Source organism: Trachypithecus francoisi, unplaced genomic scaffold, assembly GCF_009764315.1.
Source record: "Trachypithecus francoisi isolate TF-2019V2 unplaced genomic scaffold, Tfra_2.0 Contig01474, whole genome shotgun sequence".
In the NCBI taxonomy this organism is placed as follows: domain Eukaryota; kingdom Metazoa; phylum Chordata; class Mammalia; order Primates; family Cercopithecidae; genus Trachypithecus; species Trachypithecus francoisi.
In genome coordinates this window covers 15,312,087-16,465,519 of record NW_022681435.1, presented here as the reverse complement: position 1 = coordinate 16,465,519, position 1,153,433 = coordinate 15,312,087, and the positions used below count along the sequence as shown (strand labels likewise).

Below are 1,153,433 nucleotides of genomic sequence, written 5' to 3'. Positions count from 1 at the left end.
GATCTCGGCTCACTGCAACCTCTGCCTCCCAGGTTCAAGTGACTCTTGTGCTTCCGCCTCCTGAGTAGCTGGGATTACAGGCATGCACCACCATGCCTGGCTAATTTTTGTATTTTTAGTAGAGACAGCGTTTCACCACTTTGGCCAGCCTGGTCTCGACCTCCTGGCCTCAAGCGATCCACCTGCCTCGGCCTCCCAAAGTGTTGAGATTACAGGCGTGAGTCACCACACTTGGTCCAAAAGACGTTTTTTGAATGGGCGAGACTCCGCACTGGGTTCCTGTGAAGGAGCACTCTCCCCTTGCCGCATCTTCCCGTCTCCTCTGGGGCTTGGTCTAGTCCTAATGAGTTTATATTTAAGCGGCAATGTTGACTTACTATTGAGGCATCAGGAGCACACAGAAATAGAAAGCTGGGCATGTATAAATATTCTCATCTCAAAAATGTAAGGTAACATCTATGAACTTCAGACTTGCCAAGTTGGTGTTGATCTCTAGATAGCTCACAGGGCCTTCTGAGGTAAGATTTCTGCCATCCTTCTCAGCATGTCAAGCAGAGCCTAAATCACACAGGGTTTTGCAATTCCAGGTGAGGTTGCAGTGAAAGCCTAGAGAACTCCAGGGGAAGAGTGCATTCAGCTTCTTTTCATTCCTAATTGAATTTCAGACTAGGTTTATATTTCTAGACTGGAAATAATTTGCCCTCAAAAGCATGAAAGCTTTGCCCCATTGTCTTCAAGGTATTTGAATTCTCCTTCTGGAAACATATGACCTATTTTTTCCTTGTAGAAACATTTAGAGTCTTCTTTTTATCCTTGTTATTTTGAAACGTTATAAAGATATTCTTTGATATTTGCCTTTTCCTATTCATTGTGCTGTGCCCTCAACAGGAAATTTTTGCTCTGAAAATTCTTACCTTTCAGTTTGGAGAGATATTCTTACGTTATGTCTTTGATATTTCTCTCTGTTTTCTCTGTTCCTTGTTTCTGGAACTCCTACCAGGAAGTTTTTATCTCTTTTCTGACTTTATTTTTGTATCCTTTTTTTCCTATTTTGCATCTCTTTGCTTTTTAACCTTATTCTTTGAGAGATGTCCCCAACTTTATCTTCCAATCCTTCTATTGCATGTTTTATTTTTGCTATCATAACATTAATTTCCCAGAGTAGTTTTAGTTATCTGAATGCTCCTGTTTTTTTTAAGATCAGTTGTTTCATGGAGGAAATTCTTTTTGATAACTTGGAGAATATCTATCTATATATGTATATTTCCTTCTGCTTCCTGAGCTTTCTCTGTCCCTGTGAGTTTCTTTGTTTTGTTCTTTCATGTCTCGGTTTCTTCAGATGTTCAGTGATCCCGCATGGTCTGTTCCTATTTTAAAATGAGGCTCTGAAAGACTAATTTGGAAGCTCTGTGTGTTCAGGCAGTGCTTGGTGTATTGTGAGTATCATGTGGGGATATTGTGACAAGGTCTATCTTTACATTTGCTTTTTCTTTTTTGGGTGGTCAGTTTCCTTAGAAAGGAATGAATACGTGGCTGTCTGTGTACTCGGGAGTGAAACTGGGACACATTTGTCATGATGGAGACTTCCAGTTTTCTCCCTCATTGCAGTTTGAGGAAAGTGTGCCATCTGTTTCCTGCCAAGAACCTGCCTGATAAGCTTTTGGCTATGCCAGAAATCTCTTGTCCAATGCCCCTCTGGTTCAGTGTATTCAACGAATAAATCACCAAGTCTTTGCCACAGATTAAGTGAGAAAACAAATGTTCCAAAAAAAGTTGCAGAACAGTATATGCATAATATGATTCACGGAATTTAAAATAGTGTGCATGCACTCACTTCCACATGCGTCCTGTATGCTTTGTGAAATAAAGTTTATGGGAGGCCATTGTTTTGGACTGAGCTCATGCACTAGACCCTAACAGACCTGACCAAACCAGAATGGGTCACTTGTGTCAAGTGCCATGTAATCGAACTAAACTTAGAAATGAGCGTTTCCGGCCGGGCGCGGTGGCTCAAGCCTGTAATCCCAGAACTTTGGGAGGCCGAGACGGGCGGATCACAACGTCAGGAGATCGAGACCATCCTGGCTAACACAGTGAAACCCCGTCTCTACTAAAAAGTACAAAAAACTAGCCGGGCGAGGTGGCGGGCGCCTGTAGTCCCAGCTACTCGGGAGGCTGAGGCAGGAGAATGGCGTGAACCCGGGAGGCGGAGCTTGCAATGAGCATTTCCGAAAAAGCAGAAGAATAACAGCAACCAATCCAAAGGGCCCAGTCTGATGTCCAACTGCTTCTCCTCTCTCTGTCGGTTGAGTGTGGGGTGGGAGGTGGGGTGGGCCATGGGTAGTTCAGGAAAAGGCAACATTTGAGCAGGAAAACAGGGATGCAAGTTCTCACTTTGGGCTGCGGTCTTAGGCTTTTTGGCTTGCGTGTGGGGCTTTGCCAGGGACTCACCTTTTTCTGCCTAGAATTTCTCTGCTGCCTGTCCCTATCTGAAGGAGTACACTCTAAAACAATAATAAAAAATACAGTATAGTAAATACATAAACCAGTAATGGTCATTTATTGTCATTATCAAGTATTATGTACTATTCATAATTGTACATGTTATACTTTTGTACAACCGGCAGCACAGTAGGTTTACACCAGCATCACCGTAAACATGAGTAATGCATTGCACTCTGACTTTAGGACAGCTATGACATCATTAGGCTACAGGAATTTTTCAGCCCCATTATAATCTTATGGGACACCTTGTACTACATCCATTGCTCACCAAAATGTGGTGATGTAATGCATAACTGTACATTCAACTGTTAACAGGATTTAACTCTAGGAAATGGTTGTGGGGTAGAAGAAAGAAACAAAGAACTTCTCTTTTTTTATTTTTTTTATTTTTTTGAGACAGGGTCTTGCTCAGTCGCCCAGGCTGGAGTGCAGTGGCAGCGATCTCGGCTCACTGCAAGCTCCGCCTCCCGGGTTCACGCCATTCTCCTGCCTCAGCCTCCCGAGTAGCTGGGACTACAGGCGCCCGCCACCTCGCCCGTCTAGTTTTTTGTATTTTGAGTAGAGACGGGGTTTCACCCTGTTAGCCAGGATGAAAACAGGGATGCAAGTTCTCACTTTGGGCTGCGGTTTTTTTTAAAAAAGTCCTAGCTTTTGTTGTTGTTGTTTGTTTGTTTGTTTGTTTGTTTTTTGAGGCGGAGTCTTGCTCTGTCGCCCGGACTGGAGTGCAGTGGCCAGATCTCAGCTCACTGCAAGCTCCGCCTCCCGGGTTCCCGCCATTCTCCTGCCTCAGCCTCCCGAGTAGCTGGGACTACAGGCGCCGCCACCTCGCCCGGCTAGTTTTTGTATTTTTAGTAGAGACGGGGTTTCACCGTGTTAGCCAGGATGGTCTCGATCTCCTGACGTTGTGATCCGCCCGTCTCGGCCTCCCAAAGTGCTGGGATTACAGGCTTGAGCCACCGCGCCCGGCCTGTTGTTGTTTGTTTGTTTGACATAGGGTGTCCCTCTGTCACCCAGGTTCGAGGACAGTGGCAGGATCACAGCTCACTGCACCCTTGAACACCTTGGCCCAAGCGATCCTCCAGCCTCAGCTTCCACGGTAGCTGGGAATACAAGTACATGCTACCACACCCAGTTTATTTTTATTTTTATTTTTTTTTGAGACGGAGTCTCACTCTGTCGCCCAGGCTGGAGTGCAGTGGCCGGATCTCAGCTCACTGCAAGCTCCACCTCCCGGGTTCACGCCATTCTCCTGTCTCAGCCTCCCGAGTAGCTGGGACTACAGGCGCCCGCCTCGTCGCCCGGCTAGTTTTTTGTATTTTTTTTTTTTTTAGTAGAGACGGGGTTTCACCGTATTAGCCAGGATGGTCTCGATCTCCTGACCTCGTGATCCGCCCGTCTCGGCCTCCCAAAGTGCTGGGATTACAGGCTTGAGCCACCGCGCCCGGCCTATTTTTTAAATTTTTAGTAGAGACAGGCTGGTCTTGAATTCTTGGGCTCAAGTGATCCTTCTGCTTCAGCCTCCCGAAGTACTGGGATTACAGGCATGAGCCACTGTGCCCAATCTGAGTATTTGCTTTATAGAGTACTATGGACATCTAATAGATATTGATAATTATAGCAATACTTTACCTGTGATTCTAAACAAGTAAGACTACATATGGTGCAATATGGCTTTCAGTTAAATAAATGATATTGTCTTAAATGCACTCCCATACTTAAAATATCCATATTAAAAATACTGATTTATATTGTTTCCTTTTTGTACACACACATACATTACAGAATTTGTTTATAAAAGGAAAGCACTAATTACCTAACCACCTTAACACAGTGACTATTTAAAAATATTTCTTTACGTTAGATTTCAAAAAATCTTCTATTGTTCATGTAAATAAATTTTCTTGAGTTTCTGATTTTTATAATTCTGTAAACGAGCAATACATTTCACTTTTCTGTACACAGATATTTCTATAAACTGCAATGTGTTTGAAAGTATTTTTCCATTAAATAGAAAAGTAGTATTATGTTTCAAAGTGTCTGCTGTTACTGTTTCCACCCACTAAAAAAACATTCCATTGCTACTGAAAAAAATGTCACTTTCCCCCCGCAAAACATTGTCAGAAATTCATGTGATAGTGTTTTCTTTTTATTTTATTTTATTTTATTTTATTTTATTTTATTTTATTTTATTCTTTGCTAGGGCAAAGGGGAGGGAATATTATGTTGTAGCTCATGGCCTTATGTACCCTTATAGTTAAATGCTGAGAAAAAATAGTTTTGAGTAAACAAAGAACTAAAGCACCAAATATTTTATTTGTAACCACAGTTTTAAGTCGTGGGTGGATCTTTTGTTTCTGGCTATGGGAAAGGTAAATAGGGCAGTTCCTCTTACAATCATGAGCCAGATTCCATTACGTTTTCCCGCTTGCCCAAATTAGTGAACAATGTCATCTGTTGCTGTTCACTGCTAATTATCAGTCTTTCTACAAATTCAAGCAATTGTATTATTTGGAATTCCATGCTCCTTTAAGCTCCAGCAATGTTTTGTCTTGTATTGTAGTGCTCTGCAAATCTGTGTAAAGCAATGTATCATTGTTAAATAGAGAGAGGAAAAAAAAGACCTTTCAGAAAGAATTACCTCGAAACTTTTAATAAGACTATTGTTTGTTGTTTGTGCCTGGCTCCAATCTGAATATCAGTGTAAGCATCACGCTGATTTGTGAGTTTTCCATTGTCTTTGAATCAGGTGCCCCCGATGCTTGAGTTTTTCTAAGCCTTTGCTTACACTCCAACTGTGGGTCCTGCCATGCCCTAGCCACATTTCAACAACAAAGGCACGCCTCTGAAAAGTATGCAGCATGCTCTGTCACTTTTTCCTCCTTGTACAATCTTACCATTATCTTACCGTTGAGCAAATGATGTATTTGTTGTTTAAGCAATTAGATAAAGCAATGGTGAGTAAACAATAATTTCTTGTTTATTCTAATGAAAGAGTAGTGTTGAAAATGGCTAGAATATTCAAATAGGAGTTGTACATAGCCAATTACCTTCATTTATTTACCGAACATGCCCTTCAAACAGATTTTTTTCTTCTTCTTCTTCTTCTTCTTTTTATTATACTTAAGTTCTGGGATACATGTGCAGAACGTGCAGGTTTCTTACATAGGTATACATGTGCCATGGTGGTTTGCTGCACCCATTAACCCATCATCTACATTAGGTATTTCTCCTGATGCTCTCCCTCCCTTTGTCCCCCACCCCCCGACAGGCCCCAGTGTGTGATGTTCCCCTCCCTGTGCCCATATGTTCTCACTGTTCAACTCCCACTTATGAGTGAGAACATGCGGTGTTTGGTTTTTCTATTCCTGTGTTAGTTTGCTGAGAATGATGGTTTCCAGCTTCATCCATATCCCTGCAAAGGACATGAACTCATTCTTTTTTATGGCTGCATAGTATTCCATAGTTTATATGTGCCACATTTTCTTTATTCAGTCTATCCTTGATGGGCATTTGCAGTGGTTCCAAGACTTTGCTATTGTGAATAGTGCTGCAATAAACATACATGTGCATGTGTCTTTATAGTGGAATGATTTATAATCCTTTGGATATATACTCAGTAATGGGATGGCTGGGTCAAATGGTAATTTTAGTTCTAGATCCTTGAGGAATTTGCCACACTGTCTTCCACAATGGTTGAACTAATTTACACTCCCACCAACCGTGTAAAAGTGTTGCTGGAGTGCAATGGCATGATCTCAACTCACTGCAACCTCCGCCTTCTGGTTTCAAGCGATTCTCCTACCTCAGCCTCCCGAGTAGCTGGAATTACAGGTGTCTGCCACCACATCTGGCTAATTTTTGTATTTTTAGTAGAGACAAGGTTTCACCACGTTGGCCAGGCTGGTCTTGAACTCCTGACCTCGTGATCCACCCACCTGGGACTCCCAAAGTGCTGGGATTACAGACATGAGTCATCGTACCTGGCTGCTTTTTTGTGACAGGATCTCACTCTGTCACCAGGGTGGAATGCAGTGGCATGATCACAGCTCACTGCAGCCTCGACCTTCCGAGCTCAACCAATCGTTTTGCCTCAGCCTTCCAAGTAGCTTGGACTACAGACACATACCACCACACTTAGCTAACTTTTAATAGAGATAGGGTCTCCCTGTGTTTCCCAGGCTGGTCTTGAACTCCTGGGCTCAAGCGCCCGGCCTGTATCCTGACTTTTTAAAGATCGCCATTCTAACTGGGGTGAGATGGTATCTCATTGTGGTTTTGATTTGCATTTCTCTAGTGACCAGTGATGATGAACTTTTTTTTCATATGTTTGTTGTCCACATAAAAGTCTTTCTTTGAAAAGTGTCATGCCGGGCGCGGTGGCTCAAGCCTGTAATCCCAGCACTTTGGGAGGCCGAGACGGGCGGATCACGAGGTCAGGAGATCGAGACCATCCTGGCTAACCCGGTGAAACCCCATCTCTACTAAAAATACAAAAAATTAGCCGGGCGAGGTGGCTGGGCGCCTGTAGTCCCAGCTACTCGGGAGGCTGAGGCAGGAGAATGGCGTAAACCCGGGAGGCGGAGCTTGCAGTGAGCTGAGATCTGGCCACTGCACTCCAGCCTGGGCGACAGAGCGAGACTCCGTCTCAAAAAAAAAAAAAAGAAAGAAAAAGAAAAGTGTCTATTCATATCCTTTGCCCACTTTTTGATGGGGCTGTTTTTTCCTTGTAAATTTGTTTAAGTTCCTTGTAGATTCTGGATATTAGCCCTTTGTCAGATGGACAGATTGCAAAAATTTTCTCCCATTCTGTAAGTTGCCTGTTCACTCTGATGATAGTTTCTTTTGCTGTGCAGAAGCTCTTTAGTTTAGTTAGATCCCATTTGTCAGCTTTCACTTTTGTTGCCATTGCTTTTGGTATTTTAGTCATGAAGTCTTTGCCCATGCCTATGTCCTGAACAGTATTATAGCCTAGGTTTTCTTCTAGGGTTTTTATGGTTTTAGATCTTACATTTAAATCTTTAATTCATCTTGACTTGGCCGGGCGCAGTGGCTCAAGCCTGTAATCCCAGCACTTTGGGAGGCCGAGACAGGCGGATCACGAGGTCAGGAGATCGAGACCATCCTGGCTAACACGGTGAAACCCCGTCTCTACTAAAAAATACAAAAAAAAAAAAAAAATTCATCTTGACTTAATTTTTGTATAAGGTGTAAGGAAGGGGTCCAGCTTTAATTTTCTGCATATGGTCAGCCAGTTTTCCCAACATCATTTATTTATTTAATTAATTTCTAAATTTTCTTTTTATTTTTTTTATGATTATACTTTGAGTTCTAGGGTACATGTGCACAATGTGCAGGTTTGTTACATATGGATACATGTGCCATGTTGGTGTGCTGCACCCATTAACTTGTCATTTACGTTAGGTATATCTCCTAATGCTATCCCTCCCCCCTCCTCCCCACCCCATGACAGACCCTGGTGTGTTATGTTCTCTGCCCTATTTCCAAGTGTTCTCACTGTTCAGTTCCCACCTATGAGTGAGAACATGTGTTGTTTGGTTTTCTGTCCTTGTGATAGTTTTCTCAGAATGATGGTTTCCAGTTTCATCCATGTCGCTACAAAGTACATGAACTCATCCTTTTTTATGGCTGCATAGTATTCCGTGGTGTATATGTGCCACATTTTCTTAATCCAGTCTGTCATTGATGGACATTGGGGTTGGTTCCAAGTCTTTGCTATTGTGAATACTGCCACAATAAACACAGGTGTGCATGTATCTTTATAGTAGCATGATTTATAATCCTTTGGGTATACACCCAGTAATGGGATCGCTGGGTCAAATGGTATTTCTAGTTCTAGACTCTTGAGGAATCGCCACACTGTCTTCCACAATGGTTGAACTAGTTTACAGTCCCACCAATAGTGTAAAAGCGTTCCTATTTCTCCATATCCTCTCCAGCACCTGTTGTTTCCTGACTTTTTAATGATCACCATTCTAACTGGCCCAATACCATTTATTAAATAGGGAATCATTTCCCCATTGCTTGTTTTTGTCAGGTTTTTCAAAGATCAGATGGTTGCAGATGTGTGGTGCTATTTCTGAGGCCTCTGTTCTGTTCCATTGGTGTATATAACTGTTTCGGTATCAGTGCCAAGCTGTTTTGGATACTATAGTCTTGTAGTATAGTTTGAAGTCAGGTAACATGATGCCTCCAACTTCAATCTTTTTGCTTAGGATTGTCTTGGCTATACGGGCTCTTTTTTGCTTCCACAGGAAATTTAAAGTAGTTTTTTCTAATTCTGTGAAGAAAGTCAGTGGTAGCTTTATGGGAATAGCATTGAATCTAAAAATTACTTTAGGCAATATGGCCATTTTTGTGATATTGATTCTTCCTATCCATGAGCATGGAATGTTTTTCCATTTCCTTGTGTCCTTTCTTATATCCTTGAGTGGTGGTTTGTAGTTCTCCTTGAAGAGGTCCTTCACATCCCTTGTAAGTTGTATTCCTAGGTATTTTATTCTCTTCATAGTGATTGTGAATGGGAGTTCACTCGTGATTTGTCTCTCTGTTTGTCTATTATTGGTGTATAGGAATGCTTGTAATTTTTGCACATTAATTTTGTATCCTGAGACTCTTCTTGCTAAAGGTGCTTTATCAGCTTAAGGAGTTTTGGGGCTGAGACGATGGAGTTTTCTAAATACATAATCATATCATCTGCAAACAGAGATAATTTGACTTCCTCTCTTCCTATTTGAATGTGCTTTATTTTTTATCTTGCTGATTGCCCTGCCAGAACTTCCAACACTATGTTGAATAGGAGTGATGAGAGAGGGCCAGCTTTGTCTTTGGCTGGTTTTCAAAGGGAAGGCTTCCAGCTTTTGCCCATTCAGTATGATATTGTTTGTGGATTTGTCATAAATAGCTCTTATAATTTTGAGATATGTTCCATCAATACCTGGTTTACTGAAAGTTTGTAGAATGAAGACGTGTTGAATTTTATCGAAGGCCTTTTCTGCATCTATTGAGATAATCATCTGGTTTTTATCATTGGTTCTGTTTATGTGATGGATTACATTTATTGATTTGTGTATGTTGAACCAGCCTTGTATTTCAGGGACGAAGCCAACTTGATCATGGTGGATAAGCTTTTTACTGTGCTGCTGGATTTGGCTTGCCAGTATTTTATTGAGGATTTTCGCAATAAAATGACGCTGGGGATATTGGCCTGAAATTTTCTTTTCTTTGTTGTGTCTCTGCCAGGTTTTGGTATCAGGATGATGCTGGCCTCATAAAATGAGTTAGGGAGGAGTTCCTCTTTTTCCGGTGTTTGGAATAGTTTCTGCAGGAGTGATACCAACTCCTCTTTGTACCTCTATTAGAATTCAGCTGTGAATCCGTCTGGTCCTGGGCTTTTATTAGTTGGTAGGCTATTAATTACTGCCTCAATTTCAGAACTTGTTATTGGTTTCTTCAGGGATTCGACGTCTTCCTGGTTTAGTCTTGGGAATGTGTCCAGGAATGTATCCGTTTCTTCTAGATTTTTGTAGAGGTGTTTATAGTATTCTCTGATGGTAGTTTATATTTCTGTGGGATCAGTGATGGTCTCAGTGATTATCATTTTTTATTGTGTCTATTTGATTCTTCTCTGTTTTCTTCATTAGTCTGGCTAGCAATCTATCTATTTTGTTAATATTTCCAAAAAAACCAGCTTCTGGATTCATTGATTTTTTTTGAGGGGGTTTTAGTGTCTCTATCTCCTTCAGTTCTGCTCTAATCTTAGTTATTTCTTGTCTTCTGCTAGTTTTTGAATTTGTTTGCTCTTGCTTCTCCAGTTCTTTTAATTGTGATGTTATGATGTCAATTTTAGATCTTTCCTGCTTTCTCCTGTGGGCACTTAGTGAGATATATTTCCCTTCAAATGCTGCTTTAGCTGTGTCCCAGAGATTCTGGTATGTTGTGCCTTTGTTCTCATTGGTTTCAAAGAACTTATTTATTTCTGCTTTAATTTCATTATTTACCCAGTAGTCATTCAGGAGCAGGTTATCCAGTTTCCATGTAGTTGTGTGGTTTTAACTGAGTTTCTTAATCCTGAGTTCTAATTTGATTGCACTGTGGTCTGAGAGACTGTTTTTATGATTTCCATTCTTTTGCATTTGCTGAGGAGTGTTTTACTTCCAATTATGTGGTCAATTTTAGAATAAGTGCAATATGGTGCTGGGAAGAATGCATATGCTGTTGATTTGGGGTGGAGAGTTCTGTAGATGCCTATTAGGTCTGCTTGGTCCAGAGCTGAGTTCAAGTCCTGAATATCCTTGTCAATTTTCTGTCTCATTGTTCTGTCTAATACTGACAGTGGGGCGCTAAAGTTTCCACTATTATTGTGTGGAAGTCTAAGTCTCTTTGTAGGTCTCTAAGAACTTGCTTTATGAATCTGGGTGCTCCTGTATTGGGTGCATATATATTTAGGATTGTTAGCTCTTCTTGTTGAATTGATCCCTTTACCATTATGTAATGCTTTTCTTTGTCTTTTTTGATCTTTGTTGCTTTAAAGTCTGTTTTATCAGAGACTAAGATTGCAACCCCTGCCTTTTTTTGCTTTCCATTTGCTTGGTAAATCTTCCTCCAGCTCTTTGTTTTGAGCCTATGTGTGTCTTTGCACGTGAGATGTGTCTCCTGAATACAGCACACCAATAGGTCTTGACTCTTTATCTTATTTGTCAGTCTGTGTCTTTTAATGGGGGCATTTAACTCATTTACATTTAGGCTAATATTGTTATGTGTGAATTTGATCCTGTCATTAGGATGCTAGCTGGTTATTTTGCCCATTAGTTGATGTAGTTTCTTCATAGTGTCGATGGTCTTTACATTTTGGTATGTTTTTGCAGTGTCTGGTACCAGTTTTTCCTTTCCATATTTATGCTTCCTTCAGGAGCTCTTGTATGGCAGGCCTGGTGGTGACAAAATCCCTCAGTATTTGCTTGTCTGTACTAGATTTTATTTTTCCTTCACTTATGAAGCTTAGTTTGACTGGATATGAAATTCTGGGCTGAAAATTCTTTCCTTTAAGAATGTTGGATGTTGGTCCCCACTCTCTTCTGGCTTGTAGGGTTTCTGCAGAGAGATCCATTGTTAGTCTGATGGGCTTCCCTTTATGGGTAACCCAACCTTTTCTCTCTGGCTGCCCTTAACAGTTTTCCCTTCATTTTAACCTTGGTAAATCTGATGATTATGTGTCTTGGGGTTGCTCTTGTCGAGGAGTATCTTTGTGGTGTTCTCTGTATTTCCTGAATTGGAATGTTGGCCTGTCTTGCTAGGTTGGGGAAGTTCTCCTGGATAATGTCCTGAAGAGTGTTTTCCAACTAGATTCTATTCTCCCCATGACTTGCTGGTACACCAATCAAACATAGGTTTGGTCTCTTCACATTGTCCCATATTTCCTGGAGGCTTTGTTTGTTCCTTTTCATTCTTTTTTCTATAATCTTGTCTTCACGCTTTATTTTATTAAGTTGATTTTCAGTCTCTGATATCCTTTCTTCTGCTTGATCAATTTGGCTATTGGTACTTATTTATGCTTCACAAAGTTCTTGTGCTGTGTTTTTCAGCTCCATCAGGTCATTTATGTTCTTTTTTAAACTGATTATTGTAGTTAGCATTTCCCGTAACCTTTTATCAAGGTTCTTAGCTTCCTTGCATTGGGTTAGAACATGCTTCTTTAGCTTGAAGGATTTTATTACCCATCTTCTGACGCCTACTTCTGTCACTTCATCAGACTCATTCTCCATCCAGTTTTGCTTCCTTGCTGGCAAGGAGCTGTGAGCCTTTGGAGGAGAAGAGTTGTTCTGCTTTTTGGAATTTTCAGCCTTTTTCTGCTGGTTTTTCCTCATCTTCATGGATTTGTCTACCTTTGGTCTTTGATGTTGGTGACCTTCAGATGGAGTTTTTGAGTGGTAATCTTTTTTGTTGATGTCGATGCTATTGCTTCCTGTTTGTTAGTTTGCCTTCTAACAGTCAGGCCCCTCTTCTTCAGGTCTGCTGGAGTTTGCAGGTGGTCCACTCCAGACCCTGTTTGCCTGGGTATCACCAGCAGAGCCTGCATAACAGCAAAGATTGCTGCCTGCTCCTTCCTCTGGAAGCTTCATCACAGACAGGCACCTGCCAGATGCCAGCTGGAGTGCTCCTGTAGTGTCAACCCCTGCTGGGAGGTGTCTCCCCATCAGGAGGCACAGGGGTCAGGGACCCACTTGAGGAGGCAGTCTATCCCTTAGCAGAGCTCAGGCGCTATGCTGGGAGATCTGCTGCTGTCTTCAGAGCCAGCAGGCGGAAACGTTTAAGTCTGCTGAAGCTGCACCCACAGCCACCCTTTCCCCCAAGTGTTCTATCCTAGAGAGATGGGACTTCTATCTATAAGCCCCTAACTGGAGCTACTGCCTTTATTTCAGTGATGCCCTGCCCAGAGAGAAGGAATCTAGAGAAGCAGTCTGGCTACAGCGGTTTTGTGGCCCTGCGGTGGGCTCTGCCCAATCTGAACTTCCAGGAGGCTTTGTTTACACTGTGAGGGGAAAACTGCCTACTCAAGCCTCAGTAATGGTGGACGCCCCTCCCCGCACCGAACTAGAGTGTCCCAGGTCGACTTCAGACTGCTGTGCTGGCAGCGAGAATTTTGAGCCAGCGGATCTTAGCTTGTTGAGCTCCATGGGGGTGGGATTCATTGAGCAAGACCACTTGACTCCCTGGCTTCAGCCCCCTTTTCAGGGGAGCCAACGGTTCTGTCTCTCTGGCATTCCAGGTGCCACTGGGGTACGAAAAAAAACTCCTGCAACTAGCTGGGTGTCTGCCCAAATGGCCGCCCAGCTTTGTGCTTGAAACCCAGGGCCATGTTGGTGTAGGCACCTGAGGGAATCTCCTGGTCTGCGAGTTGCGAAGATCATGGGAAAAGCACAGTATCTGGGCTGGAATGCACTGTCTCTCATGGCTCAGTCCCTTGTGGCTTCCCTTGGCTAGGGGAGGGAATTCCCTGTTCCCTGCACTTCCAGGGTGAGGTGGCGGCCCGCCTTGCTTCTGCTCACCCCCTGTGGACTGCACCCACTGTCTAACCAGTCCCAATGAGACGAGCCAGGTGCCTCAGTTAGAAATGCAGAAATCAAACGTCTTCTGCGTTGATCTCGCTGGGAGCTGCAGATTGGAGCTGTTCCTATTCGGCCATCTTGCCCAGGAGTCCTGAGATATATATATATATATATTTTTTTTTTTTTTTTGAGACAGAGTCTCGCTCTGTCGCCCAGGCTGGAGTGCAGTGGCCGGATCTCAGCTCACTGCAAGCTCCGCCTCCCTGGTTCACACTATTCTCCTGCTTCAGCCTCCGGAGTAGCTGGGACTACAGGCGCCCACCACCTCACCCGGGTAGTTTTTTTGTATTTTTTAGTAGAGACGGGGTTTCACCGTGTTAGCCAGGATGGTCTCGATCTCCTGACCTCGTGATCTGCCCGTCTCGGCCTCCCAAAGTGCTGGGATTACAGGCTTGAGCCACCGCACCTGGCCTCGAGATATATTTTTTAAATCTCAGATTCAGTTTTGTTTCTCATGAACTAACAAGTTGGGGTTATTTAAGATGGCCAAGTTGAATGGTTTAAAATTGAACTTACAAAGTTTTACCCTCTTTTAGATTTTGTGAAATGTGCTACACTGTCGTTCCTTTAACCTGGAGAGGGCAGGCAGGATACATGCTGTTGCCCATTGGGAGACATCTCAGGATTCAGGTGGTTCCCTCGCACCAGCAAAATACCCACTCACCTCTGATTCAGGCAGAGAGAGCCACCCCCTAGTTCTCCTTCATCGTTTTATGAATTTCACCCAAAGGCCATTGTCACTTACACAAAAACACACAGCAGAAGAAAGACAAAACTACCCTCGAAGACAGTTTCCACAATTGGGAAAAATTAATGAGACAGCTACTAACCGGATGACCCAGCTGGGATCAGGAGTTTCTCCAGGATTTGCTTATGAATTAAACTGTACTCTTCATCAGGAAGTCATGCCTTTTTTGATCACTGCTGGTATGTTTTTTCCTTTCAACTAATTTTCCCACTCACTTTTTTATTGGGAATTCTGTGATTTGGTTTCCTTCCTCTGCCTACACTTCCTTTTCATCCCCATGTGGCCTAAATGGGGACTGTGAGTGAAAGGCATTCTGTAATTTTGCCCAGGTTACTACTGCTGGTGTGCTCTAGCGTGAGCGTTTGATTTGACCCTGGTGTGACTGCCCAGGCCTTCTTGTCACAGGAAGTCAGAAACTCCAAGGCATGGAGGCCCTGGTCAAGTAAAGGATGGAAGCAGCTGGCTGGGGAATGCAGAGCCCTGGAAATCAGCGGCTCCTCTGGGCTGGGTCTCCTGTTGAAAACCACCAGTGGCTTTTCACTCCATTAAGATTAAACCCAAACTCCTTCACCTACATCAGTAGGTCCAGTTATCAGGGTCAGAACAGAAAGCCAATCCAGATAAAGGAGGTGAAACTGGAGAGTGAAAACTGTGTGTCCACCAGATGCTAGGTGAGCCAGGATTCCCACTGGAAACAGACAAAGATGTATCAAAACGTCAGGACTAGCACTGTGAGATGTGTGCCTGGGGAGTCCACACCCAGCAGGAGGCCTCACTCAGGGGACAGAGGCCTGCAGTTCCCCTTCTCTAGGACTGGGGCTGCCAGTAGCACTTCAGTTGCCCAATTACCTGCATGAAGGACTGACGTGGTTTGGAGGGGATACCTGGCAGGCTATGGAAGAGAAACACCGATTTCTACTTCCACTGCATGATAAAGGTTCCTGGTGTCTGTCTGTCTAGACTGGGTTCCGGAAAGAAGAAAATAACATGCATAATGTCAGTTTGATGTTGTTAGAACTCGGACTGGCATAAGGTAATGATTTATCATTAAATTTGACTCTGAGCATTCTGGCAGTCAACTCCAAAAATCATGGCAGTCAACTCCAAAAATCCATCAACTAATTGTGGTCTGTGTCAGTTATCAGCGATGATACTTTTGCTTGAAAATAACAGAACACCCAGCTTGAAAGGTCGGGGGAAACTCTTCTACAACAAGCAGTCTGGAAGGGAGGGTGATTCTGTGGGTCATTAAGTCAGAGGCTCAAGACATTATCAGGGGAAAAGATTTCCCATTCTTTCTGCTCCACCTCTCTCAGAGCATGTGAGCCACCTCCTTCCTCCTCCCTATGGTCACAAGTTGACTGTGGTAGCTTCAGACATCATGTGCTCACACGAAAATATCCAGAGGCAGGATGGACAGTGAGGAGCACATTCCTGCTCATGCCCCAGTTTTAGAATCAGTGCCCTATGGATTCCTTCCTCCTCCTGTCTCATGGGCTGGAACTGCATGCACATTCCACCAGTCTGTGGCCGGTAGAATGACTACCAAGGTTCAAGCCCCACTCACCTAGGACCGTGGAGGACTCATCTCACTGAGAACCAAACATAACCCCAGGATAGGCAGCAAGATGTGAATGGGGGAGGGGGCAGTCTGAACACCATTTGCCACAGTGGTTTATGCAATTCTTCTATCCAGTAAAAAGAATATATCAATATTTTTAACAGAGACTAATCTGCGTTGATATTCATTCAACAAATATATATGGGATATGTCCTTTTAGGTAAACACTGTAGGGCTAAGGTCCCACGGTAGACAAAATATACAAGGTCATTAAAATATACAGTTATTAAGTCTTATACAGCATGTATAAACCTAGCCAGCTCCATACAATGAACTTACTTTATTTTTACCATGTGTTCCCAAATTTAGCTTACTACTGCAAAAAGGTTAACAATTTCCAAGTGAAAAATGTGTTTTCCTGCAGTAAAATAAACACACTACCACAAAAGTTTCCCTGCCCAAACTGATAAATATTTCCAAGTGGAAAACCTACTTTAGTGAAACAAATAGAATCACTGAAACTTAAAAAAGAAGATCATTACCCATCAACAAATACTTAATTGCAATTGAATTCAATACTGTTTTGAGAGACTTTTCAATTAAGAATAACACTTGTTCATTACCTTATGACTCTGTGTGCAGAAATGTGAATAAGCCAGGAAAAGCTTATCTGAAAATAGCCAAAGGATTTTAGTGACTGTGAGTAGAAAATGCATGGGTTTTAGTTCTTTAATGTAAAATGACGCTGAGCAAACTATAGATGTTGCCATGAAAAAATTTATGCATTATTCAGCACATATTTACTCAGAGTTTAAAAAATGTTAAAGTCAATTTTTCTTTCTTGAGATATTTTCTGTGATTTTAAAAAAAATCTAAAACTATAATATTGTGGAGAAAGCAGTAAATTAATCACATTGTCAAAACAATGCAATTTTTCTTTTTTTTTTTTTTTTTTTTTTTTTTTTTTTTTTTTTTGAGGCGGAGTCTCGCTCTGTCGCCCGGACTGGAGTGCAGTGGCCGGATCTCAGCTCACTGCAAGCTCCGCCTCCCGGGTTCGCGCCATTCTCCTGCCTCAGCCTCCCGAGAAGCGGGGACTACAGGCGCCCGCCACCTCGCCCGGCTAGTTTTTTTGTATTTTTAGTAGAGACGGGTTTCACTGTGTTAGCCAGGATGGTCTCGATCTCCTGACCTCGTGATCCACCCGTCTCGGCCTCCCAAAGTGCTGGGATTACAGGCTTGAGCCACCGCGCCCGGCCAACAATGCAATTTTTCATACACTTATTTTCTTAAGATCTCTGGGAAGTCCAGAAGCATCTAAGAAGGTTACAACCATTTGCCTATATATGACAAAATCAGAATGAATCAGTCTAATGTTGATCGTAGACTCAGACACATATATCATATTTTGCTCATCTTCTCTGTGATGATGAATTCTCAAAACTGGAAATTAGTATACTTCGCAAGCAGATTATCAACAAAACTGTCTTGACTTGTTCTTTCTACTGGTCTATTTTAAACATATTACTCTTCCTCTCTGGAAGATATATTGATAAATACTGAAGCACTATGTTTACGAGGCCTATTCTCATGCATCAGCCCTTTTGAGTACTGGAAAGCAAGGGGAGTTTGTTTTCATATCATTTTCACTCTACAGATGGATACAGAGGCACAGAGATGTGCTGTTTCCCAGCCCCAAAGTGGAATCTTGAATTCAGATCTCCTGACTTCAGTAGTTGGAATGCTGAGAGTCCTAGCTCTGCCACTAACCCTATGACCTAAAGGAGTCATAGAGTTGTGATCTTGGCTCACTGCAACCTCTGCCTCCTGGATTCAAACGATTCTCCTGCCTCAGCCTCCTGAGTAGCTGGGATTACAGGTGCCTATCACCACGCCTGGCTAATTTTTGTATTTTCAGTAGAGACAGGTTTCACCATGTTGGCCAGGCTGGTCTTGAACTGCAGACCTTCTGATCCACCTTCCTCGGCCTCCCAAAGAGCTGGGATTACAGGCATGAGCCACCAAGGCTGGATTCTGGTCTTTTTAAATAAGCAGCTGTGCTTCTGACAAGAAGGAATGTTAACAAAGAGAACAACAGTGAGTATATGGGTTTCTTTCTTAATCTGTAAATAATTGGCAGGGAAGGCAACGAGAGAACTTCTGGAGCTTAGATACCTACCTTTGCTAGTCTGAAGGAGTTCAGGACATACCACCCAAAAATATGCCTCTTTGGCATAAGAATTATTTTGAGCTAAAGATACTTGAAAAAGCAGCAGGTGCAAGAGGGTCACTGTGACCCCCCATTTTTCTTCCTGTGAGCAGGAGACAAAATTCTCATATGGAAGATGCTTTCCCTATACCAGGAGGAAATCCCTACACCAGGAGGAAAGTAAAGTTCTTATGATCAAGGATGGAAAGGCAAAGCCAAGAGAAATCAGTGCGAACAAACCTTGTTCAAGTAACTAACCCTTATCTTCCCAGTGACTTCAGCACCCAGTTAATTACCTTGCCTGAAGCCCCTTCGCCTTGTCATGTTTTTACAGTCTACTGCCCTTTGTCCAACTCAGTATTAAGTGTTTGACTCTCACTGCTTTGTTGAATCTTCATTTCCTTTGTTCCTGTGTCATGCAAACCTTTTACTAAATAAATGTGTGTGCTTTTCTTCTGTTAATCAGTTTTATGTCAGTTTAATTCTCAGACTTAGCCAAAAGCCCTACAATGGTAGAGGTAAAATTTTGTCTCCCCTGTAGATCCTTATCTTCTCTGGTGAAGGCCTAAAAACTATCTTAGAGTTCTAAAAACTATCATACCTGCTGGGGACTGTGACTCATGCCTTTAATCCCAACACTCTTTGAGGCCAAGGCGGAAGGAAAAATTTATTGAGGCCAGGAGGTTGAGACCAGCCTGGGCAACACAGGGAGTCACTATCTCTACAACAACAATGGCAACAAAGTACCAGGTGTGGGCCTACTTTTAGATGAGTTAAAGTCAAAGAAAGTTACGGTTATCAGGAAAAGAATATTTTTATTCTTTTTGCACCTTGGCAGTTGATTTTCCTCTCAGTCATTGTATTGGCTTTAATTAGAAGAATAATGACAGGCATGGTACATGATGGTGTGGATTAGACTATTCTCCAATGTGAAAGGAATGGGACATTTTAACTTTATGTTATTCACAAGGGGAAGAAGTCCTAAAGAAGTTAAAATAAGTAAACACACTTGCTTCTTTTATAGTATGCTGTATGTGTTAGTCTGTTTTCATGCTGTTGATAAAGACAGACCCAAGACTGGGCAATTTCCAAGGGGAAAAGGTTTAGTGGATTTAGAGTTCCACATGGCTGGGGAAGCCTCACAATCATGGTGGAAGGCAAAGAGTAACAAGTCACGTTTTACATGGATGGCAGCAGGCAAAGAGAGCTTGTGCAGAGAAACTCCCGTTTTTAAAATGATCAGATCTCATGAAACTCATTCACTATCATGAGACAAGTCCGGGAAAGACTCACCCCCATAATTCAATCACTTCCAACTGAGTCCCTCCCACAACATGTGAAAATTGTGGGAGTTATAATTCAAGATGATATTTGAGTGGGGACACAGCCAAACCATATCAATGTCGAAAGATAACTCCTATGTAAAATATCCACAGACCAACCTTTGGGAACCACCAATAAAGAGAAGGCATGAGGAGATCTGGTTTCTAGTCCTAGCTCTGCCACTAACTCTATGACCTAAAGGAGTCACTTCTTGCTGGATCTCAGGTTCTTCTTGTAAGACACAGAAAGTACTGGATAAGTAATTCCCAAAGGTATTTAGTTCTGAAATTTTAGGCTCTTCTATTCCTGCAGGAGTCTTCCTCAGTCTGCACCTGCCCTCACTATGCCCTTACTATCCCCTGCCAGTTGTTAAGCATTTTCTAGCCATCACTGGTTAGAAGTGATTTGCTGAGTTTTTGTACTAACTCCCTGCTATGGACTGAATCATGTCCTCCACAAAATTCCTATGTTGAAACCCTAACCCCAAAGTGTGGCTGTATATGAAATAAGGACGTAATTAAAGTTAAATGAGGTTATAAGGCTGGAGCACTGATTTGACTGGATCAGTGTCTTCGTAGGAAGAGACCCTACAGAGCTCACTCTCTCTGCTGTGTGAGGACACAGTGAAAAGGTGGCCATCCATTAAACAGCTCCCATCAGAAACCAAATTGGCTGGCATTTTGATCTTGGACTTCTAGCCTCCAGAATTTGAGAAATGAATTCCTGTTGTTTAAGCCACCCAGCCTATGGTATTTTGTTATGTCAGCCAGATCAAACTAAGACACTCCCTAAATACTAGAAGCATATGTCTGTGGGGATAGGTGGGCAAAAAAGAGAGAGTTGGAGACGATTTCTTTGTCTTAGGGCCCCCAGCAGAACTCTGAGCAGATGACCAAAAGGAGGTGAATAGTAATAGTGAAACCACCTTTGCAAAAGTATGACTGAGACAGTGAAAGAGGTCCAACTTAAACGACTCCATCTTGCCTCTAACCTCCAAGCTGTCCTTGTTCATTCCTGGGCATAGGCTGAGCTAACTTTGGGAGGAACTTAGTTTATAGTTTATAGTTTAAAACAAAGATGATAACAGCCTTTTCCCAAGACAAACGTCCTTCTTGCCTAGGGACTAGACTACTAACATTGGCCACAAGTTTAGAAATTATGGTTTAGGAGTCACGCAGCTGGAGGCTACAAGATTCTGACCCTCCCTAAACTGCTCCTAAGATCAGTGCTTGAGATGCTTTGCAGGCCCTGCACTTGATGGATCAACCGGCACCATCCAGATGGAGAAACTGGCACATCTGATTTGTGACCTGCACCCAGGAACTGACAGCACAAGAAGACAGGGACGCCCCATGATTTCTCCGACCCAACCAATGGGCACTCCCCGACTCACTGCCCCTCACCTCCCACCAGCTTGTCTTTGAAAACTCTGATCCCCAAATGCTCAGGGAGACTGATTTCAGTAATAATACAACTCCAGTCTCCCACGCAGCCAGTTCTGCATGAATTACTCTTTCTCTATTGCAATTCTCCTGTCTTGAGAACTCAGCTCCGTCTAGGCAGCGAGTAAGGTGAACCCATTGGGCAGTTACAACAATGCAATAGAAATGGTGTTTCCCTTCTCTCTGACTTGTTTGTTTGTTTTGAGACAGGATCTTTCTCTGTTGCTCAGGCTGGACTGCAGTGGTGGGATCATGGCTCCCTGCAGCAGCAACCTCCTGGGCTCAAGTGAGCCTCTCACCTTTGCCTCCCAAGTAGCTGGGACCACAGGCCTGCAACATGGTTATTAATATTATTATTAGTAGTAGTAGTAGTGATGGGGGTCTCCTTATGGCTAGTCTCAAACTCCTGGGCTCAAGCAATCCTCCCACCTTCACATCCTAAAGTGTTGTGATTACAGGAGTGAGCCACTGTGCCTGTCCCTCCCTGTCATTTAACATATATATATTTACACACACAAACACACACCTTAAATATTTTTCTAGTCTTGATTGCCAGGGCAAACTTAGAGTAAATTTACAAATATCAACATCTCTGTCATCGTAACACACTTTCTTTTATTCATTTATTTATTCATTAACACATTCTGCTTTGTCTCAGATGCCAGTGGTTGACACTGAGGACACATCTAAAGCTTATCCAGTTTCTAGACTTTTGAGAAATAATAAAATTCACAGCCCCTAAATGACTGATGGGACCCCGTCTTGGCCACAGGGACCCCGGAAATGCCTTAGAAGCTGCATTTCCAGCCATGACAGGATGGAAGTCAGACACGCCTTGTTATACCCACTCCCTCAAAAACTGCCATTAGGATCTCTTCTCTAAGGCAAAACAGAAGCCAGACTTTTCAAAAGATTTCACATTGATAACGTCAATTACTAGCTTATCTTCCAAGGCACAGAACAAAGACAAGATGCGATTAATTGCTCCTTCACCCTTAGCTGAGACACCTGCTTCTTCTATTCTCTTTTTCTTCAAATGTTCATCTATATAAAATACAGATTTATTGGGGACTAACTAAAGTCTCACTAGTATGTAACCATTTGTCTCATTTCCCTGTTAAGGAAAATGCATATATACTAAACGTTCTAAGAAGCTCTTTGAAAAAAACAGCCACAGAGGACATCTGTGACTCATGCTTTTCCTGGGCACACCCTCAAGATGGTTCAATAAACCTCAATTGATTGAGACACCTGCCTTCATCAGCCATTTGGTTTGTAACTTTCTAGATCTCTGAATGAGTTCACTTAATGAGCCAATAATAACTAATACTAGACAATATAGTTGAAACCCTAGCAGAGATTGGCAGATGAAAGGGAAATTGGACATACGAGAGTTAGCTTCAGAATTTAAGAAGAATAAAAGGGAACATCTAAATGGAAAGGCCTTTAGTGTCAGCCTGAATTGCACATCTCAGGAGGTTAGGGGTACAAATGAATGGAGTTTTCTTGTCACTGGAAATGCCAGATAAAATACATGAATTATTTTGGTCTTGCAGGTTATTGACTTTAGACTCACCAGCTTTGAATGAAGAGATTCTCTTACTCCTTCAGTTTCTAGATTTTTACACAGTTTTAACTTTATGCAATGTCCCCTTGCTGCTGTGGGAAAATAAAATTGTTCTCAGGACCGAAAATCAGGTCTTTGGTAACTCAATGGGAGGAATGAAACTGTGTCATTTATTAGTTGTGAGATCCTAGACAAATGCCTTTAGCCTTTCATTCATTCTCCTCATTTGTAAATGGAGATTAATAACAACCTCCTTATAACATTCTGGCAATTAAGTGAGAGATTAAAAGATCTGCCTGACACATATACTAACTTTAAGTCATAGTAGTTATTAAAAATAAGCATTTTCAAAATGGATATTCTTTTTGCAAATTTCATAATCATTTTATAATCCTGAAATCCTAATGCCCCACTACTGAAAGGAATATATTTTATGTATTCACTGTGCTATTATGATTAACTTGCACAACAATCAGCTGTCTAAAAGTTGCAAGAAATTTCTGGTTGTAAGAGAAATACACTCTTTAAAATATTCAAAATGAATCTTTCTCTACTGCTGGTACAATTATTGTGTATGCTTATGTCTTTAAACCAAAACTTAATTAGACTCAGTTACTGCAACCAGCAGTAATACATTCCTAGAAGTTCCTAGAAATAATGTAATTGCCCAGCCTGGTGCTTCTTGCCCACTGCACAGATAAAGCCAATGCACTGAGACAGCAGTGTTGCAGCAGAGAAAGAGTTTCGTTATTGCAAGGCAGCCAAGTGAGAGGATGGGAAATATTTCTTAAATTCACCTCCTTGAGAGCTCAGAGGCTATAGTTTTTAAGGATAATTTGGCAGGTGTCAGTTTCTTGTGGGTGGCGTCACAAAACTGATTGAGTCATGGGTCTGGGTGGGTCCTGGTGGTGTTGGTGGGTCTGCACCAATGCAATGGTCTGAAAAATATCTCAAAGATCAATCATAGGTTTGACAATAGTGACGTTATTTATAGGAGAAACTGAGGAGGTTACTAATCCTGTGACCTCTGGCTATGTGATTCTCAAGCAGTAAGCAATTACAGAAAGGCAAGTTATGGAACAATGGCTGGTTTTTGTTTAACTGTGCCTATATCTTAGCAGAATTCAGGCCCTTCCCATAATCCTAACCTGTGGCCTTTGATGAGACTTACAAAGGCAGTTTCAGTCCCTGAGCAAGGAAGGAGTTAGTTTCAGGAAGGAACTGTTATCATCTTTAATAAAGTCAGTTAGTTTGTGCTATTGGAAGCAAGATGGAGGTATTTATGTCAGATTTCTCTCAATTTCATAATTTTCACAAAGGTGATTTTGATAACCAAAAGCTAATGTAAATGAATGGATAAAAGAAAAGAGAAAAGTTTTCTTTCCTTCCATGGCTCAGTAGTATTATCAAGTAAATTATCTGGTGGATGTGATCTGATGAATTTGATCAATAATAGAGTCTCATCAAGAGATTCTTCTTTGGTTTTACTTGCCTGAAAAAGTGCTTTCACTTTTTATATAACCGTGTGTATATTCCATAAATAGTGGTTAAACAAGTCATTTAAATAGATAACATATTATAGCTAAAACCAGATGAGTGCCATTGTAAAAAAAATTTGCAAATATTACATTTCCATCTGAAATCAAGGACTTTCTCAGGCCAATAATTGTTTTCAAGGATTGCATTAAAAAAAGGAATTCACAAAAGGGACAGAGCTAAAATCCTAGATTTTACTAAACTCTATGTTCCATTAGGGCAGGGGCATTAACCTATTTATTTTTGCATATCTTAAAAAAGATGTCTTGAATGGATGAGCTAATAAGTGCAGAGTGATCGTTAATTCAAATACACAAAATAGTTAAAATCTGGACAGGCAGATGTATCATTAAAATATTTTCACAAATGAAATTACCATTATTGGCTGGGCGTGGTGGCTCACACTTGTAATCCCAGCACTTTGGGAGGCCGAGACAGGTGGATCACGAGGTTAGGAGTTTGAGACCAGCCTTGCCAACACAGTGAAACTCCGTCTGTACTAAAAATACAAAAATTAGCTGGGTGTGGTAGTGGATGCCTGTAATCTCAGCTACTCGGGAGGCTGAGGCAGAAGAATTGCTTGAACCCGGGAGGCAGAGGTTGCAGTGAGCCAAGATCATGCCACTGCACTCCAGCCTGGGTGACAGAACTAGACTCTGTCAAAAAAAAAAAAAAAGAAAGAAATTACCATTATTTAATATCATTATTATTATTATTATTTTTTTTTTTGAGGTGGAGTCTCGCTCTGTCACCCAGGCTGGAGTGCAGTGGCCGGATTTCAGCTCACTGCAAGCTCCGCCTCCTGAATTTACACCATTCTCCTGCTTCAGCCTCCTGAGTAGCTGGGACTACAGGCACCCAACATCTCGTCCGGCTAGTTTTTTTTTGTTGTTTGTTTGTTTGTTTTTTTAGTAGAGACGGGGTTTCACCGTGTTAGCCAGGATGGTCTCGATCTCCTGACCTCGTGATGCGCCCGTCTCGGCCTCCCAAAGTGCTGGGATTACAGGCGTGAGCCACTGTGCCCGGCCCCAATATCATTATTAAAACTATGTTCTTCATGAAAAAAAACTCTTCCTGTGACTAACATTCTTGCATATTTTCTATCACCAAAAAGTTTTTAATTTTTTTGTTAGCAGATATATAAAATTAATTAATGTAATTATTGATATTAATAATATTACTCTGGTTGCATTTTATAAAAACTAGAGTATCACGTTAATAGCTCTTTTGTTCAATCCTATGTGTGATTTTTACTTTGCTCTTCATAATATGACGCAAACCTGCTTAAAATTAAAATAGGGGAGATGCAACCTCAAGGAGTAGTGGGTGTTCCTCAACTCTGTGTTCTTATTTAGGTATATGCTTTTCTATGCCCATGCTGTGTTATTACAAGTCATACAGAATATATTGGGTTTCATTAATATTGCATATTTCTGATTAATTATTAAAATTTCAATATAGACTTGAATTTCTACTGATGTTTAAAAACAATTCAAGCCGGCCGGGCGCGATGGCTCAAGCCTGTAATCCCAGCACTTTGGGAGGCCGAGACGGGCGGATCACGAGGTCAGGAGATCGAGACCATCCTGGCTAACATGGTGAAACCCCGTCTCTACTAAAAAATACAAAAAACTAGCCGGGCGACATGGCGGGCGCCTGTAGTCCCAGCTGCTTGGGAGGCTGAGGCAGGAGAATGGCGTAACCCAGGAGGCGGAGCTTGCAGTGAGCTGAGACCCGGCCACTGCACTCCAGCCTGGGCGGCAGAGCGAGACTCCGTCTCAAAAAAAAAAAAAAACAAAAAAAACAATTCAAGTTGTATATCTGTGATTAATGATATGGGGATAATTCTCTTGATAGTTAAACTGAGATTTGTTCGTCAGAAATAACTAAACATAACCAGTATAATAGATGTTGAATTGAGCTCATTTTCATTTATAGTTTAAGTTCAGTAGGGGATGGGACTGACGAAAGAATTTCCAGCCAAATTTTACATCCTATGGAAAGGTTCACATGACAATTGAGTCACCCTTCATAGATTTGTAGGGAAATGGGGCAGTTATCTGAGGTTTATGCTTATAAATATTGATATTATTATACCCTAGCAGGAACCACCAAGTAGTAAACCATTCTGAAAGGCTGAAAGACGTATGAGTGATAAATTACACATTTGGAAGAATAAAGTATTGACCATTTGCTGAAAATTCAGAATAGGTTCCCCATTCAAGAGAGAAAAGATATGTTAGTCTTTTGGGGATATCCCCTTAGGCTTCACCTAGAAGAGAATGCCACTTTGTGGCATATAGAAATAAAAATTGGCCCTCATGGCTTCGGTTCATACTGGAGCTTTGATGCCAGTGAGGAGTTGCCACCCATTTGTCCGTAATAATAGCACATACAAAAGGTGTCACTGCATTTGTCAGAGTTGCTGTGCCAGTTACTAAGCCACTGCCCCTCTACTTCTAACCACTCTTTGTACTGGACTTGGTGATGTTGGGGCCGAGTGACTACAACCCACACCTACAACCCACACTTCTGGTCTACCAGCTGTTGGTCCTGTCCTTGTGAAGTCTTGGAGGGAGGCTGCACGGCTGGGCAAGGAAAGGGTTTCTCCTTCGTGTCTGCCCCTGCCACCATGAGTGTCACCTCAGCAATAACGCTGCACTTCATTAGCAGCAGCTGATTCCTATGGCACAGTTGAATCCAGTTTGCAGTTTTTCTTCTCCTAGAAGAACTAGACTCAATACACCTCCTCAGGAACCACCAGTATCAGCCAGCTCTCAGAAGTCCAGATTCCAGTGCCATGAAGCCCAACTCTGAGCTCACAGTCACCAGCACCAAGCAACATCCACTTCTCAGAGGTCTGGGCTTCAAGCTTTCCTTAATTTCTTTCTTTCTTCTTTCTTTCTTCTTTCTTTCTTTCTTTCTTTCTTCTTTCTTTCTTTCTTTCTCTCTCTCTCTCTCTCTCTCTCTCTCCCTCCCTCCCTCCCTCCCTCCCTTCCTTCCTTCCTTCCTTCCCTTCTTTCTCTCTCTCTCCTTCCTTCCTTCCTTTCTTTCCTTTTTCTCTTTCCTTCCTTCCTCCCTCCCTCCCTCCCTCCCTCCCTCCCTCCCTCCCTCTCTCTCTCTCTCTCTCTCTCTCTCTCTCTCTCTCTTTCTTTCTTTCTTTCTTTCTTCTTCTTTCTTTCTTCCAGAGTCTTTCTCTGTTGCCGAGGATGCAGTGCAGTGGCACAATCATAGCTCACTGCAGCCTCCAACTCCAGGGCTCAAGCAATCCTACGGCCTCAGCCTCCTGAGTATCTTGAACTACAGGTGCATGCAACCATGACTAGCTTTTTTTTTTTTTTTCCATAGAGACAATGTGTTGCTATGTTACCCAGGATGGTCTTGACCTCCTGGGCTCAAGCAATCCTGCCACCTCAGCCTTCTGAGTAGCTGGAACTACAGGTTCGCACCACCACACCCCACTCCAGTCTTCACTTTAATCCCCAAAGAGGAGGGCCCTCTGCTTCCCATAGTTTCTAGGGCGGTGGTTGTTTAATGTTCTGTTTATCTTTTTGGCACTTTGAAATGTACTTACCAATTTCACATACCCAATCATTTATTCTTTTTATTAAATTGTCTCTGTTAAAATAACTCATGATTTCTGTCTACTGGCTGATACACTTATAATAGGAGAAAAGGGATCAAAACAACTCAACTACAAAAATTAGTCAAATAATACGGTTAGAATTTTACAAAGAACCATATTGATTTAGAAGATCAAATGGCTGTTTATAATATTTCAAGAAGAGGGAGTAATGTGAAAGTACTTTAAAAATTGGCTGAATACAACAGCTTTTCTCAGTTCTTGTAATGTGAGTTTGCTGTATTATTTACAAATATTCAATTCTGCTACAGAAGGCAAGAGAGATAAATGGGTGGATGAAACACATAAGTGTTAAAGTAGTAGCTAATGAGTTACAGGCAAAACTCACAGTTTGTGTTAAAGAATTAAAGCAAAACTGTGAGTAAGGGGGGACTACCATATTTTCCATTTTTTATAGACCTCATAGTGAGTGTGAAGTGATATCTTATTGTGTTTTGTGTCTTATTTTAAGAGACAGGCTCTCGCTATGTTGTCCAGGCTGGACTTGAACTCCTGGGCTCAAGTGATCCTCTCATCTCAGCCTCCAGAGTAGCTAGGACTACAAGCGTTCATTGTGGTTTTGATTTGCATTTCCCTAAACACTAATGATACTGGGTATCTTTTCACCTGTTTATTATTAGTCATTTGTATATCTTCTTTTGAGAAGTGTCTATTCAAATCTGTTGCCATTTTTAGACGGTTTATGTATCTTTCTATTGCTGAGTGGTAAAAATTCTTCATGTATTATGGATTCTAGATCTTTATTTAATTTACAAAATTTTTTTTCCATTCTGTGGGTTGCCTTTTCATTTCTTGAAGGTGTCCTTTGACACAAAAGAAGTTTTAAATTTTGATGAAGTCCAATTTTTCCCATTTATTTTTTTCTTTGGATGCTTGTGCTTTTGGTGTCATATCTAAGAAACCGTGGCTTCAGCCAAGGTCACAAAGATTCACATCTATGTTGTCTTCTAAGAGTTTTATGTTTTTGATTCCTGTGCTTAGGTCTTTGATTCCTCCCCGCCATGGAGTTAATTTTTGTATATGGCATGAGGTATGGACCGACTTCATTCTTTCCATGTGGATATCCACTAGTCTTCACATCATTTGTTGAAATGACTAATTTTATTCCCCATTGAATGGTCTTGGCAGCCTGTCAAAGATCAATTGAGGACATATTTATGGATTCATTTCTAGACTCTGAATACTATTTGATTAATCTATATTCGTCTATTCCTTATGCCAGCACCACACTATCTTGATGACGGTAGCTTTGGGGTAAGTTTTGAAATCAGAAAGTGTGAGTCCTTCAACTTTGTTCTTCTTTTTCAAGATTGTTTTGGTTATTATGGTTCTCTTGCATTTCCTATGAACTTTAGGATCACCTTTGTCTGTTTCCATAGAAAGGGCAGTTAGAATTCTGATAGGGGTCGCACTGAATCTGCAGATCAATTTGGGAGTATTGCCATCTTGATAATATTTAGTCTTGTAATGAATGACAGAAGATACCTTTCCATTTACGTATTTAGGCTTTTTTAAGTTTCTTTCACTGAGATTTGTAATTTTCAGTGTACAAGTTTTACATTTATTTTGTTAAGTTTATTCTTAAGAATTTTATGGGCCAGGCACGGTGGCTCAAGCCTGTAATCCCAGCACTTTGGGAGGCCGAGATGGGCTGATCATGAGGTCAGGAGATCGAGACCATCCTGGCTAACACGGTGAAACCCCATGTCTACTAAAAATACAAAAAACTAGCCGGGCGTGGTGGCGGCACCTGTAGTCCCAGCTACTCGGGAGGCTGAGGCAGGAGAATGGCGGGAACTCGGGAGGCAGAGCTTGCAGTGAGCCGAGACTGCGCCACTGCACTCCAGCCTGGGAGACAGAGTGAGACTCCATCTCAAAAAAAAGAAAAAATAAAGAATTTTGTGATAAAATTATTCTTGATGCTATTTTAAATAATTTTTGTAAGAGATTTTTATTTTTCATGGGGTAAACAATTCGCATTCTGGCTGCAGCACACAAGTCTTTAACAGGACGGTGTCTCTATTATGCCCCACATCTCCTGGCTGTGCATCTCATGGATAGGAGAAAGAACAGACCAGCATCTCTATTTGTTGTCCACATCGCCTAAAAAGGGCAGCTTTATAGTTCTGTATTGGAACATGATTTATTTCTAGAAGGTTCTACATCTGAAAAGTTGTCCCTCGTCGTCACTGAGTGAATTTGTGGAACTGATGCTGTGGAGAGCCTGGAGCACGTGGCATCTGATCTGGTAAATGCCACTGCTCTCTAATTAATTGAAAAAGGCTCTTTGCTGCTGACTACTGCTTCATGCTGGAAGACTATGTGCCACAATTTAATTAGTGGATAATTCTAATCTACTAACCTAACTAACTCTTCTTTTGAGCATGGTGCCACTTAGCACAACATTTTGAGACAACAGAAAAGTGCACAGTTTCTGGGCAGTGTGCCTTAATTTACTGAACAACTATGGTACTTTCATATTTGATTTAAGTATTCTGCTCTTTGGTATTACAAGGTTTTCAGCCAAACCTATTGATGTGTTCTCATTAAGACCAGTTGTCGACAAAGCACCTGCTTTCCTGTGAAAAGATCTTATTACTAAAACATAGCTAGTTCTTGCCAAGAAAGGGCTTAAATTTCTTTGGCTGGCTCGATGCTTTATCAGGCTGCCTGTTTGGTCTTTGTAGTCATTGTGCTTAGCCCAAATTTCTTCCTTCTCCTTTTGTTCTGGGAAGGTCCTGCTGTGAATCGCTCTCCATTCTCCCTCCTGGAGGCCAGATCGTGCTGTGCCCAGCCCTGCATCTAGATTGTGCTGTGATATGAACACAATGGTTCTAGTTCCTGCTACCATCTCAGGGGAGTCGTTTAGATCCAAGGACATCCAAAGAGTTACAGTCTGCACCTCCCCCTCCACCCGGCCCTGTCAGCAAATCCTGTTCCCTTCCTCTGCTTCTATTCTAGTCACCCTCCTCTTTCCCTTATTAAAGAACTCCCGTTGGAATCACGAAAGGCAGGGCCAGCAGAGAAAGGGGCTGAGATACAATCCCTTCCATTGTTCTAAGGACAGCTAGTTCCAGCATCGCTCTCTTAATAACGGAAATACTCCCGTGGGGGAAGCCACCTGAAACTTAAAATACCTTAATGAAAGGGAGAAACAGAATTCACTAAAACTAGCTCTGTTCTAGGAAATGAAGCCACGTTTCTTCAAATGTCAGTTTCCACATCTGAAAAAGATGAGAGCAGTCTAGATCCTTTTCTTTAGTTTGTGCAGGTTGACAGAATGCTTTGGGAATCTGATGAAAGCCATAGACTTTCTCCTTAGAACAGTGCACATGTGCAAATATATGAAACAATTATGAACAGGCTGGGGATTGACTGACACTCTGGAGGTCCATGTGCACTGAGTTACAAACAAAAACAGAAAAGCAAGCAGATCCATGAACACAATCTCTAAATTCATTTTGAAGCCTTATAGTCTGTGATTCCAACCTCCCTGTCAAGGCTCTTGACCTGACTCAGAAAGTCCTCAGCACCCATGAGTCCTTTGTGCCTCATTCCTGTAACATTGTCAAAGTGTTTGGTTTCCTGTTAGTTAACTGGAAAAGGTCACCTTTGGGCAAAATCATGAAACTGTAACGAGACACTATAGGACTCTACCATTAGGCATTTATTTACACTTTTGAAATTTTTATCTTATTAAAAATTTTGTTTTTAAAAAAATCGTGATAAAATATACATAACATAAAATTTACCATCTTAACTTTCAGAGTTTTGCTTTTGTTGCCCAGGCTGGAGTGCCATGGCGTGATCTCAGCTTACCACAACCTGTGCCTCCCCAGTTCAAGTGATTCTCCCGCCTCAGCCTCCCTAGCAGCTGGGATTACAGGCATGCGCCACCACACCCTGCCCTCTCTCTTTTTAATTAATACATTTACATTTTGCTATGGACTGAATGTTTGTGTTCTTCCAAAATTCATATTTTGAAGCCCTAACCCCCAATGTTACTATATTTGGAGATGGGCTTTTAGGAGATAAGTGGGGTTAAGTGAGGTCACAAGGGAGGGCTCTAATCCTATTGGATCGGTGGTTTTATAAGAAGACAGGCCAGGCATGGTGGCTCACGCTTGCAACCTTGGAGCTTTGGGAGGCTGAGGGGGATGATCGTTTGAGGCCAGGAGTTTGAGACTAGCCTGGGCAACACAGCAAGACCCTGTCTCTATGAAAAATTAACAGATTAGTTGAGTACAGTGGTGTATGCCTGTAGCCTTAGCTACTCAGGAAGCTAAGGTAGGAGAATTACTTGAGCCCAGGAGTGTGAGGCTGTAGTGAGCCGTGTTTGTGCCACTTCACTTGAGTCTAGGTGACAAGGTAAGACTCTGTCTCAAAAAAAAAAACAAAAAACAAAACAGACACCAATGAGTTTTGTCTCTCTGTCTGCCACATGAGGACACAGAGAGAAGATGGCCAGTTTTAAGCCAGAAGAAAGGTCATCCTCAGTCTGGCAGCTTGCTCACACTATTTCCATACTCTCTCTTCTTCCAAGTGGTGTGAAAAAATCATTGATTATTTTTGGGGAAAATACCCTTTAAAATAACTCTCTTATTAGAATGCAACCCATTGGTAGCTGATGTAGTTTGGCTCTGTGTCCCCACCCAAATCTCATCCTGTAGCTCCCATAATTCCCATGTGTTGTGGGAGGGACCCGGTGGGAGGTAATTGAATCATGGGGGTGGGTCTTTCCTGAGCTGTTCTAGTGGTAGTGAATAAGTCTCATGAAATCTGATGGTTTTATAAATGGGAATTTCTGTGCACAAGCTCTCTTCTGTTGTCTGTCACCATGTGAGACGTTACTTTCACCTTCCGCCACGATTGTGAGGCCTCCCTAGACACATGGAACTGTAACTCCAATAAACCTCTTTCTTTTGTAAATTGCCCAGTCTCAGTTATGTCTTTATCAGCAGCGTGAAAACCAACTAATACAGTAAATGGGTACCAGTAGAGTGGGGCACCGCAGAAAAGATAACCAAAAATGTGGGAACGACTTTAGAACTGGGTAATAGGCAGAGGTTAGAACAGTTTGGAGGGCGCAGAAGAAGACAGGAAAATGTGGGAAAGTTTGGAACTTCCTAGAGACTTGAAGGATTTAGAAGACAGGAAGATGTGGGAAAGTTTGGAACTTACTAGAGATTTGTTGAATGGCTTTGACCAAAATGCTGATTGTGATATGGACAGTGAAATCCAGGCCGAGGTGGTCTCAGATGGGAATAAGGAACTTGTTGGGAACTGGAGCAAAGGTGATTCTTGTTATGTTTTAGCAAAGAGACTGGCAGTATTTTGCCCCTGCCCTAGCGATCTCTGGAATTTGAACTTGAGGGAGATGATTTAGGGTGTCTGGCAGGACAGATTTCCAAGCAGCAAAGCATTTAGTTGTGACTTGGGTGCTGTTAAAGGCATTCAGTTTTAATGGGGAAACAGGGCAAAAACGTTTGGAAAATTTGTAGCCTGACAATGCAATAGAAAAGAAAATCCCGGCCGGGCGCGGTGGCTCAAGCCTGTAATCCCAGCACTTTGGGAGGCCGAGACGGGCGGATCACGAGGTCAGGAGATCGAGACCATCCTGGCTAACACGGTGAAACCCCATCTCTACTAAAAATACAAAAAACTAGCCGGGCGAGGTGGCGGCGCCTGTAGTCCCAGCTACTTGGGAGGCTGAGGCAGGAGAACGGCAGGAACCCGGGGGGCGGAGCTTGCAGTGAGCTGAGATCCGGCCACTGCACTCCAGCCTGGGCGACAGAGCGAGACTCCGTCTCAAAAAAAAAAAAAAAAAAAAAGAAAATCCCATTTTCTGAGGAGAAATTCAAGCTGGTGGCAGAAATGTGCGTAAGTAATGAGGAACCAAATGTTAATACCCAAGAAAATGGGGAAAAGTGTCTCCAGAGCATGTCAGAGATCTTTGCAGGAGCACCTTTCATCACAATCCTGGAGGTTTCAGAAGAAAAAATGGTTTTGTGGGTGGGGTCCAGGGCTCCTCTGCAGTGTACAGTCTAGGGACTTGGTGCCCTGTGTCCCAGCCACTCCGGCGTGAGTGAAAGGGGCCAAGGTACAGCTTGGGCTGTTGCTTCAGAGGGTGCCAGCCCCAAACTTGGCAGCTTCCACGTGGTGTTGAGGCTGCGGGTGCACAGGAGTCAAGAATTGAAGTTTGGGAACCTCTGCCTAGATTTCAGAGGCTGTATGGCAACACCTGGATGCCCAGCAGAAATTTGCTGCAGGGGCTGGGCCCTCATGGAGAACCCCTGCTAGGGCAGTGCAGAAGGAAATTGTGGGGTTTGAGCCCCCACACTGAGTCCCCACTGGGGCACCACCTAGTGGAGCTGTGAGAAGAGGGCCACCATCATCCAGACCCCAGAATATTCAATCCACCTACAGCTTGCACCATATGCCTGGAAAAGCCACAGACACTCAACACCAGCCCGTGGAAACAGCTGGGAGGGAGGCTGTACCTGCAAAGTCACAGGGGCAGAGCTGCCCAGGATGATGGGGCTCCACCTCTTGCATCAGCATGACCTGGATGTGAGACACGGAGCCAAAGGAAATCATTTTGGAACTTTAAGATTTGACTGCCCTGCTGGATTTTGCACTGGCATGGGGCCTGTAACCCTTCTGTTTTGGCCAATTTCTCCCATTTGGAAGGGTTGTATTTACCTAACGTCTATATCCCTATTGGATCTAGGAAGTAACTAATTTGCTTTTGATTTTACAGGGTCATAGGTGGAAGGGACTTGCTTTGTCTTAGATGAGACGAGACGTTGGACTGTGAACTTTTGAGTTAATGCTGAAATGAGTTAAGACTTTGCGGGAACGTTGGGAAGGCAGGATTGGTTTTAAAATGTGAAGACATGAGATTGGGAGGGGCTGGGGCGGAGTGATATGGTTTGGCTCTGTGTCCCCACCCAAATCTCATCTTGTAGCTCCCATAATTCCCACATGTTGTGGGATGGACCCGATAAGAGATAATTGAATCATGGGGGTGGGTCTTCCCTGTGCTGTTCTCATGATATTGAAAAGTCTCACAAGATCTGATGGTTTTATAAACGGGAGTTTCCTGCACAAGCTCTCTTCTCTTTCCTGCTGCCATGTGAAATGTGACTTCCATCTTCCGCCATGATTGTGAGGCCTCCCCAGCCACGTGGAACTGTTAAGTGCAGTAAACCTCCTTCTTTTGTAAATCACCCAGTCTCAGGTAGGTCTTTATCAGCTGTGTGAAAACAGACTAATACAGTGGCCATGCACTCTTACAGGACAATAGCTTTCAGTTTCTTCATTCTCGCACTAAATATACTTATCATTGCCTCCTATGAGTTCCGAATTTGGCTACCCTCTAGGTATAAAGTAGCAAACAAAAACAGAGAACTTCCTCTCATAGAATCTGCATTCTAGAAGAGATGATGGACACTAATCAAATACATGTAAAATTGGAATTACAACATGTCACAAAGGTGAAGAATACTGTGCTTCAGGAGTGTATAACAGAGGTTTTTGAACTTAGTTGAAGAAGGCCTTTCTAAAGAGGTTATACTTGAGCCTATGAAAATATAAAGGGTAGAGAGGAGTTTATGAGTCAAATAAGGGAGAATAAAACATTTCAAGCAGAAATAAAACTCTATTCAAATGCCCTGTGACTTAAAGGAACACAGAAAAACATCAGAGCTGTAAATCTGGCCAGAGTGAGTGGAGCACTGAGAGTAAGTGGGAGCATGGCGTGAGATGAGGTGGAGAGAGGATTTGTTCCACACCGTGAACATTGTGTTTAGTGTTTTCTTTACACTAAAAGTAATTGGAAGCCACAGAGCATATCAAGAAGTGAAGTGGGGAGGGGTGATGTTATCAGATTTACATTTTGAAAAGATTGCTCTAGCTGCCTGAGGAAAATCGATTTGAGGGGACATACATATGTATTTACGTAAATCAACAGTTTAGAAGGATAGATCGTCCCTGAAATAGTCCCTAAATGTTTGGCACTAGAAGTGTTTCAAATTTCAGATTTTTTTCAGATTTTGGAATATTTGCATCCCAAATCTAAAATTCCCCAATCCAAAATGGTCCAGTGAGCATTTCCTTCGAGCAAAAGCCTTTGAGTGTCATGTTGGCACCCGAAACGTTTCAGGTTTTGGAGCATTTTGGTTTCTGATTTTTGGATTAGGTATGTTCAACCTGTATTGGGTTTGGAGATATTTTCTATATAGGAGTAAGGAAGGAGAAGCATGAGGGTTCCTCCAGTGTCTAGCTTGCAAAAATAGGGAGCCGGCACAGCTGTTGACTGAAATAGGAAACACTGAAGGAATATGTTTGGGAGAGAAGACCATGTGTTTAGATTTTTGTGTGCTGAGTCTGAGATTCCTCTGAGATGTCAGATTGAAGATGCTGAGCAGGCAGTTGAGTACCCTGGTCTGGATCTCAAAGGAAACAAATGGAGATATAAATAAATGTGTAAGTTGCTTGTGTTTGTTTTTAACTGAAACAAAAAATGTGAATGAGATTAGGGAGTGAGAGTAAATAGCAGGGGCCCAGGCTTGAGAATTTCAGAACTTCCAAGATTACTAGTTTGTGAAGGAGATTTACCCTTAGTGCTAGGATTTAGAGAAAACACACATTAAAACAATTCAACTTATTTTCCAATTTCATAAAATCTCTTTTAAAAAGATTAAGTCTCTTCTGATTCATGACTTAATAACTCACTTCCCAACAGAAATGATCTTAAGCATCACCTGGAAGTTCGTTCATTTATTCGATCAGAATACTTATTAAGCAGGGCTGGGCACAGTGGCTCATACCTGTAATCACAGCACTTTGGTGGCCGAGGTGGGCAGATCACCTGAGATCAGAAGTTCAAGACCAGCCTGGCCAACATGGCAAAACCCTGTCTCTACTAAAAATACCTAAGTTAGCTGGGTGTGGTGGCATGCACCTGTAATCCCAGCTACTCCAGAGGCTGAGGTAGGAGAATCGCTTGAACCTGGGAGGCAGAGGTTGCCACTGCACTCCTGTCTGGGAAACAGAGCGAGACTCTGTCTCAAAAAAAAAAAAAAAAAATTTATGAAGCAGATGACATGGGTGGAGTCTCATAGAAAAGCAAAGATGGAGAGGTCTTCAAGTGACCAGCTGTAGGCACCTTCGAGGGCCAGCCTGTCCTGAGCCCCATGAGGTGTGCAAAATTGCTCTAAATAAAAAGCATTATTATTAGATTGTGGAGACTGGCCCCATAAGAAGAGATACTTTGGAATTCCAAGGCTTGTGTCTTCATTTGACAGTTAACATGACACTGTCCGGAGCCATGAGGCCCGGAATTAGCCGACCTCTGTTGCTTGATCTCCGCAAAGCGGAGACAGGATGGCACATTTCCGGGTTCTTTATTACAAACCTTTCCCGCGCGCGCCTAAACCCTTCCCGCGAGCGCCGAAACCTTTCCCACGGGCGCCTAAACTGTTCCCGCGCGCGCAAGCCTTTCCCGCGCGCGTGCAAACTTTTTCGGGCCCAGGAAGATAGGCAGCCTAGGGCGCAGGCGCGATCCCGCGCCCGGGGGGGGAAAAAAAAAAATTACAAACCCATGGCGCATGCGCAATTGTAATTTGAGTAAACCCAGCCCCCCGTTACCGCCCTGGCCCAACCTCTTCCCCTGCCAGCCTATATAAGGCATTGCACCGCCGCCATTAAACGAGACTTGATCAGGCTATTCGTCTTGTCTCCATTTCTTGTGTTTTCTTGTCTCCTCCATTCCCACTCCCCCTTCCAGGGCCCCTTCGACTGTCCTGCAGGTCGGGACATGACACAACGTTTAAATCTGAGTGCTGTGCTGGGTTACCTTCCTGAATTAAGGGAGGACTTCAGACACTTTTATAAAAAAATGACCAATGTTAGGCCTCCGCTGCTTTTTTACATTAACTGTAACTGATTAATTGCCTTTTCCCCTTGGTGATAACTGGCTTTAAAATGGAGCTGGCACTGAAAAGTATCCACTGTATCAAAATACATTCTGCAGAAGTGACTGAAATCAGTATTTTATTTACAGACCTGACACACATTCAGCACAGATGTAGATAGAGCTGAGATCTAAGATAGAGCTGAGGGCCAAGATAGAGCTGAAAGTCAAGGTCAGGTTCTGAACTTCACCTAAATAGATCCGACTCAGCTGGAGCCCCAAAGGAGGCCATTATTGTTCAAGTTGAGTGGAGAAGGGCTGCTCGCAGGAGCTACCTGAAGATCACAAGAAACTGGATCTTTGTGTTCCATATCTAAAGAGCTGCTTTTTTCTTTCCTTCTTTTTCCTGGAAATATTTCCTGCCCAGAATCATATATCTGATTGTAATAATGAAGTTGTATGTCTTTATCTGTTGAAAAAATGTCTTAACATTATAATAATCTTACCTTGAACTTATAATGCACTCTTCACGGAAGGACTGTCCCATCTAGCTAATCGAATCTCACAGTTTGGAAATCAAAGTACATACTTACCTCATTTTACCAAAAAAGAAGGTTTGTGAGAGTTTACATGGTAGAGTGATCAGTAACCCCAACTTGAAGGACAAAGGGAAATGGGGCAGAAACATCCTGCATTTGCTAAATAATATAGATAACTGGCAATGGTGCTCTAAGGTTCACAAAAGGGCCAGCCATCTGATCTATCACTGTAGGAGGACTACATCTAAACGTCATCAGTAGATGGAAAATAATGCTCTCATAAATTCCAAGGAAAAGACACTGATTTTCCTTAGCAAATTTTTGTGTCTTTATAAAATAAATTCTTTATGAAATGAATTCTTGTGTTTAACTTAGTATCAGCCTGTTGCTTTTTTTTGTACTACTTTATTAAGATATAATTCAGGTACTACAAGATTCACCAATTTAAAGTGTACAATTCAGGCCAGGCGCAGTGGCTCACACCTGTAATCCCAGCACTTTGGGAGGCCAAGATGGGTGGATCACGAGGTCAGGAGATTGAGACCATCCTGGCTAACATGGTGAAACCGCATCTCTACTAAAAATACAAAAAATTAGCCGGGCATGGTGGCGGGCACCTGTAGTCCCAGCTACTTGGGAGGCTGAGGCAGGAGAATGGCAGGAACCCGGGAGGCGGAGCTTGCAGTGAGCCGAGATTGCGCCACCACACTCCAGCCTGGGCGACAGAGTGGGACTCCATCTCAAAAAAAAAAAAAAAAAAGTGTACAATTCAGTAGGTTTTAATATATTCACAGATATGTGTAACAATCACCACAGGCAGTTTCAGAACATTTTCATTACCTCAAAAGGAAATCCCTTATGCTTCAGATATTACCACTCTATTTCCCCAACGACCCCCAAATCTAAGCAACCACTAAACTACTTCCTGTCTCTATAGATTTGCCTTCTCTGGACATTTCATATGAATGGAACCATATACTGTAATGTGTGTACTTTCATGGCTAGCTTTCAGTTAGCACAATGTTTTCATTCATCCACATTGCAGTATATATCAGTACTTCATTCCATTTTTAGCTATATAATATTTCACTGTATAGATGTGGTTTATTTATTCCATAAGTCTATTGTTTATTCATGAATCGATGACCATTTGGCTTGTTTCTAACTTTTGGCTCTTATGATAATGCTGCTATGAAGAGTTGTATGCAGGTTTTTTTGTGTACTTAAATGTTTTCATTTTGGAGAGCAAGTACCTAGAAGTGAAATTGCTTGGTCATATAGTAACATTCTGTTAACTTTTGAGAAACTGTCTTCCAAAGTGGTTGTAACATTTTATATTCCTTAGCAGCCTATGAGATTTCTGATTTCTTCACATCCTTGTCAACACTTAGTATTTTCTATTTTCTTAGAGTTTCATTTTTTTAATTGAGGGGAAATTCACAGAACAAAAAATTATCATTTTAAAGTGTACAGTTCAATAGCATTTAGTACATTCACAATGTAGTACAACCACCACCTCTAACTAGTTTCAAAACATTTTCATCATCCCCCAAAGAAGGCAGCAAAGCCAAGAAGGAGTCACTTCCCATTCCCGGCTTCCACCAATCCCTGTCAACCAATGATCTGCTTTCTCCATCTGTGAATCTACCTATTCTGGCTAGTTCATTTTGTTATGGACTGAATGGTGGTCCTCTCACCCTCCCAAATTCATGTGTTGAAGCCCTAACCCCCAATGTGATTGTATTTAGAGATAAGGGTGTTCGGGAATTAATTAAGTTTAAATGAGGCAATAAGGGTGAGACTCTCATCTGATAGGTCTGGTGTCCTGAAAAGAAGAAGAGACAACAGAGATCTCTCTCTCTGCACGTGCACAGAGAAAAGACCATGTGACACAGCAAGAAAGTAGCTATTTGAAGGCTACGAAGAGAGGCCTCCCCACACACCGAACCTGTCAGCATCTTAATCTTGAACTTCCCAGCGCCCAGAACTGTCAGAAAATAAATTTCTGTTGTTTAAGCCAACAAGAGCATCATATTTTGTTATTGCAGCCCAAGCCGACTAATAGACATATAAACGGAATTATCCAATATGCGGTCTCCTGTGACTTGTTTCTTCACTTAACATGTTTTCAAGGTTTATCCACGTTGTATCACGTCTCACTAATATATTTCTCTATTTATTGACATTTTTGTTGTTTACACCTTTGGCGACTGTAAATAGTGCCTCTATAAACATTCACGGGCAATGAGTACATTTGTTGGAACATCTGCTTTCATTTCTTTTGAGTATATATCTAGGAGTAGAATAGCTGGGTCATATGATAATTCTATGTTTAACTTTTTGAGGAGCTGCAAGACTATTTTCCACAGTGGCTACACTATTTTAAATTCTTGGCAGCAATGTATGAGATTTCCAATTTGTCCACATTGGAAACTTTACGTTTCTCCAAATCCTCATCAATAATGTTATTTCCCCTGTTTTTAACTATAGCTATCCTGGTAGGTATGAAGTGATATCTTATTCTGGCTTTGGATTTTCTTTTCCTCAATGACCAATAATGTTGAAGACCTTATCATGTGTGTATTGGCCATTTATATAGCTTCTTTGATGAAATGACTACTCAGCTCCTTTGCCCATTTTAAAATTGGGCTGTCTTTTGTATTTTTGTATTTTTATTTTTTGAGACAGGGTCTTACAATGTTGCCTAGGCTTGAGTGCAGTGGTGTCAACATGGCTCACTGCAATCTTAACCTCCTGGGTTCAAGCAATCCTCCCACCTTGGTCTCCTGGGTAGCTGGGACTACAGGTTTGCTCCACCACACCCACCTAATTCTTTTATTTTTATAGAGATGGAGTCTTGCTGTGTTTCCCAGGCTGTAGGTTGTCTTCTTATTTTTGAGTTGTAAGTTCTTTATATATTCTGGATAATAGTCTCTTACTAGATACATGATTTGCAAATATTTTCTCCCATTCTGTGTACTGTCTTTTAATTTTCTTGATCATGTCCTTATGTTCGTGGTAGAAGAGACCTCAAGTTACTGGCGACCTACCCTTACGGGTCCACAGCAAACTTCAATCCTTGCCTCCTCAGAACAAACAATTTGACTGAGGGGTGTAAAGGAGAAAAAGAGACTGAGGCAAGTTTACTGAAAAAGGCCTTAGAACAGGAAAGAAAGGAAGGTGTGCTTGGAAGAGACCCACTGCTAAAATTTAGAAGTACAAAAGTTTTTAATTTTGTTGATGTCCAGTTCATCTATTTTTTTGCTTGTGTTTATGCTGTCAGATAAAGAAATCGTTGCTTAATTCACAAAGATTTATGCCTATGTTTTTTTTTTTAAAGTTTATAATTTAGCTCTTGCAGTTAGTTCTTTGATCTATTTTGAATTAATTTTGTATATGGTGTGAGGTGCAGATCCAAATTCCTTCTTTTGCATGTGGATAGCCAGTTATCCCATTTGTTGAAAAGGCTATTCTTTCCCCAAGAGTTGTCTTGGTGCACTAGTTGATAATCAATTGACTACAAGTGTGAGGGCTTATTTCTGGACTTTCAATTCTATTCCATTATCTGTCCTTTTTTTTTTTTTTTTTTTTTTTTTTTTTTGAGACGGAGTCTTGCTCTGTCACCCAGGCTGGAGTACAGTGGCCGGATCTCAGCTCACTGCAAGCTCCGCCTCCTGGGTTCATGCCATTCTCCTGCCTCAGCCTCCCGAGTAGCTGGGACTACAGGCACCCGCCACCTCGCCCGGCTAGTTTTTTGTATTTTTAGTAGAGACGGGGTTTCACCGTGTTAGCCAGGATGGTCTCGATCTCCTGACCTCGTGATCCGCCCGTCTCGGCCTCCCAAAGTGCTGGGATTACAGACTTGAGCCACCGCGCCCGGCCTTATCTGTCCTTATACTAGAATTGCACTGTTTTGAATACTGTAGCTTTGTAACATATTTTGAAATTAAGAAGTATAAATTATCTAATTTTGTTCCTTTTCAAGATTGTTTTGGTCAGTCTGATTCCCTTGATTTCCACATGAATATGAGGACAATCTTATAAATTTCTACTAGAAAGGCAGGTGGGTATTTGATAGAAATTGCTTTGAATCTGTAGTTCAATTTGGGGTGGTATTGCCATCTTAACAATATTAAATCTTCCAATGCATGATACAGGATGTCTTTCAATTTATTTAAATAATACTTAATTGCTTTCCATAATGTTTCATAATTTTCAGTGCAGAAGTCTTTCATTATTGTGTTAAACTTATTCCTCAGTGCAGAAGTCTTTCATTATTGTGTTAAACTTATTCCTAAGTATTTTATTATTTTTGATGTTATTGGAAATTGAATTATTTTCTAAATTGGACTTTTGGATTGTTTATTGCTAGGGTATAGAAAAAGAATTGATTTTGTATATTGATTTTGCATTCTGCAATCTTGCTAAAGTCTCTTCTTTGCTCTAATAGTTTCTTTGTAAATGTCTTAGGATTTTTTCTCTTTTTTTTTGAGATGGAGTCTCACTCTGTCACCCAGGTTGGAATGCAGTGGTACCATTTCAGCTCACTTCAATCTCTGCCTCCCAGGCTCAAGTAATCCTCCACCTTCCACCTCAGCCTCCCAAAGAGCTGGGACCACAGGCACACGCCACCACTCCTGGCCAATTTTTTTTTTGTTTTTTTTGTATTTTTGGTAGAGACAGGGTTTTACCATGTTGCCCAGGCTGGTCTTAAACTCCTGAGCTCAGATGATCCACCTGTCTCAGCCTCCCAAAGTGCTGGGATTATAGGCATGAACCACCATGCCCAGTCAGGATTTTCTATATATAAGGTGACATCAATTACATATATAAATTTTCTTTTTTTCTAAACTGGATGCTTTTTCTTTTTCTTGTTTAGTTACCCTGGATAACACTTTCAGTACAATGCTGAATAGATGTGGTGAAAGTAGACAACTTTATCTGCTTCTCCCCTTTGATAATTAAGACAACTATTTATTAAATTGTGAAAAGAAAGCAGAGCTCGAATCATGTTGCTCTAATTGAAATGGAATGTGAATATATCTTGTTCCAATTCTTCCACTTTAAAATGACATAAAATATGTATTAACTTTCTATTTTGGTGTTGAGAGAATAAATTAGAATTTGATGATACCCTTAAAAATTAAATATGTGAATTCATAGGACAAAGTTATGGGGCATGATTAGGAAAATTCGTAAGTGAGGGATGAAACTTTGGGTCATTTTTCCTTCCTAGAGCTCAGAATTATTAATAAATCATGACCTTTATTCTGAAAGAAGTAAGACTGGGATGCCAGTGACTTTTCCAGAAGACACACAAAACGTATGCCTGCCCTGGGGACAATGAATAACTTCTACACATATATTGGTTTGAGCCCCCTTTGTTTAGGAATCCTGCTTGCTTGCTCTTTTTCTTTTCTTTTTTTTTTTTTTTGAGACGGAGTCTCGCTCTGTCGCCCAGGCTGGAGTGCAGTGGCTGGATCTCAGCTCATCGCAAGCTCCGCCTCCTGGGTTTATGCCCTCCTCCTGCCTCAGCCTCCTGAGTAGCTGGGACTACAGGTGCCCACCACCTCGCCCGGCTAGTTTTTTCAATTTTTTTTTTTTTTTTTTTTTTTTTTGAGACGGAGTCTCGCTCTGCCGCCCAGGCTGGAGTGCAGTGGCCGGATCTCAGCTCACTGCAAGCTCCGCCTCCCGGGTTCACGCCATTCTCCTGCCTCAGCCTCCCGAGTAGCTGGGACTACAGGTGCCCGCCACCTCGCCCGGCTAGTTTTTTGTATTTTTAGTAGAGACGGGGTTTCACCGTGTTCGCCAGGATGGTTCGATCTCCTGACCTCGTGATCCGCCCGCCTCGGCCTCCCAAAGTGCTGGGATTACAGGCTTGAGCCACCGCGCCCGGCCCTTAGTTTTTTCTATTTTTTAAGTAGAGATGGGGTTTCACCGTGTTAGCCAGGATGGCTTGCTCTTTTTATACGACGTTTTCATAAATAAATTATGATCCCAGTTAATGTAAAAGTAGGTTGTAAAAGGATTTCCCTCTTGGGCCAATAATCTCTCCCTTCTGAAGAATGAGAAAAGAAGTATCAGAGTGCTGCCTTCCCCTTTTTTCTGCTGCTGGAAATGTTGTTTGGATATGGCTGCACAAATAAATGGCAGTAAAGTTGTGGGCGCCTCTGCTCTGCAAGCCTCCATCACCTAGGTAGCAAAGTTGTTTCTGCGGTGTAAGATCCCTCCGATGAAGGGAGTGTCCACCTTGTAGTTACACTCACAGATAGTACTTGAACATGGTTTGACATTGCATTTGATTCCTAGACAGGGAGGGACCTCCAAGTTTGACAGGTGTTAAAACAGAGCTATTATTTGTAGTAACTACTTATTATGGGAGGTCTTGGAACACATGCTTTCTCTAAATCATCTTCTTTGACCCCCAGGCAGTCCTATTAGTAGGTACTATTATTAATCTTAATTTTTACTTGTGGAAGCTGAGGCTTAGCAGCTAAAGACATATCAACTTTTTTTTTCTTCCTTCTGTGCAAGATTCTTTTCCCTCATTTTCGGTGAATAGCATACCTTTTTAACTGGAAGTCTTCTGCCCCACTTTCTGTAACTCTGATATAATTTTAATAATTATAACATCCTGCCCTGCTATTCAGAGAGTGTGAACAAATAACTTAGGATCAGGTAATCTCCGAATGGCGATCCTGATTAGGGTTCTTATCATAGATTTTATATCTGGATATTCAGAGAGAAGCTTTCTTTTTCTTCTGGAGTCGTTATATGGGGAGATGGAAGTTTGGACCACCTTCCTCTACATTTTGAGGAAATTCTGCCTGTAATAGAAGAGAAAGATACAGACACACTGAAAAAATCAAAGCCGAGAGACGAATAAAAAATATTGGTATTCTTTTGAGTCTCTGAGGCTAGATTCACTTCTAGAGTGAGATAATAAATAACCCATTTTTGCTTACTTGCTTTACTTACAGCTTTGTTATTTGCAGCCGAGAAAGTTAATTAGCTTGCCCACAGTTGTGCGATTAGGGAAGGTGCAACGCTGCTTTTAAATCCATGTCTGTCTACCTCCAAAGCTTGTGCTCTACACAATATTTTTAGCTTATACTGCTATGAACCAGATATTTCCAGTTGGTCAAATATTAACAGAAAGGGTATAAAATGCACATGATCACAACTGACAGACCCACCAAATATAACCACAAATATGAAAACTCATGTCCAAAGTGTGAGGAAGAGCAAAAATGTATGTCTTTTCCAAGAGAAAAAAAGCATTTCATTTCCCCCCAGAATAAATTCTACAGATAGTAACATGAGTTCTTAGGAGAGTAACTATTTCCTGTGACTCTGGGTATAAATATAAATGATCTGATTCAGCACACTGAGGCAATGACTGTCAGTGATTTTACAGGTATGACCAAGAGGTTGAAGATGAATCAGATTCAAGTGGAAATAGTGGAATCGGGAGATAACCAGACAGCAGAATTTGACCTCTGCGTTTGGGTTCATGTTTCCTTAACGTCCTGTGGCTTGTGATCATAGCGAATCTCAACATATAACAGCTCTATCCATGACCCCTTTCCCAATCCATGCATATATCACCAGTTGAGTGACCATCATTTATCATCACGTAAAATTCAACATAAATTTTTATACATAGCATTTAAATAAATACAACAAAAACCACTGTAAACAGAAAATTACATACAGTTTTCTGTACATCCACACAGATATCTATTCCCCATTTTTTTTCAAGTTCACTTAAAATCTTTGACCTTAACATTCAAATTACAAAAGGCCCAGCTGCTGACTCTGATATAATAAAAGTTGAAATTAATAACTAAAGTGTATGTAAGAAAGACTTGGTGATTAAAGATCACCTTTCTACATGGGATCTTGGATGAAATAGAAAGTATCAACATAGCAGTTTCAGACTGGTTGACAACAAAACCTTACAAATCGAAACTCATGATACACGATTAAAAGTTTTTTTACATGCAAATTCATGGGCTTAAAATTCTCTATAACTAAAAAAGAAAGAATGTAAAGTAAACAATAAGACCTTTAGCTTAAGAAGTTAAAAAAAGAATAGCAAAACACACTTAAAGAAAGATTCAGGCTGGGCACAGTACGTAATTCCAGCATTTTGGGAGGCCAAGGCAGAAGGATCACGTAAGGTCAGGAGTTTCAGACCAACCTGGCCAACATGGCGAAAACCCATCTCTCCTAAACATACAAAAATTAGCTTGGTGTGGTGGTGCATGCTTATTATAATCCCAGCTACTTGGAAGGTGGAGGCAGAAAAACTGCTTGATCCTAGGAGGTAGAGGTTGCAGTGAGCGGAGATCACGCCACTACACTCCAGCCTGGGCGACAGAGTGAAGTAATTGGGAAAAAACAATACAGTTAATACACTAGAATATATGTGTGTGTTTTTAAATAGTAGAATTAATACATTGAAGATTTTTTTTTTTTAGGAAAAATTGCCGAATCAAGTCTAATAGGAGAATAATTTATTTGCTTTGAATGTAATGAATAGGATTTAATTATTTTTGTCTAATTACAGGAGCAATATATGCTCAACAATGAAAATAAAAGAAAATAAATGTTTATGTTGACCTCGGGTGCAACATAAGTAAAACCCTTTCATAGTTTGACCCCCATTTTACTTGTAACATGCTTATTTTAAGTCAATGGATTTTTTATATTTCTTCCACGGTATTATCACCCCTTACTCACTGCATCTACAGTCTCATCATCTAAGATCATTCATCTCAGAAATATCATTGACAGGTTATTTCTATTATTTTTCTGTACTGTCATGTGTTTTTTGACCTTGACATTTCAAATCTGTAATTAATACCTTCATTCCTGGATAACTACAGATACTTCTGAGCTGGTGTAACTGGTTGTGCAGCGCCCACTGTGGTACGCTATCCATCAGGAGATGTGGTCTTTGGGTCAAGGAATTCAGCCACTGTTACAATCTTGGTCAGGCAGGCTTAGGCATGGGCTAGTGGAATCTTGGTTTAATATCCATGTCTCTTTCCTCCTACTTTCCAATTTCCTGCTGATGTCTCCTATTGGCGGCAGCCAACTGGAAGCCAGAGGGCAAGGCAGCCTGGATAGTGCAGTCTTTTTGCCTGTTCAGGTCAGTTGATGAAGAGCTGGAAGAGTTGGAACCACTAGAAGGTGGAATGAAGAATATCCAGCATGCTAGCAGCTCTCTTGCCCTTCCTCTCTTCTTCCTAGAGATAATATGGCCACCTTGAATTTTGTTCTTTTCCCGAATTTGACACACTCCCTCTGAGTTCTTGCATTTGCAAATACAGTTTTCTTTAGCAGGAATTCCCTTCCCAACTTCTTTGTGTGGCAAACTTCTACTTACTCTTTAAGATCCAACTCAAATATCATCACTCTCTTATCTACACACATGAGGAGGCAGCAGGGTACTATGAATAGAACAAAGAAACATCAGGTCAGGTCCTCAATCTGTCACTTACTAGTTAACGTGACTTTGTGTGGTGGTACTTCTGTGATTCCAAGTTTCCTCTCCGGCAAAATAGGAATGGGAATACAGTAGGCCTTTGCTGTCCACTGGTTGCACACAGAGAATTCAACACACAGGGGATGGAAAATATTCGGGGGAAAAACCCCACAATTGAAAATAACAATACAACAATTAAAAAAGAATATGAATAAAAAGTACAGTGTAACAACTGTTTACACAGCATTTTCATTGTATTAGGTATTGTAAGCAATCTAGAGATGACTTAAAAGTATACAGGAGGATGTGTGTAGGTTATATGCAAATACTACACCATTTTATAAAACAGATTTAAGCATGGGTGGATTTGGGTATTTACGGGGGTCCTAGAACCAATTACCTAGGGATACCTAGGGCCCACTTTACCTGCCTTGACATCCCTTTCCCCGGAAAAGTGAGAGGATCAGAGCGAGAAAATGCTCTCTAAAATGCAAATCATTTTCCAAATGTAATTTTGTTGTTGATCTTACCGCTGCTTAGAATTAAAAAAAAAAAAAAAAAAAGATTTGCTCAGCTCGATCACTGTGCACGGTGCAAAGAATCAACTTTGGTGGCATTCAGCAAATCACACACCCAAGTCCCGCCTTTATTTCCCTTTTTGCAGCCCGGTTTCTCTCTTCTGCTCACTCATACCCGCCCACCCCGCTTTTGTAGCTTGCTTGTTCATATCTGAACTTGGGTATCCAAAGACACTGCTTGACTTTGCACGTACATTTCACAGCTAAAGAGGGTTCGTCATTTAGTAGTCGGGGATGGGGAGAATTGTCACAAAGCAAAAGTCTACATTCTAAATCGTGAAGTTCTGGGAGGTGAGAATCAGACTGGCAGGGCCAAGAACGAATCCGTCGCTGAGCGAGAAGGCGGGGCTCCTGTCGGGAGCAGCCCGCGCTGGGTTTCCGAATTCCCGCGCTGTAAGCCGGAACCTCAGACCAGAGGGCGCCGCGGTGGGCCCGGAGCTCGGTGCAGGACGCACGACCGAGCCAGAACTACGACTCCCGACGTGCGCGGCGGCCAACGCCGGTTCTACCCCTGCTTGTTGCTTTTTTTTCCCCTCTTCTTGCGACGGAGACTGCTGTCTAGGAAGTGCGCATAGTGATTCTAGAAAGGCTGGAAGCTCTCCTGGCGACGCAGGGGCCGCGAACGGCTCACGGAATGCCTCCTCCTCCTAGTGAGCGCAGGCGTTGCGGAACCCACCGTCCCACAGGACGTGTTTCCGGGAGACATTAATTGTGGCCGGACTCAGTGGCGCGGCTGTTTAATTCTCCGGCGGCTGCAAATTGATGGGACGAGATGGTCCTGGCGGGGCTCATCAGGAAACTCGGTAACTGTCAGGTTGCCCCTCACCCAAGGCACACTCCCCTGCCCTGGCCACTTGCTGAGAATGGTCGTCTCACGTTTCCGCGGCCTGCCACTCCGCTGCCTCTTTCGCCCCCGCTTTGTCAGGGTAGCCCCCGGGGACCCATCTCGGACTGTGTAAACTCCGCGGTTCGCGTCCCGAAGGCACCAGTGGCCTGCTTCTGAAAAAACTGGTTTATTCCATCTTCACGCCGCTCCTGCTCACAGCATAAGTAACGTAGTTTTAGAATGAAATCTGGGCCGGGCGCGGTGGCTCAAGCCTGTAATCCCAGCACTTTGGGAGGCCGAGACGGGCGGATCACGAGGTCAGGAGATCGTAGACCATCCTGGCTAACACGGTGAAACCCCGTCTCTACTAAAAAAATACAAAAAATAGCCGGGCGCGGTGGCGGGCGCCTGTAGTCCCAGCCACTCGGGAGGCTGAGGCAGGAGAATGGCGTAAACCCGGGAGGTGGAGCTGGCAAAGAGCTGAGGTCCAGCCACTGCACTCCAACCTGGGCGACAGAGCGAGACTCCGTCCCAAAAAAAAAAAAAAAAAAAAAAAAAAGAATGAAATCTGGGTGGGCGTCTCTTTGCAGTCGGGAACTAAAATAGTTTTGTGCCCTTCGCTGACAGGTCATCAGCTGGCCGAGATCAGGGAGCGCGCGCTCAAGAGTATTCTCTGCAAGATTGAGCACAACTTAATCTGCTACGCTGATCTCATTCAGGAGAGGCAACTTTTTCTTCATTTGCTGGAATGGTTCAATTTCCCGTCCGTTCCAGTGAAGGAAGAGGTTCTGAACCTGTTAAGCAGATTGGTTAAGGTAGGATCATTTTGAAATAAAATAATCAGACGAGTGACTGTTTCTTAGTCAGTTAATTGTAGCGTTTATTGAAAGTTAAATAATTGGGGTTAAAGGTTTTTTTTTTTTTTTTTTTTTTAAAAAACAACCAGAGATGTTTAATTCATCTGGGTGTGTATTGCTCATCTTTTATTTGTGATACTGAATCCCACATGGTCTCTGCTGTGCTCAGAAGTAACAGAACTTCTTTTGAGTTTTGGTATATTCTGATTTTTGGAGTTATCTTTGGAGGTTCATATTTGTATTGTTTTTATTTTCTGATATTTATATCTTAAAAATTAGATGTGTCAATATGAAAGGGAGCACATTTAAAAATAATGTTACATAACCGTGATTCATAAATACCAATGTTAAGTTGCTTCCCCGTATGCTTTTAGATTGGTATTCTTATGCCTACCTCAAGAGTAGTTAGCTGTCAGGGTCAGATACCAAAGTGTAAGTTGAACCTTTCAAAACTCAATCAGTGTACAATGGTAGAGGAATCCTACTACTTTGACATCCTGTTGACCGGTTGGGGCTGGGACCAGAAGGTGAGCGTCAGTGGAAAAAAGTAACCCATTACAAAAATAAGAGTAGGGATTGATAATGTGCATTTCTAGTGTTCAGTGTGTTGGCTTATCTTTCATAAATGCTATCAAGAGTTGGATGTATGTCTCTTTAAGTATGTACTCCTCATGGAAGTGCCTTACTTCGGGGCAGAGCCGTAAAAGGAACATCTGATACACCAAAAATAAATTTATGTTTTGATTGCTGTAAGTTAAAGTTTAGAGATTTTGATGGAGTTATTCTCAAGATCATCCTCTTCTTATTTTAGTATCCCCCAGCAGTCCAGCATTTGGTTGACCTTGGTGCAGTAGAGTTCTTATCTAAGCTTCGGTCGAATGTGGAGCCGAATCTGCAGGCTGAAATTGATGGCATTCTGGATGGACTTTTTCTTCTTCCTTCGGAAGTTCCTGCACTGTCTTCTGCCTCATACCAAGCCAATCAAACTGGTAACTCGTTGGAATCAACGTGAGGGATATCTGTTAAAATATAAATACATTCATTCTGATGGTAAATTTTAAGGAAAGCAACGTTAGATTTTTTTAAAAAGGATTTCTCCCACCTCCCTCAAACTTATTTTTCTTGTATTAACTTACATGATTTTGACGTTTTTCCCCTCTACTGTTAGCCAAAGGATGGTACATTTGCATTAATTGCTTTTTTGGTCAGGCCTAAAGGATGCCAGTGACTTTGCTTTTATGAGACCGGTTTGACAGATTATTTCTTTGACAATAACAACATATTTTTATTGAGCACAGGAGTGCTCAGACATTGTTCTTAGTGCTTTATATTTGTATTTTTGACCTTGTTCTTCATATAGGAGTGTAATGATACCTGTTCTAGCTCGTGATTTTGTTGTGGGGACCAATCAAAATGACATAATGCAATTATTTTTATATGCTGCAGTCCATTATGATATACTAGTTAAAATCCGAGTCAAAGAGACATGGATTTAAGTCCCAGTTCTGCTGCTGGTTGTGTGACATTGGCTAAGGTAATTAACCCCTCCAGGCTTCAGTTTTCTCATTCAAAAATTGGGATAAGAAAGAACACCGGGCCGGGCTGGTGGCTCATGCCTCTAATCCCAGCATTTTGGGAGGCTGAGGCAGGTGGATCACCTGAGGTCAGGAGTTCAAGACCAGCCTGACTAACATGGTGAAACCCCGTCTCTACTAAAAATACAATACAAAAATTAGCTGGACATGGTGGCAGGCGCCTGTAATCCCACCTACTGGGGAGGCTGAGGCAGGAAAATCACTTGAACCTGGGAGGCGGAGGTTGCAGTGAGCCAAGATCGCTCCATTGCACTCCAGCCTGGGTGACAGAGCAAGACACTATCTCAGAAAGAAACAAAACAAAACAAAACACCTTTGTCATAGAATTGTCATGAGATTAAATGAGACAGTGTCTGTAAAGTGCTTAGCACAGGGCCTAGCATGTATTAAATGTAGCGATGTTGGCCGCTGTGCTGCTGCTGTTGGGCTCTAGTTAATGCCTGGTACAGTGCCTTGCACATGGAATGCATTGGAGTTGATTTGAAGAAAAACATCTTCTTGCAATTTATGTAATGAGTAGTAAAAGTTAAAAAAAAAAAAAGTTTTGATGCTTAACCGTTAGACCTTATTTTCTTCTCTACCATTACCAGTTCTGTTACACCTTCAGCTTCGGGTACTGCTGCTCACAACAACAATAGCAGCTGTCATTTATTGAGTTTCGTTGTGGGGCATTGAATAAATTGATTTAAATACATCATCTTGTTAAATCTTAAAGCAGCCCTTTGAGATGTTATTAGTCTTACTCTATAGCTGAGAATAAAAATATAAAGTAACTTGCCCCACAGTACCCAGCTTTCTAACCTGTAGCAGATGCAGGATTCTAACATTGCTTTATCTGGCTCCCAAACCTGTGATTTTTAACAATATATTTCACAGTCTCTAAGACATCACAAATAGAGTCTTACATTATGAATTTTTCATCTCATTCCTTGCGGGTGAGAGTAGAGGAATGGTTTAGGGCTAATTGTTAGTTTTCTTTATTAGTATTAGGAACTACTGCCATGAAAACTTAAAATTACAAACTATAGTTTTAGCCTTTTCCTCATTCTCATTGCAGCTGAACTGCTGAACATATAATCGCATGTTACAGGGAACTGTGAAGGTATTGAAAGATAATGTTTGACTCGTTTGTTTCTGACAACTTTCTTTTTAAGGTATGAATGAAACTTGAAGTGATCAGAAACTATATAATTGGAGTCAAGGGAGAGGGAGGTGGATTAGGAAGTATAGAGGGATAGTCCTTGTAGCAGATTCTTCCTGTACATTCCAACAAATAACTGTGTTTGGCTAACAGTAACAGTGAGAAGGAAAGAGCTCCTTAACTGGAAGTGGGCTCAATGTGCACATTTTTTCCTTTTTAGGCCGATAGATCATTCAGAAAAAAAACTGGACTTTTTTAAAAAAAAATTTTTTAAATGATTCCAATACTTAAGAGAAAACATTACCATTTAAAGAAAATAAGTTTCACTTTTAGCAAATAAGGAATCGAGAATACAGTAATGTTTCTTTTCTTTTCAGAATTGTCAAAAAACCCTGAAATCTTAACAGGATATTTTCCCCAAGACAAAAGTAATCTCCAGCAGGTGGAAGTGCCGCCACAGCCAGTGGGTGTGTATATGTCGGGAAGTCAATCCTGTTGTCTTGGGAAGTTGAAAATTAATGTGCTTTCTTCATTATTGTGAGGATGTATCTTTACCAAACTTGAATGTTTCAGCATCAAACTACCATTAAGTGTTTTAGTTATTTTAAGTTAGTTTAGGATATCAAGTTGAAATGGTAAAATTTTGTGTTATTCTTACCATATTTGAGCAACTATGTAGATAGACGGTAGTAATAGTAGTAGTGCATCGTGCTTACTGAACATGAGTTTTTTGAGGCATTGTGCCCCGCATTACACACATGTCATCTCGTTTGTTCTCCAGCTTACCAATGGTACCATCTATCCAATTACGCCAGCCAGAGACTGAAGATCATTTTAGTTTCTTTTTTTCCCATTTCCTCAACACCCAGTTAATTAAACAATTCTGATTTAGAGCCCTCTTTCTGGAATCTGGAATCTCATCTCCATCTTTTTGTATCTGGCTGTGTTCAGCCTCAGCTCACATGCCAGCCACCTCATCAGAGAGACCTTCCTGATGATTCTAGCCAGTGATTACTTCCTGTGTGTAGTTTTCTTCTTAACACATTATTTTTTATTAATTTTAAGTTTGATAATAGCCGTGAACATTGCTTTATTTTCAGTGTCTGGAACAATGCCAAAAAATGTATTAGGCACTCAGTGTATATTCTTGGAAGGAATGAATGACTCCTCCTGGCGTTTCTTTGAGATTGGTATTATTAGTGACCACATTTTACTGATGAAGATGCTGAGACTAGAAAGGTTGAAAACTTTGTCCTTGGTGAGGCCGTTAGGAAATAGTTAAGTAATCACGTACTTACTATTTTCTTGCCTGCGTAGTTAAGATGAAAAGGCTGTGTTCAAGAGTATATCTGCTGATGTCACATATTCAAATGAACTCTATTTGGAAGCCTCTGTTATTAAAAAGCGTTCATGGAAACTCACAGGTGGAATAACAAGAAAGAATGGAAAACTTGTTAAGCCATTAGAATACTTTATCTTTTCATTCTAGAAAAGTTTTCCTTGGTGAGGCAGTTAGGAAATAGTTAAGTAATCACGTACTTACCATTTTCTTGCCTGCATAGTTAAGATGAAAAGGCTGTGTTCAAGAGTATATCTGCTGATGTCACATATTCAAATGAACTCTATATGGAAGCCTTTGTTATTAAAAAGCTTTCATGGAAACTCACAGGTTTCCATGTGAATAACAAAGAATGGAATAACAAGAATAACAAGAAAGAATGGAAAACTTGTTAAGCCATTAGAATACTTTACCTTTTCATTCTGGAAAAGTTTTGTTAGGCTTGTAGCAAGCTTTGTTTTTTTTTTTTTTTTTTTTTTTTGAGACGGAGTCTCGCTCTGCCACCCAGGCTGGAGTGCAGTGGCCGGCTCTCAGCTCACTGCAAGCTCCGCCTCCCGGGTTCACGCCATTCTCCTGTCTCAGCCTCCCGAGTAGCTGGGACTACAGGCGCCCGCCTCGTCGCCCGGCTAGTTTTTTGTATTTTTTAGTAGAGACGGGGTTTCACCGTATTAGCCAGGATGGTCTCGATCTCCTGACCTCGTGATCCACCCGTCTCGGCCTCCCAAAGTGCTGGGATTACAGGCTTGAGCCACCGCGCCCGGCCGCAAGCTTTGTTTTTGAGGCCAGATGGCTGAGAGGCTTAATTCCATCAAGATGAGAGACATCTGAAGGGAGGGGGAAACTCTAGGGTTGGTAAAGGATGGGTGTCTGAATGAAGCCGATGAAAACGTTAAGGGGGATTGAGATTGTTACACTTTTATGTGAGTTGCAGTTTGTCTTGATTGACGGTCTGACTTATTTTGGTCACATTTTTACTGTGTGGTATAAGCCTGTCCTTCCCCCCACCCACCTCTCCTTATTTCCTTAGAAAGTAAACCCTGCTTTTATGTTAGCACTTTTGAAAGAAGTAACTATGCTATGTTTGGGAATTTAATAATACTGCTATCCACATTTAGCGATTCCATGCTCTTTTCAAAGCATTTGGCAGAAAAACTGCCATTTGGAAGGACTTATCTAGATGCTGTTTCTCAGTGTTGCCACCTTAACTTGCACTATGTAAGATCTGTTAAAAATAACTTGCATGGGGATAGTTTAAAACTGTGTTGCTTTCTCAGATTCCTTTTAATCTTGTTTGAACACTCATATTTGTTTTTCGACCTTACGGTCTTCAAGTCATCTTCACAGAGGTTTAAAACACCTGATACCATATAGGATATTTGAACATGGCTAGATGTAGTATATCATTATGTTTTATCATTTTTAATTTCTCAAAGTTAAGGTTTTCCCTAAATGTCAGTTCCTTTAATGTTGAGTTTAAGTTTGATGTTCTGGTCAGCCACAGGGTAAAATAGAAAATTTAATGGAAACTTTATATGTCAGTCTGCATTGGATTGTGTTTAATGCTTTTCTTCTAGTACTTATTTTAATATGAGTTCTGTTTAAATTATGAAATGAGAACTCTCTTATTTATCCTGTGATAGAACAAATTTCCTGCTGACCTTGTTTGGTATATTTTAGGTTACTGAGAGGTAGCCTTTATTTTGGGACTTGTTTTAAAGGGAAAACTTACTCTTAACATTGTGAATCTGTCATCTCTTTATTCTTTGATACCTTAAGCTTTGCTATTCCATTGACAGTAAATCAGACTGTGAAGTGCTTGAAGTTTTCTACATTTCCTTGGCTACCCCTGACCACCACAGACAGACATGTCCTCTCCTCTAATGAAAGGTACGAAGCTTGATGTATTTTCCAGGTGTTTTTATTTATTCACTTATAGTCATTAAGTTTGATAGTCATTACAATGTGTTTTACCAGGAAAAGATACTAGTGGCAGTGAAAAGTAGTAATGGTCATTTTTGAATGATTTTTGTTTTTCAAAAAGCTAGCCAGAAAAAAATTCCTATTTGCTTTTAATCAATCTACACATCAAGTTTCTTTTATTTTATTTTTGAGACAGAGTCTCACTCTGTCACCCCAGCTGGAGTGCAATGGCACGATCTGGCTCAGTGCAACCTCTGCCTCCTGGGTTCAAGTGATTCTTGTGCCGCAGCCTCCTGAATAGCTGGAATTACTGGCATGTGCCACCACGCTCAGCTAATTTTTGTATTTTTAGTAGAGACAGGGTTTCCCCATGTTGGCCAAGCTGGTCTTGAAGCCTTAATCTTAAGTGATCTGCCCCCCTTGGCCTCTCAAAGTGCTGAGATGACAGGTGTGAGCCACTGCATCCGGCCCAGGTTTCTTTTTGTGGTTGGAATCTTGTGTAGTCCTTGGTAACAGGAGTTTTGTCTTATTGGCCAGATTCTCTTATTGGCATTACTTATGCCCTTGATTAATAAAAATGGAAAATTAAACATAAATGTAGTCTTTTTGGCAGAATATATTTCAAAATGTGGGCTTCATTAGGAGACAAACTATGCCATGTGGATAAGGTTGGGTACCACTGCTCCAATCTAATGTGATGACTGTTGATTGCTACCCACAAGAGTAAATAGCTGATACATAGAAATTTGGAGAGTATTTTAATGTCCAGATTCACTTTGCGCAATTTCATAAATGTCACAATATACAAGTTTTCTGCTTTTTTGGGGTATAAATCTGGAAAATAAAGACCAGTTTACTAGGACTAGATCCAGATTACAGGTGGATGCCATTTAATGATTTTTAATGATGACAATTCTAAGAGCATCAGTGAATTCTCTTGGAACAACATATTCAAGAGGCAGAGTGCACATGGTAAAGGGTTAGGAGGTTATATGATCTCTTAGTTTTGAGTCAGTCCCAAAGGCAGAGATGGTGATAATTTCTGATGCATGCCTCTGGATAGTGAATGGTGTATTGTGTAATGGAACTGGGCTGAGAGAAGGGGTGTGAGTTTTTGGGGGTGGGGAGTGCCAGTCCTAGGTGGGCAGAAGTGGCTAGGTGTCCTAGGTGTCCTCTGTATGGGATAAGAGGGGAGTCCTAATCTGATTCACCTTGAGTAGGGAAGATCAGTAAGGACTTTAATTCTTAGAATTTGCCTCTGTACTTTTGTTCTGTCTCATTTCTTAATTTATTTGGCAGATTTCCTAGAATTCTGTGCTCTTTGATCTCACTGAATTCATTTTGTAGCCTTAGGATAATCTCTGAGGGTACAGTGGTTAGTACGATGTTGTTCCTGCTCTTGAGAGGGTCTAGCGGGGAATGCAAAATCAACAGGCAGTTATAATATCACAAATAATGGACAAATGGAAGAAGCACTGCCCTAGAGTTGTTTATTGGTTAGGGAAAAGATCTAGGAAGGCTTTTCTGGAGAAGTGATATCTCAGCTGAGACCTGAAAGATTGTTAATGGAGTCATTGTGTCAGTAGGCTACTTAGAATTAGGAATAGATGAACTCTTCTTAAAAATGATTAACACTATGTTTTGTAGCTCTTTAAGAAGTAGTAACCACACTTTAATCTGGAACACCTGTGAACTATTGAAGGACGTTATCATGCAAGATTTTCCTGCTGAGATTTTCCTTCAAAGGCCAAAAATTGTTCAGGTCAGTGCCCTCTATAATTGTTCTAGATTTTGAACTAGAGAAGTTTTTGCGATAAAGCAAATTTTGTAGAGTAGGAGTCCTTGGGAAGGAACTTTGTACTCACGTTTTTAAAAAGTGAAGTATTTGGCTATGTAAAACACGTATTCACTAACTTAGGTGGATAGTTATAGTTCTTCCAATAGTAGTAGTTTCATTTGACACTTGCAGTACAGTTTGGCCACCTTGAATTACCATTTATGGATCACCTAAAGGGTAGAGTAGACTTTGGACATTGAGATTGTGCAGGAGCCCTTATTAAAAGTAAGAAAAGCATTGCTTCTTGAGTATCTATCTAGTTTATTTAACGCACAGTGCTACGTGCTGTAGCATGTATAACATGAAAATACAGTAGCAGTGAATAACATTGATGAATTCTTTTCTTTTTTCTAGTTTATTGCTTATATAGTAGGGAGAGAGGGATCCATGGTGGGGAATTGTGGCATCTCCAAAGCAGCCAGTAATGCTTCAGTATTCTCGCTCCACACTCCCAGGGCTGAAATGGACTCCAGTGGGTGGCAACTGTTAATACATAGGATCAAAGCTGGCAAATGATAGCAGAGGAAAGTTGTTAATTCCCAAAATGTGGTCAAATGATTTAGATGCTTGAGATGAAAAGGGCTTGCTGTGATTTTTAAAGTGTTCTCTGTAATGTAATGTCCTGAGTGGAGAATAATTCCTGTCTTCTCTCAGAATGGTTACTCAACTAACAGATTTTAGAAATTAGGAAACACTGGCTATTCTATTTAAATGTTGTCTTATTTTATTTTGACCCATCTATTTGCCTTATTTTGCCCATTTCTGTTTCTTATGTCTTACAAATATTTGGCAACTTATTTTACTTCTCTTGATTATTCACTTAGGCTTACTTACTAAAGCTCCACATTCTTCTTTGAAGTTGAGCACTTTGTTCCCTTAATCATTTTCATGGCTCTTGTTGATTTCAGAGCCTTTTATCTCTGTTGAAACTGGCCTTTGGAGGAGATGGAAAGCATCGCCTGGCATTACAGTCAGTGTCCTGCCTGCAGCAGCTGTGCATGTATTTAAGAAACAGACTTAACTTTCACCGAGATCCAGGTTTTTTCTCCAATAAACAGGGTATTTATTTTTATCTGTTCATTAGCCACTGGTGTTATTTGTAGATTTTTCTGAGAACTTTCCATTATAGTTACTGTTAGGGTTTATTGTGTATGCATTTTCACAACATAAACTCACCACTCCTAAATGTATTCACATGGTTATCTTTACAGATTGCGTGAATGACAGAAACTGCCATGATCTCTTGAGCCTTTTTTTTTTTTTTTTTAGATAACAGATACTTACAAGGTGTTCTTCTTTTTTCTCCCAGACTTGTAGAAATTATATATCGTGTTAGGAAGTCGTGACTAGGATATTGGGTATGACTATTCATGTAGGACTTTGGGCATTTTAGCAAGTTACATATAGTGTTAATAAATTGTTTTGTTTGAAAAATATTGATTTGAATTTTATGAAAAATATTTATATGCAACTTGCGATGTAGTCAAGTGTTCCAGCAATGCCAGACTTTTCAGAGAAAAAGCGCCACCTAACGGCCAAATAAAGTACCAGACTGACTTCGACAAAACGGTACAATTTAGGATTTTTGTGTGCTTAGTGCAATCTGCATTGTAAGTCAAATATTATAGTCATTTGTCATCATGTTTCATAGTTAATCTCTATTTCATTGGGAGTTTCACTTATCTTGTGCTACTTGAATATTTATGCTTTACCTTGGTTTTATTCTAGATTTTAGAGTAATGGCATTGTGCAAATGACTGATAATAGAGAATGTTTGGCTATCCCATACTTCAACAGAAAAAGAGTTATAATGTTGATTAAAAATAGTTGATATCTCTGAATAATGGTTAATGTATTTAATAAGTATGTATTTATTACCCATTATATACCCCTGATAGTCTAGCCTCCGGGAAAGTATAACACTGAACAAACGAATAAGATCCATGCCCTTATGAGCTTCTATTTTAAAAGGCTGGGGACAGGTGATAAACAAATAATCAAGTTTGCTTGAGATAAGAAGTGCTTGAAGGAAATAAAAAGGGTGATGTGACAGAACGTGGCTGGGTAAACATAGCTTCATTTAGGATAGTCAGGGAAAGACCCTGAGAGGAGGTGACCTGAAGGGTGACAAGAAACCGTCACTTGAAGAGCTGCAAGAATAGTGTTCCAGGGAAGGCCAGGCCTCAAGGTAGCACTGAGGGTGATGTCCTTGAGCAACTGAAATAAAGCCCATGAGAGTGGAGTGCAGTGAGCTGGGCAGGAGAGGAGAATGAGGTGCCATCGGAGAGGTAGTCAGGGGCCAGAGTATATTGGGGCTTGCAGATCTTTTTAAAGGTTTTATATTTTCTTTGAAGTGTAGTGAGAAACTCTTGGAGAGTTTTTTTTTCCTCCCCCTCTCTCTGACTGTAAATGCTTTTATTACCTAATTCTTTTTTTAAATTGGGGTAAAATAGATATAATATAAAATATGCCATTATAAACATTTTTAAGTGTACAATATGGTGACATTAATTACATTCGCATTGTGTGCAACCATAACCGCTACCTGGTTCTAAACCTCTTCATTATCTTAAACAGAAACTCGAATCATTAAGCAGTGATTCCTCATTTTTCCTTTCCCCAAAGCTCTTGATTACCTCGAATTTACTTTCTGTCTGATTTTGTCTATTCTAGGTACCTCATCTAAGAGGAATCATGCAATATTTATCCTTTTGTGTCTGGTTTATTTGTAATGTTTTCAAGCTTCATCCACATTGTAGCATGTATCAGAACTTCATTCCTTTTTATGGCTGAATGATATTCCACTGCATGTATATCCCACATTTTATTCAGCTATGCATTTGTTGATGGACATGTGGGTTGTATCCACATTTGGCTATTGTGAGTAGTGCTTCAGTGAACATTGGCATGCAAGTGTCTGTTCAGTGCCTGGTTTCAATTCTTTTGGGTAATACCTAGGAGTGAAATTGCTGCGTCATACGGAAATTCTATCTTTAACTTTTTGAAGAATTGCCAAACTATTTTCCACAGCAGCTGTACCGTTTACATTGCCATCAGCAATATATAAAGCTGCCAGTTTTTCCACATTATCACTAACTTGTTCATTGTTTTTCTTTTTTAAAAATAATCATAGTCGGCCGGGCGCGGTGGCTCAAGCCTGTAATCCCAGCACTTTGGGAGGCCGAGACGAGCGGATCATGAGGTCAGGAGATCGAGACCATCCTGGCTAACATGGTGAAACCCCGTCTCTACTAAAAAATACAAAAAAACTAGCCGGGCGAGGTGGCGGGCGCCTGTAGTCCCAGCTACTCGGGAGGCTGAGGCAGGAGAATGGCGTGAACCCGGGAGACGGAGCTTGCAGTGAGCTGAGATCCGGCCACTGCACTCCAGCCCGGGCGACAGAGCGAGACTCCGTCTCAAAAAAAAAAAAAAAAAAAAAAAAAATCATAGTCATCCTAGTAGATGTGAAGTGGTATCTCATGGTTTTGATGTGCATTTCTCTAAAGACCTAGTGATTAATGACCAGTGAATTTCTAATGACTTTTCATGTGCTTATTGTTTGTTCATATATCTTCTTTGGAGAAATATTTATTAAAGTTCTTTGCCCATTTTAAAAATTGGGCTGTTTTCTTTATTGCTGGGTTTCAGGTTACTTAGATATTCTGAAAATTAACACCCTTATCAGATACATGGTTTGCTTAATATCTTCTCCCACTCTGTAGGTTATCGCGACACCTTCTTGTAATGTTCCTTGGGGTACCAAAGTTTTAAATTTTGATGAAGTCCAGCTTATCTGTGTGTTCTTGGTGGTTTGTGCTTTCGATGTCATATTTTTTTTTTTTGAGACAGAGTCTCGCTCTGTCGCCCAGGCTGGAGTGCAGTGGCCGGATCTCAGCTCACTGCAAGCTCCGCCTCCCGGGTTCACGCCATTCTCCTGCCTCAGCCTCCCAAGTAGCTGGGACTACAGGCGCCCGCCACCTCGCCCGGCTAGTTTTTTGTATTTTTTATTAGAGACGGGGTTTCACCGTGTTAGCCAGGATGGTCTCGATCTCCTGACCTCGTGATCCGCCTATCTCGGCCTCCCAAAGTGCTGGGATTACAGGCTTGAGCCACCGCGCCCGGCCTCCATGTCATATTTAACAATCCATTGCCAAATTCAAGGTCAGGAAGATTTAGACCTACTTTTTCTGCTAAGAGCTTTATGGCTTTAGCTTTTATATTTAGGTTGTTGATGCATTTTGAATTAATTTTTATGTATAGTGTGAGGTAGCCATTCTTGGAGAGTTTTAACAGAGAGTGCATGATCTAGTGTTTTCTGCTTTGGTAGTCTCTAATGTTGTAATTGAATACCATTGACTAAAAGGTCCCATGTAATCAAGTCAGTTAGATATAAACCTAAATGTGCTAAGTGAATACTTATAGAAAAGTTTGATCTTTGCTTTTGTTTTTTCCTCTGTAAAAGGATTCCTACTATCTTAATTTGTTAATGTTTTTGGAAGAATGATACATAAATACTACATAGTCAGAAGTCTGTTTCTACTAAGGGATAATTTTATTCTTTCTTTTTTTCCCCAGACACAGTTTCCCAAAATTCTTCTTTATCTTATTGTCATGAAGCAAGAGGCACTCATCATTCCCAGAACCCTTCCCCAGGGAGCAGCAGCCCTCGGCCTTCTGTGGTTGGGCGCACAGGCCAGCGACCCAGAGGAGATGGCCAGGATTGGGATGCAGTGTCCTCTAGGTGAGCAATGTCTCTGGGGAAATTAGAAATGCTGATTAACTTGTGTGTGTTAATTTCAGAAGGAGATAATTATTTTTCTGTCTTTTTTTTTTTTTTGAAACACTAACACAGGTATAGGCCTTGTGTTAAAACCTGGCTTCATACTTTTTTTGACCATGATCCACAGTAAGGACAGATAACTATTACATCCCAACTCAGCAACTCAGTGCTCAGTACGTGAACATATACTCTGTTTATGTATATATGTGTGTGTATGTGTCCCCCAAAACAAAATGTTCACAAAATAGTATTCTGATACTACATTCGACACACTGAACTGTATTTTCAGTTCTGATTTCATTAAAAAATAAATGATTCTGACCCACTAAGTTGTTTTTACCAGCCACAAATGGAATATGATCTAGTTTAAAAAGCATAGCTGTAAATGATAGATACACTTTTGATAGTATTTTAAACATATTTTTGTCTTATGACAAATGCGTAAGTGTTTATTGTTAAAAGGAACGGTTGGAGAATTTTATAAATTAAGGACTCTTTCAAGGTGAACAATGTATGATATTTGTGTAAATACAGGTTTTTTCTTTTTTTTTCTTTTTTTTTGAGACAAGATCTCACTCTCTTGCCTAGGATGGAGTGCAGTGGCCCGATTATAGCCTTGACTTCTGGGCTCAAGTGATCCTCAGCCTCCCAAGTAGCTGGGACCACAGGTGTGCACTACCACATTTGGCTAAGCCTTTTATTTTTTGTAGAGACGAGGTCTCACAATGTTTCCCAAGCTGGTCTCAAACTCCTAGGCTCAAGTGATCTTCCCATCTTGGCCTCATAAAGTGTTGATACTACAGACATGAGTCACTATGCTTGGCCCCTAGTACTTGGCACCCAGATTTTCATATACCAACTTTGCTTAAAAGGATTGGTGTGGTATTTGTATGTTACCTTATCCTTGGGCTGCAAGCGTGTTAAAAACATATTAGCCTCTTCTTTAGTGTCATTTTAAAAAATGTTTAGTAAGTTGAGCATTAGTGTGTTGGCTTGATTATTTTCCTGCAATACTGCTACTACTGTTAACAAGCTAATACCATTTCATACCTGCTATGTGCATGGTGTTATGCCCTGTGCTTTGCATACTTTATCTCCTTTAGTTGTCCTAGAATAGGACTGATATTATATAATGGGATTGGTATTATTATCATCATCCTCATTTTACAGAAAAATCTGAGGTTTAGAGAGGTTAAGAGCATGACAGTTGGTAAAGAGCAGAGCTAGAGTTAAATAAAATGATAGGAGAGTCTGTGCTCTTAGTTCTTATATTGTAGTTGGTTGATCAGTCATGTTTTTCTCTTTCTCCTTGTAAAGCCTTTCTGCCTCATTCTCTTGTGTGCTTCATTGTTGTAAGTTTTCACTCCTGAGTGAACAGCTTCCTCACGTGGCCTTTCAGAGTTACACAGAAGCCCTAGTTGTTTCCATATTTTGGGGTGCTTGGTATCTTGAAATTGAAGAAACAACAAAGTTGGTGTATAATTCGGGCAGATTTAAATGTTCCATAGCGTTAATGTGTCTCTTGTGATTTAGCTTTAATTGTGGATAACATCAAAAGACAAAATTTTGAGGCTCTCTGTAAACGTGAGGCTCTAGCCTTTCTACACTTTTTAAATCCTTACTCCAGCACTTTATATCCAAGGTAAGAACTTTTTAATGAAGAAAGCCAAGCATGATGGGATGTTCCTTTTTTTGGGGTGCATTTTTGAAGTCATTATATGATGTTGAATGTGCTAAATGAAGTAATACGTTTCCCATGATGTTTTTCTGGAAACATCCTTCATTTCCTAACATTGGCTTACTTAGAACAGTGGTAAAACTCAAAAAATCTAGGAAACTGTATGAACTGTTGGTTTTGTCTTTACAAGTTGATTACAGAAGAGCTTTCCTATAAATCTGCTTGTTTTCTTTTAGAAATGAATGGGTTATCAGTGCTAATATTGATGGCTATTATAGGAATGTTGACATACTTTGAGCTATCAGCCTGAAAAGCAAAATATAGATGCATTTTTGGCTTCATTTACAATTTTGAGTCTTTTTTTTTTTTTTGAGATGGAATCTTGCTCTGTTGCCCAGGCTGCAGTGCAGTGGCGCGATCTCAGCTCACTACAACCTCTACCTCCTGGGCTCAGAAGATTCTCCTGCCTCAGCCTCCCCAGTAGCTGGGGTTACAGGTGCCTGCCACCATGCCCAGCTAATTTTTTTTGTATTTTTAGTAGATATAGGGTTTCACCACGTTGGCCAGGCTGGTCTTGAACTCCTGACCTCAGGTGATCTGCCCACCTCAGCCTCCCAAAGGGCTGGGATTACAGGCATGAGCCACCTCTCCCGGCCTTGAGTCGTCTTTATGGAGTTTGATTTCGTAAATTTGTCAAAGTTTCTACAAATCTGACCAGAGTTGAATGAAGCAATAGAGTTGTGACATGTATGAGGCTTCTAATACGCCAGGCAGCAGATATGCAGTAAGTCTGTTTGGGGATTGTTTCTATATGCAAGGTTTATCATTTGTTTATTTTGCAGTGGAAGTAGTAGTCATGCTCATGTAAACTCTAGGATATCCGTTCATTCACCTTTGGATATGGGACACATAGATCTGCCAGAGCTGGAAACTGAAGACACATTGGAACTACAATTCCAGCAGCTCAGTCTTCCCCAGTTTTGTGTCTCCATTCTGGAATCCACTGTTCCTCTTTTAAGAACAGGTTAGTTGTTTTTGAAATCATAATCCTGATACAATTTGTGTTTGTTTTGTATTTCGTTAGGATTTTCCTTTTTTTCCTCTTCTATGTTAGGGCTTTTGGAATCTATATTTACTTATCTTTTGAGATATAAATTTTTAAAAATGTAATAAAGTCTTCATTATTTTTAAATTAAATGTGGATGCCATGGAGGGCTATTCAGCTAGCCCTTCCATTTTACGAGTTTTTATTGGCTTTCATGCTTATTTTTTTTTTTTTTTTTTTTTTTTGGAGACGGAGTCTTGCTCTGTCGCCCGGGCTGCAGTGCAGTGGCCGGATCTCAGCTCACTGCAAGCTCCGCCTCCCGGGTTTACGCCATTCTCTTGCCTCAGCCTCCCAAGTAGCTGGGACTACAGGCACCTGCCACCTCGCCCGGCTAGTTTTTTGTATTTTTTTAGTAGAGACGGGGTTTCACCGTGTTCGCCAGGATGGTCTCGATCTCCTGACCTCGTGATCCGCCCATCTCGGCCTCCCAAAGTGCTGGGATTACAGGCTTGAGCCACCGCGCCCGGCTCATGCTTATTTTTTTTAGAATTTTTATTTTTTTGCATTTATTCTTGCTGTCATTTTTTTCTTTTTTTCTTTTCATTTTATGGCTATTTTAAATTGGAGCAATGACAACATAGAGCAACTGGATTAAGTTATGAAAGGTGAACTGGCATGAATAGACCAGAATAAAAAAATCTTTGCCTTTTGCTCTTTGGAAACTTTTTGAATAGCTGTCAGTTGTTCACTCTTCCCATTCATTTCTTACTACTTAAGCCATTTAACATGTTAAAAACAAAACTCCAAAACTGGATTCTTCCCTTTGTAGTAATTTTTCTTAAAAAAACCCACAAATATTTTGAGATTACAGTTTTGTTCAGATGTGCTGGGAAAATTTGAAGAGGTTTACTGAAATATACACTGGTATTTAATTGTAATTGTGCTGAACAACGGTGACAGCAATAACAATATGGCAGATGTCTACTGAGTCTAGAAATGAAACAACGGTTACCATGTATTGAGTCCCTACTGGGTTCTGCCTTCATACTTTGGTTTTGTGTTCATTATTTCATGCACTCTTCATATCAACCCATGTTATCCTTCCAAGAGTGGTAGTTACTAATTTTATCTCCATTTTTACAAATGATGAAGCTGAGTTTTAGAGTGGTTTAGAAACTTGCCTGAAGTCAAACAGCTAAAAGCAGGGACTTGAACCACAATTCTTCTGAATCTAAAGTCCATGCTCTTAAATACTTTAGTATTTTTGCAAGGTGAAGAAAGTTTTAGAAAGAAAGCAGTCGGCCGGGCGCGGTGGCTCCAGCCTGTAATCCCAGCACTTTGGGAGGCCGAGACGGGCGGATCATGAGGTCAGGAGATCGAGACCATCCTGGCTAACACTGTGAAACCCCCTCTCTACTAAAAATACAAAAAAAAACTAGCCGAGCGCAGAGGCAGGAGAATGGCGTAAAACCCGGGAGGCGGAGCTTGCAGTGAGCTGAGATCCGGCCACTGCACTCCAGCCTGGGTGAAAGAGCAAGACTCCATCTCAAAAAAAAAAAAAAAAAAAAGAAAGCAGTCATGATTTTTATTCTCAAAATCTATACATTTTCAGCATTTGATAAACTCATCAGGATATAAATAAGATAGGAAAGTTTTACCCTTTTTACTTTATACTGGCAAAGTAAAAATATATATTCCAAGTTAATGGTTCTTTAAGTCCTATGTCTATTTTTTGCCACTTGGAGGTTATGGAGGAGAAAGAAGCAGGTAAGTATATATTTGGAAAACATTGAAAATGTTTTTATCCTGAGGAAAACTGTGTACCCATACTTTTTACTCAGTAAGTGCTTCTACTAGCTGGAACTGTATATTAATTCATGTACTAGTAATCTGAAATGAAGGAAGATCTGAACTTTGGCATCGTAAAGTACATATGTTTATCTGTCTAGTAAGCTGAGAAGAACAGTTGTAGACTTAAATGATTTTGCATTTAACCTTTTCTTAATTTGCTTTAAAAAGTCAGATTGATAATTATAAAGCTATATCTTGGTACATAAAAACTTCTAAATGTTCTCCTGCCCTTTTGTGGTAAATTATGGCATGATTTGTAACTGTTCAATATCATAAGAGATTTCTAGGAGAATTTGCTCCAGCTGTTCTAGTAAAAAAATTAATCTAGATTCTTCCAATCTGGTAGTTTGTTTTACTTTGATTCATTAGAACTTAACCTTTGGGATGCGGGTTGGGAAGGTCTAGTGTGAATGTTCATCTCACATAGGATAATGGAGATGGAGTCTGTTATTCTGTCTCTGTGGAGAAAGGAGTTTGCTCTGGTGGGTGTGACTTTGGGAAGATTTTTTGAGTTTAAGGTGAGTGCAAATAGAGTTTCTTGAAGTTTCTTTAGCAAATGTCAGCAAGTTCATTTATTCCTTTAGTTGCGCCAGTCCAAGCTTAGCTTCCCAGGCAACTCCTGTGTGGAAAAATATTAATTTATGAGAAGACTCAAGCCTTCTAGTACTAAGTAGAAATTATTGGCATACGTTTTCTAAATCTTTCTGGTGCTTTGTCACATATTACGTGTAACATGGATGGTCCCTAAATTTGAAAAATTATTTTGATCTATCTCACAGTACCTGTTAGATTATTGCTTTTTCCAATATCTTTTCCAATTATAAGTGTGTTTGATTTGTTATATAGTAAAGTAGTGTTGTGACTGGAACAGAAGCCTTCAGTGTGATTGTAAATTGTGATTTCTCTACAATTCTAAGAACATTAGAAAAGAAGAGAAAATGTTGGAGCATGACTAACTAGAAAATCGAGCAATATGATATTCAGCTGATTATTTTAAAGTTAAGTAACTTTTTCTCCTTTACGTTTTTCTGTTTGTATTCCTAGGTAGCAGACAAATGATAATAAGAGTTCTGGAATTGCTTGCAGAGGATATGACACTTATTGGTGAAGCAATTTCAACAGATATCTGGGATGATAGCAGCCTTTTTGGTATAGATATGGTGAGAATCAATGTTTTCTTTGGGATATAGGGAATAGTATTTTTTTTTTAAGATTTTGGTTCTTTTAAGCTGGTTTCATTGTCTCTTTAGTGTTCAAAATCTTTTTTCTTTTTGACTCAATATGTCTCATGCTTATTTTGTAAATAACCTGGAACAGGCCTATTTTTCCAAAGGTTCTGGTCACTTCTAATAGGGGAAGGTATGTTAAGACCAAAACCAGGCCATTAGAGGTAGTTATAGCTACTGTGATATCATTCTTTCCTTTCAGGAACAATTAGGAAATATATATTTTTGAAGATCGTGAATTTATATTGTTATTTTTCTTATTTCAAATTTGTGTTTTTTATCCTTGCTCTTGCTTGTAGAAAGTCTTCGTTTCTAGCAGTATCAGCATAATTACTTATTAGCTTTGACCTTAAACATACAAAAGATAGTTTCAGGACAGCAGTATTAACATTACTATGAACAACTCTACTAAAATGTTTAAGATTTCCTGGCAGTTCTTTTTGACGTAGACTAATCTCATTAAGGATATACAGTCAAAATACTGTGCCTTAAAGCTACTGTTACCAATTCAGCATACAATTAGATTTGTTTTCATTTGTTTCACTATTGGGAATTGTATTTTCTTCATAAAAATGTAGCTCAGGGATGCCTCCCTCCCATTCAGTTACCTTGAAGATGTTTTCCTTATTGGTAGTCATTTTTATTTTCTGGCTATTTTTTTCTATTTTTATTTTATTTTTGCAAATGTAAGCAACTAAGTATGTAGATTCTTATCCTCTCCCCTTCCTGCATGGTGGTATGTTATATATACTGTTTTGCACCCTGTTTTTATAACTTAAAAATACGTCTTACACGCATAGAGTAGTAGGTGTGGGGATTATTCCCTATCTATCTAGACGTGAAGTTTTCTCATTCTTTTTTATAGGTAGCACATGCTTTGCTGTGTATTTGTTAACCCAGTCTCTTGATGGATATTGTTAATATAAATTATGTATCATGAATAATGTGCTTATGCTGTTTCATAAATGTGCAGGTATATCTTTAGGGTATATTTATTTAAGTGGGCATCCTCTTTTTCTAAAAAACTTTTATTTAGCTTCAGCAGTACGTGTGCAGGTTTGTTATATAGGTAAACTGTGTGTCATAGGCGTTTGGTATATAGATTATTTTGTCATCCAGGTAATATGCATAGTACCTGATAGGTAATTTTTCTGATCCTCCTCCCACTCTCCACCCTGGAGTAATCATGGTGTCTCTTGTTCCCCTCTTTGTGTCCATGTGTTCTCATTTTTTAGCTCCCACTTGTAAGTGAGAATATGCAGTATTTGGTTTTCTGTTCCTGGATTAGTTTGCATAGGATAATGGCCTCCACCTCCATCCATGTTGCTGCAAAGGATATGATCTCATGCATTTTTTGGCTGCATAGTATTCATTGGTGTATATGTACCACATTTTCCTTAATCAGTCTGCCATTGATAGGCATTTAGGTTGATTGCATGTCTTTGCTATTGTGAATAGTGCTGCAGTGAACATACACATGCGTGTGTTTTTGTGGTAGAATGACCTCAAGTGATCTGCCCGCATCAGCCTCCCAAAGTGCTGGGATTACAGGTGTGAGCCACTGTGCCCGGCTGAGCCGTGTTGTTTCTGTAGCAGAACAGCAGTTCCTCACGTGGCATCATAGATAGGTTTTCGGAAACTGTGACTTTAAGCCAACTGACTTACAACAAACCCAGTTATTTTTTCTCATCAGCACTTAGTTAAATGGCATGGAACTTGTAATGCTGTTTCGTTAAATTCAGTTTCCAAGAACCTGTTGAACATGTTAAGTGACAGCTTACTGTAGTTTATTCATTTGATTTCTGAGTAGTATTACATTGTGTGGACTTCCCACAATTTGTGTATCCATTCACCTGTTGGTGGACATTTGGGTTGTTTCTAGATATTATAGATAACATTCCTGTGGACATTCCAGTTGTTCCACATCTTCAACATCTATTATGTTCAGTTTTTTTTTTTTTTTTTTTTTTTGCCGAGAGAGAGGGCATTCTGATAGATGTGCAATGGTGTCTTATTGGGTTTTAATTTGCATTTCCCTAGTGACTGATGATATTGAGCATCTTTTGTAATTTTTAAAGAGCAAGTCTAGGTCTTTTAAAAACACTTATTCTTAAGTATTTTATTCTTTTCAATGCCATTGTGAATGAAAATTTTAAAAAGTTTTGGATTGTTCATTGTTAGTATATAGAAATACAATTGAGTTTTGTGTATTGATTGTCTATTTGGTGGCCTTGCTGAACTTACTAGTTCTGCTAGTTTTTTTTTTTCTTCTTCTCCTTTTTTTTTTGTTTTCTGGTAGATCCCTTAGGATTTCCTACCTATAAAATCATGTTACCTGTGAATAAAAACGGTTTTAAGATCATCTTATCTGGCCGGGCGCGGTGGCTCAAGCCTGTAATCCCAGCACTTTGGGAGGCCGAGACGGGCGGATCACGAGGTCAGGAGATCCAGACCATCCTGGCTAACACGGTGAAACCCCGTCTCTACTAAAAATACAAAAACTAGCCGGGCGAGGTGGCGGGCTCCTGTAGTCCCAGCTACTCAGGAGGCTGAGGCAGGAGAATGGCGTAAACCCGGGAGGCGGAGCTTGCAGTGAGCTGAGATCCGGCCACTGCACTCCAGCCCGGGCGACAGAGCGAGACTCCGCCTCACAAAAAAAAAAAAAAAAAAAAAAAAAAAAAGATCATCTTATCTGTGAATAAAGGCAGTTTTATTTCTTTCTATTCACTCTGGATACCTTTAATTTTTTTTTTTTTTTTTTTTGGAGACGGAGTCTCGCTCTGTCGCCCGGGCTGGAGTGCAGTGGCCGGATCTCAGCTCACTGCAAGCTCCGCCTCCCGGGTTTACGCCATTCTCCTGCCTCAGCCTCCCGAGTAGCTGGGACTACAGGCGCCCGCCACCTCGCCCGGCTCGTTTTTTTGTATTTTTTTTTTTTTTTTAACAAGATTTGGAATTCTTTTTTATTTATTTATTTATTTATTTATTTATTTATTTATTTATTTTTTTAATTATACTTTAAGTTCTAGGGTACATGTGCATGACGTTTATATCATGTATAACTCCCCAATGCAATCCCTCCCTCCTCCCCCCTCCCCATGATAGGCCCCAGTGTGTGATGTTCCCCTTCCGAGTCCAAGTGATCTCATTGTTCAGTTCCCACCTATGAGTGAGAACATGCGGTGTTTGGTTTTCTCTTCTTGTGATAGTTTGCTAAGAATGATGGTTTCCAGCTGCATCCATGTCCCTACAAAGGACGCAAACTCATCCTTTTTTATGGCTGCCTAGTATTCCATGGTGTATATGTGCCACATTTTCTTAATCCAGTCTGTCACAGATGGACATTTGGGTTGATTCCAAGTCTTTGCTATTGTGAATAGTGCCGCAATAAACAAACGTGTGCATGTGTCTTTGTAGTAGAGTAATTTATAATCCTTTGGGTATATACCCAGTAGTGGGATGGCTGGGTCATATGGTACATCTAGTTCTAGATCCTTGAGGAATCGCCATACTGTTTTCCATAATGGTTGAACTAGTTTACAATCCCACCAACAGTGTAAAAGTGTTCCTATTTCTCCACATCCTCTCCAACACCTGTTGTTTCCTGACTTCTTAATGATTGCCATTCTAACTGGTGTGAGATGGTATCTCATTGTGGTTTTGATTTGCATTTCTCTGATGGCCAGTGATGATGAGCATTTTTTCATGTGTCTGTTGGCTGTATGGATGTCTTCTTTTGAGAAATGTCTGTTCATATCCTTTCCCCACTTTTTGATGGGGTTGTTTGCTTTTTTCTTGTATATTTGTTTGAGTTCTTGGTAGATCTGGATATTAGCCCTTTGTCAGATGAGTAGGTTGCAAAAATTTTTTCCCATTCTGTAGGTTGCCTGTTCACTCTGATGGTAGTTTCTTTGGCTGTGCAAAAGCTCTTTAGTTTAATTAGATCCCATGTGTCAATTTTTGCTTTTGCTGCCGTTGCTTTTGGTGTTTTAGACATGAAGTCCTTGCCCATGCCTATGTCCTGAATGGTACTACCTAGATTTTCTTCTAGGTTTTGATGGTATTAGGTCTAACATTTAAGTCTCTAATCCATCTTGAATTAATTTTCGTATAAGGGGTAAGGAAAGGATCCAGTTTCAGCTTTCTACTTATGGCTAGCCAATTTTCCCAGCACCATTTTTTTGTATTTTTTTTAGTAGAGACGGGGTTTCACTCTTAGCCAGGATGGTCTCGATCTCCTGACCTCGTGATCCGCCCGTCTCGGCCTCCCAAAGTGCTGGGATTACAGGCTTGAGCCACCGCGCCCGGCCTAATTTTTTTAAATTACTGAATTGCCCTGGCTAGAACCTTTAGTATAATGTTGGATGGATGTGATGAGAGCCTTCTTCATGATGTTAGAGGGGAAGCTTCGATCTTTCACCATTAAAGGTAGTATTAGCTCTAGTACGTTTGTATTTTGTAGATGCCTTTATAAAGTTGAGGAAATTCCCTGTATTTTTAGTTCGTTGAAAATTTTGATCGTGAATGATTATTGTATTTTGCCAAACCTTTTTTTTGTCTTTATTGAGATGATTATTTAGCTTTTTGAAGAGCAGAAATACTTAATTTTGATGAAGTTCAGTTTCTTAATCTTTCTTTTATGGATCATGCTTTTGATATTTTACCTAACAAATCTTTGCCTAACCTGGGATACAAAGAATGTTTCCTATACTTTCTTTTAGAATTATTACATTATGTTTTACGTTTTATATCTTTGATTTTGAGTTGATCTTTGTATATAGGGTAAGGTAAGGAATGAACTTTTTTTTTTTTATGGGTATATAATTATTTTCTCAGCACTATTTGTTCAAATGCCTATCCTTTCTTTCCTGAATTCCTTACCAACTAACTATATATGGGTTTACTTCTTTATGCTATTTGATTGATCAGTTTTCTCTTATGGTACCAATACCCAACTGACTTAATTATTCTAGCTTATAGTGAAGGCCTATAGTGTAGCTATAGTGAAGCTTATTGTAAGTCTTGAAATAAGGTAATATAAGTCCTTCGACTTTGTTCTTGTTTTTCAAAGTTGTTTTGGCTGTTTTAGGTCCTCTGTATTTTCAACATCAATCAAATTTGTCAATTTCTACAAAAAGAAAAAAAAGCCTGCTGTGGTTTTGAATGGAATTGAGTTGAATTTGTAGATCAATTCAGGAAAAATTGACATCTTAATAGTATTGAGTCTTCTGATCTATGAATACCATATGTATGTCTTCAATTGTTTAGCTGTTTATTTATTTTTATTTTTATTTTTATTTGACATGGAGTCTCATTCTGTTACCCAGACTGGAGTGCAGTGGCATGATCTCGGCTCACTGCAATGTCTGCCTCCTGGGTTCAAGTGACTCTCACTACAGCTTCAGCCTCCCAAGTAGCTGAGATTACAGGTGTGTGCCACCATGCCCAGCTAATTTTTTTGTATTTTCAGTAGAGACGGGGTTTCACCATGTTGGCCAGGCTGGTCTCGAACTCCTGACCTCAAGTGATCGGCCTGCCTCAGCCTCCCAGAGTGCTGGGACTACAGGCATGAGCCACTGTGCCCAGCCTTATTTAGCTCTTTAATTTGTCTCTGCAATGTTTTGAAGTTGTCAGTGTATAGGTCTTCTACATCTGAGTATTTCAGTTTTGGGTCTTGTCCTGTGGCTGATTTTTCTCTTTATGGATCTTAATATTTGATATGTGTAGTAATTTCTGATTGGATGCTGGACCTTTTCAATATTGCCATGCTGAGTGTCTTGATTTTTTATTTTGCCCTTTTAGAAGCACGTTGGGAGGGTTCGGAAGCACTTTGGGAGACCAACATGGGAGCATTACTTGAAGCCAGGAGCTTGAGATGAGCCTGGGCAACAAAGCAAGACCTTATCTCTTAAAAAATTAGTAACATTAGCTGGGCATGGAGGTGCATACCTATAGTTCCAGCTATTTGGAAAGCCGAGGCAGGAGGATCACTTGAAGCCTTAAGTTTGAGACTGACAGGTGATTGTGTTACTTGTAGAGCAGTTTCATTTTCTCAAGACTTTAAAAAATTTGGTAGAATGGGTCTAAAATAGTGGTTTTCTACTGGGGGTAATTTTGCTCCCCAGAGGATGTTTAGCAATGTTGGGAGCCATTTTTGATTGTCACACCTGGAATGGTGCTACTGGATTCTAGTAAATAGAAGCCAGAACAGCTCTCCACAAATAATAATTTTTTGGCTCAAGATGTCGAAAAACCTTGCGGAAGTATTGAGGTTGAGAAACCCTGATCTAGAAGAACCTTTGCTTGGGGTTAAACTCTGCTCCTGAGGTGTGATCCTTTGGGACCTCTATTGAATGTTCAAAGTAATTATTGATGACTGTCTACTCTGCCTGGCTGAAGATTGAGTTTTGTTGTCTTGTGTGAGCCCTGGGAGTTGTTCAATTTAAATCTCAGTAATCTTCTTTGGCCTATATTTACAGAGTATCTACCTATAATATAAGCCACCTAATAGCATGGACTAGATGGAAACTTGTTTAGGTCTCTGAAACTCTTTCTTTGCATAGCTCTCCCACAGTTCCTAACCATGTCTGCTTCCACAAGCATCTTCGTCTCCTAACGTCATTGAGACTGTCAGACTCTTTGAATTTCTCTTGCCTGTGTTTGCTGTACAGTAATTGTTTTCAGGTATAGTAGGACTCTCATTGCTTATTTTCCTTCTCTCTGGCATCATAGTCCTACACTGTCTACTGTGCCACTTTCTAGTTGATTTCTGGTGAAGGACAGGAGAAATCCTTGTTATTATTTCATGGCCAGAATTGAAGTTTTACATAAATTTTGAAATTAGGTCATTTAAGCAACTGGCCTATCTGTGAGTTATTAGGGTCTTAAATGTACATTTATCTAGAGTGAAAATTCTGGATCAACTTTAGAATATTCTAATCATTCAAAGTGTGGACAGATCAGGATACCTTGTTTTTTGCTGTTTGTATTTCAGTAGAGTAGATAATTTTAGAAAACATGGCATTACATTTTTTTTTTTTGCAAGAAGTGTTTTGATAAGTAATATTTTGCATGAATAATTAACACGTGTACAGTAGTAGCCTTAGGAATGTTATATTACAACATAATATTTAAGAGATCTGTGGAATACCAGAGTATGTCTCCATGTAACTGGAAGCCATATCTTTTTTAACATTTCAAAATATCATAAATCATTTGTCATTTTATATCTTTCATTTTGAAATTGCCATCTGATAACCTTGCCTTCCTTGACGATTTGGCACTCTGTCTCTTCTGTTAATGTGAATTCCTGATGTCTGGTCTTCCTTCCTCTCCCTTTCTTCCTTCGCCTCTCCCTCCCTCCCTCCCTCCCCTTTTGCTGCCTTACCAAGGCAGTAGAATCAAAATTTATTACTCATAAACGTATATATTGACTCTTACAGTTACCAGGTTTTTTTCTCTTTATGCTATTTTGATGTAAGTCAGTCTATATTTAATTAAACATTTTTACAGGCTGTCTGAAATCCTTGTGAATAGAGGTCTGAACATAAAAAAAAGTACAGATATGGCCGGGCGCGGTGGCTCAAGCCTGTAATCCCAGCACTTTGGGAGGCCGAGACGGGTGGATCACGAGGTCAGGAGATCGAGACCCTCCTGGCTAACACGGTGAAACCCCGTCTCTACTAAAAAATACAAAAAACTAGCCGGGCGAGGTGGCGGGCGCCTGTAGTCCCAGCTACTCGGGAGGCTGAGGCAGGAGAATGGCGTAAACCCGGGAGGCGGAGCTTGCAGTGAGCTGAGATCCGGCCACTGCACTCTAGCCTGGGCGGCAGAGCGAGACTCCGTCTCAAAAAAAAAAAAAAAAAGTACAGATATTTATACAGTAACAATACCTATATAAGAAAGAAACCCAAGCTTTTATTTTTTTCGTAACATGAGCCTCTTAAAAAGAGAAACAAGGCCGGCGCGGTGGCTCACGCCTGTAATCCCAGCACTTTGGGAGGCCGAGACGGGCGGATCACGAGGTCAGGAGATCGAGACCATCCTGGCTAACACTGTGAAACCCCGTCTCTACTAAAAATACAAAAAACTAGCCGGGCGACGTGGCGGGCGCCTGTAGTCCCAGCTACTCGGGAGGCTGAGGCAGGAGAATGTCGTGAACCCGGAAGGCGGAGCTTGCAGTGAGCTGAGATCCGGCCACTGCACTCCAGCCCGGGCGACAGAGCGAGACTCCGTCTCAAAAAAAAAAGAGTATAGGCCGGGCGCGGTGGCTCAAGCCTGTAATCCCAGCACTTTGGGAGGCCGAGATGGGTGGATCGCGAGGTCAGGAGATCGAGACCATCCTGGCTAACACGGCGAAACCCCGTCTCTACTAAAAAATACAAAAAACTAGCCGGGCGAGGTGGCGGGCGCCTGTAGTCCCAGCTACTCGGGAGGCTGAGGCAGGAGAATGGCGTAAACCCGGGAGGCGGAGCTTGCAGTGAGCTGAGATCCGGCCACTGCACTCCAGCCTGGGCGACTGCGAGACTCCGTCTCAAAATAAAATAAAATAAAATAAAATGAGTATATTTTCAAGTCTTTAATTTTCAGATAATAGTTCTGAATCTTGGTTTTTCTTTAGTCCTTAAGGTTATCACACTATTTTGTAGTACTTTTAGGAGATTTTTCACATATTGAAGTTTTCAACAAGTAAATTTTTCTTTTGAAGTGTGAGGAATGCTTTATCAGTTGTTTCTGAAATTAACTTAAATTTTCTTGGCCAGAACATTTATCTGTAAAAGTTAGTCATTCACTTTTAACTTTTGGCTGCTGGTACTTTATGATTCAATGAATTATTTTTACTTTAAAGGTTAATTCTGTTGTACAAGTGCCAGTTGGTATGTTAGAAATGCTAAATAAAACAGAAGTACTTGAAATTATATTTGATTTACTTATTTAAAAAGAATAAATATCTCTTTTCTTTGGCTATATTTTAAAAGAAGCAAACAAGTAAAATTTCCTGATGTTCATACTTATGCCAATTTTCAAAAGAAAGACAGAAGCAGTGTTTTTGTTGAGTCATTAAAGGAACAAAATAATAAATGTTGCTATCAATTTAGAAATTAAGTACCTGAGGATATATAATCAAATCTATAGGTATTTCCACACAGTGCTAATGTCAGTAGCATCAGTCGTGTCTGGAACTCTGTAACTCAGCATGGAAGGGAATTTCAATTTCCCCCCTTAATTGAATACTTTTATATTACTTGAAGTAAATAAAATAAAAAATATTTTCACCAAAATTAGTTATGCTGACCGAAAGTATGTCATATGTCATTCCCCCTAGTCCTCCGTCATCAAATCAGGTCTGTTTTTTCTTTATTTACATGCTAAGTTAGGTTCAACATGCAAGGAGAAAGTAGCCTTCACCTCCTGCCAGATAACCTAGACTCTTAGGTCTATATTCTGTTTCTTTTCCGCATTTCTTCTGTGTCATTCCTGTCATTGCAGTCATTGGAAAGCAGTCTTTTCCCATCTGACCTGCTGTGAACTGGTAACTCCAACATCAAGGCATGTTGGTAGAATTCTAGAATGTTAGTAGGACTTCAGGATGGGCTAAGAGGATTGTGAAAGAAACTAAAGATAAGGCTTTGTATCCAGTAAGGGCTCATTAAGGATATTTGGACCAGATTGTGAATTGATAACTGGGGTAATGGGATCTCTAATTACATAGACGTTCCCTGCTGCTGCCACCATTCTGAGGACAGTTATTTTAACTCACATTTCTTGATTGCGTATTATTAATGTGTGCTAGGCACTTGGGGTATCAAATAAGCTATAGTGCTTTTTATGCCCGTGGGTGATAGATACTTTTAATGTGACATTAGTGAAACAGATAAGCATACAGGAATAACACTTAAACTAAGGTAGTTTAAATAAAGCACTTACTATATATCAGACACTAAGCACTATTTATGAAGTCATTTAATTATCATGACCCTGCAAACTACATAACTGAGGCACAATTTATTTTTCAGGGTCACTTGAGGTTTTGTATTTATAGCCATTATGTTTTGTTGCCATTGGTGCTTTGAAAACACTATGAGCTATGAACTTGGGATGCCAGCGAGGGCTTTTTTTTTTTTTTTCTTCCCCAGACTCAGAGTCTCACTGTGTTGCCCAGGCTGGAGGGCAGTGGCGTGATCTTGACTCACTGCAACCTCCGCCTCCCAGGTTCAAGCAACTCTAGTGCCTCAGCCTCCCAAGTAGCTAGGATTACAGGCATGTACCAGCACTCCCAGCTAATTTTTGTATTTTTAGCAGAGGCTGGGTTGAGCCATGTTGGCCAGGCTGGTCTCAAATTCCTGGGCTCAAGTGATCCTCCTGCCTCAGCCTCTCAAAGTGCTGGGATTACAGGCATGAGCCACTGTGCCTGGCCTCAGTGAGGGCTTTTTGTAGATCTGAATGAACTGAGTTTTAAATTATAAGTAGGATTTGGCCAACCAAATAAAATAACATTTTTGTTTTTAAATCTGGCGGAGAGTGAGAATGAACCATGAGCCATGACAAAGAGGCATGGATAGTTCTGATCACAGATAAAGGATGGGGCTGGTGGTAGATGGAACACAAGCACCTAGAGCATGAAATGTGAGGTGCAGATAGTGGAGAGAGACTGGTGGGATAAATGAGGGTCTGCTGGTAGGGATCTCTTGACATGGTGCAGAATAGTCCTGCCTTTCCTCTGAAGGCAGGATGAGATTGCTTTGAATCAGGGAAGTGCCTGATGAGACTGGCACGAGGAGCTGTGACTGGCTGCAGTGTGGAAGGACCGTTGGGAGCATGTGAGGGGCAGAGCCTGCTGCAGTCTCTTCCTCCAGATGCCTTGTAGAATCCACAACCCATTGTATATTGCAGTGGTAATGTATAAGTTATGTTTACACAAAAATCTGTTTTATTGGTAATATTTAAGAAATTTTGCTAACCTGGCATTTCAGTTTTGTACCTTCTGTTGTAAAAACTATGACTATCCTGTGAGGACTGGTCTTTTCCCCCCATCAACTCCTTTAGGGTTGTTGTTTAAACATCTTTAGCTCAAAGAATTAAAAAATGTCGGCTGGTTACTATTGTTTTTCAATCCTTTCCTAAAAAACAAAACAAAACCAAAAAAAAAAACACTTTTTTTTTTTTTTTTTTGCTTACAAGAAATGTTGGAAATAGAACTGTAAAACTCATTCTTAAAGTACTTGCTTTTTGTAATATTTTGAGAAGTACTCAATTCATCATTAGAATTAGTAAGATTATTTTAAACAATTTCACAAGTAAATAGACTTTTAGAAAAAAGCCCTACAATACTGAGATCTTAAATATATTTTTTGAATTAAGTTGTAAATTATCAAAGATGTAGAGATGTTGTTCTTAGTACTGTTTTCATGGAGAAATACTGTATGGAGGAATTAATTGCCTGTCAATATAATAAGACTGTCACTGTATTTCCAATTTGTTTTCTCTAGACCAGTAGTTATTTGTATGAGGATGTTTTACTTTTTCTGTTTTAATCTTGTAAGGATTGTTCTACTTTTGGTTTAAATATTTATTACTTTTTAGTTTTATTTCTTGGGGATCAGAGAAATATAGCCTTAAATATACATTGGAGTTTTCTTTGTGGTATTTTTAAAGTTAATTTTTGTCATTGTTTTTTGGAAACTTGAAGAGAAGTTATATTCTTTGCAGTGTTCAAAGTCTATGCTATTAATTTTAATTATATTCAAAAAGACCAAGTTAAAATCTGTAAATCCATATCAATTACATGTTTTGTTGATGTTCTATGTTATTCAGATCACAGACTCATTTTTATTGAGTGTTTATTGTTAAACATGTCATCAGTAGAAAGTTGCTCTAATTTATTTTGCCCTAAATTATTCACTATCATATTGTTTACATTTTTTGTTTTAATTCTACTACTCATTTTAATCTTTTATTCACAAAGATTTTTAAAAAAATTTTATTTTCTTTTTTTACTCTTAATCCCATGACAGTTAAGGATTTATGTATAAATTTTTACTTTTTGTTTTTTACTTCAGTATGAAATTGTTTCATTTATAGGAAAATTTAAACTTTTTATAGTATAGTTATGCTTGGTCTACTCTCAAAAGTTTTTGCCTTTTTTTGCTTACGTGGATTATTTTGTCTTCCTTTTACTTCTGCGGTGACATTGTTGTACAACCATTATTATCTACACAACTTTTTCATCATCTCAAATGAAATCTCTGTACCCATTAAACAATAACCCCTCATTCTGCCTATCCCCAGCCCCTGGTACCTCATATAAGTAGAATCTGTATTTGTCTTTTTGTGTCTGGCTTATTTTACTTTTGTATTTGGCTTATTTTATTTTATGTTTTAAAAGTTCACCCATGTTGTGGCATGTATCAGAATTTAATTCCTTTTGAATGCTCAACACCCTTTTTTCTTTTCTTTTCTTTTCTTTTTGAGATGGAGTCTTGCTCTGTCGCCCAGGCTGGAGTGCAGTGGTACAATCTTGGCTCACTGCAACCTCTGCCTTCCGGGTTCAAGTGATTCTCCTGCCTCAGCCTCCTGAGTAGCTGGAATTACAGGCACATCCCACCACGCCCAGCAAGTTTTTGTATTTTTGGTAGAGATGGGGTTTCACCATGTTGATCAGGCTGGTCTTGAACTCCTGACCTCGTGATGTGCCTGCCTTGGGATTATAGGCGTGAACCGTTGCGCCCGGCCTCCTTTTCTTGTATGTGTATACAACATACCACATTTTATTTCTGCATTTATTGGTCGTTGGCCACTTTCATTGTTTCCACCTTTTGGCTGTTGTGAATGGTGCTGCTGTTAACTTGGGTGTGTAGACATCTCTTTTTGAGACCCTGCTTTCAGTTCTTTTGGGTATATACCCAGAAGTGGAATTTGCTGGATCATATGATCATTCTGTGTTTTTTGAGGAACTGCCCGTTATGGTTTCCACAGTGGCTGCACCATTTTACATTCCCTCCAGCAGTGCACCAGGGTTCCAGTTCTTCCATATCCTTGCCAATGACTTGTGATTTTTGGGCTTCATACCTTTTAGTTGTTCCCTGTATAGTCATCCTTGAATTGAAAAAATTCTGATATATTAGATTTTTGTTGTTAGTTTGCAGGTATTTCTCATTCTTATTTTCATATGTTTTCAATGGAAAATTGAAAGTAAGTACTTCATTTTTTTTTTTTTTTTTGTCTTACTGAGGGTGTCCTTTTACCCGCTAGTTTATGGGGGCATATCAGTATATCTGGGATATACTTTGTCTATATTGATGTGACTTACAAGTCAGTCTAGTATGTGTAGGTTCTTCTTCATATTTAATGTATAACTTTTAGTTTAAAAGATATGATTTCTCTTGAAGTAGTAAATTATTTAAATTTATGATGGCATAACATTTTCCACTTGAAACCTTATTATCTAAAGAGAGTTTATACAATTTGATATTTAATTGCTTTTTAATTATTTGACTTTCCTTGATTCATTTCTTTAGAAATGTTGTTATCAGTTTGAGGACAGGGATTATCATGTCTCTTGTACTAATGCATTTTTTTTTTCCATTATGCCTGCCACTGTATTAGGCGTATAGTAAGCATAAGAAATACTCAACGAGGGGTTTATGTGTTAATTGTTCGACATTGGATCAATTAAGCACTAGAAACTAGGAGGAATTTATGGTTCATTTACCTTTTGTATTTTATTGTTTATACTTATTCATTGTTAGTTAAGATTCATATTAAATACTTACAGATTATTGTATTTTTAAAATGTAGGTGGTTTGTTGATCATTCTTTTGTGCTTTTTAAATTATGTCAGCAGGTATTGGTAATTCTCAGAGAGAGGAATACATTTTGTTTTGGTTTGTTTTCCTATTTAATGATAATGATAACATTTTAAACTGTTCTCCATGGCTTTTGTACACTGGCCCGTAAAATTGGTTGTTTTCTTCTGTTTCGTGTTGTGTAAATGTTTTCAGAAAGAGAAACTACTCCTGGTGTTGGGAGCCCTTGGAGAAACCATGTGCTACCATAAAAGTAGTATCAGTTCGGAGCAACCAGAGGTGATGCTTGTGCACCACAGAATGGCCTTTATCAGCATTTCCCTGTTTGCAGTTCGACTGCTACAAACGCTTCTCCCTGTTGAAAAGGTAAGGCAGGGCCGGGCGCGGTGGCTCAAGCCTGTAATCCCAGCGCTTTGGGAAGCCGAGACGGGCGGATCACGAGGTCAGGAGATCGAGACCATCCTGGCTAATACGGTGAAACCCTGTCTCTACTTAAAAATACAAAAAACTAGCCGGGCGACGAGGCGGGCGCCTGTAGTCCCAGCTACTCGGGAGGCTGAGGCAGGAGAATGGCGGGAACCCGGGAGGCGGAGCTTGCAGTGAGCTGAGATCCGGCCACTGCACTCCAGCCTGGGTGGCAGAGCAAGACTCCGTCTCAAAAAAAAAAAAAAAAAAAAAAGAAAAGGTAAGGCAGGTAATGCCGCTCATTTGGAATTTACTGACTATTCTAAATAAATGCTCTGTTGTAAATTTCTTCTGCTCTTTTCATGGTATGAAGGTATTGTGCTTTAGGCCATTTTCAAAATAAGTGTAACAGATTATATGGGAAATGTAGAAATTGAGAAATGGCTAACATTTTGAACAATTTTGACAAAACATTTGATGGGAAATTATTTTTTAATCTTGCTGTTGTTTTTATTGCATATGTTTTATTGCAGTCTGTACATTTGTTTGTTTATTCCTTGTTCATTCAGTGAAAAATTTATTGATTGCCCACAGTGGGCTAGCAGTATTACTTGCTGGATGTAAAACTGAATAGGTTAGAATTATTCCCTGGCCTTGTAGAACTTAGTTTTGTAAAAGACAAGGCTTGCTGTTATCTGTACATATACATATACGTATATGTATTCGTATAGAAGACATCATCTCTTCCCTCAAGTGATCCTAAAGTTATTGAAGAAATGAAACCAAATAACATCCCAAAGTTGTTAAAGAAATGAAACCAAATAACATATACATCTATATGTATATGTTTGACTCACTTGGTTTCATTTCTTTAATAACTTTGGGATCACTTGAGGGAAGAGATTATGTCTTCTATACGAATACATTTTTCCATACATATATACATATATAATTGGTACACTTGAGGTATCTTTTAATTGATTGGAGGGCATTGAAAGCCTACTGATCTTATCTCTGCAGTGTGTGTCTTGGTTCTTACCATTAATATCAAGAGTATCCTTTCATTCTCTTCAGCTAGCTACACGTTGTCAGAGTTCTCTACTTATTCACTATTTCCCAAGTTCCTTGACACATAGAATACAAACAATAGTTTCCATTACTGCTTTAGAAATTATTTTGTAGTTAGCGTATCTTAATGTCATGGAACCTTTTCTTTTTCTTGTTTTATCTATTAAAAATAGTGTTAGCAGTGCTTTAGTTTCTTTTCTTTTTTTGAGACGGAGTCTGGCTCTGTCGTCCAGGCTGGAGTGTGACTGGATCTCAGCTTACTGCAAGCTCCGCCTCCCAGGTTTACGCCATTCTCCTGCCTCAGCCTCCCGAGTAGCTGGGACTACGGGCGCCCGCCACTTCGCCCGGCTAGTTTTAGCAGGGCTTTAATTTCTAAGTGTTGATGAAGTTGATTTCTGAGGACTCTCCTATTGTATTTGTTGTATTTAATGTAAATTACTGGTGTGTGGTATATTTTAGTAACTTAAGGGAATTTTTTTTTTTTTTGGTCACATGTGTTTCTCTTTCCTTTCTGCCAGCAACTTAATTGCTTAATATTTTTATTTTAGCACCTGATCAAAAGAATTTCAGAATATATCTTTGGTAGGATTAAATATCCTGGTTTTTATTTGATTCACCTAGTTAATATTTGGTAACTTGTTTTATGTCTAAACATATTTGTAGTTTGAGTTACGTAATATATGATTTCATACCTTAGTATGTCTTTTGAAAGTTGTTTTTTTGATTAACGTGTTGCTTTAGGTGTCTTTCACAAAGCTGCTTTTCTGCCCATGATAGCAATAAACTATCTTTTGTGCCAGTCTTTATTCTAGTACTTTTTTTTTTCCTACTTTTCTATTTTACCTAGCCCTTTCTTTTCTTAACTTTGGTGTTTTCAGTTTTTAACTTTTATTCAGAAAATAAGATGTTGATTTAAAAAACATTTTGATGTATGAAGAATAAAAATTCATTCATAATTTCAAGTTAGTTTTGAGGCTTTTTTCTTTTCTGCTTTGAGTCCAATTGACAGCATCCATAGAAGTTATTTATTTATTTTTTATTTTTTTGTTTTTGTTTTTGAGACAGAGTCTCACTGTCACCCAGGCTGGAGTGCAGTGGCACTTTTTTGGCTCACTGCAACCTCCACCTTCCAGGTTCAAGTGATTCTCCTTTCTCAGCCTCCCAAGTAGCTGGGTTTACAGGTGTGAGCCACCACACACTCGGCTAATTTTTGTATTTTTTTAGTAGAGATGGGGTTTCGCCATGTTGGCCAGGCTGATCTTGAACTCCTGACCTCAGGTGATCCACCCACCTCGGCCTCCCAAAGTGCTAGGAGTACTGGCATGAGCTACTGTACCAGCCTATTGATTCTTTTTTTTTTTTTAAAAAAAACCATTTCTTATTATCTAACATACATTTTCTGGTAACTAAACACTTCATAAATTTTAATGGCTGCTAATATTTTACCAGAAAGATGTTCTATGATTTCCACAAGGACTCCAGAAATTAAGCTTTTACATTTCTTTTTTTCTTTTTTTGGTATTTTGATAAATAACACTATGTTGAATTGTTACTTACACATGTTTACTCATATTTTGGATTCTTACATTCCTATTAAGGGCATTACTAGATCAAAGGCTGAATGCTTAAACATGTGCCTTTATTATAAAAAGCATAATTTAAAAATATTATAGTTTCACAGGTTTTATTGTTTTTAGCTAAAGAATGGATAAAAAGAGTAGTACATGGAAAAGATAATTGTGAGAATATATGGCGGGGAAATTATTAAAAAGAAGCACTGTTTGAAAGTGCTCGGCCGGGCGCGGTGGCTCAAGCCTGTAATCCCAGCACTTTGGGAGGCCGAGACGGGCGGATCACGAGGTCAGGAGATCGAGACCATCCTGGCTAACACGGTGAAACCCCGTCTCTACTAAAAATACAAAAACTAGCCGGGCGACGTGGCGGGCGCCTGTAGTCCCAGCTACTCGGGAGGCTGAGGCAGGAGAATGGCGTAAACCCGGGAGGCGGAGCTTGCAGTGAGCTGAGATCTGGCCACTGCACTCCAGCCTGGGCGACAGAGCGAGACTCCGCCTCAAAAAAAAAAAAAAAAAAGAAAGTGCTCAAGGCTGGTGTCTCTTCTGTGTGTTTGCTAATCACAGTTTCTGAAATTGTGCACTGTTAGTTTAATCAGAACACTTAAATTTTTAAATTATTTTAAAAATGCTGTCAGGAAAAATACATTAAATCTGTAAAGGCTTTTTTTTTTTTTTTTAAACTTTCATATACATTCCGAAAAGTACATAGTTCCGTGCTTTTTCTGCTTAAGTGAATGTATCTGTCTTTAAAAAGTGACCACCCTCATAACAGAAAATAGAATGTTACCAGCATTCCAAAGGCCCCTTCCCATCTGTTACCTCTCCCTCTTTCTCTGAGCCACACTGCTTTCTGACTTCAGTCACTGTAGATCAATTGGCCTGTTTTGAATGTTGTTTAAATGAATTTATAAAGTAGGTACTCTCTCAGCTCCTTTTCGAGGTTCATAACTATTGTTGCTTATAGCATTAATTTAACTTTTATTACAAAATATTCCATTGTATAAAGTCTGTTAAAGGTGATTTTAATATGTGTAAATATTTCTTTAAAATATTCTTACTGACTGTATTTTTAAATGTGAGGTTATCTCTGAATTTGAATGTTAGTGGTAAAAGTATCTCAGATCATTCAGACATCAGTGTTTTGTGGTGTTCTTATTACAAAGACAAAGGAGTGGCACACTAAAATGCAGGTGTGGGAGAAATTATGAAAACTAGAAAACTATTCCTTATGCCTCTTTGTTGCCCTTAGTTATTAAACATTTGCGGCTTTGTTTCCTAGAATTCTGTAGAGCATATAGTCCAAACTCTATTTTCTTTTTTTTTTTTGAGGTGGAGTCTCGCTCTGTCGCCAGGCTGGAGTTCAGTGGCGTGATCTCCGCTCACTGCAACCTCTGCCTCCTGGGTTCAAGCGATTCTCCTGCCTCAGCCTCCTGAGTAGCTGGGATTGCAGGTGCCCTCCACCACGCCTGGCTAATTTTTGTATTTTTAGTAGAGATGGGGTTTCACCATGTTGGCCAGGATGGTCTCGATCTCTTGACCTCGTGTTCTGCCTGTCTTGGCCTCCCAAAGTACTGGGATTACAGGCGTGAGCCACTGCGCCTGGCCCAAAGTCCATTTTCTAAGTATCACTTATATACACAATGTATGATGATCCAGGAAAACGATTACATTTTAAATACAGTATTTTGCTTTAAGGAAAATAACATCACTTGTGTTCCTTTTAATTTCTAACTTGTATTCACTAGTCATTATGTTTCTGCAGTCCTTTTTTGTTTTGGAGAGTGACAATTTTTCAAGGCATAAGCATTAAGAATGGAAAAATTCCAGTCTCTTAAGACAGGAATTGAATTTAAAATATGGGTGTCTTCCTTAATATTATATAACTGAAAAATTAGTGGTGCTACAATTGCTTGTTATTAAGTATTGCAAATGATCAATCTGTCTATGGGTTGAAGTATTGATGGAAAACTTATCCTGTCAGTTGCATCATGTAGTTTATTTTTGATTGTATTTTTTCATCAAGTGCTTATTTGGACAAGAACCAAAATAGAAATCAATAATTTTACTTAGTGCTAGAATAATGTAAAGTTAATTTTCCATGCTTTTTTTTTTTTTTCAAGAAAAGGTAGTTATTGTTGTATTGTTTCCATTTTTAAAAACAAATCAATATCTAATTTTTGGTAGTTATTTTAAATATTTAACTTGGAACTTTATTAAAACAACTTTGATCATTGTGGGAGATTGTAATTAAGGTATTTGTTTTTAGATGATTATATTTGTTTTGATTAATTGACTAAGTACTTTATTTGTTTTTTTTTTTTTTTTTTTTTTTGAGGCGGAGTCTCGCTCTGTCGCCCAGGCTGGAGTGCAGTGGCCGGATCTCGGCTCACTGCAAACTCCACCTCCCGGGTTCCCGCCATTCTCCTGCCTCAGCCTCCCGAGTAGCTGGGACTACGGGCGCCTGCCACCTCGTCCGGCTAGTTTTTTGTATTTTTTAGTAGAGACGGGGTTTCACCGTGTTAGCCAGGATGGTCTCGATCTCCTGACCTCGTGATCCGCCCGTCTCGGCCTCCCAAAGTGCTGGGATTACAGGCTTGAGCCACCGCTCCCGGCCACGACTAAGTACTTTAAAGTGAGATCTAAACAAAAATGTTATTTCATTGCTGTTAAATTTCTTCTTTGGTTTATATAAATGTAAGGTTCTGCTGCCCTCTGTCTGTTGCTAGCGCACTAACAAAACAATTGAAGTAGAATTTGGACTCTGCCTTTAAAGTGGTTTTTTTGAGTTGCCACTGACCGAATAGGTAATTTGAATGTTGGAAAATAAATATGAATCTATGTAGAGATTTCCTGAGTTTGACAAAATGTCCTGTTTTGAGACTGATATTTGTTGATTTTAAATGATTTTGGAGAACGCTCATGTATAGGTTACAATGATAGGTTGGTAATCTTGTGACAAATATTGTGGTTGGTAAAACAAATGAAGGTAATTTCGTTTGGGGAGACATCTGGGAAGTAAGAGGTAAAAGTACTAGCTCTGTTCTGGAAGCAGAAGCATAGAGCATCCTAGAAACTGCTGTTACTCTTCCTTAGCTACTGATGCTCACCCAGCGTAAGGAAGAACGCCATTCTCCTGCCTCAGCCTCCCGAGTAGCTGGGACTACAGGCGCCCGCTACCTCACCCGGCTAGTTTTTTGTATTTTTTAGTAGAGACGGGGTTTCACCGAGTTAGCCAGGATGGTCTCGATCTCCTGACTTTGTGATCCGCCCGTCTCGGCCTCCCAAAGTGCTGGGATTACAGGCTTGAGCCTCCGCGCCCGGCCTAACACAAGATCTTTAGCTTTTCAGGGAGGTGTATAAAAAGATCTAATGACCTAGTGAAGCCAGTTGAGTGACTGAGAGCAGTGCTTTTCAAAGGGTAATGTGCAAACAGATCGCTTAGAGATATTCTTAATCACATCTTGCATATTCTGATTCATCAGGTAAAGGGTAGGGCCTGAGAGCTGGCATTTCTAACAAACTCATAGAATTATGCTATGGCTACTGAGTGGCTAGGTTTAGAGGAAACATTTATAGCCCCTCCTCTCAATGTACATGAGATGATGTTGCTGATTATTTTTTATCTAATAGGGGTGATGGATTTAAACTGAAACATCTTCACTTTTAGTTCCGATGCCATGTGACTAATGCTTATATATGCAGCACAGCTATCTTAGATTGGGGGTGTAAATTGTGATTAGTCCATTGGGCCATGTAAGGATTAGCTGATGACATTAGCATGGGGCTTTGAGTTGTTGAGATAGCGAGAGTTTTAAATACGAGTATGCAGGGTGAAATGTTGGAATTCCTTTGTGGTGAAGCGAGAAAAGGAAATTAATATTTATTGAGTGCTATATGCCATACACTCTGCTTAATGCTTGTTTAATTCTCACAGCAGCTATTATTTTTCTGACTAGAGTCAGAACTCTCTTACACTAGAACGCAGTGCCTTTAGAGTTAGATCCACTAGGATTTACTCTCTTAGCACAGTACCCAACTCATTAAATCGCCTTTGCTAATTTCTCCTCATCTTCCTAACTCTTTAGGAGTAGAACCCCGGGACTGACTGTAGCCCTCAAGAAATACATCCCATTTGTGATTATTAAATGCCATCTATTTGTTGATGCCTTCCAAATTTATACTTCCAGACCAGACATATAACCTAAACTCTGAACTTGTCTATACCCAGTGTCCTTTTTGATGTCTTCACTTGGATGACAATAAATGTCTCCAGCTGAACATGTCCCAAACTTCATTCTTTGCTTCCCCTTCCAAATATGTTCTTCCTATAGTCTTGCCTGTCTCAGTAAATGGCAACTTTGTTGTGCAAGTTGATCGTTGATCAGGCAAAAACCTTAGAGTCAGCCTTGATTCCTTTCTTTTGCTCGTATGTAGATATAATCCCTTAGCAAAATTTGTCATTTCTCCCTTGAATACCTATACAGAATCTGAAATACCTGAGTTAAGCCCACCATTCTATCCTGCCTGGATTGCTGCAGTAAAGTCCTCTTTCTCTTAGCTTCCACTTTTGCACATTATCATCTGTTTTCTACAGACCAATTTTGATACTTGTTTAAAATGTTCCAGTGGCTTCCAGCAGAGGACAAGTCCTTCTGATGACCCAAAGCCTCAGGTCATCTGGCCCACCTCTCCTTTCTGACTCCATCCCTCAGAACCAGCTACACTGGCTTCCTTGCTACCAAATATAGCTTTTGTAATTGCTCTTCCCTCTTCTATAAATGCTTTCCCTCAGATAGTCACATGGCTCCTGACCCTTCCAGGGCCCTACTTAAATGTCACCTTATTAGCAAGGCCTTCCCCTACTACTTTGGAGAAGTAGCATTTCCCTGCCTCCACTCCACATTACTTCTCTGTTCCTCTCCATCTTTCCCATCCTGTTTTAAAACACTTTTTAACCACACCTAACATCTTAGGAAGTTTATTGATTTACGCTCTACTTTCTTCAGTGGGATGTGAGCTTCATGCAGGCAGAGGTTTTATTTTGCTCTCTGCTGGGTTCCCAGGACTGGAGAGGTGCCTAGCATATAGTAGAGGAACACAGTAAGGCCCAATTAATATTCGCTGAGTGAGAGAGTAATAGGTGAGGAGGTAACTGAGTTTCTGTTTTTCCTCCTCCCCCCCACCCCTTCACAGAATAATGAAATTTCTCTTTACTTTCTAATAGCTGCTGTTTTACTAATCTGGAGGTTTGTCGTGTCTGTGTAATCTAAAATTTTGATTTTTGTAGTTTCTGATCTTCATTTAGCAACTATATTCATTTAAAGGTATTTTTGTTTAGCTGATTCAGCTCTTAGACTTTCAGGTAGTTAATGATTATCCTTGAAATAGGTTATCCATGAAATAAATAATGACCAAACCCACTTTTGCAAGGGCAGCTTTTCAACCTTAATACTGAGCCTTGTCAAGAGATTTTCTCTGAACATCGAATTTTTAGTCCTTTTTATTTCTTTATATTTATAATCCTGTCACAAAACTAGAACCATTTTTTAAAAAACCATAGTTCTTTCAGTTTTAAATCTATTGATTTAAGATTATAATGTGTATAATATTTCATTTGGGGAAATTGATTTTATACTAATTAAGGGGCTATCTTCTGTGAATATTTTAGAACTATTTAAAATATTATATTGAATTTCCGCTATCCCCTCTAAAAGGCAAAACCAAAGAAAAAAATCCATTTCTGTTCAAATCAATCTGTAGCTATACTTAATTTCATGTTATTAATATGTCATTAATAAGCTCTGTCATGTTCAGCTATGGTTCATTTTAATCGGTTATTGTGGAGATTTGTGTACATGTACAGAAAATACTTAGAGAAAAAGGCCTCATGCCTTAGTTCAATAGCAAAGGTATATACAAGGCATAGGGCTCAGGGAGAGAAGAAATTCGTTTGGGGGAGAAGAAAGTAGTATTCTGGGCTTTGAGAAAGAGTTGATACTTGGACTTTAGACATTTTGTATTGAGCAAAGACAAAGAGGTAGAGGTAAATGATGTGTTGGGAAATGAGATTTTCTTTGGAAAAAGATTCAATTTTTTGACAAAGAATTGCAAAAAAGGAAGTTGAGTTAGATTAAGACTATAACCCACCATGTTTCTCTAAAATAAGTTTTTTTTTAAACAAAGTTTTATTTATTTATTTATTTTTAATTCATCAAGGCAAGCGAGTTTTTACCAGAGCCGATGTCAACAGCATTATTTCTCCTTTCTTTGGACATGCCTGTTTCTTTGGAATATCCAAATATTCATGAAGCTGTTGTGGCCTATTTGGAACAGCTGAATTCTGAAAACTACAGTATTTATAAACGAACTGCAGAGGCCGTTTATTCAATTGAGTGCACCTGTAACTTCCTGTCTGATCTTGAGAAGGAGGTAAAAAGTTTTGATTAATATCTCTTTTAAATCCCTTTGACATATTTAGAAAATGTAATCTGTACTTTTCAAATTGATGGACATATCATTGAATTGTCACAGGAGGGATACATTATTCCTGAGTGGGTCAGTTATAAATAACCTGTTATTTAACAGGTTAAAGTAAGGGTATGATGTGTATAGAAGTAAAACAAAGACTTTAGATTAATGGTGTATATTTCTAATATCAGTGATTTACAAAAAAGCAGTGGTTGTTACAAATGTCTTGATATTTAATAATGAGTACCTCTATGAAGTGACTTACTGATATGAAATGAATGACAGTTGATGTAACCAGAGTTATAAGGACTATTTTAGTGCTTGTAGACATGTTTTTGCCTTAATATTTTATAGATACTTATATATAAAGCCTGATTTTTAAAAAATATTAAGTACAGTCATGAACTACATTGTTTTTTTTTTTTTGTTTTTTTTTTTTGAGACGGAGTCTTGCTCTGTCGCCGGGGCTGGAGTGCAGTGGCCGGATCTCAGCTCACTGCAAGCTCCGCCTCCCGGGTTCACGCCATTCTCCTGCCTCAGCCTCCCGAGTAGCTGGGACTACAGACGCCCGCCACCTCGCCCGGCTAGTTTTTTGTATTTTTTAGTAGAGACGGGGTTTCACAGTGTTCGCCAGGATGGTCTCGATCTCCTGACCTCGTGATCCGCCCGTCTCGGCCTCCCAAAGTGCTGGGATTACAGGCTTGAGCCACCGCGCCCGGCCGAACTACATTGTTTATAATGTATTAGGATGACTTTACGGCAGTGTTACAGCAATAATTATGTGTCAGTATTTATCCCTTTTAAAAATACTATTAGAATATTAGTATGTTATCAATGAAAGGGTTAATGGCTCTTAGAGACAGACTTTGATACAATAGTTGTTTCTTGTTTGAAAATAAGGACATGGATCCTGAAGACCTTGAGGAATTAGGGATAAAATTCTTATTCATTTTGGCGCCTACAGTAGAATCTATCTGAACCTATTTATTTTCTTTGAAATTTTTTTATTTTTATTTTGACAGCCTCCTCTGTTGCCTAGGCTATAGTCTTGATCTCTTGGGCTCCAGCAATCCATCTGCCTCAGCCTCCCAAGCAACTAGTACTATAGGCACATGCTACCACACCTGGCTAATTTTTAAACTGTTTTATAGAGATGAGGTCTCACTGTGTTGTCCACGCTGGTTTTGAACTCCTGGCCTCAAGCCGTCATCCCACCTTAGTCTCCCAAAATTCTAGGATTAAAGGTGTTAACCACTAAGCCTGGCCTTGAACTTGATATTTATAATTTTTCTTATTTACTGCTATAGTTTATTTTTTTTTCCTTTCCTTTTGCCACATGTTAGTACCCCTGGCTTCTTGTTTTCTCTGTGATAGAATTTTGAATTGTGTCTTTAAGTTGAAGTATTTCTGTGGCTTTTTTTTTTTTTTTTGAGACCTGAGTCTCACTCTGTTTCCCAGGCTGGAGTGCAGTGGTGCAGTCTTGGCTCACTGCAACCTCCACCTCCCACCTGAGCCTCCCAAGTAGCTGAGATTACAGGCGCGTGCCACCACAACCAGCTGATTTTTTGTATTTTTAGTAGAGACGGGGTTTCGCCATGTTGGCCAGGCTAGTCTTGAACTCCTGACCTCAAGTGATCTGCCCGCCTCTGCCTCCCAAAGTGCTGGGACTACAGGCATGAGCCACTGTGTCTGGCCTCTGTGGCATTTTTCATGGTCAGTTAATCACATGTGTTGAATGTCCTGTATGTTCCTAGTGGTCAGGCTGTTACAAGAGGCAGGTTTATAATAAATACATCAGCCCTACTTTTATTAGGGGAGGTGGAGCTACAAAGAAGTAATCAACGAACCAGGCAGTTTGATTGTAACTTTAAGCTTACTCAGAGTTAAATAATAGAAAGTCTCATGTGGCATTTAGCTAGGGAATTTTCATACATTTCTCCACCTAGGCTGACATTTTTAGGTTGCTTGATGAGCAAGTGGACATAAACAGATGTAAAGAATCTCATGGTCTCTGAATGGTCTAGTTTCTTGAAGCTGCTTAGTTAGCTGTTAAGAATTTTATTGCACATGAACTTGACATTTATTGTTCCATTCTGCTTCTTTTTTAGGGAGAGAAGAATCTCTTAGAATTAGTGGAGCTGGCAGACCAAGCCTTGCGTAGCTTTTCCTATCATCAGCATTTCCCCCTAATAAAGGAAATCATCAGCATTTGTTCAAAGATGTAATATTTTCTTTCTTAATGTGATTATATTATTATTGGACACTTAGGGTGTGTGTAAACTTAGAAACAGTGAAAGTGAAGCTGACCTTATGTCTTTGTTATTATTATTTTTTAGTTTAATTGCTTTTATACGTGTCTGACTTTTAAAGGGTATATGTACAGCTGCATTAGGACACTTAACTGCTATTTTCAAGATTAACTTCAAAAATGTCATACCCACAATCAGAATGAATAATCTTTGGATTTTTATACATTTGTTTTTGGTATCCATCCAGACTGTTCACACACATTGTTCATTTTTTTTTTTTTTTTTTGAGACGGAGTCTCGCTCTGTCGCCCGGTTGGAGTTCAGTGGCCGGATCTCAGCTCACTGCAAGCTCCGCCTCCCGGGTTTACACCATTCTCCTGCCTCAGCCTCTGGATAGCTGGGACTACAGGCGCCCACCACCCCGCCCGGCTAGTTTTTTGTATTTTTTTTTTTTTTTTTTTTGTTTTTTTTTTTTTTTTTTTTTTTTTTTATTATACTTTAAGTTCTAGGGTACATGTGCATGACGTTTATATCATGTATAACTCCCCAATGCAATCCCTCCCTCCTCCCCCCTCCCCATGATAGGCCCCAGTGTGTGATGTTCCCCTTCCCGAGTCCAAGTGATCTCATTATTCAGTTCCCACCTATGAGTGAGAACATGCGGTGTTTGGTTTTCTCTTCTTGTGATAGTTTGCTAAGAATGATGGATTCCAGCTGCATCCATGTCCCTACAAAGGACGCAAACTCATCCTTTTTTATGGCTGCATAGTATTCCATGGTGTATATGTGCCACATTTTCTTAATCCAGTCTGTCACAGTTGGACATTTGGGTTGATTCCAAGTCTTTGCTATTGTGAATAGTGCCGCAATAAACATACGTGTGCATGTGTCTTGTAGTAGAGTAATTTATAATCCTTTGGGTATATACCCAGTAGTGGGATGGCTGGGTCATATGGTACATCTAGTTCTAGATCCTTGAGGAATCGCCATACTGTTTTCCATAATGGTTGAACTAGTTTACAATCCCACCAACAGTGTAAAAGTGTTCCTATTTCTCCACATCCTCTCCAACACCTGTTGTTTCCTGACTTCTTAATGATTGCCATTCTAACTGGTGTGAGATGGTATCTCATTGTGGTTTTGATTTGCATTTCTCTGATGGCGAGTGATGATGAGCATTTTTTCATGTGTCTGTTGGCTGTATGGATGTCTTCTTTTGAGAAATGTCTGTTCATATCCTTTGCCACTTTTTGATGGGGTTGTTTGTTTTTTTCTTGTATATTTGTTTGAGTTCTTTGTAGATTCTGGATATTAGCCCTTTGTCAGATGAGTAGGTTGCAAAAATGTTCTCCCATTCTGTAGGTTGCCTGTTCACTCTGATGGTAGTTTCTTTTGCTGTGCAAAAGCTCTTAGTTTAATTAGATCCCATGTGTCAATTTTTGCTTTTGCTGCCGTTGCTTTTGGTGTTTTAGACATGAAGTCCTTGCCCATGCCTATGTCCTGAATGGTACTACCTAGATTTTCTTCTAGGGTTTTTATGGTATTAGGTCTAACATTTAAGTCTCTAATCCATCTTGAATTAATCTTCGTATAAGGGGTAAGGAAAGGATCCAGTTTCAGCTTTCTACTTATGGCTAGCCAATTTTCCCAGCACCATTTATTAAATAGGGAATCCTTTCCCCATTTCTTGTGTCTCTCAGGTTTGTCAAAGATCAGATGGCTGTAGATGTGTGGTATTATTTCTGAGGACTCTGTTCTGTTCCATTGGTCTATATCTCTGTTGTGGTACCAGTACCATGCTGTTTTGGTTACTGTAGCCTTGTAGTATAGTTTGAAGTCAGGTAGCGTGACGCCTCCAGCTTTGTCCTTTTGACTTAGGATTGTCTTGGCAATGCGGGCTCTTTTTTGGTTCCATATGAACTTTAAAGCCGTTTTTTCCAATTCTGTGAAGAAAGTCATTGGTAGCTTGATGGGGATGGCATTGAATCTATAAATAACCTTGGGCAGTATGGCCATTTTCACGATATTGATTCTTCCTATCCATGAGCATGGTATGTTCTTCCATTTGTTTGTGTCCTCTTTGATTTCACTGAGCAGTGGTTTGTAGTTCTCCTTGAAGAGGTCCTTTACATCCCTTGTAAGCTGGATTCCTAGGTATTTTATTCTCTTTGAAGCAATTGTGAATGGAAGTTCATTCCTGATTTGGCTCTCTGCTTGTCTGTTACTGGTGTATAAGAATGCTTGTGATTTTTGCACATTAATTTTGTATCCTGAGACTTTGCTGAAGTTGCTTATCAGCTTAAGGAGATTTTGGGCTGAGACGATGGGGTTTTCTAAATATACAATCATGTCATCTGCAAACAGGGACAATTTGACTTCTTCTTTTCCTAACTGGATACCCTTGATTTCTTTCTCTTGCCTGATTGCCCTAGCCAGAACTTCCAACACGATGTTGAATAGGAGTGGTGAGAGAGGGCATCCCTGTCTTGTGCCAGTTTTCAAAGGGAATTTTTCCAGTTTTTGCCCATTCAGTATGATAGTAGCTGTGGGTTTGTCATAAATAGCTCTTATTATTTTGAGGTACGTTCCATCAATACCTGTATTTTTTTTTAGTAGAGACGGGGTTTCACCATGTTAGCCAGGATGGTCTCGATCTCCTGACCTCGTGATCCGCCCGTCTTGGCCTCCCAAAGTGCTGGGATTACAGGCTTGAGCCACTGCGCCCGGCCATTCATTTATCTTTATAGTTTTAATAATTTGAGAGTTTTGTAACTTTTATTACTTTGTACCTTTTTCTTCTGTGGATTTTTAGAAAACGCTGTGTATTGGTTAATTTATTTTGAGGACATCAGCAAATTTCTGTTTTGAACTTAGTGTCTTTATTGCTTTTGGAAAGAATAAATTCTGTGATGTGATAAACATCAACTGAGTAGGGGATTTTAAAGACATTTTGGGTTTTCAAAAAGACTCTTAAACACAGAATCTCCTCTGCCCTGAAACAAATAAGTGCTTAGGTAAGTACTTGCTAATATTGGTTATTTTTAATAAGATCTCAGTTTGAGGAATTGGAGTAGGAAGAAATCCCTTCCAGTTAGCTTTGCAGTCTTTTGCTTAGTAACTTACTTGCCTCAGATGTCTTGGTGGTTTTACTTTTTCACCAGCTGGAAATCTGCGCAGGCCAGTCCATTACTACAAGGAGAAAGTCAGAAGGTGCTTCTCCATATGTTGTCTCACCCGTTGCCACAAGTGAAAGCTGAAACTTACCACTGCTGTCTGGAAATCACGAAGGTGAGGTTTTGTTTCTTGTGTGTTTTGTTTTTGAGAACAAATAGTAGACTCTCTTGTTGTGCCTTCAAACTTAAATTACTTGACCTGTTGTATGAGATATAAGAACTATATCCTATAAAAATAGATGATAATTACTAGTCAATTCTGGAAAATTTGTACTATTACGTTCTCTTAACTTAGTAAGTCCAGCAGTTTGAATTGCTTTATTTGAAGTTTTATTAAGAATTACATTTATGCTGTATTAATGATGGAAAAATTATAAGGAAAATTGATTTCCAGGTATTCAAAAGTGATTTCTATGCCCAGGAAACCTTGTAGGTTGTTATGGCCTAGATTTTATGGTTTTATTTCTGTTTTCTTGATGTTATTTTTTATTTTTCTTTTCTTTGGAAACATTTATTTTTCTGTCTTCTTAAATGATAAAATATTTCAGCATAGAATATTAAATATTTCAATATTGAAAAGAACACTGTACATAGGACAGTATTTAAAAGTGTATATATTCCTATGTACTCTTGAAGGTGTCCTTTTGTATTTCACACTCTTGTAAGTACTGTTTGGTTATAATAAGTATATTTATAAAAATTTATTTATAAATTTATTTATTTTACAAAAATTTATAAAAAATTTTGCCATTTTTACTTCTGATTCATTTTTATTCAAAGAAAAATACCAGTTATAGAGGAAGCTTCTTTGCTTCCTCTTCTCCCACCAACATAGCCTAGCCACTCTTACACAGCTGGTGTGTATTCTTCCCATCCAGCTGGTGTATGTTCTTTATAAAGCTGTATCTTTAATAAATAATATGGAGAATTTTATCTATAGCATGATTCGTATATATAGCAGGATTTGAGATTTACCTAGTTCATTCACCTTAATTGCTATTAAGTTTGAATATGCTTCCTTTTATTTATTGATAAATATTTAGGTTCAGTCTCCTTTTAATGGAAGTAAGTTTTTCAATATTTTCAGTGACAGTCTGTGACTATGTGCATATGTTTGCAAATGTCATGATTTCACCTTATTTTGAATAGTAATTTGACTGCATATACAATACATGTTGACTGCTAGTTTTTATTAGTACTTTGCCAGTATTGCTTAATTCTTATTAGGATTATATCGTTGTTGAGAAGTCTGATATCAGTTAATTATAATATCTTTTAATTTTTTTTCTCTAGTTTGTTTTAAAATATTTTCCTTTTTTATGGTGCCCTGCAGTTTCATTAAAATGTGTCTCCATGCATACATGATTTTCCATTTATCTTGCTTAGGGCTTTTTGCTTTGAACACTCAATCTGCCTTCACTTCTGTATACTTCTTGGTCATGCTTATTTTGAATATTGCTTTTCTCTTTATCCTTGCTGTTTTCTCCAAGTAGAACTCTTATTATACCTGTGTTGGACCTTCTTAATTTACCCTTTGTGTCTTTTAAGCCTTCTTTCATATTTTCCATATCTTTTTAGGTTTTATTTGGGTAGAATTTCTCAGTGGTTTCCTTTCAGAACACTAATTCTTTCCTCAGCTTTGTCTAATTTCCTTTTTTTGATGGTGATATATATAACGTAAAATTTATTTTAGGCCAGGTGTGGTGGCTTACGCTTGTAATCCCAGCATTTGGGAAGGCCAAGGCAGGAGGATCACTGGAGCCCAGGAGTTTGAGACCAGCCTAGGCAACATAGGGAAATCCCATCTCTACCAAAAAAAAAAAAAAAAAAGGTAGCTGGGCATGGTGGCATGTGCCTGTAGTCCCAACTACTTGGGAGGCTGAGGCAGGAGGATTGCTTGAGCCTGGGAGGTCGAGGTTACAGTAAGCTGTGATCATGCCACTGCACTCCAGCCTAGGCAACAGGGTGAGACTTCATTTCTGAAAAAAAAGAAAAAAGAAAAACAATTTACCATTTTAACTATGTTTAAGTGTATAATTCAGTGGCATAAGTACATTCACATTGTTGTACCACCATCACCATTACCCATCTCCCAAAGTGAAACTTTATAGTCATTAAACAATAATTCCTCATTCTCCCCTTCTCCCAGCTCCTGACAGCCGCCTTTCTACTTTCTGTCTCTATGAATTTGGCGTCCCTGGGCAACTCATATAAGTGGAATCATACAGCGTTTGTCTTTTTGTTACTGGCTTATTTCACTTAATATAATGTTCTCAAAGCTCATCCATTTTGTAACATATCAACATTTCATTCCTTTTTAAAAATAATAATCTATTGTCTGTCTAGATGGATTGAACACCCCAATTCTGGAAATCCAAAATCCAAAAGGCTCTGCAATCTGACACTTTTTGAGTGCCGAAATGTCACTTAAAGGAAATGCACATTGGAGCATTTCCGGTTCTGAATTTTCGGATTAGGGATGCTCAACTGGAAAGTATAATGCAGATATTAAGAAATCCAAATAATTTCAAAATCTGAAACACTTCTCGTCCCAAGCACTTCAGATAAGGACACTCATCCTCTACTACATTTTGTTTATCCATTCGTCCATTGATGGGCATTTGGGTGGTTCCCATCTTTTCGTAATTGTGTATATACCCAGAGGTGGAATTGGTAGATCACACGGTAATTCTGTGTTTAATTTTTGAGGAATTGCCATACTGTTGTCCACAGTGGCTGTACTGTTTTATGTTCCCACCAGCAGTGTCCAAGGATTCCAGTTTCTCTGCATCCTTGGCTATACTTACTTTCTGGATTTTTTTTTTTTTTTTTTTTTGAGATGGAGTTTCGCTCTGTCACCAGGCTAGAGTGCAATGGCATGATCTTGGCTCACTGCAACCTCCGCCTCCCTGGTTCAAGTGATTCTTCTGCCTCAGCCTCCTGAGTAGCTGGGACTACAGGTGTGCACCACCATGCCCAGCTAATTTTTGTATTTTTAGTAGAGATGGGGTTTTACCATGTTAGCTAGGATGGTCTCCATCTCTTGACCTCATGATCTGCTCGCCTCGGCCTCCCAAAGTGCTGGGATTACAAATGTGAGCTACTGCACCCGGCCTTTTTTTTTAAATAGTAACCATCCTAATGGGTGCAAAGTCATTTCCCGTCATAGTTTTTTAAAAAAATTTATTTATCAAGGTTTGATGATCACTTATACTGTTTTAAATGTCTATACTTTTTCTTTGCTTTCTTTAATTGACTTGTTCTTTTTTCATGTAATCTTTCATTAGTTTCTGTTTTTTTTTTTTTTCTTTTCAACTTTTATTTTAGGGTTGGGGGTACACGTGCAGGTTTGTTACATGGGTAAATTGTGTGCTACTGGGGTTTGGTGTACAAGTGATTTTGTTAGCCAGGTAGCGAGCATAGTACCCAATAGGTAGTTTTTTGATTCTCACCCTGTGATATGGTTTGTCTTTGTGTCCCAACCCAAATCTCATCTTGAATTGTAATTCTGTAATCCCCACGTGTCCTGGGAGGGACCCTGTGGGAGGAGGTAATTAGAATCATGGGGGCAGTTCCCCCTTCCTGTTCTCCTAACATTGAGTGAGTTCTCATGAGATCTGATGGTTTTATAAACATCTGGCATTGCCTCTGCTGGCGTTCACTCTCCCCTGCCGCCCTGTGAAGAGGTACCTTCTGCCATGATTGTTTCCTGAGGCTTCCTCAGCCATGCAGAACTGTGAGTCAATTAAATTTCTTTCCTTATGTATTACCTAGTCTGGGATATGTCTTTATAGCAGTGTGAGAATAGCCTAATACATTCTCTTCCCACCTTCCCTTGTCAACTAGGCCCCAGTGTCCATTGTTCCCTTCTTTGTATCCATGTGTATACGCAGTGTTTAGTTCCCACTTCTTTTTTTTTTTTTTTTTTTTTTTTTTGAGGCGGAGTCTCGCTCTGTCGCCCGGACTGGAGTGCAGTGGCCAGATCTCAGCTCACTGCAAGCTCCGCCTCCCGGGTTTACGCCATTCTCCTGCCTCAGCCTCCCGAGTAGCTGGGACTACAGGCGCCCGCCACGTCGCCCGGCTAGTTTTTGTATTTTTAGTAGAGACGGGGTTTCACCGTGTTAGCCAGGATGGTCTCGATCTCCTGACCTCGTGATCCGCCCGTCTCGGCCTCCCAAAGTGCTGGGATTACAGGCTTGAGCCACCGCGCCCGGCCCTTTTTTTTTTATTTTTTATTTTTGAGACGGAGTCTCGCTCTGCCGCCCAGGCTGGAGTGCAGTGGCCGGGTCTCAGCTCACTGCAAGCTCCACCTCCCGGGTTTACGCCATTCTCCTGCCTCAGCCTCCCGAGTAGCTGGGACTACAGGCGCCTGCCACGTCGCCCGGCTAGTTTTTTGTATTTTTTTTTTAGTAGAGACGAGGTTTCACCGTGTTAGCCAGGATGGTCTCGATCTCCTGACCCCGTGATCCGCCCGTCTCGGCCTCCCAAAGTGCTGGGATTACAGGCTTGAGCCACCGCGCCCGGCCAGTTCCCACTTCTAAGTGAGAATGTGCCGTATTTGGTTTTCCTGTGTTAATTCACTTAGGATAATGACCTCTGGCTGCATCCATGTTGCTGCAAAAGACATTATTTTATTCTTTTTTATGGCTGAATAGTATTCCATGATGTATATGTAACATATATTCTTTATCCAGTCGACTGTTAATGGGCATCTAGGTTGATCCCGTGTCTTTGCTATTGTAAATAGTGCTGCAGTGAGTGTCTGGGTTCATGTGTCTCTCTGGTAGAATGATTTATATTCTTTTGGGTCTATACCCAGTAAGGGATTGCTAGGTCAAATGGTAGTTCTGTTTTAAGTTCTTTGAGACATCACCAAACTGCTTTTCACAGTGACTGAATTAATCTAAATTCCCACAAGCAATGTATAGGGCTTGTAGTACTATGTTCCCTTTTCTCTCCAACCTTGCTGACACCTGTTTTTCTTTTACTTTTTAATAGCCATTCTGACTGGTGTGAGATGATATCTCATTGTGGCTTTGATTTGAATTTTTCTAATGATTAGTGATACTGAGCATTTTCTTCATATGCTTGTTGACCGTGTGTATGTGTTCTTTTGAGAAGTGTCCGTTTATGTCCTTTGCCCATTTGTAATGAGGTAGTTTTTTACTTGTTGATTTAAATTCCTTATAGATTCTGGATATTAGACCTTTGTCACATGCATAGTTTGCAAATATTTTCTCCCATTCTGTAGGCTTTTTACTTAGTTGATAGTTTCTTTTACTGCGCAGAAGCTTTTTAGTTTCATTAGGTCCCACTTATCTATTTCTGTTTTTGTTACAATTGCTTTTTTTGGAGACTTCATCATGAAATTTTTTCCAAGGCCTATGTCCAGAATGGTATTTCCTAGGTATTTTTCTAGGGGTTTTATAATTTTAAGTCTTACATTTAAGTCTTTAATCCATTTTGAGTTGATTTTTATATATGGTGAAAGGAAGGGGGTCCAGTTTCAATCTTTTGAATATGCCTAACCAGTTATTCCAGCACTGTTTACTGAGTAGGGAATTTTTTCCCCATTGTTTGTTATTGTTGTCTTTTCAAAGATCAGATGGTTGTAGGTGTGTGGCTATATTTTTGTGTTCTCTAACCTGTTCTAGTGGTCTGTGTATCTGTTTTTGTACCAGTTTTGGTACCAGTTTTGTACTATTTTGGTTACTGTAGCCTTGTAGTATAGTTTGAAGTCAGGCAGTCTGATGCCTCCAGCTTTTTCTTTTTGCTTAAGTTTGCTTTGGCTGTTTGGACTCTTTTTTTGGTTCCATATGAATTTTAGAATAGATTTTTCTATTTCTGTGAAGAATGACATTGATAGTTTGATAAGAATAGTGTTGAATCTGTAAATTGCTTTGGGAAGTACGGCCATTTTAACAATATTGATTCTTCCTATTCATGAGCACAGAATGCTTTTCCATTTGTTTGTTTCATCTCTGATATCTTTCCGCTGTGTTTCACAGTTCTCATTGTGATTTGGCTCTGAGCTTGGACGTTATTAGAGTATAGAAATGCTACTGATTTTTGTACATTGATTTTGTATCTTGGAACTTCACCGAAGTCATTTATCAGTTCTACGAACCTTGGGGCAGAGAATATGTTTTTTTTTTTTTTTCTTTCAGGTATAGAATCATCTGTGAAGAGAGATAGTTTGACTTCCTCTTCCTATCTGGATGCCTTTTGTTTTTCTTGTCTGATTGATCTGGCTAGGCCTTCGAATAGTATATTGAATAGAAGTGGTGAGAGTTGGCATCTTTGTCTTGTTCTTGTTCTCAAGGGGACTGCTTCTGACTTTTGCTTGTTCAGTATGATACTGGCTGTGGGTTTGTCATGGATGACTCTCATTATTTTGAGGCTTCAATGCCTAGTTTAATGAGGGTTTTTAACAAGAAGGAATGTTGAATTTTATCAAAAGCCTTTTCTGTGTCTATTGAGATGATCATGTGGTTTTTGTTTTTGGTTCTGTTTATGTGATGACTCACATTTATTGATTTACATATGTTGAATCAACCTGGCATCCAGTGGATAAAGCATACTTGATCGTGGTGGATTAACTTTTTGCTGTCCTGCTGGTTTCAGTATACCAATATTTTGTTGAGAATTTTTACATATATGTCCATCAGGGATATTGGCCTGAAGTTTTCCTTTTTTGTTGTGTCTCTGCTAGGGTTTGGTATCAGGATGATGCTGGCCTCATAGAATGAGTTAGGGAGGAGTCACTCTGTCTTCATTTTTTGGAATAATTTCAGTAGAATTGGTACCGGCTCTTCTTTTTATATTTGGTAGAATTTGGTTGTGTGTTCATCTGGCCCAGGGTTTTTTTCTGGTTGGTAGGCTTTTTTTTTTTGGATTACTGATTCAACTTTGGAACACATTACTGTTCTATTCATGGTTTTAATTTCTTTCTGCTTCAATCTTGTAAGTTTGTATATTTCCAGAAATTTATCCATTTCTTCTAGGCTTTCTATTTGATATGCATAGAGTTGTTCTTAATGGTCTCTGAGGGTCTTTCTGTGGGGTCAGTGATAATGTCACTTTTGTCATTTCTGATTGTGTTTATTTGGATTGTCTCTCTTCTTTATTAATCTAGCTAGTGATAGATCAATCTTGTTTATTCTTTTGGAGAACCAAAATTTGGTTTTGTTGATCTTTTGTGTGAATTTTTGTGTCTCAGTTTCATTCAGTTCAGCCATGATTTTGGTTCTTCTGCTAGCTTTCAGGTTGGTTTGCTCTTGCTTTTCTAGTTCCTCTAAGTGTGGTGCCAGGTTGTTAGTTTGCAGTCTTTCTGACTTCTTCGTGTAGGCATTTAGCACAATATAGTTTCCTCTTAACACTGCCTTAGCTGTGTTCTAAATATTCTGATATGTTGTGTTTCTGTTTTTGTTAGTTTCAAAGAATTTTATGATTTCTGCCTTAATTTCATTCTTTACTCAAAAGTCATTCAGGTGCAGGTTGTTTAATTTCCCTGTAATTGTATCATTTTTTGAGCGATCTTCTTGGTAATAATTTCTGTTTTTATTGCACTGTGGCCCGAGAGTGTGGTTGGTATGGTTTCAGTTTTCTTGAATTTGTTGAGAATTGCTTTACAGCTGAGCGTGTGGTTGATCTTAGAGTATGTGCTGTGTGCAGATGAGAAGAATGTGTTTTGCTTTTGTTGAGTGTGGAGTACTCTGTAGAGTCTCCTAGGTCCATTTGGTCAGGTGTTGCGTTTAGGTCCAAACTATCTTTGTTAGTTTTCTGCCTCAGTGATTTGTCCAACACTGTCAGTGGGGTGTTGACGTCTCCCACTATTATTTTGTGGTTGTCTAAAACTCTGTAGGTCTCTAAGAACATGTTTTGTGTCTGGGTGCTCCAATGTTGGGTGCATATATATTTAGGATAGTTAAACTTTCTTGTTGAATCGAACCCTTTATCATTATGTAATGCCCTTCTTTATCCTTTTTGATCATTGTTGGTTTAAAGTCTGTTTTGTCTGAAATAAGAATAGCAACCCCTGCTCTGTTTTGTTTTCTGTTTGCTTGATAGATCTTTATCTCCATTCTATTACTTTGAGCCTGTGGGTGTCATTGCATGTGAGATGGATCTCTTGACAGCGTAGAGTTGGGTCTTGGTTCTTTATCTAGCTTGCCACTTTGTGCTTTTTAAGTGGGTTATTTAGCCCGTTTACATTCAAGGTCAGTATTGATATGTGAGGATTTGATTCCGTCGCCGTGTTGCTAGCTGGTTGTTACGTAGACTTGATTGTATAGTTGCATCATAGTGTCAGTGGGAGATGTATTTTAGTGTGTTTTTGTGGAGGCAGGTAATGGTCTTTAGCTTCCTTTTTAGCACTCCATTGAGTAAGTCAGGTCTCATGGTAATGAATTCCCTTAGCGTTTGCTTCTCTGAAAAGAATTTTGGTTTTCCTTTGCTTATGAAGCTTAGCTTGGCTGGATACAAAATACTTGGTTTGAATTACTTTAAGCATGCCGATTATAGGTCCCCAGTCTCTTCTGGCTTGTAAGGTTTCTGCCAAAAGGTCCGCTGTTAGCCTGATGGAGTTCTTTTTATATGTGACCTGCCCTTTCTTTCTAGATGCCTTTTAAGATTTCTTCTTTCCTGATGACCTTGGAGAATCTGATGACTATGCGTCTTGGGGGTGGGTGTCTTGAATAGTATCTCACTGGGATTCTCTGAGTTTCCTGAATTTGCTTATTGACCTGCCTAGTGAGGTTGGAGACATTTTTGTGGAAAATATCCACAAATATGCTTTCCAAGTGGCTTGCTCTCTCTGTTTCTCTTTCTGGAATGCTGATGGGTGGTAGGTTTGGTTTGTTTACATAATCCTCTATTTCTTGGAGTTTTTTATTTTTTGTTTTTTTTCATTTTAAAATTATTTTTTCTTTATTTCTGTCTGCCTATGATGATTCTTTGAGCTCTGAGAGTTTTTCCTCAGTTATGTTATTAATGCTTCCAATTGCATTATGAAACTCCTGTCGTGAATTTTTTGTTTCCAGAAGTTCAGTTTTGTTCTTACTTAAAATGTTTGTCTCAGATCTGATCATGGATCAAACCACCATTTTACTGGTTTCCTTGGGTGGGGCTTCAGCCTTCTATATCTTGTCGAGCTTCCTTGCCTTCCAGCTTCTCAATTCTATCATTTTAGCCATTTCAGTTTGGTTAAGAATGATTGCTGGGGAGCTAGTGCGGTTATATAGAAGTAAGAAGACATTCTGGCTTTTAGGATTGCCAGAATTCTTACACTGTTTTTTTTCTCATCTGTGTGGGCTGATGTTCCTTTAATCTTTGAAGTTGCTGTACTTTGGATGGGGTCTTTTGCTTTTATATTATTTGATGCCCTTGAGGGTTTTCCTGTGGTATAAGTTGGGATTAGTCAATTGGCTTGGTTTCTGTGTGCTTTCAGGGCCAGAGCTCAGCTCAGCACCCCTGGGCTGTGTGCTCTAACCCTGGGGATGCACTGAACAGGCCAGTGGCTTTGATTTCTGGTCCCTTGAGGTCAGACACCTGCTGCACTGGAGGAGCTAAAATGTTCCCAGTCTGCTGGCAACAACTTTCCGATGGTGATCGCCCGAAAAAGTGCTCTGGGGGGGTGTGGGGCGGTGCTTTGGGAGAGAGCACTTGTGGTGGGGTGACCATGGGCGAGCGGCAGCAGCAGGGGAGGCTGCAGGCAAGTGCACACCAGCAGGGGATGGCTGTGGGTGGCTGTGTGCCTGCAAAAGCACTCTGACAGGAAGGCAGAGGCTGTTGGCAAAAGACCTATGGTGGTGGCTCTTGGCAAGCATTTCGGCAGGGCAGCTGAGGCTGTGTTGCAAGCTACTAAGACAGACTAGCTTTTCAGAGGCCAGCAGACAGGGTGGCATTCAGATCAGGTTAGCCCAATCTTGTGGGAAAGATAGCCCTGCTCTTTCTGCTTCTGGCAGCCAACTAAGGCTAAAACCACCTAGAGGAGTATGTCAAGCTTTGGGTGATGGGCACCTATGGCCTTGCCCCAGTGCAGCCATTACTGCGCCAGACCCTCTGGGCTCTGCAGACTGGGGTTCTATCTCTGGCAACTCTTTGGGCAGTTCTCCCTTGCAACTCAAAGGTCTGTGCAGGTCATGGGGTCTCCCATAGCTAGGATCCTAGAGGATCGTTGCAAGAGTGGGCTGGCTGCTCCATGCCTATTGCACTCACCACTTCCCTAAGAGCCGCTCAAGGCCAGGAACAAGTCCTCTAGTTTCTTGTGTTGTTGTGAATTTTAAACATATTTACTTTATAATATTGTTTAGATTATTTTATTGGAATTCTCCCACTTGTTAGGGCTACTGAATCTTCATTATGTTGTTTATTTTAACAGATACTGTTATTTTTGATTTTCAGGTCTTCTTTGGCAGGGTGGCTTTTTCTTGTGATCTTGTATTCTCTAGATTGTGGTTGTACGTTTGTTTCTGCGTTGCCTTTAGAGATTTGACAGTTAATGATGACATAGCTTGGAAGGGTAATGAAGGTATATTTTCATTTGTATATGCTGAAATAATAAAAAGAATCAGAGGAGGAAAGATTGAAGATAGTGGGTAGCAAGTAGCTAATTAAAGGAAGCTAGTGCCTTTGAGAGTTGAAGGCGGTGGGACCTTGAACATGATGGCTAATTGGGGTTAGGTGGGCTTAGATATTACAGGAAGTTGCAGGAGCCTCCTTCTATGGAGTCTATTTTCTTTGAGATTGAAAGTGAGATGTTCATTGTGTGAAATGACTAATGTGAATAGATATTTGATAATATCAAATAGTAGCATTTTGGGGCTGCATACAGAACTTAGTTGATTGTGTCTGTAATCTTAGCAGGGAGGACTATTCTACTTTGCATGCTTATCTTTGGCTAGCTGGCATGGTTTTTGGGAACGTGAACGTTGGGGTCGATCAAGAGTTGGGATATTTTCTTGCTATTGGGAAGAAGGGAACGCCTGTGGTGCAAGTGAGCTGAGTAGTTGAAATGACAGACTGTAGAACCAAAGGCTATAAAGACTACAGGGAAGAAAGTAGAAGGGTTTATGGACTGGAGATCAAAGAAGGACTATATTTCAAGTTGAGTAAGAAGATTAGAAGCCTACATTTATGATTTTAGTGGTAGAACAAGTGAAAAGAGAAGTGTTCCTCAGTTATAGGGCAGGTGAGTATCATTGAGATAAATAGGTCAAGAAACTAAGATCCCTGTATTTGGGATAGTTATTATACCCTGAAATTTAAAGTGGTGGAATACGATTTGATATCTTTCTTCAGGCAGATTTTAAATAATTATTGGAAATAAAAATTTGGCAGATAGGAAAAGATTTGGTGTAAATTGAATTATTGATGTATATGATCATTTTGGTATATGATGAATTTCAAGTAGGAATTACCTGGATGTTAATTTTTTAGAGGAGTTCTAAAAAATTAGCATCCAGATAATGTTGCTTATCATACAATGATAGGAAAAAAGGAATATCAGAAATAAATATGTATGTGTCAGTCCCAAATTTGTTTTTTAAAAAATACACTGAATTTGTTAGTAATTTAGAAAATTTTAAATTTTAATATACTACAGTTTTTATAACCAAGTCGCATGCATTTTGTTGCAAAAATTTAAACTGAGAATATTTTTTGTTAGAACTCACTTTATTATCCTAGTTGTAAAAGGGGAGAAAATAGAATGTGAACTTTCATTTAATGTTTTATTTTCTTGTTAACTATTTGGAAATGTATATTAGTTGACAGTGTTCTTGCAAAATATAGTCATCTGTATAGTGCAATGTGGTTTTAAAAAATTGATATGTATTTATTATCAGGGAGTTATAATAATCCAAGTCAAAAGCTCCAAGTGATGAGATTTCTTGTAGTTAGCTCCTGTGTTGTAAAGATATAGTATCTTGGTTTGGATATAAGGATTTGGAAAGGCATTTCACTTTAATTGGCTATGTCTGTCAGATGATATTATTCCAGCGTCTTCTGGTAAATCTCCAAGGCTTTGTTGCAGCTTTGCCTAACCTAAATGTAGGAGCATGCTAGTAATTTGTAGGTTACTTTTTCTGAAGAGGCAAGTTAGCTTTTTATTGTAAGACTTAACTTTGAGGATGGTACGGTAAGGAGTTAAAATAACTTTTAAATTTAAGGTTGATTAAATGGCCACCACTTCCATGTTACCTACATCTGATATTCATTTAACAATATTTACTGACACTTTATGCTAGACTGTAGTGATATAAAGTACAGAAAAGAGCCTTATCAGAGAGCTTACCTTCCAATAGGGGAGAAAGAGAGAAGTAGGTAATAATTTAAAATATTCTTTAAATACATAAAATGTATGTATGTATGTGTGTGTGTATATATAGTTTTCTTTATAACACTGTATATATAGAATATGTGTATATATAGTTTTCTTTACAACACTGCATATACATTCTATGTATGTAGTGTTTTAAAGATAATAGTGTTGTAAATAAAATGAAAGGATAAAGGAATAGAGAATGACTAGTAATGTGGACTAAATTTATGTAGGCTGGCTGGGGGGGAGGGAGAATTTCTAGCCAGAGGAAACAACAGGTGAAAAGCCTCCTCTTTTCAGGTGATAATGTGCTTTGCGTGTTTCACGAACACAGAGAAGAGCGGTATAATGAGATAATAGAAAAATGGTACCAGATTGGGTCTGAAAAGTAGGCAGGGTGTCAAACATTTTAAAGCTGTGAATTATATTCTAAGTACAGTGAGATGCAACTTGATCTGATGATCTTTCTGAAAAGATCACTCTCGCCTTGTGGGGAATGGATTGTAGGTGGTCAGGATGAGAAGCAAGAAGACCAGTTTCGTTGTAGTGGCCCTGATGAGATGTGGTGGTGTAGTGGAGATGAAGAGAAGGAAATGAATTTAGGATGTATTATGGACGTGGAGCTGATTGGTCTTGCTGATAATGGGAGTAGGAGATAGAGAGTGATCAAGGATGAATTTTAAGGTTTTGGATTTAGCAGTTGGATTGATGTTCCAAATATGGGATTGTGGATTGAGTAGAATTCTGTTTTGAACCTAAGTTAGACATGCCTTTTTATATCAAATGCAGGTGTTAAGTAGACTGTTAAATATAATAATGCTAATGCTAATAATTTCAATAATAATGATAGCAGCTAACATTTATTGAGCATTTGCTCTATGTATCAGGTACTTTTATAAGTATATTATCTCGCTGAATCCTCCTAACAGCTCTGTGAGCTAGGTACTACCTCTTTCTGAAAACGGAGATACTTTGAATTTGTCCAAGGTCGTTCAACTAAAAGTGGTAAAACTGGGCTTTCAACCCTGATAGGCTCACTCCAAAGCCCATATTCTGAAGCATTGCACCACACTACCTTTGGCATGTGGAGCGCAGATTAGATATAAAATTTTCAGTCATCCAGCGTAGAGACGATATTAAAGCCACAAGCCTTGATAGGATCAACTACTGAGAGACTAGGGAAGAGAAGGCCGTCTAGGATCTAACCAGTGAGAAGTTGGGAACAGAGGGAGCCAGGAGTGGAGACAGAGTTGAGAAGGAAGAGTCAGATGAGAACAGAGATGAACACGTTGGATTTGGCATCACTGAGGTCATTGGTGTTCTCAACAAGAAGCTCCTGTGGAATGGTAGGGACCTAAGTCCTGCTGATGTGCATTGAAGAGGACCTGGCAAATGAAGAAGTACTGAGGACAGCAAACTCTTGTGAGGACTTGTGGTGGGAAGGAGAGCTGAAAAATGAATTGTTATCAAGAGGGGGAAGCCAGGGCCAGAGACACATTACAATGTGTCATACGGTGATTTGAATAATCATGTGAAGAAAAATAAAGGCGCTGGAGAAAAATAAGACAATTTTAGGGAGTAAATCTTGATTTCAGAAGGGGATAGTCACAGTTTAGATGGTAGGTAAGTAGCTTAAGGAAGTAACTGACAGCTATTGCTAAACTTCAGGGCTGAGGCTTTAGATCTTTGAAAAGCTTGTAATATGAAGTTGCTGTCTGTGGCATGAAGTTAATAGTTGAAAGAAAAATAATGTATGCAGATACATATATGAGTATATGTATGTAACTTTTTGGCCTTTGAATTGTTGGTAATAGGAAGTAGAAATTTGCAGAATGAATAAAAGTAGTATTCATGTAACTCGTTATTGTATTTTTACCTTCTATATTGTATTTAAATTCTATTAATATTTCAAGTAGCTTTTTTCCCCCTCTCACCTTAAATAGCTGCTAACAAAATATTATTCTCCATCATATATATTGAGAAAAAATCTCTGATAGTTACTCTGATGCTTCCAAGTAATTGTATTTTAGATACATAGCTGTATTGATGATAACTTTATATAATCATATATATATCACATATATAGAATATAAATATATAGTATATAAATTATATATAAAATATATATTCTATATATAGAATATAAATGTATATAGTATATAAAGTTATGTCTCCCATAACTTGAAGTCCTTGAAGTCCTTTCATGTTGAATTTTTCTTTCCCAATCTTTGTAAGTAAAATGCAAATACCTTAGGATAAGTTTCTTACTGTGTTTATGTCCTTTGTGTCTATCATTATGAATAACTTTAAGAGATTATGGTTGTCTCAGCCGTTTGTTTACTTAATTTATCATGATTATGCTTGTTGGCAAAAGGTAACATAATCTGTATCTCATACAAACTAAGAAACTGTTAGGAGAATCTTTTTCATTCTCTATTGTTAAAAAAAAGTTTCAATGAAGTAAAAATGAAAATAGAAATTGGATTGTAAACAGAAGAAAGATGGATCTTTTGGAAAAATCAGTGTTGCAAATTTAAAAATACTTTTAAATATTATTTTACAGGAATGTTTAGGTGTCCATAATGTCACTAAATCTGTGTCTTCACTTTGCAATGGAATTCATTTTCTACTTCATCCAAAAGTGCTGTATGAAATCTGTGTATTTGGCATTCAAGACCCCAAAAGTGAGGTATGGCGTTAAAAAGGAGTGAAAATATCACTGTGATTCAGATACTCAGCTAAATCAAGGTGATATGCTGATATGGTTTAGATAGCATGGTGAGAAACTGAAAAGAAACCTGTCTTTGGTCCCCAAAAGTGAGGTATGACGTTAAAAATGAGTGAAAATATTACTGTGATTCAGATACTCAGCTAAATCAAGGTGATATGCTCATATGGTTTAGATAGCATGGTGAGAAACTGAAAAGAAACCTGTCTTTGGTACATTGGTTCACTCGAAGTGTTATTTAAATAAAAATAAATGTTACATAAAATGTGGCAATAAAAATACAGGACACACATGATTTCAAAAAATTCAGATCAGTTTACTTACATTTTTCATCTAAGATATAGATATACTTACATTTTTCATCTAAGATATAAGAGGTAGTAAGCAGATTATTTCAGTTAGGGAAATTTTTACTCAAGGGACAAATGTACTTTAAGGTAAGAAAGTAGAAATCATTAAGGAAGAAAAACAGAACATAATGTAAGATGATGCTATGGAAATACGAACATTTGAAAGAGATGTTAATTATAGCATCTTTCTAGATGTTATAAAATGTTACAGGTGTGTCAGGTGACCTAGCGGGACATCTCATTTGACTGGTTTGTCGGGTCTGTGTTGTTGAGCAGGTGAACACTGCTGCCAAGGCCATTCTGTTATACCTGCTTCAGGGACGATTGATGATGACAGCACTGACCTGGAACAAGTTTATTGAGTCTCTCTGTCCTGTCATTCCAATACTACAGGTATTCTGTGAAATTCACTTTTTATGATACCATTTATCTTTGGCTGGTGTCATTGCTTTAAACGCATGCAAACAGCAAAACTGTCATGTTGTGAGAGAAATGAAGAGAAGCTGTGAAGGCGCTGGGGATAAGTGAACAGGAAGTGGGTGGCTGTCTTGTTTCTGGCAGAAAGTTAAACAAGGATAGCCAATTTGTCTGTATATATTTTATATATCTGGGTGGGAGGTTAAAAAGTGAGGTGCATTCACAGCATTGACTGTGAAAAATAGAACTCAACCTTATATAAAGGCCTTTAGGCAGAGCTAACTGCTTTTTAAGCAGACCTTACATAACAACTAACTTGCCTCATGAATTCTATCCATGCATATATGATTAGATTGATACCTTAATTAACATGCTCCTGGAAACAGCTTTTTTTTTTTTTTTTTTAAAGCAATCCTTCTGGACATTAAAGGAGTCAGGTTTCTGTCTCTTTTGGATGAAAAGGTGGAGTTCGGAAGTGCCGTCATAAGCACAGTCCTCTTGTAGAAGAGGGAGCCCGGACCTTGTGCCTTGAGACTCACAGGGTCCTATTCCATGCGTGTAGCATTTAGAGCACTCCATCTTCTTAGGGTGGGGATGGGCTGAGGGTCTGTGAGGTGCTTCACCGAGGAGAGGTGCCGCTGTTAGAATCTTAGAAAATAGAAAGATCAGCAAGTGTCAAGAAGGTTGGCATGTTTTCCTGAAGTTCTCCTGTATGTATGTGTATTTTCTTTTAAATACAGTTTTATTTAGGCTCCTTAGCTCATAGAGGTTATTTTAAAAAATGACTATTTTATTCAACTGAATCGAAAGACATGTATGAGTTGCTGATAGGACAATTCTTACTTTCAAGTTGAAAAGTTATGTATATAATTAGACAATAATTTCTCTTTAAAAACAAATCTATTAGGGCTATGCCGACACAGAAGATCCTTTGGGTAACTGCATTCTCCTTCTAAGCAAAGCAAGTTCTGACACAGAAGAGATTCTTCCGTGTACTACCCGATTAAAGTCCATGCTGCGACTCTTGCTAGTGAAAAAGCCATCGTGAGTACGACATAATCTTGTGAACATCAAAGATTAATGGAAACATGCTAAGAAAGTATAGTAACTATATATAATTTGAAAGAAAACTAATTTTTCAGGAGGGTGGTACTCCATTACTAGAGGAAATTAATGCATGAAACTAAGCAGATGCAAAGTCTTTTGTACTTGCTGACTTTCTTCCGTTTTACAGCCAAGTTATTCCTTGCCAGATCAGCCTATGTTATAGGACTGCTACTAAGTGCTGCTCAGTAGTTAGTAGAGCCATGGAGATAAATGGCTCAAGTTGGAGAGCCATGGAGATAAATAGGTGGTAAAAATTATAGTGCTTTCCCATCTTCTCTTTAGAAATTGTTAGCCTGCTGGAGTGATCCTTTTGTAAACATCTGTTTTGAATATTAAGTTTTTTGTGAATGTAGTAGGCCAGTTGTCTCATATACCAGAGTTATGTAGATATTTTAATCCCATATAGCTGTGTTCTTACTTGGGAAACTGAAAATGTATCCTTTCTTTGACCGCCATTAATATAAGCATTGTTTTAATTAATGAAAACAAGGAGAATGATACTGTTTTTTTCCCTTCTCTGTCATTGCAACATGAATCTTTTCTATTATTATTTTTAGGTAACAGTGGTTAGATTTTCCCTTACTGAAAAAAGAAAAAAATGCTTAGAGTCGAGATGGATAAGCAGGGCTAAAGAGGAATAGTTGGTTGAAAAGGCTAGGAAGAGTGGACAGACATTCTTTTGACAATGGATAATTTGTGTTTCCCAAAGCTTACATCAGGAAAATACAGCAGCTTATTTATAGACAGATCATTGGACTGAAAAATAAGGAAGTAGGTGGAAGTTAACTAAACCATTAAGAGAATGGAAGAAGGAAAGTTATAGAGTCTTTAAAATATCTCTGCAGTATAGAGAGTAGTGTTATGGGCGATTCAGGAAGAAGTAGGGCAGAGGGAGTTAATGTGCTTGTATTCTCAGGGGTTGTCTTCTACGCATGCAGAAAGTCTCTTCCCTGTTAATTAACGTGCTAGTGTGGTACTCTTTACTTGAACAAACCCCCAATTTGGAGAATTAACACAGTAGGGGTCATTTCTTGTTTGCTTTTTGGGGGGCTCAAGGTCCTCAGTTTAATAAAGACATTCTAAGGTAGGACATCCCCAGGAGCGTAGCGCAAGGCAAGGCTAGATCTTTCTTTGGGTAAGATAATTCTCTATTATACAGAACTTAAAACAATTCAAATGACATATTTGTTTTCCTTATTGTATTAATTCTGCCCCATCCCACCAACCCATCCATAAACTCCATGAAGACAGAAACCCTGTCCATTGGCTAATCTTGTATTCTTAGAACTTCATAGAGTACCTTATACATAAATACACAGTCATGCGTTGCTTAATGACATGGATGCCTCCTGAGAAATGCTTTGTTAGGTGATTTTGTCCTTGTGTGAACATCATAGAATGTATCGTACACAAAACTAAGTAATAATAACTTACTACATACATACCTAGGCTATATCATATAGCCTATTGCTTCTAGGCTACAAACCTGTACAGCATGTTACTGTACTGGATACCATAGGCAATTGTAACATAGTGGCGTTTGTGTATCTAAACATAGAAAAGATTTAGAAAAATATAGTAATATAATCCTATGAGACCGCTGTTGTATATGTGATCCACTGTTGACTGTAACATTGTTACGCAGTGCATGACTGTACTCAAAAGTATTAAAGAATTATGTACATGTATAGGAATAACCGAATTCTAGCATCCTGTGCTAAACCTAAAAAGATGCTAACTGTATATACCAGAGAATAAGATGCATAAATACATGCTTTACATATCTCATCTCTAGCCACCTTTACTAGGGGTGATACCTGTCTCTCAACGGACAACCCCAAATGTGAATATAGTTATCATTGACTAAGAATATAAGGAACAAAGGAAAACTGTTAGGTAGGTGTTTAGCCTTTCTAAGCTCTCTTGAGGTAACTCAGGAAATGGAGAGGGAGAAAGTTTGCCTGACTTATTAGTCCTCTGGAGATGATATCAGTTAACAATATTGCAGTAAATATCTACTTTGTGTTAGATTCAGGACGTATTTATTGGTTGTCTTACTATGTATCTATGAGCTGTGGAAAGGTAGCAGCACACAACACAGACATGGGCCCTGCCCTTTCGACATTTAGCGTGTAACTGGGAATATAGCTCTTATTATCGATTATTCTTTATTATTAATTGTCATAAAGTGAGATAAAAGTTATGATACAGGGGCTCAGGGTGGCAGGCCTACATCCAGAAGGCAGCCTGCTCTCGTCTGTAGTAGGAGGGCCACTCTAAGGATGCATGTTTTAATTGTTGTCTTATAGGTAGTTCTTAAAACCTGGCAACTTGTATTATTGCTTAAAATTTGTCCAGTTTCCAGGTAGTTCAAGAACCTGTCAGAGGAGTGACGGATACATGGTTGTCTCAATATCTGCCGCCTCAGTGACCTTTGTCCACTCGGTGGTTTTTCTGTTTCTCTATTTCATTGTTCAGTGGCATACAGTATTTAACCTTTTCTTGAAAAGTCTCCCACCTCCCCACTCAGCTGAACTTATTCCTAATCCCTTCCAGATAAGGAAAAGGTATTTGTGTTTTCATTTTTGACAGGAATCTGTTTGACCCCTGATGTGAGGAGATTTTGATACATTGTAGTGTTACCACACTTCCCTTATGAGCGTCATTACTCTCCTGAGGGTTCGTCTTAACGTTTGGACTGTGGTCAGCAGTCTGTGATACTTTTTATGGTTGAGAACAGATGACTAGATTTGAAGACAGGACTTAAAGATTTAATTCCCAGATGTACTTATTGAAGTTTACTGATATTTAATCTCAGTGAGTCTGTCTCATTTGTAGTTATTATTTTTTGTTTCTGATGTTTATTTTATAACTTGAATAAATCATTATAGTTACATATCCAAGATTTTTTAGAAGTAAATTATTACTAGTAATGGCAGTATAATTGTGACCACTTATTATACTTTGTTGATATATAATTACTTGTAATTACAAGCCCTTTTACAATAGACATCTGTATGTCACGACAGTTCGACTTCAGTACTTTGTGTTCTTAGGGTCCGCTCACTAGCGTTAAAGCTTTTAGCGTTCCATCTTACCAGTGAAGACGGGGCTGACACAAAGCGTCCTCTGATAGACGCCGGAGTTCTCTCCAGAGTTACGAATTTATTCATTGTGAAGAAACCTATCGAACTCAAACTGGATGACAGAAGAGAGCTGGTTATTAAGGTGACTATAAATTTTGAGTTTATTACTGGGTGGTAATTTGATACCTTTTTATATCTTGTGTTTTATGTGACATTCTTCAGTTTGTGTATGTCCTGGGGAGGGAGAGAAGTGTGGGGATTCAGGGCTGGTTTGAAATTGTGCTCTGGCTTTATCTGGTTTCTGGATATGTTGATTCATTGCGGTGGTCCCAACCTTTTGGCACTAGAGACCAGTTTCACAGGGTAATTTTTCCATGGATCGGGGCAGGAGTGTTGTTTTGGGACGATTCAAGTGCATTGTATTTATTGTGTACTTTATTTCTATTATTATTACATTGTAATATACAATGAAATAATTGTATAGCTCACCATAATGTAGAATCAGTGGGAGCTCTGAACTTGTTTTCCTGCAACTAGACAGTCCCATGTGGGGGTGATGGGAGACAGCGACAGATCATCAGACGTTAGTTAGATTCTCGTAAGGAGCAGACAACTGAGATCCCTCACACACCTAATTCACAATACGGTTTGCGCTCCTATGAGAATCGAATGCCGCCACTGATCTGACAGGAGGTGGAGCTCGGGTGGGAAGGGGAACGATGGGCAGAGGCTGTAAATACATTTCCCTGTCTTTAGCTAGGACTGTACCTATAGCATGCTGGACTGATGCAGAATTCTATAAAGAAAGCTGTCCACTAGTCCACTGTTTTCATGGATTCATTCCTGTGTTTTGTAATTTCTCATATCACTTCAAGTTTGCAATCTGTCTGTTTTATTTTAGACTAACTTGCCAAGGCCTGTAGTAGTATGGTAGAGCCACGTGTAATACAGTAGGTTTGTTTGTTTGTTTGCTTTTTAATGGGGAAACACATTATGTTCCTCTAAACTGAATGTTCAGGGCTGTATGACAGTGCTGGCAGGAGGATTGGAGAGTCTTCCACTGGCCACATACCAGGTCTGGTTGGGACTTCCCTGAGTACCAAGCCGTTGGTAGTCACTCCTGTGTCCTGATGTATGGAGGAAGGCAGGGAGGGGCCTTTCTAACAGGTCTTCTGTGAATCCATGTTAGGACTGGAAGATAGCAGTGAGTGGGAGAAAGGAGCTTCATCTTTGTTACTTTTTTGTCCCTTTTTCCTGATGCTGGTTTTGCCACCTCAGACTCTGTTCTAGCATGAAGTGACAGTAAGGGACTTGTCTGGGGTAGCTTTGAAGGGGTGCTGGACAGCAAGTCCCAGAGTGCTATTCGCTCTGGAGTCTTCTAAGAGAAAGAATGGAGAGGTCCATGGGAACACCAGCTGGTGGCTTCTGGGAGCAACAGAGAAATCTTGAGTCATAGGTCTGGGTCGCTCTTCTCAGGTTAGCCTGGTAATACCTATAAAGATGTTAGGGAACATGGATGTTTTCTGTTACCTTTGTAAGGTTGCTAATGGATTAATGGGTTATGAATAACTTCCTAGCAAAAATGTATATTAAGAAGAGAGGGGCCGGGCATAGTGGCTCATGCCTGTAATCCCAGCACCATGGGAGGCTGAGATGGGTGGACCACTTGAGCCCAGCCTAGGCAATATGGTGAAACCCTGTGTCTACTAAAAAATACAAAAAAATTAGCTGGGTTTGGTGGTACATGCCTGTAGTCCCAGCAACTTGGGAGGCTGAGGTAGGAGAATCACTTGAGCCCAGGAAGTCGAGGCTGCAGTGAACTGAGATTGCACCACTTCACTCCAGCCTGGGTGACCAGAGTGAGACCCTGTCTCCAAAAAAAAAAAAAAAAAAAAAAAAAAAGAAAACTTATTTAACACGATGACTCGTTATTTTAGATCTTAAGTTCCTTCCTGACCTACTGCATCATTGTTGCAAATTTTATTTATTTATGTATTTATTTTAAACTTTTATTTCGGGTTTGGGGTACATGTGCAGGTTTGTTATATAGGTAAACTTGTGTCATGGGGTTTGTTGTACAGATTATTTCATCACCCTGGTACTAAGCCTAGTACCCAATAGTTATTTTTCAGATTCTCTCCCACCTCCTACCCGCCACCCTCAGGTAGGCCCAGTGTCCGTCGTTCCCTCTTTGTGTCTTTGTGTTTTCATTATTTAGCTCTTGCATATAAGTGGGAACATGCAGTATTTGGTTTTATGTTCCTGTGTTTTTTTGCTAAGGATAGTGGCCTCCGGCTTCATCCATGTTCCCTCAAAAGACATGATCTCATTCTTTTCTAAGGTTGCATAGTACTCTATGGTATATATGTACCACATTTTCTTTATCCAATCTGCCATTGATGGGCATGTAGGTTGAATCCGTGTGTTTGCTATTGTGAATAGTGCTGCAGTCTTCATGGTAGAATGATTTGTATTTCTTTGGGTATCCAACATCTATAAGGAACTTAAACAAATTTACAAGAAAAAAACAAACAACTCCATTAAAAAGTGGATAAAGGACAGAACAGACATTTTTCAAAAGAAGGCATACATGTGGCCAAAAGGCATATGGAAAAGAGCTCAATATCACTGATCATTAGAGAAATGCAAGTCAAAGCTGCTATGAGGGACCATCTCACACCAGTCAGTATGGCTGTTTTTTTTTTTTTTTGTGAGACGGAGTTTCACTCTTGTTGCCCAGGCTGGAGTGCAGTGGTGTGATCTTGGATCACTGCCACCTCCGCCTCCTGGGTTCAAGCGATTCTCCTGTCTCAGCCTCCCGAGTAGCTGGGATTACAGGTGTGTACCACCATGCCCAGCTAATTTTTGTATTTTTAGTAGAGACGGAGTTTTACCATGTTGGCCTTTTGTATTTTTAGTGGAGATGGGGTTTCACCATGTTAGCCAAGCTTGTCTCGAACTCCTGACCTCAGATGATCTGCCCACCTCAGCTTCCCAGAGTGCTGGGATTACAGACATGAGTCATTGCGCCCGGCCAGAATGGCTATTATTAAAAGTCAAAAAGTAGCAGATACTGGTGAAATTGTGGAGAAAAGGGAATACTTACACACTGTTGATGAGAGTGTAAATTAGTTCAACCATTGAGAAAAGCAGTGTGGCAATTCCTCGAAGATCTAAATACAGAACTACTTACTCAATCCAGCATTGTGTGAATTTACATGTAAATACATTGGTTATTTAAATAAGTTGATTTTTGCTGCTTTTGTTCATAGGCCAGAAACTGTAAAATCTTATTGAAGAATTGGAAGCAGATAAATGTAATTTTGGGTTTTTTTTTTTTTTGGTTTGTAGTCGGAGACTGTTGAAAAGGTATATGAAATCTTCACCTCAGATGATGTTGATCTTGTTTTGAGAAAGTCAGCTGCCGAACAGTTAGCTGTGATTATGCAAGGTAATGCATCTTAAGGAAAATGATTGCTGTACTGCTGATAATAGAATTTTAGATTGCTGTGTGGTACTGGCAGGAGTTGGCAACTATGGTTTATGGGCCAGATCCAGCCTGTGGCCTTTTTTTTTTGACAGCCCTCAAAGAATGGTTTTTGCATCTTTAAAGTTGTTAACAAAACCAAACTAAAACCAAAGGATGTGCAAGAGACCATATGTGTCTGTCTAACAAAACCTAACAACATGCTTACTACCTGGTTCTTTACAGAACAAGTTTGCTAACCCCTTATTATTTGACCTGTAAAATGCCGTTCGATAGAATTATCTTCTTTCTAAAATATTAGTATATTTCCAATAGTGAAGTGCATGTTCCTTCCTCAGTTTACTGAGTGCATGCATCATGTTTTTGATTTGTACCATCTTGCTTAGGGAACTTAATTAAATAATACTTTTGTGGTAGGTAAAATAAAAATAGTACACTGTAGCTATGGCTTTTCTTTAAACGTTTATTTATTTTTTAAATTATACTTTAAGTTCTAGGGTACATGTGCACTATGTGCAGGTTTGATACGTAGGTATACATGTGCCCTGTTGGTTTGCTGCACTCATCAACTCATCATTTACATTAGGTTTTTCTCCTAATGCTATCCCTCCCCCAGCCCCCATCCCCGAGACAGGCCCGGGTGTGTGATGTTCCCTGCCCTGTGTCCAAGTGATTTCATTGTTCAGTTCCCACCTATGAGTGAGAACATGTGGTGTTTGGTTTTCTGTCTTCGTGATAGTTTGTGGAGAATGATGGTTTCTAGCTTCATCCATGTGCCTGCAAAGGACATGAACCCATCCTTTTTTATGACTGCATAGTATTCCACAGTGTATAAATGTTTATTTTTTATACACTGTTAGCTTTGTTTGTAGTGTTATTATTCCATAGGTTTTTCTTCTTTGGGTTATTTTTGAATTTTTCTCCATATGTTATGTATGTACTTTAATATTTATGAGAAATGAAAACTTTGAGTTTACATAAAAAGATTTTTATGGTTAGCACTTCTTGTCTTGACATTAGTGGAAACTGGGATGAGAGAGTAATTTGAAAAAACATATTCTACGTATTTATAGTTTTAACAGTGATAACACAGACTACAGAAAATAAGACTAGAAAATGTGGAAAGCCCTGTTTAAAAAAAAGATCAAGAAAAACTCATTAAAGAGAATTCCTTCAATATTGTTAGCATTTCAAAAGTATGCCTTATAATTTTGGTATGCACTATATTGGGGGGCAATGGAAACTATTTTTTTAGATAGCAGCTAAAGATCATTACAGTGATAGCTACCCCTTTCATATCCGTATGTGTGTGTGTGTGTGTGTGTGTGTGTGTGTGTTTTTCCTAATGAGAATATGGGAGAAAATTTGTTTGCAAGTTGTTAAATACTTGAATATATAAGCAATTATAGTTTTGGGTTCTGGTAACATTTGTGTGTGTGGGTGCACATAGCTATACATGTAAAATTTTTTTGTGTGTATACAAAAACTTTTTTATTACAAACATGATATGTGAATATATGCTTATTAAAAAGAAGCTCATGTTCTCCAGAAATATATAGTGTATTATAATCTTGTTCCTTTTATATTTGCTATTAATAGTTTGAGGTTAGAGATTTTTTGTTGATAGAAAAATGTTCATATTGTAAGTCATATTTTACACATGAGCTTGTGGAGAATTATAAACATTTGAAGTGATAAATTTGGAAGAGTCAATGAAATAATATAAAGAAGATAATTTGCCATGTATAAATATAAGCATTCATTTGTACACTTAAACTTCTTGTAGTTTTCAGAGTCTGAACTAGTTCCATAATTCTTTTTTTATAGTTTTGTTTTTTATGTTACAGAAGTAAGATATGCTTTTTACTTAAACGTTTTCAAATTGGACAAGTGTATATAAAGTAAAAAGTTAAAAGTTTTGTACTCCACTGTTAACCCCAGGTCTAAGTGTTTTTAATAGTTTGAAGGTTGTGTGGATATCAGTTCTGAGTATTTCAAAATATGTTTTTTAAACTACAAAAAGAGTTCTTTAACTTTTAGTAACTTTTTTTTATCTACAGATATTAAAATGCATGCTGTGGTGAAAAAGTTATGCTTAACTGACAAAATAATTGAGTATTTAAATGAATGTGTGAGTCAAGATGGCAAGGTAAGGCTAATGTGCATCTAGACATTGTTTTACAGTCTGTTTTTATTAATCAGATCTGAAATTGAACTGAGCAGAGTTTGGATGAGTACTTGGATTTTAAATCCTAAGTAACACCTCCTATCTCATTCATTTTTTTAAATTCTAAAAGTGGAGTCTCTATAAAGGAAAACTAATTTAAAAATTTGCATAAGATAGGCAAGCAGAAGTATATACAAAACTTACTTTCAGTGGAAAGTAATTCCTAGTATTTATTTACGTTTTAGTTTCAGGTAATTTGATGAAAAAGCATAAAATTTAGAGTAAGATAATATTGTGGTATGTTTGATCTCACCTGATAATTGGTGAAAATAAAATAGCTGTGTTTTTCCTCCTGGCCCAGGTTGTAGAATGTTTGGTACAACCATGCCTCACACTCTTGAGGAAGGTTTTATGTGGCGATCCAGTCATGCGTGTTTCCCTCTCACAACAGTCTTCTCTTTTGACCCTGTTATTCAGAGGTAAATAAAAGAAAATCTGCTAATAATTAGATTGTTCTGAAGTTTTAAGTGTTTCTTCTTTAATTGTAAGTCACATTTACTTTTTATTTTACTATTAGAACATCAGCGTTTATTACTGAACACACTACTAAAAACTAATCACAATGGAAAATGTTTAATATTTTTGTGGAAATTGCTTTATAATCTTGTTACTGAGTGGAGCCTAGAGCTGAGAAAGGCTGAAACCTCTGATTGTTCTTTGTACCTTGATGTAGATGTCATCTGGTGCTCAGACAGTAAAGTATTACCTATAAAGAGAGAAAGTTGCAGTTGCTGTTATTACTATCTTTTTTCCAATATCTCTTTCGTCTTTCTTGTTTTACTTGTACCTTTGGATCTTGGTACATTTTGTCTGATTATTTCATTTGACAGGTGTTAAGAGTATAGACTCAACCTGTGTGGGTAGAAACTAGACCATCCTAAATGACTCTGAGCCTAAATTGATTACATTCTACAAAGTGTGGTTTTAAAAACCCATTTTAATTTGATTCTAATTTACTAAGGTGTTAGATGAACACATTTCATGTTGTTTTGTCCTGCCTGTCTTCTTTGTTTTCTTTTTTGTCAATGGAGACTTTGGTAACATTTTGTACTATTTTCTTTCTTAGAGATTTAGGCCACTGCTTTTTAATATTCTACAGGAGTCATGTAGGCCAAGCATCTGAATGTGCTTCATCTTGTCTATTATCAGACATATAGGAGATAAGTGAGATTTATGTTCAAAATATGTTATTACAATATAGTCCTTTTATTTTAGCATTTTTTCCTCCTGTTGGCTTCTGCTTGCCAAGTGAGTAAGATGCCGTTTATTTAAGTAGCAGCAGTAAAACCAGGTAAAGCTCTAAACAGATTCAGTGTGTTTAGGCTCATAACATTTTGAGTAGACTATAACGTTTTTATGGGATTGTTGTATAGACTGATCATCTGAAAGAGCAGCAGTTATAGATTTTTAGTTTTCTTTAATCCTGTTAATAATTGTCTTCTTATTAACTTCATTCATTTGAATGTCGTTCCTAGTTTACCTTTTCATTTATAATTTTCATTTAAATTATTCAAGCATGGAGCTTATTATAAACACCTACTGGATTCAAAAGCACGTTCCAAGGCAATATAATCTATACCCTTTTCAGTATTTCAGTTTTTCTATTTCATTGCTGTTTGTGGAAATTACTTTCAATGAGTCTGAGAATGAATATAGTATCCCCCATTAATGGATTTAGTTTCAGGAAAAATTTTACTTATATATTTATTTATTGAGACAGAGTTTCACTCTTGTTGCCCAGGCTGGAGTGTAGTGGCACGATCTTGGCTCACTGCAACCTCTGCCTCCCGGGTTCAAGCATTTCTCCTGCCTCAGCCTCCCAAGTAGCTGGGATTACAGGTGCTTGCCACCATACCTGGGTAATTTTTGAATTTTTAGTAGAGGCTAGGTTTCTCCATGTTGACCAGGCTGGTCTCGAACTCTTGACTCATGTGATCCACCTACCTTGGCCTCCCAAAGTGCTGGAGTTACAGGCATGAGCCACCATGCCTGGCCGAAAAATTGATTTTTAACCAGCTGCTTAACCAAGAAAACCCATTTCTCAGCAAACGTTTATTAAGTACATGCTTTGTGGTAGGTACAGTGCTAGGCCCTTGGGTTATTGATGAGCATGGTAAATGACCCTCTTGGAGCTTACAGTAGAGTTGGAGACATTGACAAGTAAATATATAGTACACCACAATAATACTTATAGTTGGGGATTCCTGGTGCCAGAGGACGTGCTGGTCAGATTGGTGATAAGTATCAGAGATTGTTTCTAGGGAATGTGGCATCTAAGATGGAATTTCAGAAATGAGTAGGAGTTCAAGTAGGCAAGACTGACTTCTAGATAGAGAGAGCCATGGTTATGTGTATGAGAGATTGATGTGTTTGAGATGGAGCTGGCTGGATTTGGGGAGTGTGGAGTGAAGGGGAAATGATGGAATGAGACAGGGAGGGCAGTTCGTGCAGGGCCTGGGAGGTCTTATTAAACAGCAGTGAGGAGCTGTTTAAGGTTGTTATACAGGGGAGTGTGTATTTTAGGAAGATTATTTCTGTAGCATGGATAGTGGATCAAAGGAGTAGAATAAATAACTTCTCAGATAACACTGCTTTGAATTATAAACTTTATGTTATGACAATTCTATACTGTGTTTCAGGGTTAGAAATTAACTTAGAAATCATTTACTATACCATCTCAGTGTGAGGTCTAGAGAGATTTAGCAACTTGGCCAAGGTTATAACCAAAAATGGTTATTGGGTTATTTACTTCGCTACTGAGAGAAAATCTAAACTTTCTTACCTTTGTTTGTTTTTGTTTTAAATAATCACAGACCTATACATACTCACTGTAAAAATTCAGGCAATATAGAACTATACAAATTCTAAAAGTTTACATTTTCTTCTCTTTCTCAATTTCCCCAAAGAAGACTGTTCTAGTTATGATTAGGAATGTATTATTCCGAATGATTTTTTTCTACACACACATGTAGTTTTCATTCTATATATTACAGTATTGTGTTGCTTCCTTTTTTCAACTGGAAATGTAACTTGAATATCCTTCCGTATTATTTTATGTGAGTATACATTCTTTAAAAAACCCTAAGAACAACTGCATTGGTGTTTGAGAAGTTCAGTTTGCTGTGTTACTGGGTATTTGTTTTAGATTTTTCACCACGACAGTAATCATGTTGTGTGATCGTCTTTGTGCATTCTGTGTTGCAATTCCTACGTCAAAGAGATTTTATAAGATAATGGTTAAGTTCTTTTCCGAATCACTCTCACCAAAGGTGTTTAAAAATGCTTATTTTCATTACAACTTTGCTAACACTGAATATATCTCATTAAAAGTTTTTAATCTTACAGGTAAAAATATATAATTGTTTTATTTTCTTAGTTTTAGTGAAGTTATCTTTTCATATATTATATATTCAAATTTCATAATCTATGGATTACCTATTTTCGTGTTGTATTTAATTTCTTTTTAGTGACTTGTAGGGTATTTTAATTATAAGATATACACAATCCTGATGCTTGATTTTACGTGATTAATATTTTCTTTCAACTTTTCTATCCTTTATTTATTATATTTTTAACCTTAAACTTAAATATTTAATGGAAATATATAGAGCTTTTCTATTATGGCAGTTGGGCAATTTTTCATCATCCTCTTCACGTAGGACTTTCTCTAGTTCGAGATTGAAAACACTTTTCCTGTGTTTCAAGTGTTGTTTAAAAAAATTAAATTTTAAATCAGGTAAAGGCATTGCTGTAATTTCTTATTTATTTGGAAATATTATGGTTCATTCTGTTTATCACTGATGTGAAATGTCTATTTTATTATAAGTTAATTTTTACATGTTCTCTGTTTCTTTACTTTTTTTTTTTTCCTATTCTTAATCATGCCAATTACATAAGGATGATTTTCTTTTCTAGCAGTTAGGAAAAATATCTTCTCTCAAAACTTATTTCTTTTCTTTTTTTTTTTTTTTTTCTGAGACGGAGTCTCGCTCTGTGGCGCAGGCTGGAGTGCAGTGGCCGGATCTCAGTTCACTGCAAGCTCCGCCTCCCGGGTTCCCGCCATTCTCCTGCCTCAGCCTCCCCAGTAGCTGGGACTACAGGCGCCCGCCACCTCGCCCGGCTAGTTTTTTGTATTTTTAGTAGAGACGGGGTTTCACCATGTTAGCCAGGATGGTCTGGATATCCTGACCTCGTGATCCGCCCGTCTCGGCCTCCCAAAGTGCTGGGATTACAGGCTTGAGCCACCGGGCCCGGCTCAAAACTTATTTCTTATTCCTGCTTCCCTGAATTTGCTAACTATGTATTATGTTGTTATTCCTGTGAGATAACATCATACTTCTTTGTTTAGAATTTTTTAGGTTTCAAGCATTGAGAAATTGTAGCTTTGGGATCATTATAGAAGTGGGAACTTACACTTAATGATAAAGAATCGGACCAGGGCACTTAGCTAAGTAGTAAGTAGTAGAGCTTTAGTGTTAAGTCCATCTGTTCAGAGCACTTCCCTTTTCCATCATCTTGTCGTAATTAACAGGAACCAAAACAACGACACAGCCCAAGGATAACATATTAAAGTCAAATCCAAGTTCTAGGATCACATGTTTGTAGGAAAGGGCAAAAGTTGTGAAATAAGATCTCTCAGTGAGGAAACTTTAGCTAGAATTACATGACTCGGCATAACCTTCTAGAGGCTGTATCAGTTCATTTCTCTACCTAAAACTAGACAGTGTCTAGTGAGTGTATCTACAAGTGTTGCTCCTGGACTGGTAGCGTCTGTGTCCTCTGAGAACTTATTAGAAATTCATATTCACAGGCTCCACCCTAAACCTGTCCAATCAGAAACGTTTAACAAGCCCCCCAGGTGATTCTTGTGCATCCACAGGGTTGAGATGAAAGCCTGTGTTTTAGTGTCACCTTATCTGGGTTAATGTTGCATTTCTTTTCTCTTCAAATTACGATATTTTAAATTTGAAGTTTGTTCTTTCTAGACATAAAAATATTTCATAAAGTTGTGCTTCTTTTTATTTAGTTTCCTTAATATTTCATGAAGATTGTACTGTTGTGACTGAAGTTGGAGCACTACTTTGTCTTCTATTATTTGATGAAGTATCAAGAATGGATATGTGGTGAGATAAAATAATTTATACGTTTTTTACTCTTAACTATTTGTCTCAGGTATCCTATGCAATCTTATAGCAATGCATGGAAATTTCTGGTTTACGAAGCTTATGCTGTCCGTGCTACACCCATATGTGGTATGAATTTTGATTTGAATAAACAGTATTCAAAAGCCTATTGGCTCAGGAAGTCTATCTCAAATTTTATTTTTAAACATTACTAAGTATGAAATTTAAAATTACTGCAGTAATTTTTGTCTTTAATACATTTTTAGTACATACCTTCAACTGTGTGTTTTTTTCTTAATATTTCATTATTTTTTTAAAAACTCGGAGATGTTTAGGAAGTAGTATATGATTAGCACTGATCTTGAGCAGGATCCGTGAGAGGAGACACACCAAGTCCACCTGCCATTACCACCACTGCATTGTATGAATCATTTGTTATGTGGAATTTTTTTTAAAAACATGATTTACTCTTCATAAGCACATCTAGGAAGTAGCAAACATGTTGTTACTATACTAAATGATAGACTCAATTGCAGCGCTTGCTTTCATTTGCAGTCAGTGAAGTGAGGTAAGTTATATTTGTTAGACAAAACTTGGTCTACTCAGTTGTTTCTTTGTTTTTGTTTTTCTTTTATGAAACAGGTCTGTTAATCCTTCCAATAAACCTTCTTTGCCGTCAGTCTTCAGTTTGCCTGTTTCAGTTTTTAGAAGGTAAAGGATTTATTTCTCTGATTTTCTTGAAGGATGAAATGTTACAGAAAGGGAAATCAAAATCTACAGTTTCTTACAACTTTCATTTAGCATTTAAATCCCATAACTTGGGCTTTCATGGTTCCTTCACGATGGTGCTTTGAAGGTTTCAGTAAGTATATCTCCCCACCACCAATTTTTTATTTTGATATCTTTCAAATTTACGGAAAGTTGAAAGAACTATACAGTGCATACCTGTATGTGGTTCAGCCTAGAGTCATCAATTATTTACATATGAGTCTCTTTGCTTTCTCTCTCTTAATATATATTTTTATTTATATTTAATTCTCCCTCACCCGCCAATTGGAAATAAGTTTCAGACATAAATTCACTCCCTTCCTATATATTCCAGCATGCATGTCCTTAGGTTAAGGACATTATTCTGTATAACTGCTACAATATGATCACATCTAACAAGATTAAAAATAATTCTATAACATGATGTGGTTTCTCTAGTTATCTCCAAGTATCTTTTGTATATATTTTTTCATATGCAATAACAAGTTAAGATCCTACATTGTGCTTGGTTTTCATGTCTCCTTAGACTTTTTTAAAAAGTAAATTGTAAATTGTTTTTATTGACATGTATCGTACATAAAGCATACAAGTCATAAGGGTACAGCCCTTGAATTTTTCCGAGTAAACGTACTTATTTATCTCACAGAGAAATCTGACATAGAATATTACTAACAGACCAGAACCCTTTTTTGTGCTTTCTCATTACCTTCTACCACCCCAAAATGTAATCCTATTTTAATTTCTATTGCCATACATTATTTTTGCTGGTTTTTGAATTTTATAAATAGAGTGCATTATGATGTTGGCGTTTTGCTCAACTCGGAGAGATTTGTCCATGTTGTTGCATGAAGCAAGAGTTGGTTCATTTTCACTGCTATGTAGTATTCTGTCTAAGAATATACAACACTTTTATTTACCATTCTATTCGTGGACGTTTGATTTGTTTTCTGTTTTGGGCTATTATGAATAAATGACTGCTGAGAACATTCTTGAACATGTGTCATTGTTGGAATATAGGATATTTATGTTTAGCTTTAGTAGATGCTATCAAACAGTATTACAAAGTGATTGTGCTGATTTACATTCCCACCAGCAGTGGAAAAGTACTAGGTGCCCCACATCCTCACCAGCCTTTGGTATTTGCATTACCAGTCTTAATTGTGTGTAGGTTTGGCTAAATAATAAAACTCACATGACTGCAGTAGTTGTGCTTAGAATGAGATCACATTTGTGGGTGCTGGGAGCTGTCTAGGCTTAGAAGCCTCATGTCCCAAATAGAAAATACGTTCTCTAGTAAGTGTGCTGTAGGCATAGTTTCCAGGTTGCTTGTAAGAGCCACAGCACTCAAGATTGCTCAGAGCTGTGCCGTCCCATCATGCGTTTGTAGTTTATTCGTAGATGTCTCAGTCCAGATGTGGGGAGTCATTTTCATCATAAGCAAAGCAGCTTAGTAGATTCTTGACATTCCATATCTATCTGATTTTACTGGGTAAAGGGACAGAGAGTTAACTCAAGATCACATTTTTCCATAAAGAGGAGAAAGGGTTTTATTATTCCTTTACTCACAGTAATGATGTCATTTTAAAAAGTGTTGCCCATCTGATGGATGTATAGTGGTATTTCAAAGTGGTCCTGATGTATTACTCTTTACTTTTTATTATTTTCTGCCTTCTATGTTCTTCAGACTTAATTTGCTGTTCATTTTCTCACTTACTGGAGGATTGGCCATTGATTAGCTGCCCTTTCATTTAAAGCTATCAATGTTTCTAAGTATGGCTTTTGGTATATTCCACGAATTTGATATGCCATATTTTATTATTTAGTTCAAAATATTTTCTAAGTGTTTTGTGATTTTTTTTCTTTGATCCAAGGGTTGTTTAGAGTTATTGGGGGTAACTAGTGAAGATTTAGTTTATTAGGTTTTCTAGTTATTTTATTACTAATATTTAGCTTAATATTGACATTAGAAAATATTTTCTATGATTCTAATTCTTTAGAGTTTGTTGAATTTTACTTTATGACAGCATATGGTCAGCTTTTTAAAATGTTCCATGTGTACTTGAAAATAATAATGTATATGTAGTAGTTGTTGGATATACTGTTCTGTAAGTATCAGAATATATCAGGTTTATTGATAGTTTCAGATCTTCCCTGTGTCTACTTTATTGTATGTGTGTGAAGTTCTTGCATGTTAAAATCTCCACTATGACATTGTCAGTTCTGGCTGACAGTGTGTTTTGAGGCCATGTAATTTAGTTTGTAAACATGCTGGTGGGTTGTCTCTATCATTAGGAAATTATTTCTTTATCTCTAGCAGTGCTTCAGTATATAGAATTCACTTGATCCGTTATTACTGTAGCTTCACCAGCTTTTATTTGGTTAGTGGTTAGCATGATATGTATTTTTCCATCCTTGTAGTTTTAACTGTTTTGTGTCCTTAAATGTACTTTTTTTTTTTTGTAAGAAGTATATAGTTGAGTTTTTTTGGTCCAATCTTACAGTATTTACAGTTTTAATGGAATATTTTAATGAATTTTACATGTACTAGAATTACTAATATTTTTGGATACAGATTATTAGCTTGCTGTTTTCTATTTGTCCAATGTGGTTTTTTTTCTTTCTTTTTCCTCTCTGGCTTATCTTGATTAATTTTTAAAATTAATCCATGTTTTTCAGCTGTTAACTTGTAGTTATACATACATTAAGTATTCTATTTATTTATTTATTTGTAGCAATTGGGATCTTGCTCTGTTGCCCAGGCTAGTCTTGAACTCCTAGCTTCAAACAATTCTCCCACCTCAGCCTCCCAAAAGTGTTGGGATTATAGGCATGAGTCACTGTGCCCAGCTAAGTATTCTTCTATGTATATTATTTCTATATATTTTATACAGAGGATTATTTTATAATATAGAGATTATAATTTACTTTCTTGACTGTGAATTAGTATTTTTACCATATTCCAGACAATGCAAGGACCTTAGAACACATTAACTCCATTTAATTGCTCTTCTTTTTTTTTTTCTTTTATTGTCAGGTATTTAAATTCTATACATATTTTAAATTCTATAAGATGTTATTATAATTATTTTATGCAGTAAATACTCTTTTAGATTTGTATACTTTGGTCATTTCTGTTACTTTTTATTGCTCTTTTGGTTTTTCTGCCTCCATCTGAGAATTTTTTTTGAAGAGTTTTATTATTTAATGTAGTACACTTACATTAGCAATGATTTCTGTCAGTTTTTTTTTTAATCTAAAAATTCTGTTTTAAAAAATGTTATCACACATTCTAGGTTGGCAGTTGGAGTCCATTTTTTGTAGGAACATTACTGTCAGTTTTATTGTTGCTTCTTTGAAGGAACTGTGTTCCCCATTCCCTTAGGACTTCCTTCAGCTGTATCCCACAGCACTCTTTGCTTGCTTGCTTATTTATTAGGGGGAGTTTATTTTATTTTTATGGGTACATAATAGTACATATTTATGGAGTACAAAATATTATGTGTGATATTTTGATATAAACATACATTGTATAATGATCAAATCAGAGTAATTAGGATGTCCATCACCTCTAATATTTATTGATTCTCTGTGTTAGGAACATTTTAGATCTGCTCTTCTAGTTATTTTGAAATATACAACAAATTGCTGTTAACTATTGTTACTCTATTATGCTATGGAACACTAGATCTTATTCCTTCTATCTAAATTTTTATGTACCCATTACCATCCTTTCTTAATTCCCCCCTTTCCCACCATCCTTTACAGCCTGTGGTAATCATCGTTCTACTCTTTAGCTCCATGAGCTCATTTTTTTTTTTAATTGTTTTTTTTTAGCTCCCACATATAAAGGAGAACATGTGATGTTTGTTTTTCTGTGCCTGGATTATTTCAATTAACATAATGACTTCCAGTTCCATCCATGCTGTTGCAAATGACAGGATTTCATTCTTTTTTATGTCTGAATGATACACCATTGTGTATTTATACCACAATTTTAAATCCATTCATCTATTGATGAACACTTAGGTAGATTCCATATCTTGGTTATTGTGAATAGTGCTGCAATAAACATGGGAGTGCAAATATCTCTTTGACATACTGATTTCCTTTCTTTTGGATATATACCCAGCAGTGGGATTGCTGGATCATATGTAGGTTCTGTTTTTAGTTTTTTGAGGAACTCCATAATGTTTCCAATAATAGCTGTACTAATTTACATTCCCACTAACGGTGTACGAGCATTCTCCTTCCTCCACATTCTTGCCAGCATCTGTTGTTTTTTTGTCTTTTTGATGAAAGTCTCTTTAACTGGGGTGAGATATCTCATTGTGGTTTTGATTTGCATTTCTCTGATGATTGATAATGTTGAGAATTTTTTCATATACCTGTTGGTCATTTATATGTCTTCTTTTAAGAAGTTTCTATTCAGATCTTTTGCCCAGCTTTTACTTGGATTATTATTATTATTTTGCCATTAAGTTGAGTTCCTTATATATTTTGGTGGTTAATCTCTCACCAGTTGAATAGCTTGCAGGTGTTTTCTCTCATTCCGTAGGTGGCCTCTTCACTTTGTTGACTGTTTCCTTTGCTACGCAGAATCTTTTTAGCTTGATATGATCCCATTTATTTTTGCGTTGCTTGTCTGTGTTTTTGAGGTCTTACTTAATAAGTCTGCCCAGGCCAATATTCTGAAGCATTTCTCTGATGTTTTCTTCTAGTAGCTTCGTAGTTTCAGGTCTTACATTTAAGTCTTTAATTCATTTTTATTTGATTTTTGTATGTAGTGAGACATAGAGATCTAGTTTCATTTTTCTGCACGTGTATATCCAGTTTTCTGAGTACCATTCATTGAAGAGACTGTTCTTTCCCCAAAGTATGTTATTGGTGCTTTTGTTGAAAGTTGACCAAATGTGTGGATTTATTTCTGCATTCTTTATTCTGTTTTATTGGTCTGTGTGTCTGTTTTTATGCTAGTATCATGCTGCTTTGGTTACTATAGCTTTGTAGCATAATTCAAAGTTAGGCAGTGTGATGCCTCCATCTTTGTTCTTTTTGCTCAGGATTGTTTTGGCTGTTTAGGATCATGTTTTGTTCCATATACATTTTAGGATTTTTTATATTTCTTTTTGTTCCTTCTAGGATGCAAATTTGCATGCATGTTAGATTATTTCACCATGTTAAAGGAAAAACTTGAGACAAAATACGCATGCATGTGTCTGTGATAGAACAAAATTAACTTTGGTTTAAGAGATATTGCTGTTGAATCTCTTTTTATTTCTAAACATATTTCTTGGTTCTTGTTGAATTTATTGATGATGAAACCATGTTCTCAAGTGAAAATACTAACTTGGAATTCGGTCACTTAGTGACCTCTATGATCATAGGCAATTCACGTATCAGCTTTAAGCCTCATTTTGATCATTTGTAAAATAGGTATCATAGTGCCATACCATCTAACTGTGAATGAATGATACAAAATAAGCAGTGTTTGGCATAAAGTAAATATCAGTGTTTTAGCTGAACACCTTTTATGTTTGGTTCACTATATTCATGGGCCCTGACTTCAACGAATGTTAGTTATCTCCGCAACAACTCTAATATAGCATAGAATGTGGTAAGTCCTCAAGAAAGGATTTAAGTATTCTGGGGAGTTTAGAGGAGATGAAAAGAATAATTGAAATACTGTATAAATTATGATAACTGTTTAAAATAGGGACTAAGAGAAACCTTTGCATTGTTGTGGGTTGGGAGGCATTGAACTAGCCCTCATTTGTGACTCTGTTTTTGAGTAGCGTTTAAGAAATTGAAAGTTTGTAATTATTTGTACACATTTTCTTTAGGTATCATCTACCTGTTCATGTAATCAGACACCATGCTGTGAGTCCTTACTCCATAGTTTTGCCCTTATCTGCTGATTGTTTGGACTTGAAGCCGGTGTCAGATATGCTGAGAATAGCTTGGAACCTGTCATGGTATCATGGGAGTGATAATCTGTTGAAGCAAATGAACTCTGAAAGTAAAACGCAAGAGTAAGCTCTTACATTGTTGAAAAAGCATTTGCAATTAATTAATTGTAATTAATTAGTTAGGTTTTACTTTTTCCTTAAGTCTGGTAGCTTTTTCCCTTGATATCATCTGATTCTGCTTTTTAGCAGTTATAATTTTCACCTTCTTTTAAAGATTACATGTGTTTATTACTTTTCATCTGTCATACAAGAAAATTTTAAATGAAAAAGCATTTTACTCTGTACTGTTGTAGAGCTTAATGTCTGATTTGTTCATAGATATGAATCACTAGGAAAGGGGTTCTGGATTAGAATAAAATCTCAGTAAGTATATGCATGAGCGTTATCATTAGTGTGATGTTGATTACTTTTGAGTATCTTAATATTCTAATCTGTCTGTCTTAATGTGAATAAAAATTTTTATGAGGAGGAAACGTCAGTATAAACATTTGGGGGTGCCAATGTAAAATCCTAATATTGGCAGATATGTATCAGTTTTTTTGGCTGTAAGTCAATCTTTTGTTAAAAGAAAATGAAGATAAAACAACTTTTGGGAGAGTTTATAATAGAAATAAATGTGAGATTTTATTTAAATAGCTTTATGTTCCTCCTTCTTTTTTTTCTTTTTGTCTAGATTTTTAGATGCATTGAAGTTATCCACAGAAGACGTCCTCACTCTGAAGATAACACACATGGCTAGTGGGCTGCAGGACTGCCTCCATTCCATTGTTCAGGCTGCAACCCACAGGGAAGTTAGGGCTGCTGTCACTAGGATGAGTTTTTATCTTCTGAATGACAGATTGTCTTTAAAGGGTGGCCCTGATCCATGTGGGGTTACCTTGAAGTCCTTGGCTTGGCACACAGCACTGAACAGGTCAGTGTAAGGTCAAGGCTGCCAGTTTCAAAGACCTGGGTTGTATTGTGTTTGTATTCATCTCCTAACCTTTGAAGAGTCTATGCCCTTACTGCTGCTATCAGAGAAAGAAAAACTCCAGGATTTGTATCATCTGTAAGAATAGCCAAAGAGAAATTTTTTTTTTTTTTTTTTTTTTGAGACGGAGTCTCGCTCTGTCGCCCAGGCTGGAGTGCAGTGGCCGTATCTCAGCTCACTGCAAGCTCCGCCTCCCGGGTTCCCGCCATTCTCCTGCCTCAGCCTCCAGAGTAGCTGGGACTACAGGCGCCCGCCACCTCGCCCGGCTAGTTTTTTGTAGTTTTTAGTAGAGACGGGGTTTCACCGTTTTAGCCAGGATGGTCTCGATCTCCTGACCTCGTGATCCGCCCGTCTCGGCCTCCCAAAGTGCTGGGATTACAGGCTTGAGCCACCGCGCCCGGCCCAAAGAGAAATTTTTAATTTAGTTATTGCATTGTTGAAGGGATTATTAATAAACTTATAACAATTTATTATCATTAGAAAATTTTACCTCACAAAAGTAAATAATTAGGGTAAGACATGGATGAAACAAATTGAATGTTTATTTCTATCCATGTTATAAATGAATTGAGACATCAGTGAATTGATTAATAGGTGTGGTACACCTGCCACAGGCTGTTTTGTTTTGTTTTGCTTTTGTTTTGTTCTTAAGTAAATGATACCATTTTTCTTTTTACTCTCGATTTCATGAAGTTGATTGCCATGTGGAGGTCCTTTATAGCAGTTAATTGGGAAGGCTCTAGCTTGTCAGTTTAACATGCTTAACTTGTAGCAGATGGTTGCATTTGCAACAAGACTGATAAGCAACTGCTGCAAGCAGGTTTTCATTTTATTCTTCATGTGACTTTAATATAAAATGTATAACTTTATTATTTAACATAAAATGTGCAGTTTTTAAGCTGCTAGGTTAAATGAGTTCCCAAAATAGTAATTCCTTTATTAGTTTAGCTTTAAAGATTCGTTTATCCTAATTAGGCTTTCCAGTGGTGTGCTGGTGCCCACTAATACAGCCTTGTGAGAGAGCTGATGGTTGAATTTTCAGGATTTTTGTAAGTTGATTGTTAAACACAGCCTTTCTTAACAATCATATAAACTTACAATTAAATAAATTATATGAAAAATAAAGGTAATGAATATGCAAACATCACTTTCTAATTATGTGGCAACATTTTACTGTTATCTTTGTTCTTAGGTTATGCATACATATATACTACAGGGGTATGTATTTTATGGAAATAACTACAGTGGAATGCCACTGTGCATCTCTTCACAACTTCATGTTACATGGGTAGCTCCAAATTGTCTGGAGTGGGTTATTTACACCATGGAAATTGACAAACACAATAAGTCAGCACTCTACTTCTGTTAGACAGTTACATATTTATCAGCACACTCCGGCATTTAAACAGTCTTGCCAGTTGAAGAATGCATAAATCCTTCACTTTAAATAAATGTAATATGTCCCTATTTGTCAAAAGAAATTTTAACATAAAAGCTGATTGTATTCATTGCATTAAGTTTTCTTTCTGTTGTGAATTAAAACCATAGAAATAGTATGCAATACCACATTACAGGAAAGACTCTCAAACTGTGGGTCAATGGAAGCCTTTAGAGTATTTCAGATTGCCCAGTAGCAATAACTGTATGTGAGCATCACATTTTTATGGTTAGTTTCCTCAGGACTAGTGTTAAGTGGAGAGCATAGACTGTGTATATGTTTTTTATATATATATACACACACACACATATGTATATATAATATTCATCTCGTATTTGGTTTTTAGGTCTGTGCTTGATCACGGCAACACAGACACTACTGCCTAATTTATAAATATTCATGTATTTCTGCTGTATTATGTTTCACTAAAGAATGTAGAAAAAATATGTATCACAGAATCCACCTTTTTTAATGAAAACTTTTTTAAAACTTTACTTCCAGAAATATATGTACTAATGAGGCTTTGGGAAACTTTAGTTTTGCTTTCACTCAGTTTAATGATAGAAAGGAACATCACCTTTTTGACTAATTATCTAAGATGAACCAACAACTTAAATGGTGCTTGGAGATAGAAAATTTCCATAAATTATGGCTGTATAAAGTATTGAGATGTTGAGAACATTTTTATAAGCTTAGTTTAATTTTTTTTAAATACAAGTATTTCAAATTGTATCATTCTAGACAAAACAAAATATAGAGAAGCATGTTCATACCTGTGTAAATGGTTTTTAATTGTATTTTAAAAATAATGTTATTTTTTAGACATTTTCCATGTCAGTAAATATACTTTGAGGCTAATTTTTCAAATATGTGATATATCCAAATGAATGTTCCCCAAAAGGGGTCCTTTTAGGTGTGAGTGTATATGTTAGAATAATTCTGGCTTTGCTTAGATATTTTGAAATTGTACTCTCAGGTCATTTAAACAACAGCTGTAAGGAAGTCTTACTATATTTTGAAGTCATACCTAATTTTTTACCAAAAAATGATATTAGCAAAAACTCAACTATCCAGAGAAGGGTAAAAATGATTTTTACATATATACCGAAATGAACACCACCCTAAACGATGACTATTTATCACTATTAACAAAAGTATATTTCAGTTTGACAACAAAAAATGGTTTCTAACATCTTTTTACTTATGGTACTATGGCTTCTAAACATAACTTTCCAAGCTGATTATTTTAACAGTCCAACATTAATTTATGCGTATGTTTTATATGTGTATGTTAACACACAAGCATACTATTATAATCTAATACCATTTTGGAAACTTATTTTAAGAAAACAGATGATAGTCATGGTTCAGTAGGATTACAAGTTGTTAGAGGTATCTAGATTCTTCTTTCAACTAGTTTCTGTTGAGTTTGCATGTTTAATGCCTCTCTACTCCTTTCCTACTGAAAGTCCTATTGCTACTGTTTTTCTCCATTTTTCACCAGACTGTAGACTGACTAGTGAATTGATTTTTCTGCTTTTAACCTTATGCCACTCATTTATGTTGCTTCCTCAATGATCCTTCTGAAATACATGTCACCTGTGGGTTCTTTTCCATGGTGTGCTGGATATTAATAGAATTCCACCCCCTTAGCATGCTGTAGAAAGTTCTTTTTGATCTGGCTCTTGCTTACCTTTTCAGCTGCATTTTCCATCTCTGTCTCTAACATATACTGTGTTTCTATGAAGTACAAATATTGGGGTTTTCTGAAACTGCTTGATATTTTAGGGCATACACTTCTGTTTTATACCTCCTTGCTTTTACATAGTTAACTCCCTGGCTGTCTTGTGAATATCTACTCCTCCTTGAGCTCCAAGCTCTTCTTCCTCTGTAATGTATGTGGAATTGTAGTTACCCTGATTGTCACATGGCTTTCCTGCATGACTTCTACAGTTGTTTAAATATTTGTCTTCTCATGTGCCTTGGGTTTATTACATTCCTTTTTATATCCCTCACATATGGCATAAGTCATAGTGTACAGTTGGCCTTGCAGCCTCAGCATGAACACCTCCTTTGAAGGATATTCATTCTGTTTTTGAGCTGTGATTATTAGTAAGTTTTTTGTTCTTTTGAACTGTACCTGGTCATTTCTACCTATTATTCTGTCCTTCAGACTCACAGAATTAAATACTGTCTTCACATGTGACAACTCTTCATTTAAACATAACTATAATTTCTTCTCTATTCCCCCCACCCTGCTTTAAATGATGGGGTTTTTTTTTGTTTTAGATAGACTTTAAAAGTCACAGTGTCCAGACTTCTCATTTGTTCATGCTGTTTTACAAGGGTATTGTGTTTCTTAGGACTCTCCCTGAGATCTGAACATGGTGCCTTATATGGGTGTGGTGCTGTGGTGTGGGGTGAATAGGAAGAAAGGGACTACTGCCTTTCTTTTCCTACTGCTTTTCCATTACTCAACAGACATTTATTGATCACCTACTAGGTGTCACTCTTGTAGGAAATGTAGCCGTGAGCAAAATTGATAGGGTCCTGCTTTCATGGAACTTGCAATTAAGACAGCTAAAAGTATAATCAAAAGTAGAAATGCTTCCAAGCAGACTATTATGAAACTGTATTAGAGGAGCATCTTATCCCTCTTCAGTAGAGAGAAAGTGGTTCAGAGAATGAAGCTTAAGCCAAGGCATAACAGGTAGAAGGATGTGAAAAGCCTATGGGATTGGAAGCCGAAAAGATGCCAGGCACACCGAGAAACAAATACCACATGGTCTTTCTTATATATGGGATCTAAAGAAGTCAAATTGAAAGAAGCAGAGAGTAGAATTGTTACCAGAGGCAAGTGGCAGGGGTATGTGGGTAGAGAAAAGGGAGACGTTGCTGAAAGGTTACAGAATTCCAGTTAGACAAGAGGAGTAAGTTCTGGTGATGTATTACAGCATAGTGACTATAGTTAATAATAATATATGTTTCAAAATAACTAAATTAATGGATGTTAAATGTTCTCACCACAGAGAAATAAATATTTGAGGTGATGGGTATGTTAATTAGCCTGAGTAGATCATTCCACAGTGTATACATGTGTCAGAACACCACATTGTACCCTAAAGATATATACAATTATTATTTGTCAGTTAAAAATAAAACAATAAATGGAATATAGTTTGGAGCATGTTATGGGACAGAAATTTGATACTTTGAATCCATAAGTGGATGATCACTTGACTCACAACCACTTATATATTATTTCTCCTCTAAACTAAAATGCCATATTCAACCAATATTATAAAAATTAATTTTTTTTTTTAAATGCCAGGCAAAGGGATAAGGCCCTGAGTTAGGAAAGAGTGTCTTGTGTCTTCAAGGGGAATTGAAAAGAGGATAGTACACTTAGATTTAAGGGATATGAGGGCAGATATAAAGTGGGATTACAGAGGTGATATTTTAATGTTACACTGGTTATCATGGAAAACTTCTTATAATCTTTTATGATTGTTAAATCATTAATCTCGCAAAGATCTATGGTTGTTAGAATCATCATTTCATTCCATCCTTTCAGAGTGTTTTTCTAATCTCAATTTTCATAATCCGACACTTGCCATCCTACACAGCTGAATGTCATTTTGGGATGTGGGAATTTTAAGTAAGGAAAAATAATAATGAGATAAACACCTCATTACTAAGAAATATAGCATTATATATCCCTGCTGTTGGACTGCTTAGTTTAGTATTCATGTTTTAAAACTTGCTAGCCGTATGACTGTGGAAAAACGACTTAACCATATTGTTGCTTGAGTCTTCTTGTCTTTGAAATAGAGGTACCTACTTCACACTGTTATGAAGTTTGACAAAAACCTTGCTCTTAGAACATAGGCTGGCACAAGGTTGGTGCTCAATAAATGCTGAATATTAAGATTCGTATTATTGTCACTCTTATTAACATTTTGATGCAATTGCTTTAGATTTATAAAAAATAAAACATTACAGATAAAATTGAATCTCATCGTATCTCTTCCTGATTGCTTTTTAAAAAAATGATTTTCCAAACTACTTCTCCCTTTTAAATAAAAGTTTTATTGTCTACTAATCTTTTAGCTCTCTTAAAACAGTTTTTTTTCTTTTTAAAGAAGTCTAAGAAAATTGGCTCATATCCTTTTACTCCAAATTTACATCCTAAGTCTACCTTCTGTGTTTTCCATGCCTCTTACAAACTGGTAGCATCCTTGCAGGACTTTTTTTCACCTTCACTTTATTACCTTATTTTTTCAAGTTGGTCAGAATTAGGTTTGAAGTACTCATCCTTATCAGTGAAACATGGCATTCCCAGTATGACAAACCACGTTTCATTGGACAGTTAGAGTTAGTGTTTTTCCCCTTGGTATTTTTTTGGTACTTTTCCTGAATTTGTTATTTTTCTCTTACGAAATTTGTCACTTCTAGTTATTTTAGTTACTTGTCCACATGTTTTTTCCACTATAAGCTCATGTTGTTGAAGGCAGATACCCAGTTTGTTTCAACTTTGCATTTTTCAAAGCATTTAGGACAGTGTCTCATAAAAGAGCGTCCTCACAGGGCACCTGTTAAGTCCCCATATCTATGATGACAGTGGTATTGTGTATTTTAAAGCGCTAGAAACCATGATTACTGTCTTTTCATTATAGGTTTTTACAAGTGCTTCCTGCTTGCACTGAAGATGAGAAACTGCTAATAGATATCGTACATTTTTTAAATAAATTAATAAAAGAACAAAGAAGAAATTCTTCACTAGAACTTCTAAACTGGATTCTCGAATTACTTCTTAGACATGTAAGTGGTGTTATTAAGGAATTTGGATTTTAAGTTTGGGAAGTAACTTATTTGTAGAAATCATTAACATTTTATTATGGAAAAGGATAATTTTACATTGCCTGTGCTTGGTAAAGTCGTCCTTATGTAATGAATGGCTCATAACAACATGCCTTTCCTGATAGGATTGTGAATGTGTTTATTAAAATTCTGTACAGTGAATGGGACCTACAGTCTTGTGTTTAATCAAACCTGTTCTGCATGTGAACTTTCTGCTGCAGCTGTATTTTTAAGTGGGAATTTCAGTTCAGGTGGCAGGGGACAGGGTGGATGTCCAGATAGGCATGTTGAGAGTTAGCTAACAAAGCCAACTGAAGGCAGGATGGTGAAGTTATGAAGAATGAGTAAAGTGTGCTCAGGCCTTAAATAACGGCTGCTGGAGTATTTACCCTTCTAGCCCCCACTACTCTTAGATTTTTAGCTCTTCTAAAAATTCTAAATTTTTTTTCTAAGACGGAGTCACGCCCTGTCACCCAGGCTGGAATGCAATGGCGCGATCTCGGCTCACTGCAACCTCTGCCTTTTGGGTTCAAGCCATTCTCCTGCCTCAGCCTCCTGAGTAGCTGGGATTACAGGTGCCCGCCACCATGCCTGGCTAATTTTTGTATTTTTAGTAGAGACGGGGTTTCACCATGTTGGCCAGGCTCGTCTTGAACTCCTGACCTCAGGTGATCCACCCACCTCGGCCTCAAAGTGCTGGGATTATAAGTGTGAGCCACCGTGCCTGGCACTAAAATTTTTCTAAATAACTATTCTAAAAATTTTGGCTATTCAGATTTCTTATTCTAAGAAGTCTGCAAAGAACCCAAGAAGCCAGGTCCCTGTTGTTGGTCTGTCTGTCTATGTATTTATTTGCAAATACCATCTGAATTTACTCACCTTAGGTAAGATAAAGCTTTACACAAATAAGAAAAAAAAAAAAAAAAAACTAGAAAAGAGGGCCTAAACTGATAGAGGAGATAGTGGATCTTATAAGGCAAATATATTTCATTATATATTAATGTATTTACAAAATTTAGAGATAATTTTCTGTAAAAATATGAATTCTGTGTTGTTAGACATGCTAACTGATATGAATGTTTGTGTGTGTATAAAACTTATTTAGATGTTTATTATTGCCTTAGGCTATTTTCTGTTGTTTCTAACGTAATACCAGAAACTGGGTAATTTGTAAAAAACAAAATTTATTTCTTACGGTTATGGAGTCTAGCAAGTCCAGGTTTAAGCAGACACATCTGGTGAGAGCCTTCTTACTAGTGGGGACTCTCTGAAGAGTCCCGAGGTGATGCAGGGTATATATGGTGAGGGGGCTGAGCGTGCTAATGTGCTATCTCAGGTTTTTCTCTTCTTACAAAGCCACCAGGTCCCCTTCCATGATAACTCATTAATCCACTGATCCATGAATGGATTAGTCTATTCATGAGAGTAGGGCGTTCATGATCCAGTCACCTCCAAAGGCCCCGCCTCTCAATACTATTACTTTGCGGATTAAATTTCAACACGAATTTTGGAGGGAATGTTCATACCATAGTAATTATCTTTTCCTTTATTGTAGACTGGTGAAAGTTGGGACTGTTTTGTTCATTATTGCATACCCAGCATTTACTATAGTGCCTTGTACATAGTGAACTCTCAATACTCAGTAATAAGCTATGTAGTTAATTACAAGAAGCACACAAAACCTTAATTTTGTAACTTGTTAAGATTTAACAAAAATGGAAACCATGTATTATGTTCAAGGTTACTTATATATGCAAGTATATTAATAGACTGAATTTCTAGAATTGTAATTGCTGAGTCAAATTGTAGAGGTATGTGTGTGATGAGGTTTTGTGGTTTTTTTTTTTTTTTTTTTTTGTTGAGACGGAGTCTCGCTCTGTCGCCCAGGCTGGAGTGCAGTGGCCGGATCTCAGCTCACTGCAAGCTCCGCCTCCCGGGTTTACGCCATTCTCTCGCCTCAGCCTCCCGAGTAGCTGGGACTACAGGCGCCCGCCATCTCGCCCGGCTAATTTTTTTGTATTTTTTTAGTAGAGACGGGGTTTCACCGTGTTAGCCAGGATGGTCTCGATCTCCTGACCTCGTGATCCGCCCGTCTCGGCCTCCCAAAGTGCTGGGATTACAGGCTTGAGCCACCGCGCCCGGCCGGTTTTGTGGTTTTATAGATAGATAACTTGTTTTGAATTAGATGGAGGTTTTTTCATATTTGGTCTTTTTGTGAATTGTATCTTGATGTCCTTGTTGGTTCTCCTCCACAATTGGGTTGTTAGTCTCCTTTCATTTCTTCTTTCCTGTCCTCTTTCTTTTCCTCCCTTCCCTTCTCCCTTCCTTTTCATCTTCGCTTTTTCCTTCCCTTTTCCTCTCCCTTCCCCTCCCCTCTCCTTGGGGCATGATTTCATTCTGGTACCTGCAACTTGGACATTAGTGTAGAGATCTTTCACCTTTTGATTAAATTTATTCCTAAGTATCTTAATTTTTTTTGGTAGCTATTTTAAATGAGTTTTTTTTGGGGGGGGCAGTTAGTGTATAGAAATGCTGATTTTTTATATGTTGATTTTGTATCCTGCAACTTTATTGAATTCATTTTTATGATCAAAGTTTTTTGATGGAGTCTAGGTTTTTCTAGATTTAAGATTATATCATCAGCATAGAGGGACAACTTAACTTGCCTTTTTTCTAATGTGGATGCCTTTTATTTCTCTATAGATTAATTGCTCTGGCTAGGATTTCTGCTACTGTATTGAGTAGACATGGTGAGAGTAGACATCCTTATCTTGTTCCTGATCTTAGAGAAAAAGCTTTAAACTTTTCACCATTGAGTATGATGTTAGCTGTGGGTTTTTCATATATGGCCTTTATTGTGTTGGGATTCCTTTTCTACTTAATTTATTGAGAGTTTTTATTATGAAAGGATGTTGAATTTTGTCAGATGCTTTTTCTGCATCTGTTGGTAGAATCGTGTGGTTTTTGTTTTTAATTCTGTTAATTTGGTGTATCACATTTACACATTTGTGTATGCTGAACCATCCTTGCATCCCTGGAATGAATTCCACTTGATTATAGTGAATGATCTTTTTATTGTGCTCTTGGTTTCAGTTTGCCAGTATTTGGTAAAGGATTTTTATATCTGTGTTTATCAGGGATATTAGCCTGTAATTTTCTTTTCCTGTAGTTCCCTTATCTGGCTTTGGTATCAGTGTAATGCTGCCATCATAAAATGAGTTTGGAGTTTTTAGAAGAGTACAGAGATTAGTATTCTTCTTTAAATGTTTGGTGGAATTCAGCAGTGAAGCCATCAATCAGGTGTTGGGCTTTTCTTTGGTGAAAGACTTTGTATTCCTGCTTTAATCTCCCTGTTATTGATCTGTTAAGATTTTCTGTTTCTTCATGATTCAATCTTGGTAGCTCTATGTGTCTAGGATTTTTTCCATTTGGTTGTCCAATTTGTTGACATGAAATTGTTAATAACAGTCTCATGACTTGTATTTCTGTGGTATCAGTTGTAATGTCTTCCCTTTCGCTTCTCATTTTGTCTTCTTTTTTATTAGTCTAGCTAAAGATTTGTCAATTTTGTTCATCTTTTCAAAATCTCAATTCTTGATTCTGTTGATCTTTTCTATTGTTTTTCCAGTTTCTATTTCATTTGTATCTGCCCTGATCTTCATTGTTTTCTTACTTTTTACTAAGTTTTAGCTTCATTTATTCTTCTTTTTCTAGTTCTTGAGGTTGTTTACGTGGTATCTTTCTTTTTGACATAGATGTTTATTGTTACGTATGTCCTTCTTAGACCTGCTTTTGCTGCATCCTGTAAGTTTTGGTTGGTTTTGTGTCCATTTTTGTTTGTCTCATGACATTTTAAAATTTCCCTTTTAGCTTTTTCTTTGACCCATTGATTGTTCAGAAGCATGTTACTTGATTTCTATGTATATGTGAATATTCCAGAATTCCTTCTTTTGTTGACTTCTAGTTTTTTATCATTATGGTCAGAAACTATATTAGATATGATTTCAATCTTGTTATATTTGTTAAGCCTTGTAACACCGTACATTTAAATTGCTGTTAATTTTGTAGTATGTCATAAGTGTTGATGTATATTTTATAATTTATTCATAGTTATGAAATTAAAATAAAATTCCTACAAGAATCTAGATGATTGTACCATAATTTTAATGCAGTTTTTGAAAAGGATTTTTGGTCCAGTTACGTTTACTTATTTGACTTTGTGTGGTATTAAACCTTTCTTTAGAAAGCTTCTACTTTATCTCATATTATCACCACAAGTGTTATAAATAATAATACTTTTAAGAGTGCACAAAAGCGAACTTAAGTATTCGCTGTCAGGTGGGTTTACTCCCTAAATATTATGATACAAGATAAATTAATATGTGTTATGTAACTACCGACGTTTAGGATAAAGGGAACCTGGAAATAGAAAATCAAGTACCTTTTAAAGTTTATCCCTTGAAGTGAGTAAAATAAGTGAGAAATGATTTAAGCAGTTCAGTAAAATAACATTTCCAAGTAAATTGCTTTGAATGTATGGACATATGTGAAAAGATATACAGAAGCTGTGGTTGCGAAAACAAAATTAGGCAGATATGAACGCCTGATTAGTCAGAAGAATGCTAAGAGGAAGTGAAAAGAAAAATCATCTAACTTCCTGAGGGAAGATTTAGGAACTTTCTCTTGTGAAAATTTTTTCTATGTGTTTTATCAAGACACTCATTTATTACAAACATACTGTAATTCTTAGGCAATTTAGGAGTTTATTGTACCTCTAATCTGTTTTTAATATGATATTTTGTTTATAATAACCTAGAAGTGCTGAATTTGAATACCTTTCTTTTTGGAATGCATTTTTTTGATGGAAATTCATAAATGTGGGGCTGTTGGTTTTTTTTTTCTTTTGGTGAAGCTTAACAGAACTACACAGCATATATATTTTCCTTGGCTGACTTTCCCGTAACAGGCTCATGTGCACTCAGACTTTATTGAGGGTCTTGCACACACTTTTGGCATAGCTTGCTGATGGATGTAAAATTGGATGTGAGGAGTGGTAACTGTGTGCGTAAAGAAAATGAGCCATCATTATAGCAATTGTTGCCTTTTAGAGGTCAACAGTGACAAAATAATGGCCCAAGTAGTTGGTTTAAAATTAGGATTGAATACTGATGTCTAAAGACAAAAACTTCAGATACGATTAAGCACTTGACATCTGTAGGCATCATTAGAGACATCTTATTCTACTCTGTTGTCCTTGAGAAATGGTAATTCACCCTATATTTTAGAACTGTTATTTGCTGAGGTTCACTGAATTTCAGTGTTAACATGTAAATCAAAGGTAAAAAGAGAAAAAACCCTCGGGAATCTTCAAGTGGAAACAAGTTATTAATAGGATGAGATTCTTTGGGAGAATCTTAATTTTTAGGTATGCACATACTGTATCAGTATATTGATGTATTAATGGTAGCTTCTACTTAATTTTTATCAGCATGTCAAAATTAATAATTCCTGATAATGACAATATGTTTTACAAGATGGAGTTTGCATCTTGGTATAAACAGTTTGTTCATTTTGTCAGTAGTTTTGGGAGTCAGAAGGCATGTTAGTGTGAGTAAACTTTTGGATATTTAGGGCTCAAAACACTGTAGAAAATATATTTATTTTTATGGTTTACTAAATGTGTATCTCGATTCTTTTATTCATATATGAAACATAAAAGTTGCAGTTATGTCTTACGCAATTTTAATTTATCCAAAGGCATATATTGCTTAAGATAAAAGAAAAAGTTGGGAAAAAAACTATTTAGATGTTAAAACACTGTAAAATAAGAGCAAAATGTCTCTACTAAATAGTTTCCAAAAGCTCTCAGTTATATTACTAATAATTGTAGGTATCTCTATATACTCTAAGAAATTTAGAGGTTTCTTTACATATTTTCATTTCTTTTCCCTAAAGAGAATGCAGTTAATTTTGAATTGAGTTATTTAGGTGAAGGATTTTATAAGAACAATAGTTACATTTTGATTATATCTCTTTTTGTATGTTGTTATGTGCACTAGTGATGTGACACTGTGCTGAGGATGGAATATTAACTAGCTTTGGAGTAAGATGCTTCTTGCTCTGCCTTTGTGTGTCTATGACTTAGACAATTATTTAACCTCTTTATAAATCTGTGTTCCCATCTGTAAAACAGGAATGAAAATGCAAATCTTCTAGTTTAGTCAAAAAGTCAAATGAAATCTTACTATCTTTTTTCTTTTTAGCACAGTACCTGAGACATCATAGATGATTAATAAATATCCCATATATGATTAATGCTTCTGATTAATGTAACATTTTCTTTTGTCAATATTATTAGGAATAATCCTTTATTTTTTTTTAGTTGGGAAAAGAGGAAAGATTTTAGAAATCACTAATATTTGTTTACTAGTCTATCAAGTTGGCAAAGATTATTGCAGTAATAATTCACATAGCATTGGCTTGGGCTCTGTGGGTCTTTTCATATCCTGTGTAATTGTATGTATTGGTACATTTTTTACAGGGACAATTTGGCAATATATATCAAAAAAGTAAAACTACTATAATATTTTGGCTTAGTAGTTTTATTGCAGAATTCATACATAAGATCCAACTTGAGTACACCGTGTGTTGCAGCTTAGTAAATTTATGCATCATTGATTATCCAGGAGTTAGTGTGGTAAATCCTTATTGTTGAAAAACAATCAGATATTAAACTAATGTTTTTGCAGAAATATTGTTAGTAGGAAGGAAGAAAAAATGGTTATAGTAATGATTTTTTTCACTTGATATAAGTTTGTGAAAAATGTATAGTTTTAATTCTGTTTATATTCTCAGAAACACAAAGGAGAGTTATATATCGATATATAATAGTGGCAATTTCTGTGTGGCATGATTATGTGTGGTTTTGTTTTTCTCATTCTCCTTTTTTTCTATTTTCTATGATAAATATGTTTTTCTTTTGTTGAGAACATATTAAACATCTTTTGAATTTAGAACATCTCTACTAATGCAGTAGAGGCCCACACCTACTAGTTAGGTAATATAACTCTTAATCTAGAACGTGGTTAGCAACAAAAACCTTTATAGGAAACAATATGTAGTTCAATTGGTAAATATATTTTTTACAAATTTCATTTTTTAGAATGCAAACCCACTGTTAGACCTCTTGGTTCTGACAGAGTCACAGGCACGAGAAGAAACAGATGATATCCGGACTGCTGTCAGGCAACAACTTCAGAAAGAACTGATGGCTCTTTTTGATACCTTGCTGCTCAATTTCATGGAAGTTACTGACAGGTACCATTTGTAACATTGCAGGTTTAGGTGCATTTATATAGAACCTAATTTTTCTTTGATTTTCAAAGTTTTACTTTGTAATTCTTTAAAATTAAGGAATACTTCTTTCAAATACTTAAGTAATAATCAGTTATAGTGTTCTGTTTGTTTTTGTTTCAGTTTAATCTGTTACAGCCTGATTGTACATGCTTGGTCTCCTTCACTACATACATGCACACATGCACTCACACATATGCACACACACAGCGTTTTGTTCTCTAGGGTTTAATTCCTGGTTCTCTCTTAATTATCTACAAATCTACTTGAGCAGTCATACCTATGCCTGTGACCTTATGATTATCCTTACACTGATGACTTTCAAATACATAGCTCTACTTATGAATTCTGTTTTTTAAAAATAAAAAGTTAAGGTGAAAGTCACTATGTTGACCATTTTAAAATGTGCATTTGAATGGTTTTTAATATATCCATAATGTTTTGCAACTGTCACTACTACCTAATTCCAGAACTTTATTATCACCCCCAAAAGAAGCCTTGTATCCATGAAAAAGCCCCTCCCTATTCACACGTTCCTCTGGGCCCTGGCAGCCACTAGTCTTCTTTCTATGTCTGTCTATTTGCCTATTCTGGATATATCACATAAATGAAATCAAACAATAATGTGACCTTTTGCGTCTAGCTTCTTCACTTAGCATCATGTTTCCAAGGCCTTTGCATGCTGTAGCAAATATCACTACTTATTTCTATGACTGAATAATATTCTATTTATAGATATGCCATGTTTTGTTTATTCATTCATTCATTGGTGGACATTTGAGCTGTTTCTACTTTTGGCTATTATGAATAGTGTTGCTGTAAACACTCATATACAAATTTTTGTGTGGACATGTGTTTCAGTTCTCTTGTGTATATAACTAGGAGTGGAATTGCTGGTTCATATGGTAACTGTAATGTTAACTCTATGTTTAACTTTTTAAGGAAATGCCAAGCTGTTTTCCACAGCAGCTATACCATTTTACATTCCCACCAGCAATGTATGAGTGTTTCAGTTACTTCATATCCTCACCAACACTTGTTATTATAGCCATCCTAATGGGTGTAGACTGGTATCATTTTGGTTTTTATTTGCATTTCCCCAGTGAAAAATAATTTTGAGCATCTTTTCATGTTCTTATGGCTATTGTGTATCTTCTTCAGAGAAATGCCTATTCAACATCTTTGAGGATTTAGCATCAATGTCCATCAGGGATATCGGCCTGAAATTTTCCTTGTTTTGTCTTGTTTTTTGCTTTAAATATGTCCCAGAGATTCTGGTACATTGTGTCTTCATTCTCATTGGTTTCAAAGAACATCTTTATTTCTGCCTTCATTTCGTTATTTACTCAGTAGTCATTTAGGAGTGGGTTGTTCATTTTCCATGTAGTTGTGTGGTTTGGAGTGAGTTTTTTAATCCTGAGTTCTAGTTTGATTGCACTGTGGTATAAGAGACTGTTTGTTATGATTTCCGTTCTTTTGGGTTTGCTGAGGAGTGTTTTACTTACAATTATGTGGTCAATTTTAGAATAAGTGCGATGAGGTGCTGAGAAGAATGTATATTCTGTTGATTTGGGGTGGAGAGTTCTGTAGATGTCTATGAGGTCTGCTTGGTCCAGAGCTGAGTTCAAGTCCTGAATATCCTTGTTAATTTTCTTTCTCATTGATCTAATATTGACAGTGGGGTGTTAAAGTCTCCCACTGTTATTGTGTGGGAGTCTAAGTCTCTTTGTAGGTCTCTAAGTACTTGCTTTATGAATCTGGGTGCTCCTGTATTGGGTGCATATATATTTAGGAGAGTTAGCTCTTCTTGCTGCATTGATCCCGTTATCGTTATGTAATGCCATTCTTTTTCTCTTTTGATCTTGGTTTTAAGTCTTTTGTGTCAGAGATTAGGATGGTAACTCCTGCCCTTTTTTTTTTTTGCTTTCCATTTGCTTGGTAAATCATCCTCCATCCCTTTATTTTGAGCCTATGTGTGTCTTTGCATGTGAGATAGGTTTCCCGAATATAGCACACTGATAGGTCTTGACTCTTTATCCAGTTTGCCAGTCTGTCTTTTAATTGGGTCATTTAGGCCATTTACATTTAAGGTTAATATTGTTATGCGTGAATTTGATCCTGTCATTATGATGCTAGCTGGTTGTTTTGCCTGTTAGTTGATGCAGTTTCTTCATAGTGTCGATGTTCTTTACTATTTGGTATGCTTTTGCAGTGGCTGGTACCGGTTGTTCCTTTCCATATTTAGTGCTTCCTTCAAGAGCTCTTGTAAGGCAGGCCTGGTGGTGACAAAATCTCTCAGCATTTGCTTGTCTGTAAAGGATTTTATTTCTCCCTCGCTTATGAAGCTTAGTTTGGCTGGATATGAAATTCTGGGTTGAAAAATATTTTCTTTAGGAATGTTGAATATTGGCCCCGACTCTCTTCTGGCTTGTAGAGTTTCTGCAGAGAGATCTGCTGTTAGTCTGATGGACTTACCTCTGTGGGTAACCCGACCTTTCTCCCTGGCTGCCCTTAACATTTTTTCCTTCATTTCATACTTGGTAACTCTGATGATTATGTGTCTTGGGGTTGCTCTTCTCGAGTATCTTTGTGGTGGTCTCTGTATTTCCTGAATTGGAATGTTGGCCTGTCTTGCTAGGTTGGGGAAGTTCTCCTGGATCATATCCTGAAGAGTGTTTTCCAACTTGGTTCCATTCTCCTTGTCACTTTCAGGTACACCAATCAAATGTAGATTCGGTCTTTTCACATAGTCCTATGTTTCTTGGAGGCTTTGTTCATTTTTATTGTGTTTTCTCTAATCTTGTCTTCATGTTTTATTTCATTAATTTGATTTTCAATCACTGATATCCTTTCTTGGTGACCTTCGGATGGGGTCTTTGAGTGGATGTGCTGTTCCTTTCTGTTTGTTACTTTTCCTTCTGAGAGTCAGACCCCTCTGCTGCCAGTCTGCTGAAGTTTGCTAAAGGTCCATTCCCGACCCTGTTTGCCTGGGTATCACCAGCGGAGGTTGCAGAACAGCAAAGATTGCTCCCTGATCTTTCCTCTGGAAACTTTGTTCCAGAGGGGCACCTGCCAGATGCCAGCCAGAGCTCTCCTGTATGAGGTGTCTGTTGGCCGCTACTGGGAGGTGTCTCCCAGTCAGGATGCACGGGGGTCAGGGGCCCACTTGAGGAGGCTGTCTGACCGTTAGCAGAGCTCGATTGGTGTGCTGGGAGGTTTGCTGCTCTCTTCAGAGCCGTCAGGTAGGGACGTTTAAATCTGATGACGTTGCGCCCACAGCCACCCCTTTCTCCAGGTGCTATGTCCCAGACAGATGGGGGTTTTTTATCTGTAAGTCCCTGTATGGGGCTGCTGCCATTTTTTCAGAGATGCCCTGCCCAGACAAGGGAAATCTGGCAGTCTGGCCACAGCAGCCTTGCAGAGCTGCAGTGGGCTCTGCCCAGTTCGAACTCCCCAGCGGCTTAGTTTACACTGTGAGTGTAAAACCACCTACTCAGGCCTCAGCAATGGCGGACGCCCCTACCCCACCAAGCTTGAGCGTCCCAGGTGGATCTCAGACTGCTCCTGTGCTGGCAACGAGAATTTCAAGCCAGTGAATCTTAGTTTACTGGGCTTGATGGGAGTGGGACATGCTGAGCCAGACCACTTGGCTCCCTGGCTTCAGCACCCCTTTGCAGCGAAGTGAACGCTTCTGTCTCTCTGCCGTTCCAGGTGCCATTGGAGTATGGAAAAAAAGAACTCCTTTAACTAGTTTGGTGTCTGCCCAAATGGCCGTCCAGTTTTGTGCTTGAAACCCAGGGCTCTGGTGGGATAGGCAACCCAGGGAATCTCCTGGTTTGTAGGTTGTGAAAACTGTGGGACAAGCACAGTATCTGTGTGGGCGTTCCTCAGGCTCAGTCTGTCATGGCTTCCCTTGGGTGGTGGAGAAAAATGCCCCGACCCCTTGCACTTCCCAGGTGAGGCAACGCCCCACCCTGCTCTGGCTCGCCCTCTGTGGACTGCACCCACAGTCCAACCAGTCCCAATGAGATGAACCGGGTACCTCAGTTGGAAATGCAGGAATCACCCGCCTTCTGCGTCCATCTCGCTGGGAGCTGCAGACTGGAGCTGTTCCTATTCGGCCGTCATGCCGGCAATCCCCTCGACCTTTTTTTTTTTTTTTTTGAGAGGGAGTCTTGCTCTGTCGCCCAGGCTGGAGTGCAGTGGCGCAATCTCGACTCACTGCAAGCTCCTCCTCCCGGGTTCACGCCATTCTCCCGCCTCAGCTTCCCTAGTAACTGGGACTACAGGCGCCCCGCTAATTTTGTGTGTGTATATTTTTAGTAGAGACAGGGTTTCACCGTGTTAGCCAGGATGGTCTTAATCTCCTGACCTCACGGTCCGCCTGCCTCGGCCTTCCAGAGTGCTGGGATTACAGGCGTGAGCCACCGCGCCCGGCCTTTTTTTTTTTTTTTTTTAAGAGGTGGGAGTTTCACTATCTCACCCAGGCTGGAGTGCAGTGACACATTCTTAGTTCACTGTAACCTCAAGTTCCTGGACTTAAGAGATCCTCCCGCCTCAGCTTCCTGAGTAGCCGGGACTATAGGCGTGCACCACCACACCTGGCTAATTATGTTTATTTTTAAATTTTATTTCATTTTTGTAGAAATGAGGTCTCACTGTGTTGTGTTGCCCAAGCTGGCCGCCAGTAATCCTCCCACCTCAGGCTCCCAAGGCGCTGGGATTACAGGCGTGAGCCACTGCCCGTGGCCCAGTGTAATTGTTACTTGTGTTTTGTATGACATTCTCTAGTTGGTATTTTATGGTTTCCTTGAAAAGTCTCGTTTTGATAGAGAATATTTTCTGCCATTTTGTCTAGTTCATTTTTTTTTCTATTACTGTGAGTTTAAGTAACGTTTTATAGCCAGTAAGATAGCCCATTAAGCCCATTATACTTCCTTGGTGATTGATTTTCCCTCTTCTGCGTACATAGGAAATGCTCGGAACTTCTTTACGTTTTTCAAACACAACTGGCTCTGAAACTGCTCCAGTGTCTGAAAGTGACGGATGCGCCTCATTTCTATGGCCTGCCGTCCCTTGAGCGGACCTTACGAGGAATGGCTAACCTCACTGCGTTTCCGGGGTGGAGCTCACACTCCCCTCTCACAGAGCCTCTCGATATCTGTGTGAAGTACTTGTCAGGTCTCCTTGAGGTAAGTAAAAATAACGCCCCCTCCCCCCCGCCCATGGTACTTATTTATTATTTATTGATTGCTTTTATTTTGTGCCAGACCACAAGTGCATTTTATGTTACTCTATTCAATGTAGAATATTATGCATTGTTTATATAAGTCATAAATAGTGAAATGTTTTAGTGATTTTTATTAATTGATAAGGAAGGTCACTTTTATAAATACCCTCATTTTCAAAAAAATAAACGGAAACTTTTGATGCTCAAAGAAAGTGTTCACTAGAGCATTTCAGATTTTGAATTTTTGGATTAGGGATGCTCAACCAGTAAGTATATGATATAGGTATTTCAAAATCCAAAGAACACAAAAATTCAAACACTTCTGGTCCCAAGCATTTGGTATACGGCATACTCAGTCTGTACAATGTTAAAGGATATTTGTTTTTTCTTTTTATTCCAGTTTGTGCAGTTTTAGATGCTACCGCTATGAATATTCTTACCTTTTGGTGAAAATGAGCATCTTTTTTGAAATTTTATCTTCTGTTACTGAAATATGTAAATACAGCCAATTTTTATACATTGACCATGTATCCAGCAATTCTTATTTCCAATATCAAAACAAAAACCTTTAATTTTTCACCCTTCAGTATGCTGTTTATAGTTTTTTTGTCAATTAAGAAAAATCAACTAAAGGAAGTTTTCTTTTGTCCTGTTTTGCTAGGAGCTTTGTTTTTTAATTCATAATTGTATATTGCTTTTTTCTGTATCTTTTAAGATAATCACACAAATTTTCTCTTATATTCCATTATTGATTGATTTTAAAATGCTAAACCTTGCATTTCTGGAAACATTTCAGTTAGGTTGTGATGTATTATTCTTTTTATATATTAATGGATTTATTTTCTCAATTTTTTAGAATTCTGAAGTTTTTAGAATTATTCTACCTATTTCCTCATGTAAAAATGTTTTTTGAACTTTGCATCTTTTTTCTCTTAAAGAATTTGTTAAGTTTTTAATATCAAAATCATTCCATTCTTATGACTAAAATGGGAGAATGACGAATTAATGCAGCAGGGAGATTCTAAGAACATGACCTTTTCAACCATTTTAACTCTTTTCCTTTATATAACTTTTTTTTTTTTTTGGAATAGCTGATTTGCATTAGTATGATTTTGTTCTCTAATGTTAGGTAGAATTTGATTGTGAAACAATCTTGGCTTGCAGTTTTCTTTTTGGGAAGATAGTAAATTATGAAATGACTTTTTTTTTTTTTTAAGACAGAATCTTGCTCTGTTGCCCAGGCTGGAGTGCAATGGCGCGATATTGGCTCACTGCAACCTCCGCCTCCTAGGTTCAAGTGATTCTCCTGCCTCAGCCTCCCAAGTAGCTGGGATTACAGGTGCCCACCACCACGCCCAGCTAATTTTTGTACTTTAATAGAAGACAGCATTTCTCCAGTTTGGCCAGGCTGGTCTCGAACTGCTGACCTCAGGTGATCCATCCACCTTGGCCTCCCAAAGTGCTGGGATTACAGGTGTGAGCCACCGTGCCCAGCCTGAAATGACTTTTCAAATAGATCTAAAATCATTCAGAGTTTCTTTTTATTTGTTTCAACCTTAGTAAGTTGTGTTTTTGTAGAATTTAAAAACTTTTTATCTAATTTTTAAAATTATTAGTATAAAGTTATTCATCAAATCATCTTACTTTTTAAATGTCTGCTGAACCTGTGGTGAGGTCCCCTTTCATTCCAGACATTAATTATTCCTTTTCTCAATTTTTCTTGATTTATCTTTCTAATAGAATAAACCTTTGGCTTTGTTGATTCTCTGTTTAACATTTTTCTCCTGTTTTATTTCTGCCAATATTTATTATCTCCTACTTTTAGTTTAGTTTACAGGTCTTTTTCTAGCATTTTAAAGTAGAGGCTTACGTCATTGATTTTTTTTAAAGTCTTTCTCGAATGTGCATTTTTAACTCTAATCCTCTAAGCATGGCCTTATGCCATGTTTTTATTATCATTAGGTCAAAATATTTCTATTGTGATATAATAAATATGACAGTGATATGGTTGTACATAGTTCTATGAGAACAGCCTCATCACAGAGGCCTGACAGTTTTACATGTCTGCCGTTGGGCTTCATAGACAAGGCATAACCACTGGATTATGCCAGATTCTTGGCAGAATTTCCCATGATCCTTCTGGAACATGAGAATATGAAAGGCTTATGAGCAGCTGACTATACAAGGGTGATTCTCATTTATTTCACTGTCTGTTAGGAAGTGAGGAGGCTGTTATTGGTTCCTAAGTTCCTATGAGGCTTTCTTCCTTGCTCTCCTTGGGGCGTAACTACAGGTTATAAAACTGCTTTACTGCAACTTGGCATGGGCTTCTCAGCAACAGAGTGTCCCACATCTGTGTTACAGTCATCTGGGCCCTTTGTTTCAATGTCATCCTGTGCAAGGGATACTAGGAGCTGGCACCTTTGACTATTTTTGCTTTTGCTGTTTGTGTAGGTAGTAAACTGTCTGAATCCAAAAAGTACTCATTGTTTTCTTCCTGGACAAATCTGTCAGCCTTGTTTTGATTGTTAACCGTGTTAGGACCTCGAGAATGACTCTTATAGGAAGCATTGTAGAGTTAGATTTTGAAAGATAAGTAAATGGATAGCGATAGGAATAGACATTCTAGACATGGAATTCTCTGATAAAATTGTATCTGTAACCTCCTGGGTTTTTTTTTTTTTCCACGCTGTGGGTGCCTTCTTGCCATTATATAGTCTCTACCTACTGCCAGATTATTTTTCAGAAACATAAATTTTTCAGTCCAGACTTCTTTTCAAGAGCCTAAGTCTCAATAATTTTGCATTTTGAGTTTTGTCTCCATTGTAGTTTTTTCCCATGTCTCTGAATTTTCAGTTATATCTGGCTGTTTTTCCAAAATAAAAATGCGTTTTAAAAAGACTACTTCTTTCACATAGTTTCCTCTCTTTTAGGGGTGGCAGTCTGTACAAAAAATTTAAACTCTAACTTATTTATTTACCTTCCTTTAGTAAGCCTTTTCTTATTCTTCCAAAGTTGGATTCTTACCTAATATTGTTTGGCCTTTCCTGTAGGTTATATACCTGTAATAATTTGTATGTGGCTATTACTTAGTACATTTTATTTTTATTTATTTTACTTTATTTCTTTGAGACAGGGTCTTACCCTGTTGCGTAGGCTGGAGTGCAGTGGCACAATCACAGCTCACTACAGCGTCAACCTGCTGGGCCCAAGTCATCCTCCTACTTCAGCCTCCTAAGTAGCTGGGGCCACAGGTGTGCACCGCTATACCTGCCTGTTTCTAAAATTTTTTTGTAGAGATGGGTCTCACTATGTTGCCCAGGTTTGCCTTGAATTCTTGGGCTCAAAGGTTCTTCCCACTTCGGCCTCCAAAAGTGCTGCTATTACAGGCATGAGCCACTCTACCTGGACCTTTATTTTGTTTTCTGCATTGCTCTAGTAGACTGTGAGCTTATAAGTATCATCTTTAGACTATTTCTGCTATCCCATGGCTACTTCATTGACCTAGCATAGTCATTTGCTAGGTCATGTAAAAAAAAAAACCATTTTTACATAGTGGTTACTGAATCAGTTAATTAATATAAATGCTACATAATACATATATATTGGGTATAGTTTTTAAATTAAAATACAGTTTGAAAAACATTTTGGAAACATGACATAAATGATTATAAAATATGTTTTATTTTTGTATTTTTATTAAATAATGATTTAATTAAATAATAAAAATATTTTATTAAATAATGATTTAAATAATATATATATATACACACACACACACACACACACACACACGTTCAGTGTAAATCATACTTTGGTCTTATCTAGAACTTTTTTCCAAAAACACATATTGTTTTTTAAAACAGATTTAAAGGTTATAAATACTCTTTGCTGTACTATAAAGTTTAATATGAATTTTACTGGAGTCCCTTTAATAAAATAAATTTCATTTTTAAAGTATAAATATTGAAAACGGATCAACTCTCAGTATACCAATTAGTTATTTTATGCTGTCTATGATCAGAAATGTATGAATTTTTAAAAACTGGTATATTAAAGAGTTAGTGATAATATTTCTTAGAAAGTCAGCTCCTCTAGTGCATTTAAAATATAATTCAGTTAGTCTAGCTAATGGCCTGTCTATCTCATTAGGTTTTTCAAAAAAACAACTCCTGGATCCAATGACCTTTTGAATGGTATTTCATATCTTGATTTCTTTCAGTTCAGCTCTGATTTTGGTTATTTCTTGTCTTCTGCTAGCGTTGGGGTTGATTTGTTTTTCTCTGATTCTTTCAGTTGTGATGTTAAGTTGTTAATTTGAAATCTTTCTAACTTTTCAATGGAGGCATTTAGTGCTATGAATATCCCTCTTAACACTGCCTTAGCTGTGTCCCAGAGATTCTGATGTGTTGTAACTTTGTTCTCATGAGTTTACCTGTGTAACAAACAATTCACATGTACCCCTGAACCTAAAAGTTTAAAAATTGAAAAAAATATATAATTCAACCTATAAGTACCTAGTTTATAGCATTTTTTGTAATGTGATTTATAAATACTATACTTATAAACCTTTTACAGAGTCTGTCTCCTCTAGAAAGTGAGTTTTACTGTTTGAAATCAGGAATAAGTGAGGACTTGCCACAGCGGTAACTAAACAATCAGTGAAGTGTTGCCCCATTTATATTTAGAAACTATCAGAAGTGCTTTTGTTTTAAAATTATGTGTGAAGACTTTAGATCACACCTATGTTTCAAATACCAGAAATTGAAAAAAGGGCTTAGTTCTAAGTAAGAAGTGTAGTCAAAAAGGCAATAGTCCATTCTGTGTTCAGTTGTCTTTGAGGTAATACAACTTAGTAAAAGTTTGTTAGCTATAGGATACATAAAAAGCACAGTCCCTGTTATGTAATGTTTCGCAGTTATAAAAATTTTGATTAGCAGATCTTGCTTTGGTTTAAAAAGGAGTTTGTTTCATGCTTCATAAACCATGTCAAGCAGAAAATCTTTATGTCTTCATGTTAAATGGCAGTAAAATATTAGGAAGAAATCTGTCGCTTTTGTTAGCAGTTGTAGCAGGGTAACATTTACTCTTGGGACTATCTGCTTAATTTATTAATTACATAAACAGGTATTGTACTACTAATGACTAAATTCATCTTTTAAAGAATAGAGTAAGGCTTATGTGAGTGAATATTGAAACAAAGTCATTGTTGGTCCAAATGATTGCAGCAGAGGGGCCTGACTGTTAGAAGGAAAAGTAACAAACAGGAATAACATCAACATCAATGAAAAGGACTTCTACTCAGAGGCCCCATCCAAAGGTCACCAACATCAAAGACCAAAGGTAGATAAATCCATGAAGATGAGGAAAACCCAGTGCAAAAAGGCTGAAAATTCCAAAAACCAGAATGCCTCTTCTCCTCCAAAGGATCACAACTTCTTGCCAGCAAAGGAACAAAACAGGACAGATAATGAGTTTGATGAATTGACAGAAGTAGGCTTTAGCAGGTGGGTAATAACAAATTCCTCTGAGCTGAAGGAGCATGTTCTAACCAGATGCAAGGAAGCTAAGAACCTTGAAAAAAGGTTAGAGGAATTGCTAACTAGAATAACCAGTTTAGAGAAGAACATAAATGACCTGATGGAGCTGAAAAACACAGCATGAGAACTTCATGACACATACACAAGTATCAATAGCTGAATCGATGAATCAGAAGAAAGGATATCAGAGATTGAAGATCAACTTAATGAAATAAAGCATGAAGCCAAGATTAGAGAAAAAAGAATAAAAGGGAATGAACAAAGCCTCCAAGAAATATGGGACTATGTGAAAAGACCAAACCTACGTTTGATTGGTATACCTGAAAGTGACAGGGAGAATGGACCAAGTTGGAAAACACTCTTCAGGGTATTATCCAGGAGAACGTCTCCAACCTATCAAGACAGGCCAACATTCCAATTCAGGAAATACAGCGATCACCACAAAGATGCCCCTTGACAAGAGCAACCCCAAGACATATGATCATCAGATTTACCAAGGCTGAAATGAAGGAAAATATGTTAAGGGCAGCCAGAGAGGTCAGGTTACCCACAAAGGGAAGCCCATCAGACTAATAGCAGATCTCTCTGCAGTCACCCTACAAGCCAGAAAAGAGTGGGGGCCTATTCAATATTCTTAAAAGAATTTTCAACCCAGAATTTCATATCTAGCCAAACTAAGCTTCGTAAGCGAGGGAGAAATAAAATCCTTTACAGACAAGCAAATGCTGAGAGATTTTGTCACCACCATGCCTGACTTAGAAGAGGTCCTGAAGAAAGCACTAAATATGGAAAGGAACAACTGATACCAGCCACTGCAAAAGTATACCAAATTGTAAAGACCATCGACACTATGAAGAAACCGCATCAACTAACAGGCAAAACAACCAGCTAGCATCGTAATAACAGGATCAAATTCATGCTTAACAATATTAATCTTAAATGTAAATGGGATAAATGCCCCAATTAAAAGACACAGACTGGCAAATTGGATAAAGAGTTAAGACCTATCAGTGTGTTGTATTCAGGAGACCCATCTCACATGCAGAGACACACATGAGTTCGAAATAATGGGATGGAGGGTGATTTACCAAGCAAATGTAAAGCAAAAAAAAAAAGCAGGGGTTGCAATGTTCATCACTGATAAAACAGACTTTAAAGCAACAGAGATCAAAAAAGACAAGGGCATTACATAATGATAAAGGGATCAGTGCAACAAGAAGAGCTAACTATCCTAAATATATATGTACCCAATACAGGAGCACCCGGATTCATAAAGCAAGTACTTAGAGACCTACAAAGAGACTTAGACTCCCACACAATAACAGTGGGAGACTTTAACACCCCACTGTCAATATTAGATCAACGAGACAGAAAATTAACAAGGATATTCAGGACTTGAACTCAGCTCTGGACCAAGCAGACCTAATAGATATCTATAGAACTCTCCACCCCAAATCAATAGAATATACATTCTTCTCAGCACCACATCACACTTATTCTAAAATTGGCCATATAATTGTAAGTAAAACACTCCTCAGCAAAGGCAAAAGAATGGAAATCATAACAAATAGCCCCTCAGACCACAGTGCAATCAAATTAGAACTCAGGATTGAGAAACTCACTCCAAACTGCACAACTACATGGAAACTGAGCAACCTGCTTCTGAATGACTACTGGGTAAATAATGAAATTAAGGCAGAAATAAATAAGTTCTTTGAAACCAAAGAGAACAAACACACAGCGTACCAGAATCCCTGGGACACAGCTAAAGCTGTGTTTAGAGGGAAATTTATGCCACGAAATGGCCACAGCAGAAAGGGGGAAGGATCTAAAATCGACACCCTAACATCACAATTAAAAGAACTAGAGAAGCAACAGCAAACAAATTCAAAAGCTAGCAGAAGACAAGAAATAACTTAAGATCAGAGCAGAACTGAAGGCAATATAGACACGAAAAACCCTTCAAAAAAATCAGTGAATCCAGGAGCTGGTTTTTTGGAAAAGATCAGCAAAATAGTTAGACCGCTAGCCTGAATAATAAAGGAGAGAGAAGAATCAAATAGACACAATAAGAAATGATAAAGGGGAGATCAGCACTGATCCCACAGAAATACAAACTACCATCAGAGAATGCTATAAATACCTCTATGCAAATAAACTAGAAAATCTAGAAGAAATGGATAAATTCCTGGACACATACACCCTCCCAAGACTAAACCAAGAAGGAGTTGAATCCCTGAATAGACCAATAACAAGTTCTGAAATTGAGGCAGTAATTAATAGCCTACCTACCAAAAAAAGGACCAGAGAGATTCACAGGACCAGAGAGATTCATAGCCGAATTCTACCAGAGGTACGAAGAGGAGCTGATACCATGCCTTCTGAAACTATTCCAAACAGTAGAAAAGAGAGAATCATCCCTAACTCATTTTATGAGGCCAACATCATTCTGATACCAAAACCTGGCATAGGCACAACAACAAAAAAGAAATTTTTAGGCCAGTATCACTGATAAACATCAATGCAAAATCCTCAATAAAAGACTGGCAAACCAAATCCAGCAGCACATCAAAAAGCTTATCCACCATGATCAAGTTGGCTTCATCCCTGGGATGCAAGGCCTGTTGAACATACACAAATCAATAAATGTGATCCATCATATAAACAGAACCAATGACAAAAACCACATGATTATCTCAATAGATGCAGAAAAGGCCTTCAATAAAATTCGACATCCCTTCATGCTAAAAATTCTCAATAAACTAGGTATTGATGGAACATATCTCAAAATAATAAGAGCCATTTATGACACACCCACAGCCAGTGTCATACTGAATGGGCAAAAGCTGGAAGCATTCCCCTTGAAAATGAGCACAAATTATTTGTAAACTCTTTAAAAGGATGCTATAACATTTAAAAAAATATTATAAGCATATTCTGAGTTACAACTGTGTACTAAGAGGGCACTGCACATCTTTTTTTTTTTACAGACTTTAAAAGGAAAAATATTGAAACTAAGAATTTTTGTTTTTGTTTTGAAAAATTACAGAATCTCACTCTACAACTTAGGCTGAGTGCAGTGGTGCAATCATAGCTTACTGCAAGCTCCAACTCCTGCGCTCAAGTGATCCTCCCTCATCAGCTTCGCCAGTAGCTGGGACTACAGGTGTCCACTGCCATGCCTGGCTAATTTTTTTTTTTTTTTTAAGTAGAGACCTGGGTCTTGCTATGTTATGCAGGCTGAAGAATATTGTCTTTTAACACTGGCAAAATACCCATAACATAAAAGTTACCATGTTATTCATTTTTAAGTATATAAACTAAAAATATTACAACTTTATAAGGTAAGGATTCAATTCATATGAGTCAGTAGACAGTTACATATTTATCTTTATATACCATTAAGAATAGAGACACCATGAAATTGTTTTCATTTGTTTTTCAGGTCATTACTTCTTTTTATGTGGAACGTGGAGGAAATGCTATGTCGTTCATGGGAAAAGGTGTTACAAAGAGCACAATTCTTTGCTTGCTTCACTTATCCCATGAGATGATGGCCCAGGCTGGGAGCTCGGTGAGCGCATTAAAGCTGTCTGTCTTCTGAACAGTTGCTTGAAAGGGAATGTGCTGTGTCCAACACATTTCAAGCACATAAACTTGCTGCATGAAAATGTCTCTTTTGACTTTTCTTTTTAGGAAACAAGAATGATTTCTTACTAGAATATTTCTTAGAAGTTGTATATTAGCAAATCTGAATTTTATTTGAAATTGATTAAAATCTGCATTCACTGGAAAACTACAGTTTGTCTAAATCATGGGAAAAATAGCTTCAAAAAATTGTTATGTTTAACTTTTTAAGGAGAAACTGAGTTTTTTTTGTTTGCCTTGTTTTGGCTGAATAATGGATTAAAACCAAGTCTAAAATACATTTTTATGTTGTTTTCATTAAAAATTCATAATTGTTTTAACCTTCCTGCGTTTTATTTTTAGAAACTTCCCTAGAGTGTTTCTGTTTCCCTTTTTTCCCTCTAGGAGTGGATGTCACTTTGGTTCTTGCCTCTGGGCAGTCATAGTGAAGAACACGTTCCTGCTCAGCAAGGCTTGGCTTGGTTGATTCCATTATGGGTTGATCGGGACCCAGAGGTGAGTATGAAGGAGAATCAAGTGTATTGTGTTCAGATTAAAAAACAAATGACACGGGGCCGGGTGCGGTGGCTCACACCTGTAATCCTAACACTTTGGGAGGCTGAGGTGGGCAGATCATGAGGTCAGGAGATCGAGACCATCCTGGCTAACACAGTGAAACCCCATCTCTACTAAAAATACAAAAAAATTAGCTGGGCATGGCGGCAGGCACCTGTAGTCCTAGCTACTCGGGAGGCTGCAGGAGGAGAATGGAGTAAACTCGGGAGGTGGAGCTTGCAGTGAGCCGAGATCACGCCACTGCACTCCAGTCTGGGTGACAGAGCAAGACTCCATCTCAAAAAAACAAAACAAAACAAAACAAAACATATATACATATACATGTTTATATTAGGGTATTATTGTAGTGACTCTACGTTATGTTTTATTTAAGCCCTGTTTTAGCTTAGGCTGCCATAACAAAATACCACAGACCGGGTGGCTTAGACAACAGAAACTTCTTTTCTCATAGAAGTTTTGGAAGCTGAAAGTCCAAGATCAGGGTGCCGGCATAGTCAAGTTCTGGTGAGGGCTCTCCTTCTGGCTTGTAGATGGCTACCTTCTTGCTGTGTATTCATGTGGCCTTTCCTTGCTCCATGCATGTGGAGCATGGGAGGGAGGGGTGGTGGAGAGACAGATTTGTCTTTTTTTTTTATTATAAGGTTACCTGTCTTATTGAGATAGGACCACTCCCTTATGACCTCATTAAACCTTAATTTATCTCCTAGAAGCCCTATCTTCAAATGTAGTCACTTGAGCATAAAGGCTTCAACATAAGAGTTTTGGAGGGATGCAGTTCAGTTCATAGTTTTCTACCCCTGGGCCCCTGAACTTCATGTTCTTCTTCCATGCAAAATGCTTTTATTCTCCCTCGACAACCTCAAAAGTCTTAACTTATTCCAAAATCAGCTGTAAAGTCTAAAGTCCAAAATCTCATCTAAATGTCATCTAAACCACATCGGGGTAAGTCTCCAGATATAAACCTTCCTGAGACAGAATTATTCTCCACATGTGTACCTGTGAACCCATACAAATTATGTGCTTCCAAAAGATGATGGTAGGATAGACATTCCCATTGCAGAGAGAAATAGGAAAAAAGGAAGAAGTAATGGGTCCCAAGCAAGTCCAGAGCCTAACAAAGCAAATTCCATTAGATGTTAATCCTCAGGGATAGTGTTCTTTGGCTGGATGCCGTGCCTTACAGGCCACCAGAGTGACAGCATCTAGATGGCTCTATGGGATGACTCCATCCCTTTGGCGCTCTTGAAGAGCCCCACCCATAAAGCTGTCTTCAAGGGCAGCCATGTCCCAGAAGCACTGGGCGGGGCCATCATCCTGGCCCACCGAAATCAGAGAGATCTTTGAAACTAAGGAGGAAAAGCCACCCCCCCAGTCCTGTGGTGGGATTGGCAGCCTGGTGTTCTCTGAATCATTTTTTAGGTCATTCTTACTTTTCATTGAAGAATACAGTAGTCCTCCCTTATCAGAGGGTTCATTTTCCAAAAGCAGCCTGAAGATCAGGAGTAGCCAAACACTCCCTCACAATGCCTGCATTATTCACCTCACTTCATCTCTTTATGTAAGCATTTTATCATCTCACATCATTACAAGAAGGCTGAGTGCAATACAATAAGATATTTTGAGAGAGAGACCACATTCATATATTTTTTATTGTAGCATATTGTTATAATTGTTCTAATTTATTTTTAGTTATTGTTGCTAATCTCTTACTGTGCCTAATTTGTAAACTTCACCATAGATATGTATGTGTAGGAGAAAACATAGTAGTTATAGGACTCAGTACTATCTGTGGTTTCAGGCTTCCCTTGGGGGTCTTGGAATGTATTCCCCATGGATAAGGGAGGGACCACTGTAGCACATATATGCTTACAGAATCCAGGAAGTCCAACAGCTTTCCTTCATTCTGTGCATCTTTCTCTGTCCTCTTTAGTTCAAATTGGCAATGTCTTTGCTGATATAATCCCATCTCTATTCCTGGCTTCTGCTGAGATGTCTGATTAAGTCCGTGAATTGCACCCGTGATCTCTTTCTTAAATGGTTATTCAGCCACATCCTCCATGTTCTCTTTAGAATAAGCTCTCTCATGTTTTTGCACGGATCGGCTGAGAATTTTTCAAATCTTGTTTCTTTTTGCTTACCCATTCTTAATTCCTTCTTTAATTCATCTCTCTCTTTTTGCATTTTGCTATAAGCAATCAGGAGGAACTAAGCCACTTTTTCAACACTTTGCTTAGAAATCTGAGTTAAATATCCAATTTCATTGCTCACAAGTTCTGCCTTCCACAAAACACTGGAACATGACCACAGCTCAACCAGTTTTCTTGCTACTTTATAACAAGGATTGCCTTTCCTCAAATAACCTTTTTAAAATAACACTGTCCTCATTTTTGTCTGAGATCTCATGAGAATTAGCCATGTCTACGTTTCTGGCATCCACCTCAAAACTCTTCTAGTCTCTAACCCGTTACCCAGTGCCAAAGTCACTTTCATGTGTTTAGGCATTTGTTTCAGCAGCATCCCCACTCCTTGGTACAAAAATCTGTATTAGTGTGCTCAGGCTTCCATTACAAAATACCATTGTCTGGGTGGCCTAAAAATGGAAATATATTTCTTACGCTTCTGGAGGCTACAAGTCCAAGATCAGAGTGTCAACATGGTTTGGTTTCTGGTGAGGACACTTTTCCTGGTTTATGAAGGGCTACCTTCTCACTGTGTGCTCACATGACCTCTCCTTGGAGCATGCACATGGAGAAAGATTTCTGTCCTTCCTGAGGTCACCATTCTTAGTGCAATAGGGTCCCACCCTTATAATCTCATTAAACTATAATCACCTAATAGCTCTTTCTCCAAATACAGTTTGGGGATTAGGGCTTCAACATACGAGTTTTGAGGAGACACAGTTCAGTGCACAGCACCCTCATTTTCAATCAAATTTGTTCGAGTATGGATTAAAAATATAAAAGAGAAAAGGTTATAGTAGCTATTACCTTCAGAAGAGTGGAAAATTATTGGAGAGGCTTAGCCATTTTGAAACAGTTGAAAAGGATCTGGAAATTATAGACATGCAAATCTAAATGTCATGTAATGAAATTAAATTAAATGCAAAAAATTGCATTTGCATTACAATACAAAATTTTGTATTATTTCTTTCCAGTTTTAGCCAGTTGTTTACTTTTTTCAAGCAAAGTATGCTATTATAATAAAACCTTATTTATAGAAATATTTGAATTACATTTTTTAGTCACATTGAACTTGAACTTACTACTTGACTATTTTATGACTGCATTTTTTTTAAAACTCTATAGCTGTCATTGAAGCTATATTTTTGGGTTAGAATTCAGAAATTTACCAAAACGTGTGGCTTGAACAGCAGTGGTTCTACAGCAAGCATATTATACCACATCAATCTTACTTGGAAACATTTTTCTCTTGAAATAACTTTTGAGGAAAATATGAACTGCCTTGTAAAATGGTATTTTCTTCTTTGTTTAGAAGTTTTAAGAAAGTTAAAATCATTTATTTGGAAGAAACACTAAAAAATTAAGAAAGGTAGAACAAAGAATAGCTACCTTTTTTAGAATGAGGAATACATTGAAATTGTGTTCGTAAAAGGTAAGTGCCCTATGCTTTCCCTAGAAAAAGGCTTGCAGACTGTAATTTTTATGCATCTTTTTATACTCAGTTTTACTTTGCTTTGAAATTTGCTTATATTTAATTTTTCCTATATTATTTCTTGAATCATGGAATGGAGGACACTGTCTTCTATAGATGTCTTTTATAATTTAGGATCATAAAACCAATGGCATATTTTTTTAAAGTTTGATATTTATGTACCAGAAAAACTAAGAATTCATGTTAGGTAAAGGGCTTATTTGATCCAACTACTTTCTCCTTAATTTGAACAGGTGAGATTCACTTCGCTGGGGTTAGGATCAGCACTGACCACCCTTGAAACTGGCTGTGTGGCCTTAGCAAACAGTTGTCAGAATATTTCCGGTGGGCTCTGGGGAACTGTGGTGAACATTCTTCTGGACCAGTCAGAATGTAGTATGGTGCGCCGGGAGGTATGTCTGTCTTTTCTCGTTTTTTACTTAGAAATTCTTTGGGATAGCATCCATAAGCGATGCTTGACTCCTGTTCAACGTGGTGGACTGACCGCTGACTGTGACCTCTTCTGCCTGTGAAAACCCAAACAAAATGACAGCAGAGGGTTTAAAAGGTATTCATGCAGAGGAAAACCTGGAGTCCTTCCTTCCGATAAGATACAATCTGAATATACTACATTTTAATGTGAACTTTTTTGTTATGCATTGAAAAGTAGTTCACAGGAAAAATTACCTCTATATTATCTCAGCATTTATGGGTCTCTAATATTTATGAAGCTTTAGTATAGATAAGAGGCTGTCAACTCTCTTTGTAGTATTTATCGTATAACATGAGAGGAAAAAATAAACCCTGTTTTAATTCTTTCTAAATAGCTTGTGGTTTGTTTTATTGCTGGTTTTATTAAAGTAATGATTCATGTAAATGGTTTTAAAACAATAATCAAATTGTACTTAGAGGCTTATGAAAAAAACAGTAGCTCCTAGGTCCACCATTAGCCAGTCCCCAGTTCCAGGTTCAAAAGGCTAGCTTTTTTGCTATTTGCCTTCATGTTTTTAAGTAGTAATGCTTATATTTATGGCTGCTTCTTGATTTATCAACTTTAAAGCTTTTCTCTCACTTCGAGTTACCATGGTTGGAAATGTCAGTTTCTTAGAATCCTCCTATTAATCCTGTCATTCTCCCGTTATGCTTATATCATCTTTCATTAAGTAGACAACCAGGCCGGGCGCGGTGGCTCAAGCCTGTAATCCCAGCACTTTGGGAGGCCGAGACGGGCGGATCACGAGGTCAGGAGATCGAGACCATCCTGGCTAACATGGTGAAACCCCGTCTCTACTAAAAAATACAAAAAATTAGCCGGGCGCGGTGGTGGGCGCCTGTAGTCCCAGCTACTCGGGAGGCTGAGGCAGGAGAATGGCGGGAACCCGGGAGGCGGAGCTTGCAGTGAGCTGAGATCCGGCCACTGCACTCCAGCCTGGGTGACAGAGCGAGACTCCGTCTCAAAAAAAAAAAGTAGACAACCAGTGCTCCTATTCGTATGATTATTTAATTTGATCATCTTCAGGACCTAGTCAGTCAATTTTTAACATTTGTGGTTTGTATTTCTAGTTAGCAGGTTTTTATTGGAAGGAGTCTGTATGAGAGAAGGGAGAAAGTGGGGGAGAGGGTGTGTGTGTGTAATCTGAAAGGGGATAATAGAAACCTAAAATTATATTTCTTAAATGCTACCAGAATTTATGTTATACAAATCATTTTTTAATAAAGCTGAATTCTGAAATAGGAAAAAACATATTTGCCGATGAAACAATTTCGTATACTGTTAGGTCATTACCTAACAAGGTCATCACCTAACAAGAAATACAGTTTGACAGTTCTCATAATGGCCTCTCAGCATGTGCAACTGACCAGAGATAGGTCTTTTGCTATTACCTTACAATATATTGGTTATTTCAGAGATGACAACAAGATGGCAGTATTGGCCTTTTTTTCTTTTTACATTTTCAGGCTGCGTTTATTCTTCAGAATCTCCTTGTAATTCCAATGCCTACAGAAATTATAAAGGATTATACTTGGCAGGTGGGTAATTTTAAACAATTATCAACCTAGTAGGTATTTAAAATTAATTGGTGATAAATTTTCAGCATAAGTAGTATATTTAATTACTGATGAAAGTATATACAAGACAACAAGGGCCTCTTAAAATAGAATGTAGAATTTTTCTTATGCTGACCATACTTAAAAATTCTTCTCTATAGTGTTCAAAATAATTTAAAACAAATAATAATAGTTAACACATGTTTACTATGTTTTAGGCATTCTTCTAGAAATGTAAGACATGGTAAGTTGTGTAATTGTTTGACTTGTGAGCTGTTACTATCTTCATTCTCTAAACTTAGGAACTTGTGGGCAGAGAGTTTAAATAATCTGTCCTAAATCACACACCTCGTCAGTGGTACTCCTTTGCTTTGAGTCTAGGCAGTCTCTTACCCACTTCGCTATATTACTTCTCTAATTTAGTAATAATAAGCAAATTTGTAGATAGTTAAATATGTGTTGATGTTAGCATCTTTTTTTCCTTCTCTAGTTTAGTGTACAGTGCGGGTTATTGTTTATCTTGCTTTGGTTTCTGTTGGGTTAACTTTCTGTTTCATGTTCTGGACATCACATCAGTAAATAGTTACCTAACATTTTAGAGCTTACATTAAAAAAAAAATTCTAGCTTCATGGGATACATGTCCATGTTTGTTACATAAGTATATTGCATAACGGGGATTGGGCTTCTGTACTCGTTACCCAAATATTGAACACTGTACCCAGTGGTAATTTTTAACCTCAGCCGCCTCTCCTACTCCCTCCTTAGGAGACTCAGTGTCTGTAATTTCTATCTTTATGTCTATGTGTACTCATTGGTTAGCTCCCACTTATACGTGAGAACATGCAATATTTGCTTTTCCATTTTTGAGTTAGTTCACTTAGGATAATGGCCTCCAACTCCATGCATGTTGCTGCCTTTTTAGATAATTTGGAAGATACAAAAGTCCACTCACTGGGGAGATGGGATGTGCTGTTTCTCTGTTCTTTTACCCATCCATATATTTTCAACTTATACGTGTATATTATCATACTGCTATACCTCACTTTTCAGAATCCTGTATAAATCTAAGGTTTTTTTTAAGTTTTAATTAGACTGTACTCTTAGAGGAGTTAGTGAAACAAACTGAGCTGTAGCAAGGGCAAGTTTCTGCACATGACCCAAAGCATGAATCCAGGTGGTTTGTCAAGGCCCAGGTAGTATTTAACTCTTGGAAGGCTTACCTCTCCAAACTTTACAAACCCAGGGTACCCTACCAGTCATTGTAAATCCCAGGCTTGAAATTTGCTTGTCATTTCTTTAACATTGTCTTCTGATAATGGCTGCTTATCTGCTTTCCATGTTGTAATAAAACCAGGAGACAAAACTGGAGGGAATATGCAGGATTAATAGTTGTATTAATAGTATAGTAGTTTTGGTACCTGTTATCTGGAGACTACATTTTAAAACATGTTGTTTTTGGCTCAAATACAAATCATCTCTGCTCCCATCGTTAAACTAGTGACCCATGTACATGGATATAGTTGGTGATGTACTACCAATGAATTTTTAATTGTTGAAATAAGTATAAAGACAGAGTATCTTAAAGTTATATTAAAGTTCCTGGGACATTATGTTGTAATACAGAACTGTGTGGAGCTGTTCATATTTTTCTCTTACAAATTAAATAGTGAAGTTCCTGTTTGTTGCTGGTGGCATGCTTACTGCAGTTTGTTGGTTTTGTTATTCTCCAGTCTTCATCATGGAAATCATTCTACTAAAAAGTGGAAAATAGTTATTTAAGTTCGCTTTTGGAGTTTTGGCCTTGCCAAGTTGGCCAGAATAAAAATGTTGGAGAGCCACTGCAGTCACAAACAATACTTGATTACAACTTTTGCTAGTCTTAAGAAAAATTAGAGAAATAAGGACAATCTTGTATGCTTTTTAATAAATTCAGATTTTTCTTCCTCTCTTTTCAATTTTTTTTTTTTTTTTGGTTATTTTTGTTTGTTTACGTGTCCTTTCTTGGCAGTGAAAATAGTTAACTCAGTGTATCTGTCATCCAGTTTTAAGAAAATTTAGTGGGGTCTGAAATTCCAAAGTAAAAACAGCTGCTGCAGGAAGGAAGCAAGACGGTTGTCTCTGGGTGCAGCTAGTGGGGCACGTAGTCTTTCACAACCATGAAAAAGGGGCCACATAGCCAGTATTTTAAAATTCACAGTCTTTGGTGGAATTATGAATAATAATCTTATTCAACAAAATGTTTCATTTACTTATTTTGGTGTACTTTTCATAGTATTTTGGAGGACATAGCATGAAGCAGCATGTTTAGGAGCCTTGTTAAAATTTTATTTTGGTTGAGGTAAATATTTGATTTTTTTTTTTTAACAAAGAGAATTGCTTCTGTTGCTTTGCGCTTTGTTTTCTTGCCTGCACTCTTGTTTCATAGGCTTTCTGAAGCATTCTCTTTATGATTACTACTCCTTTTCTTCTCCTTCCCCTGCACACTAGCATAAATTCCTGCTTCATGTCATGATCTAGAATTGTACTTGTTAGTAGTAGTAATACGCGTATATAAATTGTGAATGATTTTATAGCCGAGTTTCCCTTTTATTGTTAGATGCCAGAAAGTAGAGCCCTTTTTATCAATTGTGACTTTTTCTGTATGTACTTAGAGGGAAAAAAAAACGTGGGATCTCACTGTGTTGTCCAGGCTGGCCTTGAATTCCTGGGCTCAAGCAATGTGCTTGCCTCAGCCTCCTGAGTAGCTGGGACCCCAGGCCGTGTGCTGCCACACCCAGCTTGCCTTCTAAGCTTTATTCATGGTTGCACTTTTTTCATATCTCTGGCTTTTTTTCTTTATTTTATCCCTGGTATGCATTTACTATCATGTTACAATTTACCTTTCCTTGTAATGGGCCTTAAATCTTTTCTCGGACGAGATGGGAAGTAAATAATTTAAAACAATTTAATTTTTTAAAGTATTAAATAATTTTACCAACCACTGCAATTCCCATTTTAATCTTCCTTTTAAAGACACTAACATTTAATATCTTACCACTAAATTATTTTCCATATTTGCATTATTTCTTACCATTTAACTTAATCTTCCTATGTAGAATGTTTGTTTCTGACAGGGCTACATTTTATATATATATATATATATATATATTTTTTTTTTTTTTTTTTTTTTGAGGCGGAGTCTCGCTCTGTCGCCCGGACTGGAGTGCAGTGGCCGGCTCTCAGCTCACTGCAAGCTCCGCCTCCCGGGTTCCCGCCATTCTCCTGCCTCAGCCTCCCGAGTAGCTGGGACTACAGGCGCCCGCCACCTCGCCCCACTAGTTTTTGTATTTTTAGTAGAGATGGGGTTTCACCGTGTTAGCCAGGATGGTCTCGATCTCCTGACCTCGTGATCCGCCCGTCTCGGCCTCCCAAAGTGCTGGGATTACAGGCTTGAGCCACCGTGCCCGGCCCATTTTTTATATTTTTAAAAATATTTCTCCCAACCCCCTACCACAGAGAAAGTGAGTGCTCTGTCTTGACTGATTCATTAAAATGTGAGAAACATTCGAGTTATCCTTTTGTTCTTAATATCGTAAGTAAATACAGTTAGAAATAAACCTTAATTTTGGTAGCATAATTCCGCTTTTATTTTTCCGTGGATGCAGAAGTATACTGCAAGTGGGGTGGTCAGCAAGAGGAGGAGCAGGTGAAGTTTCTCGGCCTGGCTTCCTTTAGCATGAGCACGTCTACTGGGGCCTTGATTCCAGCCCCCGGCTGGATATGAGAACCCAGCTCCTGCTGTCTTGGTGTATCATAGCTCTTTTATATTCAGGACACTAACTTTTCCGAGGGATATTTATGAACATTGGTCTTGTTCTTGAGTCAAACTCAGCCTCATTCAAAGCTACATCCCAGCTGGACGTGGTGGCTCATGCCTGTAATCCCAACACTTGGGAGGCTGAGGTGAGAGGATCACTTGAGCCCAGGAATTTGAGACTAGCCTGGGCAACATAGTGTGACCCCATCTCTAAAAAAAAAAAAAAAAAATTTTTTTTAAAAATTAGCCTGAAATGGTGGCACGCACCTCTAATCCCTAGCTACTCAGGAGACTGAGGCAGGAGGATTGCTTGAGCCCAGGAGTTTGAGGCCTTAGTAAGCTGTGATTGTGTCACTGTGCTATAGCCTAGGTGACAGAACAAAACCCTGTCTCTAAAAACAAAAACCCTACATACTACATTCTCTGTCAAGGAGAGAAAACAGAGCCAGTATTCAATTGACACGAAACTGTATTGTGGCTCCCAACTGTCCAGTGTTTTTCAGACCAGTTTCCCACAGTCTGACTAGGAGTTAAGACTCCTGAATGTGGATGGTTTCATAACTGGGTTTACTTTGAAGAGTAGTGTCACAAATCCGTATCCCTGAAACTTTAACAACCAATTTTAGAGTTGATTATAACAAGAAATCTGTTGATTAGAGATGGATCATTGATGTAGTTTGTCTCAGTTCATTTCTGTAAACGTTTGTTGAGTGTCTAAATATTGGAGATTCACAGATAATCCAATTTAGTACTCTTGGGCTTATGGCCTAACGGGATGACATATACCCAGGAAACACTGTTATAATTATTTTATGCGTGATGATGGTAGCGTATGCATAATTTTAGTAATATTTAAGTTCTTTCCACTTGAAAATAATCTCACATTTAAATGTAAAAGGTAATGTCATGCACTTAAATAACGTAATTTTTTTGTTATTGTTGTTTGTGATTGTCAGTTTGTGATTTTAAATAAACTTGTTCATGCTTTAGTTACTTTCCATGTTTGTGATAGGACTTTGAATTGGTACATAGACTTTTTAAACTTTATTTTGAAAAAAAAAAAAACAGATTTATAGGAAATTTGTGAAACAATACAATTTTTATATACTCTTCACCCAGATTCCCCAAATGTTATTTTACACGTTTACTTCAGCTCTGTCTAGTGTCTTCTTTCTAAACTGTTGGATAGTTGTAGACATAATGCTTCTTTTCCTCTGAACACTTAAGTGTGGATTTCCTAAATATAAGGATATCCTCTTACATAATCACAATAATAATTATCAAAATTAGGAGATCACTCAAGGCTTTTCAGTTGTCCCACTGTGGTGTTTTATAGCCAAAAAAAAAAAGAAAGAAAAAAAAAAGAAAACTCCAATCCTAGATCCAAGATCCAATTCAGGAATACACATTGCAAATACTTGTTTTATATACTTGCTTTTGTTCATCTGAAATAGTTTCAAAATGTTAAATATTTATGATCTTAACATATTTGAAGAATGCAGGCTACTTATTTTTTGTAATGTTATTCAATTAGATTTGTCCTTTTCCCCAGGTTTAGATTTGAGTTATGCATTTTTGGCAGAAAAACCATAGGAGTGATGGGTTCTCAGTGCATCATGTCGAGAGATATCATATCGCTCTTTCCCTTTGTTGGTGATATTAACTTTGATTACTTAGTAGAGACAGAATCTGCCTGTTTTTTGTCCTTTGTAAAGTTACCGTTTTTTCTTTTGGAAGGAGGTGCTCTGAGACTATAAATATCTGTTTCTCATCAAACTTTCTTTCACTCGTTTTTTGTTTTGCTTTATTTTTATTTTTTTTTCCATAGGTTATTGGGGAACAGATGGTGTTTGGTTACATGAGTAAGTTCGTTAGTGGTGATTTGTGAGATTTTGGTGCACCCGTCAGCTGAGCAATGTACACTGCCACAGTTTGTATCTTTCATCCCTCACCCCATTCCCACCCTTTCCCCCCAAGTCCCCAAAGTCCACTGTGTCATTCTTATGCCCTTGCATCCTCAGAGCTTAGCTCCTACTTACGAGTGAGAACATAGGATGTTTGGTTTTCCATTTCTGAGTTTCTTCATTAGAATAATAGTCTCCAATCTCATCCAGACCACTGCAAATACCAATAATTCATTCCTTTTTATGGCTGAGTAGTATTCCATTGTGTGTGTGTGTGTGTGTGTGTGTGTGTGTGTGTGCGTGCGCGCTGCCATTCGCAGAAACTGTGCTGTGTGGTGTCACACACACACACACACACACACCATAGTTTCTTTATCCACTCATTGATTGATGGGCGTTTGAATTGGTTCTACGTTTTTGCAATTACAAATTGTGCTGCTATAAACGTGTGTGCTAGTGTCTTTTTTGTATAGTGACTTCTTTTCCTCTGGGTAGATACCCAGTAGTGGGATTGCTGGATCCCACTGGTAGTTCTACTTTTAGTTCTACTTTTAGTTCTTTAAGGAATCTCCACACTGTTTTCCTGGTTTTAAATTCCATTCATGATTCTTATCTGAAACAGTTATTACAGAATTGTTGTCAAATGATTTTCTAATTCCGTCATTTATTTCTATGTTTATTACATGCTACTGTAAGGAAGAACTTTTCGTTCTTCCTTGCTTATTTAGTGAGTCACTTATTTACACCAGCATGGACTCAAGATTCTTAAGTTTGTTTCATGGGCTATAATCTGTTTCTATCATTATTTGTTTTAATGTTCAAATCATTCTAGCTTTGGCCAGGGGGAGTTTCTTCATGATGGTTCTTGTGTCTTTACCAACATTTGAGCCATTTCCTTACTTTCTGGTACAGCAAAGTGTTCTAGACTGTCCTAGCCCCATCCTGGAATCAGACACTTGCTCCAAGGGCTCTGATTTCTTTTCATGGAGAATGGTGTTTAGAAACCAAGATCTGGGTTCTAGATGTATTCATTGTTCTTGGGGTGTCATTGCTTCTATGTCCTGTCAGTGAACAAAACTAGTAATTGTCTGTGTATATGTTTTAAATAGTCAACTCATTTATAGTTATATGTTATTTTGATATTTGATCTGATTAATATGTATGATTTTTATCTTTTATTATGTTCATTATGAAGCATCATGAGTATTTCCAGAAGACAATGGGTACTTGGTAAACTGATATCATTGTAATGATGTTCATTGTAATGATGTTCATATTTTACATGTACTTTCAGATTTCTAATGTATTTAGGGTCTTTTTTATAGTCTTTGGATTATATTATAGCATTTTTGTTATGTATCAAAATAATTCATTTTTCTTCTTGAAAATATCTCTTCTTAAATGTTATTCTTACTTTGCTTCTAGTTTCTTTTCAATTATAGCTAATGGGTATATTAGCACTGACGCTAGGAGTATAATATGTGTTTTAAAATTAATATTCTGATTTATTGCATTCTTCATAAAGATGTTTTCAAATTAATTGGAGCTTGATATGACATAATTAATTTGCAGTTTTCTTTGTAAATGTGTTTGTAATGGCATTCTGGTAATTTGAAGAGCTTTCTTACTTTCCTTCTCAGCTCTCCCTGGCAATTCAGCAGATGATCTGGCAGCCCCAGAACTCACCTGAGGGCAAGGCTAGTGACGATACAGACATCTTGAGACAGAGATTAGACCTGATTGCGCTCATTTCCCCACTATGCTAGAAGATAACCCCATCAATTACTGATGGGTAGATGGAGCAGAGCCGAGTGTGTGCATGAAAGACTTCATTGTTCTGGCCCTTGAACCACTAGTTATCTGTGAAAGCCTGAGTCTGCCCGTCTCTTGTGCATATCCTGGGCTTGGCTCCATTATAAAGCTCTCTTAATAAGTGTAGAGAATGGGGATTCAGGCTTAATGCTTAGTTAAATAAAAAATAAAATAGTTTTTATGTGATATGTGCATATTTCAGATTACTTGGTTTTCTTTTGAGCAGTTCAAAAATATTTTGAATGCACTAACTGAACTTTTTAGAAGAAATTTTTTTTTCAACTAATAAATACATATGTTTAAAAAAGCTAATAGAGCTTATAGTGAAATTCAGTATCCCTCTCCATTCACTGAGACAGTTTTACCTCTGATTTTAATTCTTCAGGAAGTTACCACTGTATATCTAAATAGCATGTTTGCAATAATATATTTATTCATGTACTACTTAGTACCTAAGGATTTAGCTAATGTACACAATTTCCTGCAGATACCACAGTATCTCACAGTACCATAGTGGTATTACTGCTCTTATTTCTCCATGGGTCACACTTGCTCTTCCTGGTTTTGTTACCCACACATCATATCTTTTGACCCCAGCCCATTTGGAGATGAATAAGACATGGCTGAGATGTACCTGTCCTTTCTTCAGTCTTTCCTCTTCCAATTCTTTTTTTTTTTTTTTTTTTTTGAGACGGAGTCTTGCTCTGCCGCCCAGGCTGGAGTGCAGTGGCCGGCTCTCAGCTCACTGCAAGCTCCGCCTCCCGGGTTCACGCCATTCTCCTGTCTCAGCCTCCCGAGTAGCTGGGACTACAGGCGCCTGCCTCGTCGCCCGGCTAGTTTTTTGTATTTTTTAGTAGAGACAGGGTTTCACCGTATTAGCCAGGATGGTCTCGATCTCCTGACCTCGTGATCCGCCCGTCTCGGCCTCCCAAAGTGCTGGGATTACACGCTTGAGCCACCGCGCCCGGCCTCCTCTTCCAATTCTAATACTCATCTTTAATAGTTTTATTTTTACTTTTTCTTTGTGAGGACTGATTATGTTTACATTCTCATCTGCAGTCTCAATTTTATCTGTAGGTTGCTTCTAAAAGTGGAAAACCATAACTCACTTACAGAGCCACTTAGTGGACTGTGATTACACTTTCTTATCTCTACTTCCAGGACCAACTCATCTAATACTCAGAGGAAAAGTTTTCTGGTGTTTGTATGTATGTATACATTTATATGTACACATATACATGTATATGTGTGTGTATATGTATATATAAAAAATGTAATTTAAAAATTGATTTGGGTGATTTATTTTCCCTTGAGGTTCCTGATTGTTTTCTTTTATATTGTGGGTCCATATCATGTCTCATGTCTTAAGTTTTTCTAAGCTCTTAATCATCCTTTCTCTTCTGTTAGAACTTCTTTTCCTAGTCATAATTCTCAAAATGATTGTACTGGTACCTAGTAACAAGTGCATGAGAGATAAATATCACAAGTTCTTGCATATTTGAAAGTATCTTTAAATTGCACTGGGTTGATAGTGTGGTTAGTTACCATATGTTTGGTGAAAATTATTCCTCCCAAGAATTTTGCCTCACTGTATTCTAGCATCCAGTGCTATTGTTGAGAAGTTGAATTTTCATCTCTTTTTACTTCTTTATGGCTGATGTTTTCTTTCATTATCATCTCTTTATCCTCAATGTTTTAGAATTTTTTTATTATGTATCTTTTTTTCCATTTTTCTTGCTTGACATTTATTAAGCTCCATAATTTGAAGATTTGGATCATCTATATTTTTTTTGGCTCTGACAAATCTTTTCATATTTATTTCTTTTAAGATGAATTTTCCTTTTGTTGTGTTGTATTTTATCTTTCCAGAAATCATAAGTCCCTTATTAGGCCTCGTGAATATATTTTCTCTGTTTCCTTTTGTATTTCCATATCTTAAACCTTTTTGTACTATTTTCTATGATATTAAATCTTTTGTTCATAAGCTAACTTAGATTCTTCAATCTTGGTAGGCTAAATAATTTTTACCATGATTTATAAACAGAGGAAAAATGGAACAGATTCTAAACTTTATTAGATAGATTTAGTTATACATTTGTGTCTCTTATTATGACTTTCTTTGTTATCTGTATTTTCTAAGTCTGTGTTTATATTAATAGGAATGAGAAAATGAGTTTTTAATTTATTGAAGGGAAAATATGATTGAACTAGGTTCTTTATCACTGTGACAATTTTACATATTTAGAGAATAATACAGAAGTTCTAATATCATATTTACATGTATAACTTCTCACTTCTAAAATACTTAAAAACTAAAGAAATGTTGGATTTTAGAAGCCAGTGGGTTTGTAAGTCTTATCTTCCTAACAGATGGTGTAGCCATGAGCCTCAGTAGGCCTTGAACAGAATAAAGAATCAGCAGATTTAAGAGTGCTCAAAGAGCTGTAAATGTTCGTTTTTTTCTGTTTTCAAGATTTATACAGCTTACATTCTCTTCTCTATCTTCATTAAGCTTTTACAAATTTGGGGTTGTGGTAACTGATAGAGGAAGCATTCATATAGACCTAATTTTGCAAAAATAAGAAAAATTGGGTAATTTTATATAATCTGCATTGCAAAATATTTTAAAGTGGTTCTGTGTATCATAAAATGTATTTTGAAAAATAGTTTTTGGGGGGGCGGAGCAAGATGGCCGAATAGGAACAGCTCCAGTCTCCAACTCCCAGGGCGAGCGACACAGAAGACTGGTGATTTCTGCATTTTCAACTGAGGTATTGGGGTCATCTCTCTAGGGAGTGCCGGACAATTGGTGCTGGTCAGCTGCTGCAGCCCGACCAGCGAGAGCTGAAGCAGGGCGAGGCATTGCCTCACCTGGGAAGCGCAAGGGGGAAGGGAATCCCTTTTCCTAGCCAGGCGAATTGAGACACACAACACCTGGAAAATCGGGTAATTCCCACCCCAATAAACGTAATCCAGCATATAAACAGAACCAAAGACAAGAACCACATGATTATCTCAATAGATGCAGAAAAGGCTTTTGACAAAATTCAACAGCCCTTCATGCTAAAAACGCTCAATAAATTCGGTATTGATGGAACGTACCTCAAAATAATAAGAGCTATTTATGACAAACCCACAGCTAATATCATACTGAATGGGCAAAAACTGGAAAAATTCCCTTTGAAAACTGGCACAAGACAGGGATGCCCTCTCTCACCACTCCTATTCAACATAGTGTTGGAAGTTCTGGCTAGGGCAATCAGGCAAGAGAAAGAAATCAAGGGTATCCAGTTAGGAAAAGAAGAAGTCAAATTGTCCCTGTTTGCAGATGACATGATTGTATATTTAGAAAACCCCATCGTCTCAGCCCAAAATCTCCTTAAGCTGATAAGCAACTTCAGCGAAGTCTCAGGATACAAAATTAATGTGCAAAAATCACAGGCATTCTTATACACCAGTAACAGACAAACAGAGAGCCAAATCATGAATGAACTTCCATTCACAATTCAAAGAAAATAAAATACCTTCAAAGAGAATAAAATACCTAGGAATCCAACTGACAAGGGATGTAAAGGACCTCTTCAAGGAGAACTACAAACCACTGCTCAGTGAAATCAAAGAGGACACAAACAAATGGAAGAACATACCATGCTCATGGATAGGAAGAATCAATATCGTGAAAATGGCCATACTGCCCAAGGTTATTTATAGATTCAATGCCATCCCCATCAAGCTACCAATGAGTTTCTTCACAGAATTGGAAAAAACGGCTTTAAAGTTCATATGGAACCAAAAAAGAGCCCGCATTGCCAAGACAATCCTAAGTCATAAGAACAAAGCTGTAGGCGTCACGCTACCTGACTTCAAACTATACTACAAGGCTACAGTAACCAAAACAGCATGGTACTGGTACCAAAACAGAGATATAGACCAATGGAACAGAACAGAGTCCTCAGAAATAATACCACACATCTACAGCCATCTGATCTTTGACAAACCTGAGAGAAACAAGAAATGGAGAAAGGATTCCCTATTTAATGAATGGTGCTGGGAAAATTGGCTAGCCATAAGTAGAAAGCTGAAACTGGATCCTTTCCTTACTCCTTATACGAAAATTAATTCAAGATTGATTAGAGACTTAAATGTTAGACCTAATACCATCAAAACCCTAGAAGAAAACCTAGGTAGTACCATTCAGGACATAGGCATGGGCAAGGACTTCATGTCTAAAACACCAAAAGCAACGGCAGCAAAAGCCAAAATTGACAAATGGGATCTAATTAAACTAAAGAGCTTCTGTACAGCAAAAGAAACTACCATCAGAGTGAACAGGCAACCTACAGAATGGGAGAAAATTTTTGCAATCTACTCATCTGACAAAGGGCTAATATCCAGAATCTACAAAGAACTCAAACAAATTTACAAGAAAAAAACAACCCCATCAAAAAATGGGCAAAGGATATGAACAGACATTTCTCAAAAGAAGACATTCATACAGCCAACAGACACATGAAAAAATGCTCATCATCACTGGCCATCAGAGAAATGCAAATCAAAACCACAATGAGATACCATCTCACACCAGTTAGAAGGGCAATCATTAAAAAGTCAGGAAACAACAGGTGCTGGAGAGGATGTGGAGAAATAGGAACACTTTTACACTGTTGGTGGGATTGTAAACTAGTTCAACCATTATGGAAAACAGTATGGCAATTCCTCAAGGATTTAGAACTAGATGTACCATATGACCCAGCCATCCCACTACTGGGTATATACCCAAAGGATTATAAATCATGCTGCTATAAAGACACATGCACACACATGTTTATTGCGGCACTATTCACAATAGCAAAGACTTGGAATCAACCCAAATGTCCATCTGTGACAGACTGGATTAAGAAAATGTGGCACATATACACCATGGAATATTATGCAGCCATAAAAAAGGATGAGTTTGCGTCCTTTGTAGGGACATGGATGCAGCTGGAAACCGTCATTCTTAGCAAACTATCACAAGAACAGAAAACCAAACACCGCATGTTCTCACTCATAGGTGGGAACTGAACAATGACATCACTTGGACTCAGGAAGGGGAACATCACACATCGGGGCCTATCATGGGGAGGGGGAAGGGGGGAGGGATTGCATTGGGAGTTATACCTGATATAAATGACTAATTGATGGGTGCTGACGAGTTGATGGGTGCAGCACACCAACATGGCACAAGTATACATATGTAACAAACCTACACATTATGCACATGTACCCTAGAACTTAAAGTATAATAATAAAAAAAAGAAAATGCCATTTTAATTTCAAAAAAAAAAGAAAAATAGTTTTTGTACAACTTTGATTAATCACTTGATTTATTGAACTTTTTAAATGAGTGAAGCTAGTAAACTTAGTTAAACTACAATTCTTGTTTTATTTGTTAATTCCTTCCCTGTATTATTAAATGAGGGCTCTAATTTGTGATGTTAAGCAGTTTATTGCAAATCTCTTGGGTGTTTGGCATGTTTTATACATTTTAAGTATGTTATAACTTGTTTAAAAGATAGAATTTCTTAAAACTGTGAATGTTAAGATTGACTGTGATTTTGGGTGAATACTTCATTCTATATAATAAAACAAGGTAATGCATTATTAAAGGGAGCAAGTACCTGTAACATATACCTTGGTTAATACACAGGAGCCACATAACCCCATTCTCTTTGTATTTCTCTCTCTTTTACCTGATTCTTCTAGACCTCTACATTTAAAATAACAACAGTGACCACCATGTGCTGGCTGTTCTTTACAATAGTCTTATTTCTTATATAAATTGCTCTGTTTAGGAAGGGTGAGCTCACAGTGTTGGTAGATTTATTACAGCACAGCAATAAAAACTTTGTAGTCATAAAAGACATTGAATATTGAAGTAAGAGGTTTAATTTATAATGATGTATATAAGTGTCCTTAAAAAGAAGTGTGAGGCCGGGCGCGGTGGCGCAAGCCTGTAATCTGTAATCCCAGCACTTTGGGAGGCCGAGACGGGTGGATCACGAGGTCAGGAGATCGAGACCATCCTGGCTAACACGGTGAAACCCTGTCTCCACTAAATAAACAACAAAAAAAACCTAGCTGGGCAAGGTGGCGGGTGCCTGTAGTCCCAGCTACTTGGGAGGCTGAGGCAGGAGAATGACGTAAACCCAGGAGGCAGAGCTTGCAGTGAGCTGAGATCCAGCCACTGCACTCTAGCCTGGGCGACAGAGCGAGACTCCGTCTCAAAAAAAAAAAAGAAGTGTGAATAGAAATAACCTTGTTAGTGTAATTATGCCTTTAACTTGTGAATTCCTTTACCTTCCTGAAGAGTAAGTTAAAATATCCATCTTCTCTTGGTGATGGGGAGGGTGAGATAAGAGACACATACACAAATCTTACGGTTAGAGGTCAACTTGGAATATGTTTTGAACATATCTTTCCTGTTAGCTCTTAGATTTCTGTTTGCTGTCTTTTACTTTTCTCTCTCTTATGGCCTGTTTTAAAATCTTAACTTTATTATAATTTCCCAGAAAATAGAAATACTTATAAACTGATGATAGGATTATTTACAAACTTCAAACCTATCGTCATTGCTTGCTTTTTGCTATTAGATATTCCAGGAAAAGTAGTGACAATGCAAAAAATTGTTTGAGAAAAATGCAAAGAGAAAAATTGTGTAATAGCAGATTCTTTTCAGCCTCCTGGTGGCGGTTCGTGTGTGTGTGTGTGTGTGTACACGTGTGGTGTTTTTCCTTGTCAGGATTAATTCAGTGGGAAGTAATGTGGCAGGTTTTGCCATATGGATCTTGATGGACCTTTTTATTTTACCTGGCTTAGTGATAGGTATAAAAAATAATTCTGAACATAATATATGAACCCCCTTATTTCATATATTTTAACACCTATTATTTTACTATTATATGTAGGTTGAAAAATACTGCTTTTGTTGTGTTTTTGGCTCAAGTATGTGATTTCTTGGTTAAAGCTGATCATTCCATAGAAACATTCTAAATGAAATGGCCCCTGGAGAGAGATCAGCTTTGTCCTTTCTCGAGAGTGTTTAGGCAGCAGAGACCTAGAGTATTGTGGAAGAATTTGTCCTAGGTCAGGCTGCTATAGTTATAAAAACTCTGTTTTGTAAGGACAAAAACAGAGTGGAAGGAGATGGGAGTATCTGGGACCCATTCGTTTTCTTGAGAGGAGACAATGGATCTTTTTAAGGAAATTGTTGGATAAATCAGTGTCTCCTTCTTCTTTCATTCTTTTCCTACAGGGGCCCTGTGTCCATGATGAGGACTCTGGCCTATCGCTCATTGGAAAACCTGCCCTTCAGGCTCTTTTATATCATTGCCATTTTTATGAACATTTGAATCAGATGATAAAACATTGTTACCTAGGACGCTGTATGTTTGGTTTGAATTTTTCTGCTTTTGATAGAAATTTAGAAGGCAATGATTTAAATGGTAAGTACAATATCTTTATATTTTTATTTTTGTAATATGTAACTTTAAAAAACTTAAAAATACGTATATTTGTTTTAAAAATTTGAAAAATGAAAGTATACAGGGAAAACATTCATTTCCAGTTCCCCCACCCAGAGAGATGTGTTTTCTTCCAGTCTTTTTTCTCTGTCTAGCCTTTGTTTGTTTTATGTGATTATGTTTAGATCTTATGTACATTTTTGTATTTCCTTCTTTCACTGAATATTCTGCAAGCATTTTTCTGTGTTATAAATTCTTCATGGAAATTATTTTTGACATCTTATTAATATTTTATGAGTTATGTTATGCCCATCAGTACAGTTTTATAGTTTCTTTCTCTATTAACATCTTAAACTTTTTTGGAACTTTCACTTCTAGGCAACGTACAGTTTTTTCATCCTTCTTATGAATGAGACTTTTTCCCACTACATTTTCTAATTCATTTTGCTGATGAATCAAAAAGTTATTTATTTTAGTATGTTACTTGTCACAATAGTTTCCTGAAACCTTTTAATTCCTTTTGTTTGTAGGTTCTCGTAGATTTGCCAAGTATAAGATCTGAGCACATAAAAATAATTATATCTCATAATAAATAGTAATTTAATAATATAAATAGGTTTTATTTTTAAATTCATTTTTATAATAATTTTTTAGAATCTTGCCATAGTTTCAGACTTACGGAAAAGCTTCAGGAATAGTACAAAAAATTTCTCAAATCTTAACATTTTACTGTATTTACATCCTACCACGTGTGTGTGTGTGTGTGTGTGTGTGTATAAATAAACAGATATGTGTGATCTATATATATTCCTTCTGAGCCATTTAAGAGTAAGTTGAAGACATGAAGTTCCTTTATCCCCAATTGTTAAGTGTGAATTTATGATTCACTTTTCTGTTTAGTTCTTGGAGGAATCAAGAAAATGAGATTTGATGAAGTTTTGAACATTTTAAATATCCCTATTAGAACAGTGACTCTCTTAATTGTTTAGATTTCTCTGGATCAGTTACTCAGAGCATGGCCCTTAAACTAACAGCATTGGCCTCTTCTGTGAACTTGTTAGAAGTGCACGCTCAGGGCTTCCACTCTGACCTGGGGTATTGGAGCCTCTGGGGCTGGGGCTGAAGCAGCTGCCTTAGCAAGCTCTCAGTGATTCTTATGTACATTAAAAAAAACTCTTTCCTTAGATTTGTTTTTCTTTTTTTTTTTTTAATAATGGTCTATCTCAGAAGCCAGATCCATATAAGTTTTTTTCTTTCTTTAGTTTTGAATTGGTGTCCTGTAATGAGTACTCTTTTAGTTAATTGTTACAGTTCCCAGGAGGGTGTCCATGTTAACAGTTTTCTCGTTGTTGCAGGTTTAGATGACTCATTCAAGTTTTGGAGGGCCCCATCTAGGATATGTCAGGATCGAGATCCAAGTTCTCTCTCGACCTCAGAAACAACGGTACTTGCAAAGAATGCATAAGTCCTTCATTTTGAATCTCTGAAAAAATGTGAATTTGCATAGTTGGAGATGAGAATACAAAGTGTAAGGTTATAACAGCTGTGATTTATTCGAAGTGCTGCCTGCAGAATTTTGCTAAATTATTGTATTCAACCTGCACATCAGCCGTACATCATAGATACTTATCTTGATTTTCTGTGTGCTCAAGCCACTCTGAAGTAAAGTAACTCTGTGATCATTAGTGCTATAGGGAGCAGAACTGGAGTTTGAACCAGGGTGTGCCTTGCTACAGTATAGCTACACTGAATATCCCTTTAGTTGAGAATTTTCAACCTCTCTTTCCTACTTTTTTTGATAGTACAAAAGTGTGAAAATGTGTTTATCATTAGTATTAGAAGAGAACAAATCCCACATGATTAAAAATGGTTGATTACCCTGAAATTGTGCCTAAGGGCAGGGCAATATGAAGGACATTCAAATGATTCTAGTGTGGTGCTGACAACTTTAAACACACTTCTAAATACTTGCATCACATAGAAGTTTATCTGGATTACCTGACATTTATATATGCCTGTCTGCATGCCTTCTTCCCTTTTCATTCATGCATTAGTTGCTTTTTTTGCAGACAAGTTTGAAACACTGGGTATTTATAAGGAATGATTGATACTAGGTTTCAGTTATTTACAAACATACAGAATCATTTATTCTCAACTGGGAAACATTACCTTTAATTTTAAAGTGTTTTTTGGAATAATTACTGTGTTATACAACATATCAGGAAGGCAGAGCTTTGATGCACCTGTTTCCAGGAACAAAAATAATATGAGATTAATAATTATTATATAGACATTATAATGTAAAGATTATGTTGAATCTATCTCCTAGTTTCTCAAAAGACTGATACTTTTTGCTGCAGTTTTAAGTCTTTTTTCCCCTAGATTCAAGAGAAGTATTTGTGTTTAGTGCTACATTGGACTTTCATATGGAAAAGTAAGATAATTACCCGAGTTCCACTAGATGTCATGCTTTCCTTTCCAAGGTGGAGATAGTGTGTACCGTTGTCTCAACAAGAGCAATAATATGATAAATGCCAAAGGGAATTTTATTAATTGGTTATTTAGTTCATAGAAGGACAGCATGAATGTGTGCTTAAAAGTAAATTTTGTTTGGTTAGCCTATGTGTCAAAAGGGCTATAGACTAGCCTTGAAATTTTGATACCTACTTCAGTTTTTTACTTCTAGTAGGTACTCAGTAAATAATAATTGCTGTAATTAACTTTGAGTTATCTTAGCTGTTTTGTGGTTAGCACTCAAGTTGTATTTACCTTATACAAGAAAACCTAAATACAAAAAGCAAAAGCATATCAACCTTTTGAATTTCTCTGTTTTATAATAATACATAAATCTTACAGGTTAGAATTCTAGATTCTCTGAGAAAATTTGGAAATATGTTTATTTATTGTAGTCATTATTAAAGAAGCACCCCGATTAAAGTTAAGGTCTTTAACTTGTTTGTGTTTGGATGTAACACAGACTTTTATAAATATATACCAATGGAATCTTTCGTTGTTTTTTTTTAAGAATTTTGTAATATGTGTAAAATTTATTTCTTATTATTTTCCTTAAAGACTAGTATATTCTGTTAGAATTTTTACAGAGTCTACTTTTTACTTTCTTTTTTGGGGGATTTCAAACAGAATTTTTAGAATGGGTGACTTTTATTTACAAAAATAGTCTTAGTACCCTAATTCTACTAGTTGTTATAATTTCTTTACCATACCCAAGATGATATGTATCTTTGTCCCAACAGGAGAAAAATCTGGAGAGTGTTTTCATTATGACATTATTACTTTAAACCAAAGCTGTCAGTACTTAGACCAAGTCATACTTTTCTTATGTATAAGAAAATGTTGAAGTTACAAATTGAGGTATGAGTTGAGTGGATGTAAATCTTATTAATCAGCTTATCTACTTATTTATATCTTTGTTTTGTTTATCTCAGAATTGAGAAAAAAATGCAATATTTTATTGGTTGGTTGACTGGTTTTTCCATTTTGTCTTTCCAAGGAAAGCAACATCTTTTGATTTGGGTCGTGTCATCCAGCATGCTGCTTCTGAGTCACTATCCATTTTGTGCTCTTAATGCCAAGTTAGGGACTTTTGTGCTGTTACCTAATGTATGTTAGTTCAGTTGTTTGGCAAGCTTTGTAAGGATTGTTGGGGCCTGTGTGTTTTATAAACTGCAGATAGAGTAAGCAGAGTGTCATTGTTAGCTTGGGGGCATCACCCTTGTAAATGCTTCCTCAGGAGTGGCCTCTATCGAACTCAGTGTTCTCTTCTTCTGGGGTAGGAGGATTCAGCCATTAGGTGTTATTTTTCTTCTTGAAATCACATTTATATCCAAGATGGATAGCTTTTTGTGTCTCTTACACACCTGTGTGCAGCAACAGCTTTATGACCAAAATTTGGTCTTTTCTGTTGTTCCTGAGCAGAACTATGTCTGTATTTTTTCTTTTAATTTATCAATTGTCAAAATAAAATATGTGGGAAATGTAATTCCTTTCTTTTTGAGCCTTTCTTTGTGAAATATGTGATACTTTCAAACTTTTTCTGGAGCACAGATTTAAAGAAAACTGATTTTAGTTTTTCTAAACATTTAAAGAGAATTTTTACACTTCATAGTCTTAAAAAAACTGAAAAGCATTGCCACTATTTTGCAAAAGAGGAAATTAGGGCATGGAAATTAGGGCACTCCATGGAGTGGATGCTTGTTCAAGTTCCTAGCATGGTAACTGGTAGACCATTCTTTTGAGTCCAGAAGTATGTTTGCTTCCTCCTTCACTCTAAGGCCAGATGTGATTGATCCCATAAAAGCTGGTCTAGTCAAGGGACAGTGAGGTTTCTTTAGAAGGAATGATGAAATGAAAAGTGATTTTGTGTAGGACGTGGCAACTGAAATGGGCTTTCAAATATTATTGCCTTCTCCTTTATGTGCGTACAGACATTTGCAAGGGGCTGAAAAGATTCAGATATTCTTTAGGATTCAGTGACCACTTAACAAATGACGAAAGTCTACTTGAGAACATAAAGCATACTTAAATATGTGTGCTTTAGAAAGTAACTAAATGTGAAGTTGTGTGTACTGAAGGCATTAACATCCAGAAAATGCAAGAAGTTGTTTGGAGTAGAATGTGGGATGGAAAGCTAAAGTTTGAGGACCTGACTAATCAGATAGGAGTTAGTTAAGAAAGCTGAATCAGTTTTTGGATTTGAAGAGGTAAGATATAATAACCATAAAGATAAAGACATAACGATATTTCAGCAGCATGGAATGGCATGAAACATGACAACTGATATGACAGAAATAACCTATTGACGCTCATTTGGTGGTACTTAAAATTGTTTTATAGAAGGAAGAGTAGATAGAGAACAGTTTAAGCAGGGATGGATCCAAAAGACTTTCTAAAATAAAAATAGTTTTGACATAGGCATCACTGATAGGACATATAAATACCTGCAGTGTGGTGACTCCAGGAAAACTTGAGGAGGTGGCAGTTTGTGTGATGGTGGAGAGAGAAAGAAAGTGTTATACTCTGTTTAAATAAATTTCAGCTACCTGTGGATTATCCAGAGTCTTAACAACCTTGTATATTTAGTTAGGAGGAAAATACAAATGAGACAAGCTCTTGGAAATTTGTGCTCTTAGGTTACACACAGAATGGCACAGGGACCATGACTATGTTGTGATGATAATCTGTCTCTTTAAGTGGTCCTTTAGTTAGTCATGCAAGAATCGTCTTATCTTCTGCTCATTCCTTCAGAGGAACTTTCTGAGCTTTCTTTTTTTTAAGTATATTGTACATAATCCATTTGAATTGTGAATCTATTAGTTGAAATAATTGAAACTTCTTGTTATAATTTGGTTAGAATTAATTATTACAAATTAAGAAGCATGCCAAAGCTTTCCTGCTCTTGGGCATATAGAGAAAGGTATTATTTATTAAAATGAACACATGGAACTTAGAATCTCTTAGAAACCCTTCATATCTTGTGTTTTTCCAAATTTTCAAAACGTGGCTAGACTTGCACTTTATTTTTTTCACACTACAATCCTTATTTTCTCCCTTAGTACCTTTTTAAAAACAATTAAATAAACTGTTTTGGCACCAGTACTGCTTTTGAGGGAAGAGGATGAAACTATCATAAGATCATTTTGACAAATACAATATTCAAGTTCTGAATTAACTTTCAGAAAGTGTTAAAAGTGTCCAGTGAAATCACTTGTTTCTGTAAGGCAGATACAGAGAAAATCACTTTTGTACATTGATGCATTTTTGCTTATATGACAGAAATTGTTTTTTACACTGCAATTCTACTTGGATATGGCAAATGACTTTGCTATTTTCAGTGATTTCAAAGGGACTTTCTTAATTTTAGCTGCTTATTTTACACTGAAGCATAATTTAGAAACCTTCTTTAGTTACCAAATCTGCTTACAAACACATTGAAGACAATTTTTTTTGTTTTTTATAAGCAAGGTTTGAGTTCATTTTATTTTTTATTTTTCCCTAGTTTTGAGCTAAAATGACAAATAAAATTGTATATATTTGAGATATACAGTGAGATTATTTGATATATGTATATGTGATGAGATGATTACCACAGTCAAATTAGTTAACACATCTGTCACCTTAGAGTTAACCCTTTCTTTTTGTGACGAGAACACTTAAGATCTACTCTCTTAAGAAATTTCAAGTAGACTGTGCAGTATTAGTAACCATATTCACCGTGCTACACATTAGATCCCCAGAACATACTCACCTTATCTGAAAGTTTGTACTCTCTGACCAGACATCTCCCCTTTTCCCCAGCTCCTATCCCCTAGCAACATCCGTGACATGAATCTGAGTCTGTTTGACGACAGTACCTTAAAGTATGCATCAACCAGCTCTAAAAAGCTTAGATTGTCTTTTGTGATATCTGTAAAGTGATAAGGCTAGAAATATATTCAAATTCAGGGTTCTTTTTTGTCTTATTGAGGGATTAGAAATTGAAGATCTCAGGATCTGTCATGTGGCAGATGTGAAAGCGAGGGAAAAGTCTAGATTGTGATTTTGCAGTTAGCCCATTCTAATGAATTGAGCGGGTGATAGATACAAGAATCAGACTCTCGCTGTTGTAAGAGGACAACCCTAGTTATCCTACTTACTGTGAGGTAGAGAGCAGCGAGAAGCTTGACAGGAAGGGGTGACTTAAGCAGACTCAGTTTGCCCTTAAACTAAGCCAGTTCCTCTTCCTTCACCTGGGATGGGGCAGGTGAAGTTAGTCTACCTGAAGTTCCATGGGGACACGGGGGATCAGGGAGAAAGAAGCAAGCCTCTCCTGTCCGAGAAGTCCAGCCGGCTTTCTGAAGAGGTACATCTGAGGACTTGCTCTGATTTTAACGCACTTATGCTGTCGTGAATGCAGTCCTGGACTGAGAATCCTAATTAGTCTCAACTCAGACAATTCCCTTAACTTGTGGTCTTTTCTCTAAAGGAGGACATGGACTAGATCAGGCTTTTTCTACCTATAGCTTCATAGGCTCATACCGCACCTTCCAGTAGCTAATACTTGAATGCCAAAATTGTCTAGTTACTACCTGGATTTTAAGGTGAAAAGTAACATATTTGTATATCGATGTACTTCATCAAATGTAACCAAATACTATCTATTGGAGATTATTTCTAATCAAGGATTTAAGCATAGAACTGGGACAATTTGCTTAATACTTTTTTGATTTAACGTATTAAAATGACAATGTTAATTTAGCAAACTTAAAAAATAGAGGCTAGTACAAATGTAAATCATCTATAATCAATTTTAAAGCACCATATAAAGCAATCATTGTGTTTCCCCAACTACATGGGGTAAGTTATAATGCAACTATAAGGTACTTTCTAAAAGCATCTTTTCTAAGCTTGTGTATCCCTTCTGTGGACTATACTAAGGAAAGTCGCATCTTTATTCATGCCTGACCTTTGTCATGAATCACAACTTTGCTTTCTTCTAATGAGCCAGGTATTCAGTGGGACCTTATAAGCTTTCTTTTCCCACACTGATCATTGAAACTACAAACCAGGTACCTAATTCTATTTATATCACTAATAAGGCCTTCTTGAGTCTTTATCTATTGAAAGAATGTTCAGTGAAATGATGAAGGATTTCAGCATCATTATCCCCTTCACTTTTCTTATACAACCAAAAGAGTTGTGGCAGGAACCAGGTATATTAGCTTGTGCATAGTTGGTGATAGCAGTCTTGGCGTAGGGTTATTTTCTTCACAGAACTATAAATGTTGTCTTGATATCTGTTGACAGGAGCATTTTTTCACATACCTCTCATTGCCAATTGTAGGCAAATATAATTTTAAAAGCAAACAAGCTTTAGGTTATTTTTACCTAGTATCTGGATCTAATATTATATAAAATAAGGCATTTAATGTTTGTTTATGATTGACTTATTTAGACTGAACTTTTTTCCAGACTTGCTTTTTAGATTATGTGCTTAGCTTACATTTTTTAGCTGCAGCTTTCTCACTTATTTCTTGGCATCATGACTGTTATACTTACTTAATATGATGAAAGATGGTTAAGGGCTCAAGTTAAAAGGGGGATTTAAAAAACTGTATATTCCATTTTTAGTAATTTCAAATTTATATTCTCTTTACTATTAGAAACTGCAAATGAAAATAACCTTTGTTTTTGCTTTCATTTCATCATGGTAACTCTAAGGTACTCTACTTTAAGTGTTAAGATATATACATAATCAGTGTACAAATACTGTGAGCTATATAGGATCTGAGTCTGGAATGATGGTTTATAACTTCTATGGATAGCTAATGTTGTATTGCATGCATTGATATGGAGGCTACTCAGGTATGGGCACTTCATAATATTTCACAGAAGATAAATTGATGGTAAGGAAAAGAGTTATCTGACCTCACTACGTAAGTGTTTTTCATCTAAAAGGTGCCAAACACATCACTTTGTGCTTTTTCAGTCTTAGAAGGTCGGTCTGCTCATTATAAGCCTGTAGGGGAAATTGTACTTGCTTTCCACAGATGTTGTTATGTTTAATGTTGTATTCTGAAGCAATCTCAGCATATTGGCACAATTTTTTAGTGTTCTTCCTTGATATGAGACGAAGTAGAGAAAAATCTTTTAATACTTCTAATTTTTTAGGCACTATTAAAATTTATGTGTGCCATTTGCAACGTTAAAAATATCTTTATTATGAATCAAGAAATGCAAAATATCACAATGAATTATAGTTAAGGTGGTATATTTTAGCCTTTCTAACGTTTGGGCAATGAGGGAATTGGCCTTATGGACCTTAAACTCCTAAATGGGCCTCAAGTCAATATTTTGCTTCTTTGAGTTACTGATTTATGTAAATGATAACAATTCCTTTAAGAAGAAGTGGAAATGCCATTTAAAAAAACCGCTGTAACTCCCAAGATATGGAATCTTTTCTAGTTATCCTAACTAGTATAATTTTGTTATAAACCTCCTTGTTTAAGGATATCTTGTGTGTATGTTGCCTGTGTTTCATTTTCCATACTGTAACATTAATAAGTAAAATAATTTACTGATTCATAGGTGGCACCTTCATTGGAGAGTACTGAATTTCAGCCACTTGTGCAGTCAACAACCCTTGTACCTGAAGCTTCCCATGACCAGTTTGTGGCTCAAGGTATCTTTTTAGCAAAGACATTCTACCTTCAAAAAGAAAAATGACAACTTAATCCAGACAGATATTTTGAAAGTAAATGTCTAAAGAACAAAATTTTAATGAAATAAGTTATAGACCATTATGAAATACATTTAGGACCAATATATCAGAAATTAATAAAACAAATGCTCTTAACTAATAAATGGAATTTGACTATCAAATAAATAGCCCAATTCCTATATGGCTCCTTATTAGGTTCTTATAGGTATTTGACATTTGAATTTGGGAATTGATGGGTATAACTTAACTTTATTTTTTCCCTTCTTTTGAGAAAACACTTTACTACAAGTAATCCACTTGAAAGTAAAGTGATTCTGGTCTTAAGTATTTTCTAAGGCTGTGATTCCATTTAAAGGCACATAAAATGTATTGAGTCTTTATTTTCTTAGAAATGTGCAATACACAACTTGGGACTTATTTTTATTAATGGCAATATATGAATTTTGCTCCTTGTACTGGAAACTGCTTCCAACCCTGCTGTGCTTCAAATTTGCAACTTTGCTTTTTTTTTTTTTAAATTTTAGAGAGTATATAAGCCTTATTCAGTAGCATTAAATGCCTGACTTGAAAGGACTATACTACCTAAAAAGAGAGTAATTTTAAACACTGGCATACATATAAGTATATGCAGAAAGAATGCTTTCTAAAACATTTAGAAAAACTTGCTCAATTAAAACTTTGAACTTTCGTTACAATATTTCTTCCAATCATTTCCTAAACAGTGTTCCATTTTGGTTTTTAGTAATTCATGTTCACAATATATAAAATTATTTACCTGTAGAAAATACTCATTTGATCTTCTTAAGAACAAAAGGAGCAAACTCAGTTTATTTAAATGGCTAAGGACATAGGGCATGAAATGAAATTTGATTATGAATTTCATGAACATTTATCTCTAAAAGCATGTTGCCTTATTCTTATTTTTAACAGCTTTATTGAGATATAATTCACATACCATATAATTCACTTGTTAAAAGTATATAGATTATTGGTTTTAAGTATATTCAGAGTTGTGCAACTGTCACCATGATCAATTTTAGGACATTTCCATTATCCCACAAAAAAACTCTATACCTGTTATCAGTCACTCCCTGTCTCCCCTATTCTTGGGGCTCTACGGAATCACTAATCTACTTTCCTTCTTTATAGATTTGCCCGTTTTGGACATGTTGTATAAATGGAATCATAACATGTGGTCTTGTATGACTGGCTTCTTTCACTTAGTGTGCTGTTTTCAAGGTTCATCCATGTTCTAGCATGTATCAGAACTTCATTTATTTATTGACAAATAATGTACCATTGTATGTATATATTACATTTACCCATTCATCATGTGATATAGGCATTTGTGTGGACATACAGGCTTTCTGTTTTTTGTTTGGATTACCCTTGATTTTAAATTTATTTTATTATTTTTATTTTTATTTTTATTTTTTTAGGCAGTCTCACTCTGTTGCCCAGGCTGGAATGCAGTGGTGTGATCTTGGCTCACTGCAGCCTCTGTCTCCTGGGTTCAAGTGATTCTTCTGCCTCAGCCTCCTGAGTAGCTGGGATTACAGAGGTGCAGTGCCACACCTGGCTAATTTTTGTATTTTTTGTAGAGCCTGGGTTTCACCATGTTGCCCAGGCTGGTCTCGAATCCCTGACCTCAGGTGATCCACCTGTCTTAACCTCCCAAAGTTCTGGGATTACAGACTGAGCCACCATGCCTATCCACAAATAGTATGCTTTAAATGTATATTTATGCAGTTTTACTGTTTGCCAATCATTTCAGCACATATATATGACCAAAAAAAAAAAAAAGAAAAAAAAGCATATAGAAGAAAGAATACCCATAGAAAGGGGAGGCGTGAACAGAGGATTAATCCTCACAAGGTTTTGGTGATATATGACACTGTCGGGTATATTTCTTTTTTTTCAAAACCTGGAAATAAGATATCAGGGCATCAAATGTCCTCCTCAGTTTTACAAAATAAATTAGCAAGAAAATAGAAAAAATATATATCAATTTATATTCTGAATTATCTGTCTTTATGGAAAAATTCAAAAAAGATTTCTATATGCTTGCTCTAGAAGTGCTGCAGATATGTAATACATATTTTATGAATACTGAAAGATTTCCCTTGAAATCATTTGGACAATTTTCATTAGAATTATCTCAATTTAATTTTTTCCACTTTTATTTCCAAAGATTTATTATTATTTTTTAAGAGACAGGGTCTGGCTCTGTCACCCAGGCTGCAGTGCAGTGGCATGGTCATAGCTCATTGTAGTCTCGAATGCCTGGACTCAAGTAATCCTCCTGCCTCAGCTTCCCAAGTGGCTGGGATTACAGGCGTAATATTTGAGGGGAAAAGAACACAAACCTGCATGTAAAAGTGAGCAGAAAACATGAAAAGATAATTCACAAAGGACCTAAAAGTAGCCTTTATCTTTGGATAAATATTATACAAATTAATACTACCCGAAGATACTTTTTTATTTATTAAATTGCCAACAATTAAGTATTGGCAGTACATTCTGTTGGCGAGGCTGTGGAAAATGAGCACTTTCATACATTGTTAGAGAAAATGCAAATTAGTATAATTTTGGAAGGGAATTTGGCAATAGATAACAGAACTATGTATTTACCTTTGATTAAACAATTCCACTTCTAGGAATTCTCTTTTATTTATCTCCAGCAATGTAAAAATACATATGCACTTGATAATTTAGCAAGCATTGTTTGTAATTATAAAACATGGAAACAACACAAATGCCTGTAAGTAGAAGGATAGTTTTTAATGAATGTATAACAATATATAGATAATGATATATAATAAAATTATTTATAAATAAAATTTATTTTTAAAATAACAATGGAGAACTACAGCTATTAGAAAGAGGGGGCTGGGCACAGCAGCTCACACCTATAATCCTAGAACTTTGGGAGGCTGAGGTGGGAGGGTCACTTCGGGCCATGAGTTTGAGACCAGCCTGGACAATATAGTGAGACCATGTCTCTACAAAATATAAAATAAATTAGCCGGGCATGGTGGTACACACCTGTGGTCTCAGCTAGTCAAGAGGCTGAGGTGGGAGGATCACTTGAGCCCAGGCTTTGAGTCATGAAAGCCCAGGCTTTCAGTGAGTCATGATTGCACCGCTAGACTCTAGCCTGGGCAACAGAGTAAGACCCTTTCTCAAAAAAAAAAAAAAAAAAGGATATCTTCAAACAGATATGGAACAAATTTTAGGAAATATTGTCAAGTGAAGAAAGAAGCACAATAATAAAGAGTATGTATAGTTTATGATATTTACAGTTTTCTACTTTTGCATATGAAAGAAGAGGAAATTTAAAATACATGTATCTATTTGTGTAGAAAGAAAACAGGAAGGCACTGCTGGAAATGAATGAGATTAATTATGAGAATGGGTGGGAGTTAAGTAGGAAATAAGAGAGAATGGGAACAGTGTAGAAGAGATTGAGGGGTGGAGTAGTGACCCTTCTCTGCATGTATCTTCTTGTATAGGTTGACTTTTATAACCATGTATGTTTTACTTGCTGAAAAGAAAAATAAAATCAACAAAAATGGGAAACGATAACATGGAATACAAACAAATTAATCCAGTTACATATCACATGAATAGCGTTGAAGTGAGAGAGGAAGTAACCCCAATAACTCTCAGACATATTTTTAGGACTTTAGTTCTCAGACTAATGGCAAAAAGAACTGTAACCAAGCATTGAACTCTAGTTACTAGTTTTATTTTTTGCAGTATTATTAGTTAGAAATTCCAAAACTGCTTAATGTGTTTGTAAGGCAAGGCAAATAAATAAATGTATTGTAGATAATGAAAGCCAGATTTTTTACTTTCACATAAAGGAAATTACAAATATGGAAGGAGGAAGGTGTTTAATGTTGGATTATATTTGGAGTGTTGGATTATATTTGGAGCTTTCAGTATGAATCAATTATTTTGTTTTTTAAGAGATGGGGTCTCACTCTGCCATCCAGGCTGGAGTGCAGCGCTGTGATCATAGTTCACTGCAGTTGCGACCTCCTGGGCTGAAGCGATCCTCCCACCTCATCCCCTGAGTAGCCAGGATTAAAGGAATGTGCCACCATGCCTGGTTAATTTTTAAATCTTTTTGTAGAGATAGGTTTCTCTATGTTACTCAGGCTGATCTTGAACTCCTTGGCTGAAGTGATCCTCCTGCTCCAGCCTCACAAAATTCTGGAATTATAGGCAAATGATTTTTAATTCATAGAAAAAATATATGTTTATGTGCCCAGGGGTACGTATGTGCATGCATACGTATATACACACACATTTTCTAGCTTAGAAACAATGACACACCAAATAGCAATGTATACATTTAGTGCCCAAATCTTGTTTTCCAAACTCCGTTCTCCACTTTAGGGAATCGACACTTTGGAATAAATATCCAATTTTAGAGCTTGGCCTAGGAAAGAACAAGATGAACCTGGAACATCTTGCTGTGCCAGAAAGTAAGGGAAATGCTCAAAGGTTAATGGAGGTGTAAACTAATGTAGGTGCAGGTACCTTATTACAGTTCTAAAGTCTGAAAGTATTTTGGAGAAAAGGGAGCTCTCATACAGTGTTGTTGGGAACCACTGTGGAGAACAGAATGCAGGTTCCTCAGAAACTAAAAATAGAATCTACCCTCTCTGATCCAGCAATCCAGCTGCTGAGTATATATCCAAAAGAAAAAAAAAAGTATATCGACGAGATAGCTGCACTCCCATGTTGAATGCAACACCATTCATAATAGCCAAGATAAGGAATCAGTCTAAGTTCCTTCAGCAAATGAATGGATAAAGAAAACGAACCATATATGTACACAATGAAATATTACTCAGAGAAAAGAATGAAGTCCTGTCATTTGCAGCAACAAGGATGGAACTGGAGGCCATTGTGTTAAGTGAAATAAGCCAGGCATAGAAAGACAAATATTGCAGCTCATATTTGGGAACTAAAAAAAAAAGTTGAACTCATGAAGAAGATAGAGAGTAGAATGAGGGTTACCAGAGGCCAAAGCGTGGAGAGCCAGGGATAAAGACGGGATGGTTAGTGGGTACAAAATACAGTTAGGAGGAATAAGATCTAGTGTTCAGTAGCACAACAAGGTAACTATAGTTAATAGTAATTTGTTGTATATTTCAAAATAACTAAAAGAGTGGCGTTGGAATGTTCCCAACACAAAGAAATGATAAATGTTTAAGGTGATGGATGTCCCAGTTACCTTGATTTGAGCATTGTACATAGTATGCCTGCATCAAAATATCATCTGTACCCCATAAATATGTACAATGATTATATATCCATAATTAAAAATTAAAAAATAAAAAAATAGTAAGATTTTACTCTGAAAAACATCTAAAGATATTTGAATTTGGATACACTTGTGGCCCCTTGAGTTTCAGAAAAAGGATTGTAAATCATCTATTTGTTCCTCAGTGTCTGAATACTTGGGGCATGAAGTCGTGTTCTACCCTTTCTGACTTGTCTCTTCTGCATATGACAATGTTTGTGTGTACATATCTGCATCCACACATGGTGGAGGGTGGAGGTCAGGAGTAGCAGGGGTAGCCTGACCCCTAGCCTTAAGGTTAAGATGATCCAAGCAGCTAAAGCAATTCCCTAACTATCCATTATCATTTTCAGGAACTTTCCTATGATTATAAGAACTTTTGAGTATTGTACATAACTGTAAGGTAAGTAAACTACTAATTCTTATGTTTATTTTCAATAATAGGTCACCAGGAAAGTACATCACCACGGCCACCTCATGATTCATCTCTTTCTGCCCCCCTGCCCAAACTGTGTGTTTTTGTTACTCCATCTCTTCTTTCAGCAATGTGCAGCCTCTTGGACAACCTCTTGACGATTGCTCCCAGAGACACTGCAAAGGCTTTTCGACAAGCTCATCTCATAGAACTTCTCTGTAGGTAAGATATTAAATACTCCTAGAGAGGCGTGTTAGTAGAGGTAAATTTACACAAGCTGTATTCATGACTTAATATAAGATTTCATGTGACCTGGGAATACAGCTTTATTCTTTTTTAGGCTCATTGAACTCGAGGAGTTTGCTTTTGCCAGAATTGTCTTGATAGTTTTTATTTTACATTTATTAAAGCACTTGTATTAGTTTGTTATCTTGACTATTAAGGCCAAAGAAAAACTCCTGCTTCCTAAAATTCATGGATTCTAAACCTTATTTATCCTCCAGCACATTTAAGGAATATGGTGCTATCCCCTATTCTTAATGGATGTGAGGGAGTTTGGGAATTCATCTTTTTAGTGGTCATATAAGAATAATGTCCCTGGGTTGAAAAATTATTGGTTAAATTCATTTGGAGTTATTTTGTTATGGGAAATTAAACTTTTCATCAGAAAGTATTCTGTTAAAATTTAGGGGAATTAAATTCAAAGAAAAATTCTTTGAATTTTTATTACTCACTTATTTGATATTAATCAATCTGTAACATAATTTTTCTGAATTTCTAATAAAGTATAGTAGAAAAGGACTAGATATTGAATTCAGGCTGACCTAAGGTCTAATTATAGTTCACTCGGTAGTTTGCAGCCTTGGGAAATTAATCTCTACTGTGTCATTAACACTTATTTAATGGGGTTAGTGTGAGAATTAAAATGGTATCTAGGATACCCCCTTATCTACTAGTAAGTATTACTTCTCTTTTCTTCTGGTGTCCAGTTTATTCTAGCCAACCATACCCACCTCCTTTTGACCACATGTCTATTTGCATTTCTCTGTCTTTGTCTCTTTACCTTGGAACATTCACCATCTGAAATGTTTTCAGTCTTTTTGCCAAATCATAGTGCCTTCTCTTTGTTTTGGGGATATTAAAAGAATTCTAAAAAATACAAACTCTAAAAGAAGTATTCCTTGTTTCACCTCATTCAATTGTAATGATTTCTTTAACATGTATGATATGCAGTGAGTTTGTTCTGGCTTTGATATTTATTGGTCATTTTTCTACTGTGCCTACTCGGATTGGAGAAGTAACTGGTAGTCAGTTGGCTTTCCTTCCTGGATGCTCCTGCCTGAAGATGACCAAAATTAGCTCTAGGGATAGGATATTCTTTGCTTCTTACGAGTCAGCTAAGAGTCTGATGTGGCACTGAGGCCACAGGGGCATTAAAAGACCTTTTATGACAAAGGCTTATCATATTTCCATACCTGTTTTTCATTTTTGACTTAAAAAAAATCCTACCTGTTTTACTTTATTATTATTTTTATTTTATTTTTTTGATACGGAGTTTCACTCTTGTTGGCCAGGCTGGAGTGCAATGGCGTGATCTTGGCTCACTGCAACCTCCGCCTCCTGGGTTCAAGCGATTCTCCTCTCTCAGCCTCCTGAGTAGCTGGGATTACAGGCATCCGCCACTACACCCGGCTAATTTTTGGTATTTTTAGTAGAAACGGGGTTTCACCATGTTCGCCAGGCTGGTCTCAAACTCCTGACCCCAGGTGATCCGCCCGCCTTGGCCTTCCAAAGTGTTGGGATTACAGGCGTGAGCCCCCACGCCTGACCTGTTTTACTTCATTTTGTTTTTGTTACTTTCTAAATATGAACAGTGGTTTTGCTATTTTAGCCAGTATTTTTGCTATTAGGGAAGTAACCACCAAGTTCCTGTTACTCATTTGCTTTCTTCCTGAATGGGCTGTATTATATTTTATTCTGCTTTTAATTAGGTTTCTTTAGATATTTTCTTCACAACTCTTTGCTTCTCATTTTTCTCTGACAGGATATTTTCCTGTTTGAAGGTAACCCAGGATACAATTTGAAATTCTTTCAGATATCTTTTTATAAACATTTTCTTTACTTATAAATATCCTTTCTCTTGAATTGTATTCGAGTTACCTTTAAACTTCAAATTCTGATTTCTTAATCGTTAATAAAAAGTATACTAATCTTCTGAAGGATTTTCTTTTTCCGATTGTCACAGCATTGCAGATGCTACCCTCATACAGACATGTGTCCAGGAACTCAGAGCCCTGCTGCCTTCATCACCTCCAGCTGAACACACTCAGGCTCAGGTAAGCATCTCAAGTCTGTTTGTGGGTTTGTTTACATTAGGTGTCAAAAGTAAAAATCTTGTGAGGAGATACTAGTCATAGGAGAAGGATGAAAACTTCTCAAAATATACATGGTATGATGAGATTATTTGAAATATGTGACTTAAAATTTTAATATGGGACATGTTTGGATGTTAGAAAAGAGAGGTGGGGTTTGAAGACTTGGATTCTATTCTTGACTCCATCATTAACCAGCTTTAAATGTATGATCAAGTGTCTGGATATCTTGGAGCACCACTTTAATAAAGAGGGACATTGGTATAGTTCACCTCCTGCTTCTGTGATTTTAGGCTATCTCTGTTATGTCTGTTATTTACACCAAAGTTAAAGTTGTTAAAATATTTGGTGGCTAAGTTATTTTAACAAATATGCGCTTTATGTGTGTTTTCAAAGCGCAATTTGATAAAAATGATGTATTATTGTTCCTTCACAGATATTTACTGTTTTAAATTCTTGCCTATAGCTAGAATCTATTTATAAAACATGCTTAACAATTATTCATGTAGCTAGCTGTTGCTAACAGAAACTTTATTTCAAAATCAAATTTTAGGAAGGGCTGCAAGATTTTTTGGGAGGTGATGAATTAAAGATGAAGTAGACCAGTATCTCTTGCTTTGAGATGTGTTCTTTGAACTGAATAAGACAGACCCCATTACAAAGTTTGGGAACGCTACACACATGGTCTTTGAAGCACTTGTCCTGGTGCAGTGTTTTCACCTGAGCATGCCTATTGCATAATGACTGTCTCCTCCATTTTTCTGCTCTCCATCAGCAAATCTTTGTTGAGTACCTGCTGTGTGCCTGGATATTCTCCAAGTGAATAAAACAAAGACCCTTCCTCAAGTTGGGAGAATAGATAATTAGAAAATCCATATATGCCTGATGATGATAGACATCTCAGAAGAAAAATTAAAGTGATGGCAGAGTTGGAAGGGTAGGGCTGTTCCACTTAGGATGATTAGGCAGTGACGTGGGACCCGAAGTTAGTGTAGTCCTGTGGTCATTGCAAGACCCCTGAGGTTGGGGTGTGCTTGGCCTATCCAAGAAACAGCAAGGAGGGCAGAGTGGCTGGAGCAGAATCTATGAGGGCAAGATGAGACCAGAGGGGCACAGTCAGCTCCATGAAGTCAGGGCCCTGCTGGCTGTTACATTCCGTTGTGTTCTGAGTGTCTGGCGCAGGGCTTGTCTCAAGACAGCTACTCACTTGATCCTTGTGCAATGAGTGAATAATCTTCACAACAATCATGAAGTTTCGTTAATGTCATAAAGGAAATGCCTGAGGCCCAGAGAGGCGAGTGACTTGTTCAAGGTCTCTGACATAGATTCCAACCCATGCAGGTCAGTTCCAGGGCCCACATTCTTAACCACTGCACTAGTTGGTCTTATGTAGATTAAATGCTTTTGAGCTCTTGGTATTAATATAAGATCATTCACTCATTCCAGAAATTTCTTGAGCCTCTGCTTTACCAGATTCTGTTCTAGGTGCTAGTGATACATCCTTGAACAAAGCAGACGAGCATCTCTGCTCACGTAGAGTCTGTCGTAAATGCAGGAGACAGACAGTAAACAAGTACATAAAATGTATTTTATCAGATAGTCACAAATGGTATGAGAAAAGTAATTGAGGATGGGTAAAAGCGGTGTGTCAGCAAGGGGAGAGGTGGCTATTTTTAGGTAGTGTGGTCGGAAAAGGTCCCCTAAAGGTGACACTTAAGCAGAGAACTGGGGAGGTGAGGGAGTAGGCTCCGAGTGCCTGCAGCAGACAGTGTGGTCAGCGCCCTGGTGGTGGGGTTATACTCTGCTAAAGGTATGATGTATTAAAGTTTGTGGTTGGTTGATTGGTATTTTTTTGAAGAGAGCCATACATAGAAAAAGAGTTACTTTATCAACTACTCTTAATACATTAATATTTTATTTAATCTTGAATGTGATCATATACAAAAGAATCTTTAGCAATTCAGCTTTTTCTCTATAACACTTCTTCTTGCCTCACCTGACATGGTTTATCTATTTATGGCAATATTTCATACATCCAGAGGTCAGACTTGCTATAATTTCAGTAGCGTAGAATATGAATGTAATATGAAGTCTCAAGACTTCACAGCAATAAACAAATTACATTTCACAAACTGAAGAGTTTGTGAAGTCTAGAGCCACCTACATTTTTACATAAAGTAAGTTGGCAGATTAGATAAAGGGAGGACGTATTCATCAGGAGAAGTAGGACAGAACTATTTGTAAATAGTCTGAGACCGTTGACTTCAGAGACACATACCCCACAAATTTACAACAGGCCCTCGACTCTTCATTACCCTCTTACAACCCCAGAATAAGGTGAGAGGAAAAAGTGTGTGTGTGTGTGTGTGTGTGTGTGTGTGTGTGTGTATACAGAGAGAGAATGACTGATTTCAGAATATCTTTATAAAATTCACTTATATATAACTGGCTCATTGCTTGAGGGTAGTGGACAAATGAGACATCACAGTTCATTCTTTAATTGTTACATATTCAGAGGATTATTTTTCTGAAAAGTACTTTTGCCGGTTAATACTTAACAATATTGGCATCAGGCAAATTCCAGAGATGGTTTTGTTGATAATATTGAAGATGATTTAATTTTTTCTCTTATAATTAATAATAGTATTTTTATACTGAGGGCAAAAATAGAACATATTTGCATTTTATTTGTAGCAATAACTAGGCTATTAGGCTAGATAGCCCCCACCCCCACGTATGCACTTTAAAGGATATTTTTGTAGTCTTTCTTTCTTTACAAAATTATAGACTATGGCTTTGTTATACACTTTTCTACTTCTTCCAGAATATTGGTTTCATAATTTGACTACCTGAAAAATATGGAGACTTTTTTTTTTTTCTTTTGAAACAGAGTTTTGCTCTGTCACCCATGCTGGAGTTCGGTAGTGTGATCACAGCTCACTACAGCCTCTACCTTCTGGGCTCAAGTGGTCCTCCCATCTCAGCCTCCCAAGTAGCTGGGACTGCAGGCATGCACCACCATGCCCGGCTAATTTTTATGTTTTTTGTGGAAACAGGATCTCGCCATGTTGCCCAGGCTGGTCTCAAACTCCTGGGCTCGAGCCATCTGCCCACCTTGGCCTCTCAAAGGACTGGCATTACAGTGCAAATGTGTTAGCCACCACATCTGGTCAAGATTTTACTTCTTTAAATGGAATTTAAAACTTGACTTTGAAAATATTGCTTTGGTATATAGTTGACAGTATTAATATGGCTGTTAATGACATGCTTATGAGAAAAATAATGCTTTGTCTGCTATGTGTTAATTTCAGATCTTGAAAAATTATGATTAATATTTTATTTTTTATTAACTTGTGTTCCAAAAGTAAAATACTGTATCACTGAGATGGGCTTTTTATATGGCATGTTTGATTTTACCCTATCTCCTTTTCAAATAGGTTTCCTTTCTCCTGGAATACCTATCCTCTTTGTCCAGGCTTCTGCAGTCATGTTTATTGGTGGAGCCTGACCTGGTGATTCAGGATGAGCTTATGAAACCTCTTATCACCAATATCATTGGAATTCTCACCATATGTACCAAAGATGTATTAGGTAAGCTTAATTGTTTTAGTTTAGAATGTAAGTTAATAATATTGAGGAAAGAAACTTACTCTGTCCCAGAAATTCACTTGAAGGTTACTTTTCAGTTTCTTTTTGCTAGTGTTTTGGAAGGCTTTGATAATATGTTTTATAGTTTGGATGCCTTTTAATGATACTACTTAAGACAAGTGTATAGTATAATAAAGGACTACCCTTGAGTTTTAAGAAATGAGGGCAAAGCTCTCTGTGTGATGTTAGAAAGTACAGTGAGTTCTGGGTATTAATTATTCTTATAAACTATGGCTAAGGCCAAAAACCTGATAAATCATTCCCAATAACAAGTATAAGCCAATCTAGAATATATCAAAAATTTCCTAAGGTCCTAAATTATTGAAATGTGTATGTATTTTGTGATCTAATGTTATCTTCAGAGAAAATATTTTATGGTGAAAAGTTGAATGTAATGCTTAGTGGAGAAAATTAAAGCAAAGTAGGATCTTTGTCAAAATCTAACATAATTGTTTTAAAAGTGGAAATAATCATTTATAATGAAGTAATTGACCATTTGGTAATTCTCTTTGCCTTTCAGTTCGTTTTTATTTGAACTATGGATTTACTTGGTTTTAGATCTAGAAAATGAAGTATGTTATGATACCCAGCAGAGCCAGTTCTCAGCATCTCATCAGTGTTAAAATGATCTCGATGTTAAAGGAATAGTAATTCCTTACTTAGAAATTCAACAAGTGGCAGTGATATCCTAATCAGCTTATTAGGTTAGACTGGACAAGCTCAGCAAGGTGATATCACCCCCAGTCCCTAAGGAGTGAAAATTGATTCTGGGGAGAACAGGGTGAGGCAAAAACATCTTAGAAATTACAATGGTTTGTAGCCTCCCAAAGCTCAACTCTACCTGAGACAATCTTATTACTTAGTATTTCTCTTCTTGATTTTTCTTGAGAATTCCTTGAGAAGCATTGACGTTGAGTTCATGGAAGATACACAAGGTGTTTGCAAGACTAGTGCCACAAAACTGGTGACTAGATGATAGCAGCTGGAGGACCTTTTGTTAATTGTTCGATCCCAAGGTCATGTAGCAAAAGGTGGTCTGTGTATCTTGGCTGCTATTGGCTGCCTTGTGAATGCTTTTTATTGATCCTCTTGCGTTTCTGTATGATTTGGGCTTTGAAAATTAAATGGAAGTAGAATATATTTATTTAATTACATAAAAGTTGTTTAACCCATCATTAATTACATCAAGCGCTGAAAGGAAAAAATATCAACAACGTCTGAATGTACATCTATTAGCTGGTTAAATTAAAAATTGTTTTCTCGGCCGGGTGCGGTGGCTCAAGCCTGTAATCCTAGCACTTTGGGAGGCCAAGACGGGTGGATCATGAGGTCAGGAGATCGAGACCATCCTGTTATCATGGTGAGACCCCGTCTCTACTAAAAAATACAAAAAAACTAGCCGGGCGAGGTGGTGGGCGCCTATAGTCCCAGCTACTCGGGAGGCTGAGGCAGGAGAATGGCGTAAACCCAGGAGGCGGAGCTTGCAGTGAGCTGAGATCTGGCCACTGCACTCCAGCCTGGGCGACAGAGCGAGACTCTGTCTCAAAAAAAAAAAAAAAAAAAAAAAAATTGATTTCTCATATCTAGCAAAAGACTTTAAAAGTTCACTAAAAATATTTTTAAAGAAGTTTTAAAATTTTTTCTGGAAAAAATAAGTTTTAAATGATTTTATAAGAGTTTATTATATTGCTATTATGTATTTATATGAGTTGTTAATTTATGTATGTAAATTGATACATCGTGATGTATAAAAATAAATAAATTACATGAAAAGTTATTTAGCAAGTATAGGTACAAAGCTAAATTTGGTGTAATAGGTCTTTAATTTTTAATTTAATTTTCAGCTTAAATGTTTTATTCGGCTATTCTTAAGCCTGTATTGAATAAAAACAGTAAGCTCTATACTTAGCCTTTTTATGTGCAAAGTGCAGATGTACATATAGTACATAAAGAGATATACAGTATATCTGTGGAATTAAAACCTTATGGAGATGGCAATGAGGAAACATATTTCTAAAACAAACTCTTTAGGGAGCCACTAATGGCAAAAGGGTTGAAAAACACCAAGGAGTGTCCTGGGAAGACTATGAAGTTTACATTATAGTGGAATTTGATAAAAGATGACAAATCCTCCTGATGGCATGGCGAGAGAGAGTCCTCTGCGACTGCTCTACAGCTTCCATTTACCTGAGTGCAGAGAAGGGAAAATGTGTCCTCATCCTAGAAGGTTAATTGCTACATCCTTAGCCATAGGAAGAGCTGCAGAATCTTCTTTTGTGTCATACTTTTCTTTGTGGGATGATACTTTTCTTGGTTCTTCAAAGAAATTCCTTCTTTTCTACTTTGACCTTGGCACACTGTGCTTTCCTTTCATCCCTGCACAAAGCTGCTGGAGGGGATAAAGGAAATAGGGGAAAACTTACTTTGACAAAAGTAGCACAAACAATGATATGTTTTGATAATGTGCCAATATGTAGTTCTGCAGTCATGGCTTAATATTCAGTTTGTAACACCTTCTGATTGTTCTTGAGTATGCTTTAATAAGAGGAGAGTTTGTGAGTGTGGCTTTATATGCCGGAGGGTGGAGGGGAGATATCTTAAGAAGCAATGGAAAAGAGAAGTTAATTGAAATAACTGTTGGATAATGCTGAATTAGATTTGTTTTCATTTGATAAGTACACACCCCTCATATTAAGTGTAATGAAGTGTCTGTGTAAAGTTTTATATCTTAAAAGATTCTTTTCCTTTGTGTTAATAACTTGAAGTGTTTTGATTAATTTTGTAGATAAAGAGTTAATATCAGCTTTTTATCACACATGGACACATTTATTTAATCTTCTGGCCACGCTCCTGAGGAAAGCTGGTGCCGTCATACTCCCGTCTGTTACCATGGCCCTGGCCAAGCACTGGACAGCAGTGATTGGTAAGAAGATACTTGCATAATCTTGGAGGCGTTCTGCTAATAAAATGAGATAATTATTCTGCCTGTTTAGATATGTAAATTCACTAAAATTAAGTAATTATGGCGTGGCATATAAAAGAGATATCAGGGTGCTTGCTTTGAAAAATTTGCAGTGTTCTTGAGCGCCCCCCAAAAAATGCATTTTTGAAAAATTGAAACACATTTTAAGATAACATAAAAGTGAGTTAGAAAAGCCGGTGGTTTTATTATTTTTTTTTTATTTTTAAAGCTTTTTAAAGACATCATCCCTGAAGCTCTCTTTTATTGAGAACATTTATTAGCCACTCTTGGTTTTTTAAAATTTTACTTTGAGTTCTGGGATACATGTGCAGAATGTGCAGGTTTGTTACACAGGAATACATGTGCCATGGTGGTTTGCTGCACCTGTCAACCCATCATCTAGGTTTTAAGCCCCGCATGCATTAGGTATTTGTCCTAATGCTCTCCCTCGCCTTGCTTCTCACCCCCCGACACAGTGTTTGATGTTCCCCTCCCTGTGTCCCTGTGTTCTCATTGTTCAACTCTCACTTGTGAAAGAACATGCAGTGTTTGGTTTTCTGTTCTTGTGTTAGTTTGCTGAGAATGATGGCTTCCAGCTTCATCCATGTACCTGAAAGGACATGAACTCATTCTTTTTTTATGGCTGCATAGTGTTCCATGATGTATATGTGCTGCATTTTTTTTATCCAGTCTGTCAGTGAAGGGCATTTGAGTTGGTTCCAAGTCTTTGCTATTGTGAACAGTGCCACAGTAAACATACATGTGCATTTGTCTTTATAGTAGGATGATTTATGAAACCCTGGGTATGTACCCAGTAATGGGATTGCTGGGTCAAATGGTATTTCTGGTTCTAGATGCTTAAGGAATTGCCACACTGTCTTCCACAATGGTTGAACTAATTTATACTCCCACCAGCAGTGTAAAACTGTTCCTGTGTTCTCCACATCCTTGCCAGCATCTGTTGTTTTCCTGACTTTTGAATAATCACCATTCTAACTGGCGTGAGATGGTATCTCATTGTGGTTTTGATTTGCATTTATCTAATGACCAGTGATGATGAATTTTTTTTTTTCATATGTGTGTTGACCACATAAATGTCGCCTTTTGAGAAGTGTCTGTTCATATCCTTTGCCCACTTTTTGATGGGGTTGTTTGTTTTTTTCTTGTGAATTTAAGTTCCTTGTAGATTCTGGATGTTAGACCTTTGTCAGATGGATAGATTGCAAAAATTTTCTCCCATTGTGTAGGTTGCCTGTTCACTCTGATGATAGTTTGTTTTGCTGTGCAGAAGCTCTTTAGCTTAGATCCCATTTGTCAGTTTTAAGCCTGTGGTTTTATAAAGGTACATATGATATGATTATAAAACAATGAGATAAATTTTCTTGTGTTGATATAGAAACCAGTATCATTTCTGACATATGTGCATTGTATGCAGATACATCTTCATATATAAAATCCTGTATACATGATAACATGGAAAGTTGTGATAACTTTCTCATGACATCAGAACTTTCTTAGAGTACAGAAATGCCAAGAGTATAGTATAATTATTTTTATGTTTTTCATACAATAGTTGCCCACTAAAATAAACATGGTTATTTTAAAATAACTAATCTTTAATTTTTCATGAAGCCTCCTAAATTTTAAGATAGCAAAAAGCTGTTTTTTAACATAAATATTCATAACTAACATTTATGTAACCCTTTTAAACAACCTGCTTAAATGCACTCAAAATTGAGTTATTTTAAGTTTCCAAAGTACCTGCTAATTCAACTGACTGATTTTTTTTTTTAACATTTATCATTTGATCATTTGGTAAAGTTAAATGCATGATACAATTTTTAACCAAAGCGATAGTAAGAATTATGGCAAAATGCATGTTTAACAAGGAACAGAATTGTTAGTTTTCTGGATATAGGAGTTCTGAGTCTACCATGGAGTACAGTGTCCACATAGGATATCATTATTTTGTTTAAAATATAATAATTGGAAGAGATTGACTGATTAAGACATTGGGATTTTCTTCTTGTATTTATTGGGAGAAAATTAGTTTATCACCTATATTATCAATAGAAAGCATGATGCTACCCACATTAGATAAATCTGGCCCGCAGCTTGTTTTGGTAAATAAAGTTTTATTGGAACATAGCCACACTCATTTACATATTTCATATGGCTGCTTTCATGCTACAACAGTTGAGGTGAATAGTTGTGAAAAAGCCAGTTACCTGCGGAGTATAAAATACTTACTAGTTGGCCCTTTACAGAAGAAGTTTGCTGACCTCTGACTTAAACTTTACCTGACACTGTTTCCTAGTGATAAATACATATTAAATTCAAAACCTTCCTTCAAAATATGTGTACAGTTTTATGTAATAATAGTGCTAACCAAAAGTAACTTACTGCATGAACGGTTTTGATAATAGTAATGTTAATGAAAACATTAATAATAATTATTGATTTTTTTGCCATGGTTTTATTTTTGGTTTTTTGTTTTTTTTTTTTTTATTCAATTTCCATCTCATATGCCCATATACATTTAAAACATCTCGCGGTCACTCTGTAACTTGTGTTATCTATAACAGTCTTTTCTCAGACTTGACTAATATTTGGACATCATTTAAATGAACATAATTCTTATGAAACCCCACTGCTACTTTGTTTTTCTTATGTAACTTTAATTTGTACGTGCCAAAATCTAAGCAAAAATATTTGTGATTATAATTCTCACACAAGCATAAATCTAAAATATAAAATCAAACAGAATTATAAATCCAATTTTTCAAGTTAATAAAATATAAAACAACACATATTATTTTGATTAAACATCAGTGTTCACAATAGAAAATTAATAATGACTGTTTCAGTGTAAATTCCTTTGAGTTTGGCTTGTTCTTTCCACTCTGTATTAAGTTTGTGAATCATCAGTTCATGACCACTTGTGTGCTGTCTGAACTGCTGTGAAATATTTGTTTGTACATTGTGCCAACACTGCATACTAAGTCTTGCTTTTAAGTTCTGTTTGGCATCAGCTCCTTTAAAAATTGCAACACAATCACATAAGTTGGTAATCTAGATGATCCAGAGTATAGTTACTTTAAAATCAATTTGATTTCCTTCTTTGTTTAATTTTGAAGAAATTTTCAAACATTCACATCTGAAATTATCCTTTTAGATATGTTCTGCAAATGTGCAGGCTGGTCTGCCACGTGTCCTGCCCTGTATACTGCCAGCCTGCAATTCCTTTCCATTCTCTTGACTGAAGAAGCAAAAGGGCATCTCCAGGCTGAGAGCAAAACAAATTTATGCCATAGTCCAACAATGGCTTCACTTCTTGATGAGACTCAGGAAAATCAGAAATCTCTAGAACGACTTAGTGATGTAATTCTTCAGGTATGTCATTTCTTGGTTTTTCAAAAACTTTATTTAGCATTTAAATGAATTGACTTTCAGTCATGTTCTTGTTAAAAACTTTCTCAGTCATTTAAATTAAGAAATAGTGATGCTTATTATGACTTTTAAATGATACAAAAGTTTATCAAGTTAAATTAACTATCTCCTCCTTAGCCCCACCCGCTTATGTTGACCAGTTTCTTCAGTGAATATCATGTAAAAATTTGAAGTGAAATATTACTAATCTAAATCTAACAGTTGATCAAAACAGTGTCTTATATCATGACCAAAATGAATATATTTCAGGAACGCAGTTACAGTTCAAAATTTATTGTAATTTTAAAGATATGTCTATATCTAAGTGACATTTGTTTTCTGTAAATGGACTACAGATTTTTGGGGTTGGTTACATGCATAGGTAAGTGGACTTGTCTGGCACATTTGGAAGAAAATGCCCCCTTTCCAAGCCCTGTTGCCTGTTTTATCTTATAAAATTATGTTTACGGTCTAAAATGTGAATCAAGAATTTGACTCATCAGAAAACATTCTAAAATCACTAAAGTATTATTTTATGAGTAGATTAGTAGTTTTTTAAAAACTGTGTTTTTAGACAAAGTTTGTGTGTTTAGACAAAATGTGTGTTTTAAACAAAGTTTACATTGTTTTTTACAAATAGGAATATTTTCAGTTTTTCAGTGTTTAGAATTATTCTTTTTAATCATATGGTTTTATGATTTTTGTCTTCTCACTGAAAGGTGGAAAGGTAGTAGAATTGTTTATTGAAGAATTTGCTTCAGCTTCCCAATCAGCCAGCCACATTGGGCAAAGAGAAGATTGTTCCTGTGCTGATTTGTTATAGTCCCTTTGTTGCTTAGAATTTGGAGATTTTCACCCACTTCTTTGCCTGTGAGAGTCATGGTATGCAGATATTTCTGGTATGACTGCTTGTGCATTTTGGGCACTAGGCTTGATTATGTTGAGATGCAGAAAGGATTGCCAGTAAGAGAGGAGAAGATGCTTTCTGATTCACCCAGGAGCTGGCCTGTGGAGAGCGTCACAGGGTTCCTCTGGGGACTTTGTCTCTCTTGTGCTACAGAATCTGGTTGCCTTTCCAGCACAGATAAGAAGCCTGTTAAGGCATCCCCCTTTTTCTCATCCATCTCCAGCAGCACCTTCAGAAGCCTGGATAGAGCTTTAGGGGAGAAGGGTTCCTCAGAGCATTTCTCTAAAAGCCTCATATTCTTGGAGGCCATAGCTTTCCTGTACCTACTACCTCACTGTCAGTTCACTCAAATTTTCTTAGTTGAAAACAAAAACTGGACATTGTCCCAGTTTTCTCATTCTCTGTCAGAACAACAGACTTTATTTCCCAATGATTAACTGAGTCTCCAGTTTTGCACTTTAAAGAATGTTGTAAGGAGGAGAATTCAAACCTTTTCAAAAGTCTCCCAACCACAACCCCTATCTAATTTAATTATAAATTTCCTAACTTTGGCTTTGGTTGGAGCACTGTACTGCTTGGGGAAAGGCTTTTGCTCTTGCTGACACACTTTGCTTGTCAGAGAATTTCAGTGACTTCACTCAGAGGAGAGTGCAGTGAGGGCAGTGTGCTGGGCCCCGCCCTCCTTGCTGAGGCCAAAATGGCAATAGCTCTGGGAGCCTGGCTCTGCGTGGATGACTGTGGGTGTCCTGCAACCAATCCTCCTGGACCTGGGGAAATTTAAAGACTCCCAGCCAGGCAAAGCCAGGGCTATTTTATTTCCCAACTCTTTAATCTTGTTTGTGGTGCTATGTTTGAAGGATCCGTGATGAGACTCATGATACATATGGACCCATGTATGGTAATGAATCAGTTTATAATAGTATACACAGGAAAAAAAAAAAAATCTGTGCTAGAGGAACTTGTGCAATTTACCTTGCCCTTATTTTTACCTAATACTTTGTAATATTATTCATTATAAAAGCTTTTGTTTATAATTTTTTATGTTACCTTTTTGGACAAAGAAAATGAGATAGCCTACAGTCACAGAATATCTCAACGATTTTCCTAATGACTAGCTAATTTTCCTCTATATTTCTTTTAAATTACAAAAAATGTATTTTGTGAGGGTATGGGTATATTAACCAATTATTTAAACCATGTTTCCTAATAAATCATACTTCTTGTGTTCATGTAAGCAGTAGAATTTGGACACATGACATCTGTTAGAAAGGCACAGGCAAGTTTAAGACAAAGAAAGTGAAGAGAGAAAGTATACTTCTGGCACACTTATGACAAAATGTGTAATTAATGTAAGTCGGGACAGTTAATGGGCCTGTTAAATTACAAACACTGTTTTCTTTGCCCTATAGAAATAGGGTATGTGAATTAAAGTATTATTAGAATACATTCAACAACAAAACGTTTTGATAAGTAATATATATAGCTTACTATCTGTCCATGGAGGCTGTGGGTTAGGCCAAGTACTATATGAAGCAAAGTAAACTACAGTCTTTAAATTGTCCGAAGAAATTATATTCTAAAATTGATGTCTTTCAAAGGTCCTTATTTAAGTTTTCTGTAAAGCCATACTCAAGAAACATTTGATATGGGACGTTAGGCAAATCACTTCTTGTGATTCAGTTCTTCAAGTGCAAAATGATAGGATTTTATTACATTATTACTAAGTTTCAGCTGCCTCTAAAATCTCCATCCTCCTAACAAATTATTATATTGGATCTTCAATTAAAATGTCTGGGCAGAGTTATCTTTTAAATGGTGCTTTATAGCACTGTCCCATAGGGGATACATGTTGAAAGTATTCATACTTACATCTTCAGTCATGTGTAAGTGTTTTTTTGTAAGTCCATGTTGAAGTGGTTTCAGACTTTGAACATTTTCTTTTTTTTTTTTTTTTTTTTTTTTTTGAGGCGGAGTCTCGCTCTGTCGCCCGGACTGGAGTGCAGTGGCCAGATCTCAGCTCACTGCAAGCTCCGCCTCCTGGGTTTCCGCCATTCTCCTGCCTCAGCCTCCCAAGTAGCTGGGACTACAGGCGCCCGCCACCTCGCCCGGCTAGTTTTTGTATTTTTAGTAGAGACGGGGTTTCACCGTATTAGCCAGGATGGTCTCGATCTCCTGACCTCGTGATCCGCCCGTCTCGGCCTCCCAAAGTGCTGGGATTACAGGCTTGAGCCACCGCGCCCGGCCGACTTTGAACATTTTCTAAGAAATATTTAGCTGTCTTTTGTCCATAAAATACTGAACACATTTGACTTAGTGGAGAGTTTACCTTCCCTAGTTTATGAAGATACAGTAGTCTCCTCTTATCTGTAGTTTTGCCTTTTGTGACTTCAGTTACCCATGGTTGATTGTAGTCCAAAAGTATTAAATGGAAAATTCCAGAAATACACAATTCTTAAGTTTTCAATTGCATGCCATTCTGAGTAGTATGATGAAATATTGCTCTGTCTCCCCCGTGGGACATGAATCATCCTATGTGTAGCTTACCCACGCTGCATATGATACGTGCCCATTCATCACTTAGTATAGCCATCTTGGTTATCAGACTGACAAATCACAAAATGAAGAAGGATGAGTGCATAGTAATAAGATATTTTGAGAGAGAGAGGCCACAATCACATAATTTTTATTATACTATTCTGTGTTATTGTTTGTTATTGCTAATCTCCTACCTGCCTAATTTATAAATTAAACTTTATTGTAGTTACATATGTATAGGAATAAAACTTAGACTATATGGAGTTGGGTACCATTCATGGTTTTAGGTATCCACTGGGGGTGCTGGAATGGCTCCCCCAAGGATAAGGGGGCCTACTGTGTTCAGTATGTTTTATTTGCAAATACATAATAGATAACAAGATCAATAAAAATCTCTCTATATGTAGTAGATTTTGTCTGTAATTGATATATTAATCAATTGAGATGTTGAATTAATTTTGCTCCTTATATTTGATATTTCTAAAAGTAGTAATGCAAATGAGGAACTCTTGCATCTTGTTTTAGATGTATTTTATGCTCACATGTAGTGAATGGTGAAATTCAAGGATAAATCTGTTGAAAGGAAGGCTTATATATTTAAGATACCGTTGTGTTGATGAATGTTCACTGTAATTAAAAAGCCTATTTTTATATTAAGTACCTTTTGGAAAGAAAGCAAAAAAGTCTTGACCTAGAATAGCCTCCATCATTTAAGTGTACAGAAGGGATTAATCTAGAAAGAGCATGACATTTAAAGGAATTTTGGTTGATGAGAAGACATTATTTCTTGCTCTGTATCTTCTTGATTTTTCTCTTTTTTGTGTATTTGCATCATCTGGCAGCCAGTTATCTGCTGCTTGAGTTTATTCTCAGACTTGCTGCCTCCAGGCTCCTCACACTTCCAGTCGTGTCCACTTGCTGTGTCGCAGAGATGCTCAGACTGCTTTTCAGTCTGCAGTTAAGTACTGCATGGAAACTGATAGAAAGTCAGTCCTTCACTCCAGCCTTTCCTTCAGTATATGTTGGAAAGTATATGATAGGTTATATAAATACCATAGGTTAATCCTGTTTGTTTCCTTTTTGTTAGTTTGTTTTTGGGGTGGGGCTTTGATTTCAGTTTTACCGTGTACACATTTTAGAGAACCAAACAGTTCTATCTGTAAGTTTTTACTAAAAGTAGGAGATTTCTGCCTTCATTCCTCATTTTCTCAGAGGTGACCACTTATACCTCATTTAGCTACTTTTTATAGCTTCTCTTTCGTGTCTCTAAATAACATGCTTATGTTTTTTTGTCTTGATTATTCAGTTTTAGATATTATCTGTTGAATTCCTACTATGGAAAATGAGACTTTAACTTTTTTTTCATGCCCCACCCACCTACCCTACCAAAATGGGTTCCCTTCTCATTCTCCTAATATTAATGTACCATAATGCCAATTAGATAATAGGCAGCATGAATGGTATAAATTTGTGACAGTGTTACACACAATTGAACCGTGTTGCAGACAGTGTTTAACTTTCTTTTCTTGCACAGCTTTTGTTTCCCTTAGAGGTAATTATTGCATTATTTTAAAATGTGCTGACTTTCCTGTTATCACTTATAAACTCCATGCTCTTTGCCAGAATTAAGTATCCTCTCAGTGTGTTCAGAATTGTCAGAACTTCATCACTTCATCTTTTGAAAGAAATCTCTTCCCAATTTCTTTTGACCTACTTGGTGCCTGTTGTCATTCTGGGATATTCATTCACCTGTTTCTGGGAATTCCGTTATCTCTGTGTGAGGTGCAGTCTCCTGTCATCCTGGGATATCCATTCACTTGTTTCTGGGAATTCCTTTATCTCTGTGTGAGGTGCAGTCTCCTGTCATTCTGGGATATTCATTCACCTGTTTCTGGGAATTCCGTTATCTCTGTGTGAGGTGCAGTCTCCTGTCATCCTGGGATATCCATTCACTTGTTTCTGGGAATTCCTTTATCTCTGTGTGAGGTGCAGTCTCCTGTCATCCTGGGATATTCATTCACTTGTTTCTGGGAATTCCTTTATCTCTGTGTGAGGTGCAGTCTCCTGTCATCCTGGGATATTCATTCACCGGTTTCTGGGAATTCCTTTACCTCTGTGTTAGGTGCAGTCTTCTGTCATTCTGGGATATTCATTCACCTGTTTCTGGGAATTCCGTTATCTCTGTGCTAGGTACAGTCTCCTGTCATCCTGAGATATCCATTCACCTGCTTCCGGGAATTCCTTTAACTCTGTGCTATGTCTCCTGCATCCCGCACGCTGTCTCTCATCTCCTGTGGCCTTCTCTCCTGGTTAATGCTCTTCATTTTTGCTTAGAGTCTCTTCTCCCTTAGCTTTCAGAGAAAAGGTACCAAGGAGGTCTTTTGAGATCTAAATGTCTGAAAGTCTTTATCTCCTTGACATGTAATTTATAGTTAGGCTAGTGAGAATTCTGGATTGGAAATCATTTGCTTCAGAATTTAGAAGCCATCGTCTATTCCTTTTAATTCCAAATGTTACTATAGAAAATTCTGAAGCCCTGGCCGGGCACGGTGGCTCATGCCTGTAATCCCAGCACTTTGGGAGGCCGAGGTGGGCAGAACACGAGGTCAGGAGATCGAGACCATCCTGGCTAACACAGTGAAACCCTGTCTCTACTAAAAATACAAAAAAAAAAATAGCCTGGCGTGGAAGCGGGCGCCGGTAGTCCCAGCTACTCAGAAGACTGAGGCAGGAGAATGGCGTGAACCTGGGAGGTGGAGCTGGCAGTCAGCCGAGACCACGCCACTGCACTCCAGCCTGGGTGACAGAGCGAGAGACTCCGTCTCAAAAAAAGAAGATTCTGAAGCCCTTAGAATTCCTGTTTTTTCTCTTCCTGGAAGTTTTTAGAATCTTTCCTTTTTCTCTTGTATTCTAAAATGTTTAGATGAAGCATCCAGGTGTGATCTGCTTTAGCCATTGTGCTGGGCTCTCTTGGGCATTCTTTCCATCTATAAACTCATGCTTTCTGAATTACTTCAGAGACATTCCCGGTACTTTGTATGCTCTGTACATTTGGAGCTCCTATTCAGTTTTTTTTTTTTCCTATGTAATCTCTCTCTGCTGTCTTTTCCTCTATTTATTTTAGTCTCTCTTTTCTGTTTGGCAGCTTTTCTTGGTGTCTGGTAATCTTGATTATGTGCTCTATTTAAGACTGGGAAACTCACAGCAGATTGACGTCCCTGAGCATGAGAGTGTGGCTTTGCAATTGCTGTGCAAGGGGAGCAACGGGAGGTATTTTGTAGACTTATTTCTGGGGCTTATCGGATTCCCTGGAGAATGAATGGTCTTCTGCTCTCTTTCCTGGAGGTGAAAACTCAACTGCCAAATGTTACGTAGCCAAGTAGGAGATGACAGCTGAGGTCTCAGAATTTAGTTTGCACAATTTCACTTAATCCTTCAAAAGTTTTAGTAGAATACTCTTGCCCACAAATGTTCCCGTGTCTGCCAGTTCAGAATCCTAATTTATCCTCTCCAGAGACTAAACATCCAGGATTTTGCATGGGCTGGGAGGAAGGGTGGATTAGTTACATAGAAATTGGTGGCTGGCAGGCAGGATCTGGGCATGTAACTACTTTTTAGAGACTTTAAGCAATCCTCCTTTGTCCTCACATCCAGGGATACCTGGTGCTAAATTTCTTCAGCCTTGGGCAATTCAGTGGATAGATTGGGGTAGTTTTCAGGTTTCCCCACTCACCACTCAGAATTCAGGGTTCCCAAGCCTAATACACTTGCCACTCATCCATCTGCTTTCTAGTTTTCAGGCTTTTGTGTGTGTGTGTGTGTGTGTGTGTGTGTGTGTGATCTCATTTTTGTCATTTTAGTGGGATTTCAGGAAGGAATAAAAGACATATCTGTGCACACAACTATTTCCTTAGGAGTCTTAACTCCGACACACCCCTGTCTCCAATTACTACATATATTTTTATTTATCTTTTATTTTTATTTGTTTATTTTTGAGACAGAGTCTCACGTGGTCACCCAGGCTGGAGTGCAGTGTGGCACGATCTCAGCTCACGGCAACCTCTGCCTCCCGGGTTCAAGCGATTCTCCTGCCTCAGCCTCCTGAGTAGCTGGGACTACAGGCGCCCACTTCCACGCATGGCTAATTTTTTTTGTATTTTTAGTAGAGATGGGGTTTCACCATGTTAGCCAGGATGGTCTCGATCTCCTGACCTCGTGCTCCGCCCGCCTCGGCCTCCCAAAGTGCTGGGATTATAGGCGTTCGTCACCGTACCCAGCTAATTTTTTTATTTTTTGCATGTTGGTTAGCCAGGCTGGTCTTGAACTCCTGAACTCAGGTGATCCGTCCATGTTGGCCTCTCAAAGGGCTGGTATTACAAAGGCGTGAGCCACCACACCTGGCCCCATTATCATTTGTTTCAAGAAATGTTTCAATTTTCTTCTTAATTTTTTCATTAACCCACTGGATATTCAGGAGCATATTGTTTAATTTTCATATGTTTGTATAGTTTCCAAAATTACTCTTGTTATTGATTTCCGGTTTTAGTCTACTCTGGTCATAGAAGATGCTTGATATTATTTCAGTTTCTTGAATGTTTTAAGACTTGTTTTGTGAACCTAATATGTGGAATATGCTACAGATTGATCCATGTGCTGAGGAGAAGAATGTGTATTCTACAGCCGTTAGATGAAATTTTCAGTAAATATCTCTATTAGGTCCGTTTGGTCTTTAGTGCAGATTAAATCCAATGTTTCTTTGGTGATTTTCTGTCTGGAAGATCTGTCTGTTCAATGCTGAAAGCAAGGTGTTGAAGTCTCCAGCCATTATTGTCTTGAGATCTCTCTCTCTCTTTAGCTCTAATATTTGCTTTATATATCTCAGTGCTCCAGTGATGGGTACATATATACTTAGAATCATTATGTCCTCTTGCTGCATTGACTCCATTATCATTATATAATGACCTTCTTTGTCTCTCCTTACAGTTTTTGTTTTGACACCTATTTTGTCTAAGTATAGCTACTCCTAATTTTTTTTTTTGTTTTCATTGGCATGGAATATCTTTTTCCATCCCTTTATTTTCAGTCTGTGTGTATTTTTATTGGGGAAGTCTGTTTCTTGTAGGCAACAGATACGTAGGCGTTGTTTTTTCATCCCTTCAGCCACTCTGTGTGTTTTTATTGTAGAGTTTAGTCCATAGTCTATTTACATTCAATGTTGTTATTGACAAGTAGGGACTGCCTTCTGCCGTTTTGTTATTTGTTTTCTAATTGTTTTGTGATCTTCTCATTCTTCTTTACTTCCTTCTGTCTTTATTTTAGTGAAGATGATTTTCTGTGGTGGTATGTTAATTTCTTAGTTTTTGTGTCTCCATTTGTATCATTTTTGTGAGAGGTTACCATGATGAGGCTTGGAAATACTTTCTTATAGCCCATTATTTTAAACAAATGACAACTTAATGCTGATGGCATGAACAAACACACACGCAAAAGAAAACTAATAAAAATGCTATGCTTTATCTCCCCTGCTTTTTAACTTTTAGTTATTTCTCTTTATGTCTTATTGTACTGTCTTTGTCTTAAAAATTTGCTGTAGTTATTATTTTCGATTGGTTCATAATTTTGACTCTCTACTTAAGAACAGTTTACACAACACCATTACAGTGTTACAATGTCTCTTTTTTTCTGTGTGCTTACTATTGGCAGTGAGTTTTGTACCATCAGATTATTTCTTCTTGCTCATTAACATCCTTTTATTTCAGATTGAAGAACTCCCTTTCCTGTTTGTTGTAGGACAGGTCTGGTGTTGAAATCCTTAGCTTTTGTTTGTCTTTCATACTTGGAGGGTAGTTTCGCTGTATGTACTGTTCTAGGGTAAAGTTTTTTTTGTTTTTTGTTTTTTGTTTTCCTTCAGCACTTGAAATATGTCATGCCACTCTCTCGTGACCTGTAACATTTCCAGATATATTGGAGCTCCATTGTATGTTATTTGTTTCTTTTCTCTTGCTGCTTTTAGGATCTTTTCTGTGTCCCTGACCTTTAGGAGTTTGATTATTAAATGTCTTAAATGTCTTATTTGGGTTAAATCTGCTTGGTGTTCTGTAACCTTCTTGTACTTCAATATTGATCTTTCTCTAGGTTTTGGAAATTCTCTGATGTTATCCCTTTGAATAAACTTCCTACCACTATCTCTTTCTCTTAAATTTGCCCGTTTGAGGCTATTTTTTAGATTTTATGGGCATGCTTCATTCTTCTTTATTCTCTTTTTTCTTTTGTCTCCTTCCCCTGACTGTGTGTTTTCAAATAACTTGCCTTCAAGCTTACTAATTCTTTCTTTTACTTGGTCAGCTCTACTATTATGAGACTGATGTATTTGTCAGTGTGCCAGCTGAATTGTTCAACTCTAGAATTTCTGCTTGCTTCTTTTTAATTATTTCAATCTCTCTGTTAAATTTATCTGGTAAAATTATGAATTCCTTCTCCCAGTTTGAATTTCTTTGAGTTCCCAAACAGCAATTTTGAATTTGAATTGAATTGAATTTTGAATTCTCTGTTTGAAAGTTCACACATCTCTGTTTCTCTAGGCTTGGTCTCTGATGCCTTTTCTAGTTCATTTGGTGAGGTCATTTTTTCCTGGATGATCTTGATGCTTGTAGATGTTCATCAGTATCTGGGCATTGAAGAGTTAGGTATTTCTTTTAGTCTTTGCAGTCTGGGCTTGTTCGTGTGTGTCCTCCTTGAGTAGGCTTTCCAGGCATTCCAAGGGAATTGGACGTTAAGCCCAATAACACTTTGTTTCTTGCAGACTTGTAGAGGTACTGCCTTGGTGGTCTTGGATAAGATCTAGAAGAATTCTCCAGATAACCAGGCAGAGACTCTTGTTCTTTTACCTTATTTTCTCCCAAACAAACAGAGTCTCTCTATATATACTGAGCAGCCTGGAACTGGGGGTGTGGTGATATTAGCACCCCTTGTGGCTACCACCACTGGAACTGCACTGGATTAGTCCTGATGTCAACACAACACTGGGTTTCTCTCAAAGCCCACTGCAGTCACTACCTGCTTACCACCTGTGTTCACTCAAGGCCCTAATGTGTCTGGAATTGGTGGGTTCTTGGTCTCACTGACTTCAAGAATGAAGCCACGGACCCTCGTCCAGAGCATGTTCCTTCAGACATTCAGATGTGTCTGGAGCTTCTTCCTTCTGGTGGGTTCGTGGTCTTGCTGTCAGGAGTGAAGCTGCAGACCTTCGTGGTGAGTGTTACAGCTCTTAAAGGCAATGCGTCTGGAGTTGTTCATCCTTCCTGGTGGGTTCGTGGTCTCCCTGGCTTCAGGAGTAAAGCTGCAGACCTTCGCGGTGTTACAGCTCATAAAGGAAGTGTGGACCCAAAGAGTGAGCAGCAGCAAGATTTACTGCAAAGAGCAAAAGAACAAAGTTTCCAGTGTGGAAGGGGACCCGAGCAGGTTGCTGCTGGCTGGCTCAGGCAGCCTGCTTTTATTCCCTTATCTGGCCCCACCTACATCCTGCTGTTTGGTCCATTTTACAGAGAGCTGATTGGTTTGTTTTACAGAGAGCTGATTGGTCCGTTTTGACAGAGTGCTGATTGGTGCGTTTACAATCCTTGAGCTAGACACAGAGTCATAGAGTGCTAGTTAGCTAGATACAGAGTACCAATTGGTGTATTTACAAACCTTGAGCTAGACACAGAGTGCTGATTGGTGTATTTACAATCCTTGAGGTAGACACAGAGTCACAGAGTACTAGTCCTCCAAGTCTCCACTAGGTTAGCTAGATACAGAGTACCAATTGGTGTATTCACAAACCCTGAGCTAGAGTGCTGATTGGTATATTTACAAACCCTGAGCTAAACACAGAGTGCTGATTGGTGCACATGCAATCCTCCAGCTAGATATAAAAGTTCTCCAAGTCCCCATCCGGTTCAGGAGTCCAGCTGGCTTCACCCAGTGGATCCTGCACTAGGGCTGCAGGCAGAGCTGCCCAGGAGTCCCAAGCCGCGGCTGCACTCCTCAACCCTTGGGCTGTCGATGGGACCAGCTGCCACGGAGCAGGGGGTGGCGCCAGTCGGGTAGGCTCAGGCCGCGCTGGAGCCCACCACAGGGGGAGGAGCTCAGACATGGTGGGCTGCAGGTCCTGAGCCCTGCCCTGCTGGGAGGCAGGTAAGGTCCAGTGAGAATGAGTGTGGCGCTGGTGGGCAGGCACTGCTGGGGGACCCAGTGCAACCTCCGCAGCTGCTGGCCTGGGTGCTAAGCTCCTCACTGCCCTGGGCCAGCGGTGCTGGCCGGCTGCTCCGTATGCGGGGCCTGCCGAGGCCGCGCCCACCCTGCTGGAACTCACACTGGCCCAGGAGCGCAGCCCTGGTTCCCTCCGGCGCCTCTCCCTCCACACCTCCCCGCAAGCAGAAGGAGGAGGCTCCGACCTCAGCCGGCCCAGAGAGGGGCTCCCACGGTACCTTGGCAGGCTGAAGGGCTCCTCAGGCGCCACCAGAGTGGACGCTGAGGCCAGAGGCCGAGGAGGGGCTGAGAGTGAGGGCTGCTAGCACTTTGTCACCTCTCAATAGGACTTTATGATCAGTAGGGGGCAAAGCCAGCCAGGTTTCTGTCCTTCCCTTCAAAGGGGTAAGTTTCCCCAGACCCTGAGCAGGTCCAGAGATGCTATCTGTGAGCCAGGGATGAGAGTCAAAAATCTTAGAATTTTACTTGATGTTCTATTCTAATGCCACTAACCTGGCACTCAAACTACAATACAGGGTCCTTTCTGTTCTTCTGTCCCCTTTCCACAGGAAAAGGAGACTCTCCTTTTGGCCACCACTACCACGGTCCCATAGGAGTTCTACCAGGCTGCTGCTAATGTTCACTTAGAGCCCAAGGGCACTTCTGTCACTCTGTGACGAATGCTGCCAGACCAGGGGCTCATGTGTAGGTTTGTTATATAGGTAAACTTGTGTCATGGGGGTTTGGTGTATAGATTATTTCATCACCCAGGTGCTAAGCCTGGTACCCAATAGTTATTTTTTCTGATCCTCTCCCTCCTACTACCCTTTACCCACTGGCAGGCCCCATTGTGTATTGTTCCCCTCTTTGTGTCCCAGTGCTCTCATCATTTAGCTCCCACTTATAAGTGAGAACAAGCCGTATTTGGTGTTCTGTTCCTGCATTGTTTCCTGAGGATCTTGACCTCGAGCTCCAACCATGTTCATGCAGAGGACATGATCTTGCTCTTTTTTATGGCTGCATAGTATTCCATGGTGTATATGTACCACATTTTCTTCATCCAGTTTTCTGCTGATGGGCATTTAAGTTGGTTCTATGTCTTTGCTATTGCAGATAGTGCTGCAGTGAACATTTGTATACGTGTGTCTTTATGGAAGAATGATTTCTGTTCCTTTGGGTGTATACTCTGTAATGGGATTATAGGGTTGAATTGCAGTCCTGTTTTTAGCTTGTTGAGGAATCACTGCCTTCCACAATGATTGAGCTAATTTGCCTTCCACAATGATTGAACTAATTTACACTCCCACTCACTGTGTATAAGCATTCCCTTTTCTCCACAATCTCATCAGCATGTGTTATTTTTTGACGTCTTAATAGCAATTCTGACTGGTGTGAGATGGTATCTTACTGTGGTTTTGATTTGCATTTCTCTAATGATCAGTGATGTTGAGCTTTTTTTCACATGCTTGTTGGCATTGTGTATGTCTTCTTTTGAGAAGTGTCTGTTCGTGTCCTTTGCCCATTTTTTAATGGTTTTTTTTTCTTGTAAATTCACATTCCTTATAGTTGCTGGATATTAGACCTTTGTCAGATGCATAGTTTGCAGATACTTTTTCCCATTCTGTGGGTTGTCTGTTTACTCTGTTGATAGTTTCTTTTGCTGTGCAGATACGCTTTAGTTTAATTAGATTTCATTTGTCAATTTTTGCTTTTGTTGCAATTGCTTTTCACGTCTTCATCATGAAATCTCTACCAGTTTCTGTGTCCGGAATGGTATTGCCTAGGTTGTCTTCCAGCGTGTTTATAGTTTTGGGTTTTATATTTAAGTCTTTAATCCATCTTCAGTTGATTTTTGTGTATCTATAAGGAAGGGGTCCAGTTTCAATTTATGCATATAATTAATCAGTTATCCCAGCATCATTTATCGAATAGGGAGTTCTTTCCCCATTGCTTGTTTTTGTCAGCTTTGTCTAAGGTCAGATGGTTGTAGGTGCGCACCCTTATTTCTGGGCTTTCTATTCTGTTCCATTGGTCTATGTGTTTATTTTTTATACCATTACCATGCTTTGGTTACTGTAGCCCTGTAGTATAGTTTGAAGTCAAGTAGCTTGATACCTCCAGCTTTTTTCTTTTTACTTAGAATTGCCTTGGCGTTTTGGGCTCTTTTTTGGTTCCATATGAATTTTAGAAGTTTTTTTTCTAGCTCTGTGAAGAATGTGATTGGTGGTTCGATAGGGATAGTATTGAATCTACAAATTACTTTGGGCAGTATGGCCATTTTTAGCGATGTTGATTCTTCCTAGCCATGTTCATAGAATGTTTTTTCCATTCATTTGTGTCACCACTGATTTCTTTCAGCAGTGTTTTGTATTTCTCCTTGTAGAGATCTTTCACCTCCCTGGTTAACTGTATTCCTAGGTATTGCATTTTATTTTTTATTTTATTTTATTTTGGTGGCAGTTGTGAATGGGATTGCATTCCTGATTTGCCTCTTGGCTTGATTGTTGGTATATAGGAATGCTAGTGACTTTTGCACATAGATTTTGTATCCTGAGACTTTGCTAAAATTGTTTATCAGCTTAAGGAGCTTTTGGGCTGAGGTGATGGGCTTTTCCAGATATAGGATCATGTCATCTGCAAACAGGGATAATTTGACTTCCTCTTTTCCTATTCGGATGCCCTTTATTTCCTTCTCTTGCCTGATTTCCCTGGCCAGAAATTCCAGTACTGTGTTGAATAGGAATGGTGAGAGAGGGCATCCTTGTCTTGTGCCAGTTTGCAAGGGGAATGCTTCTAGCTTTTGCCCATTTGATATGATGTAGACAGCAGATTTGTCATAGATGGCTCTCATTATTTTGAGATATGTTCCTTCAATACCTAGTTTGTCGAGAGTCTTTAATATGAAAAGATGTTGAATTTTACTGAAAGCCTCTATTGAGATAATCATGTTATTTTTGTTTCTGGTTCTGTTTATGTGATGAACCATGTTTATTTATTTGCACGTATGTTGAACCAACCTTACATCCTAGGGATAAAGCCTTCTTGTTCGTAGTGGATTAGCTTTTTGATGTGCTGCTGGATTCAGTTTGCTAGTATGTTGTTGAGGGTTTTTGCATTGATGTTCATCAAGGATATTGACCTTTTTTGTTGTTGTTGTATCTCTGCCAGTTTTGGTGTCAGATTTTCAGCTCTGTCTGGTCGGTTACTTTCTTGGCTATTTGGCTGTCAGCTCCTGTATTTTTTTTTTTTTTTTTATTCTTCGTTTTCTTAGATTGGGTTTCAATATTCTCCTGAATCTCAATGATCTTCATTCTTGTCCATATTCTGAATTCTGTCATTTCAGCCATCTGAAATGGTTAAGCCTGGTTAAGAACCTTTGCTGGAAAATTAGTGTGGTCATTTGGAAAAAAGAAGACACTGGCTTTTTGAGGTCTTAGAGTTCTTGCGCTGGTTTTTTTTTCATCTTTGTGGGCTGATGTTCCTTCAGTCGTTGAAGTTGCTATCCTTTGGATGATTGTCTTTTTTTTTTTTCTTCCTTTTATCCTACTTAATGTCCTTGGGCATTTCATTGTGATATAAGGTGTATTCAGTCGACTCAATTTAGGATTTTAGGGGGCCAAGGCGCAACTCAGGACTCCTGGACTATGTGCTCTAACTCTTGGGGACTGGTATCTGGGCAGGGCTTTGATCTCTGTGTCCTCAAGGTTAGGAACCTGCTGCTCTGGAGAGGGTCCAAGGTGCTCTAGGACTGCTGCTCATAACTCTCTGATGGTTGGTGCCAGCGAAAGCACTTCATAGGGAAGTGGCAGTAGGATCTGTCCTTGTTGACACATGTCAGCAGCAGGGTGCACACTTGTCAGCTGCAGCAGGGTGCTGTCAGGTGCCAGGGTGCCAGCCTTGATGCAGGCGTCTACAGCAGCTGTGGTAGCAGCACAGCTTGGGGATTTGGGAGCCCCCACCTGAGGACTGTGTGCACATGCATACTGGTGGTGGTATTACCACGAGACTGGGCAATGGTGGACGCAAGACTGTGTGTGCCCTTTGTGCCCATTCATTCTGGTGTCGGTGGCTGCTCAGGGCCGGGGGTGGGTTCGCTGCTTTTGGTGGCTAGTTCTGTGTTGGCAGCCCCAGCGCAGGGGTTGGGTGCTGGTAGGCCCAGGGCCGGTAGGCTCCGTGCCTGCTGACTCTCTGAGGACAATAGCAGGGAGGGAGGATGGAGTGCACTCACGGCTGGCAGCAGTGACATGGCAGGGTGCATGTGCACACGTGTGCTGGTGGGGAAGGGAAGGTGGATCCTCCTGTACACACCCACAAAGCATTGTGGTGGGTGGCCAGTGGGTGAGTGCCTGCAGGCAAGGCAGCATGAAGGAGGCTGCAGTGGGGGAAGAATGCTGGTGCGTATCCAGCTGGGGTCACTCTGCTGGAGCACTCTGCTAGTCAGGCACAGTCTGCTAGTGCAGGAGCTACCATGTAGGCCCCCAGGAAGTACCTGGGAACTTCACTCCAAGCAGGTGGGGCTAGGCTTGGGCCCTGGGAGAAGCCAGCAGACCAAAGGGTGACCCAGACTGGCCCCATCTCATGGGCAAGACCACCCTGCAGAGTTGAGGTCCCACAGTTCCCCTAGGGATAGAGTCTTCTATGGGAGCAAGTCTAGCCTAAAGGGATGGGCCTCCCTGGCAGTGCTACGCTATAGACACTCCCATACAAAACTCTCTGGGCTCTGCCCCAGCTGGAGTGCTGCTTCTACTGCTTCCCTAAGCAGCTTTCCCTGACAACTCAAATGGCCATAGTGGTCCAGGGGTCCCTTCCTACCATGATTCCAGAGGCCTGTGGTGAGAGCGAATTTTGTTCCTTGCCTTTTCAACTCACCCCCTCTGCAGGAGTTGTTGGGGGCCAGGAACAAGTTGTGGTGCTTGGTAGTCCCGAGCAGGGTCCCCAGCTTCCTCCCCCTTCAGCCCCGGCTCTGTGTTTTCCCTCCATCTCTTCTCAGTGCCCTCCCTCTGAAGATCTGCTAGGAGTGTGCCAGTCTTCCCGATGTCCCCGTCCCTCAGTGGGAGATGCTCCTTCTGGCTGTATCTAGTTGGCCATGTTGGAGCAGAAATTTCTAGTTTTTTGTTTTTTGTTTTTTTTTTAAATAAAAATGTATGGAATCTGTTATTGTGTCTACTTTTGTACATATTAGAAATTTTTAAGTGAAAATTTTTCTAACTCATGAATTTAAATGAAAAGGAAATATACCGAAATAGTAGTTTCAGAATTACAAATGATTTTCCATTTCTCTGAAAGTCAAAAAAGTTATGCATTATTTTTTGAGAAAATGTTATATGACAGGTGCATGTTACCATAGAAATGAAAGATGGAAAGAACCAAATCACCTGAGATACAGGGGTAGTTTAGGTAGAAATGGAGAAAGGGGAATGTGTCCCAGAAGGAGAAAGGAGGAAATTGATGACAGTTCTCCTGCTCAGCAGTTTTACAAGGACCCATTTTAATAAGCTACACATATGTATACAGTGTGCTCTGGTGAATTTGAGTAAGTATGTGAGCTTGCTATGTAAAAGCTAAATAAAGCTTTTTTCTGTAGATGATGCGTCTTTAAGAATGATTGTTAGTGACTGTGGCGTTTCCTTGAGGAAGAGTGAGGGTTCCAACTTTCCTGCTGATCTGGGAGGTGTTGGGCGCGAAGGGTCGAGATGTCAGAGAAAAAGCAACCCGTAGACTTAGGTCTCTTAGAGGAAGACGACGAGTTTGAAGAGTTCCCGGCCGAAGACTGGGCTGGCTTAGATGAAGATGAAGATGCACATGTCTGGGAGGATAATTGGGATGATGACAATGTAGAGGATGATTTCTCTAATCAGTTACGAGCTGAACTAGAGAAACATGGTTATAAGATGGAGACTTCATAGCATCCAGAAGAAGTGTTGAAGTACCCTAAACCTGACCTGCTTAATAAGTTCTAGGACAGAGAACCCAGGATGGGACACTAAAAAAATGTGTTTATTTCATTATCTGCTTGGATTTATTTGTGTTTTTGTAACACAAAAAATAAATGTTTTGATATATAAAAAAAAAATGATTGTTGTTCTCTTCCATATTATAAACAACTTATACAGTCTTATCCACACAGAACATTCTCAAATATTAATGATTTATCAAAATCCAGTGAATTTCACATGATAGTTGAAACCTAACAATATCTTTTAAGTAGAAAATGTTCTTTATTCACAACGGTTTTGCTGCAGATTAAATATTTCTTCAAGGCGGTTTGGTTTGTATTCTCTGCAGTGCTATGAAGGGAAATCCTCCAAAGATATCCTGAAAAGAGTAGCTGCAAATGCATTGATGTCACTTCTGGCTGTCAGTAGAAGAGCACAGAAACATGCTTTGAAAGGTGAGCCACGTGACACGTCAGCTGTGTTGATGGCATTATCAGCAGCTCATATGTTTTGTTGCTTGTTAAAGTTAATTTTCTTTAGACTCAAAATGTAAAAAACTTACAGTATAATCTTAGTGTCAGTAAAAATCATTTTTTTCATACAGACGCAGTAAATACGCATTACTTTTCAAATAAAAAGATTAGACGTAGTTTTTTGTTTGTTTGTTTAATATGTGATGGTTCTTGCTCTAAAGAACCTATATTTAAATATTAGAGAAGCTAAAAGGTAACACATTGAGTTTCATTATAATTAAATATTACTATCCAGAAGCACTCACTGCATACCTGAACAAAACCCACATAGTTTTGATGGTAAAAACAGCAACAGACGGTTCCATATTTTCATATAAATTTCTCCTCTTGAGTGTTGTAATTTCTCATTTGGGAATCGGAGAATATAGATCTGAGAATTAAAAGAGAATAATGGCAACATCAAGTCCATTAATATCAGTTGTGATTTGCTACTAAAACAAATGATGTATTCCTCAAGTTGTAAATTGGATTTGGGGAGTATCTTACTAAAAACTGAAAACAAGTGGCCTTCAGCATTTTAGTCCTTTTACTTTTCCCCCCTCTGATTCATTAATCTCTTACTGAAAATTCTAAAATGAAGTGGGTCAGAAATGGAGAATGTTACCTTTTTGAGAATCTGATTGGTATATGTGGTTTTAACTTAACTTGGAAATAGAATATCCTTTTGATTGCTATAGATTTTGTCTTTCAGCCAATCTTATAGACAATTGCATGGAGCAGATGAAACACATACATGCACAACTGAACCTAGATTCTCTGAGGCCTGGGAAGGCAGCATTGAAAAAAAAGGTAACATTGTGGGATAAATGAATGGCTATACGTAGAGACCATTCTCCAGTCCCCTTGTGCCTAGAAATGAGCAGGAGCTTGCAATGAGTATCTCATTTAGAAGCATGGTAGAGATGGATAAATTAATGAGATTTCTATGTTAGCAGATTGTTGGCTTGTTTTGGTCTTAATTCTTACTTGAAAATCTTTAGACAACATCTGTTTATTATGTACTGTTGTTATTATAAAACATTGGGAATATCCACATATACATGATACTACGCCAGATACATTTTTTATACTACAAAAAGAAAATCTTTATCTCAAAACAAGCATAGGTTAACTAGGAATGAGATCCATAACAACTATAATTTATTAAGAGTTTTCTATATGTCAGCCACTATTGAAACCTTTCGTATTTATTATCTCATGAACAAACACTCATTACAGCACAGTCACACAGTTGGTAATCGTTGGAGCTAATATTTGCCCCATATCTGGGTGGTTGCAGAGCTGATATTCCTCATCTCTGTTTATCTCCTTCTGTGCCTTCTGAATATCTCCTCTAACATTGAGTCTGCTGGACTCATGTTTAAACTGCATGCTCAGGTAAACTCAAAATAACATAGTTATTATATAATAGCTATGGTTAACAATAACTACAATAACAATAACTACTGTGGTTAACAAGATTTGCCACCCACTTATTCAGCAAATGAAAGTGTGTGAATAGTATAAATATATAGGCCGGGCGCGGTGGCTCAAGCCTGTAATCCCAGCACTTTGGGAGGCCGAGACGGGCGGATCACGAGGTCAGGAGATCGAGACCATCCTGGCTAACATGGTGAAACCCCGTCTCTACTAAAAAATACAAAAAACTAGCCGGGCGAGGTGGCGGGCGCCTGTAGTCCCAGCTACTCGGGAGGCTGAGGCAGGAGAATGGCGTGAACCCGGGAGGCGGAGCTTGCAGTGAGCTGAGATCCGGCCACTGCACTCCAGCCTGGGCGGCAGAGCGAGACTCCGTCTCAAAAAAAAAAAAAAAAAAAAAAAAAATAGTATAAATATATAAATATACATATATGTGTGTAGGTAAGGCCGTTATAGCAGCACTCTATGTAATAACTAGTTTCTACTGCCTTTAATGAGAAACCAAGACAAAGTCTTATTTAATAGTGTAATTGATTCAGGAGATTGATTGTATGTTTATCAGTTCTTTTTTTTTTTTTTTTTTGCCTCTTTTCCTCTCTAGCCAAAGGCCCTTCATCATTGAGAAAGTCAGCCAACACCTGATATGATTGAAAACCTGTCAGTATCTGCCTCACTTTGTTGAGATGAAACATGGAGGGTATCATATATCCGAGCTCCTCCATGCTTGATAGAACAGAAATAGCTTTTTCGTGGTGAATGTGCTTCTTGAGATATGGTCATCTTTGAGAGATCATTAGCCTGTCAGTTCCCTCCAAGTTACAGTGGTCGGGCGTGATTAGAGCACACCTGCATTGTACTGTGACCCAAAGGGGAGGGATTTACTATACACAGAAATGGAGTATGCTGTTGCATTCACAGTTTTCAACTGTTTTTTGTTTAAATAGGAGGATGGTGTTATTAAAGAGTTAAGCATTGCCATGCAGCTCCTAAGAAACTGTCTTTATCAAAATGAAGAATGTAAAGTAAGTAGAGCTACTTTTCAAAAGTTTAGTAGAAGTACTGGTTTTAAGCAGTTTAATTTTTATATGAGATAATGTAGGAAAAATGGAAAACTCTGACTTTTAAATTTTTAGACACACAGTTGATTGGTCCTCAGACTCAGGGTTAATTGTCAGAAATGTGTGTATCTAGTCTTGTTATTCATCACTGATTACGTTTCTTGTGTATATCAGCGTTTTATCATTGAAACTTTAACTTCACAAACTTCAGCCTCATTCTGTACTCTTAGGCATTTTAAGTGTTGGTTTCCCACCTATTTTAGGTATGGAATGAATGGCTGAATGTGTCTTATAAGGTAGATTCTTTCAAAATTGGTTGTGAAAACAACTCTGCAAGGAAATAAGTGAAGCTATCTGTATCTATAAGGAAATAAGAGTTTCCTGCTTCAAAGGAGAAGAGAGTTAGAACTGCTACCTAGTGTGGCCACATCCACTGAGAGGAAGTTGCTTCTGGCTCTGCCGACTCCCTGTAACTATTTACACAGCCCCTCTGTCTAAAAAGCACTGAAATATTTTGCTTTGTCTATAAGCATTGATGATGTTTTAAACCATTGTATCAGTACTGCTATAGAGGATGTAATCTTTTGAACACTATGATTTGCTTTGTCTATAGTTTTACGACACTTTTGAAATACTAGATTAATGCTGTAATGCAGAAATACTAGATTATTCTTTATAAGAGCTGGCCATGAAAATAAAATTTAAAAAAATACTAAATTAAAGCTTTAATATAGAAAGCAAAGATAAATTATAGAAGCTTTTATTGCCTTTAAAATTTTTACCTGTTTTGCTCTTGTGGTAAGAGCACAACTGGAAAAACCATACCACATCTGGAAAAGGGACATGTTGAACACACTTATTCCTTACATGATGTTAAAAAGCCAGAGCCATGACTCACAATTAATATTTCAGAGTAGTTTGATGGAAATTAAGTATTTATTTATACATTTTATTAAAATTCCCCATATATGAATTTATATGAACTTTTTCTCAAAACAAAACTGCCATTAATAAACTTATGATTCCTTCATGCTTATGATATTATGCTTGTGACTGGATGTACAGTCAGTATTGATGTGTATATATAAATATATAAATTTCATGTGTGTGTGCAGTCAATATTCATTCAGGACACCTTATTCAGGGAAATACTCTGGAATACTTTACATGTAGGATCTACCTATAAAGATTTATGAAATGCTCACCTGGCTAGTAGTTATAAATATTGTGCTCAATTTGTATCATATTAGCCATTTATAAAAGGATAATATCTCAGTAAGTCAAAGCATTTCTATATTTCTAAGTTGTTTAATAAGAAGTAAATCCAAAGAATATTTAGATTATCCTTGAGTATAAGTATAATCTTATAGAGGTAGAGATTCTTAATTTCAATTTCAGCTTTTATCAGGTGTATGGCATGTTCTCATTATTAATAGTTGACCACTATTGGGTAATTCACCAGGTCACCCACTGCCACACCACCCTGCTGTTTGCATATGCATAACCTTAAGGGGTTTTCATACTGGAAGGATCATGGTGGCTGTGAGGTAAATTAATTAAACAGTGGATAAGGTTAGACGGAGGGGACTGTCATAGTCCAGACAAGAGATGATGACACCTTAACTTAAGCAGGTAGAAAGGAGAAGGGTAGGGAGTAAATTTGAGGCATTGAAAAGAGGAGGAATGTAGAATGACTTCCAAACTCCAGTTTAAGCTGCTGCATTATGATGCATTAAGAGTACATGATAGAACAGAGCACAGGTGTGAGAGACCAGATATTCCTGCTTGCACGTGCTAGCCTCAAGAGTCTTAGGGGCATCCAGGTGAAAAATGGCTTATCAATGTGTAGATGGTGTTTGTGGTCCTCACTATTGTTGAAATTTCCCAAGAAAGTATGTAATGAAAACCAAGGTCATATCTTTGGAAAATAGGAACATTTAAGAGAGGGCAGAAAACAACTGAGAAGGGAATACTGGAGAAGGGATTTGGAGATTGCATTAGGCCATTCTTGCCTTACTATGAAGAAATATCTGAGACTAGGTAATTTATTAAAGAAAAGAGGTTTAATTGGCTCACAGTTCTGCAGGCTATACAGGACGCATAGTGGCATCTGCTTCTGGGGAGACCTTAGGAAACTTCCAATCATGACAAGAAGGCAAAAGGGGAACAGGCACATCACATGACTAGAACTGGAGCAAGAGAGAGAGAGCTGGCGAGGAGGTGCTGGACACTTTTAGATGACCAGATCTCATGAGATCACTCACTGTCTTGAGGCAAGCACCAAGCAATGAGGAATCTGCCCCCAAGATCTAAACACCTCCCACCAGGCCTCACCTCTGGCACTGGGGATTACAACTCAACATGAGATTTGGGCAGGGACAAATATCCAGACTGTCAGAGATGATCCAAGATAGAGCAGCAGCATGGAAATTAAGAAAGAAGAGACATACAGCAAATGCCACAGTGCTTAAGCGTTGTTGGCAACCACAAAAGTAGGAGTGGCCTCAGTAGAATCTTTAGGGCAGAAAATAAATGGAAATGACCTAAGATTAAATGTGAGACGGGGAAATTATAGCAATAATGATGTAGAAGTTTGGTCATGAAAAGTGGCATTAATAATTTAGGACATATAGGATGAAAGGAAATGAGTATGTTTGTTTCTCTTAACATGTAAACTGCTTGAATACAGGTACAGAAATGAGCAAACTGGGGACGAATTGTTTAAGAGATAGCAAGAGGAGAACTAATTGGTGGATTAAGATCCCTGAGGAGGCAGGAAGAGCTGTGCTTCAGAACACAGATGAATGTATGAATCTCTGGCAGGCAAGAAGTGGAACACCTCTTTGTCACTGCCAGGCAGACAGGAAGGATGAATGGATGAAAATACAGATAAACTATGTGGACAGAATGGCAGAGTAGATAAAGGAGTTTGTACTTAATTGTTTCTGTCTTCTCTATGAAATAGTAAACAAGGTCATCTGCTGCAGATGGAGGGCTGTGTGCCACAGAGAGTGGTGAACATGGGAAGACTTTAGGGAGAGCACTGGGAATGACCTCAGTGCTTACGGGGAGTGTCAAACATTGGGAATCACTTCTCCTATTCTGCCACTTGATGCTATGTGAAATTGTATAGGGTGTATTTATGTGCATGCTCACATGCGTAAACATGGGTCTATGAATTACCTCAGGATTCTTGTTCATTTAAAACAGATATTGCTGCACTTAAACAGCTATATTTTATCTGCAGTATTGTCCCGGGGTAACTGATCTTTGTAATAAAGACTCTGAGTTACTTCGGAATTTATTGATTTATCATAATATTTGGACTGAATTTTATATATTCAAATGACTCAAAAATTGTGATTTACTTTGAGTATATACACACATACACACACAGAGAGAGAGTGGGGGAGAGGGAGAGAGGGCAGGCAAGGAGGACTCAGAGTTGATCAGAATGTTTAACCAGAAATTGTCACTTCTTGGCCATTTCATAGCATTTACAGGAATTTATTCAGTGTTGTGAGATATCACTTTGCTGTTTAATTTACATGGTACAAAGGCTGTTTTCTATGCTTCCTACCTTAGTGGCACATCTTAACCACTCTGGTGTTGGAGGGACTTCCTGAGATTGGTCAGGCTCGTGGTCAGGGCAGCCATGTGTGGAGCCCAGTGGGGATGGGGCAGGATGCTGAAGACAGCCACAGGATTCTCCTTGTGTCTTATGTTGGTGGCTTTTTGTTGTTGTTTTGATTTTAATGTTATATTTTCATATATTCAGACTGATGCTGTCTTTTTCCCTTCCTTCAACAGGAAGCAGCTCTTGAAGCTCACCTTGTGCCTGTCTTGCACTCTCTCTGGCCTTGGATTTTGATGGATGATTCATTGATGCAAATTTCTCTGCAGCTCCTTTGTGTCTATACTGCAAATTTTCCAAATGGTAAATAGGATCCAATACTGCCTTTCAATAATATACCAAAATACTAGTTTTATAAATGTCGTTAAGGTGGACTGGAAAAAGTAATACATATTTTGAAGTATTTCTCTGATTTATTGAGGATATCATGGGCAAAGGCAAGCTTTCTCGTAGGTATTGTGAGAGCAGACAGATATTTTAGTGTGTTTGTTGACACGAGAGAGTCACTGGCAGTGCAGGGAATAGAGAGGGAGGACTAGTCTGATAATCTGGCAATGGGAAATTGAGTTTAGTAGGAAAATTGAGAGGATAAAAATTATGATATAAGACCTCAAAAGCCAGGTGAAGGTTAGAACTTTTTATAGATTCTAGAGCAGGAGACTGGCATGATGAAAGTTAGTTTCCACAACAGTTGGTCTGATGATACATGATATCACTAGGGCTCCTCTTTCGCTCATGCACTTGATAGACATTTTATCAAGAGCCTGCCGTGGGCCATGCATTGTGAGTTCTGGTGAGAGTAATCTGAAATGAGATAGGAGGACAGGTCATGTAGCGCCTCAGGGGTCACAGTAGGGAGTTTGGATTTTTATGTGAGTGTAACAGGATTACATTGGCAGTTGTAAGCTGGGGAGTGGCATGATTTAATTTGTGTTTCAGAAAGATTAGGCTAGGTGTGGTGGCTCATGCCTGTAATCCCAGCACTTTGGCAGACCCAGGCAGGTGGATCACTTGAGGTCTGGAGTTTGAGACCAGCCTGGCCAACATGAGGAAACCCTGTCTCTACTAAAAATACAAAAATTAACCAGGCAGGATGTTGCGTGCCTGTAATCCCAACTACTCAGGAGGCTGAAGCAGGAGAATCACTTGAACCTGGGAAGCGGAGGTTGCAGTGAGTCGAGATCACGCCACTAAATACCCCAGCCTGGGCAACAGAGCGAGACTCTGTCTCACAGAAAAAAAGAAAAGAAAAGAAAAATTACCCTGGGTGATATGTGGAGAATGGATGATTGGGAGCAAGTCTAGAAGCAGGGAGACTTCTCATGGAGATATAATGGTGGCTTGGGCTTGAGTGGTAGCTGGAGAGATTGAGAGAAGTAGACAGATTCAGTATATAGCTCAAAGATAGAGTCAAGGATATCTGTTGTGGGAGGTAGGAAGGAAAAAAAGGTGTCCGGAGTGATATGCTTTGCCACTTAGTGTCTTCAAAAACTAAACAGGGAAACTGAGAAGACATTGTGATAGGTTATTATTTTTGAAGGTTGCAGTTCTCTCTGTTGGTCAAGTTGTGGACAACACCCTGTTCAAGCTACACATAGAGGAGCCCTGAGCAACTCTCTAATGCTGTGTGTCGTCAAGCTGGCTTCCCAGATGCCACTGGAGAACACCACGGTTCAGCAGATGGTTTTTACGCTTCTTTCAAACCTGGCCTTGTCGCATGACTGTAAAGGAGTAATTCAGAAGGTAAGCCCTTAAACTCCCCTCGTATCTTAAAAGGGTATTCAGTGAAATAATCTTTCCAATCAAAAGTTTACAACTCAGTTTCTAAGATTAATATATTATGATTTTGAGGCATTTTATTTTAAAGGATTATAAAAGGGTTAAGAGGTTCACTTTGTTTAAAGCCAGTTGATAGATGACACGTGCAGAGGGATAGGAGCTAGTAGAGTCACGCCATTTCCTTCTCGTTGATCTTCTTAGCTTTCGGATTGTATTTTGTCATTCTCAAAAATGAGGGTTTTAGAAAGATAGCTGTTTTACGTTTATTGGAGATAATAAAAGTAATATATTGGTCTTTAAACAGACCAAATTGAACAGTAACAATTTCAGTTTAATTTCATTGACAAAATGGTTTATGAAATCACAGCCCACTTCCCCCAGTTAGACCTTAACTTCCTTGTGGAATATGAAGCAATTTTATGAGTTCTCTAGGACTCCAATTCCCAAACTAGACTTCTCGTCACTGATATTAACTTAAGATAATTTAAAAGGGATGTAATGAGTTAAATAAATTCTGGTACACATGTGCACTCAGATTCTGTATTTAGATGTGTATAAACAGAATCCCTAATTAGGAAAATCCCTTCAAATTTGAATGTAATCAGATTATGTATTACTTAATAGTATTGTAATTTGGGTGCTTCCATTTTTTTTACTTGAAGGCCAAGATAAATTGTAAGTTGAGAAGATTTATAAGAATTGAGTCTCGTTTTCCTCCACTGTTTCTTCTCCCTGAACTCCTCAGAAGATTTTTTTTATCACCACATAAATAGAAAGATAGGTTTTTCTAAGGAAATGGAAAGATCAATCTCACCAAGGAAAGATGTTTTCAGTGGCACGTTAGAGCCAGCCTCCTACTGACTCATGAGTGTCATCTTAAATTTGCAGGAATTTTATAAAAATTCCAGTTGATGTTACATTGTTATTTTGAAATCAGCCACAGTGAGAGTGTCACACCATGTAATTCTGTGAACTGTACAAATCATGGATCTTTTCTACCCTCACCACAATCAGTTGTTTATTTACCAGCACATGGCTGGATATTTTCTTCATGTATATGTTCATGTATGTCATATATGTATATATATTTGAATATATTTTCTTCATATATGTATTCATATACACACATCATTTCCAAAATGAGACATTCTCTTGAACTGGATATATGTGATTAGCATCCATAAGAATGAGAGATTCTGCATATGTGAGAGAAGAGCGGGGGCAGTGCTTTCCACCACTTCCTTATGGAGCATGTTAGTGGGAAGCTAAGTGGGAGCCCCAGAAGGAATGAGAAGGAATGTAAGTATCAGTCTGGAGTCTGGTCTCTGACCTTGAGCTGGAGACCTGTTCTCTTTCAGCTTCGTTTGGGTTAAACAAAATAATCTCTAAGATATGTTCAACTCTTAATCTGTTATTCTAGTGCTATACTTAAGAATATTTTGATGAAGTGTGATCAGACTCTCTTTCCAGGGACAGATTAATCAAGTCTTTTTCCTCTGCTCTAATTAGGAAATGCCTGAGACTTCCTCTGCTGCATTAAGTAATAATGAGCCCAGACACTTAACACTTCTACTTCTTCATTATTCATCTATTGGACATAGAAAATGCAGCAGGTGCTGTTGTGCAACTCAGGCTCTGAAATACCCTGTTTTGTTTTGTTTTCTACCATGGTATACATATTCTACCTGGTGTAGGAAATTGTCTGAAAACATCTTTAGAAGCAGCAAAAAAAAAAAAAGAGTGCCCACAGCACATTTACATTTGAGAGCACTGACATCTACTCTATCACCCTTGTCAGTCCCAAATCCAGCAAGGGTTGAATCTAAAAACTATCAATTTGGCTGAGAGTAGGTGTGAGTGACAGCAGATGCAGCTGAAAGTGGGCATGTAATTTTACAGTTTACTTATTGTGTGGGTAATGTTGATAATATTTCTGTAGCTCATTTCATTCTTAACACTTAGAGTCCCTTTGTGTAAAAACGTTAAGTTTATTTTATAGATTAAACCCAACATCTTGATTTTGGTCTAGGAAAACCTAAGAGAGAAACTGGAGTAGATTTAAACAGAGAGAAAGAAGAGTTATTCTGTGCAATCGTAAAAGTTCAGTGATTGCATTTCATTTCTAAAATGTCCACCTAACTGTGGTTTCCATGTTGCCATGGGCTGCAGCTTGATGTAGCACTTTTATACTTTGCGTATAGATTAGTCTAAATAATTTATTATCTTTCTTATAGTTAAGGGTTTGGTGGGGTTTTGTGGAAGGGGCTTCATTTGGAGGTTGAAAAGACTCTCATGGTTCAAGTAATAGAGCTTTCTCATCTGTAAGCATAATAGAATGACATGTAGCCATCAGAAATTCTTTCTTGTCATGATAAGTACCTGGGATAAAGTGAATGTAAGATCTCTCTATAGATTTGATAAAAACAATAACACCTGTAGCTACAATGATTCAAAATACCCTCACTACTTCCAGAGTTGTTAACCAGTATTCAAGACTGATTTGGATTTTTTTCCTTTTTTCCTTCCATAGGGTAGCTTTTAATGACTAGCAAAATCACTAGAAGTCAGAGAAAAGAGAAAACTCAAGAGGCCTGAAATAATCTCCAAACTTAATTATCAATTCTAAATAATTAAGAGTTAACTATAGTATACTTCATCCATCGTGAGGAAAAAATTAGCAGGAATTAAAACTTGAGCACTATTTTGGTCTTCTTACCTTTTTCACTTATACTTGGAAATAATATAGATGGAGTATTCAGAAGGTATTAGAAAGGAGAAATTAATGTAGGGGAAGAGTATATCAGAATGTTAGTTAATCGTTCACCAAGGGACTAGGAAAATAATGAAAAAGATGAGAAGAAAATAATATTCTCTCTATTTATCCACAGAGTAACTTCTTACAGAACTTCCTGTCTCTAGCATTGCCAAAAGGAGGAAATAAGCATCTCAGTAGTCTGACTATTCTTTGGTTGAAGTTACTCCTGAATATATCGTTTGGAGAAGATGGGCAACAAATGATTCTGAGGCTTGATGGCTGTCTAGACTTACTAACAGAGATGAGCAAATACAAGCACAAAAGCAGCCCTTTATTGCCTCTTCTTATCTTTCATAATATTTGCTTCAGTCCTGCTAATAAACCCAAGATCCTGGCTAATGGTAAGTATTCACACACACATATGTTTATATATGTAGTTATTCATAGACTGTTCAGATCAACACCAAATAATTTTATAAATAATTTTCTAGGTATTTATTAAGCACCCACTGTGTTCAAGGCACTGTGGAAGGCATGGGAATGAATCAGGCATGGCTTCAGCCTTCCGTGGGCTGCCTGGAGTCTCCTGAGGTTAGCAAATCATGTCATTCCAGTGCACATACTGTACACCTGGAGGAAGGGGAGTCGTGGACGAGGGCTCCCTGGCCTTACCTTCTGCTCCCTCTCCTCTCTCCTTGCTCTTCCTCTAACTCCCCCACCCCTCCTCTGCATCTTCAAGCAAATGCTATTATGTCAATGAAGCCTCTCCAGAACCATGTGTTAATATAATAGCCCCAACCCCTTCTTTCTGCCTTCTCTTTCCTCCTCCTCACTATGTCCTTTCCTGGTTTTATTTCCCTCCATAGTATTATTGCCATCTGATAAGACTATGTGTTTCATGTATCTGTCTATTCCTAGTCTTCCCACACTAGAAAGTAAGCTCCTATGGGGTCAGGAGGTTTTTGTCTGCTTTGTTGGTTTATGTGTAGCACCTAGAATTGTGCCTGCAACTAGTGAGCACTCAGTAAATATTTGATGATTGAGAGAGATCCTAAGCAGACCAGAGAGTTCAGGGCTTGAGATCAGATGGTGCAGTTAGCCTTGCAGAGACTCCATTCTCTGAGACATAGGACAGATGGAGGCGAGGATTGGTAAGGATTCAGAAAAAAATTGAAGAAAAAAGAATTGGAAAGATCTTTTTCTGCAACCATGTGTTATCGCTGTGCGGAGTACGTGAATTTCACGGGGAGTGAGTTTTATAAAAGACATGTGTTCTAGTGAAAAACAGAAGGTGGGCTGCAGACCCCTACATGCCTGGTCTTGAATGCCAGCCCCAGGGCATCACTCCAGGGTCGCCTGGCGCAGCCTTGCTGGGCCCAGCTTCTTCATCTATAAAAGAAGCCCACTATTCTTGGTTTGGTTAACAATCAGTTTATAAACACACATTAAGTGCCTAGCACTATTCAGAAATACATGATAAATGTTTAAGATAGATTCATTCTCTTGTTCTTTCATGTTTGTCACTTAATCTTTTCTCAGAGGCATTTTTCTGTGAAATCAAGGGTTTTCTAAGTGTATGAAAGTGATTCTTCTTACATTTTGTGGTGTATATAGTTGTGATTCTATTTTTCTGATAAGCATTCTGATAATCGACTGCTAGATATGATATGGAAAGATGTTTAAAGTTCAGTTAGCTTGTACCAGACCCAACCTTACTGTGGATTTTGCATTCTGCCTTCCACTGGCTGCTATGCTGATGCTGCGCTCTCTGTTGCTGCGTGATGTACATCACTGGTTTTATTTCCATCCTCTCCCACTGTATCTGCTTCAGTCCTCACATTTGTAAAATGAGGGTAATGATAATCCCTCCTCAGGGCAATGAGAGAGCCTGTGAAGTGTCTGTGGCCATTCTTGGTATATAGCAGCAACTCAGTAACATCTGATATTGTTTATTCACCTTTCTTAGAATGATTTTTTTCTTTGGGGACTACTTACTCCAATTTATTATTGAGAGTTGGAAAATGGTCAAGCTTTTTGGGAACTGAAGGAGATAAGTATGCATTTTCCACTTCTAGACCCCTCTAGAATTATTTTTACCATTTCTTTGTAGTCAGCAATGCCTTTTCTCCTTCATTAGCTTAAAGCAGATGGACAAACTTTGGTGAGAAGCTTCCCCTACCCTCACAGACTAGAGATTAGTGGACTTGAGGCAGGGGTAAGATAATAGACATCAGCTGTGCAGTTTCTGTAGGCGCTATAAAGGGATGTCACAGGCTCTGCCTCCCTTTCCACGTGGGGATCTACAGAGGAGGCCTAGCAGAGTCAGCCAGCTTAAAAGTCTCCCAGGAAAGGCTGCCTCTGATTGGTAGCACCCACCCATCTGGTTTAAATCATCAGGAGTGGAGTGTGCAGTGGAGCTTGACCTTGCTGGTAAAAATTGATCTAGGGCTGGGCACGGTGGCTCACAACTGTAATCCCAGCACTTTGGGAGGCTGTGGTGGGTGGATCATTCGAGGTCAAGAGTTCAAAACCAGCCTGGCCAACATGGTGAAACCCTGCCTCTACTAAAAATACAAAAATTAGCCAGGCATGGTGGTGGGCACCTTGTAGTCCCAGCAGGAGAATTGCAGGAACCAGGGAGGCAGAGGTTGTAGTGAGCCAAGATCATGCCACTGCACTCCAGCCTGGGCAACAGAGTGAGACTCCATCTCCCAAAAAAAAAAAAAAAAAAAAAAGATCTGGAACATTCCTTGTTTCTGGTAATGCCACACTAAGTCTCCTCTGAAAACAACAGTAACATGCTGCTAGAGAAGCTGTATTGAAGTGTGCCTCAAAATAATAAAAAAAAATTGAAAAGATACTGAGAAACTTCCAGGCCAGTTTTGATTGAAAGTCTTTCCCAGACAAGTAAGAAGTATATAGAGGCTGGGCGCGGTGGCTCAAGCCTGTAATCCCAGCACTTTGGGAGGCTGAGACGGGCGGATCACGAGGTCAGGAGATCGAGACCATCCTGGCTAACACGGTGAAACCCCGTCTCTACTAAAAAAATACAAAAAACTAGCCGGGTGAGGTGGTGGGCGCCTGTAGTTCCAGCTACTCGGGAGGCTGAGGCAGGAGAATGGCGTAAACCCGGGAGGCGGAGCTTGCAGTGAGCTGAGATCCGGCCACTGTGCTCCAGCCTGGGCGACAGAGCGAGACTCCGTCTCAAAAAAAAAAAAAGAAGTATATGGAAAATTATTTTGCCCCAAGTGCATTGGCCAAGATTGTGTGCTTGGCTTTTGTTGAGGAGTGTTGAGGGGTGAGAGAACAGAAGCCGCGATTCCCCACAGTGGGGATTCTTACTGGCTCTCCTGCTTGTATTAAGTTGGACCTCCAAAGAATCATTCTCTTAATAGATGGATGAGTCAGAAATAAGTTGGTTTCCCAAACATCATGAAGGAGACTGTAAAGAAGAGGAAAAAAATGTGAGAATGGGTACTACAGACTGCTTCTGACAGGGCTCTGCACCCAAATTTGGCCATGAACTTGGCTTGAGATGTCTTCGATTGATGGTGCCTCTGGGTACTTAGCAGAAGCAAACTGCCTTAGTGTTGGATGAAAGATAAGTTCATACTGGGCCTCAGGGAACCTCTACAAATAATTTTTCAAAAGCATTAACCAGTACAAAGTTAGAGATAATCAAGCACATTAGGAGACATGGCAACATGTAGTAAGAAACAGCAGAGGGATAAAAATACCAGCCTATCTGCCCAGACTTTGAATATGGGAATTACAAAGCATGGGTTTAAAAATAACTTTAATTATACCATATTTAGATAAATAAATGACAAGCTTGAAAATTTTAGGAAATGGGAAACTGACAAGTTGAAATATTTGAAAAGAACCAAACAACTTCAAGAACTTTACTGTGCGGTATGATAATCAGCCACATGTAGCTATTTAAATTTAAACTAATTAAAATTATTCCGTTGTACTCACTACATGTGGCTAGTGGCTATCTTATTAAATAGCACAGATATAAATATTTCCATTATTGTAGGAAGTTCTGTTTTACAACAGTAACCTAGAACTTCAGTAGCCAAAATTGAAAACTTAACATACATGTCTGACAGCAAGTTAGGTATAGCAGAGAACTTAGGAATTAGAAGATAGATTAGAAAAATATTATCCAGAATGCAGCAGAGAAAGCTAAAAAGATGAGAAAGGACTACAAGAATCACAGGTAAGTGACACAGCAGATACATCAAGACAGTCTGTGTGTTGAATGAAGTGTCCTAGGAGAATGGGAGAGGAAATATTTGAAGAAATGATGGGTAAAAACTGTAAGAACTTTTCTAAGACACTAATGTCATCATAACTGACAACTCATTGTATTTGCCAAACTGACATCCCTAAACTTATAATTAAACCAATTATATTAAGAAGGTAATATGCAAAGCTCATTACTTTCTAATTATTTACAATTTACTACTGTCTATTTGCTTGAGGTTATTTATTTATATGAGAATTCAGACCTACTTGTTAAACCCAAAATTGTTTTATTGCTTTGTAATATGCATGTTTCACAATAACATTTGTTTTGTTAAAAAAGTCAGTCCACTTGCATTATCAGAGGGGCCCACCACATTAATTGACCTATATATATATACACACACACACAGTACTTTATTAAAAATGCTAAGAGAGGCCAGGCGCGGTGGCTCACGTCTGTAATCCCAGCACTTTGGGAGGCCGAGATGGGCGGATCACGAGGTCAGGAGATCGAGACCATCCTGGCTAACATGGTGAAACCCCGTCTCTACTAAAAAAATACAAAAAAAACTAGCTGGGCGAGGTGGCGGGCGCCTGTAGTCCCAGCTACTCAGGAGGCTGAGGCAGGAGAATGGCGTAAACCCGGGAGGCGGAGCTTGCAGTGAGCTGAGATCCGGCCACTGCACTCCAGCCTGGGCGACAGAGCCAGACTCCGTCTCAAAAAAAAGAAAAGAAAAAAAAATGCTTTAAGAGATAGCAGCTGGTTGAAGGAGTTATGAACTTGCTTAGATCATAGGAGTTATATATTCTGAGTGTTTGGGACAACATTTAAAAACATCACTTGATGCTATGCAGATAAGTGGACATTTGATTAGTAAGGGGACATTTGATGTGCCCTAATGAGTAGCACTTGCAGCTGTAATCTCACGTGATAAATTGCATCTGCAAGCTACTTACATGGCTTGTTTCTGGGTAGGTTATGATACAGGAAAACCAAAGGGCATCAGGTAGTGCAGATGAGGTGTTCAGGGAGTCGGCTGCAGTGTGCCCGAAACATCACTGCACCTGCCTTTCACATTGTCCTGCTGTGCATTTCCAGTTCACGTTACTGAGCAGCTTTTTTTATTTGTTTTGGTTTTTGTTAAGTATTTAAAATCCCTTAAAAAATGAATCATGTAGACAAAATTTTTGTTTATTTTATTCTGGAATATTTCATGCAACAAGTATTTATTGAGCTCCTAAAACACACTAGCATTGTGGTTGGTCTAATACCAGTGAACAGACAGTGCTCTCCGACTAACACCAGTGAGCAGACGCTGCCCTCCAACCGATACCAGGGAGCAGATGCTGCCCCCTAACTGATACCAGTGAGCAGACGCTGCACTCACAGACCCTGCCCTTGAACCAGTTACAGTTTAAATACGTGTATTTTGCAGGTTTTAGGGTGTCGAATGTATATATGGAAAGAATTCCCAATAGTGTTTCACCTTTAAGAATGCAACACATTCTTGAAATCACAAAATTTAGAGGAAAAATAGTTTGATAAAATTTAATGATATGTAAAATAGGTAATAAAATAGGTTCAAATGTTGTTCCAAAACACCCTGACAATTTCCTTGGAACTAGACTTCTGGAAATCTTCACTTAGTGAGCAGATTGCTGCAGATAATTAGTGAGTCTTGATTTACTACTCGGGCTCACTTTGCGAAAAGGGTATATCTTATATGTTAATATAACTTTAAAACACTTTCCTATGAAACATAAACCTACACATTTCTCTAAAATGTTTAGTCATTCCTTTTTGTATTTATTATTCTTTTATTAAGTTAATGCTTAAGGGAATTTTGTGCATTTGTCTTCCTATCCCTTGATCATTTTTCTGCTTTTTTTTTTTTTTATTATACTTTAAGTTTGGGATACATGTACAGAACATGCAGGTTTGTTACATAGGTATACATGTGCCATGGTGATTTGCTGCACCCATCAACCCATCATCTACATTAGGCATTTCTCCTAATGCTATACCTCCCCTAGCCCCGCAACCCCCGACAGGCCCAGTGTGTGATGTTCCCCTCCATTTGTCCATGTGTTCTCATTGTTCAACCCCCACTTATGAGTGAGAACATGCGGTGTTTGGTTTTCTGTTCCTGTGTTAGTTTGCTGAGAATGATGGTTTCCAGCTTCATCCATGTCCCTGCAAAGGATATGAACTCATGCTTTTTTATGGCTACATAGTATTCCATGGTGTATATGTAGCACCATGCAGTCTCTCATTGTTGGGCATTTGGGTTGGTTCCAAGTCTTTGTTACTGTGAATAATGCTGCAGTAAACATACATGTGCATATATCTTTATAGTAGAATGATTTGTGATCCTTTGGGTATATACCCAGAAATGGGATGCCTGGATCACATGGTATTTCTAGTTCTAGATCCTTGAGGAATTGCCACACTGTCTTCCACAATTGTTGAACTAATTTACACTCCCACCAACAGTGTAAAAGCATTTCTGTTTCTCCACATCCACTCTAGCATCTGTTGTTTCCTGACTTTTTAATGATCGTCATTCTAACTGGTGTCAGATGGTAGCTCATTGCGGTTTTGATTTGCATTTCTCTAATGACCAGTGATGATGAGCCTTTTTTTATATGTTTGTTGGCCATACACATGTCTTCCTTTGAGAAGTGTCTGTTCAAACCTTCGCCCACTTTTTGATGGGGTTGTTTGGTTGTTTTTTTTTTCTTGTAAATTTGTTTAAGTTCCTTGTAGATTCTGGATATTAGCCCTTTGTCAGATGAGTAGATTGCAAAAATTTTCTCCCATTCTGTAGGTTGCTTCTTCACTCTGATGATAGTTTCTTTTGCTGTACAGAAGCTCTTTAGTTTAATTAGATCCCATTTGTCAATTTTGGCTTTTGTTGCAATTGCTTTTGGTGTTTTAGTCATGAAGTCTTCGCCCATGCCTATGTCCTGAATGGTATTGCCTAGGTTTCCTTTTAGGGTTTTTATGGTTTTAGGTCTTACATTTAAGTCTTTAATCCATCTTGAGTTAATTTTTGTATAAAGTGTAAGGAAGGGGTCCAGTTTCAGTTTTCTGCATATGGCTAGCCAGTTTTCCCAGCACCATTTATTAAATAGGGAATCCTTTCCCCGTTGCTTTTGTCAGGTTTGTCAAAGATCAGATGGTTCTAGATGTGTGGCGTTATTTCTGAGACCTCTGTTCTGTTCCATTGGTCTGTGTATCTGTTTTGGTATCAGTACCATGCTGCTTTGGTTACTGTAGCCTTGTAGTATTGTTTGAAGTCATGTGGTGTGATGCCTCCAGCTTTATTCTTCTTGTCCAGGATTGTCTTGGCTATGCAAACTCTTTTTTAGTTCCATATGAAACTTAAAGTAGTTTTTCCAATTCTTTGAAGAAAGTCAGTGGTAGCTTGATGGGGATAGCATTGAATCTGTAAATTACTTTGGGCAGTATGGCCATTTTCATGATATTGATTCTTCCTATCCAAGAGCATGGAATGTTTTTCCATTTGTTTCCTCTCTTATTTCCTTGAGCAATGGTTTGTAATTCTCCTTCAAGAGGTCCTTCACATCCCTTGTAAGTTGTATTCCTAGGTATTTTATTCTCTTTGTAGCAACTGTGAATGGGAGTTCACTCATGATTTGGCTCTCTGTTTGTCTATTATTAGTGTATAGGAATGTTTGTGATTTTTGCATAGTAATTTTGTATCCCAAGACTTTGCTGAAGTTGCTTATCAGCTTAAGGAGATTTTGGGCTGAGACTTTGGGGTTTTTTAAATATACAATCATGTCATCTGCAAACTGAGACAATATGACTTCCTCTTTTCCTATTTGAATACCCTTTATTTTTTTCTCTTGCCTGATTGCCCTGGCCAGAAGTTCCAATACTTCATTGAATAGGAGCGGTGGAAGAGGGCATCCCTGTCTTGTGCTGGTTTTCAAAGGGAATGATTCCAGTTTTTGCCCATTCAGTGTGATATTGGCTATGGGTTTGTCATAAATAACTCTTATTATTTTGAGATATGTTGTATCAATACCTAGTTTATTGAGAGTTTTTAGCATGAAGGGGTGTTGAATTTTTTTGAAGGCCTTTCTGCATCTATTGAGATAATCCTGTGGTTTTTGTTGTTAGTTCTATTTATGTGATGGATTATGTTTATTGATTGGCATATGTTGAACCAGCCTTGCATCCCAGGGATGAAGCTTGATCTTGGTGGATCAGCTTTTTGATGTGCTCCTGGATTTGGTTTGCCAGTATTTTATTGAGGATTTTCGCATCGATGTTCATCAGAGATATTGGCCTGAAATTTTCTTTTTTGTGTGTGTCTCTGTCAGGTTTTGGTATCAGGATGATGCTGGCCTCATAAAATGAGTTAGGGAGGATTCCCTTTTTTTCTATTGATTGGAATAGTTTCAGGAGGAATGGTACCAGCTCTTTTTACCTCTGGTAGAATTCAGCTGTGAATCCCTCTGGTCCTGGGCTTTTCTTGGTTAGTAGTCTATAAATTACTGCCTCAATTTCAGAACTTGTTACTAATCTATTCAGGAGTTCGACTTCTTCCTAATTTAGTCTTGGGAGGGTATGTGTCCAGGAATTTATCCATTTCTTCTAGATTTTCTAGTTTATTTGTGTAGAGGTATTTATGGTATTCTCTGATGGTAGTTTATATTTCTGTGGGATCAGTGGCGGTCTCCCCTTTATCATTTTTTATGTGTCCATTTGATTTTCTCTCTTTTCTTCTTTATTAGTCTGGTTAGCGATCTATCTATTTTGTTAATCTTTTCAAAAAGCCAGCTCCTGGATTCATTGATTTCTTGAAGGGTTTTTTGTGTCTCTCTCTCCTTTAGTTCTGCTCTGATCTTGTCTTCTGCTAGCTTTTGAATTTGTTTGCTGTTGCTTCTCTAGTTCTTTTAATTGTGATGTTAGGGTGTTGATTTTAGATCTTTCCCCCTTTCGCCTGTGGGCATTTTGTGCCATAAATTTCCCTCTGAACACTGCGTTAGCTGTGTCTCAGAGATTCTGGTATATTGTGTCTTTGTTCTATTTGGTTTCAAAGAACTAATTTATTTCTGCCTTAATTATGTTATTTACCCAGTAGTCATTCAGGAGCAGGTTGTTCAGTTTTCATGTAGTTGCGCGGTTTTGAGTGAGTTTCTTAATCCTGAGTTCTAATTGGATTGCACTGTGCTGTGAGAGACTGTTATGATTTCGATTCTTTGGCATTTGCTGAGGAGTGTTTTACTTCTAAGTATATGGTCAGTTTTAGAATAAGTGCAATGTGGTGCTGAGAAGAATATATACTCTGTTGATTCGGGGTGGAGAATTCTATTAGGTCTGCTTGGTCCAGAGTTGAGTTCAAGTCCTGAATATCCTTGTTAATTTTCTGTCTGTTGATGTGTCTAAAATTGACAGTCGGGTGTTAAAGTCTCCCATTATTATTGTGTGGGAGTCTAAGTCTCTTTGTAGGTCTCTAAAAACTTGCTTTATGAATCTGGGTGCTCCTGTATTGGGTGCATATATATTTAGGATCGTTAGCTCTTCCTGTTGCATTGGTCCCTTTACCATTATGTGATGCCCTTCTTTTTCTTTTTTGATCTTTGTTGGTTTATAGTCTTTTTTATCAGAGACTAAGATTGCCACCCTTGCTTTTTTTTTTTCTTTTTTGCTTGCCATTTGCTTAGTAAATCTTCCTCCGTCCCTTTATTTTGAGCCTATGTGTGTCTTTGCACATGAGATGGGTCTCCTGAATACAGCACACCAGTGGGTCCTTGACTGTATCCAATTTGCCAGTCTGTGTCTTTTAATTGGGGCATTTAACCCATTTTTAAGGTTAATATTGTTATGTGTGAATTTGATCCTGTCATTATGATGCTAGCTGGGTATTTTGCCAGTTAGTTGATTCAGTTTCTTCATAGTGTCGATGTTATTTACAATTTGATATGTTTTTGCAGTGGCTGGTACCAGTTTTTCCTTTCCATATTTAGTATGTCCTTCAGGAGCTCTTGTAAGGCAGGGCTGGTGGTGACAAAATCTCTCAGCATTTGCTTTTCTGTAAAGGGTTTTCTTTTTCGCTTATGAAGCTTAGTATGTCCAGATATAAAATTCTGGGTTGAAAATTATTTTCTTGGGCCAGGCCCAGTGGCTCATGCCTGTAATCCCAGCCTTTTGGGAGGCCAAGGTGGGCGGATCATGAGATCCAGAGTTTGAGACCAGCCTGGCCCATGTGGTGAAACTTAGTTTCTAATAAAAATACAAAAGAATTAGCCAGGTGTGGTGGTGCCCGCCGGTAGTCCCAGCTACTCGGGAGGCTGAGACAGAAGAATCACTTAAACCCAGTAGGCAGAGGTTGCAGTGAGCCAAGATCTCACCACTGCACTCCAGCCTGGATGACAGAGCAAGACTCCATCCCCCTCCCCCTCCAAAAAGAAAAGATAAATTCTTCAAGAATGTTGAATATTGGCCCCCAGTCTCTTTTGGCTTATATAGGGTTTCTGCAGAGAGATCTGCTGTTAGCCTGATGGGCTTCCCTTTGTGAATACCCCAACCTTTCTCTCTGGCTGCCCTTAACATTTTTCCTTCATTTCAACCTTGATGAATCTGATGATAATGTGTCTTGGGATTGCTCTTCTCGAGGAGTATCTTTGTGGTGTTCTCTGTATTTCCTGAATTTGAGTGTTGGCCTGTCTTGCTAGGTTGGGGAAGTTCTCCTGGATAATACCTGAAGAGCGTTTTCCAACTTGGTTCCATTTTCCCCATCACTTTCAGGTACACCAATCAAATGTAGGTTTCTTCTTTTCACATAGTCCCATATTTCTTGGAGGCTTTGTTCATTCCTTTTCATTCTTTTTTCTCTAACCTTGCCTTCATGCTTTATTTCATTAAGTTGATCTTCAATCTCTGATATCCTTTCTTCTGCTTGATCGATTTCGCTATTGATACTTGTGTATGCTTCATGAAGTTCTCATGCTGTGTTTTTCAGCTCCATCAGGTCATTTATGTTCTTCTCTAAACTGGTTATTCTGGTTAGCAATTCCTCGAATCTTTTTCAAGGTTCGTAGCTTCCTTGCATTGGGTTAGAACATGCTCCTTTAGCTTGGAGGAGTTTGTTATTACCCGCCTGCTGAAGCCTACTTCTGTCACTTCATCAGACTCATTCTCCATCCAGTTTTGTTCCCTTGCTGGTGAGGACTTGTGATCCTTTGGAGGAGAAGAGTTATTCTGGTTTTTGGAATTTTCAGCCTTTTTGCGCTGGGTTTTCCTCATCTTCGTAGATTTATCTACCTTTGGTCTTTGATGTTGGTGACCATTGGATGGGGTTTTTGTGTGGATGTCCTTTTTGTTGATGTTAATGCTATTCCTTTCTGTTTGTTAGTTTTCCTTCTCACAGTCAGGCCCCTCTGCTGCCAGTCTGCTGGAGTTGGCTGGAGGTCCACTCCAGACCCTGTTTGCCTGGGTATCACCAGCGGAGGCTGCAGAACAGCAAAGACTGCCATCTGCTCCTTCCTCTGGAAACTTCATCCCAGATGTCACCCCCCAGATGCCAGCCAGAGCTCTGCTATATGATGTGTCTCTCGACACCAGTCGGGAGGTATCTCCCAGTCAGGAGGCACAAGTGTCAGGGACACACTTGAGGAGGCAGTCTGTCTCTTAGCAGAGCTCTAGCGCTGTGCTGGGAGGCCCACTGCTGTCTTCAGAGATGGCAAGCAGGAACAGTCTATTAAAGCTGCGCCCACAGCCGCCCCTTCCCCCAGGTGCTCTGTCCCTGGGAGATGGGAGTTTTATCTATAAGCCCCTGACTGGGGCTGCTGCCTTTCTTTCAGAGATGGCCTGCCTAGAGAGGAGGAATCTAGAGAGGCAGTTTGGGTACAGTGTCTTTGCCGAGCTGTGCTGGGCTCTACGCGGTTTGAACTTCCTGGTGGCTTCTTTTACTCCACGAGGGGAAACCGCTACTTAATCCTCATAATTGGCCCCTCTCCCCACCAAGCTCGAGCATCCCAGGTCGACTTCAGACTGCTGTGCTGGCAGTGAGAATTTTAAGCCAGTGGATCTTAGCTTGCTGGACTCCGTGGGTGTGGGATCTGTTGAGTTAGGCCACTTGGCACCCTGGCTTCAGCCCCCTTTCCAGGAGACTGAACAGTTCTGTCTCGCTGGCATTCCAGGTGCTACTGGGTTATGAAAAATCCCCTGCAGCTGGCTTGGTGTCTGCCCAAATGGCCACCGAGCTCTGTGCTTGAAACCCTGGGCCCTGGTGATGTAGGCATCTGAGGGAATCTCCTGGTCTGTGGGTTGCGAAGACCATGGGAAAAGCATAGTATCTGGGCTGGAGTGCACTGTTCCTCAGGGCACAGTTCCTCACGGCTTTCCTTGGCTAGGGGAGGGAGTTCCCTGACGCCTTGTGCTTCCTGGGTGAGGCAGTGCCCCACCCTGCTTCTGCTCCCCCCTCCATGGGCTGCACCCACCGTCTAACCAGTAGCAATGAGATGAGCCAGGTACTACCTCCGTTGGAAATGCAGAAAACGCCTGCCTTCTGCATTGATCTCACTGGGAACTGCAGACCGGAGCTGTTCCTATTTGGCCATCTTGCCAGCCACCCTAGTCTTTTTTTTTTTTTTTTTGAGACGGAGTCTTGCTCTGTTGCCCAGGCTGGAGTGCAGTGGCCGGATCTCAGCTCACTGCAAGCTCCGCCTCCCAGGTTTACACCATTCTCCTGCCTCAGCCTCCCAAGTAGCTGGGACTACAGGCGCCCGCCACCTCGCCCAGCGTTTGTATTTGTTAATAGAGACGGGGTTTCACCGGGTTAGCCAGGATGGTCTCGATCTCCTGACCTCGTGAACCACTGGTCTCGGCCTCCCAAAGTGCTGGGATTACAGGCTTGAGCCACCGCGCCTGGCCCCTAGTCATTTTTAAAAAAGATCAACCAGTATGATATTTGATTATCGTTTTTATATAGTAGCTCATTCTATTGATATGTTTGTATGATAGTCTATAATTTATCATGAAAGCAGATCGGTTTTTCTGCCTGCCAAAATGTTAGCTATAATTGAGTAACTCATTAATATAACTAATTGTATACTTATTTTTGCACACTTGTGGTCTTTAAATGAACATGCCTTTTGTTGAATTCAGGCCAAAAAAATGAGGCAACCTCAGTGTCTTTGACCCTTCTGTGCCTGACACGAAAACAATGTTTTGAGGTTGTCCTCCCAAATACCACATGACGTAAAAGATTGGTTTTGCCATAGTCTAGTGATACCAACTTTGTGTTTGCATTCTAATGGGAAAAGAGGCGGGTGTCTGACTAGTCCAAGATAAGAATACAATGCAGTGTCTGGGACTGAACTTTTTAAAACTATATGTTCATTTTTAGAAAAAGTCATTACTATGCTTGCTGCCTGTCTGGAAAGTGAGAATCAAAATGCTCAGAGGATTGGAGCAGCGGCGCTTTGGGCTCTGATTTACAATTATCAGAAGGTCAGTTTTAAAAATCATTGTTACACCTGGGGAGCAGACAACCAGGTATAACCCAGGTATAAACTCTTAGAATACATCCAAAGGTGTCAAAAGAGTTACAGCAAAAGAAAAAAGACATAAAGTCAAAGACCCGTGTTCCCTCTGCTCATTCATACAATTAGTTAAACCATCAGTTGAAATCTTTTTATTTAATCATTTCAACAGAATGTCTCAGTTTAGAAGAGAATCTCTGGATTTTTTCCTCTTAATTTAAATTGATTTCCTATATTATTAAAATTTTAGTATAGATTGTTTCTTCTAAAAGATGTATCAAGGGAAAACACATCTTAAAGTAAAACTGAGTAACAAAAGTTTTATCCAATTGTATAACTCCCGTTTCTCTGGCTCAGTTCTTGTAAGACTACAGCACAAAGCCTGCTCTGAGAAAAGAGCAGGCAACGTGGAGATGTGTGTTCCACTCTTTCTCTGACCTTTGTACTTCTGTTTTATTGCAGACATCTCATTCCCAAGAGAAATACCCATAAGTATCTAGTGATTAAATAGCCAAATGACAATAGGATAGACAACCATTCTAGAATGGTGTTCTCTCAGCTGACTATCTCTGCCTGGGCTAGTTTTCTCCTTGCTGGCCGGAGTCACATACACAGGACAGAGGCTGTTGCTCTCATTCTCACCTGGGTATCCCCAGAGCTTAGCACAGGATTTGGCACTTTGTAGTCACTGCATAAATATTTGTTGGCCAACTGCTAATATTTGGTATACGTGATCAGAAATCTGAGGTTCGAGGGAGTATGAAAAACTGAAACCAACGTTGACTAGTTTAAAATAACAAATTGAGATTAGGGGAGAAGGAGTAAAAGAGAAAGGAAGAAAGAAAATGGGAATAGAGAAAGAATCAAGTTAGGTAAGAGGATATGGGCAAGACTTCAGAATGTGCAAGGGGATTGGCTCAATAGGTTGTATTATACTAAGATAGAACTCTCTAGCTATATTATTCTATTTCATAATATTCTGTCTAATACTCTAGTTAGCAATGGGCAGAATTAGTGTTTTGCTATCATGATCCATAACACATGGCAAGAAACCTAATTAATGGATTGTTCTATATTATCTGTAGGCAAAAACAGCTTTGAAAAGTCCATCAGTAAAAAGAAGAGTGGATGAAGCATACTCCTTAGCAAAGAAAAGTAAGTTGCAATAAGAAAGAGATTATAGTTAAACTTGGAAGCTATTAAGTGAATTTTCTGATTAATGAGATATTTGGACAGGCTACAGCAAAATGGCATTGTAAAATGTGCCAATATTCAGTATGTGCTTTAATTATATCATTTTAAAAAATAATAAAATAGATAGATGAAGGTTTAAGATGTGATCGTTTCTAAAAATGCATCTATGATCTTCATCTTATTTTTATACTAAATTTTCTTTGCCAGTAGTGACCGCTGTGCTGAAGTGTGTTCTTAGTGATAAGAACTGGCCCAATTAGAATTAACTGTGAGCAGAAAACTTGGATCTAACATCAGGGAGCTAGAGGACAGACTTCTAAGAATTGATCCTATTACCTCTATACCCATGTTTCCCTGTGACGTGGTCACAGTACTAGAGATGGCTTTCTTTTCAAAGCACATTATTCATTTTTAGCTAGACCAAATTTCAGTGAGCGTTATTCTCTGAACATTTTTTATGCTAAAACACTGAACTGTGTCTTCCCTGTACTGTAATATATCTGTTTGTTATTTGTGTTTTTATAGTCTGATTTTTTTTTTTTTTTTAAAGCAGGGGCGGTTTTAATTTGTTTTAGCTGTGACCGTGAATTTCTGGAGCTAGTGAATAATTGAGTTAAAGTTTGTGCTTTAGGAAGGATGGTACATAAAAAAGAGTAATGGCGTTTATTTGGAATTATAGTTAATAGTATCCATTATGGGGGTACTTTTAAAAAAATACTCTGGGTAAGCTATTAATTTAAAAAATGTATTAATTTTGTAACTTGTTTATTTTTTTAAAAATGCAAAATATTCTGGAATACTATTACATCAAGAACTTAAATAGAGCTTTAAATTATATATAAATCCTGTTCATATATATTTGTTTATGTGTGTACCTGTAAGTATAGTACCAAGCTTCAAAAACTAGTATTTCTGTACTCTTATTTTTCTATTTCAGCTTTTCCAAACTCAGAAGCAAACCCTCTGAATGCCTATTATTTGAAATGTCTTGAAAACCTCGTGCAGCTCCTTAACTCTTCCTGATTGCCATGAGATGCTACACCTTGAAGCTGATAGCCATCAACAAAGGAGCTAAAGTTGAAGCCAGCTGTGTGTAGCAGCTGTTACCTGAAGACATGCTGCCTCTCTACAAAGTGTTGATCCCCTTCTTTCCCATGAGAGAGAGAACGGGTGATACTCCAACACCGTCCGGTCATGGCAGCTCTCCAGAAGTAATAGCAGCTGACAACTATCTGTGCCTTTTCCTTTCTGTTGAAAAGGCATATAAAGTTCTGGGAACATAAACATTTTTACCCTTTTTCTTTGCCATTTATTTTGTAAAAATCCTATTTAACAGTTATTTAATAAAATAATATTTTTAGAAACTAAAAATTGACTAATAATTGCTGCTTACAGACTTTTATCAGTCTCATGAATATTAATTTTAAGAGTTGAAAGAAGACATTGTGTCCTGGTTTTTTCTCTCTTTTTTTTAAATTTTAACTGATGTAAAATTTGGCTCTGTCAGTACAAATCCTTATTTTCAAAGCTTTCTGTTATCCAGAGCATCCACACTGGAAAAGGGCTATGTAGAAGTTAAGTGTGCATTATTTGTAAAGGGCTGTGTGAAAGTAAGTGTACATGATTTGTAAGTAGCTTTCTTAGGCAAGTTTTAGTGATGTTACCTTCTTTCTAGATGACTCTTAAATCATTACATTTATAATCTTCACCTTTGGCTTCTGCAAGGCTGTATAATAAAGAACGAAATAGAGTTGGGGCTATATAAGCCTGGGTTCAAATTTAGCTCAACCCAAAACATCATGAAGAATAGAGTAAGACTGAAAAATGCAGAAGACGGCCGGGCGTGGTGGCTCACTCTTATAATTTCAACTTTTTGGGAGACTGAGGTGGGTGGATCACTTGCGACCAGGAGTTTGAGACCAGCCTGCGCAACATGGCGAAATCCCATCTCTCCAAAAAATACAAAAATTAGCCATTCCTGGTCTTCAGCGTCTATAATCCCAGCTGCTCCAGTGGCTGAGGCACGAGAATCTCTTGAACCTGGGAGGCAGGGAGGTTGCAGTGAGCTGAGATCCGGCCACTGCATTCTAGCCCGGGTGACAAAGCAAGACTCTGTCTCAAAAAAAAAAAAAAAATGCAGGAGGAACAAGCTCTGTAAAGTACTCTATTACATAATCTTACTTAACCTGTAGTTTTGAGTTCGGCACTTAAACCAAAATCAAGTACTAATCACTTTCAGCAACTTTCCTAACACTTTTGAAAGTGAGAAAATTGTGTCTAAGAGAAATAAAAGGTGAAATAATAATATATATGTTTGCATGTACACGTCATATACATGTACACATATGTCATATACATGTGTATATATTCATTTAGGATAATGTTTTCAGAAAAACTAAAGATCATTTTAAGTGCTGTTAAATTGCTAACAGCAATACAATAAGCAATGATGTTATTTAAGCTGGAAGTATGAGGGCAAAATTTATGTTAAATGCAGAAATAGTACAGTTAAGTTTGTAATGTCTGAGAATTATTGATTCGAGATCTGAAAACTAAGACGAGGAAGCTCAGAAGTTTCTGAGCCGCCCAAGTTAATTTGTAGTGGAAAACTCGCCAATTCTGAGAGCAGGCGTCTTAGGAATGATTTTTCCCCTTTCTCCTGGTGTCTTATATTCCTTGCCTTTTTTCTGGAATTCTCTAATCAGCCCTCACTGATAAATAAATGAATTTCTAACTTCCTTCATAGCTCCTTTGTAACTCCTCCTTCTATGTCCCAGGTACTATTCTCGGAACTTTTATCATTTAATCTATCTTTTTCTAAAGTACTACTAATGTCTTTTGTGTTCCAGGTGAATAAGTGGAGGCGCAGAGCGGTGAGTAATGTGCTCATTGACTGTGATTGGTTATCAGTGAAGTGGAGGTTGGAACCCAGGATAACGAAGAGTAAGTTTGGCTTTTCTTTATAAAGCATTTATTCTGCCCCTCTACCACCCCCTCCTCCACTGAAATCTCTCTTTTTGTATTTGAATCTTACAGGTAAACACCATTTTTCAACAAAAATTTAGTCTATTCAGAGAAATGATACTATGGTTCATTGCTTGACTGATTCACATATCAGAGTAGGCACTACCTCATCTTCTTGGAACCAGGAAGGGTTGTTGTAACTGATCATTTTCCCTAGCAGTTCACAGTAGTGCCGGAGGGAGAGCTGTAGCCTAGTAGTCAGAACCACCCGGAGATGTTACTTGCCAAAGCCCGGGGGACTGCAGACCTTGGAGAAAGGAGAGGGCCTAGGGCTTTAGGGGAACTTGCATTTGCCTCTCTTGGTGTCCAGGAATGTGAAGCTCAGGTACACGCTATGGTCCAGAGCCTGGGGGACAGTCCTTGCAACTGGGTCTCCTGGGATTGTGACCCATCAGCCAGTGGGGACCTTTCAGCAGGAGCCTTGAGGTGACTGGCCCACTGCTGTAGCAGCTGCCCTGCCTCTCCCTTGGGGACCAGCATCAGAATCCTCAAGTGTGTGTGCTGAAATGCAGATTCCTGGGCTCAATGAGGCAGGCCTGTGTCTACGAGAATTTTTAGCAAGCTCTCCAGGTTCTGCTCACCACAGTTTGAGAACCACTGATTAATCTCCATGATTGCAGAAAACTGTCTAGAACACGAAAATTATTTCATATAACTTAACTGCTGCCTGATGAAATTGGGTCTTGAATCTGGGTCTCTTGAATGCGAACCAAATGTTTTTTCTTTCACACATGCCCAAGTTTAAGCAAGGATCCAGAAAATAGGTGCAGGGGACTAGCTCATACCTCATGGTGTCCAATTTCTCCATATCCTAGCATTTTTGGTGGGCTGAGTTACCGTGTGTGCTGTGGAAGCACGAAAAGGTAGTGCCACGTCACACTTGAAGTGCAGACATTGATGCTGAGGCTTCTGGACTTAAGACCTTGAGCAGTTTGAGGGAGGAGGCAGCCATTAGTTTTGAAAACAGGAAGCTAATAGGAAAGTAGTGTTAGCAGACCTGGCTAGACCCTTTTCCCACTCTTCCTAAAAACACTTTCAGAAATCAATAGTTGAATGTACCTTTTTTTTTTTTGGTGTTCTATAAAGAATGGAGAAAAAAATAGAATTTTGCCTATTTAACTCCAGGTCACCAGTTTTCCTTTGTAGTGTTAAATAGACTCATCATCCGTGGTCATTTTGCATCATCAGTCTTTGGGGCTGCACCTTGTGTATTCCCCATTTCTTGAGGTTGCCAGATCCCCAAGTCTGCTTCTTGACCCATGATGTTCCTCAGATTTGGCAGAGTGATGGTTAAGAGTAATGACTGGCATCCCTGCTTCTGCATTAAGATCTGCTTGCAGTTATCTCAGGAATGACAGAGCATAATAGAGCGGTTGAGAGTAGAGGGCCCTTGAGTCCTGTGGACCAGGAATCAACCCTGTCCTCACCACTCAGTTGTTGGAACCCTGGAACAGGCTCAAGACTAACTGGGGACGAGGATACCTACCTTGTGCAGTTGGTGAGAGGACTGAGTGCTTAGCCTGGTACACAGTTATCCTTTAGATGTTATCAGTGATTTATTCTTACAAAATTCTCAAAAACATCTGTTTCAGCAAAAACTTTAAATCTTTTGTGTCCTTGCAAACTTTTCCCCCATCTGAGAGGGGATGTGCTGGGAAGTGAGTTGGGCTGTGAAAACTAGTTTCCAGGTTCCAGCATCCCAGAAGGATTGTTGGTTCCTGGTGGAGTGCATGTCCACAGTCCTGGGGTGACTGATTGCACAGACACTTGGCAAGGCACCATTGGGAACCCGAGTCTCACAAAGCACTGCATACAGGCATTATATACACTTGGGGTGGGCACATTTTGTTCTGCTTGTCATGTTGTCTTGATTGAGTGTCGGTTGGCAAAATATTTCTCTTTTTCCATCTGACTTGTGTAAATGGAAGATTCAAAAAATTATAACCTTAGTAACCAAAACAAAATCTTAGCTTAAAAGAAATCCTTCAATTTGGGAGTAGCCATTTTTTTTTCTTTCCATTGATCATTGTTATCCAAAGACTAGGGGCCATGGATGATAAAATGCTATTGTTTTGGTGAATTAGGAAACTTAGTTTTGGGGAACGTAGAGTTTATTCTTCCTAACTTAAAATTTCTCATAGGAAATTCATTATACAACTCAAGTTTCCTTATGCAACTCAAGTCCCGCACCTGGGTCTATGTGGGACTTTACTGGGCCTCAAGGCTCAGATGTACGAAAGACTATGCCAAGACCCCGGGATTCTGAGACTTGGCAGCAACACAGAAGGAGCTCAGTGTGATCCTACTTTAAATGTTTCCAACAATGTTCATTTTTGTATTTTGTTTGCTCCTTCCACATTGGAGGAATCTGCTTCAGAAAATAAATCTTTAGACCCATGTTTTACAAAATACTCATATGGTAACATTTAATAAATTTCTTTTTAACTAATTTTGCATGAAAGCTAAAAAAAAAAAGAAGTGTTTTAGTACAGACTCCAAGGTAATGTTCTTTGACACAGTTCTACTTTTCAGCGGCATCCTTACCTCACTTTGGCCTCTGCCAATGCTTGTGCCTTCAGAGTATCTGCACCCATTTGGGTTCTTCTGGGCAGTGATACTTGGCAGTCTGGTAGCAGATTGCTTGCAGTTCCATGTAAATTCTGAAAACATTCTTTCTTTTTTTTTTTTTGAGACAGAGTCTCGCTTTGTCGCCCAGGCTGGAGTGCAGTGGCGCCATCTCTGCTCACTGCAAGCTCTGCCTCCCGGGTTCACGCCATTCTCCTGCCTCAGCCTCCAAGTAGCTGGGACTACAGGCGCCCGCCACCCCGCCCGGCTAATTTTTTTTTTTTTTTTGTATTTTTAGTAGAGACGGGGTTTCACCGTGTTAGCCAGGATGGTCTCGATCTCCAGACCTCGTGATCCGCCCGCCTCAGCCTCCCAAAGTGCTGGGATTACAGGTGTGAGTCACCGCGCCCGACACATTATTTCTTCAAACAGTTTATTGAAGCATTCTTTCTTTGGCTTACCATGGAAGTAAACAGATTATAAAATGGGAACTTACTGTTTTTAATTGGTTTCTGGTCATATTCATAAAGATTGGATTGCAAAGAACCCGTTTGTGGGTATAATACCTGATTTAAAGTTATATTCTGTATCTGCTAGGAATAGCCACAATTTGATTGAGTAGAAACTCCAAAATAATAATGGCTTCAGTAAGAGAGGAGTTTCTTCTTCTTTTTACTGTTTTTGTTGTTGTTCCAGGAAACGCACACATGGGCAGTCTTAGCTAACAGTGTCCTCAGGGACTCAAGTGCCTGCTTTTCTGCTCTGCCTTTGCACGTTTCCTTTAGGAAGTTACCTCATGGACATCAGGAAGGAGAAAGCCTGGAAAAGGACTTCCTCAGCTGTGTTTCCCTTTAAGGAGCCTTCCCAAAAGACAGGTCCAATAATTAGAGCTCACATCTCAGACAGAAAAGCACATGGTCACTCAAAGCTTCAAGAGAGGCCAAGAATTGTAGTCCCTTATTTGGGCACATCACCAGATCCAGTAGCACAGGTGTCTGCTAATAGAGAAGGGGAGGAGGTGTTTGGTTCGGCAACCACCAATGTCTGCCAATGTTCTTGATTTGAGAGAAAACTGATATAATTAGGGGGGGAAGTATTATCTTCCCAAGTAAATAAGATTATTGAATTTATTCAGTCTGCATTTAGACTTTGTGATTAGTTCTAGCTGCATTCAGAGCTAAAAATATTAGTGTCAGAGAAAGAAGTCAGATGCCTTTCCAGTGGAAAGCCAAATGCCCTCTGTGGAGTTTATGCCTATGAAATGCAGCCATCAGCTGTCAGGATCCACCTTCTCCTCAGGGAGAAATGAGGCTGGAAGATAGAATGGTTGGTGTGAACAGATTGCCAGCATTTTCACAGACAGTAATTTAAACCTGGCTAATTGAAAAATAAAATTAATCTTAACATTTTAAATATGTACCTTTAACACTTATGTATGTAAATATATACATATATGTATCTAAATATATATATATTTTTTATGTATATAAATATATATTCCACAAACTTTTGATTAAGGGCTGAGGCCTTTTTAGAGTATAGTTCCCTTATTGGTGTTAATACTGTTATTTTTAAAAATCATAAATCACACCTAATGCATTTGGACAATTTCCAGTTTCAGTTTCTGAAAGTGGAGCAAATACTAAGGCACATATTTAAAGCAACCCAAACTAATGTCTTCCAGATCTTTTTTTTCCTCTAAGAATTCTTCCAGATTTCTACCATGTTTTACTTTATTTGGTAGTTGACTTGCCACACCAGATTCAATAGCAATTTTTAAGTGACTCCTTGTTACCAATTCTTTGCAAAACATTAAACTTAGTTCTTTCAGTAACAGTTATTTTTCTGATCACTTCTGTCATTAAAATTTCACCAAATTCTATAATTCCAGTAATAAGTCTTAAGTGATGTAAATGGGTTGGGAGCAAGCACAGCCAAATCTCCGTAAGCATGAAACTCACCTAGGGGAAGCCAGAGAGAGTGGCACTAATGCCCACCCCTTTTGCCCCTCCCCTGCTCATGTACTCTGGCATCAGCCAGGATGTTTTATTGGGAGAATGGAGAGAATTCTTTATCTGAGCAAATCTGTTCTGTGATGGCCAAGTGAGAGAGGCTATGCCATTCTATGACCTTTTGAGATTTCTTCAAACCTTGAACTTCCTTTTGTTTGTTTTTGTGGTTACTCCTTTGCCTGGCTCCCTATTATTAGAACAGAGGTTTCCCAAGGGTACGTGTACTTGCCTGGAAGTTATTTTCAACTCACCTTGTACCCTAATGCCCTCTTCAGATTCTCTGGCTTGCTCATCCTATGCCTGTTCTTCTCATACCTCTTCAATTCTTCAACCTTCCTCGCCCAGAGTGCGCCTCCACCCACTTTCACATTTACATTTCTGCCTGTTGTAAAAGGCCAAAATGTCACCTCTCCCATGAAGCTGTGTCAGATTCCCCACCTAGGAAGAAATGGTTTACTCTGAGTTTCCACAACTCTTTTAGATTTTAGTTTTGTTGTTTTAAATCTTCATGTCCCTTAGCCCTTTCGCCCTCATACTATGTTGATTCTCATACATAGTTCCCATTATCTCCATAAAAACATGACCTTTGATTGAGTTTGTAACTCCCCGCCTCTCATGACGCCGTGCACAAAGCAGGTGCTCAATATATATCGAATGAATGAATATGACTTTATTAGACAAAGCCACAGAATTTCACAGTGTAAGTTAGGTTCAGAATTTATTGACTTTTTCAAAATTTGCAGAACCGTAAGTGTTTCTTTTATGGAATAGATTTCTGTTGAATAGATTACTGAAAAAAGTACAGCTTAAAACACTTAAAATTCTTAAACTATCTTTTAGTTCAATGAAGAAGGAGAAAAAAACAATATTTTTGCTAGGATTTGAAAACACTAGCACCCACATGAAACAGATGCCAATCTAAACTTTAAGGATCTTTTTTTTTTTTTTTAAACTAGGAATCTTACTTGGTACATCCTTTTGGGGAATAGAGTGTAGGCATCAGCTTTTTGAAAACAACAGTAAATTCTGAAAAATGTGTAAGCTGCAATGCCAGCAGTGTGGGAAAACAGAAGCAGGCCATTTGCATTACCCATGTTGTGTGAAAGGTACAAATCAACAGATCACCTGTCAGCTTCCTTCCAGGCCCTGCTTCTTAGTGTGCAGCAGCAGGCACTGTAAGAACTTGACTTTGACTAAAATAAACATGACAGTATTTTCTTTGCACAGAAAGAGAGGAGGGGGCAGCGGTAAAGACTGAAAGGGAACGTAGTAACTCGCCTTAATGAAAACTGGTGAAAATGCATATTCTCTTGGTACCATCACAATAGGGAATAACATACCTCATTGTATCACTTTAAATCTTTCTTAGCAGCAGCTGCTATGTGGAAGAATGAGGATACTGCGTCTCTCATTTGGTGATTCTGAGTTTTGACCCAAATTAAGAAGTTCTAAATACAAAGTATGATTCACAATTGGTAGATCCAACATGTATAGCATGAGCTAGGTATGATTTAAAGCCTTCAAATGGTTAGGGAAATAGGGCTAGGGCTGACCAAGACGCTGACCTATCAGGACTGCCGATCCCTCTCCCAAAATTTCCTTTAGGATGGAGAGAGAATTGTAAGAAACCAGCTGAGTCATGCGGGAACTGTTGGAATGGCTGTGTTGGGGGTGGGGGATGCATCTTTCTTCAGGGGCCGCGGACAGCCCAGCAAGACCATGAGAGGGAAGACAGGTGTGAGGGGGGTAGTCGGTAGTGGGGGCTGTTCTTCTCCCATCCATTGCCTTGGGGAAAACAGTGCCTGCCCCTGGCAGTTTGGATTTCTGGTCCAAGTATGCTCATGAGCAAACTCTGGGCAGCAGCACAGAACCTCTGTGCTTATGAGGAGCCTGGAACAAGCGTGGGTCTCCCTGATCTCATTAGGCTCTTCTGTTCCCTGCCACTTGAGACCCCCACAGAGCTAGGCACTACAGTCTCAAAACATTTCTTCCTAATGCTTCTCACTGGGGCAGCAAAGGGCGAGGACCTGACAGCAAAGGTGTTTTGGGAGTGGGGAGTGACTGACTGATAGAAGCCTAGAACTAGTTATCCATTATAGGCTTATGCACCCCTTGACCTGTCTTGGACTCATACAAACTAAGGGCTGGCCTTCCACTGTGTCTGCCTGATACTCCAGAGGAAAATGAACTTATCGGGCAAAATAACAGGACATCTGAGGAAAACAACATACCGAAAACAGGTTTTCAAAAAGAAGCAGAAGCATTAAAACAGATGAACCAAGAATTTAAAATCAGTCAAAGTCATTGAAAGAGATGAGGAAAGAAATTAAAAATATAAACCCCAAACAAGAAAACACGGAGAAGAGCAGAAAATATGTGCAACAAATATAAAAGACTACAATAGGTAGAACTAATAATAGATACAATTGAGTTATGAATTAATGAATTAGAAAACAAGATTGAGGAAATCTCCGAGAATTATATGTACACTAAATAGAAATGATGCTATAATAGTCCTAAGCCCCAGATTTGGGAAACAGCCCAAATGCCTATGAAAAGAATGGATAAATAAATTGTAATATACTTAAGCAATGAAATACTGTTCAACAATGAAAAATAAAATACTGAGAAATACAACATTATGTATAAACATCAGAAACTGATCAAAAGAGGCTTGACATTAATAAAAGTTTATACATACTTCATTTATATGAAGTTCAGTAACAGGCAAAACTAATCTCTCGTGACAGAAGTCATGATAATGGTAACTTAGAGGTGGAGTATTGACCCAAAGGTACAAAACAACCATATGTCTTCTATACCTCGATTTATAATGTTCTATGCCTTGATTCAGCTTATGGTAACACAGGTGTATGCATATGTAAAATGTCTTTAAAACTGTGCATGTTATATATACATTATAGTTCAATAAGGTACTGAAAGAAAATTAACTAGATAATATCAACATGATGGACATTGGAAAGGGAAGAACAAAAGATGTAAGATAATGCTACCTTGTTATTGAGGTGGGTTTTTATTTTTTAAGAAAAGATGAAAAAATGGACAAATTAAAAGAATAAATATGACAGAAGCGTAAAACCATATCAGTAAAAGTAAATAGACTAAACTTATAAATGAAAGATAAACTTGATTTTATGAGTTTAGTCCATTTACTAAAGTTATTTGAAAGACTGAGTTTTAAAATCTAAATATATATTATTTAGAGTATTTACAAGGGTGAAATGAAAGAGTGAAAACAAGTAACCAAAATAAAATTGGTAAGTTACTGTCAACTGATACTAACATGAATAAAATTAACTTCAAGATTTTTTTGAAATGGAGATGAGAAAGATCACTATATTGATAAATGATTCAATTCACCAAGAAGATGTAACAATTTTAAACATGCATGCATCTCATAAAATAACCTCAAAGCATATGAAGCAAAAAGTGGTAGAAATACAAGGATGATTTGATTAACCTGCCATCACAGGGACTAGCTTTCTGCACATGCTCATAGGTTAAGCAGGTAAAAACTCAAAAAGGTTATAGAAAATCTAATACAATTGATAACCTTGGTCTAATGGGTATATACAGAGTTCTGTAACCAAGATTTAGAGAAAATACATTTTTCCTTGTTTCATATGAAGAATTTACAACTATCAAGTATTAGGCAACAGAGTCTCAGTACATTTCAAAGAATAGGTCCATATAGATGAAGAAGTCTTACCACTATGTGAGTAAGTTAACAATAAGATAGTATCTTCACATATTTGGAAATTAAAAGACACACTTCTAAATAACCCAAAAGTTAAAGCAGCAACCACGATGGAAATTTACTGCATGATAATGAAAACACCACACTTAAAGACCTGTGGGATGCAGTAAAAGTGAAAATGTTCTCCCTTTTTAAAATCTTCGTGGGAAATTTTTAGCTTTAAATCTATATAAAAGAAGAACGCCTCAATGAACTACATTATGTCTATTTTAAGAAGCTTGAAAAATAATGAAAGATTAAACCTAAATTAAGTTAAAGCGAGATAATGAAAAAAACAAGAGCTGAAGTCAATGAAATAGAACCAAAGACCTAATATAGGAAATCAACAAAGCAAACAAAAAAAGGATCAGTTATTTGGAAAAAAGAGCAGTAAGTAGTCAGATTTCTGCCAAAAATGATCAACTGAAAAAGCAAAAAGATACAAATACTACAATGAAGGTAAATGTGGACATACATACATATAGAGATTAAAGAGATACTACTAGGATATTATCAACAATTCTATACTAGAATATTTGCAAGCATAAATGAAATGGATGAGCTCTTGGGAAAATATAATCTGCTACATATGGCCTCAAAAATAATAAACTTCAATAGTCCTATAGCTATTAAAGAAATCAAAGTCGTGATTATAATCTTCCCGTTAAAAACAAGACAGATTGTTTTTTGACATGGTTAGGCTTTGTGTGAATAGAGAGGGACACTTACTTAGATTTTGTTTTCCAAAGATGGCCAGGACAGTATTTCCTATCCACTTACTTTTCTTAAAAAGTGACTTTGATACTTCCCCACTCCAGAGGAGGGGTCTGTAATTCTATGGCAAAGGTGATACGATATAATTTCTAAGGTTAGATGATAAAAGATGATGCGGCTTCCCATTGGTTCTCTTGGAACCAAGCCACCGTGTTGGGAGAAAGCCATGCAGCCACACGAGGAGGCCATGAGTTCTGCATGACAGTCATGGCTGAGTTTCAACCCCAGTCGTGAGTGAATGAGCAGATGACTTCAGCTCCCAGTCATTGAGTCACCCCAGCCTTTGTCTTTCCAGCTGAGGTCCCAGATGTCATGGTAAATGGAGAACAATTGCTGCTGGGCTTTTGCTCAATCATATCCCACAAAATCATTGAGCATCATAAAATGATTGCTCTTTTACATCATTAAATGTCAGTTCTTCCCAAATTGGTTGATAGATTTAAAACAATTCTAAACCCCGTCTCTACTAAAAATACAAAAACTAGCCGGGCGAGGTGGCGGGCGCCTGTAGTCCCAGCTACTTGGGAGGCTGAGGCAGGAGAATGGCGTAAACCCGGGAGGTGGAGCTTGCAGTGAGCTGAGATCCGGCCACTGCACTCCAGTCCGGGCGACAAAGCGAGACTCCGCCTCAAAAAAACAACAAAAAAAACATCGACAGTATATTACTATAGAGTTTTATGCAATTATTCTGAACATTATATGAAAGAATAAATATCTGAGAATAGCCAAGACATTTTAGAAAGGAATTTTGAAGAGCAGCGGTTTTAGAACTTAATATTAAATTATGGTAATTAAAACAGTCTGATATTGGGGTGGGGATAAGAAAAACATATGGAAATTTAATATATGGCTAAAATGTTATGCAATCAGTGGAGAAAGGAGAGACTACTTAATAGGGTAAGAAAAAATGCTATTCATATGAGAAAAGATGAAATGGGATTCCTTCTTTACAACATATGGAAAAATCAATTCAAAACGACTAAGGACATATATGTCAAAAACAAAATATTAACACTCTTATTAGAAAAATAAGTTTAGACCATGGGCTAGGAAAGATTTTTTCAACTAGATTTTTAAAAATGCATTGACTATAATAGACAAGATTGACAAATTTCAATATATAAAAATTAGAAACGTTGTTAATTGGAAAGCACCATAAAGAAATTTAAAAAGGTAAGTTATAAATTGGATGAAAATATCTGCAATATATGTTACTGACAATGAATTAGTATCAACAATCTATAAAGAACTTCTACAAATCAATAAGTGGAACATAACCCAATGGAAAAAAACAGGAATCATGAGCAGGTATTTTCAAGAAAAGGAAATTCATAGACCAATAAGCACATAAAAAGGTCTTCAATGTAATTTTCATTTAGGGAAATAAGAATGAAGACCATAGTGAGTTACCTTTACACTCAAATTATGGCAAAAAGTAAAAGACTGATAGTAATAGATGTTGGAGAGCATATAAATTCATGGGAGTTTTTATACATTCCTAGTGGAAATGGAAGTAGTTGCAACCACTTTGCAAAACAATTGGACATTACTTTCTAGAGTTCAACATTAAGATGCACTATGATGTAGTAATTTTAGTGCTTCGTGTGCATCCCCAAAATATTCAGGAGAATATGAGCATCAAGAGGCATGTAAAAAAGTGTTAATAACAGTATTCTTTACAGTGATGACCACCTGGAAACATCCCAAAAGCCCATCAATGGGATAGTTAATGAATAAGCAGTTTACGTGATTCAGTTTACTCAATGGAACATTATGCAGCAGCCAAAATGAATGAACAATAACAATATCCAACAGTATGAATGGATTGTAGTAGTAGAATCTTTTATTGTGGTAAAAAAAAAAATCATACCATAAGAACTTCCCTTTCAAATAATTAATTGTGCAGTGTAGTATTGTTAACTATAAGTATAATGTTCAATAGCAGATCTCTAGAATTTTATACCCATTGAATAGCAACTCCCCATTTCTCCCTCCCCCAGACCCTAGCATCCAGCATTCTGCTTTTTGTTTCTATGTATTTCACTACTGTAGATACCTCATAAAAGTGTAATCATTCAGTATTTGTCCTTCTATAACTGGTTTATTTAAATTAGCATGATATCCTCAAGGTTCATTCATGTTATTATATACAGTAGAATTTCCTTCCTTTTTGAAGCCAAATAATACTCCACTATGGTCACCCAACCTGGAGTACATTAGTGTGATCTCAGCTCACTGCAACCTTGGCCTCCTGGGCTCAGGCAATCCTCCCACCTCAGCCTCCCAAGTAGCTGTGCCACTATGCCTGGCTAATTTTTGTATTTTTTGTGGAGACAGAGCTTCATCCTGTTGCCCAGGCTGGTCTCAAACTCCTAAGCTCAAGCAATCTGCCTGCCTCCACCTCCCAAAGTGCTGGGATTACAGGCATGAGCTACCACATCCAGCCCACATTTTCTTTATCCATTAATTTGTAGATGGACATTTAGATTATTTCCACATCTTAGGTATGTTAAATAATGTTGCACTGAACATAAGAGTGAAAACATCTTGGAGATCCTAATTTCAATTCTTCTGGATAAATACCAGAAGCAGGATTGCTGGATCATATGATAATTCTATTTTAGTATTTTTTTGAGAAATCTGTGTACCGTTTTCTATAGTAACTGCATCATTATATATTCCCTCTAACAGTGCACGAGAGTTCCAATTTTTCCACACTTTCTCCAGCGCTATTTTTTTTTATAATGGTCATCCTAATGGAAAGGTAATATGGTTTTGATTAGCATTTTCCTGATGATTAATGCTGTTTGATCACCTACTTCTGTTGGCCATTTGTATGTCTTCTTTGAGGAAATGTCTATTCCAGTTTTTTTGTCCATTTTTTAATTGGTTTTTTTGATTCTTTGCTATTGTAGGAATTCCTTCTATATTTTGGTTATTAACTCCTTAACAGATACATGGTTTGCAAATATTTTCTTGCATTCTGTAGGTTACCTTTTCACTGTTAGTTGTTTTCCTTGCCATTCAGAAGCTTATCAGCTTGATGTAATTCCACTTATTATTATTATTTCTTTGCTTTTGTTGCTTTGCTTTTGTTGTCTAGCTGATAAATCATTACCCAGACCAATGTCATGGAATTTTTCTCTTACGATTTTTTTTTCTAGAAGCATTACATTTTCATATCTTACCTTTAAGTATTTATTTATTTCAATTTCATTCTTTTACATATGGAAATCCAGTTTTTCAGCACCATTTGTTGAAAGGACTAAGCTTTCCCCTTGGCGTATTCTTGGCACCATTTTGAATATTGGTTGACCAGATATGTATGAGTTTATTTCTAGTCTCTTTATTCTGCTCCATTGATCTATATGTCTGTTTTTATGGTACTACCATACTTTTTGGATTTCTGTAGCATTATAATACATCTATTTTGAAACCAGTAAGTTTGGTTCCTCCAGCTTTGTACTTCTTTACCAAGGTTGCTTTGAATATTCAGGACCTTTGTGGGTTCCATATGAATTTTAGGATTTTTTTTCTTTAAAAAAAAAATGCCATTGGAATATTGAGGGGGATAGCATTGAATTTGTAGATTGCTGTGGATAATATGGAAATTTTCACTAATTAAGTCTTCCAATTCATGAACACAGTATATTTTCCCATTTATTTCTATCTTCTTTAAGTTCTTTCATTAATGTTTTGTAGTTTTAGTGTATAAATATTTCACCTCCTTGACTAAGTTTATTTCTAAATGTTTTATTATTTTTGATGCTATTGTAAATGGGGTTGTTTCCTTGATTTCTTCTTTAGATGGTTTATTGCTAGTGTATAGAAACACTACTAATTTTCATATGTTTTGTATCCTGCAACTGTATTAAATTCATTTATTATTTCTAATGTTTGTGTGTGTGTGGAGTCTTTAGGATTTTCTACATATAAGATTATGTAGTCTGCAGAGACAATTTTACTTCTTCCTTTCTAATTTGAGTGCCTTTTATTTCTTTTTCATGCCTAATTTCTCTAGTCAGTACTTCAAGTACTATGTTGAATAGAAGTACTGAGAGTGGGCATTCTTCTTGTTCCTCACCTTAAAAAAAAAGCTTTCAGGCCAGGCACGGTGGCTCATGCCTGTAATTCCAGCACTTTGGGAGGCCGAAGCAGGTAGATCACCTGAGGTCAGAAATTTGAGACCAGCCTGACCAACATGGTAAAACCCCATCTCTACTAAAAATACAAAAATTAGCCAGGCATCATGGCACATACCTGTAATCCCAGTTACTCAGGAGGCTGAGGCAGGAGAACTGCTTGAAAACCTAGGAGGTAGAGGTTGCAGTGAGCCAAGATTATACCATTTCACTCCAGCCTAGGCAACAGAGTGAAACTCCATCTCAAAAAATAAAGAAAAAAAAAGTTTTTTACTGTTGGGTATGATGTTAGCTGTGGGTTTGTCATGCATGACCTTTATTATGTAGAGGTAAGTACTCTCTATGCCTAGGTTGAGATTGTTTTTTATCAGAAGTAGTGTTGAATTTATCCAATACTTTTTCTATGTCTATTGAGATATTTTTGTGATTTTCATTATTTATTCTATGAATCATATTAATTGATTTACTTGTGTTAAACCATCCTTGCATCCCAGAGGTAAATCCCACTTGGTTGTGGTGTATGGTCCATTTATTATGCTGTTGAACTTGTTTTGCAAGTTTTTTTTTTCTTTTCTTTTCTTTCTTTTTTTTTTGAGGATTTTTGCATCTATGCTCTTGAGGTATATTGAACTATAGTTTTATTTTCTTGTATATCTTTGTCTGGTTTTGTTATCAGGGTAATGCTGGCCCTAGAAAATAGGTTTGAAAATGTGTCCTCTTCTTTGACTTTGTTTTCTGGAAGCATTTATGAAAGGTTGAAATTAATTCTTTAAATGTTTGGTAGAATTCACTGGTGAAGTCTTCTGGTCCCGAGCTTTCTCTGTTTGGAGGTTTTTGGTTGCTTGTTCAATTTTCCTATTGGCTATAGATATGTTCAGATTTTCTATTCCTTCATGACTCTGATTATAATATATCTCTATACAGACTTCTTTGGGTCATTCTATTTGAAGACATTTGAACTCCTTGAATCTGGCTGTTTATTTCCTTCTTCAGATTTTGGAAGTTTTCAGTCATTATTTCTTTAAGTAAACTTTCTGCCATTTTCTTCTCTCTCCTTATGAGATGCCATTGCAATGTACCATGTATATTTTAGTATGTACCATTGGTCCCCTTAAGTTTTTACTTTTTACTTTTTTTTTTTTTTTTTGCTCCTGTAACTGAATAATTTCAAATGACCCATTTTCAAGTGTGCTGACTCTTCCTCTGCTTCTTCAAGTCTGTTGTTGAAGGCCTTTAGTGAATTTTTTGGTTCATTTATTGTATTCTTCAGCTCCAAAATTTTAGGGTTTTTTTCTTCAATTTTCTATCTCATTGTTGAAATACTTATTTTGTTCATGCATCATTTTTCTAAGCTACTTGAGTATATATATATGATGATAATTATGAATTCTTTGTCAGATAATCACATTAATTGATTTACCTGTGTTAAACTATCCTTGCATCCCAGAGATAAATCTCACTTGTTCATGGTGTATGGTCCTTCATTTCTGTATTCACCTTCATTTCTGAAGATTTATTTTGTGCCTTTGGGCCATGATTTCCTGTTCTTTGTGTCTCTTAACCCTTTATGTTAGGGTCTGTGTGTTTGCAAAATTCAGCTCCCTCTCCTAGTCTTTACAGCCTGACTTTGTATAGGTGATGACCTTCACCAGTTAGCCTTGCTAGTGATTCTGTGGTCCTCTTAAATCTTTTCTATGGGTATGACTTCCTTGGACTTTTGTATATAGATCATAACTAGAAGGATTTCCCAGTTTTTTTTTTTTAGAAGTTCATAATCTCTTTTCTCTCTGCTCTCTGTCTGTTGTACTGCAGTCCTCTGAAGCACTAGCATACTACCCAGCTCTGTTTTTGTTGTTTATCTCAGAAACCCTCAGATAACTAAAGTTTGCCACGTCTCATCAGTGCTCTGAGCCAGGATAAACGGAAGCTAGTCCCCTCAAACGGCCTTCCAAAAAGTCTGAGTATTGGAAGTATGTTTCAGTCTTCTCTTTCCATCCTGAGGGAGAAGCCAGGGGCTGTGTGTTTCCATGATCTTGCCTTGCTGAGGGCTATGGTTTCAATGTATGCGGCCCTCCAAAATTCATACGTTGAAGCCTCATCAGCAAGGTGATGGATTTAGAAGAGGAAGCCTTTAGGAGGTTATTAGGTTATAAGAGCTCTGCCCTCATGGACAGGATTAATGCCCATATAAAAGAGGCTTCAGAGAGTATTTGTCCCTTTTTTCCTCTTCTACCATGTTAGGACGCAGCAACAAGACATCATTTTTGAAGTAGAGGGAGCAGATCCTCACCAGACACTGAATCTGCTGGCACCAAGTCTCTGGCATTTTGTTATAACAGCCTAAATGAACTTAGAAATTGGTACTGAGAAGTAGGGTGTGGCTATAACAGATATCCAAAAATGTGGAGGCAATTTTGAAACTGGGTAATGAGTGGAAGCTGGAGCAGACTAGAAAAAGCCTACGTTGCCATGAGGGGACCTTAGAGGGGGATTCTGGAGGGAAATAAGAAAAGGAGAGCTGTAGGAAGAGTCCCAGTCAGACTTTCTTGGGGATTAAGTGGTTGTGATCAGAATATAGGTAAAAATATGAACAGTAAAGGTGTTTATTTATTTATTTATTTATTTGAGACAGGGTCTCACTCTGTTACCCAGGTTGGAGTGCATTGGTGAGATCACAGCTGACTAATCTTGAATTCCTGGGCTCAAGTGATCCTCCTGCCTCAGCCTTCCAAGGAACTGGGACTATATATACTAATTTAAAATTAGCACTTACCTAATTAAAAAAAATTTTTGTAGAGATGAGGGCTCACCTTGTTGCCCAGGCTAGTCTGGAACTCCTGGCCTCAAGCAATTCTCCCGCCTTGGCCTCCGAAAGTGCTGAGATTACAAGCACGAGCCACCATACTCAGTCAAGTAAAGGTGCTTCTGATGAGGTCTTAGACAGAAATGAGGGATGTGTTAATGGAAACTGGAGGGAAGGCCATCCTTGTTACAAAGTGGCAAAGAACTTGGCTGAATTGGTTCTGTGTCCCAGTACTTTGTGAAAGTCAGAACTTAAAAGCAATGAACTAGGATATCTGACCGAAGAAATCTCTAAGCAAAGTATTGAGGGTGTGGCATGACTTTTTTGACTGTAGTAAAATGTAAGAAGAGAGAAATGAATTAAAGATGGAATTTCTAATGTAAAAAGAAGCAGAACTTAAGAGTTGAAAAATTCTCACCCTGGCCAACTTGTAAAGAATAAAAAGACATGTTCTGTAGAGAATTGAAGTTCTCTCCAGGGGGTGTGGCCCAGTGACTGTCAGGAGATTAGGATAGATAGAAAGGAGCTGCATGCTATTCATCAGGACAATGAAAGGATAACCCCAAAAGCATTCTGGAGATCGTGGCCAGAGTGCCATGACCTTGAGAGCAGAATGGTTTTAAGGGAAGAGCCTAGGTACCTTTGGGACCTCAGGGCCCGCTACCCATAGTCACCTCAAGCCTCTGCTCCATGCATTCCGGCACAGAGTTCCTTAGCTCCCTGCTGTGGTCAAGTGGGCCCAGGTACAGCTTGGACCACCACTCTGGAGGGTATAAGTGATAAATCTTGGCAATGTCCCCATGGTGCTAACTCTGTAGGCACACAAGAGTACACAAGGTGTGGAGACATGGCTTTCTAGCTCTCAAAAGTTACCTCAGAGAACCTCAGGGCCCACAAGAAGAACTGTCACAGGCATGTGCAGCCACAGAGAGCCCCCTATCAGGGCAATAGCCAGCAGGGCCATGTGGTTGGGGCCACCTCTGAGACCCCAGAACTGTAGCACCAACAGCAGACCACTCCAGCCTGGGAGAGCTATAGGCTTGCAACTGCAATGTGTGAGAGCTGCCACGTGGGTTGCACCTAGCAAAGCCATGGGAGTGTGGCTGCCCAGACCTGGGGGCCCAACCCTTGCCCCAGTATGTCTGGAAGGCAGAACGCTGAGTCAAATAAAATTGTTCTGAAGCCTTAAGATTTAATGTTGGTTTGCCCTGTTAGGTTTTGGACTTAATTTGGTACCAGTTACCCCTTTCTTCCTTTTTATTTCTTGCTTTTGGAATGAGAATATCTATCTTACATCTGTCCCACCATTGTATTTTGGAAACATGTAACTTGTGTGGTTCCACAGTCTTACAACTTAAGAGGAACTTGCCTCAGAATAAACTGTACGTTGGCTGGGCACGGTGGCTTACACCTATAATCCCAGCTACTTGGGATGCTGAGGCAGTAGAATTGCTGGAACCCTGAGGCAGAGGTTGCCATGAGCCGAGCTCGCGCCACTGCACTCCAGCCTGGTTGACAGAGCGAGACTCCATCTCAAAAAATAATAATAATAATAAAATAAAAAATAAATTGTACATTGGGTGTCAACCATTATCTGATTTAGACAATATTTAGATGAGACTTTAGACTTTAAAGTAAGTGCTAGAACAAGTTAAGACTTTGGGGGCTTTTGTGATAAAATGAATGCATATTTTTTGTCCTTTGTGAGAAAGACATGAATTTTGGGGAGCCAAAATTGGGGGTGGAATGCTATCGGTTCAATATATGTGGCCTTCCAAAATTCATGTGTTGGAACCTAATGCCCAGCGTGACAGTGTTAAGAAGTGAGGCCTTTTCAGAAGTGATGAAGGCATTAGGGCTTGTTCTTATGAATGGATTGCTGCTCTTATAAAAGAGGTTGAAGGCAGTGCCTGGGGTGCATTTTGCCCTCCTGACTTCTGCTGTGTAAGGACCGAGCAATAAGGCAGAGAGTTCTCGGAAGCAACACACGAGCCTCACCAGACACTGGATCTGCCAGTTCCTTCATCTTGGACTTCTCAGCCTCCAGCAATACGAGAAATAAATTTCTGGGTTTATATAAATTCCGCAGTCTCAGGTACTTTGTTGGAACGATACAGATGAACAGAAACACTGAGCACAGGTGAGGGGCTCTGGCAGTGAGTGTGTGCTTGTCCAGATGGTGGCTTTGTTCTCAACAGCCTCAGGCATCTAGAATATGCCAAACCTGTCCTTCCTTCAGGACAACTGATCCAGAACCAGTCCTACAAGCAGCCCCGGAAAGTCCAGAACATCGGACACTTGCTGCAGCTCTGTCCCACCCCAGGGAGAACTCAGGATTTGGGGGCTCCCCCTCTCGTTCTGTGCTGGGCTGCAGAAAGTATGACTGGTGAGTGCATACTAGTGTCAACTGTGTCCTTTGTTCTCAGTGGCTCCCGACCTAGGGCTGTTTCTGTCAACTCTCAGATTCAGGCAAGACAGAAATGAGTCCCTTGGGAAGCCCCCGCCCCAGAATGTCAGAACATGAGACATATGGTCAAGTCCCCCGCTTGCCTCCCCTGGGAGAAGTTATGACCTGGGGTTTCCTCCCAATCATGTGGGAGGTGCCAGAGAAAGGATTATGGAGCGTGGGTGCCACCAATTTTTCTACTGGCTTCAAGACTGCTGGTTTCATGCTTGCCGAGGGTACCGGAGTCTCTCAACTAGACTCTGGAATTCTCAAAAGAAATTCATCCATGCATAGTTGTTGAATCTTGTGGGGGAGTAGGGAGGAAAGGAGGTTCCTATTCTGCCATCTCACTCGCGTCACTGTTAGTAGTAGAATATTCAATGATGAAAAATGTGTCTTAAATATTTATATACTATTTTCATAGAGGTGAAAACTAAAACAATAATAACAACAAAATTTCACCACACATACATGCACAAAAACTACATAAAAAGGCAAATCAAGGGGGTGATGGTGACGTTAGCAGGGGAAGAGCAGTGGAATGTTTTGACGTGGGGAGAACACAAGAAATACAGGTTGCACCAAGATCCTGGTTTTTGTTTAGGGTGACAGGTTCATGGTACTCATTATACTATTTTCAATAATCAATTAAGTAATTAATTAAATAAAACAGACCCTGTATGAATCAGTGATGGAAATATGTCCTCACTTAAGACTTATGAGTAAACCATATCTGTACACCTGAGGAATGGAGAGAAAAAATACAACTCAGTAAAATTGCTGTTAGAAAATAATACCAATTTATATTCCAAAGTTTCTTCTAATTGCTGCCTAATTATGCCATGCAGGGAGGTACTGAAATATGCATATGAGAATTAGAAGTAAATTTTGGTGAGCCATTGTTATAATGGACAATAGAACTGCTATGTAGGTAGGGTGAATAGGAAGCTGGGGGCATACAGGTTTGTAGGAAGGACTTGCAATATTTGCCTTTCGAAAATTCCAGGCCAGTAAGACTGCATAGCGTTCCAACCTCCATCGATAGTGTGTCTGCAGAACGCCTTTTGTTTTGATCGTCTCAGCACCTTTTGTGTAAAAAATTCCTTCTCTCTCCTCCCATAGTAATTCCAGTGGCTACAGGGGTGGCCTATGACCTGAATGTGCTGACTGTGTGTCCCATCCCCTTGTCTGCAGGAGCTGCTCATCTCTAGGTGAGAGTTGACATGTGTGTACTCACAGTGGAAGTTTCTCTTTTCCTTTTAAACTGTGAACTATAAAAGTAGTCACTCGTACTTTTTATTTCATTGATGTTGTAGTTTTTTTTATTTCATTGATTTTGTGGAATCCCTTCAGTTTACCTTTTCAAGCTATGTAGTGGTGTAGTGATGGGTTTGAAGAAGTTCACATGTCACAGATTCACAGAACAAACCTTGGTAATATAAACTGATAGGGCCTGCAAGTCCCTTCAGTATGCTGCTTGATTCAAGACTGTCCAGTTCGTGATTCCAGTTACATATGAATAGCACAGGAATAAAGTATTGTTTAATGTAGAACACGGAGAGAAACTGAGAAATAATTTGGTTGAATTTGTACACCAAACCACTATGACACACAATTTATCTATAGAACAACCTGCACACGTACACCGATCTCACTTCCTGAAACAGTTGAAGTATGAATCATTATTCTACAGCTGGATGAAAGGTAAAGGTCTGTCTCCTACCTACTTAGGGCTAAGGGCATAGATCAAGTCAATGCAAGTATTCAATTAAAAAGAAAACGACTGCAGATCTGTTTCTATTTAATACTTAGAGAATTGTAGGTTCTAAGTACTCTGAAACAGCCACTAATTTCCTTCCCTTGGCTTACCTATTCCCTTGGATATAGGTAAGACGTTCCATATATTTGAATTTAGTACGTGTGTGTGTGTATGTGTGTGTGTGTGTGTCTGTCTGTCTGTCTTGTGGAGCTTTAATATTATTCTGGCATTTTAGAATGGATAAATTTCTAGAACTTACTCTCCAGATCTTATTTAGCACACATGGTTGGTACTCTGTCTTATAGAAGAACAGTATTATTATTTCTTGTTCACTGAAGAATGATAGCTAAATTGCAAACATCTCTGACAAGGTGTGATGTTTCACTTTTACTTCCATTCAGCTATGAACTAGTTCTCATTTCCGAGAACCTGAACCCACTTAAAGTCTGTCTTCTGAACTTTCAAGGACCCCTTAGAAATTTGAGGTTTATGATCTGGTTTGTGTTATATTTGGTTTAGTTTTACTGTGAATATCTTCAGTTCTTTTTCCTCTACGTGCTTTCCCCAGGAAGTCGCATTACCTCTTTTGACTTTAGTTATTACTTCTATTGGGAAGATTCCAGATTACTTCAAAACAGTTTGTCTAATTCCTCACTGCTTTTTCCCACTATCCATCTGCCTCCTCCATGACTGACTTCTCAAGCCCTTTTAGATCTCAATAGTCCCCTCCCCTAGAAGGATTTTGGTTTCCTCCACATGCCATGCAATAACTTTCAGAATTATCCAGGTGTTAATATTTTCTTTTATCCCTGAAAGTACAGTTTGCTCAAATTGACAGAGCAGCAACCACACAACCACAGTTCCTGACAGAGTCACAGCAGGAGGTATAGGGACTGCAAGAGATCACTCAATGAAATTTGAAGGAATTTTTGGATCTTCTTGCCCACAGATATTTTAAAAGAAGTTATGGGAATTAAGGAACAATGAAGAGATAAATGATTGAGCTGGAAAAAAGAGTAAAATATACCACTAGAAGTTCATGTTTATCTGCTCTTCTGAAACGTTTCCAAATCTTAAATGGGCAACAGTTTTGCGCTCATATCTGCTGACCCTATGAAAATTATAGCGTAATTGAATATGCCTGACAATGCATAGATCCTACGATACTGTCGATAATGGTTCCTTCTTCACTCTCAACCCCACTTCCTCTTCAAAGGTCTCAGATTAATTAGACTCAGAAAATGAATTCAACCTTATCCTGTGGAAGTAAAAGGAGCCTCAGTGCCCAATTATGTAACCAAATATAGGATGCTGTTAATACACTTGGAGCTCTCCAAAATAAAGATAAAATCTCATCTACATAACACACATGGAAGTGGTGTCGGCTCTTATCTTTCACCTACTGATAATACAAGAGAGAAAATGACGTTATATCTAATACCAAATGTACTTAAATAATGAGGCCAGATCATCTAAATCTAGCTTCTCAATCAATCCACCAAACAAAGATGGATGAATAAGAGAGAGATTTTTACCAGACTCCAGTCCAGGGTGCCTGAGACCACTGGCAGAGACAGCATTCATTGTATGCCATGTGCATCATAGGGGAGCCCATGATCCTTTGTCGTCTGCAGGGAATCACACCCTTCCAGCTGTAGTACATTACTACAAATCCAAGATGAGATACTTTCAGGAGGGATCAAGAGCATGGTGCATTGTGTGAGGACACCATGGCCCGAACAAGAGGATTTTTGGTGTTGGAAAAGAGAAGAGCCAGGCGCGGTGGCTCAAGCCTGTAATCCCAGCACTTTGGGAGGCCGAGACGGGCGGATCACGAGATCAGGAGATCGAGACCATCCTGGCTAACATGGTGAAACCCCGTCTCTACTAAAAATACAAAAAACTAGCCGGGCGACCTGGCGGGCGCCTGTAGTCCCAGCTACTCCGGAGGCTGAGGCAGGAGAATGGCGGGAACCCGGGAGGCGGAGCTTGCAGTGAGCTGAGATCCGGCCACTGCACTCCAGCCTGGGCGGCAGAGCGAGACTCCGTCTCAAAAAAAAAAAAAAAAAAAAGAAATAGAAAAGAGAAGAGGTGGTGTTTGGCTAAAGAAATTGTTCAGGAAAGAAATGATCAGCATTTATATAGCCATAATGATGTCAACACTGATAATAAATATTTTAAAAATCACAATTAACATGTATCGGGAAGATGGAGGGAGGAGGAAGTGAATGTAGATGTGTGTAAAAGGAAACACCTCATCTATTGTGAATTATTAATCAAATATTTTGTGAACAAAGTAAAACCTTCCCGAAGAGTATAAGATGAGGGTCAAACAGGTTTAGGGGAAAATGCCTTTTTTATTTCAAAACAATCAGCAAATCAGCATTTTGTCTCACTCTCAGCTTGCATAAATTTTTATTTGGTTTGTGAAAGAGAAATAATATTACTGAAGGAAGGCAAGCAATAATGTGTAAAACAGATAATTCCAGAAGTAACAGAATGAACATATTACTTAGAAACGTGACATAAGAAAAACAGCCAAAAGATTTGATAGTAGTTGTTTCTAAGGAGCAGCAATGCAAGGCAGAGAGGTGCAGAGGGGAGTGAGGTTCTGAAATGCCATTCTGGCTGCGTTATTCTAGGAGATCCTAGGAATGAGTTTCAGCAAAATCGTGGACAAAAAGCCTCTCAGCTCATATACATACAGAAGGCTTTACACCCCTCGGTCAAGACCACAGGCACCACAAAGTTAGGCTTTTCGATGCTTGCAACACACACACACACACAAAAACACACACTCAGCAAAAGGTGGGGTAGCACCTGGCCTGGTTGTGAGGATTTAACTTGTGTTAGGAGATAGTGGGGTGCTGCGGTGGTGAGGAGTTTGTTCTGGATCGGGTGCTGTGTGAGAGGAGGTAGGGAAATAGAGTGAGGCTAAAGCTGCAGCTTGAACAGAAGCAGCTGTCACTCAGGTTATCTGGGAGAGGAGGGTGCTTGGTGATGGCTGTATCACAAGGACTTTGAATTTGTCTGTGCCCACAAAGGATTACACTGTGGTCTTGTATTTCCCCCATGCCAGATTGCAATCAGCAATTTCCCCAAGGAGCCCTGGCTTGTTTAGTAGGAGATGGCATCTACCAACTAAGTTATGGGAAGTAGGTAGGTTTGAGTATTGCTACTGGGCTATGCTACTACTAGACCCTTTTAGTGGGCAGAGCCAGAACTAGACATACATTTTTAAAATTCATATGTTTCCACAGATAACTTCAGTTTCAGTCCAGTAACTCAGAGTTCTTCTCCCTTCCCCATTCCATATTTGTATGTCTCTTACCCATAGTGAGAACCCTGGTTCCCTATAACACCAGAGTCCAATGTATCTACTCATTTCCTCTGTGGTATGCAACTTGAACAAAATGCTTTCCGAGTTACTACATGAGTGCTACTACCAGGAACAAGCAGATACAGCTTTCGTTCTGTGATGGTTAATACTGAGTGTCAGCTTGATTGGATTGAAGGATGCAAAGTAGCGATCCTGGGTGTGTCTGTGAGGGTGTGGCCAAAGGGGATCAACGTTGGAGTCAGTGGCTGGGGAAGGTAGACCCACCCTGAATCTGGTGGGCACAATCTAATCAGCTTCCAGTGAATATAAAGCAGGCAGAAAAACGTGAAAAGGCGAGACTGGTCTAGCCTCCAATCCTACATCTTTCTCCCTTGCTGTGTTATGTGGATGTACCATAGTTTATCCAACCAGTTTTCCAGGGATGGGTGTTAAGTCATTCGTAATATTTTGATATTATAAATAATGCCACAATTTTTTTTTTTTTAAACCCATTTCTATGTGGTTTTGTATTTGTGGAGGTGTGTATTCAGAGCAAATTCCTGGAAGTGGAGTTACTGGGTCAAAGCGTAAATGCACAAGTAGTTTGTTAGCTCTTTCCAAATGTTTTTACTGGGGCATTGCCGTGTACTTCTGGCCGGGGAGTCTATGAGAGGCCTTTCTCCCAGTAGCAACTCTAGGAGATGCTGTGGTGTTCTGGCCCATGTTCTCTCAGCTTACCTGAGTTCACCTGCAGCTGCAATAGACGTTTCAAGCACCCGAACTGCTCTTCTCATCCTGAGGGGAAGGCGGAAGCGAACTAAGCCTACATGGAAGGCCTGTTTCCATGCAAAGCACAGAGTTTGAAAGAGAATGGTTTGAGGAACCGAGTGCAATTCTCTGTTCTGAATGTGACTGGAGTGTATAGTCTTGCAGCTCATAAAAATCCATTGTGGATAGATTGTGAAGGGCATCCTATGCCATTTACAAGATGCAAACTCAAATGGGAGATTCTGCTGCTATGTGGGACGTGTGTTCTGAATCACTGGTCTGAATGGAATGCTTTCTGAATGGAATGTTTTGAATTATATGCGTTGTTATCTCTCTGAAACTGACTTCAGCAATTACTGTATCTGCCTAAAAATCAAGCACATCAACATACTTTTAATTCTTACTTGCATTCAGGACCCGTTCTATTCAACGAACATTTATTGAAGTATCTGCATTTTCATGGATTGTGCTACCATAGTAGGTTATATAAGATTTGACTGCTGCACTTATTAATCCAGACAATAAATAATTTTTTTTTATTGAAAAGTTCTTGTCTGATTGTAAAAATAATATATTTTCATATTTGTAAAATAACAAATTCATGAATAAAAAATATAAAGATTTCTTTTAATGTGCCAACCCAGATACAGCCAGCATTTATATCTTGGTATCATTTTTATTTATTTTATCCCTCATTAAGTAGTTCTCTAGTGGTAGGAAAATGTCAGATTCATTTTTTTAAAAATTTCCCCTTTATCAAATAAAACATGCTTATTATAGAGAAAAAGGAAAACTATCACTCCTGTTCATCCACCTAAAGATAACTTAGTGTATTTCTTCCTAGTCTTTTATTTCCATGCATATATTTAAACTTGGTATTTTTAACACTTTGTTAATATTATTTTTGTAATTACAGAATATTTCATCAAGTGTATACATGATAAGCACGGAATGAATTAGTAAATAGCAGTCTTGAAATATAAACTTTAAATCCAGACAAAGTGTTAGAAACAAATCTTGTAACACATTTATGTCATTGGTTGTGCATAGTAAATGTTGTCAACAAAATATTCCTAGCATAAGGGATGGTGTTATTCATATAAGATATTTCTGTCAACCTGAAATCATTGAAAAAATCAGAATCTAGTTTTAAAGAGTTGATTTAAAAGAAAGCTGGAAATGACCATCTGGGAATCAAACATTCTGGAGAAATGGAGTGGGTACTCCAGAGATAAAAACATCTTACTTATATGGGAAGAAAAAGAAACTTTATAGGATTACAACATTTTCTAATCAAGGTTGGTTTTCGAGTTACAACAATTTAATCAATTATAGTTCATTTTCTTTTCTGTGCAGCTTTTCATTTTCTTTCTAATTTAAAAGAGTATATTTAACATTCCATCTTAAACAGTGTGATAGCCATGAAGTTTTTGTGTGAGAGGTAAGAAGGAAGTTAATCTATAATGAAGATCAACAGGAAGAGGTGAGGGTCTTCCCTGATACCCTTTAGCCCTTTACAGCATTTTACAAAACCATGTAGGTAAGGAAGAAGGCTAATCTATCCTTATCATCAGAGGAACAAAAGTTACGGCTGCCTAGGTCACAGCTGCTTGTTACAAGACTCAGGCCTCGTGATCACATTTCTTTAAGGCTCAAAATAGTTTAAAGTTCCAACAGCTTAGATTTTTAATTATTTTTACATGTTCAATTGGGAGTAGAAAAACTACATAAGAAAAACAATAGAATGTCAGCACACTAGGAGAAGAAAGAATTCTTGGAATAGACGTACGTGAGGGAATTCACATATACAAACCCTTTCTGTAACGGGTGAATAATTAGTTTTACATTTGCATTTCCCTGAAAATTTTCACACACAAGAATAAACCCGTGACTGTGCTGTCCTTTACCTCAAGGAGCAAAATTGGCATTAATATGTGGTTATATACTTCTTAAATTTGGATCAAGAAGCAGGAACTGTTCAGCGTTTAAAGCACATAACCTTGCCAAACACGTAGTATATCTTTAGGGTGACTGAGCAAGATTAAGTTCAACATGAAATTTTGGGTAATAAGGAAGAAAATCAAAGCTCCACTGCTGCTTTATTAGGTTATGTGTCACCTTCTTTTACTTCCTCTAGTCAAGTACTATTACCTAACCTTCAGGATGCAGCCCAGACAATTCCTCAACTTTCCTAAAAGTTGTGGAGAAGAAAGAACTGCAATGTTTAGTAACTCCTATGGTGCCTTGTATCTGTATTACAGTCTGTTTGAGGTGGGAGAAAGCAGGCAATGCTGAAACTGTAATGCTCAAAAGCTCAAGTTAAATACCCTTCCTGGTCATGTTTAAAAGGTGAATGAGTCCCCAGTTCCAGTTCTTGGCAGGAGCTGCCTGGCACCGGATCTGGTCTGAGCACCAAAGAATCATAAAATTTATGGTATGTTATTGCCTTCTCTTTTTTTAATTGAACATTTTATTGAGATAATTGTAGATTCACAGGCAACTATAAGAAATAACACAGAGAGATTCCACTTGCCCTTTATGCAGTTTCTCCCAGTGGTAACATCTTATAAAATATAGTACAACATTGCAACCAGGATATTGACATTGATACAGCCCATCTACTTTATTCAGGTTTTCCCAGTTTCACTTGTACTCATTTGTCTGTGTTTGGTCACTCAGCTGTATTGTATTAGGTTGTGTAAGATGTGTAAGTATTATGAATTGATAATAATTGCATTAATTATATTCTGTATAATTTTATAAGTTGTGTAGGTTTTTGTGTGCATTACAGTTTTTTCCTAAAAGTTTTATTTTTTAAATTTTATACCAAAGTCTGTGATACATTTTGATTCAATTTTTGTCTAATGTGTGAGGATTAGGTCAAGGTTTAGTTTTTTCCCCTATAGATGTCCATTTGCTCCACTGAATTGCTTCATCTTCAAAAAATCCTTTAAAAAATCTGTTTGGCGTTATTTGTGTGGTCCTATTCTCTGTTCTGTTTCAATTATTTATATATTTATTCCTCTGGCAATAACATACTATTGTAATTACTATAACTATTTAATTAACCTTAATATTGGGTAAAGGAATTCTTTATCCAATATAAACATTGATAGGAATTACATTAAACCTGTAGGTAAATTTGGGAAGGGTTGCTATCTTTACCATTTGAGTCTTTCTATCCATGAACATGGTATGTCTCCATTTATTCTGGTCTTTGATTTCTTTCATCAAATTGTTATATCAAATGTGTTATATATAAATATAAAAATGGCATGTACTAATAAATGATGTATAAAAATATAATTTCGTGGTAAAATTATAGTCATGTGCTGCATAACGACAAACTAAAACAGCAGACTACATATATGACATACTGAGGTAAGTTCCATAAGGTTATAGTACCATATTTAAACTCTACCTTTTCTATGTTCAGATATGTTTAGAAACACAAATACTTACATTGTGTTACAATTACCTACAGTATTCCATACAGTAACATGCTGTACATGTTTGTAGCCTAGAAGCAACAGGCTGTAACATACAGCCTAGATGTGTGGTAGGCTCCACCTTCTAGTTCTGTGTAAGTGCGCTCTAGGATCTTCACACGATAAGGAGGTTGCCTAATGACAGATTTCTCAGAATGGATTCCTACTGTTCAGCGATGTGCGATTGTTCAGCAAGTTCTCACTTAGCATCATCGATAGGTTCTTGGAAACTGTGGCTTTAAGTAGAACAACATGTAACAAAACTAATTTTACCATAGGCTAATTGATATAAATAAAAGTTAAGTTTTGATGGCATATTTCTGGTCACAAAAACATCCCCAAACGTCTAAATAAAGACCCCAAACCCTTATAATATTAAACATTGAAATAAATGTGAGCTATACATGCTTTGAAGAAAGATGAATAAAGACAAGCAAGATAATTATTTACCCAATTATTTAAGTTCAGGGTTTTAGGAGGTCAGATTCCATCCCAGCAGCTCAGTGTGCAAGGCAGGAACCAGCTCTGGACAGGATGCCGTTCCATCACAGTGCACACTCACACACACCGACACTCACCCAGACTGGGACCATTTAGACATGCCAAGGAACCTAACCTGCACAGCTATGGGATGTGGGGGGAAGCTGGAATACGTGAAAACCCATGCAGACGTGGAAAGAACATGCAAACTCCACAAGGACAGTGGCCCTAGCCAGGCATCAATTTTTTTTTTCTCATCAATATTACAATGAAATGTCATTGAATAAAATGACATTATTTGTGGACCAGTGTAGTTTGAGAAATAGTGGGTTAAACAAAGCTCAGTAAACTTCTTTGCTGTTGAACTTACCAGAGCTTTTAATGTGCTGTGTTGAGTGATTTCTGTGTCTACAAAATGGGAATAAAGTGTGTAGAATTTCCTACTTCTGTTCATCCACATAATGAACATTTTCCAAGATGTCAGTGGCAATTGGAGGGTGCACTTTGGGAATCATTGCCTTAGGGAGTCAGTTGGTTAATTTACATTTCTGACTCAAGGGGTATCTTCAAAGGAATCACTTACCCACAGAACTGTAGCTGACTTCCTAACTGCTGTGATGCTCATTTTATTATGTGTTGAGTGGGGGGAAAATAACTCCCATGGGTGGGCTGTGGGGTGTTGAGGTTAAAAGCGTGGGTCTAGTCAGATATCTGGGTTGAAATCGTTGCTGTGCTACCTAGAGGGTGAGGGAGGACACTGGGAAAATTACTTAACCAGTAATTTTCGGTGCCTCAGTTTCCTCAAATGTAGCATGAAAATAGTAGCAATTCCTGCTCTCTAATATTTTAAAAACAGTTAAATGAATGAAACGTATAAAGCATTAGAGGGTGTCAGACACATAGCAACCATCCAACAGTCACAACCTGGCGTGTGAATCATCAGAGCATTAAGCATCAATACTGTTATTCTGAAAGCATTCTTTCAGAATGTGGACCTGAGGGAAAGCTGTGGTAGGATGAGTTAGGAGAAGGTGAATCTCTGGCTCCATAATGGATTCTTTGAGAGCTGGGAATGGTGAGAATGGAGGTGGAGAGGCAGAGGTCAGTCTTACACATATTTTCATGGAGACTCTTCAGGACTTGGTGGTTGAAGATGAAGCGTAAAAAGGACAAGCCAAAGATGGCATCAAGGTGGAGCCTCTGTGCTGGGGGAGTGGCTTCCATGAATGATGTGTGTCCTGGATATCAATGTGTAAGACAAGATTTTAGTTTTCTAGTTAAAAATGATAGATATTTCAATTTCTGGTTTTAATAAATGCAGGAAAATTAAGAGTTTCAGCTCATTTATGCGCACGTCTGAAACCTGATCAATGTTGGTGAAGGAACGATCTGATTACACAGATGGACTACAAGGAAAATTATGCCCGTGATGCAACTTTGAACTTTGAGGACATCGCAGCTTTTTATTGAGGGCACTGAAGTGGAGGAATGGCTCCTGTGAGAGGAAATTAAGCAAGAAAAAGGCATGCTGGTGCTCAGAATGAAGAAGAGAAATAATACGAGAAGGAAGAATTGAAAAGATCCCTAGAGAAATCAATATGCATAAATTAAAGAATGGGAGAAGAAGAAATGTGATCGCAATAGCAGAGAAAATTTAAGTAAATGGGATCTTAGTAAAATGACTTAAAATAAGTCAAAGGTATAAAATATAACTCACTCTGCATACGTAATCATGGACTTTAACCCAACTTTGTTTTCATCTTATTTCTCATTTTCTTGTATAGTGCCTGTGGGTCCTAACATTTGGAAACCCATGGAAGCCCAGAATACCATTATTAGGAAAAAGTCCAAAGGCATTTGAATAAATATTTTAATGAATTGGTATCTTTAGTTGATAACATACTAAATGTGTGTATATTGTTTAACTTAACTTGAATATTTTTTCTTCTATCTTTATTTTTCATGCTCTTTTCCTTCAAAGTGTCTTTCCAGCAGTCCTTAAACCAGAGCAGTGAACACCTTGAATAAGTGGATTTTCCCAGATAATTCTGCTTATTTCTGTGCCAAGCGCTGGGGCTTTGAATAAGTCTGAGTCAATGCTTTTGGGAAGAAGAAAGGAAATTAATTTGTATCTGGCTGGTGTGGTAGGCAGAATAATGACCCTCCCAAGAATATCCATATCCTAATCCCTGGAACCTGTAAATATATGACTTTTCATGACAAAAAGAACTTTGCACATGTGACTAAGGTTAAGGACCTTGAGGTGGAGAGATTAGTTTAGCCTGGATTATTCAAGTTTGCCTAGTGTAATCCCAGAGTCTTTAAAGTGGATGAGAGAGGCAGAGCGGAGTCAGCAAGAGATTTGAAGAGGGAAGAAGGTTCAGGCCAGTGCCATGGTGCGGACTTAGAGATGGAGTGGGGCCACGAGCCAAGGAAAGCAGCTGCTTCCAGAAGCTGGCAGAGGCACGGAGCAGGTTCCCTCTCGCCTGGAGCCTTCAGAAGGGCACAGAGCCCTGCTGTTACTTCCATTTGAGCTCTGTGAGACCCACACTGGACTCCTGACCTGACTTTTTTTTAATTTAAGCTACTAAACTTGTGGTAATACAGCAGCTCTTAATACCTAAATTATGCGAGACAGAGAGAGAGAGAGAGAACACAGAAAACAGGAGAGAGGAGAGAGAGAAACCCAGGAACTGCTAGATAAGACAGAGAGAAAGAGATAAGAGCAGCACAGAACTGCCCAGATAGCTGCCCTGCAGAATTATGAACCGCTTTTGTTTAAGCCAGTGGTCCCCAGCCCCCACACAGTTGGCTGATACCAGTCTATGGCCTGTTAGGAACCAGGCCGCATAGCAGGATGTGAGTGTCAGGGGAGCAAGTGAAGCTGCGTCTGTATTTACAGCTGCTTGCTGTTGCTCACATGACCACCTGAGCTCAGCCTCCTGTCAGATCAGCAGTAGCATTAGATTCTCACAGGAGCACGAACCCTGTTGTGAACTGTGCATGTGAGGGATCTAGGCTGCAGGCTCCTTATGAGAATCTCATGCCTGATGATCGGTCACTGTCTCCCGTCACCCACAGATGGGATTATCTGGTTGCAGGAAAACAAGCTCAGGGCTCCCACTGATTCTACATTATGGTGAGTTGTATAATTATTTCATTATATATTACAATGTAATAATAATAGAAATAAAGTGCACAATAAAGGTAATATGTTTGAATCATCCCAAAACCATCCCCTGTCCCTGGTCTGTGGAAAAATTGTCTTCCACGACGGTCCCTGGTGCCAAAAAGGTTGGGGACCACTAGGAGGCTACGAAACTTTGGGGTAGTTTGTGATTTTGTGATAGGTAAAATAGATATAAATGAGCTCAGTTCTGGCCAAGGAGGCATGAAAGCATCTGCAGTGAAAGGTTTTCCTTGCTGGTGAAGGAGCCTCACAGGAAGGAACGGGTCGTGCTTTTCTGCCTCTGGACCTTTCCCTGAGGATGCTGTCAGAGCCGTGGCACCGTCCTGGAGGGGCAGGGAAAGAGGATATGCTGTACTGTGTGCCTGCAGTGGGCAGAGGAGCTGTGGGCGGGAACCCCAGGCAGTGGCCACATTCACCTCGGTTTCCCTTTCAACAAGGCTGACTGACATTTCCCTCACTAGCAATGTATTAGACCCGAGGTAGCAGTTAAAGGCTAGTCAGGAAGAGGGAAAAAAATCTAGACATTTATGCAGAATAGCATTTAAAACAGAGGGTGAGGGAGTTGCGAATCTGAAGTCCTGCATGCACAGGCTTGAAGGAGCCTCCTGAGTTCAGACTGACTTGAAGGTTTCAACAAGTCAGAAGTGCCAGCACTGGAAGAATCCACTGGCCCATCTACAGCTGTCTCCAGCTCGGGTGCAGGGTGTAGGGAGTTTCTGGGAAGATCCCAGAAAGGAGGCTGCTTCAAGTCTCCTCTGTGCAAAGCCCTCACATCTACTCACCACAGCTAAAGAACAACAACAAGCACACATTGCCACAAGTGGAATTGTGACGATTGTGACTGTCAGTTTGACAGAAATGAAATCCTACTTCTCTTCGGATTTCCAGACCTCATGCAAGTGCCTTTGGTTGACAGAATCTCATTTGGAATCTGGCTGCCAGGGACTCTGGCAGGTGCAGCATCCAGTCTTCCAGCCCCTCGATACAGGGCTCTTAGGGTGGCCATGGAATTTGTCATCCAAATCAAGACACTTTTGAAAATGAAATGCAAGCTTGGTAACCAATACAACAAGGTGAATGGTGGACTGGTTTCAGGGAGCCCAAGCGAAGTGATGCAGAAAGCATAGAGAGGATGGTGCTGCTTGGCAGGAGGCAGGCTGGTGCATCTGGTCAACCATGTCATCCTATCTCCTTGTGGGATGGAGCGAGGGCCCAGCGGGAGAAAGCTTAAGTTCTCCCTTTGAGCTAGCACTTGTATTTATTAAGATCCTAATGGGCATTTTGGCACTTCCTTCCCACTCTTCAAATTCTAAGAACAAAACTGCAAGATAACAGTCAAGATCATAGCCGGGCAGCAATTGTTTCGTGAACTCTTACTATCTACTGGGCACTGCTCTTGGCACTGGGGATGCAGCTAGGATGATCAGCTGTCTGGGTTTGCCTAGGGCTGTCCTGGAGTCAGCACGTCAAAGTCTTGAGAAACTACCTGGTACCAGGCAAACACAGACACTTGGTCGGTTTGCTACAGCAGTGAGCAAGGCAGTCTTCACACCAAGGAACACATATTCAAGTTGGAGGGTCCAGAGACCAACACAAAACACAAACATAAGACAAAGGGCACAACTTTACGTAGAGTGTGCCAGCAGGTTAGAAAGAATTTAAATATTTGTATATTGGTGCATCTGTTTATTTTATAAGATGAGCTGTCTTCTCTCTCCAGTGGATGAAAGAGCTGGTTCCCTCAGCACACTGTTTGGTTTTCGGAACCACCGTTGACCACCTCAAGCAGGCGCAGGTAAGGGTGAATAAACGCCCTTGCCTGGGGTAGGACTATGGAAGGACCTTTTCCGGCTGATGCAGCCTGCCCTTCCTGAAGCTGTGTAGTCTTCAGGGACAAGGAGGCAACTTTTCAAATAGGCCACATGTCCTAGGAAGAGGAGGGTGAGACTCTGGCCCTGGCCCCTTTGATAGCCAGAATTGTTAGACGCTTTCTGATGGCTGAGGGCAATCCTAACTGAGACCTGGGTAGAAGACATACCCCAGCCCCTCAAGCGAGCTGGCCATGAGGGCAGGTGGGCTGGACACGGGGGGTCCTGATCCCTGCTATATCCAGGATGACTCACTGTCCTGGTTTTCCTGGAACCGAGGGGTTTCCTTCAAACCCACAGCCCCGTTCGTGGCTCTTAGGGTGACCATAGAGTTTGTCACCCAAATCAAGACACTTGGAGAGTGAAATGCAAGGTTGTTAATAAATTCAACAAGGTGTATATTGGACTGGATTCAGGGAGCCTGAGAGATATGATCTTAACCACGTTAGATAACATCATAGCAGATTCAGATTCCAAGGACGGGCGGCCCAAGGTGTGGCTGAGACTGGAGACCCTCCCTCATTCAGGCACCTTGCTAAGGTGGTGGGTTTTGGGGACAGTGACTGTTCTGTAGATGCTAACTAAGCAGTTCAGATATAAGCTACATTGTCCAATTGCAGATGAAAATGTTCTCAGTAAAAAATTCTCGAAAGAATATATCTTAATTTAAGCAATATGGGTTTTCTGCCATTTTGGAAAATGAAATTTTCTTTAAATAATCTGAGACACAGCAGTATTGAGAGTTCAGGAGGCAAAACAACCTTTTTAACATGGAGAGTGTTAAAACGCCCTCAGTGGACCCTGACAAGAGTGGAGCCCACTGGGCCACGGGTAACATGAGGTGGGGGCTGCCTTCCTGGGTGACCGGCCATGGCCTAGCCGGGATCTGTGCTGCCATCAGTGCGCTGAGGACTGGAGGTCCCACAGCTAGCCAGGCATGGAACAGGATTTGAACCCAAGTCTCTCTGCAAAGCTCACACTCTTTTACTTACAGGATGGCAACTCTCACCCACTTTACTAAGTAGCCATAATGCAGTGTGCAATGTTATCAAATAGTTGCAGCAGAAGGGGATGTGGAATGCAGAGGAGAAAGGCATGAGCTTTGTCAGGAGACTGGAACTGGGGGAAAGAGATAGTGGGTATCTGTAAGTCCTGTTTGTCCACATAGCTGTGCTGGCTGCTGCTTCCTGGTGTCATTTAGAAAAATTCCCAAAGAAGAACTTAGCACGTACCCGGGCATGATACTTGAGGTCTGGAGTGCTTAAGATGTTTGTGTAAGTACTTATTTCCTTGAAACCTTGAGACCCTCAAGAGAGGGGGACTAAAAACAGTGGAGGAAGAAAAGAACAGTAGCCGAAGGAGTCGTAGGTGAAGTTTGCTGGGCCCTTGGCAATGCTAAAACCAGGTAAGAACCAGGGTGTGGATTTCTGCTCCTGGGAGCACTTTTCACAGCAGTTCATCCATTGCTTACTTTTATTGGGATGTGTGTGTTGCAAAAGCTCTTCAGTGATTGATTGTGCAAACATATAACATTTCTGCAATATACTAAGTGAAGACCTTTTTACAGAGTGCTGTCAATAAGTGCCTCGTGAATAGCTGTTCATAGCCTGACCTGCTTAATAATGTAAAAGAGTATAAAATTCCAGGTAACTAAAAAAATATTTTGGATGCATTCTCAACATTGTGTCTTGCCATAGAGAAGCATAGGGCATGCCTCCATTTATTCAAGACTTCTTTTATTTCCTTTGATAAATTAGCAAATTTCTTTGTTTAAATCCTATAAATTATTGAGATACATTCAGATCTGTTCACACGAACACACATTTATGCCTCCATATACATATGCATGTGTAAATTTTGCTGTTCTTTTGGTATGACATACAATAAAGCAACTAAGTCCTCTAAAATTATTTTGCTCGGCAGCTTATTAAATTCGTTTATGTTTTATTTGACCGTGTTCTCTAGGTGGATCACCTACAAATCATACATTTTAAAAAATGTTCAAGGTTTACAGCTCCTATTCCTTTTTAAAGTCTATCACATTTAGTTAGAACCTCTGGACTATGTTAGATATGGACAGTGATTGTGACCATTCTTGTCTTGTTTCCAAACTGAATTGAGATTTCTCTCGTGTCTATCAAGGTTGCTGTTGGTTTCTCATAAATGTTCTTTATCATGCTGATGAAATTACAAAATGGCTATGAGTCTTTCCCAGGAAAGGATATTTAAAATTATCAAGTATCTGCCCAGGCACAGTGGCTCATGCCTGTAATTCGATCACTTTGGGAGGCTGAGGCAGGAGGATCACCAGAGGTCAGGAATTCTAGACCAGCCTGGCCAACAACGCGAAACCCTGTTCTACTAAAATTACAAAAATTAGCCATACGTGTTGGTGCATGCCTGTAATCCCAGCTACTGGGGAGGCTAAGGCAGGAGAATCACTTGAACCCAGATAGTGGAGGTTGCAGTGAGCCAAGATCATGTCACTGCACTCCAGCCTGGGCAATAGAGCAAGACTCCGTTTCAAAAAAAAAAAAAAAAAGTCAAGTATCTTTTTGGCATTTACTGGTTGTGTTCATCATAATTGCCTTTTGTTGCTGGAGGAAACTGAGATGTTTGTTCTGCAGTAGCTTCTGCTTTCTATGTTCGGTTTGTTGCTTCCTTGTGGTCTCTTAGTGTCTTTTAACTCAGTCTTTTATTGCCTGTATTTTCTTTTTCTTTTCTTCTTTTTTTAGATGGAGTCTCGCTCTGTCACCCAGATTGGAGTGCAGTGGCACGATCTTGGCTCACTACAACCACTGCTTCCCAGGTTCAAGTGATTCTTGTGCCTCAGCCTCCCAGTAACTGGGATTACAGATGTGCACCACACAACCGTCTAATTTTTGTATTTTTAGTAGAGACGGGGTTTCACCATATTGCCTAGGCTGGTCTCAGACTCCAGAGTGATCCGCCTGCCTCAGTCTCCCAAAGTGCTGGGATTACAGGTGTGAACCACCGCGCCCAGCTATTGCCTGTATTTTCTATGCACTGCTGGTTACTTCTAGAGGCGTGGCTGCATTCAGGCTCAGCTACTTAGGGAAGAGGACTTCCTAGGTGGCGCTGCTTTCTTCCTGCTGCATCTTGTCCGGAGCCCCTCATGCCTGACTGTGCCGTATTTAGCGAGATTATGGTTGATCCAAGGGCTAGGTATTGTCAATCAGCAGCACCTTTCATTATAAGGTTCCCCATTAACCTTCCACCTCATGGTTTTAGCATCTATTAACAATTGTCTCCCTCTGTTATTTCAATAGGGTTGCAAAATGGTGATGAAAAATAACTATGATTGTTTTTTCCACTTAGTAGCTGAATTTTTCTATAAGGAGAAACTCGGGTCACCTTGAATTATAAATTGTACAGGAAAGGCAGGGTAAATGCTTGGTTCTTTCTTTCCTTACCCTTTGTTAGAACAGCAAGTTAGTGCCTTGGTGACCTTAGAAAAAAAGAGGAAGGAGGGAGCTGATGCGATGCTGCAACTAGGGATGTGATGGCTTCTGCTGTTTCCTGCTTCTGTCAACAACTGGTAAGGTTGAAGAGTACTTTTGCTTTAAATTGTTCAAAAAGCCTTTTGTAAGGGTCATGAAAAAATGTTGGAGAAAGGGCTCTGTTCATCTCTGAGTGGTAATCTTCATTCTATCTCACTACTTTCCCTCTTTACGCCCATTTGTTCCGCTGGTTAGAACATTTAGGACATCTGTTCTCTGGAGGGATAGGGCAATTTCATTTGTCTCAGGTTATTTTTATTGTTTGTTTTGTAATTTATTATCGATCATGTGATGTTTCAACATTTCCCCTATTTGCCAAGTAAAATTTTGTAGTTCCATGTTGGGGGAACAATGTTGCATCCTTGGGGCCAAGATCTTGGGATGCTTGTGTTTCTCTGGAAATGATTCAAAGCTAAGTCTTGGGTTCTTTGTATTTATTACAAGATTTCGAGAGCCTCCAAGAAGAAGCTAAATAAACCAGAGAGGATAGACCTCTACAGAAAAACAACAAAAGATATCTCCATTGTGCTTCCCTTAAAAATAGCAATAGCTAAATAATAAAAAATAAAAATAAAAAGCAAAATAGCAGTAGCTTATTTATGGGATGTGGGTGATAAGAAGGAGAAGGGTGTGTGTGTGTGTGTGTGTGTGTGTGTGTGTCTGTGTGTGTGTATTTGCCTGTGAACACTGAATTAGGGAGTGACCATGAAAAAGTAATTTGGGAAAACCCCCTAGCCTCTAGCGATCTGGATTTTGTGAGTCAGGGAGTAAGCAAAAGATTAAAAGATACTTTCAAGCCAGTTCCCTGTAGGTATAAGCAGTCATGATAGATAGGATTTGCATTCACCCTATTGTGAACCATGTGGGTAGACGGTGACTGTTTCAGATGATGTGTGAGGTTCACTTCAGGGCCCATTGAATAATTTTGAAGAAGAGTTTTGACTCAAAAGAAAACTTGTCTTGGGGTCTGTCCTGCAAAAATCAGTGGGTGTTTTGGGTCAAGGCTGTTTTTGTGTTTTTCCTTGAGAAAAATCGAAAGTTGAGGCAAAAAAACAAAAAACAAAAACCCAGCCCCAACGATGGCAGATTGGAAACAAGATGGAATTGGGATTGTGACCACGATATGGAAACCATACAGATGGAAGTGATTGCATGGCTTCGTCCTCATTCTACGAGTGCTGATTGAGCACCTGGTGTGGGCAAGGGCCCTGTGCAAGGATGTGATAGAGCAGGGATGAGATTTTACCTGGGCCTGGGAGTGCCTATAAGACTCTAGTAAAAAATGCAGAGGGTGAATAGGCATCACAATAGGATGTGGTGTTTCAGTGAGGACGTATTTGGGGTTCTCAGGAAACTCACTGGACAGATGCAGGCCCCAGGGAGAGTATCTTATAAGATACATTTGAGCTGAGACTTGCTGGATGGGAGAGGGATAAGAGAAGGTGAGGAAACTGCATGTGAGAACACCCTGCCCCATCAGCGCTTTGTCCTCAAATTACACAATGTAAGGTGGATGAGCAGTAAAGACTAGGGGTGAGCAGAAGAATTATAAGAACTATAAGACATAACACCGGGAAAATGGCAGCGATCAATGACACAGGCCTTGCAAGTCAGTAAGACATTTGGATATTCTCTTGAGGACAGTGAGGCACTGAAGGGAGTGACGAGAGTCAGGCAGGTGTTTGGGAAGGCTACCTCTGGCTACCTTTGGCCCACGAGAAGGCTCAGTAAACACTTGTGTCATTACAGGCAGTATTGCACTTTCTTCTCCCTTGCTTTCAGACATGCAGTGGTCCAGCAGAAGAGACCAGTCCTGCACCTGTGAGGCGTAATTAAATGTGCAGGGTAGGGCAGCCCCATGAGTGCCTTCTCACCTGTCAAATGTGGTCCTTCCTAGTCTTTCTGTGAATTTTACACACTAAAGCCTCAGCCACAATCCTTCACGGTGGTTTAACCAGGAGGGAACCTCCATAACCTAATAAATCAAAGGAATCAATAAAACTAAGTTTGCCATGGCCTGGTGCTGCTAAAAAGCTAGCTAAACATGCACGGTTAGTTCTCAGGAAACACCAACTTGTGTTCTTTTTCTGTCGGAGAATGGGAGGCAAAGAAAAAAAAAGAGAGTATCTAGAAAGTAAGACTGAAACATACTTAGATATGGGCAGAGATAAGAAAGCTTCTTGACTTAAAGAGACAGCTGAATCTAACATGCTTTGATTGGCAGAAAAAGAAAACGGGGAAGAAAAGGCAAAGAAACAAACTGATTTCGGCGGGGAGTGTAGTTTCTGTTTAGAGCTAGAACAAAGGAGAAGTGCGTCCTTTCAAATTGTAGATTCTTTGGGGAAAAGAGGGACAGAACTTTATCTGAGTTTGAAATGAGTCTGGGTAGCTGCAATGGTAAAGCTGCTTCCAGAAACAGGTAAACCTGACTTCAAAAAACCCCGCTTCATGAAATATTAGTGCTTCACTTCAGTTGCTATCTGAAGAAGTTCTGGTAGAGAGAAGAGCTCAGGGGCACAGGCAGAGTCAGCTCCCGAGTGGGCTGAAAGCTCCCTGCAGCTCCTGCAGTGCTAATTAAGGGAGGGAGCAGCCGGGAGCTTGCAGTGACCAAGAGGGGGTTGAGGCTAAGAGGCCGCGATAAACAGGATGATAAACAGGATACGATAAAAGCCCTTAACCAAGACACAGATGGGAAGAAGAGTTAGAGCGAGCAGCACTCACATCTCAAGGTTAGTAACCTTCTCAGAAAAAAGATTGGATGTGTCTGAGCTCAACTTTTTAAATCAATTGTGTGCGAAAGGGTGGGGGCTGCCAGTGAAACCATGGCAAGTTGATGCAGCAGGAAAAGAGAGCTGCCAGAAAAAGCTGGAGTAAGTTAAGTGCTCGGTGTTCTGTAAACTGTTAGTTTAATGAGGGGTGCAGTTTGTAGTAAAAGGGTGCCATTTAAGTACTTTTTGTCAGTCTGTCTCTAGAATTGTGTTTATAATAGATCTGATAGTAAAGTTCTCGAGAATAAGAAAACTGAGCTAATTTTACTAGCACCTGGTCTATCAAGCTAAATCTTCCTTCTCTCCAGCAAGACTGAAAAAGGATGAACTTAAATAATAAATGTCCATGATTCAAAGATTTATTATCCTACTCAAGGGTTGGGAAGCTTTTTTTGTAAAGGCCCAGATAGTTAATATTTACAGCTTTGTAGGCCACGTGGTGTCTGTCAGTTGTCACCTAACACCTCTTGGTTCCAGCATCGTAGCACAAAAACAGTGGTAGATGGTATGTAACCAAATGAGCATGACTGTCTCCGACCAAACTGTTTATGGAAATCAGACAGTGGGCTGCATGCAGCCCTCAGGCCATAGTTTCAGAGCCCTGTCCTAGAGGATCCCTGCTGAACCCCAGCGGGAGTCTGCGTTGAGTGGAAGTGGGGTTCTACTGGTCACTCAGTAGTAGCCTCACTCCTGGGGACATGTGTATGACTTGCCAAGGTTCTAAGGGCATCATGGTCTAGAGTAGACCATGCGGCCCACATTGGAAAGATTCTCTTAATGGGATTATTTGAGGAAGGGAGCAGAAACCCAGGCTATTGTGTTCCTATGGAAATCTTACTGGAAGCAGGAGTGTCTTAACAGCTGGGCATCCCAGCAGACGGCAGGCAGACAAACCCTCACATCTGAGAACAAGCGGAGGGAGCAAAGGACCTCACGCTGTTATCGTCCCAGCCCCAGTCACTTGTTGTGAGCTGAGCGAGATTTTCTGTTAGCAGTCCTCTGCTTTGCAGCATGTAAATTGTTTTCCAAGCAAGTGTCGAAAGATATCAGAGCACATTCTCCATCACACACATCAGGTGTCTTTGCATCAACTGGGGAAGGTGGGGTCATTGAGTAGACACCAGGAGACTCCTCCCAATGCCCAGAAACCGAAGAGACATCTGGGGAAGCAGGACATATTGTAAGTAGCAGAAACAACGAAACTGAGGTGACAGGGAAGGTTCTGCCTGCGTGGACAGCCTACGGGAAGATGAACAGTGTGGCTGAAGAGTGTTCCCTGTCCCCACCCCGCCAGGCCACCTAGGAGTCTGCATTCAGAGGCAAGCTTGTGAGATGAATTCATGCTCTTGTGGTTAGCTGAGACATTTTTAATAGTAGAGAAATCCAGTAATATTTTGATTAATGACTTCCTTGAGGACAAAGCTCTTTTGTACAGATAGCTCTATTAGAAAAAAAACCTCAAGCCAAAATCCCTTCATAAATCATGCAAAAATTGGCTGCTGACGCAACAAAAATAGCTCAAGCGCCATCTCTATTTGTCTTTGGTTAGATGTTGATAAATCGGGCTCATCTCTAGCAAAGTCGTAACAGCTGAACTTTGTCTTCAGCTGGAAGTCTTTCTGCCCCTTTCATTCGAATCCGTGACTTCTAGGGCCCTCGATTCCAGGGTGCAAATACGCTTAAGTTTTCTTCATCTCTTGACTAGTTGGCTTTAGATGCCTTGAGAATAAGGAGTTCCTACAAGTTATTACCAGTTAGTACCCTTTTCCAGTCCTCCTTTTTTTTTTTTTTTTTTTTTTTGAGACGGAGTCTTGCTCTGTCGCCCGGGCTGGAGTGCAGTGGCCGGATCTCAGCTCACTGCAAGCTCCGCCTCCCGGGTTCCCGCCATTCTCCTGCCTCAGCCTCCCAAGTAGCTGGGACTACAGGCGCCCGCCACCTCGCCCGGCTAGCTTTTTGTATTTTTCAGTAGAGACGGGGTTTCACCGTGTTAGCCAGGATGGTCTCAAACTCCTGACCTCGTGATCCGCCCGTCTCGGCCTCCCAAAGTGCTGGGATTACAGGCTTGAGCCACCGCGCCCGGCCGCACCTCGTTTCTTCATCCTGAGTGAGGAAGTTCGCTTTGGGCTTGATTGTAGAAGCCACAGAGAGTGGATGATACTATGTTTCATCTCATTTGTCTGAGGATGCAAGGCAGCACAGTGTTGCAAATGCCTGCTTGGCCCTCTGCCCTTCTACCTCTCTACCTGCCCCTCTACCCTGCTTTACCCAACCCTGACCCCTCCCTCAGAAAATATATATGTTTTGGCATTTGTTTAATAAGCACATAATGATTTTTAAAAATATATCATTTATCTGGCAACCTCGACTATCATGATCCTTTGCATTATTTATTTCCAGCTGTTACCACAAAGTTGTGACACAGAGTGTGTCCGTGGACTCTATGCTTAGACTACACTATGATAATGTACTGTGTTCTTAGAATATACTTGGCATCTTTGGACCGGGGTGGTCGGAGGATCAACTGAAATAGATAAATACGTGGCCAACAGCAAGATGGGGTGGCGTCATCCATTGGTAAGACCTGGGGTGAATGTGAACTCTTGTTATTCAATAATTTTTAAAAATTGAGGTGAAATTCATGTGACATTGTTCTCCTAAGATTTATTCAACGTAAGATTAAACTTTTTTTTTTTTTTTTTTGAAATGGAGTCTTGCTCTGTTGACCAGGCTGGAGTGCAGTGGCACGATCTCGGCTCACTGCAACCTATGCCTCCTGGGTTCAAGCGATTCTCCTGTCTCAGCCTCCCAAGTAGCTGGGATTACAGTTGCACACCACCATGCACAGCTAATTTTTGTACTTTTGGTAGAGATGCAGTTTCACCATGTTGGCCAGGCTGATCTTGAACTCCTGACCTAAAGTGATTCACCTGCCTTGGCCTCCCAAAGTACTGGGATTACAGGTGTGAGCCACCACACCCGGCCAAGATTAAACATTTTAAAGTGTACAGTTCGGTGGCATTTAGTACATCTACAATGTTCTGCGACTACCACTTTTATCAGATTCCAAAACATTTTCATCATTTTCAAAGAAAACCCCATACCTTAAACAGTCCCTCCCTATTCCCTCCTTCCAACAGTCCCTGGCAGTCACCAATCTGCTCTCCATCTCCATGGATTTAACTATCTGGATATTTCATATAAATGGATTCTTACAAAATGTGGCCTTTTGTTTATGCATTGTTTGACTTAGCATAATGTTGTCAAGGCTTATTCATGTTGTAGCATGCATCAGCCCTTCATTCCTTTTTATGGCTGAGTAATATTCCGTTGTATGGATTTGATCACAATTTGTTCATTCATTCGCCCATTGACAGACGTTTGGGTTGTTACCACCTTCTGGCTTTTGTGAATAATGCTGCTATAAACATTGGTCTGCAAGTATTGGTTTGAGTATATTCTTTTGAGTGTGTACCTAGGAGTAAAACTGCTGCGTCATATAGTAATCCTGTTGAACTTTTTGAAGAATCTCTAAACTGTTTTTCACAGCAGCTGCATTATGTTACATTTCTTTACAACCTTTGTGCAGCAGTACACAAGGGTTCCAATTTCTCCACATTTTCCCTAACATACTTACTTTTCTCTTTTTGGTTATAGCCATCCTAGTAGATATAAAGTGAGTTCTCACTGTGGTTTGTATTTGTGTTTCCTTGCTGACTGATCATGTTGAGCATGTTTTGGAGAAAATGTCTATTCAAGTACTTTGCCATTTGAAAATTGGGTTGTCTCTTTTATGTTAAAGTGTGAGAGTTCCTTGTATGTTATGGATATTAGACCATCATCAGATAGATTATTTGCAAATATGTGCCTGCATTCTGTAGAGTGACTTTTCACTTTCTTGAAAATGTCCTTTGATGCGCAAAAGTTTTTAATTTTGGTAAGCCCAATTTATTTTTTGTCTTTTGTTGCCCATAGGTTTGGTGTCATATCTAGGAATCCATTGCCAACTTCCAGGTCTTGAAAATGTACCCCTGTGCTTTATTCTAAGATTTCTACAGTCTGAGGTCTTATATTTAGGTCAACCCATTTTGAGTTAGTTTTTGTGTTTCATGGGAGGTGGGGATCCAGTTTCGTGCTTTGGCATGTGGCTATCCAGTTGCCCCAGGATCATTTATTGAAGAAGCTGTTCTTTCCCCATTCAGTGGGGTTGGCACCTTGTTGAATATCAATTGTTCATAGATGTATGGGCTTATTATTATTTTTATTTGTATAAATTCAAGGAGTACAAGGGCAGTTTTGTACAAGGACAGTTTTATGTAGTGGTGAAGTCTGGACTTTTAATATAACCACCACCTGAATAATATATATTGTATGCATTAAGTAATTTCTATCCCTCACCCCTTCCTGCTCTCCCATTCTTTCAAGTCTCTGATGTCCATTATTGCATACTATATGTCCATGGTTACACATTATTTTGCTCCCATTTGTAAGTGAGAACATGTGGTATTTGAGTTTCTGTGTCTGAGCTGTTTCGTTTAATATAATGGCTTCCCAGTCTATCTATGTTGCTGCAAAAGACTTCCTTCTTTTTATGGTTGTGTAGTATTCCATTGTGTATATATACCACAGTTTCTTTATCTAATCCTTCACTGATGGACACTCAGGTTGATTCCATATCTTGGTTATTGTGAATAGTGCTGCAATAAACATACAAGGACAGGTATATTTTTGATATATTGATTTCTTTTCCTTTGGGTAGATACCCTGTAGTGGGACTGCTGGATCTAATGGTAATTCTATTTTTAGTTCTTTGAGGAATCGCCAAACTATTTTCCATAGACGTTGTACTAATTTACCTTCTCACAAACAGTGTATAAATATTCTCTTTTCTCCGCATCCTGCCTAACATCTGTTTTGATCATTTCAGTTTCCTTGGTCTATTTGTCTATGTATATGCCAATAGTCACACTTTTTGATTACTGTAGCTGTGTACTACAGTTTTGAAATTGGGAAATATTAGTCTTTCAGCGTTTTCTTCTTTTTCAATATCATTCCGGCTATTCAGGGCCCCTTGTAATTCTATATAGTATGTTCAGACTTCAGAGTTGGTGGATTCAGTAGCTCAGTAACGCCATCTGAGCCCCACGTTCGTTCTGTCTCTCTCTACCACCCTGTTTGTCCTTCGATATGGCTGCCGGTGGTAACCAGGACAGCATTCTTGTTCATGCATAATGAGAGGAGATAAAAATAGAAACAGGGATGGAGAGAAGAGAAATTGTTCGTATTCCGTGCTGTTTTTCTGGTATGGAATGTGAATAACTTCCTTCACTCTGATGGGCCAACTCAGGCCATAGTTGGCTTCTCTGACCCCTCAAATCAATCATAGTTTTCAGGCTGGGCGTGGTGGATCATGCCTGTACTCCTAACACTTTAGGAGGCCAACATGTACAAGTGCAGGATTACTTGAGTCCAGAAGTTCCAAGCAAGCCTGGGTAATGTAGCAAGACCCTGTCTCCACAAAAAATAATTTTTAAAAATTAGCTGAGTGTGGTGGCTCATGCCTATAGTCCCAGATACTCAGGAGGCTGAAGTGGGAGGGTCACTTGAGACCAGGAGTTTGAGAGCAGCCTGGGCAACATAGCAAGTCCCCATCTCTACACACACACACACACACACACACACACACGCACAAAATCATAGTTTTCAGTAGAATAGCTTAGATTTGTCATAATATCCCTTGGTGTGTGGAAAGGGGTGGATACTCAAACTCAGGCACAATACTGCCAGGAGTGAGGAAAGTGAAATGGGTGGTGGTCAGTTATCTTTCTAATAATTTAAATCTGATCATATTATTCTGGTGCTTAACAATCTCCAGTTGCTCTTAGAATTGTATCAGGAAGTGTATAAGGCAAATGTACTCCCACCCACTCATCTCTACATCTTTCTGTTTCCATCTCCTCTCAATGGATCCAGCTACAATGATTGAAAAACTTCCACAAAGTCTCTGACTTTGTGCACCTGCTCTCCTATCCACCTGGACTACTCGTCCTCACACCTGGCCACACCCTGCATGTGGCTACAGCCTCCTGCTTCTGCAGATTCCAGAACACACTTCACTGCCCGAGAGCCTTTCCTGACCACCAACCTGACACAGCCTCTGCTTGGCTGTAGCCCCAGCCATTCTCTCCCATGCCTGTGTGTGTTGCTTCCTTTTCATAACGTGACATGCGCTTCATAACTGTGCATTTATTTGTATGTTCGTCTGATGTCTGTCTTTCCAACTAGACCGGGGGTATGAAAAACTTTTTCTCTAAAAGAGCAGGTAGTACTTTAGACTTTGGCCATACACTCTGTTTTGAGATCACTCCAGGTGCAGTGTGTGTGTGTGTGTGTGAGAGAGAGAGCGACACAGAATGTGTGAGTGTGTGCAAATGTGTGTGAGCATGTGTAAGTGCATGCATGTGCGTGTGTGTGCATGTGAGTATATGCATGTATGAGTGTGTTTGAGAGTATGTGTGCACATGCATGTGATTGTGTGAGATTGTGTGTCAGTGTGCATATGTGAGCATGTGTGAGGACATGTATAAGTGCATGCGTGTGAGTGTGTGCATGTGTGTGAGTGCATGCATATGTGAGTGTTTGAGTATGTGTGCACATGCATGTGACTGTGAGATTGTGAGAAAGTGTGAGTGTGCACATGTGAGTGTGAGAGCATGTGTAAGTGCGTGTGTGGATGTGTAAGAGTGTGCACACGCATGTGATTGTGTGAGACAGTGTGCATATGTGAGTGTGATCATGTGTAAGTGCATGGATGTGTGTGAGTGTGCGTGGATGTGAGTGTATGTACATGCATGTGATTGAGACAGTGTGTGAGCGTGTGTGTGAGTGTATATGTATATGCGTGCATGCTGTGTGTGTGACTGTGGTAGAGCTTGTGTGAGTGCATGCGTGAGACTGCATGTGTGTGTGTGAGTGCGTGCGTGTGTGGGAGAGAGCATGTGTGGGTTCATGCGTTTGAGTGTGTGAGTGTGTCAATGTGTGCGTGTGTCGATGTGTGTGTTCGTGTGCGAAGGGACACAGTTCTGAGGCAGAAGATATGAATGCTGGAGGGGTACTTAGGGGGACCCTGTCCTGAGAACCTCAGGAATTCTCTGGACTTGGTTTAGCCCGGGATTTGTAGTTTTATTTTTGCCTGTGCCTGTCAGGAGAAAATCTTGTCATTAGGACATAATAGATGAAATTAATTTTTCCAACTCTGATGGAAGTCTTCCATGTCCTTGCCACTCCTGTTTGTTCTGTACAGTGACCAAGATTATCTTTCCAAAACGCGAAGTTGTGTGCACCCCTTCCTCCATCAGCTCCTGGGCGGCTCCATGTTCCTCTCAGGGATGTGTTGACGTCACAGGCGTTACTGAGAGCCAGCTTTGCCTGGGGAATTGTGCTGGGTGCTGGAGTTACAGACATCAGCATGACGCCACGGTTTCTGATTGCCACGTTTCAGTTCCTTTATGTGTGTCACTCACGTCACCTTTCAATCCAGACTCAGTCTCATTTTCGGTCCCTTCCCCACCCGCAAGACTGGAGTCACACCATTTCCTGAAACTCCCCCATTGTCACGCCTCTGTCTTTCTCCCACTTTTTCTATAAAACCTTCTCCACAATCTGTTAGAATGATTTGTCCTCTCTCTGGCTGTCATAAAACTTAGCAAATGACTTTGTGTAGAGATGATCACGTTTTGCTATGATAAATTGCCTTTAAAATTGATATGAGCCACTATCTTATGCATAACCCGAGAGCAGAGATGTGTCCTCTTCATGACTGTATTTCCAAGGGACTAAGCAGGGGACTCAGTAAAATTTGGAGGAATTGTTGGATTGACTTATGTACAAAACAGAGATAACAGATACCTCTTTTGACTACATCACAAAACAACTAGAGGCACAAATAATATCACAGATGTGAAAGCTTTTAGAAAATATGCCATATAAATACAAAGTAACACCATGCTTGATTATATGCACACATTACAATTTGTTCTGATTATCATTACATTGTTGATTTTATATTCCCTGAGAAAGTTCCCACATTAGATACTCATGCTGAGTAGTGGACACTTGCTGATACATTTTGAGACTGAGTCACAAAGTTCAGGGTTGGCATTAGATAAAATTGTCTTCAGTGGTTTCTGCTCCTACTTTTCCCAATTTTTACTCATTTTCTATTTTGACACTCTTACCAGGGTCAAATGCATTTATACAATTCTTCTTTTTATAGGGGTATACTTTTTACACTGATGTGCTAATATATTCCTAACAAGTTCTTAAGAATTAGAACTTTAGGCCGGGCTTGGTGGCTCACACCTGTAATTCCAGCACTTTGGGAGGACAAGGCGGGCGGATCACGAGGTCAGGAGATCGAGACCATCCTGGCTAACACGGTGAAACCCCGTCTCTACTAAAAATACAAAAAATTAGCCGGGCGTGGTGGCGGGCGCTTGTAGTCCCAACTACTCGGGAGGCTGAGGCAGGAGAATGGCATGAACCCGGGAGGCAGAGCTTGCAGTGAGCCGAGTTCACGCCACTGCACTCCAGCCTGGGCGACGGAGCGAGACTCCGTCTCAAAAAAAAAAAATAAAAAATTAGAATTTGTATTTTATAAAAGGAGAGCAATGATGAACCTGAAAAATGAATCCTGTTTTGACATTGTACTATAATTATGTAAGATATGACCCCTGGAAGAACCTGGGAGCAGGGACCTCTCTGTACTCTGTACTCTCTTTGTGACTTCTTGTGACTCTAATTATTTCAAAATCAAAAGTTAAGTCTCACATAATGGTAGATCTGCATGTGCTCTGGGCCACCATGCTTTTGTATCTGATGGACTTTTGATTTGTTTTTTGGTCCTCACCAACGCAAATGCCTGAGATCAGGAAGGAGGAAGAGGTGAAAGGAAGGCCACAGGATGGGCTGTCAGTACTGGGCATTGGCTCCCTCCACCCACTCCAGCCTCTGCCTCATTTTATGCTCTCACTGAGGACTTCCCTGCTCCATGCATGCACCACCTTTCACTTATTATTTATATTTTTACATCTTTATTTTAGTTTCTGCCTCCTCCCCATAGAATGTAAGTTCTAATAGTTTTTTTTTTTTTTGTATTAGGCAGGCAGAGTTAAGCACAGAGAATGCATGCAGCACATGTTTGTTGTATGAATGACTCCTTGTAGAAAATGAAAGCTTGAAAATAAGCCGACTGGTTCCCCGAGAGAGAAGTAACTCGAATCTGCCCATCCTCATATGAGAGCAAACCTGTGTCTTTTAAGCTAAGGCCTTTTTCCTGTGTTCTTACTCTAGAAAAAGAAGACACGACTGATAACATCTGAGAGGAAGGAAACTGCATTGTGCTGGGATCTGCATGTCACATTATAAAAAGCAATTTTTTAAAATAGACCAGCCTTTTAAACAGCTTCCAGAGATGGATTATCTTACTTTACTTTTGGCTCTTCTTCATGTATACAGAGGTAAAGATGATCTTTGTATCTTCATTTAAAAGTTTTGCTCCTGTTTTTGTTCCTACAGGGTGGCATATTCAGAATTTACAATGCTCTTTAGTTGGCTAGGATAATTTCTCACTTGTTCAGAAAAACTAAAAGTTACATTTTCCAGTGATCAGTAGGACACCTTTTTAGATGAAGGCAGAAACTGTCGTCCTTTACTGTGATCTCAATGCACTATCTTGCTAGGGCTTCAAACGTGTAAGATATTGCTTTGGTGTTTCCATCATCAAGGCTAACGGAATTAATGTGATGTTGTGTATTTCAGCTCTATGTGAAGAGGTGCTTTGGCATACATCAGTTCCCTTTGCTGAGAATATGTCTCTAGAATGTGTATACCCATCAGTGGGCATCTTAACACAGGTGGAGTGGTTCAAGATCGGGACCGAGAAGGATTCCATAGCCATTTTCAGCCCTACTCATGGCATGGTCATAAGGAAGCCCTATGCTGAGCGGGTTTACTTTTTGAATTCAACGATGGCTTCCAACAACATGACTCTTTTCTTTCGGAATGCCTCTGAAGATGATGTTGGCTACTATTCCTGCTCTCTTTACACTTACCCACAGGGAACTTGGCAGAAGGTGATACAGGTGGTACAGTCAGGTAAGGGCAAGTTTTTTTTTTATCCCTTTTTATCCACCTACAACATTTGTTTCTATAAAGCCCAAGTAGAAGCTATAGAATGCTTTCTCGTATTTCTGTGGCATTCTCCAATTCCGTTTCTAGATGCTTTGATGTTACGACTTTGAAGGAGCAATCTTGGGAGTCTGTTTCATTTTTCTGACTGTGCTGTTGTGTCCGAGTAGAAATGCCTTTCAAATTTGAATGTAGTAGGAGAAAGTGCAGGTTTTATGTTGTCTTAATGATAACCTAAGCCTTGATTAAACTGATGCTGGCAACACATGGGTTCAGGATCCTGATGCCTTCCTTTCAGGGCTTTTATCACAGCGACGTAGCACCATTGCCTTCTGCTGGACACTCAGCACTCACTTCAACCTCTGGATGTTCAAGGTTCTTCCTGCAGTACCAAATCTAAGTTAGTTAGTTTGTTTCTTTCTTTCTCTCTCTCTCTTTCCCCTTCCTTCCTTCCTTCCTTCCTTCCTTCCTTCCTTCCTTCCTTCCTTCCTTCCATTTTTTCTTTTCTTTTTTTTGAGAAAGTCTCACTTTGTCACCCAGGCTAGAGTACAGTAGCATGATCTTGGCACACTGCAACCTCCAGCTTCTGGGCTCAAGTGATTCTCCTACCTCAGCCCCGCAAGTAGCTGGGGCTACAGGTGTGCATTACCACGTGATATGGTTTGGCTGTGTCCCCACCCAAATCTCATCTTGAATTCCCATGTGTTGTGGGAAGGACTGGGTGGGAGGTAATTGAATCATGGGGGCAAGTCTTTCCCATGCTGTTCTCATGATAGTGAATAAGTCTCACGAGATCTGATGGTTTAAAAAAGAGGAGTTCCCCTGCACAAGCTCTCTCTGTGCCTGCTGCCATCCATGTAAAGACGAGACTTGCTCCTCCTTGCCTTCCACCTTCAGTGTGAGGCTTCCCCAGCCATGTGGAGCTGTAAGTCCAATTAAACCTCTTTCTCTTGTAAATTGCCCAATCTTGGGAATATCTTCATCAGCAGCGTGAAAATGGACTAATACATCACGCCAGGCTAATTGTTGTATTTTTTTTTGTAGAGATGAGGTTTCAACATGTTGCCCAGGCTGGTCTTGGACTCCTGAGCTCAAGTGATCCAACTGCCTTGGCCTCCCAAAGTGCCAGGGTTACAGGCATGAGCCACTGGCCTCCCAAAGTGCCAGGGTTACAGGCATGAGCCACTGCCCTCCCAAAGTGCAGGTTTCAGGCATGAGCCACTGGCCTCCCAAAGTGCAGGGTTACAGGCATGAGCCACTGGCCTCCCAAGTGCCGGGTTACAGGCATGAGCCTGGCCTCCCAAAGTGCCAGGGTTACAGGCATGAGCCACTGGCCTCCCAAAGTGCCAGGGTTACAGGCATGAGCCACTGGCCTCCCAAAGTGCCAGGGTTACAGGCATGAGCCACTGGCCTCCCAAAGTGCCAGGGTTACAGGCATGAGCCACTGGCCTCCCAAGTGCCAGGGTTACAGGCATGAGCCACTGGCCTCCCAAAGTGCCAGGGTTACAGGCATGAGCCACTGGCCTCCCAAAGTGCCAGGGTTACAGGCATGAGCCACTGGCCTCCCAAAGTGCCAGGGTTACAGGCATGAGCCACTGGCCTCCCAAAGTGCCAGGGTTACAGGCATGAGCCACTGGCCTCCCAAAGTGCCAGGGTTACAGGCATGAGCCACTGGCCTCCCAAAGTGCCAGGGTTACAGGCATGAGCCACTGGCCTCCCAAAGTGCCAGGGTTACAGGCATGAGCCACTGGCCTCCCAAGTGCCAGGGTTACAGGCATGAGCCACTGGCCTCCCAAAGTGCCAGGGTTACAGGCATGAGCCACTGGCCTCCCAAAGTGCCAGGGTTACAGGCATGAGCCACTGGCCTCCCAAAGTGCCAGGGTTACAGGCATGAGCCACCGTGCTTGGCCCTGGCTCCATCTCTCACCTCCTCCAGGTTTAGCTAGAGAGGACACGTTCTTCATAAATTTGAGCTGTGGTGGCAGAAAGAACCCAATGATCCCTTGGAGTGTTTTTTGCTTTATCTACCAGAGATTGTGGTTTTGTCTTTCTAGTGATGACCACATGAACTGGTTGTAGTATATTGGAAACACTTGAGTTTATAGTCATCACTTTTCATCAACCTTGTGTTAGTTGCTCCATTCCTCTAAATCTCAGGTTCCTGAACAGGAAATTGGGTTGGTAGTACCATTCTATTTGTTGAATGGCTGAGGGATGCTATATTTAAAGAACTTGGCCCATGGTAGTCAGAGAATGATACATCTTATTATTATTTCCTATGCTTGTGATCCAAAAGGACGAATAATGAAATTTTCAGATATTAGTGACAATCTAAAGAAGGGAATATTTTTGGAGCTGTGTGTTTCTTGTGTGGTGTCTCTCAAATTATACCCCATGGCTGTATAGAGAAGAACATTATATGACATCTGACATAATAGTGCTTTATTTTTAAGGGATCTATGTGCTAAAAGAACAATTACAGAATTATATGAGGAATATCAAATAGTCAAGAGGTAAGAAACATCTTCATGTATTTAGTTTTCCCTTTCTCTTTAGGTGTGGCTAGGGTGAAGACTAATTTTGTGTATATAGGTGAGGCTTATAGAGTGTCAATCTGCAATGTTTCTTTAGTTAAATGTTTATTAAAGACTCCATTTCACCATACAAGTCCTCATTTGCTGTTGTATGTAGACACCTGTTAAATTCTGCTTGGAAGTTTTTACTGTGTAGTAAATCAGTCAGGCAGGTGAAGTAGAAGATTGGCAAAGCTTTTAACATAGAGTGAGCCATTGGAAGCAAGGCCTGAGCCACCAAAACTAGAACAGGATGCACTCCCCACTGCTGCCTTGTGTGGTGTGACTTTAAAGTTTGGGTTCCACATTAGCTGTTTTGGTTTCTGTCACAGGACAACCAACTGAAAATAGCTCGACCTTTCAGGATAGAGGATGGGGCTAACCTGTAAAGAACTAAATGATGGTTGTTATGCAAAGGTAGGATTTTTAGCATCACATATGAATGGTCCTCGGAATATTTCCTGTTGTTTTCATCCAGATTTGTCATTACTGCTATTTTCTGAGGTTAGGAAAAGAAAGCTGTCCCCTTCATGGGGCTTAAAAAAATACAAGGTGGAGATTTTCAGTCAGTTATCAGTCAGAGGAAGGGGTACCAGCTGTCCATCTAGTTTGAATTCTTCATGATGGTATCCTTAGCCATGATCCATTGCTCTTGTTTTGATCATTTATATTTTAAAGAGCAGATTGATGCAACGGGCTAGTGAAGGCATTCTACCCAATTTTGAGAGTTTGAGAGCTTCACTTTTTAAAACTAAGAATGATAGTGAGTTTAAAAAATATTACTTGTATTTCAAAATTAACCTTAGGTGTGCTTAAAATTTTCTTATGTACTTTAGTAACAACATACTGGGATTGCAAATACTGTACTTTTGTATACTGTAAAGGGGGAGTCGAAAATAATTAAATAGTAAAAAGAAATCAGACTTGGAATCTAGAAATCCTAGTTGATATAATAGATTGTAAGAACTTCAGAAGGATGAAGGAGTTGGGCCTTATGCTCTGTAAATATGTTGATTTTTGCTATTTACTGATAGCTTATTATGTGTGGAATTTTACATAGTCTGGATCTTTATAGACTTCCTCCTTGAATCTCCTGTGTGCACTTGAACGTTTGTATTGCCTGATCTTACAGGTGATGACATTGAAGTGCAGTGAAGTCTAGTGGTCTTTCCAAGGCCCCAAGTTTCGCATATGTCCCAGCAGATAAAGTTGCAAACTGATGCAACTGTCAGCCTGGGGGACATGGGAACCCTCCAGGGCCCTCAAAGAAGGAGACCTTGGCCATTGCACCTCCTATCAATGCTACCCCCCTCCAGCTTTCAGCCTAGAGTTTAAGAGCAAATGGGACATCTTATTCTGAATAAATGGTACTACTAATATGAAGTTATTTGAAAATATGTGTTCTTTCCAGAACAGGCATTTCTTTATTAACAATTGATTTAGAGACTCTAATGGTAAGAATAAATGCATTTGTTTTTACCTAGTTTGTGAGAAAATATGCAGAGATGACTTGGGGGACAACATTTTCAAGGTAGCCCTTTCTGGCAGAGTTTGTGGGGCCATGGAGAAAATTACTGTCACCTACGTGTCTCTGGCTTTATTAGCCAGTTAAAGCAAATATAGTTGCATTTACAGAAATACCCCCCAAATGAGTGACCCACTCAGAATGTTCTGCCACCTAGTGTTTACCGGGTGCCTGCTCTGTAGGATGCAACTGAGTGTCAGTTCATTTAATCCTTATGAAGTACCATGGGGAGGTAATGTGTTCCTGTGATACAACACTGAGGTTCAGGGTGGTAAACTCACTTGTCCAAGGTTCTCAAGCTGCTAAATGACACCACTAGAGTGATCCCAGTTGATTTTTCTGAAGAGTCAGAGACCTTAACTCCAGCAGAATGAACCATGGAGGGTCACAGTAGAGAAAAGTCATGCTGGACTTTGAAGAATTGGAAGGAATATTTTAATTAGAGAGGCTGGGGTCTGGGGAAGAGAGAAGACAGAGAGGGAAGGATGTCCTGGGGGTACTGATGGCTTAAAGAAGGGCACAGTGGAAGTGTAAAGTTCATGCAGGAGGCAGAGCCTGGCCCTCTCTGACTAGGGCACTGGGTGTGTATAAGATGTGGTTTTCACCCTGGGCTCTGAGGCTTTCTATACCCGTAGAGGTGGCCTGAGAGGCAGCCTTACAGGAAAGGAAGACACTGTGAGGGTGAGACTCTCTCCCTGCCTGCACCAGCAAAGAGGCTCAGCTTATGATACTTTAGAGTCTCAGGAAAAGCTTTAGTACAGTAGATTCTATGATTAAAAAAGGAGTTGCAGCTCACCAGGGCAGCAGAATGTCAGAAATAAATCTGAAAAGTTATTGATGTGCCTAATGGAATTTTGACTTCCATCTGTAATGCAGACCAGGGGACATATCTGAATAGTTTTTAGAGAGAGACACAACATAAAACCAGATTTTTCTTTCACCACCTGGAAGATTACACTAGCTGCAGCCTTGTAGGAGAGTAAGACTTGCAGGCAAGGTAAGCAAATAGGCATCTATAGATTGGAACCCTTACATACTGCTAGCAGGAGGGTTAATTGGTATATCTATTGTTTTAGTCAGGCTTCTCCAGAGAAAGAGAACCAATGTGTAATACATGGAGGTTTATTATAAGAAATTGGCTTACATGATGTATTAGTCTATTCTCACACTGCTAGGAAGAAATACTTAAGACTAGGTAATTTATAAGGGAAAGAGGTTTAATTGACTCACAGTTCGGTATGGCTGGGAAGGCCTCAGGAAACTTACCATCATGGTGAAAAGGGAAGCAAGCATATCCTTCTTCACATGGCGGCAGGAAGGAGAAGTGCAGATTGAGCTGGGGGGAAAGCCCCTTACAAAACCATGAGATTTCACCAGAACAGCATGAGGGTAACTGGCCCCATGATTCAACTACCTCCCACTGGGTTCTTCCCACAATACATGGGGATTCTGGGAACTACAATTCAAGATGAGATTTGGATGGGGAAACAGCCAAACTATATCATTTTGCCCTGGCCCCTCCCAAATCTTACATCCTCACATTTCAAAATACAACCATACCCTTCCAACAGTCCCCTAAAGTCTTAACTCATTCCAGCATTAACTCAAAGTCCACAGTCCAAAGTCTCATCTGAGACAAGGCAAGTACCTTCCACCTATGAGCAATGTAATTTTCGGTGGTTTGGAAGATAGAAAGACATGGATCTTAGCTCTAAATAGGATGCAGAATATTGGGGGAGAGAAAAGTTGTATATCACAAATGATTATTTGAGGCAAAAAAAATAAGTCCTATTATAGTCTAGAGTATAGAATTGTATTTTACCTTGGAAATTCAGGGCAGAGTGGAAGAGTGGAATTTGAACTTAACCTTGAAGGAGGCAAGTCAGAAAATTTGGAGGTTGAGATTAGTGGGCACTATTCCAGGAGAATTGCTTTAGAAAATTATCTAGAAAATAGATAGCTCTGGCTCCAGCGTAACCGACTTTGGAAGATAATTTTCATTGTTCAAAAAATACTCCAACAACAAAACAACAAAAACCTCTAAAATTGAACCAACACATAGAATTGATCAACAAATTAATGCAATTTATTCTGGTTTACAATTCATGGCTTGGTTGACATGTTGACTTGCTGCTTCAAAAGGCAAGGGAAGCCAGATGCATTATACAATTGTATTTTACAGTCTATATTAAGGTATTTGCACACTTTCATTTTGGCCTTTTTTTGGCCTATCCCAAATTCAGAAGGAAAGAAGAAAACATATGAAAATGACACCATATTTATTGATGACAAGTGAAAGTGATGGAGGAGGAGACTTGGTATGAAAGGCTATTGCCTGTCAAAGGAAATTCCAAACAAGGTTAAGAAGGCTACAGAGAAAGTCTTTCTGATTCTCCTGTTATAAGGGTCACCAATTCCTTTTAGCTTGTTTAGTCCTTGTGTAGACTTTTTTTCAGTTTTGTCTATCATATGTATCTCTATCACTTTTAATTTTCTTAAGATGGAGAAATAAGAAAAAAAGTCATTTCAAGTCAACTGATTAGAGAATGAAGCCATAAGCTCTCTTTTTAGGCCCATTCTGGCGAGCTTAGAAATAAGTAATAAAGGTTTTAATGTCCGTGTGTGTATATGCATGTACACACACAAGACTAAAAAGTGTTACATTGTAGCAGTTTTTGATTTAAAGAAAAAATATTAAATGGTATCTATAAGGAATCCACAAGGGATGAAACAAACATTTTAAAGGCCTGGAACTCTCACTCCATAATGAAATAAAATAGTATATAAAGAAGGCAGATGATAAAAAGCATTTTAAGAGACACGGAAAGCAAGGTTATGGTCACTGCACTTCTCAAGGGTGAAGCAAATGGGAAACTGAAAGTGGATAGTTACCAGAACGTGTGCCAAGGTTGTTTTTATCGACATGCTTTCCCTGTGCCAAGCCCGGGAAGGAGCAGGCGCAAGAATGCATGTCTCTGTGGGAATCAACCCTCAGGCTTTCGGGTAAAGCTCTGTAATCAAAAATCAAAAAAAAGAGAAAGTTTAAAAACTCTCTAGAGCAAGATAATACTAAATTTATATACACAACTGAATTCAATAATCGAATGGCCAATACAGTGGAATTCACATACAGGCACGGGCACGTGCTTGGGTTTTTGGAGAGTAATATTGTCTGTCTGTCTTGATGCTTGGGATTCTGTCTACTTCCTTCACCTCCTTTATGCCCCATGAGACACCCCAGTCTTTGACACGTCTAAGTTGTAGTAAAATCCAGAGGAAACTTTTACTTTGCGCTTGTTGTCAAATGCACTCAAGAAAGCCACAGCAGGGAGTGGAATTGGCTGCCATCTTTGCGTGTAGCCATTTTGCTTACTTATACTACCAATGTAAATATGAAACTGTACCCTTCTTATCGTAGATATTTATATTTTCAAGATGGTTGTGGAGTAGGGGTATGCTTGGCTGAATTGATAGAGAATGGGCTACAGCTGAAGCTTTGGACGGTGATTCTCCTGTTACCTCTGAACATTCTGTGAGTATAGCTGGAAACCACAGAGTTCTTGGTTTTTCCTCCTTCAACTCTCAGTGATTAAGACAACTGACACCTTTACCACAGCAGCTCTTTACCCAGCACTGAAAGCGGCTGCCAACCACAACATGAGGAATATATTTCCTCTTTAGAATGGGTATTGGTGGTGTGTGGGTGCCAGTGCAGCGTGGGGACTGTGGTCTCATGCATGAGTAAGAGCTGGTGTCCTATAGTCTTCAGTGCCTGTCAAATAACTGTGGAACATGTGCAGCCCACACACATTGAGACTCCTCCTCGGACCATCTCTGCTTCTGTGATCTTGTAAAAAATTCCTCACTTCAAAGGTTGAGAGCTGCAGGTAGTGGGCATTGTTCTCCAGCACGTGCTCTGGGAAACTTCCTTATAGGATTAGCGAGTAGGTGTGAGTAACCTTCAAAAAGGCCTTATAGGAATTTACCCATTGACAGATCACATTATTAACTGAAAGTAAGACTATAAATTGCATTTTATAAAATAAAAAATGTGAGATTTGAGATATTCAAAAGCAAACAAAAAGAAAATAAGTAACTGAAGAAAGTCCGAAAGCTCTTGGCTTGTAAAGCTCTCAGTTTTTACTGATGCTTGGAGCTCCTCTGTGACTGTCTCTTTGAGTTAATGCTGTCCTCTGATGGTTTAGGTAGCATCGATAAAAAGATCTGGTTTCTAAGTTATGGTTTTTGTTGCTGGTTTTTGTTTTTGTTTGGTTTTATAGGGAGAGGAGGTTGCAGGCAGAATGGCTTTTTCTTTCCTTGGAGAAAATGGTAGGAGACTATTCTGAAGACATTTAAGATTTTGAAACTGTTAAGAATTTCAAGACCATCAAGTCAATTCTTCAGGGATCTGTGTGAAATTATTCCCTCAGGCAACATCTCCTCTACTTACTCCTGAGCAGTTTTAATTAAATAACTCAGTTGATAGGGCTTCTGGCACTTCCCTTGAGAGATTATTCACAATCCAATAACTCTCAATGTGAGAAAATTTTTCCTGACTTCAGCTATTTAATCAACTTACACTTTAAAAAAAGTCTTCTCTGTAATCTGCCTTAAGAGAAAGAGCTGTTTCATAGAATACTGATAGAAGAAGACTTCCAAGGATGGAGGTATAATACACGATATTCTTACTTACTAGTGTTGTAAATAGCTATGTGCATCATATCTGCACACAGTGGTGACTGTGGCAAAACAGAATGAAATCTGGGCATTAATTCTGGGAGCATTTAGGTGCAGCATTTAATGAGCAGAATCCTAAGAAACTTAGCATTCTCATTTTAGCAGATAGGCTCTTAAGAACACGTTTGTTCCAATTCTTGGCCAGCTACATAAAATTCTATATGCTACCAACACTGGTATTTCCAGAATTGCTTCATGAAGGGGTGTGTGTGTGTGTGTGTGTGTGTGTGTGTCCTCTGTGTGGAGAGGATCATTTCCTTCATGATATACGAGACTAGAGCAGATTTTAGGTCATTTACCTAATTCATTTCACTAATAGAATACATTTATTTCTCTTTGCAAACTGGAAGCTGTAGTTAAATGTATACCATTTTCATCTGAGAAACAGCCAGATAATTCAATTGTTGTATTGGTAATGTTAGTATATGTCCCCAAAAGAGACCCTTTGTAAAGTCCCATTAACTCCTGACATCAGATTTCTCAAAATATCTCATTATTTTTTAGGAAACATAGTTGCTCATTTAAGTGAAATAAAGAATACTTAACATGGGGCTTGTACCTTCTTCCTTTTATTCTCTTTAAATCCTACAAATGTTTCCGGAAAGAACAAACATTTAATAAGATGAAAAGGCCGGGCGCGGTGACTCAAGCCTATAATCCCAGCACTTTGGGAGGCCGAGATGGGCGGATCACAAGGTCAGGAGATCGAGACCATCCTGGCTAACACAGTGAAACCCCCGTCTCTACTAAAAAATGCAAAAAAACTAGCCAGGCGAGTTGGCGGGCGCCTGTAGTCCCAGCTACTCGGGAGGCTGAGGCAGGAGAATGGCGTGAACCCGGGAGGCGGAGCTTGCAGTGAGCTGAGATCCGGCCACTGCACTCCAGCCTGGGCGACAGAGTGAGACTCTGTCTCAAAAAAAAAAAAAAAAAAAAAAAAAAAAAAAAAAAGATGAAAATATTTTATTTTCAACTATTCGCATTGTGTTTCTTTATGCTGACACAGTGTTTGAATTTTCATTCTTAATGTGGTCCGATTATTCTGTTTTCAGTGAAAATAGCAGAATTGAACCAAAGGGAAAATGGCTAAACCTTGTTGCTGAAATGACACAGAGGTATTTGAATCCTCTTTATTGGATGAAGGATGATAACAATAATGAAAAAATCTGCGTAAATCTCATCTAAATCTGTTGAATAGATATTATTGTTTGCTGTGAGGAAAAGAAAGAATGTATGCCTATATGTCACATAAACATGTGGGCCATGTCAATGTGTGGGCCAAGTGACCGTAATACAGGGTGGAATTTGGAAAGTAGCTTAAAGCAAGGTTTGGGGAGTTGGGAGGTGACAGAGGTTACTTCTGGTTTGGGGAAACCATGGCCTGGAAATCTAGGTGTAATTTGGATGAGTGGAGACAAGGGCTGGCAGGAAGAGGGAGGAACTTCAAACAGGAAAGTGCATCACAAGAAACATCATATACCATGGAGATGCTCTTTGTGCTTGAGGCACATGAAAAACGAATTTGGCCAGAGGCTCAGGGGAAGGCCGGAGGGTGGAAGGTCCAGATTTTGGACTTCATTTGGTTGTTAGTAAAGTTTTCAAATAGTGAAAGTCTCATGTGGGCCATGATTTGGAGCCATGACCCTACCCACGGCATGGAGGATGATGCAGAGGTAGGAAGGCAGAAAGATAGGAGGCACAAAAGCAGGCAAGAAAACGGGAGGCCTGAGGCCCTGCAGTGAGGGAGGACACCGCCCCCACAGTGCAGCCCACCAGAGCAGTCTTCCCAAATTACACACCAAGAAAGCTCCCGTGCTGCAAGTTTCTCCTTCCCATTTCCTCCCCTCTTGAATCCTATAAATGTTTATTGAATGTCTGTCATATGCTGGGCCTGTGTGAGGTTGGAGGCACATAGGAGAAATGTCCCAGTCCCTCATCTCAAGCTCAAGGCTCTGTGTGACTTGATGCTTGCATTGTTTGGATGCAGAGGACGGGAACTGGTGGAGCTGGAAGTGGGTAGTGACAGTCAATGTGTGTGCATGTGGGAAGGAGGGTTGTGGAGTGAGGGAAGGGGTCGTTCAAAGAGCTTCAGAGATCAGAAGACACTAGAGCTTACTGATGAGGGAAGAAGAGAATGGATTGAAGAGTGGTCGTGCTGTTAGCCGGATGGCAATCCTGCTGGAGTGAAATCATGCTAATGGTGCAAAAGCAAAATGAGGCTGGTGTGCTTGGGAATTGCGGGATGGATCATAAAGCCTAAGTAAAGGCTAATGTAAGTGGGTAGTGGTGCCAGGTGGTGAGCTTGGAGGCGTGGAGAGTGGTGATAAAGAAATGTGATGTGTGATCAGCAGGACCTCCAGATTTTTGCTTAGAAGAGGGGCCTTCAGAACCCTTGGTTTGGAACTGCATTTTCACAGCAAACCCACATGCTTACTCAGATGCGTTTTCTTTGCAGTGGGATGGGAGTAGGAGCTTCACTTCCCTCCAGTTACATTGTTGTGTCACAAATGTAAACTATTCTAAGATATTTGGACTTTAGGTTTCAGTCAAGGGATTTCGATTAGTCTGCAGTTTAGAAAGAGCACGCAGACAGGGTTTAGAAGAGAGATTGGAAGCAAGAGAGAATAGATGAAAGACAAGTCAGAAGAATTTTGTCCCCCGGTTTATTTGCTGAAGTCGTAACTCCTAATATCTCAGAAGGTGACTGTATTTGGAAATGGGGTTTTTACAGAGGTAATTACATTAAAGTGAGGTCATTAGGGTGGGATCTGATCCAATACGACTGGTTTCCAAATAAGAAGAGGAGATTAGGACACAGAGGGTCATCTGGAAACCAAGGAGAGGGGCCTCAAAAGGAATCAACCCTGCTGGCACCTGAATTTTGGGTTTCTAGCCTCCAGAATTGTGATAAAATAAGTTTCTGTTGTTTAAGCCATCCAGTCTGTGGTACTTTTTTATGGCAGCCCTAGCAAACTAATGCAGAGGTGATGAGAATAAGTCAGACAAGAGATGAAAAAGAATTAAACTAAGGCAGCTTAAGTGGGGATAAAGCAGATGGGGCATATTCAGGATGAATTTTCTGCCGAGTGCATTCTTCATTATTCTGATTTCTTCCCCTCTTGAAGATTCAGGACTTACATTTTAAAAAACTACTACAACTGCCAGAGCTTTGGCTCAGAAATTGCTGGAACACTGCTCCCCACCTACTTGCTTTGTCAAAGTTTCACTCCTGGTTCTGTCTGTCTCTCTACCTTAATTTGTGTTTCACAGCGCACACACCTCCATCTTTCCTGGAATTGGTATACTTAGTTCTTTTGTAATCTATGTCTGACACTGTAATATTACAGTAGTTCTGTCTCTACTGTCTTTTTTTTTCTTCTTTTTTACTCAGTTTTTTTTTCTTCCTGTCATTGCTTTATTTTCTTATGTTCGTGGTTATTTTTCACTGTGTGCTGCCCATAGTCCTTCATAAAGCCTTCTGGGGATTCTCTGAAGTCTAAAATGAAGGGGCCTTTATTCTCAGAGGGGTCAAAAGGATTGCTTTCAGCCTGAGCTTTACAGAGCACCCATGCTATGGGAATTTAGGCTATAAATCCATATGAGGACTGATTTGTGCTTAGAAATACTTAAGGATTTTCTTTCTTTCCCTTATTCACCTGGGGGTGCAGGTGAGGGCATGCTTATTTCCAGGTCATTGTTACCACGAAGGAATATCCCTCAGAGGTCTCGACAAGAGGAAGGTCTTCTTTTTACTTCTCACTTCAGGTAGGTCCTGGGTTTTGACACCTATTTCATTTGTGTTGTATGAGGTTCACAAATCAGAATTCACGTTTGCTTAGACTGGTCAGGTGTGCTCAGGGCAGAAGTGGCTTCCATGTCCCTATGTCTCCAGTTTTTCCCTTCTACCTGGATTTTTCCGGTGGTCCCTGTGTTGAAGAGATTTGATGCTTTAATTTTTTTTTTAAATGAATCCTGCATATTTAGTTGTTTTTAATAGGAATTTTGGTGATAATCATGGAGCCTGATATTTCATGGGAAATAGAAATATCCCTATTTCTAAAACATACATTTGCTCCTTTCACAAATCTTTCCTGCTCCCAGTCTTTCTCATTTGAGTCAATATTCCCACGTCTTAAAAACATAGAAGTCATCTTTTATGCTTCGTTTTGCCTCATTTTTCACATCTAAGTGTCTAGACTCGCAAAATATACACCTCATATCCATTTAGCTCCAACTAGATTGCAACAGCCTTCATTCAAAGCACTCATCTTTTACCTCTTTGTATTTTTTAAAAAGTATTTGTCATCTAGATGGTTTTACCTGAAAGTCTGATCTGAATAATGCAGCCCATCATCTTCCCAGAAATGATGTATCTAATACCCCAGCTTTTGGACTCTTCATCTTCTCAGAAACAATGTATCCAATACCCCAGCTTTTGGGCTCTTCTCCAGTCCGGGCAGGATTTTGTTTCTAGTTGCCTATGCTCATGGTGCAGAGGAGAGATGCCCGACCTCCTTCGTTCTCAATCACCTCCAGAGATGGCATGCGGCCTGTGGAATTTCTGTATTTGTGGGAATGAGCTCAGACAATAGGCTACAGAGAGAGAGAAATTGAGAAATGACAGATTTCATAATATAGTCAGTGTTGGGTGTGAAATAGAAAAGGGATTCAATAGTGGCACCAGGTTTTACTTGGGATCCTGAAGAGATGGTGTTGTCATTGACTGCATCAAGGAGAATGAGATGAGAAGCTTCAGAGTGGGGTTGAATGGTTTAGGTTTAGACACCCAAGTGAAGCTCTCTAGTAGGCAGGAGGATTTTTAAATCAGAACCCAAGAGAGAACTTGGGTTGGAGATGCAAATGTGGTAAAGTCACGGGTGTGTACAAGTGTGCACAGACAGCTTTGGCTAGTCTTCCTTCACATTCATAACCACCGTTCATTGAATGTTTATTATGTGGCAACCCTGGACAGGGCTCTAAAGGCTTTACATTGATTATTTCATTTAATCCTCACACTGTCCCTATGAGGGAGATAGTAATATTAATACATAATTTAAAAGTCGAAATTTAAAAAGTGAAGATAGACTATGGAGTGTGTAGGGATGAAAAGGACCTAGCATGTGAGAATGACTTGATAAAATGATGTTACAAGTACATGAAGAAATCAAGATGGAAGGGATGTTGCTAGATCCAGAGTGTCCTCACGATCCACAGCAGAGTTTGCGAACAAGTGGCCTGTAACACCCATTTCATTTGACCAACACATTTTTGGAAGATCAGAAACACTCATATACACATCTGGATGGACTGTTAATACTGCCATAAGTGTTCTGCTTGGCAGCATTTTCTAGGCTGGGTAGCAGCAACTTTTTTGTAAATAATATATTCCTGAGTCACCCACAATCCCCACTCTTCCCTATTGTAATACCTTCGGCTCCGGTCATTTCCATGATCTTCTTGGACCCTCTGGGAATTTGTCTTTGCAGCCCTCACCTACGTGGTTATTCTTGATTCTTAAAAGTGCTGTTCAAGGTCTTCTAAGGCTTGGTCCCTGCATACCTTCCAAAGTCGCCTTTGGGTGCCTTTTTTTTCAGCCAAACATGGTTAAGTGCAAATTCCCTAGGCATCCTCTGCATTTCTGAACTGTAGATGTTTTTGCTTCTGCCTTTTCTTTCCCTTAAATACTCTTTCACTCTGTATACTACAGACCGAATATCCCATATCAAAACATCTGAAATCCGAAATGCTCCAAAATCCGAAACTCCTTGAATGCTAACATGATGCTCAAAGGAAATGCTCATTGGCGCATTTTAGATTTCAGATGTTTGGATTTGGGATGTTCAGCTGCTATGATGTAAACATTCCAAAATCTAAAATAATCCCAAATCTGAAACACTTACGGTCCCAAGTATTTTGGATAAGGAATACTCAACCTGTACTCATTCTTCAGCTAAGGAAACGTTGTCCCACCCCTAAAACGGGAATCCATGTTTCCTGCATTCCTCCGGATGTTGTTTGTGGCCACCTTTTTATTGAAGGTATTTTCTTTTCCTTGCATTCCATTTAGTGATTACCATTCCCATCTCCCTCACTGCCTCCTCTCCTGAATGAGGGCAGGCCACATCCCATTCCCCTCTTTGTGAGCCCAATGATGTTGGCGACAGAGTTTTGCCCTTAGGAGACATGCTCAATAAAACAGCAAAAGAGTTGGGGTGAAGCGGGGGGAGTGATAGAAAATCACCAGCACCGGGCGATAGAGCGAGACTCCGTCTCAAAAAAAAAAAAAAAAAAAAAAAAAAAGAAAATCACCAGCACCAATGGCTGATCTGTACGTAGGAAAGGTATCAATTCCATGTGTAATTAAGTAGACTAGAACAACTGCCTATGGGTACTTTCCAGGAATTGAAAAGTATTCCCCTGGGTGGTAACAAAGGTTTGTAGCTCATCATATGTGAAACATGGTTTGAAGTGTATTTGGATGTGAATTTCTCTTTCTAGATGGTTTGAAACTTATCTACCGCTTTTCTGCATATTTCATAACTTAAGGAGATTCTTCAGTAGTTCACCCACTAGTTTGTTATTTTACTGCTCAGAATGGTTTAGTGTCATTTGCAAGTTTTTGATAGGGATATTTATTAGCACATTATTTGTAAACATACTATGTGAACTTAGTACACTTATGTTCATAACAGCATTATTCACAACAGCTAAAAAGAAGCAGCAAACCAAATGTCTATGGAGGAATAAATGGACAAACAAAATGCAGAATATCTACAGTGTATATCTATTATGTATAGATGTATATAAAATGTATGCAACATGCAGAATATGTACAGTGGAATATTCTTCATTCTTAAAAATGAAGCATATTTCAACACATGCTACAACATGGATGAACCCTGAGGACATTATTCCAAATGAACAAAGTCAGTCACAAGACAACAAATACTTTATGATTCCACTTATATGAGGTACACAGAGTAGTCAAATTCATTGATTCAGAAAGTGGAATGGTAGTTGTCTGGGGTGGGGAATGGGAGAACAGGGAGCTGTTTAATGGGTAGTGTTTCGATTCTGCAAGATAAAAGAGCTATGGAAATTGGGTTTACAACAATATGAATATACTTAACACTACTGAACTGTACATTTTAAAAGGGCTAAGTCGGTAAACGTGTGTGTGTGTATAGTGTCTTAGTCTGTTCAGGCTGCTATAGCAAAATACCTTAGATGAGTAATTTATAAATAATTGAGTTGTATTTCTCACCATTCTAGAGGTTAGAAAGTCCAAGACCAAGGTATGAGCAAATTTATTACCACTTGCCAGGCATTCCATCAGGAGCTAGAAATATTAGGATGAGTGAGATATTATAGCTCCTGCCCTCCTCCCTATCATATGTAAGTAGACATTACATGATGCTATGAAAAATGCTCTTATGGGGATAATGCCATAAAGGGGACTCTCAGAGTCCTTAAGATGACTGTTGTCACTCCTCATTGTTCAACTTGGATGGAAAGCACGTCTGACAGCTAAAGAAGTAGGAGTTAGCCAAAGAAAGGGCAGGGTGTCCTCTGCAGTAGGAACAGCAAGTGCAAAGGTCCAGAGAATAAAGACAAAGCAGGAGATATAAGAAGCTGGAAAAGCAGCCCATCGTCCTGAAACATAATGTATGAGGTGGGAACAGGATAGATACAAGCAGAGAGGACCTGATACTAAGTGGTTCTTTTTTGTTGTTGTTGTTTTTGAGATGGAGTCTCGCTCTGTTGCCCAGTCTGGAGTGCAGTGGCACGATCTTGGCTCACTACAACTGCCACCTCCCGGGTTCCAGTGATTCTCCTTCCTCAGCCTCCCAAGTAGCTGGGACTGCAGTTGTGTGCCCCTACACCTAACCACTTTTTGTATTTTTGGGACAGACAGGGTATCATCATGTTGGCCAGGCTGGTCTTGAACTCCTGACTTCAGGTGGTCTGCCCGCCTTGGCCTCCCAAAGTTCTGGGATTACAGGCGTGATCCACTGTGCCCCGCCTGCTAAGTGATTCTATGTGCTGTGGTGAGAAATGCGTACTCGCCACAAGGGGACTAAGAGTTTATTGAAGGGTTTTAATGTCTTGAGACAGAAATCAGATTGATCGTATGGTGGACAGTCATTCATATTGGAGCAAGACTGGAGTGAAGGAGGCTGGGCAGGGGTCTATTTTAGTAATATAGTAGGGATGGACCAGGATAGGGCAATTTGGATAGAGAGCGTAGAGCCCATGTTTGAGAGGTGTTTAAAAGGTAGAGTTGACGGGATCCAGCAACTGATTGGATGAGTGAGAAAGGGAAGAGGTGTTAAGGATACCCAGTTTCTGAACAGTGGGGAGAGTAAAAAGGAGCTAGTTTGGAAAGGGGAATATGGTTTTGGAATATCTGTGAATAGAAAGTGGAAAAAAAATGTGAAAATCTAAATGAGTTTTTTTAGATTTTAGATCATTTAGTGAAAATCTAAATGCGCTTTTTCTTTTGTTTCTCCTTTGACTCGTGATTTATCTACTCAGGAAATTCTAGGAGATGAATCTGCATTCTTTTTCTTTGCAGGGATCATTCTGCATTTCTGATCCTAGTTTGTATTTGGTTATGCACCAAGTACTTGTCCCAGCACATTCTCCCAGTTTTCTAGATGTAGCAGTGAGACTCTCTGGCTTTAATTTCATGACCTACCTAGAGTTCCCCTTTTGGATGGCACCCATTGAAAACACTCATTCTGGAGCATGGTGGCCATTTGCAAGTATCAGAAGTGCATTTTGTCCAACAGGTTGTCTTGTAGTACCTGCAAAGCAAGCTGAGTGGAGGATTTTATACCTGGTGAGAACATTTTGTTCAGTTCATGAGTTAGGTCAAAGGTTTATCATTTATTTAAAGTAATATATGTTGCCTATCTGTTCTAATGGAAAATTCAGGAATTCTCTAATAATTTTTTCCATAAAGATGAAACTGAATAATCCCTTTAGTGTCCTTGTTACTCTCTCTTTATTCACTGAAAAACTTTTGCTGTGTATGTTGTTTTCAAATGCCATGCAATTTCTTTCCCTTTCTTTCTCTTTTTGATGTGCTGAAAAACTTTTCAACATTTACTTTGGAGTCTTATGTGAGATAGTTTTCAAATACTCTTCCAGCCTCGCTACTTATATGTACCTCTGGCTTTGCAATTCTCCCCAGTTGAATGGTGTTTTTTTTTTTTTTTTTTTTTTGTCAATACCTTCATCCTACTGTTACCCTTTGACTTAGTCAGTTTAGCCATAAGGGGTTTTATTTGAAGCACTTGGCCCTTTAGATCTGCTGGCATATATATTCCCTGGACTTTCAAAAACACTTTTTTTTTTTTAAGTAAGTCTAGGGGTTTCTCTGGGATTTTTACCTTTTCAAGTATACTTTTTTTTAAACCAGAATATTTGCATTTTATTGTAGTTTTCATTTGTAATTGTGCAAAAATTTCCAATGATCTTTTGACTTTGCCTTTCCAGTCAGAATTGCCTTTTGTCATTTGATCATGACTGATGCTTCAAAGTGCATATTGCACGTATCTATTTCATTCCACAATGTGATATAAATTTCCATATGTTTTTATTTCTATAAATTCAGGAACCAGTTATGTGCAATACAAATGTAGTGGGTCTATAGCTTTTTCAGAGGTGGAATTCAAGATATGATGCAGGTAATGGAAGTAGTCCATCAGTCCTTCCTAACTGAATTTTTTGCATAATATTTTCTTCTGTGTTGTTGGCTCAATGGTCTATAGTATAATTCAAGAAGCTCATTTCTCCCATGTAAAGTTTTGAGGTTTCTGTTGGCAGGTGCTATTTAGATATGAGTTTTGTGGAAGCCATCCTCGATACATGATGCTGCATCTGTTTTTATTTTGAAGTCTGAAGGCGCAATACTCCATTGATTTTTATTGATTAATCTTTTTCCATCCTAAATCAGATGTGTCATTTCTATCGAGGTTGTCACTTTCTTGCAAGTTTCCCATTAATCCTCTTAACTTTTTTAGGCCTCCAGGATTTCTGGAGATAACGTTATGAATTTACATTGGTCAGTTCTCAGATAAAGAAGGTGATAGAGGCTTCACTAGAGAACAACAAATGTTTTTTAAAAGGCCAGGGCTGATGGGGCAGGGCAGGGATAAAAAGAGAACACTTTCGAAGTTGGTGTTGAGGAGGGGGCAGGATTCTGATCAGTGAGAACTTCAGCCCCGCATCGATCCCACTCCTGGCCCCCAATCTTGTCTTCCTGTAACATGACACTTGCCCTCCAATATTATGATGCCATGTTTTGCTATTTTGTTATCAGATTTCCTTCCTTCCTTCCCTCCCTCCCTCCCTCCTTCCTTCCTTCCTTCCTTCCTTCCTTCCTCCTTCCTTCCTTCTCTCTCTCTCTCTCTTCCCCTTCCTTCCTTCCTCCTTCCTTCCTTCTTCCTTCCTTCCTTTCTTTCTTTCTTTCTTTCTTCTTTCTTTCTTTCTTGACTCTTTTGAGACAGAGTCTCACTGTTGCCCAGGCTGGAGTGTAGTAGTGCAATCTCGGCTCACTGCAACCTCTGCCTCTTGGGTTCAAGTCATTCTCCTGCCTCGGCCTCCTGAGTAGCTGGGATTACAGGTGCCCGCCACCATGCCTGGCGAATTTTTGTATTTTTAGTAGAGACGGCGTTTCACCATGTTGGCCAGGCTGGTCTTGAACTCCTGACCTCAGGTGATCTGCCTGCCTTGGCCTTCCAAAGTGCTGGGATTACAAGGCATGAGCTACCAGGCCTGGCCAGTTATGAGATTTTCTTTTCAAAACTGCTCCCATCCCAGTGTTTATCAGCTCTCACCACTTGAAAGCTGTATGAGGGTGGAATTGGGTTGACTGCGAAAGGCTCCATTCCCAGGGGTTCGTTTTCGGCACTGTGCATCCTCACAATGGCCTGGTCTATTTTTTGACTAGATAAGATTTTTGGAGAGACGAGTCCTCATTTCTCAAGTTCAGCATTTGCAGATCAGGCCTTGGGCTCTTCAACTTAATTGTTCCATTTACAGAAGTCTGTTTTTAGAGTAACACATTATACAAAGCTGGGCACAATGGCTCACGCTTGTAATCACAGAATTTTGGGAAGCTGAGGCAGGAGGATTGCTTGAGCCTAGGAGTTTGAAACCAGCCTGAGTAACATAGTGAGAGTCTGTGTCTATTGAAAATAAAAACTTATCCAGTTGTGGTGGCATGCACCTGTGGTCCCAGCTACTTGGGAGGCTGAGGCAGGAGGGCTGCCTGTGCCCAGGTGGTTGAAGCTGCAGTGAGCTATGATCGCACCACTGGACTCCAGGCTGGGTGCCAGAGCGAGACCCTATCTCAAAAAATAAACAAAAATTATAGACATTCAACAAATACTCAAGGCCTTACTTCTTGACAATGAAATCATTTGCCATTCCTTGTATTAGGCCTATATTAATATTTTTAAATAACATTTATGCTTTTTAGATACAACAAATAAAAACATTTGCAATACATTTGCCACATTTCTGATGCCGTTAGAAAAACCTCCTGCATGTTTCTTTTTCCAGCCTTTTGTACACCTTAGTGCTCCATTTAGTAAGTGTCCTTTATCATGGGAATTTCTTATGCTTGGTGTGACTGGTAATAACGAGGTCCCTAAAACAGTGAAGATTCTTGGTACTTCCTCAAGTGGAGTTTTCCAGAGACAAAAATGGGAGCTTGTTTTTAATTTCTACCAAAAGAAACAAACAAAAATTCAAATAAAAAAAAAATACCTAAAATCCCCAAACAAAGCCCAAACTAAATCAAAACAAAAAACCCAGAGGAAATAAGTCAGTAGAGTAATAAGACTAAGAATAAAGAATATCATGAGGCAAATTATGCCAAAGAGCATTGGATAAAACTTGGAGTGTGTAGATTTGCATCTTTCCTTTTCACTTATAGTTACTTAAATTGACTAACAAGGAGACAAGTGATTTAAGGTAATATTCAAAAGATAAGGCCAGTCCGAGAAGGGCCTCATGAGTCTTCCCACAAGGCAAGTGTGATGTTCTGCCTTGTGGCTCAGCCTGGAGGGAGGACAGTCACCTTAGTAAAGAGATTGGGTAGGGAGGTTAAAAGATGTGGTGCCCTCTTACATGACTAAGAAGTCATTCCTTCTGTGGAGATGCCTACAATCCAATGGCCCAATAAGATGTGTTAACTTCTCACAGAGATGGCCAGAGTGCAGATATGATAGGATGAAAACGGCACCCTCAAAGCTGGTGAAGCTTTCCAGAGGATCCCATGTGAGGAGGCCTTCAGGGTTCGAGGATCTGAGCAGACAGAACAGCCTGCACAAGGGTAAGGAGGCGTGGACAAGAGAGGTGAACACATGAGGGCCTGGAGTGGTGATGATTAATGGTGGTGATGATGGGGGCATAGACAGATGTGGTGAGAGGTGAGGGTAGAGAGAAAGAGGCTTAGAGAGAGGTTATATTTGCATGAGTCTAGGAAGCTTCAGGTATTGAAACTGTGGTTTGCAAACAGAGAGGTCCATGATCAGATTTACATTTGGGAAGAAATGCTCTCCCAGAGGAAAGATCGGTTGTAAGTTTTCTTTGCCTCGGCATGAAACACTGAGCAATTGCATCCTATGACAGCAGTGACCTGCAGATGGGAGAAGACAAATATACAGGGCTGAGTTGCGCTGTGTAAGCGAGACGACTTTTTTGTATAAAGGACTCCAGAATTAATAGTTTGTAGTTATCAGTTTAGGGACCATGTTGTGCCAGATGATATACATCTACTATTTGGGTCTTTAGTTTTGTTCTAGTTAAGAGTCTATTATTGCTGATAATGAGTCTTTAGTTTTGTTCTATTAAGAAACTCAGTCAAATTTCTGTGTTCAAATACTGACTCTCCCTTCGCTAGCCATAACCCTTGTTACAATATCTTTAAAATGAGAATCATAGTAACAGTGCCTCAAATGTAAGGTGAGATTCAATAAACATCCCCTGGAACGTGTTTTTCACACCTCATGCCTCATTATAAATACTTAGTATATATTAAATTTATTATTACGATTAATTGGCCAAAATAACAACATAAAGAAGAATGAAGCAAAGTTGTTGTTCTTTTGAGGAGTAATTATAAGTACTACTGGGTATAAAGAAAAATACAGAGGAACACATTTTCACGTAAGTAAAAAGAAGTGTCAAGTTTTCTTAAATAATATAAAAATGAAGAAAGGCATGCATTGGTGAGGCAATAAGTGATTATATATTATAAACTCCATGTAGCGTTGTTTTTATGTTGTATATAAATGGACATCTCAAGGCAGTAGGGGATGGATTTTCTATGGAAAATTCCTGTTTCACAGTGTGAAGAACAAAAGAGAACTCTGGTCTTCTTTTTATCAAAACAAACGGAGGTAGAGAAGTAAGCTCATTTATAATATCTTCCCCAGGAAAGCAAACCAGTTTTAAAAATATCTTCAGTTTTGCCTGTTTCTATTTTTGGGTTTGAGCCTGTGTGGAGAGTAACAAGGCCAGGTGTGGTGGCTCACGCCTGTAATCCTGGCACTTTGGGAGGCTGAGGCAGGCAGATCCCTTGATCCTAGAGTTCGAGATCAGCCTTGGCAACATGGCAAAACCCTGTTGCTACAAAAAAGTATAAAAATTAGCTGAGTGTGGCGGCACATGTCTGTTGTCCCAGCTGCTTAGGAGACTGAGGGGAGGATGGTTTGAGCCTGAAAGGTCAGGGCGGCAGTGACCCGTGATTGCTCATGGGCCAGAGAGTGAGATTTTGTCTTTAAAAAAAAAAAAAGGGACAACAAAAGTAGATGAAAGTGAGAGGATAACTCATGTTTCTTATAGCAACGGACTCTTTTTTGAAAGAATTGCATTTTAAAAATCCTCATTTGGTGTTTGGTTCTGTTCAGTAAATCACATCTCTTAGTACTGTTATTTATGAGTCAGTCATGATAAACAATTCGCCTTGTCAGACTTAATAACCCTGCCCTGCATTGTTCAGCTAAATAAGATGAAAATGTGTTTTGCCTGGTGCCATTTACTTCACAGACAGATAATATGTTTTGTCTCTTCAGCATTTATTTACTCTTAAAATTTAGATAATCTTCTTGCCTTCAGTTCTTTCAAAAAGTAGAGTTGTTAACTTTCTTTTGATACTAGACATTGTTTGAAGAGTTTTATCTACTTCCTGGATGATCCTTTAAATATTATGGTGAAAATGAAATGGTTTGTCTTATGTGATAAGTTTCCTTGGTTCAAGGCTTCTTTTAACAATATTTTAGATTTTTTTTGTAGCTATGTAAAAGGTCAATGTTTTCCTTCCTATTTTGAGAAAAGCTCCCTGACAGCGTCTCTGGAATGTTTAAATTACCTGGGTTTCTCCATTATGTTTCCTCAGTTTGAGCATAATGGAAACAGAGAGGCCACAACCGGTTCTTGGTTATCCTTGAGAAACGAAGTGGCAAATTAGCTGAGATAATATCCAATACTCATTGCACGCAGTGCTTGAAGCCTCAGCTGTCCAAACATTTTCTGCTTAAAGTTTTAACCTTTTTCTCAGTTTGACATTTCTTTCCTTTTGGCTCCTTTTTCTTCATTTGGCTGCCAGGTCCTCTGGCAGCGACATGACTTCCTAAATACTTCTTCATCTTTCCTTTTCTAGGCCTTGGGAGGGCCCATGACCCCTGCCCCCTCTGATTGCATCCCACGTCCATATCGGTGCAGCAGCAAACTCAGCTCTTCCTGAAGTGATCACTAGCCTGCCCCACACGTTCGGTCTGCGAAATTACACAGACGCGTATTGGGCAACAGTCCAGGCCTTCCACTTTCCGTCTGTATTTTCCATGACTCCTCTGTTGGCACTGGGGTGTCTCTAAGTGCCCTGGATGCCTGCTGATGGCTGTGGCTCTGCGCCAAGTCAAGACGTTGCTCTTTTGCTCTGGATCCGGCCCCTCTCCTACTGTGCCCCTGCACAGAGCTCATGGTGCGTTTTACGTTGTAATCATCTGTTTAGTTTTATGGCTTCCTTATTAGTTCCTAAGCCCTATGAGGACCGGGACCATGCCTGAGATATTATCCACTCTATCCCTAATAGCTGCTTATTTATTTATTTATTTATTTATTTATTTATTGAGACAGAGTCCCACTCTGTCACCCAGGCTGGAGTGCAATGGCACAATCTTGGCTCACTGCAACCTCCACCTCCCAAGTTCAACCGATTCTTCTGCCTCAGCCTCCCAGGTAGCTGGGATTACAGGTGCCTGCCACCACACCTAGCTAATCTTATTTTTGTATTTTTGGTAGAGATGGGGTTTCATGATGTTGGCCAGGTTGGTCTTGAACTCCTGACCTCAGGTGATCCACCTGCCTCGGCCTCCCAAAGTGCTGGGATTACAGGCATGAGCCACCGTGCCTGGCCCTAATAGTTTCTTTAGTCCTTCTCATGTATTAGCCCCTTACCAAATATTTTTGAACTGAATTTGTAATTGAAGTGACTTTTTGTAAGCTCTTCAGTGACGTGACAGGTCTTGTCCCATCAACATTGCCTCACACATTTTTTACAGTAGACCCTTAAGAGTAGATTTGTTTAATTGAGATGAACTCACCTCCATGGTGGAGACTAAATTGGCCGTGCCCTTCTTGCTTGGTGTGGCTGGTGAGGCACAAATTTCATCTAATATGGCCTTGAGTAGGCAGGTTCAGTGGGCAGCTGACTTGTTTTCAAGGTTTTAGAGCCAGGGGCTCTTGGTAATTATAAAGCTCTTTTGCTCCTCTTTGGAGTGAATTCAAACCACTCATTTTCCTTCACCATATCTTCCCTCTGTGATCTCAAAGCATCATCAACAATGGATTAAGTATTAGGAGACTTAATCTTTGATCCTTTTCAATGACTCCCCCCTTGTCCAAGAAGCTGTATGAAGAGTTAAAGATATATTTATACACATAACTCAGGTCACACCTGAAGTTCTCAATGATAGACGAAAGCACCCATTTGGAAAAGTACACTCAAACTAGCAACACTAACAACTAAACTAACAGTACTAACACACTAAAATCAGGTAGGAGAACATGTAAATTCCTGTGCTTTATTTTTAAAAAATCAACAGCTGCACAAGAGGCATATCTTAGGAGCAGCACTGTAAATGAAGAGGTACATATAGCCTAACATATGAGCATAAAGTGCGTGTGTTGGGGGCGTGTAACCTAGCCTGAGGAGAAGGAGCAACCCAGGAAAGCTCAGTGGAAGAGGCAGAAAGCAGAAGAAGAAGGGAAGGAAAGATGGTGCTGGAGGAGGGAGCGGCTGGTCCAGAGTGCAGATGTGAGATGGAGTGTATGTGGTGATTTGGAGGACGTGAGAATGAGCCCAGGGGCAAGGTGAGCGGTGGACCAGAGCTGACACTTGGAGAAACCATGACTACTTCAATTAGGCCTTAGAAGATGTACTGAGAAGTTTGAATTTTACCCTGGAGGCTTTGGGGATACCTAGAATTTTAAGCGAGGGACTAACAGGGCCAGATCTGTTTTACAAAGATTACTCTGGCTGTACTATGTAATGTATACAGAGAATTATGACAAGGCCCTTGTCATTACCACCTGGGGAGAGGTGACGATAAGAACCTGTTCAAGTGGGAAAGCAGAGAAGTAGGCAGATGTAAGGCTATTAAGGAGGAGGAAGTGACAGGATTTGGGTGTGAGTGAAATGGGAGGGGTGCGCAAAGGAAGGAGTGAAGCCTGGCTTCAAATCATGATAGCAGATCATGTGGGGAGATGGTATTAGCCAAGACAGAGATTGTGAGAAAGATACCATGCACAGAGGTTCAGAATTCATATGCAGAAAGTTCTACTGCTCTCTCAACATCCCTTAAAGCAAACTTGATGAGCATATAATGAGTGCCCATTGGGTGCACATATTGAGTATAAAAATCTCGTATGTTCCCTTATGTACTAAATATATAAAAAGGACAGTTCATGCCCCTAGTAGGTTGATACACTATTGGATGAACCATATATTCAGTATGAAAGATGAAGCTAAGATTTCTAGTCCGATGACTCATTAGAAAATATTGTGTGGTTTGATGCTTGTCTAAACATCGGGAAAACAAATACACTTTTTGTGTTACTTTATGAATCGAACACATCATTGTTTCTTGTTGAGATGATAAATGTTTTGAGTCATGGCTTTCTGGAGAATATTTTATTTGGTACAGATTAGTCTGACAGCCTATATTTTATCTTTTGTTTTTTAAGATGTAATTCATTTTCAGCATCCGTCCTATATTTTGGGAGAGGAAATGGAGGGATGGTTAGATGGTCAGTGTCATACTAAATTATTCCTTAGGGCTAGAGCATTCTTAAATTCTATTATTTAAAATTGGTTTTGTCTTGTTACTCTTACATGATTTTATAAGTAACCACGCACCAAATTAATCTTTTCCTGAAATAGACATTGAAGTTTTTAGTTTTGTTTGTGGTGTGTTACAAATAAATCACAAATCAGTATCTGCATGTTTATCTCTGGTTGCTCAAATCATCAGTGATTTATTTGTGTGCATCACTTAGATGTCTAATTTAAACCTGCGAGTAAATTATTTTTGCTGTAAAATGCAATTGAATCTATTGACAGGCAAAATATATGCTTTGTTCTCTTAACTGTTATTCTACAGTAATATACCTCTGAAATGAAACAGCATAGCGGCAATAAACCTCACATTAGGGTATATCTGTAATCACTACCACTGGCTCTGGCACATCCTGTGATTTGATTCTGATCCCCAAATTTTATGGCTTTTTTGTTTTGTATTGCTTTTAAAAGACAAACCTATAAATGTGAAAAATATAATTCCAAGATAATAGAGTTAGGAAGCCATTACTGAAGGCAATTCTAGAGGAAAATTGAGAGTGTAAAATGATAACTTTAAAATATTTAAAATTATGGAGGCGGAAATTAAATTGCAGACTTTGGGGGAAAGCGTGTACTATGCAGGGGAAGTGGAAGTCATCCCTAACTTCGAGAAAGAGTTTACAGTGAGACAAAAGAGCCAAGGAGAATGGCAAACACTGAGCTTAAATATTTCAAAGTAACTATTTCAATTAGTTTCTGCATTTAAAAAATGGCATGTAGCAATAGGATCTACCAATTCATAGGAGGCATATTTATCTAAGTTCTTTCTGACCTAGCTCCCAATGGTATATTTGAGAACCAACTGTAATCTGGAAAAGAATTGTTTTCTCCATTTCATTTTTGCTTCCAGTGTTTTCAATTTTAATGGGGCTCTTAGATGAATTCTGGCAAATGGAGAACCATGGCATGATAAAAAGTACGTAGGGACCTTTGGTTAGTTACATTAACACGGAATTCATTTATTAGATTAAAAATATCATATGGACTCTGATCATTTGCTAAAGTGTATATGCATTTCTGTATATTTTTACTCATTCTGCTACTAATAAAGCAAATAGCAATGATTATCAACCCTATCAGATCCAATATTCTCTTTTGTAATAAATACTTTATAAGTCTCCTTAACCATTTTGAAATCGTATTCTTAGATCATGAAAACTACACACATAATTTCACAAGAATAAATATATGCTCTAAATGTAATATAAGGAAGAAATGACATGAAACTAAGTTATAATAAGATAGTATGTATTTAATATATAAGTGTCCAGGTGCTATTGTATGAGAGGGATAAAATGAAGTGGTGAAATGTGCTCACCTCCATTTAGAATCACCGTGAACTATGACTAGAAGACGTGATTATCCTGAATGGCATTGTCAATCATTAATGATACTGTTTCCAAAATGAACAGCGCTGGTAAAGCTCTAACTCTTCAAAGTAAAATCTTCCCTCACTTTAAACTGAGCAGGAGTAGAAGTTCTAGAAAATCAGAGTATGCTAAGATCGTAAAAAAATACTTTTTGGATGTTTTCTTGTGCCAATTTACTTTCAGACGAGTCAGGACCTATTGCATTATTAATTTTAATTCCTTTGCCTTTCCTTTGCAATTTATTTGAGGTTTGGCTCATAGTTTAGGACACTGTCTTAAATATAGTAGGTCCTCAGTTGATGGTTATTTGTGTGTTAGTTACTTTACAGCATGAACATTTCTATTTTATTGGGAGTAACAGAATGACAGCTGAATGCAACTGAAATGGTTGTGGTTGTCATTCTCAGTTAGAAGGAGGGCCAAAAGTCTGGTGTATCTTGCCTTTTCTTCTTTTTCCAATTTACTTCAGTAGAAATGCTTTTCTAAAGGAGCAACATAGAGGACCTGGCACAAATACTGAGCTCTGTAGCCCTTCAGTGAGAAAACTGGAAACTGGCAGAACTATCGCAAGGAAGTGCTAACCACAAAACTTGAAAAGAAATATTCTCCTCTTGGTCCATGAACACAATGGAATAATTGATATATGGTGTTCACTGTGAGTTTCTTTTCTGGTAGTGCTAATCAACTTGAACTAAGCTCCTCTTTGTCTTCCTCGAATTGCCAATGGCCCTGATATGAGGTGATTGACTTGAAGCAGTCAAAGAAGATCTCATCAAACTCATCAAAAATGTCAAGGTCATAGAGCAGTTTTGCAGATGTTATATGAAATAGTATATAGAAAGAACAACTTCTCAAAGAATTTCAGAGCCAGAGATTTTTCACATTCTGACATAATACATACAAACCAAATTCATAGACAGTGTTATAAATACTGGACATTTTAGATTATTGCTCCAAAACCATGCTATGAAAATATGATCACAGTGAGACAGCTTTCCAAATTTTGGAAATCTCTCTAATAGAAGTAGTGCATTTCCCCCAACTCATTTTGTTTCCAGAAACCTCATTATAAGATCAATAAAATGATAGAGAAGCTGTGGGATGCCATTTTTTCCCCTTCACGCTTTAATAAGAAACATCTTTCTTTTTCTCCCTTTCCAGTGAGGTTGTCTCTAATTCTCCAACTCTTTTAGCCCATCTGAAGCCCGTCTTTCGGAGGGCTGGTCCCTTGCTCCGTAACACGCAGGCTGAGCACTTCACTACGACACTTGAGCCCTGCAGAAAGAGTTCTCTACCAAGTGACTCCTGCCTGCTCATGAGGTCCATCCTACAGACACTTCTCCTTCCTCCTTCCCAGCTACTCTAAGCACCGACTTACCCCATGCTTGTAATTTAAATGGTAATTTACAAAGGTTGTTACTCTAAGAGTATGGCGTATGTTTACCGAGTTTGCTGTAAGATGATCTATTTTTTAAAAATAATATTCACACTTAATGCATAAACATAGATTAATAAAATTCTAGAGTTGCTTTAGGCAGTTTTTCATTGAGAAAAAAAGCATATTTAGAAAATAAAAAGTTTATTTTATTTTCTAATTATGACCAGACCAGTCCTTTTCTCACTCTGAGAAATAAAAAACTTGAATAATGCCATCTTTGATCTGTGGTCTGTGATAATAACAAATCCTTTAGGCACATTTATCTCTTCAATAAAGGACTTTTTTGGTTTTCAGAGCTCTGGCGGTCTATTTTCTAAAATGTTTTCACATTCATTTTTCTTTCTATGATATCCTTGGTATTCTCGTGATGTCTCTCTCTCTTCTCCACTGCTATTGGGAAAGGTCAGAGGGTGGAGATAGGGAAGATGGCTGTGGTTGCTGGGCTGGCAGGTATGATGGTACATCCCAAGGCCCGTTTATCCCACCATCTGGTGCTGGTGCTAGAGGAATCTGCCCATCAGAAGTGATCTTTTCTACTGTCCCTATGCATAACAAGCAGAGTGTCAAAGATCTGGGAGTACCATATTCTAGTTATAAGAAACCAGTGAGTCAAACTGTTTGTCGCAATCAGTTCCTGAAATGCTCTTTATCTGCTAATTCCTGGTTGTGCTGTGTTGTTCCTCTCCTAAAGCTGAGGAGAGAGAGAGAAACAGATCCCACTTGTTACAAGTGATTAGATCCAAAGACTGATTCTTCTCTCTACTTCTCTACCCTGAATTTCATCATCTCTAAAATGATACACTAATACATACTTCACTGAATTGCAAATGTGAACATGAAATAGTACTGCATATGCAAAGCATTGAGTATAGTCACAAGCAGATAATAAGTCCTCAAACTGTAGCTATTATTATTATTAGGTCAGACCTAAAGACTAGATTATTATCATCTTTCTTAATAAAGATCATGAAATATAGCCAAATTCCTGAGCAAATCAGAGGTGACATTTGTTCTAGCCCTCAGTAGAGAGGAATTTTGTGTCCAAAAATGTAAAGAATTCTGTAGTCTAGACATCTCAATCTCAAAATTTACAGAGCTTTGTATACCCTTTCTTAGAATTCACGAAGGAAAAGATATGTGGATATAAACAAACAAACAAAAACATAGAATGGGCATCATTTTAAAAACAGCCACTCACTTTATGACAACATTGCTGATTTTGACGTCTCCTGGGTTTGCACAAATTTCTTCCCATAAGAAGGCTCAACCATTTTATGTTTAAATGAAGAAATGAAAGAAACACTTTGAGTAGATATAAGAAAATGAAGAATTTACTGTATTCAGTTGAACAAAAAGTTAAGTCCACAGTCAAGAAATATGATTAAGAGATATATTTTTTGTGGGAAAGACTCTTAGTTCAGTATACTCATTAGTAATACACACACATACGCGCTCACACACACACGTAAAATGAGCATATTCTATTTTGAGAAAAGAATAAAAATCACAGTTAAAAATGTATACCAAAGTATTTACGTCTTTATTTTAATCAAGTGATTAGAAAATACATGAAGGCCGGGCGCGGTGGCTCAAGCCTGTAATCCCAGCACTTTGGGAGGCCGAGACAGGTGGATCATGAGGTCAGGAGTTCAAGACCATCCTGGCTAACACGGTGAAACCCCGTCTCTACTAAAAAATACAAAAATCTAGCCAGGCAAGGTGGCTGACACCTGTAGTCCCAGCTACTCGGGAGGCTGAGGCAGGAGAATGGCGGGAACCCGGGAGGCGGAGCTTGCAGTGAGCTGAGATCCGGCCACTGCACTCCAGCCTGGGCAACAGAGCAAGACTCCGTCCCGCCCCCCCCCAAAAAAAAGAAAATACATGAAAAAGGAATATATGGGGTAAACAAGTGTGGGGAAAAGAGAGTTGCTTTGGATTAGAGTTGAGAATTCTGGCCTCATTTTGAGTGAATTGCGTAATCTTCCAAACTTATATGAGTGTTACTGTTCCCATGTGTGTGAGGATTGCCGACCTGCAGGGATGGGGGAGGTCGAGTGCCTGGCCGCATCAGCTGTGCTCCACTCTGTGAACATGCACTTTAAGGTCGCTCTTCACATGTGGTTTGTAGCGATATCTATTTAGGGTTTATTTTCAATTTGTTTTGGTCCCAACTTCCAAAAATGAAGAAGGCCATTCCCAGGGCTTGCTAGGCTAATAGACTTTTAATAACTCAATATTCTAGTTGGATAAATGTCAGCATTTGGAGAAAGGATGCTGGTGTCCATTTCCTTTTTGCTGATCCACTCTATTACCTTTCCTCAAGGGAAAGATGGGGCTCTGTGGCAATCTCCAGCACCCCAAACCTATTCCACTGAAACCTTCTCTGAATTTTTTGACATTACTAACTTTAAAAAATAATAGTAACTCACATGTGCCAACACGGACCTATCTCAAAGAAGACAGAGAAATTTAGACTTTTTAGCTAGCAAAATGCTGGACCATTTCAATTAACATTGTTTCTTGTGCACCAGTATGTTGAGCTAACTCACTTTGCCAACACCCAGTTTGCTATTTATGGCCTTGGTTCCACCCGTGAAAATTCATTATTACTCCTCTTTCCTAACCAACTGCAGTGTAGTCCCTATGCCTCCTGGTGTTTACTCAGTTGCCTTGTACCACTCAAGATGGTGTTGCAAAAACATTCCTTCTGCTCTACCATCTGTCTTGTCTTTCTTTTCTTTTATAGACTCCCAAATGTGGCCCTCTTACCCTTCTAATAATCTTTAATTTTAGAATATTTTTAGATTTACAGAAAAGTGGGAATACTAGTACAGATAGTTTCCATATACCCCTTATCCAGTCTCCCCCATTGTTAGCATCTCACATTATTGTGATGTATTTGTTAAAACAAAGAAACTGAAACTGGAATACTACCATTAACTCAGCTCTACACTTTATTTGGATCCAAAGTGTTTATGTTTTGTCCTCTTTCCGTTCCCGGGTCCCTTCCAACAGGCCACCAAATTGCATTGCGTTGCCACTTCTCCTGAGTTTCGTCTGGTCTGTGACAGTTTCTATCTCTCCTTGCTTTTCACGACCCTGGGGGTCCTGAGGAACTAGCCCAGTATCCTGCAGAGCATCTCCCAGTTAGGGTTTGTCTGATGTATCACTCATGATTAGACTGGGAATATGGAATTTTGGAAAGAATACCATAGTCACGAACCCCTTCTTATCACATCATATCAAGGGGTACCTGATATCCACGCAGCGTCACTGGGATGTTGGTCTCCATCATGTGGTTACGGTGTGTTCGCCACGTTTTTCCACTGTGAAGTGGTTCCTATTTTTCCTTTCTGTGTTCTAGTCTTTGGACTCAAGTCTCCAAGGTATGCCCATCCTCACAGGGCTGCCTCCTTCTTTAGAAAACTACTAACACAATGCACCAAGAGTATCAAAACAACATTTACAGGAATTTTAAAATACATAAAAGAAATAAATGAAAAAAGTTCAGGCTGCCGGTCTTCTGTTTCCTCTTCCCATTTCCTGTTCAACTCTCATTCAGGGCGCACACGTTTTGACTGTTAGCAAAGTGTACATACATGTCGTTGATTTTTTTTCTGTACATTATGTCATAAGCATTTCCAATACTGATAGACTGATCTTTGCTTTTCATAGTTTGCTTCACCTTATTAAGTTTCTGGACATTTAGATTCCAATATTCACTATTTCAACTAATGCTTGGTAGTCATCTTCACATATATAATGCTTTAAAAAACCATTGGTGTCTAGGATTAATTTCGGACATTTCCTCTGATGTATAAAGAGCACAAATTAAATGCTGAATACATGTATTATTATCTCCTTTAACTCCCAAATTTCATTGCGAATCCAAAATAAATAACATGGACACTCTTGTTTCCCTCTTGCTGTTAGTTTTTTTCTGTCTCTTTTCTGGACTGCTTGCTTTTCTGAATTGATCCGATGATTACAACTATCTCTGCTAATAGCTGTATTCACACTGGTTTTTAAATATTGTTATATTTTTCATTTTAACTTCATTATGGTTTGAACGAAATAATTTCAGCCTCAGGGGGGTGTGAGAAATACTGTTGATCTTTCTGTGGTTTGAAAAGCACCTGGAGCTCTTTGGAGAGAAGGTCTTAAAACCATAAATGTGCAGTACTGGCTGATGCTCAGGGGAGTGTGGCACCAGGAGGGAAAGCTCCTGTGTAGGTTTCCATTTGGCAAACATGGGAATGGAGACCCAAACCCATGTAGGGCCTGGACTGGAAAATATTGCTCTGAGTTCCTGTTATCATTCACTAAATTTACAACACATCGTCTTTGGGATATTTTCTCGTCCATTTAGTCCCCCCGGAATTATTGGGCGACTTGATGTGCCTGGCATTTTGCTAAGATTAGACATATTGAAGGCACAATGTCTTTAAGGAGTGGATAGTCTCTTAGGGCAGGAAGAAATGACAACAAATTAAAAAAACCACAATAGAACGTAGAGGTAAAACAGAGGAGGGAGTAGTTAGCCTGTTTTGAAATGAGTAAGAAAATATTTCCTTGAAGTAGGTGATGTCACAGAGTAAGTGATATCACAGGATAAGGTGGCATCACAGGATACATTTTGTAGGATAAATAGCAGTTGTCTTGGAATGAAGTGGAAGGATTACATGAAGGCGTTCCAGGAGAAGAGATAGCTGATGCAAAATCATAAAGGTGAATCATGTTCTTGGGGAAACTGGAGTATATGTCAGATTCTAGTAGGAGATGAGACTGGAGACGAAGGCAGGAATAAAATCATAAAGGATTTTGCTAAAGAACATGTGCTCTGTCCTGTAGTAGGAACAGGAAACATCTGAACGTTTTAAAGTACAGCCGTAGCCTGATAAGATTTATGTTAGCTATGCAGTCTTTGATGCAATATGGATTGGAGGGAAAAGGGGCTACAATTAGAGTTCATTTTGACAACTATTTTAATAGTTCAGCTGAAAAAATATAGGGAAGCCTCTAATAACCATATCTCAAATTTTCATTCCATTTGGTTAGGAACCCTGTTCATCATCTTTCGGTTAATAGTCATTCTTGCTGTTGTGCAGATTTCTTTGAGATTGTGCTTAACTCCTACAGACGTAGTAAATGAATTCTCAAGTATTTATTAATCATCCAATATGTACAAGCTATTATGTAAGTTTTTTCCTGAGACTAGAAGGAGTACAATTCACCCTACAATTAATTACCTGGCAAGCTTACGAAACATGGTAGAGTAACAAGAAACAAACAAATATTTTAGAAATTATTTTTGCCTCCAAGGAGCTTGGCATAATTGAGAAAAGCAAGACATAGCCACAGAAATAGAAAACACGACAGTTTATGTTTTGCAAGTGCAGTACTTTGTTATATCCAATTATACAAAAGCGTGGAAAGAGAGAGCCGTAGGATTCAGTGGCTGAGAGATTACTCTGGGTAAGTCCTGGGAGACAGATAGGTCAAGCTGGGACTTGAGAGAGTGATAGAGCCAAACAGAGAGTCAAAGACAGAGTCGTTTTGGTTTTGCTATTAATTTTTAAATTGTAAATTGACAATTTATTATTCTATAAATGTATAGGGTACAAACGGAGGTTATAACTTATAAATATAATGTGTAATAATTAAATCAAGCTAGTTCATGTATCCATCCTCTAAAATACTTAACTTTTTTATGGTGAGAATATTTGAAATTCACTCTCTAGAAATTTTGAAATGGGCAATACTGTATTATTTATATTCATCAAGCTGTGTGACAGAGCTCAAAAAAAGGAAGAATCCTATGTCTTCTGTCTGACTGAGGTTTTGTACCTTCTTAACCATTATCTACTCATTCCCCCAATCCCCAGCTACTGTAAGCACCATTCTATCCTCTGCTTCTATGAGAGAGATTTTCATTGACTCAGGCCATATTATCAAGAAGACATTTGAGGGCCAGGCGCGGTGGCTCACACCTGTAATCCCAGCACTTTGGGAGGCTGAGGTGGGCGGATCAATCACCAGGTGTTTGAGACCAGCCTGGCCAACATGGCGAAACCCTATCTCTACTAAAAATACAAAAGACTTTAGTTGGGCATGGTGGTGCGTGCCTGTAATCCCAGCTACTCAGGAGGCTGAGGCAGGAGGATTGCTTGAAGCCAGGAGGTGCCGAGTCAAGATTCCACCACTGCACTCTAGCCTGGGCAACAGAGTGAGCCTCCGTTCGAAAAAAAAAAAAAAAGGACATTTAGGAATCTGGCTCCAGGCACACTGATGGAAATTTAGATTCTAGGCTCCAAGTATGATTTGGTAAAGTTCTACAGTTGTGCCTACCTTAGATTACTTTCACCAGAAGCAGTCCCTGAGAAGAGGATAAATGTGGAAAGGACCCATTAGGAAGTATTCCCAGGGAAACCCGTCAGGGAATCTGGATTGGAAAGGGAAGGAGAGATCCAGCAAGGGCACAGGATCCAGTGAAGTCTAGGGAAGCTGCCTGGTCGGGAAAAGCAGATTCTACCAGGATCAGTCACTGGATCGGCTTCCCTTGATCCGTGCGTGCATTCTCAGGCAAGGCAGGCTCCAGCTGCCCTGGGCAGTGCTCCAACCTAGAGGGGCAGGTGCTGGCTGTTAGGGGAGAAGAGAGCACAGAAGCTGGGGTGCTTCAAGAAGGCAAAAAGGTCCCAGGGGATGTCTGTGGAGCTTGAGAGGATCTGCTCACTGTCCAAGTCAAGCCCGGCCCCTGCTCCACTTTGATGGAGTTCCCTGCATTGCAGGATGTTTGGAACTCATTGCTTAGAGAAACCCAAGCAAGGATCTCATCTTCCCATCCGTCATTTGCCATTTTCCCTTACAACAAGCATGAATATTATCTGAAACTTGAAGTCCTCCAAGAAATCCTCACCTTTCTTAACTGCGGCCAGTTACAGCATGAAATATTTTGCTAGGCAAAATAGGGCTCATATTCAAACTATCAGGAGAGAGCTGTAAGGGTGAATTTTTAGCTTGTTTTTCGTTAAGTCCTGTTGCTATTCCTGACTGGAGATTTTTGCAGTGCTGAGCAAGACCAGAGGACCTTGTGTTCCCCTTTCCCTACAGAAAATGTCTTCTATTTCATAGGTCATGTCTTATGCCTGCAGATATCTGCAGAAATTATCTTCCAATTTTCAGAGCAATTTTAATTGGATAGGAATCACACTGTTCTCAATGGTGAATCTCTGATTTTCTTTTCTTTTTTTTTTTTTTTTTTTTTTTGAGGCGGAGTCTCGCTCTGTCGCCCGGACTGGAGTGCAGTGGCCGGATCTCAGCTCACTGCAAGCTCCGCCTCCCGGATTTACGCCATTCTCCTGCCTCAGCCTCCCGAGGAGCTGGGACTACAGGCGCCCGCCACCTCGCCCGGCTAGTTTTTGTATTTTTAGTAGAGACGGGGTTTCACCGTGTTAGCCAGGATGGTCTCGATCTCCTGACCCCGTGATCCGCCCATCTCGGCCTCCCAAAGTACTGGGATTACAGGCTTGAGCCACCGCGCCTGAGCAGTGTGTTTTAAAACTTAGTTTTAGGCCGGGCGCGGTGGCTCAAGCCTGTAATCCCAGCACTTTGGGAGGCCGAGACGGGCGGATCACGAGGTCAAGAGATCGAGACCATCCTGGCTAACACGGTGAAACCCCGTCTCTACTAAAAAATACAAAAAACTAGCTGGGCGAGGTGGCGGGCGCCTGTAGTCCCAGATACTCGGGAGGCTGAGCCAGGAGAATGGCGTAAGCCCAGGAGGCGGAGCTTGCAGTGAGCTGAGATCCGGCCACTGCACTCCAGCCTGGGCGACAGAGCCAGACTCTGTCTCAAAAAAACAAAACAAAACAAAAAAAAACTTAGTTTTGTCATTAACTTAAGTTTATTACATTTTTTTTTTAGTGGAAGTCAAAATATGTAAGTTCACATGTAGGTGTATGTAGTATGTGTAGAGTACATTGTGAGAGTGTGCATGTACTGTTTCCTGGTTTCCCGTTTCTAACATTATATCAATGGGTTCTTAGTCATTTTTCATACGTCATGCATCACAAATGCTACTTATTTGTTCTCCACAAAGCCATCTGGAAATACCAAAGAAACGTAATGAAGTAGATACTCAAATAAATAGTGACATGGTCAGAAAATGTGAGAAGAGGAAGGAAATTGAACCTGGAGTAGATGCTCTAAAGGCATCAACCTTATGCAGTTGAACCGCTTAAGTTTGGAGTCCTAAATAGATTTTCTTCTGGCAAATACCCTTGTGTTTGGTGAGAGAATCTTTGACAGACCTTGTGAGCACTGTCGGGCAATAGCTGCTTCTGAAACTCACAGCTCCATCTCTCTCATTCTCTGCAGATGCCATCAGGGCCTCAATGGGGAATTTCTAAAGGCTCTGTTTGTGTTTTCATCACTTTGTTCTTTGGAGGACTCGTCGTCTTTTCATGGCAATTACCTGCTTGTGTGTCTCTCCCCTAACCCGGTCTGTGTTTCATTTATACCCAGTAATCCTTGTGGATGAAGAAATGAATGTCGAAGGAATAAAGGAAGGAAAAATAAATGAGGCAAAATTTCACTGCCTCTGGTTTGCGGTCCATCTTGCTGCGCGAGTCTTCCACCAATCCGGCACTTCCACTCACTCTCCTTGTCTGCCCTCCGCCCCGCGGTGCACTCACCTTGGCAGGGACAAGGCTAGTTCTGGGCTTTCCTCTCTCTCCTTTGCCACAGCAGGTCTACTGCTGGCCACTCTCCTGTGGGAAACATCTTCCTTGCTTTTTACTTGGAAAACAATCTAATGGACGATTTCACACTAATGTGCTGGTGCCTGCCAGGAATTGAAAACGTTATATGCATTTTAACAAGGACAAGTACAGAAATTGATTTCTAATTATAAGAGTTAAGGCATCCGAAAACAAGCTATCTAGGAGCAGAGGCGTCCTTGGAGCTGATTGTGTCTCTGAGATCCTGCCCCATTGCAGGGTGGAAAAGAAAACTCTGACTCTCACTGGAGTCCCTTCTCAGGGCGGGTTTGAGAGTAGCTCCCTAGACCCCCTGCCTGGGCGAGTGTCCTGCCATTCGCAGCTGGGTGACTTATCTGCGGGGACTAAATGCGCTAGTTTATGTAATGCATTTAATGCTGGCACTTAGTAAGGACTCGTTCAAGGCTTATTATTTTACTTTTAAAACATACTGAAAATATTTTTAACTATATGGGACAAAATGCTTCATGTCGTCTCTAGGGACCATCACTAACAATCCATTCTCTAGTAGAGAATCATTAGCGATAGTGTTCATCTCTTGATATCTTTTTCTGTTAAAACCCTGCCATGCAGAAGATCTACATTAAATCGTCTAACCTGGGGGGCCAATGCTCTTGGGCTGTATTATCAATTTTTTGTTGTTGTTGTTTATATCCCATTAGTCAGTCATGTTTCTGGTTGAGAGAAACTACAGAATGGCTCAAAAGGTTGACTTTTCGACGTGCTTCAGCAAACTTTATGATACTGACTATAATAAAAAGCATGGTTCTCATTGTACCATGGTGGAGAGATTGAAAGTTACTTTTTAACAATTAGAACCTGAACAAACATTACACCATGGTTACCTTCCAGGTAACCAATCTCAAGTTTCTGGAGCTCCTTGAGGCTGCCCCTGGAGGCAGCCTGGACTCTGAAGCTGGGGAGGCTGGTGGCCTCAGCAGCTGCTTTGACTCCTGGGTAATTTGAATCACAAACCTGCTGGGGCCTGCATTGCAAGTCCTTTGCTGCTCAGTGCTGAGACAGGGGAATCGCTGTTTGGACATACTGCAAATCTTCTCTTACTATGGATTTTCTGGACTGAATGCTGATTTGCCATGCAGGACATGCAGCCTGAATCTAGTCCCTTTATTTTTTTTATTTCAACAAATGGCCTTGCCTGGCTTTCCTTCGTGATGGCTTTGTCAGGTTGAGTTTTTATCTCTTTATTGTAACTCGTTCTTCCCACTTTATCTGTGCGTTTCAGTTAAGCAATCTTTTAGCTTTTTTTTTTTTTTTTTGAGACGGGGTCTCGCTCTGTCGCGCAGGCTGGAGTGCAGTGGCCGGATCTCAGCTCACTGCAAGCTCCGCCTCCCGGGTTCACGCCATTCTCCTGCCTCAGCCTCCCGAGTAGCTGGGACTACAGGCGCCGCCACCTCGCCCGGCTAGTTTTTGTATTTTTTAGTAGAGACGGGGGTTTCACCGTGTTAGCCAGGATGGTCTCGATCTCTTGACCTCGTGATCCGCCCGTCTCGGCCTCCCAAAGTGCTGGGATTACAGGCTTGAGCCACAGCGCCCGGCCTCTTTTAGCTTATTTTTTATCTTGTTTGGTCCTTTACCTTTTATCTACACTTTAGTTGAAAGACAGAAAATGGCAATGCATGGGAAGTGGTGTTGCGAAGATGGCAGATTTCCCGAACAGGGTAGACTTGCTGCTTCTGATGGGCGCTGGTGAGGCCCAGACTGTACCCGAGATGTTGTCCTGATGTCCTTACTCCGCATTAGTGTCCCAGAGCTGCTGGCACGCGATACCAAAAGCTGGGTGACTTAACAGAAATGTGTTGTCTTGCAGTTTGAAGTCCAAAGTGAAGGTGTCAGCAGGGTTGGTTCCCTCTGGGGGTTGCAAGGAGTGGTCTCGCCTAACTTCTGGCAGTTTCTGGCAATCTTTGGCCTTCCTTGGCCCGTGGAAGCATTAACTCAGTCTGTGCCTTCATCTTCACATGGCGTTCTGCTTGTATTCATCCCTGTGTCAGAATTTCCCCTTTTTATAAGGACACAGTTATATTGGATTAGAGGCCACCCTATTCCAGGACAACTTCACGTCAACTAATTGCATCTGCAACAGCCCTATTTCAGATTAGGTTGTAACCTCTCAGATCAGGTTGTAAGGTAATGGAGGTTAGGGCTTCACCATAGGAATTCTGGGGGACACAATTCCACCCGTAACATCCCCGAACTTGGCCATCTGGGAACATTGCAGCTTTTTAGAGAAATGCCATCCAATACTGTCATTGCTGTCTGTTTGAAATGAATGCACACGGGGAGGCTACAGTGTAGGCAGGAGCGTGCATGGTGCCTCTTTCTGGGAATGCTGATGCATTCTAGGTAAGAGGCTTCTGTTTCTATTCTGCTTGAAGCTGCCTGACAGCTCAGTTCAGTGTCCACCGCGACTGTCTTTTTCATGTTTTAGCTGTCACAGCCAGAACTATGAGGGAAGCAAAGGCATCCTTGGGAAATTCTGCCTTTTGTGTCTGTGTTTCTCCTTCTGTCTTCAGTACGTCCTCCCACACGGCATGCCCTGTGAGCTTCAAAAGTGCCATTTTTCCACTTTCTGGACTTTGTTGCTTGCTTGTAACTGGGAATTTGTGTTTCTATTTCTTTTGCTTGCTTCTTTTTGAGAGCTTTATCTCAGGCACTTTAGGAGACCGCCGTAGTCATCATGCAGTCAACATTTCATTTTGCATTTATTTGGGTGACTATTAAGAGTTTGTAGAAAAGTTCTTAATTGAGCATATTCATAGTCTAGGCACAGTTGGGAATACGTGAAGCTACTGGAGCTACTACTATCATCATTTCTAATTAGCTGGTGTAATGATAGTGCTCCTGCAGATGGCTTAGAGCAATGCTGGGATATTTAATTTTTAGTCTATTTGAAGCATCGTAAGAACAAGTTATTGTCTCGTGCTTTAGAAACCCTGGGGAGAGGTCTGACTGAGCAGGCACTATTGACTTGCACTTGATCTGAACCTAAGAGATGGTTGAACAAGGAGAGTAGATAGGCTCACTCAGTGACGGGGAGTAGACAGGGAAGGGTAGTGGACTCCTGGGGGCACAACGCACATTTTTTTTTAAGGACAAGCAGAAGAAGAGAAAGCATGAAGGAGGTAGTGGAGGGAGATCAGAAAGGAGAGAGGAGAAGCAGGCAAGTGCAATGTCGCAGAAGCCAAGGAGTAGAGTATTTCCAGGAGGGCTGGACATCCAGCATTCAGGTCAAGAACACTGATGACATTTGCAGTCTTGGTAGAAGAGTGGAAATGGATGCTTGGTTGTGTCGAAGCACACATCGGAAAGGAGGAGGCCGAGCAGGATGGGAACCCACTTCTGGAATTTTGGATGAATAGGGAAGAAGAAACAAGGACTGGATGGCACCAAAAGGTCCAAAGTTGGTTTTCAGGAGTGGGAGAAAGATCCTGTTTAGAGGTGTGAGAGAGAGGAGTCCATTTAGAATTGGAGGTTAAAGATACAGGAGAGAGTTTAGAGTTTGTGGTGTTCTGGCATGAAAAATGTATGAGCTTTAAAATCAAATGAGTTTGTTGCATTTCTGATTGTGCCCTTTGCCACCTCAGCTCTTTGGGAAAGCTACTTCAATATATATATATATATATATTTTCAACTGTGAAACAGGCACATTAATACTGATTGGATATTATTGTTAGGATTAGCGATTTGGTGTGTGAAGTACATTTCACAAGCAGGGACTTCAGTTTAGGTCGGTTCTCTTGCTTCTCAAATCTTGTACAAACAAATACTTTTAAAGCTTTTTTAATGGAAGTTTCAAACATATACAAAAATAGAAAGAATAGTATAATCAGTTCCCATGTGACCACTATACAGCTTCACCGACTATCAAGTTTGGGTCAGTGTTATTGTTCTCTATTTCTCACACTCTCTCTTTCCCTTGATTAATTTGAAGCAAATTCCAGCTCTTAAGTCATCTCATCTATAAATACTTTAGCCTGAATCTCAAAAGATGAGTCTTCTTTTTAACATAAACATGATACCATCATTACCTTCACACCTCACAAAACAGCAATAATTTCTTAAAACTATTGAATGTTTACTTTGGATTTCTCCAGTTCTATGAATTTTTCCTTTTCAAGTTCCATACATTGTTACTGTGTAATATGTCTCTTACTTCCCTTTTAACCTGTAGGTTTCTTCCTCTCCACCTTTCATTTTTTTGTTGTTGTTGTCACCTTGAGTTTTTCATATTCCCATGGGCTGCTTTCCCATGGTGGCATTTAACACATTTCTCTGTTCTTTGTAGTTCTGTAAGTTGGTGGTTAGATTTGGAGGCTTGACTAGCATCAGGTTTGATTATTTTGACGAGGCTATGACTTCCAAGGTGGTATTGTGGAAACATAAATGGCATTTGTGAATTTGCAGACACTGAGGATTGTTGCCTACACCTATCAATTCGTTTAGGCATGATTAACACTATTTTAAATATGTTTCTTAATATTAGGGTTATTATAGACATAAATCTCCCCCAAAATCAATAAAAATACATTGCACATTGAGTGCAAAGTGAATTGCAAATTAGTTTTTTCAAGTATTTAAAGTGAAAAATACAGTTTTATTTTATTTTATTTAAAGAATTTTTTTAAACTTTTATTTTAGATTTGTGGGTACATGTGAAGGTTTGTTGCAGGGGTAAATACGTGTCACAGGGGTTCATTGTACACATTATTTCATCACCCAGGTATTAAGCTTAGTACCCAATAGTTACCTTTTCTGCTTCTCTCCCTCCTCCCACCCTTCACTCCCAAGTAGACCCCAGTGTCTGTTGTTTCCTTCTTTATGTTCATAAGTTCTCAGCATTTAGCTCCCATTTAAAAGTGAGAACATGTGGTATTTGATTTTCAATTCCTGCATTAGTTTGCTGAGGATAACAGCCACCAGCTGCATCCATGTTCCCACAAAAGATAAGATCTCATTCTTTTATATGGCTGCATAGTATTCCATGATGAATATGTAACACATTTTCTTTATCCCATCTGTCATTGGTGGACATTTAGGCTGATTCCATGTCTTTGCTATTGTGATTAGTGCTGCAGTGAATATTCATATACATATGTGTCTTTATAGTGGGATGATTTCTATTCCTCTGGGTATATGCCCAGGAGTGGGATTGCTGGGTCAAATGGTAGTTCTGCTTTTATCTCTTTGAGGAATTGCCATACTGCTTTCCACAATGCTTGAACTAATTTACACTCCCACCAACAGTGTGTAAGTGTTCCCTTCTCTCTGCAACCTCACCGGCATCTGTAATTTTTTGCCTTTTTAGTAATAGCCATTCTGACTGATATGAGATGGTGTCTCATTGTGGTTTTGGTTTGCCTTTCTCTAATGATGAGTGATATTGAGCTTTTTGTCATATGCTTGTTGGCCATATATATGTCTTCTTTTGAGAAGTGTCTGTTCATGTCCTTTACCCACTTGTTAATGGGGTTGTTTTCCTCTTGTAAATTTGTTTAAATTCCTTATAGATGCTGGATATTAGACCTCTGTCAGATGCATAGTTTGCAAATATTTCCTCCCATTCTTTAGGTTGGCAAATTTTGTATCCAAAAAATATTGATTGACTTCTCTACTTTATGCCAAGCATGGTCTAGGTGCTAAGTACAGAGTAGTGTAAAAAGGTCTAGCTTTACAAAGGCTTGGGTTTATGAAGTTGATGGTAAAAGACTCAGGGTTTTGTGAAGTTGGTGAGGGATTTTGCAGAGCTGCTCCAACTGCATGCAGAGCTGTTGACCAGTGAGGATGGTGAGGAGGACAGGTCAGTAGCCCGGGAGGTGCTGGTGGGCAGGGGCAGTGGCATGATGTGAAGATGTACCCAGCAATGTTTAGGGTACCCAGGGTATGAGCGGTGGCTGGAAAAGTGATGAAGCACTGAAATAATTTCCAAGGATGATTTGTGGTCAAGCCAGAGAAGCCACAGAGAAAATAGAGAATATTTCATCATGATATCCTGCAACAAAAATCGTGGGAAAACAACACAGTCTATTCAATGTTTGTTCTAAATGTGAATACGTAGCTACATATAAGTATAAACTGGTTTTCATTATTTTTATTTGTTTTATTGAAATCAAACTTTTTTCTTCCCAATTAACTACAACATCTTGGTCTCTGTTTTATGTGAATCCACTTTCCAATTCCAAGTTCCTCAGGATCCCAGCGTTCTCTTGTTTGTGTGGGCTCTTCCGGGCAGTTCTTTTCAAGGTCAGTCTGAGCTGCCTTCCACTGAGCTGTGTAGGAGGAGCCTGTGGTCTGAGAAGCCACAAGCAAAATCTGAGGCAAGGCAGGTTCGGCCGACCTCGTATAGGTCTTGATTTTCATCTAACACCAACCAATTACTCTGTTTGTCAGGAAAGGTTAATCAGGGGCTACTCTGAGCTTCTGAACCATCTAGCTCTAGGGTTGGGAACCGTTTCTTTCAGCTCTAGGCTGAGTCTATTGAGAGGCAGGTCTGGGTCCTCACGTGGAGCCTCTGCTGTAACCTCCTTGCATTTTGCTCCCCAAAGACAGCTGCATCCCTTCTAGAATTCTCCCCATTGCTTCCTGCATTGTCCTTTGTGAAAATGCAGATACAGCTATGAGAAGACCCCTGTTTCTACTCAAGTCAGCAGGTTCACAGGGGCCTGAGAGCGTGGTTATGGTTAGATAGGCAGACAAAGGAAGCTCGTGAGATTGGGCGGGGCAGCATCCAGAGAGGAGAAGAAGAAGAAAAACACAAAACAGTGTGCGTGTGAGCACTGAGGACACGCATCCACACTGCCTTTTACTTCCCAGGGGCCAGAAGGGCTCACGTGAAAGTGGATTTCTCCTTCTTTTTTTCATTTCTTTTATGTTCCCTCATTTCTCCATATAGCGTGCTAGCGTCTGATTTTATGTTGTCATTCATTTCTTTCTTTTCTCACATCTTCCTTTCCCCGTTTTAATTTTAAATTTTCCTTTTATTTCTTTTAAGCTTTTATTTCCTTTTTTCCCTTTTCTTAATGAATTTTCTTCCTTTCCTTCTCTTTCTTCCCCTTTTCTTATGTTGCTTTATTACTTAGAGATGAAATGTTTTCCGGGTGCATATTATGTGGGTAAAATGCTACCTTTGGTAAATGGTTGTACAGTGGAGAAAACTGGAGTGCTGTGGTTTTCTCTTTACAACATTTTGACACATGGAACTGCATGCTGAAGATGAGAAGCTACTTTTTGGTGCAGCTGAACTATTGTAGATGAACATGATATTCTAGTTCAATAGACAGCAAATCTGACTGCACTTTAGACTTGCTTTCATTCTCTCTGTTGAAATGTGACAGCTCTTTTTTGATTTTCTGTCTCCTTTCCTTCCTTTCTTTTTTCTTCCTCCCTCCTTTTTTCTTTTTCTCTCCCCTCTCTTTTTCTCCTTCCCTCATGCCTTTCTCTCTTTCTCTATTTCTTTATTCTTTTGTTTGTATGCCAAGACAATGGCTCCTGGGCCAGCCCTGAGTGAAACTGTCACATTGTTGAAGTGACAGATGACTTTCCACTTTTTGCATTTCTCTCTTAGTGCCAAAGAGCATGGTGACATCATTACTGCCCAGGCCTCCCTCTGTACTGAAACAGCAGGTCAGAATTTGTTGGCATTAGTGATGCTATCAGATGAAAGAAGGTGTTCATCACTAATAAATAGATCCGCTTGTTACCTTGCTGGGTTGTCTTAAATTCTGAGAAATAATTACCGCAGTTTATTCTTTAGATCAGGTTGCCAAACTTTTTGGTCTCAAGACCCCTTTATGCTCCTTTAAAAATTATTAAAGGCCCTCAGGGAGTATTTGTTTATGTAGGTCATATCTGTCGTGTTTACTGTATTAGAAATTAATATTGAACAAAATTTAAAACATTTCAAGCACACATACCACTAGCTGGCAGAGCTTCTGGAAATATCTGCTGTATACCTGTGATAGAACTGGAGTGAAGAGGGGGAATTTCATCTTAGATATCACTAGGAAAATAGATTAGACCTTGCATATCCCCTAAAGGGCCAGAGAGATGCCCAGGACCCCCAAACACACTCTCAGGACAACTGACTTAGATATTTGGGGACACTTACTGAGTACTCTGTGCTAGGAGTTCCAGAAATGGTGTCAGGAAGGCGGGAGAATACTGAGGGACTTTCATGGTATCAAGAATTGATACCACATGGAGGGCCCTACTCGACCCACGTGTAAGACAAACTTGTATATCTGAAGAGTGAGATCATGTGTGTATTCAGTGAGAATGATTGGTATCTTTTCCGTGACTGTCGAAATCTGAGCCAGAATGATTATAACCTGAACATTTGATACTCTAGGTCAGTGTCAGAGATGCCAGCCCAGCATGATTGCATAACAGTCTCTTTGTCAGATTCAGCCTCTTGATATGATCACTACCAAGAAAAGCAGCAGGGGTTTCGGCTGTGTTTCTCACCACATGGGTAACCGAGTAACACTTACAGAGCTATGTGTGAACAGTCATATCCTCTTTTCTATTTATCTCCCGGACTTAAAAAAAAATGCTTTCTCTTATAAAAATGTGGTATAAATAGGTCATTCACAATGGAAGAAACTGTGTTAGGTAACGTCACCAATCATTTTCATGATTAGGTTTGGGTGTCCCAAAATTTGACAACCTGGATCTAATAATTTACTTCTTCTTTTCAGATGGTTTTGAGGCAGCTGTGCCACCAAATAGCCACATTGTCTCGGAACCTGGAAAGAATATCACACTCACCTGTCAGCCTCAGATGACGTGGCCTGTGCAGGAAGTGAGGTGGGAAAAGATCCAGCCCCGTCAGATCGACCTCTTAACTTACTGCGACTTGGTCCACGGCAGAAATTTCACCTCCAAGTTCCCACGACAAATAGTGAGCAACTGCAGCCACGGAAGGTGGAGTTTCATTGTCATCCCCGATGTCACAGCCTCAGACTCGGGGCTTTACCGCTGCTACTTGCAGGCCAGTGCAGGAGAAAACGAAACCTTCGTGATGAGATTGACCGTAGCCGAGGGTGAGTAAGCACCAGTCATCTTCCAGTGTCAAACATGGAAAAAGCCAACCCTGTGGGCTGGTCTCTGTTTTGATTTATGGTAAACATGTTCATTGAATGTGCATATTCAACATTTGTTTAAATGGCTGCATTTAGGTGAACTGGCCATTATTCTAGTATTTAGTATTTAGTATTTATGTATCCTGTGAATCCATCAATCTCAGATCCAGCATTAAAATCTTTCCAATTTTCTTATCTGTCACCATCCTGAAACTTAAAAAGAAATAGGCAAAGGGCTGAAAAACATAGGGTATTGCCAGCCTTCATGTTTCAGCTGTAGAACTCCTATCTTCCCAATTACGTGAACATTTTTGATGGTGGTGAGAAGGTACTAGAGTCCCCATGTATCCCAGCAATAACAAGACAGCGCTGGGTTGATGTGGCTGAATCAGGGCTGCGTTGAGTGCAATTCAACAGGTGTTTGAGAATGCGGTTGCCAGTTTGCCAGACTGGGGCCTTTTTTTTCTCTCAGTCTTTTTCAGATGTGGATGCAGAAACAGACTGATGTTGCATCTTAATATTACTAGGAAAATAGGCTTGACCTTGCAGATCCCTGAAAAGGACACGGGGATCCTCAGGGACCCCCAGACACACTCTAAGAACCACTGACTTTGATATTTGGCGACCATTACTGAGTATAATCTTTGTGCTGGTGAAATTGGCCTTTGGGACTTCCACCTGAGCAGGCCTCCTCCAAGGCACCCCACTATTTGTGTAGTAGGCATTTGTCTTTTTTGTCACAATGAAGCCCTGCATTGTGTTTTAGGACCTGCAAAACCTAGATCCACTTTGCATGAATATGAGAAAAAGTAATTTCTTTCACTTGCAGAAGTGCTAACATAGAGAGGCCCATACAGAGGTCTGTGTAGAGGCCTGTATTACAGTTGAGAGGGAGCAAGGCCATCCCAGGCTCTCCCAGCTCTTCCCTGGGCCAGCTTCCTCACTGTCGGGACAAGAAGAGAAAATAATTTATTTTTACCTTTTACTTTGTTCTCCCTTCTTCGTTTCCTTCCTCCCTCCCCTCCCTTCCTCTCTTCCCTTCATCTTCCCCTCCTCTCCCCTCCTCTCCTCTCCCCCTCTCTTCCTCCCCCCTCCCGCCTTTCCTCCCTCCCACCGACCCACCCACCCACCTGAGCAGGCCCCTTTCCAAGTCACTACACTATTTGTATATTAGGCATTTGTCTCTTTTGTCACAATGAAGCTCTAAATTGTGTAAGATTCCGGCCCCCACAACACCTAGATCCACTTTGTATGATTGTGAGAAAAAGTGTTTTTTGTTTTTTCATTTACAGAAGTACAAATATAGAGGTCCATACAGAGTTCTGTGTAGAGGCCTGTATTACAGTTTCCTGCCTTTCTCCCTCCCTCTCTTCCATCTTTCCTGCCCTTCCTTCCTTCCTTTCACTCTGTCCCCTTCCCTTTTCTTTTCTCCCCTCCCTCCTCCCTTCCACATGCTTTCAGCCAGTTCCTTTTTTTTTTTTGAGACGGAGTCTTGCTCTGCCACCCAGGCTGGAGTGCAGTGGCCGGATCTCAGCTCACTGCAAGCTCCGCCTCCCGGGTTTACGCCATTCTCTCGCCTCAGCCTCCCGAGTAGCTGGGACTACTGGCGCCCGCCATCTCGCCCGGCTAATTTTTTGTATATTTTAGTAGAGACGGGGTTTCACCGTGTTAGCCAGGATGGTCTCGATCTCCTGACCTCGTGATCCGCCCGTCTCGGCCTCCCAAAGTGCTGGGATTACAGGCTTGAGCCACTGCGCCCGGCCCAGTTCCTTTACCTTTGGCTTATGTTAGACTTGTAGAGCCAATGCTTGCCAGGCTTTGGCTGTTCCTTTATAGACTCTGCTCATATTGTAAACTGATACTTCTTCCTGTGTTGAAAATGAAGAAGAAAAGGTTTTGTATAAACAGAAGCCTCCACTATAGCTCTGTGTATAATAAAGAGAACATTTTCAGGGGATAGCATCTTTTCATACACAATCACCCTGGACCACATCAAGCCTCCCTTGTTCCTCTTAAAGGGGTGGGAACTGTGGTGAGACATATATTGAACTTAGAATTTAATGAAAGTGATGAGTGGTTGGTGAAATATTTGGGGGATGAAAAATTAGCAGAGACTCCTCATTTTAAATGTTGACTCTGTTCCTTCAGTCACAGACAAAAAATATTTCTTACCTAAAAAACCCTTGCATTACAGAAGTATTTTTCGAAACTCTCAGGAAAAGGAAACAGTGAAAACAGAGACTGACCTTTTTTTTTGGAGACCAAGGCAAGAAAATGTTTTATTCAGAAAAATGTCATAAAGAATCATTTTCAAACACATATAAGATCTTGTCCATTATATGCTGAAAAAGTAATTGTAAACATCTTAAATTATAAAGAAAATGAAGGTAACAGATTTTTAGGGGATATGGATATGGTTATTTAACTCTTACTAATTAGTAAAAAATGTCATTCATCTGTCCAAAGATGACTAAGTTTCTTGCACAAAACTATGTCTTTGTATGTAAATTATAAACAGTGTAAAAATCTGCCAATGAAATGCAGATGACTAAATGTAATGGCCAGTATTGTTAGTGTCCATGCGTTTTGAACAGTTGCAAATGGCTTTTTGACATTCAGTTGACAGATTGAAAGAATGTCAACTGGACCTTGTACCATTAGTCAAAAGTTATCATTGACAGAAGATGACAGCCATTGACTGTATGTTTCTGTTTAATTCCTTTCTTCAATTTTTATAAGTGAAAGATTGAATATAAAAACTTAGATGCAAAGCAAAACAGATCATTTGTGTTTTCTCTGGTGCAATTTGATTCTTTCAAGTCTTGAGGCTCTTTGGTCAAAAATCAATGTGGAGATTAAAGCAGAGAGACAGAGATAAGATGTGGAACAGATTTAATTTATTTCAACTGCCAAGGGAAAGGTGATTGTCGCAGATTTTATAAATTGCTGTACATACTTTTGTTAGTTCTCAACAACTTCTTTTATAGCACATAGCATTGGATCTAAAAGAGAGATTTTTAGGGCTCTTATATTCATTCATACACACACACACACACACACACACACACCACACACACACAGACACTCAGGGACACAACACACAGAGAGGGGTTCTTCCCGTGACTCCTACCTGCCTACATTCATCTTCAGACAAGTACCAGCTCACTCAACAGAGGACCTCTGCCAACCAGCAGGTCAGGTGTTCAGGCCTTGATTGGTTTTGAACAGAGGAGAAAATAGCAGAAGCAAGAACTGAACTCAAATTTACCATCGACTTTCTTTGCTGAATGAAAAGAAATAGGTTTCTCTTGTCCTTTGCACTTATGACCTGAAATGTAGAATGAAATAGTTCCAGACTGACTTTTCTGAATTTGAAACTTGCAGGGACCGAAGGGCAAGGAAAGTGGGGCAGGGAGAGCACAGGGGAATGTGTGTTTATTGACAGTGACTACAGTTATTTTTGTCCCTTAATATCCTCCGGATTTTCATCTGTCATAAGAGAAGTATTTTAGGTGCCACTAAAATAATTTGTCAAATCTTTTAATATTAGCTCAATGATGTGTAGACTACTATTGTTTAAACTGACCTTACTGATTATAAAAAGAATGAAGACAAAAGAAATAAAATCAGGTCTTGCAGAAAGTGTCTGGAGGAGGCTAATATTGAACAAACTTCTGTTTGCCGTTGATAAGTATAATTATTCATGTCCTTATACAGTCATCTTCCACCAATGAGACCACTCAGGCAGGACCATCAAGGTTCAAATGAGGCATTGATGATTAGAGCTGAAGAATGAGGTGAAACAGGTTATGAAGAGTAACCCCAAATATGCAGGAGGAATGGGGAGATGGTGCATGGGAGACTGTAGTCAAATGACTAGTTTGGTACGGAGAGTCTAAATTATATATTAATATAGAACTAGGTAGGCTAAATTAAGTGATGACAGTGAAAACCTTCATCTCATATAATTGTCTAGCAAAGCCACCATTAGTTCTTGAGCAAAGATGGCAAAACAATAATCAAGAAAGAATAAGTTGCTTTATAATTTTCAGTGTGCAAGTCTTTAACATTTTTGGTTAAGTTTATTGCTTTTTTTTTTTTTTTTTGAGACAGATTCTCGCCCTGTCGCCCAGGCCGGAGTGCAGTGGCCGGATCTCAGCTCACTGCAAGCTCCGCCTCCCGGGTTCACGCCATTCTCCTGCCTCAGCCTCCCGAGTAGCTGGGACTACAGGCGCCCGCCACCTCGCCCGGCTAGGTTTTTTTTGTATTTTTTAGTAGAGATGGGGTTTCACCGGGTTAGCCAGGATGGTCTCGATCTCCTGACCTCGTGATCTGCCCGTCTCGGCCTCCCAAAGTGCTGGGATTACAGGCTTGAGCCACCGCGCCCGGCCAAGTTTATTCCTAAGTACTTTATTCCTTTTATTGTTACTGGGAATGGGATTTTTTTTTAAATTCCTTTTTTGAACAGTTTGTTGTTTGTGTACATGTGTACAGAAACCTGACTGATTTTTTTTGTGTTTTGTTTTTTGAGACGGAGTCTCGCTCTGTCGCCCAGGCTGGAGTACAGTGGCCAGATCTCAGCTCACTGCAAGCTCCGCCTCCCGGGTTCCCGCCATTCTCCTGCCTCAGCCTCCCGAGTAGCTGGGACTACAGGCGCCGCCACCACACCCGGCTAATTTTTTGTATTTTTAGTAGAGACGGGGTTTCACTGTGTTAGCCAGGATGGTCTCGATCCCCTGACCTCATGATCCACCCGCCTCGGCCTCCCAAACTGCTAAGATTACAGGCGTGAGCCACCGCGCCCGGCCCTGAGTTTTACATGTTGAGTTTGTGTCCTGCCTCTTAATTCATTTATTAGTTTTTTTGTGCCATTTTTAGGGTTTTATGCATATATGATTATGTCATCTGCAAACAGAGATATTACTTCTTCCTTTCTGATTTGAATGCCTTTTGTTTTCTTTTTCTTGTTTAATGGCTCTGATTAAGACTTCTTGTATTATGTTGAGCAGAGGTGTTGAAAGTGGCCACTTTGCTCTTGTTCGTGATCTTAGAGCAAAAGTTCTCAGTTTTACATGACTCAGTATGATGTTAGCTGTGGGCTTTTCATAGATGGCTTTATTGTGTTGGGGTAAATTCCTTCTGTACCTAATTTGTTGAGAGTTTTTATCACACGAAGATGTTGAATTTGTCAAATGCTTTCTATGCTCTATTGTAATGATCACATGGCCTTTTTATATCATTTTGTTAATGTGGTGTATTACATTGATTTATTTACGTATGTTGAACCATCTTGGCATCCCAGGGATAAATCAGACTTGATTAGAATATACAATCCATTTAATGTGATAGTGAATTGAGTTTGCTAGTATTTTGTTGAGGATTTTTTCATCTGTGTTCATTAGGGATGCCAGGTCAGCCTGTAAGTGTTTTTTATTTTTTTTTTAATTTTTTTTTTGTGGTGTCTTTATCTGGTTTTAGTATTAGGGTGATGCTGGTCTCATACATTGAGTTTAGAACTGTCTCTCTTTTTTTTTTTTTCAAGAGAATGAAATCATTTATTGATTACACATGATAATGTAGAACCGTTTCTAAACCCAGGATTGGCATTAATTCCTAGAAAGTTTGGTAGAATTCATCTGTGGAGCCCCCGGTCCTGGCATCGGTGATAAATCATGGGCCCCCAATCCACCTAGGCTGGGCACAAAGGTGTCCCACACAAGGGAGAGAGATTCTGTCAGCATGATTTGGATCTCAGTTTGTGCGTTCCACTGCCTCAAAACACTCACACTTTCCTACTTTCTCCTTTTTCTAACCGGCCGATTAAGTTTCCACCACATTTGCTTTCTTTCCTATAGAGTTTCAGCCAGGTCTCAATGTCTTTATGTTTTTTCCACATCAGACCAAACTGCTTCCCTGTCATTGAAATATTAAGCATCTGGAATTTCTCAAACTTTTGTAGTCTGAAAATTGCTACCCTCGAGTGACTTAATAACTGCATCTATTGGTATTTATCTATTTACTTTTTGAGACTGGGTTATGAGACTGGCTAATTTTTGTATTTTTGGTATTTTGTATTTTTGGGTTTCAAGGATGGTCCTGGGCTCAAGAAATCCCCCTGCCTCAGCCTTCTAAAGTGCTGGGATTGGTAGTGTGAACTACCATGCCTGGCCTGCATCTATTTGTAATGTTCCAAACTCTTGTTATCAGAAATTAATTGAGATTAAGGATTATGGCATATCCTTAAAGTTGTCAAAGCATCTTTTCAGAATATGCCCAGTAAGTGTTCTTGACTGATTATGTTAGTGTTTCTATTCATTCTAGTAGGGTCTATGTCCATTTTAATTTTAAGCTTTCCACCTCTTTTCTTTCCAGATTTTTTTCTTCAACATTTAACCTTTCAGGTTTACTGATTGTTGATCAAAGACACTGAACTTTCAAAAAATCAGCTGCAATGTTTGGAGAAAAAAACTTTCATGAACTCTTGTTTACATATTTAACTTTCAGATGGGGCCATTTACTTTTTTAACTTTCATTTTCTTCTTTTGAATTTTTAGTGTAAGTGCCACATAATTGCTGGTCATCTGAATAGAAGAATGGGATTGGTAAATTAAGATTACAAAGTGTTCACTAGGAAATCATAGTGCCAAAGCTAAGAGAATATTCCTAGGTATTTCTTCTGGGAAGATGTGAGGTATAAGATTGACAAGGAGGAAGGATGGGGGAATAGAGTGCTGTAAGTCATAAATACATCCTATGTAGATGATACATCTTATTTACACAGATTATAAATCTTGCCTGTAGATGCCTTGGGGAAGGTTACTGACTTCGAGACTCTGTGCTCCTGAGTTGGATTATAACATTATTGAAGAAAGGAAATAAATTTTGCTTATTTCCTTGGCCTTTTATTTCTGTCAAAAACCAACCAGTTTGCTCCCAGTCCATTTGGATTCCAGAAGAGTTTCAGGTTGTAGACAAGACAGTTTTTTTTTTTTGTTTGTTTTTTGTTTTATAAGGATTCCATTAATCCAGAACCTTCTATCCCACTCCTATGAATTTAGAATAGATATGAAGCTTGTAGACATGAGGACTGTCTGAGCTGGTGTGCACTGGGCTGACAGATATGTCCCTTTCCATGACATTGTGTGGTGAACCTCAGCCTTTTATTATCTTTACCTACATGGAAAGTAAAATGTCCATGACAGTTAATTTGTATGATGGAGCCACACGACCAGAATCCCAGAGCACTGTGTCACTGCTCACAAGCTAAAATAGCCTCTACTGAAACAGATCAACCACAATTTTCAGCCCAATTTAGTTTTCTCGGTGAAACTGGGTATCCAGATGAAACATAGTTTCCAGCATCACAAGTGAGTTGATTACTCAATCATGGCTATTATGTCGTTGCATCTTTACTTTATCATTACCTCTGCCCAGATCATTTTTAAAATGATATACTGCATTCAAAAAAATGCAACCGGTCAGTTAATTTGTTTTGTAAGCCCTACTATTAATCTATTCATTTTTTGAACACACAAAAACCTAGAATGTTTGCCTGCAGTCATTTTTGATACATACTATATTTGTATAGATAAGTAAGATATTGAATTGAATAATAGTGATAAGTTATTGTCAGAGGGAATGAAACTCTAAAAGGTCACACGCTGAATTTATTTGGTGATGCTATTATATGAAGAACATTGTTGACTGTATATTGCTACCTCATGTACATAAAGCAAGTTCTAACAGAACGCCACTATAAATGATGGAAGTTTGTAGAATTAGAAAGCAGTTGACCCTAGGAACTGCTGTTCTACAGGTGGACCTTTATCCTCAGATTGAATTTTCAACTCTTTTCATAAAGTTTTTCTCTACCTGGGAACGTAGATTACAAGTAGAGATTCAAAATTAGACAAATGTACTGATTTTCTTCCCACTTAAAATTCACACATGGTGCTTTGGGAGGCTGAGGCAGTAGAATCCCTTGAGCTCAAGAATTAGTGGCTATAGTGAGCTATGACTGCACCATTGCACTGCAGCCTGGGCAATAGAGCCAGACCTGTCTCAAAAAAAAAAAAAGGGGGGGGGGGAATAGTCAATGCATGGCCACATTTATTTGAGACTTTCAAATGACTCTGACTGTGAAATAACCATTTATACTTTATTGTCACATATGGAATTTATATTCTAAAACCACCTGGAAATTGTGAACAGCTTGAGGTTGTCTCTTAGAGCCTTATTAGAAACTGAACATAAATGATTGTGCAAAGATTTCTCCAAAGGCACGTAGAAAATTACTTAAAATGTAAAAAAAGTTCTTATAAGATTAATAGTATTTCATTCTTAATAGAAATTCTGGTTTAAGTATTACAACTTAATTAATCAGTTGATCACTTTGAACTTCATCTGAAGTATTTCAAACATTACTGACAAGGCTCCTGATAAATATTCAAAGGCGATGTACTAGGTTTGTGGAGGACTATGTTGTTTAAGAGGACGGAAAATGAAGAATAAACACAGATCTGTCCTAAGTAGAGGTATATCTTTGAACCCCAATTTGTATCTTTAAGTTATTATTTATACTAAAATGATGCAGGGATTTTAAAAATGAATTTATTCAACAGAGGAATATAAGTTTTCTTGGTACAACTTTTATAAAATAAATATTTTGCAGTCTTCATTGAGCACTCTCAAATTCATTTCCAGGATTAATTCAATGTTTTTAACTTTGGTAGAACTCAAAGGTAGGCCATGGTGTTCACAATCCTTTAGATACGAGTGGCAGTTTAATTAATTAACTCTCACGGAGAGATGATTTCACAAGTATCAAGTTGAAATGTTAATACTCTCAGTTGGATTGGTGGAAAGTGAAAATGGCTTTAGCTATGTTGGACAGTGAGTGAAACAAAAAAGAAACCTTATTGTGATGATGATGGACACGGGCAAAATAAAAAGTAGATGTTGAGTTGAGAAGATTTCATTAACAAAGGGTGGGGTATTTTCTGTGGGATGTAATGTGTAAATGAACCCATGGGAAGGAAGTGAATACATAAAAATATGGGCTCACCAAGTATAGTCATCCTGATGTCATTGTGTCTTCAGTTTTTCACATCGTATGGGGAGCATTAGCATAGATTATTCACTCTTTTAATTTGTGTGTGTGTGTGTATGTGTGTGTAGGTGTATGAACTGAGATATCTATGAATATTTGTTAGGAGGAGTAACAAGTTTATTTTTCAACCTGCCATATGGTAAACACTCAACAAATACACATGATTGTATGGGTAATTTTATAACCACACTTACCATATGCACATATGCCAAATCCCAAATATGTTAATCCAAACAAATCATTTTGCTTTTATACTGACTGTTTTCTCTTCCTAATCCAGCAAATAAAGGTATCAGTTTTGAAATCTAATCATGTAATTCCTTTTTAAATTATTGGCTCTTTTTAAAAAAGAGAGATGAGATGGGTAATTAAACTCTGGAGCATAAAGCGGTAGATTTTGAAATTATTCCTAGAGTTATTATTTCTTATAGCCAGGCACAGGCTTTCATGTTTTGTAGAGTACTTAGTGAATTTTTTTCATAAAGTGGTTTAAAATTGAATAGACTATTTGGAGGTAAATATTCAGCCTAATGCTTGCTGAATTTCATATTCTGAAAAGGTATCACCTTTAGATATAGGTCTTTGTAAATGCTATATAGTTTGCATTTTCAAGTTTCCTTTTTTAAAAAAATCATTTTTATTTTATTTTATTTTTTGAGACAGGGTCTCACTCTGCTGCCCAGGCTGGCAGCACGAGCTCGGCTCACTGTAACCTCCTTCTCCCGGGTTCAAGCGATTCTTCTGCCTCAGCCTCCCGAGCGGCTGGGATTATAGGCACCTGCCACCATGCCCAGCTAACTTTTGTATTTTTAGTAGAGACGGAGTTTCATCACATTGGTCAGGCTGGTCTCGAACTCCTGACCTCAGGTGATCCACCCACCTCAGCCTCCTAAAGTGCTGGGATTGCAGACGTGCGCCACCGCATCTGGTCACATTTTGAAGTTTTCTAAGGACCCAAAGAAAAAGTTATAGGTAACTGTTCTAAAAATTACGTGTCACAGGGCTTTGTCTTGGCCTCTATATGATAAAAACACATACCATGTCTCTATGTGTGCCAGTGGCTGTTCTGAGAATTTACTCGTAATTACTGATTCACTTGTCACAGCAGCCTGACTGCCCACATTTGACGTCTGTGGAGAGCGAGGCGTGGCAAGTTGACGAGACTTATCTCAGGCTTGGTAGCTAATAAGCAGAGGGGCAGGAATTCAGATCCAGGGTGACTGGCTTCAGAGTTCCTATTCGTGGCCCCAGCACTACTTTTCTGCTCAAAGTGGAAGAGAAAAACTACTCTCATCAGGAGACTCGTCACAGCAGAAGCTGGTGACAGTGGAGCTGCAGAGCGTCCTTCTTCAAGAGGTTTATACAAGTGATAGGTTTCAGGCTGAACCAACTTCTAGAGCAAGTTTAGGCAAAGAAGTGGGGCGGGGGTGTGGTCTCCCACTATTTTATTTCAGCTCGGGGTCCTTTGGCTGACTCCAGTGCTATGGGGGATGTTCTCCTCTACCTTCCTGTCTTCCTTCCAGGGGCTTGTGCACGTCATGGAGTCACGGTGAGGTAGGCTGTTCACACAATGCCATGGGAGATGGGCACAATCAGGTAGCAGGTGTGAAGGCCTGGAGCGGAGGTGCTGATTGCTGGTGAAGTCAAATCCACACCAGGAACAGATTAGGGGAACTTTAGGAGTAGCCTCTGGGCAAAGGAGACCTGGTGATGGCTCAGGTCTCACAGGCACAGCTTCTGGCCACTGCAAAGCACCTGTCCTCATGACCTCACCACATCCACCCACTGGAGTCCTCCTGTGTGGTAAAGCCCACTCCCTTGAACAACTTTCCAGGAATCTGCTACAAGTTCCCAAGCACACCCTTCCTTCCTCCTTCTGAGGCTTCTCTCTTCTTCTCTTCCTCTCAAATCCTGTTCTCTTCTCTTGTACTCAGACCATAATGGCTTCTTGAAACCAGAGCTGGAGTAATCAGAATACTAGCCCCTCCTTCCTTAGCGACAGTGAGGGCTTCACCTCTAAAATCTTCCCCCCGAAAACAAAAGTTTATTTTCTATATTAAAACATTCCGAACACATATGTTCTCTCATGTTTATGTAGTTTATATTGTACAGCTAAATGCATAAGGTATTTAAATGGTATGGTATGCCTATTGTGTGTCTTGTTGCAACCTGCAGACACCAGGCTGTTCATCTTGATTTCACTACAGCATTTGGAAGATTTTCTATTTCCTGAGGATAAGCATAATGGTAACACTGTAATGTAGAGTTATACCTGATTAAACAACAGTAATAATAAAAATGTGCTGGAGAAATATAATTAGAAACAAAATCTCCCTACCCAGAAAACTGCTCCACAAAGGTAGAAAACAAATTAATTTTGTTATTGAATAAGCACTAAATCAGAATGTGATGCACGTTGCAGGCAACCTCCTAAGAGACTGCAAAGACAAAGAAATCTCACTCTCTCATACAGCCAGGTAGATACAACCGATTACATACATGCTCTAAAGATGAATGATAACTAGTCTTCGAGGAAGAGGGCTTGTCAAACATTTGTCACACATGCTTCGTCCTAGATTCAACTGGTAATTGGGGGTGACTGTATGTGTTAGCTAACAATTGGCTTTATCCAAAGGAAAAACAAACTTCTCACATCTTTATGACAAGAGGTACTTTTGCACCTTGAGTGAGGTGCTTGTGGTAGGTAGTTTTCTACCCTCTCAGAGATTGTGAGGGTAGAGATTGGGAGCTGTCTTCCTTGATGGTTACATTTCAAAGGGATGGCTCCCAGGTCCTTGAGAAAGACATTTCTCCATCAAAAGCTGACAATAGACTTATCTGGCTGTTAAAAAGATGTGCATATCTTTCAAAGAGACAGAGACAGAACGGCCAATTACAAGTTTTCTAAAGTCAATACCCCAAGAAAGGAGGGAGGAGAAATCCACAGGCAGGCTGGGGCTCGGCTGCTGGAGCTCCCCTGGAAGGTGCTTCCTAGAGTAGAGCAGTGTTTCTCAAAGCCATTCTGTGGAACACCAACATCAGGATCATCTGGTGTGCTTGCTGAAAGACATGGATTCCTGGGACATGTCCCCAGGACTAGGAATCAGGGTGATATTCCACAAGGCTCACATGTGGTCATTTGTATTGTTTTGTTTTAGAGACAGGGGCTTGCTCTGTCATCCAGGCCTAGGACTACAGTCCTTAGGCCGGCCTGAAAGGTTGGCTCTCTGTGGGCATGAGGGAACTTGGATTTTTGGAGGCTTTCCACCATTTTCTAACTGATGAGGTGGCTTATTCTGTCTAAATTCGTTATACAATCCATGTGGTTTATGCCAAACACCTGCCTTTCTTTGGGGATATCAGCCAGTCCTTCTGACTTTGCTCAGGCAGCTTATCCCTTTGCTGATTTGCTTCCGATCCTTAAGCTGTGGGCGTGGCTGAGCTGTGGGCGTGGCTGCAGGCTGAGTGCTGTGTGTCCTTCCAGCAAATCCCAGATCCTGGGGAGGAGGCAGCCTGAACACAGCTGTGAAATAGCATGTTGGCTGCCTTTTAATTTTGATGGCTCATTTTAAGATGATATTTCTATTATATTGTTATAAGAACATACGCATTCTCATACTTGTTTTATTTGAAACACAGTTTACATACACAATAGGCCTTATTTCTGTGGGCAATAAGTAATGAGATATTTTATATACATGAATCTTCTAAGTTTAGTAACGCTTATTACTTTTATGTATCAAGCTTTAAAATTATCATTTTTAGATGGAAAGAATTAGAAGCTGGACAGCATATTTCTTTGCCTTGCTAAACAGAGGATAGTAGATATAACCATCGTGTGGCTGTCCTGGTGTCCGCTGAGCACCCAGTCTTGTACTTTGCTCTATGTGGTGGGCTATAATGAGGAACAAGATGGTTCATCCCCACTTTAAATTACCTTGTGCCATTATACTCTTGTACGTTTGTTTGTTTGAATTTGGTCCCCTCACTCACTACAAAGCATCACCTATCTCATTTGTTTCCCTCAATATTCCATAGTCTATTGTTTTTGCCATTTTTCTAGTATTTTATTGTTATAAAAAACTGTTTTAAAGTAAAATAACTTCTGTTATAACAGGAAGCCAGATTCCCAAGAGACACTTTCTGAGCCAAAGGTGACAGTATGTACATGAAAGTCTCACTGCTATGCTTATACGAGCAGCGAACTTGTTGCATCTCCTTCATTTTCTTTTTTATGGACTTGGTATTTAATTTCTAATTCCTGATTTCAATCAAGACATGTTCACAAACATGAATACAAGAGCACTAGAAATAAAACTAAACAGAAACAGTCTTGGCTCGGCTTTGACTCGGCTTTGACTCAGAGTCAAGTGTCCATAGTAATCCCTTGGAGCCAGGCATGGCTCCTGCCTGTAATCCCAATGCTTTGGGAGGCCAAGGCAGGAGGGTTGCTTGAGGTCTAGAGTTCAACAACAGCCTGAGCAATATAGCGAGATCTTGTCTTTACAAAAAATTTAAAAAAAAACATTAACTGGGCATGGTGGCATGTGCCTGTGGTCCCAGCTACTTGGGAGGCTCAGGCAGGAGGATTACTTAGAATCCAGGCCTGCTACATGAACTCTTATCTGCACACTAATTCACTAAGACAGTGAGCAAGATATGTGCGACTCTTGACAGTCTGACCTTTGATGCATCTGTATAGTCTCCCTTAAATAATGTCTTCATAAAAATTGAGGTAAATGTGGTAAATGTACAAGAAGTGTAAGACTCAGAAATATTTGGGTAAAAATATGAGACATCTAATACAAAAGAGTCAGCCATAACATTTTTCTCAATAAATGTGTCAATTTGATGTTCCCATCTCTTTGTTCTCATGTGCTGACTTAAATACCCTTGCCATACACCAGTCACTGTAGAGAACTTATGGCCTACAGTACTGAATTATGGTACATTCTGGTGCCAGAAAAAGTAGCTAATGTAGTCATTCTATATTGTGTAGGTAAAATGTACACACAAGCTATCTTAGGGCATATGTTTCTCAACTGACATAAACCTTTAAAGTGTTTGAACTATTTTGGACAAGTATTTTCAATATAAAGAAAGTTTCCCACCTGATATACAACGTTTGCTATCATTAGCCATCAAGAGAGGCAAATTGAGGCCAAATTTGTACATCAGGTGGGAAACTTGCTCCCTCATTGGTTTGCTCTATAATGACAGGAAAATCATTTAGATTCTCTGGGCCATATATTTCTTAGCTAAAACCTGATAATACTTTTATTTTGAGGAAGAGTAGTTGCTATTTACTCAGAAGAAGGATTAGACGTTGAAGCCATGGCCCTTTAATTCTGTGAAAATAATTTACACTCCAGGACTTTCTTGCTATAAAACAGGGAAAGGTTTCTGAATTACGGAGTATAAAACTGATTTATCTGGACAAAGAAAGTTGACCTTTGAAAACCTGGAATAATATTACCATACCAACATCCACGTGATGCATATTTCAGGCATACAGGAAAGTTCAACACACTTTGGGCTGTTGTTATTTCCGGTGGTCTGCCAAGGCAACAGTTATTGTATAGATGTTTATCAACAGTACCTGTGCCTTTCCCCAGGAAGGTGAGTCCAGCTGCAGGAGCAAGTATGCTTTGCTGTGCAGGACTACTTCAATGTGACATCTCAACATGAAAAAAAGAGAAACGAGTTATCTGTTTAACCGTCATTTGGAATGTGTCTACATAAAATATAAATGCATATATAATATGCACGATTAAAAACTTAAATTGTTTGGCGCTTAAAATGTTGAAAGCACCTCTACTTGCTTGACTTAAATCTCATAGCTACCCTTGTGGTTAATTTTATCATTATTATGCAGTTGCCAAAAAAACTGTTTGAAACATTAAGTGTCCTATGTGAGGTCTTCCAGGGAAAATAATTAGAAGACAGGACTAGGCCCCAAGGCTTTTCTCCTTAATCTCTGTGTTTTCAATAAACCAGTGTCTAAAGAGGGACAACGGTTGAATATTTGTCTACATTATATAGAAAGTCAAAACTTGGAATGACCTAATAATGCAGAATCTGTCAGCTCACCCACATCTGCTCTGTGTGAACTCACTCACTATTTATGGTCCATCTGTACACAAAACAAGGTCTAATATTTCAGTTTCTTTTTTTTTAAATCTTACAAAGAAAATTAAATCAATATTATTTTTAGTTGACAAATAATATTTGTGTATATTTTTGGGGTACACTGTGATATTTTGATATGTGTGTACAATGTGGGGTGATTAAATCAAGCCAATTAACATATCATCACCTCATTTACCTATGATTTCTACGGTGAGACATTTGAAATTTACTCTCGTTTATTTTTAAGTATACATTATTATTCACTGTAGTCACTCTGCTGTATGATAAATCTCAAAACTTGTCCGGGCGCGGTGGCTCACACCTGTAATTCCAGCACTTTGGAAGGCCGAGGCGGGTGGATCACTTGAGGCCAAGCGTTTGAGACCTGCCTGGCCAACATAGTGAAACCCCATCTCTACTAAAATACAAAAATTTGCTGGGCGTCATGGCAGATGCCTGCAGTGCCAGCTACTGAGGCTGAGGCAAGAGAATTGCTTGAACCCGGGAGGCAGAGGATGCAGTGAGCCGAGATTGTGCCACTGCACTCCAACCTGGGTGATGGAGCGAGACTCTGTCTCAAAAAAAAAAAAAAAAAAAAAATCTTAAAACTTACTCCTTTTGTATATCTGAAATTTTGTACTCTGTGACCAATAGCTCGCATTATCTCCCTCCCCATCCTCCTGTACAGCCTCTGGTAACCATCATTCTACTTTCTACTTCTAAGACGTTAATTTTTTTAGGTTCCATATTTAAGTGAGATTATGTTGTATTTGTTGTCTTCAGCAGTATGCAAAGGTTCTCTCTTCTCCATACCCTTGCCAACTCTCTTTCTTCCCCTTCCTTCCTTCCTTCCTCCCTCCCTCCCTCCCTCCTTCCTTTCTCTCTCTCTCTCTTTCTCTTTCCTTACTTCCTTTCTCTTTCCCCTCCCTCCCTCCCTTCCTTCCTTCCTTCCTTCCTTCTTTCCTCCCTTTTCCTCTCCTTTCTTCTCTCTCTCTATCCTTTCTTTTTCTTTCTTTCCTTTCTTTACTTTTTCTTTTTCTGAAACAAAAGTTCTCACATATTTATTACTGAACCTACCTACTAGTGCAGAGCATATAAACAAAGATAAAAAACATATTCCCAATAAAACATGTTCGACTGTCCAGACAGTAGTGACATTCACTCGATATGGTGACATGATCATGACCTTGACACAGCGTAAACCTGCGTGCCATCTCACTTACAATTCCGTATAAACCTGGCTTGGTTCTTCTTCAGTGGCTCCATTTTGGACCTGTACCTGGTTTTATTACCAGCTTTCATCTGAGTCCACTGGGGAACAGGATGATTTTGCTTTTGTTTCTTTTGACCCCGAAAGTCTTGTGAGAAGACATGGCGAGGAATGGAGTCAACCACACACACCATGATGGCAGAGAAAGCCACTTGTTATCTTTCATCTTTTTGAGAAAAGCCTCGGGTGTGAGGTAGTCTCTCATTGCGGTTTTAATTTGCATTTTCCAGCATAATGCTGGATGTTGGAGAGTCAGGATCTGTGGGTTTTCCCTGGCGTGTTCTTTGGCCCAGTTATTTAGGTTCTAAGTGACTTGGTTTCTTCACTCCCTAACTCCACCCCAGCCCTAATAGAGGATAAACTATAGACTTTAATGGCCGCTCTTGCCTGCCGAACTCTGAGGGAAGGGACTGGCAATATTTCTATCATGAGCCTTTTCTAAGAGTTTATAACTCAGCCGTAAATACTTGTCATTGCCAGAAACGTAGCCTAGAGGGTCACAATCCTGGAGTAAATTATTCATTTATATATTTCACTGACTTGCTTTAAATTGTTTTAACGGTATTTATCTTTCGTGATAGAAGGAAAAATAATGGTTTTATGGTTCAAGACACTTTTGTCCTCCTATGAATCAACACAGCATTGAGATATAACTGAAAAAAGTTAGCAGAGAAATGGCTTCTGGAAATAATTCTTCTTTTTTAAGGAGAAGGGCTTCAGGGCTAACATTACTCTATCTGAGATCTATTAGCAAAACTTAAAAAAGTAAATGTTATGAACTATTGATTAACTCCTGAAGCATCCGTACCCATTTGCTTTTCCTTTTTATTTTCCCCAGCCATACAGGGCCCAGCAAGGTGCAAGTTTACCCCAGCCTTGTTCTAAGCTGGTGGTCATTCATGTGGAAGCGGCAGGCAGGGCAGGGAGTGGAGTGAGAAGCCATGTCAGCTACAGCCTGGGCCACTTTAGATTGGAATGTCTCTGGATTGAATCTCTACCTGACCCCGTGCTTTATTTCACCTTTATGTCTTAGGAAAAAATCCTTTTTCCCAAACTCTTTTTAAATTGTCTAGGAGTTTTCGAAGCAATGTATGTTCCACTAAATCAGGTATTGTGGTATTAGGATATGCAGATCTGTAAGTTTTCATCCACCGGTCCTGGCTCAAAACTCCCATGGTCCTTGTTATAATGTTGGGACACTTTAGGCCTCAGGAAACAGAAACTCTCTCTGACCTTCTCCCATCCTTTCTCCTGACCAAGGTAAGACTAATCTGAATATGGGTCAAAAGACCCTCATTCCAGAGACGATCCCACTCCATACCTAAAGTCTGGACAGGCCTTGTTGGGTTTAGATGATATGCTTTTTGCCCAATCCCATTTCTACAAGGTTGTCAGTCATACCTATGTAATGAAGCCTCCGTAAAAACCCAAGAGGGTGGGGTTTGGAGAGTTTCTGGATAGCTGCACACGTGGAGCCTCCTACAGGGCAGCGTGGACAAGGAGGGCATGGGAGCTCTGTGCCCCTTTACACGTGCCTCGCCCTACCAATCTCTTCATCTGTATCCCTTGCAATATCCTTGATATTAAACTGGCAAATGTGTTTTCTTAAGCTCTATAAGTGGCTCCACCACGTTAACCAAACCTGAAAAAGGGGTCTTGGGAACCGCAGCTTGAAGCCCATCGGTCAGAAGTTCTAGAGGCCTGGGGCTGGGTGCGGTGGCTCACACCTCTAATCCCAGCACTTTGGGAGGCTGAGGAGGGTGGATCACCTTAGGTGAAGAGTTCGAGACCAGTCTAACTAACATGGTGAAACCCCGTCTCTACTAAAAATACAAAAATTAGCTGAACATAGTGGCAGGCACCTGTAATCTCAGCTACTTGGGAGGCTGAGGCAGAATCACTTGAACCTGGGAGGCGGAGATTGCAGTGAGCTGAGATCCTGCCATTGCACTCCAGCCTGGGTAACAGAGTGAGACTCTGTCTCAAAAGAAAAAAAAAAAAAAATTCTAGAGGCCTGGACTCGCAATTGGTGTCTGAAGGGCAGGGTTGGCAATGGGGGTGGGGGGGTGATGTCTTTGGGACTGAGCCCTGAACCTGTGGGATCTGATACCATCCTTAGGTAGATCGTGTCAGATTTGAATTGGCGGACACTCAGCTGGTGTCCGTTACTTGGTGTGTGGGGAAAACCGGAAAACCACCCACATCTTTGGTCACAGAAATCTGTTGATAATTTCTGTGGTAGTGTGAGAGCAGAGGAAAAACACAATTTGAGAGTTTTTTTCTACACAGGTGTCAAGTTTGTTTTTACCTACCACTTTGTCTATAGTACCAGGCATACAGTACACCGTGAAATACTTTGTGTTTAAAGACCGAGTGAATAAATGGATTTAATCCAAGAGGTCAAACATTACTACAAAGAGGTTACAAATAGGTAACATATTTCCTATGAAACAATGCATCTGAAATTTGGATTTATAATTGAACAGTGTCTGACAAGGGGTGGTACTTTCAAGCAGATTATACTGTTAAATGCATATAAATTAGACCTTAATAAAGAAAGACATCTTAATTGTTAAGTATTCTGAATCTATTTCTTTCTTTCTTTTTTTTTTTTTGAGACGGAATCTGGCTCTGTCGCCCAGGCTGGAGTGCAGTGGCCGGATCTCAGCTCACTGCAAGCTCCGCCTCCCGGGTTTATGCCATTCTCCTGCCTCAGCCTCCCGAGTATCTGGGACTACAGGCGCCCGCCACCTCGCCCGGCTAGTTTGTTGTATTTTTTAGTAGAGACGGGGTTTCACCGTGTTAGCCAGGATGGTCTCGATCTCCTGACCTCGTGATCCGCCCGTCTTGGCCTCCCAAAGTGCTGGGATTACAGGCTTGAGCCACCGCGCCCGGCCCGAATCTATTTCTTAAAGAAAGATTTCTACATCCTGTACTTTAACCACTAAGATTTGATAAAATATTCTTTTTTAAGCATGCAGATCTTTAATTGTTTTGTACTGTAATGCCCGATCACAAAAGGGACACATCATCTAGAAAATCTGGAAAATATAAAAAAGCCCAAAGAAAACAATTGTTTTAAAAATTTTTAAAAAATAATTAACTGTCAAATAAAGATTGAATATATTCAGGGCATGCAATGTGATTATTTGATGTGTATAAACATGGTGCAATAATTACCACAACTAATTAACTCATGTATCATCATCCATACTCTACAGTAGGTTCCCATTATAACCACAAGTTGGTACCCTTTAACCAACGTCTCCCTATTTTCTCCACCTCCACCTCCTGGGAACCACTTTTCTATTCCCTGCTTCTATAAATTTGACTTTTTTAGATTCCACATACAGGTGAGATTATACAGTATTTGTCCTTCTATGTCTGGCTTATTTCACTTAGCATAATGTCCTCCAAATTCATCCATACTGTCACAAATGGCAGGATTTCATAGCAAAAGAACAACCCAAGTTAAAAGTGGGCAAAAATAGACGTTTTTCCAAAGCCATAACACTGACCAATAGGTATATGGAAAGGTGCTCAACATTACTAGTCATCAGGGACATGCAAATCAAAACCACAGTGAGCTCTCACCTCACCCCTGTTAGAATGGCTGTTATCAAAAAGACAAGAGATAGCAAGTGTTGGTGAGGATGTGGAGGAACGGGAACCCTTGTACACTGTTGGCGGGAATGTAAATGGGTACAGCCATTATTGGTACAGGTTGTAGGTTCCTCAAGAAATTAAAAATAGGCTGGGTGCGGTGACTCATGCCTGTAATTCCAGCATTTTGGGAGGCCAAGACAGGTGGATCACCTGAGGTCAGGAGTTTGCTACCAGCCTGGCCAACATGGTGAAATCTCATCTCTATAAAAATAGAAAAATTGGCTGGGCTTGGTGGCAGACTCCTGTAATCCCAGCTACTCAGAGGCGGAGGCGCAAGAATCACTTGAACCTGCAAGGAGGAGCTTGCAGTGAGCCAAGATTGCGCCACTGCATTCCAGCCGGGGTAACAAGAACGAAATTCCATCTCAAAAAAATATTAAAAACAAACTCATATGAACCAACATCCTTCTGATGGGTATTACATACAAAGGAAAAAAAGAAAACGAAGTCAGTATCTTGAAGGAATACCTGCACTGTGTATGTATTGCATCATTGTCTACAATAGTCAAGATGTGGATGCAACCTAGGTGTCCATCAACAGATGAATGGATAAAGAAAATGTGGTACATAGACACAGTGGAGTACTATTAACCCTTTGAAACACAAGGAAATCCTGTCATGTGTGACAAGGTGGATAAACCTTGAGGACATTCTGCTAAGTGAAATAAGCCAGACACAAAAAGAAAAAATTTTGCATGACTTCACTTATTTGTGGAATCTAGGTTTAAAAAGTTTAAAAAAAAAAAGTTTGCTTATTTGTCTTAGTTTCCCTTTGCAGTAAAGTTTGTAAAAGAATAAGTGGGTCTATACTTTGAGTTCTTATGAAAAAAATGCAGCTAAGTAGTGGATAAAGTGAGAAGAAATTATCTGGGGAAAAGATGGGGAAGAATTGGTTGACAGGTGTGGTTTTCAGGATGCAGTAGGATTCCAGACAGCCTGGGTGTCACAGTGCAAACATTCAAGCTTTGATTTCAGGAGGAAGGAAAATTATGCTGCTGTTTCAGAGCCTGGCCCCATCCTAACGGTGGGGTGATTGACAGGTTCGCTTTCCCGAAGAGAGACAGCAACAAAGACCACTGGGTTTCAATTCAATCCCATTCCCAGCAGCAGGTGTTGATGGGATTCTTCTCTGTGGGAGGTGCTCACAACATGCTCTGTGGGTTGCGGGGTGAGAGGTGTGTTGTGGGCAGAGGGATATAACAAAAAGATAACATGTTCTCTGCCCTCACTGGCCTCACACTCCAGAGGGGACATTTCTCTAATCGCAGTTGATTGTTCTTGTGAATATTGACTCATCAGAGTCTCATCGCAATTCTGTGATGTAATTAGGGCTGCTGCCATTGCTGTCAGTTGACAGATGAAGAGACACATACATAGTAAGGAATTTGCTGACATCGGTCAGTTGAATTGTGAAAGATTTAGGATGAGAATTTCACATTACCGGACCATGGTAAATTTTCAGACATTGAGTTGGAGTGACATTTTTTTTTTTCTGATTTTTTTTTCCTCATTACCAAATTGAACAGAAAATATCTATTTTTTAAATTATGCCTATAAACATCAAAGTTATATTCTGTTGTATGTTGAATGTACTTCATATATCAGGCATAAAAGAGAATCTTTGTGTATTTACTATTTTATTTATTTTTAGACAGGGTCTTTCTCTGTTGCCCAGGCTGGAGTGCAGTGGCGTGATCTCAGCTCACTGCAACCCTGCCTCCAGGGTTCAAATGAGTCTTGTGCCTCAGCCTACTGAGTAGCTGGGATTATAGTTATGTGCCACCACACTGGGATAATTTTTTGTGTTTTTAGTAGAGACGGGGTTTCACCGTATTGCCCATGCTGGTCTCGAACTCCTGGCCTCAAGTGATCCGCTGTCCCAAACCTCTGCAATTACAGGCCTGAGCCACTACACCTGGCCTATTTACTATTTTAATAGTTATTTTTTCTACAAAAGATTTTGTGTATGTGACTGGCAGCTTATTTGAATGAGGTCTTTGGCAAATGCATGCTCTTTATATTTTTGTTCTTCTTAAGGTGTAAAACTCAGCTTAATCAAGAAACAAATAGAAATCTATTAGGAGTTAGAAATATTTAGGAGACTCTAGAAGAAAAATTCTCTTTTTCCTGTAGCTCATTCTGTTTTTTTGGTTGGATTCTTTGTCTTTGTTACTCAATCATTAATGTCTCTTTTCTTTATTTTCCTGCCTTACTTTTTACTGCCTTTGGCTGAATTCCTAATTCCTACAATATATATATATTTTTTCTCCTAGGTAAAACCGATAACCAATATACCCGCTTTGTGGCTGGAGGGACAGTTTTATTGTTGTTGTTTGTTATCTCAATTACCACCATCATTGTCATTTTCCTTAACAGGTGAGTAGTGCAACTTATCCTGAATCTTACTCAGCGTGAGTAATTCCAATGTTAGAGGTTCTCTATTAATAACCCAGTAATTTGTCAAGCTGTCTCAGCAATCACATATATATTTTTGTGAGCACTGTTCTAACATAAAGGAGGAGAAGTAGCTGTGATAATGTTACAGGGAGAGCTGGAATAGTTCATCTGAGAGTTAGTAGAAGCTGGTGGTCTGCCCCTTTTATTTTCTGCTTGATACCTCTGCTCTTTGTCCTGCCCTGTCTTCCTCCTCCTCCAAGGAAAAAGCTGTCAGTGAGGGGGTGGCGTGTGTGTGCATGGATGACACCGCGTGAGGTGGATACAGATTCTGAGAAGGGGAAGAACAAGGTTTAACAGTGATAAAGCCTTCATTTATTCATTTATCAAATATTTATTGTGCACAGCAGTGAACAAGACATAATGAAACTCACATCCCAATAAGCAAACAGCATAATTTCAAATAGTTGTATATTCTCAGAACCAAGAAACCTAAGTGCTTAAAAATTACTGAGAAGAAGGAATTGGAAGGCGCTGCCTTAGAGAGAGCAGGGAGCCATTTGGCCTATACTAAATTTCTTTTTATTTTTTATTGACTGGTCACAGTGATATATGCCTGAAGTTCGCCAGCTACTCAGGAGGCTGAGGCTGGAGGATTGCTTGAACCCAAGAGTTCAAGTCCAGCCTAGGCAACATAGCAAGACCCTGTCAATAACAAAAATTAAAAATTAAAAAAAAATCTTTTACTGTGTTGTAGCACAGTTGGGCATTTTCTAGGATATTCTTGGCTGAGTTTTTCTTCCCCTTCTAGCTCTTTTGTGCTTATCAACTCACTTGTGTAGGTATTTGTTACATATCTTTGCTGTAATCGTAGCAGGTTGAAATTATTCCTTATAATGTATTACAGCTAAAGTGTTATCTTAAGGGAGGAAGGGACCACACTTTTGATGTCTCTATTTTGCATGTCTGGCATATCAAGACACTTAATATATGTTTGCTGGGTAAGTGAATATGTCCATCTGCACTCCTCTCCTTCAGTAATGTTACCAAATACACCACACGCGCACACACACACACACACACACACACACACACTTTGTTAATAGGATTTCCAGTAGGCCTCTCCATCTTGTCTCTTCATCCTTGACCTCTGGTTCTTTAGCAGCTGTCATCACTGCTCTCTGATTTTGGTAATGTCTCCAACCTGCTCTCAGCTATAGCCTCTTTCTCTAACCCATCCAGTTTCCCTGGTTCTTCTTCTGAAAGCTGGGTTGGCATGTCATCTTCCTGTTCAATATCTTTGATTATCTTCCCACTGCTACCAGAATAATGTTAAAACTCAGTAACCCTGTCATTGAAGTTGCCCTACATTCTGACTGAAGTCTAATTTTTATTCACACTTTCTACTTTATTTATTCTCCCTGATGTTGATCAATTTTGTGAAAACTGAAGCACACCCAACCCTCTCCCCATCTGGTTTGCTACCAAAATGCTGTTTCCCCACATTTGGCTGCTTTCCCGTGTATCATTCAAGGTGTGAAACCCCTGTCCCCTCTGTGGGCTCTGCACTGTTCTCCGTCCCTGCAGATAGACATGATGTCACCATCTGGAGTCATCGTGTACGTCTCTGCTACTCCTCCCATCCTGCTTTGTATTTGAATCACTTTCATGCTTGCCATCCCTTCATAATGGCAGAGTGAGTGTGTGTTTTATTCATTTCTTAGCATTTGATAGCATTTAGCACTAATCTGTCCAAATAATGAATGCTCAATAAACATTTGTCTAATTAAACTGAAACAGGAGATCAGGTCATTTTACCTTTTTCCCCACCATAGACTGCCCTTACGTCTTTCCCTGAACAGAAATTAGCAAATTGAGGTGAGGAATGGAGGTGTTAGCAGCACCACGGACTCCTCCGCTGTTTCACCTTGGCAATGGGAAACATCCTGGGGGCGGAGATGGCAGAGGGAGCACCCGGGAACCGGGCAATGTGACTAAGAGACAGCGAGTGGTGACAAACCTCCACAGGGACACAGATGTTGGACGTGATAGATTTTGCTTCATGAAAATGCATCACTTTTACATGAATGGCTAAATTGAACGGTAGAATATATTGTCCCACTTGGTTAAATGTGATAAAAGGAGATTAGTGGACTTGAATTTGTAATCATAGATGCACACCACAAGGGAAAGCACTTGTTCTTTCCACCTTGTCACTAGCATCAGTTTGTGGTTGTGACTTCCAGTGGAAATGCTTTGAAAGATGACCCAAGGGCTCCAACAATGACCTTCTGAACTCTGTTTTACTGACTGTTTTAAAAAATCCTGCAGCTTCAGATGTATTGACTTGGATAGAAGCCAACATAAATCAGACAGTGTCTCTGAACAAAACTGAATTCTTCACACTCAGCGCCTGGTAGCCTGTGTGTTGGAGGAATTGGCAGCAGTTTCTCTGCTCCTGGTGTGTGCTGTTTTCATGCGGAGATAGCAACAGTAACACAACTAAGTGAACATGGCTAGGGAAAGGGCCTCCCATTGGCAAGTGTGAAAGGAGACAAAATACGGCCAGGCGTGGTGGCTCATGCCTGTAATCCCAGCACTTTGGGAGGATGAGGTGGGTGGATAATTTGAGATCAGGAGTTTGAGACCAGCCTGGCCCAAATGGTGAAACCCCAGCTCTACTAAAACTACAAAAATTAGCTGGGCGTGGTCGTGGTTGTCTGTAGTCTCAGCTACTCAGGAGGCTGAGGCAGGAGAATCACTTGAACCCGGGAGGTGGAGGCTGCCATGAGCCAAGATTGCACCACTGTACTCCTGCCTAGGTAACAGAGTAAGACTCTGTCTCAAACAAACAAACAAACAAAAAGGAGCCAAAGTATGTTCTATAGATGTGTACCAGATTGTGGGAAGAAATTTAATATTTAGGGAGAAAAATGTTAGATACTTATTTTTACATTCCTTGTGGACATTGGCATTCACAAATAGGGAGCCTTCGTTTTCGGGGCTCTCTGGGTTTTGGCATTGAAAATCTCTCGTCTTGGGAAACTCCTTAGTCTCAGGCAAACCAGAATGGCTGGTCAACATAAATCTAATTGTGATATGTTTACTGTCTTTATTTTTTTATTTTCATTTTTATTTTCTTAACATTTATTTTAAGTTCAGGGATACACGTGCAGGATGTGCAGGTTTGTTAGCTAGGTAAACATGTGCCATGGGGTTTGTTGTATAGATTATTTCATCACCCAGGTATTAAGCCTCATACCCAATAGTTATTTTCCTCTCCCTCCTCCCACCCTCCACCCTCCAGAAGGCTCCAGTGTGTGTTGTTCCCCTCTGTGTGTCCATGTGTTCTCATCATTCAGCTCCTACTTATCGGTAAGAACATGTGGTATTTGGTTTTCTCTTCCTGCATTGGTTTGCTAAGGATAATGGCCTCCAGCTCTATCCATGTCCCTGCAAAGGACATGGCCTCATTTCTTTTTATAGCGTGTTTGAAATAATATTGGTGCTGGAATATCATATCTTTATATCCTTTATTCAATATGCATTCCAGAAGGAGAAGGAGAGAAAGAAGCGATCTATATACAGAGTCCTGGGATACACAGAAGGTAAGTTTATACGAAACTGTCATTATAGCTTTTGTAATTTACAAATGCAAAGTCAGTCTCTTTTGCAGTTAGCAATCTTATATTTTATTGTCCTTTCAGTAACCTGACCATGCGGTTGCCTGTAATTTAAATATCAGCTATTTGGAGAAAGTTATTTTCTGAACTATTCTATTTTTAATACCCTTTGAAACTAAGTTTTTTATGTGAATATAAATAAAGGAGCAATTACCCTGGCGTGATAACAATCAGCACTATGCCTTCCCTAAATCTTTGTTCCTTTTCTAGGGCTGCTGTGACAAATTACCAAAACTGGGTGGCTTAAAACATGATGGAAGAAATCTATTCTTCCATAATTCTGGAGGGTTGAAATACGAAAAATAGTGCCAGAAGGACTGGTTTCTTCGTGGGATGAGAATCCATCCCATGCTTCTGTCCAGCTGCTAGTGGAGCTGTCGGTCCTTGGCTGGTAGACCAATTGCTCCAATCTCTGCCCCTCTCATCACTGTTCTCACCTGTGTGTTTGTGTCTGCCTTCCTTCTTTTCTTATGAAGACCCCAGTCATCTTGGACTTAAAGGCCCACCCTTCTCCAGCACAGTGTTATTTGAGCTTAGCTAATTACAAGGATCCTATTTTCAAATGAGGTCACATTATGAGGTTCTGAGGAGGACATGAATTTGCGGGGGACACTATCTAACCCAGGAGAGGACATAGTATTTTTATGTCATAAGGTTATTGTGATGGTTAAATTGCATAAAAGAACCAGAAATATAGCAAGCATAGAGAAGAGCATAATGATATTCATTATTATTATTATCTTTGGAGTTAAGTTATTAATTAGTATGTACTTACGTTATACAGCCAAATAACTTTTTTATTTCCTTATGGGCTGCAGGAGTTTGATGAGCTGTGAAAGTTTCTTCCTTATTCTGCCTTGCTCCTGCCCCTGGTTGTTTAACTAAAAGACTAGAAACTTCCTTCTGGGTTTGCAGATAAGAGGAATATGTATTTTCATGATCATTATCCCCACTATACTTCAAATCTATCCTGTTTATGAAATTTCACAAAGAAAGTTGCTATGTATTGAACATTTGTGTCTTCCCAAAATTCATATGTTGAAATCCTAACCCCCAATGTGATGATATTAGGAGGTGGAGACTTTGGGATGTAATTAGATCATCAGAGTGGAATCTTCACAAATGGGATTAGTGCCTTTTTAAGGACAGAAGTGCTTGCTTCCTCTTTCTGTTCTTTGCAATGTGAGGATACTGAGAAGACAGTTGTCTGCATACCAAGAAACAGGCTCTCAGGCCCTCACCAGACTCTCTCTCTCTTTTTTTTTTTTTTTTTTGCTCAAGTTAGGAGGATATTTTCTTAATCTTGGACTTCCCAGCCTCCAGAACTGTGAGGAATAAGTGTTTGTGGTTTAAGCAGCCCAGTCTATGGTATTTTGTTACAGCAGCCCAAACTAAGACAAAAATTTTCCCAAATCCTATCCAAAAGTATATACATTTCTTTTCATTTTAATTATTTGCAATTGAATTCTAGATGGCCAAAAACCAAGTGCTAAAAAGGTTCTGACAGTCCAACATGTGTTCATCAGACGCCTTCACAATTTATCAGTTTAACTTTTTAAAAAATTAAATAGTTACTTTTGCAAAAATTTTTTTTGTTTGTTGGCAAAAACATGGATTGCTTCTTGATGCCAACTGTAGAATCAAGAAACCTTGCTTTGTTTCATCAGCCACTTCAGCAAGCAATAAATTGGTGCTCTGTCATATACAATTTTGGGATTACCTTCTTCATCCTTAGCACTCCGTCTACTCATGCCAATCCAGTCACATTTATTGTTGTGAATTTGGGGAATGAAAAGGAGCTTTGCAACTGTCTATATTAGGTATCCAACTTTTTCAGGCTTTTGTAGAATAATATTTTGAAGGATTATTAAAGAGTTAATAGGTCGGACTGTCAAAAAAGACGTTAGAACTCTTCATTCTCTTTTTTAAAGGACAACCTGTATAAGTAATCATGGCACTTGAATTTTCATTTTGCTTTCCTCTTAAAAACACTAAGATCTGGCTGGGCATGGTGGCTCATGCTTGTAATCCCAGAACTTTGGGAGGCTCAGGCTGGCAGATCGTCTGAGGTCAGGAGTTCGAGACCACCCTGGCCAACATGGCAAAACTCCATCTCTATTAAAAATACAAAAACTAGCTGGGTGTGATGGTGCATGCCTGTAATCCCAGCTACTCGGGAGGCTGAGGCAGGAGAATTGTTTGAACCTGGGAGGTGGAGGTTGCAGTGAGCCGAAATTGTGCCACTGCACTCCAGCTTGGGCAACAGAGAGAGACTCTGACTCAGAAAAAAACAAACAAACAAAAAAAAAACAACACTGAGGTCAATCTAAATTTTTAAATTACTCATCAAAAGATCTTTCTCTAGTCTCTTTTGTCTCTCAATTTGTCTTTCTTTTTTCACACCTGCATAGTTTCTGTTACATACATACATATGTGGTCAAAGTGACTTGATTACAGTAGAGAAGATTAATGATTATACAATATCATCTTGAAAGTGAATGTCAGTTTGTTGTTTTGTTAACTTTTTATATGTTAAGTTGCTTATTTTTTAAAGTTCAGACATGATGTTAGAATTTCCATATAAAACTGATAATAATTGTTCTTATCAAAATAGCTTAACATTGGGTGAGAGAGTTCTACATTGAAACAGGTAATTCATAGCACAATACAGCAAGTATTCATCTAGACTAGGTTTCTGTTGCATCTCAGTCAAGAATGTGATTTCTAACAGAAGTTCAATACAGTGAGAAGAATGTTTTATCAAATTAATTATAATGGAAATTTGTCCCATATCATGCCTGCATTTCTGAGAGGTATGTTTTGAATGTCTTCATTAGTTGTTGAAATGCAGTAAATTATTGACATTCTCTGATGTTTGTCTTTCTAGGCACCCAAGAACTATAGAAGCCCCATCTCTGCCAGTCAACCTACCAATCAATCCATGGATGATACAAGAGAGGATATTTATGTCAACTATCCAACCTTCTCTCGTAGACCAAAGACTAGAGTTTAAGCTTATTCTTGACATGAGTGCATTAATAATGACTCTTATGTACTCATGCATGGATTGTTATGCAATTTTTTTCCACTACCCATGGTCTACCTTAGATACTAGTTGTCTCATTGAGTTCATTTGGTAGGAAACGTACTTCATTACCTAAAAAACATTTTTCATGGAACTGTTTCAGAAAACCTGACTCCAACTTGTTTATATACAAAAGAAAATTTACTGAATCATGTAACAGAATGATCCAGGGGAGATTAAGCTTTTGGCAAGGACTATTTACCAGGGCTTAAATGTGTCTAGAATTAAGTATGGGCATAAACTGGCTTCTGAATCCCTTTCCACAGTGTTGGATCCATTTCCTTGGTCTTGGCCTCACTCTCACGCAGGTTTTCCTCTTGTGTTGGCAAGATGGCTGCCAACTCTTGGCAATTCATACATCCTTGTTTCTGTCTGGTAGAGAGTTTGCTTCTCTAATAGAACCAACACCTTTGGTTACTTTTTCATTGTTAAATAGGCATCATGATCAGAAAAGATGGAATGGCTTAAGAAAACTAAGGGCTCACTTCTAGAGCTGAGAGCAGGGTCAAAGCACAATACTAGGCAATTCAGAGCATGGTTAGAAGAGGGAACAGGAGTCTCAAAGCTGGGGAGTTTACCAACAAATATTGACTGCAGTGACTAACCAAGATATTCTTGGTTAACTAAAAAGTGAAATATGGGATGGATTCTAGAAATGGGGTATCTCTCTCCATACTTCTAGAATCCACGCTATCAGCATAGTCCAGAAGAGTACCTGGCAATAGAAGAAATGAATAATCAAGAGGAAGATAAATATGAGAGGGCAATCCCTTGCTATTCTTATATATATTTATCTCTCATTCTGTATAGAATTCTTGCCACCATCCCAGGTCTAGCCTTAGGAGCAAATGTAGTAGATAGTCCAATAATAAATAACTTAATGTTTTGGACATTGTTTTTCTTTTTACTTTTGAGAATTATTTTTAATATGTAAATTCTCTCAAAAGGGTCAGGCACCTAGTTGTTATTTTTTAATGATTATGTGAAACTTGAATATAATATACCACTAAAAGTGACAGCCGGAAGTGGTGGCATAGGATGATAGGGTAGAAATTTGAGAGGGAAAAAAGAAATTGGGGGAGGGTACAGGCAACAGGAGAAAGGAATCAAACCACAGAAAAATACAAAGGGAAACTTCTGCTTCACAATTTGGACAAAGACAGCCCTAATGACTTCACCAACAATCAAAGCAATTAGCGGCCATACCTGATATTGTTTGAATTCTAGATGTAGGCAAACAATGAAAAGTATTTGCCAAACTGAATAAAACTGTCATGGTTACCTTGAAAGGACAATGGTCATTATTAAATATAGTGATCATTCATGTCTAAAAGATTCATTATTTGTCTCTAAAGATTTCTAAAGACCACCATCTAGAGAAGATTCATTATGAAGACTGTATTTAAATATCAAAGTTGTGGACTTCATGATAATCTTAAATGAAGCAAGTCCAAATTCTCCTGTTGCCTAGACAGATTCTAAGATGTAATTTACACTTTTAGGCTAATTAGTGAGTGTTTTATGATTTTAGCCTTAAACACCGTGTATGCCAAATAGTGCAATTATTTTGTGAATTACAGAAATGGTAAGTGCCCACATTTCTGTGAATTATAAAATTTGTGAGGTTTTTAAAAACCCTTTTCAGGAGTGAAAAAATTAAAATGACCATTTCCTAGTTGTACTTAAGTAAATGCAAGAAGAGTAAACTCTCATTTTTATTATGTTTGCATAAATATCTTTTCATACCTGGATTCATGAAATATTTCCACAAATATATTAGCGTAACAAACTTGAAAGGTAGTTTACAAGAAAACCCTCCACTATCAGATCAATCAAAGATTCCATGAGAGAATTTATTGGTTTGCATGGTGAAGCAAGCTTAGCATCAATTAAAAGGTAAATAATTGCTTTTCTGAATGGTGAAGACAATCAAAATATTACTTTGTGGAAAACTCCAGTAACCAAATTCTCAATGATTAGTGTATGTGATCAGGAAAACATTTTTACAATTGTAGTATGGGGAAATATAAATCCAATTTTAAGAGAGAAAATAATGACTGGGTGTGGAAGGGAGAGTACAGTCAGATACCATTGTCATGGTGGTTTTTACTGGGAACTTCGTGGAAGACGTTTGTAGCAAACCACTGAAGTGTTGCAAAGCCTCCAGAGCATTTGGAACTTGTCTCTTTTTCCTTGCGTGTTTTCGTGTTTTTGGTCTCTCATTCAAAATATTGATGAGAACTATTTACTCTGCCATTTCTTCTCTATATATTCTTCCTCTACAGAGTGTAGGATTTTTTTCAGGAATTTGGAGCCATCCTAAGTTCTCCCAAAAATTTTCTGACCTCCTCTGATGCTCCTGTTATACCCTCAGGGTTAATGCTTGTGAAATTCCATTCATTCATTTCTTTCCCTGGACGTCTTTACTTACCAAAGGACTTTCATTGTAATCTTTTTAACATCATCCCTAATTCGTGATAGTTTTGGAACTCTCCGTAGTGTATGTTTCTCTACCTCTACTGTTTTGCAGCTATGATTCTGATTGTTACTAAGAAATCAGATCAAAACGGATCACAGAATAAAAGATCAGAATTCCAGTAAATTATGTTATAAATACAGATTTTTTTTTACAAGTTGCTGCTTTGGAAGCAAAATGCTCCTTAAGTTTTATATATGTATACACATGTATATAATTTATATTGATGGATAATACAACATTAAATAAGAATCTATGCTTCCTTCGAATGCCATTAACATTTACATTAAAGTAACCAATTAAAGGAAATTACTTTGTGATAATAAGGTAGGTAGATTTGTTCAATGTCATTGTGGAGTACCCAGTTTTGTCAGGGAAAGAACACATCTTATTGAACTATGATGACTACGAATTGACTATATTATTATAAGAGATACCTTCAAACTTTATTTTAAAAACTTTACGTAGAATATGTTGAGAAAATAAAATAGAAATTTCATTTACCCCGATCATGCTTAAAATGGGAGGCAGGTAGCTGAGTATATAATTTTTAATTAGTAAAAACTCAAATTTATGTTTTAAGTAATTTAGTTTATTATTAAAGTACTATATATATAAACTTAAAATACATGGGTTATCAATTTAAAAGACAAAGTAAATAAAAACACTTTTAGTAGGCATTCTTTTATTGTGAGCATCCAAGTTATATTGGTTTATATAGAATGGCATTAAGTAAAAATTACAGTTGTATGACAGTAATTTTCTAAATTGGGAGAGTCCGCGTTGTAAGTAGAGATCACTGTGACCAAATTGCTTCTCCTTGATTTATAATGATATACTGTATTTTGTACTGCTTATATGAAATTTCAGCAAGATTGACGATATTATAAAGATGCTTATAAAGTGCAAGTGGAGATGCTAAATTGTGAGTACAAAGAGGTTTCTTTTCACAACAGTGATAAGAAAATTCTTTTAAAAAAATAAGACAACATAAACATGTCACCATTAGTTTAGCTACTATTAAAATGTAACATCTAGAAAGTATTGACCTTCACCTTCAGACTTCTGTGTAAGTTAGTATGTTTTTTCACTGATCTGTTCATTAGAATTCTTCCAGCCAAGACTCTGGGCTCTTAAAACATTTATCTGAAAACTAAAAACAAGTTTAGTTTTTAAAAAGCTTCTCTATTTCTAGTGATTCAATAGGTAGAAAAACAGCTTCTAGAATTAACTGCAATGCTTTCTAAGGAAATTTTATAAATCCTCAAGGTCGGTTTACATATATTTTTCCAGATTCAAAGCACTAACTATATTGTAAGATGTTGTAAGAAAAGGTCTATTTGGAAGTATGGGCGATAAATGCATGGGATAATTCTGGTTTATTTCCTGTTATCCTTGTTAGAATAAGTTATATGGTCAACCTGTCTAGAACGCTTTTTCCAGTGTTAGTGTGTACTTTTGAATTTTTCGTTCTTGTAGTGTATAGAAATATTTCCCTAGATGTACTGTATTCTGTTGTTTTGAATGAATAAAACACAATGTTTCACGATCACTAGCTTCATTTGCCATCAAGAAATAGCAGGGAAAATTTTCTACAGAATAAAATTAACGTGATGAATTACATGCAGAAAAAATTCAAATCAATGATGCATTGTAACTTTTATCTCAATGCAATATTCCTATTATTATTATTATTATTATTATTATTTTGAGACGGAGTTTCGCTTTCGTTGCCCAGACTGGAGTGCAATGACGCGATCACGGCTCACCACAACCTCCGCCTCCCGGATTCAAGTGATTCTCCCGCCTCAGCTTCCTGAGTAGCTGGGATTACAGGCATGTGCCACCACGCCTGGCTAATTTTTTATTTTTAGTAGAGACGGGGTTTCTCCATGTTGGTCAGGCTGATCTCGAACGCCGGACCTCAGGTGATCTGCCCACCTCAGCCTCCCAAAGAGCTGGGATTACAGGCGTGAGCCACTGCGCCTGGCCTTGTTCTTTGTATTTATAAGTGCATGTAGTGAAAAGGGTCAAAGGGCTGTACAGTTTTTTTTTTTTTCCAAAACATAGTAGTCCCTTGCCCTTCCTCATTTTCGTTACCTTGAGACAACAGATTTTACTACTTCTAACTCATTTTATTTTTCACTTTCCTGATAGCATGCTTATGACACTAATACATTTTTTCAATTTTAGACATTCATGATTCATTTATGTCTTCCTCTCCCCAAACTCACCATATAGAATACTCTTCTCATGTATCTTTCAGAAATACTTGTATTAAAATATGGTTATATCAATATTTGCTGTTTATTTCTTATGACCTTGCCAGCACTCTTAAACCACATGGTAAAAATGATTTTGCTTTCCCTCCTACATAACTTTTTTCCACTAGAGCTAACAATTGTCATTTTGAGGACTTACTTTTTCTGTATTTACCATAAATTGATCTGAAACTCCTCTGTGATGCAGCAGGAATTCTAGCAATTTCAACTTCCTGAGAAAGACTCCATTAGAAGCTTGACTTGGAGCGATAATGAGAGTCACACAATTGCCATCCTGGTGTCTCCCTTCATCCAGAAAAAGAAGAGGGAGGAATATATGAAACCTAGAATCCACTCTAAAAAATTTTCCAGAACAAAAGGACATGCATTTCCACATTGTAAACATTTAACAAGTGCCCATAACAAGGGAATAATAAGTCTACTATGTTTGTTTTTGTGTCTGTAAAAGTTGGGGTATGGTTGTAAGCATGAAAACAGATACTGACTGTTGAAGGAAAAAAAAAAATACGAGGTCAGGAGTTGGAGACCAGCTTGGCCAATATGGTGAAACCCTGTCTTACTGAAAATAGAAAAATTAGCAGGGCGAGGTGGCGGGCGCCTGTAGTCCCAGCTACTTGGGAGGCTGAGGCAGAAGAATCACTTGAACCTGGGAGGCGGAGCTTGCAGTGAGCCGAGATCGCGCCACTGCACTCCAGCCTGGGTGACAGAGCGAGACTCCGTCTCAAAAAAAAAAAAAAAAAAAAAAGTTAAGTATTTGAAGATGGGGTGGCTTATAGAATTCCCAGGACACCCGATGGAGTAGGCTTGCAAAATAGAACGTGTCTCAACTCCAGTGGAAAACGAGGCAGGAAGCACAACTAACAATTTGGGCTTCAATACCCTCCCTAGAACACGCTGCAGCGAACCAGAGCAGCATCACTCCCCCGTGCCCGGATGAGTCCTGAGCCCCCATTTTTATTCACTTGTTCCAAAATCTAGGTCTCTTAAATATATCTGGGAGGCAGCAGCTGGTATCTCCCCCTTCAGCTTCCATAGTGACAGCTAGGGTACAACTTACTTTCCAAACAGAACACACTGTGACGTCCCCTCCAAGCTCGCTGAAGAACTCGAACCGACAAATGTCCCTACTCGACCAGATGATAGTTTTCTTTTTTCTTTCTTTTTTTTTTTTTTTTGAGGCGGAGTCTCGCTCTGTCGCCCAGGCTGGAGTGCAGTGGCCGGATCTCAGCTCACTGCAAGCTCCGCCTCCCGGGTTCACGCCATTCTCCTGCCTCAGCCTCCCGAGTAGCTGGGACTACAGGCGCCCGCCACCTCGCCCGGCTAGTTTTTGTATTTTTAGTAGAGATGGGGTTTCACCGTGTTAGCCAGGATGGTCTCGATCTCCTGACCTCGTGATCCGCCCGTCTCGGCCTCCCAAAGTGCTGGGATTACAGGCTTGAGCCACCGCGCCCGGCCAATAGTTTTCTTAAAGGCAGGATTTCATGTCCCCTTTTGTAAACGTTTCAAGGCCCTATCTAATACCTGAGTTCATTCCAGATGTATCTAAATATATCCGAGGTTCTTTTAAAATGATGAAAAAACAAAAACAGTATCTATATCAATATTCTCAATTGGCAGTATTGCAATAATGGCCAATAGTTCATTTTTAATAACACTATTGACATTGCATTTGGATATCAGGGTTTACTAATCATCCGCATGTATACGTTGCATATTTTTCTAGACTTTAACTTTATTCAAATGTATTGATTTTTAAACCTGCAACTTATGCGTAGACACAGGTATACCTTTACAAAAACTATCAAATTTTTTGGTAACATACTACCTCCAAAATTTCAAGTAAGAAGTTGCTTTTTGTCCATTTTTAAATGGAAATCTGCTAATCAAAATGCCACAAAATTATACTGTGTTTCACTTGACCTATGGAAACCAATATAATTACAGGAAGAAAGCAGAGTCAATCTTCTACCTGTGGTCAAATAAGTGGAGGCCCTTTCTAGACTAAGTTCTCATGAGTTTAAAATACCAAGCATGAGTTCTCCAAATTCCTGAAAAGGAAGTCTTGTGTTGTATTGCCAAGTCAAATTTGTAAGACATAAAAATAAAACTTGAGAAGAAGCTATGATTAACTTACTTTCTTCATTCTTCAAAATTTACATAATCTCAGCTGATTTTTTATTTTTATAAAATGCATTCTTAAGATATATCCGTATTCAAGCATGTATTCATTACATCCTTTATGCCAGGTATCCAAAAGTACTTACAGTGACTAAGACCATTATTACTTGATCAGCTGCATGAGTAAGACTTTGAGCTCTCCAATATACTCTCGGTGGTACTAAGTTTTCTGAGTAATAGCTTTGGATATGGCTTCAGTTGAGCTGATTTATCCCACACTTTATTTTTATCACATAGTGGCCCTCAGAAACAAATTTCGATTTCTTTTTAGTTCACATAAAAATGTACAATGAAATGTAATGGCTCAGTAGCTTCTAGAGATATAGATTACCCTTCTAAACTTTCTGTAATTTTGCATGTCTATTTGATAATTCTTTCAATGGCTAAGGAATAGCTATCTTTTATTTTTCTTTTTAAATATTTATTTGTTTGTTTGTTTGTTTATTTATTTTGAGACGGAGTCTCACTGTGTTGCCCAGGCTGGAGTGCAGTGGCATGATCTCGGCTCACTGCAACCTCTGCCTCCCCGGTTCAAGCAATTCTCCTGCCTCAGCCTCCTGAGTAATTGGGACTATAGGCATCTGCCACCACACCCGGCTAGTTTCTGTATTTTTGGTAGAGACAAGGTTTCACCATGTTGGCCAGGATGGTCTTGATCTCCTTACCTCGTGATTCACCCGCCACGGCCTCCCAAGGTGCTGGGATTGCAGGCGTGAGCCACCGGGCCCGGCCTTGAATAGCTATCTTTTATAAAGTTGAGCTATTGACAAAAATATGTTTTACTATGTGCTATAATTTTTAAGGCAATTTCTTATATGCTTTCTTTTTTTTTTAACAACAAGATGGTGGCAAGATAAATGTTATCCTGATTGACAATTAAGGAAAACTAGATCAGGAGAAACTGTGTGCCAAATCATCCTACGGCAGTTTAAGGTAGGAATTGCAATTCTCAGAATCTCTTTTTCTTTATGGTTCTGAGTTAGAATTGGCTGCAATGGAATTTGCATGAGATACGGAAGGTGGATGTGAAACATTAGAAATTACTCTTTGTAGGTCATTTTAGTCAATATGGTGATGGGCAGATGGAGAGGGCCTGGCATATCCCAGCTTGTCCTTTCTCTACTGCATGTCTGGATCTTCTGACTGACAGGGCTGCTATAGTCTTAGCTACTGCTGTAGGTTGGTTGCAGAATGGCAGAGGTAATAGCTGTCCAGTGGCAACAGCTCGCAGAGACCTCTTAGAAACTTCCCTTTCACATCCAAGTAACAAGATGCAAGGTCAGTGTGTTTACAAAAAGGAAAAGAAAAGTCTATTGGTTTTCTATATGCCAGAAATGAGCAATTCGGATTTGAAATTTAAAAAGCAATGATGCCATTTACCAGAGCACCAAAACCAGTGAGGAACTTCTGTATACATTCAACCAAACGCACACAGGATCTGGATGCTTTATATCCATTACTGTGCTCTGCTCACTAGTTTAGGACTTTTTTGGATAGATCCTTTGGAGTTTTCACACAGATAATCATGTCTTCTGTGAATAAAGATACTTACTTTTTTTTTTTTTTTCAATCTTTATACCTTTTATTTCTTTTCCTTGTCTTTATTGTAGTAGCTTGGACTTCCAGGAATAGAAGTGACAAGATGGTGCATTCCTGCTTTGTTTCTGCAGGAGAAGCACCCAGTTTTTTGATGTTAAGTACGATGTTAGCTGTGGGTGTTTTGTAGATGTTCTTGAACATCAAGTTGAAGAGCTCTCTATTTTTAGTTTGCTAAGTTTTTTTTTTTTTTAAGTTATGAATAGATGTTGGATTTTGTCAAATGCCATTTCTGCCTCTCAATGAATACAAGCATATGATTTTTCTTCTCTACCTTGTTGATGTGGTGAATTACTGATTTTTTTAACGTTGAACCAGGCTTGTATAACTATACCAAATCCTGCTTAATTGTGGTCTATAATTATTTTTACACAGTACTGAATTTATGTTATTAATATTTTGTTGAGGATTTTTTCATCTAAGTTTATGAAAGATATTTATCTGTAGTTGTTTTTGAAATGTTTTTATTTGGCTTTGATATTAGATAATGCTGACCTCATAAAATGAGTTAGGAAGTGTTCCTTCTGCTTCTATTTTCTGGAAGACATTGTGAAGGTTTGGTATTTCTTTCTAAAATGTTTGGTAGCATTATACTATTTTTTGGAATGTTATCTGTTATAGATGCAATTTATTTAATAGATACAGGACTATTCCATGTTTCTATTTCTCCTTGTATACATTTTGGTAGTTTTTGTTTTTTAAGGAGTTGGTTCGTTTCATCTAAGTTATCAAATTTGTTGTCATAGAGTTGTTCCTAATATTCTCTTATTAGCCTTTGGCACATATGGCATCAGTAATGAGGACCCCTTTTTCATTTCTGAAATTATCCAAGAAAACCTAACGATTCTGAAAGTATACATACTAACAAGAGTTTGAAGATACATGAGACAAAAACTATTTGTGTATTTTCTCATTTTACTTGGTTAGCCTTGCTTGAACTTATGAATTTTTTTTTTATCGTTTCAAATAATTGGCTTTTGGTTTCATTGGTTTTTCTTTAGTTTTTGTTTGTTTTTGACGTCCTTGATTTCTGCTCTAAAATTTGTATTTTCTTTCATCTGCTTGCTTTAGATTTACGTTCATCTTCTTTGGTTTCTTAAGATGGAAGCCTAGATTATTGATTTTATACGTTGTTTTCTTTTCCAATAGTGGCACTTAATGCTATAAATTTCACTTTGTTCCACAAGTCTTGGTAAGCTCTATTTTTATTTTCATTTAGTCCAAAATATTTTAAAATTTCTTTTGATATTTCTTCTTTGAGCCATGAATTATTTACAATGTGTTGTTTAATCTCTATATATTTTGGGATTTTTCTACTTTATATCTCTTACAGATTTCTAACTTAATTTCATCATGTTTTTAAAACATTCTTTGTATAATTTCTATTCTTTTAAATTTTTTCAGGTGTATTTTATGGCCCAGAATATGGTCTATCTTGCAGAATGTTTCATGTGATCTTAAGAAGAATGTTCGTTCTGTTGTTGTCATATTCTACAAATGTCCATTAAATCAAATTGATTGATGGCACTGTTCAGATCATCTGTATCCTTTCTGATTTTCCGTCTTCTTGATCTATCACATACTGATAGATCAAGTGATCAAGTCTTGTTAAAGACTGCAAGTATAATAGTGGATTTTTCTATTTCTCCTTGCAGTTTTGTTAGTTTTTGTCTCATGTATCTTGATACTCTTGTTAGTACAAATACTTTCAGAATAGTTAGGTTTTCTTGGAGAATTTACCCCTTTACCACATGTAATGTCCCTTTTATTCTTGGTAATCTTTCATGTTCTGTCTACTTTTTCTGAAATTAACACCACTTTCAGCTTTTTAAAAAATTAACATTAGCATCTCACATCTTTCTCTATCCTTTTAATTTTAAATTATCTAAATATTTATACTTAATGTGCCTTTCTTATAGACAATGTATAGTTGCATCCATTTGTAAATTCACTACTTCTTTTTTTACGTATAAATGTTATGGATATATAATAGTTGTATATATTTGGGGGATACATGTGATGTTTTGATACCTGCATACAATGTGTAATGATCATATTGGGTAATTGTGATATCTATGACTTCTAACATTCATCTTTTTTGTGTGTTTAAATCCTCCACTTCTAATTGGTACATTTAGATTATTCAAATTTAAGTGATTATCGACATAGTTGTATTAATATCTACTATATTTGTAACTTTTCTATTCTTGCACTTGTTCTTTCTTTTTTATCCTCACTTTTTCTGTGTTCTCTGATTTTAACTGGGGTTTTTATATGATTTAATTTTCTCTGTTGACATATCTTTCATTGGTCAACCTAGGTTTCTCTTCTTTTCCCCTCTTTTTTTTGGTATTTATTTTATTTAGTGTTATCTGAGCTACCTGAGTTGGTGTCTATCACTAATTTTGGCAAGTTCTCAGATTATTACTTCTAACATTGTTTTGCTCCATTCTTTCTTCTTCTCCAATTATTCAGTAGTCTTGAATGTTCCGGGTTTTTCCCACTCTTTGAATTTTAGTTTGAAAAGTTTCTATTGACCTAGCTTCAAAGTCATTGATTCTTCCTTCAGGGGTTCCAAGTCAACTGATAATTGCATCAAAGATATCCTTCCTTTCTGTTACTATGTTTTTATTGCATTTCTTTTTTATTCCTTCTTAGTGTTTCCATCTTTCTTCTTACATTATCCATCTGTTGCCTATTATTTTTCATGAGAGCTCTTAACATATTAATGATAAATTCCATGTCTGATAATTCTGACACATGTGTCATGTCTCTATCTGGTTCCAATAATTGCTTTATCTCTTCAGACCATGACTTTTCTTGCCTTTTGACGTTCTTTGAATTTTTCTTTTTGAATTTTTTGTTGCAAGCCAGATCTGGTGTGTTATGTAATAGGAACTGAGGTAAATAGGTCTTTAGCTTGCAGACTTACCTTAATCTGACTAACTATTAGACTGTGTTTAAAGTCTGTTATAACTGTAGGCGCTAAACTTCTTCAAATGCCTCTAGTGTCTCTGTTTTGTTTGTTTATATGTTTTTCCCCTTCTTGACTTCAGGCTTCCCTAAGTGCTCCTCTTCGGAGAGACTTTCTGTCTTGCAACTCTTTCCTCTGCAATTCACTGTTATTCTACTGGAGCCCTGTTGGTGTAGTGCTAAGCTGTGGGAAAGGAGAGTGTTCTATAATCTTACAGGGAAACCTCAGTCTTTTAGTGGGTCTATGTCTGGGACATTCACAGAGCTTCTCAGTGGTGTTGCTTGCTTATCCTCAACTCCCTTTCCTGACTGCAGCATTCCCAATGTATTTCTTTGAAGGCCTGCCCCCTGCTGACTGGTTATTTACCCTCTTTCCTTAAGTGGAACAAGGAGACTTCAGGCGCTGGGAGGAAGTTTGGGAATTGTGTTTGGCAGAGTCCTTTCCATCTTTGTTACCAAGAAGGTTCATGGCTTATTTCACAATGGATGTCCCTCTCCATCTGTTGCCAGAGCCACGAGGAGATTTCTCTTGGGTCCTCATAATAAGAACCTTGGAGTTTCCTACAGGAAAAGCCCTTGAATGTGTAGAGTGCCTCAAGAGCACAGCCCCCATGGGTTTCTTGCTCACACTAGTCCACAAACAGATGCCAGGAATTCACCCAACTTACCATATAAAGCCTTTACCATATAAAGGCTCATATGACTAGTTTATGACTCCAGTGCTTTGACTCCAGATAAATGGCTATTGGTTGCCTTATCTCTCTGGATGTATCTGTATCTTCAGATTTTGGGATGGCAGTTTGCTCAGGACTTTGGTTCTCTAATAGGTCTAAGAAAAGTCATTGATTTTCAGCTTTCCAGCTTTGTCTTGTTATAAGCATGGCAGCAACATCTTCCATGCTCTTAACATGATGGCACTGAAGGCAGAAGTCAATCTCCATGTATAAACGTTTTAACACATATGTTTTATCTTGATCTCTGACCTGTCTCTTTGCTCTGACTTTCTGATACTGCACGAGGGTTCCTGTTGCTGGACTTCATTCCATCTGACTTGCTCCCATCTAGGCTGCTCTTTGGCTCATCTTTATAAATCACATCCAGCCGACAAAATACTTAAATGAAAATGAAGCACATATTTATTTTTTAAATAAATACGAAATAAAGTATAGACATAAATCTGAAGATGAGTAGGAGATCCTACTGAGTTTCTCTGTTTATGCTTGGATCAACATCAGGCCTTATACAAATATTCAAGTCCAGAGGCAAAAGGTAATAAGGAAAATTTGTATCACAAGCCACGAGGAGATAACATGTCAAGTCTGTGCGATTGGAAATAAACTAAAGATGAACTGCTGGGGGTGCTCACTCGTCACAGAGCTCAGTCTACAGCACCAGATTTATAAGCTTTTTTGGGGGAAAATTCTGTTAAAATAAAATGAAATATGAGTCACAGGGTGGTGTTTCACTCATGTGTGTTCAATATGAATTCATTTTAAGGTTTAGCTGCAAAAAGGTAAATGAGAATTAGAAGACTCCATGGTAAGAGAAGCCACAGAAGTAAAGCATTGTCAAGGGTTCTGTGTCTATATGTTTAAATATTAGGCTTCTGAGAAAAAAACACAACAGGAAGACAGATGAACACAACAGAGGGCAGAAGGTCTATATGTCCTGAGGCCTTTTATGCAACATTTGTTAGTGGAATGTTTTTTAAGAATGTGTGAGAGAGTCATTTCAATGTGAAATAAAGACCTAAGTCTACAGACTTGCCTCATAGTTTGTTCACTCCATATGGTCATATGTAAATAGTGAAAAGCTTTTATAAATAGATCATTTAATAATTTCTTAAAGCTGAACCCCTTTTCTCTCTACATGTTAGTGGAAGTAGTGTTGAATATTTTCTATTAGTATAGATAAACAAATGAACAAACAAACCCACTACTGCCCAAAACAGGTTACTATCTTTCCCACGTTAAGAAAAAGCTTAAATAATAACTGACCGGTAAGTATCACATGGCATTTAAGCTTCAGGAAGAATATTGGGTCTAGATAGAAATAAAAAAAGTCAAATGCGGTCTCTTTTACTAAATAGTCAATGGTAATGATCTGAACTACATGACAGATCATAGTGTTCTTATATATTAAAAATAATGTTCCAAGCCCCATCCATAAGCTTAAGTTAAACACATGGTTAAAAATACCATCAAAATGTTATCATTTACAAGGTAAAACACCATAATGTAACATCTCTTGGAGTATAGTGTCTCTTAGATACCTATGTGTTTAACGTCTCATTAAAGAGTTAGACACTACAAATGTCACATGAAGGATGGAGTTACATTTTGTTCATGAATTTAGAGAACATTTTGTACTATGTGTAACATTGATTTTACCTGAGATATCAGTTGTCACCCCAAATCAGTCTAAGTTGTGCATAGTCTTAAAAATGCAGTGAACATTATCTCCCATTAAATGCCTACTCATCCCACTTACAAATTCGAAACTTAAAACAATTCAATTTTAGTTACATTTCCTAGTCAGATCTCTTGATGATCCACGCATTTTAGAATTTAGAATGCCATCCCTTTTCACTATTGAGAAAAAGGGTCTGATATGAGGAATGAGAAGGAGGGAGGGAGGAGAAGAGAGCTGAGTAGAACATTTTAAATCTATTTCTTGTAACATTTTTCTTTAGATTATTCTGATGAGAGTGAAGTGACTAGTTACAGTGAGTAAAATGGGTTATTTCTGAGTAGTGGTTTTAATAATCTATTTTTTTGGGGGGAATATGAATTTCTAGCTCTATATTTGGCTCTTTGAAATGTACTTAGATTTGTTAAAAACCATAAGCCTCAAAAACAGCAGGTTACCTAAAAACAGCAGGTTATCTATAACTTTTAATAGATATTGGAACAAGAAAGGAATTTCTTAAGTCAAATGGTACTCAAAGGACAGTCATTAAGCAAGATTAGACTGAGTATACCTACCTCATGGCTTGAGGTGTACACTTCTTCTCTGGATGGTGAGCCAAATCTTACAGAAGGGACCAAATCTTACCCACTTTTGAATTCCCAGTAATTAGAACATTCAACTCATGCTTTTAAGATTGAATTTTGGAATAACATTTTCCCCCTTTGGCTTCTTCATAACCAAAGTTTGCAAATATTCGGAGAGTATTGAATATTTAGAATGGATCTCTGTAATTCACACATGAATAGAAAGTAACAATGAGGCCGGGAGTGGTGGCTCATGCCTGTAATCCCAGCACTTTGGGAGGCCAAGGTGGGCGGATCACTTGAGGTCAGGACTTCGAGACCAGCCTGGCCAACATGGTGAGACCCCGTCTCTACTAAAAATACAAAAATATTAGCTGGGCATGGTGGCACTCGCCCGTAGTCCTAGCTACTTGGGAGGCTGAGGCAGGAGAATCGCTTGAACCTGGAAGGTGGAAATTGCAGTAAGCCGAGATCGTGCCCCTGCACTCTAGCCTAGGAGACTCCGTCTCAAAAAAAAAAAAAATGACAGTGTGTATTTGTCTTATACGCAACTTTGTGTCAAGAGAGGAAAAAATAGAGGATATTTTAAAAATGAGGTTTTAAAAAATGTATAGAACGCAAATAGCAACAGATACATTTGGAGTTATGTTAGATTTTGTTATCTAATAATTTGCTTTCTTTTTTTTCTTTTAAAGAGGCTTTAAAACATTTATACATTTCAAAAAACAGAGACAATTTTGGAGTTATGTTAGACTGTGTGTCTAATATTTTTTGTGATTAAAATGCAGCCTATTTGTGGGGTGGGGTGGGGTGGCTGCTGGGGAAGAGAAAGAGGAGAAGGAGGAGGAGGAAGAAGGAAAAAGTTCAGACATAGCTTTAAGAAAGGAATTCCGGGAGCTAGTGAGGATGGTCTCTCTTGCATTCCCTACTTCTATCCATTTTCATGTCTCCTACAGAAAGCCATATATGCATTTGCTGTCACAGCTCCACACTGACTTTGATGCATATCAAATGGAATTAAAAGGAGTCCAGAGCAAAGATCAGGAGATGTTGCTTGTCCTCCACTCATGTTTTGGTGGTAGCAATTACTCAATAAGTAGTGATTAACTGGCTTTTGCGATCAGACGAAATCAGCAGGCTAATATTCTAAAGATACCTACATATTAGTGTAATTCATACTTCCGTGAATGTTTTGATATTCTATCCAGCTCTTGCTCAAACATTTATTTTAATAATTCACCATATGGATGCTAAAATTAGATAAATCTTTTAAAAATATATATTTTTTACTAAACTGGAAGTAAAAATAGTTGATGTTCTTTGTACATTACGAAAATAGCATAATTGCTATTGGGCTGTGCCTTGTGATATATATTTATTAAATACCTTCTTTGATGTTAGCTCTAAGCTTATATAAACCTTTACATTATTTCTAAAGACACTTTCCCAAGTAAATATAGTCTCTATGATTTTAATAGTGACAAAAAGGGAAAGAAAATTCATCAAGTTCATACCATCAATTCGTTATGAAAATGTGTCACTGAAAATTCATATTCAGAATATGCTGTATTTCGTTCAGTATTGACAAAGAATGGGTGATTTCATCGTCATTGGCACTCCAGAACATTTTTCAAACTCTATTGCCTGCATAAAATGGAAAGGTCTCATACATCTTTCATTGCTTTCTTCAATTCATGAATTTGGCCAGACTTACCCACTGAAGGGCATTTTTTTTTTTTTTTTGAGACGGAGTCTTGCTCTGTCGCCCAGGCTGGAGTGCAGTGGCCGGGTCTCAGCTCACTGCAAGCTCCGCCTCCCGGGTTTACGCCATTCTCCTGCCTCAGCCTCCCGAGTAGCTGGGACTAAAAGCGCCCGCCACCACGTGAAGGGCATTTTTAACAGTACTGACTGCTTGATTCCTTTTCTCTCACCCAGTTTGATTTCTCTGATATTATTGGAGCTTCACACTCTCTTTAAAAGCATTATTCTCTAAAAGGAAAAATGCTCATAACAAATTAATCTAATAAACCCATAAGAAATGCCCAGGTAATATTTAAAGGTTAAGTTTGAAAAATAGATTCTATAAGTGTATTTCTAGACAGGTCTAAATCTGAGTGACAAAGGCTACTTAATTATGGGCTGAAAAATAAAAGAAGCCATTGATAACATAACAGCATGATATGATAGTCATAGCTGCATGCATTTCACTTTTGAAGTTAAATTTTTACCAAATGATGTTCATTTTTTTCTTTTTTCTTTTCTTTTTTTTTTTGTTTTGTTATTAGAGAGTGAGCAGAGTTCTGTAGGAAAAGCCATTGTCTAGCTGTGCGACATTATGCAAGCCACTTAAGCTCTCTGGATATCTTTTTTTTTCTTTTTTTCCTTCAAGGCTGAGTCTCACTCTGTCCCCCAGGCTGGAGTGCAGCTTACTGCAACCTCCGCCTCCCAGGTTCAAGCAATTCTCGTGCCTCAGCCTCCTGAGTAGCTGGGATTACAGGCATCTGCCACCAAGCCCAGCTAATTTTTGTATTTTTAGTAGAGACGGGGTTTCACCATGTTAGCCAGGCTGGTCTTGAACTCCTGACCTCAAGTGATCCACCCGCCTCAGCTTCCCAAAGTGTTGGGATTACAGGTGTGAGCCACCGCACCCAGCCTGGATATCTAAAAGTGTTAATCTCTAGTGTCATTTTCAATATTAAATTCTACAATTCCTTCAAACCATAGTCAACCTAATAAAAATTCAGTTATATTAAAAGATGGAGTTAGGAAAACACTGGAAATACATAATAAATTATCGGTAACCTTTCATTTAATAAAGGGCCTTCTTTCACTTTATTTTCAAAATAGCAAGCTAATAAGTGAAGGAATAAGTAACATTTTAAACATTAGCAGAATACGATTGTCAGAATTTTGTTTAATTACAGTTACATTTCATCACATGATAACAAAAATATAAGAAAACCAAGTAATATTACAGTGTTAGCTTTATTAAATAACTTGTGGGTAAAACCATCAATTTTGTTGTTCAAAATCTCAATCATGCAAAGTTGTGATGTAAAGTAGTAGTTTTGAACTGTTTTACCTTTAAGTGATGGAGCAAATTTTAGTAGTGCACAACCTCATAGCAATATCATTCGTAAATTTTTTAGAATTATGAATAAGACATTGTTAACAATAGATTAGGTTTATTTATTGATGGTTAAGATAAAAACTATGACTTCAGAAGAAGATAATTCTTCAATTATGTATTTCATGTATTTTTACCAAGGGGAAAAATCACACAGACAGATTTAAAAATAATTTAATTTCCTAATTTTATTATTGCCTCATTATTATAATATTTTCTGTTCTGCCAGAAATTCACATTTCAGTTCCAGGGACAGCTGTTGCTTGTATCTCATCCCAAAACATAGTTCAGCTAGTTTTTAAGTACAGATGTCCCCAAATTATCATTTATCTAGAATAGATTGTTACTAAAAATGAAGTATGCCAAATCATGTATTTTCCAACAGAAGCAAATTTATAATGGGTGTTTTTTTTTCTTAACAAGGGCCTAATGTCCAAAGTTATTTCTTATCAAAATGATCATAAACATTATATTGAACCAACTACAAGTGACATCCCTTTATGATGTACAGTATAAGACTTCACAAAGTATATATAAATTAATTAAATAAAGATTTACAAAAAGCAAATATATAACACATTATTTAATATATTTTAGAGATTCATAGGGATAAGGATTTTGCAGGATGGGGTAATTCTGTGTGGATCTATTAAGGAAAGGTAACTTCAGTGGAACACACAGAGTGGGTCAAAAGCCAAAAATGTGTGTGTGTGTATGTGTGAGTGTGTATGTGTGCGTGTGTGTCAGCATGCACTAAGGTTGGGGTGGAGGGGCCTCTGCAGGTCTTGGAAAGTCTCCTGTCATCTGCAATAAAAATGGAACTGGCTTTTATGTCAGGGAGCAGCCTGAGTTGCTGATGTCCTTTAGGCACTGCTTGCTCTAACTAAAGTAATACAGTATCTTACAACTGGAAAGAATCATACTCTGTTATCGGTTTTCACAACAAAGTTGGAGCTCCCCCACTCTACCCATTGATACCTATATATATATTTTTATAAGAGTAAGCATTATTTCTTGAACTATGCACTGTACATGTGAATCTGAATTTGATTTCTAATTATTATTTCATATTGACTTATATTTTGTTAATTTCTGATGGATATTTAATATCAAGATACTACTATCATTTTGTTCTTTATTTTCCCTGGCTTTCAGTCCCTCTGTAAAATAGTTAATGATCTGGAACTACTTTCTCAACCATTTTCAGATGTTTTCTTTGAGAGAAATCCTGCAGTGACTTAAAAACATAAAATCATTATCTCAGTTTCCTTCTTTGCCTGACTTTGGGTTTCTGAATTTCGGACACCTGATAATAAGCAACTCTTTTGAGGCTGTGGGTCTCTTGAGGGAATTAATATAACAATTCAGTCCTAACATTAGCACAGCAACAGGCTGAGGGTGTAGACCGTGCTCCATTCGATGTTCAATTAAGTGCAGAAAGGGTTGATTTTATGCTCACAGTCTAAAATCATCCTAATAGCAGGCAAGAGTGAGGAACTTAATTGTTTCAACAGCTAACATGGGCCCCAAATAATGATTAGAAAATTTAAATCCATTCATTCTTCTGACAATTGGAATGTGGAGTTCAGACAACGAAACAGGCATGGAAGATAACTTTAAAAAAACTTACTAGTTAAACAGAATTGTAAGAGGGAATATTTCTATTACAAATGTATTTTTCCTCTCTCCTTCAAACATTAATATTTATAAGATGTTAAAATCTTAAGGTAGGAGAAAAATGTCTGAAAATTACAAGTATAATGTGGTTTTCATATTATTTAGTAATTTTAACATATTTCTTATTTATCTAAACTTCAGTTAATTTAAATCATTGTCTACTGAAGTTTATCAGGAAAAACCTAATGTATAAGGTATTATAAAAAAAAGTAATTTCCCCAATTTTTGTTGATAATGGAAGCTTCTTGAGGCTCACATGAAAAAAATGTAGCCCTGATGTTATCAATTATGCAACAAAGTTGTGACAAATGCCATAATGACACCATAAAGTGCTAGAAAGTGATAAAAATTCCAAAAATTATAATCCATTACTATGTGATTGTGATAACTTAGTAGGACTACTAAACACAAACACCTACTTAATGTTTTTTAGTTTGACTACCACTTTAGGATAAGATTGAATTTCAATGAGCTGAATGACAGTATACAAGTAAATAAAGTTTATACCAATCACTCATGAGCTACCAGAAATCTAATGAATTGCCCCATATGCCTCTCTACTGGTAGAGTTGGTGATGAGTTCAGCAAGAGCAGAGGCATCTGAAAATCTGGGAAAACACTTAAATGTACAAGGGTTTATTTACTGTGAGGCCATGTGGCATTTCTCAGCTCCCACTACGTCAAACTGGGAGACACCTTGGAGTCAGGAAACATTCCTAGACCAGGAGCCTGGAACTACGAGAAACGATTCTTGGCTCCTTCTTTGCCTTTAAACAAATTACCACATCCATGGGTTTCAGTTTTCTCCTGAGGGAAACACAAAGTGGGACTTTATTCTACATGACCTTTAAGGGTGCTTCTAGATCTAGCTAGCATTCCACCTGCCTGGAAAATGTGCCCAACTTCCACAAGACTCTATGAACTGTCTAGTGCCTCCTCTGCTGGCGTAATTGCACAAATGCTACAAGATTCACATCCTTGAGTAAGAAGGTGGAGATTTGTGGCAGATCCACAGAGAAAACGTGGGCAGTCTTCCAAATGTGTTTATCGAGAACGCACACACGAGAGTGTTGATCTCGTTTCACAGGATCCAGCCCTGCCCACCAGTCTCACCGACAATTTATGTTCATGATAAAATTCAAATGAGGTTGGCTATATAAAAGTGATTCTCATGTTCCTGAAGACACATTTGACTGTGGGGACTTGGCTACACATTCTTTCTTGTTAAACATTTTGCACTAAGCCGAAAGACGCATCTTTGTGGGGAATGTAGTGTCTTCCTCTAGTGACATTAAGACATAAAGCAACAGATGTCCTCTGTAAGTTGCATACTTAGTATGAGGCGACGGGGAAGAAGGCCAAGTCCGTGACACCGGCCTTGGGTTAGAACGTTAGAAAGGTAGAGACCAAGTGTTACTGTGGACATTTAATTGTATTCTTTATCATTTAACCTGAATTGTTGCCTTCATGACTAGTTGCCATCCTCCCTCTCTATTCTCTCCATGGGAAACTGCACTTCATAAATTTCATCGTCTGCAAACACACACTCCATAAATTTCATAAGCTGAATTTGTGTGGCATGTCACCCACTGTTACAGCTATTAATGCATATCCAGTGGCAAATTTTTATCGATTTTGAGAACGCTGTGTTTGGGAGATCATATAGTTAATGACTGATGAAGTAATTTGAAATATTTGAAATTGCAAGGTATTTACAGACATGAGCACAGGATTGGAGAAACATGTATAATTTTCACTTTGTGCAGTCTTCACTATAATATTTTAAAATAAAACACGAATTGTTAAAGCCCTAAATCTCAGTTCCATTAGGTGTATACTGCCCACTTATTGTGCTGTGTTATAATAATCAAAACTGGAATATAATTTTTTAGGAGAATATCATTTCCTTAGCTTGTTTTCACTGTATCATTAATGGCCAATTTTATTAAATGGCTCAAATAATCTAGGGAGTAGGGTCCCCATGCTTTTTTTACAAAGTTTTCTGAGATACTGGCCAAACAAGGAGGGGCACACATCAATTTTTATGATGTGTTTTTAATATCTACAATAAAGATATGACATGCAATAAACTGGATCTGTAGAAACTACTACTAACAATGTAAAGTTATTTATCAGTCCACTGTTTCTATACTGAATAGACGGTATAAGAGGTTCACCATTTTATAGGTGATGAAAGATTTTCAAACCTAATTTCCCAATGAAGACAGAGAAGAATTGTGCAAGATACTAGGACTAGTTCTCTAGTTTTTATTTGGTGAAAAAGGTGAGGTTTATGTTTTATAAACATGTTTCCATCGAGTTCACATGCTCTATCAAACAGCATCTTCCCTCTAATATAAATACATATTTCTTATTTTATTGATTTCAAATTGTGGCAGTGGCCAGAACCTATTGATTCATACATATTTGCAACCTGCATAAATAAATTAGTTCTGAGTGCTTATTGTTTGTTCAATAAGTAAGTGAAAGATGTGTTTTCTTTTCTACCTCTGCCCCCACCCCCCAGAATGGGAAACTATTGAATCAAAGTTGTTTTGTACTTTCCTGCATTTTAAGTGTAATGTCATGTGTCAGTCATGTGTACATTAATTAATATTATCAGAATAAAAAATTGGGAACATAAAAAGTAAGTCCCCTCATGTCATCTTTCAGGGAAATGGATACCTCCTCTAGGCTTTGTCTGTTTTCAGAACTGCTATTCCTTACACTGAGTTCCTTTATCATTGGTCTCTTCCAACCTGATGCAGAAATGGTGACCATCTGTTTATCTGTACAAATCTGAATGGAATTCAAACTGAGTCACTTTCAGAAGGAGCCAAAAGTTATCTTTGGTTCATAGTAATTCCTCCCTCACATTGAAAAAGACACATATATTAAAGATATCATACAATTTCTGAAGGGAGAAATGACTTACAAAGTGTAGCGGCATCCCCAGTCAAAAACCTACGCGCTCAAGCGAGTGGTGTACGTATCCATGACCCTTCTGGTTGCTCCAGTGAAACTGATTTTATGAAGTGCCAGGAGACTGATACAGTGACTTTCCATCTTTGGTTCTGGTAGAAGATGTATCTGTTTGTTATTTTTATTACAATGAACACTGCTTCATGTCAAGTATATTAGGTTAATATAAGTTCTCCTATCTGTTCATTTAGCAGTCTTGACTCAGCTACGAGTGTGAGTGTACTTGGAGGAGTATGCTAGAATTAAGCTCTAAGAATGTACCATGAGATAGATGACAGCATTATTCTCATTGTGATGAGATCTGGTTAAAAACTTGGGAAGCAGATTTCTCTCACACCCTCTCTTTTTACGACATCATTTTCAGAATGAACTGGACCAAGGTTATGCCTGATCTTTGGTGCTCCTTCAGTTACATTCATTGGTAATGATCAGAATCAAATGGAGTTCTTGAAGCAATTACATGCAGGTATTTGTCTCCTAAGAAACAGATGCAAGAGCAGACTCTTCTAATTAGCAGAATCCCTCCCTGGACTCGCTGTTTGTGCTTCCAGCACATGAATAAAGCTGAGTTGTGAACCAGGACCCCTGAGGGCCGTTCCCCATAAGTCCCTTGTAGAAACTTGTGGTGTCTAAGCAACAGCTCAACTGAGTGAGCCGGCGAGAGGCTCGCTCTGAATGTGGCCCCACTAGGAACTGTGCTCAAATGATCTCAGCTGGGAGTTGCTCTGGTGTATTTGACTAAAGACATTTCAAAAGCAAATGCCATGTGCCAAAGAAACTCACAAGTGTTTAACCCCAAAAGCTATGATTTCAAGGAAGGCTGTACAGTTGTAGGAACCAGTCATCTGCTCCTCTGCTGTGTCAGCAAAATTCACAGTGCAGAGAACTTGGGTAATTTTCTTTTTATCCCTGAAAGCTTAGGATAATTATTTTTTGCAGCCACATTAACTCTTATGATTAGTATCTTGATGGGGTTTTCATACCTCGTGGAGTGATTTGGAGAGCGTAGGTAGTTGCTGTAAGTGCACATTTATCTAGGAGGGATCCGGAACCACTTTTATTTGGTAGTAATTCACTGAAATGAATTGTCAGTCTGCAGTCAAGCTATAGATAGGGATGAAAAGACCACTCATCAGAGATCAGCAAAAAAGGTACCCTTTCAACAGACTAATTTGGATAGTTTAAAAATTTTTCCTATTAAGAAAAAACAAAAAAACAAAAAAAGCTGGGTTTTCATCTTGCGTGACCTGAGTTCACTGTTCTTTAAACCCGCCCTAGCGTATTTGAGAGATAACCATCTTAGGCACAAAGTGTCAGATGATTCAGGCAGGATAATTTTTATTTTTACTTGAGTTAACTCCAAAATTAAGGGCAAATATATCTTTGTTGACCTGAATTAGCCAAACTCTTTCAGTCTCTGTGGAAATCACTACCTCCCTTTAAACACTGTAGGTTTGTAATCAGTGTCAGGGATGATGAAAATTATATTTGATCCATTTCTTATAATCTCAGACAACCTGTGTCCAGTAAAAGAAAAAATAAAGCCCTGCAAGTTCTGGTTACACAGTAAATAATAAGCCCTCAGTGGTTTTCTGAGAACAGCATCTATGGCATTTTAAATATTGGTATCCACAATCCTGTGCCCATTTTGTTCTTCTCTTTATTGCAAAATAGCTGAGTTCTTTTTAGGTGTATTCTTTCTTTCCTAAAGAGCTTTTCATTTAGAACCTCTCTTTTCTCTCAAGGTTAAATGGAAGCTGATCAGTATTCACACGGAAACCTCCTCACGTAGCTCAGGTGGACGGCCAAAGGGAGTAACGTTGTCAACAACAAGGAAACACTCATCAGAAAGACAGTGTATGACATGACGTGTAGGACAGCTAGACTGGTTCTTTTGCTTCCGAATGTTCCCCTTCTCACATTTTTGCTTACACTTGTCATGGGAACAGACTGGATTACATATACTTTTGCTAATAAGAAGCCTTTTTTTTACAGCACTATTTTTAAAATAGCTATTCAACATAACAATCTTAATTTTAATGCACCAAATTATGGTTTTCAACAATTTAAGTGAGCATATCCTGTCACCCTCAGCACATGTTTGATATATACTTGTTATATATAGATGGATATAGCAATATCCATATTTGTCTACACACACACACACACACACACACACGAGTAGAGCTACAGGGCCCTGCTTAATAGTGTGTTCTGAATTTCACGTTCCTTTAATTGTCACTGGGTTTATTTATATGCAGCTATGATGTCATTTGTAGAGCTTACTGTATGTGTCCCTGTCAAAACTTTAAAAGCCACAGAGCTTGTGGAGGGTCACCACTATGTCTAAGGACAGACCCTGTGCTCAGCTGGGAGGACTGTGCTGTGAGGTGAGAGGTGCCCACCACCCAGGCATACCCCAGTGTGGGCAACTCTCCCCAGTGCTGAGGCTTCTGCTACTGTCAGACCCAAAGAATTTTGTTTATTTAAATAACTGTTCATACGATTTGGATTCTATTCATGTGAAACATAGATTCCCCCAAAGAAATTCAATAAATAAAGGACTTAGCCACTGAATCAAGGAAGCAGAACTCCAGTTTTTAACCTTCCAATGGAACTGGGGCTAGAGCAGACCCATTTCAATTTGTACTGCAATTGGTCTTCCAGGAGGCAGAGGGTGCAATGACCCCACAGACGGGTCCAGGACAGACTGTCTCTCTAGTCAGCAGCGGCTCTCTGTGTGTCATTGGATGAGGCTGGAGCTGTAGCTGAAGCCATAGCTGCTGGACCGCGACAACGGCTGCTGGGCCTCTTCGCTCTGTTCCGGGGCGTAGCTGGGAAATGTCTGTGCACGAGACATCTTTGAGGTACCAAACCCATGACCTAGAGAGGAAGAAAGGAGAGCTCTACTGAGAAACAGATTCAGAAACACAAAAGATAGACTATCTATCTATCTATCTATCATCTATAATTCTATAATCATCTATCATCTATATCAATCATCTATCATCTTTCTATCAGATGTCTATCTATCAATCTCTCTCCGTTTTTAAGAACAATAAACAAGGCAGCAGCTTTCATATCCTCAATATTGAGCTCAAAATAAGTTGGTAAAAATTGAGCAATTTTGTTGTCTTGATTCTTGATGAGTTAAAATGTATTCAGAGCTCAATATTTCCTCCAAATGTACTTTGCCAAAAATTCTGGATGCCAGAGAGCTAGGTAGATTTTCTAGGGAATCTCAACCTTCTACTGTTCTTCAGCTTTTGAAATAAAAGCAGAAAAGCTTTTCCCCAGAAAAAGCTGTTTTTGATGGAGAGCCTATAATCTGCTTTCTTTTCCTTTATGCTCAATTTCAGTATACACAAGAAAATTACACACTTTCTTAAAATCTCTGGGAACAGGCAAGCTGTGCTTTACCCTAACCAGTAACCATCAATTATCAGGAAAAGAGCTTTTACAATGATAGAGGTAGAGATTCTGACTTATCCCAGCGGGTGTGTGTCACCGTCACTGAAATCACTTCATGATATGGTTAACCCAAACAATTAAGCTCAATGGTTACCAAAATGGCCTAAAAGTTAAATTCCACACAAAATACATTTAAAGAAAATTCTATCTATGCTTTTGGTTGTTCAGCTGCACCCCTGCCATGAGAAATAGTCTATCGCAAACCAAAAACAGAAGTGATTACCGAAAACTTTTCAGAATGCTAACAAAGTACAGAGAAATGCATGCATGCATGCTAACTAAGGCTTCCGATGAACTTTCCAGTCGTTTCCTCATCTTTATTTATTTGTTTTTTTCCCCTCATCCTTTTTAAGCCAGCAATTATTCTTCATACATGAGAATGATTTGTATCTAATGGATGAGCTTAGAGGGAGAAGAAAAATAGATGTAGTAAGTCACGCTCTTTCAGAGTTTCTGTTTTACCCAAAGAAGGGGCTGTGCTGAGTCTGATTTGTGTGTTATCCGATCACTTGGACGAGGAACACAGAGAAGACAATCTGTTAACGCCGGGCACCGACCATCTCTGTGTCAGGCTCCTCAGGTGGCTCTGTCCTTGGCAATGTCACTCGCTTTAAGCCTGTTTTATTGCCAGGTGTGTTTGGCGACGTGGAAAATACTCTCTCAGTGTGGGAAGCTTGGTATGCAGGGAGGAAACGCAAATGAACTGGGTAGTAAAAGGCTAATTAAAACGGAACCACTTAACCACTTAGTGGTAGAAACACTTAAACGTCAAAATACTGGGAGAAAAATCTTGCATTTAAAAAAGTTATTTTAGATTCACAATGTCTTGGATTCTGTTGCTGTCCACATCAAGGAAAGCCCCCCAGGCTCACCAAGAGTGGATCAAAGAGAAGAGGGGCTTTTCCCTCGCACCTCCTGCCCCACACCCCTGGCTCTGCCGGAGCCAGTCCTCTGAGTTTCCAGAACTTTCTGCCCCACAGCGCCTGGAGGCTTTACTAGTCCCTCCCTTCCCTCTCTCCCAGGATCCTGCCCTGCTCTCCTCGCCTGGCTTGCAGGCCTGAGGGTAGTGATGCTTCCTGCTGTTGCACATGCCCGCATTTTCTCATCGGTTCCCCCAGCTCTTTAAGCAGCCTCCTCATCAAGTTCTTTTAATTTCAGCAAGACCCTGATGATATAGCGAAGGAAAAATGAAGCAGGACAGAGGGGGGAGGAGTCAGAGAGTTAAAGGATGGGTTAAGGTAGTGATTAGGGAAGAAGCTGGGAGAGGGGTTAGGGGTGGGACCAGGGGAAGGGGCTAGGGAGAGACTGGGAGGAGTTATGGGATAGACTAGGGGAGGGGCTAAAGGAGGAGTTATGGGAGGGGCTAGGGAGAGACTAGGGGAGGGGCTAGGAGAAGAGTTAGCGAGAGACTAGGGGAGGAGCTAAGGAGATGAGACTGGGGAGAAGCTAGGGGAGGAATTAGGGAGAGACTGGAAGAGTTGGGGAGAGACTAGAGGAGGGACTAGGGGAGGGATACGGGAGGGGATGGGGAGGAGCTAGAGGACGAGTTAGGGACAGACTAGGAGTGGAGCGAGTGGAGCTAGGGGAGGAGTTAGGGGAGAATCTAGGGGTGAGGCTTGGGGAGGAGTTAGAGGGACTAGGGAAGGAGTTAAGTTAAGGTAGGGGCTAGGGAAAGAGGAGCTAAAGGAGGGGCTAGGGAAAGAAGCAGTCATGAAAATAACTAGGGGAGGGGCTGCAGGAGGAGTTGGGGAGGAACTAGGCGATGAGTTAGGGGAGCAGCTAGTGAAGGGATTAGGGAAGGGAGAGGAGCAGGGGGAGACTCTAGAGGAGGGGCTAGGGGAGGGTTTAAGGGAGTGGTTAGAGGTTAGAGGTAGGATCTCTGGAGCTAGAACACCAGGTATGTATGTTGCCTCTGCTACTTCCTAGCCTGTAACCCATCTTAATGGAATTACTTCATCTCTTGGTTTCTCAGTTTCCTTGTCTAAAAATTCTGGATGATATAGTGGCACTTAGCTTCTATGATCCTTTTGAGTATTAAATCAATGAATTAATCCATGCTAAGTGCTACCATCATGTCATGGTAGTCTCCAAGCAGGATTGGTAACTAGGGAGGTCAGCAAAGGCTCCCTAAGGAGGTGGCATTTTGGCATGATGAAATGACGAAGTTCTGATACACTAAGCTGATATGGGAAAAAGCACTTAAAAGTTTTGATGATTTTGCCTCATCTTACCATTGACTCTACATGATAATTCATAGTTTCTGTAATTGGAGACACTGGCATTTATCAGCATAAGACAGCTAGAAAGTCTAATATTAAGATAATGCTCCTGGCCTTGGTTTTGTCCTGTTATTTTTTAAAAAGTTTTAGACATATCTGAAAGAGAACAAATGCTGAGGCATCTTTAATTCACACTACTTGTGGGCTGAGAACTGGAGCTTAAGTTGAAAATTCAAAATAGACTTTGCCTATTAACACGGTTTTTTAAATCCTAGAATCTTAGATGTAAAAAGTCAATCATGCGATTAACAATCATCTATTAAAATAATTCAAGGCTCCACAGGAAAGACAAAGTATGGAAGCATGACTTCTAGAGTACACATGCTGTTCTGAACGATGGTCAAACACAGACAACAATAAACATCAAATCAAGAATCCATACAGCCAGTGCTATGCCGGGTCACAGAAGACAGCCAACGGGGCTTAGAAGAACAAGTTATAAAACTGTACACATCACTTCAGTCATCACAAATAACTTCCCCCGCACGGTGTGCAAACTCCCCCACTACCATGGGCTTTTGAAACAGACAGACTTGAGTTCTTCCATGCCTTCTGGAGCCTCATTTTTTCTGCATGGGGAAAATATAGTTTCCCAAGGTATTTTCAGGATTTAAATGAAACAACATACAGGAGACACCTAGTATGACAGATATGCAATAAATGTTAATTTTTTTTTCTGCACTAAAGGGGTGATATTCTTGCACTTTTTTTTTTTGCTGAACACCTATGCTTTCTCCACCATCTCAATATGCTGTCCCTCACTGGTATGGTTCAAATTTGTCCTCCAAAGTTCATGTGTTGAGAGCTTAATTTTCAATGCAACAGTGTTGGGCAGTGGGGCCTAATAAGAGGTAATTAGGTCATGAGGGCTCTATCATCATGAATATGTTAATTTCATTGCCACAGAAGTGGGTTATCACAGAAGTGGCTTTGCTATAAAAGTGAGTTCTGCTCCTTCTTGCTGTCTCATCCCGTCTCTTGCCCCTCAGCCTTCCACCAGAGGATGATGCAAGAAGAAGGACCTCACTAGATGTGGGCCCCTCAGTATTGGACTTCCCGGTCTCCAGAACTGTAATAAATACATTTCTTTTCTTATTAATTACCTAGTCTGTGGCATTCTGTTATAGCAACACAAAAAAGACTAAGACATTCACTATGACATACTTAGAATATTTTCCCCCTCAAGGTCAGCATCGCTTTCTTCACCTCTTCTGTGAAGAAGTTCTAGTCTAATTAGAATTTGAATTATGTTTTTTCTTACTGCAACCATTTCTTTACAGATAATTCACAAATGATGCTATTTAATACATATTACAAAAATAGCATACCTCAATCAGTACTCTATACGTGAAGGTTTTGTAAATGCTGTCTGATTTTGGCAACAATGAGTATGAGAATAAAAGAGGGAAATAATTAAGCATTTTCAATGTTCATTTGAATTATGCCCCTAGGCAGTGTTGATGGAAGCAAAACAAAATAAAAATCAACTTTGTGGCTTAAATTAAAAACCTGATGCAACAGACTTGCTCATCACACTATACAAGGACTCTAGTTAAATGTTTCCTAAACTTTTCCTCCAGATCACCCACTGAAGACAAATAAGGCCAATATGTACCTTTGGAATCTGAGGGATGCTACAATTTAAAAGCAATAAGATTGTTAATGGTTATTGACTTATTTTAAAAGTCTTCTTACCTTTACTAATCTATTGTGTATTCATGTTTGTTTTAATAGAAAATACTATTTTCTACCCATATGTCTAGGTAATGTTGACAATCTAGGGGGAAAAAAATATCACATTTATCTCGTAGTTCAAGTATACTCTGAAATGGCACGTGTACCACCACACCCACCAGTTTCTCACTAGGGTATGTATACACGCCCTGGAAATTTAGTCCCATTCCATCAATAAGAAAATATATTGGCTACAGAGACCATTTGAAAAATTCGCTTCATTCTGCCAAAATTATATGACTCTCTAATTCCAGGAACTCAAGACTATCACACAATAAAAGCAAAACTACTCTAGTCTTAAAAAGAAGTTTCTCTGCTGTATCATAAAAATCCACACTAGTAATGAACTAGAAGGAGCACAAATTCAGTAGAAAACAACAATCAAATTGAAATGCAAAACCAAAGATTCACATTATGAATGGAAGAAAAAATGGAGACTGACAGCACATAGTGAATATCTTCTCCTTCCTGAGGAATTAAGAAATGCGTTGTTGCTTACACACAGTTACCAACAAGGGTTCCCTTTTGGCTAACCTCTGAATTTTTATCTTAATAACACTGATTTTATTCTTGATATACACTATGAAGGAAATTGTTTTTGTAGAAAGTCAGAAAGATCCCAAAGCATAAAACTTGCAGTATTAATTAGTAAAAGACAGTGGGCCTGGTAAAGCTTTTTAATAGTTTGAATGTATGTGTTTTATTACTTTGTTAGAATCTGGGGGAGATAAAAGGGTATTGTCCCTATAAATAACAAAACAAAACAACAAACAATGTGTTAAATAAGTAACAAAGTCATCTGATGAGGACACAAGCAGCCCAGAGTCAAAGCATTAACAGTTGGGCCTAGATAGACACGGAGGAGACCCTGTCATCTTTAACAAGTAGCTTCTAGTCATTAGAGGAAAAAGGAGCGGGCAGGCTGCAGACGTAAGCATAGATGGAGGGTGGAGGACAGAATGGAAGGAAGGACTTGCATACAGAAGACAGCCCATTTATTTCACGGGCTCTGACTGCAATGAGTTGGGGGCCAGAAGCTTCTTATGGTGATATGGTTAGGCTTTATGTCCTTACCCAAATCTCATCTTGAATTGTAATCCCCAGGTGTTGAGGGAGAGACTTGATAGGAGGTGACTGGATTGTGGGGTTCGTTTCCTCTATGCTGTTCTTGTGATAGTGGGTGAGTTCTCATGAGATCTAATGGTTTTATAAGTGTTGGGCAAATTCCTGTTTTGCTCATTTGCTCTCTCTTGCCTGTGGTCATGGAAGACGCGACTCTTCCTTCTGCCATGATTGTAACTTTCCTGAGGCCTCCGCAGCCATGGAAAACTGTGAGTCAATTAAATCTCTTCTCTCTATAACTTACCCAGTCTTGGGTATGTCTTTATAGCATTGTGAAAATTGACTAATACATACAGAGCATCTAATAATTGGGCAGTTAAGTAAATGTGAAAACCAGACCAGAAGTAGAAGCAACCCAGGGCTCTCTACAATATCTTGTAATAAATCAACTTATTATTTAAATGTATATTTGTATATTTTTTATTAATCTATTACAGTTGCATATATTTTGAGAGAACACATGATGTTCTGAAACATGTATAGAATGTGTAATGATCAAGTCAGGGTAATTGGGATATTCATCATCTCAAACATTTATCTCTTTTTGTGTGGTGGAGTTCTTCTCTTCCAGCTATTTTGAAAAATACAATAAATTATTGTTAACTATAATATCTACTATATTATGGAATATTGAAACTTATTCCTTCTAACTGTATTTTTGCTTCCATTAACTAACTTCACTTCATCTCCTTTTCCCCCTTTCCCTTCCCAACCTCTAGAAACCACCATTCTACTCTCTATCTCCATGAGATCCACTTTTTCAGCTCTCACATATGAGTGAGAACTTGTATAGTTGTCTTTTTGTGCCTGGCTTATTTCACTTAACATAATGACCCTAGTTCCATCCATGTCACTGGAAATGACAGGATCTCATTCTTTCTTATGGCTGAATAGCATTCCATCATGTATATGTACATTTTCTTTATCCATTCATCTGTTTATGGACATAGGTTGATTCTATATCTTGGCTATTGTAAATGGTGCTGCAATAAACATGGGAATGCAAATATCTCTTTGACATACTAATTTCCTTTCTTTTGGATATGTACCTAGAATGGGATTGCTGGATCATATGACAGTTCTACTTTTGTTTTTTTTGAGAAATCTCCATTTTATTTTCCATAATAGCTGTACTACTTAACATTCTCACCAACACTATGTGAGCGTTCCCCTTTTCCACATCTTTGACGGCATGTTATTTTTTGTCTTTTTGATAATAACAGTCTAAGTGGGGTGAGATGATATCCCATTGTGGTTGTGATCTGCATTTCTCTAATGATTAGTTATGTTGAGCTTTTATATATATGTGCATATATCTGTTTGCCACTTGTATATCTTATTTTGAGAAACGTCTATTCAGGAGTTTGCTTATTGTTACATTTTGCTTTTTTTGCTACTGAGTTGTTTAAGTTATTTGTATATTCTGGTTATTAATTCTTACTCAAATCAATAGTTTAGGAATATCTTCTCCCATTCTTTAGGTCATCCCATTGATTTGTTAGCTTTTTTTCCCTTTGCTGTGCAGAAGCTTTTTGGCATGATATAATACCATGTGTCTATTTTGCTTCTGTTTCCTGTACTTTTGTGGTCTTACTCCCCAAAATCTTTGTCCAGACCAATGTCCTGTAGCATTTCCCCAATATTTTCTTTTAAGAGTCTTAGGTATTAAATTTAAATCTTTAGGTTTTAGGTATTAAATTTAAATCTTTACTCCATTTTGAGTTTTATATGTGGTGAAAGATGGGAATCTAGTTTAATTCTGTGTATAAATAACCATTTTCTTGGCATCATTTATTAAGCAGACTGTCCTTTTTTTAAGGTATGCTGTCAGCATCTTTGTTAAAAATGAGTTGGCTGTTAAGTGCATGGATTTATGTCTGGGTTCTCAACTCTTTCCATTGTTCTGTGTTTCTGTTTTTTGCCAGTACCATGCTGTTTTTGTTACTATATCACTGTAGTTTAATTTGAAATTGGATAGTGTGATGTCTCCAGCTTTGTTCTTTTTGCTCAGGATATCTTTCGTTATTTGGGGTCTTTTGTGGTACCATATGAATTTTAGAATTGTCTTTTCTACTTCTGTGAAGAATGTTATTGGTATTTTGATATGGATTGCTTCAAATCTGTAGATTGCTTTGGGTAGTATGGACATTTTAACAATATTTATTCTTCCAATCCATGAACATGGAATATCTTTCAATTTTTTTGTACTCTTCAATTTCTTTCATCAGTATTTTGTAGTGTTCCTTGTTGTAAAGATGTTTGACTTCTTTGATTAAATTTATTCTTAGGTATTATATTTGTATTAATAGCTGTTGTAAATGAAATTGTTTTCTTTATATTTCATAGCCATTGTGAATGAAATTGCTGTCTTTTTTTTTTTTCAGATTGTTTGCTGTTAATGTATAGAAAAACTGCTGACAGGCCATATGAATAATGAGATTGAAGGAGTAGTAACAGTCTTCCACCAAAGAAAAGCCCAGGACCTAGTGGAATCACTGCTAACTTTTGCCTAATATGTAAAGAACTAATACCAATTTTACTCAAACTATTTCAAAAAATTGAAGAGGAGATAATACTTCCAAACCTACTCTATGAGGCAAGTGTGACTCTGATACTAAAACTAGACAAAGATAGAAAAAAAGAGAAAACTACAGGCCAATATCTCTGATGAACATAGATTCAAAAATTCTCAACAAAATAGTAGCAAATAGAATTAAACAACACATTAAAGACATCATTCACCTTAATCAAGTGGGATTCCTCCTCAGGATATAAGGATGGTTTAACAAGCAATAAACATGGTACATTACATCAACAAAATCAAGGACTAAAACTAAAACTAGATGATCATTTTAATAGATGCTATAGAAGCACTTGATAAAATTCCACATCCCTTCATTATAAAAACCCTCAATGAATTGGGTATAAAGGGAACATATCTCAACCGAATAAGGGCTATTTTTGACAAACCCACAGCTAATATCATACAGAATGGGGAAAAATTGAAAGCCTTCCCACTAAGAACTGGAACAAAACAAGAATGCCCACTTTTACCACTTTTATTCAACATAGTGCTAGAAGTCCTAGTCAGAGCAATTATGCAAAAGAAAGAAATAAAGAGCATCCAAGTTGCAAAAGAAGTCAAATTATCCTCATTTGACGGTGTTATGATCTTGTATTTAGAAAAATCTAAAGACTCCACCAAAAAACTCTTAGAGGTGATCCATAAACTTACTAAAGTTGCAGGATACAAAATCAACATATATTAATTATGCTTAGAAATACTAGGACTTATTGCCAACATCTTTTCTATAAACTGTATCTGATTTTTATTCAATTTGTTTTCATTATAAGTCAAACCAGACTATTATGGTTATTGTTTGATCATTGTGCTCTCCTAGAGTGCTTCTGAAATTCCTCTGGAGATCTCAGGGTCTCAGCTTCGTGACCTTAAATAGATTTGTTGGGGGTGTTCAGGCTCATGTTCAGCACATTTGAGAAATGGGGAATGAAGATCAATGGTTTTAATCCATAAAGACAGTGATGTAGAAAAGCCATTAATATAATAACCGCTGTTCACTGAGCATATATTTCATGTAGATCCAGTACTAAGTACCTTAGAAATCATATTTTTAAAAATCCTCATATCAACTCTGTACAGTGAGATTGCATATTGTGATGGCTTTTATGTGTCAACAGGAATTGGTTGAAGAATGCCCAGATAGCTGGTGAAACATTATTTCTGAGTGTGTCTGTGTAGGTATTTGAGGGGAGGTTAGTATCTGAATCAGTAGACTAAGTAAAGAAAATCTGCCCTCACCAATATGGGCGGGCATCATCCAGTCCATTTGGATAGAACAGAAAAAGGAGGAATGGCACATTTTCTCACTGTTTGAACTGAAACGTCCATTTTCTTCTGCCCTCAGACATCAGAGCTCTGGGCCTTTGGACTACGGGATTTACACCATTGGCTTTCCTGGTTCTCAGGCCTTCAGACTTGGACTGTGTCACACTACTTCAGGTCTCCAGCTTGCAGATGGCAGATCATGGAACTTCTTGGCCTCCATAATAAGGTGAGCCAATTCCCATAATAGATTTCCTCTTATACATCTATATGTATCCTACTGGTTGTATTTCTCTGGAAAACCCTTACTCATACACATATCTTCGCTTTACATGTGGGAAAAAAATAAATTGGAAGCCTAGAGGTATTTAGCAATTTGCCTAGCACGACAGTGCAGAAGAAGTCAGACCTAGGTTTCCTGGAAACAGAAGCCAAAGCATTGCCTTTAACACGTTCTACGTTTCCTTATAGAAGCCCTTTAAACACATGGATCACTTTAGGATACAGCACAGTTTCAGAGAAGAAGTAATATTAATTTTCACAACTCAATGCATTAAGACTTGGTTCACGTACCTTCAAAATCATGAAGTGTGTTGCTGAAGAACAAAAAACAATTCAAACAAGTAAAGCTATGTCTTAGTCTGCTGGGGCTGCCATAATAAAACGCCACAGATTGGGTAGCTTCAGCTACAATTGTTTTCTTGAAGTTTTATAGGCAGGAAGTCCAAGATCAAGGTGTTGGCAGGGTTGCTTTCTTCTGAGGCGTCTTTCCTTGGTTTGCAGATGGCCATCTTCTTTTTGTGTCCTCACATGGCCTTTCCTCTGTGTGTGAGCATGTCAGTGTCCTAGTTTCTTTTTCTTATAAGAACACCAGTTGTATCAGATGAGGTTCTACCCATATGACCTCGTTTTACCTTACTTATCTCTTTAAATATCTTATCTTTTTTTTTTTTTTTTTTTTTGTTGAGACGGAGTCTCGCTCTGTCGCCCAGGCTGGAGTGCAGTGGCCGGATCTCAGCTCACTGCAAGCTCCGCCTCCCGGGTTTACGCCATTCTCTCGCCTCAGCCTCCCGAGTAGCTGGGACTACAGGCGCCCGCCATCTCGCCCGGCTAATTTTTTGTATTTTTTTTAGTAGAGACGGGGTTTCACCGTGTTAGCCAGGATGGTCTCGATCTCCTGACCTCGTGATCTGCCCGTCTCGGCCTCCCAAAGTGCTGGGATTACAGGCTTGAGCCACCGCGCCCGGCCTAAATATCTTATCTTTAAATACAGTCATATGTGGGTTTGGGGAGTCAACCTATGTATTTTTGAGGGGATAAAGTCAGTCTGTAACAAGATAAAAATCAAAATGAATCAGGAGACATTAATTCATGACATCTTTTCTTTTTCTAGGGATTTTTTTTTCTTCCAGCTTCATTGAGGTATAATTGGTAACAAAAACTGAACATAATTAATGTAATACAACTTAGTGGGTTTGGACGTTGGAACAATTATTTTCTTGGCCTTTACTCTGGGAGGTATTTGCACTTGTTTGTGAAATTATATAATTTGGCTTAAAATTACATACAATGATTAAATATGACATGCAATTTCTGATTCTTCAAATTGTCAAAAAATTATTTTTTAATTTAATGGCTGTTATATGGCACTAGGTTTCTGATGTAAACTGTCATACTGCATTGCGCTAATTTACATTCCCACCTAACGGATATAAAAGTACTTTCTTTCTTAACATTAGAAAGATAAGAATATTATTAGATTTTTAAAAATCTTTTTTCCAAGTTGAATACAAAAAATTGCATTTCATTGTTTAGTTAATTTCTTTTTTTTCCTACATAAAGTATTTAATTTTTTGTGGTCAAATCTGTCTTTGTGTTTTCTAGGTTTTGTGTCTTGATAACAAGTCTTTCTTCACTGCAGTAATATTAAAATGTTTTCTCCTACTTTCTTCTTAATACTTTCATACATTTCTTCTAACTTTAGCTCTTTAATTCATTGGGAATTTATCATGGTTCTCACCCTAAATTAAGGATTCCTGTATTGTGTAATGGCTAATAGTATAAACTCTAAAAAAAAAAAAACTTGGTTTGACTTCCAGCTCCACTACTTACTAGCTGGTGACATCCAGAAAGTTCTTTACTCTTTCCCTCAAGTTCCTCAGCTGTACAATGGCAATCAGGATAGTTTCTACTAATAGAATCATGTATTAAATGAGTTAGTACATAATGGTACAGAATAATAGTATATTACAATAGAGTTAGGTTTTATCCTATTTAGAATTTTAAAAAACTGCTCTTTGTTTCCAGTGTTTTAAGCTTCATGATGAAAAGCTGTATTTTTTTTTTTTAATTAAGGAACCAAAGTCTCTTATTTCCAAGAAATATTTGGAATTATTAAAATAATTTCTTGTTAATTATTTCCTTCCATTTCTCCGTTTTCTCTCCCTCTTTTCCACCTCTATTCTCTTTTTCTGGATCATTTCTTAATTATATATTCAAGTGCTGTACTGATCTGGTGCTTTTCTAATCTTGTCTATTTTCACTCTCCTTTTTGCTGCTTTACTATGTGGGAGATTTGTGATTTCTTTAACCTCATCTGTGAGATTTACGGAATTAAAAAACATTCTATTACCCAAATGTTAATTTGTAAAGGCTTTTATTCCCCTTCTCCCTTCACTCCCTCCCTCTCCTTTCTCTAACATTCATACATTATATATATAATATATTATAAATATTATGTATATATACATTATATATATTATATATATAATACATCAATGTATTGCTATTAATAATGGGACTTTCCTCTCAAAGCTGTGGTTCTTTTTTGTTTATCTCGTAAGTGGACATGCAACTATTCTTTACTTATATCTTTAAAACTTAGATCGAAATATTTGAATGGGAAAACTGCGTATCATTTAATTTTACGTAGTGCTCAGCCCACAGTTATAAAAAGACTGGTGGGTTAGCAACAATATCCAAACACTAAAAAATAGTGAATATAACGTAGTTTATAATAATTTGATTTGTCTTGAAGATGGTTTAATTTGATTCAAATGGAATTATATTTTAATAGCTATTTTATAAATTCTCCGTAATAAAAATAGTCTTATATATCTAATTTTAGTCAGTGTAGCATTTATTTGTTTCTGTTGCTTGCATTTAATTTCTCTTGTATTTTAATTATAGTAATTACCTAGTGAGATATTAATTTTCTACAACTGCGATCTCTTTGCAAGCTTAGATGAATTCTTTATCATTAGCAAATAGATAATTCATTTGAATAATTATGAAGTTTATAAGCAATCTGTGACAGACAGTAAAATGGTAAATGTTAAAATGTCATAATCTAAGTGAAAACATTATATAAAGACTGGAGAATACATGAAATAAAAATTTACTAATGTTGATTAACAAGAGGAATGGGAACATATTTCATAATGAAAAATTCAGGTATTTAGTTTTTAAACTATAAATATTTCATTGCTATTTTCAAAGGCTCAGTTATAAACAATATTATATTGAAGTATCTTTGTTTTCATTTCTGAACATATTATTAGAGAGTTTTAATAATCAAGGAACTATTTAGGATGATGAAGTACAGTATTTCCCGTTTAGATAGAGATCTGAACTATAAAGTGAGCTATTTAAAGAAATTTACTGGCCGGGCGCGGTGGCTCAAGCCTGTAATCCCAGCACTTTGGGAGGCCGAGACGGGCAGATCACGAGGTCAGGAGATCGAGACCATCCTGGCTAACACGGTGAAACCCCATCTCTACTAAAAATACAAAAACTAGCCGGGCGAGGTGGCGGGCGCCTGTAGTCCCAGCTACTCGGGAGGCTGAGGCAGGAGAATGGCGTAAACCCGGGAGGCGGAGCTTGCAGTGAGCTGAGATCCAGCCACTGCACTCCAGTCCGGGCGACAGAGCGAGACTCCGCCTCAAAAAAAAAAAGAAATTTACTGAAACACCACATTAATGTCCTATAAATCAATAACAAGAATAATACATATAAGTTTATAGTCCTTAAATGATATATTAAGAAAAAACTTGAAAATTTTGCTATAATCTTTTCTAAAAATTTAGATGAGTGCAAGAAAACACATTTTCATGAGAATGAGACTTCTCTGCACAATATATACTTAAAGATTTGTTACAAAATAAATTTTGAATGTTATGTACATTTACAGAGGAGTCAGTATGCAGAAAGTTCAGACTACACATGAGAAACATCATGAAATTATTTAAAATTTACTATCAGGCATTCATATAATGTAGCACAATTTTATTCTGTGGAAGATACAAGGTTAAGCTTGCATTTAGTCCAAGGACTTCTGAAATGACTTCAATGAGATGTGTTAAAAAATTTGCTTAACTTGATAAGGATCTGAATTTTCAACTTACTTTCTAGAAGTTTAATATATAATTATGAAAATGAATTACTAAAGAAGAAGTTTGCCTAGGGCTTTTCTTTCTGATAACTGATTAGATTGATTTTTCAGAGATCTGGGAAGCATTCTGATCATCAGGAACAAAATTTTGACTTTTTATGTTTGTAAATATTCCCTTTGTCACTCTTATAAGGCTACAATGCCCAAATGGTCATGGCTTTAAAATTTTTATGTTTCACCATTATGAATTAGGCCCAAATCCAAATGGCAAGTAGAAGCAGATGAGATTGGGAATGGAGAGGGAACCAGTCATGGAAAGTTTGTTATACTCTACCGAACAGATTGGATAATTTTTTCTAATAGGTGATAGGAAACTTTTGAATGATTTTAAGAAAGTGAGTGATTGGATCAGATTTATGGTTTGGAAGCTCACTCAATGGGACTACCAAGTAGCTGTTTTCAACTCTGTTTCCACCATACTATATCTGATGGGTAACAATTTATCCCTAGATCAAACATTTTTTTAATGCAAGACTAGTACGGAGATAAAAAGAAGCTTCTGGTTTTATTTGCATTTCCCAAGATTTAGTAACAATTCTCCATTTTCTGCAGCAAATTAGTAATCCTCTAGCATCCAATAGGATAGCTGAGAACTGCGGACATAGATCTATATAAGAATGGGGACAGAAGGGTTGGGTATGGTAGGGAATTGAGAAAGTTTATTCTTACTGAGAAAAATCTATAATTATTTATTGCAGTTAAGATCATGATTCTAAGGTCTGAATTATACAATGAATAAACCATGCAATAATTTCAGAGCCTAGAAATCTGAAATCTAAACAATTTTCTAGTTAGTAACACCTCCTGGACTGGATATTGCAATATATTTCTACTGTATTGTAACCATCCCAATAGAAAGTAAGAGATCTGAGATTCATGAAAATGGAGTCAAGATTGTAGGAGAAAGAAGGAATTTTCTTGACATTCCTAATGTTTTAGGAGAACACTTTTCTAGGTGGGTTTAGCAACTCTTATTAGCCATGGTACCACTCTACCAGCGGGCAACAATAAAAACTGTCATCTTAACCCCTTATTAGTCTTTAATTTTTAATTAATTGGAAGAATATATTTGAGATATATTTTTATAAATTATTTTTCATATTAAATACTAATGGTTTTGGCTAAAAAAAGTATGTTTAGAGTAACTGCTACTTTACAATATTCTGGTCCATGTTCTGATGGAACTGAAAACCTGCAGGATAGGGAAAAGGCTGAGAGTATAGATGCCAAGGCCAGTCCTAGCACTTACCAGCTTACTTTGGGTCAAATATAATCACATATCAAGTAGCAGAGTGCTGGGCTCATGATAATACTGAAAGGTTAGTGAGCACTAAGTGTCAGATTTACTTAATCTGTCAATTTACATTGTCAATTTACTTAATCTACCTGATAGGTCTATAGGAGAGGTGCTCTTATCCTCATTCTTAGATGAGGACACTGAGGTACACATACAGTAACGGTGGAACTCAGGCTACCAGCTAAAACTCTTCACTGACCCCCAAAGTTAACACTGTCACACAGCACAGTGGTTGGGTGGTTGGGGAAAAGGACAATATTTTGCAAATAAAAGCATATTTTACAGGCAAAGGTGCAAGGCAAGCATCATGCTTTTTTTTTTAATGCCACACAGTTACAAGATTTTCAAAAGAGCACAGCATAATCTGAATTATTTGTATTTCGTATGTACTTGACTATGAGAATATTTTTTCCCAAACATTTGTTATCTCTTTATGTTTTACTTTTGTTTCATAATTGTGAAAGTCAGAAACATTAGTGTTTCTGTTTTGTTTTATGGGTAATAACCATTTAATAGAATAGAAAGTTAAATCTTGAATAGAAGTTATGATTGATAAACCATTTGCAATGTTCTTGGATTACATTGATGACAGTGGGTTGGCTAATGTTCCTAAATTCACCCTGTGCTCTCACTACTGCAGTAGAAGATAAGAGTATTTTAATGCAAACCATGTATGTTTACATAATTAATAACACTGACTTAATGCAAATTGGTAAATCATATAAATTAAGTTTTTCTAAATCTTAACTACATCAAAGACAGAAACAGTTTATGTTTGTTTGAGTCTTTTTGTCTCTAAGCCTGCATGCAAGTCTCTATACCTCTATCAAATTTGAAAAAATAAGGAAATAGATAAGCATTAAATAACACTAGAAAGAAATTTAGGAAAATAGTTTGAATTATGAGATTTTTCTAAGTACAAAAGCAGTTGAAGTTGAAATGAATGGTCATTTGTAATTTTTCAAGACTAAGACTAAAAGAATCATGCCCTGGGTATAACTCCTCTCAGTCTTAACTTCATTCAGTCCTGCAGAGCCTCAATTTAAAGTGGCTTTCTCTGGACAGAGCGGTACCAATCTCCTTTATTAACTACCATTTGGGTGTTCATTAACACTTCAGCCTGGATTCAAAAGGGGTCATGACAGTGAATGGGTTTGAAGTGGTTCATGAACTATTTTTGTTAAAAAATTTAAAGGACACTGGGTGCAGTGGCTATCACCTGTAATCCTAGCACTTTGGGAGGCCAAGGTGGGAGGATCGCTTGAGCTCAGGAGTTTGAAACCAGCCTGGGCAACATGGTGAGACCTCATCTCTACAAAAAATACAAAAATTAGTTGGCATGGTGGCATATGCCTTGGTCTCAGCTACTTGGGAAGCTCAGGCAGGAGGATTGCTTGAGCCCAGGAGGAGGTTGAGGCTGTAGTGAGCTGAGATCACACCACTGCACTCCAGCCTGGGCAACAGAGGGAGAACCTGTCTCAAAAAAACTTTTTTTTTTTTAAGAAAAATAACTAGTATAACAAGGCTGTCTGATGTAAGTTTCTGTTTGCTTTTCTTGGAACACACACCACACACAGCTCAGGTTGCTAGCATCATCTAATTGATTATAACTTTTGATCTTCAGTCACATAAGTTTCTGACTTGTGCAAATGTATTGTATTTTTAGAGTAAATGCTATTTTTTTTTGTAGACAGCTCTTTCCAAATATAAATTCTATGAAATGATCATAGAAGAACCTTGATAGAGATGAGTGAAGCAACTCAAATGGGTCTCATGGGAGATAAAAGTACAGAGTCATAGAAGGAAGGCACCAGGAAGATGCTGATGTAAGAGAATGGAGAATACCCCTGCTTCACAATTAATTCCTTCGTCTTTAAAATACACACACACACACACACACACACACCTCCTTCTCCTAAGGACTCTTTGTGGTTCGAAATGTGCTTCTCCAGCCTCAGCTTTCTAGTACCATCCTGACACCCTCTGCTCTAATGGCCCTCTTAGAAACTACACGCAGTTTCCAGAAAAAGTAGGTTCTCTGAGCTGTGGCTTGGGCTTCTTTCTTGACTAGGAAGGCTCGCCCTCACACTTATTGGAACTTCAACTCCTACCATGGTAATTACCATTTTTTTCTTTAAGAATTTATCTAGGAAGCCTTACATGCTCTTCCCTACCATCCTGGCCAGCCTGAGTTGGAAGCCACTTCACCCTGTCTGTTAGCATCCTCTGCATACCTCTATTTCATCTCTCATCTCCTTGCTTTTGTCTCTCCTCTGTAAGATTATACTGAGTCAAGAAGAGGAAGCTTATTTACTTTTGTGTCTTTGGAGCCTTGTGAAATGCCAGGCACACAGCAGGTACTCAGTAAATATTAATGAATAAAACTATGAAAAATGGATGCAGCAGCTCACTCCAGTATACACAGAATGGAACACAAAATAAAGTACAGATGTCTCATCTTGCCCTGCACATTTTTGATTGTTAATCATTACCTGTTGAATCAAAGTACTTTAATTATTTAGCCTGGTCCTGACATGGGGAAATGATAATCCTTTATAAAATAAAAATGTAAAAATACTATAAAGCTAAATGTGATTGTCAATGTATGCTATAGGTATAAGTGTGAGAATAAGGAAATTACCATTTCTTTTTAAAAAACTTTTATAACTTTATTATAACCCACTGGTCCCAACAAGTATAACAATTTAAAGTATTTTTAAAAAATCTAAACAGATGTAGATTTAGAGAGAAAATGAAGAACGTTTACTGATAGACTGTTCTCCATGAGTCTTTTGCCTTTCTGCATGTGTTGTGAGCAAAGGCAATGACTGCCTTGTTCTGGATTATCTTTCTGAGGATATGTCAAGAAACATAGGCCTTCAAAGGTCTTCCTCTGAAGCCAAAGGAAGATTTATTTATTCCAGTACAAAAAAGATAATGTCTTTTTCTGGGGGAAATGTCAGGCTGGATTATTGCCTATTATAAAACATTGGGCCTCCCCAAACTTGTAGTTTCCCTCCTGTGATACAACTTACTTCATGTACAGGTGCCACCTGAACCTTTTGGCATCATCTTGTGGGAATTGGGATTCAGGAGACCATCAAAAAGGCTCATACTTTAGTTAATGCAATTGCTGTGAGTAATAAACTGCCCATTGTCTCTGACCCAGCAGTATCATGTCTTCTGCCAACATCCATGAAACTGTGGCAGGCTAATTTGTTAGTTTACAAGTAGGGTACAAATTTCAGGCCCTTCACAGTTCTTGACAATGTCAATAAGTAGTGATATTTAACAATTCCCATGCTAAAGATGGAGCCTTCAAAATTTTTGCTGGATTTGACATTTACTCATTATTTAGTAAGACTCTGCTAAGTTTCAGTGCCATCCTTCCTTGATATGAAATACATATCAAGTCTTAATTAGATAATTTATGTTACAGTGACCAACTGGATAGTTTCATAGGGAGAGCTGAATAACCTCATGATATATGAGAAAGAAAGAATGAATACAGACAATTTTTTTTTTCGCTGGAGAAAAGAAAATTAGGTAAGTGGCCCTCTTACCAATAAAATTCACAGGACCGAATTAAACTATTAATCACAATTAATTTCCAGCAAAGATAGTTCAGTTACCTGAGAAGTGTTGTTTAAATTATTTCTCATAAGACACATAGAGTTTTGTTGTTGCTATTGTTTTGATGGCAATAGTTGTCAAAGGATTTTTTTTTTTAAATAGCATGCTATCAACATAAATATGAAATGGAAAAAAATCAGAGAGCTCATGTGATTTTCACAGGGGAAAAATTACTTTAGGACAGACACAAAGAAGAGAAAATGAATGACTCCTGTGGTTTTAGAATCAAGCTTTTATCCTGTTAGAGCCATTGTTAAAAAGAGTGAAGCGTGTTTTAATTCTGAATATAGAAAATTGTTCTCAAAGATTTGCTGCCCCATAAAATTGCTCCAAGAGACTACTGCTATACCACAATAGGGTACTTTTAAAGATGGAAAATAAAGAGATTACAGGGTAAATAGCCTATAATGATGTGTGTATTACTCATAACGGTGATGGTTAACATTCAGAGGATGATTCACTAGAGAATATATCTCTTATCAGAATTCTTTTGTTAAGAGAGCTTCTTTTTATTCCCTTCACTGCCGCCCCCATAACAGACAGTTTGAACTGAACCAAAAAGATGCAGACATAATGTATTTTAGGGAAATCTGTTACTGGCTGTTAGAATGTGCAACAGAAAGCAGAGAAATATGGGCCCACATAGGAAGTATGATGCAGGGAGTATGAGCAGGAAGGCGAGACTCAGACATGCATGTCCTATCGGTAACTTTCAATTATTGACTTTTCTCAGGATTCTAGACCATTTTAACCACTATATATATAATTTTCATAGCATGGTTGACATGATTGTATTAACAAAAATATGACAATGTAATCCATGAATGGCCAATGGATATTTTTTTTAATTTAATTTTTATTTTAAGTTCAGGGGTTCATGTGCAGGTTTGTTACATACGTAAGCATTTGTCATGGAGACGTTTGTTGTATAGATTATTTCATCACCCAAGTATATAGCCTAGTACCCATTAGTTATTCTTCCTGATCCCCTCCCTTCTCCCACCATCTATCCTTCTATAGGCCTCAGTGTCTGTTGTTCCCCTCTATGTGTCCATGTGTTCCCATCATTTAGCTCCCACTTACAAGTGAGAACATGCGGCATTTGGTTTTCTGTTCCTGCCTAAGTTTGCTAAGGATAATGGCCTCTAGCTCCATCCATGTTCCTGCAGAGGATAAAAATCTTACTCTTTTTGATGGCTGCATAGTATTCCATGGTGTATACAGTATGTTATTTTGATATTTAGAAACTGTTGAGTGAATTAGCTTTTTAGTTTAATAAGAATACATTCTGATGATATTTTCATATTGATTCTGTATGTTTAAATTTATATGTTAATGTTGCTTTAAGTTTCTGGATGGGAAGATACATGATATAAAAATAGCAAGTTTAAGGCCAAATGTCTCTGTTACTCTTCATTCTTAGTATTAATCTATGCACCCTGTGGAGATGATCCCATGCACAGAGGCAGCTTGATTCTTGCTTGAAGTCCACTGGTGTGTATTAGTAGGAAAAATTATTTGGGATTCTGCTTTTTGCTTTCTCCTGACAATTGCTATTTTAGAGAGATTGATTAAGTTTGCATGTATAAAAATCTATGTAGCAGAAAATATAAGCATAACAATTTCTGTTCATTAAAGTATTTATGATTTGGGGTATTAGTGTAAGTACTAGTATAGGATACTAGGTAGTGGTAAGATCATGGCCTAAACATTATTCACAATAGCTAAGATAGGGAAACAACCTAATTGTCTGTTGACTGATGAATGAATGAAGAAAATGTAGTACACACTCACACTATATGAAAATATACACAAAATAGAATATTACTTAGCCTTAAAAAAGGAGGAAATCTTGCCATTTGCTAAAACAAGCCTGTCTAACCTGCAGCCCAGGACAGCTACGAATGCAGCACAACACAAATTCATAAACTTTCTTAAACATCATGAGATTTTTTTTTTTTTTTACAATTTTTGTAAAGCTCATCAGTTATCGTTAGTGTTAGTGTATTTTTTGTGTCACCCAAAACAATTTTTCTTCTTCCAAGGTGGCCCAGGGAAGCCAAAATATTGGACACCCCTGTGCTACAATCCAAATGAATCTGGAGGATATCGTGATAAGTGAAATAAACCTGACACAGAAGGACAAATACAGCATCATTCCACTTATATGAGGTATCTAAAATTATCAAACTCATAGAAAGAGGGTAAAATGATGCTTTTCAACGTCTACGGGGAGGAGGAAGTGGGAAGTTGCTGTTCAACAGGTCTGAAGTTTCAGTTATGCAAGATGAATAAGTTCTAGAGGTTTGTTATACAACATTGTCCTTTTAGCACTGCATTGTTCACTTAAAGATTTCTCAAGAGGATGGATCTCATGCTAAGTGTTCTTACCACAGTTAGAAAGCAAGAAGATGGCCTGAAATCCTATTAAATTTCTGGGACTGTACATGCTGGAATGAAAATGAATCCTGTGCAAGTTGCATGAGTTCCCCTAGGAGAGATTTTCACATATTCTTGCAGCCAGGATAGCAGAATTGTGAGGAGCTGCTTGCTTGTTTGATGAGCAGCAAAACATTTTGGGTTTAAAAATGTGCATTAATGACATATTTTACTCTGGATTTTTTTTTCTTGATTGTATGCATACTCTTCATCCATTGAGAGAAACATATGCTAAAAGAGATGGCTACTGTCCTACGATTAAGATACTGATATGGATTAGATTGAGTGATACTGGTTAAAAGTAAGAAATATATGGAACTCAACAATAGAAAAAGAGTTTACTGTTATGGAGACGATACTGCCTAATACCCTTGTGTACTTGTGAGGATATTTCTAGGTTCTAGACGAAACGTGAACATTCTCTGATAGCAAAAAATAATAATAGTAAAAACAGCACTCCTTTATATGTATGTAAAACTTTGGTTTTCACTATATTTTAAAAAATTTCTTCCACTTAACCCTTACAATAGCCAAATGGGAAGTATCCTGCAGGTTTTGCTGGTGATGGTGGGAGTCTTGTGTGATTATTGGTGGTTGTGCCAAATCCCAGGGCTATGACTGTGGCTTTTCTTGTTGCTTCTCAGGATCTAACTAGGAGGCCTTTATCATCTCTGTGTGGCTCCAGTTTTTGGCTTGGGGCCTGGTAGCCTTCAGCAGTGTCATGGGACTGTATACAGGCTGTGGTGGTCTTTGGATGTGTAAACTTAGCTAGGCTACAGCCCCAGTTATTCCATCAAATGCTCATGTAGGTGTTGTCCTGAAGGTATTTTGTAGGTGATTAAGGTTCATTATAAGGAAGATGATCTTAGGTCATTTGGGCGAGCCTGATTCTGTCAGCTGGAAGTCTTGAAAAGCAGGCTGAGGATTTCCTGGTGAAGGAGAAATCCTTCAGGTGGACAGCAACTTCAGGCCATATCCTGGAATCCCAGCTTACACCTGCTGGAGGCCTGGTCCCTGGACTTCAGATTTGTCTAGTGTTACCCCACAATCACATACACCAGTTCTTTGAAATAAGCCCCTTAGTATTTATCTTCGATTGGTTCTGCTTCTTTGCCTGAACCCTGACTGGTGCACAGGAGTGTCCACTGTGAACAAACTCAGCCATCCCAGAGCACATCCCCCTCACCACTCCCTCCTGGTTGAGATGTCCCTAGTTGTGAAGGAACCACACTGAAATGGGACGTGCAAATGAGAATGATTCTGGGAGAGCCCCTGCTGCCAAAATGCCCCCTGTTCACAGGCCAGGGATGCTTTGTATCTTGGGGAAGTGTCAGGAGTCTGGTGGTTTTATAAGGTACTCAAAGTTCATGGGTTTTAAACTTGAAGGGGGCTCCTTCATTCCACAGGTATTTGTAGGAGAAGGAGGTGTACAGTGTATGTTTTGTTTGGAGTCCCAAGGAATCTTGAGTTTCTCAGTTCTTTAAGAAAGTCCAAACCTCAGAATTTTGATTTTGGCAAGCTTTCTTAGTTTAAATGGGCCTTTGCTTTAGTCTAGACATAAAATCCATAATTGGATTAAGGGTAGCCAGGCAGTTTCTCTGAGATGTTGCAGTTGGTGGTGAACTGGTCTCTGGATGCTCATGTTGCATCTAGCATGTGACTACTGGCATCTTGGACTATACTGTTGTTAGAGGATGACTCTGGACCGAATCACGTCCCTTCCAAAATGCGTATGTTGAAGCCTTCACTCACAATGTGACTGCACTTGAAGACAGGACTTTTAGGAAGTAAATAAGGTTAAATGAAGTCACAAGGGTGGGTCCTAATGCTTTATAAGAAGGCAGAGAAAGAGAGAGAGAGAGAGAGAATACAGTTCTCTCTTTCCTCTCTCTCTCCATGCACACACACAAAGGAATGGCCCTGTAGGACACAGTGAGAAGGCGGCTGTCTGCAAGCCAGGAAGAGAGCTCTCAGACTTTCTGCTTTCAGAACTGTGAGAAAATAAATCTCTGTTGTTTACACCACCAGTCTGTGGTATTTTGCTATGACAACCCGAGTAGAGCAAGACAAAGACTGACTTTGGTAAATGTTGGAGATACCTCTTTTAGGGTCAAATAACCTTAAGGATTATTTTTATGATTTTCATTTTTTTAAATAAGAAGAAAAATGGACTTCTTTCACTAAATAAAGTTTAAACATCTGAAATGATCAACGGTACTGATCACAAACGAAGAGGCAATTCAAGATGTAAACATTTACCCAACAGCTGCCATAGTTGTGTAAAATGTTTCATGAAAGAATAAGAAAGAAATGAATGAATTGGGCTCCATACTCAAGGAACTAAAGCTTACTATTCAAGAATAGTCAAAAGATAACACCTCTAGCAGTTTAATTTGCACATCCTTTGGTGTTTATTGAAGCTATGTGTCTACTTACTCCTTACATGGGCAAAAAGAAATGTGTGAGAATGCTGCTCTCCTCTTCACATTCAAGCACCAAATACAGAATGTTTTCCTTTTGGGGTTTTCTTGAGGTTCCTACTGGTAGATATTACCGCAATTTTTGCTAAGACCCTGTTGAAGTTTTTGCTGTTAAAATTTGCTGTGGTTTTGACCTTTTCTTCTCCTCCTACATCCTATTTACTTTGCATTCAATGGTCACGAACAGTTCCAACACCAGCGGCTCTGAAGTTAACCTCCAAGTCAAAGTCTAACATAGAGTGCAGGGTTCCCATGTAGACTGGTCTGGTTTAAATCCTAGTTTGCCTTTAATGAGAAATCACTGAAAGGCTCCAGGTTTTGTGTTTTTAAAATGGGATTATAATACCTACTTCATGGCTTAGGCTAAGTAAAAAGTATAGTATGTATTTACTCCTGTAAATGCTCCATACATAATATTTATGTTTATCATGGAGGAAGATATAATATTCCAAAGTAACAAATCTCCAAACTTTGGTCTGAAAACATAGTCTCTTTACTGCTAATCTGTTTTAAGGTTGTATGGTTAATTCACTAATTTGCTCATTGGGACTGTGGTCTATGTATAATGAGATGTGTGGTCACAACTGTCATTATGCACAGTTCCTGTTATTTGCAAGAGGAACATATTGCACAAGAGACATAAAAGGGTAAAGTCTATTGGCAGAGAAAAATATAGGAGCAGCTGCTGTCATTTCAATGTCCAGTAGATCAGGAGATATGGAAAGGGGCCTGGCAATGCCGTAGGCCTTTCGTGTCTGGAATTTGATCCTTCAATAACCCAAAATAGGAGCCGTGGGAGTGGGGAGGGCCTCCTAATGGATTTATGAGCCTATTTTAAGTTTTGAAAATATCACTAAATGGAGGATGAATTGCTATGTTTGGTCTTTTTCTAACATTGTCATTTATTATCAGTATATTTGGCTTTGCTCCATTTCTCCTCTTAAGTCACAGTGTGTTATTTTTGGAAAACATAATCATGTCCACAGAAACTTGTGTTTTCCATAAATCCTAGAAGACATAAAATGTAGGATAGAAAGTGCAAGTGGATAAGCATGTAACTGGCAGGATTATCTTTATGTAAATATACTTTATCAATGGAACAGAAAGTAGGACCAAAACAAACAATTTTAAGCAAATATTAAAAGCCTCAAGTGACACATATATGTTTGTATGTGTATATATATCTATACACACACATATATATATGCATGTATGTCTGTATGTATGTATCTACTATCTATATCTACCTGTCGGTCTATCTAGATAAAAAGATAAAATTGAATCCTATGAAACAGTTTTGTAGATCATACCTCTACTGTAAAATATAAGTAATTTCACACAGTTCAACTTAAAATACATAGACGGAATGAAGAATTACATGGTTACTATAAGACTTTCTCTTACCTGTTATTTCATTTGCATTTATTTAAATTATTTATTCCTGCAGCGTCATTCTTACGTGAAAGCATGATCTTAATATAAACAGACTTGCAGCACTAATCACATTAACACTGCAGATGTGTTTACCCTTATTTGCAGTCCCAAGTAATTACCACAATGCAAATTTTAGCACGTATCTCTATTGTATATTACTGCTTTGTATTTAATGTTTTTCCTCTCATGAGTTCCAAATCACAGAAGGAATGTACATTTGTCGCAACAAGTGAGATAATACAATATAAAGGTGAACAAAGGCAAAGTGAATCTTCCCTCCTTGCCCTCCCTTCCTTCTATGTCACCCCTGAAGTATCTCTACATCTCTATTTAGCTTTCCCTGAAGGGAATCTTATCTCACAGGAGGATGTGTGGCCCGCCTCCCTCCCTTCTTTCTTCCTTGTGCTGTCTTTCATTTCCCATTAACTGATGGCCTTGCTTTTCTTGGTGCAGTGTGTTGACTCCCCTGATTCACTGCATTGCAAGTTATTGTTCTGGGGGTAGGAATTAAAGGGAACAGAGCAGGCAGCTCATTACCCTTTCATTTCTATGGGTGTCAGATTTGACCACAATGACCTCAGAAAAAAAATACCAGAGAAGAGGGATTACCTCGCCACCTCTCCATCTTACCTTTTTTTTCTTATCTGGACACTCAAACCCTGCTAGTCCCATGACACCTGATATGGTGTGGCTCTGTGTACTCACCCAAATCTCATCTTGAATTGTAATCTCCATGTGTTGGGGGAGGGTCCTAGTGGAAAGTGCCGGAATCATGGGGGTGGACTTTCACCTTGCTATTCTCATAATAATGAGTTCTCATGAGACCTGGTGGTTTAAAAGTGCATGACACTTTCCCCTTGGGCTCTCTGTCTTTCCTGCCACCACGAGAAGACATAACTTGCTTCCTCCTCACCTTCCACCATGATTGTAAGTTTCCTGAGGCCTCCCAGTCATGCTCCCTGTTAATCCCGTGGAACTGTGAGTCAACTAAACCTCTTTTCTTCATAAATAATCCAGTCTCAGATAGTTCTTTATAGTAGTGTGAGAATGGACTAATACAAGCATGAACCCTGTTGTGAACTGTGCAGGGGAAGGATCTAGATTGTGTGCTCCTTATGAGAATATAATGCCTGATGATCTGTCACTGACTCCCATCACCTCCAGATGGGACCAACTATTCACCTGAAGGGGCCTTGGCCTCAGATGACACACCTCACTCAGGGCCAACAGAGCCTGAAAAGTGCACACACATTTTGGTTGCACTGCAAATTTCTGATCAGGAATATCTGGTCTAGGCTACCTTTTTCATTTCTCTTTCAGGGTGGCTCTTGCTGCTGACTACTGGCCTCTGTATTTTCATTTGGGTTTTTCTGTATTGATTTTCTCAAGGTCACATACTCCAGGCCATGGGCTTTCTCTGACCCCCTCCCTGGGTTACTCTCCCATTCCTTCTCTGCTACCAGAGCCCTCCCTGTGTCAGACACCTGCCACTCCTGGTCTTCTTCTGCTGGTGGCTCCTCCCTTTGGCACTACATCCTCTTGGTGGCAGGTCACCTGCTTAAGTGAGGTAGTAACATGTATGTATATTGCCTTCAAGTGTCATAATGTTTTCACATATAATTACTTCATTTAATTTTCGAAATAGCATTGAGAAATGAAAGAGTAAGACTTGTTCCTACTTAGCACTTGGAAAAACTGAACCTGAAGGAGTTTGCATGATTTTGCTAACGCCTTTGCTAGGATTCTTAGGTTCCAGTGAGGTCTAAAACCCAGATTGCCCAATTCGTAGTTTGTGTATTTGCTCCTGTTTACCATGCTCTAGATGTCCTCTGTGCTCTGCTTCATAGCTCTTCATAGCTTCTGAAACACCAAGATCCTTTTAAAGACAAAGGTTTCCTTAAGTTCCCCCCTCCCACCACTTAACCCCCAAGATGAAATCCAGCTTGCTTATTAAAAAAATTGCAATCTTTAGAAATTCTTTAACTTCCACCTAAAGAAAATGACCATCAAGGTTAGAGGGTTTCCCTTTCTCCTAATTTATTTATTTCTTGTTTTTAGCATAAACCATGCTTCTATTTGGGCCTCTCCAATCACACTGCACTAGATCAGTAAGCATAGAAACATTAGGGGCAACTTTTTTATACTCCCAGGGCACTGCAGGACAACAATCTAGCCTTCTTACAGCATTTCATTAAATACTATTTTAAACATCCTAATAAGAACATACGTTCAACCTGGAAACTCCCACACAGTGACAACTTTCAATTAATTACATGTATGTTTTTCCCTTGGTATGATCCTTTTTCATTACTATGTAAAACAATGGCTGATAAGGGCACCTCGAACTTTGAAACTTCACAAGTCACTTAATGTCTCTTGGGCTTGAGTTTCCTCATCTGTAAAACAAAATAGTGCCCTTGTCAGGTGCAAGTTTGGAAGTCAGGTACGCACAAAGTAGAGTCTTGACACTGTCTATCTGCATAAGATGAAGCTACCGTGTTCTAGTAATCAGGTGAAACGTGCTTGATGCTGTACTGGTATCTTGCAATTTTTTTTTTTTTTTTTATGTGTCATGGTCATATGGTTAGGCTTTGTATCCCCACCCAAATCTCATCTTGAATTTTAATCCCCATAATCCCCACCCAGGAGAGACCAAGTGTAGGTAATTGAATCATGGGGGCATTCTCCCTCATGCTGTTCTCATGAAATCTGAAGGTTTTGTCAGGGTCTCTTTCCACTTTGCTCAGCACTGCTCCTTCCTGCTGCCTTGTGAAGAAGGTGCCTTGATTCCCCTTCACCTTCCACCATAATTTTAAGTTTCCTGAGGCCTCTCCAGCCATGCCGAACTGTGGGTCAATTAAACCTCTTTTTTAAAATAAATTACCCAATCCCAGGCTTTTAGCAGTGTGAGAATGAAGAACGTAGGATGCTTTGACTCATTCAGTCAGGATTATTCATGCTGGTTATTCAAACCAGGTAGTGTTGTCCTTCAACTGTGCATCCCCTTGAGAGGTAGGTTCTGGTAAGGAGCTGGCCATCACAGGACATCTGCAATTTGCCTTCAGATCCTCGGGAGCTGACAGCAGCCTGTTTGTTGCCACTGACAACTGTCTGATCTAGGAGATGTGACCATTCCTCAGTTTTGCATGGCAATTTGTTCTTAAAGATTTTTCAAACATATACTAAAAAATGATATAATTTATCATCACAAAAATGGGTGTTGGATGGTGGAGAGACAGTACAGTATTATCACTATATTCCCTATTAACTGGAACACACAGTACAGGGTAAAAGTATCTTGCAATTGAATTGAGTTAACCAAGATACAGGCTGAGAGTATGTAACTCTGGAACAACAAACATGGAATTATCTTTACAGAGAAGGTCTCTCTAAGGGACAACTCTAAGATTCTACCCTCTGTGCTTAATTTTCCCTTCACTCTGCTTTATTTGTCTTTATGGCATGAGCACTCTTTAACATTCTATTAAATATATTCTTGTGTATATATATGTTTATTAAATATATTCAAGTATGTATGTATTTATTAAATATATTATAGTCTGCATATTTTTTGTTTGTTGCCTGCCTCCTCTTTGCAAATGTATCTCCATGAAGGCAGACTTTGTATATCATATATATCGCATAGAAGATGTTCACTAAAAATTTATTTTGTCTTGAGGCATAACAAAGACAGGGTAACTTAAATGGCAGTGGGATATTCTTAGGGAAATCAGGAGATCTGAGGTTCCTTCTGACTTTACTGTCCAGTACCTCTGCATTCTTGTCACAAAACTGGAAAAAGTGAACAGTGTTGCCTGGAATTTAAACATATATCAGAATCACTCAAAGGGTTTGCAAAACACACATTCTTGGGCTTTACCCATAGAATTTCTGGCTCAGGAGGTCTGGGGTGGCACTTACATTTCTTTTTATAAATTAATTCATTTTTAATTAACCAAAATTATATATATTGATTGTGTATAACATAGTGTTTGAAATATATATATATATATATATATATAAATGGAATGGTTAAGTCAAGCTAATTAGTATATGCATTACCACATACTTAACATTTTTTATAGAGACAACTTAAAATCCACTCTTAGCAATTTTCAAGAATACATTTTTATTAACTAGTTATCATTTTGTACAATAGATCTCTTGAACTTGTTCCTCCTAGGTAACTGAAATTTTGTATCTTTTGACCAACCTCTCCCCAATCCCTCAGCTCCCTGCCAGCCTCTAGTAACCACCACTGGACTCTATGCTTCTATGGGTTCAACTTTTTAAAATTCCATACATGAGATCACATGGTGTTTTTTTCCGCTCTGTGTCTGGCTTATTTCACTTAACATAATATTGTCCAGGTTCATCCATGTTTTAATACATGATGGATTTCCTTCTTTTTAAAGGCTGACTACTACTCTACTCGTTTGTGTGTATGTACCACATTTTCTTTATCCATTTATCTCTTGATGGACACTTAGCTTGATTCCCTATCTTAGCTACTGTGAATAATGCTATGGTAAGCATGACAGTATAGGTATATCTTTGATACACTGATTTCATTTCCTTTGGCTAAATACCCAATACTGGGATTGCTGGACCCTATGGTAGTTTTATTTTTACTTTTTTGAAGGACCTCTATACTGTTTTCCATAATGGCTTTACTAATTTACATTCCCGTTAGCAGTTGTGCAAGGGGTTCCTTTTCTACATATTGTCACTAACACTTATTATTTTTTGTCTTTTTGACAATAACCATTGTGATATCTCATTGTGGCTTTTGTTTTTCCTTGATAATTAGTGATGTTGAGCATTATTCATGTATCTATCTGTTGGCCATTCTTCTTTTGAGAAGTGTCTATTCAGGTCCTTTGCCCATGAAAAAAAAAAATCAGATTATTTGTTTTCTTGCTTTTCAGTTGTTTGAGTTCCTTATATACTTTGAATATTAACTCCTTATCAGATGGATGGCTGCAAATATCTTCTACCATTCTGTAGGTTGTTTCTCCACACTGTTGATTGTTTCCTTTGCTGTACAGAAGCTTATTAGTTTGATGTAATCCCATTTGTCTATTTTCATTTTCATTTCCTGTAGTTTTTGAGTCATACAATATCAAAAAAACATCATTGCATAGGTCAATATCATGGAGCTTTTCCTTTATGTGTTCTTCTAATAGTTTTACAGTTCCAGGTCTTACATTTAATTCTTTAATCCATTGTTAGTTGATTTTTGTGTATTATGTGAGATGTGTCTAAATTCATTCTTCTGCATGTGGATATAGTTTTCCCAACACCATTTACTGAAGAAACTGTTCTCGGCACTTTTGTCAAAAATCAATTGACCATAAATGTGTGCATTTATTTCTGAGCTCTCTATTCTATTCCATTGGTCTATGTGTCTGTTTTTACAATAGTGCCATATTGTTTTGAGTACTTAACTTTGTAGTATATTTTGAAGTAAGGTAGTGTGATGCCTCCAGCTTTGTTCCTTTTGTTCAACATTACTTGGGCTATTCAGGATCTTCTGTGATTCTATCAGAATTTTAGAATTGTTTTTTCAATTTTATAAAAAATGTCATTGGAATTTTGATAGATATGGCATTGAGTCTGTAGATAGCTTTGAGTGGTATTGACACATTAATAATATTAATTCCTCCAATCCATAACCACGGGATATCTTTTCATTTATTCTCCTTCAATTTCTTTCATCAATGTTATATGGTTTTCTGTGTACAGGTCTTTTACCTCCTTGGTTGAATTTATTTTGAAGTATTTGATTTATTTAATTTTCTGTAGCCATTATGAATATGATTATTTTGATTTCTTTTTTTTGTTAGTGTATAAAAACACTACTGACTTTTGTAAGCTGATTTTGTATCCTACAACTTTACCGAATTCATTAGTTTTAACAGTTGTGTCTGTTTTGTGTGTGTGTGTGTGTGTGTGTGTGTGTGAAGTCTTAGGGTTTTCTGTATATAAGATCATGTTGTCTGCAAACAGGGACATTTTAACGTCTTCCTTTTCAATTCGGATGCCCTTTATTTCTTTTTTCTTCCTGCTCGCTTTAGCTAGGCTTTTCCAGTACTATGTTACATAGAAGTGGGGCATCCTTGTCTTGTTCCGTATCTTAGAGAAAAATTTTCAACTTTTCACTCTTGGGAATGATGTTAACTGTGGATTTGTCATAGATGGCCTTTCTTGTGTTGAGGTACGTTCGTTGTATACCTAATTCATTGAGGTTTTTCTTTTTATCATGAAAGGATGTTGAATTTTGTCAAATGCTTTTTCTGCACCTATTGAGATGATTACATAATTTTTGTCCTTCATTCTGTTAATGTGGTATATTACATATGTTGTGAGTGTGAGATTTTCCTGTGTTGAACCACCCTTGAATCCCTGGGATAAATCCCACTTGATAATGGTGAATGATCCTCTTAGTGTCCTTTGAATTCTGTTTGCTAGTCTTCTGTTGAGGATTTTTGTATCTATGTTTATCAAAGATAAGGACTTGTAATTTACTTTTCTTGTAGGGTCTTTGGTTTTTATATCATGGTAATGCTGGCCTTGTAAAATAAGTTTGCAAGTATTTTCTCTTCTTCGATGTTTTGGAAGAGTGACAGGAGTTTGAGAATGACTGGTGTTCTCTATTTTTTAAATGTTTGGCTCAGTTCAGTGGTGAAGGCGTCGGGTCCTAGGCTTTTCACTGATAGGAGACTTTTATTACTGATTCAATTGTTTTTACTTGTTACTGTTCTGTTCAGATTTTCTATTTCTTCATGATTCAGTCTGGATAGATTGTATGTGTTTAGGAATTTTTCCATTTCTTCTAGGTTATCCAATTTGTGGGTATATAGTTGTTCTAACAGTGTCTTATGATCCTTTGCATTACTGTGATGGTAATGTCATCAGTTGTGATATCTCCTCTTTCAGTTCTCATTTTATTTACTTGAGTCTTTTCTCTGTTTTTCTTAGTCTAGGTAAAAGTTTGTTGATTTTGTTTATCTTTCAAAAAAAAAAAAAAACAAAACCGAGTTTTATTTCTGTTGCTCTTTTCTATTGTTTTTCTTGTCTCTAATTCATTTACTTTGAGTCTGATCTTTATTATTCCTTCCTTCTGCTAACGTTAGGGTTATTTTGTTGTTCTTTTTGTAGTTTGTTGAGGTGTAACATTAGGTCATTTGAAACAGTTCTTTTTTGGTGTAGGCATTTATTGGTATTAGCTAACCTTTGAATTGCTTTTGCTGCTCCTCATAAATTTTGGTATGCTGTGTCCCTTATTTGTCTCAAGGTATTTTTAAATTTCTCTTTTAATTTCTTCATAGATCCATTTGTTTTTCAAATCATGTTGCTTAATTTCCATATATTTGTGAATTTTCTAAAATTCCTCTTGTTATTAATTTATAGTTTTGTACCACTGTGGTCAGAAAAGAGACTTGACAGGATTTCAATCCTCTTCAATTTGTTCAGACTTGTTTTGAGGCCTAACATATGATCTAACATGGAATGGTCCATGTGTGCTTAGAAAAATGTATATTCTGTTGCTATTGTATGGAATGTTTTGTATTTGTCTGTTAGGTCCATTTGGTCTAAGGTATAGTTTAAGTCCAATGTTTCCTTATTGATTTTTTTTCTCTGGATGATCTATCCATTGCTAAAAGCAAGATATTGAAGTCTCTTATTCTTATTGTTTGAGTCTATCTCTCCCTTCAAAAATTTATTAATATTTGCTTTATATATTTAGGTGCTCCAATTTGGGTTGTACATATGTTTACAATTGTTGTATTCTCTTGATGAATTTACTCCATTGTCATTATATAATGATCTTATTTGTTTCATTTTACAGTTTTTGACTTGAAGTCTATTTTATATGACTTAAAGTCTATTCTATAAATGTATAGCTATCCCTGCTCTCTTTTGGTTTCTATTTGCATGGAATATGTTTTTCTATCATTTTACTTTCTATTTTACTTATCATTTCACATCTATGTGTGGTCTTAAAAATGAAGTGAGTCTCTTATAGGCAGCATACAGTTGGGTCTTTCTTTTTAATACCTTCAGCCATTCCATGTTTTTGATGGACAATTTTAATCCATTTTCATTCAAAGTAATTATTGATAAGCAAGGATGTACTACTGCCATTTTGCTATTTTTTTGTTGTTGTTTTGTAGATGATTTGCTTCGTTCTTCATCTCTTATGGTCTTCCTTTGTGATTACACGATTTTCTCCAGTGACATACTTTGATTTCTTACTTTCTATTTTCTGTGTATCTACTATAGGAGTTTTTTTTGCTTTATGGTTACTGTGAGACTTATATAAAACATCTTATAGTTATAACAGGTTATTTTAAGCTGATAACAGCTTGACTTTGATTGCATTAGAGAAACCTCCACACTGAGGACTTGCAGTTCTAACAAGGTCCCAGGTGATGCTGATGATGCTAATTTAGGGTCCACACTCTAAGAACTACTGGCCTAGAACATTTATAAATTTCTATAGGCTTTGACATTTTGTGATTGAGAGTAACGAATAGTGGTCACTATCAATAAACTGACGATAAAACTGTAACTTGGCATTTTAGATAATAAGCAACTAAGATATAGTTTGCCCATAATATATTCATCAGCATCTCCTGACAAGGTCTGTATAAAACTTGATGTAAATCCAATATTGATTCTACTTTCCATTTGAATACATGATGTACTTGATTGGATCGAGATTACATTTTAGAAATTTGTAGACATAACAGTCAATTTGCATGCAATCTGATTACTAAATGAGCTTGTCATTTAACTAATGATATTATATTATAACCTGCCCACTGGTGTGAGTCTCTGATTACCTAACCTTCCTTGTAAAATATTTATCCCTAAGGCTGATGATAATGGAACTATACTGATGGATAAATGAGATTTATACTGTATTTCTGTATCTTAGAAAATTAAACCAAAATGCATTTCTGGACCATCTAGTTTGTTTCTAGTCAGGACACAAGCTGCAAAATTATTTTTCTTATCTATTATTCTGCTAGGTTCATGAGTTCTGAGGGAAATATTCCTATTTTCCTGCTTAATACATACAGGGTAAGCTCATTAATTACACTGAAATTAATGTGACATTTAGTGTAGATACTCTAAAATACATTTGCATTGAGTGTTTGACCTTTTACATTATTAAAAGTTAGAAAGTGCCAAAATTTAACATACAGCACAAATCCGAAAATAGAATTAGCATGCTTCTGAACTTCTTTATATTTTGTTCAACTATCTTCCAATAAGAATTTCTTGGCAGCAAAACCATCTAAGAAAACAGAGGTAAAACTAATTTCCTAAGCTATGTGGATACCATTAATGACATCATTTATTATACTAATTATAATAGAACAAGTAATTCTCTATGGCTGGGGCTCTACTAGACTGGAAGACTAAAAATGATCCCAGAAAAGAAAGAAATTTAGATGGATACAATAAAAATTTCAGTTTAAAACTTTGAAATGTGTCCAAGAAACTTTGAAGAAAAAACAAGAAAGCAAAAACCCTATACTTTCTCAAGTAGAAATTTAAATACACACATATACTTCCCATATGCATACATAATCTTTGTTCCAAAAACCACAAAATTAATAATTAAGATAAATTGTTATAATAGACTTTACCTTCATAATAAAGTAAAAAACGGGTTTGAAAGGATAGGCACCATTCATATTACTTTTCTTAACAGCTTATTTATATACTTGTACCTCAAGAAGTTTCAGTTCAGCATATAAACTTTTAGCCAGTATTTCAAGAAAATGTGAATTGCTTGTTAACTGACAGTTCTCAAACATTATCATATATATGTTTTACATTAGATCAGGAGTTTTTGGTGAGAAATCTGTTTGGAAATACTATGGTCTGTTTGGTTTATTTTGTTTATTTCCCCACATGTGCATGAGAGGGTTTCTTAACAGTGTTATGGTTTTATGGAACATCAAGTGAAGAACATCGAACTGTAGAAACAGGTTCAATCAAAATTATAGCACCGCCTACTTTGCAGTGTAATTATTTTATTTTTTATTACTTTTAGCACATCCGGAATACAGAAATATGTATTTTAAAAAGGATTACGTCTATTTTATTTTGCATAGACTATTTAATCAATATATCTCAGGTCATTATTTCTCATTACTCACTTCTTTCATAAAACCTCACAAGGGCCTTCAAGAGCACCTTCACACCCTGTCCCCCATCTCCACCCGCTATAAAAGGACACAACATGTGAAATAAAACCAACCTATACGTGCTCATGAACTTTTACCCTTTGAGATAAAAACACTTTCTTCATGATGAGTTTAGTGTCTCAACAGTATGTTTGCCTCCGTTAGAGAATAAGCCATAAATGCAGGAGTGTATTTCTTTATGTGCTGTGCAGTTCCTGATTTGTTGATAGCTCTTAATCATAATAATCACCAAGTGAGTGGGTTTCGAATCTCTCCTTCATAAGCCTCTGTTTTAGCCATGTAATTATTTAAATGTAGCTTGCTGGGAATTACTGCCTTTGCTTCCACAGTACAAGGACTCCACCTTACTCTCTGAGCAGAAATTTATTTTGACCTTTCCCCTGTTCATATTCCTTCACACGTTATTTATCCAACAGGGCATATACTCCCTTTGGTAGATACTTGTCACCAAAGTCAAAGTCAGAGAAAATTTGACTACACAATACCAATACCAATTGGTAGTCTGTGTCAGTAACTGAGGCTGCAGAACAAGCATATGTGTTAATAAGAAAACATTTGACTTAAGATTTTCTGAGAAAGCTTAAGTCGTCTTCTGGTTGAAGGCTGAGCTGGTTTGGTCCTGAATCTCATCCTCTGGCATAATTCTGGCCATAGATTGAAGATAGAAATAACAATTACAAAAATCATTGTCCCAAATGTGTTAATGTGTTGATTCATAAACACAGATAAATAACAATTTTGTTAGTACATGCCACTGCTTTTCTAGCCTACAGACTTAGAAAATATGGAGAGTTCATATAATGTGTATAATTTATCATAATGTCTCCTTAAAAAGTATCTGTTTCTAATTAAAATCAGAGTTAAAAGGAATAATTGACAATTGTATATATGTATATATTCTATTCTTACAGATTGTGAAAACTCTGCCATCACATAGTAAATTGAAGAATTAAACCACTTGTCAATATAATTGAAAGGAGATTTTCTAAACGTCAACAGCACAAACAAAATGTCTTCATTTTTCTGAGCAACTGACCTTCTTAGAAATCATAAGCCCACTTTGGGATAATGAATTATAAAGTTAAAAGTCTTGTTTTTCATTGTCTCAGTGAAAACAACCTTCAATGACACTCCTCAAGTCATCTGAACCTAAATCTTTATTCACCAAGTTAAAACAACAGACAAACATGGTCTCCCCCAGTCATTTTTCTCTTTGTATTGCTCTCTTCTGGGAACCCAGACATTAACCTCAAACATTTGGTTTAGGGAAAATCAGTCCTCTTTCTGACATTTCTAGTTTGAATTACCTCTGTTTTCATTTGGCTGAATTGTTTTTGGTTTATATTTAACCCAAACTCATGTGAAATAGAGAAATAAGGTAGAGGTTTTGTTAAATTAAACCAAAGTGACTTTCTATTTCTTCCTTCAACTTTTCTGCACTATACTTCTTCTACAGCAGGGGTCGTAGCTATTTTTTAAAAATAAATCTCTGTTACTCATTAAATCTTCCCTTTGGAATTTCTTTCATTAGATTTATCAAGAGTAAATGAATTCTGTAAAATTGTGAGTCATGTTATTTCCTGCTTGGTGCATTTTTATACAGTTTTCTTGCATTTGACATATTAACTTCTTATTGCAGGTGGTTTGCATTTTATTTAAGAAGAATTTTCTCAATGTTGTACAAATGGATTTTCCTTTTTTCTTGCCTTACTATGTAGTGATTGGGAAACTATTATCAAATGTCTGTGATATTGCTAGGAATTATAATATTAACAAAAGAGCATTTCATAAAATTGTTATAATTACCAGATATACATGAAAATGTTTAGAAATTTTAATTCAACAACATAATTACTTTTACATTCAATAATTATTTAATAATATGGTAAAATGCTTCTGCAAAGTGTTAGGTGAAAATGGAGGCTTTATAATCAGATAAATCAATACAAAAATAGTATATGTAACATCATAAAACCAACCAAATTTTTAATAATGGACTTTCAATCTATCTTTCATATATCTTTTAACAGCTACTAATTATCATTTCTTCCTTTTTTATTAAAGTTATTAGAAATAAGAGCTAAAGGAGATAGTTTCTTATAGCAATTCCTACTTTCTTTGGGTTAAAATTTTATAGAAAAATATTGTGATTTATCTTTTGTGTTGGTCAGTTTTCTATTGCTATAAAGACTACCTAGGACTAGGGCAATTTATTAAAAAGAAAAGAAGAGGTTTAGTTGGCTCACATTTCTGCAGGCTGTACAAGCATGGTGCCAGCATCTGTTCAGCTTCTGGTGAGGCCTCAGGAAGCTTTTAATCATAGAAGAAGGCCAAGGGAGAGCCAGCATATCACATGGTGAGAGAGAGAGAGCAAGACAAGGAGGCCTTGCAGACTCTTTGAAATAACCTGATTTCGTGTGAACTCACAGAGTGAGAACTCACTCATTATGGTGATGACAGCACCAGCACACTCATGAAGGATCCACCCCCATAATCCAAATATCTCCCACTAGACCCTCCTCCAACATTGGAGCTTGTATTTCAACATGAGATTTGGAGGGGACAAAACCTCCAAATCATAACATCTTGCATTTTTAATTTTAATAAGAAAGACATAATTCTTTTTAGAAATTTGAGATAAGATTTATTTCCGTAACAAGTACTGATGCTCTGTGACTTACTACAGGGTAACTTCTGGATAAGTCTGAGGATGTAACTCCATCATCAGTCAAGGAGCATACCGAATGCATGTGGCTTTCTTGCCATCATGTAGTTGAAAAATCGTTAAGTTGAACCATGATAAATCGGACACTGTATATTTGTTGTGGGCACTCTTTACCAGGAGAAAAAAGACACAGTTTCTGTGCTCAGGGAGCTTGTGATTTACTGTAGAAAGAGATGATTGCACTGTTAAACACATATTCATATAAAACGTTATGTGCCTTATCATGGGAGGGTGGGGTTCAGATGATATGAGAGAACCCTTGGCATGGGTGGGCCATGGAGGGCATAGGGTGGAGGAAAAAGGGTTGCCAGAACTAGAGCATCATAAAAGGCCTCTGAAAGTGATGGTGTTAAAGAAGAGGACTGAAATTTGAATTTTTCCTCCTTCCTTTGCCAATGTTATTTATAATATGTATTGACAATAGCTAACAGAAATTGCTTCTTATATAAGCCTTACTTTCTTTTACTCAAAACTTTGCAAAAACAATTCTGATTACTTTTACCTGGAGCAGGGAAAAGGAGCCTGGGTTAGGTTGCCCAGGCAAGGGAAAAGCACATAAGATGGTTTTAATCTGAGAGAAAGAACAGTGACTTTTGGTAATTAAAACATCAGTATGGCTGACTTGGCAGCCCAGGTGGACCGTGAGAAGAGGTGGGAGAAAGGGGATGGAGAGAAATACAGCCTATAGTGTAAAGGTCCTTAGAAGTCCTGGAAAGCAGTTCAGACTTTAACACAATGACCACAGGGAGTCATGACAATGGGACCGTAGCAGTCATTTCTACTAAGATCATGCTTGCTGCAATGCAACGGATGGATTGCAGCAGGCTGTAGAGAAGACGAGTTTGGGAAACCACTTATGTGGCTGTTTAAACAGTTTATGGAATCTGCCAATATTTGATGGCCTTGAAATTATCATTTAAAGATAGAACTATTTATTAAAAATTAATGAATTTCAATTTTGGCACTTAATAGCAAAAGCAAGCAAACAAAAAAAAAAAGATCAAGAAACAACCTAGATGCCTGACAATGAGTGTTGGTTATATTAATTATGCTACAGACATGTGGACTAGAATACAATATGGCCGTTATAAATGATGTTGTTTAAGAATATTCATGATTGGGGAAAATGCCCAAGACATGTTGCTAAGGAAAAGGCTGATTAAAAAGTAGTCTTAAAGCCATGAGTCACTGAAAAACAAACAAACAAAAAAGCAAAACAACAACAACAAAACAAAAAAAAACTCCATCAAACTAAACAAAAAGGCTGGGCATATGTTTATACCCAAATACCAATACAATTGTCTCTGGAGATATGAATGAATTTTAAAATAAAAAATTTCATTTTAGCCTTGATGCTCTTTTCTTTTTCCAAATTTTCTTTGGTGGCCATACATTATTTTACTCAGAAATACACGTACTTTAAAATAAATCTGTTTGTTGTAACAAATAAAATCATTAAAGAAACATTTCAGAAGTCATGTATCATGTTATTTGAAAAGAATGTAGTGTAGAGAAAAGTCACACATTTCTTGAAGAACAAAACACCATTCTCCTGCCTCAGCCGGCTGAGTAGCTGGGACTACAGGTGCCCACCACCATGCCCGGCTAATTTTTTTTTGTATTTTTAGTAGACAGGGGGTTTCACCGTGTTAGCCAGGATAGTCTTGATCTTCTGACTTCGTGATCTGCCTGCCTCAGCCTCCCAAAGGATAGTGGTAACATTTCTAATCTGTGCAGTGTCCAAACTGCTCAGTGGCTGATTCAGAGAGGCCAGGTTAAATAAGGGCATGTGATAGGAACCACTGTAAAAATGATGTCCCGTGCTTTTCAGAGGTCACTTTCATAAGGAAGAAAATAGGTAGGGATGGCATTGGGAGTTATGCCTGATGTAAATGACGAGTTGATGGGTGCTGACGAGTTGATGGGTGCAGCACACCAACATGGCACAGGTATACATATGTAACAAACCTGCACGTTGTGCACATGTACCCTAGAACTTAAAGTATAATAAAAAGAAAACAACAACATAAAAAGAAAAACAATCTATCTTTCTGAAACTATTATAGAATTGAAATAGAAAAAGTCTGAAGAAGACAAAATATTCACATGAACACTTTTCCCCCCAAATTATCAGTTCTGACAAAATAAAGTAACAAAGGTTTTTGTGTTAAAGCAATTGTATTACACATGTATACAGATAAAGTACATTGGATGAATCATGTTTAATAATAGCATTTAATATCTTTTCCAGAAGCATAATGGGTAATTTTTCCAGCATAAGTGATTTATGAAAAAAAGAACTAAACAGAAACAAAATAAATGCGGGATGATTTAGCTTCTTTGTTATAAGCAATTTGAAAATGTAATGGGGAAGAGGAGAAACTAATTGTAATACTGGAAAATTTTAAAGTCCCACTTAATGAGACGTCATTTGGTAAGCAGAGTATCTAAAGGAAAATATTAAAATACTCTGAAATTAGGTAAATCCATAGATTAGTGGCTTTATATTTCATTTACTGTTTCAGTGCAATAGAAAAAGTAAGCCAAATTGAATGGCTCCTATTTTTTGTGTGTGTGTGTTTTTTTAATAGAACATAGGGAAATAAAGAAAAACTAAAAATAGTAAAAAGAATTCCATAAAAATAAGCTGAACTGCAAATATTTCTTTCCTGCTGATTTCAATTTGTTGCCTTAAACTTGTATATACTGGGAACTGATTCCCAGCCCTTGAAAGACAGCTATGATAATTACTTTTATTTCCTTTTATATTAAAGTCAAATGGCTTGGAGAATCAAGTTGTGCTGTTAAGTTTAGAGGTTGCTCAGCTGACATCTGAGACTGAAGCCACTGAAGTGTGAGATAACCGTGATAAAATGGCTCAGTCATTGAGGGCACCCTAAAACTGATTGATTCTCAGAATAGAACCACACCTTAGATTTATTATGCTGTATCTTCCACAAATGGCTGAAGCAGTCTGATTACTTAAGACATTGATTCTGCATGATAAACCTATTACATTTATATCCCATGGCCAAAACTTGTTGTGGAAGTAGTTTTCTTTATAGCGCTTACTGACTTGCTGGGGGTATTTTATGATCTTGAATGCTTGTCAGGAAAATATTGGAAATAATCAAGCAATGCTGAAGAACTACATGTACCTTTCTGTTTATACAGAGTTAATGCAGAAACATTTTATGCTTTTTTTTTCACTTTTTTCCAAGAATGGACAATTTTAGTGATTTCAGAATGACAGGTGCTTTTCATAGTTGATTCTGTTAGTTTTTAGGTCAAAGACGAGTCAGGATTAATAATCTCATTTACAAAATGAGGTTAGGAGTTCCTAAATTCCAAATATTTAATCTTTTTTAGTTCGTCTTCAGCATATTGCTGTTGACGATAAACTTCTTAAAAAATAGGAACTTCTAATTTTGAAACATCTTAATGGATTATAGAAAAACCATCTGAAAACATTTAAAATGTCATGTGAAGTATTTCCTTTTAGCTCACAACTCCATTTTTTTTGCTTATAGGTAAGTATACTTGTAATAATAGTAATACTTGGTAAAATAATAGCAAAAGTGATGACAGTTAAGGCTGAATGTAAGTTTACTATGTACTAGGGTCCATGTTTTCAATAATTACATTAAATTCTGTTTAAAATCCAGTGACTTGCTCAAATGATTTTTAGTTCTGTTTTGTACATTAAGAAACAGAGACAACATAGTTGTTAAGTGTCCTGCCTGCAGTTGTATTGCTAGTACTTGACAGAGGATTCCAGTGAAGTTGGTCTCATCTCAAAACCGTTCTCTCTGCTATGAAGGATAACAATAAGAATAAGTTGAAGTTAAAGAACAGATCATGAAGTGAAAATGCTTGTCTCTATAACATAAAAACTCGTAAACGGTAATAATAATAAAGAAAATTACAGAGAGAAAAATTACACAGAGGCAACAATCACTTTGTTGTTGTTGTTGTTGAGATGGAGTCTCGCTCTGTCTGCCAGGCTGGAGTGCAATGGTGCGATCTGGGCTCACTGCAAGCTCCGCCTCCCTGGTTCCCGCCATTCTCCTGCCTCAGCCTCCCGAGTAGCTGGGACTACAGGCGCCCGCCACCACGCCCGGCTAATTTTTTGTATTTTTAGTAGAGATGGGGTTTCACCGTGTTAGCCAAGATGGTCTCGATCTCCTGACCTTGTGATCCGCCTGCCTCAGCCTCCCAAAGTGCTGGGATTACAGGCGTGAGCCACTGCGCCTGGCCAACAATCACTTTTTTTTAGCGCACTAGTACCTGCCTTAATATTTGATGAAAGAAAGAAGAAGAAGAAATGACTACAATATAAAGCTTAGTGATAGCACTATGAGGAAGTAAGAAAATATTACAACCTAAGAACTAGGGAGAATAAGCTCTATGCAATGTTATCTGTAATACCAAATAGAAAACAGTAAGTGCCAAATAAGAAAAGGAGGAAAAAAATGTCATGGCAATTCAAAAGAGGAAAAATTACATCTCATTGGTAAAACAGTGAGAAAGTCTTAATAAAATAAGTAGAAGACATCTGATTTGCAATAATACTTAGTTATGTCAAATTTATTCTGTGTATTATTTTAAAAATTAGTAGACTAAAAATTAGGCTGTTATTTTTCCTAGTGCTAGCAAAATAGAGGATTACTGCCTCTGTTTTGTTTATATTCTGCCTTAATGTATGAGCGTATTTTGTAAAGGTTAATATAATCTCAAGATGTTAACTTCCTGAGGCAACACTCTAACAACTTTACAACTTCACATTTTTCACATTTAATATGCATTTTCAGTGGGTAAAATTATCTGACTACAGTGATGGCGGCATTTCATTCCCATAAAAAAGATATAACTCTTCTCAAAGAATCTTAGATGAGTTATATCTGAGCAATGCCAACACATAATTAAATTTAAAATCATTTCTATTCTTCCTTTCAGTTAGTGAGAAGCCCTATCATTTGGGGTAGGTTTTGTGCAGGTGTAAAGTATTGGTTTCTAATTATTTCCTGATAAATACAGGCCATTTCATCTATCAGGAGGTAAGTTAGTAATTGGAAATAATCGATTAATTTCAAAGAAATTACTAGACTGACAGATACAATTTCCAGAAAGAGTTATCACTATAGTCCAGCTTAGTCAGTTCATCAAAAATAAGCTCTTTTCAAGAATCTTACTAAAAGAAAACATTAAGTCAGACTCAGGATTTATTTAATCTAAACTTTACCCTCTTTTCAAGATACCAGCCTTAGGAGGAGCTATGTAACAGCAAATAACTTCAGTATTCTAGGCTGCTCAAGAAACGAGCATATGAGAATTACAAGCCAATGCTGCACAGATTCCTGCAGCTGGCTTCACAGTGTGGGATCCTGACTGTGCCTCTTTTCGGGACGTGTACTTTGTCTAGTATTTGTACACATGTGCTAATGTGACAGGTACACTTTCTAAATTCATTCATGATGGGGAATTGCCAGTGACTTTAATCTTTCCATAAACTTTATTTCATGAGAAAGACTGGTCTTTTTTTTTAAAATCATTGTGTGCCATGTTTTGTGCACAGCACACTCTACTTTTAAGGATAGGTGTGTTAATGCCTATCAGAACTCTTACTGTCAAAGTACCATCAAAGATGGTGCAGTCTTATGTTCTTAGATGGCTGGCAAACAGGTGAAAGTGAATAGAAATTGCCATCTTGTGGCCAGCATGTATTAGGCTTATGTATATTAATAAAAAGTTAATTAAAATGGAAGGAATGGGCAAGGAGGGCACTCTGCTATTATCATTGCAGACAGATTCTTGATAACAGTTTCTCATTATGTGGAATGGCAGAATTGGGGATCAGAGAAATTATTTGTAAATGTGGATCCCAAAGCCTTCTTACAAAGCAAGCTAAGGCTCGTCTGTGAGTTTCCAAGACCCTTCTTTGGAATTTTCATCCTTTCTATCACGCTGTTCCTGAGCTCACATTGAAGCAACAGGAGTTGCTGGGATCCTTCTCTGCCTCATCCAGTAATTGGGACTCTGGCCACAGCCAGCTTTCCCTGCTCTGCCGCTGCCCAGATAATTGCCGTGACGTTTCATTTCTCTCTTCTCGGAAAGAAACATTCAGGCAGAAAACTCATTCTTCTAGAAAGTGCCCCAGGCCCTCTGTTACAGGATGAGTACGGATCACAGTTCAGTGGCTGGCTGTTTCCCTGCATGGTCAAAGCTTCTTTCCACGGTTTGATTACTCAGAGGAAAAATAAACCTGAGCAGACCCATAGAGTTGTTTGTCTCTTCTTTCCCACTTGTTAGGAGGTGGTTAAAAGCAGATAAAACTTCTCCTTAAAGACCTTTACTTTGAGTGCTGCAAGACATTCCATTGTCCTGACTGCCAAATGCAGAAAATTCCCAAACGGGCTGTCGTTAAATCAATCAGTGTGTATAATGAACGGACTTTGTTATAAAGAAGGCCTGGCCCTCTGCCTAGCACACAGTTGGTGCTTAGTAAACATTTGTTAAATGAATACAGGCGTCAGAGAACTGGAACCTTTTTCTCACATTAAACAATGTTGTTGCAAGATCTTTGTCTTGATTTCTGCTTTCTCTGGCAACTGGGTTGTGCTGTCTTTCAATAGATTACTATTAAGTTTTGTAAGATGTTCCTACACACTGTTTCATAATTCAAAATATAAATATATTTTTAGCTCTATAGAAATAGCCTGATATCCTTTATCACATGTTTTTAAAGAATGAAAGATTTCTACGCCCCTTGTAAAACATATTCTGAATGAAAGAAATGGAAGGGCTAAGCATTTTAAAGCTTAAACAGCCTTTGCTATCAACTGATATAAATCTTATATGAGAACTGTACAGCTCAGAGATGATCATCTACTTTTCTTGGTTGTTTAAGAGGTTAGTGAACAAACTGGGTTGAAAACTCAGGTGTTGTAACTCCAAGAATAATGGAGTTATTGTAAATGAAGTTATATCAGATGTCCCCAACCTTTTAGCACCGGGGACCAGTTTCATGGAAGACAATTTTTCCATGGATCAGGGTGGGGAATGGTTTCAGGACGATTCCAATGCATTACATTTATTTTGCACTTTATTTCTATTATTATATTGTAATATATAATGAAATTATTCTATGACTCACCATAATGTGGCATCAGTGGGAGCCCTGAGCTTGTTTTCCTGCAACTAGACAGTCCCATCTGGGGGTGATGGGAGACAGTGACAGATCATCAGGCATTAGATTCTCGTAAGGAGCATGGAGCCTAAATCCCTCGCATGTGCAGTTCACAATAGGGTTCGTGCTCCTTTGAGAATCTCATGCCGCTGATCTGATAGGAGGCAGAGCTCAGGCAGGAATGTGAGTGATGGGGAGTGGCTGTGAATACAAATGAAGCTTCACTAGCTTGCCTGCTGCTCACCTGCTCTGTGGTCTGGTTTCTAACTGGCCATAAACCAGTATTGGTCCTTGGCCTTGTGATTGAGACCCCTGCTTTGCATCCTATCTGGAAGTAGAATATGATGAGTATGGTGATGGAGTGGAATCTTACTCAACTCATTTGGCATATCTGTTCTGAAATCCCATTCTGTGAAATAAGAGACATTGTCAATGTTCCCACTGCCAGTATTCCTAAGGCAAAGTACTACCTCATTTAATGAAACAGAAACAGTGGATTTTAGAGCTGAAAAACCATAATGGTAAAAAAAACATTTTTTGATGGAATTGAAAATAGGCATTCATTTTACATTTAATTACTTTCTCCTTTCGCTAATGACATTAATGCAGACCTCTGGCAGGGTGCTTGCCCTAGAACAGTGCAAAAGGCAGATACTTCTGTAGAAAGCTAGCTACAAGGAATTTGAGTATTTGATAGAATTATGTATAATTGACTAGTACTGGGGATGCTTGGGAGGGAAGCTGTGAAGACGGGGCCCCAGTGACATGGAAAGGAGGCAGGATCCAAGTGATGACCACCATGAGACACATATCAGGATTATTTCATGAATTTACTGAGCAAAATGAAAAATTTCCATTCAGGGTGTTGGGAGAGTGGTCTGCCATTTATCACTATGAGTATTCATCTGAAGCTTCATAATTCTGTCAGAGATATTAAATAGAAATAAATAGGAAGAGGAGTATTTGGCTAAACTTAATGTCTATGATATCACAGCATCTCAACAAAACAAGAGAAGAGTCGTCAGTTTCGTTGAGTGTGGCTTTTACTTTAATATCCCCCTGGGATTTTGTCCTATAATTCTTGGTGTAGGGTTATTTTTCTTCAAGGAACAATGAAAATGCCATTTATTTTTCCCATAGTGGTGATTTCTTTCTCTCCAGATGTGCAAAAGATGTTGGGAAATTGCTATCTCTTCTAAGAAATCTTTTCTCCCCAGTAGTGAAAAGAACTCTGAAAACTTGGGTTTAAATTCTGGCTCTATCACGTTCCAGTTATATGATTTAATGCAACGTTTCCTAAAAGTAAGAAAATTTTTACATTGAACCCTTTCCTCAGATCCCTAGGAGTCTTAAGTTCCCCTGTTTAAAAAAGATTGTATTTAAAATAAAACATCATTTTGTTATTGTGATATAGGTGTCCATGCAACCATAATTACACATGTAAAGTGGCCCTGGAGTTGTGTGGAACTAAAGCAATGTCACTTTATGAAACTCTGGTGCAGTAATCAACTAGCTGGCCTTTCTGTCAACACCTTGGTCTCGCCATTAGCCAACTCTTTCTTTATGTGTGGACCATCAGTTGGACACAAATTCCTTGGAGATAGGTAAAAATAGTATATGCCTAGGACAGTGCCTTGTGTTTGTAGATAACTATTTGTGGATTCTAATCTATATTAAATGGATATGTCTGTTTTTGTTACTGTTTCAAAAATTCTATAACCTGAAAATCATGGTCAAAGTCTGAAAACTCACCTGAGAACTATAAGTCAATCTACTGAGTTACTGTTCTCAGCTTTCAGCCTATGAAGCAGTATACAAATGATACAGTTTCTTGATCCTCTGGTACTATTTATTAAAAGTAGGACATTTAATACAATAAAAGAAAAATGATGCTGCAAGTAATTGTTTCTAATATTGGATATTTATTTATCTATTTCCTAGAAGATGACTGACTATAAAATTGAATACATTTTGTCACTAAGTTATTCTTCATTTTCAATGTCAGTCTTTGTTTCAGTGGATCATTACTAATTTTCAATGGAGACTATTATTTCTTGTTTTTCTATAATTTGCATCACTTTTTATTATCTCCTGAAGGATGATTTAGCACATTGATCAAGGACAGCAAAACCTAGAAAAGCATGTAACATGTTGTAATTACAAGGTTCAAAGGACTTATTGTTCTTATTTTTGATGGGTGAGATTCTCTTACATACTGGAATTTGGGTCACAGTAGCAATGCACCTAGTTAGAGCAATGAGACAATCTCAGCTTCTCATTGCTTACCACCCCAATAGAAAAAGGGGCAGAGTGCACAGCAGTTTCTTGTGTTGTTATAAAATACAGAGATAATAATTTCAGTTTCATTTGTTGAATTTCCTTTTTATTTTAATTACACACACACACACAAACACACACGCATACACACACCTGACCGAATATAATGGATCATCCACTTTATAGTTGAGTTGGGAACATTTAGGGAGATTTACCAATATAATGCAAGCATTAATTTTTGATTTGGAAAGAATAAACTAGAATGAAATAAGAGTAAAAGGTCCTATAAGAGGTATTTAGTTTACTTGTAAAGCCAGATTTTAGATGCATATATACTATATATTATTTTATTTAACAAATATTTAATAATTTTTATAAAGCCTATTAATAAGTACTAATCACTGTGGAAGAAGAAATTTAGAATTAGGGAGACAAAATTGTACCAGCATCATTTTTCACAATTGTCCCTTTGACTCATGGTCATGTTTGTAACTCAACTATATGGTCTTGGTTATTATTATTGGAAAGAATTTCTTACAAAGTAATAACAAAACATCATTTATCTTTAAAGAACCTCAATAAATGCCCGCTAATTTTCTGTTTTAAGGAACTGTTTATTCTGTTAAAACGAGTTGAAGTCATATACTCCATTGTATTATAATGAGTTGCATTATTTCTGTTCTTTGGTTATTCATGGGAAAACATTTCCATTATTTCATGAGATAGCCTTGCTGAAAGTGAAAACACAGGGCAGCTGGACCAATTTTTTATGCTCCTACAGCTATTTCTCACCAAGGAGTCTGTCTTCATTACCTGGTAGTGATTCTGTTACTGACATGGGTACGTTTAAGAGGCATTATGATTACAGTTTACACATTCTCATTACACTAATGCATATTGTTTTATGCTGAACACTTTTGCCAGTCTTCCAAATGATCAGTTAGGACGCCTCGGATAGCTTTACTCTCTGTTCGTTAAGTGCCAAGTTTAAACAGATCATATGCTTAACATTACCTTAATGCTGGAATCTCCACCTACTGCTTAATTGTTATGTGTTACATATCATTGAAAACTTCCATTCTACACAATGAAAATGGAACAGAACCCTCTAATTTCTTCTCATTACAAAGAGCCCATTTATGCTTACAAATTGTGGCTGCATTCTACAGGAAGTCAGTCATCCCTCCGTGTTTGTGAACTACACAATTGTTTAAGTGAGTGAGAAGACGACTCAGGAGATTTCTAGATTCCTAATGACATTAACACACACAACTAGTAACGTGCCAGTTCTAGTACCTTGTTGGGTGTGTATCCTGCTTTGTGAGGAGAACTTTAGGGCCCCCAGTTTAATCCAGAAGAGACCTAGATTACCCTTGGTTATTTAATAATCCTTTAGGCACTTGGGAGTTGACTTCTAGACAAAGTACAGATGTTTGGAGACTTGAGGATGCCATGCAAGAGTTCTCTGCCATTTAAAACCCTTGTCCCCCAAGTGGCTCCAGAAGGACATTGGAGGATTTCATAATATCTTAGAGCTGCTGGTAACTCAGCAACTTCTGGAGAAATACACTTGTAAGTGGTAGCACCTGTTGGGTATGGACACCCTCAAAAGTAAGCTAATTGCCGAGACCGAATGTATTTAGTCTAAAGTGCATGCAGGTAGAGCATGGAGGAGAAAGCAGACTAGTTAAAACCCTTTCGGTATGACAATAAAGATAGTTTGTCTTTTTGAGAACTCATTTGGGTCTTCTCCCAGGCTCTAGAGAAGCACATATTCCTTCCCTTCATGTATCTGTCTTAGCTAAAAAGTTTGAAAACAGGTACTGTATCATATTAGAACCACTTTTCACTTTGAGGTAGTTTAGCAGTGTGCCCTAGATTTCTGTTTCTGGTTGTAATGGAATATCTAGGAATGAGCTGGCTTTACCTTTTGGTAGTAAACAATTTAAAAAAACTGCATCAACATATAAAACAATTGATTTCATACACTGGACAACAGGTAGCACAAGACTGTGACCCTTGACAGAAGAAAAACAAATAAAATGACTTTCATGATTCTTCCTTATAATGTATTGATTCAATTTTCTCTTCCACTGTCAAAGAGATGAACCCAAGGTGATAATCTGAATGGAGGTCCACATGCCCCCTGTCTAAATACTTATGTTACAAATAAAGCGAACATACTGTAAAAGGAAATATGTTATATTGTCCTACTTTGACAAAGCCACGTAATTATGACCAAAAAAAAAGTGTACTGGATCTTAATGCTAGTTATACAAATATTTTCAGTTTGAGAAAATTCATCAAGTTTTGTTTTGTTTTGTTTTTTGAGACCAAGTCTCACTCTGTCGCCAGGCTGGAGTACAGTGGTGTGATCTCAGCTCACTGCAACCTCTGTCTCCTGGGTTCAAGCTATTCTCCTGCCTCAGCCTCCCAACTAGCTGGGTTTACAGGCGTGAACTACCATGCCTGTTTAATTCTTATATTTTTGATAGAGATGGGGTTTCACCATGTTGATCAGGCTGGTCTCAAACTCCTGACCTCAAGTGATCTGCCTGCCTCAGCCAGCCAAAGTGCTGGGATTACAGGCATGAGCCACCAGGCCTGGCCATCAAATTGTATACTTGGGATCTGTGCATTTTTGAATTAGGTCAAACAATTTGAAATTGCTGGTATTTAATCACTTTTGACCTACAAAATTAGAAATCACATGGTTCAACATAACATACCCACATGTATGAATTTTATAGGACAAAATGTCTGCAAAGTGTCAAAATTTACTGTCTTTAATAATTGTGCATGTCTCAGTGTTTTACTGGTCATAGTGCAAAATGTTCCTTAGGGTGTGTATTCTGCTTTGTGAGGAGAACTTTAGGGCACCCAGTTTAATCCACTGTGCTAATGGACTACCTTCTGAGTGTTTTTGAAACCATACATTGTATGTCAAAGCCAGAAAACGAACACTTGCTACTGGTAGGAAATAACACTTCATTATGCATTATTCTTGTGTTTAAGTTCTGAGGAAAATTAATTGATCTCACCACTCAAATTTTCCCCATCACTTTCTGCAATATAACATTACCGTTATTTCAACTCTACATCAATCTCTTTTTTCCATAAGGCTGACTCTTTATACTAAAGATTATATTCAGAATAGGAATTAGGTTAAGCCACAAGTGACTCATTCATTGAAAGCTCAGACTTGTAAAATAAAGGGAAGCAGTCCGTTTAACGTATGAAATATGCTTGTATCAAAATACAATTTTTAAGATCAACACATATTTCAAAAATCAAATATAGGATTTTTTTGCTAGATTATTATCATGTGTTTTGGTTGTTTTCTGGGAATACAGGCCTCAGATTTCATATTAAGGGTAAGTCAATGAGTTTTTAGATGGTCTCAATGTTAAGTTTTGATTTATTCTTTCAAGCATGTGGAAACCATTAAAAAATAAATATAGGTGTTTTTTCCCTTTCCTCATAAGAGTATTTTAAATATCAAACACATGCAACAGGAAAGCATAATTGATAAACAAAACCAAATATGCAAAAGTCTTTTACTTAGTATAACTTCCCCAATTCTATAATACTGAAGATATTTTAATTGGCATTAAGACTAGCTGAGTACGTGTGACTTAATTTGAAGGTCTAACTCTGAGAGAGCACTACCTTTCTAACAAAGAGAGGTAGAAGAGCATTTTAATCATATTTGATTAGCATTCACATTTAATAACTATATACCAAGAGTTTCCACAAAGTATTATGGTACATAAATCATAAGAAAGGAAGCAACTGAGAAATGAATAATGTAATGGATAATGTAATGTCAGGAATGAGGAAAGGAACATCAGAAATATGGCAACAAAGCACATTGAGATAAAAAGGCGGTAATCAAGTCTCAAATCAGGCAACGGAACAAAAAGAATTCTTGAGGTTGCTAGATCTGCATACCCATGGACTAATGGCAAATCTGTTCCTAAAAGAAGATTCCCAATAACTGGTACAATTTAGGGGAAAAAAATCTGCCTTGATTTAATGTCTTGATGCTCTTCCATATTTTTCACGTGAATATCCCTTTTTATTGCTAAACCACAGTGGCCTTGGCTGCAGAACGAGGGTCATGGGTTTTTATTAGAATTGAAACAGAGACCACCATAGTTATATAGTTTGAGGAGATAATTCTAGATGTCTGGGCAAAACAGGACCAACAGAATTTCAAGACCCAGTGTATAAAAATGTTTTGCTGAACCAAATGTGTAATTGCAAACCTACATCTCAGAATTAAATTCTAGATTTGATGAATAAGATACTCAGTAAGACATCATCCAAATAATCTTTAATTTAGTGTCCAGCTCCAAACAGACAATCTTATCTTCTTTATCAATAGAACATTGCTGATGTGGGACTGTCATCACACACATAAGAGTTCTGAGAAATGGAAGCATTTGCTGAATTATGTGTCCTCTATGACAGCAATAATGGGAAAAGCAAGTCACCACAGACCGTCATTTGCCATCGCATTGAAAGGACACTGAGTGTACTTTAATTATAGCGTGTAACATGAGATTATGCTTCCCAGTTTAAAGTGTTGCCTTAGTGTTTATGGAATCGGGTTTTCAATTGCATTTTCAGCACCAGAATGGGTGACAAACAGTCTCTATGACTTTGAGATTTATAATGATAAAAACATAGTAAAGTCCATTTTACCTGCATTTCTTTAAGGTTAATGATCCATGACCAAGAAAATGGAAAATCTGATGAATCTCTCATTAACTTTTCAAAAACACAGTGTGAAAATCTTATATAAAAACAAAAATTATCTATCTTGTGGAAATAGATTTTTTTCTCCCTATGGAACAACTACATTGCCATATTTGATAAGGGCTTAGGAATAGCTTATGAATTAAATTAAACTAATGAAGTTTTTTGGATGGAATAAAATGTAGTCCAACATGAAGTGATGATGGATAGCCATTTTCACTTAATCTTATGCAATTTTTAAAGAAATTAATCGCAATTTTACTTGTATAGTAAACTACAAGTGCATCATAACATTTAATATTAAATTGATAAAGTGTGTTCTTTTGATACTGTAATATGAGAATAATTTATTTATATATAAAAAACTCCATACAAAACCACGATGCTTTGTCTAGGGCAAAGCTAACAATTTAATTAAAGATAAGTCCACATTTCATGTCTAAGAATTATGGGATTCTTACTTTAGAATATAAATATTATTATGCCCACCATATATTTATCATTTCTATATCAAAAATTAACCTGTAATCTGTTATGATGGTAATGATATTAACAAAAGGGTGGAAAATTTTTATTATTTTGTTTTATTTTTTTGAGACAGAATCTTGTTGTGTCGCCCAGGCTGGAGTGCAGTGGCATAATGACAATTCACTGCAGCCTCTGCCTGGGCTTAAGTGATCCTCCCACCACTCAGCTTCCAGAGTAGCTGAGACTACAGGTGCGTGCTGCCACACTTGGCTAATTTTTTGTATTTTTTGGTAGAGATGGGGTTTATCCAGGTTGGTTCGAAACTCGTGGGCGGAAGTGATCAACAAGCCTCTGCCTTCCAAAGTGCTGGGATTACAGACATGAGCCACCACACCCAGCCAAGGGCATAAAATCCTTAAATATCACTTGGTGAATATTTAATATTTTAAATATAAATTTAGAAACATGAATGCACTAAAATTTTATGCTTTTTGAAAAAGTAAATGATATTCATTGAAAATTATAAGAATCTTAAAGAAAAATTGAGTATAGGCGTTCATATTTTTTACATAACTCTACAGATAAATCAAGTGCTTAAATATAAAACCAGAGTGTTGATTTGGATGGTTTTGATTATAAATAATTAAAAATACAAATACAAAGTGATTTTAAAGAATAAAGAGATAGCTTGAATTGTGTCTAGAAAATCCAGAGGTCATGTAGAACTCACAATTGGTTGATCTGGCCACTCAAGAATGCCATCAGCACCTGGATCATACTAGAACAATGCTGCTCAAAGCATGTAGTGTATAAAACACAAATGTAACATTACATTTACTGGTAGATACATTAAAAATGCAAAAAGGAAGAGGTGGAATTAATTTTGATAATATCTTTTAACACAGTGTATCCAAAATATTATCAGTTCAACATGTAATCAATATAAAAATTATGAGATGCATTTTTTCATGCTAAATCTTCAAATCTGGTATGTGTATCTCTCTTATAGTAGATCTCAATTTGGACTAATCACATCTCAAGTGTTCAACAGCCACATGTGGCAATGGTTATTATATTGGATGCACAGTGCTAGGGTTGGCTTCACTGTAGCGTGGTCACTCTTGTGGAAGGACGTTGGCTACAGCCACAGTAGGAGCTGTCTGCTCTCTCAGTTAAGCCTGGTGGGTGAGAAGTACTTTTGAACAAAAGGCTGAGATGCAAGTCTCTTTCATTGCCCGGGTCATGTCTATCCCTGAATCAATGGCTTTGATCAAGCAAACCAAATATACCAATTAAGCTCACTAGTGTGGCCACACCTGGAATTGAGGTGCTGTCAATTTCTTCCAAAGTTCATGGGTTACAGGGCACACACATGCTGGCTACTGAAATGAGAATCTGGAACCCACAGAGAGGGAAAAAGAGTATGGGTCACACTTCAGAGAGGATAGTAGGAGTGAATAGCAAGCTTGTGTTTTAAATCACATGTGACCTGTTTTGATATATTTTTAAAATAATAATTTTCTTGCAAGTTTTTTATTTTTTATTTTTATTTTTTTGAGACAGAGTCTCACTCTGTCACCCAGGCCGGAGTGCAGTGGCACAATCTCAGCTCACTGCAACCTCAGCCTCCTGGGTTCAAGCGATTCTCCTGCCTCAGCCTCCCAAAGTGCTGGGATTACAGGTGTGAGCCACCACACTTGTCTTGCAAGAGTTTAATGAAACGTAACTTGTTCTATTGTCTTGTGGAGCTAACTTCTAAGATAGTTTGTTCAGGAAGATGCATGAAGCTTTAGAAAATCTTAGAACACATATTCCAGATAGTTCTGGATTTAAAAAACTCTGGTCACTGACAGAAAAAAAAGGAACTTACTTTTCAAGACATCCACTCTTTCTGTAGTCTCTATAGCTAATCTTTCCACTTTTTTCACAGTAATTATTAACCATGGGCTGTAATAGAACTGCTACATTTTTCATTCTTATTTATTAGTTGCCCTAAGCTAATTCTATATAACAAATGTGAATTATGAACTGCCCAATTCCAGAAATAATTATTTTTGTTTAATGAAATATCTCTCTTTTGCTAGAAAATATATAATTTTACTTGTTTATAACCATAACACAGTTTTCTTTCAAACGTAAATATGAAGTCGAGTACTCATCTGGATGAAAAGATCACTTTTACCTTAATACATTTTTATTTGACAGGGAAAAGTCACAATTTTAGAAATTTAACTTCCAAATGATTCAATTTGCATAAATTGGTAAATGATTTCAATATCTGAAAATGTTAATTAAAATAACCAATATTATATAACCCTCATAACACCATTCTAAATCTACTTTGAAGCCTAGCTTTTCCATCTGTAGTTGAGACAATTACTCCTAGAATATAAAAATTTCCATGCAGATACGGTCTTTTCATAAGCTTTACCCACTCTAGTTTCATTTTCTTGGCATATTCATATGTTTAGGTGATAAGTCATGTCATAAATAAATCATGGTATCACTAACATTTATTTCTGATTACAGATAATATATTTACAATTAACACTAATGATAAAACTAGAGCTGGTTTATTCCAAGTCATGTACAGTTTTGCGTGTAGAAGTATCCATGAACAACAGGTGGTGAGTGATGCCATACATAACCAAGGGTGCATTTTCTTCAAGCAATCTAGGAATGTCATGGGAGAAAACATCAGTCAGGCTTACCAACTAGACACTCTTCACTCTTCCTTTGGCAAAAGCTTATTATTTTTATAGCACTATAGAAAAAATCCTTTATTTAAGAGTGCAGATGAAGTCTAGAAAAAACTGTCTTCTGACAGTTTCCTCTGAAAAATTTAAAGGGAGACAAACAGATGATCAGTTGAATTTTGGAATCTATTTTCAGAGTGTTTTCTCTTGGTAGCTGAAATTGTTTGTGGGGATTGCAAAGACACAGTATACACCATAATATTTCTGACAAATAGCCGTCTGTCATCCAGTGAACAGAGAAATCAGTGGAGATCTACAGGCTAAATTAAGAAATCCCACAGCTACTACACATGGCTCTACCGTAGAGAGGCCATAAATATCTACATCTTGGTGTCCATTGAAAAATAAAGAGAACAGAAACACAGAGCTTTCTTCGTCCTGCACACCTTCAGACACATATAACATGATCACATGATTTTCACTTAAAATCTCAGCTCAGTTTTGTAACTTGTCAATACCAAGGTCTCAATTGAATAATGAATACACTCACATACATACCAGAAGATATTGATTGTTTAGTGTTGTATTCCATATGGAAAGACAGACTCTGTCCCTGAAAGCTTTATATTCTATATTACTGAAACATAACCTTCAAAGTTTCAATGTTTCTTTTTGTTTGTTTGCTTTCTGAGATGGAGTCTTGGTCTGTCACCCAAGCTGGAGTATGGTGGCACAATCTCTGCTCACTACAACCTCCGCCTCCAGGTTCAAGTGATTCTCCTGCCTCAGCCTCCAGAGTAGCTGGGACTACAGGCGTACACCACCATGCACGGCTAATTTTCATATTTTCAGTAGAGACAGGGTTTCACCATGTTGGCCAGGCTGGTCTTGAACTCCTGACCTCAAGTGATCTGCCCACCTCAACCTTCCAAAGTGCTGGGATTACAGGTGTGAGTCACTGCGCCTAGCCAGTGTTTCAAATAGGACCTCAACCTCCCAAAGTGCTGGGATTACAGGCGTGAGACACTGTGCCTAGCCAGTGTTTCAAATCGGAAAATATATGGCTATTTGGGGCAGGTAAATCCTGGGCATCAGATTTACTGAGGGAGACAATGCTGGAAAGAGCCTTTTCAACAGCACAAAAATGAGGTCACAATAAGCAGCACCAAAAATATGAAGAAAAATCCTAAATTATCTTGATGACAGTGAGTATCTAATGCTTTTATTCTTTTGTATTTTAGAATTGTTTTTTAAACAATTATATTTTCAGAAGTTTTTGTTTTCTCAAATGTGAAGGTAGGACCGTATTTTCATGCTCTATTATTTATATAATTATAGTTATTTGTACAATTCTAAATCTTTTCTTTTTCCAGTAATAACAGAATAAATAAGATACTGTGATTGAATTTGAGTTATTTTTTCATAAAACTGTGAAAACATGAACAATATGGCAAATAATTTATTCACAGTATAGAAAAGGATAATTCCAGGTTTGAAGGGCACCAGAGGTGTTGCAGGATCAATAGTATCTTTGGCTAAGAAAACCAATTAAAAGCCCCCTGCAGGCCGGGCGCGGTGGCTCACGCCTGTAATCCCAGCATTGGGAGGCCGAGGCGGGCGGATCACGAGGTCAGGAGATCGAGACCATCCTGGAGAACACGATGAAACCCCGTCTCTACTAAAAATACAAAAAAATTAGCCGGGCGTGGTAGCGGGCGCCTGTAGTCCCAGCTTCTAGGAAGGCTGAGGCAGGAGAATGGCGTGAACCCGGGTGGCGGAGTTTGCAGTGAGCCGAGATCACGCCACTGCACTCCAGCCTGGGCGACAGAGTGAGACTCCATCTCAAAAAATAAATAAATAAATAAAAATAAATTAAAAAAAAAAAGCCCCCTGCATATGAAGTCAAATGGACTATGATACAGTGGCAGATTAAGAACACAAAAATACACATGTGCACACACACATACACACACACACACACACACGGGGCAGGGAGAACTTTCCTATTGTTATGGCTAAATTATCTTTTAAGCACTCAATATTTTTTAATTTTTTCCTTACAAATCAAAAGAGTAGTAACTTGGGATACATATTCTCTCTATTTACAATTTCTATTACAAGGCAACATAATTACAAGAATTTAATAAATAGCAAGCATAACAACACTGACATTTCTTGCCAGAAACATATTGTCGTTGTGTGTGTGTGTTTGTGTAGACTGTGCTCCATAAAGCTGTGTAGGACACTGTGCTCAGTAGGTACTTGGGGAATTGGAGATAGTCTCTGCTTTGATAATCCAGTGAGCATGCAGGGACATATCTGGAGTGGGGTAATATTAATCCACTGTTATCTGGACCTCTGAGTACGTTTAGCCACATCACAAGTAGGGATTGTGAAAAAGGCATTGAATGAAAGCAATGGTATAAAATGAGGGTAAAAATGGGAAAGTACATGACCATTTGGGACAGATAAGTCCTGGGCAACAGATTTATTGAGGGAGACAGTGCTGGAAAAAGCCCTTTCAACATCATGAAGATGAGGTCAGAATATGAAGCGCCATAAATATCAAGAAAAATCTAGAAATTATCTTGATGGCAATAAGCATCTAATGCTTTCTTTTTTGTATTTTGTATATTAAAATTGTTTTTTAAATTGCAAACGATAACCCGATTTTTGTAAAAGATTCAAATAGAGCAGAAGTGAGCCAGTAAAATTCTAACCACTCTGCTCCTTCCATCCCCATTCCACTCACTAGGAGGCTGGAGTTTGAAGTTCCATGTCTAAAAGCAAACAAGGTAAACATACTAACAACGGCAGTACTCTGCTATATTTTCAGAAGTCAGCAGTCACAATCCTTTAGGCTATCTCTTCAGATATTGACCTTCATATTATTAAATAAAAATGGTTTTAAAAGCTGAGTTTTGAGTTTTAGGTATTACAGATTTTCTTCCTACTACGGAATATGAAGATTTAGTGGTCTGAACCACTCCCTTCCTTCCTCATACACACTTTCCTTCCTTTCATCCTCAGAATAAGTACATTTTAAAAGCAGTATTTAGTGTTTGCATTAGTATCACCAATCCAATTTTTATTTATAAGCCAGCCATGTAGTTTACAGTGGTTTCATGTCTGTTTTTCTCAAACATCTGAGTTAACTTCTGAGTGAATTGTTTATTGCCTTGTTTGTAAGCCTGCTTGTGTGCATGGTTTTATTCTGCTTTCTGCACTGCCTCGGTCTCTTCCAGGTTCCTTTTTATGCAATTTATTTGCTGTGGCCTCTGTTTTTTATTTCATACTTTCCTCAAATATCTGGTGACCCCTAAGTGGCTAATTCTCATGCATCTCAACCCATCTCGGCATCTGCTTCTCAGAGGACCTGAGTTAAGCCATAGGTCTTCCTTTATTTCAGGAAAGAATTCTATATACATCTTATATTCATTCTCTATTTCAGGAAAACCTATATGTTCAATTCCTTTATTTGATTTGTGCACAAACCCATATATTTTCCCTCTCTCTGACTGAATTTCTTTGTTACTTTATTAATGCCTATTATTTTCTTAAGTTACTATAGTCTCTTTTCAGCTACAATTACTGGATTTCTAAGTGCTTATAAAAATTGTTTTATTTGTGTGAAGCATTTATCATTATTTTCAATTTACTTTGATGAGCGCTTTGTATGCTTTATGTCCCTCCCATTGTCTTACCTGTTTTTGGATTTCTTGCAACTCTTTCAACCTGTTAAATCGGAGTGCCGATTTTCATGATTTCCTGGATGTATAGAGAAATATTTTTGAAATTTTGTTTCTTCTTCATTTTTCCCTTTGTTGATTTTCTCTTTTAAAATATCTTTATCATCTGCAAACAGATATCATGCTGAATCCTTTCTGCTCTTTTTTTTTTTTCAATGAAGGGGACAGTCCTATCTAGACCTAATACTTGTTCTGAAGTGTAGGGGTTGATGAGACGGAAGAGGTGGGAGATTGGGTAGAAGGTCATTTTGAATTAAATATTTCATCTCAGAATTATCTGGTCAAACTGGGTAGTCCTTTGTGATGGTCCGTTAATGTGTATTGACAACCGAGTCAATTGTTGGGGTAAAAAAACACTAAAGATGGCTGTCATTTTGCAGGCCTGGATAAAAGAGAGGCTGGTGGTGAGGTCAGGAACATTGTTATGGAGTTACAAGTGGAAGAGACAAAGTGCTTTGCTAAGCACTTTATGTATAAAGCCAAAGGATGTTTTTAGCATAAATAATAGGACTTGAGAATATCATACCTCTGATATAATTCATCAAAATTTTATTTCTATTAAATAAATCTGAAACTTTAAGAATAATTTATTTAAAGAAAATCTCCATTAATGCAGTAAGACATTTTTCTTAATGAAAATAATTATCTTAAGGAAAATGTGTTGACAAAAAAATTGATATGTAAGTGATAGAATGTCACTTTGAATAAGTTAGTTTTACTTTTTTATCCTGTCTTTTTAAAGAACTATGATAATTAAAGTAGAAGTGAAGGAAACTGATGTCATGTCTAATATAGATTTCACATGCCTACATTTCTTTAGAATATATTGATACCTCTTGATGAATACTGAATTTTATCAAATATTTTTCTGTACCTGTACGGATCATCTCATAATTTTAGCTTCCATTTCCTAATATAAAACCATTTATTAATATTTTATTGTTAAAGTAGCCTTACCTTCTGGACTATATACAATTAGGTTGTGATGATGTCTTTAGTATTGATGTTTATGATATTAGTTGATTTTATCCTATTTTTGTATCATCCTCATCTAACCTACATGGTTGAGTGTTTCACTTATTAATTTTCCATCCCTATTTTCTTCTAAATATGTGTATTGAAGTCTATAAAATTTTCTCTACCAACTTAGCCACATCTCATACATTTTGATGTAGTGTTTTCATTATCTTGTAGTTCCCATATTTAGTAAGTTCCCTTATTGTGTTGTCTTGTATTAAAGATCTTATAGATGTGTTCTTAAATTTAAAAAGTATAGGCTTTTTGGCTTTTAATTATTGGTTTTTATTTGTATTGCATTATGATCTGAAAACATGAGCCCATGTTCTATAGGCTCTTGATTATTTTACACATGTTAAGATGTGTTTGCGGCATCTTATATTGTCAAATTTTGTTAATGTTCCCAGAATGTTTAAAAACAATGTGTATTCTCTGATTTTTGTTTTTGCTTAAGCTTGTTTTGTGCTGTTTAATTTCTATTTCCTTAGAAACTTTTTTCATGCAGTCTAATATTTATAAAACATACCTTTTAAAAAGTCTCATTATAATTGTCATGTTTTCAATTTTTTTGGTTGAATCATATGAAATGGTTGTTATTTAACAGTACTGACCTACGATTATGGCAATTTCAATTGGTTCCACTTAATAATTCTGTCCATTTTTATGTGTGTGTACAATCTTAAAATATACTCAAGGGAATATTTTATCAAGAGTTCAGATATATTGCATCTTGCTGATGAATCTTTTTTTTATAATGATAAAATGTAATGACCTTCTTTTCCCAAAACTTTGTGTTTTGCCTTGCCTTCAGTTTACTTTCAACATTCCTGTATTGTAAACTTTAGATGTTTTCTGTTAGAAACAGCACAAAGCTGGGCTTTTAAAACTCAATCTAAGGTTTTATTCCTTCTCTTTTATAACAGACAAATGTCATCATTTTTGTTTCTTTTGAGTCTACATATTTATATTTTCTCTCTCTTATTTTATAGTGTCCGTTATAATATTTACTTTTTTCTTTCTATATTTTCTCTACTTCTAATTACATTAATTTTTAAATTTCCCCTTTTCTCCTATTTACTTGTTTAGATGTATTTATAATCTTTTAGTAGTTTACTTAATGTGCCCGCTTGACCAAAAAGTAAAATCAAATGTAAAATATAAAAGTATCCATACTTTTGTTTATTACCTTCCATTTCTTGTTACTGCTATCAACTATTTTAATTCTACCTTTTTTTAAACATCTAAAACTTATTCTTTATTACTATTACTGTTATTAAAGTTAATGTATATTAGGTTTGGTCACATTTAACAGTATCTTTACTTCTTCTACTCCAATCCTTCTTTCTGAGTTCAAATTCATTTTCCATTAAGTACATCATTTATTTTCTTTAGGGAATTTTTGTTTGGTAAACTCATCATTTTCCAAAGATGAATCAATTTAGTCTTTATTCTTACATATTTCAGTGATAAGAGTTTTTAGTTATTTGAAGATGGTTTTCATTATTTTCTGGCTTTTATTGCATCTGGCCTCATTTCTTGAATGGTTATGAAATTCTTGGCCAACTAGAGACACCATTTCATCACTTCCTGTTCTATCTCATTGCTATTGAGATATCTGATGTCAATCTGGTTTGCTGTTCTTTTGTAGATTATCTGTCTTATCTCTCTGATTTTAAAATTTCCTTTTGCATTTAGAATTGGGCAATTTTACTCTCGTGTTTCAAAGTATGAATTGCTTTTTATTTTTTTTCATGCTGGAACTCAATGTACTTCTTCAATTTGACAAGTCATACCATTTGTCTAGTCTGTAGAATTACCAGTTATTATATATTGAGCTCATCCCCATTTGCTGTATCATCTCCTTTAGGAATGATTATTAAATCTGTATTCAATATTCATATTCTATTCTGTATGTTTAAAAATATTTTATATTTTCCATCTCTTTAATCTCTCTGTGTTGCATGCTGAATGATTTCCTCCTTTCCTATAACTCGGTCATTCTCTCTGCACTTGTGACTAAGTTACCACTTTCACAATTCAGTTTGTAACATTAAATTAACTGTGGTAAGAACACCTAACATGAGATCTACCCTCTTAACACATTTTAAAAAAATTTTTATTTCCATAGGTTATCAGGGAACTAGTATTTGGTTACATGAGTAAGTTATTTAGTGGTGATCTGTGAGATTGTGGTGCACCCATCACCTGAGCAGTATACACTGAACCCAATTTGTAGTCCTTTATCCCTCACCCCCCTCCCGTCCTTTCCCCCCTGAGTCACCAAAGTCCACCAAAGTGTCATTCTTATACCTTTGCATCCTTATGCCTTAGCTCCCACTTATGAGTGAGAACATACGATGTTTGGTTTTCCATTCCTGAGTTACTTCACTTAGAATAAATCTCCAATCTCATCTGGGTTGCTGCAAATGCCATTAATTTATTCCTTTTTATGACTGAGTAGTATTACATTGTGTGTGTGTGTGTACATATACACACACACATACATATATATTACAGTTTCTTTATCCACTCATTGATTGATGGGCATTTGTGTTGGTTCCACATTTAATTGTAAATTGTGCTGCTATAAACATGCATGTGCAAGTATCATTTCTTGTATAATGACTTCTTTTCCTCTGCGTAGGTACCCAGTAGTGGGATTGCTGGACCAAAGGGTAGTTCTATTTTTAGTTCTTTAAGGAGTCTCCAGACTGTTCTGTAGTGGTTGTATTAGTTGACACTCCCACCAGCAGTCTCAACACATTTTTAAGTGTACAATGCAGCACTGTTAACTAAGGACAGATCTGTAAAATGTATGCATCTTGCATAACTGAAACTTTATACCTGTTGAACAGCAACTCCTCATTTCTCCCTCTCGCAGACCCTGACAAGCACATTCTGTTCTCTGCTTCTGTGAATTTGACTATTTCATATACTCCACATAAATTGAATTATGTAATATTTGTCCTTCTGTGAATGGCATATTTTACTTAGCATAACGTCCTCAAGGCTCATCCATGAGGTAGCATACGGCAGGATTTCTATCTTTTTTGAGGTTGAATAATATTCAATTGTATGTTTATACCACATTTTCTTTCTTCATTAATCTATCAACGAACGTTTGTTTCCCTAGCTTGGCTATTGTGAATACCACTGCAATGAACATGAAAGTGCTAATATAGCTTCGAGATCCTACTGTCTTTTTTTTTTTTTGATAAATACACATAGGTGGAGTTGTGGATTTTACGTAGTTCTATTTTTAATTGTTTTGGGAATCTTCATACTATTTTCCATGGCAGCTGTACCATTTTGCATTCCCATCAATGGTGTACAAGAGTTCCAATTTCTCCACATCATCACCAATACTTTGTTTTTTGATTTTTAGATAATTAGCCATCCTAACAAGTGTGAAGGGATATCTCATTGTGATTTTGATTTGCATTTCCCTGCTGATTAGTGATGCTGAGTATCTGTTCATGTACTTATTAGCCATTTGTATGTCTTTGGAGAAACGTCTGTTCAAGTCCTTTGCTGTTTTAAAAATTAAGTTATTAGTGTGGGTTTTTTTTTTTTTTTCTGCTATTGAGTTGTAGGAGTTCCTTATATATTTTAGCAATTAATCCCCTATCAGATATATGGTTTGCAAATATTTTCTTCCATTCCATAGGTTGACTGCATCCTCTGTTTATTGTTTTCTTTACTGTGCAGTTGATTTTTAGTTTGATAAAATCCCACTTACCCACTTTTGCTTTTGTTGTCTGTGCTTCTGGTGTCAGATCCGTGAAACCATTGCCAGAACCACTGCCTGAAGCTTATCCCTGTAGGAGTTTTATGGTTGGTTTCAGGCCTTAAGCTTTGTCTTTAAACCATTTTGAGTTGGTTTTTGTGCATGGTGTAAGATAGGGGTCCAATTTCATTCTTTTGCATATGGATATCCAGTTTTCCCAGCGAGAGACTATCCTTTTCCCATTGTGTATTTCTGGCACTCTTGCTGAAGATCAGTTGGCTTTATAATGTTGCGATTTGTTTCTGGGCTCTCTATTATGTTCCATTAATCTGTTTGGCTCTCTTTATGTTTTATTGTTTTAGGCATATTGCTTTAATTATTGGAGCTTTGTAATATACTTTGAAATCAGTGAGTGTGATCCTTCTAGCTCTGTTCTTTCTCAAGATTGTTGAGGCTATTTGAGGTCTTTTCTGGTGACACATGAATTTGTGAATTGTTCCTATTCCTATGAAAAATACCTTGAGATTTTGTTGGGAATTGCATTGTCTCTATGGATCCTTTAGAGTAGTACATGCATTTTAACAATATTAACTCAATTCGTCAATACAGGATGTCTTTCCACTTATTTGTATCTATTTTAATTTCTTTCCTCAATATTTGTTTTATTTTTTTTTTTAGAGATGGGGTCTCATTCTGTCACCCAGACTCGACTGCAATGGCACAATCATAGCTCACTGTAGTCTGGAACTCTGGGGCTCAAGTGATCCTCCCACCTCAGCCTCCCGAGTATCTGGGACTACAGGTGTTCCCCTAAAAAACATTTTTTTTTTTTTTTTTACTGAGTTCTCAGTGTGTTGCCTAGAATGTTCTATATTTTCAGTGTATCAGTCTTTCATCTCCTTAATTAAATTTATTCCTAAGTGTTCCTTTATCTTTGCCATCATTTTGATATATTTTCTTTATAACATTCATCAAGGTCTGAAATTATCCTATATGTTATTTTCTTGACTTAATTTTTTTTGGTATCTACCTTCATGTAGGTAAATATCTAGTTTCTTTTCTTCATCTCTCTGTCTCCAGCTATCTAGAAATAGCACATAAAGCAATTCAACGCACAGGTGGTAAATGGATAAATAAATGAACAAATTAATAAATCTGCTGTAGTTAGCTACGTGTTTTTTTAAAAAATAAGATGGTAATGTACATAGAGATGGTGACCACGATGATTTTGTGCTCTGTAAATGAGATACATCCCCAGGATCTGACACAGCCCCATAAATTTTGATTGAAAAAAATCAATTCCACTCCTAGAAATGTTATTGTAAACAAAGATTATATACACTGTGCTTATTGCAACATTGTTTATAATAGTAAAAAGCAAAGGATAAGGTACAGCATGCTAAACAACAGAGCAATGGTTAAATAAATTAGAGTTTGCAGTAGAATATTATGCAGCCTTTAATTGCCACTTAGACTTTGTTTCAATTCTACCAGAACACAAAAACATAGCAAGTAAGTGCATATGTAGTATGATCTTAATTTTACAAATACAACAAATACATATATGAATTTTATCTTGACCTATACTTTTATCTGTGTATCTATACTCATATTTAAAAATGTTAATATATGGCAGTGATGATTTTTACCTTTTTATTCACATATTTCTTCACATCTTGAAGAAACTGGCTATTTCTCAACTAGGCTGTATTTATTTTGAAATTGATAAATTTGACCATTAATTTCACTTAAATTTAACATATTTATACATTGGAATTCCATCAGATTTTCAGAAATCATACTGCCTTAACTTAAAAAGTTACTTTTCAATGGAAAGTACAGAAATTGTTTAAGGGTAATAAAGCTTGTCTAAGAAGACATTTACACTTTTGTTATGGAAGTCACATGAACTAACAACAGAGAATAACAACAAGGAGGCTCCATATGTAAGCATTAATGCCTAAAGGAAAGAAAAGGAAATATGTAGGAGAGTGGAAAGTGTAAGAAATGGAAGGGATTTGCAACAGGAAAAGTGATTCTGAAATCTCCAAAATAAGACACTTCTAAAGAAGTTCAAATGAGGGAGGAACACATTTGAATGTGCTATAAAGCTTAGTTAAAAAGCTTGAAAAGTAATAATGAAAAATAATGGCAACTCTCACGAGTTAAACCCATTAATTTACATATATGGTACGCTTTAAATTGTTCCACAAAAAGAGCAAGGCTGTTATATGTGATTTTTAAAAGCAGTGCCCAAACTGTATACAAGTCATCTTTGGACACCACGGACTTTACACAAATTGCTTAGATGGCTTCCATCTGGGTTGTCTCATGTAAAGCACATTTGAGAAGAGCTGTTGCCTGCTTTTCAGAAGAATCATTCTTGTAAACCTTGATTATACTTCAAAGAGAATGTCCCTGGGCAGAAGGGTAGAGATTATACACGTTTCATTTCTCTCTGCTTAAACTCTGTTACCTCAAGGTAGTTATGTAACTTTCCCATCTGAGTGACAATCTAGCTAGAAAATCAAGACTGCCTGCATTGATAATCCCACTCTTCGTCGTTTGGCAAGTGATTTTACCTTTCTGTGCCTTGGTTTTCTTATTTGTAAAATGGGGACAGTAATAGCCCTTACCTTGGAGAGTTGTTGGGAAGATTAAATATCATGAAACTGTCAAGAGCTCAGTAAATATGAGCCCAGCTGACAATGACACTACCTCTCTCCATTTATAAAAACTCCACTCGTAACGATCTACCCTTTCAGGGGTTTGTGTGGTTTACATGAAATCATATTTGGATATCACCTAGCATAATATCTTGTTCATAGAAGATTGCTCAATAAAATACCCTTCTTCCTATAAAAATTTTCAAACATATTATGCCTCCTCTCTTGCTATTCAGACCATGCAATCTGTTTGAAATCAGGTAAATGGTTTACTCCCACCCATTTACTGATTGGAAAAGTTAAATGAACATTGAATGGCTGTTAAATTCTGAGCAGGGGTGAGATCTCTGGCTACCTGACTCTTAGTGTCTCGTTGCTTTCAGAAGGATGAATTCAAGTGCTGAGATCCAGGAAATAAGTAGATTAGGAAATTCACTATTGGGATTTTTAATTTTACATACATCAGTTTATTTGACATGCCTCTAAAGAAGCTGGGACATTAATGTAGAGACAGCCTCAGACAGTAAAACTGATTATGCGCTACAATTTGCTTTTTTGTTGTTGTTTTTGCACAAAATGTGGGATTTTGGTAAATGTAAGAACAATGCTAAATTATACTATCAAAAGTTTTGACAATTTAAAAAAATATTTTAAAAAGAAATTTATAAATGGTAAATCATTCTCAAAGAAAAGTTTCAACTCATCAGGATGGTGTTTATTAGAGTTACAGATATAAGCACAGGGTGTTTCTTATTCAACATCTTTTTTGAGCACATACAGAATCCTAAACTGGAAATGATAGAGCCATAGACAATGGATATTCTTCAGATATACACTAGAGAGGAAACTTTCCATGTTTATTTGGAAGAATGAACTTTCCTGATGAATACAAAAATAAGTACAGTTTTTGTCCTAGAGTTGTAATTGTCAGTAAGAAATATTGTTCTAAAATCATTTTACATATATGTAAAAGACATTGATAATGCTTACCATTAAACATATGTGTAAAAGAAATACTATGACACTGAGAGTTTGATACCAAACTTCTCTTTCTTGTATTATGAACAGTAAAACAAAAATAACACAAAAGTTCTAAACTCCCAACCAAACTAATATAATATAGCAATGGCAATCAAAAATTTCTAACAGCACTCCCAAACTATATTCTTCTTCCTAAATTAAATACAGGCATTGAACACACACACACACACACGCTTCAAATCTTTTTTTTTTTTTTTTTGAGACGGAGTCTCGCCCTGTCGCCCAGGCTGGAGTACAGTGGCGCGATCTCGGCTCACTGCAAGCTCCGCCTCCCGGGTTTACGCCATTCTCCTACCTCAGCCTCCCGAGTAACTGGGAGTACAGGCGCCCGCCACATCGCTCGGCTAGTTTTTTTATATATATTTTTTTTAGTAGAGACGGAGTTTTACCGTGTTAGCCAGGATGGTCTCGATCTCCTGACCTCGTGATCCGCCCGTCTCGGCCTCCCAAAGTGCTGGGATTACAGGCTTGAGCCACCGCGCCCGGCCCAAATCTATCTTAGCATAAATTCCTCTTACATAAACATATGACCATGTTCCTGAGTTTCAAAATATTGGGTGGTTTGAAGCTTGAAGCAACAAATTTTCAATGAGCATCTATTAATTGTTGGAGAGCTGACAGGTGCTAGACCTTTCAAAGAGGAACTTCACACCTGCCCACCACTGTGCTAGATGTGAAGGACATATTCAGGCTTAAATCAACATCAACTCTGCAGTTTATTCTCTGGCAAGTATAATTTTAAGGATGTTAATTTCCTGATGTTTCTTATCTTTTATTATCTTTCAATCATTATCAAGTCTCTGTCGTATTCTGCTTGGCAGGCAGAGGAAAATAAAGGAAAACTTTTTCAAAATACATGTATTGAACCTATAATTAGGGATGGAGAACATTTAGTTGAAGGGCCATAGACAGAGATGAGATTAAGAAAAATCAGCCTGTAATCCCAGCACTTTGGGAGGCCGAGACGGGCGGATCACGAGGTCAGGAGATCGAGACCATCCTGGCTAACACGGTGAAACCCCGTCTCTACTAAAAATAAAAAAACTAGCCGGGCGAGGTGGCGGGGGCCTGTAATCCCAGCTACTCGGGAGGCTGAGGCAGGAGAATGGCATAAACCCGGGAGGCGGAGCTTGCAGTGAGCTGAGATCTGGCCACTGCACTCCAGTCCGGGTGACAGAGCGAGACTCCGCCTCCAAAAAAAAAGAAAAATCAAACAAGAAATAGAGATCAAGGAAAAAAGGGCAATTGAACATTTTTCCCTCTAGGTTCTTCTTTGTAGTTTATAATTTGTGAAGCTTAGCCTAATACATACATTTTTGAGGGAAGTAATATGACAAGCCATATATGGTCAACCAGATGCTCCTCTCTTTCTCTGTGTATATATGTGTTTGTGTGTATATACATACACATGACAAAGACAGTTGAGCATCCATGTGTTAAAATCTGTCTGTATTAACATTTGTCTGTATTAATTAATCTGGTTGTATTGACATTTCCCTGAACTAATACTATGTACTGTTTACTCCCTTCTGAATAAAATCAAATATATATATGTAGAATTTATTTGACATGCCTTTAATATCTATTCCCCACAAAATCTGATAAATATAGAACTCAATATGTTACCTCTTTTACTTAAAAAGTTCAGTAGGGGAAGCTTGATGGAGAAAAATACAGAGACTGAATAGACATTTTAATTTCCACCAAATTTGAATTAAAGAGAGTGAAGCAATTCATTTTAATAAAACCATTGGTGGATTATACTAATCCAATGTAACATCTGGAAACTCTTACTCTTTTATCTTTTAGTAATTACTTGTACATATCTGGTAAAAAGTGATTAAATGGCTGATTTGGTGTATTCGCACTGTGAATCCTCTTTGGATTTTAATTTGGGTGATGCAGAATAATTTGATTAGTAATGTAAATCTTGTTGCTAGCCTCTAGTCCAGCCAGTAGAATGCATCGTAAGAGAGAATCGGTGTAGTATTAACTGGCTTGAGAAAGCTAGTCCACATTAGGAAAGAGGCTGGGGCCTCATGGAGGAAGAAAAGTCTCTGAAAGGCTTCCAGGCAGTTATGGTAAGCTAGTTAGTAAGAACTGATTTGGGGCGGGAGGGTAAGTAGTAGGGTGGGTGTGGATGAGTATGTTTGGGTGTGGGCATCTCCTCTGCACTGGGCTGAGCTGAATACAGTCCTTCCATGAGTTCTGCAACCCTTGGGTTGGAAAAAGAGGCTCTAGTTTGCCTTAGGCTACCTGGACTGAGCCATATAAGGCATGGGAGAAGTGGTTTATCTGTTTAAGGTGCTATTCTTGTTCACACTCACTGACGAGAAGATAAAACTTAAATGAAGACTTAAGACTGAATTTTTTTCCTTGTATTAAAATCTTAGAGTGAGAGTTAAGCTTAGGTTTAGTTTTTCTAAAACCTTAAAAACTAGAAACCATTTATTAAAGCTAGATTTTTTTTTCTTTTGAGATAGACTTTCTTGCTCTGTCACCCAGGCTGGAGTGCAGTGGTGCAATCATGGCTCACTGCAACATCTGCCTCCTGGGTTCAAACTATTCTTGTGCCTCAGCCTCCTGAGTAGCTGGAATTACAGGTGTAAGCCACCATGCCTGGCTAATTTTTTTTGGTATTTTTAGTAGAGACGGGGTTTTGCCATGTTGGTCAGGCTGGTCTTGAACTCCTGGCCTCAAGTGATCTGCCTGCCTCAGCCTCCCAAAATGTGGGAATTACAGGAGTTAGCCACCATGCCTGGCCTAAAGCTAGATTTTTATAGTCCTTAGAACCAAACAAATTTCCCCAAGCACAGTAAGAACTCTGTAATAATATTTCCAAGTCAACACTGGAATAAATAGGAGTAGGATAGCTTATTTGCCTCTGCCAGAAAAAGAAACTTCATAGTGAGAGTTTGGTTTACAGCGAACTCTTAAACAACACAGTATGGACTGCACAGGTCCATTTATATGTGGATTTTCTTCCATCTCTGCCACTCCTGAGACAAGAAGACCAGCCTCACCTCTTCTTCCTCCTCCTCAACCTACTTAATTTAATGATCTACCTCCACTTAATGAATAGTAAATATATATTCTCCTCTTTATGATTTTCTTAATAACATTTTCTTTTCTCTAGGTTACTTTATTGTAAGAATATAGTATGTAATATGTGTAAACCAAAATGTGCATTAATTGATTAATTATATTATCAGAAAGGTTTCTGGTCAACAGCAGACTATTAGTTAAGTTTGGGGGTGTCAAAAGTTGTACATTGATTTTTTTAAATAAATAATTTCGACTTTTTAAAATTAGATTCAGTGGGTACATGTGCAGGGTTGTTAGCTGGGTATATTGCATGATGCTGAGGTTATGGTTACGACTGATCTTGTCACCCAGGTGGTGAACACAGTACCCAATAGTTAATTTCCAACCCTTGCCCTCCTCCTCCTTCCGTGTCTACTATGGCCATACTTGTGTCCATGTGTAACCCATGTTTAGCTCCCACTTATGAGTGAGAACATGCAGTATTTGGTTTTCTGTTCAATTTGCTTAGGCTAATGGCCTCTGGCTGTATCCATGTTGCTACAAAGGACCTGACTTCACTCTTTTTTATGGCTGTGTAGTATTCCTTGGTGTATATGTACCACAATTTCTTTATCCAATCCACTGTTGATGGGCACCTAGGTTGATTTCATGTCTTTGCTATGGTATACACTGGTTTTAGCTGTGCAGGGGTGGGGTAGGCACCTCAACCCCCATGTTGTTCAAGGGTCAACTGTACTTTAATATATTAATAATAGTTAATAATTATTGAATGTTGACATCTTATGTTGATGATCTCATTTAATGAGATCATGAGAGATAATACTATCTTCTTTTAGAGATCAAGGAATAAGCTTAGAAAGGTTGAGTAAATTGCCCAAAAATCACATCAGTCAGTAGTGGTAAAGTTAATATTCAAACTCAGGTCTATTGGACTCCAAAACTCAAGATTTTAATCTCTATGGGTAACATCTTCAAGATAATTGAGCCCCAAAATTTGTTTGATAAAATCTTTCACAAAATTACTGCCTCACGATCCAGTGGAATAAGTAGGTTTATAAACAAACACATTCATATAATAAAGTTAGACACAAATGTCTCTGGGAGCACGGAAAAGGAGGTGATTAATTAAGACTGCAGGATGTGAGGAACATTTCACCGTGGGGATATTTCATGCATTTTTTACTATGTCTGCTTTAGGGAATAACTGATTTATTTATCTCTAAAAACTGACATCCAGGGAGACATTTCCTGCCTTTGACTTACCTTTCTTAAGGTATGGGCATGCAATAAATGTTTATAAATAAGGTTTAATAGACAGAAGTGTTTCTTCTAGAAAGTGGCTCCTGTTTTAAGGGCTGTTGCCAAATGGCTACCAGGCTTCTTTTTACTTCTGTTGCAAATTTCTGTATTTTTAAAAACTAGCTACCAGAGGCTTTTTATTAGCTTTGTAACTTGAAAAAAAAATAGAAAATCTCAACAGAAGCAATTTATATATAATGCAGTTTGAATGGACAGTAGAGAAGGACAGAAGGTCATTGCTGAGCAAAGAGGAAACAAAATCTTTGATTTACCTCCTTAATCTATGGCAGAACTCTATTTACCATTTTCTGAAGGTTATCTCTAATTCTAATCGCCTATTTCCATCCTGTCCTTCTGAGAAATTGAAGCCACAGACACCCTTTCCGTGAGTATCAAATGCCTTCTGGTGATTAGGTATGCTTCCGTGCTGACATTGGTGGTCTGTAGCTTAATTACGGATATGTAGGGGCAAAGCTGGCCTTTGGATATTAATCAGTGTTACTGAAAGGAGAACTCCTAAAGCTACCACCTTTACAAATGGTATATCCAATTATTCTTGATTCAAAGAGTGTAGTTGTTCAAGTTGTTTTTTAAAAGAGGAGTCAAAGTATATTCCACATTATTTTGTGTGAAAATAAGGGATTATCATATGTATTAGTCCGTTCTCATGCTGCTATTACGAAATACCCGAAACTGAGTAATTTATAAAGAAAAGAGGTTTAATTGGCTCACAGTTCTGCATGGCTGGGAAGGCCTCAGGAAACTTACAATCACGGCGGAAGGGGAAGCAATCATGTCTTTCTTCACATGGTGGCAGGAGAGAGAATTGGAGCGTGAAGGGGAGAAAGCCCCTTATAAAACCATCAGATCTCATGAGAACTCACTCACTCTCACAAGAACAGCATAGGGGAACTGCCTCCATTACCTTAGGACCTCCCATGAGGTCCCTCCCCCAACATGTGGGTATTACAATTTAGATTACAATTCAAGATGAGATTTGGGTGGAGACACAGCCAGACCATATCATCATACATCAGAAAAAGTTCAGTCATCACATGCAGTCCCATAAACCTGCTCACTGGGCACTGTGTTCAGATCATATTCTTGACCCTCGTTCTCACCATTAGTTTATAGAAGAAGAAGATGAACTAATGTGAGGGAAAGGAGCAAGTGTAGAGAGACAGATTTTGAGCCATCACGTTAAAGGGGCAGATCTGTAGCATTTCACAGTCCTTCCTGTGTTCATGAAAATAAAGACTACTAGTAGCAAGTATTTGTGCTCAGTCAAAATGATCCTAAAGCAAAAAGCAGAAATGCCAACAAAGACCTCACCTTGTGCAAGAAGGGCCTGGGGCTCACATGTGCGACTAGACACGATTCCTTTATATTCAAGAGAATTTTTCTCAGGTCTACCCTTACGGTGGAGGATGTGGTCCTGATGTCGCATATCTCCATGTATGCTTTATAATGCATTGCTAATTCATTTTAGAATTCAATAGGATTTACTGAGTGCCTGCAGTACACCTGGTACTGTCAATGGCTTTTACTGGTTTGATTTGTCATTTTCAATAAATGCTTTTGTCATCTTCACAAATCCTGACTTAAAAACCCTGCTGTATAGGCTGTCATCTAAATATGTCAAATGGTGATTAAAAGTCAAAATGTGAGCCCTAAAGTAAGTAAACTCAGTTATCTGATTTCCTTGTTTTTTTTTTTTATTTTTCTTTCTTTTTACTCCTTCCTTTGCCCCCCTCTTCAACCTCTCTGTGTTTCTTTTCTCTTTTTTTAATGAGTGTTCCTTGGGGCTTTCAAAACATTTCCTACTACATTTCCCAATGCCTTGGAAATACAATTGTATGAATATTAAAACAAATAGTATGTATTTACTTCTGAGTTGAGAGTTTAAAATCATGTTCATCCCTTTATGGTTTAGGTTTCCCTAAGTCTAGAGACAACGTCTCTAGTATGAGCACGATATAAACATTTTTTCATAAGTACAGAGGAAGTTAGAGAAGTATAAATAAAAAAATCACTTTCTAATACAAATCAACCATCCTTATGATAATCTGGCAAAAAAGAAAAGGAATGTCTGTTTACCACTTCTGCAAGAAGAGGTGGCATAACTCGACCTGCTGCAAACCACTTAGGGACAGAGATTTTTAAACAGTTGCTGCCAAGTACTTAGAACAACATGTGCTTGTTAGAAGCTAATTATTCCCTTTTTCATTCTTCTGATTCCAGACTACTAGAATACAATGGGGAAATCACATTCACTTATTCTTTCAGAGCACCCTTCTGGGAGTAGCCTGGAAAGATTAGGCAGATTGTATTGGAGATTCTTATTCTCCAAAAATGAAGGTAGATGCAGGATCTCCGTCAGGATACGTCAGTCTTCAAGTGTGTCTCTAGCAATGAATGAGAGAAATGAATACAGCAAAACTGAGCTAAGTCAAAGCTTTGAGGCTCACAGGCAACTGAAGTTATAGGTAAGTCCTACTATAGAGTGAATTTGTTTTTACGTCATGCTTTTTAAAAAACTTGAGTACATGGGTTGCTTATTAATGAATCTTAATCTCTTAAACTTTAAATATATGAAAATTTCCCACTTTTGTTTTCTGAATGAGGTCTGCTAAATTTAATTCATATTGATCCCAGCTTCACCTAAAACATTTGAAAATTCTAAAGATATATTTTCATTCCTCAGTCCTACCTGCGGTTTACTTGACAATGATACATTCCCACCTTGCCAGACTTTTAATTTGATTTGGTAAAATCAGTGATGACAGTTGGCTGATGATATTGTCCTTTTTGTAAAGAAGAGGTAATGACACTTTAAGGAGCACAGCTGAAAAAGCGAGATTCAAAATAACTAGATTTTTAAAAAATTATTTTTTAACACAGGGTCTTGCTGTTTAGCCCAGGCTACAGTGCAGTGGTGTGATCATGGCTCACTGCAGCCTCAACTTCCCAGGCTCAGTGACCCTCCCATCTTAGCCTCTAGAGTAGCTAGGACTACAGGCGTGTGCCATCATACCCTGCAATATTCATTCATTCATTCATTCACTCATTCAGAGATGGAGCCTCACTATATTGCCAAGACTAGTCTCAAACTCCTGGGCTCAAGCAATCATTCTGCCAAACTGCGGGCTTGGCCCTCTTCCAAGTTGAACCCTCTCCCCCTCCCCCTCTCCCTCTCCTTCTCTTTTCTGTTCTAAAGCTTTTTAATAAATGCTCACTTCTGCTCTGAAACTTGCCTAGGTCTCTCCTTCTGCCTTATGCCCCTCAGTAAAATTCTTTCTTCTGAGGAGGCAAGAACTGAGGCTGCTGTGGACCCATATGGATTCGCCATCGGTAACTTGGGTAACTCAGATATCTGCCACTGCTAACATATTTGGTCCACATGACTGATACCTTCCTAGTGGCCATTGAGCTCCAGACAATCCTTAGTGAGGAAAAGCATCCTCTCAATATTCAAGAGTCACCCTTCTAGAGAGGACCTCTGCACTGCCCATCGGTGGGACAAGACAGTGGTGAAATCCTGCCCGTGTCTCCCTTGAATCTGGCTGGATACCACTTTCACCAACTGATGCAGCCAACTCAGCCCTGCCGGGTAGCAATGAGCCAAGATCCACCGAACCACGACCACCCCTCTGTCAGCAGGAAGAAGTTACAGAAGACAGACCTTCATCCATTTTGCCCCAAAGATTTGAGGTTTTGGACTCTTGACGTGAGTAATGTTACAGCAGGTAGCTAGTCATGTATGAACAGGGCAAGAGAGAGAAGCCCCCCTCCCAACATATACCAGGAGTGTTAGGCAACAATCAGCTGATGGACAGGTAGTTGTTAACTGTTTTGCTAAAGTAATAATTGGTCACAGCCGGCCCCAGGGAAAGGCACGCGCTTAATGGATGGAAAACACCTGAAACTGATCAGTAGCTTCCCAATAAGATTTCAGGAGGAGTAACAATTGATCACAGCCGGCACCAGGGAAAGGCACGCCCTTAATAGATAGAAAACACTTGAAACTGATCAGCAGCTTCCAATAAGATTTTAGGAGGAGTAATAATTGGTCACAGCCGGCACAAGGGAAAGGCACGCTCTTAATGGATAGAAAACACCTGAACTTGATCAGCAGCTTCCAATAAGATTTTAGGAGGAGTAATAATTGATCACAGCCGGCCGCAGGGAAAGGCACGCTCTGAATAGACAGAAAACACTTGAAACTGATCAGCAGCTTCCCAATAAGATTTCAGGAGGAGTAATAATTGATCACAGTGGGCACCAGGGAAAGGCACGCTCGTAATGGACAGAAAACACCTGAAACTGATCAGCAGTTTCCCAGTACGATTTCAGGAGGAGTAACAATTGGTCACAGCCAGCACCAGGGAAAAGCACGTTCTTAATGGACAGAAAACACTTGAAACTGATCAGCAGTTTCCCAGTAAGATTTCAGGAGGAGTAACAATTGGTCACAGCCAGCACCAGGGAAAGGCACGCTCTTGATGGACAGAAAACACCTGAAACTGATCAGCAGTTTCCCAATAAGATTTCAGGAGTAACAATTGGTCACAGCCAGCATCAGGGAAAGGCACGCTCTTAATGGACAGAAAACACCTGAAACTGATCAGCAGTTTCCCAATAAGATTTCAGGAGTAACAATTGGTCACAGCCAGCATCAGGGAAAGGCACGCTCTTAATGGACAGAAAACACTTGAAACTGATCAGCAGTTTCCCAGTAAGAGTTCAGGAGGAGTAACAATTGGTCACAGCCAGCATCAGGGAAAGGCACGCTCTTAATGGACAGAAAACACCTGAAACTGATCAGCAGCTTCCAATAAGATTTCAGGAGTAGGGAGAAGTAATGCAAGATCCCGGAAGTACACCGACGTATAAAACCCGAAGTCACGAGGTCAAGCTGCGCACTTGCTCTCTGGAGGCGCCTGCTTTGCTCTCTTCTAAGGTGAACTTTTCTTTTTCTTTCTTTTCCTTGCTGTTCTAAAGCTTGCTGTTCTAAAGCTTTTTAATCAACTCTTACTTCTGTTCTGGGAAAGTAAAAGTAAAACTTTCAAAGTGCTGGGATTATCAGGGATAAGCCACCATACTCGGTGGATAACTAGATTTTTAAATGTAGTTTTGTGAAAAACGTACATGTTCATGGAAGGGTACTGAGGTTCTGAGTTTCTCTTTTTAATTTTTTCCCTATTTTCAGTAGTTTTATTCTGCCCTGATTCTATTAGGGACTAGCACCTAGCCAAAAAAAAAAAAAAAAAAAAAAATTGAGGCTCTCCTTGCTCTCTGCTTGTTTTGACTATTACAACAGAATGAAGGAAGAATAAAATGACCATTATTCAAAGTATAGCAACTTTTTATCCATCTCTATTATGTGCCTGCCTACTGTCAATCGTCTATCCCCTTATCTGGATACTTAAATTTTTATATAACAGGGAGAGGTATACAGGGTGGTAAAATGTATTCTGAGAAGCACACAGTACAGAAAGTAAACCCACAGTATAGTGAAATGTAACTTCCGTTGAATATATTTTATAAACATTTAACTTAAGTAGTCTGCATATTCTGTAAAAACTACAATCGCCACCAACCAACCAGAGAAGCATGAAATATTGAGATTAAGTAAACTAACTGAAAAGGCATGTCAAGCTCTTGACTTTGCTGGAAGCTAATATCAGTGAGATAAAAGTATTTCAGTTATTACGTCTATGCTATATATAAATCAACATCTTCAAGAAGTCTTTGGCAATGTTTTAGGATATTCCAGTGCATTCTAATTTTTTATCGGATGCATAAGAAATTATTGCAGAAATCGTGTATCAGTCTAAATCTTAGCTCTGTCTTCAGAAAACGTTTCCTTCATACTATGAAAGCAATAGTTGATTTTCTGGAATTATAGGCCAAACCCCTTGACAAACTAGAGGTATCCATTACACTACTTCTGCCCTATTTCCATGTTTTTTTGTATTAAAAGCATTCTCACTTTTTGCTTAGAAATTTGATAGTTTTTTTCATTTAAACATCTTAGTTTTCAAGCGAATCTCAATATTTACACGTATATTATGTTTAAATACCTTATTACAAGCATATTTTCGATTTTTTCATCACAGAAATGGGCAAGGTTAATTTTGCATGATCATGACTCGGGCAATTTGAGTGTGTGGCTGCTGGCATCTGAAGAGGGAAAAGCATGAGACGCTTGTCTTCTGATTCTTGAAATTGCCAAACCAGTCCCCACTCATCGGCTTTTCTCAACCCTCTAATCCTTATTCTATTAAATATTTTCTCACACAAATAACGAAGATACTGTTAAATACAGGCAGTCAAGTTGGCCCATAAGAGTCCCTTTAAAATATAACATGTAATTGCCTTCAGTAAGTGACTAAAATCATTCCAACTGCTTTGCCTTGTAGAACATATATTTAACTATTAATGTCCATGATCGAACTCCGATAGTCTAGTTCGGAAACCCTGGCAAGCAAATATTCCTATAAGAAGACATTACCTCAGTTTGTTTGCAACAGAAATTTTTTTGTCAAAACTTACAGCATTGTTAATAGTGAGCAAAAGCTAACGTGTGAAAAGTCTGAATGTCTAACTACCAGAGGGTCATAATTGGTCATTCTTTTCCCCAGATATTTATTGGATGCTTATTATATTCAAGCCTATGGTGCTCAATAAATGTTTGTTGGATGAGTAAACGCTCTCGGCTGTGTGGGTTTCAGCTTTATTTTCTTAGTTTCTTGCTTCCTCCAGTGTTGGCCAGCTGTTAGTTGCTTGTAGTCAATCAAATATTTTATTTGAAGGGTAAGATTATTCAGTTTAAAACAAAAGGGAAGGAACGGGAAGACAACTGCTGAAGCTGGCTTGTGTGCTGCTGTCAGAACTCTGCTATTAATTTGATTCATCTGGCAAGCTATTCGATGCTAGTTAATTGAGCATTTATCATTAGAAAAACTACAAAGGCAAAGTATCCACATGTGGCCCCTTCTACCCTGCATCCTCTCCAAATGGTTTCTATATTGAGGCTTTGACTAAACTTTAAGACTTTCATTGGGTAGGTTTATGTACCAGTTTATGGCAGAGCCTTAAAGCCTGAAGCCAGCCTCCTGAACTGATACCGAATCCTTTCAAGGAAAAAGATGCGAAAAAAGATCCTTCATAAAACACAGCATGAAACAGACCTCCACATTAGCTTTTTAGCTTTTGATAATGTGCTCGGTATAATGTTGTAGTCAAGTTCTTGTGCCAAATTGGGTCCTTAGCCATCACAGTAATTTTTGGAATTTTTTTTTTTTTTTTTTTTACCATGAGTGTAGGAAATGATAGCTTTTTAAAAGCCACTGTAAATCTCGGCTCCCACTGCGGCCAGTGACAGCTGATAAAGGGGAATGGGAGGAAAAGCAAGCAATGTAAATACAAAGCAATTTGCATGAGTCAGTCCACCTGGAGGAAGCTAATGGAGGCGCTGCTTTCCTACTTTAAGGTGACTTGCCTTGCAAACTGTAGATCTCGCCAACGCTGTTCTGACGAGTAATGTGATGCCAGTATGCGCTGCGAGGAAGAGATATTGATTTGGATAATGTCATTGGTTCAGTCAAGCTTGTCTGAAGCTAAAAGAGAAAAGAAAATGTGTGTTAGGCCTTGTGTAAAACTGAAATCTGCTCTCTTAAATGTTCAGGGTTAAATGAGTGGCAGATGATAGAATCTGCTGTAGATACCTACACGGTCCCCTGTGTAAGGATAACTTTTAAAGTAAAAAAATCATTACTCAAAAATGTGAAAGGAATACTTGTAAAACAATTCAATCTAACTCATTAAGAGAACACTAAGATGGTACGAATGATTCCAATGACTTGTAGCAATGGGGAATGCTGGTAAACACTCAGGGCATGATCGATTGTAGTCACTCCGCCCAACACAGTTACTTAAATTTCTATGGACAAGAATTATTTGCATTACTCTCGGCTTTCTACAATTTAGAGTTGTAAAATAACTCAAAGGTGCCAGCCTCTTCAGAAGCAGAGACCCATGAAAGGTTTACAGAATACCCGTTATTTTTTACCCATTTCAATCTCTAAAAATTTTTCCTTACACGTCCTCCCAACCTTACACAATGGATATTTTCTCAAATAGGCCTTTTTCCTTGCTCCTGTGATAGAATCTTGTACATACTAAAAATGTATTCTGAGAAACACTGATAAAATTGTGGCATGTTTATTCGAAACATTTTAAGGATAGCTGAGAAGATTCACACAATATCACGTACTCAGCCACGTGATTAGTTCAAAGAAAATAAGTTTACATTGCGTTTTCAAGAAATAGCTTTGTTAATGCACAAGAAATTTCAAGAAACATGCAGAAATGGTTTTATTTAGCCTTCGCACACATGTCTCTGACCCAACCTGAGGAAATTGTTTACCTTTGACAATGAGTAATCCTCTAATGAATGAAGTCTCATTTTCTCTTTGATGCCTGACTCCTGGCAAAACAGTTGCAAAGATGATCTGTCAAATCTAAGCTTTGCGTGCCTTTCTGCTACTGTGGTGTATACCTTCCACGGTGCTCCTGCACACTTCGTGCCCAGCCCTTGATGCTTGGATGAATCACATACTTCTACATCCAGCATTGGATTTGACTCCCCACCCTTCATAGAAGATGCTATCAGGAAAGTACCTGATACGACACAACAGGTCGTTCAAGGCCACAGAAAACTAAGAGGTTCTTACATTTTAATAGAAAGTGGAATTAAAGAGCTTGCACATATTTCATTTTACTTAGTGGTAAGACATTTCTGGAGCTGCTACGTCTTGTCACAAAAGTGCCATACTCAGTCTATTTAAAAGTCTGGCACTATTGAGGTATCTTTTTTTTTAAAAGATGGCTCCAAATGGTAACTTTGCAGCCATTCTTTGTTTTTCAAAATTTGATAGACTTCAAAGTTTTCCTGCTTATTACATAAACAGGTGAACTATCCACATCCACATCCTGTGGTTGGTGTTTACAGGGATGGGGTTCTAAGGAGACAAGCTTTTGGGTTATAGAGCAGTGCTTTCAGAATCTTTTGGGTGGTTTGGTAACAATAACAATGGCAGGAGACAGCCAAATGCCTAGGCAGATAAAGTGTCCCCGGAGAACCTTGGACAAACCCAGGTCATTGTACACAGGGGACTTGTATAAACATGCCCACGGTGTTTAAAAAAAAAACAAAAATCTGTCCCTTAACACATGTGCAGTAAAGGAAATGAATGAATGTAGGGTGGCTCAGACTAAGGGGTCCACGTGCACACTGGAAAAAATGGGATGGAGACACCAGGAATTCACACCTTATGCAGGGGAGGAGGAGCCTGGCCCCTTCAGCTCCCGTGTGGTGGCCTGGTGCTCCATCTGAGGTGGGAGCTGGCTGGTGGGACAGCTCTTCGCTGAGGGCTCCCCTTTTGCTTAAATTTCACTTTCCTCACCCTTCAATGTGTTTGCATGCCTTAATTTTTCCTGGTTGTGAGACAAGAACCTGGATTTAGCTGAACTAAGGAGCAAAAAAAAAATCCTGCATCAACAGTGGACGCTTCCAGTTTTACCCTGGACCTAACAGTGGGGGGGACTCTGCAAGTAGGGCTATGCACATTGAAAACATGCATTACACCCTCATGGATGGAAGTCCACCACCGTAAAGAACTAGAGGCGAGGCTCATTTTTATGAAAGCATTATTGGGAGAAAAGATAGGACTTTTAAAGTCAATTTCCCATATGAGGCATAAACTTAATTAAACACATAAATCTTCAATTCATGTCAGCAATGCCCATTAATAACAATTAATCCATAGACTCAGTCTCATGAATCATGGTTCTGTCTACTGTCTACTTTTTCTAATATAATTTATTACTCAGCATACAGTAGATCACTGGTAAATTAATCTTTCCAAAATGTGATGAAAGTGCTTTTTCTATTTTTTATTCTGGGAGACATTTTTCATCCCAAATGGTCAGTTTTTAAGCATCAGGAAAATAGTTAGCATTTTTGTTTGCTGGAAATATAGCTGGAAGGCACTGGATAATTCTTCCACATGATTTCCTTCTAAATCTCCCTGTATTGTTTTACACCTCAAGTTTCTCTACTTTCCCTCTTCATTGTTTTCTTGTTCTAGGATGCTTTTAATGATATTCTGTTTATTCCTTAGGTTTCTCTCTATTCTACTTCCATAATTTATTGCTGAAAAATGGAAAATTTATGTTCAAAAAACTGGATGGATTTTCTTGATCTTTGCGAGGGATACAAATCGAGTCTCCGGTTTCTCAGAATGTCGAGATGTTCCCCTGGATTTTAGAAGAGTCCATTCCCCATGTGTACCTTTTGTATTGAGTACTGCTGTAGACTGAACCGTTTCTGCACAAATTCATACGTTAAAGCACTAACCCCCAAATGAGTGTATTTGAAGATAAGGCTTTTAAAAGAGGTTAATGAAAGTTAAAGGAGGACATAAGGGTGGGGACCCTAATCAAATAGGACTTGTGTCCTTAGATGAAGAGGAAGAGACCCAGGGATAAATATTCAGAGAAAAGGCCATTAAGGACACAGCAAGGAAGCACCCATCGAAAAGTCGAGAAGGCCTCAGGAGAAGCCAACCCTGCAGGCATCTTGATTTTTTTTGCACTTCCAGCCTCCAGAACTGAGAATTTTTTTGCTGTTCAACCCATCCAGTTTGTGGTATTTTGTTTTATAGCAAGCTGAGCAAACTAATAAGAGTACTCTGTCATGGGGAATCTAAGTGGTGTAGAATCTGTCTGATTTTAACCAGCAATTTTTAATTTTATGAACTTTAAGCAATGTATTAGAAATTGACCTGATTTGTGCAATGACTAAGACAGTATTTCAAGCACACTTGATGAAAATTTTTTTCTTTTGAGATAGGGTCTCACTCTATTGCCCAGGCTGGAGTGTGGTGCAATCTTGGCTCACTGCAACCTCTGCCTCCCAAGCTCGAGCAATTCTGCCACCTCAGCCTCGCGAGTAGCCTGGATTACAGGCATAAAACTTCTTTTGATGACAGGCTTCAACAAGAGGACACACATCCTTAACTATTCAATTAAAACTCATCCTTAACTATTTTCATACTATAATAATGCTTCAATTAAAAGCATTAAGAAAAAGCTTAAAATGCTATAGTAATTTCTTAATTGAGAAAGCAGTGCATCAATTTGACCAGGAGGAGTTTTAGGATCATAAAAGCATGTATATAAAAAGCAATTTGTGTTTATATTGCACATTTATAAAAAATTGAGATTTCTAAATGTATTTTAAGAAATTAAACAAGATGGATACAAGTGTTAAAAGTTTTCATTCCTTCTCTGCAAGGGTCTGCTGTATTTTTTTTTTTTTTTTAGTGGACTTAGTTTAAAAAAAAAAGCTATACAAAATTCTGCAATCTTTGTGCCAGAATTCCCTTGGTATTTATAAGATTATTTCCTGCAGGCAATGCTTCTCCTTTTTGCATAGGGTCAGGATTTAGAAAGAATGCTCTAGCATATATGCAGAAATCAACTAGATTAGGAAGCATTTAGTTGTTGATACACTTGCCATCACTTTTTGCCATTTTTGGCTCTAACTCTGGCTTCCTTCTATTCTTTTGAAACGGCAGTCAGTTTTCTAGGATATGAGCAATGAACCGGGAGTTACTTAGCATCTGAGAAGAGCATAGAGATCACAGCTAAAGTAAGCCTGGAGAGCAGTTAAAAACATTTGTGCTTTGAGAGGGACAACTGACACATCTCATCACAAAGCTGACAGTCTAAGAAAATAAGCCCCAAAATGGGCCATATGGAGACTGCATTTTTGATACCCTTGTTCGAATAGAACACAGAATGAGAATTATGCTGTCCTCAAGGTAATGAGAAAAGACCCTTCTCCCCAACCAGAAAAGAAGTTTAGATTTAGAGGGCTCTCAAAGATAGAAACGAGAGTGGGTTCTTTGTGTTTTTCCCATTTAGGCAATATATAAATAAATACTTTTATTTATAAATGAGATTCGTAGATGATGTCAAAGATTCCAACTGTCATCTCTCTCCTCCCCTAAACTTTGGAAGATTCTTTTAAACACATTTCATTGAAAAAGTCATTTTTAGGAAAGAATTTGTCCTGTGTCACTCTGGCTTTGCACTTTTGTTACTATATTTTCAACTATGTTTATACAGCAAACAGCCTCAGAAGATAGAACTGTTTTCCTCCAGGAAACAGATCTGTCCTCTGCCTGAACAGGACAGTACAGATCCTGTCTCCCTCCAAGGAAAAGGCTGGGCAGGGTTGCTAGTAGCCCCGATAAGACTGGGAGTTGCTAACTCAGATCCCTTGGCTGGGGCAACATGCAGCAGCATCCACCCTGGCTGCTCCACGTGACTCTGGGACCTAGGGACCAGGGAAACCTGTGGAAGCATGAAACTCATGATGCTCACTGTGCCTCAGGAATAAAGTCCTCTGTCTGACTAAGGAGTTTTTTTTTTTCTGCCAACATCCATGAAACTAATAGGCAAGGGAAGCAGGGCTAGTAGCATCTTGCCTGCTTTTGCTAATCTGATTGTCTCTACTCTTCCTATCTCTTGAATCTAAATTACTGTATTAAATTTCCTCCATTGAACTGTCTATCATAGACTCCATTTACTTAAGTGGACCTGAATAATACAAAGGACTACCTTGCTATGTCCCAAATTTATTTACCATATCCACACTGAAAGGCATTAAGTTATTTCTGCTCTTTTGCAACTAAAACTTACAAATCTCAATACTAAAGAATTTTGAGAAAAATTTTAGAAAACATTTAGGTTAGTATGCCATCTAGGGACTTTAGTTTACATATGTATAAGTAGAATTATGACTGTTTCCGCCAAAAGTCATCAATTCTCCTAAGGTTATTTGGTGTTTACATTTTAATACAAAAACCATCAAATTCTCTAGGATTTTTTAATACATGTTTTTATAAGTCCTTTCATATGTCAAATTTATATATTTGGGTTTTACTTTGGATAATGTTTCTATTTTTATATTAGAGCGACTTGCTTTCATTTATGTAAATTTATATTTTGCAGTTTTTATTTTGTGCTTGTGCTAATTTCCACCTGCTGTTTTTCTTAGGTTGTCTTCTTGATCTTTTTACCTTCTCAAGTATTTTTATTTGTTTAATAAAAGCATTTGCTTCTGGGTGAAGTAGAATAGAAAGTATTCTCTCCTTAAAATTATATAACTGTAAATTGTAGCTCTATTTCCTTTTTTACATAGTTATTGCTTGTGTATATTAAGGTAATGATTTTGTGCTTTTTTTTTTTTTTCTTTTTTGTAGAGACGAGATCTCACTATGTTGCCCACGCTGGTCTGGAACTCTGGTCTCAAGTAATTCTCCCACCTCGGTCTCCCAAAGCACTGCCATTAGAGGTGTGAGCCACTGCACTGGGCCATTTGTGCAAATTTTTTTAATGTTTTAATCAGAATATGCACTGAGTAGTTTCCATATATTAAAATGCAGTTTTCATTTTTAACTATATGGCCAATTTCTGTACATCTTATAGGTACATGAAAAGATACATTGATACGGAATCTCTATACACTCAAATATACACAAAGTAAACACTATTTGCTCTGCATTTTCTGCTCCATATATTTAATTTTTAATCTGTAGCGACATGAAAGTGTTAATTTCAAATGACCAGGATGTTTCTGCCCATTTCCTCTTGTATCCTTAAGTACTTTTTAACTACTATAAATTGACAATTTATAACATATTTGTGGGGAACATATCATGAATACAAGTGAAATAATCTAACATAACCATTAATTCAAATACTTTTTGTGATAACATTTGAAATTGATTAATTTTGTAAATGTACAATACAGCATTACTAACTGTATTTGCCACAATAGAACCCTCAAAATCAAAACATACTCCTCCTGCCTATTAACCCTTTTGACCGTCATCTCCCTGTTTGCCCCCAAGTCCCTAGCCTTTGTAGACACATCTCCACTTTCTACTTTTATGAGTTGATTGCTTTAGATTTGATTTATAGGTGAGAACATGTGGTAATTTGTCTTTTTGTGCCTGGCTTGTTTAACTTAGCATAATCTCCAATTTCATCTGTTGCTGCAAATGACCGTTTTCTTTTTTTAAGGCTAGGTTGCTGCAAAATGAGTCTTTTTTTTTTTAAGGCTCAATACTATTCCACTGTGTATGTATTCCACATTTCTTAATCCATTTGTTGATAAACACTTATGCGGATTCCATAAACTATTGTGTAACATGCTGCAGTGAATACAGGAGAACTGAATCTCTTTGAACTGATTCAAATCATTTGGGTAAATACCTAGAAGTAGAATTGCTGGCCTATGGGGTAGTTTTATTTTTAAATGTCTGAGGAACATCCATGTTGTTTTCCACGATGGTTGTACTTTGCATTTTCAGCAACAGTGTTCAGGGGTCCCGGTCTCCTTTTCTCCATGTCCTCACCAGCACTTGTTACCTTTCATCTTTTTATAATAGCCATTCTGACGTGTGAAAATCTCATTGTGGTTTTATTTGCATTCCCCTAATAGCAATGTACAGCATTTTTATGAACCTTTGTAGCCATTTTTGTCTTTTGAAAAATGTCTACTCATGTTCCTTGCCCATTTTTTAAGTACTATTTTATACATGACAATGGTGTTTAATTTGCAAAGCTTTCTGTTTTATGGTTCTATAACTTTCCTCTTCCTTTGCTATTTTATTAAACTCTCCTTTAAACGTTCTGCCCAGGCCTAACGTTCAACCTCACCTCCATCTTCTAGCCACTACCCTTCCAAATGAATAAGAATCTCTTGTATTTTCTCCTAGGAAGTCTGGACTTTCCTTTCAAGAAACTGTTGTTCATCATCTATTAATATCTTCGTTTCATCTGCGCTTGGTCTAGTAATTGAGCATTTTAACACATATATATGTTCTCTCTATATAATGCCTTTTCCTCATTTTCAGCCAAATTCAAGTATTCTACATCTTGTCTTTTATATCCCTTCAGTCATTTTACCCTGGTATTTGATCCAGAACTTTTTTTTTGTTTCCAGATGGAGTCTCACTCCATTGCCAGGCAGGAGTGCAGTGGCACAATCTTGGTGGCTCACTGCAACCTCTGCCTCCCGGATTCAAGCGATTCTCCTGCCTCAGCCTCCCAGGTAGCTTGACTACAGGCACGCACCATCACACCTAGCTAATTTTTTTCTTTTTTTGTATTTTTAGAAGAGACAGGGTTTCACCATGTTGACCAGGATGGTGTCTCGATCTCTTGACCTCATGATGTACCTGCCTTGGCCTCCCAAAGTGCTGGGATTACAGGCATGAGCCACCGCACCTGGCCAACTCATTGATTTTTATCTACTTAAATCCTCATAAAATTCCTGTAAGATAGGAAAAGGATGAAGTGTCCCTCTTTAAAATGAGAGGATGCTGAAGCTTTGAGATTAATCGACATCCCTAAGACCATATATTCTGTGGAAGCAAAACTGGAATCATGACTGTTCTATGCTTTTGTCCTTTTTTCACCATCAAGAGATTCTGTATAACATCTTTCCTCATAATTAAGTTCTGGGGTACACATACAGGATGTGCAGGTTTGTTATATAGGTAAACGTGTGCCTGTGCCATGGTGGTTTGCTGCACCTATCAACCCATCACCTAGGTATTAAGCGTAGCTCATTTTCCTAATGCTCTCCCTCTCTCCACCCCAACCCCCAACAGGGCCCAGTGTGTGGTGTTCCCCTCCCTGTGTCCATGTGTTCTCACTTGCAAGCGGGAACTGAACAATGAGAACATGTGGTATTTGGTTTTCTGTTCCTGCATTAGTTTGCTGGGGATAATGGCTTCCAGCTCATCCCACGTCCATGAAAAGGACATAATCTCGTTTCTTTTTATGGCTGCATAGTATTTCATGGTATGTACGTACCATATTTTCTTTATTCAGTTTATCATTGGTGGGCATTTGGGTTGATTCCATGTCTCAGCTATTGTGAACAGTGCTTCAGTGAACATACGCATGCATGTATCTTTGTAATAGAATGATTTCTATTTCTTTGGGTATACACCCAGTAATGGGATGACTAGTCAAATGATATTTCTGGTTCTAGATCTTTGAGGAATTGCCACACCATCTTCCACAATGGTTGAACTAATTTACATTTCCACCAACAGTGTAAAAGTGTTCCTATTACTCCACAACCTTGCCAGCATCTGTTTGATTTCTGCCTTAATTTCATTATTTACCCAGAAATCATTCAGGAGCAGGTTGTTCAATTTCCATGTAGTTGTGTGGTTTTGAGTGAGTTTCTTAATCTTTGAGTTCTAATTTGATTGTACTGTGGTCTAGAGATACTGTTATTTCAGTTCTTTTGCATCTGCTGAGTGATTTACTTCCAATTATGGGAAAAATTTTAGAGTAAGTGCCATATGGTGCCAAGAAGAATGCATATTCTGTTTTGGGGGTGGGTCTATCAGGTCCACTTGATCCAGAGCTGAGTTCAAGTCCTGAATAAGTTTGTCTCGATGATCTAATATTGACAATGGGGTGTTAAATTCTCCCACTATTATTATCTGGGAATCTAAGTCTCTTTATGGGTCGCCAAGAACTGGTTTTATGAATCTGCGTGCTCCTGTATTGGGTGTATACATATTTAGAACAGTTAGCTCTTGTTAAATTGACCCCTTTACCATCAAGTAATGCCCTTGTCTTTTTTGAGCTTTGTTGGTTTAAAGTCTGTTTTGTGAGAAACTAGGATTGCAACCCATTTTTTTTGTTTTGTTTTCGATTTGCTTGGTAAATTTTCCTCCACTTTTATTTTGAGTCTGTGTGTCTTTGCATGTAAGATTGTTCCCTCCCTTTAATCTGGGCTTCTTGGTGATTGCTTTGACTAGTATAACGTATGGTAGGTGTGACACTGTCTGCTGTGGACAAGACTTCTAAGACCCTTATGACAGCTCCTCTTCCTCTCACTACTTCTGAGTTACCATGTAGGGCTGCATACATGTAAGACTGCTACGGAGTGAGGAAGCTTCAAGTAACTATGTGGACAAGTCATGCAATTCAAGGTTTAAAATCCTTCTTAGAAAACCACCAATTTTCTTACAGATGGGAAATCAATATGCAGAAAAATTCAAGAATTTGCTTAAGGTAAAATCTCAACTACAGAGCTCCCAATAGAAAACAGTTCTCTAGACTGAGTCCATTGCTCTTTAGACTTTGATGCTGGTATCTTCTAGAAAAAGCTTCCTCCCTAATATATTACAATGTGGACATTCCATCCTTATCCTTTGAGAAGACCTAAGTTACCGGGAAGGTGGGGCTGACAGATGTTGGGAATTTTATGAAGGTATTGACAACCCACACCTCTTCATGCTTTTACCAAAAATACGACCTAGATAATCTTACTGTTTTTGAAATTTTTTCCTTTGTTGATTTGAGGCTTTGCTTCCCCCTGTGATGAACATTGATGCTAATTTGTGTTCACTTACATAAAATTCATTTGTATAAAAAAATGCTGACTTTCCTTTTGCTCTTTATCTCTCTAGTGATTGCCTAAAAATTTAAAAATTGGATTAGCAGTTGAGACAAATCTAGATACAACTGAGAGAAGAAATTCAGCATTTATAAATTGACATTTATGAGCCATTCTCTATGTGCCTAGCCAATGTGCAAATTGGTCTCATATGTTATACCACTGAATATTCACATAAATTGTCAACAAATATGCCATCTGAACTTTACAGACAAGGACAATGAGGTGCAGAGGGATAATATAATTTGTTCATGGTGACACAGCTAGTTGAGTGATGACTCGGAGGTTTCAGAATCCTGATATTCTTCCCTCTTCCCCATGACTCTCACTGTAAAAATGACTGGATCTCTCTCCTCCAGGATACAGATAAGAATGAGAATTACACCAATTTGGGTAAATTTCACAAAGCCAGAGCAGGAATGCGAGTGCCTGTTTCTCATGTTCAAGACAGAACACCACAGTATGCATGGCAGAATCAGAAGGTAGTTAACAAACATGAGCTTTGCTTTCCACCAGCCTGTTATCGGGTATCCACGGCTGCCTCCTAATTGGACCTCGGGAAGGCACATATTTTTTTTTAAGATTCAGTTTTTCCTTATCTTTAAACTGGAGTCAATGTAATCTAAGTGTTATAACTAGTATAAGATGTACGTAGGGAGTGAAAAGCATAGTGTTTGTCACATGTTAAGTGCTTAGTAAAGGTTGCTGCATTGGAATTTCTACTCCTGCATAGAAGTGGCATAGACCAGAGGAGTCTACATGTGTATATGTGATCAAGACATAAAATTTTGTCCAAACTCTGAGGTATTAAAAGAATGACAATTAAGACAGACATATTTTGATCTAAGCCTAATTACCAAATAGAAATACAACCCCACAAATGAATATGAGGAATAGCTGAATACTACAAGCAGATGGGGAAAAGTGGAACAGATGAGAGACAAGTGAGACAATAGTAGCAGAATGTGTCCATGTGTATGCATGTGTGCGTTGTGTGTGCGCATTGTAAGCTGGGAAGAGATAGCCATAGCTTTCTCTGTATGACGAGAGTTAAGAAATGCCTCTAGGGTACATAGGGCCAGCACGTTCTCTGGTATGACTGACACGAGGAACTGGGTGAAAAAATAAGAAATATTGTAAAGGTACAAGTGGCCAGAAAATACACAAAGTGACATGTGAAATGTATGTCAATTGTGAAAAGAAACGTTACACTGTTTAATCAGAAAATGCTGCGTACAAGTGTTCTTTCAGTTGAGAACATTGAGCTTTATTCTTGGAAAAGGACTCCTGAAACCTGAAAACCGTATGAGAAGAGAGATGCCAGAGACCTTAAGCCAGCCATGCTTGGCACTCTGCACTCGTTAAAACAGTCCTCTGAAGTTTGAAGGCTTATGGGCAATGGGCCTCTCACAGACTTGGTTTAATTTTCAACAAGGGACACCTCACACTTAATCTTCCATTTTATTTAAAATAAATGGAAAAGAATTAGAAGATAACTGCTAAGTCTGTACCAGAATGACAAATAAAAGGTAATATTTACATGGTCATTGAATTAAAGTTGCTAGATGTCATTTAATTGAACTTTGTAGGATATTGTTTTAAACCTGAAAAAATGGGTGTTATTGTATATTTCAAATCATGTATTGGCCAAGTGCGGTGGCTCTTGGGAGGCCGAACCGGGTAGATTGCCTGAGCTCAGGAGTTCGAGACCAGCCTGGGAAACATGGCAAAACACTCTCTACTAAAATACAAACACATAGCCAGGAGTGGTGGCATGTGCCTGTAATTCCAGCTACTGGGGAGGCTGAGGCACAAGATTCGCTTGAAACCAGGAGGTAGAGGTTGCAGTGAGCCAAGATCACGTCACTGCACTCCACCTTGGGCAACAGAGTGAGACTGTCTCTAAATGAATGAATGAATAAATAAATAAAACCACGTATGGACCAAAATACTTTCAGGAAGTCTGAAAATAAGCTGAGTTTGGGAATAACAGCAGAAACTGTCATTCACTTTCAACACCATTTCCGTCTGCAATCAGTAATGCATTTAACAACATGTATATTTTTAATCTCTATTATCTCTTTCTATTTGTAAGTAGACACAGAGCTGCTCTTTGAATATAATGAATATGATAAATACACATAAAATGTTAAATTTCTTAGTGATTTAAAATCAAATTTTGGGTTTTTAAATTTTAAAAAGTGTAAATATATAGAGGCTATCGTTAAGTTCATAAAATTAATTTCCAGTATCTGCATGTACTGAAAGCTGGGATAAATTTTTAGTGATGGTTAAAACAGTTTTTCCCACTTAAAGCTAAACTGTTTCTTGCTAGCCATTTTATGAATTGGCTCATAATTATTGAGCTTTTACTAAAGACCAGGTGGTGGTCTAACTGTGAAGTACATATTATGATATCGTTGTGCCTCACTCGGCACCTTTTTAAGTACAAGTAACTGAAGCACAGAAAATGTGACATGCCCAAGGTCACATAGCTCCGTTGCAGTCTTTCCCTGGAATCAACCTCCTAAATCCTACTGTGTTCCTTCTACAAACTGTTTGCGTTCAGTGAACACATCCCAGGAACTGACACCTCTGCTCACATTCACTGGATGTGGTTTTCATTATCTTCCCAGGCAATGCTTATATCAACTTAGATTTTAGTGGCCTACATTTAAAAAATACTTCTATTTTATAGCATTGGTTCAAAGAAAAGATAATCGGAGTCATTGGGTTGTTATGTATGTTATAATGTCTGTATGTTGGATCATTTTGATGAGCCTTTGAAATCGGTTACTTTCATTTAAGAGAACTATCCTTGTGCAGCTTTATATTGTTCGGTTCCAGCAATGCAAGTAAAAGAAACAAAATTGTATTTAACACAGAAATTGCAGTCTTTTGTGTTAGGCAATGATTTTTCATATACAGAATCAACTCTGATCTATTTGATTACATTTGAGAAGTACAAACATCCATATATTCATGCATGAAAGCATTTTCTGAAGTGACATCTAAATATCAAATTTTAAGGAAACAATACATTTAAACAAAATGCTAGTCTAGTTTTTACTCATATCATGCAAGAGCACCACTGATTAGACAAATGTTTCTTCTTGGGCGTGTATATGTGTGGGTTGGTTTTTTTTTTTTTTTTTTTTTTTAAGATGGAGTTTGGCTATTGTTGCCCAGGCTGGAGTACAATGGTACGATCTCTGCTCACCACAACCTCTGCCTCCCAGGTTCAAGTGATTCTGCTGTCTCAGCTTCCTGAGTAGCTGGGATTACAAGTGCCCATCATCACGCCCAGCTAACTTTTTGTATTTTCAGTAGAGACGGGTTTCGCCATGTTGGCCAGGCTTGTCTTGAACCCCTGACCTCAAGTGATCTGTCTACCTTGGCCTCCCAAAGTGCAGGGATTACAGGTGTGAGCCACCCCACCCAGCCATGTGAGATTTTTTTTGTTGTTTAGACTAAATTTTCTTTAGTGTTCTGAAACTGAACAATAGTGAGTGAATTGATTAACTGGGATCACAGATCCATTTTCACATTTTCATTATCGACCATAATAATTCTAATTCAGCTTGTGCTGTTTCGTCACAATCCATGACTATCAGTTAAAAAAATTCACAAATAGGCAAGTGGTGTATTTCCTGGCAGAAAGCTGATGGCTGTCAGCAATCATAAAAGCTCTAATCTTAAGATTAATATTGATAATATTGAGTGATAAAATCATGAATAGAACACTGAATAATAACTTTACCTGTAGTTATTCATTTTTTTTTTTTTTTTTTTTTTTTTGAGACGGAGTTGCCCAGGCTGGAAGGCAATGGCGTTATCTCGGCTCACTGCAGCTTCCACCTCCCCCTCCCGGGTTCAAGTAATTCTCTTACCTCATCCTCTGGATTACAGGCACCCGCCACCACACCCGGCTAGTTATTGTATTTTTAGTAGAGGCGGGGTTTCACCATGTTGGCCAGGCTGGTCTCGAACTCCTGACCTCAAGTGATCTGCCCACCTCCGCCTCCCAATGTTTTCTTTTCCTGTTCACCAAAGCTTAGGAAAACCACAGAATTGACAGCTCTGGAGGGCAGCCCATTTGGCAAGTCCCACTGATGATGTTTTTAAGGCATTAGACAAAGTCTTGATACCTTCCTGGCATTTCAACAGCACCCATGCTATTTGTCCTTACACTGTGTACAGAGCTTTCCTGGTGAGCAGGAGATGGGGATTGCGGAACAGGAACATCCTAAATGCTGTTTTTTTATACACTGAAATTCTCATTTTGTGAGGGTGTTTGTATACAAATATGTCTTTAAATTACTTGCAGTGTTAAAAGATTGGAAATTACTGACAACCGCCCCCACTAACACACTTCTTTTTGCTTACTTGTTTTGGATATAGCAGAAAAAATTTTTTTTTCTCATTCTTGTCTTCTCAACTGCTCTTTACATGTGAGCATTTTATAATTGCTTTAAACATAAAAGGCACATTTTAAAAGAAAGCACCTTTTGTTTAATGTGTGTGTGTGTGTAAAACAGGTCCGTGAAAATCTAAAATTATTTCCAGTTGGGGCCTTGTCAATGATGATCACAGCCTATACTCAACCTTAACAGCCTAAGTCACATGGATGCATTCGTGATACCGTTTCTGATGAATGGCTTCTATCACAAAGAATGTCAACTTTCTTTGATAATGTTGCACATGCACGTCAAACCAGCTACAGATACTTTTGGCAATGGAATCCAAAGAACTCTGCTAGCTCTAAGAACAAGAATGAGCTCTGTGAAATGGAAACATTTCTAGAGATGAACATTCTGTTCAAATGTCTAGCTTTAATTTTCTCAAATATTTGAAACACATTCCTCAAAAATAGTTCCAGTTTAATATGTATTACCTTAGCTTAATTCTCCCATGTATCTTAAAACTCTTTTATAGTAAGAAACGGTTGTTGAGACATTATTTCTCATTTGAGTTTGTTTATCCAACTTTCGAGTAACAATTTTGTTATTTTAAATAGCAAATGAAGAATTAGAGTAAACATTCTTTCATACTTGTTGGAAGTTTTTAAAAATTTTCCGTGGCCAGGCATGGTACACCTGTATTCCGAGAACACTGGGAGGCCAAGGAAGTTGGATTGCTTTGAACCCAGGAGTTCAACACTAGCCTGGGCAACATAGTAAGCCCTCATCTCTATAAAAAACAAATTGGCTGGGAATAGTGGTGCAGGCCTGTGGTACCAGCCAGTTGGGGGCTGAGGCCAGAGGATCACTTCAGCCCAGGAGGTTGAGGCTGGCAGTGAGTTGTGTTCACACCACTGCACTCCGGCCTGGGTGACAGCGAGAGCCTGTCTCAAACAGCAACAAGGAAAAGTTTTGTGCATGTAGAGGTTGGTATCTTGAAAAAAAAAGTATCTGGGAGAAGCTGGAAAACTTTGCTTTTGGTTGTAGTATTTTGGAAATTGAGGCATTTATCAACTTGAAGCAGCTTGCACTTGGAAAAGGATTAGTTCAGTTTACTCTGAAGGACAAATGAGCCGTAGAGTAATTCTTACTAGCATTAACCTGCAGAGGAAAGCATAGTTGTGAAATTATTTCTGAATTTAAACCACTCTATTGACAGGTATGCGCTGAGTGATAGTCTCTGGTTTTGTAATTTCTAGAAACATTTTCTCTGAGCCTTGCTGAGCCTGCTGTTTAAATGTTTGTTGCACTCTCTTCTGTCTCAGCACTGATGTCGGTACCCACGTCTGTGGTGTACACCCTAGTTTTAGGCTGCCTGCGGTTACAGTGACTGGATCCCTTATCTCATCTCTGAGCCATTAACAGCAATTACTTGACTCCAGTCCTTTGACTTGCTTCTCAGTGGCACAGGACAATGAGGAATATACAACATCAACAAAAGTGAATTAAGTTTTGTTTAGCAAATATTTTGGCACAACATTGTTAGAAATACTTGAAAGAGTGTGAAGGATATTATGTAGCCATAATAGCAACTCTTGTTGTTTAATGTCAGTCCAACATCACCCTCATCCATAATGAACGCTTTCATGGTACTTCTATGTGCTTGGTCTGATTCTTAAGCACTTTATATCGATGAATGCACAGAAACCTAACAACCAAATGAGTAGACTATTACATGCCCTTGTTACAGATAAAGGAAAACCAGAGTTAAGTTACAGATAAAGGAAAACCAGAGTTAAATAACTTGCCCAAGATTACACAGCCAGTAAGTGGTGGTGTTGGGATGCAAGCCCAGAGCCTCAATGGGGTATTCTTCTTTATGGCAGATAATTACAGTATGTGAAAGAGCTCTTGGAATTTCCATTAAAATATAATTTAAATCACTATGAGCTTTTGCTTGTTTAAAACTACTATAAGTAAAGAAGTACAGAGGTTAACTAATAGCAAGTGACATCATGGTTAACCCCATGGTTAATTTTGGTTGAAAACAAGCACCAGCAGATTGAAAATATGGGCTGATGATCAATATGCATGACTCAAATAATTTGAAATTTGATATATTTTTCCACTTGATTTTAATCACTAGAAAAACATCACCTTCAGATAATTGTTACAATGGTTTAAAGTTTACCTAAATCTTAGAAGATTTAAGTTTTACCAGCCCTCTCTAATTGATGATTCTTCAGTCAATCCCACAGTCTCATCTTAATCATCCTACAAATACTCAAGCTACTCTTTCATTTCCATGGGAAGTCCAATGTCCTGTGCTGCCCTTTCCCTCCTGAGGTGTTAGGAAGGCTCTTTTTAACCATACCTCAGATGGAGAGATAAATATAGGATTGAGAAAATTAGAAGTGCATTAAGAATAAAATATGATCATTGAAGCTACTTCTGTTTTCTTTTAAATTTTATTTCATACTTAAATATTTCATGGAATTTTGGAGATAAAACAAATAGTAATATAAAACTTCATTGTCTTTAAATTAGAATAGACTTAGAGAATTATAGATGCTTCCCAAATACCACCTGTCCTTTTATAGATTAACTCAGATGCATCTTTATAAATCCTAGAGAAAAAATAATGCTCATCTCTTAAGATTATAATCAATAGTCATTTCATTGTTTGCTTTTCAAGCAAATTAGCGATAAAGCTTATTTTTCAGCTTGTCATATTAATAAAATTTACTATTTAGATTCTTTACTAGATGATTTTTTAGCTTGATCCTAAAACTGGACTAGAGTTCCAGGACAAGATGATAAACAAATTCTGTTGTCAACTAGCATAAGCTCCTTCTGCAAACATTTTATTACATATACAGAAAAAGCTAGAAGTTTTGGAGCACATGGGATAAAAATTAAGATTAAAAAAAAAGGGGGAACCCTTTCTGGTAAGAACTTAATTTTCCCAGTTATTTTGAGCCCATATTTAAATCTGATTATCCAACTGTATGTGGGGACATGCAGACAGCATTGCTTATTTCATTATGCACTCCACTCTCTGACATCCAAGGCAACAGATCTTACATAGGTATATGCCAGAAGTGCAGGGCTCATACTTGGTGGCCACAAATAACTTCTTCTGTGACATATTGAGTAGGATATTAGAGAGGTGAGAAGGTAGGGTAAGCCCTCAGGATCCAGGGCAGGGTGAACACCCAGGTGCTGACATGAATGGCCCCACACATACATGGTGTACATCAGACCCCAGTGACATTCACTTCCAAGCTGACAGGTTACCAAGGAAGGGGCCTTACCCGGGCCTTCTGCTCCATTTCTAGCATTAATCTTTCATGTTGCTCAGCTATGGCCAATGTTGCAGAATGGACCTTCTGATAGATCATTTCTCCTTCCCTTGTTTGAAAAGTGAATAGTCCTTCTCCTGTGTCACACATTCTGTGAGAACAGAGATAGGGAAAGAGATGGGTCTCCATGTGTTCAAGTACGTAACAGTTTTCCACATAGACAAAACCCTTACCCTTGTGCCTCCTCCTCCTGACCTCCACAGGAGTTAGTGAGGCTGATCCTCGGCCATAAGCAAACGAACCAAAAAATGCATCTTTAAACGGTACATGCAAATGGAATTAAAAATAAAAATCCATGTATATTTGGATGTTTAAAAATGAAGCATTCGCAACAGTATAAAGGAACAGAAAAAAAGTGATTTAGATAATGACAGTGGGTGCTTTCCAATATTTAAAGATTAAAAACAAATGAATTACAGTATTTTTATCTGCCATTATGATAATAGACTATTATGATATAATATGGACAAACATGTATGCAGTTATGTCATTTCTGACATAATAAAATTCTTATGTCAATTCAGGGAAAAATCAGAATGCAAATTTTTTTCAACTACCTAATTAGAATTACTTTTTAAAAACATTTTTTATTGGGAAAATTCCACCGACAAGTTGTTAATCAATAGGATTATAGGTAAGTTTTATTAACAAAGGCTACCTCTAAAATGGAAAATATTTTAATATTTTAAGCTAGCTTTTAAAGTTTTCAGAAAGACCCACCCAATATCAATGTTAATATTTGGATATTGGCTATTAACTGGATTTCTGTGTTGATTTTTCAGGTTACATCAAGTGATTTTTAAGTTATAACATAAAAATATTCATGAGGAAAACTTTCTTTGAGCACCAAAAAGATTTTAGATTCTTCTCTGACTCTCCAAGGAGTTTTCAATAGAAAAGAAATGTCTCAAGAGGCTCCCGACATTACAGAGGCTGCAACTGTGATCCCTTAGGGCCCTACAGAGCCAGCACTCAGCTTCTCTGAAAGAGATCTTAATAAAATTCGCACAGCGTGAAATGGAAAGTCTGGGGAAAAAATGAAGAGTTTTCACAAAGTGAAACAAATGAGCTTTTTTTGTTGATTCAGAGGAGTAAGGAGCATCAGCAACAAAACCATTGATAAGTAGCGAGTGCATCTTGAGGTTGAGCTTTTTCATCGTCATCTGAAAAACAGTGCTTATTAGCCTTTGGAAACGAGATAATGGAGACACAAATTGTTATTTCACAGTCATTAAGATGTAAAAGGTAAGACGGGCGCGGTGGCTCAAGCTTGTAATCCCAGCACTTTGGGAGGCTGAGACGGGCGGATCACGAGGTCAGGAGATCGAGACCATCCTGGCTAACACGGTAAAACCCCGTCTCTACTAAAAACTACAAAAAACTAGCCGGGCGAGGTGGCGGCGCCTGTAGTCCCAGCTACCAGGGAGGCTGAGGCAGGAGAATGGCGGGAACCCGGGAGGCGGAGCTTGCAGTGAGCCGAGATCGGGCCACTGCACTCCAGCCTGGGGACAGAGCGAGACTCCGTGTCAAAAAAAAAAAAAAGTAAAGGTCGAGTGCTTGTCCACTTCCTGGGATTTAACCCTGCCCTGCGCAGGAGCTTGCCCGTTTACAGGAGGCATTTTTGTCTCTGAAGTAAAAACTACTGTAAACTTCATCCTTTGATCATGAACTCTAAGGCATTTCAAACAGCACAAAAAGCAAAGAAACTTTAGGTAGAAGATGCTGTTTCTTCAGTGAAGGTCATGTTTATGATTTTTGTCAGCCATGTTGGAATAAATGGGTTAGGTGATATGGTTTGGCTCTGCGTCCCCACCCAAATCTCATCCCAAATTGTAATTCCCATGTGTCCAGGGAGGGACCTGTAATCCTCACATGTGGAGGGAGGGAAGTGATTGGGCGGTTTCTTCCATGCTGCTCTCCTGATATTGAGTGAGTTCTCACGAGATCTGATGGTTTTGTAAGTGGAAACTCCTCCTTTGCTCTTCTCTCTCCTCCCACCATGTGAAGAAGGTCCTTGCTTCCTTTTCACCATGACTGTAAGTTTCCTGAGGCCTCCACAGCCATGTGTAACTAAGCCAATTAAACCTCCTTCCTTTGTAAATTTTACCCAGTCTTGGGTATTTCTTCATAGGAGTGTGAAAATGGACTAATATCCTAGGTTTCCCTTGTTTAAAATGTGTTCTTTGGGGACTGTTAGGGAACAGATAGACTGTTTCATATCTGTCTAAACAGTCTTGTGGTAACAAGCCAATACTACAGAATATAAGTAGGAGAAAGAGGAAACAATTTAGATGGCATTTGACTTGCTCCTCAAAGGATGGTCCACGGATCAGCAGCATCTGCCCCCTGGGAGCTTGTCCAGACCGTCAAATCTAAATGTGCATTTCACACACCCCCAGGTGACTCACATGCACATTATATTTGATAATGACGACTCCAGAACCTTCTCCACAGGCCACCATTTCATTGAAGAGGAGTGGGAGATGACACGAGACCCACAGGACACATTAGAAGGTGCATTTGCACAGCTTTTTGAAGACTGATATATAAAACTAATATTAGAAAGAAATATATCAAAAAGGGCAAATGAACCCAAAGAATCATTTCCTTAACTTGGGAAAAGCTAAAACAGGTGTTAGTTACATTTCAACCCCCAACTCCCTTGCCGACAAGATGCACGTTCCTCAATTGCATTTATTTTGTGAAACGGAAAATATGGATGACATGTGTTTACCCTGACTTCAAACTAGAATTCTATTGACATCTGTAGACAGTTGCGAATGTGATCTCTTTATATCTAACAATGTCTTTGTACAAAATGAATTTTTTTCTTACCTAAAATAGAGTGTTGGATAATCTCGAAGGTTTCTTTCAGCTCTGAGGAATATTCTAAGGCCTCACAAAAATTCTAAGAGGTAAATAGAACTGGTACATTTGTTTCCAGAATGTTCTTTGTTTTTGTTTGATATTGTGATAGGGATTTAATAACAATATAGGACTCAAAAGACGAGGGCACCAATTTCAACCACAATGTTCTAGCCTGTCATATAAATTTATCATAGAATTTTCAAGTAGCTGCTATCACCTAGGCACCATCTGGGGCCTGAGACTTGAATAGGAGGGAAAACTATATATGGCCTATTGCTTCTGAGGCTTTTGAGTAGTGGGGAAAGGCCAGCAAGAATCACAAACTTACTGTGATATGTGCTACCAGGGAGAAGTATAGGGCCATGAGGATGACAATTGGGGATTAATCTGAGCCAGTTATTTTACCTATTAACTTCTTACCTATAAAATCACCAACAAGAATTTCAGTGGTTCTTTTTAATTAAATGAAGTAATGTATGTGATAGTGAGCAGTAAAGGGTTAATGTAGCAGGCCCCAGTTGGTTATTCCAACCCTGCACATTCTTCATTTCTATTTTTAGGATGGGCCTATGGCTGGTTTCTGGGATATGATCTCTGGGACCTTTTGGAATACTCTGCCTGTTTCTGTAGGTCTGAGACCTTGGGCCATGCTGTACCCAGTTGACCAGATACATTAATCCCAACAAAGGATAGCCCAGCAGGAATGCCTGTTTTCACTCTGATGCAGCCTGGAGCCCGAGTAGCGGAGTCAGTCCTGGGGGTGCTGCATGCCTACACGACTGACCCCCAATAAAAAACCTTGGACATCGAGGCTCAGGGGAGCTTCTCTGGTTTACAGCACTGCATGTGTTGTCACACGTCATTGCTGGGAGAATGAAGGGTGTCCCCATGCAACCCCACTGGGAGGGGCCTTGGAAGCTTTTGCCTGGACTCTCCGGGTCTTGATCCCTTGTGACTTTTCCCTTGGCTGATTTTAATCTTATTTCTCACTGTGGTGATACAAACTGTGAGCATAATGTGTTTTTCTGAGTCTTGAGAGTCTTCTAGAGGATTATCGAGCTGGAGGGTGGCCTTGGGAACCCTTCCATCTGACACTGCCAGCATGTGCTAAGGAGTCAATATGTTTTAATGTAGTAAGAATGTAAAATTCCTAGTCTTTTCCCTAAATGTCTGTCTGTCACTATGGAATCTAAGAGAATATCCTCTTTATCCAGTCTCACCACTCACATCCAGAATCACTTGAAACAACAGTACTTGTCAGACTTACTCTGTTATGTTCTGATAAATAAAAAATAACCAGGGATCATGTGGATGTGTATGTATTTGAAGGAAACTGAACTCCAAAGGGTGTTCCACTATTCATGGTTCTCTTAGTTGCCTTCAAGGGCAGAATCAGCCCTAATATGGTGCATGGAGGAATTTTCTGGAGAAAAAATTCCTAGCATTGAACTACTAGACCACACCCCTTTTTTCTTGTCTGTAACTCTCAAACTTGGCTCTCTATGAAGGCGTGACTTTGAAATGCCACTCTTTCTTCCCACATGATGTGTGAAATAAATTTATCAAGTCAAAAATTATGGAGACATTTTACTTAAAGTGTAGACACTTTAAGATAATTTTTTGTGGGTCTCTAGATAAAATTTTGCTGCAGATGAATTAGTTGACATCTGGCAGTTTTGTCCATCTTCACAGCTGTATAATTTCATTCTCACTAAGTTTTACAATATTGTATACATATTTAATAACCAAATATTTAGTCTCCTTGAATGCAGAAATTTTAAACTCTCAGTAATGGGGTAGAGTAAGGAGCATGTTCCTAAAAAAAACCCAGTGGTATTTCTGTTCAGTATTTAAAATTTAATGTTTAATTATAGAACATAATGAAATTCTTCAAAGCATAGCTTTTCCACAGAGCAGTTAAAACCAATTAACACTTTTATTCTGTTAACAGTTTAATCTTTATTGTCATTTAACAATGCTAGAATTTTACTTTTTTTTTTTTTTGCTGCTATGAAAAGATTGGTTACTCTGAGTCAGACTTTGATCTAAGAAACTGGGCAAAATGGACAAGCAGTTTGTAAAAAAACAGTACAGAAAAGTCAGTAAAGCAACAGTACAGAAAGTCAAGAAATAGACCCAGTTCATGTAGTGGTTAAATATATGGTCAAAGTAGAGTCTCAAATCAGTTAGGGAAAGCCGACCTCTTCAACAAACTGTTGAATGGTAGCCATTTGGAAAAAAAATTTTTGAATCCATGTTTCTTCCTCCATTGATAGAAATTCCAGAGAAAGCAAATGGGGAAGAAAAAAGCACCACAAGAAAATATCAAAGAATTTCTATATGAACTCAGAAAGGAGAAGGGATGGATTTCAAGTGAGGATTCAAATAAAGTCACAGAAGAAAAGATAGATGAATCTGCCTGTGAAAATACTTTTTAAAAATAATAGAAATCATAAGATCATAAGACAAAAACAAGATGGAAACTCAAAACATTAATTTCTCTTGTTTCATCTAGCAACATATTTTAGAAATTCAACTACTTCAGTAGTAGTCATAATAAATAGTAGTATTCAGTGAAGAATAAGTTACACTGTTTCAGGGTTTACACACATTAACTTTTAATGCTCAAAGAACTCTATGAAAAAATTATGAAAAGTAACTTTCAGGTGAAAGTAATATGTAGTGTGCTAATTGCGTAAATGTGTGGGACAAAATTTAAATAGGAATAAGTTCAAGAGATCTAGTCAATGTAGTGACTATAGTTAATAAAAATATTATATACTGGCCGGGCGCGGTGGCTCAAGCCTGTAATCCCAGCACTTTGGGAGGCCGAGACGGGCGGATCACGAGGTCAGGAGATCGAGACCATCCTGGCTAACATGGTGAAACCCCGTCTCTACTAAAAAATACAAAAAACTAGCCGGGCGACATGGCGGGCGCCTGTAGTCCCAGCTGCTTGGGAGGCTGAGGCAGGAGAATGGCGTAAACCCAGGAGGCGGAGCTTGCAGTGAGCTGAGACCCGGCCACTGCACTCCAACCTGGGCGGCAGAGCGAGACTCCGTCTCAAAAAAAAAAAAAAAAAAAAAAAAAAAATTATATACTTAAAAATATAAAGAGGGTGGATAAGTGTTCTCACCATGGAAACTGATGACTATGTGAGGGTGATGCTTATGTTAACTAGCTAGATTTAATCATTCTGCATGTTTGTGTACTTCAAAATATCAGGTTGTACACAATAAATACAATTTTATATCAATGTGAAAAATGCATGGGAAGAAGGTATATGCATCTTTGCATGTGCATACACTAAACTCGAAGTATGTACAAAAACAGTGTTACTTATTGGGGGAAAAGTGAAATAGATGGGGTTTAAGTATAGAAGGAACATTTTCACTAATCTTTACATGAATGATAAAATAAGGAAAAGTTGTAGATTTATTTACAGCAAATTAAATTTTTATTTTCATAGAGCAAGATGTTGCCTCTATCACCCAGGCTGGCATGCAGAGGCATGATTATAGCTCAGTGTAGCCTTGAACTCCTCAGCTCAAGTGATCTGCCCACCTCAGCCTCCTGAGTAGCTGGTAGTACAGGCTGACACCACCATGGTAACACATGCTTACTTCCCCTTCTGCCATGATTGTAAGTTTCCAGAGGCCTCCCAGCTATGTTTCCTGTTAAGCCTTGTTAAGAACTGTGAGTCAAGTAAACCTCTTTTCTTAAATAACCCAGTCTCGGATAATTCTTTGTAGCGGTGTGAGAAAGGACTAATACATATGCCTATAAGGAAATCTTGGTTTTAGTCTGGGTTCTGCTGCCAACTAGCATTGTGAAATGCCATTTAACCCTCTCTAAAATTCAGCTTTTAAATGAAAGAGCTAACATAAACCATATCTAAGATACACATTTGTGCCCAAACTCTACAACTCCTCCACCTGTGTACTCTGTGATGACATGATTATAGTCACGTTTATTAAAATCTATCTTTTCACATCTTTTCAAAGTTTTCATTTTCCCTATTCTATTTTTTCTTTCTTTTTTTTTTTTTTTTCTTTAACTCAATAAGACGACTAGTTGAGTCTCACTGAACACTCTGGAGTGTTTGGCTTTAGTAAATATTTGAAAATATATACATATAAGGTGCTCTTCTATTTACCTTACTTTATGCCTCAAAAATTCAGAAAAAAAAAACCCAACATGTGAAGATGTGATGTAAGTCATAAGACCTTAATTACCTCAATATATGATCAAAAATTATTACCATTATCCTTATTATATAGTTACATGTTAATAAGGATTTAATGGGAAAAAAATTTAAAAAGATTTACAGATGATTTTATATTTGCCCTGTATACATATCTCCTGGAGGCTTTATTGTAAAGATATCAGATATTCCCTGACAATTAGGAATTTTAATATTTTTAACTCCCAATGTTAATCACAAAAAGCACCTCGTGTACACCTTAAATGTTGACCCAAGCAAATGAAAATTATCAGTCTAATGGCTACATAAAAAGTATTGATTTTTATAGTTTCTGATACGAAAAAAAAAAAAGAAAAATGAATTATAAAAGAAACATTGTTTTTGAATGGTCCCTTTGGTGCTAGTGTACTTTTCCGAATAGAGTAGATAAAAGGCCGGGCGCGGTGGCTCAAGCCTATAATCCCAGCACTTTGGGAGGCCGAGACGGGCGGATCACGAGGTCAGGAGATCGAGACCATCCTGGCTAACACGGTGAAACCCCGTCTCTACTAAAAATACAAAAAAAAACTAGCCGGGCGAGGTGGCGGGCGCCTGTAGTCCCAGCTACTCGGGAGGCTGAGGCAGGAGAATGGCGTAAACCCGGGAGGCGGAGCTTGCAGTGAGCTGAGATCCGGCCACTGCACTCCAGCCTGGGTGACAGAGCGAGACTCCGCCTCAAAAAAAAAAAAAAAAAAAGTTAAATACAGAGAAGTGATACGTTCTTATGTTCCCAGCTGGTGTCGACTTGTTCCTATTTCAAACTTGTTTGAGGGCATCTGAATGTATCACATGGAGCAGCTACTGATCTATACTCACACCTATTTTTGTGGTGAAGAGCTAATAACAAAAGAAGACAAGCAGAAACTTGAATTCTGTCATTTATGAAGTAGACTTTCCTTTTTACATGAATTTAACTGCCATGTTATGATTGGGACAGTTTTTAGTTTGTCCCAAATTTTAATAGTCTCTGCATTAGAGAAGAGTTATGCTTTTTTTCACCATTTTGAGGGGAACCTAAAAACAAGAATTATATTTCTTCAGAGCAAAAAGAGCATGTAATCAGGGTTTAAAATTATATTTGTGTTCCTCTTTTGCTTTAAATATAGTGAAGATAATTTTTTTAATCATGTGAAAGATCCTTTCAGCATTTCAACTGACTATCGAAGAAAGACAAAGTATCATAGCCAAATAGAAAGTAAATGTAAGACTGGATTTGATTTGACTAAGGATTGACTTTTCTTCTCAGGGTATATTTATTCATTTGTCAACATTTTTGGGCACCACCCACTTGTCTACTTGTCAGGTACTGTATTAGATTTTAGATTTTCAGAGATAACCGTATTTTTTCAATGGAAGATGTAATATTTTTTAAAATCATATTTTTAAAAACATAATTACCATTATGAATTATATTCTCATATATATATGCATTTAACTTTTTATTTAAAAACTGAGTAGATTATATAAACTTATATGGAGATTAAGAACTTGTGTTACAGTTTTCTCTAGAGATTTTTAGTTGACAGATCACTGATAAAGTACTATATTTTTTTAGGTGGCATTATCAAAACAAGCTACCCAGTAAAACCACAAAACACAAATCATTCTAAGATACTCAGAGCAAATACCGACTGGTATTATAAAAGATGTAGGCATATGTTTGATCTACTGAATTTTTTAAAATGTTTAACCCTGTATTTTGATATATTTATTGTAGAGCTAGGGCCTCTCAGGCTGGCCTCAGGAGATTCTCTCTCCTTGACCTCCCAAAGTGCTGAGATTTACAGGTGTTAGCCATCACATCCTGCCTAAGCTACCAATTTTTAATTTCTTTTGAAATAGAAATAAAATTTACTAAAATGAACAAAATGAATCTATATAAGGTTTAAACATTAAAGAATTTCAAATGCAATTACCTAGACGTTTTATGATTTCAAACATCAAATGTTCATTTCAGCTTACTGAATTTTCAACCTTAAATTTTTAACTTCATTTTAACACATTAAATTGTATTTCTTAAAATTTTCATTGAAAATGTTAGTGAATAGATAGCTTGAATCACCTTCAATGTAGATGCTAAGAAGCGTAGAGTACATATCTCCCTATCAAAAATAAAAGTAGCAATGAGTTTGTATTGTTCCTTGATATCTTTGATCTTCTTAGTTATACAATGTTAGGCTCATCATGGTTCATACTAATGAATTCTAGTTTAGGAATGGACCAATCACTTCTGTTTCTCCTGCTGAATTAAGTATAAATCTGTATTATAGTACTTCTAATATCTCGTTATGTTTATTTTCACATGACTTTTTCCCAACTAGACCTATCACAAGTAGGGAGGAAAAGAAAACCTATGGAGGCTGGCAACTCAGTCCACGAAAGGGGATGTTGGTGTTTGAGACAGGGTGGTGGGTTTCCACCCAGGATCCTGTAGAAGTCAGAGCAGGCTGCTTGGTGGCTGGAAAAACAGGAGCATTCCTAACTGTTGGTTTGACTCCAGTTGTTTTAGCTTTTTTACTTGGCTGGATCTTATTGATTATCTTCCCTCTTTTCCTTCCATATTGATTTATCCTTTCTCTAAGCTTTCTGAAAAACCTTGTCATATTTGTCCTTCCCATCATCTTAACACGTTGATTTTGTTCTTATTTCTCCTTATGGCTTCCTTCTTTGACCTTTAAAGATTCTTCTTTTTGAAGGTCTTTATTAGATTTTACAATAAAACTTTTAGAGCCACTCCAATTTCTTAAATTTGAGAATGACGTCTTTTTACCTATCTTATTTGTTTGCTTCCTAGATCCCACTTTTACATTTTCATTTGCCCTCATATTTGGGGGCATATATCCAGATTTGGTTATTTGAACAGATTGTGTGTGGGAATTTCCCTTGGCGGGGTGTATTTTTCACTTCGGTGACAGCCAATTCCTGTTCCTCAGTTGGTTGGAATCTCAACCAACATGCACAGAGTTGCTCCTAATCCTCATTTCTTACTGGTACCCATCTACCTCATTTTGAGAATGGAATTGAGATGGTTTCCCACCTCCTGTTAGACTTCGTGATTCTAACTGTGACAGAAAAAACAGTAAAGTCTGGTCAAGCTGATTTCAGTTAATGTTTTGAAAATCTTCACTTTTTGCTAAAAAGACAAACATGTTGGTAGAAAAGAACAATTGGGACAGCTATAACGAAGGCAAAATAATTTCTTAATTGATGCTAATTCAGGTAATGGTAAAAAAGCAGAAACAATACAAAACTTGAGTCCTTTAATAGAATAAAGAAAGAAATGAAATAACAAAGCCAGGTTTAAACCACAAAATACAGGATCTTTGGTTGAAGTGAATTGACCTGTATTTAGTATTTGTATGTTGACTGTGTATGTGTGTCTGTGTACATGTATATATGTGCATTATATATGTATATGTGTGCATATGTGTGTATATAACATGTATATGTATATTATTTTGGTCTGTTTCTCTAGAGGCTTCCTAATTAACACAGCATGTATATCTTTGTCTTCTGACTTCTCCAGCCCTCTTCTGAGCCCATGGAAATCTGATTCTGACCCTGGGGAGCTCAGGTGAGGGGTGAGTAGGATGAATGGGATGCATTGCAGGTGCTGTCCTTGATGCCACACAAATCATGGTGGTGCTTGAGAGATCAAATAATAAAAAATGCATTTTAAATGAAGAATTTTCTTCTGTTTTTGTGTTTGCATCACTATAGACATTGCTCTTCAAGTTATCTTTCTCCTGAGATCCAGGTAGACTTTCATTCTCTGAACCAGCTTGTAGTTGAGAAGATAAGAAAAATGCTGGCCAGCAGATCCAAGGAGACTTTTTCTCTTCCACAAACAGCTGCAGACACAGCAGAACTTGGGTAAAGGAGGGCAGGAAGTTACTGTAGTGCAATGGCTTTACTTTTTTTTTTTTTTCCAGTATATTAAGGACTTTTCTCCACTGAGAAATTATTGTGGACATTTTCCCCTAATTTGCCATGGAAAGTATTATTACAGCAAAAGAAATAGGAAGTCAACATTTCATTTCTGAGATTCGGAGTAAGATTTGAGTCACTAGCCAGGCAGACTTTGATGAATTTGTAAAAGCCAAATCTAGATGATTAAGTCAGCTTTGCTATAATTTTGCTATAAATCGGAGCTAGGCGGAGATTAGAGTATGATTTAAGAGGCAACCTTGTTCCATCTGGACCTGGGTGACTGTGAGAAAAAACGTTAGAAAGCATTGGGTGAGACTTAGATATCCCGATATCTGTTATCTGAGGGAACATTCTGGAGAATGCAGGAATGTGAAATAAATTGGTCTCTAGATAGGTGAGCTAAAGGCCACACTCCTGACTCCCCACTGCCTACAACTGGCTTCAGGACATCCAAAAATTCCAATGTGGAGGACTGGAGTCAGAGAGCAGGGTGTGAGAAATCTAGGATCGAGGAAACTGGCCAGGATCAGGGGTTTCAGTGGAGAGTGACAGCGCATCTGCAAAGCCCAAATCAGTTCAGTTACATTTATTACAGCAGATGCCAGCCTGGAACAGACCAGACCACACGAGGCTTGAATCAGGGGTTCCTTTTATTCCATAAGGTCATGTAAGATTTTTGTGTGTTTAAACATCAAACTACATAAAACTAGGAAGAAGGGGCAGAAAATAGTATCACCAAGGTGAGTCATCTGAAAGGGGTGATTTGAAATAGCCAGCTATAATTACCCACTTCCCGGTGAGAAGGGGTTCCTGAGAAATATCCAGTAAGAAACAAAGAATTCACTTTCTGAACTGCATCAGGTTGTGTTAAATTCTTGAACCTGCTACAGTTGTAAAGCATCTGCAATTTCAAATAGGAAAACTTTCACTCCCTTGTCTATGAAAATTAATTGGCAAAGGCTTTCATTTATTGTGGTCTCACATTTATATAGTCATCAGGCCAGATTTACAGTCTCTCCCTAAATTTGGGGAAAATATTTTTTCTAAGTTTCTGCCCACACATCTAATTCTTCCATGACTTCATTCCTGGCTTCTACAATCAGTTGGGGGTATGGAATGAACTAAATATATTTTATTTTGATTCATATTATCACTAAAGAGGCTCTTTTCATTGTCAGAAAGCCATACACAAAAAGCCAAAATTGTATTTTTAAATGTTGAGCATAGAGAGTGATATGTGCCAGAACATGCTCCATTGACTTAGATTTCAGTCACTTCAAAAAGCAGTCTGCCATGGCCTGAATGTTGGTATTCCCCCAAACTCATGTGTTGAAACCCTATTCTTGATGTGATGGTAGTGAGAGGTACGGCCTTTGGGAAGTAAATAGGTCATGAGGGCAGAGCTCTCATGAATGGGATTCATGCCCTTATAAAAGAGACCCAGGCCCGGTGCAGTGGCTCATGCCTGTTAACCAAGCACTTTGGGAGGCCAAGGCAAGAGGATTGCTTGAGCCCAGTAGTTTGAGATCAGTCTGGACAATGTAGTGGGACCCTGTTGCTACAAAGAAATAACAAAACTTAGGCAGGCATGGCAGCATCCACCTGTAGCCCCAGCTACTTGGGAGGCTGAAGTGGGAAGATTGCTTGAGGTCAAGGCTGCAGTGAGCGACGATGGTGCCACTGTACTCCAGCCTGGTTGACAGAGTGAGACTTTTAAAAAAGATCACAAAACAAAAAAGAAGCCCAAAGGAGCTTGTTTGCCCTTCTACCACGTGAGGACAAAGCATGAAATCACCACCTGGGGAGGAGTGGGCCTCCCACCAGATACCAAATCTGGTGGCATCTTGATCTTAGGCCTCTCAGCCTCAAGAACTGTGGGGGGGAGGGGTAAAATATATATATATATTATATATATATATATACACACACACACATACACACACACACAAAATATCTAATGTATATATACACACAGACACATATATACACATACATATGTGTCTGTATAGATGTGTTTATATATATATAATTTGTTTATAGGCCACCCCATTTATGGTATTTTATGATAGCAGTCCAAATGGGCTAAGAGTCCAACAATAAAGCGAGGTCACTAGGGCAAGGCATATTTAGGCACTGGGCTCCTTTCTGCTGTGGTCATTCACACGCGACATTGAGAGAGTTTGAATTTGGAGGCTAACAATATTCTCCCCCACGAGATTAATGCTTAGCCGGAAACTGGAGGAACGGTATGGGGTGAGAAAGAAAGTAGCAAATAAACAAAAGATTAAAGAACAAAAAGATGAATGGGAAAGGTCAGTAGTCAAATGGTGATAAAAATCAACAAGGATTGAGTCCAGAGTATGATTCAAACAAGAGCATTTTTCAGTGAACAAGCTAGTTATAATCTGAAGACAGTAAAAGGCCAAAGAAGAAGGAAGGGGAGTGAAGATCCGAACTAGCAGAGGAAATGAAGTTAAACTTATAAAAATGATTTTCAAAGTCTTATCCTCATGGGATATTCTAGACATCCCTCTCCATGCTGCCCACACTTCTGGCTGGGTGTACCGACTGCATTTCCCTGATAACTTAAGCTGCTGGCTGGTGAGATAATCAAATTCTTCCCACTCAGTGATTTCATCTACAAGACACAGGAGTAACCACTGGCGAGAGAAGTTCGATTGTGAAAGAGAAGCAAAGGAAGATGATGCGTCCTTAGCGAGGGTGCACAGCCTCTTCCTCCATTGTTAGCTCTCCATTCGGTTTTGCCTGATGCAAGGCACACTTTCTTTCAGATATTTAGATTCCATAGCTTTCTGATAATGGGTACTGAGTATTTTAAATACACTTCGGGGTGGGTAGGGTGGCTTACACCTGTAATCCCAGCACTTTGGGAGAGGCTGAGGTGGGCAGATCACCTGAGGTCAGGAGTTCGAGACCAGCTTGGCCAACATGGTGAAACTCTGTCTCTACTAAAAATACAAAAATTAGCTGGATGTAGTGGCTCACACCGATAGTCCCACCTACTCGGGAGGCTGAGGCATGAGAATTGCTTGAACCCGGGAGGCAGAGGCTGCAATGAGCCGAGATCGTGCCACTGCACTCTGGGCAGGGTGACAGAGTGAGACTCTGTCTCAATAAATACATATTTAAAAATTAATAAAAATAAAAACACCCTTTAGGTGATTTCTGCATATTTAAGTTTCAAACTACTACTTTTAGAGCAAGCCCAGGGTAGTTTCCTGTTCTTTCGAACATGAGGAAAGAACTAAGGGCTGCAGAAAGCTTTCTCACAGGACCCAATTCTCATTAGCTTGTTCTCATTCGACAAACGTTTATCCATCCCTTGTTTGCATGCAAGGTACTCTGTCCAGCCAAGTATGTGACTGCAGGCTGACAGGTGGTGATCGGGAAAGCTGCCCGAATGAGTAAGATTCTGACGCTTCTTTGGAATAGTTTATCCTCTGTCTGCCACCTCCAGATCACCACATCTCCATGACTGGACCCAAATAGTCATTTCATATTTCCAAAAATACTTTGTTATTAACACCTTCAGGAGAATTCAGGGGCTCATGGTAGAAATGAATGAATCATGTACATAACTGAGAAGTATTTATACAGAAAGTTTTGGTTTTCTGGAAAGGGTAATTTCAGATGCTTAGAAGTAAGAGTCATTACAATGTTGGTTTTACAAGCCACTGGGCTTCATAACATCAGAGTCCTGGTGGGTCAGGAGAAGGAAAGGAGACAGCACTCATCAGTAGCAGACAAGAGCAACTTAGCATTCCATATAATCTTGGAGAGAGCTGGTCTAAGTGCCTCAGGTAGGTATTTTAACAACTGGATCCTCTCTGAACTCCAAACACCCGCTTCTTGAGCAGTGATGTAAGATGGGGGAGAAGACAAAATGAGCTGGCTGCCTCACTCCCTCTCCAGCTCCTGTCCCAGCTTGAGATGAAATTGAAAGTGTAAAGAAGGTGGCGCATACTAGAATATCTTCTACTTTTCTCAACCCAGCACCAAGTGTTATAAAGAATGGGATAAAAATGCCATAAGGAAAGTTGTTGAGAGAAATTTACTCTTCTACCCTTGAGACCTAATGGAAATTTAAGCACTATATATTTTATTTTATTTTTCTTAATGGTCAAAGCCCTTGGCTGCATATTGTAAATACCTATCATGGATCAAAGCAATCTCGGTGAAAAATATTTCTTTCAGCTTTGCTAGTTGTTAAAGCTCCATGAAATGTTCATTTTCAATGCTATCTTCTCTATGAACAAAAGATTTGTCTGCTGCTAAGCAATATCTAAAATAATATCTATAGGGTTTCATTTCTCCTTGTATGTAAGGATGAATTATAGAAACGCCATCCCATAAGGTTTTGTATTGCTCTGTTGTCTATGATTTTAAGTACTTGAGCTGCAAAATTATCTTATATAATTCTCACTATTTTTTCCTTCCAGGGATTGATTACACATTTCAATTCCCAATGATAATCTCTCTCGCTGCTTTCATTAAGCATTCCTACAAAATGAAGGGGAAGATGGAATTAGCAAGGTAGAAAACGAGAGAATTAAAAAGCAAATCTCCTGTGTTTCTTTTCAATGAATATTATGTCAAGAAATAAGTAAAGGTTTTGAGACCAGGCTTTACAAGGTTGCGGTGCACGAGAATGCACAGAGCAGTGGAAAGGATACCCTGCAAAGTTCAAACACTGCCTTCTGAAGGCAGGTGGCATCCTGGGGAGAAACACTGATGGGGAATTGACAGGCCCTGGGCTCGGCTTGGATGCCTTGGAAAAGTCACCTGACCTCCAAGTCTGTGGCTGCCCATCTCTAAAACTACTGCCTTTCACACCGTAGAGGGTTGCTATGAGGATCAAAATATGAACACCTTTTGAACACGGTCAGGCACCGTGAAATAAAAGATATTATCAGTGTGATTACGAGCAATGATTTCACAGGAGCCCTACACTGCCTAGAGAGCTAAAACATCCTCCTTTGCAAATATTTTCCTGCTGTGCTTTATAGTATGATTGGCCTCTGCCACCTTCCCCAGTGGTGGTGCATTTTCTATGTTTAGAGATGGTGTTTCCTGTTCTTAGACTGTGGCCCACAATACCCCTGACAGGCCCAATCATACCCGAATGTGTGTTCTATCGAACTAGCAATTGTCCCCATCAGAGAGTTTGCCTGTGAAAAACGGCTTCCCCTCGTAAGGTGGCAGCTTTCCACAGAGGAAATCTGCCCGTGCTTTCGCCAACACAGACAACACTGGAGAAGGGAAGAAAAATCGCTTTGCTATTTCACTAGCTCATGTAAAGGTCATTTCTCACCCTGTTTCTTGTGCAGTGGAAGGTGTTGATTATATAGCTCTAGTCATGTTGCCTTTTTGAATTCATTCTTGTTCTCAGGGGCTGTGCTATCTTCCACCTAGACCAACTTTTATTACATTTAGTGCAGCAGAGCATGCAGGTGATGTAGTTAGAACTGTAGGTGAAATAACCCATTTCTATACCTATTGTCAGCTTTAGGCATATTTAAGAGAAATGCAATATAAAAATATTTATAGTTGATTAGGATTGGAATAAATAAAAAAGGCTTAGTTTCTGATTTTGGATTTGGCTGACTTTATTTTTCTCTGGGGTTCTTTTTAAAGCATTAATTTTCCTTAGCACAAAGAATAAGAAAACAATTTCTTCTAGAGAATATTTCTAATTTCTTTAGTATTTTTGAATTATTGCAGGGTTCATTTGAAACCAGTCTGACTAGTAGATAAAGGAATGCTATCTATTTCCTCAGGATCCTGGGCTGTTATTTTCTATTTTGATGCTGATTATTTGTCAATATTTTACATTAACATAAATATGACTGAATTTAACTTTAGAGATAAGTATTTTGCTGTTAATGCAAACACATGACCAAAAATCTAATTTACAATTTAAATTTCAGAGTTGAACAAAAGCATACTGGATTCAGTTTCCATAAACAGGTTTACATTCAGGGCTGTGCGAATAATGATTTATGTGACCTCGACTGTGCCTTGATATCTATTCTGTCCTTCCTTGTTTTGTCTATCTGGGTGCTTTGCCCCGGGAAGCTGACCCTCTCTGAGACAGGCACCAACATGATGGGCATTTTGGGGAGAGGAATATAGTAGCTGTCTCTAAAACTTGGTCATTAATGTCCTTCTAGTTCTAGATCAAAGGAAAAACGTGTCCAGGCTGAAACAGTAGGCTTACACTTAATGAGGATGTCCCCCACACCAGTGAGGAGTGGCTAGGCTGTTTGAAAGCACTCATTTGAAGATAAGAATAATATCTTGGATAATACCCTCTTATAAATATGAACTAAAAGTTCACAAGTGTAAATATGAATAGTATTAGCATCCTTTTCCTCCCTGAAGAATCTATTAAGAATATCAAAGCTCTTCAAACAGTGATCAAAAGTGACACATAGACCCAAACATACGATTTCATTTTATAATATGGAATAAAGATGTCCATTGAAAAGAGGTTGGAAATAACACCACCTCTTTTTTGAAGGAGGTTTCAGTTTCCCATCAGTTATCATAATATTCCAAATCCATACGAACCCTAGAAGTGACCCTTTGCAGTCTAAATTTTCTCTTATTAATTAAGGCTTTTTGTTTAAAGACGGGTCAAACAGGTTTTATATGGTATATTCATAGTTTGCCTTACAGAGAATAAACTTTCAATGATCCTTTAGCTTCATTCTATTTTAAAAAGACAGCACTGTTTAAATTAATTTTTTTAGGTTGTTTTTTGTAACTGGAAGAAAAATAATTTAGTGATAAGTTTCTATAATTTCTGTTGTCATTAATAAATGTATGAAATATTATACTTTAAGTAAATTCATAATGGTGCTTCTACTGCATTTAAAAAAATTCCAAGGGAGACAGCTTATGAAAAACTAATATAATTAGCATTTTTTGATGGATGACTAGTGTCGAGACACAGAGAGGAAAATGCTTATTGCAGTTAAAGAATGCACCTGAATGTGTACTGCAAACAATAGCACAATGTGATTGAAGAAAATAAATTAAACTTATATTTTGTTTTCGACAACCGAAACATTGTTCCTATTTTTATAATTTACATTGTCATAAGCATATTTTTATGGAAAATCTGATGTTTATTTTTTGTTAAAGATCTATAGCCAGTTGCCTTGGAACCTCTGCTGAGTACTTCATCAAGCACCTGCTGTTTGAAGGCGGGAATGAGGCAGAATAAAGAAATTCTCGCTCTTCAGGTAAATAGCTTAGGCTATGCATGTCTTCAAATAATTAAGCAAATATTTCTTGGGGCCTATGATGTGCCAGGAACACATATGCTGGTAGGAGAACTTTCAGAGAAGGATGTCAGGTATATATTCTATAACATTTTATTGCAGGGAGTTCCTGACAACACAAAAAGGGAAGCTTTTAATCTAACGTTTGTATGTAATTATGGGTATGTGAGGATAACTACTTCTTTAGGAACTGAAGAAGGCAAGACTTGGAATTTTTATGTAATCTTTGTGCTGCTGAACACAAACAACATTAATAATAAAAATGATAAAGTCAAGATTTAACCTACAAATACCCTTTTTGGGTGGGCTTTGTACATAAGGCATTTTAGTACAAAAGTACTAAACTGCATGTTTCCCTCATCTTTCAGCCAACTGCTGTGTGCTCTCACCCCAACTCTCAGCTTTTTGGGGGTTAGGGGCTTAGGGTCAGAGGTTTAATAGGCAACAGAAAGAGAAAGGAGAATGGCTGTCTCTCCTGTGAGAGAGAGGGGTTCCCAAATAGGTCTTCCCAACTTTTCCCTTCTCACTCGAAATTATTTTGGCTGCTTAGGGAATTTGAAATGCAAGAATAGGTGAATCCACCCCTTAGCATCTCCAAGACTCAATGTGGTCTCCACAGATTCTCTGTTGCTGTCCTCATCAGCTGTTGGAATATGGAATCCTCCCATGGAAGGTTAAACAAGGCAACTTTCTAACTTATATTAACAGGGCATTAACCCCATTGAAGAGTTACACTTCTTAAAGGTACCTACTTAGAAAACGCATTACTCTATTATTTTTTTATTTTCTAAATTCCGGTTCTTTGACATCTAAGGCCTTGATGCCACTGGAAGGCCTCCCCCTACCACGGTTAGCCAAGTCCTAGAGACAGTAAATAACTCCCTGAAGGTGGGCTTTTCAAATGCAAACCAACCGATGTGGAGTCCACACCCACCACCACTTCCGTCATCAGACTCGAACTCTGAGCCACTGTCTCTCTGCCCTGATCACCCCAGGGCCAAGCATCAGCTTCTATGCTGCAGAGCCTGCTGAAATTTCCAAACTAAGGAATCCTATCCTTGCTTGCTTTGGCTTGCCAGTTACACAATGAAGGCTCTTAGCCAGTTTCCCTCTCTCTCTCTGCCTGTGACCAACCTCAGTACTTCTTTGTGGCCCCCCGGAGCCATGGCATGCTCCCTCCTCTTGGGAACAGGGTCACAAACTATATTTTCAAAGAAAATGATGTCCTTATCTATTGACCTCATCATGCCTACATAATAAAACCTATTAAAACAATTATCCATGTGTTCTAGGCAACTTTTTATTTGTTTATAAGCACTTTTTAGGTGCAATATGAAATATATTTCCTCATTGTCTATAATTTTCATATTTTTTGAAGTTTTTCAAAGCTTGTGTTTTGCCCAGTGAGAAATATAAATAGGCTTAATGAATGCTTTCACACATTAATGTTTATATTACAAAAGCTTTTGTCATAAAAATAACATGTATAGAGATTAAGATCCAGAAATATATCTACATTGGGTCTTAGGAGTTTGTGGAATAAAATGAATCAGTCTCGCCACCTGTGGTGCAGGAAGGGTGTGACAGAATTACTCTTTAGACCAGAATTCATGAGTTTATATAAAGCAATCAACTATGTTTAAAATTCTCAACTGGTGAGTGGGTAAAGGAATTATAGTATATTCTTACCACAATAAAACAGAATAAACTCCTATATGTGAAATGCCATGGAAGAATCTAAAAAGCATTACACTCGGTGAAAGTGGCCAGACATGCATTTAAATGACATTCTAGAACAAAGCAAGACTATGGGGATAGAAATGAAGTCAGTGTTACTCAGGTGCTACAGTGGAGTAGACGGCTTTGCTCACTTGGGTGAGCAAATTTGGAAATTTCCATTTGGAAATTAGAAATAAGAAATTACTTTTAGGAAAAGGAGCAGAATTTGAAACACCACTTCAAGACATAAGAACGATTTTGTTTTTTTTTTAAAAAGCTAGTTTCGGCCGGGCGCGGTGGCTCAAGCCTGTAATCCCAGCACTTTGGGAGGCCGAGACGGGCGGATCACGAGGTCAGGAGATCGAGACCATCCTGGCTAGCACGGTGAAACCCCGCCTCTACTAAAAAAATACAAAAAATTAGCCGGGCGAGATGGCGGGCGCCTGTAGTCCCAGCTACTCGGGAGGCTGAGGCAGGAGAATGGCGTAAACCCGGGAGGCGGAGCTTGCAGTGAGCTGAGATCCGGCCACTGCACTCCAGCCTGGGGGCAGAGCGAGACTCCGTCTCAAAAAAAAAAAAAAAAGCTAGTTTCTGATTATAAGTAACCAGAAGAAGACTTTTGTTTTTGTCAATTCTGCAGAGAATCTGTTATCTAAAACAACTATGAGCAACTACAGACACAGTCTGAGAATTTTCTGCAAAGGGCAATAAGGGTTCTGAAACAAAGCGACATTTTGAGTCAGATTAGCACAGGAAAAGCAGCGTGTACACAGTACAGAATTAAGAGAGCCTGTACAAATAAAGACACAAGGGAAAATAAAGCCCTAGCTATTTCAGGGGTTAAGGTTTTCATGATTTCCAAAGTGAAGAGGAAACAAACACTTGTATTAGAACATCATTGCAACGTATTTATAGTTTGCCACTTACAATTATACTTAAAATAGTTGCATATTAAATTGCCTCATAGTTCTCATTGCATGGTGACATTCTCAACTAAATTTTTCCTGTTGACTCCACAAAGGACGGCTTTACAGAATCACATGGATTAAATGGGCCTCAAATGACAAATTCCCTCAATAATCCGGTAGATAGAAAAGAATACCGTCTCACCGTGGCCCTGCTTTATCTGGGGGAGGGTTCGATGCTGTACTCTGACCTCCATAAGAGATACAGTTCAGTATCTCAGCCTGCTTAACATGATTGGAGAAAATACCAATGACTCGATTTGAATAGATGTGGGATGCAGCTGCTGAAACGATGTTGCTAAGGCATCCCTTTTTCTTTTGATTAGACTTTGTTTACAAAAAAATAATTCCAGCAGAATAACAAATGGTTTTGTGTTCTAGCTCTCTGCTAAATGAACAGTTGTGCCAATTATCTTAATAGAGTAGTGATATAATGAATACAACCTCAGCAGATGTAAACCAACCAATCCATAGGCCATACCCCAATCACTTCCTTCATCAGCTTCAAAAATCCCTAAGTGCACCAGTAGAATGGTTTCAGAGCCAGTAACAGGAACGCAAATAGAAAGTCAAGGGGGACTTTCAATGCCAACAAGACCAATTCAGATCCTGATCTGACTTGTTTCAAATACAATCTCTTCACAGAGTAATGGAGCATGAGTCTGCCACACAGAACTTTAGAGACAGTCCTTTATTTCAAAGACTGTAAAGTTGGAAGAATTCATTCATCTGCAAAGTCAAATGTCAGAAGTTGTGTTTCCCACTCCTCATCAGGCTTGTGGTTAACGATGCAGGTGACTGACAGTTCTATCATGCAACAGGGTGCGTGAGATGGCGAGAGCTGATGCCTCTACCGTCTGAAAAGTTGCTAGACCATATGCTACTTAGTTTAGCTTGTGTGCATCCTGCCCTGGGACCCGATTTCCACTTTATCTTTTAAAATATAAAACCCTGGTGCCCTTTAAGTTCCATTACTGTCTTCAAGTTTTAAAGAAGACATCCATGGGTCCAATGAATAATGTGGTTTCCATTTATGGTGTGCTTACGTTTTGCCAGGCACGTCATCATTTCTTTGTGTGCATCATCTCACTTAATGCTATAAACAACTGCATGGCCTGGGCAAAATTAATCTCGTTTTTAGATTAAGAAACTAACCCGTAAAGAAGTGAAGTATCTTGTAGAATCTAGACCGATTTGGCTTGTAGATTTCATATTCTCGTTCAAAGCACTTCCTTACATGGCCTTAATGTGAGACGTGTAATGTAATAGTGCCACATTTAGTCATATATAAAGGATTTTTCATTCTAGAGCTTTTCCCTAGGTAATGAGTATCTCATATTGTATTTATTATTTAAAAAAACCACATTAAATAAATATATAAAGTAAGTTTCTATGATTTTGTTTTCTGCATATACGTATTATTCATACCAAATCTTTCTTGATTTGTGTATTCTTGGAGTAATTCTGTGAGTCAATGAAAGCATAATCCAACTTACCTAAATTCTTTATATAAATACATTCATCACATTTTGCACTGCATAGATGAAATACTTATATGAAAATATTGCTAAATATTGAATGATCAAGGTGAATTGCCCTGCAAAATTTCCTTCTAAGTTCTTTTTATTCAACTTCTGTGGTATATTGGTATTTTAAAAAATCTCTCTGCAACGTTTATTAGTTTTTTTCTTCTGAGGCAGATATATTGCTAAAAAAATATTTTTATGGTTTATTTATAAAAACATCAACAGCATAATTTCTGTTCTAAATTTATTTTACTTATTTCACATAAACCATTTTTGAGCATATTGGTGCGTGAACAAATAAAAAGGGTGAAATTATCAAGAGAATTTACTAAATACCAAGTTACTGATATTTAGAAACAATCTAAATATAGAAACACGTATAGAAACAATCGGGAGGCCTGGGACAAAGCAGGAGAGGTCTGGGCTGTCCAGGCAGCTCCTAGGGCCCCACTTTTGCCTTTGGGGTGTGCATTGTCTGGCTCAGATTACACCAGGTCTGCACTAGTGCCCCCAGCAAGAAGTGTGTCAGTTAGGAAATCTCTCTATTTTATATCCCAGCTGTTTAGTTGGTCATTCTCCAGAAAGCTCTGCCTCCTAAATCCGGAAGCTGTAGGTCTATTTACCATAGGTAATCCTAAACTAGAAGCGTCCTGCTAAGAGCAGTCTGTATATAGGGAGTCTTCTTTTTAGTAAAGTCAGTATATTTACCAGCACTCACCAGTACTTTTACAAGGAGATGAGACTGCATCACCTCCTGTCCCGCTGGAGGTTCCCTTTAGTGGTACTTGAGACAGAAATGATCATAGATTAGGTGTGTACCTTCCTCCACCATAGTGGGACACATCCTTGAATCTATAATTTATTTTCACCACTTTTCTGGGAGTACTGATGAGGTTAGAGCCAAGGCTGGGAGCTTAATCCTATATGATTCAGCAGCCTCACATTTCAGGGTGATATACCATAACACCAATGCAGATCTACCACCTGGGAGTTTCATGGTTCCGCTTGGAAAGAAGGAAGTGTTAAAAAATAAAAAAGGTATGATATAGAAATCCAGCACCCCTTTGAGTAAGATAAACAGCTGTAAGAGTAAGACGGTATGGATGCAAATTTTGTGAGGCTGAAAGCTTATACAATTTTAGAGGCCATTTTAGTTTAAAGAACAAAAATAATTGTCATGTACAAAATGACAAATATATGATTACATGTGAACAGGGTGCAAGGTCACCTTTAACAGAGGACTCCTGAAGTCATAACTCATTAGTATTTCAGCAAATTCTGCCTGTACATAAGTATGATATTTGTGCTAAGAGAGTTGCATTCTGTTGTTAGGAACCTCTGGAATATACCTAACATAAATAAAAGATCTGGTTTGCTAGAAGCTTATTCAACAATCCATGCTACCTCCCACGGTATTAATTCTCTAATTCTATTTTGGTATAATGACAGAAATGAACATATCTGACTTTTTAGCTACCTGCATACTTCTAAACCTTTTCTTCCCTAATTCAACAAAAATCTTTATGAACTTCAGATTTCATTGAATAATTGTCACAAGTTCTACCTTTCATTTCTTTGTGCTTTTCCCACAACTGGATTAATCATTTTTAAAACAAAGAATGGCTTTTCTCATTCAACTGGCTAGGGATAGACTGTGATCTGGGCATCCTGAATATCTCTTAAATAATAGGAACTCAGTGATAATTTGTGAGAGAGTAACTGATACCCTTGAGACAATCCGGCATGCAAAAAATCTCCAAGTTTCTAAATTGTAGCTGTAATTTCAAGGTCAATCTCGTATATCTTGAAAGCAATATTTTCAAGTGTCTCTTCCACCTGTGTAATCAAATCAGTGAAAGATACACTTTTCTATTTAGCACTTCATTTACCGGGGATTTTGGAGAAGTGAGCTTCCAATGCACATTTTGGTTGTTGAGACAGAGTCTCACTCTGTCACCCAGGCTGGAGTGCAGTGGTGTGATCTCTGCTCACTGCAACCTCTGCCTCCCGGCTTCAAGAGATTCTTCTGCCTCAGCCTCCTAAGTAGCTGGGACTACTGATGCATGCCCCCACTCCTGGCTAACTTGCGTAGTTTTAGTAGAGATGGGGGGTTCGCCATGTTGGCCAGGCTGGTCTCAAATTCCTGGCCTCAAGTGATCTGCCTGCCTCAGTCTCTCAAAGTGCTGGTATTACAGGCATGAGCTACTTTACCAGGCCTTAATGTACATTTATAGAAAGATAATCAGCATGTCCAGAGAGTTTGGTGGATTGTATACATTTATACACTATTTGTCTAGGTGTTCTTTCACCTGAAAATTAGTATTTTCCTATTTTATTCTGAGTTGTAAACTGTACCCTTCAAAATAAACACAATAATGTCCATTGCCTCTTTCATAAAAGTTTCTTCACAGAATTGATTTTCTACATAAATGTGATTCAGAAAAGGTTAATTTTTTATGCCAGTATAGAGAATGATGAATAATCAATTGTCTGGTTATTTTGAGTTTTTTAGGGTGACTATATGGAAAAAGACAAGTACCTAAAACTAACAGAAAACAAGTATGGGGCCTGCCACGAATGGTTTTGCCTATAGAATTCACGAAGTTTTAAAAGTCAGGAAAGTTTTTTTAATTCTGATACAAAGTGGTATTGTTTATTTTCCTAACTGACTTGACATCAGCCCTACAAAGTAGGGTAAAATTATTTGGCATTTTTTATGTATTATATAATTAAATAATTGACACACATCAGGCAATAAATGGGCAAATAAACATGTGATGCCCTGAGGAGTCTTTGGACAAACAAATGTCAAAGGAAAATGGATTGTTCAGAATTTCAAGGAGTAAATATATTTTCATATTAAAGAATAGAGTAGCATTAGTTTTTCATATATATTAATTGGAATCCAAGTAGATGCTGATTTTCCAAAGAAATGATTCAGAAAATATACCAACTAATTGGTTTGCTTTTAATCAACATGAAAAGTAAAATTTAGTAAAAGTTCTACAAGTAACATAATTTTTAACCATGTATGAAAATTGCAGTGGTTTTTATCACAGATTTGTTAAGGATGATTTCATTTGAATATCTGTTACCTTGTTCGTCATTAAAAGATTCCACTCTCATCGGGATTGTATATCCAAAGGTAATGAATTCCATAGGTGCTAAGTGCCTACAAAATTTACTTGTAAATTAAAATATGTATTTGGAAACGGGTCTGAGGGAAAGCATATCATGGACTCAGGATCTCTGTGCATTTGTTTTCTTTGCTCCTCTAATAATATGAATTGGAGGTGCCTTATAAAGCCTATGTTCCAGGTGCCATATATGGAAAAGAAATTTGAAAGCTTTTTCTCATCTCTATTTGAAGGGTTGATTAACTCTTTCTCTGGAACTAGAGACCTAGCCTGAAGAGGAACAGCAGACAAACCAAAGCTAGAGGGTAGATCTAAGATCAGCAGCAAATGTTGAGCCTTATGCTCCCATGACCTCTAGTGTCTCTGTATCTTCTATTAAGATATAGCCTTGCTAGGGTCAGGTGAAAGTACAGCTAGTTTTGAATAAACCAAGCTTACCTATTTCATCTAAGTCAACTCTTCATGGTAAAATAAACGGAACAAAAAATACCCAATTTCATTTGTAGTTTAATCAGTTTTTGTTCTCATGGCAGAATATCCTATGATGGACTGCATTTAAGACAATTATGAATCAATGATCTACTTAGAAATACTAATGAAAAATCTATTGTCTGGAAGTTCTACACTTAACACTAATTTTGTTCTACATTAGCAGCACTAATTTTGCTTTTTGTAATCTAGTATCTCCTTGGGTCCAAAAGATAATGTTTTCTCATCTATTAGTAATTGCTGTTGGAACCTCTACCACACAAGTTCTTTGACCTCCAAACACAAAACCTGAGATGTCTTAGCAAAGCTATGTTATCACAAGAAGAACGTGTTTTTGCAGCACTGTGAGATTTGGATTGGTTTTACTATGTGTGTGCAAATTGACTTTGATTCTTGAGTTGTATTCCCTTCATTTGTGAGAAGCATGAGAATACTTATTTTGTAGGACTTTATGCTATAATGTATGTGAGAATTAGAAAAATGTTTGGAATATATTCAGTGTCCAAAGAGTTAGTTTCTTCCCCTTTAAAGTTTTGTTAAACCTCTTCTGATCTGCTTCATTTACAGTAATGGAAATTATTAGAGTAAGTTTATAATTTTTCTTTTCCTGAGACAGGGTCTCACTCTGTTGCCCAGGCTAGAGTGCAGTGGCATGAACATGGCTCAGTGCAGTTTCAAACTCCTGGGGTCAGGTGATTCTCCCACCTCAGCCTCCAGAGTAGCTGGGACTAAAGGTGCACACCACCACGCCCAGCCCATTTTTTTGTATTTTTAGTAGAGATGGAGTCTCACTATGTTGCCAAGGCTGCTCTTGGAACACGTAGAGCTCAAGCGATCTGGCAGCCTTGGCCTCCCAAAGTGCTGGGATTGTAGGCTTGGGCAATGGTGCCTAGCCAGTAGCTGAATTTTTTTAAATGTCAAGTGACCAGGAAGTTATAATAAGATGGTGAAAAATCTAAGCAAGTAAAATATTAGAAGGAAATATAAGAGCAAAAAACAGTTTTGAAAGAACAGATTTTACACAATTGGAATTTTATAACAAGAAAAATTTCTTTACTCTTTTGCTAATGCTAAATAACCCCGATAATTTTAAATTCTTTAATTTTAGTAAAACATAAGACATTGTGAGTTAATTACCATGATCAATTACATGTATGTGTCTGTAAAAGATAATAATGAATTTATAATCTTTGTCTAGAATTTATTCAACACCAAGGAAAAAACCTTATAAATACAAGAGCAACTATAATTTTTGACCTTTCTCCTAGACTTTTGTTATGAGAGGTTTAACATTTTCCCAACAAAACTAGATGACTTGAATCCACATGTATCAACTTATTTTTTTTAAAAATCTATTGCAATAAAAAATGGGAAAAAATTAACATTTGTGTCAAGGATAAGCTAATCTATTTGACTAAGAATGAAAAATATTTTCATTTATAAGGCATTCTGACAAGACTTTGGCTATTGAATTTAAAAATAATTTCAGGACTCCCTTCCTTAGCACTCATTAGAAGATTTCAAGCCTCACAGGTGGTGAGGCTAACGCATGTGGTTATCGCCACCATTAAAATAAGTGAAGCCAGAGTCATACGATGGATGTTCTTGAAGGGCACATTAACTTGTTTTGAAAAGTCCCCTTAAAGAAGATTTCACGAAATGTCCTAAACAAGGACAAAGTAGTGATACTGGCAATCGCTCTCCCACAAAGAGATGCCCTGCTGTGCTTTCATACTTGGTTCATTGTTTGTAATCACTCTCCTGAAGCTCAAGCTACAAAATCATGCTCTGGTGTTTTAGCGTTTTTCATGAAAGAATGTTGATTTCTTCAAAGGAAAGGCTCCTTTTTGATTCCCTATATTGCCCTGTCCAGTGCTGTGCGTGTTAAAAAAAAAAAAAAAAAAAAAAAAAAGGTGTTTGCCGAATTTAATCATCCCTTATACCTGTATTACAGCTTTCAAAGCCCTTGTATCAAAGCACTGTTTTTTTTTTTTTTTTTTTTTTTTTTTTTGGAGACAGTTTTGCTCTGTCACCCAGGCTGGAGTGCAGTGGCGCAGTCTCAGTTCACTGCAACCTCTGCCTCCTGGGATCAAATGATTCTCCTGCCTCAGCCTCCCGAGTAGCTGGGACACTGGCACCCGCCACCATGCTCAGCTATGTTTTCTATTTTTAATAGAGAAAGGGTTTCACCATGTTGGCCAGGCTGTTCTCGAACTCCTGACCACGTGATGCCCCTGCCTCGGCCTCCCAAAGTGCTGGGATTACAGGCATGAGCCACCGCACCCAGCCTCAAAGCACATTATTTCATTTGATCCCCATATCAGCACTGAAGGTGGAATATAGCAGAGTATATTTTTATCAGGTTCTCACGGATGAGGAAATCAAGCCTTGGAAAGGTTAATAGAAGATAACTGAAGGTGCAGGGAAAGTGCTGGCCCAGGCAGAAGTAGACTGATTCATTCTCCCATGTCGTTTCAAATCACTATTGCTCAGACTAGATTGCCCTAGGTACAGTGCGCATTATAAATTATTAACCTAGTTAAAGGATTCATTATTAAAATATCCTCCACAAAGTCACCAGATAGACATATCTAAAATTTAAATCTATGTTTACTTGCCGCATTAAAAAACACTCCTTGCTGCCTCTAAGATAAAGTCCAATTTATTTTCTGACATGACATAGAAAACACTCCTGCTTTTGAGCTTTAACTGACTTTCTAACAAACTCTCTGCCCATTTTATTCTTACTGTAATCTCCAGCAGCTAAAATCCGCTAAGAAGGAACTATCCATGCTCTGCCTGTGCTATGCATAGTGGAGAGTAACCTGACCCCTCTATCCTCATGCCAACCTCACACTTTACCTTGAAGAAGTCCAACTCATTTTTTACGATTCGCTGTGCAAATCATCATCTTCAGGGAGCCTTTCCTGAGTCCCTATAATTAAATTTGGTGCCCGTTTACCTAGACAGGACTGTTCTCCAAATGTCTCATGCTCCTCTTCATTCCCTGCACCCAGCACGGTCTGGATACCTTATCACTAGTTCCCAACAAAGGGCTACAAACAGAAGGGACACCTGCTGAAGCCAGAGCATCTATTTTTTGATATAAGTGTTATCCTGATTGTCCAGGACAGTTGCCCAGAATCGGAGTGGGACTAGCATGAGCGAGAGATCAGTTTCAGTTGCATAAACCACTGAGACTTTGTTCATCACTTAAGGATAAGTGTACTTGATCCTAATAGTGGTGCAGTGATAAGTGAATAAATAGCCCTAAAATATGGGGCACTGAAAATAGTGGCTGAGCCAGGGATAAAGGAAAGTAGTAAGCAAGCTGGGAGAAGGATATTTAGCAGTGAGATATTCGGTAAAGCTCTTGCCTGTTAGTAGAACTTGTGATAACTTGGTAGGCCGAATTCATGTCTTAAGAGTTTCAAGATTGTATGGACAAATGTGAAATTTAAAAATAAGAGGCTCTATTCTCCCTGTTGAAAATGGGAAATTATCCTTCCTGTTTCTTGGGGCATTTAACTTGAGAAAACTTTCGGTTGTAAGCACTTTCTCCTCTCTTTGAAATGTAAATAATTCTTCTGACAACCAGATAGATCTTTTGTTTAGCTTTAAGACCCTAAAATGCCTTTCTCAAGGACTCATGAACCATGCCTTTGACACGTAAATCTGAAGGGAGATGCGCCCCCATCTTCTAGTTTCTGTGACAGAGGGTGCCTAATTTCAGGTGCTACTTCTCTCCAACTTGCAAAACTGTCTTTTGTCATAAAGATACAAGAAGTTTCTTTTTCCTCTGCATAAAGCCAATTAGTCAACACAAATGGTTACCCCAATTGCAAGGATGAGGCATGTGTGACAAATGTTGCTGTGAAGTTCTCTTGCTTGTTTATCTTGAGAACTTGCATGTATTGAGTTGTACCTGGTTGGCTATATCCAAGGGTGGGATTCTCCTTCTGTCTACAATTTCTTAGCGGAAATAATGGAGTGTGTGTGTGTGTGTGTTTATCACCTTTATGAAGTTTTGTTTTTAATTTTATTCCTCCAACAACATCTAGGGAAAGCGGTTAGATAACAAAATGTTAACAGTGTTTGTTGACTGATAAGGTACTAAAAAGAAAGAGGGCTCTTAGAAGGAAATTGAGAAGTTTCAAGCAAAAACAAAAGGCATTTGAAAAATTCAAAACTAAAATTGGAAAAGAGAACTCTGAGACAGAGACATTTAATAAGTCTTTAAGTGACAAAAGCAAGTTAAAGCAGCCTCAAAGAAAAGAGCAGATTAAGTGTAATCTCCACACCTGTTGCTAAAACTTGTCAATTAAGGTGTGTCCAGGTAAAAAGCAGCTCAAGGGTAGGATGCCCATTATAATCTGTTAATTAGATAAAAAGGACCCAGGGCAAAGAATTGAGTGAGTGCTGCCCCTACAAAAACCTGACAAAGTCAAGGCACCTTTCAAATCAAAAGACAGAGTTCTGGGGGAAGAAATAAACAATCAGAGCAAATCTGAGAAGTAGATCTCAAAAACCAAAACCAAACCAAAACAAACCAAGACAACACTTCCTTGGTACAAGTGATTGACTGGCACTAAATATACAAGAAATCTAGTAATATTTTGACAAAGTTTTACAGGGAAAAAAGGCCCTACATAAAAAATATTTATAACTTAAGATTCAGTAACCTTCAGATCTCTACTACAACTTCTCAGGGTAGAATGTGGGCTGAGAAACTTGCCACACTTCGAAGAGAACATTTTCCCAATGTCCAGTCTGAATATGGACAAGAAGGATAATGACAAAGGAAAATCCTCCCGGTGGGCCGAGGGCAGAACCAAGTGGAACAGAGGATTGACACGTTCTTCTCAAAGAGCAGAATTGAGGGCCCAGCCACATATCCTTGTTAATTCCGGATAAAGACCCTGAAGATATCTGGCAAGCAGCATTTCAGAATTACCAGGACCAGGGGCTGTTGCCTGCTTGCCTCCCAAACTTTCCCTTAGAATAGGAGTGTTTGCAGGGGTAGGCATCCCACCTCTCTTAAACCAATGTTCCTTGGGCCAGTGTGGGTAGAGGGGAAAAAAATAACATCTTTTTCTGGATCGTTCTTTTGGAACTATAAGTCATTCTGGCCGGGTGCGGTGGCTCACGCCTGTAATCCCAGCACTTTGGGAGGCCGAGGCAGGCGGATCACGAGGTCAGGAGATCGAGACCATTCTGGCTAATAGGGCGAAACCCTGTCTCTACTAAAAATACAAAAAATTAGCTGGATGTAGTGGTGGGCACCTGTAGTCCCAGCTACTCAGGAGGCTGAGGCAGGAGAATGGCATGAACCCGGGAGGCAGAGCTTGCAGTGAGCCAAGATCGCGCCACCGCACTCCAGCCTGATGTACACACTGCTACAAATTGCCTGCAGACTCTGGACTTAGAGCTATAATCAGTGGCTTGCTGGGTTGCTTTTTGGGTTGTTTCCCTTAAGGAACAATTGAGTGTGTAGGAAGAAGAGAAAAAAGGGATCTTTGCTCATCAGAAGATATGACTGTGGCAGAGACAATATGCTTACCAAATATTCCACATACTCTTCTGTGTTTCCCCACTTGCCCCCTTGCAGACGGGGGGTGAGGGGGCTGTGGGAGGCCACCTTCTGGATGGTGGGCTATTAATAGAAATAACATGCATTGCCACTGTACTCAAGTATTTAAATGTTTTGTATTACTCAGCCCAGGCTGCCATAAGAAAAACATGACACAGAGTAGGTGACTTAAACAATGGAAATGAATTTTCTCTCTCTAGAGGCTGGAGTCTGAGATCAGGGTGCCAGCATGGTTGGGTGCTGTCGAGGGCTTTCTTCCTGGTTTGGTAATGGTCACCTTCTTGATGTGTTGCCCACATGGTCTTTCCTCCACATGGCAGAGAAGAGGGGCCGAGAGGTTTCTTCCTCCTTATAAAGCCACCGATCCTATCAGATGAGGACCCCACCCTTATTACCTCATTTAACCTTAATTCCATCTAAAAGGACCTATCATCTCTGGTTCTTGTCATAAAGATATAAGAAGTTTGGGGGTTCAGGCTTCAACATGTGAATTGTGGGGAGAAACTGAGTCCATAGTATGCTTGTTGGAGAATGTTCCCACGTTCTTCCCCTGCTATGCGTGGCAATGAGGTGGGTTAGCATGAAGACGTCTCAGTCACAAGACGGCAGCAGCCTAGGTTTCTGAATCCAGGTGTTCTGGTGATCTGTCCAAGCCTGCATCAAGCATAGCTTGAGTGGGAAATAAACCTTTGTTGTATTGAGCTATTGAGATTTGGGGTTGAGATCATTAACGTTTTTAAAATGATCCAACTTAATATAGAACCCTCCTGGGATGTATTTTATTACAATTCCTATATTATATTGAAATGATTAGTTGATCTATCTTACCAAGTACACTATGTGCTCATTAAGGGTAGGGACTATGTTACCCATCTTTATTTCTCTAGTTCTTACCCTAGTGTTCAATAAATGAAATAAAGTAGCCCAGAGAAGAAATGAGGTTTCTGGTGCCACAAAAAGATTTAAATCATATCTAACTGAGCTTTAATTACAAAGTATAGAGTAGCAAAGTCCTCCATGAAAAAAATTTGCATCACGATTTATTCAATGTTTTTAAAAAAATCGTAGATCTATATAAACCCTTGCTTTAATTCCAAAGAAATAAATCTAAGACAAATTGTTTAGGAACCTAGTGCCTTTTCTTTCCATGTGTCTAATTTGGTAAATCTCTTGCTACGATAATACCAGGTCTGATTATTTTTTTTCCCCTAGGAGAGAACATTGATTAAATGACTTAGGAAATTGTTTTTATCGAGAAATGGAGACTCTGATCTTAGTTATTGCTCAATTAACTTTAAAGTTCGATACATTTTTATTGAACCCACACATACTTTAATGTGAATTGCTTTTTACTAATCTATAGGAATCACAATGACAGTTTTGGTCACCTTTTAGGCTTCTTTTACTCTCATTCAGAAAGTTCCTAAACTTCATTCATAGTCATTAAATCAAGAATGATTTCTGGAATCAAGATAAAGTCAAGAGAGATGTAAAGTTCTGGTTTGATCTCCTCCCGTGATTTGTGAAATGTCACCACATTCACTCCTAGGTTTCTGTAGAAGCACATGTTTTTACATTTCAGTATTTCTGAAATTGGGGTATAGTTTGTTATGACATCGTCTACGGAATAGCAGCCTCCAAATGATGGCTGCCAGGTGGTGGCAGTGATGTGGCTGCTGTTGCCTGTGTGCACAGGCTCAGGATTTCCTGACTTCAGTTGAAGCCCCGTGCACTGTTGGTACTTCACGTCTTGTGTTTGACTATATTTTAGTTAATTGCAATTCTTCAGTGTTTCAGTCAAGAAATGTTTTAGCACCGTTGAAAAGAGAAACATGTGACCTTGTCTAAAAACCTACTGTGCACACCTTCTGGTAGATAAAGTTTGCACCAACAAGCATAGAAAACTTGCAGGACAGTTATCAGTAGTTCAGAAGAAAATCTTAGTCACAGCAGTACACTCTTTTATGAAGAAATGTGTACCACTCACTAACACTCTTGATGGCAAATCAAATGATATTTTGTAAAACAAAACAAAACAACCCAAGGGCATTGATAACTCTGGGTTAGTACAGAAAAGTTGGCGTTCATATGTGAGAATGTTTTGGAAATTTCTTAACTTAGACCTCATAGCTTATATAACAATCATATGTATTATGTATTATATTTGTATGCTTTTGTATCATATTTAAGAACGTTCTGCATTATCTTTCCTCTTAACCACTTGATTATGCATTAGAGAAAAGATTCTTTCTCTTTGCATCCCTGACCAACAAAGGTTTAGGAATAAGTTAAGCCTACCTATGACATCACAGAATCCTTAATTGTATGACACATAACATTTGCTTCCACTAACCACCTTTTCATAATAACTATATAGAAATATTTAAGTGTTATTTCACATTTTTAATTGTTAAAAATTAGTAACCAGGTTTTTCCCAGGTTTCTAAATGGAAACAATATTATCAAAGTTAGTGAGACACATATGTTAAACACCAATTTTGTACTAGTAAGCATCAGGCTGAATATGGGTGTTTTGAAAAATAATTCATACAGAAGATCAGGGGCTCACCTAAATTTTGGCCATGCAGGCATTTGAACTCATCTTGATAACTCATCTTGATTTTTGCCTCCAATATTTATGAGCTAATATGAAGTAAAAATATCAAGTCAGCAGTTAAATAAAGGAGTTTTGTCTTTCACAGGATAAAATTGTACATAATCATGAATCTTATCACTTTCTCTGAAGGTCTGTTATTTTTTGTGATTTTCTTGAGAAAATATGCTTGCATGGCAAATTGGTTGTTTTTACCTTTAAAATGCAAAGTTATGATTCTTATGGTAAAAGAGCAATTGCTCCAAGCTGATGTGAGACTATGAATACATCTCCCAGGCGCCATGCTGTGCTGAGGACTATTACCATGCGGAGTTTCCTGGTCCTTGTTCTCCTTCTGCCCCACACTAGGTGAGTGCTCCTGGAGACTTATGACATATAATTACGGGGGTGACTGAAGGATGCTTCTCCAGAATAAATGATGTAGATTCATTCCTACTGTTCATGTCTACATTTCAGGTTTATAGTAGAATTTAACAATGCATTTGGGAAAAGTGTGTCAGTGAAAAAAGTATTTTGATATATCTAATTGTATTATTTTCACATGTAGTATTTGTACTAATACTACTATTAGTACATATAGTAGTATAAATAAATGGCTAAAATTTATACCAAATGACGTGCCTTGGGCAATGAGCTAATAAAACCTAGAAAGTGTTGGCCTTTGGCCTTTGGCTTTGGTTTGCTAGGATGACTGGCCATGCCTTACCTGCCAATCTGCCCTCTAAATTGTCCCCAGTCTCATCACCAGTGACCCCATCAGTCCAGACCCAGGGAACACAAACTCCCATTTTTATTTCTCTAGATAAAGTATGAACAAGACCTTCCCCCACTGGCTCCTTTTAACAAGAGCAAAATCATCTGGAATTTACAAAATAAATGCACAAAATTATGGACAATTTCTCAGTTTCTCAGTCACTAAAGAGCAAATGACACCCAAAATTTAGAGGAGAAAAACACAAATGAACTGTGTCCAAAGGACAGAACTCTAATCTCAAAGACAAACAACAGAGGGAAAAAAATGATACCAAATTCCTCTATCAAATAGATTTAAAAAACTAATGTGGACAGGTATAAATGGAGTGAAAATTCTGAATAACAATTCATGAAAGAAAATGACTTATTTAAAATTTTGAGTGGCAGTCTATTGAAATGTTGTAACAGACAAAATAAATTGTTTTCCATAGAAACAGGAAGATAGGCATATGTAGAAGGATCCAAGGGAGGGGATTCTAGAGGTAGTGCTGGTAAATGATGCAAAAACAAAAACAAAACCCCAACCCCAACAAAACCTCAACATCCAATTCATATATATATATGAATATACATATATATGAATACATATATATGAATTTATATATAGGTAAAACTAACTGATATGGTTTGATTCTGTCCCAACCCAAATCTCATCTTGAATTGTAGCTCCCAAAATTCCCTCATGCTGTTGGAGTGACCCAGTGGGAGAGAATTGAATCATGGGGGCAGGTCCCCCCATACTGTTCTCGTGGTAGTGAGTAAGTCTCAGGAGATCTGATGGTTTTATCAGGGGAAACCCCTTTCGCTTGGCTCTCATTCTCTTGGCTGCTCTCATATGAGACATACCTTTCTCCTTCTGCCATGACTGTGAGGCGTCCTCAGTCACGTGGGACTGTGAGTCCATTAAACTTCTTTCTTTTGTGAATTGCCCAGTCTTTATCAGCAGTGTGAAAATGGACTAATACACTAACTTTGAAAGCCAGTAAAAACATAAGGTGCATCGGACCGGGTGCGGTGGCTCATGCCTGTAAATCCCAGGCCGAGGCGGGTGGATCAGGAGGCCAGGAGATCAAGACTATCCTGGCTAACACGGTGAAACCCCGTCTCTACTAAAAAATACGAAAAATTAGCTGGGCGTGGTGGCAGCGCCTGTAGTCCCAGCTACTCAGGAGGCTGAGGCAGGAGAATGGCGGGAACCCGGGAGGCGGAGCTTGCAGTGAGCCGAGATCGCGCCACTGCACTCCAGCCTGGGGGACAGAGTGAGACTATGTCTCAAAAGCATCAGATTTTAGGTCAGTGAATCTCTAAAACATGTCAACTCATTTTCATAGTCATAATTTTAAAAATAATAAACATCTTAAAAATTCATTTTCTTATGAGAATTTATATTTCCCAATGGCTATCAGAATGTGATTACACTATTACACTCTCAATATCTAGGTAGACAGAAATAGTTGAACAAGCTCATACGTACTAAATCAACACAGGATCTAATGCTTTTCAGAGAAATCAGTGTGGGAGAGACTTGAATATTACCTTAGTGCAAAAGGGCCCCAGACTGGTAAAATTACTGCAACTCAGGTTTTTTTTTTTCTCCTTAAAATTTTAAGAGACATGGGACCTACCCTAGCTGGCTAGACAGATGATATGAGAATGTGACCTTGAGTAAATATTTAGTAGTTTTATAAGAAGAAAGTTATAAACTTAAAAATATTATATCAAATGCAATGAAACCTCACTCTAATTGTCTTATAAGACCATGAATTCATTTTAAGAATGTGATAAATCATGTCCCCTGGGTGAATACAGAAGCATTAAACATCTCCTTCTCATATAGAATCCCCAAACCTAAGTCTTATTATCTTGGATGTGTGACAATTATCACAACGGGGTCATAGCATAAAGACAATGATTTGGTTGGTTGTATTTTATGTCTAAATCCGTGTTTATTAATGATTGTGAAGCAAGGATGCATTTCAGGCGCTTACAGATTTCAACCATATGCTGTGATCAAGAAAGCAGCATATTTGCCTAAAAGCAATATTTGAATAATTTTATTTAAAACTTTAAAAAATATTGTTTGCTTATTGAAAAACACTCATAAAAACAAGGCAAGAAAGGACATGCTACATTTAATTTTATGGAGATCCTTTTGAATACAGGCACACCAAAAATATAGTATTGTAATAATCTTGCAAAAGATAATTACATTATTAAAATAATTACAAAACCAGTTTGAGTTTGATGGTAGTGTAAGAGACTGAAATTATTTTGAATGGGGTAATTAGCCTGCCAAAAAATTAACAGAATTGTATTCATATTATTAAGACTCTGAAGAAATTATGTATTTGCTAACTTTTACCCTGAATGAAAACAGTGCTCACTGAGGGCAATGGATGGACAGAACTTTCTTTCAGGACTCTGTTATACAACTTCCCGCACTTGGTTGCTGCATTAGATCTTACCTTCCTGACTCAAATGTGAACCACGTTGAGTCCCGACCATATCTCCTCAGTGAGCTGAGAGGCCACATCACCAGTTTGACCTTGGCATTGTGGATATCCCAGAGATAGATATTTTCATGAGTGATCTGCATTGTGCATTCACCATAAATATCCAGATTTGGCGTAGGCATAAGATACACATTGAATCGCTCTGTGAAGAAACGAAGAATGGAGAAGATTAAGTGAAAAGAGGTGTGACTGTTGATGGCCGTATGATATTAATTTGTTTATCTACAGACTGCAGGAAACGTTACCACATCCCTTGGGGATATGGATAAACACTGTAGAACATTACATATTTCCAAATTTGAGACAAGGAGTTCATTACAATCTTCTGAATCATTAATTCACTCACTCAGTTAACAACTTTTCATGGCATGTATTGTCTATGGTGATGATTAAGTAGTTAAATTGTACAATGGAAAAATAAGGGCAAAACTTAAGGGAGTCTCTGCTCAAATTGTGCTTATAGTCTGCTCCTTCACACAATCTAAGTGGTTATCACAGATTGCAATTCCAGTGAGGAATATCTTATTTGCTCGACTTAGGCAAGATCTTATTGGAGTTTTACCTTTGTTGACGTGAAGTATTTAATGCACACTCAGACTGACTCACTACTTAAGCACTGCAAAAATAATTTAGTTTGAATCTCAAAACAAATTGTAGTCATGGTCAAATTTAGCATATGATAATTGCAGATATTCATTACAGTCTTCCGCAGAACTTAAGACATTGCTTTGGTAAGCAAAATAAAAATACTTAACTTTTTTCATTCCTGGATATCCTATGGTCAAAAATATGATTATTAGGCAATCATTCCAAGCCTTACTTTGTAATTGTGTATCTCAAAGGGTATTGCAAAGTTATGCTGCCTTTGATTCCCATTTAAATGCATTAAATAGATTTTATTTTGAAAAACTAATTGTAAGTTCTAGGAAGTAAACTTGGTATGCCTTACAACATACTCTATAAAGCATCCCTACTTCCTAGCACCATATCCTTGGTTTACAGTAAGTGTCCAATAAATATTTGTCAACTGTATGAATGAAGTATATCTATGCCATGATGAATTAGGAGATGCAAGAATTGAAGAATTACAAAAAAAGTCATGATAACAAAAAGTTTAAGAATTATTGGCAGATGTACCTCTGTGGGATAGGACTTAATTGTGAATAGCGCTTTAAAGTCAGTGCTGTTGAATTAATTATTTTGAGACATGAAATACTACAGCTGCAGATGGAAAATGATATGTTTAGGAATGTACTATTCATAATATAATCTTAAATGCTACATGTTTGCTGGTACTGAGCTGAGATTGTATAATAGATTATTTTCTATTTTACTTAGATATTTCACTTAGTAAGGATTCTCTGATGCCAAAAAAACAATATTCGGATTCCAAATTAACATAAGCATGATAGCTTAACATTTACTAGCCATAAAGACAATATTTATACTCATGTGTCTTGATATTTTGGACAATAGCTTATCTAGTAATTCAGTCTTTTAGATTATTGACCCATGAAACTAATATGTGTATGGATTTCACATTCATTTCTTAAGAAATGACAAATTGCAATCAATTATATGGCTGAAAGCTGAAGAAAGAACATTGCCTCATTAATTATCTGCAACGAAAAGCCCAAATATATACATATTCCCAATAGCTTAAAATTCTTAGGTGCAACCAACTAAAGTATTAACATTTAGCATTAAACACATCACTCACATTCCCATCATAATTCCCACACCAATGGGATTAGTAGTAAATCAAAGGGGCATGATCTCATATAAAACTATAAATGAAACTTGGACCCAAAGGGTTTACACAGGAATATAGACAATGTCTGAACATCAATCTTCTTTTCTTTGGCCAGGAACCTTTTGATAAAGTTCAGCTCCTACATGTGGAATTAATCATGTGTCAGTGGCACCTGTTATGCATAGAGAAAATATTGTTACAGAAATGGAAAGCAAAACATTTCTTTACATTCTTTCCATCAATTCCAGAGTCTGAATTAGCAACCCAAAAAAATTGCAAAAATGTCAATAACATTTTTTCCAAAATATTGAAGTAAACATCCATTAACCAGTATTGTTGCTTATGGCTGTATTGACCCTTGATATTCATGCCCACAGTGTGACAGTTAAAAACATAGAATGTTAAAAAAAATAAATAAATAAGGATCTTGACATTGAGTGTCCATCAAGTGGATGGTACATTAAACATGACCTGTAACAGTGGACCCAGAAGGACCATTACATTTTCACTGAAATGTTTGTGTGCTCGAATGTTAGCAGATAGAGCGTAGGAAAAATAAGCAAGGAGAGAGTATAAGCATCGCACCGGACACTGGAAAAAGCTGAAAAAAATCAAGTAAGTGAATTTAATAAGATTCACATGATACAGGGCTCTATGTATCTCTATCTCTGTCTCCGTCTCTATCTCTATGTATATCATCAAGGCCCATTTTAAAAAAAAGTAATTGGATAACTTGCCCTAAGGGAGTTTTTCCAGGGCCATCTCTAGTCAATACAAGCAGATGAAATTTACCCGTGGTGTCCCTACCCTCTTGCCTGCCTTCTGCTTTCCCTATCCTCATATACTTTTTAACCCAGCAACTCAAGTCAACCCTTCTTGTTATGGTTTAGAACCCTCCAATCTTCCTTTGGATGCTATTTCTTGCACTTTTGAAAGAAATTATACTAAGATATATTTTTGATTTTCAAGTATTCAAAATCTATTCTTTCCTAATGCCTAATTTCTAAGAATTTCAGATTCAATTAAAAAGTGAACAAATTTAATCCAGCAGAAAAACTAGGCACATAAAGATGAAGGCGGCACATTATGTTACCTAACTATACTTACCTGAATTCCATTATAATGAGGAAGGAAGCTTTCTGCCTTGACAATGAATGTATCATCGTATTCTCTTAGTAGCATAATATACTTTGTTTTACTGAAACATTTGTTAAGGTTTTGCTAGAAAGACCATTTCAAAATGGAGTGGCTAAAATTGGCTCAATTAAAGTTATTTTTAAAAAATTTTTATCTTTGTGAAACGATTCTATCAAGCAGGCATTTTAAATCACTCTCTAATTATGCTGCTTTTTAAGAACCCACGTTTGGTTTTCATTTACTATACCATTGGTTTTTCAGACTTCCGTGTGCATTAAAATTACCTGGAGGCTTTGTTTAAACAGAATGCTGGGCCCCCTCCAGTCTTACCATTTCTGGTACAACAGGGCTGGATTGGAGTCAGATAATTTACATTTTCCATTTATTCCCAAGAGATGTGGACACTGCTGCTCTGGGGACAACACTTTGAGAACTGTTGATTTGTGAAATTCACTTTAAAATATTGCTAGGGAAGTCGCAATATTAGAGAAACCATGAGGAATGACTTTGGAAAATGATGCCATGTACCAGCAGAACAAAACAGTACTTTTTTTTTTTTCCCCAAAAGTGTTATCTAATATCTGCCCAAATAAATTAATCCCATCTAAACCGATTCGTGTCTGATTTTGTAAGAAAGTTCTTATGCTAATTGGAACAAAAGAAGAGACAGGAGCATAGGAAGAAAGGAGATATATGGAAAATGGTTTACAATTTATCAAGATATATGTATTCCAACTATTTGCCTTATCAGATGATTGACAACAACAATAAAACATTACTAAAGAAAACTAACACATTCCCAAATACCCAAAAGTACTGAAAAGGAGACTAATTGTCTAAATAATAATATCCTAAAACATAAATATTCTGATCATCTGTGAAGACTGCTGAATGTATGAAAAAACAAATTTTTGAAAAGGTTATGTAAAAAATATCAAATCAAAATGTATTCATTCATATAAGACTTTAAATTAGAGTTAAAAAGTCCCAAACACATTGCCCGTGAATTTGTACATTGGTAAAATGTAGAGTCCCATATTAGCTAATATGTGAGAAAGTATAATTTTATTTTGAATGGTTAAAACAAAAAACAAGGGTGGAATATTTATTAAATATTATAAATATATAATTATACTATAATAAAGTATACAAATAATTTTATTATAATAAAATAAATATTGCATCCAACAAAGATGCTAGTATTGAATCTGCAATTATGTTTGCAAGGGCATCTTTTTCACTAAAGCTGAATGATGAGAGGTCCAAAGCAATAGGCCATGCCCAGAGAAGGCCTGAGATACACGGGTAAGGCTGCAACTACAACAAGAGTCTAGACGGGGCTGCAAAACAAGGCTTAGATGAATTGAATAGATCAAGGTCTGGCAAGACAGGGTGACTGCACTCGGGGAAAAGGGGCAGCGAGGCTCCAGGTGGAGCGAGAGCGGACTGAATGGGTCATCAGTGCCAAGAACTGAAATCTTCCCTGTTAGCCAGTGAGTTTTTAAATAGATCTATTTTATACAGGAACAAATCCAAGTATAGTTGTGAGTCTGAGACTGGCAGGTGGAGGTAAGTGGAGCTCGCAGTTGCCTGGAGAAGCAAAGGATCAGAGACGGGGGTTTCTGACAAGAAGTAACACATGGAAAACAAACGGGTGACAAGTCCTTCAAACAACCCCTTGATAATTCCCTTTTGTAAGAATACAGATGGAAAACTATGTTTAATGGAGAACTGTACAGGAAAACAGACATATCTGTTCAGCTAAATTTCCCTTATGCTAGGTAGAAATATATAAATAAAAATAGGCTTTTGGAATTTATGTATTAACTGTGCATCTGCACGTGGTGAACAGTCAGTGCATTGTGACTGCATAGACATAAAATGGATTTTTGTATGTTAGAAGAAATTTGAAAAATGTCTACTGGAAGCCAATAGATTCTTTTTTTTTTTTTTTTTTCAAAGAAGTTTCAGTTGTTAGCTTGTTGCTGAACACTTTTATCCACTGTATTCTATTTCTTCCTCTACTTCAGAAGTTATGGGTTTGAAGGTTGGGTCAAAAGGAAACAATGGAACATGAAACAAAGTGTTACACTTAAATATTCAGAAACCAACAGATTCATAAATATTAACTCATTAGGTTTTCCAGAGAGGAGTTAAATCTAACATTATCTTCAGCTAAGTGATAAATGTGAACTCTTTATACTTTTACCTTCTCTTCCTGTTAAAAGCCAAAAATGGTTCAAAAGAAGAAACTGTACAAAAGGAAAGGCACTATTGATTTAGATCGTTGGTGACATAATGATTTAGGCTGTAAACAATTCCTTGTGTAAAACTGAACCTGTATCCCTCATGAGGCTTAAATATTTGTTAAAATTTATTAAAATATCTAGGCATTAAGTTAACTAACATAAATAAAATTCTTACATAAATGTATAGAGTAGATGTAAACTGGTTATATAATGATTTAAAATAGCTGTAAGTATTGGATAATTTGTTTACATATTTTTTTCATTCTGCTGTACTTTATACTCATCTATTGCTTTTCCCATAAGTATACATAACTAGAGTCACAGTCAAAACTTGAATGGCCCGGGCCTATCTGAGCGTAAACTGCAGATGTCAACCCTAAATAGGAGAATTTCACTTCATTGTTTCTATTAGCGAGTGATTCCATAAAGTTAAGACTCACTTCTATATACAACTAACCATTCAAAATAACTTTAAAGATTTAACTGAGATTCTCTGATGGCAGGAGTCCTCGAATTTGTTTCAAAATATCACATGATGAAAAACCCAATATTTATGGAAGACATTGTTGAGGTTCAATGTGTTACTGTAGCTAATTCATTAAAAGACCCAGATTTAGTAGGATGCAATTTAGGAAAATGGTTTTTCTTCCAACCCTGCTCTCACACAACTGTGAAATTTCCTCTCCTTGCCCCTGGCAGTATCTCAGGCAGAGATTAGTGCTTAATTCACTATCGCCCATAAGGATATTGTCAACTTCACGTCTCAGATGAGATAGCTGGTGTAATTTGATAATTTTAAAATCTCAAATGGAAGTTTCTCCTCTTTCAGGTCAAGTCCATTACTGAGAGTCCAGCAATGAGAATGAGAAAGATAGAACATGCTTTGTCCTGCTTGTTCCATTACCACCTTTCCACGGTGACTCCCCCTACCCCCCCGTTTCTTTTGCTTTTGACTTCTCCAGGGTAAGAATAATGAAAAGAGGGTAAATTCCTTCTAAATAGTTGTTACTATTGAAAGTTCTTCTTTATTTTTAAATTCTTAATGACAAGAGGTATTCAAATGCTATTTCTCTCTTTGGGGCATACGGTATGTTTCTAAGAACCATCCCAACACCTCAGATGTCTCCCCTGCTCCCTGAAGGGGAGGTGCCTTGATTAGACATGGAGCCTACTACCCTTAGCTTCTATTTTCTGCGTTCCACCTTTATCTTTCTGCTGGAGCTCCTTCTCACAGACAAGAGTTGTCCTGGTGTGGGTCTTTTCAAGATGAATCAAGCTTAGCTCACTGTAAGGTGTGCACTTGTCCTACCGAATGTGGCAGGGTATCTTGTCCAATTGCTGACCCATTCTCCTTGTTTGGCTATCACAGACAGCCTCAGACCCATCCTGCATCCTGATCTCAGGTTCACCATGGTGAAAACTGAAACCACTACTTCCCCAAACTCAGGTTCTTCCCCAAACTCTCTTGCACATTGCCCAGATACCAGCTGGGGCAGCACGACTTGATTCTGCAGTCCTACCAGCATGGGTGAGGTGAGAAGCCAGTCTCCCCTCCTGACAATCAAATTCTACAAGTAGTTCTCTTGCCCTTCCTCTTTCATGGGGCTTGAGAGGGGTAAATGCCCCCTCCTTTCTACTCTTCTCCTATAAAAGACTTTCAAAGAATTATCTTCATGTCTCTCTCAACATTTCTTGGTTCTTTTCACCCACTATCCACAGCTCTGTGGCTGCAGTACAGAGAAAACAAAGTCCAAATATATATATTTTAGATGGAGTTTTGCTCTTGTCACCCAGGTTGGAGTGCAATGGTGCTATCTCATCTCACTGCAACCTCTGCCTACTGAGGTAGTGATTCTCCTGTCTTAGACGCCCTAGTAACTGTGATTACGGTCACCTGCCACCACGCCCAACTAATTTTTGAATTTTTACTAGAGACGGGATGAGTTTCTCCATGTTGGCCAGGCTGGTCTCAGGTGATCCTCCTGCCTCAGCCTCCCAAAGTGCTGGGATTACAGGTGTGAGCCACTGTGCCCGGCCCAATTCTATATTCTTTAACACTTCCTACCTACCAATTAAAAATGGGTATGAAATTTTAGTAAGAATACAAAACTGCTAAATGGTATTTAGGCAAAAGACCAGAGACATTGGCCTAATATTAAGTGTTGATGAGTAAGTCCTCAAGAATCTGGTATTAGAAAAACTAATGCTTTATATTAGTTTTTCTAATATATATCTAATATCTAATAGATATAATAATGATTTATTATTGAGTTTCATATCAATTTGGAATCTAGATTCATCCCAGTGTTTCAACAGTGTGCTTTGTTTTTTTCTTAATAGTTATAGGAAATGCCTAATGGAACTAAATAGAGCCAGATATTACACAGAAGATGAGACATTTCAAGATCATTCTGTTCTTTATAATCTTATTTCCAAAATTTCTATAGCAGACGATTATTGCAGTGGTCACTCTTCAATTCTAGCAGCTTTAGAAGCTGAACCACACTGAAAAAGCAGATGTTTGCACATTTAGACCCATCCTTAGATCTGTATAATGCAATTAAACCTTGAATAAACAAAACATGATTTGTGCTTGTCAAAATCTATAGAACTCTTCAGAAATTGTGACTCCATCTCCACCACAGAACTAAAATTCATCAAAATTTATTTTATTATGTGGAAACAGCAATAGATTTAGTGGCCAGGTACCATCTGCCCAGTATCGAGGATCACTGTGAATCGGAATGCTTGCATTTGTTGATCAATCAGCAGTACTTAAAAAAAAAAAAAAAAAAATCCACAGCATCTTTTTAAAATTCCCCAGAAATTTCTTTTTTGCTTTAAAACAATTGACTATTGCATGGATTTTATCTGCATTTCCAAGTATAGCATGTTCATGGCAGCAAATATGGTAAATTATTTTTAAAAATTAAACTGCTAAACCTTAGAGATTTCTGTTATACTGTATCTTAACATACAAAAAATTCACACACAGTTATTACACTGAAAGTATTTAACCTTGTATATTGCACTTATAAGCATTTTCAGGCACTATTAAATATTTTAAGGGGCTGAAAATTTTAAGAAATGCATAATATTACACTATACAGCTATGCCATAATTTATCTGTTAATGAATATTAAAAGTAAGCCAATTTTCATCTAAATTAAGATGCAATAAAATAACCAATTTTTAGCTCAATTTGCTGAATAATTCAGTCCTTTTATATTGGTTCATAGAGTTTACTGTACTATATTCTTTATACATTTTAGATAATTTTTAATATCTTTGATTATTAACTTACATTGAGTACTAAAATCTGAATCACTGGAGCAAATACTATAAACTTATAAGAATCACACATCGCCAAATTGCTTTCCAGAAATTCCTTACCAATAAATATTCAAAATACATATAGAGTGAGTCATTGTAAATGTCTTTTGCCAGATATATCAAAAATTACATCTACTGTTTTTCTTGATTGTGAGAATTCTGTATACTGGAAACTTTCCTGAAGATGTTTATGACAAATCATCTCAGATTTTCATTGGTTTTGTTTACATTACTTAGAAAACAATTTTATTTTCTTTAATTTTTGTAATAAGTCCTTCATTCTTGAAAGTGTGAACTATATTGTGAAATATAATGGAATGTCCATATCTTGCATATAATGTTCTGTTTTGACGAAGGCACAGCAAAGACATGCAACACTTCTGTCCCCACAGAAAGTTATCTTACTCCACTTTTCAGTCGTCCAGGTCCTCAGAACCACCACTGATCTAATTTCTAACACTGTTAGGTTAGTTTTGCTTATTCTCTACAAGGTTCTTGTGGACTGATACCAGCACATCATGCCTTGATTCCATCTGTCACTTTCCTTTTTAATTTTTTGATGGCATTTTCTTGATGAGCAATAGTTTGAGTTTTGATGAAGTTCAACATTTCTTTTTATAGTTTGTGCTTCCGGTGTTTTACATAAGAAATCTTTGTATATCTTTAAGTTGCATCCGTCTTAAATTGATGTTTAACTGGTGTGCATAGGCGTTCAGGTTCATCATGTCACACAGATATCCAGTCATTCTAGAACAATTTATTTTCAGATGTTTTACTGTTCTCATTAAAATGACTAATACACTTATGAAAAAGAGCATTGTCCTTGCTTTGGGAGGCTGAGGTGGGTGGATCGATCATCTGAGGTCAAGAGTTTGAGACCAGCCTGGCCAACATGGTGAAACCCTGTCTCTACTAAAAGTACAAAAATTTGACAGGTGTGATTGCGGGGGTGGGTGCCTGTAATCCCAGATGCTCAGGAGACTGAGGCAGGAGAATCACTTGAACCCAGGAGGTGGAGGTTGCAGTGAACCAAGATTGTGCCACTGCACTCCAGCCTGGGCAACAGAGCGAGACTCTGACTCAAACAACAACAACAACAATCACCTATTTGTCCACATGTGTGTGTGTCTATTTCTTCTGTCTAGTCTGTTCCCTGGATCTCTGTGTAGCCTTTGTCCTAACTGTTACAACTTATAGTAAGACCCGTAATTAGGAAAGACACCAGTTTCAACTTGGCTTTTCCTTTTCAAGATTATTTGGCTTGTGTTGGTCTTTTGCCTTCCAAATTCATCTAAAATTGACTTGTCAAGTACTAGAAAAAAACATGTCTCGTTTACTGGGATTATGTTGGATTTACAGATCAATCTGTGAAGACTGATATCTTAATGACATTGAGTGTTCCAATCATAAAAGTGGTTTATGATTCCATTTATCAAGACCTTTTAAAACTTCTCTCAGAAATATTTAGTTTCCAGTGTTAGGGGCTTGGTGCATCCTTTGATAGTTTATACCTCAGTATGTGATGGTTTTTCATGGATTTGTAAAAGGTATTTTAATATTTAATTTTATAATAAATTGCATTATATAAAATATAAGTATATATTAAAAAATTTGAATACCAACTTGTTATCCTGCAACATCATTGAATTCATTTGTTAGCTGTAGTTACTTTCTGGTAGGATTTTAGGGTTTTCTGAGTACACAATCTAGATTATAATTTTTTGTAATTTTAGTTTATTTTCTTGTCATATTACATAGACTTTCAGCAAAATGTTGACTAGAAGTAATGAGAAAGATATCTTTGTCTTATTCCCAACCTTAAGAGAAAAACATTCAGTACTTTACTCTCAAGCATGATCTTTACTGAGAGCTTTCCAATGATGTTCTTCATTTTGTTTCCTTTTGGTCCTAGGTTTTGTGGGTGTGTGTTTGAGAAAGAGTTGAGCTGTCACCCAGGCAGGAGTGCAGTGGTGTGATTGCAGCTCACTGCAACCTCTGCCTCTTGGGCTCGAGCAGTTCTCCTGCCTGAGCCTCTGGAATAGCTGGGACTACAAGTGCGCGCCACCACACCTGGCTAATTTTTGTATTGTTGGTAAAGATGGGTTTCACCATATTGGCCAGGCTCATCTCGAACTCCTGACCTCAAATTATGCACCCACCTCAGCCTCTCAAAACGCTGAGATCACAGGGGCGAGGCACCATCGGGCCCGGCCTCTATTCCTTGGTTTCTGAGAGTTGATTTCATAAATGAATTTTGAATTTTATCAAATGCTTTTTACAGATAAATTATAATAATCACATAATTTTTCACCCTTCATGGATTAACATAAGGAAATATTTTGATGGATTTCTGGGATTCTTTCATTATTGGGCTATGCCAACATTGGTCAGGGTGTATTATCTTTTTTGTATAATATTGGATTCAATTTCTTAATATTTTAAAAGCCATTTTAGGCTTAGGTTCATGAAAGATACTTGCCTGAAATTTCCTTTACTTGTATAAACTTGGTCTGGTTTCAGGTACCTGAGTTATAGTGACCTCATAAAATGAGTTGTGAAATGATCTCTCCTTTGTTTTCTGAATAGTTTTGCATAGCATTAGTATTATTTCTTATTTAAATGTCTGATATAATTTAACAACTATATGGAACTAAAGTTTATGTATTGGAAGTTGTAGAACAACATTATTTTAAAAAAATGTTTATAGAGCTTTTTTGATTTCCTATTTCTCGAGTAAGATTGTGTAATTTGAAACCACTGAATGATAGGAAATTAGATTATTTTAACTAAATCTAAGAAAAACTGTTTAGGCCGGGCGCGGTGGCTCAAGCCTGTAATCCCAGCACTTTGGGAGGCCGAGACGGGCGGATCACGAGGTCAGGAGATCGAGACCATCCTGACTAACACGGTGAAACCCCGTCTCTACTAAAAAATACAAAAAACTAGCCGGGCGAGGTGGCAGGCGCCTGTAGTCCCAGCTACTCGGGAGGCTGAGGCAGGAGAATGGTGTGAACCCGGGAGGCGGAGCTTGCAGTGAGCCGAGATTGCGCCACTGCACTCCAGCCTGGGCGACAGAGCGAGACTCCGTCTCAAAAAAAAAAAAGAAAAAAAAAAGGAAAACTGTTTAAATAAAAATAATTTATTCAGATTTGTTATTAAAGCTAGTGTCATATTATCTTGTTTTATTTATTATGTGTGGTTCCTGTTTCCTTTTTTATATTTTAATTATCTTTATCCAGTGAACTTTAGAGGTATAAATGACATGTTGCTTTATTTTCCAGAGCTATAAGATACTATTTTGATTTTTCCATTATGGCAGATGGAAAATTTAGGGCATGTCCTCCTCCCCCAAATCCCCCCTCAAATTTCTTTAATATTTATTGTAGTATAATCTGGGATTTGGGAATAATATTGTTGCTATTAAAGTCTTAATCTGTGCTCAAAGAAAAATGTAGAGCTTTATACAATATATTAAGTGAAAAGCTACAAATTAGTTATTGAAATATCTATCTCAAGAAATTTGAAAAATAACCAGCAATGAAGCCCAAAACTGTAGAGCAAGTGAATTATTAGTAATAGTCAATGAGAACAAAAATGAATAGAATTAGATAATATGTATACAAAGTTTGCCAGGGCTGTTATAGCAAAGTACCACAGACTGGGTGGCTTAAAGATAATTATTTTCTCACTGTTCTGGAGACTGGAAGTCCAAGATGAAGGTGCCAGCAGGGTTGATTTTTTTTTCTGAGGTGCCTCTCTTCAGCTTGTACTGGGCCATTTTCTTCCTGTATCTTTATATGGTTTTCCCTCTGTGTCTACCTGTGTTCAAATTTCCTCCTCTTACAAGGACACCAGTCATATTGGATTAGGGCTCACCTATATACTCTCCTTCTGCCTCAGTTACCTCTTTAAAGGTATAATAAGTACTATCACATTCTGAGGTACCAGGGGTTAGGACTTCAACATATACATTTTGAGTGAAACAAAATTCAGCCCACAAAATACAGAAAAGAGGTTTAACACATACACAAGCATCTAGTGATGCCGACTAAGAAAAGCCACACATGACCAAAAGGAATGAATGCAAAGGTTGCCACCATACTATAAAAAGATGTTAAAACGATAACGCAAAGATACTAGGATGAAATTTTTGCCAGTAATTTTGCAACTTTTCAAGCAATGGGCAAAAATCAATGGTAGTTTTTTTTAAAGCTAATTATAATTGACAGTACGTTACCCCCAGTTTTCAAGCTTTCATGTATATATGAGCATCACTGGAACTGTTAAAATGGAAATGTCTGGGCTCCACCTCCAGATGTTGACTTTGTAGGTGTGGGTGAGCCCAAACTTCCCTTGTTTAATGCGCACCCGACGTGAATGTGATGGGGATGTTCACACACATCCTAGAGAAACTGACCTTCCTGCCAGGCACTGTGCTGCCTGCTTTCCAAGTCATATCTTATTTAGTCCTCACAACAATCCTCTGAAATAAGGATTGTCATTATCCTCAAGGTGCAGAGTAAGAAGCAGAGATTAAGAGAATTTTACTAATCTGACCAAGGCCGCATAGCATGTAAAAACTAGAATAGAACTTGATGACATACTAACTTTGTCAACTTTTTCTGACAGGCTATGTATTTGACTTTCCAGCTTCATACAATATTTTGTTTTAGTACAGCAGAAAAAAAAATGGACAATCAAAACACGTATACCAAAAAATGAAATGCCAATATTATATGTTGAATTTATAAAGACTATATTGTTTCTTTTTGTGTTAAATTGCATTAATTTTCTGTCAAAGGAGGACTCACTTATCCCATTTTTTTTTTGTTCAAAGTTCAATCCCTGAGCACCCTTACCTTTTCCTCTAGACCGAACTGAAAGCTGGCAGAACTGATGTAGTCACAGGAGTTGGCAGAGGAAAAGTGGTTGTCTTATCTCGTTTCTATGCACCTGTATGCCAAAAAAGTTGCTTGTCTCTGCTTTCCTGTGCCATGTGAGTTTCTGCTTCCAGATAATATCTAGGGTCCAGTCTGCATCTAAGGAAAAGTTGAGCACCCTCTCCATGCCACACTCAGTTTTGAGAAAATTCAGGTTCTTTACTTTCTTAAATCTCTCTGGCTTCCAATAACATTGTCTGCTAATTGTCCTATGCCTTTCATTAAACCCAACAGGGAAAATCACATTCTAGTCTTCTTTTGAAGAAACCTCCAATTTATACGAGATGATATAAGCAAGTGTCACTACCCACTTGACCTCCCATGGAAAGAGGAAAGGCAAGGAAGCGATCTATTTCTTTGTTTCCGTAAAACTCTTCTTTTCCAAGCCACTCTTTTCGTCTTGTTGCACATACCTGGGAGCAGTAATTCTGGATTCAGTATTCTCCCCTAAAAGCTTTTCCCCTTACATAGACGTGAATGCTTTCAAAATCTGCATCTTTATTCTTACTGTGCGGAGGGGATGTTCCCAGGGCAAAAGAACCAGGATCGGTCCTTTGGTGCTTCAAGGTATTTCTTCATGCATACATCTCCTTTATAACAGTACAGTTAGACACAGAAAAATGGATCATTTAGATTTGACATTGTGAGAAGAGAAGCATTACAGAATATCTTTTGCTTTCCTGAAGCATATATGGCAAAGTATAGGGAGAAATATAGCTTTGACCTTTTTCTGGTGTAGTGTGTATTGAAGACCACGTGAGAAAAGTGGTGGTTGTAATTTGTATTTTTCAAAATTATACGTGGTGTCTGTATAAATCAAATAATAAAAGTAAAATGGTACAACACAATGGTAGGCAAAATTGCTATGGTTACATTCAAGACTTTGTGTTGCATCCATTAGTGTCATCTTATTTCTTCTAGAGGGGCTGCTTCCGTAATCATTGCCTTGCAGCTTTCCCTGTAGATAATAACCTCTGTTGATTATATCAGCATTTGTAAATATGTGTTTCATGGAACACAAATCCCACAGGATATGAATACATGTTATGTGCAGAAGGAGGTACCTAGGTCACGTGAGTTTGGGAAATGTTGGGTTATACAAAGTTAAACAGATTTATTACAGGACTTCTCAACAGCTTTACTAATGTATATTGTGACTATCATGCAGGGCTGGTATTTGTTTCTTAGGGCTATGATAACAAAGTACCAACAACTGGCTGGCTTAAAATAACAGAAATATATCATCTCACAGTTCTGGAGGCTAGAAGTTTGTAATCAGAGTGCTGACAGGGCCATCCTCTCTCTGGCTGCTCAACAGAAGAATCCTTTCTGGCTTTTTCTGGCTTCTGGTGTTCATGGACAATGCTTGATGTTCCTTGGCTTGTGGACGCGTCATCATTCCAGCCACATGACCATCTTCTTGTGCATCTTCACATCATCTTCCCTCGTCCATATCTGAGTCCAAACCTCCCCTCTTTATAGTGACATATTAGATGTCATTGGATTATGGCCAACCCTAATTACCTCATTTTAACTTGATTGCCTTTACAAAAAAACTATTTCCAAATAAATTCACATTCTAAGTTATGGAGGGTTAGGACTTCAACATATCTTTTTGGAAGGGATACAATTGTCATATAGTTTCAAGTTCAAGCGACTGATTCCCTCGCTTCAGGGAGCAGATCATCATCATCATCAGAGTAATATTTTCAGGAACTCACTTTGGGCAAGGCTAGAGCGTATGAGTGACAGTTTAGAAACTCAGACATGGGTATGCTTGGGTGTTTTTCCTGGTGCAAGAGTTGGTTTTGCTCAGTGTCATCCCACAGACAAAATTATTACCCTGGAAAACTCTTTTGTTTGGTTATAAAGAATATACAAGTGAATAAGGTTCACCCCAGATCATTAAGATATTGGGGGGAAATCCTCAAAATAGAGGTTTATTGTTGCCATAGTTTTGTCATTAACTGGTTATTTTCCACATGAGTAAGGTCCTGCTAGTATTGGCTTTAATCATTGATGGACATTAAGAGTTTCAGACTTGCCTGATTGAGAAAGCTAATTTAGAGGAGTAAAAAATAATTATAAAAATAAAAGTGCAGGCTACTTTGATTAGAATTAATCTCATCTCTACCACAGTACTTTTGTTTTTATTTTGGCATATATTTTATTATACCTGAGATAGTAGATTATATCAATTTTTGTATCAGCTTTTCACTTCCTTTCCATATGTCATATATTCTAACTCCTGTTGTGTCCTCACAGATGGGGGTGTATTGTGCTTCTTGACTTTGGGCTTGGCAATAGGACTTGCCTTAGCCAGTGGAATGTTAGTGGACATGAAATACGCAAAGGCTTGTGTTGCAAATCTGGGCATACTATCATGCATTACTGTTATCTTTTATTTTGATAAGTGTGCTTTAGGAAGTTGCAAGTGTAAGGAGATTGAGAAACAGATGAAACAGACCCTGGCATTGTCTGCAGCTTGGAGCCAATCTCAGCACAACCCAGTCTAACTCAGCCCAACTTTAGCCTTTTTACCCGTGCCTGAACAATGAAGATCTGCTTATAGGTCTGTACTACTGAGATTTTTGAGGACCAAGTATGCACTTTTCTGTGGCAGTGTCATCTGAAGTCAGAACACATTTTCCTGTGTGTGTGTGTGTGATTGTGCACGTGTGCATGTGAACTTGTGTCCATGTCACTTTCCCTATACCATGTGGGATTCTGGGTCAATATGAAAACAGCTGACAGCAGTAGATAAAGATGATTACAGCAAAGAATTTAATCAATAACCACTTTTATCTCAGCAACACACATTATCTTTCACCTTTAAAAATTATTTGCATAAATGTCTCTTCTTAGCTAGTCTCAGGGTAAATAAGACCCGGCTGTCTGAAGAGGCAGGAAAACACGAGAGAGGAGAAGTAGCAATTTTGAATGTCAAAAAATGCTGTGATAAAGACTAAGCGGTGTGACTTTATTTAATGATAGAATACTGCAAGATCACCACAAACCACATTAATGTATTTAATTACAGCAATTCTGCACACATGCATATCTTAGCTCTTAGGGAAAAAAGTTCAAACTAATCCAAGCACATTACTGGCAAAATAATAAAATCATGTTTCTGATGAAGATTAAGTTATATAATTTAACAGTAAAATGTCTTAAAAAACTGAATCTATCGTGACAATTCTTTAATAAAAGATTATTCAATCTCTCTCTATATATTAGTGACTTCAACCATGTATAAGGAAGTTAATGATTTTGTTTATTTTAAAAGGTGTTATGCTTGAAGAGTCTAGAAGAGTGACAGAGTCAGTGAAATGACAGCTTTAAAAGTCAGTTATTTTTAAAGACTTTAGTTAGCTAAAATGCTTTCTCTACACATATAAGTAAAATAAGTGAGTATATTGTCTAAGAAATAGGTATCTACTCCAAGGCCTGGGTGGGAGGGTTCAAATTGACGGATGCGATATCTTAGTCTTTACCATGAGGTTTTATAACTCGTAATTTTTTGAGGGAGCATTGTAAACTGGAATTATCATAAGTGTGTGAGAAGCCTGTTGATTGATTAGAAAGTGAGAAAATTGGGGTATATACCTAAGAAATTGTGCCAATCTCCGTATGTATAGTTTTCTCTGTGTGTACACACTAGATTATTGAGCTAGCAAGAGTCTGAGATCTTGATATTGCCTCAATGTTTATTCCTTTTGTTATTCTCCTAAAGTGTTAATGCCAATTTTAAAGAGGTCTAGCTGGTTCTGAATGGGCAAGAGGAACAGAGAAAAGGTATTATCATCAAAACTTACGGAAGCTCTTTAAAGAAGGGGGTGCAGACTTGACGAACCCTGAGCAATGGCTGTATCCATGGCCTTGGCAGTCAAATTAAGGAGCTTTCTTCAAGGGGAAGGAATTACCCTTTTCCAGCTAAATAATTACTCATAGATTTGTTGACTATATTTTTAAAGCACATATATCCTTTTTTTTGAAGTTAGGATTATTAAACATAATTAATCTAAGAAGCATTTATAGCATTGGTGATGTAATTTCAGTTCCACTGTAAAGTATATGCAGGAATTATTTTTCTCTTTATTTTGACTGTGTGTGTGTGTGTGTGTGTTTTAAAGAAACCTGTTTTTGATGTAGCTTTGGCATTTTATTCTGTTTGTCCTATTCTAAAATAACCCTGTATTAAAATTTCTCTTTATGTTCTAGACAAATTACTTTGACCTTATTATCAAATTAGAAATAAAATTATCAGAAACCAAAGAAGTACGTTGTACATTTGGATGGAAACCATATATATCTCCAGGTCTTCAAAGGAAAAAGCATACAGTCCATGCGGCTAGAGACACACAGTATTTCTATTTATAAGCTTAATTTATTCACTTTTATCATATTTCCTTTATGTAGTACTTGACAAATTTTTATCAGAAAGAGGTTTTTCCTTTTCTTAAACTGTGAATGAAGAGCATCCATTTTAAGCAGCACGATTATGGAGCCTCTGTGCTTAGCACTACTCGCAGAAAACAAATCGGAGATGAAATTTGAGAGTGTGGGAGAGGAACTGGAATATAAATCTGAAGCTAAAGAGCTACAGAAATGATTTGGTGACTTTCTAAAAACTCAAATGGAAGCAATGTCTGGTACTTATATATGCTCATGAGCAATCAGCAGAAAATTTTTTCATTTTAGCAACAAATAAAAAATAGTGCCACAATGGGCCATGAGCTAGCAATGGTTGTTGACAGTATTATTAGTAATAATGAGATTATAATCATCATGTGCTATCATGTGCTCTTTTACCTATGCTATCTAGTTTATGACCCACAGATAATTCAGGAATTTCTTTCTTTTTTCTTTCTTTGAGATATGGCCTCACTCTGTCACCCAGGCTAGACTACAGTGGCCCAATCTTGGCTCACTGCAACCTCCGCCTTCCAGGCTCAAGTGATCCTTCCACCTCAGCCTCCCGAATAGCTGGAACTACAGGCACACGCCACGTGGCCTACTAATTTTTGTATTTTCTGTAGAGACAGGGTTTCACCATGTTGCCCAAGCTGGTCTTGAACTTCTGAGCTCAAGCAATCCACCCACCACTGCTTCCTAAAGTGCTGGGATTACAGGTGTGAGCCGTTGCGCCCAGCCCAGAATTTCTTCTTAATAAATAGTGTCAAATTTCCTCAATATCCTTCAACCTTTCAAAAGACCGATCATCAAAACTTAGCAACACTAAAAAGTTTCTATTTTCACACTATTCGATCATCTGGTGGTGGTGATAATATTTTTAAAAATGACCTCACAATCAATGAATATTGACAGACTGAATGATATTACTTCAATTCTGTTATTTAGAGCTGCTAGTCATGAACATGCAGTATAAATCGTTATGAGACATTAGAAACTCTTGTTAAACTAGAGAACGGTATAGTAAGTAAACACCATTAGAAACAAACACCTCAGTTTTGTCAAACCCTGAGATTTTACTCACTGTACTTTCCTCCTTGTAATATTAGCCAAATGTCCTAAAAGCTACTGATAACCTGATAAGCCAAATCTGTTAATATAGACTCTAAATCTATAACAAGTCTCAAGAAACTGGAGGGATGCTAGCCATTCAAAAGCCTTCTGTAGAACAAGTTAACCTATTAGTTATTTATTGCGATAAAAGGCAAGGTCACAGACAAGAAGTTGGGAGACCTGGGTTTGTACCTTAGCATTTTCTCCAGTTGTTACACCAGTGTAGAAAAGTTCCTTAATAACTTGAACTGTTCAGTTTATTTTAATATTATATTTATATATTTGAGACAGGATCTTACTCTGTTGTCCAGGCTAGAGTGCAGTGGTGTGATGTTGGCTCACTGCAACCTCCTCCTCCCAGGTTCAAGCAATTCTCGTGCTCTGGCCTCCCAAGAAACTGGGACTATAGGCACGAGCCACCACACCCAGTTAATTTTTGTATTTTTAGCAGATGAGGTTTTACCATGTTGCCCAGACTGGTCTCGAACTCCTGGTCTCAAGTGATGGGTCACCCTTGGGCTCCCAAAATGCAGGGATTACAGGTGTGTGCCACTACACTCGGCCTCTTTGATTTAAAAAATATGATTGGTCTGAAACATTTCTGAGCTCCTTTCCAGTTTCAAAGTTCTACAGTTACAAGGGTATTCTGAAGTGATGGAAGGCAATCTCACACCTACCATTCTGTTCCCGCTGCACTCCTGCTGCCAGAAGGTCAGGCTCCCCAAGGCTGATGTCATTGAGCCTGGTCCCCAGACACTCCATGCAGAGGTGCTTGCACCACTCCTCGGCCTCCAGCTCTGAAAGTAACCACAACATCACCAGTCAAGCAATGCTCCCTAGGAATGATGGAAGAAGAATGTGCCCTTCCTTAACCATTTTCCCAGGTAACTGGCAAGAGTTAAGAACCTGCCTTTAAAAAACAACAAAAAACTGTATTTAGGAAGTGAAAATAAGTCTCAAAAATTATTTCCCACTCTTTGACATTATATTTTTAAGTGGTTTATCTTATTTGTAGTACTTTACCTTATTTACAAATAATAGTCTGAGAATATTTGTTTCCTATATAGCATAGTTTAGATTGACTTTATTTGGGGAGGAAAATTTACTTAAAATAATAAATTAGCCAGGTTTAGTTACCTGGCTAACTTATATATACTATAAAACATCATGCTTTACATTATATATATACACACACACACACCACACACGCACACACACATAATATATATATACAAATACTTCAAAACATCATGCTTTACATGAGACATTTAATTTTATGTCAATGTAAAAAATTAATATAAAATAAAAAATATATAAGTGAATAGTTGAAACAATATCAGGACAGATTAAACAAATGAACGTTTTCCTGAAAGTGACTTAGATTTATATGCGTTTGAAGATCTGATCCCCAAGTCATTGTGAATTGTAATGGATCATAAATTAGCTCTAGAATGTGATCATTTTTCTCTGTAAATGATACAAATTAGGCTATTTTTTTTTTAAAAAAAAAATTGGGGTAGAATCTTAAAAGTATGTCTTTGGAAAATTCCAATTACCTAAGACATTGATTAGATCATTGCTTTTTTTTGTTTATTTTTAACTATGATTACTTCCCAATTTCTTTATAATCACATTTTCCTCTTGCTTAAAACATTATAATGTTATAGCAACACAAAATCCTGTCATATCTAAAGTTTTCACAGGCTTTCATAAACGTAAATGAATTTGACTTTGGTGTAAGCCCTGTGTGAGTGAGGTAGCCAAGGGTTAGGGTCATACCTGTGCCTCAAATCATTGGTCAGCACCAAAACAGAACTGGAAATCGGCCAAGTCTTCCAGCTACTTTACTATGCAGAAATTTGAAAAGGGATCTCAGGTTTAATATTTTAGGCCAAGCTCAAATATCACTGTACAGAAATTGGATAAGAACTTTCCATTGACATCTGCCCAGAGAAGTTTCTGACTTTTCCATACAGCATAAATCTGTACTAGAACAGTTTAATACGGATTCTCTGTAAATCTCTTGTTGCTCTCTGTGGATGACACCTCACCCTTTGCCTTGGCATTTTAAACTCCCCATAAAAAGTTATCTGTGACAGATTTTCTTGACTTTAGGGATCTTGAATACCAAAACTAGGCTCTCCTTGACGGTCAACACCATCAAATTTGGGTAATGTTTTCTTTCTGAGCTTAGTCACGCTGCCTTTGCAGCAACAATAAGTTGCATCAGTGAGATGTGAAGACAAATTTGTCATTTTAGTTTTTTCAAGACCATGACATACTTTTAAAAATAAAGAAAAAAGAACATGCAGTTCCCCATGGGATCCTATTCTAATAAAAACAATAGTTCCGATGTTTCCATCATGAAAAGCATTTTTTTAATCTATGAAAGTACAGTCTGCATGTAGGAGGGACCATCCCCTCACTGGTATAAGGCACACTATCAAACCATGTCAAGGATCAGGAAATTTTCAAGAGAGCCTGGATCCCTCACTTGGGTGGAGTCAGAGGCCTGGGATATAGCTGTTCAGGCATTTCCTTAGGAACCCAGAAAATAATCCTTTCCAACCACAAGGCTGCCAATATAATAAATGCACCATTTGCTGAGGTGATGGCTTACTAAAAATAAAAATAAAAACAAAAACACAAACCAAAAAAACAAAGCTTTTTTCTTCTAGGAAGCAAATGCTAGACTTCAAAGAAAAATGTTATAGGCGCAACAAAAGCATATATTGAATGTAACTTTATTATATATATAAATATTTATAAAATGTATAAAAGATTTAAAAGATTTTCTAGCAATCAATGAAAATATTTTAGGTTAAACCAATTTACATGCTATGTATCAAGAAATGTTTGAAATTTGTGTCAAGGGAGGCACTATGATTATTGTTTTTCTTTTAAAATTTTTACTGTTTCAAATTTTTCACAAGACTCCACAATGTAAAAATAATGTAAAGTCACATGCAATTAAAATCTTTCCTACATTATTGTACGTAACAGTATTTCCACTTCTCTACAGATGAAGATGAAAATATCTAATGTGCTATTTGGGGGTAAAAATTAGGTGCCAAAACACCTTAGTGCCAATGTTCTCCTTAAGCAGTGAGTCAGTGCATGCCCAGACGTTTAAGAAATATATAATTCACTCCCCCTTTGTGTTAAGCCTTTTGTCCTAGGGTTTAATGAGACAAAGAAAGCAATCATACAGTAAAAGGCTTCTATGAAATTGGAGTGGACTCTTTCAAGCAGAACTAAATGCAGAATTTCTGTAAGTGCTGGAACAAAGAAGTCTCCCATCAGAGCAATGACAGGTATTCATGGGCTCCTACCAGCAGATAAAGACGTGTTTCGCAGACAGGACTTCAGCATTTTAGTGGTGTAGTAGCATATAAGACTAGGAAGTGCAAGAATAACAAAAGTGTAGAGTACATACTGTCACACTAAAGACTGAACTGTGAACTATTTCAAAGAGAGGAAGAGAGATTCTTAGAATTCAGGGCTCATTCCTTTATCAAATATATTGTGAACTCTCTACACGCCAGGCAGTGTGCTAGGAGGTTTTATGAAAAACATACCATTTCTGCTTTCAATAATCATAGAGTCTAGTGGGATGGGCAGGTGGGTTTAGTATATGGTGCTCTGGAAGGCTGTTAGCCTAGCTAGGCGGAAACTGAGGAACTATGCCAAAGGCTCAGCAGAGTGAAAGTATCATGGCAAGCAGAGAGAAAATGATGATGTGTGTGTTAGTGAGCAAGTGTGACTGTGTACAGCAGTGTGTAATGTGTAGGTGTGTGTGCACACAGCAGTTTTGATGTGTGTGTGAGTGCATATGTACTCATATGTTTGTGAGTGTATGAGTGTGCATTGGAGGAGTCTGGGAGGATTGAGGAAGTTGCTTGAGGCAGAGAGGGAAAGACATTTGCAGGGTAGCAAGAGTGACATCCCGTAACAGCTGGGGATAGCTCTGAGTTCATGTAGAAAAATGTGAGAAACGGTATCAGTTCATTCTTTTCATGATTTTCTAGTATTTGGCTCAATTAGATCAGGCCTAAAACTTCACCTCGTAAGTATTAACCTTTGTACTCTATACTTGGAACTAACAGTTTTGCTGCAGATAAGTTGAATTTCTTTGACTTTCAGACAAAGCTTTGGTTTTATAAATCTGTTTTTGATAGTCACCACCTTTCACATATTACAACTGTGCTTTTTACTTTTTCTTTCTCAGGCAAGCTCTATGTATTGAAGTCTTTTAGTCTTTTATTGCATGTTAATTTTTTCACTATTTAATTGGTGTTTTTCTCTAAATTATCTTTCACCTTTCATTTTTACATTTTTTTTTTTTTACAGAACTGAGATTCAATACAAATGTAACAATCTGAACCCACCCACTACATTTTAAAATGTTTATTTTCCCATAGACTTGAGTGCCTTTTGTAATTTGCTTTATCTTTCAAACTTTTTAGTCTACACATAATGTGTAACTAATTAAATTTCATTATGGGAGAATAAAGACATTAAAGTGTTCTATCAAGTTTTCTATTTTTCTCTTCATGATGAAGTGCTTTTTCATTAAGACGCCTTTTTCAGATAGCTTGCAGCTATGTTCAAATTTTTAATTGAGTAAATAACTTTTTCTCTGGACTAGAAACACAAATAATGTTTTCATTATGTAGAGGATTAGTTAAATGAAGAAATTTGGTAACTTCCAAAAGGAAAATTGAAAGGCATTTGGGAATTCTAAGACAAACGGAGACTAGAGATTAAATTAAACGGTGAATTATGTGACAAATGGGTTGACTGATGGGACAGAAAATGATGGGCGTCCAAAACCAATTCAGTCAAAGACTGTGGCTCCTGCCTGTGTTTCGGTGTCTTTCCATTTCTCCACAGAATTCTGGGGAAAGTATGGTGTCTTACAATACAGTGGCATGGGACTGATGCAGTGCTATTTTTAATTCTCATTCGAAGGAATCAGAAAAGAGGTATTTAAATAGAAGGCCTTTAATAAATGCCTATTGACTAAATAATTAGATTCAAGCTTTATTGCTTTCACTAAATTTAGTCCTTAACATAATGACATTAAAGTTAAATGATCCAAAATGAACTATATTTGACAACAGAGTAAAAGTTTTCATCATGTATATATATATATATATATATATATACAGAAAACATGCCATCAGCTCAAAATTACATAGCAGAATTAAAAATAGCACTGCATCAGTTTCATGTTATTTTATTAGAAGATGCAAGTAAGAGTTTTTGTGTTAAAATAATAAGTCATTGTATCTAGTTCCCACTGGAGTTAGCTTTTATTAATAATCTTTGGAAAATGTAGACAAAATAATCCTGTTTTGTCTTCAGCATAAGCACAAATTCTTAATTCTATCTAACTCTTACATTCTGTGTAGATTTGCTATGATTTGATGATAAAGGTTGTTTTCATATTTATTAACATCTTAAATACAGGCTTTGCCATAAAGTGAAGAAAAATGTTTCCCTTACAGCCTTTCGCTTAGAGAAAATAACACTCTCCCTTATTGTCATTTAAAAGTTATGGAACTATTAAAATATAAGACATTTTGGTGATGCTTTCATTCTTAAACTGGCGTGACTTTCTACTTAACTGGCCTTGCTGATGTTTTACGGACTTTTGCTCCGCCCCCCCCCCCCCCCCCTTTTTTTTTAGTAGTAGGAAGACAAGAAACCAGTTAAAACCTAAACCTAATCCCAGCACTTTGGGAGGCCGAGGCGGGCGGATCACTTGAGATCAGGAGTTTGAGACCAGCCCGGCCAACATGGCGAAAGCCGTCTCTACTAAAAATATAAAATTAGCCGCGCGTAGTGATGCGCGCCTGTAATCCCAGCTACAGGCGTGAGGCAGGAGAATCGCTTGAACCCGGGAGGTGGAGGTTGTGGTGAGCCGAGATCGGGCCATTGCACTCCTGCCTGGGCAACAAGAGCGAAACTCCATCAAAACAAAACAAACAAAACCACCTAAACACTTGCTTCAGCAAAGATCAAAAGCATGGATCTCTGGTTAGCCTACAGGAACAAGCTTTTTCTGTTGAAGTCAGATTTGTAGAGCTGACCAATGTAGAGATGGGGGAACGATTAGTTTTCTAAGTAGGAAGTGCATTTATTTCCTTTCAGTGGAGTGCCCCTTATTTGCTCCCTTCCACAAAGTTTACTGATATCTAACAGTCCTTTAAAGTGTGGTTCAAATATGGCCTTCTTAGTTTAGCTCTTCAGACCCATGTTTAGATGTGACACCTTTCCTCTACATTTCCTGACACTAGACAGAATTTTATCATAGCTCCTGAATATCAGATGAGATTAGGTGCATTCAGGGTGGTACGGCCGCAGATGCCCCTAAGTATCAATGAGCTATTGTTCTGCCTTTCCCAGTCAACTTTAAGAAATTGGAGTGCAGGAAACATACTTAGTCACCCTTTACCCTAGAACAGCATCTGGATATGGAAACCAGTACATAAATATGGAACAATTAAGTATATATAATTTGCAATTTATTCCCAGAAATTCAAATTCTAAAGCCAAATGCAAATAATTTGGTGAGTAGTCTCTTGGAGGATATTTTGAGGTCTCTATTGTCTCCATTTAAGTGGAGTTTATAAGTCTTGCTTAGCTAGATAAAATAGATCTTTAGATTAGAAAGAGAAACAGACCTGACATGGTTCTCTATTGAACTTAGGTAATGATAAAATGTTATCTATTCAAAAATGGTTTCTTATTTTATTGGCTATTTTTTCTTTCCACCTCATTAGAAATATTTATGCAACCCGAAGCTTTTGCATAAACTCTTTTAGTTTTATTTGTGATCAGCCCTTGATTAAATTTGTATTTTTTATATAGATGTGACAGTGAAATCTTGGAAAAGGTCAATTTAGAACCAAGGAAATGTGTTACCACCTAAATGCATCTTTGATGCTGATAATCATAACTTGTTTTCCTTGATTTAACATCAGTTTGATATATCAACTTTCTGAACTCAATAGAAAAAACCTTATTCTGCTACTTTTATGAATTGAAGGAGTGAGGTTAGGCTTTCAAACATGGCCAAAGAGAAAATCGCCCCTACCTATTTTCCAAAGTAACAAATGACAAATAGCAGCAATTGATAGAACAATCAAATGTGCTGCTTTTTTGCCTGATGAGAATTCATTGTAAAATTCTTTAACATGGAGGTTAGTAAATGACACAAGAGCTTAAAACAATTCAGAGAAAACAAGAAAGAGCAGAAATGGACACCAGTAAATGATCTGAAAAGAATGGTGTAACGTGTGTGTGTGTGGAGGTGGGGGGCAAAGATGGGAACTGGAATTTTTTTTAATTACGAGCTTAAAAAGGATCCTTTCCACCAACTTGGAAGCTCACCTTGAGGACAAATGCATTTCTGTGATGGAAAGCCAGCATTGGGGTAAATTTTTAATAGATGCCAATAGAAAATGTGATGCACAGGCCAGGCGTGGTAGCTCATGCCTGTAATTCCAGCACTTTGGGAGGCCAAGGTGGGAGGATCATGAGGTCAAGAGATTGAGACCATCCTAGCCAACATGGTGAAATCCTGTCTCTACTAAAAATACAAAAATTAACTGGGCATGGCGCCATGCACCTACCCAGCTACTTGGGAGGCTGAGGCAGGAGAATCTCTTGAACCCGGGAGGTGGAGGTTGCAGTGAGCCAAGATCACATCACTGCATGCCAGCCTGGTGACAGAGTGAGACTCCCTCTCAAAAAAAAAAAAAAAAAAAAAAAAAATTGATACACAAGTTTTTTAGGCTTCTCAAGAATATAATCCAGCAGATAACTTTTTGAGGAAGAGGTGCTATCAACACCCTTTATCTTAGTCATACTTTCCTAAGATCCCAAAGGCAATTGCTTTCTGTGTAACTCCCCTGAGGTGGTTGGCAGTTGAGAGAGAAACAGACAGGAAGAGCCGTGTGCAGGAAATGGGTATCTAAACCGGAAGTCTGAAATCATACAGAGCTCTAAAACTGTTTCTCTATACACAGCCGAACTTGTTACAAAAACATTTTGACGTTAGTCCCTATTGAACATGGAACTGAATTTGGCCAAACAACACCAACAAATCTGAAAGTGTATTTATCCCAGAGCTTCCTGAAAGGAAGGAAAATCAAGTTGATAACAATAAATAAATAAATGAATAAATAAGTTGAAAAAAATTAACTTGATTTTCTTCTGAGGAGGACCAGTGCTGGACTTCTGTCCTTCAGAACTATAAGATAATAAAATTTGTGGTGGTGCTTTCTGCTGCTGTGTGTGGCAATTTGTTATGTCAGTAATAAAACACCAAAACAAATATAAAGGCCAAATATTTTATTCCATTCTAATAGGAAAGCTTCCAAGCATGCAAGTTAATGGGAGGTGATCTATGAAAACAATTAGAAATATATATAAGGAATATGGTGTGGTTAAATCTGCTTGAAGCTTAAGAAATTAAATAGGAATTTCCTGATTATTAACATGAAGGGGGGAAAAAAAATCTTAAGGCAGATAATGCTGATCTGCCAAAAGCCAACCGAGAAGAAGAGCAGGAGGGTCAGATGGAGGGTTGGAGCAACCACCAGAAAGATTACATTCACCAGGAACCTGAAAGTACTGAAAATGTATGAAGGAAGATATTTCGAAGGACATTGGGTATAAAGGATGGGTGTTATATAAAAGGCCAAGCCTGTGATTTAAAAAAAACACATTGGGTTTAGAGGAGCAAGTCTTCCAGTTGTATAGCTTACATCACGAAATACTAGGCAGCCATAAAAGGAACAAAATAATGTCCTCTGTAGCAGCATGGATGCAGCTGGAGGCTAATATCCTACTAGAATTAATGCAGAAACAGATAACCAAATATTGCATGTTCTCACTTTTAAGTGGGAGCTAAACATGAAATACACATGGACACTAAGGAGGGAACAGCAGATGCCAGGGCCTACTTGAGGGTGGAGAGTGCGAGGAGGGAAAGGGTCAAAAAAATCACGTGTCAGGTACTTGGCTCATTATCTGGGTGACAAAATCATCTGCAATTTACTCATGTAACCTGCACATGCACTCCCCCGAACCTAAAATAAAAGTTAAAGGGAAAAGAATAAAAGCAAAGAGAGAGGAAGAAACACCCTTTAGCAATTGGGCGGTAGAGAGAAAAAGAAAAAAGTAGAAGATTTAGGGTCCTGTAAGTAAAATGGTGCCACAGTATCAGGGAACAGACAATCTCTATCACAGAAGGCAAGCAAACAAAACCCTACCATATTCCCTGGGCCTTATTAAAATGACAGAAGAGGGCAGTATGAAACTAGGACTTTTTTCACTGACTAAATACTTTTAATTACAAACTGTTAACTATTGAGTAGGCAGATGCTGTTTTAACCTTTTTTGTTCAAATATTTAATTTCATAAAGATTGAGATATAAATCTTATGTGTTTATCATGTACAACATGATGCTTTGAGTCACATACTTTGTGGAATGATCAAATCCAGCCACACAACAAACTAGCACTCTTATACATCATCCAATATCATAAAAATCAACAAAGAAAAATAAAAGCCCATAGAGAACAACTGCAGAAATTCAAGACAAGAAAATTCACACAAATTCAAATAAATTAAGGAAATAAACTACCACACCTCAATCCCCAAAAGTAACATAAAGCAGAAGAAAACTACGAGTACACTCCAAAAATAGTTTAATGTGCTCAATCATTGAGGGTGTAACATATAAACTTGAATCAAAAATTCATAAACTAAGAATGGAAATGAACAAAAACTGTAAGAAAAATGAAAAGAATGGCATGAATTAGAAAAAGAAGTGGAAAAAGACAAACCTAGGAATGAAAAATAAAGTGCAAGGTACATAAGGTAGAATAGTCAAATGAACACTAAGAGGCATTGAGTAAAATACGAAAATAAAGTTGTCACTAAAAAAGAAGTAAAAAGGGTCGAGGAGAAGCAGTGGAAATGGATACCAGGAGAAGAGGAATGGTAACTAGGATCAATATAGCAGTGGAGTGGGGAATGGTGGTGATGAGAATCATTGACATTTAGGATATATTCAGGAAAGCCTATAAGATTTGCAAACAGGGTATGAGGGAAAGAGAAATTAAAGATGAATACAAAATTTTTAGCCTTTACAACTGGAAAAATGGATTTATCATGTGAGATGATGAAGACTATGAGAAAAGCAGATTTAGAGGAAAATAGCAAGAGCTCAATTTTAAGAATAATTCTTAGATTCTTATTAGTTATTGAAGTGGATGGATGAAGAGGCAGTTCAATAGCTCCTGGTATTCAGGAGAGAAATTCAGATTGGACTTAGAAATGTGGGAGTCAGCAGCATATTGATTCCATTTAAAGTCATGGAACCAAATGAGATCACCAAGAAGTCTGAGTAGGTAGAAAAAAAGAAGACATTTAAGGTCTAAGACCTGAGATACTCCCACAATTCGTTATTTGGGAAACAGACAGGGAAGGCAACTAAGACATAACAGACATTTAAGGAAGAAGAAACCAGAAAAACGTGCAATATGCTGAAAGCCAAGAACAAAAAATGTTTCAAGGAGGGCAGAGTAGCCGACTTTTTCATGCTAGTAAAGCTCAAGTGAAATGAGGTCCAAAAATTGATCATTAACCTGGAGAGCATTAGCTACCTTAATAAGGAAAGTTTTGTTAGAAAGTTTTTGTTACCTTTTTCTTAAGGTAGCATTAGCTCTCTTATTGTCTTTGCTGGAAGACAAGACAGCTTGAATAGGTGCAAGAGAAAACAGGAGAGAAGAGAAACAGAAGTTGGAGTCAGTGCAGACAGTTAAATGTAGACAACTCAATCTAGAAGTTATTTATTTTGTAATTTTTTTTTTTAGGTCAAGAAAAATATCTGGCACAATGCTGCAGAGGGAAGGGACATCAAGAATTCTGCTTGATGATGAGTTCTAGTAGCATAAAAAGAATATCAGGATGTGCGCAGGGGTGTGAGAAGGAGTTGGAAAGACCGTTAGATTCTAGAGATGAAAGACGCAGGAGAAAGAGCATGTAGCTGCCATGGACAGAGATAAAGGGCACGTTGAGATTAATTCTGACAGCCCCGTGCTGATGCCATGCTGACAAGACTAAGAACTAAGGGGAGGTTGGGATGAGGGGTCCTTCTGGGAGCACAGGATCCCTGGTGGCTCCTACTGACAGAGGTGGAGCCTGCAGATGGGCAGACTTATTTCCTTTAAAAGAAGTTATTTCCTCATTACTGCAGGGGAAAGCCTCCTTGAGTGGCCTCATGCTGAGTACACAGCCTGTGAATCCCTGCTGATGGCAGCCTGCAGGCAACTTTTGCCAAAGGTGACCCAGGGTTGTCAGTGGGCAGTTACTTCTTATTCAATCCATGTAACAAACCTTGGGGTCTTTTTTGATATCTGTCATCTAACTTCTTCCATTCCTTCATCTCACATCATCCGTTCCATTCAATGAACATGTTTTTGAGTCCCACTATGTGGAAAACACCATAAATGGGCCAATATAATAGCAAATAGCAACATGGTGCCTGCATCAGCCTGAATATCTGATGTCGATGATTAACAGCCATTCTGTAGACTCACTGTGTAATTGAGAAAAAGTTTTGTTGGGTTGAGACACTGAAATTTTGGGATTGTTTGTTATAGTTGCATGCCTAACATTTCCTGACTAATTTTTAAAAAGATTTAAAAAAGACAAGAGGTCAGCTGAGAAGGGTGATGCTATGTGTCACTGTCTTGGTGCTCAGTCAGCAAGGGAAAGGAAATGAACTGGGCATTGGATAGAGGCTGATCCATGGCATGTAGTAGGGAAATATTTGGCTAAAACACCACCTGTAGTAACTTGGGGGATGGATTAGAAAATATCCACCCTAGGAAAAGGAGTTGGAAGATAGAATATTAGCAAATTCATCAGCATATGTTAGTTGCCATAGGCTGTATTTGGCAGGGTATTAAGAAAAAGAATTTGTCAGTTTGCACGCAGGATCAAAAGGAAATAGAGTGTATTTAAAACTTGGTGCTTTTCAAGGTTGAAAAAGGCAACTGCTTCTCAACTCCAAGTCAATACCAATAAAATAAAAATGATAAGCCTTTGAGCGACATGCCCTTTCATAAAGCCTGTGAATGGTTGAAAGCATCTCAGAGTAAAGGTCTACCCAAAGGTGAAGCCCAATAGGCTTGCTTAATAGAGAAATGGTTCAGGGAAAAGAGAGCAAAGGGGTGGTTCTCCCACCAAAACCTAAGGGCATAAGGTCTGAGAGAGAAACAGCAGGAGGCTTAGGATTGAAGAGAAGTATTTCTAGAAAAAAAAATCAAACAAAACTGTGGGTGTAACTACTGGCCCATGGAACCAAGTAAAATCGAATAGATCACAAAACTGCAAAGTTTTAAAGAGTTATACTGCCAAAGAAATCCAAAACTTCTCTAAAACAGTCAATCACTTTTGGAGCTTATAAATCATCCTTGAGCTTCTAGGGCAGAAAGCATCTGAAGAGGTTTCTTAGCTCCTGAAGATGTATACTCCCATGCTCGCTTCAGAGGTCGACTTAAGGCAGACAATGGAAAATTGGAAAACTTCCAGAAAATGACATCAATTCAGATAACAATGGACTGCTGACCCCCTCCCAGAGTGCAACATTACTACCTAATCAAATAATTAGGTACCTATAATTAGGTACAAATAATCAAATACCTCATTCCACACAGCAAGGAGGTTCTGAAACTGTTTATCCCATCTCATTTCACAAGTGTGCATTGGGTCATAGGTTTCTAGCTCAGAAAGAGTCACATCTGGACTGGCTGTAGGGACAACTTTGCATTGCCCAGAATCCTGGAGTCATGACTAAATGAGACATTGAGTTAGTGTCTTTTGGGGAGGAGTGCATGTATTTTTTTTCTTTTCTTTTTTTGAGACTGAGTTCTTGTTCTGTCGCCCAGGCTGGAGGGCAGTGGCACGATCTCGGCTCACTGCAACCTCCACCTCCCGGGTTCAAGCAATTATTCTGTCTCAGCCTCTGGTGTATCTGGGACTACAGGCGTGTGCCAGCATGCACGGCTAATTTTTTTTGTATTTATAGTAGAGACAGGGGTTTCACCATATTGGTCAGGCTGGTCTCAAACTCCTGACCTCGTGATCCGCCCACCTTGGCCTCCCAAAATGCTGGGATTATAGGCGTGAGCCATTGCACCCAGCCACATCTTGTTTTTAGGAAGAAAACAGCGATGTTCAGTGAGCAGAAGCATGCTTGGTGGGATCCTTTGCACAGTTTCTTGTTCAGCTGGATTTAGAGCTGCTGCTTTTGGGCACATGGCAAGATGGCATTTTCTCCTCTTTGGATGCAGGTGCCTGGCACATTGTGGGTAGTCAGAGTATTTGTTGAGTGAATGAAAAGTCAGTGAAATATTTTCCATATGTTGCCCTTTAAATGCACACAGTCTGAGAAGCCCTGAGTGCCTACAGGGTGATATTGCTTGCAGTTAGTAACATGGGAGGAATATGATGAGTATCTTTGTTTATTTCCAACAAGATCGCCGCTAGTGGTTTAGACCATTACACAACTAGGAATTCGTTTTTTCCTTCTAGTTACACATCCATAAAAGAGAAAGCACAAGGACCACTGATGTTGAAATACAAATAATTATTGAGGGGCATAAAAAGTGTAATTAATCTGATAATTTGCATAAAGATTAAGATTTACATGTTCTAGTTATATGAAATTAAAAGCCAGTATCAAATGAGAACCTATAATAAATATTATATTCAGATTAATTTTCCATTCATTGGAAAGAAAGATCATATATATTTGTGGAAAAGCACTAATAGGTCTGAAAAATGATTTCTGAGTAATGATGAAATTTGTATCAAAACAACATACAGAAGCATGAAAATAAACTGATTACTTTCAGTTTAAAACTACAAGAATTTCGAACATTAGATTCTGAAATTAACACAACCTTTTAATGCATTAGTACCTTTAAAATTTCAACCTGTGTCTTATATTAGCTTTGTACCCCAATCCAAACATCACATAGCATTTTATTTAAAAATGTATTTGTTGACTAGTCACCCTTAAAAAAAAATTAATGGCTTATGAAATGAGATAAATTAGGAGTGTATTTTATTATGAATCAGAGAAATTTTATTAAACTTTATAATATTGTTGAATGGGATTTGTCCTCTTGTGTTTGGAGCCCTCTAAAACTACCACTTGAGAACAAGAGGCACTAGGCACTAAATAGCCACACATTCCACAAACATTCTTTTTTTTTTTTGTTTTTTGAATGTGCATACAGTTCACTTGGCAATTTTCTAAAAAATGCAATTCTGATTTTTTTTTCTTATTACTATTTAAGTTCTAGGGTACATGTGCACAACATGCAGGTTTGTTACATACGTATACATGTGCCATGTTGGTGTGCTGCACCCATTAACTTGTCATTTACATTAGGTATCTCTCGTAATGCTATCCCTCCCCCCTCCCCCCACCCCACGACAGGCCCTGGTGTGTGATGTTCCCCTTCCTGTGTCCAAGTGTTCTCATTGTTCAGTTCCCACCTATGAGTGAGAACATGCAGTGTTTCGTTTTTTGTCCTTGCGTTAGTTTGCTGAGAATGATGGTTTCCAGCTTCGTCCATGTTCCTATAAGGACACGAACTCATCCTTTTTTATGGCTGCATAGTATTCCATGGTGTATATGTACCACATTTTCTTATAGACCAATGGAACAGAACAGAGCCCTCAGAAATAATACCACACATCTGCAACATCTTTGACAAACCTGACAAAAACAAGAAATGGGAAAAGGATTCCCTATTTAATAAATGGTGCTGGGAAAACTGGCTAGCCATATGTAGAAAGCTGAAACTGGATCCCTTCCTTACACCTTATACAAAAATTAATTGAAGATAGATTAAAGACTTAAATGTTAAACCTAAAACCATAAACCCTAGAGGAAACCCTAGGCAATACCATTCAGGACATAGACATGGGCAAGGACTTCATGTCTAAAACACCAAAAGCAATGGCAACAAAAGCCAAAATTGACAAATGGGATCTAATTAAACTAAAGAGCTTCTGCACAGCAAAAGAAACTATCATCAGAGTGAAGATGCAACCTACAGAATGGGAGAAAATTTTTGCAATCTACTCATCTGACAAAGGGCTAATATCCAGAATCTGCAAATAACTCAAATAAATTTACAAGAAAAAATCAACCTCATCAAAAAGTGGGGAAAAGATATGAACAGACACTTCTCAAAAGAAGACATTTATGCAGCCAACAGACATGAAAAAATGCTCATCACTGACCATCAGATAAATGCAAATCAAAACTACAATGAGATACCATCTCACACCAGTTAGAATGGCAATCATTAAAAAGTCAGGAAACAACAGACTGCTGGAGAGGATGTGGAGAAATAGGAACACTTTTACATTGTTGGTGGGACTGTAAACTAGTTCAACCATTGTGGAAGACAGTGGTTGTTCCTCAAGGATCTAGAACTAGAAATAGCATTTGACCCAGCCATCCCATTACTGTACAAAGGATTATAAATCATGCTGCTATAAAGACACAGGCACACATATGTTTATTGCGCCACTATTCACAATAGCAAAGACTTGGAACCAACTCAAATGTCCATCAATGATAGACTGGGTTAACATTCCACAAACATTCTAAAAAGAACCACTAGAGTCACACAGTATCTAAAATTAGATTTGTGGATAGGCTTGTTGCCTTCATTGGTTGCCTTCAGTTGTTTCCAAAATATTGTTCAATATTCAATTTTATTAAAAGCTCCACTGTAGTTAATGCCAAACACAGTGCTGTGCCTAGGGTGGCAGGAAAGGATAACAAAACTCCCGGATTCTTCTTAGAACCATACATCTCCACAATTTCTTAGTTAACTTTTTTCCAATTAACAGTGTTCTCCACCCGGATTCTTCTTAGAACCATACATCTCCACAATTTCTTAGTTAACTTTTTTCCAATTAACAGTGTTCTCCAATGTGTCTGTATGATCATAATCAACCGTGGACCATTTAATTATTATCTGTCCTTGGGGCCCATTTTCATATTCCAGGTGGAGTTTAGGCTGAAGGGATTTTCTGTGATCAACTGACTTGTGATTTCTTTTTTTCCTACTTTTATTTTAAGTTCATGGGTACATGTGCAGGTTTATTACATAGCTGTCATGGGGGTTTGTTGTACAGATTATCTCACCATCCAGGTATTAAGCCTAGTATTCTCTCCTTCCTCTCACCCTTCACCCTCCGATTTCTAATCCCTTTTTAGAAGATCTTAAAATAAACCTTACAAGTCAGGACCCTGAAGCAATGCAGAACTTGCAAAGAGGGGTGCCTGGAAAATTGCTTCAAAGTACAGTGTGGTTTAGGAATTTCCCTGGGACAAAGGAATTGGCCAGATCCATTCCAGTTCTTAACTATGTCCCTAAGGTTGACACATTGTTCAGCAGATTCTGCAGGCAGACTGTCTTTTAACTCCTTGACTTTGTTAATAACTGCACTATGCTTTAAGGGACTTGAGATTCAAAACATTTTCCATGAGATAAAACAAACAATTCTGGAATGACTTAGGATAGTTCAAAAAAAGGATCCTTTGGTTTACTTAATTGGCTTTGGAGCTAAGGTGAACACATGTCACCTTGAAGGCTGGATACATCCATTGCTTCAAGTGATTTGTCCCTAGTAACTATTTCTATGAAGGGAAACAAATTTAACTTGAAGATCAGTTTTACAGGAGAAAGTTTAGTAAAGCTAAACATCATTGTGGAGTTGGCAATGGGACAGTGCTGCATTGGCATGGCACAAGAAATCAATCTTCAAATCATTTCCATTTTGCTCCTTTACAGATGAGCTGATTTTTTTTCTAAAGTGTAGATTTAAAAACTGACTTTAAAAGTCTCATTGGAAATCTATTACTGCACACTCATGCAAAATTTGCTTTGGTTCATTAAAATAGATCAATGAAAAACTGTATTCAAATATTTTTATTTGTTTAAAGGCAATATTCATCTACTAACAGAGGTCTTTAGACAAAAGTCCAAAGTGAACGAAAGGGAAAGAACCCAGGATTTGCAGCAAGTAGTATTAAGCTCTTGAGAACATAGAGTAAGAGAAAAACATTTTCAAAGAGCTTTCTTTATTAAAAATTGAGGTAAAGGGAGTAATAAATTACATCAGCAGCAAGCCTTCCAAAAGTAGCTGTGATAAGTGCACATCCTGATTAAAATGTGAAAGTCTCAAAACAGAACCACAGGAGGAACAACACAGAAGAGATAGACTATAAAGAGTAGCTTCTGGAGGCCGGGTGTGATGACTCATGCCTGTAATCCCAGCACTGTGGGAGGCCAGGGCAGGCAGATCACCTGAGGTCAGGAGTTTGAGACCAGCCTGGCTAACATGGCAAAACCCGATTTCTGCTAAAAATACAGAAATTAGCTGGGTGTGGTGGCAGGTGCCTGTAATCCCAGCTACTCAGGAGGCTAAGGTGGGAGAATCACTTGAACCCGGCAGGGGGAGGTTGTGGTGAGCTGAGATCTGCATCAACATATTGATGGTGAGATTAAATTCTGAGTTTATTCAGAAGAACCAAGGTGAGAAATAGGTTAGTCTCCCCTTCTCTGACTACTGTTCGTTTCTGTGCTAGCCCAGAAGTACAGCTTTTCAGAGTGGACACAGCTGGGTACAGTTCAGTGCTCCAACTCAGACAAGTAAGAAAACATCTGTAGCATGTCTACAGTGGGGCGGGGGGGGGGGGGGTGGCGTTGGTGACAGTCCACATTACATACATTACGTAAGCTTTCTACTTTTCCTTCACATTGCAACTGTTTTTATTCAATTTAAAGAATTAATTCAATAAATTAAAACTACATTTTAATGAAGAATTATCATACGTAGAAAGAACAAAACTGACCAGATTGAATCATGTTACATTTTTATCTTATCTGATAAGAATGATCTAACGTTCGGAGCTGCTATCCCAACAATTACACATAAAGGAATGTTAAATGGTTCCTACAGAGTATAATAGGAAGGAGGCGCCACCATTTCTCACACCTGACTGAGTTACTGATGCTTTCTGAATTTCAATCTCCTATCTAGGAGATGCCTCTAGACATAGTCTCTTCTTTTTGCTCCTTAATTAAGTGCTTATGCACATGCTATAAACTGAATGTTTGTGTCCTCCTAGAATTCATATGTGGAAACCTAACTCCCAAGGTGATGCTATTAAGATGTGGATCTGTTGGGATGTCATTAGGTCATGAGGGCTCTGCCAGCAGGAATGGGATTAGTGTCTTTATAAAAGACCCGGAGATCCCTCCCTTGCCCTTTGCAGCATGTGAGGACACAGAATAAAGACAGTCACCTATGAACCAAGAAGTCTGTTGTCAACAGACGCTGCAGGTGCTCACGCCTTCATCTTGGACATCCTAGCCTCAGGGACTGGGAGACATACATTTCTGTTGTTTATAAGCACCAAGGGTATGGTATTTTTGTTATAGCAGCCTGAATGAACTAAAACAGGATACAATTTGCTGAGTTTTGAGGTGTCACTCCTACTTCTTCAGACTTTCAGCATCTGCTGTCTCTTCAGTTGAATTTGTAATCGAAGCATAAGAAATACCAGGTATAGACCGGGCATGGTGGCTCATGCCTGTAATCCTAGCACTTTGGGAGGCCGAGGTGGGCGGATCATGAGGTCAGGAGTTTGAGAACAGACTGGCCAACCTAGTGATACCCCGTCTCTACTAAAAATACAAAAATTAGCCGGGTGTGATTGCGGGCACCTGTAGTCCCAGCTACTTAGGAGGCTGAGGCAGGAGAATTGCTTGAACCTGGGAGAGGTGGAGGTTGCAGTGAGTTGAGATCATGCCACTGCACTCCAGCCTGGTGACAGAGCGAGACTCCATCTCAAGAAAAAAAAGTCAGGTATAGATGTCATATGTCTTCAAAAGAAATAGGAAAAGGAATGTATTGCTCCTTGAGGTTGGTGTGAAAACTCCAAAATCTATCCAGTTTTGGTTATGGAAGTATCCCTTATAAAATGTTAACCCTGCTAAATCTGTCATTTCAGGTAGAAAAATGAAATTACTTTAGTGACTGTGTTAAGACCAATCTGAAAAAAAAGTCAGTATCCTCCACTAGCGCATACCATGATAAAAGAAACAATGAAAGTGGTTAGCTTCATTGAGACTTGTATTTTAGAGTTGAAATTCATAAGTTATTGGAAATTTTTCATTCATTAGCTTTTATTTGAATATACAAAGAGACACTTGCATCCTACTTTTCTTCAAAAGGTAACACATTTAGCATCTGATTAAAGTCAGTGTTCTGAGTTATGAACGATCTATGCACATTGCAGGTCTCCACACAGGGTTTGTTTCAGACGTACAGAAACTAGTTTGAAAAGCGGCCTTCAGGAAGAAAGTCAGGGCCCTGTTTGTCATGCATGGAAGCCACTTCCAAAGAGACCAGATGTTGCACTGAAACTGAGACAGAGGGTGCAGCAGAAGCCCCTCCTCTTATCGTAAAGCCAGGAAGACACCGCCAAATATTTGCATCAATAGAGTGACCAGGTTTGTGATTTTCTTCTCATGAAACACCATGATTTCAGATGGCCATCTAATAACATATAAAATCTGGCATTTATTCAATGTTCAGAGTGACACTGTCCTAGCAAATAATTACAGGCACACTCAGATTAAAGTGCTTTTTAGCCACTTTCTAAGACATTCCAAAACAAATTAGGGCTGTAAAACACTGGTCAATGGACCTTCTCTCCGTCCTGATCCTCCACTCCAGTTACCGCATTTAACGACCTGTTTGCTCATGTCCCTAGTGCCCTTGACTTTATCTCAGCCTGTGTAATTAACCGGATTCAGCTGGCAAATGTGAGCAATGTTCACTTTCTCAGGGGATTAATTCCTAAATACAAACAGAATGAAATATATGGTGCAGAAACATATAACATACTATATTTGGATATCTTCAGTTTTGCAAAACCACAGCATGTGGCCTTCTTGTTACTGCTTTCTTCGTCACTTTCTCTTTTTCTAATGGACACTATTGTTTCAATATTTTGAACCGTTTGGAGGTATATGTAGACGGGCACAGCAGTGACTTTTGAAATCATTTCATGTAATAGGAAAGGCCAGAATGCTGCTCATTTCTTCTGAACAGGCCAGAGAGCCAGGACAGCATCCTTTGACCATGAAGGTTAAATGCTGGAGCAGCAGAGAACATGCAGAGCTCAGGGTGCCAAAAGCCCCTGTCACCTGAAAGATTCAGTGGCAGCAAAGTCAGATGTAATGATTAAATGTTTACATTGCTCTACTATTTGATTGCAGGGTGTTAAAGAAGTTTTCGATTTGCCTGTATTTGATTTTAATGTGTTTTCAAATATTCGAAGTAGAAAAAATAACCTTGTTAAGGGAACGAGATCAAAAAAATTGTGTTGTAACTCTTAAGGGCTAGTCTTTACCATCTATAGGCTGAGAAGGGATTGTGTTTAATTATGTGCAGGCTTACCTTTACAGCTGGGCTAAGCTGCAGCCAGGAATATTGAGAGGAATGAGTTATTGGAAAACCAGCTACCAATTAATCTTTTTCCTCGTTGAAAAAAGAGTTATATATGCAAAAATATATTTTGCATTTTGAGTCTCTATATTAGCTCGTGCTGTATTCTGGAATATTGAGAAAAAGACGGCAGAAAAAGATTGATTTCCGTTTACGAAATAGAGAAATACAGCGAGCTGCTACTGGCAGGTATAAGTAGCAGAACTAAGGAAGCAGAGAGACCCCTTATTTCTGATCATGACAATGAGTGAATAAAAGCCAGTTCTTGGCTTTCATGTCTTTCCCATGCTGCTTTCAAATGGAATAAGCTTGTATAATAATAGCAATAGTAATAGTAGTAGTAATTATTGTCAACGTACTAAATATTACAACCATACTTATTTTAAAAATATTTACTGTGTGCCAGGTACTAGTCTAAGAGATTTACATTACATATATGAACTTATGTAAGACTCCCAACAACCCTATGAAATCGACACTATTACTTTCACAGTTTTGCAGATGATGTCACCAAGACCAAAGAATTTAAAGCGCATGCGAAGATTCAGGAGTCAAACCCAGCAATCCAGCCCCACCCTATGCTCTTAATCTTAGTAAAAGATTCCAGGCCAGGCGTGGTGGCTCACGCTGGTAATCCCAGCACTCTGAGAGTCAGAGGTGGGAGGATCTCTTGAGGCCAGGAGTGCAAAACCAGCCTGGCCAATATAGCAAAATCCTGTCTCAACAAATGAAGAATTAAAAAATCAGTTGGGCATGGTGGTGCCTCTCGTCCCAACTCCTCAGGAGGCTGGGGTGGGAGGATCGCTTGAGCCCAGAAGATGGAGGCTACAGTGAGCCATGATCGTGCCACTGCATTCCAGCCTGGGCAATAGAGGGAGACCCCTCTCAAAAATGAACAAAAACAACAACAAAAACCCACCCCAAACCAACCAAACAAACAAACAAAAAACCCACCCACTCACCTACACACCAACCAACCAACAGAAAGGGTCCAGTTAATTTGTATCTTAGGTCTGGTAGAATGCAGACCTAATTCCAGAATTTATGAAACAGGTGAAAATCTCCTATCAAGTTCATGGATTTACTATTTCCTTCATGCGTTGGGCCAGTTTTCCCCTTGTGAAAGTTATCAGCACTTAATTTTCATTTTGAGACTATTTTGTTAGGTGTGTAAGAGTGAAGAATTATTAGCCTCTGTTTCCAGTACATGATTTGACATCAAAAATCTCATTACATCAACTTTCTTTGGTTAGCTGTTGCCTGTTAGATTTTTCTGCATCAATCAACTTTTACTTAGATTATGCTGTGGTAGGAAATTGCCCTGCAATCTCAGGATTCCCATAACAAAATGCTTATTTCTTACTCCTGACCTTGTTGGATGTCAGTGAGCTTCAACTCTGCCCAGGTTCTCTCATTCTGGGACCAGGCTGAAGGGGTAGCTTCTATCCCAGTGTTAGGGCAAAGGGGGCAAAGGGGATAAAAGCAAAGGCAGAGCCATGTCATGCAGTTAAAATTCAGATGTGGCACATGTCACTGTTCCAGGTTCTACTGACAGATGCAAGTTAATGGAAAGGGAGGTTTAATATTCTAACAGAAAGGCAGGCAAACATGAGAAACAATAACCCAACCCAACACATCGCACTCATCCTTCCCATCCTTTTACTTTCTATCACTGTGGATCCTCTATTTTATGTGCATTTATCTTGTAGAAAGTATATAACTAGGTTTTCAATTCAATTGTAGATATCTAAGAAAAACGTATGTATTCGCATTTACTCGGATTGTTATCGATCATTTCAGTTTGTGTTTTCTGCTTGCCATGAATTTTCTTTATTTTCTTTCCTCTTTTTTTTTTTTTTTTCTTTTCTTTTCTTTGAGACGGAGTCTTGCTCTGTCACCCAGGCTGGAGTGCAGTGGCACAATCTCGGCTCACTGCAAGCTCCGCCCCCTGGGTTTACGCCATTCTCCTGCCTCAGCCTCCCGAGTAGCTGGGACTACAGGCGCCCGCCACCTCGCCCGGCTTATTTTTTGTATTTTTAGTAGAGACGAGGTTTCACCGTCTTAGCCAGGATGGTCTCGACCTCCTGACCTGGTGATCTGCCCGCCTCGGCCTCCCAAAGTGCTGGGATTACAGGCATGAGCGACCGCACCTGGTCGATTTTTCTTTTTATCTGTCCTCCTCTCCTATCTTCTCTAACAGAGGACCTCAGGCTTTATTATGCATTAGAAATACCTGGAGGGTTGTTAAAGTGGTTTCTTGGACTCCAGCCCTGAATTTCTGATTCAGAAGATCTGGGGTGCAACCTGAGAAGTTGCATTCTAACAAGCTCCCAGGTATACTGATGCTGGTGGTCTGGAGCCCACACTCACTCTTCTGCAATTATCAATTGCATTGTCTTTATTTTCTCCCTTTTTCATGTAAAAGAAAAAATACAATAATCCTAGAATGCTTTAATCAAATTTCCTCTTTTTACCATATCACTGTTACATCAATATTATTTTAAATTGAGCAAATTGTTTTCTTATTTTTAATCAACATTTATTGAACTTATACTACGTGCTGGTGACAAACCTATGATGTAAGGGCTACTGTTATTTATATTTCCACAGAAAATGTATAGAAATGGAGGCACAGAGAGGTGGAGTAATTTTCTCTTTGTCACACAGCACAGCTGACTAGAACACCTACGCTCTAAACCACTTTGTGATATTGTCTCATCATTGTGATCTGCATCTTCCTCCTTTCTGTTTTTACTTTCCTCTTCCTAAAGAATATATTTTTAGTGCTCCTTTCTGTAATGATCTAGGTTAATCAATTTCCTCTGCTTTTATATTTCTGAAAATATCTTTCTTGCTACCCTTACTATTCAATGTTAATTTATCTTGACTGTTGCTTTCTCCAGCATTACAAAATTTTTTTAGGGTATTTTGTCTTATTGTTGCTAATATTGAGTCATCTACTCATTCTGTCATTCCCTTCTAACAGCAGATTGATTTTTCTCTGGGGGTGCTTTTAAGATTTTTTGTTTTATATTTAATTTTACATATTCACCATCATGTGTCTACTTGTTGACTTGATGTAACTCTCAACACAAGTCTTTCTTCAATTCTGGAATTTTTTTTCAGCGATTACCATTTTGAATTTTGCCTCTTTCCTATTCACCATTGTTTCTTTCATTGCAAATCCTGTCAGACATATGTTGAACATATAGTGGACATTCTCATTGTTTCATATCTTATTTTTTATCATGTCACATTTTATTTTTCATATTTTAGATTAAGGTTTTTATACCTTCATATTGTGCTTTGTTCTTTTTCTTTCTTTCTTTTTTTGAGGGGTTGGAGGAAGGAGTCTCGCTCTGTCACCCAGGCTGGAGTGGAGTGGTGTGATCTCTGCTCACTGCCACCCCCACCTCCCGGGTTCAGGCAATTCTCCTGCCTCAGCATCTTGAGTAGCTGGGATTACAGGCACCCGCCTCCACACCGGCTAATTTTTGTATTTCTAGTAGAGACAGGGTTTCACCATGTTGCCCAGGGTGGTCTGAAACTCCTGAGCTCGGGCGATCCACCCACTTCGACCTCCCAACGTGCTGGGATTACAGGCGTGAGCCACCATGCCCGGCCTTTGTGCTGCATTCTTGATGATTTATTCAGATTCATCTTCAAAGTAACTAGAATCCTCTCGGATAGACTAATTTTATTTAATCCTTTCCATTTCAATGGCATTTCAAAATATCTCAAAGTTCTACTGGTTTCTTTCACATATATTCTGTCTTTTATATTATGCCCTTCCAATATAATGTCTATTTTTTCTTGTATTTATTCATTTTAAATAAAATTGTTCTCTATTCTTGTAAAACTTCTCCCATTCTTTGCAGTTCTTAGGATGCTAATTTGCTTTTTTGTTTTGCACCTGGTGAATTTCCCTCTTTGTATTGATGTGGTTGGTGCTATTAAAGTCAGCTCATCTTCAGAAGGTTTTACGAGATTCCAGAATCTTGTAAACCTGGAATTCTTTTTGTTTAGTTTTGTTTTGGGACAGGGTCTAACTCTGTTGTCCAGGCTGGGGTGCACTGGTGCAGTCATGGCTCACTGTAGCCTCAACCTCCCAGTCTCGGGCTATCCTCCTGCCTCAGGCTCCAGAGTAGCTGAGACTACAGGTGCACACCACCACACCCAGCTAATTTTCTGTATCTTTTGTAGAGATGGGGCTTTGCCATGTTGCTCAGACTGGTCTTGAACTCCTGGACTCAAGTGATCCACCTGTCTCCACCTCCCAAAGTACCGGGATTACAGGCGTGCACCACTGTGTCCAGTGAGTCTAGAATTATTTTAAAGGCTCTCAACAAACAGTAATCTTTTCCTCCGTCAAAGCGCTACGGCAGTCAGCAATCCTAAACAAGTTTGAGTTTAATATTAGCTCGGAATTCTTTTATTATGTAAGTAGTTTATATTGGGATACGATATTCATAAGAGGGGCGAGCCTTCATTTAGATGACAATTCACCATTTTAACTCTGAGAGAGATGTGTCAGCCTTTTGAGGGTGAGTCAAATTTTGCTATTTATTTTTTAAAGAAGAGAAGAGCCAGATTTTATGCAACAAATTCAAGTCCAGAGCCCTGACTTCATGCCGACTCAATGTCAGTGTCAAATTTCCTGCCACAGAGTTTACAATTTGTGTGTGTGTGTGTGTGTGTGTGTGTGTGTGTGTGTATATCCCTGTTCAAGTACATAGCAACCCGGATTTGTCTCTTGATGTCTTTTGTCATATTGGAAAAATTCTCTGCCAATTTCCATTCAAATATTTCCTTTACACAATCTTTTTTTTCTCTTAAACTTCTGGAACTCCAATTACAAATATGTTAGACATTTTCACTGCATCTTATCCATGATTTATTTATATATACTTTTGCTCTTCTGTGTTTAGTCGGTATATTTCTAGTGACCCATTTCTGTTTACTAACACACTCCTCAGCTGTTTTTAATCAATATCAAAGCTTCATTACATTTTACTTTCATTTGTAGGATTGTAGAATTTTTGTTGGATTCATTTTTTAGAATTTTCAATTTAGAAGTTTCAATTCTCTGTTGAAGTTTTCCGTCTTGTCATTCACATTTTGAGCATGTTAATCACAGCTATTTTGACTCGCATATTGGATAATCTGTGGCCCTGTTTCTATTAACCAGTTTTTCTTCTCTTGGAATGATTGGTGATATTTAGTTGAACACTGGAATGTATGTTTGAAACATTATAGGGATAATGTGAGGATCTCAATGATGTTTCTCTGTCCAGATGACAAAGATCTGAATGATGATGTTATCTTATCAATTGGCTTTACTGCACGTGGTTAGAGACGTATCAATTTTCTCCAGTCTGGGACTCAGCTGATTCAAATCTGAGTTTGTTTTTGTAAGAACTAGTTTTTGCTCAGTTTGTCTTCATTTCTGGGGTGTAGCCCTTCAGAATCCCACTAGAAATGTGGGATGTTGACAGACGTCCCTCTTCCTTGGTGGATCCTGAAATCCGAATTTGACTCCCAATATCATGAGTCTATTGGAAGTTCTCTTAGCCACCACCTTCAGCCTGACTTCTCAGCTCCTTCGTGATTACCTACCAGATGGCAAGTACGTTGGAAAGCAGCACAGAGTCAAATGTCAGGCTCACTTCTCTGTGCTTCCTTCTCTCCAGGACCTCAGCTCCTCAAGTCCTGGCTGCCTCAGAAGTTAGCTAAAATCTTTTTTTTTTTTGGTCTCAGTCTCAGTCTCATAAGACTGCCTAAAACTATTCTCAGCTATCTGCCATAGCCTCTTCTTTCTGCGTGGGCTTGCAGCCTATGTTACTTACAAATTGGCAAATACTTTCAAGGTATAGACGGTCTTAAAGACTGGACTCACCTAAGCATGTTGGCTTTCTACGTTGAATATTGACTTCTCTACATCCAGTTGCTTTGATGTTTCTTAGATACCTTCAAATAGATGATTTTGAAAAATATCAATTATTTATACGTGTTTTTAACAGCAGTGTTGGTGTGATAAAAGTGAGTCCCCCATAGCCAGAAGTAGAATTCCATTGTGAATCTTTAAAAATAGACATCAGCCAGGCACGGTGGCTCATGCCTGTAATCCCAGCACTTTGGGAGGCCAAAATGGGTAGATCACAAGGTCAGGAGATTGAGACCATCCTGGCTAACACAGTGAAACCCCGTCTCTACTAAAAAATACAAAAAATTAGCTGGGCGAGGTGGCGGGCGCCTGTAGTCCCAGCTACTCAGGAGGCTGAGGCAGGAGAAAGGTGTGAACACGGGAGGCAGAGCTTGCAGTGAGCTGAGATTGTGCCACTGCACTCCAGCCTGGGCAACAGAGAGAGACTCCGTCTAAAAAAAATTAAAAAAAAAAAACAAAAAACAGACCTCACCCCCTTAGGGAATATATGTAGGTCTGAAAATAACATAGACTGTCAGATAGTAGTTTATCCTTACTATTCTAAATTTATTTTCAATTTCTTGCAGCTAGAATAATCTCTATGCTTTCTTAAACCTAGACTATGTAGTAAAAATAATACTTTTCTTTGTAGGGTGATGTTTCTCCCACCTGGTTTACTTAAGGGTGTATGTCCGCTGCTTGAACCCTAAAAGCTGGGAAATGAGCCAAGGCCATGGTGCTCAGCGGAGGAGCAGGTGTCCCTGAGAACCCAAACATCCTAGAGTGTATCTGGGAACATACCAAGGAAAAGAGTCTCATCACATGCAGCAGGCAAAGAGACACAGCGTCAGCTTAAAAGCAGCTTAGAGGCATGTGGCGGGTGGATCTCTAGAGGTGTCCTGATGCTGCCCAAAAATGTCCTGTGTGTGAATCCTAATAAACTCATCTACTCCTCAAGCTGGAATTGCCCAAGGCATTCTTTGGTCTCTCAGTTTCTTCCCAGTTTTTGAGGGATGTTCTTCTGTATAGTCCTGGGATTTTCCCATCACACTCTTTGTAAAAAGAAGGGAGCCTGTGTGAGGCAACATCTCACATTCGTACGAAATATTCATCTTTTAAAACCAAGAGTTAAAACGAATGTGAGCAAAATTAAAAATGGTTGATTCTAGAATTCAATAAATAGGTACTTCTTATATTATTTTTAGTGTCTTGTATAAAAAACAACTCCTGAAAGTTATTTAATAATTCCCTTGTCATCCTAATCCTCTCTGTTTCATGGATTCACTTGAAAGCAAAATTACTCACACAATTGCTCCTTGATAATGAAAGAAGAACACCCTTAGTTTTCCACCAGCTGTGTGTAAATGCCTGTGGGAGCCATTGCTGTCAGAAGAGAAGCCAGCGCACAGCAAGGTTAAAGCAGAGAGAACCACAAGGACACTAGCTGACCAAAGGCCATTCTCCCATTGCTCTTTTGGTTATCAAATCAATTCACTTTTAAGGCTAACTTAAATTAGTTTCCTTTTTAAAGTTTGTATCAAAAGGATTCTGAATAATCAAATGATATTAATATCATTTAACCAATGGAGGTCAGAGAGATGTTTATTAGCCTGCTTTGCAATGAGATAGTGCAGAAAAGAGATTAAAGGAGGTGATGGGGCTGGGCGCAGTGGCTCAGGCCTGTAATCATAGCACTTTGGGAGGCCGAGGTGGGTGGATCATTTGAGGTCAGGAGTTTGAGATCAGCTTGGCCAACATGGTGAAACCCCATCTCCACTCAAAATACAAAAGTTAGCTGGGTGTGGTGGTGCACGCCTGTAATCCAGCTATTCCAGAGGCTGAGGCAGGAGATTCGTTTGAACCCGGGAGGCAGAGGTTGTAGCAAGCCAATATCGCGCCACTGCACTCCAGCCTGGGCGATAAGGCAAGACTCTGTCTTAAAAAAGAAAAATAAAAAAAATAAAAAGGAGTCGGGGGCTGATGATGCAATGCAGGGCAGGGATTGGGTTCCCTAAGGAGGAGCCAAAAAGTCCAGCTGTGAAGGTGAGAAGATACAAGGGGTGTTTTAACGGAAAGCAGGGACAAGTTTTGGAAAAAAGTGCAGAAATTGGACTATATTTAAAATATCATGGGAAGGACCTAGTCTTGAGGGAGCCATTGGATTATGCATGGAATAAAAGGCAGAGGAGATGATTTGTGCTTCAAGGAGGTGGTATGATCAAAACTATAGGTGGAGGCATTCACGTTACTATGGTTCCCCTGTTATTACAGGAGGCTCAAGTGGAGAGGACGGGCACAGATGTCTGTATATTTCCTACTGGGAAGTATGCGATGACAGTGACTTCTATTTCCTCTGGAAAGTGGGAGAGAGGATCCTTTTGTTTACCAACAAGACACTTTCTACATCTTTCCACATAGAGTCTAAGACCGTCTTTCAAAATGTTTATGTATAAATGTATGGCTGCAGCATATTCCATATCAAGATTGTTCATAAATTTTAATCACTGCCTTGATGAAGGGCATTTAGATGCTGCAATGAATAAAATATGGCTATTATACGAAAAAGAACAGTCGAAGAAAAAGTATGGGTATTTGGAAATTAGAAGCAGTAATAGAAGCAGGAAAAAAAATGAGTTGGAAGACAAATGTTTTCTTGTCTTGGATATATATTTTTAATTGTGGTAAGAACACTGGAAATGAGATCAGAGTTTGAAGTGTAGGATGCAGTATTGTTCAAGGTAAGCACAAAATTGTGCAGAAGATCTCTAGAATTTATTCTTCTGGCATAACTGAAACTTTATACCTGTTGAACAGCAAGGACCACCTCCCTTCATTGGATATGGTAGTTTTTGATCCATTTGAAGCAAAATAGCTCTGAAAAGTTAGAAAATCAACTTAATTAAACTTGTGGAAAAAGTTTATTTCTTATGAAAGTATGCCAAGCAATATCTAGGCATTTCCTGCATATTCCTTCCTTTTTAAGACCCCATGCCTGGCATGGCTCATGTGATAGGGAAGATGTCTAGAGCTTTGATCACTCTTTGTAGCAGATCCTCTAGGACCGAACCTTATGCCCGACTCAGGGCAGGAGGCATCTAGAACCCCTGGATGACTTCTCCTAGCTCTGAGACTGAAAGTCTCACTTAAGATTACTTTATAAAGTCTTCAGCCCACAAAGCAGCAGTGTTCCCTGTATCCTCTTTACAAATACAAAAAATCAACCAACCATGTTTTTTTTTTTTTAAAAATGATAATTTTATAGAAAATCTTAAAATTTTCACAAATTCTTGTTAGACATGCCACCTATCATACTGGCCTAAGAACAACAGACAGTAGGCACAAAGTGTTAATCCCACTGGGTGACAAGGCAAGAAAAGTCTTGCCTTGTCCTTCCCTTGGAAAGGAAAGTAACCCTGGTGATTTTTGGCAGTCTAAGCTCTATGTAAAGGACTCTGGAGGGAGGGGGTCCCATAAGAGTTGTATTTTAGGATCAGTGGGTCAAGTTTTATTTTTAAAAAATCATAATTATTGCAATTGCATAAGATTATTGCATAAGAGATTGCATAATTAGAGATTGTAAGATATGACATCTTTTATATTTCATAAAGGTTTATATATTTGTTTTTATTCAGGTCTTGCACATTTCTCAAATATTTTACTATTAAAATCTTAGTAGAATTTTGTCATTAAAAATGTTTCTATTGCCTTTTCTAAATATGCAATGTTTCTTTGTCCTTGATTTCCATGCATTGATCTTGTTGTATCAGGTCCTTTACTAATCTCATTAATTCAAATCCATTTTTAGTTGGTTTTATTTTGCGTTTTCCAATTATAAAGTCTGTTAGGATGCCACTATCTTTAAAAAGGAGTATGCAGAAAAAGTTCTTCATAGTAATATGAATTCTAGGAATATCTGTGGAAGCTGATAACATTCATTCATCCTAAAAGAAGCAGGCAAATCCCTGGCAGTGAAAGGGAGGCAAGGATCCGTCCCAAACTAAAACATCCCTGTTTTCATCATTAGCATGGATTCGTGGAAGTCTAGTCTGTGCAATGAAGGTTGTCATTTTTTAGATCTCTGACAAGGAGACTTGGTTTACATGGACATAAATTATTTCTTTGAGAAAGGAAGCTTTCACTGTAGAATAAATGGCTTTGAGAAAAGCTTTATTGTAACCATTTAAAAAAAATGAATAGAATATAGCCTTCTTCTTTTTCTGTAATTAGATGAGCCTTTTACATTTGATTCGTGATAGGGGTTAGAAAAAATACTAGCATCCCTTTCCTGCCTCAGGTTTGTGTGTGTTCTTGGGAATGGACGTATCCACAGACTCCTCCAATGGGAAGCTGTGTGGATGGTAAGAGAAGTCAAGAACACTTCTTTGCTACAAAATGATCAGGACGCAAGAATATGCCGTCTGGATGCTATGCTCTAATAATATCATATCTAGTGGGATTACGTGCTTCATAGTAGAAAACATGTCTCTTTTTTTAGTGTAAGATACAGCTCATGTTCTTGCTCTTAATTTATAGATGTTTAACGTAATGTACATCTGAAAATGGCCAGGGATTTGACCTTCTGCATAGGAGCTAGGAAATAAAAAAGAATTTACTACTGTTCCCAATTGCATGAACAGCTATTTTATTGCTGATGGGAACAGAGGGCCGTTCTGATTATTTTCTACAAATTCCACCTAGGCATAAGCAGAACATGCATTGGCACTTAGCCAAAGCAAACTGGAGTGCTCAGAACTGCTGAGTCCAGGGCAGTGATGTTCTACCTATCAATTAACAGAGGATATTTAGTACACTTCCTTTCACATCGCCATGTCCTCTAATTCCTAGTCCTTATGCTAGAGATACTAATAAGCCGTTTGATTATGATTTTAAAATTCCCAGTAAAGGTCATTTACATAAACTCTCAGTAATAGGATGGTGAATACATCATTTTCAATGGAAAAGAGAAAATGGGTTTTAAAAAATATTTTAACTTTTATTTTTAGATTCAGGGATACCTAAAGCTAAAATACAACGTGACATTTGTTATACAGGTAAACTCGTGACTCAGGAGTTTGGTATACAGATTAGAAAATGGGCTTTTGTTTTGCTTTTGTTCAGACAAATACACTGTAACCTTGGTTTGTACCCAACTTACCAATAATATTCTGAAATTCAGCACAATAACATTTTGAATTGATTTCTTTTTAATAGTCACTTCAACAATTATAGTAAATAACTATAGGGAGCTAAAATATTAATGAAGACATGAATGTGGCTGTAGTTTCACTCTGTAGGTACGTAACATAAAAAACAAAAGGTAAAATTTGAAAGTATTTTTCAACGAGAAAAGGAGAAGCAAGGACATGCCAGGCTTCATGATGATTATATGATAGCTAAACAAGTATTTGATAGGCTTCTAGTCACTGTAATCCTGTCCTAAAATAAAGCAGTATGTAAACAAATGAATAAAGATACATTCATTCTGGCTCTCCCTGGGCAGCTAAAACTGCAGCCTCCACTAGCAGGGTCCTATTTAACATTTCGGTGCCTGCAGGCAGAGAAAGGCATTTCTCTGCTTCTCATCCAGTTTGCTACATCACCACTTCTGTCCTCTGCCCCAGCCTGATGGAATGGAGTTGATCTATGGGATTTTCATTTTCAGAAAAGCCTTTAAGTAGGAGACATACATTTCCAGATCACCAGAAGACTCTCTAGTGCTTTTCATTTCTCCTACTCCTACATTCTGCTCAAAAGTTTATGGGGAGTCCAGGGAGTGCGGAGTGCTTGGGCAGAGTGGGGAGTGGAGTGTTCAAGAAACAAGGGCACAGTACATCACACACGCTTGCAACACAAGCCCTGATCCCTCTTTAAAGACTGAGTACCTTGTTTAGCGTGATGAAATCCATTTACTTTCAGATCTCTTGGCTGTTTGTTTGCATCTTCATGGACTTGAGGAGTCAAGTACTGGAAGTGATGTGCTTTGAACTAGCAGTTTAGAATCTGTGAGCTATATAGGACTCCCAGAGTCCTGTAGGATAGTGATGGCTGCCTTATTCTCCACACACCCGCCAACATCATACCCTTCAACCAAAAGAGCTAGTGAAACCACCGTAATTTGTATTTTTAGCATCACCAAGAAATAACAAACATATAAACTTCATTTCACAAGTACTTAAGAAAAAAATGAAACTAGAAGACCAGCTTTGGAGTACATAATGAAGAGAGGAGATAGATACATAGAATGGATAGATAGGATAGATGATAGATAGGATAGATAGGATAAATGGATAGGATAGGATGGATAGATAGATCGATAGATCGATAGAGAGATAGATTGGATGGATGGATATTTAGATAGGTAGATAGATGATAGATAGGACTGATAGACGAGATAGACAGCTAGAAGATAGATAGGATGTATAGATAGATAGCTAGATAGATTAGATAGCTAGCTAGATAGATAGATACATGCATACATACATGGATACATAGACTATATTAAGAAAGGAGAGAGTGAAGGAGCATGCTTAGCAATGTGGTTCATTGATCAATTTACTCCCTTGACTGGGGAATCAAAAGGGAGAGTCTTGGAAGTGCACAGACCAAGAGGGGCCAGTATCATGAACACCCTGTCTCTATGCATAGACCAGGAGAGGCCAGTGTCATGAACACCCTGTCTCTAGAGCAGAGGGGCGCATCCTTTAGAGGTTTGGTGGTGAAGGAAAAGAAGGAAGCAAGTGGTGAAAAGTAATGTTCCTAAACAAGTAAAGATAATTAAAATTAGCAGAAATTAACCTACCAGCGCTTCTCTAGCAAATGGGCGCCATGAAAGAAATCCTCAAAAATTAAACCCAGGGAGCCACTCAAACTCTATATCCCTGAAGTGACCTTTCAGATTTTGAAAAACACAGTATTTAAAAATGAATAAAAGTCAAAGTACTAACAGAAGAAAGTTTAAAAAGAGAATACATAATAACTGGTCAATTTTTTCCCTAAAATCAGAAATCAGAGGCAAACTGTGACATCATACTCATATCTGCATCAAATACTCTCAAACAAGCAACTGCAGACATAATGAAAGCAAACACCTGTCAAAATGTCAAAAACTTAGAAAAGATATGAAAAAAATATAGATACAGATATACAAATAGAAAATGTAACTAAAATATGCATAATTGGAACACCGGAAGAAGAAAAAACTGTAAAACAAGACTAATATTTAAAACAATAAGCCAAGAAAACTTGCTCAAAATTAAGGAACTGGAATGTACATTTGGAAGGGGGGTCTATTGTATACTGGGGGAATTTAAAAAATATCATTAATTCCTAGATATACTCTAGTAAAACTGCAGAGAATAAATACATATAATAAATACTATAATAAATACATATTCCTTTCAAATCCCAGGTAAAAAGACTAAGTCACTTACAATGGAAGAAAAGGTTGAAATCAGACTCCTCAATCACAAAATACAATATAAGACAGTGGTGGAACATTCCAGAAGAATTGACAAAAGAATTAAGGGTCTTTAAACTCAAAATATCATATAAATACATTTAAAAAGGAAAAACTCAGGAAATAACTGTCTTTGTTTATCTCCTTGAGAAGTTCGTTTAACTACACACCTTCTGAGGAACAACTTGTTTTAGTTTTAGGATATTACAAGTAAAGCTACTATGAATAATTATTTACAGGTTTTCTTTTTTTGTAGACCTTTTTTTTTCTGGGATAAAGGCTCAGGTGTGTCATTTTTGGGTTATATAGTAACTATGCATTTTTTTTTTAATATGAAGAAACCACCTAGCTGTTTTTCAAAGACTATGTCTACAATTTTACATTCCCACTGGCATGTATTTTGCCCGGTAAGCCAAAGTGAAAATCTTTTTCTTTTAACAGATGAGCTTACTCCCTTAAAATCATGGCTATGTCTGATACAACTGGTCCCAACTTCATTTTATTTATGTTTTATTCACTGTGTGTATTGTATTGAACATAGATGAATATTCAGAAAATTATGCTGAGTAAAAGAACACATGATTCTATGTATATAATATTCCTAATGGTGAGATTAGAGAGATGGAAAACAGGTTAGTGGTTGTCAGCAGTTGGGAAGGTTGGGGGAGTGTGGTGCGTGCCCCTCTCACAGGGCAGCATAAGCCAGTCTCTGTGGGGATGGGGCAGTTCTGTATCTAGACTGCAGCAGTGGTTGCACAGATCCACACACATGATCAATGGCATGGAATTATACACACACATCGTATCATATTCAATTCCTGGGTTTGGTGGTGTTCTACACTTATGTAAGAGGCCACCACTGGGGGTTGATATACAACACAAAGATTGCATATCTTTGAGCATCAAAGGTATACAAGAGCTCTCTCTACCATGTTTGAAATTTCCCTATGAATCTGTAATTATTTCTAAATAAAAAGTTAAAACATCTATTTTAATATTGGTCCTTTCAAAGCATTCATTGAATATCTTCTAAGAAAAGGAAATGTACAAGAAAAATTGTGAAGGATCTGAGATTTGCTTTACTTAGAAGCTAACAAGTCCACCTGTTACTCTTTCATAAATCCTGGCAGGTGACAAGACTCCTGGATCAGAGAAAAACTTGATTACTCAAGACCACAGCAATTAGCATGAGTATGAGCAGGTCTTGAATAGCTAAAACAATCTTGACAAAGAGTACTAAAGTGGGAGGAATCACTCTACCTAATAAAAAGGCTCACAATTTAGTTGCAGTAATCAAAATGGTGTGGTCTCAGCAGGGGACAGATACATAGATTAATGATTAGAATAGAGAACCCAGAATAGACCCACACAATTATGTCCTAATGATTTTTGACAAATGTGTCACAGTAGTTCAATGGAGGAATGGTAACCTTTTCATTAAATGGCACTGGTACAACTGGACATCCATAGGCAGGATAATCTTGACATAAACCTCACAACTTATACAGCAATAAACTCAAAATGGATCATAAACTTAACAGTAAAATGAAAAACTGTAAAATGTATTTAAGAGTGGAAGAAAAAACTTTAGGAATTAAGAGTAGGCAACGAGTTCTTAGATTTGGCATTAAAAGAATGACTCATAAAAACTAATGAACTGGACTTCATACAAATTAAAAACTTTTGTGCTGTAAAAACCTATATGAAAAGGATGAAAATAGAAAATACAGGCTATAAACTAGGGGAAAATATTTGCAAATCACATATCTGACAACAAATATCGAGAATTTATAAATAACTCTCCAACATCAAAAGTAAAAATGAAACCAATATCCACCTAGAAAATGGGCAAAACACATGAACAGACATTTGAATGAAGAGGATATATGGATGGCAAATAAGCACTTGAAAATATGCTCAATCACTTATCAAGGAAAGATAAATTAAGTCAAAAATTAAATGTCACTACATACCTATCCAGATTCCAAAAATAATACAATGGTGACAGCACTAAATGCTGGCAAGGGTGTGAAAACTGGACTCGACTAATAGATATCTGGTGGGAATGTCAAATGATACATTTTGGAAAACATTTTGGCACTTTCTTATAAAACTATATGAGCTTTTACCTTAAGAATCAGCAATTAACCCCTTGAGCATTTATCTTAGATAAATGAAAACGTGTCTGCATAAAACCTGCACATGAATATCTATAGCAGTGTTATTTCTAAAGGCCTCCAAATGGCCCCTAGATGTCCTTCAATAGGTAAATGATTAAATACATTGTGATGTAACCACAGCATGGAATGTTTAGCAATAAAATGGAATAAATTATTGATACATGCGTGGATCTGTCAGAAGGGAAGCACACTGAGAAAAAAACCAATTCCCAAAAGTTACATACTACCTGAGTCAATTTACGTAACACTTAAAATCACAAATTTTAGAAATGGAAGACATATGCCAAAGGTTAGGCGTGGGGTGGGATGGCATGAAGGTGAATGTGGTTCTAAAGGGCAACACAAGGACTCCCAGTGGAGTTGGAATTGTTCAGTATCTTGGCTGTGTTGTTTATACACAAACGGACCAGGTGATAAAAATGTATAGAACGTACACACACACAAATGAATAAAAGCAAAACTAGGAAAATCTGAATCAGATCAGTGGATTGCATCAATGTCAATACCCTGTTTAGGAGGATATTATACTATAGTTTTGCAAAATGTTACCTTTGGGCTCTCTCTTATTTCCTACAACTTCATATGAATGTACAACTACTTCAATAAAAACAGCAATAACAAAAGAAGAACAGTAATGGTTTACTACAGTGAACAGAAAAAGAATCCATAGGGCCATACTGATACAAAGATCAGGAAACAAAGTATGTAAAGAGGAGCTTTTCCTCAACATGTATGTACATTTTCTCTAAGACCACCTAAAAATAGGAAAGTAATGATAGTCTCTATCTTGCAGTAATCAATGTGCTATTTGATCTGTGCAAGGTTCATTAATAGGTACTTAATCTAGTGGGTTTAGGTTTCTGAGGAACAGAATATGACAAAAAGAAAGTTATGTTTACAATAAGGGAATGTGGCAAAATCTACCATATCCAAGTAACTGAAACTATCATTGTCCACAAGGGGGCAAATTCACATTGGGTACCTTCTAATGTCAGGCTGTGAGAAACAGATACATGTAGACATTCTTGGAAAGATGTTTAACTTGAGGAAAAAAGTACAACCAATTCAGGTTGGAGGATATTATACGAGACAAGTTTCTAAACTCTTCCAGAATGTCAGTATTTTGAAATAAAAAAAAAAAAAATGAAAAAAAGGCAGTTAGATAAATCTAAAAGGAGACGAAAGAGATATGATAACCAAATGCAATAAGTGTTTAAGTGTTTGTTTTGTTGTTTTAAGAGATGAATTCTCATTATATCATGTTGCCTAAGTTGGCCCTGAACTTCTGGCCTCAGCCTCCAACGTAGCGGGGACTACAGGCATGTGCCACCACCATGCCTAGCAAACAAGTGGTTCTTGACTGAAATCTGGAGCAAAAAAATAAAACAAAGTAAAATAAAAATCACTCTAGGTCAGTTGTGGAAGAAGGAAACACTGAATGTGCCTGTGTTCTTTTATCAGTATTAAATATGTCGGTTGTGATCATGGTATTGCATTTATGTAAGTGAAGGTTTTTTAATTAGAAGAGATGCTGAAATATATAGGGTAGGTATCATCATGTCTGCAACTCACTTTAAAGATCCAGTGAAGAAAAAAGTACAGTTAGGTGGACAGAGACATGGAGAGGAAAGAGAAATAAGTAAATATTATAAGTATTAACTGCTGAGTTCGAGTGTACATGGGTTTTTACCACTATTTCTTTGAGCTTTCTGTATTTGTAATTCTTTAAAATTAAAACAAATCCAGTGGTTATAAATGCTCTTAACAAAATAAAAATGCACTGGCATCTTTGCTTTCAACAGTCTAAATGAAGGTGGCTGGAAAAGAGAGGAGGAAAAAACATGCAGTTTCACATCTCAGATAATTATTCTGCAGAATCTTTTTTTGTGTTTTCTATGCTGCTGCTTGTGCACAGCAAGATGGCTGTGGTAGCAGTTGGATGTTTGGGAAATATAGATCCTCTGTCACCAGACAGTGTTATCACTAAGGAGCTAGTTGAAAATTGAAGTCAGGAGACCACATCCTAAAATCATAGTAATTTTGAGGCCGCATTCCCATTGCAGAGATTCTCAAGCAATGTAATTAGTATGGGCAGCTGATATCTAGCTCATAAGTCAAATAATGATGATATTAGGTGCAGGAAGAAACCACAGTGAAAACAAGCTAAAATTATTGTCATAGTTTAAGCATCTGCTTCTTTAAAAATGTAAATTCCTGGGCCCGGTTCCAGATTTAATGAATTAAGAAGTCCGTGGGTGGCTCCAGAGTCTAAATTTTTATCCAATTTTTCCAATAACATTAAGTAGCTAAGGTTTTGTAAGCAACTGGCATAAGGTGTTATTGCTATTGTTCAAAAATAAAAAATAAATCAGATTAAATTTTCCCATGAAATGTTTTTGTCATCAGTTTAGTCAATGATTAAGTGGAATTTTTTTGTGGAGCGGCATTAGTACTACTTCGTATTTATTTTATCATTAGGTTGAGTTTGTTTTTTTTTTTTCAGATGGAGTCTTGCTCTGTCACCAGGCTGGAGTGCAGTAGCATGATCTCACTGCAACCTCCGCCTCCCAGGTTCAAACGATACCCCTGCCTCAGCCTCCCGAGTAGCTGGGAATACAGGCACGTGTCACCACGCCCAGCTAATTTTTTGTATTTTAGTAGAGACGAGGTTTTACCACGTTGGCCAGGATGGTCTCGATCTCCTGATCTTGTGATCCTGCCCGCCTCAGCCTCCCAAAGTGCTGGGATTACAGGTGTGAGTCACTGCGCCTGGCCTGTGTTTTATGACAGTAATCAGCACATTTTGAAGCAAGGGGAAGAGCATACTGTTACACTAATTTGTTACTGGGGGATGCTGCCACTGAAGAGTCCACTATTAAGCAATAAATACTCATATCATTTAATGAAAAGCATTCTGAAAGAGATCAGATTGCTCAATAGTTTTATTTTCTTATATGGTCTTGGAAAAAGAAAACATTTTTTAGTGTCTTGCTGGTCATACTAACAAGTAAAGAAGGGATCATGATCGTACAAAAACAGAAGCCCCTCTGGATCCAACTGCCCTGCCCCTTACTCTCCTTGGTCCTGTCTCTCCATGACCCCAAGGTTAGATGCTGTTGCTTCTGTCATTCAGCACAGGAGTTTAAGCTTCTGCAACAAGCAGGGTAGTTTTTCACTTGTTGCCAGCATGCAAAAAGGGACTAAGACACTTTTCTGAAGATTTGGAAACACAGACTCCAAATGGCTAAGCAAATTACCTAAGGGCATAGAACCGCATGTTGCAAAGGGTACATCTTTCAGGCTTGCAAGCACTTTTTTTTAATACAATTGTACCTCTCATGAAATAAGAATGAGAGGAATACTACATATCAGGGAAACAGGAAATTTTCAGAGATTTTGAGGACTGTGAGATTCTCTTTGAGATGTATTTTCAGAATATACTTTGAAAGACAGAGTTAACAAAGAGTGAAGAATACCAGATTAAGGCAATATTTGCACATGATTGTGAATTGCAAAAGGCTAGTAGGTCAGCTAAAGTATGCAGGCCATCCTGGGCAGTGTGGAGACATCACAAGCCTTTGTCTGTTTACTACAACTGTGCTGCAGGTTAATCTGACATTTGTGGATGCAACAAATTGAGCAGAAAGACTGGAGTCAGGGAAACTGGTTAAAATGGTATCTAAGAAAGGGGCCTTAGCTCAAGTGCTCATGGTTACCTGGGGAAACAGGCAAGTGACCTCATCATCAATTAATAGAACCCTGATCCAGCTGTAACAATCAGAGGAGGACAAGGGACTTTGGGGAGATAATTCCACTTTCGCTTAGTTTTGGAACAGGAAAGAAATAGGAAAATAATAGGGTAGAGATACTAATTTTTATATTCCTCAGCCAATTAGTAATGCTATGTCTCATGCTCTGTTGACTTTCAAGTTTTATTTTTCTCTCCTTTCTCTTTCTGTCTTTCCTTCCCTTTATTTCCTGCCCACTCTTTCTTCTTTCCTTGTATTTATCAGTCACCTCTACACAATTCGATGCCGGGCTTTTGTTAGGCCCTAACTAGCATGGAATACAACAACACAGAAGGCATTCATTAGGATCCTGTAACACCTTACAAGAAGGCAGTGTACGAAAAGTATTAAAAGAACCATGAAAAGTCGACACAAGGACTCAAAGAAGAGTTGACCAGGTTTTCAGAAAGCTATGAAAAGGAAAATTGGGAAAGACTTTATAGAGAAGGCAGGTGAGGACCCAGCTCTGCCAAATCCTCAGGAGCCCTCCCTTCCTCATTGGCCAAGTCCTCCTCCCTACAGAATCCCTCCATGGCCTTATCAAGTGTGGACTCTTGATTTGGATGTTTCGAGCTACAGAAGGGTCCTTCAGGGCTGTAAAGGGTTTTCTCTAAGAGAGCAGAGGATCGGAGGACACTTAGAGATATATTTTCAAGCTTTATTTTAAGACAGTGGAGAAGTAACTCTAAGAGTCTAGGATTCCATTTGGATCGGGGATCATTGGAGAGATGGACACTCATAAAAAGCTTTTCCTTGGTTCATCTATTTTTCCTAACTTCTGCTATTATGCCTCTTTGACTTGGATCTTCTAGACTGCAGGAAAAACAACACAGAATTTGAGATTTAAAGTCTTCAGTTTCTGTCCCAATTCCATTTACCAGCTTTGTGATTTGAACCTGAATTTCTTCAGCTATAAAACAAGAAAAAAAAAAAAAAAAACCTACCTCCCAGGATTATAAATATCAAATGAGAAAAGGGTACTTTTTCAACTGTACAACATCATGTTATATTGGTTACTTTTAATTGCTTTATAAATCCCCACTTCTAACTAGCCATAATTTCTCTTGTGAGGTTATACTGTATGTATATATAAAAACAAGTATATTACATAGTGTACATTAACATACATTTTCTTAAACAGGCATCAAATCCTTTAGAGAATGATTCTGGATCCTTCTTCAAGCTATTCCCATTGAAGAACCGCAAATGAACCAGGAATAAATCATTTAAGAGTTCATATAAGAACCAGTACCATAAACTAAACCACAAGCCAATGATTTGATTCAAATTAATCTGTTAAGCCAAACTGAAGCCAAATATTCAGTTACTTTGACTCAAACTTGATCTGGTACAAATTGGAAAATACTAAATACTTAAATCTGGAAATAAATACATGTGGTTTTCTAGTATTACAAAGAAAAGAGTTTGACAAACTTGTTCCTTCAAAAATCACCTGATGCATTTGAAAAGGACACAGATGTATGGGCCTTATCCTCAATCAGAATCAGAAAAGAGGCAGTGGAATCGATATTTTACCTCATAGGCCAGATAATTCTTAGAAGCAGGCAAGTGTATAGCAAAGTGCTCTAGAGGAAAAGTTGGCAAACTGTAGCTCCCAGCCTGTGGCCTGTTTCTGTAAATAAAGTTTTATTAGAACACAGTCATACCCATGTGTTACATATTGCCTATCACTGCTTCTGCACCACCACAACAAAGCTGAATAGTTTCAACAGGGACTTTATCACACACATAGACTAAAATGTTTACTATCTGACTCTTTACAGAAACAGTTTGCCAACTTCTGCTCTAAAGAAACATCAAAGGCAGTAGGAAGAATCTTGATCAGGGAATTAGGAGCTCTGAGTTCTATCAAACAGCAGTGGGCCTAGAGTAAGATGCTCAACTTTTTGAAACGAAGGTATGTTATCAATAAATAGTTGAGGATGGGCATAATATAGATCTCCTATTCTTATCAGATCATAGAAATAAGTTATTAAAAAAATTAAAAGTTTGCCAACCGAAATGTCAAGGTCCTTTGATTTTTTTTGCTGAAAGTATTATTAAACTGCCAAAATAGATAACATTAATCAAAGGCTTTGAAAGGCAGCTATCTACCCCTTTGCAGGGTTTAAGTAAAGAGGAGAATATTATAATTTTCTAAGTGGTAGAACTTGTCTTTTAAAACTTGCACATATGTGGAGAGATTTAAGTAAAATGGTTTTTTTGGTGATAAAATGTTTGTGACCCAATAGATTAGATATTATCTAAGGTCCTTTTCAACTCCAAAATTCTTTGAACACCAGTGCACCACATGAATACTTCAAAGTTATGATGACTTTTCTTTCTCCCTGAATGATGAAACAGGGATGAAACATTTGCAGGGGGAAAGGAGTGGAGATGGTATTAAAAACAAAGATAAAATGGAATTATGTAGACTCCTACGTTTGGTAATCACTGAATTAAATAAGGATAAAAGTATCTTTTGATTGCCTTTTACTGTCTTTCTAAGGCCTTTAATACGTAAATGTGCCTGATGAATTTTCAAAAAAGGGGGAGATGTTACATTGCATTTCCTAAACTCATATGACCGTGAAAATTTATTTTCCTGAACATCTCTTATGACCTCTTTGTCAATGAAAACACTGCTTTAAATAATAACAATCAGTGCGTTGTCGTTTAGGTAGGTTTATGACAAGTGAAAGACAATAATAACCCGGCTAAGACAGATCACAGGGTGCACAGAGCAGAGGCCCAGCTTGGGGAGCTCCCTGCTGATGGTTCTGGGTAATGGTCCAGGGTCCCAGAGTGCGGAGAGGGGTATGGTGGTGGGGAGAGGGTGCTGCCATTCAGGACTAAAAACAAAGTTCCTTTAAGGCATTTACGTACAGAATCATCCTATAAACACCATCTACTCCACCAAAGTCAACTTACCTAATTTACTTAGACCCTCACTTCCTAGGCTGCATTTTGTCCTTTCATCTTTTTTTGGTCTTTCAGCTGACTTTGAACTTCATTGAACCAGACTTCCTTTGCATAAATGCATGTACTCTACAGTACTGGAACCCAAAATGTGACTTATTATCATTCTATCTCTGGCAGCCCTGATCATAAGTTTAAGGCAAATACTGACAGTTGCAATGCAAGACGTAGCAGCTAGTAGAAGGGAGAGGGAACATAAGCAGGTCTTTGAAGACAGCAAATCAATGTTGCCCCAGAAAGCAGAGCCCAAGGCAAACAACTCTGGTCACTAAGACGACTATTCTTTGCTGTTGTCCTTCTGGGACATTCATGAGTGGAGTTATGGCAGAAATCAACTTTTGGCTAGTGTAGACTACCTTGTTAACTATCTGTGAGCCATGCCTGGATGGCTTCCTTTTTCTTTAGTAGTTCACAGGGAATCCTCCATGAGGCCATATGCATGGATAGAAGAAAAGTGCCAGGGCATTAATTAATGACATGTGACAACGAAGTCTGTGCCACTTGTCCTCATAATATCTTATGTCATTGGTACTGGTGAGGGCTTGATCCATTGTAAAGTGGACTGCTGCTACGTCCACCTCATTTTAAGATTTGGTCAGTTTATCCAACTTACAAAGGGTGGCTTCTGTCACACAGGCTCTTGGTACCTGATGGTCCAATAATCAGTCCCCACTAGCACCAGAATCATGCTACAGGCAATTTGAAAATGGAGGACAGTTCTCCATAAAAGGCATGAATGCTTTCCAAATCTCTAGGTGTCTGCATTACAGAATTCCTACTGGGGCTTGCTGGAGACCTCTACTCACCATTCTTCCATACCGCAGACAGCAGCAGCACTATCATCGCTGCTGTGTCAGACTTGCAGGGACAGGAAGCTTGCAGCACAGCCAGCACATACTGAAGAGCCCTTTCTTACTCTGGACTCCACTGAAAATGGGCAACCTTCTAAGTAAAGCAATAAATGCACTGAAAAACTATTGTGAAATATTATCATACATGTTGCTTCCAAAATTCAAAGAAACCCCCACCATTGCACCTCTTTGGTAGGGTTGGAGATGCTGAGTTTAACACTGAGTTCTCTGTCTGGGTAGGGAAGTCTAGGTGGCTACTGAGGATCCCAACACATCTCTTCTTCCACCTGCACCACATCTCAGTTAACCACAAGAGGAAGTGTTGGTAATTCTGATGCTACCACATGCCTAGAGTTATCACCATGTGTTTACAACCAGAAATCAGATCCTCATTGCCGTCAGATAAGGGAGCAATCCAAATCCTAAAATCTGTCCTGAGGGTGTGTTGTCTAAAGCCATTCCTGGTTCCATGAAAGCATGAATAGTCAGAAAATGCAAAGCCCGAAGCAAAGGCATAAGTGGTACTACTTTATTACGTAGGACAATTACAATAGGAAGGAGAGGTCAGGGACAAGAAAGGGAAAGCCAGAATAATGATGTATTATTAAGCTTATACACCTCTCTGAGCAAAACATTCTCAGTCTTGCACAGTTGTCTTGTAAAATGCCACAAAACCGTGTGTCAAGCCAATCCATATGAGGAGAAAAAAAGAAGAGCAATATTAAATCTCTGGTTTCCACCTCTCGCACTAGAGAAAGGTTTATACTATGGCTCGTTAACATCCCTGCACTTTCTAGTTGTCCATGCATAATACCCATCTGGGTCACATGGAATTCTAAGCTCCGGTGTCAACAGGAAAGCCATGGAGCAGAAGTAAGAGCCACAGAGTGTGTGCACTGCACGTTTGCACCTGGATTGTGTCAACTGGAGCCCACCTGGGACTGGCAGATGTGGCGATAAATAGCATAAGAGACAGGTGTGCCTGGCTGTCTGCGGCAGGAAGAAGCCAGTGGACATGGAGAAAACTAACAAGGGGATTACTTGGGGAGGAGATTAAGCACATAGGTTGAAAGAGTTTACTGAGAAGGAAAGACATTTTAAGAAAGGGAAAAAAATTACAAAATACCAAGGATGTTTAATTTTACCAGTAATACGGTAAAGGAATCTGCTAACCAAAAAACTCTTACCCTGCCTTGTTTTTGCTCATTGTACTTATTATTTTCTGAAATTACCTATGTATTTGTTTACTTGCTTGTTGCCTGTCTCCCCCTCTAGAAAGTTCTCTCAGGGTCTGGGCTTTATTTCTCTTGTTCATTTCTCTAAGTTCAAGCAAAGAGTCAGCAGTCAATAGTTATTGAATAAATAAATACTATCAAATACGTTATTTCTGGTGAGTGAAAATTTCCTCCTCTCCTTACCCAGTACTCAGTTAACAGAAAAGGAATGAGTATTAAAGATCATCTTATCTAATTCACTTGTTTGGCTTGTGAACTGGAAAACTTAAGTGACATGCTGAACTCACAACTTAGATTCTGAAGTTACTGGGACTAAAACTCAAGTATCTTGACAACTCTTGTTTTCTTAACATGGCAAAAAGCGTGATCAGTTTTTAAATGTCTCTCCTGGGGAGTAGGGTTACTTTAAAATGGTGTACAAAAAGTGCACTTAAGTTTTAAAGTGTTCTAGAATCGTGTAAAGAGAAAATTTCATATGACCTTCATGATATGTAAGTGAAGAGGCATTATTATTTCCATCCCTAGAGACAATCCTAGGTACCTAGCTGGCTTACTGAAGACCATACTACCATTTGTACTGCACATGGTGCTGAATTCAAGTCAATTTCATCTTTAGAGATTTTATGTTTGGACTAATTTTGTAGAGGAGAGGATATGAAACCATTTTGTACTTTCTTTTTGGTCTGAAAGATAACTTTCTTATATTCCTCTAGTTATGATTAGATCAAAGTCACTGCTAAATTAATAGTCTTTTTTCATTTATGTTTTCTTATAAGACTTTCAATATTACTTTTCCATATTTATACTCTTCTTGTTCCTCTAAATCCTAAAACCATTGGCGAGCCAAGGAAAGGCCACTTTAAATTCTGTTTCCCTTACTCAGTACTTAGTACAAGACTTTTTTGCTTTGAGTTGAAATATTTGTTAAATGGTCTCACAATCATGTCTTCAACATATACTACTTATTGTGTCCACTAAGCATAGATTTTGCTAGAATTTGAGAGTAAAAATGGCACCCTGGCCATCACTGAGTAATTAGATGTTTTCCTCTTATTCAATAAGTAAACTTCTGTTTTATAAGCTAAAACGTTTTTAGATAGGTCATACTTTGTGTAAAATAGGCTTGAAAGGAAAACAAAATTGGAAATTTTTGATTAGATTTACTAAATTTAAAACTCCCATTCAATAAAAATGTGGCATATAATTTTAAACTATGGCCAAAATAACTCATAAGCTAGACCTTGGTTGCAAGATATGTACACTAAGAAGATACATGGAAACCCATAGGCAGAATATGTTCTGCAGGGTAAAACCAGCTACATTTTCAGAAAGCTTAGCTTTCTGGTTAACAGTATAGACTTTGCATAGGCGTTTTGACGTTTGAATTCTTGCTCTGTCACTAATGAGATGTATGAGCCTCAACACTTTCTTAGACTATCTTACCATGATTTTGTCATTTGTAAAATGGGTGTGAATATTTGCTGCATCTGATTATTGTGAAGAAAAATAAATTAATTCAAGTCTTACAGGCATACTGACAAGTAGAATATGCTTAATAATTATTAGCTATTGTTATTCTTGTGAGGACATTACATGCACTCTGCGAAGAAAACCATTAATTAAAACAATAGTTCTTGACAAATCAATGAAAGTCATAGATACATAAATGAGAAAAGAAGTCAGAGAATACATGGGCTCCATAAACTCCATGCATGGATCAGACATGGAGAAACTGATTTACAGCTATGAGCTTAGTAACTGCTGTTGAATGGAGGAGAGACTTGGATGCCATCAGTGTAAACTGTTTCCAGGACATACAAACTGAGGACTCGGGGAGGCCACAGAGGATGGTGTCTGATCACAGTGATTTCTATGAGTACTTATGTCTTACAAGTGATGTCAACACAAAGTGCCATCAGAAAGAAAATATTAGATTACTGTTGCTTCCTGAATTGGCTGGATTCTAATACTTTTGTCTTGCTCCAAATGCTGCTTTTTATATTTATTGCATAGGCATTTGTAGGATGTTTGCAGTTATAAATATATCAATACATGTTTATGAACAAAATATCGAAAAGTGGCTTACTGAAATTGTATATTTCTAAATATAGAAATATACCTAGGGAGACTTTACTTTCAATCATCTTGCTACCAATCAAGAGGACAGTACCTTCTGCTACAATCATCTTAGTTGTCAAAGGCCACCAGGTGACTTTAATATTTAAAATTTATACCTGTGTGAGGAGGTGGACCCAGGTTCCTTCCTATATACAGTATTCTGATACACTGATGTTATCTTCAAGATAACAGAATCCCTTAATCCTAGAATTTAGAAGTCTGTTTTAATATTTTAAGGGGAGAAAATACTGGAACTCAAGACTTGGAAAATTGTAAATAATAATTTTCAAATGAAAAACTCAGAACAAAATGAGAGAGCTATATATATATTAAAAACTAGAAAATGCCTGAAATTATTCTTAAGACCCACACAGCAAGAAAACCTAAGTGTTGATTACACTGTATGTTACACTCAATTTCCCATTGTCAAAGGTTCTACCATCTATTTGCTGAGCCGGTATGTCTCCTAAGACAAATGAAGCAAATCTGGTTTGTTAGTCATGAAGTATGTACCAAGTTTTTATACTGTTTTTGCATGGTCATCAAGGGAAATACAAATGCATTTTATTAAATTAGCAAACAGTGGTAAATATTTCTTAAATTTTAAGAATAAATATTTAGGATTTTTGACAATGGCATTTATTCAGTAGTCATGTAGTCAAGAAAATATATGAATATTTGAACGCTTAAGGCATACAATGAATCAAAACTTAGTCACACAACCAACATAAAGATTTTCAAATAGTCAATGTGACTTGTAATAAAAAGAATTAGAGATGAAAGTAAGCAGGCTTACATAAACAAATGTATTTTCAGGAAAGAGGGTTCGTGAAATCTAGAGGATAGTGCTTGGATTTTCGGACACTTTGTCTAATGGATGCACACATGTCCATTTGTTACCAGTAGTTTTCAAGTCAGATGGTTTTACACGTGAGCAATTTCTTTTCTTTTTTTTTTTTTTTCCTTGAGACAGAGTCTCGCTCTGTGGCCCAGGCTGGAGTGCAGTGGCGCGATCTCGGCTCACTGCAAGCTCCGCCTCCCGGGTTTACGCCATTCTCCTGCCTCAGCCTCCTGAGTAGCTGGGACCACAGGCGCCGCCACCTCGCTCGGCTAATTTTTTCGTATTTTTAGTAGAGACGGGGTTTCACCGTGTTAGCCAGGATGGTCTCGATCTCCTGACCTCGTGATCCGCTGGCCTCGGCCTCCCAAAGTGCTGGGATTACAGGCGTGAGCCACCGCGCCCGGCCGAGCAATTTCTTTTTCCTGTGCATGTATTCACGGTATCAAACATCTAATATTGTGGAGAACATCTGAACAGTCTGCGACATGTTCTAGCTACAGTAATGTGCTCATACTGATCATTCCATTGGCAGGGTGAGTTTTTTCACTCAGTAATGATGAAAGAGCCCTAAAAGAGGGAAGACTGGATTGGTTGGTCTGTTTGCAGGATGATGTACTGTACATGACTCAGCTGGCCAAACTGAGGTTGAAAAGTGACAGATGGGTAAAAGTGGAGTTTCCTGTTAGGTGCCATGAATTACCATGCTATTCACTGAAGGTCTCCTGGGCCCAGCTGGTCACACATTATCTGATGGTGTTTCAAATTCCACTTTCAAATTACTGTCTGGATTTTGTTGGTTGGTAATACTCTAATGAATCCAGCAGCTTCAAAAGACACTGGGTTTATAAATTATCAATTATATCATCTCCAAATCCCTAATGGAGTTGGGAGAACCTTCCCATATGAAGAGACAATTAGCAAACATGTCCTCTCAGATTGTCTACATTTTGTATGTATCTCCTTGATGCCTGATCCAGGAGGAATACAGTAAAATATGCTAAAATACAAAAATGAGAACTGCTATTTTTTTTGAAGAAGACAGAGCTAAAAATACCTTATCTCTAGCTATGGATAGGAATAATATCCTGGGAAGTAAGCATCTCCTAATTCAACAAGAAATATAACAACTTGAATGCAAATTATTTAATAATTTGAGTGAACTCCTTCAGATTGCCAAGCTACTTCTCAGTTACTTGCATTTCTAAACTTGGCAAGTTACTTGGGGCACCTACTTTTTATAGCCTGAAGTAGCTATCTTAAGAAAATGCCTATAAATTTATACTTTTCTGAGTCAGACGAAAAATGTTCAGCAATACCAAAAGTATTTTACAGAAGCATTTCATGGGAATTCAGTAACAATTTGTATTATACAGTGCAATATATGCAGTCACAGTATAATTTGACCATTCAACAAAGAACGAATAAATCCAAACTAATGCCTGGGGCTTTGAAAATAGAAATGAATATAATGACGAATGCTTTGTGAAACTTGGGGCACATTTTCTCAAGAAGAATTATGTATCTACACCCCCATTATTGTTTTGACTTTTATAGCACTTTATATGGTAACAGCAACCTTCTTACTCTACACTCAGCCCCTTGGCTGTATTCTGACAGTCTATTTGTGTTCTGATTTCATGAATAATGAATGAATGAAAGCGAAGAAATATATAGCTTTCCTCACTCATGCAAAAAATTTTAAAGTGAAACACATTTTAACATAAATGCTACTAAATGTTAAAAAATCCAAGGGAATTGAAATGTGACAAGGGTGGGACATTCCTTTTTTCAATTCCAAGGAAGCATAGTATAATAAAAGGAACAATGGAACCAGAAACCCCATAATCAATTTTCCAGCTGGCTTTTGAAACATCACATGTAAAATGGTCAAGTTAGGTCTTTCTGGCCTTTCTTGGTTACTTGTTGGCATGTAGAGATATATGCCAGGTGACTCTGTGTACAGGGTAGGCTTATATAACCTCATAAGTTTTCACTATGAATAAATACATCGTTAAAAAAGAAAACTACCATCAAATGCAGAGTCAACTGTACATTACAGTTTCTGCTGGAAGTGTGCTGACGTGCTGAGGGTATGTTAAAGACCATAGGCGCATTGGGAGGCTGAGGCCGGTGGATCACCTGAGGCCAGGAGTTCGACACCAGCCTGGCCAACATGGCGAAATCCCGTCTCTACTAAAAATACAAAAAATTGGCACCTGTAATCCCAGATACATAAGAGGCTGAGGCAGGAGAATTGCCTGAACCCGGGAGGCAGAAGTTGCAGTGAGCTGAAATCGCATCACTGCACTCCAGCCTGGACAGCCTGGACAGACTCCATCTCAAAAAAAAAACGGGGGGGGGCTGAAGGAGGGCTTGTGTTGGGAAGCAGAATCCTGATGACTTGCCCATCACTCTTGAAATGGGGGAGGAGTCAGTCATTCAAGGTGGAAATGATCAGTCTGTTAAGATGGAAACAGTCCTTTGAGTTGTGATTAGAGATATAACATTAATTTCATTTTATTAACTAGTTCCTCAGTGTCAAGTCTCAATAATGTTATTATTCTACTTCTAAAGAAATTAACATGAGAAAACATTTGTATTGCAAATTTCTCTTTCAATAAAAGTGCCAGATGCAGGAAGAGAGGAGGATGTTGGGGGAAAAGAGCCTGTCAGAATGCTGCTCTTTTAATTAGACACCATATGTGGGATGTGAAATATGGCAGTTATAAGTATAATTCATGGCCATTTCGTATGATAGAAAAAAATAAGCAACTATAATATTTGATATCTTATTCGAAACTTCGGCAAACCTCCATCTGAACTCTCATATACTGAGTAAATTCCCGAAACATTGCAACTTGCTGTGTCACTAAAGGTCACAACAGTCTTCTGGATTGCTCCAGGGGTGCCAGGCTATCAACACCCAAACAAATGAACCTCTGCATAGATGTGAAGCTGCCTGAACTCTCCCGGAACAGCTGCCAGGTTAATTTGGCAGCAACCGTGATCCTCAAACTGGCAGACCCCCAACATTCCCTCTGATGGGCTAGGAGACCTTAGAACATTTCAGCCTTTGTGACTAAATTAACACTTTTTGCTTCTATATGATCATCTCTTCAGCCAGGGGCTAGGTGCTCTCTGTAACTTGGATGAGCTGGGCTCTTTTGATGAGCTGGGCTCTTTTGATGAGCACTTAAACCTTTGATATTTGTGGCTTGCATATTGTTCCATCACCAGCTCCAGCTTACACGGCCTTCAGTTAACTCTTAAATGTACATGCATCCTACTCCAATCCATCCAAGAGGCCTTTCCTACAAGAAGGTGTGAATTACTCTCCTACTTAGATCTAGTTTTAAAGGCATTCTCAAGCTAACAAATGTAATAGTTTCTATATGCCTCTGAGACAGATATATATATATATGAGACATCTATATGAGACACATACACATATGAGACACATATATATATATGAGACACATACATATATGAGACAGAGTCTCACTCTGTCACCCAGGCTGAAGTGTAGTGGCGTGATCTCGGCTCACTGCAACTTCTGCCTCCCAGTTTCAAGAGATTCTTGTGCTTTAGTCCCCCAAGTAGCTGGGATTATAGGCATAGGCTACCAAATCTGGCTTTTATATTTTAGTAAATATGGGGTTTCACCAAGTTTGCCAGGCTGGTCTCAAACTCCTGGCCCCAAGTGATCTGCCTGCCTTGGCCTCCCAAAGTGCTGAGATTACAGGTGTGAGCCACCACACCCAGCCTCCCCAAACATTTGATGACACAGCAACCCTTTCTTCAATCCAACTATTTGCCTTGCAAAAAATGAATGGTTTACAGAAGACAATTTGGGGAAACACTGTATGATAAAACAAATTTACTCAAATTTTATTTATAAAGAAGTAAAAGGTAAAAATTGGCTCTACAGGAATCATTTTAAGAAACTTTTTTTTGTACATTATATATAAAATTCAATTAAAGGATAAAATGAGGATTTTATTCTATTTTATGCGTTTTATGAAGTGACATCTCTATATTTTACATACAAAGGTAAGTTGTGGATAATGATATTGAAAAAAGAGTGCTCTTCCAAAAGAGTCATTTCATTAAGTTATTAAGATTCCTACTTTTTCAGTCTCTTCATCCTCATACTTGATTGATTTGACATCCAGGACATTAGGGCTTTGAAGACCATAGAAAAGTTGAGGAAGGTGAAGCCGGGTGCCTGACACCTCTCTCCCCAGTCTTGGCAGATCCAGGCAGTCTAACTACAGAGGCCCTCTCCCTTCGTTTCCTTGGAGCATTTACTTTAGAAAACTGGGAACTATAACTGCCTCTTTGAGACAGAAATCTTTTTAAAAGCTCTTGTCCTTTTGCATGCCAGGAAGGTCTTTCTCAAGGACATGGGAACCATCCCTTGGAAATACAGTAATCCAAGAAGACAGTACCACTGTTTCTCAGTTTCTGTGAGAGGGTAAGGGTCTGACTTTGATGAGCATCTTGATCCAAAGTGGAAAACTACCTCCTGTCATGAAGATATGAGAACATTTATTTTTCCTTTGGTTAAGACCAGTTTTTCCTGCCTCATTTTTCTTGGCAGCATTTATCAGGAAGTTATTAAACATTTTACTCATTTGTTGTGCATATTTTAGCTTCTTCCTACTGGGTTATAGGCATTTAGCTTATAGCTTTTTGCCAGCATGGATTTTTCTTTGCTTGTTTGCAGCCGTATTCCTAATGTCTTGAATGAAACCTTTGCAAGGTTGACTTTTAGTACGTATTGTTTCACTTGATGAATAAAGAAAGGAAGAAAGGTGAATATATTCTTTTCTCTGGTAATCATCATCAACAGAAGCAAATGTGAATGGACGGAGAGGGGGTTTGAAGTGGACAGGGGAGTGTGGGAAGGGCACAGGCAGTGGTAAGTTTCTCTGCTTGGGAATGGGCAGTGCTACCAGCCATTGTCTAAAGTCAGAGTGTCAGATGCATCTTGGATATGAATTTTAATACAGAGTTCATCTTCACTTTGTCCAGGAATATAGGAATAGGGCCATATTTTTGTATCTATTCCATATGTCAGAATTCCCTGGTTCTACCCATGAAAACAGACTTATCAAGTGCCCTTTTAGTAACTTTATTTTCACTGAGATAATATTTATGCATTAAACCTCTGAAACAAAAAAAAAAAAAACAGGTTTCAGAATGATCAAGCCTGAGTTTATGAACATCTCTTCTCATAGTCTTCCAATATTTTATGTGAATATTGAGTCCTGGGCCTGGCCCAAAAGAGTGGTGCATACAATAAATAGTAAAAACGTTGCTGCTGCTGCTGCTGCTGCTGCTGACATGGGAAATACTTAATTGACTTGTGTATTTTCTGAAGCAATTAAGATACCTGCTTTTACAAACAGACTTCATACGACTTGAACACTTCTTGATTTGAACTTACACATGTGAACCTTACCATGTGAGCATGCGACTTTATATACCTTCAGAGAAAAGATAATATTTATCATCAATAATAGACATGATGAATCTGACTGCAACGCTAGTTAGGTATAGGTGGTGCCTTATTATGTGTGTAGGCTACAGTAAAATACATCTTTAAAAGCAGAAGTTTCAGCCAAGGTAATTTCAGGGAAGTTACCCTCCCAAGGTGCACCACCAGAGAACCTAAGCAAACCATAGATTTACTTCCCCGACAAATTATATAACAAACTTACTCTCTGGCCATAAACATGCTCCTCTTAGGGTGTTAACTCATGAAAATGCAGTAAAACAACTCCAACCTATCACCTTAAATGAATTTTAATTTGGTCTTGACACTAATAAAGAGTTTACAGCATTCTTAGGTCACCTACTGCATTGCTTTATAGCCTTTTAAATGGCATTTTGAACATTTACCTATGTAGTAAGGACATAGAAGATGCTAGAAAAAATTAAGAGAACTAGTTTTCAGATCTTCACTAGAGTTGCCAAGTCAAGTTGTTCTAGAATGTGTTTCAACTTTCAATATATTTTCATAAATACTTTTATAGTGATAATAAAAATAAAAAATTTTAGGTGATATTTAGTAGAGTGGGATGTACAAGAGCTTTAAAATAATGTTAATCTTCAAAATGTTTGGGAAAACATGTAAAGAAAAAAAGACCATATTTAATAGGTTTAGGTGTAACTCCTGCAGCATAAAGTAAAAGAACATACAAAACACGATCCTATACTTACAAATTATGAAGGAATTGGCTTCTAATATGTGTGATAAAATGATTCCAAAGCCAGGATTCATTACAAATTGAATAGTAAATAAAAATGGTATTGTTAAGTGAGAAAATAACCCCACACATGTAAGCATTCATTAATTAATTCAAAAACCTGGCTCCTAAAAAGAACCAGGAAGTAATACTCTCATGAAACACATCTCTGGCTAAGCTTTTGTTCAGTTAATTGCATGTTGTTTAGAGATCAAATGGGATGGTCAAATGATTAAAGTGACAGATTTTGTATTTGTGAAAAATGACAGTTTTTAGCAGCAAGACTATAATTACTTTTTCCTTTACCTGATTGCAGAAAAATACAATGTATTACTAGCTGGTTTTAATTTACAGAGGAACACAATTTGAAACATAAACGTAAACCTGCTAGCAGGTTTTATAGAAGTGGCTGCAAAATTTTGCTATATCTTAAAAATACTTTAGATATTTGCCATTTTTAACTGATAAGATAAAAATGATTATGATAGTAAATTTGGCACAATCTATTTGGCACAATCAGATGATAAGTCTATTTGGCACAATCAGATGATAAGGTTGATTGATAATGAGGATGATGATGGTGGCGATATGTTTTAAAACTAACCTTTTTATGGATGGGTTTTGGAAAGAAGAAAATTTTAGGGTCCAATAAATTAAATAATTTCTGAATTGTTTTTAGATTTATTAAACACTAGAACTCCCCCAAGTAATGAAATATTGTTCATTGTTCCTTACTCTGTGTCAAAAATCAATAGAAGAGGAAGTTGTGTGGAGCCATAATACTGGTAGTTACCATTCACTACGGTTTTAATCGGTGCCAAAAGCTTTGTCTATCATGTCTAATTGTTACCAGCACTATAAATTATTCCTTTCTGCACAGGAAAACATGACAACTGAAATGTATGCAGTATACCAGCTAGAAGTAGAGATTCTGGGTAATACTCCCTCAATTCACATCCTGGCTCTAGTACTTACTAATAATGTGATTATAACCTTTCTGTGTCTTTGTTTCATCTCCCCTAAAATGAAAATAATGGCATTATAAGAGTGTTGTGAGAATGATTATGAGTTTCAGATGAGTTCAAAGTTTAGGACACAGTAAGAGAGACACAGTAGCATTCAATAAATATTAGTAAAAATCATTAGAAGAATTTACAAGTTTGCCCAGCATCATGTAGCTAACAGTTGGCTTGGTTAGATCCCTCTGTTTCCAGTGCCCTACACTGCTTTACTTTCTTAGAAGACAAATAATTTTTCTTGAAAATGTGATTATGAACATTATGAGCCAGTTTCATCCAGACAATATAGATGTTCAATAGTTTTTTAGACTGAAGTTGAATTTTACCTTCTTTGTGAATTTTTAGGTAGACTTTATCATCTTTTTTTCATACATTGGAAAATTCTCTTGAATGTAATGGATGAAGTGTCCAAAAATAATTAACATAGTTTAAAAACAAAGTGTGGTGTATTAGTCTATTCTTGCAATGCTGTAAAGAACTATCCGAGACTGGGTAATCTATAAAGAAAAGAGCTTTAATCAGCTCATGGTTCTGTGAACTATACAGGCTTCTGCTTCTGGGGAGGCCTCATGAAACTTACAATAATGACAGAAGGTGAAGGGGAAGCCGGCATATAGTCACATGGCCAGCAGGAAAGAGAGAGAGAGAGAGTGAAGGGGGGGTAAGGGCTACACACTTGAACAACCAGATCTCCTGAGAACTCTACCATGAGAACAGTAAGGGAGAAGTCCACCCCCATAATTCAATCACGTCCCACTAGGCCCCTGCTCCAACACTGAGGATGACAAGTCAACATGAGATTTGGGTGGGGACACAGAGCCAAACCATATCATGTGGAAACAGTGAAACGGCAATTCCAACTCAAATGGGTTTATTTCCCTTCCAGATGATTCAGGAGTGATATTGGTAAACACAAGCAATTTACTTTTTTTCTTCCCAGTCAGTACAGTACAGAAAGATAAATCCTTATCTTTCTGAAAATTTCAAGACCATCAATAATTGTTTTAAAGTTTCACATTCATATGCCTTAGACAATAATAATAATATTGCACCTGCCCGTGGTTCAGATCTCTGAATCTCAATTTTCTTGGTGTCACTCTGCAATTTCCATTCAATACCTTCAAGTTCTTCATCTAAGGAGGCCATGGTGACCTGTATTAAATCTAATTTTCTGCTGACATCTGCCTCACTATTTATAAACAAAGTAAGTACAATTTAGCAAACCACAGCTATGTTCTTAGAAGTACTACATTTAAAGACAAAAACATAGCTTGAAGCAAATGGCAACAATATACTGAAACAAAAAATCCCGTTGCTTATTTCACAGCATTTCCAGTGTCACACTAAAGAAAAATGCTTTTGGCTGGAGACATTAAGAGGCAGCTTTGTGACATATTCTGCCTAAGAAATAATAGTTATCAAAACAATAAATACTGCAGATGTCAATGCAATGTGCTTCCACAATACAAAGCTTGAATTCACAGGAGACAAAGGTTATCAAACTGTGAACTTACATATAATTCCCTAGTTTCTATTTTCTCTCTTTATGGGGCTGGAGAAAGTAATAAAGATAAGGCAATGAGCTTATAAGCTAATAAGATGTGTGCCTGGAAAACACAATAAACAGAAAGGATTTCTTTGTAAAATTAAATAGGATTTCCTATGTGGTCTTTCTTAGCACAGCATCAGATACTTGGGCTATTACACATTTCTGGCATTTGAATCTGTAGAAACTGAAAATTCAAAAGGGAAATTAACACAAAATCTGTTACTATATGTACAATATTTGTAAGTAACAAAATTAGATTACTATATTAAAATTAAATTCTCCCAAGAAGCAAGCACAAATAAATATATCAGAATGAACTTTTAATTACATTATTTTAAATACACTGTAGGATCATTTTCTTTTTCAAAACACCGCGATCAGCAACAATAAATGTTTTTTGTATGTCTTTTATTTGTAAGGCGCCATCTTTTATTATGAAGGAATTAACTATGTTCCAAAAGAAAGATATCCAAATAATCAAAGTTCACATCTCTCATTAAAGCTGTTTTCATAAAGTCTTGTTGAAATGCCCCTTGTCATTTCAGTGGACTCCACTGAGTGTCTCAATTTCAGCACTCTTTTAACTCCATCAAGATCACCAACCATTGTGAATCCCATCATCTTTTCAATTCAGTCACCCCCATGGCCTCACTCCCCTCCTTATCCAGCTTAAACTCCTTGGTCAGCCATTAGAATCACTGCCTTTCAATTTCCTCAGTCCTCCCTCTTGTTTCCTCATATACATTTGGCAAAACAAAACAGCAAAATATATACATTCCTACAGATCCTGTATAATTTTAAAAGAGAAGAAGAAGGAAATATAAGAACATGATATCAGCAATGAGAAGAGAAAGGGTATATGAATAAAAAGAAATTAAAATAATAAGGTATATAGTAATAATAGCTGACACTGACAGAGCACTTACTAAGTCTCAGTAACAATTTTAGTACATTTTATAATTACCCTTTAAAAAATGTCAAGGCAAAGCCTTATGGAGATAAAGTCACTTTCACCCAACCGTATCACTAGGACGTGGGGGGCCAGGATTTAAACCTAAAGTTGGTGCTAGGTGTATGATCTTGTCCAGTCCACTATACAAAGGAACCCTAAATTCAGGATGAAACAATGTTCCAGAAAAATCATAATGCATTCAACCAGAATGCATTCAAGTAGATGTAGAATGCCTGAGTGACCATGAACTTTGTAAAAAGCACCCCTCAAAAATGCACTAGGCTAAGATGGCTTCAAAGCAACATGAAAATAATATTTTGTTATTTGAACTGCTGTAGTGCTTAAAAACAAACACTTTTGAAGTTCCTTGTACATGAAACACAACGTCCTGATGCCGAAACCTGACTAGGAAAGTACACAGCATTTACAGGCATGCCTCAATTGTGAATATGATTGTGAAAAACCTACGTGTTTCAGAAAGTTGAATTTACAAGTACATTAAGAATAATGCTTAAGATTATCCATTGACATAGAATCATATTTATTGTTAACTATTGTTTATCAAATGCCAGACATTGTACTTTTGATACTAAATCTTCATTTCAAACCCATGAGGTGTGATCGTCATGGTCCCATGCACAGAAGGGGAATCAGAGGTGCAGAAAGGGGTAACTAGAACTCAGTCTGGCTGCAGGATACGCTCTTACCCATGATCTTTCCTCTCAAATGGTTCAATATCAGGAAATGTGTTCATATTAATATACTTCATTCTATTAAATGCTTAAAGGAAAAGAACCATGTCATTATACTGATGGACACAAGCTTTGAGTGAAGTGACATTTTAGCTATCAAAAAGATGGCCTGGTATAACTGTGAAATGATATAAAATAAATGAAGTAGGTGATATTTATCAAAGTGGAAGATGTTCACAAATACAATCTGGAGGAAAAAAATGGCAACTTGCCAAAGAATGGAGTATAATACTCATTTATATAAATTTCCAAAAATGCAAAGCAATTTCAAAATACATATTACTATGCAAGTATAATCACAAGTGTCTACTAAAGAAACCATGCAAAGCATTATAATTTTAGGGATTGATATCATTGTATCAAAAGCATACATCACATATTTATATTGTATTATATATTTCTTAAGGTGGTTGGTAGGTTCACAGGTGTTTGTAATATTATTTACATATGTTTTAATAATACACAAAATCAACATATACTAATTAAACAACTTTTAGAATATAAAATATAAAGGAAACATCACTTATTATTACTTGATATTTTCTTACCGAGACACAATCATTGATATAAATTTTCAGTACCTCATGTTTTATGACAAGCTATATACTTGTGTGTACATATGTGTGCATGTGTATGTTTACACACATGTTCACAACTCCAGGATAATTTTATGATGCACACTACCAATTGTATTTTTCACTTAATTTACAATGCACATCTTTTCAAGCCAAGAAATACAATTTATATCATCAGTTTTAATTGATGCAAATTATTTTGTATTTTACACCAATAACAAACTGGTGGACAATTAGTCCATTCATTTTCCTATTTTATATAAAGCCCTGCAACGAATTTGTCTGTTTTCTAACTTTTACCCAAGGTGCTTGTTTACTCACAATTTTGGTCATCATTCTGGCAAATCCACGTTAGAAGTTGCACATGGGAATTCTGAGAGGCATGTAGTGCCGAAGGTGAATTAACAATCCTGGGTCATTTTAGAGAAATTCCTTAGGATGGGTCTGGACACCCAGGATCATGAAGGTGGTGTGATGGCACGAAAATGTCAGCCGGGGCAGGTGTAGGATTGACCTAGTCACAGAGCCTGTCTTGGAAATGGCAGTCTAGTTATTTTGCGCTACTGGCATTTTGATTTGTTTTCTTCAATCAGTTCTTACTGAAAGCTTTCAATTCTGTGTGCTCAAGCTATAGAAGCCCCAGGCACTCTCTCCTGGTCCACAGTCACAGCCGTGAAAATGCATGCGTATTGTGTTCCATATTCTTCTGGGGTGAGCCCAGGCTCCCAGGTCCTCTTTGGCTTTACTTGCTTTCTCTCCAATCTACTCCTCTTGAAAATGTTCTGTCCATTTAGTTTTTTGTGGCATCTCTTTTCTTTCTTGTAAATGGAACTATGCATTTAAATGTTTGTTATATTTTACTTAGGACTTGTTTTTAGGCATTTTGTGTTGTGTGATTTTTTTTTTTTTTTTTTTTTTTTAGTACATAATGACCTTATTTTTGGAGAAAGAAGTTCTGTATCACTTTGACAATCAGAAAAAAAAATCGTTATTTTTATTTAAAAAGGAATAATTTTCATTTGGACCACCTGTGTTCAAAACAAAGTCCAAAAAAAAAAAAAGTCCAAACTTGATACGGTTTAGCTGTGTCCCCACCCACATCTCATCTTGAATTGTAGCTCCCATAATTCCCATGTGTTGTGGGAGGGAGCTGGTGGGAGATAATTGAATCACGAGGGCAGTTCTCCCATACTGTTGTACTATTCTTATGGTAGTGACTAAGTCTCATGAGACCTGATGGTTTATATAAAGGGAAACCCCTTTCGCTTGGCCCTCATTCTCTCTTGTCTGCTGCCATGTAAAATGTGCCTTTCACTGCCATGATTGTGAGGCCTCCCCAGCCACGTGGAACCATGAGTTCATTAAACCTCTTTTTCTTTATAATTTACCCAGTCTCAGGTATGTCTTTATCAGCAGCATGAACACAGACTAATACAAAATTCTTAAACGCTTCTTAGCTGTTTCCACTCTTCTGCCCCTGCCTCTAAAACTGCTTCTTTAAAAACACAGAGGAATTTCATCATTTCTTGTTTGCCTTTATACACAGCTTGCCTTTTTTCCATGCACCTACCTGTTGGAAGCCATTTAGTCCTCCACAAGTGACAATTTTTAAACTTGATTTGGAAGAGCTCTACATTAGTTTCCTAGCACTGCCGTAAAAATGATCACAAACTGCGTGGTTTAGAGCAACAGAAATGTATTCTGTCACAGTTCTCTAGGATGGAATTTCTAAGGGCGGGAGTCAGCAGGGTTGGCTTCTTCTGGAGGGTTGAGGGAGAATCCCATGCCTGTCTCCTAGCTCATGCTGGTTGCTGGCAAGGCTTCACATTCCTTGGTTGTAGCTGCCTCTTTGCATCTCCACGTGGCTTCCTTTCCATGTCTCCTATGTGTTTCTGTATCCAAATCTTTCCCTCTTTTGTCTCAAAGATATCTGTCCTTGTATTTAGGGCTGACACTAAACTGATACGAACTCATCTTGACTTGATTACATCTAAAACACCTTACTTCTGCATAAGGTCACATTCACAGGTACTGGAGGTTAGGACCTGAACATGTATTTTGTGGGGACACAAATCAACCCACTACAAATTCTTTTTATCCTATCACTCTGTCCTTTTCCTTACTTCCTCCCCTCCCTCCCTCCCTCCCTCCTTCCTTCCCTCCCCTCCCTCCCTCCCTTCTTTCTTTCCTTCCTTTCTTCCTTCCTTCCTTCTTTCTTTTTCCTTCTTTCTTTCTTTTTCTCTGTCTCTCCTATCGCTCAGTCTTTTTTCTCTTTCTTCTTTTTCTCCTATCGCTCAGTCCGTCCTTCCTTCCTTCCTTCCGTTTCTTCCTTCCTTCCGTTTCTTCCTTCCTTTTCTTTCTTTTCTTCCTTCCTTTTCCTTCTTTTCTTTGTCTCTGTCAGGCTGGAGTGAGGTGTACAATCACAGCTCACAGCAGCCTCGACCTCTTGGGCTCACTCTATCCTCCCACCTTGGCCTCCTAAAGTGTTGAAATTAAAGGCATGAGCCACCACTCCCAGCCTAAGGCTCTGTTTTCTGATACCAGAGCACATTGCATTTTAAAAACCTCTTCCTAATCTGTTTGTAGTGAATTTTTTTTTTTTTTTTTTTTTTTTTACAAATATATGATACACAAGGGACAAGTTGGCAAAAAGTAAACTCAGTCCTGAGGTCTATTGTACTACTGGATATCAATTGTTTAGAACATTTTCTAGAAAGTTTAAATTTAAAAGTCTTGGATATTCTTGTTAGCTTATTAAGACAGATTGCTACTGTAAGAAATATATATAATATTTTTAAGTCCTCATTCAACACTTCAAATGAAAGGTTTTGTTTGTATATGCATAAAAATATTCAAACCATTTTTTGCTACAAAGATTTCAAAATGTCTGGCCCCCAATTATAGAGGTCTTAATTTCTTAAAAAAGCACAATTCTGTTTAACCGGGTATCATATGGTAAAACTTTGAAGAGAGAAGCAAGGTAATATGCTTTATGTAAATTCTGCAAATAAAGCAGAAGTATATTTTCTTAATGTACAAAAATAAGGAATGACAATGACAACTCCTCAACAACCATTTACCAGCTGATACTGTATGTTAATTGCTCATAAAATGTTTTTAAAAAAGGAGTTTCTAAATTCTTGCATATCTAGTAGTTCTAAAGTTACTTTCTGGAGCTTGGTTGACTTTTGGAAAAACCTACTTGGTTGACTTAGAGAAAGGGCCAGCTAGGGCTTTGTTGTGTAAAGTGATGGGAAGGCCAGGCCTGGGCAGCCCAGCAATGAGCATGGCCTGGTGGAGGTGAGAGGTGCTGGGATGCCACACAGACACCGATGCAGAGCAGACAGTCATGAGTGGTAGCTCTTCCTACTCTTCATGAAGTTCAAAGGGAAACAAAGCAGTACCAGTGTGATAGTAACACTCTACTGAAGCTGCGAACAGGAAGAGAAGCCTCTCAGGATATGTACTAGATTTCTGGATTTTATTCTTCTGCCATTAATTTCTAGAGTTCATCAGTGTTTAGTGAGCAATGATACCGGGATACATTAGTATTCTGTATATCACACTTAACTGTATTGTTTATCCTTAGTGTTTAGCAGCCAATATTTTTTTAATCCCACTAGGAACTCATTCCTTTCTTATTTCCAATGTATCAAATCCAAGAACCTCTTTTAGAAAAAACGCATTAGCCACACTCATCCTAAATGAAAGTGGTTCACCTTGGTTATGATTTTGGTGTCAAAGAGAAACTACTTTCAACTGAACACACCCATTTCACTGATATCCCATACACAGTAGAGGCTGGACACGGCAGGGCAGTTTAGTCACATCAAACTTTGCTCAAATCAGTTTTGTCTCTGGTTTGTTATGCCAATCTGACAATGCCATACCCAAATTTCACCAAAATAATGTAAGCTTTTGGTGGAGGTATGTGCAGCTTAAGGTTTGGTATTTTTCTTCAATGTGAAATTGTGAAGGGCATTAAAAATTTCAAGTCTCATTCCACTGACATTGCTATACAGCATTCCACTTTCTCTAAAGAATTAACTTCGAAATCTCAATACATTTCAGATAACATAAGGCCACTATATTCTGTTTTTAATGATTTCTTCCACATCTCTTAGCAGGATGGCTGAGAAGCAGATGGTTATAAACCAGCAATTCTATTCCACAGTGACTGAGTCAGCTAGAAATATAAGTTGTTCCAGCTTTATTCAAGTTGTCTTTTGTATTGAACAATCAGTAAACAGAAATGTTTCCCATTATCCCCAGAATAATGGAATGTCCATAAAAGTGCTGGACTGACATCACTTGAAACTGAAGTATTATGTTTGCCCACAGACCATATAACGCTAAGCAGCACTAGTGAATAATTTTTCTAATGTCATACCCTAAGTTGGCTTCTTAAATGCAATAAAATTGATTTTCTCCTTTGTCATGGATACATACCAGCTGTTATTTGGGGTTATATATACTATATTTGCAACAACTTAGTCATATTTGTCTATACCACTGATCTAACATTGATAAAATCTATTAGTTGTTTTACTATCTTACTTTTATTAAATCAGCTTTGTGGCCATAGAGACAAAAAGTTCTATAATCTGGGATGAGTACCTGAACTCTATACAACCTTTATATGAGGGACACTTCCTCTATTCTGAAGCAGAAAGTGAGCCCTTCTAATCCTAAATAATCTACACGCTTCAAAAGTATTTCCAAATACGGAAATAGAAATGCTTTAAAAAAAAAAATCAAGTAAAAATATTTTTGGTGAAATAACATATACATATGTATGTGTGTGTGTATTATATATATATTCTTTATTATAATGTTAATGAATAGTAATTGGACTTGACAGTAGGCTCCATTCACCTATGTCTAAGTACAGATTGTTTGTTTAGTGTCTATGGCTGTAACATAGATGCAAAACAAATTAATTTCTATTTACAGGTTCTATGCCACATATTGAAACCAATACAGGTTTTGTGATTGCATCTATTTGCTGACAGGGTAGATCTTAAGTATTCTTACACGCACACACACAAAGAAAAAAAGTGATAATTACATGAAGTGACAGATGTTTTAATTAGCTTTATTGTGGTGACCAATTTATGAAGCATATATATATTGAAACATCAAGTTGTATACCTTAAATAAACAGAATTTTTACTTGCTAATTATGCCTCAGTAAACCTGAAAAATGCCAATGGAAAGAAAGGTTTAACTGTATGCCTATTCCCTGTCATTTTGAATTCAAGGTTGATTTTTTTGAATTCAAGGATGATTTTTAACAGCATCTTTTCTAGATGACTTGTGGTAGAAAAGATTATGCCAAGTCTGAGAAGCAGAAAATGACAGACTCTGGAAAAAAATTTTTAGAAAAATTAGTGATAATATTGTAAGATACAAATGTATTGCCTAACACAAATCACTATGTGGAAAAAGGTGTTACTTTAGCAAACAATGTTGTCTTTGAAATAAAGATACAGAATTTGAGAAATAAAATTTGAATAAACTGAAATGTGATAAATTGATAACCAGGTATTTCAGGCACGAGGTAATACTCAGAAAACTTAAAAATATTAATTATAAATATATGACTATATTGAGATTTGGGATTTACACAAATTCATTTTTACAATTTTTCATGTGGAAGAATTTATTCAATTGATACATATTCCATGACCTATTTTGGATGGAAGAGCCTATAAAAATATCCTCATTATATTATGGAATACATTCAATGCTTCATATAACTATTTAGGAAATTAAAAAGGTAATTCAGACTTAAAAATTTACTTGTCCTAAATTATTTGAAAGTAAGATTTTAGGTTTCATATGCTGACACAGTTATACTCTTTTTTTTCCTCTTTTGTTTTTCTTAATGAAGGTAAGCAGAATCGATTAACCAAACTTTGGGTTTCTCTATGTCATCTCCTTTTTCATTTACTAGCCATTGCCTTGAGACTGGGACATACACAATAAAAGAAAGAAGGGCTCTCTTTTTAATGAATAGGCACAACGTTGAATTTCTCATTGTATACAGAAATGCTTTACTTGCAGAGTTACTGCTGCAGGCCTGGTGTGCCATAACCAATTTTACACACACATGCACACACACACACATGCAGCACGCTGGTCGTTCACTCTCACATCACAAGCACAAAGCACATAGTCTTTAAAATTTGTTTTGAAAAAAGCAATAGGCAAGGCACCATGGCTCCTGCCTATAATCCCAGCACTTAGAGAGGCCAAGACGGGTGGATGGCTTGAGCTGAGGAGCTCGAGACCAGCCTGTGCGACATAACAAAACCCCATCTCTACAAAAAATACAAAAATTAGCCAGGCATGGTGGTACACAGCTGGAGTCCCAGCTACAGGTGGGAGGATTTACTGAGCCAGGGAGGTAGAGGCTGCAGTGAGCCATGATCATGCCACTACACTTCAGCCTCGGCAACAGAGCAAGACCCTGTCTCAAAAGAGAAAGAAAGAAAAGCAAAAAAGAATTATCCAAGAAATATACATTAAGATAAAACAAGTATACATTTTACTAATTCAGGTATTAATAATTCAACACACTTTTATTAGCATGTGGTGTTAGGAATATGGGGGTGTAAGTAAGCCAATATGCACATATCCTCACTGAGTTAAAATCTGGCAGAGTAGAGACACCTTGAACAGAGAGTGTGAAGCCCAGCTTTAGGGTGTGCTATGGGAGTGGGGAGCAAAGGCACTAAGCAGCGTGAGGGGGCACAGAGCAGGAGACCCTTACGCTGAAAATGGAAGGAGATGTAGGAGTCGGTTGGGTGAGGTGTTGGTGCCGGGCGGGGGTAGGCAGGGAAGCAGCTCATGCAAGGTCTCTGTTAGAAAAGAGCAAGACATACATCTGCACCCTCGCACACATGCACCCTCACACACATGCACCCTCGCATACAAATCTCTTCGTGCTCATAAACATGCACAAGCCGCACAGGCACAGGTTGAGGATTATTTTTGGTTTTGTAGTTAGTTTCTTTTTACCATATTATAGGAAATAGCAATAGCCAGTTTTCTTGAAAACCTAAGGAAAACACATTTTTCTGCAATTGTCTTCCCATCCTGGTTTTTTTTTTTTTTTAACTTAAATATACACTATAGACAACCTTAAGATCATAGACATATACCTAATTTACTTTTCGTTGATAATTTTACTGAGATGATTATAGACTCACAGGTAGTTATGAGAAATGATAGAGACATCCTGTGCACGTTTTGTCCAGTTTCCCCCAGTGGTAACATTTTGCAAAAGAGCAGTATAATATGACAACCAGGGTGTTGACATTGATCGTCCACTGATCTTATTCTGGTTTCCCAGTTTTACTCCTGTGTGTGTGTGTGTAAGTTTTATATAATTTATCACTTGTGGAGGCCTGTGTACGCATCACCACAATCAATGTTGCACAGTTCCAATACAAGCTCTGTTACTTTTTAGTGACCATACAGCCCTCCTGTCCCCACACTTCCAGCCCCATTCCTAACTTTTGGCAACTACTAATCTGTCTTCCATTTCTAAAATTTGTCATTGAAAAAATATGTAAACAGAATCACAGGGTATCTAAAACGTTTTGGGATGTGCTTTTTGTCACTTAGTGAAATCCCCTCCAGGTTCACCCAGGTTGCTGCATATATTAAGAGTTCTTTTTTGTACTGGCAAAGAGTGTTTATGTCATGGTGCGAAGATACCACAGTTTGTTGAGGGACATCTGAGTTCTTTCCAGTCTGGGGCTCTTACAAATAAAGCTAGTATAAACATTCAGGTACAGGGGTGTGTGTGTGTGTGTGTGTGTGTGTACTTGTTTCTTTTTCCTGGGATAAATGCCCAAGAGTGTAATTTCTAGGGTGTACGTTAATTTCATGTTTAATTGTATGAGAAGCTGCCGAACAATTTTCCAAACTGACGGTACCGTTTTACATTTCCCAACAGCAACATATGAGAGATCTAGTTTTTCTGCATCCTCACAAGCACTTGGTGGTGTCGCTAATTTTTTAAAAATGTTAGTCATGCTGATAGGTACATCACTATGCGCCTCATTGCAGTTTTAATTTGCATTTCCTGATGATTAACTTACTTAAAAATACTGAACACATTCATGCACAAATTCACATATGCATAATTTCATGTGAATGCAATAAATTGTATACTTGATGTTTTGTTCATTTTATCTTCTTTCCTTTTTGTATTTTTCATTTTTATGGGTACATAATAGTTGTGCTACCTTTCCTTTTTTGGTTGCCTTTTTTGTCCCTCTCCCTTTTCCGTTCACTTCACCATCATCCTCCCTTACCTAAGGCAGCAGTTGTTAAAACTGTCTTTTTCTCTTTGTTTCCCTTAAATATGTGATTACAGTTGCTCCTAAATATTCATAGGGGATTGGTTTAAGGACCCTCTTCCCTAACCCTCAAATACCGAAATCAATGAATGCTCAAATCTCTCACATAAAACGCTGCAGTGTTTGCATATAACCTCCCCAATACTTTAAAGTATATCCTGATTACTTATAATATGTAATACAATTTAAATGCTGTGTTAATCATTGTTATACTGTATTTCCTAATTTGTATTGTTTTTTTGTTTGATGTATTGTTATTTTTCTTTTGAAATATTTTCAATTCACCATTGGTTGACTCCACAGATGCAGTATCCACAGATGGGGGGCGGGGGGCAGACTGTGTTCATTGTGTACTTCTTGGTTGGTTGCTTGGCATGAAGAACTAAGTTTGACTGAAATCTTTTCAAAGGATTTAATTAGAATTCTTTCTAGTGATTGCAAAATATTTCATGGAATAAGGACACACCATAAATGCTCAACTGTTTTATTGATAGGCATACATTTCCAATTTTTTTTGCCATATACATAATGTATTTAATGTTCTTGAACCTATATCCTCATGTATTAGTGTATATGCTTATATGAGATATATTCCCAAAAAGGTTCATAGAATCAAGGGTATGCATGTTTATTTAATAGCAATTGCCAATTTTCTTGAAAACCTAGGGACAACAATTCATATACCTATTAGCCATTACGAGAATATACTTTTACCTACATTTTCATGGGAAATAAATGTGAGAATTCATTTTTCCCTTTTCTTAAAATTTTATTTTATTGTGATAAGAACACAACATGAGCTCTATCCTCTTAACACATTTTTTAAAAGACAATACATTATTAATGAGTAGAGGTGCAATGTTGTAGAGCAGATCTCTAGAGCTTATTTACCTCGCTTAACTGAAAGTTTATGCCCATTGGTTAGCCCCTACCTTCTGGTAACTACTATTTCATTCTTCGGGTTTACAAATTTGACTATTTTAGATACTTGACATAAGTGAAATCAGGCAGTATTTGTTTTTTTTGTGACTGGCTTATTTCACTTAGCGTAATGCTCTCAAGATTCATCCATGTTGTTGCATATTGCAGAATTTCCTTTTTAAAGATTGAATACCACTCTATTGTATGTCTAGTCCACATTTTCTTAATCCACTCATCAACTGATCAACATTCAGATTGTTTCCATATGTTGGCTATTGTGAAAGTGCTGCAATAAACATAGGAGTGTTAACATCTCTTCAAGATCCAGGTTTTAATTCTTTTGATAAATACTCAGAAATGGGATTGCCAGATCATATGGTAATTCTCCTTTTTAATGTTTTCAGGAACTTCCATACTGTTCTCTATAAGAGCTGCATCAATTTGCATTTCCATTGCTAATACACTAGGGTTCCAGTTTCTCCACATTTTTGCCGACATTTGTTGTCTTTTTATCTTTTATTTATTTTTTGTAATAGCCATTCTGGCAGGTTTGATTTACATTTTCATAATACTCATTATGATTTTGCTCTACATTTTTATAATGATTTGTTATGTTCAGAGCACCTTTCATACACCTGTTGACCATCTGTATGTCTTCTTTGGAAAGATGTTTATTCTGTTTTTGAATTGGATAATTTAGTTATTTGCTATTGAGATGTACACATGCCTAATATATTCTGGAAACTAACTGCTAATCAGGTAGTTTGCAAGTATTTTTCCCAACTGTAGATTGCCTTTTCATTCTGTTGATATCTTTCTTCACTGTTTAGAAGCTTTTTAGTTTGACACAATTTCCAGTCACCTATTTCTGCTTGTGTTATCTGAGCTTTTTGTGTTATAGCCATGAAATCATTTTTCCAGACCAAGGAGATAAAAATTTCCCCTTTGTTTTCTTCTAGGAGTTTTACAATAGCACCATAAAAAGTAAAATACTTAAGAAATAAACTTAACTAAAAGTTAAGTTTTTTTTTCTCTTTTTCTTTTTCTTTTTCTTTTTTTTTTTTTGAGATAGAGTCTTGCTCTGTTGCCCAGGCTGGAGTGCAGTGGTGCCATCTCAGCTCACCGCAATCTCCACCTCCCAGATTCAAGCGATTCACCTGCCTCAGCCTCCTGAGTAGCTAGAATTATAGGTGCCTGCCACTGTGCCCAGCTAATTTTTGTATTTTTAGTAGAGACGGGGTTTCACCATGTTGGCCAGACTGGTCTCGAATTCCTGACCTCGGGATCCACCCGCCTCAGCCTCCCAAATTTGTATGCTTTAAAATACAAACATTTATGAAAGAAATTCAAAAAGATACAAACAAATGGAAAAACATCTATTGCTCATGGATTTGAAGAATTAATACTGGTAAAATGTCATCCTACCCAAAACAATCCACAGATTCAATGCAAACTGTATCAAAATTTCAATGACTTTTTATTTTTTTTTTTACAAAAATAAAGAAAACATTCTATAATTCATATGGAACCACAAAAGACTGTGAATATCCAAATCAATCTCGAGAAACAGGAATAAAGCTGGAGGTATCACATTTCCTGATTTCAAATATATTACAAGGTTACCATAATCAAAACAGTGTAATACTGGTATGAAGGCAGACATACAGACCGATGGCCCAGAAATGAATCCACACATATACAGTCAACACGGGTGCCAAGAACATATAGTGGGCAAAGGATAAGCTATTCAACAAATAGTGTTGGAAAACTGGAAATCCATGTAGAAAAAATGAAATTGGACCCTTATCTTATACTATACCAAACATCAAATCAAAATAGATTAACGGCTTAGTTATAAGATTTTAAATAAATTTATAACTTGAACTGAGGGTTCCTTTTAATCTTGGGTTTATTCTCATTATTATTTTGATTTTTTATATCTCTAACTATTTTACAATTTAAGTCTTCTTAAAAACAATTTTGCCATCTGTGTTTATAAAAATGTGAATTGCCTAGTCATAATCTTTGCATAACTGTAATTGTTAACATTTCCTCCTTGCCACTTTATAAGAGTTTTTTTCACATTGTAGTTTTTAACATTTTATCTGTTACCTGCATTTCCAAAATTATCCTAAAACTCTAATTTGTGTAGTGACTCTGCTTGTGAATCCTTTGCTGTAGGAGAGCTGTTTGATTTTTTTAGGCTCAGATACATCAGTTGTGTTTTATAGTTTTGGAGCTTCTGTCTTTATAAAGAAGGTCTCTACAATCCCTAGATTAAGCATACAGTTTTCCAAATTTCTTTGAAATGTTTTTAGACTCTAACATATTGTCTTTTGGTTATTTATAGATATTATTCCATATAAATTTTAAATAATTTTCCCTAATCTAAGAGTAAAATTTTGTTGACATCCAAGTAGGAGCTATATTAAAATGCACTATTAACATGGGAGAAGTTTATATTTTAATATTGTGTTTTTATATCCAAGGAAATGATCTGTTTTATGTTTATAAATAAGGCTTGTTATTTTCCTTTATATAGCAATTAAATCCCTCCTGAATATTTACCTTTTTCCTGCTATTGTATATTACTGTAGCTCTTTGTTAATTTTTAAATTTAAAGTTAAAAATACATTAAAACAGAATAATATCAGATGTTACTATGCTGGCCTCATAAAATAAAGTAGATCATCTTCCTTTTTTATGAGTTTTAACGTTTCAAAGGCAACAAAGTAGATCAAGTGTGGCTACCAGGTAACTGCCCACTGCCCCTGGAGGTAAGGGGGTTGGCTTGTTTGCTGCTTGTTGCAATATCTGCTGGTTGTTTAAAAAGTGCCTTGTTTCTGGTTCTAGGTTCTGCAACTGTGACCCCCACTGCATGTGCAGGCATCCATCTGGGCTAATCACATTGCCTCTTTGGGACTTGGGGAAAAAAAATTCTTTTCGCTGACCCAGGAATCTTTTGTTATGTGCTGGGATTCATGAAAGAGTAACACATAAAACCATCCGTGGTTAAATTTACTCTTAAGTATTTTATTTTTTAAACACAATTTAGATAGATGACTTATTTTTTAAAATTTCCTTTTTGAAGGAGGCTGAGGCAGAGAATTGCTTGAACCTGGGAGGCGGAGGTTGCAGTGGGCCAAGATTGTGCGACTGCACTCCAGCAGCCTGGGCAACAGAGAGAGACTCCGTTTCAAAAAAGAAAGAAAAAAAAAGCAAAAAGGAAAAATTCCTTTTTGAATCATTTGTTGTTAGTGTACATAAGTGCTACTGATTTTTGTATGTTGATCTTGTATCCTGCATCTTCACTGAATTCGTTTATTTGCCCTAACGGTTTTTAAATGGAGCCCTTAGGGTTTCTACACATAGGATTGTATCATCTGCAAACAGGGGTAATTCCAATTTGGACATCTTCTGTTTCTTTTTCTTGTCTAATTTCTCTGCGCAGGACTTACAGTGCTATGTTCAATAGAAGTGGCAAGGGTGAGTATCCTTGCCTTGTACCAGATCTTTGAGAAAAAGCTTTCAGTTTTTCTTCATGGATTATGATGTTAGTTGTGGGCTTTTCACAAGTGGCCATTACTCTGTTGAAGTTTGTTCCTTTTATATGTATTTTATTGAGAGTTGTCTTTCTTTCCATATAATTTTAGAACTCCTTGGGCATTTTATTTATTTATTTATTTATTTATTTATTTATTTATTTATTTATTTATTTATTGAGATGGAGTTTTACTCTTCTTGCCCAGGCTGCAGTGCAGTGGCGTGATCAGCTCACTGTAACCTCTGCCTACTGGGTTCCAGCATTATCCTGTCTCAGCCTCCCAAGTAGCTGGGACTACAGGTGTGTGCCACCATGCCCGGCTAATTTTTTGTATTTTAGTAGAGACGGGTTTCACTGTGTTGCCCGGGATGGTCTTGAACTCCTGACCTCAGGTAATTTGCCTGCCTCAGCCTCCCAAAATGCTGGGATTACAGGTGGTGAGCCACCGTACCCGGTAGGGATTTTTTAAATATAGACAATTATGTCACCTTCAAAAAATGGGCAGTTATATTCATTGCTTTGCAATCTGTATGTCTTTTATTTCTCTTTCTTGCCTTACTGTGATAGCAGAGCTTCCAGAACTGTCTTGCACAGCATGGAGGAGAGCAGGAAAGCTTTCTGTCTTCCCAGTCTATGGAAAAAGCATCGGTTTTTATCTTAAGTGTGATGTAGCCATAGGTTTCTGCAGATATTCTTTATCAAGTTGAGGAAGTTCCCATCTATTCTTTATCTTCTCATAGTTTTTATCATGCATATCTTTGAATATTGTCAAATACCTTCTGTGACAAATAATATAATAATATACTTTTTATTCTTTAGATTATTAGTGGGATTATTTTCAGAATATTGAAAATCATACTACCTTTTATTGTTGTTACATTTCGTTTTTAAAGTCATCCACCAGAAAAAAAAGTGATGTTTTAACTTTTATCCTAGACTTAGTAATAATTTGTGCTTAAGGAGAGACCTCAAGGAAAAGACAGCATATGACTGTCATCTATGTTAAGTGAATATATGTTTGGTAATTAGCATCAGGACTCGGGTGAAAACTTGTGCAGGTGACCTAGTTGTTAAGAGCATGTGCTGAGGTTCAGAGTACCTCTGTTTCTTCTTTGGTTAAAGGGACAGGACAGTTTGCATGAGGCTGCAGGGAGGACCTTTTGCATTAATGCATTTCCTACTCTTATTGCACAACTATAGAAAGGTTTCAGTAAAACTGTTACTTTTTATCATTTTGTATGTTTAAGCTTTTAAAAATGACAAATACTTCCTGAATGCTGCAAAATGATTTGATCTCAGCTGATTCTGAAACACGCGCACACACACACACACCACACACACACACACACACACACAAAGAGATCTCTCCCAACAGGGGGTCTCATAAAACTACAAGGAGTTTTTGAAATGTTCTATCCTGAGGCCATGGTTCAGACACTCTCTCCAACAAGGAGAAGTGACACTCTTATTAAACTAGAAAGTGGGTTTCTTCAGACTTCACCACTGCACAATGTGACCACATAACAAAACTGCACTTGTAGCCTCCAATGTATACACATAAAATGAAAGTGGATTTCTTGTTATCACTTGGCAATTCCTTTGAATATTTAATAATGTACACAATATCTATTTGACACAGCATTTTCTTGGAGAATAAAATTTTATTAACAGATATAAACTACTGTAGCTTAACATTTACCTAAAAATAATTTTCATTACAAAGTAATAAACTTTCTTGTTTATGATTTTCACGTTCTTTTTTATCCCGTTCAGCATGTGTCATGAAGTTGAGACAATTAAAAAAAAATCTTGCCATTATTTCTCAAACACTTCAACTACTAGTTTCAAGCAGACTTAGATCTATACATAAAAAGTAGTTTTAAAAAAGAAATAATACTTTCAAGTTGCTCATATTTAAAGTAGTTGAAAACCATTTGTTAGAAATTCAAATAAAAGCATTCTTCTATATTAACATTTGTATCTAACTTCAGCCACGTTGTCAGGAAATTCTTCTCTGGGAAGTTAAGAACATTTTATCCTAATGAAGAGCCCTACATTTCCCAAAAATCTTACACGAACCATAAAACCAACATTAAGAAACCTTCACATTTCAGACTTTTGCGTGTGAAATTCAGACATGAGAAGAAAGTCTTTGTTAGCAAGAGGATTCTGTGTGTTCAAAAATTTTTATAAAACAGAATAGAACCTTGTCTTTTGTGGTTATACTAATCCTAGTTCCTTAATTAGTATGCCAAATAAGCCATTTTTCCCCACTGGTAATTGATAATGGGAAAGTTCAAAGTTAGAAATACAGAAAGTATCTGTTTATATTAAAAATAATTGCAGTGTTCAGTTTAAATTATGGATTCGAATTCTCACTGTGATTTATTGAGACCATTACTTGTCATTTTCAATTAAGAATGCTATTAATGACCCTAATTGGATGCTTATATTTTGAGATTATCCTAGTTTAAAATAAAATTATGATCCTATTTCTTTGTAAATGTTTTTCACTGAGAATAAATTGTATAATAACTAAATATTCAAAATAGTTTCCCTAAAGTTAGGCTTCACAAATACATGCATTTTAATTTCAACTTTTTGACACAACAAGAACCGAGTAAAGCTTTCTACAGATGTCTATATTTTAGGGTATCTAGAAATCTATGGAAGAGCCTAACATGGTAGCAATAGCTGTGATGAGCAGATTCTGGTATAGGTTTTACATGATGTATAGACTGGTAACAAATGTCCACAGGGCACTCTGTAAGGCAGGATGGCAGAATTGTAGGGTTAGGGCCTCAGGGGGTAGGTTTTTGCACTATGAAATCAGTATCAAAAGGTAAGCCGTCCTGTAACCTTTCCATTTGTCCTACAGATGTGTGGTAAGCTCACACAGTAGCATTTCAGAGAAAACCAAGTAGGGACTCGATAATTATTTCAAAGTTACTAATAAAACAGTATTCTAAAATGACCCTGAAGGGAGTGCTCAGTTCACTAAAAGAACATATGGTAGGCTAAGCCTTCTGCTGAATCACCTGTATTGAAAGATGGGACCCTCACAATACAACTTTAAGTCTGGTTCTTCATTATTGTTCATGACACTAGGTAAACATCTAACATTTCCTCTCAAGCCACTGAACAGTGGCGATGATTTTAGTATTGTCATTTCCGTTGTTAAGAAATAATATCACTTCATCATTCTGAAAGCATTCTATAATAGGATGGTGTAAGTTAAGTTTAGTTTTTCAAACAGCAGTTATTGTAAGATATAATTTTTCTTTACTCATTTTTAATATATCCTTGATAATGCACTAGATTTCTATTATACTTGAATCTATTCTAGTTCACTGATATATTTTTATTGACTTCCACATTATTTTTAAACAAAAAACATCTCATTTTGGTATAGTTTTAAAGAATATTGCAAAAGTAATACTGAGTTCCTATACAGCCTATACCTATCTTCTCCTATTAGTAACATCTTATAGTAGTATGGTACATTTGTTAAAATTAATGAATTTGTATTGATAAAGTTTTACTAACTAATCACCAAAATTTATTAAATTTTCCTTAGATTTTACTTAGTGTCCTTTTTTGGTTTCAAGATCTCATCAAGATATCATATTACATTTATTCATCATGCCTTCTTAGCTCCCTCTTGGTTGGGACAGTTTTCCAGGCTTTCGTGTTTGTAATGACCTTGAAAGTTTTGATCCATCCTGGGCAGGTATTTGCGGAATACAATACCTGTGGAATACAAATTTTGTGGACTACAAATAAATACCCATTCCTTCATCAGGATGTGCCTGATGTTATTCTCATGGGTTTATAGGTTGTTAGGATGAAGACCACAGAGGTAAAGTGCTATTTTTGATCACATCATATCAAGGGTAGATTCTATCAACATGATTTATCATTGTTGATCTTCACTTTGGTCACCTGGATGAGGCAGTGTCTGTCAGTTTTCTCCACCATAAAGTTGTTTTCTCCCGTCCCTTTCTATCCTATTCTCCTAGAGACGAAGTCACTATGAACATCCCCCACTTAAGGCACAGGGAGTCATGTTCCACCTCCTGTGGATACAGCATCTACATAAATTATTTGTAATTTTCTGCATGGGATATTTTTCTGTACTCTTATGTATTTATTCATCAATCATTGCTAAAGCATGGACTCATAAATGTTCATTTATAATTTGGGTTATAATCCTTTGCTACTTTATTTTATCACTCAAATTGTTCCATCTTTGGCCATTGGGAACTCCTGTGTCCCTCAGACATACAGCAGCATTTTTGCGGTGCTTCCTTCCTTTCTGGCACTACAAGATGCTACAAGATGCTCTGGGCTCATCTTGTGTATTTCATGCCGCAGTTCTAGAATCTACCATTTCGCCAAGAAACACTGGTTCCTGTTACTAAAAACCAAGAAAGATCTGGATGCTGGATGTACTTGGGAGTTTTATTTTAAAATTCTAAATCTTTATGGTCTTTAAATAAAAATTTAAATGCTTTTGTTAAGGCAACCCAGTAGGGAGAATGTTTTGTTTGCACAGAGCCTTGTGTAATGATGAGGGGCTCTGACTGTAGCACCTGGTCAGGAGTAGGGCACTGCTCTATTATCACACTTACTGTCTGGAACACCCTGGTCTTCTGTTGTGCATAGACCAACAAAGTTCAACAAATCATACTTCAAAATTTCCAGATAGTATATAAACACAAGTACAGCTGATTTTCAATTATGTTTATATGAGTTTCTGAATGAATAATATCAGTATGTTATACAGACTGACATTTATAAACTAAGAACTTGAGATGATGGGACACAGAACTCAGATGTACTATTCAAATAATACACCTTTTCTATTAAAATAATACACCTTTTCTATTAAAATGCTCTTAAGTATCAGGATGTAAACCAGAGCTTTGCTTTCAGTTGGGCCATTGGTATATATTCTGTGATCTATGAGGGCAAGGACATTCAGGTGATGCCAGGATAAATGAGATAGAAAAGAGTCATGGAGAAGCAAAGATATTTAGACAAAATTTTAGGAATATGTATTTACTCTAACTTCCAAGAATATAGAAATTTGAAAAGGCATAATCCTGTACGCTTTATAATATTCTCAAGCCTAGTTTATTTTAAAACCAATAGAAAGTTAAATGGAGAGTAGATAATGATGTAAATCAGAAAATCCATCTGTATAAATACATAAAATTGCAATAAATGATTTTCTACTGTAATATGGGATTCAAGATTGTAATCAGATGGAAAGGAGCAATAATATTGAATGATTAAGTTATTAACTGAACATGAATTTTAGGTCAATATCTTTCCAAACACGACATAAATAAGATTTTCACATAAAGAAATATAACCAAATATCATTCTTTAACAAATCAATAGGCTCCAGTATTTCCTATACATTCACAATATTGCTCACTACAATATGAAAATGTAAAGTAATTGGGAAAATTAGAAATTTAAATATTAAACATTACCTGTTAGTTATTTTAAATACCAGTTTTAATATGAGAGACTAAGAGCCCAGAAGAAAACAAAGTGGTTTACCAGTTTTAAGACAGTGGACAGGAAGGCAGAAAAATCATTGGATGATATTATATTATTACCAGCAAGGCTGGGACAGAGTGTATTACAAAATGGGAATTTATATCAATTAACAGGCTTCTGTGCAACTCCAAAATGTCGATTTTAAATGATGAAATGAGGTCAGATTGCAAGTGAAGAGAAATATGTCAGGACAGATGGATAAAGGCATGCAAGAAAAGAGGAACACTGAGATAAATTCCAGTTCAGTTTAGCCATACTAAGATAAGGTCGGTGAGAGGTGTGAGCAATTTCAGTTAGGCAAAGGGACATTATCAGTTTTAGAATAAAATAACCTGGTATTAACGACATCCATAAACAAAGTATACAAAACTAGAGGGACCATTTTACTTTTTAAAAATACTGAATAAAATTTCCCCTAAAGACCTAATCATTAGTTTAAGTTCACATCTTGCAAACCCTTGGTATTTTCTGCTAACATCCATTATAAAACAAATGCACCACTGCATTGAGCAAAATCTTTAAAAAGTGATAAGCCAACTAATATATAACACACCATAGGGATTCCAATATGAAAAATACTGCAAGTTCAAACTATAAACTGCCTTGTGTCTCAATAATGTCAGAGTGCTTTATGAACCAAGATGCTAAAATTCAATCTGAAATGTATTTACTTGCAGTACTGACAATCCATGAAAGCAACAAATAGCTCAAAGTTCTGTTTTGTGCTGTCTGGGGACTGGGGCTTTGCTCTGCCATGCTTTTGCAAAGCACCCCGATTCCTGCTCTACCAAATGCCTAGAGACACACTGGGCAACAACCAGAATATTGGTCATACACCCGAACAATACCTGCCAGGCATTGTTTACTTAATTCTCAAAACTTGAATGGAAACCCCAACAGGCAGACCACCTGGGAGCCAAATCCAGACACAGACATGTAACAACGGGCACCAAAACATCGGTGGATATCAACATGTTGAGCTTCTGAATGAAGTCTTCTACAGCACATTCTCATTACAGTAGGCCATCCTGTTCAATAGTGTTTCTTAATCCACCTGGGCCACTGTCTTACAAGCAGCTCAATTTCCTCAAGGGGTAGATGGCCAGTAATAGCTTACCTGACTCACAGGCAAATGTCTTCGACGTTTCATCGTGAAAGATAATTGCCACCGCATGCTTCTTTGTCTCTCGGGGCAGTCTGGTTATATTTTTGATATTGTGCAGTTCAGTTACCTTGAAAGAAAAAATATTTTTAACTTAGTATACAGTATGTATGCTATATGTTGGAGTGCTGAAACAAAATAAGTTATCACAGTCTTACATGGATTTCCATTGAATATTTGTAATCATTTTAAATTGACTTTAGCCAAAAACAGTAAAGAACAAAACAAAATGTCTTCTATTATGCCCTTAACTTTGGTCACAGACTATATTGTTTGCTGCATTTTGAAATGATCTACATATTATGTAGAAGGGTTCTATGGACTTTGCGCTTTTATTAAAAGTATATACCTGGCAAATAATAGCAGTTGTGGTATACAGAGGACTCTCATTAAATATCTGCAGAATATTGGTTGTATTTAATATCTCCCCTCTCTTAATTCTCACCTATCATGCAAATTTCCTGTAGGCTTATGGTCCTGAGGTAACTGACACATGTCTGTCAACAAAGTGACTGGAAAGCAAGTGCATTGCTCCAAAAGTTATATTTTAGAGCAACAGACTTGCTCTCCAGAAAAATGCTCATAGTGTTCACAGACCCATATACCACTTCTCCCACCAAAGCCCATATAAAATTGATGCACCCAGGTTAACAACTCTTTATTTATTGGGCCATTAATAAATATCTACTAGCCTTATGTATTTTGGATGTTGACTCCTTATTGGTACAAGTTCTGCTACAACTTGTGCATCTTTAATTTTCTCAACAGTCAACAGAAACAAATGTCTATTTCCTCAACAACTCTGCAAACACAACATTGCAATAATATTCAATGAGTTAATTTTTAAAAATCTACTTTTCAAGGTGCTGAATTTTTTTCTTCTCATTTATAAGATTTCTTATTTCTAGATCCATACTGTTAACAGAAAGAAGACAGGATTAACTAGCATGGTAAACAGCAAATTAATATCCTCTTTTATGATAACCTATGATATTATATCTATCATTATATTATATAATAAATTCATTACCTTTTGACTATGCTTTAATTTCTCTTCTCCAAATGTAGAATTTTCACAGGATATAACTAGCTTTTTCAAGGCTATTTTGCTGATTAATGTTTTTATAAACACAATAATTAAACACATGCATATTTTTATACACATTTGCATATTATAGTTATATAATCTAATATATAATACAAATATCAATATTTAATATTCCTTAGGATCTATTTTTCTAAGAAAATATTTTATTATCTCTAACATTAAATGTGCTTAGTACTTAGCAAGCATTTATACCTCTATTTAACATGACACTATGTAAACTAGACTAAGATCCCCAATAAAAACACACGAAAAAACTAAAAATCACAGGCAAGGAATCTATAATGTGGATGGAAATGAGCAAGTAGATATGTTGGAATGGAGACTGCAGAGAGTGGCTGAAAGTCACTTGTCGAGGAAAATCACCCAAGTCACCAGGTATTTTTTAAAGGTACAGGTGATCGTCTTTATTTGTGGTTTCTGTATTTGTGAATTCACCTACTGTAAAAATGTATTTACAACCCCAAAATAAATATGCATGGCACATTTGTGGTCATTTGTAGACATGTGCATGTGCAGAGAGGTGAAAACTTTGAGTCTCCAGATGTGCACGCTTCCAGCTGAGGTTGAGCAGGTGATGCTGTGTCTTAATGTGTTCGTGGTCATACTGTAGACACATGTCATTTTCATGCTCTGCTTAGAGCCGTGGCTTTTGCATTTTTGTGATTTTTCTTGTTGACTTCCCTTTTAAAAATGGCTCCCCAAGTGCAGTGCTAGCTGTCTAGTGTTCCTAAGTTAAAGAGGACTGTGATACCCCTTATGGAGAAAACATATGTGTTAGATAAGCTTTATTCAGCATGAGTTACAGTGCTGTTTGCCCTAACTTCATTGTTAGTGATCAGATATCTTTAAAGAGCAACAATAAAACAAGGTAATATAATGATTAGTTAACAAAAGTGTTGTGATTAGAGGTCATTAATTCATTAATGGTTTGCAACTCAATGTTTGCAGAGGTTTTATAGACCATAACTACAATGAATTATGAAAATCAACTATATGCCTTAGAGATTGTTTTAGGGTTTACCATAAATATTTTAACGTATCAGAATTAGCTTTAGATTGATATTAATTTTGTGCCAGTGAAATATAGAAATCTCATATCTACATAGCTTTTTCCCTTATTGTGATATTATTTTTATACATATTACATCTATTAATATAAATGTTACAAACCTAACATTACATTATATTTATAATTTTAATTAATTTATATAATTTTTATCTTTTAAAGAAGCTGAGAGAAGAAAGGAGACCAAGTGTATATTTATTGCTTTTTTACATTAACATTTTCTTTATCATTTCTGGATCTTTTCTTTTGTTCCTATTGACTTGAGTTACTATCTGAAGTCATTTCCGTAGTCCAATACAGCTTTGCTCCCACCACCTCCTTTGTGTTGCTATTGGTAAATATATTAGAAATCTATGTTATAGGCCTAAAAGTACATTATATACATATTGTTTTATGTAATTGCCTTTTAAGTCAGTTCGGAGGGAAAAAATATGCATTTATATTGTCTTTTATAATTACCTTACTGATAACTGTTTTTTGATATGGTTGGGCTGGGATCACTTAGTATTTCTTGTAAGGCACATCTGTGAGTTTTAGTCTGTCTCACGATACCTTTATTTCATCTTATTTTTTGAAGAATACAAGATTCTTTGTGGATGTGGTTTTTTTCTTTTTTCTTTTGTCCCTTTAAGCACTTTGTTTTTTTTTTTTTTTTTTTTTTTGAGATGGAGTCTTGCTCTTTCGCCCGGGCTGGAGTGCAGTGGCCGGATCTCAGCTCACTGCAAGCTCCGCCTCCCAGGTTTTATGCCATTCTCCTGCCTCAGCCTCCGGAGTAGCTGGGACTACAGGCGCCCGCCACCTCGCCCGGCTAGTTTTTTTTTTTTTGTATTTTTTTTTTAATGGAGACGGGGTTTCACCGTGTTAGCCAGGATGGTCTCGATCTCCTGACCTCGTGATCCGCCCGTCTCGGCCTCCCAAAGTGCTGGGATTACAGGCTTGAGCCACCGCGCCCGGCCAGCACTTTGAATATACTTTCCACTGCCTTCCAGTCTACAATGTTTTTAGTGAGAAGTCAGATGTTAATCTTCTTGGGGTTCCTTTGTAAGTGAAGAGCAGTTTTTCTTTTGCTGCTTTCAAGATACTCCATTAGTCTTTGTCTTTCAGTATTTTTACTATGACATGCCTGATGGTATATCACTTTGCATTTATCCTACTTTGAGTTAATTGAGCTTCTGGATGTGGAATGACAGTGGTTTAATCAGGACTCTCTTTCACTCTTTCTTTCCATGACCACACCCAATTATTTAGTTCCACTACTTGCAGGCCGATGTCTTTTTTTTTTAAAAAAATATCCTGTGGGCATATATCACTTCACATATTGGGCCAATCCAATTTGAGATCTTTTAAAGTGATAGTTCCTGAGGTCATTGTTTGACATTGGTGCTAAATCCAGATGGGCTCCTCCCAGCTGTCTATGTTCCAGGTCCTGTCCAGCAAACTTGCTGACCTACAGTTTAGCTTATATCTCTCATATACCTATCATTTTCTCCCAATTGCTTTTTATCACAACCTCTGTGCTTTTGTATAGTGTCCATATGCTTAAACTTTTCCACACCCTGTTGAAAATGAAGTCAGGTGTTTTTGGAAAGAGACTGAGAACTCTGTCTTATGGTCAGCTTTATTCTTCTGGGGCAAAAATCGCTAAGCCTTGTGTCTTAGGGTTCTCTGGAGAAACAGAATCAGTAGTAGGGGTCTTCAAAAGGTTCATAGAAAATGCATATTATGAAAAATGTATGGATTAAAATTTTTTTGCACCAAAATAAATAATCTTATAACTCACAAATTCACATAAACTCATCAACTCTTGTTATAACATATCTAAGTAGACTCTAGTTTGAGGCACTAAGAAGGCTAAGACATGAGTTTGAAAAGGACTCCTATCAGAGCAACATGAATTCTGCTAAAATTGAAGCAAAGACAAACATCAAACTTAGGGCAAAGCTTGGGTGGAAGAATGATGAAATTACTGATGCTTCACAAAAAGTTTATGGGAATCAATGTCCAAAGAAATCAGCAGCTTACAAATAAATAAGTGAACTGAAGAAGAGACAAGATGATGTTGAAGATGAAGCCCTCAGTAGCAGATCACATCAATTTTTGAGGGAAAAAAATCATCTTGTTCTTGCCTTAATTAAGACCAACAATTAATGGCAGAACAATAGCCAAAACCACAGACATCTCAATTGGTTTAGCTTATACAAGTCTGACAGAAAAATTAAAGTTGAACAAATGTTCCACTCAACGGATGCCAAAACTGTTGTGCTTAGATTAGCTGCACAATTGTTTTTCTAATTCTGTGAAAAATGACATTGGTAACTTGATAGGGATTGCACTGAACCTGTAGATTGCTCTGGGTAGTATGGTCATTTTAACAATTAAGTTTTCCAATCCGTTAACATGGTGTGGCTTTGCATTTGTTCAATTCTTTCATTAGTGTTTTGCTGTTTTCCTTGTAGAGGTCTTTCACCTCCGTGGTTAAATTTGTTTCTATTTTATTTTATTTTTTGAGATATTGTAAATGAGATCGCCTTCTTGATCTCTTTTTTAATGGTTCATTATTGGTGTGTAGAAATGCCACTTCTTTTTGTATGTTGATTTTGTACCCTGCAACTTTACTGAATTTATCAAATCTAAATCCACTTTGGTAGAGTCTTTAGGTTTTTCTTTTTCTATTTTTTTTTTTTTTTTGGTAAGACACAGAGTATCACTATATTACTATATTATTCTTGAACTCCTGGCATCAAGTGATCCTCCTGCCTCGACCTCCCAAACTGCTAGGATTGCAGGTGTGATCCACTGTGTGAGGCCAAAATATACATTTTTCAGAATATAAGATCATCTCATCTGCAAAGAGGGACAATTTGACTTCTTCTTTTCCAATCTGGATGCCTTTTATTTCTCTGCTTTTCTTTCTTTTTTTTTTTTCCTGTTGGCTCTGGCTAGGGCTTCTCCTGCGATGTAGAATAGGACGGGTGAAAGCAGGTTTCCTTTTGTTTTGTATCAGTTATGAGAGGAAAGGCTTTAGGTTAGAAATTAATGCATCTGTTATTTATATTTGTTTTCTCCCTACTTGTAATTATCTCATTTAAAATTATCTCAAAAAATTAAAATGTGGACCGGGCGCGGTGGCTCAAGCCTGTAATCCCAGCACTTTGGGAGGCCGAGGCGGGCGGATCACGAGGTCAGGAGATCGAGACCATCCTGGCTAACATGGTGAAACCCCGTCTCTACTAAAAAGTACAAAAAAAACTAGCCGGGCGAGGTGGCGGGCGCCTGTAGTCCCAGCTACTCGGGAGGCTGAGGCAGGAGAATGGCGTAAACCCAGGAGGCGGGGCTTGCAGTGAGCTGAGATCCGGCCACTGCACTCCAGCCTGGGCGACAGAGCCAGACTCCGTCACAAAAAAAAAATTAAAATGTGTAATATGGGTGATTTTAAGTAAAATAGGTTTGCTTATATATATATAAAAACATATATTTGTATATGCAGGTATCTATGTGTGTGTGTGTATATGTGCATGTATGTATGTGTGTACATGTATGTGTATACAATTTGCTATCTATCTGTCCACCTATCTGAAAATATTCATTTTCCCCTTCAGAAAAAATTAAAATAAAAACCAGTGTCTTATAGCTTCTGAGAATTAATACCCTGGAGAAAATAAGATTTTTAAGAAAAGTGATTCACATATTGTATTTTAAGCACATTAAAGCGTGTTCTGAAATAAAGCTTAACTTTTTAATGTTTAATGAATAGAATCAAGTGACATTTAAAACAAATTTCATTAAAACAAAATTGAAGTTATGTTTGAAAAGATATACTATTTTCAAATGCTACTAATTTTACCTGAACAAAGGATCTTCATGAAAATTATGTGTTGCTTAATAATTTACATCAAAAGGTAAACGCAAGAATGATACACCGTTAAACTACATTACATATAATAGGTAGCTGTACCATATTATGAAAACATTTATAAATCTGAGAATCTTTTCCAAAGGTTTTTACTTGCAAACATAAAAGAATATTAGAACAGATACTGTGATTTCTATTTTTTGTCCTCTTATAATAAAAATTGACAGAATAAGCTAATGGGTAGCCTAGCAAAATGCAGCAAACCCCAGGGATTTTCTAACTTCAGTGCCTTAGGTAATCTGACAGATGATGTAGTTCAAACAAAGTGTTTGCTCTTCTGTAAAATGCAGACAGCTTCTTCAAGCCCACATAGTTTTTAGAATAATGCAAGGTTTTTCATTGTTGATCAACAATGTGATGTTATCCACTTCAGTGTGTACCCTAAGAAATTAAACAGATACCAGAAAAGAAAAATACGAATGAAGAGTATCAAATTCTACTTTTCTTTCTTTTCTTTTTTTTCTCTTAAGAGACAGGACCTTGTTCTGTGGCCCAGGCTGGCGTGAAGTGGTAAGATGATAGCTCACTGCAGCCTCAAACTCCTGGGTTCAAGCAATCCTCTTGCTTCAGCCTTCCAAGTAGCTAGGACTACAGGTGTGTGCCACCATGCCCAACTAATTTTTTTTAATTTAAATTTTTCATCATGGAATTTATTGATTTGGATGTGAACAACCTGAATGATTTTCAAATAATTTTTCCTTCAGTTCAATTCAGTCAGCTTCATATTTAAAATACTTAAGTTTAATGCTTTCATTAAACTTTAATCAGTACTTCATGCTTTTACAGCCATGTGAAAAATCAATTCAAAAGTACATATTAATTTTTTAATGATGCAATAATTTACTGATATTATTGAAAAGCTCAAGGATTTCACAATTTTAATGTTGATAATTTTTTATATTACGTTGACAGGTTTTAGACTAATGAAAACATAATTTTAAAACATTTTATAATTATTTTAAAAGCTTTCTTTATGTAAGTAAATACAGAGTTTTCCATGGTAGTCAATCCATATAGTATTGACAGTAAAAAAAGAAATGAAGATAGGATATTCAAATATATTAGATCTTGTCCTAAGTTTTCACGGTTTACAATTTTTTTAAAAGTAGAATTTGGTTAGGCACAGTGGCATGATGGATTTCATGCTTGCAGTCCCAGCACTCTTGGAGACCAAGGCTGGAAGATAGCTTGAGGCCAAGAGTTTAAGGCCAGACTGTGTAACAGAGAGAGACCCCATTTCTACAGAAAATTTATAGTTTTAATTAATATTGCAAATGCACCAAAACAGAGTGGAAATGAAAACCAGTAGGAAAGGCAGGTACCACAGAAGCATTATGATGAAAGTGTGTTTTCACGGACCACTCTGAGATCCACTATTCCATGTATAACCTCCTCCTGGACCCACAACATCTGTTCCGTCATGAAGTTTTGTCAGTTCTACTTCTTGAACATTCTCCTACCTATTCCTTCCTCTTCACATTAATGACTCATTTAAACCCTCACTCTCTCTCTTTTGAAATAGTTTTATTATTTTCCCATCAGCCTACATGCTCCTCACCTTTCATTATCTTGATCACACTGTTTTCAGACTAATATTTCTTAACCATACATTTAATCATGCCCCTCAAGGACTTAAGCCTACTTAGTAACATCTTAAAAATGAAATTTTCACTCTTTAGCAAGAACTAGAAGGCTTTCCATGATTTAGTTGCTACCTGCACATCTAATCTCATCATCTTTTTCCAGCTCTCAACACAAGCTAAGTTCCAGCCATATACAACATCTTTCAATTGTCCTGGAATAAAAAGCATGCTATTTAAAGGTTATGAAACTTTTCACAAAATAATCCACTTGGACTATCCTGATCTCGCATATTTCTATCAAACTAATAAACATTCTTCTAGACCAATGGGCACGTCTTCCCTGAGTGACTCATGCAGAGTTCATAATTCATTCCTGGACAGATCTTTTCTCTAGAACTTGGCAATTTGATCTAAACTCAGATGCCTATGGCTCATTATGAAATCTGTTTGTGTTCTTATGCAGGAATACAGTAAGTAAAAACAGTTAATTTTCATTCATCAATGTCAATTACTTTGTTCTTTGCATATCTAGACTTCAACATAGGATGTACTTACTTATTTGTGAGTTTTGACAGTGTGCTGTTACTGTGAAGACCACTAGGCATTTATTAAGTGATTATTCCTTTCATAGCCTATGGGAGAAGAAAAGGCTGAAGAATAAGATTTATTCTCTTGGGGTATATGCTGTAAGAGGGAGGGCATATTTAGATATTTTAGGAGTTATAACTGGAAGAACAAATATCAGAGAGAAGCTTTGCTTCAATTTTAGTTCAAAAGGTTAATAAGATTTTACTTGTTCCACCATTACTACCATTTAAGTGGAGGTATATGATATGGCCTTAAGGACTTAGCGATATTTTTTCCAGTTAAGCCCAAGTCTTTCAGTTATTTTATTTGCATGCTTGGTAACATTTGGAATACATAAATTGTATCTGTGCATTTTAAAAGCATCATGCTATTTATTTTATGCATCTTTTCTTTTAGCCTAACTGCAAATTAAGTGGAATATTACCACTTAATGAAGATCTTACTCACTACAATTGCATTTACACTATTTACTACATACATAATAGGCAAAACCCCATATTTACTATAATTATTATTAGTTTTAATGTGCCTCTTTTCAGCTTGCATCGTGATAATTGAGATTAGATTATCTGCCCACTAAAGCACTAACATTCTTTCTTTAAACCTTTTTGAAAAGTGAAATTACTTTCTAGATTTTTTCAAGTAGAGTCAAATGAATTAGAACATAAATTTTACTATTCTTTCTTAGTAATCTCACTAATAATTCTTATTAACCTGGGTATTTTACTAATCTTCTATGGTTGTTTTAATTAAGTCAAAGATTTTACTTTTGAGAGTAAAATAGTACCTTTTAGGAGCAAGCTTAATAAAACTTCACTTTATTAGGATGGAAAATATTTATTTTCTACTAAGAAAAGAAAATGAAAAGTTTACTGCATTTTCATTATTACAATAAATGTAGGTTAATCTCTGTATGCTTGAATCCTAAACTTTCATAACAATTTAAATATTTGTATTACCTCATACATTATATGCTTCAATATCTGGATCATGAAATTTGCATAGAAATTTTACTATTGCTTTTTTCCAACTAAATTTATATCAATTTTCCAGCAGCTGCTTCCTTATATTTGCCTCCTGTTGCTGATAAAAATGAAAGTGTACAACGAAAGAAATCAATTTAATTCATTCTTAAAGCTACCTGTGACAGACATGTGCTCTGACACGATTCTTCCATAGCTCACCACTTGACTCTCCTAATTGTTTATTATTAATAATTACTAGCTTAATCTTTTACATCTTTGACATAAACCACGTTATGAAATGCCTCATCTAAAAATGAATAATTATATCAATATAATTATAGCCATAATTATATTATAATTAACCATAATACTCACTCCATTGGCTGTCTACTCAACATCCAGCTCCAATTCCTTAACTCTTACCAGAACCTGATTTTGTTCCATTATTTGCCCCTCCAACAAGCAGCCCGTGTGTGTCCTGGTGGGAATCTCTCAGCCCTAGTATTTTGGTACAACTCATTATTCTAAGGGTCAAGTTTCCTTGCTTGTGATTAGTTTAGAAATGGGAATATCAGCCACATATGGCTAATGTGATGTGAATAGAAGTCTCCTAGTGGTAGCTTCATGATAAAACCAGCCTTCTTCTCTAGTGCTGCTGCCGCATTTGAACGTCATAACTAAGAAATGCTACAGCTGCCACTCTACTAGATTGAGGAGGATGAGGCAATCCTAAGATGGAAGAACACAGATAAAGGAAACAAAGACATGTTTTAATGGTTTAGCAAGAATTACTGAATCAAGCAACCTTGAAGCCAGTTTCTTTTTCTGCTGTAATATATAATAATGCACATTTGAAACTTGTGTGCACTGGGTTTCTGTTATTCGCACCCTCTAAACTTTCTAACTGATTAGTAAGCTTAGAGTGGAGCTTGCCTCACTTTACAAATGGCAAAATGGCTATCCTGATTTGGGTCTCTATCACACAGTTAAAGTCAGAGAGAGAATAAGGGCCAAGTTTCTTAGTTCTCAGGCTAGTACACTTTCCACCATTTCCTGCAACAGTCATTACTCTGAGAGTCATGTGATTTATCAATGGTAAATATGAGCTAAATAAGAAGTTATTACAGAGAAGGATTCAACTATAAAAGAGACTCAAATTGCAGGGATGACAAAAAGAAGCCCAGAAAAACCTCATTACCTTATTATGCCTAAGTTATTATGAGATTGTCTTTCTGTTATATAATAGACAATCTATATTCAAGTCTGGGAAATACAGAAAATCACTAGATAGAAATATAGGCACTGAAGTAGAAAATCTTTGCACTTCTTGTGTGTGTGTTTAAATCTACCACATCTAATAATATGCTCCACTGACTCCAAAAACAAAAATTCACGAAACAACTTGGTCAGTTACAACATCACTCTTACTTTGAGAGTTGCGATCTTACTACACAGATATTACCAGATACTGTACAGCTACTATGACTTAGTAGATGGACAAACTTAAATCTCTTAATTATTACAATGGGTTGCACAGGGGCCCCTGAGAAGATATGTTCAAGTCCTTGTCCCTAGAACCTGTGTATGTGCCCTTAATTTGGAAAAAGGGTCTTTGTAGATGTAATTAAGTTAAGGACCTTGAGAGGCCATCATTCTGAATTTAGTGTAGGCCTTAAATCTAACAACAAGTGTCTTTACAAGTGACGAGCAGAGGGAGATTTGAGACAAAGACACAGGGAGGTGGCCCTGAGAAGATGGAGGCAGAGATAGAAGTTATGCTGTGCTAACCAAGGAAGACCTGGAACCACCAGATGCCGAACAAGGCAAGCGAGGAGACTCCCTTGGAAGCTTTGGGAGAGTGTGGCCCTGCAGACACCTTGATTTCTGACTTTTGGCATCCAGAACTGTAAGAGAATAAATGTCTGTGTTTTTAAGCCACCAAGTTTTTGGTAATTTGTGAGGCCAGCCCCAGTGACTACAATGACACAGGATTATGAGAAGATAAGCAGTGTCATCTGTATCAGAGTTAGTTATACATGAACGTAAAATAGCAGGACAACCACGAAAAGTTTCTATGTAGCCCCATTTCTCCAGTAAGATACTTGTTTCTTTAAAAGCAATGGATACATCCCTGTTGATTCAGTGTCACCTAAAGGCATTAAATATGCTTTTCTTTTTTACTTATTTATTTTTGATTACTAAGAAGTGCACACACTCTCCAATGTGCTTCCCCCAGAGGCTGGGCAGGTGATTGATGGCAGCCTGTGGGAGGTGAAGGTCCATTCGGGCAAGAGCTCCTTGTCAACGAGCCCTGTCAGTATCAGAGCCCCAGGAGGAAATGCAGGGAAAAGGCAGTAAAGCACAAAGCCTCTCTTTGGAAAAATAATTTATTGCTATCTGATGGGGGCCACAGCAAGCAGCATAGCTGACCTGTTACTGAGCTGGTGAGCTCTTCATCTGCCCTCTGGGGCTACCTCCTCTCCACTGGGAAACTAGCCAGTAGGGTCCGAGGACATCGCCTGCACGAGAGGTCATTCAGAGGTTCATATGGGAAGTTCTGAATGTTTCAGAGGGTATGGCTTGCACTGTTCTTTGTAACCAATCATATTTTATTTTTTCTGGTTTGGGTACATTAACAAGGAACAAAACAGTAGCACGGCAGAGGGCCTGCTATCAACCTGAAATCCTAGGCTGAATGACCCTGGAGAAGACAGCCAGTGGGTCCACTCTTCCCTGTAATAAAACTATGAGAAGTCTGCAGGTCGCCCTCCTCAAACAGACAAAACATTTATTTGTCAAAAAGCTCCTTTATACTCCTGTGGTCTATCATCAAAACTTGATTTTCACAAAGATCTCAAGAAAATACGTGGCTAATATTTAAGCAAGTCATTATGCTAGTTGTGGTTTCTGTAACTGCTTCTCGTTGGCATTTCTGGAATCAAAACAGGGTTGTTTACTTGTTTAATAAGTTCGCTGTTTACTGCACACATCTGACAGCTGGGAAGATCTACCGTGAGTTGACCAGGATTGCTGACCTACCATTATATGTAAGACAGAAAATACAGAAAGATCAAGTTCTGGTGGCATGAAAAAAACAACAGCTTGAGAGATCATTGCCTTAAAAATGGTGTTGCAGCTGTTCAAAACATACAAGGCTATGATTAGGGACAGATTGCTGACATACATCAACTTTTAAAAGTGTCACAAGCTGGGTTCTAAGTGGAAATAAAAATGGAGAACCTTAGGAGGAACTGCTTGCATGTGATGACATTGTGTCGGTCTACAAATGGTATTCAAGTTCAAATCACAGACAACCCGTTCAACTTAGTTCTCAGGCAAGATTACACAGATGCCAAAAGCAGTACAGTGTATCCCTACACACAACCCTAACTGGTTTTGGAAGCACATTGACATTTGTCCAGTACATTATATTGTCCAGTGGAAAAAAAAAAAGACAAATTTAATCACAGGTGACAAAATTATCTGACAAGGAAGTTAAGCAGTAAACCTATCACTCTCATAAGAAAAGATATGGAAGTTATATGAAATAGAACAATGGTTAAGCAATTTTATATGATCTGTGTGGCCCTATATACACACATCTACTATCAACAGCAAACAAAATAGACACTTTCCTTCTAGCACATTTGGAATATTTGTAAAAACTGAAAAGATGGTGATAAAAAAGTCTCAATAAATTCAAAAGAACAAAATTATACAAAATTATATCCTATTGCCATAATACAATGTCATTAAAATTTATTATAGGCCGGGCGCGGTGGCTCAAGCCTGTAATCCCAGCACTTTGGGAGGCCGAGACGGGCGGATCACGAGGTCAGGAGATCGAGACCATCCTGGCTAACACGGTGAAACCCCGTCTCTACTAAAATATACAGAAAACTAGCCGGGCGAGGTGGCGGGCGCCTGTAGTCCCAGCTACTCGGGAGGCTGAGGCAGGAGAATGGCGTAAACCCGGAAGGCGGAGCTTGCAGTGAGCTGAGATCCGGCCACTGCACTCCAGCCTGGGCGACAGAGGGAAACTCCGTCTCAAAAAAAAAAAAAAAAAAAAAAAAATTTATTATAATAAGATAATTAAATATTCTACATATATAAAAATAGCAGATTTCTAAAAAACATGAGTTTAAAGGAAGTTATAAGTTAAATTACAAAATGTAGATTTTAACAAAAATTGAATAGTATATATTAAAATTTAAGAAAGGAAAACATGTATCTTTAAAAATATTTTTATGAACAAAACAGGTTGACAGCAAAGAATTTAGACACTCAACTGAAAATGTGATTTAAAATAAGGCAACAGAGCATTTCCATAAAGAAAGACATAGTGATAAGGGCAGAAATCAATGAAATGGAAAAAATATCTAAACAAAAGCTCCATTCGAAATGATTAATAAAAGAGACCTCTGGCAAGCTAGATGAAAGAACGTAGGAATAAGTCAAGTACAGGATGAAAAGGGGAAACTGAACAAAGAAAAATCCAAATAGTAATAAACAGCTTCTAAACAACTATATATTAATTAACTTAAAACATCAAGTAAAAGGTTGTATATCTAGGAAAATACAAAATATCAAAATTGTCAGCAGAAAAAAAAATAGAAAACTTGAGTAAAACAATATATTCATTTTCCAAGAGCCCATTTCCAGATGGTTTCATAATTGAGTTTACCAAACTTTTAAGGGACAGTGAATTAATCTCTTCTCCAAGATAGTCCAGAAAAAAAAAAAAAGCAAAAGCTGCTTAGCTATTTGAGTCTGGTTTAATGTTGATGCAAAAACCAGATATGGTCTGGGCGCGGTAGCTCACTCCTGTAATCCCAGCACTTTGGGAGGCCGAAGTGGGCGGATTGCTTGAGGTCAGGAGTTCAAGACCAGACTGGCCAACATGGTGAAAACCCATCTCTACTGAAAAATACAAAAATTAGCCGGGCTGGTGGCCACACCTGTAATCTCAGCTACTCGAGTGGCTGAGGCAGGAGAATCGTGAATTGCTTGAACCCAGAGCGGGAGGTTGCAGTGGCTGGAGGTTGTGCCACCGCATTCCAGCCTGGGTGACAGTGTAAGGCTCTATCTCAAACTAAACAACAACAAAAAACCCTAATTTGAAAAAAACGTAGAAAGAAAAGAAAAAAAACCCAGATATGAAAAATGTTTAAAAATTATATGGTGATAACTGCTAAATTCATTTGATACTGTTTTAACAGTATTTTGATGGAGTCTTTAGAATTTTTTTTTTTTTTTTTTTTTTTGAGACAGAGTCTGCCCAGGCCCAGTGCAGTGGCGCCATCTCGGCTCACTGCAAGCTCCGGCTCCCAGGTTCACGCCATTCTCCTGCCTCAGCCTCCGGAGTAGCTGGGACTACAGGCGCCCGCCACCTCGCCCGGCTAATTTTTTGTATTTTTTAGTAGAGATGGGGTTTCACCGTGTTAGCCAGGATGGTCTTGATCTCCTGAACTCGTGATCCGCCTGCCTCGGCCTCCCAAAGTGCTGGGATTACAGGCTTGAGCCACTGCGCCCGGCCAAAATATTAAAGGCAAAACTGTAAGGCCAATTGAATAATGTTTAAGATAACGCTTTTTTTTTTTTTTTTTTTGTATAGATGGAATGTCACTATGTTGCCAGGCTGATCTTGAATTCCTGGCCTCAAGCTATTCTGCTGCCTCAGCCTCTTACAGGGCTGGGATTACAGATGTGCTTCACCACTCCCGGCCTACGATGATATCTTTGTTGTTTACGGGATGGGGAAGTATTTCTTAAAGAAAACTACGGCAGCTCAACCCATGAAACATTTGAGTATATCAAATTTTCAGATTTCTGTTTAATGCAGGACTCCATACACAAAGTTTATGACAGATAATACAAGTGAGATGTTATTGCCAATGTGTAAAACTAAAGTGAGTCTAGTGCTTAAAACAGACAAGTTAACCTTATAAAGCAGCAAGAAAAATGTAGAAACTCCAGTAAAATACAAAACAGATGATACCAGTCAATTAATTCCGGGATTAATAAAACCTGAAAGCAACCATGCACCTGAATAATATCTCAAACTCATTAAGAATTAAAAATGCTTGTTAAAACACTGTTGACCGTGACGTTACACCCATCAGATTGGGAAAAGTTAATGAGGGTAAGCATCAATGAGAATATGAGAATACAGAGATCCTCATGTACCAGGTGAATATGTAGAATGAGCGCCTCTTTAACAGCATCGAACTGCTGAACTATCACCAGTAACTATGTACTTCAAAGTTCTCATGTGGAACCAAAAAAGGTCCTGTTTGTTGAAATTAGTCCCCAGAGGACACTTTTAACGTAAAGGGTCAGCTAGTAAAAAATTTACGCTTTGTAGACCATAGGTCTTTGTTGGAGCTCAAACTCTTCCTTTGTAATGCATGAAGCAGCCACAGACAACATGTAAAGAAATGGGCCTGGCTGTGTTCTGATATAACTTTATTTACAAAAAACAGAGGGTAGACCAAATTGGTCCGTAGGCTATAGTTTGCCTACCTCAGGTCTCAATCACTGGTAATTGAGTTTTCTATGATTTAAAGCTATATAAGTTTCTAGCTGAATTTGTGAAAGCATAAATAAGCCTGAATATTATGAAATATGCCTAGATGCAATAAGTGTATAGGTGAACATCAGCTAAACATGATTGACAGTTAACTTGTAGATCTTACCTAGGGTTGATCTCATAATGATTTCAATTTAGAAAAAAGAATAAGGGGTATTATTGTCCATATCGGAAAACATAAAACCCTATTGATAGCTTCTATCAGACTTTAATTTATATCTCATTTGCCAGAAATGTACCTCCCTATCTGTAGGAAGTATAGAACAGTGATCATTCTGCTTTCTCAGTCTCATTAGTAGAGATGGGAGAGAAAGTAATGTGTCACGAATGGGAGTTGAGTTAGCAACTAATTAAATTATATCCCATGACTGAATTGCCAAAATTGTATCATGTTTCACTTCAAATATGATGCCTATCGGTGTATACCTCCTACAGTCCATGAGGGAAATGTGGAGCTCTTAATTTTATCAGCCTAAAAAATTCCCTCCCATATGAAAGCTAAAGTAAAATTGTAATGGTAGCCACTAGAGTTAGATCACAATGCAGAACTTTAAAGGTATAGTCCCTGCTTCCTTAAAAAAAAAAATAGCCTAAAATGACTGTGTAAGCACGTCCATATGTTTTGAGTTGTTTTGAGTAGAGCTGTACTGTTACCAGTACCTTTCCATAAATTAGAGAAAATATTGTCACAAGGCTGGGAGGCATGAATGATGAGCCACAGCAAACAAGTTATCAACCGCTGGGCCCTGCAAGGATGTCAAATGGGCACTGGTGGTGGGCAGAATTCTAAAACGTCCTCCAAGATGCCCCAACCCCTGCTGTGCATGCCCTAAATTAAGTTATGTCATATGACACTGTTTAAAAGAAAGAGTGGTTCCCAGGTCAATCAACAAATTAATGGATAAAGAAAATGTGCTGTATATACACGATGGAATACTATTCAGCCATAAACAAGAAATCAAGAAAATAATTCTTAATTTATTAAGAATGAAAATCTGTCATTTGTGGCAACATGGATGAGCTTGGAGGAGATTAAGTGAAATAAGTTAGGTATAGAAAGATTAATGCCACACATTCTCACTGCATGGAGAAGCTAAAAAGTTGAGCTCATAACGAAGAGTAGAATTGTTGTTATTAGAGGCTGGGAAGGGTCGGGGGGTGGGGGAATATTGAGAAGTTGCTTTTTAAAAGGTATAAGATTACACCTAGAGAGGAGGAATAAGTTCTAGTGTTCTGGCATCGTAAGGTTACTGTAATTAACAACAATATATTATATTTTTTCAAATAGCTAGAAAGTCAGATGGTTAACATTCTCAACACAAAGAAAAATAAATGTTCGAGGTGATGAATATGTGAATTACCCTGATTTGAATATTATACTTTGTACAAATGTATCAAAATATCACATTGTATCCCACAAATATGTACAATTATTATGTGTCAATTGAAAATAATAATAAAACTGAAAACAGAAACAGGAAATGAAAATGAAAGAAAGATTCCCCAGGCATGCCTGGCTTCATCATGGAAGCTTTCCAAAAGCAGAGTTTTCTCCAGCTGGTCACTGAAACGGAAGTCAGAGATCCAAAGCACGAGAAGGATTTGATGTGCACTGCTGACTTGGAGACGGAGAGAATTACAGATTGCAATGGCCTCTAGTTGTTGAAAGCAGCTTGTTGTTGACAACCAGCAAGGAAACAGGAAGTCAGCTCTACAGCTATACGGAACTGAATCCTGTCAACAACAGAAGGGGCTTTGAAGCAGATTTTTCTCCATAGCCACTAGATGAGAACTCAGTCCACCTTGACATCTGCCTTCTGAAACCCTGAGACAGGCTGAATCAGGCTTTTAACCCCAGAAATGTGAAGTAAAAAAAATGGGTATTTTTGAGCACCTGAGTTTGTGATGATTTATTATGTAGCAAAAGAAAACAGAAACTGTACTTCAATTATTGTTAGTATTTGAACTGCATAAAATATTCAATTCTTTGGGATAATGGTGAGACGGACCAGATCAGTTTGCTTGGAAGATGGAACTGGAATGAAACATTAAAAAAGTTGACTTCTGGCTGGGTGCAGTGATTCACACCTGTAATCCCCGCAATTTGGGAGGTTGAGGCGGGCGGATCATGAGGTCAGGAGATCGAGATCATCCTAGCCAACATGGTGAAACCCCATCTCCACTAAAAAAAGAAAAAAGAAAAAAAAAGTACAAAAATTAGCTGGGTGTGGTGGTGGGCACCTGTAATCCCAGCTACTCGGGAGGCTGAGGCAGGAGAATCACTTGAACCAGGGAGCCGGAGGGTGCAGTGAACCAAGATCGTGCCACTGGACTCCAGCCTGGCGACAGAGCGAGACTGTCTTAAAAACAAACAAACAAAAAGTTGGCTTCTTTTGGCCTACCTTCGGAGACTTTGGCAAACCAGTTTAGGACTAGGAGAATAACATGATAGTTTCCGGCATAGGAGAATGTCAAATAGGAAGACAGTTTCCAGTATACCCAGGAAAACCTTTTATGAAAGAAAAACGATTAGAGAATTCCAGGCTATTGAAAATCCAGTTACATTTTAATATTATAGTATGCTTGATAGCTAAATGTGATTAACTTGATTCAAAAAGTAGAAAAGGAGAACTATGGGGAAATAGTTGCATTTAAAAGTAAAACATTATAATCTTTCTTTCTCTTCCTCAGTCCACTTCCAAATAAATGGGCCGGGGGCGGGGGGAAACCTTGTTTGCCTTCATATTGTGTGGGAGAAATGGAACCATTTCTTCAAGAGATCAATTTATGTGTGACAATATTCTGAGTAGAAAAATGAAACAGTTATGATCAAAACAAGTAATTTCACTGTCTCAAAGCCCCCAGTTCCCTAGTTAAGGACCTGCTCTCAAATAAAATTAGTTTGGTGTTTTTTTCTCAGTCTGCAAATTAAGATTCTTCAAAGGTCAATTAAAATCGTACTGTTGTTTTTCACTGAAGTAAATAAAGAGCTTTAAACATGTTAAAATACTATATAAATTTGAAATAAATATGAAGCAACATCATTATTTCAAAGGGATGCTAGATAGGTACTTATAGTGAGGTGCAAAGTATTACTCAAGAATAAATTCTTACTGAAATATTGTTGAAATTGTAAGTTCTAAATAAATATGTATTTATAACTTAAAGTGTAATATATAACTTTCCATTAATGGTAGAAACAATTTATTCTCATTGGACATTCTGCAGTAAGCATTTGTACTGTTGCATCTGTCATATATTATACAATTAGGCAGAATTTGTTGATAGATTAAAAAGACAGAGTCTTAAAATTCAAAAATACACTAATGATACTCTGAAATAATGAAAATCATTGGATCTAAATCTGTGAATTAAATGCAAAGATGCTCCAGAAATGATGGAAATAATGTCATAACAGTGTTGCAGTAGTGAACATTCTTTCACACTATCTGATTTCCCATGTAAAATGATTTGTTTGAAATTATCATCCAAATTTGTCTCAAAACTTGTCTAAAGTTGGTATAAATTATTTTCTTAATTTCAAAGATGCAAACTCTAAGGCAGAAATGACTTTTACAACAACACTTATTTTACATTTTACATATTATCTTACTCGCAATCACCTCTTCACTTTGTGTGCCATGATATTATTATTACTTGCTTTTACAAATAGGAAAATATATTGTTTAAATTATACTATGATTTTTCTTATATAGTACCATTATAGATGGTTGCTTTACAAAAGAAAAAATGGATAAATTTAAAAAGTGGAATAAAGACAGTAATTTTGCTAACATAAATTATGGTGCTATATACTCTAAGTCAATCCCAGATCAGTAATACAGGTATTTTTCTTTTTAAAAACATTTATTTATTTTATTTTACTTTCAGTTCTGGGATACATGTGCAGAACGTGCAGGTTTGTTGCATAGGTATACATGTGCCATGGTGGTTTCCTAAGAGTCTGAATCATAACTGCTGTAGAGAAATGGGGAATAAACAGAAATCTGAATTACTGAGTGATCTGCTTTCCATGGCATTATTAAGCCACACAGAATAATTCTTATTGGTGCTAGATATCTAAGATTTTGTAAAATTTTATTTGACTTTAATTCAACTATTAAAAATCAAGTTTACCTCTAGCAGTTTCCTAGAATTTAGACATCACAGCTTTACAGATTCCCTCCACCTGAAAGTCTTAACACCTAGTGCCTCTCACTAATCTCTGGTTTCAAGTTTTCCATTCATAACCAGACCATCCCTCTAGAGACACTCTACACAGATGGTGCATTAGGCTGTGGTCACATTCCCCACTCTTCACCCAACATAAACACGAACTTTTCATTTTCCATTTCTTTGAGTCTTCCCTGAGACACTTGCATGTGATAATATAAGTAAATCAATCAGTAAATGATTGTGAATTAAGGTGTCACTGTCCTAGAAACTGATACGTATATTAGTAAGTGCTTAATGTTCAAAAAACTGAGACCTCTTCCAGATAAGAGATTGAAGATGGATGAATACATTAATGAATAGATAAGATACCTTAATCTAAACAAATCATGATCACTTTGCGAACTTCCAGCAGGTATTTCAAGAAACACCAAGCCCTTTAACAGCTTTCACATCTCATCACATAAGTGCTCATCCAAGCATAGGGCCATTTCTTCTTGGAATTAAAATGAGGGTAGAGTGTCCAACAGAACATTATGCCCATGTGCCATTTCTGCATTGACCAATGCCTTTTCTTCTAGTTTTGAAGAAATAGTGTATTTATAGATGGCTGTTTTTCACAAGGATGCCTTTTTTTTCCCCAACTGTCTCAGATGTTTGCTTTACCTAAAGATAAATACTGCCAATGCCAAACAAAGAGAATAAAGTGATGTTTTCACTGTTGGGTTATGTAACAGGGAATTTAGAAGTGAGATTGGTCCCAATACAAGCATCGCTTTTCTGGCATCATGCAGTTTTTATCCCTGGAACTTCACATCGTTCTATCTTCATTCATCCTTCTAAGGGATTTTATTTATATTTTCTTCCCTGTAGATAGAACTCATATTTATTTTATTAAAATGTCTATAAACTGCTCCTTTTTCATCTGCTTAGAAAATTAAGGAAAATTTATTAGCTGATTCTATGTAAATTGCTCTAGTTCAGTTTTCATTGAGGATAAATTTGTTTTGAATATCTGCTATGACAATTATATACAGCTACATTTTCAACCCTAATGCATTTTTAATAACTTCCTTCAGCAGCTAGTGATTTGAATTTCAAATTTCTTTCTGACAAGAAGTTTCTAAAAAGTATATACCATTTTCTAGCAGTTTCATATAAAAATTGATTTATGCTGCAAGATCTCTCTCACAGTAAACATATCAAATGTCTAAATGATACCATTAATACTCATAAGCTAATATACAAAAACTTCTGTGATATGGATGTTCCAGATAGGGCAGAACACAAAGTTAAAGTTGGTAAAGAAATAATTGTATCCTTAGCTTATTTTTTTCAGAAATCTCTCATTTAGGTTGCAAACATTTCATTCATTTGATTGATTATTTTAATTTATTGCTATTGAGTGTTATAGCAGATTTTAGGGTATATCAAAGTAACTGGTTAGTTACATGTTTACGATATTTAAACACTGACAAATAAAACAGTTTGAGAAATCCACACTAGTCTATCTCCCTAAGCCATCTTGATAATGAATATTTTTTCCTAATTCTGAAGATCCAATATTTGGACTGGCCATTAATTAGCTAAGAGAAAACAGATTTCGCATCTCGCCTTTCTTATAAAAGGAGCTTCCTTTATTTACCTGACCCTCAGAGGCAACTATGACGAAATTTACAACTTAGCCAATGTTCACTTCTGAAGAAAAAGGACTAATGAGTCTAGAAATAGAGCAAGCCATGAGGAATTATGATTTAGTCCATGATTTTGTAAGAGCAAGAGTACACTGGAGCATAAAAATATTTAAAAACTTCTGTGATATTTTTTGCCTTGATGGCTGATTGTCTAGGCCTTGGACAAAGTAACACCATCTGATCCCGACGGTGACATTCAAGTCACCCACAGCCACCTGTCCTGTCCCACGGAGATATCCACAGCCTCCAATAATGTGCTTTCTCCTTCTCCTTTGTAAATATCAAAATTTTTAAAGTTTTCTCTTTGGTAAAATAAATATATTCCCTCTTTAGAATTATTACTATTTCCTTGGTATTGATAATTACTATAACCTTTGCGGTTTAGTCTTTTAACATTTATTCCACTAACAGCTACTCATTTAAGTGGCACTCTTCGCAATTTTTAAAATCATTTCTTAGATGAGGTTTTTTTTCCTGTCAGGGATCAACTTTTTTTATTTGTAGCTCTCAATAATCTTAGAATTGAAATACCTGTGAAATACCATGGATGTTACTCTAAGGCTTGATACCAAACCCTATGTCATTTAGAGAAAAGGGCTTATTACAAAGTTTAATTTTGCATGGATCTGCTTTTACAGATGGGCTTTGATATACACCCACCTTAACCTTAATTCTATTCAGTAGGTTTCCTGGACAATTTCACTACAATCTGCTGTACTTCTAATTGCTTAATGAAATGAAAATATATACCTGAATATACCATAGATGCGTCATACTATGCCAAGGATGACATTTTTCTTCACCAGTGAAAACTGCTCCTCCTCATATGGTAACTGTTTCTGTGAATGGGAAATCATTCATCCACCACCCTGTCTTGAAAAGATCAGAACTTTCATTCCTCTCTCTTCTATTTCCCCTATACATAGTCAGTAACAAAGTCTTTTTTAAAAGTTTTATTTGTATAAATTTAGGGAATACCTGTGCAGTTTTGCTACATGAATATGCTGTGCAGTGGGGAAGCCTGGGCTTTTCACCATGGCCTGAAGAGTGTACACTGCATCCATTAAGTAATTAATTCTACTTGACTGTGCCTGGAAAATGTCACCTAAATCTATCTCCTCCTTTCCATTCACCTACCTTTCTCCATTCAGGACTCTGACATCTATTTTTGGGAAGTGGAAACATTATAATATTGAATTAACTAGTTTCTCTGTTACGTAGTGTATTGCCCCATCCATTGGCTGTGACACCACAAAAATGGATTTTTTCTGAAATACCTATTTGAGACTATGACGAAGCATTTTAACCCTTTCACAACTCCCCTATTGCCTAAAGATAAAAACTAAATTCGTAGTAAGTTATTTATACCCCGTTATTGCCCCATGCGCTTCTTTTGGGCTCATCTTTCCCACTCTAGGCCTCCTTTCAGAGCCTGCCAACACTAGATGACTGAAATTCTCTTCAAATTATCGTGCAATGTAGCTTTTCAGTACTTGTGGTCACATTTTTCTTCATATAATGCATTCCCCCCATTATTTTACTTGGTCAAAACTAACTAAACTTAAGAAGTCCCTTAAGTGTCAAGTCCTTGGTAAAGTCTTAGTTGCCAGAAGCAGAATGAACTGTTCCTGTGTACTTTTAATATTGTACTCTGCATTTAATCATATTTCGTTATAGTTAGCTATTTATAAACCTTACTTCAGATTGTAAAATTTAAAATAATAATGATAATAACTCTTAGTGTTGACTGACTCCTCCAAACATTCTTAAAATTTTTATATGTAGAACCTTATTCAAGTCTCCTACTGGTCCTAGAAGATTAGGACACTTACTGTCCCTAGTGTACAAACAAGAAGAGTATCCTCTTCATTTTCTGAAACTTGGGGTCTGTGTTATCACTACACATAGTAGTCTCACAAAGATTTATATTACATTATATGATTATATTCATAATCATATTGCATTCATCATATATGAATTGGGCTTAATAGCAACTCTCCAATAAGGAAGGCAGATCTCTTTTCCTTTGTAGCACAGAGGCAACAACTTCTAGAGATAGATGTGCCCACATGTTACTTATCTCACTCAACAAGTGCATATATTTATATTGATGGCTTTTACCTTAATTTGAGCAATTCAGAGTTGCTTAATAGTAATATAATTTTGATGACTAGGAAGAGTAGATCATATTTGAATGATAAGGAGTGGCATTATAGAATAACAAAAGAATAGTGAAAGAGAATTTGAGGAAAACCAGATGTACATCCTAAGGGAAAAAGAGAAACAGAAATTATAATCATTGACTAGTTAAGATACTGGAAAGAAGAGACATAGTAAGGTTGAGACAAAGACACAAGTCTTAGGTAATATTTACTAAAATAAAATCAAAATCAGAAAAGAGGCCTTGTATACACTCCAAAAAAAAAAAAAGAAAATCTTAGAATTTTTGCTACTGATGAATCATGCCTATGTTATTTTTCCATGTCAGGATTGGTTGAACTTTGCTGTTTTGGTTCACAATGCATCACAGAAAAAAATAAAATAAAATTCCTGAAGGGAAACTTAAGTCACTGGGAAAGTGAATTAGCCTTTCCAATGTTATGAAAGTTGTAATAATAAAAACTTTCACCTTCATAGCATTGCCAAAGAAGGTAAATTTTAGCTGTCATATCTACTGAAGATAGTTACAAAAGAGCTTCAGGGAGCTTCAATTTAAAAAGTCTGTAGTTTTTAATTACAAGATAATTTCCTTAACTGTTCCTGTTCTCATTGTGCTCTTCATGCTGTTTTACCACTTGATTTTCACACACTGGAGGGAAAAATCACACACAGAGTGTGTGTGTTTCTGAAATATTGATCACAGTTTTCCAGTATTAATTTTTATCCAACCTACTTATATCAATACCCATATTCTCTTCCAGTTTTTTTTTTTGTTAGAATTAATGAAGTATCCCAGGTTCTGTCAAAGAAAAAACCCTATAATTATGCACATAACCTTTCTCCTCATCACATTTCCTGCTTACTAGATCATTCCCATAGGCCTACAGGTGTGTTACCTGGAGGTAACATATATGTCATATTTGAAAACACACCTGCTACATGTTGTGGCTCAAAACTTCTTGAAAACGTTTGCTAAGTAGCTGACTCTTTCTCATCCGTCATTCTCTTATAGGCTCCTTCAAGTAAACTTAGTCCCCATATTTGAATGAAACAGCTTTTGTCAAAGTCATCAAGGACCTCCGTGTCGTAAATACAATGGTCTCTTTTCTTTCATATTACTTAATCTCTTGTTGGTGTTACCCATAATACCATTTGCTCATCTTTATAAATAGTTTTCTCTTGGTTTCCAATGATCTACTCTTAATGTTATTTCTCACGTTTTACTGTGTGTGTGTTTTTTTTCCCTAGACTTCTATTCTGTCCCTTTTTCCTTCACTAGTCTTCCAAACGTTGGATTGCTAATTCTTCTTTTTCTTCTCTGTCTTTTCCAAGGACATTTTATCCAGAACTATAGCATAAGGTACTATCAAAATGCCAAAGATAACCAAAGGAACAACTTTAGCAGTGACATTTCCCTCACTTCAGCCCATAACTACTTACCTAATTGACTACTTGACATTTCAGTTTGAATGCCTAATAGACATTTGAAATTTAACATATATAAAGTAAAAGCTCGTGATTTTTACCCAAAGCCAGATCTTCCAGGCTCCCTCATCTCCATGAACTGCATCATCCTTGACATTGTTGCTCAAGCCCAAACCCCAGGATCATGCATGAGTTCTACCTTTCTTTCACACCAGACACTTAATTCATAAGTAAGTCCAACTTACACACCATATCCAAAATACTTACACACCATATCCAAAATACATCCTTTTACTCAAAAACAATGAAATTAGGTTTATTGCTATCTATTTTTGTTATCTTTCAGTTTAGAATATTTGCCTTTGTGATATCTACTTAGCCCTTTTCCATAATGCTCCTTGGCGTATGGTAATTTTCAAATATTTAGCGCTTTCTAGATAATACATTGTTATTAGTTTCTCATTTAAAACATCTATGGTCAAAGAACACAATACTTTTCAGTTTATTAAGACTTGTTAATATTCTTGAATGTGGTCTACTTTGTTGACCATAACATGTGCACTTGAAAGTAACCTGTATTCTATAGTTGTTTTGTGTATTGGTATAAAAGTATCAAGTCAAAGTGGTTGATTGTGTTAAGTTTGATCTCATGTCCTTGCTGATACATATATTTTTTCTAGCTAGTCTATCATTTGGTGAGAAAGGGACGGGGTTACAATCTTCAATATAGTTGTGAAATTGTTTCTTTCTCCCTTTAAATCTGTCAAATTTGCTTCATGTATTTTTAAGTTCTGTAATTAGTTCCATAAAATTTGTGATTTTTATTTGTCCTGATGAATTGATACTGTTGTTATCATGAAATAACCTGTTTATCTTTGGTAATACTCTTTGTCTGGAAGTCTATTTCATCTGATTTAATACAGCCACTCCAAATTTCTTACGATTACTATTTTCATGGTCAATCATTTTTTCCATCCATTTGCATTCAGCCTATCTGTATATTTAACGTGCATTTTTTGTAGACAGCCTATTGTTAGGTTTTGATTTATTTCCATTCACATAATTTTTCCTTTTTAATTGGAATGTTTACTAACACAATGTAATTATTCATGTGATTGACTTTAAATAAACTATTTTCTTCTTTGTTTACATTTTTGCATATTTTTGTTGTTGTTTTACCTCTTTTCTCCTTTCTTATTTTCTTCTGGAATTTTTTAATGTTTTTTAAAATTCAATTTTGGTTTATTCACTTTTGAGCTATATATTTTTACATTAATTTAAAAATATTATTCTAAGGATTACAGTAAACCCCTTAATTTTTCCAAGTCTACTTATACTTAATATTGTACCACTTTATGTAAACCATGAAAATCTTACAATGGTGTGAGTCCGTTTTACTCACCAACATCTTTACATTATATTGATCACATATATTACATATTCATACATTATAAATCATGTATACATATATAATGGCAAAGTTAGTATTTTATATTTACCTATATATTTATCATTCTTGATTCCCTTCATCTATTCCTGAAGAGTCAAGTCCTCTGGTATAATTTGCCTAAAGAACTTGCTTTAACACTTTTGGAGTATAGATCTGAAGGAAATAAACAACTTTAGGTGCTTTTTCTTTTTAATCTGAAAGTGATTTTATCTCACCTTCAATTTGAAGGATATTTTTGCCAGACATAGAATTTTTGGCTGAAGATACGTTGTTTTTTTGGTCACCCTAAAAGATGTTCCACAGCCTCTTCTGGCTTCGAAGACCACTGGCTCCCAGGATGTCATGTCATTGTTCTCTGGCTGCTTTGAAGATTTTCTTTCTCTTTTATGAAAGACCTAGTAGGGTCGGGCGCGGTGGCTCAAGCCTGTAATCCCAGCACTTTGGGAGGCCGAGACGGGCGGATCACGAGGTCAGGAGATCGAGACCATCCTGGCTAACACGGTGAAACCCCGTCTCTACTAAAAATACAAAAACTAGCCGGGCGAGGTGGCGGCGCCTGTAGTCCCAGCTACTCGGGAGGCTGAGGCAGGAGAATGGCGGGAACCCGGGGGGCGGAGCTTGCAGTGAGCTGAGATCCGGCCACTGCACTCCAGTCCGGGCGACAGAGCAAGACTCCGCCAAAAAAAAAAAAGAAATACCTAGTAGGCATGATTCTTTTTCCAAACATCCTGCTTCACGTGCACTGAATTTATTACATCTGTGAATTCATGTCTTTCACCAAATTTGGGAATTTTATAGCCATTATCTTTTTCAAAAAATGTTCTGCCTCATTCTCTTCTTTCTTTGCAATGGGAATACTAACTAGGAAATTGTCCCTTAAGTCCTAGAAGCTGTTTTACTTCTTTGTTTTTTAAAAATTCTCTTTTTCATAGCCAGTGATTTTGTTGTTGTTGTTGTTGTATCTTCAAGTTCACTATTTCTTCTATTATTTTCTTCCTGCTATGAATCCTAACCAGTGAAATTTTAATTTTGGATGTCTCGTAGTTCTAAAATTTCCATTTAGGATTTCTCTTTTTTCTCCTTTTTGCAGGTGAATTTTGTTTTTGCTTTTTTAAAAACTATATTGTTTAACTTTTATTTTAGGTTAGGGGTGTATGTGTAGGTTTGTTATACAGGTAAACTTGTGACTGGGGGTTTGGTGCATAGCTTATTTCATCACCCAGGTACTAAGCATAGTACTCAACAGTTTTTTTTTCCCGAAACTTCCTTCCATCCATCCTCCTCCTTCAAGTAAACCCCAGTGTCTGTTGTTCCTCTCACTCTGCCCCTATGTTCTCATTATTTAGCTCTCACTTGTAAGTAAGAACAGGTGGTATATGGTTTTCTGTTCCTGCATTAGTTTGCTAAGGATAATGGACTCCAGTTCCATCCATGTTATATATGATACGTGTGCTTGTGCCTTTATGGTAGAACTACTTATATTTGGATTTCTTTTAAAAATTTTTTTGTTTTTCTGTCAAAAATACTTTTTTTTAAAATTAAAGGAGTAATGATATTTTCATTCACTTCATCAAGCATAGGCATAGTAACTGTTTTTAAATCCCATTCTAATAATTCAGAATCTGAATCATATCAGGTTGAACATTTGCTGATTTTCTTTTCCTTTTAGATTGGACTCCATTTTCATAGTATTTTTTATCTTGAGGAATTTTGGATTTTATATTGGACATTGTAATTGTCATGCGTAGCCTCTGGATTCTGTTACATTTCTCTGAGATGGTTACCGTTTTGTTTCAGCAAGCAACCCCCTTGCTTAGACTGAACTGCCAAATGCTACACCTGTGGTGGGGTGTGGCTCAAACTTCAGTCAGATGCTTAAGCTTTAGTTGTGAGTTGCTTTCAATTTGCACTTCATAGCTGGTTCAAGGGTCAGCCACACTCGCATTCTGAGTTTATGTACATATTTATGAGCTCCCCTTCTCTAGCATTCTCTTTGGTGGAGTTTCTTCCTCCCTTTCTGGCAGCCTAGGTTTCTCCTGGTTTCTGAACGATGATGCCAAGTCTCTCTGTGGTTGTTTTAGTCAGTGGTTCCCAACCTGTTTGGCACCAGGGACAGGTTTCATGGTAGACAATTTTTCCATGGACCAGGGGGTTGGTGGGGGCTGGGGGACAGTTTAGGGATGATTCAAGCATATTATATTTATTGTGTACTTTATTTCTACTATTATTACATTGTAGTACATAATGAAATAATTATACAACTCACCATAATGTAGAATCAGTGGGAGCCCTGAGGTTGTTTTACAGCAACTAGATGGTCCCAACCGGGGGTGATGGGAGACAGTGACAGATCATCAGGCATTAGATTCTCATAAGGAGCCCACAGCCTGGATCCCTTTCATGTGTAGTTCACAATAGGGTTCGTGCTCCTATGAGAATCTAATGCCACCACGGATCTGACAGGAGGTGGAGCTCAGGTAGTAATGCCAGCCATGGGGAACAACTGTAAATAAACACAGATGAAGCTTTGCTCCCTTGTCTGCTGCTGCTCACCTCCTGCTATGCAGCCTGGTTTCTAACAGGCCACAGACCAGCACTGGTTCATGCCCTGGTTGTTGGGAACTGCTGGTTTTAGTCATCCCATTGCCATGGCCAATATTGCTTTGGTGTGACTACATCTGCCCCTAGCCTAAAGCTGCACCCAGAGAAAGGGAGAAGCTGTCATTCACTTGTTTCCAGACCTGACTTTCCCCCACAAATGACTTGCTTTTTTCAGGGACCCAGGGACTTGTTTGTTTTTGTATTTTGTCCAGTGTTAGATAAATGGATGTGCTTTGGTCAAGAACAGGCCGACGTAAACAGCCTGCATAACTCAGCAGGATTGGAGTGCAGGCGCACAATTCCATGCATTATGTAAACACAGCTATGTGGCCATAACATGGGAAGGTTCATCACCTGGCTCGGAGCCACTATTGTTTGCAAAAGGTATAACTGCCCTGCTGACACTGTGCATATGGCATGCCCAGAGGAAGAAAGAGAGCCAGAGTAGTCTTTGCAAAATTTGTTCGTTTTGCAGTCGATCACTGGGGAGTCAGGACACAGGTCGGGCTTGTACCCAGGCAGACAGGGAAGCTGCTGACTCTGTAAGGGAGAGCCGGTTGTCTGAAGGCAGGCAGCAGGGAGCCAGAAACCAGCTTGGGCTGAGAGGGAGAGAGTTACGCTGCTGACCCTGAAAGGGAGAGCCAGCCATGCAGCTGTGAGTGGGAGCAGCAGGAGCCACAGAGGCTGCTGAGAAGGTCACAGCTGGAGCAAGCAGCCGAGATAAAGGTGGACAATGTAAGTAAGCTGCTGATGAGACAGACAGTGTGAGAAAGCTGCTGAATAAAGCCATGTGTCTTCTACCTGTCATTTCTTGAGTGTTCTTCCAGCTCCCTAACCCCAACCACTCACTCCCCTTGAATCTCAGCTGGGGCTTGAACATGACATCCAGAGTTTCTATATGTCATCTGTGGGAGAATTATACTGTCAGAGGATCACTGTTGTGTACAGGAAATGAAAACATAAAGTGGTATTTTAAGACTATAATGCCAGACCTGCGCTTAAAACCCTGTCATTGACTCTCTTCACTTATAGTTTAATTTAGTTTTTATGACCTCTTTTCCTACACTCCAGTCACAACAGATCTCTTTCAGATCCTTGATCACACTGAATTGTTTCTATCTCATTTTTATTGGTAATGGTTTTTAAATTTTTTTCTTTCCTCTTGGAATTATCTTTCTTTATATCACTGAATTTGTTAAGGACTGACTTATTTTTTCAGTTGTCTTAGCCTACTCATATCTATAGCTGTTATCCATTAATTCTGTATTATATTATCCTATTTTTTTAAAAAGATGCATTTATTACATATTTACATTGTTTTATGTTATTAAGAAGTGAAGACCAATGATAGACTAGAGCACCATCTTTCCAATACTGCATCCCCAGTGCATGGCCCAGTGCCACATTCATGGTAAGGGCTCCGTAAACACGTCTGATGGTAATAATGAATTGGAGTTCCATACCAGGCTAACGGATAGGCCATGTTTTGACAATTCACAGAATAACTCAAGGAATGAAGTTTGCCTTGAAATTCACAGCTCGCAGTGGAAGCCAAATAATTTTTAATAAGGCAGTCTGTAAGATAAATAGGAGTTAGCATTTTGTTTAGCTCTGAGCACTGCTGTGGAGTGCCCGTGATTGCCTCTGTAGGGTAAGGAGTGGGCAAGGTAGCAAAAAGAAAGAGAATATAAAATAAGGAGTAAGGTCTGTTTCACATGCCTCCTAGAGATTACCCTTTTTCTTCATTTGGCTGACACATTACCACCACTGGTTTGGCCATTCAAATATCATCTTTGCAGAGAAGTTTTACCTAATTTCCAAATTAGGGAAAATGCTCTTTCTTCAGCAATCTGTGAATACTTCTCCATCTGTACCTGCTATATTGAATTGAAGTTACTTGTGTATTTGTGTCTTTTCCACTAGAATGCAAGCTTTTTCGGGGCAAGACTGTGTCTCACGCATCTTTGAATCCCCAACCAGGAGTGGAATGCCTAGCATAGAGCAGATACTCCATGCCCATCTGTGTCCAAATTACCAATCCTTATAGTGAGGTTAGAGTACTAGAGTGTGTCTATTTTTTTTGGATAAAAGATAGCTGAGTCCAGAGATAAGATAATAACGCTTCTTGACAATTTTTCCTGCTTCATTTATAAGTAAAAATAAAGCAAGCTGTACTGGCTAGAGAGTTCCAACTAGTATATGTCACTAACCAGCAGGCAGGAACTCTGACCAGGCATCCAAAGAAGATAGAATATACTCAGCCCATCAAAATTTTACTCACAAACTAAATATCATGGGCTCACATTTTTACAACCGGCAGTTCCTCATTAAGTTAGGTTTAACACTATTGCCAAAGTCATAATCATAGTTATAACACAAACATACCAGTAAGACTTTAGAATTCAAATGCATATAATTAGATTGAGAAGTATTATACTGGCTGTTTTATGATAGCATATATCACATAATCTTTAGAGATATATAACAATTTTAAAATTCATCTACTCATGAGAAAACCAAACATCCATGAGCTAGTAAGTGATGGGACAGGAACTTTAACTTGTATTCTCTGGCAGTAATCTATATTAATATATGTAATACTTCAATGGGTATGGTAGCTCATGTCTGTAATCCCAGCACTTTGGGAAATCAAGGCAGGAGGATTGTTTGAGATCCAGAGTTTGAGACCAGCAACATAGCAAGACCAATGTCTATTTATATTTAAAATATTTTTAAAATTATATATATGTGTGTATACGTATATACATATATATATATATAGAGAGAGAGAATGGTTCCTAGACAGTTTTACAAACTCAAATTTTAAATGGTTACTAGTTAATATTCATAATAGTAATAAATACTAGTTATTATCAAATAATCTATTTTTCAAAAAGAAATTAGAACAATATATTACATAAAATAAAATTCCACAAATTCATTACATTATCGAGGAAAACTTACTCCATGTATGACCAATGAGAAATTAAAATCTTTACCGCGCATTCTACCAGTAAGCAACACTGTTCTACAACTCTGAGTTTTGATCACGAATCCTTTGCATCACTATAAAATACCTAGCTGTGTTTTGATGTTATCATGAAAGATATACTTAGCATCATTTCGGGGTTGTGCTTTACATTCTTTTCATTCTTAGGAAATTGATACTTTATTCCTACTGTTTATGCCTTATCTCTACACATCGGCATATTTGATGATCCTTTTCTTGTTAAGGAGTTTACAAAACAGCAAATGCAATACACGTTAACAATATCGTTAGCACTGTTAAAGGCAGCCCCCTAAATTTTATCTAGTAAATATTGTTCACAGTTTACATCAAGTAACAAATGCATAATGAACCTGAATAGAGAGAAAATACCTACTCAGCACCTTAGAAAATGATTTGGTTGAGTTATGAGTCATCTCATTTTGCAAAGTAGCAATAAAAATGAGTCTTTGATTTTGCAGAGGTATCACTGGCATTTACAACAGATAATTAAAATAAAGGAGAAAAAAACGTTTGCATTTTATCAGAAAAGGGCATTTTTCCCAAGCCATTAATTTTTGCCACTGCAGATTTCATCTATCAAAGAAATACCTCCACAAGTCCTCAAGGGCCCAGTTATTCCCCAGGGACTCCCAGGACTGTCACTTACCTTATGAAAGTTTCTGAAATAAGCTGCCTTTTCATCTGGAAATTTTTCTAGCCTTCTGGGCCCTTTGCTAGAAGCCTTCTTGAAAACCAACCAGCATCGTCTGAAAATCTGAAAGCAAATAAAAGAATCCCATTATTCATATTTTTACATGAGTTTATGACATCAGGAGTTTATTTATTCAATTCATCAATTTTTTAAGTGTACTTCACAGAGAGGAACTGTTTTTGATTGACAAGCATGTTCTTAAGATTACAGTTTTTTTTAAATATGATATTTCATGTAAAATAATTTTTTCTGAAAAGATTTCGTTTTGAGGTTTTCACTGTGCTGGCTGGCTTTAGTAGTCTTTAATATAACGAAATCATCTGGATATCAATATCATATAAATTACTTATCACCATCCTAGTGACAGACAATGTCTCCATCTTCCATGCTAGTGCAATGGCAGGTTAATAAAGTTAAGTGAAGCACTTACATAATATTAAATTTTCTATCTTTAAAAAAAATTACAATTGAAAATTTACTTATGTTGTAGAACTTTAGATTTTTAAAAATGGAAGTTCATTAATGTGAAAGCAACAAGAAATATATTTTTATGAGCACATCTGTCTCACACTTTTTGACTTTTGTAATAGGGAATATTTACAAAATGCTTATGTGCAATAAATTAAATTTTATATACATATTTAATCCTCATAATGAAATGAGATAAAGATAAAGTAGGCATTACTTTCATTTCAGGATAAAGTTTGTGCCAATGTCAGGATTTGAACACACAGTCTGAATCTTAAGCTTTGATTTAAAAAAAACAAGACTACTAATTATACTAACACAAACCATAATTTCTGAACCTTGCCTTGATTTTATAGGACTGATTACTATTGGACCTGTAGATTGTTCATTATCTATTTTCCACCATATCACACTCCCTCAACAGGTATGTTTGAAGACAAGGTAATAAAATAAACCTTTTTTTCCAGTAATTGAAGAAGTCTAAAAATGCAAATTGGCCACAACTTTTAAATTTCAAAGTTTAGTGTATTCTTTGCTGGTGGATAATTTCTTTACGCCCATAAGGAAGTGGATAGAAGGAAACTTCTGAAATCTAGATCACAATATTTCTCTTCTATGTCTTCATTTAAATTGCAAAGTTGTCACATTATGTTTGTTTTTTTTTTTTACAAATATAGTCCAGATAATATAATTCCTTTGAAGTGTGCATTGCTTATTATTCACTAGAACAGTCTTTTCCATGTTAAAAGGCATTCTTGCAACTATCACATAAAGGCCTCTCATTATAAAAGTAGAACAACCAAGCATACACATACTTTGATTTTACTCTTTCTTTCTTACATCCTCTTCAGGAGCCTTGAAAAGCATGTGCAGGATAATCCTGAACTTCCTGCACACATGAACATGCCTCTCCTCTGCCTGGATCAAACGCCTCCTAACCATGCACCTGAAAATTATGAACTAAATTACTCCTTTAGAGCGCCTGGTGTTCTTTCTACATACAGCTCCTGTATTTCACACATAATATTGCAGTCATGTGCTTATTTGGCCCCTCACTGAGCCTCAGCCCCAGAGTGAAATGTATTTAAAAAAATAGATGATTAGAATATGATCAGCAAATGGTTTATTTAGCTTTAATTAACTTAATTCTACATAGATTTATTTAGTGCTGTAGAATTCTGCTTTTGAACTTAAATGAAGTAATTACATTTCAAGTGGTAACAGATTTTGGAAATGCAAACATCTAAGAAGAGACAGTTTGGTATAGTGGAAACTTAATAGAACTCTAGAATCAGACAGACATAGGTTTACATTATGGCCATGCCACTTACTAGCTGTGCAACCTTACACAAATTACTTAATGTCTTAGCTAATAAAGAAGAGTACCTCATGAAACAGAGGGAGGATTTACCAAGATGGGCTTATGTTCTAATACACAGAATACTCTCCACAAGGCTCAGCCATTTCTCAAGCTCCTTTTTCTTACAGAGTAGGTACAATTTTCTGCACAAGACAAAGCCATACGAAGGGACACTTTTTTCCTGATGATATACAATTCTAATAAATATTCAGCTTCAGAATATTCAGATGTAAATATTTTGCAACCAGAAAAATTAGAGCACCATATAATTTAAAAAAAAAAAGAAAGCATATTAATGATCTCCCAAGTACGGATAGTGAAACTACAAATATTGGACTTGGAATTCCAGCTCAGCCCCTTGCTGGAGCCACATAACTTTGGGCAAGGCATTTGTCTCTCTGAGCTTGTGTCCTTAAATTAGCTTGAAGACAATTAAGTGTTAAGTGTTAAAAAAATTAAGTATATAAAGCTCATGCCGCAGTGCATAGAAGGTAGTCAATATACACAGGCTATTTTAATACAAAATGGATAAAATGCTCTTAGCAACAGACCTTGTTCAGCACACCTATAACCATTGTTGGTATTTACATGTACTGTAAAAATTATTGCTTGCATCAATATAGTTTTAAAGATTTCAAATGATTTTCACAATTATGAGAATTACGTTATATATAATATCAATAAAACCATTTATTCCATTGAATACACATATGAGTTCCTGCTGTATTTCACAGTAGTTTGGAATATTTGTTAAGCAATATAACTATTTATATTGACATTCACTAATATACGACTGAAAAGAAAAGAACAAAAAATTGGCATCAAATTTGGTTTTCCTAAAATTGCTCTCTTCACCATATAGCATGAAACAATTTTTGGGCAGGATAAATCATTTCACTCAGTCTTTAGTACAATTCATACCTTTGAATTAGAATGTAGGATATTATATTGTAATGCTGAAAAACATAGTTTTTTAGTCACAAAAATTTAATTTTTAGTGCAGTTTCTGCTATTCATTAAACAACTTCACTTGCAGAAGTTAAATTAAGATCAATATACCTCATGAAGATGCTCTTTGAGGATTACAAGACATAGCCTGAAGAAAGCATCTAGCATGTAAATTTGAAAAGTAATCCACAAATTCTTACCTGAAACTCTTGGTTTCTGATACTGCCATGACTGAACTGTGTCCCCAAAGAATTCATCTACTGATGCCCTAACTCCCAAGGCGCTAGTATTTGGAGATGGGGACTTTGGGAAGTAAGTAGGGTTAGATGGTCATGAGGGTTGGGCTTTGATAATGGGATTAGTGCTCTTACAAGAAGACACAGGAGAGAACTTGCTTTCTCTTTCTTCTTACTCAGAAGAGGTCATGTGAACGCACAGTGAGACTATGGCCATGTGCAAGCCAGGAAAAAATCCTTCACCAGAACCCAACAGGGCTGGCACCCTCATCTCAAACTTGCAACCTCCAGAACTGTGAAAAAAATAGATTTCTGTGGTTCAAGCCACCATGTATATGCTATTTTGTTACAGAAGCTGGAACTGACGTAAGATACTTTATCTTTTTTTAAAACTAGCAGTGATGGTAGGATAGTGCTGGTTGTGGTGGTTGTCAGAGTAATAATATTGGGAAAGTAAAAAAACAGTTATATGAATCTACGATTTGAGAGACTGCTAACAGAAAAAGAATATTATCTGCAAAGTGGGATGTATAGAGATTATCAATATTTGATCTTTTAGCTATTCATTAATGGATTTGGAGTCTTAATTGAGAAGTAAAATTGAGACTCAAATCCCTAGTAATATACTTGTTGTCTTTTTGTATAGAGCAATGCTTTCCCCTGTACTCTCTCTCACTTTGTTACTCATAGCTTGGGAACAATCTTGATGTTAAATGAAACCTTACAATATTTGTGGAAATATGTAAATACACATACTCGCTGACTGTAATTCCCCATCTGATGTTACCGTAGTTATTTTCTATTAAACAGTGAGCTAAACATGAGCCAGAAGGCATAAGTATTTCTATTTAGGCACTCAATATTGTTTTAAAATAAACCTAATAGATAATAAGGAGGAAATAGATTTAATATTTTTGACAATATCTTCTCTCTTTGCTATTATATTAAGAAAGGCAACCACGCAGAGATAAGACTGATTTTTATAGATTCTATGGAGTAAACCATTTACCAAGTTGAGGTCCTTAAGTTATTATTATTTTTTATCTTGTAGTAAGTTTAGGTTTATAAACAGTTGTCAAAATGGTGGAGTTTCTGTATACTCTATACAGCATCATATATAGCAATGGTAAATTTTCAAAACGAATGCACTAATATTGGTCAAATACTATTAACGAAAAATTCTGCTCAGATTTTGCCAGAGTTTTCTCGTCCTGTTCTGTTTCAAGATCTAACACAGGATACCAAGTTGCATGTCGTTGTTCTGTCTCCTTAGTCTCCTCTGGTATGTGACACTTTGTTTTTCGTGACCTAAACAGTTTGGAAGTCCAATGGTTAGGTATGTTGTGCAGTGTTCTTCCTTTCTGTTTGTCTTAATTAAGTTACGTTTGATGTTTTAAAAGTCTAATAAAAATCTCATAATCAAATAATGAAAGCATACACTTTATTAGGGAATACGAATTCACCATGGCTATGGACTAGTTACATTTTGATCAGATTCTGGCTGAATTTAAACTTAAAGTAGCAAAAAAAAAAAAAAAAAAAAATTTAATAAATGCAGAGTTCCATCTTCTACCCCTCTTTGGACATAGTTTTTCAAAGTATTTTGCTTTTTAATGGAGTAAAATAATAAAAAGGGCGCTGGTGTGGAGAATTTGCAAGTGTCATTCTGTGTCAACGTAAAATCAAATTAAGCATGAGTCAGCACACTAAAAGCCGCCTCCGTACCAGAAGTATAAAATAAGCAGAAGTACAAGGAGATCACCTTTTTGTACTCTTCATCAAACCAGATTTTATTAGTGCATTAGGATCTGCTTTAGGCCCCATAACTGATGCCTTATGTGAGAGTGCTGGAGACATTCCAGGACTGAACAGCAGAAATGACTGCCTGAGACCAGGAAATCACTCCTTGGAGAAAAAAGAATAATAAAGGAATAGGTTTTATTTTGCTTGTAAATGAAAGATACAAAATTCTTTGAGCACATGAAAGAGCACTACATAAATGAAATGCGGTACCTGTTTTTATTTGCATCCCATGAGAATGGGACATAAATTAATGACCTCCATTAGCAGTAGGTGGGAGGAGATGGGGTAGTCGCTTCAGGTACTACCTGGCTCTTCAAGGGCATCTCAAGGTACAGAGACCATTTGGCTGGTTAACAACAGAACCTATTGCGTACAAGAAAACGTACCTTCCCAGTGTCTGTCTTATAGCAGATGACATTCCTGCCTTCCTCATCATTTCAGGATGCTGTACCACTTTATCCTGGGGGATTCACTGATTTCACTTTCTCATTCAAAACTATCTCCTAAACATGCCAGGTATTTCATCATAACAGGCTCCTAGGTGCCCCTCCGATTCTCATACAGAAAATTCCATGTTGTTGCTAGGACTTCAGGAATTCCCAGGATCACAGCTGGTCCACACCTTCAGCTTTCCACTGTTAACCAGCCAGCCAGCATGCCATAATTAAACACCTTCTTAATCCCCTTCCACTTGATGAAAACCATTTTACTGCATAGCAAATCTCTTTTCCTTAGTTCTTTCTTCTTTTCAAGGTGATTTTACACAAAGGATATCCTGTTTCCATTTAAGACTCACTGTGAAGTAGGTGGCAGATTTCTTGGCTTCGGTTCATAGCCATAATTACGTTATTTAGCTCGGACTCATTCACAAGCTCTGCCTTAACCAGAAGTTGAATTTAATGGGCCTGTTTTATCGCAAACTGTTGACCTTATGAACCCTGCACTTCAAGTAGGATTTTTGGTTAGAAACTCGGAAGAATTTTCAATTACAGAAGTTGTCAAACCTGAGAGTCCACTGCTCTAAAGGGGGTGTTAGAAAGTGTGTTCCTTGAGATTTAAAAATTATAGAAGGAAGTGTCATGGCTGGAGTGGCTAAGTTTGTGTTCCCTTCTGAGAGCAAGATACCATATGAATGACATCTTGGGGGATAAGATTTAATTATTTATAACTGTGTATCACACGAACACATCAAGACAACAAATAAACAAATAAGCAAAGCCAATCCAGAAGAGTTATTTACAGGTTTACATTATGAGTAATTCCAGCTACTTGGTCTTAAGTGTTTGCCCTTTGACAAAATGTGTGTAGTACTATTGAAAGACACGGTTTGTGTAAAAAAGTAGTCAATGCACAGGTTTAACTTTAATGCACGGATGAGTTTAGCTATCTTTTCAACAGAAAAATGAGTTTTGCTCTATCTTAATACTAGCTTATATTTAATGGCTGTTAAATAGATAGATAGATCCACAGATAAATATAATGCCACAATCCCTCTTATTCATTCATTCATTTATTCAAGAAGTACTCGACAGTTCTACATTATGTGGATAGAGTAATAAAGAGGAATTTAAACAAATAAAATAATAACAAAAACCAAGTTTCTGCCCAGATGAAAGCAAAGTTCCAGCTGCATGAAACGACCATTTCAATGTAGTAGATGGGTGGACAGCAAATAAATAAGCACATTTGTAAATAGTTTTTTGTTTTTGTTTTTGTTTTGCTACGTGCTATGGAGAGAATTATGCACAAGGATGCAGAAGGGAACACTGGGTGTGGTGAGGATAGGCTCAACCCCCAAGGAGACTTTTAGGAGCAGCATTAGAGAACATGAAAGAATGAGTGATGCAGACATCTGAGGAAAGAGCCTTTCAGTCAGAGAGAATTGCACACGCAAGCACCCTGACGTGGGAGCTTCTGAACTGCTTCAAGAGCTGCAAGGGGCCAGTGTGGAGGGCAGGGAATCAGAACAAGGTGGCTGGAGTTCAGAGAGACGGGGACAAGTCAGGTCTAGAAGGGATCTTGGCTTTTACTCTCTGATGCCATTAAAAGCTCTAAGCAGTGAGAGAACACAATAGAACTTAAATCTTAACAAAAAGGAACTGATGTAACAATATTAATATCAAAGTCTACTTTAAGGCAAAATGTATTATTAGAGATGGAGACACTTTGGAATGATCAGAGGTTAATTCAACAGAATGTGTAAACTCTTCTGAATTTATATGCATTCATGAATGTAGCCTCAGAATTGTAAATCAGAATTGACAAAAATCGACAAGGCCAAGATAACGTGTTTTCTTTGTTTAAAATGTCAGTATCTGCTAGAATGATTATATACAAATCAGGAAAGATACACAGTATCTGAGCAAAAATTTTATCAAATTGATTAAATAGATCTCTGCAGAACGCAGTACCCAATGATTGCATAATACAAATTATTTTCAAGCTCACATGGAACATGAGAGAAACTGATTATATATTTGGTTACAAACCAGAAAATTCAAAGGATTCAAATAAGATTGAGTAACAAGATGGGAAGACTTGCCATATAGAATACCAAGACCAATTAGAAGATACAGTATTTAAGACACTGCAGAATCAGACAAATACAAATAGATCAGTGGAACAGAACCGTCAATAAACACATATATGGATATCTGATTTATGACCAAGGGAACACTTCAAAGCAATGGCAAAAGACTTTTTAATAAATAGCTCTGGGATAGTTGGATAAATATTTTGAAAACAAAGTGAAAATTGATCTTTTCCTGACATGATATCCCAAAATCAGTAGTAGGTGTATTCTTTTTTTCTTAATGTGAAAAAAGACTATACCTATTTAAAAAAACTGCTACAATGCCCACTCAACAGGACTTTTGATCTTTAAAGCATGTTACTCTTCTCCAAAATGGTGACACTTACGTTTTCAGTCTTAGGAATCGGGTGGATCCTTAATGTTCATGTAAAAGTTCCAGTAATTAAAGCTTTTTGAAGAAAATATGTTAATTAGTATGTCATTGATTTCAAAGTAGGGAAAAATAAGACACAAAACATTACTGTAAGAGAAAATAAGAACCTGAAATATGAATATAAATTTTTATATATTAGGAAAGAATTATCAGAGAATCAAAAACCAAGGAATTGATTAGAAGATACTTGTCACATACATAACTGTCAAATAGGTACATATCCAGAATACATAAAGAATCCAAAACAAGAGGACAGACAATCCAGTTTTAAAAACAGCAAGATACTTGAGCAGGTGCTTATAAAAAGGAGCTGTATAAATGGCCAATAGACTTATACAAAATGCTCAATCTCATTCGCACTTAGGAAAACCTGAAGTAAAAGCACAATGAGATATCAATTCATTTCCAACAAAATGGAGAAAAAAAATAAAAATACTTATAATATCAAGTGTTGGTAAGGATATGGAGCAATGGAAGTCTCACACTCTACTGGAGAATGTGTGCACTGGATGACTTTGGGAGACACACACCCGAAATCTAGCAATTCTGCTAACAATTTACATAGACTCTAGCAATTCTACTCCTGGTTATGAACTCAACAGAAATATCTGTACATTACACAAGAAGAATGGCCATTATAGCATTATTCACATAAGTCTCAAATGCAGAAGTTGTGATTGATGTATACAGTTGAACACTAGGCAGCCATCAAAGAAATTCATGAACGATGGTTATGTACAACCTCACAGGCAAATCTCAAAAACATTATGTTGAAGAAAATAATCCAGACACAAAAGAAAGCATGATGCAAGGCTTATTTCTATAAATTCCTCAAATTGCCAAAACTCAACTACACTGTTCAAAGATGCATATTTAGGTGACTAGTGTATAAAGAGTGAGAAAGTGGCTTCCATCGTAATCAGCACAGCGGTTCATTTAGTGGGAGGTCCCGGTGTGAATGGGAAGGAAATGTGTTAGGATTGGGGTTTCTTCTTGGCTACTAACAAAGTTCTGTTTCTTGATCTGGTTGGCATGTACACTAGTATTTGCTTTAAACTCTCCATTTAGTCATTTAAGTCTCCATTTGTGTCATTTTCTCCATGGGTGCCTTCATTACAAATTTTTTTTTAAGTTTAAAAATATCACATGTTGAAGTTTATGCAGATGCTATGAGACCCACTTTGGTTTTCTCCTTATTTTTGCTCCCTACTTGTAAGAAAAAGTGATATAGGAACAGAGACAGAGGAATGGATCCTTTGCTAGGATTTTCAAGGATAGCAGAAGGCAGTCCCTGCTACATGTGCTACAAAAGGTGTTACGACAAGCCACTCATGAGACTGAACTTTGTAAAGGAGCAGGTGGACATCAAATAGCTTTTGGTTAAGATGCAGGCATCCCAGAAGAACTGACATCTAAGGTGCTCAAGTTTCTAAGGAGCCCCAACATCTTTAGTTTATCTGTTAAAAGAAATAAGCAAATGACTGAATTTTCAACTGGAGTCTGGAGTGAATATGCAAGTGGTTGTTCTGGGGCTTCTGAAGGGACACAAGCTGGGATTCTACCTAGGAAAGGGTGTTAAATCCACACCTGTTGAGCAGGGAGACACTGTGCTGCTGGGGGCTTCACATACAAGGTCAGGCAATCCTGGCCACAGCCCAGAAGGGTAAGTAGGTCTAATCCACTTAAGTCAAGTAATTTGGCAAAGATCACAAAACCAAGGGGTGCTACGAAAACTCGAATGCATTTGTTTGTCTGCAAAGCGTCTGTTTTCAGCCCATCTCTGTGGCCCACCCTGTTTCCACATCATAATATCTCTAATCTAAACTGTGATGTACCAGAGGTGGTAATTAAGCATATACTTCAACAATGGATGCACAGACAGAGGGCCATGATTTATTTCTCTTTATTCTTGTGTGAAATAATGAACTTATTTTCAATACTTAGTCTTTAGAATAGACTTAGTGTATGCACAACTGTTACGGATTTCATTATAATTTGACTTTGTTCTCCGGTCAATGTTTTATTATCTTTCCTGGTAACCTATTAATTGACTTATGATCAGGCACAGCAATTATTTTCCCATCTGCAGCAACATAGGCATTCAAAATACGTTTGGGATGAATAGGGATGAAGAAATTGATACTTTAAAATCACAATGTTAAATTTTAAAATATTATGGATTTTAATCTTAATTTTTATCTCCTCTTTTTGTTAAAATGACATATAATACCAAAAAGCCAATTAAAGAATATTTTAAAATTCCACTACTATCCAGAGAAAAATATTGCTAGCATTTTGATAGACAGCCTTCTAAAATTAGCACACCATATCTCTGTGCGTGCACGCGTGCACGCACACACACACACACATTTTCTATATGAATACAGCTTTTCAGAGTTCCATTTTCATAATTCATTCATTCACCAAACATCTTATGAATATTTGCTATTTTCCAGGTACACTTCCGGGTGCTTAGTGTCAAGTAGTGAATGAAATGAACGAGAACACCTGCCATCCTTGTCTTCATGACATTCACCTCTCAGTACAGACACAAAGACAAAACAAAAAGTAACTGAATAACATGCAGATTATCATAAAGAACAACCAGTATGAAGAAAATTAAGAGAATGGGAAGAGGAAGTCCTGGAAGAAGTAATCCTCTTATTCACTTAGCAAATGTTCTGAACTTCATGCCTTATCAATAAATACACATGTATAATATCATTTTAATGGTAACTTATGGACATATTTATGTATTAAATATTTCCAAACAGGTTCCTATGGAAAAACATTTATAAATACAAATTTTGTTGATATTGTCACTACAAAATATAGAACAAACATAGATAATATAAATTTATGTTTAGTATAATTCTTGCTATATTAAAATTCATCTTTAATATAGTATATTTAAGATGTTTACCTATTTATTAATATATTTCCAAATCTCCTAAACCAAATTCTTAAAACATGGAGATTTATTTTTCCAAAACACTCTGAGCTCTGATATCTTGATTAATATATAAAAATCCCTAAGTATTTTTCTGCTTTACTTGTCCACAAGACAGTGAGTTTCTAAAGTGTAGAAAGTGTCCTTTTAATTTTTGTCCAGTAAATCCTCACTATGTTCCAGGAAAGTGATTTTTTAAAATCCTCTCCTAATTTATATAACAATCATCCAACAAATAATTTGCTCAGCAAAATGCAGGTGAAATCTACTTGCCTTTCTTGAACATGATTGGGCTTGCCTGAATAGCCAAGTATGTGAACTGGGGCAATGCATTGCACAATTATTTTTTATTTATGGGGACTTCAATACATTTTAGAACTGATTTTCGAAGCACAGGAACATTAACAATCAATTTGGAACATTCAAAATGTAAGTACGTCTTTGGAAAGAGTGAAACATTAAAAACAATACACATATTTTAAAATCAGACAGTTTTGCTAAGAGTGAAATTTTGGTGTTTGTTTCAATATACGAATTTCCTAAAAGCCACTGGCATAAGATGAAAAATAACAGTGATTTTCTTTATATAGCCACTGAAGACTTTCCATTACTTTAACTGTGCAGTGCTTCTAATCTATACACAGTCTTTACCTTTTTTATTGACATATCCTCCTGGATTTCGTGAGCAGAGGAACCTTAGTATTTTACACTGTGTGTGTCCGTTCTTTTTCCAATTATTGTTTGTATTTCAGATATTTATCAGACAGTATAAATATTACCTGCCCTACTTTTCAGTCAATGATTTATGACTACATGATAATCAAGATATTTATTAAATAAAAGGTAGTTGTTGAAAATTAAAACCCCTATATCTTGTTGATTGCAGAACACCACATTTCAAAAATACACAGCACTGTTTTCTTCAAACTGTGGAATCCAAATACAAAAATATTAAGCCAGTGATTATTCGATAGCCCAGGCACAAGCTTCACAATGTCTAAAATGTACTTGAAATATTATGCATAGATTTTTTGTACCTGTTTTATTTTCTCAGAGAAATGAATTTATAACTTCAACTCATTCTCAAAGAAATCATTTTCTGTCTACACACTAATTACTGTATCTTTACAACAGAAAAAAAGCATTCTTTAAAAATTCAACTTCATGCTTTCACTAATAATGTTTTTTTCCTTTCTACTGCTTTGATTAAATTAGTATATTTTTAAAAGTACAGTAAATGTTACTTCCTGTAAATAAATTAAGATTTAAAAAAACTCCAGCCTGGGCAACATGGTGAAACCGTGTCTCTACTGAAAACACAAAAATTAGCCGGGCACGGTGGTGCATGCCCGTAATCCCAGCGACTCAGGAGGCTGAGGCAGGACAATCGCTTGAACCCCGGAGACAGAGGTTTCCGTGAGCCAAGATCGTGCCTCTGCACTCCCCACTGGGTGAGGGAGTGAGACTCTGTCTCAAACAAAACAAAAACAGAAACAAGAAAACAAAACAAATAGAAAAACTAAGAAAAGAAACTGTCAACATATATTAGGGAAAACAAAATAATGTAACTTGTTCTCATACATATGAAGTAAAATAACTCTTAGCTCTCTGCCGGGCACGGTGGCTCACGCCTGTAATCCCAGCACTTTGGGAGGCCAAGGCAGGCGGATCAGGAGGTCAGAAGATCGAGACCATCCTGGCTAACATGGTGAAACCCCGTCTCTCCTAAAAACACAAAAAATTAGCCGGGCGAGGTGGCGGCGCCTGTAGTCCCAGCTACTCGGGAGGCTGAGGCAGGAGAATGGCGTGAACCCGGGAGGCGGAGCTTGCAGTGAGCCGAGATCGTGCCGCTGCACTCCAGCCTGGGCAGACTCCATATCAAAAAAAAAAAAAAAAAAAAAAAAATTAAACTCTTAGCTCTTCAAATACTTCATAATTTTCTTCATATTTTTCTAAAGATGCTTTCTCAAACTGTGCTTAACACCATTCTATACTGATGTACATGCTGAGTAAAGCAGCCAAGGTTCCATGTATAAATGATTCTGCAAAATGCTGGATTAAACAAAGTTAAATTATTGTTTACTCAGGGAATCTCAAAGCATTTACAATGCAGTGAGAGGGAGGAAACATATATATTGTTTCTCAAATTAATTAAATACAGCATATTTGTTTTTATTCTATGTTTTGTTTTAGTTTTGCTTTATTTTTTTCCCATGGGTGCTTTTATCTTATCCAGAGTTGTTCAGTATTGGAAAGTATCAGAAATTTTCACCAGTGCTACTTTCCAGGAACATTTTCATATAGGCATTTTTTTGTGTGTCTGAAAATGTATGGAAGGTTGTTGATTATATATACCTAAAAATTATGACTTTGCTTCTTAGTAATAGAATTTTGTAGATGTAGAAGAGGTTGAATTTTAAAACTTTATGTATTAAAGAAATAAGTAACCTTAGGTAATCTATGATTATTTTTTGTCAAAAATGTTTGTAAAATTTTGGATTGACTATGTTCAAATATTCTGAAAATGCAAGATGATTACACTTTATAAACTTAATAAAATAAACATTTCTAAAGCATGGCATGTAGGAAGTATATTAAAACTGGATATAGCTATTGTTGTACTCTTATTAATATAGCTTTAAGAAATAGTAGCTATTGGCCGGGCGCGGTGGCTCAAGCCTGTAATCCCAGCACTTTGGGAGGCCGAGGCGGGCGGATCACGAGGTCAGGAGATCGAGACCATCCTGGCTAACACTGTGAAACCCCGTCTCTACCAAAAAAATACAAAAAACTAGCCGGGCGAGGTGGCGGCGCCTGTAGTCCCAGCTACTCGGAGGCTGAGGCAGGAGAATGGCGTAAACCCGGGAGGCGGAGCTTGCAGTGAGCTGAGATCCGGCCACTGCACTCCAGCCCGGGCGACAGAGCGAGACTCCGTCTCAAAAAAAAAAAAAAAAAAAAAAAAAAAAAAAAAAAAAAAAAATAGTAGCTATTAGCATTAATTTCCTAGGCTGGATAGGCAAAAATAAATAAATAAAAACTCTCCTCCATGTTTTCTTAGATAAATCTAACAAATAAGTTCATTCAAATAAAAAATGTACTTTGTTTCATTAAGCTCTACAGACTGAGTGCTTCAAGATCTGATTTCCTGACAGTAAAATGAGTGTCTATCTTGCATAGGAATCAATTTTCCTTAAGGATCCTCAAGTAAAGATCTTTAACAAACTCTCACTTCATTAACACACCACTTGATGAGTTGAGATACAAACTGCTTTATGGAAATTGCCACCAAAAAGTGTGGATGCAACTACTATGCCCAAATTAAGCCATTCAATTTTTAAAAATTAAATGCCTAATCAAGAACTAGGAAAGGACTGGATAAATGGGGTAATGGATTACGAACTTTAAAACTTAAGTTTCACAATAAGAATTTGTGGAGGGAGCAGAGAATCTGCAACAGCCCACCTCATGCATTTTCTCACTGTCTGATTATATCATTATGGTCGTAAGATTGCCTCATCCTACAACTACTAATTTAATAATAAAATGCATGTCTAATTTGCATAGGCCTATCATACAACTTCCTTTAAATATGGCAGCTCCCATAAGAAGTACTGTGGCTACAATAATGATATTCCACATTATACAGCATTTTTTCTGAAAAAAGTTGCATGCATTTTGGCAAATGGCTAAATGCATATAAGAGGCAAGTCATTCATTAACATTTAAATCAGATTTATAACTCCAAGTAGCATCAACTTAAGGCATGTTAAGGTAGAAATTCTTAAGTAAACTGAAGCTTATACAATTTAAAATTCTTGAACAAAATGCTTAAGGTAATAAATAAAATCAAAATTTTAAAGCAGCCATATAGGTCAAAGAATATACCAGACTGGTTGAGTGACTGCATATTTCAGGTTGGCTTGTATTCAATGTCTCAGTTTTTCAAGCTACAAGTCTCTAAGCTGTAAGATCTGCAGCTGTCATTAAAATATCTACAGTTCTATGGCTTTTATATGCTTAGCCAAACAGACTGTATGCTGCTACAATACATCCATCCATTATGGGTCTTCCTTTGTACAAAATTGCAAGCCAGGATATGGTTCACAGGCTGCTGAATTCTCTGAAATAAATGCAGTGGCTCTCTATAATGTAAAGCCCAAAATGTTTTTCTCCACCTGTGAGTTTATTAGAAATACCTAAGAATATGAGAGCAACTGAAAAAGACAAGTCAACTAGAAAAAGATGCCCCCTGTTCACAATAGCAAGATATAGAATCAACCTAAGTGTCCCTCAATGGACAACTGGATTAAAAAATATGATATATAGATACAATGGAATATTATTTAGCCATAAAAAAATCGTGTCATTTATAACAACATGGATGCAACTGGGTGTTATCATGTTAAATGAAATAATCCAGGAACAGAAAGACAAATACTGCATTCTCACTTCTATGTGGGAGCTAGAAAAGTGGATCTCATGGAAAGAGAATAGAATGATGGTTACCAGAGGCTACGAAGGGAGTATGGATGAGGGGGGATGAAGAGAGGTTGGTTTTAACGAGTACAAACCTACAGTTTGATAGAAGGAATAAGTTTTGATGTTAGATAGCAGAGTAGGGTGACTATAGCTAATAGCAATTAACATAGTTGGGATAACTGTCCGCTCCAAATCTCATGTTAAAATGTAATCTGCACTGTTGGAGGTGAGGCCTGCTGGGAGGTGATTGGATCATGGGGGTGGATTTGTCATGAATGGTTTAGTAACATCCTCTTGGTGCCATCCTTGTGATAGTGAATGAATTCTCCCCAGATCTCATTGTTTAAAAATGTGTGCCTGGCTGGACGCGGTGGCTCGTGCCTGTAATTCCAGCACTTTGGGAGGCCGAGATGAACAGATCACGAGGTCAGGAGTTTGAGACCAGTCTGGCCAACATGGTGAAACCCCGTCTCTACTAAAAATACAAAAATTACCCGGGCGTGGTGGTGCACACCTGTAATCCCTGCTACTCGGGAGGCTGAGGCAAGAGAATTACTTGAACACAGGAGGCGGAGGTTGCAGTGAGCCAAGATCACCCCATTGCACTCCAGCCTGGCAACAGAGTGAGACTCCATCTCAAAAAACAAACAAAAAAAGGATGTGCCCCCTGACCCAACTATCTCTCTGGTTCCCACTTTTTCCACCTGAAGACATGCCTGCTCCCACTTCACCTTCCACCATGAATCAAAGCTCCCTGACGCCTCCCCAGAAGCAGATGCTGTCATGTTTTCTGTATAGCCTGAAGAACCGTGAGCGAATTAAACCTCTTTTCTTATGAATTACCCAGTCCAGGTATTTCTTTATAGTGATGTAAGAACAGCCTAACACAGCACTAGGATGCTAGTGCTGGACATAACAAAGCTGATTGTATGTATAAATACATATACAGTGCTTTAATATAAATCTATGTATGTTTATATAGCTTAATAAATGTTATATAAAATTTATTTATAATTTAAATAAATAGCATTCCACATATACATGACATTTAGTTTTATGTGTCAGCTTGGAGGTTATTTTTGGTTGAGATTAACATGTGAATTAGTGAATTCTGAGGAAAGGGTTGCCCCTTCTGGTGTGGGCGGGCCTCATGCCTGAGTAGAACAGAAAAACCAGCCCCCCAAGCAAGAGGAAAATTCTCCAGCAGACAGTCTTTGCCTTCATCTGCACCGTCAGCTCTCCTGGGTCTCCAGTCTGCAAGCCCACACTGCAAATTTGGGTTTGCCATACACCATAATTGCATGAGCCAGTTCCTTATAATAAATCTCTCTATATATTTATCTATCTATAGATGAGCACATATATAGCAGATATGTATCTATATAGATATCTTTATTATAATAATCTCTCTATATTAAATCTCTATATAGTATATTATACATACTAAATTACTAGTATACTAGTATATAATATATATAGTATATATGATACTAGCATATCATGTTATATATACTAAAGAGTATATTATATATAGATGTAGATATATATAGATTTATTATAAGGATATATGTATCTATATAGATACATATAGCTATAGAGAGATTTATTATAAGGAACTGGCTCATGCAATTATGGTATATAGATATATAGATACATATAGAGCGAGAAGTTCACATTTCAATTGGCATCTTTGTTTTGATGGTGTATGCTTATTTATGAAGTCTGAAGTATATTGATACATGGAGGTAACTAAAAAACAGTTGACATTTGAACAACATAGGTTTGAACTGCATGGTCCACTTACATGGGAATTTTTTTCAATAACTACAGTTGGTCCTCTGTATTGTGGGTTCTGTATCCTCTCTTTGTGTTGTGTGTATATATATGTATAATTTATATATTATATATTTATATATATACATAGATTTTTAATATAGAGATAATATGAAATATATATAATATAAAGAGCAATAGATATGTATAATATACCTATAATATACATAGATAGTATAATGTGAGAGACTATTATATATATTACATATAATATTAAAATACAGTTGACCCTTGAACAACATAAATTTGAATACGCTGTTCAAGGGTCAACTGTATTTTAATATATATATAGTATCATATATTCAAGCATAGTTTTGCACATATAAATATAATGTGAGAGACTCAGCAGAAGATCAGTATATATATATGTGTGTGTGCGTGTGCATGTATATTTATACATACACAGAGACACCTCATTGCTTCTGTTTCTCTGGAGAACCCTAGTATAAGATATACATACATACACATAAACTCATTCAATAAACAAATAACCAGAAAAATATGATATAATGAACAATATCAATATATTAACAATGAATAATTAATAATTAAATAAAATAGCATAAATAACAAATATAAATAATCAATCATGGGAATTATAAAGAAAAGGTTTGACAGGTTTGTCTATCCTGCAAAAGATACCATAACCAAATTAATAGACATCCATCAAGCTAAGGAAAACTATTTGGGCAAACACACACACACACACACACACACACACACTCTTACAAAAGGTTCACCTCCTTAATACATAAGGTGTTTCTATAGAGCAAGTATAATATAAGAAACAGGGAAATTCAAAGAAATAGGCAAAAATTTGATATGGCAACTCTTAGAAGAAAAAATATGACTAAGGAATATATAAAATGGTACATATCTACATTAATAAATAACAAATCACAAATTAAAATAATGCTTGGCTAAACATACTGGCAACAGATGAAAGAAAAGATCATCCATGTGTTCCAACTTTTCACATTTCATGGTATAAAGTTCTCAGCAAGGTTTTCTAGCACGTTAGCGAAACTGCCTTCCATATCGTTTAAGGTGCTCTCTTTACACGCCAGAGTCTTCAGCAAGCTTTCTCCCTTCCCAGCTTTTTGTAAGAATGACAAAGCTTTTTTAATTTCATTAATCTCCAAAGAACCAATTTATTTATTAACGAAGAATTCTACATTTTAGTTCTATTGGTTGTTCCTATTGTATTCATTCCTGCTTTTTAAACATTAATTTTTTACATATTTTTATGTATCCTGACTTGCCTTATTAATAAACATTAAAGTATAAATGTCTTATTAATAAACATATAAAGTACAAATAATAAATAATTTTAAGACATATAGAAAAGTACAAAATTATAATAGGGAATACTACTTAGGACTTTTTATGTTTACCTTACATTTTTGCTCTTTTACAAAACAAAATATTACACAAATGATCAAAAACACCTTTATATCCACCACTTATTTTCCCTTTCCTCAACCGAAAGGAGTCACCATCCTAAAAGGTAATTTGCATCTTTCAAAGAAAGGACTACTATTTCTACTAGAATTTTATACCTTCATTAGCAAGATTTATTACTGTTTTTATATTGTACTTTTTGCATTAATAGTATAAAACATGATGTATACAATTTAATTTAAACTTCTAAGATTGAGCTTTTTTCATGTTGATATGAATTATTAAATCTAGTTTAGTTTCAAATCTGTTAACAGGTAGATGTATTGAAAACAGCTTCCCCGAATTTATAGCTTGACTTTTCACTTTTTTATAATTTAATTTTTCATGTAGAAGATTTAATTTTATTTTAGTGAAATGTGTCAGTTATTTCCTCTTTGAATTTCTTACTTCTAACTGCTTAAGAGGAATGATTCTCATCTTGAAGTAGTTACTGAAATATCTGAACTCTTCACCAACTCATTTTCTTGTTTATTATTTCCCTTTTCAATATATTTTACTCTTTTCTGGCTTTGTAATGGAATAATACAATTTCTTAGATTGCCTCTCTTTTTCCCTCAGCAGCCTCTAAAACCTTTCCCACTCCATACAAATACATTTGGTCACCCACACATAGCTCTCTACCTTTCTTTTCATGTATGCTACTAAATCTAATAGAACCTCACTTAAAAAAATATGGTTCTAGTAGCTTCCCAGCTGATTTCCTGCGTTCAAGTTTGTTTTACTTCAATCCAATTTATAAACTATTGTCATATTAAATGTCCTAACACATAGATGTGGCTGTGTATTTCTTTGGATCAAAAAACAAAAACAAAACAAATATGAAACAAACAAAAACAAAAAAACTTTCAATGCTTTGCCATTTCCCATTGCTTATAAAAGAAAATTTGGATTCTAAAGCTTACCCTTCAAGAACCGTCATGAACTAACCCCAAAGTCATGTGGAACATTTGTCTCTTTCTCTATGAAATCCTCTCCTCAAATTAGACTGGTTTAGTCATTATTACCACTTGAATATATTTGCTTCCATTTCTTTGCTTGCATTATTTCTTCCTGAAATTCCCTTATTTTTAAAAAGTACACGTTTTATAATGTTTTCCCTTATCATTTGTTCTTTGTTGTCTTTGAAATTAATCTCATCCACAAAACAACATAATTAGGCTACATTATTATCATTTTGTTTCACATGAAGAAATCGAGGTGCAGAAATATTTGTTCAAAAGGTAGTAATGGAGATACAAGAATCAAGCCCTGAAAGTCTAGCTTCAGGGCTTGGATTTAGAATTACAAAATTATACTCCCTCATACATTATGCACTTGAATCTTAAGCAATATATTAATGTATTGGTTTAAAACTTGGGAAAACTTACAACATCAAGGAAAACAGGTTGACTTTCTTCAAGAATGAGAACTTGGACTTGGGGGGAAAAAAGAATGGAAAAAACAAAGAGGTGTAGTTGAAATGAGAGGTTGTATACGTTTGTCTGTTTCTTTCATCCTTGTTTCTTTGCGAAGTCACCTTTGTGTGGGAAAGGTCTTCTCTCTTTATCTTGCCTCATACTTATCCCTTGTCACTTGTTCTCTGTTCACCTGCCTGAGAGTGAAGTGTATGCAAACTCCCTAAAAGAAAGTCCTTGTTCTCAAATTGGAAACCAGTCTTGAAGGAGAATCGCCCATTTATTCTGGCACACTGAAAATTTCAGCACAATTGCAACTTTCCATGTCTGAAAGCCCAAGTGACAGCCAAAAATAAAAGTAAATCGAAAGGAGTGTAAAGAAAGAAAAAGGGTTTACAACTTACCTTCCTCCTTCTAAGACCTAGGGAATCTAAGGCCATTACGGGGTCTGTTTGGGATTAAACCAATGAAGGACTCTCTACTTCATGTACTTAGTTATCAATAGATTTTTGTCGCAAAGCAGAGTCCTTTGAAAATACCCCTTTGGACAATCTTCCTATCCTTTCATTTGAAGAAGACAAATCAACTGCAATAATAAGTATGTTTTAAAATCAAGAGTAAAAGAAATGTCAAGATGTAAACTAAATGATGTTTGAGACCATGGCACCTTGCAGCCTTAGGAACTAATCCACTCTGGGTGTATGAACAAAAGCTTTTCATCTCATTGCATGAACAAGTCATGAAAGCTTCAGAGGCTCAAAAGCCCGTGGAAGAAATAGCTTCAAGAATGACTGATTTCAAATGTACAAAGCTCCCTTGAAATGAAACATCTTAAGCAATTGTTTTTACTCAGAAAAAAAAAAATCAATCTCTGAAACTACAAAATGTACAGTGTTTCTTTCCTACTTTATATTTTAATTTGTATTGTTCTTCCAAATTTAATTTTGTGTAGCGCTAAATAACTGGACTTGGAGGGCTTCTATACTTGTTTTAATATTATTTTAATTTTATGGTTTAACCTAACTTTTTCTCTTGGGTCAACATTTTGGTCATCACTTTCATAGGGTAGCAGCAACAATCTTGACTTTCAGTAATAATAACTAACATCTTAATTTCTTCTGTTTCCCACCATTGTAAAGTGACTTACAAACATTAACATAGTTTAAGCCACACCCAAATCCATCCAGGCAGACAATAGCATGATCCCTGCTTACAAAATGGGACAGTCAGGCAGAAAAGAGAAGTGGCTTAAAGTTTGGCATAATACTAAATTATTGTTATAGTTTGCTAAGTTGGTTTCCAATTTAAGCTTTCTCTTCTCCAAACTGTTCTGTAAACCACAATAATCATACTATTGCTTTTGTAATTTCATGGCACCTTTGAGAGCGTCCAGTTGTCTAGCAGGTAAATTCTAACTGCCTAAATTCCACACACAAGGCCATCCACACCATCTTCATTCTGCCTTTCTGGACTAACTTCCACTTCTTTTTACTCAAACTAAGCTCTAGGGACTCACAACTACTTGCCAACTCCCTTTCTTTTTAAAATTATTTATGTATCTATTTATTTATGTTTAAGACAGAGTCTGTCACAGTCAGCTCCCTTTCTTTTGCTTTCCAGGTATCCTGATAGCTGGCCATTACTTTTTCCTATCAATACAGAGTATTCAAGGAAGGAATTGTTTGGCAGATCAAGCTTTACTGTTCATTGTAATGCCTATGGGTTCCATTTTCCTATGCTCTATTTGCCACAAACATGACCATTATCATACTCTGCTGTTTTTGTAAGTCAGCATATAGAAGTTTCATTTCTCCTGTGAGAGTGCATGGTTGTTGAAGGTAAAACTTTGTATGTCAAACAGCTTCTGGTACAATGTATTCCCTTCATGGCTCAGTAACTCATGGGAGGCATAAACTCATGCCTTAGATTCATAAAAGACCAGTATCAATTATTTCAAACCTAGATACATGCAATTATAAACCTTAATAACACTTTCATACCTATTTCCAATAAAATATGTCTCATAAATGATTGGAAATGGTTGGATTTTTAAAATATATAATAATGTACTCAGTCTTTGTGGATAATATATATACATCATCAATGCACAGATCCCACCCACTGCTGCTCCTTTACTTTAAGGCTTATATATTAAGCCATTATGAAAGGCATCAATTTCCCCATCACAAGCAAGTACATATTTCTACTTAGGAATTATTCCAGAGCATGAGAGCAAATTACAGTAGTCTGCAATTCTGATGGCTTAACTTACAATTCAAATTATACAGTAAATACATGTTGATGATGGGGGAACCTCATACTTACATTTGGGTAAAATAAAACTCACAGTTGTTTTCAAGAAGCAAACAGTTTTGGGAAACAAAAGAATAAATAAACATACTAGTAAGTAAGTTCAGAAAAGTGTTATGATATGCATTTTATATATTATGATATATGCTAGTAGGATAACATACACACTCTTTTCTTCCTCCTCCACTCAAATTAGTGCAAGAATTAGCATTAAACTTAATAGTGAATTTCTACCAATGAGGATAACAACAAAGATTCTCTAACAGAACTACGATTTGTGTGGTAGAAATGCTAACCAATGCAATTACAAAAGAGAAAGAAATGAGAGAAATATTAGAAAGTAAGAGCTAAAATAACTTTAAGTGAAATGCTTATATGTTTAAAAACCCAACAGAATCAACTAGAATCTATACCAAAGCATAAGGTAATTAATTTCACTAAGTAGGAGTTAATAAAATTAATTATCAAAAGTTTATAATCTTGAATATACAAACCATAATCATTGAAGAAGTATAATGGAAGAAAAAACTTCATTTACAATGGCCACATAAATGTTAAGAAGTCTAGAAATACACCCACAAAATGATTATTAGAAGACATTTCTGGAGGAAACAGATTATGATTTAATGCAAGGATCCACCAAGATTGTGGACAAAAGGTAAATTCTCCCATTAAATTTTGAATGCAATAAACGTTAAATCAGTACCTTGGGACTAGACACATTATTTAACTTACAGTAAAATAAGAAATAGCCAGTAAAACTCAGAAAAATAAACACAATGGTGGGAAGACCAAACATATATTAAAATATAATGCCTCAATAATTAAAACAGTATGGCAATGGCACATGAGTAATCAGAACAGAAAAGCAAAGAAAATCTGGAAAGAGGATATGATGATAAAGATGGCACCTCAAATCAATGCAGGATGGATAATGAACATTGATATGGTTAGATTCTGTGTCCCTACCCAAATCTCATCTTGAACTGTAATCCCCATAATCCCCACATGTTGATGGCAGGCCCTGGTGGGAGGTGACTGGATCTTGGGGGCAGTTTCCCCCACGCTGTTCTGAGGAGATCTGATGGTTTTATAAGCATTTGACAGCTTCTCTGACATGTGCATTCTTTCTCCCTCCTGCCGCCTTGTGAAAGATGGTGTCTGCTTCCCCTTTACCTTCTGCCATGATTGTAAATTTCCTGAGGCCTCCCCAGCCATGCAGAACTGTGTCAATTATACCTCTTTCCTTTATAAATTACCCAGTCCTAGATATTTATTTATAGTACTGAGAGAACAGATTAATACAAACATATTTCATTTGAAAAATATATATCAAAATTGCATACATGTGACTTTGAATCATCATTTCCACATTCTAAAAGTAACAACTTAGACGCATCTGCATTCATAACAACGTTAAGTGCATAAGTTTTGTATTATAGAATTGTTCATGTAGCAAAACCTGCAAAATAAAATTAGCCATTAAAAAGAATTTGTTAAATAAACAATGGTACATGCACTTACTGGAATAAGAAAGCTTTCTATATACTGATATGAAAATCTATCCAGGAACAGATGTATATCCTGGAGTCCCTGTGCTTGTAGTCCCAGCTACTCGGAAGGCTAAGACGGTAAGATCACTGTATGTGGGGAAAAAAAGCTATTTTTGTATGAGAAAGGATAATTAAAAATGTATAGTCACATTTTTTTGACCTTCATAAAGAAACTCTAGAATTACAAAAAATGAACTTAAAAAAATAAGTGTCCACTACAGAATTTTGGGGCAGAATCTACCAAAATGAAAGAAGGACACAAACTTTTCAATTCACAAATTACGGATAGTGATTTGCCTACCTGGTAATAAATACTAAATTTGATGAATGACAGATTAAATGCTTGACAGAGGTATTTGAGGTGTTATTTTTTTAAATTTATGTTGACAACCACTGAAGAATTCATGATCATGTTTGTATTTCAGGATGGTTAATCCTGGCGGTGTAGCGTAGTTTGATAAGAAAAAGCCTAAGGCAGGGATATCTCTTAGTTGACCTTAGTTCTATTATAACAGCTGATACTCATTACACAATTTCTGTTTATGTTTGAGAGAGCATATCCAAGCACTCTGTCCCTCAATTCTCACATCTGCTCTGTGTGAAAGCTACTCCTATTATTTCCACGTTAGAGATGAAGAAGCAGAGAGCAACTGAGACTTAGATAAACCATCCAATAGCCTAGGAGGATCAAGGGCCGTATTTGCAGGGGAGGTCGGAGAGGAAAAAGGGATCAAGAAAGAAGGAAGGAGGAGGAAGGTTGACATTTAAAGGGAAAGGAAGGGATGGGATTCTGAGGAAGACAATCAGAGGGGTGACCAGAGTGACTAGGGAGGAAGTATCCTGGTGAGCAAGGCAGTAGAAATAGAAAGGTTGGTGTAGTAAAGAGAAATGGAGGCCGAGGATGGTAGCTCACACCTCTGACAGTAGCACTTTGGGAGATGTAGACAGATCGCTTAAGCCTAGTGGTTGGAGGCCAGTATGGGCAATATAATGAGACTCCTATCTCTACCAAAAATACAAAAGTTAGCTGGGCATGGTGGTGGACGCCTGTAGTCCCAGCTACTTTGGAGGCTGAGGTGGAGGATCGCTTGAGCCCAGGAGTTCAAGGCTACAGGGAGCTGTGTTCACGTCACTGCACTCCAGCCTGGGTAACAGAGCAAGACCCTGTCTCAGAGAAAAAAAACCCAGAGAAATGGATCATCTAGGGCACCCAAACCTTTTTTAGTTATTCTTATTGGGAAAAATATTAACAACGAATAGCATGCTTTAAAAAATGACACTAAAAATTAGACCTCAAGTGGTCTCCCTAGTATTCAAAATACTACAGGGCTTGCTCTAAGACTTATTTTTCTTCTCACCCTTTTCATATTTATCTTTCAAGTAAGTTCTCATATTTCAGAATAATATTTCTATTCTCAAAATGCAGTTGTTCTGAACAAGAAGATAGATACATGAGAAAAGAGCCTATTTACCTTAGATTTCAATAAAAAAAAGATAGCCCTGTAACTTTACAATATTTTTAGCATGTCACAATCATAAAGCATCAAATTGAACATGACAGTTTTATTTTAAATCTCTGCTTGGATACAAGTCCTTTTTTAAAATCCTTCAATCATTCTTCTAGAAAAAAAAACCAGCAATACTAAAAGCTTTCTAAGGAGCTTATTTTTACTAGAAGCCATATTTCTGATACATCTTGGACATGTTGGACTGTTATGTCAATATACTTTTAAGACATAGTGTTATAAAAATCATATAAAAACAGAGATAATGTCCTCTGAAAAAGAGATTTTACTGGAATTTTGGCCAGGTGCCTATTGATGATATCTTTGAAATATTTTTGCTAGGCAAATATCACAAATGATTTCTTATTCAAAACCTTAAAATTGGAACTGGAGTAGAAGTTTGCATATTTGTGTAAAATTCACCTACTCATCTAGAAACAAAGGAATAATCCAACTCTTCTCAATATGTCTTTCTCATAGTAAGTGCTCAATAATTAGCTGAGTGTGTAGATTCCTAAATGCAATTCAATCATTTAAATAAATGTACATATGATACTTAATGTTTTCCCCTGTGCCTGGCACTGGGGAAAAGGATTCCAGCTTGAAGGAACTGGCAGTCTGGTGGGGCAGACCAGCATACAAATAAATCCAACTCACTGAAGAAAGGGCCATGATAACGATATTCTCAGGGTGCACTGAGACAAAGAGAAGCAAAGCAACTGACATAGCCTGTGGAAAAAAGCCTGAATGAAGGAACCCTACTTAAGGGAAGAGAAGACATGAGTGAGACTGAGTTAACCAGGCAATATCAGAGCCTGAAGGCAGAAGTGAGCCCAAGGTTCAAAAGTCTTTATAAAATCAAAGTGGAATATTCCTTGTGAATAATTTTATGTCTTACTTGAATAGGGTTTAAAACTTCTGTATTGGCCGGATGAGGTGGCTCACGCTTATAATCCCAGTACCTCAGGAGGTTGAGGTGGGAGGATTGGTTGAGGCCAGGAGTTTCAGACTGACCCGGTCAACATAGCAAGACCTCATGTCTATTTTATAAAATAATAATAATGATAATAAATCTGTCGTGTATGTTAACGTGAACATTCTTGTGTCTGTATGATAATTTGGATTGATTTAATTCAAGATAATATTCAGTTGAGCCCTTGCTCTTTCAGTCACTAACCAGCCTCATGATATCGGCCAGTTTACCAAACAACTTGGACTTTCTAACTCTCTCTTGTAAAATGGAAGCAGGTGAACTAAATCACTGTTAAAAGTCCCTTTAAAACAAAAAATCTTGTGATATATTGTGGATATATCAATTCATGTGACTACACAGGGCATATCTCTATCTTCTATTGTTTAAACGTAATAATTGAAAATATGCAACAATTTTTATTGAAGTGATGATGTTTAGACCAAGAATAAAATTCAAACACATAGAAGTTTAGAAAAGATAGAAAGACATTCACAAAAGTTTCACCAACCAGAAATAAGTACAATTATTAAAATAACCAAAATTCTTTATATATTCTTTATGTACATGGGTAAATGGATATTCAAAATTAATTTTATAAAGATAAGATACATTTAATCAAAACTATACTTGATAAGTACAAAACATTCCCTTTTACTTTTCAGTTTTAACAATATATGTTTAGCAGTTTGTTTTATTAGTCATATTTTTACATATCAAATTCTATAGTATTTACCTTGCATTCCACTCATACTAAATTATCTGAATATTACTGGATTTAATATTTACCCAGTCATTTTTACTGTAGATTCTGTATTTCTGAGGTAATTATACATGTGTCAGTGGAACCTGATTTTATTGCCACCTTATTTGTTTCAAGAAGGGCTTGTAGGAATCCTTTGAGTTCTTTCTTATATCCTTGAAGAACAAGACCATACGCTTTCTTTACACTCAGGGACTATTTGGATTAAATTTCTTGGTAAATGCCTGATTATATGGGACCTTGTAGACGGTGTGCTAATTATGTGGACATTGAATCTGGCACTAGTCTTTTCCCTTTGTCTCGCCATTTACTTTTTTTGCAGAATTTTAGATTTCATAATTGGTTTTCAAGAGTTCTTTTTAGCTGTTATAATTACAAAGGCCATTAATTTTTAGGAAGTCATACCTGTTACGTTGGTATCTGGCTGATAATTTGGCCAGGTATGATATTTTTTGCATAACATCTCCTGTGACTCAGAACTCTGTAGTTTTTTTTTATTTTCTGAAATCCAGTTTCATAATGCAGTTTGGAACTCCTATAAATCATCCTGTTCTAAGTCATTTTCTTCTCTGTTTGGAAACCTGAAAACTTTAGATATTTATATTTTTATAACCTAAGTAAAAACACTTAATAATAAAATATTAGAAGTAATACTGTTAAAAATCAGAAACATGATGACAATGTCCATTATCATGTATATACATGAATCGCATATATATATTCAACTGTGTAGTGAAAATTCATAGCAAGTTCATTAACCAAGAAAAAAATTGTTTAAAATAGCGGTTGAAAAGGTTTTTTAAAACACCCCAAACCATAATTATTTATGGAAATTATATTGTCTACATAAAAATTGAATCCCTAGCAAATTATTAGAATTACAGAGATTTCAGGAAGTTAGCCAACCGTAAGATGAATATGCGGAAATCAGTTGCTTTCCTATCTACCAGCAGCAAATATATAGAAAATGTAAGAGGAAATTATAAGTTTTACAATGACAGTGAAAGTGATCATATAAAGCTTGGAAATAAATGTAAGAAAAACTATTAATACTATTATGGAGAAAATAAAACTTTTTTGAAAGGCCTAAGGAAAGGAAGAGACATACAGCAGTGATTCACGTTCATTCCCTCATACTAATCTATAAATGCAATTTTAACCAAAACGCTTATAAGATCTCTCATGCAACTTTACAAAGCTAAAATCATAGCAGGTGCTAAAGAATGAGGGTGCACTGAGACACAGGGAAAGCACACTGATATAGCCTGAGGAGAAAAGCCTAAATGAAGGATCCTTGCTTAAGGGAAGAGAAGACATGAGTGAGACTGAGTTAACCAGGCAATATCAGAGCCAGAAAACAGAAGTGAGCCTGAGGTTCAAAAGTCTTTAGAAAATCAAAGTGGAACATTCCTTATGAATAATTGTATGTCTTACATAATTTATCCAAGATGATCATAGCAGATGCTAAAGAAGAATGAGGAAGTTTTGCCTATGGTATGAAGACTTATAATAAAAGTATAGGAATTAAGAATATGTTGATTTGATGCAAGGATAGATAAAGAAACAAGTGGAAACTATTATGGAGCTCATTTGCTGGCAAGCTCATACGTGGGGTGCTTATACATGACGGAGCTGGGATTTTAAATGGAGTGAGGGACCACTGAGAATACTGGCTATTCATATGGAAAAAAAACAAGGAATAAGTTTTACTCCTACCTCACACCATACAAAGAATCAGTTCCCATGCATAAATATTGTATACATGAATAACAACATTTAAAAAAATTTAGAAACAAATATAGAATAATAAGTGTATTACATTGGGCTTGAGAAGGAATTATTAGATGGAAAACAATTATATATCTAAAATATATACACGTATATACAGAAGATACCCATATAGCAAATGCACAGATAATTGTGAAGTTGTCAGCTTCTAAAACATTCAATTATCACTTTCATGCAATTGCAATTTCATAACTCTAAATTCCTGTATAAGATGAACTATAGTATTTTTGTTAAATTACAGAAAAATGTTATTTTATACAATAGAACCCATATCTACGAGACAAAGGTAGCAGAGTCAAACAGATTTGCATTAAAACAGCCACTTAATAGCAGTGGGACTACAGGCAAGTCACTAGCCTTCTATTTAGCAGACTAAAAAATGGATTTTAAAAAAGAGCTTCTAAGAGTTGTTGCAATTATTTAATGAGGTAATACGTGTAAATGTCCTTTTGTGCCAGTGCCTGAGACAAAATTAGCAGTCCAAAAAGGTTAATGTTATTGTCTGAAAGTACTGGAGGTCATGTAGGCAAGCATATCTGTCTTTTATGTATTTCTACTTATTGATCTATCTATGTATATCAAGAGAATGAATTGGAAAAGCTTTTCTTTAGAGAAAAAAATATAAAATTAAACAAGTAGAACAAAAGATATAAATGATATTTAAAATCCAATGTAACAATTCTATGAAAGAATAAAAACTAAATCATTTAGAAATTATAAAAATGGTGATAATTTCCTGAATTTTCAAATCAAGGAGGAAATAATAAAAAAAGGAAAACAATACAATCTACTAAAACTTTAAACTTACAACATTTAGAATTCATTATAGTGTAACTTAAGTTTAAGTACATAAGTTTTCTATTGGATAGTGAAATAAAAATAATAACTCTGTTCGTATTTTATAGCTTATAATCTGAGTTTCCTATATTAGTCATTTAAATAACACAACTACTAAAGTTCCTTTCCTGCAGTTGTCAGATTAATATTTATATTTGCACAATAGGAATCATTTCATTTTTGTACTTTTCAGTGAGATAATGCCTAGTACCTTCTCTTTGTTTAATTTGAAGAGAAAAATCTGTTGGCATAACATTAGACATGACTTATTCTGTATTATAGAGAACATGACAAGCCACAGTAAAAATAATTTTGGGGGGATAATGAGAACACAATTAAAACGGCTGAAAAAGGAGAAAATTTGTCAGAACTAATTTTGAATTAATACTGGAGTTATATTATTAGTGAGCAATATTATACATAAATTCAGCTTGAAAATAAGTAGTTTACAATTTAAAATCAATTTGAAGCAGTTTCCATATAATGAAAAGAGCTGTTTTGTTTCAGTAATTAATCTTTTTTTTTCCTGGAGGTGCAAAGGATGTTGGGTTAGCATACCTAAATGTGATATTTTTTAAGAAGATACTTCACTGATATTCCTTCTTATTTCTTTTAGAGTATCACAAATTGTCATTTTTCAAAATGACTATCTCTGTTTGTTCCCAAAAAAAGAGACATTGAAATTGATGGTTTTCCATAAACCTGTTTTCTGAGAAAACAATGTTTACTTTGACAAAAATTTATCCACCACTGAAATTTCATTTCTAAAGCAGTTTTATTTCCATAAATATCTTTTTTTGTTTTCAGACAGGGTCTCGCTTTGTCACCCAGGCTAGAGTGCAGTGGCATGATCATGGCTCACTGCAGCCTCAACCTTCCAGGCTCAAGCAATTCTCCCAAGTTAGCCTCCTGAGGAGCTGGGATTGCATGTGAGGACCACCACGTCCAGCTACTTCTTAAAATTTTTTATAGGGACAGAGTCTCCCTATGTTGTCCAGGCTGGTCTCTAACTCCCGGCCTCAAGTGATCCTCCTGCTTTGGCCTCCCAAAATGCTGGGATTACAGGCAAGGGCCACCACACCCACCTTCTGTAAACATCTTAATGCTATTGGCAGTGAATATTAACTGAAAGAAAAATATTACCCAAGTTATTTAGAAAACCAATACCTAACTTGTTCAATTAGATTTTTGACTGGGTAAGTACACTCTGACCTGCAAATTGGCAGGGAAAATTTCTTTCACCTTTTTATAAAATAAGAAAATACCCCTTCTTTTATTAACAGATATTATCACATGTAGAATCATAAAAGTAGAAAGTCTTACTGTGTAGACTAAAAACGACACTGAGAGCTCTGCAAATGTTTGGTGATAAATGCTCTTCTTCCCCAGAATACTGACAGTAAAACCGGGAGAAGGGACCAGAAGCTCTGTTCAAGTAGGCAAGAGGGCATATCTTAGCTCAGGCTGCCATAACCGAACACCATAGACTGTGTGGCTTAAACAACAGACATTTATTTCTCACAGTACTAGAAGCCAGAAAGTCCAAGGTCAAAGTGCGAGCAGATTGAGTTCTTAGTGAGGGCCTTCTTTCTGGCTTGCAGAAAGATGTCTTCTCACTGTGTCCTCACATGGTGGAGAGAATAAACTTTGGTGTTTCTTCCTACTTATTATTATTATGTGTCCTTCCTACTTCTAAGGACACTAATCCTACCATGGAGGCCCCACCCTCGTGACCTCATCTAAACAAAATCACCTCCCAAAGACCCTATCTCCTAATACCATCACATTGGGGATTAGGGCTTCAACAAATGACTGTGGGGAATACACTCAGTCCATAACAGGCCTCTTCAGCATTGTTAAATTTTAATAAAAATGTAGGAGATACCCTTTAAAAAGGAATATCTAAATGTTTCATGGTAATGGCAATATTTCATTGAGAATGAAAATATTACTGTGAAAAGAGGGCAAAAAGATACAAATAGGTAATGTCCAGTGCTTAAAATCTGAAACGGTGGAGTGATCTCATGAGAACAAAAGGAATGAGCATACAATCAGGAGGAAGGGAAGTAATTTTGTGAACTACAGGTTCTGTATGTCTGGACTTTATGAGAGGTGCCTTTGGCTCTTAATGGCTGTTCATGTCCTTCATTTAAGGAATTCTCAAACCAGAAAACTAACCAGTGGCAGTGGACTCGCCCATTTATTTGTAAAATATCTCTTGGTAGTGGACTTATTTTTGTTTCATAAAGACTAGACAGCAATTATTGTTCAACTAGATTTTTGACTGGATAAGTGCATTCTGTCCAGCAAATTGGCAGGGAAAATTTCTACTTTCACTTTTTCATAAAATAAGAAAATATCCCTTCTTTTATTAAAATATGTTATATAATATATAAAAGTTATTATATAAAAATAGTTCATATAGGAATTGTTTCAACTTAGAGCTATATATAAAAACCCATCAAGAATGTTAATAGTATTTTTACTTTTTATTATGATTTTCCATTGAAAATATTCAAAGTGTACTTGAACAATTAATTTTTTAGTTAACTTTCAATAATCAGTGAGGCCTAATAGTCTAGCCTGAATCTCTCAGAAACTGCTAATGATGAAGGCAAGCTAGTGAACCAGTTATATGACAAACAATTTTTCTAGGGCAGTGATTTTATAAGTGTAGCCCACAGATCAGTAGTTTCAGGATCACATAAGAACATGTTAATAAAAATTATATAAATCGGAATTTCTATGGGTAAGGTTCAGCAACATGTGTTTTTTTATTTTTATTTTTAATTTTTTTTTGCAATTTTTGTGGGTACAAAATAGGTGTATATATTTACGGAGTACATGAAATGTTTTGATACAGGTATGCAATGTGAAATAATCACATCATGGAAAATGGAGTATCCATCCCCTCAAGCATTTATCCTTTGTGTTGAAAGCAATCTAGTTATACTCTTTTAGTTATTATTGACTACAGTCACCCTTTTGTGCTACCAAATAGTAGGCCTTATTCATTCTCTCTATTTTGTGTGTACCTATTAACCATTCTCACCCCCTCCACCAAACTCAAAAATCAAGTTTATTATGAATATGCTTTATCAAGCCATCCAGGTGATTCTGGTGCACATGGAATACACTGATTGAAGGATAGGTTTTCCACTAGGATAACTTCTGAAGAAGGATGGCATTAACATTCCCTTCAGCTTGACCAAGCTTCAGACTTCTTCTTGACTACAGGCTCCTAACCTCTCTTCTCTAGATAATTTACTTGGAAAACTTTCCATTGTAAATTCTTTCCCTGCCTTTTTGAGATGTAGATCTTCTTTCAGCCTCTGAACAGTTTTACAACACAAGAATGTCTTTCTCAAAGACCTGAGAATCATCCATTTGATATGCTATCATCAAGGAAGATAGCTCCCCTATCTCCCAGTATCTGTGAGAAGGTAGTACCAATTAGCAAACACATGGCCTAACGACACTGACAACCTCGCCCCTAATGTCCTCCAGGATTTTTCTATTACCTCACTTAAAAAACTTCTCAAAGTCCTTTTCAGGAAGACTATGAGAAACTGGTGTTGAAACCAGCCTTTTTTTTTTTTTTTTTTCCATTGATACTTCTCATCTTTCTTGGTTTTCTTTGATACTTCTCACCTTTCTTGGTTCTCCAACCCTTGGTGAATCACTGAAAGCATAGCTGCTATCCAGGCCCTGCTGACCACCACACTTTACCTGTTCAAAGTCAAAGCTACTTGATTCAGATAGATGTAGATGCCATTTTTGAGTGTGCAAGATTACACAAACCAAAGCATACAGGGCATACAAAGTGTTTTTGCTTTAAGATGCAGCTAATGTCTGCCCAGTGTTTGCAATATAAAGTTCAACCAACAAACCTTTAGTTGATAAGAAAAAAAAAGATGTCCAGCAGTCAATATAGTGTGGTATTTAAAAGCAATGTGCTTTGGAATCAGAGACCTGAATCTACTGTTTAGTATTGGTATGATCTTGTTCAGTTCACTGCACCTTTTGGGCACCAGTTTAGTACTCTCTAAGGTGGTAATAATATTAATAATAACAATAATAATTTTGAGTGCTTTTTATATGATCATGCATAAACTCGTGTGTCCTCAAAACAACATTATGAGGAACCATAGTAAGTCTAATTTGATAGATGAGTAATGGTGAACAGACTTGCCAGAAACAAGATATAGACTAAAGTCTTTCTGATTCCATATTTGTTATATTGAAGCTACAAAAATGAGATAATATATGTAAAGTGCCTAATATCATTATTATACATTTAATACAATTTTGAAGAATTGTGAAGTATGAAATATAGGGGTACCAAAATTAAGTAATATTGAAGTTTAAGAATAAGAGTACTGTTCTGATTTGGATTGTCACTGAAGATTACATGGAATAGGGCGACATTAATAGTTAACTTTAAAGGATTGCTGTGTTGGATTTTAATAACCTAAGTAGGAAAATAGGTCTTTTCAATTTAATAATAACTCGAGCAAAGATTTAAAGGAAGAAAATATAGGAGGCATTCAGTGCAGGGAGTATATTTATTATGTTATGGAGTGCCCATTATGCTATCTTGCAATTACTGTTTTACAGAGCAGAGGCTGAGACTCAGCAAACATTTGTATTCCTTTCCAAGTGGATGGCACAGTGCATTAAATAAACATTAAATGCATAAATAAATAAAGATTGCAGAGGTTGCAGACAGGAAACCCTTTTGGAGAGTCCAGTTTGGATTCCACTGAACAATGAGTCAAAAATATGAGATGAAGATATAAAACAGTACTGACTATGGGAATTTGAAAGAAGTAGCCAGAACAAAACCTCACAAAGCAATGAAAAGAATTCTTGGTTAGGTGGATAGGAGGGTGAGGGACAAAAGACATGTAAGAGGCGTTTCAATTTTTAAATAAAGACTGGAATAAAAATGATGATGCTTTCAATAATTCCTGGCACACCACTCCTATTCTGGTTATGCAGTAAATTACCTAATTAACTAAATAATTTCCCTTCATTGTAGGTAGTGAGGAGGACAGTCATGTGTACATACATATATGCACAAAGCACACACACAAAGAGAAAGGGAGAATAAGAGTACTAAACTAAGAAACCATATCCATTGCAAGGTCTGCCTACAAAAGGGCTGGAATTCCAGAAATGCAGGTGACTTCCTTCAGGTGATTTATGCAGTTCTTGATCCCTCTTACACTGCCAGAATCATGTTATTTTGCCCTGTGGACCTGTCAGGGCAAGGAAAATGCACTTCTGTTTTCTCCTTGTTTGGCAAAAGGTGAGACTGAGTAACAACATAAGCACAGCCAGTTGCTCTAAAGTGATGCTGTTTAAATAGTTTCCAACCAAGATAGATGTTGAGTAATATTACATATGACATGATTGTGCTAAAGATTAATTAATGAGACCCAGATAGAGCTATGGCATGGATGATGGATACAGTCTATGGAGATACATTTTATTAAACCTTACATTTAAATAGAAAGCCTAAATAAGTACATGCTGAAATGCAGGACTATTTAGAGTTCCCTGGCACTGTTCAAATTGGCAAGATTAGAGCTTTCCTTAGGAGAAGTATTCTTACCAGCAATGAGTCAGGCCATACTTCAGGGAATCTCCTGGATAAATGCCAAACACAGAAATCAAAGTTCTCCCTGCAGTAATTCACCCTTATTCTAAAGTGAAATACGCTATTAAAACCTACTGGGGAGTTAAGTACTTGCTTATTTCAAAAGTTGTTTTCCTCCTTTTACTAACTTTAATTACTTTAGAATATTTTAAGTCCTGAAGGCAATACGATTAGAGAATATAACTGTTATATTTATAACCATAATTGCATCTGATAGAACATGGGAAATAATGGAGGAAAGAATACTCTTTCTAGAGATATGGATAATTTACTTGATGCATCTTAGTTTCTGCATCTGAAGGTGAAGCACTTTTACTGGGAAGTAACCTTTATGATTATAACTAGGTTTAAAGTTCACCAACAGTGACTGTTACTTAGCTATATAAAGCAATCAAAATCAGTAGCTTTTATTAATATGAAGTTAAAACAACAAAAGCTCAGCATTCACCTTTTCTAAGTAGGCTCCCTTTTTACACAAATCAGTAGTTGCCAAATGAATTTCAGTGGAAAGTATGTATATTTAAGATGGAATGCAGAATGCAAGCAAATAATCTAATTGTATTATGATGTGGTTTGGCTGTGTCCCCGCCCAAATCTCATCTTGAATTGTAGTTCCCATAATCCCCACGTGTCCTGGGAGGGACCAAGTGGGAGGTGGTTGAATCATGGGGGCAGTTACTCCCATGCTGTTCTGATGAAAGTGAGTAAGTTCTCAGCAGAGCTGATGGTTTTAGAAGAGGCTTTTCGCCCTTTGCTTGGCACTTCTCTCTCCTGCTGCCATGTGAAGAGGAACATGTTTACTTCCCCTGCTGCTATGATTGTAAGTTTCCTGTGGCCTCCCCAGCCCCTTAGAACTGTAAGTCAATGAAACCTCTTTCCTTTATAAATTACCCAGTCTCAGGTGTTTCTTTATAGCAGCGTGATAATGGACTCATACACATTACAAATAAACGAAACAACCTCAGTGAAGTGGGTGGAGGGTTGGGTGCTGAATTAAGTAAATTTGCAAATGAGGGGAGGCTGTAAGACTAAAAACAGAAATAATAATGCATATGTGCTGAATCTAATTGATAAAGTTGTTTTATACAAGAGTACATTAACAATGCTAAACCACTGTACATATGTACTGGAATAAAACAATTAAGCAAAGGGTGGTGAATGGTGGTGGGAGGTGGATTTCCCATTGTTCTTCTGAGCAGAAGGTTACAGATAAGCAAGGGAAGGGGATCGAATGATCCATGTGATAATAAATGAGATATGGAAACAGAAGCAGGAACTCACATTTAGCTTAACATAGATACAGATGGTTCCATGTAAAAATATTTATGGATATATGTATATACATGGGTTAGTGAACATATTTCCTTGGTCTCTCGGCACTTATTCTTCTCAAGTTCACATGGAACATTCTCCAGAATACAACCATATGCTGGACCATAAAACAAATCTCAGTATGTATAAAAGAACTGAAATTACACTAAGTATGTTATAAGAGTACAATGGGATGAAATTAGAAATCATTAAGAAAAGAATGTGGCATATTTCTGTATGACCCAGAAATTTCACTCTCAGGGATATGTCTAAGAGAAATGAAAACATACGTACACACAAAAACTCGTACCTGAATGTTTGTAGTGACATTATTCATTCTAGCCAAAAAGTAGGAACAATTCACATGTCCATAATCTGATGAATGAATAATTAAAATGTAGGATATTCACGCAATGGAACATTATTTAGCAATATAATGAAATGCAATACTGATACATGCCACAATACTGATTAACTGAAAGCATAATTGATAGCATTATGCTAAGTGAAAGAAGTCAGTTATAAAAGCTGACATTTTGTATATTCCATTTACATGAAATGTCTGTAATAGACAAATAAACAGAAACCAGAAACCAGTAACCAGTGGCTGCCTAGGGTTAGGGGAGCATGAGGAGAAATGGAGAATGACGATTTCTTTTTATGGTGATGAAAATGTTCTAAGATTGATTGTAGTGGTGGATGCACAATTCTGTGAATCCACTAAAAACAACAGAATTGTATATATTAAATGGGTGAATTCTATAATATATGAATTATATTTTAATAAACCCAGAATAAAAATTTAATGAGGGATGTAGGAGTATGTATAGTTGTATTTTAAAATAATATATTTCTATAATACTGGCCTAATAATGAATAATTTTTAAATTGTATAGATCACTGCTTGTCAAACTTGACTGTGTGTGTTTCATGAGCCATACAAATACAGGTCACAGGCCAGATTTACACATGACTCAAAAGCCGAGAATAGTTGTAGCATTTTTAAATGGTTGGACAAATTAAAGGATAGAATATTTCATGACAGGTGAAAGTTTCGATGTGCATAAATAAACTTTCATTGGAGCACATTCACTTATGTATTGTCTGTGGCTGCTTTTATGCTACAGTGGCAAAGGTGAGTAGCTGCAAAATAGACTTTATGATTCACAAAGTCTAAAATATTCACTCTCTGGTCTTTTACAGAGAAGAAATTGCCAAATTTCCCATTCACAGGGAGTAGTTTAAAGCAGGGAAATGACAAGTATGTCTCAACCAAGGCAAGTGTACTAAAGATGAAGATGTTGGATTTAAGTCAAATAGGACAAGAGGATAATTATTCATTGATCTTTTCTCAGTCCTCTTATTATTGAGAGAATCATTTCTCTATATAACAATTACCACCTTCAATTTCTTTAGAGATTTCTCAAACCTTCAAGAAATGTGCAAAATTATTCATGACACATTTCAAAAATATTTATGTAGATTTTTAGGTTAAAAATTTAAAATATAAAGAAAAATACAGGTTAAATTGAAATAAAGAAAATCTAAATTTTTAGAATATAATAATTTGACATTTGAGGATAATGGTAACCATCAAAATTGCATTTTATTATGCATAATAAAGAAAAAATCTGAAGTATAATTACCTCTCAAAAGTATAAACAAAGATTACTTAGCGAAATCAAGTCGTTTTCCATTTCTTACATAGTTTTAAAGAGTTACAAGACTTAGTCATTTCTACCTATCCTCCTAAAATGAATTATGAAATATAATATTGATTGGATTAAATTCAGAAAATATTTTTATATTCTACTTTATATACTAATACAAGATAAAAACTAATGTTTCTTTTTCCACTGAAAATCTTCATTTAATGTCAGTTTATTAAAAGAAAAAGCATTTCTCATCTCTCCAGTGAATTTGCAAGCATAGCAATTAAAGTCAACTGGTCCAGTAATTGGAAGGAATACATGATTGGAAAGAGAAAAACTCTCCCTATTTCTTTTCTATAAACAAATGAATCAAAATAATTGAATTAATTTCAATTTTCAAAAATTTGTTTAATAATTATAGGCTACTGGACGATTACTTGATTTGAAAAATTTGGTTGAAATCCTTCATAATCTGCTTAATATTAATAAAATCATTATTCATTGTGGCTTCAAAATGAATGGTTTTTCATTACATTTCTATTTCAAATGAACATTTTTAGTTGTTTATAAAATAAAAAACTAATGTCTCAGAATAGTCTGAATAGCTGACATAGATGTATTTCACATATTTGATTATTGTAATTGTCTAAACTAAACTCTAATTAGAACCTACTTAGCCAACTGAAAGTCACTACATGCTATTGTCCACACTCCTCTAGTTTGTTAAGCCACTGTACATACTACTGTGTTTAGGGAGTATGAGTACAATGAAAGTGACACTCTAATTTCACAACAGGCTCAGTGTATTAACAAAACTTTAAATTGTATAAATCATATGAAAGTTGAAGAATGTTTAATAAGACACACTTTAACTACACTATAAAACATTTGGGAAGTATTGCCTATTTTATGTTTGGCTTGTGTAACTGAATAGAATGTTCAATGTTTAAATTTTCAATGATGAATTCACCATGTAACTTTAATTCTTATGCAAAATTGTCCAAATTGTCTAAAACAGTGACGGAACTACACAATTAACATGTTTCTAAAACACAAAATAAATACAAAGCATCTCATCCACTCCAGAATACAAAAGTCATTGGATAAAGCACACAGGCTTGGATAAAAATTTCCTGTAATAGAATTAGTTCTGCACCGGTACAGTTTTAGACATAACTCTTCACAATCCAATTGCTGAAAATCTGAGATGGAAGTTGAAAGAAAATTTGAGACTGTAAAAACACAAGCTGGGAAGTAGTATTTAGCTTTTAGATCATGCTCTGAGAATGCATTTGTAGATGATGTTCATACATTCTCTGTAGGTCAAATTGTTGTAACCATTACTTTAAGTAAAAGAGATTTCATGGGGTTATCAGTATGACAGACATTATTGGTGCTGACAAAGCAATATTTTCTTGGCTCACTGCTACTTGAGCTAGACCTAAACTGTTACAAAAACACATAAACAAAATAAATAACACCAAAGAGACAAGAAAACAACTTCCAAGAGAAAAAAAAATTGTGTTTCTTTGGCAGGAGATCAATATCTACAGTGTTTGATAAAACCATTAAAGTGAAAATATTTTTAACCATTGAACAAACATTTGTTTTGAAGTAAAAAAGAAAACAAATGGATAAATCCAATATATGATTTCTCATATGTATCTTATATTAAATCAGTTTGAGAGAGTTTGAATTTGGACTTGATTCTTCAGGTGATAAGGTAATTATTTTTAATCTGAAGTATATATTATATCTATTGTTTAATTATCTTTAAAAAACTGTTTAGAAACCATTTATGGAACATAAAACTTAAAATATGTCAGTATAAATAATCCAATCAAATATTTTAGTTTATTTGACTTTTTCTTATTCCTTATGCACATTTCACAAAATAATTTTTCTAGATCCAAATGTTGTATCTGTCTCTGTACAGCTTCCATTGTTCACTCTGTCATCCATGAAAGATGCAGAACTTTATTGAATCAATATTCATAAATATGGTTTTCCTGGATAATCTTTGGATGCAGAGAGATTTTGCATCACACACCACAAAGTGAGTCACTTGGTAATAAATTTAAATTACACATTTCTGATAACAAAAATGTTCCCCTGGTGAAGCTAGAAAATCTGCTTCCCTCTGGTCCCACTTTATGGATCTTCCTTCCCAGCTTCTCTTTGTCTTTCTCTGGCAGGAAATAGCTATCCCTTAATGCTTCCGTTCTTCAGAGCACAGTCAACAACTGGCTCCCAGAAAAAGACACACTTTGATCACTAGAACCTACCCTCCTAAGAAAGAAGCAAGGAGATTGGAAAATACAGATACGCTTTTCTCCATCACATACTTAACTATAATTTGTTGGGTTTTGAATAGCTAGAAAAGAGTTCAATAATGTGGAACAGTAATCAATGTCCCACAAGGAGATATCACAAAAGTTGGACAGAATACTATTTGTAAATTATCCACGAGGAACACTTGTTTTAGCCAAACCTAGTTAGTTAACTAATACATCCAGAATGTAGAAGGATGGTTTAAAATGGTATTTCTCTGAGAAAGAATGATTTAGTTTTGTGAGTCTCTACTTTTTTGTCTTTTTCTTTAATTAATCATTAATTTGAAAATCAATACATGTATACTGAGTCTAAAGACAATCAAGACATTAGCCATCCATAAGTATGTAAAGACTCCATGTGCATAAGATTTAATTTCTTTAGAAATGGCATACTCATTGCAAACATACACTCTGAATGCACCTTGTCTATAATCTCACTTATGCTACCAACTCTCTTCAGAAAAAAATGGATTCTATTTGGTTCTAGTTGAAGTCTATTAAGTTCCAAGTAAAGCTTTATTGTGTGTGGGGACCTCCGAAGTGGAAGTACTGATCCCTTTTGGCCACTTGCCATTTGTTTCCTACTAATGCAATGGCTAAGTCGTGTGTGTGTGTGTGTGTGTGTGTGTGTGTGTGTGTGTGCGCGCGCGCGCGAGCGCGCATCTGTGGTTGGTATTGAACCAACAATGTACTGTTAGTAAACGGCACACAAACATAAAGACATTGTGCAAAATTATCCCTCAGGTCCATTCTAAGGGATTCAGTTGATTTTATTGTCCTCACCTAAGTGTGTACAACACATAGACGAAAGAAAAACGCTGGAACCTTTAGTTATTTAGTAAAGAAGGATATTCTCATTATTTTGCTGAAGGTTCATATTTAAATATAAATCAGGATGTTAATCTACACAGTTTGGGAGATTTTATTCTTTACATTAGAAATGTTTTTTTAAATTTTAATTGCCACATAATTGTACATATTTATGGGGTACAATATGATGTTTCATACACACTTAGTGTAACAATCAAATCAAAATAATTAGCATATCCATCAACTGAAACATTTCTTTGTAGTGAGCACAATATTCAATACATTATTACCTATAGTCACCCTACTGTGCAATAGGGTATCAGAACTTATTTCTCCTAATTGTAACTTTGTACTCATTAGAAATGATTTTATGTGCAAATAATGGACAGATATTCTACCCATAGATTCTCCACTCTATTTTCTACTAGAAGAATTAACGAACAACTTAATCCTCAAATCTGTATTCTCCACTCATGGAAATTAAACACTGGTGTTTTTACTCATTGCCTTTTCTAAATGGACTTGAAATACTGTGTTGACTTAAAACTGAACCACCCTTTTGTAAAAGTTGCAAAGATGGAAATAAACTTTGATTCGAATGTTTTTTTTTTTTAATGAGTGTAAAATTTAAGGTATAGGATGCAGCATACTTTCTAAAAAACACTTCGGTTAAAATACTGCCAGAATGGTGTCATTTGATTTGATTGGTTCTTTATTCTCCTCAACTTTTAAAATACAGGAACCTTGATGATAGAGATTACAAAATTTAAACTGTTTAACATACTATGACAAATAAATATATATTATTTAAAACATGCAACAGTAAAATAAGAAACTCAGATTCATGTTCCATAATCTATTCATAGAGATGCTAGATGTTTAAGAACAATTCTGTAATGTTTATAGATGGTTACATAAAATAGAAAAATCTGGAAAATCAGTTTGCAACTACAGTAATACCTCTCATATACAACAGATATTCTACCATGACAACGTGTTAAAGACTAGGCCTGTCTTTTAAGCAATCAGAATCTTTACTGTTATTACCATGACACTTTCCACATTTCATTAATTGCTTCCATATCCTACTCAGACAAATATGAACAGTTCAATTAAGAGGCCTCTCTTTTTATCACTATATCTCAAACTATTTACGTAGAGCCTAGAAGATTTCACAGATGTGAACAGAACTGAATTGAATTGAATTGAATTGAAAGAAAAACTTCAGGCTAATCCCACCCTCTTACCTAGCGTAGGTTGTCTATGCTTGGGACCAGAGGTGCTTCAGATTTTGGATATTTTGAATTTTGGAATATTTGCACATACTGTACACAATGAGATATTTTGGGAATGAGACCCAAGTCCAAGCACAAACATTTATTTATGTTTTGTATTCATCATATACCCATAGCCTGGAAGTAAATTTTAATAATTTTTTGCATGAAACAAACTTTGTGTCAATTACTTTGTAGAATTTTCAACTTCTGGCATCATGTTGGTGCTCAAAAGGTTTTGAATTTTGGAGCATTTTTGATTTTAGATTTTTGGATTAGGAATGCTCTACCTGTATTCCAAAACAGCAGCAGAAAACATCTAAAACTATCAGTGATTCAAAGAAATAAGGGAAGTAAGATTAAAAAACATACATACTGACATACATACTATTCAAGTACATTTAATATCACACAAAGAGGACAACAGGATTTAATTACATTAGCCTGTATTACTAACACCTTACCCAAAATCCATTAGTGCACTATATATTTTTGACTAGGTCTAATATAAATTGTTTTAAATAAGTAAATATATTTTCTTTAAAAAGCATTATTTTTTAAAGAGTCTTCAGGAGCATCATTGAGGGTAACTAAAATTGCAAGCAACTATTAAGTGCATAAATTCTCTTTAATAATAATAAATGTCAAGTTTTTTATGGTGACTTGACATTAGAATTCAACGTGCTGAAAGTTATTTCCTCTGCACTGAAGAAAATATGGAGTTTTATTTTTCTTACTATTATTTAAAACTGAGCTGCTCAGGCTAGCAGTGTCTCAGATACATTTAGGCAATATTATTTTGTGTGGTAAAATAATCATGAACAATAACATTTCATTTTAAAATTGGAAATTAAAAATCAAAAACACTACATATTAAATGTATGACTTTTCTATTTCAATGCCAGTATAATACAATCGTGAGTATTAATACCATTATTTCTCTTTATAGTCATGTTCTTATGCCTTATTTCATACATGATTTACCAGTAATTATTTCAAACACTTCGAGATAAAATTTTGATAATTCTAAAAGTAATATGTCGTTACTGAAGATTCAGAAAAGTAAAACTGATAAAGCAATGTGTTTTAGTCTCTACTCCAAAGAAGCCCTTTAAAAAATTCAAGTGTATTTTTCCAGATTGATTGTATTTATACATTTCTAATAATTATGGAACCCTTTTCATTTTCCTTTTACACCTAACATTTTAGCCAACATCTAAGTCTCTAGTCTTCATGTTCAATGTTTTATGATTCTATATAATTTATTTAGATATTTTCATGTTTGTGACATTTCATTTATTTTCTTCTTGTATGTTTGAATAATAAAAATAAAGCAGTGATGAACATTCTTCTTTCTGGATTATTGTCTTCTGCTTCTTTATTCTGATTATGTTAGTCTGACTAGTAAGTGGCTATGAGTATAATTTGGTTACTGATGTTTGTGTTTTGTTCTTCACTATAAATTACTAAATTATCCTCCAAAAGTCTGCATCAGTATACACTCTTTCAAAATTTGTGATATTGTTCAAAACAATTTTCTATTCTAGAGATTCATGGCATAAATATTTGTGCAATAGTTGTCTCTCTCTGGTGCTCAATACAAAATCTGTGCAGTGGAGCCAAAAAAACGAGTAATATTCCCATTCCTTTACTCATTAATTTTATTTTTAATATTTTCTCAGGAAAATTTCTGAAAGCCAACTACAATATGCTGTTGGTAAATTTCTTCATTTCCTCTTGCAATTGACATGAAACAGAGAGCGTAAGGAAGATTTTCCATGTCAAATACAGACTGACTAAGACAGATGCTAGCAGTAGAAGATAACTTTATGTACCTGACAATTTTTAAAACCACCATCAGGTTTGTCAATGGTAAGATTACCTGCCAACATATATTCCATTATATTCAGTGAAACGTCAATACATAATTTAAAGAGACTACACCAAGTCAATGTCTTCTATTGGATTCCGTCCATCATATGTTCCTTTTACATAGCATGATTTTAACTTTGATACATATTTTTTAGAAATGTTTTTAAAGACTTTTCTGTTTTTGTTTTCTCTTTAGCCAAAGAAATAATGCCATGGAAAGATTATCCACATATTATTCACCTTGCCAAATCTTTTTGCATATCCCACAGTTACCACCTCATATGATTTTGATATAAAAATTCTAAACTCAGTCATTGACCTCAACTGTGATAAACTACTGATGTCTTCAGGCAAACATATTTGGTTATTAAATAATACATAAAAATACTTAAATTGCAATGCAATATATTTTGTAAGTAACCAAGGTATTTCCTTATAACTGACCATAAGAAGGTGGCTGTTGAGGAAGTAAGATGAGAATAATAAGCAGATAAGAGAGGCAGACAAAAGAGGAGTTCAGCCCACACTAAGGGCACAGCACATTATAAAAAGAAAAGGAAAGAGCAGAAGGAAAAAGAAGAGAAGGAAGAGGAGGAAGAAGGAAAGGGAAGGATAAGTAGGAGAGAATTTTAGAAATTTTGGTATTCATGTCTTTACAATTTTACCAGTAGATTCCTTTAAAATTGTAATATTGTGGAAACAAGTTTTCAATTTATCAGACCAGCAAGTCTTTCCCAAAATTAAGCAGTTCTGAAAAGCATCCTAAGTAAATCTTGTAGTATTTATGACATATAATAATGACACTCTGAATTATTAAGAGACTCACAGAAATGCATAAATGGAAATTTGCCAGCGGCCAGCAGGCAAGCCACCAAGGGAAAGTTAAAAGCTATGCCTTTCCAGCTCATGTAGAAAGATGTAATTTGGCTAGGGGAGGCAGCTCTAGTGCTGTTAACATTTAATGTGTGAAAGTTGATGTAGAGAAAATCTAGCCTACAAGGTTAAGAGCACCTGCAAATATTAAATTGGGACAGAGGACAGCCCAGTTCCATATAATAAATGCTATTCCATGATTGATATCTGCACATCCATGTCATTTGCTGCTTGGAACACAGTATCTCTAAGAAACGGTTATGGGAAATAATAATTAAAAAAGAAAACCCCAAGCTGTATAGCACAACTCTTGAATACAGATTGTCTACAATTCAAAGGCATCTCAAATGAAGTGCCCTAAGAATTAGGGACAGGGTCTTTGAATACTAAGTTAAAACTGAAAGTAATAATGAACAAAAACATATAACAGCAACACAGCTCAACTTCTAGCTACAATCAGTCAGCATACATACATACAAGAAATGACTCATTTAGAGAAACGGATTACAGAAGAGACTCCCATGGCTCTATATAGTTCAGTCAGTCATTCAAAGACAGCCTAGAATGTCTCAAGTTCAATGGCCAATGTCAATAATTTTCCTTATAAGTTTTAAAAAAAAGTTGCCAATTGAAGAGCTAATAATATGAATAAAATATAAAAAATACATAAACAAAACGTTTCCTCCCCCAGCCCATGCAGAGGTCAGCTGGTCTCACATGGTCATATGGAGATCTAATTCACTCAGCCATTCTATCTATACAGTGAATATAAACACATCCATCTACTGAAGCTTAATAATACCACTTGCTGATCTTGGCTTTTACTCTATTCTGACATGGGGTCTTCAGATAGTATTTTAACATCTCATTTATTGACCAAGAATCTCCTATGGTTCATATCTGCAAACAGAACTGTGAGAAATAGAAAGATTCAAAAATTACAATCTCAATCTTCAAACTTTTGCTGTTTAAAATAATACAACTTCAAAATTCTTGTAGATGGAGAAAGAGGAGATAAGAAGCATAGTATTTTTAGGCCGGGCATGGTGGTTCAGGCCTGTAATCCCAACACTTTGGGAGGTCGAAGCAAGCTGATCACTTATGACTATGAGTTTAAGACTAGCCTAGCAAATATGGTGGAACACCCGTCTCTACTAACAACAACAACAAAAAAATAGCCTACTAAGGCAGGGGAATCACTAGAACCAGGGAGGCAGAGTTTGCAATGAGCCAAGATTGCGCCACTGCACTTCAGCCTGAGTGACAGAGTGAGACTTCGTCTCAAAAGGAAAAAAAAAAATATATAGTACTTTAAAATGTGAAAATGTAGATTATCTAGTGCAGCCAAAATAACATTAAAGAAGATTAATATGATAGAATATTGTTCCATAATAAAATGTCAATATACAAAACCCTTTGTCTTTAGACAAATGTTTGCCTAGTACATTTTAATGACCACCTCATTGTTTCTTGCATATAAAGTGTTTTGTTTATGTCTCTATGTCTTTGCATACACCCTCATCCAGAACACCTTCTTCTGGTCTTCACCTGGTGAAAGTTAAGACTCAGTTCACTTACTGTACAATGCTCTCCTGTTCCCTCAGGCAGAGTTGGTTGTCCTCTCATTTCGTAATCAGATTTTATTCAAATCTAATTTGTACCACTAATTATTTGTATTCTAATTATGTGTTTGTGTTTCTGATATTCTCATTAAATAAGGTATAATTTTAAATTCTAAAAAAGGATCTTTTTAACTCCCAGAATACAGTACAATACCTAGAATGCGAAACATTCTCAGAGACAGCACACTTTGTAAAACAACCTGGGCCATTATAGGCACTCCAGGGTGCACCAGACACTCCAGGGTGATCAGACAAGGTCCCTGCTTTCAGTATGCTTGCAAATTTCTTACAAACTTCTCTGAAATAGAAACTTAAATCATGTTGGAATTTACAAAGTTACAGAAAATTAAGAAATGATCAGCATTTTCTAAATAGTGAAATTAAAACAGTGAATATTGGTGGAAATGAATCTGTGGCCTAAAGAGTTTAAAAATGCATGATGATAAATCTGAGAAATTCAGAAGACCTATTTGCATGCTTGAAAATGCTGAAACATCCTCCAATTGTAACATTTACCAAACTTATTTTTCATAGACTATGTGTACATGTATGCATGTATTGTTATTCTATGAAGTTAGTGTTACACAACTTATTTTTTCCCTCTCAAATATACTGGCATAAAATAGTTACTCAACTAAAATGTGAGAGTGGATAGATTAGGAACCATATATCTTTTGACTCTCAAGTTACTTCTTCATAGTTTTCTCTAATTCATTTCCTGTTGTGTCTTTTTAGAAAGCTGTTTACTTTTTCAAGTCTATTCTATTTTTGTTTCTTTTGAGCTGTAGCAGAAAGAAATAATAATAAAAATAGCTTTATGTTTGTTAGTTCATGCTGGAATCCCTCATTTATTCAGTATGCCACTGGCTTTATGGTAATGACACTCTCAGGTGGCCCAGAAACAAAGGAAAATAAAGACAGATGATGACCAAGCAACAGTGAAAAGGAGGTTATCTAGTGAACACCAGAAAACACTGAAGCATACAGGCTGCTGAATTTATTATCATGTTCACCTTAGAAACAGGAGAAAATGTTTATAATTCCTTTCACATGCATTAGAAAGGTTATCTCCCACAAACATATGGAAAAGTTTTCTTGGCTATAAATATTTACACAATGCCTCATTTAATCCTATGGTCTAAAAGAAGCCTAGGAAGAAATCATGGAACTCAATACACTACACAATTAAGCACTCTGGATAAATCATTCTGATATAAAAATGTTTGTCTCATCTCATATGTTTTAAATATTATAGTGGAGATAGGTTAAACACTTAAATGGAAAGCTGTCATCATCTTAACATTAGCCAAGAGCTGATACATATGAATAGCTGATATAACTCATAGACGATTCACCATCAATAATTAAAAAAATTGTCCCCCGTGTCATCTGATTAACTGAGCAGAGCCTCTAATCAGTCTGAGGCTATGAACAGAAGACAACACTGAGTGAGCTGAATGGTGATGCCTGCAAAGCTCATAGCAAGCAACTGTTTCTTCAAAAAAAAAAATATATGGAGAGCTCTAGTCATGAAGTGGTCTACAAAGTAGGAGGTAGCATGTTGTACGATAATATAGGCAAAGGCAACAGCCTAATTTTAAAATAAAATAAAAATAGATTCTTAAAAAAAACAACCTACCTGAATTTTTTTAGATGAAAGATGTGGGATAAATTAATATGCTTGCTGGTTAAATGACATTAATCATGATTTTGTTCCCAATATAAATAAATAAAACAACTACCTACTTGTTTATTGTTTAACAAAGCTGTCTATACAAATTACATGTACTCTATATTTTTTAATTTTAAAGTTCCTATATGAATCAGATGAGTTATTTATTACAATTCAGGATTCATTCAACTAGTTTGACTTTTAAACAATTTTTTTACAACACAATATCCTATTAAAATTTTCAAGAATGTTACTTTCTTCCACTTGGAAATTTGGCACAAAGAGGAGATTTGAAAACACATCTAGTACGTAAGGCAATTCTTGTTAATTTTTCAAGAGGATGGCAAAGGAGAAAAGTGTTCTTAAATGTCATCTTCATGTCTTCTTCCCTCCTCCTTTTTTCTTGTTTCCCCTTTTTTTTTTTTTAAACTCATGTACATTTTTATCTTATACTTGGTTCAATATTTTGACCTCAAAGTGATCAGTAAAAAAGTACTTGGAGAAATCAAAATGCATGCCTACAGGCTTCAAGTATTTACACGAAGAGGTAATCAAATAATTTCAAGAAAATTTCAAGAGAAAAAAATCTAAATGAAAAAGGATCTTACATCATTCATTTTGCATATATTGATTTTTTATTGTTACATAATATTTTAAAATATAAAATTAATAAGTTGCATGCATCAACAAGGAACTAAAATAAAACTTAACTAGAGGTAGTATGTATTTTAAACCTTAACAGATACCTAACATTTTATTAAATTTTAATCTGACAAATACTAACTTGAAATGCAAATTATAGTAACATTTTAATTATAAAGTGTATCTTCACTTTTCTTTGATAAAATTATAATGTTGCAGTTTTATAACACCAAGAAGCATGTTCATCCTTTGGCAAATACAAATGTATTGATTCACTGCTAAGCAATTTAGCTTAACTGAAATTTTTTTAATAATTACTGTCACACCACCTGTATATTGCTTTGTTGCTGAAGAATTTTACCTTAATGCGCAATTTTCCAAAAATCTCTCCTATTATGCAAGATCTTCATATAATAGAAAAGCTCCCCTATATTTTATCAGAGAGTCAAATCTAGTTTTCACAGGTAATTACAATTCACTACCAATATCAGGTTGGTTAGAAAACAAAGGCTTATGTTTTCCTTTAGAAACCACTTATTGCTGGAAATCCTCATTATCTGGAGTGACTGGAAGCTTCTCATAAGCAAACGATGGCAAGATGTATTAGGGTAGACTGTATGAGAGAGAGAGAGAGAGAATGTGTGTGTGTGTGTGTGTGTGTGTGTGTGAGAGTATATGTGTGTGTGCACCCAAGCACATGCTCAAAGGCGTGTGTCTGAGTTCAGTATTAGCAGTCAGGCTAGAAACTTAAATAGTTGAAGCGTTTTTGACCAAAGGATAGAAGCATAGTTTCTATCGAAAACATGGCAACAATCATAAATCTTAAGAGTTAATTCTCATTCTTTCTTATTTTTAATAACAATACGTGAACAGAAATGAGTACATTTATTGGTAAAATATAAAATATTGAACTAAAATGCATTATATTTAGTGAATGAGCTTTTATTGTCATTTTAATTATAGATACAAAAATGAAAAATAATCTCAAGATTAAATTCTATCTACTATACTATTTTCCCTCATATATTTAATAAAATCAGCTAATTGTGGTGTATAATAAAATAAAGTTAAAAATTTATCTAACATTCATCTCCAGTGATACATATTCACACTAATGAAATGTGACATCTGAAATACCAGATTTTAAAGGAAACTGGAATAGCTGCAATCCACATACCAGTTTTTGTTGTTGTTAAAAGGTATAACCATTTTTTAAGGGAGAATAATCATAGAAACCATTGATTTAAACCAGTTCTCAATTATCTAAATGGGGCACTAAGTCACAGAGATACTGATTGACTTGTCAACGACGATATCCATGCATAACACTGTAGGAAGGGCTAATATTCAGGATTCCTTCCCCCAACTGTTAAAAAACAACTATTTCTTGCTGGATTAAAAAGCAAAGCCTGGCCAGGCACGGTGGCTCACGCCTGTAATCCTAGCACTTTTGGAGGCAGAGGCAGATGAATCAACTAAGGTCAGGAGTTCAAGGCCAGCCTGGCCAACATGGCAAAACCCTGTCCCTACTGAAAACACAAAAATTACCTTGGCGTGGTGGTGGGCACCTGTAATCCCAGCTATTCAGGAGGCTGAGGCAGGAAAATTGCATGAACCTGCAAGGGGGAGGCTGCAGTGAGCTGAGATCATGCCATTGCACTCCAGCCTGGGTGAAAGAGCGAGACTCCATCTCAAAAAAAAAAAAAGCAAAAGACCCAGGGGGTTGGCTTGACCTAAATGCCCACATTTGAATAAAGTATGATGCTCAAGATAGCATTGATTGCATTGATTGACACAGCTTGAGTAGGTTTCTTGTCTTTTTTTGTAAGAAAGAGACTGGAGGGAGTACCGAGACAAGCAGACTTACCTTCAAATATGGAATATAATTTCCACAAAAATAAAATATATTTTAAACCTAAAGATTGTGTGTGTGAGGTGCGTGTGTGTGTGTGTAGGGGGGAGATGATGAACAGGAAAAGACAACTGAAATCCACTAGAAACACCATTATTGTGATCGTCAGGATCAACCCAAGCATCTGCCCAAACATAATCCAACTGATACTGTCAGTCCAATCTCCTTTACACTGTCCATTCACAACTACCAACCCGGCATATTTCTCATGCTTACCTAACAGTCTGATATGTGTTATTTTATATAATTTTAGTCTAATGAATACTTAATTTGGAACAAAAATTAAATGAGCCAGATTCTAGAAGAGATTCAGTGAAAGAACTATGGTTTCAATGGTGATAGTAAGGTATTCATATTTTACAATTAACAAGGCAAATGGTTTAATATTTTGCAGGACACATTGCTAACTATAAATTTAAATATGGGATGAGATTGGTCTGTAATAACCGTTAAGGAGATCAATAAATGAAAAATCTTGAATATATTAACAATGACAGTATGGACCCCTAATCCTACTCATTGCTACTATCTCCTGTGCTATAAAATAATCATAATATATTGGGAAAATGACAAAGTGCCTATGTGTAAAACAGGCTTCATCTCTTTTAATATCTGCGAATGAATGATAACATTGAAGTAAAGTTTTACAGATTTTGAAGATGTCTTACTCCTTGTTTTACCTGAGTACTTCAAATATTTACCCTTATTTCCTAGGCAAGTATTATAATTATTAGATCTTATCTCCCAAACGAGGTTCAGTTTTAGAGAGAGAGTTGACTACAGTGCTCTCTCTAAAATAATAACAATATTATGACTCTGTACCTTGTGCCTCATCTTATATACTGCATTCCAAACAAGGAATATTATAAAACGTGAGAGCAATGTGCCAAGATACAAAAATATCAGATGATATAGGGGTTCAAGGTCTTGAAGAGCTATATAACTGTCAACAGATAATACTGTAATAATAGAGTGCATAGGATATGAGGGAAGTAATTTTTAATGTAAAGAAAACAACAGCAGAAACAGGAATCAATGTGTTTGCTCCAATCATCCTTCTATTCAAAATTCATTGCTTCTGTTAACAAGTTTCATTTTGTTTAATTTTATTTTCTTATAAATAAGACAGTGTTGCCAGAATTATTTGTATTCTTCCTCAGTTCAACCACTGAACTCCATCTATGACTTGGCAACATTTATAATTTCTTCCATATAATTTAGCCAAAGAGAAAGGGGAGAGGAGATCAAAGTTGAAGACAAAGATGACGAAGAAATGAGCAAAAATAAACAAACTTACACTAAAATACAAAATTTAAAATACTAAAGTTATTTTACTAAAGTTAGAATTGGCTATTAAGCACATTTTTCCAAATGATTCACTAAACTGAATCTGACTTCCCTTTTCACAGCAGTTCAGAATCATAACATGTTTTATACATTTTAGTAAAGACAATTTCACTGTTGCTCATGCTTTGTACTTCGGCCAATACACAGATATATAGATCATTTTGGACATGATGCAATGTATTTACGTTGGTAATGGCCATTCAGAAAATTATAGAAAAAATTAAAAACAACTGGCTGTTTGGTATTTAAATGTAGTAAGCTACACAACAAAACTCCAATTCATCTCATTTGGAATTTCAAAAAATACTTGGCATGAGTGTCTTAAAAGCAATTAGTAAAGAAGTTAATAAAATCAGTAGTTCATATTTACAAAAGCAAATTTATGGCATGAACAGTGAGTATTAAGATACCCTGTTAAGTGATTGAAGATGTTTTCATTACTTAATGGTTAATATCAACTAGAAGCAATATTGCATGATTCCAACAGCACCAAAAAGAATATACAAGTAATGAAGAATTAAACGCAATATCCAGCAGCTCCAATTCAGTGTAATAAACTTGTATTTCATTGCTTTCTGTGCTTAATAAGAGTGTTAGGATTCATTTGTTTCAAGAATACTCAAACTTTAGCCAAAATGACTTAAAAATAATAGCAAGTTTCTGAAACACAAATTAGAGCATTAGTTTCCTAGCAAAGTAGTGTCAGGGTAAAAAGCTACATCTAATTGCCATTCTTCCGTTAGTCTTGTATGCTGCAACATTGATTTAATAAAACAGGACAGTTTGATCAAGCTGAACATTACTAGCAAAAAAATGCAGCTGTCACTGCTGTTTTGGCATAGAAGTTTGAAATAATGAATGCATTTCACATCCATTTGCTCTTGCATAAATACATAGCACCCTGAGAATCTCAAAAATGGCACAATTACAATTTAGTTGTGCTCACCCCAGAATAAAAATATGTAGAGACAGTTTTATTTAAATGAGAGCTGTCAAATGTGCAGCTTAAATATTAAGTGAACAATTTATTTGGAAAGTGTTATTGGGGGTAGGAGAAATAAAAGTCTGAGACAGAAGTACAAATATCCTGGCTTTTTTTTTTTTTTTTTTTTTTTTTTTTTTTTTTGAGACGGAGTCAGGCTCTGTCCCCGAGGCTGGAGTGCAGTGGCGCGATCTCGGCTCACTGCAAGCTCCGCCTCCCAGGTTCACGCCATTCTCCTGCCTCAGTCTCCCAACTAGCTGGGACTACAGGCGCCCGCCACCACGCCAGGCTAATTGTTTCTATTTTTCAGTAGAGACGGGATTTCATCATGTTAGCCAGGATGGTCTTGATCTCCTGACCTCGTGATCCACCCGTCTCGGCCTCCCTAACTGCTGGGATTACAGGTGTGAGTCACCGCACCCAGCCATATCCTGGCTTTTAAAATTAATTTTGTAATTGTCGACATAACATTTTGTTAAGACTTTGAAAGGTGGCTGAATTTCATATATGAATGAGGTTGAAGAAACATACAAAAGAATAAAAAGAATTAGGATTGTAAATTTTTCTGGGAACCAGGACTTGGTAGAGGAGTAGAAAAAAGGGTTCTCTGATGAAGGAAAGAATGTTTGGGACTCATAAGTACCACCAGGTGGATAGGGTGTGTCTTACCACTGGTGATGGTTATACTTGAGTAACTGTTGGAAATGTAATAGGATTGTTAAAATATATAATATTAGCTACACAAATGTGGAATCCACATCATTGTTCTGTCTATACCTTAGCAATATAAATAAGATTTTTATCAAAACATGTAATTTGTTTTTAAAAGCAACAACGATGCCATGACTAGTTTAACCATGGCAAAAGTGTTTCCTTTTCCTCCACAGTGGTCAAATAGCACCTATAGCTTTCCACAAGACTCTGTCTATATCACTCATTCTCATTTCTTTTTTCCTAACCATATCTGGATCTTCTAGTTTGCAGTCATGAATTCCTGAGACGGTCTGCATAAGTATCATGGCATGACCTTTTGAAAGAAAAAATATCTCTGCTACAGTATGCAATGATGCTGTAGATCTATAAATATACTTAGTGACAAACTTGACCCATTACGCCAATTTTAATAACCCTGTCTTTATTTCACTGCCTAGAACCGTGTAACCCAAACGCTATCAATCTCCACCTCCATCCTTACACTCACTACCTAATTGTTTCCATAATGTGACCTTTACATCTCCACTGAAGTCTGTGACTTTAAAAAACAAACTGGATTCTAATTAAAAACTTTCCAACAAAATTGGAAAGGTACAGATGATTTCACTGGAAAATTCCACTAAGTTGCAAGGAATAATACAAATTCTATACTAACTACTGCACAAAACAGAGAGGAGGGGATATTTCTCAAGTAATTCCTTAAGGACAGCAGTTGCTGAGATTAGAGAAAAGACATCACAAGAGGAAAAAAATAAAGCTACAGACCAATGTACCTTATGAATATAGATGCAAAAACTCAATAAAATAGCAGCAAATATTACCGACAATATACAAAATGCACAACCCATCATAACTAAGTGGAATTTCTTCCAGTAACCAAGGCTGGTTCAACATTGAAGGCTATACAATTAAATTTACCGTATCAAAAGATGATATAACGGAAAAACCCACAACTAATCATTGAAATAATGTTTGAAAATAATCAACATCCATTCATGAAAAAAAAGACATTAGGAAGCTAAGACTAGAAGGAAAATCCCTCGATCTGACATACAGCCCCTATAAAAAACCTACAATTAACATCATACATAAAGGTGAAAGACTGAACGCTTTTCCCCTAAGACTGGGAAAAAGTCAAACATGTCTTCTCTTCCCTCTCCTCTTCAACATCATCCTAAGTGACCCACTGATAAATATAAACGCACAGATAAGTCCCAAATGCATCATGTTAAATATAAGAAGCCGAACTGGAAAGGTTATGTTCTGCCTCATTTCATTTCCTTGACACCTACAAAGGCAAAACTATAGAGGCAGTTAACAAATCATAGGTTGCCAGGGGTGAGGGATAAATGGTGGGTTCATAACAAAAAGACATGAGGAAATTTGCGGGGAGTGATTAAATTGTTGTGTATTTTGATTCTTGTGGTGGTTAAATAACTGTACCCATTTCTAAGGCCTTACAAAATTTTACATTAAAAGTGAAAATTATATTGGATGTAAACATACCTTAATTTCTGTAAAGAAAAAATGTCCTGTCCCTGAGTGACGGTGCTACTTTATATACTTTTAAAAAACAGAGTCTTTATAACTTCCATCTATTTGTCCATTAGAAGATAAATTGGGGAAAATAAATGTCAAAGATTGCTGAACCCAAAGAGTATTATGTTATTATCTTAACATAATATTTACATTCATTTGTTGCTAGAATTTACCAAGCACTGTGCTAAGACCTTTACATTCATTATTTCATGGAACTGTCACACTGATCCCATCAGTCATCTATAATTGCTTTTATCTTAATGTGAGAAAAAAAAAGCATATGGGTTAAATGTCCAGAATTTTTTTTATGAAGTTTTAACATTTTGTGTTTAATTTTGCTAGTATTTTGGTGAATTTATGTTGTTAGAAATAAGATTTTGTTTTGTTTGCTTACCTGCTGCTGAATAAAGAATGGGAGTATTGGCCCGGCATGGTGGCTCACGCCTTTAATCCCAGCACTTTGGGAGTCTGAGGAGGGTGGATCCCTGAGGTCAGAAGTTCAAGACAAGCCTGGCGAACATGGTGAAACCCCGTGTCTACTAAAAATACAAAACTTAGCTTGGCGTGGTGGTAGGTGCCTATAGTCCCAGCTACTCAGGAGACTGAGGCAGGAGAATCGCTTGAACCTGGGAGGCGGAGGTTGCAGTGAGCCGAGATCAAGCCACTGCACTCCAGCCGGGGTGACAGAGGAAGACTCTGTTTCAAAAAAGAAAAAAAAAAAAAAAAAAAGAATAGGAATATGACAGTACTAGAATTCAGTTCTACGTTTAATTCTGAAGCCATGATTTGTAACGACTCCACCATAGGCTTTTTCCCACAGCATTAGAAACTTTAAGGCTTCTACAGTACAGAGGAAACACGTCAATGGAATTAGATAGTAGTTACTGCAGCGGACTTGGTCAATTATATAAAAAGACTGATAGGTAAGGGAAGAAAAAACTCCACTTTTGCTTAACCACAGTCCCTTCAACATCATTATCTCCACCTCCAAGTTTAAGGTGACAAAAGAAGTTAGTTCTTACCTGACAAAAGGAAAACACTATCATCCCTACTTTTCAGTTAATATTTTAGTAGCATTTATTTTCATATGCATGATAGGATGTGACTGTGGACTGTGGGAACTAGAAAAGAGAACTTTTCTTTAGTCCTCCAGTGGAGTAGGAAGTCGTAAGATATAAACAATTACACGGATAAATGCAATCATAAACGTTACATGAAAATAAGTGCAGAGGGAACTATATATAAGTAAAGAAGGAGAAGAATGGAGAGCTTCCAGTAGGAACTTTTAATTAGAGAAAGACATAGACAATGTCATCTTTAAAGTTGTCAACATTTTTCCTGTAACAAAATTGAGGTATTGGTAGAAAATAGGGAGAAATATTTAAACAGCTCTCGTGGAATCACAAAAGCCCAAATCACAAGATTTCTGAATAACCTTTATAATTTCTCTTAATTATTCCTTTGTTTTTTTGATAGCATGTGGTAGGCTTAAGCCATTACAAAGTGGTTTTTCACATGTTAAACAAATGGAAAAAATGTCACTTTTATTGAAGAAAAAATATTTTTTTTTGCATGGACTGCTAACAACTATAAAGATACATCTTTATATTTGATTATTGCTCATCATATCCTTGTTCCATTTGTAATATTCATTGGATACAAAATGTTACCAGTACATATAATTTCCCAACTAACTATATAATGGCACACATTATATTTGCCTTAACTAGAGAAGCAGGCTCAGAAAAATATCAGGTACATGTTTGAATTCTATTTTCTCGTTAAGTTACTTCCATTAAAAATTGTGATTGTGAGGTAAGTGCTGATGCTTTTTTTTTTTAAAGGAACTGTGGTGTTATCTTCTTGTTCATAGTTTGTAAGATAGAATAGGGGTAGTTGGGACAGTTCCAATTAAGATTTAGAGATTTAAACTTAATAGATCTTTGTTGACCTCACATATTTCTAAAATGACTTTTATTTTAAATTACCTACTCATCTAGCTACATAGACAAAATGACAGTTCTCTATCTTAAACTTATCCCATTAACTCTCAGACTAGACAACTAGATTGGTAATTGGCTTAATATTTGACATGGAAACCCACAGTATTATAATTTTCCATCGTGAATCCATACAAAGATATAGCTGAGGATGCTCTTGTAAAGAATTATCCAAGTCATTCAGAATTCTCAATAGTTCTTTAGTTTGCAAAAGGTACTCCTTTTTCGAAACAATGTTTTAGACCTATGAATATAACATTTTCTTCTATTGTTCCAGAGAATAATGACTCTATTCATTTCTTTTTCTGTCCTTGAATAAGAAATATGTTGGTTTAAAATATTATTCAATATAAAATGACATATATGTCAAATAATAACTTATTTTTGTAACTGGAATTAATATTTTTTCTTCTTGCTCTAAAGTATTACATTTATATCAAGATGAGGGTGTATTGGCCAAAGCAAAAGATCTTATTTTTAAAGATAGCAGATACTGAACTGAAAAATAAATATTTGTGTTATTTTAAGACATTGTTTATCAGTTTTACTGTTTTAAAGGCCATGATCTTAAATATTTTTGCCTTCTTTTATCTTACAATAAAGGAAAATTTAACCATACTTACTATTTACCAAAATAGAAGATTATACCAGGCAATGAGAATGAGAACTTTATTAATTTAGGTGTTTTCTGCACTTTCTTACTTATTTCCTCCTCAATCTCTTTCAGGTAGATTTACGCTTTCACAGTAGCAGTGAACTCTCCCTGCCACAGAGAAACAACAGCGTCCACGTTGAAAATTCACTAGTCAATTATCCGCCTTAGTTCACTGGGTCTCTATGTCAACCGGAAAACATTTTGGTTATGCACAACACTTGGTTCCGGTTTAGAAAGTAATTATCTCTGCTTTAAGGTTTGATATTATTCCCATAACTATATTTTTTGGTCTAATAAAAGAATGTCTCAGATTGAAATCTGTCACACATGTAGCTATTTATTATACAAATGTTTTTAGCATGCATACACACAATAAAATCATACAACCTATTTTGAAAAGGCAAGGACATCTCAGCTATCTGGTAACTGTAGTTTGCATGACAAGCTCATTTAAGAAAAAAACGTGACAATACTCTTAGGTCAAGATTTAGTTAATGCTAACACCAAGCAGAATCCTTTAAATTCACAGCCAGTCACAAGGCAATTTACAGATAAATCTACCAGTTTCTTCCATAAGAGTGCACACTACAGAACCTTCTATATACTTATCCTATTAAGAGTATCTTTACATAGTTTAGTTCCTCTAACATCTCTTGTAGACCACTAGTTTCTGCAATGAAAACTTATTTGTGGCCAGGCATGGTGGCTCACGCCTGTAATCCCAGCACTTTGGGAGGCCAAGGTGGGTGGATCATGAGGTCAGGAGATCAAGACCATCCTGGCTAACACGGTGAAACCCCGTCTGTACTAGAAATACAAAAAAATTAGCCGGGCATGGTGGCGGGCACCTGTAGTCCCAGCTACTCGGGAGGCTAAGGCAGGAGAATGGCTTGAACCCCGGAGGTGGAGCTTGCAATGAGCCGAGATGGCGCCACTGCACTCCAGCCTGGGCGACAGAGTGAGACTCCGTCTCAAAAAAAAAAAAAAAAAAAAAACTTATTTGTAATATTATCCATACTACTTCATAAAGAAGCATGTTGTTTGATACACATATATGGCCAGGTCTAGCACATGTGAATGCTTTTTTTAAGTGTGGGGTTCCTAATTGCACACTAAATAACATGGGATTTGAGGTTATGATAAGGCAACTGATCCACTCCTAGGATTGTAGCTTAAAGTAACCACCTCAGAATTTCACATGCTTGATACTTTACTAGTTTCTAACAAATTAAAGATACTGGAACAGCTTCTCTGCATTCAGCACTGCTGAGCATTTATTACTTGAAGCTCTATTCCCTTGGGACTCTTGACTCTAACCTCTTCTGAGAGTCTCTGTAATTCCTTGACCATTTTTATCTTTGTTTTCTTGAATTATCTCTTCTTTCTTGACTTTTAATACACTAGAAGCCACTCTCATTCTGTTCTTGGCCCACAGTTTCTCTCTCCACAGTATTTCATTGAATTACCCTCTCCTGTTCCACGGTTTTCTTGGTTTCAGAGTCCTGAACCTTATCTGTTGAATATATTCTGCCAAATTTTTCAAAGACATTCAAATTCAACATTCTTCTAATAACAATAATTATCAAAACTTCTCTGATAAATGGTATTATTATTCTTTTCAAGAAGCCAGCCAATTATGTAGCCTTTGACTTCATGTCTTACCAACGGTATCATGCACAATTTACCACCTTTAAAAAGTCAATCTGGCCGGGCGCGGTGGCTCAAGCCTGTAATCCCAGCACTTTGGGAGGCCGAGACGGGTGGATCACGAGGTCAGGAGATCGAGACCATCCTGGTCTACACGGTGAAACCCCGTCTCTACTAAAAAATACAAAAAAAACTAGCCGGGCGAGTTGGCGGGCGCCTGTAGTCCCAGCTACTCGGGAGGCTGAGGCAGGAGAATGGCGTGAACTCGGGAGGCGGAGCTTGCAGTGAGCCGAGATCGCGCCACTGCACTCCAGCCTGGGCCACAGAGCGAGACTCCGTCTCAAAAAAAAAAAATAAAAAAAAAAATAAATAAAAAATAAAAAGTCAATCTAATTACATTGTTTAAGTTTAGTAAAACAAACTATTCTAATATTAAACAGAAGCAACTGTTCTGAAATAATAGCTCTCTTGACTCTTCTGAAGACATCAAGGAAGAAATATTATTCCATTGTTACAGATCAGTGTTCTAGGTGTCCTGTCTCTGTTTCCCACACAATCAATACAATAAAAATGTGATATAATAACAATGAAAGCTATGTCCTGTATTTTTTGTATTTATTAATATCTAGATTGATGTTCTAATATTCTAACCTTTATAAAGATATATTTAAGGATCCAAAATAGGTATAAATCATCCCTGTGTCTCAGTGGGAAATTTAAAAAATTAATCATTACACCAACTGACATAAGTGTTTCATTTTAATCTTATTATGATGTTCATGGTTACAGACTTCACAGAAAAGCTAAAGAGGTTCCATGTGTCCCAACTGTAATTAGGCATTTTGCAACAATTATTATATGTTAATTAGGCAAATATAAAAACGTGGAGACTACTAAACTCCATTCATCTGACCCACAAGTGCGTGGAAACCTAAAACACATTGCGAGAGCAAAAACTCTCCGTGTGTGCTCTTGCTTGAGAAGAAGAGATATTGAACTGATGTTGGTTGTGGTGCTGGACTGATTAGACAACTCAAGCTGAGATTACACACTTACATGGAAAATACATTATTTGAGGATATTGGGTTCCAACATACAGTACTTGTTTTGGCAATAATATAACTTTTGAAAACTGTACTCTTTTATTCTGAGCTTGATTACGTAGTAAGCAACGTACACAAACTAATTCACTAATCAGTTGTCAGTGGAGTCAAGTTAGCATGAACGCAGTATTGTTTGAGATCATTTGATAATGATAAATTTGAACATCCAAAACTCTGCCATAAAATGAGTTCTAAAAAAACAGAGTGTCCCAAGTGTAAAGTACTTTCTTTTGGTAGAAAATATGATGTTTTAGGTATTATATGAGAATGCTATTAACCATGATTATTTCAACTTATTTTTCCGTCTTTTATGTTGGTTCAGTACCCCATTTTCTAGAGTTGTTTTTCTCTCAAGGATCTCTTTCAAAAAAAGTAGAAGGGAATGCAACATTAACATACTCTAACACACACCCCAAACCAAATGTATGCTGGCATTTCAGATTTTACACATCAATTCCAAAATACACGTATTTAAAAATCACATTAGCCGGCTGGGCGCAATGGCTCACGCCTATAATCCCAGCACTTTAGGAGGCCGAGGCAAGCACATCACGAGGTCAGGAGATTGAGACCATCCTGGCAAACACGGTGAAACCCCGTCTCTACTAAAAATACAAAAAAATTAGCTGGTCGTGGTGGCAGGCACCTGTAGTCCCAGCTACTGGGGAGGCTGAGGCAGGAGAATGGTGTGAACCCAGGAGGTGGAGTTTGCAGTGAGCCAAGATAGCACCACTGCACTCCAGCCTGGGTAACAGAGCGAGACTCCATTTCAAAAAAAAAAAAAAATCACATTAGCTGTCTTAATGGTGACGGGTTTGTAAACAAAGTGGTTTGATAACTCACCTTACACAAACTCTAAAATACTAAATGATGATTTTATATTTGTCAAACTATACTGACTGAAATTAATTTACATTCCAGGGTGATTATAAGATTATATATTATGAATAAAGGTGAACACATCTATCTAGCCATTTATCTGTATCCACTAGTTGTTACCTATATTGCCAGTAACATATATTAATATTTAGTTAAATGATTGAACTTTCAGCAAAGTATTCATTCAATAAATATTTACTAATTGCCTTCTCTGTATCAGGCACTATGTCAGGTGCTGGGGCTACAGGCAGTGAACCCAGGAGGCAGAATCCTTGTTTTCATGGAGATTATATTTTAGAGGAGGTAAACATCCAATAGTGGCTACAGCTAAAAGGACATGTAAGGTAGAGTTAGGAAGCTGAGAGCCAGTATAATGGAGAGGTGGCCAGGGGAGACCTCATTGAGAAGGTGACATATGAAAGAGAATGGCAAAAATAAAGGAAACGAGTCAAGTCCTTGTCCACGGGGAAGAATAGGAAGGTTGAGGAGGGAGCAAGTACAAAATCTGAAATGTGGATATTTATTTGATGTGTCCAAGTAACTATAAAAACAGAGGCAGAGAATACCAGAAGATAAAGTCAATGCCCACAGTATGTATGTGGGTGGATAATAGTAGATTGACAGCAATTATGGGAAACCATTGGTGGGCCGTGAAGAAGGGCTTACACCATCTCATGTACCTGTATCGAGCATCATTCTGGCTGGTATATGGAAAACTGAGGCTGAAGGTGATGGGGTGATGTAAAGGGGGAAGCAAGGAAGTCAGACCGGTCCTAATATTACCCATTTACATATTCTACATACACCACAATGATGCAGAAGTGCACCAGTGGCTTGCACAAGTGGTTGTGATGAAAAATGGTAGCATTCAGGATGTGTTGCACTGTACTTTCTTATGGGTAAGAATTAAAATGTGAGGGAAAGAGAGAAATTAGGAAGGACTCTAAGCCTTTCATCAAGAAAACCTAGAAGAATATAACTACAACTAATAAAAACGGAAGAGTGCAGAAAGAACAGGTTTAATGAAATGAAGAAAATGTAGAATTTGAACTTGTTAAGTTTGATCACCTGTTAGGCTTCCAAAAGGAGATGCACAGCAGGCTAGGACCAAAGAATCTGGAGTAGGAAGCCGGAGTCCGGGCTGCAGGTACAAACAGCGGAATCATCAACCATCAGAAACTGATGACAGTAGGGAATTACACTTACATGAAATAGAGAGAAAATCTACCTGCCAAATTTCTGTTTTTAGAAGTCCTTAGCTTGTGTTTTGGGGAGTAAAATTTTAAAACAGAGAAAAGTCTGCCCTTTGTTGAAGTTAATCATTTTTGTATAAGTTACTCATTTTACAAAAGAAAAGTAGATTTGATTAATTCTATCACACTAATTCTAGCCTATTTTCCACACTAAGGAATATTGTTTCCAGTCCACATCTATTGATTGATTTACTCAAGAGTTAAAAACAGTTTTCTATTTTTCAGGATAAAAAATTATTTTATAAACTAAACAATCTTCTTAGCCCATCATATTTTTTTGTCCAATATTCATTATCTCACACACATATATATCCTTAAGCATAAATTGATAGAAATTTATTTCATCGTTTATCCTATTTTTATTACATTTCTGTCACTGAAAATTATGCTCAGCATAATGGCATTTACACACAGCATATACCATTGCAAAATGTAATCTTCAAAATTATTATAAAATAATAAACACATGAATCTATTATCTCAAAATGACTCAGTTGATAATCTCTATAGTTACAGAGCCTTTAAAACAAAGGAGATTTTTCAAATAATTACTTAGGCATTCTTGCCTAATAATTTCAATATTTTCTTTTTATTTGTAAAATCAATGTAATAACTCACCCTGATACACAGGAAAATTTGTTTTCAGGCAGGCAACACACGTTCATTCAACAGCTACTAGGTGCCAGGCACTATGTTTCCCACTGGAGTTGCATCTTTGCACAAGAGAGTGCCCCTGCCCTGTTCCATGACTGGAAGAATTACCATGAAGTACAAAATGCTTTGACTCTGAAAATAGTTATAAAAATCACCTTAAACAAATTCACCCCAAAATTATAATTTCCCCCCCAGTATAGGTTAATTGTGACCTTTTAATTGTGGGGTAACTTATACACTAAGATGTCAGTTAAGACTCACTGAGAACACTCACATTTTCAATAAGCCACTGTCATCATATCTAATCATAAGTGAGCATATATAATTGAATTTTCTGAAATACAGAATTAGAGTCTTTAAAATATCATTTGGTATTCCTTATCATATCAAACTATTTGCATAAAAAATAAGAACGGCCCATCCCAACTCTATTCTGCAAAGAAAAAAACCTTCTGGGTTTCTCATGATTTGTCTTTAGACATTATTAAAATAAACCTTTGTGGTTTCAAAGAAGAATCGTTCTATTTTGTTTCAATATTACAAAGTAAGTTGAAAATTTACAAACTTGTTATTATACTTTATTTTCTCTAATTAAAATTGAAATTTTATTTTATTTCATTAATTAAAATGAAATCAAATAATTTCATTTTACTGTATCGAATTTTCTCAAAGTGAATGTTCTAAGTATTCTGACCTATGCACACAGTAAGATTAACATTCTTTAGGAGTCACACAAGCATTCATTTTGTGTGAGTGTGTCTGTGTGTGTGCGTGGAGAGAGAGAGATAAGCTTAGTATTATTTTTCTTCAGTTTTTTTTTTTTCTTTTTTTGGAGACAAGGTCTAGCTCTGTTGCCCATGCTGGAATGCAGTGGTGCAGTCATAGCTCACTGAAGCCTCCAATTCTGAGCTTCAAGTGATCCTCCAACCTCAGCTTCCCAATGTACTGAAATTACAAGCATGAGCAAGTATACCTGTTCAATATTCTTTTTTGAAGGCAAAGAATAAAGTAATACATCTCAAGCTTTAATTTTAACACTGTTATATATTTTAAAAAGCTTTTAAAATCAAGTTGATGTGCAACCTAAATTTCCCTAGAATCTGCAGATCAAGCAAGTAAAGTGAATATCCATTCACTGATTTTGCAATTCAACAAATACGTATTTAGTATCTTCTATTTCCAATAGGTGTTAGGCCCCCTCAGGGGAATAAGATGGACACAATGACTGTCAACTTGGAGTTTATAAACTAGTAACCATCCTTTCAGAGGGCAACCTGTGAGCAGGAGAATAACCAGTGCTTGAGATGTCACCATGCCACAGACGAAGTCGGCCCCTATACCCAGTAACACTCCATTTCCAGCCACATGAAGGATTCTCCCTATTCAAGGATCCTGCTTGTGAAACATGGCATTGGGGTGGTGTGGGAGGGGGGTGTTTCCAGAGACTGGGGCTGGACACAGCATGCGTGTCATCAGTCAACATTTGGTTCTTTCTCTAGCATGACCCTTTAGCTTGTCTATTAGAGTAATAGGGACTACTTAAAACTGCCATTCTAACGACTTTGCTCAAGTTTAAGAAATGTATTATTTCAGACAAATGCTGTTTAGAAGGTTTGATAATATTCTTACGTGTAGCTTTCCAGGCTATATTTTAGAAGGATTACATATTTAGCCTAATCTGCATTTTTTGTACTTACTGTCTTTATGGCATGCGTAGTCAATACTAACTCAACCCTGTTTAATACAAAATGAGAAGGACAGTAATAGCAACCTCATAAGGCTGTTTTAATAATTAATATCTTACTATTAGTGATATGCTTAGAACAATGCCTAGTACATTCTAGTGCAACAATGTTAACTTATGGTTTTGCCTGTATAAGTACTTGCTACTAAACATATCATTCCTGACTCCATATTATTTACAACCTGTATATTGCATCCAACAAATTTTCAATAAATATTCTGTGCCATAGAATGAGTTCTGGACACCTGAAAATCACTAAATATAATTCATGTTTTAAGATTCTCACATTCTATGTGGAAGCAGAGATTTAAAGTAACTACAATGTGATATGATATGTGTTATGATGGATGGATTCAGAGAATACCATGAGAAAATATGAAAAAGTCATCCTTTCCATTACGGAGAGGATTATGAAGAATTTTCTGGTAATAATGTCATATGAAATGGGTTTAGAGGAATAAATGGAGATTAGCCAAGAGAAAAGATAGAAAAAACATTGTGTCCAAAAACATGGGTGTTAGAAAGCACCGTCCATTTGGGGAACTGTGTGAAATGTTAAGTGTATATATGGGTCCACTGAGAATACCCGAACGAGATAGTACTGATAGCAGTGGCGGCTGTCTGGAGCCACTGCTGCCATCACATCAGCTGCAGCCGGGAAACGCCGCCCGGGCTTCCCCCTCCACAGACCTGGTGGTAGCCGGGACAAGTGGGAGCCCCACCCCTCTGAGTTGGTGGGGTGGGAACTCCTGGGATGCAGCTGTAGCTGCCCAAGTCGTGGCTGTGGACCCGGGCATCCCACTCCACAAAGCAGGCAGGATCCCTGCCCTCCTGGTCACAGCTACAGACACTCAGGTTGCGCCTGTGAACCCAGGTCCCCCCTCGTTGGCGGTGACGTCTCAAAGTGGGGAGCCTGGCAGCCGGCAGGAGACCTGCCCTCCTGGGGCAGCTGCAGATGCCCCAAGTCACAGCGGCGGTTCTATGCCTCTCAGTCCACAGAGCAGGCACGCCCCTGGATGCAGCTACAGCCACACACCCACGATGCACTGCAGAGTCGGGCATCTCCCCTACAATCTCAGAAGTGTCTGCTGTTGCTGCCTGCCCTCTCCACTCCCGGCACCCGCTCCGATCTTGTTGGGGCTGAGCCCAGGTGCTGTCACAGTCTGGCTGGGTGTGTGCACACTTGGGGCAGTGGTGACACACCAGCCCCTGCCCACATGGCCCCTCTGGACTTTGGGTGCTGATGAGCATAGGAGGGAAGTTGAGGGGGTGTTACAGGTAGTTCAGTGCTGGCCTGCAGGCTCCTCTTGGCATGAACAGCCTGGGTGCCATGAATGGCAGCAGAGGCAGACAGGCTACTGGGTAGAACGGGATGCCCATGGTGAGACCCTACTTTCAGGTTGGGAAGGGCCTGAAGGCTGCAGGGACGGCTGCCAGTCCCATTGACAGGAGTGAGAACTTGTGGTGCCTTTTCTGGGCCCGCCTATAGCCGCCCATGGACCAATCAGGGTGCACTTCCTCCCCTTTGAACGCCTACAGAAGCCCCAGGCTCAGCCAGAGCTGAGCAGCCATCGGGACAACCAGCGGCAGAGAGGAGCTACCCACTCTAGGGCCTCCTCTGAGGTATTCTGTCACTCAGTAAAGCTCCTCTTCACCTCGCTCACCCTCCACTCTTCTGCATACTTCATTCTTCCTGGACGCAGGAAAAGAACTCCAGAAATGCGGAATGGCGGGGCTGAAAGAACTGTAACACAAACAGGGCGGAAACATGCCCCTGGCGGCCACATTGAAGGTGAAGGGGAGAGGAGAGTTGTGGCCCTCTCCAGACCTCGGGGCTCCCCAAGGCAAGGCTGTGACTCCCTCTTTGGGGCTTTGCATTTCCTGGAGTCTCCAAGCTTCCACTGTGTTCCCTGAGGGCAGTTGTTGAAGCTGCGTGTGGTGAACCTGGTCCAGTCACAGCCTTGCAGAGAGCAGGCACCTGTTCCAGCACCTGGAGGTGCCAACCGTGCTGCATCAGCCAACATGCCTGACTGTGCAGTTGCTGGACCCAGTGCTAGCTCCCTCACACACCCTTTGCTGCTCCACACCTGGTTCACACTTGGCAGGTGTGGGATCCAGGCCAGTAGTGTGAGCCGAGTAGAGCCTGCCAAGCTGAGCAGGTGGAATGAGTAGTCCCAAGAAAAACTCATACAAAGGTGCCAGTGGCCACAGAGGTTTTTTGTCCAGAAAAGCGTCACCCCAAGGATCCTGCAACAGCATGATTAAAAAATAAGTGCGTCAATGGCTGTGTAAGAAGATAAAGGTAATTATATCATTTAAGTCTTTGAGAAAAATGAGAAAGTAATAGACTGTGATTATACATTGCCCAATACCAATATATTTAACCAAGTCATTTAATTAATGAGTACAGGAAGATGAGACAACACAATCAAGAAGAAATCATGGAGGGAAGAATTTGAGGAAATAATTTATTCATGGGAGGGAAGAATTTGAGGAAATAATTTATCAGTAATTCCAGAAATGAAAATGCCCTATTCTCCCTCATGCCTAACTATAGACAGTAATTGTTTTAAAACATAAGCTATTATGTAGTAAAACTTTGTAATTTTTATTTATTTATTTTTTTGAGACAGAGTCTCACTCTATATCACCCAGGCTGGAGTGGTAGTGGCATGGTCTTGGCTCACTGCAACCTCTGTCTCCTGGGTTCAAGCAATTCTTGTGCCTCAGCCTCCCAAATAGCTGGGATTATAGGTGTGTGCTACCACACCTGGCTAATTTTTGTATTTTAGTAGAGATGGAGTTTCACCATGTTGACCACGCTGGTCTCGAACTCCTGACCTCAGATGATCTGCCCGCCTTGGCCTCCCAAAGTTATAGGATTACAGGCATGAGCCACCAAGCCTAGCTTGGCAAATCTTTTTTAAAAATCTTAAGTGGGTTTAACTCGCGGTTAAGAAAGAAGCATTAATCTGAAAATTGTGCAAGACAAAAAATACTTTTATATTTGCCAAATTTATTGATATTAGAAGACAAAATATCTCATTTAGATTTTAGGTTTCAGTCATTTTATGTAGAACTTTAACATTCATGAAACAGACCCCAGGTTACTCTCCTTTGAAGTAAAATGGCATGTGTGAATATAATCGCTATCTGAATGCATGATTATGTGTTAATCTGCTTTATTATGGTAATCATTTCACAATGTATATGCATATTATATCACCACATTGTACATCTTAAATATATACAATGTTATTTGTCAATGAGTGCTCAATAAAGCTGGAATAAAATAAAATAAAATCATTATGGGTGTGGCAAGAAAAAAGCCACAAAAAAAATTTCCTATTTGTTGCTTGTAATTTTCTATTATTTGTAAATATATTCACAAATTTAGGAGATATCAAAATGCTTATATATAAATGGTTTCTAAAAGATAGGCATACTAATTTCATATATGTATCTCTATGATTTTGAAAAAATGATAATTATTGAGTATTGCTCATATTTCAGATATTATCCTTAGTTGCCTTGTCTAGTGCAATGATTCTCAAATTTTCGCAGGTATTAATATCCCTAGAGTGGCTAAAAAATCTGATTATGGTGTTTCACTCCCAGAGTTTGTGACTGAGCAGGTCTGGGTGAGGCTGAATATCTGAATTTCTAACAAGTTTTCAGGCAATGCTAGTGCTCTTGGTCTGGGAACCACACTATGAGAACGACAGTTATAATACATGGATAACCATGTCTTGGCCACTAAACACTGGGCATTGTTGGACAGGCTGTGGTTTACCGCCCGTTTGAACCTCCCTTACTTCTTAGAAAAAAACTATACAATTAGCCATGCCAAACGTGTAAGTTTACAAAAGAGATTAAATAAGGTAATGTCTTTTAAAATACTTTATAATCTTTTAAAGTGCTACTCAAAGATTAATATGAATATTGTGCTTCTATGTTGATATAGAGAGATTATAAACTTCACCTGGGAGGGTTTGGAAACATCTTAATATTGTTTGTGACTGTCATAGCATGACATCATCATGATGTTTATATAGATGTGATAGCTAATATTTTGAGGGCATTTGCTGTGACAATAAGTTTATATTTTCATTTAAGATTCTTAAATATAAGGCAGGTAGTATTACTATTCTCATTTAAAAAGGAAAAAGCACAGGTAGTAAATGATAGAGCTGGGTTTGAAGCTAAATAATCAAGAAAAGGAAACATTCGTTTTGAGTATTTCTTACACCATCCTTAAAAATCCAAAGCGATAACAAAGTCCACCAATGGTGGAGTGGGTAAAGAAAATTTGGTACATCTACACCATGGAATACTATGCAGCCATAAAAGAGAACGAAACCATGTCCTTTGCAGCGACATGAATGCAGTTGGTGGTCATTATCCTGAGTGAATTAATGCACAAACAGAAAACCAAATTCTTCATATTCTAAGTTGGAGTTAAACATTGATTACACAGGGATGCAAAGAAGGGAACAATGTGAGGACGGAGGGTGAGGATTGAAAAACTAGCTATCAGGAAGTATGCTTAGTATCTGAATGACAAAGTCATCTGTACATCAAGTCCCCGTGACGGGCAGTTTACTCATAGAACAAGCCTGCACATCTATGCCTTGAACCTAAAGTGAAAGTCAGAAAAATAAAATAAAATAAAATAAAAAATTTTAAAAAAAATAAGGGATTTATTAGAATTGGAGCTTGCAGATACAGACTGTACAGTCTCTGCAGAAGCAATATTGTATTTTGTTGTCTCATAAGGTGACATTTCACATTATTTTACATTGTGTATGATATCCATAAATTTAAAATTAACGATTGTATAGCACTTTGTTTTCATATAAATAGTATTGTGATTTTTATGGTTCCTAGTGTATATTTCAATAAGTCGATATGGTACATTAGTCTTTTTACATGCATTTTCTGCAAATAGGATAACAATTAGAATTGTAGATTCACTCTACTAATTTCTTCAGTTTTCTATCTGCTGCTGGCATACAATTAGTTTCTCAAAAAGACAGATTTGAGAATGAACACTTTGTAACAGATATAGCCATAATAAAACTATCTGAGCTCTCAATTGGAAATACTTATATTTAATATTCTTTTGGTTCTCTGCACATTGATTGCCATTTACTCAGTGGTAATGTCTAGCCAGTTGGCCAAAAAACATGATTTATATATTTAGATAGCACAGTTAAGGAAAAAGATGATTTATATATTTAAGACAGCATGTTCAGAAACTTTCCTGGGCAACCTATTCTAAACAAAATCCCAAGTCAGCAGATACAATAAACAATCTCCAAGGCCATAGTCTTGTGTCAAATAACAGCCTGCTAAATGACTATTGCAATTTGGAAAACCCTCACTCATGCCTGGAATTAATATTCAGCACAGATTCTTGTTTCTTCCTTAGGAAACGCACTGCTAACAAGCTAAACATTTCACAAATTTATGATCAGACTCATATCATACATAGGACATACAATACAAATGTGATGAGACAACATTTCAGAATCTGAAATTTAGCTCTAAGTACTTTTACTGATTTTTAGAAAACATTCTTTCAATGCCTAGAGCTATGTTACCTAGAAGGAATACAACGATGCATAAAAGAAACTATTTTATGTATACAAAGATGTATTTATTATATTAGAAAATGACAGGCAATATCATTCTTCAAAAGTTAGCTTTCTGCTGTGAAGGGCATTTTAACCAATCAAGATGGAAAAGTGCAAAAATTACACATTTCCTCTAGATAAGCCAGTAAAAGCATTTATTAATCATCTAAGTAAACTCCATAGATGTTCTGCACTGATAACATTGGTTGGTTAATTTAAACTATTTTCCTTTCATTATGTTTATTATTCCTATTAATAGATAGCACTTACTGAATGTTCAGTATATACTACGCCATTGTAGATAATGTAGATAACACTTACTGAATGTTTAGTATATACCATGCCATTGTAGATAACGTAGAAAACACTTACTGAATGTTTAGTATATACCGTGCCATTGGTTAATGTTAATTAACTCCATCTGCTCCTCCACTGCCTGCAGCAAACGCTCAGGGACTGCGGCCTTCTAAGAGCATTCACAATGAGACGTGAGTCACTCTTGTGAAATTCATGACAGAAATAAGCACACGCACATATCACCCATATGCAAAATTCAACCCACTTGGAAATTAGCAGATCAAATTTGCTAAAGTTGAATATAAAGCCCAATACAAGGTTTAAATAAAAACACTTCACAATTTTATTACATTTACCTCAAAATGTTTTTATTTAATTTAAAAAAATAAAACTAAATATAATTAGTTATATATATATTTTTTGCTTCTTTTAGTTGCACATAATGGAGGTAAATCAAATACTTGGGAAATTATGATATTAGTATGTAGATGGTCATAACTTTTGTCTTTGATCTTAAGATTTTTTTTAAGTGAATAGTTCATATTACATTAATATAAAAGTATTTTCTAGCTTAAGTATATGCTAACAGGCATATATTAATGAATCAGATTTCCCTAAAAGGCATGTCATTTTACAAATTTATTAAAACTCCTTCTAAACTTGAAACATTTTTTCATAATTATTATCTTCAACTTTCCACAGTCCAGTGTTAAAGTTTTTTCTTTCTAAATTTTGAATATCCTATCAACCATGTATTTATATAACAATTCAAATTTAGCCAAATTGGTTCTTGCCTTTGTGAGGAATTGAGTTTGCCAGTTAAAACAATGTGGACTAGAGTTCCTCCTGATGGTGGCATGAGCTGTGACTGCTGTCTAATGATGTCCTTGTGAGGTCTGGCATTTCACCACTGGCAAGAGGTCAAAATCAATGCAAACAGAGCATTCATCCATTACAGCAAGAAGTTTGCTTTGCTTTTTTTTTTTTTTTCTTCAGACATTCTAAAACTCTTAAAATAGAAAATATATCAAGACAATTCTTTTGCAAAATCTGATTCTCGAGCAATCTCAGATTATGAACAATTGGCATGTCTTGTGAATATGTAAAACTGTGACATGGCAGCCCACAATATTGCATTGAATATGGCAGAATTTGTCTAAAAACTGTATTTATGTAAAGATAAGGTTCTTTTTAAAAAAGTTTTGTCTCCAAAAAATATTCACCACTTCAAAACTGTTCTTCCTGATGTATTTTAAAGGAAATATATTGGAAAAAATACTGCTGTTTTTTTCCATCATCTTCTAAAGAAATATTAACTTGTGTCAGCCAAGAAAATATCAACCTAAGATATACCAAATCGTGTATGACCAAAATTATAAAATTCATGAAAATCTGAACAGGGCTTTCCATATGCATTAGAAAGAGAAGGATAAGGAAAAACCTACAAATCTAAATTTTATTCTATAATTAACAAAAGAAACAGGATCCTAAATGAAGTAAAATAGTAATGCCAAGGGGAAGGGGGAAGCAAAAGTCAACACTAAAAGTTTAAAAACAGGACTTTTGGTTGTTTCATATTAATGACAAGAATAAAAGGATAATCCACTCACATCAAAGTATAAACCTGGAGAAAGTAAACCAGAGATCAGGTTCCCTCCAGCTCCTCACACATTGGGGGCAGATTTTGTCCCAGTTATCCTCAATGAAGCCTGTGATATTAGTGACCTCCTCAAATCTAGAAATGCCCCCTTTCAGTCTTTGATCTCAAATTTATGACCACTGGACTTATAAAATAGAGAAAGGTGAAAAATAGGTAATTTGAAAGACCGTAACAAGACATTGAAAAGTGAGGATGATACCCCTCCAACACATACACACACACGCACACATCCTGTCAGTGCCAAGGCTAATTGTAGACAGAAATCACTGAATCAGAGATGAAGACAGCAATTGACACCGTACAGGTGCGTCTTCCCTTCACTCTCCTCCTTTCCCTGTCTTTCTATCCCAACAGGCCCCGACAGGAAAGGCAGCGTTGGGAAACTCACAACCCTCAAGTGGAACAGAAAGTAGATCATTAATAACATACAATAGAAAGAAGAAAGAAAGGGGGTGAAAAATAAGGAATGAAGAAAAATACAAAACATCGAACAGGAAAATAGGTGCATATAAACTGCAGATGGTATTTCTATAGCAAACACTCATAGAAATGCAAACTTTAAAATGAAACCAACGCTATTGTTAAAGTAAATTTCCTTAACACTGTTAGTTAAAAAGAAAAGTATACTGTGGCAAGTTTAGGATTTACCAATAAAAATTCCTTCATGGAATAAAAAACTAGCCTGGAGAGACCTAACCACCACATTTGTTGAGTGAAAATTAGTATTTCCAGACTTCGCTGTGTAAAGTTTCATTTGATAGATTTGAATAAAATAAAACATTCAACAAAATATCGGTGCAGCCACTGGTATTACAATTTGATCAAAAACACTAAATTTCAAGTTTCAGAAAGTACACAAAATAAGTTTCCAGAATACATTTTAGATCTCCATTCAGGATGGCAGATTTATGCCCCAGGCTGAAACAGTGAACTTCTGTGAGTATCACTGCACACAGAAGAAATAGGAAAAATTTAAAAATAGAAAACAAAAACCCACACTACTGTTTTAATTGGGCCTACTATCATTCTTACTGAGACTTTTCATGAATTTTAAAACTGTTTCTCCTAACGTTTTCTAAAGTACCTTCAGATTAAACAAAAACTAAACATGTATAATTTTTTCAACAGCTTGATCAGTTTATTTGTGCTAATTCACTCTTAATTATAAATATGTTCTTAGTAAAGCTAATGTTTAAAGATATCCATAAAGGAACAAGAAATGTGTATACTCTGCAAAAGAAGAATGTAGACATTATTACTTATAATATTAATGACTATCATAATGTTACATTACATATTAAAAAAGGAACTCAAACCTTTTAACCTATGAAATAGGTTTATCCTATTTTCCCTGCTTCATATGTGTTATTCATCCAAGAAGTGGTATTTATAGACCAAAAGAGAATGAGTAAATAATACTTATAGGAAGACCAGGTATATTTCCATAAATGAAACATATATTAATAAAAAAGTTTAGTTTTAGGGGATACTGGGATATATATGCACACACACACACATATATATTTGGATACATATATATGGATATATATAGATAGATATGGATATACACACACACAAACATATAAGAGCCTTAAATGTCTGAAGTCTGCAACGAAAATTCTATTCAAAATGATTTGACAAAATTTTCTTCTTACCAGAATGGACAGGATATGTCTGTGTTAAAATTCCTTCTAGAAAACATTCTCTCAAAATTTCCTACCAATTAGTATTGCATTCTAGAGTCCCTTAGACATAAACATCATCTCTTCTCAAACTGAGTTGAATGTGTGAATGTTTAGCCTTCATTTTCTAATCTTAATCACTGAAATTTCTGAATTTCTAATGATAAGCAAATTTCTTTAAGGACATGTTAACTGAAAAATGTATGCGGTAGATGGAATTTTGTTAAAGGGTTTTATTGGTTAATTGCTTTTTTGCTTACCAACAATTATTTGACATATCAAGATAAAGAATTTCCATCTCTAAAATATTTATTTTTTCAGACTAGGAATTGTGGTAGGTTTCATTTACATCAGCTGCAGAAATCTCTCTCATCTCATGTTCTGCAATGTGGCCCTCCCCTCTCGTTAGGGGAGGAGTCTATTTCTCCACCTACTTGAATCTACGCAGCCCCTCTGAATTGCTGAGGCCAACAGTATATGACTCAATGAAGGGATCCCAGTCCCAGGCACACCAATTAACTGGATGCAGGGCTTCTGCTTCCTGTTTTTGAAGAGCCAACTGGCATATAAAAAGTGGCCTAAGACACAGGGAGAGGGCCTGGGGCTGGAGCCTTCTCCATGAGACAGGGAGAGGGATAAACCCTGTTCTCTGTGAGTGGAGAAACCCACCATCTTGGACATAGCTCCTTCAGACTGTCCCTTTTGCCAACACCCCATAGATCCATAAATCTGGGGTGGGACACCAGCAGAGTGCTTTCCAGTCCTGGCAATAGTTGAATAAAATGAAATGTTTCCAGCCACTAACTTTTGGGGTTAACACATTAAAGCACAGATAAGCAAAACAAGCATTAAAGTGTCTGTCTTTATTTCTAATGACTTTCTAGTATTTGAGGCTAACTTTATTTTCAGAGGCTATCCAGGGACGAAACTCTCAGAGACGATGCCTTATGGGTTAATGTTTCAAGGCACACTGCTCTGCTGCTGCATGCCTCTTTCCTAGTTGCCAAAAAGATTGTCACTAGGATTAAAGGAGCTTGTTAAGGTAAGAAAAGGTCTTGGCCAGTTGTTTATTAGCCAACAGGCCGAAGGGAAAATGCAAAAAAAATTTTAAATCTGAATCTTTATCTGGTTGCCTAAATGATTAATTCTACCTCCTTACACACAATATTTATCTATAATAATAGATTGAGTTTACTTCTAAACATCTTTGTGATTGATGTATTAAAATCACACCTGAGAAAAATAAGAAAATTCTAATAGATACCGAATATAAAACTGTTTTCCTCAAAGGCCAGAGGCAGTATGATTTATTTATCAACTGGTTTTCTTCCATATTTAGAATTTTTATCCAGTGTAAGTTAAATTTTAAATACTGGAAACAAATGTGTTTCACAGGGCAAATAAACATCAACGACTCAAACAACACTACAGTCATTTCTGTCAATGATTTAGACTTTTCTGTCAAATATTTATGTAACAGAGTTGAAATGAAAGTAAAAGCTCTACGTTTGGTATGAATGAGATGGCATTTTTCCAAAGGGTAATTCTCTTTAAGAGCTCATTCAAATCTATTATAAATGCTTTAATAAGATTTCATTATTTCAACTCTTTTGAGCCATGTCGCTGTGAGGTATTTTTACTGCCTGACACACATATTATTCTGCCTAAGAGTTTATAATTTTTATGATTTCTTTATTTACTGTGTTACACACAGTCATATACCACATAACAATGTTTTGGTCAATGATGGATTACATACATAACGGTGGTCCCATAAGATTATAATGCTGTATTTTTACTGTACATTTTCTATGTGTAGATACACAAATACCTATCACTCTGTTACAATTGCCTACAGTTTTCAGTACAGTAACACGCTGTACAGGTTGGTAGTGTAGGAGCAATAGGCTATCTCATATAGCCTATGTGTGTAGTAGGCTCTGCCATCCAGGTTTTTGTAAGTGCACTGTTATGTCTGCGCAGTGATGAAATCACCTAACAACTCATTTCTTAGAATGTATCCCATTGTTAAGCAACACACAAGTGTATATGTTAAATTTTATAATATCTGCATTTACTATGATATATTGATCTCATATATTACTATGAGATTATTAACTTACGAATATGTTTTCATTGGTTAAGATTTTGATTGGTATCATTTAATTATTCATGAAAAATTTAACTTTCATGTATAAATATATAAAATAAAACTTAACAAATTAATTTTAAAACTAGAATTAGATGGTTAAAATACTCCAATATCAAGTAAATAAGATTCTTTTAATATTATGAAGCAGATATGTGGTCAAATGTTTCTTTATTTTTATTGTATATATTAAAGTTGTACAACAATACGTTCTGATATACACACACAGAGTGAAATGATTACTACAGTCTAGCATTTGACCTATCCATCACCCCAAAGTTATTTTGTGTGTGTGTGTGGTAAAAGCACCTAACAACTATTCTTTTGTCAAACTTTCATTACACAATACAATATTTTTAACTATAGTAGTCCTCAAGCTGTACATTAGATCTCTAGATTTATTTATCATACATAATGATATTCATCACAAGTGGATTCAATTTTGAACAAGAGCCTTTCAAAGACATATGTTCTTATATTGTAATGACATTTCAAATAAGCTGGTTGTCAAGAACATCAAATTTCATTTTTTTACACTATAGACCTTAAAGTCAATTCAGTGACAAATCAAAGTGGTTTTCTGAAAAATATGATTGGTTTTCAAATGATTCTTCAGTAGGATAAACTTTTTAAATTTGTAACAAAACCTTCCTCATCACTGCAATGAATAAAGCAGGTGAGAATGTCATGTTTTTAGGGAACCAGAAGTTGAGACTGGCCATATTCCCGCCCACTTGATCTCTCCCTTTCCTGCTTAGAGAGTTCCTGCAGTACCTCTGTGGATGTTTAGGTTTCCAAGCACATCATTCTGAAAACACAGTACTAGTTCTGTGAAGATCACTGTCATAAATCAAAGCATTTTATGGAGTGAACAACGGGTTCAATAAAAAAACTCATATCCCCAAAAGACGTAATCTATACTTGCCCAATGCCTGAAAGAAAGTCATTGAGGCCACACAGTGACCTAAGTACCAGTTGCAAAACGTTTTCAGTTCATAAGCAGAATCTAATCCCCAGCACCACTCATGTGGTGTGGTAGGGGCAGTGCACCACACATTCCATCTGCTCTCCGTATTTTCTAGCCCTCTGCATTTAGGAAGGGCCACATTGTGACTAATCTGTAACAGCAACCCAATGTCACCATTAGCTCAGTTAGCAGAAGGCCAGGTAAAATCATTAGCTCTGTTAGTAGAAGGTCAGGTAAAATCCTGCAGTCTCTTACTCTTCTGTGATGGCAAATAAGGAGCCACCTTCAAATGGTCTGGTCTCAACATAGTGGGACTTTGACCAGCTGGCTCTCAGGTAAACAAAAAAAAAAGGACCCCCAGCCAAGGGAAAGGACTCCCAGCCAACTCAAGATTTTCATGTTACAAAGTTATTTTAACTCTTCAAAGAGAGGCCTGGTCTTCTCATCTACTACATTTTTCTATTCTTTGACCACTTGTGGACAATATGACACATAGATTGATAATCATCCATCTACCTTGTATAACTTTTCAAGCTTGTACTGATGTACTAATGTATTTGAATCATTTATCTCTTCCTGCAAGTGCTGCACAAATTCTCTATCATTTAGATAGATAAATAGATGATAGCTAGATAGATGCTTGATAGATTCAGACAGATACATAATGACTATAGACCTTGATAGAAAATGAATAATTTAAAAAATTGTAAAGCAGCTTTGAACAGTCATTGATCAATAAAACCATTATGGAGACACTTATTGAACCACATCTAAAACATGGAATGTGGTCACTAAATGTTTATTGTAAATTAATGAGAAATAGTACTTGTGAGAAGATCTTGAGCTTGTGGAAAAATATATATATATACACACATACACACATATACACATATTCTTTTTGCTTTTGTCATCATTTCATTCTAGAGGTAAAGAAAGAAAAGCAAGTTGGAGACTGTTCACGAAAATATTTCCAAAGGTTATATTATTAAATTTATTTTACTTTATAGTGGTAGAGGAGGTGAAGGAAGAGAAAAATTTAATGGATCTCATCCTGACTGTGTTTAGGGCAAGATATATTGTATATTTTACTTTTAAATTTTCAATGAAATCAAAGAACATCTTGTCTAGTCATTTAAATCTGACCAGATAAATTTTTTTCATTCCTAGAACATTACCAATTTCTGTCTTCCTAAGACAGACAAAGCCAATGAACCAACAGTCAACAAGGCCTTTCTTCACTCCTCTGAAGGATCTTAGAACAAAATGGCACAAAAAAGGATTAAGCCTTCACTTCTTAGGCACAGACTTGGGGTCAGGGAACAATTAGGGGATTCAACGGCAGGATATCCTATGCCCTCTTGGCTTTACTCTCCTTCCATGGGTCAGAGTGAAATGGCCAGTTGAAAGAGGCAATGCCTCTTCAATGGTCTGGGGTAAAGGATCTTTTCTTCTTTTTTAATCTCCTATCTGTAAAGAGACTTCATAAAGCACACTAAAATAGATTTCTGAGAAAAACACATATATATGATATAGACAGCATTAAAAATACATAATTAGATCCAACAGATCTAAAATCACGACAAATTTCTAGCAAGGCTTTCAGTACGTCCTCTCACTTGCTGCCCTTGCTCGCCAGGGAACCACTGGGAATCCAGGAGCATTGCTGTTACATCACCTGCTGAACAGCTGATTCCACACACCCCAATCCAAATCCCAAAGGGATGTGCAAACGATCTGTTGTAAAGAGACAAGTGACCCTCACTATTAGTGGACCCCGTATTTGCAAATTCTCCCGCTCATTACAAAGCATTTGCAACCCCCCAATGAATACTCAGTGCACTTTCTCGGAAAGAGAAAGGGAGAAATCTGAGTCACCCACCGCACAAGTTTCCCAGTTGAAGCCCAGCAGACGATGCTCTTCCTTCCTCTTCCAGCTCTCAAGTGTCTTTCCTAGAGGTCTCTTTATTAGTCATGATTTCCCTATTTTTGCACTTTTTCTTGGCGATTTCACCATTTAAATGACTCCTAAGCACAGTGCTGAAGTGCTATCCAGGGCTCCTAAGCAGGAGAAGGCTGTGGTGCACCTTAAGGAGGAAATATGATTAGATAAGCTTAGCTCAGGCATGAGTTACAGTGCTGCTGGCCGTGAGTTCAATGTTAATGAATCAAGAATATGTATTACATACGATGTTTTTCAATAGAAACACCTCAAAACAAGTTTCTGTATTGATCCGTGGGTAAAAATGTTGTGACCTGAGGCTCTTAGAACCCAACTCTCTATTTCCTCCAGGAGCAATGGTTCAGTATTACTTGATGACAGACAAAGCTTAAAAGCCTTCTAGATTTTGCCATATTAGTTATTTGATTCATTGAACTAATACAAAATACAAACCCCGAAAATGTCTGAAAGTATTTTAGGACAGTGCTATGAAAGGAAGATAGTTTCTAAATTTAGGCTTCGTTCCCATCAGCAAAAATAAATCAACTGAAGATCTCTATACAGACATTTGAAGCTGAAACATTTATTTGGATTCCTTCTATAAAATAAACATCTCAGTTACTTAAAGCAAAGAAAGCATTGAGTCTTTTAGAGACATATACATATTACATAGAAACCAGTTGATCAAAACGCTTTCTAAGAATAACATTTCAGCCAGCCTCAGATTTTAGAGACCTATTGAACATTTAATTTTTTATGGAAAGACTCAGGCCTTATGATTTATAAATTAAGTGAACAATAATTCAATATATATTAGGGTTACAATGATATCCATCAAGAGCAGGATCCCTCAACTTCTTGCTTTCTGAGACAACAGATAAAGAAAACATTAGGATTAATTGTTAAACTGTTAAACATCTTTGCTAATTTAAAAAATAAAAATATGTAGATATTTAAGTTAGTCAAGTGAACAAACCCAGTTTGGCATATAGATTAATGGATGGAAAAATTATATTAATCACTAAAGGAAAGCAATTAATGACGGAGATGCCACAACCAGTATGAAAAAACCACAAAGACTAATGCATCTCTAACCCTTTTCATTTCTAAATTTTGTTTAGGCAAGCATGAGTAAAACCTGCATGCCTGCTAAGGCACTGTTGTAATTAAGCAAGTCTATTCTGCAAACTTATTATCACAATCTGGAGGGAAGACTTTCTTGAGCTTTGAACGGCACCTGCAGTTCACCGAGCAGAACGGAGTTAAGTTACAAGGACTCCAGTGTTACAAGGGATCAGAAGAAAGCAGTAGCCAAGAAAAGCAAAGACCAGGAGAGGAAATCAGCAGACAAGTGAGTGCTTCATAGTCTGTCCCAATGCTATGAAAAGATAGATGCCCATTCCTTCCAAAGAGGCTGAAACAGCTTTCAAGAGAGTGGCTTTCTAAGATTACATTTTGTAAAAAGAATGAGTCTTCTGAGATAGATGGGGCCTCAAAACTCTACCATCAAATAACATTACTGTATCATTAAAGAACAGCAATTATTCCTTTTGTGGCAATTGTGAATGACAGTTCATTTCTGATTTGGCTCTCAGCTTGACTGTTGTTGGTGTATAGGAATACTAGTTATTTCTGCACACTGATTTTTTGTATCCTGAGACTTTGTTGAAGTTTATTAGCTTAAGAAGGTTTTGGGCTGTGACTATGGGTGTTTTCTAGATATAGGTTCATGCAGGGACATGGGTAGAGCTGGAGGCCGTTATCCTTAGCAAACTAACAGAGGAACAGAAAACAAAATACTAAATTTTCTCACTTATAAGTGGGAGCTAAATGATGAGAACACATGGAAAACAACACACACTGGGGCCTACTGGGGGGTGGAGGGTGGGAGGAGGGAAAGCATCTGAAAATATACCTAATGGCTACTACGCTTAATACCTGGGTGATGAAATAATCTGTGTGCCACAAACCCCCCATGACACAAGTTTACCTATGTAGCAAACCTGCATTTGTACCCTTGGACTTAAAACTTAAACAAATAAAAATAATAAATAATTTTTAAAAGAACAGCATTTAGTGAATTACTGTATTTAAAGGTTCTTTTAAATTACAGAACTCATATTTCTTACATAACTTTTTTGACTTCCTCCTTTTTCATATAGTTTCTTATTTTGTAGAATAATTTTTATTACAGAGGCTCCTAGCTAGCAGAGATATACATAAGATACACAAACTAAAACTTCTAAAATGGATCATTTTTATACTGCTACAAAATATTTGTTTTGTCATTTCCAATTTTACTATATATTCTCACTTTGGTAATGGGCTTAATGTTCCAAATTCCATGGGATACAAACATACATGAAGTTAATTTTTCTTCAATTCTTTCCCCAAAATTGCTGTAAGAAAATTGTCAGGTCCCGTTCTATTTAACACTTGGATGAACCCCTCTCTAGTTTTGTGATAATTTTCCATTTGGAAGACTCATGCCAAGCCCAGTTTAAAATCACCATCACACATGTGACTGACATCTCAGCTCCTCTCTACTCTCAGATATGAACCTCAAGGGATGTGAACGAGAAAAGGCTTGGTCATTTCCATCCTTCTCTTCCAAGTGCCTGATGAAAGAAGGTGTGTGCTGGTTTTGGCTGGGTCTCCCAATCCTCTACCAAAGTTTTACTCCTCTGGTGCTGAATTTATTTATTTCTTTATTTATTTGTCATTGCCCAGGCTGGAGTGTAGTGGCACGATCTTGGCTCACTGCAACCTCCACTTCCTGGGTTCAAGCAATTCTCCTGCCTCAGCCTCCCGAGTACCTGGGATTACAGGCATAAGCCACCACACCTGGGTAATTTTTGTATTTTTAGTAGAGACAGGGTTTTGCCATGTTGGCCAGGCTGGTCTTGAACTCCTGATCTCAGGTAATCCACCCACCTCGGCCCCCCAATGTGCTGGGATTACAGGCATCAGCCACCGTGCCTGGCCTGGCACTGAATTTAAAGAGAAGTGGGAGAAGGGCAAATATCTCTTTCTTTCACTTCTCACTTTAGAGGTAGAGATATTGGGCTTCTCTGGCCATCCAGTCATCTGAGGACCATGTGTGAGTTCTTCACACGATCATGTGAAAGTTCCTCCAGAGCCTTTCTTATGCACAGTTCCCTGACATGGGACATCTTCTACCCATCTCCATTGCCTGAACGGTAAAACCTGCCCTCACCAATATCACATACCTGGATTATTGTTGTCCCTCAGCCTATAGATCTGTGCCTATTTTAAAATCGTCACACTGTATCGTGACCTCAGTCATATCAAAGTCATATCTCCATATCTCCTTCTCCATGTGTGTAAGACATTTCTCACTACATCAAGATGCCTTCAAATAGCAAAACACAGACAGATTATGCAATATCATTTTGTTCAACTGACAAACATATCTTAATTCAAAGAGATTAGATGCGTCACTAGGGGTAAGTAGTTTGATGTAAATTCAGAGAATATTAATTACAGAAGAAGACTACAGAAATATTTTAGAAGATCTTAAAATATATTAGGTATATTTTAGAAATATTTTAGATACATTAGATACCTCATTTCTACAGATTAATTTAGTCAGGGATATGTAAGTAGCAAATACAAAATCTGGTTCTTGCCAATATTACAGTCAAGATTTATATCTTGGACACTCATTTTATCATATCATAATGAGTGGCAAACTTTTCATCTCAAAAGTTAGATGACATTTGGGAAATAAAAAGAAACAGTTACCCACATGTATCATTTATTAGCTTTAATCTTTTAAATTATACACCAATAACGATATTTAAAATGATACAGAGTCCGTAAGATATTTTTTAAAAACTAAAATTTATCATGCATCTTAAAGTTAAACTTGTTTTGAGTTATCACTACTACTAACTCGTATTTATTTTACCATTTCAAGCAGTGCATATTTGACTAATAAAAAGGCATTCAGTTTTGTTAATAGGTCAACAAATAGGCTGTAACACCTCATTAGTTTAGATGCTGGAGAAATAAATGAGTTTTGAGTGTGCCAATTTACTAATAAGTTTGGAAATTGACTTGTTCCCTCTTGATTTGCGTCTAAATGTATTAACGCTTCTGATAATTAAATGAAAATCAGGTCCCTACCACACACTCACAAGAGACTAAACAGATGCAAAAGAAATGTTTAATCATATTAGTGGCATCTTTCATTCAAAGCACTTTATGAAATTTTAAGCAATTCACTCAATTATTTTTATATCTCAACTTAAGAGTATTAAATACCTTTTTTCTGCTCATGGGAAGAAATTATAATTCCATTCCAACTGAGACCACAGGTGACAAGGTGTATTTCTTTTTTGTGTGTGAAAATTTGCCAAAGTTAATGATTACCTGGAGAAGAATATTTTAAGTTATGTAATATTAACTTCTATTAATGAATTGGTTCCTTCCAAAGAGCTCACAATTAATCCTGTAAAAGTGTACTATGATGACCATATTACCGAAAACACATCTGCAGCAAAGTAAAAGCTGAGGAAAAGGTTGTATTCCTGTAATCCTAGAATCCTGCAAAACATGCTTCTACATTTCATATAAAGGGATATATTAACTGACTCAATATCCCTTTTATATCAAGGGCTAGGCATGGGAATCACATTCTTCCCTTACTCTAGCCCATACTGTAAAATGTATCACATGTTGCTAGCTTTTATACCAGCTCATGTTACTGTATCCTCCCTGGGTCACCTAAGAACTCTTCTTTTGATTTTTATTCTCCTAACTTTTCACTGGAATCCTTCAGGACTAAACTTGTTCACTATGAACTTAATATCTCCACTCCTCTCTTCCCTCTGGCATGTACCCTATTTCCTGGTTTATTCTATTTTAGTTTATAATAACCACTAGTTCCTGAGAACAGGCAACATGCATTTATCTTTTAGTTACATGCTTCCTTACCACCCAACGCAAGCATTCTTCAGTGTGCTGAGCACTCAAAAAAACAGTTTAGCAAAAATGAAACTGACAAAATATCTAAATGAGATGTATACCAAAAGGTCTTAATTTATGTCTTATCTTAATTGAAATCTATACTATAATCTGGTAGTCTTTTTCTGTAACTGAAAACGTGTACTAAATTTAAGAACTATTAAGTGCAATTTTGTATCATAAATAGGATCCTGGTACAGAGAAAAAAAAATCAGTGGCAAAGCCCATGATATCCAAATAAAGTGCAGAGTTTAGTTAATAGTAATGTACCAACATTAGTTTCTTAGTTTTAATAAATGTATCATGGCAATGGATGATGTTAACTTTAGAGGATACTGGATAAATAGTAAACTCTCTGTACAATCTTTGTGATTCTTCTGTGAATTAAAAGTTATTCCAATAAAAAATCATGAAATAAATGTGTATTATCAGAATCAGAAAACAACGCTAATCTTACAATGGCATATATTGAATTTGTTTCTCAAAGAAAATGATGAAATTGACTGAGCAGGTTGTAGTTAGGAAACTAGAACATTATTTTTTCCCATGTTTTTTAGATTAGGAAATAAAGCAGTAAGTTTAAAGTGACTACTTTCTAATAATGATTTAAATAAAACAAAGGAGAGGAGAGAGGAAAAGGAAGGGGAGGGGAGGAGGAACCAAATTAGATAGGTGTCAGATTAGAAACTGAAGCCCTAAAACATGGATTTATGTTCAACGTGCAAGAAAATTCCTTAGAATAAATGATGGCTGATATAATTTAACAAGCAAATGCCCTGTGCTAAAATAAGACTGCTAATCTGATTTTTAAACTATGCACGAAATATTGTTAAGTCTAGTGCTCAAAAGAGCTGATTTGGAAAGCCTCTTCTCTCTTTCACCACACTGAGCTAATGGGAGTATAGAATAAACACACGCATATCCATGTATTTTGGGAAGTATAGATTAATTTATCAGTGCTATGAACATTCATACTTGAATGCTCAATTTAAGGTAATATTAGTGTAATTTTCTGTAGCTTAAAAGAAAGACAATATAGGTTTTCCTTACCATTTGTTCATGATAATACTTTTTTTAATTGCATTCACCACTGAAAAATTTTATGACAGATTCAGCCTAAATGAGATCGAAGCTAAAGGATCAAATACTACAGCAGTGTGCTTTTCACAGTTAGGTTTAAATAAACCAAATGTAGAAGGAAGATGACAGATATGAAAACATGATTTTAAGGTCAAATTCATGCTAATATGTAAGGTTATCTTGGCCATTAAACTGATAAATGAATATTGATCATGCAGGAAAACACTTTAAAAGTTATCAATGTTCAAAAATTTTTCTTTGAAATTTCTATAGAGTCATGGTATACCTAACCAAAAACAAGAATTGGGTCATCTTTGAATTTTAAAACATGCATAGAGTAGCCTGTACTAAATATACATTAGCTTCTATTTAAATATAAAATGAATAATGCTTTAGAGAAATGGAGGAATAAATACTGTTTATTTGCATATCAGGACTTCATATTTTGGGGGGTTTTAGAAACTCAAGTCACAGCTATTGAAAAAAATGAACGGTACAGTTAGACTCCCTCTTGCTTTAAGCTTTCCATTGCTATGGCAAACAAAGAAATACAATTAGAGACATAGTTTTATTTGATCAAAAATATAAAACATACCCTTTTTGATCATGATGAAAGTTAAGGACCACTTGCTCCCAGGTGACATCCTAACTCACTGCAGCTTCCAATGGGACAAACGTGTCTCAGCAATCTGTGGAACTGATGCTTTGGGCTTAGAATGGATCTGAAAGCTTGCTTCCACACTTGTGGGCTGATAGGCTCCCCCAAAAGATAAATGTTGTTCTAAAGTGTATTGCGAACTGCAAATATGTATTTCCAACAGCACTGTCACCATGGGATTGTCATATAAAGCACACAACAATATGCAGTCATCCATATACCAAATCTATCTTTAAAAATAATACTATTTTTATGCTACAAGTAGCCTATTTTATAAATGAGTGATGGGGTTGTGCACAGCACTCACATAATTAAGACCTCAGGTAAAGCATATATCACCTGACTAATCCAAGTAATCTTTTACTGTGTACATAACCATGGGAACTCTAAGTTCTACTGGTCCCTTTAGATTCCTTCACTCTCATTGTTCTCTGTCCTGCTGTCCTGGAGGCTGGTCTTCATGGTTGCTGGAGAACGTTCCATGCTTCCAATTGGGTTCTGACAAAAGAAAGTGCCAGCAAGAGATGAGAGGAAGCAAGGAGGAGCGCTGCTTATTCCCTCACTCCCTCTCTGCAGGCCGTAGTCGGCTCTGCTAACTGCTCCCTGCTATCTCTTCTCCTCAAGCCTGATTCCTGATGGGTGGCCCCTTTCTCAAGGTCAACTCCAATGAGGGTCACCAATCCCTTCTCTCCTCCTGTAGGCCTGGTGGTGGCAGAGGTCACCTCCTGCTTTCTCCTCTTTTTGGTTGTCCTAACCTGTCTATTAACTGCCTTGTCCAGAGTAAGGCCTCTCTAATCCCTCCTTCTGAGAACACCTTCTATTTCCTCCGGGAACCCTGGCTGATGAAGTGATGATTACGCATGCCTTCCAAGAATCCCTCTGATTTCTCTTCCGCTCTTGAGAAAACAAAAACAAAATTCCTGAGTTCTCAGGCACTGACATTCAATACTAGACAAAGAGTTTAGAATACCTAGCAAATGTTTTACTCTTATGTATACTCTTCATGTAGAAAAAATTCACATATATCGGTATATCCAGAAAACAAAACCCATTCTTACATCCTAGGGAAAAATAATATATGATAAACTCACAAAAAAACTGCCTGTGAAGACTTTCATTTAGAATGTTGGGCAGCAAGTGAATGAACGCAGAAATAGAAAACCAAATACCCCATGTTCTCATTTGAAAGTAAGTGGAACCTCCACCACCCGTAGGCCTCGTGGATATAAAGATGGCAACAGCAGACACTGGGGACTACTGGAGTTGAGAAGGGGTAGGAAGGAGAGCGGCAAGGGCTGAAAAATGATTGGCTACTATGCTTACTGCCAGGGTGACGCAATCAATCAGACTCCAAACTTCAGCATCACGCAGTATACCCAGGTAACAAACTTCCACATGTGCCCCTTAAATCAAAAATAAAAGTTAAAACAATAAAAATAATAAAAAAAAGTTAGATAGCGACGATAAGTACCTCATATTGTTTAATGTGTGTTTAGTAAAACTGGAAAGTTAACTTGTGTCTAATAGAATGAAATTTTTTTTTCTAGTGAAAGCAAGTAGGAATAGTTGTTGCATATTTACTAGAAGAGCTGATATATCTAAAGTGAACAATGACTTTTCAAGATATGTATGAACAAGATAGAAAATGAACAATGAATTTTCAAGATACATAGCTTGGGATGATGGCGGGAAAAATAGAGCTTTCTTATTTCCAGGAACACAGTTCGAGGTAAAGGCAGGCCATCTAAATGAGGGTTCACATAGGAAAGTATGTTCAGCAGTGGTTGGCAGCACCGAAAATGCTGAATTTCTCTCTGCAAAGGTTAAACTATTTGCCAATTCTGTGATTTTTTTTTTCCGATTTTTTGTTTCATACTTCTAATGTCAAATTACTTGACTTTTTGCAGTCTCATTATGGGAACATTTCTAAATACTAAGTGGGAATTTGTAATTAATATTAGTGCATTTCCACTGGATCCAATCCTAATGCTCAGTGTTACTGCATGCCCTTGGAAACTACTTATTCCTGATAAGATCAATACTTTTGTTTTTCCAACTTTACTCTGTGAAAGTAAGATTCCAATATTCTTCTCTACTGAACCACATTTTCTTTTTTCCACTATGGTGGAATATGTTATACAAATGCTTATTCTGTTGTGCTACAGTTGATTAAATTCCTAAAATACATAACTGGTATTTATTAGCTACATCATCCCTTCAGGAGTGATTTAGTGAGTTCTTTTTCTTGATATGTTAAAGTCAATGCAAAAATGTACCCTTCTGGAACTCGGAAGTGGAATAATTGTTTGGTTCAGGTTTTATATTTTTTGTGATACAAAAACATAAATTTTTAAAATGAATAATTTTTAAGTATCTACAATGGATATATTATTGTTAAAACATTACGTTCTGTGACATTGTTTAATTTACTGCAAGTTTTTGGTATAGATAATTAAAATCACAGGCTGTAGGACTTCTAAAGGGGCTATTTCCATTTGTTAACAAGAATTACAAACCTGAATTGATTTTTGTTTTGACAAGAATTATTGTAGCTCTGAATATACTGACTGTGAAACTTTGCATTGGGAAAACTTTTGAACTATTTTAGTTTTCCTTTGGCCACAGATTTTCTTGCCAAAGCAGGCATTGGCGGTTCCCCAGGGAGTGGTATATAAGTTGGTTCAAAATCGAAAAATGGCATTATAAGAAGTTTCAACACATTTTCCAGTGAATGGTCCTTTGGAATACATTAAGCCATGTACAAACCGTATCAAAAGTCAAATGCAAATTGCTTATAGATAAAATTTTTATTTTAAAGATCTAAGCACATTTTCTGATGAGTCTCAAACGAACAATTCTTATTGATATTAGAATAAAGCAAGCAAGAGTTGCCTTATAACTGAAAAATTCAGCATCAGGGTCATTCAATCTTTCAAAGCTTTTCTGCTTCTCCAATGTTTAGGGGGCATGATGCTTTTATAATTGTTCACACATGATTTCAAGAAGGAAAGCAAAAAAGGAAAATGAAAGAGAAAGGAAGAATGGAAGGGGGATGGAGAAAAAGGGAGAAGAAAGGAGAGGAAAGAAGAAAGAGCAAAAAGCAGAGTGTGAGAGAAGGGGAGAGGGAGGAAAGGAGGAAGGAAGCCCCCCCTTAACCGAAGACACACATAGAATAAAATCTATATTAACATAGGAGGGATTTAAAAATATTTTGCAATGTATTTTCATTTCCTAAAAATTCTACTTTAATAAAGCTTCTTTCCATAATTTTTGGCTTCAACAGAAGGAAAGAAAGGTGTGACTGTGTCTGAAAGCTGACTTTCTTGAATTTTCACTGAGTCTTAAAAGCCTGTGTGCATGGGGGAAAGGTGTGCACTTCCAGTAGGGCTGTGAAAGAAAAACCCAGATAGGGTGGATAGAAAGCTAAAAGCAAGAGGGACAGCACAGAAGGAACGTATCCTGCTTCTATTTGTAATCGTAGGAGACAGTTTCCCTTCAGTGGATCCCATAGCAAGACATGTGGTCAAAGCCATTTAAAATCATTACATAGATTATTTGGTTGGGAAAGAACATGAAATAGTGGTCTTGAGTCTCTTTCCCTCAGCAACATTGTAACATGGAAGGGATTCAAAAATCCCTGCATATGCCCTAGCAAGGACATGGGATTGGTCTGCCAGCAAGCCACTATGGTGAGGGTCTAGTTGTCCCCAGGGCATAGACTGACAGTGCTGGGTGCAAGACAGACTCCAGATAGAAAATACAGCTGATATGTAGGGATCTTCAATGGCTGCAAGAAATCAGGTGAGTCTGAGTTAACAGGGACCACTCTAACTAGTGGGGGGAATACAAGGGAACATGATGTCACCATTGTGATTTTATAAATTGATGGGGCCTTTTAACATCTTTTTAATATTTAAATTTTCACTTAAAATTGTCTAAAAATCAGGGTTGCCATATTTAATAAATAAAAGTACAAATAAATTTTATTTGTATTTTTCAATATTTTCAAAAATTATTCATTGTTTACCTGAAATTCAAATTTAACAGTATTCCTATATTTCACTTGGCAAGCCTATTTATAATGAAACAGCAAGTATCAACTTCTCTCTCATCTTTGGAAGGCAGGGTTATACTAGTTTCATAAAATTAAAAATATTCATTTTTTTCCCAACCAAGTTGATACTTGTAACATTTTTATTTTACCGTATGAGCTAAACATAAAATACGTTTTTCTCTCTAACTTACATATTAGCACTGCTATGAAACAAGGGAAGCGAATGCCAGCAACTGTCTTTGAAGAGGTTTCAAATAGTATGAGATTTTTCACCATGGATAAAATCAGAACATACAACAACATGATATGAATGACCTATGTTTGAAATTCTTTGTTTCTTATAAAGAAGTTTTTGAATTGAATAACTTGTCTGCCTCTAGACCAGACTTTGTGACTGAGGACAAATGAAAAGAAGAATAAATGTTTCTTTAAAGAAATAATGAGATCCTACGCGTGCGCGTGTGTGTGTGTGTGTCTATGTGTATGAATATATTTTTATTAAGTATGTATGCATGTCTGTGCGTGCTTGCGTATATGTGTGTGTGTTTTCAATTCTCCTGATGAGGGATTGGGAAGAAAGGCAAAGAAAAAGATTCTAGAAATAGTTGGAGAACTTCCTTTCTTGGGGGTGTCAGCGAGCACTAGGGATGAGTGGCCCAGAGACCTGGGAGGAGGAGGAAGCCACCTTCTAACTATTGCAACAATGAACAGCTAACAACTCCAAGGCACATGCAATCTAGGAGGGCCCAGGGAGTCGACTTAGCACAGAAATCTGAGACCCTAAACCAACAATATGATGTGCCACCTTTTCTTTTAAGGTCTGCAGGTTCCTGGGGAAATTTTCCTTATAAAGACACTCGGGAGAGTGGTACAGTGCGAGGAAGAAGGGAACCTCATTGTGTGCGCAGTAACCTTACCTGGCCCGGCGCTCACACTCAGAATCTGGCCTGAAATACGTTGGTAGGCTCACCTGTTTTTATTATATCTCTTTAACCTCAAGTGAAACAGGTATTTTAAGTAGTTTCCTGGCTTTTCCTAAATAAGAATTGGAGGGACTATTTCCTAGGTGAGGTTATGTCTCAGTTTTCTCATAAGTAAAATGGAAATATGTATATTACCTAACTAAAGGGTTGTTTGGGAAAATCATATGAGATAATGCATGATCACAGTCCCTGCTGAGGAGATAAATGTAAACTAGAACAGTAATACTACTACTTATAATTACTCCATAAACAATACTATAAAGTAAGTAACTGTGCTAGGGGATAAGAAACCAGATTGCTTGAAACTTGAAATAAAAAAGAGAGCAAAACAGAATTCATCACTGAGAGTAGAGGCAAACTGTTATCAGGTGATTTGAAAGTTTCTCTATATTTCAGGCTCAGCCAAGAACAAGTCTCTATTTGAATAGAGCAAGCGACAGTTTTCCTGAAGCAAATGGCAATTCACTCACTCGCTCATTCGATATTTATTGATTAGACATCTCTTTCAGCTGTAATATCACCAGAGCTTAAATGGTCTCCCTGATCCTCTTCTCTCTTCTCCCTGCAACCCCCACCCCCCACCCGCTTGTAACACAGCAGCCAGATTGTTCTCTAAAGAAAAAAAAAAAAACTCATAAATCAGAGACGGTCAAATCCCTGCTTAATACTGTCCAGTGTCTTCTCAGAGAACTGCAGATAAAATCCAAGCAACGTGCCACGGCTTACAAAGCCCTAGTCAGTCAAGTCTCCCACTGACTTTTCCAAACATGTTATTCAATTCTACCCACCATATTCACTTCATTTTTGTTCCTCAAGTGCACCAAATGTCTCCCTAACCTCCGAAATCACTTATCTGATCCACCGGTGGCTCATCGCCTGGAGCCAGCAGGCGGCCTCCTCCGACAAGAGTCGCCCTTCATCTCCGAAATCACACTTTTTTTTTTGTTTTTTGAGATGGAGTTGAGCTTTTGTTGCCCAAGCTGGAGTGCAATGGCACGATCTCAGCTCACTGCAACCTCTGCCTCCCAGGTTCAAGCGATTCTCCCACCTCAGCCTCCCGAGTAGCTGGAATTACAGGCATGCGCCACCACACCCGGCTAATTTTGTATTTGTAGTAAAGTCGGGGTTTCTCTATATTGGTCAGGCTGGTCTCGAACTCCCGACCTCAGGTGATCCACCCGCCTCGGCCTCCCAAAGTGCTGGGATTACAGGCACAAGTCACCGCGCCCGGCTGTACCACACTTCAAAAAATCCTTCTACAGCATTTATCTTCATCTATTTTTTGTTTACTGTTAAGTATTTACTCTGAGCCCCCTCCCCTAAAACGAAAACTTTAACAGGACCTGACTGCTTTATCCCCAGCACCTAACTCAAAGTCAACAACCACATGTTTAATTAATGAAAATTTCTTATGCTTTGTTCTCTGCTCGTTTACCAGCATCTTTTCCACACAACTTTCTGAAGACGGCTATATATACATTTCCCCCTCCTCCCCACCCACGCACACCATTCAGGCCCCATGTTACTGCCTTTCCTCACAGTCTTGGATACTAAGCAGAGGGAGTTTCCAGGGTGGGGAAGAAAGGGGCAGGGTGGGGTGGGATCCACAATGAGTGGGTCTCATGGGGGTGAGATGGGCAGTGCTGGACCAACAGGTCCTAGAATAAATGACAGAGGGAGGGCCAGGGCATCCTCAGCTCTAAACAGGTGGGCCTGAGGGCCACTGGCACGGAAGGTGTTTGGTTCTCACCCACTCCAGCAGGGCCAGGCCAGAAAAGGAGAGAGTTGCCTGGCTCCAGCATCCCTATATCCAAGTCCTGCAAAGGGGTCTCTTGTTTGGCTATGAGATGAACAAAGATAGCTCAGAAGCTCCTAGCTTCCAGAGTTACGTGGGGCTGGACCTGAGAAAAGCCGGGAGGTCAGCAAGGGTGAACGAAGGGAAGTCGTTGCTTTCTGGAAGACTAGCACCTCAGAGCCTGCTTAAACCGTTTTCCCGCCTGCTGACCCCTGGACTGGGGCCAGACTGGCACATGCCAAGGAATGGGTACACACCATTCCTCTTGTGAAGTTCACAAAATACAGATTGGTCAGCAGAGGGAAAAGATCATAATGCTGAGGTGGCAGTGGCCTGTTTTTTCAAAATTAATTTCCCCGTGGAGATGGGTGGAAAGTTGAAGTTGTAGTTGGTGCGCGCTAAGGCTGGATACCCAGCGGGTAAGGAAGATCGGGCACTTGGTTCAAGTAGGCCCTGATGAGATAAGGTTGGAGCCCACGCTGAAGAGCACCCGAGCGAGCGGCCCAGACGCAGATGCCTTCCTGGGGAAGGGTCCGCACAAACAGTCCTTAAAGGCGCAGCTGCAGTAGCCAGTGGCACCGGATACAGTGGCGGCGCCTTTGCCGCGCTCCACCCGCCTCTGGCTCCTATCCAACCTCCTGGCCTCTAGTGTCCTGCCCTTTTGTATTTTCGGCCACGAAGTTCACGGCATCCCCACAGCAGGGGATCACGGGGGCAGCAGCGCCCAGACTCCGGCGAAGGCAGCCTGTGCCGGCAGGAAGTAGGCGAGCAGCACCAGGCCCCAGATGAGCACGCAGGGACCCATGATGTTTGTGACTTCCGGCGGATGATGAGCAAGTGGATGACGTCAGTCTCCCCTGGGCTGTCTGCGGCGCCACTTTGGTGGCGGCCGCCGATCACCCCCGGGGAAGGTTAAAGATTATACGAGTTTTCAAATAAAAACCACACACACACACACACACACAAAACATAATTATCATCTCCACGAATTTTTTAATTACCTTTCCCTATCCTGCAGCGCAAACACACACAGTTAAAATGATATGCATTTGATATAGTTTATTATTGAAGTGGAGGGTGAGAATAAAAAGCATTTAAACTTGTATAAATCTAATAATTACTAGTAATAAATAAAATAAGGTAAAATCTCCTTATTTTAAGAAATTATCAGTACTCAGCACACACTAAATATTTAAAAATCTGTATTTCTAGTTCTGACTCCTTGGGCGCTTACCCCACAGTTGCTGGTTGCCATTCCATGTCATTCTTCCTCTTTATGTTACTCTGAAGTCACTATCAGCAATATCAAAGTCATTCACTTCCTAAGCAAACCCGCGGTTCCTTCAGTAGCACCATCTTCATCCTCTCCCCTGACCTAGCATATCAGATAGAGAGGATATCATTTTCAAAATGTAATTCCTCGCACACCTCCTTTGTCCCAAATATCCAAGTAGTCATAAAATCCGGGTGCAGCTTACTCTGAAGTGTGTCACAATTTCCTCCTTCGCTTTTATTTTTAAAAATCTCCATTTTTATCCAGAGCTGTATCTCTCTGGTAGTATTCAAGTTTGTCTTTATATTCTAAATTCTTTCTGCTCTAGTCCATCTTCCATGCAGCCGCAATAAATTTTTCAAATCTATGACTACTACATACCTAATCTAAGTTTGCAACCTAAAATTGCCCTACATTGTATATATCTTATGAGATTGTATATCATATAAGATTGTATATCATATGAGATATGAAATATTTTTAAGATCTTTCAACTTCTATTTCTCTATCCAGCCACATCCCTGCTTCTCATAGCTCAGAAAATAGAGCACAGATAAACTGACAGACTGTGGGAAATCTATATACCAAGCCATACACTCCTCAAGGATACAGACCCTGCCAATTACCTCACAGAGGACCTGGTATATAGCAGGCAGTTGAATTTATAGTGTGTCTTATTGCGTTGAGCTAAACTGAATTTTATTTTTAATTTATATGGGTACATAATAGTTACACATATTTATGGGGCACATACGACATTTTGATACAAGCATATAACGTGTAATGATCAAATTAAGGTAACTGGGCTACTTCCAAGTGTTTCAAATTCTAAGTGTGGCAGAATTTAATGGCAAAATCTGCTCAGTGACATGTTTCTATTTGTTAAATAAGAATTCATTATTTGTTTCCCGAAATACAGGACCCTCCTTTACAGTATACAAAGAAAATAATTCCATTATAATGAGAAATATCAAATTGTCACCATATATAATGTCAGCTATGTATATTATATAAGCCAAAGAATGACACATGAACCATGATAATCACCTAAGGAGGATAAATGATGAATTAATAATGAGAAACACAGGAAGAAACAGTGTAATTCACATTTCATTTGAAAATATAATAACAGAACTTCAAAATGAAATAATTGCCTATTGCATGGCATAGTGCTTTTCAAAACTGCAAGCTGTCTCTCCATGCTATTTACAATACAATTCAGGAGCTATCATAACCCCTTCAAGTCCCTTTGGAAACTGTGTTGTCACTTCTAATACAGATGTCACAACAATAATAATTGTAAATAGCAAGACTAACAGCTAATGCATAGTTCATAGTAATAAATGATACGGGAAACTGCATATTTACACAAACTCCTCAGGTAATTATGGTAACAGTAAGTGACTATCTGGTGGCACACAAAAGGATAGGTTTCCTAAAAAGCACCTATTTTTTCATTACACAAGAGATGAGAAACCGTGATTTGATAATATCTAGGTCATTTTATAGAAAACATGCTAAATTATTATTTTTTGCAACATTATAAGCCAAATATAAATTAGTCAAATATAAATGAGGAAAGCAAGTTGTATTTCCTTGGATAACTATGAAATGAATCAGATAAACATAAAGTCACTCATATTTTCATATATTATACTTCCTATAGTATAGGACTATATTCCTGATTCAAAATAATTCAAAATGAATCACCTCATATTCCTGATTCAAAATAAATTCTTATTTTGTTCACTGTCAAATTCTTTATATGTGTTACAGTAAGCACTTGTTTTTTATTCCATTCATCTTTATCATTTAAAAATGGTCTATGATCTTTTATATGAATTGTCAGAAACTCCAGGAATTACTGTGTTTCCCACATGACCTCTTTAGGCAGCTATAATAGCATATGGTGTGTTTTCATAACTCATTCAGTCATTTCTTAATCTTATCTTCCTCTTTCCTTTATAACATTATTAAATAAGGCAGTGGCTAATATTTTGCCTGTATCATATTATGCAGACAGAATTGATCCTTACCAAAAATTTTACTAAGGTTAAAATGAGTCATTCAGATCTCTTTGACATTGCTACTTATTTATTACTTCCTAAGTGCTGAATGCCTGCACGGTCTTTCCTCCTTCCTATTTAAGAAAAAAAAAAAGTGAAAAAAAAATGAAAGAAAGTTACTATTTCTCCCAGTATCAATATAAAAGTAACTTAGATTATTCACCAGGAAAGAATATTTCATTGCAGACACAGAAGAAGGCGCCTTCTTTCCTTCTTTCCTTCCTTCCTTTCCTCCCTCCCTCCTTCCCTCCCTCTCACTTTTCCTTCTTTTTTTTTTCCCTTGAGTCTTTGAGATTTTTCAGATTATATCACACACATCGCTAACTGATCACTGAATAAGTTGGAGATTCTCCCTTAGGATCTCATGCAGCTTTCTTTCGTTTTTGAAAAATTTTTCAAAGACAAAAAATATGTAAAATGTTATAGCAAGTTTAAATTGAACAGTTTGAGTGCTCCTCAAAAAATTAAAACTAGAACTGCCATAAGATCCAGCAATCCCAATTCTAGATATATGTTCAGAGGAAATAAAAACACTATCTTGGGGAGAACTCTGCACTCCCATGTGCACTGCAGCATATTGACAGTAGCCAAGATATAAAATCAATCTTTGTGCTCATCGATGAAAGAATGGATAATGAAAATGCAGTGTAGATGTACAGTGGAATATCATCGATACTTAAAAAAGGAAGGAAATCCTGACATTTGTGACATCATGAACGAATGTGGAAAACACTATGCTAAGTGAACTAAGGCAGGCACTGAGGGACAAATCCTGCATGATCTCACTCATAGGTGGAACCTACAAAAATCAAACTCGGAAATGCTTAACGTAGGATGGTGGTGGCCAAGGGCTGGAGGGAGGGGTGCAGGAATAGACTAATGTTTGTCAAAGGGTTCAAAATTTCAGCTAGACAGGATGAACGGGCTCACAAAATCTACCGTACAGCATGGTAACTATAGTTAATAATAATGTATACTTACAAAATGCTAACAGTGTGGATCTTAGATGTTCTCACAACAAAAAATGGTAAGTATGTCAGGTGATAGTTAAGTAAGCTTGATTTAACTACTTCACAATGTATAAAGCATGTCATACACCATATATATAATTTTTATTTATCAACTATAAATTTTAAGATATCAACTATACCTTAAAAATTTTAAGACAATAGAAAAATTTTATTAGAAATTTTATTTTATATAGTTCTATCACATAAATACAAAAAGAATTCAATATATTCTTATGTAAATGAAAATACAAATTTATCCATATCTGATTTCCATTATTTTATATTCTAAGAAAACTAAAGCTCCTTCAATTATGGATAGAAATCAAACATGCCATACAACAAAATTAGTGAACTGACTTCCAGTTGTGTATGTATGCACAATCTTTCCCCCCATTATTGGGTTCAAAAAATTTTAGATGTGAAGAACATGGAACTAAATTGAATGAACAAAGGTCTAACTTCTTTTGTTTATTAGTATTCAATAACCAATTACAATATGTAAAGATGCTACAAGGAGAGAGAAATAATTTTAAATAAAAGTTAATCTGGATTACATTTAAGGAGCATTTACTTTGAAAAGTGTGATCTGAAATTTTAAAATAGAGGTTTTGTCTTTATTGTTTTTCTTGGAAACAGATCCTCCAAGCATTTCAACTGTCAATAGTTTCCTAGACTAATTTGAAGTGCCCTGATTAATATTATGTAATAATATTCTAGATCTTTAAATACATTCTGTAGTTTACATTGTTCATAATTAGGACTGGCTTTCTTCACAATTAGTGCAAATTGCAAACATTTTATTGACAAATACAAAATATCCACAGTGTTTCAGCTACAGAACTTTATAGATGATGTCAACACAATATTTTATAGATTATTTTCCCTCATTAATTTCGCAGGGCAAAAATCTTCACTGAACATCTCTGTCCTAGACTGAAGATGGTGAAATAAGAACGTCATTGTGCATGAACTTCCTGTGCTCATAATCTAATATAAAGTCCAATTAAATATCAAACTACTGTCACCAAATTTTCAGTAAATCTGAAGCTGAAGATACAGAGAACGTTGGGAAGAGTCCTCTGCCTAGAGACGAGGAAAGTGGACCCTAATAACTGAAATTTCAACAGCAAAACAAACATACCCATTCCATTGTTTACAATCTCCCAAGACAAGCTTTTGCCAAGAAATGTTTCTAGAAAATCCCACATCAGGATGTCAGTCCCACATCAGGATATGTGACAAATAACTGGAATTCACATTGATTAGAAGATTTCTTTTTAGAAGTGAGTCTATCATTACGCAGACATGTTTATGAAAACCACACTCATGCTGTTAGGTCATTATACTCATTAAATGTGCTACAATTAGGTTTAAAGCCCAGGATAAACTGTGCACTTTAAAAACTGCCAAATCTTTACATGGTCCAGATCTTTACACTGTCAGGTCCAGAGTTCAGAATGCTGGAAACACAGGAGGGAGCAATGTAAGTCACAAAATATTGACAAAAGTCAATAGTAAATATCATTTTCAAATAAAAGTAGCAGTAATTGCAGTTTAACTTCATTTGGTGTCAATGGAATGCTAAGCACTAGCCTGACAAGACAGAAATAGTGCCATCAACTCTAAATAAGAGGACGCAATTGAGATTAACACGCACACATGCACATACATGCACACACACATTTGCACAGACACACACACATGCACACTGAGACACAAACATGCATTTACATACATATGCATATACATACAGACACACATAGACACACACAGACACCCACACATGCACACATATTTACACGCAGATACACATGCGCGCGCATGCACACACACACGACAAAAGTCAATGAAACGGTCTTGTAGCAGATAGAACCGGAAGTGATCTGTGGTGTTCTCTCTCGAGTGTCTTACTCAGAAATGAGTTAGCTTAATGTTTCAGTTAGTTTAATGGCAAAACTAGTGTTTTACATAAAAGAAAACATCCCCAAGGGGAGAGGATATGGAAGAGGGGTCAGGAGAAGCCAACAATAAACAGCAGTAGAGCAGATGTTGCTGTTCATCTCCCAATGCCAAGGGCTGATGAAGAGCACTCCCAAGGGCTCCCTCTGAAGGGAGAGGGAGAAACCGCCATGGTAGAATTTTGGTGTTCTCCCAAGACTGATGTGTGGAAATCCTAATCCCCACGGTGATGCTGTGGGGAGGAGAGGCCCTGGGGAGTTTATTAGGTAAAGAGGGCAGAGCCTTCATGATTAGGCTTGCTGCCCTTATAGGAGAGGCCTGAGAGAGACCCCTCATCCCTTCCACCACGGCGAGGAAACGGCCAAGGTGCCATCTAGGAACCGGGAAGCAGGCCCTCACTAGACACCAGTCTTGGACATCCCAGCCTCCAGCACCATGAGGAACATGTTTCTGTTGTTCATAAGCAACCCAATTGATGTGACTTTGTTACAGCCATCCAAATGGACGAAGACAGTTACTAAATATGTTTCAAAATGCTTAGCCGTAGACTAAATTCCAATTTCCTTTTAGGCTGTTAATACAGGCTGATCCGATGAAGGGTAATGAAAAGCAGGCAAAGTTGTCAGTCATCTCTTTGGACTGAAAGAATTTAAAAGGCAGGACATTTCTTAATGGCTTGAGTTACTTGGGTACAGAGTTGAAAATAATTGCCCAAGCTCCCAAGAGAAACCACCTTTCCAATGCTTAAATGCTATTAATCTGGATTTGTTGAATTCTGTTCAGATTTGAGAGTTTCATAATCTTCTAGCAGAAGGATTAATCAGTTAATACCCTACATGAATTCTGTATAAAAACATTTTTTAAAGCCAAAGCAATTCACTGAAGCTTTTAATAAAAATAAAGACCAAAATCTAGCACAAACAGGACAGGGGCTTTCTATCATTTACAACAATGTGCTGAATAAATATGCCTTTAAATACCCATGACATTTAGAATTTTTAATACCAAAATTGAAAGAAGCAATAATGCAATCAAAATATTCATGAAAAGCTGATGTCTGAGGATACTTTTGTCAATATTCTTAACCTTCATAGCACAAGGAATAGTTTGAGGACACACACACACACAGACACAGAAATACACTATACTTAATAGCCTATGCGAGAAGGCCAATAGCTAAGATTTCATTTAATCAATGGTTAGTGAATAGCTTCCATCTGACAGGGCTCCTGTAAGATTTTGAAAGCATGTGGTTAAAAAAAAATACACAAGACGCTTGATTTCATAAACCTTATGATAGAGGGAAATACAGACAAATAAATAGACAATTATTATATGATCTAATCACTGGCATGAGAGCACATAGGGGAAATGTAACACACTTTGGAATTTCAAGGAAGATATCCAAAAAGAGATATCCTATCTACTTGAAAAATTATTAGCAACTAACCAGACAAGAGGACGAGAAATTGCAAGGGAATTTGTCTTCCTTTTGAAAACGCAAGGGAAAGTCATCTGGACAAAAGGAAGAACTGGCATAAGCACCTAGAAAGATCCTACAGGGCACAACAAGGATGAAGGCTTTTGAGCTGCATGGGAAGTTTTAAGAGAGAAGACAAACTGGAGTTTTACAAGATGACTTAATCCACAAGATAGTCAGAGAGGATCAAAGAAGATGATGGAGAACTGCACTGCCATTTCTATTTCAACTTCTTAAGACACATGTACACATACACAGGGACATATGAAGTCATTTCAAAAACTGGCTTAGCAAACAACAATAGGACTATGAGTGGAGGGGGATATGAGATCAAAAATGTTTTTAATTTTAGGTTTAAAGAGAGTTTTGAAAAGATGTTTATAACAGCTGGAATAAAAGTGAGGTGAGATAAATAATATAAAGATTAGAGGAAAGCATAACATTAACAGATTAAATAGGGCCTCCAAGAGGGGATATGATTCAGAGAAAAGCTGGGACAAATGGAGACCAAATAGGGATATGTGCTCCACTGTAATCAGATGAGATGAATAAAGGGGAATTTATTTAATAGATGCCAGACTGCCAGGCATTTATCAGGAACTGAGGAGCCCCTGCCAGCTGTGCCCATGGTGGAGTGGGGGTGACATTATTTGCTTTGAGTGATGAGGAATATGGTAGGTCAGAAACTACAGGAAATAGAAGAGGCTTGAAAATAAGCAAAAATAAACTCATAAAACCTAAAAGTAATTTTGGGAAGCATTTCTGAGTTCCACATAAGATTGCAAGTGCTTCTAATAAAATACATTTATAAGTTTGTGAGTGTGTTTCTGAGAAAGAGACAATGTGTGTGTGTTTCTGAAGTATATATGTTCATCAGAACCAAAAAAGAATGTGCTTGCTTCACAATACCACTACTACTATTAAAAATAATTAATAATAATGACAAAGATGTCAGTGTCATTCCACAAATGTTCAGAACTTCCTAAGAGCAAGGCTCTGGGAAAGGCACTTTGGAAAATGTAACTCAGTTTAAGGCTTTTCTGTGCTTTCCTCAAACATGATACTATATTATTTTGCATGTGCACGCACACACACACACACAGAAACAAGACAGGTTAAAAAGACCAAGTATGAAGCAGAAAGTGTTGCTGCTTTGGCAGTTAAAAAGTGGGCATGATTTAAGTTAAGATGAGACTGCAGGAAAGGCGAAGGTAGGCTTTTAAATGATGCTTATGAAAAATGAAAAGAGGGCAATACAATTATAAGGCAAGAAGCCACTATTTTAACAGATCTTTATGAGTTGGAAAGTAGTAGATTCAGTGGTTTAGTTGCAAAATAATAAAACACAAAAGTGATTATATAAATTTATCATACCAATGAGTTTCCCAGATATCAACAATTTGTTACAATTTCTTCAGTGTTCGTGAAAGGTTTGCATGACTTAATATTTAATTACTGTTTTGGGATGTTATATAGATATGGAAACAATAAATTCATGTATAAATACATTGTTTGAGCACATCTAACAGTTTTATATAAAGCATAAACTGACTGATATTATTTAGCTACACCTGCATAAAACTTACTGATATTAACATACATCAATATATGTATAATATTTTATTGATATGATTGATGTATTAACATAAATATCTCCTTGTTATTGCATAATTACATCTGACCTATCACTGGTGATAAGTTTTATTACTTAAGTTGTGAATATCCTATTTTCTGTTTTTCACCCAATGATTGATGATGTTTGAGTGGTTCAATGACTGCTTTAGTAATTGTGAAAAATATGTCTTTCTATTTATATCAATCATTTTGCATTTTCACTGTCATTCCTTAGTAATGAGGAATTTTCTCCTCTCCCTTATATCCTTTATATATTGTGCCAGAAGGTACGGAAGTGCTTAAACACTGACAAGGAAATGGCAAAAGCGCCCAGAGGTCAGCTTAAATGAGCTCTCATTGGCTACATCTGGAACAATTTAAGTATTAAAAGGACTAATGAGATACATTGTTTATGAATTAAATTTTGTAAAAGAGTTCCTAAATGCTATTAAAGAAATAAGAAAAATAATATTTAAACACAAATAACATAAGAAGGTAGTTTCTCCAGCAATTTTTACCCACACATATAACACCAAAATTGGGTTGCGTTATTTAGCAAATATCATCTGAAATGTACATTTTTTAATAAACTCTGTATATTCAAGCCAAACACCAAAAGTAACCGATATATTGCTTTCACATTTCTTTTGAGTTTTTCCCTAAATGAGAATTATGAAATATTATTTCTTGTGCTAAAAATAGTAAAGTTCTGAGTGCAGTGACAAAAGCTTAGTGATGGTGAATATAAGTACAGAAACAGAAGGCAGTATTTTCTACAACAGTGACCATGGCAGTGAGTTTCATCGTTCTGAGCACAAGTCCTGGAAATATTACTGATTGGGATTTGCTTTTGTTTTAAAATGTGATGTTCCTCAACTCTAATAAGAGGTGAACACTGAATTATTTTAAAATTGAAATGCTAAGAACATTGACACATTTTGAATACTTGACAAAGATTGGTCGATAATTATTATTGATGGTATCAACTCCATAACATGAGGACCAACACATAGGGCCAGAAAAACTTGGAGAACAGATTTTAAATGAGAAACAAACATATAGTATTAACACATGCATGAGCCCTAGAAAGTATAAAAGGCTAATTTTAGGGGTTACTAACGTTTAATTTATTGAGTTTGGAATATAATACATTATATGGCACCTTCACCCACACACACACAAAATATTTTTTTGAGATTTCTAACCTCCTTGGTTAGGTATTTCTAGGTATTTCTCCCTTCCTTCCTTCCTCCCTCCCTCCCTTCTTTTTTTTTGGGAGAGTTGTGGCGGGGAGTCTCACTCTGTCACCCAGGCAGGAGTACAGTGGTGTGATCTCAGCTCACTGCAACCTCCACCTCCCAGGTTCAAGCAATTCTCCTGCCTCAGCCTCCCAAGTAGCTGGTATTACAGGCACCTGCCACCACACTCGGCTAATTTTTTTTGTATTTTTAGTAAAGACTGGGTTTCAGCATGTTAGCCAAGCTGGTCTTGAACTCCTGACCTCAGGTGATTACCCCCCACTGGCCGCCCAAAGTGCTGGGATTACAGGCATGAGCCATAGCTCCCAGCAGGTCTTTCACTTTCTTTTTGGCAACTGTAAATGGGATTGTGTTCTTCATTTGATTCTCAGTCTGGGCATTATTGGTGTATAGAAATGCTACTGATTTTTGTACATTGATTTTGTATCCTGAAACCTTGCTAAAATTGTTTATCAGATCTAGTAGCATTTTGCCAGAATCTTTAGGGTTTTCTAAGTGTAGATATTGATAGTGAAGAGAAATAGTTTGACTTCATTTCATACTTGGATTCCTTGGATTCCTTTCCCTTGCCTGACTGCTCTGGCTAGGACTTCCAGTACTATGTTGCATAGGAGTGGTGAGAGTGGGCATCCTTACTTTGTATCCTTGAAGGGAACGCTTCTAGCTTTTACCCATTCAGTATGACATCGGCTTTGGGTTTGTCATACAAGACTGTTATTATTTTGAGATACGTTCATTTGATGCCTAGTCTGTTGAGGACTATTATCATGAAAGGATGCTGGATTTTATCAAAAGCTTTTTCTGTGTGTGTTGAGATGATGTATGTTTTTGCTTTTAATTCTTTTTATGTGGTGAATCACATCAGTTGATTTGCATATGTTGAACCAACCTTGCATCCCAGGAATAAAGCCTATTTGATTGTGGTGAATTACGTCTTTGTTTTGTTTTGTTTTCATGGAGGTTTGCTCTTGTCGCCCAGGCTGGAGTGCAATGGCATGATCTTGGCTTGCTGCAACTTCTGCCTCACAGGTTCAAGCCATTCTTCTGCCTCAGCCTCCCAAGTAGCTGGGATTACAGGCACACGCCACCACCCAGCAAATTTTTGTACTTTTAGTAGAGACAGCTTTCACCATGTTGGCCAGGCTGGTCTCAAACTCCTGACCTCAGGCGATCCATCCACCCTGACCTCCCAAAGTGCTGGGATTACAGGCGTGAGCCACTGCACCTGGCATGTGAATTAACTTTTTGATGTGCTGCTGGAGAACTACCAAATGCTGCTCAAATAAATCTGAGATGACACAAACGAATTGAGAAAGATTCCATGCTCATGGACTGAAATAAACAATATCATTAAAATGGCCATAGTATCCAAATAAATTGACAGATTCAATGCTATTCCTATCAAACCACCAATGACATTCCTATTAGAAATAAACTATTCTCAAATGCATAAGGAATGAACAGACAGCCCAAACGGGCAAAGCAATCCTAAGCAAAAAAGAACCAGACCTGAGGCATCACATCACCTGACTTCAAGCTATACTATAGGACTACAGTAACCAAAACAGCATACTACAGGGACAAAAACAGACACATAGACCAATGGAACATAATAGAAAACTCAGAAATAAAGCTGCACACCTACAGCATGGCCAACAAAAACAAGCAATGGAGAAAGGACTCTCTATTCCATTAATTCTGCTGGAATAACTGGCTAGCCATATGCAGAAGAAAGAAACTAGAAACTTATCTTTCACAATATACAAAAATTAACTCAAGATAAGTTAGAGATTTAAATGTAACATCTCAATGTCTAAAAATCCTAGAAGAAAACCTAGCAAATAACCTTCTTAATGTTGGTCTTGGCAAAGAATTTTTGGCTAAGTCCCCAAAAGCAATTGCAAGAAAACCAAAAATTGACAAGTAGGACCTAATTAAACTCAAGGACTTTACACAGTGAAAGAAACTATCAACATAGTAAATAGACAACCTACAGAATGGAAGAAAATTATTCACATACTATGCATCCAACAAAGGTCTAATATCCAGAATCTGTAAAGAACTTAAACAAATCAACAAGCAAAAAACAAATAACCTCATTAAAAATGGGCAAAGGACATGAACAGACACTTCTCAAAAGAAGACATACAAGTGCCCAACAAACATGAAAAATGCTCATCATCACTAATCATCAGAGAAATGCAAATCAAAAACACAGTGAGATACCATTTCACACCAGTCAGAATGGCTATTACTAAGAAGTCAAAAAACAATGGATGCTGGCAAGACTTCGAGATGGATGCTGGCAAGATTTTCTTTCCCATGGAAAGGGAACACTTATACACTCTTCGTGGGAAAGAAAATGAGTTCAGCCAGTGTGGAGAGCAGTTTGGAGATTTCTCAAAGAACTTAAAATGGAGCTACCATTTGACCCAGCAATCCCATTCATGGTATATACCCAAGAGAATATAAATCATTCTACCATAAAGATGCATATACTCATATGTTCACAGCAGCACTATTCATGATAGCAAAGTCATGGACTCAATGTAGGTATCCATCAGCAGCAAGGTGGATACAGAAAATATGATACATATACACCATGGAATACTGCATAGCCATAAAAAAGAATGAAATCATGTCCTTTGCAGCAACACGGATGCAACTGGAGGCCATTATCCTAAGAGAATTAATGGAGGCACAGGAAGCCAAATACCACATGTTCTCACTTGTAAGTAGGAGCTAAGCATTGACCACATATGAACATAAATATGGAAACAATAGACACTGCAGACTACTAGAGGGGAAAGGGAGTGAGAAATGGGTTGAAAAATTACCTATTAGATACTATGCTCACTACTGGGATGCAATATACTCATGTAACAAACCTGCACAGGTACCCCTTGTATAGAAAATAAAAGTTGAAATTCAGAAAAAAAAAGGCTTCATTTTTGACATAATTGCTGGAATAAAAACAATGTTTTGATATCATGAAAAAAGAGGGGTGTTTTGAGGTAGTAGATATGGTTCTTGACTACAACGGGTGAATACTAAATGTTTATTTTTATATGGCAGAAACAGATTTGTAATCTCGTATCACCTACATTTCAAACAAATTTGAAGTCTTTAATTCCTCTTTTAAATTATGATTTTTAATTTGGATACACTATAGTCAGTGCAAGTCTCTTTAGAGAATTGGCATTTCAAACAAGTTTATACTTTTTTGGGGGAAATAAGATTAATGTTGCCATTATTTGCATGGATTTTAAAAAGGTAAATGAGTCCAAATTGCCCATCATTTAGCTTTTTGAATATAAACGACAAGTTATTTGCCAATACAGCTGTAGGTAATTCGACTGAAGGAGAAGGACTGCCAATATTTTACATTTCACACTGTGGCATTTACCCCTAAAATGTTACATTCTTCTCATCTGCCATTAGTTAAAATCCTAAGCCTCTGTGTATCTTACTTCCCGTCCCTATGTAAAAACAAACTGATACATTGATAAAGTATCTCCAAACATACCATTGTAACTCCACACAATTCTAATGCATACACCACATGTAATATCAAAGAGGGAGTGAAAGACAGAGAAACAAAAAAAAATGAGGTATTTTACAGAATTATTCACATATATTTCTGTTAAAAATAGTTGAGTCAGTGTTCACTTTATGTGTTAAAAACAAACACGCACATGCAAAATAAACTTACAGATCCTCAGTGTATCAAAAGCTTTCTTCAGACTTAAGAAATAAAGTAGGTCAAGTGGCTTTTGACCTTGCAAGCATGCCTGTCATTTCTGCAATCCTGTGTGGCACTGCCATTACTGCTAGAAGCATACCTACTAGTTACTATTCTTTCTTTCATGATGTTCTGTGCTTTTATACATTAATGACTTTCAGCTTGGTTTTCTTTTGTTTTGTTTTGTTTTTGCTATAGCTATTCAGCAAAAGTACCTAAAGACGAATTCTAAACAAAGTTGAAAATGTTCCACAGCTATTTTCATACATGGTTATATATTTTCTAAGACCAATAAAGCCTTTGATATTACATTAGTAGTTAGTGAAAAATTGCTTACTTCAAGTGCTAAGGTATTTTGATAATGTGTGTTATCAAGATATAAACTTATTATCTAGCTATTTTCTTTCTTTGGTCTTGTTTATAGACTTATGTCAAAGTTCATAATTAAGAAAAGAAAAGCTCTGAATTCCTCAATTCTACATATTAGATCACATTTCTACAACACTGAAGCAAAAGTTTCTCATGTTGTATCTGCCATAAACTTGATTATTCTTAAGTGATAATGGAGACTACTGTTCATATATGTATTACATCAAAAGTAGACTTATCTTGCACCCAACTTTTTAGCAATAAACTCTTTGTGTAAATAGACAGGAATAACATAAACTAGTAATTAAAGACCACAGCTAACTAGACCAGAACTCAAGATTATCATTTACTAAAGAGAGCAAAAGATCTCTAGAATGATCATATATACAAATTAGTCTAATACAGTCCTGGTTATATCTTAATCCTAGTTTCCTGTCTTGTCCGCTCTTCTTTGTACTTTCAAAGTATCCAGATTGGGATGACACATTATTTGGTGAATCTCTACATAACATGCATTTTGATATATTCTACTTTTGAAAAATGTGGCAATTGAAATAAATATATTGCCACATTTGAAATTGAAAATTGCCATATTTTTCAAATATATAAATGGCACTCAGTATTTCTAGAATGCGTATTAAATATGTCGCTTTTTATTGCACCTAACATTTATTTAGAAATACAACAATATTTCTTATTATTCAATGCTCCAAAAATTAATAATCTCTCATGAAGGACCAAGCATGGAATAATCAACTATTAAAAATCTATTTGGGGCTGAGCACGGTGGTTCACACCTGTAATCCCAGCACTTTGGGAGGCCGAGGCGAGTGGATCACCCGAGGTTAGGAATTTGAGACCAGCCTGACCAACATGGTGAAACCCCATCTCTACTAAAAATGCAAAAACATTAGCCAGGCGTGGTGGTGCATGCCTGTAATCTCAGCTACTCAGAAGGCTGAGGCAGGAAAATCACTTGAACCCGGGAGGCAGAGGTTGCAGTGAGCTGAGAACGTGCCATTGGACTCCAGCCTGGGCAACAAGAGTGAAACTCTGTCTCAAAAATAAAAGTAAAAATAAAAATAAAAATAAAATCCATTTGGGATGGCATCACCCAAATGGCAGAGTAAGAAATGCCAGCCCAACCCTCATTGCACAAAAGCAACTGCAACACCAGCAAAAAAATCTCAGAGTCAACTTTTTTAGAATTCTTAAATCTAGTTAAACACTTAAAACAATCTGGTGAAAGTTTAATGAAGAAAAAATGTGCTGCATCAGTGTAAGAAATCACTGTGACATTTTAAGTTGTCTGCCTACCATCTCCCACTTTCCAGATGAGTGATGGCGATGAAGACAGCAGCAGACCACACTCCTTGTTCAGGTTGCTAGTGCCAAAGACAGCAATACAATTGCTATTATCAAAGAATTGTGGCTGTGTTTTGACCTGTCTTTCAAAGCTCCCTGAATGACTAGCATGAGGGCTACAGTTAGTTTGTCTGAACCAACACATTCTCAGGGCTGGGATAACATTTGTCAAAAGTATTTAAAGCCTGAGATAAGGAAGATAACAGGTAATACAGCAAAACCCCAGGGAAGAAGAGGTTAGGAAAAGACATATGCCAACTTTTAAAAGATCTGTTTATACCAGAATATCAAGAAGACTAATTACATGCTCAGGGCTATACACATACTCTGATAAAAGCAGAAAATAACCTCAGCTTTCATCACTGGCTCACCTTCTGACTCCATGAAAATAGGAGGTGAAAGCTAAGGCAGGGCTGTAAATGGCCTGGCTGAGCACTGAAGGAATATAGAAGAAAGAAACATATGAAGATTACAGTGGAGATGAATGAAATAAAGAACAGAGAATCAACAAAACCTAAAATTGGCTCTTTGAAATAAATGTAAATAATATCAACAAACTTTCAGATAGACCACGAAAAAAAAGAGAGGACTCAAATTACTAAATTCTGGAATGAAAGTAGAAACATTACTACAGATCTTATATAAATAAGGAATATAAAAGATATTACCGCAAACATTTTGTGAGAGACATGACCTCGCTGTGTCACCAAGGCTAGAGTGCAGTGACGCAATCATAGCTCACTGTAACCTTGGACTACTGGGCTCAAGTGATCCTCCCATATCAGCCTCCCAAAGCACTGGGTTTATAGACATGAGCCACTATGCCTAGCCAAGAAAACAGATTTTCGATATTCTCCAAAAAATACTACTAAGCTGAATCTAGCAGCATATTTAAAAATATATATACAATAACCAAGTGAGATTTATTTTAGAAATGAAAGAGTGGTTCAATATACGAAAGTCAACTAAAGTAACATGCCACAATAGACTGAAGGAAAAAAATCTATATGATGACCTCGACTAATGCCAAAAAGAAAAAGCATCTGACAAAATCCCAAATAAACCGTTTCATGATAGGAACACTTAATAATCTAGGAAGAGAAGGGAATTTCCTCAACCTAATAAAAGGCACTTGTGAAAAGTTCATAACCAGCATTATACAAAACACTGAAAGAGTAGAAAACCTTCCCTCTAAGACCAGGAACAAGATAAGGATAAACACTTTAGCCACGACTATTCAATGTTGTACTAGTAGTAGTTCTTGTCAAGAAAAATAAATCAATGGTATTCAAACTGGAACGAAGTAAAATTATTTATATCTAGAGGTAAACCTAATAATATACATAGGTATTCTTTAAACCCCCCCCACACACACACATACACACAAATCTATGAAGCTAAAAAGTAAATTTATCAAAGTGGCAGAATATAAGATCAACACATAAAAAATCATTGCATTTTCATGCAGTAGTAATTAATAATATGAAAATGAAATAAGAAAATAACAAATCAAAAAGGATATAATACTTAGCAATACATTTAACCAACAATATGCAAGACTCGTATACTGAAACTAAAAAAAAATTGCCAAAATAAATTAAAGCAGGCAGAAATAAATAGAAAGGCATTATATGTTCATCAACTCAAAGACTTCATAGTGTTTAGATAGCAACACCCCACTGCCACAAGTGATCTACAGAATGAATGTAATTTCTGTTAAAAAAAAAAAAAAAAGGGAAAACCGATCGAAAATTCATATGGAATTGTAAGTAGCCATAATAGTAAAAAATAAATTAGAGCAAACTTGGAGGACTCAAAGTTCTCAATTTCAAGAGCTACTTGGGAGGCTGAGGCAGGAGCATTTCTTGAACCCAGGAGGTGGAGGTTGCAGTGAGCCGAGATCGCACCATTGTCCTCCAGCCTGGGTGACAGAGTGAGATTCTGTCTCAAAAAAAAAAAAAAAAAAAAAAGGTTGATTTTATATTATCTTAACTTTGCCTCGATAATAACTTATATAAATTAAACATAAAAATAAAAACCAATATGGTATTTGGCACTGAGGAGACAGCAATAAAGACGGCAAATTCTTCCCACTGAAGTTTTCATCCAAGTAAACCTCAGAGGAACATTTACAAAACAGTCATAGCTCATGTGTGGGATTCGGTGGTTGGGAAATGCATTCTTGGAGAACAACCACAAATTGAATCAACTCCATATGGTGCCCTTTTTGTGCAGTTACTAAGGCAATGAGTTCCTGGAGTTATACATCCACAACTTTTCTTTAGTTCTCTTCAAATATTCAGCCATCATGAGATAATGCTACAATAGTTTCTTTTTTTTTTTTTTTTTTTTTTTTTTTGAGGCAGAGTCTCGCTCTGTCGCCCGGACTGGAGTGCAGTGGCCAGATCTCAGCTCACTGCAAGCTCCGCCTCCCGGGTTTACGCCATTCTCCTGCCTCAGCCTCCCGAGTAGCTGGGACTACAGGCGCCGGCCACCTCGCCCGGCTAGTTTTTGTATTTTTAGTAGAGACGGGGTTTCACCGTGTTAGCCGGGATGGTCTCGATCTCCTGACCTCGTGATCCGCCCGTCTCGGCCTCCCAAAGTGCTGGGATTACAGGCTTGAGCCACCGCGCCCGGCCTACAATAGTTTCTTAAGCAACATTGCAAGTGAACCAGCCTAGGCTGCAATGATGAGTGCCATGCTCTCCAACACATCAAAGGGCTTTAAACATTCTAAACTACCTACTGTACTTGATCCTCCATAAGCTCAGCCATTTCCTTGAAGTCATTTAAAGCCATCTTAAAACTTATATACTTTAATATCCTGTCTTATAACCTTCCCTGATTGCTTTACAAGTAGAGACAAATTATATATCATGTACATGTATATACATGCATATATCTGTATATGTATTAATGTATGTATATGTGTGTTGTGTATATTTATGATTATGTGTGTTTACATACATTTATGTTTATGGAATGTGGTAAGCACAAGTATAGAGTGTACACAGCAGGTTAAGGGAGCACATAGACTTGACCTCCACTCTGAACCTGAGAACTATGATTACTACAGGAGGTGGTATCTGAGGATCTATCCTAACAAAATTCAGGAGCAGCAGTACTATGGGTGTATGTCTAAATACCACTATCAGCAACTCGTTCAAACATAACAGAGTCAAGGGCATGTAATTCCTTGTGGATAGAGCATTTAGTACAAGGGATAGAAAGTAACACAAGAAAATGCTGGAGATACAAGTAAGAGACTTGAAGTCTTACTTCAAGTAAGACCATTCAAGAGAATGGTCTTGAAGTCATGCTAAGGAGTTTAGACTGTCTTAAGCACAATCATATCAGAAAACAGAATTTGGAAACAAATGGAACAAAGATGGCAGTTTGCTACTCTCTTGTAGGCTACAAGAAAAACATATGGGTTCAAGTTTTCCCATGTAAGTTATTTACATGATTTAACTCACTGAATCATCACCTAGTAGCACTTTGCAGAACAGAAAACTGCAGAACAAAGAGAAGACAAATTTGCTGAGGTCACATTGCCAGAAGTGCTGGAGCTGGGTTTCAACCTGAGATGGTCTTGCTCCACACACGTGACCACTGTGCTCTGGTGTTCTCACAAGGTCTCTTGAATCTGCCTCTAGTTTTTTGCTGAGAGAGGAGCTATGCATTCATCATGTAGTCAAATGTCATATTCAAACACTAAAATCTTTCTACTCATACAGAGCTATTTTCAAATTAACAATCTGGAACATCATGTTTAGAAATCTATAGATCCTATGTAAATGTAACTTTTTACTCTGAAAGAAATTAATTCAAGCTCTGAGTCTACTGACACATTTGTTGTAAGGTAAATAGGCGTATTTGTATCTTTGGTACAACAAATAAAAAAAAATGAGTGATCTTCATTATTTTAGATAAAATGAGTGTGAAGCAACGTTCGTTTCCCTCCATTATTTGTACATAAATTAAACAAGCATGTATTGAGCATCTGCTAAGGGTCTGCTTTGTGCTATTAGTATGCAGTGAGAAATAAATGATCCCTAATCTTACAGACCTCCCAGTAAGGTGGAGAAACACTAACAAAATATTCACACAGATATACAATGAAAGATGTGTAATGAAGTGTCTTCAAGACAATAAGCAACATGTTTAAGTACAGTCTAAGACAATAAGCAATATGTATAAAGTAGCAAGCAGAAATTCCATGTCTATTGTTGAAAATGATTTACAAAATAATATGGTTTGGCTCTGTGTCCCCATCCAAATCTCATCTTGAATTGTAATCCAAATTGTAATCCCCACTTGTTGGGGGAGGGGCCTCGTGGGAGGTGATTAGATCACAGGGGCAGTTCCCCTGTGCTGTTCTCCTGACAGTGAGTGAGTTCTCACAATGTCTGATGGTTTTATAAGGGGCTTTTCCCCCTTTGCTCTGCACTTCTCATTCCTGCTGCTATGTGAAGAAGGATGTGTTTGCTTCCCCTTCCACCATGATTGTAAGTTTCCTGAGGCCTCCCCAGCCATGCTGAATTGTGAGACAATTAAATCTCTTTCCTTTATAAATTACTCAGTCGGGTTTGTCCTTATAGCAGTGTGAGATAGACTAATACACAAAGCATATTAAGAGTCTTTGAAGATCTTTAAAAATAAAAAGAACATAAAATAAGCTTTCAAATACTGAGCAAACTGACCCTATTTTTTAGAAGGGAGAATTAAGCAAGTCAAAAACAACATTAATGGTGAATTTAAAAAAACACACAAGGTAAAAGACAGACTGATTAATTATGCAGGATTGATACACAATTTAGAATTATCCAAATCCTCTGACTACCTCGTTCTCTTACCTCTATCTCTGCATGTTCTGGGGTAACCATATTTTAATCCCCAGCTTAAATGTTATCTCCTTTCTTAACGTGTTTTTCTGAATTCTGCCTTCCTTCCAGCCTGAACAATTTTTTCTTTTCTCTCAATATCCAAAATGCCTTATTGTCTCCTCCTTGAGGCATTCGTCACATTCTGTGTAACACTATGCACACTGGTGTTCTACCTGTACCACTGGGCCATCTCTTTTTATCATAAAACACCTATTGTGCTTTTCACAATACAACAGCTGTTGAATGAACACTTATTCTGTGCATCCCCTGGCTGTTGACATTTATATTATAAAAAAGAAGAATACATTTTCAGCTACATTTATTGCTATATTATCCAGTGCATGTTCTGGTGGGCTCAAAGAATATAATTATCTAATTCGGAAATATCTTGTAAGTGATTTATGCCACTCATGTTTGAATGAATCATTGGAGGTAGGTCCAGTATAGATTTGAAAGTTCTTATTTACAAAAAATATACTTCAAAATAAGTAATTCATACTAAGTTGAGTAACAACAGATGTTATGTACAAAGTTTATTGCATTAAATTTATCTTCTCTAGTCTTCTAATGTTTTAAATTGCAAAAACATTTCAGAAAGTGTAAAATAATTGAGATCCTCAAAGGAAAATGTCTAGCTAAAAATATACACAACCTTTGTGAGAAAGATGGACAGAAAAGAAACAAATAATTATTGAATTTTAAAAATTAAGCACTCATAATATTTGTCATATTTTTATATTTGACAGTAACAGTATATTCATGAAAACTGTAATAAAATGTTACTTTAACTTCATCTGGTATTCATGTAAGGAGTATTTTTACAGTGGTTGTTAGCTATAAGGACAGATTTAATCTGAATACAAAACCACACACACACACACACCACACACACACACACAATTTACTGGAAATTAAGTGGTATAGGGAATAGAGAATTAATTTGAAAAGTTTAATTTTAATATCTTTCTGATTTGTAATTTCAAATGCTTAAAATAGTCAACTAATTTTTAAATTACCCTATTGAAAATCAAATAGTAGGATTTGAAATACTTCAAGAAGCTGATGAAATTCACTACCCACTCGCTCAGTACTTGTATTAAACCTTCAATAAGCCAATGTCAAGTAGTTTTTCTCTTCCAGGATCACAATTCTACATAAATCGAGCATTATTTTTTTTGTTTCACGTTCAACGTATCTCATAGTCAAAGAAATGTGTGTGTGTGTGTGTGTTTGTGTGTGTATAAAAGAACAAAAATCACAAAAGAAAAAGCAATTTGTGTAGAAAAGTGAGATATTGGAGAGAATGAAATTCTTCACAGACACAGTAAATGCTAGAAGACAGTGGGAAAAAGTCTCCAAGGGTCTGAGTGAAACAGACTACAACCCAAGAAATACACCTGGGCTCAAGCTACCCTGCAAGTAAGAAAGCACCAGGCCGACAGCAACAGAGAACAGACTCATGGCTACTCTGAATGCTTTCTTGAAAACAACTACAGATATAACTTGTTTTATTGTATGTAAATTCATGGTGCTTTGCAGATATTGCATTTTTTTACAAATTGAAATTCTGTGACAACCCTGTTAAGCGAGTCTGTCACCTCCATTGTTCCAACAACATGTGCTCACTTCATGTCTCTGTCACATTTTGATAATTCTCAAAATATTTTAAACCATTTCATTATTATTATATCTGCCATGGTGATCTGTGATCAATGATCTTTGATATCACTATTGTAATTGTTTTTTGGCACCACAAACCATGCCCATATAAGATGCTAAAGTTAATCGACGAATATGTTGTGTATGTGTTCTGATGTCACTGACCAGCTATTTCCCACTTCTCTCCCTCTTCTCAGACCTTCATATTCCCTGAGACAACAATATTGAAATTAGGCCAATGAATAACCCTACAATGGCCTCTAAGTGTTCAAGGGAAACAAAGAGTGGCACATCTCTTGCTTGAAATCAAAAGCTACAAATGATTAATAAATCATTAAGGTAAAAATAAACTCAGTGAGGAAGGCATGCTGAAAGCAGAGATAGCCCAAAAGCAACAGCTCTTGTGCCAAACAGTTATCCAAGTTGAGAATGCAAAAAGAAAAGTTTCTGAAGGAAATGAAAAGTGCTACTACAGTGAATGCATGAATCATAAGAAAGTGAAATAGCCTGGGTTGCTGCTATGGAGAAAGTTTGAGTGGTCTGGATAAAAGATTGAACCGGCCACAACATTCCCTTAAGCCAAAGCCTAATCCAGAACAAGGCTCTCACTCTAATAGAGGGGTGAGGAAGCTACAGAAGAGAAGTCTGAAACTAGCATAGGTTGGTTCATGAGGTTTAAGGAAAGAAGTCATCTCTCTAACATAAAAGTATAAGGTGATTGGGAGGCCGAGACGGGCGGATCACGAGGTCAGGAGATCGAGACCATCCTGGCTAACACGGTGAAACCCCGTCTCTACTAAAAATACAAAAACTAGCCGGGTGAGGTGGCGGGCGCCTGTAGTCCCAGCTACTCGGGAGGCTGAGGCAGGAGAATGGCGTAAACCCGGGAGGCGGAGCTTGCAGTGAGCTGAGATCCGGCCACTGCAGTCCAGTCCGGGCGACAGAGCGAGACTCCGCCTCAAAAAAAAAAAAAAAAAAAAAAAAGTATAAGGTGAAGCAGCAAGTGCTGATGTAGGAGCTGCAGCAAGTTATCTGGAAGATCTAGCTAAGATCATTGATGAAGGTAGCTGTACTAAAAACATTATTTTCAATGTCGATAAAACAGCCTTCTATTGGAAGAAGATGCCATTCAGGACTTTCATAGCTAGAAAGGAGAAGTCATTGCCTGACTTCAAAGTTTCAAAGGATTGGCTGGCTCTCCTGTTATAGGTTAACACAACTGGTGACTTTAAGTTGCAGCCAATGCTCATTTACCTTTCCAAAAATCGTAGGGCCCTTAAAGGTTATGCTAAATCTACTCTGCCAGTACTCTATAAACAGGACAACAAAGCCTGGATGACAGCACATCTGTTTACAGCATGGTTTACTGAATATTTTAAGCCTAATGTTGAGACCTACTGCTTAGAAAAAGAGATTCCTTTTGAAATATTACAGTTCATTGACAATATACCTGGTTACCCAAGAGCTCTGATGGAAATGTGCAAGGAGGTGATTGTTGTTTTTGTTTTGTTTTTTGAGACTGGGTTTCACTCTGTTGCCCAGGCTGGAGTGCAGTGGTATGATCATGGCTCACTGCAGCCTCCATCTTCAAGGCTCCACAAATTCTCCCACCTCAGCCTCCCAAGTAGCTGGGACTACAGGCGTGTGCTACAACAGCCAGCTATTTTTTTTGTAGTTTTTGTAGAAACAAAGTTTCACCATGTTGCCCAGGCTGATCTTAAATACCTGGACTCATGCAATCCACCCACTTTGGCCTCCCAAATTGCTGGTATTACACGTGTGACCATTATACCTGGTGATAATTGTCAACAACATTCATTCTGCCACCCGTGAGTCAAGGAGTCATTCAGAATTTTAAGTCTTATTATTTAAGAGATACATTTCATAAGTTTGTAGCTGCCACAAATGGTGATTCCTCTGATGGAATTGGCCAAAGTAAGTTGAAAACCTTCTGGAAAGGATTCAGTATTTTAGATGAAGAACATTTCCGATTCATTGGAGGAGGTCAAAATATCCACAAACAGGAGTTGGAAAGTTGATTTCAACTCTTATGGATGACTTTGAGGAGTTCAAGACTTCAGCAGAGGAAGGAACTGCAGACATGATAGAAATAGCAAGATAACTAGAATTAGAAGTGGAACCTAAAGATGTGACTGAATTGCTGAAATCTCAAGGTAAAACTTTAACAAATGAGAAGTTTCCTTTTTAGGCATAAGCAAATAAAGTTTCTTAACACGGAATCTACTCACGATGAAGATGCTGTGAACATGGTTGGCATGACAACAAAGGATTTAGAATATTACCTAAACTTTGTTTATCCCAATTGTGAGAGAAGTTCTACTATGGATAAAATGCTATCAAACACCATCACATGCCACAGAGAAATCTTTCATGAAAAGAAGACTCAATAGATGTGGCAAACTTACTGTTGTATTGTTTTTAAAAGTTGCCACACCCACCCCAACTTTCAGCAACCACCACCTTGATCTGTCAGCAGCCATCAACATTGAGGCAAGACCCTTCACCAGCAAAATATTACTACACACTGAAGTCTGAGATGATCATTGGCATTTTTAGCAATAAATTATTTTTTAATGAAGGAATTACATTGTTTTTCAGACAATGATATTGACACTTAATAGTCTACAGTAGAGTGTGAACATGGCTTTTATATGCACCAGAAAACCTCCAAATTTGTTTGACTCTTTTTATTTTGATATTTGCCTTACTATGGTAGTCTAGAACTGAACCAGTAACATTTCTAAGATATGCCTGAATGAACAATATTTCGAAGATATTTCCAAGATATGATAAAATCCAGATTATTCCTTTGGGTTATCCCCATCAAGCTGCCATTGACTTTCTTCACAGAATTAGAAAAAACTACTTTAAATTTCATATGGAACATAAAAAGAGCCTGTATAGCCAAGGCAATCCTAAGCAAAAAGAACAAAGCTGGAGGCATCATGCTGACTTCAAACTATACTACAAGCCTACAGTAATCAAAACAGCCTGGTACCAGTACTGGTACCAAAACGGGTATATAGACCAATTGAACAGAACAGAGGCCTCGCAAATAATACTACACATTTACAAACATCTGATCTTTGGAAAACATGACAAAAACAAGCAATGGGTAAAGGATTCCCTATTTAATAAATGGTGTTGGGAAAAATGGCTAGCCATATGCAGAAGACTGAAACTGGACCCCTTTCTTATATTTTATACAAAAATTAACTCAAGATGGATTAAAAACTTAAACATAAGACCTAAAACCATAAAAGCCCTAGAAGAAAACCTAGGCAATACTACTGAGGACATAGGCATGGGCAAAGACTTCATGACTATAACACCAAAAGCAATGACAACAGAAACCAAAATTGACAAATGGGATCTAATTAAACTAAAGAGCTTCTGCGCAGCAAAAGAAACTATCATCAGAGTGAACAGGCAACCTACAGAATGGGAGAAAATTATTGCAATCTATCCATCTGACAAAGGGCTAATATCTAGAATCTACAAAGAACTTGAACAAATTTACAAGACAAAAACGTACAACCCTATCAAAAAGTGGGTGAAGGATATGAACAGACACTTCTCAAAAGAAGACACTTATGCAGGCAACAAACATAGAAAACAAGTTCATCATCACTGGTCATTAGAGAAATGCAAATCAAAACCACAATGAGACACCATCTCACGCCAGTCAGAATGGTGATCATTAAAAAGTCAGGAAACAATAGATGCTGGAGAGGATGTGGAGAAATAGGAATGCTTTTACACTGTTGGTGGGAGTATAAATTAGCTCAACCATTGGGAAGACAGTGTGGCAATTGCTCAAGGATCTAAAACCAGAAATACCATTTGACCCAGCCATTCCATTACTGGGTATATACCCGAGGGATTATAAATCATTCTACTATAAAGACACATGCATACATATGTTTATTGCAGCACCGTTCACAATAGCAAAGACTTGCAACCAAACCAAATGCCCATCAATGATAGACTGGATAAAGAAAATGTGGCACATATGCATCATGGAATACTATGCAGCCATAAAAAATGATGAGTTCATGTCCTCTGCAGGGACATGGATGAAGCTGAAAACCATCATTCTCAGCAACAGGAACAGAAAACCAAACACTGCATGTTCTCACTCATAAGTGAGAGTTGAACAATGAGAACACATGGACACAGGAAGGGGAACATAACACACTGGGGCCTATTGGGGGATACGGGGCTAGGGGAGGGATAGCATTAGGAGAAATACCTAAAGTAGATGACTGGTTGATGGGTGCAGCAAACCACCACAGCACATGTATACCTAGGTAACAAACCTGCACGTTCTGCACATGTATCCCAGAATTTAAAGTAAAAAAAAAAAAAAAAAAATCCAGATAATTTGTGTATGTATCAAAATAAAGAACTCAAGAATAGAGAGGCTGCGGTGATGAATCACATAGATTTTAATATAGAACTAGGGTTTTAAATAGAGAACTAAGGTGTAAGAACTGTAATTATAAAACAGGACATAAATATTAAAAACCTTCAGTTAAAACAGTACACAAAAATTAGAAAGAAAAGAAGGATTAAAAGTATATTACCTTTATCAGTTTTCATAGCAGGGAATAAAGGAATATTATCTGAAATTATATTAATTAGTATCTTTATATATCTAAAGAAAAGCACATATGATCCAAGAGAAACAGTGGATACATCTTAAAGGGATAAAAACAAAAGAGGGAGGGGAAAATATCACTGAAATATATATTTATGTATTTTCCTTGTAGCAAGTAATATGGATTATTTGAAAATAAAAACAATAAAAAATTGGAAATACTTTAGGCCAAAAAAGCAAATAAAAAGATTTTAAAAATATATTCATTAAGGTGAAAAATGATATTTAATGCTATTCTACAACTTGAACTTCTTACCACTTCAGTATCCATCCTGATTTTATTGTTCCCAAGTTCTACTTCAAGATCCACAGAATTAAGAAAGGTTTAAGGAATCCTTCTCCACTTGGTGTCGACAATCTAATGAAAAGGCCCCTTTCTGTCTCCCCTCAGAAGCACAGCGGTTATCTCTATTTTCATTGTGGCTCTACAAGTCCACACATTTGCCCGTTTACTAAATCAACCCACCAGCTCAATGCATTCTTAATAGAAAGACCCATATTTTATCTGTATTTACATTTCCAGTCGAGTGCACAACTTAAATAAATATTTGATAAATGGATGATTAATAAAAGTCAGGATAGGGGAGAGGGAGAAAACCCGAGCCTAGTGACTGGCCAATGTGCAAACACAAAGACTATTTCTTTGGCCTCAATCTGTGACAGCTCTCAAGGCCCATCCCAGTTCCAGAGCTCAACCATGAAGCAGGCTAAGACAGCAGTTGCAACCTCATTGTGGATCAGGACCCCCTACACTAAGCTTACCTTTTTTCCCTCCCTCCCTCCCTCCCTCCCTCCTCCCTCCCTCCCTCCCTTCCTTCCTCCTTCCTCCCTCCCTCCCTCCCTCCCTCTCTTTTATTTTCTTTCTTTTTCTTCCCCCCCCCGCCTTTTTTTTTTTTTTTTTTAAGACAGAGTCTCGCTCTATTGCCAGACTGGAGTGCAGTGGCATGATCTTGGGTCACTGCAACCTCTGCCTCCCTGGTTCAAGCGATTCTCCTACTTCAGCCTCCCGAGTAGCTGGGATTACAGGTGGGTGCCACAATGCCTAGTTAATTTTCGTATTTTTAGTAGATACAGGGTTTCACCATGTCAGCCAGGATGGTCTCGATGCTCTGACCTCATGATCTGCCCACCTTGGCCTCCCAGAGTGCTGGGATGACAGGCGTGAGCCACCGTGCCCGGCCACCTTTTCCATTGTCTTGTGTCTGTATTTCCCAGGAACAATCTGGTACATATGCCACATGCAAATCTCCATGTGCATCCTACATGTAGGGCACATGTTACTTCTTTCATTTATTTTTTGAGACTCATCACAGTCTGAAGGAGAATTACTTTCCCCATTTTTTTCAATGAGAAGTTAAAAGTGCAAAGTGTTTAATTAACTTGTCCAAGATCACATGGACAGCATGTGGCAGAAACATTAATCAAGAAAAATGCCGGCGGAGCCAGAAATCAATAGGTATTTGTGGAATGATAGAAAAATGGAACACCATGTCTCCAACATCACTGTGACTGCGAGCCTTGCTTCTATGGGCTCCACAAGGATTTCCAGACGCTTTTATTGCTTCCACACCAAGTTGAACCTGACCTCACATAATTATGCTTGGAAGAGAAGTTAAAAATCAGCAAGCAATAGTTAAAATGCATGATAACAGATGGAACTGATTATTCCTAGTGGAAAAAATCATGTGTGATCAGGAAATTTTGCTGTAGTTGGGACTATAAAGTTAGTACATGTAGTTTTCTTTTTACATTAGCCATGCTTTGGAAACTTTATATAGTATACAGAAAATCTGTAGTGAAAAAGAACATAGGAATATATGTGACAAAATTCAAAATCTGAAATACATAGTGTTCTTTCTATATTTGTGCTCTCTATTGAACTTCATGTCATAAAAGTGACTATATTTTTAACCAGTTTCTCAGAGAAAAGAGTCCACATTTCTTTCCAAACTACTTATATCCAGGTTTTTAGAAGGGAAGATAACTGTTTTCTTTTTCTTTTTTTGCAATATATACAGATGACACAGACAGAGCAAAGCCTCTAAAACTGTGTGCACACTGAATCTCACTGTTCTGAATTCTTCCCTGCAATGTGGCTCAATGTATTACATTTTCAAGTACAGCATGAGACTTAGATGTATATGAGCTTTATCTCTACCTGGAATAATTTTTGGCTGTTATTTTGGTTAAATACATTTTTATTACATTATAGTTTACTTACAAAATCTGATACAATTTTTTAAAATGTAGCTCACTTAAAAAACATCCTTAATTTTCCTGCCATTTCTATTGCAATGTGTAGTCAAAACTATTATGCTTTTGCCATTCAACTTAACAATCAGATATTTTAACATATTACACTGATTCTCAGAAAAAAAATTTCAGGAAGAAACAAACTTTCTTTCTAAGAGTGTTTTACTACTGTTTGTTCAAGCAAAAGCAGTGTTCAATTAGCACTAATAAATAAAACGCTAATAGATCTCCTAAAAATTGTGGATGTGTTCAAGTTCAATTGAAAATTTAATTATAACTTTATTAACATATAGACTTAAACTAGATTCAAATGTATTAGAGCACATAAAATTAAGCTTTTAAAATAAGACTAAATAAGGTAGAAGAGAGCTTCTGTTTTTAGCTATACCACAGTTTTCACAAACTGCCACTTCTATGACTTTGCAGTAATCAAAACCATCAAAACAAATAAATCACTGTGCTTTGAGGTCAAGCAGACATGTCCGTAACCTCAAAGCCTTGATTTATGAACACGGAATGTGCCAGAAAATATAATGCACACACACTTTATCTTTAACAGTGAAATCCTAGGGGGCGACTCCTTAGCTTAATTCATTAATTTTATATCAGCACAACACAAATAAATGTTTCTTAATGAAATCTTTTTTAAACTGTATGAATTTATATTTTAAATAAAATTGTATTTTCTTTCATTAATCACTTTTTCTTTTTTTGAAGGGGAGAATTTAAACTTGGAAACTTTGGAAACAAATTCCTATGCAGTAACACCACCAAATGTATCGCTGTTGCCAGTAGTCATTATATAATTACTCAAACTGTGAAAAAGATTAATTTTACATATTGAAACCTTGTTGAAATACAGAAATACGCATATTCATTCCCTATCTTCTCTCAAAATAGCATTATGTTATTAGCAATCAGATTACAGGTTCATTCTTCATTCAGTTTATGGGAGGCTTGCACATTTTTTACACATATCAAAATAATTAGAATGGCAAAATTTTTCTTTTTTTTTTTCTTTTTCGAGACAGGGTCTATCTCTGGCCCAGGCTGGAATGCAGTGGCATGATCTCAGTTCACTGCAGCCTTGACCTCCTGGGTTCAAGCAATCCTCCCACCTCAGCCTCCCAAGTAGCTGGGACTACAGATGCATGCCACTACTCCTGGCTAAGGTTTTTAATTTTTTGTAGAGACAGGTTCTTGCCATGTTGCCCAGGCTGGTCTCCAACTCACAGGTTCAAGTAATCCTCATGCACTGGTCTTTTAAAGTGCTGGGAATACAGGCACTGGCCACCACACCCAGCCAAAATGATAAACTTCTTTAGTTTAATAATTTTTAGGGGAAAAAAACTCACTAATTGTATACTATATTGTGAAATATCAATGTTTAATTGTAATCTCTTTTCAAATTTTCTTTTTATTTTTGGTTATTAAAACTTAACATAGGTTCCTATGGTTAAGCTGCAATTTTTAAAAGTATAATGTTTAAATGTAGGATGCTAACTATTTTTAATACCTGTAAAACAAAAAATTAAGATAGATAATTATTCTGTGCTTATGTAAGATATTAACATAAGGGAATGCCAGATGAAGGGTATGTAGAATTCTCTGTACTATCTTTGTAGCTTTTATGTAAGCCTTAAATTATCTCAAATTAAAAAGTTACAAAATATATAGCTTTGACCCAACGATGCTACTTATAAGACTTTATCCATGGGATGGGGAGATTTCAACAGTAGGCAGTAATTAAACAAATTATGTATTCTGGAAATCTTACTCATTGAAAATTGTGTACACCTATATTTATGGTGAGAAATTAAAAATTAATTGGGACTGTAAAAATCAGCCCTGCCATTCTTGGGTTGGAATAAGACAGGTAACGCTAGATGCAAAGTTAACAGGAATCACCCTTTCTCCCAAAGATAAACTATTATGAAACCAAGGGCAGCATAAGGACTCTTTTATGAATGAGTGCTGTTTTTCTACTCGCTGAGAAACCTTGTTTGCTGTCAGAAACTTTGATGTTTGAAATTATGTAAATAAGAATGAAACCTCCCACTCTTGCTTAGAGTTGCTAAGTTACTTTGACTCAGAGAAGCTACAGCAACTGACAACTCAGGTGCAGAGATTCAGGTAAGGGGTTTCTGGACACAGCGGTCTGTAATTATCTCAACTCTGCAGTTTCCAAGGAAAAAGGACTCTCAGTTTACACTGCAGTCCAGAACTGATGTTAACCCCTTTAAATAGTCCTGCTTTGTGCCTGCTGAAAGTACCGTTTTACATACATTTCCCCTAAGCTCCATCACTCCTTACACACTGCAATAACTATCTCTTTTCCTTAGTTTGGTGAGAACTCCTAAAGTTTCTCTGCTGTGCAGTCTCCTTCATTAAACTGAGGTAATAAACCTCAGTTTATTTTGTCACAGTAGAGGCTGTCAACGGTGGGCTGATGTTGACTGAGCTAGGAAAACTGACATTGGAAACCTGAATAATCTTCTTTTATTTTGAGACGAAGTCTCACTCTGTCTGTCACCAGGCTGGAGTGCAGTGGCACGATCTCGGCTCACCGCAACCTCCATCACCTGGGTTCAAGTGATTCTCCTGCCTCAGCCTCCCGAGTAGCTGAGACTACAGGCGCCCGCCACCACGCCCGGCTAATTTTGTATTTTTAGTGGAGACGGGGTTTCACCGTGTTAATCAGGATGCTCTCAAACTCCTGACCTTAGGTGATCACCAGCCTCGGCCTTCCGTAGTGCTGGGATTACAGGCGTGAGCCACTGCACCCGGCCAGTAATCTATTTTTAAGTGGGGAAAAGAAAATCCTATAAAGTATTGCATATACTCTGCTATTTTTGCAAATAAAAATTATGTGTATATTCCACTTAGGGAAAGAAAAAATTCTAGGTAGATTCATTCAAAGAATGAATAATGATACTAATCCTAATGAGGAAGCGGGGGAGATTTTGGGGAAGTCCAACGAGCTTCTTTATCTTTTCCTGTGTTGTGTGATTGCTATTTTAATAATGAGCAATTCATTTTTAGGATGAAAGACTTTTTTATATTTTGAAGAGAATAGTTCCTTGCTCTCAAAAAATAATAAAAAAGTGAAAGCAGAAAGAAATAACCTGTACCTTAAATCTGAATAAGCCAAAAATGACCTACTTCCCTTGTCATTAACTACAGTCCCTTTCTGAATGCTTAGACTGAAGATACAGGCATAATAAATATTCTAAAATTGGATGTTAAAAAGACGACAGTGTTGATGCAGACAACCTAAGACTTTTTAGAAATGGCTTTTTCTTCTCCTTTGTAATCAAGTCAATCCTAGACCTTCCAACACAGACAGATCTGATAGTTACAATTGTCCCTCTACAGATTAAAAGCTTTTTGATAATTAAGAGTTTTGGAGATCAATGATGTAAAATGCCCACTTAGAAATTTATTTCAGAAGCAGCTGCATAACCCTCTATGCACTGAGATTGTTTTTATGGTTCACTTTCACAAAAAGGAAATTTCATTAGATAAAAATGGCTAATTTATCGGCATTTCATAATCAATAATAATCAATGTTTCATAATGATAATGAATAGTTTAACCAATTTATCTTTGGAAAAATCCCAGAGATAAGAGCAATGAATCTTATACTTTGCATCTAAATGAAAACAATAGTTTCTCTCTTTTTAACAGGTTTAAATTGTTATACTAGGCTTAGAAATGACAACTGTGAGAATGCAAAAATCATCACAAATTACAGACACTGCATTAGAGGTGGTATGGAAGAAAAGGAAGACCTTGAGTTGTATTAGTAAGATATATATATACACACACATATATATATATATATCCCTCAATATTGTCCTTATAGCAAAATCAATATAGATATAGATGTTGTTTGTAATAAATATAACTTTGATTGAATACATTGTGGTTTTCAACATATATTTAAGCATAAAATCTCAAGTACAAACAGGAATGTAAGAAACTATTTCCAATATATTTTTGATAGAAATATAAAATATCCATGTGCAGTAAATAAGGAAAAACCAATCATTTTTAAATTCTGGAATTTTAGATCATCTTAAAATTTAGTGAATTAAATCATTTTAGTATGCAGTTAAACAGGGCAGAGCCACATGTTCTCCAAAGAATATTTAAAGATTCTTAAATTAGAAGTTTTCATCACATCTTCAATTCACAGGAATATGTTCATGCTACTAAAATTCTCTTATAATGTACTTATATACATAAAGAAATCATAAGAGTCACAGGGGTAAATTTAAGCATATATTACAACAAAACTTTTGAAGCAAATGGATAGAACAACTAATTAAATCATTTCCTATAAAACACTGATTCCAAAGCCCTCAATTAATTACTTCTCCTGTGGCTGTTCTGAACAGGCAAGATTTCTTCTTATTCCAGACTGAAGTAGTCCACGCATTGTTAGGCCTTTCATCATGAGTACATTCATTTGTGAAAAGCAAGAGACACTAAAGCAACACTTTGATTTTGCAGATTTCTTTTCTACATATCACTGTAGGTGCCTATAAGGAAACACTAATAAACGTGAATGACAATTCCACAATTAAAGACAATGATTCTGACGATTATTCATCATTGTTGTAAAATATGGTACCACACTGACACTTCAGTATTTTGTTTGAGCAAGTCCTTTTATTTTTACTTTTTAAAAATTTATTAGAGTTTATAAAAGGAGAATAGAGAGGTTGTTGGGAAAAGTTGATTTGTTTTTGAACAGGTTAGACAATCCTAGTCAAGCTATTTGGATTTTATTATTTTTGGTATTTTATCCAGCAAGTGAGCTATCAGAGGCTTATATTCTAAATCACTCTCTCTTTGACCTACATAACCCAATAATTTTTCATGAGGAAGCTCTAGAGTCATCCTCTTAAGGATTAAGAATTAAACTTCATTGGGGCCCAAAATTTTTATTTTTATATTAATTATTTAATTTCTGTTTGAAACTCAAATTTCAGATAATAAGGAAGAAATCTTTCTTGAAAGGGCCACTGTAAGAATTTAAATCTCTGAGAATGGTTAGAATCATACCTGGCACCAAGTAAATGCTAAATCTGTATCATGGAATGAATGAATGAAGACATAAACTATAGGATTTTAAATACATCTCCTTTAATTTATCAAATTTGTATACAGAGCCCACATTGTGCGGGCACAAAACAAAGAAGTGCAGATTACTATAGAAATAATCTATATGCCTGTATTTGATCATCTATTTTCCCTCTATATAAAAACCATATTCTCTATATTTTATAATTTAATTATTAGTACAGTACAATGAAGACAAAATTAAGATCATGAGGAACTATAAAGAAAGTAAAGTCACTTTAAAAGTAGGGTATTCCAGGCCAGGTGGGGTGGCTCACATCTGTAATACCAACACTTTGGGAGGCTGAGGCAGGCGGATCACCTGGGGACAGGAGTTCGAGACCAGCCTGGTCAACATGGTAAAACCCTATCTTTACTAAAAATACAAAAATTAGCTGGGTGTGGTGGTGGGTACTTGTAGTCCCAGCTACTCAGGAGGCGGAGGCAGGAGAATTGCTTGAACCCAGGAGGCTGAGGTTGCAGTGAGCCGAGGTCACGCCACTGTACTCCAGCCTGGGCGAGAAGAGTGAAATTCTATCTCCAAAAAAAAAAAAAAAAAAAAAAAAAGTAGGGTATTCCATGGTGTATATGCACCACATTTTCTTTATTTTCTGTAATCAGTCTATCACTGATGGGCATTTAGGCTGATTCCATGTTTTTGCTGCTGTGAACAGCGCCGCAATGAACATACGTGTGCATGTATCTTTAAGATAGAATGATTTATATTCCTTTTGGCATATACCCAGTAATGGGATTGCTGGGTCGAATAGTATTTCTGTCCTTAGGTCTTTGAGGAATCATCACACTGTCTTCCACATGGCTGGAGTAATTTACACTCCTACCAACAGTGTATAAGTGTTCCTTTTTCTCCACAACCTTGCCAGCATCTGTAGCCATTCTGACTGGTGTCAGACGGCATTTCATTTTGGTTTTGATTTGCATTTCTCTAATGATCAGTGATGTTATGATTTTTTTCATATGATTGTTAGCATATGTATGTCTTCTTTTGAGAAGTATCTATTCCTGTCCTTTGCCCGCTTTTTTAGGGGGTAGTTTGTTTTTCCCTTGTAATTTTGTTTAAGTTCCTTATAGATGCTGGATATTAGACCTTTGTTGGAGTGCTACGCAGCCAGAGAGAGAGAGAGAGAGCATGTCTTTTGCAGGGATGTGGATGGAGCTAGAGGCCATTATCCTTAGCAAACTAACACAGGAACATACAACCAAATGCCACGTTTTAGCTTATAAATTGAAGGTAAATAACGAGAACACATAGACACATAGAAGAAAACAACACACACTGGCACCTTTTGGAGGGTGCAAGATGGAAGGAGAGAGAGGATCAGGAAAAATAACTGATGGGCACTAGGCTTAATACTTGGGTGAGGAAATCAGCTGTACAACAAACCCCCATTACACAAGTTTACCTACGTTACAAACCTGCACTTGTACCCCTGAAAACATGGCCCAACAATCTCAATGGCACCTGTAGGAGAAAAACGACCCTGGAGTGAAGCCAGATGCAATTTTTATGTTCATATTCTTGTTGTGGAATGTTCCTAGCAAACGAGAAAACCAAGCCCCCCAGAGCCCTGCACTCAAGAGCTATACACATAGAACATGAGGATTAAGCTGCTGACTGTGTTTAAAAGGAAAAGATTACAAAGTGGAATAAATCAGAAAGCTACAAGAATTCAGAAGTGCCAAAGTTCAGCAAGCCCTGGCTAGAGAAGTGTGACATGAGCTTAAGCTACAGAATAAACACCTAAACCAAACAAGCCACTAGAAAGAAACAAGAAAGTGAGGAAAATTCCAGAAATCCAAAAGAAAACTAGAACTAGAAGCCTGTCACAAAATATCTGGAAGAATTTTGTTTTCTGAAAATCTCAAGTATGTGATATTCAAATAAAACCTCTTATTTATTAAAAAAAAAAGTTAAAAAGAAATAAGTAGCGTACAAAAAAGTAAACAACTGAATAAAAGGTAGGGTAACATCAGACTAGTAGGGATCAAGAATGACGAGGTGGAGAAAATAGTCAAAATGTGACACATATATTCTACAAAGTGAAAAAATGGGTATGAATGTTTGTTAAAACCATCATTTTTGACACTTTTAAAATCACTTCACTGTATTGATTATCTAATTTTATAGATTTTCTTGTGTTTCTCAATTTATTATTTTTTAATGGCATACTCATGATCTGCAGTGTTTAGTGATATGGCCCGAAGTTGAGTCATTTATATCTTCCCCTAGAAAATTAGACCCGAAATGACTTTCATAGGTGATCTGAGTTTACCCTTTTGATATCCCATTTCAACACTGGTAAATTAAGTTGAACCATGTAATGCCTGAAATGCATTTATAATTACGTTTCTAATTTTAAAAGTCAAAGAATTTTTTATTCAAATATTAGCAAAGTATTTGATGCAAGTTAATAAACAAATCCTAAAATGCAAATGACAAGGTAAAGGATTAGGAAGATCCTGGACAGCTTTGGAGGGGAAGGAACATGTGTTTGGATATGGGGAGGAAGAGCAATGTTCATTATACATAAATGAACAAGTCAGGCAGAATAAGGGAGCCCATGTATTACCTACACATATACAGAAATGTGGTGTATGAAGAAGTAGCATTGAACATGAATGGAAAAGGATAGATTATTTAACAAATTGTGATGAGAAAATTAGCTAAACATATGAAAAAAATTAACCTGATCATAATCTCTCACCAACCAATAACAATCCAGGTGAATGGATCGCTTACATGTAAAAATTAAAATGTAAAACAATTAGAATAAAATGTAAGAGAGTATCTTTGTGATTTTAGGGCAGTGAAAAATTTCTCCAGAAATAAAAATAATATAAATACATATATCTAGCTCTATTATGCTAGTGTTAAAATAATCTTTAAGACAGTCTTGCCCACTCCTTAATATTTAGAGAAATATTTCAACTCAGTATACAGATAGTGAAATAAAGTCAAGGAATATAGGTAATCAGGAGATAAAATATAATGTTTACCAGTTTATATGATTTCTTTAATTTGAATGCAACATTTTCTCAACATTTTAAATCAGAATACTCTGATTTAAAATTGCAAATATCTGATTAAAGATTGCTTTAAACTTGTATTTTTATTTTAAATTATTTCCTAAAAATTAAAAAATGATTGCTTTAATAATGATGCAATGAATAAAATAAAATATTTTATAAGATTCAAATTTTCAATTAATATATTTTAGTGAGATCTTAAAAAAGTAATATATCATTGTGGGATAATTGAGAACAAATTAATTTCATGAACATGTAAATATAAAGCAGGGAAAAAGGGTATATTAAGAGCCAAGAAAAGCACCATAAATAATTAAAAGGGGGAGAAGCAGAAACCACATAGTGTTTAGGACATCTAGAAAAAGTTTGTAAACGAGGCAGCTTTTTAAATGGTCTTAAGTGGCAGGTAGCACTGTGCCGAGCTGCGACAGTGGGAGAAGAAAAAAATTATTATATAAACATAAATATATATAATAAAAAAACTGGAAGTGGGTACATTATCGATACATATTTACAGAATGATACAATGCACATAAGGCTCAACTCTGACTACAACACAAAATTCTCTATTTTTGCTGCTCATGCTGACCCTTCCTTGCACTTTTTGGCCTGGCTTCTGTATAGTACTCCTGCTTCCAGTCCTGCTCACAATAATCTACACTGCGCATGCACAAATATTAGTGTGTGACTCTGACCTAACTAATGTGTCCTAATCTGGCACAATTTGCACACAAGCGGCACTGAAGCATGACGGCAAGTATTCTGTGACCCCATGCCTTTGTCCTGCTCATGTTGCTCTATATGCCTGAGTAAATCCAGCACAATATTGAAAATACATATATGAAAACATGAAATGTTGTGCATGTTTAACAAACTCATGCACAAGAATTTTAATAAATGGAGGAGAAAAACAGACTACCTACATGGGAACAAATAAATCCCAAACTCAAACCCTAAAATAAGGATTAATTAGACATTGATTAAAGATCTGCATGTGGGTTAATGAGAACAGAATATTCTATCATTAGACTAGAAGACAGTAGCTTTATGTTGTTGTAGAGAGAGACTTCTTGAGTAAGACAAAAAATTACAAGTCACAAAGAAATAAATTTGATTGTATTAAAATGTAAAATGTTAGTAAGACATAGAAGATTATAAGCAAGTTTAAAGGCAAGCTATAACATAACACAGCTGTATTGTGTATAACTGTAAATAACTAATATTTAAAATACAGACAGCATTATTGTACACCATTAAGAAAAGATGTCGCATAGAAAACTAATCAATAGACGTGAAGAAATAATTCAAAATTAAGAAAATCAATTGGTCAATAAACACATGAAAATATGTTCAAAGGGCAGAGAAATGCAAGTTTTACCCACTCATTTATCCAAGGGGCAAAAGTCTCACACTGTCACGGGTTGCTGAGAAGGCAGAACAAAAGGTTCTGGAATTTACTTGGCTGCATTTGGATACACCATCTGGCAAACTTGCAGGAGATGGTAAGTATGTGACCAACCTATGTCCAGCAAATCCACCTCTAAGCATATAACCTAACCAAACTCTTGCACATTTGCAGTAAAATACAAATTGTAGGTATTTATCCAAAGCAATAGTATACAGAAGTAAAAATGAATGAACTGCAACTCTATATCTCAAAACTAGTACATTTCAAAAACATAATCTTGAGCAAAAACAGGAAATCACATTCTGTACGATTCCAATTACATAAAGTTGAAGCTACCTAATGCAATAGCAAATATTATTTAAAGAAATATGAAAATCTAACAAATGTAGAAAAACTGTACATAGAATTATAAACACGAGTTTACTTCTGAAATAACTGTATTGGAATATACAACAGGCTTCAATTATACTCATTTTATTTCTTTTTAAAAATCTGAAACACGTATAGCAAATTAGGTTTTAAGAAAACTTTATGCACTTTGTATGTTTGAAATATATCAAAACTGACAAAATCTCACAATAGCAGTTGTTGCTGAGGATAAAAGTTTTCATTTCATTGGTTCTAGGCTTATAAATTAAAACAATTACGAGCAATCTGAAAACATCTAGTAAAGTGAACATATACACGTTTTAAAAACCAGTATTTCTACTTCTATCCACATGCACTGGAGAAACATGTATATATACAATCAAGAATAATTATGTATGTGTTTGTTGAAGCATGGTTTGTAGTAGCAAAATCAGCAATACCTGTCCATGTCCATGAATAGAGGAAGAGTGATTAATGTATGCAGCAGAGGACGATACGATGGTTGAAGTGCACAGACTAGTCTTAGGTAGTAACACAGATAAATACTGAAGGCAACTCTTCAGTGTGAAAATGGCAAGATAGCAAAAGGTTCAAATGGGTCTTCAACTCCCAATATTTTTGTTGTTGTTGTTGTTTGTTGGTTTGTTTGTTGAGACAGGGTCTCAGTCTGTTGTCCACGCTGGAGTGCAATGGCACGATCTCAGCTCACTACAGCTTAGATCTCCCACACTCAAGTGATCCTCGCACCACAGTCTCCTGAGTTGGCTGGGCTACAGGTGTTCACCACCGTGCCTGGCTAATTTTTGTATTCTTAGTAGAGATGGGGTTTCACCATGTACCCAAGCTGGTCTCGAACTCCTGGGCTCAAGTGATCTTCCCACTTGAGTCTCCCAAAGTGCTGGGATTACATCCGTGAGCCACTGCCCCTGGCCACATTTTTCTATATTAAAAATAACTTTCTAAAATATAGTAGTGTGCACTTGGAGGTTTGTAATATGACTCTGCAATTTCCATCATGCTTGAAATACTATATTTAAAAATCTAAATGCAACAACGGTAGATGTTGCAAATAGTTCCGAATTGCAAATTCAAGTTTAAATTATTAGTCTAGGTAATGAAAAAGTATGGGAAATTTTAAGAGGAATAATTATGTTTCAAACAGAAATTTTGAAAAACTAATCTAGCAGGAGTACAAGGATAATTGAGTGAGCAGTAAAAAGAACCATTAGTCAGTCACACCAACACTTGTGCCTTAAGTTAGACAAAGAGAATTTATCAACTGGAAAGAGACCACAGAAGGCAGAGACATTCTGAGGAAGCACCAGTAAGATACAGTATTCAGTTGGATGTTCTCATTGAGATAAAGACAAGACAGTTTTGCCTTTGAGGTCTAATATTGAATAACTCTGAAAAGAGTGGCAGCGTTAATAGAAATGTCTACTTAATATGTGTTTCTACGTGACAAAGTAGCTGGTTCAGGAGGGAAGAGAATATATTCTATTTAGACTCACTGGCCTGGAGTACAATATGAGTAGGAAGCAGAAAATATTTTACAAAAATTTGACTATGTCAATCTGGACACGGAAAGTGAGATTCAAGTATAAAAGGTTTATTTCAGAGAAGTCTTTTGAGAAGCACTACTAAAACTGTAGGGCTCAGGACTTGAGGAATTATTTGGGAAAGAGGGTAAGTTTTTTTAAAAGCAGAACTCTTGTAGTGGTGGGTGGAGAGAGGGCATGAGGAGGAGGAGAATCCAGGGAAGGAGGTCCAGTGGGCTAGTTAGCAGGAGACCCACCTGTGTGGATTCCTGGCCCTCCAGACAGATGGGACGGTCAGGTATTAGAAGCAGAGGAAGGCTGGAAACTGTTAGGGTACACACGATGGAAGGTTCAGAAATTGAGGGCTTTCTAGGTGATTCTAGCTGAACTTCTGGTGGGTGACACAAACTGAAGGGAAACTGAAAGTTGTTTTTGTTTTGTTTTGCTTTGTTTTAATGACAGGGAAGAGCTAGTCAGATGACGGTGAGGAAGCCCAGTACTCTAGGTGAGGAAGCTGGGATGCCTCAACACAGAGTGTGGTCAAGACATCATCAGCCTGGTGACCCCACACCAGCTTCTATGTCTTTCTCACACATCAATCCATGCACGCAATTTTGTCCAATGAATATGTTTAAAACCACATGTAATCAAGTAATTGCTCTGGATGAAAACAGTACACCTTTCCACTTTGACGGTATCAGATATAAAATTGTTTTCCCTGTGGCAAAAAAGAAGTCATCCCCAAAGAGGTGAAATTAAATGTAAAGATACTCCTTCATTACGGCAAGTCAAATCCGTATTTCTTGTTTAGAAATACCAGTGTCAATAGGTGACGTGTTATGGGGCTTACCATGCACCTGGCATTTTGCAAATTTTATCTTATTTACATCTTTCAATAACCCTATGGGAGTTGGCCATTTGACACTTCATGCCCAATTTACAGATGAGGTATGGAGATGGAAAGTCAATGGCCTCAACCAAAATGTCTCTATTTCCAAAGTTCTTTGTCTGCACTACACTCTGGTGATATTCAGAAATTGGACTCTTGAGCTGGAGCTTAAATAACGTTAACAATCTGAAGTACTGAGTTTTCCTGAAGTAGAATTCTGTGGAGAGTTGTTTCAGAGACAAAAACAATGTAGTCTTTGATAAGCTCCAGCTAAGTCATAAAATCACGTTATAAAAACCAACATCAATGCGAAGGAAGAAAAGCCATTTCAGACTCATACTGCTGCATATAGAATGTTTTTGCAAAGGGTTTTCCGGTTTTAAAATAAGTACAATTGAGAACCTCTCTTAATCTTTGAGTACATTTAAAGTGATGCATGCATCTTAGGGTTTCAAAGATGGTAGACTGCACATATAACCGGGAAAGTGATAAAGAGATCTGAGGAATCATTAGTGACATTACCTTTGAGATTAGTTGAGGCACTCATCAGGGACTGTGAACTGAAACAGATACAGTCAATAGTTTCAACTAAATTGGGGAAAAACTATATAAAATAGGAGCCTTAGAATTACTGCAGATTATACAGAAAAAGCATATCATGTGCTAACCTAGGGTGGCACACCAATCAGCATCCTCAGAGATACGCCAACCCCCTCTGGGGTAAGGGTGGAATACACTGTCATGAAATTGTGTGCAGTGGTTGAAACAGGTGTTCTGAGAAGGCGCTAGAAATCAGTGTAACAGATCTGAGCCTTCCGATTCAGTGTGTTATCTCAGCTTCCCTAACTTCATGGTCTTCCTGTATGAAAATGAAAATGATACCTGACCTGCCCACTGAACAGCATAGCTGTGTTAAAGGTGAACTGTGTTTGAAAAATTCATGAAAAATTCTTAAAAATTCTTTAAAAAGAATTAAAGAATTCATGCCGTTGGGATGATTCCTAATAGAACATTTCACTTGCTGTAAAAGTTGCTGCACAATTTTATTGTATATACTATTTGAAATTTCCTATTAAATATTAAAGATAAATATATACATAAAGAATAGTCAAAATAGTAACTGAAAAAATCACAATATAACAAATACATCTAAAGACAATGCAGGACTAATTTTTTTTTTTATTTAGATGGTCTCTAAAATAAAATCTCTTCCCTCCAAAACAACAATGTACTTTGCTGTGTTTTCTGTATGTTTTATTGGTTAAAAAGCTAAATTTTAGTATGGTCACAAGAAATTGTCAAAAAATAAATATAGTTGAAGTTATAAAATGTAGTTTGTAAAAATTAAACATGGAACAACACCTCTTAGGTAAGATATAAAACATATTCTGGCTGGCATATTTCCAATTACTGGCTTTACACTGCAATCGATTGATATTGTTGAAGCTAATTACAAAGGTGGATATTACAAAGTGCTTCTATGAAGGCGGTGCCAATATTCTTGTACATATCAATGAAAATCATAATGGTGCAGTTCTGAATGTAAACTTATTTAACAATAGAACAAACGTTTATTGACTGCCCTCTTTTGTGCCAGGCTGGACTAGTCTGGTAAAGGGTCTTACATATCATTGTATCCTCCTGTCTATAGTAAATGCTGGGGTTGGTATTAATGCCATCTTTTTACTTCTTCATCCTTGGTGTATTTCCTATTAGCATATCCTTAATTAACACATATTAAACATATACTAACACATCCTTAATATTTGTAATTGAAGAAAAACCAACCAGATACATTACAGATTGTAACTGCAGAGCAAAACAATGATTTATTTCACCTTTGTTCCCGAGTCCTGGGTAAATCATGAACATCCAAATGTGTTAGGTGCTATTTCTTTAGGTGCTATTAAGGTGCTATTACTTTTCTTTTGAAAAGTAATTTTACTGTTTCCCCTTTACATTCTAGTCAGGTACTGACATTAAGCCGTCAGCAGAACGCATAATGACTTAAACTTCTTGGATGCTTTCCTTGGGACTTTATTTATTTTTTATTCTGCACACTTTTATTGTCATTTAAAAGGGAGTTGTGACTAGTTGAAACCATGAGTATCAAGATAGCTATGTGCACACTTCGGATGGGTATGCAGTTCAGTGATCTCTCTTTTACTGCAGTTACAAATAGAATTTCATTGAAAAGGCATTGAACTTTATCTTCTAAGTAATGAAGCCTTCTAAAATTTAGTCAAGATGGCTCTAGAGCTCAACATCAAAGACACAGAAGTTTTGCACTGCTGTTTGTTTTTAAAGTCAATGGAGTGTTCAAACCACTTGAGTCCTAGTAATTAAGGTATTCTATGAGCAAGTGTAGCTTATATAAACCTCATTTCACAGAGAACACTAAACTACAACTGCCAAATGATTAACATTTATATTTTCCCCAATTCAAAAGATAGGACCATAAAATGAAAAAGTCCCAGCTGATAATTGAAATATATGTACTTAGGCACAAAAAGTTTTTTCCTCACTATTATTTCTTAGTTTACTATTACTCTCACATGAAATTTAAGAAGTAGCCATTTCTTGACTGGCATTAAATAAATATTCCCTTTATGTTTATTTTAAAGCTCTCAGGCTAGGCATAATGGCTCATGCTTGTAATCCCAGCACTTTGGGAGGCTGAGGCAGGAGGATTGCTTAAGGCTAGGAGTTCAAGACCAACATGGGCAACATAGCAAGACCCTATCTCCACACGCACAAAAAAAGAAATTAGCTGGGCAAAGTGGCACGTGCCTGTAGTCCCAGCTACTGGGGAGACTGAGTCAGGAAGATCACTTGAGCCCAGGAATTCAAGGTTATAGTGAATTATAGTGAATCATGATCACACTCACTGCACCCCAGCCTGGATAACAGAGCAAGGCCCTATCTCTACAAAGGAAAGCTGTTCAATATTTAAATAAAAATTCTACTTTACATATTTCTCAGAATTTACTGAGAAAAGCTGTTATCATTCATCAGGCTTAGATGAAAATATAAAAATTATCAGATATTATAATAAAAGATCATCTATTTGCATTTGACTTAAAAATGAAGTGAAATAATCCCAAAAGTCCAAAGCAAACACCAAAAACTATCTAGACCATATGCAGAAGAATGAAATTGGACCCCTGTCCTTCAATATATACATAAATCAAATCAAAATGGATTCATAACTTAAATAAGACCTAAAATTATGAAACTACTAGAAGAAAACATTAGGGAAATGCTCCAGGACACTGGTTTGAGCAAAGATTTCTTGAGTAAGGACTCAAAAGCAGACAACCAAAGCAAAAACGGGCAAATGGGATCACATCAAATTTAAAAACTTCTGCATAGCAAAGGAAACAATCAGCCAAATGAAGAGGAAACCTACAAAATAGGAAAAAATATATGTGAAACTATTCAACTGACAAGGGATTAATAAGTGGGATATATAAATAACCCAAACAACTCAATAGCAATATAAACAAACAATCTGATTTAAAATGGGCAAAAGTTCTAAATAGACATTTCTCAAAAGAAGCCAAATAGTCAACAGGTATATGAAAAAAAAATGTTCAACATCACTACTCATTTGGGAAATGCGAATAGAAACCACAATGAGATATTATCTCACCCCATTTAGAATGGCTACTATTAAGAAGAAAGGAAATAATAAATGCTGGTGAGGATGCAAAGGAAAGAGAATGCACACTGTTGACAGAAATAAAAATTATTTCCATCTAAAATATAGTGTGGAGGTTCCTCAAAATTTGAAAATAGAACTACCATATGATCCAGCAATCCCATCTCTGGGTATATATACAAAAGAAAGGAAATCAGTCTATCAAAAAGATACATAACTGCCATGTTTATTGCAGCAGTATTCACAATAACCAAGATATGGTATTAACCTAAGTATTCATCAATAGATGAATGAAAAAAAATGTGGTATATATATATACACAATGCAATGTTCTTCCTCCATTAAAAAAAAAAATGAAATCCTGTCATTTGCGGCAACATGGATGAAAATGGAGGTTGTTATGTTAAATGAAATAAGCCAGGCACAGGAAGACAAATGTCACATGTCTTGCAACATGTGGGAGCTAAAAATATTGATCTCATGGACACAGTGGATAGAATGGTGGGTACTAGAGGCTAGAAAAAGTCATAGGTTGGTTAATGGGCACAAAAATACAGTTAGATAAAAGGTAAGACCTAGTGTTTGATAGCGCAATAAGGTGACTATAGTAAAGTTAATAATTTATTGTATATTTCAAAAGAACTAGAAGAGGAGGGTTGAATGTTCTCAACACAAATAAATGAAAACTGTTTGAGGTGATGAATGTCCCAATCACCAAGATTTGATCATTATACATTGCATTATTGTATCAAAATATTACATGTATTCCATAAATATGGACAATTATGTATCCATAAACATAAAAAATTTAAAAATTAAAAATAGCATAATTGCCATAACATTCCAACAACCTAAAATCTTTTAGGAGACCAAAGACAAACATGCAAGCATGAAAACAATACATTCAAATAGTGCCAGGATTATATATACAACTACAAAGTGACCACATCATAGTCTGTATAAATGCAGTCCCTTGGATTTGTGCTGAGCACAGCCCTCGCAGCCTTATGTGGTGGGCCTAGGTGACAAATTATTCTCCATGAGCTCAGAGACAGTAGAAAACTTCTAGGTTGAGATGATAGGTGATTCAGTCTGGAAGGAGTAAGATTTGAACGTGTTCTTAAATAGGTGAAATTTGTAAATGGGGCATACTGCGGTCTATAAATTATTAAGAACAGAAGACAGATGTTTCTCCCACTTTCTGCTGTATTTCTAGGAAGAACAGTGGGAGAGGATGTAAAGTCCTCACTTTGAAAGGAACAGTTCTCACTGTCTCCAAAAGAAAAGACATTTTTATGTTTTCACAGGTGGCAATGTGGAGACTCATTCCATTAAATCATACTTGTGTATTCATGTATTTATACATAGTTAAATTGTATGCAAAAACACAAATTAGGTTTTCTATGCCGTGGTGCCTTAAGTTTCAGAACAACTGTTGTCCTATTAAGACTGTTCAGCAAAAACATATTCATTCATTTAAAGGACATGTTTGTTCCTCGCTCCTTCCTTCCTTCCTTCCTTCCTTCCTTCCTTCCTTCTTTCCTTCTTCCCTCCCTCCCTCCTTCTCTCCCTCCCTCCCTTTCGAAAACATTGTCTAGAGATCTGGAAAGCAGAAGAAAATGGAGTAGCTACAGAAGACAGTATTGTTAAATGTGCCCTTAATTATGAGTTAAATAAGCTAACTACATGATGGGTTTGTAAATGATAAGTATATTCACTGGAAATGTTTATATGAAGATAGAGCCAACCTAAAATCCCTTAAAATTCTGTAAGGCATAGATTAATCTTTTACATGTTTAGTAATCTTGCGATTTAATATATGAATCGTAAGGTTGGGGTAAATATTTTTGACCTCTCTTTTGTGACCCTCAAAATATGACTTTCTTTTTTAAGATTTTTCTTCCAAAATCAGAATTTATCTCATGAATGCATTGACCTTTAGGTGCTGAAAATGAAATAATGCATGCTTGCACAGATGTTTGCAAAGAGTAAGCCAAAATGTTACATAATATATCAATATGGCTATCTACATGAACTCACTGTGTCAGACTGTGAGTTTAGCAACTCACTGTGTCAGACTGTGAGTTTAGCTACTGAGGTAAAACTGTGGTAAAACAAGTATCTGGTGCCTATCTTTAAGATAGTAATAATCATTTAAGATTCAGATTGGAAGGTGGGGGAGGGGGGTCTCATAATTCAAATCATCACAGAATGATACCTTTCCCCTTTATCTGTTTTCTTGATGATATGCAGAAATTGACAGCCCATCTATCAAAATTTGGCCTTTCTCAATCTGAGTTTCATGAGAGAATTAAGACTTACAAAAAATGACTTGAGTCATTATTTTCCTCAATTTACAAGCATTGAACAGTTGCTACCATTTTCCATATAGGAAGGAAGTTAACTCATTACATACACTGGAAGACTCAAGGAATTAAGAGTTTCTTCTCTTACGGAACCTCAGTTCAGAAGGGCTGCCAAGAAATAGGTTCCTTTTCAAAGGTCTGTCCTGGGAGGCTTTTGGTATTTGTCAATCAACTCCACCATTCAATGGGTGGAGCATCATAGACTAAGCACTGTTTTAGATCTTGTAAAATATTATTTTACTCAACAATGAGGTTGGTGTTCTTCTATCCAACTCATAATTAAGAAAAGTGAGACTTGAAGGTATTTGAAACTTTCTATATATTACACAATTCATAATTGACAAGTTATTAATTAAATCCCTCAATTGATTCTAAAAGAGTAAACTCTTTCCATTTTTCTACACTACTTCCACTATAATTGTGCCCCAATGGATGGCTTATCATGTTTGTAAAATGAGGCTAGGTTTTGATGCTCCCTCTTACATTTTCTAATTAGACTTTTAATTTTAAGATAACTGTTGTTACATATGCAGTTGTGAAAAGCGGCACAGAACAACCCTACATGCTCTTTATCCAATTTTCCCCCATAGTAACTTCTTGTAAAAGTACTGTCTCATTTCATAACCAAAATACTGACATTACTACAGTCAAGATACAGAATATTTCAACCATCAGAAGGATTCCCCATACTGTGCTTTTATAACCACTTCTACCTCACACACAAACACCATTCCCTCTCCCCTGTTCACAACTTCTGGCTACCACCAACCTGTTCTTAATTTCTACAATTTATTATTATAAGAATGTTAATGGAATGACATTGCACAGTATGTAACATTTGATGACTGGTGTTTTTACAGACACCCACCATAATTTTCTGAGATTTATTATTAGTTTGGTCCTTTGCTACTACTGTGTAGTATTGCATAATTTGGTGAACTACAGCTTGTTTAATCATTCACCTAACAATGGACATCTGGTTTATCTTCAGTTTATTACTATTTCAAATGAAGCAGCCATAAACATTCATGAATAGGTTTGTATGTGTGAAGTTTTCATTCCTCTGACATGAATGTCCAGGAGTGCAATTGTGAGGTCTCATTTTTGCCTATGTAGGTTGCTAAGAAATTGTCAAATTGTTTTCCAGAGTGTCTGAACCATTTTATATTCCCACCAGTAATGTACGAGTGATCCAGCTATCCGGGTTCTCTGGATTCTTGTCAGCATTTAGGGTTGTCACTTTTTCTTAGCCTTTCCAATAGGTGTGTAATGATATCTCTTGGTAGTTTTAATTTGCGTCTTCCTAATGATTAATGATGTCAGACACCTGTTTATGTGCTTATTTGTATATATGTCAACTTTGGTGAAATGTATGTTTGTGTCCTTTGTCCGTCTTCTAGTTGAATTATGTTTTTAAAAAATTTTACTGTACAGTTTTTAGAGTGTTTTATACAAGTTTTTTTTTTATCACAGATATATAGTCCTTAAGTATTTTCGGCCAGTAAATAGCTTGTCTTTTCATCCTCTTAATAGGGTCTTTCATAGAGCAAAAGTTTTTCATTTCAATAGGACAAATTTGTCAATCTTTCCTTTTGTGGAACATGATTTTGTTGTCAAGTCTAATAATTCTGCCTAGTCCTAGATTTTCTTCTAATGATTTTCCAAAATCTTTATAGCTTTACGTTTTACATTTAAGTCTGTGATCTGTTTTGAGTTACAAGGTGTGAAGTTGACGTGAAGCCTCACTTAGTTTGCTCATGGATGTTCAATTACTCCAGTAACATTTGCTGAAAAGGCGTTCCTCTTTATCAAATTAGTTTCCCACCTTTGCCTAAAATATGTTATGTGTATTTGTGTGGGTCCCTATTTAAAACAAACCTGTTTCTTAATTATGTGATTTGGATGTACCCTTATATCAAAGCTCCTGCAAATCCCCATGTGGGAACAGGATAATTCACTAATGATGCTCTAATGTCTAAGCTAGGAGTAAACAAGAGAAATTAATTCTATCTACTTATTGCTAAAGACAACGATTTAATATTCACTAATCTAAAACACGTATGATTTTAAAATATTTTTAAACTTAACCGAATCACTTCCAATAATGGTGTCTTATCAGTTATATGTATTAGTTGCAAGCAACAGAAGTTGACACTTGCTGATTTAGACAGAAAGGAATTTATTAAAGTTTGTATTATTTCAAAATAGGAATAGAGGACTGGAGAACCAGGTTCAAGACTAAGCAATCGTAAATATTCTCTAAAGTTACTAACGTGGCTTAATGAGTATATTCACTTGAGACAACACATATACAAAAAGTATAGATATTTGAAGGCATTGAAAACTACCAAAGATAAAATTGATAACTTATAATAATTTTTAAATGAACCAAATGAGAATTCCAGACATGAAAATAAAAACATCAAAATTGATAGCAATGAATAGTTTTTAACAGTAGATTATTTGCAGCTGAATAGAAAATTAGCAAACTGAAAGAAATGCAAGAAAAAATATTTATCTTGAAGATTTGAGAGGCAAACAGATGAAAGAGTAAAAGCATAAAGACACTTTGAGATATGGTAGTAATTACTTGCCATATCTCTGCTTTCTTACATATGAGTAAGGACAAAGAAAAAGAACGGACAGAATTGATACTTGAGGAGGTAATGGTGGAGAATGTTTCAAAACTGATGAATGATATCAAGCCATAGAATCAAGAAGCCCTATAAACCTCAAGAAAGATGAACGGAATGAAAACTATATTTCTACGTGTCATAACAAAACTCCTGAAAACCAAAGATAAAGAACATATTAAAAGCAGACAGAAGAAAAGAGACTAATCATTTTCAAAAGGCAAAAATAAGACTGCCAGATGGATTCTCAATGCAAACAATAGTAGGTGAAAGATTCACTTTTCCCAAGAGCTAGAAAAACTAAATACTTCTGTGGCAGTGGTTCTCCATCCTGGCTAGCCTGTAGAATCACCCAGTACCTTTCCTAGATACTGAAACTCACTTCTTGTTGGCTCCTTGCCAACAGTCCTATTTCACTACAATCTATTCTACACCCCAGCCTCAGGGGTTTTGTTAATTTGACAATGAACGTTTAACCCCTCTTGTAAAACCCATCAGCAATTTCCCAGCTTCTTAGAACTCTACAGGCACTCTTATTCTGGATCTTTTCTCATTACTCCACACCCATCTCATCTAGACACATATTGTTACCTGGTTATGTTGTGTCTTATGCATAGAAGTTTAACAAATCCTTCTTAATTCATGACTTGTCAGCTTTATGGTCACCTTCTCTAAAAACCACAAGGGTACCTACTATCTGCTTGGACTCGAGAGGTATGTGCTATATATTGCTTCAATTTTCTCTCTCCCCATCCATTCATCTATGCCCTACCTCTTCAAGTAGGAAACAAGGAAGAAAGAAAAGAACATAAAACATAAACCTCATAGATATCAGGTGCAAGGTGTTGCAAGGTAGCAGCTGTCTTTCACAGCCATGAGCTCAGGTTTATAAAGAATACAAAACTGACTCTGAGCTACTGGTTTTTTAAAATATAGTCTCATGCACTGAATCTCCCATTGGGAAAATCATGATTGCATTGTTCAGAACTCAGTGAGTCTTAAATTAAGTACAATTTAAATAGCCATGGTATCTTAATTACTTAGATGAGAATACACAAATTAGACAATTGAAATCTTTTAAGAGCATCCACATTGCTGGTAGAAGCATCAGTCATGTATCAAGAGAGCCTGGAAAGCATGATCCAGAAGTCCTCAGAAAAGATTAACTCAAATTCCCTGCATTGTTTATGAAGTGAATTTCTGTGTGTCAAAGAAATTTTTTGTTGTATTCCTTCTGTGTTCACATTATAAAGCATTATAGACTGTCAGGAAATGAGGGTTACATAAAGGATTTAATGGATAATTAACTTTATATTTCAGAGGTCTTCGCACTAACAACAGTGTAGTTAGCAATTTAGAGGAATCTAACGTGTTACATATTTTCTCTATTTCCTAAAAAAAATTACCATTTTATGGCAACAATTATCAACTCTGGTGTCACATTAAAAACACTTCAGGGCATTAAAAACACTTGAAGACATTCATACAGCCAACAGACACATGAAAAAATGCTCATCATCACTCGCCATCAGAGAAATGCAAATCAAAACCACAATGAGATACCATTTCACACCAGTTAGAATGGCAATCATTAAGAAGTCAGGAAACAACAGGTGTTGGAGAGGATGTGGAGAAATAGGAACACTTTTACACTGTTGGTGGGATTGTAAACTAGTTCAACCACTATGGAAAACAGTATGGCAATTCCTCAAGGATCTAGAACTAGATGTACCATATGACCCAGCCATCCCATTACTGGTTATATACCCAAAGGATTATAAATTATTCTACTACAAAGACACATGCACACGTATGTTTATTGCGGCACTATTCACAATAGCAAAGACTTGGAATCAACCCAAATGTCCATCTGTGACAGACTGGATTAAGAAAATGTGGCACATATACACCATGGAATACTATGCAGCCATAAAAAAGGATGAGTTTGCGTCCTTTGTAGGGACATGGATGCAGCTGGAAACCATCATTCTTAGCAAACTATCACAAGAACAGAAAACCAAACACCGCATGTTCTCACTCATAGGTGGGAACTGAACAATGAGATCACTTGGACTCGGGAAGGGGAACATCATACACTGGGGCCTATCATGGGGACGGGGGAGGAGGGAGGGATTGCATTGGGGAGTTATACATGATATAAATGATGACTTGATGGGTGCTGACGAGTTGATGGGTGCAGCACACCAACATGGCATAAGTATACATATGTAACAAACCTGCACGTTATGCACATGTACCCTAGAACTTAAAGTATAATAAAAAAAAATAAAAAAAAAAAAAAAACACTTGAGGGAACTTTAAGGCAAACCCACACTCAACTCCAGGCCGGCCAATTCAGTGAGGAGAGCCTAGGCCGAAGGATCAAGCTCTGCAGGTCACTCCTATATGCAGTTGTCGTTGAGAGTGATTTTTTTTTTAATAAAGGGATAGGTAATATAGATAATATAGATATAGACAAAGGGATAGGTAATATAGACAATTATCCGCTCAGGAAAGATAGCAATTCCATATGTATAGGTAGTAACATGCCATTTGGAAATACATACATATTCTATTGAATATATACATATTCAATATATAACACATTATATATGTATATATGTGTGTACATATATACACACAGACATAAACATGCTAAAGGGTAGTGAGTAATCAGAAAAAAGCAATTCCATATTTACAATGGAAAAATCATTAGGAAAAAAGTACTACACAGGCTTCTACATGTGTATTAGTCTATTCTCATGCTACTGTAAGAACATACCAGAGACTGGGTAATTTATAAAGGACTGAGGTTTAATTGACTCACAGTTCTGCATGGCTGGGGAGGCCTCCGGGAACCTACAGTCATGGTGGAAGGCACCTCTTCACAGGGCGGCAGGAGAGAGAATGAGTACCCAGTGAAGGGGGAAGCCCCTTATAAAACCATCAGATCTTGTGAGGACTCACTATCTCAAGAACAGCATGGGAGAAACCACTCCCGTGATTCAATGATCTCCCACCAGGTCCCTCCCATGGCACGTGGGGATTATGGGAGCTACAAATCAAGATGAGATTTTGGTGGGGACACAGCCAAAGCATATTAACATGTAATGCATTTTATATATAAATGTACACATTTGAGTAAGAGGCTGGCTCTACAGGCAACTTAAAAAATTAATAGTTTTTTAATAAAGGAACATAATTTAAATACATCGATTTTGATTTAAGCCCCTTTAAAGCAACAAGCAACAAAAATAAGAAACAGACAAAATAATCCAGTCTCTTGAGTTGAGATCATGCTGTGGTGGAGTACTGTCAATGCTTGGGCATTTAGCTAATGCTGTTATACTATATGGTGCATGATTATGTCACCATATACTGCCTTTTGATTTGTCGGATCCCCATTAATCTGCATAGTGTTTATATTTAGGTTTTCTTTATATGAACTCATCTTTCATTAAGTTGATTTAAACATAATCTTTTATAAAGCCATGTTAAATAAAAATATAATCTTCCATAAATAAAGGTAATGCTAAAATAAATATATTTAACTATTTAAATAACTTTTAAAATTCTACCCAGACACTGTCAGCTAAATTTTGAAAGGTGCTCTATTTTTTTTCTTTGAAAGGAGAGGTTAATGAATTTGTGTTTGGTATCAATGAAAATGAAATTGTTATCAATTCAGTGTGGCCTCGACAAGTATCTACACAGTACTTCCTTATCGTGACATAAATTCTTTCACTAAATAGCATTTTTATCTGCAATCTTAATAACTTAGCATTGAGTAAAGTAAATGATCATATCAGCTTTACACCAAGATACCAAAGAAAGCACGTTGACTTTAAAGGGTACACATGACTGTGTTGAACTTGTCTACATACACTCCAAAGTGGTAGCTGTTGTATAGTGGCCATTACACTGAACTTGAAGTTATAAACCTAGGTTTGTATACACAAACACACAAACCCAAGCTGTGTCTCAATAACTCCAGCTGATTTGCCTATTGCATTCTAGTTTATGTACAGAATGGGGGTTAAAAATTGAATACACATTTAAAATCCTACCATAAGAATTATGTAATATGTGTGATAAGTCTTTACAAGCTGTAAAAGGCACAATACATACAAAATGTAGTGAGATTATGTTACCATTATGAAGTCTCAAACTAAGCATTAATATGTCTTTGTTCCCAGTCATTTTACTGTTAAGCCAAAAATAAAAATTAACCAAGAATTGTTGCAAATAATTCAGGAAAATGGCAGACAAAATATTTTGCCCATGTTGAAAGGTTACAACCATCACTAATCATTGCAAATACCATGCAAACAGTAGTTTTCTTTATTCATTTCTGCTCTTGCTTATAGCAAAGTATCATTTCTTATTCTATCCAGTTTGACTGACAGGTGCAATATTCTCATTGAGTAATAGTGTAACAATATAAAAATGAATTACTTAGAGGATAATACTGCTCTGTATCTTAAAATAAATCTAATGAGGATTTATGTAGAAAGTTAATGAAAATATTCCCTAACTAGAATTTGTGGACTCTGTGGATGAAGTTACAAGACCTTGAAGAAAAACAGAAAATACTGTGACTAAAGTGAGGCACAAGTAATAAAACTGAGGCTAAAGAAATTATAGTATGGTCCCTTTTAATTATTTGATCTTATTTGATAGAAATTACGTCTTCCTCAAAACCAGCACTGCACTTCAAAATGTGTGAAATGTAGAGATTATATCTAAATGGTGGGACTACAGATAACTTTAATTTTGTTTGTATTGCATGCCTTTTATCTTCTATAGTTTCTAAAATTGATATAAATAGAAACAGTCCAAAGATACAAATACTGAATTGTCCTACTCAACAGTATCTACATGGTTTATGATCCAAACAGGGCAATGCTAACTAATAAAAATACTTCAAAAAGATGACATTTACGTCAAATACGTATGCTTCATAGTAAACTTTTTTTTTTCTAGATGAAGTTTCGTTCTTGTTACCCAGACTGGAGTGCAGTGGCGTAATCTCAGGTCACTGCAACCTCCACCTCTTGGGTTCAAGCAATTCTCCTGTCTCAGCCTCCTGAGTAGCTGGAATTACAGGCACCAGCCTCCGTGCCCCGCTAATTTTTGTATTTTTAGTAGAGACGAGGTTTCACAATGTTGGCCAGGCTGCTCTCGAACTCCTGATCTCAGGTGATCTGCCAGCCTCGGCCTCCCAAAGTGTTGGGATTACAGGCATGAGCCACTGCACCTGGCCTAAACTAATTTTTTATTCCTTATTCTATTGTATAGTGATCCAAAATATTCACCATTATTGTGCATGTTTGAAAGACATTTACGGAAACTGGGAATGTAGATCGTACAAAGATACTTGACCACTGTAGCTCTTCCCTGCTCACTAACCGTTAATTTCAGTCATTTGAAAGATCTCTTTAAGTATTGAGTATTATCTTTGTTTTCTAAGAAAAGGAATGTCATTTTTAAAGTTCACCTTGCCAGCAGTCATCTGTAAATCTATCAAGATAAAAACTGAGACGTGAATCTTGATAACTCTCTCTGATTTACCAGCCTCTCCCAAGGCCTTATATAGGCATAATAATTTAATAGCAAAATTCAGCTACAATGTCCGTATTTGGTTTTTACTGTAAAAATTACCTTAATTTTCACTGTCTTTGGCTTAATTTTTAAAATTCAAAGGACATCAGACATGTTCATATGCAGACAGAGGCATGTTTTTAAAAGGAAAAAAAAAAAGCCAATAGAGATAGTAGTTTCTAAGCATACATCAGATGTCATACACACAAACAGGCAGCTGAAGATAACGTAAAATATAGGAATTGGATAGAAGATACTTAAGATCTTTTCTTACTGGAAAATTCTAAGAACTACATTATTTGCAGGAATATATATAGATACAGAAATAAATGGCAAATGTACACACAGCGTAAAGAATATGCATAATGGTCACATGAATAAAAATCTAGAATCAAATAGAGAGTTCAAATAATTGAAATTTTCACATGCTAAATTAGTATTTAATGAGAAATGATAACTATACAAATGATAAATAAACATAGATATCACAGATCCATTTCAGAAAACAATGTTCAGGATTCACAATATTCTAGACAAGTCAAGACTGAAACATATTCATTATAATTTCTGCACCATAAATCCATAGATTGGGAATTCATATATGAAGTAATGATCCTGAAAGTGCTTCAGAACTTGTAAATGGTCAGAATGACTAAGTTATTTATATGTTTTATCTTAAATATATTTGTGCATCTAATTCTTGGCAAATTGGTAATGCATGCCATACAAGATATAATGTCTCTTTACAAACTAGTTTTTACAGACTTGGAGACCAAAGAAATTGTAAAATTGATCTAAAGGACAAAATATACAAATGCATATATGCACATTTCTATTTATTTAATTTTATTAGTTATTTTGAGACAGAGTTTCGCTTTGTCGCCCAGGCTGGAGTACAGAGACAGGATCTTGGCTCACAGCAACTTCCACCTCCCGGGTTCAAGCAATTCTCGTGCCTCAGTCTCCTGAGTAACTGGGACTACAGGCGCACATCACCAGACCCCACTGACTTTTTGTAATTTTTAGTAGAGACAGGGTTTCACCATGTTGGCTCAGCCTCCCAAAATGCTAGGATTACAGGCGTGAGCCAACATGTCCAGCCCTTTGTATTTATTTTAACGAGTGAGCTTCTATAAAAGGGTAAATTTTCATAAATCTCTCTCATGAATAAATAGTCTGAGGAAAGCTGTTGTGAGAGGAAAGGAAAACTCACAGTGTTTACAGAAAGGAGATCAGTTATCCTTAAGCCAGGAATGGAGTTGTCCTGAGGTTTTAATCAAGAAGAGAGAAAGGGCAAGAGGTAGGTAAATCCACAGTAAGTTGTTAAAACAAAAGAAAAATACGCAAAAAGTGAAATTCTCAATAGGTGCTCAGTTCATAAAGTTAGTGCTCTTCAAAATTCCAAATCTGTTCCTCCACATTTCCCTGCTTCTCCTACAGCGAAGTTGGTGCAAAGTACAATGACTGGCCGGATGTACTCTGAGTAGCAATGATGCAGGGGTTATTTCTTATAAATAATTCAGGCTTAACACAATATGACTCTGTAATACACACACAAACACCAGTGTACACTGCCTCTTAAACTGTGGACACTCCAGGATAATTTGATCACATGTTGAGTGTGTACCTGAATATACAGATACACACACACACCACACTATCCTAAGACACTCCTTCAGAACCCACACATATCAATACCAATCTCTCACCTGAGTTTGAGTAAGAAATATAAAATGTCTGTAGAAGACACTATTTTGCCTGCATACAATGTGCCTGTGAATAGTCATGTTGATGTATCTGAATGAATTCCTTGAAAAAAAAATGATGTGAGGTCTGTGTCTAGAATAAGTCAAGGTATAGCATTCTAAAATGTGTACAGTGATGCTGATGACAATGACTGTGATGATGGTGATAATGGTGGTGATGATGGTGGTGATGATGATGATCATGGTATCACTCCACAATGCTGCATCTATTTTTGATAACTTTGGGGTCAATACACAAAGTGTTGGATTATTAATGCTTGCAGTGATTGAGTTCTTAGTTTGCTATAAACCAAAAACCAACTGGATATTTTGCTATATATGCCTTGCTTACTAAATTTTACTTCTTTGCCCAAACAGTGGGTAAGGGACTGGACTCAAAAGGTTGCTAGCTTCCCCAGTGAGACACAGGGCAAGGGCCCTTTTGACCTCATAAAACTGGAAGCCCCTCTGAAAGGCCTGACTTGCTACCTAGAGGACAAGAAATGCCTTACTGCCCTCATTCAAAATTGCACTAATCTGTGAGAAGCAAAGGGCACATTAGAACATTTCATCATAACTTATGTTTCATGTCAATAATTATCTCTGATGCAATTGGCCTCATATCTAGGCCTTTTTTTCTCCATTAGAATATCACAGACTTCGATTTTTGAAAGCAAGAGTCCTGTCCATAATAAATCAAATATCTATGCATGTTCAATTATAATTATTTATATTTTGAAATTTAGTTTTGGACATAAATCATACAAACTCATCTTGTCCTTAGAGTTAAAAAAATATGTTATTTGGAAAAGTTCATACTTTCGAGTCCATAAAATTAGGAATAAGTATTATTAACTATGCAAAGGAAATATTAATGTTTGGATAATTTCAATTTTTATGATTTGGGGTATGACTCTCTAAGGCACACATATTTGCTTAGAGTTTTACTCTAATATGGGACTCACTTAACTTAGTAAGCGTCACAGAACCAGCCATGTGAAGTTTTGCCATTTAAATTCACTCTTCTGCATATTAGAATATTCTGAATAGAAAAGCATCTGACTTAAAAAAAGTTCCCAAAATAGTCAAGGTGAATTTAGTGTTTTGATTTAATTTAAAACAAAACTGTTTCAATATCTAACTTTGAGGTTTACGTTTCTCAGGTAGAAATGGAGGACAAAAGCAATTAATTTTTACATAAACACACTTTTTTTGTTTTCTATGAAGGTTGCACTTTACAAAGGCAAAGCTCTAAACGGTGAGCACAGCAAAAGAGGCTTTGTAAGTGTAAATATACGTTTGCACACATCGGTAGGCAGAAATGGTGTTCAAGATGACATTTCAAACACCGTGAATGCCAGTTACCCAAAAAGCATTCAATGCACTTTCCTTGGGCCCTGTTATAACTGGGTTATATACTCAGTTCTTACTGTGTGAAATCCTGGCAGGCTTGGATGGGGTGGGGGGGAATCCTATAGACTCCAGGGCCAAGTGCGCAGGAAGGGGATACTCAGGCTACATTCTTCAGTCTCATTTTCACATGCAGGTGACTCTGTGAACGCAGACACACATCTTGTGTGGGACTTAACTCATTCATTAGTTTATATAGTGTGAAGCATCAGACACAATCGCGATTTCAAGAAGAACAAAGGCCGAGAAAAATGAACAAGCATCGTGTCGTAAAGCAAAGGGCTTCAAAGGTCAAGCTAAGAAGATGACTCCCTTCCACCTCCAGCTCTGCACCTCCCTTGGCTGACAGCTGTGTGGTGACAGACTTGAGCATTGCGTCCTGGCTGCGAGGAACAACCAGACTCCTGGAGAACCGCAGCTTTTTCCGTGGGTTCGTTCTTATATCCCTGGAAAAGAATGAGGCGCTTTCTCCTACCCAAGAAAAGCCCTTGAAACCGGGCCGAGGATCTGACTCTGGCGCCTGCTCTCTTTCGCCTTGGTGGGACCCAGGACAGCGCACGTTGGCTCCAGGCTGGAGAAAGGGGGGGGCGTTGCTGTCGCACTCGCTCTTGCAGCCTCCCTGTCTACTACAGAACTGCTGAAGTTCCAGAATGGGCCCCTGTTGTCCTTGGGGTACAGTCTGCACCGTTAATGTGAAACCCAGCAGAGGCAGCACCAAGAGTCAAGTCGGCCTTTGCCGTCTGTCCTCCTGTCCCCAACACCTGGCGCCGCCAACTCCCGACAAAGCGACTCCTGGTGCTTGGTGATCTGCCCTCTTTCGGGGATTCTACCGTATCTTTCTTCTACTCTCTAACACTACCCTTCTTTTGCTTTCTTTTTTACACAGAAATTAGCAAAGTTCTCCCCTCTTTTTCCCCTTCTCCAAGTTGGAGGATTCTTCCAGTCATCAGGGAACACAGGGAAGGTTCTAGCTCAAGAGAAGGTTCTTCTCTTTTGCCCCGGGATGCAGGAGCCTGGTAGAACTGGAACTTGGAGGACAGTGAGGCAGACACAACCAGAGTCCGGAACACGGGCACTTTCTTTCCCAGACGAGTTTCCCCTCGCTCTTCCGGACCACCCCACCCGGGTCAGCCTCCCAGGTCACCCTACCTCGCGCGCTCCCTGGGGACCTCCTGCCCGTCCCTCCATCCTCCCCCTCGCGTCCCAAGTCTAGGCCGCTCCCGTCCAGGTGCCCGCCCCTCCTGTCCCGATGCTTCCCGTTGAGTCCCTCCTACCGCCTCGTCTGGTCACTAGAATAGTTTTGAACCCTTGGGTTCTACACTGTTTCCCTCCCAAGCCAGGCAGCGTATCTTTCAAGAAGTAGGGAAAGGGCTCCATCAACTTTACCGGAGCAGTGTCTGCACGCGGGCGCGGGGCACACACCTGCCTGCACGCGGGAGCGGGTCCCCGGGTCTGGGAGCACTCGCGGGGCGCGGGAGCCGCCCTCCGCCGCGGCGAAGGCGCCCTAAACTCGCTCGCTACAGCCGGCAGGGACGCGCGCGGCGCTGGGAGGGCATAAAACGGGAATTTCGAATTGAGCTTGGGAAGCGGGGACCAGAAAATGGTGATTCTAAACACACGCGAGCGTCGCCACACAGAGCAGTTCCACCTGAAAAGCGCACACTTTTGAGAACAGACCATCGCGGATAACACCGCAAAGAAACCTCCTCCAAGGCACGTTTCTCGTCGGAACTGACAACCCCTTTCATCTACTGACTTCCCCGCACGGTCGAAGACAGCCCGGTGCACTCGAGAATGGGGACTCAGGCGCTCCCGGAGCCCGCAGGTCCGTCTGCAGAACCCCCCGGCAGGTGCGGGCCCCCACCTGGCCAAGCAACAGGGCCGGGTCCCTCTCTGCCCTGTACCCGCACAGGTCACCTCTCCCTGCCCCCCCAGGCAGCCAGCCGGGCCGAACGAGCGCAGGGGAAGGAGCAAGCCGAGCGAGCCACTCACCCCTAGCTTCCTGCTGCGGATTTTCACGTAGCCCTGCTTGACTATGTCGTTAAAGTTGGAGGCCATGGCCAGAGCGATCGGGCTCCTGCGCTCCGAGATCCGCTCTCCCGAGTCGAGAGCCGCCGTCCGCCGCCGGGTCTGCGCGGGTCTCGCATCCAGCCGGCCGCCGCCAGCAGCAGCGCCGCCGCCCGCTCCTTCCCGAGCTCCCGCCGGTGGGGACGCGGGGTCGCCTGCAGGGCCGCCGCGGACGGGGAACGGGGCCCGGCGCCGTGAGCAGCACCAGCCCTCCGCGTTCGGGCGCTCACCTTCGCCCCCCGCCGCGAGCCCCGCGCCGCGGCCCGCGCAGCCGCCAGCTGCGGGCGCCCCCACCGCGCCGCCGCCCCCGGCAGCACCCACGGGCTGGCGCCTCGCTCCGCGGCGCACAGCTGGCCGGAGCGCACCACCGCGGCTCCCCGGCGCGGGGGGAGGGGGCGGGCCGGGGGGGCGGGCTGATGCGCCGGCCCCGCTCCCTCCCCCTGGTCCGCGGGATGGCTGGGCTCAGAGACGCTCGCAAGAAGCGCTCCATCCCTCTCCGCGCGGGCGGGAGCGCCTCCAACGCGGCGCGCCTCGGGGCCCGCTCCCTACCCGGCTCCCGGGTCCCTCAGCGCTCCCCGGGCGCGAGATTCCTACGGACACGGCGCCTCATTCCCGGGCTCTAAATCTCCACTCGCAAGCTGGGCACCGGGGAAAGGGCGGTGGGGACACTTCCAACGTGGAAGGCCAGCGGGAGCGAGACACTTGTTTATTTCATCGGCCTTGTTTACAGTACATTTTTATTCCCAAGCACATGCGGTCGTTCCAGGTCTTTGCCCCGTTAGGAAGTGTAAATCAATCGACGCCAAACCCTTCCTGGTGCACACAAAGAGACCAATCGTGCGCATGTGTCTAATGCTCCCGCAGCCTAGAAACAGGCAAGCGGGCGAGGCAGCCGGGCGCCGACGTCCTCTGCTGAAGGAGTGGAGAAGACCGACCCGAATGGTTGATTTATGCATGCGTTTTCGTTAACTAGGACTAAAAGTGGCTCCTGGCTGTTCTGGGAAAATGGAGAATGTGATTGTTATCAATGGATGCCAATGACTTCTTGAAATGCTCAACTTGTACAAACAAAAAATGAAGAACTTTCGCCCCTTAATGTAGAAACACATGGTATTTTAAAAGTAGGTTTTCCATTATTGTAAAGACATTTTAATTTTTAAGATTATATTTTTGTGAAAGATTCGAGGAAAAAGAGGGATATTGAATTTTGACTGGAGGCAATATATGGATTTTTACTATAGGCTAGAACATTTAGTACTTACTTGCTAAGGATGTTTCTAATTAGTAAAAATGTATAAAGGTTGACAATTTTTAAGGTGACTCCTGCAAGAGTTATATTTAATCAAAAGATGATGTTTGTTTTTTACAGTGAGCAGTATTTTTCCAGGTTCTCATTTAAAATTTCCTACCCCTATTTGAAACACAATAATACTAAGAAAGAAAGGACACTGAACTTTAATGGGGTTGAGGGGAGAATGTAAAAACTTGAAGAACAAGGTAGCATGTCCCTCACTCCAACCAGACAGCATCCATGGGAGATTTTTGTCTCATACTTAGCAGAAGTCTCCATCTAGAGCCCATGTAAACCAATGGAAATTCTTATTTGCTTTAACAGCACGCTATTCCTATTCATTTATTAATGTAGGCTAGCTATTTTTTTTTTTTAACAAAAAAACTTCCCACCGTTCAAAGTACCAGATGCTGGGGCAGATCAGATACTAAGAATAACATGGTAAAATCCTTTCTGCTGTCACTCTGGAATGGGCCCAAACTCTCACCTTCCCAGATAATTTGCATAAACTCCCTGGAATGGGCTCAAGCTCTGACCTTCTCAGAAAATTTGCATAAACTCTCTGATAACTCCTTGTAATTCTTTCCTCTGAATACCTGGCACAGCTTGTCTATTCCACCCACTTTTTACTATTTCATACACTGCATGGCCATTTTTTTAAAAATATAAAGACTGCTTTAGGTTTGTAAATGCTTTAAATAAGTTATTTTATTCAGCCCTCTTTGCAACCACATATGTTAAATGAAGAATACTTGCCAGTTACTAGATGAAATCGAGGCTCAGAGACATTCAGTTGCAGAGCCACAGGTTTCAAGATTGGTTTGAGGTCTCCAATGATTTCTATGACCACAGACTCCTCCTATTTATATAATCATCTGTTTTCACAAGTCAGTTATCAGTTCTTTGAAGTCAGGGATTAGTTTTGTCTCAGCAACAATCTTAGTGCTGACATAAATAACAGTCAGGTGTGATCACTAATCATGGCTTTTAATGATTGTGTATGTGATTACTGTGCCGACACTCATATTTATCAACGTCTTTGTAATACCCTAGCGTGATTTCAGTATTCTCATTTATCTTTTATTTTTAAATTGGTGTTACAGCAATTTTTATGTATGCGTGTCCCTCTCTTTATGATCTTTATTTGCCTCTTGAAAGCCCTAGATTATCTGTCATGTAAATATTCCCAATTCTGGATCTGGTTGCATAGCCTCCATTAAATATGTTCACCCAAGTCCCACCTTTCCTACTAATGTGACTTAGAAACTTACTTACGTTCTCCTTTTTTTTGCAAAATAATAAAAGATGCTGTATATATTCTACTGAGTCGTACCAAAGGAACAAAACATCTAGCTGTCCCATTGATTGGAAGGTTAAAGTGTTGTCAACACTCATCTGTACATTATAAAATCATAAAATATAAATTCTATGAAATTGTAGAATTATAAAATTCTCCACCAACCTTCCAGCTAGTAGTTTTTGTGTCACTGATGATCATTGCTTAGATACATTACTTCATTAGGGATTGCAAAGTTGTGATCTTCTAATTTAACTTTATTCTTGAGTTTATGAGTATATACCCTCTTCTAAAAAAGAAACAAATAAACAAAAATGCTTTCCCTCACAAATCAGAGAATTCCCCTGAAACAGACACCCTATAAGAAAGGCAGGCTTCATTCTTAACCATTATCATCCATGTTTTAGAAATCTTGAATGGGTTCTAGCAAACTCAAAATGAATCCCTGCTGCCTTTGGAATATCATTTCCAAAAATGTAGTTTTGTATATTTGATGTATTTCAGTACATCACAGTCATTGTTCTTTTTGGTGTTTGAACTATCCCATCTTCAATGAGAAGGAGCTGCTTCCATAGACATTTTTGCATTTTGAACAGGTAGCCATGAACTTTACTGGCCTGGCTGTGATCAATAGCAAGGTATCCCATGCTTATCTACTACATTTCCAACTTCAGACCTGGAATTCATTATTTCCTTTGGAACCTTAATTTGTTTTCATGAGAAATGAAATTCATTTCTTTTATTTATTTATTTTTTTATTCTTTTTATTTATTTTTATTTTTTTTAAATATAAGGAAAGACATATATGGATACCTATTTTTGTCTTACAAAGAAAAAAAAAAAGCGTGCGATTCAACATTTTATTACTCCAGCAGGCAGCCTCTAAATTGGGCCCTAAGACTTGGTATCTGGCCCCGTATAATTCCTCTTTCTCAGTGTGGGATGGACTTTCCCCTCCCCCCGCCCAGCTTCTAATGAATACAGCAGAAGTGATGGAGTGTTCTCCCTGAATTAAGTTATAAAAAGACTGTGGCTTCTTACATACTGGGTCATCTCTATTGGAAAGCTTGCCCTGGAGGAAGCCAGCTACCACAATATGAACAATCCTATGGAGAGGCCCATGCAAATGAGCTTGGAGGGTGTCCATCTGAGGCTTTCCAAAAGCCACGCGAGTAAACTCAGAAATAGATCCGCCCAGTCACTTTAGATGACCACGCCCTGGCAGTCACTGAGAGAGCCTGAGCCAAAACCAACCAGCTACGCTGCTCCTAGTTGTTTTTCAACAAAGGAAACTTTAGTTATTTGTAAGTTAATAACTAAAATAGACTTTGGTATATGGAAGTAGGGTGTTGTCTTAACGGAAAAAAAAAAAAAAAAACCCTAAACTTTGAGAATGATTTTGGAATTTATGAGTGGCCTTGAGAAGAGTATTAGTAAAGATGGAAAGCATCTTTAACGTGCTGTTTGTAGCATTTTGGACTTTGAGGGCACTGAGTAAGCTCACATAACAAAGTGAAGAAAATATGATTGAAAAGTGAAAGGAGTATTCTGGTTATTTAGTGGCAGGAAACTTAGTAACAGTGTTCCTTGCAGCTATGTGGAAACTAGAAAATGCATGTAATAAACTCCCTGATCTAGATAAGAAAATCTCCATCCAAAGTATTTGAAGTGCAACTGTTTCTTCTTTCCATTTAGTAAATTTTTGTTTGTTTGTTTAGACGGAATCTCACTCTGTCATCCAGGCTGGAGAGTGCAGTAGCAAGGTCCTGGCTCACTGCAACCTCCGCCTCACAGGCTCAAGTGATTCTCCTGTCTCAGCCTCCCGAGTAGCTGGGACTACAGGCATGTGCCACCACACACTCGGCTAATTTTTGTGTTTTTAGTAGAGACAGGGTTTCACCATGTTAGCCAGGCTGTTCTGGAACTCCTGGCCTCAGGTGATCTGTCCATGTCAGCCTCAGTGGCCTCCCAAAGTGCCGAGATTACAGGCTTGAGTCACTGTGCCTGGCCCCACTTAGTACAAATTGAGAGGAGAGAGATACACTGAGGGAAGGACTGTTGAACAGAAGGGAGTCAAGAACTGATGGTTTCGAATATTCTCACCTTCTCCAGATCAGAATGCTCAAATTAATAAACGGAAGCTGAACAAAGGTCTCATCCTGGGCACTGACTGCCGTGAGTATTTAGTGTAAAGATAATGTCAAGAATGTGACAATAAAATATATTGTTTAAGATTTCAGAAAATCAATGATTTTATAGCCACACTCTTGGCTTTATCTTTACCCCACATTGTCATGGCATTGCTCTTGATTTGATCTAATAAAGAGAGTCACAGGAAACCCACAACATTCTTGAAAGATTTATTATGCTGAAGCATTGCCAGACAAAGATAATCTACAATGAGGAGAAGCACGTGGATTCCCAATATTCTACTAACAAGAAGCAGGCTGAGAGAACAGGTCAGGTGCAGAGACATGCTACATTAAATAAATAAATAAATAAATAAATAAATAAATAAATAAATAAATATTACTCAGAGGGAGGAATGAAGAGCCTAGAAGGGAGAGCAAAAACCTTGGAGGATTATACTCTCACCCTGAGAACTAGTCCAGGAACTTCCAGCATTTCCCCATCTGGATTTCAGAATTATCATGGACCAGTAATTGTTTTCCTTCTCTTTTCTCCCTTTTTGAACAGGAATGTGTATAGTGGCTGTATTTTGCTTGTCCCACCATTGTTGGATATATGGTAGGCAGATAACTTGTCTCTTTAGTTTCAAAGGTTTGAAAAAAAGATCTACAGTTGAAAAACTGTGCCCAAGGCATTACACTTGAGAAGCCTCATTTCTGTTTCATATAACAAAATTTTGTATTTTGAGTTCAGACTGTAGTGAGTGAGAATCTGAAGGTCTTAAAAGGGGTTGACATATTTTGCACATGAGGGACATGAAGCATTGAGGGTCAGGGGGCAGCCTGTGGGAGGCAGCTTTTAAGATAGGTCTACAACCTCCCATCTCCTTACAATCCCCTCTTTGCGTGTAGCTTGGACTACTGAATAAATTCTCAGTCTGGCAGAAGTGATAGGATGTCATTTTCAAGAATCAGTTATCAAAAGCATGCGAGTGTATTCCCTAGGTATGTCTTATTCTCCCCTTTTTTCCTTTCGTTTGCAAAATGAATATACTCCTTCCTTATGAATGTCATCTAAAAGTATTACTTAGTTCATGTTTCTAATTCAAAATACTGGAAATCTGAAAACACATTCTAGATCTTTTCTGGCACTCATTTTTAAGGAATTATGCTTTTTGAAAATGTATTTTAAGGATGTTTAGTTTACTGGGCAAGAGACTGAGTTAGGATACCCTTGGCATCCGTTTTCCCTTGTACCATGAGGTAATGAAAGATACAGCTTCTGAGTATGCCTTTTGAGACTTCCTGAAATTTACCTCCTCAGGTCCCTCACCCACGAATATCTCGATCTTCTCATAATGACAGATTCCTGTCCAGGTTCATTTTTATTCTAATGTCTAATAGTTTTCTCCTCAATGTGGGACTTCGTATTTCAGACTGCTAATCCTCGAGCAACTCCCATACACTTGCACCTCTATCTACAGTTTCCACACAACCACTTGAAGTTTGGGACATCTGAAGCCCAATCTTTTAAACTACTTTTTTTTTTTTATTAATTGTTCTCAGATTGGTCTATTTATTCCTTTAGTCTAAGTAGGAAATCTTCCTCTAGAAAGTGTATCACTGGAGATATATATATATAATTCTTAGGGCAGTAATAGATTGTTCTTCTCCTCTAGTTTCTCCTATACAACTACTTATTCCCCGAGATCCTTGTTGCTGTTGGTGATTAGCCATACCCACCCTGATTTTAGCTTCTGTGGCATATCTTGTCACTTAGTTAAATTAAGAAGTTCTGGCTGGGCGCGGTGGCTCAAGCCTGTAATCCCAGCACTTTGGGAGGCCGAGACGGGCGGATCACGAGGTCAGGAGATCGAGATCATCCTGGCTAACACGGTGAAACCCCGTCTCTACTAAAAACACAAAAAAAACTAGCCGGGCGAGGTGGCGGCGCCTGTAGTCCCAGCTACTCGGGAGGCTGAGGCAGGAGAATGGCGTAAACCCGGGAGGCGGAGCTTGCAGTGAGCTGAGATCTGGCCACTGCACTCCAGCCTGGGCGACAGAGCGAGACTCCGCCTCAAAAAAAAAAAAAAAAAAAAAAAAAAAGAAGTTCTATTGATGTTTTTCCTTTTCTATCCCAGTTGCTGTCTTTGTCTATTTGACAGGATTTAAGCTATTCAAATTATTTTGCTACCCACACCAACACCATCTTACAGAGCACCCACTTCTATCTTTATAAGATATTGTATTTACGATTGAAGATTTTCATATAAATATTTAACCCACTTATTTAAACTTATTTGAGGGAAAACCGACATGACTACATTTCTGTTAATGTTTAATATACACTTCTTGAATAGATCTTTATTTAATATGAATAGCCCATATATTGTCTACTAAAAATAAATACGTATTTGCTTTTGTTTTTGTACCTTCTATTCAGCTGAACAGAATAGTCGATTTTTATTACAGAACCACAAACTTTAGTCATTTATAATAATTACAATGTGGATTTCATATGCTTATAATGGTGGTTAACATCTGTCAGTGCAAGTTCATTTCCCATCCCAATGTATGTATTATAATTGTTCTTTTCAAAATTTGTGATACCAAAGTTTTAGTTAATAAATCCCTCCCATACTTTCCACACTCCCCCCATTTCCCATTGGACTTGCTTGCAATTATATGATTATTTATCACTAAAATTTGAGTAAATGCATATACTTCAAATTTTGCATTTTCCTATTTAGATTATGACTCTGCTTCCTCTTTCCATAAATCATACTACTTGGTAACATATTGCAGTTTTTTAAAATATGCATCATGTTTACATATTTCTTTTAAATTTATTCTTTGGCACATTTTTCGCTGTCATAAATAATATTGTTTCCTTTGTTAAACTTTATCACTGATGATAATATTGGATTATTGGAAATGCTCTTACAGAAGTCTCATGGAAAGCTCTTACTATTTAGAATTGATTTTAAATTGATTTTCTTGCATTTTTTGTTAAAATAAAAATAATTTTATCTCCTGTTCAGTATTTTTACTATAATATTTTTTATTTTTTTATTTGCAATGGATATAACTTCTGGAACAATGTGAAGTAACAGCTACTAACGCAGCCATTCAATAACATTTTTGCTAAATAAGATTTTGAGGAGGGATTAAGGATTAAAATGTTAACTATTCAGATAAAATACTTCTTTTCAAGTCTTATTTTGTAAAGTACTTGTTAACCAAAATGTTTATTGATTTTTACCAAATGTGGGCCGACCGAGGTGGCTCACGCCTATAATCCCAGCACTTTGGGAGGCCAAGGCAGGTGGATCACGAGGTCAGGAGATTGAGACCATCCTGGCTAACACAGTGAAACCCCGTCTCTACTAAAAATACAAAAATAATTAGCCGGGCGTGGTGGTGGGCGCCTGTAGTCCCAGCTACTCGGGAGGCTGAGGCGGGAGAATGGCGGGAACCCGGGAGGTGGAGCTTGCAGTGAGCCGAGATGGCGCCGCTGCACTCCAGCCCGGGCCATAGCGCAAGACTCCGTCTCAAAACAACAACAACAACAACAACAAAATTTACTGAATGTGTCTTTTGTATCTGTGAAAATCATAATATAATTTGTATCTTAAGTTTGATAAACTAAGTACGTTAATGTATTTATTTGTGTTGACCATCTTCAATTCCAAAATACAATTTGGTTAATCAAGATTAATAAGTAATGTATTCAATTTGATGGGATAAGTTACCTGTGATTAATGTAATTATAGTTGCCATGTAGTTAGTGTTCTGTGTATTTTGTAAAAAAGGAAATAGCAAATGGCATTCCTTTTGCTATACTCAGAAATATTTTAAATAAAAAATGATCTGGTCTTTAGAAGTTGGACAAAATTTTTGGCCCCATATATTTGACAAGTTAATTCTTTTATTGCTTTTAACTCATCTGAATTCAATGAGTCTTCCAAGTGTGCAAAAATTTTTCTCTGCTAATTTTAGTGATTTATGTAATACAGAATTTTTAGGATTTTAAAATTAATTATTTCATGTTGTATACAGAATTTTAAATATCTCTTTGATGTTTACAGTAGTAATCTCATTTCTAAAATTTTGTATTCCCTTTCTTCTTTCTTTCTTTCTTTTGATTTCTTTTGATTAGGTTTACTTTTTCTCATTAATCAACTCATATTTTTATTATTTAATTGCATTTTTTCATTTATCTTTTACATATACACACAGCTGTCCAAAATGTTTTATAAAATGTGTAACTAGTTTCCTGCTAAGTCTTTACTTAGATACAGCCCCACTTCCTAGAGTCAAACACATTTTAACACAGGGGTCCCCAACCCCTGGGCCATGGACATCACACACAGAACATCTCTCTCCTACTTCCTTCAAATATATTTCTTTCACTCTCTTCATTTCCACTATTGTTTCACTGTGTATTATAGTCTTAATTGCGTTTACTCAAAATTTATATATTGAAGCCCTAATTCATGGTACCGTAAAATGTGACTGTATTTAAACAGGCAGTCAAGTTAAAAATGAGGTATTGGTGGGGAGAGGCGATCTAATTGAGTATGTCTGTTGTCCTCAGAAGAAGAGGAAGTTTGGAGATAGACAGGTAGAGGTAGAAGATGACGAGAAGATACAGGGAGAAGATGTCCGTCTACCAGCTGTGGAGAGAGACCTCAGAAGAACCTAACCCTGCTGATTCTTTGCTCTCAAGACTTCTAGCGTTCAGCGCATAAGAAAATAAATTTCTGTTGTTTGAGCCACTCAGTCTTTGGTACTTTTATATGGTGGCCCTAGCAAACTAATACACTGTGCTACCTTAAATATTTTATGGCTGCAGAGGCCTTCACATATTTCTTTAAATTTATTTATTGATATTTAAATGTGATGTTTTACTGCCAACATAAGTAATGTTTTTGAAATATTTTCATTTTACTATATAGAAATACAGTTGATTTTATATATTGACCTTGCTATATTCATTTATTAGATCTAGCAGTAGATTTGCAAATTATTTTGAGTTTTCTACATATATACAGTGATGTCATCTCTGAATAAAAATAGTTTTACTTCTTCCTGCTCTGGTTAGGGTCTATTTAAAGTTTAATGGAATTGGTAAGATTGGATGTCCTCGCCTGTTCACTTACTTTGGGGCAATCTAATATTACATTAATTAAGATATTAACTTCATAAATAACTTTTGTTATGCAGAAATTTCTATTGCTGGTTTTTGGGTAGATTTTTATATGAATAGAGGTTGAATTTTATCCAATGGCAAATGTTTTGAGAAGGAGACAGTGTTCAAAGCACTTGCAAGTCTCCAGTTGGTTACTTAGGCCCCATGTCATTCCAAAAATTCCACTTGGTTTCTCCTTTCCATACCTATGGACCACCAATGGGAGTAACCTAAAAATTCTCAGTCTCCACTTACAGCAATATAGCCAAATGTTCTTAGAATAGAAATGACTGCTTACACATGATGTCACCACTTTCTCTATGGCCTTAAACACTTACTCATCTGCTGTGTTTTCAAAGACCTGATGGATCTTTGACTCCTAAAAAACAATAAGACTATGAGGAAGTTGCATGCTACTTCTCAGAAATTTTTGACGTCACTTTTTAAACCATACTACATAACTTCAGAATTCAACATATTTCTTTAGAGGGGAAATTGTTCGAGTCCCTTCAAATGTCCAATTTTGTCAGTATCAGATAATTTTTCTCATTTGTTTTATGTGTTTTTTAGAAATATGTTATTGTAGGTCAGGTGTGGTGTCTCACGCCTGTGGTCCAGCAGTTTGGGGGGCCAAGGCAGGTGGATGGCCAGAGCACAGAAGTTCAAGACCAGCCTGGGCAACATGGTAAAACCCAGTCTCTGCGAAAAATACAAAATTAGCCAGGCATAGTGGCATGAGCGTGTGATCTCAGCTACTCAGGAGGCTGAGGTGGAAAAATCTCTTGAGCCCAGTAAGTCGAGGCTGCAGTGAGCCAGGATCCCAGCCCTGTGCTCCAGTCTCGGTGACAAAACCCTGTCTCAAAAAGAAAAGATATATACACACACACACACACACACACACACACACATTCACATACACACATACACACACACATATATACACATACACATATATATACACACACACACACATACACATATATATATAGTATAAAAGAGTCTTCCTTTTCATCGTTTTCTAGAGAGGTTATGATTTTCCTGGAACTTAACCCATGCTAAAGTAATTGGTAAATTCATAATAGATTTTTTGGCTTACACTATGAAAATGCAACCAATAAAAATCTCTATTTTTAAAAAACAAAGTTTTCATATGTGGACAAGTACTTAAGTGGTGAAGGTTCAACAATTAATTTTTTAAATTGAGTTTATATTTTCCTTATGTCCGTCTTGTTACAAGAAAGTTAAATTTAACTCTTTAAAACTTAATTTCTGTTTATTTTTCTTAGATTTCAATAGATTTTGCACACATATTTAACTGCACTTTTGTTTACTGCATCCAGATTTATGAATGTTATAGCTCCATCTTATATTATGCCTTTTAAAGTCATTTAATAGCCTTTATAACTTTTGGTGCTCTTACCCTTCAAATATATACTCTTCCTGCTCCTTTATTATGTTTGTTATATGTCTCTTTTCCAAACTTTTTATTTTCATTATTTTAAGTGTGTTTATTTCAAACAAGTTTTACACTTTAACCCAACTTGACATTTTTTGACTTATGAGATAATTTAATTCACATAATTTATTTAATTCACAATTATAATAATAACTGCTAGATTTTATTCCTTTCATATATATTTTTATTATTGATTGAACTGTTTTTCACTTTTTTCAGTGTTTGTTGCACTGACATGTTTTTTACTTATTCATTTTTCTTCATTAATTTAGAACGTCAAATGTAATTTTCTGTTCTAGAAATAAATCTTTTTTCTTGCCTCTTAGGCAAACATATATGATTAATCTACTGGATGCACTAATTAACTCTCCAAGCAAAACCATTTCCCCCACCAAGATATTCTATTTTTCCTTAAGTCCTAAAGAAATAATTTTAGAATAGTTTTATTTTCACTTTCTCTTTTTTCCTACCCCCAATAGAGATTTAGAATGTGGTTATTTCTCTTATCTATTCCTTTTCCCCAACTATAAGTTATTTTTTTTTCCGAGATGAATTTTTTCATAATTTGTCCCTTAACTGACACTGTATGACAAATTTCCAGGCCCTTTTCCTACATTGTAATATGATATATTTATATATATACACACACATATTTATATATATACACACACACATATTTATATATATACACACACATATTTATATATATACACACACGCGCACACACACACACATATACATACATATCTTAAGGTACTCAGCATATTTTTCTCTAAGTTTTACGTTCCTATATTGTAGGTATTTGGGTATTTCCTGTGGTCTTCTGTGTCTGTTTTTGAACAGAGTCTGTCCTGAAATGGGTATGTGACGGACAGACTTTGGATTTTTGCAACCTCTTTAAATATCTTTCTCCCTGAAAATTGAATAACTTGTTGATTACAGCGTAGATTCCTGGGTTTCAGTTCTATATCTCAGTGATTTGTATATGTTATTTCGTTGTCCTCAATCTACAGTGGTGCAGGTAAAAAATGCAATGTTGATTGACTTTTCCTTAGTATGTAACTTTTTCTTTCTGCTTCGTATCTTGTAAATTTTTCCTTCATCCTTTAATTTCAGAAATACACCAACAGAGCCTTGTGTGCTTTCTAATTAAGACGCTCTGGAACTTAACAGTTTTGTTTTATTAGTAATATTATAGAAATACTTTATATTATTTGTATTATTTCTTCAATTTTTGCTGCTCATACATATATTATCCTATGTCTTTTTCTGGAATTTTTATTATATCCAGAACGCTTTTCGTTGTTTCCCCTTATTATTTTTTCTGTCTCCTTATGTCTTTGACTCTCTTCCCTGAGACATTTCTTGCACCTGATCTTTCAGATCATATGCTCAGATGTCAACAGTAATTCTGCTCTCTTAACTCATATTCTAAACATATACTTGGGAAATTATGTATATATCTCTTGAAAGTCTTTTGTCTGCATTAAGTTGTCACTTTGAGGTTCTCAGGTGCTCTTTGTATTATTTTATTGATACTCATTCATCTTCTCCATCAGTTGTGCTTCATGCGGTTTATTCTGATTGCTTTGTCGTATTTCATTGACTTCCGGACACTTCCACTTATTTTGACTGGCTCCTGTCTAGATGTTACAGATTAATAAATTGTGAGAATCTTGTCTTTCCCTTTGAGGTATGTATATCTCTCTGGACCACAACCTTTCTTGATCAGTGGCTTTCCAACCTTACCTTTTTGCTGTTTTTCCGACCTCAGAGGAGAGTGTGACAACCAGTTAATCTTTTTAGCCTATAATAGGAGAACATTTCCGCACTTGCGCCCGACTCTTAGCTCTTAGCCATTCGGCTCAGAAAATACGAGCTTGGGGCAGTAAGCAGCAAAAGAGAGAGCCCCAAATCCTCTAGTTTTTCCTTTTGTTTTCCCCATTTTTCTCTACAGGAACTTTAGAGCACATTGAATTTGAAGACCAGATTATCTGCAACTGTGAGAAATTTTCTTTTCTTATCTTAGTATTTTTTTTAATTCCTACTATTCGGAAGTTATACTTTTTAATTCCATTTTGTCACTTTTTTAAATCTATTGCTTTTTGCTTTCTAATTTGGGATATTTTCTGGACTGTTATATTTAATCCACCCCATTGTTTAATAATTTTACTTTTACTTTGGCCATGATACTTCTTATCAATCAGATCTTTCGTTGTTCTGATTTTTCCTCCAAGGAGCAGTCTGCGTAGTCTTTTAGATGCAATTTTTTCCTTATTCTCTTCTTATTTTCAAAGTTCTCTTCTGCTGTTTGCATTATCTGTTTCATCTGATTCTGATATTTGTTGTTTAAACTTTGTCTTTCTAGTTCATGATTCATGCAATTTTCAGCTAATTAGTAACACTTGGTGGACTTTTTTTTTTAATTAAGGAATAGGAAGGCAGATTGGCAGATGTGCATGTGTGAGCAGCACTTATCTTTAAGATTAGAGCATGGGGAGCCATCCTTTATGTTGGCATCATTCCCAGTGAGAAATGAGGAGAGCTTTACTCAGTCAGGAGCACTCACACTGGTTGACTTCGTTCCTCCCATTTAGTTCAATGTTTTTAGAGATGAGCCCTCTGAATTTTTGCCCCTGGGTAAAATGCCAGATTGCCAGATTTCAGTGGAATAGGTTAGTAGGTGGGTGAGGTGATGACTGCCCTATGTAATCTTTCAATTATTTTCTATTCTATTTCCTTTTTCTACTATAGATTCTGTTCTAGCCTCTAACTCAAGCTCCTTAGGAATGGTGCCAAGCCAACTGACTTTCTTCTCCAATGCAACAACTTCCTTATTTATTTATTTATTTTTTTACTGCAACTTTATCTGCACTCCTTCACTCATCAACTCTTTTCCATCCACTTTCTTTATTCTAGAGGTGCTCAGATAACATCTCTTGATGGCTCCCCTCCAGCTCTCTTCACTATTGTGAATACCTACCTCCAAAATATTTTTCTTTGTTCTCATTTTAGAAGAAAAAGGATGGAGATGACACAATAGTTCACTGTTTCAAAAAGGAGTCTTTTTTTTCTATTTTTCTTTCCTAAATTTCTTTTTTTTTTTTTTTTTTTTTTTTTTTTTGAGGCGGAGTCTCGCTCTGTCGCCCGGACTGGAGTGCAGTGGCCGGATCTCAGCTCACTGCAAGCTCCGCCTCCCGGGTTTACGCCATTCTCCTGCCTCAGCCTCCCGAGTAGCTGGGACTACAGGCGCCCGCCACCTCGCCCGGCTAGTTTTTTTGTATTTTTAGTAGAGACGGGGTTTCACTGTGTTAGCCAGGATGGTCTCGATCTCCTGACCTCGTGATCCGCCCGTCTCGGCCTCCCAAAGTGCTGGGATTACAGGCTTGAGCCACCGCGCCCGGCCCCTAAATTTCTTTAAATTTATTATTTTTACTATTTTGTCTTTTAAATTAGATGCTTAAATGACATTTATTTATTTAACTACCTATGTTTATTTTTTAGTTTACGTTTTGAAACAGGGTCTCAGTGTCATCCAGGTTGCTGTGCAGTAGTGTGAGCATGGCTCACTGCAGCCTTCACTTCCCAGGCTCAAGTGATCCTCTCACCTCAGCCTTCCCAGTATCTGGGACGGTAGACTCTCATCACCACACCCAGCTAATTTTTGTATTATTTGTAGCGATGGGGTTTTGCCATTTAGCAGTCTGGTCTCGAACTCCTGGGCTCAAGCAATCCACTCACCTCAGCTTCCTAAATTGTGGGAATTACAGGCATGAGCTACTTTACTTGGCATGTTTGTTTGTTTTTACATGGTGAAACTATTTAAAGCTATGCACACTTTCTTCTAAGATCAGTTTAGTGCGTGTTCGCTCTATTGCATTGTTCTCATTATGATTACAGTAATTGATAAACAGATGTTAAGATTTTGATTTCTTTTTTGATTTGAGAGCTATTTAATAAACCTGAAAACTTCAGTCTTAGATGACACTTTGCTGTTAATTTCAATTTTTATTGCATTTTTGTCAGAGAATGAATTCTATTAAATTAAGCTAACCTATATCATTATAATCCTATAAAATGAATATTGATTGATATTTTCTCTTAGGAGAATATAGTTAACTTTTCAAAATATTTCCATGGGTTTATTTTGAGAAAACAAATTCTCAGTAAGTGCACATGTTGCAAATTGATCTTAATTACATTATTCATCATATATTGTCTTTATATCATCATATATTGTCTACCTTGACAAAAAAAGTTGAATGTATTAACTTCAACTACTGTTTCTGACAATTTTTTTTTTTTTTTTGAGACGGAGTCTCGCTCTGTCACCCGGGCTGTAGTGCAGTGGCCGGATCTCAGCTCACTGCAAGCTCCGCCTCCCGGGTTTACGCCATTCTCCTGCCTCAGCCTCCCGAGTAGCTGGGACTACAGGCGCCCGCCACGCCCGGCTAGATTTTTGTATTTTTTAGTAGAGACGGGGTTTCACCGTGTTAGGCAGGATGGTCTCGATCTCCTGACCTCGTGATCCGCCCGTCTCGGCCTCCCAAAGTGCTGGGATTACAGGCTTGAGCCACCGCGCCCGGCCTGTTTCTGACAACTTTTTTGTGTGTATTGCCACACAAATTTATCTCTAAGAATTTTCAGGAGGAAGAGGACACAAACCTTGGCGTTTGAGATTGTATAACTTTGTTGAGCCTCACATATTTGTATTTAATGTAAGTAGTATTAATATTTCACAGTTGTCTGAGTACTATATATTTCCAAGACTATCATATATAATATTTACTCAATAAATGCCAGATATACTTTTATGCTTTTTTAAAATTTTGTTTTGCATATACATTTTGATGCAATGATATTCAGTGCATAAAATTAGGTCTGTTTTATATCCTTTAAAATATACACTTGTTAACAAAGTTACTGTGTTAACATGTTTTGCCTTGAGTTCTCCTTTGCTTGATATTTTTTAAGACTTTTTTCCCATTCGTACTTATAAAGAGGTATACGTTAATCTGTTCTGTTTATTTTTATGTATGTGGATCACGTTCTTTTTGGTGCACTTGTTAAAGTTTTTTTAAATTGTTGGATTTTTCTTATTAATCTAGTCCTAGAATCCTTTGTTTTTATGACTAATATAATTATTTTTACTCCTATTTTCTACATCAATATTTTCTGTTTTCTTTCATATTATTTTCATGGTCATTTTTAATGCTTTGTTAGATGGTTAGGCAGGTGTTCTTTTTATCTTCATCAGTATTTTAGAAAATACAGTATCTTCCAAAATATTGAGGAATATTATATATAAAGATATATAATATATACAAATATATATATATAAAGATATATAATATATACAAATATATTATATATAAAGATATAATATATACAAATATATTATATATAAAGATATATAATATATACAAATATATTATATATAAAGATATATAATATATACAAATATATTATATATAAAGATATATAATATATACAAATATATTATATATAAATATACACAATATATAAGATATATGTATCTTCCAATGATATAAATATATGTGTGTGTATGTGTGTGTATATATATATAACTTACTGTTTCAAATATTTCAAAAGCATGTTGATATGTATTTTAATAATTGAAAGATAAACTGAAACACTAGCTTTGATTTGTCTCCTTCTTAAGCAAACTAAACACCCTTAAGATAGTGTTTAGCAAACTTTTACTTGCCCTCTCCATCTAAATAAACTTTAAAATATAACTTAGGGTAAATTGGTTATTTCCAACATATTTTTTTCTGTCAAAGATATATTTGACATTTTATTCAAATTTATGTTCTGATTTATTATTATAATTTAAATATAATAATTTTTTACTTATCATGGAAGAAAATATTTGTATCTCTTGTTTCTAGTTCCCATTAAAACAAACAAATAGGTTCAAGGTATTAAAAAGTAATGTTTAATTATAAAAAATAATTTGGAATTAAAAATCTATGTTAATTGGCATCCTCATTGATATGTAATATTGATTGACATACTTATAAGACGTGTCATTCAAGAGAAATAGAATGAGTTCATCAAATGGAATTCCAAAAATTTATTTCTTTTTAGGTAGAGATATATAATTTCATCAAACCGGTAGTTCGTGTTCAACCCTCTAGTACTTTTTATTTTAATCCAGTGATTTGTCCATGTGAGATGGTATTTTGAGGTATAGCAGATATGAGAACCAAAATAAGGGAAAGTTCTTTTTCAGTTAGAAAGCAGATGCACAGGATCTCTTAGAACAGAAAACATGGACAGAGAATGATAGATGGGGAAACGCCTATCTTGGAGTCCCACAATGCCTGAGGGCTGACTTCACATTAGGACTTTGTAGACCCTGTATTTGCAGATCTGTCTTGTCCATGATAAACTTTTTAACACTCCTGTTCTGTCTCTCTGTCTCTAATAGCTTCTCTCTCTCTCTCTCTATATATATATATATACACACATGTATATATACTTGTGTGTGTGTATATATATATATATATTTGGTGCTAACTCATACCTATGACACTCAGCTTCTTCTTTGGTTTTCAAAAACATCATTAATCTCTGCTGCTCACAGTTCATCTCTGAAACTTCTTTGTTGTAGAAATAACATGAACATCAGAACATGACAAAATATAACTTCCAAGAGCCTCAGCTTTTCCTAACAATGAAAGTGAATATCAATAATTCAGAGATGTCTCTTGACATGAGGTGATATGATGTCCCTGCACAGTGCCCATATCCTAGATTATATAGAACAAATAATAGGTGTCCTCTTCTGTCTTAAAGAATTTTTTTGTACACATTTATCCTCTCCAAATATCGTGGAACATTATATCTTAAATCGCAGGCAAAAGGTGTCCTACATAAGTATCACAGCTACTCTCATTATTTTCCAAATCATACAATAGGTAAACTTTTATATAAGCAGCTTAGTTATTTTAATCGGATGATTAGTCCAAATGTGTATACATATCTGTATGTATGTGCACGCACACACACACACACACACACACCTGTATAACTTATTAATTACAGTCAAAATTGTTTCTCTAGTTTATTCATGGATATTTTCCTTTTGAGTCTTTTAATATTTTATACACAAGATTTACCAATGCTAGTGGAATAAATGCAGCTTTTAATATCATAGCTCATTATGGAGCTCCATTATGCTTAAAATGACCATGTATACAATTAGGAATCAGCTTGAAATTGAATAAAGGCTCTAGGATCTGAAATCACATGCTCTCATTTAGAATTTTGTTTCTGGAACCTACAAGCTCTGTAAACTTGGAAGGTTTGGAAAGTCATTTATCTTTTTTAGTCTTAGGTTTCTTTGGTAAAATTGAAGTGGGTATTCAATACAAATAAAATGTTCCATATAATTGGTATGAGGATCAAATGACAGTTGAATGAAAGCAGTGTAATCCTAAAGCACATTATAAATATAAAGTGCATTATCTATAATCTCAATTATTGCAAACGATTTTAAAAATCTTTAGAATATAAAGAAAAAGAACGTTCACTTTGCCGAACTCTGCACTTAACTCTCTAACAACAGACACAGATACATATCACTGATATCTTCTTGTTCATGTGCAGAAATATATTAACGCATCCAGTATGGAGTCCTGAACACAGGTAGCTGTGTAAAGAAATGAAAATAGGTATTGGATATAAGTATGCAAAAACCCTTTTTTGGGAGTATTTGCAACATGTCTTTCAAATGAAAGGAATATTGATTTTCAAGAAAGAGAAGAGCTATGGGAAGTTTATGCTTGAGCTTTAAAAAGACAATGGTGAGATCTTTGTTTTCCTCTGAGGATATCCCAAAATACACTAAGGCTCACTGACAGGCTAGCTGGCTTAACGCATCATAGAAGATTTTTAGGCAACTCCATGGTGTCCAGAGAAGACCCTGGGTCTGCCGTGACTCAAGGAAGAAATTTCTCACCAAGTTTTCACAAACCCCAGTGATTTGACAGTGTCTTCCCTCTTCAATCCCCTCTTAATACCACAGCAATTCAAGTAACTAAAAGAGAGCCAGAAAATGTGTCAGAGGTTATCTTGCTCATGTTTTCTAAATTTAAATATCAGTTGGAACAGATTTTTATCAGAACCCAGGGAAATATCCGGTGTTTAACATGTAATTTAGGGAAGGCAAGGAAAACAGAATAATTGGAAAATAGGAAAGTATCTGATCATTTAGGAATATTCTTCATTTATGCCATAATATATCAGATCTAAGGCACATAATTAGGGAAAGAGCATTTTGCTTATTCCTATAGGTTCATGAAATACTTTATTTTGTGATGGCTGAAGAATCATTATTGAAGATATGGAACATGGCTGTGTATTAACATGATACAATCCAAAGATATTCGTTCTTTCCAGATGGCAAATCTATATAATATTACAAAAAAATCTAACTATCATCTCTTGGGATCTCAACTAAAATGACATGTATTCTTGAGACAGTTTTTGACATCTCTATGTCTTCAGACAAAAATCAGCAATTTCTTATTTTGTATAATTAAATAATTGTTATGATTGCATAGATGTATTTCTAATATAATCACTGACTTACACATCCAATGCAGTGTACTGGGCACCCTATTAGAATAACCACAGTCTTCTATTTGCCTTTTCACATACAATTTACCATAGTGACTTGAATATAAGTCCTTAACAAAATTTATAGAAAAAAATCAATGTGGTAACATTTTATAGAAAGGAGAATAAGCAATAAAAAAAAGTATCAAATATGTCTATGAAATCCTGATAACAGCCAAAATGTTCTCCGGTTAAATATTAAACTTTAATTTATTATTTTCATGTGAAACTGGGATTTGACAAAGTTTGAAGTATAATGTGAATAGCAGGATTTGGCTTTCTGGTATATAGTTTAATGTAAAATACATGGATTCTACTCTGAGACCAGATGACTGTTACGAAGGTTTTAATAAATATATCTATTTTCCTTGAGTTTTATTGATTTCATGACAAGAAATGTAAGTTTAAAAGGAGGGAGAGAAAAACAGATCTGATATAGCTGTAATATTGGTAGAATCTAGGACATCTTGTCTGTTAAGGGATAAAATCAGTAGAAGGAAGTTTCTGCAGTTTCTGGGACAGACTAATGTAAAGTGTATTAGGTACCATGTTCATGACTTTGGATAATATGAACTTGAGATTCAAATCGAAGTATAAAAACACAATCATAGACATTACTAAATCCTGAGATCTAAAATATTGGCATGTAGATATGTACATTGTTCAAAAGGAACATGCCTGACCAAAAATGTGGTAGTTACTGATTCCCCTGTGAAGAAAAGTATCTAACTATACACACATTCACATACTTAATAATATAGGCGTGACAGAATACACTAGAAGAAGAAGAGAGAAATGAAGAGACAGATGAGGAGTCAGAAAGAGATACAGACACAGAGAGACGGGGGAGAGAGAAAGGAGGAGCAAGAGGGAGGGAGACAGAGACTCTAAAGCTATTCCAGTCCAATGGGAAACAATAGATGACATGAACAGATGATGTGTCTCTGTTAACAGATTGTGATGTGGCAGGCTATATTTTAAAAGATATGTTTGGATGAGTTTCTTTACCAAAGTAAGAATTATAATTATCTTCAAGTAAGTAAGTATTTGGAGTGACTATTTGAAAAACAGATGAGTTAGTTTGCTGAGAATGATGGTTTCCAGCTTCGTCCATGTCCCTGCAAAGGACATGAACTCATCCTTTTTTATGGCTGCAGAGTATTCCATGGTGTGTATGTGCAACATTTTCTTTATCCAGTCTGTCATTGACGGGCATTTGGGTTGGGTCCAAGTCTTTGCTATTGGGGATAGTGCTGCAATAAACATACGTGTGCATGTGTCTTCATAGTAGAATGATTTATAATTTTGGTGGTCTTAGAGGATTAAATTGAGATAGATCAGTAGAAGTATAATGGGAGGATTTTTTTCCCAATTTACTACAGTGTACAGTTTGAGCTACTCAGAAACAGCCTATAATATCTCTTAACATGGTATTTCTCTGCCTCTGAAAGTTTCAGGAACAGACTTTCTGACTCTTTCTGCTGAATGTTGAGGAAGAAATGCATACATTTGTCAGGATGTTACTTTCGATGCCTTTAAGATGCTTACAGACCCATACATTTATGAATAACCTTACAAGAATCAAAGACATTTCACTTAGGTTTCTCAAATCTCTTTGATGGTCTTGTATCTTCATTTGTCTTATCCTTCATGTACCCTCATGAGCAAAGGTACTTTCTTCTCATAAGAGCTTTCTTTTCTCTCTGTAACCTCTTCATCCTCTTCATCCCCCTGCTCTTCTTCAGCTGATTCCTATCAACTCCATCTAATTCACCTCAAAATGCCCTAGCTTTCACTGTGTTGGAATAGATATCCTGTGATTGGTTGCCACCTTCATTAGCATGTCATGTCTCTCTCCTACTTCATCAGCGACCTTCACTTCCTCCCAAACCCACATGTCTTTCACTCCAGCCCTTTGCAATTTGATTTCTGACCCAGGAGTTCAATGAACTCTGTTTTTCCTAAGTCACAAATGACCTATTACTTTCAGTATTATAACCTGTTACTGATTAAGAAGTGGCAGGGAAGAAGATTCAGTATAATATTGGGAAGATATTTTTTTTTAATTAGTTAAATCCAGATGTAGAAGTGGTTGCATCATGAAGCAGTGATTTTTTAGTCACTGGTTTTCCCGGTCACGTGCACAAGTGCTCTTCCTCAACCTGTCTGCTTGCAGGAAGGGTTCTCCCCAACCACCGTGCTGGAGGATGCATCACATAAGGAGCGCTAAAGGCAAACATCATGAACTCTTTCTTGCTAATTCAAGCATAATATAATCTACTGGAAAGATCTGGGGAGCTCATGGAATGCTGGGGGTCCTGGTGTTGGTTACAAACCGAGGTGTGCGGGGAGTATGAAGAACAGCACTGTTCTAGCACTCATAAGCCTCTGCTCATCAGAGGAAAGGTATTCACTGTTCCTTCGGTTTTAGCAACATTATTTCAAGAGTCGATATTTTGCTAGACATTGAGATTGCTATTGTGCTACAGCCTGTTTTGCCCAGTTTTAAGATCCGACCCCTTCAGCAAATCTATAAAGGCAGAGAAGCACTTTGATTTGCATATGAGAGGAGACAGTTAATTCCATCACTGAGAACTGGCTTGCTATTATAAACGGTGCATGAATGGTGATCAGGAAAAACTGATAAATATCCACTTGGAAACAAAAAAGGTAATTTATAATCCTTTCCCAGTTAAATTTTAAGCTGAATAAAGGCTAAGTGTCACAAACATGGCTTTTAAATGACTTCTAATGGCCTTGGATCCTCTTGTAAGCCTCCTTAAATAGGTTAAAGATTGAAACCCTGTTTGTCAATTGCAGCGGTTTGGGGAACCACTGTGCCATCGCATCTGGTCTTTTGGGGAAAGCGTACCACAAATAATATTCATCACTGGTGTAAGGACTCCACCTCTGTGTTTCAACTCTGGCTCCCTGCATTGACACTCAATTTATGTTTTTATTAATATGAGTGTCTCACCACCGACACTAAGACTGTCTTTGCCACAGGCCCAGGGTGACAGTCACACTGCTAATTCTCAGGTGATATCACACATTGCTAAAGCATAATATGTGGATGTCACACTACCCACTCCTCAGTGTCTCAGCAAGGACCTTGCGCGGCAGGCCCAGGTCTCTAAGCAGCAGCCTTTGCCAGGAGCTCAAGCTACCCCTTGCAGTCTCAGGGTTTTTCTGCCTCTTCTTCCATTCCTTAGTTTTCCTGCCAATGATAGCTCCATCCATTCAACAGAGCAAGAAATGGACTGAACGTTACTTCCCTCAGGAAATGAGAAAGAGAAAGAAACGAAACTATCATATCCTGAGTTCTCACCTTTTCCAGATACTTCACATATGCCCTTTTATTCAGTTATCCTTACAATGTCACAAGAAAACTATTATTACAAACTAATTCACAAAGCCAAATTTGGGTGAAGGAACTAGGCCAAGGTCTCCACTTGTCAATCTTGCTACACACTCTATGATTTCCCTTACGCCATCCTGACTTTTTTTGTTTTTGAGACCGAGTCTTGCTCTCTGTCACCAGGCTGCAGTGCAGTGGGGCGATCTTGGCTTACTGCAACCTCTGCCTCCCGCATTCAAGCAATTCCCCTGCCTCAGCCTCCCAAGTACCTGGGACTAAAGGCGTGTATCACCACGCCCAGCTAATTGTTTGTATTTTAGTAGAGAGGAGGTTTCACCACGTTGGCCAGGATGGGCTTGATCTCCTGACCTCATGATACGCCCACCTCGGCTTCCCAAAGTGCTGGGATTACAGGCGTGAGTCACCATGCCCAGCTCCCACGCTGACTTTCTGAGCACATTGTGGGGAAAGCGAGGGGCACTGGAGTTCCTACCACATGCTCTATATAGTCCAGAGCGCTTCAGAGGACAGATGTAAGGACAGGTCTATCTTTCCTTTTCTTTTGTTATGGTTCCCGTGATGAACCATGAAGATAATTGAATCCACTAGACTCCTGTCTCACATGTAAAGGATACTTCCGTGTACCATCTTCAGCAGTGAGGACATGGTTAATTACATTGCAGTGCTTACTGACACCCTTTTTTTTCCCCTGAGAAATTATGAAGTCCATTGCCCTCTTCATAATTCTCACTGGATACAACCTCCTGGTAACACTTAATTGTTTCAAGCAAGTTTAATTTTTAATCATAAAAGCAACATAAGTGTAACATTACTATTAGAAACCACAAAGAAAGACATGCATTAATGCATGTATATTTGGGAAAACTTCAGAGAAGCGGGAGTGACATCAATTGTGACACAGACATTCACTAATGTTGTCAACATTGTGTGATCAGAGCAGAGATTGGAAAAATGTTATTTCCAAGTTGTCAGATCTGACAATTGGAGAATCCAAGGTGTGAAAGTAGAACCGTAATGAACTAGGACAGTAAGACTAGCAGTGATAGTGGTGATGGTGAAGGGAAGTATACAGACTTTCTTATTATATTTTTCATGTTCTTTCTTGAATTTTAATACTTTTAAATGAACTATATGCCTTTTAATTGGCACCTGGAATACTCTGTCACATAATAAGGATTCCATAGACATTTATTGAATTGAACTTTATTCAATGACTAATGTAGAGGTATTCAACATTTAAACATTTGTATATGGATAATTCTTATACTAGGGACATTAAATTATAGTGGAAAAAACCAGAGTGCTTTAATGTTGCTAAATATTTAAGTGTGCTCTGAAGGTTGTTTCTGAAAGCTCATTACTGCTTTCTTTAAGAGAGCAGTAAATTGTGAATGCATTTAGCCTTGTTCTTCCAAAGGAAAACATGATAAAAAGGAGTAAGGCATTCCAGCTTTCGGTATTATGATGAAAATCAGAATATTTCTTTTGGCTAGAGTCAATATAAAAATAAATTCTAAATGCCACCTTAATTTAAAGAAAGTTTCCACAGTATACTTTCTTACGCAACTCTGGCTCCATAATAAATGGAAGAGCCCTGTTAAGATAAAGAATACCACTTTGGGAGGCTGAGGCGGGCGGTGTGCCTGAGCTCAGGAGTTCGAGACCAGCCTGGGCAACACTGTGAAATCCCATCTCTACTAATATACAGAAATTAGCTGGGCATGGTGGCATGCACCTGTAATCCCAGCTACTCAGGAGGCTGAGGCAGGAGAATTGCTTGAATTCTCGGGAGGCAGAGGTTGCAGTGAGCCGAGATGGTGCCACTGCACTCCAGCCTGGTGACAGAGTGAGACTCCGTCTCTAAAAAAAAAAAAAAAAGGAGAGAGAGAGAATGACTATAGAAATGAGTTTGAGGGGATGGAGTGGTGGGATGATACAGTTATTGAGCTGAGGATTCAGGAAAGGTCGTGAAAAAAAGGTCAGATCTTCCAACAAAATGATGACGTAGGTGTTCATACTCGCAACAGTATTCAAATTATGTGTCCTTTTCTAATCATATTTCCAATTGTCCCTGAAGCCATCCCAAATTTATCTAAAGCTTCTCACATCAAGGATCCACCAGAGAAAATGCCCCACCTCTTCACTAGAGGCAGTGGACCAAAACCAAGGTATTCACCATGGGACAATATGTAGGTATAGGAAATTCCTCATAAATAGCCTTTAAATTATGGGGTTGACATATTGAATGGCAAGCATTATTTCCTAATTGTGTTCATTTATGTTTACTATAAACACATATAAAAGCATTTATTTTCAAAGGGTAGGCATATGTGTCAAAGTCCTGAGACCAAGATTCAAGGGGAAAACTGAACTAACTTTGCATTCCACATCATGTTGAGCCTTTGAGATGTATACTATCGACCAAAGAATTTATGTTTTTAGAATAAGGTATTTTGAGTGCTTTCAAAGATTAAAGGAGAAAATTAAGCTGAAGAAAATCTGGAGATGTTTTAAAGGTATTATAAAGGAGATATTATAAAGATAACATAAAGATATTATAAAAGAGAAGTACAGGCAAATAAGGCATAATTGTAAATTTATTATAAAAATAATTAATGGCAAGAGAGGGAAGGGTATTATAGCACCACATTGCTAGATACACCTGTAGAGCTACAAAAGGTCAAAGTATTAGAAATAAGAAATGGAATCTAGGGAAGACAAGACCTGAGGCATTCTGGAGGGAGAGATGAGCTGATACAGGAGTCTTGGAATTTGAAATGAGCATAGAAACAGAGCAACCAAAGAGATACACTTTGAAAGTGCTGTACTTCTCGTGTTTTGAAATTTATAATCACAATGCTTTTAAGTATTTTGGGTGAGATTTTATGTAATACTTGAAAATTCAAAAGTTCATTCAATAATAATTCTCTTATAGTTGATGAGTATAAATATACAGAAAATCTGAATTAATTTTGAAACATTATATTAGCATGTAAAAACATGCAGAATATATTTTGAATGGAACATTACTTTCCATTGTTAAAGGCAAATGGCACTCTGATTGTGTAATACAAATATGATTATGTTAAACACAGGGTCACTTCAAGCATCCTATTATCTAACAGCCACTGCCTCTCTTTCCAGTTTATTCCAACAATCTCTTAGCCCTACCAGGACCCACGTTTTATATCTATCACCCTGTCAGTGACCCTTGCCCCACCCTCCTAATCCCACTCATATTCACATCTCCCCTTTGGGCACCCACCTTCAGTCCACGTTGACCCATTCTCTACTCTTTCCTGTCCTTTTGCCAGGGAGGGTCAATCTCTACAGGGAGGTTAACCTCTACTACTCGCTAGCTTATGGGTGGACTTAGCCAATGGTAATCCCAGCAGAACATAAAAAGAGAGTAGAGTGAAGTCATATTTATCTCCCAATTCACTTCCTGGGGTGTCATGCTCAACTGTTTATACCCCTTGGGCAAAGGTCCCTGTTTCTCTCAAGCGCTGCAACTCTACTGGAACGTAGATTCTGCTTATCTTTTCTTCTTCATTTTCCAAGGTTAGAGGTAGAGTTATTCTACTGCTACCAGTTACAGCATTATACTTTGAGGTTTTTTTTCCTCTGTACCTACTTATTTTAAAATAGCTCCTTCAATAATACAGGTTGCCAGAAAATTCCGAACATATCTGTTTTCTGCCAGGACTCACTCTGCTTGCCACACACCTACCCAGCCGTAAACTGAATGTAAATCATTTTATACACTCCTACCTTTGCAGACTCTACTGAATGCAGCTTGCAAAAACACACAGTTATCCTGACTGGATGTGGCAGACTAATTAACTGGCCCTCAAAGATGTTCAATCCTAGCTTTAGGAATCTGTGAATGTGAGACATGGCAAAGGTAATTTGTAGGTGAAATTAAAGTTAGGGACCTTGAGGTGGAGAGATTTTTCTGACTACTCTGGGTGGTCCCAATCTAGTCAAGTGAGTTTATAAAAGCAGAGAACCCTCCTAGTTGTGGTTAGGGAGATGCAAGGATGTAAATTGGACTTGACCATTTGCTTGTTTTGAAGATGGCGGAAAGAGGTGCAAGCTGAAGATGCTCGTCTTGTAGAAACTGGGACTGGTTGGGACTGGTTGTCAAATTGCAGCCAGCAAGAAAACAAGGAACTCAGTCTTACAGCTGCAGCTAACTGAATTCTGCCAACAAATTCACTAATTAGGAAACAGATACTCCCCTAGAGCTTATAGAATGAAGCGCAGTCCTGCTGACACCTAGAATTTGATCAGACTTTAGTCTTCTGACCTATAGAATTGGAAAATAATAAATTTATGTTACATTAAATCACTATACTTGTGCTAATTTGTTATGGCAGCAATAGGAATCTGGATTGACTGTAAATTTGTAACTAGTAATTGAGTTGTAAGTGCTGTCCCAGGAATCCTACTGTATTATCCTACTCAAACTAGCACTCACCAGAGACAATTTATTGTGTTCTTTCTTCTCAAAATTCCGCATATTCTCTCTCATCCTCATATTCTTTCCATAAACTCATTTTCTGTAACACTGTGAAAAGAGAAGCATTCAGAAGATAACTGGCAAAAGCTCCCTCTGCAGCACAGACCTTGCTGAAATCTAGCTCATTGGCTCTCCCCTCCTTCCTTGAACTGAGAAGGAGCTGCCCTTCTTCCCATCCGAGATCAAACTACTCTTTTGGGCAATAGGTCTCATTCTCTTTCACTTAGGAATGCAGTTCCTGACAATGGAACTCTCTCCTAGCATTGTTACTTTTTTCCCTTTATGTTATATAATTTTGATCAACACAAAAACTGACAGTAATAGACTTCATCTTTCAAACACCTTTTCTTGAACTCATAGCCCCCTCAAGCTGCCATTTCGTTTCTCTGCTCTTGAAATTGAGCTCTACATTCTGCTTTTACTTTCTTTCTTCACAATCTCTTCTAAGCTCACTCCTTATCAGCCCCGCCTTTGTTTATTTGCTTATTTATGAAAATGCTCGTGTCAAGTCACAAGCTTACTTACTAACTTAGGTATAAAATGTATAAAAGATATACATTTTTATACATTTGTTTTAAGGTTAAGGTACTCAATAGTTGTGGTCAGTTCTTCTTTGTCCTTTCTGATTTTCTTAATCTAATTGTTCTATCAACTGTCGAGAGAGGGGTGTTAAAACTTTCTGTTATCTTCCTTTCAAAATTCTGTCGATTTTTGCTTAATCTATTCTGCAGTTCTATTCGTAGGTACACATATATTTATAAATAGTTATAATAATTTAGTAGCTTGTCCGTTCTATCATTATGAAATTCTTTATCTCAGGTAACACACTTTATCTTGAAGTCCATTTTATGTGATATGAATATAGCTCCTCCAACCACTCTGGCCTTCTTACAGTTATGGTTTGCCTAAGACACTTTTTTCCCCAGATATTTGCTTTCAATCTGTCTGTCTCATTTTATTCAATTGGTTTTGTAGGCAGCATATATCAGGCTCTTTTTATTCATTGTATCATTAACATTTCTGTAAGTACCAACATGGTTGGATTTAGTTTTACCGTTTTATTAACCACTTTCTGTTTTTCGAAACGTATTCTGCCTTTCCTGCCTTCCTTTACATTATTTGAGTTTTTTTAGTGTTTCATCCTAATTTATTTGTTGTTTTTTTTGTTGAGAACTCTTCGTATTATATTTGTCCAGTTGCTTTAGGGATTACAATATGCATGGTAACCTTTCACAGTTACATTTAGAATTAATAATTATCAGTTTATTAAAATGTAATAAATTATAACCATATAGTCTCTTATGGCCCCTCCCACTGACCTCTACATCTAGCTTTTATAAATATCACATCTACACACATGGGAAGCCCCCACAGACAAAGCTATAAGTTTTGTTATCAAAGCTCATGTATTTTTAAGGACTTACAAGAAGAAAGTAGACTTCCTTACTTGAGCACATATTTATCAATGCTGTTCTTTTTCCTCCATTGCTGAAGATATCCTTAGACCTCTGGTATAGCTTCCTTTCAGTCTGCAGATTTTTAGAATTTCTTGTGAGTGGGTCAGTTGGTTTCAAATTCTTTTTGTTTACCTTCATCTATAAATGTCTTTATTTCGCCTTAATTCCCAAAGTATATTTTCATTAGATACAGAAATCTGGGTTAAAAGTGTTTTCCGCCGGGCGCGGTGGCTCAAGCCTGTAATCCCAGCACTTTGGGAGGCCGAGACGGGCGGATCACGAGGTCAGGAGATCGAGACCATCCTGGCTAACATGGTGAAACCCCGTCTCTACTAAAAATACAAAAAACTAGCCGGGCGACGTGGCGGGCGCCTGTAGTCCCAGCTACTCGGGAGGCTGAGGCAGGAGAATGGCGTAAACCCGGGAGGCGGAGCTTGCAGTGAGCCGAGATCCGGCCACTGCACTCCAGCCTGGGCGGCAGAGCGAGACTCCGTCTCAAAAAAAAAAAAAAAAAAAAAAAAAAAGTGTTTTCCCCGCCTTTCCTGAAAGCTACTGTCTCCTGGCCTCTATGCTTTTTATGAAAAATTTGTGATCATTCTTACTGCAGTCACCCAGTTTAGAAAGTGCCATTTTTCTGTGGCTGCTTTTCAGATTTTTTCCCGTTATTTTTAGTTTTGGGAAATGTGAGTATAACGTATGCAGGGCTTAAAAATTTTTTTTTGAGATTCACTGAGCAACTTGGATCAGTAGATGTCTATTTCACTACTTTTGTTAAACTTTGGTTATTATTTCTTTATATAAGATTTTTGCCCCAATTTCTTTCTGTTTTCCTTCTTTGTTAATGATGACACATTTACATCTTTTGATATTGTCCAACAGGTCCCTGAGTCTCTTCATTTTCTGTGTTATGCAGTTTGCATAATTTCTATTGTACTATCTTCGAGTTCGTTGATTATTTTCTCTGCTAGTTCTGTTGTGCTATTGAGATCTATTAGAGACTTAAAAAATTTAGATATTATATTTTTTAGTTTTTAAAGTATTTTGTTTGTTGTAGTTTCAGTTTTTCTGCTGAAAAGTCTTATTGTATTTTTAATTGTAAATGTGACAGTTTTGGGGAGTCTCACTCTGTCACCCAGGCTGTAGTTCAGTGGTGCAATCACAGCTCACTGAAACCTCCACTGCCTGGGCTCAAGAAATCTTCCTGCCTCAGCCTCCCAGGTAACTGGGACTACAAGCACATGCCACCATGCTTGGCTATTTTTTAAAATTTTTTTATTGTTTGTAGACATGGAGTTTTGTCATGTTGCCCAGGCTGGTCTCGAACTTCTGGGCTCACACAATTTGCCCACCTCAGCCTCCCAAAGTGCTGGGATTACAGGGTTGAGCCACCATGCCCAGCCAAATGTGGCATAGTTTGATAAGCTCTTTAATCTTGCTGTTACAATTTCAACATCTTTATTATTCATATTTGAAATCTGCTGATTGTCTCTTCCCTTGGGATTTGGTCATGTTTTTCTGGTTTTTGGTACGTTCTGTAATTTTGAGTTGTATCCTACACATTTGAATATTATGTTAAGATGATGCATTCTGTTAGAATCCTCTGGAAATGTTGATATTTCAGTTTTAGCCAGAAGCCAACCTGGTCAGATTTAGACCATAATTTCTGTCTTGCATTTTGTGGGTGGTATTTCAAATCTCTGGTCAGTTCTCAAAATGTTTGCTATTTAGTACATTCAAAAACAAAAATGTGAGACTTTGTGAGTGGTTTAAATCTCACTTCTACTAACTTGCTATTTTGGTTTGGGTTGTTCTATACATGCATAATTCATGTGTTAATTTAATACTTGCCCTGAGGTTCAAATAATCATCACTTCTCAAAGCCTTCGTTGTGTTGATTTGTGTCTGTCTTATCTATGTGTAGCTTAAGGGTGAGACTGAGACTGGAGCATGTTCATATTCAAAATTAGAGTTTCCCTTCTTTGTTTCTTAGTGCTCTGGATTCTCCTATACTCTATGGAATGCAAGGTCTTTTTTTGCTGGTTTCTCTGACCAGACATGAGACTTCTCCTGAAGTTTTAGACATCACTACCAGCCTGCCACTATGCTAATGGGACCCACCTCTGGAGAAAACTGTTGGGTAAAAACAAAAGCAAAAACAAAAAACCCTAACAAGAAATTTAACATCCATGCAATCGGTTCTCCAAATTCTGACTCCTCATCACAATTTGTTTTTGCTTACTTTTCAGAGTCTATAGGTAGTTGGAATTTTTCCTATTTGTTGATTGTATTTAGTTCTCATCAGTAGGAAGCAAGAACTCTAAAAGTTTTATACCAGTGTGTCAGAACTGAACATGGCATTGGTTACACGGTGATGGGATAGGAACAAGCACACATCTTTTTAGAAAGAAAAAGAGTCCACAATCTATGGCAGTTAGCAAACACTGCCTCCTTGTTGAATTCCCCCCAGCTTCCTCTTTTTTTGTTGTGTATGAATAACTCACTTGTCTGTTGTCTTCTTTAGACTCTGAGAGCCTCTTCCTTATCCATGATCCTCAGTGGTCTAATCTGAAGTTCATGACAAAGATGCCACGTGGGTGCTGGTACAGAAATAGGGCAGAGGGTAATGTTAATAATTGAACAATCAATATTTATAAAAGTTTGTAATTTTGTGGCAATAAAACTTTAATTTTTTGCAGGCTAACGTCTATTTTATTTTAGGAAACTCTACATCAAGTTAAGCATATATGTAGTTCTTAAACCTGATGAATCCCCTCTCTTATTTACTGGGTTTTGTGTTTGCTCATCCCCTTCCCCTCAATTTAATGGTATGCATCTTGAGGTCATATGAAATAAGAGGCTAGGGCAAGAAGGAGACACTCTTAATTAGATTGGTACAATTGGGATGGCTTTTAGAATCATATCTCCTATTCCTTGGGTTGAACATACAGTTGGTTTTTCCAATTTTGTGACGCCGCAAATTACTGGATTCTCAGTCACTTTAAATGGATCCTTACAAAAGAGAGAGCCTTTTTTAGCAAAAGTATTTCCTTTTCATCTTTCTCGGTAACTGGCCAAGTCTCGCCTCAGCTTATCTCATGGTGTCTCGTTAAAAGCATCAGGAAGCAACCAACAGACATGAATATTCTAACTTTTCCGACATTTTAGCAATAGGCTTATTAGGCAAAGTTTTTACTCCCCAGTTCTCTATTTCAATTTTAACAATATCAGAAATTCATTGGAACTCTTCCCTTGTCCTCATATTCAATCATATATATGTCCAACATATTTTAATTTCTATTTACTTCTCAAAGGCAATAATAATTTCCTATCTCCCTATAACCATTTGGACAAGCTGTTTAGAAGAATGCTGACTGGAGGCAAAAGTCATTTAGAAAATAAATTATTTTTTGATAGACAAACTATATTCAAATAATAATAAGGGAATGACTATATACCATAAACATGTTGTCAGCTTAAAATAGATCTGCATTAGCCGTTTTCCAAGTCTAATATACAGGCTTATGAGATAGAAGAACGATGCATTCATTTGCCGAAAATACATTTCTAAGTCGATGGATTCTGTAATTTCTTTCATTTATATCTGAAAAGTGTCCAACAATGTCTTTCTCTAAGAGCTATGGAAATGAAGACAAATAGACTTTTCTCTTTAATCTCTTAGATACTGATATTGATTTATTAATTTAACAAATGCTTAGCCATGTGTATGGTGCGTCCTGCACTCACACTGGTCTCTATCCTGTGTATACACTGGGAACAGACAGCCTTGGAGGTTGGGTCTGACAGGAGGACGGACCCAGAAATGATTCAAAAGAAAACAAAGGAAAATATAAAGACAAAGGAAAATCAGAGAAGTGCCATGATGTAAAATAAAAGCAAGATGTTTGACATGAGAACATGACACAGAGAAAAATTTATTTCAGACTGAGTTATAATAAACAGATTCCTCTAGGAAAGCCCTGGTAAATGCATTTCATTGTGTTTGTTTAGAGTAACTTAACATTTTGTGCTTTATAGACATTTATTTTGTAATCCACTTATTAAAAACAAACATATGGTATATTATGCAGGTTAAATAATTATGAACTCATTTCAAAATATGTTCATGATCCGAATAACTGACAAAACTTATATTATCTTGCTGCTACCTTTGCCTTCCCAAAACCATCCCCTACAATTGACGTCAGAGTGCTTTTGTAATATTTTTAAAATTATGTCACTCCTCTGTTTAAAATCTTTCAATGCTTTTATATTGAACTTATAATCCACCTGAATTCCTCTCGTGGGCCTACAAAGTCTCTTACATAATTTGGGTTTATCTCCCTCTAATTATAACGCCCCCTCCCCCCGCCTTCCTCTGATATCTTGCCAGAGGAAATGAGATTAACTCTAATACTTGGAGAGAACAATGTGGCTGCATGTGACAAAACTGAAAATACACAGTCACTTTGACTCATTATGTTATGTATGAAAATGAAGAGATAATGGAACTGGTAATAAATGCTATGCGCAAAGATGTTTAATGCTAAAGTTCTTTGTTGTAGTGGAAATAAATTAATAAAACAGAAGACATCCTGAAAACAAGAAAATGTTCATTAGTTTGTGGAAGATGGTAGAGAATTATTCTAAGACCATTATTACCAGCTCTTACAACATATTGGATATTGATTTCAGAATGCATTTGTATAGGTATCTGGGAATGTACTTGTCCAGTCAAAGGTCTAATGCTGGGCAGCATACTGGGATTGTCACACTGGAGATGAGAGAATGTCTGTCCAGCAGATCTACATCAACTAGAAACATAGTTTTCTCCCCATTTCCTATGGGCTTTCCTGCTAGCCAGCCTGAGTTTGAGCAAGTTGAGACAGTAGTATTCATACTACTCCGTTAAAATGTCGGTGAGCATAGTCTAGATGTGTTATGGATAGAGCAGGGCTAGCTGCTACTGAGGTCCAAGACCAGAAGGGAAAAGGAAGCAAAGTAGAAGAAAAGTTGTGGAGAGGAAGAAGGGTAAAGGAAGAGAGAAATCATAAGAAATAATTTGAGTCAGTAAAACAACATCCGTTGAGTATAAAAGACATGCGTATGAGGAACAAAGTAGTTTTAAAATATACTGCTTATTAAGAAGCTCAAAAGAGAAGAGAATAAGATATAGTTTACAATTCTTTGTTTGGTAATTCATGTATAACCAAATGAAGCAGGATTATAGTTCAGAGCAAGCTTGTCCAACCTGTGGTCCATGGGCCAAGTGCGGCCCAGGATGGCTATTAATACAGTCCAATACAGATTCATAAACTTTCTTAAAACATTATGAGATGTTTTGCCATATTTTTTAGTTCATCAGCTATCATTAGCAGTAGTGAATTTTATGTGTGGTCCAAGACAATTCTTCCAATATGGCCCAAGGAAGCCAAAAGACTGGGTACCCCTGGTTTGGAGGACGTGTGGATGGGAATAGATCATGTACAGGTCTGTAGTTAGCCCAGATATTAACTATGTTACCTGTAGACTTGTTCATTTCTTCAACAAATTTGAATATCTGTTACAAACTACTTTCATTTTGGGCATCCAGCTGGTGATTCTGACTGAAGGATTTACAACTTCAAATTTGACAATGTTTATAATGACAGTCTATGTATTAGGATTAAAATTAGAGTTTGGAAGATTGCCATAGCAACCCTGAATAAAAATAAAGGGCGGGGGAGGGGGCGTGTGGTAGAGCCTTGTTTTTTGTGGGTTCAATATAGGAAATCAGATCAGAATTGTGACTCAGATACCGACTTCTGTGAGAGAATTCTCCATTGGCTTGCTCTGGAGGCTACAGGAAGCCTCTGGCAATATTTGTTCTGGCAATTTTCTAAAGCTGCAGCTGATTTTTAAGCTGAAAAGTTCAAATCTCTCTAGACTTTTCAAACGTCATCCTCCTCTCCGCTTACAGTTCTACCTCTATATTCCATAAGTGGGTTCGATGCAATTGTAAAGAAATAGTCATTCTGTCCAGGGCTGTTTTCCAGAACTTCAAGATGAGGGATCACAAGTTTCTTTTTAATAAAAAAATATAGTATCCACTAATAAGTTTTAAACAGTGAATTCTAGGCAAATAATAAAATAATCCAAACATAATTGTGTCACCATTTTCTTTTTTATGGCAAGCACTAACTTCCATTCTGAAACGAGCTTTTTTTCACTCAATACTTTGATTTAGGACTTATGCTTCTTAAAAGGGAAATACTTGGAAGACAATTGCATTGACATGGTGAAAACAAAGCAATAATATAATATATTTTAGATTATATATAGAATTATTATATTAGAATAATTATATAGAATTAATATAATCGAATTATATATAATTCCAACCAGTTGAGATTTTCTTCCACTAAATAGGAAGAGCAAAGTGTGTCTGGGGGCATCATTGATATAAAAGTATATTTACTCCAGGCTGTTACGCCATTTCATAGCCACTGAGTGATCTTGGGAGGTACATAGCTGCCTGTGGACTTTGCCTCTGGCCTTGTCTGTGTCTGTCTCCAAGGCTAGTTGATGGCGGGACTTCATTTTTCTTTTCCAATCCAAGCTAATCTTCAATCTTTTAGTTTTGGACCAGTTTTACTCTTTCAATATAAATTATAAAATGAGAGTACATTGTTTTATAAATTGCTATGTGATAGAAGCAATGCATAGAGGAAAATAGATTGCATTAATTGCAAACTTTTAGAAAATATAATAAAATACAAATGAGAATTTAGCTCAATAAGTTTGAAATAGAATAACAAAATAAATACATAAATAAGTCAAATGGGAAAATTACTAGAGACAAACACAGATGTCAATTTTAAAAATGTAAAATTAACAACATATAAACAAAATTGGTAGACCAAAAACAAGTTCTTGTAAAGTTCCTCCCCACCAGAAATGTCAAGGCTCTGAAAGTCTAAGTATAGTACAATGTAGATAATTGTCTAAGAAACTACTAATTTGCTCCAAGAAAAGACAGAATCTTTTTCTGTTATTTTGTCTCTTAGTGGCATTACTGAGGTATAATTGACATACCAAAAAAAAGTGCACGTTTGATGAATATAATTTGATGAGTTTGTACATGTGCATGTACCCCTAAAATCCAACCACGATCTACTTAATAAACATATCCATTACCTCCAAAAGTTTATTTGTGTTCCTCTGTGTGTGTGTTTGTGTGTATGCTGAGATCACTTAACATGAGATCTGCCCTCTTAAAAAATTTTAAGTGCACAATCTCTTATTGTTAACTACATGCAGTATGTTTCACAGCCGACCTTTAGAAATCATTCATTTTGCATAACTGAAACTTTATACCCTTTGAGCAACTCACCATTTCCTTTTGCCCCATCCCTTGGCAACAATGATGCTATTCTCTGCTTCCATGAGTGTGGCTATTTTAGATACTTCACAGAAGTGGAATCATGCAGTATTTGTTCTGCCGTGACCGACTTATTTCATTCAGCCTAGTATCTTACAGGTCACACAAATTGTTACAAATGGTAGGATTTCTTTCTTGTATAAGGCTAAAAAGACAAAATTTCAAAAAGGCCGTATCTGTTAATGGAATTAAAAGGTAATCAAAGATAGACCTGAAAGCTACGGCAAGTCAAAGCATTTTAACCTTGACTTTATTGTTTCAAGAAGCCGTAGTTTCTATCTAATGCTGCAGAACATAGAAACAAACAAAAGTAACAGTTTGATTTTATAGAGTGCTTATTATTTGTCTGGAACTGGTCTAAATAAATCTACTGTAACTTTTAATCCATTTGCTCCTCACATCTGAGGTGGAGTCAGATGGAGAGCAGGCTTCCGGGAGCAGGAGCATCTCCCTAGACACAGAGGGCTTCTGCCTGCCGTCTTCCTCACCTGATCATTAACAGAGAGGAGAGAACTTGAGTGTGGATTTTGGGCTGCAGCCTCCTTCTCCTCTGCCAGGAGCTGCTTGCTATGCTTCCAAGAAGCCTGCAAGCGAGAGACCTCGCAACCTGATTCGTACTCTCAGACAACCTTCTTTGATTTAGTATCTTTTAGGAAAAAAATGAGATATTTTCTTTTATATTTATGTCATTTTTAAGTGTGTCCAGGATAGTGATAAAGAAGAAGGGTGTTCTTTTGGAGAAGCATTTTGGAGACTCCCACCATTACATACATTGGCTAGAACATTGACAAATTCTACACATCTAGAGGGCCATGGTAGTCACGTGGGTGGCTTTGGGTATGGCCAGGAGTTGAACTCTGAGGTTGCAATCTCGAATTTCAGAGTAAGGCAGGGTATTTTGACCCAAACAATCTGTAGAGATTGATATTAGGTCAAGTGAGTATTTGGCATTGAGAAGTGGTCTTTCAACTGCTGTGTCCTAGATGAAATGATCTGAGTCAGCCATTTGCTTCTTGACCTGGACCTGTGATTGCAGTTAACCATGTTCTTTTGCTTTGTTTTGTTTTCCATGGGGTGAGGGGTGACCTCCTTTTCAGGACAACACACTATGTCCTCCCAAAGGGGACAGGCCACCAGAGAGGTGCTAGGGTTGGGCTTCCCAGCAGTCTTGTCAGTACCTATCAGAAGCTTAGTGTCTGCTGACCCAACAAGCAAACACTGTCCACATGTCAGAATATTATTAGCAAAGCAATGACCTCAGGGCAGAGCCCATGACATCCTGTTTCCATCTATGCTCTGTCTTATTTATGTGGTGGCCGTCCCTGCAAAACACAGACACACACAGGCATATGTACTACAGTGAAGTGTCTGGGGATTTGTTAATTATAGCAGTTCCAATTCCTCAGGTTTTCAAGATTTCAACTATGATCACGGATACAAAGATAATAGATTTTATTAATACCTAAATAGAAAAGAATAAGGACCCTTACAGTATTTCATTTTGGTATTAGAGAAACAATCTGAAAAAATTATGCAAATTGTGGGTACAAGTGGTTTGAGAAATATGCTTACTATCAGAACAAGAGGAGGGAAATAGTGTGAACAATAGAAACAATGGAAAATATATTTAAGAGAGGGAAATTCCAGTGCAAATAGGTGGAGATCCTAAAATAAAGACAACAGATTTGCAGAGAAAAATCTGATGTGATATTGAAGGCCAGAAGAGATGATATAAATATGGGGAAAAAGCCCCCATAACCAATTGCTCTGTTAGAGAAATTTAGCAAAATATGTGTTTTATTTATTAGAAGACAAAATCTTTACCTATGACCCACATAAACCTAAGGCTTATTTGTCCTCAAAGAAGACACATGGGAGTGGCTTTTCCCCAAATAATTCAGAACATCATTGAAAAGGGGCTTTACAACAGGGATTCCATAAGAAAACCAAATGAGGAACCACCCCTCAAACATTGTGACGGCTTTACCAAGTGATTACCAAAAATTCTCTGTGCAGGTCTGAGGGAGAAGTCCAGAAGTATGAGTGAAGAAGAGTCAAGGTCTTCTTAGGTAATTTCAAGAGAGTATAGCCACTGAAGCTAGGCCTATAGTTTCACCCTCAGCAAGTTGCCTACTATGCTAATAGAACTAATACTCTAAAGTACACACAAGGTGAAAAGGGGAGAAGGCAGGCAATGGCACATTGTGTTCCGACTTGGATAGATGACAGCATGAGGGCATTACCTAGCCCAGAGAAATGATGAAAACTAGATCGGTTTGAACAAAGGTTCACCACCCACAAGCATTTGAAAGATCTGGAACCATTTTACTATCTGGACAAAATGTGAAAGAATATTTTGAGAAAACAAACTTATGGGGTACAAAATACACAAAAAGTTAAAGGAAAAAAAGTCTCCATTCTGGAAAAACAAATTATCCCACAATGTATAATGTAACAATACATCACAGTGTATCCCACAAACATATACAATTAAATTTGAAACAATCTACGTGTATTAGAGAGGGAAGGTGACTCAGTTAGAAATGTTTGTATTCATAGCGATCCAGCTGAACCTTCCTGAAAAGAATAAGGAAATGGCAGAGAAATTAAACATGAGAAGCACATTTCAGGACTGTAGAGGAAAAAAGTAGCAATGTAAAATAATGTGCTTTAAGGCTTGGAATATTGAAAAAGTGGATGAAAAGGACCATGTCTTAAAGGAAACAAGTAGGGGTATCAGTTCCTGTTAGGTTCCTTTTGGCACAGGTTTCAAAAGCATCACATAGCAGCTCCAGATCAGAAGTCTGAAGGAGATTTTCCAACGGAAACAAGTAAAGGGATGAAAGAGAGCCAATTATTAACAGGCAGGTTTCACAGGCTTTAATTTATCCCATAATAAGAGGCAGTAGAATGAACCACTGTAGCCCAGGAATGAAAAAGCCTGCTCAGGAAAATAGTGGATGCTGTCTCAGAAAGATGATATAACATTTGAGCAGAAATAGGTGAGTTGGGATAAATAGCAATTACCACTTTTGATTATAAAGTAAAAAGCGCCACAAATATTACCTGTTGACTGATGCCCTTTTCTCTGGAACTTTCTTGACTTCCAAGAAACTAGAAGCATTTCAATGCCAGTGTATAAGACAGGACATAGATACACAAAATGAACCTTCCTTCAGACTTCATGATTGTATAGTGCCAAAAACACTGCTTTGCAGGGTTATTGCTTCCAAACAAATGCAAATTTATAGGGCATGGATTCTGAGTAACAGGAATGAACTGATTGTCATTTTGGCCAGGATGACTTCATGAAGATTATCTCTGCAGACCCCTCTTTCCTTCAGTTTCTGCTAGGGACTTTGGCAAAACTAAATACTTGGTTCTGGGAATGTAAATATACCCAGGAATATTGTTATCAAAGCTAATGATATATTTTTAAAACTTCTATAGTAATGGATGTGGTAAATTAATTTTTATGTACTTTGTGGATGCTTTTTCAGTCAATAAAAGTGAAACTTGGCCAGGCACAGTGGTTCACACCTGTAATCCCAGCACTTTGGGAGGTCGAGGTGGGAGGATCGCTTGAGGTCAGGAGTTCAAGACCAGCTTAGGCAATATAGTAACACCCCATCTCTACAAAAATAAATAAATAAATAAAGTAAACAAAACAAGAAAAATTTAAACTCTTGAGAGGTTTGTTGCAGCTCTAATCTCTCAGGCCTTGTAGGATGCATATCCATTAGCATGAGAGATGCGAAAGCTGTCTCTGGCTGCTGCAAGGAACACTTTTAGGCAGTCATCAAAAATGCCTGTTAGTGAGATGAAATTGAGCAAGAAATTTGGGAGGATAATATTTTGACTTAATTATAACACAAGAATTTTAAATTGTAGATTTTAAACTTCTAAAAACAAGATAATTGATTTTAATTGCTTCAAACTTTCTATCTTTAGATTTTAACTTGAAAAAAGTTTAAATATTTAACCTTTAATTTCTTCCTGGAAATTTTTAAATTGCCTAGGATTAAAACTGGGGGAATATCTCAACTGACATTATTAATTAGAATTTACGTATTGTGTTTATGCATCTTATCTTACTGCTTACCCGTAAGCTCACAGTACTTAGTGACTGGACGTGAGTTTAATACAAGAAGGAATAGAATGGAAATGAGATGTCTGAGGAGCTGATTTTCAGAATGTATTTTTCTGATACATGTTAAAGACCTGAGAGGGGCTGTATTAGTCTATTTTCAGACTGCCAATAAATACATACCTGAGACTGGAAAGAAAAAGTGGTTTAATGGACTTACAGTTCCACGTGGCTGGGGAGGTCTCACAATCATGGCAGAAGGCAAGGAGGAGCAAGTCACATCTTACACGGATAGTGGCTGGCAAAGAGAGAGCTTGTGTAGGGAAACTCCCATTTTTACAACCATCAGAACTTGTGAGACTCATTCACTATCATGAGAACAGTGCAGGAAAGACTCATCTCCATAATTCAATCACCTTGCACTGGATTCCTCCCATGACATGTGGGAATTGCGGGGATTATAATTCAAGATGAGATTTAGGTGGGGACACAGCCAAACCATATCACCGGCTAAATCTAATCTCCCCAGAACAAGTCCCAAAAAGGCATCCACAGGACCAGGGCTGAGTTTAAGAGAAACAATTTAATGAATGTGAGATGGAGGCCGGGCTCTCTTCCAACCTCAGGAAGAACCACGTCCCTTTTTACAACAGGGAAATGGTTAGGCACGAAGAATTCCCAGAACAGAAATTGTCTCAGATATATGCTAACCTCAGTGTGACAGCAGAAACACTTTTTCTTGCTTTCACTTGTGGTCGTGAGGAGAGATTTTCACTAAATGACTTAAAGCCACTGCACATACTCTTTCCACCCACAGAGAGGTGGAGAAACTTAATCAACTGGGAAACTTGGGAAACATAATTAGGTGTGCATCATTCAATACCACCCTTTTGTCCTTTAGAGCATCAGCTGCCCACAATGATGCCATATTTTCTTTTGCTGAAAAATGGCCGTTAAATGTGTTTAATTCTGAGGTTTACTTGTCATCTGTTTCTTCCCAAGATACACACTTCAACCGACCTTCAGTTATAAGTTGATGTTTTGACCTACATAGTGGTAATTTATTTTCAAACTGTTTAGAATCTGCTACAGAGGTGTGATCTTTATTCTAGGATATTTTATGGGAGGCTGTGAGCAGTAACTACTGCTATTCACATTTTAAAGAAGAAACAGAAACACAGCGTTTAAATTATGGAGTGTAGATCTCACAGATGGTGAGTAGATGAACTGTGACTTGAATCCATGTAATCCTACTCTAGAGACTGAATTCTTAACAACTATGTTCTATTGCCCTGGTGGAAAGTTAGCTTTGTAATAATGTTGCCCAAAACAAACAAAAAGGAATAAAAGCCCAGTCCTCAAGGGGGGCATGATGGAACTATGTTGAACTGACTGACCCTTCCTCCCCTTTCATGACAACTCTGATCTCTCTCATCTTCTGGCTAATCTTTGGTCAAGGCTTAGGGGTTACTAAATGCAAGTGAAGCTTTGAGATCATTTCTGTGGGTTGCTTGGAAGAAGCTGGTATCATCCTTTTGTTCCTCTCTCTGCAGGATAAACAAATCTCTGGAGACTAGTATTGGAAGACACTGGGAAGGGAATAGAAAGTTACAGATCTTGGGAAGAGTTTTATCCACAATGATCTGTGTCATCAAAAATAAAGGAAGGTCAAGTTTAAGCCACTGTGTGTGTGTCTGATCATTCTGGTCGTGAGGACACTGAGAAGACGGAGCTTATGGGAGCCAAGCCTGGGAAAATATAAACAGCCTGAGAATAGGAAGGGCTTCAAAATTTGGATAGATAGTCTGGTAACCCCTAGCTTATAGCCCCTGCCCAGAATCTTGTGTGGACTCCTACCACTGAGGAACTATTGAACTTAGGGTACTCTCTGGACTTCATCCTTAATGGATTCCCAGAGAAATATAAGTTCTCTCAGATAGCCTGAGGGCAGAGCAGATTAAAGCTGCTGGAAGAAGTAAGCAGCCTGAGAAAAATAGTGAGAACGCATAAAGAGATTTAAATGGAACCCACGTACACACAAATATAATTTCTAGGGAGTAAAAAACAATTTCTGACTAAATAAGTGGCTGATAAGTTCAAATATGGTCACTGTTTTCTTATGTTGTAAGTGTTTGGTAGATTAAATACAAACATTATTTAATAGGCAAGGTCGGGCACAGTAGCACATGCTTGAAATCCCAGCATTTTGGGAGTCTGAGGTGGGAGGATTATTGAGCTCAGGAGTTCGAGACTGGCCCGAGAAACATGGCAAAACCCCATCTCCACTATAAATAGAAAAAGTAGCCGGGCATGGTGGTGCACATCTATAATACCAGCTGCTGGGGAGGCTGAGGCATGAAAATCACTTGAACCCAGGAGGCAGAGGTTTCAGTGAGCTGAGATGGCACCAATGCACTCCAGCCTGAGTGACAGAGCAAGACTTTGTCTCAAACAATAACAACAACAAAAGTCCTAAAGCACAGGCAAAAATATTGAAGAGATTGATATACACACAAATACGTATATATACAAATACACATATCTATATATATATATCTACGTCTATCCATCTATTTATATATGCACACACATTTAAAATCAATAGAACAAAGAAACCCACAGGAAAAAAAAGCTAGGTAATCTAGCATGTACTTTCTGGCAAAAAATAAAAAGTTTTATCTCAAGCATTGAGGTTTTCTTAACTCAGGCACTCTTTAAGTTGACCTCAGTCAAATACTTAGGGTTAGGCAGTTTACTTGGGTGGTGATCCCAGAAAGCTCAGGTGTGGGAGAAGAGAATGTGAGAAGGGGGTGAGGGATCTGGGGAACCAACCAAGGGTATGTTATGGAGATGGTTACTCTTGTGGGCAACTTGAATGCCATCCTGGGGAACTCTCTTAAGAACCACGGAAAACGGGCCTCAGAATTATTCCTCCTGGGGTCAAAGAATCTGGGGCCTGTGTGTTATATCTCACTGGTGAAAGGTTACTCTTGAGGAGACAGCAAATTCCCTGCAGTTCTGGGAATTCCTGAGCTTGGGCTGATGAAGCTCAAGAGAAGCATAAGGATGCCGGTAACTGGGGTGGGAACTTGTGAGTTTCCCATGGCTATAGGCAAAGTCTGTGGGAGATCTCTGGGATACATAACAGGACATTAACTGTGTCTGGGGAAATATTGGTGGTCGCACTGAAGGTGCTTAAACTCAGATTTGAGATAAAAGTTATTATCTGGCCAGGCACGGTGGCTCATGTCTAGAATCCCAGAACTTTGGGAGGCCGAGGCAGGCAGATCATGAGATCAGGAGATCAAGGCCATCCTGGCTGACATGGTGAAACCCTGTCTCTAGTAAAAATGCAAAAAATTAGCCAGGCATGGTGGCACGTGCCTGTAGTCCCAGCTACTCAGGAGGCTGAGACAGAAGAATTGCTTGAACCTGGGACGCAGAGGTTGCAGTGAGCCAGGATCATGCCACTGCACTCTTGCCTGGGTGACAGAGTGAGACTCCATCTCAAAAAAAAAAAAAAAAAAGAAAGAAAGAAAAAAAGAAGAAAAAAGTTATTATCTTTTCACATTGAATGGAAATAAATCATAAAAAAGACGTCTGACATTTGAGTCCAACATGATGACAATGATGCTGATAGTAATGATAACGATGACCATTACAGTGGTGAAATACTCATGTGGCATTTTTGTTGTGTCATGTACTCTTCTGAGCATTTTTCGTATATGCTGATGTAACTCCTACAACAACCGAATGAAATAGTATTTGTATTATCCTGATTTTACAGATGAGAAAACTGGAGTAGAAGGAAGATAAGTAAGTATGTGTAACTTGCCCAAGATCACACCCCAAGAGTGGGAGGATCATAATCATGGCCCCAGGCAGCTGACTTCCAGAGTCCACACTGACACTACACTGCCCAATATGTTTGAGTCTTGCCAGTGTGAAAGAAAAAGTATCAGTGATACTTGTTAATGCACAGTAAGGAAGATTTTACTCAGGACCACACTATAGGTTCAAGGGCCAATGCAGTGGGATCTTTCAGCGGGAGAGAGATTGGGATCAACTTCATTCATATATAGGCAAGTAGGAATTTACAGCCTAGAAGCAGTGTGGGGGTCAATGGATAGGAAATTACTAAGAGAAAACACATTGGAGTGAGGGGGATTCCAGTTACAGAGAGGCCAGGCTTATAAGACGTCACATGCGGAATACTGGAGGATGGGGAACTTAATCAGATATCGAGAATAATTAGGGGTCAAAAATGGAGGTGTTCTTGCTAATGGAATTTTACGAGGAAAGGCACACATGGGCCTAAGAGAAGGTTCAGAAACCTGATCAAAGTTTGGTCAAGCTTTGAAACAAGGACTTGCTTCAACCTCATTAACCAGCTACATGACAATCTTTGTTTGCCTTTAGATTGAGTATTTACTCAGATTTGATTCTGGCAACTTCATTGAAATCAAATGCATGGATATCTTGCAACACTGCAATCCCGCTATTAGGGTTCTATCCCTTAGAAATACTATCATCAATATAGGAGTAGATATAAATAAAATTGATTGTATCCAATTTGTTCATACTAATCCCTAGCAAAAAACCAAGTAAATACCCATCAATCCTGCGATGTTCATACTAATTACAATACACTCAAAAGTATATGAAGGCATTAAATGTAAGTAAGCTAAACCAGCTAAAAAGAGGTATTTCCACAAAGTAGTATTGAGGAAGCAAAGTGATATAAAAAGAAGTTTTCTAAACACCATTTTGTCTGAAAAATAAAAACGGTACAACTATTAGTGAATTGATGTTAACTATACACAGAACTGACTGTTTCTGATTATATAACTTGGATAAAAACACTAAAATATACAAAAATACAAAATAAAGGGACACAGAGCTTGACTTAACTGAATATGTTGCCTTGTTTTCTGTGTAAGTGGTGGTTAAACTTTAAAATCAACGAGTGAAAGAAGCTAAAATGATGAAAAGAAAAATATTATTCAGCCCCCCCAAGTTATATTTGTGGCATAATTATCCTATTGAATTGAGGTAAGATAATTTATGTGAACCCACGCAAATAATTATATCTCTATAGCATAGAAGTCCTTTTAGTATAAAATTAATTTAATAAAATTTAAAAAGTGCCTTGCTGAGTCCTTGGCTTACAATAAGTACTTAATAAATTGCAATATCATATTAGTTTTGTTTATAATAAATTACTATAATATTCCTCTAATAGAAGGCAAAGAAAAATATAATTACATGTCTCAAAATGTGGGAGTGGATGAAAGGAGGAGAAGATGAGAGTAAGGAGGAATGTCCCGGATCAAATCGATGCCTCTCCAGGTTCTAGCTGCAGATGCAGCTTCATCTTCAAACGTGATTTTCTCAGCTCCCCGAGGGCTGAGGGGCTGTGCTCAACACAGTCTCTCACAAGCCTCATCAGGGCATCTGGGGCAGGTCCATTGACCAGGTCACTTCCAAATGAATCCAGTGAGGCTCCGACTTACCTACCGGCTGGAGCGTTGGGAAGTAGGCGTCACAGGTTTGGAGGACGAATCCTCCTCCTTCCCCGGCTCCAGCTCTTTTGCAGTTGGATGTTTCCATCAAGCTTCTAGAGAGTTATCCAAAATGATCAAGTGACTAGCTTGTTTCTTTTGAGGTTGTAGCTGGTTCTGTAACACACACACACGTGCACACACACACACACACACACACATTTTTTTCTCTTTTGCCCGCTTCGCTTGTCTTTTTCCCTCGGTGTGCTTGCACAGGTATTTTATTCATCCAAAAATTATTAATATATATACTTTGCCCCAAGGTTCCCTTTTCTATGGTATCAAAGCTAAGACAGGAGTGGAAGGCAGAAGGACAGTGTTGAATAGAGAGAGGAATCAAAGCTATGTGAAATGGGTTTAGAGGAAAATTATTTATTTTGATAAAGCATATCTAACAGAAAAAGCATAATTGGTTTTTGTTTGTTTGCTTGTTTGTTTTCTTTTTTTTGAGACAGAGTTTCACTTTTGTTGCCCAGACTGGAGGACGATGGCATGGTCTCGGTTCACTGCAACCACTGCCTCCTGGGTTCCAGTGGTGCTCCTGCCTCAGCCTCCTAAGTAGCTGGGATTACAGGCACCTGCCATCATGCCTAGCTACTTTTTGTATTTTTAGTAGAGACAGGGTTTCAAAATGTTGGCCAGGCCAGTCTCGAACTACTGACCTCAGGTGATCCTCCCACCTTGGCCTCCCAAAGTGCTGGGATTACTGTCATGAGCCACTGTGCCCAGCCATAATTTTTAATCATTAGAATAATTTCTGAAACCAGAAAAAGGAAAGGATCCTGTTTTGGCTGTGTCCCCACCCAAATCTCCTCTTGTATTGTAGCTCCCATAATTCCCACATGTTGTGGGATGACCTGGTGGAAATGATTGAATCAGGGTGGCAGTTCCCCCATACTGTTCTTGTGGGAATGAGTAAGTCTCATGAGATCTGATAGTTTTATAAGGGGAAACCCCTTTTGCTTAGTTCTCATTTCTCTCTTGTCTGCCGCCATGTAAGACATGCCTTTTGCCTTCTGCCATGATTGTGAGGCTTCCCCAGACACCTGGAACTGTTAAGTCCATTAAACCTCTTTTTCTTTATAAATTACCCAGTCTCGGGTGTGTCTTCATCAGCAGCTTGAAAACCAACAAATACAGATCCTAATTAATACCACTGCTATTCAACATTGTGTTAAAAGGGCAGAAAAAACAAAAACAACATAAGAGTTGTAAGTTCTGGCAGAAAAGGAACAAACTGTCACTGTGGTAGTTCACAAAATATTCTTGTGCTCCTATTTCTAGATGTATACAAGAATGGCAGGTCCTTATCTCCTTCACAGTCTGGATTGGCCATGTGATTTGCTTTGTCTGATTGTTAGTTTGGATTCCCTAAGAGGCAGACCTGCAGACAAGTGTATAAGTGCAAGCAGTTTATTTGGAGGTGTTCTGAAGGAACAGGGGAAGGGAATAAGGAAAACAAGATGGTGGAAGTGAAAGAAGAAATTAAGAGGTGAATTCCCAAGCATGTTAGCACCATAGGCAACTAGGGCTTAATTCCACTGGGGAACTTTGAGATGCAGCATAGCACATGCATCTCACAGTTATCACAACAAAATAGCAAGTCAACTCATTACATTACTCACCAACTTTGATCGGTTATTTTTTGATAGCCTATCCTGGGAGCATAAATTCCCTTAACGTCTGTTTTGCTGAAGCAGAACAGAAGCCATTTGCCAGAGAAAGCCCTCAGATGAAGAGACAGAATTGGTTGTAGTAGGACCAGCATTAATGGATATGGTTAGTGTTGAGAACATTTGACTGAACAATGATGGCATTTGCTCTAGCAATGTAACCCTAGTGGAAGTCCTGTGTGTCCCTTCTGGGTTAAATAATTAACAGATAGTGCACAGTTCATTACATTGTCCTTTTGCCTATGTAACCATGTTAGTCAGCTTGGGTTCCTACAACAAAATACCATAGCCTGGGTGGCTTACACAACAGAAATTTATTTTGCAAAGTTCTGGATGCTGGGAAGTCAAGGATTAAGGTACTACTAGGGTTGATGTCTGGTGAGGGCCTGCTTGCTAGGTGGCAGACAGTAGCCTCTTCACCATGTCCTCCCATGGTTGTTCCTTGGTGCATGCTCGTGGTGACAGCGAGTTCTCCTGCCTTTTTTACAATCCCACATGAGGACACAACCCTCGTGACCTCATCCAAACCTACTTGTCTCCCAAAAACCACACCTCCAAATACCATAACACTGGGGGTTAGGACATCTATATTTGGATTCTGGGGGGACACAAACAAGCAGTTCATCACAGTAACTATCAACGTTCTAATGGTGTTATGAATTGAATTGTAATTCCCAAAAAGATATGCTAAAGTTTTGGCCGAGAGTGGTGGCACATGCCTGTAATTCTAACACTTTGAGAGGCCAAGGCAGGGGGATTGCATGAGCCCAGGAGTGGGATTACAGCATGGGCCAGATGGTGAGACTGTATCTCTACAAAAAATTTAAAAATTAGCTAGACATGTTATTGCATGCCTGTAGTCCCAGCTACTTGGGAGGCTGAGGTTAGATGATCATTTGAGGCTAGGAGTTGGAGGCTGCAGTGAGTATTGATCATGCCAATGCACATCAGCCTGGGTGACAGAAAGAGACCCTGTCTCTATTAAGAAGAAAAAAAAAATACTGAAGTGTGAACCTCCAGTACCTCATAATGTGACCTGATATCAAAGTAGGGTAGTCATAGATGTAATTAGTTAAGATGAGGTCATATTGGAGTAGGGAGGGCCCCTAATCCTCTATGACTGACGTCCTCATAAGAAGAGAAGAGAGACACACCAGGGAGAATGCATAGTGATAAGGAAGACATCACTGGGAGTGATGTTGCTACAAGCCAAGGAACATCAAACGTTGCCAGCAAACACCAGAAACTAAAAGCAGCAAAGATGCATTCTCTTCTACGGTTTTGGTGGGTGCATGACCCTGCTGGCACCTTGGTTTAAGATTTGTAGCCTCCAGAACTGTGAGAGAATAAATTTCTGTTGTTTTGAGCCACCCAGGTTGTGCTACTTGGTTACAGCAGCCCTAGCAAATGCAGACAGGGTTTGCCCCATCGGCCGTGGTTCTAGTGGAGATTTATTGGAAACCCCACCTGCATCTCATTTTGAATTGTAGCTCACATCATTCCCACGTGTTGTGGGAGGGACCTGCTGGGAGGTAATTGAATCATGGGGGCGGTTTCCCCCACATTGTCCTCATTGGTTGTGACTAAGTTTCATGAAATTGGATGGTTTTATAAGGTACTTCCCTTTTCACTTGGTTCTTACTCTCTCTTGTCTGCTGCCATGTTAGATGTACCTGTTGCCTTCCACCGTGATTGTGAGGCCTCCCCAATCATGCGGAACTGTGAGTCAATTAAACCTCTTTTTCTTTATAAATTACCCAGTTTCGGGTATGTCTTTATCAGCAGTGTGAAAATACAGAGCAGATTCCTCGGATGACTAGTGTTGGACAGGTGTAGTGAATGAGAAATAAACCATAATTGTTTCAAGCTGTTGACATTTGGGATTGATTCTTTTTTGAGACAGGGTCTTACTCTGCTGTCCAGGCTGGAATACAGTGGTGCAATCATGCTGGGCTCAAGCAATACCTCTTCCTCAGCTTCGTGGGTAGTTGAGCCCACAGGTACACGCCAGCATATCCAGATAATTTTTTAAATTTTTTTTGTAGAGACAGGGTCTGGAAATGTTGCCCAGGCCAATCTTGAACTCCCGAGCTCAAGCAATACTGCTGGGATTACAGACGTGAGCCACTGAGCCCAGCCTAGTTTTTTCCTTTTTTTTTTTTTTTAACCACACATAACATAGCCTGTTCTGAAACAGAACAAGTAATGCATCCGATGAAAACTCAATTTCTAACAATTATATTGTGTACAGTCATTGGCCGACGAGGATTTTTTTTTTTGGCCCGATGAACAGAATCCTGCTTCTTGAATGCCATTGTCTGTCTCAAGTAAATCATTCATAATGTCTTCAATTCAGTATATTCAATTATAGCCAATAAATATTTTTGAGCACCCACTATTTTCCAGGGAAACAAAACATTTAAAAAATCATAATTATAGTCACTGTCTTATAAAGTTTATAGTTTGTTAGGGGACACTGACACTATCAACAAATAAACATATTGTTTGTGTTATTGTTAGAAATGATGGCAAATGTGACAGGAGTGTTGTTTCCAAACAATAGTATTGATCAATTCAACATTGCTTCCAGGGTGGGGTTTAGGGCACCAGGTGTTTTATAAAAACAATATGTCGTTAGGGGGACTATCAGCTTCAGGTGGCAAACATCCATGCTGTGGGCAGTTAAGACATACATGCCATGTTATCTCCGATTGTGTTTTAGTTTTGATAATTGCTGCATGTTGCAATTCCCTAGGATGTTTGGGTAAAACATGAGTTGGTAGATATGTGTTATGTAAAAATGGAAGCCTAGGTTGAGATAGGCTGTAGCAAGGTTGCATGTTAACTCAATTTCACAAACCCTTCTTCAATAGCTCCTTCATACATTTCCTGCCTCCAACACTTATTAAATGTGTGGTCTTGTTCAGGTTACTTAACCTGTCCATGTCCTCTCTGTAAAAATAAGGATGACAGTTGCACGTATTTCCCAGGGCTATTATGAGGATTCAATGAGATATATAAAGTACTCAGTCCAATACCTAAGATTAAATAAGTAAACAATAAATGTGAGCTTTGATTAATGATAGTAACAATAGTAGTGGCAATATTATCTTCATTTTGCAGTAGTAGAAGAAATTGAGTCAGAGATTGACAATCATTTCTTTGATTAATGATAGTAACAATAGTAGTGGCAATATTATCTTCATTTTGCAGTAGTAGAAGAAATTGAGTCAGAGATTGACAATCATTCTCACATGAGTTCACACAGCTGTAAGGTGACTGAGCTGGGATTTAAACCTTGGCTGGCTCTGGAAGCTGTGTGTGTGTGTGTGTGTGTGTGTTTAACCACTGCAGTATTATTGTCTCTGCAGTAATAATATTAGTTGTTTCTGTCTTCAGTTGTGTGAAAGCAGGATCTTCATGAGGTGATGAAAGAAAGCTTATGCAACTTTATGTAAACAATTTACTCATGTATTTTACAGCTGTTATTCATTGCATTATGTTTATCAAGGGTAAAGTAAGTGTGTGTATGTGTGTGTGCATTGACCCTTCAGCAAATAATTCACCCATGATCCATTACTGTAATGCGTAACTTGTCCCAAATATATGGATTTTGAACTCTTGATTGTTTAAATTCTTAGTGATTAATTATGAGATAAGGTTGAGATAAAGCCACTTCTATCTAGCCCAGTATATGATCACAGTGAAAGGAACAACTATAAAGTCACATTGCAAGTATCACGTAGACTTTTGTAATTAATTTAAAGAAATAGCATATTTTATAGAGAATATGCATTGACAATATGTCATTTTATAAATAAAATGGGCTGATTTCACCATAAAATTTTCATGAGCAGAATATTTTAAAATACTTTCAAATTCTGAAGGGTGCTTGATTATTCCATTACGCTTCTAATTACAGCTGTAAAACAAAACCTCTTTGTGAATTTGCATAGAAATTGATTTGTTTCTAAGTAAATTATTTCTACTACTCTCTGAAATTCAGGGTCAAATCACTAAATTCTCATGAATCAAATGATTTTTATATATGCACATACTTTTTTTCTTTTCACTGCGTATATTATTTGCATTTTAAATACCTAAAGGAAACAAATGAAACACTCTTCTATTTGATGCTTGAAATGAAATCATTTACAGGGCGGTAATATATAGCTGTTTTTGCCCAATTGCTCCAAGAATTTACATAAAAAGTACAAGATGGTTTACATAATATTTTTCTTGCAAGTTTCTTTTATCTCTTTGATCCTCGAGAAAATGACAAGTTGTAGGGTAACATGGTCAGTAAGCATCAAAAAGGAATATAATTTAACAAAATAAGAAAAGATTAATGGTAATGTTTAACATTTATCCCCCACCCCAAATCACTGGGTGCCTGGTAATTTTCTAAATACGTTATATAATTTTAAATGACTCACCCCTACATTCAAATTATAATGATCACAAATAATGCCAACATATTAATTTACAAAGCCTGTTCACAATTTAGAAAGTACTATTTCCCTATGATCAGTTTACTTTACAAGTTACAGTAAAAACTGTTGTGTTGACATATAGATTCAAACAGGTTGAAATGGTATTACAATAATTTCTGAGGAATCAAGACATTGAGACATGCTTTCACTGGTTTGGAAAATGCAACTGAAATACTTTAAATCTTTATTATTATTATTATTATTATCATTATACCTTAAGTTCTGGGATACATGTGCAGAAAATGCAAGTTTGTTACACGGGTATACATGTGACATGGTGGTTTGCTGCACCCATCAAAATGTCATTTACATTAGTGATTTCTCCTAATGCTATCCCTCCCCTTGCCCCCCATCCCCCGACAGGCCCAGGTGTGTGATGTTCTTCTGCCTGTGTCCATGTGTTCTCATTGTTCATCTCCCACTTAGGAGTGAGAATATGCAGTGTTCGGTTTTCTGTTGTTGTGTTAATTTGCTGAGAATGATGGTTTCCAGCTTCATCCATGTCCCCTCAAAGGACATGAACTTGTTCTTTTTTATGGCTGCATAGTATTCCATGGTGTATATGTGCCACATTTTCTTTATCCAGTCTATCATTGATGAGCATTTGGGTTGGTTCCAAGTCTTTGCTATTGTAAATAGTGCTGCAATAAGCACATGTGTGTGTGTGTCTTTATAGTAGCATGATTTATAATCCTTTGGGTATATACCCAGTAATGAGATTGCTGGGTCAAATGGTATTTCTCATTTAGATCATTGAGGCATTGCCACACTGTCTTCCACAATGATTGAACTAATTTATACTCTCACCAACAATGTAAAAGCATTCCTATTTCTCCACATCCTCTCCAGCATCTGTTGTTTCCTGACATTTTAATGATCACCATTTTAACTGGCATGAGATGGTATCTCACTGTGGTTTTGATTTGCATTTCTCTAATGACCAGTGATGATGAGCTTCTTTCATATGTTTGTTGGTCACATAAATGTCTTCTTTTGAGAAGTGTCTGTTCATATCCTTCACCCACTTTTCGATAGGGTTGTTTCATTAACCAAGCTTTTCTCATTTCTGCTCTGTGTTTGGCATATGTGGAATAATGCCTTTCACTGGTCCCCACATTTGTAAAGGTTGTGCTGACAGTCTCAGTGTCTACTGGTTTTAAAGTTCATAAAGAAGATAACTTTGTCTTGATGCCAGTAAGAAAGTTAAGTGACTCTGCAGGCCACTATTTTACATTTGTCCAAGTTTTTCTTCTCTTTTACATTTTATTTATTTTGTAATTTAACACCTACAAGACTTACATCCAAGATCTTAAAAACTATGGGATGTCATGCAATATCAAAGCCCTGAGTACTGGTAGCATGTTACAAATGTTTCTGAATTAACCTCGTACTACTCTTAAAGACTATACTTTACATCAGCCATGTTTTTAGCTTCTTGAGATCTAACAAAGTTCTCAAAATTTACATTTTGGTTTCTAATTCAACATACCTTTATATCATTATGAATCTCGATTTACATAATTCCATTAAAATATCAAATGAAATAAAAACAAGAATAAATGTTTGCTCTAGAAAGCCAGGAGAATGCCAGAAGTGGACTTATAGATGAGAACATTTGGATCCGTATAAAGCATAAAGAATCAGACTGGCATCATGTAGCAGAAAGGAAGTAGCTCACAATCCTACACGCAGTTCACCTTGGGATAATCGCAAAATCAGAGCCAGTAGGGAATAGATAGAATCATCCTAAAGAAAGTCAGGATAGCTACTTGTGAAAGGGCTAATAAAACAAGGCACCAATTGTTTTATTCACCCCTGGAAAACGAATGGCTTGATAATTGAGCTGTTTCTGACAAGCCTTATAAGTGACTGGGAGCCTCAAGCTTCATTCCCCAACTCTGGTAAAGATTGCTGTGGACTTCACAGGAAATCTTCATGCGAAGCCCAGTTATATGTTCATGGACCCTTTCAATCAGAGCCTCATCAATAGAGAGAGACAATAACTGTAAGAATTTGAAGGAATCCAGATACACAAAGGAGAGGCATCTAGTTTTTCAACTAAAATTACACCAGTGGAAATAGAGTTAATTTTTAGAAAAAGGAGAAAGTTTCTAAGTAAGTGTAGTAAGTACCTTTCAAAGCAGCTGAGAGAATATGACATTGGAGAAAACAGTTTGTGTTATGGAAAAACCTCTGCATTCTTACAAATTAGAAAAATGATTGATGATCACTGAAAAAAATATTCCATAGAATGGACTTGATAAGCACAACAAACACACCTACACTGAATGAGCTGAGGGAATCTCTTAAAAATGTAGCAAAAAAGGACATATCTTATTTCTAAAAATGAAAGGCAGTTTGATGATTGTGTAGATATGCAAACACCCCTTATACTATCACCACAATAAACCTGTTAAAAATGAAAGGTAATACTTGCTGATAATCATTAATAAAACAGCGGAATAAATTTAGACAGGAGAGATCTACGTTTCCCACATGCATAACAGATTTCTGAAAGAATCAAGTGGAGGAGATCAGGAAAGAAATGCATTCCCTGAGCAAGAGAAAGATGGACACCTAGATATATATGTGTTAAAGGAAGAAAAAAAAATCGAAGTGAATATGCAGGTTGTTACTCAGAAATAAGAGTTAGCTAAATATCACTGGTACTCTTAGTAATACAGGTTTCTAGACGGAAATAGTGGAATTCTGAGAGACAATGATGTATAATCTAACATTCTATGACCATCCAAGTAAGCATTTGATGATGAGGGAAAAAGAGTTATTCACATGTGTAAAGCCAAGTTGTTTTTCATCACATACTATTTCTGGAGAAAAACAACAGTATTCCATTAACATGGAAAATTAAATCCAAGAAAGAGGAAGTTATAGGATGTAAAAAAAACTGGAAAAATATGTTATCAAATCCAAATTGTGGTTGAAAATCAGCATTTTAGTTTAATGTAAACTTAAAAAAATAGAAGCTTTAAATAAGAAACAAGATATTATTCATAAAACATTTAAAATAATTGACCATTTACTGGAACACATAAAAAAACCATGATGAAGTCTAAAGCTAAGAAATCATACAGCTCTCACTCTTTGAATAGTATAACATTTATGAAAAATTAATAGTGCAAGCTGCCCTCCGATCTTTAAATCTTGCAGTTAAATAAAATCTTCTAAATATTTTAAGTTATATTTTAAAAAATCAAGTTAACTTCTATTAAAAGTAAATGAAACGAAAGTATTAAGTATCATAATTATGAGGCCTAGAGGAGAATTAAAAACTTAAATATCATAATTAGGTGTTCTATTGCACAGTAGAGTGACTATGGTTAACAATATTGTATATTTCAAAATATCTAGAAGAGAGAATTTTACATATTCTCATCACAAAGAAATGATAAATGTGTGAGGTGATGGATATACCGGACACCCTGACTTGATTTTTATACAATGTATACACGTATGAAAACATCATACTGTATTTCACACATATGTACAATCATGTGTCAATTAAAAATAAAAACAAAAAACAAACTGAAGGTAACCAAAAGCACTTTCACATTAAGGTATTAGAAGAACAGTAACAAAATAATTTAAAAATACATAATAATGAAGAATTAATATAAAATAAAAGTTAAATAAAAATAAAATAACAGACATGATAAAACTTTAGCATGCAATTACAAAGTGTCCTGGGAAAAGACTGATTTTAGCAGGTATTAACTAGGGGGAAATTTGAGCGAAAAACATGAGCAAATCTGAGGAATAAAAAAGAGAAAAAAATTACAGAAACAAATAAGACCAAAGATAACTCTATGGATCACTTTGAACAAATTTGTGTAAAATCAATTGAAATTATAGATGAAACTTAGTTTCTTATAACTAAGAAAAGTAAAGATTAGTAAACAGATTAAGGAGAAGCCAACTTATTGGAGCAATAGGAAAAAAATAAAGATACATTTGAAAAGATAAGGAAAGTTCTATTCTCCAAAGAGCAGCAGATCAATAGTTTTAACAGGTTAAATTCTTACACATCTTCGAGAACCTTATACTTATTTAAATGGTTGCAAAGCGTAGAAAAAGACAGAAATACTCCTAAGGTATTCTGTGAAGCTGCTAACCTTGACAAGAATTGGATAGGTTATTCCTATCCACATATTTCCTGGATCCTTTTCCTTTTCTGTTTATCACTCTTAAGACTTCATGGTTCATGATTGTTAGTATTCCTTGTGGAAAACCGCAACTCCCTTGCCTTCTGTACTTAGATGGCAAATCTCTCTAACACCGTTTTTTTTTTTTTTTTTAATTATTTTATTTTATTTTTTTATTTTTTATTATACTTTAAGTTCTAGGGTACATGTGCATAACGTTTATATCATGTATAACTCCCCAGTGCAATCCCTCCCTCCTCCCCCCTCCCCATGATAGGCCCCAGTGTGTGATGTTCCCCTTCCCGAGTCCAAGTGATCTCATTGTTCAGTTCCCACCTATGAGTGAGAACACGCGGTGTTTGGTTTTCTGTTCTTGTGATAGTTTGCTAAGAATGATGGTTTCCAGCTGCATCCATGTCCCTACAAAGGACGCAAACTCATCCTTTTTGATGGCTGCATAGTATTCCATGGTGTATATGTCTAACACCGTTAACTAAAATATCTGTATTCTTTGCAACAGAACTCAAATAGATGAATACTTCTAGAGAACACAAAACAAACCGAAATGACAATTTATAGTTTAAATGAATAAATAATACAAACACTGTTATTACGGCTAGTGCTTCTAAACAAGGTTTCATAAACCTCAGTTATTTGTGTACTTCCTGTATTATTTTTCACCAAACAAGTATGTATTGTACTTATATTTATTAATGTATTTCTTAAAAATCAAAACTCTATTTCCATAAATCAAAAATAAACTTTTCATTTAAAAGGAAAATTTATTTTACACCATAAATTGAAAGTCATACTGACTTGCCAAAATTGTGCAGTGATCATGAAGATAAATACAACCAAACCAAACAAATAAACAAAGGGATGTTGTTTGATGAGATATACTTTTCTCATTCAAGGAATAAGAAATTGCTAAGAGAATCTTTAGAATATATAGTAAATTCTATACATTACAACTCCTTGGCTTTCACTACCTTTTCCTGCAATTTTATCTGCCAGTCTTTCATCAGTCATCTAGTCTTTCATATCTATTCTTGGATGTATAACTATGACCATTATATCCTTCCTCTTACCCATTTTTAATGCTGTAAGAATTCATTCAACAGACATTGATGATGCAGTGTTATATATGAAGCATTGTCCTACATAATGTGGAAGACAGACAGCATACTAACAATAACAACCCCAAACAACTCCCCTCCTCCCAAAATGAACATAAAGGAAAAGAAATCCTTGACTCAGTGGATGTGTCAGCTGTCTTGTAGGTTATTAAAAATTCGTCACTCCTTATACTTCAGGCCACTTGAGTCCATCCTTGTACTCTGTATACATCACTCCCTACAAACAGGCCACACCCTTACTTCTAATCTTTTCCTCTCATTCACTACAATAAAAGCTCCAGGAAGACTGAGACTGTCTGATTCACGGCAAAGCATCCCCAGCAGTCCGATCAACAGTCTCTGATAGTTGATGTGAACTCAACAGATAGATAGATTTTTTCTGAGAGAATGAATGATCCACTCATGGAAAAGTGGCTGATATGACTAAGCCTGGTTAACGTGTCACTTCAACTTTCTTTTAAGTTTTTAAAGGTAATTATTAGATCTTTCTCTTAAATTCACTGCTACAGTAATTTACGATAAAGGATGAATTTACCGATCGCCTATCTTGCCAACATAGTGTCCCACTAAATTGTCTCAATAGGACAGTAGTTAGTACAAAGTGAAAGAAAAAAAAAATACTGCTTCATTAAAAGCCTCACCTTTGAAATGAGTCCCTCATTTCATTTATTGTTTCCCAAGACAGAAGTCTCAAAGGAAGATGCAAATTTATTTTTAGTTATTTATTTTATTTCAGTAGTCCCTACTGTTACTAGATACTGAGCTATATTTCTGGATTTTCTCAGCAACCAACTTAAAAACATATTATTTAGAGATGTTGCATCAGTGTATGAATCTTCAAGCTTCTGTTACTGAAATGGAAATGTTTTGGGGTACCTGAATAGCTGAGTGTGACATATTGTTATTTCTTCCCAGAACAGTAAAGCAAATGCATATAAAGTGCCTCATGTGTTCACATGATCAAAGACTCACTATGTCTCTGATTTTTCTTCCCTTATTTGATTTTTTTTCTGATAAAGGGGGACTATCTCCCTTCATACAGAAAACCAATAAAAAACATACTATCAGTGATAGCTAATATTCATCGAGTACTTACTATGTGCCAGGCATTGTGCTCAGCAAGTTGCATGTTGCATTCCACTTAATAATATAACTGTATGCCTAGAGTCCCTTTATTTCCATGTGAAAGACAAGAAAACAGATATATATCTAGGCTAAGTAAATTGCCCACACTTGCATAGTTAGTGAGGAAAAAAAAAAGTTAAAGTAGTTGGCTTTGGATCCCTTTCTCTACTGATTACCAGTGCTTGGAGTATTCCTGGGGAAGGAAAGACATCAGTTAACTCAATCTAATTGTTTTATGAATCCACTGGTAGTGAAATGTCCTTGAAAATCGGAAGGAAAACCTGTGGTTTGGTAATGCTTCTATGAAGTCTCTAGTTGGGTAATCCTTTATCAAGATGTCTCCAGTGTAGGTTTGATCATGATAAACAAAACTATAAATTATAGATTCATGAGGCACAGTTCCCTGGAAAATGTCACATCACTTAAACATCAATCTGTGTATAACAAATGTGCTTGATATCCCAAATGTGAAATGTGTTCTGGTGCAAGAAGTAACATCTCTCTTAAAGGTCTCATCTCCTAATCTGGGCTAAAGATTCTTGTCAAATGAGAGAAAAAAATGACCAGGAAAAATACCTTGATGTCCCAGAACCCTCCATTTCATGCATGTGTCTTGATTATTTGTATCTTTGAATTTATTAGAGAAGCTTAATACTGGGTAAAATCTCTTGTATGTGTGAGTCTGATTGGGCAGTTTTGGCTTTTGTGCTAACTTAGCTAGTAAGTGGTGGAATTAGATTCCATACTCTTTTTTTTTTTTTTTTTTTTTTTGAGACGGAGTCTCGCTCTGCCGCCCAGGCTGGAGTGCAGTGGCCGGATCTCAGCTCACTGCAAGCTCCGCCTCCCGGGTTCACGCCATTCTCCTGCCTCAGCCTCCCGAGTAGCTGGGACTACAGGCGCCCGCCACCTCGCCCGGCTAGTTTTTTTTTTGTATTTTTTAGTAGAGACGGGGTTTCACCGTGTTAGCCAGGATGGTCTCGATCTCCTGACCTCGTGATCCGCCCGTCTCGGCCTCCCAAAGTGCTGGGATTACAGGCTTGAGCCACCGCGCACGGCCTAGATTCCATACTCTTAAAGGTAGTCTGAAAGGACCGTTCTTTCTCTGGCTTTTAGAATAAATTTTGTTTTCAGTCTGATTAATCCTTTTACTATGGGACAGTGAAGCTATCAGAAAGCACCATTCTACTAAGATTTTAAAGAGAATTCACACTTTTTATTTCTCTATATTTATAAAAGTTTAGTCTACATTTTACAACATTCATTACAACAGAAATTCTACTTTCTAGTGCAGATATTCAATAAATTATATTTAAATATAATTTTAAAAATTACTATGTGGAATAGCACTATAGTAAACAAAAATCTTCTAAGTTTAGAGATGAAGGTGTGGGTGCTACTTTCAGGAAAGATAATCTATATCCAGGATGCGTGTCTTTTCCAGGGGTATAATATTTTATCCTCCATAATAGAAGCCCCATGTAATCATTAACATTATCCTCATCTTTAATAAAATACAGATGGTTTATAGTAGATTTGCAAAACTTATAAATAAGACCTTATAGGATCTGGCTCCATAGTATCCCAGTGACCTTGCTTCTAATAATCTTTTACCCTGTTCTTGGCCTAATCCAGTCACACTTTGGTCTTAATTTCCTTAAAAAAATGAAGCAGCATAATAATAGTTAAAGAAAATAGAAATTGAAAAATAGCATAAAACTAGTAAAATACCTTAGAGAAGCTGGTTTGAAGCAGATACAATAACACGCTAAGTGGCATGGTGCACTTGTGGCTGTTAAGCATCCCCACAGCCTTCTACACACATGTGAACCCTGTATCTAAAGATCTCATATCTTAGACAAGAAAAACATTTCTGTGTTTGCATCAAACAATATAAAACAACCTTTTGTGCAAATTAAGATGTTCTCTTTCTCTTATTGAACTGAGTAGATGCAAAATAGCTATCATCATTTCATACATCTCTGAAACAGAGTTGCACTATCTTTTCTGAGTTATGTTTATTACCTTAAAATTCACTCACAGTCCCGGCTTAATATTCTGTTAACTAAAAAAAGTCAGGTTGTTTTAGGTCACATTCAACAAGACTAGCATAAGACAATAACAGGAAGGAAGAGAGATAAGAAAATAGTTGACCCACACATACATACTGATGTAGGGAGAATAACCACAGCTGCTGTCGCATTCATTTCTTTAACTTATGATGAGACTGTAATGGGTATTTTTAACTTGTTTATTCCCACTACGCTTCCACATTTTCTTTGCTTTAAGCCAAGACATTACTGGTAGAGAGACCCAAGTCGTCATTCCTGAAGGGTTTCTGCCTTCAGCTATTGGTTGCAGTAGTTTTGGATTCACTTTCATAACAGACCTACTCTTTCCTCTCCCCATTAATTTCTACTTAGTAATTGGTATTAACCCCCCCATCTAGTAGACTAACTCCTTTCTTTGCTTGTTCGTTTGTTTGACATGAGGAATCTAAAATAGCCAGCAGAAACTCTTAGCTTTCAATTCAATCAAACCATTGTTATCTGGGTGAAACATTTTTTCTTTGGGAACCAAGATCTCTGAATCAATGGAATTCAAAGGTAGAGAAAGTAGAAGAAAAAAATGTATTTGGGTGGATTATGCTGTACAGTACTGAGATGATCTAGCTCTGCATTTCCTCCTTGGTCCTCAGGCATGTATATTTTGATTTTGGGAAGAATACACATTAACTTGCTTACTAATTCAAAATACATATTTCCCTTTTAAGATGTAACGTCATATTTCCTCTGACAACTGACTGTAACTCAGTCTTTAGTTGACCATTACTCCATTTTTATGGGTCTAATTCTATCTGTGTTATGCCGTATATGATAAGACCAGTGATATCCATTATAATTCTTCTTTTGCTATGAGACAAGTGTTTTCTTCAGAAGCAATGCAGTGTGGAATACCATTACGGTAAATAAAAACTCCTAAGTTTAGAGATGATGGCATGGGCATTACTTACAGAAAAGATAAATCCATATCCAGGGTACATGTCTTTTCCACGGGTGTCATTTTTTACCTCTCCATAATAGGAGAAGCCCCATGTAATCATTTTGGCACCAAATGGCTACTTTCCCTGCAGAGAGTAATGTTATAACAGCATTTCAGTGCTGGTCTCTGCCAGGTCAAGTGCACATCAGTAGCAATAGTAAGGCAAAACCTTCATTACTGCCATAATGACCGCTTTACAGCTGATGTAAAGTATAGGATGACTTTGTTATTAGGGGCATGTAAATTTAGATTTATTTTCCTGTTTGATTGGTTCTTTTATTACTATGAACTTACTGCTTAATATGATTTATTCTGATGTTAGTATAGCTTCTCTAGCTTTCTTTTCTTTTCTTTTTTTATTATTATTATACTTTAAGTTCTAGGGTACATGTGCATAATGTGCAGGTTTGTTACATGTGTATACTTGTGCCATGTTGGTGTGCTGCACCATCAACTCGTCAGCACCCATCAACTCGTCATTTACATCAGGTGTAACTCCCAATGCAATCCCTCCCCCTTCCCCCCTCCCCATGATAGGCCCCGGTGTGTGATATTCCCCTTCCCGAGTCCAGGTGATCTCATTGTTCAGTTCCCACCTATGAGTGAGAACATGCGGTGTTTGGTTTTTCTGTTCTTGCGATAGTTTGCTGAGAATGATGGTTTCCAGCTGCATCCATGTCCCTACAAAGGACACAAACTTATCCTTTTTTATGGCTGCATAGTATTCCATGGTGTATATGTGCCACATTTTCTTAATCCAGTCTGTCACAGATGGACATTTGGGTTGATTCCAAGTCTTTGCTATTGTGAATAGTGCCACAATAAACATACATGTGCATATGTCTTTATAGCAGCATGATTTCTAATCCTTTGGGTATATACCCTCTCTAGCTTTCTTTTGTGAATGCTTGCAAGATATTACATTTTATTCCTTTTACTTTCTACCTTTCTACCTTTTGTATCATTATATTTAATTATATTTAATGCCTGTCTTTTGTAAGCAATATGTAATGTGGTTTGATGATCTTAGTGTTTTAAATCAATTATTTTGTCCTTTTACATTTAATATAATTTCTGATACGTGTGTTTTTAATTTATAATGGTTACATCTTCACCTTAGAGTGTATATCAGAAAAAAAGGAAATCTGTCCTTTCTTCAGTTAGTGCTTTTTAATCATATATTTCACTTACAAGATAATAACATTATCATTTCTGTTCATTTTTGTTTGCAGTTCCTTTATATCCCCTTGCCCTTTTCTTCACTATCAACTCTTTTTACAACCTTAAGAGTGTTTGTTGTTAAGTGTATATAACTGAATGTTGTTTTTTAAATACATCTATTTTAATTGGAAAATTCAATCCATTCACATTCATGCAATGCTTGACATACTGTCTACATTTCATTCATATTATTAAATGATTATTAGTATTTTAGGTTCTAGTCCATTATTCAAATGTACTTTGCAGTATTTCTCCTGTTCTTGTGCCATTGTGTAAGAAGAATGCTGTATGCTGTCATTATCCATTTGTATGTAATAATTCGTATGCATCACAATCTTTTCTTTATTTTTCTCCATTATTTTATTGATTTCTTAATTATTTTTAATATTAAGGTTGACATTTTCCAAGATTGTCCTCATTTGAATTACACAAATGTAATAATATCTTAATTATTTATAACTCCAAATTATCTCTTTTCCTCCTGGAGAAATAATATCTTCTCTAAATATAGAACTATTGAGTTTCATTTTTTCCTCTTCCTTCAGTAGCCTGTAGGTAGTATTCCATTATCTTCCAACTATCAGTGTCAGAAGAGGGGGTAATGCTATACTGACTTCTTTTCTTTATGAGTATAGGCTAGCCTGTGTCTTTTTCCATTTTCCCAGCCAGAATTTGGGAAACCTTTTAATTTGTAGGCTTTGTTTATCTCAAAACAATTGTTTTTGTTTATTTACCTCCTGTCTTTCACCAATTTCCATTTTTTAATTATTTAACTTTTTTTTTTGGATAATATATTTCCAAGGTTTATTCAACATGTATATTTTTCACCCCGACATTTTTACTCGCATTATAGTTTTATTTGGTATATTCAGATGTTTCCTTCAATAATTTTGGGATCTAAGAGGACATTTCTTGTATTCAGCGTGGTACATGCTCAATTCTTGAATCAGTAAGTTATGTTTTACTTTCTAAAATTTATCTCTCTGTGTGTGTGTGCATATGTATGGATGTGTGCTAAACTAGTATTATATAATGCTATAGATAATGTTCTATTTAACTCCTTTTTACAATCAACCAGTGTGTCTATTTTGGGTGGTATATGTTCTACTTCTTTCTGACTGACATTCCTTTCTATGACTACAGGTACCATTATTTTTCTTAGTTTGCTCCTGATAATTAGGTGTCATTATCTGAATATACTGTCTTGTTACCATTATCAGATGTTTTAGAATAAGCAGCAGATTTCACCAATGCCAAGGCCAGCTGGGTGATCAAGAGTCCATGTCCACTGAAGAGACATATGATAAAACTGTATTATTTCACAGATTGTTCTCATACTTTCTTAACTCCAGAAGTGTGATGTAGTTGGCCCACACTTAAGAAGCTTCTTTGTCCTTTGGGTGCCATGTTGGACATCCATTGATATATTTTTGTCTGTATTTTGAATAAAAATTTAAAATACTGCCTCATATTAGGCTAAAAGTATCTAACACTTGTTAGTACTTTCTAGTACATTTTACTTTAACTTCTGTTCTTTTCTTACATTAAGGTCACTAAGTGACAAGCCAGCTTCAGGAATCTGAGATAGGGTGAGTGCAACGACTCATGTCTATAATCTCGACACTTTGGGGAGCTGAGACAGGAGGATCCCTTAAGCCTGGGAGGTTGAGGTTTCAGTGAGCCGTGACTGCACCATTGCATTCCAACCTGGGTGACAGAGCAAGACCCTGTATCAAAAAAAAAAAAAAAAAAAAAAAAAAAAGAAAGAAAGAAAAAAAAAAAAGAATGGAGGAAAGGGAGTAACACTTTGTCAATTGGGTGATGAAAGAAAAAAATTCAAAAGAGGAAAATTTGTGTGTTATAAGACAAATGGCATCATAATATTGAAGGACACTTCAGCAATATTTTCAGATATGACTCTAAAAGCAAGGAAAAAATACACAAAGTTTCACTTTTTCAAAATTTAAATTTCTTTTTGCATCAAATGTCATTTGTCAGAAAGTGAAAAGACAACCTGCAGAATAGAAGAAAATATTTGCAAATTATATATCTGATAACAGATCTAAGATCCAGAATATAGAAATAACTTTTACAACTCAATAACAAAAAACCTATCTAAATAAATAATGAATAAATAACATGAATAAGTATTTCTACAAAGAAGACATACAATGGCCAATAAACACATAAAAAATATTCAAAATCATTAGTGAATAGGGTAATGCAAATGCAAATTAAAACCACAATGAATTATCACCATTTAGGATGGCTAAATGTTGGCCAGAATTCAGAGAAATTGGAACACTCTGACATTGTAAATGAAAATGCAAAATGGATCGGCCACTGTGGAAAAAAGCTAGGCATTTCCTCAAAAAGGGAAACATGAAGTTTCCATATGATCTTTAAATTCCACTTTTAGATATATACCCCAAAGAATTGAAAACAGTTACTCAAACTGGTACATGTACATGCATGTTTACAGCAGCACCATTCACAGTCACCAAACACCAACCTAATTTACGATCTATAAATGAATGTATAAAGAAACTGTAGTACAGGTGGAGCATCTCTAATCTGAAAATTTGAAATCTAAAATGTTCCAAAATCCAAAAGTTTTGGAGCACTAACCTGATATCATAAGTAGAAAATTTCACATCTGACCTCATGTGATTATGTATATGCAAATATTCTAAAATCGGACAAAAACCCCAGATTTGCAGCACTTCTGGTCCCAAGTCTTTTCAATAAGGAACACTCAGCCTTTGTACAAGTATAATGCAATCTGACTGAAACCAGTCCTGATGGGATTGGGACAAGCAACCTATTTGTGTTCTACATATGTTCTCCTTCATGAAACAGCAAATTAAGAAAAACTAGAAAAAAATATAAGAAATATTATGATCCAACCATACTTTCAAAGCACTTTCAGAGGACTCATAGCCAAAACAAATCAGAAAACCAGGTATCAACTTTCCCCAGAATGAAAACTGTATCCCAAATATGTGAGCATACATAAAAGAAATACTAGGCTTGCATCCTAAATAGAGGACACCTGTTTTTCCGACAATGTGAGAAAATCCCGCAATTCAAATAAGAGAAATCTCACACCAGTCCAGCAAACACAAACTTTACTTTAGATGAAATCTGAGAAGCCTCCGCCTAAAAAGTAATTTGCCAAAACTGATGATAAAAGGGTAATGTTTTTATATTTGTTTTGTATTAATCAAAAAGCTACAATGAATTTTAATGCAGTCTGTGAAGGGCAATTAGGAATACTGCAGCTACAACAACATGAAATCTGCAGAAAATGCAGGACAAGAGAAAGCAAGAAGTAAGTCGAAGATTCAGAATAAATGTAGATTCTTTAAAATGATAGACTTCAAAAATCATAGGATGTTAAAAATATGGGCATGTCTCATAAAATGCCAAAAAAAACGCCACATGGCACTTGGAAACTGTTAAGGGGCATAAAGTCTGTAAAGGCTTCAAGGGGACCAGATTTTATCAGATTAGTTAACATATGAGCAAAAAAGTAACCAATAAAATTCAAATGCAATTGAACTAAACAATCCAAACACAAGGAAGAGCTTGACAGAAATGATGAAAAAATGTGAGATCCAACTATATACTGTCCACAAGAGACATACTTTAGACTCAAAGGCACAAAGAGCTTCAAAATAAAGGATGGAAAGAGATATGCCATGCAAATAGGACCCAAATTAGAGGTAGAGTGGCTGTATTAATATAAACAAAATAGAGTTTAAGACCAAAATTATTGCTAGAGAAAAACTGTTGCAAGAGAAGGACATTCTATAATGATAAAATGGTCAATCTTTCAAGAAGACATAAAGTTATAAATATAAATGCACCTAGAAACGGACTATCAAAATACATGAAGGAAAAACTGACAACATTGAACAAATAAACAATTCAACAATAGTTTTAACAATTCAATACCCACCTTTCAATAATTAATATAACAACTAGGCAGTACCCACCTTTCAAGAATTAACAAAACAACTAGGCAGAAGAGGAACAAAGGGATATAAGTATTGAATAAAAATATAAAACAATTAGAATTGACAGATTTCTATAGAATGGTCCTCCAAAATATTGTCGTTCTCAAGGGCAAATGGAACATTCTCCAGGATGTACTATATGTTAGGCTATAAATAAGCCTCAATAAATTTTGAGTGGAAATACAAAATATATTTTATTACCACAGCAGAATAATATTAGAAATCAATAACAGGATGACATTTAAGACTAAGTAACAACACCACATGACCATCTCAATAAATGCAGGAAAAACTATTAGACAAAGTCCAACATCAAGTTGTTAAAAAGCTCCACAAACTATGACTAGAACGTTCTCAACTTCATAACAGTGTCAATAAAAACTCACAGCTAATTTAATAGGGAAAGACTGAAAACCTTTCCCCTAACGTCAGAAAGACCCTAAGGATGTTTGCCTTTACCACGTCTATTTAACATTTTACTAGAGGTTCTATCCATGACAATCAGGCAAGAAAAAAACCTGAAAGGCATCCTGATTGAAAAGAAGTAAACAAACAAACAAAAACAAACAAAAAATGCTGTTTCTATTTGCAGATAATGGGATCTTCTACATAGAAAATCCTACAAAATTTACATGCAAAAATGTTATTAGCACTAATAAATGAACTTAATAAGTTTGCAGGGTAAATATTTAAAAAATAACTTTATTTTTATTCCTTAGCAACAAGTAGTCCAAAAATTAAGATAAGGACAATTCCACTTATAACACCAGCAAAATAGTAAAGATTGAATAAATATTGAAAAGAGGTTGAAAACTTACACTTTCAAAAGTAGAAAATATTTGTATTAGGCTGTTCTTGCACTGCTAAAAAAAATTAGAGACTAGGTAATTTATATAGGAAAGAGGCTAAATTGGCTGTGTAGCAGGGTGCTGACATTGCTAGGCTTCTGGGGAGGCCTCAAGGAGGTTTGACTTTTGCCTGAAGGTGAAGCAGGAACAGGCATATCACATGGTGAAAGTAGGAGTAAGAGAGAGAAAGAGAGAGAATGGGGGTAGTGGAGGTGCCACATACTTGAAATGATGAGAACTCACTATGGCAAAGGCAGCACCAAGCCTGGAGGGATTCACCCTGAAGACCCAAACAGTTCCCACCAGGCCCCACCTCCAGCATTGGGGATTACAATTCAACATGAGATTTGGGTGGGGACAAATATCCAAACTATGTCAACATTGTTGAAAGAAATTAAACAATACCTAAATAAATGTAAAGTTATCCTAGACTCATAAATCCAGAATCTTAATATTATTAACATGGCAATACTCCACAAATTGATCTACAGACTCTAAGTTCCTATCAAAATCTTGAGTGGCCTTTTTGTTTGGTAGAAATTGATAAAATGACACTAAAATTATTATGGCAGTGCAAGAATGCCAAATAGCCAACATGATCTTAGAAAAGAGGAACAAATTCGGAGATCTCACACTTCAAATTTCAAAACATACTACAGGACAGGCATGGTGACTAGCATTTTGGGAGGCTGAGGTGGGCAGAATGCTTGAGCTCAGGAGTTTGAGACCAGACTGAGCAACGTGATGAAACCTCATCTCTACAAAAACTACAAGAATTAGCTGGGTGTGGTGGCATGTACCTGTAGTCACAGCTACTCAGGAGGCTGAGGTGGGAGGATCACCTGAACCCAGGAGGTCAAGGCTGAAGCAAGTCATGATCATGCCACTGCACTACACCCTTGGTGACAGAGTAAGACCCTGTAACAAACAAACAAACAAGCAAACAAACAAACAAACAACTTACCTCAAGCTACAGCGATCAGGACAGCATGATACTGGCAAAAGGATAAACATATAGATATATAGAATAATACGGAGAATCCAGAAATTAACTCCTACCTTTATCATCAATTGATTCAACATGCGTACCAAGAAAATTAATTGTCAAGTAGTCTTTTTAACAAATGGTGGTGACACAACTGCATATTCATCTACAAAAAATGAATTTGGAGCCCTTCTCACCCCATACACAAAACTCAGCTTGAACTGGATCAAAGTTCTTAAAGTAAAATATATAACCTTTTGGAGAAAACAGAGGAATAATTATTGGCCTGTGGCTTTTTAGATATAATCCCAACAACACATGCATCTAAAGGAAAAAGAGATATATCAAATCATAAAAATTACTTTTACTTCTAAGGACCATCAAGAAAGTAGAAAAATGACAGAATGCAAGGAGATATTTGTAAATCACATATTCGATAAAAAGCCTCGTACCCAGAATATTCAAAGAACTCATTTTTTAACTGAATAATTTTTCTTTTTATTTTCTTTGAGGCAGGGTCTTGCTCTGTCATCCGGGTTGGAGTGTAGTGGCACAATCACAGCTCACTGTAGTCTCTACCTCCTGGGCTCAAGCAATTCTCCCGCCTCAGCCTCCTGAGTAGCTGGGACTACAGGTGCATTCTACCACACCTGGCTAATTTTTAAAATGTTTTGTAGAGACAGGGTCTCACTGGTACGTTATTCATGGGGTCAAGCGAGAATGCACGATGTATGTTCCTTGCCTAAGCTGGTCTCAAACTCCTGGGTTCAAGCAATCCTCCTGCCTCAGCCTCTCAAAGTGCTGGGATTACAGACATGAGGCACTGTGCCTGGCCTGAACAATTTTTTATTTTTAAAATAAATAAATAAATTAATTAACTTATTTATTTATCTTTTGCAGATGAATTTGTATGTAGTTATCAAGTACAACATGATGCCTTAAAGTACCTATATAGTGTGGAGTAGTTAAATCTAGGTAATTATCAAATGTATTACCTCACATATCTATCATTTTTGGGCTGAGAACACTTAAGATTCACTATCTTTGCATTTTTTATGAACTCATAAACTCGATAACAAATGGACAAATGATAGGAGCAAATGATTTAAATAAATGTTTCTTCAAAGAGGATATACGAATTGATGACAAGCACATTTAAAGATGTTGAACATCATTACTTATTAGGGTAATGCAAATCAAGCCTATAGTAAAATACTGCTTCAGACACCCCAGGATGGCTGACATGAAAAAGACAGACAGTAACAAGTATTGATGAAGATAAGGGGAAAGTGGAGTCCCATAAGGGGGGATTGTAAAATGGTCCAGTCACTTTTGAAAACATTTTGGCAGTTCCTAGAAATGTTAAACAAGCAATTTCATTAAGACCCCAAAATTCCTTTTCTGGTTATATAGTCAAAAGAATTCAAAGCATATGTTCATAAAAACCTATACAAAAATGCTCGTATTCATAACAGCTTTATTCATAACAGCAAAAAAAGTGGAAATAATCCAAGTGTTCATCAACTGATGTATACATAAACAGTAAGTGGTATACCCATCCAAATGAATATTATTCTGCAGTGAAAATAAAGGAAGTGCTGATATATGCTACTAGGATGGAGCCTGGAAACATTATGCTAAATGAAATAAACTATTCATAGAGGTCATACACACTGGTCCATTTATATGAAATATTCAGTACGGGCAAATTACAGAAAAGGAAAGTGTGTTTTTTCTCGTCAGGGGCTTGGGGAAAGCATGGGGAATGGTAAGTGGCTGGTAATTGGCAAAGGGTTTCTATTTGAGGGTGACAAAAATATTCTAAAATAAAATAGTGGTGATGGTTGCACAACTATAATCGAAACCACTGGATTATAGACTCTAAAGGGGTAAATTTTATTTTATGTGAATTATATTTTAATAAAACTGTTATTTAAAATATAAAATGTGAAAGAACAGGTTGAGATATTTTAGAATATTGGGAACATGGATGAATATAGGAAAATAGTAAGAAAAGTGATACTAGACAGACACAAAAGAGAAATTACATATAAGAATGATGGAAGCAATAACAGCTGAAAACAAGGATACAATCTGCATTGTAAGACACTTTACTAGGATTAAAAATATATAAAAATGTAGCTCAAAAAGATTTTCTAATATCCAGAAAAAAATGCTAAATGAGTACAATTAGAAATATATAGCAATGTTGTAATTAAATGTATAATAACTGTCCAAGAGTCATCTACACTGCACATGTCTTTTATATTTACATAAATTAATGAGGAGAAAGATGTCTAACTTCATTAACTTAACCCAGCAGGATATCAGAGGGATACAGTCAATAAGCCTATAGTGTGATGACTCTCACTGAAATCCATGCATGAGCGGCAGTGTAGACTCACACTTGGGTACTAGGAGAGAGAAAGGCTGTAAATAAACATATATACATATATATATTCTGGTTGGCATGGTTAAATCATCCTGAAACATGTGATAATATCAAGCAAGCATCTTTACTTCCTCCACAAACAAATAGACGTTGAAGGAAAAAGCAAAAAGCTGGCTCGCTCTAAGGTCATTACTCCAATTTGAGGTGTACCTGAGGATTTGCTGAGGAATATATTTGCATTCCAGCATTAACTCAAGGAATCATTAAGGATTTACCATATCATATCCATGATAAATCAGTATCTAGACCAGCAGCTGTTGTCAGTTAATGAGTAGCCAGTTTGGGTAAGATGCCCTTGCCTTGGAGAATGAGGGCTAGTCACAGAGGCCTGGGCAGGCTGTGTATACTTTACATACTAGCTGAGTGTAAAAAGTGAGGGTATCCCAGAATGGATGGCCTCACTGAGCTGAGGTTTTCTGTACACATTAAGCCTAATTTCTTGTGACCATGAATTTTCATGGCAAGTCATATAAAAGAATTACTCATTAAACAGCTGTTCAAGTAGCTGAGTATTTGACAGTGAAATAAACACAGAGTCTTTGTGTTTAAGGAGCTTCCAGTTGTTGAGATAAAAATAAGCAAATAAATAACAAATGCATGATCTTTCAGTCTGTGCTATTTTGTAACGATGATCAGGTAAGGCCTTGCTAACGCAGGGATATCTTAGCAGACATCTGAGGGAAGGAAGAGAGTGCACCATGTTGTGCCTGGGAGAGGAATGTTACAAGCATAGGAAGTGTCAAGTATAAAGTCACTGAGGTGTGAGCAATCTAAGTGTGTTCAAGGAACTTCAGGAGGTCAGTGTTTCAAGAGCCAAGGTATCCCATGAATAAGTAGTAGGAGAGCAGGTAATGGAGGAAGCAGGTGATCTGATCATATCAAGTACATCCTGTAGGACATGATGCCTGACTAGATCGTGGGATTATTCTGACTGAATTGGGAAGCTATGGGAAATCTGAACCTAAGAGAAAAAATATACAATGGCTGCTGTGTGCAGAATACCTTACTGGGGAGTGGGAAACAGAAGGCAGGTCAGGTAGAAAGCAACCTCAATGCTTCAAACTAGATAGTTCGAGAACTTACATTACATAGTGATTGAATTCTGGACTTTAAAATTTTTGTGCAAGCAGTGGATAAATGAAATGGGCATTTATTGAAATGGGAAAGGCTCTAATAAGACCTGTTCTCAAATCTAATATTCTTTTTAAACGTAAAACTGAGTGAGGCCATTAGATAGTTAAATGAATTAGGCAATTGATTCTGTAGTTCCATGAAGGTGTTTGAGCTGAAAAATAATTGTGGGAATGATACACGGGCACCAAATTTTAAAGTCAGACTCAGAAAATTCATATAAATTGCCCAGTATCAAACTTGACAATGTAAACGTGTGTGTGTGTGTGTGTGTGTGTGTGTGTGTGTTTTATAACCTTTCTCTCTCCTAGAAGTCAGTCCATTAAAAGTAATGGCAAAAACTTCAATTACTTTTGCACCAACCTAATACTAAAAGGGTCACAGCAGAACACCAGGCAAAAGTTAAGCGTTTTACTTGGAGAAGTCTGAAATCATCTGACACCAGTTCCAGTAAAATATTTTCTTTTCAACTATTGTTATTTTATTTTTAAAGTTTTATTTAGGTTCAGGGGTACATGTGCAGGTTTGTTACTTAGGTAAACTTGTGTCATTGGAGTTTGTTATACAGATTATTTTGTCAGATGGGTACTAAGCCTAGTACCCAATAATTATCTTTTCTGATCCTCTCCTGCCTCCCATCCTCTACCCTCAGGTAGGCCCCAGTGTCTGTTCCTCCCCTCTTTGTGTCCATGTGGTCTCATCATTTAGCTCCTTCTCATAGGTGAGAAGATGCTCCATTTGGTTTTCTGTTCCTGAATTCATTTGCCAGTGATAATAGCCTCCAGATCCATCCATGTTTCTGCAAAGGACATGATCTCATTCTTTTTTATGGCTGCATAATATTCCATAGTGTGTAAGTACTACGCTTTCTTTATTCAATCCGTCGTTAGGCGTTTCGGTGGATTCCATGTCTTTGCATTGGGGAAGTTCTATGGCCGATATCCTGAAATGTGTTTTCCAAGTTGCTTCCATTCTTCTCATCTCCTCAGAGATGTCAATCAGTCATACATTTGGTCTCTTTACATGATTCCATATTTCTTGGTGGTGTCATTCTTTCTTTTTCATTTTTTTTTTTTTTATTCTTGTCCAATTGTCTTATTTCAGAAAGCCAGTCTTCAAGCTCTGGGATTATTTTCTCAGCTTAGTCTATTCTGTTGTTAATACTTGCGATTGCATTATGAAATTCTTATAGTGTATTTTAAGCTATATCAAGTCAGTTATGTTTTCTATATGTTGGGCGCAGGGGCGGGGTGCTGGAGGAGGCTGAGCAGGCGAGATTAGTGCCCACGAATGCTCCAAAGGCAATGATCCTGCGCTGCGGGTAGCAAGGAGGGGTGCACTCATGCCTGCAGCAGTGGCACGGCAGAGGGCACGCACACGTGCGTGTGGTGGGGAAGGGGAAGCAAGGTCCGCTCAGGCACACACGCGCAGGCAAAGTGATGTGGGGCTTGGCCGTGAGTAAGTGCCTGCAGGCAAAGTGGCATGCGGGAGGCTGCAGTGGGGGAATGGCAGGGGCCTGATGTGTGTCTCTAGGTGCCACTCTCCACTCCTCTGAGGGACAGAAGCTGTCTGCCAGCACAGGAGCTATGATGTTAGCCCCCAGGAGTTACCTGGGGTGAGGGGCTGCACTGCAAGCAGGCTGGGGAGCTAGGAGAGGCCAGCAGACTTAGGAGTGCTCAGGTCCTACCTACCTCCTCTCATAGGGAAACTGCCTTGCAAAGTTCGGATCCCACATCTCCCACAGGGCTAAAGTCTCCTATAAGAACAAGTCAAGCCTAGGGGTATGGATTTTATGGCTGTGTCCTGACAGTCTCACACCAAACACTCTGGGCTCCACTCTGGCTGGAATTCTGCCCCTACCACTTCCCTAAGCAGCTCTCGCTGCCAATTCAAGTGTCCCTGGTGGGAGTGGAGTCTCCTCCTGCTGGGATTCCAGAGGACCATGGCAAGAGTGAGTTGCTCCTTGCCTATTCAACTCATCCCCTTCCCCAGGAGCCCTTTGGGCCCAGGAATGAGTCCTGGTGCCCAGTAGCCCTGTGCACGGTTCCCAGCTTCCTCTCCCTTCAGCCCAGCATCTTCCCCCTGTCTGTTCTCAATGCCTTTTCTCTGAAGATCTGCTTGGAGTGCACCTATCTTCCCTATGGCCTAGTCCCTTAGTGACAGATGTTCCTCCGGGCTGCATCTAGTTGACCATCTTGCCACCTCCTAGTCTACTTTTTAAAAAAAATATATATATAGGTCTTCTTGTTTTTAGCAAAATAGTAAGCATCAGTTTTATTACACTGACACAGTTGACTTCTGCTGGACACTTCGTAAAATCATTTTCTAAGTTTTCTGTATTAGGATGCAATTTAATTTCAGGTTAATAGACAAGGTTTTTGAGCAATGGCTGTAAAGTTATTTTTCATATACAAAGCAATTATCATGGAATATTTTCATCTTAAACTCATCATTTCACACCTGTTAATTATATCCTTTACTTGCCATTCTTCATCCAGGAATTTTTACTATAAATGCACATAATCCAACTTTTTAATACAATAAGCAACATTTTCAGACCAGCTATATCATGCAAAAATTTTCATACAGATAGGGACTTACCATTATTACTCCTCTAGTAAATATCATTACTATATTTACTTGCCAAGAGCTCTTTTTTAGTAGATTTAGAAAGATTTTTTATTGAGATCTTATTGTTTCTCAGATTTCTAAGTAGTGAAGGAATAGGTTATAGCCTTGCTGAAAAAGCTTTCATTCCCATGGAGTATTCAGTACATATTTCATTTATATCTGAAATTTAAGATGATGGGTTACATGATATTATCTAGTAAGAGAGAACAGATAGAGAAAAGGACTAGTACAAAGACAGAGCTCTAAGGCGCCCCAGCATTTAGAGGCCCACAAGATGAGAATTCGTCAAAGAAGACTGAAAAGTAAAGGCCAGTATGGTCAGAGGATAATCAAGAGATAGTATTTCCGGGAGGCCAAATGAAGAAAGTGTTTTAATAAGGATAGCATGACCTGTGATCTTCATTGCTGATAGGTGGTGAGATAAAATCTGACTTGGATTTGGTGATGTGGAAATCATTTGAGACCTTTACAAGAGCAATTTTAATCAATTGTCTGGGATAAAAGCTTGATTGGAGTGTGCAAAAGAGAAAAAGGGCAGCAGGAAGTGCATTCGGTGGTAAAGAATTGAGATTGGAGTGGTAACTGAGAGGAGGTGGAAGGTCAGTGAACAGGATTTTTCTTTTTTTCTTCTTTTAGATGGGAGCAATTTCAGTATGTTCAAGAGGTCATGGGAATAGTTTAATTAAAAAGGAAAACAAGGATTATGCAAAAGAGAGGGGGCAATTTATAGGTTAGGCAAGGTTGGAAAAGATCCAATTGACAAGTAAATGATCAGCCTTAGGGGAAAAAGCATCGATAATTCACCCAACTACAAGTCAGCCCCATAGACATAGAATTTCTGTAAAAAATGGCTACAGTAATAAAATAGAGGCAGGTCCTTGGCTAACAGAGCAAGTTTGATTGGTCCCATTTCAGTACCAGGACTGTTAGAGAAACTTCTAAAGGTTTCAGCTAGAGTAGGGCATCCCCAGAAAGTAAGAGGAGGAACGCTCTTTGTTTTAAACTCTTCTTACATAAGGGTCTTACTGATAAAAAAGCTAAGCTATGTCTACATGTGGGTGGGCTCACAGTGTGTCCAAATTAATTACTTCATTGATTTAAAGAAAGTTATCCTTGGCATTTGGGTGCATACGTACAGCAAAGCATGACTGTCATCTTTAAAGTATGTATGGTTATGCCATATCAGGGCATTTGAACATTTGGTTGTTCAGGAGTTTGTCTTTGCAGGCATTACTAAGCTGCTTCCTTAGCCATGGGCATCTTATGACCATGTGACGGGCAAAGAATGTGCCTTGCTAGTTTCAAGATGGAGTTGATTTTTAAAATGGTGTCTCTCTGGCTCTATGCTCCTGTTTCCCTAACAAAGGTGCAGTAATCTTGGGAACCATCTTAGAATTGTGCTATTACAAGTTCCAATTGCTATAGGAGGAAATAACCAGCATGAGGATTACTGGCAACAGCCAACATGGTCATAAGCAAGGAGACTGCAGCTAAAAGAGTTTGGGTATTTGTTTAAGGTGTACATTTGCATGTTTCACTCTTTAATTCACCAGTAAGATAAACTCAATTGAATTTTTTTTTCCATACAACAACCAAATTACTTGTGTAACAATAATTAAATAACCTCTCTTTTCCAATTAATTTGAAATGACTTATTTTTAATATATTTAATTTTCCTGCGTAACAAATGCCATTTTTAACTTTGATGTATTATTGATGGGTAAATTGGCTATTTTTGTTGTATAATATTTTATAATCCCTGCTTGGTTTAACCCCTACCACATACCTTTAATTATATATCTTCCTATTTGTTTTGGCTTTTTTTTTCTTTGCCTCTTATTAGTATTTCAGACAACCTTTAAAATAACATGTTGTCAAGTTTCCTCAAAAAGTGACATTGATTCTGTTACATAAAAAAGTTAACTAGAAAAACTCTGATACATTTGTAATGCAAATATACACCTTCCTATGTCTATTTCTAAGCCTTTGTAAGATTTTTCGCATATTTTCCACAGATATTTTATTGCTGATTCTTGTTAGTATAATTTACAACAATCCTCGTTCCAATCATCTCAGGAAGGTGGGAATATTCCCAATAGTCCCAATATCCCACACAGTTGCAAAGTCAAACATTTGAACCAGATGTACTGAGAAGGAAAGATTGTTTAACAAAAATTTTATCTGTGCAGAATTGGTGACGATTATATTACTAGCATGTTGCTGTTGAGGGTTAAACCTGGAAAGAAGGTATCTTCCATAACAATGAATAGCAGCTAAGGGCAAGGACCTTATTCCCTCTTCTCCTCCTCAGTGTAGCCCAGCCATAAGGTTTAGCATGGAATGGATTAGTAGGAAGAAAATAATTATTCCCCTGCCTATAGCAATGATACACAACTACTGTTGCCACTTTCCTGGCCATTACTGGGCTGAGGAAAGAGAACATAATCCAATTCTGTTCTGCATTCCATCTCCAGATGGCTAGTTAGACTTCTTGTCTTTATACTATTGATTATTTAAACCACAATGACAATTGGACTACTGGTAGTTATATATAGTACATTGAGGGGTCCTTAAAAGTATCTGCTGAAATTAAGTTCATATATAAAAATTCAAAAATTAATTTTTATAGTTAACTTTCTGTAGGCTGAAAAATACTCCCTTTCTAATATATTGAGGCATTGGATATTTTAAAACGGTTTTGATGAATGTGTATTTCCTACCTTATTGTTACTTAGTACTAAATTTAGAACCTGGGGTTAAGGCCTAAGAAATAGGTATTAAAATGAAATATTAATTTGGAATTATTTATCAGCAAATCTTGGTCATATCAATGATTATATATCATAGTATATTGAGCCTAACAAAAGCTTGAAAAATAATTCATATTGTTTAAAAACCATGAAAGTAAAAAAACTCTTAATATATTTTATTACAACTGAAAAGTATTCTATATCATTAATAAAAGAGCACCATCATCAACCTACTCAATTGGCACTAACAAATTTACATTGATTATGATTAATAATCACTAACGTTACCCTTAAAAGTGAAATTTCAATGCTAGTGTAATTAAAATTGCTTTTATCAGTGATGTGAAAATTAATACCATCACCTTTGTATTCCAAAAAATTACTAAATATAACTAAATGATTTTAAGCTTGTAGAAATAATTATTAATTTTTAATAGTGATTCTATAATCTGTAAGTTGATAATTAAGTTATTTCAATGTGATTTTTAATTGATATGCAGATTTAACAGCTTCAGATTAGATTGCTGTTATGTTCTACAGTTGTAGTTTTATTTCCAATTTCAAGACTTAAATCTATATTAGAGAATAAGAATGTTTATTTAATAATAATACATTTTCTTTACATTTCTTTAAGTTCTAGAGAAATATAGTAATAGCAATTTTACTGTTTTTGTTGCCCTGAAAATTCATTAAATTTATTAGAATATAAAAATATTCTAAAGTCTAATTCATAGTAGATTTACAACTAATATAAAAAGAGAGATTTCATTATATTTTCTCCTAATGAAGGTAAAATTATATATGATAAATGAATAATTCATAAGCACACAATTCAGTGGGATTTTACAAACGTATACTGTCTTAGTCCGTTCCATGCTGCTATAACAGAATGTTTGAGGCTGGGTAATTTGTAAATAATAGAAATGTATTTCTCACAGTTCTGGTGGCTGGGAAGTCCAAGATTGGGGCACTGGTGTCTATCTTGTGAGGTTCTTCTTGCTGTGTTTTTACGTGGAAGAAAGGCAAGAGAGTGCCCACCCAATCCTGAAAGCCCTTTTTATAGCAGCATTAATGCACTCATGAAGGCAGAGCCTTTATGACCTAAACATCTCCCAAAGACCCCACTTTCAAACACTATTGAATTGTGGATTAAGTTTTCAAAACATAAATTTTGGTGGACACATTGAGACCATAGCATATATATTTGCATAACAACCACCCACTTAGGATATAGAATATTTCCATCTCCCCAGAAAGTTCCCTCAGGGTCCCTTGCAGTTAATTCCCACATTTTCACACGTATCCAGTGTTTTGATTTCTATCTCGATAGATTAGTTTTATCTGGTCTTGAATTAGAAAGAATAACAATAAAATTATATTGTATGTCTTTTATGTGTTTGTTCTTTCACTCAGCATAGCATGTCACAATTTGTCAGTATTGTGTGTGCCAGTAGTTCATTCCTTTTATTTACATTATTGTATAAATATACAAGCATTTGTTTATTTATGGCCATGTTAATGAACATTTTGGTCATTTACAGATTTGAGATATGATGTACAAGTCTTTTTTGTGAGGTCACGGGAATATATGTTTAAAGTTGTAAGTGATTAACCTTTTTATACTCCTATGAGGAATGTACAAGACTTCAAGATGCTTCATATCTAGCCAATGCCTGGGGTTGACAGGCATTTTAACTTTAGCCTTCTAGTGGTTGGAAAGTGGTGTTCTAATGATGTTGAGCAGCATTCTGTGTGCCTTTAGGTTATTCATGTATCTTTTTAAAATTATGTGTTTGCGTATTTCCCCCTTGTTGTTTTGTTTTTTAAATTTATTTGAAAAAAAATTTACACATTCTAGATACAAGGTCTTCTGTCAGATATACATATTTGTAGAGAGCTAGCACATATTTTGGGCCATTATATTTACTTCTATGAACAACAGAAATACAACTTTAAACATCATGTCATAATACCTCCAATTTTAATCTACTCTCAGAGCCAGATTTAGTGGAGCTGGACACAGCACTTTGAGAAGCCATGGCAGACAGATCACTTCAGTCCAGGAGTTTGAGTGCAGTCTTGGCAAGGTGTCAAAACCCCATCTCGGGTGGGGGGAAAAGAAAAAAACTGTGTGTGATGGCATGTGCCTGAAGTCCCAGATACCTGGGTGAAGGAAAGACTGCTTTAGCCCAGGAGGTAGAGGCTATAGTGAGCCATGATTGTGCCACTGCACTCCAGCCTGCGTAAAAGAGCAAGACCTCATCTAAAGAAAAAGAAAAAAAGATCCTAAAAAAGGCACGAGAAAAGACACAAATAGCATACAGAGGGGTTCCATATATCTGGCAGCAACCTTCACAGTGGAAACCTCTCACAGGTCAGTAGAGATTGGCATGAGATATTTAAAGTGATGAAGAGAAAAAAAAAAAAAAAACTTTTATCCTAGAATAGTATATCTGGCAAAAATATCCTTTTAACATGAAGGAGAAATAAAGACTTTCCCAGACAAACAAAAGCTGAAGGATTTAATCAATACGTCACCTGTCCTACAAGAAATGCTAAAGGGAGTTCTTCAGTCGGAAGGCAAAAGATATTAATGAGCAACAAGAAATCATGTGACGGTACAATACTTACTGGTAATTCTAAGTCCACAGAGAAACACAGAATATTGTAATACTAGCTGTGGCATGTAAACTACTCATATCTTGAATAGAAAGACTAAAAGATAAATCTATCAAAAACACTAACTACAACAACTTTTCAAGACGTAGTATAATAAGGTATAAATAGACAAAACAAAAAGTTTAAAAATGAGTGGAATAAAGCTGAAGTGCAGAGTTTTTATTAGTTTTCTCTTGGCTTTTTTGTTTGTTTTTTAAGCCAGTGTTAACCTGTCATCACTTTAAAATAATGAGTTATAAGATGTAATTTACACCTCATGGTCACCTCAAATAATACAAAAAATCTACAACAGATACAGAAAAGATAATAAACAAGAAATCAAAGCATACCACCAGAGAAAATCACCTTCCCTGAAAGGAATATACGAAGGAAGGAAAGAAAGAAGAGACCACTAGACAATCAGAAAACAAATAACAAAATGGTTGGAGTATGTCCTTATCAATAATAACATGGAATGCAAATTGACTAAACTCTCCAAACAAAAGACATAGAAGGACTGAATGTATTTTTTAAAAGATTCCAAAGATGCACACATCTGTTATAAAGACACGTGTAAATGGATGAAGAAATATATTGCATGCCCATAGAACCCAAAAAAGAGCAGGAGTCACTATACTTACATCTGATAAAATAGATTTCAAGACAAAAACTATAGGAAGAGATAAAGTAGGTCACTATATAATGATAAAGGAGTCAATTCAGTGAGAGAATATGATAATTATAAATATATATGCACCTAACCCTGGAGCACCTAGATATCTACAAGACAGATGCTGTTAGAGCTAAAGGGAGAGATAGGCCCCAATATATAATAATAGCTGGAAACATCAACACACCACTTTAAGTATTGGACAGACGTTCCAGACAGAAAATTAACAAAGAAACATTGGACTTAATCTACACTATAGATCAAATAGATCTAACAGAGAGATACAAAACATTTCATGCAAAGGCCTCAGAACACACATTCTTCTTTTCAGCACTTGGATTATTATCAAGAATATACCATGTGTGGCCGGGCGCGGTGGCTCAAGCCTGTAATCCCAGCACTTTGGGAGGCCGAGACGGGCGGATCATGAGGTCAGGAGATCGAGACCATCTGGCTAACACAGTGAAACCCCGTCTCTACTAAAAAAATACAAAAACTAGCCGGACGAGGTGGCAGGCGCCTGTAGTCCCAGCTACTCGGGAGGCTGAGGCAGGAGAATGGCGGAAACCGGGAGGCGGAGCTTGCAGTGAGCTGAGATCCGGCCACTGCACTCCAGTCCGGGCGACAGAGCGAGACTCCGCCTCAAAAAAAAAAAAAAAAAAAAAAAAAAAAGAATATACCATGTGTTAGTTCAGAAAACAAGTCTTTAAAGTTTTTTTTTTTTTTAAAAGAAATCATATTGAGTACCTTCTCTGAACACAATGGAATAAAACTAGAAATCAATAACAAGAGGAAATTTGGAAGCTATACAAACACACACAAATTAAACAATATATAAGAAATTAAGAAAATGTAAACATTCTTGAAGCACATAAAAATCAAAATACAACATAACAAAACATATGGGATACAGCAAAAGAAGTACGAAGGCAAAGTTGGTATCAATAGTGCTTACATAAAAAAATACACAAGAAAACATCAAAGAAACAACCTATTCATGCGTTTTAAAGGACTAGAAAAGCAACAGCAAACCAAATCCAAATTAGTAGAAAAATAGAGAGATCAGAGCAGAAATACAAGAAATTAAAATAAAAAAATAAAAGATCAATGAAACAAAATGTTGGCATTTGAAAAGATAAAATTGTTAGGAGCCTTCGGCCAGATCAACTAAGAAAAAAGAGTAAAGACCCAAATAAACGAAATCGGAGAAGAAAAAGGACAAATATTACCATGGATACTAAAGAAATTCAAAGGATCATTAGAGACTACTATGCAAAACTGTATGACAATAAATTGGGAAACCTAGAAGAAATGGATAAGTTCCTAGACACATGCAACCTACCAATATTGAACCATAAAGAAATCTAAACCTGAATAGACCAATAAAAAGTAATGGGCTATAAGCTGCAATAAAAACTTTCCCACCAAAGAAAAGCTCAGGACCCAATGGCTCCACTGACTAATTTTACCAAACATTTAAAAAGAACTAATACCAATCCTACTCAAACTATTCCAAAAAGTGGAGGAAGAGAGAGTATTTTCAAAATCATTCCACAAGGCCAGTATTACTCTGATACCAAAACCAGACAAAGACACATTAAAAAGAGAAAGAAAGAAAGAGAAAGAGAGAAAGAGAGAGAGAGAGAGAAAGAGAAAGAAAACTACAGGCACACATCCCTGATGAACCTTGATGCAAAAATCCTCAACAAAATACTAGCAAACCAAATTTACCAAAATATTAAAAAAATGGTTTATCACAACCAAGTGGGATTTATCCCAGCTATGCAAGGATGGTTCAACATATGCAAATAAACCATGTAATACATGATATCAACAGAACGAAGGACAAAAATTATATGATCATTTAAATTGATGCTGAAAAAGCATTTGATAAAATTCAGCATTCCTTTCAAAGAAAAACCCTCAAAAAACTGGATATAGAAGGTATATACCTCAATACAACAAAAGCCATATAAAATAGACCCACATCTAGTATCATACTGAATGGGGAAAAACTGAAAGCCTTTCCTGTAAGATCTTGACCATGACAAGGATGCCAACTTTCACCACTGTTATTCAACGTATTACTGGTAGTCCTAGCTAGAACAATCAGACTACAGAAAGATATAAAGCCATCCAAATTGAAAAAGAAGAAGTCAAATTATCCTTATTTGCAGTTGATATGATCTTATATTTGAAAAAACCTAAGGACTCCACCAGAAAACTATTAGAATGAATAATCAAATTCAGTAAAGTTGCAGGATACAGAATCAACACACAAAATCACTAGCATTTCTATATGCCAACAGTGAACAATCTGAAACAGAAAACAAGAAACAATCACATTTATAATAACAGCACATAAATTTAAATACCTACAAATTAACTTAATCAAAGAGGTGAAAGATCTCTATAGTAAAAGTTGTAAATCACTGATAAAAGAAATTGAAGAGGACACCAATGAATGAAAAGATATTCCATGTTCATGGATTGAAAGAATCAATATTGTGAAAATGTCTGTATACCCAAAGCAATCTACAGTTTCAATGCAATCTCTATCAAAATACCAATTACATTCTTTATAGAAATAGAACAAACAATCCTAAAATTTATATGGAAGTACAAAAGACCCAGAATAGCCAAACCTATTGTGAACAAAAAGAACAAAACTGGTGAATCACATTACCTTAATTCAGATTATATTATAGAGCTATACTAACCAAAACAGCATAGTACTGGTATAAAAACAGACCCATAGATTAATGGAACAGAACAGAGAACACAGAAACCAACGTACACACCCACGGTGAACTCATTTTTTACAAATGTGCCAAGAACATATGCTGGCGAAAAGACAGTCTCCTTAATAAATGGTGCTGGGAAAACTGCATATCCATGTACAAAAGAACAAAACTAGACCTCTATCTATCGCTATATAACAAAATGAAATCAAATGGGTTGAAGACTTAAATCTAAAATCTCAGTCTGTGAAACTACTTCAAGGAAACATTGGGGAAGCTCTCTGGGGCATTGGCAAATTTTTTCTGAGTAATACCCCATAAGCGCAGACAAGGAAAGGTAAAATGGAGACACAGGATCACATCAAGTTAAAAAGTTTCTGCACAGCAAAGGAGACTAGCAATGAAGTGAAGAGACAACCTACAGAATGGGAGAAAATATGTGCAAACTATTGATCTGGCAAGAGAGTAATACAGAATATATAAGGAGCACAAACAACTCTATAGGAAAAATCCTATAGGGTGACAGGGTGATCACACTCAACAATAATTTATTGTGCATTTTTAAGTAATGTGAAAGATTATAATTAGACTATTTGTATTGTTGCCATTCTCAAAGTGTCTTAATGTGCCCCATATATACATACACCTAATATGTACCTGTTGACATTTTTAATTGATAAAAAATAATTATTTTTGTTTTTAGAGAGTTAGTCAATTATTATTTTCCATAATATGCATGTAAAGTTTGCATTTTTATTTCATTATATCCTCACATTGAGTATTTTGGTGTCCAGAAATATTTGTCTTAAAGGATTCTAAAAGGAGTTAGGGAATCAAGAAGAGGTTATTGAAATTAGTTCAAAGTAAATTTGCTTCCGGGAATTATGGCTAATGCCTGTAATCCCTGCACTTTGGCAGGCCAAGGTGGGTGGATCATTGTAGGTCAGGAGTTTGGGACCAGCCTTTCCAATACAGTGAAATCCCATCTCTACTAAAAATACAAAAACTTAGCCAGGTGTGGTGGCAGACAACTATAATCCCAGCTACTCAGGAGGCTGAGACAGGAGAAATCCTTGAAACTGGGAGGCGGAGGTTGCAGTGAGCAGAGATCATGCCACTGCACTCCTCAATGGGTGACAGAGTAAGGCTCTATCTCAAAAAAATAAAAATAAAAATAAAATAAAATAAAGAAGAAAAGAATAAAGAAAGGTTATATTTGCCTTTAATACAAATTTATTGAGAGATACTCTGATGGAACATATTAATAAAAATTCTCAATAGAAACATATTAGATGATTTACTTTAATGAAATCTAGGAAAAGCCAAATTATTTAACAACAATAGGGAATGTTGTATGTAACTAAAGAGTATGAAATTTAAAAATAAAAATCTCCAGTGTGCTTGCCATGAAGATTTATGGCTAAAAAGTAACAGCAAAGTTTTCCAACATTTCTTTGCAGCTTACTCTGTTTTCAGCATCAGGTTATGGAAAATATGTACAGAAAAACAGTTATGGGTTCTGTTTTCAGAAAGAATTCGGATTGTAAAACGGTGTAAGTTGTAAAGTAATAAGGTTCATGAAAGGAATATTAAGAAAGTACTATAAAACTGGAAAAGTAGGTAAGATCCAATGATGAGTAAGTAAGGAAGATGTTAGGGAGATGTTTCCATTTCTTCACAATGGTAATGAGGCAGTATGCTAGATTGTAGAAATGTAATCCAAGAACTATGTCAAAATGGGAAAGGTAAAAAATAAGCCAAGAAATATGTAGATACCAGATAACTGATTATTTAATACCTGTCCCCAAAATGCTTTAAAAGGAATAAAGACTACAGCTTTCGAAATCTACTCAAGAGCCAGATTGTGGAAATACTTGATCATATAGGTTTCCTAGAGACTTGAACTTGATTCAAGAAGGAACAGAGTATCAGCTGGATTTTGAGCTGGAAAGTGATATAATATAAGTGTGCTTTAGAAAATAGTAAAACCATTGTAGAGGATACAGTCTAAAAAATGGCAACGCCTGCATGGACTAGTGTCCCATACATTCGTGTTACTCTACAACTTATTTTATAAAGGGTGTGTGTGTGTATGTACCTTACTTGGTTTAAACTCCATTAGAATACAAGGTAATAGTTAATAATTAAACTACTGTTTTTTTCTAGATTACTTATTTTATAAAAGAAAACCCATGCAAGTTGTAGTCACAGCGTTGCTTTATTTTTCTAACAGGAGAATAAATCATATGCAAGATACCAAAAAAGTTCCAAAAGATTTCACTTTACCACCACACCTGACCATGGAACATAGTAGAACCCCACATTAACAGCAAGCAGTTCCTTAAAAACATCAAGGTATGGGAGGCACTGGATGAAAATATGAGCCCTGTAATCACAGCAGACAAATTTCAAGTCACCTCAGTAACCTGGAATACATGTCCCCTGTTGCCGCTGGCCATAGGACTATGCTTGCTGTCAAGATAACAAATGATCCTCGACGTTTCACATATCTATCCTATCCAGACTCCACTATTATAATGGCCTTTATCTGAACATGAACATAGCATGCAAGTAAAACTGAAGCAAGCACAAAATAGATTGGCTCTTCCACTGGCAGAAGCAAATCCCTCTTGAACATCAAGGCACATGTTCACTATCACCACCACTGTAATCACCACACAACCGCAACATAGGAGAGTTTTATATGTACAAGGGCTCCTGATAATTTTTTCATGAGTGAATAGTGCCGTCAAGTTTTTAACCTTTCTTCTCATAAAGAATCAAATTTGATTAAGTGCAGACTCATGTACCCCATCCAATTCTTAATTAGACTATGATGTGAAATTGTGATAATCTTGGAAAAGAAAAAATCATCTTAACCTTAAAACAATTATTACATGGCAAGAGTTAAATAAACATCTGAAGAAGATTCCCGTGTAAGAAAATCAGTCTAAATTACTCTCTATTATGTATGCCATTAAAAAGATTCTTTTAAAAGTGAGCAATATTTCTTCCCCATTATAAATCACGCACATAAAATTTAGAAGTCATTTTTTTAAATTTTTGAGACAGAGTCTTGCTCTGTTGCCAAGCCTGGAGTGCACTGGCATGATCTCGGCTCACTGCAATCTCCACCTCCCGGGTTCAAGTGATTCTTCTGCCTCAGCCTCCCAAGTAGCTATGACTACAGGCATATATCACCATGTGTGGCTAATTCTTATATTTTTAGTAGAGATTTTATATTTCACCATATTGGCCACACTGGTCTCAAACTCCTGACCTTGTGATCCACCCACCTCAGCCTCCCAAAATGCTGGGATTACAGGTGTGAGCCACTGCACCCAGCTAGAAGTCCAATTTCTTCTGTGAATAATGACATTAGCCAACCTATAAATTTAAAAAGACCTTTTTTGTTGTTGTTGCTGTTTGTTTCTGGGCAAAGTGATGCTGAACTTCAGATTAGAAATTTAAGTTCACCAAAGTCTTCAATGGGCATACTCCTAAATATTTTTTAAACTATAAAGTTTTAAAATATTTAACCTCATTCTTTGAGTGATGACAGAACAGGTTATCAGACACCTCATGGTTTTGTGGTGCATGTTCCTATACATCAAGAGGCTGGGTGGAATGCATTTAGTATACAAGAGTCTATGATGAAGGAAAAGCTGTATTTGGTTTTCTAGGAAATATGCTAGTACCTCCTCACACCAAAAATTACCTGGTAGATATGAGGAAAGTTCTAAATTTTATACTGTCGTATTGTTTATCTCTGAGACATATGAGCTGAGACCTAGTGAAAACTAGATTAAATAATGTTTTATCTGCAGGTGTTCCCTAATACAGACAAGTTGGTACCTGAAACTAACCATCACATTCGTGGCCCTGTATTTATTACAGTAAAAGCCTTTCCACAGAGAAACCTCCAGACCCACATTCCATAACAGAGATAGGAAGATCAAAATGGAATATTCTGAGTTAATGGAAATAATCTTTAACTTGATTGAGGTAATAGTTTCATGGGTGTATACATTTATTAAAACATCATATTGTTCAGTTTAAGTGGGTACATGTGTGTAAATTCTACCTTATAACGTTGATAGGAAGATTAAATATTACAAACTAGTTAGTTTTGTCAACTGATTTAATCACCTGGGTTTATATAATGGCCAGCAAGTTATAAAATACCCACTGATATTACTGGATTACATACATATTAAAGTGAAATTCTATTACATAAAATCAATAATTATGAATTGCTTCAGAATTTAGTAATATAACTAATACATAATGTTAAGGTAAATACTAAAATGACTATTAGTTATTTATTTGTAAGTATCAGAAAACTCATATACCAGAAAACTATATGGAACTATAAATCTGTGGAATCAATGTGTAACATGTTATTAATGTGGCAAGCAAATTTACCTATTTTCCAAAGATATATTGTCTGCCGTTTACAGGTGTGTATCATTTGTAAGACTGTTTATGAAAGTGAAAATGAATTTCCACAAAACAGCTTCTTCCATTTCTCTCGTCACCACCAAAATGACATTTCATAGCACATACTAATGGCATAGCAAAAACACAATTTTTAGACAATATTTTCAGATTATAGTTTTTTGTTGTTTTACCTTTTATTGTTGTTTTGTCTTTGTTTTTCTTCCTTTGTGTAATCTTCTGAGAATCAACCTTCACCTGCCATTGTTTATAGATTTCATTAACAGTAAGATCTGATATTTTCTTTTTTTTTTTTTAGAGATGAGGTCTCTCTTTGTCATCCAGACTGGAGTGCAGTGGCACAATTATAGCTCACTGTAACCTCAAACTCCCAGGCTCAAGCAATCTTCCTGTCTCAGCCTCGTAACTAGCTAGGAATATAGACACTTGCCACCGTGCTGGTTAATTTTTTTTTTTTTTAAACTGATGGGATCTCATTGTGTTGTCCTGGCTTGTCATAAACTCCAGGCCTCAAGAACTCCTCCTGCCTCAGTCTCCCAAAGTGTTGAGATTACAAGAGTGAGCCACGGTGCCTGGCCGTGGTGAGACATGTTTTTATCTGATCTCAGCCCTGGGCGAGGTTAATAGGTACATGGATGTCACTTGACTCAAGTAGTAGCAATGTGGCCTTCACTGACATTTATGAACTTGAAATACAGAGATGCAGAACTGATTTGCGTAATATTGGCAAACCAGATTACATGAAGATGAATGCCCATGAGAACGTCTTTCCTTATATCTGTATCTTCCTGTATAACATTAGATATGGACTAGATTCTAAATTTCCCCCTTATCAAGCAGGTATTATTTTTTATTACATTCTCTCTTTACTCTAATTATTTTATCGACACGAGGGATATTTAAATATATTACTTGATCTACTATATTTGTATCTAGCAGACCTGAGTTAAAGGAATCATAGAGGCTGGGCATGGCCCCGTTTCCACAAAAAAATTTAAAAATTAACTGGTAGTCATAGCTGTGGACCCAGGGAGGCTGAGGCAGGAGGATCACATAATTGGAAGCTGTAGACAGCTAGGATCATGCCACTGCATTCCAGTCTGGGTGACAGAGCAAGACTCCGTCTCTTAAAAAATTAAAAAAATAAATAAATAAAGGAAGATTAGGTATTAGCTACCCAGAAAGTCTAAAATTTGAGCACAATAACCATTATTACACCACTAGTGGCAGTAGCTGGACATAATTTTGAATGTTACTTAATTAGAAATGGGATGAGTACACTTTTGTGTCAAATTGATCACCTGTGTAAACCTTGTTTGTAATATTAGTTAACAACAAAATATTATATATTTTTTCCTGTCTTACATTGGCTTAAATATATTTTTCTAGTTGCTTCTCATTTGTTTCCATCTACAGTCTAATTACCTCTTCTAAGAAGCATTAATCTCCTTAATCCTATTTCACATTACTTACACTGTTTTTTAAAAACTTTTACATTCCTAGAGCTTACAGAGGTAAGGTAGTCATTCAATAATAAAACCCTACTTAAATTATCTTTCTTTAATCAGTTACTTCAACACACACATATTTAAATTTATATTTACTAAAATTTACATTGTTTCATTTATTTTACAGCAAAAATCTTTTTTAAGATATTTTTTAAAAAATCATCTCACATGAAACCATGGTATATATTAAAATTTAGAAATAGAATTGAATTTACTGAAGAGACCAAGAGGCCCATTTCTCTTCTCACATGCTCTATGGCAGCTGGAACCAGAACTCTAGAAAATGAAGTTGGAAAATTGTAACAAGATAAATTTATCCTTATTTTTAGCCAAACTGTAAAATTTTGGTGGCATGCATTGTTTATATATTCTTTCTGTAGAATATTCCAAGTTGTGTTGTGAAATTTAATTGTGTAATATTGACTTGAAATACACACATATATGGTTTAGACTATGTCCATGTTATTACCATGAGGATTTGAACCAGGCTTAACACTTGGTCAGTACGAATCCGGTCTGTATTGTCCTACAAATGCAGTCTACTTTGTTATTTATTTTTTCGTCTGATTTCTTATGATACATTATGATTTCTTGGGCATTCTGATTTAAGTAAATGAATAAAAAATCTATTTGAAATGATTGATTGAGGTGCTCTATAATGATAATCTTTTATCATCATGATTTATCTCTTTACATTAATATACTTTACCTAAAAATATATAACTTTTGGACAAAAAGTATACATTGTCATCATTTTCAAAGGAGGAAAGAATCATTTTAAAATTAAGTACACATTGTGGGTTATGAAAAAATGACAATGTTGTTCCTTCAGTGGAATTATCATACATTGAACCATCCCATTTGTCTTCTGTTTCACAGAGCTCTAACAGGCATACCTACCTTTAAATCTCAGTAAGAAATAAAAAACGTGTTTATTAACTAGTTTTCAGTATACATACAGGAATTCTTACTGTAAAATTATTGGTGTACTCCTTTTTATTTTACATAAAACGTCTTTTAAAATTAGAATAGAGATCCTACACTTACCCTTTTTTTTTCTTTCTTTTTTTTTTTTTTCAGTGACAGGGTCTCATTCTGTCTCCCATGCTAGAGTGCAGTGGCCCCATCACAAGTCACTGTAACCTCTGCCTCCCTAGTTCAAGCAATTCTCCTGTCTCAGGCTCCCGAGTAGCTGGGATTACAGGCACGTGCCAACACGCCCAGCTCATTTTTGTATTTTTAGCAGAGGTGGGGTTTCACCATGTTGCCCAGGCTGTTCTCGGGCTCCTCAGTAGCTGAGATTACAGGCACGTGCCAACACACCCAGCTAATTTTTGTATTTTTAGTAGAGATGGGGTTTCAGCATGTTGGCCAGGCTGTTCTCGAACTCCTGAACCGATCCACCCACCTCAGCCTCCCAGAGTGGTGGGATTACAGGCATGAGCCACCATGCCCAGCTGAGATCCTACACTTATTCTAATAGGTGAGTTACCTCATGAGTTAACATTTTGAAGATAATTTTTAACTTACATGAACTATGTCTGATGTTCTTTTGCAGTGTTTTTGATAGGATAAAAGAAAAAAAAATTAAAAATGGTGTGAGCTGCATTTGCTCCAGTACCTATACCTCTTTTAAATTTTAATTCTATCTATTGGGAAACATTTCACATTTTCTTGGGCTATTGGGGCATTATGTATTATTGATGCGTATCCCAAAGTACCTGACTTCCTTTAAAAAATCATGCTGAAACAATAATTCACTGAACATTATCTCAACACTCTGGGTATATTAATGTTTGTTCTTATACAGCTACCATTTATGGAGGTCAACTCAAGGATAAGAGAAAAATGGTATCATCAGAAATGTCTTGATGACTTTAGGTTCCAGCCATGGTGGAGTAGCTAATACCACATGAACTTTCCCATAATTGACAATTTAATAATTAGATAAAATATGTGGGAGAATATTTTCAGGTAATGAACAATAGATAATTCAGGGCTGTCATTCCTGGAGGAAGGAAAACATACAGAGTGAACCCTCATCATTCCAAATACTGCCGACTGGGCACTTTCTCCACAATTGCCTGCAAAGGCAGAGCACAATTAAGCACAAAATCCTCACTGAAATTAGGAGGTGGAGTCTAAGTTAAGAGATGATAGCTTAAGAGTTGGAATTTGCAGGAAAGAATAACAGAGAGAAAGGAAATACACACACAATTTTTAAGGAACTTTCACTGAGTCCCCAATGATCTGTTTGCACAGAACCCGACGCCTAGCATCGAATAGCTTCTCAGAAATTATGAGCTGAATGAAGATGTTGGAGATCACACAATGCATAAAAACTATGAGTTCCAACAAGCCAGCCACAGGAACTCAGTTAACTCAGATAGAAAACACCATCTAGAATAACTACTACTTTAGTTCAGCCCTAAAAATCTTTGAAATGAAAATGTAAGGGATAACTCTGACATAACAATAAACTAACTGCCTGCCAAAAGCAACAAGTAAAATACAGTACTAATATAAAAAAAGACAACAAAATCTAAATCCCCCCAAATGTACTATCTACAATGTCTACAATGCAATAAAAATTTCTAGACTTGGCCAGGTGCAGTGGCTCACACCTGTAATCCCAGCACTTAGGGAGGCCAAGGTGAGCAGATCATGAGCTCAGGAAATCAAAACCAGCCTGATCAACATGGTGAAACCCCATCTCTACTAAAAATACAGGCATGATGGTGGGCGCCTGTAATCCCAGCTACTCAGGAGGCTGAGGCAGAAGAATTGCTTGAACACAGGAGGCAGAGGTTGCAGTGAGCCAAGATCATGCCACTGCACTCCAGCCTGAGCGATGGAGTGAGATTTCATAAAAAAAAAAAAAATTACTAGACTTATAAAGAAGTGTAACTTCTTTACATACGGATACAACAGTTATAGCTTTAAAACTTTAAAACCAAATGGAAAATTTCAGTATCTCAAATGCAATTTATGTCAGTTGCCTAATCCAGAAGATTATAGATGGAAAATGAAAGGCCCAGTGAATTTAAAAATAGATCACTAGATAACTACCCCATCTGAAGAACGAAGACTAACAGCTGAACAGAGACTTGGTAACTAAGTTGCAGAATGACAAGCTGTCTGAGGCATGTCAAGGCCTATGAGAACACAGGAGAGAGAAAGAATGAAGTAGAAAATATGGATGTGAAGAAATGTTGTCTGAAAATATTATGAATTTGGTGAAAAGCATACATTTACAGATCCAAGACCCTCAGTAATTGCAAAGGTGGATGATTTATAAAGATAACCACACCTAAGCACAGCATGAGTGCTGAAAAGCATAGATTTTGAAAAGTCTTTAAAAACAGTCAGAGGGGAGAAACATATCATATATATGGAAGCAATGATACAAATAATTGCTGACTTACCATCTTATACAAGGACAAAGACAATGAATCAACTTGAAAGTGCTGAAACAAAAAACAGTAAACCCAGAATTCTTTACTCAGCAAAACTATTGTACAAAATAGAACATGAGGTTTTTAGACAGACAAACGAGATTTGCACCAGGTGGGAAAGTAATAATCTAAATATGAGATTTTTAGACAATGACATTTTAAGACAAATAATTGAAAGAATTCATCACTAGCAGAACTGAAATACAAGAAACACTGAAGAAATTTATTTTTTACTGAAGTGATAGACACCAAAAGAAAATTCAGATTTACAAAAATGAATGAAAAGCACCTAAAATAAACATAGCTCTGTGTGCATATATGTGTACACTCATGTGCCATTTTTGTACATACATAACTCTTCGTAAATAAGTACATATATGTTTCTCCTCTCTTAACTTTCTTAATAAGATATTATTATTTAAAGCTAAAATTATAACAACATACTGTACATTTATAATACATGCAAATGTAAAATTTTGGGAAGTATAGTGGCTTCTCTACAAGAACATCATACTTGGTAGGAATTTAATTATTATCCTCTAATCGTGTCTTTGTGTGTTTTTCTTTCTTGTGCTTTTTTGCAACCAGGTGCAAATTTGCAAAATTACCATAATTTGGCATACATTTATAATTTTCAATACACTTAAAAAATATAAATTGAGAAGACAAAGTGAGGCAAGCAAGGGTTTAGTTTTCATTTACATACAACATTTTGAAAATATTAGGTAGTATTGAAACCATTAAAAGTAAATGGAAACAAGGCAGTTAGATGCGAATTATTTTCCCACCTGGTGCAAATCTGGGTGAGAGGGGTGTGATGTAGTTTATGTTGACAGAATACAAAACCCCAGATTTAGGCTCAAAACTCTCACTGAAAACTACTCCATGAAATCTATCTCCATAAAAAGGATAAATCTGAAAATGTTTCCTATCTCTGCAACAAAAGTATTTATTAAAGTCTTCCATCACATTATCTAACTAGTACTCAATAAGACATATATTAGTAGTTTTAATAAATATGTTACATATACAAGATTTATTTTATTTCACCATAAGAATATACATATATATTTACATTATATATATATATATATTTTTGAGACTGAGTCTTGCACTGTTGCACAGGCTGGAGTGCAGTGAAAAGATCTCAGCTCACTGCAAACTCCACCTCCACCTCTCCTGCCTCAACCTCCCGAGTAGCTGAGATTACAGGTGCCCGCCACCATGCCTGGCTAATTTTTTTGTAATTTTCATAGAGATGGGGTTTCACTATGTTCGTCAGGCTGGTCTTGAACTTCTGACCTCGTGATCCACCCGCCTCAGTATTCCAAAGTGTTGGGATTACAGGCGTGAGCCACCGTGCCTGACCTCACCATAAGAATTTTAAAGCTTTTTTTTCTGGAGTTGTGACTCAAGAGTAAGTCAGCATCTGCCACGGAATATTTCTGAAGTAGATACACTTAACTTTTATGCAAAAAGAACGCCAGTCTGTGGAGGCAGCTGAACATTTTGCTGTTCCTCTCCTGACATCAAATCTGGTGTACCTCCCTGGGGTAGTTTTAAAATACATCTGCAAATTCTTTGGCACTCTTTTTTTTTTTTTTTTTTTACGTTAAGATCCGTGGTACACGTGCAGAACGTGCAGGTTTGTGACACAGGTATACATGTGCCATGATGGTTTGCTGCACCTATCAACCCATCATCTAGGTTTTAAGCCCAGCATTCATCAGGTATTTGTCCTAATGCTCTCCCTCCCCATTTCCCCTACTTCCTGACAGGCCCTTGTGTGTGATGTTCCCCTCCCTGTCTCCATGTGTTCTCATTGTTCTACTCCGACTTGTGAGTGAGAACACACAATGTTTGGTTTTCTGAGAATGATGGCTTTCAGCTTCGTCTATGTCCCTGAAAAAGACATGAACTCATCTTTTTAATGGCTGCATAGTATTCCATGGTATATATGTGCCACATTTTTTTTTAATCCAGTCTATCATTGATGGACACTCTTTCTTTTAAAAAATGGAATGTAATTCTCCTTCCCTTCCATATGGAACAGATTTAATGTATCACTTCTAACCAGCAGAATGCAGCCAGTGTTGCCTCGCTGGTCAAAGGTTTTCCTACAGCTACTTTGCTCACTTGCAGTGCTTCCTCTGGGGAAAGCCAGGCACCACGTCATGAGGACAGGAAGGAAACCTATGGTGAGGTCTATCTTGGGAGAAGCTGAAGCCAGACAACAATTAGCACTGCCTGTTAAACATGTGAGTGAACCTCCTCGGAAGCAGAATCTTCAGCCACAGTTAGGCGTTCAGATGACTGACATCCTCGACAACATCTCAACTTCAACCTCATGGAAGACCTTGGGCCAGAACAGCACAGTGGAACTGATTCAGGATTTCAAATGTACAGAAACTGTGAGGACAACGTATCTTTATGTTCTAACCCACTAAGTTGTAGGGTAAATTTGTTATAAAGGTTAGATGCCCAATACATTCTCTTCACATATTTCTTTTTAAAATTAGATACCATGGAAAAGATAGCATAAAAAGAAACTTCTAAGTGCAATACAAAAATATTTATACATCACACACTTAACCACACAGGTTAAGAAATACAACATGGTCAGTACTTTAAGTCCCCTTCCTAACCATGTGTCTGTTTCTAGTCACATTACATTCCCTCCACCCCATAGGTAACCATTTTCTTGTCTTTTTTTGGTAATCATTTTCTTTCTTTTCTTCATATGTTTTCTTTTATTTGTATTGCTTGGCAAGATAATAAGCATGTAACTTAAGAATTATGTGTATTAATCAACATTTATCAAGCCTGTCCTCGAATTCTATAGGAATGTAATTATAATCTCTCTCTCTTTGATATATATATATAATATGTATCTCATATATATCATATATATCTTGTATATATCATATATATTTATTTTTTACTCTACATAATCCTTATACGATTCTTTGATTCTGGCTGGGTGTGGTGGCTCATGCTTGTAATCCCAGCACTTTGGGAGACCAAGGCCAGTGGATCACTTGACATCAGAAGTTCAAGACCATCCTGGCCAACATGGTGAAACCCTGTCTCTAGAAAAAAGATACAAAAATTAGCCCAGTGTCGTGGCGCACACCTGTAGTCCCAGCTACTCGTAAAGCCGAGGCAGGAGAATCACTTGAACCTGAGAGGCAGAGGTTGCAGTGAGCTGAGATTGCAATACTGCATTCCAGCCTGGGCGATAGAATGAGACTCCATCTCAAAAAAAAAAAAAAAAAAAAGATTCTTTGATACTGAATGCAGCTGTAGTTTATTCATTTTAATTGATGTAGAGTAAGTCATTTTTTAATTCTTCCAGAAATTATCAAATCTATTATTGATGGATATTTGCCTTGTTTCCTGTCTGCTTGTTGTTTTGAGCACTGCTGTTATTTACATCCTATTATTTACATGTCTCTTGTTGCACTTACATAAGAATGTTTCTAATAAGCTTTTATTCCATCTAATTTTGTTATGCCGTTCCTTGTCTTTATCATTCAGTTCAAAGTGTTCCCGGTCTGCCCAAAAGGAGCTGCACCTTTGACCAAGTCTTTTATCTTTTCCGGCTCCTGTTGTCTTGACTGTAAACTGAGGAGGGAACAGTTCTTCCCTCTTTGGGGTCCTATGAGGGTTAAATATAAAGGGCTTAGGACAAAATCCTTTTTAAAAAAGCCTTATAAAGCAGGAAGTTTTGATTTTTTGGTTCATCATCCTCCTTGCTAATTATAGTGCCCAGCATAAAGTAAGGATACATTGGCATTTGCATGGCCATTATTTTTTCTTTCATGTATTCGTAATTCAGAATTGTGTTTTCTTGCATTGAATTTCAAACATAAATGTTTTTTCCGAAGTTTTGTTGGTTCATGTGTGATTTTTCCCATTGATTGCCAACTTAATTGAATTGTAATTATATTTATACTCTGTACTTTAAATACTTCCAAACTTGTTGATTATTTTTGGCCCATTTTACCATCTCCAATTTTTATTTTAAAAAATATTTCTTGCAGTTGTTCATTCTTTATAGGTTCTAATTGATGCCCATATTTTAAGGCTGGCATTTTATTTATCTTATATATTAAATACAGTATATAGTTATCATATAATGTGTCTGGTAATGCCAACATATAGAAATATTTATGATTTTACTCATACTATCACATGTGAAAATACAAACAAATAAATGTTTGAGGGCTTTTGTTTCACTTTAGCTTTAAAAGTAGATTCATATGAACTGGTTTATATTTGCCTTATTCGTTGACTAATTATCCACAAAATCCCTTTTAAGTCCATTAGTGAACTTATATAAACCATTAATTAACTGGTTGTATAACATTCCACCAAATTACAGCAATAACTATCCAATAATTTTCAGATTTTCCCACTACATACAATGTTGCACTAAATATAATTTTATGTATAAGATAAATATATGATATACATATATTTTATATATCATATACATATATATGATATATTACATGATACATAAATATAGCATATACATACTTACATATTGGTATCCTTATGTCATTTAGATTCATACGTGATATAGTTATGTGTATTTATATATACACAGCATACAATCCAATTTTTTTCTCTATGGAACAAATTATAAATAGTAAAATTTCTGTGTTAAAGTATGAGATATATACATCTATATTTAAATTAACAAAAGCCTTTTATGAATTGCTTATTTATATGCTTTGTCCATGGATTTATTAAGGTACTGGTATTTTTGCATTAATTTGATCAGTAGTATGTAAATAATAACCACATTTTTTGATCATGTGAGTTGAAAATTTTCTCAAATTGCTTTTGTAGACAGTATTAGATATATGTGATATATATATGTCTATATGTCTTCTTTCTTATAATTTATAAGTTTTAGTATTAGTAAAAATGATCTCTACACCTAATTAAATCATTAAACCATCTGGAATTTATTTTTTAATAATGTGTTGGAGAGTTCAAATTATACGTATCCAGATGGATATTTAATTGTGCCAACATATTTTATGAAATGCCTCATGCTTTTCACACTTGCAATACCACATTTGTCATACAATAAATTTTCATATATAATGAGTGTCATTTTTGGACTGTATATTATGATTCATCAGCCTATTTGTCTACCGGCATGCTGGTATAATGTTTATTTTACAATATTGATATTTCAATAGGTTCTGATATCTAGGTTGGCAAAAAATGTCCCCACAACATCTTTGAATTCATTTTTCTCCCAGATATTCCTTGATTTTCACACCCTTTCAATACAACGTACGATGATCGAGTTGCTCAGTTTATAAAAACCAAACAACACAAGACATAGTCATCTCTGACTTTCCCTTTTGCTTACAATCAACTTACTTTCCATAAACTGCACCTGTTGGCTTTACCTTGAAAATATTTTCTTAAACTACTGTCACTCTTCTATTACCAAAACTCTAAGCCACAATCATCTCTTGCTTGAATTGCTCAAGGACCTTCCCATTGCTTCTCTGCTTTCACTGTTGCCCTTCAGCCATTCATTCCACGCCCTAAAACACAATAGGGCTAAATATATACAACACACCAAGCCAGTCTCTTGCCCCTGCCCTCACCATCAAATTCCTTCCTATCACATGTGGAATAAAAGTCAAAGCCTTCATCAGTTTACACAAGGCCTTGCAAAGTGTGGCATCTGGCTGTATTTTGAACCTCTGTTCCTGACATTCTTCTCATTTTGCTTTGCTGTTTTTCAAACACACGACTTTTTTACCTTGGGCATTGGTACTTACTGTGGATAATTCCTTTCCTCCATGTATTTTCAGAGATTAATAGCTTAATACACTGTATTCACATCTCAGTTTAAGTGTACTTCTTAGGAAAGTTGTTTCCTGACCACCATATCTGAAACAAAATCTCTTTAATTCGTTTAGCAAATGTTCTTGCTTTTTCCTCGTAGCTCTTTTCCCGACCTGACATTATGCTATGCAATTTTGAAATGAATTTCTCCCTGGTAGACTATAAATAGCATGAGGGAAGAATCATGCCTATTTTGTTTGTTTTTGCATCCTTAATGACATAAATAATGCCAGGCATGGTGTTGGCTTTCAACAAATACTTATGGAAAAAAATGGATATTATTTTACATTGAAAAAAAGCTATCAGAATTGTAACTAAAATTACATTGGATTTAGTTATAGAGTTTCGGGATAATTTACATTACATGATTTTAGGTTTCTGCATTCATGGGATGTTTTTCATTTGTTTATATCTTTTTTGTTAATAGTAGTTGTAACTTTTATACTGGTACAGGACTCTTCTAATGGTATTGTTAAGTATGTCATAATTGACATTGTCACTGTGCTGAAGTACATTTTTCTCTTTTCTATCTTAAAACCAGTCATTTGACAAAATATTTAAATCCAATAAATATTTATCTTTTGAATTTTAAGTAGAAATCATATTAGATAAACTAATATATCTGTAGTTGTTATTTTATTTTCTTATCTTATTTTTTTTACAGTCTCCCAAATATTTTGAGAATGATGCTAACCAGGTCATGCCTGTCTATTTTTAGGTATTTTTATTTCCTCTTCTACTTTACCTTTACATTTTTCCTATGATTTGAGGCAATTCCCCACTTATTATTCTAAGCTTTGTTTTAGCTTAGTCACCATCCTGTACTCCAAAATGCCTACTGGAGTTTCAAAATTTTGTGATGTTTGAAAAATTCTAAAGGTCAAAATATTTTATTGTAGTTGCTGCTTTGCTCCTCTTTTATCTCTGCCTTGTGAAAGACTTGATTTAAGTATTCACCTTGTATTCTCTTAGGACAGGCCCATAAATGGGCTATTTTCCTCTATATGCTCCTTGGGGTTGTGGTCCAGATGCAAGAATACCTTGCATAGAGTCAGATCTACACTTAGGACTAGGATGTGGTCTTCCCTGTGTGCTTCCCTGAGCTACTCAAGGTTGGAACACCATGAGGACGTTTTTCTGCTGCTCAAGAACAGGCGAGAGGCAGGTCTTGACTCCCACCAGCAGACAGAAGCTAAGAAGACCAGGTAATGTCAGACTCCTCCCAGGGTTGAGGTGGTCATGGTGTCTGTGGACCCCTGGGGATCAATCTCACCAAGCTTCACAGTTCATTTCTTTCCACAAATGCCACTTCCTAGATTCTCAGATGATCTAAAGATCTGCAGCTATCCTCTCGGAGATAGCTGGAGTGTTAGTCATCTTGCCCTGTTTGCTTAGTAGCTCTAATAGCCTAACTTGAGAATAGTAAATTCCAGGTTCTCTTGAAGGGCAGTCTTGGCCAGACTTGTGGCTCACACATGTAATCCAGCACTTTGGGAGGTCGAGGTAGGCGGATTGCTTGAGCTCAGGAGTTTGAGACTAGCCTGAGCAAAATTGTGAGACTTCTTATCTCACTATTAGCTGGGCATGGTGGTGCACACCTGCAATCCCAGCTACTCGTAGGTAGGCTGAGGTGGAAGGATCGCTTGAGCCTAGGAGTTTGAGGCTACTGTGCCACTGCACTTCAGCCTGGGCAACAGAACAAGACCTTGTCTCTTAAAAAAGAAAGAAATGCAGTCTTTCTTTCCTCTATGGTTATTTTAAGGCGTGTTAGACTGTATAAAAATTTTAAGCTTGTATGAAACTAAAAATAAGACATTTACATTTATTTTATTTATTTTTTTTAAATTTTATTTTTTATTTATTTATTTATTTTTTATTTATTTATTTTTTTTTTTTTATTATACTTTAAGTTCTAGGGTACATGTGCATGACGTTTATATCATGTATAACTCCCCAATGCAATCCCTCCCTCCTCCCCCCTCCCCATGATAGGCCCCAGTGTGTGATGTTCCCCTTCCTGAGTCCAAGTGATCTCATTGTTCAGTTCCCACCTATGAGTGAGAACATGCGGTGTTTGGTTTTCTCTTCTTGTGATAGTTTGCTAAGAATGATGGTTTCCAGCTGCATCCATGTCCCTACAAAGGACGCAAACTCATCCTTTTTGATGGCTGCCTAGTATTCCATGGTGTATATGTGCCACATTTTCTTAATCCAGTCTGTCACAGATGGACATTTGGGTTGATTCCAAGTCTTTGCTATTGTGAATAGTGCCGCAATAAACAAACGTGTGCATGTGTCTTTGTAGTAGAGTAATTTATAATCCTTTGGGTATATACCCAGTAGTGGGATGGCTGGGTCATATGGTACATCTAGTTCTAGATCCTTGAGGAATCGCCATACTGTTTTCCATAATGGTTGAACTAGTTTACAATCCCACCAACAGTGTAAAAGTGTTCCTATTTCTCCACATCCTCTCCAACACCTGTTGTTTCCTGACTTCTTAATGATTGCCATTCTAACTGGTGTGAGATGGTATCTCATTGTGGTTTTGATTTGCATTTCTCTGATGGCCAGTGATGATGAGCATTTTTTCATGTGTCTGTTGGCTGTATGGATGTCTTCTTTTGAGAAATGTCTGTTCATATCCTTTCCCCACTTTTTGATGGGGTTGTTTGCTTTTTTCTTGTATATTTGTTTGAGTTCTTGGTAGATTCTGGATATTAGCCCTTTGTCAGATGAGTAGGTTGCAAAAATTTTTTCCCATTCTGTAGGTTGCCTGTTCACTCTGATGGTAGTTTCTTTGGCTGTGCAAAAGCTCTTTAGTTTAATTAGATCCCATGTGTCAATTTTTGCTTTTGCTGCCGTTGCTTTTGGTGTTTTAGACATGAAGTCCTTGCCCATGCCTATGTCCTGAATGGTACTACCTAGATTTTCTTCTAGGGTTTTGATGGTATTAGGTCTAACATTTAAGTCTCTAATCCATCTTGAATTAATTTTCGTATAAGGGGTAAGGAAAGGATCCAGTTTCAGCTTTCTACTTATGGCTAGCCAATTTTCCCAGCACCATTTATTAAATAGGGAATCCTTTCCCCATTTCTTGTTTCTCTCAGGTTTGTCAAAGATCAGATGGCTGTAGATGTGTGGTATTATTTCTGAGGACTCTGTTCTGTTCCATTGGTCTATATCTCTGTTGTGGTACCAGTACCATGCTGTTTTGGTTACTGTAGCCTTGTAGTATAGTTTGAAGTCAGGTAGCGTGACGCCTCCAGCTTTGTCCTTTTGACTTAGGATTGTCTTGGCAATGCGGGCTCTTTTTTGGTTCCATATGAACTTTAAAGCCGTTTTTTCCAATTCTGTGAAGAAAGTCATTGGTAGCTTGATGGGGATGGCATTGAATCTATAAATCACCTTGGGCAGTATGGCCATTTTCACGATATTGATTCTTCCTATCCAATGAGCATGGTATGTTCTTCCATTTGTTTGTGTCCTCTTTGATTTCACTGAGCAGTGGTTTGTAGTTCTCCTTGAAGAGGTCCTTTACATCCCTTGTAAGCTGGATTCCTAGGTATTTGATTCTCTTTGAAGCAATTGTGAATGGAAGTTGATTCCTGATTTGGCTCTCTGCTTGTCTGTTACTGGTGTATAAGAATGCTTGTGATTTTTGCACATTAATTTTGTATCCTGAGACTTTGCTGAAGTTGCTTATCAGCTTAAGCAGATTTTGGGCTGAGACAATGGGGTTTTCTAAATATACAATCATGTCATCTGCAAACAGGGACAATTTGACTTCTTCTTTTCCTAACTGGATACCCTTGATTTCTTTCTCTTGCCTGATTGCCCTAGCCAGAACTTCCAACACTATGTTGAATAGGAGTGGTGAGAGAGGGCATCCCTGTCTTGTGCCAGTTTTCAAAGGGAATTTTTCCAGTTTTTGCCCATTCAGTATGATATTAGCTGTGGGTTTGTCATAAATAGCTCTTATTATTTTGAGGTACGTTCCATCAATACCAAATTTATTGAGCGTTTTTAGCATAAAGGGCTGTTGAATTTTGTCAAAAGCCTTTTCTGCATCTATTGAGATAATCATGTGGTTCTTGTCTTTGGTTCTGTTTATATGCTGGATTACGTTTATTGATTTGCGAATGTTGAACCAGCCTTGCATCCCAGGGATGAAGCCCACTTGATCATGGTGGATAAGCTTTTTGATGTGCTGCTGAATCCGGTTTGCCAGTATTTTATTGAGGATATTTGCATCGATCTTCATCAGGGATATTGGTCTAAAATTCTCTCTTTTTGTTGTGTCTCTGCCAGGCTTTGGTATCAGGATGATGTTGGCCTCATAAAAAGAGTTAGGGAGGATTCCCTCTTTTTCTATTGATTGAAATAGTTTCAGAAGGAATGGTACCAGCTCCACCTTGTACCTCTGGTAGAATTCAGCTGTGAATCCATCTGGTCCTGGACTTTTTTTGGTGGGTAGGCTATTAATTGTTGCCTCAATTTCAGAGCCTGCTATTGGTCTATTCAGGGATTCAACTTCTTCCTGGTTTAGTCTTGGGAGAGTGTAAGTGTCCAGGAAATTATCCATTTCTTCTAGATTTTCTAGTTGATTTGCGTAGAGGTGTTTATAGTATTCTCTGATGGTAGTTTGTATTTCTGTGGGGTCGGTGGTGATATCCCCTTTATCATTTTTTATTGCGTCTATTTGATTCCTCTCTCTTTTCTTCTTTATTAGTCTAGCTAGCGGTCTGTCAATTTTGTTGATCTTTTCAAAAAACCAACTCCTGGATTCATTGATTTTTTGGAGGGTTTTTTGTGTCTCTATCTCCTTCAGTTCTGCTCTGATCTTAGTTATTTCTTGCCTTCTGCTAGCTTTTGAATGTGTTTGCTCTTGCCTCTCTAGTTCTTTTAATTGTGATGTTAGAGTGTCAATTTTAGATCTCTCCTGCTTTCTCTTGTGGGCATTTAGTGCTATAAATTTCCCTCTACACACTGCTTTAAATGTGTCCCAGAGATTCTGGTATGTTGTATCTTTGTTCTCATTGGTTTCAAAGAACATCATTATTTCTGCTTTCATTTCGTTATGTACCCAGTAGTCATTCAGGAGCAGGTTGTTCAGTTTCCATGTAGTTGAGCGGTTTTGATTGAGTTTCTTAGTCCTGAGTTCTAGTTTGATTGCACTGTGGTCTGAGAGACAGTTTGACATTTACATTTAAGTTTATTTACAATTACATTACTTGATAGAAGATGATACTGTAGTATTCCAAATGCCCTTATTTGCACACTTTAGATGCATGATTTCCTTATGTTTAACCTAATAGTGATTTAATAAATGTCATGTACAGTACTACCAGGCCAAAGAGCTGTGAGTTGATGCAAGGCCTTTCCTCTGGCTTGCTGCATTTGCTAAATCTTGTCTCTGATAAAGACTAAAAGGCTTTTGCTATAATTAAATCATATGTGAGGATTTTATTCCAAAATGAGGCAAGAAGTAAGTATAAAATAATAGTAGTACTTGATATTAAGCGAAACAGCCAAATTATTATTTTTATACAAGAACAACTAATTTATACATTTTTAAAGATTAAAAAGCTAGATTTCTTATTTCCAAACTGTTGAATTATCAAAATACCATAAAAAAAATTCAAAAATCAGCCAATCTCCAATAAGTTTTAAGATGCAGCTGTAACGAAGCTACCAGATGGGCACGATTACAAGAAGTAATCAAAATTTTATGAGCATGTAGTTGGGACTTTAGGAGCTCTTGTATTGCTATAATGGTGCTGGAGATTTTAGTGAACTGTTAATTATAGTTTTGAAAATAAATTAATTTTAGAGAATTATGGAATTTATCCTTTAGGGTTAGAGCCTAATCTCATAGTAGAGTACAACTTTAAAATATCATTCTGCATGATATCAGTAATGTCTTTATTTAAGAAAAAGGAGTAATGTGAAGAAATTAATGTCTCCATAAGAACTAAGAAATCATCTCTCTTTATAATAGTGCTCTGGTCCCTGGATGCTTGTTGTATCATGATATATGATAGTCTTGCTGTTAATTACTAAGTCATTTAAAAGAGATGGGACTGGAGAAATGAGTCATGTCTTATGCGAGGATTCACTGTCCCCAGGCTGTCCTTTGTCTTCAGGAGCCCTATTATTTTACCCAGTTATATGCATGGCTTCAGGCAATTCAGCAGGGTGCTTTGAGCTTATAGACAAGGTTAAGCATCTCCACTTTTTCCTGCAACCGGCATCAGCTGGCATGGTCAACCAATTAGTTAATTTTATACTTACTTATTGCCTCATTTTGGAATAAAATCCTCACATATGATTTAATTATAGCAAAAGCCTTTTAGTCTTTATCAGAGACAAGATTTAGCAAATGCAGCAAGCCAGAGGAAAGGCCTTGCCTCAACTCACAGCTCTTTGGCCTGGTGCACTTTTTGTACGAGTATATTCACTAGAACTTTTCTGTTTCATAATTTCTATACCTATCCCATTGCAAAAGCCTTTCATTAAGGTTAACTGAGGGGATTGTTGAAAATCAAATTCTAAAGACCATTCCTCAAGCGTTATAGATATTAGTAGCTCAATTTACAGAATATTGAAAAGTTCACTAAAACTTTCTCCCTAGAGACTGTGAAAACAATGAAATAAAGGAAGGAAGGAAAAATATCACATCACATTGAACTAAAAAGCTTCTGCACAGCAAAAGAAAGCCATCAACAGAGTGAACAGACAACCAACAGAAAGGGAGAAAATATTTGCAAACTGTACATCTGGTAAGGAGTTAATATCCAGAATATACGAGAAATTAAAAAAAAAAACTCAATAGAAAAACAAAACAAGGCCCGGCGCGGTGGCTCAAGCCTGTAATCCCAGCACTTTGGGAGGCCGAGACGGGCGGATCATGAGGTCAGGAGATCGAGACCATCCTGGCTAACACGGTGAAACCCCCGTCTCTACTAAAAAATACGAAAACTAGCCCGGCGAGGTGGCGGCGCCTGTAGTCCCAGCTACTCGGGAGGCTGAGGCAGGAGAATGGCGGGAACCCGGGAGGCGGAGCTTGCAGTGAGCTGAGATCCGGCCACTGTACTCCGGCCTGGGTGACAGCGAGACTCCGTCTCAAAAAAAAAAGAAAAACAAAACAAAACAACAACAACAAAACAAAAACAAATAATCTGATGTCAGAATGGGTCAAGAAACTGGTTAGACACTTCTCAAAATAAGACATACAAATGGTCAACAGGTATATGAAAATGCTCAACATCACTAACCATCAGGAAAATACAGGTCATAGCCATAATGGTATTACTTCACTCCAGTTAGAATAGCGATATCAAAATGTCAAAAGTTAACAAGTGTTGGTAAGGATGTGGAGAAAAGGGAACGCTTACACACTGTTGGTGGCAATATAGATTAGTACAGTCATTATGGAAAACATTATAGAGTTTCCCCCCAAAATTAAAATGTTAACAAAACTACCATATGATCCAGCAATCCCACTACTGGGTATATATTCAAATGCAATGAAATCAGTATGTCAAAGCAATATCTGCACTTCTGTTACAGGGTAGATGAGCCCCCAAATTGGGGCTTAACCAGGAAAAATGTTGGCCTTACTCAGGAAAGATTCAAGAGTCAGCAGTGATAGAGGAAAGCAGATTGATTGAAGTGATAGCGTTACAGCCCCACGACTGCTCCTGCAGAGCAGGGCTACCCCATAGGCAGTGTGCCCAGAGTAGCAGCTCAGGGCCACTTCTGTAGTGCTTTTAATTACATGCAAATATCTGCTTTTGATTACATGCAAATTAATGGATGGGTTATTTAGAAATTTCTGGAAAAGGGGTGGTAACTTCTGGGTCTTTGCCATGGAAATGGGAGTAACTTCCAGGTGTTGTCATGACAATGGTGTCATGATGTTGGCGGGTGAGTCTTATGAAGAGGTGCTTTTTTTTTTTTTCTTTTTTTTTTTTTCTTGAGACCTAGTCTACCTCTGTCACCCAGGCTGGAGTGCTGTGGCATGATTTCTGCTCACTGCAATCTCTGCCTCCTGGGTTCAAGTGATTCTCCTGCCTCAGTCTCCTGAGTAGCTGGGATTACAGGTGCCCACCACCATGCCTAACTAATTTTTGTGTTTTTCGTAGAAATGGGGTTTCACCATGTTGGTCAGGCTGATCTTGAACTCCTGCCCTCAAGCAATCTACCTGCCTCAGCCTCTCAGAATGCTGGGATTATAAGTGTGAGCCCCTGTGCCACCGCGCCAGGCTGAGAAGTGCTTTTGATACCTCTTCCCTATTTCTGCCAGGCTTAAATATATTCCAGAGTCCAATCCTGCCTCCTACCCCGCTTCCACGTTTATTGCAGCACTGTTCACATTGGCAAAGATATGGAGTCAACCTACAGTCCATCAATGGGTGAATAGATAAAGAAAATATGGTATATATACACAATGGAATGTTATTCCTAAAAAAAAAAAGAATGAAATCCTGTCATTTGCAACAAATGCTTGGACTGGAGGTCACTATGTTAAGTGAGATGAGCCAGACGCAGAATGACAAATGCCAAGTGATCTTACTCATATGTGAAATCTAAAGAAGTTGATCTCATAGAAGTAGGGAATAAAATAGTAGTTTCTAGAGATGGGGAAGGGGAGAGATGGAGAAGGGTAGAGGGAAAGGAAAAATGGGGGAGGTTGATCAAAGGATATAAAGTTACAATTATAAAGGAAGAATAAGTTATGGAGTTCTGCTGCACAGTAAGCTCCACAATACATTGTATTTCAAAATAGCTAGAAGAGAGGATTTTGAATATACCCACCACAAAGATATGATAAATGTTTGAGGCGATAGATGTGCTAATTACCCTGATTTAGTCATTAGACAATGTATACATACATCACATCCCATTGTACCCCATAAATATGTGTAACTGGTATTTGTCAATTAAAAATAAAAAAGTAATGAAGGAAAAGAAAGAGAAGGAAGGGAAGGGGAGGGGATGGAAGAGAAGGGAAGGAAAGGAAGGGAAAGGAAAGGAAGAAAGAAAGAACAAAAGAATGAATGAAAGGAAGATACACGCATGTTCTTACAGACACACAGATGTGGGGAATGGCAACTTCTGTTTTTTTTTTTTTTTTTTTTTTTTTTTACTGTTGAACTTCTGACCATATTTCCTCTACCCAGATTTCAGGCTTACTCCCAAGGTCATATCTTTTACTTGGGGCTTCTCTCTTTATCCTTGATGTATAATTATAAAAATGAATATTGACCAGTACAGATAGATTTATGTGTGGGTATAGATATGTCACGTTGTATATCATACTGTAATATAACTGTGGAGACCTCATTACCCCCACTAACCGCCATATCTTCTCTCTTATTGTCTTTCCAACACAACTCAAAATAGTTTTGTATACTTGACACATTAATTTCACGTTCTGTTTTTGAACTACTCTCTCACTTTTTCATTGAACAGGAATCTGTAAAAACCTTCAGAACTTCCACATAGTCAGAACCACAATCTTTTCTCAATCCTCACTTTTCTGGATTTCTCAGCAGTGTTTAGTATATTTGCGATCCTTTTCATTCTGCAGCTGGGGACAACACACTCCTACCTCACTAAATGTTTCTTCTTCATCTGTTTTCCTTGCTCTTTCTCTTCTTTCTGATTTGAAAGATAGACAGAACCAGGGACCAATCCTTGCAACTTCTCTATGCATATTTTCTAAGTACATTCAATGTCACAGCTTTGAACGCAGCCTCTTCGCTGATGATTGCCAAGTAGATATCCAAGGCCCTATCTTGTCCGTGAGTTTCAGACCAATATGTTCAATTCTATCCAGTATCCCTATTAGGTGCTTTTAGAAACTTCTATATTAAGAAGTTGCTAATGTTCTGAATCTTTGTGTTGTCTTACTATGTTGAAATTCTTACTCCAAAGGCGACAGTATTAAGTCTTATGGCCTTTTGGGAGGTGAGTAGGTCAAGAGGAAAGACCCCTCAGGAGTGGGGTTAGTGCCTTTGTAAACTAGGCCCGGGGGGCTCGTTCACCCCTTCTAATATGTGAGGACACAGCCAAAAAATGCCATCTATGAGCCAGAAACGTGACCTTCAGTGGACTCCAATTTTGATGGTATACCGATCTTGGACCTTCCAGCTCCTTGTCTGTGGTGTTTTGTTCTAACAGCCTGAGTGGACTAAGTTCTATATGGAACTCCTTATTCTCCCCTTGTCTGAATCCTGCTCCTTACCATGGTTCCCATTTTAGCAAGTAGCACTATCATTTACCAAACTTCTGAGATCAAAAACCTTGTCATCCTTAGCTGCTTTGTTTTCTTTACACTGAGCATACACATGTAAGTGAGGTCCTGTGAGTTTTGCTTTCAAAATATATCCTAATGCACACTGCTTCCAAATTCTGTCATACTTCTGCTACCACCCTAATCCAAACCGCCACATTGATGTGTCTTGACTTTGTAGTAGCCTCTTACGTACTGTCCAGGCTACGCTCTTGCATTTCTGTGGTTGACTCTATACTGACCAGCCAGTAAGTACTTCTTGCATTGCTGATAGAAAATCTGTGAGGGAAGCCACTTCTCCAGCATGGTTTATGTTTACATCTTTGATCATGCTACTTCTCTATGGAAACTTTCCTAAAATTAAGCATTTCTTGTTATTTCTATCATGACAGGGGAGGGTTAAAAGGAACATTTTTCAAGAATTTCTACTTGGCCCTTCCCACCATAATGGCATTCAACGTCAAGAAACCAATGTGGAAGTTCTTCTATCTGCTAATAGATTTGTAGTGATTATGTATTTGTATTTGGAGATGGATGAGTAAACACGTGATCCTATGGACTTACTGGACCCACTTGAGGGCTGTTCTCCATTTATCCTCTGGTCTCCATGAGCCTCGATGCTAACCTTGCGGCATTTCATGCCTCTGAAAGTGAGAGTCGCTGTATCATTTGCCCATGCTAGCCTAGGCTGGGACCTCACATATCTATTACCCAGCTCCCTAGGTATACACCACTAGGGCTTCCAAGGTAGGCAAAGGGAGCAGAGTGCCAGTCCCTCTTACGTGAGGAAAGGGACCACACAAGGAGGAAGAGCACAACCAGGCCCGGCCTGGCTTTGTCAAGGGAAAATCTCCTTCACAGCATCCTCCCTCGGAAAACCTAGACTCAGCCTCTCAATGGGCTGACAGAAATCAAGAACAATAATTTTATTCAAATAATTTCAGTTTTTGGCCCTGTAACTGAAATGATCCTCTTGTAAGGAACTGCCAAAGACTGGATACTGACTCGATGGGGGAGATAAATACTTAATTAGAATAACAGACAGATTAACATCTCAAAAAAATTGTCCTAACAAAATAATTTGACAAGGATTATAGAATTAGGAACTTAAGTCTATTCTATTTTTCAATATGATACAATTCATTTGTAATTTTATACAATAAAAACAATGTAAATGTTTTAGTTTTAATTAATAACATTATTATTTTGATTTCTACAATAGAAAGTTTTTTTGTTTTGTTTTGTTTTACAAAATAAGGATTTAAATATATTTTGAGAAAAGACTCAAACTGGAGAAAGAGTTTAAAACTAAAATATTGTATCAGGACAAATAAAAGTAAGAGATTTTGATTCTCCTTTTTGAAATTAAGAGAAGAGACTTCCCCTCCTTTTTTCCTAGGACATTTACTTTAGAAAAGTTGTAATTGTAGGTGTTTCTTTCTCTGTTTGAAGTGTATATAAAAATGCTTTTGAAAACTAGAGAGGCTTTTTGTCAACTTTATGGCCCGAGAATATCTTTCTCAAGGACCTGGTAGCCATCTTTTAAAATGTAAACAGCGGAAAGATAGTGCCCCTCTATCCCAGTTTCTATGATAAGTTAGCACTCTAACTTTAGCGAACCCCTTTATCCAAACTGCAAAATCACTTCATGGAATAAGTATATGACAAGTTTTTTTCTCCTTTGGATAAAGCCAATTAGCTAACACAGATGGACTCTGGTAAGTTTAGGATGAACTATATTTGGCTAGTGATGCTGTCACGTTCTCTTATTTGAGGACTAGTTATTGTGTACCTTGAAAATATCTAGTTAATGGGTCGTATTTGCTTGGCTGTATAAAAGGATGAGATTTCCTTCTGTTTTCCCCACCTCTTAGTGGATTGTCTGTGATATGCATCAAATTCTAATTTAATGCTTATTCAATAATACAAACGTTTTCTTCCTCTACTTACCTTTGTGGAGAGGATTTCTGGGTTGGGAGATTTCATTGTAATTATGTTTCTCCAACAATTGATCATGCGTTTACATGTATAACATGAGCCTATTGTAGGCGGGGTTAAGAACATAAAGAGGGCGTTAGTTTTAGAATAATAACGAATACGGTGATAGGTGTTTTGATTGCATAACTATGACAGTTATTTAACTTATATGTGGTCCGTGTTTCATATTTTAACCCCAAGAGTATATCAATGGGAACCCAGCCTTAGAACATGTGTGTATCCTTAGTTCAATCAGAAAACTAAAAAAAGCTCAATGTATATATGCATCCTCCTGGATGAGTACCTTCATCTTTATTTGTAATTGTTGACTCATTGAGTACTAATATATTAAATTTTTGTTACTTAATATTTATTTCTATAATAATTATATCTGAAACATATGACTCAAATTCTAAATAAGGGCATTTTCTGAAAATTCAACATAGAATTTCAACATATCTTTTTGGGGAGTATATATTCCATCTGTAACACTTTCTAAGTACACAGTTTTCTCAGAAACATAGCCTATAATATAGGCTATAAGATACAAGATAATTTCTCCACCGAATTGAAAGTACAGTTGACCCTTGAACAGCATGGTTTTGAACTGTGTGGGTTCGTTCACTTATACGTGAATTGTTTTCGAAAAATACACAAACACAGACCATACACAACACCATACACATTCGCAGAGCAATGTAAACAAGCATAAAGCTGCAGGATTACATTATAACTGCATGAAATTAGCTGTAGTGTATACTGTACTACTGTAATAATTTCATAGCCACCTCTTACTGCTCTGGGGTGAACTCAAATGTTGCTAGTATCTGCTTAAAACGCTATGGGACACTAATCATCTCCTTGTGATCATTTCATCTGACTAGCAAATTGTATCACAGCAAAATTTCTCTCTCATGGTCAGTACAAAGTGATTGTTTATGGTTCTCAGCTATTTTTAATTGTGTTTAGGGCAATATTGTAAACTTTGAATAACACCATGGTGCTCATAGGAAGTGCCACCAGTGAGGTTGGATGTACTCCTGAGAAGCAAAGAAAAGTCATGACATTACAAGAAAAAGGTGAATTGCTTGATATGTATGGCAGATTGAGTATGCAGCTGTGGCTGCTCACCATTTCAGACAGATGATTTATCTTGGAAACAGATGGTGTAAACTTTCCATATTGATAAATACAGCACGATACTGTAAATATGTTTCTATTCCTTATGATTTAGTAATAAAGATTTTGGGCATCAAAAATTATATGGGGGATTTTTGACTCTGCCAGAAATCAGTGACCCTAAGCTCTACATTGTTTAAGTGCCAACTGTATAATAATTTTATAATCCTAAATGTTAACTCTAGTGCACAACGTTTGTTGACTATAACCCTCTGCTTATTATTGTATTAGTTGCTAAAAAAAAAAAAAAAGCAACAAAAAATGCCCTAAGACCATGAGTTCAGTAGGGTAAAAGGCTATCAAATATGAATGTGAAATTATAAAGATATAAAAAAGGTATTATGCAAGCATAGCTCATGAACCCCTACCCTGTCTTGGGGCTAGGGTGAGGCAGTCATAACACTTAAAAGATTCATTCTTAGTAACTGAATAAAACATGATCAAAGACAGAGACACATGAACTAGTGGTACTATCAGCACTTTCTATTTCTGTCAGTGAGGAATTGGGGGTTATAAGTGACAGAGTTTGATGAATAGACAGAGAGGTGATCACACAGCAACTTACAAGGTGGCTGGATTTGCTTCTACTGGCCAACCAGTGAGGTGTTTTTGTTAGATGATCAGCTTGATAATATTTCAGAGAGTTGACTTGCCCTAGGTAGGAATTTGGTGTCTGGTAGCTTAGGGAGCAACCAGGAGTCATTTCAATGATGTAAAGATTATGAGAACCAGAAGAACTGTAGAGGTATTAAGGGTGAAGAAGAAGAAACAGAGCTCAATAGCTCTTCATATCTCATAAAAATCATTATATAGTATTTGACTCTAACAGAAGCACTGAGGTATATACAGAACATACGATCACCATCAAGTTTTAGGTGAAAAGAGAATGACTGAGAGATGGAAGTCACAGGCACAGGTCACACAGTTAATAAGTGAAAGTGACCAATCCAAATCCTCACCCTTGTGAATGCTGGTTGATTAAATTACACAGTCTCTTTTTTTTCATTGTTCACATTTTGGTCCTGTTTCAACACATTTTTAAAAGTTTTATAACTACCACTGAATATTATATATGGAATGACATCATGTGAAATTGACAAATGTAGATGATTATTTTTTTCTTTCTGTATTTCGCAAAATTCACATAATGAAGATGCCATTTGTAAAAGTAAGCAAAATTTCTAATGCGTTTTAAGAAATCAAGACATCGTTTCAAGAAATCATTCGTGTTCTCGTGTTCTAGCTAGTACTCTTTACTAGCACACTTTTAAAATTTATAACCATGGCACTAGAATCAGTCACAGATGTTACTGGGTAGAATATTAAGATAACCTTTGCTAAAGTGTCACAGATAAGGCGATCACTATTTACTTCTTCTGACTTCTCTCCATTTATTCAGGTTACCTTACTAAAATGCAGTTGCTACCTTCTGTTTTTGATATATGTCTGTACTCAGAGTTGGTCTCACAACTTGCTGGAAAACACGAGGCAATTACTCAAACATTGTCAGGAAGCCAATGAGCAATGCATTTTCCATGACAACTGCAGATGTGATTCTGAAAATATACCTGTTGATAAAAGCAATAGGAAGATGAAGAAATAATAGGGAAGGCTACTTTTGTCTGCTCTTCAAAAACTATGAAATGCAAGGTATTTCAGACAAGTTTTTAAAGAAATGTTAGTCAAGGAGACATTTCAGAGCATTATTCTCCTCATAAATGTCAAAGAATAAAACATGTCTTAAAAAACACATTTCTCTCTAGAGAAAATATTGCCACTCCAATCAAAAGGGCTAAATGTATTTAAGCATAATTAAAATTTATTTTAGAGTAAATTTAGATTTACAAAGTTTCAAAAATAGTACAGAGAGTCCCAGTATACCCCATAACCCAAGCATTTTTTACTGGTAATACATTCTATTACAGATGCTACATTTATCAAAGTTAAAGAGCCAACATTGGTACATTATTGTTAACCATATTTGATACTGTATTCAGATTTCCTCAAGTTTGTACCTAAAGTCTATTTTCTGTTCAGAATCCCTCCCAAGGGCCACACTTCATTTAGTTGTCATGTCTCCTTACTCTCCTCTAGTCTGTGAGAGTTTCTCAGATTTTTCTTGCTTTTGATAGCCTTAGCAATTTTGACAAGTAGTGGTCAGGAATTTTGTACAATGACTCTCAACTTGGGTTTGTTTAATGTTTTTCTCATGGTCAAATAGAGGTTATGTGTTTTTGGAAAAAAAAAAAAAGGAAGATCACAAGGGTTAAAGGATCATTCTCTTCACATAATAACATGGGTTCATATTATAAATAAGATTTATCATTAATCTTGATCACCTGGCTGAGTCAGTTTGTGGCGGCCTTCATTGTAAAGTTACTTTTTTCCCTCTCTCTCCTGCTCTACTATTTAGAAGCAGAGAAAGCTTTTTTTTCTTTGTTATGAATTTATGAAAGGTGCGAAAGTGTCTCAGGATACAAAGGACACCCACGTAAGCACGAGGACCAAGTTTTCAGTGCATTGCATGTACTTGAAACGGCTTCCTTGGATGTAGCTGTTGAGAAATAAAACGAAAACCCTAAGTCCCCCAAATGACTGAATGGACCCATCTTGGCCAAAGGGACTCCAGAGAAACCTTAGAAACTGAGATCCCACTCATGACGAGCCGGGAGGTCAGACATGCTTCTTTATACATCCTCCCTCACTAACCACCGTTAGACTTTCTTTCCTAAGGATGAACCAGCCCCTTCCGAAAGACTTGCTGGACTTTCCTCCCTTTTGGCAGTTTCCACACAGCACCTAACTAGCATTTCATTCCTGAAGAAATGCTGGAAGAAGCATTTCTTCCAGCTCTGGCTGGCTTACAGAGGCTGCACACAAGACACCTCTATGTTCTCCATTCCACTTTTTGACATGTAGGGTCTAATTTTAATGCATTTATGTGTTAAGTCTCTACCTTAACATGAACATGGGACATATGTAACATACATGTTTGCAAATTTACTCCACCCTCTTCTGCAGTCCCTGGGGCACCCTCCCTTCTCCTCCCCAATACCCAGATCCCTCTCAACTGCTCCTTTAACCTCTAACTCTGCAGGTCTGTCCCCTCAACCCCCTTCAGAATTATGCGAGGTGATGGTAATCGTACTAGGTTATAGTTTGTTCTCTGGGAAAAACCTGAGCTCCTTGCTCTCCCAAAGGACTCTCCCAATCCCTGCTTAAACTTTTTAGACTTTACTAGCCAATCTAACCTGCCAAATACTACCTACTGGCCAGGATGTCCAGATCGCTATTATTCAGGATTACATAGAGCCATTGATGTCCAACTGAGGATCAACAAAATTTAAATAACAAATTTAAAATTCATTCTTTATGACATTCTATCTATAATTGTCAGAACCAAAACATGAACTAAATGTGGCTTTTGGAGTACAAACAGCTAATTTTTTTAAGGCCAATAAATCAAATATTCTTTATAATTCTCCATTTTTATATTTCAGTTTAGAGCTTATTTTACTATTTCATTTTTTAACATAAAGGGATGAGACATCACAAAAAATTTACGTACACTGGTGACTTACAGAAAGTCTTGCAAAATTTAATTATACTCATTGAAAAATGCTAGTAATTTCTTAGATTTCTTTATAACTAATAAGAAGCCTGATATTTAGTTTTAGCCATTCTTCTTTTTGATAAATATTTATTTAAAGGTATTTTCTCCAAAATGTTGTTTTAACCACACAATGTGAATTGTGATATACTGTGTTTTCATCATTGACCTGTTAAGAATATTTCTCATTGTTACTTTTGTTTACCCATGTGTTATTAGAAATGTGGTGTTTATTTTTCAAATATTTGAGGATATTGTCATTGCCTGTCTTTTGGTAACTCTTTAGGGTATACTGAAAGTAAGAGAGTATTCTATAGTTGTTGCTGCAATATTCTATATATGCCAATTAGATCAAGTTTTTAAATGTGATATTCAAATCTTCTATATACTTGTTAATTACATTGTCTTCTTGTTTCGTTATGTTTAACGAGCTATGTTAAAATGTCCAACTATTGTGGATTTTTCTACTTCTTAGTTCTCTACTTAATACACACACACAAACAGACATACACATACACACACACGTTTTAAATGCACACAAATTTAAGATTGCAATATACCCTATCTGAATTAAGCATCTTATTATCATAAAACATCCCTCTTTACCTCTTGTAAAAATTCTTGTCTTAGATTTTATTTTGTCTGATATTAATATAACAATGTCAATTTTCTTTTAGTGCTTGCATAGTATATCATTTTCATCTTTTAACCTTCAACTTACTTCTTTCCATTTATTTAATGTGTGTTTCTTGTAAACAATATATAATTGACACTAAAAACTCAGAATAAAAATATTTGCATTGTGGTTGGAGATTTTAGCACATTTACATCTAATGTAATTATTGATAGAGTTGGGTTATATCTTGCTATTTGCTTTCTTTTAAGATTTGTTCTCTGTGCTTCCTTTTTGCCTTTATTTCAACTTTTCTACCTGATTTTGTATTTATCATCTTTTTTATTATTCCATTTTATCATCCTTAGTAGCCTTTCATTTTACTTATATACTGTTAAATGATTTTCTCAAGAATTTAGCATAAGGGTTCAAATAAACATTGCTGTGGTTTGCTTTGTTCTGGCCAAAAGTTGTGTTAAAATTTCATCTCCAATATGGCAGTGTTGGGAGGGGGAGCCTCTTGGGAAGTATTTGCGTCATAGGAGTGGATCCATCATTAATAAATTAATGTCCTCTATAGGGTTGAATGAGCTCTCCCTCTCATAGGAATGGATTAGTTCCTGCCCGAGTGGGTTCTTCAAAAGAATCCAGCTTCTCTGGTTTTTCTTCTTCCTTCTTTATAGGCCTGTGATATCTTTGCACATGCTGGCTACCCTTCTGCTTTCCATAATGGGTGAAGCAGCCTTAGGCCCTCACCAGATGCGTATGGCCAATATTACACTTTTCAACTACCAGAATTGTAAGCCAAACACATATCTTTTCTTTATAAATTACACAGCCTTATCTGTCATAGCAACACAAAATGGACTGAAACAGTTATACTATATATTTGAACTCTAATCCTCTTTTTGCTACTGTTATAAAATAATGTACATATGTTTTAAAGTCCAGTAGATATTTATCATTATTTTTATGATTACTATTTTTACCTCAATAGACACTGTTCTTGTCATCAGTATTTATACACTTCTGGTGATCTTCCTTTCTCTCTTCAACTTTGTTGTTACATCTAGTATCATTTTTCTGTAGCCTAACCATCTTACTTTCAGTGTTAGCTATTTAATTTTTCTTGTTGGTTTTCAAATGAAGAATTATCTCAGCTTCTATTTGACTTTAAATCACTTTTATTTTTCTTTCATATTTTAATATGTTTAACACATTTAAAAATATAGGGTTTTTTTTCCCTTAGACATTTTAAAGATGTCTTTTTGTTGACTTTGACTTTCCAGGATTTCTGTTCAAGAGTCAGCTACCGATTTCTATGTATCTGTTTTCCCCTATTGGAATCCCTTTGCAAAATCAGTTTTCTCAGCTCCAGTGCTGCATTCTGTCCCTCTTCTTTCTTTCTTCTTTTTTGAATGGTCAGAAAATAAGCCCTTATTCTATTTTTTTTCTTAAACTAACTTATATGAAACTGTTAAGGAGAAAATTTGTTTTATGTATAAAGAAGTCTTTTGTGGGGAATAAAAAAATACGGTTATTTAATTATTTAAACATTGAGAAATTTAAAATGTGGAAAACATAACTGATTCAGGGAGCTTGAATCAATAAAACCTACCACACTTTTTGAAAAATTACTTGACACTACCCAATTCATACAGATTTTAATTTAGTGCAGGTTCTCTACACTACTCATGACTGAAATAAAAGGGAAAAAGCAAGAATCACAGAACTGACCAAGCATAGTTGAGGACACTGTACATAAATATTTTAATTAAGCTAAGAAAAGTGACATATGTGACTGTAATTTGAAAATATTATGAAAAGAAATATATATATTCTAAATTACTATTTTAAAAATAAGGACCATGAAATAAAATTTCTTGAAAATTATTTGAATTATTTTATCTTTTAGTAGTTACTTTAGTCTTCCATATTTTAGAGAGTATTCTCTATGTGTATTAGAATAAATGAAATATTATATGTTCTTGTATTTAAAAGTAGTAAAAAATAAAAACATACATTTTCTTTGATAAACATATATAAATGGTGAAAGACTAAACATATATTTACAAAATATAATTTTAAAAATAATTGTATCAGTTTATAAATGGTTTTATGTAAAATAGACATAAATATAAAAGAACTTGCTTTGTCAATAATTTCTTAGCTGCAGAAAACATTTTAAAATAATTTTGAATAAATCTTTCTGCACTGTTACAAAGGATAACTATAAAAATGGAAAATGTTACTACTTTTATTGAGTGAGAAAATAAAAAATATTAATCAAATCAATTAAATATTTTATACAAAACTGCTTCTTTCTAAGATTTAGAATCACATGAATCTTAAAAAGATTAGTTAATACGATTTTGGTATCTAGCATATTCATATTCATTCTAACTAAAATATGACTGAAACCTGTATTTCATTAAAAATTCTGCCCTAAAATGCAATTATTTGATTATCTATTCTTACAAAGAGCTCAGTAGCTTATTTCTTTGTTTTATAATTCTGTGTCCCATAGGATCCTAAAAACTTTCCCTTACAGATACTATACACATTTTTTATCGTAATTTAGCTGGAATAACTTTTGCCAAAATTTTATTTCCTGGTTTCTTAGCAGCAGTAGCAGTGATATATGATTTATAAGAATAAAATAGACAGATGGGGTTTTATTTCCTATATCATGATTTTGACTGGAAGAAAAGTACAGTTTTACTAACAAAGAAAAAACTCACACGTGTGAATGTGCACACACACACACACATTCAATATCACTGCTGGTTCTTGATCGATGAATTTGTTCTGAATATATAAATACAATAAAATTCTATTTTTCTTTTCTCTTCAGCCTCTATGTTCCAAAGTAAATATTCACAATACGCCGGCTTCATGTGGTATAAATGTGCTATTCATATTTGTACTCCATTGATTTTGGCTTTAATTCAGCCTTCAAATTTTCTGTCAATTAAATATAGAGCAAAATGTTTATTAACTCATTTCATTTCACCAGAGTGTTTCAGCTCAGAGATTACAGTTTATTATATTTCAAATTTTGAAAGGTTAACATAATGGATTATAAAGACTGATTTTAGATATTTTCTCATTCCTTACTCAAATAAAAGTGTTGATTTTGAATGCATTTCTGGAACATGATGTTTAAATATCTTAACTTTAGCTGTTGCTGAAAACTCAGTTCCATAAACGTAAGAAAGATTATTAGCAGGTGTTATGTTAACTTGCAAAGCAGTTTGGGGGAAGTGGGAAAATAAAGACATTGTTTCAGAGTATAGGATTTCCCTTCTTTTGCCTCAGGGGTAATTCAAGGTTATTTTCTTTTTAGGAATAACTGGCAGAGAAGAAATTCAAGTCATTTCTCAGGATTAAGGCCATATTAATAATCTGATGAGGAAAATGAGGACATGACATAATTGCTGAAATGTGCATTTATGAGTAGACATTTTCACTCTATCACTTGCAGGGATCACCATAAAACATAAATCTAGTTGAAACTAAATCTCTCAAATTCTGTTAAATATACTCATATTTTAGTATCCTCTCCTCCAAACATACTGGACTTCTAATACTGTCAGTAGTATAGCTACCAACAGCATAGCTATTCATGGCCACTATCATTAATTTTCACTAAATTCATGTTTATCAATTATCATTTCAATGATCAATTATCAATATTTATCCTCTCCCCTTTACAAATGATAAAAGCTGAGTTTCGGAAAGTCCAAATGACCAAATTAAAATAATGCTCAACATCTTTGCAAAGATAGCTGATGTTCTCTTCTTTATGCCACCAGATCAGGACATGCTGTCAAACCTTTGTGTCTTTGTGCATGACTTTTACACCAGATGACATCTTTTCTTTTTTCTTTTTTACCTACTGAATTCATATAATTTCTTTAAGATTCATTATGAACATCCATGCAGCTCAAGTACTTTTCCTTAGTGAAGTCCTAATCAAGTAAACGCTGCACTCGTTCCTCTTATCTATTAGGATATACTATATCTCATAGGAGTTTTGACATAATTGAATCTTATATAAATAAAGATGATAAAATCCTTGTAGTCAGTGTTTTGTGTTGTTTGTCTTCATTTCCATAACATCTAACATGAACTTTACACATACGTAATAGCTGCACTACAGGAAAGTTTTAATTCCTAAATATTGAAATGATAATCTACGATGTCCAAGTAGTTTATGCAGGTGAAAATCAGAATAAAATTATACATGTGTATATATATAAATTATACATGAATAAAATTATACATGTATATATATAAAAATTATACATGTATACTTTCAATGTTATGTGAGTGGGATGCTGCACCCAAACAAAAGTTAAGATACAGGAAGTGATTATTGCCCCCCAAAGCATAAGCAGTGGGCAGTATATGTCCAGTGCTTTAAAAACTATAAAGAGAAAATGAGTTCTCACCTTTTGCTCAGGTGATAAAAAACATCATCATCCCAGGGGCTCTTTCTTAAATAAATAAATATAAATTTTCAAGGTGAGGCTGTCACAATACATGAAAGTCAACTTTACAAGAGCCAAGCCTATGAATTACTAATGTAAGATACAGCCCCTGCTATTACGGGAGCAGATCCCTGCACCAAATGGATTGCCTTTCACTGGGAGCTCTTAGCACAATCACTAGCTGTAGAGACATCTTTAGTTGCATCTACAGGTAAGAATGAGTGTGGTCTGCAGCCTCAAAAGGAATGGTATTCACTTGGTAGAGTTTGTGGCTGCTTGGATTAAAGAAGGAATGTTCCTGCTAAGATCAAGGCAATGGTCCTCCAAGGATCTGGCTGACCCTGCTGGGATAAGGAAGCTGTTGGGGGAGGCTCTGAGATTCCTGATATACACATGCCCTGTTCATCTGAGGACACAGCTAAAGAGTACCAGAATATACTCTCATTCTTTAATTGCCATATCTGGCTCAAACAAGAGTTTTTATTAACTCAAAATTATCTTTTTCTAGATGGGTTTGGAGCTGAATTTCATTACTCTGTAGTAATCTCTGATAAGTATGAGAACTCATGCACATAAAGGCCCCTTGAATTAAGGCAAATATTTTATTTCACATCTCTTCAAAATAATGAGGATTTCATGAGACCAAATGATTTATAGTCCCCTTAATATCACTGTCACATTTTGAATCAGGGTAGTATATTCGATTTTCAGCTTTTCTCCTCACTTGGATTGGTTCTTCAACAAAGAATGCATCTTACAATGAATAGCTTAAAAATGTTTTAAGTGACAGGAAACCCCAAATGCTTAGGTACTAATGTGAATTTCATTTCACCAGAATGATGAAACTTTAATGCTATTTTGGAAATGCATTCACTAGGCAAGTTCATCATATCTTGTGCCATATGCAAATGCATGTTTAATGTTTTTCCTTTAAAGACCTCAAAAATCTATTAATTTTTATCTATAAACAAATTTTATGTTTTCCAAAGAAGTGTCAGTAATGAACTCATAATGTTCTTAAAACATTATAGACAATATTTTAATGAGGAAAATATTGATGAGCAATGACAGGATGGCATAGCAGGGAGGCACATACATATTATTAGGAGAGTCAGGAAGTTGCACACACAGCAACGTGACAGCTTATACATTTGGAATAACATATAGAAGTCAGACAAGGGCAGGAAAGAATTGGTAGGACAGAAAAGGGTAGAGAACAATATGTAGAAAAGGCTGTCACATCACAGAAACAGCAAATTGTTTGGTGTGTCTAGAACAGCAGAAAGGGTGAGCACTATATCTACAAAGGTCTTCTTGTCATGCTAAGAAGTTTGAGTTAGTCACTAAAGAAAATAAATAGCAGAAAATAATCTTATAAAAGCACCCTGACACAAAGTGCAAGGAGATGAGAAGAAGGGAGACAGGCAGTTGTATAATAATTTAGTTAGTAAAAAATGACTGCTGGCTGGGCACAGTGGCTTATGCCTGTAATCCCAGAACTTTGGGAGGCAGAGTTGGGAGGATTGCTTGAAGCCAGGTGTTTGAGAACAGCCTGAGCAACATAGTAAAACTTGGTCTCTACAAAATAATAACAAAAATAAACAAAATAATACAAAAGGATGAAAGCTTTAATTAAATGTGGTTGGCAATAGAGCAAAGGAAGATACTGCCTGGTTGTAAATTTCTATTTATATGTACGTTTTTAAATACATCTATATACACACACTTTTTTTGTGTACAACACTGGTAGATAAACTTAAATTAGGATATTTCTCTTCCTCAATTAAAATCCACATTCACCTAATCATAGTAACAAAAAACCATAAAGTAACTATCTGTTTTTCACAAAATTGTATGCTGTCATCTCAACATCTGGCTATAGAATTCAGTTCACAAATACTTTAGATCATTTCAATACTTATCAGTAGCCTTTCTAAAGTATATAGATATTGGTCTTTTCTTTATAAAATTTACGTTAAAATTTTACACACAATCTTATTTAGCTTTTCAATTTGATTCAGACTTACCTGGGTATGAACTATGTTTAATACAATTACAGGGCTGAGGAGCCTTGGGCAAACTGACCCCTACTAGAGCCTCTTTGGTCCATCTCTAGGCATCTGAGGTGATGCCTCTACAGCAGCGTCCACCAAGTAGAGGCAGAATTAGGTGTCAATACCTGCCTTGTCTGGCAGGTCACAGGCAGCCAGCTGTGAGGGACCGGATGACAGCTCACACACCCTCTGGGCCAGCAGTAGTAATGGATGAAAACTGTCAGATTTGATGCTGATGACAGCATCCACCAGCAGCAAATGGGTTTGTAACCACCAACAGGGATCCCACGAATATGGTGACAGTGTGTATGTGTTAGTGGGGGTGCGAGGATGGGAACTGGTGAAGGGGTACCACACCACAGGGACTGTAATTTTGAGCGAATGACACCTTATATACCAGGAACTGATTGGCTTGGAGAAATGATTACTTCTATAATAAGAAAAGCGTTCTCTCTGTTTTCTTGGTTCTTAGCCTTATAATTGTTTTGAAAGATTATATTGTATCTACTGTTTGCTTTCAGATTGTTCAGTGATCTTTGCCCAAAACCAATAAAATTCTTACTTGCCTAAGAATTGTTAAACACTGGAATAGGTCATTGAGAAACAGTGAGAAATACCTTTGAAGGGGACACTTCAATATTCTCCAGGTCTTTTGAAAAGATTAACTGAGGCCATACGCATTCCTAATTGAAAGTAATGAGATAAACTAAATGTTGTATTTGATTTGCTCTCTAACTTGTTCAATGTAAAAATGTATATTGCTGAGCTAGCCTTAAATGTCATGGAAATACTTTCTTTTAATTAATCTTATCCCCTATTAGATTTGGGCCTTGACTCAGTGTGTTAAAAATATCAAGATGTTTGCCCACTTGATGTACATTTTTGTATTTCCAGTGGCTTTTTCATCCAACTCATTTCCATTGCTCTGGCTGACCTTTGCAGAGGGGCAGGCAGCAAGCACATATGTGCCATTTCATCAAATTGATGTTAGATTTTCACAATATGGGTTTTGTCAGACCTCAGTGTGCTTCTGTTTTGAATAAACCATTCCTGAAAATTCTATTTTACTTGTACAAAGATGTGACATAAAAATTAATTTAACATTACACTCTTAAATGTTAAGTTTGCAATTGTGGAAAGGATATGAAGAGTACAGAAATCAAGCCACTTTCCTATTCTTGGAGGTCACATAAGGCCAATATCTTGGTTTGTTCTCTGCTGCTATAACTGAATGCCAAAGACTGGGTAATTTATATAGAATAGAGATTGATTTATCTCATAGTAGTGGAGGCTGGGAAATCCAAGGTCATGGTACTGGCATTTGGTGAGGGTCTTCTTGCTGCATCATAACATGGCTGAGGGCATCACGTGATGAGACAAAGCAAGCCAGATAGCTAAACTCTCTGTCTCTTCTCTTAAAGTCACTAATGCCATCATGGGAGAGGGCCCACCCCTATAACCTCATTTAATCGTAATTATCTTTCAAAGGCCCCACCTCCAAATACCATTAACATATGAGTTTGGAGACTAAGTTTCCAACACAATAACTTCTGAGAGACTTGCTTGGTCAAACCATAGCAGCCAGGGTTCCCATTCTGTGAATTTGAAGGTGAACGTTAAATCTGTTGAATTGTTAGCAAAAAATGTCTGTCATGCCAAAGGCTTGCTTGCAGAATTTCTTTGCAGTTTAATGTTGGAGAAAAGGCCTGAAATCAACTAACAGATGGAAACTAGCTAAAGTAATTAAGCATTGAGGATTTAATCCCTCTTTACACAGCTGTACTGAATGTTAAATCATACATTTGACCAAAGAGATAAGGCAAAGAGAGAAATGCATTTCTGCTAACAATAACCTATATATTTATATACTCAAACTATTCCTGAACAAGGGCATAGACCCTGGATATCACCGTGGTAAGAATAATTTCATTTTATTTCATTTGAATCCTTCAAAATATGCCTACAGGAATTTTGAGTTCTAAAAGCAATTATTCTGTTATTATTTGTTCAGTATTCTGTGTTTTAGTTTAAATATAAGAATGCTTCTGATACCAAAGCCTGGCAGAGACACAACAAAAAAAGAGAATTTTAGACCAATATCCCTGATGAACATCGATGCAAAAATCCTCAATAAAATACTGGCAAACCGGATTCAGCAGCACATCAAAAAGCTTATCCACCATGATCAAGTGGGCTTCATCCCTGGGATGCAAGGCTGGTTCAACAGTCGCAAATCAATAAACATAATCCAGCATAAAAACAGAACCAAAGTCAAGAACCACATGATTATCTCAATAGATGCAGAAAAGGCTTTTGACAAAATTCAACAGCCCTTCATGCTAAAAACACTCAATAAATTCAGTATTGATGGAATGTACCTCAAAATAATAAGAGCTATTTATGACAAACCCACAGCTAATATCATACTGAATGGGCAAAAACTGGAAAAATTCCCTTTGAAAACTGGTACAAGACAGGGATGCCCTCTCTCACCACTCCTATTCAACATAGTGATGGAAGTTGTGGCTAGGGCAATCAGGCAAGAGAAAGAAATCAAGAGTATTCAGTTAGGAAAAGAAGAAGTCCAATTGTCCCTGTTTGCAGATGACATGATTGTATATTTAGAAAACCCCATTGTCTCAGCCCAAAATCTCCTTAAGCTGATAAGCAACTTCAGCAAAGTCTCAGGATACAAAATTAATGTGCAAAAATCACAAGCATTCTTATACACCAGTAACAGACAAGCAGAGAGCCAAATCAGGAATGAACTTCCATTCACAATTGCTTCAAAGAGAATAAAATACCTAGGAAACCAACTTACAAGGGATGTCAAGGACCTCTTCAAAGAGAACTACAAACCACTGCTCAGTGAAATCAAAGAGGACACAAACAAATGGAAGAACATACCATGCTCATGGATAGGAAGAATCAATATGGTGAAGATGGCCATACTGCCCAAGGTGATTTATAGATTCAATGCCATCCCCATCAAGCTACCAATGAGTTTCTTCACAGAATTGGAAAAAACTGCTTTAAAGTTCATATGGAACCAAAAAAGAGCCCGCATTGCCAAGACAATCCTAAGTCAAAAGGACAAAGCTGGAGGCGTCACGCTACCTGACTTCAAACTATACTACAAGGCTACAGTAACCAAAACAGCATGGTACTGGTACCACAACAGAGATATAGACCAATGGACAGAACAGAGTCCTCAGAAATAATACCACACATCTACAGCCATCTGATCTTTGACAAACCTGAGAGAAACAAGAAATGGGGAAAGGATTCCCTATTTAATAAATGGTGCTGGGAAAATTGGCTAGCCATAAGTAGAAAGCTGAAACTGGATCCTTTCCTTACTCCTTATACGAAGATTAATTCAAGATGAATTAGAGACTTAAATGTTAGACCTAATACCATAAAAACCCTAGAAGAAAATCTAGGTAGTACCATTCAGGACATAGGCATGGGCAAGGACTTCGTGTCTAAAACACCAAAAGCAACGGCAGCAAAAGCCAAAATTGACAAATGGGATCTAATTAAACTAAAGAGCTTCTGCACAGCAAAAGAAACTACCATCAGAGTGAACAGCAACCTACAGAATGGGAGAAAATTTTTGCAATCTACTCATCTGACAAAGGGCTAATATCCAGAATCTACCAAGAACAAACAAATTTACAAGAAAAAAACAAACAACCCCATCAAAAAGTGGGCAAAGGATATGAACAGACATTTCTCAAAAGAAGACATCCATACAGCCAACAGACACATGAAAAATGCTCATCATCACTGGCCATCAGAGAAATGCAAATCAAAACCACAATGAGATACCATCTCACACCAGTTAGAATGGCAATCATTAAAAAGTCAGGAAAGAACAGGTGTTGGAGAGGATGTGGAGAAATAGGAACACTTTTACACTGTTGGTGGGATTGTAAACTAGTTCCACCATTATGGAAAACAGTATGGCAATTCCTCAAGGATCTAGAACTAGATGTACCATATGACCCAGCCATCCCACTACTGGGTATATACCCAAAGGATTATAAATTATTCTACTACAAAGACACATGCACACGTATGTTTATTGCGGCACTATTCACAATAGCAAAGACTTGGAATCAACCCAAATGTCCATCTGTGACAGACTGGATTAAGAAAATGTGGCACATATACACCATGGAACACTATGCAGCCATAAAAAAGGATGAGTTTGTGTCCTTTGTAGGGACATGGATGCAGCTGGAAACCATCATTCTTAGCAAACTATCACAAGAACAGAAAACCAACACCACATGTTCTCACTCATAGGTGGGAACTGAACAATGAGATCACTTGGACTCGGGAAGGGGAACATCACACACTGGGGCCTATCATGGGGAGGGGGGAGGAGGGAGGGATTGCATTGGGGAGTTATACATGATATAAATGATGAATTGATGGGTGCTGACGAGTTGATGGGTGCAGCACACCAACATGGCACAAGTATACATATGTAACAAACCTGCACGTTATGCACATGTACCCTAGAACTTAAAGTATAATAAAAAATAAAAAATAAAAAAAAATGCTTCTTTAGTTAAATCAATTTAGCTGTCAATTATAAGGGATATAGAAACTGATATGTTATTACTCACATAGGTGACCCTGAATAAATAATCTATCTATGCCATTGTTTGGGAAGTGTGTTTTTCTATGACTTTAAAATAGTACATTTGTAATTATAATAATATAACTAAAGATGGGCTTATACCTTCAGAATATCTAATCTAATTTATCTAATTGAAATAATTTTATATAACACCTGACTCTCACAGATGTAGCTTTGTATCACATCATTACTGATAATTAAATTAAAATATGTTAAATAATATCCTCTTCTCATAAAAGTTATTTGAACAGTTGGAGTGACAAAATAAAATATTATTAGCTTATACCATGAAATACAAAATATGTATCCATAAGCCATATTAATATAAATAAATGGTTGAATACATAAATTAAAAAAGGAGGAGGTTATTAGTTTCCCATTTAGAAGAATTTCAAATACTTTATGTAGATACTCTAATCCTTTAAGAAGGAGCATAACCTCCCTTTTCTTAAGTATGTGCTGGGAATAGTGACTTCCTTCCAGAGAGTTCAGCAAGGCAGGGCCAGGGGAAGAGTAACTTTACAGTGGAGAAATCTGACAAACACTGTGTTAACCATGTGGTCAAGGTCAACACCAACAATGACAAATCATGCGAATAGTATGTACCCTTGATATGATGTGATGAAATGGCATTTTACCCATGTGGTCTTCCTCCCAAAATAGGTAACCCTAGTCTAATCCTGAGAAAAATCTCAGACAAGTTTCAATAAAAGGGCAGCCTATAAAACACCTGACCAGTACTCCTCATAGCTGTCAAAATGATCACAACCAAGAAAGCTTGAGAAACTGTCACAGACAAGAGGAGCCTAAGGAGCCATGAGGACTAAATGTAATGCATACTGGATGAAATACTGGAACAGAAGATCACTGGGTAAAAATGAAAGACATCTGAATAAAATATGGACTTTAGTTAATAATAATGCATCAGTATTACTTGGTTAATTGTAACAAATGTACCATACTAATCAAGAAGATGTTAATAATAGGAAACTGAATGCAACATCCATTTGATTTCTCTGTAAATCTAAAACTGATATACAAATAAAGACTATTTAAAATATATATTTTTTAAAAATTTCATACACATTAAATTTTCAAAAAATCATTTGAACACCTGATTTGGTACAAATTAAGATATTAATGAACTAAGTAAATGTTTTCAAAACTCTGATGAAGAAACTGATGAATTAATGAAACTACTAATCAAATCAATTAAAACAAAACTTATGTGAGATTTAATATCTGATAAAGATAATGTTTATATAACTTTTATGGTATAACATTGTTGGTTCTTTAATTAAATGTTTTGTTTTTCAGATTTATAAAATAAATTTCATCCTAAGCTATAAGTTCAATAAGAATTTGTTCTCTTTATAGTAGGATACAATTGGAAACATTAGTTGTATTACCAAGGCTTTGAATGGGATGCCATATTTTAAATTATTTATAGGTACTGCCGACAAAGTCTGAAGTCTCCTTTGATTTGAATTTCTAGTCCTGCATATTTTTAAAAGTTCAATCTGAGATTCTTATGTGGTCAGTTACTAGTCTCATTGCACTTATGTAAATGATCAGGTCAAATCTAAAAAAACTTTATTTACTTTACAAAAAATCTGTCTTTCTTTTATTACCTCTGGTAGAAATCAGGATGACTACGGAGAAAAAAATGATGTTTTTAAGAAAAAGCTATAAAACAGCTCTTATTAGATTGTAACCTTGTGTATTGTTTCAGGTTTTTACTATCTGCCTGTAGACTGGACTAGATCATGAATTACCATAGTTTCCTCCACTGTCTGGCTGCAACTGTCCAACTAAGAAAAATAACTGCTCTCTTCCTGAGACCTCATAAGCAGAAACGGAGTGAATTTTAAGGAACACATCTTGTGCCTCATGTAGGGGCCACACAGAAAGTTCAACAGATCACCCAATACCACATCCAGAGACTTTTCGACTGCAAACCAGGACAAGTGTTCAGATCTTTGTGCTGTGGGCAACGTTCTCCAAGATGTTGGAACAAGACTGTATATCATGAATAGGCCAATCATGACAAAGTGGATAAAGAAAATGTGGTGGCCGGGCGCGGTGGCTCAAGCCTGTAATCCCAGCACTTTGGGAGGCCGAGACGGGTGGATCACGAGGTCAGGAGATCGAGACCATCCTGGTCTACACGGTGAAACCCCGTCTCTACTAAAAAATACAAAAAACTAGCCGGGCGAGATGGCGGGCGCCTGTAGTCCCAGCTACTCGGGAGGCTGAGGCAGGAGAATGGCGTAAACCCGGGAGGCGGAGCTTGCAGTGAGCCGAGATGGCGCCACTGCACTCCAGCCTGGGCGACAGAGCGAGACTCCGTCTCAAAAAAAAAAAAAAAAAAAAAAAAAAAAAAAAAAATGTGGAACATGGATGGAGCTGGAGGCTACTATTCTTAACAAACTAATGCAGAAACAGAAAACCAAATACCAGATATTCTTACTTATAAGTGGGAGCTAAATGATAAGAACATATGAACACAAAGAAGGAAACAACAGACACTGGGGTCTACTTGAGGGTGGAGGGTGGGAGGAGGGAGAGAAGCAGAAAAGAAAACTATTGGGTACTGAACTTAATACCTAGATGATGTAATAATTTGTAAACCAACACCCTTGACACATGTTTATCTATGTAACAAACCTTCACACATACCCCTGAACCTAAAATGAGTTAAAAAAGAAAAACATAAAAACAGACTCCATATTATAATAAAACTATTACCTTTCTTAATGCTTACGTTTTCACTTGACATAAGGTAGTAGTAAAATTTCACAGGCATAATTGTAGGTATAGTAAAATTTCACAGGCAGCAGCTATTGTGGATAATTTGACAACACCTGATGTAATAAATCCTTTAGTATAACTAGTGAGTAACCTTGGCAACACCCCCAATGCAACTTTAAGTTCAGATTGTACTAATGCTCTCTTTGTATAACACTATCTGCTTTAGTTTAACCCAGTTATGGAATACTAAATTATAAGATTGTTAATGCAGCTGCATTACAGAACAGGCTCAATGACCACAACTCTCAATCCGTTCCCCATGGCCTAATTTGTTTAGTTCATTGCCTTTAGACTTGGGCTCTTGAAGCAGAACCATTGTGCAAATTGGATTTGTTATGATCCTGTTGGTTTTCTTTTACGTTATCCTCTTTAAACTTTGTACCAGATGCCTGTACGATCTCTGCTGAAACAATGCTCCTTACAGAATAGTGTTAGCTCAGGACTTTGAGATGCTAGTCAGTACCTACAGTACAAACAAAATTGAACTTAATGGACTCCAGGCAGACTTAGCCCGAAAGCCACTCCTTCCAAACCTCCTTGTTGCTCCAATGTGGCTAAAGGGATTTTGACACTGACTCCTAGTCTCCAAGCACCTCCCCCTAGCCAAGAGCTGGGACAGGTCCATCTTGGCACAGAGGAACAATTACAACCTAATTGCAGGATGACTGACCAGCGATGCTTTTGGAAAAAGACCCTGATGAAAAGAGGGAAACGTGAAAGCTGTCAGAAGCAAAACAGAATCACTTGTGTTAGACCCCAAAATAATCAATCAATCAATCAATCAATCAATCCAGAAGGTTAAGAAGGGAGGGCTCTCACACACATGCCTATGGTAGACTCTCTGAAGAGCTCTTATGCCTATGTGCCTGTGACAACAACTTTTGCCAAGGACTTTTCAAACTGTAGCTTGCTACAGGAGTCACAAGGACAGCTAGCTGGATGCTTAAGAGCCATTGCTTGACACTGTCTCTACTAAGGAACTGGCATCAACTCCTGTGATAAACCCTTGTAACCCATGTTCTTTTTGTCACAAAACAACTTATGTGCACTTCTCCTTTGGCCTTTCTTATTTTTATTTTATTTTATTTTCAGAGGCAGTCTTGCTGTGTCACCCAAGCTGGAGTGCAGGGGTGAGATCATCTCTCCCCTTTCTGCAACCTCTTTGAATATGTGTGTGGTCCCTATAGCCTACATACCCCAGATTTGCTAATCCCCTGTGACTCCCAAATAAATTCAATATCTTTGGAAAATTTCTCCCTGTTATTGAGGTTGATACCACTAAAATATCTAAAGACAAATCATGTAATTCATGAAATCAAACTTTCAGCGTCATGTATTTGTTTTTTTGTTTTCAATTGATAACAGTTTGGAGCTTCTTGATTTCTCAGGGATGAAACACTAATTCAAACATCCATGAATTACAAAATAAAGATAAAACTTTATTTGCTGACAGATTGCTAAAAAACATCCCACAAGTTTTCAAATTTGTTATGTGCTTCTTGTTCAATTTAAATATGTTTTTTAAACGCAGAGGAATTTGTCTTCAAATTATTTTTTAGCTTTCTCTTTGGTAAGTAATAAACATTTTCTGCCTTGCATAGCCTGGAGAGTTGAAAGAATGTATGTAGATTTACTTTCAGGGAGGGCATGTCCATTGCAATATATTGCTGTTTCATCACATCAACATGTTAATATGCTGGTTAATCTCTTCCTCTTCAAAATGCCCACAGAACTTTGTTCCTAATCATATTTCAGGAATAATCAATGTGAACCTTTTTATAAGCACTTCTGTCTCTGCTTTCTCCTTTGCAATTGTGGTAGGTAAGCACATTTGTCACACATCTGTTTGTGACAACCCCTTGCCCAAATAGTCTGGGAATTGCTGACAGTAGAGATGGGTTTAACTCACTCATTTTCTTCTCTTCTGCAGCATGTATCACATAGAGATTTACTTATTTATTACTCAAAAAATAGCTATATACTGAAATTTAGTTGAATGTAGTAAAGATGGGTTTAGACAAAGAAGAGGTAATCAAGGAGAGAACAAAGGGTCATTATTATCCTAAATGTCACTTTAAAATTACTCATTTCTGAGATGACTCTAAGAATATTGTTCATTTTTTGTCCTTAGTGTCCCTAATGCCATTCATGGCACCTCCTAAAAGATGGATAAATGCTGTATAATAACACTGATGATGATAAAGACATAATTCTATGAATTGTCTAACTTCTACAAGTAAGAATATACGTTTGTGCTTCATTTACCATATCCACAACTGCCGTTAATAGTCTCTGTGGTCTAATGTCCCATCTCCATATCATGCTTTTAGCCATTCTTCAATCACTTATGACAACAGAAAGGAAAGTTCCACTACAAATATGCAAAATATCCCGGATCACTACCCCAGAGTCTCCTTCTGAATTATTTTACTTTACCATGAAAACTCGATTTTCCTTCAAAGTGTTCAGGATGCTCATGCTCTCACCAGCTTCCTCCTGTGCTGAAATCTGAACCAAAGAAAAAATGCAATATCACTTCTTTAAACTACCACAGTTACCTGCAGTTTAAGATTTTCAATTAACTCTGGGATGAAAGGATTTAGCTATGTTGGAAAGAATTTCAGCGATCATTGAGCAAGTCAGGAAGGCATATTTTAGAATCATGGATCTAATTTTCTGAAATCCCATCACCTAGGCAGCAGCATATTCTGTGCCCTTCTGAGTCCAGCTCTGTTGTTCCTATTACTCAGCACATCATTTTCAGGACTTGAAACGTCCTTGACCCTGGGAAAACAAGCAGTTTCGAAGTATCATATCTTTGCAAAAATATGAAGTTTATAATGAAATTCCTTGTTGTAGTACTTCAATATCAATGTTATTGTGAGATTTAATCAGTGTATTTTTAGAGCATGTTGAGATATTTTAAAAATGGCAGTCAACCAATAAAAAATGTTTTCCGTTACTTGTCACCTTTTATCGTATTATAAACTAGAAAAGTATACCTTTTGATATTTGCAGGGAAAAGTACGTGGAGGAGGGGAATGCTAAGTGCTTTATGATAGAATAATGCAAATATTCAAAATTAATTCATGAAAGCAAGTAGTTTTACAATGCAAGTCATAAAAACTGTACTTGATGAACAGTACTTGTTCAGAATTAATGTTCACATTTTTGCAAAGTTGTCTGTCATTTAGATTGAGGTGATTTCACTTTAGATTTGCCAGTTCACTTAACCTCATGATTCTCTTCTATAATGTTTTGCCATTTTTCACATTTTCAATTTCTATAGTGCTCGTTGGCAGCAATGATGCACTGCCTAGAAAAAGTGCCGGAATATGTGATATTATATCCCTAAATCCTCATAATACTTAGTATTTTTCTTTGTTGTTTTCCATTGCCTACAAACTTTAATATAAACTAACTTTTGGGGTCTTTAATAAATTTATTGTTACATTAGAAGTTATTTCTATTTAATATTAATTGCAGTTTCCACTACACAAAAAGAAAAAAAAAATCTATACATTATCTGAAGTAAAGTTGTAAAAACTGATTCTAAAAGGCAAAAGAGTCATTTATAGCCTTGAGACTGGAAAGAGAGAAGGAAAAAGTTGTTTACAATTTAGTTATGTCCAAGTGCTTCATTAATTATAGTTGGCTAGTATGAGTCATAATGATCAAACAAATCATCATCCTTTTAAGACAGAAATAGAAAACTTTACAATTTTGACGTTTTTAGCTACCGTATTTTCTTACAGAATTTCAATGATAGGTCAGTTTTTGCCTGATCACTTACCTTTACAAATTCTACAACACAGGATATAGTCTCTTTCTTTAATTTCTTAGTTTCAGGGTACTCAAGTGCTCAACAAACACTGCCAGAGGAGGAAAAAAAAAACTTCTTAATATATAACTTAAATAAATATATTTTCATCTGGAAAGCAATTAAAATGAAGTTATTTTAGTCTTCATTTTCAAATGAGACCCAGAATATAGATTCCACATTTCAAAGGGAGATTCAAGACCTCTTGTTAAGTCTTAGTAAAACTTACAAATGTGTCAACTTACCAAAGAGGATGGAAAGGCTAACCATGGAAAGAGCTTCAATGGGACAACCTACATAGTTTGATATTTGTTTCCTAGAGTTTCCAAAACGTAATCAACCAATATTCAACTCACACCTGAGAAACAGACACATATGTTGGCTGACTAATGTGATCACGGGAAAAGGAGAGACATTACAGGTGTGCAGTTTCTGACTATGTCAAGTCAAAGGTCCTGTGAGTGCCTCCCATGGGCATTGAGGGAGGGGAAGCCAGTTTGGAGTTGCCATAGATCCTGTCTAGGATGGCATCTGAGAGAGCAATGAGAAATGCAATAGACATGAGAAAGACAAACAGAAGGGGAAGCAGCAGCACCTGAACATGTATTGCCAGAAGCTTCCATCCTCTACCACAAAGGAGTGACAGAGGGAAGAAGTGTGCAGATTTCCAGCCCCCCAGCAAACCGGCTCAGCAGAGAAAGGGGCAGCTGTAAAGAACTGCCAAGCACAAGAAGGGAATAAGCAAGAGTGCTGCTCTCATTCCTTACAACCTGAAATCCAGAGGGTTCAGAAACCACAGTCAGCGAGGCAGAATGGAAGCATCAGGTGGGGAAAGAGAGAAGAGAACAGCCTCAGGCCTTTCCCATGATTGGCTCATAGCAAAACAGGACTGGGGTGTGGTTAACTTTGAATGGAGTTGGAAGATTTATGAATAACTGGAATCGGAAATATTCACCTGAGTCAGTTTTTGTGACTAGAAACAATGAAGGTCTTCTTACGTGAAAGTGTTACTGGGAGGGAGTCCAGGTTCTTGGTGTTTTGAAGAACAAATAAGACAAAACACACAAACAAAGCAACAAAGGAAAGCACAGATTTATTGAAATGAAAGTACACTCCACAGAGTGGGAGCTAGCTTGAGCAAGAGGCTCAAGAGTGCTGGTTACAGAATTTTCTGGAGTTTAAATACACCCCTAGAGGTTCCCCATTTCTTACTTTGTGTATACCCTGTGTAAATGAAGTAGTGGCCTGCAATCAGTCTGATTAGTTGTGGAAAGTGACCAATCAGAGGTTGAAGTCAAGTTACAAATTTATACTCCTATACGAATGAAGACTTCGCCTGCGACCAGGCTGATAGGTTGTGGGAGGGGACCAATCGGAGGATCTTTCAATTGTTCTTCTACCACAGCAGAAAAAATCAGGGAGGATTGCAAATGGAGTAGCCTCTGGTCCTTTTGTTACTTGGGCGTGGGAAGTTGAGGTTTTCCTTTTGATTTAGTTCTAGGAAGTTAGCCTGAATTGGTCTCAGGTTCCCTGTCTCCAGGGCCTATTCTCCTGCTTCAAAAGGAGCTTGAGGAATCACAGAGAACTATTTCACTCTATGAGGACTTTTTCTTTTACCTAATGGAGAACATTCGGAGGTGAACAAAATCAAAGAATTAGCACATTAAGAAAAAATGAATAAGTCAATAAAACAAACAAAAAGCACTTTTTCTGCATCTAGGACACCAATAAACACATTAGTTGTATAGTTCCCTTTCTCCCAGAGTCTCTACGTCTTCATAGTTACCTCTCAATTATAACCCATATTTCCAAAATTATTACTTTACATGTCATTCTACTGAAAATTTCTTGAGTCTGGGGACTGTTTCTTATTTTAGTTAAAAAAAAAAAAAAACGCATCTAAATACTATCGAATTCTGTATTTAGAAGAAACTTATGAAGGTTAAAATGTCTATAGTTCCATATGACTTTTCATCTATTCAGATGCCCATCCTTGTTATAAAATTGTCATGACCGTCATTTATGCCTCTAAAGTTTCTTTATTATGAGACATATAAACTATTTATAATTATAGATAAAATGTACGTGACACAAAGTTCTGTGAGAAATCACATGTTGAAAATTGTTTTATTAAAAATCACTTGAGTTTTATCTGATTATATTACTCAAATTTATATTTACTTAGATACGACAATGAAGTTTTAAAGTACACACACACACACACACACACACACACACATATATATAGCTAAATTAAGAGTGTCACCTCCATACAGGTAAACAAAATATGCATGAAGTAAATAAAATTTCTCACAACAGTAGACAGATAATTCTGCAAAGTCAGTCATATGCTGTACACATTTTCCATTGGGATCACCAGTTTCCTTTTATTTCTTGTCTGGAAACTTTTCTCTTTATACATTTATGTATTTTTAACTTAGTTTTAAATACAAATTAAAATTGTATGTATTTATTGTGTACAACATGGTATTTTGAAATATGTATACTTCATGGAATGGCTAAATTAACCTAATTAACAGATGCATCACCTCACATACTTCTCATTTTTTGTGGTGAAAAGACTTAAAATCTATTCACTTAGCAACTTAGCAATGTTCAAGAATACAATACACTTCTCTTGAATTACTCCTCTTATAGAATTAAAATTTTGAATAATTTGACCAATATCTCCTCCTCACGCCTTCCAGATCCTGGTACCATTATATTATCTATTTCTATGATTTCATCTTTTTTACATTGCACATGTAAGTGAGATCAAATGGTATTTGTCTTTCTGTGTGGGGTTTATTTCACATAACATAATGTCCTCCAGATTCATATATGTTGCCACAAATAACATGATTTCCTTCTTTTTTCACAGTTTTATAAAAATCATTTTTAAAAATTGTGTGGGTACATAGTAGGTGTATATATTTATGATGTACATGAGATGTTTTGATACAGGCATGCAATGTAAAATAAGCACGTCATGGAGAATGGGGTATCTATCCCCTCAAGCATTTATCCTTTGAGTTACAAACAGTTACATTATTTATTTTAAAATACGTGATTATGTTATTATTCTTGTACAGGTTGAGTAGTATTCTGTTGTTTATATATACTACCTTTTTTAAAAATTCATTTTCTGTTGGCAGACACTTAGGTTTATCCTGTATTTTGGCTATTGTAAATAATGCAGCAGTGAAGATGGGAGTGCAGATATTAATATCTCTTTGATAATTTCCTTTTCCTTTAATATATACCCAGTAGTGAGATTGCTGGATCACACAGCAGTCCAATTTTTAACTTTTTTAGTAAACTCTATACTGTTTTCCATAATGTCTGTACATTCCCAACAACTGTTGGCAAGGGTTCCCTCTTCTCCATGTCTCTCCAACACTTGCTGTTTTGTCTTTTGGATAGTAAACACTCTAACAGGTTTGAGGTGATATCTCATTGTGGTTTTTATTTGCATTTCTCTGACAATTAACATGTATTAAGCATTTTTTCTCCTGTTGCTTATTTGTATCACTTTTTGTGAAAAATGTCTATTCAGTTCCTTTGCCTGTTTTTAATTAGGTTATTTGTATTCTTACTATTGAGTTGTTTCAATTTCTAATGTATTTCAGATACTAATTTCAGATATACAGTTTGTAAGTATTGTCTCCTATTCTGTAGGTTGCCTCTACACCTTGTTGATTATTTTCTTGGCTGTGCATAAGCTTTTTAGTTTGATAAAATCCCATTTATATATATTTTTTTCTGCCTGTGCTTTTGTGGTTTTATCAAAAAATTTATTGCCCAGACCAATGCTATAGAGTTTTGTTTCCTGTATTCTTAGAGTAGTTTTTACAGTTTCAGGTCATCCATTTAAGTCTTTAATCCATTATGAGTTGATTTTTTTATATGGTGTGAAATAAGGTATAATTACATTTTTCTTTATGTGGATATTCGGTTGTGTCAACACTGTTTATTAGAGATATTGTCCTTCCCCCACTGTATGTTCTTGGCACCTTTGTCAAAAATCAATTAACTGTAAATGTGTGGCTTTATCTCTGGGCTCTCTATTCTGTTCCATTGATCTATATGTCTGGTTTTATGCTAGTACCATACTGTTTTGATTACTGTAGATTTGCAGTGTATTTAGATGTCAGATAGTCTGATACATCCAGCTTAGTTCTTTTTGCTTAAGTTTGTTTTGGATAGTCAGCGTCTTTTCTGGTTCTATGCAAATTTTAGGATTTCTTTTTTCTATTTCTGTGAAAAATGTCATTGATATTTTGATAGGGATTATATTGAATCTGTAGATTGCATTGGGAAGTCTGAACATTTAAATAACTTTTTTTCAATTCATGATCATGGAACATTTTGCATATTCAACTTCTTTCATCAATATTTTATTGTTTCAGAGTTCATGTCTTTCACCTCATTTATATTTATTCCTATGTATTTTGTGTAGCTGTTGTAAATGTTATTATTTTCTTGATTTTTGGGGGGGACACATACTTTGTTGTTATTTTGTAAAAATGCTACTAATTGTTTTTATGTTGATTTTGTGTCCTACAACTTTGCTGAATTTGTTTATTAGTTCTAAAAATATTTTGTTGGTGTCTTTAAGGTTTTCTCTATATAAGGTTATATTGTTTAGAAACAAGGACAACTTAACTTCTTCCTTTCCAATTTGGATTCCTTTTATTTCTCTTGCCTACTTGGTTTGGCTAGGACTTCAGTACTATGTTGAATAAAAGTGGTAAGAGTAGGCATTCTTGTCTTGTTCCTGATCATAGAGACAGAGGAAAAATATATAACTTTTACACACTGACTATGACATTAGCTGTAGATTTGTCATATGTAGCTTTTATTGTTTTAAATTCCTCCTATATCTAATTTGTTGGGAGTTTTTATCATAAAAGGACATGGAATTTTTTCAAGTACTTTTTCTGCATGTATGAGATGATTATACGGTTTTTGTCCTGAATTCTGTTAATGTGATGTATCTCATTTTAAAATTTGTTTGTATTGAAAAATCAATACATCTTTGGAATAAATTCTACTTGGTAATGGTGGATGATTCTTTAATGTGATATTGAACTTGGTTTGCTAGTATTTTGTGGAGGACTTTTCCATCTGTGTTCATCAGGGATATTGGCCCATAATTTTCTTTTCTTATGTATACTTTCCTGGCTTTGGTATCAGGGTGATGCCAGTCGCATAAAACAAGATCGGAAGAGTTGCCTCTGCCTCTTCAATTTTTGGATTGGGATTAGTTCTTTCTTTTCTTAAATTTTTACTTACTCATTTCTTTTGAGATGGAGTCTCGCTCTGTCACCCAGTCTGGAGTACAGTGGCATGATCTCAGCTCACTGCAACCTCCATCTCCCATATTCAAGCAGTTCTTTGCCTCGGCCTCCTGAGTAGCTGGGATTACAGGTGCCCACCACCACACTTAGCTATTTTTTTTGTATTTTTTAATAGAGACGGGGTTTCACCTCTTGACCAGGCTGTACTTGAACTCTTGGCCTTGTGATCCACTGCCTCGGCCCCCCAAAGTGCTGGGATTACAGGCATGAGCCACCATGGCTGGCCTAGTTCTTCTTTAATGTTTGGTATAGTGTCACAGTGAAGGGATCAGGTCCCAGGCTTTTCTTGTTTGGGAGACCTTTTATTATATATTCATTCTCCTTACTTGTTATTAGTGTGTTCAGATTCTCTATTTCCTCATAATTCAATTTGATAGGTTGAATGTTTCTAGAAATTTTTCTGTTTCTTCTAGAGTATCCAATTTGTTGTTGCATAATTGTTCATAGTAGTCTCTAACGATCCTTTGTATTTCTGCAGTGTCATTTGCCATGTCTCCTCTTTCATTTCTGATCCTATTTATTTGAGTCTTCTATGTTTTTTTCTCAGTCTAGCTTAAGGTTTGTCAATCTTGATTACCTTTTCAGAAACCCAATTCTAATTCTGCTGATTGTTTCTATTTTTGTTCTAGTCTCTAGTTAATTTATTTCTGCTCTGATCTTTATTTACTTTTTTCCTATGATATTTGGGTTTACTTTTTTTTGCTAGTTTCTAGAGGTATAATACTAGGTTATTTGAGGTTTTTTTTTGCTTTTTTGATGTAACTGTTTATGGCTATAAACTTCCCTTTTATAATTGCTTTTGCTGCACCCCAAAGGTTTTTTGTATGTTGTGTGTCCATTTTCATTTGTCTCAATATATTTTTAAACTTCCCTTTGAATTTCTTGTTTTGAACCATTGGTTGGTAAGGAAAATGCAGTTAAATTTCCATGTATTTTTGAATTCTCAAAAATTCTAGTTTATTGATTTCTAATTTCATACCACTGTCAGAAAAGTTACTTGAGCTAAAGGCAGTGCCTGTCCTAGACATCCATCAATTTACTACCCAGGTGTTACTGCTTCTAGGTATTTCAGTAGAGTAAGCAAGGAAATATGTGAGTGTGAGCTAATTTACATATGTGTGTATTATATATCTATCAATCTATCCATTCTATTAATATCTCTCTCTCTCTATCGTCTATCACTATGAATTCGTATTGATGCATCTTATTTCAATGTAATACCACAGATATCTTTTTGGTTTTCCTCTTTGCTTATTTGTAACTTATTTCTCCCACCGTTAAATTACATTTTGAATTCTTATAGACACATAAAATATATTTACTAATTAGCTTTCAGCATTTATGCAAAGCTCCTGTTGTCTTTAGCCTTACACTATCTATCAAGGTCCTGTTTGAAAACATTACATAGGTCATTTCTTTCCTTATTTATCCCTTTCAGCATTTTCATTTAACACATTTTCCATAGAGCTAAGTTTACTTCTTAGAGATTGTATTCTTTTTTGGAGGTGGTCTCTGCACACATACACAAACCAATCCTGCTTGGTTTGTGTATGTGTGTACATATATAATTTTATTATATATTCTTATATATAAATATAATTTTTAAAAATTATGTGGTCTTTCACACTCAGGCTCATATTGTGTCACACACAATGTTGTTGGTATGAAAAGACTGCAGTCAGGTTTTTAATCAACTTGGCCATCTAAGCAGAGTTAATTTGGGTGTCGCAATGGCCAAAATGATGTCTACAGTTGTCTAATTTACCTGCCACATAGACACTGAAGAAACACCATGCTTGAAAATGACTGCTTAAAATAGGGTGGCTGAAAGTAGTTATCTCCAGTTATCAGAAAGTAACTAAGAAAACCTTAGTAAATATACAAAGCAATATTTTATCTTGGCTTATAAATCTTTTTTTATTGTAAACACTTGGCTTTTGTGCAACATCCTTTATTTTCAGATGTTACTTTCTCTAATCTCATCATTGCAGATTATCATTGGAAAATCCAGCCATGTAGCCATGCCCTGAAGAATTGCAAGAGATGAGAAACACATAAAATTGAAACACATACTTGTCTAGCCAAACTGCTTTGGAAAACATAAGTGATAGTTTAAAATTATATTGTTGGGGAATTACAGAGTGCCAAGACATTTGGCATGACATAGGGAGATCAAATCTGTCAGTCAATAATGAAATAGTAAAGAAAATAGTGAGAAAACAACTTTAAAGGCATTTTGATAAGGGCCAACTGCAGAACTTCAGGCTGCATAGAGATGAAGCTTACCTAGCCTTATGAAAGACTTTGAAGATATTAATGTCATAATGAATAAGGAAAATTCAAGTGATGAAGCTGCACTTCAATTTTCTAAAATGAATTTAGTTGTGTTCCACATCAGAGAGTTTAATTGTTAAGTGAGGTATCACAAGATAGGCACAGACAGGAAATAGATAGAAAAATGGGCTTCTAACCTAGTGACAAGAAGTTCAAACATGGGATGGTGAGTTATTTTCTCTCAGAAATGATTAGAAGAATTTTACTGGCAAAGAGTAGCTCTAGACGATTTTGTATTACTATTTTTATGTAAGTCATGATGGGAAATGTTGCCCCAGTGTCATAAGATTAGAGAGTGGTTTAGTGATGTGTTCCAGTTTCAACACGGGTTGGAGGTTTTCTTTCGTATAGAATGGTTCATTGCAAGTATGTGCAAGATGATAGCCCTCTATTCATTTTATTTTCCAGAAAAATATTAAAGGAAGAGATCACAATATATATTTATGTGAAATTGTATCACCATTTAGGAAAATATAAGCAAAATATCCAATTGCATATAGAAAATTGAAGATGTATGTATCATATACAATTGTAGAGAATTATTGACTAAATCTCACTAGAGTGCAAATGTTATGAGAGTGGTACCTTTCCCTGCACCTATCACTGCAAGCCCCTAGCAGGAACACACATAGAAATCTTGTTGAAAATAAATGCATAAATTATACAAGTTACTTTTAAAAATAATTACTATTCTTTTTTTATTTCCCACACGTTCCTCTGCTTCTCTCTATTCTCCAAAAGATTGTCATGGTTAGTGTTAGCCACTAAAAGTTGCAATTGGAAAACAAATTATACACCTTCTTAAAGTCAGAAGAAAAGCACACTACATAAATTTAAAAAGCAAATGCTTCCTCTCCTCACAGGGAAAGAGAGAAAGAAGGCTTTATTTAGCCAGCCAAATGTTACACTGTCCATCCCTAGATAGGAACGGAGAACCTCTTGACTAGGACAAGGCTTCTGCAGGAGAAATGCAGGAGTCAGCAGTGCATCTGTCATGTCATTCCAATGGCTACTCACATTGGCAGAATCAGTGTTTTGAGATCAATACAATTCCAGCCGAGATACTTCTAGACCCTCCTGTTTCCTTCATCGCCAATCTTTTAGTTACATCTCTCTAATGTATGTTGCTACACATGAATTGTCTCTTTTCTTTGGAGAAGTTCTTGAGAATGAGAATAATTAATTGCTTAATTACAGGTTTACAAATTAAACTTTAAAATGGAATTCTCTAGGAATTAAATTCCGAGCTAAAGTCCTTTTAAAAATGATGGGTTTTGATTATCTGTCTCATTCTGTATTCCGTGTACTTAGAAAAAGATCATCTTAAATGGGGCAAGATTGATTAGGTTATGACTACTTGTATTTACACAAAACTAATCTGAAGGTAAGACCATTCTTCTATGTAGGTTGCAAATTCTGTAACTGAACTTGGGAGTAGGCAAGGTATAGTATAGATCGAGAATTGTATGAATATGATATAAAATGAAATATTAATGTGTTTTAAAATGTTAATGTCACAAAAGGTGCCAAATGAGTGGCAAAGTGTTAGTATTTAAATTATTACATTTAATTATTTAGTTCATCTGGAATTTATTTTGGTCTCTTAAGTGAGTTAAGTCTAACTTGATTATGTTTTTCTGGAATAATAAGCAATTTAACTTGACCATTTTGGACTAAGTTATGTTTTTCCCATTGCTTTCTGTGATTCATTTACTTATATCATGTCATGTTTAACTTGAGAAAAAGAAATGTACCAACGTATTTATGGAGGAACTCCTGATAGTATTATAGATAGTTCTCTCATCATGTAATTCCACTACAACCCATCACCATAAATAACCCATCTCACCAGAATAGTGACTTCTATTCCGAGTAGATACATTTGGGGGTGTGTGTATTCATGAGTGATTCTTTTCTTTTTCTTTAAATATCTTTGAAAATTTATCTTTTTAGGGCCGGGCGCGGTGGCTCAAGCCTGTAATCCCAGCACTTTGGGAGGCCAAGACGGGTGGATCACGAGGTCAGGAGATCGAGACCATCCTGGCTAACACGGTGAAACCCCGTCTCTACTAAAAATACAAAAACTAGCCGGGCGAGGTGGCGGGCACCTGTAGTCCCAGCTACTCGGGAGGCTGAGGCAGGAGAATGGCGTAAACCCTGGAGGCGGAGCTTGCAGTGAGCTGAGATCCGGCCACTGCACTCCAGCCTGGGCGACAGAGCGAGACTCCGCCTCAAAAAAAAAAAAAAAAAAAAAAGAAAATTTATCTTTTCAGAAAACTCTGGTTCCATATAATTTTTTTTTTTTTTGAGATGAAGTCTTGCCGTTGTTACCCGGGCTGGAGTGCAATAGCACAATCTTGGCTCACTGCAAACTCTGCCTCCTGGGATCAAAGGATTCTCCTGCCTGCGCCTCCAGAGTAGCTGGGACTACAGGTGTACACAACCATACCTGGCTAATTTTATGTATTTTTTATTGTTTTTTAGTAGAGATGGAATTTCTATTAAATTCCAGGCTGACCTTGAACTTCTGACCTCAGGTGATACATCCTGCTCAGCCTCCCAAAGTGCTGGGATTACAGGCATGAGCCACTGCGCCAGGCCCCATGTAATTTTAAGACAGGAAAAACAAACAAACAACCACTCCAAATGAAAAAAGTCATCTGGCACTCAAGCTGACTTAACTTACTAAGGAAAGTCTTTCTTAAATTCGCCTCTGTAAACACACAACGAAAGATGTGTAAATATGGTAATTTCTCTAAGCTTTTGTCTAATTTCCCAGCTTGGCCTTTGAAGGATATCTATGTATGTCAAAACCTAGCAGAGAGCAGCTCTGCTTACAGATACTACATTGAATATAATATTATTGCAACATATCTTCACTGACACTTGGCACAGGGCTATTGTTACAGTGAAGCCATTTCTTACCATTTTTTCACATAAACAACCAAACTCTTTCGTTTTTACCCAAAATAACAGCAATGCAGTTTAGGATTCTGCCCTAAGGTTATATAAAGTTCCTAGTCTTGTACTCCAAAGTTGTCCACTGTCAATTTGATAGATTTTCTCTCTCCTAGGACATTGTCCTTGTCTGCCACATTTATAGTGTCAGGTAGGAAGTGACGAGTCCTTTATGCATGGAAGAAGATGGAATCTAAACCTTATGAAGACCCATTACATTTCTAAAATTTCTGGGCCTCCAGTGATGTAAGGGACACAGGGACATATCCTCATTAATGTGAAGAACATAGTCCTGTTACTTAACCATTGTACCACTTGGAAGGTGGTAGAAGGGTCAGTGTAACTTTTTGGATCTTAACAAATTATAAACGCCACGTGAATGACCTTCTGCAACTCATTCATCATATAGCTAGAAAAGTTGCTTACTCCAATAAAGAGAAATCTTTATAGTTTCAATAGTGCTTGAAGTGTCTGAAGCAGAGGTGGGTATAATTTGAGGCCTGTAACAAAATTAGCAGGAGAATTTCAAGAAAGATCTCTTGGAGGATTTAGAACAAAACCACGTTTTCTTTAGTATATAAATAATTCTCATTTTGAAACAGAATTTCCTTGCTGTAGGAATCTAGTGGAGTCTAAATACTTGACCACTGATTTCCAGGAGATTTTGCAATCCAGGCCACATATTACACTGACAAATAAATTATGTCTTGCAACAAAGTTGATTTGACCCCATAAAGCAACTTATGTCTTTCAAAGCATCTTCTTATTAAATGGAAACAGTATAACAACATTACATGCCTGGGATCATTGAAAACACAAGTTCCTTAAATTAGCACATATTTATTTATATGGTTCCTTAAATACCCCATATAACATGCCAACGGTTCTGAGAATCTTTCCATCAACCAGGTATATATTCTGTAGTTTCAAAGAAAGTTTCCTATTTGTATCTGACATAAAATAACAAGACTTTACTCTTGTTTAGATGTTTTACAAAGAAAGATTTTAGTATACCACATATTCACAGGGTTCACAGGTGTGACCAGGGAAAAGACGTCCTGAATATAGAGTCAAGCAGAATGTTGATGGTCCATTCTGCCTGGAAGGCAAGTTAGTACGCAGTCAAAAATTATAACGACAACCAGGAAGATCATGAAGGGTGGGTGGTGTGGAAGAGAGTTCGAAAGAGTAGAGAGAGGCACAGGGCCTGGCAAACAGTAGACACCTGCCTCTAAGGGGTAGTACAATCACTGGGTCCCATGGCTATTGAAGAGTTAAGGGATAACTCAGTCCTGAAAGATTTACAGTCAGTTCATACCAAAAGGCCTTTTCCCCCTAAACACTTGGGGAAAAGGTAACTTCCTAATGACAAGTGGTCATTCCAACCAGCCCTTGTTGGTTGGCTTGTGAATTTTATAGATCATAAGATGGTATCCTATCTTACTATGTCATACTTCTACAGTATCCTTATAATAAATATGTAGCAGTGAAGATAAAATGAGTATGTTACTTCCTTTCAACACAAAAAGTCTAACTTGTACAGATAAAGTAGAAAAAAGATTTTTAGATATTATCACATATGTTGCTTTCTTAGACCCTGCAAACACAGCTGTTACATTTGCAAAAGAGGGGGCAGTCATTGCCCTGGGAGAGTTGTCAGATATATCAGCAATTATGGTAACACATTCTTAGCAACTAAATGTCTAATAAATATATATTTTCAAAGATGTAAGTTTTCATTTTTTCTACTTCCAGACTAGTGCTTGGAAAGTAGGGGGAAGTGGGATTATTCGTTGACCCAGGAGATGTTTGTGCTCAACCCCTTGAGATGAGTGAATGAATAAATGAGGAGATACAGTGATGTGAACCTTGAAAGTGGAGGAATCTAAGAGTGGCACAACCAGTGCCGTATGTTCCAGAGCATATATAGGTGGGGGGAGGTAGGTCTTGCAGAGAAATCTCCTACCCCATTGGGATGAAGCAGCATAGAGTAGAAATGTCACTGTGATGTCTTTAACACATTATTCCAGCTGCAACAAGAGTAAAATATCTGATGGCTCTAGAAGTGACAGATATGTTAGGGACTAAAGAATGTCACATGGTGTTGGCTGTTTCTAACTGAGAGCTCTGGAACTCAGGGTCTTAGGGAGAGGCTGGAGCATTCAGGTCAGTGGCAAAGTAGACATGCAATGCAGTATTTAGCCAAAACAAAACAAAACAAAACAAAACAAAAAGAATGGCATCAAATAAGACTTAGAAGTAGATTCTGGGAAGAGGGAAGCTTCCCATCAGAGATGAAACTGATGTTAACTCTACCAACTCCTTGTACTAAAAGTATTATCATTTTAAACTTAGAATCTGTTGCAATATTATTCAAACAAAATGAAAAGAACCAAAAGTGAAGTAATTCCTTATTAGCCAATTGAACCAGGTTTTATATTTTGGTTGGATCTCTTAACTGTAGAATGTAAATTATTCACAATGATCTGTCTTAGCAACTATTGCTTCATTCTTTCAATTTAATAGCACAATAATTAAAAATGCAACTTTTCTAAGTTATATTAAAAACATAAATAAACAGTTCTATTTCTTAGGGCCAGGCCTAAGAGAAACAGAAAAGATGAGGCAGACACTGAAGAAATGCAAGAAGAACTAGATTATGTCCTTGCAGTAATGATCCACTCTTTGTTAACCATCCTTTCATAGAATATCACCCACTGGGAATTAAAAATCACACAATTAGAGCCTCTTCCTTGTGATGCCATATCCTACAAAATCAACCTTGGAAAAGACTGTGAAGTAGAGTATGTGTGTTTACATTGTTTATTTTACACCTGTCCCCAAATGGTCCCTTTTCATAATAGTTTTTCAGTGTGAATTCCTTACTGCAAAGTACTAATTTAGTCCTGAGAAATATTAGCAATATATAATTACACAATATTCTCCCTTGCCATATATATAGAGAGAAATATATCATATATCATATATATATGACCTATCTTCAGGAATCTATCAAAAAGAAGGTAACAATTCCAACTAATGTATACATTTCAGCATACATTTTCTGAAAGGCAGAAACTTAATGTTGGAAACTTAATGGATTAATGTATCAGGAAGACTTTGGGTAGCAAAGCATTTGAGTGTTGCAGATATTTTTGTATTTCCATTTACAAATGTATTTTTCCACTAAACATGTATTGAATGACTACTATCAACCACCATTATTGTAACAGAAGAATTAGAAGGTTCTAACCAGATGAAAATCCGTGAAAGAATAGTCTATGTAGTAGGAATAGAAAGTGGAGTGTACAATAACCCTGAAAAATATCATTCTTTAAGTTGTATAGAGAAGAGATATGTAGAATTTGAGTGAAAAGACCAGTGAGGAAGCTAACCCAGTAATCTTGGACAGAGATAATAGAGTTTGGAATTATGGTTGTGGTGCTTATATTTTGAAGATCAAATGGACAAGATTTAGTGGTGGACTGATGTTAAAGATGGGGGGGCATTAATGAAGGAGAGATACATCAGTTAGGAATGCTTTCAGCTGCAAGTAATAAAATGCCTAACTTTAGTGGCTTAACAAATGGTGGTTATCTTCCCCACTTAAGAAGTCTGGCAGTGAGCACTTGCTGGTAATGGTTCTGTTGTTTACTAGTGCCATCAAAGATCCAAGCTATTTTTCTGTTCTTGAATCTTTCATTGGAGGACATTTTACTGATATATTTCTTGCCTCTTTGTCATATGAAAACAATCACAGCTCTAGACATCATGTTCACCTATTAAAAGAAGGAAAAGGTGAGATTTGATAGTATGAGTCACATCTATCCCTTTAAAAAAATTTGGTATTTATTTATTTAGATAGGGTTTTGCCATGTTGCTTGGGCTGGTCTCAAACTCCTGAGCTCAAGTATTCCTCCCACCTTGGCCTTCCAAAGTGCTGGGATTACAGCCATGAACCACCCACTGCACCTGGCCCACAACTATCCCTTTGATCTGGACCAAAAAAGTCACAGTGGAAGACTTTTAAAAATCTCTCGTTCTGTTTTTCATTGTCTAGAATTTGGTCACAAGGCAACCTCTGACTGCATGCGGGGATGGGAATGTGGGTATTTGTTTTCTAGACAATGAAGTGAAGGAGGAGCAAAGGAAAGGACATTGGTCAAAGGCCATGGTTGCCAGTACACAGGGTCATCCACAGGAGAGTTAGTGGTGATGCCAAGTTTTTTTGTTTTGAGCAATTACAGGGATACTATTTAGAAAACAGGAGACAGTAGGTGGGAAGAGTTGTAAAGAAAATGTTTTGTTTTAGACATGGTGTGAACATGTTAATTTGAGACATCTCTTAAATATCCACATGGAAATAAGACAGGTGAATATGACTGTGATGACCAAAGGACAGGTAGAACCAGGGACTTCTGAGTTTTCTCACAACATGAATTACATTGCATGAGTTTCAAAAGACTGATAACTTCTAAGACCTACTTCCTTCATTTAGACTAAGTCTTTTTTCTGTGGCATTAGGAAAGAAGGAAGAAAGAAAGAGAGAGGGAAGGAGGGAGGGAGGGAGGAAGGAAGGAAGGAAGAAAGGAAGAAAGGAAGGAAGGAAGGAAGAAAGGAAGGACTAAGAAAATATAATTTTTTTAAATTAAGAAAATAATAAAAATTATATATGAACAAACACTCAGATTACAGTTTTTAGTTTTGTATGAAAATTATTTTGAGCTTTTCATTTTTCTTTTCAATAATGAAAGGCTTAGAAAAGTTCTAATTATAGCTAGGTAAAAGATATTTTGTATTTTTAAACATGTGTTTTGAAATTACTTAAAAACAGAAATTACATTCTTTATTATATGTTTATATATTTTCATATATCTTGTATGAAGTGTATTCTAATAGCAGATAAGGTAAATAGCATTTAGAATGGTCAAAGGCAAATTAGATTTAAAAGGGGCTATTATATGAATCATGCATATTTGTTCAACTGGCACACAATGGCAGTCTTTCTGGTGATAAAAACTTTTTTATTGGTACAGGTGATATTACATGGAACCATAGAAATGGGAAAGTTGTGTTTGTCCTACTTCTCCTAAACCTGACTCAAAACAATATAAACAAAACTTCACAAAACCCTCAGCTAGTGACTTTTTTATTTTACAAAGCATTTTGAGTAGTATTGTTTTTCACTTTCATAGACTATGTGCATTTTGAAGCTCTTTATTCTTTTATGTTTTTCCATTGAAAATATGTTCTACAATAAATCCTTTTGACGTCGAACTTTTCTATTTTCTCATTTCTTCTCATCCCAGTTCATGGTTATTTGAAAAGAATGAGTAAAATGGCAATGAAAAAAAAATAATGACTAAATTCATTTTTGAAACCTGTTTTGTATTTAAGCTATGCATATTTAGTAAAAATTATAACAAAATATTTATCAAACAGGACAATTCAGATTTAGTATATTTGCAGATTCTACATGGAAAAGTGTAAAAAATCACCACTCTGAGCTATTTGATAGATTCTCTGAAGCTTCTTACTGGTGGTCTAGTTGCTTGCTGCTTTATGGATGCCCTGTTTTAGGGTCAGGAATATTTCAATGTACTCAAAGTCAATGGTGAATATACCATTACATTTGATCATTAGCTGTCTTCATTCATTTATTCATGTGGTAATAGTAATTAAACACCCACTATTTTCAAACTGTCATTATTAGGGATACTGAGGTCTAGGCCTTGGGTTGACATCAAGAAATTGAAAGAATAGTAGAGTAGGCAACCATAATAGACCACATTAAACTAAAACAAATTGAAAGCAACAGAGATACCAAGAGTCATAAAGTCGTTCTAGAGAGAAAAAAATAGTTCTAATATGGAATATGGAAATTATAGAAGGGGGAATATCATTTTAATGCTGTAAATTTTGGATAATTAAAGATAAGGTAATATGTATTCTAGACATTTAAATGTGAGGGAATAGTTTAAACCGAGTCATTAAAAAAGGAAAAGTATGTGGTGCATTCAGAATATAATGTAATTGGACAAGTCTAGAATATAAAGTATATTGATAGGATGAAGAATGAGGTGAAATGTCTTCAGTCATAGTTTGGGAACCGTGTACAGAATTGGAATTGTAGTGTATTTGTACAATGGTGAATCAATATTTTCTTAACAATGTTCCAACACTATCGCTGTTGGCAGCATACTCAGTGAAAAGAGCCTCCCTACAGTGCGCCACACACTTCCAGAGTGTGTTCTAGATGCAATTTTCTGAATTATGATAGTGGCAAACCACTTACCTGCTAACTTCGTAGAACATAGTAGCCTTATTGAACTGTAGGCATGAGGTCAAATGGAGCCTTTGAATAAGAACATGTAATCTAGGAGTGCAAAATTTTCCAATGATAAGACTCAATGGTTTTGAAGAAGCCTTTGGGATTAGATAAGAATTCAGGGAAAGGTTAGCATAGTTCCTCTCAACACAATTTGTATGGTGGATAGTTAAATATGTATGTTTCCTGTAGAGGTACATTAGAAATATTTAATTATATGATAAATATCTGAGTAGGAAAGAAGCTAGGATCACAGTGAGCCACATCTAGGCCAGCTAGAGAGGATGGCAATGAAAAATATCCGTAGTCAATGGGTGTCTAAAAATCAAATTTAAGAGGGAATTGTTTCTGTGCAAAGAATGATGCCTGCAATTAGAACAGATTTCTTCTTCCCCACACCCTGCTCCCCTTCATACAACTTTGGCATAACCACATTCCTCAAGGTTATGATTTTTAGGGAAGAATAAAAGAGACTGTGTGACAGAGATATCTTCAACCTCAGTCTGAACCTGTTGTAACCACAACCCATTTCACTACAAAATGTAGAATTTTTACCACATTCTTTGGGAGAGTACAGACTGAATGAATGTGTCCAAGTGTGTGAGTATTGCTTCTAATCTTTCTCTTCTCTGCAATCTTTTATCAGCAGAAACCACAAAATGAAACCTACCTATATTAGCCCAAATACTTTATTGTGTTTGGATTTATTTTTCATTTTCATTTTAGTTTTTGCAACTCTACCATGGAGGGATTTTAGAATAGATAACACATTTGGACTGTAGCTTATGTATATACTTTAATACCTAATACTATGTAACGTTAATATAATAGAATATTATTTATTCCTTGGTTTCAAGGCAACCTCTAAGAAATAGACTATTTTACTTCCTTCTCTGTATTTTTAATCACAAAGCAAAGACCACAAAATAGTGTGGTTAGAATATCCAGTATTCCAGATAAAACTGAAACATTAAAGTAGAAAAATGAGAAGAAATCAGCACCATCTGTTAGATTCTAGGATAGCCAGGCTCAAATGAACCACGCTTCCTGGTATGCATATTCTTGCATAATCTGTTTCCGTATTGAATCTCGGCCAGCATTGTGTAACCTATAACACATGGCAGAAGTGATAATGTTTAGCGTATATGGCCTGGCATTTCTGGAACATTTTCCCTTTGAGGAGGCAAGGACTGAGTAAGAAATCTGAGAATTTTGACGAAGCCCAAGCTAGCCATGTGGAAAGGAATCACGGAAAGGGAGCATATTGGCTGCTGCAGACATCCAGCCAGGCTACACACTGTGTGTGGAGCTGCCCCAGCAAATGCTAGTGGAGAAGACTCAGGTGTCAGGTACATTCCTCCTACACAGTCACTCTAGCCTCTCCAGCTTTGTGTACAACCCGGACCAGACACTATGCAGCAGAAATAATCAGTTCCCGCTGTGCCCTGTCCGAACTTCTAACCCACAAAATTATTTAAAAAATTTATTTAATAACAAAGTTTGCTTTTTATGCCACCCAGTTTTAGAGTCATTGATTTCACAGAAATGAATGACTGGAGGAGTTCCTAAATCAATTATTTAGATTAATTTTGGAAGTATTTGGAGAAGAGTGTCATGAGAATTTTAATGAGCAATGGGAATTGAGAAAATAGAGAATCTAATGTTAACTTTTCTGAATAGGTTCAGATCATATTTTGCTGGAATAAAGTTTCTTAAAGTCTGAATTGTGAAGGCTAAACTTTTGGAAAAGAAAGGTTTAAGAAAGCAAAGTCATGCATATATTTATATTTAAATTTTTTATTTGTATAAATTTAAGGATACAAGTGCAGTTTAGTTACGTGGATACATTGTGCAGTGAAGTCAGGGCTTTAGTATAACCATCACCCAAATAATGTGCATTGAACTTATTAAGTAATTTCTCTTCCATGATTTCCCCACCTGTCTTCCACTCTTCTGAGTTTCCAGTGTCTATTATTTTACACCCTTATGTCCATTTGTACACATTATATAGGTCCCAATTATAAGTGAGTAAAACAGGCATTTATTTTCAATTAAAAGCGACACTTTAGAAACTACCATTAAAATACATTGGTTTAAGTTACAATTACCATTCATTGTGTATATCATTATTGATTTGCTAATTTCAAAGAAAGAGTAGTTATGATTTCATAAATAACATACACTTTTGAATGAGTTTATTATTCCAATGAAAAAAGATAAAACAAGCATCTAAATTCAAATATTTTATGTGTAGTTGGGATGACAATGTTTCAAAATATAAATGAGTGAGCCTCTTCTCCCTGCCAGGTAGGCTGCAGATACCACTCCCCTCACCATACTTCACTCTGCCCTTGTTCACATGTGAGGCAGGGAATGGGACATTGCTGAACTCTATTCAAAGGGCACTGCCACTGCTGTGAGCCTTGTTGGATTTGGTGACCTGGCAAGGACTGAGAGCTTCTATTGTATGTCTGTCTCACCACATCAAGATGCTAGGCTCAGGAAGAGGGTGAGACACAGACACAGAAGGTTGAGAAGCTATCTGTCACTGTGGTTCTTCTGCCCTTGGCAGGGTACATCCTGAGAAAATGAGGAAAGAAACAAGACAGGAGGCCCCAAAAAGTTTGGGGTCTTTAGGGGTTGGAAAGAACTGATCTCTTTCCAGGAGTTCACAGACACCCTGGCTTCCTGAAATCCTGTAGTGGCAAAGAATGGATCCTGTACATTTTACACAGGTACCATGGAAGGTATAGAAATCAATTGGGTAATTGAGCTGGCAGCCCACGTGGCTATCTTTTGGAACTCCTACCAGACCTGAGAGATCAGCAGCCATGGGATCACATGCTCCATGTTGTTGAATTCAAACCAAGTGTGCTAGCAGCTTTCACCCAGAAGCCAACAACTATGAAGACAGGAGTAGCTGAGGCAAGGGGAAGAGTAAGAGGAAAAGTACACTTAGAAAGTGTACGTCAAACTTGGGGTCCATTTCCAAATGAGCTTGTGTAAACTTCCTCTGGAAATAGAACCTGTGTGTGGAAGGTGGGCAGTGTGACCAGGAGCACAGAGAAGGAAGCTGAGGGTTTATCACATCAGTCCTCTGGAACCTGTCTGAAAATGTATATTAATTGTAAAAAGACAGGTAGAGACAACAGGCATAAGAATAACATCAGTTAAATAATCATATATATTGCATTTAAACCAACTTTTGACTGTTAACCACCTACAGTTATTGTATAGCCATCTCATTAATTTGAAATGTTTGTGGTCAATGCTGTATGTCACCTTCCTATAAATGACAAGGAAAACTGTTGATTTGTAAGAGGTAGGATGGTCCCCCAAAGATGCCTACGCTTAAATCCCCAAAGCCTGCGGATATGTTGCCTGACAAAAGGGACTTTGCAGACCTGATTAAGTTAAGGGACTTAAAACGAAGATATTAGACTGGATAATCAGAGTGGGCCTACTATAATCGCCTGAGCCCTTAAAAGAGGAGAACTTTTGCTGGAGTCCGAAGAGGAAAGCAGAAGAGATGCTGCAGAGCATGAAGTGACTGGGCTTAACAATGGAGAGATGGTGAGCCAGGAAAGGTGGGAAGCCTCCAGAAGCTGAAAATTATCCTGTCTGACAGCCTGCAAGGAAACGGTCACCTCAGCTCCTCAGCTACCTGAAATTTCATTCTGCTATTAGCCTGAATAAGCCTAATCACAGATTTTCACAGAGCCTCCAGATAAGAGCCCAGGCCGCTGACACCTTGATTTTGGCCTTGTAAGGCCTAGAGTGGAGAAACCAGCTGAAGCCTCCAGATTTATGACCGAAAGATGTGTCAGATTAATTTCTGTTGTTTCAAATTCCTGAAAGCATAGAAATCTGTTACGGTACCAATAGAAAACGAATATCCCGACTAACAAAATATGACATTTCACAAAACAAATTTTGCACTTAATATGTAAAATATATTTAGTCTACATCTTGGACGTAGGCAGCAAAAATGCATGTGCCCATCAACTATTGGTTGCTTAGGACTGAGGTTAGGAAGTGCGGGAGGTAGTGCCGTGGGACAGTTCTCCAGGCAGCCTTGGACAGACCCAGGACTACCTCTTTCTTGCTTGTAGCTCTTAAGAGTAACTACAGAATGTGGTGGGAATGCAACATCCTGAGAGTAAAAAGGAGCCACCTGGAACAGTTGGGCTCTGTTCCAGACCCTCTGAGATAGAGGATTTCCTTGTATGCTCCAGCCCAGTGGACACACTATAACCCAGTGTATCCATCAGTGTTATCTAGCTCAGTAACCCCTAAGATATAAAACAAGGATGGGCTGCTTTCTGGGGTCCCTCAGCTGCAGTGTAAGTGGGGCATGTGCAGATAGCAGTCCCTCCACCCCAGGCATCTTTCCTGAGCCTTGGGGACCTGCTCATCCTGGATCCTAGACATCTGCTGTCCCTCGCTGCCTATCTGTAAGGAATAAAGCTGCCTTATGTAACTTGGGTGTGTGGGTGTTCTGTCTCAACAGACTCAGACAAGTTGGCAAACCTGCTTCTTGGTTTCTTCTTTAGTTTAGGAATGCAAAAATTGTTCTAAAATTATATTATGATGCTAGTTGCCCAACTCTTTGAATATACTAAAAATCATGAAATCGTACACTTTAAAAGGGTGAATTTCGTGCAATGTAAATTACATTTCAATAACATTGCGTAAAAGACAAAAACCTTAACAATATCTCCACACTTCTCAGTTTAGTAAAGACCAACATAAAAACATACAAAACCAGTGCTTTTACACACACGCGCGTGCGCACACATACACACACACAACACACACACACACCACACACACACACAATTGTTTGGTGTTCCACCACCAAATAATTAAAGCTCTTTCAACTGCAGAGTGGGTTGTCACTCAATGAATAGAAACGGCTGAAAGAGTAAAAAACAGTAATCACTGAGTCCAAATACATTTGCAATTACCACTTATAACAATAGAAAAAGCAACTTTTTATTTCTTTTCCTCATGGGGACAATTAAATGAAAGAAATTACAAATTATTCTTTATAAGTGCCATCATGGATCAAATTCTAAATGAGTCAGGACCTAAAGAAAATAATCATTCCATTAAGGAATAAGAACACAACAAACTTTGTATGTTTTTACTGTTTTTTTTTTTAATTTATGAACTGAAAAGGAAAATTAAGCTGTATTTTCTTTTTCTTTTTTTTTTTTTTTTGAGACGGAGTCTTGCTCTGCTACCCAGGCTGGAGTGCAGTGGCTGGATCTCAGCTCACTGCAAGCTCCGCCTCCCGGGTTTACGCCATTCTCCTGCCTCAAGCCTCCCGAGTAGCTGGGACTACAGGCGCCCGCCTCGTCGCCCGGCTAGTTTTTTTTTTTTGTATTTTTAAGTAGAGACAGGGTTTCACCGTATTAGCCAGGATGGTCTCGATCTCCTGACCTCGTGATCCGCCCGTCTCGGCCTCCCAAAGTGCTGGGATTACAGGCTTGAGCCACCGCGCCCGGCCTAAGCTGTATTTTCTTCTCATGTTATAGATAATTTCACATTAATTAAAAAGTATTTTGCATGCTTTGAAAGACTGTGTACATTAGGCTAAGAACATCTATAATGATATTCATAAAGCTTTACTCTAAAGATATGTCAGTATATGTAAACACTGAATTGTCTCACAAAACTTGTGATATTGAATGTTATACTTGGGAATTTTTCTTTGAAGTCATTTGTCTTGTTATTTAAAAAGAAGGAACACAATAGGCCTATTTTCTGACAGTTTAATAAGGTTATTACAATACATACAAATGCATTATTTTAAAAATGTGCAAACACCTAAAAATGGTAGTGTTAGACTCTTGAGGTTTTAATGCTAGGTGAATGATTTAAATCTTCATTTAATCTTTTATTTTATGCCAAGAAAGAAAACGTTTGAGGAGAAGACATTGTAATACAATTTAAAGTTATTATTTTGATCATTGTTTTTCTTTTGAAAGCAGTATTTTCAGCTTATATTCCTTTGAAAGAAATACAAAGGTTACGTATACTTTATTTTTCCCTAACATTTAAAATTCTTCACATTTGTATTTATTTTGCTTGTTCTGCTTTTGTTCTGCTTTCTTTCCATTCATGTCATCTGTAATGCAGAGTCTGTCTTTTTTTTTTTTTTTTTTTTTTTTTTTTTTTTTTTTTTTTTTTTTGAGACGGAGTCTCGCTCTGCCGCCCAGGCTGGAGTGCAGTGGCGGGTCTCAGCTCACTGCAAGCTCCGCCTCCCGGGTTTACGCCATTCTCCTGCCTCAGCCTCCCGAGCAGCTGGGACTACAGGCGCCCGCCATGTCGCCCGGCTAGTTTTTTTTGTATTTTTTAGTAGAGACGGGGTTTCACCGTGTTAGCCAGGATGGTCTCGATCTCCTGACCTCGTGATCCGCCCGTCTCGGCCTCCCAAAGTGCTGGGATTACAGGCTTGAGCCACCGCGCCCGGCCGTGCAGAGTCTGTCATAGTGGCATGAAATGCATGCCTTAGAACATAAACCATTTTAGAAATATCTTTTGTAGCCAGAGATAAAGCAAAAAACAAACAAACAAACAAAAACGTAAATTAACATTTTACACAAAATAAGAACACTTTAAAATCCTGAATCTACTTTTGGGTATGCCTTAGACTTAGAAGATTCAAGAAGTAAAATAAAATACCATTGTTTAATTTATTCTTCACCTTTCAAATAAATTTTTGGAAAATGTGATTTTTTTTTCCCATTTTGAACTAAAACTCTCAAATAGGATATCTTTTTAGAAGTAAACATATCTTGGATAAATGCCATCTTCATTTTAAGAAGAGAGAAAAGGGAAAGAGAACATTTTGCCAAAATCTTGTACTTAGGTATAAAATCATACTAAAATCATATCATAATAGGATTAAATAAAAGCAGTATCAAATACGTGAAATAAACTTAAAGGTCTGAGAACATATCTGAAATTCTGAGTTAGTTCATGATCAAGGTGAAGCTGAGACACATCTGAGAGCAGAAATTCTCTGTTACTGTTAAGTAAATTTTACTATGAAGAAATTTATGATATATAGGCTTTTGCTGGCATGAGGTGCTATGAAATCCACATGCTATGAAATCCAATTTTGCTCAAAGATTAACTGATATGGTTTGGCTCTGTGTCCCCACCCAAATCTCATCTAGAATTGTGATCCCCATGGGATAGGGAGGAATCTGTGGGGGGTGATTGTATCGCAGGGGCAGTTTCTCCCATGCTGTTCTCATGGTGGAGAGTCCTCACCACATCTGATGGTTCAAAAGTGTGGCACTTCCTCCCTGTCTCTCTCTTTTGCCACCTTGTGAAGACGATGCTTTCTTCTCCTTCACCTTCTGCCTTAATGTAAGTTTCCTGAGGCCTCCCCGGCTATGCAAACTGTGATTGAGTCAACTAAACCTCTTTCCTCTGTAAATTACCTAGTCTCAGGTTGTTCTTTATAGCAATGTGAAAACAGACTAATACATTAACCCGATAAAGGTTGAGTTTGGAAAGTGATATTTAGACAGAAAACGTGCTAACATTGCCCTAGCTTAATTTTGACTCCATGCTACAACTGCATTCATTTGCTCTAACAGAGGTGGGTATCTGAATTAGGACTCAGCTGGCAGTGAGATCAGCTAAGAGCTCACTGAAGGCTGAAGCTCCAAATATTGAAAAAAGTCAATTCTAAGGTATTTATTATAGGAAAGAAAAGTTAAAGGCATTCACTTTTAATAAATTCCCAAACCAAATCAAATCAAAATCCAGGTATATGGAAGAAAGAAATGAAGACTGTAATTAGTACAAGTCATAACAGTAATAGTGAAGCCCCAATGCAAATATTGGGTAAGCTTTAACTCATTTAATGAACATTTATTTACTGTCTTGTAGTTTTGCTAGGTAACGTGAGGAACAGTATTAAGAGGAATACAGTTCATTCTCTCATGAAACTGACTTGCTCAGGAGAAATAAACCCATCACATGGAACATGAAACAGGAGAAAAGAAGTACTGTTTACCTCTGAAACACTTGGGGAGCAAGTCAGCAGCATACCTGAGGACAAGACAGAGAGAATATTCCAAAAGTCTGGCTACTGGAGGACTGTTGGAAGAAGTGAGTCTATGAATGTCAAGGCAAAAGACAGTCATTACATGAGGAAATTATTGACCTAAGATTATTTTTATTCATCCTGCTAATAAAAGAAGATTGTTTACAGAATCTACAATGGGGTTGAACCTACAAGTATGAATTAAATGGATTAGAGGCAAAGTATGACGTCTAGATAAAACAGTGCAGATGACAAAGACAATACGTGTATTGGCATATATACGCGCAATAACTGAATTAATTTAAAAAACTTAGCAAGTATTGATTAAAAATCTACCACGTGATCAGCAATGTGTTAGGTGCCAGAGGAGCTTAGTCTAGATAAGGTGAGAAGACAAACATACTGAAAATAGCTTACAAATAATGTAAAATAGGAGATTAAGTGTTTAAGTGTGTGATATAGACCAAAATGTGATGTTTGAATAGAGAGTCTGGTGTTTTATGAAGTATTAGGGTACAGTCTACTGGATACCTAGAAAAATGGCAATAGGAGGGTTCTTTTGTACTTAAAGAATTTGAAAAATTTAGACTGGGGAAAAGGAACAGAGAGAAAGAACCATATGAGCCGGAGAATGAAATTATACGCAAAGCCACTGAAAATAGCATGTCAATTAGAAAGTAGTTTGGAGTTGTGTGCAATTAAATAAGAAGTTGACTGAGGGATTGTAGGGCTTGGTGGACCTCAAATAGTGAGATGAAGCATCTGGATTTGATTTAAATGAAATAAGAAAGAATAGAAGTAAATCAGAAACTTGGAATCAATAGCATGTAAAAAAAAGGATTAGTCTTAAACATAGACATGTTTGGGAGAAGACTTACTCAGAGAAAAGGTTTCTGATTTTTACCTGAAATAAGCAAATAAAATAAACAATAAACCTTTAGAAATGGAATTCAAAGCAGTGTTTATTATTACAGCAATATATAGCTTGACATCCAAAAGACACGCCAAAAGTATATTTCAAAGTGTTTATGCTAATATCAATGTAGGAAGTGAATCTACATACTATGAAACTACTTTCAATATAAAAAGTAATTTTATGGTTATGTTTTATTGAATTGGTAATTCCATGCACACTTTTACTGTGGAGGACTATGTTTGATACAGGTAATAATACTGTACTTTTTATTAATGAAAAAATGAATTTAAATTGTTAAATATTGTAATTCAGTTATTCTTCAGCACTAGAGGAGTTGGAACAACCGACACTTTTGCAAATACTTGTTAGGCAATGTGACTAAAATTAAATAGTATTCAAACAGATGTCCACACAAAAACCTGCACATGAATGTTTATATCAGCTTTATTCATAATTGTCAAGCTTGGAAGCAACTAAAATGCCCTTCAGTAGGTGAACAAATAAACTGTGGTACTTCTATACAATAGAATATTGTTCAATACTAAAAAGAAATGAGCTATCAAGTCACAGAAACACACAGAGGAACTGTAAATGCATATTACTAAGTGAAGATGTCAATACAAAAAGACTACATAACTATGTGACTCTGAGTGTATTACATTCTGGAAAAAGGAAAGCTACAGAGGCAGTGAAAAGTTCTGTGGATGCCAGAGGTTTTGGGGAAGTGAGGGATGAATAGGTGGAACACAGGAGTTTTAGGGCATAGAAACCATTCTGTTTCACACTACAATAGTCGACACACATAATTACACATCTGTCAAAACCCATAGAATGTACAACACAGAATGAAAGTTCAAGAAAACTATAAACTCTGGCCAATAATGACATGCGTATATATTGGCTCATTTATGGTTAACAAATGCACCAAACTAATAAGAGGTGTTGATAGTGGGAGAGGCTATGTTTGTGAGTGGGATGGGGAGTGGTGTTTGGGAACTCTATACTTTCTGCTCAATTTTATGCTAAACCTAAAGCTACTCTAAAAATGTTTATTAATTTTAAAAAAGTTGGTGACCTTACCAGGGTTGGTATTTAAATAATAGATATGTTTTATTTGACACTTTGGTAAATAATTTAATAAAACATAACAATGTCAAAGAAAAAGAATGGTTGCAGAGATTGCAAAATGCTGATCCAATATCCATTCCCCACATTTTCCTTGCTAACAGTAACAATTTTGTTGGAAGTGAAAATCTAGACAGCTAAAAAAGCTACATTTCCCAATGGCATTTCCAGCTTTGGCTGGCTCCAATGCTGTGGTAAATGGAACTTGCTGGGTGGAATTTTTAAGAAAGCTCCTCAAAAGTGAGCACTTCAAGACTCATGCTTTCTGTTTCGTCTGATCTGTGTTTTTGTTTTTATTTTTCTGACCTTTAATCAGCCTCTTCTTCATGGCTAAAATGACTATTTGATGTGACAGGAAAAGCAGTGATTTTGTGGCCACACAGCAGCTATGAGGAAAGATGAGAAAAATCAAAATGCCATGGCTCTGAGATCCTTTAGCAATGGAACTAAATCCATGAACCACCCAAATCAGATTCAATTCATTTACCTTAACCACTGCTTTGCAGATTTCTGTTTCATCCTAAGGTAAGTTTGAGTCGATGTACACACACTGACGTGTGGCATTGTTCCTCATGATTATAGCATCTCCCAAGTGGAATCCCCACTGCCTGGACTATGACATACTTATCAGCTGAAGACCATTGTTTCTCTTAAGCATTCTTCAAAAGCTCTATCTTTATTCTTGTCTCTGTGTCCATCTGTATCTGTATCTCTACCATCTATATCCTTTCTTTTTCTGTCTCTCTCTCTATATATATGTCTACTTTTAAATTTCTCAAATTGTTTTTAAAACTAATAAGAAACATTGTATTTTTATACCATCCTTATATTTATTGTTTAGAGCACACTAGATAGGTAGGTAGGTAGGTAGGTAGAGAGATAGAGAGATAGATAGATATGATAATGGGATAATGACCTACATATTTATACCAGTTTGTTTGTTTTATTCCACATAAATTATCTCAATCACAAAACAATTTTGTTTTCCTAAATTTAATACAGCTGATTCTATTTTAAAACTAGAACTAAATTATCCTGAATATTTTCTCTTTAGAAAGGCTGAAACCTACAAGCTACTTTGGATTGAAATTGTTCTGAGTTTTTGACTGCAGAGAGATCTCTTTATCTAAGTTAAAGTATTCCTTTTACCATTGGAGTATATAATTCCATAACTAGAAGGCATTTGGAGGATAATTATACCAGCTAATTATTTAATTAATTTAAGAATTTATTCACTTATACATAGTATTAAGTACTCTGTATTAATATTGGACTTTAAGAAATAAAAACAGACTATTACATCCCATAGTGATCTTAACTATCAGTGAGGAGGCAGTAAGTTTTAAAAAAACACAATATATTGTAATAATTCTAATAAAATGTGCTAGTAGTTTTACGTTCAACAGCTTATTATATTCCGACAGTATTCAGATGCTTCTCATGTACCATCTCAGTTGACTTTATGAAACTGTAACTAATATTAGCAGCACTTATCAGATAAGAAATGTTATTTAGAGAAATAAACAAATGTTCTAGTTGACACAGAGATTCTAGGGGACAGAGCACATTTTGGAATTTATGGTCCTGTCTGAATACAGTGTCAGAGATGCACAGAGTGACTGGAAACTCTTGTTAAGAGAAAAAAAGGACTATGGATTAAGAATTAATATGAGACTGTTACTTACTTTGCTTTTATTGTATTTTTTTGTTCTTAAAATATCTACTTTATTGAATAGCAAAGAATATGTGAAACCTCTGAAAGGTATCAGAACACACCTCTCAACATTCTTTTAGTCAAATGAAGCATTTACAGACACCTAGATTTATCAAACAATAAAAGCAGACTGGTAGAATCTTGATACTGAAACTGGACCATAGATCACCAAAACTAATAGATAATTTGGATTAAATGTACTTGAGATTATTTCTCTCTTTGCTTTATTTGTACTTCTTTAATTTATTTATTTTACTTTTCAACTGATACTCTTGTATATCATATCAATGGATTTTTAAGATTTTAAGCCATCTCTGCATTGGTGTTTTTTTCTATTTTTTTTCACACTGTTGGATTTGATTACTAATTTTTTTTTCATCTATGTGTGTAAGTGCACTTAAGACTGTTGTTTACTTTGAATGACACACTGGAAAGGAAATGGAGGGAATGTTCTCCAGCGAGCATTGAAGCGAACATCATCCTCTAGTTGCTTAATATCCTTTAAGTGATATGGTTTCATTCTGTGTCCCCACCCAGATCTCACCTTGAGTTGTGATAACCCATGTGTCCAGAGGGACTAGGCAGAGATCACTGAATCTTGGGGGTGGTCTCCCCCATGCTGTTCTCATGATAGTGAGTGAGTTCTCATAAGATCTGATGGTTTTATAGGGCTTCCATCTTTGCTGGGTACTCATTCTTTCCCCTGCTGCCTTGTGAAGAGGTGCTTTCCACCATGATTGTAAGTTTCCTGAGGCCTCCCAGCCATGTGGAACTGTGAGTCACTTAAACCTCTCTCCATTATAAATTACCCAGTCTCAGGTATGTCTTTATTAGCAGTGTGAGAATGGACTAATACACTTAGTATTTACATGTGAGCAAGTATTACACTTAGTAATTCCACTTCGTATTTACAAGTGGGGCTGCTGATAATGTACAATATTTCCTTGAAAATACACTTAGTATTTACAACTGGGGATGCTGATAATGTACACATGGCAGTCTTCTCAGTTCTGCTCAGAAAAATATTTTGTAAATAATTTAACTTTGCTTTTTCTCTAATTTTGGCTCTACGTGACTTGTAGATATCTTTATAATTGAATTATTTCTTCATTTTGTGGTGATATAGCCACATGTTTACACCTATGTAATCACGAGTCTATTGATTTTTGTCTTCAGCCACGTCAGGTAAAGAGAGTCGAGGGAGCAGGTCATGAAAAGTGATGGAGAGGAAGATCCACAAGGGGCTCCACGTTACACCCTGGTCCCAAGGTTGCTGTGGGTTCTTTAGAGCTAACTCTGGGGTTTTGAGTCTTTTTTCGTGGACTTGGTCAGCCCTTTCCCTTGATGAGGAAAAGTGCCATAGAATGGCAAAAATCTAGATGTTCTCTTTGATGATTTTAATTTCACTTGCGCAAGTTATCATTCAATATATACCTACTAAACATCTATCACTTTTAAGGTATCTGTGATCTCATTCACAAACTTAACTACCTTTACATACATTAATCTATATTTTAAAAATTCTGTTTCCATTTTAAAATACTTCAATTCTCAGATTTTTAAACAAGTTTTTCCTAGATACTAAATAATTTTTAGAATTTAATAAATTATTCATACAGATGCAGTAAACCTCAGGTCTCTTCGATGCTGCAACACTCTTTATAAATTGAGAACTTCATCAGAATTTCATAAGTCTAAATAAACCAGTTACTCAATTCAACTATTATATTAGAGTAACAATGCTGTTACTTTAAAAGGCCAAATTCTTTTTGCTTTATATAATTTAGACATTTAAACACATTTATACAGATTAAAAGTCTTCCACATGATTTTTTGTTCTCTCACAATATTTTTTATTATAATTTTTAAGGTATATGAAGAAGTAAACTACTCAACAATGATACATTTATAATTTAAAATACCTTTAAATTATCTTTTCTTTGTTTGAAGTATCATTATGAACTCAATTCTTTATGGATTGGATATTTTTCAATTAACTAAAGTCTTTATTCATCTTTGGATGCTCAAACTGCCAACAGTTCATTCAATGGGAATTGCTTTACGTGCACTTTTGATATGATTCCATAAACCTCGGAAACATATTCTGCTTTGTAGCACTAGAGCATGTTTCAGCTTGGACATATGGAATTACCACAAACTTGTTCTTATATTATGATATAAAATATCTTTTTTTGGCCAGACATAGTGGCACACACCTGTAATCCCAGCACTTTGGGAGGGTGAGGTGGGCGGATCACTCGCTCTCGCGAGTTTGAGACAAGTCTGGACAACACACTGAGACCTCGTCTCTAAAAAGTATACAAAAATTAGCCGGGTGTGGTGGCATACACTTTTAGTCCCAGCTACTTGGGAGGCTGAAGTGGGAGGAGAGCAAGACACTGTCTCAAAAAAATTTTTTTTTCCATATTTAGTGTGTTATACTATTCATTATCATGTTACAGTATTTATATTGTACCAATGGTTGTTATGTATCACTCCAAATGGTTCTCTTACGTGGTCTTGTTTGGACCCAATAGCAGTCAAAGTCTTCAGATTTCCTGTAGGGAAATTCAAGAGATGATGCCTCTCTAGAAATTTCTCATGATTAGCCCAGAACAGTATATGCAAATACATGCTGTAGAGGTTTGGTCAAAAATCTCCTTTTGACTAACATGACAAATCCAACTTTACTTCACATGTCTGTTTTTTAAGCATTCTCATTTTAACCACATGAATCCCTCTTGTGAAATCCAAAATTTCAGAGAGTATTGGAAAATATAAATCTGTTTCCATGACAAATTATGACTTCCAAAAACTACTGAACAATTTTAGAAAAGGTTTACAAGGTATACATAAATACTAAATGTAATAATATTTTATAGATTCTATAAATTCTGTTTATAAATTCAAATTTTTAGAATCGTATTAGCTTACAAAATTCTAACTTATTTAAACCCTAAAGTCTTTCAATGACAATTCTAAATTCCTGTTTCATTTATTTAAGATTTTGTCTACATTTAGTGAAGAAATGCAAATACTTGCAGGAAACTAGATTGATACGTTCCAAATTTCCAAATTTGTATTACTAGTAACTTCTCATTTGCACAAAGAAAAACAAAATATTCTTCTAAAGCAATTAAGGTACAATAATAAACTTTTCAGTTTTGTTATACAATGTATGCTTTTTAAACACATTTTAAAATGTAAATTGAATTTAACATTTATCTTTACAATTAGAAAAAATGTGTTTTAGAAAAACAAAGAGATTTATAAATTGTTCTTTAACCAATGGATAGGGGACAGGGGAAGACATTCATCCCTCTCACCTTTCTTTTCGTTTAAAAAATTTTTTAGTAATTATTTATTATTATTATTATTAAGTTCCAGGGTACATGTGCAGGATGTGCATCAGCCTCCCACCTTTTTAAATCTGAACTTTTGCTATTGGAAGATTTAAAGCTGACTCTTTACAAAATAAAGACCTTTTTGCCTTGGATTAGTTAATCCTTTTATCACTTTCTTGGCTTGAAGCCTGCCCTTATCACCCCATTAGTTAAATTATTTCTAAATATAAGACCGTACTTTTAAAAAGAGAGAATTTTCAGATTAACAAGTTCAATTCTCATAATTTTCACTTCATAAAAATGATTCACAGACACTCTTTTTTTAAGCTAGAAACACATACATTTAAACAAAGAATGTAAACAGAAGTCTTCATATTTTTACCAACAGAATGTCTTGTTTTTCATTTTTTAAAAACTGTTTTGAGAAGCAGCTGTGCTGGGATCTCCAGTTTGGCATTCCATATTGGTTCTGCCCTTCTTCACCTTGTCTCACTCCAGGATGCTGACTTCTTGCCACATCAACAGGGATTTTCCTCTCCCTCCTTTTGGCCACTGAAAATCCCAGCAGATGGTCAGAGAAAGTCAGGAGAGTGAGATGAGAGCATTTATTTTCCCCAATCCCTTCGAAGTCTCCTAAGGTGAGAGGTGTCTCTGCAGACCTTTTCTTCATGCTGTTCTCCTTCCTTTTCCGGTAACTGGAATGGCAGCCTTCTAATGTGAAATCAGAATGTTAACCTTCTACTTGGAAAGCAACAAGCTCCAAATCCTCTTTGAAGAAAAATAAATATTGAGGACTTAAAAGATTGAATACATTTATTTTCAGCATGTTCCATAAATATATAAAAAATATAATGCATAAAATCTAGGTATAAACTCTTCATGGATATGACTTCTATCAGACAAAAAATGCAAATTTAATTAAAAATTAAATGGAGATATAATTATATGTGAATTAAGCAATTTTCAATGTATTATTTTAATCTGATGAATGACGTTTTGCTGAAATTAAATTATCCTTCTCAGGTTTGTATTTTTCTGCTGTCCACTGGTTCTCTAGAATTTACTGCACCCATTCTGCAACATGGAAAGGGGTAACATCATTCTTCTCCTAATTGTTTTGTTTTATTGAACTTTCTTTGAAACTTTCACTTGTACCTTACCATATGACCTTCACTACTGCAAATATATGATTTTGCCTGTTTTTGTGCCTCTTTTATTTTCTCTTTGGTTTGTGGCAATTAAAGTAATACTACTTGGGGATTTTTGTCATTTTAATCATGATCTCACCTGCTGCTGCTGAAATTACATGTCAGTAGTTGGGTATAAGGTGGTCATCAGGATGATTCCAATGTATAATCAAAATGAAAACTACACATTATGTATTTGAAACACTGAACAATCACTGATAATATATATCCTCAGGTCCTGTCTTGATAAATGCTTGCATAGGCTATTATAACTGCAACATCTGAAATTTATGCTCTGCACTGAAGCCTGCCCTCCTCCCCAGACTAACTTCTTACTACTCACAACTTTGATTTTCACAGTTTGAGTAAATGCAGATTTACTTAAAATACTTCACTTACAGTTGATTGTGTGATGCCTTTAGGTCTTTCTTCCTGAGTACTATCTGTTTGGAATGCTTTCATCACATTTATGAACTTGATAATAATTACTTCTCCTTTAAATGTCAGATTAGGTATTATTTTCTTTCTCTGATGCTCCATGACTATGCAAAATTTGTTTTTTCTACAAACACACAAATATGCACCTATATCTCTATATATCTATACATATATATGTATTAAGTGGATTGGTGGCGTGCACATTCCCCCAATTGCAAGTGACCCAAAGGCAAGGCATTTTCTTGTTAATCTTTTGCCCAGTGCTGAGCACACGCTCGGTAGTAGATGCTCACATGTTGATATGGTTTGTGTCCGCACCCGAATTTCATCTTGAATTGTAACCCCCATAATGTAACCCCACATGTCAAGAGGTAATTGAATCATAGGAGTGGTTTCCCCCATGCTGTTCTCATGATAGAGAGTGAGTTCTCCTGAGATTTGATGGTTTTATGAGGGGCTCTTCCACCTTCGCTCCACACTTCTCCTTCCTGCCACCTTGTGAAGAAGGTGCCTCACGTCTCCTTCGTTTTCTGCCGTAATTATAAGTTTCCTGAGCCCTCCTCCAGCCAGGCCGAATTGTGAGTCGATTAAACCTCTTTCCTTTATAAGTTACCCAGCTTCAGATAGTTCTTTATAGCAATATGAAAATGGACTAATACATACCTCTTGGTCTTGGAGAAGCATTTTGTCTTCCTAGGCCATGGTGGAATGGATAAGTTGGGAAACTTTTATATGGACTTGAGAAGGGTCTCAGGTTGCTTACTAGGGAGAAGACCCAAGGAAAGTGCCCTAACAGATTTTCACAATTTAACCAGAAAGAGTGGGAAGGAAAAAATGTTCCGGGAAGAAAATTGGAACGGACAAAAGCACTGAGGGTAAACAGCAATGACAATTTGATCATTACAATTAGTTCAGTAGAGTTGGAGGAGGGTTCTTGTGGGAGTATGTGGCACACCTAGAAGGAAGAAGGATTTTGTGTATTTTGAAGGTTGTCGGCAGCTCACGCAGGACTTTCAGTCAGAGAATGACAAGATTAGACTTGTAATTTGGAAACATCACATTAACTTGAGTTTGGGTATGAATATCTAGGAAAAAATAGAGTATAGGATCTTATGAGCATCTGCATTCATGTGGTACTTACATGAGCAATAATTTAAGAAGATAATGAGATAAAATTATGGAAGATTCCAAAAAGGAAGAGGTTGATATCAAAGAAATTAAGAAGAATGTGTTGCAAATAAGTGTTATAAAAATATCAAATACAAGAGGAAGATCAAGCAAGAGAGGGGTTCCTTGGCTGTAGAGAACAGCCATTCACTTTGATGAAAGTCCTGTCAAGAGAGTGATAGAGTTGAACGCTGAGGAAAGGAGACACAGAAAACTGAGTATGTGAGGCAGTGGAAGGCATTAGAGACCAAATGGATCCCTCTCCTCCTCTGAGGTCACAGAAGGACAGCTTTTCGTCAGACTTCTCTCTCGCCTGAAAGCTCTAGATTCATCTCAGGCTTAGTTCTTGTGTCGCTTGGAATTATCATTTGAAATTAGATTTCGGGGGAGATAAAATATCAAAAATTAAAAGGATGTTTGAACACTAGATTAAGCTAAAATCATGGGCTGCTGAGAAACTGGCAACTCATTTAGCCAAGTGGAAATATAATATTTTAAAAATAAATACAGGAGTTATTATTTCAAAGAACGTAAGTTCTTCAATATGTGAGAAACTTTGTTCTCTTCAATAATCAAGGACATGATAAATTAGACATAAACCAAAGAAAATTGTTTCAAGATCCACAATATTTGCTTTCTAGTCGGATTACCCAAAATATGATGAAAAACATTTTGCAAATTTTTTTTTCAGAGTAGACCAATAAAATAAGAGAATTCTGTAATATTAACAGAGAGAAAAACAAATTCTAATTGTCGTTAGTATATCATTTCATGCAAAAGCTATTTTTGAAAGTCTTATAAATAAGTCCATCACATCCAACTTTAAACATGACAAAATTCCCTTTTCTGAGTTCTGAAATGAACTTTCTATATTCATTTAGCGTTTGTTGTACAATTTCCTCTTTCTAATTCTGGAATAACCAGCCAATTTACTTCAGAATAAAATTGCTCTCTCTTTTTAACACACGCACACACAGCATACCTTGCCTTCAAGGTTGTACCTCTGCAACTATTGCTCCTAGCAGGACTCACTAATTGAGTGTTTTAATTTGTACTACAACAACTTCTATTTCATGGAGAAAACTAGAAAGTTGATAATTGTGAGGTGTTTGTCATACATCAGCATTTTGGGGTATAATAGCAGATTTTATAAACATATATATTAAAATTCCACTAAATGAGGATTATAAACATACCTAATGGAGTTCCGGTGGGGATTCAGAAATAGAAACTACAAAAAGCACTTCAAACTCTCTGGAATGTAAGAAGCACTCAAAAAATGGCAGGCAGACCCAAGCTAAGCTACATCCCCAACAGCTATCCTCTACATCATCCTTTATAGCAGAAACTTAAGTTTTTCCATGTATTTGGAGTGGTAATATGTGTCTCTGGTCATTAATCATGATTGAGATACCCAATTGCAGTAGTGTAATTCTTTTTGATGTTAAATGATTTAGGATGACTATAGACCCAGTTTTGACTCATAAAATATAAGTCTGCTCTTGGCCTACTGGTAAATAATTTTTCTGTAATAAAAGTAAGGCCCATGAGGAAAATGTTGCCTTTCTATCTGCCTTTGGATAAATTCTGTAGACTGTGATGATTAATTATTTTTGATTTCTCTGGGAGCAAGTTTGAGGATGAAAGTCAGGATCCTGGAGTTTCAAGAAAGATAAAAGTCCCCTAGTTTTTGCAAAGATGAACTTGTAGAGCCTTCTGTAACTGATTTGCCAGTGGAAATTTTTAAGTAAGATAATAAACGTTATTATTGTTTAAGCCAGTTTTAATCTAGCATTTGTTACTGTGGTCAAAGGCAATTTAACTTAATAACATGGAGAATGTGATACTAACTAGTGGCTGAATGTTTGCCTCCAGATATAAAAGTTATAAGACTGGGTAGTTGCCAAGGGCCAAGAAGCTATCCCATGCATAGAGCTTGGCAAATGATGGGGCCATGATGACATCCTTTAGAATCTGTCTTGGAACCTGCTGTGAATGGTCCATCCATAGCCTTTATTCTGGAACTTTGTGCATTCACTAATGTAAATCTTGGAGACTCGCTTACATCTTACACTCATAATTTAGAAAGAACGCCCTTTTCTAAGCCACCTTCAGAAAAGACTGCATACATTTTCTATTTTGTCCCTGAAATTTAGAGCTCTTGAAATTTTGGAGTAATATAGAGACAATTGTATTCAGGTCATGCAAAGGGAAGCTATTTAATTCCCTGAGCCTTAGAGATATGTATGGTACACAGAAAAGAAATATATATATATGTGTGTGTGTGTGTGTGTGTGTGTATGTATTTTTTTTTTTTTAAAGAAAACAACAGCAATAACAACAAAAGACCCAGAGTTTTGGGTCCTCCCTCAAATCATCATCTTGACAATGATTCTCAACCCCACATATTAAGGCAAAACAAAATACATTATTTTGTCAAGCATTATAGGATAGAATTTATGACTAGCTTGTAATATTGTTTTTAACAATTTCCCATGTCTGTTTTCTGGTATGTCTACAAAGTAACCTCCGTGCTACATGGCTACAAGTGTCTAGTTTGACCATGCCTTTGTTTGTTCCAGACAATACTGGTTGAAATTATATAGTAATTAAAAATATACATTTTATTCTCAACAAAGTACCAGTTGGGGCAACTCATGTATCATCACTGTGAAGGAACATATTAACAGTAGGATGTTAACCTCTTTCCTGGTAGGAAAAAAAAAAAAAAGACTGATCGATCAAATTGTCTTGTGCACAAGTTAATAAAACCTTGGGGCAAACATGCCAGTGATATTCACTATCAGAAAATACAGAGTATCTATCTACAAAATGCATGTAGTCACATAACCTGATCTATCTAGGAGGCTTATTATAAACAAAACTGGAATTTATTAATGTGTCAAGGTATGGTTTCCTGGAAAAATGTTATCTTTTTCTTTCAATTTCTTTTCATTGGAGATACTTTATGACCAAAAATGGCTTTTTTTTTTTTTTTAAAGCAAACAAGTTTAGAATTTCAGATACTAAATCTGAACCACAGTGCAGCGTAATGTAATAAGGAAGGACCATGTGAGCTGCAGAGATGGTCTCGGACTTCTGCATACGTTGCTTAGGTCTTGTAATTGCCTGTATTCTTTAACTATTAGCAATTCCTTTGAATATGACTTGACAATCAGACATTCGGTATTATCTTAATCACCATATGATATCATAATATTGCCCTATCCTTCTATAGAATCTACTATTATATTCTTCAAAAATTAAAAAGCACATTCATTCCAGTATGACTTTCCAACTTAAAAAATATTCAAACAGTGCCGGAGATGATCCTATAAATATACTTATTATTTTATTTTATTTTATTTTATTTTTGAGACAGAGTTTTGCTCTTGTTACACAGGCTGGAGTGCAGTGGTGCGATCTTGGCTAACTGCAACCTCTGCCTCAAGCGATTCTCCTGCCTTAGCCTCCCGAGTAGCTGGGATTACAGGCACCTGCCACCACACCTGACTAATTTTTTTGTATTTTTAGTAGAGACAAGTTTTGCCATGTTGAGCAGGCTGGCCTCGAACTCCTGATCTTGTGATCTGCCTGCCTTGGCCTCCCAAAGTGCTGGGATTACAGGCGTGAGCTACCACTCCTGGCCATATATTTTAATCTTAAGCAAAATTAAATACGAATCATAAGTACAGTCATATTTTTGATACTTTATTTTATTCATATTAACACAATTTATTATAAATGATAGTCTATCTTGACTGGTTATCATATATTTCTTTGATTAATAAGAAAATCAAAAAAGGTCAAATATTAACCCATGACATCTATTTTGTACTTAACATTTTATATTATATGATCTCTAGGAATGGATAGCAAAAGGTGTCTTCTGGTGAAGTGTCTGCGATATGCCATTGGCAAAAGTCTTCAATTTTGTTTACTATCTATAGTTGCCTAAAATAACATACTGCTCTTAGGCAAGCAAGACAGGCAGGGCTTTGACCTGACTGTGAGAGAGACAGCTGAGAATTTAATTTGAAAAAGTGCTATTTGGCAGTGATTTGACTGCACTTGGTGTTGAACAGTCCCAAGTAGAATTTCTGATTTCACTACTGTGTTAAGCATTATGGGGTACCGCCCTAAGAAGTATGAGAGAAAAGGTGTGCAGCAATATGAAGAATGGTGCCTCTGTCTTCTCATGGTCCCATGAGGAAACCTTGTCATCTGAAATAAGAGGTTTGGTTCACATGTTATCTTCCTCAGTCGCCAGCTATCTATGTCTGGCAGCAGGTTCACAGTCTACTGCACAAGGTGTGAGCTGTAGACAAAACATGCTTGATGTATCATTTCTTTCAAATGATATGTTTTACTTGAGTTGAATTCCTTTTCTCTCTAACTGCACATATATTCAAATATTTTTGAAACTAAAGTTATTTTCATTCTCATTCTGATGTCAGCAAACCATTTTTGTAAGAAGCAGATAGTAAATATTTTTGACATTGTGGCCATGTGGTCTCTTGCAACTACTCCACTCTTCCACTGTAGTACAGATGCATCCTTAGAGGATACAAAACAAAAACAAGTAGGCATCACTGTGTTTCAATAAAACTTTATTCATAAAACAGAACCAAGTACTGTTTGCCAAATGAATTGTTTGCCAAACAAATTGTTTCTCAAACTCTATGCACACTGACAACGGATGTTTCATAATAAGAACTCAGTGTATTTTTGTCCTTTTTTTTTTTTTTTTGAGACAAAGTCTTGCTCTGTTGCCTAGGCAGGAGTGCAGTGGCATGATCTTGGCTCACTACAACCTCCGCCTCCCAGGTTCAAGCAATTCTCCTGTCTCCGTCTCCCAAATAGCTGGGATTACAGGCATGTGCCACCATGCCTGGCTAATTTTTTTTTTTTTGTATTTGTGTATTTTTAGTAGAGACAGAGTTTCACCATGTTTACCAGACTGGTCTTGAACTCCTAATAACCTCAGGTGATCCACCACCCCCTCAGCATCCCAAAGTGCTAGGAGTGAACCACCGCACCTGGGCTTTTGTGCTTATTATTATTATCATTATTTTGTCTAGCTTGCCTTCAAAACAAGTATGAAATAGCTGTATTTTGACCAATAAGTGAAATAGTTGTTTGACTATTTTACTCAACTGATAATCAGTGATAAGAACACAGCCAGTGTAATTCGCCAGAACTTCATGCTTACTCCAGAAGAAGTGAGTAGATAAGTTACACTATGTCAATTGAAGGGCCACCTGTAATTTCCTGAAATTCCACTTTTGGTAACTAATCACTTGGTATCTTGAAGCCTTTCCTGTTTTCAAGCTTTCTTTCAAGTGTTAGCTCTGAAGGAAGCAATAATTTAAAGCAGTTAGAAAATGACCACAAACAGTAACTCTCTGACACTAGAGTTCATGAGAATATAGGAGAAAATTTGGTAGGCCACCAAGAATAAAAATACTTTTTTTTTTTAACCTAATTTGAATTGTGCTTGAGTTCTGACCCTTTTGCTTCAAAAGGGAATACTTAACTGTATTGTAGAATCATATAATAACAGCATTTTAATTCTGGAAGGGAAATTAAATATAAGCTAGTCCAACCTCTCCATTTAAAAAATGACAAAGCAGCTCTAAAAATTCAAATGCATTGCTATCCAATCTAAATGGAAGAATCTTTCTGTGTTTATTACTGCTCATGCATAGCCAAAAATGCTCCTTAGAAAGTACATTTGTGCTCTAAGGAGTGACCCAAATTGCTTTTTACAGAGTGACAACTGGGGACCAGGAAAAAACTGAAAATCTATCTTTCTAGTAAGATAGTATTTCACTTATTAGGATAGGATTATTTTGACAGTACAGTGAGACTGGATTTGGTTGGTTCACAGGACAGAAGGATGAGCTATAACATGCCTGTTTTAGGATTTAATTATCAAGTCAATTTTTTAAAAGGGAATAATGCAACACTTTTACTTTGGGAATTAAGCTTAAGATGAAAGACAGAAATAAAAGAACTTTAGTTCTTGTAATTTAGCAGTATTTCATGCTACTTATTTTACATTTAAGTTTCTGGCTTTCTGCATATTTAGAGACATGAGGCAGCATGATCATAACTACAAAGGGCCATCAAAAGGCATGAAATCAATTGTGGGGCAGTCAGGATGACAGCAAAGAAGTAGAGCATTGGACTCAACTTTATCCCCTGAGTGACAGAATCTTACAAAATAAGCTTGGAGCTTACCAGCAAGTGAGACCTGCTAATCCATTAGGAACTCTTATACCTGGGCAATTCCAAGATAGCATTAGCAATCAGGAAGGGGTGCACTAAATATGCTAGGCAAAGTCAGATAACATATGCACAGATCTGCCAAAGCTACCGAACCTTTAAAAGACATATAGTTAGAAAATATATGAACACAAAAGCTTAGGAAGTAGATGATTCTAAACACTAAACCCCCTTCATAAAAATTCGATCACCTTGTGTTGGTTAGTGTTTCAGTTTCATAGTTAGTGTAAGGTTAATGAACATGTAAGTGATAAAGTGAAATCTGCTGGACCCGGTTAATTCCAGCTTTATCTGTTGTGTCCATTCACCTATGGACACTTCTACCTATGCTGTCCTGTTGCACCTAGCATGACTCCTCCAGTCTCAGCCACAAACCGCACTCCTAACTCCAAGGCAGTAACCCATGATTTCTGGTCTTTGTAAAAAGGATGACCTAGGCCAATGTAATTACTATTTGGGGAATTAGAAAAATGGAACAAGTTGACTCCTCAGTATTGGCCAATTGAGTTCCTAGCCATATGCAAACTTGGGTGATGAAGAAGTGTATGCTATCCTTAGATATGACTGATGTGTTTTTCCATGTATTAGGTGCTTTTACTCTTCAATACTTTCATTCTATCATATTTCACAAACCTTTTCAATTTCTCTGTTTGGCTTTATAGTTACGGAATTCCAAACCAGTACCGACATCAAATATATGGTAATAGTTCATAATGTTATTTTAAGATATACAAAATATAAGAAATAGAAGTTGCAGTAAATTCTGTTACAGGAGATAGAAATTATCTAGACAGATAATGAGGGTAAAAGCTCGGTAAAGCTTCCTTTCTAACAAAAAGCAGCCCAAGAAATTATCTTTTCTAACAAACAGCAGCCTGAAAAATCGAGCTGCAAACATAGATAAACGAGCTGGAAGTCAGAATGGGTGAATGCCGGCAGCTGTGCCAATAGAAAAAGGCTACCTGAGGTCCAGGCATATCTAACATGGAGGCTCCATCTTCTCTCTTGTTTTTTTTACCACATGTACAGTAAAGGAACAGGCAACATGGTACAGTCCAGGTAGAGAAACCGTCTCTATAATAAAAGATGAGGATGGGGGCAGCCAGCTTTTTGTGCCCTATGCAAATGGCACACCTAGTCCTAATCAGTTTTTCGCACCTTATGCAAATGGCACACCTGGTCTGACCAATTTGTCGCGCCCTATGTAAATTAGGCACCACCTCCTCAAGTTCATCTATAAAACTCCCTGAAGTTTACCTTGAAAGCAGAAACCTCTATGGAGAGAGCTATTCTCTTTCTTTTGCCTATTAAATTTCTGCTCTTAAGCTTACTCTTCGTGTGTCCACATCCTAGTTTTCCGCAGCCATGAGACTTCGAATCTCAGGTATTTACCCCAGACAATGACAGAGTTCAGTTCCAAATGTAAAAAGGAAGACTTTTTTTCAAATAGCCTGTTCTCACCATTCTACCAAATCTGCTATAACACACGTAATAAATCAAGACAGATGTTTCAGAGTGAAGAGAAAGATCTCTATTATATCACCTTTCCAGCTCTACAACCAGAAATCTGATAGTTTCAGATCGCCCAAAAATATGACTGGGCCTTTTGCTTGTGGAAAGATTTACTATTTGTTTAAAAATATTGCATCTGAGTTTTTCTCCATTTTATCTTCCCTTTGGTGTCCATCAGAAGTGATCGGAAAATAAAGTTATGATCTTATTATAGGGTCAATCATCTTGGGCTTCTCTTTTTCTAACACACAGTGTGATTATTTTTGCCATCCCCTAGGTTTTATATCCCATGCAGGTTGCTGATACGGAGTTTGGGCTTAGATAAAGTGGAGAACTCACTAGAGCTATAGAGCGCTTGGTAAACTATTCTATTCTCCATCCACACTTTTCCTGGATGAACTTTGTCATGATATTTTTCACATTAAACTCAAGATTCTTACTCTTATCGAAACCGTAAGTTGTATACTTCAACCCAACTAGACCAAAAGTTTGAATGTGGGGTCGCATAACTCAGGGTAACTCAAAAGAAAGTCATTTGGGAGCCCTATTTTCTTCTTTACAAGTCTTGCCTTGGAGAGTTGAAGGAGTATGGAGTTAAACCATATTTAGACATTCCTTAGAAAATATCTCTAACAGTGTCCCTGGTCCCACCATGAGTCCTAACACTTGCCAATTCTATTAGTTTATTTAAAATATTTTTACTGAATATATGACAGTCCCAACTGACATTAATTAGATTCCATGGGTGACTCCTAGAGTGATGATTGTGTTAACATTGCCTGTAAAAGTCACTCAGGACATCTGTATATTGGAGACTGACATATGATTTGACAATAATTTTAACATTCAGTTTTTTCTCCAAGATTGAAGGAGATCACTGTGCCTTTCAGTGGAACACCAGAATAATTAGTTACCTCGTGTTTAGGGGACATGCTGAAAGAAAACTATATAACTTTGATTCCAAAGGATCATATTCAATGCTTGAAATGCTCATATTACGAATAATCTCAGGAAGTTGAGTATGGCTGAGGTCAATACTGATTCAGTTGCCCTTTCATGGTCACTCTGGGTAGGTGCTCATGGATAAGAAGGTGGGCAAAGTCTTAATTCTTTAAATTTCTACCTTCTTTCTCTCTTGCACATGTAACTACATTTACCTTGGTTGAACATGCACAGAATATAATAATTTCACTGCATAAACAACAACATGGATAGCACTATTTTAAAAATCTGTGAGGAAAAGTAAGGAAACTTAGGATGCAGTCTTTGCTTTTTGGAGACAAAAATGTATATAAACATAAAGTAAGGAACCAAGATTACAAAATATCTTGTAATTAATTTATGCAAGGCAAACAGAATACATAAATAAAATAGACTCGACATAGCTTCAGAAAAGGATGTTTCCAGGTGTCAAGGAAATATCTGCGAATATATTGGGCTTTGCTTTGAAGAGGTCACAGAAAAGATGAAAACACTTCTCAGCCATTTACGGTTATACATTGGCACTACTTGTCGATTAAATTCTACTCCCTGCTAATATCTAGGTCAATGTATTTGTCTACATTTGAAATTCTGATTAATTTTCTTTGGCACATGGACTAGCTGTTTTTATCATGCTCAGCTCCTTCCAGCCTGTGAGAGTCATATCCTAACTCAGGAACTGATGTTCAGCACCAAACAGGTTCTCAGCCCTACTCACTCCCCAATTCATCTATCAACTCCATCATGGAATAGCTTCTCAGTAGGTAGAAGATAGTCAGGATCTTGAGTGACAGGATGGCATATTTTGATAAGAGAACTTGAAGACAGATCACCTGCATTTGAATCAACTCCCCAACACACATTAGTTATGCAACTTAACTTCATTGACAAATTACTTAGACTCTGTATCCCTTAGTTACCTTACCTGTAAATAAGCATAATAATAAAATCTGCCTTATATAAGGGAAGTACATTTAATGAGGCGCTCTTCATAAAATACTGCTAAATATCTTGGCACTCCCTTTTAAATGTTGACTGATTTATGGTATTCTCTAAGTAACTAAAATATTGATCTCTGCTTAAAATGATATCATCTGCTAATGATAGATAAAACAAACAGAGGTATTTTACATACTTCATAGCTTAATATTTCATATGCCATTTCTTTATTTCATTAAACATTCTTTGCTAAAATGTATGCTTATGGTATTAGTCTGTTCTTGCATTGCTATAAGGAGATACCTGCATACCTGAGACTGAGTTTAAATAAAGAAAAGGGTTTTAATTGACTCACAGTTCTGCAGGCTGTACAGGAAGCATGGCTGGGGAGGCCTCAGGAAACTTACAATCATGGTGGAAGTCAGAGGGGAAGCAGGCATGACTTCACATGGCCAGAGCAAAGGAAGATAGAGAGGTGGGAAGTGCCTTACACTTTTAAAACAGATCTCACCGTAACTCACTTTGTATCAAGAGAATGGCACCAAAGGGAAAAGCCGCCCCCGTGATCCAATCACCCCCCCACCAGGCCGCGTCTCCAGCACTGGGAATAACAGTGGGACACGAGCTTTGTGTGGAGACATAGATCCAAACTATGTCACTTATGTATTGACTAATTTTTTCCTTTTGCTGTAAATAAGATGCTCAGTTAACTTTCCTATGGAATCCTTTTCATTCATGAAGAACATGTATCAGGTATTTGCTGTTTCCAAAAGCCTCCCCTAAAGTCTCTCCTGCTTGGTGAACTCTTCTATTTTCCACTTACACTTTCTTGAATAAACTTTGTCATGGTATCTTCCCATCAAACTGAAATGATCTGTTTGGCAAGTTGTAAGTAGACTGATAGAATCTCCAGGGAAAGGTGATCTGGTTTTCTCCTTTCTATCCTCACAACTTTTGTAGCGTCTGGCATGTAAAGGACTATTAATTAACGCCTGCTGAACTGAACTTGACCTTTGCTATAATCACCAAAATTACAGATAGTATTAAGAGAGCTTGCAAGATCAAGGTGTGCACATACAAAGGCATGTTTGTTATCGCAGAAAATGCTTTTTAAAGAAATCAATGGCGAAATCTTGCAGGAGAATTGAGCCAGGAACAAAATAACCTTGGCATATATATCTTACTATAAAATTACATTCCACCGACAGTGAAGCAAGGTGGACAGATTTTCTCAAGAATGGCCCGTAGAATACTCAGTTCTCCTATACAAACCATCCTCCAAAGAGCTTACATCTTTTTAGGAATCGTGATTTGGGGACTTTTTTCAGTGTTAGTTATGATATAAAATATCTCCCCCTCACAACCACACCATAAAACGCTCAGTCTTTTTGTTCAAGTAATTAATGTTTAATTCTAATCACAGTCATTATAATTAAAATTGATGAGAAAAAAATATACAAAAGATAGCATCTGAACATTTTAATATTATGTGCTAAACATTAGATAAAGGTAATAAGAGCATGAAAAGCTGTTTAACAATGTAATTAGATGACAAAGGATTTCAATTATCTTAAAGAAAAAGCAGAACTTTTTTTCTTTTACAATTGCTTGTAGCACATGTCAAAAAGCAGAAAAGAGGAATGATATAGAAAAAGTCGCTTACAAGTGTCTCTTTTCAATTAAATGTCCATCACCAATCTTCCAGTGGCTGCAAAGGTTTGTGTTAGATATGAAATTAGGAATGATTTTTACTCTATAAATACCTGACAGAAGCTTATAGCTTGAGCCAAAATTCATGGATGGTCACTCAGAAACGCATTTGTCAAGATTATAAATTAAAAATCTTACAGGAAGTCTTATGTTGACTTTTATGATTTCTCTAAGATCTTGCTTATGCAGATCAACTGAATCATTTTACCCTACATACTATAAAATTTCCTTAAAATCTGTAAAATTGTTATTTTTATAATCAGTTTAATAAAGTATACTTAAAAATGAATATGGTTATAATTATATTTAGGCCAGGCACAGTGGCTCACGCCTGTAACCCCAGCACTTTAGGAGTCCAAGGTGAGGGATCACTTGAGGTCAGGAGTTCAAGACCAACCTGGCCAACATGGTAAAACCTTGTCTCTACTAAAATAAAAATTAAATTTTTTTGATTGGCTATTACCTTATTAAAGCTAATACATTCCTGCTTAATTTTCATGAAAGATTTGAGTAGCTAGAATGTTCCAGTGTTCATAAGGTTAGAAAACCAAAGGGAACCCTGAGTTAAGAACATGTTACTTTTTTTTTAGTTTGTATTATACATTTCCTTTTGAAGTCAGAATAAATTACCCTTCATAAAATTTTGGGGTCCTGACTGCAGAATTAGATGGGAATTCGATTTATTAGAGTCATAATTTGCTTAGATTTTTATTGTTAGTCTATTAAATTATCCCATGTTAGTTGCATCAAACTAAAATGAATGAATTGTAACCTTTTTTTTTTTTTTTGAGACAGAGTTTTGCTCTGTCATCCAGGCGATTCTCCTGCTTCAGACTCACAAATAACTGGGGTTACAGGAGAGCACAGCCATGTCCAGATAATTTTTGCATTTTTAGTAGAGACAGGGTTTTGCCATGTTGGCCAGGCTGATCTCAAACTCCTGACCTCAGGTGATCCCTCAGGCCTCCCAAAGTGTTGAGATTACAAGTGTGAGCCACCATACTCGGCCAGAATGAATCATAACCTCTAAGTGGTGTTTGATCTTCTGGCTTTTTAAAGGGGCTGAGATCGTCCTGGGGAGTTGTGAACTACAGTCTCAAGAGGTCTGGGCTGATACAGGAAACTATATTCTGGAAATGTGTTCAATTCCCAGGATTTTGTGTCAATGGCTATTGGGGGCTCTAATTTACTCAGTGATCTGTAGAACTTGGAATAATAAACCATCACAATAGCTATCTCCTGGGTATTACTGCTGGGAGTACACAGTCTCCAGGTGAGAATGACTTCATTATAAACTACCATCATGCTCTGTTATTGAAATAAACCCCAGTGTCTTAGGGAGACACAGGCTAGGATTCAAGAGCTGAAAGCCAAATATAATTGTGTTTACCTCATTTAACTGCACCACCATTGGAATGAATCTTGATTTGTCCACCCTGGCTGAAAAGGGGCATCCCACATGACTCATTGGAGCAATGGCAGGTGTACGGGGAGCCCTCATTCTCTTTCCTCCTGCCTAATTTCTCATCCGTCATGCAGCATTTTGGGAGGCTGCAAACTAATACATCCTTAATTATAGTCAGGAAAACAGAAGTGGGAAGAAGGTTTTGTCCTGCTGGCCAAAGAATTGCCTCTTAGAGAGCAACCTGTCTTTTTCTTCCCTCTTTGGTCAAATTTAAGACCACATGTCACAATAAGTGTTTTATAACTTGCTGACTCTGTGAGTGTTCTGTAAAACCTAAATGCCTCTCAAACTTTCAGAAATCTTTTTCACATGTAGAGGTCTAACATTTTTGGAGCGTGGCTGTGTTGAGGGTTCAGCCGTAGAACCACTGATGGCAAAGCATTTGGACTTACTCTCTACTGTGTAGACATGGTCACGTGGGAGGTTCTGTGGGAGGAACACTGAAGAAGGTGGAGGCAGTGTGCTCCCCACACAGCTGTCTCTAAGTGGTTCTCTTAATAGCCAGTAGTTATTGGAAATAAACAAACTGGCTTCTAAGAATCAAAAGACATGGAGACCTTGTCTATAAACGGTTCCTAAACACCTCCTAAAATTTTGCATATAGTATAAAGTACACACATCCTTCTGTAGTGACCAAAATATGGCTGGTTCTGGGTTCATGGTTGAGGCGTGGGGGAATTACAGTGAGAGACACCTTTGGTCTGCTTTTCCTGGTACCCTGAAGATGGGCCAAATCCCTGTTCAGTCAGGCCTTGATAAAAATACATCCCCTCCAAAACAAGATGATGACTTGTGCTACCTACTGTCAGATTAAAAGGCTCATTTATCTCTGTGTTAAAATATCAACAGAGAATCTTAAATATATTCTTAAGTAAGAAAGAGTTAAAATTTCAGTACTATGGATTCCCAGAAGTGAGATTTGCAATGAAATATTAGCAGGCGCAGATCTTAAAAAAGAAATATTAAAAGCAAAAATAACAACAACAAAAAAAAAGGAAAAACAGAGAAGGGAGTAAAATGAGTCCTAAATAGAAAATCCAAGGTGAAGAAAATGAGAGAAAAAAACTGATGGTTAGAAACTACTGTTAGCAAAAGAAAATAAAAACATTTTTTTGCCTGGGTTTGTTGGTTAGACAGGATTATATTGATCTCTGTTAGATGTTTTACAGTCATAGAACTATAAATTCAGCTTAGGCCAGGTGCGGTTGATCATACCTGTAATCCTAGCACTTTGGGAGGCCAAGGCGGGTGGATCACCAGAGGTCGGGAGTTCAAGACCAGCCTGGCTAACATGGTGAAACCCTGTCTCTATTAAAAATACAAAAATTAGCCAGGCATGGTGGTGACCTCCTATAATCCCAGCTACTCGGGAGGCTGTGTCAGGGGAATCACTGGAAGCTGGGCGGCAGAGGTTGCCGTGAGCCAAGATCATGCCACTTCACTCCAGCCTGGGTGAAATAGTGAAACTCCATCTCAAAAAATAGATAAAATAAAATAAAAAAATAAATTCAGCTTAATAGCAAAATAGTTTTTGTTTGCATAGCTCTTTAAAAAAGAAGACTAATATTGTTGGTTTAAGAAAAACAGCTGTATTTTCTGAGTTACTGGCAAAATATACATATATTTCAGGCTCTTACTTGGGTGATGAACACCTGATATTCACAGGCTACAAAAATAGTTAACAGAGAATCAACTTGAAATGGGAACTAGCTTTGTTTAATATCTCAGTTTTCATGAGCAATCTGGTATAATTGTTTGAAATAAATAGGTGAATGTAAATGGTATAAATGTGTATAAATGAACTTTTCATGTAATTTCAGATGTTAAAACTATGTTATTTTGCATTAAATAATAAATGTTCATAAACTGGATTATTTCCAAATAAGATAAAATAATAACCATTAATTTCTGATTAAAAAAAAAAAAGAAAAGAAAAGGAAACAAGAGGAGAGAGTAAACCAGCTGAAGAACAGACAGAGCCAAAACAAGATGGCTGTTCACCTCATAGACCGGAATGAGCATTTATTATTAGAGCAAGAACATTCAATTATATCAATCCAAGCACTGGAATGAAGATTAAAAGTTGTTCAATGCTGAGACAAACCATCCAAGTGAGGTGGACGGCTCCGAAGGGGCACTTGGAGACTCTCCAACTGCTGTGCCAGAGGGGCGATTCAGGGCTAATAATGATCTGCTATTGTGGCGCGCAGCCGAATGCGGCATCGCGATATATTTAAATGGAAAAACCTCTGAGCTGCTGCAGATATGGGGGCAGGTGGTGTGTTAAAGTTGCAATATAGGAAGTTTTGAGCTGGTCATGTTTCTGTGTAATGAGAGTATCTGTCTTTAGATTGTACTGTAAATAAGAAGCTACCCTTTCCTCAAGGTAATTCCACCTCAGTCTGCAGAAAGAGCAGAGTTTAAACCTCCCCACATCTGCAGCCAACAAGGCTGCCAGCTATGTATGTATAAATACAAAGTTACGTGTCTAACCTGAAAAGAGTAGAGTTGTAACTACAGCAATAAAAAAAGAAAGAAGCCAGTGGTTAGTACAGCTCACTTACAGCTCTGCACCCTTAGCTATACTGTGATATGTGAACTAAGCACAAAAGCAGAACTCAAGAGTAAGGGCACCAAAAGAATCAGTGGTCAGCCAATCCAGAGTCTAGAAAGCAGAACTTTAGATAAACTGAGAAGGAAGCCTTTCGTGACCCTGTCAGAAGAGAGATAGGTCTTCTGGGTGTTACTCCCGGGAGTACCCAGTCCCCAGGTGAGAATGACCTCATTAAAAACTACCGTCATGCTATGAGATTTCACATGTTCCTCTGCGAGGAAGAGCTAGACATTCACATCAGAGCTCACCTCTGTAGCTTACATATTTAAGAGGCATCCTATACCCCAGCAGGATAGCTGCACTGGTTGCTCAAATATTTACTGATTGGTGAACAGCTGTTGTCCTGACCCACCTAGTGCCAGCAGCTTCCCGTGCTGCACCAATCCCTTCTCTTGTGCCAACTTCTAGCTGGTTACTGTTCTAATTTGTCATTTTCTATTTCAGTCAGACTCATATATATGATATATGAGATATATCTGGCCGTGTGTGGTGGTTCACGCCTGTATTCCCAGCACTTTGGGAGGCCGAGGTGGGAAGATCATGAGGTCACGAGATTGAGACCAGCCTGACCAACATGGTGAAACCATGTTGTCTCTACTAAAAATACAAAAATTAGCCAGGCGTGGTGGCAGGCACCTGTAATCCCAGCTACTCAGGAAGCTGAGGCAGGAGAATTGCTTGAACCCGGGGAGCAGAGGTTGCAGTGAGCCGAGATCACCCCACTGCACTCCAGCCTGGTGACAGAGCGAGACTCTGTCTCAAAAAAACAAAACAAAACTCCCTGCCCAGCATTTCTACTGTTGGTTTTCCCTGGGGACTTTGGCGGGACACTTGTCTGTTCTCCACTTTTCTCCCCCATTCAGCCTGGCACCCCCTCATGTGCACTTCCATGGACCACCATGAAACTCACCAAGATACTAACAGGGCTCCTGTGGAACAGCCCCCATCACAATTCGCCCACCAGGCCCCTTGTAGTCCTGAAAGCACTTCACTGACAGAGTCAAGGCCCTTGGCGGGGCTGGTGGAAGCTTGCTGAGCAAAAGATCGTCATTACCTGTTGTTAAGTATTTTCAATACAATTCCTGTTGTGTCTGCTGTCACAGTAACTTAAATATGCCGTTCTCAATCAGATCGCAGAGAAGAATTTGACTGTTGTAACTAAGAGTGCTAGCTTGGAATCAGATTTTCTGTTTTTAATTTAGATTTGCTAACTGTAGCTGTACATCCTCAGTCTGGTTACTTAGCTTTTTAAATCCTCACATTCTTCACTCATAATGTAGGAAATTGTTATGTAATTTTGGAAGGAATGAATGTGATAATCATATGAAGTGATGAGCGGAGGTACTGGAGGGCATAGTATGGGCTAAGTTCTTGTTGTTGACTTGGCAGCATGCCTATTGCTAATATTTCTGAGGACCTCATATACTGTGTGAAGGGGCTCTGGCACTACCCAGCCAGTGCCCACAGTTTTGCCCAGGTGTAACATGCAGGCAAGGCCAGGAGTCTATATTAACATTCGACACTAACAGAGTCCCTTCTGGTGCATGAAGGTTCTATTTCTGGGGTTTCTCGCAGGTTATTTCTTGGGCTATGCCTTTAGACCCTTTAACCCATCCAGATTATTGTTGCTATCCACCGTGACAATGCTGCCTGGGATTTGAAGGATTTCTAGGGAACTAACCTTTCCATTGTGTCAGTGATCAATTCTTCCACTGAAGTGTTTTGGGAAAATGTTCTTTCAAGAAAAGCTTTTTGTTTGCCAAGAATCCCTTGATTCTGTCCTGTCTTGTTGATGTGCTATAGATTACTACTGGTTTTACTTGCCATTTCCATTGGAGGACCTTTTCTGTCTTGATTAAGATAAACGTGTCCTCTCTCCTCCAATTTCTGCCCTGTATTTGGCCATCATCACCACCCACAGAGCCAGGCCAGCCTACAACGGACCATAAATCCTTGTGTTAAGCCAAACTCCATGCTTTCATTCATCTGGCATAGAAGGCCACCTCTTTGTGGAATTGTGTAAGGATAGTCTTAGAAATGTAAGTCTCAAAGGATCTGCTCTCAACTCCACTTTTTCAAACCAATATTACAGGATATTTTTGAGCGAGAAGAGTATATTAGAGGTAATACAATCTAACTATTTTCTACCCATTGAAGTATTTCTTTTATTAATATCTGTAAACCTTGGTCATTAGGCCTCTCCTTAAAAATGTCTAATAATATCTCACTATTTTATATATATATATATATATAAAATATATATATTCTCCCTAATAGCAGAATGCTTTTCTTAAATTGAAGTCTAACGTTTAGTGATTTGAACTCATACAAATGAGATCTTAGTGTAGTGTCTGTCCCAAATCACGTCCCTAACATAGGTAACCAGGCTTTATCGTTCTAGCTTGCATCTTCTCTTTTTAAGAAAAGTTTATTTGAACTCGTGTAGATGCTGAAAACAGGCCAATATGGGACCATCAGAAATATTCAAGTCAGAGTTCCTGCCCTCCAGGGGTTAATGATCCACTAAGAAAGGCAGACAGACACAGAAGCGAACAGCTCAGATTACCACGTGGGAAAGACTGTGTTGAATGAAGTGGCGGTGAGCAGTGACTCCGTAGAATCCGGACACCACTTAGCCCTGACTAATCACGAAGGGTTCATAAAGAAGTGAGGTCTCTGGAGAGTCATAGAGGAGTCACAGTGAGGCCGGTGAAGGAGAGAGATATAGAGAGTGGGGAATTTAGAGGGTACAACATGAACAAATGTGCAGAGAGATCAGCAGCACAAAGACTCTAGATCTGAACAAGTCCTTCTGAGGGGCTAGGACAGGATGTCACAGGTAGACATTTCGCTCTGGGCCTCATTCTCTTACAGTCAGGTTTCTCTACCGCATAGCCACATGGTGCCACATCTCGTACAGCACTGAAAACTATGTTCCCCGTCCAGCAGAAGTCATTGTCATCCCTAATGTTACTCTTCCTTCTCTATTTCCATCTTAATTGATGCCACCACCGTCATGATTAAGACACAGGTTGGAGAGTTGGAAGAGCAGGCTCAGCCACTTCTATTTGACTGGTTACAGATGAGTTATTTAACTTCTTGGAGCTTCAAAACCTCATTTGTAAAATGGGTATAAATAAAAGTACCCACTTCATTGAATTACTGGAAGTATGAAATGAACATTCTATGAATAGGGTCGTACAGTGCCTTACCCATAAGTTCAATAAATCAAATTGTTAGTATTATTTGTATTAATAATATTAATAAAGTTATTAATATTAATAAAACTGTTATTTAATGATTTATTCTAGTTGAAACCTGGACAGAAACAGAAACTTTTGCTTTTTCTTCATTGACCTCTGGTTACCCATAAGAATGTGTTAGTTTACAAATACCCCGTTTCTGATTTTTTTTATTACCATAATGAGTTTTTCTCTAAAATACACACACATAATCCTGTCACTTTGGGCCAGTATGGGCTCTTTAGATATAGTTTCCTTAAAGGACACACTAAGGCAGGATGTATTAATCCATTAGACTGTTTTATGAACACTTTCCACTTTATGCTTACACCTAAGACAATGTATGAGTCAAACTATTAAAATGCCACCAATAGGAGAAACAAATACCATGAGCAGTGAGGCACTCTTGAGAAGGTGCACATTCTTCAGGGTAAAGTTTTCCCCTAACAAAAGCTTTTAACAGTGTTTTAAAAAATCAGACTTCAGGATGGGGGCAGTGACTCACGCCTGTAATCCCAGCACTTTGGGAGGCCAAGGCCTGTGGATCGCTTGAGGCCAGGAGTTTGAGACCATTCTGGCCAAACAAGGTGAAACCACATCTCTATTAAAAAAAAAAAAAAAAGAGCCAGGCGTGGTGGCCTGTGCCTGTAGTCCCAGCTGCTGGGGAGGCTGAGGCAGGAGAATCGCTTGTACCAGGGAGGTGGATGTTGCATTGAGCTAAGATAGCACCACTGTATTCCAGCCTGGGCGACAGAGTGAGCCTTCATCAAAAATAAATGAATAAATAATAATAATAATAATAATAAATATAGACTTCAGCACAGATCTTTCCTCTGGGAGTGCTCCTTTGCATCACTCCCCATTTGAAAGCATACTTCCTGTGGCGTGATCAACCTTGGATACAACTGACTGGCCACAGCCTGCTTAAATCTCCTCTACAGCTCTTGGCTGCCTATTAAATGATGTGAAAGTTCCAGGGCCTGGCACACGTGAACAACCAAGCCCCTCCTACACGTTCAGACTTGTTTCCTGATGAACTTAGCTTTGCGGCAGGCTCAGCACGGGCTCTGCTCTTTCCCATTTCCCCCCTGATCCCCTGAGTATGTAGCAATGGCCTTCACTCATTTCACAACCCAGCCCCTACCCATCCAATAAGATTTGGCTGAGGACTTTGTGCAGAGTACTTTTCTCTCTAAACCTTTTACAGTCTTCTTTCTCTAAATTCCAGGGTGCATCTGCTATTGTGTCTTTCTCCACCTGTGTCCTGGAGATAACTGTTGCAGTTATTTGTCACACTATTACAGTCTCCATTTCACCAAGTAGTCATTTTTCTAATTTAGCCATAAGCATCTTTTTGAATAAATAGTAACACTTTTAACTCTTTGTCTATAATCCAATCCTGTCCAAGAACCTTTTCTCGAATAAGCGCAGAAAATAGACATTACTCGCCTTTCATGTTATTCCTCTTAGGCACAATTAGCCTTTTCATTTTCTTAGCAATTCTATCATTTTGCAGATAAGTCATTTATGTTACTGGTTTAAAATTATATCTTAACATGCTCAGCTTGTCTTTTAGAATGTGAGGCTATTCAAGGACAGAGGCCTTTTTGTTTATTTTTATCTCTCTAACTCCTAGTACAATGCCTAGAGGAATGGATGTTAGTTGAAATTTAAAATATAATAATAATAATAATAAAGCAAGTGTAACTCTTTGCATGTATAGCTACATATTTCCCGAGTATCTCAGTCAGAAAGGAGAGATTAATACAGAGTCTTCAGGTCAATGTAACAATTCCATGCATGGCCAAACCCCCTATGATTCAAGATGAACTATGAATGGTCATGTTTTCTACTGAAAACCGCCTTACATTTAAATCTAGCCTAACATCTCTGTGCATAAAACTAAGCTTCTCAAAATGTCAGTACTATGAGATAAGTATTCTGTTATCTTTAAACTGTGCTTAAAAATCTGGATGGAAGAATGCTGACAATTGACTAAAACATAATTAACGTTCTCAGCAAATAGAAAATTGAAGAAAACTATCAGTTTTTTTCCCCAGAAATAATTCCCTTGGTTGAACAAGCAATTCCTTTCAGTTCTCGCTAAAGTTAATGTATTCTTGAGCTACCTTGCATGATTTAACGCTAAATAAACAATCACTACATGCAGAGTAAAGAGTGGGATGTAATTATTCTAGGAGGTGATTTTGCCCTAGATGCTATGGGTCAAAAAAGGAGACCTTTCCATGTGTTTGATGAGGCTTAGTGAATTTTCTGGCTCCCCCTACCTCAACTCCTTGCTCAGCACCTCCTGTGTCCCTACGCTCCCTGCATTCTCATATCTGATAGTTTAGTAAAGTGTAGTTGCAATGGGGAATACAATTGCCCATTGCCATAAACAGGTGATATTTAATATGGGTACGTTGAAAGGGGATGATAGGGTTTGGCTGTGTCCCCAGGCAAATCTCATCTTGAATTGTAATAATCCCCACGTGTCAGGGCAGGGCCAGGTGAAGTTAATTGAATCACCGGGGTGGGTTTTTTTCCGTGCTGTTCTCAGGGTGGGGCGTAAGTCTCGCAAGATCTGATGGCTTTATAAATGTGAGTTCCCCTGGACAAGCTTGTTTGCCTGCTGGCATGTAAGACTTGCCTTGTTTTTCCTTTGCCTTCTGCTATCATTGTGAGTTCGCTAAATCTCTTTCCTTTTTATATTACCCAGTTTTGGGTATGTCTTTATTAGCAGTGTTAGAACAGACTAATACAGGGGAGAAGCAGAAATAATTTGTTTTTTTTTCACTTTATATGTAAAATCTTCTTCCTTCTCTTTCCTAGGAGAATTAGAGGCTATGATCATATTCGCTCACTTCTTTTTAAAGAGGATGCAAAATCCTAAGTTGTCACTAAATAATGGAAGCACTCAGCTCTCTGCAAAATTCAGTACTCCATCTCTATTAAGTACTTCTAATCTTATTCTCTCACCTCGTTTTCCTGGATTAGAAATTAGAACATTTGCCCCTGATAAAGTTCAGTACTCTTGGAAACTTCTTATTCTATATGCCAAGCTATTATCTTAGTTCGCCAAGGTTCTTCCGCAGATGGTAGTAAGAGATATTAATACTTGGTTAAATCCATCTCAGCTACATTGGATAGAAAATGCACTATCCTTTTGAAGTTAAATAACATATTAAGCTAGCGAAAGAGCACTGAAGGAAACTGAGAGGGCTAATGAGGTCAGAATTTGTGAAAACGAAACAGGACTTTGATAGTTATTTTTTGGTTAAGAAGACGTTTTGGCCCTCTTCACCTTGTACTACGTTGACAGCAGCTGTCTTTTTCTGTTCAAGGCCAAGGGAAAAGAAACCAGTAAGCGCCCCTTTCAGGGATCTCAGAGTAATGTCTGCTTGTGGGCAGTGGTTTGGTGCTCCTCCCAGGCCTGCTTGGCAGGGATAACCCAGAGGTTAAATGGGTTTGGACAGGACACTCCGAAGCCTTGTGCCTTTCATGGAGTGGATTTTCCTTCTCATAAATCAGGCTCCCATGAAGATTTTCTAACAGTCCATTTCACCCCTGTGTGAGAGAGAAATGTGAGGTTCATTAATCTTTTTCTGCCTAAAAGATTTAAAGATAAGAGAAGCGCAAGGGTTCCACATGGGTGGTTTATAGGTAAATGTATGCAGTGAAATCTGGAATTATACGCTTGCTTTTAATGTAAAATTCAGAAGCCGTTAACAAACGCTAGCCATAGCTTGATATGAATACCTTTTCGTTTCAATAAGAAGGAAGGGGAGGGAAAAACTATCTACACCTGAAAGACACCACCAGGAGCTAGAAAAATGGAAAGAAAGGAGGCATCCCCTGCTCCCAGGAGTCGACATTTTATCCAAGGAGGAATTAGAAAAAAGTTAGATGTTTGATGCGATTAGGGAATTTGCATATTTGAAAAGAAAATGAGATGATATAAACTGGCTACACATTTAAAATGATTGAGGCATAAAAAGGAAGAAAATGAAAGGCATTAGTGTAGGGTAATATAAAACATTCAAAAATCTCAAAATAAGGTAAAAAATATAGTTGCATCATGTGTATGGATTTGAAATATTTTCAACACTATAAAATTGCAAAAGCAAAATTACGACTTTAACATAACGCTAATGCAAACTTCAACATACTTAGGAGCTGAAATAAGTTGACCCTCCACTTTTTATTTTTAACTTTAAATATTTTCTTCTATTGATTTACATTTCTATACTCTGTTTAGCTGAATCTATTTTGATTTTAAATTTTGCTCTACTGAAAATAGGCCATTAGTTTTACTACTAGTAACTTTTGTGTTTGATTATTTTAGTTTAATTAATTGAGGCCTTCTAAGTTTGAACCTTGTCAACACTGATAGACAAGGTCAAGCTATTTCTAAATAAGAACTTCCCTAATTCTTTTGTGACCCATGGATTTTTTATTATTATTTTTGCTCCTACTTTTCAGCAGTTCATGGATTAGCCAAGTAAGACTTCCATTTATCCGCAAACTGTCAGCATAGTAGATGAGCTTTGCCATCTGCTTAGCTGACAAAGGTTTTTGGTTGAACATATTGGAAGGGCACCTCTCACTTTAATGACACCACCTGCCAGTACAAAGAAAACTGGGTACACCTGTCTGAGATCTACGTCCCTGATAGGATGGAGTCAAAATGAGGTCTACCATTCAAATCCGCACAGTGTTTGTTATTACAAAGATGTAGCAACTGAAGGTCCATTCGCTCACTGAATCATATCTTGCAGAGTGATGGATGGGGTGGGAGGTGACATCAGATTAAAAGTAATTTTACCTTCCTGTTTTTGTTTATGTAGATAAAATCTGCACAATGAAAATGAAAAGATCAGGCAAAAATACCTCTTTGCTTCCAGTGACACTGCCCTCGTCTAAACCCATCTTGACTTCCTTTATTCTACTTACAGCTTTCAACGTTGCTACATAATTTCTAGGCAACTGCTTTAACCTGTCTGTCATCTATGACCGCCTCCTGCAGCATCTAACTCTGTAGGTGATTGATAAACATAACTACTTTCACTATTTTGCATCCATTCACCAAATATTTATCTACATAAACATAAATCTATTCATAGAATTGAAGGAAAATACTAACAGGTACACGTCCAGATGAGAGAATGTATGATTTGATGACAACCAAGACCAGATAGAAGAAACAAATTGAATATGTTTGCGTGTGTGTGCTGGGGGGACTTCCTTCTGTATAGATAAATCTGAATATAGAAAACTTGCTTTAAGGCCTGGTGTGGTGAGCTGTAATCCCAGCACTTTGGGAAGCCAAGGAGGGCAGATTGCTTGAGCCCAGGTGTTTGAGACCAGCCTGGGCAACATGTCGAAACCCCATCGCTACAAAATAATATAAAAATTAGCTGAGTGTGGTGTCATGTGGCTGTAGTTCCAGCTACTTGCGAGGCTGAGGTGGGAGGATCACTGGAGCCGGGAGGTAGAGGAAAAAAAAAAAAAGAAAATTTGATTTGAAAATTATTTCAAATACAAGTATAAAAATACATTTATATAATCACATACCATACATATATTGTAAGACTTTATTTCTTAGAAAAGGATGTTTTGATTACTTATCAAGTACTGAAACTACATAAATGAGTGTACTTACGTCACAGTTGTAAAAGGACTTACTATTGATTTATACTCTTTTCTTACATTGAATTGGGGAAATAAAAGTAAAGACAGCCTATTTCACATCACTGCACTAAATTTAAACTTCTGCAATCGAAGGCACAATTACTCTGGATTTAGATGCTAGAAGAGAAAGTTAATGTTATTTCCAGATGGTTTTATTATTTTTAGATTATCTTTTAGATTGTCATTTAAATTTCATTGCTACAGCACCTGGTTGAAAATCCTATTACTGGTTCAGAACTAACTGTACTGAGGACGTCTCGAATCCTTCTTGCCCAGTCGATGGCCTTTGGGTATCAACTTCTTTATTCCCTCCTTCACCAGAACCGTAGTATATAGTGCTGTGTCTCTTTTCATTTTTTATCCTTATGATATGTTGCTCATACTTTCTATATATAAATACACACACACACACTTTTCTGCCTTTCTTGCAAATAAAACTGAGAGATTCAGTCTTTGCAAGGTGAGAGTTTAGTGGTTTTCATACCTGTCCCCACTGCTTACCATAGTGCCTGATGTATAAAGGTATTGACATTTGGAAGCTGAATAAAACCTTTAAATCAGTCATTACCCTATGATACGGTTTGGCTGTGTCTCCACCGAAATCTCATCTCGAATGTTAATCCCCACGTGTCAGGGGAGGGACTTGGTAGGAGATGATTCGATGATTCTGGGGGTGATTTCCCCCACGTTGTTCTCATGAGAGTGAGTGAATCCTCAAGAGAGCTGATGGTTTTAAAGTCCTTTGCTTGCTCTCCCTATCACTCCCGCTGCCCTGTGAAGAAGGTGCTGGGCTCCCCCTTGGGCTTCTGCCATGGCTAAGTTTCCTGAGCCCTCCCCAGCCATGTGGAACTGTGAGTCAATAATACCTCCTTTCTTTATAAATTACCCAGTCTCAGATAGTGTCTTTATAGCAGTGTGAAAACAGACTAATATATCCTATAATACTTATTTATTTTTATGACTTCAACTTTAATTTTGGATGGAGGGGGGGTACATGTGCAGGTTTATTACATGAGTATATTATGTGACGCTGGGGCCCAAACAGACTATTTGGATCTAGCCACTCTACAGAAAAATTCAATATGCTAAATAAGAACAAAGTGTATTTGATTTGGAAGCTTGCACTTTGTGGTATTTCCAACTTTATATTCTGCAATGTGAAAGACCTCAAGAGATCAAATTGACACGCCGATGAATTAGATTTCATCATGAGTATCACCCCAGACAAGAAAAAAATATATGGTACATAATATTTAGCATGCTGAAAAATAGAGGTGGAAATCAATGTATTTACCCTCAAAAGAATGCAGATGGTAATAAGAGTTTCCACTTGTTAAATGTCTCTTATGAAGCAAGCGTAGAGCTTGGTGTGTTTTACATGTCTTATCGTTAGTCTTCACTGAAACCATGCCAGGTGGTTTTACTTCCATTTTCCAGGTGAACAAAGGGAGGTTCAAACTGATTATTAATCTTAAGCAGAAAAATTAGAATTTGAAAGAAAGACTCATCTTCTCTGATCCTAAGATTGTCTACCTAAACCTCATTCATAACTAAATCATTCAAGTATAAAGTGATTTGGAAGAAGAAAATAGACATCATGAATATTTTGAGTCCTATTTTTGTTACAGAACACATTGTTCCTACCATAATGGTAATATTATCCTCCTATTTAATTTAAGGCTTAAACAAAAGATAAGTAGGAAAATACTAACCCATATTTTTATAGTTTGTAATATTTTTATAGCTTACAATATTTTATAGTTTAAATGTCATTACATATTGTACTCGAGTTAAATTTATTTGGGCTTTTGTTTGGGTTTAAGATATTACCAGGAATAATGCTGCTTAAATTAAAATTCAGAAAATTATAAAACATTTTCTGGAAAGGGATTTGAGACCTCACCAAATTAGTTTGGTTTTCCTGTCTAAGCCTATTTTCTATCCAGAATAATTTTATGTTTTTATATAAATTTTACATGCACATTTGATATTATATATAATAGTATATATGTAATTATATAATTACACGTTTTACATGCATAGGTAAAATGTTTTCATAATGTGTCAATTACCAAATAATCATTTTATATAATTAATCTTTTTTAGAAATGGGTTATGAGAAATAAGGCCAAAAGTTTTCGTGAACGGTTCCTCGACCATAACGTGGGTGCCTAGATCCTAAGGGATAGTCTCACATATTCTCAGGTAATATGGAAAAGATAAACCACTCTTCCTATACCTAATGACCCTGAAATGTAGGGAGGGGGATAGACACATAAGTATATTTGGAACAGTAAAGCTTATCACCAAAATTGAGACTGCACAATTAAGTAACAATTTTACTGCATAAAGCGTTATACTGAGAAAAAAAGGAAGCTAGAAGACAAGATTAAATATGAATCCTCAGTTCATGGACGTGTAGTCAGGTAAATAAGATATAGTTCAGACAATAACAAATAGAGTAAAAAAATTCAAAAGTGAGTTGTATAGACAAAAGAGCTGGATTCAGAGAAATGAGAGATTGGAGGTGAAATGAATAACGTAGAAAATGTTTTATTTATGAAAGAGAAATATTTTGAATGAGGTATAAATGGACGTGAAGTCTTTTGGACTAATGACGAGAGTATCCCAGATCTAAAAATAAGTGTAGATGTGAAAATGCAAGGAATGTGATAAGAATGGTGAATAGCTCAATTGGGTTGTACCTGGGAATTGGGAAAGTTGAGTAACTTGAAGAGATGTTTAAGAGGCAGCTTAAGCCAATTTCTGAGCTATGTGTCTATCTTCATTGACCATAAAAAAGTGCTTTTGGTAATCTAGAATATATTTTGGTTTTGAGTATCAGGAGATAAAACAAAATAAAAGTAGAAGGACTTTAGGAAAAGTTCTAAAAAGGCAGAGTGGGCACTTTTCTCTAGTTCTGAAAATGTGAAAACTTCTCCCATAAATTACAGCAAGCAACTTCAGATTTTAAAAATTATGTACAATAGCTCCAAAAAGAGTTCCCTATTCAAGGCTCTGTAATTGAATAACTTAAAATAAGCAATTCTAAACTCATGAAAATGTAATTTTGTATTTAATAAAGTAAACATTTTCATATCCCATTAAAACATTTTCATTTATTTCATAAATGCTGTTTGGTCCTTTTTAAAACCACATTCTGGGATTTTATTTTTATGTACTTATTTTTGTTATTATACTTTAAGTTCTGGGATACATGTGCAGAATGTGCAGCTTTGTTACATAGGTATACACGTGCCATGTTAATTTGCTGCACCCACATGGTCCTTTTCTTTACATAAATAAATTATGCATGACTTTAGTGCATAAAAGCATTTTTCTTCCTATGGTGTGAATATATGAAGGATCCAGGGTCATTTCAAAATACAATTTGTGTGTGTGTGTGTGTGTGTGTGAAAAAAGGAAATGTTTTCAAATATTAAAAAATAAAACCAACAACCCATTTATTTTGATATTAATCAAATACCTTTTCTCCCCATAGCCAAAGGTAATTTTTAAAGAAACTCATGGAATTATAGCATATGGGCAGAAAATGTTGAATTTTACAAATTTTAAAAAGCAGTGCATAATATTAAACCCAGAGTAAATGTAACTATACAGAAAGGATTGGATAACAGGTACATCTATCAAACAAGAGGCTCTGCATTTATCCAAGGCTTAGTATTGCTTTGAGTATTGTGAAGAGAAGATGCATTAATAGCATAAAAGTTCTATTGTATACATTTATTTTCAAATGACTTTTTGTTACATTATTGAAATGAATATTATGTTTTTACATTGTAATGACATGTTAGAATGTGGAACTTCCTCTTTCCTTGCTTCGTATACATAAATAACCTACTTTCCTAATATTACTTTACTGGATCACCTGCATAACATCCACAGTAATTAGGGCAGAACAAAATACTTTAGGTGAAGTAAATATTTTATTAAAAATTAATATTGAAAAAGTATAAGTATAGGAGAAATGAAACATGAAAATTCAATAATCAGGAGCTTAAGGAAGATGAGGATATTTAAAGTAAGTTTTGGCAAGCATTGCAATATTTAGCTGAACATTTTCATTTGTAATTAGATTATGAAATAAAGCCAGCTGGCTCTGTAAAGTTTTAAATACTGTGTGAACACAGAAGCATATGGTCTTTTGATGGTGTCAGCTGATTTCAATCTAGGTAGGATACTTCCATGTTCCCAATAGTTACAGATTTCTGAAGAGATTTTCCATTAGCTATAAATAATTACCAATATAAATTAATATTTATCTGACCTATGCCAATTAGCCACTTTTGTATATGGTCCAAATACAACAAAAATGCCCATCATTTACTTTTGTCACTCATTTAATGAGTTAATAGATGTCATTTAAGTTTTTTGGATATTTAAGAATAATTAAGTATAATTCAGAGATTCGAACTTGTCTAGATACTCTTTAGTTTTGGAGGGAATGTTAAAACAAAAATCCAGCTTCATATTTAATAAACGTTGCTGTTGCTGGAATCATATATTACTGATTTTTTGCTCAAACTTGACAAATTCCTAAACTTTCATGAAACATGCATCTGCTAATTCCTCTCAAACCTTTCCTTTCTCAAAATTAATAAATAGGCAAATAATTAAAGTAAAATATTATTGTTTAATAATAGTGATTTTATCACCTTAGACTCCAGTCTCCTAAAATGAAGAATCTTAGTATGTGATAGTTAATTTAAACATACTTTTAGTCTTTAAATACTGAACACTTTTCCATTTTCCCAATACCTTAATGAGAAAAAGGTAATTTTTAGAATGCATGGATTCAGTCAGACTACCCACCCTTCTTTTGCATATTAGTTTGTATTTGAAAAAATACAGGTTTGAAGTTTGCCTTCCAACTTCAAATAAGTGACACTGACTTTACAATACTCTTGACATTTGATAAACCATGGCTAATTCCACGCTTCCTTGATCTTTTCTGTTACATTCAGTAAACAGAATAGAGACACATTTTTAAAAGGAAAATATTTCAAAACTAAACAAGCATGCATCTTTCAAATCGCCTTCATATAACTATTCCAGAACAGGCTCCCGTTTCAACGAACTTTAATCTGTGCTGTCAGAAGATTCACACTTGAAAAATTAAGGTATTCTTAATTTTCCTTAAAAATAAAATATAAACTTAAAAACCTGGCAGTTGGTGTAACATTCCTTTGTATCAACATGCTTGCATATGAGACCTTCAGCATTAACTCTTACTTTCATATAGCTATGTTATCTCTTAGCAATGTACAGCTTTGTCTGTAATGTTCAACTTCTCAACTTTTTTTTCTTGTTATTCCTCTTTACAAATAATCTATTTCAGCCAATTTGTACTCAGTGTTCTGTAACACTCCCATGCTCTCCCCTCTAGGGGCTGTACTGCACAGATTTCCATAAGCCTCTCCCATTTTTGCATACCAAATTATTTTATCATTCCAGGTTATTGGACTCCTTTTGTAAGCTTTCTCTAACTTCCAGCACATAAAATGCCCCACACTCTGTCATAGTATTTCATGTCTATTACTTAACTCATTTGTAGCTCTATATCTGTCCAATTATATTTGTACATGGTTTATTTGATTAGTAATTTCCTGAAAACATACTCTATGCTTTCTAATATTTTTGGAAATATCTATCACTCAATTTTATTTGACAAATGAATTTTCCCTTGTCATATTTTATATCTGACCTATTCAAATACTTGCCAAAGAGAAGAAGCAACAGAGAATGTATGTTAGGTGGTTTGTTTGCATGTTTTTGTGTAGTGTTTGATTAAAAATAACTACTCCATTACTGTTGATGTCTATAAGATAAATATATATTTTCCAATTCTTGGGAAGATTATAGTTTAGGATATGAAACTAAGCATTTTTCCCTCAATTTTTATGCAGTAGAGCACATTTGATGCTAAACAATGACCTATAACCTTCCTAACTGGTTCTGAATTTGTGATTGAGTCATCTTGAATTCTTTTCTACTATGTATTGAATGTTTGCTTTGTTATCAACATGTTTGCATATGAGACCTTCAACATTAACTCTCTTTCATATAGCTGTTTTCTCTTAGCAAAAGCTATCTCTTCTCTTATCAGCAGATATTAATATGAACTCAAAGGTGCAAAATAAACATTGCATCTTTTCTACTATTGAATATAGAAGTTCCCCAAATTGCTGTTTGTTGGAAATCGACAAAATACATTAAATTGCCATATAGCTATTGCTTTGGATTGTTCAAGCTTTTTCAGTGGAGCCCACTTGTTTATTAAAATAAAAGTAAAATCTTTGCAGCCTCTTTTAAAAAAAGGAATAAAGGAATGGTATGTAGAAATGGGATAATCTTATTTTAAGAACAGTAGTTTACCTTGGTTGACTTATTTGAACCTCTTTCACACTCCAGACAACACCATCAGATTTAGCCATAGACAGAGCTTCTGGAGAAAAGGACTAAAAATAAAACGACAAGTGAGCTTTTAAAATTAATGTAAAAGTGTCAGCCAACATTTGCCAATGTAATATCAGAGTTTCTGTAATTATAAACAGTAAGCAAGAAAGGTCAAGTTGCATGGGTCAACAAATAAAAAAATATTCTTATAGTGGAAAATAAAAAAGCCCAAAGAAAACTGGTTTTATTTTGCAGATCATTTCTGCATTGCCTGAAACTAGCGGTTTTCATACTAGACTTTGGAGATATCAATTCTGACCAAATCATTTGACATATTCAGAGAAAACAAATGTGAAACTCTTTTTGAGATTCCTTAGACAAGTATAATGAAATAAATGACTATAGCAGTTCTCTAGAGTGGTCAACGATAGCACCAAGAAAAACTGCTAGAGAAATCTTATCTAAATGAACAAGTACTAGAGGAAGAATGAATATGTAGAATATTTGGTGAACACTAGAATAATATACTGTATATAAAGATTGATAAAACATAATTCTATATTATGTGTTCTTTAAAAGCATTTTAGAAATATTTGTCAATGAATCAACTTGATTCTCTTTGAATCCAGGTGTATGTTCATGGGTCCAAGCATTAATTTAGAGTATACAGTCTAATTCCAGGATTTAAAATCTTGGTGTGCCCATTTGAAGACATTTCTTCAGTTTTCTTGGTGTGGTACCAAAATATCTAGATAAGAATGCTCCAGAAATATTGCTGCCAGAGGAATGTTTAATTGCTCCCAGACTGTAAGTGTGCTGAGGGCCGGGGCTTTGATCTTTCTTCGTTGCTGTGTCCTCAGGAACAATGTGTGGCTTCTAGTGGGTGCCTAACATGAAGACAAAAGACTTGCCACATAGAGGCAGGGATGTGGAACTGTGCCAAAAACAAACAGAAAAACTGCTTTTTTTTTTTTTTTTTGCAGTGTCATTTCAGTGAGGAAAAGACTCTTTCTGTGAAGAAAATAAATGCAGTAATTATAATCATCATGGAGAAGAAAAAGCACCACTAAGCTACTGAGAAAGACACAACAGAGAGAATGCCGGCACGGAACTCTCACGTTTGTTAACTGTTTCTGTTAAATACCAACAGTGGACATTTAGCAGAGAACTTTGGAGGGAAGAAAAGCCTTCAACAGAAAAAAAAAAAAAAAAAAAATGCAACACGACATGACTTTTCTTTGAATAAGTCTATTAACGAACAAAAATTATTATGTGATGAATCCTAAAGGACCTGAAGCAAGAATAAACTCTTCAGTACAGAAAATATCAGGGGTTAGCAGACCAGGAACATTTGCACAGTGCAGCTAGGACCATAAAATCATGATTGTCTTAATCACAATAAACAATAGTAACACCAGCTATGTGGGGATGATTACATGGAAATGCTTATCAGAATTCTTCTGTTAAACTATTAATTATATTCATTTATATTTAGGCCTAATGTAAAATAAATTGTATATAGCATTTCTAAAATTTGGCTTTAGTTATCAAGAAAACATCTTGTAAACATCATACAGATACAAGTTAAATAAATCATACCTCTATAGTTTTGAAAATGTGCATGAAGGAAAAATGGTGATGATAGAATTTATTTTAACAATATAGCAGAGTTTCCCATGTCCAGCATGAATAAGAACTGGTAAGCCTTTACTGAATTCTGTCTAAATAAAAATAAATTCGGCCGGGCGCGGTGACTCAAGCCTGTAATCCCAGCACTTTGGGAGGCCGAGGCGGGCGGATCACGAGGTCAGGAGATCGAGACCATCCTGGCGAACACTGTGAAACCCCGTCTCTACTAAAAAATACAAAAAACTAGCCGGGCGAGGTGGCGGGCGTCTGTAGTCCCAGCTACTCGGGAGGCTGAGGCAGGAGAATGGCGTGAACCCGGGAGGCGGAGCTTGCAGTGAGCTGAGATCCGGCCACTGCACTCCAGCCCCGGCGACAGAGCAAGACTCCGTCTCAAAAAAAAAAAAAAAAAAATTCTGGCTAGGTGAATAATTTATTATACTTCTATTACCCAACCTTTAACTCATCATGCTACTGTGATTAAATACAAATTAAGCATAACAATTGATATATCATTTCATATAATTTCAATTCAAATATTATAGAATCATGCTATTGCCTAATATTTAAAAAAATTATTCTATATTTTACATTGACACACAGTAATTACAAATATTTATGCAGTACAAGGTGATGTTTAGATACATGTATATATTGTATAATGCTCAAGTTGGGGTAATTAACATACCACCTCAAACATTTGTCATTTCTTTGTAGTGGGAACATTCAAATCCTTTCTCATCGCTATTTTGAGATATACAATACCTATTACCCATTTTTTTTTTTTTAAGAATAGTTTAAAGGCTCCCACTATGTAGAAGATGTAAATGTAAACTCATTTGCAAAGGCATTAACCTCAATATACAAACCATCCTGATAAAGCCTCTGTAGGCTACAATGTTATTGGAAAATTAATACAGCCAGGATCCTAGTGCTGACAAAGCAGAAATTTTACATGCAAGTATTTATCTTCTGTTTCTTATATGCTTATCTGTCTCCCCAAATCAAGAATTGATGAATATCTATGTGAGAATGCTAATTAGTTCACCAGTAGAAACAGGAAGGAATTGCAGGTAATGATATCACAAAACAGCTTCAAGCCTTCTGTAAGTATGTCTACATATATTTATTTGCTAGTTTGCAAACATTACTGAAAATATTTTGGACTAATGAATGAAAGCCCTGTTTCCACAATCACCTAAGGATAAAAGTGAAAATTTGGATGTTTTGGGAATTTAATGGTTTCTAGTAAATCTTTTATAGTTGCAAGGCCCTTTAAATTTAATTAGTAAATATTTCTGTATGAGCTGAAGCTGTATCATTTTAACAGCTTTTAAAAACCCACTGAGTTTTCTTTCTAAATCTCTAAAATGCAGAAGTAATTTGTTTTTTAGACAACCTCCTGGGCCACATCTTTAATGAAGGAACAATCATCCCACCTGTTATCCATGCATTCTATAATTATATTGTAGACCAACATTTAAAAAAATTGCAGTGCCTATGTGAGAATGGAATCATAGAAAAATGGGATAAAAAGCGGACCCCAGAATGAGAATGAAATCCAAATCAATGGGGGAGAATTGGATATGCAAGTGAAAAATGGTAAATTTAGAACCTAACCCCATACCATCCTTTAAAAAATAAAAGCAAATGATTTATGGAATGGATATGAAAAACAAAACTTGAAGCAATTGGAAACAAAAGTATAAGAACAACTTTTTATTTTAGGCACCTAGGCTACCCAAAATCAAGGTGTGGAAAACATAGGGAGAGGGAAATTCACAGCTGACTCTGGTTAACGATTGCAGTAGCTCAACAAAGTGATGGAGAAATGCTTCCTGGATGGAGAGCATTGAGTGGATTGAAGAAATAAAGCAGCCAGTCTCCACATGACAGGTATTAGTGGGCCTGACTTTTGTCTAATGAACTGAAATAATAATCACAAGAAACCTATACATTTTTTCAAAAGAATTATATTTGCATATAACCAGTATCTAACTTTCTTGTACTAGGAAAGTGGCGGTAGAAATGAGAAATGGGGAGATGTGTGAGTTTGTTTAGAAGTAGAGAAAGTATGGTAATAAATAGAAGTGAGGAAAAGACCACAGTTGAAAATTTTCTGGCTTACGAACTCAAGTTATTGTTCATTTTTCTATTTTTACTTATTTTGGCATTTAAAATTTAACTGTACAGATAAAACATACTTGAGTACCTTATTTCATTGATTCTAACATACTGTTGGGTAATTCCTAAAATTGTATTCAGGATATCTGTTTATACATTTACAAATGAATGTAAGCTCTTCTTTTAATATTAAATGTGAGTTGTCCTTAGCAGATTTCTCTATCAGGGTTTTGTTTATCTCAGGATGAATCAAGTATTTTTTTCTTAAGTTTAGAAGACCTTAGTAATATTGGAATTGCCTGTTCTTCAGCTGTTTGTTTCCATCCATTTTGAAGCTGAAGCCTTCCTTTTTTGGAGAAAGGAAGGGCTCTGTATTTTGACTAACTTTTGTATTTTTTCTGTGGTTATTAGTCTATATAGCTTTACTAGTTCGTGAAACAATTTTGGCAGTGGATGTTTTTACAGAAAAAAATTTCCTACCCTATAATCTCATGCATTACTATATTTTAAGTTTTAGATTATATTTCATATTTTTTTAACATCCAAGTTTTCATCACAGTTGCTGTTATGTCATTCCTTTCTCCTATTCTTGTGATCAGACTTGGCAAATACTTTACTGTTTTTTTTCCAGGAACCAACTTTCAGCTGTCCACATGTTTTGTGTTTCGTCCATTTCCTCCTTTTGTCTGTATTAAGTCCTGGAACATTTTAGGATATTATTTTACTATATTTTTAGACTCTTGAATTGTAGTCAGCTCTCATTTCTTTTAAATATTTGTGTTCTAATAGAGGCATTAATTGCAATAATTTTTTAAGTTATTTTTGAAATATCGTACTGGTTTTAATTATGCCCCAGTTTTTATTCATTTACGAAGAATGACAATTTTAATTTTGATTTCCTATCTAATGAAGATGTTTAAAGATGACTGGCATTTACTTGATTTCAAATAAAGATAAAGAATCCTTAGGTAAGACAAGACAATGTGGGAAAGAAAAGGCATTTGGGCTTAGTATCTATTTCTGTTGCATTTGGGAGCAAGAGAGTAGCCAAAGGTAATTCGTACTTTGAAAAATTATTTAGCTTTACTTGGTGGCCTAATACATGGTTTGTCTTTGTGAATGTTCCATGAGTATTTGAAATAATGATTTCTTTTTGTCAATTGATAGCATATGAGATTTTTGTTATTCAAATCTTTTAAAATTTTTGGTTATTTTCTTTCTATATATCTGAGGAAGATGTCATAAATCCTGTTATTAGTATTAGATTAATCACATTTCCTTTATTTATAAAAGGTTTTACTTTTTGTGTGTCCACCTGTGCTGAATATATAAAGGTTCATAATTTTCTGTTTACATTAATATTGTCCTCTTATCTTTATGAAATACTAAAGATTTTTCCTCTGATCTTTAAGTTGTAAAATATGCTATGTTTTTACCATTACAAAATATACTTTACACTGTTTTTGACTTTAATATTTTTGACTTTAAATTTCATATAATCTAATATTAATATTTCCACTATTGCCTTTCTTTATCTTCTTTCCCTCCCTCCCTCCATTCCTTCCTTCCTTCTTTTCTTTCTATTTTTTTTCTTTTCTGTTCTCTTCTCTTTTTTCTTTTCTTTCTTGCATTCTCTAAGTGTATGATCTATTCTTGCTCATTTCTTCTAGCCGGGCTTCCTCAAATATCTTTTTAGGAGTGATTCTTATAAAAAGAATACAGCTGTATTTTGCTTTTTAAAAATATTTAAATATTCTTTAATAGAATATCAATTCAATCTTGTTATAACACATTTTTTCAGTTCTGCTAATGTTTCCTATTCATTGTACTTTCTTATGTTTCTTCTTTTGCCATTTCTTATTTAATTATTCAAGAGTTTAAAAAATATTGTACATCACAATAGAATACCCATGCTATTTGGATATTCTACTATATATTTTTGTGTTGCTAATATTTGAATATCCTGACTGAATACTTTCTCTCAGTATAACAGTCTTTCTTCTCACTCTCCACCTTCCATATGCAGAGCAAAGAATGCTAATTTTTTAATCTGAAAGATTTAAAAGGTTGATACAAAATAACTCTGAAAGCTCATTAGTCCAGTTAGACTATATTTATCTGGTAGCTTTTATAACCAAGGAGCTGTTTCAGTTACTGTGGGCACAGCAATAATGACCATCTTTCTGACTTCATGGAGCTCATATTACATCTCTGGTGGGAGGGAGCTTGTATTCTAGTTGGTTAAGAAACATATATTTAAAATGATATTACGCATGTAAGTACAACAAACAAAAGTAAAGGCAGAGAGGAGGATATAATTTTCTACAGAATTTGATTGTAAGTGGGACAGTCAGGAAAGTCATTACTGCTGAGCTGATATTTGGGTAAGAATAATTCATTCAAAATGATTGAAAATGTATGAGTAAATGGATTAGACAAATTAAAACCCTAAGATATATCAATAAGCTTAGTTATAGCCCTAGTGTTAAAACAGCTGCATCCTTAGAAGTCTTCTCTGAGCATTTGGTGTCTACTTCCTTACAAATAATAAACTAGACACGCTTCTCACATTCATTGTACGTGGGGGATGTTATTCACCCACGCCCATTTGTGCGGAATGAACTGATTTATAATAGGAGATTGAGGTATCATAAATTCCATATTTCTGCTTTGTGTATGAAGATGAATGAGAATATGCTTTGGCATATCAACAAAAAAAGGTAGGGCTGAAATTATATAAGACAGTGCTCTGTGAGGGAAATAATAACAACAAAACCCACATTGAATAAACAAAATCAGAAAACACATTCCCTGTTAAATAAAACAAGTGAACTGTTTTCTGCTTCTTGATTGGCTGTGTATCAGTCAAGAGGGTCAGAAATCAGTGACTCTTGCGGCAGATGCAGACTTGATGGTGTGTGAAGTAACAAAGGACACGTTCAACTTAGAATACGGACCATGAGGAGACTTGAGTGCCTTTCCTTTCTTCAGTAAATGAAACACAGCATACAGCAAGCCTCATTTTGAGAAGGACATTCACTTTGAACTGGCTTTCATATTGAAATGCAAGTCTTTGAAAGTTTGTGTTGGAATGTTTATATCAGGAGTGGTATAGGATATCAGAAGTGGTATAGGTTAAGATGCTATAACAAAGACATCAGCCAAAACAGTGAATTAGACAAAAAATGAAAGTTGTTGTTGTTGTTGTTGTTTTTAATATAACAGTTTAAGTAGATCCAGCTTTGTAGAAAACTCCACCTCTTTCATACCCTCCTATTTATGAGCTTATTGTGGATACCGCAAGTCTTTCCATTTCCCAGGGGAAAGAGAGAGACCAATGGAGTTCAGGTCCTTCTGTTTAAGAGCTAACAGCTGCACCTGGAACATAAGACTTTTGCTCACATCCTGTTGCCCAACATTTAATCATACAGCAACCCTGAGTTCCTGGAGTGGTTGAAAATTGCTGTCTTTATATGGTCAGCTATGTGCCTATCTACAGATTATTTATTTTAATTGTTCACTTATTAGTTACCAAAAAAGTAATATTATTAATATAATTAAAGACTACTTTGAAGAAAAGAATTATCTATAATTCTATTATAAGTATCTAACCTTTTCATTGACCCATGTCTGTCATATTCTTTACTACATCATTTGTATGTATTTTATGTTGCTAAAATAGTTACCATTTCTCCCAGCTGTATTATCCAGGAAAGCTCTCGCATGTGAGCAAAAGGACCTCAAGATTGTTCATTTGGGCATTTTGTGTAGTAAAGGAAAAAGAAAACAGAGACATCAATTGGAGAATAGTTATTAGAATAAGTGATTTTGTTTTATGTAGGGTAAATACATTTTATATATGTATACAAATGCACAAATATACATATATATACATAACTAATAAATTATAATTTATACTTATATAAAGAGAAATCTTTTAAAAATATAATTTAATGGGTGTTTTGAATCTCAGAAATATCTTGTAGAATAGAATTTGCATACGTTTAAAAATTTTAAATTGTGAATACCATAACAAAGTGTAATGGTATAGACTCACTAGAGCAATAGTCTCTGCAGAGTGAAGATGGGAGAAGATATTGGGAATGTTAATTCAAAAGGAGATTGGTTTACTGCATAATGATTTACTTTTTCTAAAATTTCTAAAAGTGAGATGATAAAATGTTAATCCTAGGTTGTGGAATTTGGATGGTTGCCTCAATAGTTTTTTCATATTTCATAGATTTCAAACTGCTTTTATCAAGTTGAAATACAAAGCAAGAAATTCTGTTTAAATACATCATTATTTTGAACCCCTAGCCACCTAAAAACAAATTAGTAACTTGGTTATGATTGATTTATCATGGGAGTTCTGGATGAAAAGTCAGTGAAAGGTTACTGAGATTTCCTACATGAGTTTCCTTGAATAGCAGTGTTATTTATGGGAATAAAAAATATTTAGACAAGTCAAATTATATATATGACAAATTATTGAACTGATTAAATATGAAGTCATTAGAAATCCAGGTGTCAGATTATGTCAAACTTAGGGAAGCTATTTTAAAACTACACAAATACATTTCAAATTATATCGTTTATAAGCATGTATGTTTTATATAAATATATGCTTTTAAATCATAGATATATAGTTTGCCTATATATTAAAACATGCATAGTTTTAGAACTCACATGTGCACAGTATTTGAGATGTTATGTTTGTCTTTCAAAATCTAATTTGTGAAATCTAGGTTTCTGAAAATAGAAATATTGGAAACTAAAGTACTTATAAACTAATCCTTATAGAAAATTTTAGAATTTAATTTTTTTAATAGAGTCCCTTTAACCCTTTTATTTTGCATATCGAGTTTCATGAATAACATCATGCTGGAGAAGCAGTGACCAGAAAAATATCTCCTACGAAGCATAGCAATAGATGAAGATGTTATACAATGTTTTCTTTATCAATTTTCCTACTGAGCTTTAAGATTTTCATGTAATTTTCTTCAATAGGCTGAAGAGTCTTTAACTTAACTCTTAAATAACTTATTTTCAACAAAATATTAGAAATAATACGGAAGTGAAATCAATTATTTAATATGGTAGAATTCAATTATTTACATTTTACCTAGGAAGTAATATGATCTCCTTTATCAATTGTGTAAAACCTCATAAAGGTTTTCATGTGGTGTTTCATTATTATATTTTAGCCTTCTTTATTGCTGTCATTGTTTGCATAAAAATGTAAATATTGGCAATAAAACACATAGAACTTCATTGATACTAATTTTTGAAGATATTTATTAAGTACTCGAGACAAATCCAGGATTGGATTTTCTAATAATTTTATTTTAAAAAAGCTCTTCATGTTTGTAGGCTATTGTTGAACAATTGGAATAGTTTGTTCTCTAGAAGAAAGGTAAAGGAACAAAAACTGTGACTGAAACTTTACTTCGTGTATTATGAGCACACATTTATAAAATCTTTCTATTTTCACTGAATTTTAAAAAGCAATCACATTTCTTGTATGAATGCTGATTCATTTTACTTTTTCTCTTGAATTTCTAAACCAAATTAATAAATTTAAAAAATTAAACCCTTAATATGGTACATAGGACATTTCCATTATTTTGAAACTTCTTAAAACGACAATCTTCAACACTAATATTTTTAAATGAAAAAGACTTAAATGTAAGACCTAAAACCATAAAACCCCTAGAAGAAAACCTGGGCAATACCATTCAGGACATAGACACGGGCAAAGACTTCATGTCTAAAATACCAAAAGCAATGGCAACAAAAGCCAAAACTGTGACAAATGGGATCTAATTAAACTAAGTTTCTTTTGCTGTGCAGAAACTCTTATCAGAGTGAACAGGCAACCTACAGAATAGGAGAAAAAATTTGCAATCTTTCCATCTGACAAAGGGCTAATATCCAGAATCTACAAACAACTTAAACAAATTTACAAGAAAAAAACACCATCAAAAAGTGGGAAAAGGATATGAATAGACGCTTCTCAAAAGAAGACATTTATTCAGCCAACAAACCTATGAAATAAAGCTCATCATCACTGGTCGTTAGAGAAATGCAAAGCAAAACAACAATGAGATACCATCTCATGCCAGTTAGGATGGGGATCATCAAAAAGTCAGGTAACAACAGATGCTGGAGAGGATGTGGAGAAATAGGAATGCTTTTACACTGTTGGTGGGAGTGTAAATTAGTTCAACCATTGTGGAAGGCAATGTGGTGATTCCTCAAGGATTTAGAACTAGAAATACCATTTGACCTAGCAATCCCATTACTGGGTATATACCCAAAGGATTATAAATCATTCTACTATAAAGACACATTCACATGTATGTTTATTGCAGCACTATTCACAATCGCAAAGACTTGGAACCAACCCAAATGCCCATCAATGATAGACTGGATAAAGATAATATGGCACATATACACCATGGAATACTCTGCAGCCATAAAAAAGCATGAGTTCATGTCCTTTGCAGGGACATGGATGAAGCTGGAAACCATCATTCTCATCAAACTAACATAGGAACAGAAAACCAAACACTGCTTGTTCTCATAAGTAGGGGTTGAACAATGTGAACACATGGACACAGGGAGGGGAACGTCATACACCAGGGCCTGTCAGGGAGTGGGGGGCTAGGGGAGGGATAGCATTATGATAAATACCTAATATAGGTGACTAGATGTAAAGTTCTACTTTACATCGTCGGAAACACACATTTAATATAAGTGAATTGTAGTTTTTAGAGGATAGAATAAAATATAAATTTCTGCTTTTGATTGTGATGTTGAAGGTACTAGATACTTTTTCCAATAGGCAGGGAAAGAAATTAATTACAAAAATCTAACTTTTTAAAAAGACATAAGGAATCAGCCTAGGCCAACGGAGATCGGATATGACTGTTTTACTCTCGGGCATACTGTATCAGTCTTGCTGTAGTCTTAAGGAATCCGCTAAAGAAAGCAAGTATTACAGCTTTTGACTGCCATGTGGGATGGTGTGGCTTACTGGACTCCATGGGAGCTCAAGAAGGACAGCCAATTTTTTCATAAAATATTAATATTTGCTGAGTAATGGATTTGATGGGAGTCTGGAGACCTGGGTTGAAAAAGAAGATGGAATTTTATCCATTTCCAAAGTATTTGAAGCCACAGTCTTTCTTGAAATAAACCCACAGTTTTTTTTTTGTTTTTTTTTTTTTCAATAGGTTTTGGGAGAATCAGTGGTGTTTGGTTAATGAACAAGTTTTTTAGTGGTGATTTCTGAGATTTTGGTGCACCTATCACCTGAATAGTGTACACTGTACCCAATGTGCAGTCTTTTATCCCTCACCCCCTCCCACACTTTCCCCAGAGTCCCTAAAGTCCACTGTATCATTCTTATGACTTTGTGTCCTCATAACTTAGCTCTAATTTGTGAGTGGATATTTGATTTTCCATTCCTGAGTTACTTCACTTAGAATAATGGTCTTCAATTCCATCCAGATTGGTGCAAATGCTATTATTTCATGGTTATCCTGACAAAGATAATTTCTTATCAGAGCTACTGTTTTCTGCTGAATATTTTACTCATTAGTTTTTACATTCCAGGAAAATGTGCTAATGTCCAACTCTAAAGCTGCTTTATAACTTTTAAATACAGTTTTTACTTCAACCTCCTACAACATCTTGAAATTCATAGCAGGTTTAACTCCTGGACTGCAGTATTGAAGACAATGGACCAAAAGAAGGGACTTGAGAATTTAAGGGATATTGTATTACCAATTTATTTTATTATTGACTATTCTGAAACAAGCTCTTATCTTTCAAGTGTGTACTAAGTAGATAGAACAAATATACAGTGTTATGGGTTATGGCTTGCAAAAAGATAAGCTGAAGCTCTGATCTCTGATACATGTAAATGTGATCCCATTTAGACATAGGGTCTTTGTAGATGTACTCAAGATTAGATGAGGTCATACTGAATTACATAGGCTCTAATCCAATATGACTGCTGCCCTCTTAAGAAAAGACACAGAGGGAAGACAGCCAGTGAAAACAGAATTTGCAGTGAACACCTGAAGTTACCGGAAGATTAAAGGGGCAGGCAAAGACCTTCCCCCTAAGAGGTTTCAGAAGGAGCATAATCTTGACATCTTGATTTTGGACTTTTAGGATCCAGAATTTTGAAAGAATAAATGTCCATTGTTATAAGCCACTGAGTTTATTGAACTTTGTTATAGGAAACCTAAGAAAATAATATACACAGAAAATACCAAAATACAGTACTGATGGCTTAGCTGCATGAGGGGATGACCTTGGATGTGAGGGCTCACAGTTACCTTCACTAGTATGCTCCTAAAATCTGCATCTTTACTCTGATGTGCTCAGATTCATTGCAAATACTTCTGTGCCAAAACGTTGCTCATGCTATTCTAATTTTTTTCACTCCAGTTCTTATTTGGTAACACCTAATTACCTGTCAGGATATAAATTTCTTATCACCTCTTTCTACTATTCTGTAGGTTGGAAGTCAAAGGGGCAGAGTTATAGGCAAAATTCCACCCACTTGAATATTGCATTATTTCCATACAGAAATTCTTATTCACAGAGAGGCAAGGAGCAAGGAAACTAAAGATCACATAACTATATGAACTCAGAACTAGATTCTATATATATTTCTCCTTTTGCTGTTTTCAAATAAAGATAGCATGGACTTTTCAATAGATGGTCATCATGGTGGATAACTGCGGACACTTTCGTGGTGGGTTAGTAGCTCCCTGCTTTGTGGTAGAATTATAGCGTAAGAAATTGAAAAGGGCTGCAGAGGTTACGCAATGTCTTTCAAACTGAATTGCAATGTCCTTTACAGATCATGGACACTTAGCCAATTTGTCATCTCTGTGTGATGATCTCTCTGTATACACTACAAGTAGTCACCAGGGACCACCTTCTAGCTGCATTGAAAACTATCTTACTCTTTACCACAAACTAGGTCGGGTAAGCTATTTAGTAAAAGTGGCAGAAAATGAGTAACACCACTTCTAGAATTTAAAAGCAGATGGATTAGAAGTGGAAAGGATAACCCCACATACCTGTAACTATCTTTTATTAGGCCTCTGCATTTCTACAACTCTAAGCCTATATGATCTTATGGAGAATTTTCTAAATTAATCTATTTTGCTACATTCTTACCTCCCAATATCCCATACAAGGCACATGAATGTCCCTTCATACACACATCCCCCCGACAAGATATGCAGAAGTATAAATTTAATATTTTGTAAAAGATGAAAATCACATTATAGGTACCATTAATACATAAAAATAAGATGTCTACTTCTACATTAACTGGGAAAGATTAAGAGAGGATAGAGGATGGTAAGGAGAGGGAGTGGGGAGGAAAGGGTGATCTACATAAACCTGTAAATGCAATGTGTCATTCTTCACTCTGGCTTCTCTTTAGAATCATCTCAAAAGGTTTTTTTGGTTTGGTTTGGTTTTAAGACTTTTTTTTTTTTTTTTAAATACAGAAGTTTAGATTCACAGCAAAACTGAAGTACAGAGGAAGGTACAGAGATTTCCTGTATATCCTCCACCTTCACAAATGCACAGCCTCTCCATATCAGTGTCCTTCACCAGAGTGGCACCGTTCCTGCATTTGATGAAGCTACATTGACACATCATAATCACCTTAGATTTCACTCTTGGTGGTGTATAATCTACGGATTTGGACAAATGTATAATAACATGTATCCTTCTATTATAGTATCATAGAGAGTAGTCTCATTGCCCTTAAAATCCTCTGTGCTCCACCTACGCATCTCTATCCCTAACCCCAAGCCTTAGCAACCACTGATCCTTTTCCTGTTTTCATAATTTTGCCTTTTCCAGAATGTCATATAGTTGATTTTATACAATATGTAATCTTTTCACTTTGGCTTCTTTCAATTAGTAATATGCATTTTAAATATCCTCCATGTCTTTTTGTAGCTTAAGTCACTTCTCTTCAATACTGAATAACATTCCATTGTCTGGATGTAACATAACTTATCCATTCATCTACTGAAGGGCATCTTGGTTGCTTTAAGTTTTGGTCATTATAAAGAAAGCTGTTATAAACATTCATGCACAGGTTTTTGTGTGGGTACACATTTTCAACTCTTTTTGGGTAAATAGAAATAAGTGAGATTGTTGGATCACATGATGTGGTGATTAATATTAGGTGTCAACTCAATTAAATGACAGGATGCCTAAATGGCTGGTGAAACATTGTTTCTGGGTGTGCCTGTGAGAGTGTTTTCAGAACATCACCTTATATTTTGACTTGCAATACTGGAAGAGTTATAAAACTTGATGAGGTAGGCCTGGGAGAAGTTGGAAAAGTTACTGATCTTTGATTAGTACTACTTAATCCAGGAGTATACCTGCTGAAAAAACAAATAAAAAACCTCTCTTTAACACTTGTTGCACTTGCACTTCTTTCTGTGGTAATGTCTTCCTTCTCTAGTGAATATCAACATAGAGCCTGGAATCATATAAAAAAGTGAAAAATGTGTTGTTTATGATAAAAGATATAAAGGGAAACACAATAAAGACAGACAAATTCTGAGTCCCTCAAAAGATAAAAGCAGCAAAGAGATTAAAAAACTCAAATTTTCTTTGAGACATGAGGCAATGTGGAATTTTTACAAAACATACCATTTTAAACACATACACAGCACCTGATCTACAAATATTCACACTCCTCACTCAATTTAGCTTTCATTATAAATCCATTATAAGGAGGGGAGCAGGACTGGCTGCAACAATTTTTAGGAAACAGTACAAAATTCAGGACCCTTGTTCAAAAACCCTGAAGGATTTCAAGATGGCAACAGCATAGCATTAAACTCAAGTGGGACCCTAAGTGCAGGACCCTCTGTGACTGACTGAACAGGCTGCACACCCACGAAGCGGGAACAGTGGGAGGAAGTGAGGGTAAATATAACAACTGTTCCTATTTCACATAAGGATCAGAAGTGATGAAAGTTTGAAGACTTGAATCTGATTTATATGTAGTGTAATTCACTGCCATAGCACAAGCTCCTTGAGCAGTTATTTCAATGGTTGACTAAATCATTACTTTTTGAATAAATGACTTTGGTGATTCTAGAGTGGAGCTTTGGATATATTTTCCAATAGTTATACTCTTCCATAATACACTTATTTGATGTATAGATTTTATAATTCTCTGAGGACATACAATCTTAAAATATGAGAAAGGAAAAGATTTAGCGAGTGTATTGGAATATTGCCGCTTATGATTTGGCAAAGAGAGGTAGAAACCATAGTGACAAATCAGTATTCTTAAATAAACAATAAATCATAGATAAAATCTGGCCTTATTGGTAAAACCAGCTAATTGAGATTTTTATTTTGTTTTGCTTTAAGGTGAACCTGCCAAATGTAAGATTAATTAGTAGGCTATACAATGATTACAGTCTCTCCTCTAAAGAGGTTTTAGGAGTAGCTGAGCCAGAGAAATTTGCACACACTAACTAAATGTAAGAACCTCTTGAAGCATGGTGAGAAGCAGCTCTGACTTGAGGAATAGAAGCCATTCGTGTGGTGATGGTGATGGTATGATGCGGGCTGTATTGAGAAGACACAGAAACAGAATTGCAAGAAGGGCAGCTGTCGGAGGCATTGGAATTGTTATCCACACAGAGTGGACCCCCGAAACTGCCTTTAGGGTTTACACATGAGGCCAGTAATCCCATTCATGGGATATTCTATAACCCATGCCCCTTATTGTGGAAAAACTGAATCATATCTGGGGGGAAAAAGAAAAAAAATCCGGGGCTTCCTTTTTTTGGTCACCATATGAAACATAGGACTATATTTCTCTTTTAAAAAGCCTGGTTTATTGTCTGCCTACTTAGAAGTAGAACAGAAAAAGAAGTAGAAATGAAAGAGATCATCAATTAACCTTTTAATGGCCATTTGAAGTCTGAGACATTATAAAACATTAAACGTGCAGTATTATAAAGAGCATTCATTATGTCTAAATAGAATTATCAAGAGATGAGAATTTATAGTAGAATATTATATGTATAATTTTTAACATCTTAAATTACATGATTTAGTACTGGGTCAACTATCATAATTTGCAAGTAGGAATGACTTAAAAAATGTTTCATGATATCTGAGAACTGTATTGTCATATGAAATTATATACCACATCTATGGATAATAATGTCATAGATATGCTAATAGTATTGTACCACTGAAACAATTTTTAAACTTTTTATTTGTGTTTTCAACTTTTTAAAAATTCAATTACCATAAAATCCATCAAAACATTATTTGCAGTTTTGGTTTTTTTGTTTGTGTTTTGTTTTATCTTTATTTTTTGAAAGGGAGTCTGGCTCTGTTGCCCAGGCTGGAGTGCAGTGGCACGATCTCGGCTCACTGCAAGCTCCGCCTCCCGGGTTCTTCACGCCATTCTCCTGCCTCAGCCTCCCAAGTAGCTGGGACTACAGGTGCCCAGCACCATGCCCGGCTAATTTCTTGTATTTTTAGTGGAGACAGGGGTTTCACCGTGTTAGCCAGGATGGTCTCGATCTCCTGACCTCGGGGTCCGCCTGCCTCGGCCTCCCAAAGTGCTGGGATTACAGGCGTGAGCCACTGCGCCCTGCCATTTGCATTCTTAATCATCACTTCTATTTGACTATGATTGTATATTTTCTTAACCTCTCATTCCCTAAAAACAATTTAAAAAAACATATATAACATATCCTTACATTTTGCACGTAAGTTTGAAGCTTAAAGAATTTTCATTGAGTAAAGACACTCATAAACAAAGCAAGGGAATAAAAAATGATATTAGGAAAGCCTTTTAAGCCTTTCTCCCTGCCCCTTTCTGGTCATCAACCCCTCAATAGCAGATACCTGACTTTAAGTGTCATAGATAATTTTGACTTTTTTAATTTATCGAAATGGAATGTTACAGTATATACTCTGGCCTCTTTTGTTTTGTTTTTGTTTACTTAAGACTATTGTTATAAGGCAATGCTCTATGTTGGCATAGTTCTATATTTTGTAGTCTTATCACAGTATGAAATTTCACTGTATATTATTTATTAACTTTTTCCCATGATGGACATTTGAATTATATGTCACTCTTGGTAGATTTCTTTTCATTTGGCTTTATATCTATGAGTCAATTTTCAGAATCATAAGAAATGAATATTTTGAGCTTTAGAAAATGACTAAATAATTTTAACCTGTATTAGTCCACTCTCACACTGCTCATAAAGACATACATGAGACTGGGTAATTTATAAAGGAAAGAGGTTTAATTAACTCACAGATTAGCATTGCAGGGAATGCCTCAGGAAACTCACAATCACAGCACAAGGAGAAGCAGACAAGTTCTTCTCCACACGATGGCAACAAGGAAAAATGCAATGCGAAGTGGGGGACAGGAGAAGCCCCTTATAAAACCATCACATCTCCTGAGAACTTATAAACACAATGTTTATAAGGAATGACAGCAAATACAATATTTGATATGAAGCTGTTAAAAATGTGTATATTGGGCTAAATCTAGAAGAATAAGGAACATATGAAAATTTGTTTGAGAAAGTACTAAGTTCTATCGAATTGGATGCTTTTTAAAAATGTTTTTGTTCCTAACATTAAAAATAATACTCTACAAAATGTCTACCAAAATGGTGCCATGTGGAGTTCCCCAGACCAAAAGAATATAGAAGACAGGAGAATATACACAAAATATAAACTGAACCAGGAGGTGCACATCCAACTATATCAATAGTAATGTTAGATGGGAATTGATTTAACTATCAGATCAAAGGCAGAGTTTGTTAGTATAGATAAAACCGAACGATATCTGACTATATGCTGTCTATAGGAGATATGCTTTATATTCAAAGATAAAAATAAAACTTAAAACCAAGTTAATATATTCTCGATTCTATGTAGATGAAGCTGATTTAGGGTTACTAGAGTCTCCAGCATCTAATATGGAGTGCAGTGTCACTTAGGGCCTCAATTTTGTTTTCTGACAGTTTTTCTTAAGCAATATCTGTAAATCAATTAAAAAATCATGTATACAAGAAGACAAGGGAACAAGAATGCACCCTAGAGAAACGATAAAGATAAATAGAAAATAAAAATGTGACAATAGAAAATGAGACACAAACTTTAAAGTAACTACACTGAATTATTCAGTAAATAGAGAAGATGGGGAATTTAGGCAGAGAACTAGGAAGGTTTTTTTAAAGTACCAAGTAGAAATTCTGCCACACCATAATATAGTAACCAAACGTTCAAGACACAGTAATGAATCTAAATAGAAAACAATTGTAAATAGAAAATTAGTGAACTAGAAGATAGTTCCGAGAATCTGTCTACACTCCACCACAAAGAGCCAAAAGAAAAAGTAATATAGAAAATAATTTGAAGCCCAGGAGATGTGATGGAAAGGTTTAATATGAATGCAAATGGAGTCCCAGAAATAGAGAAGAAAGAGTAGATTTGAAACAGTATTTGAAAACATAATGGTGGAGAATTTCCAGAGACTGTTGAAATACAAAATGAAGCTAAATATTAACTAAATAATAAATATAAAGTAAACCAAAACTGGATGAAATATTTACACCTTCTAACATATAATAAAATATTGAAATCATCCATAGAAAAATAAATTTTACCTTCATAAGAGCAATACTGGGTTTAAGAGCTATTTTCAAAATGAAACCAGAAAACTGGAAAATAATTTCCAATAAAAGTAGTTTTTATAATAAAGGTGAACTGAAGGCAGTTTGAGGGAAAATAGAAAGTTTGCATCAGTATTTTTATATTAGGGAAATATTAAAAAGAATATTTTGGACATACAGAAAATTATACCATATGGAATCTAAGAGGCACAGAGGGAATGAAGAACATTCATTCAATGAATTCGTACGCCAAATTACTGTTGACTGGAGAAAACAATAGTTACAGTAATACGCAGCCATATAAATCCTTTCCTATTTTTAGTAATTACTAAATGATTACTATATACATTTTGGACTAAATGAATATATGCAAAGGATTTGTTATTTCACCACTTTAAGGATGATATGATTATATTAGAACAATTTATATCCATCATCTTCCTTTCAATTATAATAAAAAAATAGGAAAGGATAGATAGTAGAAAGGGGAAATGTAAAAACAAATTGAATCATTCAAAAGTATTTAGAAATTGTTTATATACTAGGTCATACTTAAAATACTACATTTCAAAACTTACAAAAATATAGCTAAAAGTATAATTAAAGGGAAATTTACAGACTTTCATGCTTTTAAGAAAAAAGAAAATCTGCAAGTGAATAAAATCATCTATCATGAAACATTTGAAAATATGACAAATTAATAGAAATATTATGAAGAAATACATAATTTAAGAGCAGAAATTATTGAAACATAAGACAATATAACATACCTAGTTCTATTGAAAGAATGACTACTCCTCGACCCACAATTTAAAAAATATTTTATTCTCTAAATCTAGTTTTTATGTTAATTTCTTTGGTTTTGTCACCTTAACAACTGGAAACTAACATGATTTTGCAAAAATCGATGAGATTCTGTGGTTTTAAAAAATTTAATACAGATGAGACAGAGCATGTGTGTGTATAATTACACAAATCATGTATGTTTTACATGAGCATAGAAAGAAATGTAAAAAGGCATGGACAAAATGAACTTAATATACCCTTCTGTTACTTGGCTTTGAAAAGATGATGATCTCATTTTTGAATTTTAAAAGAAAACTCCAATAAAATGTGTGTATGTTAAAAAAAATTAATACAGATTTTGTATGTCTACCTGGAAAATAGATCAGTAATTAAATATTATTACTTAAAATGTTGAGAGGAGCACCATTGAGAGCTAAAACATGGTTTAAATTTTCAACAAGTATTTTCATATCTAATCTTAAGACAAATACTTCTCAACTTATTTTTACTGTCTACAAGGAAAATGAAGTGACCTTGACAAATCACCATGTGCTGTTTATTTATGCAATATTATTTGCTAAGAATTGTTATAATTACTGGTAGAGAGATATTCAAATATATTTTGGATTCTTAATTTCTGAAATTTCCTTGAATTGGGTGCAAAATGCCAGATGAAGTTCATATCACAAGTCGCTATTAATTAGATAAGAAAATTCCTGCTGAGCAGCTTATTGTAGGCAAAATAAATGGTTTTCATTAACTCATCATTAACCCAGCTACATTATGAAGGTCAAAATTTGTCCGTGGCATACGACACCTTACCTGTGGTTTCAGTAGATAAATTTATCAGTATAAGTAGTCTCCTGATAATATAAACAATGACAAAGGCAGAATCACAGTAGGTGAATAAACAACAACAAAATTCCAAATGAAAGGGAGTTACATGTTATATACAGTTAGAAGAAAATAAACTTTTATTGGCCACTCACTGTGTTTCTTGTATTATCACTTACATTATCTTTTAAAATTTTCTTCCCAACAGTAAAATATGATTTTCCAAGTTAAAGAAATTAGAAGGAAAATAATAATTAGTAAAGAAAATAGATGCAAAGACTGGTATATGAGTACTTAAATAATAGACTGACCAATCAATACATGAGTGAAAAAATGATGTGTATATTAACGGAGAAGTATACAAGTATACATTTTCATAAGCAATTTGAATGTTAATTCTCTATATAAAATTTTATATAGTGAAAGTTTACAGTGACAGGACAAAGTAGGATAATAGAAGGAAAGAGTTAATGCAATTACCTTGTAGCTAATATGACAAAAGTAAATATTTGACTACTGTTTTTAGGATTTAAGTAAAAATGCTGACTATAAATATCCTTTAGGTCTATTTGCTTGTTAGGACTATTGGAAACATGCATATCTACTAGTTTGAAGTAGGATTTTTTCATGAAGTTCAATAAAAGTAGTTTTTTTTAAGTTCAAAACTTTTATTTTTTGTTTAGGGGATACAAGTTCAGATTTCCTACATGCATATATGATGTAGTTGTGAAGCCTGGGCTTTCAATGTGTACCCATTACTTGAATATTGGATGTTGTACCCAATAGGTAGTTTTTCAACCCTCACCCTTTCCCACCTTCCCACCTTTTGGAGTCTCCAATGTCTATTATTGGAGACTACACTCTGTCTGTCCACATGTACCCATTGTTTACTTGCCTCTCAGAAGTGAGAACATGCAGTTGAAACTATTACTTTCATTTTTCTTTAAAGTTGTCATTTTGGGGGAAGAACTGAGAATGGAGGAAGAGAAGGAGAGCTTATTTTCTGTAGGGTGAAGATGAATGGGTGGTATGTTCACTGACAAGGAAAGACTTTAATTCTGGCACTATGTGTGCGCTCTCTGGGTCTGGGTTTGTGTTGCCTATGCCTGCAGATGGTGTAACAGCCATAAACACAGTCAGCAGAACAGCAAATCAGTCAGTTTTTGGAACAGTCATCCTCTGGGCTCATGGTAATGAAGTTATTTAGCATCAGCAGGGTCAACTTGGCAGAGTATTAACGGTTGGACATACTAGCACACAGCAGTGGAGACCGGGATTAGAAAGAAGGCAGCTCTTCCTCCATGAGGAGTGAGACTACAGAGAGGCAAATAAAGACCTATGTTGGGCATACAATTTTAGAGGATGTTCTTCAAGTAAAAATAAGACAAGCAAATAAATTATAAAATTATTACTGATTTGTTGCCATTAAATATGGGAAGCTAAAATTATGATACATTTTATTTGTAGAACCGCTACTCTCTGTATGTGTTAATCACCACACAATGAGGGTTATTCACATATCGCATCAATATTTAATCTTTCAACTTTTCAATTTTCAATATTTCAGTGCATTTTCAATTTTTAAAACTTTTTAAAACATCTTCAATGTTCTGAAAAAAAGCAGCCATTTAAACATACGGCTTAGTGCAACAGCTTGAGGAGCTTCACAAACACTCTGGAAAAATGGCCGAAAATTCTTTTTAAAAAGCTAACCATTTAGAGTCTCTGGAAATGTCCATAAAGGCCCACAGCAAATTAAGATTATTTGCACAAGAAAATCTGCTAAAACTCAGTAATAAATGGAAAAGTCTGTAGTATTTGAACGAAGATCTGCATTCTGTCTTTTCTCGCAGGTCAGTGAAATGGAAACTTCCCTCTAATTTAGTAAAACCAAGAACTCAGTGGGAGTGCCATCATCCCAGGATGAGCAAGACACCTGTGTTTCTCTTTGTACTTCAGCTCCCTGTTGCTCAGGCTAAGCTGCTGGTGATTGTGGATCAGAGGGGCAGGCTCCCTTTTTCAGCTCAAACCCTTTGTGAGATAGAGGCTCAATCTTGGGCATATTACTGTTGAGAACACTCTGGCCCTACTATCTTTTTGTACTGGCCTGTGGGATGGGTATTCTGTGCTGAGATAATCAAACCTGAGGCTGCTGCTTCCCCATCCACTGTCTTTAGCTCCTAAAGTAAAAATGTCACTCAGAGAGAAGCAGGTCGATGCTCGACATCACCAGAGCCATGGTTCAGAGATTTTGCCCAGGGGGGAAAGCAAGCTTCAGAACACATTCAAAAGGTATGACCTCATTTGCAAGTGTTTACGAAAGTTCACGCCTAAGGGTATTCTTAAACAATTATGGGAGTTATGAGGGAAAGGCAAGTGAAAGTAGATTGATAGATTCTTTGCAGATAGATACCAAACTGTATGTAGGCCAACAGGTTTGCCAGAGGAAAACAGAGTAAGAGACAGCTAGAAAGACCCCTCATGTAGTGAAGACAAATTTCAAATGCCAACCTTAGAAACTATCTCTTCAAAATAGACTGGATTTGATTGGATTAGTTTGTAACCTATGGCATGGTTGAAATCAATAGACCTATCAGCTGGGATTGGTGGATCACAACAGGTGGGTGTTGTCAGAAACACAGTCAAAGAAAGCTCTATCAAAACAACTGTAATCCTAAGTGACTGGGGGCATAACCAAGGCTGCCCCCTCAACCCCAAGGAGCAACGTGAGAAGCTTCACTCTATGGAAAGTGGAAGAGGGAGGGGCATAGGTTTTACTAAAATAATTCAACCATTTATTAAAACAGTAATAAAGCAAATAACAGTAATAAGCCCTGGATGTGAGGTAGCCAGTACCTAGAATTGCTACAATGCAACATCTAAATCAAGCATTTTCCAACAACAACAACAACAAATAAGAGACATGAAAAGAAACAGAAAATTATGGCCTATACACTGAGGGGAAAAAAGCAGGCAAGAGAAATTGCCTTGGAGAACAACCAGATGTCAGATTTAACAAATAAAGAGTTCAAAGTAGTAATTATAAATATATTCAAAGACATAAAGGAATCTATAACTAAAGAAATAAAGGAATGTATGATGTCACATCCAATAGAAAGAACCAAATGGAATTTCTGGCATTGGAAAGTGTAACGCCTGCAATAAAAACTTACTGGAAGATATATTTAAAGAAGAAATAGCCTTCACTGCAGTCACAGAATGGAACAATTTATAATTTACCTGAAAAAGTTATAATCTTTCTACTAGTAGGTTTTTAGGAATTCACTATTCATATATTTATTTAATGGCACAGAAGAGACTATACTACGAAGGTCAAAGTTACGTACCTCTTTTTCTTTGTCATAAGACTTAGAAGCTTTAGAAGCAGAAAGTGATAAGTTTATAACCCAGAAATTTCAGAATTAGAAAAAAACTTACCCCTTGAGCAACATGGTGAAATCTCATCTCTACAAAAAAAAAAAAAAAAGCAAAAAACAAAAATCAGCCATGCATAATAGTATGTGCCTGTAGTTCCAGCTACTAGACAAGCTGACTGGGGAGGATCTCTTGGGCCCAGGAGGTCAAGGCTGCATGAGCCATGGCTGTGCGTTAGCACTTCAGCCTGGGTGACAGAGTGAGAATATGTCTCGAAAAACAAAACAAACAACATAAAAGAGAAAAGAAAAAACCATAGCCTTGAAGAAAATAGGGTTAGCCTGTTTTAAGCTGCACAAATAACTTCAACCAGCATTGTTTTTAGTAGCAAAAATGTAGAGACAATCCAAACATTCATCGATGGAAGAATAAATATGTTTGGTATGGTCAAACAATGGATTAAACAAAAAGACAAAGAAAAAGTGCACTTATCTAAATCAACTAACTTCAAGTATACAATTTTAAGCGAATACCAATATGTTGCAAAAATTGGGCAGTGATTGTTTGCTAGTTCCTATATAAGTACCAGTAACAATATATATTTTTTATGAAAGCACGTTTGTAACATATGTATAAAATCCCAAATGGAGAGAAACATATTCATTCAGCATCTCAGGCAAAAGATAGAAGACATAAGATGGAAATGAAAATAATTGGGTGGGAATTTCTGCAGTACATCTGTAAAGCTTTTCTGTTTTTCTTTTCTTCTTTTTTTTGTTTTTGTTTTTGTTTTTCTTGAGGCGGAGTCTCATTCTGCCACCCAGGCTGGAGTGCAGTGACACGATCTTGGCAAACTTTTCCTAATAGATGGAAAATATATCCTTATATGGCTGTCTGCTGTATTAGTTTCTATGTGTTTTTATCTGTGCAATCACAATTTAAAAAAAAGAGGATATTAAGACATTATCATAACAAACAGATTTAGAGCTATTACTTAGGGATATTTATGTCCAATTGTACCTTCTACAAAGTAAAGCAGCAACAAGCAGTTCTATTTTATTTTAAATCAGCTCTGCCTTCTCTCATCTTTGAAAAAACTATATTTGTTATCTATCAAAATTCCTTATGCTTTCTAAAAGATCTATGAATGGCACAGAGTCAATAAAATTCTTTGAAAATCTTAAACCAATATACCTTTAGACACAAGCTGAGTATGTTACACTGAATAATAGTGACAAATTAGTGATCAATGCATGTCTAATGCTACATTCAAATGCATGCTAATACTTAATCCAAGGCATATCATTATCTTAAAATCAAATAATCATGTGCATATTCAGAGGCAGGGTTATGCTATTCTCTTAAATAGTACTATTTCAAGAATTATAAAAAACATGCTTCTAATCTAGTGGAAAAAAACCTAAGGATCTATGAAAAATTTTTCTAATAAAGGAGAGCTCTCTGATTTATTGTGTATGACTATAACAGTGCAATTCTATAAACTGGAAAAAAAAAAAACTACAGCGATGAAACTGATACAGCCTATCTGTTTGCCTATGTAGACTTGGCCTATAGAGAGAGAGAATTGAAGTCTTATTTCCCCTGCAAACATATACTTTAAAATAAGATTGCTTAATAGCTCCCTGCTGCTTTTATCAGAAAGGCAGTTAGAAATCATACAAGCTCCACTTTATATTTCATCTCCCATGCTACATTTAATAATATAATCTCAAATAAGGCCACATGGTGAGGCATAGTTCTGCTGCTCAAAATAAAAAAAAATGCCATTTTTCAGAAGAAGGTATTAAAGACATGCAAGGAGAAATTATTCACATATTCCCAAACCTGGCTTTATGTATAATTTTTATCACTCTCATAGAGTAATCAAAGCTCAAGTTTTCATCAAAAAGGTGAAAACATTGGAAAAAAGATAAGGCATTTTCTCTGCAGTCAAGGTAAATCAATTAGAAATGCAATCAAAGAACTATTTTACTAATATAAATTAATCGTAACAATTTACTTGCATTTTTGTCTAAACAAAATAATTTATTCGATTAGAGTAGTATGTGTTACTCTGGTTTTGCATTGCTGTAAAGAAATGCCTGAGACTGAATAATTTATAAAAAAAAAAAAAGAGGTTTAATTTGCTCATGGTTCTGCAAGCTTGTATAGGAAGCACAACAGCTTTAGCAGCTTTTGCCCCTGGGAAGGCCTCAGGAAACTTACGATCATGGCAGAAGGCAAAGAGGAAACAGCAAGCCTTACACTGCCAAAGCAGGAGGAAGAAAGTGAGAGTGGGGAGGTGCCACAGGCTCAGATCTGGTGAGAATTCTAGCATGAGAACAGCAATAGAAAGAGCATGGTCTTTACAAGGAATAATATCTGAATTGGAATTTTAACTTTTACTCACTAAATATAGCTGTGGACCAGTGTGTTTATACTTTTAAAGCAATTAGAATAGTGACTAACAGAAAAAGTTCAAATAATTTTAGCTATTAGGATTACTTTTAAAAATTTATTCATATCTATTTTTATGTACATCTTTTAAAGTAATTTCATTGTAATGGTCAGTAATGAAATAAGTAATGATAGATTCATTATAATACTGAAAGTTTACTTAAACAATAAATCCATATTTAGACATACATAAAAGTGGCAATAAAAGTTTATTTAGCTGCAAGAACATTGAGATGCACAGTGAGCCAGGAAGTGTACCATATGTCATGTTACACCTGGATGCTGTGTGGTGGCACCTTAATCACTCTTCTAATGTCATTATAGTTCCTGAATATTGGAAGACATATGGTATTTTGCCTCCTTAGTGGTGCATTTTCATCCTAGCTTGGTTGACAGTTATTTACTATTAATCTTCTGCCAGCTGTAAATATGATGTTAAATATAAAACTTGTCTCTACAGAAGAACTTCCTCTTGGGTGTTTTACATGCTCTCCCTTTATTGGCATCAACTCGTGTCAAGAATTCCATTATCTGTGCTTTTCATCTCCTCCTAAGCAATTTTTAACAAAAATAACCATCCGCTCTTTGCTATGAATGCAATATAAACATTTTTAAAAATAAGACTAGTTTCTTAACTAAAGGATAATATCCATGCTACATTACAATTTATAAAGTCCTCTCTCTAGTCTATTGATTCCAAGATGTAAAACTCTAAAAGAAGTTCTTACGCAGAACTAACCTGAACACCTATCTTTTCACAATGCATGAATTAACGGGGCTCAAAAAAATCATCATTTTATTTGGAAAAGAGTTCTAAGAAGGTTCTAGCCAATGTCCGAATCTGCCTGAGCCTCAATCTTCACCTCATTTGATATCAGGGCGTGTGGAGAAAAGGAATGAAGTGAGCATGCTATGTTTTGTTATGGGGGCTCAGGATTAACAAGTGACACTGCCTCTTTCTTAATCTACTACACGGAGAAAAAAAAGAAAAAGAAAAGAATAAAAAACCTGCCACTTCTAACATATAGTTTGGAAGTCCAGTGACAATGGGATTGAGAGTGAAGATTTAAAAAATCAGAAATGGTTCTAAGAAGAGCTCCCAGGAACTGGATCCACCGAAAATTACTGTCGCACATCGCGTCTCCCCTGCACACTGCTTCTTTCCTGCACGCCACTTCTCCCCTGCACGCTGCTTCTCCCCTACCTGCACAGAGCCTGGTAAGAGGTGATTATCTAGTAAAAGAGGAAAAGGGAAAAACCCTAACTCAGAAGACAGATGGAAACTGCGGAAATTTATGGCCACTTTCACAGCTGTGGGAAACATGAACAAGAAAGATGCTGAGAAAATTAGAGGAAGGCACACAAGGTGACTTAGATGTCTAAATGTCCTAAATTACAAGGTGGTGTGGCTACAGCAAGAACACATTACCCATTGCTCAGGTATTGAAACAACAGGCTGGGTGCTCCTCATGACCTGCCTCCCACCCACCCTCACCACCACCACCACCACCACACCACCACCACCACCACCACCACCACCACCACCACCACCACGCAGCCCAGAGACCCAGGAACATAAGAGAGTGGCAGCACTCAACAGCTCCAGGAAAAAAAAAAAAAAGACACAGAAAACACTCTAGATGTGTGCATGGAATTCACCCCAGGAGGGTTACATTGAGTCAAGATTAGCCTGACATGGAGGAGAATGGGATATCCTTTGCCACCACCAAAAGTACAGCGTGGTGGACTTGTTTCTGATCCCTGAAGCAGGAGTTCTTAACTCTTGCTACTGATAAATTTTTGAAGCATGCTGGTTAAATACTAGCATCTCATTGATACAGAACTTTATTTCAGGCACACAGTGAATTAGACATATTTTTGTTTATTTATCCACACGTAATGATTAACCACAACAGGTTTCTAGAGAATAAGGTGAATTCTGAGTGATAATGTCACTGTTCTATAACTGACCATTGAAACCCAACTTATATATAAGACTGATAAGTTTGATCAGGTAAGATCATACACAAAAAATGAAGAAAGGGTTTATTTGGGGAGAGTTTCTGAGTAAAAATGTGCAAGAGAAACACTATTTAATAAGAAATAACTATATGAGTTAGCTAATAAACCTTATCTCCACTTAATCCAATCTCGGAAACCATCTTTTTTGAGGAACATCTTCATTACCCACCTGTATCAGTCAGTGTACAGGCAGAAGATAGAAAACAGACAAGGAGTTTGAACAATTTGCTACAAACAACAAGGTGAGAATTGCTGCAGATGTTTTCCAGGCAGACAGAATGTATACAAAGTTCAGATGGAAACGTATAAAGTGCTTTCAAAGTTAGCCACTTGGAGGGTAAGTTTTAGACAGTTGTGGCATATTGATAGAGCCTTACCTAACTGTCTAATTCTGTTCTAGTTACTGGGAAGTGGTGAGAAGAAAAAGATAAACCAAGACTATGCCCTTAAAAGCCTCATTCTAATAAATAAAGTCATGTCTGATGGTGGTATGTACTATAAAGAAAGGGGTGTAGGTAACAGGCTAGAAAGGAAGGTAGTCAGAGGACAGGTAAGTTGTAATGAGATTTGAAAATGTCTTAAATCCAGAATAACAATGTTTGGATTTTAGTCAGTGCATGAAATGAAGAAATTAAAGATTTTTTAACATAGATAAATTAAAATATATATTTAGAAAGGCTAGCTATGTGTATGCCTACAGCAAGACCTGGGAGATGGTGTGAGGAAATGCTTGGCATCCAGAAACTGATTGTTTTGTGGTTTCAGCAAAAACAGATAAATCATGAATAATCTCCATCATACAGTCTTGCTCACCAGACTGTAAACTCCTCAGAAGCAGAGAATATCTCTGTCTGTTGAGTAGTTACAATAATCACTGGCCTGGAATTAGCATTTAATAAGTATTTTTGAATAAATAACTAAATGTATCATATGAACATTGTGTGCATATGTCAACCTCTCAAAGAGTTGAGGGTTTTTTCACATGAGTATTTTTTAAGACACTAGCCATTATATTATTAATATTCATATTATGAACATTCATATTGAAAAGAACAAATATATGACTAATGCATATAAAATGCACTATACTATTACTGCCTCAGAAAAAAGAAAAAAAGATAGCGCACAGAATTATTCTTCAATAAAATTTCTAATATTTATTTATCTGTCTTCAAATAATTGAATCCAAAAATTCAGTTACCTAGAACTGATACACATTTCAAGAATTTCAAGAATTATTATTTTCCAAGTGTGGAATATGCATTTCTATGAACTTAAAAGATCTGTACTGATAACTGATTAAGATTAATTTGTGTCTCCATTAATTGGGGACACTAAATATATTTTTCACCACCACCTTATTCTGTGAGAGCACATTCACTATAATAACTGACATTTCAAAAGAGAAAGACACACCTGTTAAAAATGCTGGGTGTTATCATTCAAATATGATTGTTGTTACCAAACAAAAACAACAACACTATTTTAATACGTTGAAAGATATGAATTATCTTTACCCCAAGGAAAACATGAGCCAGGATTTTGTGTGTATTGTTTCTATGCAGAGTTTCCAGTTGGCTCTTCTTGCAATTCCCTCCTTTCCTACATCCGCTGGGACACAGAACACAGGATAGTTAGTGCTCAGCATTTGAGGTTTTGTTGGTTTGGAGTTGAGCTCTGATTTCTTTAAATAAATTTTCATCCCAGCACCTGCAATTGATTTGTACCAGTTAAAATATTAATGAAAATGCAAACTAAAGCTTTCATTAAGGTGTTTAGGATAGTATTTGACCCCACAAGATGTTTTAATTAAATACTATTAACTATGATGTGTATTGAATATAGCAAACATGAAGTGATGTCTAGTCTTTTAGAGAAAATACTGTGTAATTTACCCTGAAACTCAGCTCTAATCATTTGTAAAACTTTATTTCTATAAAACATATATAAATTCTAATAAAACTACTCAAATTTTTTAAATTTAATGATTTTTAGCCTACTATTTGTCTACCTTTTCCAATTAAAATGAGTTTATATATTTAAATTATTAACAAAGCAAAGTTATTATTTTCCCAAGTATTTTCTGGGCCATTACATGCTAGTCATAAAAGGTATGTGCTCTGGAATAGCTCACAGCCTAGAAAAATAAACAAATTTACAAAAATGTAGGTACATGTCATTTGCATACATACATACACAATGACAATGCAAAGGAAGAAGTGAGGGGGAGTTAAAGGATAGCTTTAGATAAATACAGTTTTGTGGGTCTAAAATGTTGAACATGTCTACTTTGGCATGTCAGAATAAACAAGCTTTCAGTTTAGAATTCATCTAAGTTACATGAGAGAGCCATTCAGCGTGTAATAGAGCACCCGGAACATTCTGAATGTGTATTTTTGTAATGAAACCAACAACTGCCACAACAAGAACCAGGTTGAACTCAGCGGTTGCCAGCTCGACTCAATTTGCATTTCATGGAGAATCCTGGGGATTGATTGGGTTACCCTTTAAACAGGGGAATGCTTTCACAGACTACACCACAAAATATGCAGTAGCAATTTTGTAAAATGAACTCAAGAACCTGAGGGCTGTGAGGGGAAACATTCCTTGAAAAGCATCCTAAGTCTAAGCCATTTGACAAAGTGAGCAGTTGGATATATAACAATTCCAGAAAACTTAAATACTTTAAACCACAAAACTCTTTATGAGTTAAATATGCTAATCTTTAGTGATCTGCCACTTCTACAAAATGATATTGGTAAGGAAAACGTATAAGGGTCAAGAGAGGAAATGACAATCAACCTATGTTAAGTAAAACATAACTTTTTCATTCTACATAAAGTAATCAAAACGTTCTCAACAAGAAGAACATTTTCATGGGTCAAATAATCCAATGATGTACATGACTGGAAGTTTTGCCTGAAATATAATTCTCGTTCAAATAGTATTAAACTCTCTATGAGAAAAGTATTCTTATTTATTTGGGTTACTTCAGATCTTTTTAAGGTCATTTTAGGTCGTGGTCATTTAGTCTCTTAATCATATTTTTCCTCATTTTCAGATTGCAAAACCCACAAAGAACTCTGAAGTTAACTACCAAAAGCACCTGTAAGAATTCCACAGAAGTGGAAAAAAAGAGGAGGCTGCATACAAAATTGGTCTGTAGAGCATCTGTGGAATAGTGTATGTGTTTTTGGGGGAATGCTTGTTAGCAGTGAGGGGGGTTATTGATGAAGAGAAAAAAAATGAATGTGCCTGAGAAAAGCAACATTGAATAACTAAAGTATACCTCAGGTTTAAGCTGAGTGTAAAGAAAAGAGAAAAAAAGAAAAGATAAGAAAAGAAGAAGAGAGAAGAGGGGAGGAGAGGGGAGGGGAGGAGAGGAAAGGGGAGGGGTAGGGGAAGGGAAGAGAGGAAAAGAAAACAATTCTTGGGATATTCATAATGAATTTTCATGCTTAGTTGTTTCTGACAACTTTTTTTGATCTTCCATGTGTGAAATACAGTTTATGTAAATGTTACTTTATTTTTTAAAAATCTTAATTTCAATCTTACACCCCACTTTCATTTTCTCAAAGTAGAGCTGCAAAAACTGAATGTGTTATTTAAGATGTAAATAACTGAAGTTCTAAGAGTGCCTAAGGTAAAAGCAACACTTCTGTTGGCTTGGAACCCCTCTTACACTGTTTGTGTGATACAAAAGATATTTCTATAAACATCTACTATGCAATACAATTTCCAACGGTAAAGTATGGGCGACTATGTTTTAACCATGGAAATAAAATGAACCTTTAGGTTATCCTAAAAAAAAAAATGTGGAAATGTAAGCAGTACTAAATGCTGTTAAATGGGATCCTCCGGGATGGTCGTGTCACAAAGGATTTTGTGCTGGTACAGAAGATAGATGACCCTTCAATTGGCTTACACTGAAATTGGCATTGTTTTCATTCCTCTTTCTTATTCAACATGTGGGTTTTTCTCATTGCCTTGTACTTATGATTCTAATAATTAAAAATCTCTGGCTTAGCTGCCATTTTTGCCACTGCATCTGTATGGTTCATTATTTTCCTAACTAACATGCCTGCTACATAATATTAGAGAGATAAATATTCACAAAGTTCATTCCATTTCAGGTGATTTATTAAATCAGCAGCTTTTGCAAGCACACAATATTTTTTAAAGTATAGATGTACTTATGAGATTTTAAGGCTAATTTTTCTTCTCATTTATTGAATTCAATAAGTGTTATCTCCATTCATTTAGCAAAAAATCTCGTGAATATCTACTTTTCACTTGGTGTAGAAAATAAAACAAGCATAGTATAGCATAGCCAGAAGATCAGCTTTATTACTCATAAAAGCTCTTTGAGAGATTGCGGTTCAGCGGGATGTCCAAAGGGCAGGCACTCAATACTCAAATGAGCCAGTCATCCACTGATGAGTGACAGAGGAGGTTCTACCACCACAGCAGAATGTCCACTTGCTATGCACATCTTGCTCCCTGGAGGACACGGAAGGCAGGCCCTGAGTGGAATGCGTTTAGTCTTTCTCAGTGGCCCCTGAACAAAGGAGTAAACTGACAGAAGGTTTTGTGATAATGGAGCTCCTGTCAGGACTGGGGCAAAGCATTGCCTCAACACTAGGTTTTAGGACTGCAAAGATGAGTGAGGAACTTTGCTTTCATGCAAGCAGCTCAAAGTGCCTGCAAGGAATGGAGCCAGAAAGAGAAGAAACTGCTTTTGCTGAGAAAGTGGCCTGGAATTGCCTGAGAAGATGATATTGTGGTTGTGTGGTTCTATTTTTAGTGATTCTATGTTTAGTCAGAAATGGTGAAGGAATCTGGCTAGGGAGAGAATATTTTAGGCAAGCAAATATTCTCCAGTAATTACAATACATGTTTAATCATCATACAGAGATACGCGCCTTTATCTGTGTTATGATTTATGCTCTCTAATTTCTTCTGTCTGCATGGGTCACCCTGCAAAACACTGATCCTATAAAGAGTTTACATTTGTTGAGTGATATGTACTAAGCATTTTACTTAGGTAATATAAATGATCTCTTTTATTCTTCCAACAACCCAAGGAAGCAGTTACTATTATTTGCAAAGGAAGCAGTTATTGTTATTATTTGCATAGTATAGATGGAAGCACTGTTGTGTTGACGTAGGCTAATTAACTTGCATAATATTACAGAGATACTAAACGTCAGACATCAGAAAATGATCACGTAGTGGCGACTCAAGTATAACAAGTGCTTAGGAGTATTTGTGGAAAACAAAGAATATGAGTTAGGAAAAATGGTGAAGGAATCTTCATAAAAGATTAACATAAAAACCTTTTTTTACGAGAATAACATAAAAACCTTTCAGAGAGCCTTGGACACCAATCGTGATTGGGTCTCTGTCTACCCTTCTAGTTTGCCTCTCATAACCCAGCCTCAACTGGCTTTCTTTCACTTATTCAAATGCTCCATGATCTTTCCTATTAAAGCCTGGAAAGAGTACCTTAAAAAAGAAAACATCTAAATTATTTATTATGTTTTATTTAATGTTAGGTATTATATTAGTAATGTAGTTAATTCTGAGAGTCATTTAAAATAAGTTACTGATTTTTTATAACATTGAAATTCATACCTTCACATTAAAATTCTGGCCCAATATATTTTCTGAACTTAAATTTCATCAAGTCTATCTACGAACTACAAAGTTCTCTTCTGAAACGATGTCAGATTTATTGTTTATTACATTTTTAAAACAAACATGCTCCTACTTTAATTTGAATTAATTTGCAAAGAAATCTCTGGCATACTAGATCAATTTAGCCTCAGTATTGAACTAGATCACCTTTAATTCCAAAACTGTGATATATATCAGTCATATACTTAGTATACATATATATTCCAAAACTGTGATGTATATCAGTCATACTTAGTGTTGAGATTCTGCTGTAAAAAGATACATTCTCATGGCTTACTCAGGAAAATCTTCGCATGAACAGATTTGGAATTAACATGAGCATTTACCTAACAATTAGACCAAACCAAGATCTATTTATTCATTTTTTTTCCTAACTCATATTCTTTGTTTTCCACAAATACTCCTAAGCACTTGTTATACTTGAGTCGCCACACTACATTCTGGAATTAAAAACGATAAATGATGAGAACAGCATGAAAGTATTTCTACAGTAAGTGACAGAAGTTTAGAAAAAGAACTAGGAACATGAGAAATTAAATGAAAAAAATGTAGATATAAACTGGTTTTTGAAGAAACAAAAGAGAAATAAAAGCAAAAGGAAAAATGGCAGGTCTTTTAGGGTAAGACAATCTTCAGCTTTAGGGGTGCCAGTGATGAGGACAAACAATCTGATTTTATGAGAATAGAGAGGAAGACAGAATTATTCCCCAAGACCGCAGGAGACATTAAAGGTTCAGGAAGACAAGATAGTGACATTTCCAAAGAATCCTAAAATCAAGAACATTTCTTAGTAGAAGTAATGGAGACAAGTGACCCTGTGCATCTCTTCTCCAACATGTAGAATCTTGTTGCCATTTGGAACCTCTTTTGAGTCCTTTCTTAAATTTTCTCGGAGAAGGAAAGCAATGGTTTTCCCTTCAAACAAGGAGGGTGATTTTGTTTGTTTGTTTTCATTTTTTTTTTCTTTGCTTGTGTGTGTGTGTTTTTAGGGGAAGGAGGAGGGTGCAACAGAAAAGGTCAGCATTTCCTGAATCGCAGTCATAGAAAGACTTCCTGGACATTTTGGAACTATTTTTAAAAGAAATTCTCAGTCTGAGAACTGAGTTCCTAATGATCCTCTGCTTAGAAAATCACCCCCCCTTCAATTCACCCTCATCAGAACGTATCAGCTTATCAGAACCGAAATCAGCTTTCTAAAACTCAAAACGTATCAAGCTATTCCCCAGCTCGTAATCCTTCAAACCTTCACTCCACATGACAAGATAAATTTCCTTCTTTAATATGGCAGGCAACACTAAAACAGTGAGGAGGCTTTGCCCTCCTTTATTCTGCTGTGTGCCCAATGTTGGGAGCAGGGCTGGAACATAGCTTGCTCTCCACTGGACACTTATCTCCCATGACCCAGCCCCTCCGCTGTGCTGCTTTCCACACCACTCCTCTTGCATTGCCCGGGTCACAGTGCCTCTCATCTCTCACCCGTGCTCTCCTCTCTTTTCCGAGAAGCCTCTTCCATTTTCCATCTCTGCACGCCCCTCACCTCCCCTCCAGCATTTTCACACCTTGCTGACCTTACCCATTTTCAAGACTCTACTAAAGGTCACTTACTCTGTGAAGTTTACCTTGATCTCCTATGTAATACAATGTTTCCATAGCAATTTCTACACACTTTAATTATGGCACTTTTCTTACTGCCCTTAATATAGCTTTACATAGAATTCTGTCCCAAAAGAGCCTTGGGGAGCCTTAAAAGCAGTACTGAGTTATTCATCTTTGTATTCTCCACAAAAGCATAATTCTTGGCATAAAACTATTTTTCTTTTACATAAAAGCTTTTATAAATTGTTATTAAACACGACTGAAGAGCACTCTTTTCAAGACTGTCTTCTGTGATTGTTTCTGACTGCCAAAATCTTCTTATATTAATAATTCTCTTCTAATATAATGATTTGATGTGAGAATCTTTGTGTCCTTGCTCAATAACAATTACTGTCATTAGCAATTTATTGTTTGTTTCTAATGGAGTTTTATAGTTGGCTTAATCCATTGGTTTATCTATATTTTGTGTTTCTTAAGAAGATAACCTGTCTGGAATAAACATAGCCCTGGGGCACATGGAATACACTAATTTTCTATTATCTATTTCTAGTCATCAAAATAAGAACTGAATGGAAGATAACATACCTTGGTGATGGTTTTTAAGACACAATCAGTTTTTGACACTGCTCCTTTCAAGAGATGGAACTTAATTTTGGTGTACTTAATGTGGGCTGGACTTAATGACTTACTTTCATTAAATTTAAGTTCAGACACAATAATATGCCCTTCTAAGATCGAGTTATAAATAGACTATGGCTTCCATCTTAAGTGCACGTTCTCACTCTCATGCTTGGATCACTGATGCTGAGGAATCAATGCCATCTGCAGCCTATCAAGAGACCCACATGGCAGGGAACTGAAACCTCTGCCAGCAGTCATGTAACTGAGCCTGGAAGCCGAATTTCACTAAGCAGAACTCCGGCGTATTCAGAATCTGAAGCGCAGACCTTTAGTTTGACTGCTCGTGATTCAGACCCATGCAGATAATCTGCATCAAGATTCCTCAGCTTTATAAACTGGCTAAAATCATACACTTTTGTTTTTATGAGCTGCTAAATTTTGAGGCAACTTATATACAACAGTGCTAAATTATGTACTCTCTACAGAATTTAAAATTCACCTTAACAAAAATAAGTGAGTCAAGGATTGAATAAAAAGAATAAATGAATAAATGACAGAGGAGGTCATTAAAGAGTTAGCCTTTATTTTCTTATTTTATTTAATTATTTATTTCTAAAATTTTAGAGATAGAGTCTCGCTATGTTTCCCAGGCTGGAATACAGTGGCTATTGACAGGCACTGTAGCCTTGAACTCTGAGGCTCAAACAATCCTCCTGCCTCAGCCTGCCAACTAGCTGGGATTACAGGCACTCCACCATGCCTGGCAAAAGATAGCTTTTAAATTACTAAAGTACACAATGCATTCTTTTTACAAGAACACAAAACCATTCATATATATATATATATATATATATGTTTTAAAATACATTAATATATACAATTAATATAGCAAAATTTAGACTAAATCTATCTGTATATGATGAATTCAAAATAAATAATATATGCTTGTAAATATAATAAATATGTCATATCCCAAAAGTCTAGAGTGCTTCTTAGCTTGATGTGTGTTATTATGTGCACTGAAAATAATACAATTGAATATCTTCAAGGATTTTTAAAAATGCTGTTAAAAGACAGCATTTGTTGATTTGTCACAGACACCAGCTATATTTTTATACTTCAGAAGATACAAAAAGGGATTTGGAAAACTTTTGTTCTGTATTTAAGGTTGACTAAGGAGGAGAAACTTTTTTTTTTTTTTTTTGAGGCAGAGTTTCGCTCTGTCGCCCAGGCTGGAGTGCAGTGGCGCGATCTCAGCTCACTGCAAGCTCCGCCTCCCGGGTTCCCGTCATTCTCCTGCCTCAGCCTCCTGAGTAGCTGGGACTACAGGCGCCCGCCACCTCGCCCGGCTAGTTTTTTTGTATTTTTTAGTAGAGACGGGGTTTCACCGTGTTAGCCAGGATGGTCTCGATCTCCTGACCTCGTGATCCGCCCGTCTCGGCCTCCCAAAGTGCTGGGATTACAGGCTTGAGCCACCGCGCCCGGCCGAAACTTCTTGATGATATAAAACAGTAAATGCTTATTGATGATATAAAACAATAAAAACATGTGACTCTTTCATCACAATTGTTGGCACATAGTAGTTTCAGTGACATTAGTCATTGTCGTTGTTATAACCAGTATTAGTATCGCTAGTACTTCTGGTAGTAGCACTGATGTATTTATACATCATTTGTTCACTAATGGAGTAAATTAGGTAGAAACATAGATGTCAAATAAGTTATAAGTCTCTCTCAGCTTTATTCCAAGTGTCACAACCCTGTGACATACATATTTCCACAACCTAGAAAGGTATACTGGTACCATTCTTTTTTCTCATTGCACATACTAGTTGTTTAAGCATTGTTACATCCTCATTGGCTTCCATACACTTATATATAAAAATAGGATTCTGAAGTTGCCATTCTTTATTTCAAAGACCTTGCCTTCACTGTTCTTTAAAATCGTGCTCTTCAAAATGAGTCTATTTCCCACCCTTACTTCTCACATTTTGACTAACATAGCGTATATTCTAACTTCATAAAACAAAAATTTAATATGTAGTGCTGCTTATGCTTCTACGACTTAGAAAATACTGTGATAGAATGCTCTTATCTTCTCAGTTTGTTTTTAATTATTTGTCAAGACCTTTTATGACACCACATCTATGGTCTCGGCAAAGGTACTTGCCCTTTATCTCCAGAGTACTTATTAGGTTGCTGCAAGAGTAAATGTGGGTTTTGCCATCATTTTTAATGGCAAACACTGTAATTACTTTTGTACCAACCTAATAGTATCCTTTTTTCACAGCTGATTGTTTGCACATTTATCTTCTGTACTCTAAATTATGTTTTTAAATGGAAGAACATGCTCTAAGTCATATTAACCCCCAAGACCTAGGATTAAACTCAGCTAGTAATTCCATTGTAGCACTTAAAATACATATTGCAGATTACATTTCATTCCAATTCTCAGCCCCCATAATGAAAAGCTCATATAAACAAATTGCTATAAAGTCTAGTTAAGAAAAATTATTTTAGAAAAGGTGCACCTAATGACTTGCGCAAAATACTTTCCACAGTTTGACATGAGTTAATTCTCTTTGGTTCTTGTTTAACTAGCTTTAATTCCTCTATCTTGTTCATATAAATAACATATAAGAAATATCACAATTTTTTGCACTAAAATACACATGTTACAATTGCTATAGTCTGAGTGTTTGTGTCCCACCAACATTTTTATGTTGAAACCTAATCCTCAAAGTAATTGCAGTAAGAGGTGGTGGGGCCTTTGAGAGGTGACTACATATCGTAAGGGCTTTTCTCTTATGAATAGCAGTGATGCCTTTATATATAAAAGATGCCCAACTGAGCTTGTTCACTCCTTCTGCCATGTGAAGACATACAGCAGATGTCATCTATGAGGAATGGGGGCCCTCAGCAGACACTGCATCTGCTGGAGCCTTGGTCTTAGACTTTCCAGCCTCCAGAACTGTGTGAACAATACATTTCTGTTTATAAACTACGTCATCTGAATACATTTCTGTTGTTTATAAACCACCTCATTTTGTTATAGCAGCTCAAACTGACTAAGAGAATGCCTATTGAATTTCTTTGATATTTCAAAAACATAAGTTACCTCTGCTAGCCTTTTGAAAAGTAAATTAAGTTATTAAAATAAGAAAAGAATGCATTATATCTACTTTCTTATTATCACTATATTAAAACAATAGGTGACAAACATAATATGTTTTCATTTTTAAAAAAACTTTTTTCTTAGCTCCTTGAATTCTAAAGACTTATGGAAACTAGTAATCTATTTTTTGTACTTCAATAGTAGTATTTTGTGACATGCTTTAAAGATCCATGTTTCCTTCCAAATTTATTTCTCGAATTTTGAAAGTGCATATCAAACTGCATGTTCAATATCCTACTTTGATTTTCACTCAACATCTCAAAATTAAAATGTCCAAAAACTGTATCTTTATTCCCTATGACCTAAAACTTTTATTTAATAGTGTTCTTCACCTCAGGAAATGCAGACCTTGAGTTGCTCAGGTCAAAAAATGTGGATATATCCTATAACACTGTCTTCACCTCACTCAAGTTAAATGTAACAGCAAATACTTTCAGCTTTACTTTCAAAAGGCTTCCAGAACTTTCCACATTTCATCACTTTCACTTCTATCCTTCTGGCTTGAGCTACCAAGGTTTCCAGTCATTTATTGTTGACTGGTCTCTCTGATTTGATCTGTGCTAGCTTTCTGTTTAGTCCTCAAAGAAAAACAAAAATCAACATTTTAAAGATGTTTCAATTCTTACTAATGGTTCTCATCTCTGTCAGAGGAAAAAAACAACCAAATATCTTACGTTGATCTAAAAAACCTTCAGTGACCTACTTGATCACATTTTCTACCATTTTCCTCCTCTTCTTCTGAAATACATCAACAGAGAGCACTTTTCCTCTCCTTTAATGCACAAAGATGGCAGGACTTTTGCACGTTACAGTTACTTATCTTCTTCTAGAGTGCCTTTCCTTATATACCCATATGACTTGTTCCTCCCTTCTATTTAGTCTTTGTGTGTGTATATATATATATTATTATCACAGAGGGCTAGGAAAGAAAACACCCACTGCTGCATCCCACATTCATCCACCTGCACTGTAACACTTACTTTGTTTTGTTTTTCTCTCTAGAATTCATGACCTTTTGAAATACTATTTTTTAATGTGTACATAGTTTATGCTTTCTCTCATTCATATGTAAAGTCTTGAAGACACAGTTTTTTGGTTCACTGTTGATGCTTCAATCCCTAAAATATGCATAGCCATGAATTGCCACTTTTTAAATTAATAATTAATCGAATATTTTTAAAATTCAAAATAATCTAGATGGACTTCTTTTTTTAAATGGGTATACAGTTTTGCTTTTATGGATGTATTTTCATTTATTTGCCTATTTCCACTTGGTGGTTATTTATTTTGATCTCCAACTTGAACTAAATGTTTTTATTATTTGAATTCTTATGTAGATATTTAAATGCTGTGCTCTGCCTCAGACTCTACACTTCCAAATCTCTTTGTAGAAACAACCATTTTAATTGCTTAGCTTTTTCATTTGGTGTTTGTGTCCATGTTGTCAAATAAATTGCTTAGACTGATATTTTTGTTTACCCTTTCATTTTCAATATTATCATGAAAAATTGTGCACAGAAGCACAAACACATACAGACACACACCTTTATATCTACTTTGCAATTGGTTCTCACAATTTATAGGTAGGGTAAGCAGATTTCTTGTGCTATTCTCATATCAAAAAGATACATATCCATGTAGAAATAGTTTGAGGAACTAATTTTTTTCTCTTCTCCCATTGATAAGAAGATTAAATGTTTAAGAAGATTAAATGATTAAATGTTAATCCTTCTAAATGTAATGGTAGAGGAAACATCCAAACTTGACATTATAGAACAAATCTCCATTTATGAGAATCAAGCTCGATGGACACAAGCTATGATTTATAATGTATTTTGAAGTACCTAGTCCTGACATTATTTTTGTTATGTTTTGTTTTGTTTCATTTTGAAACAAGGTCTTGCTCATCACCCAGCCTGGAGAGCAGTGGAATGATCATAGCTCACTATAATCTAGAACTCCTGGGATCAAGCAGTCCTCCCTCCTCGGCCTCCTCAGTAGCTGGTACTATAGGTGTGCATCACCATACCTGGCTAATTTTTTTATTTTTATTTTTTAGTAGAGATGAGACCTTGCTATATTGCCCAGGCTGGTCTTGAACTCCTGGGCTCATGATTCTCTCTGCCCAGCTTCCCAAACTGCTGGGACTATAGGCATGAACCACCCCACCCAGCCCCAGGACATGATTCAAAAGAACAAATATTAAATATCAAATTCTCCATCCACATGTCACCCACTAAGGCTCCAAGAAGAATTATACCTAAGGGCTTGAGGGAAAGATGATAGAACAATACTGCTTTATCTACACAATCAATCAAATGAGCATGCATTTATAAAATACAAGAAAAAACAATGTGCTCGTATTTCTTTTATGTATGTGCAGCCTTGAATATGGGTGTGTGTTGCCATGCACTTTTCTCTTGTACATGGATGCTTGATTTCAATATTCATGAAAACTACAAATGCTATTGTCTTCTTTAATTTTTCATCATTTAGTAAGGTTGAAGAAGGCTCAGATGCCACCCAGCAAAAAGAAAGAAGACTTCCAAAGATAACATCTTATTGGCAATGCCTTTCCTACTTATGATTTTAGCTTTGAAATTACCTTTGTGTTTGGTACTTCTGAGATGGACTGAATTGGTGAATCTTCTTTTTTTTTTTTTTTTTTTTTAATTTGAAAAAACAACTGACTTTTATGTCATATTCTGACAAATATAATTATGTAATTTTAGAAAGGCAAAGAGGCTTTCTTAACATTCTTTTGCATCCCACCATAGAGGCAGCCATTTATTTGATACATAGTAATTGGAACAAGACAGACAGCAGTTGCCATATTCCTTTAGAAATGTGCTGTGTGGGCCTGGTGCCACCCGCCCTCCCGCCTGGCTTAGCTATCACTCCTGTTCACATGCTTCCTTTCTTAATTAGAACTCAAATATGCTGACAATTTTTCTTGCTGTAAAATTGCCTCTCTCTCTTCTTCGTGTGGGCATCTGTATGTTATTTTATTATGAATAAAATCTTGGATCTCTTACAGAAATAGTTTCTATGACAAGGAAATTGTATACCTATCCAGCAACATATTATCTCATCATCTCAGGTATCTTAACCATACACCCCTGTGATTATCTATTTCTATTGAAAATTGAAATGTTTCTTTTTCTGTAATGACAAAATCAAACGAAAGGATGGATCTTTTATTCATCCTAATTTACTCAAATATAGATTTCATAAACTTGGAAGGAATAAGATGCTAGAATAGAAAAAAAGCAGTGACAACATGTAGCTTCGGTTTTCCAGTATCTTTTGATTTAAGGTACATGCAATTTTAAAAGGACGATGGTTAGGAACGAACGAGTAGATAAACATATTTTAGCATCAGCATTTGGTGATAACGTCCAAGAAATGGTAACGTAATTCTAAAAATCTAAATTTTGGTTTCAGCAAGGAATGTTAATAAAAAGACTGTGTAGCTCAAAAGCTAAGTCGAAACAAGGTAAGTGAATGGCTTGCTTGGGACTAGAACACTTTTTCACTCTAGAGGCAATTCCATAAAGACATGAAAATATGAAGCTCGTATGTGACATGTAAATGTGCATGTGGATCAAAGGATTCTTTGGATAAATTCTTAGTACATAGGTACCTTAATATTAGGTTATCTCTTTTCTCAAGATCAGAATAAGTCAGCTGCCACTAAGAGTAATACTCAAGAAAAGTGATCTAAACAGAATTGGAAGTCTACAAGCTTAAGAAAAAGCATTAACTTTGGCAAACATATCTTTGCTCCATTTTTAAAACTAGCTCCAACAGAGAGTGTACTGTTTTCATCAATTTTGAGAAGAGATGACTATAATATCGACTGTCTCCTCATGTGTTTCTGGGCACAAATAATTGTAAAGGATGCTTCAGCACACTTTTTCAGAACTAATTTTAAAGAGCACAGATCGATAAGGTTCAGTTCAAACCATAAGCAGAACAAGGTATTCAATATAATCAGATCTCCATCAATGCCTCACCTGATAGCTAAGTAAGAACAACTTTATCAGGACAATATCTTCATGGCCTTGATCAGCTAGGAATATCAGAATAGAATTCATCAAATCTAATTTTCAGTCCTAAAAGCAATTGAGTAATACCTTTGAAAAAGAAAAGCAATCATCTTAGGATAGCTTTGCAGAAATGCTAGTTATCAATACATATTTAAAGTACTTAATGCACAAAAGCATACTGAAATATCACTGTTCCTAATAGAAATATTTATAAATAATTATCTTCATTATTCATAGGAATTAGGCACCAAATTGTTCTGTTTTCATTGGTTCGTTAAGGGACTTGAGACATTCTAAGTTTCCTAAGACTTCACAGAGATGAAACCCCTGAAGGGTTATCCCACATCATTAAATTAATAAAACTATATAAGCAAGTCTGTTTTTTAAAAATTCAAGTTATCCTTCTATATTAGTGCATTTTCACACTGATAGAACTACCTGAGACTAGGTAATTTATGAAAAAAAGTTTACTCACCATTTTTGGGGTTTAACTGGAAGCCCCAGGAAACTTAGTCATGGTGGAAGGCAAAGGGGAAGCAAGGACCTTCTTCTCATCGTGGCAAGAGAGAGAGCTAGAGAGAAGGTGAAGGTACCACACACGTTTAACCAACCAGATCTCATGAGAACTCTATCATGAGACAGCACCAAGGGGATGGTACTAAACCATTAGAAATCATCCCCATGATCCAATCACCTTCCACCAGGCTCCTCCTTCAACATGTGATGATTATAATTTCCCATACAATTTGGGTGGAAACATAGAGCCAAGTCACATCACCTCCTCATTCTATATTTCAGTTCAGACTGTATCAACTCACTGCTCACGTATCTGGTCTAATGAAATTGTTTCCTGTTAAGTATGTGGTGACAGCTTGAGAGTCATTGAGAGCCATTGTACTGTGATGCAGAAAATGACCCACTTTAAAATGGGTTAATGATCAAACATCAATGGGAAACCTCATTGAAAAAAGACAACTTCTATTAGTAATATTGACTGCACAATGGTAAATTGACCCCTTCTTACTTTCTAAAATAGAACTATTCTTTTAACATTTAATTCTAAACGTTGTGTTTTCTAGACTACTGTCAACTCCACCCCTGTTTTGAATATTAATTCTTCTAGATTTTCAACTCAACTCACTTAGCTACTTGCTGGTGTCCTATTCACCACCATCTTGAACAGATTATTCTCTTCACTTGAATCTTTCTAATTTCTCTCCTCTTTATTTCTGCACATATTTCTTCTTAGCATCATTGGCATACCTAAGTAACAGTATCAGATTTTGACTGATCAACTGTTATTCTGTCACTGGACTTAACCATTTGGCCACACATTTAAAAGCCCAGAGAAGCAGCTTACACTCCTTTGGTATGACTAGTGTTGATGATTCTAATTGTAGTTGTGTTTCTCATTTGCCTTAAAATATAAACATATAAATGAAGTTTCTTTTATTCAAACTTGACAAATTTGACATGTTTTATAGTTTCAAACATGGTATTTCACTATCTACCTCCGCTCCCTTTTTCATCACCTTTTTTAAAAAGACTATTTTAGACTGAGAGACCCACTACAGTGAGGAACTGGAGTCTTTGGTTCATATGGTAGAGAGTACAGACTCAGTGAACTTACGGAAAGATTTATAAGGCACGAGGCGGAGACAAAAAGAAACAAGTAAACAACCATTTAAAATAGCAGTTAAATAATAAGAGTAACTTTCTATAATTTTCTCTAATGCAATATTTAAAATTGCTATTCAGTTTGCATGTCATCCATCACCAAGAGAATTTCTTATGCCGCATTTACACTCTGCTCAGAAAAATCAGTATTAGCAGTGTCTCCATTCTCCCGGCTGTCTAAAATATAGCAATCTGACTTTCAAATGGAGTTATTTTTATTAATTCATTTCATTGGTAGATATAAAAATCAAACCAGTATACTTACTTTCCTTTAATGCGCCATGATGCAAAGGGTTTTAATATCTGGACTCATGTTTTACTTTAAAAATAATCATACATACATACCTCTAACTCACAAGCTATTTTTTTCCTTTCAAAATATTTATAGATTTGGGGGCTACAAGTGCTTTCTTGTTATATGAATAGATTGTATAGTGGTGAAGTCTGGACTTTTAGTGTAATCATCATCTGAATCAGTTAAGTTGTACCCAATTGGTAATTTCTCATCTATCACTCCCATCCTACTCTCCTAAATTTTACAGTCTCCAATGTCCATCATTCCACTCTGCACATCCATTTGTACCCATCATTTAGCTCCTATGAATAAGTGTGAGGACATGAGGCATTTGAAAGTTATTATTAAATTATCTCTGTAACATAATTCCCTTACCAGATTTTTGGCGATTAAAATAACAGAATACATATTCAAGACAGATTAAAATATCAGTAGATCCAAGTTGTTTATTAGTTTCTGCTAAATCATTTATTTCCTTGGGTTTGGGGATAAGAAATCACAGGCTCAGACATGCATTCTTGTTTGTAAATAGCAGTTCCTTTTTCTGGTTTGTGTAGTCAATGATGCAATTTATTTAAGGATATCAGGTGGCTCTTAGAATCAACAGTGTAGAGGACAGACCTCACACACACACAAGGGACACTGGGCTGTAGGACCCACATTCGAGTCATGATGCAGAAATTATCTGAGGGCACTGATGACATTACCAGTGAACTGGCCACCAGGCATTTGGCATGGGCACAGTGGACTGGCAGAGTGTAGATTATATGGCCATAATCTGGCTGCCAGGGGGTAGAGGGGGACTTACAGTCTATAAGGAAAAGTGGGAAATAGTCTTCATCATAGTCTTTCATTAGTAGCCTTCATGATCTCAAATACCTACCTGTGTGAAAGGAATTCACACCATGGAAGGCAAGCAAAATACATCACCAGCGGGGAATATACACTAGAGAATAAAAACCTGAATGGCCTTTTCGTCCTGCTAAATAATAACACCATTTCAGTGTTGTTTTGTTCATTATATACGAAGTTTAACTGGTCATAATCTTTGAACAACTTGGTGCCCTAGATACTGCCTTCAAATGAGTATTTTTAAAATTCACATAATTAATGTGTTCCTTCCTCTTCAAAGGAACCCCAATCCTTAAATAACACATTAAAGTGCTTTCTTATTGTGGTAGACAGAGTAATGTCCTCCCACTCCCAGAGATGTCTACATCCTAATCCTTATACCCAATGAATATGTTACCTTACCTGAAAAAGAGGCTTTGCAGATAGGATTAAGGTTAACAACCTATATAGGGGAGATGATCCTGGATTGACTAGGTGGGCTCAATCTAATGACATGAATTCTTGAAAAGTAGGAGTCTTTCCAGCTCTAGTCAGAGAGATTTGATAATAGAAATGGGGTTAGACAGATGCAGAATTATTGTCTTTGGAGGTGGAGGAAGGAAGCCATGAGCCTGGGAGTGCAGATAGCCTCTAGAAGTCAAAAAAAAGGCAAGGTAAAGGATCCTCTTTATATATTCCAGAAAGGAGTCAGCCCTGCCAGCATCTTAAGTGAAGCCTACAGATAGCCGTTGAAATTCTCACCTCCAGAACTGTGAGATCATAACATTTTAAGATGCTAAATCTACAGTAATTTGTTACTGTCATAATTCATTATTGCACCAATAGAAAATAATGGTTTCTCTAAGTAGTAAGTCTTCTGCTCCTTTCATTACCTGTGCACCAGGTGAGATTCAAGAAGAGTAAAGGATTTATCACAAAATGAAATTCAGGTGTTAAACAGCTAAAGCGACCTAGCTCTTCTAATTTTCTGTAACAAAGTTGCATGGGTGAAGTGATAACACTCTTCTACTGCACATGCCTCACTGACAAATTGTCAGTTTTGAGAATTACTTCACACATCATTTATCATTTACCTGATACACATTGTTAGGAAGATTTTCAGGAAAATAAATTTCAAGCTGCTTATTTAAATCTATAGTTTAAAAAATGAATATACATGTTTGTACCAAGAGAAAGGCTAGTTTTTATTATCTAATCTTGTAAAACTTACACCATTATCTCTTATGTAAGAATTTTCCAGTATACAAAATGGGAGAGGAATCTTCACTTCAGGGCTAGTTTATGTTGCAAGTTCCATGCTCTGTAATACAGTGCTATTCCGATAGAAGTAATGCCCAAAACCAAAAGATAAGGAAGAAGAAGAGGGGGAGGAAGAGGAGGAGAAGAGGATGCACACTCTAATGAAAGAATCTTAGATTTGGAAGGAAGTTTAACACAAGTTGTCTCTAGCACTTCCCCATACTAAAATTATATTATAAATTAGTAAATTCAGTGTCCAAGGGAAATAATATATGGACAATTATTCTTCCATGATTGTCAGTCCTTGATAATGGGAAATATTGTGGATGGATTCAATTTCATATAATTATCCATGGTGACATTGTTTAATATTTGAAATATCCATGATTTTCCATTCTGTTTCATGTTAGTTTTTGAATTTGTAGTAATATACCCATTTTTCCAATATGAAAAATTCACATACTGAAATTGTAGACTTTGTCTCATCAAAGAAAGGCAAACATATGGATGAAATGACAAATCAACTTCATCTTTAATACAAAAAATAGTGTACTAAAAATAAAATTCCATTTAACAAAAATCTCACTTCATTACAATTGAAAATAAATCCTTAGACATTTAGGAAAATGTGCTGAAAGAGAATTGCCTGTGATTTTCCTAGTGTAGCAACTGTACTGTTTGATGTTTCAAACCATTTCCACATTTAAATAAATAATACTTTTGAACGTACAGAGGTCTTCATCCAGTACAACAGCAGCTACAACAACTCTTTTTCCTCAATATTTGACTTAATTATACCTCAGTTAGATTGTCTTTTCAGTTAATTACTTAAAAGACTTTTAAAAGATTACTTGCATTTAAATCCTGAAAACCAATCCTATATTTCTCTGAGATGCAGAATGCCAAGGACTTCATATCTTCATATTTTAATATTTTTTTGGAAATGTGACATGTATAAACACAAGAGCAGACATAGCTGTATAGCTCAAAGAATTCTGTTGTTGCTGTTGTTGTTTCTTGAGAGGGAGTCTCGCTCTGTGGCCAGCCTGGAGTGCAGTGGTGTGATCTCGGCTCACTGCAATCTCCACCTCTGGGGTTCAAGCGATTCTCCTGCTTCAGCCTCCTGAGTAGACGGGACTACCACACCACCACATCCAGCTAATTTTTGTATTTTTAGTAAAGATGGGGTTTCATCATGTTGGCCAGGATGGTCTCGATCTGTAGACCTCGTGATCCGCCAGCCTCGGCCTTCCAAAGTGCTGGGATTACAGGCGTGAGCCACTGCGCCAGGCCCAGCTCAAAGAATTTTAACCACATAAACACCATCTGGACCACTAAACAGAATATTTTCAGCACCATAGGTCATGCTTCCTACCTTCTCCTACGTGGCTCTTTATTCTTTCTCTTCTTCCTTAAGGGAACCACCACCATGATTTTTTAACACTAGATATTAATTTTGCTGATTTTTGAACCTTGTTCATATGTCATACACGTGTCTGCTTTCACATCTCTCATCTTAAGTAGAATATTACCCGAGATTCATGTTGCATGTAAAGACTTTCTATATTTTACTTGAATTATTATTCCATTGTATGAAGAAACCAAAATGTATTCACCATTCTGTCTTTATGAGCATTAGGGGTGTGTCCTGTTCTTAGCATTTGCTGTTACGGTCTTCTCATTCATATGTCTTTTGATACATATAATACGTATTTTTGTGCATATGTAACCGGAAGTACAATTGCTGGGTCTTAGGCTATGTGTTAGTTTTGGTTTAATAGTTCAGATTTAATATTGCTGACAGACATCTAAAATGGATATACCAATTTACATTTCAACAGCAGTGCATAAGATTTACAGTGACTCTGCACTTGCTGACATGTATATTCTTTTACATTTAGTCATTTTTGGTTGCATAGTTGTATTTTGCTTATGAATTTAACTTGCCTAATGGCTGACTTTGAGTGTCTTTTCATATGTTTACTGGTCATTTGAAGACATTCAATATGTTCTCTTTTGAAGTGTCTTCTTATTTTTTAGCCAATTTATTGAGTTATATTTCTTTTATTAAATTGTCTATCTTACTAATCTGTAGAAATCTAAAATATAGGTATGTAGATAAGGTAGGTAGGCAAATAAATTCATGTATGGTTATATGTATATGGTTTTATATAGCATTATATAATTATATGTAAATGTATCTCTATATAATCATTTTATATTTTACATACATATCAAAGTATTTGTTAACTATATAAAAGAAATATCTGTGCCACTGCCTTGATTTTTTATTTTAAAAAAATTTTATTCTCTTAATGGGGTCCCTTGATGAACAGTATTTCTTAATTTTGAAGGTCAAATTTATTGAATTTTCCTTTAATCTTAGTACATTTAATTTCCTGTTGAAGAAAACTCTTGAAACTACAAACAGAAAAACTACTCCCTCATGTTTCATGCGGAAGCATTTATTTAATATCCCTCCAACTGAAATCAACAATCCATCTGGAATGTTAGTTATGTTGAAGAAAATAGGATACGAGATATATTTTTATTCTCATGTACATCCAAATGCACTGGCAACATTTATTGAGAAGCCTGTCCTTGACCTGCTGACTGATCTTCACCATCCTTTTTTAATAAATCAAGTGTTGAGATCAGTGTGTCTCTCTCTTTATGCCTGCCACTATGTTCCATCGCTTTGTCTATCTTATTGCCAATACTACACTGCCTTAGTTACTTTAACTATAAATGTATCTTGACATTTGGTGACATTAGTTCTGCATATCAGGTAAACTAGATGCATCATTATTCTCCTTCAGTTTCCTTTGGTAGTTTTATATATATATATATTTTTTTAATTTCTAAATATATTTAGAAATAATTTAAATGATATCTATTTTTTAAAATGCTGAGCTTTTAAGATTGCATTGCATCTACAGATAAAATTTGTCCCATCCAGAAATCTTTTCATTTTAATTGATTTAATATTTTCTTAATATTTTATATTTTTAATGTAGACTTCTGCATATATGTTATTAAATTTATTCCTGAGTATTAAATAAAAGTTGATGTTATTTTTCCATTAATTTTGGTGAAAATCCAGTATAATTTTTATTACTACTTTGAAAGTAATATGTCTTTTTCTGTCATTTTAAAAATATTTATATTTGTTATAAATATTCAGCATTTTCACTGTGTGATTTTCTTTGTGTACCTGTTTGGGATTCATGCCTTATTGAATCCATGACTTGAAGTCTCTTGGTAAATCTCTCTCCAAACATTGATTCAAATCATTTTTTCTCTCTCTTTTGTGCACCAATTAACTTTTCAGACATTTGCGATATGTCTTATTTGTCTCATTATACAATTAACATTTTCTGTCCTGTTTTTAATGTGCTATTCTTAGTCATGTGATTGACCTCTCTTCTATTTTTCTAATACTCACTTCTGTTGTTTTTAATCTGTTGTTAAAGCCATATAGGAATTATTCATTTCAGAAGTTAACTCTTTATTCTATAATTCCATTGGATTTTAAGTATGTACTGATTCCCTGATGACATTATTCATCTTGTAATCTATCTTATTGAACATATTAATCCATTCCAAAGACTCCTAGAATTATCATACTGTTGTTTGTTATTTACCAGAATTCTGGCCCCCTGAGTCTTGGGTACCTTGGCAACCCTTCCACACTTTCAAAAGGACGTGTTTGTATTTGCCCAAATGTTCAAGGTTTTATCAATGGGAGAGTTGGTCTTCAACAACACACTCCATGATCACCAAAAGCAGAACTACCATTATTTCATAAATTAAGATGGAATGCCTGCGTAATATTTAGGAAATATATGTAGACATAGATCTCAAATTATACATTTTATTCATCTAATTTTAGAGAAAAATTAGATGAATAAAATAAAATGAAAAATAAAATAAAAATGATAAAATAAAATAAAAATTAAAAATGATGAAAATAAAATTGTTGGGGTTTAAAAACTCTGCTCAGGCTTCCCCTAGAGTTTACTATGATTTTATTTTTTTGTAAATGCTAGAAATCTTTGGCGGTACATGGAATCATAGGCACATACCTGCATTGTTTAGTATATTCACAAATACCAACATCTCGGTCACAGGACTTTCCACTCATGGTTGTCTACATGTAACTCAGTTCACCACATTTATTTTCTTCCTAACCACCGGCATGTGTGACAAGAATGCAAAGTGGGAATGACCTGATGGTAAAGACTAGGACCTACCTCGCTAACAACCTGTGTTGCAACAAAAGTTAGGAGAGAAGAAATGGGCAAGCCTCCTAGAAACTCTGAGCAAAGAATATTCTATTTGAAAACGAGAGCATCATGGAAGTTTGAAGAAAGTGCTGTAAGGAAGGACTGCATATTTTAGTATGACATGAAAAAATAAACATAGCAATTTACCAGATAGCATTGACAACATTGAGGTGGAAGGAAAAGGAGAGATTTAGAGATTAGGGGGCTTATTGTAGTGATAACTGCCAGAAAAAGAATCACTGGTCAGTAAAGATAATAAATATATAAGGTGTATTGATGAGTTCAAAGTACCTAGAGCATAAAACAAATGGATGACAGTGATGAAAGAAAAGACTGTAAAAGAAGATGAAGACTAGATTGGGGAAGGGTTTTGAACATCCTCGGTAAAAAGACAGGGCTTTATTATTTAGGGAATAAATAAACACATGGACTTTGCTATAATGTAAATAAAAGTGATTATAAAAATAATCATAATCATTGAAACCTGCCGTATTTTCTAAAGAATAAAGAACACACTGATTTTCCTGAAATATTTGATGTATTTCGTTTATTTTTGCTGCCTGGAACATTTTTGCCTTGTAGAAATCTGTGTGTGCCCATAAAGTAGACAGAGTTAAATCCCATTAATAATTAACATTGTTTCAAAATTGAAATCCATGGTTCATTGTTTATACAGAAGAGAGCTCTGATATCATGAATGAATAATACAAAATATTACACAAAGGAATTCAGACGCATTCTGTGAATAGAGTGGCAGACAGCTTTTGGATAAGCTGCACAAATTATTTTACTAAGAAATGAGTCTGTATAAAAAAAAATAAGCTTAGGGTACATAGATTAATATTATGAAAATGGCGGAATTTTATACTTTGGTAAGAATATTTTTGAATAAGCCTGCTGGCACAAACAATGTTATCTCTTCAATTATCACGAACCTATAGTTAGACTATAGATTCAGTTCTAGATAATCATGTATAGGTCTGTGACCTTTAAAATGTTATTTAAATAATATGAGCTCCATTAGTCCTACCTGTAATACAGGAATATATTCAGGTTGCAGAATTTTTTAAAAGAAGAAATGTTTGGCACAAAATAATATCTCAGTTCAAGGATACAGTTTTCAATTCTCACTTTTTTTTTTCTCTCTTGAGGCCATCTCATTCTCACATGCAAATATCTGGGGATTCATGTTTGAAAGGAGAACAATAGGACCACTCCTGCTTACTATTCCACAATGTCAGCAACATGTATACATGTTGAAATTTTAGAACTTTCTATACAGTTCTATGATAAAAATGTTTTCAATGTACCATGGACATATTGTAAAATGAAGCATATCTGTTGATGCTTGCTAGAACTTAAAAGATTCATGAAAGTTCTATGCAACTAATTATTTTTTATTACCTTAAAATTTTTGACTAGAAAATAAATAGCTGATGCTTAACTTTATACATTTATAAAGTGAATTTATTTAATGCTTTATCTTAAATTGTTAGTGATAGAGTTCATTATTTTAAAACAGTGTCACTATGTGATTCTCCTTTTGTAAAACCACTGGGTTGTGTCAGTCTTAGGATCACACAGATATCATTGTATTTTTTTATCAAATAAATAACGAAATAAGCAAAAATGAGTTCTCGTGACTCGACACAGTATCTGTTGTTTCCTCATTGTAGAAACACCTCCTTGGGTCATTTCTTTCCAATTTCCTAGCATGTCTCCTCAGTGTCATTTTTCTGCCCGTACCTTCTTGATTTGCCTCCTCAGGACTTACACAGAGAATATCTCCTCTTTTCACTTTAAACTATGCAATCTCCTCTTAAGCCACAAATACACTTGCTGAATATATGCTGATGACCCTAAAAATACATCTAACCTAGTCCTTTCTCCTGAGACCCAGCCTTTAACTGCCTTTCTCACATTTCCACGTAGGTAGAAGAGAGTCAAATCTAACCAGATTGGATATGTTTACCACAGAGAACATATTTGTCCTTATTCATGAACATCTTGACTCCATGTGCATGGTTCCCTACCTTAATAAAGGACATGGGTGTCCATCATGTGATTTGACATGGAAATCTATGAGATATCCTTGACTTTCCACTGTTTCTCACTATTCTGCCCATCCCCTTCTTCTTCTGTTGCTCCTTCTCTAAGGCACTCCCTGCTCCATCCATGTCTCTTACACCTCACTGTACTTACTAAATGACACGATTCTGCATCAAGACATTAGCAAGAGTATTGATATGGTTTGTCTGTGTCCACATTCAAATATCATCTCGAACTGTAGCTCCCATAATTCCTATGTGCTGTGGGAGGGACCCAGTGGGAGGTAATTGAATCGTGGGAGCTGTCTTTCTCATGCTGTTCTTGTGAGAGTAAGTCTCAAAAGATCTGATAGTTTTATAAAGTGGAGTTCCCCCACGGAAGCTCTCTTGCCTGCCACCATGTAAAACGTGACTTTGCTCCTCAGTCACCTCCCGCCATGATTCTGAAGCCTTCCCAGCCATGTGGAACTGTGAGTTAATTAAACTTCTTTCCTATATAAACTACCCAGTATTGGATATGTGTTTATTAGGAACATGATAATAGAGTAACACAAGTACCCTACCGATTTTATGTATACATTCTTGATATTTCACCATGGGTTCTTGCCTCAGTAGCCAGAGCGATGGTTTTCCATGAACAATCTTACATCTCATTTAGAGATTAAGCCACAATCTCGTTTAGAATCTCAACATTAAAAAAATACTGTGAAATATAACTAATATACAAAAGTGTATACAAGCTGTTAATAATGTAAGAGCAACAATACAATAGATAGCTGTGCACTTACCACCAAACTAGGGCACAGACCATTAACTGCAGTTTCCAGGTTCTCCTCACTGACCACCTCTTTTTTTTCCCCTATGCCCAGAATTAACCACCATCCTGAAACTTGTGCCAATGATTCCCCACAATTTCTGTCTTCCTCATTGTCCAATTATCCATTGCACATTTTCTTTTTTTTTTTTTTTGAGACAGAGTCTCACTCTGTCACCAGGCTGGAGTGCAGTGGCGTGATCTCAGCTCACTGCAACCTCCAACTCCTGGGTTCAAGAGATTCTCCTGCCTCAGCCTCCTGAGTAGCTGGGATTATAGGCACCCGCCACCACACTCAGCTAATTTTTGTATTTTTAGTAGAGACAGGATTTCACCATGTTTGCCAGAATAGTCTCGATCTCCTGACCTCGTGATGCACCCACGGTGGCCTCCCAAAGTGCTGGCATGGGCGTGAGCTACCGGGCCTGGCCTCCACATTAAAACTATGCTGTTTATTGTATTTTAGACACCATATAAGTGGGAAACATGTTGTGTTTATCTGCTGAGACAATGTTCTTTCACTCAATATTATGCTTCTGAGTGAGAACCAATGCTATTAATGCATAAAGTTGTATTATTTGTTTTCCCCTTTAATTCTTAATGTAGCTTAGCATTATCTTTAACTATTCATGATTTACATAAATAAGTCCTCTGTGTCCAAGCCTTATTATTATTTTAAAGCACAACTAGATGAAATTTGGTTGCACTGTATCTATTATTTACACCTATTTTATGCATCTCTATCTATTCTGTATCTATTACTTGCAGCTATTACATTTGCCTCTATCACACTGAAATGATCTTTGTCTCTTCTTTGTGTTTGTGGGTATTTGTTCACATCTGTTTTAACATGTACTTTTATTTTTTATTTTTTTAGTTCTAAAACATTTTCTTCTATATTTTTAAGAAAACAATCTATTTTTCCTTGGGGAATAGCTTTATTTGTTTTAAGGCAGTAAAGTCAAGCAGTTAATTCTAGTTTATAAGAAACATCCTGGCCAGGCACGATGGTTCACGCCTGTAATCCCAGCACTTTGGGAGGCTGAGGCAGGTGGATCACAAGGTCAGAAGATGGATATCATCCTGGCTAACACCGTGAAACCCTGTCTCTACTAAAAATACCAAAAAAAAAAAAAAAAAAAATGCCAGGCATGGTGGCGGGCGCCTGTAGTTCCAGCTACTCGGGAGGCTGAGGCAGGAGAATGGCGAGAACCCAGGAGGCGGAGCTTGCAGTGAGCTGAGATCGCACCACTGCACTCCAGCCTGGGTGAGAGAGTGAGACTCCGTCTCAAAAAAAGAAAAAAAAAAAAAAGGAAAGAAAAAAGAAAAAAACATCGAAACATCCTGGCTGGGCGCGGTGACTCAACACCTGTAATCCCAGGACTCTGGGAGTTCCAGGTGGGTGGATCACCTGAGGTCAGGAGTTCAAGACCAGCCTGGCCAACATGGGGAAACCCCGTTTCTACTAAAAATACAAAAAATTAGCTGGACGTGATGGTGCACACGTGTAGTTCCAGCTACTCTGGAGGCTGAGGTAGGAGAATCTCTTGAACACAGGAGGCAGTGGTTGCATTGATCCGAGATCGTGCCATTGCACTCCAGTCTGAGCAACAAGAGCGATGCCCTGTCTCAAAAAAACAAAACAAAAACAAAAACAAAACACAAAAACAACAACAAAAACAAAAAATCATCCTAACTCACTAGATACAAATCCTGACTTTGCTATTTGTTATTTGTTAGCAATGTAACCTTCAATAATTAATATACTAGCCAGGTGTGGGTGTGTGTGTATGTGTGTGTGTGTTCTGATAACAAAGCAAGAAAAAAACTAGTTAAAATCCTTCACTGTAATCCTTTCTGTTTTATTGGCGCAATCTTAAAAGAGCAAGCTAAGATATAACCCGACACGTTTTACCAATTGACTCTGTAGAACTGACATGGCAAAGTGAGATGATAGATGGTAAAGCCATAGTTCCTGATTTCAAATCTTATCTCTGCCACTTACTAGCCCTGTGATCTTGAGAAGCTTATACCTCTGTGCCTAAGTGTTCTCACCTGCAAAATATGCTGGATAATATTATTTTATCCAGGCTCATACCTTTGTTATACAGGTTAAATGAGTTCATATTTATAAAGCACAGTAGTTATCAGAAGATTTTTAAGTACTGTATGTACATGGGTTTGCTAAACAATTAAATAAGATGAATGGGTTGATTTTCATCTCCCTTGCCTCCCTCCCCACGAGATATGCCTAAAATCCTAACTGAAAGACAAGTTCAAATCTCTGGTTTTTATTTACATGTCAAGACTGTCGGCATATACCTAGTACAGAATTTCATTTTATTTTTGTACCAAGAGGAATTACTGTCTGACTTTGCTTTTTGATCTTTTCAGTACTAGAGAAGCTGCTTATCCAATTCTCTCAGTCTGATCCTAGGATAAGACTTGTATAAAGCACCCTGTGACATGCTCAATACATAGGAGGTACACAAACGTATACACCAAAGCTAGTTAAAGGTACATAAAATATTAATTTTTATTTAACTATGTAAGTTTATCATTAAAGATGCCTAAGTTTAATGACCCACGGGGATGAAATGTCTAGATATGTATGAAAAAATAGATACTTATATACTAGTCACTAATTGTCATGTTAAAGTTGAATATGCACAATTTTGTTCTTAAAACAATATTCCTTTATATCTGATATAAGACCTATAAATAAAGAATGATATAGGTTTTCTGTCTCCTTTCATTTCGTCCCTGTAACTTACACTTTTTTCAAACTCATCCGAAAATATCTTTACGTATAGTTCATCCCACGAATATAAATTTATCACATGACAAATACCTTTGCTGCATTAGGCATTTTCAGAGTAAGGTATAATTATCTCCCATTGTCTCTTTTATAAATTAAAAATAGTTTCAGCTCATCTATAAAAACTCCAGAAATTTCCACTTAATGGTAAAGATCAGTGAAACAACTGACAGAAAGTTACTTGGAATAAATATAAAAACTTCTTGCACATAAGAAAATAATTATAACTTTCAATGATATGAGAACAATTGTAGAAAAAACTATTTTGGATATAAAAAAAGAAAAGCTTCATCATTTCAATTCTTATGTGGTGCATCATATTTTCAAGTCTCTTTCAATGTGTTTCATCAAATTCATTTTAATCTATCAGCTAGATTTCAGTGTTATTTCCGTAGCTCTGGAAGAATGGGACCTTTTTTTTCCCTTCTCAATCTTATAAAAATAGTTGTCAGAATTGCAAAAACCATCAAATTTGACAGACAAGCAGGAACTTCATTAACCTGCCCAATCACTTATTAACCAAAAGTTACGCATAGAATCCCCTGTAGTGAAACTCTCTCCAGTCTAGACAGGAATGTTACTCTGTCTGGGGATTCACCTGCCTTTGGAGATATTGTCTTTAGATGTCTATGGGAAACAAAATAAGTGATTTTTTAACTTAAGATATCCTAACACTTAAAAAAATTAATGCTACATTTTTTCAGTTCATGAACTACAGAATTTTCTCTTTTTACAGATACACAAATAGCTTTTGTTTTAACTGCTCCAAGAGCTAAACATAGTGACTTTACTGAAGCTGTTCTTAGTCTCTTAATTTTAGAAATCAGTGACTTTCTTGGTTGCCCTAAATAAGGATGCAAGGCAGTCATATAAAATTTGACCTTCTCAACACACAGCTGTAGGTTCTTTCAAACTTGTCAGCAAGACTGCACCCCAGTGGGCTGCCAGAAAAAGTGTCTGCTATAGGAGAGAAGCATTGGTCTAGACCTCCTAGACTAGTTCTTCTAGACTGTGGGCTTACCTCTTATGATAAGGCACAGAGTATATGGATTAAGTTAGCAAATTTGGTAGAAAAACTGTTCTTTACTTCTACTCTAATGCCTAAAGGGTGTATCAGAATATAATTCTGAAATATAAGACTCAAATGTATTTTTGTATCATAGTCAAATTAGAATATTTCTAATTCCTTCTACAAAAAAGGCTAAAAATGAATTAAACATTTTTGAAACAGCACAGATAATATCTTTTTTTCTGATATTCTCAGCTGAAGGAGCAACAACGCACAAGTTCAATCTTGGTAAAATTTTAAACAAAGTTAAAAGTTCAACCCAGTAAAAGAGTGAAATTGAAATGTTCTTAACACAAAGAAATGATAAATGCTTGAGGTGATGGATACTCCAACTGCTATAATTTGATCATTACACATTTTAGTCCTGTATCAAATTTCACATGTACCCCATAAATATATACAATTATGATGTACCCATAATTAAAAATAAAAATATTAAACATATTCTTTAAATGACTGGCCTGTGTAAACATCAGACTTCTATGATGCCTCCCAATTGTTCTTTTGATTGAATGAGATGCAAGCAAAATGTTTGAATTCTGTTTGCTATAAGTTTTCAAATAAATTTCAGAAATAGGAACACTTTTACACTGTTGGTGGGAAGGTAAATTAGTTCAACCACTGTGGAAGATGGGATGGCGATTCCTTAAAGATCTGGAACCAGAAATACCACTTGACCCAGCAATCCCATTATTGGGTATATAACCAAAAGAATATAAATCATTCTAGTACAAAGATACACGCACATCTATGTTCATTGCTAAACTACTCACAATAGCAAAGACATGGAATCAACCTAAATGCCCATCAATGACAGACTGATTAAGAAAATATGGTACATACACACCATGAAATACTATGTGGCCATAAAAAGGAATGAGATAATGTCCTTTGCAGGGACATGGATAGAGGTGGAAGCCATCATCCTCAGCAAACTAACACAGGAACAGAAAACCAAACACATGATCTCATAAGTGAGAGCCAAACAATGAAAACACATGGACACAGGGAAGGGAACAACACACACTGGGCCTGTCAAGGGGTGAGGAGAAGGAGGAGAACATTAGGAAAAATAGCTAATGCATGCTGGGCTTGATACCTAGGTGATGGGTTGATAGGTACAGCAAACCACCATGGCACACATTTACCTATGTAACAAACCTCCACATCCTGCACCTGTACCCTGGAACTTAAAAAATAAAACTAATTAAAAAAATAAAAATTTATTTTATCCCCAATGTGATGTGCCAATATTTTTGACATCATGGTGTTTCCAGTAACATAAATGTATATAGACAAAAAACCATAGCATTTCTTCCATTTTTCATGAAAGTGCAAAAGGATGCGGGCATGGTGGCTCAAGTCTGTAATCTCAGCACTTTGGGAGACTGAAGTGGGTGGGTTGCTTGAGACCAGAAGTTTGACACCAGCCTAGGCAACATGACAAATCCCTGACTGTATAAAATAAAATAAAATAAAAAGTTGATAAGCTGGGTGTGGTGTTGTGTGCCTGGAGTCCCAGCTACTTGGGAGCTGATGTACGAGGATCCCTTGAGCCAGGAGGCAGAAGTTTCAGCGAAGAGCCAAGATTAATCAACTGCAGTCCAACCTGAGCAACAGAGCAAGACAAAGTGTAAAAGAAGAACTAAATGAGGTAATTCTTGCCTTGTGAATAAAATAGCTTAGAAAACATTCTGAAGGAGAAGTAAACATCATTGTAAGCCTCAAATTGTTTCTAAAATATTTTTATAAATTGCTCAAAGAAGGACACATAAACAATAAGTAAATGATAAAATTAAAAAAAAAATAAGAAGGCACATAAACAACAGAAAAATAAAATAGATTTGCAAGGATTCAGATAGTAGAGTTTTCACCATACAACAACCTTACAAGTTGCAATAGAACTGAGAGTTACAAATTTCAACAAAAATATGGAAACCATAAAGATGTTATAGAATGGCAAATGCGTTAACTGGAAATATTAGAACTGAAAGTTACAGTACTCACAATTAACCAATTAATGGACAAGTATAAAAGCAGATATAGCCATCTCATGAAATATTACTTTTCCAACACTATAAAGGCTAAAATGATAAAAGAATCATAGTATCACATTTTAATAAGAATGTTCAGCAACTGGCGCTGCCATACATTGCTGGAGGAAGTACAAAAGTGTACGGCCATTTTAGAAAATGATTTTTCAGTCTTTGAGAAAGATAAAATGACTTTACACCCTCCATGGGGAGAAAAAAAAAAAAAATCCTTAGAGTGCCAATGAATAATATAGTATAGAAGGAGTGAGAGAATTAGAAAATAATTACTGAATAATGACACTAATAGCTAAAATTTTGATGAGAAACAGAATACTTGCATAGACTGAAACTATCTCCCTAGATATTATTTATTAGCTAAAATGAAAAAAATAATAATTTAAAAGAGAAGAAACCCAGTTTACAACATCTTAACAAATGATCAAATCTATCATTACCAAGACTGGGACAAATGGACATCATACACCTCCTGATATCATGTACCAGGAAGGACACACTATCATCTCAGTTGCATCCATGCCAAAAATGGGTAACATGAATTTCATAGTGATTCAAAATCCAGATCACTTTATAAATAACTCTCCTATAATATTGAATCTGCTGTTGCAAAAATTATGATGGTGAGAGAAATCTGACATAGAAATATTATTAACGTGAAAGAAATCACATCTAACAGACTCTATCTTGCTTTTAACCTCTAAGCTGCTGTTTTTCACTCCTGGAGTAGACTAAACTAACTACAGGGGGATTTAGTTTCTAGTTTAACTGTTTAACTGTTAATCCTAGTTTAACTGCTTGTTTGTTTTCTTTCTTTCTCTCCTTCTCTCTCTCTTTCTCTCTCTCTCTCTCTTTTGAGAGAGAGTCTCACTCCATCACCCAGGCTGAATGCAGTTGTACGATCTCGGCTCACTGCAACCTCTGCCTCCCAGGTTCAGACAATTCTCATGCCTCAGACTCCCAAGTAGCTGGGACTACAGGTGTGTGCCACCACAAGCAGCTAATTTTTGTACCTTTTGTGGAGATGCGGTCTCACCATGTTGGCCAGGCTGCTCTTGAATTCCTGACCTCAAGTGATCTGCCTGCCTTGGCCTCCCAAAGTGCTAGGATTACAGGCATGAGCCACTGTGCCCAGATGTGTTTAACTATTTTTACAAATATGAGAACAGCCCCTTCCCAAAACTAACCCTCTCCTTGCTCAGGGACAGTAACTGCCTTTGTAAAACTAACAAATTAGCCACAGAGTTAAAATTACAGTTCAGGATTTATGTAATTAAAGGTTACAAGACTGGTAACTTCCCCAATTTCTTCTATAGATAATATCACTATTGTAAAATCTGAGATTGTGTTCGAGTTACTTTCCAGACCCTTCATTCGGATGAGCCAGCTGAGACCATTTGGATAAGTAATCCAATCCAAGTAACTGGTTCATCTGTTCTTACGACCCCACTCAGGAAGTGACTTAATCCAAGAAAACAGTTTTTACCCATTATGAGTTTGTCCCCAACCCAACCACCAACATTTCCCATTCTCTACAACCCTGCCTGCCCACCAAAATATTCTTGTAAAAGCTGATCCTCTGAGCTTTTGCGGAGGCTGACTTGAATAATTACTCCCATCCTTCTGCTCAACTAGCTCTGAGATTATGGAATTATTTCTCTACCACAATATCACTGTCTCAGTGACTTGGTTTTATCTGTGCAGCAGACAAGAACCTGTGGAGCAATTACAATATTTAAAAAAATCAAGATGATCAAGCAAAAATAAATACCTAGAATCTTTTCTAGAGTAAGGGTGACTATAGAGACATGGCCATTAAATATTGGATGTGTTGAATTCCGAGTCAGGACATGTTTTCAATAAAATATATTATCGGGACAATAAATGATATTTAAATATGGATGCGGAATTACATAATATTTTCATCAATGTTAAATTTCCTGAAACTGATAACTGCACTGTGGTGTTGGCAGACAGTGTCCCTTTTTCATCTGACATATCTATAGCTAGATACAGATATATTATAGCAACACGCACACATACACTAAAATGTTCATGAGTGAAGATGCGTAATGACTGTAGCTTACTCTCATTAAAGAGCATTAAAATTCAAGCTACAGAGTGGGAGGAAATGTTTACAATTAAACAATTAAACAAAAAGCAAAACAACAAAACTCCTCCTACATATTAATAAGAAAGTGATGTGAAACATTAGAAAAACAGAAGACTTAAAATTATTATTATTTTTTTCTGAGATGGAGTCTCACTTTGTCACCAGGCTGGAGTGCAATGACACGATCTTGGCTCACTGCAATCTCTGCCTGCTGAGTTCAAGCGATTCTTGTGCCTCAGCCTTCCGAATAGATGTGATTACAGGCATGTGCCACCACACTCAGCTAATTTTTGTATTTTTAGTAGAGACGGGGTTTCACCATGTTGGCCAGGCTTGTCTCGAACTTCTGACCTCATGATCCGCCAGCCTTGGCCTCCCAAAGTATTAAGATTACAGGCGTGAGCCACCGTGCCAGGCCCAAAATGACATTTTAAAAAATGTAACGAAATGCCCAATAAATATATGAAATACTTAAAAATTTGCTCAACCTCATTACAAAATTGGGAAATTGTTATAAATCACAATGAGAGAGCATCAAAAAAACACCAGAATGGCTAATTTTAAGTATTAATAAAATGATTGGTGATAGCAAGAGTTTGTGCAAATGTGGCGTAATGGTAACTCTCATGCTTTGGGTTGGAAAACTGTTTAACTGTGTTTACCAGTGTTAAATATTTCCACACCAATGACCTCTTAGTCTGTCTTGATGGTGTATATCCAACAGAAATGTGTGCATACGTGAGTGAAGAGACATGTATGGGAACACTCATAACATTATTATTTCTGTAAGTCCCAAATCTGAGCAAATCAAATAGCATCAACTGTAGCATAAATGTATGTGATATAATCATCTGTAGGGATGCTATATAGCAAAATAAATGAAAGAATTATAGTTACATAAAGCAAAGGATACATCTCTAAACAATACTGAACAGAAGGAATACCTAATATATCCAGTTTCATTCATATTTGTATAAAGTTTAAAACAAAAATAGTTAGGGATATATACTAATATAAATTGTAAAAATAATATTGTAGGAAGAAGCAAGGAATTGATCACACTAGAAGTTAAGAGACCCACAGCAATTTATGTGCTGCTTTCAATAGGGCTGGGCCGTACTCTTCTGGAGAAAGAGCTGTGTTCTACTAGTTGATCTGGTAGTGTGATAAAGGTGTTGTCTATTTGCTAATCTGTTAAACTGAACATTTTTATTTTATGTTTTTCCCTGTGTATAGTACTCTCTCATTTAAAATTCTTAATATTAACAAAAGAGCACCTAAGCAGCAAAAAATGTAATAAAAGTAAAAGTAAAATTACGATTAAAATTTTGATTGAACTAGTAAAACTTTCATTGATTAAAAATTGAAATCAATATTGAGATAAAATACTCAGCTATATTTACTCTTAGAGAATAGGAAAAGTTAATTCTGGCTGACCCTTACATTGGATTTGAAAGTCAAAATGATAAAGAATTGATCATCATTATTTTTGTTGAACTTCAGCTGTACGTGTATGTAAGAGATTCGGCGTGCCAGGACTGGAATTACGGGCGTTAATATAAATGATTTTTTATAAGATAAGCATCTCTTATTGTAGTTTAAATCTGAAGTAAAAATTAAGAAGTGTATATAAGTTTTGATCAATATTTATAAAAGTTTGTTGATTTAATATCAATTTTCTAGGAGATAAACTGGTATTCCTAAAACTTGTAAGTAGTTGTTTTTAAAAAAATGATTTTTCATAACTATACTTTAACAGACAGAATAGAAAACCAAGTGATCACATGACTTACTATAAAAAACACCTTTATTAATCAATTAAATCAATCTTCCTTTAAAAGCACTATCAAACATTTTCAGATGTAAACATCCTTTAAGATGGAATGTCGAATGGAAGTCTCTGATTCATTTGAACTAGTTCTTTGGATTGACATTTGTATTGTATGTGCTATCAAATAGTAATATTGATGTTAAAATAGCACAACATTACAAATAATTGGTTAAAGTAATGAATTGTAATGCTTTAGACATTTAATATTTTAAATATTAATGATTATCTTATATTTAGAATGGGAAAGTAATTCTGGTTGTGGTTGACGCCATTGTCCCATGATTGAAAGCCATAATTAATTCCTGCAAGATTTTGCAAACAGCACTGAGACAAACACAGAATTTACAGTTAAGCATTTTGGATTGCTCATCCAGGCTCTATATTGTGTAATTTACTCATTTAGCTGGGACTTTCTAGTAAGGATTTTTTTAAGAGAATTGAAGATTCTAAATTCAAAATGTTATTTTAATTTTAAAAAGTAATTATATCGTTGGCATGAACATTAAAAAAACACAAGTTAATGACTAAATACAAGCTAATTAAGTCTGTTTGGATAGAGCAACAACTGTCAAAATAAAAATGAACTCTGCACACATTTTGATAAAGATCCACATGAGATGCTCTAGTTTCCAGAGTTTCATTCCACAAACATAAGAAGCAAAACATTGTCAGGAATAAATTATTATGGAGAGAGAAGGTGGAGAAAGATGGCTGAATAAGAAACCTTTACCAGTTGTGCCCCCAGCCAACGAATAACCTTCATAGGAACCAAAAATCAGGTGGACAATCAACGTACCTAGTTTTAACTTCACATCATTGAAAGAGGCACTGAAGAGGGTAGAAAAGACAGTTTTGAATTCCCTTCACCACCCCATCCTTTCCTCTGAGCGGCCACAAGGCATGGAGAGAGAATTTGTGCACTCAAGGGAGGGAAGCACAGTGATGATGGGACTTTGGATTGGAACTCAGTGCAGCTCTGTCACAGCAGAAAGCCACACTGGGGATAACTCAGCCAGAGCCTACGGAGGGAGAATTTAGACGGGCCACAGCCAGAAGGGACCACTCTCCTAGCAATCAAAACCTGAGTTCCAGCAATCCCTGCCTCCATGGGCTAAAGGGCCCTGGGGACTTACATAAACTTAAAAGGTAGTCTGTTAAATGGACTGCAATTATTGGGCAAGTCCTGGTGCTGTGTTGGCCTTGAACCTGTGGACTTGGGGTACACACAACCTAGTGAGACACCAGCTGGGGTGGCCACAAAAGTACTTGCACTCCCCTCCCCCAAACCCAGCACAGCTTGCAGGAGAGGCTGGAGGGGAGAGGCTCCTTCCCTCCCCCTGAAGAGAAAAAAAGTGAAGAGTTAAAGAGGACTTCACTTTTGAACTGTGAGACAAAACTTTCTGTTGTTTTATACCATTAATTATTTTGGTATTTTCACTATTTCCATCATTTTGTCTCATTAGAATCTAACCCAGAACTGACACAACAGCTGTAGGAAACTAATATAACATGCATGGAAGAATCATCGTAGTGAGTAAAAAAAGCCCAACAGAATTATGGTGGATGTCTCCTTTCAGTGTCTGGATGGGGCAGTGAATATATGTAGAGAATTTTTTTTTCGTCCCTTCAGCCTCAAATTGAATGTTTGTAATGATTCTAGGCTTACCGCATTATGAACACATGCTTATGTTATGATAAGTTATGATAACATGCTTTCTTATTAAGTAGATTCTCTGACATTTGCAACAAGTTGTTCTAGTTCTGAGTTTTGGAGCCAAAGAATAAAAATGTACTATCATCTATTAATATTACATCTCTTGAAATATTTGTGGGAGCACAGTCCCTGTGCCTTAAATCTTCTCTTTTTCTCAGAATACCTGGAATATAAGGGATATAATTTACTTTGTCGTTATTGCAAACACGCACACACACACACACACATAAACTATCTGCTCTGTAAAATATAAATTTTAACACAAATCTATTCAATTCTAAGAAGAAATATGATAAAATCTAAAGGGATAGAATGAAGAGGCTTAAATCATACCATAAATTCTTAAAGGGTATCTTGAGTTATGAGAAATTGTTGCTAAACTGCAAGCTGCATGGGGCTAAAGATTAAGACAAGTATGGGAATAGTTTATAGTGAGTGACTTGGCTTGAACTGGGCACAATCTGCTTAAACACTAGCTTAAATTGACTTACAATTTTGGTCCCAGTTGGGAAAAAAAGAAATGCAAATAGGCATTTACCCTCTCTTACATGATTATTTGTTAGAATCTGTAGGTAATTTGAAAAGGATTTTTTAAAAATCACAACACTTAAAATACACAGATGTGAAAGTGCTTTAAAACAAGTCAGAAACACATGACTTCCCACTGCCCTTGTGCAAACATTTGGCTCTCTACCACTTGGCACGTCCAGATGCAGAAACACAAAGTGTTAATGTGCATATCTGTTAGCTACCAGATGTTGTTCCTTCACATTCTTTCTCATTCAGTCTGTTTGAGAGTCATGTTTTTTTCTTATTACATTAGTCTAAGAGATCTTCAAGTTTAAAATAAAGAGAAACTGTGCATGGATGTGGATGGATGGATGAGTTTTTGTTTAAATAATGAATAGTCTTTTTGTCACAAGTCCTTCTTTGTAGGCTTATTTAGGACTCTCTGACCTGTGAAACACTCCCTGGATGAATCAGTAGTGTAATGTATCATTCGATCTACTAGTCTTACAGTCTATCCTGGCTTGCCTCCACGTGGATGATCTTCTACTTCATTCTTATAATAGGTATTTTGACACTTTGTCTGGTGTTAAAAGCCTTCAGAGATCTCAATGGAACAACCCATGCTTTTTTGTTTGTTTGTTTGTTTACAGCTACAGGTTTTGAATAATCTGTGTCTTTTATCCAAACACCCTTCATCATAATGGTAGTAACTCTTCAGTAATAATATGTAATAATCTTCATACATAGAATGAACTGCAACCCAGTCTATAGAATCTTTATACATAGAATGAACTGCAACCACTTTGTCTGGTGTTAAAAGCCTTCAGAGATCTCAATAGAACAATCCATGGTTTTTTGTTTGTTTACAGCTACAGGTTTTGAATAATCTGTATCTTTTCTCTAAACACCCTTCATCATAATGGTGGGAACTCTTCGGTATATAATAATGAATCTTTATACATTGAATGAACTGCAACCCAGTCTATAGTGGTAAGCAGCGGTTACCAAACTGCCTTGGAGTTTGTGAAGAAGCATATAAACCCAGGGCCTTGATGGTGGCAGTCAGCTAGGGATATGCCATTATATTTATCCCAAAGGTTCATATTTATGGTATAATGGATCATTTTTTTTTAAAAAAAGCTAGATATTTATGAATTGCTCAAACAACATTTTTTAATAATCAATCTTTACTCCCAGGTTGGGATTGTACAGATCTCTGCTTTGTAAAATATAAATTTTAACACAAACCTATTCAATTCTAAGAAGAAATGCGATAAAATCTAAAGGGATAGAATGAAGAGGCTTAAATCATTCCATAAATTAGGCTGAGTTGTTGATAAAACAACAATGTTCTTTTCTTCTCTGTTTTTATTAGCGTATCAAAATGAGTTGTATGTATTTGTGCTCAGAATATTCACAATTTTTTTAATTCTTTAATTTTTAATTTTTAAGATGCATTGGCCAACTATTCAATTTTATAAGTTGTAACTTTAGAATATCTTACAACATTTATTAAGAAGGATTTATTTAGCTCCTTGTTACCCTTATCTTTCCATTGAATTAACTGTCACATTAAACCATGATTGCAATTTTGTATGGAAACATTATCATGATTTTAATAAATAGCTTACAAAACATCACATGTAACTTGTTTTCCTTAAAAAAAAAAAAAGTGATTTCTGGAAATGCCCTCATTAAATTCTAGATGAATAAAATGAGTCATTTTTAAATACATTTTGTGTTTTAGCCATTTGTCAAATAAAATGCTGCCTGAGCTTTCTTATAGTGTGGATATTTTTCTGTATGGACATTAATAAGTAGTTATCAAAGATCAAGCATATTTTTCAAATAAGAAAATCTTTTTTTCTGATCACAAAATGTAGTTTCAGAAATGCAAACTACATAAAGAAAAATAGTCTTGAATAGTACCACTCACTGACAACCTCACTCTTTTAGAACATATTTATTTAAAATGTATATGTGTATGTATACATGTATGTATAAACACACATATGTCTATAAATTTATATCTAAATACTTACCTATATGTGTGTATGAAATTCAATACTCCTCTGAGTGCTTAAGCTAATAGATGTAATAGCAGAATTTAGTCATCAAACCGTAAGACTAGAGATTTTGGGCTCTATCAACCATCAACGAGTATGTGTCTTTAAATCTTTGAATTTCTTAATTTCTCTCAATGTCCCTCCTGGGACCTCCGGAAGGGACTTTTCAGAAAAGTAACTTTAGTCGTTAAACATTTTTAGTGGGTGGAGAAATAAACACACACACACACACACATACACACATAGCAACATTGAGCATCAGTAGTTGAAATCATTTGAAGTCATCCCTTGATTATTTTACTGCTTAATTGTAATTTTTAAAAAAATATTTTTAATATTTATAGTTACATAATATGTGTGTGTATATATGTGTGTGTGTATATGTATATATATATATGGCATACATGTGATGCTTTGATAGAGATGTACAATGTGTAATAATCACCTCAGGGTAATTGGGATTTTCATCATCTCAAGCATTTATCATTTGTGTGAACAGCATTATGAATAAGTCCACTCTTTTAGTTGTTGAAAAAGATGAAACAAATTATTGTTGACTATAGTCACTCTTTTGTGCTATCAAATACTAGATTTTATTTATTCCATCTGATTATATATTTTGCACCCATTAACCATCTCCATTTCATTCCCTCCTGCCAGGTATACTTTCCAGCCTCTGGTAACCATTGTTTTACTCTCTATCTACATGAGTTCAATTGCTTTAGTTTTTTTCCTCCTACATAAGAGTGAGAACATGCAAAATTTGTCTTTCTGTGCCTGGATTATTTCACTTAACACAATGTCCTCCAGTTCCATCCATGTTGTTGCAAATGCAGGATTTCATTACTTTTATGGCTGAAATAATATTCCATTGTGCATATGTACCACATTTTCTTTAACCATTCATCTGTTGATGGACACTTAGGTTGAATCCACATACTGGCTATTGTGAATAGTGCTGCAATACACATGGGAGTGCAAACCGCTTCCATTCCTATAACCACACAAATCCTGAGGGCCTGATATGAAACTGAAGTAAGTACTAGAACAGCACTCCTTAAACATTCATCAACATACAAACCATCTGGCGATTTTGTTAAAATGCAGATTTTGATTGTGTAAATCTCAAGTGAAGAATGCATTTCTAACATGCTCACAGATGCTACAGAAGCTACTACTTTGAGAATCATACTTTAAATGATGAAGTGATAGAGCAAAGGGAAGTCCTGCTGTGTAGATCCTGAGTAGGAGTGCCCTGCTTAGCTCTTCTGAGGTTCACAGACGATTGAATAAAAGTGTCTATAGTTATACTTATAAGATACAATATGAATGCACAAGTACATGTAACAGTGTAATAATACTTCCTTATTATAAACTACAACAGTGTAGTCAATTCATACATATGTCATAAATATGAAATATGGCTATTTGACCTAGGTTTTATGATGTACAAAAAGAGGTCTGTGCACTTGCAAAAAGTAATTTTACTGAATTTTCAAGGTGGGCAGTTGGGGACCCAGCAAGACTCTGTAGATAACATTTATTTACCTGGGAGGACTTTATGGTAACTAGATAATACATCGCTGAGATCAGTATCAGCCTGCCTCCTGTAAAGAACTAGGGATACCTGAGAAGTTTGGCTTAATTAGCATCTTCCATTCTAATGGCATTTGGAAAAATGAATTCTTCAAGCTTGTCATCAGAGTCAAGTATAACTTCTGTAGGTTTATATGGCAGATGCTCAATTTTGCAAGCCTCGAATCCAATTATACATGGCACATCTTCACTAGAAAATAAAAAGCATTCTCTTGGTTTAAGCACTAACCACAAACAAAGAAGTGGCCACACTTTTTTTTTTTTTTTTTGAAGTGAACACCGGTGTGAGATCACTAATAGCTGAAGAGCTTAGGGCCTTATTGGTACCATCTAGTGTAAGACTAAAGGTATATAGTTTATTTATTCTATACATTCAATGTGGTGCTTTTTAACAAGGATATTCTCATTTAATATTGGTAATAGACACATGGGGTAGATTCTTTTGCTGTTGTTTTCTTTTCAGATGGGGAGATGAGAATATCACTGAAATTAAGTTACTTTTTCCAAACATTAGTGCCAGGAATAAGGAGAACTAGAACTTGACTTTAAATCCTGTCTAAATGTTTCACATCACAGAACATAGTGCGTCTATAGATAAATTTATACACACACACACATATATACATACACATATATTCATTCAGTTATTTATTGTTTGGTTTGCTTATTTATTCATTTACTCATTTGTTGGTCTTCATTAATCTTTGATGGATCTTTCAATGTGACAACTGAATAGTATTTGATGGTATGAGATATTTCCCAGGATAGTAGTTTGGTAGTTGGTTGCATTTAGAGGGACAACTCAGCCTGTAGATGCTAAAAGTTCTCTTTTCCAAACTTATACACAGATTATAGAACCATCGTCTAAATAGAGTGGCACATTGCTCAGTTAAGGGTGTTCAGATAATCCTAGAGAGAATTTCCATCCATACCTAAAATATCTAGAAATATAGAAAGAAATCATCAGGAAGCTTGTTGTAATATCTCGGGCCTGTAATGTGTTACATGCTGAGAAAGAACAGAAAGCTGTCTTTATAATGCCACTTCTATAAAACTCTACCATATTCTGAGGCAAGTAAACTGAGAAATAGTGCTGCTGTAACTGAGGGACTGTGAAATCATGCTAAGAGGAAGTTGTGAAGCCAAAGGCTATATGTGGGTGCCTCACAAATCATCTGGTGGGTGCCTTAGACCACCCACATGTAGTCTTTTGCTTCACAACTTCCTCTTAGCACGATTTCAAAGAACAACACAACCCTGTTTGTACTAGCTTCTTTTATAAAAATTAATGGTGTAGTAATTACAATGCATTTAGTGAAACTTTTACCAAGGAGTTGTATACACGATGTTAAACAGATAATATAAAAAAGTGCATTGGATACAAGTGTAAGAAAAGGAACTGAACTCATTTTTTATAAATGAGTTATAGTGTTTTCAGTCACTTCAAAGGCTACAACTTAATTTTCTCAACAAGAATATAAATGCAAAAGTATGACAAATGACTGGGAGTATTTGAGAAGTGGTAAGGTTTAAAGGCATCATTTGGCAGGGAATTGAAATACTTATATTTATTAGCTATATAATGTTGAAGTAAAGACTAATAACCTTGAAAGAAAAGTAATCTTCATGTTTTGATAGAATTACAGAAGCAAATAGTATATAACAAATAAAAATCCAAGGTAAAATTTAAAAAAAAATTTGAGACAGGGTCTCATTCCCATTGCCCAGGAATGGAGTACAGTGGCACGGACACAGCTCACTGACGCCTCAACCTCCTGGGCTCATGTGATCCTCCTGCTTCAGCCTCTTGAGAGGCTGGGACTACAGGTGTGGATCAATATGCCTGGCTAATTTTTTTGTAGAGATGGGGCTTTGCTATGTTGCCCAGGCTGGTCTCAAACTCCTGGACGCAAGAGACCCACCCCCCTAGACCTCCCACATTGCTGGGATTACAGGTGTGAGGCACTGCACCCAGCAGGTAAAACTCTTGATAAGGAAAATGGTACCAACCACAGAATTATTCTTATGCATAGAACATTTCAGGTTTCTTATGGGTAATCCATTTTGTGTTTGGAATAGTCAAAACCTTATTTACTAAGAGGTTCATGTGCTTCATCAGTCTTGTAAAACCTTTCCTCCCAAGTTTCCTCCTTTAGTCACTTTCTGCTAGAGCCCATGCCCACTGTGGGGTCCAGAAAACAAAGGCTATGTAAACAAATACCCAGAAGAAAGAGCAGATAAATTCAAATTCATCCATATTGTTATACATTTGCTTTATTCGATTAAATCTAGTCATGAAGAAGATGGTTGACAAACAAAATGTAATTTCAGATGTTTTGTGACTATCAACTCGAAATTAGTGAAAGAGATAATTACGTTTAAAATTAATTTAGAAAATAATATATAATAAACTAGGTAAAATATATTCATATTTATCACCAGTGGTGCTAAAAATTTAATGAAAATGAAATGTTCCTACCTGTGGTTTGAGTCTGCACAGAGGAATTTAGTCATCTGTTGTTTACAGTCAAGATATTTTTACTCAGAGGATATTAACAAAGTCAGTACTTTTAAATAAATAAATTAGCACAAATGATTATTTTATTTTATACTGCTATATCATGTTTATATTTCTCAATGCAAAAAAACCATCATAAATGACTTCTAAAAATTTTGATTATTTTTTCCTACTGCATGGAAATAATTGCCTAAACGAAGACTTTCAAATTTTAGCATTCATGCGAATAAACAAATGAACCTACTTGTTTAAAAATTTGGAAAGTAATATGTTAGCAAGTAAGCACTTTATTAAATGAGAGACTGAAAGTTCTTTAAGATATCAAGTAACATCATATACTTTAAGGGATATATCGAAGAACCTCTGTTATGTAACAGACTTTCCTCCATCCACAAATGGTGGATTTGTCAATCGTCACTAATACGTGGTATTGTGGCCTGAGCTAGCCTGTTGTCTTCCCATGGCTATAAAATAATGGACCATAAGATTAATGACATAAAATAAACCATTCATGTTTCTCAGATTCCCCGAGTCAAAAATTCCAGGTGGGCGCAGAAGGGTTAACAGTCTCTGCTCCATCACATCTGATGCCTCCATTAGAAGATGTGGAGACTGAGGGTTACAATTGTCCAAGGCTAAAGCTCAATCCCTCAGGTGTTTCTCACTTGCTCATGAACTTGATGTCTGGCAGTTGACGCCAAGGAGCTGGTATCTAGAGCTGAGTAGCGAGGCTGCTTGAGCCTCTCTGCTTCAGAGGATTCGGTCTCATGATCTCTTCAACACTATGGCTTCCGACTAGCTGGACACCTTACTTGGTGACTAAGAGCTCCGAAGTTGTATGTCCCAAAAGAGAGTGAATCAGGTGAAACATTACCATCCTTTTTAATTTAGCCTCACAAGCCTCACAAGAATACATGTCCAAGCTATCCTCTCTCTTAGGAATGAGGCATTAAGTCCAGTCCATATATAAGGAGAGGAAAATCAGGCTCCGTCCCTTTAAGAGAAAATTCATATATAATTACAATAAAAGTGGGAACAAAGAGATGAGATGTTTTTCAGTCTCTATAACTTGTGCTCTTTTTCACTCCACTGAAAAAGAAAAAGCAATTGCATGACATCACCAACAATCTCAAGATAAAAGAGAGAGGCAAGTTATTTTGAGACCAGAAAGCTGTGATTAGATCAGGCACAGGGAGACTGATTCATTTCTGTCTCTCCCTCAACATGACTTGGGTGGGAGGATGGGAACGTCTCAGTTCTGCTAAAAATTAAAAACTGTGTGTGTGTGTGTACACACATATATATATATTTCAAGAATGCATACATACACATATATGTTTTAAGAAAAAGAGGCATATGAAGTCAGGTGAATGTGTGTGTGTGTGACAGGTATATGACCCTCACTTTCTGTCACACACACAAGCGCTGGCAATTTATTCTTTCACATGTACCTCTCTTGGTTTCCTGATTCTTTTATTCATTGTTTTAAAAATGACCTAGCAATTAATTTGCAATGTGCAAACTAGGGTGGAGTTTCTCCTCATCTTTGGTGATACATTTCCTTAAAACATGAGGAAACTGGTTAACATATTTATCAAGAATTTCTCTCGAAAGCCAGAGATTATTGAGCCATTTTTAAATGTTTCGGACTTCACCTTGGCCTTCTTTGCTGTGCAACAGATAACCATCATAACTACAGGTAACTTAAAAAAAGTAAATCTGTCTTGGTCACTTCTAAATGTGTATATGCTAAAATTATTTTGTTAATTTGTATCTCAAAATAAGTAGAAATATCTGGGAAAAGGCTACAAGAGCAGGGAAGCTTAAAAACCTCAAAAACTGCAAAGGCATCGCCTGTTAAAAAAAAAAAAAAAAAAAAAAAAAGCCAAATCAGGAACAAGATCCCATTTGCAATTGCCACAAAAAGAATAAAATACCTAGGGATATAGCTAACTAGGAGGTGAAAGATCCCTACGAGGAGAACTACAAAATACTGCTCAAAGAAATCAGATATGATACAAGCAAATATAAAAATATAACAGGCTCATGAATAGGAAGAATCAATATTGTGAAAATGGCCACACTGCCCAAAGGAATTTATAGATTAAATGCAATTCCTATTAAACTATCATGAATATTATTCACAGAACTAGAAAATATTATAAAATTCATATGGAAGCAAATAAGAGCCTGGATAGCCAAGACAATCCTCAGCAAAAGGAACAAAGCTGGAGACACCATGTTCCAAACTGTAATACAGGGCTACGGTAACCAAAACAACATAGTACTAGTAAAAAAAAAAAAAAAAAAAAAAAAAATAGGCATATAGAACGGTGGAACAGAACAGAGAATCTAGAAATAAAGCCACACACCTACAGCTATCTGGTATTTGACAAACCTGACAAAAATAAATGATGCAGAAATAAATTCCCTATTCAATAAACTCTGTTGGGATACCTGGCTAGCCAGATGCAGAAGATTGAAACTGGACCCCTTCCTTACACCATATACAAAAATCAACTCAAGATTAATTAAAGACTTAAATGTAAAACCCAAAACTATAAAAACCCTAGAAGAAAACCTAGACATTATCGTTTAAGACATAGGCATGGGCAAAGATTTCATGATGAAGATGCCAAAAGCAATTGCAACAGAAGCAAGAATTGACAAACAGGATCTAATTAAACTGAAGAGCTTCTGCACACCAAAGGAAACTATCAAGTGACCTACAGAATGGGAGAAAATTTTAGCAAACTATCCATCTGACAAAGGCCTAATATTCAGCATGTATAAATAACTTAAATTTACCAGAAAAGAAAAAAAATCACAAAGTGGGCAAGGACATGAACAGACACTTTTCAAAAGAAGATGTACATGCAGCCAGCAAACATACGAAAAAAAGCTCAACATTACTGATCATTAGAAAAATGCAAATCAAAACCACAATGAGAAACCATCTCATACCAGTCATAATGGCTATTAAAATGTTGAAAAAATAGCAAATGGTTGTGAATTTATGGAGAAAAAGGAATGTTTATACACTGTTGGTGGGAGTGTAAGTTAGTTCAACTATTGTGAAAGATGGTGTGGTCATTCCTCAAAGACCTAAAATCAGAAATACCATTCAATCCAGCAATCCCATTACTGAGTATAATTCAAAGGAATATGAATCGTTCTATTATAAAGACACATGCATGTGTATGTTTGTTGCAGCACTCCTCATACTAGCAAAGACGTAGACTCAACCTAAATGCCCATGAATATTAGACTGGATAAAGAAAATGGGAAAATGGGATACATATACACCAAGGAATACTATGCAGCCATAAAAAATGAGATATTTTCTTTTGCAGGGACATGGATGGAGCTGGAGGCCATTATTCTTAACAAACGAATGTAGCAACAGAAAACCAAATATTGCATGTTCTCACTTAAAAGTGGGAGATAAATGACAAGAACACATGGACAAATAGAGGGGAGTGACACACTCCGGGGCCTGCTGGAGGGTGGACAGTGAGACAAGGGAGAGGATCAGGAAAAGTAACTAATGGATACTGGGCTTAATACCTGGGTGGTGAAATAATCTGCGCAACAAACCCCCATTGACCTAAGTTTACTTATGTAACAAACCTGCACATGTACCCTGAACTTAAAATTTATAAAGTTTAAAAACAAAATGTATGGGGTTTATAAAATTTATAAAGTTTAAAAACAAAAAAGAAATTGAGGTCATAATTACAACTTTTCTAAATGTCCAGATGGCTTCATTGGTAAATTCTGAAATGAAAATAAAGAAATGAATAATATCATTTATACAAATGTTTTCAGGCATACAGAGGAGAGAATACTTCATTACTTGTTTCAAGAGGCCAAGTTAACCCTCAAAACAAAACCTTATAAGTACATGACACACACACAAGCAAAATTACAAACATTGCTTAGGAACATGATGTGTGTGTGTCTCAAGCCTCGCCTATATTTCATATTATGAGTTTCGTCTAACAATAAATTTTACTTAGTGGTCTCATCACTATGCAGAACACAGAATTCAACTCAGAGGATTCAAACAGACTGTTTCTAGGATTCAAATAGAAACAAAACAAACCAAATAAAACCATTTTAAACCATTGAGTAAAGTGCTTTACCATAGCTAAAATACATGTGATATTATGATAATAACACATTTTGTCTGAATTGTTAGAACTCGAAGTGTATTTTATGAAGAAATAAGCAAGCAAAACAGTGAATAAAATAGATGCTTAGGGAAAACCGTCTTTGATATTCATCTCTGATGGGTTTCATTCAGAAATAATGTAAAACTTCTTCTTTAGATATGGAGAGTGATGGTCACACGTAATTAAAAGGCAGACATTCTTGCCGGCAATAAAAAGTTTGGATGGCTTCATTTTTGGTTTAAGTGTGGCATTGTTTTAAACATGAATGCATCCATTTTACATGTGTATTAATTTTGGTTTTATTAATCATAATTCAAAAGTAAAAATCACCTTTATACATTATTAATCTATTCTGGAAATACTTGCTTTAGACACAGGCAATCCCTCATCTATCTTTTAACAAGTTATGAAACACATCGCTAAATCACCAGAAGTCTCCTCTACAGAAAATAATATATAAAGATCAATTTTACGTGTGATCTCTTTGCAGATATTAACTAATATTTAGTGGGAAAATTTATTTCAGACTTATCTAATCATAGTTACCATAAGAAAGGTAAATGTGTTAAAGGGCCTCTTAAGTTCCGTCTGACAGGCATCTTAAATGATGAAAGTAGGTTAACTGTTATGGGTGGGCTTAACATAATACCATTTTAGCTTTCTCAGCTGGAAATACCACCTTGTTCCCTGTTGACCAAAAGCTCCTTTAAGGAGAGAGAAAGCAGTGCATTCCTTGATTATCGGGCAAGACTTGACAAGTATATGCAAAAGATATAATCCACATGTTGTATGAATATATTGCACTCACAGAGTAAAAAATAATTCCTTAAGTATCCTGTTGTCATGGCATTAATTCATGGTGAGGGAAAAATAAATGGGCCATGAAGAAGGGGAATAATAATAAAGAAATATTATTTCATAATTTAATCGATCAGTACTTTCAGTCCTTATCAACAAATACATGAATGTAATCTTTTGTAAGATTATAAACAAAATTCACATAATTCATGATGACTTTTTCAAACTCTCTACTTGAAAGTTAAATATACCTCTTAAATCATCATGTCCATTTCCAAAGCTGACCTTCTGGTCTGTCTATCTATAACTGACTCTCTCTCTACTGCCTTTCCCATCTTATCCCTGCAGGAGCTCAGGATAAAGAATTGGAGTCAGTGTAACTCATTTATTTCTCTCACCACACATCTACCTGCTAAATATTTAAAATGGCCCACGTCTGATTAGTTCCCAGTCACTGCAGTGCCACTGCACATGCTCTCTCCTGCTTAGGGCATGACCTCCTGACTAGTATTTCTGCTTCCACGTCTGTTCCTCTTCTTCGGTCTCAGATACACGGTCCTTATAAAATATGCCAGGTTACATTCTTACCCTAGCTATTCACTTCACTCTGAGTAAAAGTAAAATTTTGGCATTTTCCTCGTTTCCACCTACGTTAATTTTGGCAATAAAATAGACAGGTTTGTTAAAAGAACTTCACTGAAAGATGTAAGGATCTTAGAAAGTTGAATAACTTAGTATCCATTCATTTGATGAGATTGATAATTTTGCACTTTTCAGGTGCACTGAAACAAAGCAGGAACATCATTTAACAGTTTTCAGAGAATTCTCATACGCTGCCCATGGACGAATGGAAAAGTTCATTATGCAAATTAATTCACTTTAGATTCAGAGGAAGTCTTTTATCCACTTGCAGTGCTTTGAAAGCTGTTAATGGTGACCTGGTTCTAATAATATTCCCAAGACAATGTTGCATCATCAATAATTTATTAAGAGAATGCAAGAATGAAATCAGCACCCTAGAATTAATGTAGGCTTTACCAGTGCTGCTTTCTTGTCTTATAAGTTGTTCAGGGAGTGGAGTCTACGTGTGTATCCTTGTTAGGACATAAACACGGAGGTAAGAAGACAACTCTGAAATGTAAATATTGAGTCAAGGCAGAAAACATTTAAGGTGACTTTTAGGTTTGTTAACCTTGCATGTATTATACACCTATGTTTCCAGGGCTGAGAAAAATATCAGCTTATAGGTGAAAAGTGAAATCTGTTTTCCCCAATTTCCATGTATTTACTTCTGAAAACACATGTACACAAATACACACGTCTCTTCATATTCACATGTGCAAGTACATGCAGACTGAAATGGAAAGTTTAAACTTTCCTCAGTAAGTACAATTTCATCAGGTTACAATTTTTTAAAACATTTGTGGAATCATGGGTGATTTTACATTTTATTTTGCCCTTTCTGTCCTTTTTCAAATACAATTATAAATAGCCATCACGTAATTTCACTACCGGTTTATAGCACTTTCTGTGGTGCTTAATTTTCTAAGTCTTAGAGAGGTGAGCTATTTTTCTTCAAGACAATCTCTCTCTATCAAAGTCTATTTATATTATAGAATAGACATGTCATGGCAAAGGGTCACTTGTACAAAAATCTTCAGTTTTGTTTCTTTTAGTTTTGTTTTTAATGAGAAGTTAAATGACTTCTAAAATCAGTAATTAAAAGACAAAGAGAAGGAGGAAACCCAAGAGCAATATGACAAAATGCTTCAGTGTTCAGTGTTGCACAGGCCATTTAATGTGTCTGGGCCTTTGTTTTGGTAATTGATAAACCTTAAATGGTGAGGAACAAATAGCCACTGAGTTCCATTTCAGCCAGAATACACGGAAGTCTCCGATTCCGCTGAGATTGACCATTACCGTTAATACCAGCTGTGATGTGTCTTCTCTGAACCTTAGCCTCTCGGCTGCAGTGGAAGTTCTCTGAAATTTTTGGGTCCTCTTCTTTTTTGTGTGACCCTTCTGAACAGGGTCAGGACACTTCAATAATAATTCTTGAAGCAACGCAGGCCTTATTTTCTACTGCTTTCAAGACGACGGCTTGGTATTGTAGATAATAGGGGAAGAGAGTTGCTAAAACAACGCGATTTTTTTTAAAATGAAAGAACATTTTGAGAAACCCTCATTTTACCGAAGAAGCAAACTTTTACTCATCGGTGTAAGATTTAAAGATGAAAAAGCACATTGCCCTTAGAATGGGTAAAAGCACCTCACGAATCCCTAAATAATTTAATGTATACTTATTTTATCAAGTCTCTACTGTGAAGTAATCTTAAAGTCACAGGACAGTCCTGATGGAGTGATATAAACGAGATGATGAAGCATCTTTCTGTAGCTACTGTTTCACAGGTGTATTACCACCACAATAGTATCCATGGTGGGCAGTTCTTAGTGTTGCTTTGCAGGACATGCAGGTGGGAGTACACTTTGGTGGCTTCATCCCCACTTCTTTTTTTCTTCACATGAGGGAGAGTGGGCCATGGTGAGAGTCCCTGTGTACCTACTTAAGCATCACTGGAGTGATTAAACTATCCTTAAACAAGAAATAGATACAGCTTTTTCCCTCAACCAAATGACACCTCTTGGCGGCCAAAAAAACTTCTCCAGGATTTGGCTTAGCCTGTTCTGTTATCATCCTTCCATTTTCACAGGTACTCTTTTAATTAGAAAATAATCCATGTATACTCCCAATAGCACTCACAATCTCAGATTTTAGAAAAGCAATCTCTGCGGACTCTTGATTTTGACTAAAACACACTAGAAGGTGATTATAGAGTTTGTCTTCTTGTTTGCTTTTTCACTTCTCATCTAGCAAGAGACAATATCCTGTTAAAATTATTGAAGAATTACATTCATTACCCATTAGAAATATCAGAAGAAAGTGGGGCGTAAATATGGCTTAGAATTTGGTATCATTGTGAATTGGTTAGCATTTGTTCTGTTCTATATGGATGTAAAGATTGTCCTGAGTTAGGATAAGCAGTACATAAACTAATTCATATTCATCATTCAAATGTCTTCACATAATTTTTTCTACAATTCTTCACATTAGACTATACAAATTTAAGACAATACATATTCCATATTGTGCCAATACCATTGATTGAAAAAGATCTTATAATATTTGCTCATCTTTTTCCAGGACCTACTATATGGAAGGGTCAAAGAAGTATAAAACTGATCCTCCAAGAAAGATGTATAATTTAGTTGTTTAAAAAATTTTATAAATTAATACATTGTATCTGTAAGAATAAAGAAATGACAAGAATGACTTTTTTGTTTAATTAAAATGAAGAACAATTCCAGAGTTGATAAATCCTCAGAGGAGTTAGGTGCGCAGTGTGCTACAATTACATCTAGTTATGCTGTGTTGCAAATGTAAAGTAACTTAGTCTGGATCCAAATGTGTGGTGTGAAGACACACTATATGAGCAAGCATAGGAAGTTCTCAATTAAGATCCTAGGCTGCACTCAGACTTGAGTTAGAATAACATTATTTATGGATGGCTATCTCTAGACATCATTATGTCCAACAATGATTCAGAAATTACATATTTCTTTGTTTTTCTTCTTCTATAGATGATGCCGTTTCTTAAAGGCCATGGACACTTAAAGGAAGAAAAACATTTACATTTATCCAAGTCAATCCTTTCATTTGGTAGACTAGCAAACTGAAGCTCCAAGACATAATTTAGTTAACTGACTTATAAAACTTCTTTGTGGAGTATGGGCTAGAGACCAAATCCAGTCAGGAGACTTTGCCAGCACAGATGCGGATACACATACACACACACACCCCTACAAATATTCATATGTCCACAAATAGTCACATAGTCACGTGCATTCGCTAGTCTCTGTGGGTATTTTTCCATATGCTTCATCTGCTTAAACATATTTTATCGCTATATAATGCTATGGTTATGTTATCTATCAAATATGTATATACTGATAGCATATATTATATTTAATTATGCTTACATAATTATGTATTTACTTCTGAATATTTACCAACTTAACTATTTTCTAAATGGTGCATTGACTTATATATTTATTTGGCCACAAGCAGTATCCTTGACAGAAACTTCTAGGCTACCTGCAAATATAGGCTCACATAATATACCCTTAGGATTAATACATATTAAATACGCACTCTACATTACATGAATTTATATACACACAAATGCATTCACAATTATGAAGCAAGTATAAAAGACATTTGATTATGTAAAAAAACCTACATATATCAAGGTACGTATGCTTAAATTTAATTCAGACGGGTATTTATACAATCTGTTTTCTGTTGACATCCACTATAGGAGCACTGCAAATCTACACGAGATCATAGACTTTACTTAGGTTTACTTGACCTGCTTGGACATTACACAGACCCTGGGGGTGATGTCTTACCCACAAAAGAGAAGACACACATTGGATTCATTGGTCTTTCGTGCTGAGAAATGATAACGGAGCAAGGGTTAACCCTGTTTAAACTTTTCATTTTATTCTATTAAAACCGAGCAAGGAATGCAAAATACACTCTGTTCTATTCCTGAGTTAAAGGCGAATATGGTAAAACAAACTGGAAAGAGGCTTTGAATAAATCAGGAAACCCATTCTCTGCTGTACAAACAGATGGGCGAGATTGTTCAGAATACATTAATTTTTCAGAGGAAAGGGCAAGAAAATGGCAGCCTTTTGGAATGTAGGCTCTGATATTTTCCCCAAACAGACCACACGCTCTTATTCTCAAAACATCAGAGAGACAAATAAACCTGGAAAAGCATGTAGTCTAGGTCTGCCTGGGGGAGAAAGTCACAGAGGTCTGTGAGGAAAAGAGAGATGCCATTTCCTTCTTGGAAGAAGGTGGGAACGTTATTGTTTAGGTGGGAGTATTGAGATTTTATGTTAATAGTGAAATAATAAAGATCTTTTTATGTGATATGGTAAAATTAGGAACAGTCTCAAATGATAGTTGTGTTCATGGAGTTTTAAAGGAATATTTATTTTAAATATGCCAAAATGGAAGAAGTATCTTTTGGGAGTTAGATAAATATAAATGCTGTAATAAAAGCATTGATTGCATCAGAAAGTGCTATTACCTCTCAATATTCATTTTCACTTTCTTCATTAGTAATAATATCCCAATTTGTATTCCTATACATTGCTACCTATAACAAAGAATAGAATTTCCAGTCTACCTTACTGCTACATGTGGCCTTGTGGGGAAAAAAAAAAAAATTCTGGCCAATGAGATGTCTGCAGTGTTGTCACTTCCAGAAAGTTGTCTTAAAATAGGGCACATTTTTCCCCTTTTAACTTCCTTCTCTATGAAATGTACACATGACAGACAGCACAGTCTCTAGCAGTTATCGAGGAATATAAATTGGTTTAAGCCATGTGCTCAAGATGCAGAAATTTGGAGTCTCTGATTCTGCCAACGGCATGAAACTGAGTTACCCCGGGCTGCTTTTATTTTTATTTATTTTTTTGTTTTTTGTTTTGGTCATGCAAATTAATCTCCTAATAATTAGGTATTATTGTTGATGCCAGAAAAAATACGACAAAAGTTACTCAGATGATAATGAGCTAAACTTCATCGAAGCATGATGATAATATGACAATATATTTTATGGAACTTCAGAATTTTGGAATTAGGATATATCTCATATCTTTAAATTCCAAATTCAACCACTGTGAGGAATTGGTGAATGGATAAATTTATAGACACGTGATAAAATTTTACAGGCTCTTGTTTTCACTCCCTAGCAAAAACACTCATCAGAAGGGGAAGTCAACTAAAATCTGAATAATTCCTTCTGTATACTGCCAAATAAATTCACTGTGGTAGATAAACTCCAGTTTTCACAGCTAAGACTCCTCCCCATTGAATGTGCCACAGATACCCTATCTTCATAGACGTGGTAATACCATTCAATTGTCAGTATAGTTGCAATTCCCTACAGGTACAGTGACTGTCATTCCCTATCAATTTAGATAAAATATTTTTGCCCTCATGTAGAACAAAATACTATTTGTTTATATAACTGGGCTAACAAAACAGATGCTTGAATTTTGTGAAAAAACCCTAGGCACTATGATATTTATGGGTAAAAATTAAATATGATCATGAAGCAATAAGACATAATGTAAAAACTAGTTTGATACTAATGGCATTGGTAGAATGCTGTACATAGTTGCCTTAGATACACATTGCCTGTGACACTGGAGAAGTGTTTTTCTTGTGATTCGCCTGAATTCAATGCAAAGACATAAGGGGATTTGGAGGTTTGATTAATCTTAACCTTCCTTACATCACAGTATATTTGCATCATTATTAGCATGTTTTTTTTTTTTAATTCTTAGAGTAGAAAAATCCCATCTTGCTTCTCTAAGAGGTGGCCAATATCGTGGGTGTAGATTTAAATTTAAATTGACACTGTAGAAGGCAGTACCAATTTATCACCACTCAAGTTATTCTTTTTAGTGAAAATTCTTGTTATCTCCTTTTAATTACCATGATTCTTTTGCTATTAGGAAAGCAGTGCAGTGAATTAATTAGTCATTTCAATAAAATGTGACATTCTTAAAAGATAATTATTAAAGGGAAAATTATAGCTTATCAGCAAAATATTAGCTTTTCTTGAAATTAATTTGAAAGTTGATTTGTCTTAATAAAGGATGGTTGAACACTTTTATGTTCATATGAATAGTTTTATTGTAATTCCCCTTCCAAAATTAGATTGTTAACTTTTAATTCCTCCCAAATATCACACACAAAGGATGTAAGATTACTTAACCACACACACTCAATCTCCCACATTTTTATTTTATTGAAAAATATGCTTACTAGTTGTACAAAAGTAAACTGAGAAAAACAAATGACAGGTTAGTAGGCATGCAATTTTTTTCTGTGCCCTTAAAAATAATGTGAATTTTTCCATTTCGTCAAGTAAATATCTCAGTTTCTTGACATTCAAAGATGTATTTCTGGCTAATCCAGTGATTACTGATGTATATCTCTACGCAGAGAAAAAATAGTTTGCATATACAATTAAATAATGATTTTCCAAACCTGTGAAATATAATATTTAAAGGAAATAAGGAAAATCCAGTAGTAAACTATCCAACTATGTTTGTCTGGTTCTTCCCTTTTTAAAACAATTTAACTACGGTATTGTTTGCATACCATAAATTCTCTTATTTTAATAGTACAAGTAAATGATGTTTAGCAAATACTGAGAGTCATGCAACCATTACCACATTTTAGCTTTATCCACCAAAAACATAGAAGTCATAAGTCCTAACGGAACCAGTTGGCAGAAAGTCTGGGTGTCCTGTAGAAAGAGAAATAATTCTCACCTGGTTAATCAACATATTTAAATAATTGGAAGCTTTATTTCAGTTAGTGATGTTAACAAAAATTTTTCCATTATAAAAGAATTCAGGGACCAAATTTTGTTTTAAAATAAAAATTAAAAGTCAAACGGTGACATTATATATTTTTAACCTACAATTATTACTTGCTTGCACAAATCCAACGGAATCATCCCGATTTCCATTGTTTGGATGGGTCTGAGAATTTCCACTTAATAAGCTCCTGGGTGATACCTTTGGGGCTGACACTTGGACCATCTATTATGTAGCTTTCTTAAACAATTTCACAAATGCCAAAGCATAATGAACTCACATAGACAAAAAGAGGAAAATACTAATTTTCCATGTGTTTAATATCCAAATTTATATTCCATAAAGGCAAATTTAATTTTATACAGGAAAGACTAAAAATCATAAAATATTTAATTATAGTATAATTTAATTATGACAGTGATGGTAAATTCTCACATTAAAATAGAGATGGACAAGTATATTTAAGGAAGTGTTTATTTTGATTTTTTGTTTTAGTGAGACTCAATGGATGTTGATGAATTGAACAGCATTCATGCACTTTTAAATTAATTGCACTTGAGAGGGCTTTTTGCACCTGGTAATATTTTAAGCAACATTTAAATGGTGTGGATCTTCAAGAATGTAAATTGACAAGCAGCTGCCTCCAAGTGCTAGAAATTAAACAAGCTAAAATCACAAAGTTCTAACACCTTCATTCTTGCCCAAGTTTTCTGCTTGTCATTTATTCTCTTTATAATAGAGCAAATAAAAATAAATTAGCACTTCATATTCTAAATTTGATTTTATAGACTTCTGTCAATATGTATCATGAATTATTTATGCACCTGTATTTTCACATGGTTCGTAAGATATGAACTGAATAAATATGTAATGAACTTAAATAAAATATTATTTTAAATAGCCTTCTTAAATAGCCTGAGAATTTTCATCTAATAAGCTCGTGGGTGACACCTATGGGGCTGGTACTTGGACCACCTATTATATAGCTTCTTAAACAATTTCACAATTGCCAAAGCATAACGAACTCACATAAACAAAAAGAGGCAAATACTAATTTTCCATGTGTTTAATATCCAAACATGTATGGACACATACAATTGTACATGTATACTTAAGAATTAAGATGTTCATTCTTACACGTTATAAATGCAACAGACAGGTATTTATAGCATCTGTTTTCCATTTGAATTATTATTCAAGCAATGTATGTTTGTTTGTACTGTGATTCAGAAATGGAATAGGAAGATATTTATGTGCCATCCTGGCTAGATTAGGCTGGGAAATCTCAATGATCAGAGAATTATAAGGGCGAGTTAATATAGGAAAAGCAAAATCAAACCAAACCACAAAACTGCTTTGATATTGATTGAATCACAGAGAAAATCCTAAGAAGTAAGACTAGGTATAATATTAATAGGTAAAAATAAACTTCAGACAATTGACCTAAGACTGTAAATTGTAAATTGACTGTAAAAGACTATAAATTGACCCATCTTGTAAAAAGGATGTCACAGCATAAGGAAAGGGTGAAAAGGCAAGCAGCAGGAGGTGCTGGTTGCCTCATAGTTGAGACATATAACAACCACAAACGTCTGCATATTCCCAAGAATGAAAAGCTGCACTAATTCGACTGAAACCCAAAGCAGACAGAATTTCAAAGAAAACATCTTTATCAGTTGCACCTAGCCAAGCAGGTTTCTATGGCTAAAAAAGTGTATTTGTATGGTTCATAGCACGGTTTATACACCAAAGAAATCTAAGACGAAAATGTCTCTTTCATGCTGTAAATAGATCACTGCATGAAACATAAAAATAAACATACACATTTTAAATGTGAATTTATAAGTTTCTGTCAATATGTAAAATCAATCAATTCAGATACCTTTATATGGAAATGGCAACTGAATAAACATAAGAACTAAGGTAAAGGTTGCATTTCTTAAGGTCTCATTTTTCCAGTGGTGAATGTAGACAGAGCTCTGTGTTTTCATGTTTGGAAACATGAGGGAATCAGTTCTACTTGATTGTTTATGAGGCTGACATTGTTTACTGGTTTCAAGGGTTTTAGCAGTGAATTAACACAGGTATATAAATGAAGAAAATGTAGGTGTATTGCTTGATAGCTTCATCGCTTGATAACCATTATGGGATGCTCTGATGTATCATTCAGTAAAATGATAGAAAAAGCAGTCAAGTTCAGAAATGATGTTATGACCCCATGAAACGAACAGATGGCAGGTACTGTGTGAATTAACACTGATGCATCTGAAAATTGACAATGACTGCTTAGTTTAGGGTTTTGAAGTAAACAAAAATCTAATTGCCAGAAAGGCTGCCCATTGCAACGGGAGGATCAAGTACAATGGGACAGAGCAACTTTAATTTCACAAACAGCTGCAGACACGAATCAAACCAAACAGGGCCAATTAAAATTGGGAAAGAATAGAACAATGACAAAACAAACAAACCAAAACCAAACGAAAAAACAGATTTAGCCGGGTAACAATTGATGAAAAAATGGCCTCCATCCGATGTAAAGATAGGCAAAGATACCACGTACATCAGGAGAATGGCAGATGAGACACTACTTTTATCATGACTAAGTGAAATACATTAAGCAATTGTCTAAAACTGGAAATGCCTTTCAAAAACATTATACTCATTGCAGAATAAATTTCGAGGATTCAAAAATAATTACAATTAGTTAAAGCTAGAATTCCATAAGTATTAATTTAATGATGTTTTCAGAAGGCTTTACAATGATGGAAGGAAAAACCTTCAGAAGAATCATACAGATAAGTCTAAAATCTTCAACCAGATATTAGAATAAATTCTCCACTCTTGGATTCCCTGGAACTGTACTATTCCAAATATAGTCTGCAGACTGATGCCGGTCCTTCAACAACATAAGGATTGATTATATGCCAAAATATAAAGAAACCACATATAATGCAACTAAATATAGTGTTTACTTCAGTTTTTGTTTTTTAACATGGAAATACTTTATTGATGAAGTGTGTTAAATTACACTTTAGAAGATTCATATCTTGCAGCAGAAAAAAAAAATCACAGAATTTAGAAACACCTCTAAAATGTATCCCCCTTATAAATGATAGTAATAAGTAATACTAATGTAGAATGTTCCTAATAAAATATAGTCTTCCTCTTGAAATAGATTCATTGATACTTTAGATACTATAGTTTTACTTATTAGGAGGACTCATTTCAAGGACCTTGTTTGATGTTGTAAGCAAACAAAATATTTGCTGGGCCCGGCGCAGTGATTCCTGTCTGTAATCCCAGCACTTTGGGAGGCTGAGGTGGGTGGATGACTTGAGGTCAGCAATTCAAGATCAGCCTGGCCAACAAGGTGAAACCCCTTCTCCACAAAATATGCAAAAATTAGCTGGGTGTGGTCGCGCATACCTGTAATCCCAACTACTTGGGAAGCTGAGGTGAGAGAATTGCTTGAACCTGCACTCCAGCGCCACTGCACTGCAGCCTGGGTGACATAGTGAGTGAGATTACATAAAAAAAAAAAAAAAAAATTAATAGTTGGAGATAATATTCATTGAGTGCATCAGGCAAAGTCAAGTCAAGAGACAAAACACCCCAGTGTCTAAATAGATCATTCAGAAATTCTAAACTTTTATGCAATATAGACATAAAAATTACAGATTTTTAGGCAGTAAAAGAGCAAATGAAATACAATTCTGATATCTAATGCATTTAAACTTATAGGAAAATTAACCATATAGTTTCATAATTACCTGTGTTTCAGATGTTTTTAATTCCAAAAGTAAGCATCATTGTAAAATCAATATTTAATTCATCAGGGAAAACCAAGCTGGTACTATTTTAAGTGCTGCCTTAACGACAAAACAGTAGTTACTTTATTCACAATTTTTGAGATATTGTATTTACCATACATTCAGCTTCATATTTAATACATGTTAGCTCCCATCCTTTCAATTATTCTTCCATGTGCACTTTGCTTAGTTGAAAAATCCTAATAAGTAAATAATTACAGCAGATCATTCTGGACATCACAATGAAAGTCACTGTATGAATAACTCCCCAAATATTCAAAAATAATCCATGACATTTTATCTCAGTCCTTATACTTTTTAGTGACCCTAAATTTTGTACTGGAGCAGATTATTTATTTAGAAATAGACACATTTTTGTATATGTACTAAAATAAAACCACTATCAAGCCATATAAAATGGGTTTTCTATGATAAGATTTTTTGACAGAAATATCCATCATACTTAATTGATTTTTTCAGATTAGAAATTACCAAGTAAAACTTCTGTATATTAATGAAGTAGAAAACTATCATTTAAATTAAGCAGTTATCAATTATTACCATGTAGCTGTAATATCTACTCCTTAACTCATAAATGTGTTGAATTAAAATCAGTTCCTAATTAATAAATAATGTAGAATTCATTACCATGGTCTCATTTAAATTACACCTAAGAATGGTACACAGTTTCATAGTAAAAATAAGAACATGTGGGATATCCTTCTTGCTACAAACCACATGCCCAAGGCTCAGTCTTTGTTCAACCCTCAGTTAAATTATTTACTGCTCCTGATCCTTGTCAGAGTATAACAGTTTTGACAATTTACCATTCCCCTCATGCTTCATATGTTATTTAAAACTTCTTCAAAGTGTTTAGGCTCTTGTCATGAGACTAGATCGTAAGCCTTTTAAGGCTAAGGATAATGTTTAAAATCTCATTGTCCCTCAAGGACCTATGGCCGTCCAGTGTAGTTCATGCATAGTAAGCATTACAGAGCAAAGGCTTGGGCCATCCATCATACAGCTAAACCACAAGCTCAGGACCAACAGACCTTTTGGTTTCATCATACTAACATTGAGAGACTATAATGATCATAAACAAATGGACACTTTTCGGTCTACACCCATAGTAATCGAAATGTAGCCACAGTCATTATAACAAATGCACTACAAAAGGAGGGAACACGCTGAGTGTCACTAATCATTATTATTACATGCTATTTGAAGAATAGCAGTAGAAAAGCATAGTTAATTATCTCTGTATAATCAAGGCAAAGAGCTTCTGTGTTAAGTAATGAATTCTGAGCATATCAACAATTTCCAGGAACATTCTCACGGTGTACAGATTCCATCAAAGCATTGCTTTATGCAAGAATCTGTTTTCTTTTCTAAACACAACAGAACTTAGAGGAACATTTTGAACTGTGTTTTGATGTAGATGCTATATAAACAAGAAGATGAAAGCAATGTGTTATTTTTATTTTTTACAAAAAAACCACATAAGAACAAATATACTTATGTTAGATATTGAAAATCTAAACTGAACAACAAACAAAATACATTTAAACATGAATTGGCACCACCATAGCAAGGATAGGGCTTTACAAAGAAATGTTCTGGTATCAGTGCACTGTGGTTTTACTCGTAGCCATGGCAGTGACTGAGCTACCTACACATCTTGAGCCTTCTGTTCCAAGTTTAGAAACTTGGAAAATATTGTATAAACTTATGGTGTCTCTTTTTCAAATAAAATATTTGGGGATCGGAAAACAGGCGTCCTCTTCAGTTTATACCATGCAGCTTCAGTCTTTGTGCTATTTATGGTGACAACATTCATCAAGTGTAGTCTTACTTAAAAAATAAAAACATAAAAAACAAACTTGATACCTCTCTCAGGTACATGTGGCATTCCTGTGGAAGGCATATGGTTCATAAAATTAACTGTATCTCTTCGCCAAATAGTCTGTCCTCTGTTCTTGTCTCCTATACTTTCATTGAATGTTGGCAATACTATAGATATTGCCATTGCCATTTCTAACAATGAAGTCATCATGTATGTGACCATTCTCCAAATACAACATGCTCCACTTTTAATGTCTATGTCTATAGCTAGACACTCACACATGCACACACACAAGTAGTGTATTTGTAAAGCAGGTGGATTATCTGTAATGCAGCCTTCTCCCTCACTGTTTCCCGAGCAGTCTCTCAATTCAGTAGTAATAGAGTTCAGGGGATGTTAAGTCCTAAATACCTTCTGAATCCAGTTTCCAGAAACTAGCCATCTCTTACCTAGAATCTTGTCATTGTCTTGTGAGTAGCAACCTGATTTAAGTTCCTCCTACCTTAATTGAACCCTCACATTGCTGCTACTTCTGATCTCACCCAGCACAAGTCTGGTTGTGTTAACCCTATGCTTATAAACCATCACTGTATCTGTCGGAATCCAAGCAAGAAACAGAGTGATGACACAGAAAGGCTTAACTGAAAACAATTCAGTAAACGTATTATTGATAGAACCAAGAAGAAATGAGTCAGTAAGGATCTAGCACTATCTGAAAGCCACCCACAGACTTCAAAGGCTATGGGAGGAATTGGCTTTAGTGGAATCTGCCAAAGTGGGGTTTCAGCAGATGAACTGTTTGGCAGGAGCAGTAGAAAACATTCTCCCACAATCGGAAGAATCAAAGCTAAACAGGAAGAGAGAAGAGGGATCAGTACCTTAGTCTTTCTCTCTTCTACCCTCTGATCTCCTACTAATGTCTCCCTTTGTTCAAACCTGACAAGTATTGAGAATGTAAGAGGACAAGTATTGTATAGTCACAGAGGTGAGCTTCACAGCCAAACAGTCACAGCAGAGAAGGGCAGAAAAATTATTTGAAGCCTGATGCAGAATATCCAGTCTACTCACCTGTAACAGTATTCCCCAAATCTTGTTCTGGGGTTGGCGGCATCGAGGTACATTATTTGGAAAACTTCTAAAAATAAAATAAATTCCCAGTTTGCTGTGGAGTCTAGTAATCCAAATTTTAAATTGCTCCCTAAGTGAACATGTTTCAAAGCCTGGTTTAGAGACCATTCACCTTGCAGGTAAACTATCACCTTTAATATGGTACTTTGAAAAATAGCCTTGGCCTTTCTCTTCAATCCCATGTGTCACATGTCTTGATTTAAGTCTGATTTAAATTCCTCCTTACATAATTGACAGCACCCAACATAATTGGCATTGATCATGGCAGCATACTCTGGATGGTTCATGCTTTACTACATCATCATATCTTTACCTAAGCTATGTCTTTCTCTAAAATGCTGTCCTATTTTTTTCCTTGTTTTTAGTCTTTAGACCTTTTACTTTGTCCTTTTCTGCCTTGCTCTGTGCCCCAGGAGACTGATGTCTGTGAAATGCATCAAAATCATTTGCCTTCTATTTCTGGATGTATTTGGTCCTCATTGGTGTAAATATACATATTTGTTCTTTTAGCCATGAACTTTAGTTTGAAGCATTTCCTATATTCCTGCACTTCACGTATTCACTTTCTCACACTGAAGATTGATTTTTGTTTTCGTGTTTATCTCCAAAATTAAATTGTACGTACTCTAAAAGTAGCATCTATGCCACATTATTCATTGTATCTCTTGTAAATATCACAGTACCTAGCATGTAGTACTGCTTAGTGCATGCAGAGTGTGGGAGTGGAGAGTATATAAGGTATGTGAGCTGTGGTTGCCTGAAGTCAGGTGAAAGATGATAAATCATAAAACTGCAATGTATGATATTAGAAGCCTTCTCTTTTTCCCTTCCAGATATATACAGGTTTAAAAAAAAGCCAAGAGTGATTCATAAGGGCTTGGGGTGTCTGGTTACTTATGGAGTCAAGGAATATTACATGAGCTGACTTTTCCTTTCAAATACTGGAACTCAAACAAAACATTTCTCATCATATGGAAAAACATATACCACAATTAATTACAAATACCACTATGAATAACAAAATGATGCTGTATTAGTCTGTTCTCATGCTGCTATGAAGAAATACATGAGACTAGTTGGTCTATAAGGGAAGGAGTTTAATTAACTCAGGGTTCTGCATGGCTGGGGAGGCCTCAGGAAACTTACAGTCATGGCAGAAGGGGAAGCAAACACATCCTTCATCACATGGCAGGAGGCAGGAGGGGGAATATTATATACATTTAAAATCAGAGGCGCAAATGTGTGCTTAAAGAGAAGTGCTGAGCAAAAGGAGAAAAGCCCCTTATAAAATCATTAACTCTCCTGAGAACTCACTCACTATCATGAGAACGGCATGAGGGAACTGCCCCCATGACTGAATTACCTCCTACTGGGTTCTTCCCATGACATGAGGGGAATATGAGAACTAAAATTCAAGATGAGATTTGGGTGGGGACACAGCCAAACCGTATTAGATGATGATTGTTATTAATTATCCCAGCTGTGCTAACCAGGCTTTAGTTTATTTTTATTATAAAAGAATTTCAATAACCTTTTATGTAATATTTGTGTCACTCTGTATGCTTTCTATATGAATTCATCTCATGAAATCTGACTCCCAATGATAGTTGTCAAAAGTAAAAAAGCACCATGTCAATTTCTTATTGTGCCAAACTGTTCACCATTTTACTTGATAAATCAGCTCTTAATTGTCAGTATATTTCAGAGAATGACAATTTTTGTCATTCCTATAAATTCATGAAATATTTAATTTTGTCCTTAGATGAATTAGAAATACAACAAAATTATATCTTACATAATTTGAGAATGTGGTGGGCAGAATATCAAGTTTCCCTCTGTGACCTCCATTCCCTTGTCTCCAAATGTACTTAAGTACCAGTCATTGACTTTGAATTAATCAAAACAGAGATTGTCCACGTGTGCCCACCCTAGTTGCACAAGCCTTTTAAAAGCAGCAAGTTTTCCCCGGCTGGTGGCAGATTTCAGCATCTGGACACATAAAAATTATTCAGTGCATCACTACTGCCTCAAAGATGGAGTTGAAAAAAAAAAAAAAAAAAAAAAGCAACAACTGGGGACTTGTCTTAAGACCACAGACTAAATTCTGCCAGCAACAAAATTGAATTTCAAATAAAATTTTCCCCATCTGCACAAATCATTCTTGTTGGCCCTTTGATTTCAGTGTTGTGATATCTTGAGCCATGCTGTGTCCAGCCTTCTGCCCTATAGCATGTGAGCTAAAAATCCAGTGTTATTTTAAGATGCTAAATTTGTGGTAATTTGTTACACAGCAATAGAAGTCTAATATGCAAACCCCTCAATTATACAAAAAAATCAAACATGACACAATGTTAATAACTGATAATTTAGTCTTTTCTGTGTCTTAGGGATAAGATCAAGCACTTTGTTGCACATTCTCAAATTTAATCTTCACAACAATTCCATGAATTAGATATTTGAACAATTGAAAAGAAAATACTGAATTAATCACGTCTTCATAGAAAAAATCCATTAGCATAAAGATTCAACTGAAAAAGATACAAAAAGCAAGACAAAATTGTACCCAAAGTGTGTAGACAAACATGAATTTTATGTATTATATATTGTTGATACCAGTAATGTGTAACAAAACAGAATATTACTGAACATGATCCCACAAGAATATTTGTAAATGTTCTAAAAATAATTTGCATAAGAGATGCCATAATAAATATGTAACTTTAAGCACTCAATTCTAATCTTGAGCTGCTCAATCTCAAATCTTATTATTGCATGTTGAATCAATAATAACATCAGAAATGATACTTTTCCAAGATTGGCAACTTTTATTATTTATGCTCTCTTGAAGGAGCTCAATTACACTGTAACTATTTTTCCCAACCATAAACCTAGTACATCCTAGACAGCATATATTTTTATATTTTTAGGGTCCAATAAAAAGTTAAATAAATGTGTTAGAAGTTTAATTTGCCTAAAATATAGGTAAATAACATAAGTAAGTTTTATATATTGTTTGATTTTTGTCATGCTAAACATTTCTGAAATCATTTGAGCCAGAATTTATTGATAAAGGCAGCAAACATCAAAAATAATATTGTTGTTCCACTAAGTAAGCTAAAATTAAATGTAGCAGGGAAGACATCCAGCCACATAAGAACTGTCTTCCATGATCTTTATCTTGCCCTCATGGAACGAAAGCCTTGAAACTGAATAGCATTTTGTAAACAAATCACATCCATTATGTTAGGACAAATTTTTTTGTCAATATTAAAGATATAAAAGAGCTATATGGGAAAATGTTTACTTAGAAACTCTTAGTCTATTTTTGGTTGTTAGCAGAACCCCAGAGACTGGGTAATTTATAAAGAAAATACATTGATTTCTTACCATTCTAAATGTTAGAAAGTCCAGGAGCAAGGGTCTGGCATCTATGGAGGGCCATCTTGCTGTGCCATGACGTGGTAGAAGGTATCACATGCTGAGAGAGCAAGAGCGTGCATGTCCACTCAAGTCCCCCTTCCTCCTCTTAACCTAAAGCCACCAGTCCCATCATGGGAGTTCCACCCTGATGAGCTTATCTAGCACTAGTTGCCATGCAAAGGCCCCAGTTCCAAATACTGTCAATATATGAACTTAGGGATTAAATTTTTAATGTAAGAAACTTTGGGGACACATTCAAATCATTGGGGGAATATTGTATACATTTAAAATCAGAGGCGCAAATGTGTGCTTAAAGGGTATTGTAATTTTCTGGGCTTGATAAGATATATAATGTAGAAACTATAAAGAATCGGCAAAAAATAAATTTTCCAACTTTGGGATGTATGGAAACATGATAATACATTCCAAAAATTGAATATTTGCAATATTTCTCCATCCCTTCATATGTATAGTTTTATTCCAAAAAGAATTTAATGTGAATTCATATAGTTCATCTTTAGATACAAATATTAGTTTCTATTATATTCAGTATGGTTTGCTTGCCAAAAATTATGCTTGCTATATTAACTGTGAAAATAATATTGTTTGAGCTATAATTAAAATCTGAGCAATGTGATTTAATTTCATAGAAATATAAATATAGTATTATCCTACATGTAACAAAGTACTGAACTTTAAAGGATCTAGCAGTTCTTAGTATAAGAAAAATAAGAAAACATCTTTAAAAATAGAAGGCATCATTAATATTGTAATTATTGCTACTTTTTAGTCATTATTTTAAAAAGAAAATAAAAATCTAAAAAATAACCCTCAAATCATTAATTACATCTTCTGCCACATACACCCATATGTGTAATATTTTGTGAACTCCTATTGACTTCTGCTCCTTAGATTTATTTTTTCATGCTTCTATAAGAGAGATGATATTTAAATATAAATAATAAAATTCCTTCATGTTGTACTTCACTGGTTTATTTAAATGTTGTCCAAATATTAATTATAAATCCCATATTATAGTGAGTCCCATATTAATTATAAATCATACTGCGTATGATGATTCTTACATCATGCTTCTTACAAACTGAAAGTGATTTTGTTTAAGACTCCAGGAAGGAGCATTCTCTGTAGCTCAGCAGCTTGTACAGTCACGGGCAAGGAGAGAGAGAAGGGTAATGGAAAAGCTGTGGTATTTGCTTTCATCCTTGGTCCAACAAGTAGATCAAGTAGATAGCTTGTCTGCTCCCCAGGAAACGTGCAAACTGACAGATAATGTTACCCTACAGCCTCATCCCACCTACCAGCCTTTGACACCCAGGACACATCACTTCTGTCACCTAAAAGCAAGAAAATAGGAAAGTCAGCTTCTTTTTACCACTTATTTTCTTCCTTGTCGTTCCTCATTCTTATCTCTCCCTCTCTACTTGTTATCTGTTCCCTTCCTTTCTCTCTCTTTCTAGGAAAGCTAAAGAATCTGATCAATGTTGACTAGAGTCATATGATCCTTCTTCTTCATCTTCAACACCATCATCATCTTTCCCTTCATACACTGGTTCTCAAACTTGTACTTAAATTAGGCCACCCAAGAAACTGTCAAAACACAAATGCTAGCTCCACCTCCAGTTTCTGATTCAGTCAGTCTGGGGTGGCACCTAAGAATTTGCATTTCTAATAAGTTACAAGGTGAGAATGTAGATGCTGATGAGGCTGATCAGAGGACAACTCTTTGGAAACCACTGCCTGTGTGTATATATATATATAGTACAGATAGTGTAGCAGCTAATGCTTATACAAAAGTTTCTTTATGCCAGGTATTCCTCCACACTCTATACATTTATGAACTCATTCAGTCCTCATAACAATAACATAGGAATGATTAGTATCCCTATTTACATATGTTACATATGGAGAAACTAAGTCACAGAAAAATCAACTAAATTGTCCAGGTGATTTTAAGCTAACCTGTGGCAGGGCAGTCTGCCTCCAATCTGGTTGGTAGCCACTCAACTCCACTGTCTCCACAATCTTTAATGAAAAATGTTAAGCCATGAAGCAAACTGGAATTGCTATAATAGCCTGTCATGGAAAAATTGGAAATTTCACCCTTTTATGTGAAATATATTAGACAAGGAATTCAGAAGAGAACACTGAATGCGTAATATACTTCATGTAGTAAGCCAGTAAAAATATTAAATTGGTTTCAATATTAAGAAACTTTCACTTTAATTTTATGTATTTTCATATATTGACCTAACTTTTCTGATACCCTAAAACAACTATAGTTACAATATAAATTCTAAGTATGAAACAGCTGCGTTACCGATGAACTTTTTGTAAGGTATTTTCTTCTTTGATGTTGTTACTGTTTTATTGTTATTACTTTATATTATTTTATAAAAGTATTACTATGTATTTACTATTTTATCCTATATCATTATTTATAATACTTTAATGTTATCTTTTATTTGCTGAGTTCCTTAAGTTCGTAATTTCTTATTTCTGAAAATATTTTTGTTAAAATTGCAATGATTTGTAATAACTTTAGAATTTGTTCTGAATTACTTAAAGGAATAAAAATTATATAAATATCATTTTAAGATATGATTTCTGATAAATATCTGAATTTAAACACTTGTATTTCTTCCTTTTTAAGAAAAGTATCATGTAAAAGACTTTTTACATAATGTTTATCAAATTATCAAAAGATACATGCAATAGTTGAATCACTTTAAAATTATTTGCTTGAAATTCAATCGCCACTGTTGGAAGTACTTTTGGTGTAACTGTGTTGAATAGGAAGTTATATCATATTCAAATGTGAAAGAAAACCAAATGCTATTTTCTATCATCAACAAAATCAAAACTATGATTCCATTTTTGTGATAGTACTGTTCTAGATACTAATACATTGTATTCACAAACATCCTGTATGTAACCAAAACCACTAAATTTCAGGCCCTCACTTTTCTCTGCATACCTTTATTACATTTTACTGAAAGTTTAAGTTCACATTATCTTCCTCTTCCACTAGAATGTAAGCTTCAAAAGGATTAAATTGAAACGAATTGTGATTTATTCACAATATCAATGTTCCTTGCAGAGTAAGTGTCCAATAAATTGAAAGGGTGGCCTGCCCCTCCACACCTGTGGGCGTTTCTCGTTAGGTGGAACGAGAGACTTGAGAAAAGAAATGAGACACAGAGACAAAGTATAGAGAAAGAAAAAGTGGGCCCAGGGGACCGGCGCTCAGCATACAGAGGACCCACGCCGGCACCGGTCTCTGAGTTCCCTCAGTATTTATTGATCATTATCTTTACCATCTTAGAAAAAGGGAAGTGGCAGGATAATAGGATCATCTTAGGGAGAAGGTCAGCAGTAAGTCATATGAATAAAGATCTCCGTGACATGAATAAGTTTAAGGAAAAGTGCTGTGCCTTGATATGCATACGCAAACATCTCCATAAACCTTTAGTGCATAAAGAGCAGCATTGCCGCTAGCACGTCCCACCTTTCGCCCTAAGGCGGTTTTCTCCTTTCTCAGTAAACAGAACATACAAGGCAGGAGACAGATGCTTTTCTCTATCTCAACTGCCAAGAGGCCTTCTTTCCTCTTATACTAGTCCTCCTCAGCACAGACCCTTCATGGGTGTCAGGCTGGGGGATGATCAGGTCTTTCCCTTCCCACGAGGCCATATTTCAGACTATCACATGGGGAGAAACCTTGGACAATACCTAGCTTTCCTAGGGAGGTCCCTGTGACCTTTGGCAGTGTACGTGTCCCTGACTTGAGATTAAGAGAATGGTGATGACTTTTCACAAGCATACTGCCTTCAGGCACTTGTTTAACAAAGCACACCCTGCACAGCCCAAAATCCCTTAAACCTTGAGTCACCACAGCACATGTCTCTTGCAAGGACAAGGTTGGGGGTAGGGTCACAGATTAACAGCATCTCAATAGAGAACAAGATGGAGTCTCTTATGTCTACTTCTTTCTATATAGACACAGTAACAGTCTGATCTTTCTTTTCCCCACAATACATTTTTTTAAACTGACTTGCATTTTTATACAAGCTGCAGAGTCTCATGTTAATTACAAAATATTGAGCAGAACATCAAAATACAGATTTTATTATTTAATTATTTAATTGTTAATTTGTATTTAGTGGGGGTAATTTTGCTGTATATAATGTGTATTGTCTAATAGGTGTAAATTATAAGAGAGGCAGGAGTGAGTTATTTTCTTAGTGGCATCCATCTGTCCATTTTAATTTCTAAATGAAAATGAATGATTGACTCTATTGAAATCAATATTTAACAAATATTTTTTAAAGAAGAAGATTCTAGGTGCTATAGATTTATCTATAAATTTATTTTTTGTTTAGCCTCAGTTTTACCAATTTGCTTTTGTTTTATCACTTATTCTAGTTGGGAGAATAGAATTAATATATATTTGGCAAACTATGAAAAGATTTAAAAAGCACTGAAACATTTTGCTTTAAATATTAGGAGATAAGAATAAGAAACATAGGAAGACTGCACAAGTTTTAATAATATTCAAAAATTAGATTTCCTGCTCATTTCTAGCTCCATATATTTTAAACAACAAGTGTGCAGCCAAATTGTGATTCTGAGTCAAGCAAACACTGTAGCAGAAAGGTCATTTTGCAGAAATAATAGTATTTTAACTTTCTCCTCTCTGGGTGAGTTAATGTCATGATGCAGATGCCTTTCCTATTTAGATAAGAGAAGATAAAGGAAATTGTATTGTAATTTTAATATTTCCTTTGTCACTTTGAATCAAATCCATTAATGCCAGGGCTTTTACAGAGCTGTCCAATATGAACAGAGAATACAGCCAGGTTATTAACCAAATGTAATTGCCTGGTGATAACAGATCGTTGAGTCTCTATTTGACGCTTATTTAACTTCAGAAAGGCTATCAATTAGGACACCACATTTAAAGCGAGTGGGAAAATTATGCATGGACGCTTTCAACAGAAAGGTGACACTTTAATAAAACAGTGCATATCATTTTTAGAATACCAAACTCCTACCGTAGTATTGTTTAAAAAGGAAAGAACTTCATACATTTGTTTGGTCCCCTGGTGTCAAAAGACATGAAGTGACTGATAAGCCCAAACCTCAAATGCTATGTAGTATACATATCCAGAAACAAGTGACCCTGATCATGGCAATCTGTCCAAACAATTCAGATGGTGCCTGTCACATACAACTCTGTGTGCATGTGTGTGTATGTCCCACATGTTCCTAGCAATGCAATATGCTAATTAGAACATTAGAAGATAAAATATATTGTTAACTGCTTTTATAAGTTGAATACTTAGGTTTTTTTTGTTTTTTGTTTTTTTTCACCCAGATGAAGTCTTGCTCTGTCGCTGAGGCTGGAGTGCAGGGGACACGATCTCAGCTCACTGCAACCTCCGCCTCCCAGGTTCAAGCAATTCCCTGCCTCAGGCTCCTGAATTGCTGGGATTACATGCTGGGCTAATTTTTATAATTTTAGTAGAGACGGGTTTCACCCTCTTGGCCAGGCTAGTCTTGAACTCCTGATCTTGCAATCCACCTGCCTTGGCCTCCCAAAGTGCTGAGATTACAGGTGTGAGCCACCGCACCCAGCCAGTTTTGCATTCTTCAATCCAGAGACGTTTGTATCCAAATATATGATTCACACATGGATTATTGGTGGGAGAGGGAATTCCCATTGGAAGGGTAGTAGTGATAACGGGAACACATTGACTTTGACAGAAAGAAGCCTGAACTCAAAGCCAAGGATATATAAAATGACTTTGTTTTTAGGTGACAGTTTTGAGGGCTTCTTGTGCGAAGCACCCCTCTGAACACATAATAGATTTTATCTCATGAGGTTAGGCAATCATTTGATCTTTCTAAGCATGTGTTTCCCCAGGTATAAATTAATGTGTAACAGTATATTAAGGGGAAATTGTCATGCATCCTACTCGACATGGTTTCTCTTCATGTTTTATTCCTTTCATGAAAGAAGAGATTTAACCTGATCAGTCTCATGTGATGCACTAACTGAACCGAATTCCATATTTAATTGAGACACTATGCTTTTAGAGATCAGTTGATTTCTCATGCACTTGTGCCATCTCTTCCATTGATTGTCTCTTTCTGATGGGCCAGGTATTGTAACTAGTACTGGATAAACTGTGATGGATAAAACAATGTGGTTCTTGTTTCCATGCATCTTGGAGTCTCTTTGTCTCTTTCTCCCATCCAGCCAGATTGGTAAACTGACTCCTGAACTGTTCCTTTGGGGGAGACCTCACCAGTCATCTTTCTTCTCTCCATCACATTTAATAGAAGAAGCTGAAGGCCACTTCTTTATCATGTGTTCTTTTTACTATACATGGGGCCAGATCATGAAAAACAAACCTCAGGATCCTTACCTTTGGTGCGGTTTGTTTTGACAAATATGAAGGAATACCTTAATATATGTTTTATGCTTGAAATTGGCACATACACTTTTCTCAAGCAGTAAAATTAAATGGACAATTATTTCTTAGCATTTGCTTATGAGAAGTTTCATTTCAAAATCATGTTACTTTTTTTTGAAATCTAATTTCAGATTGGTATATTATTTTCATTTTCTTTCCAGGAAACATAATAGGGACTGGGCTGCATTTTTGCAGTCTAACAGCTTTATATTTGAACAAAAAGGAAAGTAGTTTCTGGTGATATCTATAAAATTACTCCATAATCCTGTGCCAGAAGTGTTTTCAAATCAGAAAGGAGTTAGTTGTGGCTTCCAGAACTGATAATAAACACTGTAACATTTTACAACCAGGTAAGGCAGAGCTATAAACCTACCTATTTTCAGAGGAAGTATCGCTCCTTCGCTTCCTGCAATCCTCTGGAGAGATGCCCAGTCCAAACATAGAAGCAGAATAGTCTATGATGTCCACCCGCTGCTTCCAATTTCCTATCCACCCAGCCACACGCCTTACAATTTCCCTGAGGCCACATTGAACCTGTCTCTTGTCCTTATATCATGCCCTGAGCAGCATTACCTCAGGAGTTTGCTAATGGTCCCCATCTGTTTGTTTACTCAAAACCTTTTTTTTTTTTTTTTGAGACGGACTCTTGGCTCTGTCGCCCAGGCAGGAGTGCAGTGGTGAGATGTCGGCTCACTGCGACCTCCACCTCACCTTCCGGGTCCTGGTTCAAGCAATTCTCCTGCCGCAGCCTCCGGAGTAGCTGGGATTACAGGCATATGCCACCAGGCCAAGCTCATTTTTGTATTTTTAGTAGAGATGGGGTTTCACCAGGTTGGCCAGGCTCGTCTTGAACTCCTGGTCTTGTGATCTGCCTGCCCTGGCCTCCAAAAGTGCTGGGATTACAGGTATGAGCCACCACGCCTGGCCTATTCAAAAGTTCTTGACTCAAGTGCAAACCTGTTCACACAAACTCTTCCTGAACTTGTTCATTGCAGGTTATATCATTCTGTCTCTAAATTCCTATAACACACATTCCGTGTATTTGACATGCAATTGCCTGTTGTGCTGTGGTGTCTCTTCTAATTTTGTCTTATGTCTGCTGTGTTGTTATTGTATACATCCGTATATCATCTCCCATATACTATAAAGAAAAATCCTTGAATTCTTCAAATAAGTGCTTAGAATATAGTGTGGTATTATTGATTGTAATTTTGAACTACTCATCCCAGCAACATATTTCCAAGTCTTTCGATAAAATGTCCTCATTATTTGTGTTTTGAATATCAGAGTCAGAGACAAGCTCACACAGGCAACATTGGGACAAAATTCATGCATACCTTTTCACTATTCATTAATACAAGTCCATAAAAGTTAATGCTAATTGAAAAGAGACAGTGGGCCAAATTATTCCTCATTTTTAGGATGAGGCATCTGAAGCTTAACATGTCACTTCTCCAAGTCATACAAGCAAAGAGGAAGCCAGGACTTAAACCCAAGTCAGATTTATTTCAAACTATTTGCCTCTCTTTGAAAAATGTGTTGATTAGTAGAACATACAGCATAAAGTTTCCAGCGAACACTTCAATCCACTAAGCCATTTGCCTCAAAATTATTACATTGTATGACATGAAAAAACATCTGACATAGCATCTAAAATGCAAGATAATTTTTACAATATTGGTTTTACTTACTGAATAGTGACATAGAAAACTATTATTAACTCCACTTTGTAGATGAGGAAACCAAGTAAGCAAACCTTCAAAGGTGCCTACTTTGACTTCTCAGCTTGAGGTATTTCCATGATGTTATTCACACTTTCTAAAAAATGTATGTAGTTCCTCTGTCTCAAATGTCTTTCTCCAATTGTGATCACCTAATTATTGCCTCTTGCTATTGTTTTAATTAGTCTATTCCAAAATTTGAGTACTTCCAATGTGATCATCTTAAGAGGTGAAGCTTTTAGCTGGTGACTAAGCTATGAGATCTTTTCCCTCAGGAATGGGATCAGGTGCCCTTATAAAAAGTACTTGATAAGAGATTTTGACCCTCTCATCCTTCCACCTTCTCCCACGTGAGGAAACAAGGCTCTTTGCCTCTGGAGGATGAGGTTTCATCTTGGAAACAGACCAGATCCTCACTAGCCAAGTGCCTTGATCTTGAACTTCCCAGCCTCTAGAACTGTGAGACATAAATTTCTGTATTTTTTTTTTTTTTTTTTTTTGAGACGGAGTCTCACTCTGTCACCCAAGCTGGAGTGCAGTGGCCAGATCTCAGCTCACTGCAAGCTCCGCCTCCCGGGTTCATGCCATTCTCCTGCCTCAGCCTCCCGAGTAGCTGGGACTACAGGCGCCGCCACCTCGCCTGGCTAGTGTTTCATATTTTTTAGTAGAGATGGGGTTTCACCGTGTTAGCCAGGATGGTCTCCATCTCCTGACCTTGTGATCTGCCTGCCTCGGCCTCCCAAAGTGCTGGGATTACAGGCTTGAGCCACCGCGCCCGGCCAAATTTCTGTATTTTATAAATTATGCAGTCTGTTCTGTTACGGTGGCACAAACTGGTTGTGACACTTCCTCATTCCAATAAAGACCAACCAGCTATCACTTTTATTATGTAGGTTTTCCTGAATATTTACTCTGCAAGGAACAGTTTCATTTATTTTTATATTTCCAGCACATAGTAATTGCTTAATGAACTCTTTAGCTTAAAACTTATTTTGAAATTTCAGGGCATTTATTAAAGTTCACATTCCTTTATTTTAATTGGTATGTATTTATTTTTGTGGAAAAATCTTTCTTAATCACAACTTCCAAATTTGGGTTAAGGCTCTTATTTCCCTTTAAACATTACTAACATTTTTTTCAGGAATATTTTTCCTTAGGGAGGAGAAAAAACACCAGCAGAAATTGGCATCACACCAAGTGGGCTGATACAGCAAGAATGCACCTGGCAAACTCAAATCATTTTCTTTTATCTGTGTAGGTTTTCCTCTGTGGAAGGCCATAATAGGTCACATAGTAGCTAGGGACCAAATACTTATGTTAATTAGATATTACTTCCTTAGTGTCTTATATCAACAATGTTGATTCTCTTGTAGATACAGAAGTCTTACATATCTTGCAGATACATATAATCTAAGTAAGCCTTCAATTTTATGTATCTCTCTATATGAATTCTCCCATCTGTAGAATTAAAAAATAAATCTACACAAATGAGTCAATGGTTTGGTTAGTCATAGGTAGTTGATTTTAAAATAGCAATACTCTTTTATAAATATGGAATTAAATTCAATAAGAGAACATAGAGACTTTAAAATACATTTATATGGCATAGTTTTAAAGTAAAAATCTTGAAGAACATTATTCATCATAACCACATAAAACAATCAAATATTTTTACCAGTTCTTGACTGAGATACAAGAGCAGTTTTTTCCTCACACTAATCAATGGCAAAGTAAAGTGTTTTGAGTTAATAGAATGTCCTAGTAATTATGCTAAATATTATATATTTTATCCATTTCACTATCAAAATAATTTCATGTTGTAGATGTGATATTCACATTATAATGAAACAGACGCTAAAACTAACAACTTCCCCAAAGTCACATGCATTGTAACTAATATACCAAATGTGAACTCTCAAATCTATGCTCATTGTATGTTCTAAATTTAGTAGAGATTACTGACGCAATTAAGAGATTATTGGAATAATCTTTAGTGTTTTTATTATTATCATTGGGAGGTGATGAACACAAACACTGTAATTCTATAAGGTTTATTTTTTGGAAATATGACCTTTTGAATGGTTCTATGTAATGTAAATATAACACTACCCCTCACATTTTTATTATTTATTTGATGGAGGAAGAACAAATGAAGTTAAGGATGCCTCGATTAAGAATACTAGTAAGAGTGCTGAAAGTAATACCGTGCAGCTTATAAAATAAGAAGCTAGGTGAAATCCAAGGCTCAATTTTACAAATAATCATATGTTTTAACATTTCCAAGCAGAAGTGAGTATAAAATAGTGGCTTAAAAATATTAAGGTTTTCAAAGGTATAGGGTTTTTTTTGTTGTTGATGTTTTTGTGTTTTCTTGGTATGTGTATGTGTGTTGATAACATTAAGAAGGACGTCACATTAGCATTGAAAATAGCAAGTTACTCTTTGCCATGGGGAAGACAAGAGAGGATTTGTATCTGGCCAGTGTGAAAGAACGTTGGCATATATTTTACTATCATACTACTGAAGAAAATATATCAGCCGGTCAGATTTGAAATAAGCAAGCCAATCACTGGTTTATGTTCTTTAAAAATGTTAATCCTTTAAAGTTATAGTTTCCATAAATAATACTTAAAAATTTCTCTGTTGGGAAAAATTACATTGATTTCTAGAAATTTTCTATAAGAAAACATATACATTGATTTTAAACTGAATATGATTTAATATTTTTTGCTAAGTTCTATTTTTAAAAATCTTATTTTATGCAACGTCCTTCGTTAAAACGTTACCTTTAAACAAATAACATATAAAAATGACATGAAGGCCGGGCGCGGTAGCTCACGCCTGTAATCCCAGCACCTTGGGTGGCCGAAGCGGGTGGATCACAAGGTCAGGAGATCGAGACCATCGTGGCTAATACGGTGAAACCCCGCCTCTACTAAAAATACAAAAATTAGCCGGGCGTGGTGGTGCGCACCTATAGTCCCAGCTGCTGGGTAAGCTGAGGCAGGAGAATGGCGTGAACCTGGGAGGCGGAGCTTGCAGTGAGCCGAGATCCCACCACTGCACTCCAGCCTGGGCAACAGAGCAAGACTCTGTCTCAAAAAAAGAAAAAAAAAAAAAAAAAAGAAAAACATGAAATGTGAAATTTCAAAAATAAAAATAAATGTGATATAAATTAATACAAAACACCAAGAAATGATAATGCAAAAGATAGTCATTTATTAAAAATTATTAATCCTAAACATGAAGTCTCTGCTGTTTATATTGTAATACTTAAAATTTCAAGCCATCCAATTATTATGTCATCTTAGTTTTGAAAGACTATATGAATTTTGTATGTGTAAATGTTGAATATTTAGGTAGGTTTAAAAGGACTATAAAAAGCAAGACCATAGGTAAGAACCTGAGCCTAATTTTTTAACTTGAGTGTCAGATCTATGACAGGAGATTGGCAATAATTAAATAATATCCTGAATCAAAAGGGCATTTTCTTATTTCAACAGTTACGATGTCACAGAGGCAGCTGTTTTGTATACAAAATTGAGCATCAGACTTCCCACTATTCTTTTTCAAATATGGTGAAGGCTTTATATTGGAGCTCAGAATTATAAGTGACAAGGTGGACAGAAAAGGGTCTGTGGAGTATGGTAGACATGGACTTGAAAGCCAAGACCACAATGTTCCAATTATGTGAAACTGAACAAATTCCACTAAGAACCTGGATTTGCTCATCTACATAATAGTGATAATACCACCACCCCACGAGACCCGCTGAGCGCAGTGGGCAGCACATGAAAGCAGTTAATGAAGGCTGGCTACATGTGCTACCGAGTGGCATTGTTCCATGTTGAGCCATCTTGCTGTTGGTGCACCTCCTATCGATGGCAGGTATCAAATGCATACCAAAGACTAACTTGGTCACCAGGCTTAATTCTTAGCATGAAACTCATTTTTAAAGCCTTGCTATAAAGATATTTTTTCTGGGAGGATTTTATAAGTACATAGTGAGCTTTGTGCTCATATTTGGTAGTACGCATGGACATAACTTCCAAAATCAGCTGTGGGTTGGCTGAGCTCAGCATCCTGCTATCCCATAGGAAGGTAGAGGAATGAAAGCCACATTTACATATTGGTTAAACGTTATACATACATGCAACCAAACACATTCAACTGTATTCCTCTTTTAAAGCAAAATATGAGCAGGTTTAAAATCATTCAAATCTTGGATAAACACCGTATGCCAAATGAAATTGTATAGGATAGCTGCATTTCCAAACTGATAAAAAGGCCATAATTTAAAAATAAAAGAACCATGGTACCCCATATAACGTAGGCTAGAAAATGATAAAATCACAACAATAAAGTTAATTATTGAGACAATAATATAAATAATTAAACATATAGATAGTAAAACTCTCAATAATTGATTATAACTTTATCTAAATGCTTAGGTTATCTAAAATGAGGAAAATATTTGCATAGAAGGCAACATTACTTGACACTCATAATCTACTAGTTAAGCTGAGAGGCTAGCAATGCCACAGAACAGAGAACAACAGAGCCAGGTGACAATCAGAAAACGCAGTCTTTAAGTTTTTCTATTCCACTTTCAAACTTTGAAGGGTCAGTTGTATAGCTGAAGGTATCATCTAAAGTAAGAAAAAAAAATTGGTAATTAGGTAGGCAGAAATATCATGCTTTTCTTTATGGACATCATAAATCAAGTTAATTAATTTTACTATAGCTTTAGCATATATGTGCTCACAGAAAAAATAAAAACAACAACAAACTATTATTCCCAGGTAGAAAGTATTCTCAGATGGAATCTTGTACAAATAACCCTAAGCATATTGCTAAATATATTAATTCATAATATATTTTGTAGATTAATATGCCTAATTTTGGATTTTAGTTCTTTCTGTAATCATATGTCAGATCAAAACATAATCTTCTTGCATATACAAACTGATTACTTGAACTTTCAAATGCATCATAAAGACAAGAGTAAAGTTATTAGTCAGAAGGGGGGCCTGGGGCCCTCCAGCAAATTTATGGTAGATTACAATGGAGCCGCTTTGCTAGAAGAAATGCAAACACCATTACTAAGCTACACATTTGGCATCTCTATTTTAGATGTCAAATGACGTACCAGTTTGATTTCACCTAAGCCTTCCCTGACATTGTGCAGTCTTTTTGATATCCCTCTTATATGATAATACTACAATCTGAAAGTCCAAGAAGAAAAGGAAATGGGGGATTTAGGAAGGATACAGATGTGGGACTCAAAGATCTTCAAGAAAGAAAAAGAAAAAAGATTGGGATATAATTTGTGACAGCCAGTTTTTTTGTTTGTTTGTTTTGTTTCTCTGGGATAGAAACCAATAAAAAACAATGAAAAGAAAAAATAATATGATTTAATAATGCCAATATTTTGCCCATTTTTATCTATGGGTAAACAGTAAATGTTTTCACTTTCAATGGAAGAAAAATTCATTCAGATGTCACAAGGATTTAAAAATAACTTTAAGTAAATAGCATCTTTCGAAACACTTAGAGTGTTTAAGTCTTTCTGATAAGACTATATAATTTAGGAAAGGAAAATAAAACCAAGAAAGGGCTGAGTAGTAACTAATATGACTTATTCTGGAAGGCAAAGTAAGTGAGTTTATAAAAATTATAAATAGTATATTGTGTTCTAATGGGATGTCCACAAACTATTCCTGTCCTTGTCTTGATACTGGAGATTTAGATTCTTTACTTTTTATAGTTCTCTCTCTTCCCCTCCCCTGCCTTCCTCCCTTTTCTGAAAAATAGTTTCTGCATGCTCAGTCATGACACAATATAATTTCCTGGCATATGGGAGCTTGTCTACTAAAGAAATTAAACACATTGAGCAGACTCTCAACCATAATAATAATAAAAAACTATCAGAAGTCTAACTGCAATAATATACCTAAGAAAACAGATAAAGCATATATTTCCAGTTCTTTTCCAGCTTAGCACATATTTCTAGTTCTTTTCCAGCTTAGCATATAAATAGTGGGAATAGTTTCTTGCTTTATGATTCTAAATATAAGCACCAATTCCCCTTACAGAAGAAGAAACATATTAAGAAAAAAATTAAACCTCACTTAAAAAAAATTTAGTGGTGGACATCTTACTACTCCTGCAATGAATGTTTTACCTCCGTTGAATTATGTAAATGCTTTCAGGAATTTGAAAATAATTATTTCAGTAAAAGAATGTAGAGCTCCTGAACTCGCATAATTTCCCACAAGAAAAATTAAATCAGAATTATGTAAGTAGAGCGCTGCAAATCCAGCTGGCCCTAAGGCAATGCCTGGGAAGAGGGAGCATGCAGCATGCCACAAAAGCTCCACTCAAGCTCTGCCTGTCCTCTGCAGTCGAACTTTTGTGATCATTTGGAGTAACACCACAAGGACATGAAACATCCATGGTGTTGAAAAGGCATACAAATAAAAAGCAGTAGAATATTGCAGCAAGAACTCAAGCAGAGTAAGAAAATGAGGGGGAAGAAATACACTATATTAAAAGCAAGAGAGATTGGAAAGTATCTAACAAATTTAAGCTTGGTCTTTGGTGAAGCGAAGTGATTTATAGAGGAAAACAAAAATCGTAGTGAGTAGTAGTGACACTAGGATGCTAGACTAAATGTGTAGTCTATACTTATCAAATTATTCATATGTTTGGAAATTTCTCCTTTCAAAGCAAAGATCCACAGGGAGGGTTTTTCGAAACCATTTGGATTTCCTAGTCAAACTATGGTTCTCAGCCATGAGATTCTTTACATTATTACAATTAATACTAACCACCAAGTAGACTCAAGTCCCCTCATTTACTTTTTGTTTGTTTCTTTTTTGAGAGGGAGTCTCACACTGTCACCCAGGCTGGAGTGCAGTGGTACCATCTTGGCTCACTGCAACCTCCACCTTCTGTGCTCAAGTGATTCTCCTGCCTCAACCTCCTGAGTAGCTGGGACTACAGGTGGCACCACCATATCTGGCTAATTTTTGTATTTTTAGTAGAGATGGGGTTTCACCATGTTGGCCCTCCCCATGTTGAACCCCTGAACTCAAGTGATCCACCCACCACGGCCTTCCAAAATGCTGGGATTAAAGGTGTGAGTCACCGGGCCCGGCCTTCGACTCCCGTCATTTTCTGCACTGTATCCGTACATTTCCTATTGAGAACTCAAAATTATGTAATTTTATTTATATTTTCATTTAATTTTTGCTTCACTACCCTCCCCAGTAGACACAATCACACCCAAATTTCAGTGGCCATTTCCGTCACGTCTACTGCATCTTCAGAAATTGCACCATATTTGAAACAGAAAAATGGACCACATATTTGTTTATTTAATGAATGCCAAATGATAGACCTAGGTCTAACATAAAGCAGAGGAAATTATCTTTTCTTGAGAGAATATTGGTAATTGGTAACATGTGCGATGACTTGTTAGCATGTCCAACCTTCAATTCAGTTTCCATTTTCTAAGAATTTCTCTTACATTAATGAGAAATGAGAACAGACTTATATAAATATGGTTGTTTATAATAAGTTTAAAATAATATAAGTTTAAAATAATAAAATAAGTTTAAAATAATACTTATAATATTTTAAAATGTGAAAGGATAAAACTAAATGTTTAACAATAGGAAAGTGATTTTTAAAAATTGTATATTCGTATCTTAACATATTATGAATCTATTAAATGGTGTTTTAAAATATTAAACATACATTTTTGATGAAAAATGCTCAACTTTGCATAGACATCAAAATTGTGACTCTATAATATACATCGGCATATATTTAGTATATAAATATATATTATTTAGCATACTTATGAGACCATGGGTGCGTGTGCCTGTTCACAACAAAGTTGTATAAGATACATTGTAGACATTATGAACTCTGGAGACAGACTACTAAAATGCCAATACTATTTCCGTCACTTAGCAAGTTACCTAAATCTCTCTTTCTTCAGATTCCTCCTTTGTGAAATGGCAAAAATATAAAGTTGATGGTGAAATTAGATGAGCTAGTTTTTGCTTAGAAAAAATGTGTAGCAGAGAGTATTCCACAAATCTTTGATTATTTAAATACACACATAACATTATATGTACAAAAAACATGTATACACACATGCAATCACAAAAATATGCAAAATAGAGCAAAATATTATCAGTGAACAGTTTTTGTTTCTGAGATTGTGGATAACTTTTGTGTTTTACTTTATGTGGTCTAAAATTTTGCCTGGAATAAGTAAATATTGCTTTTATAATTATAAATAAAAACTATTTTGCAAGATATTAAAAAAGAGGTGGACTGAGAACATATACACATATATAATACATACATACATAATGCTTAGAATAGTGCTAAGCATATAGTATTCATTTTAAGAGTGTTTAAGTTAAAATAAATGACAATTGAGGAATTGGGCATAGCAATGCGTAACTTGAGAATATGAAGCCCAAGGAATTTGCAAGAAAAATAGTTAAAGACAAAAATTAGAATTGTAAGAGCAGGCAGTATTGGCCTAGCAATGTTTGGGTTTGTAATTCTTTCAAAGGCTTGAGTACATGCAATCGCCTACATGGAAGGGACCAGCATAAGGAAAAGGTTGGAGAACGTATGAAGAGAGACAATAATTTTTGTGACAAAGTTCAGATTCCAGATAAGCTGAATAAAATAAGATCAAGAACAAAATAGGAAAAAAAAATTTTTTTTTTTGAGGTGGAGTCTCACTCTGTCGCCCAGGCTGGAGGGCAGTGACGCAATCTCCGGTCACTACAAGCTCCGCCTCCCGGGTTCCCGCCATTCTCCTGCCTCAGCATCATGAGTAGCTGGGACTACAGGCGCCAGGCACCGCGCCTGGCTAATTTTTTGTATTTTTAGTAGAGACAGGGTTTCACCGTGGTCTCGATCTCCTGACCTCATGATCCGCCCGCCTCGGCCTCTGAAAGTGCTGAGATTACAGGCGTGAGCCAACGCACCCGGCCATAAATTTGTTTTAAAGAATAAAAACTTGTATGTAATTCTGGTATAAGGAAGGTAGGGTTGCATGCAGATAATAGAGATTTGATTTGTAAATGCAAAAAGCATACCAAGTCAAGAAATTCTCTATTGCTCTGCAGAATCAGACGTAAGTTGCCTGAAGATGGCCACTTGGGAAGGGTGATCCAGCAGAGAAGGCTGGTGGCTCCACACAACGACCTCGGTAATGGGTTAAATAGTGGCAAAGACCTCATCTACCATTAGGTCTAAGTGCGGGTGTCAGTTGAAATAGATACACTTTGGAAGTGTGCATTAGCAGGTATATAGGAGAAGAAAAGAAAAAGGTAATATTGGAATTTTGCAGGGTGGATCGTTCAGAAACACTTGATCACCCATTTTCAGACTTTCCTAATATAACCATTCTGTAGCTCAGTGAATAACTGCTTTCAGACTCCAAAATAGCTCATCTCATGGTTAAATTAAAATACAATGAAGTTTGGAACTCTCTTAAATGATGAATGTGATTCTAATTTTTGATATTAATAATGGGGTATAATATTTTTAATAACAAGCAAAACACCATCATATGCTGTTTATATTTAATCACTGTATAGGTAACTTTCTCCAATATATGACCCGTTAGTAAATAACTTAGGAAATTAAGTAGAAACATCAATTGACCATCTAAAGTTTTAATATCCTAATTTGATAAAGTACCTTAGCGTTCTAACCATTGTAACTTAGATTTGCAAATTAGTGCTAATAAAACCCATCAGACACTGGCTCCTCATTGAAAATATTTGTGGACATTTTTTGGCTTGTGAAGTCGTGCCTGTAAATTTTATTACTGCTGAGTCAACATTTCTGATATCTTTTTAAAATTTTAATATTTTAAATAAAAAACATACACACTAAATCTTAGATTTTGTAGAGACACTCTAAATTTTTGACTCCATGACCAGAAATAATATTTGACAATATAGTTTAAATAAATGAAGGCACTTATTTTTATGTGCTAAGAGGTGACAGACTTTTAAAAATAAATTTAATAGATAAAGCTAACATTGCTGAAATGTGAAGAGCAGAGCTCAAGCAAATTTAATGCAATGAAGTATATAATGTAAGCAGAAGACTCAGTAGGGTAGGTGGATTCCAATTCTGCAGTTAATGTCTTAAAGAAGTTAAAGAAGCAACTCAGCAACTTTTCATTTCTCCCTTCTTCCCTCCCTCCCTTCCTTCCCCCCTTTCTTCCTCCCTCCCATAAGCACATTTCATTCTTTGTTTCTGAGCCAGAAATTCTATAATACATAAGTGAGTTACTGAATATTATAATACATATAGCCATTTTTATTTACCATGAAAAGACATAAATAAAGTGTAATTTTGTAAAAGTTATATTACAGATTATTGGCATTCATGTTCTTACATTATTTCCAATGAATCGGGAAAGTTAGATTTTGCATGGGTCACTGAGATGTTTCTATTATTCTTATAGTTAAAAATACAAACTCTGCCAACTTTCTGCTTATACACATGCAAATTTACCTTAATAACTTAGACCACTTTCTTTTTACTTAATATCAGCATTTTTCAGAATGGGCATTTCTGAAAGTGGAAGACACTTCTTAAATTTGAATACCTTGTCACTATTAATTTTTGCTATTTGAGTGTGTCAATTACATATGTCATCAAATGATTAATCATCAAAATTTAATAACCATAAGTAAACATGGAGCATCTGCTGTGGTACTAGAAAATCATCCGTGATTGAATCAATATTTTTGTCCTCACATCTGACTGTGTAAGCAAGTTTCACAGCAAGAGTTCTATAGTGTTCTTGACAGACGTGGCAATAATAATGTTAAGATAATATTGCAAAAGTGAAGAGCTGCATGAATATTCTAATCCCAGGTTTCTTAAGCAGTGAGTCCTATGGATTACATAAACTAAGAAATATAAACCCATGTCATACAAATGACTAAGTTTAATATTAAATCATGAAAATACAACAAAGAAAAAGATAATTTAAGATATAAAAACCATGAAGAGAAATAGTTTAGTTCATTAACATAATCTGCATTTTCTCCTAAGCAAGTCAATTTTAAAAGAAATATTTAACTTACAATTGGAGTTATTGAACAGTCATAGATATGGTAGCAGGAAAATATATAAAATATTAAGATACACTCCTGTAATCCCAGCACTTTGGGAGGCCAAGACGGGCAGATCACGAGGTCAGGAGATCGAGACCATCCTGACTAAACACTGTGAAACCCCATCTCTACTAAAAAATACCAAAAATTAGCCGGGCGTAGTGGCGGCGCCAGTAGTCCCAGCTACTCAGGAGGCTGAGGCAGGAGAATGGCGTGAACCCGGGAGGCGGAGGTTGCAGTGAGCCAAGATCCCGCCACTGCACTCCAGCCAGGAAGACAGAGCAAGACTCTGTCTCAAAAAAAAAATTAAGGTAAAGTGAGAAGAAATGGAAATCTACACATAAAAGGCATTTTCAAAGTGCAGAGAATGTGGTAAATTTATCAGGAAGATGAAATAAAAATTTTTATAAAAATAGCTTGATTTTAAGATAGCAAAATGTAATGAAGAAATGTTCACAAATATTATGTAATATATTAGATGACAAATTATTAATTCACATTCTAGATTACTTGAAAATAATAGAGTATATTTGGGTGTAAATGGTTTATTTATTTTATATTAGAATGGAAAACAAATATAAAATTTAAGTGTTCCATTACTCTGCATAATTTTTACTTAGCATAATCTGGTAATTGTGAAGAGCTAGACACACATCTTAGAATTCAAGGCCATTTCTCTTATTTTAGAAATAACTGTGGGTACAACAATGGTAATATATTCCTTAAAATAGATCAAATGCCTTGCTTTAATTCTATATACAAATCTAGCACTAAGATATTATGAAAAATGATAATATAGTAATATTTAAAGATCATAAATAGAAATAGCATATATGATTGATTAAAATGATAAATTATATTATTCCATCTATATAAATATTTATATTAAATTAATTGAATATATTTCACTTATATCTATTTGTGTGGGTAAAAAACATTAGATCTCTTTCTTTTACTTCCTCCTATACCTCAATTCTTATAACCAAACTAGACAACTTTATATGTTAAAATAATACATGTATTTTTGTATTTCTGTATGTCTGATAAAAGGGCATATAAAAATGCTCTAGGCAGCTGTACAGCAAATTCTACTAAAAGGACAGCCACCATAATAATGGTGATTGTGAGTTATTTTGTTATAATATAAAATGGCAATTAAATACTATTGAATATACAATGTGATTATTCATTTAGGAAGTTGATTAATTTGGTTTTAATTTCCTTTTCTTCTGTAACATGAAGAACTAAATAACCATACAATGTTTTCTATTTTATAATCTTCTTAATCATTAAAATAAGAAAAAATATTTAGAAATGCAAAGATTACTTAGAAGAAAATTTGCTCATTCATATTGAAATTTTTCTTCTCCAAACCAAAATAAAAGACTATGAAAGTTCATTGAGAAACAATGTAAAACAAAATATTAAATGCAAATAAAATATATGAAAACTGGTCAGCCATTTATTTTCCAATAAATGCAAATACACACACACACACACACACACACCCCTCAAGAAAAATTAAAATGTTTAGTCTTGCAATTTTATCCTTTAAAATGTCAGAGCTTTCCTATTGCTTTATTCACCTTGCCTCTTAAACTTAAATACGTTTTCGTACTACATCAGCATTTTGATTCATGACTTAGGAAAAAAATAACAAAGATAATGGCTCTATTTCTGCAGATCTTGTAAATATTATATATTCAATCTTAAGATGTATTTCTGAAAGAAATATCGACTTACAAGTATAGAAAAATTGGCAAGCTGACACTTGTTTAACATTGCCTTGCTTTTACTCCATAATTTTTTTCTGGTACTCAGTTTCTCCCCAAAAATATATTTTACAAAGTTGAAATATACCAAATGACTTATGTTTCACATTTTCAACACAAAATTCCTTGCCCACCTGCCATAACGTTTTTATAAAATGAAATAAAGAAAAGAAACTGCTTTACTTTCTAATGGAAAATATTTTTCATTCAAGAAAATTGTTGCCCTTCCCATGTTTATTTCTTATACACATGATGTATTCCAGAAATTGATCTAGGTGTTAGTTATAAAGCAAAGAGCAAGACAAAGAACATTCTTGATCTCATTGCGCTCATTTTTTTTTTTTCTTTTTTTGAGACCAAGTTTCTCTCTGTCACCCAGGCTGGAGTGCAGCGGTGTGATCTCGGCTCACTGCAATCTCTGCCTCCTGGGTTCACACCATTCTCCTACGTCAGCCTCCTGAGTAGTTTGGGACTACAGGCGCCTGCCACCATGCCCAGCTAATTTTTTGTATTTTTAGTAGAGATGGGGTTTCACATTGTTAGCCAGGATGGTCTCGACCTCCTGACCTCGTGATCCGCCCGCCTTGGCCTTCCAAAGTGCTGGGATTACAGGTGTGTGCCACTACGCCTGACCGCACTCACTATAACAGATACATATACCCCATATGTGTGCATGTGTAACTATTATTCTACAAATACAGTGAAAATACTTCAGTCTCAAAAAATAAATAAAAAGGAGACCATTGGTACTTGGGTTTTCATATTGTTGTTAGTTCATTTTAGAAGTAATGTAAATTACCAGACATACATACAGCAATTGACCATGTCTTTAAATGTGTTAATCAGATAAAAATATCAGAAGGAAAAAGTTCCTAGAAAAATGTTCAGGGCATTTAATGATGTATTTGACATTAATTAATAGAAATTACAATTCAAGGGTTATTTCTTCAGGAATTTAGTTGAACACATGCTATTTGACATAAAATGTTTCACAATATCAGCAAACATGGCATATTATCTATGCAACAATATACATTATCTTAATTATTATAGATGTAAATGCCTATTGACATCTGATGATATGGAAGTATCCTTCTTTTATTAAAGCATTTTTCATTGCTTCTCAGCCTTTTGGCTAAGATCAAGTGTAGTATCTGTTCTTATCAGTTTAAAACTTATTTCAGAAAAGACATAGCTTTTCTTGAAATTTATTCTCTTTGCTGTCTTTGATGTTAATTTCAGTACAATTTGACAAATTCTATGCAGATCTCTGTTGGTATTCTGGGTAAACGTAAAGATTAGGGAGAAATGACATTCTTATTATAATGTATTATCCACAAATGCAAGCTCCTCATTTACGACTTCTTTCAAGACCTACAAAAATTTTGTAATCTTCTCAAAAAGAATTTCACATATACGTTTGAATTACTGAAATATATCTAAATTTTTTGTTCATAGGTTTTAGATAATTATTATTTTTTCTTCAACTGATGTTTTTCAGAAGAATTTTAATTTTCACAGCAAAATTGAAAGGAAGGTACAGTGATATCTTCTCTAGCCTCCGGCTCCACACAGGCATAGATCTCCCAATTATCAACATCTCCCACCAGATGACATTATACATTTGTTACAACTGATAAACCCACACTGAGAGATCATTTTCATCCAGAGTTCACAGTTTATGTGAGGGTTCACTCTTGGTATTGTATGGGTTTAGACAAATATAAGTAACATGTATCCCTCATGACAGTATCATAGAGGGCAGTTGCACTGCTCTAAAAGTCTACTGTGCTCTGTCTATTCGTCCCTTCCTTCGGCTCAACCCCTGGCACCTAGTGATCCTTCTAGTGTCTCCATAGGTTTTCCTTTTCCAGAATATCACATAGCTGGAATTTTTAGTACTTATCCTTTTCAGATTGGCTTCTTTCACTTAGTTATACGTATTTATTTTGTCCTTGTCTTTTCATGGCTATCATTTTTAATGATGAATTGTATTACACTATCTGGATGTACCACAATTGGCGTATCCATTCACCTACTGAATGACATCTTGGTTGCTTTCAAGTTTTGGCAATTGTGAATAAAACTGCTATAAACACATGTGCAGATGTGTATGGACATAAATTTTCAACTCCTTTCGGTTAATACAAAAGAGTACAATGAATGGGTCATACGGTAAGGATACATCTAGTTTTGTAGAAACTGGCATATTTTCTTCCAAATTGGCTGTACCATTTTGCATTCCCACCAGCAATGAATGAGAGTTCTTGTTGCTCCACATCATTGCAGCCTTTGGTGTTTTTGGCGTTTTGGATTTTGGCCATTTTAATACATATTTAGTGGTATTTCATTGTTGTTTTATTTTGCAATTCCTTGATGATATAGGATGTGAAGCTTCTTCTCGTATGTTTATTTGCCATTTGCATGTCTTCTTTGTTGATGTGTCTGTTCAGGTCTTTGGCTCATTGGCTTGTGTTCTTATTAAGTTTTAAGAGTTCTTTGTATATTTTTAATAGCAGTTAATATGTCTTCTGTAAATATTTTCTCCCAGTCTGTGGCTTCCTTTCTTATCCCTTGACATAGTCGTTCACAGAGCAAAAGCTTTTAATTTTAATGAAGTCCATCGTATCGATTGTTTCTTTCACAAATTGTGCTTTTGGTATCCCATCTAAAGAGTCATAGCCAAACCCAAGCTCACCTAGACTTTCTTCTATATTATCTTTTATGGGTTTTGTTTTGTGTTTGACAGTTGTGATCCATTTTGAGTTAATTTTTGTGAAGCTTGGAAGGTCTACATCAAGATTCTTCTTTCTTCTTCCTTTTTTTCGCATGTGGGTATCCAGTTGTTCCAGGATCATTTTTGGAAAATATTTTTTTCTTGTTGTTCTCCATTGTTTGTGTCTTTGTTTCTTTGTGAAAGATCAATTACCTACATTTATGTGAGCCTCCTTCTGGGATGTTTATTCTGTTCCATTGATCTATTTTTCTTTACTTTCACTAATGCTACACTGTCTTGTTTACTGTATTTCATAGTATGTCTTGAAGTCAAGCAGTGTCAATCCTCCAACGTTGTTCTCTTTTAATATTGTGTTGGCTATTCTGGGTCTGTTTCCCTTTTATATAAACTTGATCATTAGCTTTTCAGTATCCATAAAATAACTTGATAGAATTTTGAATGGTATTGCATTGATCTATAGACTGAGCTGGAAAGAACTGATGTATTGATAACTGTGTCTCCTATCAATGTACATGGAATCTCTCTCCATTTATTTAGTTCTTGTTTGATGTCTTTCATCAGAGTTTTGTAGTTTTCCTCATTATAGACCTTGAATACATTTGGTTACATTGTACCTATATGCTTCTTTTTGGGGTGGTAATGTAACTGGTATTCTGTTTCTAATTTCAAATCTCACTTATTCATTGTTGATATATAGAAATATGATTTTTTTTTTGTATTAACCTTGCATCCTACAAACTATCTTGCTCATTAGTAGCAAGTTTTTTTTTTTTTTTTTTATTCTTTTGGATTTTCTACAGAGACATTAACAAAGATAATTCTACTAAATCTTTTCCAATCTGTATACCATTTAGTTACTTTTCTAATTCTACTGCATTGCATTAGGGCTTACAGAATGTCGTTGAACAGCAGTGGTGAGAGGGGACCTCCTTTCCTTGCTCTGGATCTTAGTGGGAAGGTTTCACGTTGCTTACTGGTGTTATGTTTTTAGATTGTCTGTTGAACTTTCACCAAAAAAAAAAAGCATATTATTTTCATTTGTGTAACTTTTCTATACATTGTCTTGGATATGTATTTTACCACTACATAATAGTAAAATAGATCTCTTTTTTCCCAACATTTATATTTTTTTTCTTGCTTTATTACTATACAATTTTGCTTTACTAAGGTATAATACAGATTAGATAGTAGTAATGTTTTCTGTCGTTTCTGTTTGTTTCTGAATTCATTGAGAGGTTTTGTGCTTCTGTGCATCACTGTGAAGAATAATATTTGCTATACATTTCAAGTAGAAATTTAAACTATGTTAAGGAAGTCCTTTTATGTTCCTAGCTTTTGTCATAAATACATGTCGCTATTTTTAAATGGTATTATTTTTAATAATACCACTTTAAAATCATATAATCATGCAACTTTATTATAATAATCATGTAACTTTCTCAGTTAATTGGAGTGGTGAAGTTAATTCTTAAATTTTCTGCTACAGAAACTTATTTGAATTCTGAGACTAAACACTGTATGATCTTGATGAATATTTTATAGCACTTCTGGATCCCATTTTCCTGGGTTGTCAGGATTTTTGTTGTGCGCATAATGATAGATTAATCTGTAATTCTCTTTCTTTCTTTTAAAAAATAATTGAGACAGGGTCTTACCCTGTCACCCAGGCTGGAGTGCAGTGGCACAAACCATGCGTTACTGCAGCCTGGATCTCCTATGCTCAAGTGATCCTCCCACCTCAGCTTCCCAATCTGCTGGGACCTCAGGCATACATGGCCCATACTCAGATGATTTTTTGTATTTTTTAGTTGATATGGGGTTTGGCCATGTTGCCCAGGGTAGTCTTGAACTCCTGAGCTCAGGCCCACCTGCCTAGGCCTTCCAAAGTACTGGGATTACAGGTGTGAGCCACCATGCTCAGTCTATAATTCTCTTTCGTTATATGGTTCTAATTAACTGTCAATAATTTACTATCTCATAAAAATGTTAGGAAACTGGTTTTTTGAGCTTCTCTAAAATATGTTTTAAAATCTGTTCCTCAGCTCCAGTCTCCAACTCCCAGCGTGAGTGACACAGAAGACCGGTGATTTTTGCATTTTCAACTGAGGTACTGGGGTCATCTCACTAGGGAGTGCCGAACAATCAGTGCTGGTCAGCTGCTGCAGCCTGACAGGCGAGAGCTGAAGCAGGGCGAGGTATTGCCTCGCCTCACCTGGGAAGCGCAAGGGGGAAGGGAATCCCTTTTCCTAACCAGGGGAACTGAGACACACAACACCTGGAAAAT

General features: G+C 37.1%; 4 protein-coding genes, 3 long non-coding RNA genes and 1 pseudogene across 20 annotated transcripts; 6 read left to right on the top strand and 2 right to left on the bottom strand.

Annotated features, from left to right (window-relative positions):
• The first annotated feature begins 47,895 nt into the window (after positions 1-47,895).
• Positions 47,896-257,387, top strand: RTTN (rotatin). 4 transcript variants are annotated; one of them, XM_033175487.1, is made up of 49 exons: positions 47,898-48,986; positions 49,637-49,824; positions 50,678-50,855; positions 52,980-53,069; positions 55,738-55,828; positions 57,509-57,623; positions 58,607-58,757; positions 62,274-62,439; positions 64,999-65,180; positions 68,097-68,212; positions 82,276-82,446; positions 91,344-91,556; positions 93,704-93,816; positions 97,006-97,132; positions 111,903-112,028; positions 112,691-112,810; positions 113,742-113,878; positions 116,998-117,169; positions 120,379-120,478; positions 122,575-122,663; positions 123,043-123,160; positions 127,768-127,864; positions 128,507-128,575; positions 134,473-134,661; positions 135,272-135,511; positions 141,683-141,827; positions 149,029-149,183; positions 154,192-154,411; positions 163,435-163,563; positions 164,022-164,132; positions 168,098-168,256; positions 169,803-169,874; positions 184,700-184,889; positions 186,263-186,351; positions 193,992-194,085; positions 199,886-200,078; positions 202,102-202,192; positions 205,666-205,819; positions 208,662-208,799; positions 212,014-212,231; positions 230,224-230,329; positions 231,099-231,196; positions 232,768-232,845; positions 236,692-236,818; positions 238,056-238,258; positions 241,183-241,450; positions 254,687-254,790; positions 255,908-255,977; positions 256,954-257,387. In XM_033175487.1, exons 1-49 carry the CDS (start codon positions 48,956-48,958, stop codon positions 257,037-257,039), a joined length of 6,687 nt encoding a protein of 2,228 aa, XP_033031378.1. In that variant the 5' UTR covers positions 47,898-48,955; the 3' UTR covers positions 257,040-257,387. The 4 variants fall into 4 exon arrangements, with proteins under 4 accessions (XP_033031396.1, XP_033031378.1, XP_033031387.1 ...); XM_033175496.1 differs by having other exon boundaries at positions 47,899-48,986; positions 112,694-112,810; XM_033175515.1 differs by lacking the exon at positions 49,637-49,824 and having other exon boundaries at positions 48,793-48,986.
• Positions 229,532-230,003, top strand: LOC117062240 (26S proteasome complex subunit SEM1). The gene has a single exon (XM_033175530.1). The coding sequence runs from the start codon at positions 229,632-229,634 to the stop codon at positions 229,842-229,844; it is 213 nt and encodes a 70-aa protein (XP_033031421.1). The 5' UTR covers positions 229,532-229,631; the 3' UTR covers positions 229,845-230,003.
• A 36,239-nt stretch (positions 257,388-293,626) lies between the features above and the next one.
• Positions 293,627-418,632, top strand: CD226 (CD226 molecule). Of its 9 annotated transcripts, none has more exons than XM_033175454.1 (7): positions 298,148-298,661; positions 308,049-308,215; positions 308,517-308,852; positions 355,430-355,774; positions 378,261-378,363; positions 381,935-381,989; positions 384,952-389,174. In XM_033175454.1, the coding sequence occupies exons 2-7, from the start codon at positions 308,110-308,112 to the stop codon at positions 385,075-385,077; spliced, it is 1,071 nt and encodes a 356-aa protein (XP_033031345.1). In that variant the 5' UTR covers positions 298,148-298,661; positions 308,049-308,109; the 3' UTR covers positions 385,078-389,174. The 9 variants fall into 9 exon arrangements, with proteins under 9 accessions (XP_033031303.1, XP_033031330.1, XP_033031289.1 ...); XM_033175421.1 differs by lacking the exon at positions 378,261-378,363 and adding an exon at positions 301,180-301,274 and having other exon boundaries at positions 298,384-298,661; XM_033175412.1 differs by lacking the exons at positions 298,148-298,661; positions 378,261-378,363 and adding an exon at positions 293,627-293,816.
• Positions 402,451-831,604, bottom strand: DOK6 (docking protein 6). 3 transcript variants are annotated; one of them, XM_033175372.1, is made up of 9 exons: positions 681,311-681,390; positions 680,288-680,429; positions 676,065-676,172; positions 643,049-643,163; positions 565,097-565,216; positions 545,434-545,623; positions 507,780-507,918; positions 490,004-490,121; positions 402,451-410,316 (listed from the first exon to the last, which is right to left on the bottom strand). In XM_033175372.1, the coding sequence occupies exons 1-9, from the start codon at positions 681,358-681,360 to the stop codon at positions 410,177-410,179; spliced, it is 1,122 nt and encodes a 373-aa protein (XP_033031263.1). In that variant the 5' UTR covers positions 681,361-681,390; the 3' UTR covers positions 402,451-410,176. The 3 variants fall into 3 exon arrangements, with proteins under 3 accessions (XP_033031263.1, XP_033031270.1, XP_033031276.1); XM_033175379.1 differs by lacking the exons at positions 680,288-680,429; positions 681,311-681,390 and adding an exon at positions 831,178-831,604 and having other exon boundaries at positions 402,542-410,316; XM_033175385.1 differs by lacking the exon at positions 680,288-680,429 and having other exon boundaries at positions 409,891-410,316; positions 681,311-681,401.
• On the top strand, positions 419,970-449,798 carry LOC117062211. The gene is made up of 3 exons (XR_004428259.1): positions 419,970-420,112; positions 431,309-431,435; positions 446,754-449,798. It is a non-coding gene; the product is annotated as an uncharacterized LOC117062211 (long non-coding RNA).
• On the top strand, positions 676,934-735,285 carry LOC117062208. The gene is made up of 3 exons (XR_004428256.1): positions 676,934-677,001; positions 720,458-720,492; positions 734,678-735,285. It is a non-coding gene; the product is annotated as an uncharacterized LOC117062208 (long non-coding RNA).
• Positions 768,453-770,245, bottom strand: LOC117062217. The gene is made up of 2 exons (XR_004428265.1): positions 770,032-770,245; positions 768,453-768,591 (listed from the first exon to the last, which is right to left on the bottom strand). It is a non-coding gene; the product is annotated as an uncharacterized LOC117062217 (long non-coding RNA).
• Positions 831,605-1,149,527: 317,923 nt separating the features above from the next.
• On the top strand, positions 1,149,528-1,149,629 carry LOC117062634 (annotated as a pseudogene).
• The last annotated feature ends 3,804 nt before the right edge of the window (positions 1,149,630-1,153,433 follow it).

What these genes read in the sequence shown, in the direction of transcription:
- RTTN (XM_033175487.1), top strand. Translation starts at nt 48,956, where the DNA reads ATGGTCCTGGCGGGGCTCATCAGGAAACTCG. An exon ending in TGGCCCAGGCTGGGAGCTCG is followed by an intron (nt 163,564 to 164,021) that starts GTGAGCGCATTA and finishes TTTTCCCTCTAG; the next exon opens with GAGTGGATGTCACTTTGGTT. An exon ending in ACCCAAGATCCTGGCTAATG is followed by an intron (nt 241,451 to 254,686) that starts GTAAGTATTCAC and finishes GTTCATTTTTAG; the next exon opens with AAAAAGTCATTACTATGCTT.
- LOC117062240 (XM_033175530.1), top strand. Translation starts at nt 229,632, where the DNA reads ATGTCAGAGAAAAAGCAACCCGTAGACTTAGGTCTCTTAGAGGAAGAC.
- CD226 (XM_033175412.1), top strand. Translation starts at nt 308,110, where the DNA reads ATGTCACATTATAAAAAGCAATTTTTTAAAATAGACCAGCCTTTTAAA. An exon ending in TCTTCTTCATGTATACAGAG is followed by an intron (nt 308,216 to 308,516) that starts GTAAAGATGATC and finishes TGTGTATTTCAG; the next exon opens with CTCTATGTGAAGAGGTGCTT. An exon ending in GATACAGGTGGTACAGTCAG is followed by an intron (nt 308,853 to 355,429) that starts GTAAGGGCAAGT and finishes TCTTCTTTTCAG; the next exon opens with ATGGTTTTGAGGCAGCTGTG.
- DOK6 (XM_033175372.1), bottom strand. Translation starts at nt 681,360, where the DNA reads ATGATGAGGAAGGCAGGAATGTCATCTGCTATAAGACAGACACTGGGA. An exon ending in AGCAGAATTTTTCGTTAATA is followed by an intron (nt 676,173 to 680,287) that starts GTATTTGACCAA and finishes ATTTGCTTTCAG; the next exon opens with ATTTTCAGACGATGCTGGTT. An exon ending in ATTTCAGAAACTTTCATAAG is followed by an intron (nt 643,164 to 676,064) that starts GTAAGTGACAGT and finishes TTTTCTTTCAAG; the next exon opens with GTAACTGAACTGCACAATAT.